The 1153433-nt window shown below is 46.3% G+C and overlaps 2 protein-coding genes, 1 long non-coding RNA gene and 1 other non-coding gene across 4 annotated transcripts; 2 read left to right on the forward strand and 2 right to left on the reverse strand.

Moving 5' to 3' along the window:
* Window positions 1–2605: 2605 nt before the first annotated feature.
* VDAC3 (voltage dependent anion channel 3) lies at window positions 2606–53360 on the reverse strand. Its single transcript, XM_086943579.1, has 9 exons — window positions 53216–53360; window positions 48246–48317; window positions 35534–35583; window positions 30576–30728; window positions 29637–29689; window positions 10083–10310; window positions 7042–7192; window positions 6486–6543; window positions 2606–3097 (listed from the first exon to the last, which is right to left on the reverse strand). The coding sequence occupies exons 2-9, from the start codon at window positions 48310–48312 to the stop codon at window positions 3006–3008; spliced, it is 852 nt and encodes a 283-aa protein (XP_086799705.1). The 5' UTR covers window positions 48313–48317; window positions 53216–53360; the 3' UTR covers window positions 2606–3005.
* A 232367-nt stretch (window positions 53361–285727) lies between these two features.
* On the reverse strand, window positions 285728–902107 carry IKBKB (inhibitor of nuclear factor kappa B kinase subunit beta). The gene is made up of 22 exons (XM_086943580.1): window positions 901920–902107; window positions 840561–840683; window positions 808137–808231; window positions 661615–661732; window positions 603597–603666; window positions 548139–548239; window positions 531331–531420; window positions 525044–525168; window positions 524592–524699; window positions 498239–498368; window positions 471139–471336; window positions 470629–470743; window positions 427698–427821; window positions 408805–408956; window positions 398449–398510; window positions 396668–396777; window positions 367573–367622; window positions 364425–364524; window positions 363505–363652; window positions 351168–351298; window positions 334855–334945; window positions 285728–286020 (listed from the first exon to the last, which is right to left on the reverse strand). The coding sequence occupies exons 1-22, from the start codon at window positions 901932–901934 to the stop codon at window positions 285952–285954; spliced, it is 2325 nt and encodes a 774-aa protein (XP_086799706.1). The 5' UTR covers window positions 901935–902107; the 3' UTR covers window positions 285728–285951.
* On the forward strand, window positions 312060–312807 carry LOC147683112 (uncharacterized). The gene is made up of 4 exons (XR_015301024.1): window positions 312060–312128; window positions 312228–312347; window positions 312434–312514; window positions 312599–312807. It is a non-coding gene; the product is annotated as an uncharacterized LOC147683112 (long non-coding RNA).
* LOC147683113 (U6 spliceosomal RNA) lies at window positions 836227–836333 on the forward strand. The gene has a single exon (XR_015302184.1). It is a non-coding gene; the product is annotated as a U6 spliceosomal RNA (small nuclear RNA).
* Window positions 902108–1153433: the final 251326 nt, after the last annotated feature.

The raw sequence follows: 1153433 nt of genomic DNA on the forward strand, positions 1-1153433 counted from the left end.
GTTCCTTCTCAGGAATCACCCCAAGAATCCGTAACGCCCTTCCAACGAAAATGAGACTGATTCCATCAACAGTGTCCTTCAAAAAGGAAATGAAAATGCTACTGATGAATACTTGCTCAGATCAATGAGAGAGAGAGAGGACTAGATAGGCTAGACCGTATCCCCTGTATTATGTATGAATATCAATAAGGACTAGCTAGAAAGAGGATTTAGGAGACTCAGGTAAGTACGTCAATACATAGGGAAAAGCATTGTTTTCCTTATAAAGCCCTCACCCACCGACCTAGTCGGTGGCATGCTTCATCATCGGGCCCACCACAGTGGCACCGAATGTGCCCCGGGTGTGCTTCAACGCCAGGAGACTGCGGAGCTGGTATGTTGCGGAGTGTGCAGTGAAAAGGGTGAGGAAGTGAAGAATTAAAAGCTATACAGTAGGTCCCAGCACCCGAGGGTTACTTATCTTTAATAAACTGGGCCTCTGTTAGCGGATAAAAGGCAAGAAGACGTAATTTGGAGTGTGAATTATGACCTCCAACGTCTAACTGGCTTTCCTCAGCATCATACTTACCCGTACCTCACCTTGTAAATACGCTCTCTAGCCCACCACCAAACACTAACGGTTTTATCTAAAATTCTCACCAACTTCATGCAGTTGGCATGAACTCACCATAGCTGATTATAGGTCGCACACCACCTTATAAGTCAGCAACTTGTGGTATAACAATATACCATACTAATATGACTACCATGTACGTCTTGTCTTTGTCCTATGTGTTATCTGTAGTCAAGCTTGAGGGAATCCCCCTCTAACAGTTATAGCGCCTTAGCGTGCGCTACACATAGTCAAAAGACCACACAATCACTTAAATTTAAGTTTATTATTTAATTTGCACCTTCTCACATAACTAAATGGTCCTGAGGAAAGCCAGCTTAAAATCTGCAAGGCACTGGCTGAAACATGTAGACCACACTAGACGTTGGAGGTCATAATTCACACTCCAAATCACGTCTTCTTGCCTTTTATCCGCTAACAGAGGCCCAGTTTATTAAAGATAAGTAACCCTCGGGTGCTGGGACCTACTGTATAGCTTTGAATTCTTCACTTTCTCACCCTTTTCACTGCACACTCAGCAACATACCAGCTCCGCAGTCTCCTGGCGTTGAAGCACACCCGGGGCACATTCGGTGCCACTGTGGTGGGCCAGATGATGAAGCATGCCACCGACTAGGCCGGTGGGTGAGGGCTTTATAAGGAAAACAATGCTTTTCCCTATGTATTGACGTACTTACCTGAGTCTCCTAAATCCTCTTTCTAGCTAGTCCTTATTGATATTCACTGATGAATACTTGCCTGTCCTAAAGTCCAGTAGGAGTCCCAAGTCAACTCATATACTATCACTCGGATTACTTTCTTGCCTTATCCTACTAATGCTTTTGCCCACTATTGTGTCGTTATGTAACAATTGCTATTTTTGTCTATTGCTATGATTCTGCCATGATTGCCCCATCTCATTATGTGTCGCATCACTCTGTAAAGCGCTCCGATACCCTCTATGGTCATGTTCGCGCTATACAAAACTTTCTAAATAAATAAAACATGAAAGACTCATCTTGAACTATGATTTCCAAGTAATCAAAACAGTGACAATGAGCGGTTACAGAGGTCCAGCACCCACTCTCCTAGGAACAGGACACACAAAAGAGGGGTTCTGAACCCAACTGGAAGGGTGAAAAACCCAACTGCACAAGGGTGGATTAAAGGAACTAAACAGAAGAACTCGGGAGGGTGGGTGGGGGGAATCCCAGTAATCAGATCTGAATGGCCTCATACACCCCAGGGGGTGTTATGCTTCATCCTAGGCCGCTCATAGTCGAGCCGGTGCTGCAATGCTCAATGGGTCCCTCAGTGTGGGGGGCTCTTTAGCGGAGATCTTTTGATCAAGCTGTATGGTGAGTGCAAGTGAGGGGGTATGGGTGCTCAAGTGAATTACACGAGTCTAAGGGAAACCCGATAGATTTAATCTAATGGTTCCCTTGATGCAGTAAAAACAGTGAGGCCATCTGTAGTAATAATGTACTGAGATAGCTCAAAAGGTCCACATGTTTCAGGTCTCGATGCCAGGATGTTCACTGGCATTTCTTCAGGAATCTTAATTCACTTGAGCACCACACTACACCCATACCCCCTCACTTCCATTCACAATACGGCTAGATCAAAAGATCTCCGCTAAAGAGCCCCTACTGGCCCGTCAAGCATTGCAGCACTGGCTTGACATGGAGAGGCCTATGATGAAGCATGACACCCTCTAGGTGTGTGACGACATTCAGATCTGATCATTGCGGTCTGCACTGCACTTCTATACACGTCTCACCTCGCTACTGAGACTAACATTTGTGGCATCAGTGTTTTTACGGAAGAAAAAAGTTTAACATCACACTCACAACTAGCGAACTAGGTACACGAGTTAAGAGACGTTTACAACCCTTCAAAACGTGTAGTGCTGTGTGGAATTCGTTGTATCCCTTTATGAAGATATTCCTCTGAGCCGTTAATGAAAAAAAACACAAATTTATATGTAAATCGTGGGGAAAAAAAGACACGAGATGATGTTGGAAATATGGAGAATTTATTTCTACGTCCATTAAGATCCAGGTGTTCACTACGGTAAAAAGAGGAGTCGGACATGCAGGGACAATGTACAAGCTGTGGGGGCGGGTGCGTGCGCGCGAGGAGCAGCGAACCCCCTCCGTAAAACGTCAGCTCCCGCTGAAACGATGAAAAACTGAAATAACACTGAAAAAACATGAACGAACGTGTGGCACAGACTGTAGCCCCCTGGTGGTCATGTCGCGCACTGCACCTTAGTGTTTGAGGCCAGCAATGATTTTTGGAAGAATGAACAGTTCACATTTTTGGAGAATTGTAAGGCCAGGCTTCACTTGGGTTCCATCCTCTTGGCTTCATTTCCGGAGAGGGGTCGGGAGGTTCCAGAGCACGTCGTGCGTTAAACGGCAAGTTCAAATCCCAAACCGACCTTGTGGCCGCCGGCAGTGACGTTCTTCCCTTCCACAAGGGCAGACAGAGTCAGCTTCACACCTGGAAGCAAGAAACAACGTTTAGACAGCAGTCGACACTGCAGAAAGGCGCAGGCAGCGTAAGAACAGTCGACCTCTTGACAATTCCTACTCAAATCACTCTGAAGTCTGCAATATGACACAACGACTCCTAGAAGCAGCTTAGTGGATCAGTTCTCATGTGCGTGCCTGCTTTTACCTTTAACAGGCTTTCACACCCTTCGGGCTATGGCTCGATTTGTTGTAAAGTTATACCCGGGTTATTAAATATATGTAAATGATGATGCAAACGTGTCCAACCTTTGGAACTAATTATGGTTTCTGCTCTCGAGAAGTTCACATTCCAGCCATGTATAACACTTACAGATTATATGACTGCCTTTATAATGCCTCAAGGTGATAAACACTGCACCTATAATCTGACACTACCCTTTTAAACTCGGGATTGTTATATTTCCGACTCCATCATCTTTTTGCTCTCTTAACTTTTGTAAAAGAAAGAACGACTGACCAATTGAGCATTTACTAACTGGGTATTACATGCAATAAATGCTTGCCATTTCTCACATTTACTTAGAAATGCAACAAAGAAATCAGAGTAGCACAATTACTAGAATTCATAATAGCAGCAAGGATGTGCAAGTTCGAGTATGGTGCAAACGTGTTTGAGCCTCTAATGACATTAAACAAATTACAATGTAGGAGAACGTGACTCAGATTCCAGGCCACAAAAAAAGCCAATTTTGACTTAATAGAGAAGTACTACTCCATCTACTGATAACAGTCTAGTGTGGAACATATGGCCAGAGCGAAATGAACAGCCATCTTTAACATAACATGTGTAATTGTAAAGCGCACGTTCACCCACTGGTATCTTGGTGCTGTATAACAGATGTCTACTCATTTCATCGACTTCGGAAGAATGAAAGGCTGAGTGGACCTGCCGGGATTTGAACCTGTGACCATGAGGTCGAACACAGGCTCCTACAGTAGACACTGTTGTCCAGTAAGCCACCAAACTCGACACCATTCAGTTTTAAAATACTGGAATACCTGGAATAAAAAGTGTTAGACTGCAAACTGGGGGCGCTGGCAACACATGCTGATTGCTAAACTAGATAAAACACTTATTTCTTAAAACAGGGGGCAGTGGTCGAGGACTCCCTAACATTTCAGGGAAAACAACGTTTATTTGAATCATAAGACAGGTGTCTCTGTACATCTTGACAGTCTACCAAGACAGTGGCCGAATAGTATAAACTATGGCAGTTTGATCCATAGCATAAAGAGTAATAAGTCTGACAGCTGCAGTGAAAGAACGACAACTAATAAAAAGACAAGTGAATCAATAATACACACTCTTAAGCGCTGTCAAACGTCAGATCCGATTTTAACAATCAAATAACTGACAGGCTGTCATCGAACTTCGTCTTCCCATTTGTGGCACTATGAGTTGAGATGTACAAGTAGAGTCCCAGGTCTCTCAACCATCCAGGTGACATGGAAGGGGGGGCTGTTGGAGGTCAGAGCCTATATGAGGAGTAGGGGGGGGGGGGGGGGGGGGTGGCGGGTGGATCGTGCTATAGGGGAACCCAGAGGGGTAATGGGCTGAGTGGAGTCGTCCGGGTTTGTCGAGTGTAGCTTGTCACTGTCAGTAAGTACGGAGGGGCAACCAACGCCAAACTGCCTTACAGTACAGAAAGGTATCTATACAGCGCATTTCCCTCATCCCGGTTTACACAAGTCAACAAGCGGAGAGGATGTGGCTTAACGACTAGGGCAACGATCTCCAACCTAGGGAACAGGGTTTTAATCTCGGCAATGACGCTCAAATATCCTGCCAAACAAAAACGAATGTGTCCTTTTATACCACAACTGGTGCTCATGTAAAAGCGCTCCGATATCGGATACGCTTCGGGTCAAGTTCACGCTATATAAAACTCCGAGAAGCCACCCCCCACCCTTCCCAAAAACAAAACCCGAGTTATGTATAAGCATGTTCGATTGAGCATGGAATAAGGAGAAAAAAATAATTTGTGTCTAAAGTGTCTTTAGCCTGTGGCCTCTGGAAAAGTGAAGATTCTCAGGCATCCTAGGGCCTTGAGGCAACAATAAGGAAGTTGGTGATCGGAAACCAAATGGGGCATCCAGAATTAATATTGAGACAACTTTGACTCTGTATGCTTTGAAAAAAAAGCGCAGACAGGCAGTACCATTTGATAAGTAAAGCCTCTTATATGCTCAGTGTAATTTGTTTTCTTGGATTCAAGTACAGCACTCAAAAAGAGCTTTTTTGTAAAAAAGGTTCCCTAACAATGGTAAGTAAGTATAGACCAGTTTTTATGATTTTGTGGGAAATTGATGTGTATTCTTGGGCAAATTCACATTTTTCACAGGATTCTTATCCAGTTACCCAATTTGAAAACGAAAAAAGAAATGCCAGTGAGATGAGCATGCAGTTCTACACTCCCGATTCAACTTTATTATTTCCATTACTTGGGCAAAGGCTGCTACACCCTGCAGCACTCCTTAAAGGAGCTTTCCTAGCCTGATAAGGTTTCTTCTACAGTTCGTTACACCTGAGGCTTATCTTCATATGCAGCTCCTGAATGCTATCAGCAGCCAACAAGGTAGTGATTTTCGGGAGTATCCAAATTTAGTTAATTAAATGCTGTGGTGTGGGGGCGAAGAGGACTTGGCACAAAGTTTAGTGACTGACACCTGTGATCCTAGAAACCATGCCAAAACTACCTTTTCCTGGAATCCGCCTGCAGAGTGAATTCTGGACCCAGAAACCGCTCCCCAGGCAAACTTTTTTTTATAAAAGCAGATTTTTCCTGTTAGAATTTCGTGGAGAAATTTTAGCCAACTTCAGTGGAGCCTAGGTCGAGGCCAAGTGCCCAAGTCCCTTAAATCTTGATATCCTGGTTATAGCATATATATATAATCTCTATTACGTTACAATCCTGTCACTGTTCCAGTATTACAGCCCCTATATCTTAGAGGTTTTAGTCCCACCCTTGTAACCCCCCCACACAGGCTACAATTCTGCCATATAACCTTCAAAGTTGTATTCACGTGTCTATTATCTCGTACATGTACATTCCTACATCCTCCTCTGAAAAGACATTAAATAAAGAATTGCGGGCAATGAAAGGTGCACAGATTACCCATAACTTACATTTGTCAGTATGACCAAAGACACACAGAAAAAAGCAACCCACACAGGGTACCCATGCTGAAGGAATTTGCGTGTTTCACAGTCACATTGTCCGTTATGGGGACTATCCCCATGTTACCCATACACTGAAAGAAGAGTTACCACCAACCCAGTCTACCCCAAGAATGTAAACTTCACCTGCTGCCAGCTGTATTCTTACCACCCAAAATAAATGTAAAACATTCCTTACCTGGCCGCAAGACCCGAGTGAAGCCGATTCCAATAAGGCTGGCGTTGTTTACTTTGGCCTACAGAACAAAATAAATAAATAAAAACAAGGAACGCTTACAAAAGAACCGAACAAGCACACTCTTAAGGTATGTCCCAGCTCACCTGAGTGGCGTGTGGAAGATAAGCGTTTAGAATTTGTTGACACAAGTAATGAGCGAGATGCAAGCAGCCCTCCAGGGAGAGGGAGAAAGGACAAGCAGACATGCCAAGCTAGCTGTGAGGGCTTCAGAGATCTGTACAATCCCTCAATGCTATGGAGGCTACTGTCTGTGGCTTCATTTCTATAACGCTCAGTGCCTTACAAAGCCACTCCTTAACTCTTCCATTCCGCTCCTCACCTCCCAGCAACACAGATGTCCACCCGCTACAAGTGCTCAACTATTCCCCTCAAGAACTTAAGCTGCAAGGTGACCATCAGTGCTGTCCCAGAGTCTCCATCTAAGCCCCACTCAACAGTCATCTACCAAGGCACCCAATGATTGGCCAAAGGCAGTACAGCCCCATGTTGTGCTTACAGAAATGGAGGTGTCTGCATCCAGCTGGTATTTGGCTGCGATTCCAAAGCGGGTGTTGTTGCTGCCGGCCGTCCACGCCAGATTCACTGACGTCTCAATTTGGTCGTTAACCTTCTGGTAGATGGAGCCTCCAAACTCGGTACCGTCGTTCCTAGTTCAGAGACAGTAAGACAGAGTTAGGCAGTCTGAAAAGATGATCTGGTCTCTCAATGGCTTGACGCAACTAGTAGGCGCGAGCCCTGCTTTAAAACAGATACTCAAGAGTGCTTGAATATAATAATTGCTTACTAGAGACTTATGGTACAGCAAGAGGGCAGTGAGGACCAGTGTGCACATTCAGCTCAAAGCACCATACGAGGCCAGGGGCAGCAGTGTACCACATGCCCCCAGAACCCACAGGACCAAATGCATAAAAAGAAGACAGTACAAGCAAACATACATTCAAAACCCTAAGAAGCAAACAGCAGTGTCAGCAGGGCCCAACATACATTACATCAACGAACCAAAAGAACAAACACAACACAAGGACAGCAGCGCCCAGCATACAACGCAAAAACACAAATGAGCAAACACTGTATGGCAGAGGCAGGCCCATGCAACACTTTGACAAAAGCATCAAACAGGGCGCAGACCAGGCCTGTAGGCCAGGTAGGCATCTAAATACAAATTGACTAAACACACACCATCAAACGCAGCATAGCACATATGATCAGTCATGCCTGGCAGGCATCCAAAGACGAGATCAAGCTAAAAGTAAAAGACAGCAGGCCTCAGCAAACACTAAGAGACCAAACAACCAGACACAGCCCAGGGGCGTCAGGGCCCGACAACCACCCACACAGCCACTGAAGACATTGTAGCCAGCCATACTCTAATAAACGTACTAAATAGACAGCAAGAAGGTACAGGACCCAAGAGATGCTCTCAGGAAAACACACACAAGATGCATAGCGTGAAAACACAATGACTCTGCATAATCAGACAAAAGAAAACAAGGAAATATGGGTAGCCACAGTCTTGGACAACAATCTGCCAACCAAACATCATGCGGGCTGCAGGCTAGGTAGAATTTCTCCAACCAAAGCAGCAACACGGCTATACCCAAGCTGCAGAACCGACCTCCAGCAGACGGTTGACCAGAGGCCAGGGATGCTCGTCGGCCTTGGAGGAGTGTGTGAAACGGTTCAGTTGTATTTATTTAAAACACACGCCGTTCTGATGTGTCTTGGCCCTTTGCAAAGGCATTAATATGAACCACAACAATAAAAGGCCAAAAACAAACAATAAGATGCAAGCAAGTGATCTGTATGTTGCGTACACATCACTGCAACAGAAAAGCAAGCAAGTATTGCAAAGTCATAAGGTTTGGTGTTTGGCAGCCAGCCTTTTGGCTTTGGCAATGCTGGGTTTGTTTAGTCATTTTTTTTGTAAAATGCTATTTCTCGTTGAAGCTACTGGAGCCCCTCGTCCACCAATCAAGAGATATGTCTAAACCCAAACATATTTTTCGTTCTAAAAAGCACGTATTGTTAAAGAGCAGAATGGTGCCACTCACAGTGAAGTAGGCGAAAGGCCTAACCCACTGCCCCAGGCTGTGGTGGACGGAAGCATCATGGGAATGACACGGGAGGAGCCGGCTGTAAATAATGTACTATAATATAATAGTATATATAGTTATACAGACACAGGAAATGTTAGAGCTATATACATATATATATTTTTTTCTTTCCACGATAAAGTAATAATGCGCTCTCAGTATGCAGGAAAACAGAGTTTTAATATCCAAAATAACGCGTTTCGAGAACCAGTCTCTTGATCGATCTGGTTCTCGAAACGCGTTACTTTGGATATTAAAACTCGGTTTTCTTGCATACTGAGAGCGCGTTATTACTTTATCGTGGAAAGAAAATTACTGTCTGCAGTTGCTCCACTTAACGCTCAACGCCATCAGACTATGGGCAGATCTCCCTGGAGGAGCTGATCTGTATTGATATATATATATATATATATATATATATATATATATACACACATTTTTTTGCTGCAAACACACGTATGTACTCCTGGTTAACGCCAGACGTAAAGGGATATCTTATCTCTCCGTCTCAAGAAAGGGCTGGGCACACCCTTGTGGAACTGAACAAGAACTTTCCGGGATCCCAAACTCGAGTCACACAGAAGACCACTCTGTGACTCCATAATTTAACACGGTCTAACATCTGCCCACATCACCCCATCCGCGTCTCCTCCTCGCAAGGCCTGCCGTGACCTGCTTATCATGGAGTCTCACATTAGCACTTCAGACATCCCATCCCCCACATCGTTACACCCCAGATAACTCCATCAGTCTTTCCATTGATGAATCCTGATCATTACACCCCCTTTCACTCCTAGCTCTATGTCTTACTCACACATTATGAAACAGATCATGGTGCTCTACTCATATGAGGCAATCCTGTGACAGAACCGGTTTGCCTCTTTCCTGGATACAAACCTAAAATCCTAGGTGTCTCCAGCTCCATGGCTCATTATCCCAACAGCCCCCGATACCAGATCTGTCTCAAATCATGCTACATAAACATAGGCTGTGAACTCTCCTGACTCCAAAACAATACCCCAGTTCCCATACCTACCCACAGATAGATGGTATCTACGCACACATTTAACTCGCTGTTCGAACTCTATGACTATGTATCTCACCTGTATTATTGATGCTACTGACTATCTATGCACACATTTAACTGTTATATTTGTATTATTGATGTGCTGTACTACTTATGTGTAACCCCACTCTCTTGCTGGCATTCCCAGCCGTGTAAAGCGCTCTGATATCTGCAAAGATCATGTTCGCGCTATATAAAACTTTCAAAATAAAAATAAAAATAAATAAATGGACACCTCTGCTCAATGCCTCACTCCTCCCACACAACCCAACATCCCTTGACCCTAGCTCTATGCCTTATTCATTCCGCACACCCTCACCAATAGACAATGCACCACATCAAACTGGACCCACAAGTCTGTGTAATTCCAATACTCACACGTTGGTGTGCAGCTGAAAGTCTCCAGCCTTGTAGCCCAATGCAACATTATTCTGGGCCAACCTGGATTTCGCCGTATCAAAGGCCACCTGGTAGCCAGCCAACCACCCTTCATAACCCAGAACAGCCCAGCCGTGGACGGTGGGTCCGGCCAGGTCGAGGTCGATGTCACAGCCCAGGTTGGCATAATCCCTCTTGTAGGAGGTCTTCAACTTGCCGCTCTTCTTCCTGTTGACAGAAAAAAACGTGTTACTCTGCAGTGCTCCACAAAGACCCCATAATATTCCCACCCAGGGCAATTTAAAACAGTCTTCAGCAGAAACACAGCACACAGTTTTGTGTCATAAACAAAAGAGAAGGTCGGTAACCAGGAAGTTGCCCCTTAATGAACAAACAATGGCTTAAAGCATGGAAGGAGCCAGCAGGCTGCTTCTTCGCTACAGGCGACGGTACTGTACTATTGTGTATGTAGGAGACTAGACAACGATGGCGCACAACAAGTATGTAGCTGAGACTGACAGTCAGTCATAGGCATCCAGATCAAGAGTAGATGTTCCACAGGAGTTCCTTTGGCATTGTCACAATGCAGGTTCCCCAACAATGCCACGGTTATTGAAGAAATACCAAATGGCACAGAAAAACACAGCTCAACAAAGCACACCATCATCTTGCTTTTGGCATTTCAGTGTTCTTGTTACGCAGTCATAACAAATGATATTCAACAGTTTAAAACCAGACTGTCCTGAGGCAAGTTATAGCAAAATTACACCTGATCCATTTCGGACTTTCCTGCTCTTAAGCCTCGTCCACCAAACGTATAATGTGCTGTACGTCTACCTATACCTAGTTCGCCGCAAAGTGCCACTCTTCATTGGATACTGCAGTCCTGTCAGCACCAGCATCAAAGACATGGTTCCCTTAGATGGACATACTAACAAGATGCATGATCTGGCAGCTCATCTGCCTTTGCAATGCCCAGTCAACTTCCTACAAACAAGTTTCATGACGCACTCACACCCTAGCTAGACCATGCGGATGGGTCATGAGGGGTCAGAAATGCTCGGATACTGATGAGGTGATGCTGCTACTTGCCTGACCAGCTCCAGATGCAGTGTCATCGTCAGACACAAGTTACACTTCCAGCATGAAGTGGTTCTTCTTTTCCGGCGGCGCCATATCTCCACAACTTAAACTCCCCATAACAGGTGGAGCCCAACCTGGGGCGTTGTGTGACCCAAGAAGCCGGAGGAAACCCTAGGACGGACCAGGCCACCAATGGTGGGTGAGGGTTCCACATCCATAACCTCTATACAAATTGACCAGCATAAAAATAATTTCCTTGTGTGAGACGTTTGAAGGCATGGGCAAAGAGGACTCTAGCCCAGGACCCCAGTTTTATTATTAGGGCCCCCTACAAGAGGCTTCTCATCTCTTTGCCTAAACTATCCGCCCCATTCTGACAGTTCTGCCCTAATAATCTGGATTGTTGCCGAAACACAAATGTCCATTTCTTTTAATTTGTGTTTTTAGCAAGTGGAGACTAGGTGCTGTGGGAGTTCATTAAAGACATTTTGCAGATAAATGTTTTCCGCTCCATGCAACATCTGTTTTCTTATTTTTTATTTATCATTTTCAAAAGCTAACATACATTCCAAACTCCCGAGTGCGGCCGGGATGTGTGTGTCACAGTCCATACAGAAATAATACAAGAGGCAGACAATGCATCACTGGTAAATAAAGGGATAAAAATACAGCTCCAGCAATTCAAGGCATTGATCATAGTAGAGTCTGTGCCGGTATGGCTCCCATGGAACAAAACAGCTAGAACGAATACAGAAGGCATCATCATCTGTGGCAGCAGAAGCAGTACAAAGAAATCGGCGTAAAAAAAAAAACATTAGTGTAACTCAGACATCTGCCACTTTGGCCAACATATAATCAGTGTAAGGGCCCCAAATGTCGCGTGGCCTCGAAGCTGGCGGAAGCTCCTCACTATAGCATGTTAACTGATCGCGGCAGTAGGCCATGTCCTGTAACCAAAGCTTAACATCAAGCGCCCTTCTCCCATCCCAACACATGGCCACTCTACGCTTGGCCAACTGCAAGAACAGCACTACTAATTTGCGCACCACTGCTGGTATGCCTGATACAATCCCTAATAAACACACCTTTGGGTCACAAGGGATAGAAACAGCCGTCATACCTGACAACTCCTCAGTCACTCTCATTCAAAACGCAGTGACACGTGAGCAAGCCCAAGCCACATGCATAAAATCGGCACCGTCCATCCCACACCGCACGTAGAGTCACGCAATCCATATTTATGCAGTTGTGCGGGGGTGTAGTACCATTGATGAAGGAACTTATAGTGTATAAGCTTAAAGTTACCATTAATAGCAAACCCTCCAGTCATGGCGCAGCATTCAGCCCATTCATCATCTGTCAAGGGCGGCAAGAGACAATCATCCCATTTACTCCTAGCGGTCACACCTGCATCCCCTTCATCTATCTGCGAAGCTCGATACAACCGGGAAACCAGTTTCGTACGTGTGTTCGTCGTGTACAGCAAATGCAGTGCCCCCAAGGCAACCGGTTCGTCAGGAAAAGTCGGGTATAGACTGCGTACCGCAGCTCGCAATCTGGCGTAAGTAAACGTGGCCATAGTGACATTCCCCCCGGGTTCCAAAAAGGCCTGTAGTGTGAGAAAAGTGCCAGCGGGAAAAACATCCCAAATAACCTGCAGCCCAGCATTGTGCAACAGCTGAAGCGCCCCTAACTCACTTGACACCGAGACAGTGGCATGATGTAATAGTGGCATGGCAGGTGCATACAGTGACAGCCATGTCAGCACGTCTTCCCAGTTCATTCCAAGCTTTAGCAGTACATTGCACTGTGTCCACCTCGTCCCTTTCAAGTACTGAGTGTGGGTTCACAATCATGGCTCTAAGAGGTAACGGATGGACCGCACCAGCCTCAATCGCCACGTGCGGCGTGTAGGGTGGCGCCAAAATCCAATAGGAGGCAAAGTGCGCCTGGGCACACAGATAGTAGAGATGCATGTCTGGAACTGAGAACCCTCCCAGTGCATAAGGTTTGGTCAACGTGTCCCACCCCACCCACGGTTTCTTACCCCCCAGGCCAGAGTGATCAGCAGAGATCTAAGTGAAGTGAAAAAATGGGTCGTCAGAGCCAACGGTATATTAACAAATAAATATAGAAACTTGGGCAGCACCACCATTTTAATTAGAGCAATCCGGTCAGCGAACGACAAGGGCAGACACGTCCAGCGGGCTACCTGGTCTTCAAGCTTAGACACTGCCACCCGGTAATTAGCACGAATAACTTCTTGTGAGTCCCTATGGACCCATACCCCCAAATACCGAACAGGATCTGTAGCCCAAGCCAATGGGTACTCCAGCTCAAATGATTTAGTGCTATCCGTCAGCGGCAAGATAATGGATTTGCCCCAATTAATAGTGAGGCCCGAAAGCCATTCAAAATGGACATATCCCCTGATCACCCCTTCCAAATATCTCTCCGGTTCCCGGATGTACAAAACCATATCATCAGCGTACATCGACACTGCTAGCGGTCTGTGATGAAATCGAAGCGCCGATTCAGCATGTCGCTGCCTCAGTATGCACGCCAATGGCTCCAAGATGAGGGCAAAGAGCAGGGGCGAGAGCGGGCACCCCTGGCGGGTGCCCCTTTGGATGGGAAAGGCAGCAGACACCCGCCCATTAACCCTCACCCGGGCTACCGGGGCCGCATAAAGCAATTTTATCCAAGCCGTAAATATAAAAGGCACACCCATTCGATGAAACACAGCAAACATGTAGCGCCACGCTATAGAATCAAATGCTTTGGCAGCGTCTAATATAACTGCTGCCGCCAAGTCGGGTTTGAGCAAATGTAACACTGCAAATAGTGCCCGCAAATTGTGAGCCGTAGAGCGCGTCGGAACAAACCCAGATTGGTCCGGCAGGACCATTACGGGAAGCAGCAAGCGCAAGCGTGTCGCCAGGACCTTTGCGAGTATTTTTACATCGGTGTTCATAAGTGACAATGGTTGATACGACTCACATTTATCCAGCGGCTTTCCTGGTTTCGGTAATGTCACAATGAGTGCCTCTCGTAACTATGCCGGCAGTTGCCCCCGATCCAGTGCCTCAGCGAACATTGTCGTGAGGTAAGATTAAGTCCACATACTCTTTATAAAATTCAGACGGGAGTCCATCAGAACCCGCCGTTTTTCCGTTCGGCAGAGCAGCAATTGTGCCACTAAGTTCCCCCTCAGTTATATGGTGCATTAAAAAATCCTGCTGTCCCGTCGACAACCAGACCAAGGCCACATCATCCAGATAATGTGCTATGTCATCCTCACTGGTAGTCTCCCGGCGTGCCTGCATTTGTTTATAGAATTGAACGAAATGATCCCAAACGCCATCAGCATCAGTCACGACATTATCACTATCCTTAATTTCCTGCACCCCGCAGTATTTGGCCCAGGGTTCTCTGATCCTGTCTGCCAACCGCGCCCCGGCCGGCCCCCTTCACCATAATAGCGGGCCCTGGTCCGCTTAGTCAAATGCTTCACCTCTTGTTCCGCTAAATCATTGTATTCATTCACCTTTAATCGTATAGTCGCCAGAATAGGTGCCTCCGGCTCACTCTCATAATGACGCTCCAGCCCCACTAATTCGTGTTCTAATCTATCCATGGAGTCCCTCAAAGATTTAAGCACACCTGCCTGCAGGCCTATACATACCTCACGTACGGTCACTTTGAATGCCTCCCAAACCGTGCACATATCGTCTACCGAGCCAACATTCTTTTCCAAATTACTCTCTATCGCCTCGCGCAGGTCCTCACGAAACACCTGATCTAGGAGCGCCGCAGGCTGCAGTTTCCAGGAGAATGGCGCAGGCGCATGATCAGACAATGTGCTCGGCAGATGCACTACCTTCGACACCCATCCACTTACATCCTTCGTGGAGAGCCAATAGTCCAAGCGAGACCAGGTATCATGTGCAGAGGTGTAACATGTCCCCTTCCTCACACCAGGGTGCCCCAAACGCCATACATCCACTAGGCCAAGCTAAAGCATACCATCCCGCACCGCCTTCACTGCCTTCTTGTCCGGAATTGAAGGACCAGCCTTTCGATCCATGTCACGCTCCAGAGTCACATTTAAATCCCCACCACATATAATAGCAGACGGTGGCAGTGCGTAAACCTTGTTCCATAAAGTGACATAAAACTCAGGGTCGTCCACATTAGGCCCATAGACATAGACCATAGTAATCAAAGTGCCACAGAGTTTACCCTGCAAAATAATGTACCTACCCTCCTTGTCAACTTCCTCATATACGCTCACAAAGGGAACGTTCTTCTTAATCAACAACTTGACACCCCGGGCATATGACGAATATGTGGAAGCAAGTCGGATCCCGCCCACTGTTTAGCCACAGCATCAGCAGCACGCCCCTTTAGATGAGTTTCTTTTAAAAACGCCACCTGGACATTATGTCTGTTTAAATATGCAATCACCTGTCTGGTCTTTTGTGGCCTGTTCAACCCCTGCACGTTCCACGTAAGCCAATTAATCTTGCCCCCTTTATCCATGAGAGTTATAGGTTCGCAACATGTGACATATACAGAGATAACATGTCCGCATCTGAGAGTAAGAGATCTGAGAAACACACATTACATAGCTGCACATGGCAAAACCCCTATGGACCCAAACCACCAACAGCAACCAAACCCACAGCCCGCTTCCCACCGCACCCACCCACCCACACACCTCCCACTTCAGCACCCCCAACCTGCCAAAGCCATGCCCGACCCACTCCCAACACCAGCCTCTGATTGGTAACGCGGGCATTCGGGCAATGCCCGAGGGGCCGGTGTAGGAGTTCCTAATGTGGGCTGCTTTTTTGAGCAGTCTGGGGCCGATTTGGGCGGTGTCTCTATTTTCGCAATACAGCCAGCGGCCCAGTGGGTGGCTGAGTGGCCTCTCTGCAGGCAGATGGGTGTTCATTACCAGCCTCCCTCGCCACCAACAACGCCGACCCCCCACCCCCCGGTTTAGCAACAGGCAGAGGTGTCACTCCCTTTCTCTCGCTGGCCGGCCCATTAATATGTGCACATACTGAGCGAGGCAGGGGGCCTCAGTAGAAGTGGCCTCACCTGTTTTCAGGTGTGTTTCACTAGTGTAAACTAATGCGTGCATTTTTTTAAGCCCCCCCCCTCAGAATCAACATGTAGCAAATGTCGGGGTACACCCATTCAGGGGGGCGTAGATGCGTAAGCCTCCCATACACCAGGAGGTGACCAAGCGTCAATAGCATAGCATCCAAACAATACAACATATTTCAATCTCCATATAACAAGTGAAGATAACATCAGAGTCCTCCCAGCGGAAGGGCTCCGGCTTCTTTACCATACCGTGAGAGTGTAAAAATGCACATTACACCAGGCGTAGCTCGCAGCCCAACTGCACACAACTAAGGCACTGAGACCAGGAGCCAAGAGGAAAGAAGCAGTGGGAGGGGCATCACAAGCAGTCCAGTTCGCAAATCCATGCATATTAGGCATCACGCCCGCATAACCCACCCCCAACTCTCAACCAGCACATAAGTACAGTCCACAACAGTACATTATAATCAATGAGTCAATCCAGAACTTCTTCTGAAGGTAGATTAATACACTTAGCTTTCCTCATTCTCCAGATTATCTTCCTCTGGACCGCCAGCCGAATCTCTCTTTCGTCGTTTCAACTTTTTAGCATACTTCAGTGCGGCCTTTGGGGAAGTGAAGATCTTGTTATCCACAGCCACGGCAATGCGAAGCCGGGCCGGATACAGCATGGCATAAGGAACCTCCTCCTTACGAAGAAATTGCTTCACATTACTGAATTCTCGTCGCGCTGCCTGAACTGCCGCAGTGAAGTCCAGAAAGAAGGCAAGTCCAGAAAGAAGGCAAGGCGGTTTCCTTGGTAGTCAATAGTCCCCTTTTCCCGTGCCAATCGCAAGTTGACATCCCTGTCCCTATAATTCAGTATACGCGCTATTATAGGGCGTGGAGGCACGCCCGGCACCGGCCTCGCAGCTAAAGAAAGATGAGCGCGCTCCACTATAAACATGCGGGATAGTTGTTCGGTACAGAATAGGTCTACTATGAGGCGCTCCATGAAGTCTTCCATTCTGCCCACATTTGTGGACTCCGGCAGCCCCGTGACGCGGATGTTATTGCGCCGGGACCGCGCCTCCAAATCCTCGTTTCTTGCCTGAATAAGGGAGAGGACACGTTCCATGTTAAGCGCTTTAGTTGAGACCGTGGTCAAACCATCCTCCGCGACCGACACCCTCTGCTCCACCTCACCCATTCGCGTGTTTTGGCATTCCAGTTGGGTGGACATGGGATCCAGCCTGTGGTTAACCGCAGCCATAGTACCCTCAATGGACTGCAGCGTTTTCTGCATGACAGTTAGCGTGGCCTCTAATGTCGGGGAGCTGCCTGTCACTGCGACTGTCTCCTGTTCCGTCGCCGTTTGTTGCGAGGAGGTAGGCTGCCACCGTGTGTCAAACGATAGTTTCGGCTGAGTTCTGTCATTGCGGCCCATTGTAATACACCCAGCAGGGAGGGCAAGGTGCCACCAGGCAGAGAAGGCAAAGTAAACGTGCTCCACTAGGCCCAGCAACTGTGCAGATGAAATGTTGAGCCACAAGATGGCAGATACGAGGCAGATGAGGTAGACTAGCGTAATCAAACACTTTAAACGCCTTGGCAGTCCTCCGTTTCAAGACAGGCCCCAATGGCAGCGTAGGCAATCAACAGGCACTTTTTATGGCAAGTCTTGCGCGTTAGGAGGAGCAGCCCCACAGAAACGCCCCAGCCGACCACTGCTCCACGCTTAGATGGCCAGTGAAACACAGTCCGCAGATCCGGCAGTCAGCTGCAGCCTGGAGAGCTATGGCCTACCTTCATCGCCCCTCAAATCGCCACCTCAACGTCGCGGCCCGTTCAGGCCTCCACCACCCGCTCCCCCTGCACCAGCCACGGCTTGCAGGGCCTCGTCCCAGAGCCCGGCCCTGAACCGCCACTGCGATCCCGGTTACCTCCGGGTCCTCAGCCCCACAACCAGCAACAGGCAGAGCAGGTAGGGATTCGCCGCAATCTCCAACAGCTCCGGGGCACAGCGAGCAGGAACCGGCCGCACCGTCCAATACCGGGCTTCCAGGGGGCTCCGCTCACCCCCGCAGCTTTGCAGCTATCATCGGGACTCTTGTGGCAACCGCAGATGTACCAGGAGACTCACCAGCAGGCCACAACGACTCCGCAGCAGTCCCGCTCGTAGCCCCTGTCAGTCCGCCATTTTAGGAGGCCTTGCGGTCTGTCCAGAAATGGCCGCTTTACAATGTTCCCCGCGCCTGCAAACCGCCTCACTTCGTTCCACAGTATGTCAGCGGGATCCCGCCAGCAATAAAACGTGAGTAAGTAACTGGATGCAGTAGATATTGGGCGGATGTTGGCTCGGTCAGGCAGAGCCTCACGAAAGTGCAGCATTCTTGCTGTGCGCCCTCTAGCGCCCCCAGCTTCATGCAACATCTGTATCAAGTTCTCTTTTAAACTAAATAATGTTTCATTCAAGAGTAATGGAAGGGGACCACAGATACTATTTCTAATAACACTACTAAGCTGCAGTTGTAGCACAACATTGAAAACTCAAATGGGTATTCTGAACTTTAGGGCCCAGATTTACTAACACTTTGTGCTGGGTTTGCTTTACCTTTATAATGCAAAGCCAGCACAAAGAGTTGTGGTGGTATTCACTTTCAGAGCAAATCAGGATTTGCAATGGAAAGATGGAACCCAAGTAACTCAAAATACTTGGTGTCAAGGTGACATACCATGGGTGGTACATGGGCGTTCCCATGCAGCCATCCATAGTTTTTGATGCAAATCGCTACCTACTAACAATTTCACACACTGACTTGCACCAAAAGCTTCCACTTCCTCAAGACAGGAGTAACAGAGGAGAACTGTTTTATCTATTCATACCTTTTAAACTGAATTCTACATTGTACATCACACATACAAAAGCAGGACGAGTATTACAGCATCGGTTTTGTACTGGAAGGATTGCCTTCCAGTACAAAACCTATACTTGAGAGAACCCACACATTCTTGCTCTGTAGTGCAAGGGTGAGTATGTTGGCGAGTATGTTGGCGCACATCAGTTGGTGAGAGAAAAATAACACTACATCTTATTAGATATGATGCTGTTTTTCGGACTCACAGCGCAACTTTAGTTGCTGTTCTGAGTTTCGTCATACTTTAGTAACATGGAGTGGTGTTTGGCACATATTTATATATTTGTTTTTGTGTACTACTCGTCACACACTACATATTTAACCACATTTATAAAATGACATATACAACCCTCCATCAAAAGAGCTTCTTGAAAAAAAAAGCTGGTGTTAGAGGGTTGTGCGTGTATGATCTAGTTGATTTCAGGAAAGTTGACGCTGTCAGACATCTAAATTGATAGACAGATGTAGCCTAAGATTTAATTAATGCTCGAGTCTGGAAGATCTTTGCAACATGTGCAATAGGTTTGCTCTTTGGGATCTTATTTTGTACAATTGTTGTAACCAGCGGGATAGATTACAGTCTTGAGTTTAGATCTTTACAACCCGAGGGATTGCTTCTAAGACATATGTAAACTTGTGGAATACATTTGTGTGTGATGCCGGCGTCTGCATTAATGTGTGTGTAACTGGAGAATTGTTTTTCTGACCAAAGCTGGAAGGTGTAGGATCGGTGTTATGTAAGAAAAAAGCTCAGTTTTCTAATTTTGGAATTTGTGACATCTGTGCCTCAAAAAAGGCGCAGAAACTAGCACAGTTAGAGTAACATGTTCTTGAAACTATTGCAATACACGCCACATCAATTAGTTAAAAAAAAAATCCTTAACGCCTTTCTTGGTTTTAAGTTTACTGATTTTTAACCCCTTAAGTGTTGATGACGGAACCGCTCCATCATCAGCTGCGGTGGCGCTGTGCTGATGACGGAGCGGTTCCGTCATGGCCCGCCCGCCGCTCATGCGCGGCGCGAATTCCGCGCCTGCGCTGAGCGTTCTATTGAGCGGGCAGGGCCATGACGGAACCGCTCCGTCATAAGCACAGCGCAACCGACGCTGGTGACGGAGCGGTTCCGTCACCAGCATGCGCCCGCCGCTCTTCCGCCCCGCCCCCTTAGCACTGCGGCGGAATAGCCGCCGCAGTGAAGGGGTTACATCGCTCTCCTATATTTGATGAACTATAATTGCACTATTACAATGACTTTTTCAAATGGTATTCAAATGATGTAGAGAAGTGTGGCCCAATGGTTAGAGCGGCAGAACCTGATGCAGTAGTCTGGCCGGGACCAGGGTTCAATTCCCGCCTCAGCGGGTCTTGGGCTCAATTTCCTCAGACCTGATAATTCTCGCCTCGGTGCCTATTCTGATCATGAGCCCCACTCTGCACCTCTGAGCAATAGCTTGCTTAATCTCTACAACGTCCCCAACAACGCTGAGGATGCCTGACTTCACCTTGGGGGTGCCCAGAAGTGGGCTCCTCACGGGGAAAGGCCAGGAAGGGTTCCTCGGCGGTATTCGTACAAGCGCCGAGATGCCTCCGGGTAGTCGTGCGCTATATAAGTGCGTAATTATCATTTATCATTAACCAGGAACCAGTACAGAGGAACTAAATTGTGTAGATATGCAATTTATACCTCTTATTAGGTTTATTTATTTGAAGAGTTTTTATATAGCGCTGGCTAGACCCGGAGGTATTGGAGCGCTTTACATGAGGAACATTGAGTTACAAGATACAAAGTAAAAACACAGGCAAAGAACAATGTTACAGTAGTTCGTCGGAGGGAGGGGGGGAGGAAGGACACACAGCGGGGAGACAAGGAAAACTGTGCCCAATTGACGGCTGGGTAGGTGACGGAAGAGGGGCAAAACCAGGGCAGATCTCCTCCATAGCGGTCTAGCAGCTCCACCGGGCATCAGCCATGTTGCTCAGGTCTCCGAGGTCAGGGATAAAAAGAATAACAGTTTTGCATTGTTACATTTAGTAACAGTTGCATAGACAAACATATAAGGACAAGTCCCCAATGTAGGATGGATGGAAATGGGAAGGGGAGTAGAAACGGGGCGGGGAAGCAGATCAGTTTATGAATGTTCATCGGTCGATAAAAGTTAATTGTTCTGATGGGAGCCCCAAAAAATTGTTTTTGCCCATGGCCCTAATACTTATAAAGATTCCACTATCTATAACTATCCTAAGAGGGCATGTGGCAGCAGAAAATTGATGATGAATTCAAAGTTCTTTTGAACAAGGGCCCCAAAAATAATTCTGGCACAGGGCTTCCAGAGATGTTAAGGTAACCCCGAGTGTTGATTCACTATACTCTATTGGTATACTGTATATTCTCCAGTGAGGATCTATAGTAGGAACTATAATCTTCTCTCACCCAGTCTATATACATGTAGTTTAGACAATGCACAGTGGAACATGAATCCAAACTCCCTACTTGAGTGTCAAAACAATGGTTGAGAGCAGTTGGTCGCTACGTGGGATCTTCAGTTGCGAGTCAGACTAGTTGTCTTTAGTAAAAGCAAGGGCATTAAATTAGTGAGTAAAATGTACTTGATTGGCTCACACACAGAGCTAACTCAGAAATGCTCTTTCCAGTTAGAAACAGCATGTATAGAACACATTCAGTAATCAACATTACCCCCCCCCCCCCCCAAAAGAAGGGAACATGGTCACTCACTTCCAAGCTAGCTCCACTCAGTACAAAGAAACACTTTGTACTGAAACTAATTTGAAACTACCTAGTCAAGATTTAGTTAGCAGGGAGACCCCCTACCCATAAGTATGCCATCTGGCATCAGAGAGGTGTGGTTTAGAGTCAGGTCAAAAGCGAATTTAAACTGCAATAACTTAAAGGTTAGCAAGAAATTGAAAAGCTTTCTCCAATATGGAATGTGGGCTCAGTCAAAAGGCAAACTACTAAAGGACCTGGGTTTATAACAATTCTATGCATCTATTGGGTGGCAATTGATGCATACTTGCTCCGGTAAATTCAAGGACGTTAAGACATAGCTCAGAAACAATGCAGGCTCCTCACACCTGAAGTGCTGGAATGCACTCTGCAGATTTCCTTGATGGCCAGACCACCTGCTATTTTTTTGGTACTGGCCCTGTAAAGTGAAAGGACCTTGTGGCTCTTGTGCATCTCACTCGAGAGTGCCATTGCACAGGCTGTAGTCCGCTGCGCCTTGTTTATCCTTTTAGTGAGACGGCTGCTCCTTTCCACACTTAGCAGCATAGCTTTCACAGTTTTAGAGAACAGGACTCCCCAAGAGAGCTTCTCCAGGTATGGCTTGAGGAGTAGTAATGGGGCGAAGACTGCTAAAAGGATTGTGCCAACTACTGAAGCTATGTGTTTTGGCTTTTAGAAAACCATAGGAACTCGGCTCAGGCCTTTTGTTGGTGTCGACAACCAGCACAACCCAAGGGTTGAGTGGACGAGTTAGATAATCTCAGGCAGAAGTAGGCGGCAAGAAGTACATTGTCCCAGTAATCTACAATGACAATCGCAGAGATTGGAGCTTAGTGACAGAAACCGATAGGCTCCCACTCCCACAGGGAATGAATGAGACTCCATGAATGGGAACCACCGCCACCACCAAATCCTGAAACAGTTCTACTTTTTTCCAATCAACAGATATCAACTCATAAGGCTTGTAAAGCTAGTCTTTGCAACAGCTCCGAAGCCACGTGGTACTGCTAAGGGCTGGATCTTAGCTACCACAACCTGTATATTGATCCATGGAGTTCATTAATTGAGGAGATGAAGGTTTCAGATTATCAACATGACAAAACAAGACTTTGCAATGCAACGGTCTCGCATTTGAGAGAGTTAGAGCTATTGGCCTTGTAAATGACAATGTCTTTTTAGCTATATGCTTTTGTTTGGAGTGGATGAATCCATGTGGTGTGAATGGGAATTATGTGGGTTGAATTGGTATTGTTAGTTGTGGAATTGTGTGGTGTGGAGTGGATTTGTGTAGTGGAATTCAGTGGCATAGTGTGCAGTGGGATTGTGTGGATATTACTTATGTGGTATTGAGCATACTGGAATTATATGGAATGGGATTGTGAGTCATGAAGTATAATTATGTGTAATGGTATTTTGTGTTGTGGTGTGGTATGTCGTGGAGTTTAATTTTGTGGCATAGTCTGGAGTATCTATGTGGATTGCTGCTATGTGACAGTGGTATGTGGGTTGTATTTATGTGGTATTGAGTAGAGTGTAATTATGTGCAGTTGAATGATGTTGCGTGTAGTGGTATGATGCTGTGTTATGTATTTCATGCTATAACCTCACTTTAGGTTAGGTGATGTCGCACTATGTTATTGAAGCCACCCTGTGATATATTATTACCTGGTCACAGTCTCTAAGTTGAGGCCACAGCGGGAATGAACACTTGGGAACAGAACACTGGCAGCTCTGCAGATTAATGCGCTTTTCATGTAACCTACCATTGAGCTTGTCAACGCTGTACACATAACTCTGCTACATGGAGACACAAACCAGAGCAGAGAAAACGTACCTCTTGCGCCTAATAAATACACTCTACCCCTACTTCGGTCTTCGAAGAGTACCATTTAAACGTAAAGTGCTTGTGTAACAAGGGGGACCTGGTTGTGGAAGAAAGGGGGTGGACCACGCCACTGAATCATGTAAAAACCCCGTCTTACCCTCTTCTCTCACTCAGGATGAGTGGACTGACCCACGCAAACGCTCTTTTCCGAGGATACTTATAAAGAGCACTGTTTCTTTAACTGGGGAGAACTGTCCACAAGCCCCACCCTATCCGATGACGTCGAAGCAGCCGGGTCCTCAAATCCAGGAAGTGAGCAGAGTACGGGGTGTGAGTCCACCGGAGGAGACGGAGGTGAGGAGGAATCAGGAAGGAGGCAAGCTGTTCCAGGAGAAGACGGAGAGAGGTCGGAGGACGCGACGAAGCTAGGAGGCCAGCGTTTCCACGCATCGCCAAGCCACGCTCAGGGAGGAAGAGCGTGGCTTACCCAGGTACGGTATCCGCCCGCACTGCTGGAGAGGGGACAGACCGCGGGATACCCACGACACCGTGCAGTGTTCATCCTAGCGCCGACTGGCGCCGGTGGGCGCTATTCCCTGCTGCCAGCGGGTATCATCCTCACCGCCAGCCTCCCAGGGTGAAGCTTCCGAACCTGTGGGTAGCAGATCTCAGCCAGTGCATGAACCCACTGCGCTGTAGTATAAATAAATAAAGTATGCCCAACCAATGGGGTTCACCCTTATCCTGCCACCCGGACGTTTAAGAAGCGGTGGGTGTATGATGATGTGTGTATGCACGTATTTCCAAATCGGACAGTCCCTCTCCGGTGCATGCCTTATAAATCGAAATTACATGATAGAGACAACTTTACCTACCCTAGAAGAGACAGTTGTAAGTTTACTCTGGAGCCGTCAGCTGCACAGAGCACCCCCGCCCTGCCCTCTGGTTGCTCCTGGACGGGGCACGCAGGGCTTTATTCTGTACCTGGCCTACATCGATTTGTGCAGGATTGGGGTTAATTAAGCGGCTTCGCAAACCACAATGCAGAGTTGGAGTTCTGCGCCCGTCTCTCGTTCAATCAGATTGAGCGATCCCCGCATCTCTCCAGCTTGGGAGGTTAAAGGCTCCTTTTGTAGCCGGTGGAGTCAAAGGCTCTGGTATCAGCGTCTAGAAAATGTAATCTCGGGGCAGATCTGGTCTGCAGGGGATTGCGTTGGTTAACTGTAACATCTTTTGTTGCAGCGCTTTGAAGTCGTAAGTGTGGTTTGCAGTGCTAAAAACGAATTCTTTCTCTCTCACACACGCAAGCACACAGACGCAAGTACACCCACACTGCAAGTACAAATTCTTTAGAGGTGTGCCAGCACTATTCTCATGTCAATGTTTCAGGTTGTCTTTTAATGACCGAATACAAAAATCGTGTGAAAGTAGTGAGAATATAAATCGTTTTCAATACATATATTTCAATAAGTTTTCAAAGAAACATGACATGTAGATTGTGGACAATGTATGGGAAGGTTTATTTAAGTCAGAAGCTTTTATCGCCGATGGAAGGTAAAGGATACAGTTCTCCAGCCGGCCCCTGGCTGCGCGGTTTCCTTCTGGAGGCCCAGACAGTCTAACGGAGCGGTGTTGTTTTAAAAAGGTCAGTGCATGTAGCAGCCATGTTTCCTGCAAACTGCTGGAATCGCTCAAGGAAATGCAGATAGCGGCAGCTCGGGAGTCAGGAGACCGTGAGAAAGAGAGACGTGGAACATGGCTCTCCAGAGTGAGCAGGAGGGGGCGCTAGCGAACTCACTTCGAAAGTCGCAGATAGGGCTGGGGATTCAGGGAAAGCGGTGGCTTGGGGAGAGGAATTGTGATCCTTACAAAAGGGCAGCAGTTCAAAAAACAGATACCAGCGCCGCCTCCAGCCATTCAGACAGCACTGAAAGTGATTGCGAGCGATCGCTATTGTAAAAAAAATGACGGAAGAGACGCGGGAGGGCAGGAGCGAGATGCCGTGAGCGGCGGGGCTGCCCTGCTGCTGCGGTTGTCCTCGTGGTAGGCGCCCACGTCGGACGTGCTCGTGGTGCCTTGGCGGGGCTTGCTTGTGTGCTTCCCAGAGAGACAGGTGATTGAGAACGCGCGCGGCCGGCTCCGATCGCTTTCCTGAGCGTGCGCGTGACAGTCTCCTATCTCCTGGGAAGCAGACCCGGCAACTATAGTATCGCGCCTGCGAGATGGCATATGGCTTCGCCATATGCATCGCAAGCGCGAGACCTAAAAACGTAACTTAATAACTTCTTCAGGCAACATAGTTACCATTTGCTCTTGTGTTACAAAACTTCAAACGGGTTTATCAATTAATTTCCTGATTTTCTACCTGCACAAAAAACGAGTTCTGTCTTATTACAATGATAAATAAATATTACTGCTTACCCTCGCCTAAGATGAGCTAAAAGCATAAGGGTTTTCTCCATCTCTCTCCAACTAATCTCTAGGTTCTACTCTGGACTTCAACATCTCACTTTCCCGCACAGAATAGTTAAATCTGTCAACTGTCACCTGTCACCTTCACTCACTTATAAAGATGAGACACTTACAATGGTCTATCCAGCTGGAAAAGGCAACACCTGCTTTGTCATTTCTCTACTAAACTTTGGAAATGTCATATTAGTAGGCAGACCTCAATTTCCAAACGCCCACTAAACGCAGATCTACAATTCCACAACCAGGCTTATTTACAAAAGAGAATGTGATCTCATCTCATCTATACTAGCAAACTTGCACTGGTAAGTCATGGAAATTAGGATCCAATTCCAGATCTGCTGACTGGTGTATAAAACTATTCAGCTAAACAAATAACCCTATTTAGCCTAATTACTCACCAACTCAGTCAAAGAGAACTCTGGAGCAAGAACTCCTTATAACTGGTAAAATCGACATTTGTCAGACTTTGTTCGAGGGGGGCACGGAACAGACAGGAGCTACTTCGCCCCAAACAAGATGGTTGGGGTTGTTTGCCCCTGGGGTCCACACCACTACCTGCAAACTGGTAATCGTTCTCCATCCTGCTATTGTGCGATCCTGCTGTTACCATTCATCAACCCTCAAAGAGTTCAGCCAAAGATTAGACTCCGGTGCAGATGCCTCAAAAGTTCTCACTGGTTCCTGGGGCAACTCATTTAATTGGTTTTAATGTTCTTGTTTCACATAATCTCTAGCAGGCTTGCCTGTGCCTTAGTCCATTGCCCCCTTTGTAGGCTTCGTTTACTTGCTTTGTTCTCTGTACTCAAGGCAATGTGATGGATGCAGATTTAAAAACAGCCCTCAGGGCTTGAATCTTTTCTCTTGGCCACGCCATTGAAGCCTTCCTCACTCAGGACAAGGTTTACAAGACTGCCTCAGGAAGGCAGCTGTGCAGCGGCACCAGAGTACAGCAGCACGGCCATCATGTTCGGCTGCAGTCCGGCGCTGGACTGTGGAAGCCTCCACATAAAGTTCTTTGCGGTGGTGATTTTAGGGGCAGTTGCAGCCTCTGGGATGAACAGTATTGCCCACTTCAGCTTCGACTCCGATTTGTCCTGCTCAGCAGTAGCAGAACCATTCTCCCAAGCTTGTGGCAGATTGCCTGCCTACATGGCAGGACATGCTCTGGTAATGTCTTGGTGCAGTTCATGCCTGAACTGCGCAGAGACCACTTTTAAAGCACTGATCTCTCCTATATTGCTCCCATGGGTCGTCCATTTTCTCTGGGGCTCCTCACGCCAGGAATACACCTGGCCTCTCCTCACCAGTCTCTCTTCCTGCAGGGTCAGACACACTTCCTATCAGGGTCAGGCACACTTCCAATCTCATCAGGCAGGCTTCTAAGTTCTTTAGGCAGACTATCATCTTATCCAACAAAAAATGTTGATTTCCGGTCATGTCCACACACCTCTGGGAGACAGGCTGTCAGGCAGACACTAGTCTGGGCTACAGAGCAGTTCTTAAGAGTACTCTATGAAGCACTCACTTCCTTGGTCAAGAAGAACTCGGGCTGGAATAAAGTGGGATGGTTTGGTTCCCAATTTAATACACCTTTTCCAGACAGGGAAGGTGGATCCAGTGTCTACGGCTTCAGGACTGGTTTCAGTTGTTCTCTTTCAAATGTCCTCTTCAGGCTGCAATCTAGGCATACACTTTGAGCTAAAGCGATTTTTCTCACAGCAGACAGTAAAGGGATGGCTCCAGCAGGAGTACTCAAAATAGGGGCAACATGCACCTGGCTGTCACAATCTTTTCTGCAGCAGTAATAAATATAGGCAAAAGGATAGGCTCTCCCAAGAAATGTCCTTACCACGCTCAATGGAAAATGCATTTCTACACCTCACTCCTACCATTCACCAAATAGCAGTGCTCACAAAGGATTATTGGCAAAACACACAAGATGATGGACGGAATGTTGCACAATGGCAAAATATTCACCCCCAGGCACAGGTCTGGGTTTAATCCATCATTATTTTGCTCACCAAGCCACCCCAGTTTAGACATGGCCATATGCAAATAAGGCTTGACCCTGTGACTCATGGGAACAGTCCAGACCGAACTGCCAAGCCACGTCTTCCCTGGACCGGAATCAAGCATCCTAGGACCGGTTTCTGGCGATCAGCCGTCTTCAGCCAGGTTAGCTTGACTCCAGTGGCGTAGTGAGCACGGGACCCACGTCTGGGAATACCCTTCCCACATAGGGTGAACAGCAAAACACACAAGATGATGGACGGAATGTTGCACAATGGCAAAACATTCACCCCCAGTCACAGATCTGGGTTTAATCCATCGTTATTTTGCTCACCAAGCCACCCTAGTTTAGACATGGCCATATGCAAATCAGTCTTGACCCTGTGCCTCATAGGAACAGTCCAGACCGAACTGCCAAGCCATGTCTTCCCATCTTGTGTCTAAGGTATAGGTAAATCACCCCTCTAGCAGGCCTTACAGCCTGAGGCAGGGTGCACAATACCCCAATTAAGGGCATAGCTGCATGAGTCCATTCTTAGATATTGTAAGTGCCAGGGAAGTCATAGGGTACATGGGCTGGAAACTCGACAACTCTAGTTCCCCAGCACCATAATGGCTTTTCTGAACCCAGCAGTATATGGTACCAAACTACTCCTCTCAAAAAACCCACACCGACGGCAGTGTGGGATTTACTGAACTATGTACGCAGAGGCGATTCCTCCTTCAGTGTGTGTTTTTTACACGTTGGGGATCCCGAAGAATTAGTGCATATTTCTGGAGAGGGATTCACCACGATCATGGGTAATCTCAGCAGACTGCAAGCAACTTAATAAGCAGCCAATTATTCCTAGCCAATATTACAAGTGGAGTAAGGGCTTCTTGTAGGAAATCCTTCCAATTCAAGGCAAAAGTGGCCTTAGGAAACACCAAGGTTACCTGGGTAAAGGCGCGGTCCAAAAGATCCACCTTTGAAATCCTGAGCTCTGGTGCTGCCTCGGATACCAAAGCTCAGAATGGAACTGGATGGGGAGAAGTTTTCTTCTTTGAGCTTGTAGGATTATACACCAATGCTACAACATTCAGTCAGCAACTTAATTACCTTGGCCTGTACTTCTATACAACTAGTTAAAAAACAGGTCTAGACTTAGCACAAAGAATCATCTGACATTCTCATTGTCCAACATACTATTCTGATGACTTTTAAGGGACTACGTGAATCTACTCTTAAGAGATTCACAATACGGTAGACCTATAGGCAGCATACATCAAAAATTAGCAAAACAGCATTTAATTGGACGCTGTCCAGCATCTCATGTGGAAACCATGCACTAGAGCTGAAGTTTAATCTTTCTCTCTTAATCATAATGTTCTTTGCAAAGCTGGTGGCAGCAAGTATGAAGACTCACCCAGTGTTGGGAACAAATGTTGCATCAAAGGCCAGTTTCAATCCATTCGCCAACTGCAGAGGAAAGATAGCCTGTTATACTGCGTTTCATCTCATTACATTCTGTAGCTAGCATACCCTGTCGCACCTGGATCACACACTGCAAGAGTAGCCCCATAATTCAAACACATTACATTCAAGGTATTCCCAATGACCGTACAAATCTTTCTCTTATCGAGCTGCCAGTTGCCATGTTCCACGCTCAACTCACTCTTCCATTGCCCTCCCTGATATGATGTTCCCCCACGGCATGCGTTTGCCTGCTCCTCTGCAAATATACCCACCCCTATGGAGCACTGTACTATTCAGATGTGCTAATCCACAGAATTCCCTATTCTCCATGTGCCTGATGACCATCAAGCGATTGTCACATGAACTGTTGATATCTCAGTCCTCATGGACTAGTTTGCTTTTCTGACCTGCTCTTTCCCAGTTCTTTATTAACGCTAATCTAATTCACTCCTCTCTTCGTTCTTGATGGACTGTCAAACGCGCTACAGTGCTCATCTTCTTGCCCAATGGCTGACAAGCTATTCTCAAAACTTTCCCAAGATTCCCCCACATTCCCCACTATCAATCACTGCAGTACTTTTTTTGCTTGCTCTCCAGGGTCTCTTTTTCAACCAATAACTGCAGGGACGTTTTTGCTTGCTCTTCTGAAGCTTTTCTCCCCAAATGCCAGTGACTAGCATGTGGTGTTCACGTGTTACTTCATGATCCCATGCATCTCAATGGCTAACCCGGTCTTCTAGCCTCGTCTTCCGTGACCTTGTGCATCACCAGTGCCTAGTGTGCTGTTTTGACCTGTTCTTTCTTGCCCTCCCAATCAAGATAGCAATCATGCTGCTTTGGGCTGGTATTACATACGCTGCATCACAGCAGACTACAGTTCGTAACTCACCTGATCTTCCATTGCTATCTCAGTGGCCAGGGTGTTGTCTGTGTTCCATTTCTGGGTGTAAGTCGTCCCCATTTTCTCGAATTTGTATTTGGTTTCTAGCTGGCCTGTGGCTTTGCCAGTTTCAATGTTAGAAGAACCACAACTTGTGAATTCCTGGCAAAGAAAACAACAAAAACAAATTAAACAAAGAGAAGATGCTATTAGAAACCGATCATTAAAGCAAAAATCAACACTCTTCACAAACAAACTGGTTCACAGAACAAAAAACTGCAACAATGAAATGCTGCTCACCTGAGTGATCTGAAAATGGGTTTCTTGCTAGCGGACAAAAGCTAGCATGATGCAATTCGCCATATATTTACCTGGATGCAACATTATAGAGGAAGTAAGAGCTTGTGTAGTATTTTTTGGCAGTTCTGCATTGTGGTGCAAATAAACTAACTGAATCTCCACTCCTCCAGATCACACTGAGGATGTAGAAGGGCACTCAGACGAAGATGTGGATATATGGATTACAAATGGCAAAAAGAATCCGGACTGAATATGTTTTGCAACATAGTGACAATCACTGGCCCGGGCACCTGCACGTTGGTCAAGAAAATTGGAAGACCATGACCAAAGTTTGGAGAATGAGGAATCAGACTGAAAACCAAGGACTCTTGTTCAAATAAGATAAGCCCAGTTCATCCAATCAAAACAAAGTGAAGGTAGTCCTAGCACTTCTCACAGGGGTGCTGGGCGGAACAGAGGAAAAGAACCAACAAAAACAGAAGAATTAAATTCCTACCATTAAGCTGAACTGTTTAAGGACGAGCCGAAGATTAGGCACTGGAAAAGGCAGAGTTGGAATTGTTATTTAATCGGCCAAAGAGTTGGATACCAGTAATGGTCCGGTATAGACTTGTTTTTTTAGGTTTATCATTCTTTTTAGGCTCACAAGAAAGGAATGTCAAAGCAAGTTCTGATATTGTTTAAACTATGGGTTAACTTGCAAAATTATGTTTTATCACCTCTTTACAGTGCCCCATTCAGAAACAAGAGCAGCGTGGGACCCTAAGTAACACTGCTACTAATCAAGTGGTAGCAAGAACACAGAACACGACTGACTGAACTGCCAATTGGAGGATTTGGACAAAAGCTCAACTATCTTTCTGGTCAAATGACTTTGGGAGTTTGATGAACTCCAGGGTGCTCTAATCTAGTCTAGTAGTTCTGAGGTACAACAGTCCTAGTTGCACCTTCCACGTCTTGTCAGACCTAAAAAGTCCTACTGCCAACTGATCCCCCTTGCTGCTTTCCTCATTTAGATACTCATAATTCTGTGTGCCCCATGTGGAGCGGAGAAAATGGACTGGGTACTATGGAAGCGGGTATTGGCCTTGTGATCTGCACCAAGAGACATTCCTGATTCAGTGCTTTTTGCCAATACCAAAGGCACACCCTTCCATCCTATCACAAACTTTCAAGTATCCATATGTACCTGTACCTTCTAGGACATAGAAGACTGTTTCTTAGTGACCCCTGACACAGGCTGATTACAAGTTAGTCACCAAAAGAACTGACCATGTCCTTTTCAATGCAAGCTGCTGCATGCCTAATGTACATCAAAGTTCCATTTTTAGTTTCAGGATTAGCTTCAATCTGGAAAGTACCAGAGGAATGAAACGCTGCATTCTGCCGGTTGGGGCGGAAGAGCACTATTGGTATGGCTGACACATGAAAGCCACTTGTGCAAAAAGGGCATTGCTAAAAATGTTTAAGTAACAGGATAAGTATAGGGCGTTTTTCTGCTGCTGGAGCAGGCATTACCAAAACTGGACCAGGATGCAAGATATATATATCTTCCTACAATTAATACATTAGATTTGTAATTGCTCAGTACTGGACCACTATGCTGTATCCTTTGCACATTGGTGCAAGTAATAGTATGCTTTGTACAAAAATGCAGCTCATCTTACTGTAAATGTAGGACATAACTTCTTTCAAACGTAGATCTTTAAAGACACCATATTAAAGAGGATTTATAAGAGAAAGTCCATTTCGATGATCCTTAGCAGGTGAACAAACTGTGATATTGTAAAATGTGTAGATTTTTGTATTCATGGTAGGCCACCAATGAATGTACCAATCTCTTTAAAAATTAAATAAGTATATACAAGTATACAAAATGCAGTTAAAGAAATAAGAAAAAGTGAAAATGAAAATGAGGCTAAGTGAATATGATAAGTAGTAAAAAAGGGAAAAACATGTGCATTAAAAAGCATTTTTGAGTTATTTTCTTACCATCTTAGTGAAGAATCCAAAGTCAGCATAAAAGGGAAAGAAAAATGTAATGTTTGGAAGAGGCCAATTAAAAAAAAAACCTTACTGTTTATTTTGTGAAAATTTCTGAATGCAATCTGGTCTTGTGGGAGACAAGATGGCACATGAAACACATGATCCAGACTCTCCTCTAACGGGCAAGTGCATCACAGGATGCCACGTGCCATCAGGAGACGGGTAAAAACATGGACTGCTACAGTAAGTTCTTAGCAGAATTAGCACAGCACATGAAGGCATGGTGACTTCATCACACAGAGCAGACATAGCACACAATGACACTCTACCTGTCACTCAGAAAAGGAAAAGCATTCACACAAGAGAGCTCAAGAAAAATCAAGTACAAACTGAATCATGATCACTCAACTCAAGCAGCCATAGAGCCTCCAAAGCACAGTAAAGGCTACACTAACAGGCACTCGGCCTGCGACTCAAAGATCAGACAGTACGGGCAGCCATAACTGTTAAAGTACAGATTTGGCATTTTGGCAGCCATGATAGGTTCATCAGGCAAGGACCATAAATTGAATTAACTCCATAGGGATTCCATTGCCCCACTCCCTCCTTTTCGCTTGTTTGCGTACCCTCCTTATAGAATGCTGTGCTGTAACACTGCTCTGAACAGATGATGTAGCTTTGAGATCTTTGAGGACTTCCACTCTTACACCCGTCTCAGCATGCCAGGCTCGGAGTCCACTATACATCCAACTTTTTTAAACATGAAATAAGTTTGCATGGGTTTCATACAAAGCCATAGGGCAACAAGGTGTATCCTGGAGGGATGGCAAGCTGAGTGTTGTGAATCAGTGAGAGGAATATCGAAGATTACCTGAATCACCATCACAGTAATTTTAAATTTTTCTCACATTAAGCTCCCCCACCTTACAATTCTATAAATTTAAAGGATCCAAGGCAGACAGAGACTATGCAGAACTAAGTCAAACGAATTACACACATAATCCTAGGCCAACTGCATCGCCACATCTAGATGAAAGTTCTATAGAGGAGCCTTTACATATGATGTAGCCCAGAAGGCTGTCCTGAATATTTCCAAGACTTGTCTCAAGGCTACTGATGCAGCCTTTGCTCAGCTGGAATGAGACAGAAGTTCCAAAAAATAAGTGAACGCCGCAAATTTTATAAAATTTAGAAACGCCGTCCACTATTCATCAGACAGTAGTTGACCTGGATGCTTTGTCGGCAGGGTTAGAGAGGAAAAGTTACAAATGGTAAAAAGATAACAGTTATCTGACAGACTTGGAGCTTTCTCGGAAAGAGCAGGGTGCAAATGTAACCCTTGTTGGGATAGAACATGTGGGTAGCTTTGGATATCTAGAAATTAGTTCTTGTAAAGATGGAGATCTGAAAACCAGATCTGATAAGGCCTAGCTGAAGAGGACAATATCAGTTTGGTAAAGTGAAGTCTTCTGAACTGGACTACTGTCTTGCGGATAGGTGGAAATGGGGATTCTCTGCGGAGGCTGCCCTGAACAGAAATGCTCCCCTTCGAATTGACTTTTGATTGGAAAACAGACAGGAAAGTTTGGCTTGACTTTGGTGGTGAAAATCTGCAAGTCAAAAACCCATTATGTGACTCAAGTGGCATTTTCAATCCTGGGCAACGTTTCACTCGAAGATTAACTAGTTGTACTGAAATTCTGACACCACAACCTAATTTGACTGCAGGCAAATGGCGAAATTGTGTGTGTTACCCAGTTTCTTCAAGTAAAATACTGCATTGCTGTTTGCTCAAATCGGAACAATGCTATATTCACGTTGGCAAGTGAGTTAAAATAGATTTTAGTTAAACAGTGTTTGTGTGTGGTTTCCAGACTTTCCTCTTTAGAATACATGCATTGTAGATGGAGAAAATGTCCAAGATCAGTTAAGGTAAACAACGTCTTCTGTGCGTAAGCTTCTGATGGAGACGAGTATTGAGATCTTGGGTGAATTCCAGTACAGAAAGAACTTGAATTTACCAATCGGAAGCTTCTTAACAGGCAACGTCAGATTGAAATGTGCCCGTATCGAAAAATGTCAAGGAAGGATCCAAGTAATAAAATGAGTATGGAGGGCAAACCAGCCGAGGGAGGATTACGTTGAAGGTGAGCACAATTATTCAGTTAGGAAAGAGTACTCCCAAAAAGAAAAAAAACGAAAGGTAATGTGGTCTGAGATGCAGGGAGGCCCTGTAGGAACTACGTCACAGAAGAAGTAAATGGAAAATCTTTCTCAAAAGCATGAAGAGATCCAGAATAGTTCAAGACCCGAACACAAGGTGGAAAAACGGGAACATGTGACATGGGTGAAGCTAGTACCGCATGGAGTGCAACAGCTCAGGCTAGAGATTTAGGTAACAAACATCTTAAAGCTACAAAATCATTTCAGAACCTGTTCTCAGCCTGGACTGCTCAAAGTTGGGTTCCAAACAAATTGAGAAGGAGAAACAGTTGGACACACTACAGCAGACAATGTTTGGGCAGACTGTATGCCCCTGTATGTAGTACGGGTACAGGACATTTAGACTATCTGTGCTTTCATTGCAAAGAGATCAGTGACATCACTGTAAAACATCTCACTGTCAGTGCACAACACATCGAATCTGCATCGCAAGTAGACTCCTTCCATATAATACTTACCACTCCACTAGATGACTTTGTCTTAAGCTCCAGCTTCACGTGCCCAAAACCTACAAACCAAGAAAAAAATATGCAATCATTTGATGTGTATCTGCAAAAAGCATGATTAAAAAGGTAATTAGAAGGGGTAAATCTGGCACTCAATAGGGCGCCCAACTAAGTGTACGTGAAGAAGCAACCATGGGAAGGACAAGCTAGGTTTATGCTAGGATATGCTACTATTGGTATGGAGTACGCCTGAGCACACACAAGGGCATATAGCTGCATAGGTACCAAGTTTCCCCAACTCCATGTGTGTTGAACTGCTCCAGTCCAGATTTATTTTCTTTGTATTCTGTGACTTCTAGTCCTGATTTATAAAGGAATAAACAAGAGTTAAAGTCCCACAATTCAAATAAAAGACAAAACCTGGACTGGAGCCATTCCTGGGAGGGGTAAGCTGAGCACACAACAGTTAGTTCCTGTATCAACGTGAATTACACACACTGGCCGTCACAATTCATACGAAGTTAGACCTCTATCTGTATAGAAGCAAGATTACTATTACATTGTTTTTAGCTTTTTGTAAGTATTGAATTTCAACTAAATCATACAATAAATGAATTCATTCACTCATTCATTTTATCTGTATTCCAAATGCTTGGGCGAGACACCCTAGGTATACACTAGGATCTGTAAAGAGTACACCGTCTGGGAGAGGTTTGGTACATACTTCAGCTGGTCTCTATGTGACTACAGCATGCCAGCTAACTTGGTTGCATCCCTGCTTTGTCCAGCATCTCTATCAAGCATGGGACCAGTTGGACACAGACGAGGGGGAGTCACTGTATGCACATATAGCATGCATGTGAGCAGCTTGGCTGCACTCAAGGAATGGCCAACATATCTACTGAGTTTGTCTTACAAAACAGATTGAGCACACACCAGGGCAGGGCACTACAAATACGCTTGGGATGGTTCTGCTGAACACCTACTAGGGTGGCGACTATAAAGAGGCTAGCTAGGAAGCATAGTCTGTTTATCTGCAGGGAGCATGATAGGAAAGCACAGGATGGTCACGCCAGTGACTAAATTTCTGAATGGAGAGAAACATGGGGGAGCTTATCGCTCAATTCTTATCACTGTGTTAAACAATTTAAAGCCAATGGCAAGTAAACACCTGCTTTTATAAAATATGTACATAGATCTATGGATTCACCCAAGAATCAAGGCACCAGCAAGATGAGGGACATTGCTCATTTACTATTCCATCAAACTTCTAATATGCACACTGCTAATTATACATCTCCTTTGCATCGGTGTAATCACGCTTGCATGAACCAAACGGTTCTTCTGCAGCTGCTTAGTGGCACCTTTTCTGCACCAAGTGATAGTGAAGAGTATAAGTCCCTGGTGTAAAATTAATAGTTAACATATTAGCGTTTCTGTGAATTCCTTGAGAGTAAAGTGCAATATATCACTTCTTGGAGGAAATATACTGTGTGAGGACAAGCACCGAACAGATCCAATGGGCTAGTGGGATCCTGCGGATCTTGGTTGCATGTATGGCACTCATCGGAGTATCAGAAAGGTTTTCTCTGCGTTGTAGTGTGTTAAAAGAGAAGGGTAGTATTCACATGTGGTAATATTGGTGAATAGGATGTCAATGTACACCATGAAATGTGCAAGCCCAACATCAGCAATACCAGTAAATGCAACGTCGATGTACGCCAAAAACTATGCATGCATAACAATGTCAAGAATAGTAAAAGTGATGTTGATGTATGCTACGACAACTGTACACACAATAATGAGAATGTTGGTAACTATGATATCAATGACCGCCATGTTTTATGCAAAGACCTCATATCATTGGTGCCGAATTCACCCAAGATGACCTCCCCATCAACCCAGAGTCAGAGATACGTGGTCAGACAGGCCCTACGACCGAAATCCAGGCCTACCGATTGATATGTCACAGGTGGGGTTACATTCAGCTTGTGTACAAATGCGCAACCAGTGGAAACCCTGATAGATTCCACAGATGGGCAGCTACACCACAAAGAGATCAGAGGAAATTGGCCCCAATAAAGAACGTTTGGCCAAAAGTTCATGTTCCCCAAAATATACCGCAAAGTTAGATGCCACGTGTAGTTGAGAACACTCAGACAATCAGGACACAGCACACACACCACACGTAGTAATCACACGCTTCTCATGAAAGACATCTGGACACATACACACAGGCCCACACTAATTGAAACGGTCTTCCTCCTCGATTAATTAAAATCAGTACATGTCGAGACCATGTAATGAAATAAAAATAAAATCATTAAGCGTTACAGCCAGGGAAATATTATGAGCATTATTTTAATTTGTCTGGTATTAAAACTTGGCAAAAATTTTGAGCAAATACTGTGAACTTTGAAACGACTATGTCCAGAGTTGCAAAATTAAGAGTATAAAGTGCGGTGTGCAGGATGCAAAGTTTGTGATACATCTGTTTGAGCCCCAAATGCACACATCTGTGTGCCCCGAAAAGCCACTGCTTTTGAAGTAGCAATGTCTGAGGTTGCAGGGGTGGAAGTGCAAAGTGCACTGTGCCAGCTACAAGCTTATTAGTCCTCCTTCTGTTTGAGAACAGGCTGCACACGAATGGTCTCCAAGGCATGCTGAGTGCTATGTGCCCAATACTAGATTATTAATCCTCCTACTGTTAGGGAAGTAGTTGCACATGACTGGTCTCCACAAGATGTTTGGAGGTTATCTGGTAAGATATTCCTACACTGAAAGTATGCAAATTTCCTTAGGTAGGTGCTAGTTCCAAGCCGGTGACTGTCAAGTCCAGGGCTGCGTAACCATGTGATACTCTTTTCGTGACCAATGAAAGTGTCAGTTCTGGATTAACACAGCTCCTGTAGGCTAATTGAGGAGTGCAAGATCTATGTGGTATGGACTGTCGCTATTATTGCTGCTTCAGCTAGTGAGTGGCAAATGAGAGTGATGAACTTCACCAATCTGGCTAGGGTTTGGGGTGCGTTTTCAGTGAAGCACAGATCCAATGCCTTGTTGTCGTTCCTGAGCCAGTTTGGAGCGACAACACAATCAATGAAGCCAAGATTCTTTACGATATTTGCATAGCCTCTGGGGATTAGTTCCTCTTGGTTAGCCCAGGCCGGATTGAAGTCTGCGATTGGCAGGGCAATTAGCCTCATATAGAGAACTTTCTTGCAGGCCTGCAGAGAGTGCAAGTTGAAAATATGGCTGTGCCTTCCCTAGTTTATAAGATTTATCTAGTGCCTCGGTCAACGGGTTGTGCCGAAGACTTCCAATGCCTTGTTAAAAAGAGGTTAAAAGCACTTGCCTATTCACAACTTTTTTCCAGGCTGAGAATGGGATATCTTCCATTTGCAGGCTTTCTGTCCTGATCTTCGAGGATCTTATTGCAGTTGCTAGTTGAGATTGCCACAGGGGCCCTACTTCGTCAAAAGAACTGCTCTCATATGGTGTTAGAGTGAAGACTCAGGGGCCTGGATACTTCTTTCTTGGGTCTCCCTGTCAAGAGTGATCAGGCCTCCCAAGGCCCAATTCCAACCTCAGCCTTGATATTCTGCCCTGCCGAGGAGCAAGTAGAGTTGCCTTATAGGCCTTAATCTGGGAGTTTGTTAGAAACGTGTTAAGGGCGACGGGGAAGGTCTTATGGCCATAGTTAAGACCCGGGGTCAATTTCACTCTTAATACAGTCAACATGAGCTCTGCTATTGGACTTTATAGTTGATTGCTGAGACGCTTTAGCAGGTGAGTAACTGTGGAGCCCTTTGTTTTGCGGTGCCTTAGGTGGACTGCTGAGATGGCCCTTTCCAATAGCCACCCTATGAGGTAATTAAAAGATCAGGATGTCGTTAGTAGTAGGTCCCCCAGCTGCCAATGATATTGTTTTTTATGAGGGTATTTGCCAAATACAATAACTTTGCTTTTATTCTGGTTCACATGGAGGTTGTTTGCTAGATTGTAGCGGTGAAGTGCATTAAGGGCTCTCTGGAAACCTACCCTGGTGTGGTCCATGATGGCAGTGTCATCAGCATACTGCAAGATTGGAACACTCAGCCCAGCCTTGGGCTAACTAAACTGGCTTCTTCCAGGGCTGCTCCCATGTCTGCTGGTTAAAGATTGAAAAACAGGGGGCAGCACATAGCCCTGTTTGAGAATGTTGATTATTAGGCACTCTAGTTGTAACTGTAGTAGGGCTTGTTTTTACCATGACCCAAGTTCCTTGGTATAATTATGTTATCGCCACGAGAAGCTGTGATGGAATCACCCAGGGGGTTACTTTCCTCTATGGCCTACCCTGATCCACTTTGTCAAAGGCAGTGCTGTAGCCAACAAAGCCGCAAAGAAAGAGGGGTTACATCCTCCTAACGGCTTGTGTGGGAAGATGCACCAGGGCTAAGATGTTGTCCGTTGTTGAGCTGACCAGTTGAAAGACTGATTGGTGCAACAGGAGCATTCCTTTAGCTGCAACCCATGTTTCCAGCTCTTTTTAAAGAATACGTGCGTAGGCCTTTGCTTAAAGATTTAGCAGTGTTGGAACGGTTTTCCTTTTTATGAATGGGAAACAGATTTGAGCCCCTCCAAGACACCGGTATTATTTTGTTACAAACGCATAATTGAAGAGTGGCATTAATATTGTTTGCCAATATTCATGCACTGTTTTAAACACAGTAGCCGGGATCCCATTAGGCCCTGGTGCCCCGTTATTCCTCATTTACTTAATTGTGGTAAGTACTGTACTTTCTGTGATTAATGTACCCTGTTGGACCGCAGGGTCTGGAGTGGAGCGAAATTGAGGGAGCTACTCCAGTTGTATATAGCAGATTCATGTGACTAAGCCAATCCCTTTCTGCCACTCCATTCTCTTTGTTGGTCCCTGGGTTGCCAAGGCGATTTATGTACCTCCATAGTCATGAATGGCTTTTATCTTTTAATAAAGTGAAAATTTTAAGCCACGCTCCTTCCTTAAGCTACCTTTTCTACTGCCATACTTTCTTCTTGTAGTTTGCCTTAAGCGGGGTGAGGGTATGATCAATTACTAATTTAAAACCTCTTCTCCTGGCGTAAAGAGCCCTGTTAAGGGCCCGCTTCCTGGCAATTATGTTCTTGGAATGATGGGGGAGCTTAGTAGATTGTAATAGACAAGGGGATTTCGGTTGTCCATTGCCCAACACCTTCTGGAGGTCCACAACAAGGGCTTTCCAGTATTCTGATGCTGTATTAGGACGGATTTGGTTATTGGCTGTCTTCCTTTCGTCTATCCAGGCCGAGAACTTGTCTCCTAATTTAATCGACCATTTGATTCTATGGAAAACCTTGTGAATTTGTAGAAGCTAGGTGCAATGTTGAGCGTAGGGATCTATGATCGCTTTCGTCCCAGTCGATTTCAAAGGCATGGAGAGTGGGAACCAGCCCTTCACTAACAAAAATATAATCTATTATCGAACTATTCCTGACGGTGGGTTTGGGCACCATGTGGAAGAGCGGCTTCTTTTATGGTTTGGGACAAGGAGAAGTGATGATTAACAATGAGAGCGTGTAAGGGTGTAACCACCCCTGTCTGCACGGGAAGACTGGTGTTTTTGCCCAAATCCCTGGCACCGAAGTCAAGAGACACAGTGTCCCCCGTATCAGAGGGCTGTACTTATAAGTTATGACTAGGGCCGGACCCACAGGCTCTACAAGAATTTATAAATCGATTTACTGTACTTCAAGAAACTGTATAAAATGCCTACCAACATTGAGACTGTCATCAGAAGCTACTCTTTTGATGCTCTCACAGCCGCTGCATCTTATTAAACCAATTTGTTCCTGTTTTGCCACACGCCTCTAGTCTTTCCATTTTTTCAAGGTAAATTCAAATCTGGACAGCACACTCAATGCATAAGGACGGGCCTGTGCCTCTAGACTGCATCACAGGAGTAAAAGAGTTTAGTATGTGCACTCAATGGACTTGGACGGCTTTAAATATCTAGATAGCAGTGCATGGGGGATCCTTTTAAAGAACATACATTTAATACTCTATAGAATCTCTTGGCAGTACTGAGTGAGGCCAAAGTCGACACATAAGAATAAGAATACAGAACTAACTAGAGAATTAGAAATAAGGAAAAAGAAACTGTAGACCAAGTTTTTTTTCTTCCATATCACTATGATGCTTCAACAGTAGAATAGCAGATTGTAGCCTGGGATTTTACTTCTTTGCATCATTTGATGGCGACATGATTTAAAAGTGGAAGTTATTTTTAAAATAATGTATCTACATAACGTATGAAGTACAGAATGTTAGTAATGCGTAAAAGGGAAGGAATAAAAGAAGAGTATTGCAGATTCATAGTGCACCTTCCAACCAAAGTCCTTTCTAGACTACAAATAATCACAGGATGTTTCCTCTGTTACTAAACGGTGAAGGGGAGACAAACATTGGGCAGAGAGGATCTTCTGTCTGGTTGTCACATTTTGTAAGGAAAAAGGATTTAGTGCACACACTCAATGGACCAAGACAACTTTGTTATTCTGTGTTACATTGCACTAGGACAAGAGAGTATATGTGCTTGTAAGAAGGTGGAGTATTATGTGGGGATGCTGGTTAGACTTCAACATGCAATGCTATCACAAAACCCAGAGGCGGTCCTTGGATTCACACTAATAAATCCTTAACTCAGTCCTGGTAGTGTGGACAAGAGCAGTCATGCTTTACTAGAGGAATAGGAGTTACGCATTTCAGAGTGCAAACATGAATGAAAAGTAGTTGACATGACTTGAGAGAAATGGGACACCAATTTACAAAAATAAAGCAGATTTGTATCTTAATTTAGACACCAAAATGAAGGGAATGGCATACATAAAACTGGAGTTACAAAATTTTCAAGCAAAATAAAATCAGTGCAAAATAATTCAGTGAAACTTTATCATTGCGGGCAATATTGAAAAAAACACTAGTGACAATCAGTCACTTGCAGGTCGAGTTACGTGGAACCCCTGCAGGATAAAAGGTGACGCGGGCCCCAGGACCAAGCATCGACAGTCAGTTTAATTTTACCTGGCTCGTGAAACCCTGGTGCAGTGTTATCCTAGCTGTCCCTGGTGCTGAATGGGAGCCCGGGGAAGTTACTTTTACTGCTTACACTGTGCTGCAGAAGAACAGGGTGTAAAATATTGACAACTGCGCCGCTGCCGTCGGATGAAGGTTTTACGGAGTGTCCTCTAGGTGCCGAGTCGAGTGAAGGGGTCAGTTGCCGGGCTGGCAACTAACAAGCCTTGGCAGCGGTAAGCTCAGCAGGGAGCTTCTTAGACATCTAGAGGAACACAGTCGCAGCCTGAAACTGTGTGGAAGTCAGGACTAAAGTTCCCACAATGCCCTGGACCATCTGTTTCTGGCCGATCCCTTGGACGCACGATGGCCAGCAATTCCTTGGATTTGGAGCGATGATTTATCTGCAGTTTGCAGGGGACTAGTCCCACAAGCACAAGGAAGTTTGAGGTTGCCTCTGGCTCTCACAGGGGTACCTCACCTTTAACCTAGGACGAGTCCCGTTCAGGCAGTTCGAAGAGTGTTGCCACAGCTGCAGAGTATCCCTGTTTTGCTTTGTGCGAGTCCTGGTGATGCAGACGCGGGTTTGTTTGTCCTCTTTTATGCAAGTTGGATCAGAACGGAGGTTCTGGTGTCAGGGGTGTCCCTTAAATCCTGGAGTTAGGGTTATGGGAGTAAGTAGCCAATGGGCTACTAGTCCCAGCAGCTAATCCGCCCCGAGGTGCCTACATATAGAGGTGTAGGCCACTTTTTCTACCCAGAATGCACTGTTTCTACCACTTTTAAAAATGGCAGAAGTCTTCCTTAGGTGTACAAACCAGGCACCTCAACCTAGAGGTGTGGCTAGCCTTCTGGGCGTGTACCCTCCCTGATTACCAAATGTTTCCATCTGCCAGGGTGCAATTTGCCTAGTGCAGGGGAAGGAATCTTTACGCCTCTGGAAGAGAGTCTGGATGCATATCAGAGGCGGTGCACCCTTTGAAGCTTACTTCCTTCATATGCCACTTTACTAGACAGCCTGGGAGGGAAGAGGTGCGACATCCTTCCTGCCCAGGCATTTGTTCCTGACTCCTGGAAGCGTTCACACTGCCTAGCAGGAGGTCAGAATCCTGCCTTGGCAGCAGCAATCGTGAGCTGTCAGCCAGAGCACAGGAAATCTGGGGCAACCAGGTGTGCAACCTCTAAGGTAGCAACCTGGGTGCACGCCACATCGCTCCTGGTATAAGATTTGTGTCAGTGGTGAGAAGGCATGCTATTTGATACCAAACATTACACAGTTAGGCGGTACCATAATGGGGCAGTCAACCCCAGGTTTACCTCTGTGCCAGCCCCTGTTACCCTATGGACAGTATTTCACTTATAGTGTCCTTTAAAGGCAATGGGCACTACAGGGACTTATAAGCGTGCACCTACATGTGCACACCTTCATTATAGTGCATCCTGCCTCCTGGGCTTTAGGAGGTCTCCCTTAGGGGGCAACTGGCATATATCGGAGATAGTGCGTTGACTTTGCTGCACATGGTGTTTGCTGCACATGGTGAGGACAAAGTCGAGTTCGAGCAGTTTGCACTGCTCCTGCAGTCTGCATTGGTCCTGCAGTCTGCATTGGTAGGCCTTTTGTCAGTAGTTTATTTATGCTGGAAATTGCCCTTTTTTTAGGGTGCTTTCCCGCGACTTTTTGCTTTTGTCCCTCAAGGTTTTCTGCTGATCTGTGCTAGCCTTAGGACTTTGAGCGCTTTGGACACTGCCATTCAGTGACGCTGTGCTGGTCATATACATACTGGTGATTAGTGTATACATGATTGGCGGATTGGAGTTAGCTGAAAGTCATATACCTAGGGCATGTAACTAAAATGCTCCTCCGTTAGCTTGCAGCACTGATTGTGCCATCCACGGAGGGAGACCTTCAAATGTGCCACAGGTTTGCCATGGCAGGGCCTGCGCGTGCAGGTTACTGTTACTCTGCTTGGCTTTTTAAAAGCTACTTGTCAAGGTTCTGCATGTCTCTCGCTACATCGTAGTATTCCCTGAAGGCAGGGTGCAATGTCAGGAAGAGTAAGGGCAGGTGTGCTACATGCACTTGTAGGGAATGGCACCAGATGGTGTGTCTGGTATGGTACGGACCGCTTCTAGCATTGGATTGACCTGAGGAATCTGTGGAAAGGCAATTGAGCTGTGTTTCCTAAGTGCATAAGAGTGGCTGTATAGTGTTTGAGATTGATGAGATATTAAAGGCAAATCCCCTCCTGTGGTGAGAGTGGATTCGACATTACTACTGTGGAAATACTACTTTGGGAAAGTTGGCATTTCTGTGCTCGTGGCTCTGTCAGCCTGTCTCCAATCCACATCTGGTGGGGCGGCAGGGGGGGCAAGGGGGACAGCTAAATCTGTGAATTACGGATAAGAAAGCCATAAACTACGGGCCCAAAGGAAACTGCAGAATGTCTCCGAGGGTCCTTCCAGGGACGGATAAGATGTGGTGGAATTGACACCTGTATTCCAAGGGACAGGTTCTTGGCCAGCCTAGGGATATTGATCAAGCCTCCTGGGATAGGATGGCAGACAGGGCAACATTTAGAGAGGGCCCAGGCATTTTAGAGGTGGCCTTTTGAACAGATCTCATCTTCAAAGGCCATTGTGGGTATAACTACTGGGACTCTGCCATTAGGAGTTGGTGGCGCTTTGGGGATTCGAACTACACAATGCTGGTTCAACACTGGTACTTCGACAAGGGGAGCTATTGGGTCAGGAGTGACTGCAACTGAATTATCCACAGATCTGTAGTGGCCAGGGCTTGTTGTGCTCTAGGAAGGGGACTATCACTTGGTGGATTTTGCCTGGATGTTGGTGGCCTGCAGTTAATTCCCAAGTGTTGTGGCCCGGGTCTCTAAGCACTTGCCAAGGGTCGGTTGGCTGGCTCCTTGTCCATGAGATCCCAGGGACAGAAAGGATCTCTCCATTTCCACAAGATCATAAGGACCGCACATGGTGTGGCGGAAACGGGTGTGAGCGTCCATTGGGACTAAGATTATCCTGATGCATGTAGTAATCACACTGTGCTGAGGAGGGTGTTTGTATTGCTTAGCGGCCCACCTGGGGGTGCTGTAGCATGAGGAGTTTGACGAATGTAGGTACGTTTTCAGAGTTCAAGAGACCCGAGCTTACAATTGGAAACCTGTACTAGCTCGCACTCTGTAGGGTCTGGTGTCTGAGGGGTGTTGGAGGAAGTTTGTAGAGTCTGCGGGGTCCGAGCTGACAGCCGAGACTGTCTCCGACCTCCAGATCGGGAGGATCACAGTGTCTGACATAGCGTTCGCAGACTGAGGTTTTCATTTCCCTCTCTCCAGACCCACACCACAGGTACACTGTTGTTGAGAATACCGTGACCCGGAGGGGTCTCATTGTGCCTTGTGTGCACCCACGGCTGACTGACTGGAGCAACTGCAGCTCACACCTCGACCCAAGGGGGAACAACTCTCCAAATTATAAGCGAACCAGCTACAGGTGTCACATTCTTTTGGCTTCAGGACGAGGAGGGGGGGTGGAGGATTGGCGTGGGGGGGTAGTGATCCTGTACTTGTGAAGGTGCCACTGTGTGCCCAAGGACCTAATCTGGATGGACGAGAACATGTAATGGTTTCCTTCCACTTCAGGTGGTCGTGACAATCTAATCAAAGTGTTGCCAGTGGGTGCAACGTGTATCATTGGCTGGTGGGGTTTGAGTGACTGAGGGGGATCGGTCATGAGGAGTAGTCACAACCTATGATTTCTTGACCATTACAACTGTACAGTGTATGCAATATTGGGAATGTAGTGTTTTATACTAATGTGTTGGCTGTAAAGTGGAATAACTCTGAACAGTCTGCATACATATGTTTCTATTGCTTTTGATGTGGGAGGGATTGCTTGGAACGTGAACAGCTTGGGGAAGTGCGCACATGGGGTTATATTGCTCTTCGAGGCTGCGGGGATAACCGGATAAGTGAATACCCATGTCTAGTACATGTATGTTCATGCTTGTCTGCTGCTAATGGAAGAGTTCAACAATTGCATATAACTCAAGTATATATTCAATGTGTATGTTGTGTGCATAATTCAAAAAACAGTGTTTTATATATATGGTATGGAGTCACTTCGTAGTGTACACAGTGTGTTGCGAGGGTGGGGGTTGTGCCAATACTTTACACTTTGAGGATAAGCCTGACTGATCTGTGCCAAGCTAACCAAGGGTGAGCACAGGCTATTAAGGACAGTAGATTCTGCCTGGCTTTGATGTGTCCCAAAGAGCCAGAAATTGCTAGGTATAACAATTTTGGTCACTCAGGGAGGCAAAATCAGTGCTGCAACAAGCCCCGAGGATCCCTTTACCACACATGCCCTGGGTACCACTGGTACCATATACAAGGGACTTATGGGGGGTGGTGGTAAAGTCCTTGTCAGCTGGGGGTTACCATTTCGCTTTGCACATATCAGTTTTGAGGAAAGAGCACTGGGGTCTGGTTAACAGGCTACAGTGCACTGTCAGAGTTGAAACCCCGCATCTAGTAATCTAACTATAGTCAAAAAGGGGAGGGGGCCGAAAAAAGGGCCTGTTTTTTCACAGTGCTCATTAAACCAGGAGTGTATGTCGTCTCTGGGTCAGTCTGTGGAAAGATAGCAGGGAATGATAGGTATTCCAACAGGCCCAAAGGTTCGTTTGACCACATTTCCGACTTTCGGACAAGAAAGTCGTTTGTGTGATCAACAGACTAAAAGAGCCTTGTGTCTCGAGGTTATATTATGTTGGGACAGGACATGGAATATGCAGTCAATGAACCAGGAGGACCTGGCACCTCTTGGTTACATTATGTAAGGAATGATGTGTAGGATAACTGATTAATGGACCAGGAAGACCTGGTGCCCCTAGGTTAAGCAATGAATGCACAGAAAAGAAGAATGTGCGTTTACAGACTTGGAGAGCCTTGGGTCCGGAATATATTTGATGGATGTATAGGAAAGTAGGATACATGCTCAACAGATAAGGATGGCTTGTGTCTCTTGATTACATTATGCTAGGATATTTGATCAACAGGCAAGGAGGGTCATTTGTATCTAGGTAACATATTGTTGAGACATGGAAATAGGATATTTTAGCAGAAAACCAGAAGGGGCTCATGCTTCTAGATCAGGTGATTGCTGAATGGCAGTGAGAAGAAGAGGTGCGCTAGATAGACCAGGAAAGTCTTGTGTCTCCAAGTTTTAACATGAAGAGACAGGAGCATAGGTTGTATTGTCAACAGACCAGACTGTGTATTTTTAGGTTAATTATTGAAAGGACAGGACAATAGGTCAAGAGCAAAGCAGGATATTATGTCTCTCTATGTTGTATTTTTGAGGTATGATGAGAATGACACACTCTTACTGAGAGAGGAGTACTTTAGATCTTAAAGTGGCGAACAGCAAAGTAAGATGTTCTCAATAGATATGGGGACTTTTATTTTGGATAATGTGCAAGGTGACAGAAGCCCACTGTTGATTTGTGTGTGGAGCCCAAGAGAATTACAAAATGCTATTCCAGCGGTCTGTTCCCATTCACATCCACACCTCTGGGTGACCGCACACTGATTGATACCTCTTGCATCAGCCACTTCTTTGAATGCACAAACTTACCATAGCCCTTAACGAAAACATCTCTGGCAGATTTCCCAAGGTCCGAGTATGATGGTGGAACTGCCATTGTTTCTGAAAATAAAACAAAAGCTATTGTTAGACTGAGGAATTCCCAGACCCAACAAAGAAACAATGATCAGTCACAGCATTGGACTAAATGCTTAGCTATAGCAGTTCAAAAGATCTATATGTTCCTCTTCATAAGAATTATCGCACTCTGTGCATCACTTGACACTACCCTCATTTGTAACACTTTGGTTTACCTCAAAAGCCTATGGAATTCAGTATGAAGCCATTATAAGGCCCCACCCACTTAAAGTCCAGTGCTAGGGACGAGATTCAGTTAATGCATAGATGGCGACAGCTACAGCGATTGAAGAAATATAAAACATTCAAATCAAATTAAAAATACTTTATTTCTAAGAAATATATTCTTACAGCAATATTGCAAATTACCCACTTCATAAGTTAACAATTCAAAATGTCATAAAATTAATAGTGCGCAGTACATATTTAGATCAATTTAACCAACACATGACTTCAGCTAATACCCGTATAAACACTTAAAATTACTGACGCTAAAAGACAGCAGTTGGTCGACAACCCAAAGTCCCACATATATTAAGAACACATTAAAAAGACAAAAGATGCCGAATTAACCATTAACTTGCAGCTCATTTTGCTCAGGTACAACATTGTAGAGTGCAGTGTTCATAGCAGCATATCACAATCACTTGGGTTCTCTTAATCAATCTTGTTAACATGTTGAAATTCCTTTGCGCGCTAGGCCTTGCCAGATCATCCTCTTGATGCGAACAAGACTCTGTTAGGTCTTCAAAACAGTCCCGCACATATACATTTAAAAAGAAAGATAATAAAAAATAATCAGCTGCTTGTGACACATTGCTTGCCAGGTCAAAACACCATTCTTCCAGCTTAAAGGCAAGCTGAACTTTATCTTAAAAACACTAAGAGGAAGAAAGCCTAACCTGGTATGTTATAATTTTTCGCAGATATTGACCGGTGGCTATGGCTACATCCTGGTATCTAAGATCACACCAATTTTAAGCCCACTTCTCTTGACTGTATCCTGTACTTTTCTGAATAGAAGTCAGAGAATATTTTTTTCCTCAAGGAAGAGTACACAATCCATCTGTAGGAGGCTCACTGAATATGTCCTACCCCGCTTACATGGGCATTGGCCATGACACTGGTCTACTTTGGTTTTTAACCCTGATATTCTCCAACCCGGGTCGATCCCACCCTCAGCCACGGAATTTTGTTCCGTAATGACTTATACGGAATTGCATAAAGATAAGGGAATCTGTGGTGACGACATGTTAATGCATAGTCTGGGATGAGGCTACAGCGATTTGAAGAAATATAAAGCATTCATATAAGGTCTGATCTTTGACTCATATGGTGAGGCAGACAAACAATGAGCTACAAGGATGTGTTTAGGTGGAAGACGATCAGAAGTGCTGATGTGGTTCAATAAAGGATGTGTGATATGACGTTAGGTCGTTACTTATGCGGTTTAATAAGGATGAAAAGAAAATAGTTTGGGTCTCCGACTGCTGATGGGCCTCTTCAAGTCTTAGTTCAAGCTTATGTAACTGGGTTGCCAGACAGTATGTAGTCTTGGCTTGGCAGAAGTGGTTTGATGCAGGATGAGCAGTCTGCATTAAGTTTGGCTTTTATCAACGTGATTTTGTGGAGGATAGGCAGTATGAGATCAGTGCTGAACTACTGTGGTTTGGAAGTGCATGAGGAGACTGGGTTTTCACTGGCAATACGTCATAAGTGGTCTGGCTCTACCTGAAGATGAACCATGTGAGGTCAGATAATAACGTGAAGATGGGCGTCATGATGTCTGGCTTTGACCATAAAAGGTGCGAGGTATGGCCAAGCATGGGCAGCATTTGGTCTAGGTAATAGCAACAATTAGGGTGTATGAGAGCTAGGCTTTGACTGAGAATGAGACGCATGAGTTCTAAGTGTTAGGCTTGGACAGGCCACGTGTTCTAGGCCTTAGCTCACAGTAAGCTGCAAGTGGTCTTGGCTTTGGCTAAGAAACATGAAGTCTAGGCATTGGGTGACAAAGACCTGTTTGAGATCCAGACTTACGTGGAAGATGATCTGTGGGAAATCTGGGCTTTGGTTATGGATGGCCTCCATGAAGTTGTGCTTTTGAAGAGCATGGGCAAAAAGAAGTCTAGGATGGGCAATATGTGCTTTGGTATTGGCCAGGATGGGCAATATGTGGTCTGGGCTTTGGAGTATCTACCGCTCTCCTATCCCCCTTCTTCTCTTTTCTGCTGCCCACAAGATTTTGAAGCATTCTAAAAGATGCAAGTCAGACACATGTCATTAGACGTTCCCAGTCTTCTCTTTCCTTCTCTGTGTCTCCCTTTCTCTACTGTGCTCGTCACCACTCCAAAGAAGCGAATCAGCAATGGGTTAATACTGTAGGTGGATAAACGTATTGTTCGGGAGAGATAGCGTGCAAGTTTTAAATACAGACTGGAAGTGAGAGATAGCTGGGCTTCTTTAACGGGCCTCTCATCCAATATCTAGATCATGCCAAGGAGCATAGTTCTGTTAGGAGCACCTCCCTCTAAATTTCAGACCAACCTTTCTCCATTCAATCCCATTTCCTCTCCTTCAACAATACCCGCTCACTTCTTCACAACCAACCCGCCAACATCCAAAAGGTGCATGCGTTTGTTCTGCGGAAGATCATTCCATTCAAAAAGCTATTTTGTCATTCTTCCTCTTGCACACTAATTCCTATTCTATTTACCACTCCTTTCCCTCTCTGGTCACCCCTTAGAGATGATGTGAGCAGAATTATGGCAGCATAAAGGTCTACGTGAGGAACCAATGTTACACTGGCTCATTAAAACCTTCAACATAGACCGCTGATATGTTGTGTGCATACTTTAACTCTTGCTGTTGGACAGGCGCGCAAAGCCCATAGGGCTAAAAGGGCTTCAGCCAGCCCCCCCTCTTAACCCCCATCCCGTTGTGTGTCTCAGCCTGGGCTGCTGCAGCTTGAGCTTCTGTGGACTCGACTGACCAGTGTCTGGAGTCTTATCTCCGGCATGCCCGAGTTTTTCACAGGTCTTCAAGGACCATTTGCATATTTACATACCTTTGTAAATTGGTTACTGAGGCTTAGTTTTTTTCTGGTTCCAGTACCCCCTGGGTCCCCACTCTGCCTTTTCCTTACATTTGTATTTTACATTTACTGCTGCAGTGTGAGAATGCATTTCATGAATAGGAATATAAAGTAGGAATGCCAAAAAAAAAGCCAGCCATGTGTTGTTTAAAGAGCCTGCAAAGATCTTGTCTTGACACTAAATTGTTATAAATAAAAAAGGGTCTATTTATTTGTAATGTGACTTTTCTGTCTTTGTTCCCTTTAATTATCAGTCATGGATCATTCAGACATCCCTAGAACAGAATTAAAAGTGATATCTCTCCTGTTCAAAGTATGCACAGATGAGTGCTGAAAATACGGCTTTAGTTGACTGCTTATTTTTTATCATCTGGGACACCAAAATAATGAGCTGGCAGCCCTAATCAGAAGACTGGAAGATTGTTGCAGATTCAACACATTATTTATTTCCTCCCCCCTCGATCCCTGATTAATGCCATAATAGCAATAGTTTAACTTATATCGGAAGGCTTACACCCCGTCAATAACATGTTGAGTTACTTCAAGTGTCTGGGAATGCACCCTGCATTCAGATAACTCACTCCTCCTTCTCGCCCTTCACTTTCACGCTCACCCTGCACTCATAGCAAACACAATGCACTCACGCTGATCACCATGCACTCACACCAGTCACCCGCTCACCGTGCACTCACAGTAATCACTCTGCACTTGCTCTGTTCATCCTGTACCTCACCCTGCGGTCACATAAGCACACTACTCACCCTGCACTCATGTGACACTTAACTCACTTGTCCCCTCCCCCTCACTGCCCAATCTGCAATCTCACTTAAACAAGCCCATCACTAACCATGCATTCATCCGCACCCAAATTCATATGGTCACCTCACTCACCCTGCAGTCACTCCTCTTACCCTACTCTCATATGGTCACATCGTTCACCGTGCACTTGTCACCCACACAGTGGAGAGGGTTAGTGTGCCTACCTCAAAGAACGTGTACCATGCAGATCACAGAACGGAGTGTGAGTAAACTAGGAGTATCGCTACAGAAAAATGAAATGTTTGCCAGAAAGGTGTTATAGAGAGATGAGGTGCATTGTTGGTGAATGGTGGGGAGGGAATTCACGGACAAGGATGAAATGGGGGAGGGGCGCCAAAAAAAGACTGCTGCACCGTGTGCGACCAGTGCCAGCCCAGGTTGGGAGTGTTAGCACCCCCACCCCCTTAGTTCGGGTCTATAGTTGCGCCCATGCTATTGGAAGTCATTAGTCAGAACTAGTAAATACTGGTTGCCCGTGCTGAGCCGGGGTTCGTTACAATATCTCACAAGTGCGGACGATGAAATCTGTGTTTTTCAAAGTCTTTATGTATTCACAATGACCACATGAAGTCATTAACTCAATTGCATTCACAAATAACCCACTGGCTGCGGTGATGAAACAGATCTGATTTTTCGTCAAGGAATTAACATAAACCAAAATCTCCGCCAATTACAAACAAGGCACGAGCAACGGAAAAGGGTCTAGTCTGCGGCCTTGGGAGGGAAGGGGTATTAATAGACGACACTAGGAACGGCAAGGTGCCCTTCAGGGGCAGTTAGAGATTCACATGGCCGCAAATGCACTGCACCTAAAAAGGTCACAACACATGCAGTGAGGGACAACCAGAATGTCGGCCAACGGGCGACAACAAGCATTATTAAATGTAAATGTTCCAAATCCGGCGTTGAGCTTCACGGATGATTGATTGTCTCTCCTGATAATTCCTAGAGGATAAAAAAATCCAATTACCTCTGCTTTGCCTTCGACTCCGACCGACTTCTGTCTCTGAAGGACTCCAACCGACTTCAATAAGTGAAGGGAGGAAGAAGCAATAGGAACGCTCGATTATTCTGATTGACGGGAAATAAGGCGGTACTAGCCGGGTCTGAGCGCCTGTAACTGACACATCAGTAAGGCGATTGGTCATAAAACATGACGGCCAACCCGCCCCGGAAGAAACCGCCCAGATGCTCCACGGAAGACACCCTTGTGTTGACCCGGAAGTAATCGTTAATTTGCCTGCGGGCCGGTGTTTCTAGATTTGTAGGTTATAGGGACGGTCAATTCAGACTCTTCCCCCAGAGAATAACGAGAGTAGCTGTCAGATGAGGCGTAATGGGGAAAGCAGTGGCATGTCCTCCCGTTGAGGTCGCAGGGCCGTGTCTGGTAGCTTCTCAGCCACTCCAAGATGACGGGCGTTCTAGGCGTCGGGACAGACACCATCTTTTGAGTTGCGAGAGCACGACGATCAAGGGAGGTTTTGGACTAGTGCGCGGGAACGGAGGGGCACGACATGCCCATATATTTTTTAATTCAAGGAAAACAGTTATCCTATTTTTAGTGAAAAGATAACCTTACGGGACGGTTGATTGCGAGAGCTGAATGCTTCAGCTGCAGCGTGAGGCGGCGAGTCTTCTGTGCTGTGAAACCCAGGGAGGGACAGACAGCCAAGCAAGTCTTCTTGCCAGTGTGTCAGCTTATCTGAAATTAATGTAAATGTGCACCTCGGGTCAATCTGCAAATAGAAAGGGTGCTACCATGCCGGTATTGGTTAATTAATGAAATCACTTTACACTTCCTTATTACACAGATTTATTGTTTTTGAGTGATATTGGTAAGGTTTTATCCGCTGAGCTGTGAAGTGTGTGCTTTTTATAGGAGCTGAAGGGGCTGCATGCCTGTGTTAAGCTCCTAAATATTCTCCACTACTCCAACCAGGATTCAGTCCCGTGGTTCTCTGTTTACAGGCACAGACCTGTAATAGAGGTTTCAAAAACTATGATAGTGACTTTCCTACTGATTAACTTAACTTGTATTTGTTTCACAATTTAGCAGTGTGTTATATTATATGTACATACATGAAGGTAAAATTCTGAAAGAATATTTTGTTTTTCTAGCCACTCCTTTGGCCCCACCCCCATGCTTACTCACCTTGATCCCAATGTGCATAGTTCACTTACTTTTTAGGTCTCGCGACCTATCAATGCACGCAAGCGCATTGAGCGTAGCGAGAATTCATGTCCTCAAAACGCTCGTGAAACCAAGGGTTTCGTTCGTGCGGTTTTGTTTAAGTTCACGTGAATCACGTGACCAAACAAGCACGCGCATTCACGGCCGCACAGCACATCAAAGGGCTTCGCCCAGCGTGCGCTCTGCGGCTTCTCCTCCCCTAATTATTCATGGCCGGCCGCAGGCCGGCTGTACTTTCAGTTTCCCGGCCTGCATTATCAGGTACGTGTTGTTTCACTTTGTCTCTATGCGTGCGTCTCCCTCGTGGTTTTCCCCCACCACTCGTGTTGTTCTCTCCCTTGTTTACATGGTGGCTGTGTGCCTTTATTTTGTTCAGCGCAGCTTGCCCAAACAACATTTAAAACATTCTGTGTGGCTTTCCGAGGGTCAACAGCTCACCGTCCCTTTAACTTGCATGGTGTCTTCCCGGTCTGCTCCTCCAATAGGCCGGTGCCTGCACCTTTAAATCCTGACTTCAGTGCTCCAGGGTTGTGACATCCTCTTTCACCACAACGTCCTGCTGTTCTTTTACCACTTTGTTAGAGTGCATGGTTTTCTTACTTTCTCTCTTGTTTATGTTTGTCATCCCTGAAGAGAGTTCCATTCACCTCCTTCATTTCCCCGCCACATTTAAGTTCCCCCACAGTACGTCTGCTCCCTTGCCTTCATCTGTTCATTTCTCCTCCCCCCCTCCCCAGCCAGCTTCCCCCAGGCCCCTGCTGCTTCACACCCTCATCGCCGCTCGGCCCCCTCCCCTGCCCGCCGTGTCGCATTTCTCCTCCCCCTCCCCTGCCTTCCCTCCGTCTTGTTTTGCAGTGCCCATTTGCAATATACCTGTGGGCGAAACAAACTTTCAACAGCGAAACATTGCACTTTGATTTTTTGAATACATTAAGTAACTGTAGTGTTATATGAAGTTTTGTTTGTACATCCCTACTGAACTATTGCTTCGCTGTTGTATGCGCAGCAAAATGAATACAGTTTGATTAGTTTTTTTTTGTTTTTTTTTAATGCCTCGTTTAAAATCAAACATGAAGTCCTGGGACCGATATCCAACAGGGGCCAAAACAGAGAAGCTAAGATTTTTGTGTCTACCATCAGGTATTTGGCCCGTGACCGAATAGCAAATAGTGTCTGTGTGTTCCCAGAGTCCAAGAGGTTCATGAGAATGGAGCAGAGCTTTCCTTCTCAGAAGGGTTATAGTGTCATCCCGGAAAGAAATGCTGAGGCAACAGACTTTGTTCAGCCAACCATGTCTTAGCAGCGGTCTACTCTGGTAGAATACCTTCTGTTATCCTCTCAAGGAAGCCATGCAACACCCACAGCACAAGACTGTTTTGCCCTTACCTCCTTCACAATTGGTCAGTCCTCACAGTTCCGTGATTGGTGCCTTACTCTCTTGACTTTGATGTAGATTTTCACTTTAATGTTTAAGTACTTTTTAATTTCCTACTTTCACTACTTATGTCCATGTTTTTGCTTGATTCCAGTCATCAAAACCATGAGGCTTCATTTTCACTGCTTGAACCGTTCACAAATGAAACATTGCTGCTGCCAATGCATGATGTGAGCCAGTGGTGGCCGGTGGGGTTCACCGGCTCTCATTTTTGGGGACCGGCACTTATTTTCACTCGGACATTTAAGAGAGCAAGGTGCGAAAAGCACCCATAACGAAACAATGAAGGAAATCCCATTACAGAGAGGGAAAGCAAGAACTTCGACAAGTAAGATAAAGGGGCAGCAGTGGGTTAAAGAGATCTGAGGTGGATTTAAGACTATGTAATATTTGTATTCCACTTTTAATTTAATTGCATTTGCACCGGCTGGGGTGGGTTTCACAGCATAGCTTTGGCCACTGGCACTCAATCTTTTTTCAAAGTTAAGCGCAGGCTGCTGATTACATTTCTTCTCCCGCTTTAATCCCCTTTGTATCGTCCCTACTGAATGTGCCTGTATTCGTATAATTGATTCGTATCTTACCTTTCCTTCATACAAATTACATTTTCGATTGGAGCTTCAAGACAAAAATAACAAGCACTGGCGTTGCCAATAGCTTTCGCATTTGGAAAGTTGGAGCTATTGGTTTTGTAAATGACATTTTATATTAATATATTGTTATTGACAATGCCAATAACGATCTATAAATATAAAATGTCATTTACAAAACCAATAGCTCCAACTTTCCGACTGCGAGACCTATTGGCAACGCCAGTGCTTGTTTTTAATGCACTTCGACCGCTGTCTTGAACTCATTACCGCCCGGAGCACTACAGCACTTACCCAGCTTCAGTCTGGTTTCCCCGGGGCTGAATTTCATGGTGAGGGTTCGCATTACCCCAGTAGTGCATGGGGTGCAAAATTAAGTTTTACCCATTCATAACCGCGAGGCACAAAGCTCCCCAGATCTACTATAACTGTAACTTGCACATGAGTGCCTGAGCGCCCAGCAATACTTCCCGTGTGTAAATGGTGCCAAAGCGGAATTGTTAAATTGCATCAGAAGATAAATGAGATCAGCAGTCTCTCTCCCCTGCAGAAAATAGGGAGTTATTTTTGGATAGGCACCTCTGTATTTGTAGGACCTCATTGTTGTTTCACATTCCAACCAATGCTCACATAAGATGCCCTTCACAATGATGGCAGTGCTGTGACTTTACTTACATTGGGAAGCATTGACAGAGCAGTTCGATGTATGTACTAAGAATCATAACTGCGTTTTTTTCCGGAAAGTTGGAGGGGGAGTCAATGGAATACCCACTACCCATTTTTAACCCTCCCCCTACCCTACGCCACAGCCTGCCAAGTCATGGTTTACAAGCACCACTATTTTCGTGCTTATGCCATATTCTGCAGGCCCTAAACGTTTATATTGCAATCTTAGCCCCCAAGGGGTCTATAAGCAAGTCTTTTTCCATTGTAATATTTCACACATTTGCGTACCCGTGATGAGCACACCTGCTGCTCCCCCATTTTCGTATGCGACTTCTCACTGGTTAATCCTTCGATTAGTGCCACCGATTTCAGAGCCCCGGTAGATTAGCACTGTGACCAATCACATCCCTCTATTTTCTTACATCCCAGCTTATTTCTTTCCAAATGGTTGCGAGCAAAAATGTAGACCTGTATACCTATCTTTGCAAGCAATAATTAATGAACCGATCATGCAGTGTAACCCCTGTGCAAGCAACATCCACGGATTTGGAATGAAATTGCTCCCTTAATTTATTGCACCTCTGGTCTTAATCGGTAGTCCTGTTGTGACGACCAAAGGACCCTTTACGGCGGATGTCTCTGCTGCAATTCTAAGATTACCCAAGCATGAACTGGGGAGCTGAAACGAAGACTTTTCCCTTTGAAAGTGCAATTTTCCTTCAAAACCCCCACTGATTTTCGCTGCTACAGGGGGTTAGCCGCTCTCCCTTTAGGGCAGAAGTCTTCAAACCTGGTTGATGCTGAGACCCCCTTGTCAAACCATTTTAGGCGTAAGGACCCCCTTCTGACAAAATATTCTAGAAACTGGTACTCCTCATCATCAACATCTAACTACAACCATAAATGCCCCGGTTAGACCTGGTATGTTGCCCCTGTTTTTTCCCTGTCTGACCTCCTAGTTTTGACTCTGTTTTTGCTGGTTTAGTTTCTCTGCGCACTTTCTCACTGCTGTTCAGTGTTAAAGTGCAAGTGCTCCTATTGTAAATTGTATTATGGATTGGTGTTTCCACGATTGGCATGTTTGACTTAGTAGTAAGTCGCAAGTAAAGTGCACTGAGGGTGCCAGAGCCCGTAAATCAAATGCTGCTGGTGGGCCGGCAGTATTGATTGTGCCACAAAAAATCTTGATTCCCCAAAAATAGGTTCCCGCAAATTTCCTGCATTGATGTTTGTGGATGATACCCTGCTCCTTTCAAAGTCACTTATGGGGATGCAGAGAGTATTAAGGGAATTTACTGGCTTTTGCAAAAAGAGGAAACTTGAAGTAAACATCAGCAAAACAAAATACATGGTGTTTGGCGCCAAATCCTCTTCCTACCGCCATCCAGTTATGGATGATATTCCTCTGGAAGGAATCAACGCCTTCGAATATTTGGGATTGACCCTGAACGACAAAATGACTGGGGCCCCCCAAATTGAAAAGGCCAACTTAAGGTTCATTCAGACGATAGGTGGGCTGAGGAAAGTTCATAATGGTTGTTCACTTAAACCAATTAGTCTTCAGTTGGAGATTTACAAAGTTCAAGCTCGCTCTGCGGCTTTGTATGGGGCGGAACTCTGGGGCCACAGTAAAATCAACACACTAACTGTGACTGAAAAGAAATTCCTCAGATGTATTACGGTTCTGCCAATTAACACCCCACTAGTTCCTTTAAGAATGGACCTGGGTGTCCTCCCTGTGGCAGACCTAATTTCGAGTCGACCTCTGCTGTATTGGCGCCGGCTCTGGAGTACTCCAGAGCTGGGCCACTACAGGGACAAGCTCAGATCGTTTCTAAAGTTGCCAGGAGCAGTGGGAAAAACACCATGGTTGTCCTTTGTAACAGATTCCTTTAAGGCAATTGGTAGAGAGGATATTTGGGAAACTTCTGAGGAAGCATGCACAATTACCCCGAAGAAAACGCTATCCAAACAATTGAAATATTACAATCTGCGGCTTGTAAGTCCAGTATATATCACTACAAGCTTGACCTGGGTGTTTTTGAACCACAAATCTTGCTACAGTTTTGAACAGGTCTTGGACGTAATACATCCACCATTGACAATGAAGCTTTTCCTCCAATTTAGATACAGGACTCTTCCACTATTTGCAACAACTAACAAGTGGACAGAGGGGACTTGTTACCTTTGCCCTGATTGCCATGTGAGGGAAGAAACAGAAGTTCACGTGGTCTTTTTCTGCCCTGCCTACAAGCAGGCCAGAAAAAATGGATTTTACAACTATGTAGGAACCTGGGTATTAGGGAGTACTCGGCCACACTCGGAATCTTAAAATCTGCAATGGATCCACTCTTTGTTATTGCAATTTCGAAATTCCTCCAGGCAATATGGTTCAAACAAGGGCGCCTTTTGGAAATTGATGTTTAATTTTATGGTCGCTGGAGTGGAGTGTTGTTTATATTCCCAACACTACGTGGAACAACTTTCTTAATGTTTTTATACAAACTTATTTTTTTAAACATATGAGACTCAAAAACTACTCTGCTAAAGTTGTCTGAATACCATGGTATCCTTTCTATTTTTTTAATTGTAAGTTACAAATGTAAATTAATATAATGATATAACATAGACTGTATTTTTTAACTGCTGTACTTTTATGACTTTTGAAGTCGAAATAAAGTTAATATGAATGAATGCAACTCACACAAGCAGCCCTGAAAAGGGTGATCATACCTACTGTAGAGTTAAGGCACCCCCTAGTTATTTAACCCCTTCCAGGCTCATGACGAGCTGGGCTCGTCATGGTGTAGCCTCCTCGCACGCTGATGACGAGCCCAGCTCGTCATGTAACATGGGTTTTTAAATATCTCAGCATAGCTCCAGAATTCCACTAGCGCGGATGTGGTTAAGGTTCAAGAGGAGGTGGAAATTAAAATAATACACAAAAGCAACCTCTTGTCTAACCTATATAATTTGAGTCAGGCAACAGCTCTACTAGTTACTAGATGCACAGAACAGAAACACATAGGATGGAAAATACCTTAATTTCCATACAAGGTTCCTTTTTATTGGTATGAATTCATTCTTTATCTTTTTTTAGAGAACATTTTTGTTATATATTTCTGTTTTTACAAGTATGAAAAGCTATTTTGGTGTACATTACAAAACAATCAATTATTGTCACCCAAATGTACATTCTTCATAGGACATAGAAATAAGAAATTATTAGAGCACCCCACATGAAGAAAACCCCATTACAAAACAGAAGTGAAGTCAAAGTAACACTTTCACACAGACTATCTCACCAAGCATACTATTCAGCCATACTAGCTAACATACCATACAACAAAGTTATTACAAAAAAGGGAAAAACATGAGAGAAGGAACACATCTGAAATTTTCAAAAAATTAATTTGTTTTTAACATAATCATAATAAGGGGCATCAGTCTGTCCTTTTATTATCCACAACTGTTTCTTCTTTGGGTAACTTTCCTGATTTTAGGCTTGTCAGATGTGCATGACTTGCCTACGTACGTTTCGGTGATTGAGATGGTATTATCACCTTCATCAGGGCCGTAAAGGAACAACAGAGTCCAGATAAACGAGTGGGGTGTTTACATATCTGAAATATCATAATATAATATTATAATTTCTGCACTGTGCATCATATTTCAAAAAATACTTTTAGCTCTTTTTATTGTGCTTAAGGATGGAATCACGTGAATGGTGACCTAAAAGTTGTTCCAACATTAAAAGATCCGAGTCTAATGTAAGGTAGCTCTAACAGAACGATTAGATTTAGAGAAGAAACAGACGTCCCCAAAGGTAGTTTCACTCCCAAGTGACAGAGCAGAATATAAAATGTGTTATTATCAAAAGTAGTTAGACCATCACCAAATTGGAAAAATATGAAAATAAAAAGCTACAGTAACCTACATCTTTGAATAGTGGGAATGTGTTTCTAGGATCCGGAGAGTACAGATTTGAGATCCCAAAAATGGTGACCGTTGGAGTTTCTATAAACTAAAGAATAAAGGATGGCAGTTAACCAGATTAACTATTAAGCACCATCAGAGCGAGATACAATTTCTAGAATAGAACCTACTTCTCAATGAGACTGATAGTGATCAGTAGGTGGAATGTCCTGTATGCAACTTCAAGCGTGAAGCAAGACTAAGTTTTATCAACCCAGCCGGGGATATAGAAGGTAATGTCCAATTTGTATCTACAAAAAAGGATAGCAGCTTAAAAAACGGTTCAGAGTTAAGAAGTTCTACATTATTGCACTCTCGTTTTGTTCTTACCTAAAAGCAGAGAGCGAAAGAATTTTTCTCATATGCGTGTTCTTTTAGGCTGTTGGGACATCAGTGCGCTTTTGGTTGTATGAGGTCCTACCCCAGGCTATACAAATGTCTGCAACAATAAAATAAAGTAAAATGCCTTAGAGTCCCTGATAGCTTTTATTGAAAAGTACATGCTTGGTCTGTTTGGAACGTTTAAAATCGGGAAAGAAAGAGCAATGTCCACATGTGTCAGCTTTAAAGCAACAGCAAACAGGGGTTACAAGGAATCGCTGTTCTACAACTCGCCCTCAAAGTGCATATACCTATACCGATGGTTCTTAGTTGTTATTGGGAACGCAGTAAAACACTATTACTGGCAACCCACTAGACAGGAGACAACCCATTATGATAGTATTACCATCCGTTGCAAAGCAACAAATTTCCACCTCACAAGACTACAAGCAATAACACCAGATGGCGAAATGTGTTAATGTCTAAAGATAAGGTTCCTAACACGTGGCAGACTGCCATAACTAAAGGATATACGGTGGAGAGTATACCTGCTTACCTATATCATGGTCCAAACGGTCCAACTTGGCGTCCTCACCTCTCTTAGGGTAAAACGATCTTATGAACATCACGTGTCCTTTTATTAGATTTCCGCAATCGTATGTCAGTATTAGGCCCTCGCGAGAGTCCGGAGGGCCACGCGAGAACTACCCGAGGGGATGTCGGTTGCGCCATCTTGGAACGGGTTTATACAATCGGTATGGTCCTATCTAATATAATGCGCACGATACCGGATGTCTCATGCTTTTATTGAGTCTTTGGAAGTTAAAGTCTTATCAAATAAAGATGTATTAAAATCGACTACCAAAGTTATAATTACTGATGGGCACAATGTGCACGATTGTAGGGTGCAGAAAGTAATGGGCGCCATCTTGGAGTGTTTGCTCGAAATATCTTAATGTTGAATGGTTACTATAAAGCAGAACTGATCTCTAGTGACATAAACCCGAAATATAGATACTACTGGCAAAGTAGTGGTGTTTTGGCTATAGTGGGTCCAAACGCGGAGTGGGTTCTATAGGTACTTTTTTTTTATTTTAAAAGAAGGAGCTTACCATAATGAGTAATGCTTAGATATGGGATTTACAGAATACTAGGTAACAACCTATTTGTAGGGGACATCGTGTTGATACACAGCTAGGCATTAGGGATATCAGCCAGCTGCGAGAGTCTAATCTGGTATAAGGTGATGGTAAGCAATATTAGGAGGTCACAACCCATATTATTTCCTCATTCAACCCTCTGCGTACAGTGTCAAGGGAATATATCCAATAGGTTTCCCTTTGTTTCCTGAGTTTGGTCGAATCTTTACCAGGTATGTTTTTGACATGTTCCAAAATAACCCATCTCATATCGTTTTCAGTGTGTTGTTTGTGAAGGTAGTGACTTACCATGGGTGCCTGTACTTTAGAGGTTTTTATAGCTGACTTGTGTTTTGACAGTCTAATGCGAAATTCTCTTGCCGTTTCCCCAATATAGCCTAACCCGCATGGGCAGAGTATTAAGAAAACAACATTAGAGCTTCTACAATTGGCCAAATGTTTAATATCACTCGACTTATCTCCACAAGTCCATGTCTGTGTAACTATAGCCGATTCGCAAGCGTGGCAATTGCCACATCTGTGGTTTCCCCTAGGTGGTGGTAGGCCATCTATAGTGGTTTGTCTAAGAGATGTAATGGGCTTAGGTCTGCTATGTACCAATTTATCTTTAAGGTTAGCGTTTCTCCTGAACGCTACCAAAGGTTTCTGTAGGGGATCATTTTTCTCCTTAGTGTTGAGGATCTTCCAGTTTTTATCCAATACTTGCTTTATTTTGTAAATGATGCTAGAGTGATCTACTACACAGACCAATTTGTCCTCTGGGTGTTTAGGGACACTGTTGATCAGGGCATCTCTGTTGTAATATTTCGCCCTTTTAAGGGATTGTTTTATGAGTCTTTTCAGTTAACCTCGCAAGATCAGACGTTTTTGTAGTTCTGCATGGAACACATAGTCTTTCATACGGGTGCAGTTCCTACGAATTCGTAGGAATTCCCCAAAGAGGATAGAATCTTTTTGGCAGGTAGGGTGGAAGCTATTATGTTCCAGTATGGTGTTTTTGGCAGTTGGCTTACTAAAGAGGCTGACTTCCAAATGGTCGTCAACTCCTTTAATCCAAATATCAAGGAATTCTTCTTGCATAGATGAAGAGTTACAAGTGAATTTTAAGTTTGTGTCTGCTAAGTTAAGCCAGGTCACAAATTCCTGGAGGTCAGATTATGTGCCCGTCCAAATAAAGAAAATGTCATCTATAAAACAATGCCATTTCTCTACATTTTCAAAGAAGGGGGCAACTTCATAAAAAATTTGTTTTCGTTCGAATTCCCCCATGAAGATGTTCGCTATGCTGGGGGCACAAGAAGCCCCCATGCTGGTACCCTTGATTTGATGGTACAGTTCTTGATTGAATTCAAAGTAGTTGTTTTGCAATACTATGGCCAGGCACTCTATGATAAAAGTATCTGCCCTATCCCCAGTTGTCCTGGCCAAGAGCGCTGTCACCGCTTCTGTGGCTAGGTCCTGGGGGGTATTAGTATACAATGATTCAATATCCAAAGTGACCAAGATTTGTGTTTCTTGGTCAAAGGGGGCATGCTCAAGGGTGGCTATCATGTGCCCCGTGTCTTTGATGTAGGATGTGTATAGAGTAGTCAAGGGGCACAGGAAAGTATCGATGTATTTCGATAATGGCTCTGTACAGGAATTTATAGACGACACAAGGACCGTAAGGACCCCCTTCTGACAAAATATTCTAGAAACTGGTACTCCTCATCATCAACATCTAACAACAACCTTAAATGCCCCGGTTAGACCTGGCATGTTTCCCCTGTTTTTTTCCTGTCTGACCTCCTAGTTTTGACTCTGTTTTTTAGGTCTCGCCTGTCGATGCGCATGCGCATCGAGCAAGCGAGACTATTGCGACTTATCCACTCTTTATCTACACTGCAAGGAATCGTGGCGATTCCTTGCAGTGCCCGTGACTTTTAAGGTCAATGCGCATGCGCATTGAGCTTATGCGCATGCGCATTGACCTTAAAAGCGCGTGCGCGTGCACGTCCGTCTTTGTTTACCCGCTCCGCCCCCTCCCGCCGTGTCGCATTTCTCCTCCCCCTCCCCTCTCTTCCTTCCGTCTTCCTGCCGTGTCGCACCTCTCCCCTCTCCGCCCCCTCCCCTGCCCGCCGTGTTACGGTGAAAGGCTTGTTTCAACTCTTTACCCGTCTTTTGATCTTTTACACCCAGTCAGTAGGCATTGTTTAAAGGGAAACTGTTATAAATGGAACCCTGCCACATACTGTCTTTCGTAACATGTCTCAGTCTATCAAGGGGCGGAAGCAGGGGGACAGTCCTTCTGAAGCCAACGACACCAGTCAGTCACTGAGCTCCAGAGACGGTTGCGGCCGTGAGACTGAACGCACGTTACTAGCTCTATTCCCTGACTGTCACATTTTGTAATAAACCTAATATCGCACAAGTGGCTTTCGAGAGAAACTCACAGCAGACAAAACACGCCCCATTGTCTTTATATCCACAGGGACCCTAATGTTCCCTTCCCAGCTGTATAAAGCGAGGGGGCGCTCGCTGCACGTTTGTTTGACGTGATTACAGATCACAATTACAAGTACGATAAAATCAATGCAGGCTTTCATCTTAGCGAGAGCCATACATTGGAAATGGATATTAGTCCTATCTGCTAAATACAGCGCCTAGAAGCCGTAGCTCTGCGCGCAACGTGTACATTGAAGAATGCCGCCCTTGATGGATGTTAATGAAAGAACCGCCTCACACTGAATTTTTTAATTGTACAGCGAGGCGAGGTACAACAGTTATGTTTCCGAGCAGAGGCGACCCATGTAGCTAAGCCCAGAGTACGTTTGCAGTATTCTGAATATTGCAGCTACTTTTTTAAGAGGGTGGTATAAAATTGATACACATGGGAGCCGTTTCTAAGAATGAACAAACCCTAACTGACATTTCTTTTCATTATCTTAAACAAGGGAGTGATTATGCTTAGGTCGAAAAGATACACCGAGAGAATATTTCGACTTTCATCACCCCTCTCCCTCCGACCAAGTGACACTACTACAGACATTTAAAATGTCATGCACGCCCTAAATGACAGAAACGGCGCAATAAACACCTTCATCGGCCCGTTCTTTTATGGAAGGACGTGCGTGGCATCCCTAAGAACACTTCTTGTCTACAGAAGTTTGGGGCCGCAATAATTACTTACCCCACTAAATTGGATGTGTATCATTGCCTCATTTGGTCCATATTCATACGAGGTGCTCCACTGGTGGCTGGCACGAGCTACACTTTGAAGCAGAAGTAATTCAAACGCAGCATAATCCAGCCAAAAGACGCTCAATTCATTTTTTTATAATCCCACAGTTCCATTTTATTCACTACTAAATATGTTTAATTTCGTCAACGGGGCATTTTTAAAGAGTAAAGTGTATTATTAATCATTTTGCTCCCTATTTCAACTTTTTATTTAAGGAGTACCTTCTGGAAGAATGTTTACCATTGGGGCGAGGAAAGCAGATGTATTCGTTGTCCCTATTTACAAGCGTCCACGACCTCGAACTCACTTCCCTTAAATATTCGGATATTTTTCAGGTCTGGTTTTTGCTAAGACCGTTTGAATTCATGTTACTAAAAGTATCTGTGTAAATATGCTTATTGGGACTTTCAGCTATCCTTCTTCATCCATTACTCAGTTGTTCTGTCAACACTTTTTTTGTCTTCATCTCGCAGCAACGTAGAGTATGTGGCAATGGGTCAGCCCACTTCAGTCATTGGGCAGCACTGTGAGTAATGTCATTCTTCCATATAAAGTTTTTAAAAAGGGGGCATAGCAACACGCAAAAAAGTAACTTAATTGCCAAGGACTATTACGACAATGTGCATTTTGTAAACAAAAAAACATTTTTGCTTTTAGTAATTTATTTTGTTATTGGCGATGGTCCGTCAGCTCCCGTAGCAGTACAGATTTACAAAAACCATGACAAAACTATCATTGAGAAAGCTAAACGATTGGCAGCCAATGCTTGTTTTTCCCCTTTCACACGGACTGTGTAAATCGTGTGCCCCGTGAAACTGCAGGGTGTTCCGTCGTCAGTTAGCACCTCTGCAACTGAGCATTTTCATCATTAATGAGCTTGTGCTATCTTCATCCTAAGCGCTGCGCACACCCCCTTTCCCGTCAGCTGTGCAAGAATTTCTAAGCCCGTTCTTCAGAGAGCAAATATTCGAACTCACCCAACTCGGACTAGTATGTGGATTCCCTCTTGGTGACCCCATAAATGACACATTAGGTAACGCACATAATGATACTGGTAACAAGGAGACCAGCAACCCTGCAAATGCCAGCTTCGAAGCACAGATGTGGTGGTGACCAGTACGGAACGGAGGGAGGGCGCTCTCACTACTCGGAGTCGGTATCACACAACTTGCAGGTTTCATACCGAACCCAGGTTCACTTTGTTTCCTTTACCTGGGCAAAGCAATCTGCTCATTCCAGCATAATATTCTCAACCTTTAATACTTGTCTATATTCTCCGCCCTCCCCCTCCGAATCAAGCTGTGACGACCCCTTTATGGCTCTCATCCACGTCCTTCATCCATGGGGGTGCTCGTTGTGCCCTCTGCCTCGCATTCTCATGTCCGCTTTCTTCCTAATCTTACTCCTCTGATCACACGCGCCCTTTTAACCTTTGTCCTTCCTTCCCTCCCCCTCTCAACACGTCTTCCTTCCCTCGCCCGCCTCATCTTCCCCACCCCCCTGCTCGCCACCCGGGCCCTTCCAAAATACCAAGGGCTGCCCTGACCGGCCAGGCAGGGCTCATTTCCGGGTTACAGTGAGTAATTAGGTTTTCACTTTTGAAACGCGGTGGTCACGCAGGGAGTGGGCATATTTCGGAGATGAATGTTCTTCTCCCAGGGTTTAACAATATTACAGGGTTAGCTTTAAATTTAATTTTATGTCAACAAATATTTCTGCAGTCCCAGAATGCAGAGGCTGTTTGCTTAAAAGCATAGCCTGCCGACGGTGCTCCTCATGAGATTTGGTCGTCGAACGTGTGCTTCTTTCTCCATACCGCACACTTCAGGACTCCAGGCAGGGGGATGACAGTTCTGTTACGCACACATAATCTTGGGTATTTTTGCTTTACGTTTGTTGCATAATTATGCGCAGTTCGCGGCAAAAAAATTAGCCCATGAGAACATCACAACAAGCAGAATATGTTCAGCTGCTTAAAATGCTGTTATTTTTTGTGATATTATTTTTAACTCCAAATGTTTCCTCACGTCCATTACAATTTTACGCCGAAATAAAGCGCAAAATGGCAGTTTGGCATTAAATGAAATTTTGCAGAATGTTGTCAAAATTTCACATAATTATTACACAACAGCAAATGTAATGAATTTGATATGCCCACACCCTGTCCGCTTGCCTTGTGTTATAAATTTGCAGGCTCAGCCTAGCTTCCACCCTGCATTGTCACACCCCACCGTGCTTCCCTCATACAATGATATTTTCCTGTTCAATATCCTCGTAGATTCCGCCTTCGCCTACCCCTGCGACCGATCTCCATTCAGGACCCCCACCCCTTATACTTTGCTTATGAACTGGCTGCTATTTATTGCTTTTTGAACACTTTGGGATATGTTTTGGTATTTTAATCCTTCTGCTGTTAATCCCAAAACCCTAACTTTTTTTTGTTGCCAAAGCGGGCATGTGTTGCCACCTAAATGCTTGGAAAATCTTTAGTACTGACATTCGCCAAAGTTATAACTATTGGCATTGTAAATGACAAAGCTATCAATTTAGCTATTTAAAAAACAAACACATAAATAAAATATTTGTCATTTACAAGACCAATAGCTCCAACTTTTCTAATGCGAGACCTATTGCATTTCCAATGCTTGTTTAGTGTCTCTGCGCACTTTCTCACTGCTGTTCAGTGTTAAAGTGCAAGTGCTCCTATTGTAAATTGTATTATGGATTGGTGTTTCCAAAATTGGCATGTTTGACTTACTAGTAAGTCCCTAGTAAAGTGCACTGACGCGGTCGCTCCCCCACGCTGCTCCCCGACCTGCCTTGCCAAACAGCCTGGTATCGCTGCGCTTCTCCGCTGCTTTTGCTAGATCTTATTAATAACTCACATTGCTGAACTAAATTGCCGATTTAAATTGCTGCAAATTCACCTTGTAAATCATTGTGTCATCGCTAGACTGCCCTGACTGCTAAATCATTTTGTGCTGCATTGCTTGTATTACTTTGCTAAATAGCGCTGAACCACCTCGCCTGCTAATTCACTGCATGAATCATTGTGTCGTCGCTGTGCTGCCTTGACTGCCATATCATTTTTGTGTTTGTGACATCGTAGCGCTGCGTCGCCGGGGTGAGCTGCAAGTACAGTTTTCCTTATCATTGGTGCTGCGCTGTTCGAGGTGTGACTGACTAGACCGGGCCCACTGCCTTTTGCATCATATTGGCTGCTTGTTCCGTTTTACGCTGCCGGCCATTTTGTTGTTGTTGTTGTTGTGTCGCCCTGCCCGGGTCTCCACCCCGCTCCCGCCTCCCAGCTGATCCTCCCTCGCCCCTCCCCTTCCACTATCCACATATGGCAGATGCATTTGCGCGCAGCGGTCGCGCCCCTTGTGCGCCAAAGGTAAGCCCGTCTACGCCTGTCCGCGCCTGGACCGCGCCCAGCGCCAGACCCCCTGGCCCCCGCAAACCGCACTCCTCCAGCATAACGTATGACGCCGCCACCCTCCTAGCCCTTAACCCCGGACGCACACCTCAATGCTACGAAGCTGCCCCGGGACGTACCCACGGTCCCTTCGCCTGCCACTACTGCAAATTTACCAGCATCAAGACCCATACCACATCCACTAACCCCAAACACAGCTCCGACCCTAACCACCTGAAGTGCATCCTGCTGAACACCCGCTCGGTCCACAGACACGCCACCGAACTCTGGGATCTACTCGACACTACATCACCGGACGTCGCCTTCCTTACTGAAACATGGATGAACGCATCATCAACACCCGACATCGCCATAGCCATCCCGGACAATTACACCGTCCAAACAGGAGGAGGCATCGCCATCGTCCATAAGAACACCATCAAATTCACGACCAGCTCCGACGATAACCTTACAACCGCCGAACACCTCCACTTCCAGATCCACACCGACCCTAGGACCACACTCAGAGGCACCCTCATCTACAGGCCTCCAGGAACCCGTAAACAATTCAGCGAAGACATCACTGACTTCATCAGTCCACATGCCCTCGCCTCCGAGAACTACATTCTATTAGGAGACCTCAACTTCCACCTGGAAAAGAAAAACGACAGCAACACTACCACCCTTCTTGACAACCTGGCCTATCTCGGCCTCAAACAACTTGTTGACACCCCCACCCATGTAGCCGGACATACGCTCGACCCACTCTTCACCTCCAGCAAACACATCTCCTTTGATCACACCACAGCTCTCCACTGGACGGACCACAGTTGTGTTCACTTCAGCTACAAAACCACCTCGACCCACAACCCCCCACAACCTATCCCCCGAAGAAAATGGAACAAAATCACTACCGACCAACTCCTCACATCGCTCAACCAAAACCCACCCGCCCTCTCATCGGACCCAAACCAATCTGCCATCAAATTCAAACAATGGATCACTCACAGCGCTGACTAATTAGCACCCTTGAAAAACCATCACACCAAACAAGACAGCAAAAAGGCCCCCTGGTTCAACGATGACCTTAAGAAATCCAAAAAGCTATGCCGTACTCTCGAGAAAACATGGAGAAAAAACCCAACCACCGACAACATGACCACCTTCAAGGCAGCCACCCGCAAACACCACCAGCTGATTCGATCCACCAAGAAATCAGCATTCAAGAATCGACTCGACAACAACGCCCATAACAGCAAGGAACTATTCAACATCGTCGAAGAATTCACCAACCCCACCGCAGCCTCAAACGACATCACTCCCTCCCAAGACCTCTGCGATTCGTTATCCTCCTTCTTCTACAACAAAATTGCCGACATACATAACAGCTTCGAAAACAGTTCCAACGAACAATCCTCTCCACCCCCCTCAGAACCTAAACCGCCCTCTAACAACCTCAGCGCCTGGAACCCAATCACCACTGAAGACACCATCCGCCTAATGAATTCCATCCACTCTGGCTCGCCAACCGACCCATGTCCCCACCACATCTTCAACAAAGCAGACTCCATCATCGCTCCTCATCTCCGTGATGTCATCAACTGCTCCTTCATCTCTGCCACCTTCCCAGAAAGCTGGAAACATGCCAAAGTCAGCGCCCTCCTGAAGAAACCCACAGCAGACCCCTCTGAACTTAAAAACTACCGCCCCATATCCCTCCTCCCATTCCCGGCCAAAGTCATTGAGAAAGCCGTCAATAGCCAACTCGCCGCCTTCCTCGAATCCAACAACTCCCTCGATCCCTCACAGTCCGGCTTTCGAGCCAAACACAGCACCGAAACCGCCCTCATCGCAGCAACAGACGGCATCCGAACACTACTGGACAACGGAGAAACAGTGGCCCTCATTCTACTCGACCTCTCCGCCGCCTTCGACACTGTCTGTCACAGCACACTCATACAACGCCTCAGCAACATCGGCATAAAAGGAAAAGCCTTGGACTGGATCATCTCGTTCCTAGCTGTGAGAAGTCAGAGAGTCCGACTTCCCCATTCAAATCAGAGGCCACCGAAGTCATCTGCGGTGTACCACAAGGATCATCACTCAGTCCCACCCTCTTCAACGTTTACATGAGTCCACTCGCTTCCATCGCGCGTCAACACAACCTTAACATCATCTCCTACGCTGACGACACCCAGCTGATCCTTTCCCTCACCAAAGACCCCAACACCGACAAAACCAATCTTCACGAAGGCATGAAAGAAGTAGCCGTATGGATGAAAAACAGCCGCCTTAAACTTAACTCAGACAAAACGGAAGTGCTCATCCTAGGATCATCCCCCTCTGCCTGGGACGACTCATGGTGGCCTTTGGATCTGGGCTCAGCACCCATACCCACAGACCACGCACGTAACCTTGGCTTCATCCTAGACTCCTCACTCTCGATGACCAAACAAGTCAACGCCGTCTCATCCTCCTGCTTCAACGTACTTCGTATGCTCAAAAAAATCTTCCATTGGATCCCCGCCGAGACAAGAAAGACTGTCACCCACACACTGGTTACGAGTCGACTAGACTACGGAAACACCCTCTACGCCGGAATTACAGCCAAATTACAGAAAAAACTCCAACGCATCCGAAAACGCATCAGCGAGACTCATTTTGGACATCCCTCGCCAAGATCACATTACCGGCCACCTGAAAGACCTCCACTGGCTTCCCGTCAACAAGAGAATAACATTCCGTCTCCTCACCCACGCACACAAGGCCCTCTACAAACTAGGGCCCGAATGCCTCAACACTCGACTATCCTCCTACACACCCACCCGCCAACTAACATCCTCCAATCAAGGCCGCGCCGCAGTTCCGCGTATCCAAAGATCCACCATGGGAGGTAGATCCTTCTTTTACTTGGCGGCCAAGACCTGGAACTCACTCCCCACTACCTTACACAGAACCACATCTCCTTCAGAAAAGAACTTAAAACCTGGCTATTCGATAAATAATGAACCCCCTCCCCAAGCGCCTTGAGACCCTCTGGGTGAGTAGTGCGCTATATAAATTCTTGAACTTGAACTTGAACTAGCCAGGGCCCGTAAATCAAATACTGCTGGTGGGCTGGCAGTATTGATTGTGCCACTCACACAAGCAGCATTGAAAAGGGTTATCAGACCTGCCACTGCAGTGTCTGCGCTCAGTTTGTAACTGCCATGTCGACCTGGCAAGAGCACCCACTTGCCAGGTGCTAATTTATACTTTTCTTACATGTAAGACACCCCTAAGGTAGGCCCAAGTTACCCCTGTGGGCAAGGTGTCATGTATATTAAAGGTAGGCCATGTGCTGGTGTGTGTGACATATCCTGGTAGTGTTTCATTTTTCACTATGGAAAGGTGGTCTGTCCCATAGGATAGAAAGGGAGTTTACTTATAACATCTTATACAAGATAGAGAAATGTTAGTATGCCTGAACTCAGAATATTAAAATGCATCTTTTAGTAAAGATGATTTTTATGTTCTGTGTTTGAAAATACCACTTTTAGAAAGTAGGTATTTTATTGCGTAGCAATCCTGTGTGCCTCTGCTGGGTATTCCAGGCCCTTTCCCTTGCATTGGCGCACAATTTGCTGTCTAGAACCAACATAGGCAGGATTGTTTTGTACGGGAAGTGGCACCTTCCTTCACCAAAACAATCTCTAGGGGCTTCTTCCTATTTCTATGTGAGCTGCAGAATGGTGCACATATGGAAAGAGAGAAAAACGAGGAGAAATTAAAACATTTCTCGTTACGCCTCTACTGGGGAGGCGTCCGTTTTTGGAGCTGCCCAAAGCTTACATGATTTTGTAAATATGGGGCTGCATCAAAATCCATGGGCTTTGCATGGGAACCCCTTCGCAAAGCCCATGGAACACCTCCTTGGCGCAGAGTACGGCAACTCGGTGACTTGCGCTGCTATGTCTTACTCCATATCTATGAGGCCAAGCAAAGCCATGCAGGGTGACTTTGCACTGCCTCATGGGTATTGTTGAGATGCTTGAGCCACCGGAGCATCAAAAAAAGTGAAGCTGTGGCAATGCAAGCCTCTCATAAATAAGCCCAAAATATTATGTAGGTTTTTTAGGTCTTTCACCATCAGGTATCTGCATATAAAAAAATGGGCAGCGGAAATGAACTAAAAAAAAAAAGTTATTGCTCAGTGGGAAATACACTGTAGTACGTTATGGAACCTCTATTAGTTATTGCACTGCAGAGGTCTGTGTGTAACTAGAGAACCACAGAGGTAGAGAATCCCACAACTGACCCGACCCATTGCGGGCGGCAGCTGACTGAACACAGGCTCACTGCGGCAGTCGGAGTGGTGGTTCGTTCGAAGCTAAGCTGCACAGAGCACTAAGACCCCTGACTGTGCAAATATCTGAGTCGAGCGATCCTTATGCCCAGAGGCCGGTCACCAGGCACAGAGAGAGAGGCATACCAGGGGGCCGTGTACAGAATTATTGCAGCTGCTGTCGCTGGTCGCCAGTCCTCACTGCAAAAAACGTAAGTGTGCCTAGCCCTGGAGTGAGGGCCATAAAATCATTCAGTTGCCAGTGGGGTAATGCTTAAGTTTAAGCACACATGACACACCCGCACTCGCAGCCACACACATGACTTGCCTATAGCCAGTGACACGCGCAGAGAGCACACAAGGCACGCAGACTCCTGTACCAACATTTCTGTGCTGCCCAAAAAACACTCTATGACACTTCTACTAATGCCACTACACACAATCTTCTCATTTTAATTGCCTACATCATGCACAAAAATTGTTGTGCATTTAATTAAAAGGCAGCCACGTGCACTGGCCATAATTGTGCGCAATGACCCCATGGTCTACGCAGTCCTGCTCCCACAAACACGCGCTCACACACATGTCCAGGTTTAGTCTACCCCATTATGCCCTTGACTCATTAGTGCTGACAATGTGGAGGGCGGCGGGGAGGGGTTGCGTTGACAATACATATTACGGAACGGGTTCCATCTGCAGACAAACTGGCGGGCTAGTCGGTGACTGGCATTATACTATATAGGGATTTATTTTTCCTGATTCTTTTTTTATTTCTGTGTAGTGAACGTTCCCTGCAAATACCATGTATGCATTATAGGGTTGTGTCCCAGCCAGGCATTAGAAAGCTGGGGGTGGACAGATTTTAATTGTTCTGACTAACACTGGCTTTTCCGAACTGAGGTCACAGTAGCCTTAATCAATATTATACTGCCCTGATTTAAGAAAAGATATTGTGCAATACTTTAAAAGACTCGGAAAGATGACAGTGTGAGCAGGCCCCTACATCCTGCGAGCTAAGGGATACAGATAGGTTGCTGCAGCAGTCGCTCAGCTATCTGAGGGATAAGATAGTGCTGGGAAACACATTCACAAGCACAGCCTGAGTGAAGATATGACTGCGGACTCACTACTGAGGCTCTCAGGGATGACGTAAGTAATAACGGAGTATGTCTGCCTCCAATACTTGCCATGTGTTTGTCTGACTGATGCAACAGGTTTTCTCTTTCAAGAGACGAAAAGTAAGTGAGAGAAGACAAACCAGCACCAAACAGCGTTACATTAAACTTATTTCACCCAACAGAGGACACGTGATGTCATGCCCTGTTGGAGGAAAAGACTTGTGGACAGCAATCTCCCCAGCAGATGGCAAAGCAGTTGCACCGCAACCGTTCAGCTTAACTATATGATTCTAAAGACCACTTGGTTGCTCAAATGTGTTTATTTCTGACATTTATATGTTTCCCTCGTCTTAGTTGCTTGATTATGCTTGCAAGAAAGATTCACTCATAGTCGTTGAAATGCCACTAAAATTATTAAAATGTCACACATAAGCAATCTGAATACTTGGCCGCTATGTGTGCTATAGAGCAACAAGAAATAACCTCCAAATGTTGTATATTCGAAAGAAGCTACGTCCGGATTGTTTTTGTGTTACTACCACAGTATATTTATCACATTGCTTAGTAGCAGACACTGGACACCAGATCTAGTAAAAAGCGAGCCACTTGCAAATGTTTAGAATAGAGAATCTTGCAACCCCTCGGGTTTCTAAGGGATTGCTGGAAGCCGCTAAAAATGCCAACAGCCCAGATTTCGACAGGAGGCACTATTTTAAGCAATTAATGGCTTTACTTGGGCTCTCTTATTAAAAAAACTGACACTGCAGCAAGGCACCAGGGAAGTTAGATTTCCACGATTTTTCCTAAAGGTCATACTTCCCTGCTCGAATTTCGACTTGTACGGTACCTCACCCCCTTTGGGCAACGAGATGGGATAACTGCCAGGGTGAGAGCACTGCCTCCCAATTGATGACAGGCGCCACACACCAAATTGACAATCATCTGTGCAGATTCCGAAATGGTGGCTTTAGATAATCGCGAACTGGAAAGGTAGTGTACGAAAGTTACATTTTTATTACAAAAGCCACTCCTTATTTAAACGGACCATCAGAAAACGCACCAGCCACACAGACTTAACACCAGACTATGTCATTGCCCACTACAGGCTCAAAAGGACAACCATCATCCGCATCCTGAACATCATAGCCCACAGGCTGATGATACCAACACAGCGGACAACCAACATCCCTCCATAGACAAAGCTGCTGGCCATGCTGCATCTGTTGGCCTGTGGTATCTTCCAACCAACAACAGCCTGAGTTGGAGGAGTCTCACAGCCAGCCCTACCAAAGTTCCTCAAACCTGTCCTGGAAGCCATCATCAGCTTGGTACCTCAGTACCTATACTTCCCCCACACTGCGCAGGAACAGCTGGAGATCAAGCAAGGCTTCTATGCCATAGCTGGCTTCCCGCACGTGTTGGTGGCAATCGACTGCACACATGTCCTACTTGTGCCCCCCTGCAAACACTGCACATAATTACCGCAACAGAAAGCAGGCGCATTCCATCAATTTACAGGCAATAGTGGACCACTGGGGAATTTTCACCAACGTCGTCGTCAACTACCCAGGCAGTGTGCGTAATTCCTACATCTTCCAACAGTCCATCATCAACCAGCGCTTCCAGGAAGGCACCTACGGAAATGCATTGCTCGTTGGTAAGTACCAAATGAACACACTACACACCTCAAATACACAATTATGCAATCCACAGATCTGGAATGCACCCGTCCCAATACATACATACATACAGCATGCCAAACAACATGCCCACACCCCAGACATGACAGCACAACTCACTGTGGGAACCTGGGCCAGCCATGTACATGAGCCATCAACGTCATGGCACCTCTGCTACACATTAGCAGATTGTGGGAAGAGGAGGGAACCAGGTATGTGCCAAGGAGGCGATGTGACAGATGAATGAGACTGCACACAATGCCAAGTGTGGCGTGGATGTGTTGGACAGACTGCAGTATGCAGACCACAGAGATATCCATGTCAACACACACCGCTGGTGTTTGGAGTGTAGAGGACAGTGGACGCAACCATGTCACCCCAGCCAGTGGGGGAGATCAAGGAAATATAGCTTGTTACGTCCCCCCCCCTGTAAGCGTGTGCAGAGTGGGCTGGTTTGGCATACGCCAGGTCAGCGTAGGGGTGTGAATAAAAAGCACGTAACTCTTGGTGTGGTCCTCTTCCGGAATGCCCAACGTCCCTGCCAGGGCGGTGCCTCTCACACCGCCATGAGACCAACGCCGTGAGCGCTGGTGCCTGCGATCCTGTGCGCCTGCTGCACCCTGGGCCGATGGTCCCCTATTCCGTCATGGCCGCCCCTGCGAATCCAGGCATCACTGTTCACCTGCCGACACCAGCGTGTGTCAAAGAGAGCCCACCATGTGCTGCTCCAAGCCCGAGGCCCCTGACCTTGGCAGCCTCCTCAGACCATCAAGGCCTCCACGACACAGGCCCGCTGAACTCCTTTCTCGGTGACGTACTCCACTGGCATACACAGCGGACAAGTAGGTCACACATTTGGAACTGAGTCTTGATTATACCATGTTATAGAGAACAGTGGTCCCTATTCAGGGAGAATACAGTGTGATAGATAACCATACACTAGAATAGAATGTATGTCTTTTGTCCAGCCGGACAAGAATTTATTTTCATAATATTTTTCAAAAGTAGTATCAAGGGGGCGTGGCTTAGCGGCTGAACATGGCGGTCGCATAGCTCTAGGGCTCCGTGAGTGAGGCAGTGACCCCACTACAATCCGACCAGTAATCCGAAATAAATCAATCTCTGATCGGAGGAACCCGGCTCCAGGACTGAGCGGGAATCACCCGGAGGCGAAACGGCCGAAATCGGATGCCGGGAGGTGGACTTACGACATCCGTCGTCAGGGGGCCTGCATCGATCCTGCATCACCGGGCTCCGGTGGGATTAGAGGCCGGGCGGAAGTGAGTGCGGCACGGCAGAGGGCGACCGGAAGAGCGCACTACCCGGCGCCCCCCCAGTGACACTCCGAGACCTTTGGCCGGAACGCTCCCCCTGGCGCCCCCGAGTGCCTGTGTTCCCGATCGCCCGCAGGAGGAAGGTGTCAACGACCGGCGGCAGCGAAGAAACAGCATTGGTGCACAACGTTAAGTCCCCCTGCAGTGCGCAATACAAACGGTGAGGAGAGGGCGGGGTGCCCGTTCGGCAAGGTCCTCTACGCGACGGCTCGCTGTCTGACCCCCCCCCCCCCCCCCCCCCCTGGGAATACAGGGGACTGCACACACGCGACTCGCTGCACTCGCCGCTGCATACAGAACTCTTGCGCTAATTTGGAAGCGCAGCGCATGTAGATAGGAGGCGGACGTCGCCCTGACACGGCTGAGGGGAGAAAGGAGAGCTGGGGTGCTGCAGAAGGGGGTGCGAGGGCCAGAGTACAACGGAGGCACGGGCGGGAAGCCCCAACAACGACATACAGACCCATAAACTGCCAGTGGCCAGGGAGAGACTTTAGTTCTTAACCACTCAGGCACAGAAGGCACTAGAGTTGTGATCTGGCAAAGCGCCACCAGACAAATGATCGCAGCTGAAGGCAGCGACCGAGGGCAGGGTGGAACAAAGAGTGTCAGGCAGGCTGCACGGTGCATTGGGACTGACTCGGTCTGACTGCCCATTCATCAAGTAGTGGCAGTGGATGAACGACGCCACTGGGGCCCACATTTAACTTGTTGGACACAGACACCCCCCTCCTGGGATCACTTGCCACGGAAAAGGTAGAAATCAAGGGTACCGGGAAGAATCATGGCTGGCAGGGGCCCGAAAAACGCCACGTCGCAGTCTAAACTGGAGAAATTTGCATATGACAGACAAGCGCACTCCCAGGCAGAACCGCGCACATCGACGGGGAAGACTCCAGAGCCCGATGGGGGGAAAAAAAAAGCAACACTTGAAGACGTGATGAAGGCGCTGGCACAAGTGCAGGCAACAGTGGGGTCCACGGCCACTGAAGTCTCTCTCCTTAGGGCAGACTTCCAGAAAATGGGAGAAAGAGTGAAACAGGTCGAGGTGGTCACTAAATCTCTGATTGAAGACGTATCGGATCTACAATTGGCGATGGAACGAGTGGCGGCGGAGAATAAGACACTGAAAGAGAAGCTGGATGACCAGGAGGGGCGCTCCAGGCGCAACAACGTCAGAATTCTTGGGGTCCCGGAATCGGAAGGAACTAGAGCCATGGATCTGTATGTGGAGGACCTGATCAAGACACAGCTCAAGCCCAAGGGGTTATCGCAATTTTTCTCCGTTGAAAGGGCGCACAGAGTTCCGGGGGGACAGCCCAAGCCTGGAGCCCCCCCTAGACCCATACTAGCGAGACTCTTTAACTTTCGGGACCGGGATGCGATCCTACAGGCTGCGAGGAGGGCTGCACCGCTGCAGGTTCAAAACTCTACGGTAGCCTTTTTCCCGGACTATACAGCGGAGGTGGCGCGCCGGAGGAGGACCTTCCTTGATATCAAGAGGGAACTGAGAGCTAAGGAATTGCCGTACTCTATGCTGTTCCCGGCCCGGCTGCGAGTAGTCGCGGACAGTAAGGTTTAGTTTTTCGACACGCCAGAGTCGGCGCGCGAATGGTTGGATGGATGGCGACAAGTAGGACTACCCCGCCGCTCGCATAGAACACACCAGAGCCAACGTGGAGACAGCCAACCGAGATCTCAAGCATCAGGTGGAATTGAATCGACGCACTCCCAGGCGCAGGACAACCCCGACGCACTGGAAGACGTGGAGGAATAGTCGCCCGGCACCAAACGGAATGAACGCTGACATGGCTTCGTGGGTGAGACCCGGCTTGGACACTGTCCCGGGGGAGACCGGAGAGGGCAGGGGTTCTGCCTACTCCGGAGGACACTTCACCCCAGCAAGCAAGTACTGTTTATGGGATGGGTAAAGCACTCTGCTGAGTTGGGGTGGCGGGCAGTTCGGAGCCCGTCTGGCAGGGAGGCAGGGAGGGGGGAGGAGTGGGGGGGTTGTTTAAATGTTCATTGCAAATCGCAAACTGTAACAGGCTACACATTTCTCCAGGTCCAGATTGGGAAGGGAGAAGAGAAGTTAGTTGAGTTTTTCAGGGTTCAACAGGATTGGTCGGGTTGTGCTGGCTGGTGCCCGCGCTGTTTCCTTGGTAGGGAGGGGAGGGATACTGTGACCGCAGGACACACTGCACACATGGACATATACACAGCAGACTATGGCAGATTGCTCACGACGTAGGCGGGAAGAGGGTGCACCTAGATCCCAGGGAGCACCCCTTCGCATACTAACATGGAACGTACGGGGCCTGGGAGACAAGGTCAAACGAGGGCTGGTACTCACTGCACTGAAAAGACAGGGGCCGGCTCTAGCACTCCATCAAGAAACTCATTTACAGGGTGGGACTGCCAAGGCGCTTGATAGGAGAGGCTATAAAATGATGGCGCATTCAGAGTTCACATCAGGATCTAGAGGGACTGGAATTTTACTTAAGAAATCCTCACAGTTCATACCACTGAGTACGAAGATTGATGGGCAGGGTTGCTTTGCGGCCCTACAGGGACAGTGGGAAGGAAGGCTTATTAATGTGGTCTTGGTGTATATCCCACCGGCACTTCATTCGGTCATGCTTCCAGCTCTGGGTGAGTTCATAGTGGCCCTTCCAGAGGGAGACATCATACTTGGGGGGGATTTTAATGCCACTGTAGACGGTACACTTGACAGGTTCCCGGCCACAGGCTCGACTGGGGGTCCCTCACGCTTCCAACGTTTCTTGACCGCTATGGGCCTAGTGGATATATGGCGGCATGCCCACCCTAACATGAATCAATACACTTTCCACTCTGCTGTCCACAACAGTCTTTCGAGGATAGACTACTTCTTGGCACTGGGAGAATGCATACAACACGTAGATACCATAGACATTCAACCCAGAGGCATATCAGACCACTCCCCGATTCTCTTAACACTCTCTGCCCGGGAGAAAACACGCAAACGACTTTACCCCATACAGGCAGCATACCTCAAGGCGCCCAAAGTCAGGAAAGCACTCAAGACGGCGACAAAGCATTACTTCGAAGAGAATCTAGAGTCAGTGCAATCAGCAGCAACCCTATGGGAAGCATACAAGACAGTGTTAAGGGGGCAAGCAATAACCACACTTGCAGGATATAGAAGGGAAAAAGCACTCGAACTGGCCGAAATAGAGCTGGCACTGCGAGAAGCGACGATAAGACACGAGACACACCCCACACCGGACACGGCCCACACACTGCACCTCCAACAACACTCATATACGGAATATTTGCGGCACCGAGTCAAAGGGCAGATAACGGAAACAAAGAACAGAATTTATGATATAGGAGATAAAGCGGGCAGGATGTTGGCCTGGTTAGACAAGAAGGGAGGGAGCTCTAGGGGTATCCGACAAGTGAAAGACAGGAGAGGTACACTGCACACGAGCCCGGAGCGAATCGTAGAAATACTCGCTGAACATTTTGAGGGTGTTTACACGTCTGACAGGGAGGTGACAATAGAAATGGCCAGGGCGGCACTAGAGCCTATCCACACACCGAGGCTACGGCCGGAGGCTTCAGCGGAACTAGAGGCGGATCTAACCATGGACGAAATCCACATAGCAATACGAGCGATAAAACCCGGTAAGACGATCGGCCCAAATGGCATCCCGATAGAGTGGTACCAGGCCAGGTCGGAACAGCTCAGTAAGCACCTACTGGCCATGTATACGGATTGCCTGTCGAAGGGCGAGCTCCCTCCAGACCAAAGAGTAGCGACCATCATCGCGATACCTAAACCCGGGAAACCACCGGAAGATTGCAATTCCTATCGCCCTATATCCCTGCTCAATGCAGAAGTTAAAATACTAGCCAAACTCCTGGCTACCCGACTACTGACACACCTGCCGGACCTCATACATCCCGATCAGTCCGGGTTCATGCCGCACAGAAACACGGCACTGAATCTACGAAGAGTGCACGGAGTGTTGGCAAGAGCGGATTCGATTCTCGAACCAGCGGTTATATTGGCCCTCGATGCGAAAATGGCATTCGATCTGGTCGAATGGACATACCTGTTCGAGGTCCTGGCGCACTTAGGGTTTGGACCCAAATTCATAGCATGGGTCAGATTGTTATATGCGAGACCGGTGGAACAGGTGGTAGCGAATGGCCATATCTCGCACACGTTTCCCTTGGGAAGAGGTACTCGACAGGGTTGCCCCCTGTCGCCACTGCTTTTCGCGATCGCCCTAGAACCGTTAGCACACCTGATACGGTCTACCCCACTGATTAGAGGGATTTCCTGGGCTGGGGAAGGGGAGGACCGCGTCTCCCTATACGCAGACGACATGCTAGTTTACCTCACTGACCCGGAACATAGCATTCCAGCGCTTCTGACTCTGTGTGATGACCACGGAAAAGTCTCGGGATATACACTGAACTGGAATAAGTCGGAACTATACGTTCTGAAGGGACCGAGCCCGACACTGAGTGCTCATTGCCCCTTGACCGAAGCCGGTTCATCCTTTAAATACCTGGGCATACATGTCACCAAGGACCCGGTAGAATTTGCGCAGAAAAACCTGAAGCCACCTATAGAACGGCTTAAACAGGACGTTGGGTTCTGGGCCGGACTGCCCCTCACGATGCTGGGTAAGGCAGCATTGTACAAAATGATGTCACTGCCCCGTTTCTTATACGTCCTGGAGAATACGCCGTATCCGGTGGAACCAGGTTACTTTAGGAAAGTGGCAGCGTTGGTGGCGAGTCTCCTGTGGAGTAACCGCCCGGCCCGCATTGCGCAGGCCAAACTGCACAAAGGGTGGTATGACGGAGGGATTGCACTGCCAGACCTGAAAGTGTATTACTGGGCAGCGCAGCTGAAAATCATAAATCAGTGGATCCACGCCCCCCCAAGATGACCCAGCATTCAGAGCAGACAGGACACAGTTAGGAGCCAGTACCCTACTGGCCCCCTTGTACGACCAACGAATGGTACGCAAACTGAAGGGACCCACAAGACTAACAGCGGCGATATGGCACAGGGCGTTGACGACACTGGGATGGAAAGGGAGAATAACTAAACTTACTTCCCTGTGGGACTCCCGGGTGCTAGGGAACTTACGGAATAGCAAGGGCTTCTCCCATTGGGATGCAATAGGCCTGTCCACGGTGGGAGACTTGTGGGAACAGGGCACAGTGCTTCCATTTGCACGACTGAGAGAACAATATGAGCTAGGGCCACGAGAAGAATTCCGATATGCTCAGATTCGGCACGCGCTGCTTACAGCCATCCCCCCGGAGACGGAGGTGCCAGAGGCCTCACCGCTTGAAGATCGCCTCCTTATGGACTATATGCCAGAGCGAGCAACCTCGCTCACATACCGTAAGTTAAGCAACAATTTGCCGGATCCCATGATCAAACTTAAGGAAAAGTGGGAGGGGGACGTGGCAGCTATGGACGAAACCGAGTGGAATGAAGCAGTGGCTTCACCCAAAGAAGTAGGTATCTCAGCTAAATTCCGGCTCATACAGCTCAAAATCCTGCATAGAGTATATTATACTAGAACGACACTACACCTCATACACCGCGCGCAACACCCATTTTGTCTCCGGGGGTGTCGGGAGGAAGGGACTTTCTTCCACACATTATGGGACTGCCCACGCATTCAAGAATACTGGAGACGTATATTACGCACTATATCACAGACTGTGGGGACCTCCCTGATCCCTGAACCACGTAAATGCTTACTTAATGTGTGGGAGCCCAATGATTTGTCCAGACATGGTCTACAATGGGTCACCTTGGGCATGGTCGTGGCTAAAAGGGACATAGCACAGAAGTGGGGGGCGATAGAGGTGTCGACGAGAACACAATGGTGTGAGAATATGGACAGGGTCATGGTCACGGAAAGGGAGGTGTATGCTAGCAGGGCCTGCCCGAGAAAATGGAATAAGATATGGACACCGTGGAACACATACCGGGGTGACATTTGCGAACCCTTACCAGAGGACGAACCAATTTCATCTGATGAGGAAGGGGAGGATGATTAGCGTTCCTAAGGAGAGGTTGAGTGGGGGCAGGGGTAGGGACGGTGGGAGACCGTGGGAGTCGGGAGAGATGAAGCGGAGGGGCAGACAAGGCCAGTACCCCGTAGGAATTTCCATGTACACCTATCATTAATACTAACTAGTATGTGTGACCTTGCAGACCTAAATGCGGAGTCGACACCCAAACACCCTATGCACCAGACTCAAGCTATAACACATTGTGCAACGGTGTTAAATGATTAATTTGTGTCTGTCTAAACTGAGTACAAGTGCACAGACCCATTTTGGCTTGCCTTTTGGCCAATTCTGTGTTCGTTGTTCTGTCTTGTGTTCTGTGGGTCACGGCTGTGCCCACTTGTCATCTGAATGTTTTATTTGATACTACTTTTGAAAAATATTATGAAAATAAATTCTTGTCCGGCTGGACAAAAGACATACATTCTATTCTAGTGTATGGTTATCTATCACACTGTATTCTCCCTGAATAGGGACCACTGTTCTCTATAACATGAAATTGCCCAAGGTCCCTGTCTAAATTTCCTTTGGGTTCCCTTGTTCTGTATAATTGATTATACCATTGCAGAGAACATTAATTATAGCTGAGTTTATGTTACTATAGTCCCTTCGATGTGGTACCACCAAGTCTGTGCTTAGGACTCCCACCAAACATGTCTGTGGACCCTTGCTGACTGTGGCCTGCGGCCTATACAGCGGTCTTGCAAGCCTCACACCAATCCAATACAGTCCGCCACAGGCAGGACATGGCATCGTCGCCGGCTGCACTCCCGCTCAGCTCTGGTGCCACTACCTTCGTCAGTGACAAATCTAATCCACATGCCATTCCAACGTTGTGTGTTACAGATCCAGGCGGAGATGGCTGGACAGCGGTTAACCCACGCTGACCACTGTCTCTGGCCAACACTGCGGCCAACTAGGTCACACTTTTGGAACTGAGTCTTGATTTCTTCATGGCATTGTTCATGTCACAGTACGCAAGGAAAGGAGTAAGAGGAAGACGCGCTTCCGTCCGGAGTAGAAAATTATCACCTTTACGGAGGTGATGGGTCACTACCAACAACTGCACTGGTGCCACTAACTCTGTGCAGCGTATGCCTACCACACATGGCTGTAGGCCACTGCTGACTGCTGCCTCTGGCACACACTGCGGTGGAGTAGGTCTCACAATTTGAACTGAGTCTTGCTCTCTACATGGCTGAGTCCATGTCATTGTACAGGCCTCATTGCAGACTGCATTCTCTTCCAGCTCTGGTGCCACTGAGTGTGTGCCCTAAAATTCATGGGCAATCTCTGGTTGAACGTCAGTGGCGTCTGAGCCCATGGGCTGGGGGTCGTCTTCATCTTCATGTAGTTGATACTGACATGGTGGAAAAGAGGAGTCTGTAGCATTCAACTCCACCATTTGCCTTCTGCTTGCTTCTGCCCTCTGCATCATGCCCTGAAAGGACACATTCCACTGTCCCCCGCAACCCTCCGTGACATTCTCCTTGGACATCGACGAGTACACGCTCAGCTCGCTTGGCCTACCTCAGTGCACCGCAAGTAACCGTCCCATGGCGGTGTGCCTGTGCCGGCCGCTGTGCATCTGGGCCCACTAACTCTGTGCTGCTCAAGTCAGGGACCCTTGCTGTTCGTACCTTGTGCTGCTGATTGTCTGTTCACTGTTGTGGTGGCTTACAATACCCAACACCCATCCAGCACAGGCATCACTGGCGATGTGAGCCTGGCAATAAAAAGGGCCGGGCGCACGTGCCGGTAGCCAGTTCCACAAACTCACTCAGTGTGTCAGTGTGGTCATTATGTATGCATGAGCGACCGGGGCCATTCCACTCTACATTGTGCTGTGTACAGCGTGCGCAACCATGTCACCCTAGGCAGTGGTGTAGACCTGGGACATGTAACCACGTTGTACCTCCAAGTGAGCGTAAGCGGGGTGGACAGGTGTATGACAGTACAGTGTAGGGATGTGGCTCCTCCACATGTGGATATGTGTGGTTCAGTGTAGGCCTTGCCAAGGATGTGGCTGATGCATGTGTCTCTGTTGTAGTGTCTGCACCATCCGTCCCGCAATCGACAATGTTGCTATGTGGCATACCCCCGGTGTGCCTGCTCGGCCGAAGGGGTACATGGGGAGGGCATGCCCGCTCGGGGTCAGGGATCACACATGCCAACTTGGTGTGTGTCGCTAATTAGCTCAGGATGAGCCAAAGATGTACCCTCAACTGCATGTCGAGTTCAGCCAGGCAGGTGCTCTACATCTGTGTCAGCCTGTCCTTGCAATGTGCCTACACACACATGGCCGGCCACATTCTGCGCAGCATCATCACTGTGTCGTAGTCAGGCTTGTGGACATGCACAGACAGGCATGACAATGGTGTGCCGTAGGGGTGTATGTGATGCAACTGCGCTGCGCACACTAGTGAATGTGCTCGGGGGGAGGGAGGTGCAGCAGTGAGGCTAAATAATATACATTGATGCTGCTCATTTGCAACTCTCAGTACATGTTATACAGGAATCACTAAGTAACACATATCACACACCAATGAACCAGTGAGCCTCCCAACATATCATGCAGTACATAGTCTTGACTCACGTCTCTCTGCACTGTCACAGGTGACCAAGTATATGCACTCTGCGCTTGGATGATGACACCCCTCCGAGCCCGAACACACAGGCCCATAGGCAGTACAATTTGGCCCACAAACATAACAGGGGCATCATGGAGCGCACATTTGGCGTGTTGAAGTCACGTTTCAGGTGCCTGGACATCACGGTGGAAGGCTCTAGTACTGCCCAGACCTCGTGTGCAAGATGATCGTTGCATGTTGTGTGTTGCACAACATATGTATACGCAGCAAAGCCCCATGGATACGAGTGCCAGATGCAACGGACAATGATGATGAAGATGAGGCAGGTGGACCACACCCCACTACAGCCGCAGCAAGAATAACCTGTAGGGACTACATCATTGACAATTTCTTCTCTGGTTGATGTCACATCGTGAGGGTCCTTAGCAGTAATGGGACAGTACGATGACTGACCACAGGCACAGCATGTGCAAATAAATGCATTCCAATACACATTCCCTGCGTGCATGTCACTCAACTATACAGGCATTTCACTCAGACAAGTGTGGGTGCGACATGTTGGGCTGACAATTTAGGAATTTGTTGATGGATGGTGGGTGTGTTATCTCTGTGAAGTGAGGCTGTTTAGGGTGTCACATATTCGAACTGCCAGTTCTGTGTGTCACAGTTGTTACGGTATCCCACTATTTGGCATTTCACATGTGTCCCAATCAATTTTCCCTCTAATTTTTTTCCTCTGTGTGCGGCGGTGTAAGGTCTCTGTGCGCTGCAGCCAATGCTATGTGTGACAAGAACCGGATCACGCATATGGGTGCAGCAACAAATAGTGCAAATTCCACTCCAAACTTTTGCTTAAAAAATTAAAATGCAGTGCATGCCACACATACAGCGCCACATGATGTGTCTTAAGGCAGTTTTGCAATTTACATACACACACCATTACATGAATTAGTTACTCAGGCAAGTACACTTCAGCTTTAGAAAAGCAATGGTGGTACCAATATAAGATTTCACTAAAGATTACCAGTCCATGCCCTGCAGGAATTTGCTTTGGCGTTCCCATATTGGTGCCTTTTTTATAGGTACTGCTGTGGGACAGCCTGCACTTTGAGATCTGCATGGTGCACATTCTTTGCAGCAGGTATATTAACCTTGGCCAGGTCACTGACAGTATACAGGCACAATTGTCAACATTCTAAATGTGTTTACATCTAATATTCAGGGATAGTGATGTGTGTTATCAACATTGTAACACATCAGCAGTTCACTAATATTACTGCAAATAATATCTGTGATGCACTCCCATTTCTCATATGTTTCTTTCTACTGCGATCTAATAGAATCCTTCTTATGAATGTTGCATGAAAAATAAACATTTCTCTGCAGAATGGCTATAGTAGACTCTCACACATCACCCACGTTATAAACAAATTGAGGGATAGTGGTATTCAAAACAATTGGTTTAGTAATTATTCAAGGTCATCACGGCAAGACTATCAGGAGGCTCCCGTTAAAGGCTGGGGTCCTGGGCCAGAGCCCACTTTGGCTATGCCTTAAATTGTCACTGAAGTCTCAGCCCTGCCATGTACCACGCATCAGGCGTTAGACTAACGCATTTCAGTGTGGTGGTCCGCATCACTGCACTAAAATGCAAAGTCATGCATAATTCCAGGTCCTCAGGAGCGCTAGTAATCAGGCAGTAATACTGACTGATTGATTTTCACTGACTAACTTTAACTCCTGTGCTTATTTTAACTGACTGACTTTAACTCCTGTGCACTTATTTTCTACTGACTACTCCCTCCGAGCAAAACAAAGCTGAGTCAGAATCGTAACTTTCACTAGATGCGGGTGGGGCTAGGCAGTGGGTGTGCGTTCACTTTAGGACGCAAGAGGGGACAAGTCATAATGGCTGGAATAGGTACGTTGATGCCCTGCCCAAGCGGTGCAGAAGCATCGATGGCCCAAGCTGTTAAAGGCAACCTGGTGGTAAGTTCTGAGTGACTGAGGAGGAATTACGGGGAATGGTACGGGATCATGATCATGTGCGCTGGGCAAGTATGGCTTGATGGAATGGTAGAGCCACCTATCCCCGTGGAGTCAAGTGTGCGACAGACGGGTTGAATATGTGACTGCTAGCCGCGCGCCTCCTTTGCCTGTTTCACACCGCGTCTACTAGGCCTCTTGGGGATTAGAATATTTGCTTTCTATGAGAGGGCAAGTCAGCATATATAATTGACAGAGCCGAGCTGGACATCCTGGTGGGGTGTTTGTTTTCCACATTGAGAAACATACCGGCCGTTTGTACGGTTTTCTTGAGAGGCCAAAGTTCGTCAACATGCAGCTGCTACTGACCCACAGAATCATGCTCGGGCTGGCGTTTGCGAAGAAAGTAGTTACGGTCCAGCGGCCCATACCAATTGCTGCTTCTCGAGAGGCACCTCACAAAATAGGTAGTGCAGCGTCAGGCATTTCTCTCACTGCTTCAAAATGTACTTTCAATTATTAATAGCACCAGCGTGCCGCCCCCTGGTGCTGGTCCAAATAATTTCATCACCAGCTCGTTAAGTCAGCAGAGCCGCCGGCCTGGTCAGTGCCAGTGGTGTGTAGTTCTATGGCAGCCTGTGGCTGCTGGGCTGTATTGGTTACATCATTTCTTTAACAGTACTATCAGGTTAGCTAGGTTAGTGTCCTTCCAACTTTGGGGGCTTGCTCAGGGGCGCAACTAGATCCGAAATTCGGGAGGGCTAACTCCCAGCCAGTGCTGGCCCTAGCACTGGTTGCACATGGTGCTACAGTCTTTTTGGGCGCTCACTTGCCCATTTCCTTTTTCTCCATGAATTCCCTCACTACCACTCGCCAACAATGCACCTCATCTCTCTATAGCACCTTTCTGACAAACATTTTATATTTTATATTGCTGTCATAGTTTACTCACACTCAGTTCTGTGATCTGCACGTTCTGTGTAGCACGCACATTAACCCTCTACGCTGTGTTGTTAGCAGGAGTGCCCATGTGAGTGCACGATGAGCAATGCAACAGTGTGAGAACAGTGACTGCCGGGTGAGTGAGGTGACCATATGAATTTGGGTGCAGATATAAGTGCTGAGTGGGACGAATGAATGCATGGTTAGTGATGGGCTTGTTTGAGTTAGATTGCAGATTGAGCAATTAGGGGGACAGGTGAGTGAAGTGTCACATGAGTACAGGTAAAGTAGTGTGCTCGTGTGACTGCAAGGTGAGGTACAGGATGAACAGCACAAGTGCATTGTGAGTGCATTGTGTTCGCTGTGAGTGCATGGTGAGCGTGAAAGTTAAGGGCAAGAATGAGGAGTGAGTTGTCTGAACACATGGTGCACCCCCAGACACTTGAAGTAACTCAGTATGTTACTGGCGGTGGCATAGGGTTTCAGATACAAGTTAAACTATTGCTATTATGGGGTTAATCCGGGATCGAGGGTGGAGGAAATAAATAATGTGCTGCTCCTGCAACAATCTTTCAGTTTTATGATTAGGGTTGCCAGGTCATTATTTTAATGTCCAGACAGTAAAAAAAAAACAGTCACCTAAAGCCATATTTTCAGCACTAATCTGTGCAGCAAATATAAATAGAAAGCACTTTTAATTGTGTTCTAGGGCTGCACGAATGATCCTTGGCTGATGTAGAATATCCCTGTTGCTGGGAGGGGGGGGAGGGAGGGAGGGGGGCTGGTTTCACTGGCTTGTGAACACAAAATGGTGGCTGGGGGTGCAATGTTTTAACATACAGGTCTTAGCACAGAGCAGAGGAGAAATTTGGAGGGAAAACTGAATTGTCACCAGGACTGAGAGGGATAAATTACAAAGGTTGGACTGCAAATCCCACAATTCAACACGTTAAATGAAAGCAATCATGGGCAGCGAAAACCACAAGTTTAAAACACAAAACAGGCGATAAAATATGCAATCACAGGCAGGTTAAAACTATAATTCTAAACTGTAACAACCACAGGCAAAGACAGTAATCACAGAAAGGGAAAATCGTTTTTAAACAACTTTTGTTTTGGGGAAGACACAGCACTAGTCTGTCTCCTTACCACTTCCTGGCCTCTGGTCACTGCAATCTGAGGAACAGGAAGGCTGCAACTCACAAGATGGAGGTTATACTGCACCAATAAAAGATACTCCCTCTCACTCTGTAATGCTTATGTACTACAACACTCCGAGAGCTGACAATCACTAAAACGCATGCACCTCACCCAACACGCTCCACATAGATCAAACCGCAACCGCCCCCTTTCAACTAGGCACTCCAAAGGGTGCAAAAGAACCAGAGGCAAATGTGACTGCTCCAAGACCTCAGCAGGAGTATGATGCTCTAAATAAAGACTCCAACCGAACCATCAGAAAGAGATTGAAGCCTCGCAAGAACCAACCCAATACTGTCCTTCTGATTACCGCCGGACCATTCTGAAGGCAAAATCCATAAAAATGCAACTGTTCTTATTTATACTTGCACTGCATTGTGGAATCATCCACAAATAAATTGATGCAGCCATTAGAGGGGAACTGTTTTAAGGAAACTATGGCTTTTATTATTTCAGGTATCTTAATTTTGGCGAACGTAACCCTCAATACATCTTAGAACTCACCTATTTTGATTTCCCACAAACCTCAAATGCCTTGCATCTCTAGCCTTCACTAAGCCCTTACCTTTCCTTCTCCACCCCCTTCTGTCCCGGGTCACTGCAAGGCCTTACCAAAGAGTTATAAAACTGGTCACAAGTGACTAACGATCCAAGACCTGTTTGGCCTCAGTAGATCTGATTTTCTTTTTTAAGCAAGAGCTCTTTAGTCAACATTGTTACAATAAGAGGAAGAGGTCGGATTTTAGATGGGTGGTGGGGGTAGCCTTGCGACTATCAATAGGGAGCATCAAAGTTTTTTCACATTACAGCCTCAAACATTTTACCTTTGCATAACAGCTCATTCTGGTAGAATGTGCCCATAAGTGCCAGTCATACAAGGACTTGAATAGCAAGTACATGAACTAACATTTGTTTATATGGTGGACCTTACACCCGGAAAACGATTTTGTGTAAAGCGCATCACTCTAATGGTAGATTTTAAGAGATTTCCATTTCCTCAATCTCTTTAAGTAGGTAGGGGTGTGTGTGTGGATCGCAAGCAACATGGGCAAGGGGTGGGCGGTATAAGAAGCAGCAAGGGCTAGACAAAAAAAAAACAAAGAACCCCACATAACCTCAAAAGTGGTAATAGAGGGTGCATGGCCAAGATGGCGACCAGGTAGGACATGTGCCCCGGTCTGACCTCCTCTGCTGACCCCACAAGAGCAGCAGAACTGGTGTAGAGAGCTACTGGAGCATCCGGGGCAGGTGATGCGGTGGAGGGGGCTCTTGATGACGCTCGTGAGGTCCCACTGTATCTAGAGATTCAGAACTACCAGCATGCAGAGAACTGGGTGTGGGCTGCGCGGACACCTACACCGAGCAGCCGGGGAAAACAAATTGGTCCTGGTTCAGGGCCGCAGAAATGCAGCTGCATACCACCGCTGGCCTGCAATGCGTTCAAAGGAGATCAAGAGGTCCTGAGGACGCGATCAGCGGAGGAGGCTACACTGAGGGACCGAATTGGAATTGGCAGCGTTCGGAGCTATGGTGTCCGCAAGAGTTAACAAGCATCTACAAGGCAATAGGTCTCACACTGACACCACTCCGAGCCCTTGACATTGCAAACGACACCGTCTTTTGTTTTTCTTCTGTAAAACAAAAAAAAAGGCATTGTAATTTAAAATGCCAATAGCTAAAAGTTTAGTTTAAGCCATTAGCACTGTTAATACCAATGCCTTTTATTTATGCTTTAAAAACAAAACACAAATAAAAGGCATTGTCATTAGCAATGTCAATATTCAATAGCAAATGCCTTTTATTTATGCTTTACATAAAAAAACAATGTCATTCACAATGTCAGCAGCTCAAAACAATGTCAGTGCGAGACCCATTGCATTGCAAATGCTTGCTTTCACAATTGCTGTTCAAGCCCAGCACCCCTGCTTATATTGCAGAAAGGCTCACCGTCTCTAGTGGTTCTTGGCACAACGGCAGTCAGGGCACCCATTGGACTGTAAGCTAAGAAGTGTAACAAAGAAATGGCAGGCTTTTTCCTCCTAGGAACCCAGGATCTGGAACAACATCCCTTATAACCATCAGGACCGCCCTAACGCTGCTCCAATTGAGAAAAGAGTTGAGACTCACCTCTTTAAGGAACACTACAACACAGTGCATTACCAGTCCACATCTCAGCTTCCTCCCCTATCACCTGTTGCCTTTGACGATGTATAGACTTTTAGCTAGGACTGGTTCCCGCAATGAAAATACCACACTATATAGACACATTATATGAGGTATTGCCTGAAAGTGAAAAAAAATCGACTGTGCTTCCACGGGGAATGCATCAGGATGAAACATTGATTTTCAGCAAGCCGACAATCAGCTGCTTTGAACGAGGCCTGCAGTCCAGGCGCCTCCTCGGACTATGTCAGTCCGACGGTCGCACGAGGCTAGTTCCTTTTCTTGGGTCACAGCACATTGGATGATGGTGCAGGGCTCTCCGCTGGCCTTTACTGCACAGGTAAAGCGCCAGAAGGTCTTTCTTCATTTATGCAACAACACTTTCATACTACTGGAAAAGGCGAATTTATTGGAGGTGCTGATCTCTGTCCGGACGCAGAAATTTGCTTTGAATTTCTTCATGAGAACGAGGAAGAAACGAGAGGGTACCCAACCCCCAGATCACACGGCTGTAATCATATGTACTCGGTCTTCCTCTGCTTGTTGTGGAACTTGAGACATGCCCTTTCACCTGTCACCGCGTTGTCATGTAAGTACGAAGTGGGGCTTAAAGCTCTAGCTCAGGAAGTGACGTATGTTTTCCACTCTCTTATTGGTCCAGCGTTACGAGAGGCCTCTCTCCTTTGCTCGACCATTGATAGGAGAGGCTCCTCATTGTAGTCGAGACACAGACGGCTGTTCTTGTTATGTCCCCACAGGAGACACCCAACTTCAGTTCAGCAATAAGAAGGCTCCATTAAGAGGGGGTGATCTGTATTGCGCAAAACAACTGTCTGCCCAGATCCGCCCAGAATTCTCAAGGAAGAACAGCATCAAGGAACAGAATACAGCGATTATAAGTCACTAGTTAAAAATGCATTACAGACCGTTCATACACTGCTATTAACAGATGGTCACCAGTAATAACAATTATTACTATTTTTTGACAATTATGACTATTTTCTTGGGAATGGGTATGCTGGCCCTATCCATATGAATATTTTCTTACACAGTGCTTCCCAAATTTGCAAAGTGTTCTGGCACCCTAGCTGGAGTTCAAGTGCAATATAAAAACTACATAAAGATAATACAAACGCAACACTAATTAGTGTGCAGAGTTAAACGCTTCCAATTAAAAAGATGACAGCAAACCATTCATGAAGTCGCGTGCAACGCAGACAGAAAAATACAAATAGCTCCAGGCAAGACCAGGAAAGGACTTTGGCAACACACGACACGTGCAGCCCCTCCCCGCTCTCACCTACGCTTGGCTTTACTGCACCCTTCTACTCCCACCATCGCTGTAATTATTGTGGGACTGCTTGCTTAATCGCGCCCAGCGTTAGAGACACATCTTTCTTGCCGTACTTATATACAGAAGGACAGTAAACTCGTGTTACTCTAGTAATCTAAGCAACAATGCCACAGCTGTATAACGAGCACAAACCATCAGGAAGCACTGTTTTCATTTTCTGGGTTACTTGAGGGTGTGCAACTGGTTTTGTTGCCAGAGAATACAATATGGTAAACAGGCCCCGTTTATGTCACTTTCAAGTTGGTTTTTAAAACAACGTGCGTTTGTATTTTGCAAATATACGCTGCCTCCAGTCGCATTAGCAGCGCAGGGCCTGTTAGGGGCAAGTGCCAGAGCTGCCTTCCTCCTGCCCCCACTGTTCCCCCTCACCAAGAGTATTAGGCAAAGCAGAGAGCATTAAAAGAACTAAAAAGAATTCAGGACTCTTGATAAGTCTGCAGGAGGCAAAGCTGCAGATGAAAAAAACCCACAAAATGTGAATAAAAATTCAGGAATATAGTGATGCACAGGAGCCCACTGTCTGCAAAGGTAATGGTTACGCTGAAGCTGAACACCTCAGTGATGGCACAGCTGCAGTGATGGCACAGCTGCAGGTCAAAGTAAAAGTAAAAAAAAGTACTTTGTTAAAGTAATCATGTTAATTGCAGCGCATGACGGGGGGCTGCAATTAACAAGATTACCTTCACAAAAGGCACACAATCTGATCGTTTTCGCGCCGCACGCATTTTAAAAGCGTTGGCGCGAAGGTCCTCAGATGTCTGTGCGTGCTCTACATTTTTAAATGCGCGCTACAGGAGGCATAGGTGCGCGCATGCCCAGGGGCGCGGCTTAGAGGGAACAGTGGTTTCAATTCATTCCATTTTAGCTGTCATTTGTGGCCTACAAGTGACAACAGGGATTCTTTTGGGCTCTGATATGTGCCGCCATGATGCAGGGATGCACCCTGTGACTCAAGTCCCATGACATGGGCGACTTGTACATAAGGGGGAGTCACTGCCCCTACATTAGTCCATGCTTTCAATATTGTTTGATCATGTACATGGCACGTTGGTGTGCAGGGGGTGTTATCTGTCCCTCTGCAATGTGAAGAGAAGATGCGGTTTCACAGTGTGTTCCAAGTATGTTTCCTCATTTGCGCAGTTTACATGCAGACTGCATGTCAATGTACATTGTGGCTGGATGTGGGGAAATGCCTATCTAATTTGGACAATGGTCAGTTGTTCTGCGTCACAGCTGTGGGGTTGTGCTCTGCTTTTATGGTGCTTTTTCCCATACGACACGTGGGATTTGCAGGCCTGTCGCTGGTTTTCGCTGCTTTTTGTATAGCAATTGGCCTCATCGCAAGTTTTTTTGCGTTCGCGTTTTGCATTTTTGCAGCGTGGCATTGAGTTTAACATGGTCATTTGACGCGTTATCTGGAGACTATCGCATGGTACCGCCGTGTTGTGAATACTTAGTTAACACGGTGTAATTTTCCTGCGATAGACTGCAATGTTGAAAGTTGCGTTAAGTTACGTTTGCGGTGGTTATCACACGTTCTTGAGAATATGCCCCTGAGAGATTCACTATCAGCTCAGGTGGGCCCCAAGGGTGTGTGCTGCCCCCAGCTTTTCTCATTATTCTTGAGCGATGTAAGCCCATACTTTGATAGTTTGAAGTTGAATAGCCCAAGGCTCTGGAATAGAAGGCATTCTGTGCTTTTATTTGCAGACGATGAGATTTTGTTATACCTTATTAAACTTTCAATGTGTAAGCTAATCAAGGGCTTTGTGGATTATTGTATAGGGAAACATTTGGTGATAAAAAATGTCTCCAAAACGAAATTTTTGATAATGGAACCAAAGTCTACGTTAAAACGCTCATTCTCTGTGAACTGAGATCTTGGAACAACTGAACCATTTTGCAAAAGCAAGTTCTTAAATATGCGCTTAGGCAACATACCCAGAGCACATCACCTGGAACCTTGGAAAAAGCCTGATCCGTCTAACGCATGTCGCCTTTGTCAATCTGCAAAGGAGGATCTTATACATATTATATGCATCTGTAAAGCTTTTGTGGATGTAAGGCGGTCAATGCTCCGGCCCCTATGGAACCAGAAGGGTGTAAGATCATGTAGGCAAGCAGTAATGCTCTGCTTCAACCCCAACGAGACCCAGTTAAACTGTAGAACAGTTAAATATTTTGAAATAGTGGCCAAAAAATTAAATGAAACAGTACAAGGACGTGAAAAACCAACCGCACTGGGACAAAGGTAGCCTTCTCAAACGACCCTTAATAAAACTATAAAGACTGCTGAGCGAAAATTAATTAAATCAGGGGAACAGAGATCCTGCAATTGCCTTATAACTACAAGAACTACAACTAATAATAGCAGTGATCAATAGGAAGACCCACTAACTGATTACAGACTCTTTGAGATTTTATTAATGTGCAACATCCTTTTTGTCAGGAAAAGTTTTACATAGTCAAAAGACTTTTAATTTCTATTTTAATTTTTGTGTAAAATTGTGAGTTTTTATTAACTGTGCAATAAACAAATTCAAATTCAAATTCATTTTGATTATCACTGTTTATAATTTTACTGGTTTTATGTATTTGCTGTATAGATCATTGTGATTTTATTGTGATGAGGTATACATTATTAAGGCACATGTGAGAACAATGCAATAACATTTGCTGATAGTCACCAAGCGATGTTGTTGCTGCCTCATTTAATCTGCTGCCTGCAGTGTTCATGTCGGGAAGCGGGATGCTCATTTCTCACACGTTTTATTTAAAATTTCTATTATAATGTACATTTGCTCATAAATGTTTCCTCCTACCAGGATTAGAGCTGGTAACAATACATACAGTGGGGTTCATGCTTATCCACCCGAATCTCCTTGTCAGATGTTGTTATGTCAGCATCAAAGTAAACCAGCTCACCTCTGTTCATTTCCCCAACCCTACCAAGCCCATTCCTGCTGGATGGAGAATACATTGCTATGAAGCTGGAGAGCTTTAACAGGAGGCTTCGCCCCCTGCTGTTGACGAGATTAGAGCTGTTTCCAGTGTGCATTATTGTAATATGTGACAGACTGTGTTGGGATAAGGCTGGGTAATGATGAATTTAGGCATTTCGAATGTTTAACGGTTCTTTAGAATATTTAGGTCCAAACTGTACAGGAATCATTTGTGGTTAGTTCTGCATGCCTGCCAGACTGTACATTAATGCTCATTAAAAGAGAAATACTTTTTTCACCTTCAGCATGTACAGCATCTTATGATTGGCAATACAAAGTGTCAAGAGCGTAACCCTGTGTGCAGCACAGGTTTATTCACTGTGCGATTCTGCATCGGAACTGCCAGAGCTATATTGGTGGTTAGAGCCAACACCTTTGCGAAGGTGCCTGAAATATTGCAGAAGGACCCTGATGAAAATGTACTAGAGCTTGGTGTGTGGTTCCTGTTACTCAGATCATCTGCAGTTTCCCGTTTTGCTTAATGGCAGCTTTGTTTCGTTGTGCTGTTGGAGGTTAGTGGTCCAGACGCTATTTGCAACCATTTTGAGTGTACCACTTGTGTGACCTACATCTTTCACTCATGGAAATTGACGCAAGCCATGCCATGGTGGCCATTTTGGATGTGGTTTGCGGTCCAGACATTAATGGTGGTCATTTTAGGTGTACAGGAAATCATTTGGGTACCATCAAATAGAAAAATCAGCATTGACCATGCCAAATTGGTCACTTTGAATATTCCTCAGCTGATGCCACAGTGATTCACACACCTATTGGAAGCAAATTCAATTTCCTAAATAAACTTAACAGCAATTTTTACGCATCTGTGATATGATGGAGTTAGTCTACTTGTCTGACCCTATTGGTAAATCGGACGTCCCATGCGTTAAGATGATGTTGTATTAAGGGTAATGTGCACACCTTGCATGTCACCATTTTTAATTCTGCGGTGATATGCACACCTTATTAAATCCTGATTCACTGTGATATGCACACCAAGCATGTCATCATTTTAAACTTCAGGGTGTGGTTCACACTTATCAGTTAGCTTCTAGTCCGAGTATTTTCAGTCATATGGTATGTGTGATGTATTATACAGATAAGTAGAATTCTGCTGTTGAGGAGTTTTTTAAAATATATTCTAACATTTTAGCAGGACTACTAATCTTTCTGTTGGCAGCAGAGCATCGTACTGCCACCTCACTCCATTCAGAGTCTAGGAGCTTCAGGTACTGAATAGGAGTAGACGTAGAGTTTTGAACTTTTGAAGCCTATTTAGATGCTCTGGAGTGTGATGCATTTACGCAAAAGACAAATATGCTTTATTGAGGAAGTGTTTAGAGTTTGAAGGCAGGAACATTTTAAAACATCTACCTCTTATACCAGTAATGGGGGATGGTAATATTGAATATGACTATGTGTTTGCTATAAAAATGTTAGATACAAGATTCACACCTCACAAAAATGTGATCATTGAAAGGCATACGTTTATAGACGTCATCAACTGCCTGGCGAATCCACTCAAAGTTTTATGGGTGTGCTAAGAAGTTTAGTTTCTATATGAGAGTATATTACTTTTGAGGAAGAATTGATCAGAGTTTTGAGCACACAAATAATAAAGTTTCAAGAAAATGTATGAACTATTTCAAATTAAACATTAAACACTGGCCAAAGCAGTTGAAATTGCTGCTGGTATAAAGAGTACTGCATCAGATGTCACTTTCTTCACAAGCATCATCGTCTCAAGACATGTGGGCGGATATCCAAAGAAAATCAAAAAAGAATTAGTTGGAACCTTCCAATCCTAAGGGTCTCAAGTATTATAGATGTTGCAACAGTAATAATTTGGGAAATTCTAGATCGTGTCCATGATATGTAAAACAAAAAAGAGCCAGGTTGACAAGGTATGCAAATCTGGAAAAAAAACTGTCAAAAGTTGTCAGTGTGGTAAGTGAGAATGACTTATAAGTTAAAACTTCAGAGTCCAGTGATGAAAATCTTGTGTTTTAATTGATATGGTTCCTTCTCATGATGAGTGTAAGAAGGCTCAAGTGATGTTAGGTGGCATGCTGTTTAAATAACCATGGGCCAGATGTAGGTAAATGAGAAATACAGTTTTCTTAATAGCGAATTTTACAGATTCGCTATTAAGAAATCCGTATTTCCTATGTAGGTAAATATTTGGTAAAAAATACCGAATACTTAATATTCCTTATTACCGAATCGGTAATTGAGATTCGGTAATAAGAACTACCTACCCATTCATTTCTATGGGCTTGGAGGCCTATAGAAATGAATGTGAAGACATTCTGTATTAGCGATTCGGTATTACCGAATCAGTAATACCGGGAGGTATTTCAAGGGTGCCAGGGTGTCCAAAGGACACCCTGTTGCACCCCTGAAATATGCATGTGTGCACATGTGGCGCCCATACATGCCTTAAGGGCATGGATGTGTGCCACATGGCACTTTAAAAAAAAACAAAAAAGTGCTTTTTTTAAGAGAAATCCGTAATTACCACCAACTTGAAGTTGGTGGTAATTACCGATTTCTTAACGCTCAAAAGCACTTTTTAATGTGATTCCTACATTGCATTTAAGGAATCGGTATTACCGATTCCTTAAATGCAAGAGCAATAAGGAATCGGTATTAAGGAATCGGTATTTACCGATTCCTTACCTACATTAGGAATGGCTAAATACCGGTCGGTAACACTGAAATTTACCGAATTTCGGCGTTACCGACCGGTATTTAGCCACCTACATCTGGCCCCATATTGTGAAGTGGAGATTGGAGATGTTTCTGTATATGTAATGGTAGATTCAGGTTCACCTTTCACTTTGATAGGAACAAATGACTGGAAAATGTTCAAAAATATAAAATTAAGAAATTCTAAAGTTAAACCAGTGGCTTATGGGGTAAAACAATAGAAGTGATGGATGAGCTAGATGCAGAGGTGTCTTTCAAAGAGTGTCAAATCCACGACTGTATATGTGGCAGTGTACGAGTCATTATTATTGGGATGGTTAGAGCAAAGTAGTCTAGACATAATTTTAGATCCCAATAATCTGAACAAGTGCTTCTAAAGGCTTGTATGGGCACTGCAAATATCAGAATGGGAATTAAGATTTCCTGACGTGTTCGCTGATGTGTTTGGTAAGTTGAAAGGTTTGTAGCTCAAAATACAACTTAAAGATGGGATATAGAATAATTTCTTTTGCTATTAGACCTGATCAACACAAATAACTAGATAAATTGTGTGCCCAAGATAGAATTGAGCCCATTGAAAGTTCTGAATAATTGTTTCTAGTTGTGCTTGTTTGGAAGCCAAATGGTAGTTTGCGAATGTCTTTAGATCTCAGGGATCTCAACACAAGTATTTGGGTAGATAAACACACATTATCCAACATTAAGGAAATGTTGAATAAGATAAAGGGGCAAATATTTTTTCTACACTAGATATGGAATCTGTTTATCATCTGATAGTGTGACATGATAATTCTTGCCATTTGACATTCTTTATTACTCCTGAAGGAGCGTTTTGTTACAAAAGAATGCCTTTTGGTCTTGCTTCTTAGGTGTTTCAGAAATTGATGGATATGATGTTCAGAGACGTTGAATGGGTGATTTCCAAGATGATTTTTTAATTTATGATATAGACCGAGGTGTTCATGACAAGAAATTGGCATTTTTAGGGCCATTTTGGAGTAGAAAGGCATTATGTTGAAAGCTGAAAAACTTACATTTGTAGTGTCAAGTGTAGAATTCTTTGGTCACAAACTGTCAGAACGCAGTGTTGATCCAAAAGGACATTTGGTGAAGGCTATTCTGGAAATACCATTTCTGGAAAGCAGGGAACAGTTACGGTCATTCATGAGTTTGATGGAGTTTTATTCCAGGTTTATTCCCATGTGTGCTAAAAAAAAAAAAAAAATTGATTTGTAGATTTTTTTAAAAAAAAGGGAAAACATTATTTTGGAGCAAAGGGTGTAATCTGGAATTCTGTACTATCAAAAGTACATTGCCAAGGCTATACCCCTAAACCTTTCGGCACTGGAAATGCTAGCAAGTAGGTTTTAGGTGCCATACTGTTACAAAGAAGAAATAATAGAGAGGAAGTTGCACCTTTTGCAAATCGTAGTCTCATATGTGTTGAATTTTCGAGAAGCTTTGGCATGTTGGTGGCATGTTGGTGGCTTATTAACCATTTCTGTAACTATTTGTGGAGATCAGACTTTGTTGTTCATGTTGATCATAAATCAGTTAGTTGCCACCGAGTTATCAGTGATGCATGGGTTGTTGCTCCATGGAGACAATTTGGCCCATGAGGAACATACTAGAATGCGGGCCATGTAGAAGAGAGTTAGAGATTTGTTCTGGTGGCCAAGAATGGATAAAGCTGTGGAACACTATAAGGCAATGTAGATTTTGTGTAGCTAGTGATAAGTCCCAAGATGCTGTACCAAGTCCGGTACCCGTGGCAGATAAGTTTGGTCTAAACTTGCTATGAATATAATAGGTCCTCTTAATTTGGGAAGTTGAGTCAAGTACAGGTTATTCCTTATTGATGATCATTCTAGATGGCCGGAAGGTGTTTTCATGAATTCTGTTACTTTCAGCAAAGTGATGGAGGTATTGGAAATTATACTTTTCCAGCAAGGGACACATGATGAGGTGGTTACAGATAATGAGCCACAGTTTGCTTCTAATTATTTGGAAATGTTTCTGAAATAATTGAATAAAAATGTGTCAATACTTCTTTATACCGTCCTAGGAATAATGGTTTAGTGGTACATTGTTATTAATCCATCAAAGAGACTTTGCAACTGTCGTTGGATAATGGATTGGGTTGGACATGTGAGATAAAGAATTTGTTGTAGGCAATCCACACTACAGCCTATGCTGATACTAAGGTTTCACCATTTAGCTTGTTTAATGGAAGTTTACCGGGGTGAAAGTTGAATAGATTGTGGATGTATAAGAAGTTGCCATCTATGAATGTATTTAAAGGTAAAAACAACACACACAAAAATAATTTCCCAAAATAAATGTCAAATAATTAACATTAACTATATATTAATGAATTAAACACAAATTACTTCCCACCCTTTACTCCTATAAACACCACAACACACACCTAAAATTAATTACACAATTAACATAATTAATTACCAATTAATTCATTAAAATTAATAACAACCAATTATTAATTCATCAATTAAAAATTAATTGCTTCCCACCCTTTACACCTATAAACACCACAACACACACCAGAAATTCATGACAAAAGTACCAACAATAATAACTAATTAATTAAAATTAATTAATAACCATTAATTAATTCATAAATTAAAAATAAATTACTTCTCATCCTTTACACCTATAAGCACCATAACACACACCTAAAATTTAGTACACAATTACCATAATTAATTACTATTTAATTAATTAAAATTAAGTAACAACTAATTATTAATTATTTTAAAAAATGACTTTACACATTAAACACTATAACATCTCAATGAAACAAATATGAATAAATAAAAATTATTCAATACTTTTCATATAATTAAATTACTACCCACCCTATTCCCCTTTAAACCCACAACCCGCTACGGAACCAAAAACGCAAAATTCAAATTAAAAAAAGTAACACATTTAATAAAATTAAATTACTTTCCACCCTATTCCCCTATAAACCCACAACCCGCTACAGAACTAAAAGCAAAAAAAATCTATTTTTTTAATAACTTATAAAAATGTAACACATATATTACAAATACAAACAATTCTTATACAAAAAATCATACATCACATACATATCAAATATAAACTAAAATACATAACAATAATAAAAACTGATATTTTTAACAACTATATTTTTGCAAATGATATTTTTAAAATCGATATTACTTACCTTACGTCGATATTCTTGCTGATATTTCTGACCCACGATATGACTCGATATTTGTGCAACTCAATATTTTGTACTCGATATTCTATCTCTGCACCGTTTACATCGGAACGCCCATGTAACGCCCTTGGCGCTAAGTAAGGCAAAGCAGTGCTTCGTGCTGCTTTGCGCAACTTTGAGGTTGCTGTTTTGCGCTGGAAAGTAAATAGCAAAAAAAAACCATTTTTCGCTCTGTAGCGTCACTTTTCTGATGCTAACCCAGGGCAAACTGTTTGTAAATCTCCCCCTATGTGTTAAATAGAATGCATGTATGGTTGAATTTTCTTTATTTTTATTGGGTTATTTTCGGGGAGGGTTCTAAAGGGGAAAGGAGTTCTGGGATTAGCTGGATAGTGTTGGGATTAGCCTGAGTAATAATGCAAGTATGCATTTAGAATGTTTAAGGGTTCTGTAGACTGTTTAGGCTCAAACTGTACAGGCACCAGTTGTGGCTAGTCCTGCATGCCTGACAGTCTTTATACATATGCTCATTACCAGATAATGAATGTTCTCACCTTTAACTAGGCGTAAGCTGCATCTTTTCACTCAGAAGCTGCCAAACCTGTTGGCATTATGAACTGCCTTATTTACTACAAACCTACTATAGAAAATAAATATATTCATATATATTTAAATATAGTCCATTTGAACCATAAGAAGAGTATAAAAGAATTGGTGGGGGGGGGGGGGCTGTATAAGTTTTAAATATTTCAGCCTTTCCTGACATATTTAAATAATTTGGGCTAGTGTGGACCACATGCTCGGTTTTCTATTATTGCAGCAGCCGTCATTGACATCTGGTTCTGTCGCTAGGCTTTTAACGCACACTGGACATGTGCAGGTGATACTCAACCTATATGAAGGACGCTGTAGTGCCTCTGTGCCGCTGGCATACCAAAGACAAACCTGTTTGTGGCCATCAGCATCAGCTATGCTACCTTTAGTAGCCTAGTGCCCACATTTACACCAACTCAATATGTATCTTCTACTCCAGAACACAACTTAAAGCCCTTCATTCCTGTACCACTTCTCATATTAGTCCTCCAGATACTTATGCTCCTCCTTCTTTCGGTCCCTTGTCCCCTATGCCCATTAAGAACAGTGTTAATAACTACTCCCCTACATGTTTATTTAATGTGCTCTCCTTATCTAATTGGAACATTGATGTACACAGTTGATTCTGGGCAATAACCTTGACTTTGTTTTCTTTCTTACAGAAACTTGGTTGCATGATACTTCAACTCTAGTCCTAGCTATCTGTCGACATCTCCTGGCTATACAATTTTCAGAGTATACATGAATAAGAACACGGGTGGTGCAGCGGCTGCAATTTTTAAAGAGTCGTACTTAGTCAAGGAACTAGTTCTGTATCTTCACTGCAGCTGAAGTGCTTGGGTTTAAGCTGGAATGATCAGATCTTGTTCTTTTACTCGTGGTTTATTGCCCTCCTTCTCCTAATTCCAGTTTTAGCTCTCACTTTTAGAATTGTTATGATTGTTGGCTTTCTCTTTCTTCTGTGTGTTAATACAGGGGGATTTTAACACTTAGGCAGACTGTTTATCTCAATTTGATGCGAGCAATTGTTTTGATGATGGTAGGTTCCTAGGGCTTTCTCAGTCTGTAAAGGGCCCCACCCGTATATCATACCATCAATCTTATATTTTCATCCTTGGATAATATTAGGGAATTAACTTGTGATCCGCTCCCCTTGACAGACCATTTTCTTCTTTATTTCATCTGGAAGGTGGACGGATCACACAAGAAACACCCATCCAGGCTTGTAGCGAGAGGAGGTGCTAAGTACAAAATAATGAAAGACTTTAGATTTAGCTCTGGATGCCTATATTAAGACATGGGTACCCCACCGTTCTAGACCATCTGAACCCTGGTTTTCAGCAGATTTAAACTACTTTAAAAAGGAATATTAAAGACGTGAGCAACTATTGAAGCTTAAATAGTGCACAGCGCAAAGTTACTCTACCTGTGCTTTACATAATTTTAAACAAATGATTAGATTGGCCAAATCCAATTATCTCACGTTGAAGATTCATGCATCTACCAACTCTTCAAAAGAGTTTCTTTTAATTGTCAACTCTTTTATTCAACCTAGTGGTAAAATACATCATTTTTCCAACCCCTCTGAAATAAACCACGAACTTGCAAACTTTTGTTTTTGGTCAAATTGATACTTCATGGCTGAATATTAGTGTCAACCCAGCTTCCTTGGTTAAGAATGATGAGAGAAAATTAATTAGATCATTTTATGGCCCGAAAAGTCCAAATGTTCAAAGCAAGATGGTGCCCACAAAAGGCATCCCAAAATTTGGGGAGACTGGTATCCATATAGGGGAACTGATCGTGAGGAATTCTTGGACCGGTAAGCAAGCTATTATCTGTAAAGGTGAGGTGGTCTTGTGCAGTCTAGAAAATAATTTCAGTGTTCAATGGCATAACTGTAAGCCTTATGCAATGAGAATTGTCTGATTTAAAAAAAAACATTCAATTCAATTCAATTCAATTCAAGAATCTTTATTCGGTGATTAAAAAACACCATAAAAGCACACATACATATACATAGATAAAAAAAAGCATTAAATATTAATCTAGATCCTTGTACATAGATAATACAATAAAAATACCAGCATACAGGGCAGTGAGTTTTAAAATAGAGAGTCCCAAGACTTTCATTCCTCTCCCCTTGTCATCCTTAGTCGGACCGCAACCTTGATAAAATTCATAACGCAGCACAAGGTTAGCGGGTCAGAAGCTTTTTGCAAAAAGACTAGTGCATCCCTGGCGTGTTCCAGTTGGACTTTTTAAAAAATATTTACTAGGAATCTGCGCCTGGGCATAGAAAAATAGGGACAAAGCAAGATAAAATGAAGGGAATCCTGCGGAGACCGATTGTCGCAGCCGCAGGGTCCCTTCTGCTCAATTGACGTGGTGAAACCAGCTGGTGAAGCCAACATAAAGGGAAGTAAGTTCAATCTGAGACAACACATAAGAAATCTATCCTGTGTATTATGCACAAGATACAGATAGGGCTCCATACCCTCCACACTCTTCACCAGATTATAAGCCCTCACAGACTTTTTCTCTCCTTCAGCCTCAGCTCGGTATTGGGTTTTCCGCTCTAGGAAAATTTCCCCTACTTGTTTCTTGTGCTGTGCTGTAATGGATGTGGGGTTCCTGAAGAGGTTTCCAAACCCTAGATCCTCAAGGGTGTTTCTCACATATTTAAGCCAGGGGATGCGCATGCAGTGAGTCCTACCTAAGCAGTCCAATAGAATTTCTCTGCTTAAATGCGCGTCTGGGTTTACCCAGATTTTTAGCCAGGCCACAATTGGCCTAAGTTTTAACAAATCGACCAGGTATGGCCTCCCTAGCTCCCTGTGAGCTATGAATCCAGCAGTACTGGGTGGTACCCTCAGGATAGATTTCAAGTGTCTGTTTTCTTCCTGTTCAATTCTGGTGGTGTTCACAAAGCCCCAGACTTCTGCCCCGTAGCTTACTTTGGAGCATGTTATGGAGCCGTACAAGTTCATCACCTGTTCCGGACTCCATCTGCCCAGCCTCCTGCCATATCCAGCTATTGCCCCATTAGAGGCAATCATTTTGCTACAACGTTCTGCCACCAAGGAATTGAATTGAAGAGCACCATCAAAGGTTACTCCAAGATGGGAGAACGTTTTAACCTCCTCTAAACAATGGGTGCCTATTGTGTAAGAGAATTTAGAGGAAGGTTTTTTGCCTGCCAGGAGCACGTAAGATTTGCCTAGGTTGACAGATAAGTCCAGGTTACTCATGAACTTGACAAACCCATCTATCAGAGTTTGTAGGCTTCGGGGTGTGCGTGCAAGCAGGACCGCGTCATCTGCATAAAGCAGGACAGGGATATGCCGCGTCCCGACCCTTGGGGAGTCTGCCTTCAAGCCCAAAAGAAACTGCTCCAGATTGTTAATATACAAGGAGAACAAAAAAGGGGCAAGAATACAACCTTGTCTGACTCCACTTTTACATGGAAAAGAGTCAGACAATCCACCCTCCCTGTTAAATCTAACCTTGGCTGTGGTATCACTATGCAGCTCTCTCAGTATGGCGATTAAACCACTCTCGATCCCCATGCCTAACATCATGTCCCACAACTTCCCTCTATTGACGTGATCGAATGCTGCTGCCAGGTCCATAAATCCCATGTAAATGGGTTCATCACTGGCCAGAGTATATTTGGCAGTCAGCATATATAGGTTCAGGCATTGGTCACTAGTGGACCTCCCTGACCTGAACCCATATTGAGTGTCCGAGAAGATGTTGTTCTCTTCGGTCCACTCGGACAGTCTATTCAGAATTGCCCTTCCCAGAAGTTTAGCCGAGACGTCAATCAGGGAAATAGGCCGATAGCACTTGGGATCGTCCTTGTTGCCCTTTTTGAAGATTGGTACGATAATCGCTTTAGACCATGATGGGGGGAGACTGCAGGTGATAGGAGTGTTTAAGACCCTAGTCATCAGTGGGGCCCATAGTTCTATATTACTAAGAAACAGGTCAGGGGGAATTCCATCCGGGCCCGGAGCTTTATTCTTAGTTAGACTCTCCATCCCTGCCTTGATCTCCTTAAGAGTAAATACTACCGGGGGACCTTGACATGGGGTTACTGATGGCTCTGCCTGGGTGCCCGGCTCATGGTTATACAAACTCCTAAAGTGGGTAACCCACTGCTCCGGGAGGATGTTAGCTCCTATCTCCGGAGAATCATTTTCTTGAAATGTTGGTTTATTAATGATTCTCCAAAACCCCGCTAGGTCCTTTCTTTCCCCCGCCTCTCTCAGATCTGCCCATGCTTCTGCCTGCAGGGTGAGTTTCCTCCTTTTGGTCTCTTTTTTATATTTTTCTCTGCACGCCCTAATTTTTTGTGAATCCCGTGGTTTTGACTTAAGAGAGCATTTCAATTCCCTTAGTGCCTTAGAACAATCTTTATCAAACCACCGGGGGTTGACCAGGTTACGTGCGGGCACACTGGACCTTAGTAGTCCATCGATCAGGTTAGCAATATGGTCGAACGCTTCTAGTAACCTTGGTCCCTGGACTTCCAGATCCAAACAGTCATTTATGGCCAGCATACCCTTGTCACTCAAGTTTTTATAGAACTTCACCCCATCTATTTTGGACCATTTCAGTCTCCTGCCTTGGTCGGTGACCCTCTCCTCAATTGAACGATGGACATTGGATCCAGTACCCGCCCTATACAAGAGCGTTAAGACAAGCGGGTTATGGTCACTGAAGCTGTTCCAATATATCCCTACACTGATTACTTTGTTAACCAGGGATCTCGAAACCAGGATATAATCTATGATAGATGAGCAGCCCCTGCCCTTAAAAGTTGGTGGGAGTGTACCATCCGACTGTGGGTCTATCATATTAATGGTGTGCTCTAGGTCGTACTTAAGCCGAAGCAACCTAAGAGCCGACCCCATAGGCGAGTGAGAAAAATGCGGCCCCTTCTCAATTGGGCATTGTGCCCAATCTGTATTTGCTTTGACCAGTGCCGGGCAGAGGTGACAGTTAAAGTCCCCCACCATGAGCAGCCCGTGAGACGGGCCTTTATTCTGGGATGTGATTTCTTGTCCTAGCCTATGATCAAGTTCAGTTAATACCGGGGTATGGTTATTTGCCAGCTCAGTGTTATAGATGTTAAAAACAGAGAATCTTAACCCCTTTCCATGGAACCGAACTGCCTGGATCCCATGTGAGGTCCAGTCTGGAAAGGACCAGGTGCCCGGGAGGTCTAGATCTACATAGAGGGACAAACCGCCCATTGCTCTCCCTGAGCTGGATTTTCGGGCGGGAACAAAAAAGCACTTGTTACCCTGCAGGTGGTAATTATTTTCCACAGCCCATGTCTCCTGTACACATATAATATGAAATTTTCTGATGAAATCAACCCATTCCTTGTTGTTGAATTTGCCCGCTATGCCTGCTACGTTCCAAGAGATAAGTCTCACCCCCTCTCCACTCCGTTCGGCACCCCCCTGTGCCCTTGGTCTTATTTCCCTCATTGAGCCTTGTATTGCCCGCCCTTGTCCCCCTCCTGTACTATCTGTGACTATTGCCCTAGGTACAGCAAACTTAGGTTCCCCCACATCAGCCACTAAGGTTTGCTGAGCCTTGGGACTTTGCTCCTCCAACACCTCTACCAGAGCGCCCTTTTCTGTACAACCCTGGGGGACAATATCTATTTGTCAATCGACCCCCTCTAGGCCATTCAGGCAATTGAACCGGTTATAGGTGTGAAAGGGTTGTTCTGGTCGGTCAAATATCGGTCTAGGGTTAAAAGCCTGGTGTCTCCCCCTCCTATCAACCCTCTCCCAGCTGTCATGAGTTTGGGGTGGCTGGAATGGGACTGGGGCAATGGGAAAAAAGAACGACACATGGAGGGTTTGGATGGTAGATTCCCTAGATCTATTTTTCCCTTGACATATATAGGACACTGTTCCTGTATCCCTAAAACTCACCAGTATACAATCCCCTATAATGGATTTTTGTGTTCTACCCACCCATGGTACCCTTCTTACCATTATGATTTCATTATTGAAATGTGTCGGGAGGGGTCTGTTTTTGTTTAACCACTTAATTACCCTACTTTTCAGGGCACAAAAATCCTCAGTTTCCCCTTCCTCGAGTGGGGGAACACCCGCCATGACTACAGTGAAGGCGTTAGTCTCTGGGGGTAGATTAGGTCTACGTGGTCTCAGGGTGAGCTTCATTAGAGGGGTCGGGGTGGTATTATCTGCCGGCTGTGCCGGAGGTACAGGTCCTGGCGGAGGGTTGGGCATGTTGGCATTAAGGGGCTTAGATGATGCAGGCTTTGGATTTAGGGGTTGTTGTGAGGCCGCCGCATTCGCGGCTTGTGGAGGGACAGGGTTTACAGCACTATTTGCCGATTGATGAGGGACTACAGTGGGGGGAATGGAATCTGGTTGCCTACCCTGTTGACCAGCTGGAGTTTTCAGACTACCTAATGTGGCCTCCAGGATGGTTAGTCTGATCTCAATCTTTTTTATACTTTCGCTGATCGGTAATAATAGAGACCTTAGCAAAAATTCTAGGTTTCCAAGCGGGACAACAGACAAGGGAATATTAGCAATACTAGCTCCTGTATCTTTTATCGTGGCAGTAGCTGAATCCTCATGATCAATGGGTTTGGGATGTGAATCAGCCGATGGTTTCTCTACTAATACGGGGATTTTTGAAAACTTCCCAAAGTCCGAATGGGGAACCTTCGGTTTGTTCCTTCCTTGACCTCCCTTCGATTTCCTCCTACGTTTATTTGGAGGGGGTCCAAAGGCTACTTGTGTAGTGACTGGCTTAGATTTACCCTTCCTGATCTTGGCTGGGGGGGTTGGGAAATTAAATCAATGGTCACCCTGTTGGGGCTAGGACTAATAGCTGGAGCTATACTCATGACTGCAGCTGGTGAAATGTTAGTACAATCCCTCAGCAATAGTGGGACATCATCAATTCGGGACAACTCCTCCCTGGGCGTGATGAGTTGATCTCCAAGGGGGGTATTTTTCAAGTTGTCTATTGAGCGTCTCCGTTCTGCCCTTAACCTGGACAGGTTACACTCTTTGTCCCCCTCCCCCACTGCTCGGGAGAAATAATTCTCTAGAGTCCTATTTTTAGCTCCTCCCGGCTTCAATGGGGTACTCTCCCTTGCCGGGGACGGCATGGTATTCGTAATAAGTTATACTCGGCGGGGGACTCTACCAGTGAAATGAGTCCAGGGGTCGAACACACGACCCAAGAGGGTAGGCCCAGCCCAGCCTACTCCGGCCTATGACGGCCTTAGACGGTCCCGCCCTTGTCCCGGGCTTCTCCCGGCGCCCTCCCGCGCGCTCCCGCGCAGCGGGTAAAGCAGCTCCTAATGAGGGAAGGAGGTGTTCAGGGGGCGGGGCAAGCAGGGAGAGCGTCCAGGTGCAGGTGATGATGTCAGCGCAGGGACTCCTGGGCAATGGAGTCCCTGAACCTCACCTGGCGCTCGCAGCCCTGCTCCCCGCAGTTCCAAAAGTTCCCTCTCACGGCAGCAGAACAGCAATGGTGAGCCCAAGCACACGGGCGAAGCGGGACCCGCGAAGCGGGTTCCGCGAGGTCAGATGCGATGAAAGGCAGCCCAGCAGGAAGGACCTCACAAGGACAGAGCTCGCGCTCAGCGGCAATCAGCAAATGTCTCCCACCGCACAGGGAGCAAACCGGCCCTTTTCAGTGGTGTTCAGGGGGCGGGGCAAGCAGGGAGAGCGTCCAGGTGCAGGTGATGATGTCAGCGCAGGGACTCCTGGGCAATGGAGTCCCTGAACCTCACCTGGCGCTCGCAGCCCTGCTCCCCGCAGTTCCAAAAGTTCCCTCTCACGGCAGCAGAACAGCAATGGTGAGCCCAAGCACACGGGCGAAGCGGGACCCGCGAAGCGGGTTCCGCGAGGTCAGATGCGATGAAAGGCAGCCCAGCAGGAAGGACCTCACAAGGACAGAGCTCGCGCTCAGCGGCAATCAGCAAATGTCTCCCACCGCACAGGGAGCAAACCGGCCCTTTTCAGTGGTGTTCAGGGGGCGGGGCAAGCAGGGAGAGCGTCCAGGTGCAGGTGATGATGTCAGCGCAGGGACTCCTGGGCAATGGAGTCCCTGAACCTCACCTGGCGCTCGCAGCCCTGCTCCCCGCAGTTCCAAAAGTTCCCTCTCACGGCAGCAGAACAGCAATGGTGAGCCCAAGCACACGGGCGAAGCGGGACCCGCGAAGCGGGTTCCGCGAAGTCAGATGCGATGAAAGGCAGCCCAGCAGGAAGGACCTCACAAGGACAGAGCTCGCGCTCAGCGGCAATCAGCAAATGTCTCCCACCGCACAGGGAGCAAACCGGCCCTTTTCAGTGGTGTTCAGGGGGGCGGGGCAAGCAGGGAGAGCGTCCAGGTGCAGGTGATGATGTCGGCGCAGGGACTCCTGGGCAATGGAGTCCCTGAACCTCACCTGGCGCTCGCAGCCCTGCTCCCCGCAGTTCCAAAAGTTCCCTCTCACGGCAGCAGAACAGCAATGGTGAGCCCAAGCACACGGGCGAAGCGGGACCCGCGAAGCGGGTTCCGCGAGGTCAGATGCGATGAAAGGCAGCCCAGCAGGAAGGACCTCACAAGGACAGAGCTCGCGCTCAGCGGCAATCAGCAAATGTCTCCCACCGCACAGGGAGCAAACCGGGCCTTTTCAGTGGTGTTCAGGGGGCGGGGCAAGCAGGGAGAGCGTCCAGGTGCAGGTGATGATGTCAGCGCAGGGACTCCTGGGCAATGGAGTCCCTGAACCTCACCTGGCGCTCGCAGCCCTGCTCCCCGCAGTTCCAAAAGTTCCCTCTCACGGCAGCAGAACAGCAATGGTGAGCCCAAGCACACGGGCGAAGCGGGACCCGCGAAGCGGGTTCCGCGAGGTCAGATGCGATGAAAGGCAGCCCAGCAGGAAGGACCTCACAAGGACAGAGCTCGCGCTCAGCGGCAATCAGCAAATGTCTCCCACCGCACAGGGAGCAAACCGGCCCTTTTCAGTGGTGTTCAGGGGGCGGGGCAAGCAGGGAGAGCGTCCAGGTGCAGGTGATGATGTCAGCGCAGGGACTCCTGGGCAATGGAGTCCCTGAACCTCACCTGGCGCTCGCAGCCCTGCTCCCCGCAGTTCCAAAAGTTCCCTCTCACGGCAGCAGAACAGCAATGGTGAGCCCAAGCACACGGGCGAAGCGGGACCCGCAAAGCGGGTTCCGCGAGGTCAGATGCGATGAAAGGCAGCCCAGCAGGAAGGACCTCACAAGGACAGAGCTCGCGCTCAGCGGCAATCAGCAAATGTCTCCCACCGCACAGGGAGCAAACCGGCCCTTTTCAGTGGTGTTCAGGGGGCGGGGCAAGCAGGGAGAGCGTCCAGGTGCAGGTGATGATGTCAGCGCAGGGACTCCTGGGCAATGGAGTCCCTGAACCTCACCTGGCGCTCGCAGCCCTGCTCCCCGCAGTTCCAAAAGTTCCCTCTCACGGCAGCAGAACAGCAATGGTGAGCCCAAGCACACGGGCGAAGCGGGACCCGCGAAGCGGGTTCCGCGAGGTCAGATGCGATGAAAGGCAGCCCAGCAGGAAGGACCTCACAAGGACAGAGCTCGCGCTCAGCGGCAATCAGCAAATGTCTCCCCAAACTACTCTAATAACTAAGCGAGACCGTTCGAACCAACTTGGAAGCTCGCAGGTAAAAACTTCTCTCTTAACTCGATAGAGTTTGAGACCTTTAACGAACATCACGATACACACTAGAATATACGCACTTTTTCTTTCTCGTAGGATATTTTTCCCAATCTAAAAAAGATTCGCAGGTGAGCATATTTTATTATTTTTAAACAATGCATCACACTAATGATATCATACATTCTGACATTCCCTGTAAGTGACTATGAATAAAATATTTCTCTTACAGATATATAGTATACAAGCAAAGGCCCAGGTAAACAAATTTGGGAAATTAAATAAATACCAGAAATTTTGACTTCTTTACACATAGTTTATAAAATAAGATGCCTATACAATTCTTTTCTTATAGATTGACCGCAACCAATGAAATAAACTTCTTGATATAGGAATTATCGAGTTAATTTACACTCGTGGTAAGAATCGCTTAAATTACAAATTAAAAACTAAAAACCTCCACAGCACCATCAGTAATTGAGTTCCCTTTTTCTTTTTCTTTAACAGACCCCCGACGAAGGGACCTCAGCCCCGAAATGCATTGGGTTTTTTAACGCATTTATTTGAATCATGTTTTTGAATATGTATTGATATGACGCAAATGCAACTGTTTATTTTGTGATCAATTTACAATGTATATGCCAGTAAAGTGAAACTTTAAATGCTTATTGAACTTCTGATAAAATTGTTGAAACATACTATTGGAGAATTTGAATCAATTGCTGTGCGCGTTAGAGTCCTGGTGACCGTTTGGGACCAGGCTACACATCTTGAACCTTATTTCCTGCAAGTGACAACCGACTATCCAGTAGGACAGCCATTGCAGCTGACTGCCATAACAGTATGCCTGAAAGTGAGGGACTCCCAAGCCTCCCTTATCTGTACAAAGCTGTAGTTTTGAGAGCCCTATTCGCCTTTGCCTGTTACCCCGTATTAACTCAATTAGTAGTGTGTTAAGTGTTTTGAATATATGTGTCGGAACTATTTCCGGCAGATTAGTGAAAAAATAAAGTAGTCTAGAGAGCACAACCATTTTGGATATGGCCACCCTCCCATGAGCGGTAACGAAATCCAAAAGGAAATTTGAGATCTGAGCGTTTTAACGGCTCAGTTCAAAATGCCTTCCAGCAAGTCCTGTGGTTGACTATATATTTGTACACCCAAATATTTAAAAGTAACATGTACGACAGGGGGAGGAGGGGGGGGGGGGGGGGGGGGGCGGAGCTAGCCGCAAAACGAGATGGCTGGGTTTTGAGCGAGTCCTCCGGGAGACCAAATACATAATCCTCATCCTGCACGTAATTTAAGGTTTTCACCCACCTGAAATGCTGGCATTGAAGTAGAAACGTGACGCCCACACTCGATGCAAATTGCGAGGTGATCGCGCCTGCAGGAGCGGAACTCCGACCGAGCAAACTGAAAAGGGCCTACGAGGAGACGTGACCAGCTGCGCACTGGCCCACAGTACCCTGGCCGGCTGGGACGTAAGGCACGTAACCCGGTTCGCGGCAGACCTTGCTCCCGCGCAACGGATGCGGGCCGCGAAAATAATCAAAATCGGCATTGGAAGAGAGCGGACTGCCTGCGCCAGCTGCACTTTTCAGGCACCGCTGTCGGGGGCCAATTAGAGGGCATTATAAATATACCAGCACGGGCGCCCCCCGCGAGGTGCGACACGATCTGGCCGGAGCTCGTGGCATGCTATGGCAGGGATGCTTGCTGCAGTTCACACTACCACCATGCGCCTAGAGTCACAGGACTGAGCGTGGGGCCTGACAGCTCTCCCAATTAATTGGATTTACAACTGCTGGTAATTTTCGGGCCCGATAAACCTGGAGCCTGGAGTTGGCAGAGTGAGTGAATTTGGACAATACATAGCCCCGTGAGGCCTGCTAGACGAACGTGGGGGAGGGGCAGAAGCATAAAGGCCCTAGGGGGGAACTGTTTGAACTTCTGACTTACCATCCACATAACCATAGCAGCAAACTTGTAAGAACCAACACCTACCCTGTCATATTGGAACTGCCTGAAAGTGTTTGAGGTTCCCCCCTCTGGCGTGGCATGCTGCCAATATTGTGAACAGAGCTCAGGTGAGGAGTGGGAAAGTTCACCCAAAACCGAGGAAGAGGTTGCGATAAAGTGCGGAAACCCACAAATAACGGCCACACAACGTGGTCTGCTGAAGCGGACACTGCAGAGGCTAAGAGGCATATAGACAATTGGCGTTGACAATCTGTGCTACAGGCTGATAGCAAGTGGCGCTATATACGATGATTTAGACTAGCTGTCTCCACAGGAGTGGCTTGGAATTACCTGCCTGAAAATAATCTCTAGTGTCTGAAATTGAATTGGATCCCCGACGCACCACTTACGTTACTCCTTGGACACAGTCCGTAGCCTGATTTCCACGGCCGAGTGGCGACATCCACTCCTACGCAGTAACAATGGGCAAAGCTGATAAGAATCAGCCAAAATTAAATTTCGACCAGTCAAAAAAAGCGCTGGAAGAAGCTGGAGAGGACCAACAAGCATTTCCACCAGCAGCACCGTCCACAGGTGGACTTCCAACAAATAACATCCAATCAATGGTTCCACGATAAAAAAACGCCCTGACAAATATAGATGGTAAAATCGACTCTCTAACACATAGAGTGGACCGAATGTCCGAGCGACTGGACCGGCGTACACAAAGGATAGACATGGCTGAGCGCAGGATCTCGGACGTGGAAGAAACAAAAACCAAGACAACACCCAGAACACCGCAAAACAGACTGGACTAGACAAACAACTAGCTGCGCTGGCCGCTAAAGCTGAAGATTTAGAAGCCAGATCACGAAGAAGCAACCTCCGATTGATGGGAATTGCGGAAACCACAAATACGGGCCCCATGGAAAAATACGTGGAAAAACTCTTAATCACACTGATGGGCAGAGACACTTTCTCAGATGTGTTCCTCATTGAAAGAGCCCACAGATCTCTCGCCCCGAAACCTCCACTGGGCACCAGACCAAGACCCATCATAGGTAAATTGCTGAACTACAGAGACAGAGATGCAGCACTGCGTAAAGCAATAGAAATGGGCGCCCTACGACATGAGGGCATGGACATAGCCATATACCCGGATTTTACGCAATCTGTACAGGAAGAAATATGGGCAGGCAAAGCAAAAGCTCCGAGACCTGCAGATTTAATACTTTATGCTGTATCCTGCCAGACTCAAGATTACCGACGACGGCTCAACGAAGATTTTCAGCGAACCTAAAGAGGTTCTGACGTACCTGCAGGTGCGGAAACCGTAAGGAGAGCGACGGAGATCACCACGTGATAGACTGCCAGAGCGAGAGGCTATGTCGGATGTAGAATGAAGGCTTGTTACTGAGATATTTTAAACCACAGTACACCTACCTAACCAACTGACTAAAACTTGTTGAAATCCAGCACAACGCTAATGATCACACTGCCAAGTTCTGGCATACCGGGCCCGCTACTGACGCTGCGGTTGCTTTGTACTGCGGTGCGATGCAGCTGGTGCGCTGCACAGTGAACATGAACTGAACAAGCTGCTCAGCTAAGTAACCTATGGGAAGTTAGTACTATAGTATGTGGGGCGGCTCTAATCACCATGGAGTAATAAGTGTCAGTAATTTCACTGCTATGCGTAGATGTGTTATAATGAGACATGGGTTTGCGGTGGTATCCAGAATTATTGTGCATTGCAATGTTACTAAATGGCCCCCCCCTTTTCGTATGTTCAAGCGAAGGGGCGAGAACCCGGCAGCTCCCGCCCACTTGTGTGCACCACAATTGTTCTTTTTTAGGGTTTTCTGTTAGTTGATGTGCGGGGAGGAGGGCTCAGGATATGGGTTGTTTGCGGGGCAATGTCTTCGTTGATATGTACACAACGGAGTGGGAGGGGGAGGGGATAGGGGGACAGTTAAGAAAATCACCAAGCAGCTATAAATGAACACATAGTCTGTTTTTGCAATCTGTGCTTTCGAGATGCATGCAGTATTTTGAGTTTATTTCACTTCTTCACCCGACACATGACGGCTGATTTGAAACCAGTCTGGGCACTGACTTTTATGACTTGGAACGTTAGGGAACTTCAAAATCCGCAAAAGATTAGGAAGGTTTTGGCTTATTTAGACAGACATAAGGTTGATGTAGCCTGCCTTCAGGAAACTCATATTGCACCCCACCGAGAATGCAGGATTGGGTACAGATGGGCGCAGTTTTGAGTGGCGTCTTCCTACTCGAACTATGCAAGGGGGGTGCTAATACTGGTTAAACGTAATATCCCTTTTACACTCACCAGCACAATCACTGATGACCAGGGCAGATATGTTATTCTACGAGGAAACTTTGGGGGTACGGATCTTACAATCGTTTCAGTATATGGCCCTAATGTAGATGACCAATTATTTTATGAAGACATCTGGGCCAAACTTCGGGAATTCCAGTCATAAGCCATTGTATGGGGGGGTGACTTTAACACATGCTTGGATCCTGCGCTGGATAGGTCATAAGGTACCGACAGGTATGGCAGATGATCAGCCAAGTCCTTACTAGATGGTATGGATGAATAGTCTCTGGTAGACGTATGGCGGTTGCGGCACCCGAGATGCAGGGAGGGTACGTGCACTTCACTGACACACAACACTTGGTCAAGATTAGACTACTGGTTGACCACGCGAGAGGTCAGCACCTGGATCATGCAAGTGGAACATCTACCTAAAGCGCTATCTGATCACTCTCCTGTGCGCCTAGAGTCAGCTGTCCCTACTCATACCCCGAAACAATTCACATGTCGCCTCCAAGAATCAGCCTTAAAAGACCAAGTGTTTCGCAGTGAACTACATCAAGCAATCATCGATTTCTTTCAGACTAACACTGGCTCCGTAGACAGCTACAGGTCCCTATGGGAGTTGTTTAAGGTAACTATAAGGGACCATTGCATTAGTAAACATGCAGGGATTCTTAAAGGTATAAGACAACAGTTAGATATGGTGGAAAAGGACATTCGAAAACTAGAAACTGATTACACAGCCACGCTACAGGCTTCTCTTCTAGCATATATACGGAGTAAGGTAAATACCTATCATGAATATGCAGACACAGAAGTCAAATACTTGTCGAGACAATACAAGGCCAGGGCATACGGTGAGGGAGGCAGACCAGGTAGAGCACTCTCACATAAGATTAAACCCATACAAGGCAGTGTGCTTATAACTAACATCACGAATGTAAATGTACAGGAATTTATATAGCGCAAAATCACAGAGTGGTTTCTAAGCGCTTGCTTAGGGAATCCGTCTTGGTGTTCCCCTGTGAGATAACCCCGGCAGGGTATCCGCAAGGTGAAAGCCAGGCATCCCGCCGCGAGGGGCCGTTGTGGAGATTAAGCAAGCTATTGCCCAGAGTCGCAGAGTGTGAACCCGTGAATCGAGTAGGCACCGGAGCGAGAATTGTCGAGTCCATGGACATTTTAGAACTCAAGACCCCGCAGAGCGGGAATTGAATCCTGGTCCCGGGCTGACCTCTGCTTCCAGGTCTGCCTCCTCTAACCAGTGAGCCACACTTCTCCACGAATGAACAGGGCACGCCGGTGTACGACTCCCCTTCCATTTTGGACAACTTCCTGTCCTACTATTCTAAACTATATACCACACAGACATCAAACTCATGATGGGACATACACAAATATTTGGACGACATTGGGTTAGCCTGGCTCTCGGATACGCATAGGGAATATCTCGGTCATCATCTAACAGAAGATGAATTTAGAGAAGCAATTAACTCACTTCCCAATAATAAAGCCCCAGGCCTGGATGGATTACCGGGCGAATTTTATAAGGAATTTAGAGATCTACTGATACCCCATTTGGCCCAGATGTATGCGGAAGCATACGAGGAAGGACTCCTTCCATTGACATTGCGAGTGGCGCTGCTGATAGCTCTCCCTAAACCAGTCAAAGATCCCCAAAAGTGCGAGTCGTACCATCCCCTATCCCTTATCAACATGTTAAAAAGGGTTCCAAAGACAACCGGTAACCAAAGACCCTTTTATGTTGCCCGGCGGTATCGCCTCTATGACCCACCAATATTAATCAATGAAGAAGCAGGCGCTGGAGACTGGAAGGCGGGAAACGAGGATTTTATTCTCTCCGGAGGAGAACACATCAATTCAGACAGCAAGTATCGTCACGAGGTGCTCTAACCACATCTCTGAGGCCGGGCCTCTTATACTAGAGTTTACGACCTTTATTGCACATAACACATTCTCGTAATATTTTAATACTTGAAAGAACATCCTCGGAATCTCCCCTCCAGACCCGTTCCCACATACATTTACAGTTGGATTCCCCACCCCGGTCACAACAGGTGATGGTGGTCGCACAGCAGGGCATTCCGCCGATTCACGGAATGCGTGGGGTTGATCGGATCTCATGGGGTGGGGGCTTTGATCGGTTCGGGGGTCTTTTGATGGGGAGGGGAAGCTTCCTACTATACGGGGTAATAAACAGTATCCGCAGGGTCAGGTGGCAGCCTGGGAACGAGGAAGACAAACGGGGACACAGGAAAAGGGGGTTTGCATCAAAAGGGTTTGAGGCCATGAAAGGAATGAAGGGAGGTGTCGCGCTGGGAACAGGATGGGGTTCCGTGGTGAAGCTGCGCTGGAGAGGGGTTTATGACCCAAGGCATGAGAGAGCGGGGGGGTTGTCAGCGTGCGGGGGAATGCTTGCGAGGTTAAGAGAGAGAGAGACGCGCTGGCTATTAGTGAGGGGCAGGGAGGCCATGGTGCTCAAAATGGCTGCCGCTTACGCGCACGAATGGGCCTGGAAAGGGGGCAAGATGGTGCAGATAATGTTCACCAAGATTGTATTCATTTTTCACAGTCCTCCCTTTAACATTTCCAAGACATCTTGCTGGCCTATTTCCTATCTACCCCTATATGCAGTGATCATAAGTAAGGGAGAGGGGGCTTGGGTGAAAGAACTGTACGTAAACATCACATTATAAACATCATATTGAAAAATCTCATCAGTCAGTAGGCGGGTTCATTGTTAAGTTGGTTGCAGGAAAAATCATCGTAATGCAATATCAGACTAGAATTACGTAGCGAGGGCGTAGGGTACAGATCATAGGCACTTATAGTCATTTAAAAACAGGAGCTGATAAGTTATCATATAAGTAAGTCCTTTTTGTATTCGGCGGGAGCATAGTTAGTCCAATGGTGGTCGGGAGAGAAATGAGATATAGAAAAAATAGAAATCAGAGTTCTCGGTGTCTTTGTCGTCTTCTGTTGGCACTGTTAAGCACCTGGATTACCTATCAACAGAAATGTTCATGTGGATTGAGTCGTCGGAGGTCTGCGGGCAGGGGTACATTTTGTTTTGTTTCGACAAATCTCATAGGAGCAATGTTTTACGGTTTTGGAACAGGTGCACTTTCTTTTGTAACGCAGAGCATTGATTTGCAAAATAAAAATGCGATAGTTCCAGAAATTGTGAGATCTGTTTGTTTCTTGAGTCTCTGTGGTGGGCATTTCCTGTTGCTTCCATCATCTTCAGGGTGTTTGGTAGCGGGCAGATCCACAGACTTTGTTTATCTTTTCTTCGGGGGCGACCCTTGGTGGAGTTCTAGGTCACCGTTCTGGGATTTAACATAGTTCGTGGTCTACTTAATCGGAGCTCCCTCCCTTCTGACGCAGGGAGTACTCTTCTCTGGGGAGCTCAGTAGGATTTGGAGGAACTTGGGAGTTCGGATGGAAAGGTGCGGGTGTGAACAGTCCTTATGGTAGGTCGGAGGAGGAGGGGATGGAGCAAGGCCAAGTCGGGAACAGATCAGGGGGAGGCGGAGAGTTTTCGACAGGCGAGTCCGTAACCATGTTCAGAGAGCGGGGGCTTTTGGCACACGTTGATCATATAGCAGGGGCTTTTGGGTCGGCCCTTTCCTTTAACACTGCCCCGTCCGGCGTCTCCTTACTGCTGTGGTCTCGCCTCGGCCTCCGTCGCTGATGTTCCACAATCCGCAGTCAGGCCGCGCGCTCCCACATCCGGTCTCTTTCTCCTCCGACAGTGATACCCTTAAATGATTTTTGAAAAGACAGTTTTTAGAGATATTGCAGAAGAAGGCAATTACATAAGTCTATTTCTCTCCCAACACCAAGCAACTGGGGTAAGCACTCGCTACATTGGATATTCTTGCGGCTAGCGTATAAGCAATTGATGATGGGTTTGCTGGATTCCTTACAACTTCCTCTTGTGGCTAATTCTTTGGCGCTTTGATGGTTATTACGTTCATTTGTAATATGTCTATTATAGTAGATGTCAGTTCTTCTGGCAGAGACCCATTTCTCTAGTACGAGTCTTGCAGGGCTAGGCTAGTCTTCAGGGCCTTGTATTTTATAAAAAGTGCAACGTGCTATTCACCATAGTCTGATAAGCATCCTTCTGAGGGATGAACATAGGCTAAACGAGTCTGCATTACATAAAAACATCTTATTTTCAACCATGCCTACTGCAACAAGTTCTTTCGTTTTTCAATCTAATTTTCAACTTTGCACACATCCTTCTAACTTTCTATATAAATCCTCGCAACCTGGTTACTACAAAAACTCGGGAGGGGTGGTTTGCAATAATTATTAAACTTATCCTCGGGGAAGGAGGGATCTGATGGATACCAAACTGGGGGCATTTTGGGTAGATGGGGGTGTCTCGATCATTTCTTACAGCTTGGGGTACGGAGACAACTTTCAATGGGGATGGTCGCATCACCACAGACACATTTTTATCATAGGAGCCACTGACAAAGAGTTCCCTGAGAGTGGGTCAAATTTAGGGAACCTTAGTCGTCTTACCTGTCCCTTTCCTATCGGCCAATTTAAATTTCATCCATATTTTAGTAGAAAAGGAGAGGTAGTAACGTGGTACCAATACAATTTTATTTAGGACAGATTTGCACAAATACTTGTGGTATTTGGGGCCAATCAGGAGGTGCACCAGGTTCGCCAATTAGGTGCCAGTTGCTAGGAAGAGGGAAAGTGTGGAGGGGTGGAAGAGTGAGTGAGAGAAAGAGAGAGAGAGAGAGAGAGAGAGAGAGAGAGAGAGAGAGAGAGAGAGAGAGAGACAATAGGCCGAACAGTACACGTGTGACATAGAGAATGACCGTGTATTGTTTGGGCTATTCAGTGCGTTACCCAACGTTAGACGTTTCGGGTCTGTGTTAGGAGGTGGGAAGCATGCGGTTTTGGGACAGAAAAGCGTTAGATTTGGTAAAAAGGTCGTGAGAGCGTCCTTGTTGTGCCATTTTGTAGCGCTAGTCCGTCTTCATGCATCGGGCGTGACGTGGTTCCAGATCCCTTATGATACTCTAATCGGGATTCTAATGTAACCTGCAGAGGGAAAAAGGGGGAGAAAAAAGGGGGGGGTAGGGGGACAACATTCGAACACATCAAATGTAAGGGCACGAAAATCCTTTACTTACCACATAATCGTACTTGTCTCTTCGGGATATAATCCCTTAGGGTTCTGGTTTCTTAAAGTCATGGGGGCAGGCAATGTGATAGGTGGTTCATGGGGAGGTTCGAGGATGGCGTTAAGGATCGTGTGTAGTGAAAAACGCTAAAAAGAGGAATCAGAGGTGCCTAGCGCGAGGTACCCGGTTTCGTAGATGTATCCGGTCATCGGGGTCCCAAAATCATTCCCAAAGCTGTGATGTTCTTAAGGCATACCAGTTCTTTGTTCAACCCTGTACCTTAGTACCTTCGACCACCATATCCTTATAGTAATTTATCAATCACACCATTTTACTTTACCCATTCTCTGAAGTCGAGGTCCTTCTTCATAAGCAGTGTATCATACCTTCGTTTTGACCATCAACCCAGGGCCGAACAACCATTTCTCGGATAACCTTAAAAAGAGAGCAGAACAGTTGCGCATAGAAAAACCCTCCCACCGATACCCGTATTTACAAAAGTACGCGGAGCCTATCCATAGCTTCTAAGACTTTTATTTGTAGAGTTATTCAGTACGTAAAAGGTGAGAGCGCAATTCATATTTTGGCCTGACATGTCGTCGATGGAAGCACATACAGTAGGGGGTTATTTTGTAGCCCAAGAACATGTAAAAATGGTCTAATTAATTATTTGCAAGTAACCAAAAACATTTCATTGCGTGACAAAAGGAATCAGGGGCATTTCAGTTCATAAATGGAAACACAGTCAAGCTCATCGTAATCACATTTCCTAGATGTAAACCGCGGGCGTGCATCATGAGCGACGTTATGTATCAGTTACAACAAATATCAAAAATAAATTGTTCATTGAAATCAACATTTTTACAGAACCTCTTCTTAAATGTTTGCCAAGTGAACCCTCCTCCCTTTAACATCGAGTGCGCAATGGTTCATATATATACATATATATCTTAGTACATCAAGTTTCATTAGCTAAGGAGCACCACGAGGCACCCGTAAGTTCCATTGATACCAGCGCCATTTTGGGCGAGGCCGGTTTAGTCCGGAAGTAGCATCAGGGGCAAAATATCCCCGACAATTGGCGGTTGGACCAGAGTCCCTTTCGGCAGTTCAAAAGAAAACTGTGCTAACAGAGGGGCTGGTGGTGCGGACCGTCAATCAAGAGAGGGAGGGGGTAGAGTCTCTCTTACCGGGTCATGTTGATGTTCAGCCGGAACTTGTTCAAGTTCGTTAGCCCATAATGTTCCTGGGTGGTTCAGACGGAAGCTGATGCAGACACGAGGGCACCGCCATCTTGTTGCTGTGCCGTGGTTATTTCATTTGAGATCGATGCAGCTGTTCCTCACCGGAAGCCTGAAGGGGCCGAGGGCTCTTGGGACTTTGGTAGAATCTTCAAAGTCGAGGGGATGTTTTGTCGATGGTGGGGGCTTGCGCCCAGGTGGGCAAGCGCCCGAGTTGCAATTTCGGACAAAGTTACTCCCGCGGCCTAGACCCGCCTTTTAAGGGCCCAGACGCCATTTTGAGGCCCTGCAGCAACCTTTGCTGTATCCATCAGGAGCGGAGGAAAACTTCTTGTGATGGCGAAAAACAGAGCATCATGCGGTTGGAGCAGGACATTTTGGTTCGGGGCGCCAGGGTGCAGCAGTGGAGCCTTCATCTGGGGAGGTGAGGGAGGCTCACCGTGCCGTCTTCCTCTCCCGGTGCATCCTACGCCGTCTCTTGGAATCAGGGGCGCACATGATGACCACCCTACACCCCTGATTCCGACTCTTGGGGGACCACTGTACATTCGGTGCTCCGTAAATGTGCCCGTCGGACATTGTATGTCCTGTCCTACGCAAGTATACCAGCCGGGTCTTGTATGTCCTGTACTGAGAAAATATACGAGTCGGGCATTGTATGTCCTGTATTACGGAAATATACCAGCCGGACATTATATTTCCTGTGCAGCGTAGGTATATGGCCGTCGCCCGGCTGGAGGACATCGGCGTCGGGCCAGGGCAGGGAAGCCTCCTACCTGTGGAGGTGGAAGAGGCTCGTCCGCGTCGCCTCTTCCTCCCTGCCCACCCTGCATCCGTTCGATGGAGAAATTCGTGATGGCCGGACCAGGAGATACGAGGGAGGGGGTCATTTTCATCCGCCCCCTCCCTACTCGCGGCCCGGGGGACGCCATCCCTGGAAGGGCAGTATGGGAAGACCATTTCATTGCCCGCTGTGTGGGGTCTCCAGTACCTTCTCGCCAGCAATCTCTTTTTGGGCTCATGGTTGCTGGCAGGCCCCGCCCCACACGTGCTATGTGTTTCGGATGGGCGGGACCATCGAACTGTTACATTTCGAGGACTTCCGGAGTGAGCATAACATGTTTTGTATTTTTCCTATTAGTCAAGTTTGCTTTTTAGAGAGTTCTACTAGTTATTCTATTTACTGTTGGTTGTGTGTTTTACCGTAATTAAATCCTAAGTTATATAATAGACGCTTGGCTTTCTTGAATCTTTTCTCTAACGGGGGGGGTTGTTTACACTGACCTGCAGTTGTGTTTGTTTTTCAGAGTGGGGGAGCAACAGAGAGCAATCAGTCCCAGAACTCTAACATGTCGTTAAAATTGGTCTGACGAAATCTGTGCCACCGAGCATAATCGAACGGGGTGGTCCTGTCTGTTCTGTCTGCACTAGTCTGATTGGCTTTTATCTCACGTCTTTTTCCTTTCTGTCGGTCCGTCCTTTCTGTCACCCCTCCATTCTTACCTATGCTTTGCAGAATCGGGCATTGGGCTTTCCAGTGTCCAAGACATTTACAGAAAGCACATTGGTTTTGTTTTAAATCTGTCCGTCCTGTGCGTAATGTCGGGGGATTACCTTCAGGTCGTTGTGTTCCGGGGTTGGCTTGTCGGCACATCCCTTTACACCATTCGCTTTTCATGTCTACTCCTCGGGACTGTGCCATCGCTGGCCCTTCCCTTTGCCTACTAGACGTTTGGGGGGTTGTCCGTCGTGTCCCTTCACCTTCTCCGAATTCGTCGCCTTCCCTTCGTCGTGCAGCTTCTTTGCGCCACATGCCGAGACTATCGAGCATAATAGGTGTTGTTTCATTCCTACGAAGGGCTATTTCTACTGTTTCTATTTTGTCGAGATCAAAGGATCCTCTCAGTGGCCACTGTCTTTCTCGATCCTTTTTCGTATATTTATGCCACAGCTCACTATAGGCTATAGCAATTAATCCATGCTTCATGAACATGTCCTTATTAGGGGTGCCTTCCAGCGGAGCCGGATGGTTCATCTCTAATAAGCGGTCCGGGTTAAACAGGCTACTGACCAGTGGGGAGAAGACAGGCATGACGGATCACAATGGGATAATAGTCAGCACTACCTATCTTATCACTGCGCGCAAAGACTAGACAGAATATTTCTATTCTACGTTGTTTGCACGTAGTGAATACCTCATGAACCAATTCTGAGCAATCGATCAACGTTAGGTCAAAAAATAAAAAAATCAATATGGTCAATGGGGAGAATAAGTAGGCTCGCAAAGGTTCGCGTCACCTACCCTTTCACTATCTGTAAAGAGGGGACCTAATCTTCCCTGTTTTCAGACAGAGAATCTCCAGAAAACAATCTATAACAGTTAATCAATGTTAGGTCAAAAATAAAAAATCAATATGGTCAATGGGGAGAATAAGTAGGCTCGCAAAGGTTCGCGTCACCTACCCTTTCACTATCTGCAAAGAGGGGACCTAATCTTCCCTGTTTGTAGACAGAGAATCTCCAGAAAACGATCTATAACAGTTAATCAATGGGGGGGGGCAATTGTTCAATGGGGAGGGGGAAAATAGGTTCGACGGGTGCGTACCTATCCTTCGCTGTTTATAAAGGGAGAGCCTGTTGTTTCTCCGTTTGCAGACAGCGAATCTCCAATAAATTAACAAAGAGTAATACTAGTATTTTCACAACAATTATCAATTACTTCCAATTATCTATCACTATCGCAATTTCGTCGTGTTTACACGACCTTACCCGGACCGCATGGACAGTTTCTCGTCTTCCGAATCCAGCGCCCGATCGTCCTCTTCTCTTCGTACTTCTCGTGGCACTCCTGATGGTTCCCAGTCAGGACCGCAGATCACTCGAGAGAGGTCTGTTCGGAACCAGTGAAGTTCGGATGATCGGCTGTCAGACAAGGGTCTATCGGACAGGGTACCTTCCGATCGTTGCAGTCGTTCACTTTGTCGTCGGGACCTCTCCCACTGGATCCACGAGTCGCTGATGGGCCCCACGTTTGGGACGCCAATTGTTAAAAAGGGTTCCAAAGACAACCGGTAACCAAAGACCCTTTTATGTTGCCCGGCGGTATCGCCTCTATGACCCACCAATATTAATCAATGAAGAAGCAGGCGCTGGAGACTGGAAGGCGGGAAACGAGGATTTTATTCTCTCCGGAGGAGAACACATCAATTCAGACAGCAAGTATCGTCACGAGGTGCTCTAACCACATCTCTGAGGCCGGGCCTCTTATACTAGAGTTTACGACCTTTATTGCACATAACACATTCTCGTAATATTTTAATACTTGAAAGAACATCCTCGGAATCTCCCCTCCAGACCCGTTCCCACATACATTTACAGTTGGATTCCCCACCCCGGTCACAACAGGTGATGGTGGTCGCACAGCAGGGCATTCCGCCGATTCACGGAATGCGTGGGGTTGATCGGATCTCATGGGGTGGGGGCTTTGATCGGTTCGGGGGTCTTTTGATGGGGAGGGGAAGCTTCCTACTATACGGGGTAATAAACAGTATCCGCAGGGTCAGGTGGCAGCCTGGGAACGAGGAAGACAAACGGGGACACAGGAAAAGGGGGTTTGCATCAAAAGGGTTTGAGGCCATGAAAGGAATGAAGGCAGGTGTCGCGCTGGGAACAGGATGGGGTTCCGTGGTGAAGCTGCGCTGGAGAGGGGTTTATGACCCAAGGCATGAGAGAGCGGGGGGGTTGTCAGCGTGCGGGGGAATGCTTGCGAGGTTAAGAGAGAGAGAGACGCGCTGGCTATTAGTGAGGGGCAGGGAGGCCATGGTGCTCAAAATGGCTGCCGCTTACGCGCACGAATGGGCCTGGAAAGGGGGCAAGATGGCGCAGATAATGTTCACCAAGATTGTATTCATTTTTCACAAACATTGAAGTAAACATTTTGGCCAAGATATTAGCGAATAGAATACAACCACTACTGGGATCCCTGGTTTTGCCAGACCAGGCGGGCTTTATCCCCACCAGATCCACAACCCAAAATATACGTACCATCTTTGCATTGTACCATAGTCTGGACCCAGAATTGCCGGCAGCTGCCGCACTATTAGACGCAGCGAAAGCTTTCAATTCGATAGAGTGGGAGTTCATGTTTACAGTCCTGTCTAGAATGGGATTCCCACCCCCTTTCCTGAAATGGATTTCTCTGCTATATGCTGAGCCCAGGGCTAGAGTACGCATTAATGGCATTACCTCACAGCATATCAAGATAAGCTGCGGGACATGACAGGGATGCCCTTTATCTCCTATCCTATTTGCCCTAACGTTAGAACGACTAGCATGTAAAATTAGACAGAAGCACCCGGAAGCAGCGTTACAATTTAACCTCCGTCCTATAGGTATTTCCCTATACGCAGGCGACATGGTTCTTTATACTAGATACCAAGATACGAACTTGAATCCTCTGATTATAGAGTACATCAGGTATGAGCAATTTTCTGGCCTTAGTATAAATTGGGATAAATCGGTGGTGATACCTTTAACGGCGGAGACCCACAACCTAACTTGGACTACCCAATACAATGGAACACTGATCCAGTGAAATATTTGGGAATCTGGGTGCATTGGCACCCAGAGGTAGTCATTAGGGAAAATTATGGAGTGGCCATGGCCAAACTGGAAGAGCAAGTTGAGAAATGGATTAAACTACCTCTATCACTAGCGGACAGAATTGCACTCCAGAAAATGATAATACTACCCCGATTTTTATATTTATTTTGGAATATCCCAATCTGGCTCACACAAGCCTTTTTTACCAGACTACGCACAACACTTCAGCGGCTCACATGGGCTGGAAATCAACCCAGGGTAAGCTGGAAAATACTCACAAACCCTACCACCAGGGCGATTTTGCTGCCCCGACCTATAGTTGCATTATTACTGTGCGCAAGCGCAGCATGCACATTATTGGACTCAACCTCACTCCCATATTCCACATATCGCGGTGGAAGAGGATAGTGTTCACCCGAAACGGCTCACACAATACATATCAGACCCTATACGATGCTATTCTAATTATACCATACAACCAGTCAAATGCACATCCAGAGCTTGAAATGCCCTGGCGCTGCGTGCACAGAAGCTACCACTGTATGCCCCGGCGCTTCCGGTGGCGAATCACCCCAAAGTATCGGTCACACAGGAAAAAAAAATGAGGACAGTGTTGGGAGACATGGGTTTTATGACAATGGGAGCGTTGTTCCCGCACAAGGAATTCACCCTCTTTCAAAGTCCCTCTTTATGCGCACACCAAACACCGTTAAAAATGTTTGCATATTTACGGCTGAGAGCTGCAATTAAAGATTTGTATGATTCGTTCCTGACAGAACCCACATCACTACAGGCCCTACAGATACTTTTAAAAGCACCAACGCGCACGAAATTAGTTACAAGATTATACACTGCCTCCCAAAATGAACAGAGTAGGGACCTGATGGATCGCTGCAGAGATGGGAGGAGCTAACTGGTACGACCATATCGGAAGAGGACTGGAGTTACAGCTGTGCACAATTTTACTTGCTCACGTCAAACTGTAATTTAAGGATTATCCATTTTAAGTTTCTCCATCATATGTATTACACACAGGTTAAATTACATCGATATGGTCTTAGAGCAGGTGACAAATGCCAACGCTGTACCGCACCCTTGGCTGACTTCCTGCACATGGCGTGGGCATGTCCCAGCCTCAACAAATACTGGCAGGAAGTAACGGCCGCGCTCACACAAATGCTGACTGAGCAAATCCCAAACACACCATTGGTATGCCTATTGGGTATTCATAAACTCAAACTGGCCAAACGACGCAAACTACTGGCAGTGGCACTCTTACTTGCAAAAAGGCGGGTAGCCATTAAATGGGGTAGCAAATGTCCACCCAGATTTAAGGACTGGATAACCGACTTAATATATTGTAAAGAAACTTTAGGCGCCTATGAGGAGGAAATACCTCAGGCATCCAGATCCAAAGACTTCTGGCAACCACTACTGGACTATTTACAGCAACAAAATGATGACACTTGACCATACAAATGTAGTGACACATAAACACTAGAGGAGGCATTTGTCCCGCACGCATCTTTAGTGCATTAAAATCAATATTACTGACAAATCTGGTCATTGTTAGGTCAGGAATGTTTAGATGTAAAATACTTTGATTGTCACCATTTCCATATAGCTACTGCACCAAATGCCGACCACTATTAAGAGTATATGTCATGTATTATATTTATCATTGAATATCAATGTAAGCACGAGGAACTTGAACTTAACTATGTACCTCAATATTGCAATTTGTCTGTTTTTCTTACTGCTACTTGGTGGAATAAAAAAAAAATAATAAAAAAAAAACAGGTACGACAGAAAATGATCAGTGTCCAAAGCCAACCGGTTCAGCATATGCACTGTCCTTAAAATAATAGCGTTAGATTTGGATTAATTTATAGCCAGGCCAGACAGTGTTTGGAATTGCTGAAACACCGCAGGAAGGGGTTCGTTGGGGCCCTGGAGATTGTTAACATAAAGAATGATGTCATCTGCATAAGCAGAGAGAATATGGGTGGTGGTCGAGAGATACCCCTTTCTCTCGCGACTGTTCATATCTTAATGGCGAGTGGTTCTAAAGCTAACACACATTGTAGGGGAGATAATGGGCATCCCTGTCTTGTTCCTCTGGCCACTGGATAGGGCCAAGAAATATGAGCACCTGTCCTGTCCCAGGCCGTGGGGTCCGTGTATAGTAGACCGATCCATTCAATATATTCCAGTGGAATGCCAAATAGAGACAGGGCTTGTAGCATGTAATCCCACTGGAGGGTATCTAAGGCCTGTCACAGGTCCAGCGAAACACAGCCTGCTATAGTGTTATCAATAGGTATCGATGTTATTAGTTGGTGTAAGCACCTAATGTTTAGGGAAGTGCTTCTACCCGGAACAAAGCCACATTGATCAATGTGGATCAATCGCTGTAAGTACTGTTGTAATCTGCGGGCTAGTATTTTACTAAGAATTTTATAATCTCTATTCAGTAAAGAAAGGGGTCGGCATCCCGTCATCTGTTGGGTCTCTACCTGGATTCTGTGGAGGTGTTACCAAAGCTTGTCTTGTAGTAAGGGGCATGGAGCCTGTTTCCAATGTGGGTTGGTATAACTTTTCAAGTTGGAGGGCCAGTTGTGACGTGAAGGTCACGTAAAATTCCTCGGGTGGGCCATCAAGGCCTGGGGTTTTGTTGCGTGGAAGGCCTTTTATTGTTGCATGGATTTCAACTTTTGTTATAGGGGCTGCTAATTCCTCAGTATGTGTGTTTGTAAGTTGGGGAAATTCTAAGTCATTGAGGAAATCATTTAGCTCCTCTACTTGTAGTTCCGCAGGAGCCACATATAACGTTTCATAATATTTCTAAAATGCCATGTTAATGTCAAATTGCGAAGTTACATTGGTTCCCTCAAGAGTAGTCATTTCATGTACAGGGATAATATTAGCAGTGTCTCGTATGATTCTCGCTAGTAATTTACCCGCTCTATCTGCCTCTGCTTGTTGCTTTTTAGGTGTCTGTGCGGTGGTCAATTGTCCTCAATTGCTTGAGTAGTTCAGCATGTTTTATATGCGCTTCCTGCAATGCTTCTTTATTTGCATCATCTAATGCTGCTGCTGTTTCCAGCTTGCACAGTCGGTCTTCTAAATCCTGTAACTCTGTGTCTACCATAGCGCGAACCCCTACTTTGGTACTTATGGCCAATCCACAGATTACAGTCTTGAATGCCTCCCACTCTATCTGTCGTGTACTGGCAGTGTTTGTATTTTCTGAAAAGTAATTTGTTATGGCAGTGGATAGGGCAGTGCGAAATACAGGGTACTCCAGGGCAACTGGTTGCAGTCTCCATGTTGGATTTGGAGTGGGGACCTTGCACTATTCTATTATCAATTCCAAAGGGTTATGGTCCGAGAGTGTTTTCCCAAGATTCGTTGACAGGGAAATATCGCCAACTAGAGTTATAGAACAGAATACCCTGTCAATGCGTCTATGCAACATGTGTGTGTGGGAGTAATACGAGTATCCACGGCTGGTTGGATTATGCACACGCCAGGCATCTCCAGCCTGTTTCCTACTGGTAGCTTCCGCTAGTGGAGGATGGGAACGATCAATATCTATACCCAGAACTGTGTTGAAATCTCCTCCTATTACCCAGGGATAGTCCTCTCAGCTCGATAATACTGTATTTAATGACCTCAGAAATTTATCCTGTTCTATATTAGGGGTGTATATGCTTCCAGGAATCAGTGGATCCCCATCTAGTCTACCACAGAGGAACACATATCTTCCATTTATGTCCATCTTTTGCTGAAATACTACAAACGGGGTACCACTCCTAATCCAAATGGTCGCACCCCATGCAAAGACTGAGTATGATGTACTGAATAGGTGCCCCTGCCATTTTTTCCTTAGTTTAATTGCTTCGGAATGTGTAAGATGTGTTTCCTGCATCAGTACAATGTGAGCCTTCCTTCTATTCAGTTGTGCCTGATTTCTATGTCTCTTATGGACAGACCCCATCCCTTTAACATTCCAGGCTAACATCTTGTATTTTCTAGTCGTAGCCATAAGTTAGGTTGTGTTGCTATATTGCACCCATTTCAGTGTAGTCTTGGCGGCAGGTATTATATGTGCTGTGAGTGAGTCTGTTTAAACTAAAAACAACCCCTAAAACTAGGTTCCTCAATACAACAGTGGAGGACCAAACTGTGATAAAGATAACAATCATTAAATCTAACAAGAAAGACAAGATTGCATTTGCACCGGGAAAAGGAAACCATTGTCAACATTAGATTTAGAGGTACCATACTTTGGAGCAGTCTCACATCCTGCCCAGTGTGGTAAATAAAATTACCTGGTACTTAATTTCTATGCAGTAAAGTTCAATAAAATAGCTTAATCAAAATAAGAGACACAGAGTCCGTGGCATCTGAGTTTTAAGGGGTTTTATTCCATAAAATGGAATTGTATGGTCCGGACCAGGATATCATGTTCCTTTCACCACTGGGGTTCAGGAAGGGACAGAGCAATGCTTTATTAACAAGGTACAATATTTATAGTTCATTCATGCAGAAGGCGTAACAGCTGAGAGAAGCGAGATAGGAAACATGTGCGTAGCAATACGTAATCAGAAGGCGTGCACTAGGGCGTACACGGAGGTGGGTGCCAGACAACGTCACATGAAATGTCATAAGTGGGTGGAGACATAATGAAATCTTGCAGTGTCAGCAGGAATCTGTAGCAAGGATGCGTGCGCAGCAGCATGACATGTGACTGACGTGGGACTGACGTGGGACTGGAGGGTGCAGGGGACTTGACATTTAGCCTTAGAGGGGAGAGACAGAAGTCTGGTGGGTCAGATCAACTTGTTCCTAAATCATATCTGGTATCTTGTGTTTGGAGTACATGTTGCTGGAAACTAAAGGCTATCGGGACAGAGGTTACTTGTCACTAAGGCTAGGAGATGCATATATTTCTTTAAGTAACTGGAGTTTTCTATGGAAATTGGTACAGTAATACACTTGCATGGAGACGGAAAGACTGGACTGTATCTATTGCAGGCAGGATATGTTTATCCTACTCGTTAGCTAGGAATGTGGATTCACGGAGCAGAACTGATAACATAAAGGCAAAATACCATCTTGGCAGGCAGGCCGGACTGAGCCAGGCCCCGCGCTGCTTGGCAGGAAGGAAGGCAGAGTTCAGAGAGGTGGGGGCTGCCGTTTTCAGAGGCAGAAAACAGAAATGAGCTTGATGGCAGAAATCAGGAAAAGGCTCGATGGCAGGCCTTCGCCAGAGCCATGAAAACATGAAAGTGCACCATGTAAAGACGGTGGCACGGCATACTTAGGAACTGAATTAGTGATCCATTCATGGCGGATCTGAAAGAGGACATGTTAACGTTGGACGCAAATGTATTTGCGTCTTCATAGCTGGCACAGGAGGGAAGTTACATGCACTTTAACTCGTACATGGAGACGTTGGGGTACGTAGTAGGGGACACAATTGAGCATAAAAATTTATATTACCTCATTCCCTCCTTGTCCCCTACGGACCCTTCATGATATATCAATCTTCATTAATCCATCTATTTGTTCGTGTAACATCATTTGTTCTTCTTTCTTTAACCGGGAACTAGAACGTGAACTTGGACTAGAACGTGGAATACAGGATGTGGCGCACAATCCGCAAATCGATGGCCCACATTGTAAACATAGGCAACTACTGAATACTATGAGCAATATGATACCTAGAAATGACAGTACTTTCCATCCCCATGCAGACATTACATTTCAGAACCAACCGGACCATGTCCAGGAGCCTGGATTCTGATGTATCAGATGAACTATTTCGTGAAGCCTAGTGATGGCTTTGTAAACCGATGGTGCGTTGTCTGGAATGAAAACGCAACATCTCGAGTGGATGACGGTACAAGCCCCGCCCCTATCGGCCAGGATGACGTCAAGGACAGGACGATTTTGAAGGACAACAAGTCTCATAGCAGACTGTTCCTCTGTTAAGTTGCCTAGGGTGGAAGTAGTTTCATTTATTACTGCTTCAAGGGTTCTGGTCAATCTACGTATCAGTTTACTATTCGATACAGTACCTAAGTAAGGAAAGAAACCTTTATTGAAATCTGTATATTGCTCCCATGCCGTTTCAGTATAATCGGGAGTTCTCTCTTGGGTCCAGTATATACTAGGTGGGAGTTCCTATGATAATCAGGTGGGGCTAGAAAAACAGGTGGCAGAAGGAATGCAATGTAACAGGTGCCATCCCAATCTAGAGGTAAGCGTATATATGCAGTATGACCACAAATGAAGTAGGAATGACGTGAAGCTTTAAAGGTAGACTATGACCCAGGTGTACTGAACCATTCTTTCTGACACATAATTCTCCTTTAACTGGAAGTACGGACATGGCGGGCAAGACTAGTTCTACTTTGGATTCAACACTGAGAATCATGAGGTTAATTGTGTAATTACCGGTTCCTATTCTAGTGGGGAGTCCCTCTTTATCAGGATAACAGACGTCGAGCAGGACCAAGTTCAGGTTTCCCCAAACCCAGCCCCCATCGAAAACAGCAATGTCAGGATCTAAGGAGTTAATTATTTTAAACCATGCACCACAGGAGCCATTGTGAGTGAACGGGTACGGAAAGAGGGGCAGAGCTCCCTTGTAATTCAGGTAGGGAGGGAGTCGGCCACATATCCAGCAGTTTGTAGCATTATTAGTCTGATGGGAATGATGAAGCATACTAATGAAAGTGTTGTTGCGCAGCGCAAGTCTGTATGAGAGTTCATGTGGAGGTAACTCGCTAAAAGTGTGTTCAGCAGAAACATTGTAAGCAGATTGTTCACGCTTGAAAATAGGGTAATATATAGGGAGAAGTACACTTGCAACTATTATCAGAAGACTTAGGAAAAACATTATTAACAATGTCACTATACAGTGACTACGCAGTGATTTGCAGTATGTACGTTTCTTGAACTGTGTCTTTCTATCTCTCTCTCTATTGGGGTCTAACGGGTACATGTCAGAATCAGGTTTAACCGATTCACCTAGGGGAGGACTTAAACAATTAAACTGTCTGACTTGCTAGACCGTAATTTGTATTAATTTTACTGATGCAGAGTTTTTTTAGAAAAGGGGATTTTGAGTCACTGGTTTCAAGGCAGTCTTTTGGGTGTTATCAAAGATTTGGGCAAAAAGAAAGTTCCAAATTGTCCATAGAATTTCCTTTTCGTCCTTCGAGCCGGATAGCAGTCCTCGTGGTGTGTAGCACAGGCTTCGGCGTCCTCCAATGCGGCTTAAGGGGGCTTGATCGGTCAAAAGTTCCGCTCATAGATAACATCTCCAGGGACTATGGCAGGCTCCTGGACTTGGGTGTTGTCAGGGAAGGCGGTGGCAACCTGTGAATGAAGAGAGAGTAGTGCAGATATCAAGGAAGCTAGGTAATCTGTCAGCATGTTATTGTCAACATCAGATATTTTATTTTAGGCATAGGCGTACCCCTAATTTCGTTTTAAGTGTCTGATTATGGCTTTCTACAAGGCTTGCTGTAGTATAATCTGGGACTGGGTACGCTTCTGTCCATCTGGTTAGTGCACACACTACTAAAACATACTTATAACCTTTACATCTGTCCATTTGGATATAATCCATCTGGAGGACTTCAAAATGATGGTCAGGAGGATGAAATCCACCTTGCTCTACGGGAATGCCTTTACCTGGGTTGAACTGACAACAGATCAGGCAAGTACGCACTTTCTGTTTTGCTGCTGCTCGTAAATGTTTATTGAACCAAAGGTTTTGAATACTGTCTAACATGGCTTTTCTCCTAAATGTGCAGGACTATGTGCTGTGGTAATAATAACTTGAACCATAGAGTCGGGGAGAAACCATGTGGCTTTTCCCTTCGTCATCCATCCCTGTTCTGTCTGGATCCCTCCTAGTTCAGTCCATTTCTTGATTTCGTCTGGGGTAGCATGTGTCTGTATGTCAATTACACCTAGGGCGGGATCCTTAACTGTCATGCAATGAGTTGGCGTCGGGACTATTGTCTTTGTCAAGTCAGGTGTGTGAGTCTGTGCTGTAAGCTTGGCTGTTCGGTCTGCCAGGTCGTTGCCCTGGGAAATGTTGTCAGTGACTTTAATATGTGCTTTACACTTCATAATGGCTATTGCTGTAGGCAAATGTATTGCTTCTAACAGAGCTTGAATGAGGGGACCGTGTTGGATCTTGGCCCCATGTGAGGTCAGGAAACCTCTTTCTTGTCAGAGTACACCGAAGTCTTGTACGACTCCAAATGCATAACGGGAATCTGTATATATGTTAACTTTCTTGTTCTTGGCTAGAATACAGGCTTGGGTCAGAGCAATGAGCTCTGCTGCTTGGGCTGACAGGGTGTCAATATGATGTGTTTCTATGACATCAGTTTCTGTTGTTACTGCATATGCAGCCACTAACTCTCCTGTACTTGTTCTCATACATGAACCATCCACATAAAGTGTCAGGTCTGGATCTGGTAACGCGGTGTCTGTCAAGTCTTATCTGGGTTTCGTCGTGATGGTAATGACTTCAACACAATCATGTGCCAAAGGGTCTGTCATATTTAATGGCAAAAGTGTAGCTGGATTTAATGTGTTACAGCGTCTGATTTCTATGTGTGGCTGAAATAATGTCAATTCATAACCTGTCAATCGTGCTATAGTCAAGTGTTGTGTCTGGGTTCTGTTTAAAAGAACTTCCACTGAGTGTGGAACTTGTACTGTCAGAGGGTGTCCTAACACTATGGAATCACTCTGTCTGATTGCTAAAGCTGTAGCTGCCACTGATTTTAAACACGCAGGCAAGGCCTGTGCTACTGGATCCAATGTACTTGAAAAATAGGCACACGGTTTGTGTGACCCTGCTTGGTCTTGAGTGAGGACTGATAATGCAGTTCCCTCACGTTCTGTGACAAAAAGTGTAAAAGGTTTGCTGTAACATGGTGTCGCTAAAACTGGTCCTTGACATAAAGCTTTCCTTAATTCGTCAAAAGCCTGTGTATGTTCCTGAGTCCAAGGGAGGACAGTCGATGACGCTGCCTCCTGTGTTGTCAACTGTAAAAGTGGCTTGGCTAGAAATGCATACTGACGGATCCATTGTCTGCAGTAAGAAGTGAGGCCTATAAAAGCTTGTACCTCCTTCTGTGTTCTGGGCTGTGACAGGCTAGTAATGAGCTGTATGATTCTTGTGTTAGCTGTCTACCGTGTTAGCTGTATACCCTCCTTGGAAAGCAAGTGTTGTACACCACTTGCTTTACACAGAAAGTGCAAGACTGTCAGAGATGCAATGTCACAGTCTGGTTCTGATCCTGCTGTAATTAGAATGACGTTTATGTTGGTAGGCATGTAAACACCGTCTAGCTGTCTGTAGTGTCTGACTGTAAATGCTAGGGATCACCGTCATAAATCCAGCAAAAATAATTATGTTAACATAAATAAATAAATAAAAATGACTTCTCAATTCAAAAGCACTATTTTATATTGGGGAACCTTTTTCCAAAACCTCTGCAAATTTACAATAAATCCTACTCTAGATCTTGTATGACCATACTACCTACAATACGCTCTCTAAATGTATTTGAATAAACCCAAACTAAACTTGTCATAGACAGAAGGCTGGAGCCTCGATACTCCTTTGAGAAACAGCCCCTCCCTCTAGAATTATGTTCGCGCTCGGAGCTTGAATCTGATCCAAGCATAATCAAGTAGCAGCCGAGCTTCATTGCGATCTAAAATTGAATGACTGCCAAATGTTGATCTCATCGCAGGAGCAAAGCTTCCTGCTGAGGGAAAAACTATTCATTTGCAAGCATGCTCTTATCTGGAGTCAATGAAGCTTTTAGTACTGACTGTGAGGGAGAGCAACTTGACCCCTCCCTTATATAAACATAGAGAAAGAATGCTGCCTGGCTCAGCTGGAGAACAGCCAATAATTGTCCGCGGAAAAGAATTGGAGGATGGCCAAGACAGGCACTGCTTGCTTCAAGAGGGAGTAGCCCTCCCTTTATATAAACATCATTTACTGGGAACCAGGGGACGGACTATCTCAAGGTTAAAAAACACATTCCTTGTACGTCATAACATATCTCTTCCCAGGCCAGAGCTTTTCTAACTTTAACTGAAGCAAACCTTTAAAACGTGTTAAAAAGTAAATTAATAAAGACATATATTTTTCTGTATCTGAGTGACATGCTAGCATTTTAAAAATAATTCTGTACTGCTACTAGCTGCAAGGGAAACAAAACATTCATGGCATGGAAACACACCATATTTTACTCTCTTTTTTTTTTTTTGAAAATAACATGTCGAACTCCTTAATTCTGCATTGCATAACCAATATTTTCATAAGTAAGTGTGCAAACTTATCTATTCTACCTATTAAGAGGGCCAGGATTCATACTTTTTCAAAAGGCCATGTTTTCTAATTTTAGTGGGGACTGTTCTCTGCACACATCAATTGAAGCAGCCTGTCAAAGTACATAGGTCAGTCTTAAAACTAAATGCAAATTAAACTAATGTAGGGGAGACATTGGGAAAAAAATATTCTGTAGAAACATTCCTATTTAAAAAACACACTGTTCATTTACACTAATAAAAACGCATTCTATGAAGGGTCTGATTTATATTATCCTGTAAACCCTGAAAACATCTAAGCACCCTCTGTGCAAAACCCTTATCTCAATTCGACTGGTCTATTTACAACTTTACCGTCTTCTGAGCTAAAACACATTATATCAAGTATTCCAAGACAAAACCCTTCACAAAAACACTCCTTTACCCTCCATGCAACATTTTACCATTCAATCTGCAAACTGAATACGCCCATTGGATAACATGGCAAATCGCACCCCCGCACAAAACATGCTTTTTCCACCACTTCCACAGCTCGGATCCTTTTCAAACTTTGCATCACAGTAGTTCAAGCTATTCCCTAAATCCTCACCAAAAAGCAACCAAATTCCTCCACTGGAACGGGTACGAATTTCCGCTCAAAAACACGCCCCCCCCCCCCAAAAAAACGCTAAAATTCCTCAACACCTTGTCAAAACAAATACTGCCTTCTCAATCCAAGAAATTAACCCTTATTCAAAACATTTTCTCCAAGCACTTGAAAGAGATCCAGCTCTCTCCTGACTGACGTAATGATAACATGCTCTGTACAAGCCATATCCACATGGCGCTATTCACAAGCCATATTTACAAGAAAGTCAACAAGTCCAAAAATGACATGCTCTTCACAAGGCATATTTACAAGGCGAAATGCACAAGGAACACAACAAGTCTAAATGAGAATATGCTCCTCACAAGCCATATTTACAAGGAGCTATTTACAAGAAACTACACAAATCTTCCTAGTCTTAGTGAAATCACGAGCATTGAGCCCTTTCCTGGTTCTGGATCGTATATACAGTGGGGAATTGCTTCTTTCTACATACTCTAAAGGGTACAGGTGGTGGCGCTCGTGACCTACGGGGTGTTTCTGAGGGGGTCACTTTAGCTAGTTCTTCTGAGAGGACCAGTAACAACGGCATTTTTCTCTATCAGCCTGTTCTGCCTTGACCTTGTCTAGTTCTCTCTGTTTGATGAATTTCTTTCTCTGTTCTCCTATGTGACTCTTTGCGCCATAACTCAATGGCCTCTTTCTGTGAGGGTCTTGATTTCTTTTTCCATAGAGCTTCTTCTACTCTCATGATGCACTCGGCATCCCATGTTCCTGAAACAGGCCATCTATATTTCTCTTCTAACTCCTTGGTGTAGTCCACCCACAAGTCTAAGTACAGTATGGCATCTAAGCCATGTTTGTGGTACATAAAGTGCCCTGGAGTGTCCCTAGGAGGAACAGGCACTGCTTCTTCTAGAATTCCTTTTCTAGTTCCTATCTGTCTTAATTTACTGAACAGTGGCATCGTAATATTTTTGACTAGACTTTTACTTGAATTTTGAACACAATTATTACATAAAAGAACACAGTAACATATATCAAACAGTCACTCATACCACGACATTAATCACAAAAATCCTATACATATATTGACTATACTTGATTTCTATAACGAAAATACTCACTAAAATACTTCTTGATATACTGCTAAACAGTACAGATACACTGCTAAACAGTGCAGACTGGATCTGTGTACCCAAACCCATCTTTACCGGATGCATAGTAACACACCCGTCTAGATACTCCCTCAGCAACGGTACTCACCGGGAAGCACAGAAAACGGAAGGCCTCAGAAACTGGACTGGACTGGACTGAACCCTGGACTGGACTGGACTCGCGACGTAGATACTTCGGAACTTCGGAACTGGTGGGCCTCAAGACACCTCGGACCTTGCACTCTCGGCTGGACTCGGGTTGGGATCCTCCGCACTCCTCACCGCCTCGTCTGGGTGTCGATCGCAGTCTCAGTCACCTCCGTTGGCCTGAGGGAGGTACAGGAAATCCTGCAGATGCGCATGAGTGTCCGTCCGGCTGTGGCAGGGGACTAGGCCTGCAACGCACCGCCGGCGCGTAAGGTGGGGGAGGGTCCCATCTGGGGTGCCAATTTATGTGGTAAATAAAATTACCTGGTACTTAATTTCTATGCAGTAAAGTTCAATAAAATAGCTTAATCAAAATAAGAGACACAGAGTCCGTGGCATCTGAGTTTTAAGGGGTTTTATTCCATAAAATGGAATTGTATGGTCCGGACCAGGATATCATGTTCCTTTCACCACTGGGGTTCAGGAAGGGACAGAGCAATGCTTTATTAACAAGGTACAATATTTATAGTTCATTCATGCAGAAGGCGTAACAGCTGAGAGAAGCGAGATAGGAAACATGTGCGTAGCAATACGTAATCAGAAGGCGTGCACTAGGGCGTACACGGAGGTGGGTGCCAGACAACGTCACATGAAATGTCATAAGTGGGTGGAGACATAATGAAATCTTGCAGTGTCAGCAGGAATCTGTAGCAAGGATGCGTGCGCAGCAGCATGACATGTGACTGACGTGGGACTGACGTGGGACTGGAGGGTGCAGGGGACTTGACATTTAGCCTTAGAGGGGAGAGACAGAAGTCTGGTGGGTCAGATCAACTTGTTCCTAAATCATATCTGGTATCTTGTGTTTGGAGTACATGTTGCTGGAAACTAAAGGCTATCGGGACAGAGGTTACTTGTCACTAAGGCTAGGAGATGCATATATTTCTTTAAGTAACTGGAGTTTTCTATGGAAATTGGTACAGTAATACACTTGCATGGAGACGGAAAGACTGGACTGTATCTATTGCAGGCAGGATATGTTTATCCTACTCGTTAGCTAGGAATGTGGATTCACGGAGCAGAACTGATAACATAAAGGCAAAATACCATCTTGGCAGGCAGGCCGGACTGAGCCAGGCCCCGCGCTGCTTGGCAGGAAGGAAGGCAGAGTTCAGAGAGGTGGGGGCTGCCGTTTTCAGAGGCAGAAAACAGAAATGAGCTTGATGGCAGAAATCAGGAAAAGGCTCGATGGCAGGCCTTCGCCAGAGCCATGAAAACATGAAAGTGCACCATGTAAAGACGGTGGCACGGCATACTTAGGAACTGAATTAGTGATCCATTCATGGCGGATCTGAAAGAGGACATGTTAACGTTGGACGCAAATGTATTTGCGTCTTCATAGCTGGCACAGGAGGGAAGTTACATGCACTTTAACTCGTACATGGAGACGTTGGGGTACGTAGTAGGGGACACAATTGAGCATAAAAATTTATATTACCTCACCAGACCAGGCCCAACTGTTTCCAAATTTGCTTTGCCATCATTATGTATACAATCTATAATGGCAGTTACTGCCAGCAAATGTTACCCCACTCTGAGAGACCCCACACTTCTATAACTAGCTCCATCAGCCCAAGAAATCGTTCACTGTTTGCGGGGTGACAGAAGGAAAGAGAGCCAGGCTGTTCTGAGTCTGAATGTAATGTCCTCCGAGGAGTCTTGTGAGTCCACCGTCGATCGTGCATCTAGATCCTCCAGCGCCTCTACTGCCTGAATCGCAGATTTCGGGCCTGCACTTATTTGTTCTTGGGATGGGCTCACAGTGGCATCCATTTGCGGCGCTCTGTTCCGGTCCATTCTACTGTGTCCCGCTTTCTGAGGTTTGGTCGATTTTGAATTCAAGGAGCGGGAAAAGCCCTGTGGGGAGCTCGGTGATGGTGTTACTTCCAACCATTCTGCTGCTTCCAGTGGCAATTGAAAAAATGGGATTTCAGGTCGTGAATTACTTTCAGTCTGGACGGAAAAAGAAGAGCATATTTGAGATTACGTTTTCAAAGATGCAATTTATTTCTTGGAACGATGCCCTTTGTTGTTGTACTGCCAGGGTAAAATCTGGATAAAGAGATATTGTCCTGTTTTCAAATTGTATTTGGCCTTTTTCACGGGCTGTGCAAAGTAACGCGTCCCAATCCTTGAAATTGAGAATGTGTGCTATTAACGGTCTAGGTCGAGCACCCGGGGTGGTGGCCGAGTTGGGCTCCGGTATGCTCCTTCTACACTAAAGAGCTCAGTTAGGTCTTCTGGCGCTACCTCATTTTTGAGCCATTGCTCCACAATTGGGTGGGGTTGGACCCCTCACTTTGTTCGGCAGACCTACTATTCGTATATTATTATGGTGGACCCTCCCTTCTGCATCATCTACTCTGTCCTGTAAATCTGTAAGCTGCCGCCGTAGATGCTCAATTTGTTCTGAGTGTATTTTTTGTTGAGGTTTTATTTCTATGTAGATCTAGTTTATTATCTTGTTCACCAACCAAGGTCGGTGGTATAAATTATTGATCAGAGGTGCTGTTTGTGTCGTCATGCTCTATGTGTTCGGGCTGACCTGAGGCCATAGTCTCATGTTGTTGTTTCCACCTGGTTCGTCCCATCTTATGTCTTGAAGACTGCACAGTGTGTAGGGTGCAATGTGTGGATTTTCTTCCTGTGTTGCGGCTCTTGATTTTGTGTGCCGAACACTGTGTTGCTTCTGGTGCGTCACAGGGCCAAATGGTGCTATGGCAGTCAAATCAACTTTATTCGGTTTCAGAGATATAAAACCACAAAAGTTATCAATACTTCAAAATTACATAAAAGATCAGTACAATTCATCATTGTTAAAAATACATTCCACCGCGGTCCATGGTAATCTATAACATACGGTGCAAAATTAGGGTCCAAGTAGTCCTAACCCATAATTCAAACGCCCGCCAGTGAAATTAACCTGCCGCAGAGCTTTTGCTAAACTATATATATCTTTAAAATAATCTTAAAGCCCTGACCCTTGTTGGTGTTTAATCAAGACTGGCCCTCGACTTCACCACTGATTTCAAATAACCAAGAACAAAGAAAATACACTCATCCTTCAGCAATTGCAGATACAGGAGAGCTGGAGGAGTCTGCTTAAAATTCATCCTCTTTAATATCGGAACAATAAAAAACTTCCAGGGGACCTAATACATTTACAGAATAATACAAAGTGAAGCAAGTCCTGTGGAGACTCTCCGTCGCAGCCACAGGGTGCTAATAACTGACCTCTAATGCTTCCCCTGGCAATGGCAAGCAGCAGATGAAAAAGGTCCAGGCGAAACCTGGTCAACAAAAGACGTTCGTAAATAATTAAAAACCCCAAAAGATAAGGCTCAACTGATTGTGTAGTCTTTAGTAATAAAAATCTACGGACACTAGGTTTCTGCAGTTCCACTTCTTCCCTCTCCGATTTCCTTAGGTTGCTAAAGGACTCTCTTGTTATCTCCACATCCTTTTTAGTTATTAGTTCAGAGTTAGTGTACAGTTCAACGCGTACTAACTTTTCAAAATATATCTGAGCCACGGTATACTGAGTGCGTGGTCAAGGGTCATACGTTCTTTTAAAATGGACTGGGTCAGCGTTAATCCCTCGCTCAGCCAAGTTTTTAACAAAAACGTTAGAGGGTGGAGTGCCAAAGTGTTACTTAAATAGGACACCCCTAGTTCTTTGTGTACCACATGGTAGACAAGCCACGAGGAACACCCAAGAGGCGTTTCAAAAAAGTGTTCTATACTACCTGAAGGTCATCTGTGGTGACATGTCCCCATATTCCGCTTCCGTACGAAGCGGTCGCTACACTTTTGGCTTGGTAAATCTTCAGTAACGCTGCAATAGGTCTATTCCCCAGTTTGTAGGCAAAATTCAAAATAGCCGTGTTCACCCGCACCAGTTCCCCCTTCTTTCTTTGTTTGAGAGGGCCCCATTTTATGTGGTCATCCAATACGACCCCCAGATATGACAAAACACTGTGCGAGGTACCTTCGCAGAACCTACCCTGAATTGGAATGATTTTTTTGGGCATATCCCCACTTGCATGACGTAGGATTTTGAATCATTTATAGATAGGTCCTGATCTGACATAAAGGCGGAGAAAGCATCAAGCAGGGTTTGTAGCCCCCTAGCAGTCCTCAATATAAGAACTGCGGCATCCACGTAGAGTAGTACGAGGAGACTACATCGGCCCAAGTGCGGATAGTCTACCCCTGTTGATAAAAGGGCTTTATCTATGTCATTGATATAAAGGTTGAACAAAAAAGGGGCCAGGATGCATCCTTGACGTACACCTCTTTTTATATCAAAATTCAGCGATACACGTTGGTCCTGTGAAAATCTAACGTTAGCCTTAGTACCGCGATGAAGGTCTTCTAAAAAATGGACAATGTTGCAGTCTACCCCAATATCTTTCATGGACTGCCACAATTTAGCCCTGTTCACGCGGTTGAATGCGGAGGATAAGTCCATAAAAGCCAAATAAATAGTGCCGGAACGTGCAACCATGTATTTGTTAAGGATCATGGTAAGATTAAGGCACTGGGCCACCGTGGACTGGCCTGGGCGGTACCCATACTGTACATTTGATAGTGTGTCATGTTCCTCAGCCCAGCCGGTCAACCTGTTTAAAAGTACCTGGCCCACTACCTTAACCACCGAGTCCAACAACGAGATCGGTCTATAACAGTATGTGCTATCACAGTCACCCTTTTTAAAGACTGGTACTATGGTTAAGGTAGCCCAAGACTCAGGGCATCCAATCCTTACCACCGCATTGATTACTGCGAAAAGGACCGGGGCCCAGAGGGTAGGGTCAGATTTAAAGAGATCCAGGGGGATGCCATCCGGTACCGGGGCTTTGTTACTTGTGAGCCCGGCAATACCTCCCTCAACCTCCCCCAGCGCAAAGATCAGTTCAGTAGTAATTTTCTCTTGACCTGACTGACAAATCAATTCCGGTGGGCTCTCAAACATGGTTTTAAAGTGGAGCACCCATTCGTCCTCAGTGATGTGTGCCCCTAATGCGCTACATTCATCATGCTCTAGGAAGGGGCTGTTAATAATGCTCGAAAATCTGGAGCTATTGCTCAGGTCACTTGCCTCAATCAACTCTCTCCATGTTTCCTCCTTCAGTGCAGACTTGCGTTTAGTCAGTTTCATATTATAGTCTTTACGGCGCGCTCTGACCAGGGTTTGGTTTCTTGGACTCCTATTGAGAGCTTCCGACAGCTTTCTTGCCACCAGTGAGCAAGAAGAGTCCAACCAGTTAGGAGTTGGCATGACTAGACTGCGCTTTGGGACACTTAAAAGGTCACCTACTCTGAGATAGTGTTGAAAGTGCTGATAACCTCCACCGGGATATGTGCTGCGTGGTACGCAGAGTTAGTTCACTGGCACATGATTCAGATACTGATTTATAAAAAGCATCTGGAGAGGCTTGTGTCCACTTTAACCATCTTCCACCATCTGTTGGTCTCAATGACCCCTTTTGCTCACCTCCTCTAATACATGTCAATAAAGGACCAACCAGTCCGACACACTGAGGGTTGTGGTCACTAGAAGCACTTTCTTGTATGATGAAGCCCCGAAATGAGGATTGTAGGTGTGAAGAAATTAATATAAAATCAATAAGTGTACCACCACCTCTCCCTTTAAAAGAGGGGATGGCTACCTTACTCCGGGAGTCGATTAGTGACATAAGGGCCATTAGGTCAAATTTGTGGAGGAGGTTGTTCAAAACATTTCCCTGAACAGAGCGTTCAAAGTGGATCCCCCTCACACATGGACAGCCTAAATAAGCCCTAAATAAGCCAGTCTTGTGGCTCTGGGGTCTCTGCATGGATGTATGTTAAAATCCCCTGTGATCATAAGATTTTGCAATTCAGCTATACAGTGTTGCCTTATAAAAAGCCCCAGTAGGGTGATGTTACACCCGCCATTAAAACTGAATACAGAATTTAAAAAAATTAATAAGACCCAGTTTATTAGACCCCTTTCTTATAGCCATGGACTGTATACAAGGGCTTGTTGAAGATAAAACCTGTATCTGGCAGTCCACCACTATGAAGATATAAATAGCAAGACCACCCTTTGGTCTGCCAGCCGTAGAAGGGGAGACCGGAACAAAAAATGACTTATAACTCTCTAAAAATAGACTACAATCTGCCAACCATGTTTTCTGCAAACAAATCACACAAAATTGTTCCACAAATGCAGTCCACAGCGGATTATAGAACTCGGCAGCCAAACCTGCTACGGCAGTCTATTGTAAGGGGCATAAACCCTACTTATTCACGTGGCCATACACTATTCACTGCCTCGATGTACACTGAGCAAAGCGGTGAGCTCAATACGATCAGGTTGTGCTTCAGGTGTCACGGCTCTATTTATTTCAAACTGGGAGACTGGTATTAGAGAACCCCAGTCAGGCAGATTACTTACAGTTCGTCGCTGCAGCAATCCCAGACAGCAGGTCCCTCTTTAATGTCCAGGGGTTTCACGACTCAGCGTCGTTATTTTAAAATGCTCACTGCTCCAAGCCACATTCAGCAGTTCAAGTGTTTTGCATGTCAGATCGATTCTTCCACAACGCTTTCCCGGTTTCGGGTGTGCCGTCGCGTTGGCTCTTTTCTTAGATTCCCCGTTCCTGGTCTCGCTGAGCAAATCGGGCGCCCTGTGAGCAAAATTACTACTCCTGGCCAGACTCCCTGACTCTGGCATGTCTTTGCGTCTGCTTCAGTCAGCCGCACGTGCACATCAGCAATCCATGGAGCAAACCGGACTCACCAGCACACTGCTGCTCAACGCAGGAGGGAGGGGGAGTCGCCGAGCCTCAGGTCCGCCAGCAGAAAAAAAAATCCAGGTACGATTGTGCAGTTTGTGCCTGCAGTCAGACCCGGGGGTTTCCACTCTAGCACCCAGCAGTAATCAATGGGGTCCTCCTCCCAGCCATGGTTTGCGCTTTCCGCACCTGTAGCTCCTGCCAGTAAGTCTGGCGCACCTCTGCAGGTATTCTAGGCTCCTTACAGGCCGGTTTCTTTTAAACTACGCACCGCCTCAGTGCTAGTTATTTGAGAGACGCCACGCGGCCTACGCTCCCAGTGCATTCAGGCTGCCTTACTGAGATCTCCTGCCCAGTTTTAGCCTTCAGGTTCGACTCACGGTTGCCATATCCTTGAAAAATGTGCAGGTTTCTCTGGGGGATCGTCACGCAGCAACAAGGGTCCCATGGCTTTGTGGCAGTGAGGATTTGGGCAGGATTCAGGGCCCAGTCCGGAGCACGGCTAAGACGCGTCCACCATGTTTGGAGGTTACCCCCATGAGAATTGTCTGATGTTAAATGTGCAACTGTTTTCTTCTAAAAATGTGAATAAAAATGTGTTGCATAAAAGAACGATGAGAACAATTTGAATTCCTCTTGTCCCATGAAATCAAATTATTTTACTCTCTTGAAATGGGAATGCTTGTCTGAGCTCGCCTTCTCTATTACATCTGGGTCGCCTCATGAAGTTTGCCCATCTTGAGTTCCTCATCTTGGTAATGAGAAGTTAAACCTGGCTTTCTGCTGCGTCCGACATCGTGTCCCACAACACCCTCATTAACAGACTCTACAATATAGAAATATAGCAAGAGGCCTTCAAGTGGATCGCCTCCTTCCTTACAGGACACACGCAAAGCATCTCATGACCTCCCTTCACCTCCACCCCCAAAGACATCATATGCGGCGTACCTCTAGGATCATCCCTCAGCCACACCCTGTTCAAAATCTACTTGACCCTCCACGCAGATGTTGTCAGATCCCACAGACTCAACTGATTCTCTCGCTCACAGAGGACCCCTCCAATGCCAAAACCAACTTTTGCATTGCCATGACCAATGTAACCAAATGGATGAGAGACAACTGCCTCCAACTCAACTCCAACAAAACAGATGTATTGATCTTTGGGAAGAACACCTCCTCATGAGATCACAGCTGATGGTCTGTAGAACTCAGACCTACACGCACACCAACTAAGCATGTGCGCAACCTCAGGATCATCCTCGACAGCCACCAACTGTGAAATCACAGGTCAAAAGCAGTCTCCTCCTCCTGCTTCCACACGTCACATGCAGGATCTTCAGATGGATCTCAACCAACACCAGAAAGACATCACTCAGGCCTTCGTCACCAGCTGCCTCAACTGCGGCAGCGCCTTATATGCCGGCATCTCCACCCAGCTCCTCAGAAGACTCCAGTCCTTACAGAACGCCGCAGCCAGACTCATCCTGGACCTCCCCAACAAACCAACATTGCCCCCCACCTGAGAGACATCCACTGGCTCCCCATCCAAAAGAGATGCCAGTTTAAGATCCTCACACACACACACAAACACCTACAAAGCTCTCCACGGCCTAGGACTTGCCTAAATTTACCATCGACTGAACTTCCACCAACCCTCTAGATACCTGCACTCCTCCTCACTTGCTCACAACCCCAACATTCATCGCAGCGGTGGCCACTCCTTCTGCGTCGCCACCAAGACCCGGAACTGCCTTCCCCTTGCTGGCAGACTTCAGAGACTCAAGACCTGGCTCTATGATGGGGACACAGCGCCAAGATACCCATAGGGGCGACAGTGTAGCACTTTATAAATGCTGTTGATTGATTGATTATGTTATGTACTGCTTCTCCTGGTACTGCTCAGTTCTGTATAGTTGGAAGCATGCCGTGGTTGCAGTTATCCTAAAAAAGAAATTGTTGACAGACTAGAACATTTCCTAAAACTATTGTCATATTTCGATGTTGCCATTTCCAATCGAAATACATGAAAAACACATATACTGCACCCTATCCTCTCCCCTTAACCTCTTAAGTGCTGCGTCGGGGCGTTGGCCGACGGCAGCACTACCTCCCCAGTGCTGCGCACGACCATTGGACGTCCATTCAGCACTAGTTCCAATGGACAGCGCAGCACTGGGGAGGGATATTTGCGCCGCATCTAAGGTGTTAAATCGAATTTCATCATGGATTCGGCACAACTTGGTTTTAGCCCACCTTACAGCACTACCGCTCTTGTAGCAGTGGTTGCTGAACTTCACTGGTTCTAGATCAAGGTGCTTGTACTGTCTTAATCCTTAGTCAATCGGATTTGACACTATTTCCCATTAAATGAATGAACCGCACTGGATTGGTGTCAGACGCTCAGGCTTCTACTGGATACGTTATTTAAGCAATGGAACACAGGCAGTCAAAATGACCTCTTCTGTGTCTGACACCAAGAGGTACAAAATGGGGTTCCACTTCACTCGTCATTGAGCCCCACGTTGCTCAACATCTGTGTGGCACATTTAGATCCACTGAATCACTCACAAGGGTACTTTTTATGATGTATACTTGTGACCAGTTTTCCCCCGAATGCACGCGCCTTTAGCAAGTGCTCCCTCCCGAGGAGGGAGCACGTGTTAAATTTCTTTTGTTTTCTCGAGTGCGACTGTGGGGCTCATTGTTTGATTTTGTTTAAGTATTCGTGTTAATGGCAGAGCCTGTCAGGAGCTGCAATTAACATGAATTCTTTAAACAAAAGCAAACAATGAGCCCCACAGTCGCACTCTAGAAAATGAAGGAAATGCAGCACCAAACACAGCGTTTGCTTTTAGAATCACCGAAAAGGACACGCTGTGTTTCGAGACTTGCTGCATTTCTTCTCTTAATAGAGCGGAGTTGCCGGTTGATTGTGTTCATGTTAATTGCAGCTCATGAAGGGCGCTGCAATTAACATGAAAACATTAAGAAAGGCGCTCAATCACCCCGCAGCTGCGCCCTATTAAGAGAAGAAATGCAGCAAGCCTACAAACGTGGCAATTGTAGGTGCCTTTAGCGCGTGCATTTATCTTGTTTTGTAAGCTGTTGTCGCAGCCTCAGCTGCTTGCACAGATTTCTTCCTGTGTTTTTGTGCTGTCCTTGTCAGACAGCGTTAGCTCTGTCAGTGCAAAGTGGTATATATTTAGCAGCCCAGGAGCAGTGCCTATTAAGAATGCCTCCTCCCGTGCCCCACATGCTGAGAGACAACCGCCTCTCCCTGCATGCCAGCCTCGGACAGATTGAAGCGCGGATTCTGCAGCAGGTCCTATTTCTAGGAGCTATGAAGGCCGTTGACTCTGAAGGAGTATTGGCTTCTTCTCAAGGAGGGCATAGGGTGGTGAGGCTGGAGCAATGAGATACTGAGCTGCCATCCAGATGTCACTCCATGAGAGTCAACTTAAGCAAGGGACTTCCTGCGCATCCGTGATACCACCACCAATACCGCCAGCAAACGAAAGGGAAACAGAGCAGACCTAGTGTGGAATTTTGGTTTACGAGCTGAACATCATCTGCGCCAGCTTGTCACCCACGTACAACGTGCACGACAGCCATTTTAGGTATCATGGTCTCCCTGTCCACGATCGATCGCCAGCGCGCTCCTCTGACCCTGCAAGCATCCTCCGCGCACCCTGGCTCCCCCTCCCTCCCTCACATGAGCATAACCCTTCTCCTCCTGCATGACCTTGTCCTTGGGAGTCATGCCCGCGCCTGACCAGCACATCCTCTCCTTCCATGAATACCCCTCTGTTGATAAACCATCCCTCCGCGCTTGATTGTCCACGCGGCATGAATACCCCTCCTTTGATGACCCCTTCCCTCGAGTCCGACTGTCCACACAGGTCCGAGGCCATCGCCTAAGCCGGGAGATACCGTTTATTGCCCCTTATTGTATGAAGTCACTCCTCTTCAAAGGACCCACTATTGATCAGGGCCTCCCCACCCCCGGGGATATGATCAGGCGCACACATCCTAAGAATCGGCAGAACACTCAGCTGCGTGATGACCCCCTCCTCTTATCAGCAGGTTGAGGACCTCTATTGTGGGTGTATGTGGGGGTGGGATTGACACGAGGATTACGGGGATGCCTTTTTCCTTACTTCACAATGTCTTGATTGTAATAAAGAAAGGTCACATGCCATAAACCAGTGTATAAGAGGCCAGGCCTCAGAGAGGCTGTTAGAGCACCTCGAGACGATACCTTGTTGTCTGATCTGATGTGTTCTGCTCCGTCGGAATAAAAACTCCTGTTTCCTGCCTTCTGGTCTCCGGCGCCTGCCTCATTTGCTTGGTAATTTGAATGGTACAAAGGCGGTTAACGCCGGGCAAATCTTGAAAAAGGTCATCGCCCTACCCTTTTTCCACAATTAGCGTCCCAAAGCGTGGGGCCCATCAGCGACACGTGGATCCAGTGGGAGAGGTCCCGACGACAGAGTGAACGACTGCAACGATCGGGAGAGCTCGTGTCCGATAGACCCTCGTCTGACAGCCGATCATCCGACCTTCACTAGTTCCGAACAGACCTCTCTCGAGTGATCTACGGTCCTGACTGGGAACCATCAGGAGTGCCACGAACATCACGAAGAATAGAGGACGATCGGGCGCTGGATTCGGAAGACAGGAAACCGTCCATGCGGTCCGGGTAAGGTCGTGTAAACACGACAAATTGAGAAATGATTGTTTGATTTGGATAATACTAGTATTACGCTTTGTTGATCCCTCTGGAGATTCACCGTCTGTAAACGGAGAAACAACAGGCTCTCTCTTTGCAAACAGTGAAGGATAGGTAACGCAGACTTTTGTCCCCATTGTAATCCGTCGTGCCTATCTTCCTCCCCCACTGTTTTCCCGAACTGTCGTTCGTGGATTGTTGTCTGGAGATTCTCTGTCTGCAAACAGGGAAGAACAAGGTCTCTCTTTGCAGGTAGCGAAAGAGTGGGTAACGCAAAAACTTAACACGTCGTACCCACTTATTCTCCCCATTGATTGTTTGATTGACCGTACATTAAGTGTTCGGTATTGGTTCTTTTGAGGTATTCACGGCCTACAAACAACGGAGAATAGAAATATTCTGTCTAGTCTTTGTCCGCCGTGATAATATAGGTAGTGCAGACCTTTGTCCCCGTTGTAATCCGTCATGCCTATCTTCTCCCCACTGATTGGTAGCCTGTTCAGCCCAGACCGCTTATTAGAGATGAACCATCCAGCTCCGCTGAAGGGCACCCCTAATAAGGACATGTTCACTAAGCATGGACTAGTCGCTATAGCTTATACTAAGCTATGGCATAAATATACAAAGAAGAACCCCGAAAGTCAGTGGCCACTGATAGGTTCCTTTGATGATCATAAAATAAAAACACTGGAAATAGCGCTCCAGAAAAATAAGACTACGCCCACTATGTTCGATAGTATCGGCATGTGGCGCAAAGAAACGGAACAACGAAGAAAAAGAGAGGAAGCAAAAGTAGGGAAAGAATTACGAAAGGCAGCCCACCTAGCCGCTAAGCAACTAGAAGAAGAAATAAAATAAAGAAAGGAAGCTACACAAAACCAAGAATCAGGGTTGAGAGGTCAATGTCCTGTTAGGACCCCCTCTGCGCTCTACCCTGAATTGCCCTCCAAACAGCGGGCGAACGATGAGTTACTGCTAGGTCCCCCAATCATCTACATGCCCCCTCCATATGCCCCCTGCCAACAACACCTGCAGGCCCTGAGTGCGAACGAGAACGACCTTAGCGCTAGTGCACCAGCCCTCACGGCCTCCGCACCAGCCACATTAGCAGCACCACTAGATGACCCCGAGGTTAGCAAGCACCCACCAGCCAGACCAAACAGGTTGAGCAAAGATGAGCGGGATGGGATTGACAAAATAGCAAAGACACTAGTAGAACGAAGGGAGAGCGAAGAATATACAATGAGCATGTATAATTCGCATGCCGACAGCCACAGACGGCATTTCATTTTGCGATTCAGCTACCACACCCTGAACGCATATGAGGATAGGTATCAAAGTAAGGGCCCCGCTAAACTGACAACACTGTATAGGAAGATTGATGTTGGAGATGGGACTGAATGTGAGGCAACGGAGCTCTTCGTGCAGACGCTTGAGGTCTTCCGCCACCTCACGGAACAAAAACCAGAAGCCAAGGTTACAGTCCCTGAAATGACCTCAGTAGAAGTAGCCAACACTATGATGACCATCAGAGAAGCGGCCCCTTACTGGATTCCGCCACGTGGTCTGGGAACAAACGATGATATTAATCACGCAGATGCAAAAGGGAGGGTTGTGTACAATTGGGTTTACCAACCATGGGACCGACAAGATATCCTAACCTTTAAACAAACTCTGCCCGATTTAAGAAAGAACCCGACAGCATTCTATACCGAATTAGGCACAGCCTTGGGTTCGACGATAATGACTTTAGCGGACATTGACTTGTTTTTCGGGTTATGCCTGCCAGCTGACGTGTGGAAGCAAATCCGGAAGGCTGACCACACGGATCTGTTTGGACATACCTGGGACCAACTCAGTGAACTAGATAGACAGCGAGAGCCTGGAAGGAAACCAGTAAAGGACATATTAGAACTCCCAGACAAATTAGTACAGAAGTTAAAGACACTGATCCCAGAGAAAAAGGTAGATTGGTCGATAGTCACGGCCTGTCGTCAGAAACCCCAGGAAGATGTGTCAGAATACTTCTTCCGATTCGAGACAGTGTTCTCCGACTACAGTGGCCAAGACATGACCACCGCAACCGGACAACACCTGTTTGTACAAAATTATGTAAAGGGCCTATCACAAGAGGTCTCCCAAAAACTGCAGACGAGTGAGAGTAGTTGGGGGGCCTCCAAACCTGCAGCTATCCTTCAGATGGCTCAGTATTACGAGCACCAAAAGAATGAGAGTGATAGGGCATCTGAGAAAAAGAAGAAAGATTTGAAAGAAAGGGTGATGATAGCTCAGATACAAGGTATAACGGTTGGACGGGAACTCCACAGGGGAAACTACCAATCGACCATCCCTAGAAATCCACCTCCTAAAGATCACACCCCAACACCCCACACTGGACGTAGAGACATTAGCGATGACCAATGTGCCTTCTGCAAAGGATTCGGCCATTGGAAATCCCAGTGTCCGGTCCTGCTAGAGATGAACAGAAATAGGGACCCCAAGGATGTGGCGGGTGGACCGAGAAATAAGGGACAGGGACGAGGGCACACAAACGACACCAACAATGACAGATCAGGGAGATCGAACACATTTGACCGCCCCGACAGAACCAGTATCAACTATCCGACGGTGAGAATGCCCCCGATTTTGCATAGGACTGCCAGGGGCAAGGGAGGGATCCAGTCGAGCTCTGTGTTGACCAGCAAGGTCCTTATGTCACTGCTAAGGTCCTGGGTACAGAGTCTCCATTTTTGGTAGACACTGGGGCGACACGTAGTGTGTTATCGAAACGACTGATTCCAAGGGCACCCTTGTCTGGCTCACACATTACATCGATAGGTTTCGATGGGACGCCCTCCACTAACCCCCTGTCCGTGCCTATCACCTTTGACCTAGAAAGCAACACCACTGACACAACATTTCTGCTCTCCTCCAACTCCCCTGACGCCATTATGGGCATTGACTTACTGAAACATTTTCAAGCTACCATTAGGTGTTCCCCTGATGGAATCCGAGTCATCCTGTACGACAACCCAGGCATGCCCAAATCCTGCCCTGCACGACACATGTGCCCCATAACTGACGCTGACCTGTCCTTGCTTGATACCCTGCCTCCGTACCTATGGGCCAAAAATGACTCTGATGTGGGACGAATGATGATTGACCCTATTCATATAACTGTAAGACAGGACGCTATGCTCCCGAAACTCCCGCAGTATCGGATATCGCCCGAGGGTGAGAAGGCACTGGTAGCGATCATTCAATCTCTGGTAGATGCAGGAGTGGTTGAAGAAGTGGTTAGCAATGTCTGCAACAGCCCAATCCTGCCTATTGTTAAGAAGCAAGGCGAAGGAGATGAGAAAGCGTACCGCTTCATCATCGACCTGCGAGAGATCAACAAAGTGGTTGTACCCCAATACCCCGTAGTCTCAGATATCACCACCATTCTGACCCTCATCCCGTCCACTGCCACCACCTTCACTGTTATCGACCTCAAGAATGCGTTTTTCTCTATCCCCATCCATCCAGACAGCCGTTATCTCTTCGGCTTCACCTTAAAATCCCGCTCGTACCGATTTTGTAGAGCTCCCCAGGGGTACACTGAAAGTCCCAGTATTTACAGCCAGGCCCTCAAAAGACAGCTGGACGCCGTCCAGCTACCGGATGGAGTGGTGTTGATCCAATATGTCGATGATATCCTTTTGGCGGCCGACACCACCCCACTTGCGATCACAGCCACTGTTCAACTCCTACACTTTCTCGCAGAAAATGGCCATAAAGTTTCCAAAAAGAAATTGCAGTTCTGCCAGCCACAAGTGACATACCTAGGCCATCTCCTGTCCAAAGACGGGAGGAAACTCACACCCGACCGAATCCAAACCATCCTAGACACCCCCGTCCCAAAAACACAAAAGCAAGTCCGCTCTTTGGTTGGCCTTACCTCTTTTTGCAGACAGTGGTTACCTAATTTCAGCCTCATTGTAAAACCCCTACTTGCCTTGTTGACCAAAGATGCCCCCTTCCCGCTCCCTTGGACCCCTGAGTGTCAAGCATCCTTTAAGGAATTACGGGATGCCCTCTGTTCAGCACCCGTCCTAGGAACCCCGGATTACTCCAAACCCTTCTCCCTCTTCACCCACGAAAGGGAGGGGTGTGCATTGTCTGTCCTGACTCAGTCTATTGGTCCTAAGCAGCGCCCTTGTGCCTACTTCTCCGCCACTCTATATCCTGTAGCCAGAGCTTTACCTGCCTGCCTTCGAGCAGTAGCTGCCGCTGCTGTCTCTATCCGTCAGAGTGAGGGAATCGTACTTTCAAACTCCCTCACCGTGTTAGTACCCCATGCTGTCGACACCCTTCTGAACCAAACCAAGACTCAACATTTGACTAGCGCACGACTGACTGGGTACGAATTGACGCTACTTGCACCCCACATCACACTAAAGAGATGCACGACTTTGAATCCTGCCACATTGTTGCCCCTGCCTGAAAATGACCCCGACGTTCCTCCCATACACGACTATGTGACCCTCACTGACGAACAAACTAGGAGTAGAGTTGACCTCCGAGACACTGCTTTCACAGACCCCGATGGAGAACTATGGGTAGACGGCTCATGCATCAAGCTCCCAGATGGCACCACTTCAGCTGCCTATGCAGTCACGACAGCCCGAACAGTAGTTGAGACAGCCCGCATCACGCAACGGTCTGCCCAGGCAGCGGAGCTGATAGCCCTCACACGAGCATGCATCATAGCCACAGGAACCACCGCGAACGTATACACAGACAGCCAGTATGCCTTCGGGGTGGTTCACCATTTTGGGCTCCTGTGGAGGGAAAGGGGATTCTTGACGTCCCACGGCACCCCCATCCTTCACGGAGATCTGGTTTCTGCCCTGATTGAAGCGGTTCTCCTCCCCAAACGGCTAGCAGTGATCAAATGCCAGGCACACAAGAAGGTGACAGACTTAGTCGGACAAGGGAATGCACTGGCTGACATCACTGCACGAACAACAGCTGAGAATAGGACGGTGACATGCATATATGTGACCAGGTCGCAAGCAGAGAAATGGACTGACGCAAGGGAAATGATTAGAGACATCCAGTCGGCCAGCACCCCTCACGAACTGACTAAGTGGGCAGGGGTGGGTTTGAAGGATGATGAGGGCTGCTGGCGAACAAAAGATGCAAACAAATGGTTGCTGCCTGACTCATACCTGATCCCCATACAGACGATGGCCCATTCCCCCGCACACATAGGATCTGCACCCATGATCGAACTCATTTCCAAAGTCTGGCACAACGACAAAATCCCCGACTCAGCCAGACGCCTAGTCCAGCAGTGCCTTATCTGTCTGCAACATAACCCCGGGAATGGAACTGTGGTACCCCGGGGAGGGTTTGGGACCCCCAATCACCCCTTTGAGGTCCTCCAGATGGATTACATCCAGCTGGAGAGATGTCAGGGCTTGAAGTATGTACTAGTCATTGTATGTGCCTTCAGCAAATGGGTAGAGGCCTATCCAACCCGTGACAACACTGCCATGACTACTGCCAAAGTACTACTGAAAGAATTCTTTCCTCGCTATGGCCTTTGTCGAATTTTATGGAGCGACAATGGCCCCCACTTCATAGCTGAGGTTATCCAACTAATCTTAAAAGGGTTGGGGGTGAAGCAAAGGTTTCATGCAGTCTTCCACCCCCAATCCGCCGGCTTGGTGGAACGACATAATGCCACATTGAAGCTGAAACTGTCAAAAATAGTGGCCACCACTGGACTTAAATGGCCAGATGCCCTCCCACTGGCCTTGCTATCAATGCGCTCCACTCCCACCAAACACCATTTGACCCCCTACGAGGTTGTATTCGGGCGACCGATGAACCTCTGGACTGCTCCCAAACCGACCTCCATTCATGACGTCCCGGACGTCCTACTATCTGATTATTTGTGCAAGTTAACTAAAACATTGTCTGTCATTCATCAACAGGTGCAGCAGGCCGTCCCCGATGCTTCCAGGGGCCCCGGCCACGACATCCAACCGGGAGATTTCGTTCTAATACGAAACTTCCAACGGACCAAGAGTCTGGAACCCCGGTGGACGGGCCCCTGGCAAGTGCTGATCACCACCCGGACGGCGCTTCGAGTGGAGGGGAAGAGGCACTGGCTGCACGCACACCACTGTCGGAAGGTCTCCGCGACCCTGGCCACGACACAAAACGTCAACACCCAAGAAGAGCTCCTGAACAAAGATCGACCAACATTGAACTGTTATCCCGATACTGAGGCACTTGAACTTGCAAAATTCTCTGATCCCACTGTGCCAACCAGAGAAGGGTATTTCCTGCGTCGAAAGGAGGGAGCTTCGGCTAAGTAGGCCACGGACTAAGTTGAATCTCAGAACGGTGACCTAAAACACAACCAAGGGTTACCGGGAGAGAAGCTAAACGAAGTCTGTGGTTCTGCCCGCTACCGAGCACCTTGAAGATGATGGAAGCGCCAGATAAGAAGATGATGGAAGCAACAGGAAATACCCACCATAGGAACCCAAAGACTGACAATCTGCACAAATCAAAGACAATCGCCTTCTTTATTGTCTTCCTCTTTTGCCTCCTCCTCATGACCTCCTTCTGGATCCTGGAGGAAAGCGCACCGGCTCATCAAGCATTGCTGCCCACTGCGCAACCGACCCCCACGAAAGAGCATCACCTGATCTCCCTGTCGCCACAGCTCCGAGAAAGGCGTAGGGAATTCTGGAACAATTCCTTCGTGCAACTGTTGCACCAACACAACCTTGCTGCAAATGCCACGACTGTTGGATCTGCGGGTTGCTCCCGCACGCCACTGGACACTCCATCCCTTTCATCCCTTCTCCTTTCTCCGTTCACGGCTCCTGCCTCGCCTGGTTGATCCTCATGCAAGAGAGCCACAAGGATAATGCCACTTCCAGCCAGACAGTGTCGCACTTCTACTCTGGGTTCTGGCTGAACAAAACCGGAAAGACCTCTGCTCCCCTGTGTCCTGCGCTCACGGGCACCACCTTCCTTAAAGACATTCCAGCCAAAGAACGTGTCGAAGTACAGGTGCTCCACAATCCAGCTAGATCCACCTTCTCTCATCTGCGAAAACAAACTACCGCCACTCTGACTGTGGCTCTGTCTGTTATCAATGTCACAGGTCTTGTGGGTCTCGAAGGCCAGGGAACACAGCTGGTGGGTCACAGTTCCTGCCGAATCACCAGAACATTGGACTCAGTTGATCCCCCTTCCTTTGTTGCTTCTCCAAATATGTACTTTGTTTGTGGCACAAAAGCTTACACCTGGCTCCCGAAAGGCTGGAAGGGCACCTGCTACATCGCCTTCGTTCTCCCTCCCACATATGTCGCCCCTGCTAACCATCACCGGCAGAGGCGCGCAAATGACATTGAACAAGCCGACTCCACTGGAGCACAGTTCCTGGATGCAGCAAAGGGACTTGTTCCTCTGTGGGGCCCAATGGCCAACAGCCGCGCTATCCGACACCTGACCCAGGCAGTAGAAACAACGATCAACATCACGGCTGGCATCCTCGCTAACAACACGGCGGAGCTTCAGGCGGTCCGCCTTGTGACCCTTCAAAACCGCCTTGTTCTAGATGTTGTTCTAGCCGATCGAGGAGGAGCATGCCGCATCATCGGATCTAGCTGTTGCACCTACGTGCCAGATAACTCGCCCTCAGTATACAAAGCAATTGAACACCTCCACAGACTTTCCTCGGAGGTTCACCAAGAACAAGAAGGATGGTCGCTTGGGAACTGGTTTTGGGACACTTTGAAGGACTGGGGTTGGAGGTTGTTTTCCTTCGTACTGATACCTGTTGTGATATTATGTGGGTGTTGTTTAGGTATTCAATGTCTGCCATCTTTGTGCAGCTTCGTTTCTAACAGTATGTGCCCAAAGACTTTGGACTTCCGAACTGAGCACATGAGTCCCCTCTATGAAGTAGAAATATGTGGCCTTATGGGGATAAATCCGAACTGACAAGTTGGCGAGACATGTTAAAAGGGAGGACTGTGGAATTTTGGTTTACGGGCTGAACATCATCTGCGCCAGCTTGTCACCCACGTACAACGTGCACGACAGCCATTTTAGGTATCATGGTCTCCCTGTCCACGATCGATCGCCAGCGCGCTCCTTTGACCCTGCAAGCATCCTCCGCGCACCCTGGCTCCCCCTCCCTCCCTCACATGAGCATAACCCTTCTCCTCCTGCATGACCCTGTCCTTGGGAGTCATGCCCGCGCCTGACCAGCACATCCTTTCCTTCCATGAATACCCCTCTGTTGATAAACCATCCCTCCGCGCTTGATTGTCCACGCGGCATGAATACCCCTCCGTTGATGACCCCTTCCCTCGAGTCCGACTGTCCACACAGGTCCGAGGCCATCGCCTAAGCCGGGAGATACCGTTTATTGCCCCTTATTGTATGAAGTCACTCCTCTTCAAAGGACCCACTATTGATCAGGGCCTCCCCACCCCCGGGGATATGATCAGGCGCACACATCCTAAGAATCGGCAGAACACTCAGCTGCGTGATGACCCCCTCCCCTTATCAGCAGGTTGAGGACCTCTATTGTGGGTGTATGTGGGGGTGGGATTGACACGAGGATTACGGGGATGCCTTTTTCCTTACTTCACAATGTCTTGATTGTAATAAAGAAAGGTCACATGCCATAAACCAGTGTATAAGAGGCCAGGCCTCAGAGAGGCTGTTAGAGCACCTCGAGACGATACCTTGTTGTCTGATCTGATGTGTTCTGCTCCGTCGGAATAAAAACTCCTGTTTCCTGCCTTCTGGTCTCCGGCGCCTGCCTCATTTGCTTGGTAATTTGAATGGTACAAAGGCGGTTAACGCCGGGCAAATCTTGAAAAAGGTCATCGCCCTACCCTTTTTCCACAATAGGGTATCGATAATCCATCCTTGTTTCCTTTTGGAGCCTCTGATGTCATCCCCCCTTGTAAGCTCAGCACACATAGGCTGAATGCCGCCACACCTGTGATATGTTCCCTCCGGTTCTTCCTTATCTTCTCCAGTGTATGTCTGTGTGTGTTTGGGGGCGACATTAAGTCTCAAGCAATTTCACATGTTGGCAGATTTCCAGACTTGCAGAGAACATTTCGAATAACGTAGAAGAGCAGAAAATGATGCAAGTAAGACCCCACTCTGAAGGCTAAGTTGCAACTTGTCACACAGGCGCAGACGAAGCCCTCCCTACGCTGCACATTTCTTCTCCCCCTTTTCTCTTTCTCTTACATATATCTTGAAAGAGCAACAGGAAAAAGCATGCACCGAATATCACCCTAAAAATCTAAATGCCCGTCTTTGGGTAGGGGGTGGAGAGGGTAGAATTTTCAAAATTAATAGAGATAGTTCTAATTAACTGTTTATAAAGTACACACCACAAACTAAATTGTCTACTGCTCTGAGTATAATTAGGGTTCTTAGGCAATTAATGATGACATTCATGATTTTTTTATACCTCACAACGATGAAAGGCTGAGCAGGCACTGCTTGGGGTTGAACCTGTTAGCCTCAGGTTCCACACCCATTTAGCCAGTGGGTGCTCGACCCACTAAGCCTTCTACTTGGCGTCTGTTGCACAGACCACAAATCAAAAGATGCCTTTGCTTTACAATAAAAGTTGTTATTATTCGCTTATTCTGTGCATCTCAGATTAAACCTTTATAAAAGTTGGACTGTGGCCGGCGACTATTAATCAGGTCTAACGCAGTAGCTCAACTTTGAGCTATCTAATCATGTTTAAAAGGGATGGGTTCATCAGGGGTGATGTCAAACTGAAATAAAGCTTTGTAGAAGACGTATATTTCAAATTATGTCCCATACACAATCCATTAGTCAGCTTTACACAAATCAACTGCGTTCATTGTCCCTTTCAGATAAAAAATTAAAACGCATACTTTAACAGCTTGAAACTTAATCTGCAATTGAATTCCCAAAGACATTTGCCATATCCTGAGTCATAATCAGGATAGGCTTCTACTACAACCATGTAATTTAATTTCTCAAAAATAAAAAAAATGCTGCCAAAGTAGCACACTCGGCATCTACAAGCAGCTGTTATGCATCTGTACTGTAACTCTAACATGATAAAGTTTTATATGGCAACACATTTTCCACAAGAAGTATTTACAGAAATTTTAAAGTGAACTCCAGCATCACCTAGGCCTCAATTTCACGTGACTCAGTACTGGGGCCCTGGTTATTTCAAGTTATTAAAAATGATACCCTGGGAAAGTGCCAATGACATTTTTTTCCGCTGTAGTAGAGAAAAACTTGAGAATTTAATGCTTATGGCATTAAAATCTACATGTCTTTGAATTTTCGGACTCTGTACCTAAAGCTATTTATTTGTTTACTACTAGTATGTGGGAAGGCAATGACAATAACAAGTGCCATGTCACACATTATTAATGGATGCTGTTGGCATCCGGTGACACAGCAAACGAGCTCTACTTTTTACTCTTGGGGTCCTGAATCATGTACACTTGGAATTACCAATCCCATTCCCTTTCCCTGAAAACCTCATTCTTGACCCCTGAAATGATGTGCTCTCAGCAGCTATCGTGTGACGAAGCAGTAAGACTGAGGCGCGCCCATCTTTGTGGAAAAGGTGGTAGCTGGGGTAAGGGTTGGGTAAGGACCTGAATCTCCTAAAGTCAATTTTCCCCAAAAACTATTTGTCTTTTTGAGAGGTAAAGCAAGGTTTATTGACGGTGAGACTAGTTAAACGATGAGGATTCGAAAAGTGTGGCAAAGCAGATTATTTCCAAAACAAAGTGTTTTGAAGTATATAAGCGATAATTGCTTTAAACCCAGCTCATACAAACAGAATGTCTGAAAATATGGATTATAAGCTGTTTTTAAAAAACGCTTCCTACCCCTGCTCGTCGCACTTAAACACTTGTGTGCTGCTCTGACAACAATCAAGTCCCGAGATCAAGTGACAAGACCAATACTGTGCCTTCGGTTCATGAAAGTACACATGTTCAGAGAGCACGGCAGGGGCTGAGAAGTTGACTGTTTTGTCAACAATGTCTGTCCAGGCTGATGCGGGGGCTTGGGAGGGAATGGGTCCAGCAGGCTGTAAACTATAACATCCTGCGCAAAAGGCTCAGGTAATTTGACTTCTCTGCTGGAGAGTGCAGGAAGGCAAAACCAAGCTACCAACCCGCAGGTGTGTTTATTCTTCGAAGCATGTGTGTGCTTTTGGTCACCAAAAGGGTAGTGAGATTGTGGGAAAACAGCAGGCACGACCCGCTCCATGGATCACCCAGGTGATGGCTGGTACCCCCAGAGTAGACTCACAGGAAGGCTGATTGGGGCACAGCTAATTGATCTGTTAAATTCTGGCCTGCCTGCTCAGCGCTGTTCATGAATATTCTATCTCTGACGCATAGCATTTCAAATTTGAAGGCACAGTTGCATGCTTAAATATGTTAGACAATTTTAGCGTGCTGGTGCTGCTTTCTTAGAAGTATGCCTCAATTGCAGTATTATCAGAGGGGCGCTAGAATACGTGACTAATGCATTTTAATACGGTGATGCGGACAACAGCATTAAAATGCGTTAATCGAAAGCTTGATGAGGCCCTACCCTAACCCAGCCCTGAAACTGCGAAAAGTAAAATTATAATAACAACTTTATTATAATTTTATTTTTCCTGCATTTGTTACAGTTTTCATGTTAAACACAGCACCCATCATGAGCTGAAATTAACATGAAAACTTGAACAAATGCACACAATCACCCCACAGCCCAGCTCTAACAATAAAAGAAATGCAGCAACATAGCTGCCAAGTTTTCAAATTGCTATGTGGGACGGTTTCAAACAGGCCTTAACACCGTTCACGTGGATCTGTATGTGAGGAAATGCTCTGTCTTTTCCCTTTTTTAAGCAAAAGTTTGGAGAGATATTTGGCCCTGCACCCACACTTGCGGTCTGGTTACTGGCGCACATAGCCTTCGTTGCAGCGCACAAAGACCTTACACTACCGCACACAGAGGAAATTAATTAGAGGGAACATTGCTTATGACACTCAATTTCTCATTCGTTTAGAGTGAACAGTTGAACAAAACTAGCCCAATTTTAGTGCTGTCTCTCAGAAGTAGACACATATGCACTGTACTGCCCTTAAATGTAACACTGACACAACAGGAGTGTTGGTTCTGTGACACTCTAGTCTAACACCATCTGTTCAAAAGACTGGTGGCCTTTCGGATGTTGGTGCACCACCTGCTCCCAAAACATCTGTTAGAAATGTTGGCTTTTACAATGACAAAGCTCTTAGGGGCATATTATCAAGGACAGGCGATACATTATCGCCGCTTTTATCGGCAGGAAACTGCCGATAAAGCGGCGATAATGGCCTTGATAATATGCTCTATGAATTCCAATCGAAGCCCATGTTTGATGTGAACACATCTAACATGGGCTTCGATTGGAATTCATAGAGCATATTATCCAGGCCATTATCGCCGCTTTATCGGCAGTTTCCTGCCGATAAAAGCGGCGATAATGTATCGCCTGTCCTTGATAATATGCCCCTTACTCTTTTGCCTTGAGTTACCAAGATTACCTCAACTTGTGTTCGTGTTATAAAAATGTTGGAAAAATGCCCCCTTTATTCTGGTAGAATGTCACAAATTAGTGATTCAAGTTCTCATTATTTCTAAACTTGACTATTGCGACAGTCTGTTATCAGAGTCTCCAAAATGCATTGCAAAACTCCAGCTGATTCAAACGCTGTAATTCGCTTGATTTTCGATCTCCCATCACAGCTGTCAACTGCATTGGTTTCCTCTTGAAAAATAATTTTTATTCAAAAATAACATTGTCTCACTCCTCACGCATTCACAAAATCAGGTCCGTTCTACCACCCGGACGCTTTTCAGAAATATGTCCTTAACCACTCTTCGTTTACCTTCTGATAATAACTTGGCATTTTTTACTTCACACCAGTGACGCCACTTATTTTTGTTTTTCTTACTTTTTTTGTTTTACACAACAGTTAAATGCTCCTGTCGGAACTGGAACAGCGCTACTGTCAACAAATTCACATTTTCATGGCTACAAATTCATATTTTCCAAACTTCTCGAAAAAGGTGCAGTTTTGGGGCAAATCACTTAATATTGGTGCTCCTCAAATTATGATTGCGATCACTCACTGAAGAATGTGTTCCCCCGCTTTCATGTTCCCACCAACCTACCCATCATGCTCTGCTTCTGCAATCTGACTCACACCGCATCCTGTTCTGCATAGAGAGCTTGACGTGCTCCTGCTACAATAAAACATGTTTGTGTTCACGCTGTCATAAATAGTGGAGCCAGTACTAATATATTAATTTATGACACACGCTGGTAGAGGCTCTGGCAAGGGTGTGGGGAAACGAACATGTGCATACAGAATAAAATGTTAGGGGCTGAAGTCTGTCATTCAAATAAAGATAATATATGCAAATGATCACATCAACTCTAGTGCTCTGGCTGGAGGTGTGGTTTCCATGTCAACACAACCTCCAAAATGACCCTGAAGTTCCGGGAAACCTCCCCACAATCACATTCAGAGATGTAGAGAGCGAGTGGTGTCTGGGTTCAATGTTTAGGCAAGGGACCAAATTCAGAATGTGCACCAAACTATCTATAGGTAAAGACAAAACGTGTCAAAGACCAGAAAACAGGAGGGGTGGTAGCATTGCTTAGGACAATGCCTGCCCCCCCCCCCCCCCGTCTTCAGACTTTGACACATCCAAATTAAGTGCATCCGACCTTATCTCCAGGTACCACCTGCTCCCACCCTGCGACACTATTATATTATTGTGGATGAATATCTGTTTCAACAGCCAGAAATCGATTGGACGGGTGCCACCACTATATGTTTCATCCTGTTTTTAGTGTATTTCATTTCCTCTAGCTCTCTCAGGCAGCATCGCTAGTAGGCAGAGTTTTATATACAAATACAGGACTGAATAAAACATCTTAGCAACAGGAACAGAAGTCAGGTTGTAAGGCACGACTTTGTTTCCTACAGAAGCCCACTCTTGCCCCAGGCCATTGCTGAGGGAATAGACATTCTCTCAACTTCTGCCAGGAGGCAATTGATTCTCACTTACAAAGAGGCACTTCACATTTCCTCCTAGAGACTATTTATGGCGCTGTGTCTGGGGGCAGAGAGGTAGCTGGAGATATACACCATCTCAAACCTGCAGCACCAGGCAAAACAGAAATATGTAAAAACCCTGAGGCGAACTGGTCTACATGGTAAACAGATCTACAGTTGCTGAGCAGCTTCACAGAAGGCTGGGGCAGGCAGCCAAATACGAAAGAGCCGCGTTGGGCTTATGTAGGCCTTAGTGCCCTGCTGATGAAGGGCTTTGGGACAGAGAACGACAAGTTCCCTCGTGACTGTTCAATGTTACAGGTGCCTTTGGCTACTCTTTTTTTTAAGTTTGATTTTTTTGAAGAAATGAACAAGGGGGAGAGGGGGTATAAATGAAGAAACAGGAAAATGTATAAGGCAATAAAATACAACTTAAAGAGAGAACATGAGTAAATGTAAATACATAAAGGAATGTAAACAAATCCTCAAAATTTCAGAAAACAGCAAAAATAACGAGTATGAAAATAGCATGAAAAAAGTAAATACGCAAAAGGTAAATGTACTGTAAGATAACATTGTAAATAAAACATTTGAGGGAAAAGGCGGAAGGATGTTCATGGGGGTTTGCATACATCAGCTGCAACAAGAACTAAAGGGGGATGTACAGGAGCAAGGGAGGAGAGATAAGTTACCAAAGGTAGCCAAAGAAGTTCCCGTTTAATTGCCAGGGAAATAGGGGAAACAAAATTGGTGTCAAGCCGGTGATGAAAACAAACTGCATTCCACCAAGAGCGATAGGAAACATCTGTAGCGTGTTTCCAATTAGAAGTGATAATGTGGAAAGCAACAGCTATCAAAAGATCTAGGAGCTGATAATGGCATGGGGATTGTGGAAGGGTCGGGGAGAGAAAACCTAGAAAAATAAGAGCGGGGGAGAAGGGGATTTGAAGTTGGAAAATCTTTTGTATTTGGGCCCAAACTGAACTCCTCTTGGCTACTCTTAATCAAGTGTACATAACGCGTGCGTTTTTATAACACTAGAATAATGCAAAACTCATTACTCAGCTTTGTGATGGCAAAATGATAGTGAAGGGGTCAGATTGATAAGAGAGGGGGGGGCAATTGATTTGAAAAGATTTTAAAAATATTGATTGATGAATTGGCCTAGAAAGTAGTTCTAATTCTATATTCAGATTTAAAAAGAAAACCCATAAAATACTGACATAAATACAGTGAATAAAAAATAATTTCAGAACACCCATATACACCTTAAAACATATCAAAATACGGTATTTCATAAACAAAACTTAAGTGCTTATCGTGCATTTCATTTCCTAGAATACAAACAATCTCAGAAAAGATCAACAATCCAATTGATCATGGAGTTAAAATCCTAAAATACTGTGTATTATTTATGATGCATATTACTACATGTACAATGAAATGTAGACTATAATTACAAATCAGTGTCAGCATGTAGAAAATACATTCTCTAGCGGCGACTAGATATTCTTACACCTTAGCCACCATACATTTAACAAGTATTTTGACAAGGCAAAAATTAACCATTCTATGGTATCACTTTTAAATCCTAGTTATAGTCCTTAGATATGATATAGGTAAAATACGACAAATTAGAATTAGCTAGCTTCTCCTTACATCAGTGTATCTAGGACATAAGATTAAAAACTGACCAAACCAGACCAACACTGGGGGGCGTGGCCTGGAGCCGTCAATGGTGGACGTGTAGTTTGTTAGCTCCGTCCTCTGCCCTAGACACGAGCTAAATATCCTGCACTTCCCTGCCTGCAACCAGGGCCGTTTCTACCATTAGGCCACATTAGGCGGCCGCCTAGGGCGGCAGAAGGGGGAGGGCGGCAAAAAACTAAACATGGGTACATGCACGTAAGGCAGTCCCAGGATGCAGAAGGCCCCAACCCTTCAGGACTAAATGACCCATTTTGTCGGGAGTAAATGAATATCTGTGTTGTACGGCAGAGTCAGGGGCCCCTCATCACTATCTGCAGGAGGAAGGGGCTGAGCATCATTTTCTGTCACGGTACTGAACCGAGGCCAGAAAGCGAGAAATATGCGGATTCCGGCGATGTGGGCTCTTTTTCTGTTGAACCTGCCTGTGTTCCTGGGCAGTGTGCCGACTGCAGGATACGAGAAAAGTGCTGCATATGGTCTCACATGCGTTCAGTATGTGCTGTACCATGAGATTCAGGCTGGGGGTCGGGAAAGTGATAATGGGATACACCGTCCCCCCTGCCCACCCCTTCCCACCATCACTCACATTCAAAGGGCCTCACTTGGAGCATCCATGCATTTTTCCAACCTAGATGGAACGAGTGCCTAAAAACACCACTAGGCCGCAGCCTTATGGCGCCACAGGGACTGCGGGACCAGAGCTGGCTCTTAGAAGCCACATCTCAAGTTTCACGGCACTATATTCCTGTTTCTGTTCATGCCTTCCTTTACAGTCCACTGTTGAGGTATCATGACGGCAGGTGTACCGCGAGTGCTGCCTGCTCTTTGCACCTTTACAGATGTTACACTGCCTTCTGCTGATAGTGTCTGCCACTGTGAGCCTGTATTACTGTCTTCTGGCCTCCGTACTCTGGGAATGCTCACTGCAGTGCGCTTCCCCCGTTGCTGTCACCTGCTGTCCCTGTGTTAACATTTCTGTCGCCATGGGGTCCCACCAGCTCTTCGGGATATTTAATGCAGATTGAAAACCATGCAGCAGAAACGTGTACATAATATATTGGCACAAAACTCGACAAGTGAAGTCCTGGTCTGTTTAATTAAAAAACCCAGAGATCACTTTTAAAACAGTTTTTTTAGGGCTAATGCTTCCATGTTTCATTATAAAAGAATTTCTTGAAATTAGTTTGTTTATTTCCTACTTTCTTCCACTCTGGAAGGCAGTATATACATTCACTACCCTTTGCATGATAACAGTTACTAATCACTCTATTGTGGATCCCCTTGGGTCCACCGTGTGTCATCTAATGTTGAGATAAATAGAGCAAAAATATTTTTTAATCATGCATGCTAAGATCTGGTAGGGTGAGGAATTACTCATAGAAGCACAGATTTGTTAACACATAGTGCCTCATTTAAAGTGTGCAGGCAAACCACCTTCCTATGACGTCAGGAGAGATGTTGGCTTATGGACCTCTGCTAAATGACTGCCTCCCACATTTTGAAATCCATGTCTGTCGGTGATCTTAATGCCTTGTATGCATCACCAGTGCAGCAGATGCACTGAAGTTGGAGCAGAAAGGCAAGGGTGCGCCATATTTTCTTTGTCCACTGGACATACATTTTTGTCTTACTTAAACAAACTCTCACAGTAGGAGTGTGTTTCAGTTAACTAAGCAAACACTAAATCAATGGTTCTCACATGGAGGAAGATTAATGCTGTGTATCTAGACAATTTAATTGTTTTCCGTATTACATTGCAAATGCTTGTGCTCCCATGGGGTCTTCTACCTGTTAAGTACCAATAGTCCTGTGTGCCTGTGTTATTATGGTACAGCTGGTACTGGGCCCGGCCCGAAAAAGATTATCCTGGCATTGCTTGATATCTTGTCTAAGATAAAGCTTGCTCTGTCTCGAGAATTGCGCCCCATAAACCAGTATACTATGGGTTGGTTTGATTCTGCGTGGGTCTGTGTATCTGCCTTTGTTGGGTGTGATTGGAGGTGGTAGAGGCCAGTAGTCCTACTGTTCTCCTAACTCAAGCCTACGATAACATAACTGAGCTAATACCCGTCAGAACAGGCCAATAACTTACATAGCCGCAACAATTGACACAGATGACTTACTTTATTTCGGATTTGACAGTCCAGACAAGATAGAAAGGCACCTAAACAGGCCTCTATTCCCCAACACCGGGATTACAGGGGGAGGAGTGATAGTATTAAAAGGGGGCAGCATTTTACAATTGCCGCCTAGGGCGGCAAAACACCTAGAAACGGCCCTGCCTGCAACCCACCTAATTTCGACATAGGCTGTCTCCGGAGGCTGACTGAGGGACGCGGTGCAACGCAGCCCCTCTGGAACGTCTCCGTTGCTGAGCTCTGGCGGTGAGACCTGGTGCGGCCTTCAGGCCAAAGCGAAGCCCCGTCCTCGAGTGATCGGCCTGGCCGGCCCACCCACAGCCTCACTCGCGGTCCACTCAGGACCCAGACTCGGATTTCTATTGCTCTCCCGGCCGACTCCGGAGTGCGATGCGGTGCTCATCCTCGCTACGGCTCCGCTGCCCTTCCACGCACAGCCACTCCAGCACGGACAGGCTGCTTTGCTGAGCGGCCCCCTCTGGAACTTGGGGGCACCACCGGACCATCCTCCCGCCCGCCCGCCCAGAGGGTCAGCGGGCCTCCAGCGTCCCGCCGCTGTAACAGGGACAGCGGTGCGAGTGGCGCAATCACCCTACCACTAACGCCGTGACCCGGCTGCCCACGCCGCATTGTACTTGAGGATCGGCCAGACATCGGGAACATTCAGGCGCCATTTTACCTGCACGAAGGGGCCTGGTGAAGGCCCTTGAACCCTGACGGACCCCATTTGTATGCCCCAGCGACGTCGGAACGAAGACCGGGAGCGGCCACGTGACGCAAGGTGTCACATATTGCGAATTCACGGACCACAGGTGCCGGGACCTGGGGGGGTAGAGCGCCACGAGCTTGGACCTTGTATTCCGGCGCTGCAGCCCTGACCTTTGCCGCGCCTCCGCAAGGCAAAACAGACGCACTTTCCGGTGGCCTGGACCCCATCGCCTCCTCTCCCACGACACCTCTACGGCGCTAGAGTCGCGCCTACATGCAAAGCCTTCGGCGTCGCGCCGACTCGACCCACGCAGACACCTTGCCAAGATAAACTACATCGCCCCCGCCAGCCCTGGGTCCCGCGCCACGCCTGTCTCTACCTAGTAAGTGGCTGGTCCTCGCATATCCTCTGCCGGACTCTTCGTGGGTTCGCGGCGGCCTGCTGTATCCACTGCTGCGCCACCCTGCTAACGAGAACTATGGGCAGGAATAGGGGCAAACCCCAGGACCAGGGCGCCCGGACAGACGTGCAGTCCACGGGCTCTGAGGACCCGCTGGCCTCCTCCAACGTGGACATCATCCCTCCGACCGGTAAAGGGTCGCAAGACGCCAAACTGGATCTGATCTTGAATGAAATACGCGCGACGCGCGAAGCGCTAGAATCGCGCATAGACAGTATGGCGACCGGCCTATCCCTATTAAAGGCCGACCCACAACAAGCTGGCAGACCGAGTGGCGGAGCAAAAAATAGCGCTGGACGACCTAATCCCGCAGCAGACGGAACACTCCACGAAATTGGAGAATGTGGAGAAGCAATTAAAGCAGCTGTGGGGTAGAGTGGACGATGCAGAAGGACGTGCCCGCCGCAACAACGTCCGCATCCTAGGCATTCCGGAAAGGAGCGAGGGGAGAGACCCCACGCAATTCGTGGAAGATTGGCTAAAGAAACTGGTGGGCCAGAGAGATCTCACCACCCTCTACAGTGTGGAGGGGGCCCACAGGATGCCGTCGCGGCCCCCACAACCAGGGGCACCCCCTCGCCCCCTGATCGCTCGTCTACTCCACTTCAGAGACCGCGACACCGTCCTGCGGGCGGCCAGGGAGGACGCACCGATACGCTTCGAGGACAGGAACATTTCGATCTACCCCGATTTCACGCCCACGGTTCAACGAGCCAGGTCCGACTTTCTGGGGGTGAAACGCAAGTTGCGGGACAGAAACATGAAATATGCGCTTTTGTTCCCTGCTCGGCTCAAAATCCTGCATAATAACAAGTCGCATTTCTTCGACTCGCCTGAGGAAGCGGCGGAGTGGATGGAGGTCCCCTTGACACCGCCGGCATCACAGTACCCGTTCACCGACCACCACAGCGACACCCGAGGGGGCTCGCCGGGCCGGCAGGACGTCGCTCGCAGCCCCGGACATCACTCGCCCCACGGCGCATCGGCAACGACGCATCCTTCCGAACGCCGGACAGCAGGACATCCGTCTACCCCCCTACATCAACGTCTAACAGAGGAGGCACTGGCTGCCCACGACGCGGGAGCAACCGGAGACAGACTCACCGTCACCACCGACACCCACACTGAGGTGTCTGGCTCAATCGACAGCTTGCAGCTCTTCCCGAAGATCACGGCCCAGATGGCGGAGGAGTTCTGAACTACGACGCGATTGATCCTCTCAAGGTGGTGACGTATGACTATTCCCCTCCTTTACACAATGTGGGTTGTATGTGCAGGGGCCCGTTGTATAGTGGGCTGTCGTGCCCACGCAGACAGTTCAGTGCCCATCGACGGAGGCCTACCACCCCCGGTATGCACACGAACTTGACTGAATTGTGCCCACGTTGGGCACCTTGGTTTGGCCCCTGGGTACGTTGGCTCAGGGACCTTTTTGTTCAGGGAACACTTGGCTGCGAGACACTCTCACCTATTAACATTGCAGGACATATGGGGTCGCCCAGTTGGTACATATTACAGCACCACACGGGTGGGAATGGGACCTCTTAACACTTACCAATTGTGCACCTGGAACGTGCGTGGCATGGGATCAGTGCATAAACGGCACAGAATTCTGGCACAACTCAACCGAAGGGGGACTCAGATAGCATGCTTGCAAGAGACACATTTGAATGCTGCTGAGGCGGTGAAGTTGCGCAAGAAATGGAGAGGACAACTCTTCGCCACCTCATATTCTGCATTTTCGAGGGGGGCGGCGATTTGGTTACGTGGCTCTCTTCCCTTCCAGCTGCTGGAACAACGGGTTGATCATGAGGGTCGATATGTTTTTGTGCGGGGACTGTTGGACGGGGAGGCGGTTGTCATTGGTTGTGTATATTCACCTAACACAAATCAGTCGGACTTCCTGTTTACTGTCAACGGGGTGCTTGCGGACTGGGCTGATCATAGCTGGATTATCGGGGGTGATTTCAACGCTGTGCTTGATGTCATGTTAGATAGGTCACACCCTCCCTTGCAGGCTACCGAGAGCAGGAAGCAGGCTGATGCGCTTGCGAGTTGGGCTTAGGGTTGGGACATGGCGGATGTGTGGCGCAGCATGCACCCTATAGAAAGGGAATACACCTTCTTCTCCCCTCCCCACCAGCTCCATACCAGAATTGATCATGTCTTCTGCTCCCGTCCCCTCACAGCACTGATTGTCCGGGCCCAGCACATGGGGAAGACACTCTCAGATCACAACCCCGTGGAAATCACTTGGCAGTGGGGTAGGCGCCTGGCCCCCATCCCAACCTGGCGACTGTCTCCTGACCTCCTAGAGGACTCGGTCTTCCGATCTGCTCTGTCCGACACTATAGATACCTACTTCTCCACGAATACACACACAGCCAGCTCACGGCAGATAGAGTGGGACGCTTTCAAAGTCTGTCTCAGGGGGACTGCTATGACTGTTAAGGTGGGGAGAAAACGGGAGGTGATAGACCAGCTAAGGGAGGTAGAAGGTTCACTATCGTCCCTAGAAAACGAGGCAGCGGGCACCAATGTTCCCTTTACGCCACTGCAAGAGGCGCACATTAGACACGCGGAACTACTAGAGGAACTGCGGCTAATAGACTATAGGGAGTACACAAACAGACAGCATACGCAGGCCGACCGAGCCGGTACTCTACTAGCACGCCTCCTGCGGGACTCCCCGATCAGCCACCCCATCCTGAGAGTTTTGGACCAATATGGCCGCCCGGCTACCACTCAAATAGGGATTAACACGGCGTTTAAGGATTATTACACCGCGTTATATAGCCCCCCGCAACCCTTATCGGAACCCGCACTTGCGGCCTTCATGGAGGGTCTAACTCTCCCACAACTTACTATCGACCAGAACAAAGACTTGAAACGTATTATATCGGTGGCAGAAATCAGACAAGCAATCAGAGCCCTTCCAAAGGGTAAAGCCCCTGGTACGGACGGCCTGCCAGCGGAATTCTACGCCACTTATATTGACCTCCTGGCCCCACGGTTACACACGGTTTATCTAGAAGCCTTGCGCACGTCCTCGCTGCTGCAATCATCCATGCAGGCACTGATCACTTCCCTATTGAAACCGTCCAAGGATGGTCTACACATGGCCGATTACAGACCCCTGTCCCTTCTCAATACTGACTCTAAAATATTGAGCAAGGTGCTAGCGACGAGACTTGTGCGATACGTGCCTCAACTGGTCCACCCGGATCAATGTGGGTTTGTAACGGGCCGTAATACGGCCATGAACCTTAGGCGCTTGGCCCAACTCATGCTCGGAGACAACATCGACGCAGACTCCGAAGGATGCATTTCTCTAGACCTAAAACAAGCCTTTGACTCCTTAAGGTGGGACTATATGTTTGCCACCCTATTGAGATTCGGGATACCGCCCGAATTCCTAGCATGGGTCAGACTGCTGTACACCATCCCCACGGCCCGGGTGCGCACCTCCAGTCAAATCTCAGGCCCCATGGCCATTGCCAGGGGCACTAGACAGGGCTGCCCGCTCTCCCCTCTCCTATTCGTCCTTGCCCTCGAACCTTTGCTCTGCAGGCTCAGGTTAATGGCCCCCCGTTATGGCATACGACGGCATGGTGTGGACCATATTGTATCTGCATATGCGGATGATATCATTTTATATCTCCGTGACCTGAGGGGTGACCTGAGCCCAGTTTCCCGGGTTTTCGAGGATTTCAGGGAGATCTCTGGCCTCGCCATCAGCGAATCTAAGACCTACGGGTTTACATTTGCAGCCGTAGATGGGTCGACCCCCTTACCCTTCGCCCCCCATGTGTTCCAGATGGCGGAAACCACGTTCCGATACCTTGGAATACAGATCTACCGGGAGGCGGGCATGATGATAGATGGCAATTTGGGGAAGGCCATTAGATCACTGAAGTCACAGGTTCAATTTTGGCTGACGTTGCCGCTCTCGATACCCGGTAGAGTGGCAGTTTCTAAGATGGTGATGCTCCCCCGTCTTATCTACTACTTCACCAACCTGCCTTTCCAGATCCCGGCGGTAACGTTTAAGACCCTTGACTCCCTGCTTATCGAACTTGTGTGGGGAGGTGGCCGCAGACGCATAGGTCTGGCCAAACTGCAACTCCCCTCCAGCTCCGGAGGCATGGGTTTACCGGACTTCAGAGCTTATAATTACGCGTGCCAGCTACAATGGCTAGCCTACTGGGTGGCAGGCCGCAATCTTCATGAGATTAATATGTCGGTGGACGACCATGCTAAAGGGAGAGTGCACATCTTGCTCCTACCTGGCTCGGTTCTACCTAGAAACGCTCTGCCCCTTCTTAAACTGGCGATCACGTATTGGCGGAAGGCGCTGAAATACACGTCCCCCGGGACACCCTATGCCCCCACGGTCCCACTACTGGGCATCCCACTAGGCTCGGGCACACTCACGGCGACCCTACTGGAGCCCTGGCACGACGCAGGTGCAACACACATAGGTGACCTGTTTGCAGAGGGCCACCTGTTATCCTTCGAGGACTTCAGAACCACTCAGGGCGTCCCCAACAGCTCCTTCCTTCTGTACGCCGGACTCCGACACTACATCGAACGCACATGGTCGCCTAACGGACGGGAGCCTATTACGAACCCCCTCGTCTCAATGCTCTACCTCATGGGAACGGGCGGCCACCTGACCAGATGGCTCACAGCTAGCATCAAATCAGGTAGGGCACTTCCACTGGCACCACTGCGGGCGAAGTGGGAAATAGACATTGGGAGGCCACTGCGAGACAAGGAATGGGAGCGCATACTTCAATTCCCTAGGAAAGTAGCTAGGAACCCCAAATACAAGTTCATCCAATTGATGATACTACATAGAGCTTACCTGACTCCACACCGCCTGCATGTGATGTTCCCTGCAACCAGGAGTAACTGCCCCCGATGCGACGCAGACGACGCGTCGTTGGTACATATGCTATGGCAGTGCCCTAAATTGGGGTATTTCTGGACCACTGTCCATGCCTCGCTTGAGACGACTGGTACCCTCCCCCAACCACCTACACTGGAGAGTACACTCCTAGGACTGGGACCGCCGACACGCACCAGAACAGTGACGGCGCGCTTCTCGGACCTGGCCCTGTTGCTAGCGAAGCGTGCCATCACGATGAGATGGAAATCATCTACACCACCTAACCCTGACTTATGGCGGGCGGAAGTAGTGCGCTGGGGTAAGGCAGAGGGCGAGGCATTACAGAGAGAGGAGAGTAGAGGCCTTCGGAAAATCCCGATATCACTGGAGTGGTTTGACACTTTGGGGGTCTTTGAGGCTGGCAATGACGAGGGGGAAGAAGACACTAGTGATTAGCCGCTTAGAATAGTACTACACCACGAGCCACCTCCCCATACACGGTCACTACCCACGGTGCACAGCAACGGGGTTCGGGCGCCCCCCGAACCTGCGATTACATTCTCCCACCCTACCTGTGTGTTGCATCAGAACATACACTACGCGTCAGAACGTTACTGGAGACCCATATGTCGATATCTCAAAGAAGTACCTGCCCGGAGAGTGAAGGGAGGGATATTGTTGGGGTGGAGGGAGGGTACGGGGTTAGACGGGGTTTGTTAGATTCTTCTAGTTCATCGACAGCATAAAGAAGAAAATCGAATGTACTATGCTCCTATCTATGCTCTGAGCAAACGCAGGCATGTGACACCGTGATTAACATTGCGTTTGTATGTATAAAACTGTATGCTGCTACTGCTCTTGAAACTATGCTAATAAACAGATTTAAAAAAAAAAAACCAGACCAACACTATGGGAGAATGTTGAAACCATTCCATTTGCTGCGAAAATCATTAACTGGTAGAATGCTGTATCTAAATTACAAATATAAAGATTTAGCTTGAGGGTTTCAATACGATTCAGACAACCCTCGCAGTGCATGTTATCATTAAAATCTAAAAATCTTCCAGTCAAACCCCCAACAGTACTATGGATCAACCGCAGATCATTAATATGATATCAATATCTCTTTTTAAGACCTGCCAAGGTGTTTTTCTGAATACACTCGGGAAGCTCACAAATGTTAAGTTTATACAACTATGTCTTGACATATTTAAGCCAAGGTATACTCCTTTTCTTTCACTTGGCAGAACGTACCTCTAAAGCTGCTGACTCTCGCCGCCCACCACCAGACGACAGTTGGGCAGCGGGAGCAGATATCGCCAGCCGGGCGGGACTACAGATCCCAGCATCCTTCGCGACAGCGGCAGGAAACGCCGCTTACGCCGCCCATGCCACGCTAAGCGCGCCAGGAGGCGCTCAAAATCATCGCAGGGCTCCCGCAGTGCGGGACACGCGCGGGCGTGCCCAGGCGCTGCCCGGGCCCGTCCGCGCTCGTCAGCGGCCGGAAGAGGCTGGACAGGGCCAGGACTCTTGGTTTTGCACTGATCCAGCGCTCATATTGAAAAACTGCCTCACAAACGCTACCTATTACCTTAATACTCACCATTAATTATGAAACACTTAAACAGGCCCATAACACCAATGAGACAATTTTTGAGCAACTGAATCTAGTGATCTGATTAATATATTCACTCACCTATTATTTACTCTATTATGTACAACTGCAGTTTATCAACTTTTACCATGATTTTAATCATTTATCAATTATTAAACAGATCACATTAGGCGATTGGATCAACTGATAGTAACTAGACCATGAATAAACAAGACCAGCTTGTCATTTCAAATCTAATAATTAACTTTATTCTTCAAAGAAAGAGCATTTGGTTTTAGAATCTTTATTTTATAAGCAAATAAGAAAGCAGCATTTTAAAAGGGAATGAAATATTAGACTGACATTTATTCAAGCAAGATCAAAATCATGAATTATTAGCAAATAACAGTTTCCATACCCTAAATCCATTTCTCTGTCTATCTTTGCTTCAACTGAAAAGGAAAATATCAATTTAAATCAGCTGTCCTTACGTGCGCCAAAAGTCCAACAGCACGTCAATCAGGAATCGGGAAGCAAGCTTTTTTACCCTGCTCATGATGTCAGGTTTTATACCTTTTCTCTAGCTAAAACTTTTTACATTCTGCATTCTTTCAACAAAATCCAGATCTCTCATTGGCTGAATCATGTCAGTCCACCATTAGGTCATCCTTATATTTTATCCAAGTCCGGGCTTTACATAAGCCCTATTGTCTCTTTCTTTGACGACATTTGGCTTCCTAAAAAGTGATACTTTCTCGTTCGAGTACTGTTCTTTTCACTTCCTAACCTTGGCAGACATTCACAGATCCTGTCCTTGGGCCTTCTCTCCGAGAGCACATTTTATTCAAGCAAAGTCTTTTTTATTTAGCAAATATTTCCATTACACAATGCAAGGCTCCACTCTGGACAAGATTTCTTTCACGTCTGCATCTCTGTCAGCCATATGTTTCCGAGCCACTTTTCAGGCCTCACTTTGGAAACTATTATTAAACAAACACAAGACTTCAATTAATTAAAGAATTGAGACCCATTCTGTTACCCGCCCCCCCTTCTAATAATTAACCGGGTTAATTATGTTACCTAGCGAAAGCAACACAGATTCAGCTTTTTATATTTACTATCTTCTTTAAGGAACTGCACGAACTCCAAAGGTTTTTGTCACAAAAGACATAACATAAGCACATATATTAAGCACATGCCATTAGTTAAACAGCCACATTTAATACTGACAAAGACAATAGACAAAGATTAGTTTATTATTTTCTTCTTTGCATTTGCAACATATAGCAGATTAGTTAATCCCGCGTGTAATGTTTGCAATTTTAAACTAAGTTGATTAATACTTTTCACCAAATGCTTATTAGTCAAGTTACATATTATGGGAGATTAACTTCACAGGTTAGAGCAAAATTTTGCTCTTTACCCTGCTCCATCAGCACTATCGTTTGGACCAACTGTAAAACGTCTGCTTCGTGGTAACTATTTACACTTTCAATGGACCAGATAACTTTGAGTACTGTCACTTAGTTATCTGGGAGTTATAATTGCCGGAGATTGTTTGTTGACTGACAGAGGGCTGGGGGTTAACCAACCAATAGGCACCAAGCTTTTAGATATTTAGGACGAAATTGTAGACCTTCTAGGGCTACCAGTCTTGTGTAAACATTCTGCTCCACTATTTGTTTGTATGAAGCGGTTACTGCTAACTGACTAAATCCTATTATTCAGGAGTTAAGGAGGGGTAAGCTCTGTTTTGGTCCTTCCTAAGATAGAAATTACTTCGGGGGCAAGAACATGGGGAAAAGAAAACTACATACAACCCCCCTGGCCAGAAATTGAAGAAGGCTAAAAACCCTAGTGCTTCTCTCATGAAGTACTTGTCTGGGGCAGTGGGAGCATTGGAAAAACAAATTTCCAGTGTAGAAGAAGAGCTGAGTAAAGAGTCGTCTGGCCCTACTGGTTCGAGTATTATTAATCTATCCTCCCCTGGAAAATCTGAAGTGGCTGCAAATCCAACACTTGAGACGCCAGACGATGTACAAAATGGCTGTGTACAATTAGGGAGTGATGAGATATTAGTTATTGATACGGAAGGTATATTGTTATCCCCTCTTAAAAGAGTGTGTGTATCCAAGAAACCCAACATCGTAGCTTTACCACCACAGATTCACGAACCTCCCCAAACATCCAACAACGTTAAAACTAAGCAAATGAAATCATCGGGTAAGGAGTGCCCAGCTAACATCAAATTAAAAGAACGCGCAACAAACACAAATAATAAGGGCATAAGAAAAGGCTCAGCTAGCTCCGACATGGGAGGAATTACGAAATCTATCGTCGACTTGACTACTTTTGACAAAGACACAATTAACACATTGGGAAATAGACTCGATTTAATCGAGTCAAGTCTGGCTTAACTCATAGGACACCTAAAGGATGCTAGACCACAGAACCCCGAACCACGTAGCAATAGGGGATCAGCTACAAATCATAATTACTCCTTACTGGACTGTCCCTCCACCTATGGTAAGCAAACAATTTGTGCGGAAAGAGCTAGCCACCATGAGGGATTGGCGCCCGATAAGTCTAAGTGCTCAAATGTACAGGAATCAACGAGGGCTATAGTGAGAGGGAGTATAAATGACCCCATCTGTATAATTAGCAAAACCAGCCTTCTATAGACAACTGCTCTATATCAGCTAGCAGAATGACATACAATCAGGATTACAGTAACACTGTTGACAGTTTGAATCTCCCACCTGCAGCAGCCCCGTGTACTCTGATCTTGGCTAATGTACCATCACCCAACGAAGGTGACAGGGAAAATTGGGCAACGCTGAGAAATAAATCGCTACATTACCTAGGCATAAGGACTGGCCTGACACAAGAGATGTTTAATGCCTTTAAAATGGTCAGACGTGTAAGTTGGGTAGGCCCCAGCAAAAAGTTCCTTAAAGGGGATTGCATAGTCCTATCCCAGGCTCCTCCAGCTTAGTCCAAGAAATTCTGACCCGGCTAGGTTCTAGTAGACTTGCGCCAGAGGGGATAAATGTGCTGCCCCTGGGTTTTTTCTATCGGCCAAATTTGTCTGATAACTATAACATAGCCTTCATAATCTTCATAATAATCATATGAGGTACAATCTACACATCTCAAATCGGTTTGGCCCATTGTATTCACTGGAGGATGTGGATTGACAAATGATAGACACTGCTGTCCAAAAATCTGTAAATAGCGAAGGGTCTGTAGCTCCCCAAAGTGATGGTGAAGGGGTACCTGTGGTAGAATTTATGAAAATAGACAACACGAAATTGCCTGAGGTTTCTTCAGCAGTTGTACCCTCTCTGCCTTCCTATGACAGTATGAAAACAACAAACCGTTTAAGTGTATTTAAAATGGGTGATACTTTGTCAATAGGACCTCAAGTTCAGGGGTATAACGCCCAAGTGATTAAGCAAGCAGGACATGACTCGGTAACAGCAGGGAGTAAGGATGGAAGTCTGAGCTTTACTATAGAGTAAAGGAAGGACACAGACGGGGAGGGGAGAGCGAGGGAGACATAGCCTCAATCCAAGCACGTCGGGGGGCGGGTGAAAATAGTCTATTGGAACATCTCGGCTTCAAACCAAGGTTAACAACCCAGTTTGTCCTGATTTCATCAAGGATTTTGACATCTTATGTCTACAGGAGACCTGGCTGTTGGAAGAAATACATATCTCGGCATGCTGTTCAACTTATGGGAGGCACAAAGGGGGGATTTGTATGTATATTTCAAATTTACTGGGGGTGATACGGATAAAAATGTTAAAATCGACCAGTTACTATCACATTGTTGTCATTGACATTTCCTCACTAGTGGAGATGGTAGTCATTAACTTTTACAATAATATAGATAGGAGTAATGTCTCCGATGTATTATCCGGACTGAATGAGGAAATTAAGAGGCTAAGTGATACATCGGGGAAGGATTCCATTTTAATATGGGGTGGGGACTTTAACACCAACGTATGTACAAAGCCTTCGTGCGGGTTTAGGGACCCGGATGAAGAGGATTTAGGTCAAATGCCTCACTTCATACATTCAACAGTGGTTGAAAGTTTCAACGAAGTTATGGCAACGCATGCTCTGGGATTTGCCAATAGGATGTATGTTCCACCTACTGATTTTAGTCCCACATTTGTAGGTCGTGGCCATAGCACACTGATCGATTTCATAATTCTTCCAAATCGATATGCAACATGGGTGGAGGAGTTCATCACCCACCTAATTGGGATTAGTGACCATCTTCCTTTTTAGCATTAATATTGTATTGCCTGACAAAGGATCCGGTTCTGTGGTACAGAGTTTTAGCCTGGACCCAAGGCTGCGCGCCTTGTCGACAGAACGGATACTCAATATGCTGGGCTAAGGGCGACCCTGGGGTTACGATTTCTAAAATAATGCTGGAGGCAAAAATCCCAATAACCAAGTGTTTACAAGAAGAGATCTCTCCTAGTGAGTTACTGAGTGCCTTTTCCCAACTTACAGGGATAATCCCCAAAATTTTAAAACGTCCATGAAGGAACCAAAAATGTTTTTAAAATGGTTGGTTCGATTCGCACTGCACAAAATCTTATTCCCTATTAAAAGCTGCCCTACATAAACCAGCAAAGGATTATGAAGGAAATTAGGGGGCTTAGGAAGGCCTACATCTTAGCTAGAAATAAGCGAAAGAAGTAGATCAAGGAACAGGCCTGGACAAACTTGTATGAAGCATCCTTACGGCGGGATTGCTCCCTTTTTTGGGAGGCAGTGAAGGCCCCTTTTTTCTCGACCGGTGGGGGAGCAAGGATCAAGGTGGCAATAAGCGAAGATTCTTGGGTCGATTTTTTCCTCCTCCGTTTACGGCTCTGGGGGCAGCGTCAATGATGCAGGTAATGAACAAGTAGTACTGTATGAACACACACATTTTTTTCCACTTGATATACAATTTACGCACGAGGAAGTACGAGTGGCCATAAAAGAGAGCAAAGGAGGTAAGGCTCCCGGGCCAGATGGGACTCCGATCGACCTGTATAAACACAAGATCGAGTTATGGTCTCCACTATTTTTTTTTGTTATGGTCTCCACTATTAACACGAGTATTGGAAGCTAGTTGTGAAAGGGGTTTTATTAAATCTTGGTCAGAGTCCATAATTATTCCCAGCTTCAAAAAAGGGGACCGGGAAAATCCGGCATGTTACAGACCTATCTCCTTGCTCCTTGTAGCAGGTAGAGTCATATTGAACAGACCGCAACAATGGGCAGAAGACAATAAGGTCCTTAGCCCGGTTCAATATGGTTTCAGGGAGGGGGGGGGGGGGGAGTACTGTTGAGCAGGCCTTAAATTTTACTATGCTACACGGAAAATATACCCAGGCTAAACAAGGCAACCTATTTGCGGTATTTGTCGACCTTACCGCGGCGTTTGACTGCGTAGACCTCAATAGACTATGGCAGATTTTAGAAGGATTAAAAGTTGAGCCTCCCCTTATATCATTTTTGAGACAATTATATGCGGGGGCTTCTGCCAAGGTGAGGTTCGGATTAAAAGGGGAATGTACTAAGCCTTTTAATGTAAAAAAAAAGGCGTAAGACAAGGCTGCTTACTCGCCCCGTTCCTCTTTAGTTTATATACCAATGAACTGGAGGAGGCATTGGTGGCCAGTGTGAGAGACTCACCGATAGTTAACAACAACATCGTCGTCTCACTTTTATATGCAGACGATGCAGTTTTAATGGCCAGAACCCAGATTGGTCTTTAGAAAACCCTTAGCACCTACATTGATTTTATGGATAACAGGGGTTTGAAGCTCGGTGTTAAGAAAACATTTGTCATGTCCTGTGCTGAGGGTAAGAGTAGGTCCTGCACTCTTGTAGCTGGGGAAGATAAAATCGAACCTACAAAACCATTCTCCTATCTTGGGATTTTACTGGAGGACTCAGGTTCTTCTATTATTGCAACTATTGAATGATGAGTATTGCTTAGGAATCATGTTGGGGTTTTTAAAAAGTATTGTGAGGAAAAGAAAATGTATTAGCTGTTCTTAATCTAAGTATGTTTGTATATTTTTAATTAATTGTTGCTTTTATGGTTTTATCAATCTGTGAAATCGAATAAAGCTTTTCTAACTAACTAACTTTAGTATCAAGGGTGATCACTCCAAGAAATGATTGTCCCATAGGAAGCAAAGAATTATTAGACCAAACCCGCAACCAATAAGCTAAGAGTCTAAATGCTGCCACATGTGCTATATTTTTTAGCCCAAGAACCAAGCGAATGGGGGTTGAGGGTAAATTCCGAGGTAAATCAAGAATCAATCTCTTGAAGATGTTCTCAGATTTTTCAATGGCCCCTATGTTATTTAATCTCCAGATCTTGCCTCCCTATAAAGCAGCTCCCAGTCCCTTAGCCCAAGAGATTTCAGTAATCGGGGTAACTGGTTTATAGATAGAAGTTTTTAATTTTTTGAGCAGAGCTTACATGCTGTAAATTGAGGAAACCACGCTAATGTATTTGTCATACTTACCCCCAAGTAATCAAATTACTTGACCTGTTCCAATAGAGTCTCCTTCAGTTTAACCTTACCTCTGAAGGAATTATGTGGATTAAACGCCAATGAACTTAGTCTTATTAACATAAACCCCTAACCCAAGTTTCTCACAGGATACTAAAAATCAATCAAATACATTCTGTAGCCCCCTCGTAGACTTAGAGATAAGTAGAGTATCAAAGCAAACACAATGAGATAATGGAGCGCTGAAACTTTTCAGACACTCACCCCCAGTCACAGATCTGGGTTGAATCCATCATCGTTCTTTAGCTCACTTCGCCACCCCAGTTTAGACACAGCTATATATAAATCAGTCTTGACCCTGTGCCTCATGGGAACAGTCCAGCCCGAACTGCCAAGCCATGTCTTCCCTGGACCGGAAAAAAATATCCTGGGACCGGTTTCAGGCTAGCAGCCCTCATCAGCCAGGCTAGCTTGGATCCAGTGGCAAATTGAGCAAGGGACCCACATCTGGGCATTCCCTTCCAACTTAGGGCGAACAAAGCAAACACAAAGAGATGATGGACGGAGCGCTGAAACTTTTCAGATTCTCACCACCAGTCACAGATCTGTGTTGAATCCATCATCGTTCTTTAGCTCACTTCGCCACCCAGTTCAGATACAGCTAAATGAAAATAAGTCTTGACCCTGTGCCTCATGGGAACAGTCCAGTAAGTAGAGTATCCTCAGCAAATAGGAGGGCCCAAATTTGTGTTCAGCAATCTTAGGGGGGGGTCACCCTTACAGTCAAATAGATAATCAATCAGCCTGTTGATGTATAGGGTGAACAGAGTTGGTACCAGTACACACCCTTGCGGCACCTGTTAATTTGCTGTTCTACCCCCATCTTATTTGGGCATAGTGTTCCTTCTGAAACCTGACAATTACTTGCAGTAAATAATTCGGTACCCCTAACTGCTATATTGCAGCCCGCATTTTATCTCTGGGGATGAGATCAAATGCAGCACGTAAGTCCACAAATACTAGGTATATGTGTTCCCTTTTAATTACCACATATTTCCATAAAATTGTTAAAAGCTGAGATAATTGGTCTGTATTGCTTGTGTGCTCTCTAAAGCCAGCCTGTAGCAGTGCCAACATCTGGTTGTCCCTTATCCAGTCCTGTAGCCTCATCAAAAGATGCCTGCAAAACAATTTTTGTGAAGTATCAATAAAGCTAATGGGCCTGTATTTGCTTGATCACTTTTATCTCCCTTCTTATATACAGGGTCTACTTCTGCTCCCAGCAGGAGTCAGGATTCTCTGCACCCATTAGAATGGCATTAAAGCACAAGTTACTTACCTTCGGTAACGATATATCTATAAGAAACAGTAATTAGTATTAGATTCCTTACCTTAGAATATCCCCAGGCGTCAGACTGGATCCGGAAACTTTTGCGTAGCAGTACCTGTGCGCGACGGTAGGCGTCGTCTGCGGCTCCGTGTCCATCGCCGGCGTCGTTGGCGCCGGGATGACGCCGCCCACGCGCGCAGACGTCAGTTCTTATACACAGCTTTTCCGCGCCAGAAACGCAGAGCCATGATACAAAATCAACACTGGTGCCATGAAACTAGGGCCCTGAAAGGGGATGACCTTAACCCTAGATATTGGTTCGCAGAACGGGGAGGATGTGTGGGGCGGTAAGGAATCTAATATTAACTACTGTTTCTTACAGATATATTGTTACCGAAGGTAATTAAATTGTGCATCTGAAAGAAACAGGTTAGTATTAGATTCCTTACCTTAGAATAGATACCCCAGCAATACCAACCCCGGTGGTGGGTATGCGAACCAATAATCACACCAGAAAGTCCTGGGGGACGGAACGGCCAAAGAAGCCATCCCTCCGGACTTGGCTGTCCAGGCAGTAGTGTCTTGCGAACGTGTGTAGCGAGGCCCACGTAGCTGCCTGACAGATGTCCTGCAAGGGGACTCCCCGGCCCAGGGCAGTAGTAGCCACCATGGCCCGAGTGGAATGGGCCCTCAGCCCAACAGGAGGCTCCTTCTTAGCCAAAGAGTAGTATGCCTTGATGCACAACATTACCCACTGAGATATGGTCCGTTTGTGCACCGCCCGTCCCTTCTTAGCGCCCATGTAACCTTGGTCATCCACCCGGAACTGGCGTGTGCGATCCAGATAGTATGAGAGTGCACGTTTTGGGTCCAGACGGTAGAGCCGCTCTTCCTCTTTAGAGGGATGCGGAGGCGGAAAGAAGGTGGGCAAGGTGATGGACTGCCTGATGTGGAAGGCTGTGACTACCTTGGGCAGGAAAGAGGGGCTTGTCCGCAACACAACCTTGTCCGGATGGACAGAAAGGAAAGGAGGCTTGGAGGAAAGAGCCTGGAGCTCACTCACTCTCCTGGCGGAGGTGATGGCAACCAGGAAAGCAGTCTTAAGGGTAAGAAGACGGAGAGAACAGTTATGAAGCGGCTCAAATGGAGCGCACATCAGGTAAGTCAAAACCAGGTTCAAGTCCCACTGGGGCATCACGAAAGGAACAGGGGGCAACATATGAGTGATGCCCTTCAAGAACCTATTTACAATCGGGGACTTGAACAAAGAAGGCTGATCAGGTAGCCTCAAGAAGGCGGAAAGGGCAGAAAGGTAGCCCTTGATAGTGCCCAGAGCAGAGCCCTGCTGGGCAAGAAAAAGAAGGAAGAGGAGAACCTCAGAAAGGGGGGCAGAGAGTGGATCCACAGCCTTTGCTGTGCACCATGCCACAAATCTGTTCCACCTGCAGGCGTATACCGACTTTGTGGAGGGACGCCTGGCTGCCAGAATCACATTACAAACTTCAGGAGGCAGGTCAAATGGCTTCAACTGTCACCGCTCAATCTCCAAGCATGGAGGTGGAGACTGGACAGGTTCGGGTGGAGGACCGTCCCCTGCTGCTGTGACAGAAGGTCCTCCTGAAGAGGCAGACGAATCGGGGGATCGACAGACATGCTGAGTAGCTCGGGATATCAGTATCTTCCTGCCCAGTCTGGAGCCACAAGGATAACTTGGGCCCGGTCGCGTCTGATCTTCTTCAGCACTCTGGGCAGAAGTGGTATAGGCGGAAAGGCGTACAACAGACCGCAGCTCCACTCGCAACGAAAAGTGTCTCCGAGCGAGTGCCGCCTTGAAAATTCCAGCGCGCAGAACTGATGACATTGCGCGTTCTCTTCTGTGGCGAATAGATCTAACCAAGGCTCTCCCCACTGCTGAAAGAGGCCTTGAGCCACATCCGAGTTCAGACGCCAATCGTGATCCATCATGCACCGATGGCTGAGTCGTCCGCCCTGGCGTTCAGGGAACCTGCCAGGTGTTGAACCACCAGGGTCAAGCCTTGATGTTTCAGCCACTGCCAGAGGCGCAGAGCCTCCTGGCATAGGGTCCACGACCCCACCCCGCCCTGTTTGTTGCAGTACCACATGGCGGTGGTGTTGTCCGTGAACACCTGCACTACACTCCCCCGGACAGAGGGGAGGAATGCCTTCAGTGCAAGCCGGATCGCCCGCAGCTCCAGAAGGTTGATGTGGAGCCGGGACTCCGCCGGAGACCGGAGGCCTCTGATATCCGCCTCTCCCATGTGGCCCCCCCAGCCCTGGAGGGACGCGTCCGTCACAACTACGTGCTCTGGTTGGGGTAGGGAGAGGGATCTGCCGCTGACCCAATCATGGCCCGTGAGCCACCACTGCAATTGTCTTGCAGTGCCCTCCAAGATCAAGACATGGTTGGACAAGTTGCCCTGATGTTGGGCCCACTGAAACTTCAGGTCCCACTGCAGAGCCCGCATCCGCCACCTGGCGTGATGCACCAGAAGGATGCAGGAGGCCATCAGCCCCAGAAGCCGCAGCGTCAAGCTGACTGAGACTCGGGATAACGGCTGAAAGATCGGAATCAGAGCCTGAATATCCCGAACCTACTGTTCGGGAGGATAAACCCGAAACGGCGCCGAGTCTAGAACCGCTCCGATGAAGAGGAGCTTCTGAGAGGGGCACAGGTGTGACTTCGGCACATTGATGAAGAACCCCAGCAGGTGCAGGAGGTCGGCCATAGTCTGGTTGTGGCTGACGACTGTCTGGGGCGAGCCTGCCTTCAACAACCAGTCGTCGAGGTAGGGGAAGACTGAAACCCCTAACCTGCGCAGATGAGCTGCGACCACCGCCATCACTTTCATGAACACCCGTGGGGCGCTGGTAAGGCCGAAGGGGAGCACGGTAAACTGAAAGTGCTCATGGCCTACCGTGAACCGCAGGTAACGCCGGTGGGCTGGCAGGATGGGGATGTGAAAATAAGCGTCCTGCAAGTCCAACGCTACCATCCAGTCTCCCGGGTCCAGGGCAGCTAAGACCTGAGCCAAAATCAGCATCTTGAACTTCTCCTTCCGGAGGAAGCCGTTGACTTTCCGCAGGTCCAAGATAGGGCATAGGCTCCCTTTGCCCTTCTTGAGTACCAGAAAGTAGTGGGAGTAACAACCACACCCTACTTCTGGCCCAGGAACACGCTCGATGGCCCCCTTGGCCAAGAGGGCCGTAACTTCCTCTTGTAGAAGTTTCAAGTGATCCCCCAAACATGCGGTGGTACTGCTGTGGCATGGCTGGAGGGGACGCCTCGAAGGGGAGGGAGTAGCCCCTTCGGACGATTTGCAGCACCCACCTGTCCGATGTGACAGTGCGCCAGTATAGGTGGTGATGGCGAACCCTGCCCCCCACTGGTGTCACATGGGCCTGAAAGCTCGGACTAGGAGGGTTTGGAGGCGGATGCTGCAGGGGTAGGTGTGGACTGGCCTCGCCGTTGTCCCCGACCGCCGCCACGGCGGTTTCCACGTCCGCCACCGCGTTGGATGGTAGTCTGCGGCCCGTGGCTGGCAGGACGTGTGGGGAAGCCCCTTCCTTGGCCACGAAAGGAGCGAAAGGCAGCCGTTTGCTGGCACGGGGCCGAGAGGCCCAAGGACTTGGACGTAGCCCTGGAGACCTTAAAGCGCTCAAGCGCATGGTCTGCCTTGTCGCCAAAGAGGCGACGCCCATCAAACGGCATGTCCATAAGGGTGTTTTGGACATCAGCCGAAAAGTTGGAATACCTCAGCCAGGCGTGGCGACGAATTGCCACCATCGTTGCCATCGCTCTGCCCAGTGAGTCCGTGGTATCCAGCCCACACCGGATGGAATACCGTGCCGCATCTCGACCCTCCACAAGGGCTTGGGCGAGTTTAGTCTGGGCCCCCTCCGGACATTGTGGCAGCACGTCCGCAACCGTGTCCCACAAAGAGTGGGTTTAACAGCCCAAGAGGCATGCGGTGTTGACTGACAGCAACCTCAAAATCAGGGAGGAGAATACCTTTTTCTCTTATTGCTCATACCTCTTGGATTTCCGATCGGGAGGAGCCGTCGGGAATGCGGTCTGGGAGTTAGAGGCCTGGATGACCAGGCTCTCGGGGTGCGGTGGGTGGACAGGAAACAAGGGTCGCCCGGAGCCGGGCGGTGGCGCCTGGCCACGTTCCTATCTACAGGCGGACCTGTAGCGTGCTTGGACCAAGTGCCCAGAAGAACTTCTGACAAGGCCTCATTAAAAAGCAGCAGAGGCTCGGCCGAGCTTGCCTGCGGTTTAAGGACCTCAGTGAGGTTAGTCCTCACGGCCGCGACGGGGAGCTTAAGGCCCAAGGCCTTGGCAGCCCGCGTCCGCACCACACTATAGGCAGCCCTCTCCTCCATAGCCACGGTAGGAGGAGATACAAAACCAGTGTCTGGCGAAGTGTCCAGACCACTGGCCTCACAAGCTCACCTGTCCAGTCCTGAGAAGACTGGTACTCACGTGCCAGAGGGTCCTCGGACCTCTCCCAATCCTCCTCGCCACCCATCACCTGGTACTCAGGTTCAAAGGATGGGGCCGGGTCATAGAAATAGAAATCTCCAAGCGGCGTAGAATACGGTGCCGAGCCGACACCGGACCCAAATCGAGGGTAGGACCTGGGACGGCACCGGCGGTGACACCCTGGGGGCCGAGGCTGGCGAGGTCGTGAGGTCAACCGGCGACGAGCCGGATCCGGGGGAGCCCTGCGGCGTCGGGACGGAAGTCACCGACGGCGCCGGGGCCGAAGCACCCGGCCCGCTTGGGGACCCAGTCGGGCCGCTTGGTCCGAAGGCGCTGCGGAACCTGACGGAGGAGTGAGCGACTTCATGGCCATGAGGAAGGTCTCGATCTCTTCCGGCATCGGGTTCTGCCCAGGGACCGACGGGTATGTTGCAGCGAGCGTCGGGGTGAGTCAGAAGAGCGATGTCGCTTCTTCGACTTCTTGTGCCTCTTACTTAAGGACTTCGAGCCCGAAGACCGATGACGACTCCTGGAACTGTGGTGACTCCGGCCCGCGACTGGTCCCTCGACCTCCTTCCGGACCTGGACCTCGAGCGTCGCGGGATTGACTCCCGGAGCTCGAGTCGCTTGCGGGACCGCTCCCGTCTAGCTTTGGACGTCAGGGCCCGGCAGTCGGAGCAGGACCACCGGCGATGGGGGTCGGTTACCGACATCATTCGGCGACAAACGGCACTTTGAACCCGGGCATCCCTACCGGCACCGTCGGAGTCCATAGACTTCGAAAGACTATCAAAAGGATTGAAAAAGTTAGTCAAAAATTCGCTATGGGTACAACTTTTTCCGGATCGGCGCTTGAAAAGAAGAACTTACGTCAGCATGCGAGGGTGGCATCTAAGTACTCCGGCGACATCATTCCAGTGCCAACGACGCCGACGACGGACGCGGAGCCGCAGACGACGCCTACCGACGTGCAAGGGTACTGCTACGCAAAAGTTTCCGGATCCAGTCTGACGCCTGGGGATATTCTAAGGTAAGGAATCTAATACTAACCTGTTTCTTTCAGATACTGTGGTTTAAATTGGGGCATCGTACTTTGGATTCTGATAGGAAGAGATTGCCTGTGAGTTTATCCAATCCCAGTTCTTCGGCCCTTTGCAATAATAAAGGGCAACTTAGTTTCCTCTACGCTAAAGAAGATCTGATCTACGTCCCAAGGCTCACTGTTCTTATCTACACACACTAGATCAATCCCCTTCATTCCCTTATCAGGATGCTCGGCATAGAGTACACCAAAATGAGCTACCCGGACTGGGGTTGGATGTTCGAGTTGTCTTCGATAATTTGACTATGAGTCCCCTTTGCTTGTTGCTTGGATATGCCAAACTGTCTACTGTCCGTGGTTTTTGCCACAGTATTAAATCTTTCCATAGCCTCTCATTCCTTTTGGTGTCATTTTGAACCACTCTGTATTGTTTCCTTTTTAGAGCCACAGTGTCTCTACAGCAATTTTTAAAACACCCATAAGCTCCATTCTTGCTTTCATACATTGATCATCAATCCATTCTACTTTGTTACTTTTATGGATTTACACTTTACAGTCTTATAAAAAGTTCTTAACCGTACTCATCAATCCACTAAAAATATCCAGGATTGATTTATCTTTATCAACATGCTTAATGATGTCAACTAGTGAGTGTGCTACAATGGTAAATATCTGAGCAACAGTATCTTCACTCCCTTCTATCGTGGGCCATTTAACACTTCTTCTGCTGTTACTAAGGATAATTGGTTTGTTGGATTGCTTTCTGATAGGAACAGATGGGAAATCAGCATGTGCTCCATTACTAAAGTGATGGCATTATGATCACTATCAAATCTCTCCAATGCACTCATGTTAATCAGATAGGACCACAGAGAAAGATCAAGTGAAACCAAATCAATTCTGGTTCTACATTGAACCCTTTTGAAGGTATGTCTAGGTTAATTATCCAATGTCTAATTCCCATTGCACGCTCGGAGGCTATGCTCGGTGTACAGACGCTAGTTGGAATGCAACTTTCGTATACCATGGGGGGGCCAACATGACTCAGGCTAGGGAGTCCCCATCGCTCATCCTCTTCCTCAGTGACATTTGGCATCACTTCAAGGGGTCTGAAGGCGGTATTCAGATCCCCTGCAAGTATTTGAGGACCCATACCCTCACCCTTTTCCAGAAATTCATCTAGGGCAATTATAGTAGGGGATTCCTGATTCTGTGTTGATAATCTAATATAGATATTAACCAAAAGAACAGACTGATTTCCTTTTGTGCTATGAAGGGTTACGGCCAGTAGGTCCTTACACTTAGGGGCCTATTCAGATTCGGGTCGGAAGGGCTTCAAACCATGTTCGGGGCCTTCCGACCGAATCGGTCAGTGCCGGACGGATTTCATTCCGACCGAGCCATTCAGATGGGCTCGGTCGGAATGGAATCTGACTCGGATTTCTGGATGACCTACGACTGGCTCGGAGAGCTTGTCTGCCATCTGGAAATCCTTCAGTACTCCCCCGGTCGCCTCTTTACGACTGAGGGAGTATGATGGCAGTTTTTCACTGCCTTTTTGTGCCGGTCTGTCCGGCACGAAAAGGCAGTTGGAAACTGTCTTTGGGGGTCCCCAGCACGGGCCTCATGGATGCAAGGCTGCCGAATGGCAGCCTGGGGGCACCTATGGTGCCCCTCTGGTGATACCTGCACCCGGTGGCAGGCACCTTGGGGTGCCGGCCACAGGGTGCAGGGATGAACTGCACCCCTGCTTTTCCCAATGCAGGCATGCATTCCACTCGGAATGCATGCCTGCCTTGTGAAGTATACAAATGCAACCGAACCCTGTTCAGTCGCATCGTATTATCAGGGCCGTAACCCAGGACAGCAGGTCAGTGGGTTACTGCTCCTGACCGATGTTGGACGGACCGGAGTCCGTCCGACATCGGAATCGGCCCCTTAGTGTCAAGTTTTTTTAGGTTAAATTGTAGATGGATATTAACCCAAATAATAAGATCCCCTACTGGGCAGCCTATGGGTGAAGAAAAGGCCTCAATACTAGCGTCGCCCCCACAGCACAAGCCAGCGGGGGATAAATAAAATGATAATAGCACAATGTTATTATCATTTTATTTATGCTGTCTGAGCCCCGCAATACAGTAGGTATGAGGGTCTAGACCGGGAATGGCAGGGAGGAGGAGTAGTGTGCCCTCATAAGTGGGCATGCATGTTTGGCCGGCCGTCCTAGGCCAGCCAAACACTTATGCACTCTTATGTTTCTTCAACTGGGTGTGTTACACAGCCGGGTTGGAAAAAAACCACAGGTTTCAATTTACCGTCCGAGCGGCAAACTAGGCAGCTCAAACCACTCCTGGCTTCTCTCCTGTGACTGCAAACAAAACAGGTGATGGACCGAATGTGGATCAATGTCACACATTCATCCCAGTCCAAAGATCTGGGCCCAAATCCATCGTTTTTTTGCACTCCACACCACCCTGGGTTAGACAATGGCGATATGCAAATCAGCTCTGACCCTGTGCCCCATGGGAACAGTCCAGTCCGAACTACAAAAGCCATGTCCTTCCCAGAAAGGAATCAAGCATCCGAGGACCGGACCGGTTTCGAGGTAACACCTCTCATCAGCCCGGCTAGCTTGACTCCAGTGGTGTGGAGTGCCTGGGACCCACGTCTGGGCATCCCCAGCGCACTTAGGGCGGCAATTGCAAACAAAACAGGTGATGGACCGAATGTGGATCAATGTCACACATTCATCCCAGTCCAAAGATCTGGGCCCAAATCCATCGTTTTTTTGCACTCCACACCACCCTGGGTTAGACAATGGCGATATGCAAATCAGCTCTGACCCTGTGCCCCATGGGAACAGTCCAGTCCGAACTACAAAAGCCATGTCCTTCCCGGCTGATGAGAGGTGTTACCTCGAAACCGGTCCGGTCCTCGGATGCTTGATTCCGTTCTGGGAAGGACATGGCTTTTGTAGTTCGGACTGGACTGTTCCCATGGGGCAACAGGGTCAGAGCTGATTTGCATATCGCCATTGTCTAACCCAGGGTGGTGTGGAGTGCAAAAAAACGATGGATTTAGGCCCAGATCTTTTGACTGGGGGAGTGTGTGACATTGATCCACATTCAGTCCATCACTTGTTGTTTTTGCAATTGCCGCCCTAAGTGCGCTGGGGATGCCCAGACGTGGGTCCCAGGCACTCCACACCACTGGAGTCAAGCTAGCCGGGCTGATGAGAGGTGTTACCTCGAAACCGGTCCGGTCCTCGGATGCTTGATTCCGTTCTGGGAAGGACATGGCTTTTGTAGTTCGGACTGGACTGTTCCCATGGGGCAACAGGGTCAGAGCTGATTTGCATATCGCCATTGTCTAACCCAGGGTGGTGTGGAGTGCAAAAAAACGATGGATTTAGGCCCAGATCTTTTGACTGGGGGAGTGTGTGACATTGATCCACATTCAGTCCATCACTTGTTGTTTTTGCAATTGCCGCCCTAAGTGCGCTGGGGATGCCCAGACGTGGGTCCCAGGCACTCCACACCACTGGAGTCAAGCTAGCCGGGCTGATGAGAGGTGTTACCTCGAAACCGGTCCGGTCCTCGGATGCTTGATTCCGTTCTGGGAAGGACATGGCTTTTGTAGTTCGGACTGGACTGTTCCCATGGGGCAACAGGGTCAGAGCTGATTTGCATATCGCCATTGTCTAACCCAGGGTGGTGTGGAGTGCAAAAAAACGATGGATTTAGGCCCAGATCTTTTGACTGGGGGAGTGTGTGACATTGATCCACATTCAGTCCATCACTTGTTGTTTTTGCAATTGCCGCCCTAAGTGCGCTGGGGATGCCCAGACGTGGGTCCCAGGCACTCCACACCACTGGAGTCAAGCTAGCCGGGCTGATGAGAGGTGTTACCTCGAAACCGGTCCGGTCCTCGGATGCTTGATTCCGTTCTGGGAAGGACATGGCTTTTGTAGTTCGGACTGGACTGTTCCCATGGGGCAACAGGGTCAGAGCTGATTTGCATATCGCCATTGTCTAACCCAGGGTGGTGTGGAGTGCAAAAAAACGATGGATTTAGGCCCAGATCTTTTGACTGGGGGAGTGTGTGACATTGATCCACATTCAGTCCATCACTTGTTGTTTTTGCAATTGCCGCCCTAAGTGCGCTGGGGATGCCCAGACGTGGGTCCCAGGCACTCCACACCACTGGAGTCAAGCTAGCCGGGCTGATGAGAGGTGTTACCTCGAAACCGGTCCGGTCCTCGGATGCTTGATTCCGTTCTGGGAAGGACATGGCTTTTGTAGTTCGGACTGGACTGTTCCCATGGGGCAACAGGGTCAGAGCTGATTTGCATATCGCCATTGTCTAACCCAGGGTGGTGTGGAGTGCAAAAAAACGATGGATTTAGGCCCAGATCTTTTGACTGGGGGAGTGTGTGACATTGATCCACATTCAGTCCATCACTTGTTGTTTTTGCAAGTTCTCTCCTGTGACAGCAGCTCTGCATTGGGTGTGAAACCTGTGACCTGAGGGTCCATCCCCTTCCGTCCAGCTGACGAGAGGAGCCACAAGGCAGGCGTCAGCGAGAGCGAAGCATAGCATCAGGTAAGTGTTTTTTTTAACATATATTTTATTTCTTTTCAACCCGCCGCCCTCTCCACCCGCAGTCACCCTACCACTTTAGGCAGGCAGTGGCCGCCACTGGGTGTGTGTGTGTCCTGTCTGCCCCCTCCCTCCAAAACTTACCGTCCGCCCATGCCAAAAAGGTATCTGGGTCTGTATTATTTAGAATAGCCAGACAATCTATTTTTTAACAATTTTGGGCCAGATGTAGGTAGCCGAACACCGGTCAAAAACGGCCGAATACGGCCGTTTCCGACCGGTATTACGGTTTTCAGATGTAGGGCATGCATTTACAGAATCGGTATTTTACCGATTCTGTATTTACAGATTCGGTAAAATTACCGAATCGGTAAATACAGACTCGGTAAAATACCAATTCTGTAAATGCAGATGTAGCTGGCACATGTCAGAGTGCCACAGGGCTTTAAGATTCGGTATTTTACCACCCAATCCAATTGGGTGGTAAAATACTGAATACAGGTGTGCATGCACATCTGTGCATGCACACCTGTGCAATGTGACACACAGACATGCCCTTAGGGCATGTAAAGTCCGGAATTGGGGTGCTAGAGGGTTTCAAAGTGACACCCCCTGCACCCTTGCAAAAATCGGTAATTACCGAATCGGTAAATACCGATTCGGTAATGACCATTGATTCCTATGGGCTTCAATGCCCATAGGAATCAATGGGCTTTACCGATTCGGTATTTACAGAATCGGTAAATACTGAATCTTAACGATTCGGTATTTACCGAATCTGAAATACCTACATTCCCCCCCCCCCCCCCCTCCCTTTTACCACTTCTTAAATACCGAATCGGTATGATTCGGTATTTAAGAAGTGGTAAAATGAACTTACCTACATCGGGTCCAATATCCCTGTGTTAAGAATTTTTTTTAACCTACTGGAATATGGAAGACCCTTCCTCTATCAATTAATTGTTGTATAGTTCTTATTCAAATGTATTTTACCTTTATTTCTATTTTTGGCTATCCTTTGTAATGTCCCCTCTGCATTTTATATAAATTGGTAAGGGCATTGGTGTGATTTGCCAGAAAAGGCCAAATGTGAAACTGAAATTCCTTCCAATGGTTGAAGATTAGGATGGAGTGGACTTCATAAATTTCACGTACAATATATGGCATCCTTCATACTATAGTTGCTTTGCTTTGACCAACTTTAATTTTGACAATTCTATTTGAACAATTATGCATAATAATTATGGTGTAGTCAAACCCTTAACGTTTCGAAAAAAGTAGATATATGTCTTTAAATTATACCTGGACTATGAGACGGAAAATCTTCATTAATTATGAAATTCCTTTGATTCATGCAGGAACCTCTTTGTGCTGTCGCAGTCGTTTATCGAAAAGTTTAACAAACGTAGCCCATAGTCATTGTTATAATTTTTTTATATGTTCAGATGTATTCAATTTTATATGAATTGTCGGGTGAAGATATTTGCTCCTCAAATTTAAAAAAAAAGTTTTTTGTGATGAAAGAACTAATTTTTACCTCAGATTCTGGTAAAAGAACGTTGCTCAAAATCAAATGTCGCATCTAGTGAGAAGAGAGCAAAAAGGGAGCAACGAACAGGGGTGCGTTTTGAAAAACCGCAATGAAAAATTTATTTTCGACTTAACTACTCCAGTTGGTGGGGGCAAACTTATGTTTTTTAATGTGTGGATGCTTTATCTTATGCGCATATTTGAAATTAAATGTTCTCCTCAGCAGCAAGGGAATGTCCTAAATGCATGTCAGAAGGCGACTGGCTGCAAATGTCCTGGTCCTTCAGAACGTTGATGACGTTTTACACAATATATTCATGGCTGTGAACATGACGACTCAGACGGCCATCCCAGGTGTGGCATGTGCACCTATTTTGGAAGATCAAAACATAGAACATTTCATTTTTATAGCTATGTTGTTAGCCTGCTCATTCATTACAACCAATTGGAAATCGTCGGCTAACCCTTGATATGACGAACGGGTAAAATAAAATGTGTAAAGTTAGACATTGAGAATTTTTGTATAATACTAGGATTAACCACTTTTCTGTACACTTTTAACAATAGAGAGGCTGGGCTCACTAGGACGGAGAGTGATATTGTGAAAAGGCTGAGTTCTTACTGCAATAAAGGAATCATGGATCAGCTGAGAAATAATGTATGAATAGCGCACGAGCACTAGTTTACATTATGAGGCACTGTCACTTTCTTTTAGTTGTAGAGCTATTACCACATTGTAGAGATATGACCACATATACAGTCATTATATGAAATGAATGAAAGTTGTTGATGAATTGTACAGGAGTACTAGTTTACATTGTGGAGCACCATCACTTTGCTAGCAGCAGAACTATGACTACATATAGTTGCATAGATGTTATTACTGCAGCTAGTTGAGTGCTTGAGCAGGCTCTGCTGAAGTTATAAATATGACTAAAGGTTTACAGTACGCACACTGTCATTATATACTTATTAGAGGTATTTGAGTTATGAGTTGCAGGGGAATAAGCATTGTCACTTTAATAATAGATGAGATACTAGGTGTTGTTTATGGATGTCTGGTGAGGAAGGAATACTGTTGAAGTAGATATACCTATTTGTATTTGATCAGGCTATTCATCTTTTGTTGATATGTATGGGTGTAGAAAAGGGCCTCCTTTAGACATGATCACCCCCCACTTTGTGCCCACAGGTACTGATGCTTTCGATAGGAACTGCACTGGGTCCCTGCTAACCAGGCCCCAGTGTTCTTTCCCTAAAACACACACGTTAACTGGAACCCAATTGGCAAGGGACCGGAACTTTAGCACCCTTGTAAAACCCTGGTAAATGGTACCCCTGGTGCCCAGGGCATGGGCACTAAAGAGCGTCCCTAAGGGCTGCGTTATGTATTATATCACCCAAAAGGACCAACACTCAAATTGCAGGATGACTGAAATGGTACAAGCCATTTTGAAAACACATTGCCCACTCCCTTTGTGCAATGCCCACCCATACTGCATGTAATTAGGGCTCCCGGTTTTCAGTTTAAACCGTTTTTTATATATAAATACAGACAGAAAACAAGTTTTCCTTCATCAGTATTTATATATAAAAACAGGAAAACGCTAGTACATTTTGTCATTGACATCAATAGAATCACACCCCCAACAATCTGCTGTCTCCCCCTCCTTAGAGGGTTAAAAGGTGTCACCCGGGCTGACCAAGCTTCCTGGGCATGAGAGACCGTTTACTTGTTAATGAGGCTTTGTTGTTCTTTCACCCCTTAGCCCCTGCCTTTTCACTCTGCCGATTGCACCAGCACCCGTCTACTCACACCCGCACAATTCCTACAGCAGGATTGATTATATACTGATGTCCAACAACCATACACACCTAATCGACAACACGGAGATAGCCCCAATAACCATCTCTGACCACGCACACGTATCCCTCGCCCTGAGCGGCAAACACAACGATAACCCGACGAGAAGATGGAGACTAAATGACGACATCCTACAGAACAAAGAGAATGTGAAAGAGATAGAGGTAGCACTCAAGGACTACCTTGAGCACAACGATAACGGGGAGGTTGGGAAAAGTACCATTTGGGATGCCCTCAAAGCGACACTAAGAGGCAAACTGATAAACATCAAATCGAGAATGAACAGAAGCAGGAACAAAAAAATCTCAGAGATAGAAGACGAAATAGCAACACTGGAAAGAGGCCACTGCGCAAACATAGCAGACAAGAACACACTCACCACGATCACAAAAAAGAAATACGAACTGAACAAAATTCTGAGCGAACGAGCAGGTTCGTGGCTAACAAAATTAAAATCTGTAAATCTGTGCAGGGCCAACAAAGCAGGGAAACAGCTGGCATCCTACCTCAAAGCGAAGCAAAGGCAACACACAATAGCAGCAATAACAGACAAAACAAATAAATCGCAAACAACAAACAAAGGAATACTAGAAGTCTTCAGACAGTTCTACCAAGAACTATATTCCGAAGATAAGAACCTGAGCAGAGATGGAGGATGCGCTCTCCTAAAAGACATCAACCTGCCGGCTCTCAAAGAGGAGGAGAGAATTCCCCTTGAGACAGACATAACGGAAGAAGAAATTGAAGCGGCAATCAGCCAGCTAAAAGGGAACAAAGCGCCAGGACCGGACGGATACACCTCCGTGTTCTACAAAACATTCTGCCAAAAAATCAAAAGAATACTGTCGGAAACCTACTCCGCCTGCATACACAACGGCAAGATGACAGACACCATGAGTGAAGCCAACATCACAATAATCCCCAAGGAGGGGAAGGACCCTCAGTACCTGCAGAACTACAGACCTATTTCGCTAATAAATGTCGATTGCAAAATCTATGCGAAGGTGCTGGCCAATAGACTAAACAGAGTCCTACCAGACATCATCCACAACTCACAAGTGGGATACATCAAACACAGACTATCGCAAGATAACACAAGGTTACTATGCCACCTAATCAACCACACAACACAGAGCAGCGAACAGGCAGTCATGATAGCGCTGGATGCGGAGAAGGCTTTTGATAGAGTCTCATGGCCCTTCCTTAGGAACTGCATGGCAAAGTTCGGTCTAGGGGAGAAATACATAGCAATGGTGATGGCCCTATACAACAAACCCAGAGCAAAAATAGTGGTGAATGGAAGCGCATCTGAGACGCTCACACTAGGAAGAGGCACCAGGCAAGGATGCCCACTGTCACCAGGCCTCTTCCTGCTGGCACTAGAACCCCTACTAGCGAAAATCAGAGACAATGAGAGGATTACGGGTGTTAAGGTCAAAGAGAAGACAGTTAAACTGGCAGCATACGCAGACGATATCCTTATCACAACCACAAACCCATCAACGTCAATAACAGCGCTCATGGACACAATAGGAGAATACGCAGAAGCATCAGGGTACAAACTCAACAAAGACAAATCGGAGTGCAAACCAATGAACGGTCCACACCACAAGAGAAGTACTCGGGAGCTCAGGCTTAGCCTGGCAAACAAAACCGCTCAAGTACCTAGGGCTACAGTTTGGGAGAGACCTAACATCCACACTACAACATAATGAGGACTCATTGCTGAAAAAAATAAAAGAAAGACTAGAACTTTGGTCGCCAAAATACATCAGCTGGTGGGGAAGGATAGAAACGATAAAAATGATGATAACACCGGCAATAAACTACACGCTAAACATGCTACCAATCCCAATGACAGAAAGCTTCCACAAGAGACTGGACAGCATGATCAACACCTTCCTATGGAGAAACAAAAGACCCAGAATCAGCCTACCCAAACTTAGACTAACGAAAGAACTCGGGGGCCTCAACCTGGCAAACTTTAAAATCTACCAAACAGCATGCCTGGGAAGACAAGGGATGGCATGGATTGACGACACGCAAACGTACAAACCAGTCTGGCTAGAGCTGGAGAAAGACCTCCTGGGAGGTCTTGACCCGATAGCTCTGCTAACGGCAAACAAAAACCCCCTAAGGTCGAGCCAAATACTGAAACACACCAGAGAAGCGCTGATGAAAATAGACAGGCGAATGATGCCGAAGCTGAGAGGCACAGCATGGGAATCCATCTGGTTCAACACAAAAGTAACATACCAAGGGGCAACAATGAATAACGACACATGGATTAAGAAAGGAATCGGCCTCCCCAAACAGATGGAAACCAAGGAAAAACAGCTGACATTTCAAAACATACAACAACTACACGACCTTCCAAACAAAGAGCTCTACAACTTTCTGAAGATCAAAACTGCCATAACCAGAGCTAACTTACACAGAGAAGAACCGGGCATCATCAAATACGTGAAAACCCTAAACTCAGCAGGCCACCAAACCGCAAAGATCTATAAACTACTTAGCCCATCCACTCTGTCGCAAAACAAAAAAACGACAAATTCATGGGAAACACTTCTAGGCAGACAGCTAAATGAAAAAGAACGGGCATAAATGTGGAGCTCAGCGACAACGAACAAAATAACCCCACAACTGGCACAAACGGGCGCAGATCAACGCATTCATAAATGATATGCTCAAAATAGACTTAACAATCAGCTATGCTAGCCTTGCGACAGAGCACCTGACCGCGAACCTAAACAACAGAGAAGAGAGAGACCTACTAGACCTGCTACTCACAGCGGCCCTAAAGATAATCCTAATGAACTGGAAAAACACTGCCAAAGCAAACTTCAAAACATGGATTAACTGGGTCACCTTCCTGAGAGGAGCAGACAACATCACAGGCAATTTCTCTAAAGAACATACCCCCAAGGTGCTCATGTGGGGCCCACTCGACGAACATTTAAGGACAACGCAATAAACAACCCCCCCCCCCCTCTTTTCTTTCTCTCCTTTCTTTTATCTTACCGGGAGAAGCCAAGAAACAGAGCAAGCACAAATGCACTGTATACAAGAAATACGAATTGCCAATGTATATTCCACTTATATTTTTCAATAAAAAAAAAAAAAAAAAAAAAAAGATACTGTGCCCAGCTCGCACTCAGGGGGCTCCCACTCTGTTCATCTCTGTAGTTCTTACATCACACAAGCCTGCGTCTGCACCTTCGTTTGTTCTTGCAGTGTGTGCCACATGGATTGTGCGTGTTTGCGCTTTGCATAGCGCTTAATACAGCAGTGTTCTTCTAAGCACTGTAAATAATAGGTTATTTTTACTCTGTCCAGGATCGCTCAGTTCACGTCTGTGGGAGGGGGAGGGGGGGAGCCACACTGGCCTGCAGGTCACATCAGAGGTCAGCAGAGGGTACTGCGCCTTGAAGATAAAATTTGAAGCGCCAGCATCTTTGTGAATCCAGCAAAATGTTTGTACTGGATCCCTCTGGAAAATTTCAGCATTATTTCGGGGTCTGGGGGTGTCTCCACAGCAGGTTTATGATACAGTAAAGTAGACAGAGCGTTCCCCCGTGAAGCTGAAAGATGTGACACACTGACCTGAAAGATGTGACACACTGACCAATACCCGCTCTTTACGGAAGCCAGTGAGTATTTTTGCATGTTGTTTACTCTAGAATGGCCTAAATGCACACTTGCGATTCAAACTGTTGACACTGAATGTATTTTCTTTTAGGCGTGCGCTCAAGTTCGGCATTGTGTCTGACTACTGAGGTGGAATGCCTCCGCTTTCCTCCCAGGCGGTCAGAAACAAAGACGGAGGACATTTAAATAGGCCACGAGATATTTCCTCACCAGACTCCCACCAGGAATGCAGGGGATTTAAGAGAGGTTTTCGAGATAGGATTTGAAAAAAAAGAGAAACAAACGAAGAAGAGCTTTATTGTGCGTGGGCTGAGAAAGGACACAAGAGGCGAGTCGGTTTAAGCACCACCATGACATGGATCCAAACAAGCATTTGCAATGCAATAGGTCTCGCATTATTTAAGTTTGAGCTATTAGCATTGTAAATGGCAATTGTTTTTTGCTTTGTGCTATAGTTATTTTTTTACATAAAAAGCTATATATAAAATATGTTTTATTAAAGTTATTTATGCAGTATCTAAATTTTGTTTGCATAAAAGAGTACAATAATATCTTAGTAAAAAAGTCAAATATTTTAATGGTAATTCACCAAATGTTCATTTATGTGTTGGTTTTGAAAATAGCTAAATTAATAGCTTTGTCATTTACAATGCCAATAGTTATAACTTTCGCAAATGTGACACCTATAGCATTTGTAATGCAACATTTGTATTTACGTGACTTAGATGTATTGATATTACAAATAACAATGGCTTTTAATTTTTTTTAATACTTAATAAAAGTGATTGTAATTTATAATGGCAATAGCTTAAACTTTTGTAAATAACTTTTGTGAAGATTATGTTCAGTGTATTTTATTGTAACGAAATCCAAGAACAGAAGTGAAATATTAACATCTTTTTGTGACATTTGTAATAAAGCTTGAAACATTGAGAGAACATATTTGTGCTGTGGTGGTGCTGAGTGATGCTGTGGTGCTGCTGAATGGGGCTGTGGTGGTGCTGAATGGGGCTGTGGTGATGCTGAGTGATGCTGTGGTGGTGCTGAGTGGTGCTATGGTGGTGCTGTGGTGGTGCTGTGGTGGTGCTGAGTGATGCTGTGGTGGTGCTGAGTGGTGCTGTGGTGGTTCTGAGTGGTGCTGTGGTGGTTCTGAGTGATAATGTGGTGGTGCTGAGTGACTGTACTCACTGTCACTCTGCACTCACTGTCACTCTGCACTCACTGTCACTCTGCACGCACTCTGCACTCACTGTCACTCTGCACGCACTCTGCACTCACTGTCACTGCACGCACTCTGCACTCACTGTCACTCTGCACTCACTGTCACTCTGCACGCACTCTGCACTCTGCACGCACTCTGCACTCACTGTTTATGCACGCACTCTGCACTCACTGTCACTCTGCACTCACTGTCACTCTGCACTCACTGTCACTCTGCACTCACTGTCACTCTGCACTCACTGTCACTCTGCACTCACTGTCACTCCGCACTCACTGTCACTCCGCACTCACTGTCACTCTGCACTCACTCTGCACTCACTCTGCACTCACTGTCACTCTGCACTCACTGTCACTCTGCACTCACTGTCACTCCGCACTCACTGTCACTCCGCACTCACTGTCACTCTGCACTCACTCTGCACTCACTGTCACTCTGCACGCACTCTGCACTCACTGTCACTCTGCACGCACTCTGCACTCACTGTCACTCTGCACACACTCTGCACTCACTGTCACTCTGCACGCACTCTGCACTCACTGTCACTCTGCACTCACTGTCACTCTGCACGCACTGTCACTCTGCACGCACTGTCACTCCGCACTCACTGTCACTCTGCACGCACTCTGCACTAACTGTCACTCTGCACGCACTGTCACTCCGCACTCACTGTCACTCTGCACGCACTCTGCACTCACTGTCACTCTGCACGCACTCTGCACTCACTGTCACTCTGCACTCACTGTCACTCTGCACTCACTGTCACTCTGCACTCACTGTCACTCTGCACGCACTGTCACTCTGCACTCACTGTCACTCTGCACTCACTGTCACTCTGCACGCACTCTGCACTCACTGTCACTCTGCACGCACTCTGCACTCACTGTCACTCTGCACGCACTCTGCACTCACTGTCACTCTGCACGCACTCTGCACTCACTGTTTCTGCACGCACTCTGCACTCACTGTCACTCTGCACTCACTGTCACTCTGCACTCACTGTCACTCTGCACTCACTGTCACTCTGCACTCACCCTGCACTCACTGTCACTCTGCACGCACCCTGCACTCACTGTCACTCTGCACGCACTCTGCACTCACTGTTTCTGCACGCACTCTGCACTCACTGTCACTCTGCACTCACTGTCACTCTGCACTCACTGTCACTCTGCACTCACTGTCACTCTGCACTCACTGTCACTGCACTCACTCTGCACTCACTGTCACTCTGCACTCACTCTGCATTCACTGTCACTCTGCACGCACTCTGCACTCACCCTGCACTCACTGTCACTCTGCACGCACTCTGCACTCACTGTCACTCTGCACGCACTCTGCACTCACTGTTTCTGAACGCACTCTGCACTCACTGTCACTCTGCACTCACTGTCACTCTGCACTCACTGTCACTCTGCACTCACTGTCACTCTGCACTCACTGTCACTCTGCACGCACTCTGCACTCTGCACACACTCTGCACTCACTGTTTCTGCACGCACTCTGCACTCACTGTCACTCTGCACTCACTGTCACTCTGCACTCACTGTCACTCTGCACTCACTGTCACTCCGCACTCACTGTCACTCCGCACTCACTGTCACTCTGCACTCACTCTGCACTCACTCTGCACTCACTGTTACTCTGCACGCACTCTGCACTCACTGTCACTCTGCACGCACTCTGCACTCACACATGCAACAGTAATGTAAAGCTCTCAATGGACCTTAATCGGAGCGCGTTTCTGATTTAAAAGGCTGGCATGAAATAAATTAAGCGCATGTAAATTAGAAAGGAAAAAAAAACGAAAAAGCTATTAATATTGGGATAGAGTTTACGACATGCAGAAACCACACAGATTAAAGATGCAATCTGGCTGGGGACAAATGCCCACAGGCAAGACAGCAAACTAGAGAGCGCTAGAGTAAGAGTCTTCAAGGAACAAGAGCGGACGCACCGTAATCTCTTGGTGCTCACAGCTGCTTGGAAACTGTAATCAACGAACACGGGGAAATTCTCCGCATCACTGCCTGTAATTCTCTCCCAGCCTTCCACCAGCCCATCCTCTATGCACGTATGCTCATGTTACGCTTAATAAAATATTGACCTTCTATTCAATAAAAAGTGGTGCTATGTCCTTTATACAGCCACTCCATGTAGGCTCTGCGTCCCCACGCTCCAAGAGAAGCAAGGCACAAAATGTGCACTGCATTCAGAAATAATTTTTTTTTAAACATGCCCTAGCTGCGTAGTTGAGGTTCATTTCCGTCATAATGAAAACAAAAAACCCAACATGAAGATAAATCCTTCAGAAAGAATAACCTTAGCAATTGTGTGCAAATGGTGTGTGATAATTAATAGGAAATGTAATATAATATTAGGAGTGTGCGATATTTGCGTAAATTCTTTTGCAAAAAATACATGGAATTCTTCAATAAGTACACGAAATAACAAAAAAACATCGGTCCAGCATTTGGCAGCTGTTTTGCCATGTACATCCTCGCATTCATTCTTGGATACAAGGACATATTTTGCACTAAGAAAAAGTCGCAAAATCACGCGTGCACGAACAGCATCTGCACACGTTCTCTTTGCAAACCTTGTTTCCTGTGTTTATGCCATGGGATATTGACCCGAACAGAAGCTTCTTTACTTGATCTGGTCACGGTGTAATCACGTAATTGCCATGATTTCATCACAAATGTAAAGCAAATGCCAGAAATTAACTGAGATTACACTGTGTAACAGAAATTTCACCAGGACATACATAAAACCACAGAATTAGCGATAGCATCATAAGCGTGTCCTTTCACTGCAATTGCTTAATCCTCTGCATGTACACGGAAATCATTTGTCAAATATCAGGAAATGTAATCAAATAATGGAACAAAACAATTAAATGGAAAGGATAGCAAGGGTTATGAAAACATGTTCTTTGCTCACATAGATTGATTATGCACTCAGCTGTCTGTTGTACGTGCACCACAATATGCTTACAACGTGTGCAGTCTCCGAAGCTGTACGTCGTTACCGAAAGCACAGTGACAGTCCAGTATGCAAATAAACACAGTGCTAGGTGCTTGTGTGCTGACAAAATGGCCGTCTCTTCATCGCGGGCGCACTCTGGAAGTCAGGCAGCCTTTGTTTGGACGTGGGCGGGGCTCGTCAAAGAAACAGGAAGTAACTGCCGAGGAGGACGTCCGAAACATGCAGGCTTCACGCTGAAGTCCCGGGGCGCTTCAGAGAGACCGGGCGAAAGAGCGAGGGCAGACTGCATGGTAACAGAGGCAACACGGGGCTCCCGAGTGGTGAGGAGACCCCTGCGGCGTGCCAAAAGACGGCCCAGGAACCTGCACACCGAGCCGGTAAGTGAGAGCTTGCAGGCGGGGCGGGGCGGGGGGATTGTCTGTGCGTGTACTCTCGTGTGTGGGCGGCGGCGGCTGGGGGGGCGGGGGCGGCGGCGGCTGGGGGGCGGCGGCGGCGGCGGGCGGGGGGGGGGGCCGCCTGGGGAGGTGTAGTGTGTGTCTGTATGTGTGCGCTAGTGTCTGCCTGCGTGTGCATGTGTTGTGAACAGCCTGCTCTGTGTGTGTGTGTGTAGGTGCGGCGGCGGCGGCGAAGGGGGGGGGAGGGAGGAGGTGTGGCTGTGACTGTGATGTGCGCGGCTGTGATGTGCGCATGCGTGAATGTTGACGCGCGTGCACGCAGCTCAATCCACGCTCGTCACAGTTTTGTGTCCCTCATTCCCCGGTGTCAGGCAGCTATAAGTCTCCGACCCTGGACGCATCCTTCGGATGCGAATTCCAGGGCGAGACCTAAAAAGAAGAAACACTTTTGCTGCAAATGTCTTTGTCTGACATTTTTCTACTCCCAAATGCAGCCTCAGGAGGAGAGAAAAAAAAGGTTTTAAAATACAAACAATAAATACATAACTAAATGGAGCAAGACAGAGTAGTCGCAAAGTGGCCAGATTGGTTTTATTTACACTGAAACACATTAGCGCCACCTTACAGATTTTGAATGTGAAGCGCTACTTTTCTTTTCATGTTGTTAGCTTTTCAAGCAAAAACACTCTTCGATTTCTGAATAATGAGTGTAAAAGCTTTAAGTTGTATTCCCTATGAGTGCTTGCTTTTTTTCCAGTATGTTGTTACTTTTTTTCAGGCAGCATATTACTGTAGTCTAGTGCATAATTTGAATTGCTTCCAGGTGTTTATAGCGGGGCACAATTGGGTTGCAGCTAAAGGCAGTGTGAGTTTCTCTCAGTGGGGCAGTATGGTGTTCAGAGGATGTGGCACTCTGTCGATGACAGAAACTGCAAGGCTCTGAGCCAATGGCTTGTGATAGCACTTTTAAGTATATTTGGGACATTCTGCAAATGGCAAAGTTTTCAGATGAATGTATAGTGTTGACCAATAACAACCGAGCGCATGTGTGCATTGTCAATTTAAATAAATGTGACGGGTCCCCGTGGAGGAACATGGCGGCAGGCTGACACCGGCTGCAGGGGAAGCTCTGATCTGGTCGGGAGAATCCTTCGTTTGAGATGAGGCACTACTGCAATTAGAACGGTGACCAGACGTATGAAACTCTCCTCTTTGTTTTTTCAGTCATATTTTGATGTTTCTTTCTGTGTTTTTTTTTCTTCGTTACAACACACAGGGGGTTGAGAGCGGCTGGCGGCAGGACCCTGGAGGAGTAGCGGTTTCCTTCCAATAGGAGTGGCGTATGTTGCAGAGTCAGTGGAGGCGGAGGTGAAGGCAGAAGACGGCGTTAGCGCCAGAAACGGTGAGGCAAAGCGGCAAGAATGTCTGGCAAGGCTTTGGAGGAAAACGAGGTCGGAGCTCGCTAGGATTAGTTTTCATGCACCTTTTGGATTCAACCTCATAGGGTCAGTCAAGGGAGAGGGAGATTGTCTGTTGCAGATCCCAGGAAATGCTAGGAGTGTTACGAATACTGTAAGCTCCATAGGTGATTGTCACGTTCTGGGCTCTCTAATATGGCATTATAAGCTACCTGGGTATGATACTATTGATACCCCTCTACAATCGCTGCAGTGCAGTGAGATGGACTTTGTCACACAACAAGCCCCTAATCCATTGCAACTATCCAGCCCCGGAGTAGAAGTGACATCCTCACCTCCAAAGTCAGAGCCAGAGAGCAACAAGGGAGCGACACATGTGCCTGCACTTGTGGCATCATCTGTCAAGAATAGATACCAGCTCAGGTCCAACTCTGAGCTGCAAAGAACTGGTCTCTTTTCATTGAATGCTTCAGCGGGTCCTGAGATAGTTGCACTCTCTCCTAGGGGGAGAAGAAAGGAGAAGGAGAAAACCTTAAGGTCGGAGGAACCAAAAAAGCGTAGGGTAAAAAAACCCCACCCCTTCATGAAAATCTTATTTTAAAATTATGGAGAATATGGTGGAGCTCAAGGGGGGTAAGTCTCACTCCCTCCCCATTAATCCCATTCTTGCTACACAGACCACAGCTTCGGGTACAGTACCCCCATTCGTAACCCAGGAGAATAGATACACTGCCTTAATAGGCGATGCTGAAGCAGAGGAGCAGGTCCGAATAGAAAAGGAAACCTCTAATTATAATGGTCCACCTCTGATTCCAAATGGCTCGTCCACGTCGGCCGATGCCACTGGCACCACTGGCGACGCCGTATTAGTAAATAACAGTGATGGTATTCCCCAAGAGAAAGCAGTAGCTAGTGGGCTCACACAGTTGGAGTCACTTATACACAGTTTAAGAGGGGATTTATTATCCAAATTTGAAACGTCGGAGGCAAATCAGAAAAGTATCCAAGATAAACTGGAAGATGTGAGTAAACGAACTGAGGCATTGGAAGAAGATGTGGCCTTGCTCTCGGGGGCCTTGCAACGACACGAGAGAGACTTAGTGACTCTTAAAACCCAAAACAAAACACTCCAGATGGATATTGAAAGACTGGAGATACAGTTCAGGAGAAATAACCTGTCATTTGTAAAGATTCCAGAGGGGGCAGAGAATGGAGACGTTAAGACACGGATATGTAAGCTCCTCCGTGAGGGAGTCTTAAAAGATAGACCCGATATAGACCTTGAGACTGAAATCCAGAGAGCTCATAGGGATCCATTTAGATTACACACTGACAGGAAAACTCCTAGGAAAATCTTGGTGAACTTTCTCACATATACAATAAAGGAGCTAATTTTGGGAAGAGCACTATCAGATACCACACTTTGGATTGATTCAGTTAAATATCTAATACGTTCGGATGTGGGAAAGGCTATGGCGCAGAGACAATGGGAGTTGGGGAACAGGATGCCCGATTTGAGAAGTCTGGGTGCACAGGTCCAAATGAAATTTCCAGCATTCTTGATAGTAGTTTGGAAGAATAAAACACATAACTTCATATCACCTCAAGAAGTGGACCCGTTCCTCATCCTAATGAGAGAAAACACTATATAGAATACTGTTTGTCTCCTCTTAATTCCCTTATAAAGCAGTATTACTTAACTTAATAAGAGAAATCTCCCAGTAGAAAAAAAAGAGAAAAAAAGGGGGAGAAGTGGAAAAAAAGGGGTATATACAAAAATGTAAATAATAGGGAACTAGATTAGGAGGAAGGATTATAAATATATAAATATAGGTAGAGGAAAAAAGATAAAGAAAACTCACAAAAATAGGAGAAGGGAGAAATATAAATAAAATTAGTGATCACATTTTAGGTGCCTACCTTTTTTTTTTGTATATAATGGGAAAATCTCGGCCAGATAGAGTGAGCCCCCAACAGGCGACAAGATCGCCAAAGCAGGTATGGGAGGGGTTCCTCATGGGAGGTGGGCAGTTAGGTGGGTGGTAGGGGTTAAAAGGGAAAAAATATTCCTCATATACTTATGAAGATTTATAGACTGGGAGCTGGGTTGTGTTTCGTCCAAAGGATAGGTCAATACTTACAACATGACTAATAAAATTAAGATCATCAGTTGGAACGTTAACGGCTTGAGAGATAGGAGGAAGTTGTCTAGGGTAAACAAATATCTGTACAATTCAGGAGCACACATCTGCCTACTTGAGGAGGCTCACTTAGAGATGAGAGAGTGTAAGTCAGCGTTTGGAAAACGTAGGTGGGTCCAAGATATCATCTGCTCAGACCAAAGTGGAAGCACAAGGGGAGTGGCAATAGTGATCAGGGCAAACGTTGGGATCAGGTTGGGGAAGTTTGAGACAGATCAGACCGGGAGGTGGCTGGTGGCATCACTATCATTGAGCAGTACCCCTTTCATATGTGCAGCCTATTATGGGCCCAATCAAGATGCTCCGGGGGCTCTAATGAAGTTAAAAGCCAGTATGATGGACTTCGTTGGACCCGTCATATTAGGGGGCGATTTTAACTTGATTTTTGATTAAAAAATGGACCGCACTTCCAGGGTCAGACCCGCACCCCCACAAAGATCCCAAAGGGAGCTTAAGAATATCAGGAAGGATTTTAATCTTATAGATGTTTGGAGAGTTAAAAATGACACAAAAAGGGATTATTCTTTCTATAGTAGAAGACATGGACACCACTTCAGAATTGACTTTTTTCTTATAGATCAATCCTTTTTCTCTGCAGTGGAGTCTATTTCTTACATTCCCGCGATATTGTCAGATCACATGGCTGTCGAGCTTATAGTTCATTTTAAGCAGAAGGAACAGCAGAGGAGATAGTTAGACTTCGCGATACAGACTGAGGATTATTTTAGGCATAATAATGGCTCAACCAGCCAGCAGGTGATATGGGAGGCATATAAAGCTTTTATTAGAGGCTCTTTGAGTGCCATGATGATCAGAAGAACTAAACGTAATAAGAGGAAACAGGAAGAGGGTCTCCTGAAGTTAAAATTAAAAGAACAGGAGCTCCAGAGAGCATCAGTAGACCTGCCAAACATTAAATCTCGCCTACAAAAAGAGCTTGATGGCTTGCGGGCAGAGTATCAAGCAAGCCTTGATAAAGTCCTAAAAGAAAGATGGGATGCTAGCAAGCTCCAAAATTTCTCATATGGGCAGAAATGTGGCCGTCTTTTAGCATGGAAATCCCGGGTAGACAAGACCAGAAACCAGATCAACTGCCTATCTCTCTCCAGTACAGGAGATATCACCTATGATGACGAGTTAATAAGGGAGGAGGCCAAATCTTTTATGCAGAATTTATATAAAGCTAACACCTGTCACTCCTTACAAAGGGTGGAAGATTGGTTAGATAAGATACAGCTCCCCAATCTGTAGGAGGATGATAAGATTTATCTTACTTCTGATATCAGAGAATCTGAAGTAAGAATTCAGATCAGGAAAATGGCTAAAGGAAAGGCAGCGGGTCCGGATGGACTTCCGGTGGAGGTATATAGCCTGGTTCTAGAGCAAATAATATCTGTCTTAACAGCACTGTTTAAGAAAATACTTCTGAGGGGGGAGAGGGCCCCAAATTCATGGTCAGAAGCCACTGTTACCCTAATATTAAAGCCAAATAAAGACCCATCAAAAATCAAGTCATATAGACCGATTTCTCTATTAAATTCAGATTACAAGATATTTGCAGGGGTGTTAGCAGTGAGACTGGCCAAAATAATCAAAACCATTGTTTATCATGATCAGAGGGGCTTCATTCCCGAAAGGCAACTTAATGAGTTAACATTCCAAGCCATCGCTGCGATTGAGGTTGCGGTTGACAAAAGCTCCCTCTGACTCTCGTAGCAGTCGATGCCGCTAAGGCTTTCGACCAAGTAGATTGGTCATATTTATGGCATGCCCTGATAAATTTTGGATTCCCAAACAATTTTATAACAGCCATAAGGTCTCTCTACTGCTCCCCATGTGTACAAAATCTTGGTTAATGGATCCCTCACTGATTGGGTAACCATTGCCCGTGGAACCAGGCAGGGTTGCCCGCTATCGCCTTTGTTGTTTAATTTGTACATAGAGCCTTTCATTTGTTTGCTCAGATCGGACCCGGTAATCAAGCCTTTTAAGATTTCTAATTTGGAATTGAAATTTGCGCTATATGCCGACGATTTGCTTATGTTCACTTCAAATCCAGCGGAAGCACTTCCAAGATTAATAGATTCAGCTGAAGCGTTTGGAGAAATCTCAGGATATATCATTAATAAAGACAAAACTGAGATTATGGAGTGGAACCAAAAACTGGCGACTGAGGGATCAAAGACTAGAATGAGATATTTGGGGGTACATCTGGCCCAAAATATTGAGGATATAGCTAAAATAAACTTTGATAGAGTCTAAAAAGATGTCTGTGCCCTCCTTCAGTGGTGGTCATCCCTCCCATTAAATATCTTCGGTAGAGTTAATCTGATCAAAATGATCATTCTCCCAAAAATAACGTTTTTGTTTAATTCCATCCCTTTATCCTTTAATACACCAGCTATTAATAAACTACAAGGGAAACTAGGATCCTTCATCTGGAATTCAAAATCCCAGAGAATTTCTTGGAAAAAGCTCAGGCAAAGTTTAAAAACAGCAGGGCTGGCCTTCCCAGATCTATTTGTTTATTGCCATGCATTCCACTTTAAACATTTTAGATTATTGGCCGAAAAAAACGATCTATCTTCCCTAGGCATACTTTTTAATGCACTACTGCAAGACATACCACAGGGACAAGACTTTTTTCTTTTTAAGTTTGGGGACCCGAAGTTTTTTAAAAAGGTTAGACTAAAGACTCTGGGGGCAGCTCTAAGATACTGGGTATACATTAGAAAAAGGCTAGATATTCCATATTATGCTGCACAAGCCCCGATTTGGGATTCCCCCGGTACACCGACATGTCTTGAAGATCGTTTATCTCGGCCCCTTGGGATGGCTGGGTTAGAGCGCTGGGAAGATCTTCAGCTAGACTCTAAGCTTTTAAGCTGGGAGGTGTTATCTAATCTGACAGGGGGAACACTCAATAGATTTAACCCTTTAAGTGCTGCCGTCGGCCAAAGGTCGTCACGAGCACTACCTCCCCAGTGCTGCGCACGACCGTTGGCTGACGGGCCAGCATTCGTTATCCGAACGTTCAGCACTGGGCGCTGAACGTTCGACGCTCGGAAGGTGTTAAATATTACCAGCTGTCCGGATGGTGGTCAACTAGATCATGGATTTTCAATGAAGCGAATCCGAAGTTTGATCTAATATCTAGGAGTGGAAGGTTGAAAAACCAAATTTCATATTGGTACATAGCTATGTTAGACGCTGAGAACGTCACAGAATTAGAGTTACAAAAACTTTGGGGTGATGTTTTAAACCTGGACGGTGGAAATATTGAGGTTCTGTGGTCTGATTCTTTTACCATCCTGCAGGCAGTGGTCAAACCAGCCCCATTAAAAAGAAACCATCTCTATACTATGCACAGGGCATATATAACACCTAAAAAACTAACTACGTTTTCTAATATAGATTACTATTGTCCAAGATGTAGGTCCCTAGCCGCGGATGATGTTCATATGTTCGCGGACTGCCCAGAGATAAAAAACTATTGGGTCAAGATCCAGGACTTTTTGGAAGATGTTCTTCAATTGTCGTTGGAAATCACCACAAGAACTCTTTTCTCCGGACTGGTCTCTGAGTACAACATAGGGGATCCCTCCACAAGATTTATTTTTTATGTTATTCTCCTTGCGAGACGTGAAATATGTAGAGCATGGAAGGACCCAACCCCCCCCCCCCATCTTTTCAAATTGTCTAAAACATATTATTTTTACGTGCACATCTGACTTGGCATGCGACCCCACAAGTTTGGTTAAAATCTGGGCGGCCCTAGTGACCTGGCAAAACAGGTGATCGGTTTTCCTATGATTTATCCTAGGCCCCTTATCTCCAAAGTAACACAGGGCGCAAACTATGGTGTGAAATGGAGTGGATTGGGATAGCAGTGGCAACTTGGAGGACTGGGCTTCACCACTAGGTTATTGGTCTGAAACATCAAGGCCAGATCAGGATGACCAACTTCTAGGAGGTGGCCAGTTCCCTTCAAGATTCCAATAATGGTATATGAGGAAAACAAAAAAAAACAACAACAACAATTTAAATAAATGTGGAAAAATACTAGCTGTAGCATCATTCTTTGCTTGTGGCAAAAATAAATGTGGATAAATACAGAAAAAATTCCCAAAAAATAAATATGGATAAATACAGACGGAAATGGCAAAAAATAAATACCATAAAATCGGGAGTCCTAAATATAATATATTCAAGTCACCCCTACAACAAGCCTTGCAACACCTAAGACAGGGTGCATTATATTACATAGGAGGGCACATATGCCTAATTCCATTGTCAGTCACTGCAAGTGTTCAGGAAGCCATTTCAAGGACATGTACTGGGAACTTGTCAGTACGGGTTACCCAGCTACATGATGGCTTCACTGAAAGTACTGGTGTTTGGTATCAAGCCCCTTGTCTTAATACATCTGAACTGATGCCAGTGTCTGATTTATTAGGACATGCACCCAGAGGGCACCTTAGAGGTACGCCGTATAGCCGTACTAGTCTCTTAGTGTGTTAGCTGACTGGTATCTTCAAGTCTGCCACCAAAGTCTACCTCTCCACCATGGGTCCACGTCTATGGAACAACCTCCCCCTCTCCCTTAGAGAATGCCAGAGTCACTCAGCTTTCAGGAAACGCCTAAAGACTGTACTATTCTAGGAGGAGTTCTTCGACCTGCTCACCTCACAGCACCGCGCGGAGATACACCTTCGGGTGTGATGCCGGCGCGTAACAAGCCCATAAATAAATAAATAAATAAATAAAGACGGATTTATGGCACCCTGCAAGGGAAAGCCCACGCTCTCAGAGGTTAGGAACAATGTCTGCTCAGCAGCAGGTGTGCTCACCTCCTCCAGCAGGATGGCATGCAATTTAGCACATCAAGGCCAGAGGCTTCGAAGCCTCTGCTTCCCTTAAAATGCAACCCTGGCTTCCCCCCAGACATGGGAGGTGCCACCCCGGATCTGGGGCCCATATGGCACCAGAATAGGCGGGAAATTATTTATTCGGGAGCATGTTGCACCCACAGGCTAGCCAAATCCCTAACGTAGGCTACCTGAAGTGAACAGTCCGAGAAGGGTTTCACCATCTTATTTTGGGTGAAATAGGGACTTCTGGGTCAGGAGTATGCCCACTCCTCACAGGAAGTGGCCATAAAGGAGGTGTAGTGGCCCTAGGGATAGGTAACCCATTGGCTACTACACCTTGTACTCCCCTAAACACACCTACATTGAGTATTTAGGAGTCCTCTTGACACCATTTCCACAGATTCGACTTCCTCAGAACTGCAGGAAAAAGAAGAGACGACACAAAGAGAACCAAGAACCTGCACATGAACTGGCGCCAAACCCTGCCTTCCTGCTTGCTCTTTAATAAGTGCAAAGACCCAAGTCATCCTGCAGCTGTGCATCCTCCCGACACTTGGAGGTCTTCCAGCACTTTGACAACCAGCTATCTTCTCTCTTGGGTTGGAGGAGCCATCCCCCTTCATCCATAGGCACCAACCACATCTGTCAGGTTGAACGTGTTGCTGGCCATTAGGCCCAACAAGTGAGCATCACTTCAGGAGGAGGTCTTTGTGGCTCTGGGAGGGCAGCCCCGTCTCACATCCAAGTTTTGAGATGCTAGACCCTCCAGGAGCTCCCCTGCACTAATACCCAGAGTACCGGAGCACTTCCATAAGCCAAGGCTTGTTTCGCATCCAGCCGAGAGACCACCACCTTGGACTCCTTCCTGCAAGACAAGGGACATCAGGACAGATAAGATTCATGACCAGAGGGGCCCTGTAATTTTGTTTTTCTCCCCTCTGCAGGTATACTGAAAATTGTGAGAGCATCTAACTCAAGTGGCCAGCAAGCTAAGCCCCTCTGCAACCGAGCCCCACAGCCCGGGTCCACGACTTCTGGCTGTGTCCCCTTGGCATAGGGGTCCCCACAACCTGAGCCCTCCTTTGGGTTCGCCAAGACATGTCCCCAAGACCTGCCTTGCAGCCTTTGTTTCAAGTCCCACTAACTTTAAACGGTGTAGCGCTCGAGGCTACCATCCCGACCAGCATTTCTGCACCCAGACATCCCAGGACAGGGAAAACAAAACTGCTGGTGGTACATTGGACCTTGGTCCCCTTGTACCTTAAGTCCCAAAGGGCACCTCTGAACACTGCTTGCAAGTACCTGTTTGCTATCTGTGTTTTTGTCCCAAAGGGTAACATTGTCGTGGATGAGGCTCATGCCTCAAGACTTTACTGAAGTATTTTTCCATTTGCTTCTAAAATTGATATCTCCCCTCGCACTTACGATATTAAAAAGATCTTGGTATCTAATGTCTTAGAGAAATATACTGTATTTTTATAAACTGGTCTCGGATTTCTTAATGAGTGCGTGAACCATTTATTGACTGAGTGTGTACAGCAAATGCTTAACACTTCTCTCTGATAAGCCTAAGCTGCTCAACCACACTACCACAAATAGAGCACTTGGGATTATTAAAGTAAGCCCTGTAAACCAATAAGGGTCATCTGGACTTTTTGCATGGTGTGCCCTTACATTGGCACCACTACATAAAAAGCCAGCTTCCTAGAATGGGTGAAGGATATAACAGAAATAGGGATAGTTGTATAAGAAGATGAATTAGAAAAGAATGGGGGAGTGAGAAGGAGAATGATGAGTAAGTTGGGTCATTGGAAAAGAGCAATGGGTATGCCTTTACTGAGAGGGCGGTAACGAGGTGTGAGTAGAGGTAGAGGAGTATGGAAAGGTGAAGGTGGAAGATGAGTCTGATGAATAGGATGATGAGACAGGGAGGTGATTAGAGAGGAAGGTGGTGGGCACATTCTTGTTGGTGGTGGGAGCAGAGAAGGAGTGTTATGAAGAAAGTGGTAGAACAGAAGTGTGAGAAGAGTGATGGCTTGTGAGGATGAAGGAGACAGGGGAAGCTGGGAGTAGGAGAGGAGGGGCTAGCGGGAAAAATAACGCGAATGGGCGAGATGTGGTAACCTGCCAGTCACAAATTTAAAAGATCTAAATCACAAAAAGAAGCAGGAGTATTAAGTAACCCAGTTAATTATATATAAAGAGTACTAATGTATTAGTTTGCAGGGATCAAAAATATATTTGGGGGATCATTTCACCCACAACTGCTTGTGGCATGCTTCATAATTGACGGTCCCCCACACCTGAGTAGGATGGTGCCACTAAGGTGGACTCAACCATACAAGGAGTTCTTATATATTTAATTTTAGAAATAAATAAATTGCAGAGATAAAACACACTAATAATAAGAAAAGCAGCCATGGGGGTGTCAAATAGCCCCAGAAACCGCCTCCTTGAAACATATCAGAGACCTGAGACTGAACGACTCATTTGTATCACCACATTTGGGATACATTCCAACAGCATACAAGAAATCATTAACAAGCATTGGCAGACACTGACTTCTGGATCACTTGATATTCGGAAATTCATGTTTTTGTTTAGAAAGGGAAAGTCCCTTAAAGACCCGTTAGTCTACACATGACCTAGAAAAGAAAGCACTCAGAATGTAATACCAACTACATGGAATCTCTTACCAGATGCAGGTCAGTTCCCTTTTTGCCAATGTAAACTTTGCAAATAGAAGAAAAGAGTGAAGCAGCACAAGTTACTACTTGTATAACGATATATCTGTAAGAGACATTAGACATTCCTTACCTTAGAATATCCCCAGGTGTCAGACTGGATCCAGAAAGCTTTTCGTCAGCAGTTCCCCTGCCCATCGATAGGCGTCGTCGTCGTATGGCTCTGCGTGCGTCGCTGGCATCGTATTCACCGAGATGACGTCACTGGAGCTACTTAGACGCGCCCACGCGCGCTGACGTCAGTTCTGTACACAACTTTCCGCGACAGGAACGCAGAGCCATGTAAGACACTGGCCACTGGTGCATAGAAACTAGGGCCCGGAAGGATGACCCTAACCCCAGTATTCAGGTTGCAGAACGGGGAGAGGATGGGTTGGGCGGTAAGGAATATATCACTAATTAATGTCTCATACAGATATATCGTTACACAAGTAGTAACTTGTGCATCTGAAAGAGACACATTAGTGATAGATTCCTTACCTTAGAGTAGATACCCCAGCAATACCAACCCCGGAGGTGGGTCTGCAAATAAGATTACACCAGAAAGTCATGGAGAACAGAACGGCCAAAGAAGCCGTCCCTCCGGACCGGACTGTCAAGGCAATAATGCTTTGTAAAGGTGTACAGTGAAGCCCACGTGGCAGCCTACAGATTTCTGGCAAGGGGACACCACGTCCCAATGCTGTAGTGGCTGCTGTTGCCCTGGTAGAATGGGTACGCAGCCCCACCGGAGGTTCCTTTTTAGTCATAGAATAACAGGCCTTGATACACAAGATGACCCATCAGGAGATCGTCCTCTTGTGAACAACTCGGCCTTTCTTGGCGCCTGCGTAGCCAACAAAGAGCTGGTCATCCACCAGGAATGCTTGTGTGCGATTCAGAGAAAAGGAAAGCGCATGTTTTGGGTCCAGGCGGTAGAGCCTCTCTTCCTCTCTGGAAGGATGCGGAGGTGGAAAGAAAGTAGGCAAGGTGACAGTCTGCCTGATGTGGAAGCAGTGACAACCTTAGGCAAGAATGAAGGACAAATGCGAAGCACAACCTTGTCCGGATGAACCAACAGAAAAGGAGGCTTACAAGAAATAGCCTGAAGCTCACTCACTCTCCTGGCAGATGTGATAGCCACCAGGAAGGCAGTTTTCAAAGTCAGAAGATGTAAGGGACAATTGTGAAGCGGCTCAAAGGGAGCGCACATGAGATAGGTCAAAACAAGATTCAAGTGCTACTGAGGCATTATGAAAGGAACAGGAGGGAACATATGCGTAATGCCTTTTAAGAATCTCATACAACAGGGGACTTGAAAAGAGAAGGCTGATCTGGAAGCCTCAGAAAGGCTGAAATGGCCGAAAGGTAGCCCTTGATAGTGCCCAGATCAGAGCCCTGCTGGGCCAGAGAAAGAAGGAACAAAAGGACCTCAGAAAGAGGAACAGAATGGGGATCCACAGTCTTGGCTGTGCACCATGCCACAAGTTTGTTCCACCTGCAGGCGTATACCGATTTAGTGGAGGGACGCCTGGCTGCCAGAATGACATCACAGACTTTGGGAGGCAAGTCAAATAGAATCAACTGTCGTCGCTTAATCTCCACGCATGTAGGTGGAGGCTGGGAACGTTTTGGTGAAGATCTGTCCCCTGCTGCTTCAGCAGAAGATCCTCCCGCAGAGGCAGTCAGATAAGGGGATCTAGGCTCATACTGAGTAGCTCGGCATACCAAACTCTTCGAGCCCAGTCCTAAGCCACAAGGATGACTTGGGCCCAGTCACATCTGATCTTCTTTAGATCTCTGGGCAGAAGTGGTATAGGCGGAAAGGGGTACAACAGACCGCAACTCCACTCACGACGAAAAGCGTCGCAGAGCGAGTGCCGCCTTGGAAATTCCAACGCGCAGAACAGATGACATTGCGCATTCTCTTCGGTGGTGAATAGATCTAACCAAGGCTCTCCCCACTGTTGAAAGAGACCATGCGCCACCTCCAAGTGAAGATGCCATTCGTGATCCATCAGGCACCGGCAGCTGAGTTCGTCCGTGCCAGGTGTTGAACCGTCAAGGAAATGCAGTGACGCTCCAGCCATGTCCAGAGGCGCAGGGCCTCCTGACATAGGGTCCACAACCCCACTCCACCCTGCTTCTTGCAAAACCACATGGCGGTGTTGTTGTCCGTGAACACCTGCACTACCTTCCCCTTGACAGAGGGGAGGAATGCCTTCAGTGCAAGAAGAATTGCTCAAAGCTCTAGAAGGTTGATATGGAGCCGGGACCCCACCGGAGACCAGAGGCCTCTGATCTCCGCCTCTCCCATGTGGCAGCCCCATCCCTGGAGGAACGCATCCGTCACCATTGTGTGCTTCGGCTGGTGAAGGGAGAGGGATCTGCCGCTGACCCAATGCTGATTCGTGAGCCACCACTGCAAATGTTGTGCAGCGCCCTCCGATATCTAGACGTAACCGGAAAGGTTTCCCTGATGCTGCACCCATTGGAACTTCAAGTCCCACTGCAGAGCCCGCATATGACACCTGGCATGGGTGGTCAGCAGGATGCAGGAGGCCATGAGCCCCAGCAGCCTCAAGGTCTTCCTGACCGAAACCCTGGACAAGGGCTGAAAGATAGGAATCATAGCCCAAATGTCCTGAACTCGCTGCTCGGGAGGATAAACCAGAAACTGCGCCGTGCCAGGACTGCTCCGATGAAGAGGAGCTTCTGAGAGGGAATCAGGTGCGACAACGGCACGTTGATGGAAAATCCCAGCAAATGGAGGAGGTCGGCTGTAGTCTGGAGGTGGGAGAAGACAGTCTGAGGCGAGCCCGCCTTTAACAACCAGTCATCGAGATAGGGGAAGACTGAACCCCTGATCTGCGCAGATGAGCTGCGACCACCGCCATCACTTTCGTGAACACCCGAGGAGCGCTGGTAAGGCCAAAGGGGAGCACGGTGAACTGAAAATGCTCCTGGCCCACCATGAATCAAAGGGAACGCTGATGGGCCGGCAGGACGGGAATATGAAAATAAGCATCCTGCAGGTCCAGTGCCACCATCCAGTCTTGTGGGTCGAGAGCAGACAAGACCTGAGCCAGAGTGAGCATTTTGAACTTCTTCTTCCGGAGGAAGCGATTGACGTTCCGAAGGTATAAGATGGGACGTAGACTCTTGTCCTTCTTTGGCACCAAGAAGTAGTGGGAGAAACAACCACGACCTACTTCTGGCGTCGGAACGCGTTCCGGACCCCCCTTGCCAAGAGGGCCACAACTTTTTGCTGGAGAAGTGCCAAATGATCCCCCGACATGCGGTGGAACTGTGGTGGCACAGCTGGTGGAGGGGGTAGACTCGAAGGGGAGGGGGTAACCCCTTCAAACAATCTCCAGATGTATGATCTCTAAATCTCTGATGTAATGGTGGCCAGTGGGTGAGGTGATGATGAATCCTGCCCCCCACTGGCGTCTGAAACACCAGACTAGGAAGGTGTGGAGGCACTGGAAGCGGGGGTGTTGGTGGACTGACCTGCACGCTGGCCCCGTGACCTGCCTCTGCGAGCCCAAATTCCGCAGCTGCGCTGGGACTGTTGCTGCGCAGGCTTATTCTGAAAGGAACATGTTTGCATGTCACTTCCGGAGCTTCAAAAGGAACGAAAGTTGGAAGTGGAAGGAGTACGTGCGGCTGAAAGGCCTAAGGATTTGGCCGTGGCCTGAGAGTCCTTAAACCGCTCCAACGTGGAATCCGCCTTATCATCAAAGAGGCGGGTGCCATCGAAGGGCATGTCCATCAAAGTATTCTGGACATCTGTAGAAAAGCCAGTTGTCCTCCATCAGGCATGACGACGTAACGCCACCATTGTGGAAATCGCCCTACCCAGCGAATCAGCGATATCATGACCCTAACGTATAGTGAACTTGGCCGCATCTCTCCCCTCCATAAGAGCTCAGGAGAGAACTGTCTGAGCCTCCTCCGGACACTGATGTGGCACCTGCTCAACCGCATCCCATCCAGAATGGGAATAGCGGCCCAAGAGACAGGCAGTGTTCACTGACCACAGTCCAGAACTTGCAGAAGAATAAATCTTCTTGCCAAACTGCTCCAATTTCTTGGATTCCTTGTCTGGTGGAGCAGAAGGAAACGCACTCGGAGGCCTGAACCACCAAACTTTCAGGTGTGGGGTGCTGGGTGAGGAAGGCAGGGTCGCCAGGAGCTGGGCGATGACCTCGACCCACACCCTTATCCACAGGAGCCCCTGTGCTGGGCCGGGACCAAGTGCCCAAAAGCACATCAGAAAGTGCCTCATTAAACGGTAACAGCGGTTCTGTAGAAGAAGAAGGTGGCCGAAGCACTTCAGTCAGTAGGTTGGTCCTGACAGCCACTGTAGGGAGCTCGAGGGCAAGAGCCTCTGCAGCCCTACGTAGCACCATGGAAAACGGACCACTCTCCTCCATAGTAGCTGAAGGGGATGGTGAACCAGGCGCAGGGGTGTAATCCGGGCCACCGGCCTCCCCCTCCTCATCCCAGTCGGGGACGGACTCGCACTGTGCTGCGAGAGGGTCTTAAAACCCGACCCAATCCTCCCCTTCCTGCACAAGGGGAGAAGGACGTGGGTGAATAAAAGGGTAAAAGTCCCCCATTGGTGTTGGAATCTGCGCCGGAAGACATACCCCCGGCACCGCGTCGGCGTCTGAAAAGAAGTCAACGCTGGTGTCGGCATCAGCGACGTCGATTTCAGTGGGGGCCCTACGGGGTCTATCGGCATGAACGGGGAGCCCCGGCCAGAGCCATGGAGGCCTCTGGGCATCGACTACGTCGGGGCTGGAGCAGGGGACGTCAAGAAACGCGGAACAGTGGGGCCCGTGGGCCTGAAGGCAATCCAATGGGGCCGCTCGTGCCGAAGATACGTGCCATTGCAGACACGAACTCTTGCAATTCGGCTGGAGTTGCCGATGGACCCGGGAAAGGTGGGTAAGTCAACGGTAACTGCTCATCCACCTGCCCCCTCAGCCGTGTTCCGCGACCGGCGAGGGGATGACGAAGAGCAACAACGCTTCTTTGACTTTTTGGGCTTCGCCTTACCTGACTCAGAATGCGAAGACTTCGAATGGTGGTGCTTGCTCTGCGACCAGGCCCTCGACCTCCCACTGGACCTGGAACGACGTGGGGCCGACTCCCGGGCCTCCAGCCACTTTCTGGACCGCTCCCGCAAAGTTTTCGGGGCCTTGGCTTGGCAGTGGGAACCCGACTCAGTGTCGTGGTGTTGTAGATGATTCTAGGACTCTAGTAAATATTCCCGATTTCATGCCCTTATGTGGTTATATCAAATCATACCCTTATACAGGCATAAGAATCATACTCATATTAAGACATAGCCAATGCAGTCCAAATACGGCAAGGCTACTCCCATAGACTCCTAGAAAGCACAAAGTGTTCTTAAATAAACCAAGCCTCCAGCAGCCCAGGAATTCCCCCTGCTTCTGTATTGATTTGTCCTAGAACTCCCGGAGTCCTGAAAGAACTGCAAGTTCTTAGTGACGTCTTATGTCCAACCTTACATCAAACCCCGCACCTTCCAGGTATAAATATATGAGCATCTGCCTTAAGCAACACACAGTGGTTTGGAGCAGATCAGCTATCTACTTGCCCGACACCCTGCTGGTGCGAGTGCCGAAGGAAGCCGACCCTCCCTGCTGACGCACTGAGAGAGACGCTGTCTTTTCTCCTGCCGAGAAATCCAGCTCCAGTGTTTCCCGGTCACCCTTGCGGGTTGCTGGGAGATCGAGTCCTGAGAAAGAGATACAAGACCTCCTTCATTTTATAACCAAGGTACGGAGCTGATTAGACCCACAGAGAATTCTTGATTCAGATTCTTGGCAAAAACTGTAACTCAGCTACTCCTTCCCTGTACTAGGCTTAGGTTAGGTACACTGGGGTAGGCGTATCTTAGAAACACCAGTTGAGTTTGTTTTAGTCATTATTTTATCGCTGTATGGCTTAGAAACCATATAAATGCTTTTACAGTATTATTTCATAATACTCATTTTACTGTACGCACTTTACTTTATGACAAGTATTGCAATTGTGGCAATTCACTTCTCTTGCATGAGTAAGTAGACTGCTCAATAAATACCCTTTTCATTGAAAACGCCAGTCTCTCTATTTCTCTGCACTCCTGGTGAAACTAAGCATGCACGATTGACTGAGTGAAATAGCTATCTATTGTTTCAGCGACTCTGGAGATATACTCCAAATTCTGGGGTAGCAAAGTTGTCATGTTTATGCGGTTGTCAGAAACGAATCCCTTCTTGTCTAATCAGGAAAGTTAACACCTTCTTGTTTACTCGAGAAAGTTTCTAGTGACCTCTGAGCTAGCTGGCATTTCATAATCAAGTCTATCATATTCAATAGAGACCTAGTCGACCTCAGTCCTACGTCTACACTATCGTTTATGTTATTCCAATGTGCAGAGCCTATTGGGAATATAGGAGCTACACAACATGGCGCCCAACGTTTGGTAAGGCGATAATTTAACGCTAGATGCTAGAGTAACTCAGTCGTGCTTTTCACACAGACTCCTTTTTCCATAAAAACTCCAATAGACATCTGGAGTGGGTAAAAGGTTAATATCCGCCAGAACTTAGTAGGAAGAGATTCCTATGTATTAGTTTTTGGTTTAGTCAACGTTGAAGGATACAGTGTTCCAAAATATTGTGCACCTAATCTTTGTTTCCTTGAAACTTGATCTGCAAACTTTCTGTCAGCAAAATGGCGGAAAGTGACGACGAAAGGAAAGAGAGCTAGACTAGCAGCTCAACTTTTGGCGGAAGACACAAGTCTCCAACAAAATGACCTGGATGCGAAAATCATCCCGGTAAATGTAAGGAAGAGTGTAACTATAAAACTTATAGAAGGGAGGAGCTACGCGGGCATCCAAGATGGTCGAGTGAGCAGAGGGCTCCCGGGACCCGCGCCGCCCTCCTGCGACTATCCTCGAAATATCCTGATTTTTATTATGGGCTTTTGAAGATCTACTCTTGCTGACTTCAATATCCTTTCAAGAATCGAAATCGGATGTTGGGAACCGATTTTACTTCAACATCATCTTTCTGGCCCGCCCCCGATCGAGACAGGGGACTCTGCTGCTTTGGTGGGCCGAGGAGTAAGTCAACAAAAACGGCCTTAGGGACATCCTCCCAGCCGGCCTCATTGTCGCTTTCAGTTTCGATTTCTCCTTGACCCCTCGATTGACTATTCTAGGAGCGGTTTGGTTCCCAAGTCGGTGTAGCTTCGACCCGCTGTGTTGTCCTGCCATAACCCTCTACCCCTGCTTCATCCTACGCCTCGCATTCTACAGTATTGGCCTGAAATTATGATTTGGTATCTTAATAGCATCGGCCATTTTCACCAGGTCCAGAGGGACCCTTCGGGGCACGGCTTCCAATATGGCTTCCAAACCTGAGTTCGAGAGGCGCAAGACGAAGACGCCGACCCGTGGGGGACCTATCCAGACTAATGTGATGGACCGCTATACGCAATCGAAGGGTTCCCCCGGCAGTACCGGTCGTACTCTTGCGGACCCCAGAACGGACTCTGCCACGCCATCGGAGGTTTTGCTCCAGGACCTAATGCGTGCCATCACTGGGATGAAGGCTGATATGGGGCTACAATATGAGGCTCTCGCCTCCAAGATCGATACTGTGGCTGTTGATGTCACACTTATCAGAGCGGATCTGGCTAAGACGAATGAGAGGGTCAAGGCTTTGGATTTGAAGACCTCCAGTCTTGTCATGCACAGTCGGAGATTGGTAACTTGCGATCATCACACAACCTGATTGCCCGACGACTAGATGAATATGAAAACAGGGCCCGGCGGAACAACATTCGCTTGGTGGGAGTGCCGGAAAATCAAGATGACACCACTGTTGACCTTCTTGTGGAGGATCTGATCCTCAACCATCTTGCTCCCGCCGGACTCAGCAAATTCTTTGCGGTTGAACGTGCTCATCGCTTTCCGGGTGGGAAGACTAAACCAGGAGCCCCCCCGAGGCCTATTATTGCAAGGCTTTTCCATTTTCGGGACAGAGACGCTATCCTCCAGGCCTCTCTTGGTCGTGGCCCATTAAAGTTCGACAATAGTACTGTTAACATCTACCCGGATTTTACTCCTCAAGTCCAGCGACAAAGGATGGGGTTCCAGGGAGTGAAGAGGCGCTTGCGGGACTTGGGCCTCAAGTATGCGATGTTGTTTCCAGCTCGACTACGCATCGAATATGAGGAACAAACATTTTTCTTTGATCGACCAGACTGCGCCAGTGACTGGCTTGACTCATTGCCGAAAAGAGACGATCTGAGCGAACACCCCGGTGGAGCAGAAGGGGGTGAATTGGCACAGGAGTGACACGGTGGTTCTCGACGTCTGGTTACTGGTTACTATTTGTCAGCTGAGTTATGCCATTTGCTTCTTTATTGTTAGGGTTGAGCCCGAGGGTGGTTCGGGTGTGGGTTGACTCTTTTCCTCCTCCAGGGTTCTTTGTGTAGTGTAGTTATGAGAGGGCGACAGGCACACTTCAAATTGGGGTGGCTTTTTAGTCGTACGCAGGGGTGCAGGGTGGGGGATGTTGTAACGGGGGGTTGTTGGGGGGTGGGGGGAGGGCTTGTTTTTGTTATTGTATTTGTTTTTTTTCACATGGCACTGTATGCTTTGCTCTTATCCTTCTGTGGTTGGGTTCCGAGGAGGGAGGGTCCTTTACCGGGATGGGGGGGGGTGAGTTGAAGTTGCTGTCCTGGAACGTTAATGGTATGGGGATAAGATAAAACGTGGCGTTGTTTCCCAGCTCCTCCGACGCCAGTCCCCTGACATTGCTTTGTTACAGGAGACCCATCTGATAGGGAATGCTTGCCGGGCCTTGGAGAGACGTGGTTATAGACTGGTTGCTCATGCTGGCTTCACCTCCGGTTCCAGAGGGGTGGGCATACTGATTAGATCCTCTCTGCCCCATGAAATAGATGATATAACACTTGATGATAGGGGTCGATATGCTGCTATTTCCGGGAGGTGGGAGGGTAAGATGCTCTCAATAGTTAATGTGTACGTCCCCCCGGGTCTCCAGGCCACTACCTATGCTGACTTCGGTCGGCTTTTGTTGGAGCTTCTTATTCTCGGGGGGATTTTAATTCTGTGGTCTCTGGTAACTCTGATCGATACCCCCCAGAGTCTTACCGAATTCCCATATGTGGCTTTCTGAACTGCTGGAAACCTTTGGATTGGTGGATGTTTGGAGGCTGCTACACCACTCGCACTTGCAATATACGTTCCATTCTGGAGCCCACGGCAGTCTAGAATCGATTATTTCCTAATGCCGTCGGCCCACTCTCCCTCTGTGCGGGAGGTCCGTCACCTCCCCAGGGGCATTTCTGATCATTCCCCCTGTGGCTAAGGGTAGCGGTTGGGGTAGGTAGTGAGGGCAGAATTGATCCTATCAATCCTTGGTACTTGCGAATCCCCAAGACGCGCTCTGAGCTGGTCAAGGCCATTGATTGCTATTTTGATGACAATGTGGGGTCTGTCTCCTCTTCTGTTTCCCTATGGGAGGCTTTCAAAACTGTTATTCGGGGTTATTCATTGTCGTTGATTGCTGCCACTAAGAAGGCCAAGCATGAAGAATTATTGCGTCTCGAGGGTGAAATAACTGTACTTGAAAGTGAATTGGGTGGAAATGATACTCCTGCGACTTTACACTCCCTAGCTTTGAAACAGGCAGACTACAGAGCCCTGGTGACAGACGCGGCCAAAGTCATGAATCGAGACCAGCTGGGTAGACTCTATGATGTGGGTGATAAGGCGAATAAGCTTATTGCGTGGTTGGACAAGTCTGGGAGAGTGAATCGAGTTGTTCCGGTGATTGAAAAGTTGAATGGGGATTGTGTGTCTGACCCGATTGGGAGTGTTGATTGCTTTGTAGACCACTTTCAGACGGTCTATGCCTCTGTGAGTGATAGAGAGGAGTGCGATTCTCGTTTGGTCCTGCGTGATATCGCACGACCCTGCCTCTCTGATGAAGACAGGGCCTTGATGGATGCGCCCATAACAGTGGATGAGGTCGCTGGTGCCATTCGTGCCCTTCGATCCGGTAAGGCCATGGGGCCCAATGGATTGCCTATTGAGCTCTACAAGTTGCGGCCTGACAAAATGGCGCCATATTTGAGAAATATGTTTCTTGAGGCCTTCGAAACTGGCCTCCTTCCTATTGACCAGCGCCTGGCCACTATCGTTGTCATCCACAAGGAAGGTAAACCACGAGATCGATGCTCTTCCTACAGACCCATTTCACTGCTTAACGCTGAGCCCAAGATACTGGCCAAATTACTGGCTACTCGTCTGATTAAGGTGATCGGCGACTTGATCCATCCGGATCAATCCGGTTTCATCCCGCATCGCAACACCGCCCTTAACCTTAGGAGACTTCATGGAGTTCTCGCGAGAGCTGGAACTCTGGCTGAATCGGCCATTTTGGCCTCCCTTGATGCCACCATGGCTTTTGATACCATCGAATGGCCTTATCTCTGGGCGGCTCTCTCAAAGTTTGGTTTCGGATTGAATTTTATTGCCTGGGTTAAGCTCCTTTACGAATGACCGCTAGCCCAGGTGGTGGTGAATGGCAGGGTGTCTGGTACTTTTGCACTTGGGCGTGGCACCCGACAGGGTTGTCCTCTGTCTCCATTGCTTTATGCCCTCGCTCTGGAGCCGTTAGCCGAGTGGCTTCGCTGGGAGCCCTCGATCAGGGGCATCCAGTGGGCCCCTGACTTTGAAGACCGTGTCTCGCTATATGCAGATGACATTCTTCTTTATCTCACCTCACCCCGGAAGTCTCTTAATGTGCTTTTTGATGTTCTCACCTCCTTCGGGAAGAACTCGGGTCTTGTTATTAACTGGACCAAATCCTATGTTCTTGCCGGGGATCTCCCTCCGTTGCCACGTAGATTCCCGATTCAGGTGGTTGAGACTGGTTTTAAGTACCTGGGGATTCATGTCTCCTTGGATTCCACCGTCCGTTACGACCGTAACCTTCATGCTCCTCTCCAGCGGCTTAAACTTGACGTCTCACGGTGGCGTCGCTTGCCCCTCTCCCCATTGGGGCGTGCGACTCTCTTTAAGATGATGTCGCTCCCTAGGTTCCTGTATGCACTTCAGCATTTTTTTGATCCCATACCTTCCGGGTATTTTTGTGAGGTTGAGAGCCTTCAGAGACAATTGATTTGGGACGGGCGTGCTCGTATCTCCTTACCCAAACTTACTTTGCCGTGGTACGACGGTGGCATCGCCCTCCCTGATATCAGACGCTACTACTGGGCCTCGCAGCTGTGCGCGGTTAATCACGTAACCTACGTCCCTGGTCCTACTCCCACCTTTGCGATGGATAAACATCTCCTGCCAGGTGGGAATTTTAACAGGGCACTGTATTCTAAGGAGCCGTTTAACGCCCTGACTGGTCCTACGAAAAGCGCTGTGCGAGTGTGGCGAGACGCGAATGCTGCTATGGGATGGAGCGATAGGTTAACCCGAGTGACACCGTTGTATGACTCTGATAGACTGGGCAATCTGTGGAGAACAAAAGGATTTGATAAATGGGACATGATTGGTATTAGCAAGGTGGAGGATCTCTGGTCCAAAGGTAGTGTTAAGACTTTTGAGGCGCTCAAAATAGAATATGAGCTTGACGACAAGGAACACTTCAGGTACCTTCAAGTGCGGCATGCCTTGACCTCCGTCTTCCCCCCGGGGACGGTGATTCCCCAATCCTCGCAACTAGAGGATCGTATTCTTGATGGCCATGTGCCGGACAGTACTATATCCCTGATCTACAAAAAACTCATCAATAACAGGGCTGATCTTCTTGTGCGACTCAGGGCTTCGTGGACCGCTGATGGCTTGGAACTCGATGATGAGGATTGGCAAATCGCCGTCTCCTCCCCTAAGGAGGTGGCCATACCTGCCCGCCTCCGCTTTGTACAGTTGAAGATCCTCCATCGAGTATATGTGACTGGTACGCGTCTGGTGCGAATGGGTGACTCCCTTGATGGGTTATGCAAGCGCTGCTGCGGTATGAGTGGTACCTTCCTGCATATCACTTGGGAGTGTCCTGAGGTGTCTGCCTTCTGGTCTAGAGTGCATGCGATTATGGAAAGGGTCACTGGGGTCTCTCTATTGCCTGAGGCCCGGCGATGCCTTCTTAATGTTTGGGAACCGACGGACTATAATACGGCCCAGACTTTTTGGGCGACTCTTGGTAACATGGTTGCCAAGAGGGATATTGCACAACTCTGGGGTTCCCATAGACCGCCCACGATAACGGCTTGGAAGGAGAACATGGACTGGTGCATGTTCAGGGAAAAGACGGTCTATGTGGCTAGGGGCCGACCTAAGAAATGGGGCAGAATTTGGTCCCAATGGAATGCTTACCGTGGGAATATTTGCACCCCCCCACAGGACTACACCATTGATATTTCACTGTCCCCTTAGTTGACGTTCCAGACGTATGTCCGTAATAATATGTATTTATTGAGCTGCTCGCCACCCTTCAACCTGAGACATGTGCTTCATTATTGTATGATACTTGGATTCTTTGCCCTTTCCTCTTGAGCCCCTGCAATTGACTTTTGCCATGTGTTTGTGTGTTTTTAGGTTATCGTTTAATTCATCAAAATTTTAAAAATGAAACCTACTATGCTTGTCTTTGATTCTACGTTATGCACATGGAAACACTGCGGGTCGTTTAGCCCGCATGCAAGGTGGGAGCTCCACTGTATGATGTTATAATGCTGAATGTCATAGCGGCCGGCCAGTTGGGTTGTAGGCAGACAGCTATGTATTGTGCATAAAGAAAATAAAGGTTTAAAAGAAAAAAAATCTTATAGAAAATGGTATATCATCAAGAGGTGGTACAGTCATATTTGTGGTAGAGGCACATGAATGTCGGCAGACAGAGGTATTCTATTCTTGGATACATTTTCCAGCAGCAAATGCTGTAACACACTAGTTCCACTACTACAAAACAGGGGAACCTCCAGAGGAATACACCCCTTTTGAGGATGTTGAAATTCCACTAACTTACGAAGAGCATGAGCTCGGGTTCAATGGCGCCCTAAAACATCAAAATCACATTACCAGGCTCGGTCCACTAGGTAGACCAGGAGCCACATGGCCGGTTCTAGCCAGCTATACAGCACATCCTGACATTGAAACAATGTCAGACAGAGAACTTTTAGTTCAGCTAAAACAACTAATTAAAATACATAGACAATTGGTACAATATGTCATGCGGACTTTAACAGTCCAACCTGCTGTAAAAATTCCACAGCACACCCCTCACCAGGGGAACACTAATAAAATTACACCATAGACTATACAATCAGTCATTGGTAAATTACCCACAAAACTGGAACAAATTCCGTTCTCTTTAGGTCAAAAAATTACTCAAATAGAGGCAGTATTTCCTGATACTACCCCTCAAGAAAAACACAGAATTCTGACAATCTGCTTACCAATGGGGATTGCACCACATGTGGAGGACTGTGACACTTGGGGAACAGTCTTTGCTTCAATCTACACAAAAACACATGGTGTTCCGTCTATGGTGGTTATACCAGATGTACTAAGACAGATTCAGAATGAATACGGTCCAGAGCCTGCTTTAAATCTAGGTATGAAGTTACTGAAAGACTTTAAGCAAGTCTCGGCTATACTACTAGCCAACATAAAAGGAGAATCAGCATCTGTGGCAATCCGCCAAAAATTAAAAGAAACAGATATAGCAGAACAACCTTTTGAACTTGCCAAAATAATTGAAAAATCCTATAAAGAATTAGGTAGAGACAGTTTGGGTGGGAAACCACTAAAACCACAACTAACAGAAAATCCTGAAAATACTTTCATTAAACATAATTTATTAACTAAAAAGAAGAAGTGGGAGGGTAATAAGCAAACCACTCCCAGAGAAAAACAGTTTCAGACCAGGGGAAGGTCTCCCCAGCAGAGAGATAGATCTCCAGAAGGGGGTAGGGGGGTAGGTCTCCCCAACGGGAGCCCTCTGAAAAAGATATAACCTTAGAAATAGGGAAAATTTGAGAAAACCTGACAGATATCAAGATATTGATACACGTCCCTCTCGATCTTTTCAGACTTCCTCACAGAAATCGGAAAGAAGAGGACAGTCAGAACATAAAGAAAAGCACGTCAAGTCCAAAGACAAAGAACCTGCTCATCAAAGTAAAAAATTACAGTTTCCCAAAAAGAAGGTAGCCAGTATTAAAGTAAAACATGCAGAGGATTCTGAGGACAAAACTCAAGAACGGAGAATGGGCCCAGACAATGCTAGACAGCGCAGCAGAAGTGACCATAGCTCGCAAGATCCTGATGAATCTTCTGGAGACAGTGGACACGAATGAATACATTCAAGTGGAAACTGCGGATACCAGAGTCAGTGTGCCTCATAAATTATATGAAATATCATTACGTATAGAGGGGGACAAAACTAGGAAAATAAGAGGTCTCTTCTGGGAGAACCTATCTAAAGGTTATGATATCCTTCTAGCAGAAAAGGACTGGCCACCAGAGTTTGTCAGGGAGTGCCCACATGGCGAAGAAATGATTATGCCTGCCTTCTCAAATCACATTCCAATTCATAAAAAATACACATATGCTAGAAAATGGGCAGTGGCCCTAGCTACTGCATTACATAAAAAACATGTAGGATGGGATAAGGACTCTCCTCACCATAAAATCCAGTTAAAAAATCAACCTACTGCACAAAGGCAGTATCCTGTTAAGCAAGAAGCTAAAAAAACAAGTCAGGGAGATCTTAGATCAACTTGAGTACCAAGGGGTGATGGAAACATGCACCTCACAAATGAACAATCCTTTGTTTCCTGTATCCAAACCAGACAACTCATATCGTCTAGTATTGGACTACATACACTTAAACTCCTGTTGCAAAACATTTGCAGTACAAAATTCACACAGTGCAGCACTGATGAATAACATCATGTGCAAAAAATATAAAACGACATTGGATATTTCAAATGGTTTCTTCTGTCAAAACATTGCACCAGAAAGCAGGTATTTGACCGCTTTCTCCAGTATGGGGGCCCAAAAGCAATTTTGTCGTCTCCCACAGGGATTCAAGAATAGCCCAGGATTATTTTCAGCCAGAGTAACAGAGTTACTACAAATGTATGATGATGAGGCATTATCCTATGTCGACGATATCTATCTAACAGACGATGACCTGGAGACACACTTGAAAAGAGTGAACACCATAATACTTGGGTTTGCATCTGAAGGGTACAAATGTAACTTTAAAAAGTCACGTATTGCCCACCTCACTGTCTTATTCTTAGGATATGAGTTATCAAGTGAAGGCAAAAGCCCAGCAGACAACTTCTTAGAGAAGTGTGCAGTACTCCAAGCTCCAAAAACGCGGAAAAACTTACAATCAATTCTAGGTTTCCTGAATTTCAGAAGAACATACATTCTAAATTATGCAGAGAGGGTTAAACCGCTCTACGAACTAATAAAACCTGATTTTAAAGCAATTAATTGGACTCGGAAACACACTGAAATTTTACGATCATTACAAACAGACATGTTAACTAAAACAAAACTGCAAACACGTGCGAATGAACGCAACCTTATAATCTGAGTCATCCCAGGGAGATGCAGATTTACATACCTGACCTCTAATGAGGGAGAAACGGTACCAATAGCTTACAAATTACACTTGTACACACAAGCTGAAATGAAATTCAGTTCCACTGAAAAGATTTTAACAGCTGTACAAACTGCTGTAGCAAAAGAAAGAGCCCTGGCACAAGGTAAACGCATAATAATCCTTACACCAATACCTGCCCTAGAAGCAGTAATAAGAGCAAGCATTCCGAGTGCTAAAGCCTTACATCCGAGATGGATACAATGGGTTAATTCTCTTGCAGCATCAGACGTAGTATACGAATTTGATCCTAACCTAAAAACGCAAGAATTTCTCCAATACGAATACGAATGTCCTCTGCCAACTGAAATTCTGCCGCTGGAACAGTACACCTGTGTAATTTACACAGACAGATTTGCACAACACTACGTTGTGGATAAAAAGCATATTCCAGCGCGATTGTAAAAGGGCGCTGGCGCATAGGTAAATTTAGACCGTTAATCACTAAAACTGAATCGCTCAGAAACTGTACAGCTCAGCGAGCTGAACTACATGCTTTTAAGATGGTGCTTGAAAATGCAGATCGCGAATTCCCCACACTAATAGTGTGCGATTCACATTACTGCGTCTAATCTTACAATAATTACATGCAGACCTGGATTGAAAACGGTTACAAAGATGAGACAGGTGGCACAATAAAACATAAAAAACTATGGAAACAGGTAGTTCTTTTACAAAAAGAACTACAAAAGACTCACGTGATACATACGCAGAGTCTTCAACGTGATGGCGTTCAGGTTGCAGGGAATTCATTGGCTAATAAAGCCACAATGGCAGCTGGTCATACGGCTTCCGTAGCTACAAAGAAGCGTTCTAAAAAACAAATAGATGGAGAAACGGTACAAGCAGTAAAAGCCTCAATGGAAGGCAATTATGCGGCGTTACCTCTAAATTATCCACTCGGAAATGCATACATAATTGATGCGAACTCCGTTCCTTTTGCTCAAATCCCTGGAGTGGGGGATAGAGTAATTCCAAACACGAACCAGAGAGTCTTCTTGATTCAAGAAGCACACATGGGAATGGGTCTGAGGCATCAAGAGATCCTGAAATCTCAAATAGAATTGCAATCAAGATACTGGTTGCCGGGAATGAGCGTGCACGTTTATAACTTTGCAATGGATTGTCAGGACTGCAATAGAGATCGCAGTTATGACCGGACCAGGTATCTGATTCTAGCACAGTAAGACCAGCCCAGACACCACTGTTAGACAGCATTAGACTATCTACATGCAGGCGTCCGATCGGGCAAATGCGATCCCATAAATATTAAGACGAGATACATTTGGATGTGGCCCCAGCGCTCGGCTGACACCAGAACTGTTATAAAGGATTTGCGAGTCTTTATTGGCACATACGCAATTGGCATGCTACATTCTGACCAGGGTCCTACGTTTAGCTCTCGAGCTTACAAGGAGGCCATGACCAGCTTGGGCATTGCATTGCGGTACTCTAGTCCATTCCATCCTGAGGGAAATGCGGTAGTGGAGAGAAAAAAACGTGACATAAAGCAATCTATAACAGCGAGGGTATTAGGTTCGGGTGATGGGTGGGTCAAACATCTAATAAGTGTCAAACGTAGTCTTAACAATCTGCCAAGAAATTCTCTGGGTGGAATCACTCCGTATGAACTTTTATTTGGTACAAGAATGATAATCGAAGATTTCGATTGTCAGACTTCAGTGGTGGAACAAAAAGCTTTTGATATCAAAGATCGTTTGGCTGTTTTACAGGACTTGAATGAAACAAGAAGTCTAAGTAACACAAAGCTAAAGCCAACGGCCACTGAAGAGAAACCACCTGTCCCAGCAAGACCTGTCTGGATTCCAAAGATTGGGGATTTGGTCAGTGAAAAAATCGCGGTAAAGAAGGAATTTGGGCCTTCTTACAGAAAAGCAGTACCTGTCTTAGCTATCAGCGGAACAAGATCAGTCGTACTACCGCCCCTTGCTGGTAATAAGGAGAACAGAGTTGTATCAATCGACCTGGTAAAACCACAACCATGTGGCCAATAATAAGTAGTAGGCCCAGTGGACTCCCAAGAAGTAGCAGAAGACCAAACCTTGTGTGATGAATGGAACAGGGGGGGAGGAACCAGAGACGATAAAGTACCACCACTCGGTATGGTTTAGAAAGGGGGTGTTCTTTTTATTCAGTATAGCAGGTAGTCCTGCACTTAAATCATAACAGCAAAAACACAACTTTGTCCTGGAATAGCAAGGCTGGGGGTAGTGTAGCTTGCAAATGTCTTGCTTCAATGGTCCTGGCCTTTTAAGGTCCTTGGTAGTCAGGGGTCCGTAAAGGCACTCAAAAAGAAGAGAAAGAAAAAGACCCTGGGTTACTATTTACACCGGAGTACCGGGTCTGGAAGAAGGGGGGTGGGGAGTGAGGGGATCACCAGGGACTGCCACCAAAACACATCAATAGGAACATAGGCGCTTCGGTGTGTGCTCGAAGGGGGAGGTTTGCGACTCCGACAATAAACACGCAGACCCGTCCTGTGACCTCCCTCAACCACCCCTACCTGTTCCCTCCCCGTGAAAAGACGAGTCCCCTTATTCGGGCCCGAACCTTGTGTAGCCACACTTCTCCTGAAGCGTGGCGGGGCGGCTCGTGGTCTTGTTGGCCTCCTGGCTTCCTCGGCTCCTGGGGCTGTGTGGCTTCTGAATCCTCCGTCTCCTTCGTCCCGGACGCTTCCGCAACCACACTGAACGACTCCTTCTCCACTCCCGCTCCGGCAGTCACTGGCGCGCTATCTTCTTCCGGGTACCGCGCTATCAGCTCCTCCTTTGCGTCGGAGTTCCCTCCTCTGTTAAGGTCCAAGCAGCATTAAAGGGACCGTGGTCGTCCTGCACTCGGGGCGGAAACGAATAGGTGTTAAAGTCCTCACCCGGCCCCTGGCCGACAGACACCCCCTGACACCTTGCTACAATATAAGATGTTCAAACTGAGAGACTAATCACATTTGATAAACCTGCAGTGAATAAAAAAGGACTATGCAACAAAGCCATGGAACTTGTGCCTCTTGAAACCCAAATTGCAACAGTTCGTCAAGAAACACCTGTCTACAATGATGTAGCCTCGGACTATACCAATATGAAAAAGGAAGAAGCAACTACAAAGATTAATAACAATCCTGATGCCATTCAAACAATTAACAGAAGTGCATCTGGCTACTTCATCAATTTTGATGACTTTTCTGATGATCCGAGTGAGGATGAAGACAAGCCAGCAAACAAATCTTTCAAAGACAAAATTACAGAACTCTTGCATCAACTTGGAAAAACATATCTGATTTCGCCGTGGATTGTGTTAGGTGTACTTTTCCTCCTGCTCTGGCTCATTTTAATTCTAAGCTTGGGAAGAATGATTGATGGAAAATACAGTACAATGGACACAGCAAGTCAGAACATCAACTTGGTTCTAAAACCACACAGATCATCTCACATTGAAAAAAGAGAGCTATCATCAGTGAACATCACAGCCATTCCTATACCTGGTGGTGTAGCGTGGGACACTACTGATTACGACATCTATGACCCGGTTGAACTCTTGAAGTATCCACATCAATTCAAGATTTCTTTAGGTGACTTTGTATCACCTAGTACTTTCTCTGATGATTGGGACTTTGAAAATATTACCAATATGATGTCATATTTAGAAATGTCAGCTAAATATACAGAACATGATTATTTACAAGGTTCATCAAATTATTAAGAAATCTATTGCTATAATCATTATGGGCATCACTATTTGCATAAATCAGCAAATCCTAGAAATGCTTTTATGTATAATCAATGGGAACATTGTCCAAAAATTCCCATACTTTTCAGGGTTTAATATCACTGATCCAGAAACGTTTTATTTTAAAATTATGAATAAGACAGGAATGAAGAACATGTTGACGAATACTAAACTGATTTATTCTGAAAAATTTTACGAAAAAATGTCTATGTTTGGTTTTGAATTTTGGAAAAACAACATTGAGACAAAAACTGTCTGGGGTACAAAAGACTGGCAGGTACAAGGTTTAGACTCATTATTCAGAGCCTGCATGATCCCAGAACAAATAAGGTTCCTGAATGACACCATTCAACAAACGACCTGTCTTGGCCTAGCCAGGATATAAGACCTAAACAAACCGTCTATACCAAAACCCATACCTGATAGTAATAGCACTACAGAAGTGGAGATAGACGTGTCCCATATTTTAAAACATAACAGAACACTTCCTAATTGGAACAAATGGTTGATGTGGCCCACAGACACTAATAACTGTCAAGATAGATTCCTGAACAAAATACAGGGGTTCAAACAGAATAGGCCAGACCCAATATATTCCCAGAGACAACATCCAGGGATAGTAACAACCTATAGTGTAGGAAAACTATGCCTCGAATGGCTACAGAAATCCACACTGCCTGAAATTAAGCAACACTTGACTTTACTTAAAGAAGGTGCTGACTTGCGAGATTTCTTACTGGGACCTCGCAAACAGCGTCAAAAACGTTTCATATATGCCGGTATATACGCGGCTTACAATGAAGCTTGGAAAATAACACAAATTGAAACTGCAGAAAAAATACGAGAAATTGATCGTATTCATTTGGAAAAATCACTTTCTGTAGTGGACAATGGGTTAACGACTCTGTTCTCCAGAATGTATTCACTGGACAGTATTGTATCATCTGCTATTGATATAATAGAACAGGATATACTAATGTTACAACATGGCCAGTCCCAATTACGTTCTATTGTACAGTTAGGCTGGAAGTTACAAAATCTGCGTTCAGGATACGTGCCATGGCGTCTGATAAACACAACATCATTATTTTCTATCTTTAACCTTACTGATAAACAAATCTCTTTGGCACAAAGAGGGGCAGACTATACAGTGCTGAGCATTGAAAAACTAGTAAGATTACCATTGACAGTCTCCGAAAGACCTGTCATTGAATGGATAATACATGGCACCATTACAATTCCGATAACGACTTTTCAGTTTCAATATTGCCAAAAGTATATACCAGCAGGCCTGTATGAAAGGTTGGGTAAAGGGTACATCAAGTCAACCTGGAATTTACCTTACACACATAGATGTTGGAGTGGGTGCAAGAAAGTGGTAACAACTGTAAAAATTCACTAAGCGGTACACTTCTGTGTCAAGGAGTTAACTTACACGGAGCCTGCGAAGGTTCATCAAATAACCTTTTATGCCACCTGCACAGCACCCCTGCTACACAGATAGAGCCTTTTTTCCGACAGCTTTCCAACGGCAGCTACGTTCTAATAAGTGACCACAGCTGTTGTGGCATGGTGCCAGGAACGGCCTATCTTGTGAGCGTTACTTCCAGGGTCACTTGTTGTATGCAAGTATTGTATCCAAACAACAAGCTAGACATGGAGGCGGCAATATGGCCTTTTTTGAATAGCTCTTCTATTCGAATTGATACTTTAAGCAGAATGAAGTCTATTCTTTTACAAACAACTGTGCCTTTAACCTCGTCTAGAGAAACGTATGATCTGCAAGTTGCAAGGACAGCAGCAGAGATACATACATTATTATCGACAAATTGCCCCGTACATTTCGTAGAAATGTTAAGCCAAATCTTAAACATGTCTGATACCAGTGGCATCGCACATGTATTTAAGACAATTTTTTCGGGACTGTTAGCACCCTTTGAAGCAGTCCTGAGCATCTTCCCGAATTTCGTGCACTCTGTGTTCGGCGGCCTGCCTCTCATCTTGGGACTCGTAGCAGGAATCTTATTTTTGTTCCTTCTGCTCCGATATGGCAAGTCAAATCACAGACAAAAAACTCAGGCTACAATGGAAGACACGATCCTAGCAATGCAATACCGAGAGCGGATTACTAAAGTCCTCGGCTTGGCTCGGCTAAGGGATCTGAATACTACCTGGTTTCTTTCATTCAGACCAATCTGGCAAGATTGCATCTTACCTGTTCTACGATGCCTGCTATGCGGAGAAGAATGCGCGTTAGACGTCTGTCTCACACTTCCATCAGCAGTACCTATGGATATCAATACTTTGCTTGGTTTGGTAACGGCTCATGCAACGTGTTGTCCCCTGCGGCTACCCATTCTGATGACGGCATTCGTTGAGACCTCACCATTACGATTAGGTGGCGGTGAGGTACGAGATGAAAGCGGCACACAGGTACAACCGTCTGTGAACATTGCTGATCCAGATAAGGCTGACGGTAATGCATCTCACATATGCACTATTTCTACTTTTTCGGAAATGGCCCAACTTTCACCTACTGTTGTAGACAAATTTTTAGCCAGCCTATCTGAGTTGATGTTCTCCCCTAACAACGAGAATAACTGTTGAAAAAGCAAGCACATGGCGTTCCCTGAAAACTGAATTCGGCCTTCAGTTTTGGTAAACAGAACCTAAAAAAACTTTGGAACTATTTTTTTCTCCCCAGAGAGCGAAATTGAGTTTTTCCAGTTCCCAAAATATTTACCTTTTTGGCACATGATACTCTGCTTAAAGTAGAACTATTCTTAGAGAACAAGATTTCTATTTTTAGAAACTCTAGAGACAATATTTTTACTTAGTCTCTAGCACATGTACAGTCTTGTATAAATATGTGACGAAATGGTCTTGACCTTCTCTTCTGTATTAAGAGCCATTTCATAAATGTAAATTTAGTGATTCATTCAGTCAACATTCTAAATGTACAATATATGCATTATCTGAATGACACCACTGCTTAAAAAAAAGTACAGTATAATACTCATTTTCGTGTATATACCATTTCAAATGCATTTGATGTATTTTGGGGTGGGATGGAAAACACATGCATAGTTATGCTTAAACATTGCTTAGTATTTAGTAATGATGGACATTATACGTGGAGTGGGTGTTGTAGATGATTCTAGGACTCTAGTAAATATTCCCGATTTCATGCCCTTATGTGGTTATATCAAATCATACCCTTATACAGGCATGGGAATCATACACATATTAAGACATAGCCAATGCAGTCCAAATACGGCAAGGCTACTCCCATAGACTCCTAGAAAGCACAATGTGTTCTTAAACAAACCAAGCCTCCAGCAGCCCGGGAATTCCCCCTGCTTCTGTATTGATTTGTCCTAGAACTCCTGGAGTCCTGAAAGAACTGCGAGTTCTTAGTGACGTCTTATGTCCAACCTTTTGTCAAACCCGGCACCTTCCAGGTATAAATATACCAGCATCTGCCTTAAGCAACACACAGTGGTTTGAAGCAGATCGGCTATCTACTTGCCCGACGCCCTGCTGAGGCGAGTGCCGGAGGAAGCCGTCCCTCCCTGCTGACGCACTGAGAGAGACGCTGTCTTTTCTCCTGCTGAGAAATCCAGCTCCAGTGTTTGCCGGTCATCCTTGCGGTTTGCTGGGAGATCGAGTCTTGAGAAAGAGATACAAGACCTCCTTCATTCTATAACCAAGGTACGGAGCTGATTAGACCCACAGAGAATTCTTGATGCAGATTCTTGGCAAAAACTGTAACTCATCTACTCCTTCCCTGTACTAGGCTTACGTTAGGTACACTGGGGTAGGCGTATCTTAGAAACACCAGTTGAGTTCGTTTTAGTCATTATTTTATCGCTGTATGTATTTTATCCATTTTAAGTATCTTATGGCTTAGAAACCATATAAATGCTTTTACAGTATTATTTCATAATACTCATTTTACTGTACGCACTTTACTTTATGACAAGTATTGCAATTGTGGCAATTCACTTCTCTTGCATGAGAAAGTAGACTGCTCAATAAATACCCTTTTTATTGAAAACGCCGTCTCTCTATTTCTCTGCACTCCTGGTGAAACTAAGCATGCACGATTGACTGAGTGAAATAGCTATCTATTGTTTCCGCGACTCTGGAGATATACTCCTAATTCTGGGGTAGCAAAGTTGTCATGTTTATGCGGTTGTCAGAAACTAATCCCTTCTTGTCAAATCAGGAAAGTTAACACCTTGTTTACTCAAGAAAGTTTCTACTGACCTCTGAACTAGCTGGCATTTCATAATTAAGTCTAACATATTCAATAGAGACCTAGTCGACCTCAGTCCTACGTCTACACTATCGTTTATGTTATTCCAATGTGCAGAGCCTATTGGGAATATAGGAACTACACTACAATGGTCACGCCCCAGGCAGAAGAGGCACTCACGGTGCGGGTCCGTCAGCGACAATGTGCGCGGACAGGCCTCGCAAAGCTTGAAACCGTGCATCCCTATGCACCAGGAGTAAGTTTTACTTACAATTTAATCAAACAAACACTTTAGTCAACAAGTTGACGGGGTACCGCTCTCTCCGGATCTGCACTTGCTGGAGTGGAAAAAGAAAGAACTGACATCACCACAAGTGGGTACGTCTAAGTAGCTCCAGTGACGTCATCTCGGCAAATACGACGCACGCTGAGCCGTACGACGACACCTATCGACGTGCAGGGGTACTGCTGACGAAAAGCTTTCTGGATCCAGTCTGACGCCTGGAGATTTTCTAAGTTAAGGAATCTATCACTAACGTGTCTCTTTCAGATACTCTAGTTAGGGATGGCCACCCCTTGGGTATTTAAACATTTTACTAACTGTGACTCTGTCAATGTTGTCTACATGATCAGAACATGTCCGTGTGGTCTAAGATCCATAGGGATGACAACACAGAAGGTCAAAATCTGAATCAACGAACATAGTAGCACAATAATATGGAAAAAGATAACAACCAAAATGATGCATCATTTTTTGGAGAAGGATCATCCAGAGAATGAATTACAAAGGACAGTATTCGACCAGGTGCCATCCAATAGCACATACACGGAATAGAAGTAATCGTACGTTGAAGAAAATACTATAGGGCTGAATGATGAAATCGAACGGACACAACTTTAATACAAAGTACATGATTATGTCTAACACATCGATCGTCCATTAACCCCTTGACTAAGTTTCTAAACATGGCCTGTTAGCATGTAGCAATCAATATTATCCCAACTTTTTTGTAATTTCCATGTATTGTCATGTAGAATATTAAGGGTGATCAGTATCCTTCAGCCCACTGTCATGTTAGTGAACTCAGTTGTGTTCTTCCTCCAGAAATGTTGGCCATCACAAGATAGGTGACTATTCCATGTTGGCTTTGTATCTAGGTTTCCATTATGTACAAACATGCTTTCTTTAGGTTGTGGTACACTGGTTTAACTCCCAATCGCTTATCCAATCCTACTTTTTCAACGAAGCATCCACCTTTTCTATGCTTGCTAATAGTAGTTTGGTATGCTGCTAAATGATTTAAATAATCCCCTCAGCCTTAGTTTATCTGCCGACTTGGCCATTGTCTATATGAATCCGCTATGATTTGGAAATCACTGAGTTAAGGACAACTTTCCCTATAGCTCTGTAGCAAGTCATCATATACACTCTCTTGCATGCCACACCACACCTCAACACAGCAGCCTACTTTAAGAGCTGTATCGTTCAGCATACGGTGTCCACATTTTGATATGAATTTTCAAAACGCAGTGTTTAGAACTGCATTTCCCTATAGCCCATGCAGTACGTCACTGTGTGCATGTTCTAGCATGTCGGCACCTCAGCACTGCAGTGAGCTTTAAGTGCCAGATTGTTCAGAAAACAGCATCTGAAATATGGCAGAATGGGGGCTAAGTTTGGCGGCTAGTGTTTATGAGGAGGATGAAATTCCAAGGGGACATCAGTACATTTGTAATGAGCCTACTCTGAGACCATGAGGTATGTTAATCCTTTGGTGTTGCTTAAATTAGTGACACCCTTTAAAGGTCTTCAGTGAGTATTATCGGCCTCTCAACCGATCGTATCTTTCTGGCATATTTCGGTCTCATACACTTATATAGACACTCTTCTATGTATGTGAATACCGTACTGTATTGCATGTTATGTTATATTTGTTGGTTTTTATGACATCAGGGGTCCTAGGAGTTTTTACGCAATCACCTGCCATTGAGAGATATGCAGTAACAATCCAAGATCTAAAATTAAGGTCTAGAGCCCTTTGTGTTCCACTAGAATGGGACCTTCCAATGTGGAGATGGAGGCACCCTGCTCTCTACCTTCTGTACTCACTTTCAACATACTGTGCAAGAGATGTATCCATTCTATAGTGAATACAAATGTTCCACTTTAACGCAGTACAAAAATGTGTTCTATAGCCATACGCACACTAATATTCATTAGCAGAGCCTCAAAATGCAGTTTGTAAACCATGTGAATCTGTCACATTATTCTGTTATGAGAGTTTTGTTCCCATATATTTAGTATGTGGCTACAGGAGATACGCCCCCCACTCGTGACCGTGAAGCACTGAAAAACCCTACAAGAGGGTGAGTCTCCCATTTGTGTATGCATGATTGTTGTTGTCTACACTGGCCTGTAATATGCACTGTTTTTATCTTATAGTTAAAGTTCTCACATTCGAAATACACACCTGTTAGAAATGGGGTTTCTGGTTGGCTAGGGTATGCACCTAACCTAGACAGAACCCATACCACTAGTTAGGGCAAGTCAGATACACACCAGAGATAAGCTGGGCTCACCCTCTGGTAGCTTGGCACAGATCAGTCAAGCTTATCTAAAGAAGCGATGCGTAAAGCGTTTGAGCAACACACTCGCACAGCAACAGAATGAATACACCACAAAAAAATCACCACAGGGTTATATAAAATAGCTTTCTATATTATACATAAAACAAGACAAAAACGACAGGAATCATAAAAAATGCAATTATTTAGAGAATACTCATTATCCTGATCAGTTCAGTTAACACCTAGGTACAGTGCACCTGCTCTCCTCTTACATGTTATACAGTCATTTCAGTGAGCCTTATTACATCGATTACATTCAGAAAAGAATGTAGGGCACAGGAGCACGTGCGCAACTACTAAGCATGATATGGTACCATGATATCACCCCTGGCTGAATGGAAGAGTACAATCCCTCCTATTTGGGGTATTACAGTAGGCTCTGGCAACGATCCCAGTCAGAGATCAACCACCGGACTCCTTTGACGCAGAGAAAGCAAAGCACCCGAAGGTCCTGGTCCCCAACGTTTGGAATAAATGCTTGTAGCCTAATGCGGGTGCTATAAACATTCCTGTCTTTCCGGGCTACATCGCATCTTGAAACAAGTGATTGTGGCCAAATGCGGGCACAAGAGACCTCCCTCAGTCTCTCCTGGCAGCGCCACCTCTTAGACAAAGCACCTTTGGGGGAGAGAGACAGCTACACCCCTTCAGAGAACCTGGATCACCACAACTGTGAGGGGGTGTCAACTGCGCTGCTCAGTCCTCGGCTGAATTTCCAACTCACGTCTACAGTGGCCTCGTCTTTGTCACTGTGACATGGACAGAGGAAGGCAGCTCCTGAATCGGCACGCACTGCCTGTGCAGCTTGAATACTAAAAGGGTGAAGTGCTGAGGGCTCAGCATGCACTCCTGGTGCTGTGGCAGCCACTAATAGGGGAACGTCGATCTCCGAGGCAGCACTCTCTCTCCTCCTAACTGCCCGCACTCAATCGCAAGCAGTACAGAGTGCTAGGTATGTGGTCAAGCACCACGTGGGTCTGCCACAGTCTGACATAGCAGACAGCCCTCTGCCTGACTCGCTAGGTGCAGAGTCCCACAGCAGGGGCAGGGAGGGAGAATCTTTGCTGGTCCTAAGATTCCCAGAAAACAGGGGAGAAGCCAACAAGCCCTTGGAGGGCACTTAGGCACAAAGGGAGAAGCAAGCAGGCAGACAGACCAGCACATAGTCAGGTTTGCAGAATGCCAGTCCCTCCTGCAGCTCAGCAGTCAGCAGTCCAGCAGAACAAAGCAGGTAGTCCAAATGGCAGTTCCTCCTGGCAGCACAGTAGTCTTCCTGGCAATGTGCAGATTGTAGAGCCAGCAGCATCTGATTAAAAGTCCAACGCAGTGTCTAAAAACATGGGGTCAGAGCCCCAGTACTAGTACTTACAAATGTCTATGATGAAGGGTAACTTCAAAGGAACACTCAGATCCTCACAGCAAACCCTTTCAACCAAGCCCTGGCTCCAGATGATCAGTAGGGGGTAAATCAGCTCTTTGTATGAGTGCAGGACACAACCTATACAAATGTTAAGTGTGAACCCCCTCTCTCAGCCCAAGAACGCTATCAGTATGCAGATGTATCATTGTCACCCCAGCCTTTGCTGTGTTGTGGCTGTCTAGAAACTATGCACAAAGTGTATCTGTCACCCAGCCCAGACGTGTATTAGAGTCAGGCTGCAAAGTACAAAGAATCCTAAGCAAAGAGGAATTGCCCACTTTCTAAAAGTGGTATTTCTAAAACAGTAATGTAAAACCAGACTTCACCTGTAAGTAGGACTAATCACCACTATTCTAAACATACCTAATATGGTACGGCCTCTCCTTTCTGATCGGGTATAATCATTTAAAAGTATATAAGGGAATTCTCAATGCTAGCCTATGAGAGAAGTAGACCTCACAGCAGTGAAAAACCAAATAGGCAGTTTGTCACTACCAGGACATGCCACACATAAAGGCACATGTCCTACCGTTTTTTGTACACAGCACCATTCCCACAGGGCTACCTACAGCCCACATTAGGGATGAGCTATGTGTAATAAAAAGGGGTATTACGGTGGAAAAAGGCAAAAGGTTTGGGGGTAACCCTGCAAAAAGTGCCAGGTCCAACACAACCCCCTACCAGCCAAAAGCCAGGGAAAACTAATCAATACATGGATGGGCTTCCCTGCTCAGGGCGATAGAACATGGAGCCTGGCAGGTTACTGCAGGGGCATGTGCCCCTTTTACACCTCTCTGAACCCAGTTGGATTCCTCTGTCTATGCTGTCAGGGTCCACTAAGCTAATCCATGGGGAATCCTCCTCACTTGCAAACTTTATCAGTGAAGCGCCTAACTTTAGATTGTTCACAAATGCAAAACCCATAAGCAGATAGTACCACCAAGGCCAACAAAGTGAAATGGTCCATTCCACCCCTTGGGTCTGACCTTCATCCCAGGGTGTGCACCCCCAGGATGGACTGTAGTTAGGGGTGAGTCTGTCCACCCCCTGCTCTTCCTTTTGGGGTTCTGCCCCCTGCCTTTTAGAGTGGGACCCCCAGAATCCAGAACTGTCAGGGCGCTTGTGGCAACTGTCCTGCTCAGTTTTCCCACCAGTTCAGGGGTGCTATCCTGCAACTAGTCTTTCAACCCAAGGTCTATACTCTTAGGATGAACAGGGGCTAGGTGTGAGTCCACCCTCCCCTTATATCTGGGCTTCTGCACCTTCCTCTGGGGAGAGGTACTGCCAGATACAAGAACTGGTTGGACGCTGGTATCAGTCACCCCTCCCCTCACCCCCCCAGTTCTCCTGACACTATGGGGATCCCTCAGCGGATGGTCCCTATATGCAGATAAATTTCCCTCCTTGTGTCACCTAAGGTACTATGCAGGCTCTGGGTCTGGGCATAAGGCACCCTGGGACTTTGCCCACCCCAAGTCTCCTTCTCTGAGAAGGGCCATGGGACCCTTTACCCACCCCACTACACTGGGACCTGTCTGGGCTACTGTGAACCTCCCCCACCCTTGGTTGGGGTAAACCCGAGCAACTCCCTTTATGATCACTCCCAAATGCATTTCCAGACACACTGGTACTCACCCAGATGCCTGCCTTCTTTGCAATTTGACTGGGGTCAGAGAACTTACACTCCAACAGGTTTTGGTGTAGCCCTTGAAAACATTAACGGAAAATGTGTTCTCTAACAATCAGATTGTACAGCCCTTCAAAGTTGTTTACTGCGCTACCCTTCACTCAACCATCCAGTGCTTTGCAAAAATCCTCCAAAATTTTCTCCCAAGAAAGTTGAGTCAGTTTCTGGCTGCCCAAGAACCTCAACTAACCTATTCAGGGGCGAGTCTATACTTTATCAGATTTCCTCATGGGGGTATACCTCTGCCTGTTCTTCCCTTCTATGGCCAGTAGGACATCCCTTCCATTACCAGGAATATAACTCCCTAGGCCTGTTCCCCAATCCTCCTCAGGGATCCTGTGCAGTTTCAGAGCTCTCTCATGCTCCTGAAACCACTGATGGATATCATCCCACTCCCTTGAAGCTAGGCACCACGTATGTGGGTATTTGAATGGTATGTTAAACATTGGACTCACTACTTTTGCTGCCACCACTGGACTCTACTTGCAGTGCTTGTAAGTCCAGAATTCTCAAACTATGCTCCTGGGCCAATTTACTTTTCTCAAGAGCACGTTTTTCTATACTTTATCAGGGCTTCCGCCCTCCTCTCCTACCTAATGCTCCTTCAACCTCAGCCCTTCTCTCTTCCATAGCCATCTGGACCTCAGGTCCCTCTCAGGCTGTCTGTCCTTGAGATTTTCAGGGGACAGGGTGCGGGAGGTGACACTGTTCTTGGCACAAGACCCAGCCTGGGACTCCCTATCTATGGGGTCCTCTTTTTCTACTGGCGTCCCTGCCCAGTCATTTTTTCCCTCCTCCTCAAACCCTCTTTGACTGCTGATTGCGAACCCACCTACTCAGAGTCCTCACTGACCACGGGGTACTTCTCTGGGTCTTCCCCCGAATCACCCCCTCCCAGTTCTCTTTTAAGGTTGATTTCCTGTGTGCCTCATCAAAATAGTACAGGGCTTTCCAAAGGTCCCACTCACTTGGAGAACACTTTAGCACGAAGGAAGAGGCAGGCAGGCCAGTGAGGTTTGCAGAGTGGCAGTCCCTCCTGAAGTCCAGCAGAACAAAGCAGGTAGTCCAAATGGTGATTCCACCTGGCAGCACAGCAGTCCTCCTGGCAATGTGCAGATTGTAAAGTCAGCAGTGTCTGGTTACAAGTCCCATGTAGTGTCTAAAAACATGGGATTAGAGCTCCAGTACTGACACTCAAAAACTTCTTTGATGAAGTGGTGACTTCAAAGGAACCCTTAGAAGTGCACAACAACCCCTTTTAACCCAATCCGTTCTAGATGATCAATAGGGGGTAAATCAGCCCTTGCGTGAGGAAAGGACACAACCTATACACATTTCTTTTTGATAAACACATTTTTATTATTTTCTTACAGATACAAGTCGTCACATTGAACCTGACACTAATCCTCTGATTGAGGCATAGATCATCAGAAGTACAAGAGCAATGATGGTTATCATCTCGTACACAAAGAATGGCGTCGCTCTTGCAATACCTCCTCATAGTGAGTCATTACCTGGCACCCGTAAGTATCTGCTCCATATTTTGGGGACTTTAGCCGGGCACTCTCGTTCCTCATAAATTAGTTTCTCTTGCTGGGCACACCAGTCCTCTCCACATCCCCACTGCAACGTCCTCAGGGCCTAGAGCCAGTGAGCTGCAATAGCACTCTTGGCCACTAGCAATGCTGTCCTAAACAATGCCTGGTCCACAAGGGTCCCCCCTGCACCCTCAAGTACCACCAGTAGGATCAACAGTGGGGAGGGATTTATATCAAGGTTCAAGACTTCAGGGAGTTCGGGTAGCATCCTTTCCCAGTAGCCTGTTATTGCAGGACAGGACCATGTTATGTGAAAATAACCAGCAGGAGAGTGTGAGCAACAAAAACATGCTGGACTGGGAAGCAACCCTGCTTTATGCAACGGGTCAGGGAAGATGTATGTGCCATGTGGATAATATGTTTGTGCTAAGTGCAATCATGATGATATGGTGAATACCTTGGGGGAACAAAGGAAATACAAGGGGATGATGGACGGAGTCCTGAAACCTTTCAGACACTCACCCCCAGTCACAGTTCTGGGTTGAATCCATCATCGTTCTTTAGCTCACTTCGCCACCCCAGTTCAGACCCAGCTATATGCAAATCAGTCTTGACCCTGTGCCTCATGGGAACAATCCAGCCCGAACTGCCAAGCCAGGTCTTCCCTGGACAGGAAAAAAAGCATCCTGGGACCGGTTTCGGGGTAACACCCCTCATCAGCTAGGCTAGCTTGAATCCAGTAGCAAAGTGAGCAAGGGACCCATGTCTGGGCATACCCTGCCAACTTAGAGCAAACAAAGCAAACACAAAGAGATGATGGACAGAGTGCCGAAACCTTTCAGACACTCACCCCGTCACAGATCTGGGTTGAATCCATCACCGTTCTTTAGCTCACTACGCCACCCCAGTCCAGACCCAGCTATATGCAAATCAGTCTCGACCCATTTGGGTGGGGGGTCATCAGGGCATCCCGCCAGTTGGAAACATTCAGAGGGCCCAGCCATCACTCCCAGTGTGTCTTGAAAGCCATCAACATGTCTGGAGCATTAATAATCAGTGTGCAGTAAATTTGGAACACTCCCTCCTTACCTAATGCTCCCATCATGACCTTTGCTTCTATCTGACTGAATTCCAGGATCAAAGTACCGGGAGGAACGTACACTCTCAATGCATGCCTGAGTTGAAAGTATTTGTGAAATTGTATTACAGACAATGAGATAGCCTACTGGCATATGGCATATGGGTGCCTTTCATAACTTCTCCCAGTAATGTGATGCCTATGGGAATTGACTAAACCTCTCCAGTGTAGCCACCTCTCTCAAGTATGTGCCATGCCAAAATAGGGTCCATTGTGTAAGACTGCACCACCCCAGTGTGTTATTAGGCTGCCCTCCACCAGGTCACTTCGGGAAACGTGGTGGGAATTGTATCGCCATTTAGCATTGCCATGATTCGAGGGAAACCTAGTGTTTGAAGTTCCATTTTAAAAGCTGCGTCGGATCAACCATCAGCAAACCAATCATTGATAGTCAAGAGCTGGGATGCTAGGTGGTATTCTGCCAACTTATAAAAAGATTGCAAGGGATTTTTATCCATAGGAGGTGGTGCCCTCTCAACGGTTTCCATTCACTTTAATTTGGGTTTTACTCCTGTTGGACTTGGCCCTTTCTGCAGGGTCATCCCCAAAATGTTTGCTTTCCTCCTCCTACTTTTTGCTGAATTCATTTAAATAAACCATAAGACTCTGTGCACTTTACCTTAACCAGAGCTAAAGTGTCCGTGCTCTCTCCTTAAAACATGGTAGAATTGGCTTATTCCCAATTGACATAATTAATTTACTTATAAATGCCTAATAAAGTGGTACTACAGGTACCCAATGAATGTAAATGAAAAGCTACTAGTGGGCCTGTAGCACTGTTTGTGTCAACCACTTAAGTAGTCCTTAAACATGTCTCAGGACTGTCACTGCAAAATATATGCGTGCAGTTTAAACTTTCATTTAATTTGCAAAATAAACCTTTTGCCAAACTCCCAAAGACCTCATTCTTGAAAAACTCTAGCATTGAAGACTGGCTGTCCTCACCAGCCAATGTCAGAAAGACCCCCCGGTTGTGAGAACAAACATTTCGACACCCAAGTCAGCATTGGAAAGATCACAGTGCACTCAACTCTAAAGACTGCGTTCATACTGTCACTATGGTGGACAGAGTACACCATCACATTTCGGATGGACTAGCCACTCCATAAAAATAGAAAAGGCCAGAGTTGGAGTTTGGCAGAATGGTAACACCATCACAACGTGACAAGTATCCCCTACACCTTACAAGTCCCATTGTATATAGTGCACTTATAATAGGGTGGACATGATATTTGTCATGTTGTGATGGAGTAACCTGTCAACTAAGCACAAAATCCAGGCCACAGTATAGTACTTAATGGCATTACACATAAAGTGACGTCCCATCAGAAAATAATTTGCAATACTACCAAATAAGACCAATGTATGTTAACTCAACATCACACAATAATAGCTACATAATCATTAAATAATTGAAATGTTTGCCATGGTTCTTAATACCAATTTTTTTTGTTTTCTTATCTCCCTCTGTGTAATTCAGCCCCTATCAGATGATGATGATCTGGCAAGCCATAGAAAGGAGAGTTTGCTAACAGGGGTCTTCAGATGTCATAGCATCTCCTGCTATAATGTTCAGAGGACCTTAAGTGGAGGACACACCTTAAAGTATAAATCTCCTGGGAAGGACCTCCCAGCACAATGCAGGCATGGCAGTTGCGGAATCCCATAATGGGCGCATTCGAGCAGTTGCCTACGGCGTTTTAGATGGGGAGTTCAAAGCCATTGAACAGTGACAAGGGAGTAAGTTACTTCAGCTTCAAAAAGGAAAATGCTACTTACCAGTATGCATCTGTTCTTGGCATGTAGAGCTGCAGATTTCTATATATTGCATTAGATCGCCACCTGGTGTTGGGCTCGGATGATTGCATGTTGTTGTCGTCTTGGAAGAAGGCTTTGTAGTCACGAGATAGGTGACTACTCCCTTGGACGAAAGTGCGCATGGGCATCTGCTCCATCCTTAGATTGTTTTTCGCCATGATGGGAAATGATGGAGTTAGTAGAAAGAAAGAAAGGATGTCCATGCGTGTATATCTAATTAAGATAAAACTGGAACAGATACAGGTCCCGGGGAGGCGGGAGGGCGTGTAGAAATGTGCAGCTCTACATGCCAAGAACAGATGCACACTGGTAATTAGCATTTTCCGTTCGAGGCATATGAGCTGCAGATTCTACACTTTGCATCGATTGTGCAGCAGTGTCTCCCCTAGCGGTGGTCACCTGTATCCGTTGCAGTAGTTTGAAAGAGAGTTGTGAGGACAGCTTGGCCTACTGCAGCTTGCTGCTTGGCTTGCACATCAACACAATACTGTTTAGTGAAGGTGTGTGTTGTAGAGCATGTTGCTGCCTTGCAGATGTCTTCTAGGGGAATGTTCCCTAAGAAAGCCATGGAGGCTCCTAGTTTGCGTGTGGAGTGCGCTCTAGGAGGAACTGTTAATGTGCGTTTTGCCTTGTGATAGCATATTTGTATACATTTAACAATCCACCTTGCAATTCCTGATTTAGAAATGGGGTTGCCTTTATGTGGTGGAGAGAAAGCTACAAATAGTTGCTTCGTTTTGTGAAAGGATTTCGTCCTATCAATGTAATAGAGAAGAGCTCTTTTGACATCTAGTGTGTGTAGAGCTCTTTCTGCTACAAAGTGTGGGTTTTGAAAAAAAAATGGTAACTCTACAGATTGATTTAAATGAAAAGGAGTAATTACTTTAGGAAGGAATTTAGGATTAGTCCTTAGAACCACTTTGTTACAGTGTAATTGTAAGAATGGTTCTTGTATAGTGAAAGCTTGAATCTCACTAACTGTTCTAAGAGAGTTAATAGCAACGAGGAAAGCTGTTTTCCATGTGAGAAATTGCAGTTCACATGTTTTGCGCGAGGTGGGGCAGCTGCAGGGAATGTGTGCCTCCTTGTTTTTGTATGTAGTACATGGCTGTCATGTTGTCCGTCCGGATTAAGACAGCTTTGTTCTGTATGAGCATTTGGAAGGACTTCCGTGCTAGGAAAATTGCCAGCAACTCTAGGTGATGGATGTGAAGCACCTTTCGTTGAGAGGTCCATCTTCCCTGAGTTGTGTGGTGGAGCAGATGTGCTCCCCATCCTATCTGGGATGCGTCTGTTGTCAGTACTATCTGTGGAACTGGCTCTAGGAACGGCCGCTCTTTGGACAAGTTTTTGGTGTTCCACCACTGCAGAGAGCGATGTGTGCGGCTGTCCATCAACACCAGGTCTGTTAGTTGTCCTTGTGCCTGATTCCACTGATGTGCTAGACATTCCTGCAATGGGTGCATTTGCAGTCTTGCATATGGTACAATAAAAATGCAAGATGCCATCATGCCTAGTAGTTGCATGAACACTCTGGCTAGGAGAGAGTGTTGGTTTTGAAACCTTGTAACCAAGGCTTGAATGCTCTGTATCCTGGCTGGACTGGGATAAGCTAGAGCTGTATTGGTGTTTATGGTAGCCCCTAGATATTGATGTACATGACAGGGCTGGAGATGTGACTTGGTGTAGTTGATTGTAACCCCCAAGTTGTGCAGTGTTTGAATTGTTTGAGATGTGTGTTGGACACACTGATAGGCACTTTGTAAACACTTGTGGTGCAGTTGTGACCCTGAATGGAAGGACTTTGAACTGATAGTGTTGTCCTTCTAGTACAAATCTGAGGTACTTCCTGTGAGAAGGATGAATGGGAATGTGGAAGTAGGCGTCCTTTAGGTCTAGTGTGGTTAGGAAATTGCCTTGTTGCAACAACGGGATCACTTGTTGTAAAGTGATCATGTGAAAATGATCTGATTGTATATACAGATTGAGAGGCCTTAGGTCTAGAATTGGTCTTAGTGTTCCGCCCTTTTTGGGTATTAGGAAATTGAGTGAGTGTTCCTCCCTGTTCCTTGATGTTTTAATGGAACTAGCTCTATTGCATCTTTTTGCAGCAATGAGAGAACTTCTTGTTGGAGCAGCGTTAGACGTTATGTGGACATTGGACGCTGTCTGGGTGGTGTATGTGGAGGGGTAGCTGTAAGTTCTAGGCAGTAACCATACTGGTTAATTTGTCTTACCCACTTGTCTGTTGTGATGGAATTCCAGACAGGTAGGAACTGTGTTAATCCTCCCCCCCCCTACAGGAGTGGTATGCTGTTGGGGGAGCTGAAGGAAGTCACTGTTTAGTGGTGGAAGAGGATGGATTGTTGTTATTACCTCAACCTCTTCCCTTATTGGTATTCCCTCTGTGACCTCCTCTAAAATATCCTCTATTGGAGGATGTTTGCGTACTGTTTTTAAAGGAAGTTGAATTGTCTGCTCCAGTTTGTTTGGAGCCGCCTCTATAAAAGGAGCCACGAAAGGAGCCTCTTGGGTGAGTGGACTGCAAAGCTCCCATTGATTTTGCAGTATCAGTGTCTTTTTTCATTTTTTCAAGTGCTACGTCTACCTCTGGACCAAACAATTGTTGTTGGTTGATTTAAGATGGTTGTTTGCACCTCTTGCTTAAACCCTGAAATGCGTAGCCACGCATGTCTTATAAGGAGGACGCTAGTATTTATTGCTCTAGATGCAGTGTCTGCTACATCAAGAGCACACTCGATTGAGAAATTTGAAATAAGCTTACCCTCCTGTATAAGGTAATTTTCCTGTGCCTTATATTGGTCAGGTAGATGTTGTAAAAGGGTTTCTAACAGGTCATAATGAGCCCAGTCATATCTTGTGAGGAGGGCTTGTGTGTTAGCTATTCACCATGTATTGCTAGCTTGTCCAGCTATCCTTTTGCCTGAAGCATCTATTATTTTTGATTCCTTATCAGGAGGTGGTGCCTCACCTGATGTGTGCGAATTTGCTCTTTTTCTAGCGTTTGAAACGACTAGGGAATCTAAGGGTATCTGTCCTTTAATGTAAGCAGGATCCCCAGGAGCGGACCTGTACTTTTTTTCTATTCTTGGGTTTATGATCCTAGCCCGTATAGGGTCTTTAAACACTTCTGGGGCATGCTTAATGACCCCTTTAAGCATGGGTAATATTTGACTAGATTTTTGTGAGTGTTCAAAAGTGTCTAACAAAAAATCTCCTACTGCCTCATCTGAGTGCATTGTTACATTATGATAGATGGCAGCCCTATTAAGTAGGTGTCCAAACCCAATATTATCTTCAGGAGGAGATGGTTTGGATGGATATGTATGTGGGTCAGGGATATCTGGTACATCTTGTGGGTTTGTAAATTCCCAGTCTGGTACATCAGTACGGAATGGAAAGGGCTCATCTGGGTCTCCCCCATCCCCTATGTTATACTCATCTTCCTTCTGAGGAGGTGTCTGTAGAGGTGAAGATTGAGGTGGAGAATTTTGTGGTGAATGAGCAGGTGAACTTTGAGGTGAAATGTTAAAAGGAATAGAAGGTGAAAGAGGAAGTACAGGAGAAGAAGGGTGCATAGGTGATGTGGCAGAATCCTTCTTCTTGACAGGCACTGGAGTTGAAGGTGCTGTGTCTATCTTCCTCTTTATATGTGGCATAGTGGAAACATGTCCTGTTTCTGGATCTATGTATAAAGCTCTTCTTCTTGAGAAATTGCTTTTGGCGCCGATGTTTTCGCTCCGGGCCTGGTTTCTGCTCGTCTCCAGCCTTAGGAGTTGTTGTTAGTCCTTTGGCGTAGTTTTCGGCACAGAAAGGAATTGTTGTCGGAGTCGAGGCCAGGTTCGAGGGCTTGGAGGCATCGGAAGCAGGCTTTGTAGGTTTCGGCACCGAAGATTTTGAGGGTGGAAGCTGTTTTGGTCTGCTTGGAAGCATCGGAAACAGGCTTCATTGGTTTCGGTGCCGTCTTGTCTTTAGGAGTCGACGGTTTCTGAGTGTTTTTCGGAACCAGGACTTCTTTCGGTTTCGGTGCTGAGGGAGCTGGTAGTATCGGCACGTGTGGTTTGCTCGGTATGGAGCTACCGGAAGCCTTTAATATTTTCTCCGGAGCCGGGCTCGTTGTCGGGGCTTTTGAAGCAATGTCTCGGTCTTGATCGGGCCCCAAAGGTGGAGTTTTGACCTTAGCCTTTGGTTTAGGGGTTGGGGCTGGGGTAGGGGCAGTCGTACTCACGCGTTGACCTGATGGTATGGAGTCATCAGAGTCGTCTGCCTCAGGTACGATTTGGGGATCATCGGCATCTTCCTCGGGGACACATGGACCTTCGTCGAAGATATCCACTGGTTCCGGAGCTGATCTCTGCATGTCGCGTCGACGGGCCCTCCGATCTAGAATAGTCTTTTTGAATCGAAAGGACACACAAGCTGTGCAGCTTGATTCGTCATGTTCAAAGATTGTTTTCACTTGTTGTGTCACTGTTCGTACTTTTAAATCGCTGTGCAACTTTGGAAACTGACTAAAATTGCCGCGCTGCACTGACCGGCCTAGTGTGGACCTGCCACCCGGTCTTTGCTCTCTAGCCCCACCGCAGCCGATTAGGCGCTGCCTGGGCTTCTGTCTCCTTGCGGCCACCATCTTGGGTGAGGAGCAGGCGAGCGGACCAGCGCTCGGCCCCTCCCGCCCCTGGAGGTATAAAATGGCCCCTCCACCCAGGAAGCGCAGCGGGCGCGCCGGCGGCGCCCCGAAGGCACGCCAAAGGCGAGCCCGTCTGCGCCCGTCCCGCCCAGATGGGCTCAGGGCCAGCCATGCTGCCCAATCATTTTTATACTCCAGTAATGACCTTCTCAAATACAACAGTGGTCAGGGCCACCTGTCCAGAGATGCGGTCAATAGGGCCAGGAAACTTGGGATCCTATCCAATGGCACTCCTCCCATATTTCCATCTAACAAGAAGAGCTTATGCAGACGGACGGAGCCCTGCTCTCCCTTTCACCCTCTGTCCATAACATACCTAAACACTTGTTCTCTAGTAAAACACCAGATGGATATCTTTCTACTTTTAGACTCTGACAAACCGGACATCCTCCTGCTCACCGAGACTTGGTTGACCCAGGACTCTGCCCAGACATAATAGCTGCACTCCCACATAATTACTACATTATCCACGCTGACCGTAGCTTAGGCAAATCCGGTGGAGGGGTAGAGTCTATTATTCGTTCCAATTTGATAGTCACAAATTTGACCTGTTTGCATCTACCAGATACAGAAAATCTGGTGTTAAAATTTGATACCTCTCAAACTACGGTAGCCTGTGTTCTGTTGTATAGACCCCCAAATTCCATGCCATCTTTTCCTCTCGCATTGAGCGAGCAAATCGCCAACCTGGCTATGGACCACGCCAGGATTGAGCTGGTAGGGGACTTCAATTATTGGTTCAATGACCCCTTGGAAGGTCCCCACTCAAGTGAATTTACGGAGCTTCTTACGAACCTAAATTTTACACAACGAGTGCTAGCACCCACCCACTGTAAAGGCCATATTTTAGACCAGATCTGGGTTAATGCCTCAATAGTTACAACGCCAACCATCACCCTTTGCCTATGGTCTGATCACTCCCTTCTCAAATGTAATCTCGTGTACTCCCCTCCTGGGACAACCGCCACAACAGCAGGAGGACAAGAGATGAAATGCAATTACCTAGACAGGCCAGCCTTCCTTGAGACACTGGCCACCACCATCCCTTCCTCCCACCCTGATATTAATGTTTCCGAAGCCAACCTCGCTGGCTGGCTACAGGCAGCCAGCGACATCCATGCCCCGTACAAGTCAGTTAAACTGGCCCGGCGAGCAGATGCCCAAAAATGTTTCACCACTGAGCTAACAGCAATGAAACTGGCCGTGCGCCAATTGGAGCGACAATGGCGTCGCAACTATGCCCCAGATTTAAAGAGCAAATTCACTATGGCTAGGAAAGAATATATGAAGTCCATTCTTTCCACCAAATCTGCGTATTTCTCTGCTCGTATTCTTAACTCAACCAACAGATCTAAAGACATCTTTTCTATCTTTAACGAGTTAACAAATTTAGATAGTGTACGTCCCAGTTTAAATCCGACACAAACTTTCTGCGACTCGCTTAATGTCTATTTTATTGAGAAAATAGCAGACATAAAAGCCAGCATTCCACAATCCTCGAGTCCCACAACCCTAACAACAGTCACGACCAATAACACTAGTATCCTTAGTAGCTTCCCTTCTATTACCCCGGAACAATTCCAGGAACTACTAGTAAGAATTAAATCCGGAGCCCCGTCAGACAGATGTCCCCCTTACATCTTAAAAAATGGCCTCTCGGCTTTTCCCACCCCTGCCTATACTCTCCTGAATGACTCACTATCCTCCGGTCTAGTGTCCCCCTGGCCTTCAAGGAAGCCACGGTTATACCACTCCTCAAAAAATCCGGGGCCGACCCAACCTGTAAAGCAAACTACCGTCCGATTTCACTACTTCCCTTTCTTGCAAAGGTAATAGAGGCACACGTAGCCAAGTGCCTGTCTAACTTCATGGAGGAATCCAACTGCCTCGACCCCCATCAGGCGGGGTTTTGCCCCGCCCACTCAACGGAGGCGGTTGTGACGGCGGTTCTAGACACCCTCCGAGACGGTGTAGACAAACGCTCTCCTCAGGCCCTGGTACTCCTGGATTTGTCGGCCGCATTTGACACGGTCGATCATTCCATCTTGATCGACCGTGTCATCCAGGCGTCCAGGGTACAGCAGCCAGTTGGCTGAAGTCCTTCCTGGAGAACCGTTCCCAGGCAGTCCGACTCGGAGAACTAGTCGGTACCATACAAACCATCACATGCGGGGTTCCTCTGGGCTCTTCCCTATCACCCCATCTGTTTAACATCTATATCCTCCCCTTAATCCAGGCTCTCAGAAACCAACGAATAACGGTGTTCAACTATGCAGATGATTTGCAGCTGATCTTTTCAATTGACAACTCTGAAGCATCAATCTTCAACTTCCAGACACCTATGAGGTTCATCCAAGCCTGGATGGACCAGAACCACCTAAAACTGAACCCGGGAAAATCCGAGCTGGTTCTTACTGGAGACAGCGCTAGGTACTGGGGCCCACATTACTGGCCCTCTGACTTAGGCCAAGCCCCCATCCCCTCCTCCTCGGCAAAGGCACTTGGAGTCACCTTGAACAGTGACCTTTCACTAAAAACCCAAGTAGGCCAGGTGGTCTCCAAGTGCTTTTTCCAACTCAGGAAAATTCAGAAACTGCGGCGACTCAACATCGGAAGCCATTACCAAGGTGGTAATCGCGACTGTGATCTCCCACCTGGATTACGCAAATTCTGTCTACCTGGGCCTTCCCCTTTTCCTTTTGAAACGTCTTCAGATGGTACAGAATTATGCGGCCAGACTGATCCTGAATCAACCCAGATGGCAACCGGCTACCCCTTTACTGATGAAACTCCACTGGCTCCCTGTGGCTCAGCGATGCACCTTTAAGACAGGTTGCATCATTTTTAAATCCCTTTACTGTAAGAGCCCAAAGTTTATCGACAAACTGATCATCAAGCAAGTCCCGTCTCGGAATTTGCGCTCTGCCCACCTGGGCCTCTTACAGATACCGCCGTTTAAACGTAAACGTTCTGGTGGCTGCAGATTTGGAACACTGGCTCCCCGTCTGTGGAACACTCTCCCCTTGGAAATTCGTTCCTGCTCTGGCCTACGGACATTCAGGAAAGCATTAAAAACCTGGCTCTATACACAAGCATATCAATAAAATTTCGGTGACTCCTCGGTCAATCACATCCCCTGTCTTTGCCAGCGCCAAGAAACCAATCGGTGTTAGCGCGCTTTACAAATCATTTATTAACATAACAAAGATAAACAAAGCTTACACACCTCGTGATGGGCGCTGCGTAGAAATTTTGCTCCACATACGGGGCATTTTTTGAATGGTGTCCTTTCTATGAGTTGTAGGCCTCACCACCTGGGTAAGCCCAACGGCCCGCGTCGAGGACCGGAATCGAACTGATGAAGTCGAGTCTATGTATATTGATGTTGAAGATTGTTTTTAGAAAGTTTTGCACGCCGAAGACTTTGAAAAGTAGATTTTCGAACCGGAGCGGAAAAGTTGCATCCGAACCCAGTGGCGGAAAAAAATAATCTAAGGATGGAGCCGACGCCCATGGGCACTATCGTCCAAGGGAGGAGTCACCTATCTTGTGACTACAAAGACTTCTTCCAAGACGACAACAACATGCAATCATCCGAGCCCAACACCAGGTGGCGATCTAATGCAAAGTGTAGAATCTGCAGCTCATATGCCTCAAACATACTGATTTTGCTTATAACTCCTCTTTACAGTTTGCTGACTGGAATACTGTGTCACAAACGTGACAGGTATACTGTCCTCTGATGTAATACATTTGTATGTGAGCAGATGGTATATTCGTCACATAAGTCACAGAATTACCCAGACACCAACTAGTAAATCAAGCCTGTGGTGCCTAGAAATAGTAGGTGTCGATACTAACAATGCATTACTTAAGTTCTGCCTGTAGCTTTGCATGTTAACATGCATGGACTTTAATATTTGTATTGCATGCGTAGAATACCTAACAAGCATTAGTTAAAAAACAAAAACATTTGTATATGTTTTTAATGATGCGTTTCTCCATTGTAAACATGCACGATATATTATCTGCTGTAACATAGGCAATAATGTATTTGTAGTGCGGCAGATATCCCATTTCCCATTTGGCATATTGCTGACAGTGCATCCCATCCAACAATTTTGAAACCAGGCCTTTCATCAAACGGAGGCTAATTATCAATCTGATTCTGAGGCCTGTGATTCTGGCCAGGTTCTTGTGGTGGCACCGGAAACATCAGAGCAAAGAACATCTGATCCTGTTGCTGCCACCACCACTACCCTCACTCCTGTCCCCCCAGTAACAAACCAGCACCCAGTCTGTATATGAACTGAGGTCTCTTCAGCCCCACAGTACCTCTCCTCCTCCTCCATTTTCGCAAGCACAGGTATCAGTGAATGTAAAGAAGGTTCTTAAAAACCCTTCTATGGGATATCAGCATAGTTGCAAGCCATTCAGGGTGTCGGTCAGCAAATCGCTCAAGTGACTGACATCCTGGATGACATGCACTCTGCCGTATCTGCCACACAGAGGTCCTGTCCTGAGTAGTGCCACCTTAGACCAGTGCTTCCGTCACACCTGCCCCTATTCCTCCTGACCCCATTAAAATCCAATCCCATAACACCACACCTCATTACAAAACCCACCCCGAAATGTTACTTTATGACTAAATGTGTTCACCCCCCCTTATTCCACCAGCCCATTAATCATCCCATACTTAGAAACACGTCTGTAAACCTCACCATGAGACTAAGCATTGCTCTGCAGAAACCCAAAGCCCTGCCCCCACCAAAAAAAACAAAAAACCTTTAATGCCCACTCTGTCTCCAAAGTCAGGTCCCCAAGAAAACATTAGATGGCAAGCACTGTGCCTGAGGGCAAGACAAAGAACAGTGATAAGACTTTTTGAAGCCCCACTAATGGACTTCTACTTTCATCATTTCTTTTGCGTTAAAGTAATTTACCCAGAGGTAGATTTTTTTTCTTTAATATATGTGTAGATAATATTCAAAAGTGTGTATCTGAGAGAGACTACATTTTAAGTTGCTATTTGGGTAAAAAAAGTTGTAAAATCTCCAGGTGTTCGGGTTCACAGAGTACTAGCCATCCATTAAGTGTGTCTATAAGAGTAAATATCTCGGTATGTGCGCTGTCTTTTCTAATATAAGTTTGATTTTAAAACATAAAACATAGCCGTGACTGGATTGAGGTAATATCGATTTGGGTACATGATTGAGTCATATGATTGTGAGGTGATATAAATAGGTAAACAGGGATCAAGAGTAGCTTCACAATACTGGTCTTTTAATCTTACCCTTTCAGTTTAGAATTTTAACTAATATTCATACCCTAGTAATAAATATAAACAGCTTAGGTTATAGTGAAAAGTATAGGTTTGTCTGACCATGTACATTTTAAAACAAATATGCAGTACCTTACTGTTGTTAGTAGTGGGGGTGGGCTTGTTCTAAATATATGCTTGTTAGGTGAGCATTTTATATTGGTATGTATTGTGATCATGTATGTGGTCACAGAGAAACAAGGAAAATTGCTGTTAGATATGCTTTGGTGCGGGGCGTGGCTACGGCGGCGAACGAAATGGCCGCTCTGCCATGAAGCTCCTCCCGGCGGGCACCCAGCGATAGCGAAAGAGATGTGACCCGCGTTCAATTCCTCCCCCAGCCACTCGGAGCCGTCTCCTGATGCCCTCTAGAACACCTGGGCGAAGTTTCCGTGCCGCTGGAGCAGCTTGGCACTGAGTACACGGCGGAGGGGACTTGAGGCCTCCGGACCTCGGCGCCATCTTCCCTTCTGCGCTGGTGCGCCGGGTGAGTGCTGCTCGGCCGTTGGCGGTCGTGCTTCCTTTCCCTGCTGTCTCCCCCGCTGGGCTCGCGTGGGCATCACCCTTCCTGCGCGGTTCCCGTCCTTGCTGGGTCGCTTGGTACCGGCGTGAGGCAGAGGCCTTAGGCCCAGGTGAACGCCGGGACCTAGATTTCGGGCCCGTGCGGGTGGTGGCTGTGGGGCCTGGTCGGGGGCGGGGGCGCGCGGCTGCTGGGGGACCCGGCGGCGGTCACTGGTGACGCACAGCGGCCCCGCCGTGTGACAGCTGATACGGAGCCTGTGCCTCTCCGCTTTATTCCGGCGCGAACTCCATGGGAGGGCTGCTCCCTGACTAATAACGCCGGGAGTGGCGAGGCCCCATGACCACTAGAGACCAGTTTTGGGAGTACTGTGCTGGCTGTGCCTGGCCGCTATTTACATGACCTCGCTCCCTAGGATTGGGCCCTGCTTACAGCGTACATTCACCGCTGGGTCTGCACGCGCTCTGGTGGCTTCGGAGGTGGGACACCCATCTTGTTAATTGCTCTCTGTGCTACGCTATTGTCGCTGCATCTGCGACTTCTCCGCGCGTCCTTGACGATGGGAAAAAGGGACCCTTCCCAGAGGAAGCTCAGCTTCGACAAAACATCCCTCCTCACCGCGGACCCCCCCGCCTAGTGCGGCCTCTGGCGCTCATGGGATACAGGACTGTGGCGATGCAGCGTCCATGATGGCCGCCATGATGGGGGAAATGCGTGCTGGCTTCAAGGCGCTTGATACGCGCTTCGACAGCCTGGAGAAGAAGTTGTCTGACATTGGTTCCACGGTACAGGCCCACGATCGACGCCTCGACTTACCTGAGTCCAGAATATCGGATGTGGAGGACGGGTCCTCTAAGACGCTGAAACGGCTGGAGCGTGTCGAGAAAATTCTAAAAGACGTGGCCATTAAGAGTGAGAACCTGGAAGCGCGTAGCCGGAGGAATAACATTCGTATCCTTGGTGTTGCGGAGACAACTGCCACTTGCTGGTTTGATACCTTTGTAGAACGCCTCCTCATTGAACTGTTCGGGAAAGGCACCTTCACGGCTGGCTTTGTAGTGGAACGGGCGTATAGGTCACTGGGGCCTAAACCGCGCACGGGGCAACTGCCTCGGCCCATTATTGCCAGGATTATGAACTTTCGGGACCGTGATGCCGCACTCCGAGCTGCACGTGAGATGGGAGAGGTGCAGTGGCAGGGGAGCAAGTTATCTTTCTTTCCGGAGTATACTCTAATGGTGCAAGAGGCACGGCGGAAATTCACTAGTGTCAAAGCTGCTCTTCGCAATCTTGGCTTGAAATACAGTATGCTTTACCCGGCGCGTCTAAAAGTAGACGTGAACGGTCGATTCCGCATCTTTGACTCTCCGGCCGAGGCCCAAGACTTCTGTCATACCTACAAAAAGGGTCCGGGCTCGGCTTCCGGCTCCAGGCCTAACTCTCCACCTCAATCTGACACACAGACTAGTGCTGACTTGTTCGCTGCAACTGGCCTGGGCTGATAATCCGATGATACTCCAGGCATGGCTCCTTATCTATGATGGGTGACGGTCCGACTTTGCTGGATTTCATTACATGTTAATATCTCATATATCGCGCAGCTGGGTTGCCCGCTTGGGGGTAGCGTTGCTTCCCCCTATGGCATATGTCCGTTTATTTAATTCTTCTTGGGGTTTGTTATTTTTAAGTTTGAAGATATGTTCTACTACTATGTATAATTGGCTATTGGTGCTCTGCACTGCTGTTCAGAGATTTCCTGGGTTTTGCCTCTCCTGGGGTGCTGGGAGGCTGGGTGGTGGGTGGGGGATGGGTTGTGTGTTTTTTCTGTGGCTCATTTTCTTTTTTTTGTTTGATTGCGAGACTTATGGTATCGGCTTGTTTGATGACCACTCATTGCTTACGGTCTTTGACTTGACAATATGGCCGGGTTAGGTCTGCAGTCTGGTCCTTCCAGACTAACATTGATGTCATGGAATGTTCGTGGCTTGAACACCACGCGTAAACGTAAACAGGTCTTGCAATATGCTGACCGGCATAAAGTGGATGTTCTCTTCCTGCAGGAAACACACATGGTGCAGGCGGACACAGCTTCATTGGCAAGGGGTTGGGGTGCCCATAGAGTGTTTTCAACTTACAGTAGGTACGCATGCGGGGTTGCGATTCTGACACATAATCGGATTCCCTTTGTGGTCACAGATAGTAAGGTGGATGGCGAAGGCCGATATGTGATACTTTCCGGAGCGTTGTATGATTACAAGATTGCCTTCGTGGGGATCTATGGTCCTAATACTGATTCCCCGGCCTGTTTCCATGACCTGTACCTATCACTGCTCCACTCAAACATAGAGCTACTGGCGTTGGGGGGCGATTTCAATCTATTGATGGACCCTCGCAGGGATAGCACGTCTGCCTCCCCAGATCGCAAACCACTTGCCCGCGCGGCTGTAGAGGCTATATGTTCACATTTCTCATTGCTTGACATAGAGGCCAAACGGCACGCTAATGCCCCAGCTTTTACTCACCACTCCAGCAACCACCACACGAGCACCAGACTTGACTACTGGCTACTCTCTCCGTGCTTAGCGGGATGGGTGACTGATCTTTGCACACTTTCGCGCACTCTTTCTGACCACTCCCCTGTGGTATTGCAACTAGCGATCCCTAGGCTGGGCGGATATGAACGGCAGTGGCGTTTCCCTGGGAGAGCCTTAGCAGACCCGGTCTTTACTGAGGAGGTCCGTACTGCCATTGAGGACTATTTTGACATCAACACTGGCTCTGTGTCCACTTGGGCCACGTTGTGGGAGGGGTTTAAGGCCACCATAAGGGGGGTTTGCATCACCAAACATGTTGGAGCACTGCGTGAGATCCGTGCTACTCTGAATCGCCTTGAGACCGAGCTATTAACGGTTGAAAGTGAGATCCTTGCTGACCCTTCGCCAAGACGCGAGGATCGGCGTCTCGAGCTGCTACTGGAGTTCAGGGGAGTTTTTAGATGCCGAAAAAGCATTCGACACTCTAGAGTGGCCTTTTTTCTTGGAGGTAATGCGGAGGATGGGCATGCCCGCAATGTTTATTGCGACGGTGGGACTGCTGTATACTGCACCCACGGCTCGCATTCGCCTAAATGGCACCATCACTGACGGGTTCACACTCTCCAGGGGCACCCGACAAGGATGCCCCTTATCCCCACTCCTTTTCATCCTGGCGATGGACCCCCTGGTTCGACACTTCCAGGAGAAGCATCTCCACAGGGGGCTCCAATTCCGCACCGGCCCTTTATTGGTCTCGCTCTATGCGGACGATATGGTCCTATATGTCCGCACCCCGGAGGCCAACCTGCAGCCCCTATTGTCGGAGGTTGCTCGATTTGACGAATACTCGGGCCTCAAGGTCAACTGGCACAAATCACAACTATTTCCGCTCACCCCCGCCACCACACGGTGGCCTTGCTCCCTCCCATTGGAGCGGTGCGAGGACTCTATTAAATACCTTGGGATCCATGTACATCTCGACACTGTGTCCATCATTCGTCTGAACTACGGACAAGCCCTGGATTTTTTGGAAGATAACACGGACAGATGGCTCCGACTCCCTCTGTCTATGGCTGGCCGGATCGCCATTGTTAAGATGGTAGTTCTCCCCCGTTTTTTGTACCTTTTCAATAACATCCCAATCCCTCTAACCAAGGCTTTTTTCACACAACTACGCACTGCCCTGTTGCGATTGGTGTGGGGGGGTAAAAGCCCACGTGTAGCCTGGCGCACACTGACACTACCTTACGAGAGGGGTGGCTTTGGGGTCCCGGATTTTTATCTCTACTACTTGGTCGCCCAATGTTCGTACACCCACCCTTGGTACCATCCGGATGCCAGAATTCCGCATTTGAAACCTGAGGCTGATGCGGCGCTCCCGGTGTCACTTAACGCAGTCCTCCCCAAGGGTCTCCCTCGGGACCCGCACGACATACACCCGCTCACCACGACGGCCTGGGCTTGGGACAAGGTCAGGCGCTTACTACACATAGACACACTGTACTCCTCTGCCCTCCCTTTGCCCAACCCACACTGGCTCCCTATAACGGGCGAATCTGTGGTCCGTCGTTCGCTGTCCAAATTCCAGCTACTCACGATCGGTGACTTGTTCCCCGATGGTCATGCCTTCTCTATGACGGAGGACCCCCGCTTCACTGATCGAACATTTATGGATACTTTCATTCTCACGAGACTGCGTGCGATGTTGAGAGCTACATTTCCCACATTCCCCCTTCCGCCTGATGACAATCCTGCACTTACATTCATTATACAAAACAATTCAGGGGCTCACGTGGTGTCCAAACTCTACAAGTTGTGCTTGTCCTCTCTTCCATCGTCAGACGGGGTGGTGCGCGCTGCATGGGAGCATGATCTGGGCACGCAGATTTCGGACGACCAATGGGAGGCATGTTGTGCTATGACCAGGGAGGTCTCCATGAATAGTAGACACAAACTCATACACTTTTTTTGTTAAAGATATTTTTATTGAGAGAACAGAAAGATAGAAACAATAGAAGAGAAAGGGGGAGGAAAGCACATGAATTGTAAATCAAAGAAGTACCCACGCAGGGGCCAATGCAAAGGGCCGAGCAGCGGTAACCATAAGGAAGGGCTGAGCATTGTCATCACTCAGGGCAGGACAAAGGAGTTAAAAAAATAAAAAGTGCAAAAGTCAGCCCGGAAGAGCGTCAAGCCCTCTGCGGAATCCGGAGGGGAAAACCCATCCGGGTATCGGGCAAGTCTATCCAAGGCAGAGGCGGAGTCGACCAAGTCCATGCACGCCTCCATGTAGTTCGGCCATAAGAGAACCAACTCGCAGTGAGATCACAAAAATCAAAGCGTCCACATCCCCTTACAGAAAAGAAAAACAAACCCAAAACCCCCCCCTCCCGGAGGCTCCAACCTCCCCAATGCACCCATCCCCCCCGATGGTGGCAGCTAGACAACAACCTCTCACACAAGCACAGTTCACACCTGAAACAGATGCAAGGCACGTATAGTGGGCGGGCAGACCGCTGACGGCAACCCCCGAGAGAGAAAGCGGACCAGCGGGCCCCATCTGAAAGTAAAGTTCTTGAAGTTATTCCTAAAAATATCCGCCATACGCTCCACACTCAGCAGCCTCCACAACCTAGCAAACCAAAGGGACAGAGCTGGGGCCTCCTTCTTTTTCCATGCAGCAGCTAGAGTCAGTTTAGCCGCACCCAGACAGAGCCAAAGGATGTGTTTGTCAGCCCTGGTTTGGTGCTCCAGAAGCGGGTCCCGAAGGCCAAGGAGCACAAAGCCAATGGAATCTGGAATCGGGTAGCCCAGGATCTCCCTAATGTGAGACAAAATCTCCTCCCAATAAGGGCGTATGACGGGGCAATCCCACCAGATATGGCGAAAGTCCCCCAGGAGGCCACAGCCCCGCCAACATCTGTCAGAAGCGGAGGGAAAAATCTTGTGCAGTCGGGTCGGATACAGCTACCAATCTAGCATGGTCTTCATGTGTGCTTCTCTCAGATCGATTGAGTGGTTGAATGTGCGTAGATCTCGCCAAAGATGGGACCACTCGCCGTCGGAGATGTCGCACCCTAGATGCTCCTCCCACAAACCCATGTATCTAGGGCGAGGTGAGAGGGCCGTGGTTAACAACAAATCGCAGAGAAAGGAAATCACCCCCTTCATAGACGATGCGCGAGTAATATAGGATTCGAAATCCGTGGGAGGCCGCGTCGCAGCGTCCCTCACCTCAGGAGACAATGCCCAATGGAGCAGCTGGGCGTGCCGGTAGCGCTCAGTAGGTGGCACACCATAGTCACGCATGCAATTTTGGAAGGTGAGCGGCTCATAGCCATGAAACAAATGTGTAAGTGCGTGGCAGCCCCCCGCCTTCCACCCATTAAAGGGCCCCTCAACAAGAGCCGGCGGGAACGCTGGATTAAAATGGATAGGCGTGAAGGGGGAGGGAAAGGAGGTCCATCGTTCATCGGTAGAGACCGAGTCCCAGACCTTCAAAGTGGTGCTCGTAGGAGTGCTAATGTATGCGTTGCGAGGCCGATCCCCCTTCGCCTTCCAAACCAGGTCCCAAATAGAACGCCCCGCCACACTCCTGTCCATATGCAGCCAATGCTTTTCTGACTCCATTTGGGTCCATTCGGCCAATACCCGGAGTTGCGCCGCCTTGTAGTAAAGAAGCATGTCTGGAAGGCCAGCCCCACCCTTCTTCAAGGGTCGACGGAGCGTAAGAAAGGAGAGTCTAGCACGGCCCCCCTGCCAGATGTAACGCAGAACCATAGTCTTCAAACGTCGAAAGAAACCCCCGTCCAAGGGAATGGGGAGGGCTTGAAACAGATATAGAAGCTTGGGGAGCAGCGTCATCTTGACAGCATGCACGCGCCCGAGCCAAGAGATAAACATAGGTTTCCAGCGATTCAGCTCAGCTTGTATCTGAGTCAGCAGAGGAGGGAAGTTGGCTGCATACAGGGTGGCGACGGAGGAGGTCAGCTTAACCCCGAGATATTGAATGGAGGAGCCAGACCAGGCCAAGGGCGTGAGCGGTCGAATGCGCTCCACCTCAGAGGTCGAAAGCGTGAGATTGAGTATATATGATTTGCCGGGGTTCACCCGAAACCCCGCCACTGCTTCGAACTGGGACAGCACATCCTGCACCCGTGGAAGGGAAGTCCCGGGGTCGGCTAGCGACAAAAGGACATCATCAGCAAACAAAGATATTTTATGCTGTTCTCCTGAGAAGGGAAGGCCCATAATATCCGGGTCCTCCCGAACCCTAATGGCAAGAGGCTCTATGCTAAGCGCAAAAAGTAAGGGGGATAGGGGGCAACCCTGCCTTGTGCCTCGAGAATGAGCAAAAAATGGTGAGACGTGGCCATTCACCATGACCCTCGAACGCGGGCCCTGATAGTTGGCCCGAAGCATATCTATAAATTTGGAAGAAAAGCCAAAAGCATGTAGAGTACTAAAGAGAAAGTTCCAGTCCACCGGATCGAACGCCTTTTCAGCATCAAGGCCTAGCAGAACAGCTGGAATCTTAAAGCGTTCAGCTTTCTCAATCAGATGAATCAGCCGTCTGGTGTTGTCGTGGGTCTGACAACCCTTTATAAAGCCTGATTGATCCGGATGGATGAGAGCAGGCATTAGGTCCTTGAGTCGGGTAGCTAAGATAGAGGAATACAACTTGGCATCAAGGTTCAGAAGGGCTATGGGCCGGTAGGACTCACACTTGGAGGGGTCTTTTGGAATAATCGAAATCATAGCCTCCGCCAAAGTGCCCGAAGTGTGGCCCGCCTCCCTCATGGTGTTAAAAAGGAGCACCAAGCGGTCACACAACTCGGAAGCGAACGTCTGATAAAAGGCGGCCGTATAGCCGTCCGGGCCCAGGGCTTTTTGCGGTTTGAGGGACCGAATGGCCGAGAGCACCTCCTCCCTAGTAAACGGATCCTCCAGAAGCTCATTCCATTCCTTGGAGACCTGCAGTAGCGACAGGGCTTCCAAATATGCTTGCTGAGCGGCCGGCACTAGGCGGTCCGCCGAGTATAGTGCAGCATAGAAGTCGCCGAAGAGCTCTGCCTTGACCGCATCCCTGTGTTCCACCACCGCAGCAAGAGGGCGAAGAGTCTTTCTAGAAGGATTCTGCTTATGCGCAGTTTCCAACGCAGTCAACTCCGCCTCCAGCGCCTCCCTTTCCTCACGACAAAGCCTGTTCAGGGCGGAGTTAAAAGCAATGCACGTGCCCCACGTCGTCGCCTTGAAAGCGTCCCATTGGGTAAAGACCGAGGTGTCACCAATCGTATTCAACTAAAAAAACTCACCAATGGCCGCCCTAAGCTTCTTGCAGGATTCCTCATCCCACGTGAGGGATGCCGGGAAATACCACTTGCGATGGGGGGACGATTCTGGGGCCCAGGCCAGGCACGTCGCCAAAAGGCTATGATCCGAAACCGAAAGTGGAAAGATTTTGCTGTCGCGCAGGGCGCCCTGTAAAGACTGATGCACAAAAATATGGTCAAGACGGGAATATGTGTGGTGAACATGTGAATAGAACGTGTAGTCCCTAGTGCGGGGGTGGAGGGAGCGCCAGCTATCAATAAGGCCCAGACTTTACAAATCATCTCGCAGCTCCGGGGAAAAGAGACCCGTCTCCGTCCTCTGTTGATGTGAACAGTCAAGACTCTTATCCCAAACCAAGTTGAAATCCCCCATCACAATCAACGCCCCCTCTCCAAAGTCCCCAATCACACTCAGAAGATTCTCAAGGAACCCATGTTGCCCTGTATTCGGAGCATAAACCACCACCCAAGTGCAGAGCCTGCCCATGAGCATTCCCTTCACCATCAACCACCTCCCCTCCTTGTCCCCCCGCACCCCCACAGGCTGAAACTGGAGGGCAGATCTGAACAAAAGCGCAACTCCACGGTGCTTAGTAGTGGCTGAGGATCTATAAATCAGAGGATACTGCCTGTGCTTGAGCCTGGACTCATCTTTGCGGGCCAAATGAGTCTCCTGCAGGCCCACCACATCTAGCTGATGATCTAAAATATACTTCCAAACTTTCTGGCGCTTTTGAGGAGAATTAAGGCCTTTAACGTTCCAAGAGCCTATCGTGACAGGCAACATCAAGACCAACTACCCCCCTTAGCGCTCCAGTCAATGCATCCCAACTCAAAGTACAAACCATACACACCACTGCCATACCAGGTCCCCATCCACCACCACCGGGATCCATCCCCAACAAGCCCACCAGAACCCACAGGAGCCTCAAACACAAACCATAAAAAGGGGAAAGCAAAAAGTAGAAAAAGAACAATGAAAACCGGACATGACCGTAAGGGTCGGGGGTAGAAGACCCAGGTAATGCCCCCCCCCCCCCGAGTCCAGGGTCGGGGTAACCCTCCATTGGAGAACTGTCCCACAGAGTACCTGAGGTGGTAGAGCCCCCCGGCTCCCACGGGCCGCTGTTGAGGGGGCCTAAGCCGCCGAGGAGCTGTCCACTCGGCTCGATTCAGTCACCTGGGCCACCGAGGCCAAAGCGTCTCCCCTTTCACTCTGGCTCCCTGCCGGGGATGGCCCCTCCGCTGCGCCATGCCGGCCCACTCTCTGCCAAGGCGGGGATCGGGAACGGCGACGTCTTCTTGGCGAGGCGCTGGCGTCCGCCGACGCAGATGTCTCCTCCATGCCAAGCAAGTCCCTGGCGGCCGACACTGTTCGCACTTGTACCAGTCTATTTTGCCACCGGAAGATCAGCCGAAAGGGGTGACCCCAGGAATAGGACACCCCGTGCTCCCTCAGGAAGGCCTTGACTGGGCGGAAGTCTCGTCGCTTTTGCAGGGTGGAGGCCGCCAGATCTTGGAAAAGTTGTGGGCTGTGCCCACGAAAAAGCAGATTGTTAGTATCTCTCGCCTTCCGCAGGATCGTCTCCTTCAGCTGAAAGTCGTGGACACAAACCAAGATATCGGGAGGCGGCGAGCGCGCGCCACGCGGCAGGCCTACCCGATGGACTCTGTCCATCCTGACTTCATTGCGATCGTCCTCCGCCAAAATGTGCAAAAAGAGGGCCTCCACATATTCCCGCAGGTTTCCTCCGTCTCCATCCCACGGCACCGCTCTTATTCGAATGTTATTGCGACGGGACCTGTTTTCCAAGTCCTCGCAGTGGGTCTGGAGGTCCAGATTCTGCTCACGAAGCTGGAGCAAGTCTTGCTGCAGTTGATGGACATCTCCACTGAGGCCCAAGTCATGGTCCTCCAGGGTCGCCACCCGCTCGCCGATGCCGTCCACATCACGGCGGACCTCCCTGAGGTCGGAGGCTAATTGTGCTTTCAGCTCCATGATGTCCTCCTTGATGGAGGAGAACAGTTCAATCAGGAAGGCCTTTGTGACCGGGCCATCAGCATCGTCTTTGGTCGGTGACTTGCTAGGACCGGGGGGTGATCCAGATGCCCCCTTACCGGGACCTTCCTTCCCCGATTTAGTCAGGCGATTCCTCGTCGACATGATGCGACGCCCCAGCGCAGACGGTGATAGGCAAGATGGCACCACCTCTCCGCCCGTTCGTCGTCTGCGCTGTCCAGCAAAGCTCCAGACAGGATGGCACCTCCTCGTCATCTCCGAATTGCCAGCTAGGACACCGGAATCACAGGCAGCCCGTCGCATTCCCAATGCGGGGGACTCACACAGAAGCGCTACACTCGAACACTTGCCAGAGTTCCGAGTCCCCTCTAGTGAAGAGTCGATGCCGTCCAGACAGAGCCCCGTAGGCCGCTCCGGTGCAAGTGCGTCACCAAAGTAACACCTCGGCCAAGTCCGCCGTCCCGTGTCGTAGCTCGACGGGAGAAGGGACAAACCAATGCAGGACGCCTCGGCGAACCCAAGAGAGCCGAAAGCCGGTGCTGAAATCACCCCAATATCGCTAAACAAAGCTATGAAGGGCTCGGGGTGCCGGAGGAGCTCGCAGGCACGTCTTACTCCGTCGCCATCTTGGCCACGCCCCCAAACTCATACACTTTAAATTCCAGCGAAGGATGTATCACACACCAGCACTTGCTCACAGAATTGATGCCAATAGACCCCATGTCTGCCCCAAATGCAGCGCCCCGCAGGCGGACTTCGCACACTTGTCCTGGACTTGCCCGAGACTCCACACTTACTGGGTAGAGATACACAAGATTTTGGGTGACATATTGGGTATGCCGTTGACTGTTACACCGGAAATTGCGCTGCTGGGCTATGTGGCAAATTTCCCCCGCAAACTTCGTAAGTTGGCGTCCATTTGCTTCCTCCTGGCCAAGAGGGATGTGGCACTGCTCTGGTGCGCACGACGCGCCCCGACAATCACCTCGTGGCTTGGGAGTGTGGCTTACTGCAATGTGAATAGTGTGGAATATTCGGAACAACTCCCAACCTCTTCCCGCCCAACAGACATCTGGGGTCCATACCGCCAATACATTGAGAAACTGACTCAAGAAACGCCATCTCAGTCACTTCATCCTAACACACCAACTGGGGTGGGCTAGTGCAAGGGGGGTTCCTTCGCTGTACCTGATATTGTATGGACACTAGTGCGGTATGCCCTTCGACACACGAGGCCAGGCTCTGGACATTTGGTGGCACATTGCCCTTTGAGGCTCCTGGGGTGTGTTGCCTGACATTCATGGAGGTTTTATTGTGCTTGCTCTGTCCTCCGGCCCTTCTTGTTAACACTCAGATGTATGGGCTGCAATGTGCCGCCCGGGACCGGGTTGTGTGGTACTTGATGTTGTCTGCTGTGTCTGGACTAGGGATGTTGTCCAATGTGGTGGTTGACACCTCACAAGCTGACTTGCTGTATTGGTCTTGCAATCTCGTAGATATGATTTTTGTTTCTTTTTTTTGCTTTCAACTTTTGTGATATCCATTATGTTCTTTGTGAATTGCTGTTGCCTTATCAAAAAATACTCACCTTGTGTCATACTCTATGTTCAAACTCGCAATCCTACTGGGTACACCAGTGTTTTACTTGCAATGTTCTGTATGGTACCCGATGTCCTTTTATACTTTTTTTTTTTTTTTTTTTTGGTGTAAGATCTTTATTGCACTTTCCACAGTAAAAAAATACATTCAAGTCGCCTACAACCGCAACGGGCCGGCTACATGTACACACAGTAGATAAAGATGGCGTTAGTTGTACACAGCCCATCAGCCGACATCCAGCGGACCGGCGGCATTTTGTTTGAAGACCTCAGATATGTCGGTCAGTGCTATACTTGATTACTAGCTTGTCAGTGTTCTTACTTTTTCCCATTTTCCGCTTAAATTAACTAAACATAACAATATACTACCCAACTTGTCTTTGTCCTCTAGCTACAAGTGCTCTGCATCACAGCATCCTCCCTCCTCAATACCATTGTACCATACAGTTTTCTACCTTATGCCGTTATTCGTAGACTGAAACGTTAGCCGTTGTCCGCTTCCGATTCTGTCGTGCCATGTTCTAGCAAATAGGCACGTAAAAACTCCCAATAGTCTTTGGGCCGAGACCTGACCGGCAACTCTTCCTCGTATGTGTTGAGCGTGTCCCGACAATATGTCATATCCTCTAGCCAGTGCTTTACCTTCGGGCCCCTCCTGCTGTTCCAGTGGAGGGATACCCTTCTTTTGGCCAACAATAGTGCAACAGCACAGAATTTGCGTTTCAAAGCTCTTAGTTGTGGAACAATACCCAACAGACAGACTTTCGCCTCACACATCATGGAAACTCCAAGCATTTCATTCAGAACTTGTATGACCTGTTCCCAGTATCCCGCTACTTTACGACAGTGCCATGCTAGATGCATGAAGTCCGCATCTTCTTGGTTACACCGGCAACATTGTGAGTCCTCCCTCAAGCCGTATTTGTGCAGTCGTTGAGGCGTATAGTATACCTGGTGTAGGTACTTATAATGAATGATTTTTAAGTTACCGTTTGGTGTCAGCATGCTAGTAAGCATACAAGAAGCAGCCCATTCTTCATCAGTTAGAGGTGCCTCCAAACCAGCACTCCATTTGTCCTTAGCTTTGTTCGTATTTCCCCCCACCGCACCCTGTATGCTTGCGTATAATTTGGGTACCAAGTGAGAAGCCGTGGGCGTAGTGAGTAGTTGTAATGGTGCAAGTGTTTTTGGCTCTTCTGGGTGTGTAGGATAGTGTTCCTGAAGTGCCCTCTGTAGCCTGTAGTAGTTAAAACTGAAAAGTGGGGATGGGTTGCTGATGTATTGTAACTTGTCCAGGTTCTGAAAACCACCATTCACATACATGTCACCCAGTGTGTCTATACCAGCCCGTTTCAACAGATCCATGCCAACTTGCTCCTGTGTAACCGAGATGGCCGGGTGGTGTGCCAGTGGAAGTGCAGGTGCGTAGAGTGGTAGACTGTCTGCCGCCTTTCCCATCAATCTCCACGCCTCCGCGGTAGTGTTAACCGGATAAATATCCTGGTTGTGTAACCTAGGGCGTTTATGTGGTAGTATGTTAGCCAGAGGGATCGGGTCGGCATCGCCCGCTTCCACAGCCACATGTGTCAAAAAGGGTATGTCGTGGTACCAGTAGTGTGCGAATTGCGCCTGTGCGCATAAATAGTAAAGATAGAAGTCTGGAACCTTGAAACCACCCCTAGCATATGGCAGTATCATGGTGCGCAGTTCCATCCTCGCCTGTTTCCCCGCCCAAAGCAAAGTAAGCACCAGCGTATTAATATTTCGGAGTACTGCAGCTGGAGGTTTTATCGGGATATTGTTGAATAAATATAGGAACTTGGGCAGTAGTACCATTTTGACGATCGCGGCCCTGTCCGCCAGGGATAGAGGAAGTCTATTCCATTTCTTAATTTTATCTTCAAGGGACGCTATGGCTCTTCCGTAATTAGTCCGGATAACCAATTCAGGATCTCTATGGAACCATATTCCTAAATATTTCGTTGGTTCTTCCTGCCATTCTAGCGGGTAGTCTAAGTGTGTCGGGCGAGTGCTGTCCGTCAGAGACAAGATAAGGGATTTATCCCAGTTGATCTGCAATCCGGATTGTTGACCGAATTTTATGTATTCCCTTAAAAGCGGATTTAAGTGCTGTTCTGGATTCTCAACATACAACACCATGTCATCTGCATATAATGAGATGTGTATGGGGCGTGTAGGCATTTGTAGTGCAGAGTAGTGATGGTGTTGCCGGATTTTACAAGCTAGCGGCTCCAAGATTAATGCAAATAACATCGGCGAGAGTGGGCAGCCCTGCCTGGTGCCCCGGCAAATCTGAATGGGTTCCGAAATATACCTGTTCACTCTAATGCGTGCCGTAAGGGTTTGTGTACAACATTGATATCCATCCTAGAAAGATAGGGGGAAATCCCATGCGCACCAGAACTGCCTGAATGAAGGACCAGCCAATAGTGTCGAATGCCTTAGCAGCGTCAAGCAACACTGCCACAGCCTTCGTCTCAGGAGCTAGATAATGTGCCAATGCAAACAATGTGTGGGTGTTATGTGTGGTGGCCCTATCAGGAATAAATCCGGATTGATCAGGTCTTATTAATAGGGGCATAAGCGGTTTCAGCCTGTCGGCCAGCAGACTAGCTATGATTTTTGTATCTACATTCAATAGCGAAAGGGGGCGATATGAATCACACTTGTCTTCTTCCATGCCCGGCTTTAAGAGCGTAATGAGCAAGGCTTCCCTCAAAGACGCTGGCAGCGTCTGGGCCTCATGTGCTGCCCCATACAGCCGCACCAAGTGCGGGGCGAGCAAGTCTGCATACATTTTATAAAATTCCGCTACGAAGCCATCAGGCCCCGGCGCCTTGCTATTAGGTAAACGCTTAATGGTATCTGTGACTTCTTCCACTGTTATAGGGCGCGCTAAGTATTCCCTATGCCCATCCGCTAGCCATGCTATCTCCACATCCTCCATATACGCTAGTAAGTCTGCCTGCGAGGGTGACGGGCGCGCCTTGTAAAGCGTGCCATATGTAGTCATAAATTCTTTCATTATCCCCTTGATGTCTTTAATCACCTCTCCGGTTGGAGTACAAATGGATGTTATATTTTGTGGCGTTTTCCCTGAGCATATTTTATCAGCCAGCGCTCTGCCCGGCCTGCCCCCCTCTCCATAGCGCCGAGCGGTCGCTCGCTTAGACACATATTGAAGTTCGTCTGATGCAAATTTTCTATGTTCCGTCAACAGAGCTTGAATGTCCCCCAGTACTTTGGTGTCCCCTGTCTGCGTGTACGTCTGGTCCAGTGCTTGTATGGCCTTCTCTCGTGTGTGTAGTTGTTGTCGTATATCCTTGAGGATGCTTGAAGTTGTACTAATACACACTCCCCTAATTGTGGCCTTAAAGGCCTCCCAAAGCAAACCCGGATCCTCAGTCGTCGGGCCGTTCAGATCAAAATAATCAACTATCGCTGTATGTATTGTGGTAACATACAGGGGGTCTCTCAACGCAGCTGCATTGAAGCACCAAGTGAAAGGTGGTGGCTCATACTGTGGGATATCAACTTCCAGCATTACCGGATTGTGATCGGACAGTGTTCGCGGTAAGTGTTTGATACATGCAACCCAAGTCAATATTCTTGCGTACCCTACCAGTAGTCCAGCCTGGACCAACTGTTGTTCGCCGCGTTAACGTGTGTCGCTGCTGTCACCCCCGGGTTACCAACCCTCCACAAATCCACCATCCGCAGGTCCTCCATGGCATCCTGCAGCATTGTCCTTGCATTCCCATGGTGTTCTAACGTGTGTGTCGCCCTGTCTAGAGTGTCCTGCAGTGTCACGTTAAAATCGCCTCCCCATATTACGTGATCCATCTGTAGGTCAGCGACGGTGTGCCATACACTACTGAAAAACCCCGGGTCATCTACGTTAGGGCCATACGTATTCACCAATAGTATCCACCGTCGTCTAACCGTACCTGCCACAACCACGCTCCTCCCCTCTGTATCTCTGTGTACGTTTGTAATCTCAAAGTTTGTCCCCTTCCTTATTAAAATGCTCACCCCCCTGGAGTAAGATGAGTAATCCGAGCTGGTTACAGATTCAGCCCATCTAGTGCCCAATGTGGATGTGCTGTCGCGTGCCAAGTGCGTTTCCTGTAGGAAAACTATGTTAATATGCAATCGGTCAAAATATGTAAACATCTGCCTGATCATTTTCGGGTTGCCTAGGCCCCGGACATTCCATGTTAGGAATTTCAGCGTACTATTACGCGACATGAGCGTGTGTGTGGATGGCATCCATGTTCGTCAGGTGTCGTCCCGGCCTCTGGTGGTATAGGTCTGCAGTGCCACATAATACAGAAATCAAAAGCAACAATGGTATAGGCTGAAGTAAATCATTATCCGCATAGTATTTCATGACTAAGGAGTTTGCCATGCTTCTCAGACACAGAGGTTGTAGCTGAATAGATCCCGGAATCCCTGCCCTCCCCCCTCCCACTTTAGCACCCAAACTTTGCCAAAGCCATCCCTGAACAACTGTTAACTCTAGTAGAAAACACGTCTTGGGGCGCACCCTCAGGGGGGTGTCTCCAGGTTCACACATCTCCATCCACATAGTGGACGTGGACAGACGCCTGCGTAAACATCAATTTAGTGCATATACAAATCCTTCTCTCACCCTCCAATCCGCCAAACAGAAATAACGGTGTTATACGGTGCAAACATAGTCCTCCAGATCCACCACAGCACTGTGACTGAAGATATCAGTGATTCGGAATCATGTTACTCACACACCCCTGCAAATCAGATAGGCAGTTCGATGACTTGTGCAGGTAAAGTGTCTGCCAGAGGCACCCAGCCTACCTCCCGTGCCATGAGGCCTGCGCCACACCCTCCCACTGTTGTCTGCTCTCCAGATACTCACTGCGCAAATGTTCCTCCAGCGACATACCGCTATTGAAGCCTGTACTCACAGTATGTTCGTAATTACACCGCCATGCCACTGTCCATTGCAGTTGCGGTCGTCGTGTTTCTCAGTAGTTCCCAGATTCGGCTTTAGTGACTGCAGGCCAGTGTCTTTCTCGTGAGTTCCGTAGCGCAGTCTAGAATTGTCACGAACAGAGTCGATCATTCCACATCACTCGTCGGTTCATTCCGATCTTGATCTTTCCGCCGCTTCCCTTGTTTCTTGATATAATCTTGTGCTGCCTGCACTGTTTGTAGTATAACCGGCTTCCCTACATTAGTGATTTTGAGTTTCGCCGGGTATAGCATGGCGTACTCCAGACCAAGTTCTCGCAACTTCTTTTTCACCGGAGCGAATTCCTTCCGCGCCAGTTGTTGCGCCATGGTGTGATCAGGGTAGAACTCCAGAGTGTTTCCCTGATGAGTAATCTTACCCATTTCTCTGGCCAGCCGTAGGATCGTGTCTCTATCTCAATAATTGAGCATGCGGGCTATGATCATGCGCGGGGCAGCGCCAGGTTTCGGTACAGGTGCCAGAGATCGATGCGCGCGTTCTACCAAGAACACCGAGGACAGTTTTCCTGAGCCAAAGATCTCTCTCATTAGTGTCTCGATGTAGGCGTCCATTTTCCCCGTGTTTGTGGATTCCGGCAGGCCAGAAATCCGGACATTATTGCGCCTGGACCTGGCTTCCTGGTCCTCCACCCTGGCTCGTAGGCTCTCTACCGTTTTTTCCAGGCCACCGCAGGTCTTCGACGTGGTTCTGTGGTCGTCCTCCACCCTGGAAATCCGCTGTTCTGCCTCCACGATTCGCTCGTCGTGTTTTTCAATCTTCGCCGCCATATTGTCAACCCTCTGCATCACATTATCCAGTTTGCCATTCATCTCCTGCAGGCTCTGCTGGATCGCTCGTAGTACTGATTCCATGCCCGTTCCCTCTGTCAGCTCTTGGCCGCCTTCCGCTTCAGGGTCTGTTGCGGTATTTTTTAACTGTTTCCTTGTTTCAAACGGGAGCTTGGTTTGCTGCTTGTCTGGTTTCCCCATGTCCTTGTGCAGTTTCGGCGAGTCGTGCCCGGTCGTCCTCGGGCTGCCAGCCGTTGCAGTGTTGGTAGTAGAGTTGGCGCGATGCGCTGATGTCGCGGCCCCCCACCTCGTTGTGCGTGTAGTCATCGGCCGATTAATGTGTGTGGAGGTACTGCTGGGCCCGTGATGGTAGTGCTCGTTATTGTGTCAACGGTCGCTGCCGCCTGGGGACCTCATGAGGCACATGCGTTACAGGGTGCGTCACCCCAGTGCCCCCTGCAGAAGAGAGATTCTCCCTGGCTCCGGTTGTGGGTTATGCTGATAGGTAGAGGACCTTTAGGGCAATGGTAACTTCCCAGGCGTCGCTTACATTATGCGCCCCTCTCACCCTGTGTGATCTGCGGTCCTCCCCGCTCACGGTGCGCTCATCACCTTAGTTACGCCGTCCTGGGGACCGTGATTCAGCCCTTTCAGCCACAGTTACTGGGTGCGCTCGTCTCCCATTCGCCTCCAGAGCCCTTTTCATCCGCTAGTCAGCGAAGAGAGGTTCCGTAGTGTCTGCTCCGTTCGTCCGCCGTTGTAGGTCATATGCGTTCCAGCGGCGCCGCCATCTTGTTTTCGCTGGAACGCATGGCGAAGCACGGCGCTTCTGCTCTCAGTCGCGGTCCTCAATCTCCTTACAGCCTCGCATGGTGTTCATTACCTCCGATCCATGCGGCGCCAGGCAGGTAATTGTTCACACCTCCCTCGTTCGTCCTTTAAGTGCAGGTCCGCCGAAATTCATGAGCGGCCATTTTGGAGCGTCTCCGGCATCACTTCACTCTCTTTACACAGCCCTTGTAGTGTCACCTACGTGCCATGATGACATGGGTCCCGCGTTCCGACATCAAATTCTTGTTGTGTCTCGGCAGTAGCTGGGGACTGGAGGGGTCAAAGGTCGCTAGATTCGCGCCCGTCCGGCGGAGCGACACACTAGCCAGCCATTCCGCAGTGCGCCCTCTAGCGCCCCCCTCCTTTTATACTTGATATGTACTTGGTCTTTACCACTGTGGATTGCCTCAGTTGCTTTAATAAAGTGTTATAAAAAAAAAAAAGATATGCTTTAGTGTACATTACGTTTAGTGACACAGGTAGTGAATATAGTGGATTCAAATGGGTTTCAAAAGTTGGGCTTACCTTCTATTCTGTTATGCATTGTGTTCCTTGACCACTGCCAGATATGAGTCCTAGGGCTTGGAGTACCAGGGACATGTTGATTGAGCAGGTTTGGCAGTGCAGCAAAGGTATGGAAGATAAACTGCCATGTTTCCATCAACAGGAAATGTACTCTAAATACAGGAGATGGATTGACTTTGTTGCTACCTACGCTGTGTTTAGGGTATACCGACTGTCGACTAAGTAAGGAAAATGCGACAGAAGCAGTAGACTAATAGCAGACTTTTGTCAAACTGTCATACTTTAAATAAAATGGACCTCATGGGACGGACGTTTGAACACACTATTTTAGACAGCATCCGCATTTTAAATCTGGCCCTTAGAGCCTAATGTAGAGGTTGACTGGCAAATTTTCCATATGATATCAAACTGAATTGAAATCTAGCCGACCCATAAGAAGCTACTTTATTGAATGGAATTCCAGTGGCAATTCTAGTAGGGCCCAAGTTGTAGAATAGTTGCTAGCAAACGTGGGCAATACAAATTTACCCTATAAGTCACTATACATTGCTAGTAAACTTGTAGCTGGTCTCCGGAACATGCTCTGGGTGTTTCCCAGCTGGTTAGGGATGCTATACTCACCTTTTATTCAAAATCTGTCACCCTTATTATGGCAGTCTTTCATGGAGTTCACAATCCCATAAATGATAAATGGAAGAGGACCATCTACTGTAGAAAGGGCAGCTAATCTGATCCCCATTTAGGGTAGTAGTACTTTTTTGAAACGTGATGGCCTTCCTATAGAGGAGAACTAGGAGACTGCTGGTAAAATGGCTTCCATTGAAGACACTTCAGGCAAGAAGGTTTGAATGCCAGAGGTACTGACAGTTCCTACATTTCTACACTTACTTATATCTGGCTATTAGTATCTTTAGGTTCTGTTCTTTATTGGTTTGGTCTTTTGAGACAACAGGATGCTCATTTCAGAAGCAATCCTCCTCCTGTAAGCAGCTTTGCCTTTACAACCACTGTACGTAGAGTGTAAATGTCCCCCATGCACCCCACAGCTCTCGAAGTTGACCTACTCACTCGTCAAGGAGCTTGAGGAGCCTTAACTTCAACTTTTGTTTTAACTCAAAAGGATGAAATGGCAGCCTTGCAGAGATGCACGTGGCATTTCTCTGAAAGACTAAACACAAAAGTTGCTGGGCGTTTGCTTGCAAAAAGTCTACATTCTGGAAATGGCTTAGGGTAGCATTCCAACCCATTGTTGTTTTGCCCAAAATTAAACCTCTGATTAGACACATCACTAAGTAGTGTGGCTCACTGGTTAGAGACGGCAGACCCGGGAGCAGAGGACGGCCCGGGACCAGGGTTCGATTCCCGGCGCGGCAGGTTTCTGGACCAGGGTCAGCGGACTCGATAATTCTCTCGCCTCGGTGCCCACTCTGATCAGCGATCACACTCGGCAACTCTGGGCATTAGCTTGCCTCATCTTCACTAACGGCCCCACCAGACCGCTGGGGATGCCTGGTCTCACCCTGGAGATACCCACTAAGGGACCATCTCTCAGGGAAGCCAGGAAGGGTTTCGCAGCGGTCGAAGCGCCTTGGGACCCTACGGGTAAGTAGTGCGCTATATAAATGCCTATACATTTACATTTACATACATATACATTTACATACACATCCATATGCAAATCAGTCTTGGCCCTGCTCCAATTATAACAGTGCAATCCGAACTGCCAAGCTGGTCTTGAGTTGCTTGTGTTTCGGTTCAGGAAAGACCAGGCCTGGCAGTTTGGGCTGGTCTGTTGCTATTGGAGCAGGGTTAAGGCTGATGTGCATGTGACTTGGTCCAAACTGAGGTGGCATGGTGTGCAAATGAATTATGGACTAGGATGTGGCCCAAGTAATTAATAGTGGCTGAGATTATTTTAAGCATTCCACCCATCACTTTTTTGTATACTTCAGTGCTACGCCCTAAGTGGCCAAGGGTATGCCCAGATGTGGGTCCTGTGCCACTGGAACCAAGCAATACCAGACTGATGAGCCATAATAAGGGCAAAAGCAGTCTTTGGTTGCTTGTGCTCCAGACTGTTTCTACTGCAGCAGGGTCAAGACTGATTTACATAAGTCTGGGTCCACACAGGGGTGGCATGGTAGGATGCAGCCGTGAGGAATTAATTACCAGTGGCTGAGATGAATTCAAGTGTTCTATTCATCACTTTTTTGGAAAAGAGAAACAGAACAGTAATTGACGAAGGGTAGAGATGAGGGAACAACGGTGAGAAAGAAGTTACAAGCATTGGCAAAGTCAATAGATCTCGTCTATGAGAGCTATTGACTTAGGCAATATTTTGTATCCATGCTGTATGGCATCATGGATACTTTTTAGTGTGGCTTTTTTAAAGAGTGCATTAGGGTTGGATGAATCACAGTTCTTTTTATTAACATTTTTAGCCATGCTGCACAGCAGCAAAGCTGCTTTACAGCAAGGCTACAAATGATTGCCAAAGTCGGCAATGCCAATGCTGTACAACAGGTAAAAAAGGCAATGGTAGGGCCAATAGCGTCAAAGGCATTACTATGAAAGAAAGAGATAGGTAGCAGTGTAGAGGATTTAAATGGCAACAGAAGAACAATACCTCCAGGACAAGTAAGGAGGAAGGCATCCAGTGAGGAAAAATAGAATGTCAGAAAGAAACCCTTAACAAAATAAATATCTTGCACGCAAACCTCAATGAGGACAAGAAACTACAGAGTAAACGGATGCAAGAATGCTGAGCAAGAAACATGAATGCAGTGTGAGAGTGAAGTTCATGACAGAAGGATGTCACAAAATGTTGCAATGCACAGCATTCACATTACTATGTACTTTTTATAGTTAATCCATGCTGGTATTTCCCGGAATAATTAGTTACCTACTATGGCAATTTTGCTACGGTATTTTAGAGGAGTTTCATTTTGAAGATTGACTGAAAAGTCTTGATTTTGTTTGCTAAAAAGTGCACTTTTGAGCTGCCACCCAGAGCCGAATTCTGCCCCATCAACATACTGGATGATAGACAATTGGCAGCAGTTGATCCTAATTACAGGGGCCCCAAATGTTGTTACCTGTGGAGGACCTAATGGCTTCGCCACAAAAATCTATGCAGCCCTCATAACCAGAGTTCCTTAAGTCTCCACAAGGTGTATTGTGTGCTAGTGGGTGTGTGAGTGTGCGTGAGTTTGCGAGTGAGTGAGTGAGAGAGAGAAAGGGAGAGCGCGCACGCAATGGATGAGTGGTAGGAAGACGGTGCAGCTAGAGTAGTTGCAGCAGTGTGTACCCATTCGGATTTCTCGACACCTCTTGACTGAGCAGTTCCCCGATCACTGCTTAGCTCACAGGACACACTCCTCTAACTTGAGTCACCGAAAAATAGCTGGAATATTTAAGACAAAAGATTCCCGAGTCAAAAAACATAGGAGAAATCATTTTATGTTCTATGCAGTCATATTCTGAGATGAGCATCCTATGAGAACTGGATACTCCAAATCCAGTTGCCACCCGAACACTTTCTGGTGTTATCCTCTACTGTAGAGAACACTGCCCAAAAAGACACCAACGCCAGGCCTCAAGAAATCAAACCAAGACATGCAGGCACAGCCCCAGCCCCAGACATTCCACATACTGCTAAGGGGCGACGTAAATCAGAAAGGCTTTATTCCTCTGCATCAAAAATAGGAAAATGTGACAAACATAATTTGCAAAACTATACAAAGTGCACTCCCTGCTTCCATCCACTTAATCTCAAGATAACAATGCACTTGGGGTTTTCAGTGTTACACCAGGGTGTAGTGGCGTTCGTATGCGATGTTGCCTGCGGCACAGATTTGTTTTCCAAATGGGGTCATTCTTTGGCTTGTTCTCTCACGTTGGGATTTGCCCACAGCCGTTTCTTTCCTCTTCTGGGATCTGAAGCCAGCTCCAGTCCAGAGACTGTGAGGGAAGGAATATTAGAATTAGAAGGGATTTCTGAAAAATTAGATTGACAAAGCATCATCTTAAAAGCAAGGCCAGGAAAAATGTAAATAATGTAAGAGAAACTGGCAAGAGGCAGATAGTAGAGAAGTGGCATTTGAGAACTACGCATGGAAAGAGTAGGAATCATAAATGAAGGCAACAGTTCATTGGGAGGAAAAGAGAAACAAAAAGGTAATTGATTAAAGGTAGAGATGAGGAAACAACGGGGAGAAAGAAACTGCAAGCGTTGGTAAAGTCAATAGGTCTCGCCTATGATGAGAGCTATTGGTTTTGGCAATATTTTATAGCCCTGCTGTACAGCATCGTGGATACTTTTCAGGGTGGGTCTTTTAAGAGTGCATTACAGCAGCACAGTACTTTTTTATTATTATTTTTAGCCATGCTGCACAGCAGCCACTCTGCAATGCAGCAAGGCTACAAATGATTGTCAAATTCAGAAAATCCAATGCTGTACAGCAGGAACAAAAGGCAATGGCAGGGCCAATAGCCTAAAAGGCAAGACCTATTGGCTTTGTCACTTCTTGTTAGATCTTGGCACAACACTCCTGTGATTGTGAACAAATCCGTTAACCTCCCTATGCGTTAATTAGAAAACAAATATGTCATGTGGCAAAAAAATCCTATCAAATAGAGAAATCAATTGCACCAATGTCTTCGTGAAAATACATGTGGAAACAGAAAACATCTGCTGTCACAATAAAAATCCATTTCATATTAGAAAATAGCTCATTTGAAGTGTGTGGCATAGTAAAACATAGCACAAATGGCAAGAGGTTCAAAAAGGATGACACAGGAGAACAGTTAATAAAAGTAGTACCTCAATCATAGCACGGTCATCGGAAGGACAGCAATCAAGCTGAATCAATCAGAACTTGGCCCATGCTCCAGCCGAAAGAAGAGTTAGTAAAGCCAGCACACGGTACCCAATTATAAGGCAGCAAATAAGAGTGACAATGAAGAAAACAAATGGTAAGTAATGGGTGGGCTGCAAGCCCCTTGTTGACACAAATGTTCTCTCAAGTGCTGTCGCAGCAAGACCGAATATACTAAATATTGGGTGCTCTACCTACCTATAAGCAACTTATTTTCACTTGAATGAGTGGATCATTTGCAAAGCTCCACTGTGGCAACAAATTCCCAACCAACTATTAGGATGCTTTGTGCAGGCACTCAAGCTACTGAGGTCAGATCTCTCAGATTCACTGGAAGAGTTCTGCCTTTGGGCAGTTATCTCAGAGTCACAAATTTGTTCTCCAAATCTTATTTAAATTAAACACATGTCCACAGTCTCCAAAATGTTGGCGGGTCAGAGGGAAAGCCTAGAGGAGGAGATCCAACTGCAGAAATTACAGGAGGCCTCCAACATATGGCTAGCGGGAGGTGCCTGGGACTGGACGGAATCCTAGTAGAATATTACTAGACATATTACGCCAATTTGCTCACTAGGCTTCTGGATACTTTCCAGGAAGCAAAAGCATGTGGTATCCTACCAATACACATGCGGGAGCCTTTAATGATAATTCTCCTAAAGCCTAGTAAAGACCAGAGGGACTACCGAGTCCTACCATTCACTGTCCATACTTAATGTGGATGTTAAACTACTTGTCAAAGTACTCGCAATGCATCTGGGCTACATAGTCATACACTTAGTGAACAATAACCAGTGTGGATTTATGCCGGGGAGAACCACCCATATGAACCTATGGAGGCTTTCCCATGTAATACATGCCACCCAGTTGGGGAAGTAGGATTGGTTGACCTGGACATTGAGAAAGCATTTGAAACTCTGTCTTGAGTGTATCTCTGGGGGGTGCTGTGTAGAAGGGATGGGTCTGGGGGTACTTGTCGTGGGTGCGCCTCTTATATGCAGATCCCAGAGCAAGAGTGCGTTCTGGACTGGTGATATCTGAGATGTGCTTAGCATAGAGAGAGGAACGAGGCAGGGATGCCCACTGTCTCCGCTCCTCTTCATGCTTGCCATGGAGCCCTGGGTGGTGTTCCTGACAAATGAGCTCCAGGACTGAGGAATATGAGTAGAGGGCTCGACTCAAATTGTGTTGATGTATGCAGACGATCCCCTTGTATATGTGAACAACCCAGGAAGGTTGGTGCATCCTGCAACTTATGGCTGAATTCGGGAGGGTGTCTAGTCAACAGGCACAAGACGGTGTTCTTTCCATGACGTCCTTGGCACACCGAGGGACAACTGATTACCCAAAAGTAGGACTACCCTGGGAATCGGTGCAATTCCGCTACCTGGAAATACAGATTGTCCACGACCCGCAACAGCAGTTTGAGTTTATTATGGAATGGGTGGTGGACGGCCGCCCTGCGTCTGCTAACTTTTAGAGCACCCTGCTGCTGTCCATAATGGGCAGAGTGGCACTCAGTAAGATTACATTGCTGCCCAGGTGTGTCTATACTATGCAAAACTTGTTCTGCGCCCTATTAAACCCCCTATTTCCAGCCTAGGAATAAAACAAACTGACATCTGCTTATCATACCTAAAGTAAAGGAACAGCGGTACCTCTGATTAGTCCGAACAACCTCCTTAAGAATAAAATAAGCAAATATGTGCTACTCTGAAAAATAAATGGTTATACTGTCTACCACTAGGGTTGTATGCCCTCAGAAATAAGTCAGGAAGTGATCACCATATCAAATAATGACAGGACATCCCATGCCCAACCCTTTAATGATAGCGTTCAAAAGACGGAAGCCCATAAGACAACTGAGGTTTTAGGGGATGAAATGAGTTATTTGTCCAAGTTAATGAAATCTGTAAAGTTCTTCTGCATACAAGTATCTAGAAAGGAGAAGACCGCCTCAGCCCAGCAGACCAGTCTGATACCCTTTGGACAGAAGTCTATGTGTGGACTTAAGTCCAACAACGGAAGGATCCCAAATACAGCAGCCTCTTCTCAGTGACAATGAGCACCCCTACTGAAGTGAAGGTGGATGGCAGAAAGCCATGGATGCATAGAAAGGATGCGCAACTGGACCCTACCCTACCTTGCCTCAGACATTTCCACAAACAGAAAGGGAGCAAGAGGGGGAAAGCTAGACACAAGAGTGACAATATCTCCCTTCAAAGCAAAGCACGAGTGGCATATTTTGTTGACTCAACTAGTGGACAGTTATGTATTGCTGTTTTGTTTTTCTTCCTATGTTTTCTTATGCTGGCGGCTACATTGAAATGGTATTTTACTTCATGTATGGGATTATGCAATAGCATTACGCGTTTGCAGAGAGCAGTACCTGAATAGAAAAATATATCCTGTAGTATTCATGCTGGCTTATTAGATAATATGTGGTATCAGCATATGATGGAGATAGGTACACAAACTTCCAATTCCTTTTGTTTTGTTTGCTCTTTGATTCCACAACCCACCAATTTGGATAGGTTATACTAGTCTAAGGAGGTATACCTCCAAACATTACCATGTGCCTATTAAATAGTTTTCTTTATAGAATAAGAGCACAAATGCAACCACTGCAGGGAGCACTTTTAGTAAACACTACGCAATCGGAGAATGAGTTAGCAGATGTAATGAATGTCCTAACAGACCACAAAGAGCTAGTAGTGAAGTTAGATGCAATAGCTAAGACAGGGATTATGTGGTACAAGGGTAAAAATTGGGGAGCTATGATATTGCAGCAGGGATTTTTAGGGAAATTCCAAAGTATGCTTCTCTGCAAGAATTACTCCGCCACAGCCTGGCCCCACGATTGTCAGGAAAGGCCATATTTTTGAGTAAATGAGTCAGTATACGTTCATGGTCATTAGCACCATGGCGCTACGCATGGGTGCAGGGCCCTTTCTTTATAGAAGGGAAACCAGGCTGGTAATAGCATTAGACAGATGCCAGGTAGTGAGGGATGATAATATATGTAGACTAACCTGGGTACAACTTCTACAACTCTTCGAGCAGGTAGAAAACCCATTCTCTTCGCTTCGTGTTTCAGGAGAAATGGGATGGTCCCGGTGGGAAATATCATCAATTACAATGTCACAACATACAACTCTGACATGCAATGGGGCATCTCCATCCTAATAGATTTCTACTGTAATTGTGGCGAGTGGATGTATACTCGACTTTCTTCAGGATGGCAAGGACTCTGCTCTTTGGTCACTGTGCACATTTCCTCCCCGGTGATTCCATGAGTCGACATCTCAGAACTGCAGGACCATCCCATAAGCCATCCAACAACCTTGCTCTACCTTCTTCGGAGGAAGAGAGCTGCAGAGTATTATGGTACTTACAGCCTGGTAAGATGTCCCGCAAGAGTAAAAGCTGTTCAGTGACAAACAAATATTCTTCTGTAGCATCCTTCTATTCATCCAAGAAAAAGCAACAGTGCGTTAGCTTCAGATCACACGTTGGGAGTTGATAAAGGTCAGCAACGCCACTGCAGACAGCATCAACGTGATTAAAGAAGAGTTGCGAGTGATGAGAGGAATGATTAAGCAGCATACACATGCTAGACTTAATGACGACTATGGAAGGATGAGTGTGTGCCAAGATTCACACGGCCTGTTGCATGTAGATACTGGCCAATGACGCCGACAACCGGACACTCACCGAGGACATACAAGTTCTGCATACTTAGCAAAAGAAAATGGTGGAAGAGGGAGATGCCCCCAACGAATGACTTGCAGGATGGTTAACGGGGGTACCATCCTGAATGTCAGGACTATTTAAGGCCTTGTTGCCTGTTCTTGTGATACTCTTCTTGATGTTCTGTGTCCTCCAGATAGTAATAGGATGTTGCAAAAGGGTTAGTCAGAAGCTAGGAGGGATGTTTACTAATAGGATGGTCAAAATAATGCAGAATGTTGAGGAGAATGTAATTACATTGAAGACTCAAAGCAAAAGAGAAGGTGTAGAAATAGTTGAAAAATCAACTAAACGGGAAAATTCTATAATTAATGTAGAAAATGTAGAAGGCCCAATCATGTCAATGCAAGTATCATTCAAAAGACGTGTATAGCTATGAACTTGAAAGGTCCTGAATACCTTCACACAAACGATGTGGAAAATCAGATACTAAATGAGCAAGGATCGATCTTACTCCAAACAAATAACATACCCTGGATCTGAAGCCCTTCCTATAACTAGGAAAGCAGAATACAACATAATCAGATATTTAATTGCAAGTCACCCATGGGACTCCATACCTACATCACTCACTTAAATTGCTAATCTGCTCTTGGAACATTGCTGGAAGAGTGAAACAAAAAGACTAAGCCGCCCGACTTAACATACATTAATCAACATCACATAATTTGCTTCCAAGAACAAGTTACTTACTTTCAGTAATGCTCTAGTTGGTGGATACTCTAACAGCCAATGTTACACCTTTGACTAATCCCCGGGGTCATACAAGATTCAGAAGCTTTTCAACGCAGTGCATTTAAGGTCTGGTAGGTGGCCTTGTGCACTTCCACACTGACTTTATTTCGCTCTGGAACAGACAGAGTGGACTTGATATTGGCGCCACTGCTACCCGCTGATGCCAGTTTCTTTCTCGACACGGTCTGTGCCACCAGACATGGAGCCCAAAAATTAATCAGAGGTACAAGTGTGCAGATTTCTGGATTAGGACCTTTGAGATGAGAAAAGAGACCATTCTTAAAAACAGCGAGGGGCAGTGAGGAGTCAGGCAATAAGCTAGAATATCCAACCGAAAGCCTTACCTTAGTAACTTGTTCTTGTGATTGATACTTCTAACATCAGATTCCTCACCATCAGAATAGACACCAAAGAAATACCTCCCATGTTAGTAGGTCTGTGAAACGGCTCTTATCAAAACACCCTGCCGAACTGAATGCCGGACTGGACGAATGGAGAATTTCTGTTTTCCAAATGTCTCAATCCTTTTCAGCTCTCTGTCCGAAGCTGTTGTGGGAAAAAATGGGGTTCGACTTACTGTTAGAGGACTGAACCACAAAACTCTTAGGAGTAGGATGCGGAGTTAGGAAATCAGGGTCACTTGGAGCCGCCTTGTTGTGTCTGCCAATCTGCCTGTTCAGTGGTGGACATGTGCCAATCAATGTCTCAGTCATGGCATCATTTAAGGGCAACAAGGGTTCAGAGGATGCCTGCCCTGGTTGCAGCATCTCTGTAGGATGCTATTTCTGACTTTCACAGAGGGAAGCTGTAGGTCCAAGACCTCCAATGCATATCTAATGACCAAAGCGAAAGAAGCAATTTCTTCAGTTGGTGGTCCAGGGGGAGAAATCGCCCAGTATCAGGGGATGTATCGAGCCCACTAGCCTATCTTAAGTCCAAATACAAATTGTCCCATCATAGCTGCAGCAGCGTCTATGTCAACGAGACTGGCGCTGAATTCAGCACTGGGGCAAATGTTGGCACATTCTGTGCTGAAATTAAAGTGAGCTTGAGGGGAACAGACGAGGTTGACAATGGATCCTCCAGCAGCAACACAACTGTAGGCCCCTGTGAATCCTTGGAGCCTGAAGGTGTACCAAAAGGAAGAGTAACAGTGCCAAGGACATGCAACATGGCCTCCCTAAAGTACTTCATCTATTGCAATGTTGCAGATAACCCTAGGAATTTGGGGTGCATCAGTATCCATTCTGGAATTGGCTCCAGCGAGAGAGACTGTGAGGCACATTCACACCCCTTCCACTTCTCTGGACACAGAAAGTGGTGAGATGGGGACAAGTCCCACTTAGCCTTTTCCTCTTCAACTTACATTTGGACTAACCCACAGACTTTGCCCGCAGAGGCAACCTGTCTTGGGAAAGGGAACAGGTCCAAGCTCTCAACTTTGATTGGGAGTTGGACTTGTGCGATTTTTTCTGGTGTTTGGTTATGTACAAGTAACCTTCAAGGAACACCCAAGGGCTCATGATGGCACATTCATCACCTGAGCTGGAATCAAGTTCTGAGCCCAAACGCCAAAGGCATACCAGGTGTGTATCTGTCACAGACCTCTGTTTGCGACCGTCTCAGCATGGGTTAAAGCCTGCAGTCGTTGGATTGGACATAGTTTCCTTGCACACTGGTATTCATTTGGAAGAAGACGTTTTTGACAAAAAATTTCATCAAATGATAACAAAAAGAAGAGCAGATCTCCTGCTATGCGTCTGAGGGCGCAGAAAGAAAGGAACTGATTTCAGCACATAGGAGTGGCATGTATATTGGCTTCCGTCAGTCACTTGTGATGCAGGACTAAGTCAATGCAGAGCCTCACAATGCCACCTGCTGACGTGCCGCTGTGAAATGCTTCCAGATGCAGTCTGTAAATGTAAATGTAGTATACTTGTAAAGCGCACAGCTGCCCCATCTCGGGGCGTCCCGGCGCTGTATAACGCTGTGGAACCCTTCCTGGCTCTCCCTGTGAGATGCCCCTCCTGGGCATCCCCAAGGTGAAGCCAGGCATCCCAGTGTTGTTGGGGCCGTTGTGGAGATTAAGCAAGCTATTGCCCAGAGATGCAGCGTGGGACCCATGATTAGAGTAGGCGCCGAAGCGAGAATCATCGAGTCCGCGGACATTGAGCCCAAGACCCTGCCGCGTCGGGACTTGAACCCTGGTCCCGGGCCTGATCTCTGCTTCAGGGTCTGCCGCTTCTAACCAGTGAGCCACACTTCTGTGTCTACGAATATTCTAGAGGGGAGGAATCATCGATTAGAAGTAACCAAGAGAAACTTGAACTACTTCTATCTTCAATCTCAATTCATGCAATCAATCAATCAAGCATTTGTTAAGCGCGACTACTCACCCATAAAGGTCTCAAGGCACTGGGGGTGGGAGGGGGGTGCAGGTACCAGTCGGTGGCCTGTTTAAGAGCCAGGTCTTGAGGTCTCTTTCGAAGATGGGGAGCGATGTTGTCTGTCTGAGGTGGAGTGGAAGTGCGTTCCAGGCCGCGAGGAAGGAGGAGTAGCGGCCTCTCGATCTGTTTTTTCTGATGCGTGGGACCACGGCGTAGGAGAGCTGGGCTGATAACAGGGTCCTTTGGGCTGCGTGGAATTTGAGTCGGCTGTTCATGTATGCTGGTCTGGTGTTGTGGAGGGCCTTGTGTGCGTAGGTGAGCATCTTGAAGATGACTCTTGCCTCAATAGGGAGCCAGTGGAGTGTGTGCAGGTGCTGGGAGATGTGGCAGTGTTTTGGCAGGCTGAGGACCAATCTAGCGGTGGGATTCTGGATGTTCTGTAGCTTGCGGTGAGGTTGTTGTTTATTCCAGCGTAGAGTGCGTTGCCGTAGTCGAGTCTGCTGGTGACCAGGGCGTGAGGGACGGTCTTTCTGTGCTCAAGGGGGATCCATTTGAAGGTCTTACGTAGGAGGTGGAGGGTGTGGAAGCTGGAGGACGAGACGGAGTTGATATGGCAGTCCATTTTGAGCTTGGAGTCCAGGATGATTCCCAGGTTGCGTGCGTGGTCCGTGGGGGTGGGCGGGTTTCCGAGGGTGGGGGGCCACCAGGTGTGATTCCACGCGTGGGGTTTGGGCCCATGATGAGTACCTCCGGCTTGTTGGTGTTTAGTTGTAGGCAGCTGTTTTTCATTCATTTGGTGACAGCTTCCATACCTTCTCGAGAGTTTTGTCTGGCGGTGTTGGGATCGTTGGATAGGGAGAGGACGAGTTAGCAACAAAAAAGTATAATGGAAGACTGAGTGGCCAACTAACTATACGAACACCCTTAACATTCTAGACTTCAAACTCATTTTAAAATCCTAACTTCACTTGACAGTATCTTTAACATTTCCAATAAAAGGCAGCTTCTATTCATTAACATCTATATTTCTAAAAGACCCCTAAAAAAATACAAAGTAGTAATGTCCACTTTGACCGCAGACATTGAGAAACTAATAGAAATATTTGCTAATGCTACCATCATTATAACAGGCGAGCTCAATGTCAATATGACTATATACAGACACACAATTAACATCAATAGAAGACACACTAGACTTTCACTATTCTATTTCACAGACTATTGATAACTCAAAGTCAACAAAATTGGCTGGGAAAGAGATCGGCTCCCTATTTTTCAACTTAGGCTTATGCACTCTGAATGGGAGAGCAGAAAATGATCGACCAACTCAAAAAACTTTTCCCCCATCAAATTTTAAATCTATCACTGACCAAATGTTTGTACATACTTGGGACTTCAGTCAATGCAACATTTTCAAAATGATCAATAGAAGAGAAAGTGACCATCAACTGTAAAACATTACTCTTAATTGTATTCACCGGCAGTTCAATAAGGCAAGAACACCCAACATGGAGGACATTACAGTCATGCGTACAAGGAAGGAGGGTTAACCCCCCAAAATTCGACCAGGCAACAGTAAGACATTCAGCATATGCTGATGAGTTGGTCATATTTTCGCTAACTCAAAAGGAGCTTTAGCATCATCTAAACTGTCTACACAAATGTAATTGTTCCCAAAAAAGGAACCAGGAGCTTTTACGAACAGGTCCAGCACACTTGCTCCTAAGTAAATATAAGGTCAATAAACTTATAATACCATGAACGTCACTAAACTTATATGAATTCACTTTTGGTAAAAACATCACTTTACACACTAAGAACAAAAACTCTCACACCCATACTTCATGAGACGGCTACTAAAAAGCTTTCCTGCAAAGAGCTGCTTTGCGGGCGCCCATCAGGCATCGCACCGCCTGCCTGATGAGGAGCAAGCCCAATGATGAAGCATGACACTCTGCTGGTGTGTGAGTAACACACTAGCACACAAAGAAGAAACTTCCCTGTCTCTTTCTCGCTTTGAACTCTCAGGAACTGCACACCTCCCTTGTACACAAACATAATAACAGCCCATAAGACAAAAGTACTGATCTTCATGAAGAAAACTTCCACATGAGACCACAGCTGGTGACTAGCAGAACTCGGACCAACAACCACACCGAGAATCCACATGCGCAACCCTGGGCATCATCTTCGACTCCTCCTGCTTCGACACCCTTCACACACTCCGCAAAATCTTCACATGGATCCCAGTCAACACCAGAAAGACAGTCAATCAGGCCCTTGACACCAGCCGCCTTGACAACTGCAACGCTCTCTATGCCGACATCTCCTCTGCTCATCAGAAGACTACAGACCATACAGAATACTGCAGTCAGATTCATCCTGGACCTCCTCCAACGGACCAACAACACCCACACCCCAGAAACCTCCAATAGCACCCCATCCAGAAGAGATAAAAGTTCAAGATCCTCAAGTACACCTATAAAGCTCTACATGAGCAAGAACCGGCCTATATCAACCACCAACTGAATTTCCATCTTCCAGTAAGACACCTGCACTCCTCCTCACTAGCCCTTGCACACACTCCCTGCATCTGCTGCAGTGGAGGCCACTCCTCCTACATCGCTGCCAAGACCTGGAACGACCTGCCCCTCCATTTTCGAACAGCACCTCCATGACAAACCTCAGGAAGAACTCAAGGCCCAGATTTTCAACAGAGACATCGCACCCTCAGCATCCAGATACCCCTAGGGGTGACAATGCTGCGCTATATATGTGGTTGAGCTTGAAAGTTAACGCTTTGAAAACTAAAATAATATCTTTTGGTTGCCCTAATCCAAAGTTTACTTGGACGTCAGATAATACATTTGTGGAACAAGCAACACACTATTCATATCGTAGGATTCCTTCAGCTAGTAAATTAAGCTTGAACTTTCCTATAAAAAGTTTGACTACTGGAAGCTTGATGGCTTGCAATGCACTAAAGCGTTTTTCAAAATAATATGGTGCTGCAGTTCCTGCTATCACTGCATTGGTCCTAAATGATAAACCTATGACCCCATTGGAAACTTGGTTTGTAAAAAACATAAGAACTTTATTTAACCTAAGATCACCTATTCCCTGCTGTGGCTTGAGCTTGGATTAAATGCTATGCTTACTACCGCCAACATCAACGTGAATAATTACCTGTGTGATTGCACAACTTCAGCAAACAACAATTTAAAGAGTCTAATTTGGTATAAGGTAATAACTTCCTCTATTGCATCTGCACAAATAGTTAAACAAGGATTTATCCACTTTATTCAAGTTTATTAGCTGCTGTTAGTAGAGGTTCTTACTCCATTCAAAAATATAAAACAATTACCAAGCAGGACTTAAGAATTTTTCAACATATTCGACATCAAGACACAAGTATGGGACTCTAACATAGATACAGGCGTAAACAGGTCTTCTTACGGTTCCTTTTACTATACATTCCAATTTTGCAATTTAAAGACTCCTGGAATTCACTAGACACGAAAAGCAAACCATCGTCTTTGTCCAGCACAAGAGTAACTATTTTTATTTAGAATATTTCTTGTGAATTTCACATTATTTTTTTAGATTGTTGCTGAATAGTTGAACATATTGTAACTTATTTTATATAAATCAACACAATAAAGATTTACCTACAATATCCAAGTCTTTTTTCCCACAGTGAAGGCTATGTATGCTAACAGATCTGTGTGGCACTTTACTGCCATCAGTATGGTATTGCAGCAATGTCATGTTTGTGGACCTTTACTCCCAGCTCTCGAGGATTCACATGAACATGATTACTAGCTCAGGTACTAGCCCAGGTAGTATAGTTTGCATTCAATTCAAAGTTGTTTAAATCATCCAAGACTCTTGGGAAACAGTGGCAACAGTGCACTCTGGGTTTGAAAGAGTCCTAGTCTTTTAGGCATATTCTGAGGCACGCAGTGGGTGAGCCGGTGTTTGCTGTTCACAATTCCAAGAAAAAAAGGCTACTTAAGTAGTCTAATGTGGAGAGATGGCAATGGCTAGGGTATATTCCTTCAGATAAAGGTTGGAAGAGAGGTCCATGTTTTTTAGTGTCTTTAGGGAGGCAGAGCATGGTCTAGTTACTTTTTTGAAGAGAAATATGGGCAAAAGAGAATAGGAAAGTGCAATCAGGGAGGATCTCTGATGACTAATTCCGCCAGTGTGGTGAAAGAGGGGCAACTGCTGAGTAGCAATATTGGGATGGGGACTGTGTGCTTTGCTTTTGTAATTACTGACTTTCTTATATATAGCACTTCATGTCACACTTCAGATGGTTCCGACTGCAGTACATTACAGATGCTACAATTGAGCAAATTATGGTACCCAATTTACCAGCCGTTGCAGGATGGAAACTTCGGCAACTCAATGTATGTGGTAAGCGTTCAACTCACCAACCAATCCTGCCAGCTTAACAGATGCTCTGTGGTATTTTTGGTGGGACATAGCCCGTTGGTGGCAATAAATGGGGCACCACACTGACCTACCAGTACACAGAAATTAGATATTTATCAATACAAAGGTGAGAAGTGAGGAATTAAGAGTCAGGAAAGACTTCGGAGTTAAGGTAAGTTCACAAATAAAGCACAACATTGTCAGATTTGAGCAGGTTTAGGACCACTATCTCGGCCCTTATTATGTTAGTAATGATCCATTCAGGTCTGTATTTAGAGCAGTATGTTGTAGACTACTTTATGGCATGAAGGAAAGAACTGGTGTGCTTGAGTGAAATACCATTAACAAGTTACAAGCTATCGGTGTAACTTGCCTGAGCAAGATTTCCACAAATTTTGTTTCTGAAAAGATGAGCACAATCCATGCCCCCCTTTCATCTGCTGCTTGCTGCACCCACAGCAACGCTGCCTAATGACATGTTCAACTCTCAACCTCTATCTTCTCACTGCTATGTCTTCTTGGGCCAATTTGAACTTATTCCGCCTGTCTGTCTGTCCTGAAATTGCCTGATTACATTTCTCCCCCAAGATTCCTCAGCACTATCCAAACTGTTCTCATAATTACACTGTTGATATCATTATTATAATCTCTTTCTCTGTCTCTGTGCTGCTCCTGCCCCACAGCTTCTTCTCTGGGTTTAGTATTAAATCTTTTTATTGACAAGTCAGGATGCATACAAAGACAGCAATGACCACAACACTGCATCGCTTTAAAAGATAGGCAACTCAGGCAATAAAACAAACAAAGCCAGGTGCGTTATAGAGCCAATTGCAAAAAACAGGCGCACTGTAGCTGCCAACAATGTTGACCAAGGATGAAGACCCCAAATCATTTTAGAGGCTAGCAAACTCAGGCAGTAAGACAAACAAAGCCAGTGTGTGTTATAAAGCAATTGCAAACACAGGCCAAGTGCCAACAATTTTGACCAATGACAAAGAAATTCAAAAACACCCAACCCCCCCACACCCCCAAACTCTCCCCTGTACCCACCCACCACCGAAGTTCCAAGTCCACTAAACTCCCCTTCTCAGAGTCTCCGCCCCCTTAACTCTTCCCTGACTGGTCCACTTCTGACAGACGCAATAATCGCAGATATCTCGGGCAAGTAACTTCTCAAAACTCCGATGTGTGTAGTTCGCCAGTGCCGCAAAATATTCCGGATCGCAGAACCCAAGGCAATAGTAATCAGACGGCCCCTGCGAGAGCGTAGTGGATATGCGATGGAATTCGGTGACCCTAGCAGAACATAAGAGGGGAACCGGGGAATCTCAGTATCAAAATGGGCATCAACCTCATCCAGGATTTGTTTCCAGTACCCCTGAAGCCCCTCACAGTCCCAAAGCAGGTGGACCAACGTGCCCATCTCTCCACACCCCGCCAACATGTTGCCTCGGTAGAATGATCAATCTCGTGCAGCCTCTCTGGTGTATAGTACCAATAGGTTGCGACCTTAGTGAGCGTATCTGTAAGGCCCATGTGGTATGCGGAATGCCGGGCCCTACAATAAATATCTTCCCATTCTTTATGGCTGAGGGTCCGTCCCAGCTCCCTCTCCCATCGTACCTTCCCTGAACTATACATGTGCGTGTATGTAACCTGTAGCATTCTGTATAGGTCGGAGATCAGCTTTTTGTCGGATTTCTGTGTGATTAACCAGTACTCATAGGGCCACAGACGTCGGTCGGCCGAGGATCGTACCTGGCAATTTAGCGCCCAGTATCGGGCCTAGAGGTATCTGAGCCATTCCGACTCTGGCAGACCATACACTTGTCTAAAATCTGCAAAGGACAGCACGCCCCCCTCCGCATAAAGGTGATATAGAAAGCGACAACCCGCTGGGCGCCATTTTGCAAAGGCAACCGTGTCTTGTCCTGGCGTGAAATCAGGGTTCTCCAGCAAAGGCGTGAGTGGTGACGGAAAGGAAGTGACACAAATGCTATCCCACACTACCATGGGGACCATGGTAATACCTGAAGCGTACAGGTTGGAAGGTCTATGTTGCCTGCGGAGAAAGGGGATCTCCTGAAGCGGGCGGCCCGCAACCGCTTGATCTAGAAAAAGCCAATGCTTTTCCAACTCCCATCTACTCCACTCCACAAGGAATCGCAGCTGAGCCGCTTGAAAATAAAGAAGCAGGTGCGGAAAGCCAAGACCCCCTTTCTTTGGGGGAAGCATCGCAAGTCTAAGCTTCATCCAAGGTTTTTTACCATTCCAGATGAACTGAGCCAGTTCCGATTGGGTCTGGCGGATCCAGCCACTCGGTGGCTGCAGTGGAATAGTGCGGAATAAATAGCGAATCTGTGGAAGTATCGTCATCTTAACTGCTGCCACCTTCCCCAGCCACGACAGGGGGAAATGTCGCCATCTACCTAGCTCCCGCCTAATCTTCTGCTGCAGACACGCGTGGTTCATCCGAACCGTATCTGGGAGAGTAGCAGCCAACTGAATCCCCAAGTACGGAATTGCTTCTGTCGACCAATGGAAAGGAAAGGACTCTTGCAAAAATGTCCGCGTGGGCCTGGCCAGGGAGAGGTCCAGGGCCACGGATTTGCCCATATTTACCTTAAAGCCCGCCGCTCGCCCGAACTCCTCAAGGGATTCAAGACACGCCGGCAAGGATTCTCTGGGCTGGGACAAGGACAGCAGCATACCATCAGCATACAAACTTATCGTGTGTGTGTACCCACCGAATTTAATCCCCTGCACCTTTGGATCCTGCTGTAGACACTGCACCAGCGGCTCCATTTAGAGAGCAAAGAGCAGGGGCGACAACGGGCACCCCGGTCTCGTGCCCTGTTCAATATAAAACCGGGGAGGGGTACAGCTATTAACCCGGACCGTCGCGGTTGGGAACTTGTAGCAGTTCATGATAAAAGTGCGGACTTTCTCCCCCAAGCCCGCCCTCGTTAGAACCCGTTCCAGGTATGGCCAGTGGACCCGATCGAAGGCCTTTTCAGCATCGATCGCCAGCATCATAAATTCTCCGGTCGTTTGCGTGGCCTTTTCTATCAAGTGCAGGGCCCTCTTGCTATTGTCTGCAGTTTGGCGTTCTGGGATGAACCCGGCCTGGTCCGGGTCAATCAGACCACTCATAAAGGGCGCAAGGCGAGCCACTAAAATGCCAGTATAGAGCTTAAGATCAACGCTAAGCAGTGAAATAGGGCGGTAGGCCCCGCATTGCGATCTGTCTTTCCCTGGTTTAAGGATGACGCAAGTAGTGGCATCCAGCAGTCCCTGGGGATCGCTCCCGGCTCCGAAAATGAGTTCAAAAGGGCCGTTAAGAGGGGGGCTACTTGCGTACAAAACGTCTTATAAAAACTTGCTGGAAAGCCGTCCGGGCCAGGCGCCTTAGCTAGCTTAAGACAGGAAATTGCTGCGATGACCTCTTCCGGCCGCATATCACGATCTAAGATGTCCGCCTGCTCTTTAGAGGACCCAGCATAAAGGGCGGCATATAAATTGCTAAAAGCGGAGGCTGTAGCAGCATCCTCTGTGACTCGCCCTCCCCCCTGCATGCAAATCTCCTGCACCGTCTGACTCTGTCGCAGCTTATTACCTAGTAGGCGCCCACAGCGATCCACCCCCCCCACCCAGTGTAAAAAGTATGTTTCAACCGCAAGGCAGCATACTTCGCCCGGTCCTGGTCCAATGTCGCCAACTGGTGCCGCATAGCTGTAAGTAGCCTCCAGACCTGTGGGGCGCCCTTCCGCTGTTGTATCAGTTCCAACTCCCTCGTCTTTTGTGTAAGCTCCTCCCTTTTACGCGCGCGGTCGGCGTCTGCAGCAGAAATCGCAATGAGCTCCCCCCACAGCACTGCCTTTAACGCCGCCCATTGTGTCGCCAGTGTGGTGTCTGAATTGCTATTATGCTCAAAATAGTCAGAGATGACCTACCGTAGATGCGTGACCACCTCCCTACGATGTAGCAGGGGTTCCCACAGCCGCCAGGTCCGCGTCACACGTGAGACCGGTGGGAGGGAAAACACAACTGTCACCGGTGCATGGTCCGACAAAGAGGCAGTGCCTATGTCCACCCCTGTTGCGAGCGCCTGGAGGTATGTTATGTGGAAGCAAGTAGGTAATCTAAACAAGCATATGTCTTGTGTGCATTGGAGTAATATGTGTATTCCCTATTTCCAGGGTGACAGCAGCGCCAGAGGTCCACTAAACCCACCTCCCGCAAGCGAGCCAGCCTCTCCGGACCTATCGAGGGAGTTATCAAAAACTAAATTAAGATCCCCACCCAGTAGGACATGACGATCTGTTGTAGTGGAAGACTCGCTGAGCGCAAGATGAAAAAATGTCTCCTGACCCTCATTGGGAGCATACACCGAACCTATAGTGAACACCGAAGCGCCCAAGGAGAACCTATATGTCAATAGCCGTCCCCGTATCTCAGCCCCTTTTTGTAACACCTTACCCCGAAAACGCTGGGCCACCAAAATCGCGACACCTGCGGACTTTGTGGTAGCGGAGGAAAAAAATTGAAATGGGAAACTACGAGACGTAAGACGGTGACAGTCTCTCTGCAATAAATGCGTCTCTTGTAAGAGACAGATATCGGCCTGTAATTGCTCAAGCAAAGAAAGGACTGCCTTGCGCTTCACGGGGTTGTTTAATCCCCTGCCATTTAATAAAAGAATCTTAAGGTCCGTGTTAGGCATTACGTATGAAACACCTGAGAAAGCCAATAGGCCCCCACCACCATCGAAAAGGGGCAAATGGGAAAAGTCTCTCACCTCGAGGTCAATTGTGGACCGTGCTCTGCGCCCCAACGGCAGAGCCCCGTGGACTTGGAACAACCTAACCCCCCCCCCCCCAACTACCCTACCCCAACCATAGCCCCCAACAGAAACAGACAGAACATGTCCAGATTGTCCTTCATCCTCGGATGACTGGAAACATGGTATAGTGGGGTAACTCGTGGAACACTCCATACCCACGTCAGGTCCCTCTCCCTCAGACAACCCCTACCATGAAGTAAAGCAAGTAAGGCCAGCAACAATGAGCACTGCACAGGCATCAGCCAGTCTGTGGGGGGGGCACCGTCTGAGGCAGCCGCCTCGTCTGCAGCACTCTGGCCCTCCGCAATCGCTGCCGCCGAGGGTTTCTTCACCCACCGTCGACGACCCTGCATACGCCATCTGGGCCTGGAGTCATCCTTATCAGTCACCGGACCCGCTGCTTCATGGTCCTCCGCTGGCTGTTGAATGCCCAACAATCGGCAGGCCTCGGAGACAGATCGTAGCTGGTTCAGTTTATTCTCCAGTTTAAAGACTAAGCGGAATGGATGGCCCCAGCTATAAGACATTTTCTGCTGCTGTAGATGGGCCGGAAAAAAGGCCGGAAAAACCTGCACTTTTGTAGCGCAAGCGCTGAAAGAGGACCAGTGATTGCCCCTGAAATGATACTGGATGCGCTTGCCTGGCCCTTAGCAAAATGTCCTCCTTAGTGCGAAAGTCTTGGACACAGACCAGTATATCAAGGGGGGTGTGGTAGCGACGCACACGGCCCCGACTCGGTGAGCTCTGTCCAGTCGCAATTCCGATTTCAACCGGCCCCCTAAAATATGATTGAAGAGCTCTCTGGCATAACGAAATAGGTCCCTTGTTTCATCATTGAGCGGCACATTACGAATCCTTATGTTATGCCTCCTTGAGCGGTTCTCAAGATCCTCCAGATGCGTCTGGAGGTCCACCTGCTGATCGTGGAGCCGGACGACTTCTTGTTGCAAAGCTGCAAGTTCCGTGTCTGTGTTGTCACTCTTTGTTTCGAGCTCCGCTATCCTCTCTCCAATGCCGTCCACATCCCTGCGAACCTCCCATAGCTCACTCGCAAATTCTGTTTTCAGCGTGTGGATATCATCTCTCAGGGACGTGAACAGGGATTCTAAGAAGGCCTTAGTGATGGGCTCTGAGTCCGACACATGCTCCGACGGTACCCGCTTCGTAGCTGACGCCATGGCTTCCCGCTTCTGGCTCCCCCGGACCGTGGCAAAAAGATCTTTCACTGATCTGTCCCTGCGTCCTCTGGATGTGGACATCGCCCACCCCCGATGCCGCCGCACTTTTCAGATGAGGGCTCTACTCAATATATAGCCTGCCAGCAAGACTGCCAATCCCTTGCCCCGCCGGGCTGCGGAGCCTCTGTTCTGTCTGTGTACGTCCGCCCCCTAGATGCCAGTCCGAGCCGACCTCCGTGCATTTGCCAACTCAAAGTTGTCGACACTCTCCTGCCAGTAGAGTCTCCGACTGCGGCACTTCCCTGAGGGCTATGACCAGCTCATGAGGCGTCTTCAGCGCCACTCTGCTCGCAAGGCGTCGTTAGAGCCACTGTAGCGCATTCACACAGCAGTCCACCACCGCATTCATTGGGTCCCCACCCTATCTCGCAGCACCTCTGTGGCTCCGTAGTCCGGGTCCCACCTATGCCTGCTCCTCCAGTGGGCCCTAGCGCAGTTCACCATCACACACACGTTCTCGGCCCCAGGGTTCCTCTCCTCCGGTCAGGCAGGATTCGGGGCCCGCCCAATGAGATTTGCGGAATATAAGAACTGCTCCCTCCTCCTTCTGGCAGTCGCTGGTGGCCCCACGTCCTCGCAAGCGTCTCCCCTGACGGCGCTGGGCACCTACGTCCTGTCGCCTGGGCTCCACGCGTAGTCTCGCTACCCCCTCTCAGTGGGCTCGCTCCAATCACCTCCCCTCACGGGGTCTTCCCTGTCCCCGGCTTGCGGCAGGCAACTCTCCGGGGCCAGGGCCCCCAACTCCAGGCCAGCTGTGGCGAGCAATAGGCTGTGGGCCTCCTCTCCAGGTCTAAATCCTTCCCACTGCCTCTCCGCCCCTGGGGCCTCCTCTCTCCTCCTGCGCCTTCTCGGGCTGCAGAGCGCTTCTTCTGGGGGCCGGTCACCACCTCCAGCCCCTTACACCTCACAGCAGGGCTGCAATGTCTGCCCCCGGCCTCGCGGCAGCACTTGCTGTCTGCCTGGCACCTACGCAGTATCCCCGCCACAGGCCACAATCAGGCTCCCCCGGCTACCGCCGACCAAGGGAACCGTCTCACCTGCGGCCCGCTGACAGTCCCGGACCCTCAGCCATGAAGGGCTCTCCCACGCTGTCTCATCCCGCGGACGCAGGAGATTTCAGGCTCGACCGACCGACCGACCGACCGACCGACCGACCGACCGACCGACCGACCGACCGACCGACCGACCGACCCTCGACCGCTCGCGCGTCGCCACCGGCCTCCACAGAGCCCCTCAAAATGGCGCTACAGCTGACCGCTGTCCCTGCCCTCCGTCCACACCTGCGCCGTCACTACCAGCAGGCAGCTTCCCCACCAGCGCCCGACCCCCGACAGGCAGCACAGCTCCAATCCTCACCGCCGGGTCCTCCGCACACCAGGAAGAAAGCGCCAGGCCTCGTCTCACCGCTTCGTGGGGGAGGGGTGCGCGCCTGGTCGGACACTCGGCGTCGCCCAGACACCGCTCACTGGGGTCACCACCCAGCCACACCAGCCGGCCATGCTATCCCCGCTACTGGGACCGTCCTCCAACTAGGGTCAGCAGACCCGTGGACAGCCGAAACCGATGCTGAAGAGTGGCCGTTGGCGGGAGCAGGAGAGCGACATGTCCATTCACTCTGCCATCTTGGCCACGCCCCCCGTTACCAGTCTCTTCTCTGGGTTTAGAGTGTACTCAAATCAACTGGGAAGATACTCTGTGTCACAATGGACTCTGTCATGCAGTGGCAGGTTTGCTTAGTCTTTTCTGGTTCTCAAGTTTTAATGAGCAGCTTTTGTCAAGCCAGTCTGAAGACCCAGAACATTTTTGAACTATTGAGTTATGTAGTTTTATAAAAGCCTTTGTGAGGGGTAGAAATGAGTCTGTAGTGGACAGGAAGACGCTGAAGACCTACTGACACATTTACTGTGCAGTATTGGGGGATGGTGCCTTCCAATAACAGGCGCAGGTGCTACATCCCCATACTGATGGAAAGAGTGCCTGGCGTCACAGTAACTGTGAAAGAGGATAGTTCTTTTATTACTCCTAGTCTATGCCATTCTATCCCATTCAAACTGAGGAATGCCAAAAGATGCACTTTGAGCACAGGGAATTAGATTTTTTACTGAAACTATGGCCTTTCAGTATGCCCATTTATGGGAGGCTGTTGTTTGACATGCTGAGAGGGCACCACCATGCAAGCCCTGACCTGGAACCCTCAAGGGAAATGGAAAAGAGGAAGACCAAGAAACACCTGGCGCCGTGGCCTCGAGGCTGACTGCAAGGAGATGGACTACACCCGGAGTCAGACTGAAAGAAAAGCCCAAGACAGAGAAGGCTGTAGAGACCTGGTTGATGGCCTATTAAAACCCAAGGGCGGTAGTAGGCTCCAGTATGTAAGTTAGGGATTGAAAGTGAAGCAGAAGACCATGTCTGGCTGGTTTTCTGTTGGCTTCAATGTCAGTGAGCAGGTCTACATTCATCAACTCCAAGACAGCTTTCCCTAAAAATAACAGCTTTTTCAAACTGGATGATCTCTGGCATAGGCGATGAAAGCAATGGAACAATGCAGCAGTTGCACATGTTCAAACATAGAATTGGAAAATGTATGAATGAACTAGCACCCTTAACCCTGTAGCACATTTGGCCTCTTAGGGATAGCTTCCCTGCCGGGGAAAGGAAGTGCATCGGATGTTGACGCTGGAGAGGGGCCCTCCGGAACGTGACACCAGCAGGCGACCTGTGAGACTGTGGTTGCGTCTCTTCGCCTGAGGAGGGGCGGTGGAGGCCACCAGGGAAGAAACGGTCCCTCAACATCATAAGGGACCACCTGGTGGAGGTACATTGCGCTGAGCTGTCTCCTCCCCCCATGCCTCTTGCCCTTGGTATCTAACTGTTTGCCTTCGGCTGCCCGCCCTCCTCCCTGTCCTGTGGTGCCCCATGCCTGTGTGGATACACGCCCTGTGAATACCACTGGCGAGCACCACACGTGATGCGGGCAAGGGGTGACTTGGATAACTGACACGGGGCAGTGGAGGCTCTGAACTCGTCATGGGGAGAGACAGGAATCTGAAGCAGCCGCGCCAGGGCAAGATGGACCAGTATATGAAGGTCCTGCCATGGCAGGAGGAGCGCCCTGGAGCCCGCTCAGATACGGATACCCTCCACCGGGCAATCCAGGCATCTAGGGCGGCGCTAGAAGGACAGATCGGCGCTGTTGGATTGGAGGTGGCGCTCTTGCGACAAGACCTCAGGAACCTGGCAGGAAGGGTCACGGAGGCCGGGACGCGGCTGGGCGAGGCGGAAGACTCGGTGCACGACCTCCGCAAGGGGGGAACATCCTTTACGATGCGGATTTTACCCCGCAGTACCGTTACAACGCGTATTTTAGAACGCAAGTCGTAACCACGACTTGCGCTGGAGGGCGCTAAAGGACAAGGAATAGTAGATTTACTATTCCAACACCTTCCCTACTGTACGCAGGCTGGTGTTGGAATAATAAATTAAACTATTCCTAAGTCCGCACCCCTACAGCGCAAGTCGTGGTAACGACTTGCGTTGTAAAATACGCGTTGTAACGGTACGCGTGGTAATACCACGCGTTGTAACAACGTACATCCCCGCAAGGGCATGCAGGAACTTCAATCCTCCCATAAGGATCTGCTATGGAGGGTCGACAACGCTGAAAATAGGGCGCAACGGAATAATCTCCGCTTTGTGGGCTTTAGAGAAGGAACTGAAATACCCGAATTCCTCTCACCTGGCTAAGGAATACCTTCCCGGCGGACAAGTTCTCTTCCTGCTTTGTCATAGAAAGAACCCACCGAGCGCTACTGGCTCGACCCCCTGCGGGGGCACAGCCACGGCCCATAATAGCGCGCTTCCTGAATTTTCTAGATAGGGACATGATCCTTAGGGAGGCCCGGAAGCGAGGGGAGATATGATGCGAGAATACCCGTATAATGATCTTTCCGGACTACAGCAGGGAAGTACAAAAGCAAAGGCGTACTTTTGACTCTGTGAAAGCTAAGCTACGAGAACGCAAGATACAATATATGTTGCTCTTACCCGCAAAGCTGAAGGTCCTCTTCCTGGGCAAATCCCACTTCTTCCAGATGCCGGAGGAAGCTTGACAATGGCTGGAGGAACGCCCACCCCTGGGGCACATAGAGACGCGGGCGGGAGGCAGGCCGTTCACCAATGGAGCTGGTGATCGATCCATTGAGTTGCAGCGCTCGATGCGGCCTCGGCAGTTCCGAAGGGGCCGGCCTGTGGAAGCCACCCCGTATACCCAGAGAGGCACAGGCAGACGAAGACGGCGCACAGGAGGATTTTTAGACTCCCGGCTCTCGATGGGGGCTCATGCGCTCCGGTCATCTGGATGACTTCAGAGGGGCAAAGACACTGAGAAAGACGCTGGGACTGAAAGCGGACACTCTACCTCTGGAGGAGAGGAGGTGGTAGACCCCTCAATGCACCCCTTTGGCAGCAGAAATACTGGCACTGGAGCAAGCAACATTGACTGAAGCGGGGGCATCCCAGACTAAGCCCCCGGATTCCAACTCCTGAACAGGGGCCAACAGGGACGACCGTGGTTTGAACGAATATGCTGGAGCAGGCAAGCTAGCCACACACGACCTCCTTTCTTTTCTTTCCGATCTTCCTCTGCTGATCTTGACTCTTCCATTTAACTCCCTTTTCTTTCTTTCATTGATGCCTTTGGCTTTCTATTCTTTGGACTCTGTTCTGATGGTTGTGGGACAGCCGCAGGAGTTTAAGCTTGTGGCGTAAGTCGTGTGCGGGAGGGCGACAGACCTTCGCCTACCCTAAAGTTCACTCCCGACATACCGCCGGGGATGAGTCATGGGGAAGGGAGAGGTGGGGTGGGGGTAGAGGGAATGGCAACTGCGTGGGGAGGGGGAGGTGGGGCGGGAGGGGTGGGGAAGGAGATGTCAACTGTGTTACCGTTGGGGAGGTTTTGTTTCATCTGTTTCATGTTCTTCCTTATGTTTTGCTGGCACACTGACCACAAGCTTGACTTGGCAAGTGCACTTACTGCCTGCCCATCCTCTGATAGGAATACACTCGCATTGCACCGCCTCATGGCTGCACCGACTGAACATAGACCCCCCGGAGTGGGACTGGTAGCTGGCCCCTACAAAGTTCTTACGTGGAACGTCAATGGCCTGGGGGACAAAGTTAAGAGAGGACTTGTAATGGCATACATTAAATGGATACACCCTGATATAGTCCTACTTCAGGAGACCCGCCTTAAAGGAACAAAATGTGGATTTCTTGCAAGCGGGGCCTACAAAGTATTGGCACATGCAGGCTACACGACGGGCTCAAGGGGGGTAGCCATTCTGATTAAAAAATCCCCTCCCTTTATGGTAACCCGAACCTGGACAGACCCCCAGGGCTCTTACGTAGGAGTATCATGGACGTGGGGATGACGGAGGGTCACAGTGGCCTCAATCTACGCTCCCCCGAAACTTCAGGCAAGGACCCTATCCGGGCTGGCCGATATCCTGCTAGACACACCAGACGCACTATACATCATAGGAGGTGACTTCAATGACGTTATGCAAGTCCCCATGGACCGCTCAGGGAATCGTACTGACAGCCCCTCGAATACACCTCTAGCTAGGACTGTGATCACACTAGGCCTGACTGATGTTTGGCGCTGGCTCCACCCAAACACTAGAAGTTACTCATACTACTCAGGGGCCCATAAGGTACACTTGAGACTGGACTATGTCTTTCTCCCCCGGCATGCACTTGGGGCGGAGGTGGAGGCCGATCTGGCACGGGGGATCTCAGACCACTTGCCCCTACTGGTCCGGCTGGGTGGGGGTTTTAGGGCTAATGGTGGGGGTTGGCGACTGACGGCGTGGGACCTACAGAATACTGTGGTTCTGCGAGGCCTTAGAGCCGACACAAAGGTGTACTTTGCAGAAAATGTGGGCTCAGTGCAGTCAGGCGTTGTAGTATGAGAGGCATTTAAAACTGTTCTCAGAGACAGGGCCCAGAATCGAATATCATGGCAGAAGCGGAAAGCGCAAGAGGAACTTACCTCCCTGGAAGCCCAAATATTAGAGCTAGAAAGACAATATCTGGTGGAAAGGGACCCGCAGGTGCTTCGACGTCTGACCGATATCCAACAGCATTATGGGACCCTAGCAACAGATGAGGCTAAGGCACAGGCATTAGTGACCCTTCACAGGTTATATGACGTGGGGGACAAGTCTGGGAAGTTACTAGCATGGCTAAGTCGTAAAGAAAGGGATGCCAGGTGGTAGAGGGCGTGATTGATGGGCAGGGCCAGCTGCAACGGGATGATGCCCAGATTGTTCGGACCTTTGCTTCCTACTTTAGGGAATTCTATAAAGCCCGGGTGTTGGGTGACGTCGAGGAGATCATGGCCTACCTAGCTACTGTTTAAACCTCGATCTTAACGGACGAGGACAAGGAGACCATTGAATCCGGTATAACGGCCACTGAATTTAGAGAGGCGATCGCTAAACTCCATCTGGGGAACTCCCCATGTCCCAATGGACTGCCAGCTGAATTTTTTAAAAAAGGGGCCGATCTATTGGTGGTCCACCTGTTCGCACTATTCAAAGATGCGACCCAGGAGGGCATCCTCCCACTAGACCTTCGGATGGCCACGATCATACCCATATACAAACAACCATTATAATAATGGGGTAACCCTAAAGGTACTGGACCTGGGTAATTACTAATATAAACAAACAATGGTCCGAGACCCAACTTTTTGAAAGCGAAAAATCAAAGTTTAAACAGTTCACGGTGTGTGTTAAATTCACAGACCTAAACACAATTAATGAAAGACAGAAGAATAGGCAACAGCAACAAACTCAGACTCTTTTATAGCATTTAATCCATTCTCGGAATCAAAATTCAATCTACAGTTTTTTGTACATTTTATATACAATGCCCCGTATCAAGAGCGTGCAGTAAGGGAAAGAAGGTGTCAAAGGGCGTGATCGTGAAAAGATGAAAAGGAAAAGGAATCACACAGAGTATATAAAGTATAGTATATTCAGTGTGAATGACTATTAATATGTCTACTATGCGCTGTGTATTTTGTAAATAGTGTTTGTCAATTGTCCATTTTTTCACTTGTAAATATGTTTTTTAACATGTGTATCATGATGACCAATGGGGTCCGATCTCTGTCTCCCCAACTCAAAATGGCCGCCATGGTTCTTTACCCTTAAACTGATTCTCTTATGACCAATGCACTTAGAACTGGCCTATATGTACCACACCTATGGTGAACGTGCTAAGCCTGTTAATACGCTAATTGTAAACAATTCCGAACATGTATCGCTTTAACGTTTGGAACAATACATTTTTTAATTGGTCGCATAAGAATCCGCAGCGCTTAATATTAATAGGGACTTGGTTGCCCCCTTCCCACTTAATGTCCTCTAAATGAATTAATTCAATTGTAAAACGGACACAGGCGAAGGGACCTTCCTTTCTCGCCCTCTCCCACCCGGAAGTGTTCGGGCACGGGGTAGTCCGTCATCGCGTTCTACTCCTCGAACGCGCTACAACAGAGTCGCCACACAAGGTGTTGGACTACTCTGTCCAGGGGTTTCACATTTGACGCGTGTCTACTTGGAAACACGCTGCCTATCTTGCAAATGTAAGTAAACATGTAAAATCTGGGAATATTAACGCGGAGCGACTTAGATAAGGAGACTCATCCCCGTTTTTCTGTTTTTAGCTGCCGGTTCAGGTTTCCAATCGGCGAGTGATTTATCCTTCACTTGAAGCGCTTACAGTCAGCCTAATTCAGGTAAATGGCCCTCTGCTTCTCTTTTTTGGCCATCAGTCTAAGTGCATTTGGAACACTATTGTGCTGATACTCACCTTTATTTGGTCTTTAACTTTTCAGGCTAATTAAAAATGTGAAGACTTTTTCAAGCTGCACAATTAGCAATGGATTTTGATTGAGGAGACATATATTGATATATGGTCTCAGGATTAAGATAGGAACCCCCTACGTACAGAAAAGGTAATAATTTTATACTGTCTATTCTGGTATGAATCCTACAAAGTATACATTATTGTAATATACAGGTTCCTCATTGATTCTTTCAGAGGACCTGTACAATACCCCCATTCGATTTATATGGACCAAGTTACCTTGGAAGACATTACGCCTACTCCATCCTGTGAAGGGTAAGCAATTTTTGAACCCTTCCCTTAGTTTTAAATTAAATAGGCAACAGCCCCAACCCTCATGGTTATTTGTATTTTCTATAGGGTCATCTCCCAGATCCCTTGCCCCGTCATACCTGTCCTGAGGAAGACTCGCATGGCCCAGGCATAACCAACCGGAAGGCCGCAAGACGAGTCGAAACGTCGACATCTAAAAATACCTGGACCACTAATGTTAATTCCCCCCTAGTGCAGACATTCATACATCTTATGTCTCTTGAATAACTTTAAGGACTGTACATTGACTTACTAAAGTGGCCAGGATTTATTGTTCCAGTCCTTCGTTGACTGGTTTTTCCTTGAATTATACAGAATAATTTTTATATACTCTGTGTGATTCCTTTTCCTTTTCATCTTTTCACGATCACGCCCTTTGACACCTTCTTTCCCTACTGCACGCTCTTGATACGGGGCATTGTATATAAAATGTACAAAAAACTGTAGATTGAATTTTGATTCCGAGAATGGATTAAATGCTATAAAAGAGTCTGAGTTTGTTGCTGTTGCCTATTCTTCTGTCTTTCATTAATTGTGTTTAGGTCTGTGAATTTAACACACACCGTGAACTGTTTAAACTTTGATTTTTCGCTTTCAAAAAGTTGGGTCTCGGACCATTGTTCATATACAAACAAGGCAGACCCCCGAGGACTGTGCGTCTTATCGACCAATCTCCCTCCTGAATGTAGAGGCTAAGCTGCTGGCGACAATCTTGGCCCTCAATTTGCGCCGGGTAATCTCAGGGCTGGTGCATCAGGACCAGACGGGATTCTTGCCCGACATGGCAACTAGGCAAAACTTGCGTCAAACTCATAATTGGCTCATGGAGGTGAGGGGACGGGAGGATCCACATATGTTACTCTACCTTGACGCTGAAAAGGCGTTCGATGCGGTACATTGGCCCTTCCTGGAGGCAGCCCTAATTAAATTTGGCATCAGACCTAACTTCAGGAAGTGGGTGAGACTTCTGTATGCGGATCCTAGAGCCCGGGTCAAGGTAAATGGGATTCTATCGGACGACTTCCTCATTAGGAGGGGGACCCGGCAAGGATGCCCCCGTCTCCACTGTTGTTCGCCCTCACCGTTAAAATAGTGGCCTGTGAGGTCCGACAGGCGGAGGAGATAAGGGGATTCCAAATATCACAGACCGATGCGCAGGAAGAAAACATCTTACTGTACGCAGACGATATCTTGCTCTATGCTACACGACCGGCCACTACAATCCCCGCACTGTTCAGGCTCCTGGGCAGGTATGGCCCTTACTCGGGATACAAGATAAATTGGCATAAATCGCTCCTGTACAGCCCGCGACAGGACGAAACATGGCCCTTTCTGCCTGGGGCCCTCAAGGTCACACAGGCGGGGTTCACATACCTGGGGATCTACCGGACCACAGATAGAAATGTATCCTATCAACCTAACATTCAGCGAGTGATCACAAACTTCACGGATGACGCCCTTAGGTGGAAGGCCCTCCCCCTCACGATTCTGGGCCGAGCTGCCATGATTCCTGTATGCCCTACAAAACAAATACTTTCACCTCCCTAGACAGACATTCAAAGTGATAAATGCAGCGCTACACTCTTTGCTATGGTTGGGAAGGCAGCCAAGAATAGCCCTTGACACACTGCAGAGAAATCAGTATAACGGAGGGATCTCCTTGCCCGATGTAGAGGCATACTACTGGGCTGAGCATCTGGCCCCGATAAATGAATGGCTCCATGCTTCAGCTGATCACCCCACATATAGATTAGTAATGGACACCATGGCACACGGCACCACTATGCACTATTTATATGGGGGCACTGGAAATAGACGATTGCTCCCGGTCACACAAATAACCCTAGAGGTATGGGACAGGGCAACGAAGATGATGGGATGGACACACCAACCAACAAAGCAGATGCCGATCTGGTCCTGTTCATGGCTGAAGGAGCAACACAAACTGAGGGGATTTGCGGGTAGGGACGCTATCGGAATCTCCACACTAGGGGTTTTGGTGGCCTTAAACCCTATGGGACACTGGTGACAGAATATGGGCTACGTCCCGGACAGTTCCTTAAGTATGCGCAACTGCTTCATGCATGGAGAGCTGAGGCGGCGCTGTCCTCTCCCTTGCCTGGATATGCCCCGCTGGAGGGCGGCTTATTGCAAAAACAGGTACCCAATAAACTAGTGTCCTTGACCTATAAGACCCTGAATAATAATGCACCAGACAGATTGGGGAAGTTGAGAGCCACCTGGGAACAGGACTTGTGTGAGATGGACACAGTGGACTGGGAAGCAGCCCTGATGCACCACATAGAAGTTGCGATTAAATCCCGACTGCGACTAATTCAATATAAGATACTACACAGGGTTTATTATGATAGGGTTAGGCTACATCGTATGGGCCGAGCTAGTGACTCTGATTGTCTTCGATGTGGCCACAAGCAGTGGGATTTCTTTCATATCCTTTGGGATTGTCCCACGATTCACACCTATTGGGTGCAGGTATTGAGAGAGTTACGTGAGGTGTTGGAGACAAAGCTTATGGTAGATCCCAAGTTTGTTTTACTGGGGATAACTAACGATGTAGACCTAAACCGCCCACACCTGATTTTTGCACTACTGGCCCTGGTGGTGGCGAAAAGAGATGTAGCCAGGACGTGGTGGGCGCCTTCGCCTCCTAAATTGGGGGAATGGAGAAAGGGGCTGAACTTGTATATGGCTGCGGAAAGGGTCACTTATACAACAAGAGGCTGTCCCCGAAAATTTCGAAGAGTTTGGGGAAAGTGGCAAAAGTACCATGGCCTGGATGGGGGTCTTGGACTGGATTGACACACTAACGGTCCCACTGAGCGGGGTTACGTTTCTTGATGGTAGGGGGAGGATTATGGGCCCGGGCCCAGGGAGAGTTGCAGAACGCAGAGAGCGCAGTGGGAGGCTGTCCTACAGGCGGAGCTGAGATTGGTGCTGATAATTATGATGCTGTCATTTTGGATGGGAGACTTGCCAGCTGTGTTTATGTTGGTTGAAAATGCAAATAAAAATATTTATAAAAAACAAAACCCTGTCGCACGTGGACGTCGAGTTGAACATTCTTAAAAAGCTCTGGTAAATTTTAAAATCATCTTGCTTTTACTATAATTCCTCAAAGCTTTCCTCAACTTTGAACCTAGATGACGGGGAAAGCAGGGAGAATGAGCTTATAGATGCATTGAGAACACAAATCTGAAGGAGACTCACGTTGGGGCCAGCACAGCAAATAGCTGCAATGCCATATCACTATTTCAGCAATATCCATTACAAAAGAAACTGAACTTGCAGTAGGTGTTCATTCTGTACTTCAATACGCTGCAGCAAATGAGTGACACCTCAGCAAGCAAAGGAAACAACATCACAAGAGGAAGACAAACCTGTACCCTGCAGCACTGCAGTCCAGGTCAGAACGATGCAGCCAGTAGTTGTGTCAGAGTTGGTAACCGGAGGCACAATGACTCGATTATTCCTGTCTGTGGGGTGCACTCGTAGTGGGCACTGGACAAAGATTACGAGTAACAAAGAGGGCAGTGGCCCACTTGCGCAAAGCCCAAGGACACTAAACAAAGTACAGCAACACTGCCTGCCCCTTTTCAAACCATGGGCATATGTCCTGGTTCACTGAGCCACAGAGGTATCCTGCCAGCAGCAACAAGCTGCACAGAGGGATTTTAGAAACAAGTCACAACAGTATTGGAGGCAACATCTCTGCCTAGGCAGGCTGCTCTTAGGCACAGGACACGTCGCAAGGCTAGAATATTCTGTTTGCTTCTCAAAGTTAGAAGACTGGGTCTGTGTGTGCAGGTCCATCTTAAAAGATTCCCGGTCCCCATTAACAAGTGCTTGTAGAACACTGGATCAAACGAAGTAGCGGACCTAGGGTGTTGGTAAAAACAAGAGCTCAGCTGACTTCACTGACTTATTGGCGGATGGAGACAGACGGAGTGTCTCTGTAGTCATTCTAGTCAAGTAAGTGGTTAATGGGGCGTGTTAATGCTGAATCATTTTGTTTGCATCAGTGAGGCGACATTGATCACCTCAAGCATTCACTCATGGCCACAAGGTTCAGTTTTGAGGATCCATGATTCCCGATTATTGCATGGGTTCATGATGTCACAATGAATAAGAACCAGACACTAATCACTGTGATTTAAGAAATAAGCAATCTCATGCTAAGGAGGGAGGTATATAACCAAAAAAGACAGGAGACCCTCACCCTTTTTACGTGGAGAATGCTTGTCTCCTTCAAGGGAATCCTTACTTTTCCTGCAGTCTGAGAGACATTTGGAGGGAAACTGTCCCACAGGATTATCAAGATGTAAATTAAGCCTCTTGCCACGAAGCAACTAGATCTCTTTGCAGAAAAAAACCAGAAATCTGACTGGTTATTTGTCCTGCTGTAGAAACGAATGCATATCAGAAAATCTTCAACCACATGATCAGGCTACAAGCAGTAGATGTAGTGCTCATGTGGATCCTCCAAAAAATAGTCCTACAAGCCATGCAAAGCGTAAAGAGGGTGGGCTCATATCCTTCATCCATGCTCGAAAATGTTGCAGCATTAAGACATTGGTTGCTCTCACAGGACGAAAGGTCCAAAATACAATGTACTCCTAGAACATTAAGAGACACAAAGTGTGCCAAGCAAGCAGTCCGATCGACCTGGCCAAGCCACAAAACAATCTCTGTGTTAGCAATTTTGATTTTCTTTACAGCATTAAAGAGTAGAGCACTGTCTAAGATTTCCTCATGCAAGTGGGGTTTACTTATTTATATTTTTATTCAAAGTTTGTTTTTATTTAGCAGGGACTTAACGGAGGTCAGAGCCAGATTAAGGGGTGCAAGTTAAATAAGAGAGCACAAATACATTAAAATACTGTAAAGCTTTTAATAGTTAACTGGAACTAAAGAAATATTTTTGCACCGAGTGTTAGTAATTCATTTGCTGAAGCAAACTAGGGTGCAAGTTTAAGCGCTATAACTACAACTAATAGGTGAGTGGTCTACGTAATGTTTTTCTTTTTGAAACATGATAAAAATCTAGATGGATGTGATATACTATTGATGACATCTTTTATCTGAATGTGACATATTTTAGTCATTTACAGTCTGTGTGTTTTGTTTTACATGTCACTCCTGCGACTCCTGTGGTTCCAAACATTATACGGTAAAAGTATGTGGTTGTATGTATACACCTTAATATAGACGTGTCACAATTTTCACAATAATGAAGCAGTAGTTATTCCACCTTTTTGGTCCTGACGAAAGCATTGGAAGTATTCCACTTACATGCTGAAACATGTTGACCATCCATCACAGATATTCTGTTAAATCTGTATCTGCACTTTTTTAGCCTTGGGAGACTAGGTGACACAATTAAAATTCATATTTTCATCTAGTGTATCCAATTTTATATTCACCACGTTCACTCATTTCTTTGACACTGCAAATTTTTCAGTAGCCACAGAACCTCTGAGTTAATTTACTTTTGCACCCCCTCATTAACACACTATCATTTACATCACAACAGATCACAATAACATTTACTGACCTTTCCTTTTCCATCTCCTGGGCAAGGAGTACTCAAATGATGTAAACGAGGGCGGTACAGAGTGGCTATCTGATGGGAATTTTTTCCAGCCTTTGGAGTGTTTAAAATTGTGATTTCACGTTTAATTTCACTCCTTGTCGTTTTCCACTAATCTTTTATGTATGGTGTAAGTCCTTGCTGCCGCAGTAGAGTTTCATGTTTTGTCTGTTGACCTCTAGGTACTCTATGTGTAAATGGTAATTCAAAGTGGGGCACGTACTTAGTTGGGGTCATTAAACTTGCCCTTGGACCCTCCTTCAAAAAGTTTGTGTAATGGTGATTGTGCGGCTGAGGCTGCGGGTCCATTTTTAAAAAGATAGGACAGTTTATATGACTGGTCCTTTTCGTCTTTTTTGCTCTAATTTCACATTGCACTAGTAGCGGACAACTATTGGCATTTATTTACTTCGTGACTAAGTCCTAGAACTTTGGAAACTGTCTTCTCTTACATCATAATGGCCTCGAATTGGGGGTTAGCTTTTGAAGATATAGAGGTTCAGAATCTACTAGAGGAGAATCCCAGTATTTTGGAACACGTCCCAGTACAAGTTAGCGTAAGCGATGAGGGTTGGGCCAAGATATTAGTCCTTAAGAAATCTCACTCCAGAACTGTGGTTCATGGAATAGCTATGGCTGAATACCTTCACGGGAACTGTGCACCTTCAGGCCTCATTGTAAACAATGCACCAAGACTTTTTCTTGATGACAAAGGTTTCATCAAAGATTGGTCAATGATAGCCTGGAGGTGCACCAGAAACTGGTTAGTTCTGATTATTAAAACGGCAAAGAGAGTGGCCGATAAGATTATGATTGAAATACAGGTGCTCGAAGGTAATATCAAAACCACATTAAAGAATTCCCTGTTTAAAAAGAGTCAGGAAGATAGCGACAAAAATAACAAGGAGTACAAGGACACGATTCTTTTTGCCAAATTAGAAAAATTTAAAAAAGATCAGGCAAAGTTTTCCACTAAAAAGCGTATCCATATACATGTGAGTCTTATGTTGCACCAGCCTTCAATCGTGGAAACCGCAAAGGTGGTTCTACGTATGCTACATCTAGCTCAGATGGGACCTCGAGTGACTCTGATAACACACAGAGAGGTTGAGGTAACCGCAGAAACTGGAGAGGGGGATTCTATCCTCAAAATCAAAACCAATTTCAACCCTGGTGGCAACCGAATCCATGGGCATATGGACTGGGTTTTCCTCCTCAAATGGGGCCTTATGGCCCGCCTCAGATGCCACAAGGACCTGGAATGTTTCCACCTCCTTTTTTAGAGTATGGCCAGAGACGGGGCAGAGGCAGGAGACGGCAGGGCACAACACAACAGGTTCACTGGGCCAACGCACCACAACCGACCATGGACCTCCGCAGCGGGAAGAAAGTCCCTCAAGAGACAGCAGGAACAAGCAATGTGACAACATCGTGATTAATTCAAGTTCACACGTACTATCAGAAGATGAAAATGACCTCTTGAACAAAGGCCTAGGATTTGTTACAACCTCAAAAGGGGATCCTTTTGTAGCACAGGTGGAACTAGCTAAGTTCTTCCGCAAGATCAGGCTTCACTATTTTTTCTCTAAGCAACAAAGTGTCACAACAGAAAATGATGATTTGAACACGGGCCTAAGAAAAGCTTCTTCCTTCAACCCACCCACCATGGGTTTACCGACCAAAGTACTCACATTTGAGGCGGCCGTTGAAAATGACATTCGTGAACTCTACCACACGGATACCAAACCCTTTGTCAATCTGTCGAAAAAACAACAACGGGCTCTACGCTCATTAACATCGAATGATAAAATAGTAATAAAACCAGCAGACAAGGGTGGAGCAATCGTCATTTTGGACACCGAGACATATAGGAATGAGTGCCTAAGGCAATTGAATGATCGTAAATCATACTGTCGCCTTACAGAAGACCCAACGGAACGCATAAGGACCAAGATCGGACATTTGGTGGAAGAAGCCACTTCCGAAGGATGGATAACATCACAAGAAAGTCAATTCCTTTTAACAACCCATCCAACTATCCCATATTTTTATTGCCTTCCAAAAGTGCACAAGCCACAAAGACCTCCACCTGGAAGGCCCATAATCTCTGGAATAGGCTCCATATTGGAACCATTATCGACCTTTGTGGATCATTTTCTGAACCCAATGGTCAGAGCCATGCCAACGTTTCTCAAAGACACTAAAGATGTCTTGAGACTACTTCCGGAAATTCAATACAATATGGAGACTGACATTCTGGTGTCCTTCGACGTGGAGTCGTTGTACACCTCGATCCCACAGACAGAAACACTGGAAGTGGTAACCCGGCTGTTAGAACAAAGTGATCATCAATCGATCACGCCAGTCTCGTTCATCATGAACCTAGCTGAAATAGCGATGAAAGAAAATTACTTCCGGTTCGAAGACACTACCTACCTACAAACATCTGGGACCAGTATGGGTAGTGTCTTCGCACCGAGTCTCGCAAATCTCTATGTTCATCATTTTGAACAGCAGGAGGTACTTACACCCACCAATCCTTATCTATTGTCTCTACACATCTGGAAGAGATATATAGACGATATCTTGGTCATCTGGCGGGGTTCTGAGGTGGAACTTCAGTTGTTTCACCAATGGTTAAATAACCGCAATGCCTTTCTGAAGTTTACTGTTGAACACAGCAAGTCTGAACTGGCTTTTCTTGATTTAAAAATTCATGCCACCCCCAATGGCTTAGAATCTGAATTATATCGTAAGCCGCTGGCAAAAAATGCTTTCTTGAACTATGAGAGCTGCCATCCGAAGGCGCTGAGGAACAACTTGCCCTTCGGGCAGTTCCTTGGAATTGTTCCAACAAGGAGACATTCAACATCCACTCGAAACAGCTGGAGAAGCATTTGCTTGAGAAAAACTATCCGAAAAAGATAATTCGACAGTCCAAAAAGAGGGCATCGAATAACAACAGGGAGTCCCTTCTTGAAATCAATCCACCCAAGGAGAAGACAAACCGGATGACATTTGTAAATACCTTTAATACCAGGTCCAACCAGGTACAAAAAATCATCCGTAAACACTGGTCTATTTTGAATACATGTGGTGAACAGATTCCTCCACCATTATTTGCATTTAAGAGAGGTCAGAGCTTAAAAGACCAGCTAGTTCATACACGTCCAAAGAGCAAGGAACCCAGACAGGTCGGCACTCTTTGGGATTTGCCACCTGTACAAGGCCATCATCCCTGTGGGGTGTGCTCTGTGTGTCCACAAACGAGCAGATCAACAACAGTGGACATAGGTACAAATAGGCCGTGGGTACAACGCAGATTCACCAACTGCAACAGCGAAAATCTCATCTACTTAATCAAATGTCCATGCAAAAAACCATATGTGGGCATGACGACGAGGAAAATTAGAACACGAATACAAGAACATCAAAGCACAATACGGTGCCGCAAACAAGCGACTCGCCTGACTGCACATTTCCTTGAGGTGGGACATGGACCCAGTGATTTTCACTGGACTGTCCTGGAACAACCATTACTACCGGAGTCATGCCCTGACATCGGGAAATTTCTGTTCAAGATTGAACAGAAATGGGTTTATAAGCTCAATAGTGATAAAGATGGGCTTAATGAACCAATCCCGTGGATGTCATTGTGAACTGTTGTTAGCAATAAAATAACCATGAAGATAGCTATACACAAGCATTTACAGAACACGAATCACTGTTTTCATTAATAGATACTATTGATACTCCATTTTAACATCATGGAGTAACATATGAAATCTGGGGACTCCTGGGTACAAATGTACATTTAAGTCCATCGTTGAAAATAAGTCCAAAACAGCATTAACTAGATAATATCTCTTGTCTAAATCTCAACACCTTTAGAACGAGAAATGAGAATTAGGCTCCATTGGAGTTGAAACCAATGGCTGATTAAAAAACTACATTACCCATGAAGACAAGGCAAATGACTACATCGCCCATTTTTCTTGTTATTTGCCTTTGGTTGCGAATTATTTATATCTAGATACACTGTATATGGACTAAAATTCGAAACTCTATACACACGCATTAAATATGCGGCAAGAAATAATTTTATATGAATCCGAACAATGATTACATTAACCTCCATTGTCCTCGGTTTTTCACTCTATTAAAAACAATTAATTTACCGCGTTACATCAATAGTCTGCTTCTTTAAGCAGGACTTCAATCGTGCTGTCTGTGTTTGTAATTAGTACCTCGTAGAACACAAAACGAAAAAAGAACTACAATTCCCATGAGTGACAAGTCCATTGACTACAATACCCATAATCCTTTAAATATGGCGTGTCACGTCCGTCCGGTGCCCCCCTGTGCAGTTCGGATGACTGCCAGGAGACACCGACGGACAGGTAGGTCGAGCGGCGAAAAGCGGGAGTGTTTGAAACTCTAGGGTGTTATTATTAGCTTAACAAACCCTATGAAGTGTTAGTGCGAGTGTGCTTACGACGCGAAACAACGTCACTATTAATAGTGAAAGTTACTCGTCAGCTGTTGAGTGAATACGCATTAGTTTTACAGCGGCAATACCCATTATGATTGCGAGCTTTGATGAGCATGGTTCCATTGCCTCTGTATCGTTCAAATGCAAAATGCAAACATAAACGAGGCGCTATTACTGTGTGTTTGTGTTTATTTCGCCACGATCATAAGCTCATTTTTTTAAAAAAAGATTGTTTATGAGCGTTTGAATGCACACGCATTAAATATGCGGCTGCGATATTTCAATACGATGTTGACCCTTGGCGCATATGTGTTTTTTTGCCTATGCATTTTCCAAAAACATTAAATACAACACAACAAGATGCCTTACACAAATGCGCTAAATAAGATTGCGTTTTTGTACTAAATTAAATACTAGCGCCGTGTTGGCCTTTTGAAAATAAACCACCGCTTTTTGCCAATCGAGTAGAGGGAATAGAAGTGAAAGCATACTATAAGGATGTGCTACACTTTCTATCCAAAATAGCATCATACTGGGTCCTTGTATTTGTAAAACACATGTAGGGAGTCCTAGCCTATAGCGAGTCAGGAGGCTGACTACCTTCTTGTATGGCGAGATTACTCCAACCATCACCCATTGGACAGTTTATTGGACAGTTTATAGATTTCATATATCACATGAAATAAAATCTAGTGGACTACGAGTGTGATTTGGTCGCGTTGGTTTTTAAATGCCTTATGTGTCATAATTGCTATGTTTTTTCGTAATTTAGATTTAGAGCGGTGCTCCTCATTAACCTGAGCTGCTTGCCAGGTGGGGTGAAGCGCTATAACCACAACTAATAGGTGAGTGGTCTACGTAATGTTTTTCTTTTTGAAACATGATAAAAATCTAGATGGATGTGATATACTATTGATGACATCTTTTATCTGTATGTGACATATTTTAGTCATTTACGGTCTTTGTGTTTTGTTTTACATGTCACTCCTGCGACTCTTGTGGTTCCAAACATTATACGGTAAAAGTATGTGGTTGTATGTATACACCTTAATATAGAGGTGTCACAATTTTCACAATAATGAAGCAGTAGTTATTCCACCTTTTTGGTCCTGACGAAAGCATTGGAAGTATTCCCCTTACATGCTGAAACATGTTGACCATCCATCACAGATATTCTGTTAAATCTGTATCTGCACTTTTTTAGCCTTGGGAGACTAGGTGACACAATTAAAATTCATATTTTCATCTAGTGTATCCAATTTTATATACACCACGTTCACTCTTTTCTTTGACACTGCAAATTTTTCAGTAGCCACAGAACCTCGGAGTTAATTTACTTTTGCACCCCCTCATTAACACACTATCATTTACATCACAACAGGTCACAATAACGTTTACTGACCTTTCCTTTTCCATTTCCTGGGCAAGGAGTACCCAAATGATGTAAACGAGGGTGGTACAGAGTGGCTATCTGATGGGAATTTTTTCCAGCCTTTGGAGTGTTTAAAATTGTGATTTCACGTTTAATTTCACTCCTTGTCGTTTTCCACTAATCTTTTATGTATGGTGTAAGTCCTTGCTGCCGCAGTAGAGTTTCATGTTTTGTCTGTTGACCTCTAGGTACTCTATGTGTAAATGGTAATTCAAAGTGGGGCACGTACTTAGTTGGGGTCATTAAACTTGCCCTTGGACCCTCCTTCAAAAAGTTTGTGTAATGGCAAGTTTAACATGGCCAAAAGTAATGTTGCTCTGGTGATCCTCTGGTAAACTCTGCATTCAGATGATCAGGTATTTGTAGAGGAATTTGAGACATTTCGTGAAATCAGACAATGAGGGAGCATTACTGATGTCATTAGCGATGATGTCTAGATTTTCGGGAGTCTGGCATGAAAAGGATCTATAGAGGGTACTCTTCTTGAAGAGAAGTATTTTGAGTACGAGTTTGTTTACAAACAATCTGAAACCTTTAATTTCTGTGTTAAATATCTGGGGGTGCTAAAGTAGAGCACTCTAAGTTATAGATGCGGTTCTAAATGAACATCTGGCTCTGGGTGCAGTCAACTAAGTTGTTAGTGCGGCAGCAATTTGCTCCTATCTTTTTTGTGTTTAGTGGAAGTGGGCAGCCTGATTGAAGAATGTATTTTGCAAAGCTAGGCGGGTCTTGGGGAGGGCACAACTACATTCTATGATAATATTAATAACATTTTAATTGAGGTTTTGATGTTCTTTTTGGGAAGTATGTGCTTGAGTTCTTTTGATTGGTAATAGGAAGAACTTGGTAGCCATGGCTTGTACGTGGTCATTGAAATGGTGTTTGTCCAATAAACAAGAATGCATTTTTCTGTGGTAGCAGTTCTGTGCATGATGTGCATATTTTAGAGCATATGTCCATGAAATGCCCAGTTCCAAAGACTGCTATAAGCCTGGTTGTTTTAATATGTGGATGCGACTCTAAGGTGGTCGAGCACCGAAATACACCTTTCAGGTGTGATTTGTTACACTTTATCAATTGAATACAATAGAACAATATACCAAGGGGTTGTACTGTTTAGTATTAAGGAAGAGAAATTCGGTCTTAAATTTGACGTGTCTCCTCCAGAGCTGGATGCAGTCAAGCTGGGATTTCAAGTTTTCAATAGAGTCAATATGTTTATATTTAGCAATAGCAGGGTTTCATTTGCATGCACGGGTAACAAGACATTTAGATCAACTACGGGTAACAAGACATTAAGATCAGCTATCAGTTCTCAAAAAAATGTACATGAAAGAAAGGGTTATTAAATGGATCCTGGAGGGAATGTTTGAGAAAGAGTTAGATATTCTTCCATGCTGAGAGCAAGCGATCTATGGGGTAAGACCTGTATCATTTTAAGATGTTACCACTCATGCTCATCCTGTTTTGAAATGTTGCCAGTATGGTTGGAAAATGATCTGCATTTTCTATGTTGATGGATAAAGTGAATTCACCTAATATTTTAATTATCTTTTCAAAAAAGGAAGTCTGTAAAGAAATTACATTTGTATTCATCTGGGCTTTTGGGTGTTAAGCATTTGTATTTGCTTTGCCTGCAGCCTAATTGCAAGTTAAGGCAAATTCTTTTTTTTTCTAAATCTTTTTATTGAAATAAGAGGCAAGACAATGCATTGATTATACATACATGAACAATGACGACAGGACACTGACAAAAGACAGGCAGCTAACTTACTAGCACTTGGTAAGGCAATAATAAATTCACAAGTTCCCATTGTTCAGACCCATCGCAACGGAGGTATCCCTTGTCAATGGGGGTTCACATATCCCTCCTCTGTAGCTGTTCCATTGTTCCCAAATCTGTGTCCACTTGAAGGGCCACCCTCTAGATTCGTATATGGCCTTCTCTGTTACCATGCACCAGTCCATATCTTTACTCCAGTCGTCTAGGCGTGGTGGGTCTAGCGTCTAAGTTTAGGCTAATTTGGCTTGTATGATTACAAAAAATGTATATATATTTTTGGTTTGTATCTTAAGTGTTGTGAGATTTACGGCTGACTCTTTCGGCTTTTCACACTGCTTGATGCTCAGAAATGAGCCACTGCTTGATTTGCTTTTATTGCTGGTTTTTCCAGAGATGGGCATTGTGATTTGCAACTTTCTGAAGAGTTCAGTTGAAGTTATGGAAGAGGTTGGTACATCAACAGCTTGGGGCAATGCATTTATTGAGTGGGTAATTATGGTGAGGAGGTTGCCTTAGTCAATGATTTGAAATGTTCTCTCTCAAATGTATTCTTTTTTTGCTGTGTGGTTGAGAGCGGCAATGAATGGTGAAAGGAAGCAAGGTGTGATGCAAATATCTACTTTTGTGGGTTGCAAGGCTTTTAAGCTTTTTTTTAGTAATAATGAGGTCAATGGTTGTTTACAACACCCTTATTTGTTATTGCTTTTATATGTTTCTGTATATGGCCTTTGCGGAGCTGCGATATATCCGTCCTACTGTGTACCCCTGTATCTTGCATACTCTTGTTGTTCTGACCTACTTTCCTCCCTCTCTTTTGTCCCTGAACATTTGTAAAGTGCTGTGATACCCTCATGGGTCATGTTCGCGCTATATAAAACTCTATACAAAAATAAAATAAATGTGGCACCCTTTAAGTATACGGCTCGGGGGCGTGACCTAAATGGGAGATGATTTGGATGTTTTTCTCCCCTACAGTCAACCAATAAAGGTGATTCAGTCCCTGGCTGAGGCTGCGGAGGAAAGGTGGTGGCTCCTACAACCTATTGTGGATTGGACCCGTGAAGCATGGATTTGGTCAAGTGAGAAAGACGCTGTACCCTCTAGAGTGAGATGCCCAAACACCATGGAGAGGTTGGTGCTCCTACCCAAAAACCCAAATGGGGTCCTAAGACTGAGAAATGTTGCATAGTGAGCCCTTTTTTGTGTGGTCAACCACAGCGTTTAATTTCTTTTGTGACTCAACTTCTGGTAATCTTGGATTTTAATACTGGGGCAATGCTGTCCAATAAGTGTATGTGCGTTGACCTCTATGCATGTCAAAATTGGCTTCAAACCGGATTGGTACATACAATTTTCCCATAAGGCCAAAGTATATGGGGCAGAAATATACCCATAGCATGGAAAGGAAAATGCCACTTGTATGGCAGCACCTATTGTGCCATCCACTACAGTGCGGTACAAAAGGGGGTGGTGATGGAAGGAGCATCTGAACCAATCAAACACTCACAACCAGTCAACAGATCTGGGTTTAATCCATCACTGTTCTTTAGCCCACTCGGTCACCCCAGTTCAGACATGGCCATATGCAAATTAGTCTGACCCTGTGCCTCATGGGAACAGTCCAGCCCGAATTGCCAAGCCATGCCTTCCCTGGACCTTAAACAAGCTTCCTGGGACCGGTTTCTGGCATTACAGCCGTCTTCAGCCCGGCTTGCTTGAATCCAGTGGCAAAGTGAGCAAGGGACTCACGTCTGAGCATTCCCTGCCAACTTATGGCGAACAAAGCGGTACAAAAGGGGGTGGTGATGGAAGGAGCATCTGAACCAATCAAACACTCACACCCAGTCAACAGATCTGGGTTTAATCAATCATCGTTCTTTAGCCCACTCTGTCACCCCAGTTCAGACATGGCCATATGCAAATCAGTCTGACCCTGTGCCTCATGGGAACAGTCTAGCCCGAACTGCCAAGCCATGCCTTCCCTGGACCGGATTCAAGCATCCTAGTACCGGTTTCTGGCTATCAGCCGTCTTCAGCCAGGATAGCTGGACGCCAGTGGCTTAGTGAGCACGGGACCCACGTCTGGGCATACCCTTCCCACATAGGGTGAACAGCAAAAAACACAAGATGATGGACCGCGCCTCCGCGGATGCCAGTTTTTCGAGGCTATATGCATACCAAGATGCAGACCCCCATGAGCAAATTGGTCTACTGAGGACTATGCAGGTGGCAATTCTCCAGTGGGTGGCTGACTGCACCGTTGCCTTTTTCTCCACAACTGCTATATTCTTACTCTTCTTTTTGGGTGGGAGCATTGCCCATGGTCTGGGCATTAGGGAGCTTGCCATTATGGCCAATGAGGGAGCAATGGGGGGATGCAACACCTTATGTATAGTGGTGTTATTAGGGGGTAGCTTATAATTTTTCTACACCTGGGAAGTTACCACCCTAATTTTCACAAGTTGAAGGTGTCGGAGATGGACTTCAATATACCCTTCAACATAGCGAGGAACTTTACAGTATGCTGGGGGATGTCACCAGTGTCTCTACGACGAAGTCCTAATTCTTTGTGGAGGACATGCATGTCCACCTGTGTCAGCCCTGTGTATCGCCACATGATACGCAGAGGTATCGTCTGGGGTGATGCCCTACACATGTAGTGATCCTGGTCAGTGTCCCCTGGGGAAATAAGCATTGCAGCCATCTCGCAGGTCAATATTGGGCATGGGTGTCAACAGGGCATCATTGGGGTCATTAGGGCATAGTGGTCTGCCTTCCCTGTAAGAGGAGTGGGGTTAACCCTCTGGTGAATATGGAACGAAGAGGAGTAAGTGTAGTCGGGAGCTGTTGTGCATGGGAGCTTGAGTATGTGCCAGATTGAGTTCTTTCTCAAAGGTGAGCTTCATCTTCCAAGGCAATGTCTGTCTTGGCCTTGGCGGCAACTTTGTTGAGATTGTCTATCTGTGATTGAATAAACAGGTGCTTTTGTCGCAGATCCAACTCCTCCTGTAGTGTGTTCTGGTGCCAATAAGTCATCATCGTCGAGAGTGACTTTAGCACCAACAGTGGCCTTGGTGCCGAAGGTGGCTTTGGTACTGAGTATCCTTCTGCCTCGAGAGGCAGTAAGGTTTATGTAGTATCTTCAGGTTTGAAGGCCAAGAGAGTGTAGGTGCCTGCAAGTGGTAGCGTTTGTGCCTCAGAATTTTTCAGTCAGTGCGGACTAGTGCCCGATGGAAGGGTTGGAATGGAAGACTGAGTTGGTGAGCTCAACGCCAGACCCCTTCGGGGGCATTCTTCTACCTTGGCTCGAGGCTGCTTGGGAGGCCTGATGGGTGTCTCGGTGCTGACCATTCTCACGATCTAAGTCTTCCTCTGTGGACAGGGTGTCTGTGAGGGGCAGGGGACCACCTGCTCTTCCTCCACTGAGAAGGGGGCGAAGGCAGCTTCCGGGCTGGCTGATGACTTAAGGGGTGGAGCTCACGAGGGGCCTGCTTCTTCACCTTCTACAGGTCATGTTCTCTATAGATGTTGGGGTGTTATCTGCCTTGCAATCTTTGATATGCTCAACTTCTCTTGCATCCGTACCAAAGAGTCTTCTTTGCTGTTATCATGATTAGGGGAGTGGCAGAGGTTGCACACCTAGTGGTCGTCAGTCCACAGGAATTTTTGCATGTCAATGGGGGTAGTACTGGAACAGTGTTCTTTCAATTAATTTGTGTGCATTCTCACGGGCAATGCCCTTGAGGCGAAGGGTGCACCTGAGGCCATGGCATTCAGGCAATGATGGGAGATCGGTGTCCACAGAGCACCATTTAGAGGACAAAGCATAGTCGAATTTCCTCTGTGTGTGCCAAAGACAAAACAAACAAGTTGGACCCGAGATAGGCGAGATAAATCAGCGAACGCTGAACCATGTCTGAACTCAATGGTGCAAAAAAATCTAACATAAGGTGGTGCCCATTGCCAACTAAAGGTGGATTCACTATTTACCTCGTGACTCGAAAGACTTCTTCAAAGGTAAAAATTAGTATCTTCTTCCTTTACCTTTTTTTTCTCACCTTTTGTTCAGCACGGGTGCAGCAAGATTCCTGCTATCTCCTTTTTAAACCTATATGCAATTCTGCGTTAACTTTATCCCTGTGATTTTGTTTATATTCTAGCTGTCCTTTGTTATAAAATTCCCAGCTTTGAAAAAGTCACTATCGTGGCGAAATATGTGTCAGCTGTTGTTGTGATGACGTATGCTGTGTGGATTAAAGAACTCTTCACATCTCAATAAAATAATTTAATTGGAATATACCTTATATGATTCTTTACTTTTTGGACTTCTACCCGAGAGCTGAGTTATCATCTTCTGTTTTTTAATATACACAGTGGATCTCCTGTGCCATTGTTGTTTGCACCCTTGGTATTGGTGTGTTGGATACCAAAAAAGTACCAACCAAAATGTTTGTTGCTCAACTTACTAAACCCACATTTACTTTTGTCTATAGGAGGTAAGATTTATAAACCACTACAACCTCACTAAACATAAATTGGTATGCTGTCGCGTTGTCGTGGGAGAAGGCTTTGCTGAATAAGTCTCAAGGTTCTGTACCTCAGGGACCCACACTGTAGTGCTCCCATGGATCCTCCCCTGTCCCCAAGAGGTGGCTGTATTGGTCATCCAACCCTCACATGGTCTCATGGGCTGCCTTTATCTTGGGAGAATTTTGGAGATTGTGGTGGAGGCAGTGTAAGATTGAACTCTGTGCTGTATGAGGCGGTGGTGTGCGTTTGTGATGAATGTGGTGGCAAAGGTGCAGTTGGTGCTACTTGCTAGGTGCACCCTAAGGTGGTATAATCTGCTCCTTGCACTTTTTTCAGCCTCGATGTATAGTTTCATACTCTAGTTTTTCCTTGAAAGTAAGCTTCCTTTGCTTTGGGATGGGAGTAAGTATGGAGACCGGTTAGTTGTTGTTGAGGCTTTATCATAATTCTGCCTTTGTCCTGGGGAATAAAGAAAGGTTTTGGTGAGAATCCAGCTCTTATGCCAATCTTTCTAAAATTGGTGCCTCTGAGGTCTCCAAAGTGGGCATTGAAAGTCCCTTCAACTTCAATTTTACCTCAGAGCAGGACTGTTTTGACATTGAAGCTTACAGTTTGTGTCCCTTTGGGTGATGTGGGCGCTGTGGGTGTTTAAAGCATTTCTTTCAGCTCTGAACCTTTGTCTAACCTCCGACCAGGGTTCAAGGGAAGTAGTGGGCCTAAGATTCTCTTTCTAGCTTTGTTGGGGCTGGACACCCAACTCCCTTTGGAGCAGTACTCCTGCCCATCATAAGGTTTTTTTTTGGTGCATTTTTCCCAATGTCCCATATCAATATTAACTGACCTGGTGTCTTCCTCGTAGGTTCAGTGGTGCTATCGGTCTCAACTACGAAAGGATGTGTTTTTCATCTGAGGCCTTCATTAACAGTGTTTCAGGGCTTGGTGTTTTCTGAGACCTGAGACTCCAAGGGTCCCGGCAGCTCATCTGGGAGCCAAGGGGATCTTGTTCCCTGAAAATCTCCAGGGTTGCATTATCTAACACTGAATCCGTGAAAATGCCCAGTGCCTCTTTCCTATATCTAAGTGCCTTCTTGTAACTAAAGGTGTGACAAAAACTGTACTTTGATTCTTGGTGGCCAAGAGAGAAGCAGGGGTTACAAACCTCATGTTGGTTGGACCAGAAATATTTAGAATTGCAATGTGAGCAGAACCGAAAGGGAGTCAGCTCCATTAGCCTACATTTTCTAAGGCAGAGTCCTCGATGTCTTGATCTCTTACTGCCCATTGACAACAGGATATATCTGATGTCACTGACTGAAGTTTCCCTCCGCAAATCGATGAACCACAGCGGAGTTTGAAGTGTACGTGTACGTGTACGACCACAATATTTTCATAGCTGTTGCTTTTCATTCCTAACCTGATGGTGAAAAACAAACAATCTAAGTGTGGAGCAGAGACCCACACACATTGTGGACTAAAGGAGGAGTCACTCTACACCTCATGACTCAAAACGTCTTCTAAAAAAATTAATTGTAATGTGGAGTCCTAACACAAGATGGCAGGAGTATGCAAAGCATGTGTTTCTACAGCAACACTCCCAACGAACAAAAGAGACTTATTTGATAAAGGGTCTGTCACATCATTAGAACACTTGAGAACAGGTTTTGGATAGGAAAAAGTCAAACAAAATGTAGATATACAGGGATCAGTGACTGGGCTATATCCACATTAATCAAGGCAGTTCGATCCTGTCCAGTACCAGTTGCAACCTGTCCAAAATCCCAGTTTGAGAATTACTATATAACTTGGCATCCGATACCCACCTAATTTCTAGGAAATATAAACTTCTCCTGGTTAAAGGTGGAGGAGGAACTTGGCCAAGTAGGAGGAGGAACTTGGCCAATCTTTTACAGAGAATCAATGAACCATTATAATGGTTAATGTACACCAGGTTATCACGCTTGAGAAGGGGGGGAGAAACCGCAGGAAAATATTGCTTCTTTCGCACTGGACTCCACAATGCCCAATTCATTAGACAATTAGAGAACAACTCAGTGCTGGGAGGGAATGGACAGCCAAGCAAAAATCTCACATTCTGTGGGACTTTGCCCACACATGGCAGCACTGGAAACAAATGCTAGATGACATATAAAACAATAGGAATAAGGAGCCAAAGACACAGAAACTGGCTTGTTGGGCTGGATGCCAGAAGTAGTTTAGGAATTCAAAAAGAAGACATTGATTGCCCAACTTGGTATTGCCATCAGCCAGACCACCCTTTCAACTAAATTGGAACACCCACAGTGCCAAACATACATGACTGATATAGCAAATTATGGTTCATTTTAAGAATAAAGAAAATAACATTGGCTTTCTCTACTATATGGAACCCACTTCAGAAATACATCACAACAAACTATAGAAACTTCACTTGCCCAAGATCTAAGGGCATTACAAAGCTTACCAAAGTATTCATCTTGAATACAGAAAGAAAGAGGAGCACAAAGCCCACTTACTAAAATATTTGCCACTTTACAACTATAACAGCTGCCCGAATGTCTGGGGAGGGGGAGGGATATGCTTATTTTACCTTTTCTCTTTCAGCCAGTAGTTGGTTTGGAAATGTTAATATAAAATCATATTGAAACCTATATGCATGACGTTTGCAATGCTGCATGAGGTTGTTTGATAGAAGGAATGTAGTGAGTTTATTGACAGCATGTTCACATTAGTGATCCCATTTTACATTAGGATGCCCTTGGAAGGTAGCGTTTATAGGGGAAACATCCTTTAGAACGAAACTTTTACAACGCAGTGCTTTTACAACGCAGGTTTTACAACGAAAACCATTACAACGCATTGCACTGGGGGGCGCTCTAGGATAGGGAATAGTTTTAATTTACTATCCAACACCTTCCCTACTATCCACGGGGACTGGAGTTGGAATAGTAAATTAAACTATTCACTATCCAGCACCCCAAAGCGCTATGCGTTGTAACAGCATGCCTTGTAAAAACTGCGTTGTAACAGCATGCGTTGTAATGTCATACATCCCGTTTATAGATGAGGAGATCCTGGAGGGTGACATACAGAGACACGTCTTAAGTTTGAGGTAGCAGAGTTTGACATCTATATGTACAAAACATCAAATGATATGAAAGGTTGTGCATGATGAAGTACTACTGAAAATATGGCTATCCCACAACCACCATGTTGGTCGTTGTGATCATTACTGGGGATGGACTAGATTAGTGGTAGAAGAATGTCAATGAAAGGTTGTGAAGTGTGATTAGACAATGTCTCAATAAGAATGAGATATTTGTGGCAATTATCTAGGTTGAGCTGTGCAGTTTGAATTTGTGGGCCTACAGTTTAACAGTGCACTTTAGTTCAAATTATTTATCCGCTCAGGAGTGTATTGATTTTCTTGCAATATTCACTGAAATGAGGATGGATTGGTATGGTGGTCTTTTTGCTGTTTTAGGTGAAAGTATCTCTCAGATTCTATACTACATTTAGGGCTACTGTATGACTACCTAGGATTCCAGGAATAGGTTTAAAGCGCGTAAATCAATGCAAATTTGAATATGCGTATTAGGGCCTAATATGAATTATATGAAAGTACTGAGGTGGAGAATAACAACAAGTAGAGGCTATTCTGGAGGAATGCAAGATTAACAAATTATCTGAAGAGGTTGCTTTTATGCTGGGTTGCATGTAACTGAGCAAGGGGTAAATACGGACCTTAAAAATATGACAAAAGGGTAAACACATTCAATTGTTACCACTCAGAAAGTGGCTCCTCGTGGATGTTTGAGTCCGAATGAATAAGCTAAGATTGCATGAGAAGCAGCCATGTAGTCTAAATTCAAGGTATGTTATTTACTTCTGCACTTGAACACTACCATGTTCCATGGCAAGTGTAGTAGACAAAAGAAACAGGACATTTGACAACCAGGTATTGATAGCTGGCTGTAACATGCGACACTTTCGTCAGTATACTCAAACATGCATTAGTGTTCTATATTCCTCAATCTCTCTGGATCATCATCTAATTTGGATTTAACCACAGTGCAGCATGTAGCAGTGTCAAAAATACGTTAAATTCAGCAATATATACAAAGTGTGTCCAGGAATGTCAAGTGTCTCTCAACCGGTTCATGATTTCAATCTTTTTTCCACTTGGAATCAAGCAAGCTCTACACGAGGCACCGTACACAGCTAGCCAATCCAAACCCCTAGTTCAAAAGCTTTCTGCGGCGTTTAAGCAAAGTTGTTAAAGCATACTTCTAAAATTGTGTCAAAAAATTAGGAAGAAATCAAAGGATAAATAAGCGAAAGAATGGAGATAAAATTCAACAGCGAGCAGGGTACTTTATGTAGTAGAACAGAACAGAAATTGATAAAAGCACCATTTGCCACGACAGGCGGTAGTTCAAGAATGGTCTGCCAACATCCTTACCATTAAGCTGTGGTCTTGTTCCTTCAAGGTGTTGATCATTACACTCTCCAACTGGTTACAGAGACTCTGGGACTCGATTAAGAGATCATCACTGAGTGAGAAATATTAAGAGACTTATTAATGACTTTTCCCTAAGTTACACAGTAATCTGTAGAACCAATGTTCAAAAGGCAGTGATCCCTCCCAGATTACCAAGTGATTCAATATACACAAATAGTACAGCAGCTGCCTCAAGCCCACCAGTTTTCAGTAGAGATAGTTGAACAGCTGACAATATTTAGGGCTAACATGTGTACCTCAGTGGTTCTATACTAATGTTCATCTCCAATTTAGTTAAGCTGCAGAGAGAGAGAGCCCAGGTTTTGGGCAATGAAATTTGTAAAGTATTTGTGGGATTGTCAAACAAGTTACTTCGGTAACACTATTTCTGATAAGAGACTTTACCTAGCATCCTCACACCTTTTGAATACTTCCAAGATGTCAGACTGTATCTGGAAACTTTTCAGCAGTACTGCTGCACGCAAGTGGCTGGCGCTGTGTGGCTACGGAACTGCCGTTCTGCTCCGGAAAAGACATGAAGAGCCTATATAGATACCACTCCCACACGCCAACATCAGTTGCTTTCGAGACTGCCTGCACCATCAGACGCACAGCCCCAAAAGCAAATTGGTAGGCCAGTGTGCAGATTCACAGAACAGGAAGGATGGGAGGGTGGGTGAGGAATTTGCAGCTAGGAAAGTTTCTACGAGAAAGAGCATTATCAAAGTTAAGTAACTTGTTCTTCTGTAGAGAAGCCGCAGATTCATGACCTTCAGAATAGATACCAAAGCAGTACCCATCAGCAGGTAGGTCAGTAGATGGACTCAAACCAGAAAGTCATGTAGGACACATCAGGCAAATAGCCCTTTTCGGCGAGCCCGACTCTCCAGAAAATAGAGCTTTGTGAACGTATGGCGGGAATCCCATGTACCAGCCTGGTAGATGTCTAGGATAGGGACTCAGCATGCTAATGGAGTGGCAGGAGCTTTGGGCCTGGTAAAAGGAGCACACAGTCCTTGCAGAGGCTGCTTGTTTGCCAATGCATAGCAGATCTTTATGCAGAGCATGTGGGTGACGGTTCTCTTCTGCACAGCTTGGCCATTTTCATGCTCCAGCACACACCACAAAGAGCTGACAATCTGTCCAGTGTTTCTTTGTACGATTTATGTAGAAGCTCAGTGCTCTTGTGGGTAAAGCGATGGAGTCTCTCCTCCTACATAGAGCATTGAGGTGGAGCATAAAACGCTGGCAGAGTGATGGTTTGACAGACGTCAACTGGTGTTACAACTTTTGGCAGTAGGATACCCAAGTCCACAGAATCTGTTTGTCTGGGAAGAAGGTGATGTATAGCGGATATACACAGAGCGTGAAGCTCACTCATACTGTGCCGATGTTAAGGCGATGGGGAACACTGTCTTGATGGTGAGGAACACGGTCTTGATGGTGAGGAGCTGCAAGGAACAGCTGTAAAGCAGCTCAAATGGCATGCACATTAGAAATGTGAGGAACATCACGGTGGGAGGGGGAGCCCAATACCACGGGGATTGCGTTCGACTGGAACAAAATACACGCCACAGACCTTGTGAACAAAGTCTCTCCAATACTGTCACAAACTAAATATCTGATACTTAACAGGGTGTTCTGGACACCGCAAAGGCTATTTAAACTCCAACTAAAAGACAGCCCCATTTGCTGGAATTGTAATATGGTTGAAGGAGATCTAGCACATATGCTCTTTCATTGCCCCTCACTAGGAAATTACTGGGACAAAATACGTAATCGCATAGAACATGTCCTTAAAATCAAACCTCCAAGAGAATTCGTTTATGTTATTTTGGGTGCTCTGGATCCAACTGTGATGAATGATAATGACCGTCAGTTGCTAGACTTACTACTTACTTTGGCGTGTAAAGTAATATTATGTAAATGGAAGAACACCTCCGAAGTCTCCTTTAAGATGTGGCAAGAATGGGAATCTTGCATTAGAGGTGCTGATAACAGTGCATTGCATTCCTCCCCCTGGTGTACCTCTACTAAGAAGCTTTGGAAATCCCTAGATGCCTCTTCCTTTTCTTTTGACCCTCCGTAGACGCACCTATTACTGTTAATACTTGAGTGACTATTGAACTGTTGTATGTGAAATCTACTTCTGCCCTAAGAAGATATAACTATAGGCTGGTATCCCATCCACTGTAACATTGGGATGTAACCGCTACCTCCGATGTGTGATGTGCACTACGTTTGTATTCTGCATTTGGCATTCGGCACTCTGTATTTGTACTTTATATTTGCATTTTTCTTATACTTTACTTATTTATTTATTTAATTTTATTTATTGTATTTTATACTATATTCATGGCTGTACACTGTCCATGACTTGACATGTGTTCACTTCTGGAATTTAATTATTTCTCCATCACCAGTTAATTGATTCCGTTATCAGCCACTGCATTCTATATCTTATGCATCCTTAATATTACTTAGTATTATCAATGTTCATTTCCTTTTGTCATTTCCTTTAGTTTTTCCAATAAAAACGATTTGAAATAAAAAAAAGAAATGTGAGGAACAAGTTAAGGTCCTACTGAGGCATGACAAAGGGAGAGGGAAGAAAAAAGTGGTTGAAACCCTTTAAAAATAAATAAATTGCTTAGCAGGATTTGAAGAAAGAGGGCTGTTTTGTAACCGCAGAAAGGCTGAAAGACCTAAAAATTACACAAACTATAGCCAGGGTTAAAGTCAAAACAAAATATAAAATGTCAGATAACTTGGTCTGAACGCGGTCACAATTCTGTCCCACAACAGGTGTATACAGTTTTGGTTGCAGGGATGCCTGGCTGCTAAGATGACATCAATCAACTCCAGCGCAAGGTCAAAGGAGTTCAGCTGTTGCAGCTCAATCTATGCATGAACGTTGAGATTGTAAAGGCGCAGTTGCAGAACCCTTCTCTGTTGCTCTGACTGACCTCTCGGTGGAGCAGCCTGATCAGAGGACAGATGCTCAAGCCCAGGAGTTCTGGATACCACACTATCCGTGCCCAATCCGGGGCCAATAGGATGACATGAGTCCGATAGATCTTGATTTTCATGAGAACTCAGGGCAAGAGTGGTATTAGCCAGAAGGCATATAGGAATCCAGAGTTCCATTTGAGGCTAAAAGCTTCTCAGAGTGAGAGACGCCTTGGAAACTCCAATGAGCCAAAGTGCTGACACTGCATGTTCTTAGCGGTGGTTTACAGATCAAGCCAAGGCCTCCCCTATTCACGAAAGAGATCCTGCCCAACCTCCGGGGTGCAACTGCCATTCATCATCCACAAGGCGTAGACGGCTGAGCTTGTGTGCCCTGGATTTCAACGATCCTGCCAGGTGGGTCACCACCAGGAAAATTCCTTGGAGGTCCAGCCATTTCCAGATGTGCAAGGCCTTCAAGGTCTGTGCCAGACCCCCCCCCCACCACCACCCCCCCGCCCTGTTTACTGTTCAGTATCAAACGTACGGTCCTCAGCTGCAGGAGGTGGATATGGAGTTGGGACTCGGCTCAGACTAGAAATCTCTGATCGCCACCTCTCCCAGGTGCCAGCCACAACGCAGAAGTGATGCATCTGCCACTACTGCCAGCTGTAGGTGGGAACGTGTTAGGGGGGTCAATCACTGACCCAATCGGAGTCCAACAAGCACCACTGCAGACTCTTTCAAAATCTGAACATGGTTGGAGAGGTCCCCTTCATGCTGGGCCCACTGAGACTTCAGATCCCACTGCCAAGACCACATATGCCCCAGGGCGTACTCGACCAGCGCAGTGCAGGAGGCAATCAGTCCCAATACCCTCAGAGTTCACCTCAATAAATTCCAGGACTGAGTCTGAAAGATCTGGATAACTGCCTGAATGTCCTGGACACTCTTTCCTGGGAGAAAGGAACCAAACATGTCCAGAATGGGTCTGAACAAGGGGCGGGGGGTCTCAGAAGGAGTCAGCTGTGACCGTGGCACTTTGATGAGCAACCCTAAAGATGATAGAAGGTTCGCCTTAGTCTGGAGGTGGTTGACCTGCCTTCAACAGCCAGTTGTAGAGGTAGGGGAAGACAGGCACCCCGGATATTTGCACTTTGTTTTTATTAGAAGAAGTCTTTTCCAGTCATGAGGTAGGTGAATCCTCCTTTCGGTGATAGTGCGCATGGACATTGACTCCATTGTTTACCACAGAGGGTGATAACGGAGTAGTAAGAGATGTCCATGTATATATGTATCTAGGTAAGATGTAACTGCAACAGGTATAGGTACCCAGGGAGGCGGGTGGGCGCATGTGACTCTACAGGTCCACAGGCCAAGAACAGATGCATACTGGGTAAGTAGCATTTTCCATTGGAAGCATGTGAGCTGTAGATCACATGCTGTGCATGGACTATAAAGCAGTTATTTCTCAAAGCAGTGGATAGCCTGTAGCTGTTGCAGTTGTCTGAAATAGTGTACGTCAAACTGCTTGGCCCACACTAGCTTGATGTCTTGCTAACACATCTACACAATAGTGTTTTGTGAATGTGTGAGGTGTAGTCCAGGTTGAAGCTTTGCAGATATCATCTATGGCTGTATTTCCTAAGAAAGCCATAGAAGCCCCTAGTTTGCGAGTGGAGTGCGCTCTAGGGGGAATTGTTTGTGTTCTTTTCGCTTTTGCATAGCATATTTGAATGCACTCGACTATCCACCTTGCAATGTCTATTTTTAATATAGGATTGCCTTTATGTGGTGGAGCAAAAGCGACAAATAGCCGTTTTGTTTTGTGGAAAGATTTTGTCCTTTCTATATAGTAAAGAACTGGTCTTTTCACATCTAAAGTGTGTACGCACGTTCTGCCACAGAATCTGGTTGAGGGAAGTACACAGGCAACTCAACAGATTGGTTGATATGAAAGGCAGAAATTACCTTTGGTTGAAATTCTGGGTTGGTCCAAAGAACCACTTTGTTTTGGTGTATTTGTAGGAATGGTTCTTCTATGGTTAGTGCCTGAAGCTCACCCACTCTCCTCAGAGATGTGATGGCTATGAGGAAAGTTACCTTCCAAGTGAGAAATTGTATTTCACATCTATGCAATGGCTCAAAGGGTGGACCCATTAGCCTGGTGAGGACAATGTTAAGATTCCACACTGGAGCAGGTGGAAGTATTGGAGGAATAATTCTTTTAAGTCCCTCCATAAATGCTTTAATGACAGGCACTCTAAAAAGAGATAGATGTCTGTTCTGTAGATATGCAGCTTTTGCAGCAAGGTGTAAGTGACGGAAGAGTACGCTAAATTGGAAAGCTGCAGATGTAGTAAATAGCAAATGATATTTTGAACCCGAAGCGTCCAGTGGACCGATGGGATTGTTATTGCAGTATATTACATATTGCTTCCACTTTGCTGCATAGCATGCCCTTGTGGTAGGACATCTAGCCTCTTTGATAATATTCATGCTGTCGGGCAGAAGATCAAGGTAGCTAAACTCTAAGATTTCAGGTGTCAGATTGCAAGGTTGAGATGGCTGGGATCTGGATGCCTTATCTCCCCATGGCTCGGAGTGAGAAGATTGGGAGTGATGTGTAGTTTTTGGTGAGGAACTACTGAGAGCTCCAACATGGTTGTGGAACAGGGTTGTTGGGCCCATGTGGGAGCAACTAGGATCAATGTTAGGGATGCCTTTCTGAGCTTCCCAACCACTAATGGAATGAGTGGGAGAGGCGGAAAAGCGTACACAAATATTCCTGACCAGTTCATCCATAGTGCATTGCCCCTGCACAATGGGTGTGGATGTCTGGATGCGAAGCTTGGGCATTTTGCGTTTAGGTTTGTGGCGAACATATCTATGTCCAGAAACCCCATATTTGGAAGAATGGGAGGAGAACTTGAGGGTGGAGTTCCCATTCATGGATCTGTTGTCTTTGACGACTGAGCAGATCTGCAATCTGATTGTTTACTCCTGGAAGGTCAGCAAAGGAGAAACATTTTCCAGATAGTCTATGCTAGTTGTGAGAGCTGGAGAGAGTGTGTCTCCCCCCCTGTTTTTGTATGCAGTACATTGCTGTCATGTTGTCTGTAAAAATCAGGACAGCTTTGCCTACTAGATGAGCTTAAAACGCTTTGAACGCCGGAAAAATCGCTAGCAGCTCTAGATGATTTATGTGAAGCTGCTTTTGCGGCAGGCTCCACATGCCCTGAATTGTATGCGTCTGGAGAGAGCTCCCCAACCAGTGAGCGATGTGTCAGCTGTTAGTACTATCTGTGGAACCGGGTCTATGAAGGGCAGCCCTTTTGAAAGGTTTTGTGTAGTTCACAACTGCAGACAGCGATGGGTGCGGCCGTCCACCAACACTAGATCTCATAAGAGACCCTGAGCCTGGTTCCACTGATGTGCTAAGCACTCCTGAAGAGGACACATCTGGAGTCTTGCGTAAGGGACTATTAGAATGCAAGACGCCATCATTCCTCTTAACTGCATGAACACTCACGCTGGCAATGAGTGTTGAGGCAGACACTGACAGAGTAAAGTTTGTATGTTATGGATTTTGGCCGGATTGGGGTAAGCCAAATACTTTTGTAATGTCTATTGTGGCTCCCAGATATGCCTGTGTGTTGGATGGATGTAGATGGGATTTGGACAGATTAACTTGATTTGAATCCAAGATCGTGGAGCAATTGCACTGTTTTGTGAGTGTGACGAAAACAGCTTTTTTGCGAGCTGGCTTTTATGAGCCAGTCATCCAAATATGGGAAGACGTGAATGAGTTGTCTTCGAAGATGAGCTGCAACTGCTGCCAGGCACTTGGTGAAAACCCTGGGTGCAGTAGTTACTCCGAATGGGAGCACCTTGAACTGATAGTGTTGGCCTGCTACTGCGAACCTAAGGTATTTGCGGTGAGCAGGGTGTATTGGGATATGGAAATAGGGGTCCTTTAAGTCCAGAGTGGACAGAAAGTCACCTTGTTGAAGGGGAGGTAGCACTTGCTGGAGTGTGACCATGTGAAAGTGGTCTGACTGAATGTATAGTTTTAGTTCCCCGAGGTCTAGTATAGGCCTGACAGAACCATCTTTTTTGGGAATCAAGAAGTACAGGGAGTATACTCCGGTCCCTTGATGTTTTAATGGGACTGGTTCTATCGCTCCTTTCTCCAACAGAGAGAACTTCTTTTTTTAGAAGGGTAAGATGTTCCTGTGACATTGCGTGTGATATTGGAAGAATGTTTGGGGGAATGTTTGTAAGTTCCAGGCAGTAACCATATTCGAAAATTTGTAAAACCCATTTGTCTGAGGTGATGGTGTTCCAGACTGGGAGAAATTGAGTGAGACGTTCCCCTTACAGTAGTGGTATGATTGAGGGGTAGCGGAAGGAAGTTAATGTTTGTTATGTGCGGGTGAAGTGTGTGTGGAGTTGCTTCTGCCTCTTCCCTTACCATTGTTTCCCGTAAAACCTCCTCTAAAATAGCATCTTGATGAGGGCAATTGCTTGTTGCCCTTGTAGGAGGAGGAGGGATTTTCTGTGGTAATATTTTTGGAGCTACCCCTGTAAAAGGAGTGCCGAAAGGAACCCCTACTCACAGGTAACTGTAAAGCCCCCATGGACTTTGCGACCTCAGTGTCCTTCTTCAATGTTTCAAGCGAGGTGTCCACTGCTGGGCCAAACAGGTGTTCCTTATCAAAAGGCTGATTGAGGATGGAGGCCTGTACCTCAGGTTTGAAACCCGAAATTCTCAACCAACGTGTCTACGTAGCAGTACGCTGGTGTTTACTGCGCGCGCTGCTGTGTCTGCTGTTACTAATGCGCACTTGATGGCGGTATTGGTGATAAGTTTGCCCTCCTAGATAAGATCATTTGCCTTAGAGTTGTGCTTATCAGGCAGAAATTGCATACTTTTGTCTAGCTTATCCTAATGAGCCCTATGATATCTGGCTAGTAAAGCCTGAGAATTAGCAATGCGCCAGTGATTAGCTGCTTGTCAGGCTACCCTTTTGCCAGAGGCATCAATTAACTTGGACTCCTTATCAGGAGGAGGGGCCTCACCTGTGGTCTGTGAGTTAGCTCTCTTGCGAGCCACAAGCGAGTCTAAGGGCAGCTGACCGTTGATGTAGGCAGGGTCAGTAGGTGCTGACTTATATTTCTTCTCAACCCTGGGCGTGTTGATTCTTGCCCTTACAGGGTCTTTAAAACCCTCATCTGCATGCTTAAACATCTGTGAGAAAGTGCCATCTTTCTTGCATTGTATGCCCCCACTTTTTGCTGAATTGCTGATGTACTTTGACTGAGTGTGCCCTGGGCTCCTGCCAATCAGGTACCCAGGGCCTGTGTTCCTTCCCCAAAAACTGTATTGAAGCCTAGACCCAATTGGCATCTCTGGCCACATGTCAGCCCCTGGTAAATGGTACCCTAGGTACCCAGGGCACTGTGACCAGATAAGGCCCCTAAGGGCTGCAGCACTGATTGTGCCACCCTTAAGAGGCCCTGTGCCCTGACACACACACACTGCCTTTGCAGGCTGAGTGTCTGGGTGCAGAACAAAACAAAGGGTCGACATGGCACACATGTGCCATGCCCACAAAACACTGCCCTGGCATACCTCAGTCACCCCTCTAGCTGGGTGCCCTATGCCAATGGTGTGGGTACAGGTGCATGAGCCCTGTACCCCTACAGTACCCAGGTCAATTCCTGGGCACTGTCAGTGCAGTGCTGCCATTAAGAGTATATGGTGCTGGGAGGTCATCATCACAAACTCCACAGCACCATGATGGCTACACTGAAGACTGAGAAGTTTGGTATCAAACTTCTCAGCACATTAAATACACAGTGATGCCAGTGTGGGATTTAATGAAAGTGCACCACAGAGGGCAACTTAGAGTTGCCCCCTGAAACTAATCCACAACTAGCGTCCTGACTGAGAGGCTGCTTGGGCTGCCACCCAGCAGACATGTTGCTGGACCCCTGGGTAGAGAGCCATCTTCTCTCGTGGACCTGCAACAATGCACATCCTGGGGCGAGGTGCTAGGCTTCCTCCCCCAGGATGGGCAGGGGAAGCTTCAAAGGCATGCCGCCTTTGTGTGCTTCTCCAGGTCACTTGCTGTACTCAGCAACTGGCCCTCACCGGTTCTGACCCCCACTCTGGCGGGAAGACAGGCGGGAAAACCAAAGTGAGGAAAGGGGGTGTTGCCAGCCTCTGCCAACCCCGCCCCTCAGGTGGGGGAGGTGAGGTAAAGCACAACTTCGGGCTCTCGCCATCTTGAGGATGGGGAGCCCTGCCCAATCCGAGCTAGGCTCCTGCCCCCCTCCCACTGGAAAGTGGCAGGATAGGGGGGGGTACTCACCCCAGTGAAGGGACCCATTGGTGCCTGACCTTACCCTACCTGTAACGCCACTAAAGTTAGTATTTAGGGGGACCCTGAGCCTTCCTTCCTCAGATCCCGATTCCAAAACTACAAAGAAGAACAAGAAGATAAAAGACCTGCCGTGCACCTGCTAACAAGAGGATGACACCAATTGACTTGGCCCCAGCCCTACCGGCCTGTCGACCCTCGAACCGGCTCCTGCTAAACCCCGGTGTCTCCTGTGGCCAGCAACCTCGAAAACCCTGGAGGATCTGACTGCCTTGCTCATCCAAAGACTGGGACTCCCATGAGCAGTGGTTCTGCTCAAAGATCTACAACCCCTGGTGCCAGCCAGGTACCGCGAATCCAGCACAATCGACACCCGCTGAGCCAGGCCCATGCCTGAGTGGACGAAGACCACGAGGAGGTCCCCCCGGCGACTGTGACCCAGAATCCAGCACCCAAGGACCCTCCTTGACGCTCCTGATGACGCCTGCAGCCTCACAACAAGGGACCCCTGCAACTGTGACCAGCAGAGGGTAAGATTTCCTGACACCAAAAGACACCCCTGCACCTGGCGCCCCACGGCCCCTTGTGCCCAACTCCTGGGTGTCTACCTAACCTACCGCTTCCCAACTTACCTCTCGAAGTGATGGTTGCAACTGAAGAATCTCTGTCCCAGAGCTTGCAGCCTTTGTTCATCTTCCAGCTTTCCCATTGAAATACATTGGGCGACTGACGGCCCAAAAGCACCCTGCACCCAGCCGCCCGAGTGCCCCTGGAAGTGCAGCAACTGTCCTATTCTATTTCCTCACTTGCCCTGTATAAGTGACCTGGAGCTCAGCTCCCACAGCCGCGTGGTCTGCCTGCTAGCAGCCACCAACCAAAGGCCTCCTACCCTCGATAGGATAACATTGGGCCTAGTCTCTCTGCAACCAGCTGCCCCTGTGCCGCTGAGGGTGCAACTACTGTACCTACCTGAACCTGAGAGACCCTTGAGTCTAACCCCAGAATCTTAACTCTGCCAGTCGAGTACTTACCTGAAAACCGATAACCTACATTTTCTCCATTGGGTAACATTGACTGGTTTTCAATTGGAAATTCTTCTTAGTGTAGAATTTTGAAACTTCGAAATAGTCACTAAAAATCACCAGATCAACAAAAACGAAATTACTGACCTGTTACCAGGGGAGATCCCAGTGCTGGATCTTTGTGCCCAGCACTTACCTTAAAAAGTAATTACAACTGTGATTTTCCAATAACTTTATTTTCCTTCATAGGATAACATTGGCTGTTTTTTGCCAGAAATATTTCTGTCGATTTTTGAAACATACAAATATTCCTTAAAAATCACCTGTGTAACAAAAACGATTTCTTTCAAGTGTTTACAGGAGATGCACCAAGGCTGAACCCAAGATCCAGCCCGAGTAAGAAAAACCTATGTAAAGTAACTGATATTGCATCTTACTTAAAATCCCCATTGAGCTCAATGTTATAATTGTGTTTAACTTGTGTTGCATATTGCAACAACTGTATCTATTGCATTGAAAAGTCTATTGCTATTTGAAAGTATTCAACTGTAGCATCTCATTCTGAGAAAGTATTTTTAAACCTACTTGTGGTTCTAAAATATAACAACAATATATTTTTATATACAAAACAATTGGCCTAGGGTTCAGTCATTGAGTGTGTGAGACCATTTTCTGACTGAATGTGTACAACAAATGCTTTACACTGTTCTCTGATTCTGCCTTACTGCTCGGCCAAGCCACCACTTTAAAGAGTAAGGTTATATCAAACGTAACCTCTGCCAAACCTCTGGGGACTGTGGACTCTGTGCACACTGTACCTTACTTTGGTGCAGTATATACAGAGCCACTTTCTTACAACATCCCCTTAAGCATTGGTAGTGTATGTGTAGTTCTACGAGTGGAGCTTAAGGTCTCAAACAAGTCCTCCTCTAAAGCCTCCTTATGTAGTTCCACCCCATGGTAATGAGCAGCCCTATTAAGAAGCTCAATGTAGCCTATATTGTCGTCAGGTGGTGATGGCCTGGATGGGTATAAGTCAAGGTCAATATTTGTGTGTGGATCACTATCATAATCCTCCCATGGGTCAACATCTTGAGGCCTATCCTCATCTCCATCCCCATCCCCTTCCCCTTCATCCTGTTTGTCAGGTGATAGTGGTGGTGGTGAATTAGTGGGTGTGATGAGTAATTGAGGCTTAGTAGGTGAAGGAGGCGGCACATAAGGTGGTGAAGGGTTTGTACCAACATTCCTTTTCTTCAGGGGAATGTGGTGCTCATGCTGTTGGGCCAATTTCCTTTTTTGAGGCAATTTGGCATTAATATGTCCAGCATCTGGGTTAATAACGAGTTCTTTTTGTTTCGGATCCGAAGGTGTAACATCGGACCGAGGATCTTTTGTCAGAGCCTTTATGTCTTTACTGGCAGTTTTCTGCATTGAAAGTTTTGACTCCAAACTCTTGGGTACCGAAGATTTAGGCTTTGACAAAGAAGAAACGTGGACCAGGACGTGGTTGGGTTTCGGTGCCGAAGATTTAGCCCAGATCCTTGTGACTGGGGGTGAATGTTTGCATTGTCCAGCATTCCGCCCATCAATTCTTTCTTGCTCGCTTACACCACTGGATTCAAGCTAGCCTGGCTGATGAAGGGTGATGCCCTGAAACTGATCCTAGGATGCTTGTTTCCAGTCCAGGGAGGACCTGGCTTGGTAGTTCGGCTGCACTGTTCCCACAAGGAACAGGGCCAAAACTGATTTGCATATGGCTGGGTCCAAACTGGGTTGATGTGGTGAGCAAAAGAATGATGGATGTAACCCAGAACCTTGTGACTGGGGGTGAATGTTTGCATTGTCCAGCATTCCGTCCATCAATTGTTTCTTTTGCATATGTCGCCCTAAGTGGGAAGGGTAAGCCCAGACGTGGGTACTGTGCTGGATTCAAGCTAGCCTGGGTGATGCCCTGAAACCAGTCCTAGGATGCTTGTTTCCGGTCCATAGAGGACCTGGCTTGGCGTTCGGACTGGACTGTTCCCACAAGGAACAGGGTCAAGACTGATTTGCATATGGCTGGGTCACAACTGGGGTGGTGTGGTGAGCAAAAGAATGATGATTTAACCCAGATCCTGGCGACTGGGGGTGAATGTTTGTATTGTCCAGCATTCCGTCCATCAATTGTTTCTTTTGCATATGTCGCCCTAAGTGGGAAAAGGTATGCCCAGATGTGGGTCCCGTGCTCACTACACCACTGGATTCAAGCTAGCCTGGCTGATGAAGGGTGATGCCCTGAAACCGGTCCTAGGGTGCTTGTTTCCGGTCCAGGGAGGACCTGGCTTGGCAGTTCGGGCTGGACTGTTCCCACAAGGAACAGGGTCAAGACTGATTTGCTTATGGCTGTGCCCAAACTGGGGTGGTGAGCAAAAGAATGATGAATTTATCCCAGATCCTTGCGACTGGGGGTGAATGTTTGCATTGTCCAGCATTCCATCCATCAATTGTTGCTCGGCGCCTGCATGGGGCCGACTCAAGCCCGAGCCGGAAAGCCAATCTTTGTGTTTCAGTACCAGGCCAGCGGGCGGGATGCTAAAAACATTTTTTGTGCCGATCTTGGCCCACAGACAGAGGAAGGACCAGAGCCTTTTTTTGTCTTTGGTTATTGGGGCAAGGGGGTTTCTGTACACATGGTTCTCTGACCCGGTGTAACTTGCTCCTCTTCTTCCGTGTCGGAGTCATCCTCTGACACGGAAACATGTTCCTCTACCTCGGCTCCTTGAGGGTGTGTTTCTTCTCGGTCGGAATCTTCGCCGAAGATGTCCGGTATGGAGCCGTCTTGGTGTTGCATCTCGTGACGTCGAGCTTGACTGTCACTAAGAGTCTTCTTTGATCGAAACGATTGGTACGCGTCGCAATCTTTCTCGTTGTGTTCCGGGGACAGAGATTGCACACTTTGTGCTGGTCGGTGTGCGGAAACTTGGTGCAGCACCCGTGACAGAGCTTGAATGGAGTCCGTTCCATCGACTGCTAGTGAGCCCAGTGCGGGTAGGCCCAATGACCCTCCACGAGTTTTCAGATGAAAGATATTTAAGTGGTAACTATATACAGAGAATGGGAAACACGATCGAGAAACAATACCTTTGAGGGTAGTGGATTGCGTGTCAAAGGGAACCCGAGAAACGGGTGGTGAACCGGAGTGCAGCAACTCACATCCGAACCCGATGGCGGAAAATACAATCTAACAATGGAGTCGATGCCCATGCGCACTATCACCAAAAGGAGGAGTCAACTACCTCGTGACTGGAAAAGAGTTCTTCAAACAAAAACAAAGTGCAAACATCCGGACCCAACACTAGATGGCAGGCTATGCACAGCATGTGATCTACAGCTCACATGGCTCAAACTACTTGTTTACTGAAGGTTTCAACACATTTTGACTATGTGTGAGGGAGTAGTTGTGATTGGTTGTACTTGCGGATGTCTGCACCACGAAACCTTCAGGGGAGCCGTGATAGAGGAAAGCAGAATCGCCAGAGGCAGGGCATTGGCATCACACACATGGCCAGCTAAATGTTTAGCAGAGCAATGTTTGGCCCATGCCCATAATAGGGTGTCTGTCAAGGCCTTGTTAAATGGCATGAGGGGCTTCGAAAAGGATTACCCCATCTGGAGAACTTCAGTTAAAACATTAGTCTTGACCTCCAAGGTGGGAAGCTGAAGGTCAAGGACTTCAGCTGCCCTATGCATTACCATGGTGTGGCTGGACCAGGGGTGAGAGGACGCCCGTTTCAGGGGAGGTATTACAACCACTAGCCTCCTGCAAGTCATCCAACCAATTGTAATCATAAAAAGTAGCTGAGCAAACTAGTCAACTGCATTATAGTCATGGTCCGAGTCTGTACCAAAGAGTGTGGAGTTTGTTTTCGGCCTTCTGGAGATAGTGATGCAAGCACAGGAAGGGGCGCCTCAACTGGCGTTGGGTGTGGCATGGGGCAAGGTTGGACTGGTGCAGTCTCGGAGATAGATAGGACAATTGAAAGCTCCTCCCCAGCATCGATGGAGTCGAGATTGGCTTCGAAGTCTCAAGGTACGGCATGGACCACAACATGGTCCAGACTGGTGCCAGAGGTGTCAGGACAGACACAGAAGGTCCAGCTGCTGGTGCAGAAGGTGAAATCGCCGTAGCACTCCAGGTAAAGGCTTGTCAGCTCTTTAAGGCGCCCCAGAGCGAGTTAGGAAGGCGCCCGAGCATGGCTGCACAGAACTCTTTGACCTGGTGCGGGTGGCAGATGGCCCTAGAAACCCAGGTTGTGCCAGAACATGATGTGGAATTGGCTCCAAAGTTGGGCAACGGCAGGAGCATGATCTAGATCGTGGTACCACACCCACGCTGGCTCTGGCAAAAGCGAGAGGGTGCAGGGTCCCACTTATATTTCTTGTTAGACACAGAAGATTTGGAATGTGACAAAGACCAGCCTTGCAACCCGCTTCAGTGATTCCTGGGGCAGAAACGAGACTGGGACCGGACCTTGGACTTGGACAGCGACTGAGAGCATTCTTGGCGTGGAGTCTTCTTGTGCTTGGCAATATGGAGTTTCGCCTCTCAGTCCCAGATGGCCTTCAGATTCATTGACACGCAGTCACTGCAGGCCATGGAGTCATGGCACAACCCCAGACAAAACATGCAAACCCGATGTGGATCTGTCACAGACATTGGCTTGCACCAGTCCCAACTATGCTTAAAACCTGTAGTTTTAGAGGGAGACATCCCTTGCACACTATATAACTTTGATCGAGGTAAATTGTCTCTGAGAGACAAGAGGTAGCTCTGGATCCGCATCTGGTGGTGCGGAAAGAAAGGAACTGACATCAACCCGTGGGAGTGGTGTCTATTTAGGCTCAGCACATCATTACCGGTGTGGAATGGTGATAGTGCGGAGCCACATGGTGCCACCTACACGGCACACAGAAATACTGCTGAAAACTTTCTAGATCCATTCTTATGTATGGGGACTATTCAAAATATGAGGAATCTGTGGATTGAACTATCTATCAGAAAAGTAGAGCACAGAAATGACTTTGTAATGCAACAACCACCTTCTTAGGTTGTTAGTATTTGCACAGCCTGTCATTAGTATGCCCTTTTAGTGCTGCTGGCTGTCCAGGGGTCACACAGCACACACTCCCAGGATTTTCATTTAAGATCAGAGTTCAGGCTATAATGATATGATCTGGTCCATCTTTGGCTGGGGCAGTGTCAAGTTCAGTGAGCTGTGGATGTCTGAAGTCTGCTGCAGGGCATATACCAGCTGCTTATGCGTCTCTTAGGAGGTAACATGCCCTATGCCAATGATTAGAGATAGTATACACCTGGTGTTGCTGGCTGTCTGGTAGTTCGTTTATGAAGTGTCTTTGTTGCAAGTTTTGTTATGAGTTATTACGTAGCCCTCTGTGGGCTTTTTAGAGCTGTGCTAGATGTATAAGGGATGCTCTATCTAACATGTATTGTTGGGGGGGGGGTTTCTGGTGGGGAATGTTTGGATTTCTTCTACTGGGTTTCTTCTATACTGAGAAGCATGCCAAAATAGAAACCTAGTGTTATAAGTGGTTGCAGTGAGAGAGCATAATCGTGGTAGGTTAGACCCATAACATATGTAGTAATGAGAAGATACCTATACAAGATTTTGAAGTTTACTGCTCTCCATTTACACCAAATGATTTTAATTACTTGATAATTTTTGTGAGTGTCTTTGTCAAGCACAACAAAATAGTACATCTTCTTTACCAATGCCGTTACATGGAACTGCAAAAAGTCCAATCAGACCTCTTTCTGATCTTTGTTCTCCTGGTGGATCCCTCTTGTAGCACAACATAGGAAATCATTAGTTACACCTTTAATGAACAGATAGAACTCCACCTACAGCCATCTCACCTTTTCTTCAAGGAGTCTGCAACCAAGCTGGATGGATGCACAGGTGGCTGAGACAAGAGCTGGCTAGGGACGGCCAGACGTGACGTTCCCATGCTGTCTGGACTGCCACTCACAGGACCACGCACTTTGCTCTGTTGAATGAAGAAACTCGCATGTTACTGAGTTCTGAAAACTCAAAGTGGTCACACAGTGTCCATCAGAAAACATATATACAAATCTAGATATAATAAGACTATAGTTAAGAATGCAAGTCTTTCAAATAAAAAATGTAATCAAACCACAAAATGAATCTGGCATGCAGGACAATGTACTGCTTTTTGTGTCTCGGCCAGATATCACAAGACTAAGACGGTTACAGATATTAGACCTGTATGGACAGGCCTCTAGATTACTAGTTAAATGCACCAGGCCCCTCCTGATCCCCTGCTGACTGGGTATGCCTGGCAGACTCAGATGTCTGTCCATAAGTTATTTTTCCAATACCTGGGCATGCATGTCCCTGCTTCTGGACCTCTCTTGGTCTCTCAATCCTACACCTCTGGTCTCTCGGATGACGAGAAGTCTCAAGAAGTGGGTGCAGCTGTTCCTTAGCATCCTAGGAAGGTCAGCACTCTTTAACAGTCCGCGATTTTGGTACATCCTCTGAACAACTGTCTGCATGCAATCCCACAGCAGTGGTGTTCTGAAGTCCAGACTGGAGTGCGTTCCCTCCTCTGGGCCAACTGGGTCCCACGCACTGCCGTCGGCAACTGTGTCCAATCCACATTTGAAGGAGGCCTTGCTGCAGCGGATGGGTGATTGTATTATAGGGCCTCTCAATTAGTGGTTCTGAACGATTGAATCCACAGGGGTTGGGAAGACCTGGCCTTTCAGACTGAAGTGGCCTTCACTGGCAGTGATGCCATCATGGGAATGGTATACCTGGCGCCGGTTCCTCACTTTTTTTATGGAGCTCCGGAGATAGTCTTTACGGTTTGGAGGTCGGAGCTGCACTGGATTGGGTAGGACAGAAACATTACCAGAGAGATCCCTCTGGAGAGGCTGTTGGCGGGGCACGTTGCACAATTAGAGGGTTTTGGAAAAAGAGATCTCATTGGTATCTCTGAATTGGGGGATGTATCGCAGGGATCACACATGTAGTTCTTTCAGGAGCTGAAGGCAGAGTTTGATATTCTGGAAGATCTGCAGGGGGAGCAGTCCTTAGTTGAGTTAGGGACATTGATCGTCAAAAGGGACATTGACCAGGCTTGGAACTCAGTTAACTTGCATTCGCTAAGGGTCTTGTGCAAGGTGATGGACTAGTGTGCGAAATTGGAGGAACCCATCTATGCTGCATGAGGATGTCCCTACAAACATGAGAAAATCTGTGTGGAGAAGTGTGGCTCAGGGGTTAGAGGCGGCAGACCCAGAAGCTGAGATCGGCCCTGGACCAGGGTTCAATTCCCCGCCCCGACGGGGGTTGGGCTCAATAATTCCACGGACTCGATTTCTCGCTCTGGTGCCTACTCGACTCACGGGTTCACACTCTGCGACTCTGGGCAATAGCTTGCTTAATCTCCACAACGGCCCCTCGCGGCGGGATGCCTGGCTTTCACCTTGTGGATACCCTGCCGGGGTATCTCACAGGGGAATACCAGGACGGGTTCCCTAAGCAAGCGCATAGATGCCTGCGATGTGGGCGATTTGCGCTATATAAATACATGTACATTTACATTTACATTTACATTTACAAGTGGTGGAGCTATTGTGGGCAGAAATGATTTTATGTTGACATATAATGTAGGTTTCTCACTAGAGCTATATTTTACTGCTTGTGCTGTGAGGTTTGCTGTTTTAATTCATAAAATTAGTAGCAATTAATTTATTTAAAAAAAGATGCAGCTTGCAAGGGGAACAAGCAAATTTCTTATGAGTCATGGTACCAAATCTATGAAAAAACCAAGAGCCAGCATATTTGGGATTTTTCTCCCGGATCAAAATAATGTAGCAGCAGGAAAGATGCATCTCTCTGAACGCGCAAAGTGGAAAGTATCTGCTACAACATAAGGGAAAGTATTTTTCTGAGCAATATATGAAGCAAGAAGACCTACATAGGAGAGGGAATAGTCTATCAGGAGAAGTGTGGCTCAATGATTAGAGCGGCAGACTCTGATGCAGAGGTCTAGCCCGGGACCAGGGTTCAATTCCCCACCTCGGCGGGTCTTGGGCTCAAAATTCAACGGACCTGATAATTCTCGCCTCGGTGCCTATTCCAATCATGGAGTCCCACTCTGCAACTCTGGGCAATAGCTTGCTTAATCTCCACAACAGCCCCCACAATGCCAAGGATGCCTGGCCTCCACCTTGGGGGTGCCCAGGAGTGGACGCCTCACAGGGAAAGCCAGGATGGGTTCCACAGCGGTATTCGTACAAGCGCCTTGAGACCCTTGCGGGTGAGTAGTGCACTATACAAGTATCAATTTACAATTTTATCACACAATAACAGAATGACAGCCCTTCTTCAAACTGTGGCAAAGAGGAAGAACATTATATTGACCTGTAATTTGTGTGCACTGAGCACACTATAGATACACCTGCTTTGAATAGTTCATACAGTAACATACATACGGTTAGAGAGTGGAAGAGTGGTTTACCTTTCCCTGAAATAGTTTCAGAAACGTTTTTCCTTCAAGCGTTTCAGCTCTGGAGTGTCTATACGGATACTAATAACTGGTGATGGTATGTAGTTGCCACTTGACAAATCTCTTATAGGGACATGTTAGCATGAAGTACTGCCTGCTGAAATGTGCCCTCACTCTTCCAGAGTACAGTGCATTTGCTTATGCTTCAGATAGGGTGATTAATCCCCAAGCAATTCCATATTTTGAAAGAGACTGGGCTTTGTTACCAGCCCCTAAGCGCATGCACAGTTTCTCTCATTTCTATAGGTCTCTGGATAAGCCTATTTAATAGGTTGGAACAATTTTAAGTAAAGTGCACACATTGCCAGGTTTGGAGGATTGGAATGATGCTCGGAAATATAAGGTTTCTTGCTAAATGGGTTAATAAAGCAAACACAAGTAGATGATGGACGGAGCGCTGAAACCTTTCAGGCACTCACCCCCAGTCACAGATCTGGTTTGAATCCATCATCGTTTTTTAACTCACTTCGCCACCCCAGTTCAGAACCAGCCATATGCAAATCAGTGTTGACCCTGTGCCTCATGGGAACAGTCCAGCCCGAACAGGTCTTCCCTGGACCGGAAACATGTATCCTGGGACCGGTTTCGGGGTAACACCCCTCATCAGCCAGGCTAGCTTGAATCCAGTGGCAAAGTGAGCAGGGGACCCACGTCTGGGCATACCCTGCCAACTTAGGGTGAACAAAGCAAACACCAGGAGATGATTGACGGAGGACTGCGGTGAGTGTCTGAAAAGTTTCAGTGCTCCGTCCATCATCTCCTTGTGTTTGCTAAAGGGGTAATAAAGCAAACACAAGGAGATGATGGCAGGGAGCACTGACACTTTTCAGACACTCACCCCCAGTCACAGATCTGGGTTGAATCCATCATCATTTTTTAGCTCACTTCGCCACCTCAGTTCAGACCCAGCTATATGCAAATCAGTTTTGACCCTGTGCCTCATGGGAACAGTCCAGCCAGAACTGCCAAGCCAGGTCTTCCCTGAACCGGAAACAGGCATCCTGGGACCTGTTCCTGGGTAGCACCCTTCATCAGCTAGGCTAGCTTGAATCCAGTGGCAAAGTGAGCAAGTGATTCACGTCTGGGCATACCCTGCCAACTTACGGCGAACAAAGCAAACACAAGGAGAGGTGTTTGCGTTGTTCGCCCAAAGCTCCTTGTGTATGCTTTAAATGGATTAATAGCCAAGTCTGAAGGAAATTGGAGGATAAAGGTTTTTTCAGTCAGTAATATTTTCTACTGATACTCAGATCTTGCACATTAGGGCCCATGGCCTTAGTTCCTGGGCATCTCTGGGAAGAATTGTAGATTTCAACCACCCCATACTACCACTTCCTGATCTTAAGCACTGTTTCTTTCCCACTACTGAATCGAGACTTGCAGTGAGATGAAAGATGAAAAATTCTATCCATGAGCACACTGCTTTTCTTGGAGTCCTTGGTTTTCTTCACCTGATCTCTTATGAGGATTAGTGGAATTCTAAAGGAAATATGACCAATAAGTAACTTATAACACCTTAGCAATCATTGTAACATCGACACAATGTGTCTGGACATTTTAACAAGATTTAAATCAAGTCCTTTTATAACAGGAGGAATATTTTCTTTTTTTTGACTGACAGACCTGATATAGTCACAATATCAATGGATCTTTTGCAAATGCCTTGAATGAATTCATATGGCATAAGTACAAAATATAAACATTTTAGGTGGGTCTACATTGATGAGAACGATGATGAAAACCGGTTTACCACACCATCCTTAAGCTACAATGTCTCCCGGTTGCAGATTGGGTGAAATTTGAGGTGGTCTTCCATCTTGACAAATTGTTTAGCCTAGAGGACGCACACAAGTAAAGAATATGATGTGTAAAAGTAAACTGTCCTGTAATATAAGGTAGTTTGACAAGGACTTATTGGATGGTTCCCCATTCAAAAGACACACTATTGGGGTTAAATGTCAGCAGGTCACTTGGGTCTTATGAAGGAATAGCCCAGTGATATTAGGTGCATCTGTGCAATTTAAAAATAAATAACCTTTTATTTTTATTTTATTTTTTAAAGACATACCGCCCGATTCATCAAAGAAAATAGCGCTCGCAAAGGGCCAGATTCTGAGAATCTGGCCCTTTGCGAGAGCGATTTTTGCATTTGGGATTCAGCATCCCAAATGTAAAAATCGCTAATTGCGATGTCGCAATTTTGCGAGGAATTACATTTAAGGAATCTCTATTTGAGATTCCTTAAATGCAATTCATCATCCAATTATATTTTGCGAATTCGCAATTTCTTGCCGCAATTTACCGCGAGGTCAGACCTCGTGGTAAATTGCGAAAACTCAGAAAAATGCATTTAAATGCATTTTTCTGAGTTGCATGTTACACACACACATGTCCTTTGGACATGTGTGTGTGCAACACCTGTGTAAAATTTCATTTGAGGAGTGCTACAGGGTGTCCTTTGGACACCCCTGGCACCCTTCAAATCGCTATCTGATTTGCGATTAGCAAATTGCTAATCGCAAATAAGGAATACTCCCCATTCATTCCTATGGGCCTTTTGGCCCATAGGAATGAATGGCGAGTTATTCCTTATTAGTGATTAGCAATTTGCTAATCGCAAATAAGGAATATGTAGGAATCGCATATCTTCATGCAATTTCTACATGAATCCCGTTTTGCGAGTCCTTAATAGCGATTCGCTATGAATCGCTATTAGGGCCTCGCAAAACGGGAGAATGATGAATCAGGCTGTAACTTCTTTGGGCTAATCATATCAGCATTGAACAAATTAATGAAAATAATCTTATAAAGCGTGCACATACCTGTTGGCGCTAAAGAAGAGAGCGGATAAAAGGAGAGGTGGAAAATAGAACACTGTAAAGTCGGTAGGAACAAACCCGGTACATACAGCAGCCTATTCTACTACTTTCGTGAACAACCAAGTTTTCCTTTCTTTTCCTGCTCGTGGACAGCAAAAAGAAGTGCTACACCAGTCTTGCTCCTGCTCCCATATTTATGGTGAGTCGTGCACTTTCGAACCCCCCAATTCTTTAAATTTAATCCAGCTGCCACTGCTCTCAATGTTGAAGCATGGGAATGTACGTCACTGGCTGTCTGCCTCTCAACATAGACTGGGATCTGGAGTGCCAGGGATGACTAGCAGATGCAAAACCTTGTCCAGAAATGGGAGAAGTGACACTATAGGAAACAGAGGGTAGATGACTTCTTCCCTGTGAGGCAGACGCTGATAATATACTTGACATTCTACATCCAATTCCCACTATCCCCCAGCCTGCTAAATTGCATCTCTTAGGTACACTGTTTTGCATGGTGTTTTCATCCAAATGTACAGTTGAACTTGAATTTTGATTAACTGTTAAGTGAAAACCCCAGGGCTATGTACCACCACTTGGGTAAGATGGAATTCCAACATTATCTTTGATATAAATGCAAAATGTGTTTCCCAGGACTACAATATTTTTGTGTAATCTAATGAACTGCTGCTTGATTGAAAATGCCTTAGTTTCTCCTACTCAAAGCCATTTTGGCTGTAATTAGAGAGGCAGTTTTCAATGGATCCCACTTGGTGTATGGTTTAGGAATAGGTCCAAATGACTGTAGCATCAGCTCTGATATGGCTATGAACACAGCCTGCAGGAGTGCTCAAAGTAGAACAGACCTTAACAGGGGTCTGTGCCTTCAGTAAGGTCCTACAGCATTGCATTAGATTAAGTCCTTGCTTTTTAGATATCCTTTTTAATTTCCATATAGCAGTAAAATACTGCAAAATTTGGTATTCTTCAATGTAGACAGTAAAACAGTTAATCCTGCCTGGTGCGTCCCCCTCCCCTGCCCGGAGATCGTCGGTGCAGCCGGCACACGAGGCGCCCAGGGCTCAGAGGCATCAAACTAGATCTCGAAGACGGGGCAACCGTCGGGGAGGAGGTTCTCACTCACCGGGGGTGCAGTACCAACTGTCCCAGACTCAGCACACGAATCAGAGAGCTTCTTCCTCCACCTTGGCCTCCTCTCCGATTGATATGGGAAGTACCCCCAGGTCGGACTTGAATCTGCGAAAGGCCTTATCGGACTCAGATCTGTCTGGGAGCCTGGTGATCCGTGGTTCTGGTGGTGAGGAGGAAGTGTAACCGACGCTGAAGACTGGTCAATTTGCATTTCACTTGACAACTTTCTACAGTGGGTCTGCTCTTGACCCTATGAGCGGGGTCCTGCCTGGCTCCACTGGATAGCCCTATCAGAGGTCCACCTTTCCAATGCAGTGCCGGGCTGCTTCATCATGTTCATCTTCTGCTTAACGCTTTTTGCATTTTGTCTTTTCAGCTGTGGGCATTCATTCTTATACATGGAGGGGGGTCCACTTTAGCCACGCTCCTGTTTGTTTGGTTTTTCTTGCTAACCGTTTTAGATTAGTGAATCGCCTCTTAGAGAGGTAGTTAGCGGTTGGGGGCTTTATGGGGCGACAGATGCTTCCACTTCAGAATTGTAGGGAGGTGGGAGATGGGGGGGCGAGAGTTGGGGGGGAGACCGTTGTCTCCCAACAGTTTGTTATTTTTAGCCGTCTACGGGCCGATGTTTGCAGTTCTCCTTAGTAGCCTTCTCTCACGGGCAGGTCCACAGCTGACACGCAACTCATTGCCTCCAGCAGTTTGGTATTTTTGGCCACCCACGGGCCGCCATCGGGAACGGCTGCTGGCAGTCGTTCCCCCTCCGCCCTTCGGGCCTTCACCATTGACGATCAGATCACCATTTCCATTGCCCCCTCTCTGAGCCTACATTTGGGTGGATACCCTCCTCCGGCTGGGTGTGGTCCCCTGGGGTTAGACGTCCCTCCCCATCCCATCCCTTCCGATGACATACACTCTCACTAGGCCCATCCACATCCTTTCCTGGAATGTCAATGGCCTTTTAGACCGCATCAAATGTACGGCTGTCCTCCGCGCTGCCCACCGCCACACCCCAGACATCCTCTTCCTTCAAGGGACGCACCTCCTGGGTACACAATGTGACTTCCTAGCCTGTTACGGCTTTGACAGGGTCTGGCACTCCGGCTTCACACGGGGCTCCCGATGGGTGGCTATCTTACTTAGGAAAGGCCTTCCCTTTACCCTGGCTACCGCCGAGACAGATGTACAGGGCCGTTATGTGGTGGTCTCGGGTTCTATGGAAGGTCGCCCCCTAAACCTCCTGAGCCTTTACATTCCCCCTGCCCTCCTGCCTCCAACACTCCGCCATCTCATACAAGTGATTTCCTCCCTCCGCAAGGTCATACGGTGGTGCCGTTATGCAGCCCCTGCGTGATACGACGGGGACCCCGTCCGAAGCCCATGTCATCTCCGTCAAATCCATGTCAAGCTGGACCTCGGCCTTGGGGCTCTGTGACATGTGGCGGGTTTGGAACCCCCGCGTAGTACACCCATACGTCGGCGTCCCACCGTACTCACTCCAGCATTGACCTCCTCCTGATGCCGGACACCGACTGCCAGCTGGTCTCTGGCGCCGCGATCCTGCCCAGAGGGATATCAGATCTTTCTCCCGTCTACCTCCGGCTGGGGCTTTCTCCGACGGGTCCACGAGCGGTCTGGCAGTTGAACGCCTGGTTCTTGCAAGACTCTGAGTTAGTGGAATCACTTGGCTAAGAACTCAGTCACTATTTCTCCACCAATACGGGCTCGGTTCCCTAACAGGGGACGCTGTGGGAGGCAGGCAAGGCCGTTGTCCGAAGAGTGGCCAGAGTTTTGGTCCACGTGAAGCGATCGGAACAGATGGCCCAGCTCGCACAGCTGGAATCCCGGGCGACACAGCTGGCAGCTGCCCAACTAGCAGCGGTTCGCGAAGAGATTTGCCGAATCTCGCTGGAATCGGCCAAAATGCTCAGGCGCTCGTAGGTGGCTCGCGTTTATGGATGGGGGGATAAGAACGGCAAGCTCCTCCACAACCTTGTGTTTATCCCAAAGTCAACCGTATGATTCCTGAGATATGCTCAAATGATGGAACCCCCCAAGTGACTTCTGCGGCCATAGCACAAACTTTTGCTACCTTCTATGCGCACCTCTATGCTGGTCGATCCTCGGGCGCTCCTCTGGCCGCTCTGATGGTCAAAACTGGTACCCGACTGCCTTCTCTCTCTCAAGAGACTGCAGACACTTTGGACCGCCCCTTCACCCTGGAGGAGGTCCAGGACGCCATCTCCCTCCTACACCCTGGTAAAACGCCTGGTCCCGTTGGGTACCCTCAGGAGTACTAAGCGGCCTTTCTAGATATTTTGGCCCCCCGCCTGCTGGATCTCTTCCGCCATGTGGCGGAGACTGGTGCATTCCCACCGGAGTCAGATTTGGCCACGATAGTGGTTATTCCGAAGACGCAGCCGCCGTCCCTGAGTTGTGCGGACTACCGCCCGATCTCGCTTATCAACACGGAGCTTAAGCTCTTCTCCACCATCTTGGCTCAGAGACTCCGACCCCGCCTGCAGGACCTGGTCCACCCGACCAATGGGGGTTCATGCCAGCGAGAGGCACCCGCCATTGCATTAGTCGCCTCCACCTGGCCCTGGCCCACTGTGATCGGCTAACCCCATACCTAGCCCTCCTTTTCATAGACTTTCAAAAGGCCTTCGACACAGTGAATTGGGACTACCTGAAAGATGTGCTGGACAGGATGGGTTTCAGACCCTCGTTCCACCATCTCATCAAAGTTCTCTACATCAACCCCCAAGCCTGTGTACTTATTAAAGAGAGGTCTCCGAGGCCTTCCCGATCGGAAGGGGCACGCGTCAGGGGTGCCCTCTCTCACCACTCCTGTTCGCGTTGGCAATGGAGCCCCTGGCGGCGCTTATCAGACAGGACCCACTTATTCGGGGCTGGGCCTGGGACTCGAGCCAAGTGGACAAGATAGCCCTTTATATGGACGACGTGCTGCTCTATCTGGCGGACCCCGAAAGTTCTGCCCCAGGTGCTTGAAGGTCCTCTTGGATTTCGAGATGGTCTCTGGACTTCGTCTAAATGCGGCGAAGTCCACTCTGGCAGTCGGTTATCCCCCTTAGGAGGCACTGGGTCAAATACCTTGGCGTCTGGGTAGCTCTTCTACCGGAGCTTGAGTGGGCCCTGAACGTCACGCCCTTGGTCGTCAGGATGAAGGCGGACCTCAAGAAGTGGCAGACCCTTCCCCTGAACCCCCTGGGCAGAAGTGCGCTCTTCAAAATGATGGTCCTCCCCAGTTTCGTTTACATACCGCAGAACATCACGGTCCACCTTCCGGGTAGTTGGTTTCGCGAGCTTGATGGCGTCCTCACCCAGTTTCTCTGGGGAGGCGGGAGACCACGCGTATCCCTGGCACACTGTCGCATTCCCCCCTTTGACGGGGGTCTGGGGGTGACCAATCTTCACCTCTACTACCTGGCCACAAAACTTATCGTCATCCACAATTGGTATGCAGGCGGCTGGTCCGACCCTGCCTATCGTGTGGAACTCACTGCGTTGGACTTTACACAGGTCCAGGGGCTTCTGTATGGTAGTCCAGTGCCACAGGCGATGACCCTGGTCACCAGGACAGTGTTTCTGGCCTGGCGCATGGCCTTACGGCACTTGGGGTGGGACCGGAAACTCACTCGACAGACACCCCTCTGGCATGGGTCCTGTGTGCGGGAGGTCTTGTCCCTGCAGGGGTTCCGCAGGTGGGACCTCATTGGAGTTTCAGTGCTCGGAGATGTCTGGGTGGGAGACCACATACGTTCCTTCGCAGACCTGCAGCAGCGCCACGCTCTTCCTCCCTCCTCACTCTATCGGTACTTGCAACTAAGACATGCCCTTTATACGCATGTCTCGCATCCTGTATCCCTTCCGGAGTTCAGCCCATTGGAGGCTCAGGTGATGATGGGGAACCTGGGCAGAGGGGGAGTGTCCCGAATTACATCGCTCCGTTGGTGAATAATGGTCCCACTTCCCTAGATCGGCTCTGGGCCCGCTGGGAGGGTTGGTTGGGCCCCCTAGAAGAGACAGACTGGAGTGATGCCCTCATGGCGCCCAGAACCTTGACCACATTCTCCAAGCTACGCCTGGTCCAATTATACTACCTCCATGCGGCATACCTCACCCCAACACGTCTATTCGAGGCCCGGTTGAGGCCATCTCCAGCATGCCCGCGATGTACCTCAGCCCCTGCCGATTTCTATCACAAGGTGTGGTGTTGTACGGTGCTGGTGCCGTTTTGGAGGGGCGTGGAGCTTGAGCCTACGCAGGCCTTGGGATGGGAGGTTCCACACAACCCACTGAGTATGTTTCTGGGGGTCTTTAAGGGCCTGGATGGCTCTAGGGGGGACAAGTGCCTCTTGGGGACAGCTGTGGCAGTGGCCAAGAGGGACATAGCAGCGCATTGGTCACAGGCTAAGGCACCTACTGTGCAGGGATGGAGGAGGAGAGTGGACTGGTGTGGGATCCAGGAGGAGGCCCTATTTGAAGCTCGGGATGTCCTGACTTATTCAATAAAGTGTGGGGTAAATGGTTTAACATGCTGCCACCATGATGATTTGTCTTCCCTTTTAATCTATGTCATACTGTAACCATCGTACGGACTGCTGTGTTAGACTCTGGTGGACTGACCCTATTTTTGTCATCAATCAACCCTGTCATGTTCCCTTTAATGCTTATTGAACTGCAACCAATTAATTTTCTTTGTTCTTATAAAAATAATAAAGTTGATTATCAAAAAAAAAAAAAAGATAATCCTCAATTTTCACTGATTGGGAGTCCTTAATTAAGGCACACATCTGTGGAAATTGGTATGCTTGTTTGTCTGAGTACTACCACAAGCTGTGTTTGATAGCTCTGTTCTCATATCTGGGTACTTAGACCAGCTAAATTTCACAAGTTGATACAATACAACAAAACAGAAAGACACCCTACAGCCTAACTTTTCAGCAGCTGCTCACACCGGTTAGCCTTTTCAGGGAAAGCCTGTGGCACATGCTTTCCCAAACATTTGGGAAGAAGGTAACAGAAGATAGAAAGAGTACCTAGAGACACCTCTGAAAGGAAAATACGTTTTGTATTAAAATGTCTTCCAGAATCAATACATTCAGACACCACCACAAGGAAGAGAAATTTTGTATTGCATGGATTGAAAGAAGAAGCCGTCCACACACTGTCACAAGGTAGAAAGGACTCCACCATGAGAAAGAGTAACATCGACAATAGACCTTTAAACACAAGAGGGACAAAGTCCATCACTGGGTTAGAAGATGAACTGTCTAGAAAAAGTCAGATGGAGCACAGTCACCTCATGACTCAATAAGTGGAAATCATCTCCTAGACTGCTTCACTGAATTCCGCATGACTCAAGAGAAAAGAGTAGATTTGCTCAAATGCTAGCACAAATACGATATAAAAGGGCCCTTAAAAAAAAGGCTAGTTGTCCCAATTATTTTCTGACATGGAATAAACAACTGGCAATACCACAAAAGGGTTGAGGACACTGATTACGAGATTAAAAGGTTTCTCGTTGACTAAAGTGAGCACATACTGTTAACACTCCATTTTGTTGGTCATCTTTTCACGATCTTGGGAACTAATTACAGAGTTAAATTAGTGTCATGAACAAAGGTCAGACAGACAACAACACAAAGCCATTGGTAAGATTCTTACACAAGCAATCTTCAGCAAGTTCCACAGCTCTTTCTGCCTTTTCTCCTGAAGCCGAACTACAGTTTTCTCATCTTCACTCATCAAACTCATCACCTCCTCCACCCGTGGGAAGAGTTCCAGAGCTTTCCGTCTGCAGACAACTGTTTTGCTGCAAAGAAAACAAAAGAAAATCATCTAGGGAAACTATACATATGAGGACCATGATACTTCAAGAGGGCCTAACCTGATTATCCAAGGAATAATGGTAAAAGAGATAACAGGATGAAGTAAAGGAAACAATGACATTACAAGCACCGGTCTTTACATGCAGTCAGTGCTGTACTGGGCACAGTGATACAGCACGACCCTGCCTGACACAGAATTTGGTCTTCGCCAACAGCCGGAACACTGTAAAACGAAAGCTTTTCCCGGTTTTAGGACTGCAGGGATTGTAACAAGAGATTATTTAGAGATTCAAATCATGCACGGTTTTTAGTAATGAGGAAGGTTCAATAATGTAAAGACTGTATGAGAAAACTAGGGGTGGGGGATTGTTGGAAGGTGACAAATGCATTACTATCACAAACTGGAATAAACTGAATCAGTCAACATTTCTTTGAGTAAGCCAACTAAATGGAAACCATGACCAGCCCACATTTTAATTCAGCATCCTGATATATGCTTGTGCCAAGGCCTGTTAAATCATATGCATGTGGTGTGATCTACACAATCAATCATGTTTAAAGTAAATATGCTCTGAAGTGTCCACTATGCTATTAAGATTTTCTGGCTTCCTTGAAATCTAAAGTGGACTTTTCATCTCAGTGTGTAAGTAACAACAATATTAAGTGTGCTGAAAGAATGGAGAAGGTTTTACCCCAAAAATGATGCCAGTATATCCTCCATGATTGAAATTATGGACTGTTCATTCCTTGACTCACCTAAGCTGAGTGTAAATAAGTCGGACTTTCTTCTCATAGTTCTGGATGGCTTGCAGCAGTATGCGTACCATCTCCTGGCTGTCTCCACCCATGCGCTGGTCTGAAAAGAGGATGGCAGAATTCAGGCCAGGGCAAAACAAGTGTGTTTTTCTATTAGTAAGGATTAACATTTGTGAATTGTTTGCTGCGACTGAGATCAGCAAGTTAAGATGCACAAAAAGTGGATTGCTATAGGCTAGGAAGATAGACAGGATTTGTAGAGAGGTTAAGACATTGGTGTGATTTAAATGAAAAAGGATTTGGAGGGAAGGATGGGAGAGACAGAGGAGGCGAGAGGGAGGAGACGATAGCGAGAGAACAAACAGGTATCAAAACAATGAAAACAGGGAAGCAGTAGAAAAGGGAATCTAACTATGGCAGGAAAATAGATGCCCTCAACAGAGATGACTTTTTTCCTAAAATATATTCCATTACACAATTCGCTACTTGAAAAATCCTTTACCCACAATATAAAATTTTTAAATGGCAGAACTAGGAGAAAATTACAGTTCACCTCGGACGGTATATAACATTTTATCCTGGCACACAAATGCAGTAGTCAACTGCGCACTAAACATGGAAAGATCACACATGTGAACTTGAAGAGCATTGTTTCAGCCACTGGGAGTCATTGGTTTGTTGAATATGCCTGATAGGGAGTCACATTTTTGTGAGCCTCCTATCAGCTTCACAGTGATATTTTAAGTATTTTCATAGCCGCCTTAGGCAAAAGTCACAAGTAGATTACTTTAACAGTCCAGCTAGTAGTGGAGACTAACCAAGAGGACTTCAGTCTTCAACGTATTTAATTCTAGCCACCTACTCCTAATAAACCATCTAATAACTTCCACGTAGTCTAATAAGACCCATTATTGTTCTGAACTCTTAATCACTCATGTGGAGCTTTTGATCAACTGCAAATGAATGACACCCCAGCCTCTATCCATTAACAAAGCCATATGGCCACGTTAAAACTTTTGGGGGAAAGACGAGAGACATCTAGTATCCCACAGAGCTAAATGTTTTTGAGGGAGCAGAGATGTCTGAACTGTAAGGTTTGTTACCCTTCTAGAAAAAAGGGTCACACCTATCTGCTAATATCTGGGGCCATCTGTTCCATTCCTTTACAAGAGACATCGATCAGTGACATCAACCATTTTATAGGTAGCAATGAAGAAGGATGCATACACTGTCAACCCAGAGAGTCAGAAACAAATTCAGTGCACACACAATCCCATTTTTTGGTCTACACCACGACGGACACTGATATAATGGCCCACAGGACTTAGAGACTCTGCATTTGCAATGCTACCAATTCACCCAGAATTTCGATCATCTTTCAGGGGATTGTAAAAGAATGATGCTAGTTGTGCACTTGTGATCCAAAATAGATTTTTAGGTATGAGCTTAGCCCCTTTAACTATCTGTGAACACAAATGGCTAATACTGAATGAATAAATAAATAAATACGTCAGTCAGGTGGTCATTCCTGGACTTATAGATTAAATTTAGCAGTCATGGTAGTGGGTGTCGAAGGAGGGGGCAATGGCACTGTATTCGGGATGAGCAGAGAAAATGTAGTCACTGCTAGCCTTCCTTTCCCTTCCACTCCTCATCGCTTGAGAAAAGAACTCCGCTTTGGGCAGTCAAAAAGTAAAGGTGGCTATTGGCTATACATATCAATAGGATTCACCAGTTTGTAGATGACAAAAACAACCATCAGCTTCAGTTTTATAGACACCTAAGTAACAACAAGAATTGTTTCTGAGATTACTTCATGGTGCAGACCAATTGTGCTTCAGACCCTGTGTTCTTTTGTGGAGATAGTTCTGTCTCTTTCATATCTGTTCATCTGGCAAGTATCCTGAAAGTAAGAATACTATCTATAAAACAGGGATCAGCATGGCTATTCTGTCTCAAGTAAAGCACGGCTAGGCAGTTCACTGCCTTACCTCACTATGCTTTGAAGCTGGAATATTCAGGATATCAGGGAGCTCTTTGATATTGGTTTTCATGTCACTTTCAACACATATCCAAAGCATTCCCATGAACATGGGTGGGATTCTGAATATTGTAAACGCCCCCCAATACATTCAGTCTAGAAGCAAGGTTATCTGCGGATTGATTTCTGTCACCCAACCCAAAGATAGACCATTATGTGACCATGTTCCCTAATTCCAGACTTTGGTCAAGCAACTATCTAGTCAGTCTGTGTAATTTAGCATTTTTCAAATTGTAGTGGGTGCTGCAACAGATTGTAACACAATTCTCTGTATTAAACATAAAGTCTCTTACTGATGTGTACTTAAACGTCATAGACTCAATCTCCCCCTCTCTTTTTATGCCAATTTGGAAAGTAAGTAAAACCTCCCGGTTTTCTGGTTCAGTGAATATACACCCCAAATAAAAAACAATTGTTACAGCTTCTGATAATTACAGTAACTAAATATGGTATCTGGACAGTAGACAAGATTCAGCCTCTTTACGGAAATAGTATCAGTTAAATGCATAGAATGACAAGAAAAGCAGTAGTGAAGAAATCTCTTGAAATTAAGGTAAACTTTTTTCGGGGTATGCAATTAAATAGCCCAATCCTCAAAATCGAAGTGACAGGAAAAGAGGAAACTCCAGGACCCTATGGGCTTAAAACCCCTTCCAAAAAAGCACGACTTGAAAATTCCCCCCCTGATAAATACTTAACTGCACAATAAATGAGGCTTAGAACCCAGGAGCAATAGATTGTGAGGCATCCTACGGAGACCTGAGAGTCTCGGCTAAGGACTACTGTGATAGGCTGGGGAGAAGCAAAGGCACAGGGTTCACATCGTAACTTAGGTTGGTGAAATTTAAAACTGGATTTGGCCACTGAAATACCCCAGGCTCGTGGTGATGTGTTATCTGGTTCAAGACATGGCAACACCGAGATAAACGTTCATGTTAGTAAGTGTTTAAGCAGTTTACTCCATTCCAGAAAAAGGAATTGTATAAAAGGAAAGTTTAAAACAATTTCAGCAGTAAGAGCACTAAAGTAAATCAGACAAGAGAGCCAACCTGCATTATTGAAACATCCACTTCAAGCATAATGTACACACGGTCAGCGTATCCTCACCTCGAGGCTTTTCTCTCAGCTTGCGATACAACTCCTTTGCATGCTCCTCTCTGCAGAAAAGGAAAAGTAGTATCCATAATATTAATTATGCTCAACATCAACATGACCAGCTGGGAATGCACAGGACAGAATTGCATGCATGGCCCTAAAAGTAGCCCTGCTTATATAAAACTCTATACTTGGCTTGCTGTGCCTCAAGGCCAAACTCGAAAAAAACTTTACATCTGAATCAATTTAAACAAAGTCAGAACACTGTATTTTCTGATATTACCGTATTTTTTTTATTAAAAAAAGCACAAAACAAGGCTTAATTAGCAAGTTTATATTCTTGTAGTAACAATTGCACAATAAAGAACTACATTGGTTTGCAAAAGTGAGTATCTGCCTCTTCAGCCTAGACCAGATCGTCGATCAAGGGGCTCTCTGGATCTGTTGGGGCAGGTCCTGATGGGTTATCCCCCTGAAATGAGCCCATTTCTACACGGATGATACTTTGCATGAAGATTTATAAACCTACTGAACATGAGTAACAGATGTCTGATGATGTATTCTACCTTTCTCTAGCTCAAAAAAGGTATGGCAATAAATGGTGCTCAAGCCTCTCCACCCTACTTCAAGTATAGGGATTGAACGGAACAGAATCTCCTGATGGCCTACCCAAATTCTGAGAAAATGCCAAACATCACTGATATCTGCATGGTGGGAAAGAAGACAGTCTACCATCTATCATTATCCAAGTAAAATCCCACCTATTCAATATTCACGGAGCTCTGCAAGGGTCAGTGAAGGAAAAGAGACTGCAATATGTTTTCTAGCAGTAAGTGCAATAGACCAGTATAACCAGGAATTCACATGCGCGCGCAATATGTAAGGGCCTACATTTTAAAGCAGAGACAACCACATCTCCAAAAGAAAATAGACTACCAGAGCAAAAACAAAAGAAGAGCTCCGCAAACCAAATAGCTATTCAACACTTTTTATATTGTGTGAATTGGGCATGAGGGTAATGGAGGAATCTAAAGCCGAGCAAACCACTAGTTTAAGTATTAATAACCACACAACATCCAAGACCATAATTAACTGTGTTAATACACCTTCCAGGGGCAACATTCTTAACTGGAACCTCTCTGAATCACAAACAGACAACAACAAAAATACACTTTGTTAAAGGATTCAACTGCAGCTTTGTTTGTGTACTGAGCAAACAATACACCTAGTGCATTGGCTGATTTCAGTGGCTTCATGGCTATCTGGAGACCTAAATGATTTCACTTTCCAAGGGAACCACTGTTTTCTTTCATGTACAGACTTACCTAGGTACCTTCTAGGGTTGGTTGGGGAGCCCTTAATCATTCTTACACAGCATTAAAGGTGAAGCAAGTACTCCCTAATCTGTCCGCTGCCGAGGTGAGTGTCTCTCGTGGGTATCCCACTCTGTAGCCTGGCAAACCAAAAGGCAAATGGGTAAGGAAGAAGTTATATACCTGAGCCCAGTGAATGATTCCCATGTCCCATTACTATAAGCCGTATACATATGGATCCAATAGTAGCTGGAAGGGAAACCGGTCTGTCTCTGGATGTCAGACAACAACAAGTCTTGTGTCCTATGCATTGAAAGAGGTGAACCTGCCAGTCTCTGAACAGCAACAAACAAATATGCATCTCGGTATCAACAAGAGTCAGATCACCTCTGTAAAACAATAAGGGTGCCTGTCTCTAAATAGTGACATGCAAGCCTGCTGGCCCTGGAAAGTGACAAGTGAGAATACTTGTCTGGTACAGCAACAAGTGAGACTGTCAACCTCTTTGCAACAACAAGAACGCCTGCTTCTGCACTGCACATGCAAGACTGGATTACACTGCAGTGCTAAACAATCCGGCCTGTCTCTGCACAGCGAAAATCAGGAATGAATTGCATTTGCTGTGTAATAAGAGCCGGCCTGTGCAGTGACATTCTCACTTTTATGCTTTTGGCAAGCTACAAGCAAGAGAACCAGTCTGAAGGACTGGGTTCTTTAAGACCCAGCGGTGCCAGGGCACAACACCTGAAACCTTCGTGGGTAACCTGCTCCGGCGTACAAGTCACAGAGACACGGGACACTTCCTTCGACGTCAAAGATTCAAGGTTTATTTGCTGCAGGGAACACAGAGGTCACGACAAGTACACAGCGTGCAACTTGGGGAGACTGCTTCAAATTGGTTCTGTGGATCGCTCCTTTTATACAGTTTCTACCCATAGGATAACATTGAACACAAAAGTTTACAACCCGGTTCCCACCATTATCCCCCAGAGGGGTCGCTTTGGTCACTTTGAAACACATCAGGTCCGGAACATAAGTGCGGAAACATTTGTCGGTTCCCAACTGTAAAACCCATCTTCCCACCATTAGTGAATTCCAATCAGCAGTAAAATAGATCGAAATAGGACGAAGACAGGTGCAGAGGAAGACGGAGACAGTGGGGAGATCGGAAAGGGTGTAAAAGGGGAGGTATCGGGAAACACGAGATACAGGCATCAAAGAGACGTGCCTAATGAGATGCACGGCTGAGACAATAAGTCCGTGCGGCAAGATGAGCCTCGAGCGGCGCCATCTGCCTTACAGTAGCATCCCCCTTGCCATAAAGACACTTACAAAGAACATGTGTCTTCCGCAAATATCTTGGGAGTCCCAGGGTCGCGAAGCGGACAACGTCCGTTCGCTGGCTACTTGAGGGCAAGAGACAAAATGGATGCCGTATCTAAGATGGAACCCGTGGGTACAGATGAAAAACCCACATAACAAACGAACGGTTTAAGTTAGCACAGCGAAACTGCGCACACTTACTAAACTCGTCATTTGCGGTTCAGAGATACCAGACTCGACCATATTCGTGCGAGTTGAAAACACCACTTACAATTGTCACGGAACCTCAGACGCTCCTTTTGCCCTCATGTAGGCAAGCACTAGTCGGAAACATATTCGATATTCATCAGACCATCGAGATGCTGCTGTAGCATAGCTCTGTCCAACCGAGTCCCCTTGGTAACAGATGGTTGTCTCATACACGTTGTAGCACAGAGGCCACATAAGGCAGGACCACACTGTACACAAAGGCAACACGTGAACAGGAACACTACAACGACTCCGATGATCATCAGAATCTTCCAACCCCAAGTTGACATCAGGCCCCAAAACCATCCAAGTAGCGTCCAATCCCCTACATCCACGTGTATGGATTCGGAGATCTTATGCAACCTCGAGATGGCTTGATAGACAGTAGGAGCATTATCTGGAATGAAAATGCAGCAGCTCGAATGGATCACCTTACATACCCCACCACGATCTGCTAAGATGACATCTAAAACCATACGGTTTTGTAACGTCATAAGTCTCTCCGCCTGAAGTTCTGTGGTGATATTACCAAGGGCACTGGCAGTAATATTAGCTGTCGATTCTACCACTCGAGTCAACTGTCTCAGGTTCCTACTATTGACCATAGGTCCCCAAAACGGGAGGAAACCCTTGAAAAAGTCTCCTGCCTCTTGACCGGCAGTATCCTCTTCGCTAATTACGCCTCGTACAACTCTAGTCTTGTGATAATCGGCATCTACAGTGAACGTCGGAGGCAACAGATTTGCAATGAAACATGAGCCCATGAAGTCAGCGGGCAACCATGTGTATGCACGATCATAGCAGATAAAGTATGTACCCTTGGCAGCCAGAAACACAGGGGACGAGGACATCGGCAGAATGTAATTTTCAGTGCAAGCACTTGCTCCAAGTCGGGCTTGCGATCTTCGGCCACGACCCATAAGACAAAAATTACCAGTGTGGGGTACGACCCATATCGGAGGCGAGCTTTTAAGCTGCTTTTCGCTAGTGAACACACTATATTCACCTCTACTTAGGACCCTATAGGCCTGTACCTCTTCTTCGGGAATAAGCGAAGGATCATAGATATCACTATCTAAATCCTCTATTGCTATCGACAAAGGTTTTTGATACGAGGTAGGACCAGAGTAGGGGGAACGTGGTTCTCGAATGGGGTGGAAACCCAGTGCGCTTCGAAACATTGTTTGAAATGCTCGAGCTGACCCTTGGGAACTATACGGTAACACCAAATAGGGAATTCCCTTATCCGTAGTATGTGGCATCAACCCACACACCCAACAATTAGTAGTATTAACCACTAACTGATGCTGATGGAGGAGCTGAATAAAGGAATTGTTGCGGAATTCTACACGTCTAGCCTGCTCGTGTTCCGGTAACATGTGAAAGGAATGGGGAGAAGCAGTAGAGGTAAGATTAGGGTAAGGAGTAGGAGTAGGTGTAGCAGGTAAGAAGTAAGACATCGTGTAATACACCCCACCCGCCAATAATGCAGAAGCAGTTAAAAACAATACAAACAGTTGGAATATAAAACATTTGGTACGACTGAGTTGCTGCAGCTTGAATCTATGGACTTGAGCTCCCTCCAAATCATTTAGCTTCGAGAATGCCATTCCCTACGACCGTCCGCAACGTTTCTTGACGCACTTCGTTCTGTGCAGCAATAGTCAATCCCTAGGAGTTCCTAGGAACCGACGGCCTTTAACCTAGCGTCAAGACCTACTGTCCAGAAGGAAGTACGCGCGCGGCCCTACGGCCTTCAATGCACAATATGTACGTATGCAAAAACAAAGTCTCTCAGCTGTAAAGGCAAAGAAAGGTACAAGGAGCGAAGCTCAAAATATATGTACAAAAATAATTACAGTAATACGAAAGTTCAAAACTGATCACGGAAAACGGGATAATGCAGTCGTCGGTACAGCAAAGCAAGATCTTTTTATTTGTCCTTAGTGCGAGATCGCAAAAAGTATCGAGTTTTCCCAGGACGTGTCTGCTCGTCAAACAAAGGATCCGTTGAAGAGACAGCGTCCTGCTGATCAGTTGAGTGTTCTGGTCTTGAGTCTTTTGATGCTAATTGTTCAACAGTGTCTTTCTGCTGCGCTGAGGATTCTTCAACAAGCTGTGCGTCGCTAAAAGGCACAAACGCCGGCAATGTTTCTGTTTCAGATGATGCAATGCCTCTCCTTACCCACGGGTCTGCCGGCAAAGGGATGGGGACTCGCTTGGTGTGCGTAGCATGCACCCAATTTTTACGTCCCTCAAGACGGACGGCAGTCCTCGTGGCCAGGAGCACTTGATAGGGTCCGGTGAACCTCGGGTCCAGGTTATTTTTGCGTGAAAAGTTCCTTGTCACCACCCAGTCTCCGGGCTGGAGCTGGTGGCCTGGACCCTCTGTCTGCGTCGGCAATGCGTCGTGAACCTGTTGGTGAATTAACCTCAGTTTAGCAGTCAAGTCATGTAGATAATCAATCAACATTGGGTACTCAAGATCAGAAAACATTCCTGGCCTGGGAACCCCCCACACATTCGCAGGACGGCCGAACACTATTTCATAGGGACTAAGCCCTACTCGGGAGTGTACAGTCGCCCTAGTGGACAGTAATGCTAAAGGTAAAGCGTCAGGCCACGAAAGACCAGTCGTAGCCTGAATCTTTGCTAACTTTAGTTTAAGGGTGCCGTTGTACCCTTCAACCAATCCAGCTGACTGAGGATGATTGGCGCTGTGGAATTTCTGATTAATTCCAAGGCCCTTACACACACTCTTCATCACACTCCCAACAAACTCACTTCCGTTATCTGACCACACGACTCTAGGCATTCCATACCGAGGAAAGTATTCCTTTAGTAGGATTTTCGCAGTAGACAAAGCAGTATTGTCTTTGAGGGGGTAGGCCTCAATCCATCGGGAAAATGCGCAAACCACAACTAAAACGTATTTCAGGTTATTGCATCGCTCCATATGGATGAAGTCCAATTGAATCACCTCAAAGGGATACGAAGGAGGAGCAAAACTGCCAGGGGGAGTTGGGGTTCCTTTGCCAGGATTGTACATTATGCACACCATACAATTCTTCACCAAACGTTCAGCACATTTCGTAATACCATCATTCTTCCACACAGGAGACAGCAACTTACAAATACCTTTCGCGCTAATATGTGCTAACCCATGTGCCATTGTCACAACAGCCAGCACATACGCATCAGGCAACATCCATCTTTTCTGATCCGACAAATCAATCCAACAACCATTCGCATCCAACTTTCCCGTACTTTCTTTCCACTTCGCCTTTTCAGTCTCAGTGGCCTCATTCTGAATTGCTTTCACACTCTCGATAGTGTCTTCACACATACTCGATTCTGTAGGCCACCTAACCGAACTAGTCACATACATTCGAGTGCTAAGGTTCCGGGCAGTCTCCTTAGCAGTCTCGTCCGCAAACGCATTACCACGACCAACATCATCCGTCACCTTACGATGCGCACTACATTTAACAATCGCAACTTGCATCGGCAAAGTCAATGCATCTAAAAGATCGTTCACAAGCTGGCCATGCTGTATCTTCGTACCGTGCGACGTCAAGAAACCTCTCTCTCTCCACAATCGTCCAAAACTATGTGCAACACCAAACGCATATTGACTGTCGGTAAACACATTCACACGTTTCCCTTTCGCCAACACACATGCTCTAGTAAGAGCAATCAGCTCCGCAGCTTGGGCAGAATTCTGATTCAACCTTGCAGTCTCAACAACAGTATTCAATGTTACAACAGCATAAGCAGTAGTCACATCGCCATTCGGCAACTTAAAACATGACCCATCCACATACAGAGTGCCATCCGGATCTTCCAATGGGGTGTTTTTAAGGTCCACTCGACCTTTCGTTTCCTCTTCAGTCCTCAAGTAGCAGTCATGTTCTGCTACTTCATCTGACTCTGCACTAATTGGTAACAAAGTTGCCGGATTTAGGACATTACAACGTTTTATCTGAATATGGCTTGCCAAGAGCGTCAATTCGTACCCAGACAACCTCGCACTCGTCAAGTGCTGAGTTTTCGTTCGATTCAAAAGAGTATCGACTGCATGCGGAACCATCACCGTAAGCATATTATCCATGACCAATCCTGCTGATTGTCGGATGGAGACCGCAGCTGCCGCTGTTGCTCGTAAACAACTCGGCAATGCTCTAGCTACTGGGTCCAAGGTCGAGGAAAAATATGCACATGGACGTTGCTTACCACCAAAAGGTTGCGTTAAGACACTCAAAGCACAACCTTCTCTCTCGTGAACATATAACGTGAACGGCTTACCGTAGTCAGGGGTACCTAACACAGGAGCCGAACACAATGAATCACGTAGTTCAGAAAAACTTTTCTGACATTCTTCCGTCCATGGTAAAGGAGTTGAAACATCCTTACACGTAAGAGCCACCAATGGTTTCGCTAGCAATGAAAAATTTGGAATCCATTGCCTGCAGTACGACGTGATACCTAGAAAGGCACGCACATCTCTTTGGGTTTTCGGCACAGCCATTCGCGCAATCGCTGCAATTCTCTCTGGGGTCAATCTCCTTCCCTCCTTTGACAATAAGTGACCTAGATAGGTTACTTCTTGACAACAATATTGGAGTTTAGAAGGCGACACCTTGTGATTTAACTCACAGAGATGTTGCAGCAAAGACACCGTAGCAATCTTGCAAATGTCCTGAGTATCAGCAGCCACCAATAAGTCGTCGACGTATTGGATCAAAGCCGCACCGACCGGCAACCTAAACGCATCCAGTTGACCCTTCAAGGCTTGACTGTAAATAGATGGACTTTCACAGTAGCCCTGAGGAGCGCGTTTGAACCGGAAGCTGCGTCCACCAAGAGAGAAACCGAAAAGGTCCCTGCTCTCTTCGGCAATCGGGATGCTGAAAAACGCATTTTTCAAGTCAATCACCGAAAACCATGATGCAGAAGCTGGAATCAGAGTCAGTAGCGCCGTGATGTCAGGCACAACAGGAAATTGAGGAACCACAATTTTATTTACCTCCCGTAAATCGATAACAAAACGATAAACAGGTGGTTTGGAAGGATCTGTACGTTTAAGAATGGGCAGCACAGGGCTGTTGCACACGTTTCCCCGAGTCTCTTCAATAACATCTTTCTCGATCAAATCATAGATTATCGCCAACAGTGCTCGTTCACCATCAAGGGAGATACGATATTGGGGAATACGTGGCAGCCGCACATTAGATTTCAACTGAACAACATAAGGGGAGATATCAAGCAGGCCCACGTCATTTGGACCTGTTGCCCACAAAGACGCAGGAAGAGAACTCAATTCCGGTGGGAGCTTATCGAGGGACAAATACATGGGAGAGACTACCCTCTCTCCTAACGTAAGCTTTACACCCGCAGGAGAACAATACAAAGTTGCGTACAAACGTTTAAGCAAATCCAGGCCCAAAAGATTTTCGCCACAACCCGTGGTTAAAATCAACGGAGCTTCTAGCTCACGTGGCCCAATTTGAAGGGGCAACGGGCGAGAAACTGGATTGCTAACAGGGGCGCCAGAGAATCCAACGGAAACATTTGTTAAGCCAGACAAAGGTGCGCCAGGGAGTTTCGAATACATGATAGAACTTTTCGCTGCACCAGTGTTCAACAGAAAAGGCTCAACGACGCCCGATGTAGCAACTGCGACGTAAGGCCCTCTCTGATCAACCGGAACTGATACCACTCCCTCTCCTTGTCTATGGCTGTCCTAGTAATTACTGTCGTCAGTTCCCTGATCGACGTAATAATAGTCTACATTGTACTGCGCAGATCGTCCTTGCGATGATCCACGTTGATCGAAACAATTATTAGAATTGGATGAGTTATCTGAGCGATCGTTCTGAGCACCACGGCCTCTACCTCGTGACGTTTGCTGCGAACCACCACGACCTCCTCTAGTTGAGTTACCACTATTGCGTTCGTTTAAAACAGGGCAATTGAATTTAATGTGTCCCTCCTGTCTACAATAAGCACATTGATTGTACCCTAACGAGGATCTTTGGGAGGAGGAGTCATTACGGGTTTGGGATCTGTTCGATTGTGGCTGTGATCTATTCTGTTGCGAATTATTCTGATTTGACCGCGGAGGATACGCTTGTTGCAACAACACTTTAGTTTTTAGCTCTTTCGTCTTTTTGTCAGCACGGTCAATCTCTTCTTTCTCTCTATTCTCATAGTATTGTGCCGTAGCCAATATCTGAGCCGAAGTAGAAACGGCCCATGCACTTTCCGAATTTCTCAATTTATTGCTCAAGTCGGGCAATAAATTTGAAACAAATTTATCCACAAACAACCTCTGACCACCCTCTGTGCCCATATCCTGACCACTATGGTCGATGAATGCCTCCTCAAACCTCGTAAAGAAGTCGGAAACACTCTCTTCTTTCTTCTGCTTACAGGCTGACAACTTGTCCCAGTTCACCTTCATAGCTGGCATAAGAGTTTTCATTAGCGTAATAATCCTTTGAGGAAGGTCAAGAATCAACTGATCGGGTTTAGTAGCAGCTACTTGTCCGGCGTCTGCCGCTACAATGGCAGCCCAAGCACCACCTAATTCAGCCGGGTGATTTTCCTGTCGAATCTTAGCCCATACCGGTTGCGGTACGACATTGCCGAACAACATATCGATATCGGCAAGATTCATTACCGTAGCATCTACAAGCTGTGATAATTCTTTGTAATACCCTGTAGGATTCTTGCGTGGGTCAGGCAAAGATTGCTTCACCTGTAACACTTCCGAGCGTTTCCATGGGAGATGTATCCATATTCTCTGGAAGTGCGCCAATGTCGGAGGTTGAGCATTTGGATTCGCTGGTATCCAAACCGGCGGAACTTCACGCATAGGATATTGGCCAGACTCGTCTTGTTTTTCAATATCCTCAACAAACAGTGCATGAGGAATGGGAGCGGGACGAAGAGATAGCAACCGCTCAACAGCACGTCGAACGTTAGTATCCACTATCAGCCCATTTGCGAACTGAAGCTGAAGATCAGACAGAGCGGTGAGCACCTCGTCAGGCGCATCAGCCGCTATTTGATCATAAAGGAACTTACACATTTCATTAAACACATATCTCTGGGTTGGTATATTGAATTGACAAAATGTTTCGAGGACAACACGGGGTGGACTTCTCTGGGGATTTACCATCCAACCCATCGCCATATTATACAGCGCAACGCGTTCTCTGTTTCCAGGAAGCTGACTACGTCTCTGAGGACCATCGGAACCAGCGGACCCATGAACAGGTCCGAGCGAATGAAAGAAGCTAGCCGCAAGAGGAGAATTGCGGCTACGAGTAGAGGGAGAAGAATAAGATACAGGGCTAACAAGAGAAGGAGTAGAAACAGTAGCAACAGCAGGGCTTAACAAAACAGGAGCAGTGGCAAGAGCAGTAGCGGGAACAGGAGTATGTGGAAGCGGAGGAGCAGTAGGGATAGAAACAGACAAAGAAGCAGGAACAGTCGGAAGAACGGGTGCAGGTTGAGGAACAGGAGGAGGAGGAATAGGCGGAAGAACAGGTACGGCAGGGACCACAGGAGCTGCGGTACCCTGTACGTACGGAGGTGGCGACTTCATAAGATAAGACATTAAGGGATCCTCAACTGGCTCTTCCTTCTTTTCCGACTCCGTTGGTAAAGCGGGGTAACATTTATCTACAGTCATACGCTGTAATCGGTCAAACACTTCCTTATCCTTAACCTCCTTATCTCGCTGAAATTGCTCTGCTTTCTTCACTATAGTAGCAACATTATCTCGCTGACTACGTTTAGTCTGTCTGATTTCTTTCTGTCGGGCTTCTTTGCGCCACAACCGAAAGGCATCAAACATGGCCGGCCTTGACTTCCTTTCGAACAATTTAATCTCTAGATTATCTAAGATCGGGGCCTCGAAGCTACCATGAGGTGGCCAACGAAGGTCGCCGTCTTTCTTTGTATATTTAACCCAATAATCATTAAAGGTAATCGGGCCTAGCCCATGTTTGCTATACAAGTCATAAGTAGGAGTTCCAACCGGAGGTATCGGACACGAGTCCTCCAGTCGGGAATCCGCACCACAAGGTCTGAAACAACTGAACAAAGTACTGCGACCAGGCATTTTGCACACTAGCCGAGTTTCACAAACTTCAAGGGTTACGGGATTTATCAAGTCCCAGCAAAGAACAAAACCCTCGGTTTTTGGCGGCTGCAGTCGTCAAACAACACAACAAAGTACGCTAGCAAAGTGTCACCGACAAAAACACTCACACAGCGCTAACAACAAAAACACTCGCTAAAGTGTCAACAACCAAGAACTATGGGAGCGACCCACAAATACTTAACTCAAAAATCGATGGCGTCTCCAGGAAGGCCCGTCAATCGTCTCGCTATACCAAGGTCTACGCCAGGCGCCAAAACAGGTCTACAGTCAGGGCAGCAGTCCGTCGCAGCCGTCCGGAGGCGGGAATCTTCGCGGGAAAAGTCTTCGGGCCACTTATTTCGACAACAGGATCGATGAAGCGGAGTGCACCTTCCCTCGGAGATTTCACACGAAGTTCCTCACGATCGTCGGGCTTGGACCGGTACCACTGATGCAGCCCCACGTTGGGCGCCAACTGAAGGACTGGGTTCTTTAAGACCCAGCGGTGCCAGGGCACAACACCTGAAACCTTCGTGGGTAACCTGCTCCGGCGTACAAGTCACAGAGACACGGGACACTTCCTTCGACGTCAAAGATTCAAGGTTTATTTGCTGCAGGGAACACAGAGGTCACGACAAGTACACAGCGTGCAACTTGGGGAGACTGCTTCAAATTGGTTCTGTGGATCGCTCCTTTTATACAGTTTCTACCCATAGGATAACATTGAACACAAAAGTTTACAACCCGGTTCCCACCATTATCCCCCAGAGGGGTCGCTTTGGTCACTTTGAAACACATCAGGTCCGGAACATAAGTGCGGAAACATTTGTCGGTTCCCAACTGTAAAACCCATCTTCCCACCATTAGTGAATTCCAATCAGCAGTAAAATAGATCGAAATAGGACGAAGACAGGTGCAGAGGAAGACGGAGACAGTGGGGAGATCGGAAAGGGTGTAAAAGGGGAGGTATCGGGAAACACGAGATACAGGCATCAAAGAGACGTGCCTAATGAGATGCACGGCTGAGACAATAAGTCCGTGCGGCAAGATGAGCCTCGAGCGGCGCCATCTGCCTTACAGTAGCATCCCCCTTGCCATAAAGACACTTACAAAGAACATGTGTCTTCCGCAAATATCTTGGGAGTCCCAGGGTCGCGAAGCGGACAACGTCCGTTCGCTGGCTACTTGAGGGCAAGAGACAAAATGGATGCCGTATCTAAGATGGAACCCGTGGGTACAGATGAAAAACCCACATAACAAACGAACGGTTTAAGTTAGCACAGCGAAACTGCGCACACTTACTAAACTCGTCATTTGCGGTTCAGAGATACCAGACTCGACCATATTCGTGCGAGTCGAAAACACCACTTACAATTGTCACGGAACCTCAAGTCTCTGAATAGTGAAAAAGCCTAGTTCCATACCAAGGCACAGTGAGAAGAGTTTGGTTGCTTCTACACAGCGACACATTAGCTTTCTAACTACCTCAGAAAATTACAAGCAAACTCAGTCCCCACTACAGTAACAAGCCAATTTTAGACCCTCCACAAAAATGCTCCATCTGCATGTTTTAAAAATGATTACTATGTATGCTGGAGGCACAGATTAACATAAACATTTTGACTCATAGGATAAAGGGTGGGTGGGAGAGAGCAATGAAGAAGAAAACTGAACACCTTTTCAGGGTTTACGAATTTAACTTTCTTGTAGAACATTGAGGGCCTGAGTCTCGAAGGTAAACTTTTGTGCAAGTTTAGTACTTCTCGGTGTTCACCAACTACGCGCAGAATTTTACGATTCTGTACTCCCTACACCTGTCTGTGCAGAATTCTCTGCACTGGCAGATTCTGCAATCGGGGCAGAGAACTACACACAAGCATAGAGGGCATGGAGTCGTAAAACTACGCACATAGGGCATCATTACGATGGCGGGCGGACATTGGAGAAGTGTGGCTCAAATGTTTAGAGTGGCAGACCCTGATGCAGAGGTCTGGTCCGGGACCAGGGTTCAATACCCGCCTCGGCCGGTCTTGGGCTCGATTTCCTCGGACCTGATAATTCTCGCCTCGGTGCCTATTCTAATCATGGGTCCCACTCTGCAACTCTGGGCAATAGCTTGCTTAATCTCCACAACGGCCCCAACAGCGCTGGGATGCCTGGCTTCACCTTGGGGGTGCCCAGGAGTGGACATTCCACCAGGAAGGGTTCCTAAGCGGTATAATGACAGCGCCGGGATACCACCGTTGGAGGTAGCTGTGCACTTTACAAATGGCATTTACATTACATTACATTACATTGTCCGCCAGCCATCCTGAGGGAAAATGGGACCGCCCGCCTTATGTGCGGCGGTCCCGTGGGGGAGATTAGGATTAGCCTGCCACACTGGCGGGCGCATCACGCATTTTTAACATTGCGGTGGGCGGTTCTTTCAGCAGCACCGGCCGCAAAGGTAAAAATGCATGCAAATGCAGGGGGGTACCATAGGTACCCCCATGTGCACCCCCACCCACCCAACTACCTGGGGCCCCGCAATGGGCCCCCAATGGTGTACTCCGCATGCCTTTCCATGGTGGCAACGCCACCACGGAAAGGCTGCTCTCTGCCTGCATACTAATATGGATGGCGGTGTCTAGCAGACACCACCACCATATTAAACCCATTTCCACCCGTTCGACTCGTCAACCGGGTGGAAAAGCGGCAGACACTCATCCCGTCCGCCGGGGTCCTCCCGCCATACTATTGTGGCAGGGGGAAATAGGTGGGTGGCGGGATAGGATGTAGGGCGGATTGCCACCTCCATGCGAGCGGTGGCGATCCGCCCTACATCCTAATGGACCCCATAGTTCGGGAATTGTATTTTGCAGCATGTTTTGTAGTATAACAAAACATACTACAAAGTAAAGTTTACAAGTCATGTCCTGGGTCTGTATAAATAACTTTGAAATGCACCACTGTTCTGGCTTGTGTTACCTGATGAATTTTTGCCCGCATTCCAGGAACAAAAAGGAGGTATGATTTTCGTGATAACAAAAATCTTAATTAACATAATTATAAAATTCCATCTCCAGAGATTACTTTACATGATTATGCCAGACGGTGACATCAAAGAAAATCACATACACTTCTGTTCCCCAGAGTATAATTTGTAACAGTCAAACTACAACTAAAACCGCTCCATTCCTGTAACCAGCGGTATCCAAATTAGGTTCAAGGGTGGATGGGTTTATGGCAGATTTTCAGGCTATCCACAATAGATCTAGATGGAACTTTTATATATATTCAATTGTTATCTCGAAGAGATGGCTTGGATCTGGTGTGCCTGGACCTATGATGAACACCCCTGCTTCAGGCAAATGCAGGGTTCATCAATGTTGTATCAGGATGGGAATTGTTGTTGCACATGAGGTGCTCAACCTAATTATTTTTAAATATATTACAGAAAGAAAAATTAGGTTTAGCAGCCTAAATGTGTATATCAAAATCTCCCTTACTATCACTCACTCAATCAGTGGATTTAAATAGTGCAACTAATCACCCAAGAAGGTATCCAGGTGCTTGAGGGCCAAGATGGTTCCGGTGACTCAATCGAACAACCAGGTCTTAAGGGCTCTACGGTATTCCAGAAGCTGCAGAGGGAAGAGAGTCTGCTATGGGGGCACAGCTCACAATTCTTAGACTTAAGAGCTTTGGAAGAATATACAGACCCAAAAGTATAACTCTGGAATTGGGCAATGGTTAAGTCCTTTTTCGAGTATATAAATATTTGTTTCTGCTTTAGAGAAGACAGTTTATTTGTCTGGATTCAAGGAAATGAAAATGTAAGCATTTGTTCATAGAGTGTAGTACTCCAGAATTACATGCTTCACATACTCCTGCCATTTAGTGTTGGGTTTGGACGTTTACAAGTGTTTTTTCTTAGACAAAAGTCTTTTGAGTCACAAGATGCACTGTGACTCTGCCCTTAGTTGGCAATGTGCAGGGGCACCAACTTGTTTAGATTTTTATTTGCTTGTTTGTATAAGCTTTATTCGAGACAATTCTCATAAAAGCACATAAAATCAACAGTTACACAAAAATACATAATCGCAAAGTAAAAAATTCATTAAACACAATGCAGCTCATACAACATTTACACATAAAACAATTTATACCAGTAATATTACATAAAAATTTGTTAAAAAAGGAATTCCTGATTACCTGCTACCCCCCAATGACCGTCATCTTATCGCCCAAGCCCAACCCATATATTTGGCTACCCCTATGACAATCGAATCCAGGTTTGTTGTGCATAGGATTCTTAAGGCCACTACACTATCTCGTGTCCCCAGATTTTTGCATACCGGCGAGAGCCATTTTCTTCTCGGATTTACATAGGCTTGGCATGCAAAGAGAAAATGGCCTATGCTCTCCTCTGCATTTTCGCAAGCAGGACATATGTTGTTAGTTGGTCTGTGCCAGCCAGATGTCAATTTCTTAAGGGGAATGGATCCTGACCTTAACTGAAAGACTAGTTTCCTGTCCATAGGTACCGTGATGTTATCCCAGTAATTTTCTAGGACAGGAATAATTTTAGTCTCCAGGAAACGGCCAGACATAGAGTCTGCCCTGGTGTCGTTCTGCATCGTACCTCCCACCCAATCCCAATATTGCTCTTTGAGGGCTTCTTTGCTTGGGAAGATTTCTCCCTCGGGGTTGTTCCAAAGATTCGAAAACCCTAGATTTACCAACATGGTCTTCAGGTGTTTTAACCATTTTATCTTATGGAAGATATCTTCTTTGATTATCCACAGAAAGCCCTCTGCGTATTGTCTTATTTCTGGAGTCGTCCAGAGGCGTCTCCAGTAAAGAACTGGGCGCAATCGAGCTCTGTCGACAATCGTACGTCTGCCTAGCTCCAAGAACAGTGGGATTAGAGGGGTGCTCTGTGGGAGTCCTGTAATCCCTCGCATGAACTTGTTCTCGGAAGTCTGAAGAGCCACCAGACTATCCCAAGCCCATAGTTCCGCGCCATATAGTGTGGCACCCAAAACCTTCGCATCATATACTGTCATTGCGGGTTTTATAGGTTTTGTTTTTGATTTACAGTGTTCCCCCCTTAGAGCACCTGAAAGCTGCTGGTGCTTTAAGACCACTTTATTCACATGATGCGTCCAGCCTGTCCCCCCCGCGATCTGTACTCCCAAGTACGTGAATTCGTTAACTATATCAAGCCTGCTGTTATTTAGGGTAATCTTGGGATAGCTCCTGCGTCCTGCAGAGAAGGCCATTAGTTTAGTTTTTCCTACATTTAGTTCCAGCCCGTGCTCCATGCAAAAAGCATCAAAAATGCTTAATGCACGTTGCAACCCCATGGGGGTCTTAGACAGAATAAGAGTGTCGTCAGCGAACATCAGGATCGGAACCCTGGTGTCCGCTAACGATGGGGCATCTACACTAGCCTTCGACATTCTCTCGACTATCCCGTTAATGAATAACGAGAAAAGTAGAGGGGCCATAGAACAGCCTTGCCGAACACCCCTTTCCACAGGGAAGTCCAAAGTTGTCTCCCCACTTCCACCCCACTGGACTCTAGCAAAATTGGATTCATGCAGTCGCATGATTAATGTTAGCAGATCTGCAGGAATCCCCAGCTTTTGGAGGACCGACCAAAGCTTGTACCGGGGGACTAGATCGAACGCCGCCCGCAGGTCGACAAACGCGACGTACAGGCAGCCCCTTCCCAGTTCGACGGTCTTCCACCTCAATATGGTGAAGCGGAAGACCTGGTCAATGGTACTAGTTGCTCTCCTAAATCCCGCTTGGTATGGGGAGAGGGCGCTATTATCTTCTACCCAGTCCATTAGCTGGTTTGTTACCATTCTCCCAACAATTTTCTGTATAGTGGCTATTAAGCTTATGGGCCTATAATTAGCAGGCAATGAGCGATCGCCCTTCTTGTGGATGGGGATAATGGTTGCACCCTTCCAAATGTCTGGGACCACGGCCCCCTTTGCTAAGGCATTTGCTACAAGGAGGGTGTATCTCGCCCATCTAGTCACATCATATTTGAAAATATCAGGGGGGATACCATCCGGACCTGGCGCCCTCCCACATTTCGCGGAGCAGATGGCAATTTCCGCTTCACTAAGGGAAAATAGATCTTCTGTTGCATAGACCAATATTATATTATCGGCTACCACAAGTTTGTTACTTTCCGCGTACTGTGGTCCGAAGTAATCGACCCAGGCTTCCACTGGTACATTATTGTCAGGTTTTGCTGGGCCCGCACCGCTACCCCACTTGATAATTTTCCAGAATAACATTGAGTCTTTGTTATCAGAGGCTACTTTTAATTGGGCCCAATGGTCTTCGTCCCATTCCTTTTTGGCACGATAGATGGCTAATTTGTACAGTTTCCTATTCTTAATCACTGCAGCACGATCCCTATTCCTTATGGCATGCCCCAGGTCTAGTCGCGCAGTTCTACAGCGTTTATCAAACCACCTACCCACTTCCTTAGTTTTCTTCCCTTTTCTTTTCTTAATGAAAAAACATGGTCTTAGAAGGGAGAATAAATTATTGTGGATTTCGGTGATACCCTTGTCCCCTGGAACCACTGGGGCTGCTGCTTCAATCGCGGAAATTGCACGATCAACCTCATTATTAATATATGTCATAGTGGCTTCATTTGCTAGTACCTTGGGCCATTTTAACCTTCGCTCATCGTTGCTTAAAGGAGGGGTTTCATCGTGTGTCACAATAGGGTTTCCTAAACCAGTATTCCACCACCTATGGGACACACATAGGGGGTTGTGGTCGCTTTCAACCCGGGGCCTAACAGCCATGTCAACAACCCCATTCCACAGCTGGAGACTACACAGTATATAATCAATTCGACTCCTATTAATGCCATTGTCAAAAGTGTAGCAACCCTCCTTGTCACCAAGTGTCCTGCCGTTTAGAGCTCTTAAACCATGTTCCAAACAAATTCCGTTTAGTAATATGATCTCCTTTGTCCATCGCTTCACAGGTTTTAGGTTTAAAGATGGTACTCCCCAGAGATTGTCCTCTTCACTCTCCATAAGGTCATTTGTACAGTCCAAGGGTTCAAAAGTCCTGTTTAGATCCCCAACAATTATCTTTACATTTTCCTGGGAATTGGCCTCCATTGCATCAGACAATAACTCAATAGTGGATAGATTTGTTACTTTGTCTCCTCTCACATAAACATTGTATAAATCTATTGATTGGCCCTTGGGAACGGATATTCTTAGTGCTTGCAGATCAATGTTTCCCACGTCCAGGGTTTTTATGTTAATGTGCAGATCCTGTCTAACCCAAACAGTTAGGCCTCCCTTGGGCCGCCCTCTTCCCCCTTTTGAGGCTGGTATACAATAATTCAAGTAACCTTGACAAAAGAGTGGATCACAAGCCCAGGTTTCTTGAAAACAACAGATGTCAAAACCACTTATAAAATCCACCCAAGATTGGGAATCCAACTTGCTAGCCAACCCGGCGACATTCCAAGATAAAAGTGTACCAATGTCTGCGTTTGTCCCGTCCCGAGCTTTGACTAGTGGGAATACTTGGGCTGGCATTGGGCTTTCCATAGGACTAGTCAGCCTTTCTAAGTCATCTGTTGGGTCCACAGTTAAATCATCTATTACATTTGTGTTAAGTATTCCCAGTCTTGGGCCACCTTCTTCGAACACACACCCCGCCTCAATGTTGTTCACCAATTGATTTGTAGCAATAGTATTACCACAAACGTCACGTAGACCTTCTACTTCTTTTATGATCCCACCTGTGCTATCAGTGCCAGTATGTCAATACCCCCAGCCCAAATCCTGCCATCCTTCATAGGGATTGTAATATGTATGTAAGGTATGCTTATGACCAGCAGGGGGAGGTGGTAAAGGATTAACTGGCCATGATACAGTAGGGGGGATTAAGGGCTCGTTGAGTAGACTTGTAGTTACACTTGAGGGTCGGGGGTAAAAAAAAGGTAAGGTCCACAATACCAATTCCACCCTTATTTGTTCCCCATCCCTGCCTTGTTATCCATCCCACCACCCTAGGGTCTTGGAAATTAACCACAATACAATCCCCCCCCAGGGTTTTTGGTGTGTAACCCATCCAGTCAATTCTCCTTGCCCCTATTATTAGCCCGTCAATATCACCCGGCAGAGGACGGTTTTCCTTTAACCAGTGCATGGTCTTGTTTTTAAGCATCTGGAAATTTTCTCTCTGTCCTGGGGGTAAAGGTGGTACATTGATAAGAACTGCCACGTAGGGGAAGGAGTCTGGAGTAAGATTAATTGGGGGTTTTCTATGGGGTGGCTTTGGCAATGGCGGTGGGATAGATTTGGGGACTTGGGGAACGAGTTGGAGGGCAGGCTTCTGCACCTGTAGTTTATTATTTGCTTGGGACGATGCTAAAGATTTACCTGCCGACTGGCATACATTAGCCCCGTTTCCTCCCCCCGGGATGTTTGGAGCTATGCGTGTGCTATTGGTTACGTTTACAGATGTTGGTACTTTACCCACTTGTTGACACAGTGTAGCCTCAACGTTCCCAGTGGCCGGTGGATTTTTTGTCTGGGGTATTATGGGCTGTGTAGGGTGCGTTGAAGTCGACTGCGGTGGTTCAGGACCAGCAGTCACTCTCTCAACCCTATCTGAAGTTTTAACAATGGCTTTAGCTGGAGGTTTGTTTTGTTTGGGAGGTAAAGGAGAGCCATTTCGGGGATTTCTACCCTTGTCCTGTACATGAGGGTTATTTACGACCTGGGGGTTTGTGTTTGCTTCCGCTCTATTTGCTTTAACCAAGGATTTTGTCGAATAGAAATTGTCTAATGTTGTCTGCTCGAAGTGGTTTAACCTTTCTGCGAGCTTAGCAATTCTATCCTCAATAGGGGTAAGTAGTTGTCTGAACATTTTTTCCAGTTCTGGGAGCACATTTACAAATGATACAGAATTTTCTTTACTTGGTACATTGGAAACAGTACAAGAATTTTCCGCTATGTCTTGGCTATCCTGGGATACAAGAATAGTTGGTGTTACACTTCCTGTACTTTGGACTTGTTCATTAACTACCTTTCCAATGTTCACAAGTTTATGTAGCTTCCTGAGTTTTTGTGGGGGTCTGACCACCTTTTTGCATTTTTTTGCGGAAGCTGGTCGTTTCCTTTTGGACCCAATTTTGGGATTGGCCGGTGCAACCTGAGGACGTAAATCAGGGTGCGATGTTGATTGGAATTTACTGCCACATGGATTGTTTGAATCTGCCACGTCACTCTTATTTGTTTTATCGGCCTGGACCTCAGAGTGTTCGTGTGTAACTGGGAGGTTCACTGATGACAAGGGGGTTACCAAAGTGGGGTAGGCTACATTTGGAAATTTGTCCGTAGAGTTCTTAAGTATTTCAATGGATAACCTACGCTCTGCACGCTTCTCAGCCAATGTTAGCTCTTTGTCTATTGTCAATGAGCGATTAAAAAAGAATTTGTCTAAGGGACCAATAGCCAGTGGACCAGGCTCCATTGAAAGAGTCATCAAGGGGCAGTTTGCAGCACTCGTATTTGTAGTCATTGCCATATTGATTACAAGATAATGCAGGAGTGTCTATGTCACTTACTGTGATTGATGATGTATGGCGTTGGCAAGAGGGGTGGCCCAGCCCGGCCTCCTTCGGCCCCGGACGGCCACAGACGGTCCCGCCCTTGTCCCGGGCTTCTCCCGGCGCCCTCCCGCGCAGCGGGGATGTTACCTCCTTTTATATGGCTGCTGTGAGCACCGAGAAGGCGGGGCCGGCAGGGAGAGGAGCCCAGCTGGAATCGGGCGCGCGGGGACTCCTGGTCAATGGAGTCCTCCGCTCTACCCTCGCAGCCCTGCCGGTCTAGTGACGCTCCTTCTAGTTGGTCCGCTGCTGCTGCTGTGAATCCGCGAAGCGGGACCCGCGAAGCGGGTCCGGCGAGGAGGGGCGGCACACAGCAAGCAGAGGCAAAGGTGAGGAGTGGCGCTCGTTGTGTAGCGTTAGGCAACAGGAATTTTTATTTGCACACCAGGTGTGAATATTTTGGAGTGGTGAGTAAAAAATGTATGGAGGACATGTGTAACGGTAAAAGAAGTTATTTATTACAATTCCTTTGTCACTTTTTGCATTCGTCCCCCTAATTTCTGCTGTTTTAGGCCCGCTTTTGCTCCGCTCCCCCTCCAAGGACTACTTATGCAGGCTGCTTCGTGGCCACGTGCACCGGGCGTGCCAAAGGCAAGCCCACCAGTGGCAGTCCGTGCCTGGACCGCGCCCAGCACCAAGAACCCTGGACCCCCAGCCATTGTCGCTACACCGCCGCTGAGCTCCTCGCCCTGGCCCCCAGAGGCCGCAACAACTGCTGCATTTTTCCGCCTAGACACACAGAAGAACCCTTCGCCTGCCACCGCTGCCAGTTCACCTGCGACACTGACAACCCCACTGCACCTACACAGACAACCTCCAACCCTGCGGAACAGCTCCAGTGCAAGCTGTTCAACATCAGATCCCTCTACAAACATGCAATCGAAATCTGGGACACCATCATCACCTCCATACCAGATGTATTGTTCATCATTGAGACTTGGCTCATGCCGTCCTCAACCTCTGACATCGTGAAAGCAACGGCCCATGGCTACAAGATGATACACAGGGATCATGCCAACAAACACGGAGGAGGTATCACCAACATCCACAAGGAGACCCTCCATTGCACCACCATCGAAGACATCTCATCAATCATGGAACACCTCAACTTCCAGATCTGGATCAATGCAAACACAACCGTCAAAGGAACCCTCGCCTACAAACCCTGGGCCCTCGCCTCGGCTTCTGTGTTGCCATTACCAAAATCATCACCCCCCTCCGCCCCCCCAGGCAATAGACTCCAGGAACGACACCTTTCTCTGCAAACCTCAACTTCCACCTCGATGACCCAAAGGACCCCAATTCTGCCAACCTCCTGGAAAGCATGAGCAACATTGGACTCGCTCAACTGGTCACCAGCCCCACACATTGCACAAGACACGTACTGGACCCCATCTTTACAGCCAGCGACCGGATCAAATTCAGTAGAATGGGTAATATTGCCTCCAAAGGAGTTTGTTGTCTTCGATTAAATTGACTTATCTATGAAACTGAGTCGAATACAGGTAACTTAATTGTCCTGAACAAAATTAATTCCAGTTAATTTAAAAAAACATTCAAACACTTATAACTGATTAAACATGACAATACTTAACAATAAGACAAAAACAAATAGACATGTGTATAGGCAAAAAAGTGAATTTTATCAAAATTAGGTCACAAAGGGAAATATACAATGCAAAAGAAAGTATGCAAAACAGGAATACAGGATATATGTCTGAAAATAAATCAAAATCTCTGTAAGGCCTGTTAGCCGCCGATCCAAAATAAAGATTAGAAGAATTTCCTTTTGGATAAAGCTGAGAGTCGACGTTTCGGTCTTTATGGGCAACTCTTCAAGACCATCATCAGGACAGTAGATAGTAAAAATTGTAACTCCCTTAAATCGATAGTTTGCTCCGTGTATTTAGAGAGATGTGCAATGTGTAGCAGAATCAGCGTTGTATCTATTTCAAGAAGTAAAGGTTCGCTTTTGAAGCTTTGTTGGTCAAATCTTGTGCTCTCTTGCATGGGGGTCGCAAGGAAATTTCGAAGCGTATAGATAAAACAATCTTTAAGTGTATTTAGAGTAGCTAACAAGGCTCTCTTCATTAAGCTCACTCCTCGCACAAATGTCAGAGGGGGCACAGTCAATGATGCGTTCGACAAGGATCAATCTGTTTAATGCATCCGCGTACAAGGAAAGTATCCGCCGTTATTCCGCAAGCTTGCAAGAGAGCGCAAGATTTGACCAATAAAGCTTCAAAAGCGAACTTTACTTCTTGAAATAGATACAACGCTGATTCTGCTACACATAGCGCATCTCTCTAAATACACGGAGCAAACTATCGATTTAAGGGAGTTACAATTTTTACTATCTACTGTCCTGATGATGGTCTTGAAGAGTTGCCCATAAAGACCGAAACGTCGACTCTCAGCTTTATCCAAAAGGAAATTCTTCTAATCTTTATTTTGGATAGGCGGCTAACAGGCCTTACAGAGATTTTGATTTATTTTCAGACATATATCCTGTATTCCTGTTTTGCATACTTTCTTTTGCATTGTATATTTCCCTTTGTGACCTAATTTTGATAAAATTCACTTTTTTGCCTATACACATGTCTATTTGTTTTTGTCTTATTGTTAAGTATTGTCATGTTTAATCAGTTATAAGTGTTTGAATGTTTTTTTAAATTAACTGGAATTAATTTTGTTCAGGACAATTAAGTTACCTGTATTCGACTCAGTTTCATAGATAAGTCAATTTAATCGAAGACAACAAACTCCTTTGGAGGCAATATTACCCATTCTACTATATTATTACCCAAGCCCCCAAAGGTTTACTGGGTTGCTCACTCTATTTACCGGATCAAATTCAGCCACCCCACGAACTCAGCTGAACAAACCACAGCATTGTTCACTTCACCATCGCAGGCTCACCACGACACCGCCACTCCCTGCTCACCACTGTTGGAAGAGAATCACTGAGCCCAATTGGACCGCCTCCCTCAGTGCCAACAGTTCCCATACATCCAGCAATGCCGAGACAGCTGCCCAAGACTTCTCCGACTGGATCTCCAACTGTACCCACACTGTCACACCCATGAAAATGGCCAGTACCAGAAGATCCACCAAACACGCCAGCTGGTTAACCCCCGAACTCCGAGTCCTCAAAATCGAGTGAAAACAACTGGAGGGATGATGGCGCTCCAGCAAGAACCCCCTCAGGCCTCTTCGCCTTCAAAGTGGCCTCCAGCAAGTACCACTGCTACCTCAAGAAAGCCAAAAAGGCTGCCATGACCATCCACACTGAGGCAAGCACCAATCACACGAAAGAACTCAGCAGCAACATTAGAGGATTCTCATGCCCTTCGGCCACCGAGACCTCGATCCGTCCCTCCCAATCCCTCTGAGACTCCCTGACAGACTGCTTCCACAACAAGATAGCAGGCATTTATAGCATCTTTGACCAGCAGCCATCTAATGTCACACACCGACAACTCTAACAGCCCCCTCACTGAATGGACCCCACTCACCACGTTCATCACCACAGCGATCATGACCTCCATTCACTCCGGAGCACCAACAACCTGGGACAGACATCAGCAGCACTCTCACCACCATCCTCAACTGCTCAATTACCACTAACACGTTCCCCGAAGCATGGAAACCCACAGAAGGGAAACCCCTCCTAAAGAAGCCCTCCACCAACACCAGCGAGCTCAAGAACTACCGCCCTATTTTGCTGCTCCACTTCCTGACTAGGGTCCTGGAGAGAGCATCAACCACCAGCTGACCAATCACCTGGAAAGAAATAACCTACCTCAAAGCCACACAGGCAGGCTTCTGCTCCAACCACAGTACCAAGACCGCCTTGATAGCCGCAACCGATGACATCAGAGCCATCCTCTACCACGGCGAGTCAGCAGCCCTGGTCCTCCTCGACCTCTCAACGTCCTTTGACACTGTATCCCACCCCATCCTCATCGCCAGACTTCACCACATCGGCATCAGAGGTAACACCCTCAAATGGATCTCCTCCCTACTTCACAGGACGCACGCAAAGAATCCATCTTCCTCCATTCACCTCTGAACACAAGATCATCATCTGCGGAGATCCCCAGGGATCGTTCCTCAACCCCACCCTCTTCAACAACTACATGAGCCCATTGGCTGAAATTGTTCGCAACCACGGCATCAACATCATCTCAAACGCAGACGACCCCCAACTCATCCTCTCCCGCACGGAGGACACCATCACCAACAGGTGCACCTTCCAGAATGCCATCACTAACGTCGCCAACTGGATGAGATTCAACTGCCTGAAACTGAACACAAACAAGACCAAAGTTCTCTTCTTTGCAAATAACACATGGTGGCCTTCGGCACTTGGACCCTCACCTACTAACCAAGCCCGCAACATCAGCATCATCCTGGAAAGGGCCCTCTTCTAGAAGCGCCATGTCAGCAGAGTCGCCTCTTTCTGCTTCCACATGCTTCGCAAGATTTTGAGGTGCTTCCCCATCAACACCAGGAAAACAGTAACTCAAGACCTAGTCACCAGCCGACTACAGAAATGTCCTTTACACTGGATTCACTACCCACCTTCTCAAACGTTTACAGACCATACAGAATACGCCAGCGAGACTCATCCTCGACCTCCCCAAATGGACCAGCATCACCCCCACCTAAGAAACCTACACTGGCTCCCCGTCCCAAAGAGATACCAGTTCAAGCTGCTGACTATCGCCTATAAAGCCCTCCACAATGCCGGTCCGTCCTACATCAACCGCCTCACCTTCCACCAACCTACCACATGACTACGATCTGCCTCCCTTGCCATTGCACATGTCCCCCACATCTGAAGGAGCCGCAGTGGAGGCTACTCTTCCTTCTACCTCACCGCCAAGTACTTGGAACAACCTCCCACTCCACCTTCGAATCACCATCTCTTTCGCCGACTTCACGAGAGGTCTCAAGACCTGGTTCTTGGACTGAAGCACAGCGTACCCCCTGCGCCTTGATACCACCCGGGGTGATAAGCAGTGCTTAACAAATACTGATTGATTGACAAGTTCTGTGATCAGAGCCACAAGCTTCCAGGGAGGGGGGTGGACATGTGAATCTACCGCAGTACACCCTACAAACAGCTCGCAGGGTAAGAAATACTTTCCGTTAGTAGCATGAATTGCTAGCAGTACCCTTCTACAAAGCGTTTCAAGCATGTAGATAAAGATGTCTGAAAAAGTATCCTGAGGACCGTTTAGCAAACCATTATCTGTTGTCGGACTAAGATATCCACACAGTAATGTTTAGTGGGGGTTGACTAAGTAGCTGCTTTGCATATGTCAGCAAATTGAATATTTCCCCAAAAAAGCCAGAGTTTTTGCATTCTTGCATGTGCGGCCTGGGGGAAATAGGGAGAGCTCTTCTAGCTTTATGATATCTAGTTTGGATGCATTCCACTATTCACCTGGCAATGCCTGATTTAGAGAAAGTGGCCCTTGTGGAGTTTAACAAAGGCAATGAAAATTGGGACAGTTTTGAGTAAGGGCGTGGTCCTGTCAATGCAGTAAATAAGTGTCCATTTGACGTCTAGAGTGTGAAGGGCTCTTTCTGCTAACTAGTCTGGCTAAGGGAAAATGACTTGGAACTCTAAGGTTTGATTGAGGTTAAATGGAGAAACCGCCTTGAAAAAAACTTTAAATTAGTCTTGAGCACCACTATCTTAATCAACCTCAATGAAGGGTTCTTGTTGCGTGAAGGACTGCAACTCACAAAGATGTCCAAAGGATGCTATGGTTACAAGAAAAACGACCTTCCAGGAAAGGTACTAGAGAGGACAAGTGTGCAAAGGCTCAAAAGGGGTTCCAGGAGTCTTGTGAGAAGTATACTGAGGTTCCAGACTGAGGCAGGTGGCGTGGGGAGGGGGGGTCGGGGGTTAGGTGGTGGTAAGGGGAGGGAGAGGGTTAGGTGGTGGTGGTGGTGGGAGGGGGGGACTCTGGGAGGGATGACTCTTGAAGCTCTCCGTGAAGGCTTTTACTACTGATTTGCAGAAAAGGGAGGAGTGCTCCCTGTTTTGCATGTAAGAGGCTGTAGCTGCTAAATGGAGACATATGGAAGTGTAGGTGAGACCTGATTTTTGCAGGTGAAGTAAGCAGGAGGTAATATCCTTAACCGTGGATTTTAGGGGATCCAGGTGTTTAGTGGTGTAATAATGGACACATCTCTTCCACTTTGCTGCGTAGTAGGCTCATGTGGCAGGCCTGCGGGACTCCTGTAAGATGTCTTTGCATTCTTGTGGACGTGTAGGTAACCGAACATTAGGACCTCAAGCACCAAATCATTAGTTTGAGCTGTTTGGGGTCTGGGTGTCTGATTTGGCCTTGACTCTTAAGAAGGTTTCTGTCCTGTTGAGGAGCTTTCTTGGGAGCCAATTAACATTTCGAGGAGTGCTGAATACCAGGGCTATCTGGCTCACGTGGGAGCTACAAGGATGAGAGTTTGAGAGGTTTGCTACATCTTCCAACCCATGAATGGAAGGCATGGGAGAGGCATAAAAGCGTAAGCAAAGAACCCCAACCAGGTGATCTATAGTGCATTGCCCATGGACCGTGGGTGCAGGAACCTGGAAGCACAGTATGGGCATTTTTCATTTACAGGTGGTGAACAGCTGTAAATGTGTGTGCCACAATGCTGAAAGTTATCGAAGTAGACTTGCAGGTGGATTTCCCATTCATGGACTTGTTGATGCGTCGTATTGAGCAGATTGGTCAAGTTGTTGTCTACCTCTAAAAGGTACTCAGCCATGAGATGAATGTAGTGGTGAAGTGCCCAATGCCATATCTTTTGTGGCAATAAACATGGGGGGATACATTGAGTACCACTCTGTTTTTGGAGGCAGTACACAGCTGTCATAACAGTTTTGATCAGTACTACTGTGCCCTGAATGAGGGGAAGGATTGATGTCAGGGAAATGTATTAATGGTAAGGAAACTGGAGGGTCTTCTTTAAGTGGAAGGTGGGATAGGCCTGGCACACGAGGTCGCCATGGTCCGGGAGAGACAGAAGTAAAAATCTCTTGGTGATTAGACCATAGATATTTGGTGTGCACTGGGGAGAGTACTGGGATGGTATCCATTTCATTACCGCGAGTGCGGCCCCGAAAAGAGGGCCCAAGGCGCTAATAGTAGGGAACTGATGGATACATTTATCTCAAGTGTCCCTGCAAAGATCTCGGATGACAAAGGTCCCCCCTCCACCCCCCGAGGAGCAGAATCAAATTGTACTTTTTGTGCCTGAGCGCAAGTGTGGGAAATGCGTAGAAACTCAGAGACTCTGAACTAGGCGCCGAACCCAAGGACAGCAAAACAATCTAACATGTAGTTGGTGCCCATGTGCATTGACAACTAAGAGATGAGTCACAGTGCACAGTGCATCTTGTGAATGGAAAGACTCTTCAAAGAAAAACAACTTACAAACGTCCAACACTAGATGGCAGGAGTATGCAAAGTATATGTATCTACAGCAAAGCATGTGTATCTATAACATGCTACGAAAAATTATTTCCTACTAATCTCGCATGATATTCAGAGAATCATCTTAAAATGCTTTTCAATTGATGACACAAGATAGGTTCTCTACTTCTTAACCATACAAAGTTTCTTGGTACATGATTCAGTTAAGAGCACAAAACTTGTTTTCCACTGTGTCCAGGTGGGAACATTGTACAAAGGAGAATAAACAGCAGAGAAAAGGCACAGTTCTATAAGAGATAGGCTCAGTGTGGTGATAAACACTGGTTCAACGACGGGTCTGGGGCCGTGTCTAGGTCCCAGGAGGTAGGGGCACCGATGGCACTAGGGTAGGAGTGGTGTGGCACCCGCTATACAGGATGGCGCAACCCGCGAAGAAATGGGAAAGGGATGCATTTGTGACCTAAGGCAAAAATATATGAAGCATATGTGACTAGGAAACGCTCATGCGCTGTATTTGCTGCTTAGTTATCAGTACAGAGCTACATATCACTTGCTAACAGCCTATGTGAAGTGATGATTGGCGCAATGACTGTTTTGGCTCCACTTTAAAAACAAATTGTAGTGGAGTACACCACACTCAAAATCTCTTATGGATGTTCAGGCCAGCTTGCCTTGTTCTGCTTCTGTAAAGCCTTTCAGGATGCGCTTCAAGTGGGGGTATTCTTTTTATGGCCACTCCTCTACCTGTCACTGCAAAGCTCCATGCAATTATGCCTGACAGCATCTGCAAATTAACGGGTGAGCATCAGGAATAAATAAAGGAGATAACATTTTTTTTTACTTCATTTTGTTTTTCTACAGAATGAGGGCTGTGCACCTAAAAAGAAATGAAAATTGTACAGCTGTGAAGAAGATTTTCTGGGAATCAAAAGAGCTTTGTTATGTTTGTACTCACAAGTCATCGAGAGAACCACCTTGTCTGCGGCTAAGTGGACTTCTTTGCAGGTCCACAATGTCTGTCTGCAGGGCCATCATTTTCCCAACCAACTGCTCCACTTCCTCCTCCTAGTGGCAGAGGACACAGTTAATAAACAGACCTGCTTTTTTATGATACAGACTTTCTACCAACTTTCATCACATTAATCCAGTAGCACACTCGCATGTTTGAGCCTATTCTCCTTCATCAATATACCACCACACTCCGGAATGCAGCACACGCTCTACATACATCATTATGCTATAACATACTCATTTCAAAACACAGCTGTTCAGTAAAAACCATAGATACTTTTCTCACTTCCTCAAAACCTACAACACTACTACACCACCTCCCCTGCCCCCCCCCCCCGACCCCAGAGAACCACAACTATACTCAGGCTTTCTATACTCAGTCTCCTTACAATCAATATGCTACCACAACTATGGCATCCCTCAAAATAATCCGCAGTCGCCCAATCACATCCAGTAGTCCCTATCCTCAGTCGATCTTCCACCACATTTGCAACATCCTTTGTCACTCCGCTCAGGTGACAGCCTCACATCTTTTCACACACCACCTTTTTTCTACACAGATATATCCAACACCACGCACTCACCGTCACACCATATTCTCTTTTCTTTAAGTGTCTCATTTAGAAGGCAGGCTTTCCCACACTTAAACCACTCTTTCACACACTTTCATGCCATTGACTCACCTCCACAACAATCCGTTCACACTATACTCTTCACACCTTATTTTGTGCCCACAACACAAGGTCCTCTGCATTAGAATGTTCTTCAAATATATTAGACAAACATCCCCAGCACATCTCTTATACTGCCCAATATGATCTTGATATAAACACTAGTACCTAAAATTGTAATAAGTAAAACAGGCCCACTAAAGCACCGGGAACAGTCAACCTATTTGGGGAGTCCAACAGTGCAGCTAATACACAAATGATTTTAAAAGAATGATCATTAATATTGCTGGCCTTCTTTCCCTCAATGTAATCTTTACTCCCAAGCACAGGGAAGATCACCTAGGATCTAGGGAAGCACATATGGCTCAAACTCTAGTCGTAGTACTACTAGAACATTACATTTTTTAGCACACCATTGAAGACAATCAAGTGCTCCAGGCTTCTAATGGCTGGTAGAAGCCCGGAGTATCAACACTCCAATATTTGTTCACAGTTGTTGCTGTGTACAAAAGCCCCACGGAGCCCAAGGGGATTTCATCGCCCCTTAAGCTCTGTGAGGCTTTTGTTATATAAATAAGAAATTTCTGCCCTCTAGGGGCGGAATGTTCTAATAGCCTTAGAGCCCTCCATAGCGGGCTCCACGGTCATTAAAGGCCTGCTCCCTTGTTAAAAGCCCTCGCCAGCGTGCCTTTAATGGTCAGTAGCGCCAGCTATAATAAAGCTCTTGGAAAAGGATTCTTGATACACTCCAAGTGTTTTTGAAAATATGTAGCTGATATGTTAAAAACACATGCTTAAGACTCGTTACAATATACTCATTATGGAGCCTTAAATGGTTTCTTTACAAATTATCATCTCATAAAACTGGAGATTCTTCATTAGACCATGTTAAGGGAGATGACTCAATCCACACAAACACAGTAAATTGGGGATTATGCGACCACCCTCCTTTCCCCATCACTCCACTGTGTTTGCATCCTCCCTAAACAAAGCCTTCCACAGAGTTCCCCAGTCTTTGGTCTCCAGTACTCTGCAGTTTGCTGCTGATACACACCCGTCCACAGAGTTCCACTGCTTGCTCCATCTCCCTCCAGGCTGACAGAAGCTTTTCTGACGCTGAAAAAAACATTGGAAGAGAAATCCAATTGAGATGAACCACAACAAATCAAGTGATAAGAACAAGACATGGCGATAAGTCATTGTGAAAGCAAAAAATGCTTGAATATATGGAAGGACAGAGACTAAAACAAAACTAACATTACAAGGCAGAAGATAAAGTCCCACTGCAGTGAGGCTATGCAAACCATGACTTGTCACCCAGAGACAGGTGGTAAATCGCAACTGAAAGAATTGGTTTAGAGGACCTAAGGACGTATTGTCTCTAGAGCATATTTCTTGCAATAGCCAAACTAACTTCATGAAATGCTCATCTGAGATCAACAGCCACCTTCACTGGGACTATCACTAGCAGACAAAGCAGGCCACAGACACCAGGTGCGATAATTCAGTGCCGACTAGGTTGCAACCTTAGAATTTTTGCACTGTAGCAGGTTTCTTCCCACAGTCCAGCAGGAAGCAGAGAGAGCAAAACTGCACAAAAGGAGACAAACCCATGTGCAAGGGATACCATCTCTCTTAATGCAAGTGGCCAGGGTAGCACACAAAGCATTCTGCTGAATAAATACCAATCAAAGAGGAGCCTCGGACTTCACCCAATCAGTGGTAATACAGTGTTGCACTCCTCAAAGAATACTTAATGGACTAGCACTTTTATGCAACATTTTGAAACACTTAAATGTACACATCACCGAACCTCAGGAACCAAGTCTAGGTGGGTTGGCTTGTGATTGACATTTTTGCAAGAGACCTTGGCATAGTCTAGGATGTCCTTTGAGAAAACACCATTGTACTGACAATTACAGAATGCCCTGATACCATGCCGGAGGCTACTAGAATCATCTGACAAGAAAATGCCATCAACTTTCCCACCCTGGTAGGGAAAACTATGGGTTGAGAACGGGATGCTGGAATTGTTCTGTTCTAGTTGTCAAGTGTTTTGTGGGGTTGTTTTCTGGCCCACGAACATATTTAAGGATGGTGTGCACAAAAGAAGAAAAAGGCCACTTGGAATGTTGTGTCTTACTTCAACATCCCCTCAGGATATCTTGCCCAGCAACTGGCGAGCTGGTCTACTTTATCTTTTCTTACTCCTGGAAGGTGCTGTGCTAACAAGATGAGCCAATATTTGCAATCACACAACTTCTCTTCTTGGGTCTCTCCAAAGTGTTAGGCATCTTAAGACCCTTGTGATAAAATGTAATATGTTGCTGTGGTGTCACCCATCATGCTTAGAACCTGTCACTCATGTAGAGGTAGAAACACTTTCAAGGCCCTCTTGGCGGTCTTCCATTGTAGAATGCTGTATGTGTACCTCATCCATCTTGAGATGAGATTGTGGTCACTCTGATGGGCAACTGTAAAGTGCAAAAGTGCATGCCCTTCAAGAGGCAGCGTTATTGTTTCCACCATTTAAGGGCACCGCGCATTCAGGTTACAAAAGAAACACTGCCCTTTCAGTCGTCCAGGATTTATATCCACTGAAGGGGAAGCTCTTCTTGAAGAACTCTCTATCAGATTCTACACCACCTCAGGATGGTGGTGCAGGGCAACATTAGGTTTAGAAGTGACAGGTGTGTGTTGAGAGCTCCTGCAGGAGTTAATATTTAAGTCTGAAGCAGTTTGTGAACATCATGGAATCCAATGTTTTGCTGGTGGCACTCTGTTTAAGACTGTGTCCAGCTGAATTCCTAGGAAAATTAAGGGAGTGAAGCTAGACTTTCAGATGTTTACTGCAAAGAATAGTTTTCTGAATAGGTAGAGGCTGAGGCAAGCCAATTCATGTGTTTGAACATCTGATGAAGTCTTTATCACACCATTTTTGAAATCTGGGGCTGAAATGGGCGCAGAGGTGGTGGTTTTATCAACATTGACATTTCTGAATACAGAATTGTGATTGCTCATTTGAATGAGGTCATATCTGACTATTTTGAGGCATAATGGGCTATAATTCTGACCAACTAGAAGAAGGTAACCAGAAGGTTTACATGTCAAAGTTCCACAGGCAATTATGAGTTTGAATGGTGCTCTATGGTGTTCAGATTGTAAGGCTTGTTTTTCTTCGGTAACTCTGGTCTGGTTAGTGGGACGAGTCAAATTACAGAGGTCCTTTCTGTGGGAAAGTTTGTGAGTGGATGTATGTTGCTTGCTCTAGGGTACTTTTAGTAATGGGAAGCCTGTGACCCTTAAAAAGTTCCTGCATCCTTAATAAAGAGAGGGACATATCCAGTGCCTGGGACTTGGGACTTGGAAATTGGAATTATACACTAAGCAATTTAATTATGCTTGCCATCTTATCTGTCTATTGCACGTGGCAGAATTCATAATCTGACTAACTTCGCACGTTCTTTGTTGTGCACATAGAAGCCACAAAGCCCCCATAATTAGTGTTTACAGCTTTGGGATAGGTATGCATCAATATTTATACCCTTGCTAATTGTATGAACAATTTACTTACCTTCGAATTACTAAATTAAACATTTTTTTTAAATTATTTTTTTAATTATCAATCTAAAATCGTTTTTTTACAAAGACTGACGAACTTACAAAAAGACAGCTCTACCAGATTTTTTTTTTAATGTATTGCAGTACATATTTTTAATTGTAAAAATAATTCACTTAAATGAAACTTTGTAAACAGGCCATTCACCATTTTATAACCATTTCAACTTTGACAACCAGAGTTAACAGTCACATCGAGCACTGATCTTAATCACGTCACTGAAAAACAAACCAACAGTGCCATCTACTGGCCTAACACGCTAAATTAAAACAAACTAATATTTCTACATCGTAATTAAAATCAGTAAATGTACAAATCCATTTTAAAAATAAAATTACACATTACTAAATTATTACATATATTAAAAAATCAACATCCACTTCCAAATTATTTTATTATAATTGCACTTGCATTTAAGATTAATTATAATACTTTTGCCTGGGCGTTGAACTTAGCTCCGTTCGCGTAGTTTTCTGCACTTCGCACTCCACGGAGTGCAGAAAACTCATCTCCGCGATGTGTAACAGAGTTTTTTCCCCCCGCTCATGATTGTGAACGGTAAGTTCGCAATCGCGAACAGTAAGTTCGCGAGCGAGAGCTGCCGCTCGGGTAGAATTTGTACGCGAGCGGCAGGAATACCTGCACAAACTGCAGTTCGCACTGCACTACGCCACTCGCGGAACTTCGCAGTGTTTTTTTTTTAACTTTGTGGAGTTTCGCAAAACTCTACAAACTACACCCAGCCCTGTTCAGGTGGTCGTTGTTCTTGAACAGTAGTGGTTTAATGAGGTCGTGGTTCTGGTAAAGGTCGTGGTTAAGGATTCATTATTTAATACACTCGTTGTTAAGGATCCGTTGTTCAGGCTGTTTCCCCTGGTAGACACTATCTAGTTACAGATTCCTTACCTTCGAATTATCCCCAGGAGTCAGACTGGATCTGGAAATTTTTCATGAGCAGTATCCCTGTGTGCAGGTAGAAGGTCTTGTTCGGCTCCATGTGGCGTCGTCCACGGTTTCCTCACCGGAAGGGATGTGTATGGTGCCTATACAGGCCCTACTCCAGCGCACTGATGTCAGTTTCTTTTCCTGACTTTCCATGCTGGTAGTGCGGAGCCACGAAGAAACTGACCACTGGTGTGTAAAACTAGGGCCCTGAAAGGGGAACAGCCCTGTCCTTAGAAACCAGTTCGCAGAGCAGGGAGGATGGGTGGATCGGTAAGGAATCTGTGGCTAGATAGTCTCTCTACCAGATAAGGCGTTACTGGAGGTAAGTAGGGAGTTCCCCTGATAGAGACTTATAGCCGCAGATTCCTTAACAACTTAGAACAGATACCCAAGCAATACCTCCCCAGAGGTGGCTCTGTGAAACAATTTCACACCAAAAAGTCCTGCCCTACCGAACTGGAAAAGTGCCCACCCCGATGGACCTGACTGTCCAGGTAGTAGTACATTGTGAACATGTGCAGAGAGGCCAACGTTGCAGCCTGCTAGATGTCCAGGACCAGGACTTTACATGACAAGGCAGTGGTCCCAGCTTTTGATCTGGTGGAATGAGCACACAAACCTTCTGGGGGGTTGCTTCTTGGCCAATGCGTAGCAGATTTTAATGCAGAGCACAATCCATACTGAGATGGTTAATTTCTGCACCACCTTCCCTTTTTTGGCTCTGATACCCCACGAAGATTTGTTGATCGCCCACCAACAACTTTTGTGTGGTCAAGGCAGAACGACAACTCTCTTTTTGGGTCCAGCCGATGAACTCACATATCTTCCTTAGATTGATGCGGCAGAGTGCAAAAGGTAGGCAGGTTGATGGATTGGCCAAAATGAAAGGGAGTGAACCCTTCAGAAGAAAGGAAGGAAGATCTGGTGCGAAGGACCAGCTTGTCAGAGAAGATGTTGAGGTACGGAGGCTTAGATGACAAAGCCTGGCACTCACTGACCCTCCGGGCAGATGTTAAGGCTACCAGAAAGGCCGTGCTGATTGTAAGGAGCCTGAGAGGACAGTGTGTAGCGGTTCTAAAGGAGCATACATGAGAAAATTAGGTACTAAATTTGGGTCCCAGAGGCATGATAAAGGGTGAAGGAGAGAATATGTACTGGACACCTTTCTTCAAAAACCTTTGTATAATAGGGAACTTAAAGAGGGATGGCTGATCTGGCAACCACAGGAATGCAGAGATGGCAAAAAGATAGCCTTTTAAGGTGCCCACAGAACAACCCTGCTGGGCAAGATAAAGGATAAACAGAAGGACCTGAAAAAGGGGAGCAGAAAGGGGGTCAACCTGTTTTTCTGCAGACTATGCCACAAACTTGCCCCAACGACAGGCGTATACCGTCTTGGTGGAGGGACGCCTGACTGCCAAGAGGACATTACAGACTTCTGGTAGAAGATCGAAAACTGTCACCGCTCAATCTCCATGCATGAAGGCGGAGCATTGCTAGGTTCGGGTGGAGAACTCTCACCTGGTGTTGCGACAGAGGATCCTCCCAAAGGGGAGCCTGATTGGAGGACCAATGGCCATGCTCAACAGCTCGGGATACCAAACTCTCCAAGTCCAGTCAGAAGCTAGAACAATGACTTGGGCCCTTGTCGTTCCTGATCATCTTGAGAACTCTGGACAGGAGTGGAATGGGCGGAAAGGCATACTGAAGGCCTGAGCTCCACGCAAGACGAACAGTGTCTCAGAATGAGAGCTGCCTTGGAAACTGCACGGTGCAAAACTGCAGACATTGCACATTCTTGGTTGTGGAGAACAGATCTAACTCCCCACTGCCGAAAGAGACCTTGCACCAACTCTGGATGGAAACACCCATTTGTGATTCGCTAGGCATCATCGGCTGAGTTCGTCCTCCCAGATCTTGAGGGAGCCCACCAGATGTTAAACCATAACCAGAGGTGCAGAGCATCTTTACAAAGGCTCCATGACGGCACCCGCCCTTCTTTTTGCAGTACCACTTGGCTGTAGAATTGACCTGCACTAGCCTTCTCTTGATGGAGGGTTGAAAAACTTTCAGTACCAGCTAGATCGCTCGGGTGACCCCAATAGTTTGATGTGGAGTCCAGATTCCAGCAGAGACCAGTTGCCTCTGAGCTTCACCTCTCCCAGATGGCCGCCCAATCCCAGGAGTGAAGCATCTGTCACTATTGTCAGATCTGGTGGGGCAAGGGAGAGGGGTCTGCTGCTGATCCAGTACCCTCCAAGATCTGGACCATGTCATAGAAATTAAACTGATGCTGCGCCCACTGAACTTGAGGTCTCACTGCAGAGCCTGGATAGGCCAACAGGCATGTGTCACAAGCGGGTGGCAGGAGTCCATGAGGTCCAGCAGCCTCAGAGTCAGTCTCACCGAAACCCAGGAAATAAGCTGAAACATTGGTATCATAGCCCGAAGATCCTGGACTTGTCGCTCAGGGTATGTCCAAAATGGCACCTTGTCCAGAACAACTCAGATGAAAGGGAGTGTTCTGAGAGGGAGTCAGATGTGACCTTGGCACGTTGAAAGTGAAACCCCGCGAGTGCAGGAGGTCCACCGCAAGATGGGAAACTATTGCCTAGGGCGAACCCGCCTTCAACCAGCCAGTCGTCGAGATAGGGGAAGACTGCCATTCCTGATCTTAGCAGATGAACTGCAACCACCGCCATCACCTTGGTGAACACCTGAGGGTAAGGCTAAAAGGGAGCACGGCAAACAAAGTGCTTGTGGCCCACCACAATCTGCAGGTAATTCCTGTGGGCAGCAGGATGGGAATGGGGAAGAATGCGCCCAGCAAGTCCAACACTACCATCCAGTCTCCCAGGACAGGGGCAGACAGAACTTAAGAGCGCATGAGAATTTTGAATATCTCCTTTTTCAAGAAGAAGTTGAGATATGGTCTTCCGTCACCCTGTCGCAAGTGGATGAGCATGGGTGGAGGAGTAGTTACGAAGTGGAGGGAGTAGCCCCATCAGACAATCAGGAAGATCCAGTGGTGGGATGTTCTCGGCCTCCAGTGGTGCAGGTGATGGCATATCCTGCCTCTCAATGGTTGCCCATGATGGTCGGATGGCAAACTAAAGAGGCTGCAGCTGGTGGGGTGGGGCGGTGGTGGAGGGGTGGTAGTGGAGGGCAAGTGAGAACTGGACTGGCCTGACCTCTAGCTGTCCAACGTACTGAGGTTTCGCGTTCAGAGGCTGGGGATCTTGCAAGCCGTGGTGGTTGGGCGGGTGAGAACCCCCTTCTGTGGCCACAAAATGAGGACTGGAGTTGACGAGGGGCATGGAAAGCCCTACGGACTGGACCATTGCCCCACTGTCATTAAAGCGATCCAGCACAGAGTCTGCCTCGTCGCTGAAGAGACGGGAGCTATCAAAGGGCATGTCCATAAGCGAAGCTCGGACATCCCCTAGAAAGCCAGCTGTGTTCAGCCAGGCGTGGCAAGGCCATCGATGAAGAAACCGCTCTGCCTAGCAAGTGAGTCATGCCCAGACCACATTGAATTGTGAACTTATCTGCGACTCTTCCGTCCGCCATAGCTGGAGATATATGGCTTCTCTGGGACCATGGGTAGCAGCAACACAACCGAATCCCAAAGGGAATGGGAGTAATGGTTCACAGACCGTAATGCCAGGCTGGCAAAAGAAAACATTTTGTTACACAAGGTGTCCAGCCTTTTGGATTCCCTATACGGTGGGGTAGTAAGGTATGTATCAGGATTTACTTGGGAAGTAGAGGCTTGGACCACCACGCTCTCTGGGGTGGGGTGTTGTGTGAGCAAAGAGGGAGCTCCTTGGGTGGGGCAATAGCAGCAGGCCATTTTGCTACTCACAGGTGCCCCTGTGCAAGGACCAGGCCCCAAGCAGGACATCTGTAAGGGCTTCATTAAATGGGAGACGCAGTTCTGAGGGGTTAACTCCTGGCTGAAGCATCTCTGTCAAGACAGTAGTCTTCACTCCCATAGTGGGCAGCTGTAGGTCCAGGATAAACCTCAGCTGCCCATCTCACCATCATTACAAAAGAGGCTCCCACCTCCGTAGCCATGGTAGGAGGAGAGACCAAGCCAGTACCTGGGGAGGGTCCAGTCCACTGGCAACTCCCACTTCCTCCAATCAGTCCATATTAGGGTTGAAAGGCTAGCATTCTTCAGGGTCTAGCACCCACTCCCAATCGTCTCCATGTCCTAGCCCACAGGATTAGGGCTCAGGCTCCAGCCAGGAGGGAATGGCCCCTGACGACACTAGAGTCGGGTGACCCTCTAGCTCCGTGCTGGAGTCAGGAAAAAGAATGAGGAAGGTGCCGACAATGTGACCAGTGCCAAAGAAGGTCGACGTTGCTCGACAGGCACCGGTCCGGATCCATCTGTGGATTCAAGGGGCTCGACTGGCGCCGGGGTAGACCCACCAGCAAGGAACCAGTAGGGGGCCCCTTCCAAACCCACGAGATGGGCCGCCCAAATATGAGGTGCATGGCCTCCTAAAACTGAGTTGGGTGTGGGTCACTCCGGATCCCAGAAACTCAGGGAGGCGGAGAGATGGCCTGGGCTCAACTGCTGAGCCAGGCCTCAGGAGACAACGCTCCCTTATCTCGTCAGATGACTTTGGCAATCAGGATGAAACGGAAGACCTCTTCAACCTAATTTTTTCTTTTTGTGCGACTTACCGGAAGACGATTTAAACAAAGATTGATGGCTCCGTGACCAATCCCGGGACCTTCCCATCAACTGGGATAGAGAACATCATGGCATCGCACCTCAGGTGGCAAAGAGCTTGAGGGATCACTCCCTCAAGATCTTGGGATGCACAGCATGACAACTGACGCAGGTCTTGGTGTGTTCGTGCTCAAGACACCAGAGACAGACGAGGTGCAGGTCCTGCACTGATATTTGTCGATGACAAGCGCAGCAGGACTTGCATCTGGCCTTCCTCATAAACATTCCTGCCACACCACGAGATAAGTCTAAAAAAACTGACACCACGAGATAAGTCTAAACAAACGGACACCACGAGATAAGTCTAAACAAACTGACAAAACGTCAAAAAAGAGCAGCCAAAACATGACTGGTGGTATCTTTCTCCATATATGGCGCAGGAAGAAAAGAACTGACATAACTGTGCTGGGGTGGCGCCTATATAAGTACTGTACATGTCCAGTATGACGCCTGATGTTCATTCTAAGGTAAGGAATTTGCGGCTAGAAGTCGGTATCAGATACTTGTGCCCAAAGGTTGAGCTGCGCAGAAGGACAGTCTGCTTGACATCCCTGAGTAAGCATGGTGATGAGTTGGTCAGACTTGTTATTCACCTAGGATAGCATGGTCATTCATCAAGTTGGGGTGAAAGCGAAGGAGCTAACTAGTGGTGCAAACCACTTTTCTCTGGCAAGGGCCTGTTTCTCTTATCGGTTTTCTTACTGGCTACTGGAGAAGAGGGGGGGGCCTCTTCTATACATTCTTGGTCACTTACAGCACATAGCATGCAGGGGCCCCCCAGAATCATATTGTCTATGATAAGAAAGAAAATGGTATTCAACACAGTTTGCTCACCTGGGGCTCATACTACTTGGGACTTCAGTCTGCAGGTATACTCTTTAATTCCTCTGTGGCACTTCTTTAGAGGAATCAGACATATCTTGAGATATGTCATTGCCGTCTACAGAAGTGGCAAAGATGTGGTGGTAGAGAGGAGCTTTGGCAATTAAGTCACCAATGAACTGTGACCCAGAGGCAGCAGGGGATGGAGGTAGAGCGCCATGTAATGAGGAAGCCAGACCATGTGCTGGATGAGAGAATTAAAAAGTGTCAATGAGGGTTTCAGAGCCAGTGACATTGGCCACAGAACCCATCATCTCAGCCTCACATATGGGGTAAGGAATGGATCTGGGGCAGTTACATTGAAAACTAAAACATCTACAGAGCAGTCTGGTTTAGGAGAAGACTTGGGTTCGCCAATTAACCTGAGAACGGCTGCAGGGGTCAGAGGACTGCAGAGGAGGGAAACATTGGGAAACACAATTGTTCCATGAAAGGGGTCGAATTGCAGGGAACTCTCCAAATCAGATTACTACTTAGGGTGCCCATCTCCGGGACAATGACATTACTTCAATAAGGCTGAGAAAGGTGAAGACCCATGAATAATTTCTAGTTTCTAGAAATTGCTTTTGGAGCACTATGCACAGTGGACAGTAATGTCTGAATAACACAAACCTCCGAAAATGATTGATGAATGGGAGTTGGTGAATGTGTAAAGTTGGTAGGGCAGCAGATGCACATGCACCGGGCTCGCCAACTCTTAGCTGTGAAAAAAGATGATCTGGTACCTCACCTACTGCACTGGAGGAAAATGGAATTAACATATAACAACAATTCCTTACCAATTAATTTGGTAACAGTAACACCCGTCGATTATAGCCCTATGACTCTTAACATCTGTGTTAGAAACTGCTTGTTTATTACAAAGAGTACTTGTGTCAATAACACAAAATCCATTCTACAGTAGCGCTTATGTCTGCTATTCAGCCGACGAGTTGAATTAAAAATTCTCTGTCTTAGTCAAAGAGCTATGAATAACATAAGCCAGGTAAATCATTACAACCAGCAGAGAATATGCCATGTGTGACAATGGTGAGAACGCCACAGGCCAGAGCTAAACAGCAGAGCACAGGGAGATGATGAGAAGGTAAAAGAAAAATTGCAGAACAGAAAATGGAGCAGGATAAGCCAATGCCTGAAGATGAGCAAGAAGGCATCAAAGGTGTGGCAGAAGGAATAATGTAATCAGGACAGGTTGAACAAAAGAGAGAAGGAAAACTTACTGATGCCAAATTCAATCTGCTCGCTGTACTTTTCCAAATCAATTTGAATGCTGGCCCTGAAGAAGTCCAACTTGGCCTTGAGCTGCTGGGATAGAGAGGCCATTGAGTTCTTCTGCTTTGAGAGAGTGCTGTTATATCGTAACAGATTCATTCTGTAAGGTAAAATAGTATACGTTTAAGAATGCACATTGCATGAAACACTAACATTAAAATACCCTCCCACAATTCATAAGTGTGATTCTATTTGTCTGCCTGGGATTCCTAAGTAATGTTCGATTGCTTAGGACATTTAGTAGTGAATCATCCTTGCTCCATACAGCCATCTTCATCTCACTCGCCTTTAAAAACACTGGACCCATAAATAACCCTGTCCTCAGTGTAACTTATATAGGTGAAAGGTAGGAAAGCTTCCTCCACTCCGTTACATGACCCTAAAGGTCCAAAGCCACCTTAAAGAACACCAGGCACCAAAATGGGTGTCCCCTCGCCAGTACCAATCTCCTGCATTACAAACAGGAAGTTAGACATTTTAACAGAAGGAATTGACACACGATTACTTATGAATTAATTGAAGATACCCAAGATGAAGAAATGGATTACATGTAAGTAGCAATCAGGTTTTCATTAAGTGATCCTCTTTAATATTCACAGACACTGCAACCAATAGCAGGTTTTCCTTCTTTCGGGTTAGTGGATAATCCAGGAGCACAAAGACTAAGGTACAATACTGAAAAAGGATTTAAGCCCCTGGTTAAATAAGTTCTTCCCCAACCCATGTAGAGCCCAGTGAGGGAGCAGTAATCACAATACTATCCCGCTGAAAAATTATGGGAGTTATTTAGAAGGAAATATGAGAAGCTGCTCTATTGCAAGCAAAGCTAGCTCTTCCCTAGTCCATATTGGGAATGCTAGCTCTTGGGTTACAAGAGATGGAAATAAAAACCTCTCTGACTACGTATTATCTAGATGGTGAGATAGTGCAGGCATATCAATATAGACAATTTTAATATATCCTTGACTTCACATCGCTGGCCCTAAAAAATTAGTTGCATTGCTCTAGAGAGCATAAAAAAGGTTGACAAGGTAGAAAAGATGCTTTAGTTTAAACAGAATAGACGGGACCATTGAGTATGAAAAACATTTAGAATGGCAGAGGAATCATAGATTCCTAAATATATTCTACTCTACTGCAAAAATATAAAGTCTGCTTTAACTTGTCATAATAGTCAGCTGGAAAGTGATTCACCACAAAAAACACATACACACCAGATCCAAGCATCTGTCAAACATAAGACCAACCAACAACAAAGTCAAACAAGGAAAATACTTTTAATTTTAAATGCTTTTCAATTTTCCATCTTCTGGGAAGTCTTTTTACAGAGAGAAAAAAGGATTCTTCTGTGTCGAAGAGAACTAGCACCTCTTGTTCTGGGCAACTGCGCTTTGCTTATTAATATTGGATTAGAAGTACGTGTATTTGAAGGCTACCATAGCTGCAGAAAAGAAGCTTAAAACCAGGGACAGCCTTGCAAAATAAGTAAACGTAAACTGTTTATGTCGGACATCCTGTACAGTAAGATCAAAGCATTTGATCTACCATTCAATGCAAATCCCTTCTTTCTTCATTACAAAGAAAACTTTAAACCTTGCACATGGCCTTCTAGAAAAAAGCCCAACATCCTAGAATACGAGTCTTAGAGCACAAGTCACTAACCCAAAATAAAGGAATATAAGATTTATTTCAAAAGACAAAGGATGTCAGAGAGTTACTGCCCCTCATGTATAAGGAATGATTTTAATATGAACTCCATGAAAGGAACAACAGTTTGACGGCTCATTAAATGCCTACATAACAGATATCAGGATAATATTTGTTGCAGCACTATATAGAATGGCTGTGGGCGTGGTCAACCAACATGGCCAAGTGGAAGTAAAGGACCCGAGCAATTCATGCGTGGTCTCGAGTTAGCAGGGAAACCTGGTGGATCACTTTGCGGGATTTGAAAAGTCCAGCAATCCATGAGGCAGCAGGGGTGACTAGAATCCCCTGGAGATCACTAACAACCTTATGCGGCAATCGCATTGACCAGCCCACCAACTGGGAAGGACCGCGACCTCCATTACAACTAAGAACGCACTGCAGTTGAGGGAGGTTGTCGCGCTGTGCCAACAGAATGGGGACCTAGCCTCTCCACTTACCTGCCTGAAGAATGGTTCGCGATGAGCCACGGGGCCCCAACCATTAGGGCTTTGTATCCCCAAGCGGCGGGCCAGTGTGCCGACTTCAAAGTAGCAGCCGTGCAGGATGCCGCGCTGGGAGATGAGAGGTGTCGGCCCAAGCGGTTGTGGCCTGCTGAGGATATCTTCAATAAATAATAGGAGCTGTCACCCTCCCTCTGGCCTCTGCCCCACGGGGCGCCCACTTGTACTCCTTGATGACCACACTGTGGATAAGGGGGCCAATGTTCTTTTGCAGCACCTCCCAGCCTGCAATGTAAAGGCTATATATGGTTTGACAACTCCTGCCACCACTACGCATCTGACAAGTGCTGAGGCCTGTACTTATCTTGGTTCTCCAAAGGGCGGACCCCATGCTCTCTAACACACTATCCAATCCTTACATCACAGCTCCCTCAGGGGGCTGCGGCCGGGTATTACTGTTAAGACTCTGCGGCCCCTTGCGGCCCACTGGGGCATGCTCTCAGCCGCTCTGTGCTCTGTGCTGCCTGGCTAGGCCTCCACCCATGGCGTAAATGCCTCCAGAAACTGGGGTGAATGTATGACATTGTTCTGCATTCTGTCCATCAACTGTGGTTTTTGCATTTGTCACCCCGAGTGGGATGCGTATGCTCAGACGTGAGTCCCATGCACTCCACACCACTGGATTCAAGCAAGCCGGGCTGAAGATGGCTGGAATGCCAGAAACCGGTCCTCGGAAGCTTGTTTCCGGTCCAGGGAAGGCATGGCTTGGCAGTTCTGGCTGGAATGTTCCCATGAGGCACAGGGTCAGACTGATTTGCATATGGCCATGTCTGAACTGGGGTGGTGTGGAGTGCAAAAAAACGATGGATTTAGGCCCAGATCTCTGTACTGGGGTGAATGTATGACATTGTTCTGCATTCTGTCCATCAACTGTGGTTTTAGCATTTGTCACCCCAAGTGGGATGGGTATGCTCAGACATGAGTCTCATGCACTCCACACCACTGGATTCAAGCAAGCCGGGCTGAAGACGGCTGGAATGCCAGAAATCTATCCTCGGAAGCTTGTTTCCGGTCCAGGGAAGGCATGGCTTGGCAGTTCCGGCTGGACTGTTCCCATGAGGCACAGGGTCAGACTGATTTGCATATGACCATGTCTGAACTGTGGTGGTGTTGAGTGCAAAAAAACGATGGATTTAGGCCCAGATCTCTGTACTGGGGTGAATGTATGACATTGTTCTGCATTATGTCCATCAACTGTGGTTTTTGCATTTGTCAACCCGAGTGGGATGGGAATGCTCAGACGTGAGTCCCATGCACTCCACACCACTGGATTCAAGCAAGCCGGGCTGAAGACGGCTGGAATGCCAGAAACCAGTCCTCGGAAGCTTGTTTCCGGTCCAGGGAAGGCATGGCTTGGCAGTTGGGGCTGGACTGTTCCCAAGAGGCACAGGGTCAGACTGATTTGCATATGGCCATGTCTGAACTGGGGTGGTGTGGAGTGCAAAAAAACGATGGATTTAGGCCCAGATCTCTGTACTGGGGTGAATGTACGACATTGTTCTGCATTCTGTCCATCAACTGTGGTTTTAGCATTTCTCACCCCAAGTGGGATGGGTATGCTCAGACGTGAGTCTCATGCACTCCACACCACTGGATTCAAGCAAGCCGGGCTGAAGACGTCTGGAATGCCAGAAACCGGTCTTCGGAAGCTTGTTTCCGGTCCAGGGAAGGCATGGCTTGGCAGTTCCGGTTGGACTGTTCCCATGAGGCACAGGGTCAGCCTGATTTGCATATGGCCATGTCTGAACTGGAGTGGTGTGGAGTGCAAATAAAACGATGGATTTAGGCCCAGATCTCTGTACTGGGGTGAATGTATGACATTGTTCTGCATTCTGTCCATCAACTGTGGTTTTTGCATTTGTCACCCCGAGAGGGATGGGAATGCTCAGACGTGAGTCCCATGCACTCCACGCCACTGGATTCAAGCAAGCCGGGCTGAAGACGGCTGGAATGCCAGAAACCAGTCCTCGGAAGCTTGTTTCCGGTCCAGGGAAGGCATGGCTTGGCAGTTCGGGCTGGACTGTTTCCATGAGGCACAGGGTCAGACTGATTTTCATATGGCCATGTCTGAATTGGGGTGGTGTGGAGTGCAAAAAAACGATGGATTTAGGCCCAGATCTCTGTACTGGGGTGAATGTATGACATTGTTCTGCATTCTGTCCATCAACTGTGGTTTTTGCATTTGTCACCCCGAGTGGGATGGGTATGCTCAGACGTGAGTCCCATGCACTCCACACCACTGGATTCAAGCAAGCCGGGCTGAAGACGGCTGGAATGCCAGAAACCAGTCCTCGGAAGCTTGTTTCCGGTCCAGGGAAGGCATGGCTTGGCAGTTCGGGCTGGACTGTTCCCATGAGGCACAGGGTCAGACTGATTTGCATATGGCCATGTCTGAACTGGGGTGGTTTGGAGTGCAAAAAAACGATGATTTAGGCCCAGATCTCTGTACTGGGGTGAATGTATGACATTGTTCTGCATTCTGTCCATCAACCGTGGTTTTTGCATCCAGAAAAGACACAGCAGAACAAAGTATACAGTTACTTTCAACCAACAGAGACCAGAGAAGGGCGCCCTTTCACCCCCAGAGACAGCGTCAAGGCATTAACCAAGGAAGAGCTCCTGGCTTTGTTGCAAGACTTCAAGAAATAACAGAGAGGAACTGAAAGTGGCCTGTCCACCTCGCTAGACGATCTTTGCTCAGACATCAATTCAAGGCTCTTGACACTGCAACAGGATGTTGACTCTTTAGATATACACACACTGGACTTAGAAACTAAATGTCAATCCTAAGAGCATCAAGTATATTAACTGGAAGGCTCTTCTGCACAATCCCAGGACCAGCTGCAGGTTACGATTTTAAAATGCGAAGACTTAGAAAACTGTTAATAATGGGATTGTATTAGTCTACGGAATCTGGAGGAGAGGGGGTAGAGGGCCCAGACTTGGAAGCATTTGCGGTGGGCTTGTTCCCCGAACGCCTAGGAGACAAACAGATCAAGGTCAAAATAGAACAGGTTCACGGGGTAGGACACCCATGCCTGTGGCTGGTGATGGTAAATGACCAAGGGATGTACTTGACAAGCTTCACTCTTAAAGTTAGAGAAGCTATCTTACAAGCAGAGAGAAAAAAGGAATCGATAATTTTCCAAGGGGTGGCATGCTACGTATTTCATGACATTGTGACAGCCACACTGGCCCGCAGACTCCAATTTGGAGCAGTAACAGATAAACTGCGCCATAACCATATCAAATAAAGGTGGGCATATCCCTTTGGCCTCGCATTTGAATACCAACATAAGCCCTATCACTTTACAGAAGTGCCTGATAAGGCGACACGGTTGGGCTTACTACCCCTAGATTGCAGAAATACAGAGAGGCCCGAGAGAGACCGACCACAAGTTCAATGTCAGGAACTGGAAGAGGACAATGGCTTCATAAAAAACATTTGAAAAGACAAGGAAAGAGGGGAGGAGCTTCGCTGCCAACCAAGATGGCTGCGTGAGCTCGGAGCTCCGAAGACCTCCCGATCCTCCGCAATAATCCTGTGATCCATCCTGTCCCACGATTGTGGGAATCGGTTGCTAAGCCGGTCCTGAGGCGGCGCCCGCTTTCGGAATGAAAATCGGACATTCCTAGACCCAGTTAGCTCGACGGATCCCGGAGGCTCCGCCCGCATCACTGGCGACCGTTGTGGGGTACAGCGGTGTCTCCACATGGTACCTCCCTGCCTACGCTTCTTCATCCCGATGGGTGCTACTGATCCTTGAGCGCCTTGCTGGGCGGCCTCAACACTGGACTTTGGAGATATCGTCGTGTGCATTGGGCATACTACACTGGACTCTTTCGCCCCTGGTGTCCCCCCCGTCCCGAGAGTGCCAACATGGCGGGCAAGGGAGGCTCGGACGTAGGCAAATCTCAGCGGCTCAACAGGAAACCATCCCAGTCCCAGTCCACCATTCCGGAGCGATTCTCCCAGTCTAAGGGATCACCGGTGCTGGTGGTTCATACTAAGGACTCAGGAAGAGATGAATCGCCGGACGACTCCGAGATAACGCTTCGGGACGTCATGGGAGCGATATCGGGGGTGAAGACGGAGATGCACACTCTCCGCGAGGAACTATCCAGCAAGGTTGACTCCCTGAAGATTGAGTTGAACCTCATCAGGACCGACCTCGGGAAAACTAATGACCGGGTGAAATCGCTGGACCTTAAGACTTCCAGCCTGGTCACGGATGTGTCTGATATACAGTTGGAGGTGCGCGACCTGAAAATGGCTAACGGAATGCTGGCGCGTCGACTGGACGAGTTCGAGGGTCGCGCGCGGCGCCAAAATGTTCGCATCACCGGGGTACCGGAAAAGGCAGAGGAAGACTCGACTGAGCTCTTTGTGGAAGAACTGGTGGTTAAGAACTTGGCACCGGGGGGCCTGAGCAAGTTCTTTTCGGTAGAACGGGCCCACAGGATCCCGGGTGGGCCGCCGAAATCGGGTGCCTCCCCTCGCCCCATCATCGCGAGGCTGTTCAATTACAGGGACAGAGACGCTATCCTGCAAGCATCGAGGACCGCGGGCCCTCTCCGCTTCCAGAACTCTGATGTGAACTTCTTCCCGGATTTCACCCAGGCTGTTCAGAAGAAGCGCCAGAGCTTTACGGGGGTGAAACGGAGACTGAGGGAGATGGGCCTACGCTACTCTATGCTCTATCCTGCCAAGCTTCGCATTGAGCGTGACCACCGGACCTTCTTCTTTGACTTTCCGGACGAGGTGGGACACTGGCTTGATACCCTGCCCCAGGAACGACATGAGCCGACCGACCAGACGGAGGAAACCACCGGAGGCGCGGAAGCACGGGAATGATTGTTTGGTTACTTGTCTTCCGAGAGCTGGGTTGCCGTGAGGGACTTCGGCTTTTGACATTGCTGCTATTATTTTGACTCGTTTTGTAATTAATATGGGGGATGACGGGGGGGGATGGGATGTCTCCTTTCTCCTCTGTGGGCTTCTTGTAGGTTAGTTAAGGGGCGACAGGCACACTGCTAGTTGGGGTGGATTATAGTCTGATGCAGGGGTGCAGGGTGGTGGGTAGTTGGGGTGTGTTTTTTCGTACTTTTTCTTTGTTTTACTCTTTGTCCTGGCTGAGGAACTACTGGACTGAAATGTTATTGCTGTGGGCGCTGTTGTGGGTGGGGGAGGGGGCGCGGAACGTCCTTGATGATGGGGGGTAAATCTCTTAATTTGTTGAGCTGGAATGTTAGCGGGTTGGGGGACCGTATTAAGAGGGGAGTTGTGTTGCAGATGCTCAAGCGCTGTTCGCCTGATGTGGTTTTTCTACAAGAGACCCACTTGGTGGGACATGCCTGTAAGGCCTTGAATAGACGGGGATACAAAATGGTGGCACATTCAGGGTTCTCCTCGGGTTCCAGAGGGGTGGGCATCATGGTGCGCACGTCCCTCCCGTTGGAGGTGGAGTCTGTACTTGCTGATGAAAGAGGCAGATACGTGGCGTTGGTGGGCAAGTGGGAGGGCCGCACGCTAGTTTTGGTTTCGGTTTATGTTCCCCCGGGGCTGCAGGAGACTACTTTCAGGGACCTGGGAGGCGCCATTTTAGGTCTCCCCGAGGGATTGTTGCTGATGGGTGGGGACTTCAACTCTGTAGTCTCGGGGGAGTTGGACCGCTTTCCCTCCAGGGATCTTCGCCCTTCCCAAACTTGGCTGCCTGATTTTTTGAGCTCCATGGGGATGGTTGATTGCTGGCGATTGTTACATCCTACCCAGCGGCAGTACACTTTTCTCTCGGGTGCCCACGGTAGCTTTTCTAGAATAGACTACGTCCTCACCCCGGCTGCCCAGGCGCGGTGTGTGTCCACTGCGCGTCTCTTAGCTAGGGGCATTTCAGATCATTCCCCGGTCTGGGTCTCTTTTGACTTCCAGATCCCCGCGTCGTCGCGAGTGGCTCCCATTAACCCGTGGTACTTTCGCGATCCGAAGACCAGGGCTCTCCTGACTAAAGCTATGGACCGGTACTTTGTCGAAAATACTGGCTCCGTTGATTCCGCTGTCTCCCTTTGGGAGGCCTTTAAAACTGTGCTTCGTGGCGAGGCCTTCTCCCTGATTGCGGGGGCTCGCCGCCGCCGGGATGAGGACGTGGTGCGGCTGGAGTCTGAACTCGCTGACCTGAGCGCCCAACTGGAGCTGGATCCGTCTCCCGACTTGATTCACGCTCTCTCCCTTAAACAGTCCGAACTCCGGGCGACCACCACTGATGCAGCGAAGGCCTTGAGCAGGGAACAGCAGGGCAGGATATATGACTCGGGTGATAAGGCGGGCAAGCTCTTGGCGTGGCTGGATAGACGGGAACTGGCGTCCCGGGTGGTCCCAGAACTGGTGGGTGAGGATGGTCTATCCCTGACGGACCCGGCGGCTATAGTTGGGTCCTTCGCTGAATACTTTGAGGGGGTATATACCTCCGCAAATCCTCTCCCAGAGTCCGTCTCGGCCTCCTTTCTGGAGGACATTGACCTTCCCTGCCTCTCGGATCTTGACCGAGAAGACGTGGATCGAGACCTGTCTGAGGATAAGGTGGCCCTGGCGATCCGCTCGCTGCGCTCCGGCAAAGCACCGGGACCCAACGGTATCCCGGTCGAGCTTTATAAACTCAAGGCCGATGCGCTGGCCACACCATTGCTTAATATGTTCCTTGAAGCCCGCGAGACGGGAGAACTCCCCCTCGACCAGAGACTCGCCACCATTGTGGTGATCCACAAAGAAGGAAAACCACGTGATTTGTGCCGGTCCTATAGACCCATCTCGCTACTGAACGCCGAACCCAAGATCCTGGCCAAATTGCTGGCCAACCGGCTGGTGGGTGTGATCACGGACTTGGTCCATCCGGACCAGTCCGGCTTCATACCGTACCGGAACACGGCGCTCAACTTGAGGAGACTCCACGCGGTCATGGCACGTGCTCACCTGCTTCGTGAGCCTGCAGTTCTCGCCTCGCTTGACGCCACTATGGCTTTCGACTCACTGGAGTGGAATTACTTGTGGGCTGTTCTAGCCAAGTTGGGGTTTGGGCCCACTTACATCGGATGGGTCCGACTGCTCTATACCGCACCGTTGGCCAATGTGGCCGTCAATGGTCGGCTGTCGGCCTCCTTTGCGCTGCACAGGGGCACCAGACAAGGTTGTCCGCTCTCGCCGCTCCTGTTCGCTCTGGCGCTGGAACCCCTGGCGGCTTGGATCAGGACGCACCCTGATGTCTCCGGGATTGCGTGGTCACCTGGCCTTGAGGACCGAGTGTCGCTTTACGCGGACGACATCCTCTTGTATCTCACCTCTCCTTGCCGCTCACTTATTGTGGTTTTTGACTTGCTGGGTACCTTCGGGTCCCACTCCGGCTTGGTGATCAACTGGTCTAAATCCTCACTATACACGTTGTGTGGGGACACTCCGCGCCTCCCCCGTGGGTGCTCAATACAGATAGCCCAGCAGGGCTTTCGGTACCTGGGCATTTACGTGTCGCGCGACCCCCGAGCCCGATACTCACACAACCTTCTACCACCGCTTGCGCGCTTACGCAGAGATGTCGAGGGATGGAAGAAGCTACCGATCTCCCTAATAGGCAGAGCCGCTTTATTCAAAATGATGGCGCTACCTCACTTCCTTTACGCTTTGCAAAACACCCAAGATCCGGTCCCGGCCAAATACTTTGGAGAGATCGAATCCCTGCAGCGAGCACTGTTGTGGGATGGGAGGCCACGAATCTCGTTGCTCAAGCTGACCATACCGTGTTACGACGGGGGTATCGCCCTACCGGATATGCGACGCTACTACTGGGCGTCCCAGCTTGCGGCCATCAACCACGGCCTTTATGGCCCAGCGGCCAGCCCGGGCTACGCCATGGATCGGTGGCTCGTGAACGACGGGAACTATTATAGAGCCTTATACTCCAGGTCCTTGGACCGGAAGCTGACGGGCCCCACCAAAACGATGGTACATATATGGCGTGCGGTCACTGACACTCTGGGCTGGAAAGATAGGATTACCCTGGCCACACCCCTATATGACTCAGACGTACTGGGAAAGCTGTGGAAAACTAAAGGTTTCGACCGGTGGGACACCATCGGGATATCTAAGGTTGGGGACATGTTGGCGAGGGGGAGGGTAAAGTCGTTTGACATGCTACAGTCTGAGTACCAGCTGGCGTCGACGGAATATTTCCGACACGCCCAGCTTAGTCATGCCCTCTCCCCTCACATATCTGACGGAGATGCGATCCCTGAGTCATCACCCCTGGAGGATCGGGTGCTGGACGGCCACATGCCGGACAGCGCTATTTCCCTGACGTACAAAAAACTCATCAATGTGAGAGTGGATCTGCTTGAACGATTGAGGTTGCACTGGGTGAACGATGGTATAGAGATGGACGACGAGGAGTGGCAATCAGCGGTCTCCTCCCCCAGGGAGGTAGCCATATCAGCACGGCTCCGCCTTGTTCAGTTGAAAATACTACACAGGGTGTACGTCACTGGCCCTAGACTCATACATATGGGACTTTCCACGGATGGCCTGTGTCGGAGGGGTTGTGGTATGCTTGCTACTTTCCTGCACATCATATGGGAGTGTCCTGGGGTTGCCCGGTATTGGACGCGAGTGCATGGGGTGATGGCGGAAGTGACTGGTGTGGCCTTACCGGCTGAGGCCCGGCGATGCCTCCTCAATGTTTGGTGTCCGAATGATTACAGTGTAGCCCAGACCCGTTGGGTCACCCTGGGTAATATGGTGGCCAAAAGGGACATCGCCCAGAAATGGGGCGCGCCTGCTCCTCCCTCCCTCAGCTTATGGGAAACCAGCATGGACTGGTGCATGCTGCGTGAAAAGACGGTGTACGTGGCCAGGGGCAGGCCTAAAATGTGGAGGTCTGTGTGGGGAGCCTGGAACTCCTACAGAGGTGACATTTGTGACCCCCCAATAGAGACTGACTCTGAAGTCCAACCTTCCCCGTAGAGCCCCTTCCCGCAGTTCCAGATGGGTTATCCTGGAGTGTTACCCCCCAAGTGCCTTATTGTTGTCACTACTATTGCGTGCTGTCATGGGTGTGCGGCCCTCGACCCCCTCCCGCTGCGCAATTCCACTACTTCTGTACTGTCCTCAGCCACTTCTCTTTCTCTTTGACTCCCTTTCGTGCCTAGCGCACGCCCTTTTCTCTTAGCCTATTTGAGGCTTTCCTATTCTTTGGTTTATTTATACTAAGTTTGATGCTATTGAAAATTAAACCTGATTGCTTCTGTGCACAGTATTGTACACGATCTTACCTGCTACCTCAATGCTGCCTGGCCTCCGGGATATAAGGCTGAATAGCGGTGTACTTTTTCTACAAATAAAGGTTTTCCAAAAAAAAAAAAAAAAAAAAAAAGAAAAGACAAGGAAAGCGCTGGACTAGGAGCAACGTGGAACCTAAGCCCTGACCGCCGCAGCCATGACCTTACAAGACTCGGCTTGTAACATCCTTTGAACTGTTAAATCTGCCTTTTGGCCCAAAAGCTTTGTAACTCCACTTGGTGCGAAAGTACTCCTAGTTCACTCATGATTGCTATGAACATTATTTGATAATAGTTGCTGACCTCCTGTGAAAAGGGTTCCATATACTTAAGAAAGCTTTGTCTACTAATGCTAAGTTGCGTTATTATCAGCTACATGTTGATAGCGGTGTGTGACCGGTACACCCACACCCATGAGTGTAACATAGATCTTTACTAAAGTTCTTTAACTAGGTTCCTGTTTGTTCTTGTTGGTTTTTCCTGTTTGATATCCTTGAGTGGGTGATTTTTTTTTTTGTATTTGGGGTGGGGGCCCAGGATTTGGTGATGAATCGTCCTTCGCCTGCGGATGTGGGGTGTTGCTGGGGCAATGGGGAACGGGACCTTGAAACTAACTGGTTATTCCAATTTACCCATAATATATCATCAAGGTGTTGACAACATTGACCTGGAACGTTAAGGGACTGAACTTCCCCTCCAAACATCACAAATTGTGGAAATACATCCTTGATAATGGCCACAATATAATAGCTTTGCAAGAGATGCAACCTTAAAAGAAGTGAAGACCATGGACTATGCAATAAGACATATCCTTTGATATATCAATCATTGGCCCGCACTAAGCATAGTGGGGTAGCCCTTCTCTTTCATTCGCCACTTCAATTACAGCATACCGCTATAAATCAGACAAAGAGAGGGGGATATTGTTGTTGAAAGGGAACATAGCGGGTCTAATGTGAACGATAGCTACCGTCTATGCCACCAATACCACCCAGACTGCCATTCTACAATCCTGCCTCACTCTTCTGGGGGAAGTCGCTGAGGGAGAGATCATCTTATTGGGAGATTTCAACCTGATATGGCACCCTGACCTAGAGAGCATTCATCCGCACCACACTCTCACCGGGAGCTTTTGGAAAGCCCTGGAACAAACATTCTACTCCCCAGACCTCCTTGATGCCTGGAGAACCACCCATCCAAAGACTCGTGATAATACCTTTTTTTCAGACTCGCACCACACCTATTCTCGCTTTGATTATGTCTTTGTACACCAATCCCTAGAACATTCTATCTTACACTCAGCAATCCATCCTATCGCCCTTTCAGACCATGCACCTGTGGCCTCGAAATTGGAGTGGACTTCCCCCAACACCCAAATATCATAGGCGGTTCTTCTCTAGTTCTCTAGTAAGAGACCATCTTTTTCGAGAAGAAATACCTAAGGCTAATAGACATTTTAGTGTGAATGACCCCTGGGATACCGACTTCTCTAATTAGTGGGATGCCTTCAAAGCGGTGGTCAGGGGATAATCCATTTCACTCCTACAGACTCTAACCAAGTAAAAAACCTGGGATAGGTTAGCGCTAGAGAGAGAAATGCAACAAGCAGAACATGCTCACCAAGAAAACCCTTCTCTCCCCTTACAACGGAAAGTGACCGCACTGAAGGGGTAAACTAAATGCAATATATATGAATAGGGCAGAGTTCACTCTGCTGCGTTTAAATTCAGGCCGCCTAGCTCACCAACTGTAGGTTAAACATGAGAAGGAATGCATTGGTCACATTAACTTAGGTGGGAGAGTGGCATCGGTGGAAACTGACAGAGCTGCAGCATTCAGAGATTTCTATAAACAATTGTACACAGCTGTGCCATCTCTTTGCTTCCAATCTTGGAGACGGACAATCCAATAGGACCGGGAAATCATCAAACTGGTTAGCCACAGAGATACAATAGAATACGTTCATGGATTCACTTACTATGTGTTCTGTGTTTCGGACAGATACACATTTTACCGTCAACATTAGTGGACTTTTTGATTTTTTTTTTATATAACCCTGGTGATTGGAAAACTAACTCTGTAACCGGCGGTCATTGTTCTCGGTGTTGCTCACCAGTCAGACCAGGTTCATATGTTTGCATTGTGTCACACTCTTCAATCTTTTTGGTAAGAAAAATTTGGAAGGATCTCCATCTCTGTTGGCACACTACAGAGTATGATCTACTAAATGTCAGAGCTATGGATTACCTCGGGGATTTGCAATTTTTTTCTGCCAAATTCTGGGACCTCAACATAAGTGCCAGGTCTATAGTCATACAGATATCCATTTATGGATAAAGAAAGTGCTATATTTTTTATTGCTTTGAGAAAATAATGTGTCAACCACATAGCACCCAGAGATTTAAATTAAGTCTGAAGTGGGTTCAATCAAGAAGCCTTTAATAATTATGTTTCTATATAAAGTTATCAATGATGGGGCGATTTTAATCTTGACTAAAATGAGGGCATAGGACTGAATGCATGATAAAATGTTCTCTTTTTCAATTTTTTTTAGGACAGACTATATATTAGAATAGTATGAATTTCATCACTGTTCTGTAAATTTCAAATTAAAGACAGACACTAGGTGGAGACAACAAGAATTAATTATTAATGTGCATAGTTTTTAGAATCTTTCGCAGCACAATCAGTAATACCAATCTGTAAAAAATAATGTCCATCAGAAAAGTTGGAAGGGGGGATGGGTCTTTATTCTTCTTAACTGAGTGGATTTAATCTTTATTATTATTAAAACAGCAGATGTAGAATGTTTCCTTACAGATTAACACCATCTTGAACATGAGGAAGAGCCAATACGTTTCACTATTTGTGACTTAATGGCATTCTCAAGGCAAGTGGACTGAGAAAGTGCACAAACACATGAGAAATAATTATTTGCCTAATGTTAGCATCGTTTTAGAAGAATTGGAACCCCATCTTGTTCCTCATGCAAGAGGGTTGTGGGACTGCACTTGTGATTCATCTGATCACTGTCAAATGGAAAAGACAGTTTATACTTCCCCATATTCTTATCCTTACTATAAAGGGACAAGGACTCAGGCTCTTGTGCTGGACCTCAAAGCCCTAGTTGACAGACCACAGCTGGATTGCATGGAAGATAAAATAACTCCCCAAGACTATGGCCTTTCAAAACCCAAATCAACCATCTAACCTTCTATCTTCCCTCTTATGTCACACAAGCTTCAAAATGAAATGGAAGTTGCCCACACAGCAATTTGCAAACTAGACACTTTACTTAGCATGACAAATGTTACCGGTCTAATCAAATGTGATCTTTAAGAAGCGAAGAAAGAAATCAGCATTATTCACATATAGTAACATTACACAATGGACAGTGTCTTGACACCCAGCTGTATGGTGAGGATGGACATCATCCAGCAAGGTATGAGAACGTCCTGTCCTGTAAGAAGTCATTTCCTACTAGGATAGAAAATAACAGTGTAACAAACATGAGAGCAAAACAAACTAAAACTAGGAATTACCGTTTATAGGGTGTGCCAAATAAGCCCGGATGTCACTGCAGTCTTGTAGCAATAATAGATTCAGTAATGGTGTTTCCTAAATGTCGCCAGTATGTTTAGAGCCCTTTAATCAGACAAGGTGGATAAGTGAGTTCACCACTGACTACTGACATTTGTAGAGATCTGCAGGACACATGTAAAAATCTTGGCATGGCCAACACAACTTTCCATCATTTTGAATTTAGTGAACCGAGTAACATTGAAGTGGGTAATGTTAACACCTATTATTTACATCACATAGAAATGGTGAAGTATGAAGTGCTATATAATGGAAAAGAATATACATTCAAAATAAAATATTATATCTTTGGGCGCTAGATCTTGAGAAGCCTTTCAACAGCTGAATGACCTCTCAGATTAAGTACATGTATCAAGTAAATGGAGACCTGGATGCAAAAGAAGGTGAAGATTATCAGATCTCAGTCACAGGTGGCATATTCATGGAATACTCTGTTCAGGGTGAGTTTTTCATTGATTGTGAACTAAAGACACGGATTATCTACAGCCCTTTCAGCAGCAGCTTGATGACTTCTCTAGCTGGCTTTTGGAGAATAGTCTATAGGTACATTAGAACTCCCCGCATTCTAGTGGTTCCTTTACAATGGTGGGGTACTCAATGTTGAGACCCTCTTGGTGGAAGACACTCTTAAACCACAGAGGTTTTCTTAGTGTTAGTAACATGCCCCAAAACAACCCTATATTGATGAACTCTTGATGCTGAAGCCCGCAGGCCAGCTACAAGAAGGTTTGTGCTAAAATGCAAGAGAACACCTGGTGGTATTGAGGGTAGGATGGCAAGGATAGATGGATGATGCGTTGGTCCCTTAGCTTGTGCCGAGTTCTTCCATTGAAGAAGAGTCTGTGGGAGCCCATCAATTATCAAAGCTGATTAAACACTACATACATTGCTTGCTAGCTAGCACTGACCTGTTAAAATTCCTTTCAAGTAAGCAGAGAAACTCTTCTTGCAAGGAAGAATAGAAAGAGACTATTTGACATGAATTCTTGCACACAACAGGAAACCCTGCTATAAAAGAAACCTAATGGCAAGTGAGAAGAAAAATCATGGGGTAAAGCCTAGTAAAAGAAATAACATAAGAAAATAAATAAATAAAAAGTCATTTACTTGACGACATAAAACAAAGCGGTTTAAAAAGACATAATTGTAGTGAAACAAATAAAGAACCTAAGGTTTACTATTTAAGGCCTGGATTCATATTGAAAAAGAATTAATGGACGCTAGCTGCCTCCATACTGCCTGCTGGTATTCTGGAGCAGCGCTATGTATTAAGACCACAGTGTGAAATTCCTACTTATTCAGACTGCTGCCTATTTGGCCATATTTCTTTATATACCGGCGAGTCAAAATGGCTTCCTGGGATGAGTTAACAGTTTAATTTAGCTCTATTGGGATACAAAAGGACATATATTTGGATATGAAGCATTAACATATTTGAAATATTTATTTTTGACAAAAATATTTTTGGGGAATGTTATGGAGGTATTCAGTGATGGAGAACATTAATGAAGATCCAATGATCAAGAACTACCCCTTCAGGGGTGCACTGAATCACAAAACAGGACGATCACGAATGCACCCAGCACAAGTCATGAAATTACCTATAATCAAGCCATGGTATTGACTACAGAAGCAATTGCATTAATGTCATGCAATCCATTACACTGTCCTAAAAGAACCATCACATTCAGATAAAACGTGGAAATACTCCACAGGATTCATGGTCTCGAACGTTATGACACAAAGAACTTATGGATCCCCACGAAAAAGCTCGATCTTTCACCGTGCAGTAACCATGGAATCGCTATAAATAGGAAATGACTCTACTGACTGCACAATAAATCTTATCTCATAGTAGTATAAGGTTTACATAAAAGTTGCCTCACAGATGTATTAAACATTTCTTAGGTTGGGGTAGGACATTTCAATGAACCAATGAATCATTAAACTGTCTTTCTTGTATTGTAAAAGGGAGGCTATAATACCAAAATATATAATTTAAGTTAATGTCATCATTAAAATCTTCAAAACGGTCATGAAGTTTACCCATAATGAAAATGCAAACAATAATTATTACAATTTCCCACTATGAAGATCAATTTGCTCACAAGAGCCAAATATTTCTTATATAAACTACAAATGTTTCCACGTTAGTCCCATGAAATGGTCCCCCGATAGCCATAAAATCACTTTCAGAAACACATTTCTAACCCTTGTACTCCCCCATACTGTTCCATGCCCTGTACTAATTTTTAATGAAAAAGTGCCTCTATAAGAGCCATGTAAACACCCACTATGTACCATGTAATTACAAAGAAACCATTAGAACAACCCCTCACGCCTGCTTTGAGACTGCTTCCTCGAGCTATGCAAGTACTACCAAAAGCCATACAATTGTCCAACATGAACTTCTTTCCACGTAAGTGAGTAATGTAAGGTGTTCTATCGGCACATAGCCTTGGAAAGAGTTTAATGTTTTTATTGGTTTTAATTTTTTTTTATTTTTATTTATAGTATCACAGCAGCAAGATTACATAAATCCATATATAATTCATAAACCATAGATACATAAATGTAAACAGATACACGAAGGCAGCTTAGATCATAATCATGAATCACAATGCAAAGGAAGAGAAAAAAAAAATTAACAAATATTTGACAAAAACTCAATTCCACCATTTAAGATTAAACCTCGTAATAATCACAAAAAGCTCCCCATATATTTAAACCCATCATTCGCTTCCTAGAACCATTAACCGAAAATAAGCCCCATTCCAATTTATATAAATTGTACATTTTTGCTCGCCAGTGCACAAATACCGGCGGCTTTACCTGCAACCATTCCGTTGCAATACACAGGCGAGCTACCGTCATAGAAAAAAAAAACAAATAACGATATTGATATAGTCCATTCGTTGATCTGTTGGTGGTGATCTTCCCCAATAGCATCATAGCAGGAGTAATAATCAGAGGAATGTTAATAACCAAAGACAAAAAATGTTCCATACCTGCAATAAAACTATGCAATTTGTTACATCTAAAAAAAATATGAACACTATCCGCGTTGTCTTCACCACAACAAAAACATTTCCCATCATACCTCCCCCCCCCCCCACCCCCCATTTAGCCATCCGTGCAGGGATATAATATAAATCAAATAAGGTCTTAAAAAATTGAGCTTTCAAATTTGCTGACATTAGTGTTTCTCTAGACATCATAAGAAGATCTTCAATCACAATATCTGTTTCCCCCAACGCTACAGACCATTTAGACCTACATTTTTCAAGATCATCTATCCTATCCACAAGTAGCAATTGGTATAAAGATCCGATTTTAACCTGCCTTCTAACCCCTTCTACCACTGCATTAGATCGCATGTCAACCTTAGTTCGCGCTAAATAGTCTCTAATTTGCAAGAATTTAAAAAAATGAGTTTTGGGAAAGCCAAATAGAGTAGTTAATTCATCAAATGATTTACAGATCCCAGTATCAGAACACAAATCGCCTAAATATCTAACCCCCTTCCTCTTCCAACCTGTTGAGATATTATCACCAAATATTCCTGGTAAGAGCTAACATGCATTAAAAGGAGTATAATATGAGATCTTCCCAATTACATTCGATTTAAAATTCAGTTTCCACACTTTAAATGCGCTAATCAAAACTTAAAGAGTTTACTGTTTTCAATGTAACCAATCAATAGACTTCCTTACAAGGCTGATCGTTGTCCCTGCTGCAGTCGGTTACAATCTTCCTTCAGTGTATGGACTGTATGCCAGGCCTGACCCCAGACCTTCCTCAGCTGCTGATAAGAAAATTGACGCTTAGGATCCTGAACTATCAAAAAGAAAAAGAAACAGAATGATGAAAACCAAACACAAATGTTACAGAACCATAGTACCAGTCACAAACATTGTTACAACTCTAAAAATGAAACAAGCAAAGACAAAAATACCTATCATCAGGGTGACAAGTACAATAATAAATATTAAAAATGACAACTAGCAAATCCAAATATACAGTTGTGGCCACTATACAGCCCACAAATTAGACAAACATACTAAACACCTGTACACCTATCCCAACTTAAGAGAAATCAACTATGCTACTAATATCAAAAGGGCCAACCTCACCCCCAATATCAGAAAAAACATAAGCAAGTCAACATAGGAATATCCAAGATTATTGTCAACAATTGAAATGACGAACAGAAGGAGTCAGGTCCTGAGCGGGACTGAGGGGGGCTGGACCGTAATTTATGAGAGAAGAAACAAAGTGCCCACACCTCTCAGAATAAACAATGATTCAAAAAATTGTACAAGTGTAACTTAATGACACATGTGAAGGTACTTTTATTCATACCCACTACTCATAGTTTTTATATTTTTCAGAAATTTGTTTTGAAAAAGCAAGAAAAAGGTAAACCAACACAAGCAATACAGTGATTATACAAACGATTATAAACAATTATAAACAACAACAATGCATGGAAAACGTGGATACACAGAACAAAAATACTAACAACACATGTAGTAATTCATGGTTACATATAAATGCCTGTTTTGAAACCACCAAAGCGAAGTGAAAGAGCAAGAGCTTGCACAAAGTTCATTGGCATAGGCACATTTAATGTATTGATACGCTCTTGCAAAATGCCGACGCGTTTCGGGTTCGAGCCAAGCGTGTTCGCACCCTCATCAGGGCTTTGTGAGTTGTCTGTGTGAAAAAGAAAAAGTGGAATAAAATTGAAAGCCAGGACTCACATGAATCAATGTAATTCATGAGGTTGTGAAAAAGGAGGGTACCTGTAGTTATCAGGCTCCTATGAACTGATCGATGGACAGGGGGGGGCACCTCAAAGGTTAAATTCTAAAATAAAGGATGAAATCTTTTAGGAATTTAATAAATATACATTCTCATTTTACAACGATAAAGGGGAGGATATTGTGAATGGAAGCCTACCTCTATGTGCACCGCCCGGCGCCTCTTAGAGGGTGGAGAACGAGGTTGTATGTCTTTAGATCCTATCAAATGAAAACAGAGGCTAGTATCGTCATGCAAACCTCAATAGAACAAGTTATTGACATTGTATCGTTGAAAAAAGGGGGGAGCCCCGTACCTTGCGTTTTTTGTTCGATGGAGGGGTTTTCTCTCTAAAATGAATATCGATCTACCTGCAAAATTAGAGCGAACGTCACAAAGGCTGCAAGTTGCGGACACTTGTTAGAAAAAATAATAAGAGCCGGGTGGACAGGGGCCTACCTGGGTTGGCTGCGTGAGTCGTGGCGGCCCAGGAGTCATAAACGGAGTACGTGGATTTAGCTCCGTGTACGCGGCGCGCTGTGAAAAGGGACAAAGGGGGGAAAAATGAATTCAAATACCAGAAGCGGTCGGATTGAAATGCGTGCGGGCCCGATGAAGGAACAGTTTCTTACCTGTCCTCGGACAGTTGGTGTTCAAAATACGAGGCTTCCAAACGAATGCCTGGCGTTACGTGGGGCCATTTTGGATTCACTAAATAGAAGCAGTATGCCATTGAATTTTGGGATATGTAGTCCCAAATAAAAAAATAAAAAAATAAAAAAATCAGCGCGCCTATTCAAATAAATCCAATTTGTGCTTTTGAGGGGAGGTTATCAAAGATGTAAAAAAAGCACCTAATTGGAGGCAAAGACGAGCCAATAATTTGGGGCTCTTTGCGACTTAAATGGGGGGTCCACCTTAAGTGAACAAAAGGAAAAACGCAAGGCAGGGTTAGGCAAAAGACTATTCAGACTTAGGCTATTGTCGAAAACATCAGTCAAATCCTTGATAATTCAGACATGCTGTTGAGACCCGTCAGTGTACTATTAAATTTAAGAATCAAGTATGCTTCCTTTTGAAGTAACACCTTGTCGATGTCTGCCGGGCGCTGTGTTGTACCAATTGTGAACAATACTGACCATTTAAATTCCAGTTCTGTGTGAGATTTATCAATGAAGGGTTCAACCATGGGAGCCGTGAGGACTTTTTTCCTAATCCTGGACCTGTGCTGGCTGATGCGGAGATTGACTTGCTGGTTTGTTTTCCCGATGTAAATCTTGGGGCAGGGACACTGAATGACATATATGACATTTTTGGTTTTACAATTGGAAAAACCGGAATGCTTCCATTTAACCCCCTGATGTTCGAATTCATTTCCTTCTATGGTGCTGGAACACGCTACACAATTGCCATCAATAGGTTTCATATTCCAGCAGGACAGGATATCATGTTTGGATTTAGGCAATGCCACATCTGCTCGGACAATTTGTTGTCCAATGCTTTTGTTTTTCTTATAAGCGAAGATGGGCCGGGGAAAGGGGCATTCTAGGCCATCTAAAAGATGCCAGTTTTTGAGAATTGTTTGTCTCATTTTGTGCGTGTCGGGACCGAATGTGGTCACGCATACCAAGCGGTCCAGTTCTTTCTTTTCTTTTGTTTGCAGCAAGCACTCTCTCGGTGTGAAACGTGCTCGTTTATAGGTATGCCTGAGTAGTTTCTTAGGATAGCCTCTGTGTATCATTTCCTCACAGAAGGTTTCAGCATGGTGGTCAAAATCACTGGTCTCCGTGCAATTCCTGCGTATCCGCAGTAATTGCCCATAAGGGAGATTAGTCTTTAGATTTCTTGGGTGGTGGCTGCTGTGATGCAAAATGGTATTTTTATCAGTTGCCTTCCTGTAAAGGGAGGCCTTCAGGGATCCATCCAAGCATGTGACTTCTATGTCCAGGAAAGTCATTTTGGTTTTACTGGCTTCCATGGAGAATTTTATGTCGCTGTGTCTCATGTTAATCCATTCATGGAAACTACTAAGTTCTGTCTGGCTCCCCTGCCACAGGAGCCAGACGTCATCAATATAACGCCACCACTGAATGATATTGTCACTGAATGGGTTGTTATTGTCGACAAACTTCATTTCATATTGCGCCATGTAGAGCACTGCCATTTCTGGGGCATAAGGACACCCCATGGCAGTGCCCTTCACTTGCATGAAGAACTGATCATCAAATACAAAGTAGTTCTTCTTGAGGGCAATTTCTGCCAATTTCAGGATGAAATTTGTAGGCACCCAATGTGGACGCTCTCGCATCTCAAGATACAGCTCAATGACTTCAAGAGCCTCTTCTTGAGGGATCTGTGTATACAAGGACGTAACGTCCATTGTAACCATCATTTGTGTACAGGGATCAAAGGGAGTACCTTCTACTGAGGTAATTGAAATTTTTATGGTCAAGTATGTCCCCTATCGTGAACCCCAACGGCTCCATGTACGTGCTTCAAGTACATGTAATTTCCCTCCATGACCGAATATGAAGACGCAAATACATTTGCGTCCAACGTTAACATGTCCTCTTTCAGATCCACCATGAATGGATCGATAATTCAGTTCCTAACCATACCATGCCAACGTCTTTACATGGTACACTTTTACGTTTTTCCTGGCTCTGCCGAGCTAGGCCCTGATTTCTGTCTCCGAGCCCTTTCTGCCTCCTGCCTCTGAAAGCTGCAGCATGGACATGTATCCCTGACCTCTGCCTTACTTCCTGCCAAGCGAAGCGGTGCCTGGCTCAACCTGGCCTGCCTGCCAAGATCCTGTTTTGCCTTCAAGTTATCTGTCCAGCCTCCTCGAAAATACATTCCTGTCTAGTGATTTAGGTAAACATCTCCCCGGCTGCAATGCAAAGAGCAAGCTTTCCTGTCTCCATGCAAGTAATTTACAGTTCCCGTTGCCATAGTAGGCCCATGGCCCCTGCACGTAGACACGTAGGTACATATGCACGCACTAGCATTCAGTATAGACTAGCCTCTGCCCGAGAGACCTTTTACTCCAGATAATACATCCTCCAAACATAAGATATCAGATATGTTATAGGTCCAGGTCGTTCTGACATCCCAGACTTCTGTCTCCTCTACTGGTGTTAAAGTTCTCCCCAGTTACACATCTATGTCACGTCATGCTAGTTGCGCGCGCATCCGCACTTTCTGCTGATCCTGCAACTTTCTCTATGCACCCACCCACATGTGACGTTTCTCTGACATGTACAGTGCACGCCTCCGTGTACGCCTATTACACGCCTTCTTTCACGCCTCCTGTTACGCACATGTGTTCTTATCTTCTCTTTTTCACCTGTTACGCCTACTGTATTGGATTCAATTATGTTACTTTACTATATATAATGTGTAATGTTAATAAAACGTTGACTGTCCCTTCCCGAACCCTAGTGGTGACGGAACATGATCTCCAACCTCGAGGTTTTTCCATTAAAACCCGTAAGACTCAGATACCACGGACTCTGCCTCTCATTTTTATGAGCTGTCTTTTAATGATAATTATACGGAAAAATGATTAGGTAAAACTATTTACCACATAATTTGGCGCCCGAATAGGGACACCTCCCCCACCCCACGCGCGGAGATGCGTCGCAGGCCTTGCCCCCTGCCACAGCCGTGACGGACATCCATGCGCATCTGCAGGTTTTCCTGTATCTCCCTCAGGCCTACGGAGGTGACGGAGACTGCGGTCGACATCCAGACGAGGCGGTGAGGAGTGCGGAGGATCCCGACCAGAGCCCAGCCGAAAGTAGCAGTGTCCGAGGTATCCAGAGGCCCACCTGTGTCGAGGCGCATGCGTAGTAGCAGTACCAGTAGATGTCCAGTCCAGTCTGAAGGTCTCAGACTTCCAGTTCAAGTTCAAGTATTGCTCCCGGTGAGTACCGTTGCTAGGGACGCATCTAGACGGGTGCATTAGTTTGTGTCCGGTCAAGACAGGTCTGGGTACACAGTCCTGGTCCGTACGTGTTCACTTAGGTGAGCGCGGTATGACGTGTCTCTTTATGGGACCGGTCTGTACTGTTTAGCAGTGCATCTAGTAATCCAGTGATTCAGTGATTCAAGCCTTCAAGTATTATTTCTCGTGATTACAAGCATTGTGTTTTATGTACTAGACAGTATCTATTTGAAATGTTTTAATGTGTTTCATGTCGTGGTATGAATGACTGTTCGCTTTCCATTACTGTGTTTATTGTGTTCGAGCAAAAGTAGAAATGCCGTTATTTTCCAAATTACGTCAGATAGGGACTAGGAAAGGGATACTCGAAGAAGCAGTTCCTGTTCCGCCTAGGGACACTCCAGGGTATTTTATGTACCACAAGCACGGCTTAGACGCTGTGTTGTATTTAGATCTGTGGGTAGACTATACTAAGAATCTCGAAGAAAAGTTTAGATGGCCTGTCTCAGGGACATGGGATTCCGAGTGCATCATGAGAGTAGAAGAAGCATTATGGAAAAAGAAAGCCAGACAATCTCAGAAAGATGCCATAGAATTCTGGCGTAAAGAATCGCATAGAAGAACAGAAAAAGCACTCAGAAAAGCAGATAGAAGTAGAGAAGAATCCGAAAAAGCCAAGGAAAAGGAGTTACTAGAAGAAGGAGAGCAGGTCAGATCAGAACAATTGGACCGCCAAAGAAATGCACTTATTACAGGCATGTATCCAGTTCTTGCCGAGGGCCTGCCTAAGGCGACCCCGGAAGTACCCAGTAACTTGCCACCACCATTGGTTCCGACTAAAGTACGTCACCATAAGACCGCAGCAGATATTTTCCTTTCTTCCTATTTAGATGATGTAGCTCCCGCATATACCAATGTACCCGTACATCCTGCTAATAATAATCTGCCACAGCAGATTCCTGCTGATCGAGCCGTGACCCCTCCACGTCCAGGATTACTTCCTGCACCTGTTGACGTTTCCCCTTCTGCTGCTGCCACTGGTCCCCCTACTTCTGGTCCTCTTAACCCTTTTGGTACAGGTACGACTCAGTCGTCCCCGTTAAATGTACCTCTCCCACACGCAATGACGTCAAGTCATGCTCATGCTTCCGCTTCGGGAGGTGCCGTAGGAGGCCACCACCAAACCCCGCCACCAGTACATCGACTGACAATGAGAGAATTGGCATTACAGCGTACCCCGAAAGCTACCCCTGCAGAAAAGCTTAAAGAATATCTTACAGATTGTAGATATGATCCCGTGCCAGGCAAGCAAGGGGCCATGATGTTAGCCTTGTTACGTGTAAGACGTGCTGCAGATTATTTGATTACACTACCAGGAATGTTAGACTATCTAGACAGAATATATCATTTTATTCAGACTGGAGAAAGTCCTGAATGTGTTCGTGAAGCCATGGCACATCAGAAAACTGAGACGCAAGGGTTAATATCACGTTTCTTGATAAATTGTTTGATAAGAGAACGAGATAGACCAGGTTTTGTACAAGAAGAGATGGATGTATTGACTAAATGGAGTCAGAATATTGCAGATTGTAAGCATGAAAGGCAGAATTGCATAGATAGCATGTCTAGGAAAATCCGTAAAGAAATAGTAGCCATACATACCCGACAGAATGCCGATAGGGCAGTAGAGTCAGACGATAAAGACTCCTCAGAGGAGGAAGATCTAGAAAACCCAGCAGCGACTCAAGAGACGATAGCGTATGTAGGTAGAGCGAAACTCCCTAAACAGTATCCTTTAAGTAATCCTTTCGACAAACCCATTCGTCCAGAAAGCAAGATACGATACCTTTCCCCGATACCAGAGCGATGTTCTCTTGAACATATATTCCAAGTTACTGATAAAATCCTGAAAGAAAGAATAGGTTATCATGAACTCACTACCTTACGTGATCAGGAACTAGCCCGGTCAGCAGTCCAATGGGCCGGGGATGACAATATATATAAAGATGATCTAGTAGTGCAAACGTTTTTAAGTCTTACTCCAGAAGAACAGCGATTAGCTGGTATATACATGACCCAACATCTCATTATCCAGTATGAAAACCAACAGTCTGATCCAGGTCCACTGTATAATTTATTGCAAGACTTACTCCTGAGAAGATGGAGAGGCCTAGGTACCGATTTGATTGATATCATTCTGGAACAACGTCACAAATATAGTACGTTCCTGACTCCACGTCTTGTTTCCGTTCCACCCCCAGTACGACAACCCTATCACCTAGACAGACAGAATCCCTTACGAGAAGTACATCCAATCAGGAAGCCAGATGATACGCTTGAACGTGTGTTTGTATACACTCCTTTGACTAAAATGGAATTATTGGAAATGAAGAAAATTGTACCTTGTCACGATAAAGACCCTGCAGGGTTCCACCGTGAATTAAAAGACATGTTACTGATGGGTGATTACACATATACGGACATTCTTAAAATGTTAAAAGTATTGTTGCCAGCAGGGATTTACGAGAAATTGAAAGAGAAGGATTGGGAGGTGGGAGATAAAAAGATTAAGTGGACCGAATTAGAAGATGAAGAAAAAGGACGTACCCCAGGTTTAGGTCTTGGGGACAAAACTCAAGCATTACCAGGATTGTTAGTACAGGTTTTGCCTAGATTATTGACAATTAAAAAGGAAGATTGGGATGCAATTTCAGCCTGCAAGCAGAAACCAGACGAAGACACTAGTGATTTCTATTCTAGATTCGAGAAATGTTTTATTATTAATAGTGGCCTGAAAACAAGTAGCGAGTCGTATCCACATCTTTTTGTAACTAAATTAGTTGAGAATTCCTTACCTCAGGTTAAGAACAGAGTATTGAAAGTCGAAAGTACATGGCAAGCAAATACACCTTCCCAAATGTTACAGATGTTACAGTACCACCAGAATAGGATCAGAGAGGAACATGATCATGAACAGAGACGCATGAAAGATACGAAAATGAAAGTATTAGTTGCCCAATCTGTTCCGCCAGATGGTCAGAAGAGAGGTAACATGCAGAACACCCAGACTAGTCGTCCTACAGGTCCTGTTAAAGGAAATTGCAATTATTGCAAACAGCCAGGTCATTTTATTAGTGATTGTGCCGTTCTGAAACACAATATTGCTACAGGCAAAACGAAAGAAAGACCACGTCAGCCTAGGCCAGAATACGTTCAACAGAATCCGCAACCTGCTCCACAACATGTTCAGCAACAGACCGTAGCGGTACCCCAGCCTCAGCCCATTGCCGCAACACAACACGTTACACAACAGATGTACCAGTATGCACAGTCAGAGTATCCGGATTACCAACAGTATTCATGAAATAGCCTAGAGAGGGAAGTAGGTTTGCCTCTCATCGAGATTCCTGTAGATCAAGAGGGTCCTTATGTACATAGTCAGGTATTAGGAAAAGACAGAAAATTTTTGATTGACACAGGGGCAAGCAGAACTACCATTAGTCATGACGAGGTTCCAGGGGCACCCCTCTCAGGCTCACAGAATGTTTCCCTTGGATTTTCAGGAAAACCTATTGTTAATGAAGTATCGAAACCAGTTCCCCTTGCAGTTGGTCCATTGTCACGTACTACAGATTTATTGCTTACGAAGTCATGTCCAGAAAACCTGTTAGGTATTAGGTATTAAAACACTGATGGCTCTAGGAGCAGTAATATGTTGTTCTCCGGAAGGAGTGAGATTGTTTTTGCGTGACTTTAAGGGTCACTATGTGTTGAGAGACTTTGATCCCCGATTACAGAATGTACCACAGCATTTATGGGCACAAGGCCCTACTGATGTAGGTTGTATGCATATCACACCATATCGTGTTACACTCAAGCCAGGAGTTGTTCTGCCCAGAATGCGACAATACAAATTGCCACCTGAGGCTGTAGCAGCCTTATTGAAAATCATAGACGAGCTTATTGCTCAAGGAGTGGTTGTAGAAACTGACTCCAATATTTGTAATTCTCCAATCATTCCGATTCTTAAACGTACTGATCCAAATGCACCTCCTGTATATCGTCTAGTGATTGACCTCAGAGAGCTTAACAAGTGTATCATACCTCAGTTTCCAGTGGTCCCAGATATTTCATCCCTATTGACAGCTATTGATCCTGAAGCGGTGTTCTTTACTGTAATCGATCTCAAGAATGCCTTCTTTAGTGTTCCCATAGATCCGGAAAGCCAGTACCTTTTCGGATTCAGTTTAAATGGCCGAAGCTTTAAATTTGCACGTGCACCTCAAGGGTTCACGGAAAGTCCAAGTATCTATAGCCAAGCATTAAAAAGACAACTTGACAGTATCCACATGCCTGCTAACACTGCCCTACTTCAGTATGTCGATGATCTATTGATCACCGCCCGAAGTGAGCAAGAATGTGAACATGCATCTCTGACAGTCCTGTATTTTCTGGCCGACAAGGGACACAAAGTGTCTCCTTCGAAGCTGCAATTCTGTGTTCAGCAAGTTGTGTACCTTGGTCACTTGCTGTCCAAGAGGGGGAGACAGCTTACACCTGACCGCATCCAGTTAATTGTACATATGCCACAACCCAAGACACAAAAAGAAGTACGGGCCTTTATAGCCCTCACCTCTTACTGCAGACAATGGATCCCTCAGTACGCATATCTAGCCAAGCCCCTTATACAGTTGACAACCCAGGAGGCAGCGTCATCGACCGTCCTCCCTTGGACTCAGGAACATACACAAGCTTTTGACGACTTGAAGAAAGCCCTATGTCAAGCACCTGTTTTAGCGACACCATGTTACAGCAAGCCTTTTACACTTTTTGTCACAGAACGCCAAGGTACTGCATTGTCAGTACTCACCCAAGATCAAGCAGGTTCACACAAACCATGTGCTTATTTTTCCAGTACATTAGATCCGGTAGCCCAGGCTCTGCCTGCGTGCTTGAAATCAGTTGCAGCAACAGCTCTAGCAATTAGACAAAGCGATTCCATAGTATTAGGTCACCAATTGACAGTACAGGTTCCACATTCCGTGGAAGTTCTTTTAAACCGTACACAGACTCAGCACTTGACTATAGCACGACTGACAGGTTATGAATTGACATTATTCCAGCCACACATAGAAATCAGGCGTTGCAATACACTGAATCCTGCTACACTTTTACCGTTAAGTACAACAGACCCTATGGCACATGACTGTGTGGAAGTCATTAACACTATGACAAAGCCCAGACAAGACTTGACAGATATCGCATTACCAGATCCAGACCTGACACTTTATGTGGATGGTTCATGCATGAGAACAAGTACAGGAGAGTTAGTGGCCGCGTACGCAGTGACCACTGAAACTGAAGTCATAGAAACACATCGAATTGACACTCTGTCTGCCCAAGCAGCAGAGCTTATTGCTCTGACCCAAGCTTGTATTCGAGCCAAGAACAAGAAAGTTAACATATACACAGATTCCCGTTATGCATTCGGAGTTGTACACGACTTCGGAGTCCTTTGGCAAGAAAGAGGTTTCTTAACTTCACACGGGGCCAAGATACAGCACGGTCCCCTCATTCAAGCTCTGTTAGAAGCAATACATTTGCCTACGACAATAGCCATCATGAAGTGTAAAGCACATACGAAAGTCACAGACATCATTTCCCAGGGTAACGACCTGGCAGATCGAACAGCCAAACATACAGCTCAGACTCATACTCATACAACTGATATGACAAAGGCAGTAGTTCCAACACATTGCATGACAGTTAGGGATCCCGCCCTAGATGTAATTGACATACAGACACATGCTACCCCAGACGAAATCAAGAAATGGACAGAACTAGGAGGGATCCAGACAGAACAGGGATGGATGACGAAGGGAAAAGCCACATGGTTTCTCCCCGACTCGATGGTTCAAGTTATCATTAACACAGCACATAGTCCTGCACATCTAGGAGAAAAGGCCATGTTAGACAGTATCCAAAACCTTTGGTTCAACAAGCATTTACGAGCAGCAGCGAAACAGAAAGTGCGTACTTGCATGATCTGTTGTCAGTTCAACCCAGGTAAAGGCATTCCCGTAGAGCAAGGTGGATTTCATCCTCCTGATCACCCTTTTGAAGTCCTCCAGATGGATTATATCCAGATGGACAGATGCCGAGGATTCAAGTATGTCCTCGTCGTTGTATGTGCACTTTCCCGATGGACAGAAGCATATCAAATCCCAGATTACACTGCCCCGACCACTGCCAAGCAGTTGGTTCGTGAATTTTTCCCGAGGTTTGGTTTGCCTCGTGTCGTGTATTCAGATAACGGACAGCCATTCTCGTCCGAGCTCATGAAGCAGGTTTCCCTTCTGTTAGGTTATCAATGGAAGTTCCACTGTGTTCGGCATCCCGAAGCAGCTGGATTAGTAGAGAGACACAATCAGACTCTGAAAACACGTCTTGCCAAGGTCTGTGCAGAAAAAGGGGTAGACTGGATAGTAGCCCTTCCAGTTGCTCTCTTCTATATGCGAATGGTAGCCCATTCTAGGACAGGGCTATCCCCGTATGAGGTGGTTTTTGGCCGGCCACCGAATATGTGGGGGACGCTTCTGCCCCGTAAATTGACCGATGTTGACAGTAATATGCTGACAGATTACCTTGCTTCCTTGATGTCTGCACTACAATCATGTCGTTCACAGGTCGCAGCAGCCTTTCCGGACAACACCCAAGTAAAGCCACATGAAGTCCGGCCAGGAGATTTGGTTCTCGTGAGGAATTTCGATCGGAAGAGTCCGCTGGAGCCCCGCTGGAAGGAGCCGAAGCTTGATTTGTTAACTACAAGGACTGCAGTCAAACTAGAGGGCCGTAAAGGCTGGCTCCACTCGAGCCACGTGAAAATATTCCATGGACTTCCGCCAAAAACTGATTCCCAGGACTCTCACATTCCAGACAGTGATACTAAACTCCCCCTGGTAGAGAAAACTCCGTCCCAGGAGTACCGATTAAAGTTGAGGTCTAGTAAGTCAGACAGTTTAATTGTTTAAGTCCCCCCCTGGGTGAAGCGGTTAGACAGGTTCCTGACATGTACAAGCTAGACCCCCATAGTGAGAGAGATAGACAGGAGATCAAGAAACAGAAATATTGCAAGAATCTCCGAAGTAGATGTATTGTTACCTTAATTGTCATGTTTATTCTGAGTCTTACGATTATATGCCTAAGCTATGTTTTACATGTATATCTTCCTATACAAGCACATTCTTCTTTCAATGACTCCGCAGACCACACCTTTAGTGATCTGCCCCCGCATGAACTCTCATATCGACTTGCACTGCGTAACAATTCATTCATCCGTATGTTGCATCATTCCCATCAGACCAGCAATGCTACTAATTGCTGGGTATGTGGCCGACTCCCTCCCTACCAGAAAATGACGGGAGCCTTGCCTCTTTTTCCTTACCCGTTTACACATAATGGTTCATGTGGTGCATGGTTTACATTAATGTCCTCATTAGATAGTAAGTCCCAAGTTTCCCAAGGTAATTGGATATGGGGAGACCTGAATACCGTTATGCATAAGGTATGTTTCCCTGACAAGGAGGGTCTTCCCCAGATGATAGGTACCGATCTAGAAAATGAAGTGTATGGATTAGGTAATTTTACACTTAACCTCATGATTTTGAATGTTCAGTCAGAAACTAGTTCGAACTTACCCTCAATCTCAGTTTTACTGGTGAAGGGTGACCTATGCGTTAGAAAGAATGGTTCAGTACACCTAGGACACAGCGATTGTAATACAGTTATTAAATTCAGTGATAAGGGCAAGTCTACATTCAAAGCTTCCCGACATTCCTATTTCATTTGTGGCCATACAGCTTATATAAGTTTACCTCCAGACTGGGATGGTACTTGTTACATTGCATTCTTACTGCCACCTGTTTTTCTAGCCCCACCTGACTACCATAGAAATTCACACCTCGTTCATATAAGACCTAAGAGAGATCTCCCGATTGTCGATTACACTGAGACGACATGGGAACAATACACAGATTTCAATAAAGGATTCTTCCCTTATTTAGGCACTGTCTCTAATAGTAAACTGATACGTAGATTGACCAGAACCCTTGAAGCAGTAATAAATGAAACTACTTTTGCCTTAGGTAACTTAACGGACGAACAGTCTGCTATGAGACTTGTCGTTCTTCAAAATCGACTCGTCCTTGACGTCATCTTGGCAGATAGGGGCGGGGCTTGTAGAGTCATCGGATCAAGCTGCTGTGTTTTCATTCCAAATAACGCACCGTCAGTATATAGAGCCATAACTCGGCTCCACAAGATTGCAAGTCAGATACACCAGAATCCAGGCACCTGGACCTGGTCCGGTTGGCTCTGGAGCGTGTTATCAGCCTGGGGATGGAAAGTCCTATCCTTCCTTGGAATAGCCCTACTCATAGTATTCAGTTGTTGCCTATGTCTACAATGTGGGCCGGCGATTTGTGGTCTGTGTGCCACATCATGTATTCCCCATCCAAGCCCACGTTCCAAATCCCGAATGAAAAAAGATGAGCAAATGATGTTATATGAACAGATAGATGGACTCATGAAGATTGACATATCCTGAAGGGTCCGTAGGGGACAAGGAGGGAATGAGGTAATTGAAATTTTTATGGTCAAGTATGTCCCCTATCGTGAACCCCAACGGCTCCATGTACGTGCTTCAAGTACATGTAATTTCCCTCCATGACCGAATATGAAGACGCAAATACATTTGCCTCCAACGTTAACATGTCCTCTTTCAGATCCACCATGAATGGATCGATAATTCAGTTCCTAACCATACCATGCCAACGTCTTTACATGGTACACTTTTACGTTTTTCCTGGCTCTGCCGAGCTAGGCCCTGATTTCTGTCTCCGAGCCCTTTCTGCCTCCTGCCTCTGAAAGCTGCAGCATGGACATGTATCCCTGACCTCTGCCTTACTTCCTGCCAAGCGAAGCGGTGCCTGGCTCAACCTGGCCTGCCTGCCAAGATCGTGTTTTGCCTTCAAGTTATCTGTCCAGCCTCCTCGAAAATACATTCCTGTCTAGTGATTTAGGTAAACATCTCCCCGGCTGCAGAGCAAAGAGCAAGCTTTCCTGTCTCCATGCAAGTAATTTACAGTTCCCGTTGCCATAGTAGGCCCATGGCCCCTGCACGTAGACACGTAGGTACATATGCACGCACTAGCATTCAGTATAGACTAGCCTCTGCCCGAGAGACCTTTTACTCCAGATAATACATCCTCCAAACATAAGATATCAGATATGTTATAGGTCCAGGTCGTTCTGACATCCCAGACTTCTGTCTCCTCTACTGGTGTTAAAGTTCTCCCCAGTTACACATCTATGTCACGTCATGCTAGTTGCGCGCGCATCCGCACTTTCTGCTGATCCTGCAACTTTCTCTATGCACCCACCCACATGTGACGTTTCTCTGACATGTACAGTGCACGCCTCCGTGTACGCCTATTACACGCCTTCTTTCACGCCTCCTGTTACGCACATGTGTTCTTATCTTCTCTTTTTCACCTGTTACGCCTACTGTATTGGATTCAATTATGTTACTTTACTATATATAATGTGTAATGTTAATAAAACGTTGACTGTCCCTTCCCGAACCCTAGTGGTGACGGAACATGATCTCCAACCTCGAGGTTTTTCCATTAAAACCCGTAAGACTCAGATACCACGGACTCTGCCTCTCATTTTTATGAGCTGTCTTTTAATGATAATTATACGGAAAAATGATTAGGTAAAACTATTTACCACACTACCTTAGTCAGAAAGTCGGTGGTATCTCTCAAGTACGACTTTACATTTTTAATGAAAGGTTTCAGGAAAAAATCTACATATTTAGATATGGGTTCTAGACAGGAGACAGGAGTCAACACCAGATACTATGGGCCTTCCGGGGGTGGTACCGTAAATTGCAAGAAGACCCGACAAAATATATACAAGGCCTCATCTCACAGATACTCACTGAGGGCCACGAACAAGGATTCCTCGGACCCAAGGAATTTGACTACCTTAATCAAAAGTTCCCACGCACTCCAATTCTATATCTTTTACCAAAGATTCAGAAGAACTTGGCTGACCCCCCCGGAAGGCCCATAGTATCTGGTGTTGACTCCTGTCTAGAAGCCATATCTAAATATGTAGATTTTTTCCTGAAACCTTTCATTAAAAATGTAAAGTCATACTTGAGAGATACCACCGACTTTCTGACTAAGGTAGAAGGTACTCCCTTTGATCCCTGTACACAAATGATGGTTACAATGGACGTTACGTCCTTGTATACACAGATCCCTCAAGAAGAGGCTCTTGAAGTCTTTGAGCTGTATCTTGAGATGCGAGAGCGTCCACATCAGGTGCCTACAAATTTCATCCTGAAATTGGCAGAAATTGCCCTCAAGAAGAACTACTTTGTATTTGATGATCAGTTCTTCATGCAAGTGAAGGGCACTGCCATGGGGTGTCCTTATGCCCCAGAAATGGCAGTGCTCTACATGGCGCAATATGAAATGAAGTTTGTCGACAATAACAACCCATTCAGTGACAATATCATTCAGTGGTGGCGTTATATTGATGACGTCTGGCTCCTGTGGCAGGGGAGCCAGACAGAACTTAGTAGTTTCCATGAATGGATTAACATGAGACACAGCGACATAAAATTCTCCATGGAAGCCAGTAAAACCAAAATGACTTTCCTGGACATAGAAGTCACATGCTTGGATGGATCCCTGAAGGCCTCCCTTTACAGGAAGGCAACTGATAAAAATACCATTTTGCATCACAGCAGCCACCACCCAAGAAATCTAAAGACTAATCTCCCTTATGGGCAATTACTGCGGATACGCAGGAATTGCACGGAGACCAGTGATTTTGACCACCATGCTGAAACCTTCTGTGAGGAAATGATACACAGAGGCTATCCTAAGAAACTACTCAGGCATTCCTATAAACGAGCACGTTTCACACCGAGAGAGTGCTTGCTGCAAACAAAAGAAAAGAAAGAACTGGACCGCTTGGTATGCGTGACCACATTCATCAGCCAGCACAGGTCCAGGATTAGGAAAAAAGTCCTCACGGCTCCCATGGTTGAACACTTCATTGATAAATCTCACACAGAACTGGAATTTAAATGGTCAGTATTGTTCACAATTAGTACAACACAGCGCCCGGCAGACATCGACAAGGTGTTACTTCAAAAGGAAGCATACTTGATTCTTAAATTTAATAGTACACTGACGGGTCTCAACAGCATGTCTGAATTATCAAGGATTTGACTGATGTTTTCGACAATAGCCTAAGTCTGAATAGTCTTTTGCCCAACCCTGCCTTGCGTTTTTCCTTTTGTTCACTTAAGGTGGACCCCCCATTTAAGTCGCAAAGAGCCCCAAATTATTGGCTCGTCTTTGCCTTCCAATTAGGTGCTTTTTTTACATCTTTGATAACCTCCCCTCAAAAGCACAAATTGGATTTATTTGAATAGGCGCGCTGATTTTTTTATTTTTTTATTTGGGACTACATATCCCAAAATTCAATGGGATACTGCTTCTATTTAGTGAATCCAAAATGGCCCCACGTAACGCCAGGCATTCGTTTGGAAGCCTCGTATTTTGAACACCAACTGTCCGAGGACAGGTAAGAAACTGTTCCTTCATCGGGCCCGCACGCATTTCAATCCGACCGCTTCTGGTATTTGAATTCATTTTTCCCCCCTTTGTCCCTTTTCACAGCGCGCCGCGTACACGGAGCTAAATCCACGTACTCCGTTTATGGCTCCTGGGCCGCCACGACTCACGCAGCCAACCCAGGTAGGCCCCTGTCCACCCGGCTCTTATTATTTTTTCTAACAAGTGTCCGCAACTTGCAGCCTTTGTGACGTTCGCTCTAATTTTGCAGGTAGATCGATATTCATTTTAGAGAGAAAACCCCTCCATCGAACAAAAAACGCAAGGTACGGGGCTCCCCCCTTTTTTCAATGATACAATGTCAATAACTTGTTCTATTGAGGTTTGCATGACGATACTAGCCTCTGTTTTCATTTGATAGGATCTAAAGACATACAACCTCGTTCTCCACCCTCTAAGAGGCGCCGGACGGTGCACATAGAGGTAGGCTTCCATTCACAATATCCTCCCCTTTATCGTTGTAAAATGAGAATGTATATTTATTAAATTCCTAAAACAATTCATCCTTTATTTTAGAATTTAACCTTTGAGGTGCCGCCCCCTGTCCATCGATCAGTTCATAGGAGCCTGATAACTACAGGTACCCTCCTTTTTCACAACCTCATGAATTACATTGATTCATGTGAGTCCTGGCTTTCAATTTTATTCCACTTTTTCTTTTTCACACAGACAACTCATAAAGCCCTGATGAGGGTTCGAACACGATTGGCTCGAACCCGAAACGCGTCGGCATTTTGCAAGAGCGTATCAATACATTAAATGTGCCTATGCCAATGAGCTTTGTGCAAGCTCTTGCTCTTTCACTTCGCTTTGGTAGTTTCAAAACAGGCATTTATATGTAACCATGAATTACTAAATGTGTCGTTAGTATTTTTGTTCTGTGTATCCACGTTTTCCATGCATTGTTGTGGTTTATAATTGTTTATAATCGTTTGTATAATCACTGTATTGCTTGTGTTGGTTTACCTTTTTCTTGCTTTTTCAAAACAAATTTCTGAAAAATATAAAAACTATGAGTAGTGGGTATAAATAAAAGTACCTTCACATGTGTCATTAAGTTACACTTGTACAATTTTTTGAATCATTGTTTATTCTGAGAGGTGTGGGCACTTTGTTTCTTCTCTCAACAATTGAAATGAAACAAAATAGTTGAGACAACACAACCTTACCCAACCACAAACATTTGAGACAAACCCAGCTGCCAACAAATGCTAGTGCAACCTAATCACTGTGAATCTCGAGATAAGCTCAACAATACTTCACAACTGTCTAAAGAGTAGAGACAAATTATCCTCTTCTACCACCTCACTCAACAACTCCTTCACATTTCACCTAACCTTCAGAAAACTTGATTTTCATAAATTCTTCATTAGTAAACTCTCAAAACTCCATTCTATTGTGCCTTTCTCCCACTCTATGAACCTCTTTCTTTGAGACCTGATTAACCTAATATTCAATTAAAGCTCGACTAACACTACAGAGAACACATGCCACCAAATTCAAAGACACCTAATCAAGTTCAGCCTTGGTTCATCATACATACTAGGCCACACAGCAATCTAAATAGGATGCTCTGACACAACACCACATAATGTACCATCTACCAACCTCAGTATGCACATCGTAGCAAACACAGACCTCCAAAAGGTTTGTATTTGATTTAAAACGTTCCAGCTGGGTTCAAGTCATATAAACATGCAACACCAACCACATCGTAGACAATAACACTAGGGTAGATAGTCTCAACCAAATGCTATAACACTGCTGACTACACACCGCTCCCAAGCCTCTGCACTACAATCACAGAACACCTAAAGAGTAATAAAAGAGATCCACAACATACATACGTGGTAGCACTAATCCAAACTCACGTCAGACTTCACGATATCGGGCAAGCTAAAAACTAAAGCTAAGCACTATTTATAGACAGCTAATAGTGCAGTAACTCCATACCCTACGCATTTGTACCTAGCATCACCAAGAGAAATTTGCGGTGGACAATCCATCTTTCCTTGATAAGATCAACTAAATCAAGCATAATATAGTTATGAGACAATTATCAAACCCACTCTTTACCTTAGGAAGAGCAAACAATCACATAGATGACATTCATTCATCATCCAATCAACAGAAGAGGGACAGTCCTGTATCCACTGAGGAACTTGAATATAACAGAGCATTAGAACACAATGTTCTAATTGGTAACACAATAATATCTTACTTTATATACACTATATTGGGACAAAGTCACATTCCTTTGCATGTTTTCTTGCCATAGCACTCCTAATCAGAAACGGTCTTAGAAGAAAATATTGCATTTATTTAAACTAGATAGACATATTTCAAGGCTACATTAGAGGTATATTCTACTTAAACCAGCCATGTTATTAATGAAATAAAATACCATAACCCAAAACTCTTGAATTTAGCTTCTCTGAATAATAACAAAGCTGTCATTTGTACAACAATCATCTTAAAGCTTTACAAAAAAACTCGGGTACAAGCAGAAGTGGCAATTTGCCTTCATTAGGACACCAGTTTATATATTTTTCCTAATGTGAATACTAAAATTCACTATTATTTCTTATTATTGATGACAGTTATACTACTGACTTGTTATAGATGTCAAAGGTGAAAATATGTTTGACATTTCTTATTACTGAAGCACCTAATAATGTTCAGTTTGTTTAATGTTATTATAAAGATTACCCAGGCTTACTAACCCCCTAAAAAGATCCAATGTGTGCTAAAGACATTTTGCTATCCAAGTTAGCAAGAAGCTTGTTTTCATTTATGCTCCAACACTGTAATGAAAGATGTACTTAATGTTGCCAGACAAATAGACAGAGCCATTGTTTCTAAATAGTCTTTGATAGGGCTGTTTACAGAGAGAAAACTAATAATCTCTCATACAGGATCTTCTAAGAATTATTTAGTGTTGACTGAAGGCTTTCCCTCAACAATAGCTGTTAGTGCTCCAGAACAAATGACTATGTATATGTACACCTAAGAAACTATCCTTCCTTCATTAGATGCATACAAAGTCAATTCTGATGAAAGGAACGCTTATTCGCAGTTAACACAAACATGTTAATTTCAAATGTGTGCACCAAAACAATGCATGTGGAAGGCCTTGCTGTAAAGCAGATTTCGGTACAAGTCAAGTGGCAATTGTGACATGAACATTTGGGCCATTAGAGACAATGATGTTTGCACACAAAAGGATAGTTAATACCTTCTGTTTGTAAACAGATTAAGTGGGGGTTTCTCTTCAAATCACGGTTAACAATCAGAGATATAGAAGTACACAAGACTGCTAACAAGTCCTTAAGAAGGACCAGATTGCTAGCCAGTACTTGAACCACTTGAAGAATCTTTAATTGTTTTCTATAAACATTCAAGACAAAAGCCTTCATGAGAAACAGCACATCAGCAATGAATCTCAGAAGATTTTGACTGACCTCCTTACAGGCTTGCTGGTAGTCTTAGTTGCAGAATCATAATATACTAACGAGCAAGACTAAACGTTGTTTTGATACATGACACATTAGAACGACAAGTCAAGCTTTATGGTGTCTTGTGTAGTATTGTCTCTTAACAGAAATTACTTCAACTTCACAAAGGATTTTACCTAGCGGAGCACTGTTATGAAAGGTTTCTGGAGCCAGTCTGGCACCTGTGGATCATTCTAAAGGTGAGGAATATGCGGTTAGAAGTAGCAGCAGAAATGTTTTTTTCTATTGACAATCCCTACAGGGACTCAATAACACTTTGCAATAAATGTACTGACAACATTCCATTGCTGTAAAGGAAGACTGACACGCTTAAATCACTCCACAGTTAACAAAATGAAAAAGTAAAGAAGTAAATTTTACCACTCAGCCTCAAACACACTGCAACGTTTTATTCCTTGGAAAGGAAAGCAATATTTTTTTCTATTGACAATCCCTACAGGGAATCAATAAGACTTTGCAATAAATGTACTGACAACATTCCATTGTTGTAAAGGAAGACTGACACACTTAAATCACTCCACAGTTAACAAAATGAAAAAGTGAAGTTAATTTTACCACTCAGCATCAAACACATTGCAACGTGCTATTCCTTGGAAAGGAAAGCAATATTTTTTTCTATTGACAATCCCTACAGGGAATCAATAAGACTTTGCAATAAATGTACTGACAACATTCCATTGTTGTAAAGGAAGACTGACACACTTAAATCACTCCACAGTTAACAAAATGAAAAAGTGAAGTTAATTTTACCACTCAGCATCAAACACATTGCAACGTGTTATTCCTTGGAAAGGAAACCAATAAACCCCATCTACAAAACCATACAGATAGAACGTTCTCGAACAATATAATAGTCAGTATCCCAAAACCTTTAAGGATAATCTATACTACTATAATAAAGTAGAAACTTTCAGGCTTTGAGGCGGGTAAACTCGGGAACCACTGCGCCAATCTACACACCCGATACACCGTTGAAATTGGCAGGGTGTGTAGACGGTTATAGGCTATATAAATGTCAAAATTAACCGTTATTTACAATATTTATATATTTTTTAAAAGTAGTCCCCCCCCAAAGTAGCGCCGGCCGCGACGTGCGTGCTCACATCAGCATGGGGAGGAGAGGCGTCCGAGGAGCGGCAGACATGGCGCGGGGAAGGAGCGGTGACGTGAGGCCAGCGGCGGTGGGAGCAGCGGAGAAGCGGACATGGCGCGGGGGAGGAGCGGCGGAGGACAGGCGGTGAGGAGCAGAGCGGCGGCTGAAGTAAGGCTCCGGGGACAACAAGGAAAGGCAATGTCGGGGCAGGCGGGAACATTTTGCAGGTAGTACTGTCCCATGACTCAGGCCAGGCGGGTGTCGGGCCAGGTGGGAAAAAAGATCGCTAGAGGAAAGGCAATGTCAGGCAATGTCGGGGCAGGCGGAGAACGGAGCGGGCGGGGGCACGGGCTGCTGGGCAAGCAGGGGTAGGAGAAGCCTGAATGCTCCCGGACAAGGTCGGGACGGGCTGCTAGTATGGCATAAAGTCAATTTTTAAGGCACAATCATCAGAAGAAAGATGATTTCCTAGAATATGAAATCATTTGCCCCAAAAATATCCATCAGCACCTAGTCTTACTGTTTGGTAAAATAGTCAAGCAAACGCACCTCATACTCTACAGAGCATTGTGTTCACAATGCTCTGCTGCTGAAGTGGTTTACCAAGTAAACATAGTACAAATGATTTCAATGACTAGTTCTATAAGCTAAGCAACATAGCATTGAGGGTACCAGCATAAAAACCATCAGCAAAAAACTCATTGTGTCCATAATTTAAATACAGTGGTATTAATCTGAACACCATAGAGACGTTCTCTAAGTAACAAAACTGAAATTTAGTTATCACGGAACAGTCTCAAAAATCCTAATTAAACTATCACAACCAGGAAAAATTTGAAATAATCACAACAATAAACAGACACCAATAAAACGACGAGTGATGCTCAAAACCTGTAACTATCAACACCAAAAAGAAATTAAACCTATCATCAACACCACACACCAATCAAAAGAAAGTCATGCTTTCCATGAAGGCACAACACCCATCTAAGCTTCAAAAATGCCACACCCATGTACTGATTAGCATAATTGCAAATAATCAAAATGCTCTCCAACTAATCCTGCGTAACAAAACCTACAACACAAAAACAAAAAACACCCACGCTCAATGCCAGAAAAGTCTGTGCTCAACTACCTTATGATTTACTGGCAGATACCAAGACCACAGGAATTGTCTGGATGTAGTATAAGGGCTTGTCCTCTCCACAACCTGCGACAAGTAAACATTGAATATCAAAAAGAAAGCCATCAATAAAAGAAAAGAATGACTACAGTGATATAAAATTTGAGGGCACTTTGCAAACTATGTTGGATTACATATGAAAGAGTCAAGATAACACAACTAGATTATCAGCTAAAGCAAACGGAATGAAACTCTGCATTGACTACCTGCAGCAGCGAAAAGTCAGCTTCAAATGACAATACTTGACAGTATATAAAGCACTCCCATTACATTTTGAAAATCAAATTCATCAACAAAGAAAACTGTTTTGAGATGAAAAGGAATGGTAACATTCCCAGAGTGCGTAGACAAAATGTAGCTAGATCACAAAGTGTGCTGTGCTCTGTGGAGGTAATCCTGAATCTTAGACTTGCACCTTCGGACAGATACAGCTGACTCAGTACAGGATCATATGCTTAACCATAGGTTGACAATCATAAAGAGACAGTAGAACTTAGTTGCGTTAGTCGACAGTCAAATGTTGAAACAGATGCACTCAACAAAAGAAGAGCAGAAAAAGAAGATAGAAACAGTTTCAAAATGGATTGCAGAACACAGAATACGCAGTACAAACCTCTTGCAAACCCAAGGAATTCGTGTTGCATACACACAAATACCAAACTATCATCGCCAGAGAGCAACACCTCACCAGCATCACAAACATTAACAGAAATGCCAAAACCAGAAAGATCAACCAAACAATAAGTGCAAGACCATAACCTATTCCACATGCATTACTGCACAACCAAAATACTGAAAGCAAAGATACACCATGGGCTAATTTTGACAATTACTTTGTAACTAGTTGTGCAGAAATGTTCTCTTTGAAATATCAATTTCACATGAAGAGTAATTTACAAAGTAAAAATAATTTATGTGGGTGTTTCTGTGAGGATTTGTTTCTGTATGGTGTTAATTCTCTACACCAAAGCTCACCTTTCACACATTGTATGTACAAGAAGGCCCCAGCACAGCAATTGCAAGAATCCTCATCTTACTCCACCCTTAAACCATGATTTGTACCTCTGAGGCCCATGCTCCAAAAAATACATTTTACAAACAAGATTCAGCCATGATACAAAAAACAACGGATAAGCTTCCAAAAAGTCACCCACAAGCACTGACACATGAATTTTTATTTTAACTTATTAAGCATTTAAGAATGTTAATATAATATATTCAACTGCTGCTGCACCATAGCTAATGTAAAATCTGTGGTGGAATGTGGAGTACGATTTTTGACTTGTATATGTACAGGGAGGGTGATGGGAGGTGACAAGTATACTACCGCATCATTATCCACACATGGGGCCTCACTGCACTTTCTCACTTGGAATGCCAGAGGGCTGAATAACAACAGAAAGATACGTAAAGTGGTATTATATCTGCAGCACCACCACATAGACGTAGCCATTCTACAGGAAACACATTTGGCCCCTCAAACTGGGTTGCTCTCTGCGCAGGATGAGTGCCTTGCCGTGGGGTTCACTTTGCATGCACACAGGGTCTTGGTGTGGGCACGCTGTGGATCCAGCGTCAAATTGAGGGAGGTCTGTGTGGACCTAGGGGAACGATATGTGATCACTCACTGTAATAAGGGGCATTTTAAAGCATTACCAATAGGTGTCACAGGACCTAACTTTGATGACCCGCAGTTCTATTACTCTCTACACTACAAGATTGCGCACTACGGCCCTATACCAATGCTTGGGGAAGGAGATTTCAATTGCGTGCTATCCCCCAAGTTGGATAGATCTAGGGGGCCCCCGCGGAAACCCGCGGCGCCTGCCCATGCTACAACTGCGCTAGCTGATAGCGGAATGGTGGATGTCTGGTGATATAGCTTTCCCCAGGGCAGGAAATACACTCATTACTCCTCTGTGCACGATGTCTATACACATATCAACTGCTCGCTTATTTCCAGCAGTTTCTTGTCCTACATGGACCGCTGTGAGCACCGGCCTCAAACATATTCCGATTAGTCTGCCTTTAAAGCCTTCCTTTGGGGGATCGCAATTTTGAAACACGCCGGGGTGCTTCGATCTATCCGAAATAGACTACAGAAAATGGTAGATGGATTGATCGAGCTAGAGCACACATCGTGGGCGGGGTACTGCCCACAGATCCTAGTACAGATCAAGGCTAAATTGGTGGAATATAATGAATTGGCACAAAATGAGATGACACATTTAGGGAAATATGCCACAGCTAGGGTATATAGGGAGGGAGAGAGACCCAGCGCTACATTGGCAGCCCTAGTCCAACTTAACAGGGAGGAAAACGAGGTGCTCATGGTGCACGATGGACAAGGGGAACCAGTCAGAGGAGCGGCCCAAGTAGTGGATAGATTCCATAATTACTATGTCGAATTGTACATTTCGCGAAAAGCGCATGATGGTGACGCTGCTCCTGATTATCTATCCTATATTGCCATGAATTGGCTCTCCAACACTCTTAGGGAAAGGCTGATGGCCCCCTCTCTGCCCGACTGAGATAGTAGCCGCACTTAAAGATATGCCCAGTGAGAAGGCACCAGGATCTGATGGCTTCACTGTAGCCTTTTATTAGGCTTATCAGGACAAACTTATTCCACACATGGTCAGCCTGTTTGAAGAGATGTTTCGAAAGGGTGTTATGCCTCAAACTATGCGGGAAGCGCTGCTGTGTTGCTAAAACCAGGTAAGCTCCCTGAGTAGTGCTCATCATATAGACCCTTATTGCTGCTTAATACTGACACAAAACTGTTTGCCAAAATATTGGCAAACAGGTTGGCCCTCCTACTTCCTGGTAATGTAGGCCCGGAACAATCCAGGTTTGTCCCTGGACGGTCACTTACCAGTAATCTTCAAACTCTCTTCGGCACGATTTTCTGAATTGACCCAGGAGTCTAAGCCACAGCCGTATTTTTAGACACTGAAAGAGCGTTTGACTGAGTTGAATGGTCCTTTATGCTGGTGATGCTGCGGCAGATGGGCACCGGTAAAAAATGTTAAACTAATCCAGGTCTTGTACACAAAACCGGTGTGCTATCCGCTCCAAAATCAATGACGAGAGATGCCCGCTCTTGCTGCTTCTGTATGCCCTGGTTGCGGAACTTTAACACAAGCAGTTACCCAGGACCCAGGAATTTTATCCTTACCAGGGGGCCCTTGATACCGCACAAAAAATGCCCTGGTTGCGGAGCCACTGCCTTGCGAGAATACCAAGCTCACTGTGGTATCAGATTTCTTAATTATAATTTGATAATCTCTGCATATGCGGATACACTAATGTGTGTGCATGACCCTGAACATAATCTAGCCCCAGTATTGCGCGAGGTGGTGAAATTTGGTAGCCACTCGGGTTTACTCAAACTGGAATAAATCACTTATATTTCCGCTCACAGCACATACCACGTTTATTCAGCTGGAATTTCCACTTGCATGGACCACCGAGCCTGTATGCTATTGAGGGAGCCAGGTACACACCTATCCAGAAGTGGTAGTGAGTGAAAATTATGGGTGAGCTGTGCAGCGTCTGACATAGGCTATAGAAAGGTGGTTTCAGCTGCTCCTTTCACTGTTAGGCCGCCGTATAGCTATAATGAAAATGGTCATACTCCCGCGTTTTTTGTTCTTGTTTGCCAACATACCAATACTATTGCCAAAGTCACTGTTCCACAACATATGCACTTTACTGATACGGCCTGGCCTGGACCGGAAAACAGCCGCAGGTCAAATGTTCCACACTGGTTCTACCCTTTTCGTCGGGAGGACTCGATGCACCTGATCTTGAGACGGACAATAGAGCAGCGCAGACAATGCATGCGAAACACTGGAGCTTACTCACCTGTATTTGGAGAGAGAGGAATCTGATCCATTAACACTTCTCCGATACCTACTGAGTACCCCACGCCGCTGATTCCACGTTATGGACCCCATGGTACGTTTACCACTTAGCAAAACACAAGATTTTGTCAGACAACAACCCACACCGAGAAAAAATACTGGAATGGAAGAGGTACATTGACGATGTCCTTATGGTATCGAAAGGCGATGAATCTGAAGCAAACAATTTCCTCCAACGGCTCAATCTACAGGACCCATTCCTAAAATTCACACACACCATGAGCAGATCAGAGTTGGTGTTACTAGATCTTAACATCTATGCAGCAGAAGGGACTCTTACGACTACCTGTCTTGACAGGTTTTTTGGCTCTATTTTGGAGTGATAAAGACTTTAAACTTGCTCACATCCATTATATGTATTCTTAGCTTGTGTTGGCTCTTTTAAGCCCTTTCTTCCAGATCTAGAAGAGGATAGCTGCTTTATATGATGATAGATCCCTTACTCTAATCCATCTATTGCCTATTGGCTTTGCCTTTCATTATTTTGCCTATAGTAGAGGGTGGATCCTGTGGTCCTGACTTTATATTACACATTGGTATGGTTTGTGTAGGTACTCTGACAGAGCTAAGGGTTATTTCATCCTTCTCAGGCCTACAAGGCCCAGAACTAGAGAGACTCCATTTTGCTTTCTATCCCTGCAGAGCTGAGATGCTTGAAGGGGAAAGGTAATGTTTATAGTTAAGGCTGTTGTGTGCTAGGGGAAAACCAGCCAGGACTGGTTCTTATCGGAAGAATGTGTTTGTCTCTTGGGCCCAGACGTAACATGCAGATGGCCACTGCGGTTGCGCAAAGAGCTCTGGAGCTAGCACAGGAATTCGGTGGGAGGCAGCCCTCTGTTGGAAATTTCCATGAGGAGAGAGGAATCCATATCAGCGAATTGCAGGAGAGGATGAGTGGTCAGTTTGGTTCTTGAAGAGTGGAGAGTAGGATGTCTGCTGGAGCTGCAGAGTGCAGTGCAGTTCTATTGGTTTTCTGGAATGGAGAAAGAAGGCAGATGATTGCTGAAGCTGAAGAGAGCAGTACAGAATGCATTAAAGCAGATGGAGGAGTTGAGGCTGTCAGCTGAAGCAGTTGAGCCAGAGGCGTGGAGCTGTGGTGACGGAGGGAGAGACAGAGAGAGCCCTGATCCCACCAGAGACAGAGAGAAATCTTCCTTCTAATAGGTGAGGTAGTCTAAACTAGTCCACTTTACACTTACACCTTAATCTTGTCTTTATTCCCTAGGCTATTGTATGTCTAATCCTTTTCTTTCAGCGGTGTGTTAAAAGTTCCTGTTAGTTATAGAGACCCCGCAGATTTGTGTATGTGTATTTTATGATTATTGTAATAAAGATACCCCAGTTCTTAGTGAACTAGTGTGCATGTGTTGTTCTTATGATAGAGAGCGTTTTTACTCCTGCATACAGTGTGTGTCTATCATTCTTAAAGCACAGGTAACCTTTCCTTCTAGTCAGGTGTTACAGCCAGAACAGATGCTGCCCCTGATCCGGCAAGTAGCCACTGAATAATTAGGGAGAGAGAGGAGCCCTTGAGCTAGGGAATTATTGACACTAAGTGATTCGGCCATCCCATAATATTATTGTAGTAGTGAACCCTTAGTGAATAGTGAGAGAGACTTCCCAACATAGAGAGAGAGCTGAAGGTATTCATAGGAAAGTGGTCGTCATTGGTAAGTGGAGTTAGTGAGAGCACTGATTGTGGTCAGTGTGTATACCCGCAAGATTGCGGCTTGAGTGAGCACTGAGGGTAGTCAGTGTGTAGATCCGCCCGATTGTGGATCATGTTGTAAGTGAGTGAGCACCGGGGGGATACGGTGTGTAGGTCCGCCGGATTGTGGACCAGATAAAAAGAGAGCACTAGGGCTGCAGTCTAGTGTGTAGATACGCCGGATTGCGTAGTGAGTGAGCACTGAGGGTAATCAGTGTGTAATGGTAAATAATCAGAACTGCCCTAGGGTAGATTAGTCTGGACCCATGTGGTCGCGAGACTATGAGGTATGAGTGTGGTGTAGGGCATAGACGTCCTTAGTAATCAGTGAGTATTCTTAGTAATCCCTTAGTCTGGACCCATGTGGTCGCGAGACTATGAGGTATGAGTGTGGTGTAGGGCATAGACGTCCTTAGTAATCAGTGAGTATTCTTAGTAATCCCTATAGATCTAGTGGTGTTTCTGATGATATGAGCTTGTATATTGCGAGTTCCCCATCCTCAGGTAGGTACCCAGGTGCCTGGATAGATGGGTCCTGAGGAGGGAGGTGGTTACGTTTTGGCCAGGTTGGTGTTGCTCAGTGAGCTGGTTCTATCTGGTCTGAAAATCTGGTCATTACACTACCACTCACTTTAAACCCACTGCCAATAACTGCCTACTACTTTAAGACAGTTTTCACCCTCACCACCAGAAAGAAAACCTCCCTTTTGGCCAATTTCTCTGGCTCAGGAGGAAATGGTCAGAAAAAAGGGATTATGAAATACAGGCAAAAGACCTATCTGAAAAACTCCAGAAAAGAAAAAACCCAGTTTAAACCATCAATAAAACAAAGAAAAGAGCAGCCAATAATCACAGGGATGATATTCTGGAAACATATGAATAGAGGGCAGAGAGAAAGACAAAAGACCCATCTGTATAACAACATTTAACATAGCATCGGATAAAGTTTCTAAGATAGTAGGAAAGCGCTGGAGAATCCTCAACAGTCGGAAACTAACTATCCCACTACCCATGTTCTCACATAGGAGAGTCAAGAACCTCAGGGACATCCTAGTACACACTAGGCCAAAATCCCAACTCAAGAACAACCATCAGGTAATCAGTGTGTTACCCACAGGCCATCACCCATGTGGCAACTGCAGTGTGGGCCACCTAACTGCTACCACTTGGGAATTAAGAAAGTTCACCACATGCAACAGCTCAGGGGTGATATACATGATCACATGTAACTGTAACCTACACTATGTAGGCATGACTACTAGAAAGATCAGCACGAGAATATGTGAACACCGTAGCAACATCAGGTGCCACAGGGCAAGCACACGGATGACGGCGCACTTTAATTAAATGAAACACCCCAAATGACATGCAATGGGTAGCGTTAGAACATATGACACACTGTGACAATTTAGAACAGAAGCTCCTGGAAAAAGAACAAAGATGGATGTTTAAATTGCACACAGATACGATAGGCCTGAATGATAATATCCCATGGGGACAGTTCACAAGATGAACTACACATTGGGCACATTGGAGATACAGATATAATATAATAATCCCAATACTACTCCGGGACTGTTTTATTTACATCTCAGATGAGAGGACCGGACGGTACTCAATTTCACCTCCAAGAAAAGGTCCCACGAACAGACTCCCACGTGAGACCCCAAATTGCTTTTTGTAATTCCACTGGCATGATGCAAGGAACTTAAAATTACTGAACAACCAGATCCACAGTCACACAAAGCAACAGCCTAAATCCTACTGCCTCGCTATCAAACATAGGCTTTAGAGCAGTTTCTCCTCTCAGGTTGACACCACACTAACCACACCTCAATTGATAATCTTTTAACTAAATATTGGAGGTGGGCCAATTCAGGCCTTTACTTCCAATATGGCGCACAAACCTTGCCAATAATGAAATGGCCATTAATCTTGGTTCATAGTCTTTTTTTCATGTTCTCTTTTTTGTCATAGTCTTTTTTCAGTTACCCTAATCACCTCGAAAAATGCACACAAAGTTTTACAATGCCACCAATTTAATTAAAAAATAAATCCAACCCTCAAAATGATCCTCCCAAAATGGTGCAGACAAATTTTCAAAACTAGGCGCCCATTTTCTTACAACTGCGGTCTTGTCTATACTCGCATATGAGCATGACTGGGCTTTTTACTGACAGTATTTAAACATCGGGCTGAAGACACGCTAATATGCGGTCTGCCCGGGTAGGAGTAGGTGTCATTGACGGAGGAGTGCTGAGCCAAGTAAGATCTTTTTCTTCTCTAACAGGAACCCAGGATTCCTGATAAACACTAGTTTTTCCTCCAGGCCACACTATGGGGAATAACTACCAGTATTTCGTATTCACCCATGGCCCTTCTCTTGACTTAAATACTTTATATACATAAGTCTAGGGTTACTACAATCCCCTCCACCCTGGCAGTCCATGAGGCAGACCGTTGCCAAAACAGAAGTATGTTATTACAAATTGTGAACTGTATGTTTATTTTGTCTTGTAATGTTTACTCACAAGTGTTTCTTTCTTTTTACCAATGTTTTTAATGATTAACCATGCTTTCTCACAATACAGTAGTCCGATGTGTTCCAAGGTGTCACATTGGATACAAGCACTAATTAAATATTTTTTACTACTAAGGGCACCAACACAACACCGCGCTTGATATACGACGGCTTCTCCACGTTCTGGAGGCTGACACCTACGAAGTGGACGAGGCGGCAGTGTTTGCAATTGACATGGAGAAGGCCTTTGACAGCCTGGAATGGCCCTACCTTTTCCATGTTATGCGCGCAATGGGACTGGGCAAGGATTTTGTGGATTGGACGGCTCTTTTATAGCGGAACGCCACGGCGAGAGTCAGAACGGGAGGTGTAATATCTGAGGCTTGCGCCGTGGGGAGGGGTACTCAACAGGGTTGTCCCCTCTCACCCCTATTGTTTGCCATAGCGATCGAACCCTTAGCGGCACGAGCCCGGTTGGGGCGGGCATATCAGGGGTTGGACGTCTACGGGCAGGTGCATCATATTGCGTTATACGCTGATGACCTCCTACTGTTTTTGGAGGACTCTGCTGCCTCCCTGCGGGGAGCTAAATCCCTCCTTAAATCACTGAGCACGGTGTCTGGCCTCAGAGTGAACTGGGTACTTTGATCTTCCATGATAGCGTAGACATTCTAGAGGGTAACATCGGGTCGGCGATCAGACTTACTAAAACAAATTTCGACTTCTGGAGCATGCTTCCGCTGTCTCTGGCGGGGAGGGTGGCGCTCCTTAAGATGGTAACTCTACCGCGACTGCTCTATTTTTTTCGAACTCTTCCGGTCTGGATCCCGACGAGCTACTTTCGTCATCTACGGACCATGGTGACTGTTTTTTTATGGGGTTTGGGGAGACGCAGAGTGGCACATACCACGCTCCTAAGACCTCAGGCTGAGGGGGGTCTCACGGTGCCGGACTTCGAGCTGTACTACCTGGCGGCCCAACTACAGTGGTTAACACAGTGGGCAGCGAGGGCCATGAAGGAAGAGAACGGCTCTGGTGAACCAGCACGGCCGGTGCAGGTAATATCCTGGATCATTCTGGGCCTCCCGATGGGGGACCTCCATCTCACCCAGGAATTCTCGACGGTTCGGAAGTGCTGGAATAGGTATCTGCGGAGAGGTCATATTGCGGTTCCATACGCACCAGAGATCCAGCTCAAGCTATGCAGGGCGCTCCCGCATGGGGGCACATGGCACCGTTTAGAAGACTGGGAGCACCAGGGCCTAGCGACCGTTGGAGATCTGTTTGATGACGGAGTGCTACTGCCTTTCGACCTCTTAAGGGATCGCTTTGATCTTCCGGGTGGAGACTTCTTCCTTCATGCGGCGCTGACAGCGGCGATCCGTAAACATTGGAAGACTGGTATGACAGAACCGCCACTGTCCATGGGCTGTCAATACGTGATCATGGCCGCTGGGACGGTTAAGGCTATTACGTGCCTCTATAAACGCATGACTGCGGAAGTTCTGACCCCGCTACTAGCTCTGAAGGCGAAGTGGGAGGCGGATTTAACAACGGAGTTCCCTGAGGCTGCGTGGTCTGGTATAGTAGAACGGGCCTGGAAAGGAACATGCAACGTGAGGTTTCAGCTGGTGCATTTTTACATCCTACATAGAGCGTACCTGACCCCCGACAAGCTCCATAGGTACTTCCCGGCACACTCGGCGGCCTGCTCGCGCTGCCCAGCAGGGGTGGCCGATTTCCAACACATGTTCTGGTCCTGCCGGCACTGGGCTCCTTTTGGCAGGGGGTAGTGGAGGGTCTGCGGGAGGTCACTGAGAGGGATTTACAACCCACAATGGCACACTGCGTCCTACACTGGTTCCCACATACATCAAAAAACAAAATCACTAGTAAGTTCCTAGACCTGGGTCTGCTTCTAGCGAAGCAAGCCATAACATCCCAGTGGAAGGCGAATAGGGGTCCCACGGTGGAGAGGTGGCGGGCGGAGCTCACTAGATGGGCCAGCTGTGAGGGGGTGGTACCTCTGCAGCTAGCACTTAGGGCAGGCACTGATACTGCTCTGAAGCGGGCCCGAGTCTGGGAGCGATTGGTTCTTGATCTCACGCTTTCGACCTCTGACAGCGAGGGCTCCCCCGCCAGTAGTCCTGCTCCTTAGGCACCTTGGCCTAGGTTGGTGATCGGCCAGGCTCTTTCCTTTGGATTACCCCACGCCCCACGTGATGACTGCTGTCTCCTATTGGTTACTCCTGATTGTCGGTCTCGGACCTGCACTGCCCGCGAGGAATACTGGCTTGCTCTTGTGGAACTCTGACACGCCTGGGAGGGGGGGCGGGAGGGCGGAGTAGGGGGGTTGGGGGTAGAGGGGTAAGTGATGGAGGAGCTTGGGGTGGGGAGTTGAGGAGGGGGGGGGGATGTTTGATTTTGTTAGGAGCTCAGTAGGCAGGGTACAGGAGAACCGGGTGGTAAGAAACGCAGCCCTGAGTACTGCCTGAGGATCATTTATATGTGAGCCTTAATGCATCTATCAGCGACTAATGATCTCCTGTCTAATGTCGCTCGACCTCCGGGGTGTGAGCTGAATGGCCGTGTAAGACTTATTTTTTAGGAGCCTGAACTACGTGACTGAAGGATGCTGACCTAATTGGCGAATTGATTGTACGCTTTATATTGCTACAATAAAAATATATTTACAAAAAAGAAATAAGGGCACCAACACAAACTATAGAGGAGCGCAGTGATTTAAGCACTGCATATGGTTTGGACCTGCCCACGTGAGAGGTGGGCAGGCAATATGTACTAATCTCTTTGTCACTTTACTTCCTTGAACAGATATTACGAGTCTGATTTCAACCGTATGTATTAAATTTGGTGCTCAAACATTAGGTGTGCATCTGTTCTTTATTATATTATTATTTCTTTAATATAGGATAGTTTTTCTCACGGAGTAGTACGCATGGGGCTGGTCCCCATCTGGTCCTGAAGAAGAGGTTTAGGGGACACCTCAAACCATGTCGACCAAATACTAGGGAAAGTATACACAGAACAGTTACACTTCCTCCCTACTATTAACCCCATTTTATCCATACCAACTAGGAGCAGGAATAAATTAATCGATCACTAGCTAGGTATTTTTAGGATCACCATCACCACTGTACTACACATTTTTCACAAAAAGTGCTCCTACGTAGTTCCGCAAGTTGCAGCAGGCCCCAGACAGTAGTGGTCTGGGATGGTTCCAATGATGAAGCATGTCACCTAGGGGCAATCCTTGGTGAGTTAGGGGACTCCAGAAGAGAATTTTCTCTTCTCAGTTTTGGGGTGTTTCGCACATTTAGCGGAAGCCCTTCCTTGTGGGTAGGTTCTCTGATCTGTCATTTACAGATTCGTTATTAACTAAAATTTAAATTCATCAGACATGACACTTTTAAGTGGCTCCACGAATAACCCCTTTTTGCTTTTCACCACAGGCTCCCCCTGAATGGATATGTACTTTTCCACTATATGGATGTACTTGCTATTTACTGAATACTGTAATTGGTGCTATTTGGTAACACATAGTAAGAATGTATGCAAAAAGATGAATGAAGTTTAAAATAATGTTAATATAATATAGAATACTTGTTTTCAAGCCCTAAGTTGGCAATGCATGCCCAGACATGGGTCCCTTGCTCACCTTGCCACTGGATTCAAACTGGTCTGGCTGATGAAGGGTGTTACCCAGAAATCGGTCCCAGGATGCTGGTTTCTGGTTCAGGATAGACCTGGCTTGGCAGTTCGGGCTGGACTGTTCCCATGAGGCACAGGGTCAAGACTGATTTGCATATAGATGGGTCTGAACTAAGGTGGTGAAGTGAGCAAAAGAAGGATGATGAATTCAACCCAGATCTGTGACAGGGGTGAGTGTCTGAAAAGTTTCAGTGCTCTGTCCATCATCTCCTTGTGTTTGCTTTGTTCGCCCTAAGTTGGCAGGATATGCCCAGAAGTGTGTCCCTTGCTCACTTTGCCACTGGATTGAAGCTAGCCTGGCTGATGAAGGGTCTTAACCAGAAACCGGTCTCTGGATGCTTGTTTCCGGTTCAGGGAAGACCTGGCTTGGCAGTTGGGGTTGTACTGTTCCCATGAGGCACAGGGTCAAGACTGATTTGCATATAGCTGGGTCTGAACTGAGGTGGCGAAGTGAGCTAAAGAAGGATAATGGATTCAACCCAGATCTGTGACTGGGAGTGAGTGTCTGAAAAGTTTCAGCTCTCTGTCAATCATCTCCTTGTGTTTGCTTTGTTCGCTCTAAGGGGTAGACACTACAAGGGTTGAAGATCAGGTGTGGGCAAGCCCCTTTAGCAAAAGAGGTGACACGGGTCTTCACGTGGGGTTGAAGGACTTGATTCCCTTTGTCGGCTGCAATGATGGGAAAGTTGACTAGGGAAAAATTAAAATTCGTCAAACATGACACTTTGTTAAACATATGGAATAGGTTGATGTAGCTCCACGAATAACCCCTTTTTGCTTTTCGCCCCAGACTCCACCTGAATGGATATGTACTTTTCCACTATATGGATGTACTTGCTATTTACTCAATACTGTAAGTGGTGCTGTTTGGTAACCCATTGTAAGAAGGTATGCAAAATGATAAATAAACTTTAAAAGAATGTTAATATAATATTTCCCTGTTGCAAAAATAGAATACTTGCTTTAACAAATCTAGCCATGAAGCCAATGTATAAATAAAATGTGAGGTTATTTTATTCATATTTATTGCTACGCACACTTAATTTCTGGTACATTAATTGCTGTTTTACTTTTCACCTGCAATATTTTTGTGGCATATTGTATGGAAATACCTTCTTCACATAAGTATTTGCTACTTAAAAGTATGTATATCAATTGTAATTCCATTGAAAACAAAACAAATACTGTTATGTCACGGATTGTTTGTTCAATCACACAATAACCTAAGATCCAGTGACTAGCATCAATTACAATGCAACACAAACTTCAAAACTAATGACACACAGGGGGGGCATGGCCGACTAGGTCGAGACTCCTGGTAGCTCCGGCGAGCCGACATTGATCCGACAGTTTAACGCCGCCCGAAGGTCCTGTTTTCGACTCGTAGCACAGCCTGAAGACCCTGTGCGCTCCCGGGGAGAAGAACGAGTGGTCCGGTGCGCTCAATACGGTCCCAGCCGCAAAACAACATCATGGAGCTGGGCGCGAAGGGAACCAAGATGGCGGCGCCCGGCCGCGACTGAGGCAACGCCGGCGCGCTGGTAACGGACCTGCGGTGGGTCTCTGAGGAGGACGTCGCGGCCGGATCTGGAGCCTTGACTCGTGACTGGACCCCCTACGGTGCGGGGCAAGAGGCTGAATCGAGGCGGCGAGAGGTCCGGAGCGGCGGAGGTAGGGCCTGCGGAGGTGGGCGGAGACCGGGCCCGGAGGCAGTGACCCACTGAGCTCTGTATGGGGAGCAGGGGTGACGGCCCGCTTGCTCCGTGGAGCAGCGCTTGAGGAGGCGGAATCCGGTGACATCTGGCAGGCGAGAGGGAGCTCTGGGATACGGGAGCCCTCTGGCAGTGCGGGACCTACGATCTGCCCAGGGCTGGAGGTAGAGGAAGGGAGGCCAGGCCCCTGGAGCTCTAGGGAGCAGCAGCAGTAAGAGAGGCGCTGGAGCCCCGCATGGTCGCTGGAGGTGGCTTAGCGTCCTGAACATAAACTGGAACAGTAGCGGTGGAGCCTGGCAGAGGATCGGTGCTGGGCAGGTGGGGAGACCATCGTGTGTGGAACGCGACCTGGAGGCCCGGGAGGCAGAGAGTGTCAGATTAAAGTACATGGGTCGATCCAGGGATATACCTGCTTTCCCCCCCCCCCCCCCCCCTCTCCCCTGGGGGCCTGGCTTACTGATAACTTCAGGCGGAGCACCTGGCACTGAGGGGCACTGGGAGGCCGTCAGTGACTGCCGGGTGGCCTGCGCCTCTGGACTTTGGCCTCGCTGCGACTGCAGTGCGGAGGGGGGAGAGGGCGGAGCGGTGCCCTATACCCAGAGACTGGTATCTGATAACGTTGAGGTACGTGGACTGCCCCAAGAGGAGATAACGCCTGGGTGCCACCATGGGAAAGAAGGAGGCGGTGGCCAGGACCCAGAGGCAGGGAACACTAGATAGGTACGCAACGGGCCCCACCCCCCCCCCCCACAGACGCGGTGCCTCAGGACCCCCGCTCAGACACAGCCTTGCTGATGAGGGCCATCGAAACATCTAGAGACGACATTCAGGCATCGCGAGCGGCCCTGGAAGTTAAAATTGGCAAAGTGGGGTCGGAGGTGACACTATTGTGCCAGGACTTCCGTAACTTGACGGAGAGGGTGACTACTGCAGAAAATAGACTGGGTGAGGCAGAAGATGTTATTCAGGGGCTCAAGAAAGATGTAGCGGAGTTCCAGGCCTCCCACAAGCACCTCCAGTGGAAGTTGGACGATGCGGAAAACAGGGGGCGCCGCAACAACCTCCGCTTCGTGGGCTTTAGGGAGGGAATTGAGGGGAACAACATGGAGGACTTTCTGCATACGTGGCTCCAAAAGACCTTCCCGACGGCGCGCTTCTCCAATTGCTTTATTATAGAAAGGGCACACCAAGCATTGTTGGTAAAACCGCCAGAGGGGGCCCGGCGAGACCTGTGATTGCCCGCTTCTTGAATTTTGCGGATCGTGACATGACCCTAAGAGAAGCCAGAAGACTTGGGGAGATCAGGCTGGAGAATGCGTCCATCATGATTTTCCCGGACTACAGCCAAGAAGTGCAGAAACAGTGCCGCTCCTTCGATCAGGTGAAGGCGAAGTTGAGAGACAGGCATTTGCAATATATGCTCATTTCCCCGGCCAAGTTGAAGGTTATGTTCCAGGGGAAGACGCACTTTTTCACGCACCCGGAGGATGACTGGCAGTGGCTCGAGGAGCGCCCGCCCCCCGGCGGGACCGGGAGGGCAGACGGGAGTCCGGGCCTAGCACGTCGACGACGGAGGCCCAATGGCGACAGCAGAGAACGCAAAGGTCCAGAGGATCCCACGGCAGCAGGCGGCATATGTCGACTCCATATCCTGCGCAAAACTCAGCCCGGATAAGTCGGAGGAATTCGTCCTCCCCGGTCATAGGGGACTGGTCTGGTTCCAGATTCAGCTGTCTGGTGAGGAATGCACGAGCCGAAGGGGAGGAGGACACTGGCGACCATTCTTCTGGTGATGAGGAAGCGGGGACCCCGTCAATGCATCCTCTGGTGGTAGCAATCAATGAGATGGAGAAAGAGGCGGGCGGTGGGGCTGCAGCATCCCTAGGCGATATCCAGGTCCCACATTTGTGAAGTTGGGACCTTCGGGACGCTGGAGATGCAGGCTCAAGGCCCGATAGCACGCAAGTTGACATACCCCCCCCTGTTTTCCCTTTTTGAGTCTCTGTTTTGGGAGTAACGTGTTACCTAGTGACTGCGGAGAGCTGAGAAAGGGGTTCTAGGGCCTCAGGAGTATATTCTGGGGTTGGACGTCTAGGGGGGCTTCAAGGGTGGGCGACAGACCCTCTCCTCCTTGGAAAGTCCTGTGCGTGACCATCTGGCGGGTATGGGACTGGAGGGGGGAGAAGGTGGGGGGGAGAGCGGGGATGGGGGGCAGTTGTTCCACGTTTGGGGAACAGGGAATGGGGGCAGGAATTGTCTATGGTTGCTATGGGGAAAGGGGGTGTTCGGGGGGGGGGGGACTGAATTATTGCATGTCAGGACACTGATGCGCATCTGTGCCTGGGGGCCTGCCACATGGCCCCTATTGGACAAATCATACAGTCATACAGAATAGGATGATGGCCAATTCGCTGGGGGAGGAACCTTCACTGGGGGGATTAAGGTCTTAACGTGGAATGTCAACGGCCTGGGTAGCAAGATTAAGCGGGGGTTCGTGCATAACTATGTTGAGAATTAGAGCAGACGCTATACTACTGTAGGAAACACACTTGCAGAGCACTAAATGTAACTTCCTTGCTAGAGGGCAATACAGAACACTGGCCCACGCAGGTTTTACCTCTGGTTCCACAGGGGTAGCAATTCTGATCAGGAAACACCCTCCATTTCACATCTCATAGACATGGGTGGACCCGCAGGGGACATACGAGGGAGTGAGGGGGCAATGGAGAAGGAGGGACTATACGTTCCTCTCTGTCTACGGCCCACCCAAGCTGCAGGCTGGTACATTGAGAGCTATCACTGATATCCTACTTAACACCTCTGACACGGTCCAGATTCTAGGGGGAGACTTCAACGCTGTCATGGACCCTGGGCGTGACAGGACAGGCGGGAGTGATAGAGCCCTGTCCGGCACCCTGCTAGCGAGGACAATGGCCACACTGGGCTTAATAGATGTGTGGAGGTGCCGGCACCCGGAGACTGAGGAGTACTCGTTCTTTTCGGGGGCGCATAAAGTGTACTCTCGACTGGATTATATCTTTAGGGCCAGAGGGAAGCTGCAGACTACTGACAGGGTAGAATATCAGGCGCGGGGCATATCGGACCACTCTCCCCAACTGGCAGAAAATGGGGGACAGCCGGGGAACCGAGAAAAGATACATGGCGTTTGGCGGGCTGGGATTTACAAAACGGAGACATTTTACGTGGCCTTAGGGCAGACGTTAAGGTGTACATCGCAGAAAATGAGGGCTCGGTCCCTTCCCGGGTGATGCTTTGGGAAGCCCTCAAGGCAGTACTGCGAGATAGAGCCCAGAATAGGGTAGCGGGGGAGAGGAGAAAAGCGGAAGAGGACGCCAGCGCGCTGGAAGCACAGATCCTGGCTCTGGAACAGAAGCAACAGATGGGCGGGGTTCCAGGTACCCTCAGGCAATTATTGGAAGTGCAACAACAGTAGAGACACCTGGTGACAGGGGAGGCAAAGGCGCAGGCCTGGCGACGCTGCATCGTCTGTACGATGTCGGAGATAAGTCCGGCAGGCTGTTGGCGTGGCTCAGAGGGAAAGAGAGGGACGTGAGGTGGGTAGAGAAAGTGAGAGACGGCCAGGGAAGTTGGGTGCAGACGGATGAACAGATAGCTGAAAGTTTTGCGGCCTACTACGGTGCCTTTTATGAAGCCAGAGATTTAGGGACGAAGGACGACATACTGCATTATATGTCCTCCATAGAGCTCCCAAGCCTTGAGGAGGCGGACCAACGCGACTTGGAAACTGACATTACGGTAGACAAAGTCAGGGACGCCCTGACCAGGCTTTGAGCGGTGAAATCCCCGGGCCCTAATGGCTTTCCGGCTGAATTTTTTTAATAAACAGCGGACCTCTTGGCCCGTCACTTATTAGGGCTCTTTGAGGATGCAGTAGAGGAGGGAAAATTACAGTTAAATCTCCGACAGGCCACAATAGTCCCTATATATAAGGAGGGTAAGCCGCCGGGGGACTGTGCGTCCTATAGACCTATCTCGCTATTGAACGTGGAGGTGAAGCTCCTCGCAACTATCTTGGCCCTTCGCCTACGGGGAGTTATCGCTGGATTGGTACACCTGGACCAGACCGGCTTCCTCCCAGACAGGGCGACTCGATACAACCTTAGGTGGACGCACAACTGGTTACTGGAGGTCTGCAACAGGGAAGACCCTCACCTCTTTTTATCCCTCGACGCGGAAAAGGCGTTTGACGCCGTCCACTGGCCCTTCCTGGAGGGGGTATTAATTAGATTTGGCTTTGGGCCTATGTTCAGGAAATAGGTAAGCTTTCTCTATACAGGTCCCAGGGCAAGGGTTAGGGTTAACAGAGTATTATCAACGGACTTCCCTGTACGGCGGGGCACCAGGCAGGGGTGTCCCCCATCCCGGCTGTTGTTTGCTCTAACTATAGAGGTAATGGCATGTGCGATCCGACAAAATGAGGAGATTACGGGATTTCGAATGGGCCGAGCGGATACCGCAGGTGAAAAAATATCCCTTTATGCGGACGATTTCCTTCAGTACGTTACGCACCCGGACACCACGATCCCGGCATCGTTTGAGGAACTGGCCAGATATGGTGCCCAAGCAGGATACCAGATTAACTGGCATAAATCTGTTCTCTACGACCCTAGGCGGGGAGAAGGCTGGCCCACTCTCCCGGAGAGACTCCAGACGACTAGTGAGGGTTTTATGTACTTAGGGGTCTTTATGACAAAAGATAGCTCCCTCTCCTGCGACAGGAATATTAGGAGAATATTGACTAATTTCACGGAGGACGCGGCGCAGTGGAGACTACTCCCCCTGACATTGCTAGGCCGAGTGGCCATGTTCAAGATGATCACGCTCCCGAGATTTTTGTACGCCCTCCAGAATGAATATTTGCCCCTTCGGAGACAGGTCTTCCAGGATATACATGCGGAACTGCGCGCGTTCCTATGGCTGGGGAGGCAACCCCGGGTGGCGCTGACTACCCTGCAGAGGCATCAATATGACGGGGGTATCTCACTGCCTAACATAGAAGCGTATTACTGGGCTGAGCACCTGACACCCATAAATGAGTGGATACATGCCTCTGCCCTTCATCCCACAAATACTCTAGAACGAAACACGATGGACAAACATACTTGCCTACACTTCTATACGGAGGCAAGGGGAGGGATAGGCTGCTCCCTACCACGAGAGTTACTCTGGTGGCCTGGACAAGGGCGACAAAGGCCATAGGGTGAGACGGTAAGCCGACACAACAAACTCCACTTTGGAAATGTGCCTGGCTGAAGGAATTGAATAAGTTGAAGGGTTTCCTGGCCTGGGATGCAGTAGGTATCTCAACGCTGGGAGACCTGATGAAGAGGGGGGAGTTTCAGTCGTTTGCGGCATTACGGAAGGAATACGGACTTAGTCACACACAGGCTTTTCGATACACGCAGCTGAGGCACGCTTGAAGGGCAGAGAGGACATTGACGGGGCCACTCCCGGAATATGCTCCGCTGGAGGGCCGCCTTCTGCAAGAGCAGATCACACACAGGGCAGTATCCCTCACCTACAGGACCCTGATGAATAATTTACCAAATGGGTTGGGGAAGCTTAGAGAAGTCTGGGAGCGAGACATAGGGACGATCGATGAGGTGGACTGGGGAACGGTCTGATGCACCCACGAGACGTGGCAATTAAATCGCGACTCAGGCTTATACAATACAAAGTGCTTCACAGAACATACTTTGACAGAGCAAGATTGCATAGAATAGGGAGGGCGTTGGACCCCTGCTGCCTACGGTGTGGCTTTGAGAGGGGAGATTTCTTTCATACTATTTGGTCCTGCCCGAAAATACAGGTTTTCTGGGGGGAGATGCTCCGAGAACTGGGAGAGGTGCTGGAGACAGTTTTCCAGTCCGACCCTAAATTGATTCTCCTAGGCATGACAAACGAGGTCGATGTAAATCGCCCACAATTGATCTTCTTAGTGCTGGCCATGGGGGTGGCTAAGAGGGATGTGGCCAGGAAGTGGGGAGCCCCGGAGTGCCCGAAGCCGTAGGGGCATGGACATGTATATGCCTGCTGAGAGAGTTACGTATAAAGCCAGAGGGTGCCCCAAAAAGTTCGGAAGAGTATGGGGGAAGTGGCGCTGATATCATAGACTGGATGGAGGACTTTAAACTGAATGAGGTGGTGGGGGCCCTAGAGATGGGAGGGGCCCAGGTCGCTGACTGCTACTCTATCCTTCTTGGCTGCGGAATAGATATAGTGATTGTATTGACAGTGATGGATATCTGTGTTAGGGGTCCCAGGGTGGTGAAGGGAGGTGGGGGGGGTTCCGGGATGGGATGTGCTGAGTAATGACGACATGCTTGTTCTTTGGTTAAGCACTGAAAAATCTAAAAAAATGTTTTTAAAAAAACAAACTAACCCAACAGCAAGCAAACCCTTGAACCAATGACGTGCCAGCATCAGAATAAGTTGTACGCAAGCATGGAGACCAAGGACACACAAAGCACTGAAGGGCTAAATTCTTGAAAACATTAACACCAACATCCAAATCAATGCCTTACAATTACTAAAACAAATGACATGAAAGCAACAAACCTACTACCACAAAAAAAGCAAGCATAAAAAAAGCGATGACATGGAAGTGTTAAAATACTCAAAGGCAACTGGTAAACAAACAAAGACACATGAGTATCAAAACTAATGCCAAGCACTCTGCAAATCTAGGCTGTAATATCAGTAGTAGTAGCAGAAATGGGGCTAAATAACAGTAATTAACAGATACTCACGGATACAGTTCACGCTATCAGGATGGGGCCGTAATGATATTTGGGGCTCATAAGCAGTCTTGCTGTTGTCAAACAGAAAAAAGAGGTCTGTTTCTGTTGTCCGTCCATCATTTGGCTAAGAAGAAAAAAAGTTGCAGAAAGGTTGATAGGAATATTTTTGTGCCTCGAATCCGAAACAGGCAATAACTCTGCATAAAAAAAAAATTGGAAAAAAAAAAGTACCATAGGTGCGATATGCCATCAATGTGCGTCTTTACTATGTCTAGAGTGAAAAGGGGCTAGAGGGAAGGGGTGTATCGAACAGAGTGGAGAAGATCTATCATATGCTTTTACAACTTTGGAGGTCACATCCAAACTCTAATCTAATGGGCTTATTACATGTGGGGAGGAAGTCAAGGGAGGAAATTATTGACCCACTGGGGTATCAGTGGTAAAAGGATATCCCCAGATTTCTGATAAAGCAGGCTATGTAGGATCTCTAGATCATTAAAGGTACACAATACTACTTACCTTGCTTTCTGCAATACACTGAGTGACAGGTTTCTGAGGGTCCAAAGCAAGTCCTGCCTCCTGGAGCAACTCCTGGTCTGATTCTGAAATGCCAGAGTCCTCTGCGATCCGAGTCATCAAATTTTGCAAGCTCTCGCCCTCGTCTACCACAGAGTACGTGTGTAGCATGCCTGTCACCATGTTCAACACCTGCACCAACTGAAAAAGATGATTGGTATACCGGTGATTGGTATGAAACAAGCACTTAGCACTGGTCCTCTGAGACACTTGTTCAAACGCAGTCAGTGGTCTTCAGGCATGAAAAGAAACAAGCGCCATTTGGGTCACAAACATGTGAAGAAACCCACACTCCCTGATACACAGGCTTATGAACAATAATTGCACAACATCGCCCCTGCTGACCAAAGACAAGTGAGCCAAGACAGTCACTGAGCCTCTGATAAGTGAATATACTCACACTTGAAATAATCAATGAGCTGGAGCACTAAGGATAAGAGTGACTCGTTGATATACCAGTAACAGCAATAAGATTCGAAAAGGTTGCGGCAAACACATTTTCTTTGGAAAACAATTTATTGTGTTTTCCGTTATACATGGAAACCCCACTAGTAAGGCAACAGCACTGCAATACTTTTAGAAGATGAGTAAGGTACAAATGTGGCATGTATTCATTGGCACAAACATGCTGTACCTAGAAAACACCAACTTCCATTTACCTCTTTAGGGGTTAGCCTTCCATGGTTTCTTCTTCTACCCCTATGATTGCCAATAATGCATGATTGAGTAGCAGATATCCCAAGATCTACGATTCATCCATTTATTTTATATATCGGTGTGCCGATGGCACTAACCTCTTTGGGTTTCATACCTCACTCAGTGTGGCTATTCTATTAACTTAGTGTCTAAAGCTCACTAGGGTTGTCACTGATCCAAACTTGTATGCTCATTTTCTAGTTGTACTACCTCCTCTTCTAACATATCACCTTGCCATTTTCTCTGTCTGATGTCCCCAATTTCCCAGGATATGAGGAAGCCCTTAAGACTATACACCTCTCTGATTATTCCAGCTCTCTTGACTGACCATGTATTGTGAATAACGGAAAATGTTACTTACCCTGTAAGCATCTGTTTGTGGCATATAATGCTGTAGATTCACATACTGTGCATACTCCTGTTATCTGTGCAAGTTGATTTTCCTTGAAGTCTTTCCCAATTACAAGGTACCGTGACTCCACCTACTGCTGATAGTGGCAGCTGGTGGAATTTGAAAGTGGTGAGGTGTAAGACTGGTTTTTTTAATAGAACATTTTACAAATTTTTCAATGCGAAAATGCCATTGCATAGATTAATATTTTTTTACATGCATTACTTTGAAGATACAGTGGTACATTTGTGGCAAAGTATTCCGCACAACAATTACTGATTAAGCTGCATGGAGCATTCACTGGGGTGCCTAGTATCTGGGAGCTACCACTGTGAGAGGCATTGCCTCCTAGCATCGTACCCAAGAAATAAACCTGAACTGTCAACTTGGGACATAAATAAGGGAGTGTATGGTGGGGGGGAGGGGGGCAAGAATTGCAACAGCAATGAAGATGATGGGGCACAGGCGCTGGCGCAGGCAAACGCACTGTAATACCTCAGTGACGTGGCTACAGCAGGGGCATTTACTGGGTGAGATTAAGGGGACCTCATGGAGAAAGCGTGTGTCTCCGCCTGGAAGGACGTTTATTTGGGCAAGCCTTGCGGGCTTTGTGACGGCAGGGATGTAGCGTCTTGGGCAGTTGCTTGGAGGAAGTACAAGTAGCACTGCCCACTCGTAGGAGATGGGGCGTCGGTGCATCAGTCGCACCTCATCATTTCAAAGCGTGCCTTGCTCTACAACGCCCCACTTAAGTACAGCTCCTATCCAGGCCTCTAGAGGGGGGCTTGCTGGCACGCGCCAGTGCATGGCTTGGTAGTTCAGGCTGGACTGTTTCCACAAGGAACAGGGTCAAGACTGATTTGCATATGGCTGGGTCCAAACTGGGTTGGTGTGGTGAGCAAAAGAATGATGGATTAAACCCAGATCCTTGTGATTGGAGGTAAATGTTTACATTGTACAGCATTCCAGTCATCAATTGTTTCTTTAGCATATGTCGCCCTAAGTGGGAAGGGTATGCCCAGATGTGGGTCCCGGGCTCAATACACCATTGTATACAAGCTAGCCTGGCTGATGAAGGGTGATGCCCTGAAATCGGTCCAAGGATGCTTGTATCCGGTCCAGGGAGGACCTGGCTTGGCAGCTCAGGCTGGACTGTTCCCACAGGGCCAAGACTGATTTGCATATGGCTGGGTCCAAACTGGGGTGGTGTGATGAGCAAAAGAATGATAGATTAAACCCAGATCCTTGTGACTGAGGGTGAATGTCTGCATTGTCCAGCATTCCGTCCATCCATTGTGTCTATTGCATGGTGACTGCATGCTTGGCTAACAGAAGGGCCAGGGCCGCGAAGCGTGTTTGAGCTTTGAGCTGCTTCCTACGTCTAAATCCGCCTAGTGAAGAGGCTTCCCAAAAATCGAGGTCCAGGAGTCCTCTGACCACTCACATTGTAGCATGAATGATGTGCCAGAATTGCTGGAGAGATGGACAATCCCAGAGCATGTACAAAAGCTCCACGTTAGGAGTGTGACAGCGAGGGCAGCAAATTGTGACTCTGGAAAGTGTTGAAGTTCCGATGGCGTCAGATAGGTCCGGTGTAGTATATAGTACTGTATGTTCTTGAAGTTGGAGTTCTGGGAAACTTTCTTTGAAAACTCAAGAACTCGCTCCCATTCTTTATCATGAAGTGGCCTCCTGAATTTGTCCGGCAGAGTGGGTCTAGAGGGATGTGTGCCAGTTCTCATATGGCCTTCTACAACCAGGCAATGCAATGGCGCCCAGGACCCATAATTAACACAGCGTGGAGCACTGGATGAGTGGTAGGCTCACCTCCAAACAAATCCCAGAAGCAACAGCAGGCATGTATGAGCAGTCGATGGAAGATGAATTGTCCCGGGGGGAGCCCGCTCTCCTGAGCCAGTTGGGCAAAGGGGCACAAGCATGGTTAACCAATTTTAGTGTTCAACCGAGATGGTTGTTTAATAGAGGGGGTTCAGTAGTCTCCCCCGAGAACATTTTTAAAAATTGGTGTACGTTAGTGTAACTTTCATACATGTATAATAAGAATCTGGCCCACATTTGGGTACCCACAACCCCTGACTTGCCTCTTAGTTAACTAATATTGTAATCAGAGAGAGGTGTTTCTCAGTTCATGTTTAAAAACTTGCGTTTAAGGGGGGCGTGGCTAGCAGCCAAGCATGGCGGCCGCTTAGTGTGAGAGCTCCCGAGGGCGCTGCAGCCTCACAATAAATCCGACACATTTCTCCGATATCCCGCCCGCCTGAAGCGGCGGCGTTCGGATCCAGGGCCGAAGCGGCATCACCGGTCCAACTTTCCCGAAAATCGGAGGACCGGAACCTGGCGACATCCGAGTGGCAATTCTGGGCCTACCACCAGAAGAGCGACACCGACCTTGCGTGGCACCCAGGCCCCGGCGGAAGTGCGGCCGAGCCGGCCGCGAGAAGTGAACTCATCCCGGCTCCCGCCTACCGGAGCGCGACCAGCCTGAGTCACCAGGAGGCATCACCGGGAGACATCATCCGGCAAACACAGGCGGACAATCCATCCCCAAGGAACAGGCGCGACGCATCTGAAACAGCGAGTACGGCCTTGACCGCGCTGAACGGCGCTGACATCTCGGCACTCCCCCCCTAGTGTCCTGGCGGGCGGCGGAAATCAATTAAGGCGATAATTCGGCCCCGCTTGACCGTGGGGCCGCAGTGGACAGACGTGCCAGCGCCGAACGGAGGTGAAGGAGATCGGTGCCCCCGGGGGACGACGCCATACCGTGGTTAAACGCGGGAGTCCGCGAGTGAGCCTCGGAGCCCGCATACTACCTGATAACATCAGCAGCCCCGATCTGATAAAGACTTTGACCCGGTACACTGAGGCTTGCCTGGCCTGTGGAAGGGCGGTGGCCCGAGAACGGGACCTGCGTCATTCGGTGTGCCTGAGGGTGGTGGACCGGCACGAACAGACATAATTTACGGCCGCGGTTCCGGCCCCGGGTGGAATATCGAGGAGCGGCCACACGGACCCCGGGGCGCGGAATACAGCGACTCACCAGAGACCCACGCAGCCACCACCGCGAATATCCAACGTCACCGCGACGACCACTGAACCATACGCAGAAAACAGAGGGCAACATCCTTCTACGACGCCCATCGACCTGCTGCTCCCTGGCTGGTGCCTATAGACGGCGGACGAAGACGTGGCGCAGATCACGAATAAGCTGAGCAAGACCCCGGATTTCACGTGCCCCAACACCATGGCGGGCAAAGGCCTCAGGAGTGGGTCCACGCAGGCCAAATTGGACAAATTTGCCTACGGACATCAAGGACAGCAGCAAAACACAGGGCGGTCCTCCACCGGTAATACCCATACCCAAGAAGCGGAGGGAACGACAAAAATAACGCTGGAGGACATCATGAAAACACTCACAGAAGTAAAAACAACAGTAGGCGCCATCTCCTCTGAAGTCTCCTTGCTACGAGCGGACTTTCACAAAATGGCGGAGAGGGTGTCACAAGTAGAGGTGGTCACAAAGTCACTTGTAGAAGACACCTCGGAACTCCAACTGGCCATGGAGAAGATGCAACAAGTAACCAAGCTCCTACACGACAAGCTGGACGACCAGGAAGGGCGTTCGCGACGCAATAACGTGCGCATCCTTGGGCTTCCGGAGACAGAGGGAAAGGGGGCCATGGACCTCTATGTTGAAGACCTCGTCAAAAACAAGCTGCAGCCCAAAGGCCTATCCCTCTTCTTCTCAGTGGAGAGTGCACACAGAGTCCCGGGAGGCCCGCCCAAACCGGGAGCGGCACCAAGACCTGTGCTAGCCCGGCTCTTCAATTTTAGGGACAGGGATGCGATCCTACAGGCGGCAAGAACCTCACCACCAGTACGGATCCAAAATGCAACTTTGGCCTTCTTCCCAGATTACACGGCTGAGGTGGCCAGGCGACGTAAGTCCTTCACGGAGGTTAAAAAAACACTACGGGACAGGGAACTACCGTACTCTATGCTATTCCCCGCCAAACTGAGAATTGTGGCCGAGGGAAAAACTTGGTTTTTTGACACGCCAGAGGTGGCGCAGGAGTGGCTGGAGGGCTGGAGACCTGCGGGACAACGACATCGCCCGCACCGGGACCGACCGCAACATCGTGCCGAAGAGACGATCCACAGTCAGAACTCCCAATCGCCCCGCCAGGAAGGCGCAGGAGACACGGAATCGGATCTGGAAAGGGACCCGCTGGACTCTGGGCAATTGGCTCCGGTTTGATGCCGGAATATACTGGTATAGGACTAAGTGTGCTGCGGACGCCATGGATCTGACGCGGCTGAGTAAGGTGGGCACAGGCAGTGCCCGTGGGGGACTCACCAACCCCACAAGCAAGTAAGATGTCTGGGGAAGGACTAAAGCACTCTGCACAGTTGGGGATACGGGCGAGGGTTGGTCCGTGGAGCAGGGTAGCAGGGAGGGGGGACGGGAATGAAGTTTTATTGTTAGAATTTATGTTTTTGTTCACAGTCATCATTCGGCACTTACACTATGTTACCACCCCGACATTTATATGTCTCCTACACAGCATGACGCGTATCAACGCATGCGTTATTCCAAGGGGCACGTTATGTGCAATGCTCTCTCACCGACTTCATGGCCAGGCCGCTTAATCACACGCCCGCTGCGGGCTCCCCTGTAACTAGGGAGGTGCCCCCACTGCGCATGCTAACATGGAATGTCAGAGGCCTGGGTGATAAAATTAAAAGGGGCTTAGTCCTACAGGCCATAAAACGACACAGTCCGGACCTGGTACTCCTACAAGAAACCCACCTCACAGGGTCCACCTGCAAAGCACTGGATAGGCGTGGCTATACAATGGCGATACATGCAGAATTCACTGCAGGCTCCAGGGGAACGGGTATACTAGTGAAAAAGTCGTCCCCCTTTATGTTAACACGCTGTGCGGCGGACGACCAGGGTCGTTTTGCCGCAGTCCATGGGCAATGGGAGGGCAGATCTCTGAATGTGATATCGGTCTATATCCCCCCAGCACTGCACTCTGTGGCCCTGCCTGCACTAGGCAAGTTCCTCCTTGACCTCCCCGATGGCGACATGATTGTTGGGGGGGACTTCAATGCGATCATGGATCCACTTAAGGACGCCTTTCCCTCTCGGACCCGACCACGAGGTAATGCACCACTGTCAGATTTTATAGAAGCCTTAGGACTCACAGACACCTGGCGACAGCTACATACCGAGGCCACTCAATACACTTACTACTCAGCTGTACATAATAGCTTATCCCATATAGACTATTTCATGACACTAGGACTGGGACTAGACATGGTAGATAAGGTAGACATACTGCCCAGGGGAATCTCCGACCACTCTCCAGTTGTCCTGTCGCTTACCACCGGGGGGAAGAAAAGTGCGCGAATCTACTCAATCTACCCCAACTTTTTGAAAATCCCCAAGATTCGAAAAAAACTCAAACTTGTGACGACGCAGTATTTTGCGGAAAATACAGGCACAGTAGTATCACCATCCACCCTCTGGGAGGCGTACAAAACAGTCCTCAGGGGGAGGCCATTGCAACAATAACGGGGCACAAACGGGATTCCCGAAAGGAACTCACGAACTTGGAACTTGCGCTCGACTCGGCTAACAATGCACACATGGCAGACCCCTCCCCGTCCACGGCGCACACCCTCATGGTCCGGCAACAACAGTACCTAACCCACCTTAAAACGACGGAGAAGGGATACATCGCGAACACTAAATATAGAATATACGATGTGGGAGACAAAGCAGGTCGCATGCTGGCATGGCTCGATAAGAGAGGGAATGGAGCGAAGGGTATTCAGAGACTACACACGGAGGACGGGCGGACACTAACACACCCAGAGGACATAGTCTGCGCGCTAGCGCACCATTACCAATCAATATACACACCAGACAGGAGAATCACACAACAGATGGCAGCGGAAACATTGGCGAATATTGCCGTCCCCAGCATTACACCTGAAGATAGGGATACCCTGGAAATAGACCCAACGGAGGGGGAAATCCAGCTGGCGATCCAAGCGCTACAGTCGGGTAAAGCACTAGGCCCGAATGGGATACCGATAGAATGGTACAAATCCATGGCTCCAGAACTCGGTGCCCCATTACTGGCCATGCATTTAGAAAGCAGGGATAAAGCAGAACTGCCGCTAGATCAACGCACAGCCACGATTGTGGCGATACCCAAACCGGGGAAACCCCCGACTGAGTGCACCTCGTATCGCCCGATATCATTACTAAATGTTGAGGCCAAGATATTAGCTAAACTTCTAGCCACCCGATTGATGCCCCACCTCGGCACCTTGATCCATCCTGACCAGTCGGGCTTTATGCCTCACCGGAGCACTGCGATGAATCTCCGAAGAGTACATGGTGTGATGGCCCGAGCGCACCTCCTCACAGAGCAGGCAGCGATTCTCTCTCTCGACGCTACAATGGCGTTCAACCTTGTAGAGTGGGAGTATCTCTTCATGGTATTAGAACGTATGGGATTTGGGGCAAAATTCTTAGCGTGGATACGGCTGCTTTACACAAAGCCCGTCGCACAAGTGGTAGCCAATGGCCACATATCGCCGAGGTTCCTATTAGGCAGGGGAACTAGACAGGGTTGCCCCTTGTCCCCCCTGCTCTTCGCATTAGTACTTGAGCCCCTGGCAGTTCAGATCAGATCTACACCCTTATTCACAGGCATTAAGTGGGAGGAGGGTTGGGAGGACAAAGTCTCATTGTACGCAGACGACATGCTCATTTACATGACTGCACCTGATGCCGGCATCCCGGCCTTGCTAGACCTCTGTAACACTCACGGGCACACATCGGGCTACACCATAAATTGGTCGAAATCTACCATATATACATTAAAGGGCCCGGCGCCGAGAGTGCAGGAGACCTGTCCTCTGCTTACGGTGACGGCCTCTTTCAAATACCTAGGCATTATTATCACGAGTGAGGAAGCAGACTTTTTTACCAGCAACTTGAAACCACCCATAGATCGCCTGCGGGCGGATGTTAAGCACTGGGCGGCCCTGCCCCTGACCCTACTGGGTAGGGCGGCATTATACAAGATGATGACCCTCCCGAGGCTCCTCTATGTTCTAGAAAATACCCCACACCTGGTGCCACCACGGTACTTTAAGCAGATCGTGGCGCTGGTCAATACCCTACTCTGGAATACTGGCCCGGCACGTATTGCTTACGACAAGCTGGTTAAAAGCTGGTACGAGGGTGGAATAGCGCTCCCCAACATTCAACTATATTACTGGGCTGCCCAACTGAAAATTATAAACTACTGGATCCACGCCCCGAAGGAAGACCCTGCCTATCGAGCAGACTGGTCGCAACTCGGAACGGACTGTATGCTGTCTGTGCTTTATAACAAATCACAACTTAAGACCCTACTTGGTCCGACCAAACATACGGCGGCTCTGTGGCATGTGGCACAGACCCGACTGGGTTGGGGGGGTCGAATCACCAAAATGACACCATTATGGGATACGAAGGCATTGGGGAACCTCAGAGGCTGTAAGGGATTTGAGCGGTGGGACTCCATAGGCATTTCAACGGTTGGGGACCTCTGGGATAACGACACAGTAGTGCCATTTACACACCTACAACAGCAGTATGACCTTGGACCCACGGAAACATTCAGATATGTTCAAATCAGACACGCATTACTGCAGGCGATCCCGGCAGGCACCACTCTACCTGACTCCTCCCCGTTAGAAGATAGACTGCTAACGGAATTCATGGTCCAAAGCGCTACCTCCCTTACATATAAAAAACTGATCAATAATCTCAAAGACCCAACGCTGAAACTTAAAGAAAAATGGGAAGGGGAACTAGGTGAGACAGATGAGTTTGAATGGAATGAAGCGCTGGCCTCCCCGAAGGAGGTTGGAATCTCCAGTAAACTCAGGCTGGTGCAACTTAAAATCCTGCACCGCATTTACTATACCAGGACGCTACTGCATAAAATCCTGAGAGCACCACATCCCTTTTGTTTGAGAGGCTGCGGGGAGGAGGGGACACTGCTGCACACGCTGTGGGAATGTCCGCGAATACGTGAATTCTGGAAGCAAATACTACGCTCGATCTCACAAGCCCTTAAACACTCTATACTACCTGAACCACGCAAGTGCCTTTTGAACATCTGGGACCCCAATGACCTGGGTAGATACGAATTGATTTGGGCAACCCTGGCGGGACATAGCGCAGAAGTGGGGCGCACCAGAACTACCCACCGCCAGTAGATGGGCTAAAAACATGGACGTCCTAATGGAAACTGAAAGGGCAGTGTACGTGTTACGAGCAGCGCCCCGCAAATGGAACAAAGTCTGGGCGGCATGGAACATCTGCAGGGGGGAAATCTGTGACCCCTTACCAGAGGGAGACGACCCTGACTCGGAGGAGGAAGAAGAGTAGCGAAGCGACTAAGGGGCGGTCACCTCAGTGACAACACAGTATGACATTATTGGCTCGGACCTGGCTGTATACCAACGTGCCAACTAAGACAAGGCTGCTGTGGGAGAAGGGTGGAGACGCAATGGCTATGATGACACATGGTTGGGGGGGGGGGGGGGGGTTGGGGAGTTTACCGTTTCTGCATTGTAGAAAAGTGAGTCAGTTCAAATAAGCTTTATTCGGCGTTTGGCCATAAAAGCAACACAGTAAAATACATACAGGTAAAATAACTCAATATAACATTGCCTGGATAAAAGAAAAATGAGATAAGACCCAACTAAAAATAGTTTGGCATGTAAGCAGTTAAAAAAAAAATAATAAAAACCCCAATACACAGAATCCCCCTTTTTCACCCGCTGTTATTGTGAATCGGTGCTCGAGGACCAGGATAAAAGTCATGGAGGTCCCAGATACGAATGGAGCCATCACCAAGTTTTGGCTGGATAGAACGCAAGTAGGGGGCAGTATTCTTGTCCTTAAACCTAACCAGAATCAAGTCCCCCGGAACATTTTTGGGCAGATGACCAAGCCACCCCACCCTTCTGACGCTCTGTATCCCACCGTCTAGCAGGGAAGGTAATGGTCTATTGTTTTGGAGCCAATAAATGGCTTTGTTCAAAAGGTCCCGATGCAGTTCACGTTTTCCTGGTCGGAGAGCAGGTACCCCAGAGAGAATGGTGACATATGGGGCAGCTACGGGGGGTAAATCGATGCAGTGTCTTCTATCTAGTGCGATCACAGGAGCTCTTTGTGGGACATGCTCGTGAATACGGGTGATATTGTGATCACTTTGAGTCGGTGGTGTAACAGGGGAATCACATGTTTGTAAAATCCTGGGAGCATTGTCTGTAGGCCTTTTGTGGGTATTAGTGGGGGAAGAGCGTATGGGAGTAACAGTGATTCTAGTCGGTGGGTATGACTGAGATACCGTTTGTTCAATCCTGCACAGTCTATCTCCCAAATCATGTATTTTAGCAACCAGTGGAGAGAGAGCAGTAACAAGCAGTCGCTCGATTTGGGCCAGAAGAGACGATTGTAGGGGGGATCGAGGCTCAGCCTTGTCCACAGGTGATGAGGCTGTACTGGGTCCGGGTACTGTGGGGCTGCAATTAGTAAGTGGAGGGAGGGTGGTAGCGGGGGAAGCCTGGGGGGAGCAGGTAGTTTGAGCAGTGTCTCGAGACACTATGGGGGGGGATAGAGCATCCGGGATGTAGTGTGTGCCACAGAGGGCATTCAGCTCTTCCCAGATGGACATTGAAGTTGAGTGACTGTGTACAGTTATCCTGGTGATAGCTATCGGCAGTTCAAGGCAATAGGGATGGAAGAAGAGGAGCTTGACTGTACCTTGTCCAAAGCTGGAGCCAGGAGCGGTGGCCCGTCCCGTCCTCCTCGTGCCTCTGAGGGCCACAGAGGGCCCGCCCTTTGCCCGGGGCAGACCCGCGCGCGTCCCGCGACGCGGAGGGAGTGTCCAGTACAAGTAGCGCCTCCGGGCGCGCTGTGGCCGGAAACCGGAAGTCGGAAGTGGGCGCAAAGCACCCTGGGAGCTGTAGTCTCCAGCCGCAAGGTGGAAAGCGGCGGCGGCGAGACTACAGCGTCAGGAGCCCAGGAGCCCAGGAGCAAGAGAACCAGCGTCCGCCCACTGGTAGGTGTCCCTCCAAATGCTGATACAGCCCCCGCTCCACCGAGGGAGCGTCCAGTACAAGTAGCGCCTCCGGGCGCGCTGTGGCCGGAAACCGGAAGTCGGAAGTGGGCGCAAAGCACCCTGGGAGCTGTAGTCTCCAGCCGCAAGGTGGAAAGCGGCGGCGGCGAGACTACAGCGTCAGGAGCCCAGGAGCCCAGGAGCAAGAGAACCAGCGTCCGCCCACTGGTAGGTGTCCCTCCAAATGCTGATACAGCCCCCCTAGAAAAGTGAGTCATACTTGCATCGTATAAGAGGGAAGGGGTTTAGAGAAACACAGGGTTAACAAAAGGACCATCGATTGCTGTATTTACTAGTCGCCTAAGGTTTAATGTAACACAGTCCTTGCGACAATGGAGTCTCTTGTCAAACACCAATGTTTAGAAATACAGACTGTAACAAACACCGTAAAATGTATGTCACTGATTAACCACTATTCCTTCCTATTAATAAAGATTTAAAAAAAAAAAAACTTGCGTTTAACAAATACTTCTCAATGCATGTATCTATTTACAGGTTGCCAACACGTTGCATTTTGCCACTTTGAAAGTGTATTGAGATGAAGTTGGATAGTGTAATTACTCAACTACAAACAGCTGCATCGCTCTGCAGATTGTCCAGGATGCCAGGGGAACAGTCTTCCATTGTGTACTCAAATGTTTTTCAGAACATGAATAACCAAGATCACAATAAGCACTATTGTTGTAAAATCAGAACAGAGTCACCTATAACTTTATTAATTATACACACCATGAAAATAAGTTTGTGGCATTTCAAAGGCAATCACAAAAACAAATTGCTACATTAAAAGCATATCATATATAATATCTTATTTAAGTACATTTTTGCTGTTCACTTTTTGACAGAACTAATAAGTGCTCTGGAAACAAGGTGTTGACGCAAGGCCAATGTAGGGCCTCTTGGGGACAGCGCTTGCAGCAGATGTATTCTCAGTTTTATAAGAAACACTCAGTGTTGCCCATGGGCACAATTTTTACTGCCTCGTACTTCAGCTGCCTAACAGCAAGACGGAAGTTGCTCAGACCTGGGCTGCTAAATCCAACCATCTGGAGACCAAAGAGGCCAATCTGAGTAAATTTAATTGGGTTTTTTCGAGTGTCTAAAGAACTACGTGGTGCTTTTAAAAAAATTATTACTAAAAGCCCCTCTATATTACCAATCTCGATCACATACCTTTATTATCATTGGGAAGAGGAAAAGCTTAGACCCACAGGGATTTCAGGCCTGGCACGCACTGTACAGCCAGATTTCTGTACAGTTCATTTAAAACTCTAAAACATTTTTTAGGAATTGTAACTTGTAATCTACATATTACTCACAAATCTTGACAGCACCCCCACTCTCCTAAAAATAAAAGTTACCTGGTATATGCGCACTACTTGCACATGTGCCTCTGGAAACTGCCTGATCCTCGAGTGAGGAAGGGTGAAGTTTCAGCCTGGCTCCAAGGCACACACTATTTTGTTAAGTTTGCAGATAATAATTACTGCTAGGAATAATCATCCAAATGACTCCCAAAATTGACAAGTGTGAAGCCCTAATGTTCAGACACAGGAACCACCCCTGACTGCTAGTAATGAGCATAGGCATCAGCTCCATTTTTAGATTATTTTTTTCTAGCACAAAGGTTGAGGGTGTAGATGGAGCATAGAGACATAAAAGATGACCTTCCAAGGCACTCCAGCAGAGGATGCATGTGTAACCTGGCATGTGGGAATGTAGCAATACAAGAGGCTATCATCCCCAAGAGGTGCATGACCTTTATGGGTGTCACCTAGCAATGTGGCTGAAAAAGAGGTAGCAGTGCATGGAATGCTTAATCCTTGCTGGGCCAAGGAGGCTTTTCCTACTCAAAAGGCAATTTTTTCTCCAAGAAAAGGCTGCACTAGGCATTGTTGCTGTGTGGTGCTCTTGATCAGCCAATCGTCCAGGTAAGGAAAGACATGAACATAAGTTCTTCTAAGACAATGGCTACCACTGAAAGACACTTTATAAACATCCGGAGCGCTGTTGTTACTCCAAAGGGCAGCACTTAGAATTGATAATGCTGCCCATTTATCACAACCGGAGGAAGCTTCGATGTGCAGGGTGGATAGGTGAAAGTAGGTGTCCTTTAGGTTGAGGGCAGCCTTGCTGTAGTAGAGGAATGACATCCTGAAGCGTCAACATGTGAAAGTGCTCTGATAGATCATAGTTGTTGAGAGGCCCGAGGTAGAGGATAGGCCTGAATGGCTTAGCCTTTTTGGGGTCAGGAAGTATAAGGTTGCTGCGCTGCTGTGGCAGCACATGTTCTATAGCCCCTTTTCTGAGTAGTGCATGCATTTATTCTTGGAGAAGACGCTGATGTTTTCTGCCAAGCGTGTTTGCCTGTGTTTTAGGCATTATATCTTCACTATAATATCTAGAATACACTTGTCCGAGGTGATCTCCGCTTGGCGGGGTGAAAACTTCTGCAATCTGCAAACTTACCCCGACTGGGGTTAAATGGTCGGGGGGGAAGGGAGTCACTGCTTGGCAGGTGCGGCTCCTTTGAGTGTTGCAGATTTTCCCTACCACAGCTGTTACTGCCCTTGTATCCCCCTGTCGTAACCTCATGAGAGTGTTTGCTGTTGGCGTTAGGGGAAGGCGGTGGATACCCCAGGAGTGGTGGTTTCGGCTCTGCCATGGAACTGCAAATGGCAAAAGGAGACACAACCCACAGGGATCTACAAGGAACCCACCCATGGCTTTGTCTGTTTCGGTATACTTCTTATTCTTTTTCAGCATCGGGTCAACTTGAGGCTGAGGGAGATGTTCACCATCGAAACGCAAGTTAACCAGTTGCTGCAGAACCTCTGAATGAAAACAAGAAGCATGCAGACAGGTGTGTCTGCATAGAACAATACTAGTTTTCATGCCCCAGGTAGCAGTGTCTGCTGTATCCAAGACACACCTAATGTTGGTAGTGGAGATAATTTTACCTTCCGATACCAACTCCTGACTACACTTTTTGCACTAGTCCGGGGTGTTGCGACAACTCCTCCATATGGTTCCAGTGAGCACAGTTGCACCGAGAGGAACCCTACAGAATTAGCGATATGTCAAGGTGCAGCGGATTGGACCTCTCCCTTTTCCGCTGCATTAACCTACTTAATCTCCTGGACCATTGGGTGGGGGGGGGGGAGGGGGGGGGGGGGGGGGTAGCCATGCCCAGCAAGTATGAACGTTTCTTTGCAGTGTGCACCACTAAAGAGTCTGGTGAATGCTGTCCCTGGATGTAAGGATGGTCAAAGGGAGAAATTATAAACTTCTTGTTCACCCTTAGTGTAATGGCATGCACATAAACTGGCTCCTTAAGGAGGGCTGAGGCCAGTTTAAACATCCCCTAAAGCACTGGAAGGTATTGCAAGGATCTTTGAGTGGAAGATAGAGGCACTATGAGGAAGTTATCCTGATCAACCTTCTTATGCATCTCAACTTTAAGAGAAGCAGCTGCCTCATGATACGCAGTTGTATCATTCGAAGCGGAAGGTTTAGATGGATATAGGTCCGGCTCGGTCTCATGTGGTGAAGTGTCATAAGGTGCATCCTAGGGGTCATTGAGAGACCTAGGGCCATCCACTCTAAACCAGAGGAGACTAACAGAGGGTCCACTGGTAGCAGTGGGGAGACTGGGTGATAGTGTGGCGAAGGCGGCAGGGAAGGAGTAGGTTAAGTGTGAGATGGAAGTGCTAGTGTTGTGCTCTTATCGTGGCTTAGAGGTTTTTTTTAGGAGCCATGTTCAAAGGTGCATTGATGGCCTTCTCAAAAGTGGATTTCTTCTTGTAAGGAAATAATGTTTGGCCTGAAGAACAGGTTTAGCCAAGATTTGCCCAGTTCCAGGCTGAATATGAATTTGCTGCTGTCTGGTGTTGAGTTCCTCTAAGCTGGTAAGGGATAGGTTGCTCCCGATCCTCGGAGAGACGAAGAACGGAGCTCTGGAAGTTGGCTTCCTCGGAGCCAAGTGAGTCTTATGGTCTGCTGGCACAAACTTGATTTTGGCTCTGAAGTCTGTGATGTTGAGCTTTGCTTCGAAGCGGTTGTGCGGTGGGAGCAGAACAGCTTGCTAAGTTGCAAGGGCATGTCTTGAAGCTGTACTTCAATGCCATGCAGTGTACTCCTGTCAGCATCTCGGTGTCAACCATGGCTGTGTGGCACTGGCGGACCGGAGGTCTCATGGCTGGCCTATGAGCTTGAGGCGCGACGCTCAAGTGTGATGCTCTGCTTTAGAGTGGTGCTGGCCGATGGAAGGTGAGGCAATGATACTCACTACGGCCAACTGGTAGAAGGGCGATGGACGGATAGAGGCTCATTGACGCTGGAGGATGCTTCCTCCTCCTGCTACTAAAGTTAAATGTCTGCCCTGGAACGCTCCAGCTGCCGAACAGACCCAGGGATGGGTTTCAGAACATCAGTGCATCACAGATGGGGACGCAAGTTGACAATCCCGACGGTATTGGAGAGTCTTTTTTCTTTCAAAAAGCTAAGCACGCCAAGAGAGCCTTCCTGATGGTCTGGGTACAGACATCAGTTGCAAACCTGATGAAGGTCTGCCTTTATGTACTGTGCTCGACACTTCAGGCAGTAGCGGAATGGAGTCCTTTCCATTATGGCTGCATGTCAAGAAATGGAAGGAGGCCCGAATGGGCGTCAAAGTAGTCAACAATGGAAGCTAAAGAGAGACGACTAGAATGCTTGTAACTGAAGTAGACACACTTTCTTCAACCGAAGACGCAGATGGAATTGAAAGTGCCCATCAAGACCAGTATGCAGCATCGAAATGAAGCTCAAAAGGAACACATCGGAACCAGATGGCGGAGAAAAATTGAGCCACTACCCATGCACATTACCAGCAATAGTTGGTGTCACAGTACCTCGTGACTCAAAAAGACTTAGAAGAAAAACAACTTGCACATGTCCAAGCCTAACAGTAGATGGCAGGAGTAGGCACAGGATGTGTATTTATTGTTACATGCCACAATACGAATTTTCTGATGCAAGTAGCAGTTTGTCAACCACTTCATTCACGAGGTACCATGAGGCTAAGCACCAATCCCCAAATCACTTTCTAGTTTTGGTGTTTAGTTTTAGCACAACAGGGGAGTGATCACAGACTACCTTGGCTAGACGTCTTTTATCGGAGAATCTATTAATATATAGCTGTTTGGTAAAGAAATAATTGATCCTAAAGGATAAGTTATGACCCCAGAGGAGAAGTGCCTTTCGGTACCATGAAGTCCACTAAATATATAGATCAGTACCTCGCCACATAGAAAACTACTTAGTTTAGTATGAATATTGCATAACAAGTGTTTTGGATTGGTGTTTATCCTTTCATGCATCCTTTACTAAATCTTTTACTAAACTGAAATCTCACCCACCATTGTTACTGCCGTTGGTGGGTCTGTCAAGAGAGCGCCCGATGTCTGCAATGTTTTATTTTGTAGACCCAGGGCAGATAAGCACTGATCAAAAGTAGCTATTCCACCTCCCATGTTCCCAGCACAATTGCATATCTCTCTGTGGTGTCTGTCCAAGTTCACAGAGGGTGGAATGTTACTGTTTTTAAATTAGTGCTGCTACCCCTCAGGGCCCAGGGGTGTACCCTGAATGAACAAGCATTGGCATAGGTAATAGGTCTCGCTTTTGGGACGTTCTAAGTATTTAGTTATGCAGCACAATATCCTTGGTGCAACAATATCAACTGTTGCGTGGCTAAACACGTATAAGGTCCCAAAGGCGGGACCCTATTGGCTATGCCAAATCTTGTTATTTTTTGTTCTTGGGGGAAACCGGGGTAGTGCCAGGAGGGTCAAGGGGAAGTGGCAGGGAGGTGAGGAGTGAATGCCAGGAGGGACAAGGGTGACTGCCAGGTCAGGGGGATGAAGGGTGAGTGCCAAGGAGATGAAGGTTGAGTGCCATGAAGGTGAGACGTAAGAGTCAGGAGGGTCAAGGGTGAGTGCCATGGAAGGAAAGGGTGAGTGCAAGGGGTGAAGGCTAGCTGCAGGCCAGGGGGATGAAGGGCTAGTGCCATAGAGGTTAAGGGTGAGTGCCAAGGGGGCGAGTAGTGAATGCCAGGAGGGACATGGGTGAGTATCAGGGAGGTGAAGGATATGTGCCGAGGGGGGAAGTATGAGTACCAGAAGGGTCGAGGGTGAGTGTCAGGGAGGTGAAAGTTGAGTGTCACAGAGAGTCAATGCTGAGTGCCAGAGAGGGAGAAGGGTGAGTGCCAGGTGCGAGGAGTGACTGCCAGGCCTGAGGTGTGAAGGGTGAGTGCCAGGGAGGTGAGGGGTGAGTGACAGACTGCAAACAGAAGTGAGCTGGGCTCTAGAAGGAGGTGCGGAGATCATCAATCGGTGTGTGCCAGGCTGGGTCGCACCAGTGCCAGGCGAGACTCGGGTGGATGCAGGAAAATCTGAAAGGCGGGTGCCAGGTCACTCTTAACCTTAGTACAGGAGTGGGGTGCGCAGGAGAGAGTAACATCTTAAAACAAGAAACTATTCAAAATCCTGAAAACTCCACTTTATGGTCTTACAACCCTATGTGGAAAATAATTAGCAAATAAATGGGCTTCCGTAGCAGACTTGCAGCTTGTTACAGCAACTTATTGAGATAAAGTTTGCATTGCAAATAAGCCAAAGCTAACACAATTTGAATTAGAACGGTAAGATTAGCAATGAACTAGAGACAAGTTAAAAAAGCACACCAGTATTGAACCGAGGATACAGAATAATAAAAAATGGGGGCAATATTGGTCTCCTTTTCACAGCTGACAGCCAAAAAAACAGCGTGTTGTGGAGGACTCGAATTCTGGTGGAATCAGAATTTTTTAAGAGTACATTTTTCGTAAAACTTTTTTTTTAAACAACTGTTTTGGACACACTAGAGTATAGTGCCATGCGAGTGCCACTGCCCTTCTCCTAAGACACAACCTCTGTGAAACAAACCGATTAGAATAACTGTTTGCTGTTTAAAACTGAGTGAGGCACAAATGCAGTTTAGCATTCTGGTTATTGCTTGTAGGAAGGATAAGAAACCTGGTTACCTTTGTCTGTACCACTGATATCTATGTGGATCGGAGAAAATGCATGGAGTGGTATGGTTGACAGGAGACGTGCAGGCTGCCTAAATATTGTAGGAATTGGATTGTCAAGCACTAGGAAACAAGAGTGAATGCTGAATAAAACTAGAAACGCAAACACTTTCACCGCAAACGCGGCCGTGAAAATGAAACTGATCACGATCGTGCTGCCTGGCTGAGAGGAGGCTGATAGGCATTGAGTGGCCGGGGGTTGGGGGTGGGTGTGTATGTGTGTGTGTGTGGTTGTGGTTGTGGTTGTGTGTGTGGTTGTGGTTGTGTGTGTGTATGGTTGTGTGTGTGGTTGTGTCCGTGTGGTTTGTTGTGTGTGATTGTGGGTGTGTGGTTGGGTGTGTGGTTGGGTGTGTGGTTGGGTGTGTGGTTGGGTGTGGGGTTGGGTGTGGGGTTGGGTGTGGGGTTGGGTGTGGGGTTGGGTGTGGGGTTGGGTGTGGGGTTGGGTGTGGGGTTGGGTGTGGGGGTTGGGTGTGGGGGTTGGGTGTGGGGGTTGGGTGTGGGGGTTGGGTGTGGGTGTGTTTGTGGTTGTGTGTGTGTATGGTTGTGTGTGTGTATGGGTGTGTGTGTGTATGGGTGTGTGTGTGTATGGTTGTGTGTGTGTGTGTGTGTGTGTATGGTTGTGTGTGTGTGTGTGTGTGGGTGTGTGTGTGTGTGGGTGTGTGTGTGTATGGGTGTGTATGGGTGTGTGTATGGTTGTGTGTGTGTATGGTTGTGTGTGTGTATGGTTGTGTGTGTGTGGTTGTGTGTGCATGGTTGTGGGTGTGTGGGTGTGTGGTTGTGGTTGTGTGTGGGTGTGTGTGGTTGTGTGTGTGTAGTATGTGTGTGGTTGTGTGTGTGGTTGAGTGTTTGTGTGGTTGTGTGTGTGGTTGTGAGTGGGTGTGGTTGTTGGTGGGTGTGGTTGTTGGTGGGTGTGGTTGGGTGTGGTTGCATGTGAGGTTGTGTGTGTGGTGTGTGTGTGGTTGTGTGTGTGTGGTGTGTGTGTGTGTGTGGTGTGTGTGTGTGGTGTGTGTGTGTGGTTGTGTGCGTGTGTGGTGTGTGTGTGTGGTTGTGTGTGTGTGGGTGTGTGTGGTTGTGTGTGGTGGGATGTGGTTGTGTGTGTGGTTGTGTGCGTGTATGTTTGTGTGTGTAGTTGTGTGTGTGTATGGTTGTGTGTATGGTTGTGTGTATGGTTGTGTGTGTGTGTATGGTTGCTTGTGTGTGTATGGTTGTGTGTGTTTATGGCTGTGTGTGTATGGTTGTGTGTGTGTGTGTGTGGTTGTGTGTGTGGTTGATTGTGTGTGTAGTTGATTGTGTGTGTGTGGTTGATTGTGTGTGTGTGGTTGATTGTGTGTGTGTGTGTGTGGTTGATTGTGTGTGTGTATGGTTGTGTGTGTGTGTGTGGTTGTGTGTGTGTGGTTCTGTGTGTGTGTGTGTGGTTGTGTGTGTATGGTTGTGTGTGTGTGTGTGGTTGTGGGTGTGTGGTTGGGTGTGTGTGTGTGCTTGTGTGTGGTTGTGGTTGTGTGTGGTTGTGTAAGGTTGTGTGTGTGGTTGTGTGTGTGGATTTCTCTGCACTCGTGATGGAGAAATCTGCACTGGTAAAGCCATTTACCCCTGTCAGGATTCTTTTTCTGTGAACTCCTGACAGATATAACTCAATGCATTTTTGACCATAAAAGTATGTTTACAATCAAAAATGCCTGTGTGAGTAGGGCCTCAAGTCTTTACTCTACATGAGTCCTGTTAGAAATGATTCTGCTGGAAATCATATCATCGGGATTCTTTGTATGACTGGCAACAGATATTACCTAAGTGAGAATATCCACCACCTTCCTAAGTTAGGCTAAGTAGAATTACTGCTATTCTCCAAAGTTTCTGAGGCTCTTCTTATCGCTGAAGAGCAGCTCTCGTTTACAACAAGCACTGGCGCTCAACACCCAGCTGCATGGACGGGTTGTCGTTAGTGTCCTACGCTGACGACACCCAGCTGGTGGTGGCATTGAAGGATGAGAACGGCTTGGGAGCGCAAAACTTAAAACAGACTCTCGCTTACATTACCAGCTGGATGACATTAAACTATCTCCAGCTCAACGCCGGCAAGACGGAGGTCTTGCTAGTAGGCAAAGATACTACTGCCTGGGGGAACAACTGGTGGCCTGAGGCAATGGGGCAACCACCGGATCCCAAAACCTAGGAGTATGGGTGGACTCAGCCCTGAATTTTACTCATCACACAAAAAAGTGGCAGCAAACTGTTTTGGGATTCTGCGTAACCTAAGACCTATCCTAAAATACTTTGACCACCAAACCCGCCAACTGGTGGTACAGTCAGCTATTCTCTCACGGCTAGACTACGCTAGCTCCCTGCTGCTAGGGATGAATGTTGCAGAGAAAGCTAGATTACAAAGAGTCCAGAACGCCGCCGCGAGAGCACTCACTGGACTTCCCCGCCACAAGCCTATAACTAACACCCTTCTGAAACTTCACTGGCTTCCAGTAGAGAAGAGGATCTACTTCAAAACGCTGTGCCTCGCTTTTAAAATCCTGAAATCTGCCTCCACCCCCCCCATGCTGTGCCCACTCCTTTCATTTTATACCCCCGACGCGCGTTACGGTCGGAAGGACAGAACCTTGCCATTGTCCCCCGCATTAAACGGTGTGCACCTGTTACAACGCATTTTTTACAACGCACTACTGTTACAACGCATCCATTACAACGCGGATACTGTTACAACTCATGTTTTTACAACGCATTTTTTTACAACGCAGGTACCTTTACAACGCATACCATTACAACGTAAGTATTGGTAAGTATATAGTTATTTTTTAAATGTTATATGTTTGGGGTAAAGGGGTATTTTTAGGGGTTAGGGTCAGTTTTGGGTTTTTGGGTAAAGGGGTATTTTTAGGGTTCAGGGTCAGTTTTCAGTTTTTGGGTAAAGGGGTATTTTTAGGGTTCAGGGTCAGTTTTCAGTTTTTGGGTAAAGGGGTATTTTTAGGGTTCAGGGTCAGTTTTCAGTTTTTGGGTAAAGGGGTATTTTTAGGGTTCAGGGTCAGTTTTCAGTTTTTGGGTAAAGGGGTATTTTTAGGGTTCAGGGTCAGTTTTCAGTTTTTGGGTAAAGGGGTATTTTTAGGGTTCAGGGTCAGTTTTTAGTTTTTGGGTAAAGGGGTATTTTTAGGGTTCAGGGTCAGTTTTCAGTTTTTGGGTAAAGGGGTATTTTTAGGGTTCAGGGTCAGTTTTCAGTTTTTGGGTAAAGGGGTATTTTTAGGGTTCAGGGTCAGTTTTTAGTTTTTGGGTAAAGGGGTATTTTTAGGGTTCAGGGTCAGTTTTCAGTTTTTGGGTAAAGGGGTATTTTTAGGGTTCAGGGTCAGTTTTCAGTTTTTGGGTAAAGGGGTATTTTTAGGGTTCAGGGTCAGTTTTCAGTTTTTGGGTAAAGGGGTATTTTTAGGGTTCAGGGTCAGTTTTCAGTTTTTGGGTAAAGGGGTATTTTTAGGGTTCAGGGTCAGTTTTTAGTTTTTGGGTAAAGGGGTATTTTTAGGGTTCAGGGTCAGTTTTCAGTTTTTGGGGTACAGGGTAAAAATAAATTAAATTTAATTTTAAATTAAATTATTTAATAGTAAATAAATTAAATTAAATTACATTGCATTATTTTTGGGGTTGAGGGTCAGTTTTGAGTTTTTGGGGTACAGGGGTACAGGGTAAAAATAAAGTTATATTTTTTTTAATTTTCAATAATTAATTTAAATTATATTTCATAAAATTACTTTAATTTATTTTTGGGGTTTAGGGTCAGTTTTTAGTTTCTGGGGTACAGGGGTACATGGTAAAAATAAAGTAATATTAATTTAAATTAAAAATAATTAACGGAAATTAAATTATTTAAAATTACATTAAATTATATTTTTAAAATTAAGTTACTATTATATTATTAATATTAACATATACTTACCAATACTTACGTTGTAATGGTCTGCGTTGTAAAGGTACCTGCGTTGTAAAAAAATGCGTTGTAAATACATGCGTTGTTACAGTATCCGCGTTGTAAAAACCGCGTTGTAACGGTATGCGGAGTAAAAGTCCGCGTTGTAACATCATATATCCCATTAAACTAGCCCGGATGGGCGGTCGCTCTTTCAGATACCTAGCAGCTAGGCTCTGGAATAAACTTCCAGCACAGATACGCGGACTTAACAACTTGCTGTCCTTCAGAAAGGCCATAAAAACCTACCTCTTCTGTTAATCATGTTGTCTTCTGCAATATTCCATCAGCAGCAACCACCCTCTGAGGAACGAACAGTCTGCGCCGGGACGCCCCTTTGCTGGGGCAGCCGTGCGCCATATAAATACATATAACATAACATAACATAGGCCATTACCCCTGGGCTCTCTTACCAATGCACGAATGGGTTAAACAGCAGTAACTTGGCTCTGCTCCACGTGCAGAGCGGCAGGGTTTTCCCATTCTGGTATTCCTGCGCAAGCACGCAGAGTGAGCACCTGTCGCAATTTACCTATCTCCTGACCCCCCTGGAAACCTCGCAGGCACGGAGAGTGCCCTCAAGGCTGGATTAGGCCGGTGGGTTTAGAAATAGACCCTGCTCTCCAAGCCAGCCAATATCAACATATCAAAGTCAGGCATAAAGAGAACATATCTGTAGAGATCCATGGAATTCTGTGTTGCGCTGCGTAAATCCCATAATAGATTTAATTGGATTAATTCCGGGGACAGAGGGGCAGGGAGAGGGCAGATGATGAATGGCTGTGATAGCGGACAAGCACGTCGGCATCTGCGCCGCGGCCAGTGCGTTGGTATCCTTTTAAGGCAAACTCAGCCCGTTTTGTGCAGCAGTAACTTTACTGGCAAGCAATTTGCTAACCAACATGATAGATGCCACAATAAAATTCTTATCTTTAATAATACCACTGACCAGGGTCGGCCTGATCGCAGCAAAAAGAAGTGGATGCATGCTTGTGTTTGCTTTCAGTTCCCGCGGGGTACAAGCAGGCATCCACTTCTGTCAGGACAGCTGATCGCAGCAAAAAAGACAGAAGTGGATGCCTGCTTATGCCCCGGGGGGACTGACAAAAAAAACCCACGATTTTAAAAAAAAAACAGGAAGTTAACTTTGGGGCCAAAGTGAAAGTGATCGCGGGGGAAAAATGCTACCGCCGGGCACAGCTTGCAGTGCATGTGCACGAGTGGTGCGCGTGCAGCATACCCACGCCATATGGTGCCTCCGCTCAAGCGCGCATCTGCGCACATTCACTGCAAGCTGTAGCCGGCTGAAGCATTTTTTGAAGACCTTCTTACTTAAGGTCTGTCCAGACCAGCGCAAGCGCTGGGTCAGGCAAGACCCAAAAAGTACTCTATATTTTGCTTGCACAATGAACCTAAAGCCCTGGACTACCAGAACTCCCCCTCCCGCACCCCAGCACTGTGCAATGCACCTCGAACCGCCCAAAGCATGATGTGCCCTTTGCCGAAAATTATACGAGTCAAGTTTATAAAAAAGGGATCTTTGTGGCGATTCAACAGTTTGGTTGCTAAACCCCTATAATTCACCATTACAAAAACCAATGTTTTGTTCATTATCAACAACATACCCCTAGTTCAGTATACTGTCATCAACACATATTGGCTTACCCTCTGTATGCCCTTATATTACATTTGCAGCTATAGTGTAAAGATCTCTTTTCAAATAAGCAGGAGATACTGAAATTGTGTCAGCATACGTCAGTCCTTACATGCCCCGTGGGTCAATCAGCAGAATTCAAACCACCTTTTTTCCTTTCGTCTCCCTGGAATTCATTGCTATACGATTTGGTGTTTTTCGACAAGCTTTAAAAAAAAAATTCATTTATCACTCCAAAATGGGTGTCCAAAACCATAAAATTGTAAATTAATACAAAGCCCAAAATACTGCATCTTTACCCATGCACAGAGATGCTGGCAAAGCCATAGCATCATGACACGTACATGTGCATGCAAACATATTAACAGTCACAGTGTTTTTATTTACTTCATTGTTGGTGTCAATACCTTAATTAATAAATATTGTATTGTTGCCAATTCTGACCGGCACCTGTAAATAGCACTGCCAAAGCCAATAAGTTTGCATTGGTAAAAAGAAATGGCAACGGCAAGACCTATTGTTTTTGCCAATGATAGTTTAACTATTGCTACCACTCATTCAATAGTTATGCGGATCCAATGATTCATCTGAGGTGTCCTCTTTTACATTCAACTATTCCAAAGCATCACTGTATATTCAGGTGAATTTATATTCTGCTGTTTTTTATCTGCCTTTGGGGGCTGCCAGCGAGTTGTTCACCCTTTATATTTACTCTTTTCAGCAGCAGCGCGCTCATTCTCCTCAGGCCTTGCCTTAACTTGTGTTCTGCAGTGTGTAATATGTCAACTAGTTCACTTTTCTCTGCTGTTCTCGCCTCCCACTCTTCTCTTCAGTTGGCAGTCACAAGAAATCTCATCGAGCTTTCTTCTTTCCAGGGTTCAGACTGCCAGGTGGGGACTGTGGAGACACAGGCTAGGCAGCCTTATTAACTTGGGCACAACATCTCTTTCCTATCCCCATGCCCACTGTGCACCCGGTCTGAACAAAGACCTTTTGTTCTCCTGCTGGTCACCACTGGAACCTTGTGACACCCTCGAACTCTACATCAGTCCTCCTGCCAGCATGCTGGTCAGTGCTATTCACCACTATCTCACTGCCAGAGCGCCTGGATTTTCTCCCAGCATGTGCCATAAGTCTCCAAGGGTAGGCAGCGCAACATGCAAGTCAGTCCTCAACAGCTCAGAGCTAGGACTCCTCCCCTTGTCACTAAGGCCTCCCTTCAATTAAAGGATTAAATGTGAAGTCGGACACACTAAATCATTATGCTACAGCTGCAGGATTAGTGAGGATTATTCGTAGGGTTGATGAGCCTTGAGGAATTTCCTCGAATGAGCCATCTTGCTTCAGTGAAATACATTCTTGGTCACATTATTTACTTAGTGAATGAAACAGTTCTGACTCATAGACAACATAGCTTTCAGACATGTCCTAAGGTGAGGGGGAGCCCACGGAGGAGGAAGAGTCCAGCAGGAGCAACTTCGCTGCATCCTTGTAGTATGATTTACATTTTTGATCCATTGAGACAGATCTAATTGCGATCTATGGATTGTCCCACAAATCAGACAAGCATAGAGAATCCAACAGTCGCCTAGATCCTGAGTCATTCTTACATGGATCTGGATATAGTCAGTGTGACAGCTGATGACTGGTGACAAAGCTGATCCCAGGAGCACACTGCACATGGCCTGGTGATTTCAGAGAAGTCCCTCAGATTCACCTGCTTACTTGACTGCAGTTAGACACTTACAACCTGAAACTCTGAAGTTGTTCCACCGATTCTAAAAGAGGTGTCCACTAGCTACTTGTGGAGAAATCAATAGTGCACTTTGTCAAAGTTTCTGTGCAGATTAAGGGGGGAATCATTTCAGAGTCTTGGACTTGGTCTCTAGCAAAGTGACGCTTTTCCATATAGCAATTTAGGTGGTTTCAAAATCCTTATTTGGTCTGTAGCCTATTTTGAAGCTGTTGAAGAAATCATCATTTGAAGGTGAGACCAGAGTTGTACTATAAGCCCCTATTCCAAGAACCTTGTGAAGGATGCTAGATGGAAGACTGGTCTAAATATTGCCCATGATCTGAATTAGGATACAAAAGGTTGTTCAGGGAAAAAAACCTCGGTCATCCATAAAGCACTAATGAATATTGGGATTACGGCATGGTGGCTGACTGGCAGAATTAATAACTCACAGATCCTGGGCCATTGCGGCTTGAACAAATTCACATACTAAGCTAACAATCTCAAACTTGCATAGGAACAAACGCAAACCAACTCACCCTCTTCACAGGAGCACAAAGAAGTAAACAGTCTCCTACTGAGCAGACAACAGGCAATTAAACTAAGCCTGAACCTCATGAAAGACATATGAACGAACCTGCACTCATAGGTGCAAGCACATATGAACAAATTGCGTCATGCCAAGACTGTGGTGTGTTCTATAAAGTGTCCATACCTATATACCTATAAGCTACTGTGCTGGGGATGTTATCCGACTGTTTTTCTCTAGAAGGGCATCTCACAATCCACTTCTAAATTTGAAAAAGGACCCTCAGCCATTGTCTTCTAGTTTTTCTCTTGGGCGTTCGTAGTGGATACTGCCCTTTATGGGGTACCCGTAGCTTAAGTATATATCCATGTCAGCCTCTTGTGTAACAGTCTCAGTCCATGTTAGGCTTTCCTGGGTTATTCAAACCTACATGGTCCTTTCATACCTGCTCCAGCCGTTTTATCCGGCTTTAGGACTTAACCAACCAGAATCTCTATTTCAACATGAGTGTGTAATGGCATGCCTTTTCAAAGTCTCCCCATCTGGCTTAAGACCCGACTCATTTAAATCCTTCATGTTACATACAATGTTCATGCCATGCCTTGGGTCATGAGACGCTCAGTACCTTGATTCAGGGACCCTTTTAGCCCTCTTGCCATGTCTTCATGCAACACTTTCTGCTCTCTGGTTACCAGTCCACAACACCTTCTCTCTGGAAAAGTAAGCATGGTATCCCATTTTAAACTCACTTTTAAATTGAGGATATCGTCCAGTGCCCGGAAACACCCATGGGGGCCATACGTTGGATGAGTTCCCCTTTGACGCGGCTGCCACAATAGCATCAGTTGTAGCCATTTCTCCAGCTTCTCTGCCAGGACTCTGCAGTAGACAAAGAAGCACCGTTATTAAGTGGCAGGGAAGGAAGGATGAGATGGAAAAAAAGAGAAATTAGCAGAATGGAAACGAAGGGAAACAAAGGGGAAGATTGGGAAACTGGGAAATATCTTTAAAAAGGACCCAAGATGACAACTTTGACCCATCATAAATGGAGGACACTATCACCAAAACATCCATGTAAATAAAAAAAATATCAATTGCACCCATCTGAACAGAAGAGGCTTCGCTGCTGGTAAAATAAAGCATACAGGAAGGAAAAACATTATGAGAAAGATGGTCTATAATAAACCCAAAGATCCGTTAATAAACACCCTGCCCAATCCTGGACTAGTTTCTACTGTACTTCTGTTTTGGGAGGGACCTTTTTTGTTATGGTGGGTTGTTTTAGGGCTAAATATTATTTTTTACCAATTTACTGAACATTAAACTGAGTTGTTCAATTTGCACTCTGAGCAAGACCGCATTAAAAGAGAAGGCCAGAGAAGCATAGCAAACTTAACCTATGGCTTTCCTCGGTCTTGTCCCTTTGTCCCAAACAGTGACCTGTGTTTAGTGACACCGTAATAAACCAAATAAGTCCTGAAGATTATCAACAGCGTTGGGACACTGCTCCATAGGAAAAGACAAGTCATGAGCTTATTGTAATTTAAAAATCAAGCACCTTAAAAAGGAAGGGCAAAACAAGTTTGAAAATGCATCTCAGATCAAATAGGTGACAGCACCTATTAGTTTTTGGAGAAGGTACTACTTTTAACTGCTCCTCTTACTTACCTATCAATTAAAGCCATATTATTTTTATAAGTTGCATCAGAGACTGTACACCGTCTTTACTATGTGTTATTATTTGCTATGTCACACTGTATTTGTAAAGCGCACGTTCACCCGTAGGTATCTTGGCACTGAATAACAGTGGTTTATTGCTACCCAACTCAATGGTACTCATTTTATCGACTTTAGATGGATGAGTGGACGACCGCCTGTGACCATGAGGTCGAACACAGGCCCCTGCAGTGGATGCATTAGTCAACTGAGCCACTAGACCCAGCTTCGAGAGTAACCCCTGGCTGCTTAATCTCATCAAACCAGGAGAAGCAAGTGACTAAAGGAAGCAACTTGATTATTTAGTGGAGTGCAATGGTATTGTGATGTTGAAACAAGGACCCAGCAAGTTACTTGACTACCAGGAAGATGTTCTGCTTGACCAGCCAACTTTAGAGACGTGGTGCCTCTGACACAAGATTTAGGGCCCACTCCACCATTTTGTTGCGAGACTATATGTCAGCCATGTTGTTTGTGAGGACCTGCAGCTTCCTCCCCTTGATAGATTTTAGAGGTACAAAGATCGTACAAAGCTCCAGTAGATTTTATATGGAGCAAGCTCTCCGCAGGAAACTAGAAGCCTCGGATTTCCACCTGCCCAGATGACCACCCTACCACAGCACTGGTGAGTCTGTAACAACCATGAAATCTAAGTGGGAAATTGAGAGTGCCCTTATGCAGGTGAGGTTGGCATCTGTCTGCCAGCATAGAACATCTTGCACCCTCTTGCGAGATATGAATGGAGTCTGAGAAGCCCATTGAAATCTGAGGTCTAACTGTAAGGTCGACACATGTCATCCGGTCCAGAAGGCACCATATCAAGAATAGCCACAATTTGTTTGTTGTTTTTACTTTTTTTTTACTTGAGAAGCGCACAGATTACCCGAAGGGTTTCCCAGCACAGGGCAATTGCAGATCAGCTATCTCACAGTGCTGACTCACAATAGCAAAATCTTCAACATCTTGCCAAAAGTAAAAAATGACTCACAGTTGCTTAGAGCGTTGGGCAAAGAATTCCAAAGCTTAGGACCCAGATAGGCAAAGGACTGGCATTTCATATGGGTTAAGCAAAACCTAGAACACCGAACAGAACTTGGGTCGAATGGACTGATAAGGAGACACCAGCTCCTGGATGCAATATGGCCCCAGGCCAAATTTGGCCTTAAACATATAGCACTGTCCTTTAAATTCAATACGTTTGGCAACCTTAAGCCAAACGTATTGGCTTCCTTAAACAAATGAGAGATTGAAACATATTTGGGTAAACAGTACAGGATCCTAGCCAGTGCATTCTGAACAATTTGCAAACTATGTATGGACTTCTTATCTGCACCTAAATACAGCACATTGCCGTAGTCCAATCTGGAAATGACCAGAGCCAGTATGACGGTCCTCTGAGCCGCTAAAGGAATAAGCCACAGAATCTTTTTCGGCCATTTAAGGACTGCAAAGCAAGTGACAGTTACTAAGCTAAGCTATCTGCAGCTTCATCAAGAGCTTTGCATCAATAAGAAATCCCAGGTGTTTTAACATAGAAACCGGAGGGGCAGAGTCCCTAACAACTCAATACCTCAAATGGAGCAGTTGTTGCCAAGATCCAAAACTGCAGTCTTATTACTACGTTTGAGTGAGTTTTGATTCAGTCAAGACGTGATTTTCACCGTACCCAGGTCCATCAATTGTTGTTTTTGCAAAGATGGGTCATGGCTCTGTGCCAAAGACAAGGAAAAAATGAACTGAGTATCATCAGCATATGAGAAAAGGATGAGTCCACAGCTCTCCATTAGGTTCGCCAAATGATGTACATAGATGTTGAACAGTAGAGGGCTTAGAATGAATCCCTGTGGGACACGAGAAGTCAAAGCCTGTGTTTGAGACCTCAAGTTGGATGAAAAAAACCTAGAACGTACGGTCCTTTAGGTAGGAGACAGCCACCCAAGGGCGGAGCCTTCCAGGCCTATCGACTCCAGCCTATTAAGGTATAGAGATGATCGTACAAATGTAGTGAGTTGGGCGTTGACATGCTTTTCCAAAACCTTGGAGAAAACAAAAGTTCGAAAGACTATCAGGACCTAAATTGGCTTTTTTTTTTTTTTTTAAAGTGGGAGGAAAAGAGCATGAAGGGAATCGTTATTGAGGCAAAGGTGAGATTTTCGGTCGTCGTTGGAAAATCCCAACGATTTCAGGGGTTCACATGTGAACTGGAGGTGGTGTAGGAAGCGGACTCTGTATATACTATACTAAATGGAGGTATAGTGTGCACCAAGGCCAGGGAGTCTCCAAAGGTATGGCAGAGGTATAAGTATATAAAACCTTACTCTTAATGTAGCAGTGGCTGGGCTGAGCAGTTAAGCTTATCAGAGGGGAGTGTAAAGCATTTGTTGTGCACACTGAGGCAAGAAATGATGCCACACACTCAAAGACTGAATCCAGACCACTTGCTTGCATAAAAGGTTATTACTTTGTTGTTTTATTACTAGAACCAAGAATCAATTAGTGAGGGTGAGTTGTACAGTTTGGAAATGTAGCAATAGCTTTCAATAATGCAGAAACGGTTTGTAAATGCAGTTGTATATTTTTAAGAATAGCTTCTGCAAATGTTACTTAATTACAGATGTATACTTTTGTAATGTTAAAGTTAGACAGTGCAAGGCATTAGATAGAACTACAATGTAATCCTATGTAGGAAAACAATGTTAAGCAGTTTGTAGGTAAGTACTCAACGCATTTCCCCTGGTTTCAGGGATTTAGGGAACACGGGGCAAGGTTCAAGAGGAGGTAGGTATTGCCAGCAGCACTGGGGCGGCCGGGTGCAGAGGTCACTGGGTCCAATGTTATCCAATTGAGCTGGGGGGGTACCTCGAAGAGGCACAGGTTGCAGGCAGGTACCCGTGATTTTATGGCAAATGCCCAGGGGCTGAGGTGAGCACAGGGGTTGTCACAAAGCAGCATCAAAGCTACACCACCAGCGGCACAGGGGCGGCCGGGTGCAGGGTGCAAAATCAGCATCTTGCGCCCAATGCTTCTCAATGGAGATCGTCTGTTTTGGAAAGAGGCTGCAGGCTTGGATACAGAGGCTGGATGAAGGCGATCAATGGCTGGGCAGGTAAGTTGGAAAGCTGGAGGACACCTGCCACTGTCGCTGGACTCGCCAAAGTCGGGGGTCTGAGGATGCAGGGGTGACGTTTGGTGTTAGGCTTCTTTAGCTGCTTCCGGTCGTGGATGGGGGGGAACCTGCAAACAGAGGCTGCAGGCGTCGAGGGGAGGTTATGGAGAGGTCAGCCACTTATGCAGACGAGGTCAGAATTGCAGGGGAGACTTCAAAGGATAGTTAAAAGTAAGTCAGCCGAATTCGGGCATGGGCATTGGGTGCAGAGTGGTAGAGTGTTGTGGATCCACCAGGATCGGGAGGCTGATGTTGGTTTCTTTGCTGGAAAAATCTGGCGTCCATGGGAGACAGTTTTTGTCAAAGTCAGCATAGGTCCTCCGGGGTTTTGAGGTTGCTGGCTGTGGGTCACGCCAATTTCTGGAAGCAGGGTTGCTGGAGGAGGAGACAGGTTTCAAAAAAGAGAGGGTACCCCACTTTCACCAGGGAACAGGGTAGGAAGACAGTTAGTCAAAGGGGAAATCCCTGGAGTCAACTAGTCCACTAATCACTATAGGCCTTTCTTGTTGTAAAAAGAAAGGTCACACTATGCCATGGGTATTCAGACAAACATAAAAATAGGTTTCCACAAAGAAATAATCTTGTTTACAATCTAGATTTATTAAAATTACATTTAAATAAACAATAAAAACAAGATAAATTCATACAATTCTTCCGAGACAATTAAAATCCAAGATTAAGTATCTTGGAGGGATAAAAATGATTATTCAACAGTATTACACAAACAGAATATTACGGTACACGATAAATGGAAAGACAATCAAAATATGTTCACAATAAACAACAGACTAAACATAATCACAACAAACCCCTCACGTATAAGTGGCCCACTTGATATCTCTGCCACTGTACTTCACTAGATCCAATGGCCGTGGACAATTTGGTTACTCTAAAGCTTTAGTGGAAAGATGTGATACCCATCTAAAGTTTTACCCGGCCCTGACTGGATTCTTTTAGACCAAACAGTGCGTCGACGCGTTTCGGTGCTTAACACTTGATATCGTGGCACCTTCCTCAGGACTTCTTATTTCTGGGGTTTCGGGGAACGGATGGATACACCGTATCTGTGAATATATTAGGAGAAATATGCGCAGTCAAATATCGTGCATTGAAACCTGTTGTCTCATTTACTCTAAGGGCTGGATTGCTAGGATTAACACATACCCACTCTGACTTTACACTATTAATTATAGCTGCCATTATTCTCTTGACAATTTATAATTCCTGACACAAATCCGCTTAATTATAAAATACAGTTAATTGCACAATGATGTATACAGTGGCTCAATTGCAGGTGATTTGTCCTCTACTTTTTTTGTTCGACAATTCCATTCGCCAAGTAGCAAACATGTGATTCACATATGACATATGGGCCCTCCAAGTCTTTTTCATTGTGGAAGACCAAATGGTATGGGAGGAACTAATGAACCCAGGGGCCCGGGAAAATAGATAAATGTAGATTCTCACCCTCGGGACCGTGTAGGAAACGTTCCTAGATGGGGTCTATTTGAAGTATCACTTATTGGTACTACAGATGTAGTTCTTGGAGCCTTCTGTTAATTAAAAAAACTTTTATTAGGTGTAAGATAAAATCTACCATCATCTACTCACTGGGGGGTGATTTTTCTCATATTTACCTCTCTCCTGTAAAGGGAGCTCCTTTTGATGGGGTTCCTTGGTTTTTTGTTTATCAGGCGGTTGCCCACTTGTCGTATATCTGTGGTAATAGAGTACATTGCACTTTTTCACTCTACTATTTCTTAGGTACTATTTCTTAAATCGCATAGTTTTATAATGGTAGTGTCTTACCTCAAATGTTTTTAAAACGTACTTAGAACGGGCATATAAAGTCGTTGGTCTACTCCTGAACTGGATGTGTTCTGTTGAGTAAAGGCAAGTATAACACCATCATATGTCTATTCTGTACTACAAGATATTATGCTCTTAGCTCTGTTGAAAAATTTGCAATGTAACTAGCACCTTTCTATTTTTCACATTTTAATGCCTGCTCCTGGTATTTCCAGTATCTCTTGCTCAGTACCCATGTTGCTCAAGATACCTGTTTGGTACCCGTAATGTCCAGGTTCCTATTTATTGACTCTAGGTTCTACTGTTTAGATGGGCCAAATTTTTGTAAAAGTAATTAGTTTTACCACATCCCACCCAGGTTAGAGTCTCTAACTACAGGTATTCAGTATGGAGTATAGACTTTGTAGGGCTAAGAGTATCCCCTGTTTGAGTTACCTACAGGGCCTAATGTCCTGTCCTTAAAGTTATACTGATCAATGGTTACCCTGCTACATAGAAAAAAAGGGGGGGGGCATAGGGGTTTGGTCTCCACTTACCGGGTTAGCGCTGTTTGTTAGCTTCTGCCTCGTTCCTTCACTCGATCTAGAGTGTGTTTGTTTGGTGTGTGTTTTTATAGCTCCATGTAATTGACTGATTGTCCACACCTGTCAAGAGAGGAGCGCTGTTAACGCGCTGCCGGGACCGCCGTGAACGTGGGCGCCATCTTTGAATGGTGTAATATGCCTACTAGTGTGTCACAGGACCTGCCCGTCTGATGTCTCTCTGAGTTCGCGCTTGACATGAAGTGTCTCTACTTGTATCTCCTATTTGTACAAGCAGTGCACAACAATCGTAAATGAGAAGTTGCCCTCGCTCGCCGAATCGGCATAGAAAAACCTTTTCTGCCGCTTTACTCGAAATACTCTCTTATTATGCCCCGCGCTGCGTTTATTTACTAATTATCCCAATTTATGCTCTCAAGTGGAGATTCAAAGATCCTGGGTTCAATACTAGTAGTTCTTAAACCGACCAATCGGTCGCTCTAATCAACCCCTGACTGTGGGCGCCATCTTGGACTGGTGGTAAGTGTGCTTAATGACAATGTTGTCCCACCGGATATGGGTGCCAAAAATAGAAGTAATAACATTGTTCTTAAACCTCAGTATTTGTGTGTGAAGGAGGGTCCTTCACTTGATTCAGAAATAGATTCCAGTGTAGGTAGTGTTTAAGGTGCTGCTTGTCTATGGTACAGAGTGGTGAAGAGGTAGTCACTGAATGGGAACGGCATACTAAATAAGAGCCTCCCATTCTTCCCTGGAGTTTAAACCTTTTCTGATGGTATTAAATTTAACCATATACCATTGTTCCGGTAACTTTCGTCTCTTTGTACTATCTCCTGATCTGGTGAGTTCCCTAATTCTTTCCAGAATGACCCATCTGAGGTCCTTTATTTTGTGTCCCTTTTCTTTCCAGTGGGCCACAAGGGGGGCATTTTCTTTATTGTTATTTATCGCAGACTTATGTTCCCCTATCCTGAGCCTCACTTCTCTGCCAGTTTCACCTATATATGCCTGGTTGCATGGACACAGGATCATATATATTACATTCTTTGTTTTACAGTTGTTCAAGGTGGTGATTGTGTGTTTCGCACCGTTATGTTCCACTGTTTTAGTCACTATACACTATACCTCGACCTGAGGTTCTTGTTCCTCTGGAGCGTCCCCTGTACGCATACAGGAAGAACAAGAACCTCAGGTCGAACCTTGTGTACACATACAGAGAGGACAAGACAGAAACCCAAACCACCTTGAGTGGACAGAAAGCAACGGGTAACAACAAATGCGGTACCTGTTGCATCTGTGAGCTATGTATAGTGACTAAAACAGTGGAACATAACGGTGCGAAACACACAATCACCACCTTGAACAACTGTAAAACAAAGAATGTAATATATATGATCCTGTGTCCATGCAACCAGGCATATATAGGTGAAACTGGCAGAGAAGTGAGGCTCAGGATAGGGGAACATAAGTCTGCGATAAATAACAATAAAGAAAATGCCCCCCTTGTGGCCCACTGGAAAGAAAAGGGACACAAAATAAAGGACCTCAGATGGGTCATTCTGGAAAGAATTAGGGAACTCACCAGATCAGGAGATAGTACAAAGAGACGAAAGTTACAGGAACAATGGTATATGGTTAAATTTAATACCATCAGAAAAGGTTTAAACTCCAGGGAAGAATGGGAGGCTCTTATTTAGTATGCCGTTCCCATTCAGTGACTACCTCTTCACCACTCTGTACCATAGACAAGCAGCACCTTAAACACTACCTACACTGGAATCTATTTCTGAATCAAGTGAAGGACCCTCCTTCACACACAAATACTGAGGCTTAAGAACAATGTTATTACTTCTATTTTTGGCACCCATATCCGGTGGGACAACATTGTCATTAAGCACACTTACCACCAGTCCAAGATGGCGCCCACAGTCAGGGGTTGATTAGAGCGACCGATTGGTCGGTTTAAGAACTACTAGTATTGAACCCAGGATCTTTGAATCTCCACTTGAGAGCATAAATTGGGATAATTAGTAAATAAACGCAGCGCGGGGCATAATAAGAGAGTATTTCGAGTAAAGCGGCAGAAAAGGTTTTTCTATGCCGATTCGGCGAGCGAGGGCAACTTCTCATTTACGATTGTTGTGCACTGCTTGTACAAATAGGAGATACAAGTAGAGACACTTCATGTCAAGCGCAAACTCAGAGAGACATCAGACGGGCAGGTCCTGTGACACACTAGTAGGCATATTACACCATTCAAAGATGGCGCCCACGTTCACGGCGGTCCCGGCAGCGCGTTAACAGCGCTCCTCTCTTGACAGGTGTGGACAATCAGTCAATTACATGGAGCTATAAAAACACACACCAAACAAACACACTCTAGATCGAGTGAAGGAACGAGGCAGAAGCTAACAAACAGCGCTAACCCGGTAAGTGGAGACCAAACCCCTATGGCCCCCCCCTTTTTTTCTATGTAGCAGGGTAACCATTGATCAGTATAACTTTAAGGACAGGACATTAGGCCCTGTAGGTAACTCAAACAGGGGATACTCTTAGCCCTACAAAGTCTATACTCCATACTGAATACCTGTAGTTAGAGACTCTAACCTGGGTGGGATGTGGTAAAACTAATTACTTTTACAAAAATTTGGCCCATCTAAACAGTAGAACCTAGAGTCAATAAATAGGAACCTGGACATTACGGGTACCAAACAGGTATCTTGAGCAACATGGGTACTGAGCAAGAGATACTGGAAATACCAGGAGCAGGCATTAAAATGTGAAAAATAGAAAGGTGCTAGTTACATTGCAAATTTTTCAACAGAGCTAAGAGCATAATATCTTGTAGTACAGAATAGACATATGATGGTGTTATACTTGCCTTTACTCAACAGAACACATCCAGTTCAGGAGTAGACCAACGACTTTATATGCCCGTTCTAAGTACGTTTTAAAAACATTTGAGGTAAGACACTACCATTATAAAACTATGCGATTTAAGAAATAGTACCTAAGAAATAGTAGAGTGAAAAAGTGCAATGTACTCTATTACCACAGATATACGACAAGTGGGCAACCGCCTGATAAACAAAAATCCAAGGAACCCCATCAAAAGGAGCTCCCTTTACAGGAGAGAGGTAAATATGAGAAAAATCACCCCCCAGTGAGTAGATGATGGTAGATTTTATCTTACACCTAATAAAAGTTTTTTTAATTAACAGAAGGCTCCAAGAACTACATCTGTAGTACCAATAAGTGATACTTCAAATAGACCCCATCTAGGAACGTTTCCTACACGGTCCCGAGGGTGAGAATCTACATTTATCTATTTTCCCGGGCCCCTGGGTTCATTAGTTCCTCCCATACCATTTGGTCTTCCACAATGAAAAAGACTTGGAGGGCCCATATGTCATATGTGAATCACATGTTTGCTACTTGGCGAATGGAATTGTCGAACAAAAAAAGTAGAGGACAAATCACCTGCAATTGAGCCACTGTATACATCATTGTGCAATTAACTGTATTTTATAATTAAGCGGATTTGTGCCAGGAATTATAAATTGTCAAGAGAATAATGGCAGCTATAATTAATAGTGTAAAGTCAGAGTGGGTATGTGTTAATCCTAGCAATCCAGCCCTTAGAGTAAATGAGACAACAGGTTTCAATGCACGATATTTGACTGCGCATATTTCTCCTAATATATTCACAGATACGGTGTATACATCCGTTCCCCGAAACCCCAGAAATAAGAAGTCCTGAGGAAGGTGCCACGATATCAAGTGTTAAGCACCGAAACGCGTCGACGCACTGTTTGGTCTAAAAGAATCCAGTCAGGGCCGGGTAAAACTTTAGATGGGTATCACATCTTTCCACTAAAGCTTTAGAGTAACCAAATTGTCCACGGCCATTGGATCTAGTGAAGTACAGTGGCAGAGATATCAAGTGGGCCACTTATACGTGAGGGGTTTGTTGTGATTATGTTTAGTCTGTTGTTTATTGTGAACATATTTTGATTGTCTTTCCATTTATCGTGTACCGTAATATTCTGTTTGTGTAATACTGTTGAATAATCATTTTTATCCCTCCAAGATACTTAATCTTGGATTTTAATTGTCTCGGAAGAATTGTATGAATTTATCTTGTTTTTATTGTTTATTTAAATGTAATTTTAATAAATCTAGATTGTAAACAAGATTATTTCTTTGTGGAAACCTATTTTTATGTTTGTCTGAATACCCATGGCATATTGTGACCTTTCTTTTTACAACAAGAAAGGCCTATAGTGATTAGTGGACTAGTTGACTCCAGGGATTTCCCCTTTGACTAACGGAGGAGGAGACAGGCCAGTAGGGCTGGGGCCAATTCAGTAGTTGTTTTCTCCACTGCTGCACAACTCTTCAGTCCTCCTTCTTAGGTCAAAATATCTGAAGAGGCAAGGTTCAGGGGTACCCGATAACACTAGATTTAGGGGCATTACAGAGGTGTGCAGGTCGGGACCATGGGTCCCTTCCCTGGGGTGTCTAAACCCCCTATTATGCCATCCTCCTGTGGGAGGGGGCAAAGGCCTCTTCCTGACTGGGCAAGTCACCTCATCTTCAAATTTGAGGGGATGGAGATGTGTGCTTCATTTCGCCTCCCCACCTGAGGGGTGGGGTTAGCAAAGGTGTTCACGCATCCCTGCCCGTCTAGGCTTCCCACCGATTTGAATGCCCAACGTAGGCATCAGAACCAGTGGGGGCCAGTTGCTGATAGCAGCAAACGGCTGGGGGTAGCTAACAAAGGCAGCAGGCCTTTGAAGATTCCCCTTTGTGGACCCTGTCCATCTGGAGGAGGGGGAAGGGGGGGGGGGGGGGGGTTCTGAGCATTACATCTCTGCCCAGGAAGGGCTTTGTTTCAGGACCCATGGTAGAGTAGTCTTTATTGCGATTTTTCATCATAAAAGACAAAAGTATCCAAAATCAATACAGATTTCATTCATTTTAAAATACACCATCATACTCAAGATCTAAACTTGAAACTTTACCACATCAACAATGATTAATGGACAAATAAATGTATGAATACATCTTAAAAGAGTATCTTAAAAAGGATTAAATATGATACTTAGCAAAAAGACTTAATCTTCATTAATTATTAGTTAAGTAATCTTCTAAACAAAAAAAGTATTATTATTCAAGCTCCATCCCCTGCTTAAAAGGCCCATCTTTGATCATTACACAGCTACTTTGCCCCCCCCCCCTCCCCCATTTTATTGCATAAGGCCCACGCCCAGCTCAAAAACTTTGTTACACCAATTACAACAAGGTTGGAAGTGTCCGATTTCAATATTCTCCTTGCAACCATCGCCGATCTTGTATACATAGACAAACATACTGGTTTCAGCCAGATACTCCTCGGCTGATGGTATGCAGGGCATACAAATAAAAAATGATCAATATTTTCACTATGATCATGGCAAAATACACACTTTTCACTACTAACAGGATTCCACTTGCTTGTGAACCATCGTAGGGGTAATGTAACAATCCTAAACAGATGGTACAGTTTGCTGTCATGAGGCTTTGTGATGAGATCCCATTTTCCTTCCAAGAGATTTTCAACCTTCATTTCAAGGAAATCCCTGGACAGTGATTGGCAGATATGGGAGGAGAATCTCTTAATTTTAACCAACTCCCAGTATGCTGCTCTATAGGACCTTTTCGAAGGAAATTCCGCAGCCTCTGGGTGTTCCCATAGATTCCTCATCCTCATATCAGTCAGCAAGGACCTAATTGCGGTCAACCATGGTATCTTATGTGATCGACTCAACCCCCTCACTTCCAGTAGGGCCTTAGCATATAGGGAGAGTTCCGGGGTGATCCAAAGACGCCTCCAGAATGCAAGTGGTCTATAGCGTGTTACGTCTTCAAGTGCGTATCAGCCAAGATCAAGAAGCAATGGTATAAGGGGGGACAATTGTGATTACTAGCATTCTCATAAAATTATTTTGGGCTAAAGAAAGTGGAGATAAATTACTAATACCCAAGATTCCAGCACCATATAGTATGGCTGGCCTAATTTTGGTTGTAAATATATCTTGACAATACGGGCTATATGTTTTGTTAGAGACAACCTATGCTCATTAACCAGGGCACTGGCCAGCTGGGCGTGCTTTAACGCTAGCATTTTGACTTGGGGCTTCCAGCTTAATTTATCATTGAATGCAACACCCAAGTAGGTAAAGGCATCTCTTTGCTCCAGTAAGGCACCATCCATATAAACGCTCGCTTTAACTGGCTTGGACCTATGGAGCACCATAAACTTTGTCTTCCCTACGTTGACCACAAGCTCATGTTCGCGGCAGAACACCTCAAAACGAGACCGTGCCAACTGCAGACCCTGTCTCGTTTTTATAAGCAAGGTGTTGTCCGCAAACATGAGGAGTGGTACTTTCATGCCAGCTAATATTGGTGCATCCGTTGGGTGGTTTGCAAAGTACTGGACCACCCCATTTATAAATAAAGAAAACAGGGTGGGAGCCAGCACGCACCCCTGACAAACCCCGTTGCTGACCGTAAACCTTTCTGTGGTTTCACTTGGTTTGCCCCAAAGAACCTACGCATAAGTGTGTTTGTGTAATTTGACTAGAATAGCAACCAAACATTGAGGCATCTCCATTTTCAGTAGTGCCCTCCACAGTTTCTCCCTTGGAACGAGATCAAATGCGGATTTTAGATCCACAAATGCCACAAAAAAGCATGCCCCGCCTAAAACCACCTCCTTCCAGTAAATTAACACAAATCTAAAGTCCTGATCAAGGGTTCCTGTATGAGACCGACACCCTGCCTGTAAGGGTATTAAAATGTCACCTTCTGTCATCCATCCCTGTATCCTCCCTAGTACTAATCTTGTTACTATCTTTTGAACAGCTTCAATTAGAATGATGGGTCTATAATTTGCAGGTGCAGAGCGATCCCCCTTCTTATAGATCGTTATGATCTCTGTACCAGACCAGGATGCTGGGAGCGGGGCACCACTAGCTATGACGTTTGCTAGTAGCTTTATGTATGGGACCCATAGGTCTTGATTTTGTTTAAACAGATCTGCAGGGATGCAGCCTGCCCTGGGGCTCTGCAACTCGGGACTATTTTCAGCAGAGACTCCACCTCTCTGCATGTAAACTTCAATGGTTCTTCAGATAAAATAAGAGGGACTATTTCATCGCTATTATTTGCTGCCCTAAACTGAGCTTAAAAAAACGTCACCCATTGTTTAGGTTCGACACGGTTACGCGGGATCTGTTGCTGCAGACTATTCCCCCATTTGAGTAGGTGCCAAAACCGGGTCATGTTTCTCCCATTACATGCCTGTAGTAGGTCCTTCCATCTTTCTTCATCCCACTCTCTCTTAGCTTGTCTCTGCAAAGCTTTATAGTTAGCTCTACACTGTTTGATGTCGCCCTGTGACCTCGACCTAATAGCTTCCACAAGGGCTTTGCAAGCCATTCTGCAGGTGTTATTGTACCATGAACTTGGCTTCAAGGGTCTTGTCTTTTTACAAGAGTTTTTTTTAATGAATAATTTTTGCAAACCCATGAAGAGTACATTGTGTACACCCGATAGGGTTGCGTTTAACGCCTCCTGAGACTTACAATCAGAGAGTGTCGTCAAGGAACCCGAGACCATGGCCCTAATCTGTGCGACATTACTATCGTTATTAGCTACCCTTGCCCATAGAACCCTTCTTAGATCGTTGGCAATAGTTACCGTTCCAGAGGTTATATCACCTTCCCTCTGTAAGAAACTACAAAAGCTTCTATCGTTAATTTTTAGAACCTGGGGGTTGTGATCGCTCTCTGGCCTCGTCGGAACCTCCATATCTAGAACTGATGGCCGTAGTTCAACATTGACAAGAATGTAATCTATACGACTACCAGTTCTTCCATTGTCAAATGTCTTTGCCGCCTGCCTATCAGACTGTGTCCTCCCGGTAGCCGCCCTCAGGCCCCTTCCCAAAAAAAGCCCCTTCAACTGGAGGGCGGCCTCAGACCATTTCCTTATTGTTGGAGGTCCAAATGTGGGATGCCCCATAATGCATCCACCTCTTCACTCAGCCTTCCATCTTCAAAATCCAGGGGTTCGAAACAAGTGTTGAAATCCCTAGCGATGATCAGGTTGCTAGTGTTTACATCAGGAATCTAATAACTTTCAAGAGTTGTAATAACATTTGAACTCCTGCCGCCCGGTTGGCCCCGCGAGTAAACATTATATATTGTTATGTCTAGCACTTTTGATGAACTAACTCGTATGGCCATTATATCTGGGCTATAAATAATTAGCTCATCCACCCATATCCCCTCATTTTGTCTCACCCAACAAGTCAACCCACCAACTGATCGACCCCTCTAACCCCTGGTTGCTGTTTTGAAGAAGTTTAAATAGCCTAAATGAAAAACTCCCTCTACAGACAAAGTCTCCTGGAAAGCCCACACGTCAGTAGACTCTATATATGTTGACCAATCTGTGGACATTGTTTTTGTTTCTAATCCCGCTATGTTCCAAGAAGATAGAGTCATACATGGTTTCGAGGGACTAGGATCTTTAATCCTCAAATTAGTCAGGCTGGCCTGTGCTAGGCGTTCCTACAAGGGGTTGGGCAACGGAATTGGTGGGAATGTCCCGCGGTTCATTACCCATGTGGACACTCCTTTTGCCAACTAACGACGTGACACATGGAGGTACATTCTCACTTCCCAGCAAGTTACCAAGACATTTTGCTTGGTTCCCATCAACCACCTTTTTAACCCTAGTGTCTACAAACCATGGTATGTTGTCCCTCCCTCTCAGTCAGTCAATTTCTTCGAGGGTTGATAGTAACTCGGACCGATTATTAGTTTATACGGGTAATCGAACTGATTGTAGCCACCATTAGGAGCCCTCGCTTCCTTGTATCTAGGCATCTTCCGTGGATTATAAAAAAACCCTAGGGGGAGTAGTCTAATTTCCTCTGCTGCAGGGGGGTAGTGTCCAGCCATCTCTAGATGCTAGATGCTAAAGCTCAGTACCACACATCGTCAGCCGTGAATTTATGTGAATGGCCTACCCAATGGATTTGACGCACCATTTTGAATTCGTCAAATAATTGGTGTCCAATGCCTGTCTTTTTGCTCACTAAATGGAGAGCCTTATTTTTAAGCGTCGACCAGTGCTCTCGGGTACCCGTGGAAAGTGGGGGCACGTTGGCTAAGACAACCGTGTAGGGCGTAGCTTCAGGGGGGAGATGGAGACTGGGTAGCATGTTAGAATCCCCTTCCATACCCTGATCAACATATCTCCTTCTATTACCTTTGTCCCCACTTTGCTGCACCACCGTTACAGGGGTACCATTGTTTAACCTAGAGATGGGGAGGCAGGCTGGACTTATCACCGGTTGTACCATACCAAAACTTGTTTGAGCATTTACCAAATTTCCAAGCTGCGTACTAGGTACAGCCCCTGAGGTGTTGCATTGGACCCTCCCACTGGCATAGATGGTAGATTGGGCGGTGTTCCTTTGGTTACTGAAGGATAGGCATTGTTCGATCTTTTAAGCCTTTCATCAACTGAATCTAGTCTCTTAGATATTGGATCAATGAGAGCTGCTATTTGTTCTCTTATTAATGAGCAAAGTTCCTCTGCATTGAACTGAGTGTTGGTACAAGTTACCTGCTTGGGTTGGGAAGTTATTAGGATTGGTGTTGGGTTAACGGCAGGATTAACATCCGAGGTAATAGCACCTGACTTCCTAAAAACACGTACCCTACTGGATTCATTAATGGCGGCCAATGAGTTTTGTTTTACTATTGTTCGGTCTTTCCTTTTTTTAGTAAGCGGTTCAGACCCTGGTCCCCCCATAGCTTTCTTCCCTCTAGTCATTACCATAGCAGGGCTCTGTTTGCTAGATTGGGCTTGCGGGGGACCCATTGTGGGGGACAAAGTCACCTCGCGTGTCAAACTAGGAGGTGTTATGTCACAAGCTGGATCTAAATCGTTACTTGACAATATTTGAGGTATCTGGGCACAGGGCAGGGAGCATCCCCAAAAGGTAGAGATTCCAGTGAGAGCCTTCGCTCAGTTGCCTGAATCTCATGCATTAAGACAGGTTCTGCACGATTTAAAAAAGAATCTAGTGTGCCCACCACCCTATTCCCGACCTTTCTTTTGCTCATATTTAAAAGGGCCTCAATGCCACACAATTAACAATGACCAGACTAGCTTACAAAAAAACCCAGAAGAGGAGAATGTAATGCTTACAGTTCACTGCAATAAATGTCAATAACATGGCCCAGTCCGGCCTCCTCTGGGCTCGGATGGGCGCGGACGGGCCCGGGCTTCTCCCGAGCGCGTCCCGCGCTGCGGGAGACCTTGCTCGATTTTAAGCGCCTCCTGCGCTTCCTGGATGATGCTGTAACCTGGCGCAACGCTAGGGATGCTGGGTAATTGAGTCCTTGTCCCCAGAGATCGCGGAAACCGGGACGTTGTCTGGGCGGTATCGGTGTTGCGTTGCAGTCCCCTGGACTGTGAAGACTCCGGCAAAATGTGTCAGAATGATGCAAAGTTTTGCGGCCAAACCAAAAGGTACGTAAGGGACCCCGAGAGTGGAGGCTCTCTACCCAGGAGTCCAGAAACCTGTCTGGAGGTGGCAGATGGCTGGTAGCCAGTCAGGAACCACACCAGGGCTGGTCGTTTTTCAGGGGGCATCTCTAAGATGCCCTCCGAGTGCATTTTACATTAAATTCCACACTGGCATCAGTGTGGGTTTGTGTTGATCTTTTTGGTACCAAACTCCTGAGTTTTCAGTGGAGCCATTTTGGGAGTGTGGACTTTATAATGACAAACTCTAAGCCCCTATACTCAAAATGGCGTCACTGCACTTACAATGCTTGTCAATGGCACAGACACTGTAGGGGCATATTGCTCATGCAGCTATACCCTCACCGGTGGTATGGTGCACCCTGCCTTTAGGGCTGTAAGGCCTGCTAGAGGGGTTACCTACTCATGCCGCAGGCAGTGTTGGTGAGCATAGCACCAAGGGATGGGCGCCATGTTGACTCTTCAGTTCAGTCCACACCAAAACACGCAGCCTGCAATGGCAGTGTGTGGGTGTTCAGGTGAGTGGTCTCTGAGGCTGGCAGTATATATGCTGCAGCCCTCAGAGGCCCTCTCCGGTGACAAGGCCTGGGGTACCTTTTAAAAGGGACTTACATGTGACACATATGTGTGCCAATTGTGGAGACAATAGTACAGTTTTGGGAAAGAACACAGGCCCTGGAAACCTGATTGGCAGAGACCCAGGTACCACGCAGTCAAGTTAGCATCATGTATCTGGCAAAATGTTGGGGGGTAACCATGCAAAAAGGGGCAGTTTCCTACAGGTGGTCTACAACTGACTGTAACAAACTTACCTCTAGCAGGCAGTCATCAGCGGTTCGAAATACATGGATTCCCGACCTCTGAAGATAGGCAGTGATTATGGTCATCACTTCATGAACTACTGAGGTGGCAACGTAAGTACACTAAATTGAAAGTGTTCCTGACCTACTTTGAACTGCAGGTAAAACCTGTGGGACTGCTGGACTGGTATATGGAAATATGTGTCCTGCAAGTTCGGAGACACCACTCAGGCTCCTAGGTCCCCAGCTGAAAGGACCTGAGCTAAGGTGAGAATTTTGAACTCGTCCTTCCTCAAAAAAGTATTAACCACATCGCTGCTGTGCATTTTCCCCTCCTGTGCTGTTTTATGATGTATTCCATAGTTCATGACGAGCTCAGCTCGTCATCAGCACAGCTCCACTGTGCCTCATGACGAGCTCAGCTCGTCATGAGCATGGAAGGGGTTAAACAGGTGCATATCCAACATGGATCTGTACCCTCCATCCTTCTTCAGAACTAGGAAGTAGCATAAATAGCACCCATTCTGAATCTGGCTCCTCCTAAACAACTTTAGACAACAGAAGAATGACTTTCTGCATCAGGTTTGTGGAGCGCTCCTTCAGAAGTCACTCTAGCGTCAGAGAAAGACTGGGTGAGGAAGAAATGAAAGGTAGTGCATAACCCCACTGAACAATTTGTAAGACTCAACTCTTGGACAAGACAGATATCCAGTTGGGGAGGAAATACCATACTCCTTCCTACTGGCCAGGCATTGGCCTGTAAGAGCAAATTAAAGTGGCTTGCCAGCTGCTGCAGCAGTGGAAGAAGAGTTGAAAGATTGTTGGCTCTGTTGTAACAAGCTGTTTCAGTTGTTGCCATGCCGTCTGCCTCGAAAAGGCTGTGTCCGTTTACTATAGTACAGGTAGCGAAGGGTGGCATTGTATGTAAATTAGCCGTGTGGAGTAAACCCTACACTGACTGCAATGGTGTGGAAATTGCTTAGGGTGACAGCCCAAAGGACCTAGTTGTTGTGCAACTGTCTTCAAAGCGTTCCAACACCAAATTAGCATTTTCAACAAATAGTCTGGAGCCATCATGGGCAAGTCCATTGAGAACACGTGTATGTCTCCTGAGAACCTGGTTGATCTCATCCAGACATGCCGTCTGAGCATCACAATGGTGCCAATAGCTTCACCTATTCATTCAATAGTATACAGGCTAGCTCAGAGCACATACTTCAGCAGCATCCTGCAATTCATGAACAGATTGGGTCACAGAGCAAAGACTTTCTATGTCGACGCCTGATCTACCAGACTTATTGGTATAGGATGTTTGGTTAACAAGCGCAGATGACCAGGACCAGTATGTGTCGTCTATAAACAGGTCAACTGCCAGCGGGCATGACCATGTGGCCATAATGACATCCGTAATGGCTTCATTGAAAGTCAGTAATGGTTCAGGCGAAGATGGCCCTAGTTGAAGAATCTCAACACATCTGTCTTTTTCTCAATAGAGGACAATTGCAAGGCTAGGCTACTGTTCCGAACCAAATGAAGCACTTTCTTCTGTTGGTGGCAGAGATAGCGAGCCAAGCACTGTTTTAGGAGATTGTTTAGCCTTTTGGTATTTTGGAGGGCTAAATATGAGGCCTCATAAGTAAAATAAAGATAAAGTAAGAAATCATCAGCTTCATTATCACCATCAACGATCATCATCAGTGTGTAGGGGGGCATCAGGTGCATACTGCACTGGATCAGAAGGAGATCCTACGAGAGACTCAAGCCTTTGATATTACTGGTGTCTTGGCAGGGTCCTCAGCATCTTCAGCAGCCCATTGAGCATGCAGCAACAATTCAAATTTGGACAGGCAGTTTTTATATTATATGTGATGTTGCTTGACGAATTGACATTGCATGGGTTCCCCGACAGCCGACATATAAGGAGTACAGTGAAAAAGCTCTTCAGTTCCCAGTCCACAGTAGACCCCAGAATCAGTGGGGTCTAAATGCATCAACATTTGCCCAGAAGCAAGAAGGGCCTAAAGTATTACCTGCATTAACTAGATGGCCACATGTATAAGGCATACAATAACCAACCAAGGCAACCACAGCCTTCCATGCAACGGATTAACGCAGACCCAGCTTCCACTGGACTTGCTCTAAATAGGACAGCATTGAATGTGCACACAAAGAAATAAGCCATACCTTTGAACATTTTGGAATTAGCAAGTTAAGTTTTATTTTCTTCTCTTTTTGTTGTTGAAAAATGTCACCAAACTTCTACTTATGATACTGATCCACGCTCACTGGTGGAAGTGCACTTCTACATTTCAGTTTATATTTGTAATAGATTTTTGTTTAGTAAACATAACCTTTTTCTGTGTTTGTTTACCATGTTATATAAATGAATGTATTATTATTAATGAAGTAATAACTAATATTGAACTGTACAGTTGGTGGATCATTTGATTTGTTTTTCTCTTGCTCTGTATTATACTATATGAAGATTTTTCCACGCAAGATGCTCTATTTTTTCGTACCACAAAAACATGATTGTTACTAAAGCATCATGTTATGTTTTGTTAATTAATTTCTAAAGCGCACGAATACCCGAGGGTGTCTTGGCACTAATTGGGTATGGCAGTATACGCAAGAGCAGGAAAGTACTAGTGATTGAAAAGCCAAGTTTTTAGCAGGTTCCTAAAATTCATTAAGGTGAGAGCTGCTTTGATATTTATAGGCAGACTATTAAAGAGTGCTGGGGCTTCGGAGGAGAAGCAATTCTCCATTTAAGTCTCTTAAAGCTGGGGCGGGACACCATCAAGGTATTTTTAGACATAGGTCCCTGCTGGGTATGTACTAGGATAGGGACAGTGTGGGGTGGCAAGGACCTGAGTCATGCAAGGCCTTATAGGTAAGGCACAGTGCCTTGAATTTGATTTGGTTACTCACTGAAAGCCAGTGGAGCCTCTTAATGGAAGCTGAGACAGGATGGAACTTGGGCAGATCAAGGATACGTCTTTCTGCAAGACCTATCTTTGCAAAGCAGAAAGTCAGTTTTCTAAAGTGAAACCATGCATTGCTAGACTGTTTTCATGTTTATAAAAATTAGTCATGTACTCTAAAAGTTCTGGGGTGACCTTTGCAGTTTAGTGGCAGAAAGGGACCTTCAGATTTAATAAAGAGGAGTTGTTTGAGGATGCTGTAAATCTGTTTATACATGGAAAAAACGAATAAATACTTATAAAAAATATTGAGGGCAGAGATATTATAAATGCTGTACTTACATAACACTAGGGTTCAAATTTACCTGAACCCATATACCAAATGTCAGACAAAACAGACAAGTAATACAAGTCGACATTACTTTACGAAGACAATAGAAATAATTACCTTCATGGCAATTTTACCACATGCTAACTCCTTCAGAACTGATTCAGAAATGCATGTGAGCTGCAGCAACGACCAGAACTCTTTACTTCATTTTTGGGCTGGGGGGGGGGGAATCCCTGCACACAATAATCTATTTGAGGAAATGAGATCTGCACCAAACTGTTGGATTGACAAATTGACAACAACCCCAACCCAGGTCCCAAATGTTTTTATCTAAATGCAAATTTGAGGCAATCAATCTACTCAGAAGAGAAGGCTGGAACGGTGTTGTGTCCAAGGGAGACAAAGGACTAGGAGTACTCGAGTTGCCTCTTTCTCCAATTATGGGAATCCTGATAAAACATCTAAAAAGTGGAAAGAGATATTACACCCAACTAGGATTTAAGCAGAGAAACCGCACATAACTTACAAGCCAAAAGCTGCAACTTTTATTAAAAAAATGAATCAAGTGAAAATGATGGCAAAGTGCACATGTCATCTATGTATATGGGTCGTAGGAAGGCCACCAAAGCCACTGTTGCTCTGGTGAAATGATCATCAAGTCTGATTGCTCTAAACTCTAAAAATAAAGGTCTTTGAGATACAAGAAAATATCTATTTTGTACTTATGTCATTATGTCCTTATTTGCCTTAGGAGAGTCAACGACACGTTACGAAGAGATGTCTAAGAAAGGCTAAGAGTAAAATGTAATTGTTCTGGAAGGGTTAAGGATGCAGAAATATTTCGCACCCAATGTATCATGGGGTCCGGGCTTAAAGAAAGAAACCGTATTTCCTGATTTAAGTGAAATTTCGGAAATACTTCTGGAGTAAACAAACCCAAATGTCTACAGGACAGCCTTGTGTTTTTGGAATGTATATAAGGCACCTTTGAGAAAAGGGCTTAAATGTAGATATTTTTTCTGCAATAAGTAATTGCTACTCAGATTGGTTGTGAAAAATATTAAAAACCCACTGAGGATTCAGACCTCTAATGCAAATAAGTACATCAAAGTGATGTTGCACAGACTAATTTATCATGTAATAATAATAACTATTTTCAAGGAGTGTGTTGGGTTACACTTCAGTTGTTGCTAAGCACTATAACAACAAGTGTTACTATTACGTAATTTAGTGATACTCAATTTACCAACCTCAGCAGCACGGAATGCAAAGTTGGCCTTACAGGGATATAAACTTACTATCTGCATATCACTGCATACATCAGTAGAGTTCATTTACACACTGAGCCCTATTGGGGCCACTGGGAACAGTCATAATTCCCAAAGCCTGAAGGGTAGTGATAGAAAGAATGTCAGACCCAGGGAAGAGGATCTAACTGCAGTGCACTCTCTGAGGTGTGAATGCATACCCAGTGGCTTACCCTATTTTGAGATGGGACACTAGCCAGGTAGTGGTATTTGGTGTTAGTCGATACCTCTTCACAGTGTGGCTATATAGGAAAAAGCAGGGTGTGACGTGTTGCTTTAATTGGTATGCTTGCTTTTACAATAGACCAGTTATCTTACTTGTATCCCATGATGGCTGCAGGGACCAAGAGTTTTGATAGATGCAGCACCGTATTTTTAATGGAAATGTGTCAGCTGCTCTATTTATGTTTTTTAATTAAAGCCCATTTGGGTCACCTACCTGCTCAAAGCAGAGATGGAGTGTGTCTGGGGACATCTTTTATCAGTTTGAACTTATTTTACTATTTGTAAAAATTGTTTCATGATCTTAACCATTTTATCAAACTAAAATCTTTTTGACAATGTTGTTGTTTTTGAAATTGTTATTAATTGTACGTTCATAATGTTTTCGTATGCTTTCATGGTCTAAAGAACCGAAATAAAGGTGAAACTAAACTAATAAAAAGAATCAATTAAGATCCTTGCTTTGGCCAGATAACTAATGAAAAAAAATTGCTTTCAAGGAAGCTTTGAAAGGACTTGAGGTCTCATCAAGACACAGCAGCAGAATTAAGACAATGTCTTGCATAGCCACCCGCTGTATTCCTTTCTAGCAAGCCCATAAAGACACAGTTAGCATCACAGCAATTCAAAGTATGTATGCTAACCTTTAGGGATCCAGATGAAACATGTTTTCGTACTTTTTCTACCTCACAGCCAAGTCCTAGGTTGACCTCCCACTCCACCGCTGACCCTTATCTTCACTTTACTTGCAGACTTCAGAAAGGGACTCAAGACCTGGTCGTTCGACTAAGGCTCTCCATACCTTTAGCGCCTGGATACCCCCAGAGTGATAAGCCATGCGGTACAAATACAGATCGATGATGCTGATGAAGAACCTAAATACCTTCCCCACTGAGCAGAGAAAGAAAAAAGCTTTGAGAGCCAAAAAGATGCTCTTGAGCTGGAGATGGATATCTAAAGATCGGAGTTTTCAGTTAACCAAAGTCTGGCAGGCTTAATAATGCATTCATAAAGCATTCCTATAAGATTAATATTGTGGTCCTCAAAATGTGAGGGAACATTGGTTGATATCAAAAGCCATTTCGAAGATTCCTCTCTTTACCCAACCAAAGGATCACAAAACTCTGTGGCACCCTGAGTTGATTCCCGTCACAAACCATGTGTTGCCTAAGAATATTCATCTACAAACGTGTAAAAGTGACACTATAGAAGCAGGAGGCAATCAATAGGAACCAGTGTCAGAACTGCAGCTAAGAGAAGATGTGTTGAAAGATTTGTCCTAAACATCAAACACTTGTGATGGAAGAGTTGGGCCCAGAGAAGTGTCATGGTCACCAACTGAAAAGTCAGTGTTGGCATGTCCCAGATGCCCTTGAATGCATGTATGTGTATGGTATTTCTACAGCATGAACTAGGCAAAAGATAGTGCAGAGCTGTACATAGTCAAAGACCAGCATGAAGTTAACAAATAAGAGTTTAGGGTGCTGTGTTGAGGATAATTAATGCATTGTGTTGTAGTGTTCTTTAAAGAGGTTTTATCTTCAACTCTTTCCAAAATTAGAGCAACGCTGGGGTTGTCCTACGGGGATGCTGCTCTGGATCCAGGGTGCAATAAGGGAAAAGACCTGCTCTCTTGTTCTCTTTATTCTTACACCTCTGACTCTACAGCCAGATGGTGTTCTGGCTGCGGGTGTGCCGAGATCCACCATAGATTGAGAGCTTGTCTGCAAGATAAGCGGTGGTGTTGGTTGGGATAGCTTTGCAAATTATGCAGCTGGTTTTGAAGATGTGCAGGCCAGCAAGGGAAGACAATGGATTTCTATCAGGATGGGGTGAAATTATCAGATTTCTTCAGGCCCTGGATGAGATGTCCTGCAGCACTAAGGGGTACCAGTGTGGCATCTGAGAGACCATGGAATCGGGAATTACCACCATTCAAATGGTGGTAAAGTACAAGGGCTTGAAGTTGCTTTCTAGACTAAAAGGTTTGACGTACTTTAGAAGAGAGAGCTGGAACCAGGCTGTCTTTGTAGTTTGGCAATGTGTTCCTTGAGGGTGGGATTGGTGTCCTGGGTAAATCCAAGGGACCTGGCATTTTGTGAAGTTGGGGCTTGAAGCGGTCAAGGTTCATGCCACTGAGCCAGGTCGGGACTTTATCTTGTTAATTATTTATGACAAATCCAAAGATTTGTGTCTTCATTGCTTTCGGCTGGAGTGCGACATTCAAGTCTGATGATGTGGATGCAGTGTTTGAGACATTGGATGTCTGAAGCAGAGGAGACTTTCAAATATAGCTGTGTATCATCGGCATACTGGTGAACCTTGAAGCTGTTATCTATGCGTGGAGCACCAAGTGGCTCCAAGTACAGGTTGAAGATGACAGGAGACAGTATGCAATCCTGGGATGTTAGGGATATTTTTTTACCTTGACATGCAGATGTGAACAAAGTGGTGTCAGTTGGAAAGAGAAGAGAATCAGTGAACACCACTGCCAGGGATTCCTTTTCCAAACTCCATAGTGTGTTTGAGGATGTGGTGATCCACTGTGGGAAAAGCAGCTGAGAGATCCAGTAGTATCAGGAGGCATGTCTGTGAAGTGGAACATAGCTGTTTCCGTGCTGCAGAGTGATCTGAAAAAAGACTGGTAGTCGTGACGGAGATGGCTGGCACTGATGTGGTTTCGGAGTTGAACACAGACTGTTTTTCAATTATCTTGTTGATGAATTTTAATTGAGAGATGGGCCGATAGTTGGCGAGGTTTATCAGGGTCTAGTGTAGGTTTTCTTTAGGAGTGAGAGTACACGGCATGTCTTGAGAGCTTCTTGGACGGTGCCTTCGAGTGAAGCATTAACAGAGCTAAGAAGGGGTAATACATTATCTTTATAAGATGTGCCTTTCAGGGAGATGAGAAGGTCAGCAAGATCTGGGAGAGATAGAGTTTTGAAGGCTGACCATTGCAGAATTTTACAGGAAGGGGTGTGTATAAGAAATGAAGCAAGCTTAGAGGTGGGAGAGGGAATTGTTGCAGTGCTTGATTGTCTTGAACAAAGTTCTGCTTCTGTTGGTGGCTTCAATGAGTTGGATAGCCCCAAGGTGATGTTTTTTCCAAATGTCTACTGTAGCGGCTGTACAGGACTAACCACTAATAGAGAAGACTATGTACAGCCTTTGAGTATATATCAGTCATTTAACAAAACTTTCAGATATAAACTTACAGCACCTTTCCACAATTCAGCTACTGGGATTCGGCGGATCTACACCCTTGAGGAAATAGGAACAGCCCTTCCTAATCCTTTTGGAAATAGGTTAAGCCCCTCCTGGTTAATCAGTTTCCTGGATTAAGGTATTTCCTACATTACAATTACTGGGACAGGCCCTCTCCTTGGACTTCAGTTGTTGAGGTGAAGTTTCTGCTGGTTATTCAGTTATGCCTTACCTGCCCGCCTCAATTTTCCATTTACTGTGAAGCAACCCCACCTATCCCTTATTTACTGGGTTTAATTTCTCCCCATCCTTCATTTAAGACCGATTAGTCGAGGCACGTCTCGGTGGGGAGGAAAGACAAGTCACTTTTGCCTACCATTCTCTAGGATTCCCCTCTTCATTCAGAGGGGTTCAGCCTATGCAAATTCTTCATATAAGCGGTATCAGCTTTCCACGTCACATTCTCTCACCTCTGAAGATTATTGGGAGTTGGTAAGTGACTGGAAAACTTTACTTCACCGAATATATCTTCAGAAACCACGATGTCCAGCTCACCCTTTTGCCTTACTTTGGTATGCCTAAAACAGGAGATAACAATTAACCTTTCAGCATTGCCAGTGTGTTCTCATTGGTACTGTTCACCTTCTTTCAAATGTTGACCTGTCAATCTAAGAAAATACTTTCCTAGTAGGTAAATCACATTATATATATTCAGCTGAGAAGCGCCTTCCTACTCACACATAAAAATAAGGAAACCAACTATTAGAATAACCCAGATCAGCTACTACAGTTCTCACTCCAAGGAGAGACCAATACTGCAAGAACCCTTTGCCACAAAACATTACCCACCCTTAACAAAAATAAATTCTTTGGCACCAATGAAAAAGGACACATAAAAATGTATTTTCCTGCTACTACTCACCATTGCACTGGTTGCCAATTTGGTAAAAATGGACGGAAGCCAGTAATGCATTCGAAAGCAAGAGTGCCGAAACTCCAGTAGTCCACAGTCACAGTGTACTTCTGCTGCTCTAGAAGCTCTGGTGCCTGAAAAAATATAATTCCAACTATCAGCCATTAACTTTTGCAGACAGAAGTGATGCTTCCTTACCGATGGCACTAAATAAAATCAAGCATACAGAAATGGATACCTTGCGTGGTTATCATACTACTTGCACTACTATTGATGGAGCAAGGTTTCGCACATTTAGCGACTTGCTTGTATTCATGAACCTCAAATAACTCTAACTATGTATTCAACCTGTTTGTGTTACTAATATTGCACATTTTTACACTACACGGGGTGTCCCAGAGACGCTTGCCTATGTGTTTACTAAAAGGTAATACGCTTGCCACCTAAAATGTCTGCTGCTACGCGGGAATTTAGTCTGCGCATGCGTCGGTCACACTCATGTGACGTGACGTATTGGCAGTTCTGGTGGGAATTTGTTGCTCATGCGCAATACAGCTAAAGATGGCTGCTTTGTGTTCTCACATGCTCTGAGCTTGCATTGTCGCTTTTGAAAAGCTGTTTGTTCTGCACTTACCCTAATGCAATAGGTATTATAAAGTAAGGGATATAGTATAGCTATTTCATGGTATACAGTGTAATCTTTTATTCTGTGTTTCTAAATTGTTTTCGCCTGCTTTTCATGTATCGTATTCTTTGGGCCTGGGAGGTGCTTACTACCCCATCTTGGAAGCCCATATGGTACCAGTCACGTGATGGGGGAAAAGAAAGCCATGCAGCAGTGGAACCCAGCCAGCTGGCAGCCTCGCCCAAGATGCTCCTGGGAACCGACCTGTAACCCAGCAGGACGAAGCTGAACTGTACCTGAAATTGTTACATTTGTAATAAACTGCTGTATACTCTATTATTCTCTGTAAAACATATGCCATGGGAAACTAGAATTTAAGGTGTGGGTACGAAAACTGAATATTAAGCCTGAGAAAGTCTAAAATGTAGGTGGTGTGATGACTTACCCTCCCCTCCTTTGTCCAATCAGAACTTGGGGATCCTTTCACTTGCAACATTTGGGGGTGGTACACTGACCCCAAAAACAGTATAACTAGCCTAGGTTTAGCTAGAGAAATTGTCCAACTTGTCCAAATAGCTGACCTGTCACTGACCCAACGTACTCTATAGGTGACTGATACAGAGAGCTGAGGAGCACTCTGTCCGAATTTCCACAGACCCACTCAGGGTTTTGGGGAACCTTAAGTGCTGGCGAAGCACTTTGCTGGGAGATTTCGAGAACCGAATTGGGGTTATTGGCAGATTCCTTGCAGAGAGGGAGTAGCACAGGGGTTGCAACCGAAGCTGCAGGTGTTGGTCGTACCCTTTAGTGAACCCGGTCCTGATCCAAATTCTGGGGTTATCATGTCCTGACTGTCCATGAGCTGTACCTGCTCGCCTACTGGGAACCTAAGTCCTTGAGGGTCCTTTCCCGTCTTTCCAAACTGACCCATGGCCAGGGTTAGTCTTCATTCTATCCTAGGTAAATATAAAATCTGTGTGGGTGTTCGTTTATCTAAACTTGCCTTCCTAACGTCTCGAATAAAGCATAATTGCATATGTTCCCTTTTTCTCCCCTGTCCTCTATAAATGAGATTTTCATGCATAAATAATCTATTAGCATGTTACATTTCTCTACTTACCTTTAGTCGAATGCTAAATCGTCTTTTATAGTTCCATTCTTACCCTCCCTATAGAGAATAAGCACATCTGGATAAATCAAATTGCATAAGTTTAATTTCCTTTGAACCATTAGTGGATTTCAAAAGTTTATTTTGATTAGCATGTTCCCTTTCTTTACTCGCCTTTAGTGAAGTTGTGAAAGTCTGTTGACCCAAAATAGTGTTCCTTATTTTCTCCTTCCCTCTAATCTCCGATTTCTAAATGATTCTTTGCCTCATTCATAGCTATACGATATTTCTAATTCTAGTTATAGACAGTTTGATCTGTGTCAATCTTTGGCTCATGGCATATGATGATGATGATGATTAGATAAAGGTTTGTAAAACTTCCTGAGTCTGTGGTTATTATAAAGAGTACAAACATTATTGAAATTGTATATTGTATTGTGTTGTCTACTTATTCCACAGCTAGCTCATTGATCCATTGTGATCTTAGGTACCTGTGACGAGGATTGGTAAGTCAGGTACACGGGAATAAAACAGAAAGGAACTGAATTGCTGGTAGTAGAGTGTAGGTTACCTGATTAAAGTGTAATGAGAATATTTTATGGGCCCAAGTGTGCAGTATTTGGTGACAAAGTTAGTCGGGTGACCTGCGCGCTCTATCACTATGAGCAGAAACAGTCATACTAAACCAGGTCTTTGTTGGGAGCTTAGCCATGTGGCAACAAACCATACAGACAAGAAACCCAAGCAAGCACTGCCCTGGCCTTCATATTATCATCAGCCATGTATCTTTAGTTAGAAAAATGTAACTTACTCTGTAAGCATCGGTGTGTAGTGCTGTAGAGTCACATGCTCTGCATACTCCTGCAATCTAGTACTGGGCTCAGACATGACCTATTTTTCTACTAAGAACGTTCGACTCCCAGAATGTGCCATGCCTCCTCCTTTAGTCCACAATGCACATGGGCGCCAACTCTAGATTGTATTTTGACTCTGCGGTTGAGAAGTGAAATTGGAGAGTAGATTAGTACTATTGTGATGTCCCCTGCACATTTTAAGTTGTTAAAGAAGTTAAGTGTGACAAAAGTGAAATATTGCCAGGCTCTAAAGAGGAAGATGGGCACATGTGTATATATACAGCAATCTGATGAACATCTTCAGGAATAGTGATGCTCCGTCCATCACCACCCCCCTTTTGTACCGCTTTTGGCCGCCATAAGTGTGGCAGGGTATGCTCAGACGTGAGTCCCTTGCTCACTTTGCCACTGGATTCAAGTAAGCCGGGCTGAAGACGGCTGGAATGCCAGAAACCGGTCCTCGGAAGCCTGTTTCCGGTCCAGGGAAGACATGGCTTGGCAGTTCGGGCTGGACTGTTCCCATGAGGCACAGGGTCAGACTGATTTGCATATAGCCATGTCTGAACTGGGGTGGCAGAGTGGGCTAAAGAACGGTGATGGATTAAACCCAGATTTTTTGACTGGGTGTGAGTGTTTGATTGATTAAGATGCTCCGTACATCACCACCCCCCTTTTGTACATCTTCAGGAATAGTACCAGGGCAGTCTGCCCCAAGTTGGGACTACCATGTTGAGGGTCATTGACTCCTTACTCAGCTTCCTCACATACAGGATGAATGGGAGAGCATCCCTAACCAGTTTATCCATCAAGCATTGCCCATGGAAGTGGGTGTAGGAATCCAGAGGCCAAGCTTGGCCATTTTGAGTTTTCTGGGGGTGCTGAAGAGGTTGATGGCTAGGACTCCCTACTATTGGAAGCAACTGTATTGGACCTAAATGTGGAGTTCCCACTTGTTGATACGTCCTGCTTAACAGGTCCGCATAGTTGTTGCCCATTCCAGGTAATGTCCTACTAAAAGATGGATCGTATTGATGGATCTTATTGTGGATTGCCTAGTGCCAGATCTACTGTGCTGGGGGGGAGGGGTGGGGGGGGTTAGTGAACACCCGTTGTTTCTGTATCTAACATACAGCTGTCAAGCTTTCAGTCTTTATGAGGACCACTTTGCCCTGAGCAGATCTGTAGAAGGCTGGGAGGGCTAGGTGGATGGCCAGTAGCTGCGGAGAGCTACTGTACTGACCCAGAGAAGTAGAGATCCAACTATCTTGCATAGTCATCCAGTGAGCAATAACTGGGTGGGGAGGGTCCAACAAAGGCTGCCAAGAAACAGATTATTGATGTACCACCATTACAGAGAGCGCGGAGTGCTGGCCTTTATTCTTCATCTGCTCATGACCATTATCTCACAAGTAACTTCTGGAGAGGGTGTATGCATAATCTGGGACATGGCAGAATTGCTAAGCAGGATGCCATCATACCCAAAGGTTTTGTTACAGTTCTAACAGTTCGAGGATGAGTGGACTGAAAAAAATCAGCATCTGCTGAAATGCCATCACCCACTGCTGGGTGGGATATGTTTTCCCTGTGACAACATTTAAAATGAGCCTAGGAAGGGCTGGATCTATCGGGCGGCAGGGGAACCTCTTTGCATTTATGGTGAACCCAAAGCTGTGAAGCAGGGTTATGGCTGTTTGACTGCGTGCTAGGCATTATTGCCGGCTGCTGCTCTATATCAGCCATCTAGGTATCGAAAGATGTGAATGCAGCCTCTGATAAGAAGAGTGGCCACTACTGGCAGACACTTGGCAAACACCCTAGGAGATGTAGTGATTCCAAAGGGTAGAACGTATACAGATTTAAAAAATAAGTTGGTACTGGATGAATCCTCTTATGGGAGTAGTTTTTGATTTTGTGTATTACGGGATAAAAATAACCTTGAATAAGAAGTGGCAGAAACAAATTTTAAAGAAAATATTGCCTGCAACAGAAGTATATAAGCTGCAGGGAGAACATCCTCCCTTTATGGGGCCAAAATTAGAGGCTATGCAAAGGCATCCACACTGACTTTCTTGAAACATTTAGTGAGTTGAATATTAAGCAACAATAACCCTCTATTTCTGGACTTGGAGGTAAGGCAATTGCCTTTTTAGCTAAGTGAAGGCTACTCCTATTTTGGATAAGGATCTGGGGATTAAACTTATTTTCTTTATATTTTAAAGAAATTCTTTAAAATATAAAGAAAATAAGTGTGGCCAACCGCCTAAGCGGGGGCACTTAGGATGATTCCAACATGCATGAGCTTGTTGAGCCCTTGTGTGTGACACATTTGTGGACCTCTCCAAGGAAAAACACCCTAGAATTATTGTGTGATATTAAATTTGACCATAGGGAATGGCCAACTGAAGCAGCTGGCTAGACGAGCTCTAGGGAGGCTAACAGGCACATTCTCAGCAATAAAGAGAGCTTCAGGCGTCAAATGTTAACTGGAAGAGGTGAAACTGATGGCAATCAATGTCCTGCATATGACATTTCTATGTGAAACCTTGCAATTCGCATCCCCTTCATATAACTAGAGGTTCCCTAATGGCAAATCTAGGATGTGTCAGAACTATACAGCTTGGTTTGAAAATGAGGCACACTGTTTTTCCATCCAATATGTGCCAGCCCATGGCACGAAATGGCTAAACTAGTTACAGAGAAATAAAGGCATGTGGAGCTTCCAGGATTTGGTTTGTTTACATAAACTGGATACCTTACGGAAATATTTTATGCTTTCTGCTTGGGGCATTAGCTGCCATTTACTTGCATCTGTGTCTTATATGATACATTATTACCAACATTAATTTAAACTTATCTGAAGGATTGCATCCGGTGTATGCTTGGGTTTATGGGTTGATACCCGGAATAAACTATTCAGACCGGCATTTTAAAGTACACGTGTTAGCAAAACGGTATGCATCTAAATGAGAAACTAGTACCAGCCCATTCAAAAACTCACATACAACACCTCAACCAACCAGCAAGATTCCAAACCACATGCAACAATACAGCTCACATCCAATACTGTCTGAAAAAAACAGCCAGTCCATCTGAATCATGCTAGTCCCATATGTGACTAACCAATCAACTCAAAACCCACAGCTACCTCTATCAACCTATAAATGAAGCAATCACAAGATAGACACCAGATCTACCAGTATAGACCCGAACCCTGCATAAATTGCACTGCCGATAATTTTTTTTAACAAACTGCAATAATGACAGTACATGGACACCATAAAGTCACTTGTCAACTGTGCAGAAATCACAATACAAGCAACCCCTCTTGAGGAGGCTAACTCTGCGTAATCAACTACCATTTAGTAAAATCAAGATGGCCATCCATCATCCGAACAAGCTGTAAATTAAATGATCAACCAAACAGCCAGCCATCTATCAACACTAACAAACTCACCAGACCCCAAAAAACTTCTTTAGAGATCACAGGTCATCTGTAACTAGTAGCACTGCTGAATCATTCAAATTAAAACAAGAAAGGATTCCTTCTTGTCATTTGGGCAACACACTTATGAGCATGAGTGCCACACAAAATTATAACAGTACAGTGGCAGGCGGGCTGATAATGTCACCTAAGCATTACGCTTAGGTCAGTTACTTGTCATCTATGCTAATAACGTGCACATTTCAACTCTACAAGAAGACATGGTACCAGGTACTGCAGGGTTCCAACGAAGGATGTGCATAAGCTGCCTTGGTCCAGCTCCTTGGCATACCCCAGGTCAATTATTTTATGGATTACCTGAAAGAAACAAACAGATAAATGAAGAATACTTTAAAAATCAGCAATTCAACAGCAGAGTAAACTATCACAAGTACCCACACTGATGTATAAGGCCAACACAATTTCCCACCAACCTAAGGGCTGCCTGCCTACTACCACAAGAGGGACTGTTGATTACTGAAGCTTTAAGGGAGAGATAAGAATGCCTGCTACCATAAGGGGAGTGCTAATAAGTAAGACAGAAGGAATGCCTGGTATTAGAAAGAGGACTGTGGATTGCTGCAGTCTATAAGCACAGGAGTGTCTTAGATTACAGGAGTGGCCATGAAGGCGTTCTTGGGACTAACGGACGGGACAAAGAACAGGGTCTAGAACTATACAAAACCACTGTATCATGCACAGGGCTACTGAGGGGGTAATAGAGTGCCTTCCGGACAAGTTACTAACCTACGGTAACAATATATCTGTAAGAAACATTGGTAGTGGTAGATTCCTTACCTTAGAATTACCCCCAGGCATCAGACTGGATCCGGAAAGTTTTCGTCAGCTTTACCCCTGCTTCGGTAGGTGGGGTTGTGCGGCTCGGCGTCCGTCACTGGCGTCCTGGACACCGAGATGATGTTGCGGGCGCTACTTAGACGCCGCCCGCGTGCACTGACGTCAGTTCTGTACACAACTTTCCGCGCCAGGAACGCAGAGCAATGCAAGAAACTGACCACTGGTGCATTGAAACTAGGGCCCTGAAAGGGATGACCTTAACCCTAGAAATCAGTTCGCAGAACGGGGAGGATGGGTGGAGCGTTAAGGAATCTATCACTACTAATGTTTGTGTAGTCTTGCGTCTTTCGCAGGTGAGGAATCCAAGATGGCGCTTGCGACTAGACTGCCGGAAAGAGAAGTAGGCAGTCTAGTCTTTCCAGAGGATTCGCCAACAACGCAGCAGGAAGAGGAGGATAAAGAGAGTGGAAAGACCGCCAAGAGAGGAGGAAGCTCATCCTATGTAGTGACTGTCGACTACTGTGGAGGAGAATGGACTGGACCCTCATTCCAGGAGACAGATGCCACCAAGGAGGAGAACCACACACCGTGAATACCGCCCAGTGGCAACACGCACAAGTTCAGCCAGCCCGGAGAGGAGGAGGTCGGCCAGAGTCCGACAGCCAAGCCCCAGGGGGGCCGTGGCCCGAGGCAAGTACCATTATTCAACTATTTCACTGCAGGCTGGTGGAGGTCAAGATCATACAAAGTCCCCACTAGTTACCAATCACTTTTCCCTCACATGTACAATCCTTCCCTTCCTAGCATCTAAGCACATCCCTGAGTGTGGGTGAAGGTGGCGGTGAAGTAACCGACTCAAACCCTAGGTTGCTGACCTTATTATTATTTGCTCTCTTTGAGGAAATGGCCCACAAACAACCCCTGGCGTCCTGGCAGTGAGGAGTAACCACACAGAAGCCCCTCTGCGACGGGAGAAATACAGGAGCTAGCCTTCCCATGAGACTCTGACTGGACTAACACTTAAGGAGCCCTTTGCTATTGTCTTTTTGTTGTTTACACCTAGTGCGGTGATTCCTTTTCTTTATTTTCTGCCTTTTACTTTGGGACACCTGAGAACCGGTACCTTGTTATACACCTACAGGTCAATAAAGCATTGTGTTATCCCTCAACTCCGTCTCTATGCCTTCTATATCTGGGGAATGATCACAGTTTCTTACAGATATATCGTTACTGAAGGTAAGTAACTAGCCCATCTGAAAGAAACACATAGTGCTAGATTCCTTACCTTAGAATATATACCCCAGCAATACCAACCCCGGTGGGGGTTCTGCGAACCAAGATCACACCAGATAGTCCTGGAGAAAAGAACGGCCAAAGAAGTCTCTACGGACTTGGCTGTCCAGGCAGTAATGCTTAGTAAACGTGTGCAGCGAGGCCCACGTGGCTGCCTGACAAATGTCCTGCAGGGGGACACACCGTCCCAATGCAGTAGTGGGTGCAGTTGCTCTAGTGGAATGAGCACGCAGCCCCACCGGAGGTTCCTTTTTAGCCGCGAGTAGCAGGCTTTGATAAATGAGACGATCCAGAGCGAGATAGTCCTCTTATTCACCGCACGACCTTTCTTGGTGCCAACGTAGCCAACAAAGAGTTGGTCCTCCACCCGGAACTACTGTGTGTGGTTGAGATAAAACGAAAGCGCACGTTTGGGGTCCAGACGGTGGAGCCTCTTTTCCTCCCTGGAAGGATGCGGAGGCGGAAAGAAGGTGGGCAAGGTAATAGTCTGCCCAATATGAAAGGCCGTAACAACTTTTGGCAAAAAGGAAGGATGGGGCCTGAGAACAACCTTGTCTGGATGGACTGATAGAAAAGGAGGCTTACAGGAAAGAGCCAGGAGCTCACTCACTCGCCTAGCGGAGGTGATGGCAACCAGGAAGGCAGTCTTCAGGGTCAAGAGACGAAGGGGACAGTTATGAAGAGGCTCGAAAGGAGCACACATGAGAAAAGTAAGAACCAGATTCAAGTCCCACTGCGGCATCACAAACGGAATAGGAGGGAAAAGGTGTGTAATGTCTTTGAGAAATCTATTTACAACAGGGGACTTGAAAAGAGAAGGCTGATCAGGGAGCCTGAGAAAGGCCGAGATGGCAGAAAGATAACCTTTGATGGTGCCCAGAGCAGAGCACTGTCGGGCTAAAGAGAGAAGGAACAAAAAGACCTCAGAAAGAGGGGCAGAAAGGGGTTCCACAGCCTTTGCTGTGCACCCTGCCACAAATTTGTTCTACCTGCAGGTGTATACCACCTTAGTGGAGGGACGCCTGGCTGCCAGAATGACATCACAAACTTCAGGAGGCAAGTCAAAAGGAATCAACTGCCGCCACTCAATCTCCAAAGAGGTGGAGCCTGGACAGGTTCGGTTGGAGGACTGTCCCCTGCTATGCAACAGAAGATCCTCCTGAAGAGGCAGTCTGATCGGAGGATCAATGCTCATACTGAGTAGCTTGGGGTACCAAACTCTTTGAGCCCAGTCCGGGGCCACAAGAAAAACTTGGGCCCGGTCGCGTCTGATCTTCTTCAGCACTCTGGGTAGCCTTTGCTGTGCACCCTGCCACAAATGTGTTCCAGCTGCAGGTGTATACCACCTTAGTGGAGGGACGCCTGGCTGCCAGAATGACATCACAAACTTCAGGAGGCAAGTCGAAAGGAATCAACTGCAGCCACTCAATCTCCACGCAAAGATGTGGAGTCTGGACAGGTTCGGGTGGAGGACTGTCCCCTGCTGCTGCAACAGAAGATCCTTCTGAAGAGGCAGTCTGATCGGAGGATCGATGCTCATACTGAGTAGCTTGGGATACCAAACTCTTCGAGCCAAGTCCGGGACCACAAGAAATACTTGGGCTCGGTCGCGTCTGATCTTCTTCAACACTCTGGGTAGAAGTGGTATAGGCGTAAAAGTGAACAACAGACCACAACTCCACTCGCGATGAAAAGCATCACAGAGCGAGTGCCGCCTTGGAAATTCCAACGCGCAGAACTGATGACATTGTGCGTTCTCTTCGGTGGTGAATAGATCAAACCAAGGCTCTCCCCACTGCCGAAAGAGTCCTTGCACCACGTCCGAGTGAAGACGCCATTTATGATCGCTCCTGCGGCTGAGTTTGTCCGCCCTGGCTTTCAGAGAACCTGCAAGGTGTTGAACCAGCAGGAAAATGCCCTGGTGTTCCAGCCATGTCCAGAGGCGCAGGCCCTCCTGACATAGGGTCCATGACCCCACCCCACCTTGCTTCTTGCAGTACCACATGCGGTGGTGTTGTCGGTGAACACCTGCACTACTCTCCCCTTAACAGAGGGAAGGAATGCCTTCAGTGCAAATCGGATCGCCCGAAGCTCCAGAAGGTTAATATGGAGCTTGGACTCCGCCGGAGCCCAGAGACCTCTGATCTCCGCCTCCCCCATGTGCCCGCCCCATCCCAGGAGGAAGGCATCCGTCACTACTGTAAACTCCGGTAGGGGTTGGAAGAGGAATCTGCCGTCGACCCAATACCGGTCCGTGACCCACCACTGCAACTGTTATGCAGTGCCCTCGAGATCTGGATGTGATAGGACAGATTCCCGTGATGCTGCGCCCACTGGAAGTTCAGGTCCCTCTGCAGAGCCCACATATGCTATCTGGCATGATTGATCAGCAGGATGCAGGAGGCCATGAGGCCCAGCAGCCTCAGGGTCACTCTTGACCTAAACCCGGGATAAGGGCTGAAAGAGTGGAATCAGAGCCCGATTATCCCGGACTCGCTGTTCGGGAGGATAGCCCTGATACTGTGCCGTGTACTGAACCGCTCTGATGAAGAGGAGCTTCTGAGAGGGAATCGGGTGCAACTTTGGCACATTGATGGAGAACCCCAGCAAATGCAGGAGGTTGTCCGTAGTCTGGAAGTGCGAGACTATTACCTGGGGCGAGTCGTCGAGATAGGGGGAAGACTGAAACCCCTGATCACCGCAGATGAGCTGCGACCAACGCCATCACTTTCGTGAACACCCAAGGGGTGCTTGTAAGGCCAAAGGGGAGCACAGTAAACTGAAAATGCTCGTGGCCTACCCTGAACCGCAGGTAACGCGGGTGGGCTCGCAGGACTGGGATGTGGAAGTAAGCATCCTGCAAGTCTAGCGCTACCTTCCAGTCTTGTAGATCGAGAGCAGACAAGACCTAAGCTAAAGTGCGCATCTTGAACTTCTCTTTGCGGAGGAAGCGATTTACGTTCCAAAGATCTAAGACAGTACGCAGGCCATTGTCCTTCTTTGGCACCAGAAAGTAGTGGGAATAGCAGCCACGTCCTACTTCTGGTGTCGGAACGGGGTCGATGGCCCCCTTGGCCAAGAGGGCCGCAACTTCCTGCCGAAGAAGCACCAAGTGATCCCCCAACATGCAGTGGTATTAAGGTGGCATTGCTGGAGGGGAAGTCTCGAAGGGGAGAGAGTAGCCCCTTCGGACTATTTCTAAAACCCACCTGTCTGATGTGATGGTGTGCCAGTGGGGGAGGTGATGGCGAGGCCTGCCACCCACTGGCGTCTGGTGGGCCTGAAAGTTCGGACTAGGAAGGTTTGGAGGCAGTGGTGGCTGGGGTGGAGGTGGACTGAACTGCCCCTTGGTCCGCCTTGGCGGAACCCGCGGCAGCGCTGGGATGGTTGCTGCACAGGCTTGTGGCTCTGTTGCAGATGCTGCGGGAGCCCCTTCCGGTGCCACGTAAGGAGCGAAAAGCAGCCTGCGTAGGAGGGTGGGCTGCAGAGAGCTCCAAGGACTTGGCCATAGCCCCCGAGTCCTTAAACCGCTCCAACGCCTGGTCTTCTTTCTCGCCGAAGAGGTGACGGCCATCAAAGGGCAAGTCCATAAGTGTGTTTTGGACATCCCCCGAGAATCCAGTGGTCCTCAACCAGGCATGGCGTTGAACTGCCACCGTCATTGCCATCAATCTGCCCAGTGACTCTGCAGTGTCTAAGCCACAACGGACCATGAATTTAGCTGCGTCTCTCCCCTCTGCAACAGCCTGGGAGAGAGCTGTCCGAGCCTCTTCCGGACACTGAGGCAGCACTTGTGCCACCGTATCCCACAGAGAGTGGGAATAACGGCCCAAGATGCATGCAGTGTTCACGGACCACAGTGCAGAACTGGCAAAAGAAAAAATCTTCTTTCCGAACTGATCCAGTTTCTTGGATTACCTATCCGGAGGTGCGGAAGGGAAGGCCGTCGGGGAAGCAGAGGCTTGGACAACCAAGCGCTCAGGGGTGGGGTGTTGGGAGAGGAAAATGGGGTCACCTAGAGCCCGGCGACGGCATCTGGCCACCTTCTTATCCACAGGAGCCCCTGTGGTGGACCTGGACCAAGTGCCCAAAAGAACGTCAGAAAGTGCTTCGCTGAAAGGAAGCAGCGGCTCTGCAGAAGTAGCTGCTGGCTGAAGCACTGCCATCTGGAGGTTAGTCCCGACAGCCACAGTAGGGTGCTCGAGGTGTTTAGCCTCTGCAGCCCTACGCAACACCACAGCATAACTAGCGCCCTCCTCCGTAGTCACAGTAAGAGGAGACAGCATGTCAAGGTCTGGTGAGGTATCCAGACCACTGGCAACCCCCAACTCCTCGGCCCAGTCCTGTTCAGACTCGCAAGCAGCTGCGAGAGGTCCTCAGACCCCACCCAGTCGTCCCCTTTTTCCTCAGGCTGGTGTACAGGCCGAAAATAAGGAGTAGGGACATGGGGATAGAAATCCCCGTGCAGTGTCGAAAACAGCATAGAGCGACTCCGGGCTGACACCGCGTCCACTTCAGGGTTGAAACTGGGGCCGACGTCGTCCCGAGGAGCGGGCGACATCGGAAGTGGTGCTGGCGGGGTTGACGTCAGTGGAGGTGTTATAAGGTCAACCGGCGTCGACCGGGATCCAGGCCTGGATCCAGAGGGGTCTCGCGGCGCGGGGACCGGAGCCAACGGACACGCCGGGGCCGGAGCCACCGGCGGTGAAAGGTGAGGACCCACACTCGGGACAGCGGGGCTCGAAGGCACACTGGCGGGACCTGACGGCCCAAAGAGGCGATCCATGGTCTACAGGAATTCCTGTATCTGAGCCGGAGTCGCCGACGAACCTCGAAAGGGCGGGTAGGCCGGCGGTGACTGCATAGGCTCCACTGGAGCCGCGGGGAAAGCACCACCCGCACCCTCTGCTGCGTTGGGCGACCAGCGAGGGGAAGTCGGAACAATGTTGTTTTTTCAACTTCTTGTGCTTTGTCTTACCTGACCCAGAGTGCGAAGACTGATGGTGAGGACTATGCGCACGGTCCCTCGACATCCCTTGGGACCAGGACCACGAGCAGCGCAGAGCTGACTGCTGGGCTTCCAGCAACATCCGGGACCGCTCCCGCAAAGTTTTCGGAGCCATGGCCCGGGGAACAACTTGGGGTTGTGGTCGCGCCCCAGGCAGAAAAGGCACACTCGGTGTGGGTCCGTCACCAACATCATACGGTGACAGTCCTTACAGGACTTAAATCCGGGCATCCTAACTGCACCTTAGGAGTCGAAGACTCGATGAAAAAAATGGAGACAAAAAGCCTAAAAAAGTCAGTCAAAAATTTACTGGGGGTTCCTGCTCTTCCCAGATCTGCACTTGCTGACGCGGAAAAAGAAAGAATTGACGTCAGCGCACGTGAGCTGAGTCTAAGTAGCGCCCGCGACGTCATCTCGGCGACCACAACACCAGCGACGGACGCGGAGCCACACGACGCCACCTACCGACGCGCAGGGGTACTGCTGATGAAAACTTTCCGGATCCAGTCTGACGCCTGGGGGTAATTCTAAGGTAAGGAATCTATCACTATGTCTTCTGTTACAGCAGACAGGGATGACTGCACCCACGATTTGGAGGGGCAGGGGGACAGAACTGTGGTATGCTGGACTAAAATGCAGGTGCCTTGTTCTACATGTTATAATAGAGACTTAACTGGTAGAAGTAAGGGGGTGGGCAGAGAGGAATGCTGGACATAGGGACTAAGGCAAACACCAATGCTGCCTGGGTCTATAATAAACCACAGAGATATGCCTGGTGCTTTAAAGGAGAGAAAGAAGGCAGGGGAATACTTGGATTATAAGGACAAAAGACGCAACAAATACTGTAGAAGAGGCACAGAGGAGAGTCTAGGACAGGGGGAATAAGACTTCCCAAGTTAGCACTGTTTAAGTTAAATGTATTGCTATCTAAAATATGCAGAGTTAATATAGTCCTTCACATGCATAACAATAATTGATCAAAGAAATAAATATTAATAACAAACAGTGCAGATTTGCATCGAATGGGTTCCTGTGATTATCCATGCTTTACAAGTTAAATGGTCCACATATACTGACATCAATTACATTTGTATGCTCAAAAGTCCTGCACTATGGCTACTTAAGTCCTGTAGTTGAACCCCAGTTATATAAAATTGTAATTTAATCATACGTTTGCGGGAATCAATAAAGACCATCACATGCATAATAAGTCTTAATAACAGACAGTGCAAATTTACATCAAACAAGAGGATCCTGTTATTGCCCATAGTCAAGTTAAACGTTTAAAAGTCAATGTATACCAAAATTAAATACATGCGTATGCTTCAATATCCCGATGAGCATACATTTGATAAAATTATAGTTTAATCTTAAATTTACTGGATTGAGCACCTCCCTCCACGACAGTTTGCCTGCAAGTCTGGACTGAAAGCTAATTAAACAATGGTCAAAGCACGGTAGCACTGAGCTGTGCAAAATACTATAAAGGAGATAAAGACAAGCATTTACAATGCAATGGTCTCGGAATTATTAAAGGTAGAGCTATTGGCATTGCTCATGACCTTTTTTTTTTAAATCATAAATAAATGGCATTGTCATTTACAATGCCAATAGCTTAATCGCTCGCATATGCATGACCTATTGCATTTACACCCACACAGAGCCACAAACCCACAAAGAGCCACCCACACAGTCATGCACATAGAGCCACCCACACACACCGAGCCACCTACACAGAGCCACCCTCACACAGACAGAGCCACCCACACATAGTGCCACCTACAAAACAAGAAAAACTAGTGCAATCATGGGGCAGAACGCCTTCATCTGTCGAATCCCCCTCTCCCACCCGGCACCACCGCTCTTACCTGAACGGGCCGCTCCTGGTACCAGTGTCTGCCCAGCTAGTATCCACAGTACCAGTGTCTGCCCCGCCAGTACATTCAGTACCAGTGTATTCTCCGCAAATACCCTCAGTACCAGTGTTTGCCACACCATTACCTGTCTGCCAGGCGCGGTGCGTCCATTGGGGCGCGGGGGCGTAGCCCCCCGCCCGCAGCTCCCTCTGCATTTCTGTTGAAAGACGCCATGGCAGGAGAACTGACATTCCAATCATGTCAGTCAGCATGACATCACATCGCCCACCCCCTTCAGAGTCTAAAGGGGGTGGGCGGGGTGGCGTCATGTTGACTGACATGATGATGTCACCAGGGCAAGCAACACAAGTACGCATGAGTGGGGACGGAGGCTGAATTTTTTACCCGTGCCCACGCATGCGCACTTACGTTTGCGCTTTTTTGCGCATGTCCATTAGGAGCCCTTTGGGCTCCTAATGGGCGTGCTGTGGGCGAAGAGAAACCTGTGCCCCAAGCGCCAGGATTGGCTGCGAGGGCTGCCAGTCTCCATTTGTGCCGTGAGGCGCCAAGAGGTCGGGGAACAGAGGTGGCGTGGACACTGACCGGCGGTAACTGAGGTAAGTTTTGTTTTTTATATTTAGTATAATATAGTCAGCACCAGGCCAGGGCTCTATCCAGGAGCACATGCACATCACACGATTCCTGGCAATCAATGAAGTAGAGGAAATGGAGAGAATAGATAAGATAGGGTGGTAGTGAAAGAGATACACCGCAGCGACCCAGATAGGGGGAGTCAAGAAAATGGGGTGGGGAGGAGGGGGTTAATAGGGGATTGGAAGAACAGTGTATGTCCTCGGTGTTCAGTTTTTTTTCATCCCGTTGTTGCGGGCAAGCATCTCTTCTTTGTGCTCAGACGGGGTCACTCACGCATGCCCCCCCCCCCCCCCCCTTGCCATAAGATTTGCCGGGAGAGTGCCACTGCTGGGGGGCGAGGCTTTTCTGGCAGGAACCACACCACAGCCCTCGAGTTCCAGCACACCCCCAGCACACTGCAGCCCCCACCACCGGCAGTCAACTTCCACATCTGCTCACCTGGGTGTCACCTGCATCGCCTCTGGGCCCCCTCAGCGTGCTCCCCCAAAGTTCAGCAAGTCTGAGGGGGCAGCATGCCAGCAGAGGTTGGGGGCCACGGCACCCAAGAACTGCAGGCCTCCCAGAGTTGCTCTTATATCCACGGTGCTGCGAGGCCAACAAATGATGTATGGAACATTCTAGCGCGGCCCTTCTAATGGGGGAAAACCTCACGGAGCATTTTAATTCCCATTTCTCTTTTCACAGCAGAAAAGTAAATCTGTTTATACTGATAAAGTTAACTGTTCGCGCCCGGTTCATATAACTCACAATATTGATATTTTCAGGGAAAAAACGAACATTAGGTTAACGCAGGCCTGTAAATTTCCCAGATGGCTAGTTAAATTATGCAAACATCCATAATAAGGAAAGTAATGTGTGGAAATACGCTATGGGAAAATCACTGCATTTAAGCAGACCAGGAATCCATTAACTTAATTTTGCAAGTTCGTATTTTAATACTAATCATGCTAAATTCATGTGCCACTTTAGATAGCGCGTCTGTGTTTTCTGAGTGGGATGCTGCGCTCAGCCCCACGGATCTGTGGAAGGAAGGCGAGGATCCGTGGAGAGCTGACTGCGGAGTGCTCCGAAGGACTCAGTGACCCAGGGGCAGGGGCGTGCGGGCCCCGGGGGAGCTCGGCCGGCCAGTAAAGTGCGCACCGTCCCGGGGACTGTGAACTGAGGCTTCTCTGGCATCTGTGCCAGGTCCGCGGAGCTACACGAGTGCGTCTGGCATCTGTGCCAGGTCCGCGGAGGTATGCAAGTGCCTGGGAACCTCGGGAAGCTGTGGGTGGTCCCGGGAGAGTGGGGTGTTCGAGCCCTAAGGGGAGCTGTGTCTGTTTTAGGGTCTTTCGAGAGCTGTGGGTAGAGGCGCTTCAGAGAGTTGAAAGTGTCAGGGCGCTAGGGAGAGCTCCGAGAGCCAATGTCCTATTGGGTAACTGTGGGTTCCAGGGTCATCGGAGAAATGGGAGTGTCAGATTTCTAGAGCGGAGCAGTGGTTGCTAGGGCGCTGGGACACTGCGAGCGGCAGGGGCCACAGAAGATTGTCAGTGCCAGGGCCCCAAGAGAGCTGTGCGTGCCAGGGCTCTCAGAGAACTCTTAATGTCGCGACCCTCAGAGAACAGCCAGTGCCAGGGCCCTCAGAGAGCTATGAGTGCCTAGGCCCCAAGAGAGCTGTGAGTGTGAGGGTCCTCAACGAGTTGTGAGTGCTAGGGCCCTCAGAGAGCTGTTAGCGCTACGTTCCTCTAGCGCTTTGAGGGCAAGAGCCTCAGACAGCTTAGAGTACAAGAGTGTTAGAGAGCTGAAGCTTACACTCTCTGTGGAGAGGCGTGGATGCCCGGGCCACCGGAAGGAGGATAGTTCCAGGCTGCAAGTGTTGGGGTTGACCGATCCGGGTGCATTGTTCCTCGATTACTGTGTTGTTGGTGCCAAGGATGCTCTTGTAATAGTGAAAGCCCGCAACCTCGAACAGCGTCATTAAGTAAACAAGCAAAAAAAAACAGGGGACACAAGCACGAAAAACGGCACACGGGAGGAAGGGAAACCAGACGTGCGGGCGGAGGGAAGGGGTTGCCAAACAGGGAGTCAGAGGCAAGAAACAACGACACAAACAGGGGGGGGGGGGCACGAAGAAAGCACGCACGAAAAACGGCACACGGGAGGAAGGGAAACCAGACGTGCGGGCGGAGGGAAGGGGTTGCCAAACAGGGAGTCAGAGGCAAGAAACAACGACACAAACAGGGGGGGGGGGGCACGAAGAAAGCACGCACGAAAAACGGCACACGGGAGGAAGGGAAACCAGACGTGCGGGCGGAGGGAAGGGGTTGCCAAACAGGGAATCAGAGGCAAGAAACAACGACACAAACAGGGGGGGGGGGGGGCACGAAGAAAGCACGCACGAAAAACGGCACACGGGAGGAAGGGAAACCAGACGTGCGGGCGGTGGGAAGGGGTTGCCAAACAGGGAATCAGAGGCAAGAAACAACGACACAAACAGGGGGCGGGGGGGGGGGCACAAAGAAAGGCACAAACAGGGGAGCAGAGGCTTACCTGATGTCCTCGGTTGACGCTGCTCGAGCAGCAAAATGGCGTCCGGCAGCTATGACATTTTTCGGATTCGGAGTTACTGCAGACTCGCTCGCTCGCTCTGAAGGCAAAGCCCTTAGCCTGTTGTTGGTGCCAAGGATGCTCGTGTAATAGTGAAAGCCCGCAACCTCGAACAGCGTCATTAAGTAAACAGGCAAAAAAAACGGGACACAAGCACGAAAAACGGCACACGGGAGGAAGGGAAACCAGTCGTGCGGGCGGAGGGAAGGGGTTGCCAAACAGGGACGGGAGGAAGGGAAACCAGACGTGCGGGCGGAGGGAAGGGGTTGCCAAACAGGGAGTCAGAGGCAAGAAACAACGACACAAACAGGGGGGGGGCACGAAGAAAGGCACAAACAGGGGAGCAGAGGCTTACCTGATGTCCTCCGTTGACGCTGCTCGAGCAGCAAAATGGCGTCCGGCAGCTCTGAAATTTTTTCGATTCGGGGGCGTGGTTTTGCGCCCTGAGTGACAGACGACGTCACAGGGCTAAAGAATGCAAAAAATCACGCCCCCGAATCCGAAAAAGACGGAGCTTCTTTGGAGGGACGGCTCTCTCCTCCAATGGCTGGCCTCCTTTTAGGAAGCCAGCCAATTGAGGTGAGACGGCCGAGGGAGGCGGGTTCCAGATCCCTACTAAGTATCATACGATCTCCTCCCGGAAATGCTGGCAAGCCAGCATTTCCGGTCCTCGACCGAAAAAAAGTCTTGAAGGGAGACAAAGAAAAATGCCTTGAACTACATGAGTCACAGAGGAATGCTAGGAACTATAGAGCTGGAAAGAGAGAAGTGCCTGGGAAAAGATACAGCACTGATGGCTGTCTGGAATAATAAGGAACAGAGAACATGTATCGAGTTTGCTTACAATTATCAGGGCTAGCTCCTGCTCTTGGGCTACTCTGGCCAGCTCCTGTAAATTGTGCGATATAGAGCTTTACCTGGGAAAGATGGATGCAGCCCTTAGCCTGAACTTGTGGTGGATGTAGGTTGGTGGTGAGGATTGTTTCAGGTGAAGACATTCTATTGGATTTCAGTGGAATACACAGTTTTTCCCGAGATTGTGAAGAATACAGAGGTTTTTCTGGGGATGTAGAAACATTATTTTCCTGGAGCCATAACAGATGCAGAGCAGCTTTCACTGTGGTTGTGTGGAAATAAGCTTTTCTTAGTTTGTTCAGGAGGACAGAGAGCTTTGGATGACGTTCGGGCACATACGTTTAGCTGTGGGTTGTGATTGAAACAAAGTTCCCTTTGGAGTTGTAGCCGAAGCAGAACGTGTCACAGGACCATAGTAAGTGCAAAGCATCTTTGCCAAGGTTTGTGTTAAATGTAAAACTTTGACAGAGTTGTGAGGGATACAGAGTCTTCACTGGGTACCTGATTAAAGTGCAGAGCTTTGCTTGAGGATGTACGGAAATCACGGTTTGCTTAGGGCTTCTGCAGACTTCTGGTGGATACAGAATTTTGTGTGGCTTTAATAGATACAGAGCTTTGGGATCATAGAGGATATGGAACTTAATTTAGGTTTTTATGGATATAGCAGAGACTGTGATGAGGAGACGAATGTGACATTTCATTGTGGCCCGGTATTTCGTGACCTCATTTTTACCCCATGCTCTGAATCCTGCCCTTCTACCCCTAATCAATGTCTCTCGGATACAGCTGCCGGGTGCAGCCTGCCAAGAAAGATATGCTGATAAATCAGAGAGTTAATCCATTGTTCCTGAGCCAGATCCTGTGGTGGCCTTACTAGAAAGGCGCAGGGGAAACAGAGAATGTTTTCATTAACAGATTATGGACCCTCCGCCCGGTCAGATATTATGAAAAACAGCCTGTCCAGTATGGCTTATGCTTCCTGTTTAAATATTATTCAGAAATAGGCCATTTTCCATTCGTCCACAAAACCCAAAGCTAACAAGAGCTTACCTTCCGGGTTCTCATAATTGACAAAATGACCAAATGCAATGCCATGCAATTCACTAAGTGAACAATATCACAACACACGCAATTAAAGAACTATAAGTAAAATAGAAAGTAACACATCATAAATAGTAGCAGGGGTAAATCCCATGCAAGAAACCAGGTTCTTTGTTGATGTTCCCTCTGATCGTGTTTTTTTTTTATATCACCCACTTCCTTCATGTCTCCTTCTGGCTGTTTCTCTAAGAGCACGGAACTCATTTTCAATTGAGCTACACATGAAGAAAGCATGTGCCTGGAATTCCCACGAACACGGGCCCTCCACATGATTTTGATTCAGCATAGAGTCTCCATAAAGTTTTTTTGTTATTTATTCAATACAGGATACATTTGTGGTGAGATTCCAGGAAGAGGCTGATTTCCTCGGTACCCCAACAATTTCTGTCAGACTTACAGGCTAGGAGGAAGCCATTTCCTTAATAGTGCAATGTTTCTACCTCGGTGTGCCCTGCACAGGTTTTTATAATAATAACTTAAACTTGGTTGTAGGCTATACAAATAGCTTTAGCCTTGTTGTAAACACATTACTGTGACGTCTAGAACCTGTCATAAGTAATATTATAGCCACCCTCTGCTTTGAAGAAAAAGCGGATGTCCACAAGCCCAGGCATATATCTATGGAACGAACTCCTATTTTTGCAGTTGTGTGCATAAAACACTTAGGGTAAGGATAAATGGAGAAAAAAAAGGTTATGCACTTCATTCTTTTGTATTTTCATCATAATGAATGGACCCCGGTATGGTGCAAGCATAAAGTATTGTGAAGAACAATTCTCTAGTGTATCTTCTGTTGTTTACAACTATACACCTCAAACGCGACCATCAGATTAACAGGAAAGTGGGCGCATAGTGTCATCATCAATTTAAAAAAAAAAATACTCCAAGCGGGCTTGCAACATACCTTCCAAATAGTTTTCGTTTTAACATTATCACTGATGCTTTGCCCTCACAATCGCTCGGAGTGTCACCTTCCAGCCATTACCACTGCCACAAAATATTATGTCCCTTGAGTCCTCGGAAGGACAGGCAGTTCTAGCCTTCATGCATTTGTTTTGAATGTTTCAAAGATATGAATGTTTTGTGTGCCAGGACAGCAGTGACGAACCCTTTGTTAAGGCGCTACAAACACTTGCGCCAAATATTATCAGATTATCTTCCATGAATCCTCTAGGACAGTGAAAGACGAAGTTCCACAGATTCCTTCTGCAGTATGGAGAGTTGGATCAAACCGCTACTCACACGATGCAGTGCACTTGAACATATATTTAGTGTAAATTATTCCTTTACTCTGGACCCATAAATAAAAGGTTCAGGAATCAAAGATCCACTTCAGATACTCAAAGTGGACACTCCAACTAGTTAGCATCCTCTTCAAAGTTGACTTACAGGGCTTTCGACTGAAAAAGAAAGGTTTAGGAGGGAGAGGTGTGTTTTGATAAAGAGGGGGTACATAAGGTGTACGATTCCAAAAATCTACTATTCTCTTTTGATGAGCTGATGTTGGGACTTCGTGAATTCAGACCTTCAAATATTCACAAGAAATTAACAGAACATTTAAGGCCTGCTTGGTACCGTTTTGAGGAAAGATCAAAGGCACCATCTTATCAATATGAAACGGATGATGCCCCACCGGCAAAGAAAGGAGTAGGAATGAGCAGTAAAGTATGAAACCAGGTTTTATTTATGCAGGAAAATTAAGAGCATCACAAGTAAAAACATCCTTTGGGTTGCTTTGAGTTCATGAATAAATCAAGCTGGTTGCGTCAGTAAGTTAAGTGGGTATGCACAAATCAGGCTGTGTTTCTAAATGGGGCTTTATAGAAATATTCGTTTGCTGTTTTGCAACACTGTACATACCGGAGGTTACCATCCAAATGAAAGGTACTTAATGTAGTGTACAAGGAAGGCTCAAAACCCGAGTAAGCACTGCTAGAATTTGAACTTTTCATCTGCATGTACCAGCTCCCAGCAACAAGCACCTAACTCATCAGCTATCCTTAGAAGGGGTGGCTGAAACAGTAGTTGTCTTCAGGCATATTAACCAAGGAGGCAAGGTACAGGGAAATATTTGAGCTCTAATCTCTTTTCCATTTACGGAATGAAATCTATTCACTCTGGTGCAAAGTGATTTTTATGGCTGGCTCGTAACTTGCTACTGGAAATGTTGCATCATGGCAGTACATAAGACCCCAGATGGATTAGGGATCTCAGTAAAGATAGGCACTGGCAGGGAGATTAATGGAATCTGGCAAGTCTTCGCTTAGTTCTAGATAATGTCCCAACACGGGCAGGGCTCTGCCATTCCAAAGAGATATTCCAAGCATCTCCTCCCATGACCACCACCACCCCAAAGGCATCTAAGGATTTTCGGGGCCCTTTGGCAAACAGATTTTGGGGGTCCCTCTTCGGAACAGCTGTGAATGTATGATCCAATTTCAGCTTTTTCATGTCCTCTCTGGCCAGGTCACTGGCAGCGCACTGTCACACTTGACCACATTCTTAATGTGTTTACATCTAATATTTAGAGATAGTGATGTGTCTTTTCAATATTGTAACATAGCAGCTGCTCACTAATATTACTGCAAATAATCTCGGTGACCCCCTCCCATTTCTTACATGTGAGGTCCTGTTGTGATCTAAAAGAAAGTTTTTATGGATGCTGCATGAAACAATCATATTTTTCTGCAAACTGTCTGCAATAGAGTCTCACACATCACCCACAGCAACAATAAATCAAAGGAAAACGATATTTAAAACAATCTGTTTAAGACTTATTCAGGGTCACCGGGGCAAGGAGTTGGTTTTATCAGGGGGGCCACTTTGGCCATGCCTTAAAACGCCTCTGCGCCACCCCCTTCCCACTGCACCACCACCGGCCTCACCCGCTTTTGCCCCTGCTGTTCCCTCTCCTGAAGGACGATATTCTCTGGCTTCAGATCTCGATGGATAATGCGATTCTCATGCAGATACCGGAGAGCCGACGCTGCAAAACAAATAAGAGGAAATGTCAGACAATTACAGCAATGGGACTGTCACAGCTCTAAAGAAAAGTGTTTACCTAGCACGGACATCTTGTGCATAATTTGTAAATATAAATAAAAAAGCACAAGCGGGCAAAGTTTTCTTGGAGACCTGCAAGCTGGCGCTGCTGAAAGCCTGGGACGCCGCATAGCACAGCCGAATAGCAAGGGAGACTAATCTTGATACTAACTTGTGCCCACTTCTTCCCTACTCAACACTTCCTGCTTCTATATCCCACTCTTCGTCTTCATTTTTATCTTTCTCTTCCTCTCTTCCTTTTCTCCCTTTCTCTGCTCTGGTCCTTCTACACATCCACTTATGCACTCCTGGCTTCCTCTTTCCATCACCCACTAACCACTGGCCACAACAGAAGTCCTACTCTCCCTCAAATTCCACTCTACCCATGCCCTCTACAGTTATGCATACACTTCCTCCTTACTAACGCAGCACTGCCATCACCCAGCAATTGCCTGGAAAAAAAGTCTGATAGCCGATGAAGGGTTGATCCCAGCAGACCTTTGGCATAGACTCAGATGCTCAAGCTGGCGCGTGCATTACTCTACACACGTTCACTGGGAGAGCTGCCACTCGGTCCATTTTATAATGCACCCAAACCTTGCAAGTGCTCAGATGCCACAGACTAAAGTTCCTAAACTTGCATTTCCCGTTCTTTGGCACCCTGCTTCTGCATCCCTACTGGCGTGGTACCTGGATTCTTTAAATAAGACACAGCAGTGATATTCTCTCTGGCTCAATCAAGATTGTCGCAAAGACAACAAGCATTTGCAATGCAATAGGTCTCGCATTAGGAAAGTGTGAGCTATTGGTATTGTAAATTACACATTTTTTTAATATGTGTTGGCTTTGAAATTAATAGCATTGTTATTCACAAAGCCAATAGCTTACACTTTCCTAATGCGAGTCCTATTGGCTATGGCAATGCTTGTTGGTAGCAAGCAAGGACAGTGCTGTTGTTGTGCTGAGTGATGATGTGTTTGGGCTGAGTGATGTGGTGGTGTCCCCGGGTGATGTGGTGGTGTCCCAGGGTGATGTGGTGGTGTCCCCGAGTGATGTGGTGGTGTCCCCGAGTGATGTGGTGGTGTCCCTGAGAGATGTGGTGGTGTCCCTGAGTGGTGCCCCTGAGTGGTGCCCCTGAGTGATGTGGTGGTGCCCCTGAGTGATGTGGTGGTGCCCCTGAGTGATGTGGTGGTGTCCCTGAGTGGTGGCCCTGAGTGGTGGCCCTGAGTGATGTGGTGGTGCCCCTGAGTGATGTGGTGGTGCCCCCGAGTGATGTGGTGGTGTTCCCGAGTGATGTGGTGGTGTTTCCGAGTGATGTGGTGGTGTTTCCGAGTGATGTGGTGGTGCCCCCGAGTGATGTGGTGGTGTTCCCGAGTGATGTGGTGGTGTTTCCGAGTGATGTGGTGGTGTTTCCGAGTGATGTGGTGGTGTTCCCGAGTGATGTGGTGGTGTTCCCGAGTGATGTGGTGGTGTTCCTGAGTGATGTGGTGGTGTTCCCGAGTGATGTGGTGGTGTTCCCGAGTGATGTGGTGGTGTTCCCGAGTGATGTGGTGGTGTTCCCGAGTGATGTGGTGGTGTTCCCAGAGTGACGTGGTGGTGTCCCAGAGTGACGTGGTGGTGTCCCAGAGTGACGCGGTGGTGTCCCAGAGTGACGTGGTGGTGTCCCCGACTGAGGTGGTGGTGTCCCCGAGTGATGTGGTGGTGTCCCCGAGTGACGTGGTGGTGTCCAGTGTTCCCTCTAACCTGCGCGCCTGCGCTCGCGCGCACCTTTAAGGCACAGAGCGCGCAGTGTCTCCTGTGAAGCGCGCAAACGTTCTCGCTGCCGCCCGCTTTTAAAGCGCGAGCGGCGAAAAACGGCAATTTACTCGTTGCCAGAGGCCTTTGTGAAAGTATTCCTGTTAATCACAGCGCCCATCATGCGCTGCAATTAACAGGAATATTTTCACAATGGCCCACAATCAGCACCCTGCTGCGCTCTATTTAGAAAAGAAATTAAGTGCGTCTGAAAGCACAACGTGTAAAGCACACTCTTCAGGTGCTTTTGGGCCTGGTATGACAGAGCGGGTGCAGCTGCCATGCTGTGCCCCAGCAGAGAATAGCAGCCGGTGTGCCAGCGTAGGGCCCATGCAATAGCTGCTGATGGCTGTGGCTCGGGATCCGCACGCCTCTACTGCTTCCGTTGTGCGGCTGCTGCAGAGCTTTCCCCTCTGATCCTGCAGTGGTGGCCGCGGTCCGAGGGAACTGAATGAAGTTTGAGCCATGGATACATTTGTAGTGCGGGATGAGAACAGCAGCGTCTATGCAGAGGGTTCCAAGATCCTCCTCTCCACCGGTCAGTGGAAGAGGTTTAAGAGGGACAATCCCAGATTCAACCTGATGCTGGGAGAGAGGAACCGGCTACCCTTCGGGAGGCTTGGTAAGGATCATTCAGACAATGCTCCATTCTACTACCAGCTCCAGACCCTTCCCGTGCATCCTCAACTCTCACCAACAAAAGCACACCCACCCCTACGTATGCTGCTGCTTCTTTCTTATTTTTACCCTACATATGCCTACTTCTTGAAACCGAATCAGGCAGCTTGTTTATGCTATTCCTTTTCCCTACGCGCGTTCCTTAATTATTTCAGAGGAGATTTAGGACGCTTTCCGTGCTTGGAGAAAGGCGAGAGGTGGTCTAGAATAAGTCACGATGCGAGTGAGAAGTTGACTCGAGCAGCGACCTGTACCATTTCTCCTGAATATAACGCTGTAAATGGTTTGTCCGGTATTAAGTATGATCCCAGAGGTTAAGTGTTCCATTCCTTTTCGGAGAGCGTGAACCGAAGGACCGTCTCTCCGTTTGGATTCCTTAATGCAGATGTTGTCATCCATGGCAGCATTAGAAAAGCAGGAACGGCATTTAGGCGAAGGAGGGGTTTCTTGGGGTACTGACCCAACACTGTAAAGAGGGATATTGTAAATGTTCAGAAATATAACTTCTGAATAGATGCTTTCAATGTTTGGTATATCTTATAACGAGTTAGAAAGTTTTTTTAACATGATTTTATTATTATACTCCTTGGTTCGCCAAGAGGTTGATCTAGTACCCTGATGACCTTCATTCCGTTTCTGCATTTAGTATACACTTGTATTTACGCATGATTCTTTAAGAATATACTTGACAGCGACTTTGCCAGTGTCCAATTTTTTGGGGGGGTCTTTTTGAACCTATTCCACACCGAGGATTTTGCACTACTTTCACAGACACTATTCAAGCAAGCATGAAAAGCATGCTTAGCAAAATTAGCCAAAGCACTAAGCCTAGTAAAAGCATGTTGTAAATTTATCATATTGAGATTTCTACTGTCATATTATCGTGAGTTTCTGTCACTTAGCTGTTGCCTGGTGTCTGAGTAGGATTTTATATATTCCCACAGAGTATCGAACAGTTTCCATCAAGTACATTTATATAGATCTATTTCAGTGAGTAAAACTCAGATTTTAAGTGGCTACTGATTTTTTTTAACTAAGTCTGAGGTGATGAGCAGCATTTTCAATTATTCTATTTACACACAAATACGTGTTGGTACGCATTGAACGCTCTTGACCTGAGAAAATTTACTACGTGTATATAGAAATAACTCTAATCACTAGCATATGCAGTATACCTTTGTACTGTCTACCATTCCTATGTGACTCTTAGAGTATAGCCATTTGTATCTCTTCCTTGAGTGACTTTACTACCTGTACATTCACAATTTTTCTTTCACTTTGTATCTCTTCCTTGTGTGACTTTACATCTTGTACATTTGCATTTTTTTCTGTTTGTATCTTTTGTGTAATGCATGTAATCCTAAATCCTTATGTTTTGCAACTGGTTCTTATGTAAAGCGCTCTGACACCTTCGGGTAAAGTTTGCGCTATATAAAACCGCAGAATCGCAGGAGGTTAGGCTGACCAGAGACTAAAAACCCATCTCCTAAATCAATAGCTTGAGCATTAGCCACAACCCCAACCATAAGAGCGGAAGCATTTTCAATATTATTTACAACTTGATGCAAAAGACAACCATTGACTAAGCCAATAGTCTTGGCTTTTTGTAGGTGTAATGTTACTTGTATTATATATCTGGATGCAATGACAGAAGCAGCAAAATATCGGTAGGGTGGCACACTATGCAAAGCACATATTTTTAGTGTAATTGCCTTTAAGCCACACCCTTAATTGCATCGATTACGCCCCTTTGAAAGATCTCAGAGTATTTCCATCCCTCTCAAAGCCCTAGTCTACACACGCGGTCAGGTCCTTGGCGCACATAGCCTTGGCTGCAGCGCACACAGACCTTACTCTGCCGCACACAGAGGAAAATAATTAGAGGGAACATTGGTGGTGTCCCCGAGTGATGTGGTGGTGTCCCCGAGTGATGTGGTGCTGCCCCTGAGTGATGTGGTGCTGCCCCTGAGTGATGTGGTGGTGTAACTGAGTGATGGAGGGTGGAGTTGCAGGGTGGAGTTGCAGGGTGGAGTTGCAGGGTGGAGGTGGAGTTGGAGGGTGGAGGTGGAGTTGGAGGGTGGAGTTGGAGGGTGGAGTTGGAGGGTGGAGTTGGAGGGTGGAGTTGGAGGGTGGAGGGTGGAGTTGGAGGGTGGAGTTGGAGTTGGAGGGTGGAGTTGGAGGGAGAGCAAGGAGTAACAGAAAGAGTGTGGGTGCGAGTGCAAGAAAGACGTAGAGAGAGGGGTAGGAGGAGAAAATAAAATAACACACACGTGGTGTGCACGTAGAAAGTGAAAAAAATGAGTTAAAAACACCTGGCGACTGCCTATATGTTTCAATATTCAGCATTGAAAGGGAAAGTAGGTGGGCGAGAGGGATGTTACGGGGAGAGTGAGGGAGAGCGTGAGAATGAGAGAGAACTACAGGGGAGGAATGGAGATAAAGAGAGCAAGGAGTAACAAAGAGCATGGGTGCGAGAGCGAGAAAGAGACGTGAGGAGAGGAGCTTTTAGTATGGGGCAAAAGGCCCACTGGTGAGCTTTAGCTAATGCATGGCGAGTGTAGGGCTAAAAGAACAAAATAGAGGGGAGTGCATTCCTTTCAGGTCTGATGGGGGAGGGGGCGGAGGAGCAGCAGGCTTTGAAGTCTGATGGGAAGGGGGGCGGGGGAGCAAATGGTGAGGCACATGCACTGGCCATAATCTGCATTCCAAAGCCCTCTGGCATCAAAGGAATGGTGGGAGGGAACGAGCATATGGGGTGTGAGCGATAACGAAAGTAAGATGGGGAGCAGGAAGTGAGGCGAAAGCAGTCCAGATGCCAGCTTCGCGCTTGAATGCCTCACATGCACTGGCCATAATCCGCATTCCAAAGCCCCCTCGTTAGGCTTTCCTGGAGCCCCTACATAATTTCTTGCAGAAGCAATGCGCAAGCGCATTGACTACAGCGAGACCTAAAAAGGAGCCGACTTCCACACTCAGCTGAATCATGTGGAAAGCCATCTCTGACCCAGGAAACATCCAGGCACATTACTATTTAGATCAAGCATTAACAACGCTTCAGGCAGCGACTCTTTGGACCTTAACACTTACCCAGCCAACTTTCAACAGAGCCATAAATTCAACAGAGAAGCAGCTCTCCTCTCTTGACATAGCGCTGCTATCAAAAAGGTCACATGCCTGAATTATAAAGCCCAAACTGTAGATTTGGGAACGGTTAGTCTGAAGGCGAAATTCGGACTGTTGAATTATCGATAAGGCAGCTTCTTCTCACTGCATGCAATCTCCTGGCCTGGAGAAGCCGGAATCCCAGCAGGACCGCTTGCCGGCTCTGCCACTACCCAAAGATAGATATTTTCCATATCTGCACTTGCCCCGTCCGAGAAGAGAGGGTTCTTGAAACAGCACTTTATAACAGCCGGAACCCACACATGCAGGAAGGTCATTATAGCCTGACTTCAAAAAGATCTTATGCTTTGGGAAATTTCTAAAATGTATGACCCTTGCAGAATCAAAATTGACCTTGCTGGCATCACAGAATAGGGGTACCTGATAACTGTGCCATGACCGCGCTGGCACAGCAGAGCACGCACGCCAAGTAACTGTCCACGTTTGCCGTATTCTGAGTGCATAACGTTTCTGGGCCTTTTATGATGGTGGTTCAGTTTTCTCTTCATTATTCATGCCTTTCCTCACCAACTAGCAACTTTCATTATTCGACAAACTACGATCACGGTCAACAGCTCTCGTGTGTTTAACTTTTGATGTTATAACATGCACTTTTCGTCGTCTCTGAGCCCTATTTAATGATCAGCTGTCCTGTCCCTGCCTCAGCCCTATTTCTGCTCATTTTAAAATATGCACCACGCACTTTTTCTGCACTCTACTTCATGTTCGCAATGGTATGGCACAATGCACCTAGCACGCTCCTCTTGACTGAGCACAGATTCAGCAATAATGCTATCGAATTAGCATGGGGTTTAAACGGGGAACGATGTCTGCTATGTGATCTTAACACAAGACTAAATGGCTCTTTTACTGTGAATTTTATTGTAACAAGCATTATTTTATTGTAAGTTTTAATTAACTGAACAATCAATATGCATTCACTTTCGGTCCTTTCGGCTCGAGCATGTTAATGGGTCTAATATTCTGAAGATATGGACCCACAATTTCTGCTTATACCTTGGTTAAGAGCCGAAATCTCTCAGATTTGGGATTAGTAGGGTATGATGGAAAGGATTTTCCAAGGGCAGTTGGACTTGTTTACAAAAATGGGTGAAAAGTATAGACCCACTCAGGTATTCGGCCCCAACAAAAAAGAAAGAGGTGCAACTTCTGGTTGGGGGGGGGTGGGAGGTTAATACCAAACGCTGTGTAAATGGAAACAAGCGGAGAGGAAAATAAGTTCCAGGAAGCAATCCGCTCTTCAGCTTTCCTGTCGGGTTTTGTAAACGGACGCTTAAATTGTGGAGCGCGAGCAATCGGTTTGCGTGATCAAGATGAAAAAAAAACACAATCCAAATTCCTGGCCCCCGGTGCCTAGAGCAACGGACATCCGTCTCCTTGAAAACTAATCTCATAGTATTCGAACAATGCACCGGCCATTAATCTGCCGAACACTGGAAATCTGTATTCGAGGTTGCTTCTCCTTCTCCCTCACCATCAGGAACCCGAACCGACCTAAAACACATGCCGTTTCCCAGAACACGGGGCGGGGGCTTATTCAAAATCCAAACAAGCACTCTTCGTTGTAACCAAGTACACGTGAGGGACAGGGTAATTGTTCGTTTTTCAGCAAACAGATGTTCCTCGAACCTCCTCCATCCAGAGTCCTCAGGGGTATAAAGGCCAAGAAACAGACAACATGTCGGGTTGGAGGGAGGGGGTAGAGCACAAAGGAAGGTAGTGTATTTTTCTGCTCAAATGGCAAGGGATTACACCGTCAAACAGCACCTTTCACTCCGCCATCCTTCCTGAATGAGACAGGGTGGGTGCAAAGAGCGCAAGAGACAGCGGTAAAGCAGAGGCAGCTGTTGGCACTCCAGATCTCAACTTCCAGACACACACCAAAAAGGTGGCTGCAACCTGTATAGGTCTCCTAAGAAACCTTAGGCCTATACTGGGATTCTTTGACTCTAAGGTTCGCCAGCTGATTGTCCAGGCAACCATCCTGTCACGCCTAGACTATGCGAACATCCTTCTACTAGGAGCAAACAAAGCAGAAATGGCTAGGTTCCAACGAATCCAGAATGCGGCGGCGAGAACGCTGGTCGGTCTCCCACGCAGATGCTCAGCCAGAGCCACCATCCGCAAACTCCACTGGTTGCCTGTGGAACACAGAGTTAAATTTAAAGCGCTCATCACGATCTTTAAAATCGTCAAACAGGGAAACCCCCCTTTGCTGCGAAACCTGGCCTGCCCCTATGTTCCTGGCCGTGAATTACGCTCCTCTAGCCAACTTCTTTTGGAAGTACCCAGAACCAAGCTCTGTCGTACTGGAGGCCGATCCTTTAGGGTTCTCGGTCCCAAAATATGGAACGATCTTCCTCTCAGCATACGCTCCATAGAATGTCTCTCTGTCTTTCGCAAGACAATCAAGACCTTCCTTTTCCCTCCTCCCTAATGCATTTCTAATCTCCCTCCCCCTCCCCGTCCTGTAAGGTGTGTGTCTGTCTTCAGCGCCGGGACGCCCCATTGCTGGGGTAGCTGTTGCGCTTCACCAAACCCAGAATAGAATAGAATAGATGATTGGGCACGGCGCATTCAGAAACTTCTAGTGCTGGGCATACTCACACCTAAACGTGGTGTATTAGCAAAAACCTCCTTTCTGAGCCAGAAAGCCTTAACTTTCCCTTTAAAAGTACTGCAGAAAAGAAGAACTAAAACAGGACAAGTTTTTTTTTAATTATACATCACAAATGCGTCCCTGGGACCAATGGTGAGTTGCCTTAATTTATACATCGGTTTCACATTAGTAAACTACTGCTGCCGGCCCGAAAACCGGAAGTTGAGCAGCGTCAAGCCAGTCGTGGGGCAGGACTTCCGCCTTCTGAGTGAAGCCCGCACCCACTGAGTGCCTGGCAGAGAGCAGCACTGGTGACGCGGGGCTCCCATGCCTGAGGGAGAGCCCCGCGGTGGTGGCAGAAGTGGCGGCTGAGGCCGCCGATGCAAGTGCGGGGCTCCCATGAGTGAGGGAAGCCCCGCGTGTGTGCCAGGTGATGCGGCGGAGATACCAGGGGAGTCGCGACAAAAGAGCCAGGTGAGTGCGGGTCTTAGAGAGAGAGAGGGGGGGAGGTTGTGGCTGTGTGTGTGTGCGTGTGTGTGTGTGTGCGTGCGTGTGGCTGTGTGGCTGTGTGCCTGCGTGAGAGAGATAGGGGTGTGTGGCTGTGCCTGCGCGTGTGTGCATGCGTGCGTGATAGCGTGTGTGTGTGTTAGCGCGCGCGATTGCGAGAGGCTGACTTGCTGTGAATGTGGGACAGGAGATGTGCACGGCACAGGGCTGTACGTGCGCGCACACGAGGTGAAATTGCAGAGGGAAAGCGCGTACCCATCTCCTGTCCAACATTCCCGGCAAGTTAACAACATAAGGTCTTTCGCTGGACGCAGCACTTCGTGCTGCTAACACCAGCGAGTCCTAAAAAGGGAGCAAAGTGAAAATTATTAGCCCACGGGTTATTCTCCTGGACGGTGATGTATACACAGTGCCCTGCTGTCCTCAAAGAGAGGCCCAAAAATGTAGGCTTTTGTGATCTCTGTACTTCAAACTGATTCCCTCACCCACTGGAATTGTCATGCTTCATCACTGGGGTTGTTCCTAAACCAACATTACCAACAGGCTCATTACAAGCTCTTTTTTTGGGGCTGTCAAAGTATGAATATATTAAAGCTCCATATGTTGTAGTGCCATGTGACTACTGAGGTGTTGTTAGTAGTTTTCACTGTCCGGGATCTAACAGCTGTTAAAGCTGTGTACACGTGGGTGAAAAAATCTTTATTACCGCATTAGCATCACAAGGTCAAAAACAAGAGGCGTGGGATATTTGGACTCAGTACATTTAATCAATTGTTTAATCAATGTTCCTGTCCTAATCTTAAACACCGGATAGGTCGCGAACATTAGACAGAACGTATGGTTCCTACCATTCCCATCCTATCATAAAACTCCTATTACTTTGTGTTGTGATAAGGGAAAAGTGCGTCTGACCCGTTACTGGGCGAAACACGATGGAACCTTGATCCTGGAAAATGCTCCATGTAATCACTAGAGCAGTGGTTTTCAAACCAAATACCATTAATGGACATAAGACAGGGCAAGTCGATTTTTAAATGTACTAAAGCATCGTGTGTTAGCGCGTTGTCATTTACACACAGCACATTTCCATTGAAATGGGTTTCTGTGAATATTTATCATTTGTATATCACAAAAAGAGCCTTGATTTGTTTTGATCCTATTAAAATCTGCTTCCAGCTCACTTCATAATTACAAAAAGAGTGCTTCGTTTTTGCTTTCCCCAACTGCTGGATTCCTACAGTCCATTTACAAATATTTATATTTTGTTGCAAAAACAACATCCTACATTTAGTCACAAAATTCACTTTATAAACTCCTCTCACTTTGCAGTCTTTGAGAAAAAAAACCGCCAATCCCCATGATAAAAAATAAAGCAGCCCGACATTTGACCTCGGTCTTTGAATCACTGGCATATGTGACAAGTTGAACACAGAATTTAAAAGCATCTTTATGACTTTCGTTGCCCACCAAAATCAGCTGGGGACCCACAGTTTGAAAAACACTGCACTGGAGTATATTCCCATAGACTGGGTGTGGCTGAGAAATTGTCCTGCTATCGGAAAAAGACCAAAGGCTGTTACTCTGATCCTGTATTACACCCCACTGGCCTGTGCTCCCACAACCAAATATTTGAACTCTATTCCTGCTCCTCTTGGTTACACATTTGCTCCACCAAGAAGGAGGTGCAGATAATTTACTGGTTCTCTGTTTTCCTGAAGGCTCTTATCAGCGCTCTCTATTCCTACATTTTTGCAACAATGACACTTCATGAGAGGACATGCTATGCCTTTTAATCCATGCTGCTTTACATGCTGTGTAATAGTTCATGATGTTTTATGGTACAATGGGTAACTGAAGTTACTTATTTTGGACTTTATTAGAGGAACAGTAAAATCCTAACTTTGAAAACCTCCGACTTTTCGTGTAGGGGTCACTTACTGCTTAGTGGTCAGCCAATGGCAAAACTTGTAATAGGAGCCATTTACTACACCCAGTAAATGCCTCCCATAGGGGATATGGCATTTGCCAGCTGATTTAAATACCTCACCCTTTACTCCCAATCTCGTAACACCGGTTTAGATTTAGAAGTTTAATTTAACAAGTATAGAGGTGTAGCTCAGGAAATCAGGGTTAAGCCTATAGCTTTGGTGTGTGTTAGGCGTAAGCTTCGTGTAAAGGAGCGGTGTCCAAAGGTGGTCTATAAGTGCCAACATCAAGGCAGATTTTCAGAACATAAACATGACAAAGCACATAAAATAGATCTAAATTATTATTATTTTTTTATCTATCACTACCAATCCTGTAAATCATGCATGGTTCTGGCCCTAGTGGACAGAACTTGGATAACCCAAACCTGAATTAAGGGGTTGCCTTACTTTCAGAAGGCTAAGTGTAGGAGTTTAGGCTTAGGGATTTAACTATTTGGATTGAATTTTAAGATTAGGCACGTTAGAATTATTTTCATTTATATATTTTGTGATGTGTAGTACACCTCCCTGTGATACTTAAACAATCTTGTTGCACCAGATACAGACAAAAGACATGAGCAGTGTCAGGTGTTCCCTTTTGCATGCAGGATAGCCATACAGAGATTTCTGCTGATGACAAGATGTTGTTGTGTGATAGCGTGACCATATTGGGTGGAAAGTGGCCAATGAATGAGCTACATTCCCAGTCACTCCAAGTATGGGGTGGCATGTATCAATGACAGCTGAATGCAGAGGTTATTTTTAATTATGACCTTCTCAGAGGCATATTTATGTAGACCCTTAAGCAGAGAGAGAAAAACTTAAGGACCAAGGCACATCTGAGGAAGTCAGGACAGACAAAACGCGTCATGCTGGGTGCAATAAAGGATTTCACATACCCATTGAGTGCTCCGTGAGTGTTCCTGAAGGAGGGACACAATTGTTGAACTGTATTATGCGTGCACGCCGCTTGCACGAAGGAGGCACCTATCATGAAAAGTGTTCGGCAGAATGGGCGCCTGTGTGTTGATATCGTGAGATGTATTCTGCCAGAACCGCCGCTGTCATGGATACTATGCACCTGCCAATGAGAAGTTGGAACATGACTTACATGTCAGATAACCGATTACTGAAACCGGTATTCTCAGTTGCAGGATATCCCGAGGCGGCAGATGAAATGGGCGAAAAGCGGACAGAGGGGTTCCACAATCAACCGCCCAGTGGTACAGTGCTATCTAAGAGGAATGTCCCACTTCCCATCGAGGAATGGAGGTATACTGAAAACGACAAAAACATCGCTATAAACAGCACTACGATACAAAACAAAGGAAAACACACTCAAAGATGGCGGCCAAAATCAGGAGAGGATGCATCTCTAATGCAGTCCCTCCTTGCTGAACACTGGGTAGGAGGAGCCCATACAATGCTTTTAAACGAACTATGAGATCATGCATATCCTTATCCACGATGTCCAACGCGTTTCGGAGTTGTAATCAATTAGTCACACGTGATGAAGGAGTGAATACAACTCAGAAACGCGTTGGACATCGTGCCTGAATAAACCTTTGCACTGCGATAATTGTGGCCACGGCTCCTTTGTTGGTAACTCTGCGTGAACCAAGCGAGTTCTCACATTGGCGACAGTGTGTGAGATATAGAGGGGGTGGCTACCCCAGCCGTGTGCCCGCCGGACTTGAGGCTTGGGTCAGCTAAACTTTTGTGTCTTATATATATGTATATATATATTCACTGAAAAAAACATAGGTTTCACACCAGTTATAGTTAGCTGGAAGTTTTACTCGCATAAAACCATTGAAATTCCCACGTTATAGTTAGTTGGACTCACTATAACTTGTGCATGCAACACTGCTGATGACGTCACATATTACATCACTCATGACATGGTCAGTGACATCACTCATGACATCACTGATGACACCATCCAGTGAATGTGTGTCTTTCTGAAAAATAAATATTAGTGAGTAATATTTAAATATTTAATTATATGTATTAGTGTTTCACTTTGTGTATAAGTGGCTGCATGGGTTGGTGAGTAGCTACATGTGTATGTATATGGGTTATTAATTTTTTTTTTTAATATGTTATGTTATGTTATTATGAGCTTGTAAAGCGCTATATCACCCAGGGGTATCTAAGCGCTAATATCAGTATGAGTATCTATATGGTTTGGTGGGGGTATTACTTAGCACATAGATGCATGAGTGACTGATTCTGTGTTTGTATGTGTTTTGAAGACAGCATATGTGCAGGACTGTATGGGTGGATGATATGTTAGTGAGTGAATGACTGTCTCCGTAGTGTCTTTATCAAAAACTATATATATGTTTTAATCTAGTATATGTGAATATTGATATATATATAAGTGAGTACATGTGAGAGTGAGGGATTGTAAGAGTTCCTGTTTAAATTAGTATTTGTTTCTATAAGTGATTGTTTAAGAGAGTAAGTATGTGTAAGTTTCCTTAGAAGTAAAGTGGTAGTGTGTGTATAGCTGTATATGCAAATTAATAGATGTTCAATAGTTTATTTGTATGTGTGAGTATGTGTGTGAGTAACTTTTGGGGGACTGTTGGTGTGTAACAGGATGTATAGGTGTATCACTACATATCATGAGTGAGTACATGTATGAGTGACTATATAGAACTGTTGGTGAATGAGTGGATGTGTATATAGATGCTGGAATTATTGATTTTAATGTTGCAACTGGTATGGGTATCTGCATTGTTTTGAAAATTTTAGTTTGTATTTTTGAATATGTGTTTCAAGGGTTACATTACAGTGAAAGGAGGTCTGTCACTCTGTCACAAGGATGCTGCCATCAGTGATGTCATGAGTGATGTCAGTGACCATGTCATGAGTGATGTAATATGTGACATCATCAGCAGTGCATTGCACGCGCAAGTTATAGTGAGTCCAACTAACTATAACGTGGGAATTTCAATGTTTTTATGCGAGTAAAACTTCCAGCTAACTATAACTGGTGTGAAACCTATGGTTTTTCAGTGAATTTAATAGGTTTTTTTAATGCTAATTCCGAACTATAACTGGTGTGAAACCTATGGTTTTTTCAGTGAATTTCATAGGTTTTTTAAATGCTAATTCCTAACTATATATAAGACCCCAAACCTATGTTTTTTCCTTTGAATTTCAAAATTTTGTTAATAGCAAATGTCTATAGCTATAAAATGTAATATTTTTGAAAATGAATGAATCCTATATTTTATTTATATTTAAAACAATTTTTTTAATGTATATTTTTTTTTTACCCTGGAGCGCTCTTGGGGCGCGCCCCAGTGAGCGGCCCGGAAAGCGTAGTCTTTTGAAGCGCCCCAGGGCGCGCTCCGGAGAGCGTCCCGTTAGCGCTATTGCCGCGAACGAAAACATCATCGTGATGTATCGCGTAGCCGCGTCCACGTGATACGCACGGCGTAAGCGCACCCGGAAGCACTCTAGCAAATACGATCGGGGGCGCGCCGTGTAAGCGCGTCGGTCATGTGACCTGAAAATAACACTTTTTATTTGTGCAGAACAGTTTTGGTTTCATAATGATGAAATCCCTGGTCTTGTGACCTGAAAATAACACTTCTCATTGGTCCAGAACAGTTCTTTTTTCCAAATGATGAAAGACCCCACCTTTTTTCCTTATTCTGACTTTGTCCTTTGACAGAGGAAGACCTGTTTCAGCAATACAGAGAACTATTTTGTACTTTCAAATGGCTACTGTAGCAGCAACAGCTGGAGCATCTGCACCACCACCACCACCACCAAGAGGACCACCACAACAGTACATTGGTGGTCAAGAAGAGGAGGAGGAGGAGGAGGAGGAAGAGGAAGAGGAGGAGGGGAGAAGATGGCTGCCTGAACACAATACCCCATACCAGCCCAAACCACACATTGTATGGGAGTTTTTTTCAATCCCAGAGGGGAAGAAAAAAGTCAATGCGGCCAAGGTAACTTGCCTAATCTGTGGCATGGAACTCTCAAGGGGCAACCCAAACAAAAAATATTCATTTGGTAACAATACCATGATTAGGCATATGACCCGCAAGCATCCAAACAACTATTCTGCTGCAGAGTTCAGGGAACTGGCCAGTAACCTTCCCCAGTCTTCAAGGACCACCTCCAAAAGAAAGCAACCCACTCCATCGGGACCAGAAACAACGGAGACGATGCCTTGTATTCAACAACGATTTGAAGATTTTAGAATTACATGCATTCATTGTGGCAAGCTGATCTCCTATGGGGAAAAGAGCGTAAAGCTCATCGTCCTTGCTGGTGACAATCACAATTGCCCCAAAAAAACCTAATTTTTTCCGTTTTTTGTTTTTTGCTCCAGTTGAGCCATTTTCAATTCCCTGTTTTTTGTTTCTTCCCATAAAAATAACAAAAAAAATAAAAAATAGTTCATAAAAGCCAAAAAAAAGTACAAAATGTTCATAAAACACAAAAAAAATATAAAACAACAAAAAGAAGAAAAAAAACAGTTCTTTTTAGAACTACCTCCAATTTATAAATAAAGGCTACATTTTTTTAAAACTCTGTCATTCTTCTTTCCCCATGGGCCGCTCCCCGGTCCGCTCCCTGGTGCGCGTACCGGGCGCTCCCCCCGCGCAAATAAAAAAAAAAAATGTTTTGCCCCGCGGGGCCCTTTTATAACCCCCACATCAAACCTAGGGGGTCAGGGGGGGTCTACTCTGCCCCCTTATGGTGTTTTCCCCCTTTGTTTTGGCCACCTCTTGTGTCTCGATCCTACCGAGACACAAGATGGCGGCCGCTCCGGACTGTTTGGAATGTTTACAGACACCCGAGAGCCAATCAGCTTTCCGTCTGCACCTCGCGTGTCGCGCCCGCTGCACTCCCCGGTGCGCGTACCGGGGCGCAGCCATAGATATATATATTTTTTTGAACCTAAATTACTCAAAATCCACTGGAGCACATATCTTGAGACATAGCAAAGGCACATCGGGCTACCAGTACCTACAATTTTGCCAAGTTTGGTGGAAATCCATTCAGCCATTCGGGCTAAAAGTGAGTTCGACCGCCCTATGGAAATTAACATGGGGAAAACACGTTTTGGGACCCCCCTTTTATCTCGGCCCCCGCTTCACGAATCCCCCCCAAACTTTCAGGGAAGGACCGGAGCTCGACGAGGAAATTTTCAGGCAGATTCGTCAACCGACGCCAAAGTTATTCCAAATAGAATTTTGAGATTTTGCATTGAAAAAAATCCTAACTATAACTACCTACTGGCGACCATGTCATGTGATCAAGCCTTCTCCAAGGCGAAACGCGTCATGGCGGCAGCGCTGGCTTTAATTAAATAAACTTGTTGCACCAGCACTTTCTGGGTCGACTCCTAGTCATTTTGGATCTCGCAGAGACTCTCTGTTGATTTGGTGACGACTAACGCAATATATATATATATATATATATATATATATATATATATATATATATATATATATATATATATATATATATATATATATATAGATATATATATATATATATATATATATAGATATAGATATATATATATATAGATATATATATATATAGATATATACACACACACACATATATATATTACCTACTGGCAGTCGCCAGTAGGTATATATAGTTAGGACCTAGTTTCCATAGGAAATCCGTAACATTCTATTGGGAATAACTTTCGCGTCGGTGGACGAATCTTCGCAAATTTCTCAAAGAAGATGGCCCTTCCCGCACTGCTTCTTCCCTGAAAGTCTCGGGTAGATTCGTCAAGCGGGGGCCGAGAAAAAAGGGGGGGTCCCAAAACGTGTTTTCCCCATGTTATTTTCCATAGGACGATTAGACACGGCTACAGCCCTAACGGCTGAATGGAATTACAAGAAATTTGGCAAAATGGTAGAGTCTGATTCGCAGATTGCCCTTTTGTTTAAATGGTGTAAATCCCTCCAGTAGTTGTTGAGAAAATCGAATTTGAAAAAATGTATATATCTATAAGCGCGCACCGTGCGCGCACCGTGTGAGCACCTTCCCGTGCACGAGCTGCATGCTGATTGGCTGCCACTGTCTGTCAACACTCCAAAACAGAAATTGAAGGCAGCCATCTTGTGCCTCGGTAGACTGAGGCACAAGAAGGCAGAAAAACAAACGTGTAGAACTCAAAAAGGGGGCAGGGTAGAAGCACCCTGACCCCCTAGGCCTGATCAGGGGGTCACACAGGGACCCCCAAGGCAAAAAAATATTATTTTTTTCCAAACATCGCAGGGTTGCGGGCACCGTGCGCGCACCCCGTGATTTTCCCCCCAAACAAAATTGGGGGGGGGGCTTGGGGGACCCCTGAGAAGGCCTAGGGGGTCAGGGTACTTTATTCCCTGCCCCCTTTTTGAGTTCTAAAACTTTCTGAGCAGGAGCTGCATGCTCATTGGCTTTCAACACTTCAAACCAGGAAGTGTTGGCAGCCATCTTGTGCTCGGTAGACCGAGTCACAAGAAAGCAGAAAAACAAATGTGTAGAACACAAAAAGGGGGCAGGGTAGAAACACCCTGACCCCCTAGGCCTGCCCAGGAGGTCCCACAAGGAACCCCAAGGTTTTTTTTTTGTTTTTTTTTAACCCGTTTTTGTTTTTTTCAAATTACCCCCCGGGGGGGACAAAATCGCGGGGGCATAGTGATGAAGTGTGGGGGGCCCCAATCCCCCCCTACACTGTCCCGGGGACCGCCGCCCCTGGGGAAAAGCAACGCAGCCCCCTGGCGCATAATGGAGGCTCATGGTGGGCTAGTTGGCCCCTAGAGACCCCCAGTATGCAAGGGAAATTAATCCACCAATTTAGAACACTCTACAGGGCGTGTTTGCACAGTTTAACTTGGGGAATTAATTCCTGTTCAATACAGAGGTCTCCTAGAGGGAACTAGTCCAACATGTATCTGCAGTAAGCGCCATGGAGCTGCGCTGCAGAGTGTTGTAAAAAGGGGGCGTGCCCTCTGAACACCTGCCTGTAAAAATGTAGTAAATCAGTATAAAAAAAAAATGTAATACATTTAAAAATTGTCATTTAAAAAGCCTTTGAAATTCAATGAAAAAAACATAGGTTTCAGGCCTGATTCAGTTCGGAATTAGCATTTAAAAAACCATTGAAATTCACTGAAAAAACCATAGGTTTCAGGCCTTATATAGTTAGGAATTAACATTAAAAAAACCTTGCAAATTCACTGAAAAAACCATAGGTTTCAGGCCTTATATAGTTGGGTATTAGCAGTTAAGAAACCATTGAAATTCACTGAAAAAACCATAGGTTTCAGGCCTTATATAGTTAGGAATTAACATTAAAAAAACCTTGCAAATTCACTGAAAAAACCATAGGTTTCAGGCCTTATATAGTTAGGTATTAGCAGTTAAAAAACCTTGCAAATTCACTGAAAAAAAACATAGCTTTCAGGCCTTATATAGTTAGGAATCAGCATTTAAAAAACCTTTGAAATTCACTGAAAAAACCATAGCTTTCAGGCCTTATATAGTTAGGAATTAGCATTTAAAAAAACCTTTGAAATTCACTGAAAAAATTATAAGTTTTAGGGGTGTTTTAGTTAGCTGGACATTTCACTCATACAAAACCATTGAAATTGCTCATATATATTTCGTTGTACTAACTATATTTCGCGCACCCGCAATCCACTGCTGATGTCACATATTACATCATTCATGACATAGTCAGTGACATCACTGATGACATCTCAAATGGCATTACTGATGACCCACCTACCAGGTAGGTGGGTGAGGGGTTTCCTAAAAACTATAAGGAGTTGTTTGCGCTCTTCGCTAATAAGGTTTTCGCCAGAAATATACATTTGAAAACCAGAAGAAAGACTTGTCCAGTTTTGTTTATAAATACAGTACTAGGGAAGAGGACAAGTCACTTGTTTCCTTACTCTCTATTTGTTTCTGAATAAAATTGACAGTTAATAGCACATACATCTCATTCACTAATAGTTACTACGTATATGTTTCAACTGAGTTACAAAGCCCACCAAAATTTAAGGGTTTCTTCAGGGATTGTAGATTCCGGGTCTTTATGCTTCTGAACAGTGTCAAGCAATGACATGGAAGTAGAGGCATAAGGCTCTCATACCTGTCTATTTGATAAAAATCACCTGCAAACGAGGCAATGATATATTATAGATGTATTTATTCATTCATTCAATGACTATCACTCACCCACTGGTGATCACTGCAAATAGGCACACTTGCAACAACTTTAATGCGCCTTCCCCAGCAATGCTGCCTTCTTGTGTACCCAGCACACTAAAAAAGCGCACACACACACACACTACACTGTACATACATAAATATTACCACATGTATAGATATGTGGAAATCTGTTCTAAATGGTTCAAGCTTTTGACTACCGTGTTGACCAATAGTAAGAGGGAAATCTTCCATTAAAATAGAACCGCTGGGTTCATGGCACCATCTACTGGCTGGGGCGTTGGCCATTATTAAACCTTTATTAAGTAGTCTGTATGGATTTTTCCGGCAATAAGCATCTCTCACTTATGCAGTGAATAATGAGTGCAAGGGATTCAGCAAACCCATCCCCCAATGTGAATCAAATTTCGGCATTGTCTGGAACTGCAGGTGGTGTTCATCATCAAGATGGGTCAGAAGGTATATGCACACATTTAACAGTGACAGCTGAGGATGGGAGGACATTGCGAATCCCAACAGGCGTGCCCTTAAATCTTAGAGTTTGCCATGGGGATTCCAACTTGCTAGCTTTGGTTCATAAGAACGTATTCAGCCCATTCTAATAGTGTTCCAAATGTTCCAGACTAGGGGGGCGTGGCTAGCAGCCAACGATGGCGGCCGCAGCTTAGAGAGGCTCCCGAGGCAAGGCGGCTTCCCGCAGCAATCCGTTCTAATTATCCGTGTCTTCACGAGCTTTAAGGGGAGGACCGGACCCGGAGGCCGTGCGGCTACCAACGCAGCAACTTTGGGGTCAGCGACGGCCCGAATTCGCATCAAAACGCCAGACGGAGACCGGAGTTGGGAAAGGCCTAATGTCTGCCTGAAAGCAGCGGAGTCGCGGCAAGACTATAGCCGGCCGGAAGTGACCTGGTGGCGGAGGTGTGGAGCAGGAAGCCCCGGCCCATCTGGAGTGTTGCTCCGAAAACCCTGCGGAATACTCTCCGGAGGTCCGAGGACACGAGAGAAACCCCGCGACGCCCATCGATCCTCTACAACTCCGCAGGATTAGGCCAGGGGCGCGGAAGAAGCAGCGAAACTCGGACGCAACGCCGCCATTTTGCTAACTACGCATATACCACCTCGCGGCCCTTCACACGGGACAGCCACTACTACGAGTGCATGACCTGACCCGACCTGTCCGCCAGCCTACTGCAGCCTCTGACAACGCCAACACCAACTGCACAATGTCAAACAGGGGCCTCAAGAACAGCACTACCCAGGTTAAATTGGACAAATTCGCGTATGAAAGGCAGACGCCACCCCAAGAACAACGCAAGACCTCTGGGAAAATGACTGAGACCGAGGGGGCGAAAAAGGCCACACTTGAAGATGTCCTGGCGGCTTTAGCCCAGGTACAGGCGACAGTGGGGGCGACGGCCACGGAAGTCACGCTGATACGGGCGGACCTCCAGAAAATGAACGAGAGAGTCAAGCAGGTCGAAGTGGTCACTAAATCCCTAGTCGAGGATGTTTCCGAACTGCAAACAGCAATGGAACGTTTACAGACAGACAACAAACAGCTCAGAGATAAACTGGATGACCAGGAAGGCCGTTCCTGGCGCAACAACGTCCGAATTCTAGGTGTGCCGGAATCGGAAGACAAGGGAGCGATGGACCTCTATGTGGAGGACTTGATTAAAAACCGGCTCCAGCCCAAAGGACTCTCGAATTTCTTCTCCGTAGAGAGGGCCCACCGAGTTCCGGAGGGAAAACCAAAGTCTGGAGGCTCGCCCCGACCTATCTTGGCTAGACTATTTAATTTTAGGGACCGTAATGCCATATTACAGGCCGCGAGAGTGGCGCCAGCCATTCAAATTCAGAACTCAAGGATTGCCTTCTTCCTGGACTACACAGCCGAAGTCTCCAAGAGGAGAAGGACGTTCCTGGAAGTTAAAAAAACGCTGAGAGAAAAGGAGCTACCATACTCGATGCTCTTCCCGGCTCGGCTCAGAGTCGTAGCAGACAAAAAGGTGTGGTTTTTTGACTCTCCGGATGCTGCCCGGGACTGGCTGGAGGGGTGGCACACTGTTGGTCGGCGGCGTAAAACTCATAGACCGGATCACGAAAGCGCAGGACACAGCAAAAATGGCTCACAAACGCCTGGTCGTGGGGAAGGAGCGGAGAGATCTCCCTCCCGCAGCTTTACGGGAGCAGGAGGAGAGGAATAATTTCTAAACCGGGATCTGTTTTAATGACAATCACTGCTTATTGACTTCACATTCTCACTGCTGCACATGGACTCTGGCATGGCTAACCCAGAAGCACGCAGGGATGCCGCCTGCTCGGGGAGACACTCTCCCCCCTACAAGCAAGTACTCTGGTTGGGGGATGGGTTAAGCACTCTGCTCAATTGGGGGGGCGGGCAGTTAAAAGTCCGTTAGGCAGGGATGCAGGGAGGGGGGGGAAGGGGGAAGGGTTGTTTTTTGACTGTTAGGAAATTGTATGTTAGGTCACAGAAGAAGACAAAATGTTCACCTGAGCTAATCCCAGAAGGGGAGAATGAAGTGAGGCTTCCAACCTCCATGAGAACGCTCATCATCCTCCCACACACTTACACACCCGCCATGGGTGCCACACCTCTCCACCAGCACCCAGTGGGACCCCTGGGGCCAAATGGCTGACATCCCAGCGACTGACGGGGGGAATGTAGACCCCGAGACACAATGCCCCTCCCTACGCTTACTGTCTTGGAACGTGAGAGGGCCGGGGGATAAGGTGAAAAGGGGGCTAGTAATCACCTCACTTAAGAGACACAAACCCACAGTAGCACTATTGCAGGAAACCCACTTAACAGGGGAGACCACCAAGGCCCTGAGTAGAAGAGGATACAGGATGATGGTCCACTCGGATTTCACGTCCGGCTCTAGGGGTACCGGAATTCTAATGCATAAAAACACACGATTCCTCCCCCTGCAAACTAAAACAGATGACCAAGGCTGCTTTGCAGCGCTGCAAGGACAATGGGAAGGGAGACTCTTCAACCTAGTTTCAGTATACATCCCACCAGCACTTCAATCGGTACACCTCCCTAAACTGGGCGATTTTATCCTATCTTTCCCGGAGGGGGAAGTTATTCTCGGGGGAGACTTTAACGCAGTTCTGAACACACAACTTGACAGGTTCCCAACACCAGCCTCCACAGGAGGTGTCCCCCGCCTTCAGCAATTTTTGACAGCCATGGGACTGGTCGATATTTGGAGACACCTCCACCCCGTTGTGCAGCAATACACTTTCCATTCTGCAGTACATGGTAGTCTGTCTAGAATCGATCACTTCCTGACCCTGGGGGACGGACTCCATCATATAGACGCGATGGAGATCCACCCGCGAGGGATCTCGGATCACTCCCCACTGACCCTCACAGGCACGAACACGTAAACGCATCTACCCCATACAAGCTGCATACCTCAGGATCCCCCAAGTTCGCAAAGCTCTTAAAAAAACAACAACACAATACTACACTGAGAATATGCACTCGGTACATTCCGCCGAGGTGCTTTGGGAGGCGTATAAAACGGTACTGAGAGGCCAAGCCATAAATTCCATCACGGGCTTCAAAAGACAACGGGCTCAGGAGCTGGTTGACCTGGAGTTGACCCTACAGACATTGACTACAACTCACGAACAACATCCCACTCCATCCACCCTGCACGCACTCACCTTACAACAACAGCTGTACAATGATCATCTACGCTCACAGGTCAGGGAAAGCCTATCCGACACTCAGAATAGGATCTACGAAGTGGGCGATAAGGCTGGGAAAATGCTGGCGTGGCTCGATAAAAGAGATGGGAACTCGAGGGGCATCCAAAGACTGAAAGATGAACGCGGGGAGATTCACACTAACCCGGGACACATAGTAGAACTGCTCGCAGACCACTTCGAACAGGTGTACACCCCTGAACACACGGTAACGCCCGAGATGGCCAGAGACGTGTTGGCCCCAGTAGGGGTCAATACATTGACCCCGGAAATATCAGAAGAGTTAGAAGCAGACATAACCGCTGACGAAATTCAACTGGCGATCCGTGCTTTAAACCCGGGCAAGGCAATGGGGCCAAACGGTATACCTGTGGAGTGGTATCAGGCGATGCCGGAGACCCTCAGTATACATCTGCTCGAGATGTTCAAGGACTGTTTGGGTAAAGGTACGCTCCCACCGGATCAAAGAGCGGCAACCATAGTGGCCGTCTCTAAGCCAGGCAAACCACCTGAAGACTGCTCCTCATATCGCCCCATATCGCTGCTTAATGCAGAAGCCAAAATCTTGGCCAAACTCCTAGCAATGAGAATTTTGCCCCACCTGTCGTCCCTTATACATCCGGACCAGTCCGGATTTATGCCCCATCGCAACACAGCTCTAAACTTGCGCAGATTGCATGGAGTGCTGGCACGGGCAGACACAGTAGAAACACAAGCAGTGATCATGGCACTTGATGCTAGGATGGCCTTTGACCTTGTGGAATGGGCCTATTTATTTGAGACTTTATCACGCTTGGGATTCGGACCCCGCTTCATCGCATGGGTGAGGTTACTGTACACTGACCCAAGGGCACGAGTAGTGGCCAATGGCCATATCTCACGAGAGTTTTTCTTGGGCAGGGGCACAAGACAGGGCTGCCCCCTATCACCATTGTTATTCGCGATCTCATTGGAACCCCTCGCAACTCTAATTAGAACTTCACCCCACCTTCAGGGTATATGCTGGAAGGAAGGCTGGGAGGATCGACTGTCCCTATATGCGGACGACATGCTAGTATATCTCACCAACCCGGATACAGGAATCCCCGCTCTACTACACCTCTGTGACACTCATGGAAGGATATCCGGATATACACTGAACTGGGGCAAATCAGAATTGTACGTCCTGAAGGGTCAGGCCCCGGTCCTTGACTCGGACTGCCCTTTACAGATAGCCACGTTATAGGAAACAAAGGTGCTTAGCTTATTCAACATACATACAATACAGTATAGGAACACAATGGAATACTATACGGTTAAGGTTTCCTGACCCAGCCGGGAAAGGAATTTATTTTCAAGACACATTGTCAAGTATACAATATAAATCGAAATAGCATGACACAAGCCTGTGCCGTACCAAGAGGAAAGAGGAAGGATAGGAATAGAGTGAAGGGGGTGTTTTTCAGGCAAAGGAAGGGAGCAAGAGCAGGGCACTGTAGATAAATTAGAGTCCAATAACAGTGTCTCCTGAAGCGGAGCATACACATTTTCATTTGACAATATTGTAAGTGTAACCCCACTTTTGGGTGTCGACGTTTCGATCCCTATTGCTCATTTAATGCATGGGATCATCATCAGGACTTTAATGATAAAAAGAAAACATGCCTGAATGTAACAAAGCCTGTTAGGAGAAACAAAAGAAATGAGGAGTTTTTAGAGCATCCATAAGGAGTAGTTTAAACATGTCTGCCAGCTTTGTAACACAATCGAATCCGCAGTGAGTGAATAAGTGCAGGGTGGCGTGCCAGGTAAGGAGACATTGCAATAGTGTTCTATCAAAAATCGGAATCGCAGTGCCATGCGTGATGGGCTATATCGTTTGGCTGTGTTGTGATAGTGATTGTTCCGGGTCAGCTCAGGAAGTGACAGTGGCTTGGCATTCCGACTGTGCAGTGGTCGTGAGATGCCCATGAATTAAAACGTGCTCGTGAGTGGTACTAATACTTGGGAAGCTGCGAGCGGGGTGGGGGGGGGCCCACGAGTGAACCGCTTTGTAATTCTCGGAAGAGAATTTTGGTCCGTACCTCTATTGTTCGAGGTGAGAAACCTCACGTGGGAGGTCTCATGCACTCCTTGGTTTGTTTGGCTGAATTCACGATCTAAACGCCAAGCTAGGGACGCAAAGAAATGTAAATAATTAAATAAGCACTGAGTGGAAACCTTCAGTTGTGGTACCACTTGTTGACTAGACAGAGGTCATGGAGGAATTAATTGTTAAAACATACCAAGGGGTTAAATCGGCACAGAGGTCCTTAACGGGATCCAGTAGCAATGTTGGTTTTAATTGGGAAATTACGTGTCCCGATTTTGTTTGCGCCGGATAACCGAACTGAAAACAGAGAAAGAAGGAACCCTTGTCAGAGGATGGTTACCGATGCGGCTCGGAGTTTTAATGGATCCGGTGTTAAAGATTCTCCGAGTGGTGTTAATAAGGCATACCTTTACCGCTCTTTGTGCGGGCGGAGTATGAGGTCTTTAATGCAGGCCGCAATCAGCCGTGCACGCAGTGCACCCTCAGCGTGGTGCTCGGGCGCTGAAATATATAATTAAATAAAAGCCGGTCAGCGCGCGGCTCGCAAATGGGGCATAGTGGGAAAAAACTATCTATCTTGGCATACTCACTCAGTCCCGGATAGTGACTCGCCTCGGCTGTGGATAATCGGTCAATGCCGGTTCCCTTTCGTGCTTACTGAGGTTGAGTGGCTTATGGATTCAACATAGATCACGTGGTAACCACTTTGGGCGCCATCTTAGAGTGGTGACCTATTAAGGGTCACGAGGAGAGTGTGGCCACACTAGCAGCCATCTTGGAGTGGCTATCTAAATCGGTTAGCCATTGGGATGAGGGGGAAGTGAAAGTATTAGTGACTGTTGTGACAGTGAACAAGTGTTTAATAAAAACATTAACATAAAAACAGATTTGCCCAGTATGTCCAATACATTCAACTCATCAACAAAAACGCAGTCCTGCTGGGGAAATATGTTCCAGCTTTTGGTTGTCATCAGAATTCAACCCGACCTCATCTCTCTTTCTTTGGGTCAGGGATAATGTTCCACACACAGTTAATTCAATCAGAGTAATGTAGTCCAGTCCTCACTCCGGTTGAGACCCATATGAATAGTATTAAATTGTATGATCGATTTCAGCTCTTCACGGTTTAGCAGTTGTTGCGAATTCCCGCCCCTCTGTGGTAATTTGACGGACTTCAGGACGGTCCATCGCAGGTCGTCTGCTGTATGCTTCATGTTGGCAAAATGTTCTACCAACGGAGCATTAGGTGTCCCGCACCTTATGCGGCTCCGATGTTGGCTTATCCTTGTTTTTATTTTTTGTGTTGTTTGTCCCACGTACATGCGCGGGCAAGGGCATAGAACCGCATAAATTACATTGCAGCTGTTGCAATTGGTGAAATCACTCATGTGAATTGTGATATTATTGTGACTAAAGGTGCGCCCCTCAAGTGTCAAATTGCAAACAATACATTGCCCACACTTTACATGGCCCCTCATTGGTGGCAACCCCCAATTGGACTCAATTGTATTATTTGGAGGTGGTGTAGGTAAGGCAGCCCGAACAAGGTGGTCCTTTATGTTCTTACTTTTTTTGAAGGCAAACAGGGGTTTGTCAAATGTAAGTTGACCTGAGTTTAAGGTTGGCCAGTGTCGCAGAACTGTTTTCCTGATTTTATTAGAGATTGGGGAAAAGGTTGTGACACATGCTATTCTCTCACAGTTCTGCCTGGTCTTTGGTTCGAGCAGGGCCTCCCTTGGACAATACCATGCACGTTTTGATGCATTCCTTACTATTCTGTTAGGATAGCCACGTGCTCTGAGTTTTGAACATAAGATGCTTGCCTCCCTGAAATAGTCACTTTTTGAAGAGCAGTTCCGCTTGATCCGAAGGAACTGCGAGTACGGCAGTGAATCTTTTAGGGCTTTAGGGTGGTTGCTGTCGTATCTCAGTAAGGTATTACGTTCAGTCGGTTTCCTATACAAGCGAGTGAGCAACTCGCCTGCCTCATGATAGATCGTTAGGTCCAGAAACGGTATCTCAGTTTTGTGGTGGGAGAGAGTAAACTGCAAATTATCGCAGTTGTTGTTTAACCAGTGTAGAAAAGAATCTAAAGGTGCGGGACACCTAATGCTCCGTTGGTAGAACATTTTGCCAACATGAAGCATACAGCAGACGACCTGCGATGGACCGTCCTGAAGTCCGTCAAATTACCACAGAGGGGCGGGAATTTGCAACAACTGCTAAACCGTGAAGAGCTGAAATCGATCATACAATTTAATACTATTCATACGGGTCTCAACCGGAGTGGGGACTGGACTACATTACTCTGATTGAATTAACTGTGTGTGGAACATTATCCCTGACCCAAAGAAAGAGAGATGAGGTCGGGTTGAATTCTGATGACAACCAAAAGCTGGAACATATTTCCCCAGCAGGACTGCGTTTTTGTTGATGAGTTGAATGTATTGGACATACTGGGCAAATCTGTTTTTATGTTAATGTTTTTATTAAACACTTGTTCACTGTCACAACAGTCACTAATACTTTCACTTCCCCCTCATCCCAATGGCTAACCGATTTAGATAGCCACTCCAAGATGGCTGCTAGTGTGGCCACACTCTCCTCGTGACCCTTAATAGATCACCACTCTAAGATGGCGCCCAAAGTGGTTACCACGTGATCTATGTTGAATCCATAAGCCACTCAACCTCAGTAAGCACGAAAGGGAACCGGCATTGACCGATTATCCACAGCCGAGGCGAGTCACTATCCGGGACTGAGTGAGTATGCCAAGATAGATAGTTTTTTCCCACTATGCCCCATTTGCGAGCCGCGCGCTGACCGGCTTTTATTTAATTATATATTTCAGCGCCCGAGCACCACGCTGAGGGTGCACTGCGTGCACGGCTGATTGCGGCCTGCATTAAAGACCTCATACTCCGCCCGCACAAAGAGCGGTAAAGGTATGCCTTATTAACACCACTCGGAGAATCTTTAACACCGGATCCATTAAAACTCCGAGCCGCATCGGTAACCATCCTCTGACAAGGGTTCCTTCTTTCTCTGTTTTCAGTTCGGTTATCCGGCGGAAACAAAATCGGGACACGTAATTTCCCAATTAAAACCAACATTGCTACTGGATCCCGTTAAGGACCTCTGTGCCGATTTAACCCCTTGGTATGTTTTAACAATTAATTCCTCCATGACCTCTGTCTAGTCAACAAGTGGTACCACAACTGAAGGTTTCCACTCAGTGCTTATTTAATTATTTACATTTCTTTGCGTCCCTAGCTTGGCGTTTAGATCGTGAATTCAGCCAAACAAACCAAGGAGTGCATGAGATCTCCCACATGAGGTTTCTCACCTCGAACAATAGAGGTACGGACCAAAATTCTCTTCCGAGAATTACAAAGCGGTTCACTCGTGGGCCCCCCCCCACCCCACTCGCAGCTTCCCAAGTATTAGTACCACTCACGAGCACGTTTTAATTCATGGGCATCTCACGACCACTGCACAGTCGGAATGCCAAGCCACTGTCACTTCCTGAGCTGAACCGGAACAATCACTATCACAACACAGCCAAACGATATAGCCCATCACGCATGGCACTGCGATTCCGATTTTTGATAAAACAGCATTGCAATGTCTCCTTACCTGGCACGCCACCCTGCACTTATTCACTCACTGCGGATTCGATTGTGTTACAAAGCTGGCAGACATGTTTAAACTACTCCTTATGGATGCTCGAAAAACTCCTCATTTCTTTTGTTTCTCCTAACAGGCTTTGTTACATTCAGGCATGTTTTCTTTTTATCATTCAAGTCCTGATGATGATCCCATGCATTAAATGAGCAATAGGGATCGAAACGTCGACACCCAAAAGTGGGGTTACACTTACAATATTGTCAAATGAAAATGTGTATGCTCCGCTTCAGGAGACACTGTTATTGATCTCTAATTTATCTACAGTGCCCTGCTCTTGCTCCCTTCCTTTGCCTGAAAAACACCCCCTTCACTCTATTCCTATCCTTCCTCTTTCCTCTTGGTACGGCACAGGCTTGTGTCATGCTATTTCAATTTATATTGTATACTTGACAATGTGTCTTGAAAATAAATTCCTTTCCCGGCTGGGTCAGGAAACCTTAACCGTATAGTATTCCATTGTGTTCCTATACTGTATTGTATGTATGTTGAATAAGCTAAGCACCTTTGTTTCCTATAACGTAGTTATACCCATGGTCCTTAGCTATCTATTGGGTTCCCCTTGTTTCTAAAAAACACTTTACAGATAGCCGGCACATCGTTTAAATACCTGGGCATTCATATCACCAGAGACCTGGCAGAATTCGTGGCCAAAAATTTGAAACCCCACCTAGACAGACTTAAACGTGACGTACATTTCTGGTCAGGACTCCCGCTGACACTTTTGGGGCGAGCTGCACTCTACAAGATGATGGCCCTGCCCCGTTTCCTCTACGTCCTTGAAAATACACCCTACTCGGTGACCCCCGGGTTCTTCCAAAAGGTGGCAGCGTTAGTATCCAACCTCCTATGGGGGAACCTCCCCGCTCGTATTGCACAATCCAAACTACATAGGGGGTGGTATGATGGTGGTATTGCTTTACCCAACTTAAAGTTGTACTACTGGGCGGCACACCTCAAACCCATCAACCAGTGGATCCACACTTCACAAACCGAACCAGCATTCCAAGCAGATAGAGCACAACTTGGCACTGACAGTCTACTAGCCCCATTATATGACCAACCTAAAACGCACACGTTAATGGGACCCACCAGGCTTACTGTAGAAATCTGGCACACAGCAACTGCGGCCCTGGGTTGGAAAGGTAGAATTACCAAGCTAACCCCGCTGTGGGACTCTCGAGTCCTCGGCAACATGAGAAACAGCAAGGGTTTCTCACACTAGGGCACAATAGGAATTTCCACAGTGGGCGATCTTTGGGAGAGGGGTGGGGTGATACCCTTCCAGAGACTGAAAGAACTATATGAACTCAGTGATAGGGGGCTCTACAGATACGTCCAGATTCGCCACGCACTATTAACGGCCTTGCCCGCGGACACTGATCTGCCTGAGTCCTCCCCGCTGGAAGACCGCCTCCTTACGGACTTCATGGTCGAGCGCGCTACATCCCTTACGTACCGCAAACTACTTAATAACCTACCAGACCCAACGCTGCCCTTGAAGGAGAAATGGGAGGGGGACACCAGTGAGATGGACGAGCAGGAATGGAATGAGGCACTAGCTTCTCCTAAGGAAGTGGGCATCTCAGCGCGGCTGCGATTAGTTCAATTAAAATTTTTACACAGAGTGTATTACACAAGGACAATGCTACACCGTATTCACCGGACACAACATCCTTACTGCCTGCGTGGGTGCGGGGAGGAGGGTACATTTTTCCACACCATCTGGGACTGCCCCCGGATTCAGGAATATTGGAGACAGATACTGCGAACGATTTCACAAACACTAGAAACTTCATTATTGCCAGAACCAAAAAGGTGACTTTTAAACGTGTGGGAGCCTACAGATATTTCTAGACATGGTCAACTCTGGGTCACAGTGGGGTTGCTTATAGCGAAACGAGATATTGCACAAAAATGGGGAGTGGCAGAGGTACCAACCAAGTCAGTATGGTGTCGAAATATGGATAGAGTAATGATAACGGAACGGGCGGTATACTTCAATCGTGCCTGCCCGGGAAAGTGGAATAAAATTTGGACCAAGTGGAATGTATATAGGGGGGAGATTTGTGATCCTTTGCCAGATGACGATCAAGATGATTCAGATGAGGAAGAGGCAGAGGGCTAGTATACCGCACATCTTAGGGAAAGAGGGCACCGGAGGTGGGGTGGAGACATTCAGCCGTATTGGGGTGTAGGGAACCCGCGGGTGGACTTTGGGGGCCACAACTTGGGAGAGATGTCCACAATGACAAGTATACAGTAACTGGGTTCAGATTGCGGGAGTGGGAGGGACTCTGGTGAGGGACGTCTTGGTAAGAAGAATACATGAGCACGATATTGTTATTTACATGACCGCTTTGATATTCCAAACAGTTATTTCGTTTTCCTGTTGTTCAAGGGGGGGGGGGGAGAGAAAAAACAAAAAATTACACCAAAAACCAATAATCCTTGAAATGACTTATGCTAATGCTACACCTTTTCCTTTCGGCAGCTGTACCATCGTTTCTACTACTGGAAAGTGGACTATTGAATGTACATTGTTGCCATTTGATCTAAAGACTACTATAGCGGCCAGCCCGTTGGGTTGTAGGCGTTCCGCTGTGTAATTTGACGGTGCAATAAAGGTTTTTGCAACAAAAAAAATGTTCCAGACTATTCTCAAAGGTGACTGATGAGGGTATGGTGGTTTCTGTGACATACAAGGTGAACCAGTTGAGACGGGGTAAGGGCAGCAAATGCTTTACGCTCATTACAGTAACGCGGTGATCACCCCTGTTCATCAATACTGATGCAATCTATGATATCCATTCTGCAATGACTTGTCTCTGAAATCCATATTCTGTTAATATAGGTTATCAGCCTCTAAAATATTTTAACTGTTTAGTGGTTTTGAAAGATTTATTTCATGTTACCAGGTAAGGTTTCCCATTAACTAGAAATACAAATACATTTTAAAAAGCTTTTCTGAAGGTAATTTAGGATTTAACTACAATGGCCTCTGCCTCATTGGCAAACTTTACAAGTGAAATCGAGGTCAAAACTCTAATTCAACCTTCTTTATGCTGTTACCAATGTTTCTAGTAGGAGGTTCCTTTCAACAAGCGGTGAGTCAACCAAGAAATGGGAGTAATGTCTAGAACATAGATGTTAAAGTTATATGCGAGCACTAAGGGGCGGAGAGGGTTTTCTGCTGCAATAGTGATGAAGTACCCTCTCCTCCTCTCTTTTAATTTAAAAAAACTAAATCCCACGTATGGGCTTTTGTGTTTGAAAACAAAGAGAAGTTTGACATCCATCAAACTTTCAAAGCATTTACCGGAACAGCTGTGATGGTGGTTCCTATAAAATGCAAAAGATATCTGCTGGATAGCCGGACATCTCTAAAGGTGGCGGGCAGAGTACCCTAGTCATGGCAGGAGTAAAGTACTCCGCCATGGCAACAGAACTTAATACGTATGTCAAAGTCTAAATTGGACCCTAAGTGGATACCGTTGCATGTTCAAAAACACCATAAACACTCCAAGGCCAAGTAGAACGATTGCATGCCAATTCTTCCGGTCATACACTAACTGGTTGAGGTATGAACTGGCCCCTGATGAGCACTCTGTCTTGGCAGGTCTGTAAAGTTGCTACCAGTTGAAGGAACTTTATTCAAGTAAAAAGAAAGCTGTGTCATTGCATAGTCATTGTTAGACTGTAGTCACGTTTATGGATTTGCCTTAAACTGAAATTGGGGCTTTGTGTTTTTGATTTAGAGATAGCAGTTTGCCAAAATATTTCAAATTCAGAGGTACATAGTTTGGGCCCTATTCACAAAGGTAATCAGACAAAAGTCTAACTTTATGACTTTTGGTTTTCACAGAGTTCATTTAATAGTGGACCATTTATCTCAGGTTCCTAATGTTCCTTTTTGTAAAAATTGGGTTCCGGTCCATTGATTACACTTCTAAACAGCTGTGCTCTCGCAACTACATCAAGGTGTTACAAAATTACAAAACAGTGTGAGGTATGGAAAAATGAACAGAAGCAGATTCTTCAGTGTGTATTCTTGTCCCAGCAGGGAGATGGTTTATTGCATCCAGACTATAACAGTCTCACAAAATGCCGACACGTGTTTCGTCGTGTGCCGTAGAGTCAACACGACTCTTCAGGGCTGGTGGTACAAGAGAAAGTGTACATATAATCAGTAATTTGTCATATCATTACAAAATGTACTGCATATGGTGACAGATGTGTAACACACATGCAGTAGTGGTGTGCATGCACAATTGCACATAGTGAATGTGAAGGGTGACGACGCCCGAGATGTTGGGAGTGAACCACCTCAAGGAAGTGAGTGGTTGACCTTGAGTGGTGGTGTGAGGTAGGTCTAGCGTATGACAAGTGCGAAGGTTAAGGTGAGCTCACGGTGGTCCTACATTACGAGGGTGACAGGTGTCAGATAATCAAAGTGAGAGCGAACTACAATGGTGTATATAAGAATAGTGGGTGACAAGTTCAAACAGGGTAGTGTGGGCCTGATTGGTAATATATACACTAACGGAAGTACAATGGTAAGACTAAGATGCTCTCTCTAAACAAGCAGGTAGTTACCTTTAGACTCAACACCAGGAATGGGTCGAGTGAAGTCTGGAGCTAACGGTACCAATCCGTATAGGTGGTTTAAATAGAAGCTGGAAATGAGAAAAAGTATCTGTATAAGACATCAGGAGGGCATGAAAGCGGGAAGGAATGATGACATGCACCTTGGGGATTACCCCGAGATGACGCTCAAACAATGGGAAGGAAAACGCGTTGGCAGTATCCTTACCCATGATTATTTATAACTCAAATCAATTAAGAGAGTGAAGTTGGAGTGTCCAGTTTAGTCACACTCTGTTGTGACCGCTGGGTTCCGCCTTATCCGGTGTGTAAGAGTCTACACAAATAGAGCACTATGGCAAAAGAAATAAATTGCAGGTACCAGGATTATGAGGTTAGAGATAGGCTCTATCGCGTCATGCTGAGTCAAAATCACAGTGTGTCAAGTAAAAATCACAGTGTGTCAAATAAAAACAATTGATGATACATACATTCTCTGTCTGGAAACGGGTATGTTTCCAGTGGTAGGGTCGAAATTAGTTAGCTTAGCTGTATTCCGCTGTAAATAGGGTAACGAAGTGTTCCAAGTATTGGCTCTATGGAAAACGACAATGAGGGACAGATTAAGGGCCCGCTATATTGGGTTGAAGGTGGAATTTGCTGTTTGAAACACCCCGAAAGTCCCGGTACGATAGGCGGAAAAGATAACAGATTACTGTATAGACCTTTACCTGAAAGCGTGTGTCTTTCAGGCGATAACCGGGAGGGGATCCGTCGAACAATAAACATCCAGAAACGTGTTGGTTTCAAAGGTAAGCGGCGTGCTGTGGAGATTAACAGTAACACGCACGCATTAGACTATTGTAACTTGCGTTATGTGCGCGTTCTTTAAGAGTTAAAAGATAGGATAGAATAGCATCGCTTACTTAGATTCAGGTATCCCTCCTCTTCAGGTTCCCGGTGGCCGTCTACCATGAACGGACACATGACCGGGAGGGAGGCGTTACTAAATAGAAATCCTAGAGATAGAAAAGGTCGGCTGGTTCGTGAAGAAAAAGAGAAAACGTAGCCGCCATATTGGAAAGGGGACTCGGCGAGAAAAGTGATAGTTCTCTCACAGTCCATTGTAGTAGAGAAAATGTATTGATAAGTGTATGGAGTCCTAATAAGGTGTTGATGGCGAAAATAAATGTGTGTGTGTAACACCACATTTATATAAGAGGAGAAGAGGAATGGCTATCTGGTGAAAGGTATATGCACTATTTTACAAATGTTGGCTGCTAGGGCGTAACTGGTTTAGTGCGTATAATTGTATCTCGAGCATGTAGTTTCTATGTAACATAGTGCTGAAGGCTCTAAAATGGAAAAACGACCGTTCGGTGGTGAATAGTGCTTGACATACAACCATTGCTATTGTGAAACAGTGCATCTAAGTGTGGTTTGGTTAAGGGACACTTGACCAATTGTAACCTTAACGGTCGAGTGAAGGTGTATTCCCATTCCCATAAAATCGTGACTGGGTTTATCTCTTGATGTACAACAAGTCATAGCATTTCTATCTAGTCGTGCCAACGTTGGAATGGCTCGTGTCCGAGACCACTGTGACAGTATGGCATTACAATCAACATTATCACAGTCATTATACATGTAACATTAAATGCATATTTCTAATAACAACATCAATTAAAATGAGTCTATGTACAGTAAAAGCAAATGTGTTCGAATTTCCCGTAGGGCTTGAAGTAATTAGATCTTGGCTCTATGGGTAGGTAGATGTTTTGAAATCAGGATCCCAAAAGGTGACTAATCAGTCACCCAAGAAGTATTGAAGCTCAGGGTCATAGTTAAGCCCATGTTCCACGCTCTGTAAGCGCATGATCCATGTGGCTTCCCTACGTCTGAGCGTCAATTCTCGGTTGCCCCCTTGGATGTTGAGGGGAATCATGTCGATCCCAAAGACACGTACATTGAAGTCATTCTCCAGAGGTTGACATTCAGCTATATGTAAAGCTACAGGGTACCTGGGGTCTTTTTTCTGAATAGCTCTCAAATGCTCTGCGATTCTTTATTTGAGTGTCCTGATAGTGCTGCCTACATATACTTTGCCACATTGGCACTCAATTATGTATACCACAAATTTGGTCAGGCAGGTGATGTTGTGTTTGATTTTGTATACAGTCCCCCCAGGGTCCTTGAAGGTTGTGGTGCCATGTTTACCCCAAATACACATGGAACAGAACCCACATCTGTAGAAACCTAGTCCTCGTGTGGAAAGCCAGTCACGAGCTGTAGTGTTGGGGGGGAACTGTAAGGCTCAACTTATTCTTAAGGGTGAAGCCTCTTCTGTAGGTGATGGAGGGTCTGTCTGGGAGTAACTCTTTGAGCATCGGATCTTCTGTGAGTATTTTCCAATGTTTATTGAAACTCTTTTTGGTGGTGTAATTGAGTGCATTGTATTCAGTTATCAGTCTGATTTGTTTGTCGGAGGACTCTGTCTCCGTGCGTGTCTTTAGGCAATCTGGTCTAAGAATGGCTCTAGTTTTGCGTTCTGCTAGTTTGAGGGATGCATTAGAGTATCCTCTCTGTGTGAATCTGTCTCTCATATTCGAGATACATTTCTCGAATTCACTGGATTTGCTACAGTTGCGCTTAGCCCTTAGGAACTCACCATAAGGAATAGAACGCAACTGGTGTTCAGGGTGAAAACTGGAGGCATGGAGTGTCGAATTGCAGGAGGTAGGTTTTCTAAAAATATCTTTAAATTCATTCGCAACCTCAAACTGAAGAAACATTTTGCCAAAGCACAAGACACACAGAGACAACTTAGACACACTCCAAATGTTTTTGATGACGATTGTTTGACCATTAAAGATGTGCAAGCTACACATTTGCTTCTTTCTTTAACTGACAGGGAAGACAGTCCTCTCGAACTGGAAAAGTTACTTGAGGAGTTGGATGTTGGGACTGATTACAGTATGGCGAGTGGCTTGAAAAGTAAATCTAAATGGACACCTACACTATCAGGGGATAATGTGATTGACAGATTTCACAGACATGTTCTTGAGGACCTAAATAGAACCAATCTCAAAAACTTGAACTCTAAATTCAAATACAAAGACAACTTAAAAAGAGGGGAACGGCTAGCACTTTCCATCTTGAGCGACAATCCCAATATAATCATCAGGGAGGCGGACAAAGGGGGAAATGTGGTGGTCATGGATCTGGTGGACTACAACAACGAGATCCAAGGTCAACTCAGTGACGACTCGTGTTATGAATTACTCAGTCATAACCCCATGGGTCCACTTACACTTCTGATCAATGGACTCCTTCTCAACTGGAAACAATCTGGTCTTCTAGATGACAACGAGTACCTGTATCTTAAAGTCTCCAAACCCACGTATCCCTGGCTGTACACGCTACCGAAAATCCACAAAAATCTACCATTTCCTCCAGGAAGACCGATAGTATCGGGGATTGGAGGTCCCACCGAAAGAATCGCCGAATATGTGGATCTTTTCCTGGGGCCTCTAGTCAAAAATCTTCCGTCTTACATACAGGACTCCAAACACATACTCAGTATCATGTCAGACATGGAGTGGCAACAAGACACCATCATAGTGACCTTAGATGTGGTGTCTCTCTACACCAGCATCGATCCTGTACTAGGCTTAGCAACAATCACCAAACTTTTATCTAATCGACCGGCTTCACTCTGGGCACACACCAACATGCTCATAACAATGATGAAAATCATCCTAGAAAACAACTTTTATCTTTGACCGTAAATGGTATAGACAAAAGAAGGGGGTAGCTATGGGTTCCAAATTCTCCCCCTCCTTTGCCAATCTCTTCATGGGGGCTTTGGAGGCTGACCTTATTTGGGGCACCAAAGGAATCAGATACGTCGACTCCATAGTCTTTTGGGGTCGTTACATCGATGATTGTTTTCTGTTGTGGTCAGGCTCCGAGGCACTACTCCAATCTTTTCTGGAACATCTGAACAACAACACATGGGAAATGAGCTTTACCATGCGACACAGCCTCACAAACATGGAATTCTTGGATTTAGAATTTTATGTGAAGGACAACCAACTACACTCTAAACTTTTTAGAAAACCTACCTCCTGCAATTCCACACTCCATGCCTCCAGTTTTCACCCTGAACACCAGTTGCGTTCTATTCCTTATGGTGAGTTCCTAAGGGCTAAGCGCAACTGTAGCGAATCCAGTGAATTCGAGAAATGTATCTCGAATATGAGAGACAGATTCACACAGAGAGGATACTCTAATGCATCCCTCAAACTAGCAGAACGCAAAACTAGAGCCATTCTTAGACCAGATTGCCTAAAGACACGCACGGAGACAGAGTCCTCCGACAAACAAATCAGACTGATAACTGAATACAATGCACTCAATTACACCACCAAAAAGAGTTTCAATAAACATTGGAAAATACTCACAGAAGATCCGATGCTCAAAGAGTTACTCCCAGACAGACCCTCCATCACCTACAGAAGAGGCTTCACCCTTAAGAATAAGTTGAGCCCTACAGTTCCCCCTAACACTACAGCTCGTGACTGGCTTTCCACACGAGGACTAGGTTTCTACAGATGTGGGTTCTGTTCCATGTGTATTTGGGGTAAACATGGCACCACAACCTTCAAGGACCCTGGGGGGACTGTATACAAAATCAAACACAACATCACCTGCCTGACCAAATTTGTGGTATACATAATTGAGTGCCAATGTGGCAAAGTATATGTAGGCAGCACTATCAGGACACTCAAAGAAAGAATCGCAGAGCATTTGAGAGCTATTCAGAAAAAAGACCCCAGGTACCCTGTAGCTTTACATATAGCTGAATGTCAACCTCTGGAGAATGACTTCAATGTACGTGTCTTTGGGATCGACATGATTCCCCTCAACATCCGAGGGGGCAACCGAGAATTGACGCTCAGACGTAGGGAAGCCACATGGATCATGCGCTTACAGAGCGTGGAACATGGGCTTAACTATGACCCTGAGCTTCAATACTTCTTGGGTGACTGATTAGTCACCTTTTGGGATCCTGATTTCAAAACATCTACCTACCCATAGAGCCAAGATCTAATTACTTCAAGCCCTACGGGAAATTCGAACACATTTGCTTTTACTGTACATAGACTCATTTTAATTGATGTTGTTATTAGAAATATGCATTTAATGTTACATGTATAATGACTGTGATAATGTTGATTGTAATGCCATACTGTCACAGTGGTCTCGGGCACGAGCCATTCCAACGTTGGCACGACTAGATAGAAATGCTATGACTTGTTGTACATCAAGAGATAAACCCAGTCACGATTTTAAGGGAAATGGGAATACACCTTCACTCGACCGTTAAGGTTACAATTGGTCAAGTGTCCCTTAACCAAACCACACTTAGATGCACTGTTTCACAATAGCAATGGTTGTAGGTCAAGCACTATTCACCACCGAACGGTCGTTTTTCCATTTTAGAGCCTTCAGCACTATGTTACATAGAAACTACATGCTCGAGATACAATTATACGCACTAAACCAGTTACGCCCTACCAGCCAACATTTGTAAAATAGTGCATATACCTTTCACCAGATAGCCATTCCTTTTCTCCTCTTATATAAATGTGGTGTTACACACACACATTTATTTTCGCCATCAACACCTTATTAGGACTCCATACACTTATCAATACATTTTCTCTACTACAATGGACTGTGAGAGAACTATCACTTTTCTCGCCGAGTCCCCTTTCCAATATGGCGGCTACGTTTTCTCTTTTTCTTCACGAACCAGCCGACCTTTTCTATCTCTAGGATTTCTATTTAGTAACGCCTCCCTCCCGGTCATGTGTCCGTTCATGATAGACGGCCATCGGGAACCTGAAGAGGAGGGATACCTGAATCTAAGTAAGCGATGTTATTCTATCCTATCTTTTAACTCTTAAAGAACGCGCACATAACGCAAGTTACAATAGTCTAATGCGTGCGTGTTACTGTTAATCTCCACAGCACGCCGCTTACCTTTGAAACCAACACGTTTCTGGATGTTTATTGTTCGACGGATCCCCTCCCGGTTATCGCCTGAAAGACACACGCTTTCAGGTAAAGGTCTATACAGTAATCTGTTATCTTTTCCGCCTATCGTACCGGGACTTTCGGGGTGTTTCAAACAGCAAATGCCACCTTCAACCCAATATAGCGGGCCCTTAATCTGTCCCTCATTGTCGTTTTCCATAGAGCCAATACTTGGAACACTTCGTTACCCTATTTACAGCGGAATACAGCTAAGCTAACTAATTTCGACCCTACCACTGGAAACATACCCGTTTCCAGACAGAGAATGTATGTATCATCAATTGTTTTTATTTGACACACTGTGATTTTTACTTGACACACTGTGATTTTGACTTAGCATGACGCGATAGAGCCTATCTCTAACCTCATAATCCTGGTACCTGCAATTTATTTCTTTTGCCATAGTGCTCTATTTGTGTAGACTCTTACACACCGGATAAGGCGGAACCCAACGGTCACAACAGAGTGTGACTAAACTGGACACTCCAACTTCACTCTCTTAATTGATTTGAGTTATAAATAATCATGGGTAAGGATACTGCCAACGCGTTTTCCTTCCCATTGTTTGAGCGTCATCTCGGGGTAATCCCCGAGGTGCATGTCATCATTCCTTCCCGCTTTCATGCCCTCCTGATGTCTTATACAGATACTTTTTCTCATTTCCAGCTTCTATTTAAACCACCTATACGGATTGGTACCGTTAGCTCCAGACTTCACTCGACCCATTCCTGGTGTTGAGTCTAAAGGTAACTATCTGCTTGTTTAGAGAGAGCATCTTAGTCTTACCATTGTACGTCCGCTAGTGTATATATTACCAATCAGGCCCACACTACCCTGTTTGAACTTGTCACCCACTATTCTTATATACACCATTGTAGTTCGCTCTCACTTTGATTATCTGACACCTGTCACCCTCGTAATGTAGGACCACCGTGAGCTCACCTTAACCTTCGCACTTGTCATACGCTAGACCTACCTCACACCTCACACCACCACTCAAGGTCAACCACTCACTTCCTTGAGGTGGTTCACTCCCAACATCTCGGGCGTCGTCACCCTTCACATTCACTATGTGCAATTGTGCATGCACACCACTACTGCATGTGTGTTACACATCTGTCACCATATGCAGTACATTTTGTAATGATATGACAAATTACTGATTATATGTACACTTTCTCTTGTACCACCAGCCCTGAAGAGTCGTGTTGACTCTACGGCACACGACGAAACACGTGTCGGCATTTTGTGAGACTGTTATAGTCTGGATGCAATAAACCATCTCCCTGCTGGGACAAGAATACACACTGAAGAATCTGCTTCTGTTCATTTTTCCATACCTCACACTGTTTTGTAATTTTGTAACACCTTGATGTAGTTGCGAGAGCACAGCTGTTTAATTGTTGATCGGTCTCTGACTTATTGGACGGTTATGGGTGTTTTACCGTCTGCTCTTCACGCACTACACAGCAACCTTTGAACCAACACACAGTAACGTAGAAATTGAGGCAGTGCGCCCTTGATATCGCAACCTAAAAAACCCCTAAACAGTTTCACCTCTTTTGTATCATATAGGGTGCCTCCACGTTACCTCCTACTAATTTTGTTTAACCCAATCTCCCATCTCTCCATCACACTATGGATAGAGACAAGGCAGCAGCAGATCTCTTCGACAACCTGGCCAAGGGCATGCCTACACACCAGGCAGCGGCCACGGCAGGGCCTGCACGCATTGAGGGTTTAAGAGACAAGTTCTTTAAACTAGAGAAACTAAAAAAATTAGAGAACTCCCGTTGGTGGGACGGGGCTACTCTTAAATACTATCTGAGGCACAAACTAGTGCCTAGAGGACTAGGTTCCCATGTCTTCCCCACTTATGACGATCTAGACCGTGATCTCATGACTAAATGGGAAGATTCACTTACTCAGAATTCCAACACACTTATGGATATTCTCATCGAAAGTGCTGACCGGAAAACCACCAAGTTACAGGCAGAGATTGCCATTATAGAACAAGAGATTAAGGATCTGAATAAACCTGAAGCCACCGTCAAAAATTATACTACACTAGATGAGATTCTTCTCAAACACCAAACGGAAATTAAGAACAGAAAGGCACGCCAGATTAAAAGGGATGAGGCAGACTACAAAAATGGTAGAATCTACACCTTCGATCGGAAATATGACTCCCTGATCCCTAAAGCCAAAACTGGCCTACAGACTGGCAAAACCACCAATGCTAGTTCTGCCAATTCCAGTACAACCTCCCTGAGCTCTACTGGGCTCAGTGACATTGAGAATGAGATTCTATCTAACTCAGAGCCCAACAATTCCACCTTTTTTTTAGAAATGGAACGTGTGAGGAAAGGAATCAGAATACAGCCAGTAAGAGTCGCTGCAGACCCAAACCCCATAGGGGCAAACGCGGGAACAAGCGAAGACTATCGCAGGAAACTGAGGTCAGGCACACAGAAGAACTAGCCACACCTGGTGATGAAGTACAGGTTATCAACTTGTCCTCATTTCCTTTGACACCCGAGATGGTCTCCTTATTGAGTAGAGGCCTTAACTTTAATCCTTATGCTACTGGTGACTTGTGCCAAACCAAGATAGATATCTTTAAATTCATTCGCAACCTCAAACTGAAGAAACATTTTGCCAAAGCACAAGACACACAGAGACAACTTAGACACACTCCAAATGTTTTTGATGACGATTGTTTGACCATTAAAGATGTGCAAGCTACACATTTGCTTCTTTCTTTAACTGACAGGGAAGACAGTCCTCTCGAAATGGAAAAGTTACTTGAGGAGTTGGATGTTGGGACTGATTACAGTATGGCGAGTGGCTTGAAAAGTAAATCTAAATGGACACCTACACTATCCGGGGATAATGTGATTGACAGATTTCACAGACATGTTCTTGAGGACCTAAATAGAACCAATCTCAAAAACTTGAACTCTAAATTCAAATACAAAGACAACTTAAAAAGAGGGGAACGGCTAGCACTTTCCATCTTGAGCGACAATCCCAATATAATCATCAGGGAGGCGGACAAAGGGGGAAATGTGGTGGTCATGGATCTGGTGGACTACAACAACGAGATCCAAGGTCAACTCAGTGACGACTCGTGTTATGAATTACTCAGTCATAACCCCATGGGTCCACTTACACTTCTGATCAATGAACTCCTTCTCAACTGGAAACAATCTGGTCTTCTAGATGACAACGAGTACCTGTATCTTAAAGTCTCCAAACCCACGTATCCCTGGCTGTACACGCTACCGAAAATCCACAAAAATCTACCATTTCCTCCAGGAAGACCGATAGTATCGGGGATTGGAGGTCCCACCGAAAGAATCGCCGAATATGTGGATCTTTTCCTGGGGCCTCTAGTCAAAAATCTTCCGTCTTACATACAGGACTCCAAACACATACTCAGTATCATGTCAGACATGGAGTGGCAACAAGACACCATCATAGTGACCTTAGATGTGGTGTCTCTCTACACCAGCATCGATCCTGTACTAGGCTTAGCAACAATCACCAAACTTTTATCTAATCGACCGGCTTCACTCTGGGCACACACCAACATGCTCATAACAATGATGAAAATCATCCTAGAAAACAACTTTTTTATCTTTGACCGTAAATGGTATAGACAAAAGAAGGGGGTAGCTATGGGTTCCAAATTCTCCCCCTCCTTTGCCAATCTCTTCATGGGGGCTTTGGAGGCTGACCTTATTGGGGGCACCAAAGGAATCAGATACGTCGACTCCATAGTCTTTTGGGGTCGTTACATCGATGATTGTTTTCTGTTGTGGTCAGGCTCCGAGGCACTACTCCAATCTTTTCTGGAACATCTGAACAACAACACATGGGAAATGAGCTTTAACATGCGACACAGCCTCACAAACATGGAATTCTTGGATTTAGAATTTTATGTGAAGGACAACCAACTACACTCTAAACTTTTTAGAAAACCTACCTCCTGCAATTCCACACTCCATGCCTCCAGTTTTCACCCTGAACACCAGTTGCGTTCTATTCCTTATGGTGAGTTCCTAAGGGCTAAGCGCAACTGTAGCGAATCCAGTGAATTCGAGAAATGTATCTCGAATATGAGAGACAGATTCACACAGAGAGGATACTCTAATGCATCCCTCAAACTAGCAGAACGCAAAACTAGAGCCATTCTTAGACCAGATTGCCTAAAGACACGCACGGAGACAGAGTCCTCCGACAAACAAATCAGACTGATAACTGAATACAATGCACTCAATTACACCACCAAAAAGAGTTTCAATAAACATTGGAAAATACTCACAGAAGATCCGATGCTCAAAGAGTTACTCCCAGACAGACCCTCCATCACCTACAGAAGAGGCTTCACCCTTAAGAATAAGTTGAGCCCTACAGTTCCCCCTAACACTACAGCTCGTGACTGGCTTTCCACACGAGGACTAGGTTTCTACAGATGTGGGTTCTGTTCCATGTGTATTTGGGGTAAACATGGCACCACAACCTTCAAGGACCCTGGGGGGACTGTATACAAAATCAAACACAACATCACCTGCCTGACCAAATTTGTGGTATACATAATTGAGTGCCAATGTGGCAAAGTATATGTAGGCAGCACTATCAGGACACTCAAAGAAAGAATCGCAGAGCATTTGAGAGCTATTCAGAAAAAAGACCCCAGGTACCCTGTAGCTTTACATATAGCTGAATGTCAACCTCTGGAGAATGACTTCAATGTACGTGTCTTTGGGATCGACATGATTCCCCTCAACATCCGAGGGGGCAACCGAGAATTGACGCTCAGACGTAGGGAAGCCACATGGATCATGCGCTTACAGAGCGTGGAACATGGGCTTAACTATGACCCTGAGCTTCAATACTTCTTGGGTGACTGATTAGTCACCTTTTGGGATCCTGATTTCAAAACATCTACCTACCCATAGAGCCAAGATCTAATTACTTCAAGCCCAACGGGAAATTCGAACACATTTGCTTTTACTGTACATAGACTCATTTTAATTGATGTTGTTATTAGAAATATGCATTTAATGTTACATGTATAATGACTGTGATAATGTTGATTGTAATGCCATACTGTCACAGTGGTCTCGGACACGAGCAATTCCAACGTTGGCACGACTAGATAGAAATGCTATGACTTGTTGTACATCAAGAGATAAACCCAGTCACGATTTTATGGGAATGGGAATACACCTTCACTCGACCGTTAAGGTTACAATTGGTCAAGTGTCCCTTAACCAAACCACACTTAGATGCACGGTTTCACAATAGCAATGGTTGTATGTCAAGCACTATTCACCACCGAACGGTCGTTTTTCCATTTTAGAGCCTTCAGCACTATGTTACATAGAAACTACATGCTCGAGATACAATTATACGCATAAACCAGTTACGCCCTACCAGCCAACATTTGTAAAATAGTGCATATACCTTTCACCAGATAGCCATTCCTCTTCTCCTCTTATATAAATGTGGTGTTACACACACACATTTATTTTCGCCATCAACACCTTATTAGGACTCCATACACTTATCAATACATTTTCTCTACTACAATGGACTGTGAGAGAACTATCACTTTTCTCGCCGAGTCCCCTTTCCAATATGGCGGCTACGTTTTCTCTTTTTCTTCACGAACCAGCCGACCTTTTCTATCTCTAGGATTTCTATTTAGTAACGCCTCCCTCCCGGTCATGTGTCCGTTCATGATAGACGGCCACCGGGAACCTGAAGAGGAGGGATACCTGAATCTAAGTAAGCGATGCTATTCTATCCTATCTTTTAACTCTTAAAGAACGCGCACATAACGCAAGTTACAATAGTCTAATGCGTGCGTGTTACTGTTAATCTCCACAGCACGCCGCTTACCTTTGAAACCAACACGTTTCTGGATGTTTATTGTTCGACGGATCCCCTCCCGGTTATCGCCTGAAAGACACACGCTTTCAGGTAAAGGTCTATACAGTAATCTGTTATCTTTTCCGCCTATCGTACCGGGACTTTCGGGGTGTTTCAAACAGCAAATGCCACCTTCAACCCAATATTGCGGGCCCTTAATCTGTCCCTCATTGTCGTTTTCCATAGAGCCAATACTTGGAACACTTCGTTACCCTATTTACAGCGGAATACAGCTAAGCTAACTAATTTCGACCCTACCACTGGAAACATACCCGTTTCCAGACAGAGAATGTATGTATCATCAATTGTTTTTATTTGACACACTGTGATTTTTACTTGACACACTGTGATTTTGACTTAGCATGACGCGATAGAGCCTATCTCTAACCTCATAATCCTGGTACCTGCAATTTATTTCTTTTGCCATAGTGCTCTATTTGTGTAGACTCTTACACACCGGATAAGGCGGAACCCAACGGTCACAACAGAGTGTGACTAAACTGGACACTCCAACTTCACTCTCTTAATTGATTTGAGTTATAAATAATCATGGGTAAGGATACTGCCAACGCGTTTTCCTTCCCATTGTTTGAGCGTCATCTCGGGGTAATCCCCGAGGTGCATGTCATCATTCCTTCCCGCTTTCATGCCCTCCTGATGTCTTATACAGATACTTTTTCTCATTTCCAGCTTCTATTTAAACCACCTATACGGATTGGTACCGTTAGCTCCAGACTTCACTCGACCCATTCCTGGTGTTGAGTCTAAAGGTAACTACCTGCTTGTTTAGAGAGAGCATCTTAGTCTTACCATTGTACTTCCGTTAGTGTATATATTACCAATCAGGCCCACACTACCCTGTTTGAACTTGTCACCCACTATTCTTATATACACCATTGTAGTTCGCTCTCACTTTGATTATCTGACACCTGTCACCCTCGTAATGTAGGACCACCGTGAGCTCACCTTAACCTTCGCACTTGTCATACGCTAGACCTACCTCACACCTCACACCACCACTCAAGGTCAACCACTCACTTCCTTGAGGTGGTTCACTCCCAACATCTCGGGCGTCGTCACCCTTCACATTCACTATGTGCAATTGTGCATGCACACCACTACTGCATGTGTGTTACACATCTGTCACCATATGCAGTACATTTTGTAATGACATGACAAATTACTGATTATATGTACACTTTCTCTTGTACCACCAGCCCTGAAGAGTCGTGTTGACTCTACGGCACACGACGAAACACGTGTCGGCATTTTGTGAGACTGTTATAGTCTGGATGCAATAAACCATCTCCCTGCTGGGACAAGAATACACACTGAAGAATCTGCTTCTGTTCATTTTTCCATACCTCACACTGTTTTGTAATTTTGTAACACCTTGATGTAGTTGCGAGAGCACAGCTGTTTAATTGTTGATCGGTCTCTGACTTATTGGACGGTTATGGGTGTTTTACCGTCTGCTCTTCACGCACTACACAGCAACCTTTGAACCAACACACAGTAACGTAGAAATTGAGGCAGTGCGCCCTTGATATCGCAACCTAAAAAACCCCTAAACAGTTTCACCCCATTGATTACACTTCATCCAGGCCGAGACGGAAATTCCAGTACGAGCCAGAGATTCCGGTAAGAGCTGGAGAGTACGGCTTGGGCGGGAGATTCCGGTAAGAGCCGGAGATTCCGGTAAATGCCAGAGAGTACGGTACGAGCCGGAAAGTACGGTACGAGCTGGAGAGTACAGCTTGGGCCGGAGAGTACAGCTTGAGCCGGAGAGTACAGCTTGAGCCGGAGAGCACAGCTTGAGCCGGAGAGTGCGGCCCGAATGTAGACGGAAAGATATGACTCGTAAATGACCTCTGTGAATACCAATAGTCATAAAGTTAGACTTTTGCCTCAGATTGCCTTTGTGAATCAGACCCTTTATGTTTAGGCTTAATGGCTAATCTTTATGAGGCCGAGATCTGGGGATTTAGTATTATAGGTTTTAAAGTTAGGCTAGGAGTAGTTCAATTTAAGAGGTTAATTTTATGAATACAAATATTTACTAAGATTTATGAACAGGGAATGTGGTTTAGTGCTTAATCAGGCTGAAGCATGTGTGGGATAAAGGCAAACACAGGCTAATGCAACTACAGATTCCCCAAAAAGTGTATTATACGAGAGTCCAGTTGCGATCGTTTGGCTGATCTACTAGCAATATTTGTTTACATGGGTGTGGACTAAAAGGTGCTTTCATATGCATTTTGTGGGGCTGTCTGATCATCGAGGTATATGGGATGCAAGTTTGTAGAGAACTGGAGGCAACTGGTGCACAAGAGGTTTCTAGATATTAGAATTCTATGTCAGGACCGGAGGCTTCAGATTATGCTATATCTTCCTTCGCTTTATTAACATAAAGTCTCCACAGCAGCTTAGGAAAAGATATAATAAGAACAAAAAATGCTTTAAACATAAAGCATTGACGTAATGTTCGACAAATCAAACAACAACTCCCAAGAGTCTCTTTGCATAACAATAGTCCATAGTCCTTTCACACTGTCCATCACCACTATATAACCGGACTTCTCATCATCTTCCTCCTCTTTCTTCGCTGCTCCCGCAGCCAGATAAGTGCTTTCCTATATTTTTCCCTTTTTCATTGTGATTGATTGTCTTGTGTACGATCATTTGGGGGACTCATTGCATGGTTTATTCCCTTATAGAGTCCCCAGTTGCGGGAACGTTCTTCGTTCCTACGCGACTTTATTCCCACTTGTGTGCGGTGTGTACATAGACCGCAAGGGGGCGGCCTGTTGTCTCGCCGACCCTTCGGCGCGCCTCCGCAGTGCCAGGAGCCGCGCCGTGGAGTCTGCTTGCGCAGGGGCCAGCCCTCGCGTCCCCTTCTGACACCTGGTGACCCGGGTCTGTAATTTACCCACTTTGACGCCCGCTGGGGTCTGTATGGCGGCTCTGACCGCGTGAATCACCTTCGGGTGGCCCTTGTGCACCTTTACCCGAGTGTGGCCTAGCGCGCTTGAGGGGTACGTGGACCCGGCCCCGGCGAGGAGGGTCTGCGCGCTTGGGGGTTGGTGCAGCCCACCTGCCACGTCAGTTGGCCCAAAATGTGATCGCAGCCTCTTGGCCTGCCCACATTCGAGAACTTTCTCGGTTGCCGCCCTCTTGGGTGCCCCGCATTTGCCCTTGGTTCCGAGATGGAAGGGGAATACGAAGAAGAACCCTGCCCCTATCTGCAGGATGACGAGTTTTATCAGGCGGTGGACAATTCCATCTATCGCTGCGTGACGGAGGTGGTAGGGCCCATGGAAGACCGCCTTTCCGCCCGCATCGTGGAAGAGTGCGCGAAGCTGGCAGCGGCGCATGTACCTCCGTCCCCCGAACTCCCGGGGACGTCCGGCGGGTTGCCGCCCGCCCCGAAGAGGCCTTGTAAGGAGGGCCCCTCATCGGAGGCTCAAGGCGTGGACAGGGGCGCTTTCGAGCGTCTTCGGAACGCCTTCCTGGCTAAAGCGACGGCGGTGCCCTGCACCCTTGGTGGACCCTAGTACTTCGGGCGACGTGACTACGGCGCCCGCCTCCCCGATCTACGACTCTCCGGACACGGATGACGACGGGGAGTCGACCCGCTCTTGGCTCCCGGCGCCTTCGGCCAAGGAGATGCCCCGGGATGAGTCGGGCATGCTGGACCCGGACGAGATCGTCCACCCCCGATCCGCGGCCTGGGCTCCGGGGGAGACGGTGGCGAAGCTTGTTGCGGGCAGACTGCGCAAGCCCCTAGAAAAGGAGGCGAGGGGTTGCATACGTGGGGAGTGCCCTCGGCCAACTCTGGAAGGGAAAGTGGCCATGACGCCGGAATTGGACCCCAAGATGGCCACCTTCTTGGCGAAGTTTATGAAGGACCCCAGGAAGGGGATTGACCGGTCCTGGCGGGCCTGCCAGGACAAATTGTTGGATGCAGTCGGGCCCGCCACGAAGATCCTCGACATGGCGGAGGAGGCTCGAGCGAATGGCACCGCCATATCACCGGAGGTGCTCTCAAATTGGGCCCAGAGGGTGATCGTGTTCCTGGGCAACGCCAACTGTGCCCTGTCCACTGAGAGGCGGCGTTCGCTCCTGATCAAGCTGGATCCGAAGCTGGGGGACCTGGCCTCGTCGGAGGCGGGTGCTGTGGCCCAGGGTGGCCTCTTCGGCGAGCCCTTCATCCGCGAGCTGGGCAAGTTTGTGAATACGTTCACGTCGCTGGACAAGGCCCAGTCTAGCATCAAGAGGGTTTTCCACCAGCGTTTCTCTGGAGGGGCCGGTCGCGGTAGGGGCCGCGCGATCGGCCGTGGTCAGCAGACCAACAACAAGGGACAAGGCTCCGGAAGAGGTCAATACCAGACCTCGGCCAACTACACCAACTTCTACCCCACCAGGGGACAACGTTTCGGTGGCAGAGGGTTCAAGAAGAACTCCGGACAGGGAAATGCCCCCGGTAAGTGTACTTTGCTTGGATCAGGTTCCGATTGGGGGGCGGCTGGCAAGCTTTTACGGGGAGTGGGAATTGCTCACTGCCGATGCTTGGGTTTTGCAAACTGTAAGAGGTTTCCATATCGAGTTTTACGACCAGCCAACTCAGGCGAGGCCCCCGCGCCTGAGGGTTTTTTCAGAATCCGACGCACGATTGATAGACGGAGAGGTCTCGGACTTGCTGCGCAAGGGAGCCATCCGTCTAGCAACGCACCACCCACATGGGTTCCTCAGCAACGTCTTCTTAGTAGACAAGACGGATGGGGGCAAGAGGCCTGTGATCAATCTCAAAGAGTTCAATGGGTGGTTGGTCTACCGTCACTTCAAGATGGAGGGGATCCACCTCCTTCGAGACGTGCTCCTCCCTCGGGATTGGATGGTGAGACTGGATCTCAAGGACGCCTACTTGGTCGTTCCCATCCACCCCCCTCATCGTCGCTTCCTACAATTCCTGTGGGACGACAAGGTGTTCGAATTCACCTCCCTGCCGTTCGGCCTTTCTTCGGCCCCGTGGTGCTTCACGAAGGTCCTCCACCCGGTGGTGGAGTTTCTCAGAAGTCAGGGGGTCCGGATGCTAGTATACTTGGACGACGTCCTCCTCATGGGGCAGTGCCCGGAGGTGCTGGCAGGCCAGCTGCGTCAAGCTGTCAGCCTGCTTCAGAGACAAGGGTTTGTCATCAACGGCTCCAAGTCGGTTTTGGTTCCCACTCAGCAGATCACCTTTTTGGGTTTCGTGGTGGACTCGGTGCAGGCGGTCTTGAGCCTGCCGGGTCGGAAGGTCGCGAAGATACGACACCTGCTTCGGCAGACGATCGCAAAGGATCGTACGTCACTGCGTCATGTCGCCAAGGTGGTGGGCCTTCTCTCGTCCTCCATCCAGGCGATTTTCCCGGGCCCGCTGCAGTACAGGGCTCTTCAGCGCTTGAAGGCGCAACATCTGCGCCGTGGGATGAGTTACGATCAGTGGGTTCCCCTCACGGACGAGGTGAAGGAGGAGATGTCATGGTGGCTGTCTCACATGGAGGCATGGAATGGTCGAGCGATCTTCGGTTCGGCTCCGGACCTGATCATAGAGTCCGACGCCAGCAGGTCGGGCTGGGGCGCCCGGTGCGGGGATTTTTCCACCGGCGGCGCCTGGTCGTCAGAAGAACAACAATTGCATATCAACTGTTTGGAGCTCCTTGCGGGCTCCTTCGCAGTCCGCTGTTGGACCAAAGATTCGGTCAAGGCTTGTGTCCTGCTACGGATGGACAATATTTCGGCGGTTCGATATGTGAACCATCTAGGAGGTCCTCGTTCCCACGCCTTGGCGGACTTGGCGAAGGACTTCTGGGATTATTGCCTGTCTCGTCACATTGCGGTGACGGCGGAGTATCTGCCAGGCCAGTGCAATCAGGTAGCGGATTGGCACTCCCGACATCTCAGGGACGCCAGCCAGTGGAAACTGGATCCGGAAGTCTTCCGGTGGCTACTCTCCCTCTGGGGCCCCTTCTCGGTGGACCTCTTTGCGTCCCGTCTCGACCACCAGCTGCCGCGGTTTTACAGCTGGAGGCCGGACCCTCTAGCGGAGGCCACGGACGCGTTCTTGCAGGATTGGAGTCGGGAACGGCCATTTGCGTTTCCCCCGTTCTCCATGATCATGCGAGCGGCAGCTCAAATACGCCGCCAGGGTGCGGAACTGGTGTTGGTTACACCGCTGTGGAGGTCTCAAGTATGGTTTCCGGTTCTTCTGGAACTTTCTTGGGATTTTCCAATCCTACTCCCCCTGTTTCCTCTGCTCCTGACGAACCCGGATCAGGAACCTCACCCTCTCGTCATGCAGAACTCTCTCCGCCTCGTGGCGTGGAGGCTCTCAGGAGACGCTGGGCGCTCCCGGGCCTTTCGGGGTCGGCTGAGCACTTGCTCTCCAAAGCATGGGCCGATAGTACGACGAAGTGTTACAGATCCGCTTGGCTTAAGTGGATGCGTTGGTGTTTACGAAGGGATCTGGATCCCGTGGTCGCAGGCCTCGTTCCCGTGCTGAATTTCCTAGCGCATTTGGCCGACAAGGGTCTAGCGTATAGGACGATCAATGCTATTCGATCGGCGATTTCTGCTGGCCATGATAACATCGATGGCCATCCGGTAGGGGAACATCCTTTTGTGTGCCGGCTTCTGCGAGCTGTTCGCCTCGCGCTGCCGCCGGAACCCAGGTACTCCGTCCTTTGGAACGTCAATTTGGTTCTGAATTTGTTCCTGTCGTGGCCGGCCAATTCCTATCTGTCTCTTAAAGAGCTGTCGGCGAAGTTAGCCATGTTGTTATGTTTGGTTTCTTGTAGACGCGTCTCTGACGTGCGCGCGCTGGATGTCTCTGCACGCATTTTTTCCCCGGATGGGGTTACTTTTACCGTGGGCCGACGTACTAAGACGTCGTCGCGTTCCATTTCTTATCCAGCCTTTACTGACACTCCTAAGTTGTGTGTCGTGCAATGCCTCAAAGCATATGAGGACCTGACCTTGGATCTGCGCCCTCCGGGCGAGCGTCAGTTGTTGATTGCCCTGCGGAAGCCACACAAAGCTGTCTCCTCCCCCACTATTGCTCGGTGGGTGCGATGGGTCATGCGAGAAGCGGGCATCAATACTTCTCTCTTTGGAGCGCACTCCGCCAGGGGGGCCATGGCCTCTAAGGCATTCTCGGTGGGTGCTCGTCTGGAGGACCTAATGCGAGCAGCGGATTGGTCCTCGGATTCCACCTTCAAGAGGTTTTACTTTAAGCCGGTGGTGGATTTGGCTCAGTTGGTGGTAAGTAAGCTTTAAACTAGCATAATCTGAAGCCTCCGGTCCGGACATAGAATCGAAATTTGCCTAGCTTACGTAACGGTAAGTTTCAATTCTATTAAGGACACGGAGGCGAGGATTATCCCACCCAGGTCACAGTGGTGTCTCTACCCACCCGTATGGCAGTAAGTAAAGCGTTTTCCTTTACATGGTCAATAATGTGTTCATCACTGACTGCTCCTCGCCTTGTTGTCGCATTCCTGGGCCACCTCGCTGATGCTGTTCCTTTTTTGACAGGCAACGACGGTGCTAAACAGGACCAATGAGGCTCAAGCGTGATCTGCGCGAAGAAAGAGGAGGAAGATGATGAGAAGTCCGGTTATATAGTGATGATGGACAGTGTGAAAGGACTATGGACTATTGTTATGCAAAGAGACTCTTGGGAGTTGTTGTTTGATTTGTCGAACATTACGTCAATGCTTTATGTTTAAAGCATTTTTTGTTCTTATTATATCTTTTCCTAAGCTGCTGTGGAGACTTTATGTTAATAAAGCGAAGGAAGATATAGCATAATCCTCGCCTCCGTGTCCTTAATAGAATTGAAACTTATCGTTACGTAAGCTAGGCAAATTTCGATTCACTCATTACACAGGGTCCTATTGTGTTAAAGAGAGATACAGCATGGTGATGGAGTTGTCAAACACCACAGTCTATTGAGGAAAGGAAACACAGTATGCACTCGTACATGGCAGTGGAGAAGACAGTATATGCAAACAGAGGTTTATCTCCTAAAATATGACCAGATTTGAGGGAGTAGGTGAGACATACCGGGTTTCAGTGACACACACCAATAAGTCACAGGATCAAGATTTTATTATCGAAACTATGCATCAAAGATTGCATATGGTAAGAGAATGAAGGAACTTTTTTCGGAATGTCTTCTTCCTAACATGCTTTTCTAAACAGGAATGTTGCTTTGTTCAAATTATATGAATGAAGAATTCAAATTGCAGCATGAAAACTGCAAATTTGCTCCACGGTTCTTGTTAGAATGGTGGTTTTGAAAATTGTGTTAACTGTCAAAGGATTCAAAATAAAATTCAATAATTAAAATAAATAAGCACAGGAACATGGGTATAAACTAAGAGGTTATGCTTAGGTGTGCATGATTAAGGGTATGGTTAGTAGTAAAGACATGCGTTTTTGGGAATAAGTTGAGCAGATTTGTTTTAGGAGTTTTTATGCTTAAGATATAGACTTAAGCTTCAAAATTAACACTTGCAGGTTCCAGTTTTGTTAAATTATGTTTAAGAATAGGGGTTTAGTTTAAAGGCTTAGGCTTGCAAATTCAGGCTTAATGTGCCAATAATTCTTTTCAGATTCGGGAAGTTCAAGCTCACCGCTCTGGTTTAGGGCGCTTAGCCTACATTTGTGAGTTTAGTCTTAGACTGTTGAATTTGGGATTACACATTAGAATTAGAAAAGTAGGTTTAGGGTTAGAGTTTAACCCCTCCCATGCTCGTGACGGAACCGTTGCGTCACGAACCTCGGGTGGGCTGTGCTGGTGACGGAACGGTTCCGTCACGGCCCCTGCGCAGCGCCTGCGCGGCGTGAATTCCGCGCCTGCGCTAACGTTCTCTAGCGCGGGCGGGGCAGTGACGGAACCGTTCCGTCACAAGCACAGCTCACCCGCGTGCCGTGACGGAGCGGTTCCGTCACGAGCACGGGACCGCAGCATGGCCCCCCCACCCCCTTAGCACTGCGGCGGAATAGCCGCCGCAGTGAAGGGGTTAAAGGTTTTCTGTTGTGGTTGTCATGTTGGGAGTAAGGCTCAAGTGTTATATTTGCAGGCTTAGGTGTACATTTACTCCTAGATTTGAGGCGTAAGTGTTTAACCACATCAGTAATCCTCTAAACTTAAATCTCCAAGGACACACACCTAAATTACATTTTGGGTTGAGTGCAGGTGCTGGAGATAGTCTGATGTTTAGGCTTGGGCTTTGAGGAAATCCTTACACCAATGTTAATGACAAACTAAATGAAAGAATTTTAAGTGAATTACTTCAACTTAAGCATTCCAAACGAAAGTACTCAAAATGAGCCACATCCAGATGCTTCACGCACTAATGTAAATTTCTTTAATACACTGGACTTCACTTGGTGTTTCGTTTTGAGTCCCAACTTGGTTACCTTGCGTTTACTAAGGGTTTTTTGCATCTTTTTTTTTAATTCTCTGCCAGACATCTCTATCATGAACCTTTTCCTTATTTACATTAGGCTTACTTTCTGTGTTTTTGCCTTCCTACATATTTGTCAATTTATCAAAACTGTTTCCCTTCCTTTGTTTCCAAGTGTAGGTACTTGGCAGTCAATGGCTATTAGTCCACACCCAACAGTTGCAAGGCTTCCAAGATATGTTCATCTGAACAAGTTATGAGTTTGTTACTTTGTTACTCTTCAATTCAAAGTACCACGTTTTGTAGGGACACTTATACACTTTCAAAGAATTTGTGCCAGGTGAGTTTTCTACTGACTTCTATTTCCTTTGTTTATAATAATCATAGAAGCAATGCTAGTCAATCAGATTTATAAATCTTTCTTAACATGTACTTGTAAAATTTGGTCTGTCAAAGTTACAATGCTATGTTTTGAAATGTATCACTGGTATACAAAGAGGTTTTAAATGTTTTTCTGCTGCAAGCTCCCAAATGGGTTTTCTAAAATATAATATGTAAATTTTTTATCGATGTACTACCCTTGATTATTCTCAATAATGTATTGCTGAAACCCTCAACACTGCACTTCCTTCTCTTCCACTCTAACACATACCCAGTACTGATCCCTCCCTAAACCTAGTGCAGCAAGAGAAACTTTACACAGTTAGTTCCCAACCAACACAATGACTGCCCTCATCCCACTTAAACCCCAAAACACAATTTACTTTACTGCCTTATACTCCACTCACCAATGTCAGACAGCAGGACAAGGATGGCACCCTCCCGAAGACCACAGCAGTTCTCAAACAGGTTCAGACACTGTATAAATAAATAAAAATTTAAAAAACACACCAACAAAAGTGATTTAGCCTGATCTTTAGATTGCCAATCGAAAAGAAACTCACAGGATTAAACTTTATACACAGAAATAAGCCAGGCTGATTTAGATGATCCGCATAGCAGGGGGTTTTGGGGACTCCCAGAAAGTCCAATATGGCATGTAGCTCTGGGACACAATTAGAGAGGCTCCAAGTCACAGAAGGAGGACATAGGGTTCAAATAGGTCGTGATTTAACGTTACCTACAAGAAACAAACTGCGGGTGGCCGAAACAATGGATCTTACAAACTTGTAACTATATATTGCGTTTTGGATATTCTATACACAGAAGGCCCAATACAAACAGCCTTTTCTACAAGTTACCACCTGCAATTGTCAATTACCTATCCCAATTTAAAGAACAACAGTTTTGGGTATTTACACATATAGATGAACTTTCTACTAAAGAAAATCTACCAGCTTTGCAGATTTCCCACAAATTGTAAAATTGGGGCTAGAAGTGGTAACATAGGTGTGTACATGGAAGGAGCAGAGGCGACACTGAGAAAGACGTGACCAGCTACCAATTTCTAACTTAACGGATATTCACAAACATTTCCAATGCTTTTCACACCCAAACCTCCACACATAACTTTAGAGCTAAAAATGCAGTGAGCAATTTGCATTCAAAATAGTACCATGCATCTTAAATTATTCAGGGGGGCAGGCAAGAGATTTCCAAACGTGGAAAAATATTTTTTATAGTCAGCCAGCCCACCCAAGATTTTAGCTAACGTCACCATTTAACGGGATAATGAGTTTCAGCTGTAGATATCTAGCATTAGTCGGGTGCTGCTAGTCTTCTCTGGCACAAAAAAATGTGTGAACAAAATTTCAGTGCTTTTTCCTGGAATCAGTTTGATAGATATCAGAAAAGTATACTTTTGAATTTCCCCCAGAAGCTCTAAAGAAGTCTTCTGTATCTTGAAAGGAGGCATTGGAGGAAGGTGAAAGAATCATCCAAGATGTTCAGTTATAGTTAAAAGAAATCTATTGATAGTATGCATAAGAGACACCGTCCTCCATCGTATCAGTGATAGATGTGCGAGATGTTCACTCGAAAAGTAGGGCACCCAAGAGGAGAAGCCAGTACAACTCTTTTTTTAGTGTTATGGGCAACGGTAGATGAGTAACTGGAGTTTGGTACAACATTTTTTTTTACCTGCAGTACATTGTGTACCTCTGGACCTTCCTGTATTTTTAAATAAGAACCCCAGTAATGAGGCAGCCAGCCAAACATAAAACGTCTTGGCCACAGACCTGTTCATCAAACAAGCTGCAGTTTCTGCCATGTCTCGCAAGTAGCTGCTTTATATCTACTTCCCTTTTCTCTGGCAAAAGGAGGAATTCCTCTTTTGCATTCAATGGTCAAAATTCTCTAAACCTGGCGGCGTGGCTTAGCAGGCCGGCATGGCGGACGTGTGCTAGCCAGCTCCGTCCAGCCCTACATTGATCCTACGGTTATCCTGGCTCCCTCGGACCTTTGAGTAGTCCTGGAGGGAGCATCTTGGCGCCAGGCCCGGCTCCAGGAATTTTTGTTTGGGTGGGCCAAGGGCACATTTGGGTGGGCCACTGCGGGCTCAATGTGTCGCTTCTGGAGGTAGCCTACAAATACAAAAAACTGTACTCCTGCGTGTGATAGAAGGGGATAACAGGAGATTCAGGGCCCTCCATTATTTTCCAAATCTCTTTCTAATCGTTAACACTCTCAAAAAGTGTTTTGATCCCATGTAAGGTCCTTTTGATGGGGAGAAGGGAGGTTTCTGAGGTGGGAGTATCAGGCAAGTAACACTACTCAGCCTGCCTCGTTGCCAGCCTTCAGAGAGAATCTCTCTTCATTACTAACGCCACCTAACCCCGGACTCTGCAGCACACTCCCTTCCAGGCCTGATCATCAGTTTTCTACAATCTCTCTACCGTGCACCTTAACTCACAGCTAACCTTGGTCCCCAGCCCAATATCAGGCACCACCTGGTTTCATTCTCCATAATCCCACTAAAAAGATTTGTAAAATCACCTTCAAACTGAAAACCCTGAATATAAGAGTAAATATAATTAGCACACACTTTAAACTATGTTACACAGTGGCCCTAATGACCCAACTGCTAATTAAATAAGCAAAAACATTACAGGGTCTATTATAGCTCCGGTGCAAAAGTATTTATTGGTGTCCCACCACTGACCTCTTACTCGATAGACAACTTTACTACCACCCTCCAACAGTGCACTTCATCTCTCCTTAGCCCCTTTCAGTCATGACCTCCTCATCAGACTCCCTCCCTACCTGCCCCCCACCAGTGTCCCTCATCACTCCAAAGCCCCTCCCCATGACCACCTCCTCAGACTCCCACACAAATACCCTCCACCAGTGCCCCTCATCGCTCCATAACCCCTCCCCCCATTGACCTCCTCCTGAGTCCCTCACTGCCACCCTCCACCAGTGTCTCTCATCGCTCCAAAGCACCTCCCCCATGACCTCATTGGATTCCCTCATTGCCACCCTCCTCCCAGAATCCCCCACTACCACCCTCCACCAGTGCCCCTCAGCGCTCCATAGCCCCTCCCCATGACCTCCTCCTCAGACTCCCTCCCTACCACCCTTCACCAGTGCCCCTCATCACTCCAAAGCTCCTCTGCCTCATGACCTCCTCCTAAGACTCCCTCCCTACCACCCTCCACTAGTGCCCATCACTCCAAAGCAACCCCCCTCATGACCGCCTCCTCAGACTCCCCCACTACCACCCTCCACCAGTGCCCCTCATGACCTCCTCCCAGACTCCCCCACTACCACCCTCCACCAGTGCCCCTCATCTCTCCGTAGCTCCTCCCCATGACCTCCCCCTCCTTGGATTCCCTCATTGCCATCCTCCAACACTGGCCTTCATCTCTCCGTAGCCTCTTCCCCTCATGACCTCCTCCTCAGACTCCCTCCCTACTACCCTCCACCAGTGCCCCTCAGCGCTCCATAGCCCCTCTCCATTACCTCCTCCTCAGACTCCCTCCCTACCACCCTTCACCAGTGCCCCTCATCACTCCAAAGCCCCTCTGCCTCATGACCTCCTCCTCAGACTCCCTACCTACCACCCTCCACCTGTGCCCATCACTCCAAAGCAACCCCCCTCATGACCGCCTCCTCAGACTCCCCCACTACCACTCTCCACCAGTGCCCCTCATGACCTCCTCCCAGACTCCCCCACTACCACCCTCCACCAGTGCCCCTCATCTCTCCGTAGCTCCTCCCCATGACCTCCCCCTCCTTGGATTCCCTCATTGCCATCCTCCAACACTGGCCTTCATCTCTACATAGCCTCTTCCCCTCATGACCTCCTCCTCAGACTCCCTCCCTACTACCCTCCACCAGTGCCCCTCAGCGCTCCATAGCCCCTATCCATTACCTCTTCCTCAGACTCCTTATCTACCACCCTTCACCAGTGCCCCTCATGCCCTCCTCCTCAGACTCCCTCCCTACCACCCTCCACCAGTGCCCCTCATGCCCTCCTCCTCAGACTCCCTCCCTACCACCCTCCACCAGTGCCCCTCATGCCCTCCTCCTCAGACTCCCTCCCTACCACCCTCCACCAGTGCCCATCCCTCAAAAGCAACCCCCCCTCATGACCGCCTCCTCAGAATCCCTTCCTACCACCCTCCACCAATGCCTCTCATCACTCCAAAGCCCCTCCCCCATGACCTCCTCTTCAGACTCCCTCACAAACAACCTCCACCAGTGCCTTCCATCTCTCCGTATCTCCACCCCTCATGATGCCCCCTCGGATTCCCTCATTGCCACCCTCCAACAGAGCCCATCATCACTCCATAGCCCCTCTCTCATATGCATTTTATTTCTTGTATAGCGCTACTCGTAGTGTAGGGTATCACAGTACTGTACATCACACACACATTATGCAGACACAACGATTCATAAAAGTATCCAAATCAGCCTATAGGGAATGTCACATAAGCTAATGAAGATTACCAGGTGTAGGAATCACATCTCATCCATGCTGCTGGTGGCAATATGTATTAAGAGGGTTGGGTCTGGAGAACCACAAACACAGGATTTAAAGCATACCCCAGTGGTTGGCTGTACCGATTAGAAATTATATCTGCCCAAACTCTGTATTGCAACATTAGAATAATGAAATACTGGGAGAATTCAAACTAACTAGCAATACAAAAAAAAAATCTAATTATACCATTCTGGTTTGTATACACGTCTTTGATCATACTGTCCTAAATTAGGATTGTATCTTCTGAATCAAAGGATCTCTGTGACAAAGGCAGTAACCCACTGAGCTATCCACGTTAACTACAGTTCTATTGCATTTAAATACTACAAACCAAAAAAAGAACGCTCTCCAGCGAGATCAACAATCCCCAAGGTGATTTGGGCATTTAGTTGTCGTGCATCCTTGCAGAACCACTCATGAATGATACCAACGATTTAAACACACGATGTAAATGAAAATGAAATAAACACGGCGTTCTAAGTATGTCTTTCTCACAGATTTAAAAAACACAATAGCCACACATTCTCTTACCTGCTCCTTACGAACTCTGTCACAGCCGGATCGGTTAAACAAACAGCTCAAGGGGTCAGGAAGGTCAGGAAAACGAAACGGCAAAACAAACTCCTCTTTACCAGCAGAAAAGAATTAATTATCCACAAATCCAGTTCCAACGAAAGGCTTTGTCCCCTTCGCAGTGCCCCTAATGTACCTGCACGAGTCGGCGGGGACACAGCCCACCTGCCTAATAGGAGATGCGTGATTGGGGGTGCGAGCCCAGGCCCAATCACGCAACTCCTAAAGAAAGATAACGTTCGAAGAACGTTTTAACTTGCAGTGGCCATATTCTGCTGGCATTGCTGACGTCACTGCCAGGGCCAAGGGTTATGTTTGGGTGGGCCAGGCCAAAGTTTGGGTGGGCCCGGCCCACCCGGCCCACCCGCTAGAACCGGGCCTGCTTGGCGCCGAGTAACTGTGTGGGCAGTCCGGTGAGCGGCTGCATTGTCGGGAGCGGCTGAGAGCTGGGGCCACCGCGTCCACGAGGCGCGGCCTGGTGTCTGGCAGCGGAGCCAGGGCGTGGAGTTTGGCGAGCCCAGGGAGTAGCGCTGGCCGCGCTACCGCCCTTGGGAGCCTGCGGCGGCGGACTGCGGTCCAGATTGTCCGGTGGTGACAGCGGTCTCCGCAGGGCGGATCGGCCCCAGGGTCCAGGCTGTGAACACTGGTGAGGAGCTGGGAGGAGGGGGTGCTCCGGCCAGCGGGGAGACTTGGCGGCACCGTGCACCATGGCCTGGAGAGAGGCCTGGTTCTGGGGCCCCGGGCGCGGGAGTGCCCTCCTCCCGGACATTCGGCAGTTGCTGTGCGGCAGTGACGGCAGGGAGAGTGGAAGGGGCCCCCCCCCCTCGGGCTGGTGCCTATACACGGGGACCGACGGCTGTATCGGGCCTCGTGGGGGGCTAGGGAGCCCTTGAAGGTGCGGTCTGGTCTCTCCTTGACCCCCGGTGACCTGCAGTGGAAGCAGTGAAGAGGTGGTTGGCCTGCCCTGGTGCGTGGCCTCGGGGCTGCCCGTGACGAGCCAGTGACTGGAGAAAGGCCAGAAGTGATGGCGCAGTCGCAGGGTGAAGATGTCGGATAGTTGCTGATCTTCGCTGCTGTGTAGGCCCCGGGCAGGTACGCAGGCTGGTGGGCCTGATTTGGTGGAGGTCCCCTGCTCTGACTGTGGCGGCGGGCCTGTGATCGGCGGCCACACCGGGTCACAGCCCTTGGGGTACAAGCGAGGGGTTTGCTCTGTGCCCACATTGGTAGCCCGGGGGAGCGGACACCGGCGGTCGAGTGGGCAGCTTGCAGCCCTGGGGGCGGCATTGCCGGCGGGGCCTTGCCTCCTTGGTGCCTTGCAACATCGGCGTGCAGGTTGGTGGGGGTGCCGTTGGCTGGTCATGGCCCCCATTGGTGGATTGAGGGCCCCGGACCGGGGGTGCCTTCCCTCCTTCCGTCTTTCCTTCTTTTCTTCCCTTGGGATCGGGCCGGGTGACGGAACGGCCTGTGGCGTGCCTGAGCTGAGGAGGCTCTTGTGTCGTTCCCAGCCCAACTTGGCCTGAATTTGCGGGTGGTCCGTTAAAAGACACCATGACGAGGGATAAGGGCGGCGGTGGTTCCACGAAGCACGGGCCTATAGACAAGTTCACTGGCCCGGGAGCGACTAGTGGTGCCACGGGAAGTCCCCAGGATGCCATACCAGACAACGCGGCCCTGATTGGGGCAATCACCCAATCCAGGGATATTCTTGATGCCAAAATTAGTGCGATTAGCGCGGATGTTATGTTACTACGCCAAGATCTACAGAATGCGGTGTCCCGCATCACGGAGGCTGAGACCCGCATCTCAGGGGTGGAAGATGATGTTTCGGTCCTCAAGCAGAAGGTGGCAAGTATGGAAAACATCCAGCAGGGCCTGGCGCTCCGGGTCGAGGATGCAGAGGGGCGGGCCCGGCGGAACAACCGGCGCTTTGTTGGATTCCCAGAGGGGTGCGAGAATGGTAATATGGAGCGTTTCCTCACGCAATGCCTGGAAAGCTGGATCCCTCCGGTTGCGCTGTCCCGGTGCTTTGTCGTGGAGCGGGCCCACAGGGTGCTCATTCAGAAACCGCCGGTGGGGGCTCGTCCGCGACCTTTGATTGCGAGGCTGTTGAACTACCTTGACCGTGATACCGTGCTGAAGCAGGCCTGTGCCAAAGAACCTTTGCTGTATGACAATCATCGCATCCTAGTGTTCCCGGATTATACACGACTTGTGCAGCAGCAACGCCAATCGTTTATGGTGGCGAAAACTAGACTGAGAGGCCTCAAGCTCCCGTATGCCTTACTGGTCCCGGCTCGTTTGCGTGTGGTATATCAATCCTGCACCCACTTCTTTGACTCCCCGGAGGAGATCTTCGAGTGGACAGAAGAAACTGTACGGGTGCATACGCCGCCTGGGCTGCAATCAGATTCATCTTTGAGTGAGGGGCCGTCGAAGAATCCCCCGTGGGCAGTGCCGGAGGGGGCCCAGAAGATCACGGTCCCAGAGGTGCTCTGTGTTCTGCGGAGCCTCCTCCCGGGGAGACCCTGATTACCGACACCGGACAGTGGATCCTTGATCCTTGTGAACAAGATGGTGCTGAGATGCTTCTCTAATTGGACTGTGTGACTGTTTGAGCTACGCTGTATAAAGGGAGCCCTTAGGAGAGCTGAATCCCCACCTGTTTAGTGCTTGTGGGGTGTGGGCCTGGGTGACATGGGCTGTAAGTTGGGGATCCATTGGCGGGTGCGGACTGTGCCCCCCCCCCCCCCGTTGGGGGCTTGGTGCCAACCCCGCCGCGACAGGTACTTCAGTATTTTTGAGGTATGGGGTTTGTTATGGGGAAGAGGTTTGGTTAGGTGTATGGGTTGCGCTTTTACACTGGGCTCACCACGACATGCACGCACACTGTCGGGACCTCCAGTCCGTGATACACCAATGCTTGTTGCCCGATGGCTAGTGGGGCTGTAGATGCTCAGGTGTCCCCGGGCACCCTCCGTATTGTTAGTTGGAATGTGCACAGGGTCCTGGATAAAATTAAGCGAGGGGCTGTCCTGCGTCAGGCCAAGAGGACCGGAGCTGACATCCTCTTTTTGCAGGAAACCCACCTGCTGGGTTCCAAGGTCCTGTGCCTGCAGCGCTATGGCTTCCAACAGGTCTTTCAAGCTGGGTTTATGCAGGGTTCTAGAGGAGTAGCAGTTCTAATACACCGCAGGGAACCATATGTATACGCTCAACAATGGATGGATCCGCAGGGGCGGTACCTATTTTTTCGGGCATGATTGGGGAGGTTCCTATTGTGTTGGGATGTGTGTATGCCCCTCGCCCTTTACAGTGGCCCTTGGTGGAACAGCTGCTCTCCATGTGGGCTGACATGCCGGACGTAGCCTCGGTGGTGGGTGGAGATTGGAATGATGTTATGATATGGGCAGAGACATAAGCAGGGCAGGAGGGGGCGTGGGTGGCCCGCATCCCACAAAATTGAATTCCCTGGTTACAGGCCTCGATTGGGTAGATACCTGGCGGCACACGCATGGTGACAGGAGGAAGTTTACGAACCTCTTGGCGGTCTATAAGTCATTCTCTAGGATAGACTATGTTTTTGTCCCCTGGGTGACGGCAACGAGTGTAGTTTCTGCTGGGACCCTTCCTAGGGGGTTGTCGGACCACTCACAGGCGTTCGTGGAGCTGCAGCTGGGCAGGGGCGGCAACCCTTTCGCTGGCGCCTAGCGGTATGGAACTTGGAGAATGCCGACTACGAGAGGCACATGAGGGAGGCGATTGTGGACTATTTTATCGCTAGAGTGGGGTCGGTCTCTAGTGCAGTAACACTTTGGGAGGCACTGAAGCCCACTCTACGAGGGGTGGACATAACATGGTGCGTGGCGGCCCATAGAATTCGCTGGGATGGGTTTGTCAGGGCTGAGACAGAGGTGGAAGCCCTCGAGCGTCGGAGCTGAGAGGCGGGTGACGGACCGGTGGTGCGACAACTACTGCTGGCCCAGTAGTCCTATGCCTCTCTTCTAATGGACGCGGCTCGCCAAATCTGGCTAGCAACACGTAGCAGAATCTGTCAATGGGGCAATAAGTCGAGTAAGATGCTACATCGGCTCTGCCAGGGTGTTTTTCATCCCCAAGCCCTTCCGGGTGTGCTCGATGAGAGTGGGGGCGCCGATAATAGACCCTAAGGCCATAGCGGAGAGTTTCACCACCTATTAAGCGGATCTATACGCCCCTCTGGAGTGTTTACCAGAGGCTACAGTCGACAAATGCATTGCGGATCTCCTGCCCAAAGCGGTGTCCGATGAGACACGTCAATGGCTGGAGCTCCCCCTCTCGAGGAGGAACTGGGTAAGGCCCTAGGAGAGCTCAATTCGGGGAAGGGGTCTGGACCCAATGGGTTCCCCAGTGAGTTCCATCGTCGGTACAATCTACAGATAGCCTCTTACTATAGGGCAGCGGTGGAGAAAGCCAGGGAGACCGGCCGGTTCCCCCTAGACTGGCGGCACGCGGAGGTGGTGGTGTTTCATAAGCCTGGTCGGCCTCCGGAGCAGCATGCTTCTTACCGCCCCATTTCCGTTCTTAATGTGGAGGTAAAAGTTTTGGCCAAAGCCCTGGCTAACCGCCTCCTGCCTCATATTTCGGCTTTGGTCCACCCAGACCAGGCCGGGTTTATGCCTAAGAGGGCGACGCGACACAACATAAGGCGGGCACACATAGGTTGGCAGCAGTCCGACAGACGGGGGAACCGACTGCGCTCCTACTGGCGGACATGGACAGGGCATTTAATTCCCTGAGCTGGGTCTACCTGTTCGCCCTCCTTCGTAGACTTAATCTTGGCCCCCGGTTTCTGTCATATGTGAGACTTCTATATACCGAATTGACAGCGTCGGTCCGTGTGGCAGGAGCAGTCTCGTCCAGCTTCCCTATCCGACATGGCACCAGGCAGGGGTGTCCCCTGTCGCCTTATTTATTCGCCTTAGCCATGGAGCCGCTGGCGGCCTGGGTGCGTATCGACGCACAGTTAAAGGGATTTGAGTGGGCTCCTGTCTATCCGACAGGATCGCATTCTATGCGGATGATGTCCTCTTCTTTCTAACGGCATTGGATAGGTCGGGCCGCGAATCCTGGAGATCATGCAAATAATCGGGGAAATAGCTGGGTCTATTCCTATCGGACGTGCCAGCGATATCGTGGGAGCGGAATTTGGCTCCAGTCAGGGAGCGCGTTCATCTATGGCAGATCGGCAATCTTCAAGATGGTTGCACTCCCCCGCCTGCTGTACCTGTTACAGACTCTCCCGTACCCAATCGTGCCTAGATGGTTCCGGCTGGTGAATTCGGTGCTGGGGCAGTTTCTGGGGGGGAGGGTGGGGGGGCGGTGCATGTTCCATTGCGTACGTGCTTTCTCTCCACCTACTGTGGAGGCCTGGCAACCTCAGATATTCTTTCATACTACCAGGCCTCGTACCTGTTAGTCCTTAACGAGTGGTGGTATGGGGACAGGGGGGACCCGGCCTATGCATTGGAGCGCCACCAGATGGAGCATTACCCTCTCCACACAATCCTCTACTCAGGAACGCTGCGTGGTGCATTGCCGCCGGTGACAAAGGTAGACTTCCAAATTTGGCGGCAGTCTCTAAGACGAATGGGGTGGTGGAATACACTAACTAGAAAAACTCCCCAGTGGCACAATGGACGCCTGCCTGACCTGGCGGCCCTGCAGGGCTTTCGGGGATGGGATGCCATAGGTAATTCCACCCTGGGAGATGTCGTGCGGGAAGGGTCCCTTACATCATTACAGAATCTGCAAGTGGAATTTTGCATGCCCCAGTCACAGTTCTATCGGTACCTCCAGCTCCGCCATACGCTTGCCCCCAGCCTGGAGGGCCTTGACTCCATCCCAGAGTTTAGCCCGTTGGAGGCGAAGGTTGTCATGGGTGACCTGGAGACCAAAAAGATCTCGTGGATATATCAGACCCTGGTCACCCACAGTGCATCTAAGTTGGAAAAGTTACGGGGAGCGTCGGAGAAGGATGTGGGTACGTTGGAGGAAGAAGACTGGAGGGAGGCCCTAGCCGCCCCTCGGGGAGCGGCCATAGCAATGCGTCTCCGCCTCATCCAATTCAAGTACCTCCACCGGGTTTATTTTACTCTGGTTCGACTGTGGCGGGCAGGCGTGATTGCCTCCCCATGATGCCTACGGTGTGGTGGGGTGGAGGGCACATTCCTACTCACGGTCTGGCAGTGCTCATCGCTGGACAGTTTCTGGAGGGGGTAATCTCCTGCCTATCTGAGGTCCTAGGGTGGTCACTCCCAGGCACACCACAGTTCGCCCTACTGCATCTGATGGAAAGGATCGGGGGCAATATTTATAAACTGCATCTTTTACAGCTGGGCCTCACATTGGCAAACGTGATATTGCCAAGATGTGGAAGGATACGCGGGCCCCCTCGGTGGCCGCCTGGAAAATGGCCTTGACTTCTGCATGGGGATGGAGCAGCCAATCTTTGTGGCCCGGGGATGTCCGCGTAAGCATTACAAAATATGGAAGAGGTGGGCAGACTATAGGGTCTTGTGGTTGGAGCCTCTGATTGCAACAGATGATATCCCGGTGGAATGAGGGTAGGGTTAGGGTTGTTGGGCCTGGCACAGGAGGGTTTGGGGGTAGCCTGGGGTGTGTGTGTGTTAAGACGGGCATTGTCTTTCTTCGGTCCTTGTATTTTGTTTATTTCTTTGCTTTGGTCCTCTGCTATCAGCGGGTGGGCTGGTCTCAGTGGTGGTTGCGCAACTACGGTGGGAGGGTGTGGGGGGGAAAAGTTGGGGAGAGTGGGGCCGACATCCTAAAAGATACTCAATGTTAAATATTTTGGTTGCGTTGTTTTATAAAAAGGTCAATTGCTGTCTTGCAAATGTATAACTGGATAATGCAGTGGCCTCTGGGGTACAGAGCCCTGCGCCTATTGTGCAATTTGACAAAAAGCATTCTCCTAAGGCATTTTCCCCAGAGATTTCCACACATTCACCTATTTTTCTAAAACAAAAGCAAGTCAAGACTGCGTTAGCCTTTTACTTGACAACACAGGTCCTGTGTCAGAGAGCTCATGTGGAAAAATGCCCCAAAAATATTTCATTGTAGCTATCTTATAATGTGAAGCCCATGCTTTGGAAGTAAAAGGCTCAGAATGTTCACTTCATGAAAGTACTGAATGTTCAATATAAGCAGACTTATTACACTATAAATGTTTTAACAATGTAGAAGAAGCAAGCCTGACCATATGTGGCAACCTTGGAAGGAGATACAGCACAAAACAGAGGCCTTGGGCAAAAAGACTGGTTCCCACAGAGGAAGTAATTGCCCTACACTTGATAGATGTGTGAAGGGTCACTGAACAGCTTCAGTAATATTACCAATAAATATTAACAGCAATGTAATCTAGTGTCATCAGTGTTTTTATTTGTGATGCCTTGTTGAACCTATCAGGTCTTTAAGAAGGCATACTGTGGGTTGGAGTTAAATCTCATTACTTTTTATGGTTTGTGTTGTGGATACTACGACTTGGTAACTCATTTTTTTGTTTTGCAACTTTTGCCGACATCTATAAACTCTGCCACAGTTAAAATGTTTCCCAGGGAACATAATGAGGCACCCCTCCTAGAAAAGTGGTTTTGTAGCTGCTTCCACCCCCTCTCCCGCCCCGATTGGAGGAGATGCCAGCCTGCCTACCTACACAAAGGAGCAGGCTACCTAAGGTGTGACTCACATGTGCCTCTCAGAAGCAGTAGCCCCCCCTGGAAGGAGGAGGTCACACCTTCTCCCTCCAGCAAGCTCTTTGCTCCCCTTCCTGAGACCGCTTCCCGCCTCTTTGCAGGCTGTCTCGAGTGACAAACTTTGCAGTTAATAAGAAGTGGCTACTAGAAGTTTGGGGCAAGGAAGTGGGGACTTTCTAAAGTCACCTTTGTATTACAAGTTACCTTGAATCGGACTTCATCAATAAGTCAGGTTTAATGTAATGGAAGTCCGCACTTAGTTTGTGAGCTAGTGAAATCCTATGTACGCAAATGGGATGGGACTGTCAGCCTTACTAGAACAAGCATTTGCAATGCAATAGATCTCGCAGCATTAAAGTTTGAGTTACTGGCATTGTAAATGACAATGCTTTGCATTAAAACATTTTTTGGTGTCCGTGTGTGCATGGCAGTGGTGGTGTCTGTGTGTGCATAGCAGTGGTGGTGTCCGTGTGTGTATGGCAGTGGTGGTGTCCGTGTGTACATGGCAGTGGTGGTGTCCGTGTGTACATGGCAGTGGTGGTGTCCGTGTGTACATGGCAGTGGTGGTGTCCGTGTGTACATGGCAGTGGTGGTGTCCGTGTGTACATGGCAGTGGTGGTGTCTGTGTGTGTATGGCAGTGGTGGTGTCCGTGTGTGCATGACAGTGGTGGTGTCCGTGTGTGCATGACAGTGGTGGTGTCTGTGTGTGCATGGCAGTGGTGGTTTCCGTGTGTGCATGGCAGTGGTGGTTTCCGTGTGTGCATGGCAGTGGTGGTGTCTGTGTGTGCATGGCAGTGGTGGTGTCTGTGTGTGCATGGCAGTGGTGGTGTCCGTGTGTGTATGGCAGTGGTGGTTTCCGTGTGTGCATGGCGGTGGTGGTGTCTGAGTGTGCATGGCGGTGGTGGTGTCTGTGTGTGCATGGCAGTGGTGGTTTCCGTGTGTGTATGGTAGTGGTGGTGTCCGTGTGAGCATGACAGTGGTGGTGTCCGTGTGTGCATGGCAGTGGTGGTTTCCGTGTGTGCATGGCAGTGGTGGTGTCCGTGTGTGCATGGCAGTGGTGGTGTCCGTGTGTGCATGACAGTGGTGGTGTCCGTGTGTGCATGACAGTGGTGGTGTCCGTGTGTGCATGACAGTGGTGGTTTCCGTGTGTGCATGGCAGTGGTGGTGTCCGTGTGTGCATGACAGTGGTGGTGTCCGTGTGTGCATGACAGTGGTGGTGTCCGTGTGTGCATGACAGTGGTGGTGTCTGTGTGTGCATGACAGTGGTGGTTTCCGTGTGTGTATGGCAGTGGTGGTTTCCGTGTGTGTATGGCAGTGGTGGTGTCTGTGTGTGCATGACAGTGGTGGTGTCTGTGTGTGCATGGCAGTGGTGGTGTCCGTGTGTGTATGGCAGTGGTGGTTTCCGTGTGTGCATGCCGGTGGTGGTGTCTGTGTGTGCATGGCAGTGGTGGTGTATGTGTGTGCATGGCAGTGGTGGTGTCTGTGTGTGTATGGTAGTGGTGGTGTCCGTGTGTGCATGACAGTGGTGGTGTCCGTGTGTGCATGACAGTGGTGGTGTCTGTGTGTGCATGACAGTGGTGGTTTCCGTGTGTGTATGGCAGTGGTGGTGTCTGTGTGTGCATGACAGTGGTGGTGTCTGTGTGTGCATGGCAGTGGTGGTGTCCGTGTGTGCATGGCAGTGGTGGTGTCCGTGTGTGCATGGCAGTGGTGGTGTCCGTGTGTGTATGGCAGTGGTGGTGTCCATGTGTGGCAAAGAACCTCCTCCTCCACGTCACTTTCACCAGTCGCATGATCAGCAGTGAAAGGAAAACATAATGCTTTTCCTCCCTCTGCCCAGGATGTGGCCTCAGGGCAGGAAGCTGCAGACTGTGGAACTGGGGGAACCGGGTTCAGGTCAACATACTGTGATTCTGGGCAGATCACTTAATCTCCCCATGCCTATAAACAGCATGTGTGACCTTGTGTAATGTAAATTGTACTCATGTAAAGCACTCGAAATACCTTTGGTTGATTTTTTGCGCTATATTTAAAAAACAAAAAAATACACTAAAAAGTAAACAAATAAAAAAGCATTAACATAAGTGGAGTGACAAATATATACAGGTATGTGCCTTCACGATCTGGATGCTCTTGGTAAACCGAAGCTGCAAACCTCACATCCGGCACACATTTCGTTTATTTGATGAGAAAAACGTTAAACCCAGACAGACTGCCGGAACAGCACTGCTTGAGCGTAGCAGAGAAGGCAGAGTTCACGGTTTACAGGCAGGGTACACGGCCATGCAAGTGAGCGACTTTACACCAGCATCCCCCCTTGAGCAATGGTAGCAGGCACGCCATCTATTTCAGGCAAGGAAAACGTCAAGGTAAGAAGATTCAACCCGCAGATTAACTAAAAGACCTTCAAAACCACTCTATTGGATCAAAATGTCAACATTTTCTACTTTGAAAGAGACGAATCGGTTGTTCCCCCTACACGTGAATGTTCCTGCGACTAATAGCACGTTTTTGTCCAAGTTGCACAAAAGAGTTCAAACAAGCGCTAGATAAAAAAAAAACAAGGTTTACAATCCCGGGCAGAAGTCAGGCAGGCCGGGGGCGGGACGTCAAGACACACTGGAAGCCCGGCCGGGCTTCCGTGAGGTGAGAGCCTCGCACGCACAGAAGGATGAGACCGCCGCCGCCTGCAACGAGCCCTCGCCTGGAGACGAGTACCGGTGAGTGGGGGGCTTTGCTGAGCTGCGAGGGCGGGGGGCATGTGTGTGTGCGTGGGGCGGCGGGGGGCTCTGTATGTGTGTGCGTGTGTGTATGTGTCTTGGAGTCTGTGTGTATGCGTGTGTGTATGCGTGTGTGTGTTTAAAAGAGCCCGATGACTGCGGCGTGGGGGGGGACGGGGGGGGGGGGGAGAGTGTGTGTGAGCGAGCGAGTGTCTGTGTGTATGCGCACGCATGTGTGTATGTGTGGGGATGTGCACGGCGCGGGAATTGCTGCGAATGTGGACGGAGCCGACGTGCGCGTGCACGAGGTCAAATCCACAGGTTAAAGCGCGTGGCACCCTCTTGTCCCTAATCCCCCCGAAATCGATGACTATAGTTGTCGAACTTGGACAGCATCCTACGGATGCTAGTCCAGCTCGACCTAAAGTTACATTTTGACATGTCCTTTTTAGGTCGCAGCCTACTAGACAGCAGAGCTGTATGGTATGCAAAAGACATCTTGGAGTTTAAGAAAGTATGTGGAAATACATTCTGCCCATTGGTTACTATTGGCTTGGTGGTTTGTAACTCATGTTTTCTGGCTTTCCATTTGCTGACTATATTTGCTTTTGGCTCTCCATCTCGAGTTCGTACCTCCACATACTAAAGTAGAGTTTGCAGGAGTCTTTCACAAACTCCTTTTCTGTAATTAACAGGCTTGTAAATCTTGTTCTTATCTTGTCACATTTTCTGGACATTCAAAGACCGAGAACAAATGTTAAGCTGAGTCTTCAAGGGAGCATGGTGTTTACTTTGCTTTTGGATGACTTAAAAGTGAAAGCCTTTACAGGAAAGAGGAATGCAGCGTATTTGCACTATGGAGCCTGCTTGTGCTCTTTTTAAAAATATTAATTTCGACATAGCCACATCAAAAGATGTCTTGTTCTTCAGCTGCACAAAACATTTGTCTTTCATTCGTAAGGCATGAAGTTCACTATTGGCATTGTCAGGGTGGGGGGAGAAGCATAAACATTTCTAAAATCATGTTTGCAAACGAATATTCGCAAAATAAAAACTTGCACTGTTTAGTTTGATGTACTAGAACGGCTAAGATTAAACATATTTTGGGAATTTTTGCAGAGACCTTTTCATATTTAATAAGTTTTTTTTGCAAAATGTCTGTACAAATTAAGGTGGCCCGAAAGTTAAGTGTGCAGGCACCTTTGTTACTTGCTTTCTTTCTTTCTTGTTGATTGATTAACTTGTAAATAAATGCTTGCTCGTTTTCAACGGGGCCCCATTTAAAGTTTAGGAGGACCTTTGCAAACTGCACTGATTTAGTCTGATGTACAAGTACTACTAAGATGAAGCAGTTCTGCATGTGAATAAAATAAAAACATTGAATTTATGAAGAGACTTTTTCATATTTAACAAGTTTTTTTGTAAAATTCCTCTTTTGTGAGACCATTTACTCTGTGAAACTGTCTTTTTAGGGACAAAGTACAAAAACAGCATTTCAGTCTCAGTCTAACATATGGCGATCTTGGGCAGATTACACTGCTTATGGCCCATTCACTGTCCAGCACAGGATAAGATCTTTTCACAATGAACTCCGTGCCGGGGATGTGCCATTGTCTCTCCGGACTCCGCCACTCCGCACGATTGGACTGCGTAGTGACTGCCTGCTGTCCCTACTGGCGGAGTGCTAGTGCCTACAGTGCGTTCTTTCATCGGCCTGGTCTGACTGTTTAGCTCGGATTTTCTTCTTGGCTCGCTGGGCTCGGGCTTGGCTGGTGCAGCCCTTTGCCCTCATCGGAACCAACATGGCGGGCAGAGGGGACCCCGACAAGACGTCGAACAAAGGCGTCCGCGGAAAAGCACAGTCACAACAGAGTAGAATTGAGCGATATGTCCAGCCGAAGACGCCGCCTGCCACGGGATCTTCTGCCAAGAGCCTTGCATCTACGGGCTCACCTGACGGCTCCAAGCCTACCCTGAGCGACATCATGGGTGCCATTACCAGTTTTCGGGCTGACATGCAGCAGCAACATGAGATCTTGACCCACAAGGTGGACACTATGGCTGTTGATTTGACTCTCATTAGAGCCGACCTGGGCAAGACTAATGATCGAGTGAAGACACTGGACATTAAGACCTCCAGCCTAACGGCCGACGTCTCGGACCTGCAAACCGAGGTCCGGAACCTGCGGATGACTGCGGATCAATTCTCGAGGAGGCTGGAGGACTTTGAGGGACGTGCCAGGCGGCAGAACGTCCGCATTGTCGGTGTTCCGGAGGGGTCCGAGGAAGCGGCGACGGACCTCTTTGTGGAGGACCTGATAAAGACCCATTTGGCACCGTCTGGTCTTAGTAACTTTTTCTCTGTGGAGCGTGCCCATCGGGTGCCGGGCGGCCCGCCGAAGTCGGGTGTGGCGCCTAGACCCATCGTAGCACGGCTTCTCAATTTTCGGGACCGAGATGCGGTCCTGCAGGCGTCCAGACGGCATGGACCGCTTAAGTACCAGAACGCTGAAATACACTTCTACCCGGACTTTACCAGGGCTGTTCAGCGACAGCGCCAGAGCTATGCGGGCGTAAAGCGGCAACTGCACGATATGGGATATAAGTACTCTATGATGTTCCCTGCCAAACTCCGGATTGAACATAAGGGCCGTGCCCTGTTCTTTGACTTCGCCGAGAACGTGAGTGAATGGTTAGACACTTTGTCGCCGCGTCGGGACGCTCAAGATGAACAAGATGGAGGTGCGGCTGGTGGCCCGGATCTATGAGACTTGGCTCTACTGTGTAACACTGGCGTTTGGTGACCCCGCTTCATGAGACTGTCGGTATTGTTTTTAAGTGACCCTGCTGACTTTCCTGTCGTTACATGGAGGGTGGCGGGAGGTGTTCGCGGAGATTCCTTTCTCCTCTGGGAATTTTTGTAGAGTAGTTTATGGGGCGACAGGCACACTGCTGGTTGGGGGGCTTTTTAGTCTGATGGAGGGGTGCAGGGTGGGGGTGCAATTGTTCAAGTTTATTTGTTTGTTCGTTCTTTCTCTCTTCTTTCCTTTAGGCAATGGGTCATGTTTACTGCTGTTTTTCACTTGCTGATTGGGTTGGCTGGGGTTGGGTGGGACGGGTTGCGGGACAATGGGGGGTAGGAAACTAAAGGTGATCAGTTGGAATGTTAATGGGTTGGGTGACCGTGTTAAGAGAGGGGTGGTGATTCAACTGCTTAAGAGACATATGCCCGATATTGTGCTCCTACAAGAGACGCATTTGATTGGAAACTCTTGCAAAGCTCTTAACCGTAAAGGCTACAAGATGGTGGCCCACTCTGGGTTCTCTTCGGGCTCCCGGGGGGCGGGAATCCTGCTGCGTGCGTCCCTTCCCCTTGAGATAGACGTCACTGTGATCGATGAGAGGGGGCGCTATGCTGCAGTGGCGGGGAGATGGGAAGGGCGTTCCCTCGCGCTACTTTCGGTTTATGTTCCCCCAGGCCTCCAATCTAGTACTTTCCAGGACCTTGGTGGCGCCATTTTGTCCTTGCCTGATGGTCTATTGATAATGGGGGGTGACTTCAACTCAGTCTGCTCTGGCTCCCTGGACCGCCAACCGCCGAGAGATCTCCGCAGTTCCCAACTGTGGTTGCCTTCCTTTCTTGACTCCATGGGTTTGGTGGACAGTTGGCGACTACTACATCCCGCGCTCCGCCATTTCTCCTTTCTTTCGAGTGCCCATGGTAGTCTCTCCCGTATAGACTACGTTTTTACCTTAGCTGCACATGCGTCTGCCCTGTCTGAGGCCCGTTTTTTGGCATGGGGTATTTCCGACCACTCCCCGTTGTGGGTCTCGTTTGATTTTAACATCGTCCTGTCTGACCGGCCGGTGGCGGTTAACCCATGGTATTTCCGGAATCCCAAGACTTGTGCACTCCTTGCTAAGGCCATCGACCTCTACTTCTCGGAGAATGTGGGCTCGGTTGGCTCGGCTATTACTTTGTGGCAGGCATTCAAGACTGTGTTAAGGGGCGAGGCCCTTGCTCTCATTGCGGAGGCCAGGCGAGTCAGAGATGCCGACCTCGCGTGTATAGAAGATGAGGTTTTGCGCCTCGAGTCCCGACTGGGACCTGAGCCCGACCCCTCTCTTTTACATGCCCTTTCCCTTAAACAGACGGAATACCATGATCTCGCCACGAATGCTGCCCTTACTCTGGCCAAGGAACAGCAAGGTCGTCTCTAAGACGTTGGGGATAAAGCTGGGAAACTACTGGCTTGGCTGGACAGGCGCGAGATGGCTAGCCGCGTGGTGCCTGAGATCTTGGGCGACGACGGGGTCGCCGTCACGGACCCAAGTGCTATTGCCGAGTCCTTTGCTGATTATTTCCGGGGTGTCTACACTTCCAACTCAGACCGCTCCGTGGCTGACTCGGCTGCGTTCCTCTCAACGATTGACCTTCCCTGTCTTTCTGAAGAGGACCGTGCCGACTTAGATCGAGACATATCCGCTGACGAGATCGCCTTGGCGATCCGTGCACTAAGGTCGGGTAAAGCGACTGGCCCCAATGGTATTCCGGTCGAGTTATATAAAATCCGGCCGGTTGTGGTATCCACGCACCTGCGGACTATGTTTTTGAAGGCATTGGACGAGGGCATCCTCCCCTTAGATCAGAGGCTGGCCACCATTGTGGTTATTCACAAAGAGGGAAAACCAAGAGACGTCTGCCGATCCTATCGCCCTATCTCTCTCCTCAATGTGGAGCCTAAGATCCTAGCCAAACTGCTTGCTAATCGATTGGTTGGAGTCATCAGTGAATTGGTGCACCCGGACCAGTCGGGTTTCATTCCCCGCCGTAACACTGCCCTTAACCTGCGTCGGCTCCATGGCGTTATGGCCAGAGCCAAAAGTGAGACATCGGGGAAACCCGTTATCTAGATGCTAATGTTCTGCACAATTTAACTAGAACCTTTTGGTTCTCCTCAGGTGTACTTGTAAAAAGAAATACTGATAAATCATTCCATGAAATGCTCCTTATTTCAAAGATTTCTGTTTATTCTTTTCTTTTTTACTTCATATGCATCCTTTAGTTTCCAGGACAATTCAAATTAACATTTCCCATTCACCCAATGCATTTCGGGTCTATGGTGACCCTTCTTCGGGGGTCTCTATTGAAAAAATCAAGAAAAATGCAATCAGCCCTTAAACCTGTATACATATATACATAAACATTTACATGTATTTATATCCACAATGTTCTTTAGTGCAAACAAACATCTCAAATCATGGCATGTCCTTAACTAACGGTCCCTGAATGGTCTCCCTTGCAATGTTCTCACTGCCCGCTGAAAATGTCAGTTTTTTCAATTAGCGCTAAAACATACCAAACACTAAAACCATGCTTTACGTTCCCAGTGCAACTAACTGAATCTAACTTGACAAAAAATAACTTTAAAACGGAAAAGAGTTTAGCCTAACAAACATTTTGCTCATCGTCAGCGCATTACTTACTGAGAAATGAGATCGTCCCTCGTTTACGTGGTGTCGGCCAATCCGCTACTTCCTTACTGTCAGTGCAAGGCTATTTAAAGCTCCAAGCGCTCTGATTGGCTCAATTTGCGATCGCCGATCCTATCGCCCTATCTCTCTCCTCAATGTGGAGCCTAAGATCCTAGCCAAACTGCTTGCTAATCGATTGGTTGGAGTCATCGGTGAATTGGTGCACCCGGACCAGTCAGGTTTCATTCCCCGCCGTAACACTGCCCTTAACCTGCGTCGGCTCCATGGCGTTATGGCCAGAGCCCACACCCTCGAGGAACCGGCGGTGCTTGCTTCTCTTGATGCCACGATGGCTTTTGACTCTCTTGAGTGGAGTTATCGCTAGGCGGTGCTGGCGAAGCTTGGATTTGGCCCGGTCTTTGTGAGTTGGGTGCAACTCCTTTACGCTTGCCCGCTGGCTAATGTCACAGTCAATGGCCGAGTGTCGGCGTCCTTTGCCCTTCACCGAGGTACCAGGCAGGGTTGTCCCCTGTCACCTCTCCTGTTTGCCCTGGCTCTTGAGCCGCTTGCGGCCATGCTACGTACACACCCGGACTTACATGGCATAACCTGGGCCCCGGGCTTTGAAGATAGAGTTTCTCTGTACGCAGATGATATTCTGCTCTACCTTACTTCCCCCTGCAAGTCGCTCATTGTGGCATGCGACGTGCTCAGGCTTTTTGGACGCCACTCTGGCCTGGTCATCAACTGGGCCAAGTCTTCTCTTTACATTCTAAAGGGGGACACACCGCGCCTCCCCAGAGGCTGCAATATCCAGATGGCCGGACAAGGCTTTAAGTACCTGGGAATATACATTTCCGGTAGTTCTAAGGCGCGATACGACCACAATCTGCTCCCCCCTCTCCAGCGGCTGAGGAGAGACGTGGATAGCTGGCGCAGACTCCCGCTCTCTCTCCTGGGCCGAGCAGCATTTTTCAAAATGATGTCCTTGCCCAGGTTCCTGTATGCCTTACAGAACACTCAGGACCCGGTTCCGGCCCGCTATTTTCGGGAGATTGAGAGTTTGCAACGGGCCTTGCTCTGGGATGGTCGACCCCGTGTCGCCATCCAGAAGCTCACGTTACCATGGTACGACGGAGGCATAGCCCTACCGGATGTGCGTCGGTACTATTGGTCCTCTCAGCTCACTGCTATCAACCACGGCTTCTATGGCCCTATTGATAGCCCAGGCTACGCAATGGACAGGTGGCTCTTACGCGGTGGCAACTACTATCGTGCCCTGTATTCTAGATCCTTCGATCGGCGCCTTTCAGGCCCGACCAAGGCAGCGGTTCACATTTGGCGGACGATCACTAAAGCGCAGGGTTGGCAGGGCAGACTGACTAGGTTTACCCCACTGTACGGCTCTGATATCTTGGGCAGGCTGTGGCACACCAAGGGCTTCGACAAATGGGATCTCATAGGCATCTCCAGGGTGGACGATATGGTTGTTAAGGGCGAAGTCAAGACCTTTTCTCAACTGCAGGCCGAATACCGTTTGGGCGATTCGGAGTTTTTCCGCTACGCCCAGCTGAGACACGCGTTGCTCTCTGCCAAGCCGACGGAGGGAGAGATCCCCGAAAGCTCCCCCTTAGAGGATAGGATACTGGATGGCCATATGCCTGACAGTGCTATTTCCCTGTCCTATAAGAAATTGATTAATGTCCGAACTGATCTCCTCCTGAGCTTGCGAGACCAATGGACGGCGGACGGCCTGGAACTTGACGATGAGGACTGGCAGAGTGCAGTGTCCTCCCCTAAGGAGGTCGCTATCTCCTCACGTCTCCGACTGGTGCAATTCAAAATCCTTCACCGGGTGTATGTCACCGGCCCTCGGCTCTTGCATATGGGATTCTCGCCCGATGGCCTTTGTCGTCGAGGTTGTGGTGCTCTCGCGACCTTTTTACATATTCTGTGGGAATGCCCCGTCATTGCCCCCTACTGGGCGAGAGTGCACCGGATTATGGGGGAGGTGACTGGTGTGGTGTTGGCTGCAGAGGCGCGGAGGTGTCTCCTTAACGTTTGGGAACCGTCTGACCACAACACGGCGCAGACTCGTTGGGTTACATTGGGCAATATGGTTGCCAAGCGTGATATTGCTCAAAAGTGGGGTGCTGCTACAGCCCCCCTGGTGGTACAATGGAAAGCCAACATGGATTGGTGCATGTTCCGAGAGAAGACAGTCTATGTAACCAGGGGGAGGCCTCAGACATGGAATAAAGTGTGGGGGGCATGGAATGCGTACAGGGGTGATGCGTGCCTGCCGCCGGAACCTGTCCCTCTGGACGAACACTCATCACCGTAACCTGTGACACCAACTGTTTTATGCTGTTTGTGCTTCTCCTGCTTTTTCCTCCCCCCCCTCCCCATCCTACCATTCATTCTTTATATCGATTCTCTACCTGTCCTCCTCTGCCTTTTGCCGACTCCTTGACGTCTTTTTTGCTCCATTGCCACTCTCACGCGCCTTTTGGCGTTTCTTTTCTTGGTTTAGTTCTCTTTCTTAAAAAATAAAAAACAACCTGCAATGTTCTGATGTGAATCTTCTTGCACTTTTCTCCTCCTGATTCTATGCTGCCTTGCCTCCGGGATGTTAGGCTGAATAGCTGTGTGCTCTTTTATAATAAAGGTTTTAAAAATTAAAAAAAAAAAAAAAAAAAGATCTTTTCACAAGAAAGAGTCAGCCACATTGTAACACAGTTTAACAATGCATGGTTTTCACTTTGATGTGTAATGCAAATGCTTTTTTTATTAAATCTGTGGCAACTCATTTTGCAGAGGAGGATACGTTTAAAAGCACTTTATGAAAGCTTTTGTTTTTATGTTTAGATACACAATTTTGTATTCTGTCGGCAAATGTGCCTTTTTCGGAACACATATTACTGGATATAAAGGATTTCCTCATTTATCTTGGCAAGCACTTCGGTCATGATTTGAATGGTGCGGTGACACAGGGGCCAAAGGGTTATGGCACCCACTAAACACTGATTACTGCCACATTTTACAACTAAACAAGCAGTTACAAGATCAGTTACCTTGCAAAAACTACAGTCATGATTTGAATGGTGTAGCAGGTGCAGGAGCACAAAGACCAAAAGGTCTAGGAAACCCACTAAACACTGATTATTGCCTAAATAAGCAGTCACAGGTGCAATTACCTTGCAGGCACTAGGGTCATGATTTGACCGGTGCAGCAGGTGCAGTGGCAATGGGGACAAAAGATCTAGGAAATCCACTGAACACCGACTATTGCTGTATTTTACTACTAAAGAAACAGTCACAAGTGCAGTTACCTTGCAGGCACTAGGGGCATTATTAGAATGGTGCAGCAGGTGCAGTGGCACAGGGGCCAAAAGGTCTAGGAACCCCACTGAACACAAGAGTATTGCTATATTTCACTACTAAACAAGCACTCACAAGTGCAGTTATTTTGAAGGCACTAGGGTCATGATTTGTATAGTGCAGCAGGTGCAGTGGCACAGGGGCCAAAGGGTGTAGGAAACCCACTGAATATAGATTATTGCTATATTTTGGTACTACCCCCAACAAGGAACCAGCTCTGGCACTATCTCCCAGCTCCCTAGTGACCGTCTACTGTTCAGTGCTCCCTGTGGCGCAGAACGGGCACGCCTCCTGAACCTTCCATTCTCCCCGCATGGGTTTCCTCCCTTGCAGGCTTCCTCTTCTCCTCACCTAGGACACTGGCACACCATAAAAGTGTATGGACTCCTTTTTTCTCAGTATGGCAGCTTTTATAAAAAGCACTTAAACGTTCTATAAAGTATTTCAGCACTTTATAAGAGCACCAGTTATATTGCACAAAGGCACTTTTTATGTCAGAGGAGAGATTACAGATTTGGCCAGAAACAGGATTTTGAGCAGATGTTGAGACTAAGCTGGTTCCTCAAGTAGGCAGCTCTTTCCGTTATTTCACATCTGTATTATAGTCATCTGCAACAAGTACAAAAAACATTGACAAAGACAATAGATTGCTTATAGGTGAAACCTATTGGCTTTGTCAATGCTTGTTCTGTATTATTACTTAGAACACGATCTTGAAACACATACCTTCAGGATGTGAGCTGTACGAAAACTTCTCCAACATTTGATTTTACTAAAAAGTCAATGTAAAATAGCAACCCAGCCCATCAAAGGATGACTGGCTTATTTCACTATTAGCATTGTCATGGTGGGTGGAAGCATGACCATTTTAAAATTCATGTTTGAAAACTAATCCTTAAAAAAAAAAAAATAATACTTGCACTGATTTAGTCTGGTGTACTACTACTAAGATGAAATCGCTCTGCGCGTGATTAAAGGATTATGTTACTTGCACATTAAGAATCTTTTCGTGGTGTGAAGTGCTGTAGATTCATGTGTATTGCATAATCGTGCCATCTAGTGTTAGGCTTGGAGTTGTACAACTGGTTTTTCTTCGAATAAGTCTTTCGCGTCACAAAGTAGAGTGACTTATCTCTGTGATATTACGCATGAACATGGACTCCTTAATTAGATTGTTTTCCCGAATGGCGGGTGAGTAAGGAGTGTAAGGAAAATGTGAGAATAAAGATGTCCATGCTAAATGTTGATGTATTGGAGAAGTGAGTAAAATGTAACTGCAAAGGCCACAAACATCAGGGGAGGAGAGAGGGTGCATGTGAATCTACAGCACTATACGCCATGAACAGATGCTTACAGGGTAAGTAACATAATCCGCTCAATGGCATGTGTGGCTGTGGATACACATGCTTTGCAGAGACTGTAAAGAAGTCCCTCCTTAGAAGCGGTGGCCAGCGTGTGGGAGTTGCAGTAGTTTGAAAATGGTACGTTGCACTTCCCGACCCACATTGGCTTGTTGGTGTGCTAACACATATACATAGTAGTGATTAGTAAATGCATGTAGGGTAAACCATGTAGCTGCTTTACAAATCTCAGCTATGGGGATATTTCCTTTAAAAAATGACGTAGTTGTTCCTTTTTTATGAGTAGTGTGCGATCTGGAGTTACAAGTAAAGGTCTTTTAGCTTTAATCTAGCAAGTAATACATATTACTATCCATCTGCTATGCCTGATTTGGAGATAGGATTGCCTTTGTGCGGTGGAGAAAAGGCTAAAGAGACTTGCTTTGTTTTACTGAAGGTTTTAATTCTATCCATATAGATCAGGAGTGCTCTTTTTACGTCTACTGTATAAAGAGCTCTTTATGCTACAGAATCAGAGTTAGGGAGGGAGACTGGTAGCTCAATGGATTGATTGAGATGAAACTGAGAGACTACCTTAGGTAGAAATTTAGGATTAGTCCGAAGAACCAGTTTGTTTTTATGTATTATGAAAGAAGGGTTCTTCTAAGGTTACTGTCTAGGGCTCACTAAAACGCCTAAGTGAGACACTGGTAACCAGAAATGCCACTTTCCAGGATAGAAAATGAAGGGGGCACGTATGCAGAGACTCAAAAGGAGGACCCATAAGCCTAGTAAAAACAATATTTAGTTTCCAAGAGAGTGCTTGAGGTGCAAGAGGTGGAAAGACTTGTTGGAGTCCTTCCATGAATGCTTTAATGACTGGGATTTTGAAGAGTGATAGATGCGGTCTCTTTTGGAGATAGGCAGCTACTGCAGCAAGATGCAACATAATGGAAGTGTATGCTAAACTGGACTTTTGCAAATGAAGCAAGTAACAAATAATGGCTTGCACAGTGGCTTTGATAGGATTAACTTGTTTAGGCTGACAGTAGCAAACAAAGCGTTTCTATTTTTCAGCATAACAGGCTCTAGTTGGGAGTCTGCTCGCTTGTCTAAGAATATCCATACATTCTAATGTTAAGTTTAAATAACCAAATTCTAAGACCTGAGGAGCCAAATCGCTAGTATCTTGGGGTCCGTGTGTCTTATTTGTCCTTGATCCAGAGTGAGTAGTTCTGGCCTGTTGAGGAGCTTCTCATGTGGTACTACTGGTGGTACTGAGAGAGCTAGTAGTGTTGTGAACCAGGACTGATGTGTCAGGTGGAAGCTACAAGGATCATGGTGAAAGTTGTCTGCCTGAGTTTCCGTACTAGAAATGGAATGCGAGGGAGAAGTGAAAAAGCCGAGGCAAATATCCCTGACCAACTCATTCATGGTGCGTTACCCTTGGATAGTGGGTGTGGGAACTTGGATGCGAAGTCTAGGCATTTTGCATTTTTGGTGGTGGCAAACAAGTCTATCGGAGGAAACCCTCACTTTTTAGGTCTCGCCTAGCGAATGCAGCACATGCGCTGCTTTGCCTTGGCAAGCCTCTAGTGTTGTCGCTTTGGTGCGGAAGGGAGACAAAACATGTGCGCGCCCAGACAGCCGATTTGCACACTCACTGTGTGTGCATCAACTTAGGCCCAGCACATGGGCACGCGCATGGCTTGTCTTTCAGCTTGCGGTGTCTCTTTCAGCTTGTTCGTTCTGTGTTTAGCGCTTTAGGAGCTCCAAGCTTTCACAATCTCCTATTTTTCTTTTCAGTTAGTGTTCCTCAGAAAATGCTTACTGAACATTGCTGTGCATGTAAGCATGCATATTTTATATTTTTATAAAACACTTTTGCTGTAAATTACCAAATACAATGCACTTCCTCTTTATTGGATAATTTACAAGTTTTTGAGAACTATGACTAATGGAGGGCTGCCAACCAACTAGCCACAGGATGGGAAGCGGGGCACGGTACAATAAATCCAAGGGTCTTTAGGCGAGTGCTGCGAAGGACCACTACATACTATATAACACTGACTGAGAAATTAAAATGTGACAAGCCTTTTAAAATCTGTCCACTGCTTATGAAAGTTGTGCTACGGCGCACGGGGCTGTTTGAAATGAAGCATGACTGTGCGTGTCTCATCATAAATAGCCATGCATGAACATAACTAATTTCAGCTTGGCGCTCTGAAGACCTTTCTAGACGTTTATAATGTTTTCTGAAAGATGGGACTCGGGGTGACAATCTGTGTCATTTTGAGGTACACATAGGTTAACAGCACTTTGGGGACTTCCCATATGTTTCCCACACGCGTCATTCAAACCGATTCTTGAAATTGCAATGCCCGGTTAGGATTTTAAACAGGGTGCTACATGTCTGACAATGCGGTTCGGCGCCCGTAATGGACTTTGGAGTGCTATATAAGAGCAAATGCAATTAAAAAAAAACTTGTTTTCTGCTCTTTATCCAAATCAATCACATATTCTAAAGTATACTTTTTATATATTATTTATAGAATGTAAAATGAAATATTGCATCTTGAGTCAACATTCGCTGTAGCAAAAAGTATTGTACAAATAGTTATTGCATTGCTGCAGTTAATTTATTTGTGGTAGTGATACCGCCTCTTGCAAAGTACTGTTCAACGTGGTTGAACAATCGTACATGACTTCATATAATTACCAAACTGGAAATTACCATCAAATCCCCTCTACTCTCCAGGTATGCTTCCTTTTCAGAAAGCTAGATTTGGGGCGTGGAACATCCCAGCAGAGCTTAGAACAACATGACCTGTTTTTCCACACACCCGCAGGGTGGCTGGCGTGCTTTCTTGTGTACAGGGCTGAAAACTTCACAATAAACCAATGCAGGCTGTGCCTGAATCTCTTACTTTGTGCATAAACATTGCATTGAAACATACTTGTGGTAATCAAAGCGCTACTCCATTACAAAGCGCATTGCAAGGCAATATCCTTAGTCGTCGATCTGGGCCACAATAGCTGTAATGCTACCCTAGCAACAGTCACATCTATGGTAATACGTTTTCACGTATACTGCCAGTCATTTGACACACACAAGTAACTAGGAGAGACCATTGAGTTTTCACATTAATATGGTTGATCAGGCTAGTGAGTTGATTGTATTCAGGATGAGGACTCATATAAACAAGCATTTGCAATGCAAAAGGTCTCGCATTTGAGCTACTGGCATTGTAAATGACAAACCTTTTATCTAGGTGTTGGTTTTGAAAACATATAAATGAAAGGCATAGTCATTTGCAAAGTGAATAGCTTAAACTCGCGAGACCTATTGCATTGCAAATGCTTGTTTAAGTATGGAAGGAGGACTTGTGGGCTGAGTTCCCATTCATGAATCTGGTGGTGGGTCCTGCTGAGCAAGTCGGCAAAATCATTGTCCATCCCCGGCAGATATTCCGTCAACAGCTGAATGTGATGGTGAAGAGCCCAGGTACCATATGGCACGAGAGAGGTGTGTTAACTGAGAAGATCATCCCACCAATCCAACCCCGCTTGTTTTTGTAGATAGTACATGGCTGTCATATTGTCCGTTCGGACTAGGACAACCTTATGAGAGATGAGGTATCAATGCTTTCTGTGCCAGAAATACTGGCTGAAGTTGAGTAGACATTGATGTTTGGCATCCCACAGACCTTGTATTGTGAGGTCTTGAAGCTGTGCACCCCAGCCCGTCTCTGAAGCATCTGTGGTTGGAGTGATATGAGGCACATAGTCCAAGAAAGGCCACCCTTTCAACAGATTGTTGGGGTTCCACCATTGCAGAAAACAGCAAGTTTGGCAGTATCAACACTAGATCCTTGAGGTGACCCTGTGACCAAGACCACTGATGAGAGAGACACTGCTGTAGCAGATTCATATGTAGTCTTGAGTTGGGAACTATAGCAATGCAAGATGCCATCATACCCAGTAGAAGCATGATAGTCTGAACTAGGAGTATTTTGTTTGGCTGGAATGGAGGTAGAAGTGTCTAAAAGTTTTGTATTTGAGTAGGATTAGGGTAAGCTTTCCCCAACTATGTGTTGAGGATTGCTCCCAAGTATGGTTGAAGTTGAAGAGGTTGAAGGTAAGATTTGGGAACACTGATGGTGAACCCTAACTTGTGGAGCAGATCTACTGGCCGCTGTATGTGGTGCTGGCACTGCTGATGGGTGCTGGCTTTGAAGAATTAATCATCCAAGTATGCTAACACATGAACGTTTTATCGTCGTAGATATGCCGCTACTTCTGCCAAGCACATTGTGAGACCCTTGGTGCAGTAGAAGACCCGAACGGGAGAACTTTGACTTGGTAGTTTTGCCCTGCTAAAACAAACCCAAGGTATTTGCGGTGAGCAGGATGAATGGGAATATGGAAGTAAGCGTCCTTTAGGTTCAGAGTAGCCATAAAGTCGCCCTTTTGTAGAAGTGGAATTACATCCTATTGAATGACCATAGGAGAGTGTTCTCATAGGATGCAGTATTGAGAGGTCTGAGGTCTAAGATTAGTCTTAGTGACCTGTCCTTTGTTGGAATTAGTAGGTATAGAGAATATACTAATGTGCCTTACCATTGAAGGGGGACTGTTTCTATTGCCCCTTCGAGAGGAAGGGCTTGAAGCTCTTGTTTTAGCAGTGTTAGGTGATCCTGTGATAACTTGTGAGTGCAAGGTGGGACATAGGGATGTGTGGTAATGAGCTCCAGACAGTAGCCATGTTGAATAATGGCTAGTACACCCTGGTCGGTTGTGATGGATTCCCAGACTGAGTGAAAAAAACGTGGAGAGGTGTTGTGTGGTCGGGGGGAGGATTGGGTATTCTGTTTGGCAGTGGAGTGTGCACCACTTGTTAAAGCACCACTGTCCCTCCCTCTGAAGGAACCTCTGTAAAACCCTTTAGTGCAGGTGACTTGGCCTGCATCTGCTGAGAAGTGGATGCATCTGTGGTGATGAATTTTTACCTGCCCTTGTAGCCGGAGCTGCGAAAGGAGGCTCGCAGCGTAGGAGTTTGCAAACCTCCCACAGCCTTCACAGTATCTGTGTCTTTCTTCATCTTATCGAATGTGATGTCCCTTGAGGGCCAAATAGATGTTAGTTGTCAAAAGGCATGTTCAAAACTGCCTAGTGAACCTCTGGTTTGAACCCAGAACATTTGAGCCAAGCACGTATCCTGATAAATATGCTAGTATTTATGCCCCTAGCGGCTGTATCTGTTCTAGCTAAGGCACATCTAATGGAGTCATTAGTGATGGCCTGACCGTCTGAAACCATTTGTTGACCCCTTTTTCTAAGTTCCTCTGGGAGATGCTGTAGCAATTCTTCCATTTCATCCCAATGGGCTTGAGCCGAAGCTTTTTTCCTGCAGCATCAATACGTTTACTCTACTTTTCAGGAAGTAGGGTATCTCCAGTTGCTTGCCTATTGGCTCGTTTAAGGGCTGTGGTTTCAACGATGGATGACGTTACACGCCAGGGATAATGGACAGAAACTTTGTATCTTCATGAGTGGTTGACAGTGTATCAAAGAGGAAGTCTAGTTCTAATAGCTCTTTATGTAATTAAACTCCATGATAATTAGCTGCCATAGCAATCACTTGCTGGTAGGTACTAGCATCTTCAGGAGGGAAGGGACAAACTGGATAAAGATCTGGGTCACTGGGAGTTAAGGGGTCTGTATCAGAAGTGTCCCAAGGATCAGGGTCCCCTAATTGTTCTCCTATACCCCCGTAGTCATATCTAGGTGAACCTGAGGTGTATTATCCAGAGGGTCATGACAAGGAGAGGAAGGCAGGGATGGAGGTGGTGATGCTGGAAGAGGTGGAGGAGAGGGGGTGGTGGTGGATGATGATGTGTAGGGCTGGTAGCCCTGTCCTTTATACTCTATTAGAGAGGTGCAGGAACGTCCAATTCCTCCTCAAACGTTAACTGTCTCTTCTGTGGAGGAGAGGTTTTAATTAGCCCTGTGCTTTCTTGAATGTGGATTTTCCTTTGTCCAATGTACATTTTTTCAAGTATAGGTTTGACCAGGGATATGGAAAAAGAGGATCGCTTTGAGAGTTTCAGCTCCGTCGATTTCACAATTTAGGCTTTGGAAGATTTTTTGTCGGGTACCAAAAGTAGATAGAGCCAGTTGCTGAGTCGGTCCCGAAGCCTTAGTGTAGACCAAGGAATGTGAATGATATGAGGTGGCTGAACCCATGGACTTAGCCTTGTGGGGGTTTTCAGTATCAGGCCCGAAGGCAGAGAATTCAAAGTATCTTTTTGGATCTGACCATGGCCAGGTAGCAGTGGTGGCCCGGCAAACTTTAGGAGGGGGTGGGGGGGGGGGGGCAAATGTTTGAAAGTCCTTAAGGGAGGTGGAGAGGGTCTGGGGCAATAGTACTAACTTGCTGCCCGAGTGGCAGGGTGTACTCCAATTGATCCTCCACATCGGAGCTGGAGATCTCCGATAGAGAACTCTTCTTCTACCGCCTTGGCAGCAGGCTCTTCTAGGGCATGCTCCTCACCGAAAAAGCCAGCAGTATAGTCTTTGCTGTAGCGAGACATCTCCAGTCAACACACCCTTCGATTACGAAGTGTCTTTTTCGATCTGAAAGAACTGCAGGCATCACAGTGGGCCTCACGGTGATCGGGCAGCACACCTGGTGTTGGTCGGTGTGTGGATATTTGGTGTGAAACTGTGGGTAAAATTAAGTAAGTGTCCGTTCCATCATGAACACATCTTTAGCACCAACCATGCACGTGGAAGGGTGGTCCCGAGCGAGATGGGCGGCGACCCGAAGGGCGGTCAGTCGATGGCTTAATCGGCAAATGTTTTCAAGCAGGGCAGTAGAGGAAAAGCGCAATCGAGATACGCTATACCGTTTTAGTCAGGATAGGACCTAAGGCTCGTCTGGGCATACCCTACCCACATAGGGCGAACAGCAAAACACACAACTGTAGTTTTTGCATTTGTCACCCAGAGTGGGACGGGTATGCTCAGACGTGAGTCCCGTGCTCTTAATGCCACTGGAATCAAGCTATCCTGGCTGATGAGGGCTGAAAGCCCGAAACCGGTCCTAGGATGCTTGTTTCAAGTACAGGGAGGACCTGGCTTGGCAGTTCGGCTGGACTGTTCCCATGGGGCACAGGGTCAAGACTGATTTGTTTATGGCTGGGTTCAAACTGGAATGGCATGGTGAGCAAAAAAACGATGGATTTAGGCCCAGATCGCTGTACTGAGGTGAATGTATGACATTGTTATGCATTCTCTCCATCAACTGTTGTTGAAGCTTTGCTAGCGCCATGAGACCTTCCCCGGTGATATGTGCGCTCAACAAGGACATTTGACATTACTACTTTCCGAGAAGTATAAGACAGTTGTTAAATGTTAGATATAATGGAATAGAAAAAGTAAATATTGCTGGGCAGCTAGTAGTTAAATTAGTTACTATCTATCTAATCTATAACCAGTGCAGGGACAGATTGACTCCTCAAGAGGTTCCTGCAGGACAAATTCTGCACATTGCCAAAGGGAAACCTTTCTTTAGGTTGCATGTAATACAGACTAAGCCCGTCTGCTTCACTGAGTTAGAGCAAATTTTTCGTGTCCCTGTGTTCAGTCTTACAGTTTTAGTCATGCCCACAATCGAGTCTCTTCAGCAACTCTGCGGCTAGCCACCCACATGTGGCACAAGCCATTGGGATGGCAGATGAGGGCTATGTACAGCAGGGACAAAGTTGCCTTTGGACACACATACCCACTGTCATCTGGCTTCAAAGGAACACTGCACATTGCACTGGCACAAGAACGTATGTTCAGTCATGATGTGTGCTTTCTGACTTCCATAGGTGAAGAAGCTGGACAGCAGTAACAGACCGGCAAGCACAGGTAAGGCTGCACATGAAGCTTTACAGGCCACACTAGAGGGGAGTCAATTTCAGGGTTTGGACAGTACCTTGGGCAATGAGCACAGCAGAAGCAGCTTGACCTGTAGGCTTTGCGAGGTCCTCGTGCTCTCCTCGTGACTTGAGCACGGCATTGAATACTTCTACCTAAGGCAGACATTCAGAGAATTGTAAGCGCTCTGCTCATGGCAGTTCTGGTCTTTAGATTGAGCTTGGCAGCAGCCGTAATCGTTCAGTCTAAGGCAAACTCCCCTCCAATGCAGCAGACCTCACAGCAGTATTAATAGCAGCCTAACTTTGCAGCTCTGGAGCGGATTATGGCAGGCTCTCCGCATAAAGGGCAGTCTACCTCCTTCAGGTCATAAGCATTGAATTTCCTCCTTTTGATTCAATGTTTATTCTGTGCTAGTGCATAAAGGCTCACATGGCCAGCTTTATTAGGGCACAGTAGTAGTTGGTCTCAGACAGATGAAGCATTTGAAATTTGGGGCGAAACAATTGTGCTGAAGTGCATTTTTCTCCAAGAACACTTCATCCCAATGGTAACAAACATTTAAAAATGATAATATTCTCGGAGTGTTTGAATCTATGGATATATCAGAAATTCCCTAATATCACTGCTAATTGTGTATTTGTATAGGACAGTTATCGAGCCAAACAGGGGCTGTTGCTCGGCTTCAGTTCTCCTTGCGATTCATCAATGATAGAGGGAATGATAGGTTCACACTACATCCTCCATGGGCCCTATGACCAAAAAAAACGACAAAAAACGGTACTGTGGCTTTTTTCATAGTCAAGAGGTTCCCTGGTTATGTTGCTGGACGGCACTGCGTGATACCAATTAACAATTTTGAAAGAAATGATTTAAGATAAGGAATCTAAATCCTCATCAAATACATTGTGATCAGACTCATAGGGTAACTCAGAATGAGCACTTTAAAGGTGTCCATAGGTATGAGCAGTTAAATGTTTATATTGGTGTTGTGGAGCTATTTGTCACCTGGTCAGAGGTTAAAATTCTATTGTGGCAGACATCAAATCTCTACTGCTGTGTCCCTATCGTAGGGTTAAAAATAAATAATAGTGGGGTCTATTAGGACCCTCACAATGTTTAAGTGTCAGTCAATATGCTTCTGCTAGATTTCACCCCTAACATGTCGTGGTTCTTCATAAGGACTTAGATCCCTACAGCTTCCGTTCTCCTGGCAAGTGCAGATCATTGGGGATGGCAGGCAGCCCTCAGGTTAGGTTCAGGTGATGGCACTGACTGTGCCCTTAGGTGCAATGTTTGTTAAGGTGGTGTGTCTTTGCACTCCACAGGCAGAACTGCCCAAATTCCAAATTTGCAAGGTACATTGAGGTGAGCAGAGTCCTGCCTTACTCCATTAATGAGGAATTTGATAGACACAAGAGTCTCAACAAAGGCATGTCCTAGGAGATGGAGAGTATGGGACATGTCTAGTTAAAAGTCCATGGTGTTTAACATGGCAGCTCACCTTCTTCGGGCGCATAGATTCTTGTTGACACCAGAGTTGGATAATCCAACATGATACACATGTTCTCCCTCACCCCCTTTCTCCTGCTGTCTCTGCCACTCAGTTTCCCCCTCCTCCTCTCAATCCTTGTTTCTTGCTTCCCCTTCCACCACCTCCCTGCCCCCCACCAAGGGAGGGGGGAGCTCCCAGTTCTGATAGACAACAGAAACTTTTGAAGCAATTACCATGGGATTCATGACAAGTCCTCAGTGCAGGAAAACATACTTGGCCAGTCACAAATATTGAAGAGTCGTTCAGGGCCCACATCACTGTCCCTTTGCAGAAAACTGATGGTCTTTCAGTCAGTTCTGCAGCTACCAGAAGCAAGTCTGTGCCTTGCCTTTAACCCCTTTGGTGCTGATGACGGCCCCCAGCCACCAAGCATCACGGTGCTTGTGTGCTGATGACGGCTGGGGGCTGTCATGAACCCGCCCACTCATTAAAAGTGCTGCAGAGGCGCAGAATCGCGGCCGCGCCCAAGGGGTTAAGCCCGGCCACCAGGGGGGTGGGGGGGGGAGGGGGCGCAAGTAGCCTCATTTCGTCCTGAGGTCGTTACTCTCTGTCCGTATGTGGTGTTGCTGATGTGGACTCTTCTCATTTGTGGGTGTTGGTGGGACAGTCCCTTGTCTGTTCCTCAGGAAAAGTGCCCTCTTAGCTCCACACTTCAGTCCAGCCAGGTGAGTGATCTTGCCGCATGGGTACTGTTCACTGGATTTTGTCAGAGACATTCTGTGCCCGAGACCACTGAAGTATCAATTCTCCATGAAATCGCCTAGCAATAAGAGATTTTACGCAGAAAACCTTACCCCATGCCGTCCTTAATTCATGTTGGGCCTTGTACTTTTCTTCATTTTTTTTTGTCATATCTGTTTATTTGCAGTTTAGGGTTTACATAATACAGTAGGAGTATGAGCTTCAACCATGGAGGGCGTGGCCAGCAGCCGAGCATGGCGGCCGCTTCCTAGGAGAGCTCCAGACTCTAGCCTTCAAAATCCTGTTTTATATGTGCCCAAAGTAATAAGTGGATGCCGGTAGCTGCGGTGTGAGACTGTGGGGCGAGCCTGGACACTTGGAGCTGACTACACGCAGCAGAGGGGGTGCGGTGTGCTAGTATCGCCGAAGCTGCGTGGTGCGAGCAGAAGAGGTGCGGCTGCCCGGATTGAAGACCTAAAGCCACGGATCCGGAGGCCCGTTCTCCTGGGGCGGGAGTGGTAGCATCGGACGGTCCGGACAGCGGGGCACATCCCTGAGAGTGCCGACCGAGCCCTTGCTGCACTTCGATAACAACCGCATAAACGGGTGAGGTGGAGCCTGAGGAGGGACTCCGGAACGCGCTACTACGCGAGCCCGGGGATGTGGTGAGGCCTACTTTCCCCTAGTGGCGGACCCCAAGGGGCGTGATTGGCCGCGACGCGGTGACCCACGCATCGGTACCTGTAACGAGGCGTGAACAGTGTGGGAGGAGAACTGGAGACTCTATCCCCTGAAGGTGCGGTGCAGGACCTGGGTGGACGCTGGTGCTGCGGCCCGGCGGGAGTGACCTGTGGAGATGACAGCCATTTGCGATCATGCCGCATACTGCTTGGGACTGGAGCTGTAGAGAGAGGATCGCTCCTTCGTGCCCTCCCAGAAGTGACTGAGCAGACTGACGAACGGCCACCACACGCTGCTTATAATATGGGGAGTGAGGGGCGAAGTATAGAGGGCTTTGCTTTACACACGAAGGGAGCTCGACTCGGCTGATATCTATGTACCAATGATGGCCTGATACTCCGCGAGTACCTGTGGGGACATGCAACGTGCTGATCTACCACAGTGCTGGCACTAGAAGAACCTGAGAGGAGCGGAGCACTGACACGGGTGTGGTCGCCTGGCGGTTACCTAACGGCGCCATTGCTACTATCCTTGCCTCCGGAGCTGGGACGCGACCGGGGTGGGGCCGCTAAGGTGGCATTGCCCAGAGCAAAAAACAACGCTGTGGTGGATAACTGCCCCACTACAGATTGCTGCGGGACTAAGCGGGGGCTGTAGAGGTCGATAAACCCTATGTGAGCACGGGTGCTGCACACGGGGGGCAAGAACAGCCTGGAAGATTTGTTATCTCCATAAAACCAGCGACGGAGAAGTGTTTTACGTGTGTGGGGCGAGACGCGCTTTTTTTGTGGAACCTCCTTGTCTCGTATCTTCAATCCAGTACATAATCATACTAAGAACAATGGGCAAGGTGGGACGTGCCAAGCTGAAGCAGCAAGACCAGAGTGATGCAGACCAGACACAGATAGGTCCTGGTGGTACGGACGAGGTGGTGAGCTCGGGATATGTCCCCCCGACTAAGGAGTCTAGCACGGAAGATGAGCTGGATCTTATTCTGTGAGAGGTGCGTGACACACGGAAAGCACTAGAGCTTCAAATAGGGTCCCTATCCACAGGATTAAACTTGCTCAGGGCGGATCATATCAAAAGGGCGGATCATATCAAGACGGCGGAGACAGTGAAAGCGCAAGGAATGACACTGGCGGGGCTGTCGCCCAAACAGAAGCAAACGGAGCTGGATGTGAAACAATTGCAAACTCAGGTGGCCACTTTACTGGAGTGAGTGGAAGATGCGGAAGGGAGGGCACAAAGAAATAACATCCGGGTGGTTGGCCTGCCGGAGAGAAGTGAGGAGCCTGACGCAGCAAGATATATGGAGCAGTGGTTTAGAGAGATATAAATATAAATACAGTGGTTTAGAGACCATGTCACGATAGAGGGACCCTCCTCACAATACTGCATACAGCGGGCGCATAGAATACCTACTGGGAGACCAAAACCAGGTGCTTCTCCAAGACCCCTCATAGTAAAGTTACTGAACTACCGCGACCGGGATGTCATATTGCAAAAGCCAGGGTGGCGGCGCCAATCAGCTTCGAGAATGCGAGGATTTCTTTATTCCCGGATTACACGATGCTTGTGCAGAAGCAAAGATCCTCATTTATGGCGGTGAAACGGAGACTATGGGACCTGAAGATACAGTATGCATTATTGTTCCCGACACGGCTCAAAGTAATACATGAACAGAAATCATATTTTTTTGAGAGCCCTGGAGACGTTGAGGACTGGCTGGAGGTGATGGAACTTACCAATGTGGAAGAAAATGCTGCGCTCGCAGAGGAGAGACAGAAATCCTTTGAGAGCACCTTGATGGTACGTAGAGGCCAACAACTGAGAAGGACCAACGGGCGTGCACGAGTTACCTCGCAACAGATACAGAAGACCAAACAACAGGCGGTGTTGGCCACGGCGACCTTCATGAATGCGCCAAGGACGCTAGCTAAATCCTCTACGGAAGAGGAGGACTCACATGGTTCGGACTCCGAGGGTAGTGTAGCTTTGTTTCCTTCGGCGACTCCACAGCTGATCGCGGACCTGTTCGGATGATGGACTCACACAAGTATTGTAACTTTTATGTTGTATTCTCATGCCGCAGCTGCGCTAGATTAGGCTACTCCCCTGGATAGTATGGCTGATTTATATTAGGCACCATTTGTAAGTGCTCTTGTACCGTAGAAGCTCAAGCCTGGCAGATATCTGATATACAGTACCATGTGCAGAGCGCAGGCGCAACCCCCATATGGCGAAGGCGCTATGTATATTCCCTTTTTGTTTTCCTTTTGTTAATTCAATTTTTATATTCATTGAAGATCCTTGAATGTATGAGGGATCAGTTGCTGAGGGTTTTGGTCCGATGCAGTTCTCAGGTTGGACCGAGTATTGGGGAAATTGGGATGGGGTATGGTCTTATAATGTCTGCCATTGATGTTAGGATGGTCCGCCGGTATGTCACGGTGTATTTTTACACACTGTGTTTAATGAAAAGATGTATTCACCAGGGAGGTACAAGATTATAAATTGGAATATAAGAGATATGGGCAGGATTTGTAAAAGACACAGGATACACGCCCAATGGCAGCGCCGAAAGGCGCAAATAGTCTACCTGCAAGAGTCACACATGATAGAAAGTGAGGTCGTGAAACTCAGGAAGAAATTATGCTAGAGGTGCCACAATTTGGATCAGACATGGGGTGCCTTTTGTTGCGCAGGAGCAGAGAGTTGACAAATTGGGTAGATATGTGCTTGTTAAAGGGAAGTTGGACGGAGAGTTGGTAGTCTTGGGGAATTTTTATGCCCCTAGTTACGAACAAGACCAATATTGGAATACGTTGAGTGGGGCATTAGCGGGATGGGAGGTATATCCATGGATACTGGGAGGGGATTGTAATGTAGTATTGGATGCATCATTGGATAGGTCGCACCCTCCAGTACAGGGCACTGGGGTACATAAGCAAGCTGAGGCACTACTAAGATGGACAGAGGGGTGGGGTTTACATGATGTATGGCGAATGAGACATCCACTACATAGGGAATACTCCTATTATTCTGCGGTACACGATCTCCACACGAGAATAGATAGACTATTCTGTTCCAGCGGGATAGCGATGCAGGTGACCGAATCCACTTATCTCCCCAAGACCTTCCCAGATCATAATCCCCTGGAATCCATCATCACATGGGGTAGGGTGCCCACACCGGTTCCGACGTGGCGCCTTGTCGGCAAGTGTTTTGGCATCATAAAAATGCTTAGAAAATTCCTTCCAATGCTGTCCCTCTGCCACCGGAAAGTGACTGTTCAGGCTCTGATAGGCTCCCGCCTGGATTATTCCAATGTGCTCTACCTGGGCCTGCTGGAGTTTCTCATCTCTCGCCTGCAGGTTGTGCAAAATGCTGCTGCCAGAGCCATTTTTGGTCTTCATCACAGAACAAGCGCGACTGCATTACTAAAAAAACTTCATTGGCTCCCCATTAAAAAACATGTGGCCTTTAAGGCTCTCACGCTAGCTTTCAAGGCGCTCCATGGCACAGGAGCTAAATATATCAGAAACCGACTGGCTTTCTATCTGCCTTCGAGAACACTAAGGTCAGCTGCCTTGGCAATTGTTCCTCCTGCCAGACGGGCCCGGCTGGGCGGGCGTTCTTTCCGCCATCTAGCCCCCAAGCTCTGGAACTCCTTGCCTGTTTCCATGAGATTAAATACCAGCCTCTTGAATTTCAGGAAGGAGCTAAAGTTGTGGCTCTTTGTTCAATAATTTCTGCCTTGTCTGTCCGCTCCTGGTCATCTGTCCCAAATCTGCTAAAGCGCCGGGACACTCCTTTGGAGTAGCTGAGCGCTATATAAGACCAACTTAACATAACATAACTCCTGGAAGACCAAGTATTCCGGAAGACCCTCTCTACCACTATCGAACATTACTTCATACATAACAGTAATACGGCCGCGAATAGACTGATAGAATGGGACGCATTTAAAGTGGTGGTACGTGGGAAGGCTATTGGCACGACGGTGGGAGTAAGGCAAGAATTGCATAAATCACTGGTGGAGGTGGAGGAGACATTGGGCAAGCTAGAGAAAGAGGCAATTACGGATGTGGAGTGAAAAGGCCCTCTACAAGAGGCGCAAATCCGTCATGCGGAATTGTTGGAATCTCTGGGGGTCATAGACTATACGGCATTCACACAACGTACCCACAGCGAGCCGACAAGGCGGGAGCATTATTGGCTCGCATTATACGTGACAGTCCCCAATCAGCGGTCATATCTCAGATTATTAAAGACAACAGGGACATAGTCTCCACTAAAGGGGAGATTAATGCGGCGTTCCGGGACTATTATGCCTCATTGTATGGGGTACCTAATTACACTGCTGAGAACCAAACAGTGGAATTTCTGTCCACCCTAACCTGTCCGACAATTCCAGTATCGCTGCAGAAGGGACTTATAGGGCACATTACCCCACAGGAGATCAGTGTAGCTTTGAAGGGGCTTCCGCGCAACAAAACACCTGGCCTTGATGGGCTCCCCATTGAATTCTATGACACATATGCAGAGATATTGGTGCCCCAATTGGCAGACCTGTATAAAGAGGTATGGGAAAAGCGCATACTACCTACTACGACGGCCCAAGCCCTGGTCATTACATTGCCAAAGCCGGGCAGAGAACACACAGATATGGCGAACTACCGACCATTATCGTTATTGTCCACAGATTACAAAATTTTAATAAAGTATTAGCTAATAGACTGCTCCCACACCTGTCTAAGTTGATACATATAGATCAGACTGGGTTTTTGCCTGCTCGCAGCACTTCCCTGAATATTAGGAAATTAAATTATTTGCTAAGAGAGGCTGTCTTTTGCTGGACCTTCGACAGGCCTTCGACTCTATATACTGGGAATATATGTTCCAGGCACTGGGGAAATTTGGAATACCGATAGAATACATACAGTGGATACAAATACTATACAGAGCCCCCACGGCACGCAGTAGAACGGGTGGGCATATATCAGAGGAATATTCCATACATAAGGGGACTAGACAGGGTTGCCCGTTGTCCCCCCTCCTTTTTATACTAGCATTAGAGCCACTAGCCCAAAAGCTACGGCAGGATTTCCTAGACTGGGGAATAAGAATAGGTAACTCGACTCACTTATTTTCGGCATACGCCGATGATATCCTCATGTACATATCGGATCTCCACAGACACCTGGGCGCGTTGTTTGAAACTTTTCACAGTTTCGAACGTATGTCGGAACTGGCCATAAACACCACGAAAACACATGCATTTTTCTTTGTGGAGCGGGAGGGTACTGCAGAGATAGATATTGGAGGCACTGGTACCCAGGTCGCACATTCAACGTTTAAATACTTACGCATGCAAATATACAGAAAACACGAAGACATGTTGGAGGGCAATCTGAATAAAGCGATCAGAGCATTGAGAGCTAGTGTCGCTTTCTGGTGTGCGCTACCGCTCTCTATAACGGGCAGAGCAGCTATCGCAAAAATGGTTGTGTTGCCACGCTTGATTTATTATTTTACGAATCTGGCATTGGTTGTGCCGCGTCATACTTTTAGCCTACTCGACACTGGTTACAGATCTAATATGGGGGAAGGGCAGGAGACGTATTAGCCTAAAAAAACTACAGGTCAGGACTTGGGCAGGTGGCCTAGGAGTGCCAGATTTTCGTGCGTATTATTATGCATGTCAGCTGCAGTGGTTGTCGTATTTGACGGCAGGCTGCGAACCTGCAAGAAATTGACTATACAGCTGCAGACTTGGATAGTTGGTCACTACACGCTTTGTTACTGCCGGGCACCAGGACCCCAACAGACCTTCCCCCATTACTGCAAACGGCATTACGGTGCTGGAGAGCTGCGATGCAGTTTACACACACACGATGCACAGATACGCAGGGAATATACCACTATTGGGCATCACGCTAGCAAGTGGTAGGCTTACGAAACGCAGATTGACGCCCTGGCTAGATGCGGGTGTTAGCTGATGTGTTTGGGGGAAGAGACACTACTGGATCATGATACATTTATAAATCAGACTGGCGCTCCAGCGCATTTGTACTTAACGCATATGGCACTGATTAGATTCATTAAGACGCATTGGGCCCCGCAGGCAACAGTCCCTCCGGAGAACGAATTGATGAAAATGGTATATTACATGGTTGGTGGGCGCCATCTGGTTAAATGGCTGTACGTTGGTATTAGTACTCACACGAGGGTCTCCCTGCAAACACCGAAAACCATGTGGGACTTAGATATGGGAAAGGAAATGTCGGAGAAGGAATGGTCGAGAGTGTTAGAACACCCCAGAAAGATCCCACGTAATGCCAAATTTAAATTCATTCAAACGATGGTGCTACATCATGCATATTTAACCCCGTACAGACTAGACAAGATGTTTCCCCAAACACAACACTCATGTCCGAGATGTCCTTTAGAAGGTGCATGCTTTATACACATGGTATAGGACTGCCCAAAGATAAGGAGATATTGGGATGCAGTACGACACATGACAGAGTCGGCCACGCAGCTTGACATTACTGCTACATTGGGGGGAGTGTATTTTGGGATACAGGCTCATGCCACTACCCATAAAGTACAATACCGGTTTGTAAACCTTGCATTCATACTGGCTATTAGAAATATCACCATGAGGTGGAAATCTCGTAAATCCCCGGAAGTGCGTGCATGGCACACAGAATTACTACGATGGGGCGGCACAGAAGAAGCGGCGCTACGCAGAGAAGAAATCAGAGGTCTGCGTAAAACCCCGATCTCCCTTGAATGGGAAGTTATGTTAGAAGGGATGCGTTCACATGATCTGGATTCTGTTGCCTAAGCCATGGAGGTTTAGTATAGTAATGCCTCATGCAGGGTGTGTGCAATAGAGCAAGGTGGGACTTAGTGCAATGCCGAGTGTGCAGACCAGACATTTTTAAAGATATGAATGTCCACTGTGTAACGGGTAGACAGAGACCGTAACCTCAGGGGAGGGGGGGTGTTGGGGTATTGTTTTTTTTTTTTTTGTATGTATTGCCTTATATTATGCTGATAGAAGCACATAATAAAGTTAAATGTATGATAAGTGCTGCAAAGATAGATGTACTTGTGCATATCTGTGCAAACTGTGGATTTTGAGATGTAACGCCTTGTTATATATGGATATGTACCAAAGATCCTCGCATATGGTTTGATGTATGGCTCGATACTATAAAACTCAATAAAATTTGTTTAAAAAAAAATTTGCTTCAACCATTTCAGCACACCTGTCTGGACATGCAAATTAAACATTCTTATGCACAGTAGTATTACAAGTAGGCATCACAGTGTCGCAGGCGCATCAACTCAGAAACAGTGGATAAGCGCCCAGAGCTGGCTAAATCGTGAAGCGCCTAAGTAGGCAGTTTCAGGGGCAGTCCAAGACTGTCCTCCTGCTGAGCCCTGTATAACAGCAGGATTTTTGGGTGGACCCCCCCAACTTGGACTTGCGTACAGAACAGATATTTATACAACAACTAAAAGTAAACTGAGACAACAGCGGCAAAACCACGGACACATATGTATGCTAATACGAACCCCCCTTTGACCCCCACACCCTCACACGGCCCCCCCGCGCGCACACGCACCCCCAGGCACGGCTACACCTGCACTGGAAACCTGTATGCCCCAGTGGGGAAATAGTTGTACCTAACAGAGTACATAGACAGGAGAACAGCCCACGGTACACTCCAACCCCCAAGGGCACCCGCCTAAACCACTGCAGCACCCACACCACCTACTTCCTCCGGCAGCTTCAGGGCATTAAACATACGTTCTCAGTGCTCCGCAATGGGTTCTTTCCAGAGCCCCAACATTTCCTCTCTACGTATGGCTGTCCTCTCCGCCCGGGCCCATGCCTGAAGGGAAGAAGTCCACGCCTGCACTTCAGGCGGGTCACACGCCTTTCATCGCCTCGTAAGGAGGCGCTTAGCCACCACCATCCCCAGGTCTAAGAAACAGGACGGCACCTTATCTTTGGGCGCCTCCTGAAATGGTGCAAAATTTATTCAGGCCAGTCAAAGGGTATAATGTGACCAGTACATTTCCTGAGTAGCTCACTAATTGCACTCCAGTAAGTGCCCAGCCCAGGGCAGCTCCACAAAAGATGGAGGAGCCCCGCACATACCTCGCCGCACCTGGGGCAGGACGCGTCTGAGCGATGGAAGTACTTGTTGATTCTCTCAGGCGTGAACAACGTAAAGCTGTATCTGGCGAAAGTGCATGTTCCTAGGAATGCGTACGGGCTTTTAAGTATTCTCTCCCACTCCTTATCAGAGAGCGACCTTCCCAAATCACCCTCCCATTTGCCTCTACGTGGAGCCAGGCTGGTCTCCGTAGGCATCCGTAGCGACGCATCAAACCAATGGACCAGGTGCTTGCCCCTCCCTATGACATGGAGGTATTGCATGGTCAAGTGCTGTTCAGGCTCCGTCGCCATGTCTCCCCACCTGGCCGCCAGCCGCGCCATCAGGGAGCGATGCACTATGAATCCCCCGGGGGGGAGACCGTCCTCAGAGACCAGCGTCTCGCAAGCCACTAGGGCTCCACCTCTGTAGAGATGGCCTAGCGTCTGGACATCTGCCTCCCTCCATTGCTTTAACATGAGGCGCTTAAGGACCCCCTCTCCTCCCGGGGATCCTTCCAAAGGTATGGCTGGCGCGTACAGGAACACCCTGCGTGTGAGGAACAGGGCTCTGCGGAAGCATTTATATGCCACTGCTAGCAACAGCGGGGCTGGGCGCTCAGGTGCCGACAGTGGGTGGAAGAGTTTGGTGACACGCTCCAGAGAGTACAGTGGCTCATCTGTCGCTGTGTCGTCTCTCCCCTTATCCGCCAGCCAGCGGGCGATCCATTGGAGCTGCGTGGCCAGGTAGTAGTGTTCGAAGAAGGGGGCGGCCAGGCCTCCCCTGTCCGTTGGTAGGAATAATTTCACCAACGCTAGTCTATGCCGGGACGCGCCCCAGATGAAGTCCCGCAGGACCGCGTTGAGCATAGAACAGAAAGAGGCCGGGATGAATAGAGGCAGGTTGACAAAATAATACAGGAGTCGGGGGAGCATGAACATTTTGGCAAGGGCCACTCTGCCCGTGGTTGTCAGCGGGCGTGTGGACCAAAAGCGCATCTGAGATCTCAGCGCTGTCATCGCCCGCCCCAGATTTCCGTCGAATAGGTGAACTGGCTGGCGGTAGATCTGGATCCCCAGATACTTGAAGGTGTCAGTCTTCCATTGGACTCTCGTGCCTTCGAGGCAATACCCCGGGTCTTCCACCTCATTGCTAAACGCATAAAGGCAGGACTTGCCCGCATTTACCCGGAGCCCTGAGACATCTGCAAATGTACGCAGCAAACGGGCTAACTGTTCTGGTATGCATCCCACGTCCCTTACAAACACCAGCAGATCGTCAGAATACAGGGACACCTGATGTGTTGCATCGCCCAGAGGAATTCTGTCTCCTAGAGTCTGCCGCATGGCCACCGCCAGGGGCTCTATGCCCAGCACGAACAATAGTGGGGACAGGGGACATCCCTGCCGGGTGCCCCAGCACACCGCATCCGCTTTTGAAATATAGGGACCCAGCCCACACTTACTACTGGGTTTTTCTAAAGGACATATACCATCTGCAGGAAACCTATGTCAAGGTCGTAACGCGACAGTACCGCGGACAGGTAATCCCACTCTAGGCAGTCAACCACTGCCACCGCTTTTGAAATGTAGGGACCCAGCCCACACGTACTACTGGGTTTTTGTAAAGGAGATCTACCATCTGCAGGAAACCTATGTCAAGGTCATAACGCGACAGTACCGCAGACAGGTAACCCCACTCCAGGCAGTCAAAATCCTTCTCCAGGTCTAGTATCAAGCACCCCGCCCTGGGCCAGTTCCTCATTGCCTCGGCCGCCGCCCTAAAGTACCTCCTGAGGTTCAAGGATGTGGATCCCGCTGGAACAAACCAGTTTTTGGTCTGTGTGTATTAAGTGGGGGACCACCGGCGATAGCCGTTCTGCGAGTATTTTAGCGAAGACTTTATAGTCCACGTTTAGCATTGCCAGTGGCCGGTATGAATCCAGGGCAGTGGGGTCCCTGTCCTGCTTGGGCAGTGAGACCAGGAATGCTTCCCGCATGGATGGAGGGAACGAGCCTTCGTCTATGGCTGTATTATATAACTGATGGAGGAGGGGCGTAAGGGCTTCCCTGTTAGAATTATAATATTCCGCTGGCAGGCTATCCGGCCCTGGAGTTTTCCCCGTCTCCATAGCCTGTATCGCTTCTCCCACTTCCTCTAGCGTGAGGGGGGCATTAAGCACTTCCTTGTGCTCCTTAGTGGCCACCGGCAAGGTAACAGAGTCTAGGAACCCCACTAGCACGTGTCTGGGGCCAGTGCCGCGAGCTTTGTACAGCTGCATGTAATGACCTGTCAGGGCACTATGTATTTCACGTTGCGTGTACACCATCTCCCCGCCCACTGTGCGAAGAGCTCCTATCGGGGCCCCACGCCCTTCTTGCTGTACCAATAAGGCTAATAGTCGTCCGGCTCTGTCCGCCTTGGCGTGTGTTCTAGCCGTATGCGCCGCATAATTATGGCACCTCAGTTGCTCCAGGAGAACTGCGTGCTTAGTGCGGAGATCGCTCAGTGTGCGCAAGTGCTCGCCCATCCCTTCGCCCTCCCTCTCGTATCGCAGGAGCTCAGCCTCTAGGCGCGTCAGGGAAGTAGACAGCCTTTTGCGTATGTTCCACGTGGCCCCCATACAGTGCCCCGGATGGCTACTTTGTGTGCATCCCACTCCACCATGGCATTGCTTGCAGACCCCTCATTGACCTCAAAATAGGCAAGGATGGCCATGCCCAGCGAAGAACAAAACTCAGCATCCTCAAGCGCAGCAGGCTGTAGCCTCCACGTAGGGGCTGGTGGACGGTCTGCCTCCCAACTAATATGGAACCATAGGGGGTTATGATCGGAATGTGTTCTCCCCAGATATTCGGATTTGGCGAGAAGTGGGAGCAGTGACTGAGTGCCAACTATCCAATCTAACCGGACATGCAGATCAGTGCACGGAAGAGTAATAAGAGTATACTCTATCTGTGGGGTGCTGCGTGCGCCATAAGACGTGCACCTCTCAGTGCGAGAGCCAGTGTCGGAACGCTTGCGCATTGGACGTAAGCGCCGCAGCTCGGAGGGGAGGGAAGGAACGGTCTAGACGCACATCCAGCACCATATTAAAGTACCGGCCTAGCAACCAGGGAAGGCCAGCGTATGGGTGAAGGACCCGATTCAAGCTCGCTAGGAAGGAGGGTTGGTCTGTGTTCGGGGCATAGAGGGATCCTAACAGGACTTTCTAACCATTCAGCCGCCCCTGCACTAGGGAGTACCTTCCCTTCTGGTCCACCATTACATCTTTACAAATGAAGGGGACACCCGCCCTCACCCATACTAGCGTGAAGCGCGCATGTGCAGAAAAGGTCGTGCCATTAAGCTGCCCCCTCCACCACCTACGGAGCTTGTCGAGCTCTATCTGGGTCATATGTGCCTCCTGAAGAAGGGCAATCCCCACCCCATGTTGCTGCAGATAGGAGAAGACAGAATAGCGGCGTGACGGGGTATACATACCGCGGATGTTCCAGGTCATTATGTTAGTATGTGTCATGTGTCTGGATGTGACCCACATGCACAGGGCCGGGGGAGCAACTCGGAGGGGGGCTTCCAGTTACCCTCAGGGAGAGGGGTATCAGTGTGCCTCAACTTAAACATGAGAACAATTGCGAACAGTGTAACTAAATGGGCGAGTACCCAGTGGGGTGACGTCCAAACTTCAAAAAGATCCACCGCTTAAATAAAGGGGTGTCAATCCAGCGCAGTGGCTGTGAGGGTGAGTGTCCTGGTAGCAACCAAACTATGGTACGTCCCTGGCTCAGACCACCCGGATGCTCAAGAGGTGCCTAGAGAATGTCAGGTTAATTAAACGCGCAGGGCCGGTGCAGGTCTCCAGTGGAGGAGCCCATGAGTGTGGTGATCGCATTCCAATTGCGGGCTAGCAGATAGGCACACCCGTATACATTCAACTGTACAGCATCGCGTGACAACGCAAATGCACATGGCAGAAACTGCATTGCAACATCACACACATTAATAATACTGGGAGGGTACAAAAATAGAGTGTTCAGGGGCAAGGACCCCCATGTGGCCACCATAGTCTGCTACTCAGTCACAGAAGCTGGTCAGCCGTTTGAGGCGTCATCACAGGCATGTTCTTGTCTTCAGAAAGAAACGGGGAGGACGAGCCACTCATTGCCAGATCACTGTACGTCTGGGAGTCCAAGCGGGCAGCATTGTTTACCGCTCCCAGGGTAGCAACCGCTTCAAGCGCTTCCTGCAGTTCCAGCCGCATCTTCTCCGGGCTGGGTGCGACAGGGCCATGGCTCGCGCCCCGTCGAGCCCCTCTCCTCCTGCGCCTCCGCGATTGCTGCGCCTGCCATCCTTCCTCCTCCGGACCTTCAGGTCTTGCTCCTTTCCACTGTCCCGTTTCCTCCAGCCAGTCCCAGATGTCCGATGGGGCATCGAAGAAGCGGGCACCCTCTTTCGAATTCACGCTGAGGCACGAGGGGAATAACAAAGAATAGGGCAGCTCCAGGTCCCTCAGTTGTCTTTTCACAGCCAGGTATGTGCTCCTCCTTCTCTGTACTGCCGCTGTTTAATCTGGAAAGAACATCACACGGCTGTTACCTATTGTGAGATGTTAGAAACGGGACCCTGGCTGGCCAAGACTCGCGTCGAGGTCAGTCAGGGATCACCATTCCTAAGGTCAGGGCAAGGGAGTTACACGCCAAGATAACCCCTACTCGCCCTCTAGGTAACGTGGCGCGAGCAGCAAGGCTAAACTTGGAGGCGATATGAGTTAAGTATTTGCGCACGCACCCCAGCAACAACACCCAAGGCCCACCACAAAGGAAACTCCACACAAGGTTATATAAAAATAGCCTTTGTATTACACCAAAACACATTAGATAAAACACACACTTTACAAAGTGCCAGAGGCACGGGCAGAATTTACAGGGGGATATTTACAAGACAGGGCCACCTGGACCACTGTCAGGAATCAGCACTTTTAGAAGTAACACTTTTAAAAATAGCACTTAGGATGTAAAACTGTAGCACAAAGATAACATACAACCAGTCACTACTGGTACCAGGTGAGCACCACCTATGCAACCCTCACTATCTTAGGAGATTACACTAGGGACCTGGGCCTCGCTAGTACCACCTGCACTAGGGAGAAAACAACCACCTAAGTATTACAATACCTGTAGGGGTGTAAGAAAGGAAACACATGATGCATCACAATACATTCAGCGGTGTAAAAGGACAAAGCACATGACGCATAAAAACACATTCAGAGGTGCAAGGAACAAGGCACATGATGCATCTACAACACATTCAGAGGTGCAGCAAAGAACACTTCGCATAAATCACATTAGCACATCAATCATAAATGCGCCAGAATCACATTAGCCAGAACTTACATCAAAGTCCAGGGTGCGCCACTGCGCCAAAACCTAAACGTGGCAGCTGCCCACAAAGTGCTGGGCAACTGGGCATCGTGGGAGCCTCGCAGGCTCTGAGGAATAAATATGCAAAGGGAGAGCCTCTCAGGGCTCTCAAAACAAAGGTCTGGCACTTGAGCCTCTCTGGGCTCGTAAGACAGGAAATGCCCCCTGAGCCTCTCGGGCTCTCCATGAACTGCAGCCAACGTTGGAGCCTCTCAGGGCTCGAGGACAAGGCGGGGGCAAGCGGAGTCCCCCCTCTGGGGACTCGACATGGCCAAACTGGGCAACGAGCCTCTCATGGGCTTTGAAGCAATGTGGGGCCCAGGGGAGCCTCTCAGGGCTCGAGGAGTTAAGATACGGGTGGAGCCTCTCAGGCTCGAAGTACACATGCCCAATGAGCCTCGTGGGCTCTAAATAAATAGTGCCGGGGTGACGGGCCACTGGGAACAGGTATGGCCACATCGTTGGAGCGGCCCGCTATCATGTGGGGCCGCTCGAAGAACAACCAGGGACAGTCCCGAGGCCCCCCCTCCTTACCGGGCTCCGGGCGTCCCTTCTCTCTGTGTCCCCTCTCCGGGGACAGCGCAGGACTCCGCCTCCGGGGCTCCCCTCACTTCTGGGAGCCCCGTCACGCAACATCCGGCATCTTCACCCGGTCCCCCATCTCGGGACCGGGACTTGGCAGGTGGAGCCCTCAAGGCTCCGGGCTCCTCTTCTCCGGCCGGGCGTCACGGCCAATCAGAGGACGGCAGCGGGCGGGACTTCCTTTAGCAAACCGGAAGTCCCGCCTACAGTCAGGCGCGACGCCGCCTGACTTCCTGTTTTGCCCGCGGCTGCGGCGGTGAACACGGGGCAATGCCGGGTGGGCACCGGCTTTAATTAAATTGTACAGCGAGGTGGGCACTCGCTAGAGGTCCATTAAAGGGCAAATAAGCGGGGTGGCACCCGCTCCGAAAATCGGCAAAATGAGCCGTGGGCAGCCATAAGCAGGGTGGCACCTGCAAAGCAAAATAAAGCGCCTTCAGCGCTAAGGGCTAGATAGAGCGCTCCCAAGCGCTAGAGTAAAGAAAAAGCGCTTCCAGGCACTTTGTGAAGGAATCCAGGGCCCCCAGGCGCTAGGAAAGAAATACAGCGCTCCCAGGCGCTAGGAAGGCACAGAGAGCAACAAAAAGTCCTTCAGGGGTCCAAGGGCTGCAGTAGTCCAGGGGCTGGGCAGGGCCCAGGGGGGGCAAGCCTTCCCCTGGGCCCAAGCAGCAGCATGCCCCTGGCAGGATTCAAGTGTCAGAACAAGAACATTTTCATGGGGTCACAGCCCCTCTTTTATACAACTTTTCCCTTTTGTCTGTGGGTGCAGGGTGGGGGCAGAACCAGTCGCAGCTGGTCTGAGAGCACTGTTGATGGCTCAACCACCCCTTTCATTCATCAGGCAGGCTAGGGTCATCAGTCGCACCACAGGGGGCGGAGCCAGCATTGTGTGGGGGAAACCCAGCCTCATTCAGGACACAGGCGCAGCCCCTCCCTCACATCAGCATGCTAATCTCTCCATTCACCACCGGGGCAGACCCACACAGACTTCCTGGAGCCTGGCATCCCAGCCAGCTCCAGCCAATCACACGCCAGCACCTTCACAGCACATACACAGTCATGTCTAGAAGTGGCGCTTCCGCACAAGACACATACACACCGCACATACCATTGCGCAGCATTCACTCTCCCGAGTTCGCACATACCAAACTTGACCATGCACGCCTCACGCATCAGGAACTACCAGGGACACAGACATTCCCCATGTATTCCTATGGGAGAGCAGGCCAATCTCACACACACACTCAGGGAGAGGACGCACTTTACACTGCGCCACAGTGTCAAAGTGCGCAAAGACCAGAAATCACTAGGCAAAAAGTTCAGGGGTGAACCTGCCAGAAGGGCCAAGTCCAACACAACCCCCTTCCAGCCAAAACGCAGGGGAGAACAATCACCACCGTGATGGACTTCCCTGCTTGGGGCGATAGAACACGGACGCGGGCCCGCACTGCAGGGACACCCTCCGGTTCTACGCCACGTTGATCCATAAGACAAGCACATACTTAAAAAAAACAGGCCCAACTAGGCTACCCCACTGGTACTCCTTAGTTGTCCACGGCTAGGACCAGGCCCTAGGCCACCCAGATACCACTGGTCCCTGCCAACACACAGAGTGGGGGGTTGTAACCCCTGGCCTACATAGCCATTCTCCACTCCCTTTCTCAGTGTAGTTCCAAACTACCACTGATCCTCCAACCTAGGGTCCGCACCCTCAGGCTGACCAGAGGTCACAGGCAAGAATGCCCCACCCTACCTCTACTTCTGAAGCACCCTCCAGAACACAACTCTCCCACCAGTTCGGGACCTTTACTCCCTCAGCAGCAGTGACCACGGTCAGACCAGCACAAGATCGGTGTAGTGAGGCGTTGCACTTTGCGGGTTGCCAGATGCGGCGCAGGCGGCGGCTCACGGACCGCGTCGAGACGGGGACGGCAAGCGGCATAGGCTGCGCGGCCGAAGGCAGACGCGGCTCAGTGCGGTGCCTACAGGACACCAGGCTGGTCATGACAGAGTCACAGCTCCCCTAACTGGTCTACCACCTGGGATTCGAATTCACTCCTCCTTCAGCAGCAAGGCAACCACTGCAGGTCAATCCCCCATACAGCTTACCCGGTTCCTTCTCTTCAGGCAGGAGTTCCTTCAGGACACTACATACAGTTGCCCTTATGTCCAGATCCGGAAACACCGGCTACTGGCTCCCCAACCGAGGGACGTACCCCTTTGGTCAGATGCCTGGCGCACCAGGACTTCCTTGAGGGTGCCATATAACTAATGTGTCGTGTGCAAGTCTTCCTGACACTCAGGACAGAAGTGGCATCACCCTGGTCACTCCCTGGCGACACAACCCTTCTGGTTGGCCCCTGACCCACTGGTTACTCCACTGGGGAATCTATCCCCCTCGCACCCCTCCATCTGGACTTCTGCACCCTCCCAACTGGAGCGGTACTGCCAGATAACAGAACTACTAGAGCCCTGCTTACAGGCGCTCCACGTTCTCTCCACGCTGGGAGATCTCCCTACAAGGACGCTCCATACGGACATGCTAGGCTCCCTCACCTGGTGTTCCTAAGAAAAAAAACACCCAGACTACGAAGACCAGGCTTGTGCTCCTCCGAGCCACTTCCACCACACTGGGCTGGAAGACCAGAACCTTTCCTTAGGGTCACTCCCCAACAATTAACACAATAGCACAGGGCAGGGGAAACTCCCATGAGCTTCAGGCCCACCCATGAAATCATGTTCACTGATGTTCTACATTCTTCAAACACTCTGGGAGATCTTCCTCAAATGACCTATTGGTACAGCCTAGGCCCCCGACCTGACGTTCCCTTCAGAAACATTCTAGGCCCTGACACTGGGTTTCGGGCACCTGGAGACATGCAGTCCCACCCACTCCTTCTCCTCTTGAGACAGGACGTGAGCCCCTACACCGAGACCTAGCTGGGCTACACTTAACCTCTTCCACCACACTGGGCTGGAAGACACCTCAGCCACTCCTTTTGGAATCACTCCATCCCCTATGCCTCTCTCCTCCCCGAACATTACCAACTCCAAACATCTGTCTCTAAATAGACCACAGAAATCAAAAGCCAGCTCCACTGTCTGCAGACGTTCTTGGGAAAAGTTTAACACACGGAACTTAGGTATCTGAGCAAAACAAGAGTACACAAGCATTCAGCAAGCTCCCCATCCAGAGAACTCACACACACGTCCAGTGCAACACACCATTCGTCCACACACACACCCCTCCCCAGACTGGTATGGCAGTTTCTACCACCCCTGATTTCTCAACCTGACCACACGTGACACAGGTACCATCACTCCAGGGCAGGGACGGGGGACACGTGCACTGAACACATTTATGCTGCCACCACTGGATCCCACCCTCCTGGTGAATCCAGAAAACACACTGCACTTAGGGGGATGATCTACCCTCCCGAGCTAGGGACACCTAACTCAAAGTGCACAAGAAACACATTTCCACAGAAATGACATTTTTAGCAAACTCCATACAATAATCCCCAAAATGTGACCATCTAAAATGCAGAGTTTTGCAGTGTGGCCCGTTGCCACCGTGGTACATCGCAAACACAAATCCTTATCCTCACCGCTGCGTCCAATGTTAGAAACGGGACCCTGGCTGGCCAAGACTCGCGTCGAGGTCAGTCAGGGATCACCATTCCTAAGGTCAGGGCAAGGGAGTTACACGCCAAGATAACCCCTACTCGCCCTCTAGGTAACGTGGCGCGAGCAGCAAGGCTAAACTTGGAGGCGATATGAGTTAAGTATTTGCGCACGCACCCCAGCAACAACACCCAAGGCCCACCACAAAGGAAACTCCACACAAGGTTATATAAAAATAGCCTTTGTATTACACCAAAACACATTAGATAAAACACACACTTTACAAAGTGCCAGAGGCACGGGCAGAATTTACAGGGGGATATTTACAAGACAGGGCCACCTGGACCACTGTCAGGAATCAGCACTTTTAGAAGTAACACTTTTAAAAATAGCACTTAGGATGTAAAACTGTAGCACAAAGATAACATACAACCAGTCACTACTGGTACCAGGTGAGCACCACCTATGCAACCCTCACTATCTTAGGAGATTACACTAGGGACCTGGGCCTCGCTAGTACCACCTGCACTAGGGAGAAAACAACCACCTAAGTATTACAATACCTGTAGGGGTGTAAGAAAGGAAACACATGATGCATCACAATACATTCAGCGGTGTAAAAGGACAAAGCACATGACGCATAAAAACACATTCAGAGGTGCAAGGAACAAGGCACATGATGCATCTACAACACATTCAGAGGTGCAGCAAAGAACACTTCGCATAAATCACATTAGCACATCAATCATAAATGCGCCAGAATCACATTAGCCAGAACTTACATCAAAGTCCAGGGTGCGCCACTGCGCCAAAACCTAAACGTGGCAGCTGCCCACAAAGTGCTGGGCAACTGGGCATCGTGGGAGCCTCGCAGGCTCTGAGGAATAAATATGCAAAGGGAGAGCCTCTCAGGGCTCTCAAAACAAAGGTCTGGCACTTGAGCCTCTCTGGGCTCGTAAGACAGGAAATGCCCCCTGAGCCTCTCGGGCTCTCCATGAACTGCAGCCAACGTTGGAGCCTCTCAGGGCTCGAGGACAAGGCGGGGGCAAGCGGAGTCCCCCCTCTGGGGACTCGACATGGCCAAACTGGGCAACGAGCCTCTCATGGGCTTTGAAGCAATGTGGGGCCCAGGGGAGCCTCTCAGGGCTCGAGGAGTTAAGATACGGGTGGAGCCTCTCAGGCTCGAAGTACACATGCCCAATGAGCCTCGTGGGCTCTAAATAAATAGTGCCGGGGTGACGGGCCACTGGGAACAGGTATGGCCACATCGTTGGAGCGGCCCGCTATCATGTGGGGCCGCTCGAAGAACAACCAGGGACAGTCCCGAGGCCCCCCCTCCTTACCGGGCTCCGGGCGTCCCTTCTCTCTGTGTCCCCTCTCCGGGGACAGCGCAGGACTCCGCCTCCGGGGCTCCCCTCACTTCTGGGAGCCCCGTCACGCAACATCCGGCATCTTCACCCGGTCCCCCATCTCGGGACCGGGACTTGGCAGGTGGAGCCCTCAAGGCTCCGGGCTCCTCTTCTCCGGCCGGGCGTCACGGCCAATCAGAGGACGGCAGCGGGCGGGACTTCCTTTAGCAAACCGGAAGTCCCGCCTACAGTCAGGCGCGCCGCCGCCTGACTTCCTGTTTTGCCCGCGGCTGCGGCGGTGAACACGGGGCAATGCCGGGTGGGCACCGGCTTTAATTAAATTGTACAGCGAGGTGGGCACTCGCTAGAGGTCCATTAAAGGGCAAATAAGCGGGGTGGCACCCGCTCCGAAAATCGGCAAAATGAGCCGTGGGCAGCCATAAGCAGGGTGGCACCTGCAAAGCAAAATAAAGCGCCTTCAGCGCTAAGGGCTAGATAGAGCGCTCCCAAGCGCTAGAGTAAAGAAAAAGCGCTTCCAGGCACTTTGTGAAGGAATCCAGGGCCCCCAGGCGCTAGGAAAGAAATACAGCGCTCCCAGGCGCTAGGAAGGCACAGAGAGCAACAAAAAGTCCTTCAGGGGTCCAAGGGCTGCAGTAGTCCAGGGGCTGGGCAGGGCCCAGGGGGGGCAAGCCTTCCCCTGGGCCCAAGCAGCAGCATGCCCCTGGCAGGATTCAAGTGTCAGAACAAGAACATTTTCATGGGGTCACAGCCCCTCTTTTATACAACTTTTCCCTTTTGTCTGTGGGTGCAGGGTGGGGGCAGAACCAGTCGCAGCTGGTCTGAGAGCACTGTTGATGGCTCAACCACCCCTTTCATTCATCAGGCAGGCTAGGGTCATCAGTCGCACCACAGGGGGCGGAGCCAGCATTGTGTGGGGGAAACCCAGCCTCATTCAGGACACAGGCGCAGCCCCTCCCTCACATCAGCATGCTAATCTCTCCATTCACCACCGGGGCAGACCCACACAGACTTCCTGGAGCCTGGCATCCCAGCCAGCTCCAGCCAATCACACGCCAGCACCTTCACAGCACATACACAGTCATGTCTAGAAGTGGCGCTTCCGCACAAGACACATACACACCGCACATACCATTGCGCAGCATTCACTCTCCCGAGTTCGCACATACCAAACTTGACCATGCACGCCTCACGCATCAGGAACTACCAGGGACACAGACATTCCCCATGTATTCCTATGGGAGAGCAGGCCAATCTCACACACACACTCAGGGAGAGGACGCACTTTACACTGCGCCACAGTGTCAAAGTGCGCAAAGACCAGAAATCACTAGGCAAAAAGTTCAGGGGTGAACCTGCCAGAAGGGCCAAGTCCAACATGAGATCACCCAGCTTTCTAGTTTTGCCGAGCACCACGTCCCGATCGCGGTAGTTGAGGAGTTTGAAGAGGAACGGGCGGGGCTGGGCTCCGGGTTTCTGCGTGGCACTCTGTGCACTCTTTCCACAGAAATTCCAAGTGTTTTAGGTTTTGTCTTCCAGGCCTCCAGCTTTTTAAATTTTGAAACTGAAAGATGTTAATATGAGATGCTGAAGTCCAGATGAAGTCACAAGTAACAGACTACTGCTACCTTAAAACAGCGAGTAAAGGATAGCAATCCTGTAATTACTACATGAACAATCAAACACGATTACATGGAGATACATGGCTCACCGGGCAAGAATAATGCTTTAACTAATCTTAACTTGATATCCAGCATATTTACAGCCCTATCATTACCATCACGGAAAATGAGCCAAGATGACTGGCAGGTGGCTGGCAGATGTCCACACAGGCAATAATGTGGCACATCCTTAGAATCATATGACCACATGGGACATCTTGGGGTTGAAATCAGTGGCAGCTCCTCCGCTAAGGTGGTGGAGCGTCACCCCACTGCTCTTTGAGCAGTGAAAGAGGGCAAAATAAAATGATAATAACTGAACGTTATTCTCATTTTATTTATGGTTACTGCAGGGCTGGGTTAGGGCGGGGTTGGTGGCTCAGGGAGGAGGTGTGGACTGTGCACACTAAGTGCGCATGACTGCTTGTCAGACGTTTTGACTGGCCAGCAGTCATGCGCACTTTGCATATTCCCCACCAGGCTGTATTGGACAGCCTGGTGGGGAATATGAACAGGCTCCCTGTCCCGATCTGCATTGCAGCGTTGTGATTGGCTCAGGGGAACCTATGTGCCTGGGTACTTCCTGTAGCTTCTTCTGGACCAGACTCGAGAAGAGAAGCAGTGATGGAGAGGCATGGAAAAGATATGTTTTCCTTTTTAAGATGTTCAACCCCTCTGCCCCCGCCTCACCACTCCTGTTCCCTAGCAGCCGCCACTGGTTGAGATATTGTTCACCAAGTAAGTAGAAAAAAACAAGATCTCAGTTCTAAGTCTTGGAATGGGTGAACGAAAAGAGTAGTAAGGTATGGCTCTTCGTGGTATTTCAGAAATCAATTTAACTTTAAAGTTGAACGCAAAAGCAGGCAGTGAGACAAGCTAAGCATATTCAATTAGTGGCGGGGGAGGGAGATTTGAATGCCGACCCAGACCCTACAGCCCCTTTTTCTTTCAATTGTTTGCATCCCACTTACCTTTCGTAAGTCTCCACCCTCACAGTACTCCATCGCCAGCAGTGGCAGATCATTGGGGGCAAGTTTCTGCATTCCTTCTGGAACATCACGGGCTGCCACCACATTTGGGTGATTCAACCTGGGAAAGAAAAAGCGGAGAGATATGTTGATGCTATGTGGCATCTTGGTTAGTGCGTACAGCCCATCGACGATCAACATGCAGCCCACAATAAACAGAAAACCAAACTTCACTCATCACCTTTAATTGAAATTATATATGGTTTACCTTCTGTTGTCTATTCTAGACGGTCAACAGGGACTGTTAATGTACTGGTGGATTTCAGCCCTGCTGCTTCCTGGAGGAGGCATGTTTCCTAGAAGACATGGAATGAGGCAGCAGATGGGGAATTTTGAGCCCTGGGTAATTTCATGGGTCTGAGATCTACCTCTAGGGTATAAACATTATCACAAGAATTTACAAATTATGGGAATTTAACACTTTCAAGCAGAAAATACAGGGACATTTTGCTTTACCTTACAAGTCTCAACGAGCATTGCAATACTCAAAGCATACGACAGCTAAGTGGAGTTACATTTGTATTTTTCAGACAATTATCAATGCCCGGAAGGATGGATGGAAAATCCAAGAAATGTAGTAATGTGTTACCACTTTCTCGCAGAAGCAGCCTTTGATATTTTATAGGCTAGAAATAGATATTTCCTTGCCAAGTCAGGATAAATTACACAGGTAACAGGCAAGTCAGGCCACCCCATTCTCATTCCAAAAGCTCATCCCAGTCCTACAGTGTACATAGGTTTCCTGCAGAGAGCGACGATTGGTGTACATAGCATCGCAAAGACAGCATGCAGCAAAAGAAGCATTTCTTGCTGCTAAATTCCAACTTTTGGAAGAGCCGACTCTCCTCCCTGGGCTGTAGCACCTCCACTTGTAAACTGAAAGTCAAATCAGCTAATATAAATAAAATAAAAATAAAACAATCTACTGCGAACTCGGTCTTCCAGCTACCAGCAGGGCTCCTCCCGTTCCGGTGCCCTCGCCTGGACACCAGCCTTGTATTCCAAGGGCACGTCATAATGTGGCATCTCAACATGTCAACGTACGTCACCACTACGGGCAGTACCACGATTTCCATGTTTACTGGGGATCGGACAAGGCCACGGTCCGATTATTTGACCCTTTTCGCTTTCCTTTGCAGACACGTCAAATAAGTAAAACATATTTTCTAACTTCATCGTGCTGACGAGCTACTTATCTGATGGGAAAACACAGCCAGTGAAAGTTCGCATAGAAAGCCTTCTGAACCTTTGTTTGGAATGTTCCATGGAGTCCGCTATTTCAGCGTGCTCCAATGACAACATTGTGTTCCACTTGGCTATTCGTCTTCTGTATGCTCGATACAGACTGTTATGGTACAGCAAAGCTTTCCTGCACAGAGGACGAATTATTTCACTGAGGAAAGTACGCCATTCTGGCCGGACAACCATAAGGCACCTCAAAACACCGGCTTGAACGTGGAAAAGAACACTTCCATAAGCAACACAAGAAAACAACTGGCTTAAAGGAAATCAATTAACCATCAACGTGATACCTAAAGGACAACCTTTAGATATCTCAAGGCAATCTACTGAAGGAGAAGTAATGACCAATAACCGTGGAGTAAAATGCATCATGAAGACTTTTTTGTTAAGGAACAAAGTAACTCACAAAACTGACTAACCTGACTACAGATTAAAATACAGATGAAACCCGACAACTCTCCAGCTGCACTATAAAGCGCCACAGCCAGACAGTGCGTCTAGACTCTAGACAGAGAGCGGGCTGGGGACGCTAACACCGCAGGTAAAGTGACGAGACAGGACCAATGTTGTGCAGTGTTTTATATCCCATGGAATCTGGGCATCACTTTCCCTACACTGAATCACTAAGTCCGAAGGATGCCAGCTACACCTCATGTGAACTGCAGAGCAGTGGATACAACGAGAACAGGAAGATCATTACAGCAAGTGGGGTGCAAGGCGTAGGAGTGGTCATTGGTTTGCGAGAACTGGGTGTTCGGACTAATTATGGCAGAATAAAAGGTTACATCTCATACCCTGATAAAATCAATACTCACTAGAATACTGCTTTCGTGGCATGATTTATCTGTTTTCAACAACTTTCACAAGCCAAACAACTTGCTTAAAAAAAAATAAGTAAAAAAAATAAGAGCTCTCACTATGGACACCACTGTCCAACAGCATTACTACTTGGCCTGAGCATCTCCCCCTTCGTCCCAGGAACAGATAAGGAGAACTTGTGGATGACAAGAGAGGGAGCGTGTAGAGTGCTGCTCAGCCTGTTCGGCTACATGATTACCTCTATTACTTTACAGAGCGCTTGTATAAATGAAGTGCATACCCATGTACCTATGGCTGAAGATTTGAAAGTGTATGGCTTGTGAATTCTCTACTCCTCTCCCCTACTTCTAAAGCAAATGGATTATCCCTAGTCGCCAACTTCAACCTACCCCTGCAAATACTTTTTGATGGCTCCACTATGTTATTAAGATGAAACAAAGAATACAAACTAATGCAAATTGGCACAGTGGGATGTTGTCCCCCCCAACTGCAGGACAGACTCTCAATTCACAAGTGTACTAACACATGAACAGAAATAAAGTAATGCTATTTTTTCAATCAACTCGTAAATCAAAGGTTTCTGCAATAGGAGCGTCGAACCCATGAGCTATTTGACAGATAACACACAGATACATCCATTCAAATATTAAGGTGGGGGTTTAACGTTCAAATCGCAAGAAGGGGGGAAAATCAGTTTTGTTCTCTTACAGGTAGAAAACGTACACTTTGGACTCAATTGACAAAATACCTTGAGAAAAGTTGGAAATGTACACACCCAGACTGCTTACAAGTTAAGGTGCTAATAATCCACCTGGTAAATATCAATAACTTGGGGCTCATAACTTAAGGGTACACTAAATAACACCTATTACGAGTTATTGGGGAATAACATGCGGATTTTGGTGCTTAATGCACCAAAATCTGCATGGTAGGGTAAATACAGTATACTTTTCCATGTTAAATTTCGGCAGGTTTGACCTGCAAAAATGTAACTAATGTTGAGGTATTTAACGCCTCCGATAATTATTGGAGGAGTGAAATATCTTCAAACTCGTAATTCCGACCCATACGTAAAGAGAGGTGTATGCACAGGTCAGAATACAACGAGGTACCCCTAATCAGGGCCATAGAATCGAGCTTACGTTTGGAGTAACTTTCCTACTCTTTAGACATACACCACTTTTTCAGTTGCAGAAGCGCATTGCTGGGTCGCGCTTACCCTTGGCTGGACACCGTGAGGACCGCTGCAAAACCTCGCCGCAACCGCTCCGCGGGTGCCGCTTCGTCAGGAGGAGCTGAGCAAGAGACCTCCCAGGGACCAGGAACTACCTTTGGCAGAGGGCTGCGAGCGTACCAGGGACTCCAATTCCCAGGAGTCCCTGATAGACCGGTGACAACTTCCGGTCCGCTCTCCCTGCCGGCCCGCCCACCGCCCACCGGAGGGCTTCTTAATCCCACCGCAGCACTACCCTCATTGGGACACCACTTTTTCAGTTGCAGAAGCGCATTGCTGGGTCGCGCTTACCCTTGGCTGGACACCGTGAGGACCGCTGCAAAACCTCGCCGCACCCGCTCCGCGGGTGCCGCTTCGTCAGGAGGAGCTGAGCAAGAGACCTCCCAGGGACCAGCAACTACCTTTGGCAGAGGGCTGCAAGGCTGCGAGCGTACCAGGGACTCCAATTCCCAGGAGTCCCTGATAGACCGGTGACAACTTCCGGTCCGCTCTCCCTGCCGGCCCGCCCACTGCCCTCAGACTCCGCCATATCTGGGGTGACCCCTCCCGCAGCGCGGGACGCAGCCCGGAGCAAAGACCGGGCTAAGAGCGGGCCGTTAGAGGCCGTTCGAGGACTGAGCAGACTGGACTGGCCCACCCCCCTTATTGCCACAACCTGACTATTTTATTTTCGCGCTGATATAGGCAAGTTAAAACTGTTACACCTTAATTTGTCTGTTTGAGTAACGACATCCCCTTCACCTTAAACACCATGAGCACTAGGGTGACACGCAGCAAGGCCTCCAAAGGTGGCTCACAAATTAGTGGCCCTATGGACGATTTCATTACCACACAAATATAGCCATAGATGAAGAGATATCCAAACTTCAAACCCGGGTTTCTCTAGAACTAGTAGCTGCAAGAAGGTTGTCCCAAGTAATTGCACTTTCAAAAAAATCATCTTTAGGCCATATAGCCGCTTCTGTTACTCCAGATCGTCCTGTTCGTCCTCACTGTATAGTCACACAGGTCGATGTCCACCAGTCCCCGATCCCTCCTACTCCCATCTTGCCCTTGGAGCAATCATCCACTGTAGAAGGGACAAATTGCCCTGCACCTTCTTATGCCCAGAGTTTTACCCTTAACCCATCCCCTCAAGCATCCCCGATTACCACCTGCGTTAGCGGCATACAACCCAAAGAAAACGCCACTCACGCTCAGCCTATTCTCGGAAGAAGGCAAAAGTTGCAGTCTCCCAACATCTGACACTGACCAATGTCCCGGCATCTAATGTTTTACCAGAGTGTTCGTCGAGTATACAGCCACCATGCCAAGGCAAGGGAGAGGGCCTAGTTACACCCCCCACCACCATCCTAGAGGATGAGGGCTCGCAGGCAGAGGGGCTGGGTAGGAATGACAGGGAATTCATAGACCTAGTTTGGGAAACACTAAAAAAACTTCTCTCACCCCTTGACCTTAGATTGTCGAGGATAGAAAACAACTTGCTCGAGATGGAAAAGAGCATTATTGCTCTGGCCACTCTCGGCTTGAGAAGTCTTGAAAATCAGGGTCTGCCTCCAACTGACCCAATACCACTAGCTCCTGTCTCGCAAGCTGTGCAGCACCCACTTTCAGCTCCAGATGCTGTAAGGCCTGTCCCTAAACCGAGGACTGTGGCCGTGGACCAAGTTTCCACTACCGCCAAACCTCAGGCCTCCAAACCCCAGGTTCCCAAACGGAGTTCCAAGTCCCAACTAGCAAACTCTAATTCGGGAGCGCCTTCTAGACCTCATCCTGTTGAAACCCAGGGCCCTCGTGCAAAAGACAATTTTAGAGGGGGCTACATTGATCTTCCCCCAGAGGCCAATGACTATGTGGTTGTGTTGACAGGCGTTCCTGTGATTGACATTGGCCAATACGAAAACCATTGGTCATTGAAAAATAAGATAATGTATTGGCTCAACGTTAACAGGCCGATACCCAATGGTAGAAGAAGTCGAGTACTGATGGTCCGCAGAACACCCTGGGTGGGTCCAACAAAGAAGTCTAACCCTGGGGACTGTGTAGTTGTGACTTTTGAGGACCCACACACGATACACCATATTTGTTCCTGGCCGAGCAGTGAAGAGTCCTCAGTCATACCAAGGCCGCTATCCTTCTTCTACCCTCCACGACAAGTGCACACCCAAGTGGATAATTGGTCATTGGTACAGCATCGCCCATGGAATAGTCATCCGAAGAGGCAAAAGAATATTCTCCCACACTGGAATGGCCTCTCAACCTACAACAGATTTGGTGGCCTAGAGGAGGTTGATTGACTTTCTATGCTCCCCGTCTACCCACAATTGGAAAAAGCAACGACATTGCAGGCTTCAGACAATGTTGAAACTCCAACTCATGGCTCCCCAACAGGCCAAGGCGGGTCATTGAACAGCTTGTCCCTTGACAGGGGGCCGATCAAACCGAATACTTTAGACCACAATAGAGCGGAAACGAGGACAGATCTACCCTGCTTGATCCCCCCTCTTCCTGTTCAATCTGAACTAGTGGGGACTAACCTGCTTGATACAGCTGCGACCCCAATTTACCACCAGACCGAGATACCTCTAAGGTCTTTTAGACTGGCTGTGATAAACCCTCCCTTGCCTATCCACTCACCCAAACACTCTATATCTGGTGAACCTTTTTTGAAGATTCTAAGCTGGAACGTGGCAGGCCTCGCACGCAACTTTGATATCCCTGAATGGAATGCTTTCCTGGCACCTTATGACATTTGTCTCCTACAGGAAACCTGGTGCCAGGAACCAAGACATAGAGTGGGTTTCTCGACCTACTTTGTCCCAGCTGTCCATCATCAAGGATCCAAAGGACGCCCGTCCGGCGGTCTTCTCATATGGATCAGCATAGCACTAGGTCTTAGTGTAACCCAAAGGACTACCCAATCGTCTGATCTTCAGTGGATATCACTACACTGTAAAGGGGGAAGAAATCTAGAATTATTTAATCTCTATCTGAGGGGCGCCAGGAGCGGAGCATCACCTCTAAATCCAACAGGCTTAAGCAGCAACCTAGCTGCCTGTAATACTGACTCTCTTGTCCTTCTTGCAGGCGATTTTAATTGCTGTTTTGAGCCTTTGGCTAAGGAAGACATTCTGGATACCTTTGATGAGGATACCAGGAGAGGTATTCCTATCCTGAACCTTGAACCGATCCCTAAATGGACACAAAGCGCGATAGACATAAACGCTCTTTGTATGGAACACAACCTGAGACCAACGAATGGTCGTTCCAAATCGGATTCCATGGGTGCCCATACATACAACAGGACGGGTCACTCATCCAGAATTGATTTTATCATGCTCAACTATAACCTCTGGCCATACCATCACGACATGGAGGTTATAGAGTCCTGTGATAGCGACCACAACCCCCTTTCCTTAACTATCTCTATCCCCTGGCAAGCTGGGAATCAAGACACTCCAGACCACATATGGAAAGCTTCGCATGAGATTCTTCCTTCAAACTGTGGCAGGCGTTTGAAATGGGCTAGAGTCTCAGCAGACGAGGCAAGGATGACGCAAGCCGGAACCATCTTGACAAAGGTAGAACCTCGGCTTGACGCCTTAAATCCCACTAGCAAGAAGGTCTTACCGCTATTTACAGAGACTATAGCGGCATTAAGTGAGTTGTTCATCATTCCCAAACCCAGCTCCAGGGCTGCTTCAAAAGGTGCTCCAAGGGCAAGAGAAAAGTGGTTTTCATCCAAATGTCGAGCCGCTAAGGGTGGTCTTGTCGCTGCAGTGAAGAACAAAGATCAAGCCAACATCAGGACCGCAAGGAAACTTTATAGAAAAACTGTGACAGAGGCCAAGCAGGCTCATGATTTTAATTTTTGGCGGGAACTAACAGAGGCAAGCACAAGGAAAGATGCCAAGGGGTTTTGGGGCTTGCTAAGATCTAGGGAAAAGCCCATTGACCACCAGCTAACTTGTAATATCCCTGGCGATGCTTGGTTTGCCCACTTCTCGAAACTGTATTCGGCTCCTTTAGGGCCACCTCAACCACTTTTGGTCCCACTGTCCAGCCTCACAGATTTCCCACCTAACGATGGTTTATTTACTAGTTTGGAAGTAGAGAAGGCAATTAGGTGTATTGTTCCTAATAAAGCGGCAGGCCCTGATGGGATCCCGGGCGATTTGATAAAGAATAACCCTCCATTCTGGAGCAGATTAATTGCTGCTCTCCTTAATGAGGTTACGCTGGGGGGTTCTTTCCCTGACTCATGGAGGGGCGCTGAAGTCGTCCCCATTTTTAAGAAAGGCTGCAGGGACGACCCAGCTAACTATCGTCCCATCAGTTTGCTGGACTCAACGCAAAAGGTAGCGGGGAAAGTGGTATTGGGCAGGATTCTGCAGTGGGCGGACGAAAATCAGATTCTGTCTGATTTTCAAGCAGGCTTTAGAACGGGGACAGGTACCGTCGAGCAGACATTCCGCCTTTTAATGCTTTATTGGAAAGTAGTGGTGCTAGGAGGGGGCAGTTTATATCTAGTCTTTATAGACTTGAGAACAGCCTTCCACCTGGTCCCACGTGCATTATTGTGGAAGGTCCTCGATGGGTTAGGTCTACCTCCCTACCTGCTGGCCTTGCTCATAAAATTTCATGACAGCAATTTTGCCCAAATTAGATGGGGTGCCCAGGGAGAAAAAACACCTCGTATCCCAGTAGACAGGGGCGTCCGCCAGGGGTGTGTGCTTGCCCCCACTCTGTTCTCTCTTTACGTCAACGGAGTGGTGGAGCATCTCCTTCAACATCCAGCAGATGCACCATCCCTGGCTGGAAGGAAAATCCCGACGCTCCTGTTTGCGGACGACACCCTTCTGATTTCGAAATCACCTGTGGGCATACAGTCATTGCTCTCCAGTTTCAAGGCCTTCTGCGACACCAAGGGATTGGCTATAAACATTGGTAAGACCAAATTCCTTGTCCTCAACCCCCCCAAGAAATCTGTTAATCTCCCCGTCCTAGACTCTGTTCCATTAGAAAGAGTCAAAGAATTTGACTATCTGGGCATATGTCTTAGCGATAGTATGAGTTGGAAGGCACACCACCAAAAGGTGTTTCTGATTCATAAGAGGGTTGTTGGTGCCCTGCTCAAAGAACAGCGTGCTTCCTCCACAAAACCAATTGGGGCACTTCTTGACATCTACAGGGCAAGGGTTGTGAGTGCAGCACTGTACGGCGCAGAACTTTGGGGCACTCAGAGAGTGGACACTTTGGCCCACTTAGAAAATAACTTTCATAAAGATCTGATGAGGCTACCCCACAGTACTCCCACAATCCCCCTTTTGCTTGACGCAGGTACCCGCCCAATTTGTGAGCAAGCCAAATTACGCCCTCTCTTACTATGGTCCAGAATTTGGAATGTCCCCGAACTCCACAGCTATGCAGATGCCCTAAATGATCTATTGTCTCTACCAGGTTGGCATAAGGTCACCTGGCTTAGGGAGGTCAAGAGGCTTCTGTATAAGCTGGGCCTAGGAGATGCGTGGGAAAATAAATCAGCACCCCCAAAACAAGTACTGAAGAAGGCCTATTGGTCATGGGTGGACAATGAGAGAGTAGGCAAAACAAACCATCCTAAATCTGTCGCCAACTTTTTGATAGTTAAAGAAATCCCTTATAGGGAACCCTATTTGGATTTGATCCATAGTTCACACGACAGAGCATTGTATTTCAAATTCAGGGTCGGGGTACTACCTTTATGCCAGTTTACTTCCACCTGGAAACCACCCCTGCAAACTGTACCTTATTGCCCATTCTGTGAGTTAAAAGTCGAATCTGTTGCCCACTTGCTGTTCGAGTGTAGAGTCTATGCGGCCCCTAGAAGGAGGTGGTTGAAGCCTCTTTGTAGGAGCCTGGGAACTCGCTCACATTTGGAAGCTTTAAGAATATTGCTTACAGATGCCAGACCCTTTTTTGCCATTTGTCTGGCAAAATACTTAGGCTGGGCTTGGCGCATAAGAACTGCGAAAAAACTGGCGATCCAGTAATGTGTTCCCTTCTATTTTGCCTATTATTATTTTTTATACGTGAAAAACGATAAGATGTTTTTTTAATAATGTTATGTAGGTTGCTTTGTCTTGATTACTGTTAAATTGTTTCAATGCTATAATGTCCTGCTTTTATGATATGTTTTTATATCGAAATAAAGCTTACTACTACATACATAAAGATTCAAGAGAACTCTTGTGAATTTTCCAACCTTTCAAGAAGTGCACACATTTTTTAATTGTGCTGCATACGTGAGAGCAAAGCTATGACTTGCACTTCAACTTTTTTCTCAACATATTTTTCAACCCCCTGTAGAAATTAATGTCGCTACATTCCTATCAATATTGGCTGAGTTTTCTTCTTGTTCCCAGATAAAAACACATTCATTCCTACCCTATGCAGAAGCAAATTTACAAAAGTATTCAGGATGAGAAACACCCCACAACATTTTGATGATTACCCATGTTTTTACAAGTTTGTGGGTAGTATCCATCTTCGGGAGACCCACCAAGGAATGTCTACACCCACCCCCTGCTCAGATTTGTTGAGAAACCTTCAGCAAACTGCTGCAATGTCTTGTCTGAGGTGAAAATCCTAATAGTGAAAATGGAATGCGATTTGGCCCTCGCAAATAATGCTTTTTGGTTTAAGAATCACGCCAATTATTAATTTACAATGCAGCAAGGCTGTGCTGACAAGTTACGTTGAAAAAAGCACATGGATAGACAGACAGACAGACCTACAGCTCGTCTCTCTAGTCGTGCTATAAACAACCCCTGGACCCCTACTCGCCCCGGACGCTCGTGATTAACGTGTGCAGGCTGCTACAAGCATATCCTGTCAGCAGCTCTAGCATTACACCTGTAAATCAAACAGTGCTTGGAATGTTAACAAAGGAAAGCCACATGTTCCAGTAAAGTCAGTGAGGGAGGTGAATGCATTCCTCTCGAGATGGGTAAAATGCCAGTATTGTTACTTTCTATCCCCTTGTCACACATTTCCAGATTAACACCGCCTTGTCATGGATACATGGTTTCCAATGCCAGTTCATTTTCTTCAAAACCGCTATAAACGTGCTGGAATGCTAATGTAGGAAGCTAGCTCTGAACTGTAAACCACTAGGTGGTTATACAATGTAGAGTCCAAAGATTCCCTTAGAAATGCACAGGGCTCAATGCAAACCCAAAGTGCTCTATTTGTGGTAGTGTGGGCAAGCAGCCTTGGGCCTAACACATTTAAGACATTTGTTGCGCAAAGAATGACCAAAAAAATGACACGACTCAAAAAGGAGATCTACACTAATTTTATTTAAACAAAGCTTTGCACAAGATTTATTTTAAAACCAATATCTTCGCTAAAAGGAAAGTATGTTTTTAAATAGACTTTTTTTTAAAAAATAAATTGTAACCGTTGCACTTTATTCTACGAGGTTTGTTCATTGCTGCAGGTCTGTGCTACACCATATGGAAGTAATCTATGTCTTCCATCCTGCATTGGGGCAAGTGGATGTTACTTTTGGATATATTCTACCTATGTGCATCGGGGAGAAGTATGTATTAAGCAAATTATTGATTTTGGTATATTTAAAGCATGGATTTCTTTTTCCCTTTGTTAGTATATTGGAGGACCAGTCCCTACTCTTTAACTGATAATTCCACTCCCAATTGCTGTTCCCATACTATTTAAGCCCAGTTTTAGGTAAACAAAAACAGAGGTCAGGGGTTAGGATAGCAAGGACTTTAAAGACTGGGATGTCAAGCCTGGGGTTATCAGATGAAACTACAGGGTGAGGTTGAAAGGCTGAAATGGACTAATGAAGAGGAGACTAAAGGGTGAGCCTCTGTGTTGAGGAGAATATTTATTTGTTGTCTGGGAAGTGAAAGGTAGGAGTTTGAAGGGCAAGACTCGATTGTGGAGTTGAGGAGGCCTGAACTCAAAGGTTGTGACTACGGAAAAGTGATAAAGTCAGAAAGGTGAGACTGGATGCTGCTGTTGGGTCAAACATAGTTGAGGGGGTTGGGAGGTTGAGGCTGTGGTTGCGCTATCTAATTAAGAGGGTAGATGAACAAGATTGGGACAGTGTTTTCGAAAGACCTTGTGAGTCTTCATAAGGGTCAGTCCGAAGCTAACAAACCTGTGTGTGACAAGGATTCCAGGTTTAAGCTCTGTGGGTTTACTCTAAAATACAATTATTACAGGAAGCATGAAGTAATTAGTTAATAAGTGCCATGTGAACACACATATATATATATATATATATATATATACACATATTTTAATTTTGTATTTTGGGAACTTCTCCTAGAAACTTTCAGCACGGTGAGCCATTATTTCAACCTGCATACAATCCTACTTAAGGACATGAATACAAAATTAAAATATGTGTAACTTTGAAGGAGGCCAGCTCGAGGGACTAAATCTCCCAGAATGCAATTTGGTACTATGGTAATCAGCTGGAATAACGAAGGGGCCAGCCACCAATAAAAGCAACCAAAACGAAAATGAGCACTCACTGCGCCTTTTAATTTACATCAAGCAGCCATTGCACAAGAAGTATACACAAGCAGCCTTTGAAAAAGAGTTTTTTTCCTTGAAACGCGTCAGGCTCAATAATTGGAACATTGCTGCAGGCTGCATTTCAAATCCTGGATGGGAGGTGAACCGAGTGTGCTCCTCCAAGCTCGTGGGCACTGTGTATGTATATATATATATATATATATATATATATATATATATAGATATAGATATAGATATAGATATAGATATAGATATATCTATATATCTATATATATATATATATATATATATATATATATATATATATATATAGATATATATATATATATATATCACTCCCAGGTCCACCAACCTGCTGCACTCCCGAGCGGGTGCTCTTTAGGCGGGGGTGTGCCCGCCGACCAAATAACTGTTCCCAAGTTCTCTCAGCGTTCAATCCATGAACAAGAAACAGCACTCACAAGGGGGGGGGGGGGGGGTTTAAACAGTACCAATACTCTTTATTGGCACCCCAGCACAAACAAGACGTGTTTCGGCGATTAGCCTTTGTCAATTGTGATTATCAAACGCGCCGCCATTGCATTTAACATTTCATTGGTCATGCACAAAATAAAAGGTCGCATAGAAAGAGGACTAGTGATTACTATATCCATCGCCATTTTGTAATATGCAATCCTTGTAAAAACGCAAAAATCAAGAATATAAATACATTCTTTTCATGCTTTTGTCAATTACATATATTATGTACAAGTGATAAATCATTTCAATACGATTATCGTTGTTTCAGTATATCACCCTGGATGGGCTATATTGCCCTAAGCAGTTAATGAAGCCCATGGATGGGCGTATACCTCTATAAAGTGCTTCATAGACCAAATAGAATTTCCATATACAATTAGTAACATTAATTCAAAACCAAAGCAAAACATCATAGAATCCAGTTCAATTATAATTCATCTAGAACACGACTCAGATCAGAAAAGAAGAAATTAAGATAACCAGTATTTTTACATTATAACTGTTCTAATTACGTCAGGTGTACTGCTAGTTCTTCATTGGTATTTAAACCTGTGGGGTTCTTGCTCTGTAAATCTATTATATAACGTGATTCCAGACGTCTTAATTTTTGTAATCGATCACTCCCTCTTGGATGTGCTAAGACACTATCTAGGCAAAATTAGGCTAATAGATCCCTATTATGCCCATGCACTTTATTGAAGTGTCTTGTGACTGGGTACGATTCATCGATGTTATTTATGGCACGCATGTGTTCTAATATGCAGAGTTTCACAGGATTAATTGTGCTGATAATGTATCGTAGCCCGCAAGGGCACAGCAGACAGTATATAGCGTAGGGGGTGGTACAGGTTAAAAATTTGTTGATTTTTTTAGTCATTTTAAGACCTGGAATGTTATATGTCAAAGTCCTTTTGCTGATTTTACACACCTTACATCGGCCACAAGGATTGAATCCATTTAATGGTATTTGACTCGGGGTTGCAGTTTTAGACATATGATGACTATGGACCAACTGGTCTTTTAGAGCTCTGGCTTTACGGAATGTCACCATCGGATTCGATGGAAGATCATCTTTGATGACATTATCCGTTAGTAGGATATTCCAGTTTTTGCAAAGGATTTTTTTCATCTGTCCTGCATTTTCTGAGAAGGTTGTAATCATCCTAAAAGCCCCTTTGTCTGTTTTATCTTTAGTCTTGGCTTTTAGTAGGTCAGCTCTTGCACGATTATTTACTTTGGTCAAGGCCTGATTTAAAACCCCCTCCTTGTAGCCCCGTACTTTAAAGCGATCTAGGCATTGTTTGGCTGATTTTTGAAATTCTCCTTCTGTGGAATTATTCCTTTTCAATCTTAATAGTTCACCAAACGGTATGCTTTCAACTAGTTTTTTTGGATGGCTGCTAGTTGAGAACAGAGTAGAATTCCCTGCGGTCATTTTACGAAACAGTTTGGTACACACTTGTCCTTCCTCAATGTGCACAGTTAAATCTAGATAATTCACACTAGATGTACTTATCTCCCCACTGAATCTTAAGTTGACATCGTTATCATTCAACACATTCACATATGCTTCAGCCTCTGTTATTGATCCTTCAAATATGATAAAAAGATCATCGATGTAACGATGCCACGTTTTGATTTTGTTGTTCCACATAGAGTTGGTGCTGGCCCAGGCTACCTGCTCCTCCCACCAGCCAACGTAAAGATTCGCGTAGCGGGGGGCGGAGCAGGAACCCATCGCCGCGCCCGACATCTGCCTGTATCGCTGACCATTGAACACAAATATATTGTGATTTAAGCTAAACGTCAGAAATTCCATTAGCATTTTGTTGTGTTCATAAAATCTAACTTGTCTTGTTTGTAGAAAGCTATAGACCGCTTTCAAACCATCTACGTGTGCAATGCTGGTATATAAGCTGGTAATATCCAGCACCATTAAACAATAACCATTTTGCCATACAAAACTGCCCATCAGATTTAAAAAATGGGTAGTATCTTTGAGGTAGGATTTTAAAGATGTTACATGTGGAAACAAGAACGAGTCGATATACATAGAAAGATGTTCAGTTAATCCTCCTTGTGATGCCACAATAGGTCGTCCCGGGGGATTGTTTTTATCCTTGTGCACCTTTGGAAGGTGATAGAATGTAGGTGTTACTGGGTTTAGGCAGCGTAGAAATAAAAACTCATCCGTGTTCAACATGTCTTTTTTATTATACCATCTGGAGATCAGGTCGTGAAATTCTGCGATACTTTGTTGGTATGTACAGTTGTTAATTTTTGAATAGCAATTCATGTCATTTAACTGGCGATAAGCTTCTATCTCATATTGTATCTTTGTCATCAATACGATGTTACCTCCTTTGTCTGAAGGTTTACAGACTAGGGAAGAATCATCGCATAATTTTTGAAAAGCTGTTAATTGTCTTTTGGTGAAGTTCTTAGGTTTCTTTTGGTATTGTGTGTCATGTCTCAGTCTCACCAAGTCTTTAATTACGGCATCCTAAAAAATGTCAATTGCATCAAACGATGTTGGGGGCATAAAACTTGAAGCTGGTTTGAACACACTTATGCCACCTTTTTGTTGGATGTCCATTTCTGCTAGTAATTGCGTATTCCTTATATCTACATTCTCCCCTTCATTGAGCTCTGTTCTTAGTTCTTCTATACTTTTAACTCCTTCCAACTCTTTGCAGGAGAAAACATCAAAGGTATTATTATTGTCTGTTGAGCTCGTTTTAACGGGCGTTGGTTTCAATTTAAAGAATTTGTGTAATTTAAGCTTTCGAGTAAACTTAAATAAATCAATCCTCGTTTGAGAAAATTCAAATTTGCGTTGGGGACAAAAGGAAAGTCCAAGTTGCAATGTTGATTCCTCATCTTTGGATAGAGATTTAGATGTTAAGATGACAATCGTTAGATTGGCAGTATCATTCAATTCCTCTTGTTGTACGTTTTTTTGCTGCGTGTTACTAGGGGTGAGCCCACCACGTTTCTGGCCCCCACCCCCCCCTCCTCGTCTTCCTCTTGCTGCTCTTTTTTCCGGTGGTTTTCCTGTGCCACCCTGTGATTGTTGCTTCCTCATGAGTTTGAACTCCTCTTGAAAACGTGAAGTCGTGGGAGCCCCCAGTCCTTCTTCAATGGAGTCTTCATCTGGTGTCACCTCCGATTCAGAGGTTTCTGGCACAATTGGTGGTGGGGCTGAGCGAGTTTTCTGAAGCTCTTTCCTCGGATTATCTTATTTTTTAGAGAATGTTAGTATCCTCCCCAGTCTATAGTCCCGCTCATCTCTGTCGAATTTTTCTTCCTTTTGCTGTTTGATTTTCTGTTCGTATGATTTTAATCATTTTTTCATTTGTTCTCGTTTCTCCTTGAGAGTATCCTGATCCTGTTCTTTAATAAATCATCCTCTAGATTCTTTATGAGAGTCAAAGCTTTCTCTCGATCACTCCAAGCAAAGCGTACTAGTATCACCAGCATGCCTTTACACGAGTCCGCTGTATGTTCAGCCCAAGCATCTAGCAGTTCTGGGTCCGGACTTTCATAGGCAGGTATGGTATATATTCTTAGACCTCTAGGCACTCGATTAACTTCGATGTAGTTCTGTAGAGAGGTCGCCTCCCACCATTATCTTATCTCTCGGTTCGTATAAGCGTTCTAGTGTGGCCAATTTGGTGGTAAGATTCGTATTAACTCCACTTACATTGCTCGGACCCGCTTTGTTACCCCCACTTGCATTTGGCTGCTTTTTAAACATTCCTTGTGCCGCTTCTTTGCGTTCTGTTTCACAAAACATTCTTACTACTTGTAAACTGCGGCCGCAGCTTGCTCACTGTTGTGCTTGTGACCCCCTTCGCCTAGTGTCAATTGCAGTTCATTTTATGTATATACAACAAACGGGAGCTTGCATCTTACCGGAACGTAGTTCTAAATTACCGGAATCTTCCGTAGTACTTCACGGTACTTCCCGGTGTGTCGTGTCGGTAATCTATGTTCTGAGCAGCCCTGTTGTCTTCATATCAAAATCCAACTGCACGGTGCGGCAGGAAATATTCCAATCTCGCTCCCAAGTCCACCAACCTGCTGCACTCCCGAGCGGGTGCTCTTTAGGCGGGGGTGTGCCCGCCGACCAAATAACTGCTCCCAAGTTCTCTCAGCGTTCAATCCATGAACAAGAAACAGCACTCACTAGGGGGGGTTAAACAGTACCAATACTCTTTATTGGCACCTCAGCACAAACAAGACGCGTTTCGGCGCTCAGCCTTTGTCAAGATTACCAGCAACCAAGACCCCCCAACGGAATTCCAAAGACGTATGAGCAGAAATCCGATACCCGGAAGAAGCACAGAGGTAAGCGTGGGACGCGTCGGAGGACGAGGCTTACACGGGACCGGTGTTTTTGAGGGGTTAAGAACGACCTCTGAAAATATAATTCCAAGTTAGGTACAGAGTGATTCGAGCTGGGCGGAGCATTGGCTGATTGACAGTGTGGTGTCAGGAGATTGCTCCATTCAGCCGCAATACCTCCAGCAACCACAATCAGATATTGATTAAACAGAGTGACGAAACACAGGCAGAATGAGGCAGCGGACGCGCTTAAAGAAAGGGAGGAAGCGGCGGCGGCAATGTTTAGTGATGAAAATGTGCCTGCAAAGGACTTCATTACCCAGAAACCATCAGCAGTGGGTAAAAATGCAGGAAAAAAGGAAAAATGCAGGCAGTTGGAAAAACTTATGAGAACGGAGCAGAAACGCTGGTGGGAAGCCAAATCGCTGCAACGTTATATAGACGTGGGGAGGGCTCCCCGCGGCTTAAGAATACTCATTGCGGGGGGCGTGGCTTGGTGAGCCAGCATGGCGGACGTGCTCTAGACGAGCTCCGTCCGGCCCGACAATTATCCTCCACATATTCCGACTCCCGCAATACTTTAGCAGCCCCCGGGGCTCTCACATAACTTTGGCACTTGGTAACACTGTCCCTGCGGTGTTTTTGGTGTCCGGAGGTCCTGGGACCGGAGCTCGGAGTTCCCGGAGTTGTGCGGCCCAGACACAGCGGGTGGAGCCGGGGCCTCGAGTTTGGGGACTACAACGGACGTGCGGATTCGCGGCAGCGGTGATACCTCATGGGCCCGTGTGATAGAGGGCCTAGCGTACGGCATTCGGGGGGCGCATCGGCCCCTGGGGAATTGCTGGAGCCGGTTCAGACGGCGTGTGGAGTGCCCTAGATTGGATGTGGAAGCGGAAGCGGCGATCAGCGGAGGCCTAGGCGGCAGGAGAGGAGCGACGAGCCTGGGGAGGCGGACCCGACGAACAGGAGTGGTGCGTGTCCCGGGGCGCAGCTGGGGCCCCTGCGATGGCCCCCGCTTCAGAAGATGACATGCCTGCGTGGGGGCCCTGTTACGTGCATGATCACCCGGCCGGCCTGCTGACCCATGTGTGAGGCCTACTGTGCGCACAGAAGCCGGGGGCCAAGGTTGAGACGCGCCCTGCGCCGGCGGGCGCCTGCTGCCGTTGGATTGTACACCCGCCTGAGGACTTGGTGGCAAGTGGCCAGAACTGGTTGGTGCCCCGGGGTCCTTTCGGGGAGAACGGAGTGGTATGTGGGCCTGGGCACGTGGCCTAATCCAGCTGCCTGGGTGGTAGGCTGGAAGTATCCGACATTGTGGTATGGGGCCCTGAGGAGAAGGAGGCCCCCTTGTGGTGTCACCCCTCCTGCCGAGCGCCTACTGGTAGCGGGGCCTGGTGGTGCCGACGGCCATGGACTTCAGTGGTGGCATTGTGGACTAGCTGGGCCTCTGGGACGCCAGCAGAGCCTGCAGCAGTGACAGAGGGCCCGCAGGAGATCGTGGGGAAGTCTCCTTGGCAGAACCGGACTTGATTTGGACCAGCAGTAACGGGCTTACACCCCACCGGTGATGAGAGTGGAGGGGGGGAGTGTGGTATCCGGCGGTCCCCTCCTGGCGCGGAAGTAACTCTTGGGGAGGGCCAGGTGAGCGGACTGCATCAGGTGGAGGTGTGGGGAGTGCTGCCCAGCAGCGGAGGAACTGCGGACCCTGACTGGGGGGAGCCTGCCGGCAGATAACGGGCAGTGTTGACTTTGGGGGCCCTCTTCGTAACGTGTGATTTAGTAAAGCGCTTGGGACTTGGACCTGTCTGGTGGGTACCCGGAGACAGGTGGCCATGACAAGGGGCAGGGGCGGTGGTGCTACCACAACTCATGGGCCAATTGATAAATTACCGCGCCTAGTGGAGGGGCTGGAGCAGCTGGGAGACAGCAGGAACCCGGGCAGGATAATGCGGCATTGATGGCGGCGATCACGAAGTCCCGGCACAATTTTCACGCTGATATCGGCGCAGTAGGTGTGGACGTCACGCTCCTGTGGCAGGACTTGCGGAACGCTGTGTCTCGTATCACGGAGGCAGAGACTAGGATTTCGGGGATGGAAGATGATGTCGCAGCCCTGAAGCATCATGTAGCCAAGATGGAAAGAGTCCAAAAAGGTCTGGCACTGCGGGCTGAAGATGCAGAGGGAGGACCGCGACGCAATAACCTGCGCTTTGTTGGATTTACGGAAGGCTGTGAGAAGGGTGATATGGAGAAGTTCCTGACTCAATTGCTGGAGAGCTGGCTCCCCCTCAACGCTCTGTCCCGCTGCTTTGTGGTAGAGCGGGCCCACCGGGCCCTGATCCAGAAACGTCCAGTGGGGTCCCGGCCACGGCCAGTAATTGCGAAATTGCTGAACTATCACGATCGCAACATAATCCTGAAACAGGCCAGGGCTAAAGAACCTCTGTTGTATAAGAACAGTCGCATTATGCTTTTTCCAGACTACACACGCCTGGTGCAGCAGCAGAGTCAGTCGTTCCAGGCGGCCAAGGCCCGTCTCCAGGACCTCAAACTTCCATATGCCCTTCTGTTTCCTGCCCAGCTAAGGGTGGTTTTCTAGGCGCGCACACACTTCTTCGATACCCCAGAGGAGGTCTTTCAGTGGACCGATGAGACGGTGAGGGTGCGACCGCACACGCCGCCGGGGCTGGACTCCGACTTCTGTGAGCGAGGCCCATTCGAAGTCTTCCAGGGGGTCTCGCAGGGAGGGGAACTGGTGATCCCGATCTCGACAGCGTTCTGCTTCTGTGGGGCCGTGGCCCGGGGACCGCCGGCTTCTGGACAACAAGCTGCAGACCTGTGACTTGTGCATTGTATGTTTTGACTAATTTCTGCTGGCTCCTTGTAGGGGGCCTATACTTGTGTTTTGACTCCTTTTTGCGGGAGGGAGATGTGATACGGGCCGTTCCCCCCTCTTCTTTGGTCTGGTACTGGGTGGGGGCGGGCTATGATGATATGGGTTGTTTGGTGGGGATTCGTTGGCATGGGGGACTTTGGGGCCCACGTTTGGGGTCGGAAGCCCATCTTGCAGCGACAGGTACTTCAACTGCTTTGAGGTATGGGGTGGGTGGGCAGTTGTTCGGGAAGGGGTTTGTTCTGGTTGGGTCGCACAGCCACGGGGGGTCTGGTACATTCAGTCTATGCACGCTCTTATGTTCCGGTATCCGTGAGACGAACAGAGCAGCTTCCGGATGACGCATTGCGCTGACAAAGCCCCGGGGCCTCACAGTACCCTTTGCATACTTAGCTGGTATGTACGTGGGGTTTTAGACAAGATTAAGAGGGGAGCGGTGCTGCGCCAAACCAAACAAGCTGGGGCTGACATACTCCTATTACAAGAAACTCATTTACTGGGTACTGAAGCCCTGTGCTTGCAGCGATACGGCTTTCAGCAGGTCTTTCATGCAGGCTTTGTGAAGGGGTCCAGGGGTGTGGCTATCCTCATACACCGTAGAATCCCCTTTATCCACGCAAAACTATGGGCTGACGCACAAGGGACATACCCGTTTGTTAGGGGCATGGTGGGGGGGGACCCCCTAGTATTGGGTTGTGTTTACGCCCCGCCGCCATTGCAGTGGGGGGGGGGGCCCCAAGTGTAGGTAATTCCACAAAACTGCGGGATATGATGGTGGGACTGGACTGGGTGGACACGTGGAGGCACCTTCATGGGGAAAAACAGGAGTACACATTTATTTCTGCTGTTCACAAATCCTTCTCCAGGTTGGATTATATTTTTGTTCCTAGAATAGCGGCTGGACAAGTGGAATCAGCGGCGATTCTCCCATGGGGCCTCTAAGACCACTTGCCGGTTTACGTGGAGCTTCGGCTGGGCTGGGGGAGGCAGCCATTCTGCTGGCGCTTATCGGTGTGGCAACTTCAACAGAAGGGCTATAGAAGGCATATGCGTGTAGCGATTTCCGATTATTTTGCCGGGAATGTAGGTTCGGTCTCCAGCGCCAGGACGCTATGGGAAGCATTGAAACCTACATTGGGGGGGGTGGATATTGCCGATGATTTCCGATTATTTTGCCGGGAATGTTGGTTCGGTCTCCAGCGCCGGGACGCTATGAGAAGCATTGAAACCTACATTGCGGGAGGTCGATATTGCCTGGTGTGCGGCGGCGCGAAAGCAGCGGCGGGCAGCCCTAGTGCACGCGGAGGCGGAGATGGGGGAGTTGGAGCGTCAGGGACGATCTACCAGGAAGACTTGGGAGGTGAGCCAGTTCCTACTGGCGCAACAGTCCTATGCGGCTCTTCTCCTGGATAAGGCGAGGCAGATGTGGTTAGCTACACGCAGTAGAATCTGTCAGTAGGGAGATAAGTCAAGCAAAATGCTGCATCGGCTCTGTCAGGGGACCTTTTATGCACAGAAGTTGCCGGGGATCCTGGACGGAGGGAGCAGGAGATTGACGGACCCAGGGGAATTGGCGGAGAGCTTTGCCGCGTACTATGCGGATTTATACGCCCCACGGGAGTGCCTGCCGGAATATATAGTTGACAAATTCATAGCTGATTTGCCCCCTAGAGCAGTGTCGGATGAGGTGTGAGATAGGTTGGAACTCCCCCTAACAGATGAGGAACTGGGCACGGCCCTGGGTGAACTGAATTCGGGGAAAGCCCCCGGTCCAAATGGTTTCCCCAGTGAGTTTTTCAAGAAATACAACACGCAATTAGCCCCTCACTACCGGGCGGCGTTTGAGGAGGCCAGGGCCCAGGGCAGGCTCCCTCCGGATTGGAGGAATGCTGAGGTGGTAGTGTTCCACAAGCCGGGCCGACCCCCAGAGCAACACGCCCCATATCGCCCGATTTCGCTCCTCAACGTAGAGGCTAAGGTTTTGGCCAAGGCGTTGGCCAATGGGCTTCTCCCTCATATTTTGGAGCTTATCCACCCGGACCAGGCCGGCTTCATGTCTCAAAGGGCGACCAGACACAATATCCGACGGGCCCATGTGGCGATGGAGGCTGTTAGGGGCACTGGGCAGCAGGCTGCGTTTCTCCTTGCTGACATGGACAGAGCATTCGATTCATTAAGTTGGGTGTATCTGTTCTCTTTACTGCCGCGGCGTAATCTTGGACCTGGCTTCCTGCCCTATCTGCGCCTTCTATATACCGACCTAACTGTCTCAGTTCGAATTAAAGGAGCGATCTCGTCTAGATTTCAGATTCGGCGTGGTACCCGGCAGGGGTGCCCCCTGTCGCCCTACTTATTTGCTTTAGCTATGGAGCCCTTAGCGGCGTGGGTGCGCATAGATGCGCAGCTGAGTGGGTTTGAATGGGCGCAGGGCCCGTCCGACAGAATTGCGTTATACGCAGATGATGTACTCCTCTTTTTTACGGACCTTAATAGATCAGGGCCACGGCTCCTGCGGATTATGCAGATCTTCAGTGAGACATCGGGGCTCTATATGAACCCCAAAAGTCCACATTGTGGGTGCTGGGGGAGCGGACACACGCAGTAGGTGATTGGGCCTCTTCACTCCAGGTAGCGATGCGGGGCCTTAAGTATTTGGGGGTCTTCCTGTCAGAGGTCCCGGCCGTGTCCTGGGAGCGGAATCTGGTGCCAACCTGGGACCGTGTGCGAGCCGACCTAAAAACCTGGTCGCGGATGCCGCTTACCATATACGGCAGGTCGGCGATATTTAAAATGGTGGCACTCCCCTGCCTGCTCTATCACCTGCAAAATCACCCACATCCAATATCGCCAGGCTGGTTTCGTCAAGTGAACTCCACCTTGGGGCAGTTCCTATGGGGGGGTGCGGTTTGCGTGGCATTTCCACCTATTGTGGGGGTCTAGCGACCTCAGATATCCTCTCCTACTATCAAGCCTCCCACCTATTGGTATTAAATGAGTGGTGGTATGGGGATAGGAGTGACCCGGCATATGCCATGGAACGGTATTTGATGGGCTCTCATACGCTACACACCATCCTGTACTCGGCATCACTGCGGAGTGCGCTGCCGGCGGCCACTCGGGTGGTGTTCCACATCTGGCAGCAGGCTTTGCGCCGGATGTGGCGGTGGAATACCCTGACAGCGGAGAGCCCCCCCCCCCCCCCCCCCTGTGGCATAATGGGCTGTTTCCTGCCCTGGCATCGCTGCAGGGCTTTAGGGGATGGGACAGCATCGGCATTTCAACACTAGGGGATGTGATGCAGGGTACGGCACTTAAGTCCTTCCAGGATCTTAGGGAGGAATTTGAGATGCCTAGATCCCAGTTTTTTAGCTACCTTCAATTTCGCCACACCTTGTCGCCCAGCCTGGAGGGGTTGGAAATCCTCCCCGATTTTAGCTCGCTGGAGGCGAAAGTGTTCATGGGGGATCTGGAGACTAAGAAAATATCCCGCATTTACCAGACGCTGGTTACGCACGGTTCCCCCACGCTACAGAAGCTCAGGGAGCAATGGGAGGAAGACGTGGGCGAGCTGGAGGAGGAAGACTGGAGGGAGGCTCTGGCCGCTCCCTGGGGTGCCGCCATTGCTATGCGTCTTCGCCTTATCCAATTCAAATACTTGCATAGAGTTTACTTTACCAGGGTTCGGCTCTGGCGGGCGGGACGGATTGCTTCACCAGAATGTCTCCGTTGTTGCAGGAAGGAGGGGACGTTCCTGCACACAGTCTGGAGCTCTTGATCGATTCTGGAGTGGGGTCTTGGCCTGTCTGTCTGAGGTGTTGGGATGGGAGCTCCCTCGTACACCACAGTTTGCCCTATTACATGTAATGGACGGAGTGGGGGGTAACCTATATAAAAGACACCTGATGTTGCGGGTCCTCTCGATGACCAAAAGAGACATAGCTAAAGGGTGAAAGGACCAACGAGCCCCGTCGGTGGCTGTCTGGAAGAGGGGACTAGACTTTTACATGGGGCTGGAGCAACCGATATTTGTGGCCAGGGGGTGCCCGCGGAAGCATTATAAAATTTGGAAGCGTTGGCCGGATAATAGGGGTGTGTGGCTGGAACCCCCTATGGAGCAGGAGGATCTTTCCCAGGAGGGGTGATGGGGAGAGTGTGTTGGAGCGGAGGGGCTTGGAGCTAGTGAGACAGGTGGGCTTATACATGTTTTACCTTTTGCGCTGTATATTGCTTGATGCGACTGGGTTGGGCCTGGAGTTAGTTGTGCGACTCGGGGTGTGGTGGTTGGGATGGGTGTGGGGAGTTTGGGGGGATGGGGCTTGGGATGGGAGGAATGGGGGAGGGGAGGTTGTTTAGGAGGGTTTGTTTATTTACTCGCTAATTCATGCGTGTACAGTGAAAAGTTGATTGCCGTTGATGCTGTCATGTTTATGTTTGCAGTCGTCCCTGGGGTACAGGGCCCTGCATTACTTGTGCAATCTGACAAAATCTGTTTTCAAAGAATACTCATTGCTCCGAGTTATGAAGCACCCGATCGCGAAATGATGCGCGAATGGGCAGAAACTAACTTGGAATCCTCGAGAAAACTGCTCTTTATTCTTGTAAAATATGCGGAAAAAGACTGCATGAAACTAGCGGAGGACATTATAACAGTGACCAAGATCTTGAAAAAAGAGAGCAACAAGAGGAAATTGAAAAATTAAAAGTTGACATGAAAAAACAATTAAAAAAAAGAGGAAGATGCGATAAGGGAACGAAAGGCTTACAAGTTTCACAGAGACCGATGTGATTATGAGTATGGAAGGATTTTTACATTTGCTCGTAAATTTGATGCAATAAAGGCTGACAATAAGGAAGCAAAACATGGTGCTGAAAGTGCAAATGAACACCCAGATCTGACATCAGCTTCTGAGGAAAGTTCAAATGTGGGGATCGGGTCAGAGGCGGAGGCCCGCAATAAAAACAAAGTCAGCAACTGCTTGAAGACACTCACTAACAGAAGAAGTCGATTTTTTATGTAAGGAGTGCCTCCAATCGCTAAGGCCAAGGAAACAACAGGCCCGTGCCAATCGAGGGGGAGTAAAAAACGGAGGGAGAGACTACAAGCAAATAGAAGAAGGAACCAGCAAAAAACAACAAAAGAAACAACAGAAGAAACACTGGAAAAAATAAACTGCAGCAGCACACAAGAATCTAGTGAAATGACAGTGATTAATCTGACAGGTATGACACTCAACACTGCAGAAAAACAGCTATCAGCTTTAGGGCTCTCCTTCTGCCCGGAAAGTTCATTTAACTATTCAAAATCTAGGGTCGACATCTACAAGAGCGTAAGAAAATTGAAGCTCAGGAAATTTCATGCGCAGTCTAACAAAGCAGCAAATAATTAACAATCTTCCACATCTACCGACATTTCAATGCCAGAAAGAAATACGGACTCCAATACCAATCAAGAGTCACAAGGACTGGTAGATACTCTTTATGACCTGATACAAGAGGGAAATCAGGCCAGTGGAACTCTAATTGAGAACACAGCAAGCGACAACTGAATCGTGCAAAACTCCCTTTAAACAACCATCTTCATTCTATCCACTGATGTTGAAGGATACAATTGATATGTTTCAAGACCAAGTCATTATTGATTTGAAAAATCTTAATAAATCGGTACATAAAGGGTCAGAAAGAACACTATTGAATTATAATATCACCAATTAATGACCAAAATAAAAAACAACAAGGAAATAGTAGTAAGAAATGCCGATAAAGGTGGGAAAGTTGTTTTGTGGAAAAGAGATAATTACCTCAGGGAAGCAATGAACCACTTAGATGACAAAACCTGCTATGGAAACAGCAACAAAATGACCTGGAATGCAGTTCATTCATCATTTCGGGTAAATCTGATGGCCTGGCGTGAAATGGGCCTGTTGACATCTGAAGAATACAAATATCTATGGATAACAAATCCTTCAATCCCCATGCTGTACTTTATACCAAAAGTACATAAGGACAGAACAAATCCACCGGGGAGGCCGATAATATCAGCCAGGAACAGTATATTTGAGAATACTTCCAAATACGTGGATTTCTTTTTACAAGATCATGTTCAACAATTGGCCTCCTATATTAAGGACACAGGGGACTATTTGATTAAAATGAAAGACTTTCAATGGCAGGATGATTACCTTTTAATCACCTTAGACGTAACATCACTTTACACGTCCATCAGACAAATAGATGGACTTCGGGCGTTGAAATACTATCTGGCAAGAAAAGGACAATCTTACACAGAACACAACAAAATGATTGTCAACATGGTTGAATTGTGTCTAACAAATAAAAAAAAATGTTTCAAAATATGTTGTATCAACAACTGCGCGGGGTTGACATGGGAGCCAGCCTCTCCCCCAACTACGCATGTTTACACATGGGCTGGTGGGAGGAGCTGGTTCTCATGGCAAACTACGCTGAGACACTAACTAATCATGTGAAATGTTTGTGGAGGTTCATCGATGACATGTTTTTAGTATGGCAGGGCACAGAAATTGAGGCAAGAGAGTTCATTGATTCACTTAACAACAAGAATTGAACCTGAACTTTACCGCCAACATAAGTAAGACCAGTATAGTGTTTCTAGACGTGGAGGTATTCATCAGTGAAGGTAATGTCGAGACTAAATTGCACTGGAAACCCACGGCGGGAAACACAATCCTACACGCTAGCAGTTCACATCCTAACAATCTAATACAAAGTATTCCTTATGGTGAGCTACTGCGCATAAAGCGAATCTGCAGCAGTAGCGAAGGATTAAAGCTAGCACAACAGGAATGTATAGGCAGGTGTAAATCCAGAGGTTATAGCAACAATTGTTTAGAAAGGGCTTTAACCAAGTGCAATCTAGTCGACAGGGAACAGTTAATGGACAAACAACTGAAACAACCCATTACCCCTGACAAAACAACCAGTGATTTTAGATTAATTCTGGCCTTTAATCGGCAGGAGGTAGCAGTAAGAAAAATTATTAACAAAAACTGGTATCTCATAAAACAGGACCCTATAATAGGGAAAACAGTCCCCAAAAGACCATCCATAACATACAGGAGGGGTGTATCTATGAAAGATACTTTGGTGGAAAACGACCTATGTGGCACGCCTGCGAAGGGATCTTGGTTGGCGCAAAAACAAGGATTTTATAAATGTAAGGTTTGTAAAGCCTGCCAACATGGGGTAACCCCCAAAAACTACTCTACACCTTTTGGAGGGCCAAACAAAGAAATAACAAAGACTGCAAAACCGATCATGTGGTGTATGTGCTGGAGTGCCCGTGCAAACTAAGATTATATTGGAAGTACCATCTTACTAGGGCACAAACGGGTACTCCAACACATACGTGCTATCAAAAACCACGATCAGGCATATCCAGTGGCACGCCACTTTCAAGAAAAACATGAGGGCAATCCTAAAGATCTTAGATACTTTCTCAAAGACTCAGTGCCAAGAAACAAAAGAGGAGGGGATAGGGAAAAATCCCTCAGAAGATTAGAGATGCACTACATTCTAAATTTAGATAGTAAGCATCCTAATGGACTGAACAGCTTGGAGGAGCTACATGCGAGCCTATGAGTTGCAGTTGACTGCCCCTACTGAAATTGCTCTGTTAAGTTTTCCTACTAGAGGCAAAAACCAAAAAACAAACAAAAAAACAGGAAGTCTGGTTATGCAGGATATGAGTTAGGATTGTACACTAACAATAATAAGAAGGAAGGCCGCAACCTGTATTTATACTGTATATACAAAATGAATTCCCCCTATACATGTTTTTAAGATACCATTATTTTTTAACTTGGCACAGCTTGCACTTTTTTCACTGTTTCAATTAGCACTTTCCTTTTTTTGCACAGATTACATCCACTTATAGTAAGATCTAATACATTTGATCAAACTATAAACTAGATATACATAAGGGCAAACAATTAATTGACCGATAAGGACCTAACAAGATGGACTAGATATACGAGTATCCAACAAACAAAGTCAAAGTGGATTTATCCCAATAATGTTGTCACAGTAGTGTGATTTTAAACTCTGTGTGATGACGGATGTTTGTGTATATAGTCTACAAAGGAATTTTACATGACATTTTTTAATTGTGAGTATTTATCCATTTATTTATGGTGATTTTATAAATATATGTTCTATTGATATTTACTAATATGTATTTATGGGTGTATTTATATGGGTATATTTGCATTTTTTTATATATATTTATATTCATATATATATATATATATATATATATATATATATATATATATATATATATATATATATATATATAGAGAGAGAGAGAGAGAGAGATATCCATTTTATATACAAAAATAGTGGAGACTTAATGCACACACCATGTTTAGATGCAATAACGTGATCACCCATCTTGTATCAAAATGAACAATGCCCTATTTTTGTCATCAGAATAATGTATTTATACAGCGAAATTTGCACAATCCAACAGCAGGTGGAGTGAGGGGAACCAGACACCATCTGTCCCGGTTATACTATCCTGGCCCAAACAAGTTATAACGACAGAACGTGATGGATGTCCAAGTGTATTTTAAATATAAATATATTTGATTATATGGAAGTCAACACACAGCACTGTTTTGCACAATAATCACATGGTGTATTATCACCCAATCAAAACAAATGATAAAAAATGAAAAAAAAGTGTAACCTTTAAAAAGTATTGCCATTGGTAGAACCGCGTCATGTGATCAAGTCCCCAGGAAGGGATGAAACGCGTTATGGCTGCCGTTTGTTTGTGAGAAGAACCTGAATAAAACAACTCGGTATTAAACAAGAATCCTGTGGTCCGTGCTCATTCTGTTCCGGTGGTGATTTATGGAAGAAGAGTACTTTGGGATATAGATATATATATATATATAGATATATATTCACTGAAAAAAACATAGGTTTCACACACGTTATAGTTCGGAATTATCATTTAAAAAACAATGCAAATTCATTGAAAAAACCATAGGTTTCACACGTTATAGTTAGCTGAACATTTCTCTCATACAAAACCTTTGAAATTCCTCCGTTATAGTTAGCTCAGCTAACTATAACTTGCGCGCCCGCAATGCACTGCTGATGACGTCACATATTACATCACTCATGACATGGTCAGTGACATCACTGATTACATCTCAAATGACATGCCTAATGACATCACTGATGACATCATCCAGTGAATGTGTCTTTCTGAAAAATATATTTTTTATATATGTATATCTAAAGGTCAATGGAAGAATAAATGGGTAAATAAGTGTCTAAATGGATGTTTTTTTTGTAAAATTGTATAACTGACTTATTAAGTATATCTTACTGAATAGGTGTACTAGCGAGTAATCTTTAAATGTTTAAATATCTGTATCAGTGTCTCACTTTGTATATAAGTGGCTGCATGGGTTAGTGAGTAGCTACATGAGTGTGTATATGGGTTATAAGTTGTTTTTTTGAGTACCAAAATGAGTATTTGTACGGTTCGGAGGGGAGTATTACTTAGCGCACAGATGCATGAATGACTGACTCACTGTTTGTATGTGTTTTTAAGACAGTATGTGTGCATGACTGTATGGGTGAATGACTGTGTGTATGGGTGTGTTAGTGAGTGAATGACTGTCTCAATAGTATCTTTATGAGTAACTACATATGTTTTAAACTAGTATATGTGAGTATTGATGTATATAAGTGAGTATATCTGAGAGCGACAGATTGTAAAGCTTCCTGTATAAATAAGTATGTGTTACTATTAGTGATTGTTTAAGAGAGTAAGTATGTCTACGATTCTGTAGAAGTTAGTGTAGTGGTGGGTATATAGCTGTATATGCAACTAAATGGATATTTTATAGTTTATTTGCATGTGTGAGTATGTGTGTGAGTAACTCTATAGATGAGTGTCAGTGTATAACAGGATATATAGGTGTATGAGTACATATAATGAGTGAGTACATGTATGAGTGACTATATAGAACTGTTGGTGAATGAGTGGATGTGTATGTAGATTTTGGGATTACTCAATAGGTTGTTCTAACTGGAATTGGTATCCATTTTTTTGAAAATTTGAGTTTCTATTTTTGATTGTGTGTATCAAAGGTTATATTACAGTAAGAGGAGGTCTGCCACAAGGATGATGTCATCAGTGTTGTCATCAGGGTCGCATTTCAGATGTCATGAGTGATGTCACTGACCATGTCATGAGTGATGTAATATGGACGTCATCAGCAGTGCATTGCGGGCGCACAAGTTATAGTTAGCTGAGCTAACTATAACGGAGGAATTTCAAAGGTTTTGTATGAGAGAAATGTTCAGGTAACTATAACGTGTGAAACCTATGGTTTTTTCAATGAATTTGCATGGTTTTTTTAATGTTAATTCCCAACTATAACATGTGTGAAACCTATGGTTTTTTCAGTGAATGTCATAGGTTTTGTAAATGATAATTTATAAATGTATTATTATTATTATTATGTCTTTTTTATACAAATTTTTTATATTTTTAATATAAATATTTATATTTATTTTATTTTTTAGATTATATTTCATATTCTTATTATAAAATAATAACAAAACTAAATTGCAAAGTAATTTTTGGATGAATTATTGCTTGACGTCGGTTGCAAGTATAACACAGCTCCAGCAATTCTCTTGGGGCCCTATGCTCACAATGCTGTATCAATCCTTACACCTGCTTCAAGCATGTGCAAGATTTTGACGCAGCATAAGCTCAAAAGTCACTGAATAAAATGTTATACATTTCACTCAGTCACTTTTAGGAGGCCTTGCTGCACCCCCTTCTGCACAAGAAACTCTCTCTGGCGCAGCGCTTTACAATGTAAAACACCCTCCAGATGCGTCACATTGTTAATACCACACACCATGGCACATCTTTTGCACCACCGCTGTGTCACAAAAGTGACACAACGGCTGTGTAAAAGAGGCACAAGGGGATTGTAAATCCACCCCTAAGACATACAAATTCACCCAGGCCCTTTCACCAGCAGCGCAAATTGAAACATAGACTTGTAACATATTTATGTACATATCATACATTCAAGTGCTTCGGACATACTACAGTATACTATAGATAAACACCTTATAGATTTATGCTGTAGCAGTTCCTTATAGTTCTGCACTTTCACATTTTCCATACACTAGTAACATATTAATTCATTCATTTATGAACTACACATTCATTCTGACAAACCTTTATACACTAACATAGAAATATACTTCTTTCTTTGACCAGTGAAGGTAGTTCTAAAAAGAACTGTTTTTTTGATTTGTATTTTTTTGTGTGTTTTCTCAACAAATTCCAAGCGGAACAAAAGAATGAAAAAAATGACAACTAATGTCGAGGACAGCAATGATCCTGCATCCTGCGTTTCATCAAGTCTATAGACTGTTCTCCATAACACAAAAGTTTATCGCAATAAATGCATAGAATTTTAACTTTAGCAAAGTCAGAATCAATATGTGGGTGTGGACTGCTTGCTGAAAATCCTGCTGCCGCAGTTGATGTGCTTGGTGTAGCAGCAGGTGGGTTCTCGTGCAACCTCCGTCTTGCAGCTCGAGCAAAGTTCTTGGGGTGCAAATTCTTCATGTGTCGCACCATATTTGCTGTGCCAAAGGAGTATTTTTTACATGGATCACCCCTTGAAAGAGTTGTTTCGCAAATTTTACAGGTTACTTTTGGAGCATTAACCTTTTTTATCCTTCATATGGCTTGCCTACCCCTCAATGGTTTTAAATTGTACTTACATAATTGAAATATTTCTTTATAAGTCACGAGGTCCTATACACCTCTAATCTTAAAAATTGTGCATGCATATATTTGTGTCGTATTTCTGTACTACGCCACGTACTTAGGCCTCTATTATTATTATTAATTGTGTGTCCATGATAGTATTTTTGTTTCTGCATCACGAGGCCGTCCCAGGCCTCTCTATTAACTTATTGATCTTCCTTTGTTTGCTGGAGCGGCAACAGTCTTAACTACGGAATATTAGGAACCCACATTAAAATTCACTTTTGATAGTAGTTAGGCAACTCAGTTTACGATGACTAATCAAAATGTCCTTTTTCCTTCAGCAAACATCGTTCAAAAGCAACCATGGCCTATTTAATGGAATGGAATTCTCTGCAACTTATTGAATATACTTTGACATATAGAAGCAGAATTCAAGTGGAGTGGTGAACTCCGGTGGCCGCACTGTTTATACAAGGTAAGCACAGCAGCCTACATATACAATGCCTTCATAGCAATGCATTAGAAATAAGTTGGCATAACTGGCGTCAGTAACGCAGTAGGCACTTCCATATAGACACCACTTGAACGCGGCACTATAACAACTGAAATATACCAGGTACACTGCACTCGTAAAACTGTAGTGTTAGCTTTATTTGTGAAACGAGAGAGGCCCATATTATCAAGCCTGGTCGACAAAATTATCGCCACTTTATCGGCAGGAAAGTGGCGATAATGGGTTTGATAATATGCTCTATGGAATTCCAATCGAAGTTCATGTTAGATGTGAAGGACATCAGACATGAGCTTCGTTTGGAATTCCATAGAGCATATTATCAAAACCATTATCGCCACTTTAGTGACACTTTCCTGCCGATAAAGTGGCAATAATTTTGTCGCTCAGGCTTGATATTATGGCCCAGAGTGCGTACTGTACAGCAGCTTCTTTTTAAATTCTATAATTACCTCCGAGCAGTGACAACAGATAGGTTACAACATTCTGACAAACAGATCTACAACCTTATTACACCACTTCTGAGTCACTTTTAACATGGTTAAAGTGATGCAAGGAAAAAATCTCAACTCCAGACTCTGCGACACAGTTTTAATGTTGTTTTCTCTCTCTTTCTCTCTCACTCTCTGTGACATCATTTCTCTTTCTCTCCTAAACTTAGACACTGCTCTCTGCTTAAGCATGTAGAAGAATTGTTGAAATCAAGTTGTCAATCTAACTGCCTGAAGTGTTTGGTCGCAATCGTTTATACAACGGTAAGCACAGAGGCCTAGATCTACAAATCCTTCATAGGAATACATTAGAAATATTTGGCATAACGGGCGTTACTAACGCAGTAGGCACTTCCATATAGAAAACCTCTTGAATGCGGCACTATAACAAGTAAAATGTACCAGGTACACTGCACTCTTAAAACTGTAGTGTAACTTTTATTCATGAAAGGAGAGAGGGCCATAATATCAAACCTTGGCAACAAAATTATCGCCACTTTATCGGCAGCAAACTGCCGCTAAAGTAGCCATAATAGGTTTGATAATATGCTCTATGGAATTCCAATCGAAACTCATGTTAGATGTGAACATGAGCTTCGATTGGAATTCCATAGAGCATATTATCAAACACATTATCGCCAGTTTAGCGACACTTTCCTGCCGATAAAGTGGCGATAATTTTGTCGCCCAGGCTTGATATTATGGCCCAGAGTTTTAATGCTTTCTCTCTCTCTCACTCTCTGTGACATCATTTCTCTTTCTCTCTTAAACTAAGACACTGCTGTCTGCTTGGACGTGTAGAAGAATTGTTGAAGTGAAGTTGTGAAGTCTACTTACGTATGTGTTTGGCCGCAAGGTTTATACAACGGTAAGCACAGAGGCCTAGATCTACAAATCCTTTATAGGAATGCATTAGAAATAATTCGGCATAACGGGCGTTAGTAACGCAGTATGCACTTCCATATAGACACCATGTGAATGCGGCACTATAACAAGTAAAATGTACCAGGTACACTGCACTCGTAAAACTGTAGTGTTAGCTTTATTTGTGAAACGAGAGAGGGCCATATTATCAAGCCTTGGCGACAAAAGTATCGCCACTTTATCGGCAGCAAACTGCTGCTAAAGTGACTATAATGGGTTTTATCTATAATTACCTCCGAGCAATGACAACAGATAGGTTACAACAGTCTGACAAACAGATCTCCAACCTTATTACGCCACTTTTGAGTCACTTTTAACATGAGTAAAGTGATGCAAGGAAAAAATCTCAACTCCAGACTCTGCGACACAGTTTTAATGTTGTTTTCTCTCTCTTTCTCTCTCTCACTCTCTGTGACATCATTTCTCTTTCTCTCTTAAACTTAGACCCTGCTGTCTTCGACGTATAGACGTGTAGAAGAATTGTTCAGAATAAGTTGTGACACCAACTGCCTGAAATGTTTTCCCGCAAGGTTTATACAACGGTAAGCACAGAGGCCTAGATCTACAAAGCCTTCACAGGAATGCATTAGAAATAAGTCGCCATAACGGGCGTCAGTAACACACTAGGCACTTCCATATAGACACCACTTGAACGCAGCACTATAGCAGAACTAGAATGTACGAGTCACACTGCACACGTAAAACCGTAGTTACCTAAACTTGTAGGGGCATAATATCAAGAACGGCGATAAAATTATCGCTGTTTCAGCGGAAAGAAACTGCCGCTAAAGCGGGGATAATGGGCTTGATAATATGCCCTTGTAAATTCCCATAGTAGCCCAGGTTAACACCAGAACCTGCACTGCTATGGGAATTCACAACAGCATATTATCAAGCCCATTATCGCCGCTTTAGCTGCAGTTTCCTGCCGCTGAAACAGCGATAATTTTATCGCCGTTCTTGATAATATGCCCCGTAATACTTTAGCTCATTTACTCACATCTACACAACTCTAAACTCTAATTTTCTTTTTTCTTTTGCAGATTACCAATCGAACACCTTTTGGAATCCATTTAACAATTTGTTTATAACATTAAGTTATTTTTCCAGTTCTAATATAGTTATAATTGAGTTTTGTTTATATTTATTGTTTAATAAAAGTAATAAAAAAAAAACTACATACTTCTTTTATTTTGTGGGGGAGGGGTATGACGGCCCACAATAAAAATAATGCTGAAATACTATAGTAAGATATTCAAGACTAGGATTGAAAACTACTGAGTTCTAACTAACAGATATAATAAAAACAATGGTGAGAAACTACGAAAATGGCGATGGACGGAGTACGTAATCAACGTTTGGCGCCTCTGCACTACCTTTCAAATAAATATATAAAAAATATGACTATTAATACTGTACAAAAGTACAGCAGCGGATGACACACGAACAGGGAAAAGAAAGCGACAGATTTACTAACTGATACAAAGAAAGGTTTGCTTGTTGAACTTGAAGAAAAAGAAAACGTGGGCTTCGAAACGACGCTGAGCATGCAAAGAGAGTACAACTGCTACACCAAAAAAAAGGGAAGCTTTACATACTATCATAGAAATGAAAGAGCATTTTACCAACAAAAGGCGATACATTATCGCCGCTTTTATCGACAGGAAACTGCTGATAAAGCGGCGATAATAGGCTTGATAATAGGCCCAGATTCCTGCCGATAAAAACAACGATAATGTATCGCCTTTTGTGGATAATAGGATTAATTGCTCTTTTTTTGACCAGTAAACTTAGGTGCATATTATCAAAGACCGGTGTTACAATTATCGCCGTTTTATTGGCAAGAAACTGCAGATAAAACTGCGATAATTACCATCATAATACGGCCTTGTTATTTCCCACAGATGCCCATGTTAACACCAGAACATAGGCTTCTATGGCAATTAACAAGGACGTAATATCAAGCCCACCCTCCCAACATTAATAAAAAACATAGGCCCTTCTAAATTCCCATAGCAGCCCAAGTTCTGATGTTAACCTGGGCTTCTATGGTTATTCACAAGGGCATATTATCAAGACCATTATCGCCGCTTTATCGGCAGTTTCCTGCCGATAAAAACAACGATAATGTATCGCCCTTTGTGGATAATAGGATTAATTGCTCTTTTTTTGACCAGTAAACTTAGGTGCATATTATCAAAGACCGGTGTTAAAATTATCGCCGTTTTATTGGCAGGAAACTGCTGATAAAACGGCGATAATGAGCTTCATCATACGGCCTTGTTATTTACCATAGAAGCCCATGTTAACACCAGAACATAGGCTTCTATGGGAATTTACAAGGACGTATTATCAAGCCCACCCTCCCAACATTAATAAAAAACTCCAGACAATGCAGGTACCCGGAGCTGGAAGGTCATTTTACATATCACTGCCCCAGAAATATGGCGTTCCCGCGACGTGTATGGGTAGAGAGAGAGAGAGCTCAAAACATATTTTTTATAAAAAAAGACCCGATTTCACCCCCCCGGGACCTAATGAATGAAATGGACTTCACTTATTTTTCACCTTTTCCACCGCGTACAAGTACTGCACGAGTACCCCAACATTATTTATTTAAAAAAAATAAAAATTGAGCCTAAAGATCCATGTACCACCCCCTGACCAAGACTATAGCCTCAGAATCTTTCCACCCTGCCTCGTTTCCTTATTTCTCAACTTTGTTTTACTGTTTTCTTGTGACTCTCCTCTCCCGACAAACAACAGGGCGGCCAACACTTCCTAGTTTGGAGTATTGACAGCCAATCAGCATGCAGCTCCTGCTCGTAACTGTACATATTTCCATACACGTACGCCGCGATTTTTCTTTGAAAAATAAAATTAAAAAATAGAGCCTAAACATCCATGTACGACCACCTGAGCAAGCCTAGAGGGTCAGAATGTCTCTAGCCTACCACCTTCCCTTATTTCTCAACTTTGTTTTACTGTTTTCTTGTGACTTGGTTCTAGCGAGGCACAAGATGGCCGCCAACACTTCCTGGTTTCGAGTGTTGATAGACAGTTCACAGCCAATCAGCATGCAGCTCGCGCTCGTAATTGAACAGACTCCGTCTCTAGATATCGCTATGATTTTACTTGCAATTTTCTAAGAAACTACTGAACGGATTTACACCATTTAACAAAAAGCACAATCTGCGAACAGAACTCTACCTCTCTGCCAAGTTTCGTGTAATTCCGTTCGGGCTGTAGCCCTGGCTAAAGGTCCCTTTGGAAAATTGCATGGTGAAAACACATTTTGGGACCCCCCTTGACGAATCACCCTCAAACTTTCAGGGAAGGAGCGGAACAGAGCAGGCCATTTTTTTTGAGAAATTCGCGAAGATTCGTCCACCGGCGTAAAAGTTATTCTAAATAGAATGTTGTGGATTTCCTATGGAAACTAGGTCCTAACTATAACTCCCTACGAGAAAGGGAAAGGGAAAGGGAAAGGGAAAGGGAAAGGGAAAGGGAAAGGGAAAGGGAAAAGGGAGGAAGGAAGGAAGGAAGGAAGGAAGGAAGGAAGGAAGGAAGGAAGGAAGGAAGGAAATATATATATATATATATATATTCCAAGGTACCCACAGGGATTGTGTGTTGGAACGTGCTACCGAGGCCCATACAGGGCTTTCATGGACAGTATTTATTATTGTGTATCCATCTAAGGAATTATGGGTATGACACAGACTACAAGGCCCAGCAAACATTGCGTTTTAGCCCATCTGTGGGTAGTGAATAACTTTAAATATGGGCGTGTGTGAGAGTTTGCCTACCAGAACCCTTCGACTACGATATCCAGGCTCCTCTCGTCTATCTTCGCAGGGCTACGAACAGGGATACAACCTGGAAGTTCCTCCCTCAAAGACCGGAAGCAGTTCCTCAGGACCAATAAGAGGGGAGTGGAATAACCGTTACGCGGAGGAAGTAGGTGGAAGCAGGACAGCGTGGAAGGAAGACGCGGGACCCGAATTCAAGCAGGAAGACGCAGGACCCGGTTTCAAGCAGGAAGACGCGGGACCCGAATTCAAGCAGGAAGACGCGGGACCCGGTTTCAAGCGGGAAGACGCGGGACCCGAAAACAAGCAGGAAAACGCGGGACCCGATGTAAAGCAGGAAAAAGACGCAGAACTCGACCGGAGGAAGACTTGGACATCAGGAACCAACGAGGACGAAGACGAAACGTGGTCCGAAGATTGGTGGTGTCCGGAGGTGGCTGGAGAGCGGCCGTGACTCAGGAGAGTTACGGCGGAGCCAGGTTAGTGATTGTAAACTGGGAATAGACGGGAGAGGGTGGTAACGAACGGGTGGGGGTAGCGTCCAACAAAGTGATAACTCCGAGTTCTTTGTGAATATAACGCTGCCTTAGATTAAATCCTATGTTACTGAAAGCTCATCCTGATAATCGAACCTTAGTAGTAGATAATAGTATACTACCATTTTGGGTGTGGTAAAAACACCCCTTCTTGTCCTTTCTTTCAGTCCTTACTGTATGCAGGACTGTTCTCCCAAAACGCTTAGGTTGTGAGGTTATAACGTTATGACTTTTTGACATAACACTACTTTATTCTAACGGCTCCTTTTCATTTCTTTATTTCCTATGAGCCTCCGGGGAACACATCACGATCACGGACACAACGAAGATCGGACTTCAACATCCTCGTCGGACTCGGATGACGCTATAAAATCTCAAAAGCCTATAACTCAACAACCTTCAACTTCTTTACCAATCTTTAATAAACCTTCCTTTAAACCTATTCTTCAGCCTCCTCGCCTGTTTATCAAGCCTGCCCTCCCACAAGTGGTGTCAGAAGTGGGATTTGAAGGCGAAATGGAGGCCGCCCTAGCCAAAATGGCTGAAAACCAAGAACATTTGGGAAAAGTAATGGAACGATTCCTAACGGTCGTAGAGGAAGACCGAGGGAAGCTACAAAAAGTACTCACCGACCAGGAACAAACACAGGGAACCGTTGTAGACAAGTTAACCGCGGCACTCAGTCAACAAAGAGGTCCTACAACCTTACCCTCGGTAGTACTACAACAGTACGTTGCAGGAGAGGACCCAGACTTTTTCTTTAGTAACTTCGAGCGCATGGCCAACGCGGCCTCATGACCCCTGGAAAAATGGGGACAATATTTGGGTCCCCTACTGTCAGGTGACTTACAGGCCGCTTACCAAGCTGCAACCCTTCAGGGAACGGTTCCCTACGCAGACATAAAAAAATGTATTTTGGAAAGACTAGGAATTGATGATGAAACATATCGAATCAAGTTACGACAAATGAAAGAGGGCCCACAAGAAACTCCACGTGCACTCTATTTTAGGGTGAAGGACATGGCCGATCGTTGGTTGAAACCAACTACTACAAATAAGGATGGGATTATGGCAAAAATATATTTAGAACAATATTTAACATCTTTGCATCCACCCATTCAACGATGGGTGCGGCAACAGGCAAACCTCACTCTAGAAACGGCGGTTGAAATAGCCAGTGCATATAGTAGAGCCCAGGACTTTCAAAAAGGAAAAGAGGACGTAGGGAAACCGGTAGGACATTCACTTCACAGACCGGCCAGACCCCTTTTACCCAAGAAACCTGAACCTCTTGCTCTTGTCCCGGGTACGCCTACACTGCCTATACCCAGTATTCCTCTTAAACGACCTCCTCAGACTGGGCCTCAATGTTTTCAATGTGGAGGGTTCGGTCACATAGCCCGGTTTTGCCCTCAAAGAGAAGAACCCATGGAAATTGGGTTGGCGCGCAATTATTATTGTTCTCCCCCGTTAAAGAAACTGCCCCCATACAAATGTACGGTTTCAGTAAACGGACAACCCCTGACCGCATTAGCTGATACAGGCTGCTTACATAGTGTGGTTCGTCCGCAAGACTTGGGAGATCGCATAGGACCCATTGACGGTATGGTGGCTATCAAGTGTGTACACAGCGATACCAAACCATATCCGACTGCCAAGGTCTTAATTCAACATCCCCAAGACCAGGGTACATCTTTGACGGTGGGTTTAATACCGCGACTTCCAGAACAGGCTATTCTTGGCAACGATTATGAAAAATTACCCCAGTTATTACAGGAAACAGGCACGGAAGAAACCAGAGAGTGGCTGGCTACAGCTCCTTTCTCCACAGATGCTGAAAAAGAGTGGCCGCCTTCCAAACCACGAAAAAGTCGAAATCAGAGGAGGGCAGAAAAAGGAAAGCCACCCTTGGTGATGCCGTCCATTCCTGTGGAAAATCCATGGGAAACAGACCGTAATTTTCATGCTGCACAACGAGAAGATCCGGTACTACAAGAGGCATGGAAGAACGCCCTCGATGAAGAAGATCCAAATCATGTAGGTCCTTATTTTTTTATTAACAAGGGATTGTTATATAGAAAGAGTCATGAACAAAGATCGCAGTTGTTAGTACCAGAACCTTTTCGAGAAAAAGTGCTATATTTAGCCCATAGTCACTTATTGGGTGGTCATTTTGGGGCAGATAAGACGGAAAAGACCATATTGGACAATTTTTATTGGCCAGGAATTTATCAGCATGTAAAGAAATATTGCAGGGAGTGTCCCATTTGTCAACGACATAGTCGATATCATCCTCCTCGGGCACCATTATTTCCATTGCTTATTATCAATGATCCCTTCAGTCGAGTGGGCATGGATATAATCGGACCTCTCTTACCCTCTCGAAGTGGTTATAGATATGTACTAGTGATTGTTGACTATGCCACAAGATTCCCTGAAGCTTTACCTCTCCGTCGTCATGACACAACTAATGTAGCTAAAGCCATGATTGGAGTGTTTTCCCGAGTAGGGTTTCCCAAAGAGATCCTAACGGATCAGGGAACTCCTTTTGTTTCCAAACTAATGAGAGATATGTGCAAAGAATTAGGGATACATCAGATCCGAACATCGGCCTACCATCCACAGACAGATGGTTTGGTAGAAAGATATAATACTACTATTAAAACCACTCTGAAGAAGCTGTTAGACTTAGAAAGTAGAAAATGGGAAGACATTCTGCCTTTGGCTCTTTTTGCCATCCGGTGCAAGGAACAAAAGAGTACTGGGTATTCTCCCTTTGAGTTGCTCTATGGCCATAAACCTCGCACTTTCTTGGATATGGCTCGAGAGCAATGGGAGGCTGAACATGATAATAACAAGCCTTTACCCGAATATGTCACGAATCTAAAAACGCATTTGAGTCAAATGCGAGAAATCGTCCGTAACAATTTTGAAGAGGAACAGAACGCACAAAAGACACAATATGACAAGAAAGCCAAACTTAGAACTTTCCAGGTGGGAGACCTGGTACTGCTTATGATGTCCTCCTCTGATCAGAAGTTACTAGGACAATGGCAGGGTCCCTATCCTATATTACAACAAGTTACACCCGTAACCTATCGCATTGAGGTAGACATTAACAAAAAAATCTCTCAGATATACCATGTGAACTTGCTTAAGAAATGGGAGGGTCCAGCACCGGCAGCAGTTCATTCTGTTGAGCTTCAAGAGCCCCTTTTCAAACAGTGTATCGATCCAGACTTACCAGGGTCTTTATCCGGGGAATTAGTGGAGAAATTGCAGTCTCATGAATCCGTCTTTTCCAATACTCCAGGTGTAACTAATCTAATTGAACATGCTATAAGAACAACACCGGGGAAAAAGGTTAGATTACGACCCTATCGGATACCCGAAGCAAGGAGACAGACAATAAGAGAGGAGGTACAAAAGATGTTACAAATGGGAATTATAGAACTATCCAACAGTGAATGGAATTCTCCCATCGTACTTGTGCCAAAGCCTGATGGCTCCATTCGATTTTGTATTGACTTTAGAGAAGTGAATAAAATTTGAGAATTCGATACCTACCCGCTCCCTCGAGTGGATGAAATGGTTGAAAGAATAGGAAAAGCCAAATACATTAGCACTTTGGACTTGTGCAAAGGATATTGGCAAATACCGTTGAAAAAAGAAGACCGGGAAAAAACAGCCTTTTCCACACCGGATGGGTTGTACCAATTTAGGATGTTACCTTTTGGGTTACATGGGGCTCCTGCCACGTTTCAGCGGGCCATGAATACAATACTAAGACCCTATGAAGGATTTGCTGGAGCCTATATTGATGATATCATCATATATAGTGATACGTGGGAACAGCATTTAGAACATCTTGCCGCAGTGGTATACACACTAGGATCACAAGGTCTAAAGATCAACCCCGCCAAAAGTCACTTGGCAGCTCAAACCGTTAAGTATTTGGGTTATCTGTTGGGAGAAGGGGTTATACGGCCACAACCCTCAAAATTGTCGGCCATTTCCCATATTCCTTTCCCCAAGACAAAGAAAGATTTACGGGCTTTCTTGGGTTTACTGGGATACTATAGAAGGTTCATCCCACAATTTTCACAGTTGGCAGCTCCACTGACTGATCTATTGCAAAAACAGTGTAACACCGAACAAGTTCTACAAAGTCCCCCCAAGCCTGTTCAACAGTCATTCGAAGCCCTAAAGCAATCTTTAACGTCGGACACTGTTTTGATTAGCCCCGACTACTCACGACCGTTTATTTTACAAACGGACGCTTCGGATCAAGGACTAGGGGCTGTGCTATCGCAAGAAACACCACAAGGAGAGAAGCCTATTTTATATATTAGCCGCAAGCTTTTTCCTCGAGAAAAAAACTATGCCACGATCGAAAAAGAAGCCCTTGCCATCAAATGGGCTATTGAGACATTACGGTATTATTTAGAGGGAAGAGAATTTACTTTGTTCACAGACCACGCACCCTTAGAATGGTTAGCACGAAACAAAGGACACAACGAAAGAGTGATTGAGGTGGTTCCTCTCTTTGCAACCATACAGATTTCAGACTCGACATAGGAAAGGTCAAGAACAAGGAAATGCGGACTATTTGTCCAGATACCCACAAGAAAGGCATCCCCTTAGAAGAAAGACAGCAAGGGAAAGGGTATGTGAGAGTTTGCCTACCAGAACCCTTCGACTACGATATCCAGGCTCCTCTCGTCTATCTTCGCAGGGCTACGAACGGGGATACAACCTGGAAGTTCCTCCCTCGAAGACCGGAAGCAGTTCCTCAGGACCAATAAGAGGGGAGTGGAATAACCGTTACGCGGAGGAAGTAGGTGGAACCAGGACAGCATGGAAGGAAGACGCGGGACCCGAATTCAAGCAGGAAGACGCGGGACCCGGTTTCAAGCAGGAAGACGCGGGACCCGAATTCAAGCAGGAAGACGCGGGACCCGGTTTCAAGCGGGAAGACGCGGGACCCGAAAACAAGCAGGAAAACGCGGGACCCGATGTAAAGCAGGAAAAAGACGCAGAACTCGACCGGAGGAAGACTTGGACATCAGGAACCAACGAGGACGAAGACGAAACGTGGTCCGAAGATTGGTGGTGTCCGGAGGTGGCTGGAGAGCGGCCGTGACTCAGGAGAGTTACGGCGGAGCCAGGTTAGTGATTGTAAACTGGGAATAGACGGGAGAGGGTGGTAACGAACGGGTGGGGGTAGCGTCCAACAAAGTGATAACTCCGAGTTCTTTGTGAATATAACGCTGCCTTAGATTAAATCCTATGTTACTGAAAGCTCATCCTGATAATCGAACCTTAGTAGTAGATAATAGTATACTACCATTTTGGGTGTGGTAAAAACACCCCTTCTTGTCCTTTCTTTCAGTCCTTACTGTATGCAGGACTGTTCTCCCAAAACGCTTAGGTTGTGAGGTTATAACGTTATGACTTTTTGACATAACACTACTTTATTCTAACGGCTCCTTTTCATTTCTTTATTTCCTATGAGCCTCCGGGGAACACATCACGATCACGGACACAACGAAGATCGGACTTCAACATCCTCGTCGGACTCGGATGACGCTATAAAATCTCAAAAGCCTATAACTCAACAACCTTCAACTTCTTAACCAATCTTTAATAAACCTTCCTTTAAACCTATTCTTCAGCCTCCTCGCCTGTTTATCAAGCCTGCCCTCCCACAGCGTGTCATACAACACAAACTTTTGCCGAGCCTCTGATGAAGAGTAATGAACTCAGAAACGCGTCAGGCTTTTATGATCGGCACAAGAGCTGTAAATCCTATCGGAAGACGAAATCCAACCTCACCCGATTGAACGCCTCTGTGCGAGCTGCTGGCCGTGTGCGCCTTATGACACAGTCTACAAGGCCCAGCAAACATTGCGTTTTAGCCCATCTGTGGGTAGTTAATAACTTTAAATATGGGCGTGTCATACAACACAAACTTTTGCCGAGCCTCTGATGAAGAGTAATGAACTCAGAAACGCGTCAGGCATTTATGATCGGCACAACAGCTGTAAATCCTATCGGAAGACGAAATCCAACCTCACCCGATTGAACGCCTCTGTGCAAGCTGCTGGCCGTGTGCGCCTTTGCCTGGGGGCATTTGGGAGCAGAGAGATTACACGCGGCAGCCCAGCCGCAAAAGGCGCACCACTCCGCGAGGACAGGGGATCCTGGGGCTCGTTATCTTCTGAGTCCTACTAGGAGCCAGCGGTTGATGGGATTGTGTGTTGGAACGTGCTACCGAGGCCCATACAGGGCTTTCATGGACAGTATTTATTATTGTGTATCCATCTAAGGAATTATGGGTGTGACACAGACTACAAGGCCCAGCAAACATTGCGTTTTAGCCCATCTGTGGGTAGTTAATAACTCTAAATATGGGCATGTCATACAACACGAACTTTTGCAGAGCCTCTGATGAAGAGTAATGAACTCAGAAACGCGTCAGGCTTTTATGATCGGCACAAGAGCTGTAAATCCTATCGGAAGACGAAATCCAACCTCACCCAATTGAACGCCTCTGTGCGAGCTGCTGGCCGTGTGCGCCTTTGCCTGGGGGTATTTGGGAGCAGATATATATATATATATATATATATATATACACTACTATTATAAAGAGAGAACACAAAACTTTGAGCCAGGTAAACTCAGGAACCACAGCGCCAATTCACACACTCGATACATCGTAGAAATTGTCAGGGTGTGCAGATGGACATAGGCTATAAAAATTTTTAAATAAACGTAAATTTAAAAATATACGTTTAAAAAAAAAGTAGAGCCTTGAAAGTAGCGCTGGCCTCGACGCTGCGCTGGCCGCGACGTGCGTGATGACGAGGAGGAGCGGCGGACATGGAGCGGCGGTGAAATGAGGAGTGCGGGGAGAAGCGGCGGCTCAGGTGCGTCATGACGAGGAAGAGCGGCGGACATGGAGCGGCGGTGAAGTGAGGAGTGCAGGGAGAAGCGGTGGCTCAGGTGCGTCATGACGAGGAGCGGTGGACATGGAGCGGCGGTGAAGTGAGGAGCGCGGGGAGGAGCGGCGGCTCAGGTAAGGTAAAGACACACATTGGAGTCTGGCGGTAGGGGGTCGGGCCGGAGTGGGTGCGCACACAGGGACGGGCGGGAGCCCTTACTTCACGCAAGCCTCAAATGCTGCCCCTAGCCCCCAACGGCAGCTACGGTAAGGTAAAGGCACACATTTGAGTCGGGCGGGAGCGGGTGCGCACAGAGGGACGGCCGGGAGCCCTTAGTGCACGTAAGCCTCAAATGCTGCCCCCAGCCCCCTTCTGCCCGGGCAACGCTGGGGTGGGCTGCTAATATATATATACCTCCTCCCTGAGAGACATCTTAACACAAAGTCATCTAGTAGTGCGGGAGGAGAAAAAACAGAGATGGCTTACAACACCTGGCTTCTGGAAATGCCATAAATGTAAAGCCTGTGAACATGGGGTGAACATCAAATCTTATCTACTACAAGATGGCAGAAAAGAAACCATTTATGACCACATCACATGTGATTCTAAGTGTGTAATCTACAGACTTCAATGCCCCTGTGGCAAATACTACATTGGGAGCACTGTAAATAAACTCAAGTTGAGAATACTACAACATCTGAGGGCGATAAAAAACAAGGACCCGTGTTACCCAATGGCCACACACTTTGCACAACACCACCAGAGTGACACCACCCTCTTGAAATATTCTGGAATAAAACTGTGCAAACTTCCAGAACGAGGTGGTGACCAGTTACAACTATTAAGACGCCTAGAATCGAGAATGATACTCAGTATGGGAACTGAAGCACCGTTTGGTCATAATTTGGATGCCGAACTGTATGTACATTTATGATTTGATCTTTTGATCTTAAGATAATTCAATGATACTTTGATTTCAAACCTGTGGAACCCTTAAGAATGTGGAAAATGTTGTCCCTTTGATACTGGAATGTGTACATGTTATGATTAATTGATTCTGAACCGATAAATCATTTAGAATCCTGGCATTCGCTCCTGAGAAGATAATGAATGGAAGGAATGATGGTTTATAGTTTAATAATAGTTGGATGTTTAGAAGAGAAAAAGCTGGAAATATAAGTACTTCACATGAACTACGGTTGTTTGCACAGTAAGGTTGGTCGAGATGGTATATTAAGCTATATACGATAGGTCATGTGGTACCTTGATAATGACGTCTTATACTGTTTTGGAATTCATTCCTGTAGATATACTGTAAATACTTTATTGTGAACTCTGCAACAACTTATTAAGCTTAAAGACCTAAGTTCTCTTCTCGTAAAACTTTAGAAACTGACTGTTTCTCCACAAGTTATAACCATCTTTAACTCAAGTGATCCTCCAAATTAATACTCTTACAGGGGATGGATCTAAATGTAAATAATGAATTTTTTGTACATACTTTATTTCATAAATAATCTTCGGTTCTTCACAAAGGGGTACTTCACACTAAATTTGTGCATTGACATGTAATAATAGACCATGAAACCTGATAATACTTTATTTTGAATGCATGGTCATAAAACTTTGTTGTACTTTACGTTGATTATACATAGTTATGTATATACCTTTACAATTATTTACACAATGATATGTAAAACAGACCATGAAATGCTATAATACTTTATTATATATGGTCATAGATTTTGACTAATGTACTTTACGTTGATTGTACATATTTGTGTATATGCCTTTTAACATGTACTTGCCATGTATATACACTATGCTGGGTTGGGTTGGTCTAGATGACCATGGAAATGGTAGAGGGTACTTACACTAATTGCACTATATAAGTAAGGTCTAGACCCAGGGACTCTATGGTCCAGTGGAAGGCAGGAGCCGAAACGCGTAGACCGTCCATTTGATGCACGTTATCTTTTGCACTGGTGTGTAAATAAAGCGCTGAAATCCATCTGTTGCTGTGCCGTGGTCTTTACTCTACCTAAACGTGGAAAGAAGAAATCTGTGGCTATATATATATATATATATATATATATATATATATATATATATATATATATATATATATATGTATATATTACCTACTGGCGGTCGCCAGTAGGTATATATAGTTAGGATTTTTTCTCTATGGAATTTTTGAAAATTCTATGTCTAATAACTTTGGCGTTTGTGGACGGAATTAGCTGAAATTTTCAGGAAAATGGAACATTTTGTTTCTGAGCCGCCCCTGACAATTTGGGGGGGTTTCATCAAGGGGGGGCCGAGAAAATAGGGGGGTCCCAAAACGCGTTTTTCCCATGTTAATTTCCATAGGGCGGTTGGCCTCACTTTTAGCTCGAACGGCTGAATGGATTTGCACGAAACGTGGCAAAATTGTAGGGACTGTTAGCCCGATGTGCCTTTGCTAGGTCTCAATATATGTGCTCCAGTGGATTTTGAGTAATTTAGGTTCAAAAAAAGATATATATCTGGGCGGAGTCTAACCACACATCTGATCTGATTGGCTGTCAGCACTTCATCCAAGAAGTGTTGGCAGCCATCTTGGGACCAATATACATGATAGCACCTCATTAAAAAGCATTGTAGTTAATAGAGGGTTTTAGGACTTTAGTTACATTATAAATCATTTGTTGATGGTACCATACTCGTTTTAGGAATTGTGGTGGGTTCTAAGGTGATTTTACCATGTGAAAAAACCTTCTGCTGTGATATCATGAATATTGTTTGAAAGAAAACTAATATCTCATGATTTTCCCACAGTGGTTTGGAAGGGGATCTATAAGCTAAACTGAAAGCATATTTTCTGTAAATTCACATTATCTTTCTCAGTCATGTGAAAATGAAGTCTGACATTCTCAGTAAAACATAAACATCCAACAAGGACAGAGACTGTCACTTGATTCCTTTATGTTCTACTGCAGCCTCCTAGAGTGTTCTAAAGAACAACTAGAGCGCTAACAGTCCTACTTATTACAAAGGTATGGCACACCAGAAGCCATCTTGATTGGAATAAAGTGGTAACTCTTAAAACATTTAATTTAAAAAGAAACAACATGAGGGGGTATATTTTGCCATAGAAAGTATGATTAGTGCTGCAGAATGAAAAATTAGGGCACATTTTGAGTGACTTCTCAAATCCTTTTCTATTTCATTAAAACATTCTGACATGCAGTCTCCCAAAATGGCCACCAGAGACAAAAGAGCCCAAATGTAGCCCAAATATCACCCAGATGTAGCCCAAGTATAGCCCAATGACAGAATGTCCCAGAGTGTTCTAAAGAACAACTAGAGCGCTAACAGTCCTACTTATTACAAAGGTATGGCACACCTGAAGCCATCTTGATTGGAATAAAGTGGTAACTCTTAAAACATTTAATTTAAAAAGGAACAAAATGAGGGGGTATATTTTGCCATATGAATTATGATTAGTGCTGCAGAAAGAAAAATTAGGGCACATTTTGAGTGACTTCTCAAACCCTCTTCAATTTCATTAAAAAATTCTGACATACAGTCTCCCAAGATGGCCACCAGAGACAAAAGAGCCTAAATGTAGCCCAAATATCACCCAGATGTACCCCAAGTATAGCCCAATGACAGAATGTCCCAGAGTGTTCTAAAGAACAACTAGAGCGCTAACAGTCTTACTTATGACAAAAGTATGGCACACCAGAAGCCATCTTGATTGGAATGAAGTGGTAAGTCTGAAAACACTCAATTTAAAAAGGAACAACATGAGGGGGTTAATTTTGCCATAGAAAGTATGATTAGTGCTTCAGAAAGAAAAATTAGGGATCATTTTGAGTGACTTCTCAAATCCTCTTCTATTTCATTAAAAAAATTCTGACATGCAGACTGAAACATGCACTTTGAATACCAGCAGCAGACGTCCCTGGTGAGCAGTAGCTTTACTACAGTGATCTAATGTGCAACTAGAGTGCTAACATTCAGAATTTATGGCAAATGTGTGACACATCTGAATGCCTTCTTGATGGAACCAAAGTAAACAAGCATTGAAAATGCAATAGATCTCGCCCTCGTTTAAGTTAAAGCCATTCTGTTTGTAATGAGGTGGCTTTTTAGCTTTGCTTTTATTAGTGTTTTTTCAACTTTCATGTAAATAACATGCATCTGTATGCATATAAGTATATGTATGCATGCATTTATGTTTGTATTTATATAGATATACAGATGATATATGTTTATATATGTATGTATATATATATATTCACTGAAAAAACCATAGGCTATAGACCATATATAGTTAGGAATTAGCATTTACAAAACCTTGAAAATTCACTGAAAAAATCATAGGTTATAGACCATATATAGTTAGGAATTAGCATTTACAAAACCTTGAAAATTCACTGAAAATACCATAGGTTATAGACCATATATAGTTAGGAATTCGCATTCACAAAACCTTATTTTACTCACACAAAACCATTGAAATTCCATATATAGTTAGTTGCACTAACTATATATCGCGCACCCGCAATCCACTGCTGATGATGTCACACATTACATCATTCATGACATGGTCAGTGACATCACTGATGACATCACTGATGACATCTCAAATGACATCACTGATGACATCTCAAATGACATCACTGATGACATCACTGATGACATCTCATTTGACATTACTGATCACATCACTGATGATATCATTCATGTGATAATACGATGAACCTCTTCAGACTCTAATATAACCTTAGATACAATCAGTGTAAACAGACACTCACAGACTGTCACTCATCCATGGAGTTACTCACACACCTAGTCAGTCATGCAAAGAATCAATCACACCTCCATTTCCTCAACTATACAGTTATACAAACTTTACTTATTCAAACATATACTAACACATATTTACTCTCTTATACAATCCCTGATACAAGTTCACAATGATCCATACAGCCACTCATATATTCACTGGCTCTTATGCACAGTTATTTATATATGTCAACTCTCACATGTACTGTGTTTTACATATGTACTTACTTTGACATGTAGCACTGAGATATCCATTCACTCACCAATACACTCATGCACACAGTCAACCGCGCATACAGCTGTTTCCACATGCACTTTTGAAACCATACATCTAGTGAATCAACTGCTCACCCATCTATGCACAGAGTCATACACCTCCCAGCCACCCACACACACACTCAGTCTCCCATACGAATACTTGGGCAACCAATCAATAACCCATATAGTTACTCATATAGCTACTTATGAACACATGCAACAGTTTACAGAACAACAGACATAATGATGCACAAATTAAGACAGTTTAGTCACTAACCCATGCACTCAGTGAGACCCATTTAATCACTCACTCATACAGTCAGTCATGCACCTACTAAATCCTTCATCCAGACACTTATAGATCCACTCATTCTTCAATATGTAAGACATATTTTAACTTTACAGAAACATACAGTCACTGGATGTTGTCATCAGTGATGTCATCAGTGATGTCATTTGAGATGTCATCAGTGATGTCATCAGTGATGTCACTGACCATGTCATGAATGATGTAATATGTGACATCATCAGCAGTGGATTGCGGGTGCGCGATATATAGTTAGTGCAACTAACTATATATGGAATTTCAATGGTTTTGTGTGAGTAAAATAAGGTTTTGTGAATGCGAATTCCTAACTATATATGGTCTATAACCTATGGTTTTTTCAGTGAATATATATATATATATATATATATATATATATATATATATACACACACACACACAAGTTACTTACCTTCGGTAACGATGTAGCTGGTAGAAACATTGTCTAGTCGCAGATTCCTTAACTTAGAATATCCCCAGGTGTCAGACTGGATCCGGAATCCAGAATTTTTTGCAGCAGCAGCACCTCTGCGCGCCGGGGGAAGGCGCCACATAACCCCGCCCTGACATCGTCTACATACGTGACGTCAGCGAGGTTATACAAGTCCCTCCTGGCGCTCTGATGTCAGTTTTCTTTGGTGAAACTTTTCCGCAGCACAACACGGAGCCACCAATAAAAACTGTGAAAGTATGGGAACAGCGTGCGAAGGATGAAACAATCTGTGAAATAAAGAAGAAGGATGGTGCAAGACACCATTGTAAAAGACAGAATCAGACACTGTCTACATTAAAGTGAAAAAGCTGTGAGAAAGAACCCCGCAAGCGAAGCGAAGACCCTTCCCCAAGTGCAACAAGGTTAGATTATCTCAACAGACAGAATTAGACTGTGCCATCCAGCAAGAACAGAGTACAGAAAGAACAACCGTCCACCACAGGAAGGTATAAAAAGACTGGCACTTCTCCTGTAGTAATGGAGATCTGAAACAGAGCTGAACAGATCCCCAAAGAAGACGACTATGGAGGAGACAAGAGCTCTGAGTCAATAGAGAAGGCGAGAGGGAGGAAAGGCAGCAGGAGAAGAAGAAGAAGAAGATAAATCTCCTGATGAAGGTGAATCAAAAGGCACAATTTTACAGGAAAGAAGCCCCTTGGAGGGAGTTAGCCGCACATGGCAATTCTCAAAGGGGCGCAACCATGTGAGCACCCGTGAGAGAAAAACCAATGGCAACTGAAAGAGGCAAGTGGAGAAACCCAGTTGGCAAGGTCCTCGCAGAACATGGGGGATAGATGGGTGTTAAGGAATCTGTAGCTAGACAAAGTCTCTATCAGATACATTGTTACCGAAGGTAACTCGTACATCTGATAGAGACATCTAGCCGCAGATTCCTTAACTTAGAATAGATACCACAGCCATACCACAGGGGGGAGGTGGGTATGCGACAGAAGAACAGAAAGTGCCCAAGCACTGAGCCAGCAACTGAGTGACGGGCAAAGGGGAAGGCTGAGGCCGGACAGCCAGACAGCAACCCAAGTAGCTCGGAAGAGCAAAAGATAACGGGAGGCAAGACGTCCCAAAATTCCCGAATGGTGCTACACCATACCTGTATAAGTATGAGACGTAGAAACGGTACCAGCTATATACCAGAACAAAAGAGAGAGAGTGTCCCGAACGAAGGAGGAAGAAGGACCACTCTCAGCTTAATGGTGCACTATGTGCACACCAACCAAGGGTTGAGGAAAACATGAAGAGATGCAACCAGAGTCGACTAGGCTAGCCCACGGAAGGAAGACTGGAGAGGCTACAGCCAGGAACCAAAGGACAAGAGGAAGATACTTAGCAATGTCTTAGAAGTACAGGCGGGAACAATATACATGCCAAGTGCACACCTAGTCCCTAAAGGGGGGGGGGGGGGGGGGGTACAGGGTCAAACAGTAACAATCTGAAGCACGCTGATGCGGCCACCATTGACACAGAGCAGACAGCCACAGAGACAACAAGACGGCGTAGCTAAAATAAGCATAGGACTGCCCAACCAGGCAGCCTGACGACTAAGGTGAGAACGAACTCACAAAAGACAGATATGCAGAGTGTAAACCCTAATTAAAAAGGGGGGCACATCCGAAGGAAGTGGCAGCAGAGGCACCAAGTACCAAGGCGTATTAACATAGGAAGAACCTCAGAATTCTAGACCATACCCTCCGACTGGGAGTAAGGTAACCCTTGTCCAGAAAGAGATCTATCGTTCAGTATCTGAACACCAAGAAGGGAGCAGTGTAAAGCTGGGTAACCACCCCAGGAAGTGGAACGCAAAAACGGGCCCGATTAGCAATCCTGCGTGCATCACTGGAATGCTCCCTGACACAGGGAGACATTGGACCAGCCCTAGCAGCCGCGAAGGGAGGGGAAGACGTAGGAAGAAGAGTACCCATGGCATTTCGATAGAGATATATATATATATATATATATATCAAAGACTGGTAACGAGCCACGACCAGGCAACATGGTTGTTATAGGAGCACACCCAGTGCATTAATGGCAGGCAGGAGCCGCAATTGAAGCACGATAAACACCATAAAAACGTCCCAAGGAGGAGAATGAGGCAGAAGCAAGACTACCCATGATAAATTAAGGAATCTGGGGCAAGAATATATAGATTGACAAAGGATTCCTGAAATCTCAAACACGTCTTTCCTCACCTCTTGGATTGAGGGCGACCTGGCAGAATAAATTAATGCTGATTCTTCTAACTCCTCGAGTCCGTGCATTCTTCTATGGAGTTTCTGTGGGAGCTGGGTGTGTGTGTGGTGTGTGTGTGGTGGGTGTATGTGTGTGTGTGTGGTGTGTGTGTGTGTGTGGTGTGTGTGTGTGTGTGTGTGTGTGTGTGTGTGTGTGTGTGTGTGTGTGTGTGTGGTGTGTGTGTGTGTGTGTGGTGTGTGGTGTGTGGGTGTGTGTGTGTGTGTGTGTGTGTGTGGGTGTGTGTGTGTGTGTGTGTGTGTGTGTACACAACAGACCATGTAAATATTGCTGCTTCAATGTACACATGGGTAGTTATATAAAGGAGATTCATAAAAACAAACAAATCGCTACCAAGCTAAACGGGCGCTGTCAGTCGCAACGAAAACTCCTCTGTTTGCCTGCCAGCTAGGGTGGGACTTGGTCCCCCAGCCTCCATCGCTCCTGCACCTGGGAGAGGGAGAGGCCTCCCCCAGCAACACCTGCAGCAGTCTCCCAAAGTGGGGGACATGCTCGGGCATGCCCGGGCCAGTCTGTGCCCGTCCATGGCCCACCGAGGCTAGGTTGGTCTCACTCTCTTAGGCCTCTGTCTCAGTGTCCTAGCACCTGAAACTGTGAAGCTCCAACGCCTCTGTCCGGTAATGGAGTTCTTAGTCCTTGTGAGGTACTGTTTTTCATCTTTTTCTCAACTGTTTAGAGTGGTCTCCTTTCTATCCTCTGCTCGTCATTGTTTCTGTAATTTTCAACTTAACCCTTTAAATATTTGTTGGGATCATGGGCAAAAGAAAAGGGGATGACTGTGGTATCACCTTATCTCCTGCAGTAAAGCCTACCCCAAAACCTACTTCAATCAACCGGATGTTTAAACAAGTTGTTGGTGCCATTAGTAATGAAATTGCTAGAACTGAACGGAGGCTTTCCATCAATGCAGACAGTCTTAGTAGGGGTCTCCTTGGCCTGTCTCCTTGTCTTTCTTCGGATATGCATAGTTACACCCCAAAAAAGTGCTGAGCTTTCCTCCATGCAAGGACCCACAACAAGCAGAGTACAGACTCCTCCATCTGCCACTCCCTCTGATTTCTCCAAAGTTCCAAACAATAAGACCCTGTCTACAACACTAACAAAGAGAGTTAAACGCGGCCAAGGACGTAAACAGATGGCTAGCCCTCTTTCATCCCCCCATGAGTCTAAGCAAGTGTCTGCGCATATGCCCGCAGCGGACCCATTGCTTGCTTTGGTATCAAGCACAAAAGCCCCAGAGAGTCCAGTTCCAACCTCAGTTCAACTCTCACAGGTAGTAGCATCTCATTGATTCCTTCAAGGACCTTTTGGCTGCCCAGTTAAAGTCTTTCTCAGAAAATCTGTGCTAATCAATGAACACTATACTCTCTCCTTTGGTCCTACATTTAGTTATTATGGAGTCCAACTTGCCAGTGTTTGGTATCAATCTCTTAGGCCCAGCCTAAGGACCTTGAATAGGACTCCCAATGGCCCTTGTGAAAAGAGTATTCCAGCAACACAGGCCCTGACGTCTGCGAACAATTTGACAGCACAAGCTGTTCCCCCTCACACCAAAATCTTTGTTACCAGTCAGAAAGCAGACCAAGTACCTCTTTCCTCTTCTTGTTTCAATAACAATACAAAGGAACCAGAGGGCAGAGTGATGTCAACTCACTCCCAGATGCAGTAGCAACTATCAGGTATCAATCTCCCCCCTGCTGCATGCCCGTACATGGCCGTCTTGTGAGGAGTTCCCTCATTGTGTCCAGACTAACTCAAATCTTACAAGCAGCTTTTCAACAAAACTTTAGATTGGCAGGTACAACACAAAGGCTTGCCATTTTGGCATGCTAGGGACATTCTTCACGTAAGGAGATGCACATGGATTGGGCCAAATGAGCCGGACTTACATGGGGATTGTATCGTGATTCCAAGGCATTTCATTTGGTATTTAATGTTAGATCAAGTAATCGTGCTTCTACTTCCAGCTCTTTGTTTCCCTTAGTTTTTTTCTATAGATCCCTCCTCTTTGATTACAGGCAGTACGCACCCAATTCAGTTTCAATCTGTAGTTCTCAGGATAAATCTTCATCTAATGGGGAGAGGAGTTGGCTAAACGGCTAGGGTGGTTGACCTCCAATCTAGGGAACCGGGTTTGAGTATCGGCAATGACACTGAACATCCTGTGATTCTGGGCAAATCACTTAATCTCCCCGTGCCTAACAAAAATTAATGTGTTGTCATGTAACGCAACTGGTGCTATGTAAAGCGCGCTGATACCAGATACCGGGTCAAGTTCGAGCTATATAAAACTGTGTTAAAAAAAAAACAGATAAAAACTACCACAGGGGTGTTAACATATACAGAGATAATTTAGCTGTGTTAGCCACTATTAGTCAACCACTTTCTAATGTCCTGAAGGTACCTCAGGCCTCACAGAGCCATTTCCCTGTTTCGTGCCCTTTACCCACATCCAATAGATTTGAGACTCTCTCTGACTTGGACTGACTCATAGGCCCAACAGTAGTTTTAACACCTGCTCCTTCTGGATCACACCTCTGAATGAAAATCCTACAGAGATAATCACTATTACCCTGCTGCCAGAGTCACTGGCAAGGGCGGCTCCTCCACTAGGGGGGAGGAGTGTCACCCCATTGCTTTCTCGCAGTGTGAGAAGCAGTAACATAAAATGGTAAAACGACCATTTTATGTTTCTGCTTTTAGAACTACGAGAAAGCAGAAGTGTTTGGTTGGGGGCGGGCCGGTCTCCTCTAAGGCAGGGGAGGAGTGGTTTGCTTACTGCCGAGGGCGCTAACTGTTAGGTCGGCTCTCTGGGGCCGACTAAACCAAGCATTTGGACTATGCCTTTTCTCCATCTAGGCTGCAATCGTTCCGGAGTAGCGTGCTACTGGCCGAAACAGTGCTTCAATCAGGGCCGGCGCTAGGCATTGGCAGCTGCCCAGGGTCCCGCACTCAGCCAATATGGGGTCTCGCAAAAGTATTTCCCTTTCTAAGGCCTCACACCTACTGTGCAGCACTGCGAGGCCCAGGGAAGGGATGTCTCACCCCTGGACCTCGCAGGCATGTGTAGCGCTGCGAGGAACAGGGGAAGAGGCCCCCTTCCACTGTGGCTGCTAAACCCCATGTAGGGGCCCTCCTCCCCTGGGACTTAAAGCCTCAGACATAGCTGTGAGGCACGCCTGCGTTTTGGCCTGTGAATGAAGATCCAGTCGACTTCTTACTCAAAGGCAAAACATGATGCCCATGATCCCGCATTTTGGCGCCCTACAGTTCTAACCATTTAAAAAGACAAGCAACTTTCTTTCAGCTTCTGATGAGCTGTGAAAGAGATGCCCGTCAGTGGCAGAAAGGAAGGCGTTGCAGCACAGGAGGGGGTCATGCTCCTTGTGAGGTCAGGAGCACCTTCCATTATTTAGACGCAAATAGCCTTGAACGAGTAAATGAAATGCATTTTTCCCCGCAGTTTTAGGTCTCGCTGAGCCAACTCGCATGCAAGGGGTTTTCAAAAATGCTCCCAAAGGCTTTTCCAGGCGGATTGCCTACAATGCATGTGTGCGGGCGCGTGCACATCGCACACCATTTGGCAGCCTGTGAACCTCTCTCCGCACTCATGCTGGTTTGCTTGCAGCCGGCATCAGACTTCAAACACTTCAAAGGAATGCGCTCCCCCGCCCCCAACGTTTCGGCAGCTGCACCCTACTGTTGGCTTTGTTAGTGCTTGTTTTTATTGGAACAGTGACAAACAGTTTTGCATCGCATCCTTAAAGAGATGGTGGGAAAAAACGTGTGATATCAAACATGTTGCTTTGTTTCCAAACCAAGGGATAGTTTTACTGAATTATTTATGTGCGTTGTATTTTACGCATGGCCTGGTAACTTGCACTGATGTGTTTGCCCACCTCTTCGAATGAGCACATCTCTGCCTCCAAGGCTTGTTCAATCAGCTGTAGGGTAAAGATAATAGGCTTCCTGTTTGACCATTGACCAAGCGTTGACCAGCTGGAGATCTTCGCGAGTTAAGAACTGCTTCTGAACCCTCCGTGTGAGCCACATGTCAATAATTCAAGACCCCGCTGTGACGGCTCAGCCTTTCACCGCTCTGAACGTGATAAAATGAGAAGAAACGTTGAATTTAGAATTGTATTTTAATACAAACAATTTATATGCTAAGTTCTGAGAACGCTTAGGTAGTTGGGTAGATATAATTACACGCTGCAACCCGTGCCCTGCACATCAAACCATGTCATGAAGACGAGATATTAGTTTTGACTCGAGCAGTGTAAGACGATTCCTCTCTGCATCAGTGCAAACCGCTTTTGCAGCTCTGTTTCTGAGACTGTCGGACCTGTTTTAATTAGCACCCTGATCTCTGTTTCCCCCCCACTCTTCTCAAGTGTGTGTACACGTCTCGCGGTATTCAGAACGTTTGCTTTACAGCGCTGACATGCGCCCACAAGCTACTACATGACGCTAGCTATTAGAACGTCAGACAATACGCATATGTAGCTTCTAGAAGTTTTATGTTTTTTAAAATTTATAGCCCTTCCTTTCAGTTTGTACACAGCGTTGCTCTGCAGACTGGAGATCGATACGGAAGCAGTATGCGTGCAGCCATTACAGGACATGTCACTGCTGAAAATCACGAGTTATATAAACTGCAAAATATTGCCCGGAGGCTGCAACAATCCTTAAATACTGCGTGGGTGGCTGCACCCCCAACACCCATTGTTCAGTTTGAGTGTAACAAATGGTCACAAATTATTTGCAGAGGATAACACCATGCGGTAAGTGAGGAGACACTGGTTATAAAAGCCAGCCCTCCAAAGTACACAACAGGCAGTGTACTCGCAGGACTCTTATCTTTCACAAACTGTGTAATACCAACCGATGGCAAATCGGCCTTGTGAGGTCGCCAGACTGGGCCACTAATTTTACTGCTATTTTGCCAACAAATAAACACCACCCCAGCTATCTCCATTGAGATGTTTTCAATGTACATGTTTAAAATGCAGATATTTGGCTCCTTAAGAAGCCATTGTAATGCAGCGGGGAGAGGGGGGTCCTGTGAAGCCTGGTCTCCACTAGGGACATTTAAGGACAGGCCTGCAGCGTTCATAGAGCTCTGTCTAAGCCCCTGCTGGGACACTGGCGGCCCCTTGCTTTTATCCACCCAGGTTGTCACTTTTATCAGCTTTAAAGGGATTAAACGCCCCTTCTGCATGTGAAAATAACTGGTACCGAGCTCTCGCGTTTCACAGCTATTTCCAACGAACCGCTAATTCAGTACGACTATTTTTATTGACATTTTGGCCATGTTTAACTCATTACTAAACGAAGACTACGAATCCCAGAATGCAGAGGAGAACAAGGGACTGGTTTAGCTACTCACAGATTTACCTGGCAGCATTGAGAGTAGCGTGGGAGCATCTTTAATTTTGGGGTGAAAAGAACATTTTTAGAGGTTAAAAAGATTAAGCCAAGAAGACAACGCAGACCAGGTGGGATCAAAATGAAGCAAGGTGACTTTCATGCAGTCTTGTCTTTTTCGACCATCACCCCACAGTAAGCATGCTTTGACTTGTGTAACTACTTTTTCTCCATTATAAACATTCCGCTTGCCCCCACTCCTCCTGCTCATCCATTCCTCTTCCACCTCCACCCCCCTCTCTCCCGCCACCTCCACTCTCCCCTCTCCCGCACCTCCACTCTCCCCTCTCTTTCTCCACCTCCACACCCCCTCTCTCCTGCCACCTCCACTCCCCCTCTCTTCCTCCACCTCCACTCCCCCTCCCCCTCTCTTCCTCCACCTCCACCCCCCCTCCCCCTCTTTTCCTCCACCTCCACTTCCCTCACTCTCCCCCTCCACTCCCCCCACATCCCGTCCACTCCCCCCCACATACCCCCACATTCCCCCTTTTCCCCCTCCTCCCACTTCCCCCTCTCTCCAGTCACCTTCACTCCGCTCCTCTCTCTCACCACCTCCACTCCGCCCCTCTCTCCCACCACCTCCACTCCCCCCTCTCCCACCCCCTCCACTACCCCTCTCTTCCTCCACCTCCACTCCGCCCCTCTCTCCCACCTCCACTACCCCTCTCTTCCTCCACCTCCACTCCGTCCCTCTCTCCACTTCCACTCACACCTCCCTACCTCCACTCCCCTCTCTCCCTCCACCACCACTCCCACCTCTCTCCACCTCTACTCCACCTCCCTCCACCTTCACCTCCACTCCCCCTCCCCCTCCATCTCCTCCCTCCCAGCACCTCCACCCCTCCTCCTCCACCTCCACCTCCACTCCCCCCTCCCCGCACCTCCACTCCCCTCTCCCTGCACCTCCACTTCCTCCACCTCCACTTCCTCTCCCTCCACTCCCACCCTCCACCTCTACCCCCTCCACCTCCACTCCCCTTTCCCTTCCATCCACCTCCACTCCCCCCTCCCGGCACATCCACTCCCCCCCTCCACCTTCACTCCCCCTCCCTCCACCACCTCCACTCCACTCTTTCCCCCTCCACTCCCCCACACCTTTACTCCCACCTCCACCTCCACTCCCTCCTCTATCCCTGCACCTCCTCTCCCCCTCCTTCCACTTCCACTCCCCCCTCCCTCCAACTCCACTCCCCCGTCCACCTCTCTATACCTCTGCTCCCACCCTCCACCTCTACCCCCTCCACCTCCATTCCCCTTTCCCTTCCCTCCACCCCACTCCCCCCTCTCCACCTCCACTTCCCCACCACCTCCACTCCCCCCTCCTCCACACCTTTACTCCCACCTCCACCTCCACTCCCTCCTCTATCCCTGCACCTCCTCTCCCCCTCCTTCCACTTCCACTCCCCTCCCTCCAACTCCACTCCACCTCTCTATACCTCTGCTCCCACCCTCCACCTCTATCCCCTCCACCTCCATTCCCCTTTCCCTTCCCTCCACCCCACTCCCCCCTCTCCACCTCCACTTCCCCACCACCTCCACTCCCCCCTCCCCCACACCTTTACTCCCACCTCCACCTCTACTCCCTCCTCCATCCCTGCACCTCCTCTCCCCTCCCTCCACTTCCACTCCCACCTTCCTCCTCCTCCACTCCCTCCTCCCTCCACCTCACTCACTCAGCCCCTCCCTCCACCCCCACTCCCCCACCCTCTCCCTCCGTGCACCTCCCACTCCCTCCCTGCCTGCACCTTCACTCCACTCCTCCCCTTCTCCACCCCCTCTCTCCCTGCACCTCCCCTCCTCCCCTCCTCCACCCCCTCCCTCCCTGCACCTCCCCTCCCCCCACTGTCCCCTTCCTTGTTATTTAGAAAGTGTATTTGGCAGTCAGTTTTGATTCTCTACAATTCCACCGCTGAGACCTCCTTGATTAACCACGATGCTAGTTGTTTAAAGAAGAGGACGTGGGCCATAAGATTTGCTGTGATAACAAGGCATTTCCTGAATAAGTTGAACCTAGCTTCCCCCTTCCGGGTCTGGTACCTATTGTAGCTAGCATCCCGCTCGGTTGCATCTTTGAAAAAAACAGTAATAAGTAAGCATGGGCGGAAAATCCGTTTCGCTCGCGGATTTTGCGGATTTTCGGTAAATTCCCAATCCGCGAGATTCGCGAATCTCCCGCAAAATCCGCAAATCCGCGAGCAGCGGATTTCATGGCTTGCTCGCACTGTTCGCGTGAGTTCGCGGCTTCCCAGTACAACTTCGCGCCCCGCGAATAAGCGCAAAATTGCAGAAATACGATCTTAGCAAAACTGAAACTACTTACCAGGTTCAAAAGTTCAGGCACATCATTAGTAGCCATTTCCTGTAGTGCTTCCTGAGGGGCCCCTCCAGAGTTCAGTTGCCAGTTGCAACTATTATGTGCCCCTGCTCTGAACCTCAGAATAGTTACACATATGCCACAAAGGTCCTGAATTACAGCTAAGGGAGACAAGCAGGAGCCAGGCTGGAGGTTCAAATCCATTAATCAGCCCCTAATTCATTATTGTCAGTTGGGGCAGGGCAGGTGTTGTAACTAATTTTGCAACAATGAAAGCACTTAGCAAGTGCAAAAGATCACTAATCAGGAAGCACTAAGGAAGCAGGTGCCAGCTAAAAAAATATTCTGTGACACATTAATCAGCCCCAAATTAATTCAGGTCACTTGAGGCAGGGAAGGTGTGCTTGCGTTGCCACAATAATGTACACTGACTGGACAACCAGAGGGTGCTGTGATGAAACAGAGGGTGGCATGGGTGGGCCAGAGGGTGGCATGAGTAGTCAGAGAGTGGCAGTGGTGACAGAGAGTGGCAGTGATGAAGAAGAGTGTCCCAAACAGGCTGGACACGTAGAAACAACAAGTTCGCGAAACTTGCGACCCGACAGGTAAGTTCGCGTTTTGCGAAATTGTACAAAACCCTCGCGAACTGGCAGAAACCCGCGCGAACACAAAAAAAAAAAATCGCAAATTCGCGAGAATTCGCGGATTTTGCGTATTGCGAGTTCGCAAATCCGCAAAATTCGCGAACGCGAGATTAGCAAAATTCGCCCATGCTTAGTAATAAGTAACTTAATTAAAGATCTTTTAATGGGAACTCCAAAGCCCAGGTAACCTAATACGAACATAACGCGTACCTGCCTGTACATGGATCTGTGTCGGTGCTGCAAGTGCACTGCAATACACAAGATTAAGGGCTAGCAAGGTTGTTACTTATGATGATGTTAAGACCTGAAAGTACAAATTTCAAAAACGAAATGAATGTGAAAAAAATACAGTAAACCAGCCATCAAGAGAAACTTCTGAAAGTATAACAACTATGAACTTTAAACTATATAATCACTTTTTTCCCTTTGTACAGAGCCCGTTTGCAAGTAATTTTGCCCATAGACCAATGGTACAGTTTCTTAGCAACTATCTCTCCCATGCTGTGAAATAACGTGCACATTCTTCGGTTTGTGTGCCATGATTTGAGTGTCATCCATTATGTATAGCCAGTGGGTCTCTTCAGAGAGTTGAACTTAGTAGTCTTTGAAGTTGGGGTTACACTAAGGGCATGTGGTAGCTACTGGCAGAGCAGGGCCGTTCCCTCCTACACCGGAGGGAACCGTCCATGAAGTAGATCCATGTTATGTGCATTTTAGCAATGGAAGAGCATGCGCCATCCGTACATAGCCATAGCCGCGGCGCAGTCATGGAGGATGCTATGGGTCATATATTGATTCAGTGCACGAGGCGTGCACGCGCTCTCCCTCAGAGCCTCCTCTCCGCCCCCTGCCTTTCTTATCTCATTTACGAGCCGTCATGGCTCCTGCCTCTGTCTTTGGTGAGTTTCGAAAACAGATATAATATTAAACTACTTAACTCCGAATATGAAGCTTCTACATATTTCAGGAATCACCGTCCTATTGCATTCCTACTTGGTCTACACATTAGAACAGAGCAGAAAGCTTTTCTATTTACTTAACCTAGTTGTGTATGTTATGCAGATTTTTGCAAATTGTCTTTAATTCGTACTGTGTTACTTGTTTTTAATTCTCGCCTGCCAATGCACTTGTGCATTGCTGGCGAGATTATAGTAAGGGCAAAAGAACAGTCTACCAAAACGGCGGATTAGACACAGTTCATGTGAGACAGGCACGTGCACGAGGCCAGCCACGTCACACACCACCATTTGTCTGTGCCTCGCATCAGACTTCAAAGGCTGCCGCTCCCCCCCCCAAAATCACACTTCAAAGGCTGCCGCTCCCCTGCCTCCCGCGTGCACATCGCACACCACCACTCTCCTACTTCCCCTCCCACGGCCGCTCTTCCCATTCACGTGCTCTGCAGGTCTGCTCGTTTCCTCCCACCCTTCCTTTGATGTCCCCATCAGACTTCAAAGGAATGGGCTCCCGAACTTGCCGGCCTCGCTCTCGAGAGCAAGCACCCACCCATACTGCTACCCACAAAACCCCCCGCCCGCCACGCAATGCCGAGAGCTTGTTCCTAACGAGACCGGCAACAAGCACCCTTACCGCTACCCCCCCACCCCCCCCCCCGCCACGCAATGCCGAGAGCTTCACGCAATGCCGAGAGCTTGTTTTGCCATGGCACCAACTAGGCGTTCCAAATAGTCACCGCTTACTGACAAAAGTAGACTTTTATTCCTTAATGAGCACTCAAAACGATTGCCTTCTTCTGTCCTAACACATGTTGTTGCTTGGACAGGAAGCAGTGCGACTCACACAACAATCCCCCGGAAACAAAGGTTCCATCAAGTTGTAACACTACAAGAAAAGTCCTTCATACACAGAGAATACGTCCATGATTCGAATGTAGCTGCACAGGTGGGACGCGCTCAGCAAATCTTCCCGAAAGCACTATTCAGATGCCCGTGCACTCGCTCAGGAACCGTTTCAACGCTAAGGTCACAGCCGCCAGTCTTGCCAAATGGGGCCATCTTGGAACGGGCTGAGTCTGAGTTCCCTTACTGAGATGGAAGTATTACCGTACCTTAGTCGGAAGACATTTGTGGAAGCACTCCGTTCAAACAGGTTAAAAAAGGCCGCCATTTTGAATGAGGATATTAACAGCAGACGCTAATGACCGCTTGAACAACACGCTAAAAGGCTCGATGGCATATAGCTCGACACACATTTCCACTTTCAATTGTGCAATGCTATCACGGTTCGCATCGTTATGCAAAAGGCTCCCAGTTTTCCGTTTTTACCGTAAAATACTGACAGAAATCATTGTGTTTCCTATCTGTATTTTTTTTTTTAAGTGGAAAAATACAGAAAATTGTGTATCTTTGGATTGACTCCATGCTGTCATTCACTAATTCTATGTCATTAGCTATTCGGTTTGACAGCATGGGGGAGTTAAAAAAAAAAAAAAAAAGTATGTGATTTCCTTAAATGTTTGCATGCTTTAATATAAACCTATGCTATAATGCTAATATTTTCATGTGGATGCTATTTTTTTGGGCTTTGTAAGAAGCTAAACCCGGCATGCAGCAAAGTATAAGTACACATTTATTGAATAAATAAGTGCGGAAATATACAAATTACAACTTAATTTATTCAAAAAACAAATAGGGATAAATACTGATAGGATACCACTCAGTGCAACATACACTCCAAATACCACTCAGTGCCACATAATTACACGCCACATAATTACACACCAAATATTTACACTCTACTGAATGCAACACACACTCCACACAATACCACTCAGTGGCACATAATTATATGCTACATAATTACACTGCACTCAATGCAACATACACTCCAAACAATACCACTCAGTGCCATAAAATTACACGTTACATAATTACACTCTACTCAATGCAACATAAATACACTCCCCCTAATACCACACAGTGCCACATAATTATATGCAACATAATTACACTGCACTCAATACAACAGACACTCCAAATACCACTCAGGCCAGATAATTACACACCACATAATTACACTCTACTGAATGCAACACACACTCCACACAATACCACTCAGTGCCACATAATTATATGCTATATAATTACACTGCACTCAATGCAACATACACTCCAAACAATACCACTCAGTGCCATATAATTATATGCTACATAATTACACTGCACTCAATGCAACGTACACTCCAAATACAACTCAGTGCCACATAATTACACGCCACAAAATTACACTCTACTGATTACAACATACACTCCCCATATTACCACTCAGTGCCACATAATTACACGCCACATAATTACACTCTTTTCAATGCAACGTAAATACACTCTACATAATACCACTCAGTGCCATATAATTACACACCTCATACTTACACTCTACTCAATGCACCATAAATACACTTTATCTATCTGTCTAGCTATCTATCGCCCTCACTCTATCTGTCTATCTATCGCACTCACTCTATCTATCGCCATCACTCTATCTATCTATCGCCCTCACTCTATTTCTCTTTCCTTCATCGATCTGTCTCGGTCTCCTGTGTTTCCATTCCATCCGTCTCCTGTGCATCTCTTTCTTCTACCTGTCTCCTGTGCATCTATGCAGTGTCTTTTCTCTCCCCTGAACCTCTGCCTCTCGTGCCTCCCTGCCCTAGTTACAACCTTCTAGGTTGTAAAGGCATTTTACCATCCGGTGAAGCATAAAAGTTATCACTATACTGTCCTAAATCAATATAGACATACTTTATACTATTTCTCTTTGATTTCCCGATTTTTTTCCCATTCCAGTAGGCAAGCACGCTTAGCGTGTGGAGGAGGGGGAGTGGAGGGGGGGGGTGCAAACTCTGGTAAATACATTACATTACAGGCTACATGCATTCACAACAACACAGCAAGGCTTTGTTGAAGTTCTCTGCAAACAGAAATTTCACGGAACGCCAAATTGGCTTACTATGAAAGGAAATATACAAGTGAATGTGTTGTAATCTCTCTTTAAGGTTTGGCATTCTGTATATAGAATGCGTGACATCAGCGAGTATGTGTGCTCGAGCTGGGTCACAGGAGAATGTCAGTGAATGCAGCCGCAGCCACAAGCTACTGTTGGGTTGTCACAATAAAGTGTACTTCAAGCAAACATTGGATTAACTTCGTTTCATTACTGGCGACGATTTTGTTTTGACGCCCACCGAAGAACCCAGCGGGACAGCAAGATTGGACTTTTAATGAAATTTCAGGAAAGGTCAGTGGAAGTTTTTCTCTTGTGTCGATTTATTTTCTTATCTAGCGGAAGAGCTGCCTGAGCGCATGAAACCGAAGAATTAAACATTTGGCTTATATTTGGCTTGTGGTTGAAGAGGAAACTTAACACGATATTTAAAAGTTACCTCTGCTGTTATGGCAACAAACGGGCATGCGCAATGATAATTCTTCAATGCTGACGTTATCTCCGCTGTTATGGCAACATAAGGGAAAGCGCAATGTTGATTGGTCCATGTAAAGACGACGGTAAATGACAAGCTGCTGTTATGCGTTGTCAGGGAATTAGGCGCGCATGTGCAAAGTGAAGCGCTGAAGCAGTAGCGATTAAAAACAAAGTTGGATTGTCATCATCTCGCCTAGCACACGAACTGTATTTCATTAACGAAGAAACATCGTTGAAGCAAAAGGAAGAGTTGTCTACAGAGGGAATTGGACAAATATTCTCAAGATAAGTTAATTGTTTTAATTTATTTTGTTAATTATCGTCTTATTCATTTTTTTTTCTAAAAGAAGACAAAATAAGCAAAAGAAGTGTCATGAAATTTAAGTTAGCTTGTTATTTTTCCTTCTTTTTGTTGAATTGTTTTTTTTAGATTTTTTTTAGTCTGTTTTATTAGCTTGTTAAGTTAATTTATTTTACAGGATGGCAATGGCTGGTGGAATGAGCCAACCCCCTCAATTTTTGAGTGAACAAGGCAAACCTATCCTTCCATGGAAGAAGTGGAAACCACTTTTTGATTCTTATTTAATCGCCATTGGTGGGGAAAAAATTTCTGCTGCAAGAAAGCAGGGTGTATTGTTGCACAATCTTGGCATTGAGGGCAGGAACATTTATGATAGTTTGGATCCCATACCTATCGGCAGAGGGGCAGGAGAACCTAATGACGTTTACGAAATGAGTATTCTGTTACTTGAAAAACATTTTGGGGCACGTTTGAATGTGGTCATTGAAAGACATAAATTCTTTATGCGTATTCAGGGTAAAGGAGAAAGAGTTGGAAATGACGTTGCAGCCTAAAAGTCATTAGCACAAACGTGTGAATTTGAACAGTTGACAGACTCGCTTATTCGTGGCCAACTTGTTCGGTGCACAAATGACCCCAAAATTCAGGAAAAGTTATTATCGAAAAATCCCAATTTGAAAGATGCAATAGCCATTGTTGAAAGTGTTGAACATACTTCTCATTGGGTTAAGGAAATACGCAAGAGTCCAGGGCATGTTGAACCTGTTGTCAATTTGAGGAAAGATAATCAAGAGAGTGTATCTTCTGAAAACCAAGTGGCGGTTATTAGTAAAGCAACCAGTAAGCAAGAGAAAAGTTCATTTAAAACTGACAAAGAGAAGTTCAATTTTAATAAAAATAAGGATGGCAAATTTAAATGTCCAAGGTGTGGGAGCCAGAATCACGGGCCTAGTTTTCCTAATTGTTATGCCAGAAACACTAATTGTAGGAATTGTGGGAAAAAAGGTCACTATGCCTGTATGTTTAGGAACACAACAGTAAATATTATTGAAGATGACGAGAATTCACACAAAAGGGTTTTCATTGTATTATTGATGATACACTTGGCGATCCTGTGAATATAAACAACATAAAGTCTGTAGACTGTGACACGGTGACTATGCCTGAATGTAATGTGTGTATTGCGGATGAACTTGTCCCAGTTTTAGCAGATTCTGGTTCGCCATATACTTTGATTAGCGACACATTTTGGTTTCATACTTTTGGGAACAAAAACATTGAACTTTTGGCTCCTGATAATAATCCAGTGGGATATGGAGGACAAAAAATGGATTTAATAGGCTATTCCATACAAACTATTGTGTTCAAAGACAGGGAAACAGTTGGTAAAATGTATGTTGACAAGCGTGGCGATAGTCTCTTGGGTTGGCGTCACCAGAGAGATCTTGGCATTATTTTGAATCCAAATGCACCTGAGCAAGTCATGTTAATTTCTTTGCAGAATGATGCCCAAGACATTATTGACAAGTATCCCAGTGTTTTCGGAGGGAAGCTTGGGCTTTTGAAGGGTTTCAAGCATAGAATAATATTAAAGGAGAATGCAAAACCATCTGTGCATAAGGTAAGAAAGGTACCTAATCTTATGATGGAACCGCTTCGAGAGGAGATCGAAAGACTGCTCAATCTAGGGGTTATTGAAGTAATTGAGTCCTCGGAATGGCTTGCTCCGATTGTTTTGGCCCCTAAAGATAAGGGAACCAAAATTAGGATGTGTGTGGACTTAAGAAGTCTTAATAATTCCATTTGGGTGGACAGACAACCGCTTCCCAACATCAATGAGACATTGACAAAACTAGGTGGTGCTACTTTGTTTAGTGTTATGGATTTATCAGCAGCTTACCACCAGATTTTGCTCCATGAAGACTCCAGGTCTTTAACATCTTTTGTAACACCTCTAGGTGCCTACAGATTCATAAAGATGCCTTTTGGTCTGGCAAGTGCAGCTGCTTGTTTTCAAAGGGTGATGAAAAATGTATTGTCTGGAATTGACTGTCATATTTTTCCAAGATGACATTCTTTTTTTTTTTTGTCAAATCGGTTTATTGGCATTTTCATTCATAAACAGTACGTTACACGTGTATTTCCGTACAGGACATCTCGGAGGGTATGACCAATGTTCTGTCGCACATAGCATATTATGTCCCTTGGGCACTGTAATGCAGTGAATAAGCGTACCCGGAGGTAGCATTCGTGTCAATGTGTATCCTTAAACTACAAGTGCCGGTGCAACCCAGCCCAGTGCACAGAAATGGTTCGTATTTTCAAACAGTAAAACTCCTAATTTCCCTAATTCAAAACAAGCAAACCGTGACATGTTCATAAACAGACAGTAGGTATTATCCCCCATCATGCCCCAATCCCCCACCAGAAAGCGCCCCCTGCCCCCATAAATCATGAACCCCCATCAATCCCTCGCGATGCGGCACAAGTGCAGCACTAGTCTAGGAGGTAGGCACATTGTCCGCTGCGTATCTCCCCCAGCTGCCGATGACCCCAGCTAATCTGCTGCCACTCCCCCACTCTCAATATTCCCTGCCGACTGCAGAGCTTTCAGCATGTGCGTCCAACGTTCATCCATGGGCTCCCTACGAAGTCCTACTGTTTCCTCTCTTTGTATAGCAGTCCATTCCACCCAAGCCCATGACTGAAGGGACAGGGCCCAAGCCTGCATGCTAGGTGGGTCCCGAGCCTTCCACCTCTTATTGAGGAGGCGCGTCGCCACTACCATCCCCTGATCCAGAAATCTGGATGACGCCTTATCCTTGGGGGGCCCCTTAAATAAGTGTAGAAGAAATTCAGGCCAGTTACAGGGTATGACACGCCCAGTGCACTGCGGAGGAGCCCGCTAATGTCCCCCCAGTAGGCACCCAGCCCTGTACAACTCCACAGGATATGAAGTAGATCATCATCCACTTCGCCACACCTGGGACACGCCGCATCCGCTCTGTGGAAGTATCTGTTAATTGAAGCAGGAGTGAGGTAGGCCCTATGAATTATGTAGACCTGTATCTGGCGAAAGCGCATGTTCCGGGGGATCCGCACTGGGCTCTTGAGGAGCTTTTCCCACTCTGTATCTGCTAGTGCTAGCCCCAGATCTCGCTCCCACTTACCCCGCAACATGTCCAGGCTTATTGCCGTGTGCACTCTCAAGGACGCAGCAAACCATTTAACCAGGTGCCTTCCCCTGCCCAGGACATGAAGGTATTGTACAGTGAGATGCTGTTCAGGCTCCGCCGTGACATCCCCCCACCCCGCCGTCATGTGTGCAAGAAGAGAGTGGTGCAGTAGGAAACCCCCAGGGGAAGCCCCTCGTCAGCGACCAGTGACCCGTACGGTGTCAGCTCCCAGTCTCTATATAAGTCGCCTAGCGTCTGTATGTCAGCGTCATGCCACTGTTCTAGCATACGGCATGTGAGGACCCCCGCCTCCTGGTGAACCCTCCAAAGGCACGGTCGGCGCATAGGGGGACACTGCCCGTGTATGCCGCAGTGCCCTACGGAAGCACCTATATGCCACCGCCAGCAGCAGCGGGGTGGGGCGTACCGGGGCTGCAAGTGGGTGAAACAGCGCGAGGAGTCGTTCCAGTGTGTATGGGGGGATCACCCGAAGCCGTGTCCTCTCTCCCCCTGTCCGCTAGCCAGCGTGCGATCCACTGGAGCTGCGCAGCCAGATAGTAGTGCTCAAAGCAGGGGGCGGCTAGTCCGCCTCTATCCGTGGGTAGGAACAATTTCCCGAGTGCCAGCCGATGGCGGGACAAACCCCAGATGAAGTCACGCAGCACCTTGTTAATCATAGAGAAAAAGGAGGCGGGCAGAATCACGGCAAATTAGTGAAATGGTACAGCAGACGGGGAGCATGACCATTTTAGCTAGGGCTACTCTGCCCGTGGGCGTCAGTGGGAGCGTGGGCCAGAAGCCGATCTGTGATCTGAGCTCTGTCACTGCTCGACCAAGGTTTCCATCAAAAAGGTCAGTCGACTGGCGATAAATCTGGATCCCCAGGTACTTAATATGTGTCCGCCATCCACTGGACTCTTGTGTCCCGTATCTGGAACCCCGGGTCTTCCACTCCGTCACTAAATGCGAAAAGGCCGGACTTGCCTGCGTTCACCCGGAGCCCGGAGAGCTCTGCAAAGCGTTCCAACAGGTGATCCAGGCACTGCGGAATGTTACTCACATCTCTGACAAACACCAACAAGTAGTCAGCATATAACGACACTTGGTGCACACCATCCCCCAACGTAATGCCAACGTCCAGAGTTTGCCTCATGGCCGCAGCCAGGGGTTTCATGGCCAGCGCGAAGAGCAGCGGGGACAGCGGACACCCCTGCCGAGCGCCCCTGCCCACCACCACAGCCCCCAAAATGTAGGGTCCCAGCCGCACACTGACCACTGGACCGCGATACAGGAGGTCCACCATCTGTAGGAAATCCGCGCCTAACCCATATTTCACCAACACTGACTGCAGATACCCTCACTCTAGGCTGTCGAAGGCCTTTTCCAGGTCTAACACCAGGCACCCCGCTCTAGGCCAGTCTCTTGTCCCATCTGCCGCCACCCTAAAATACCTCCTAAGGTTCAGCGAGGTGGACCGCTCCAGCACAAAGCCGTTTTGGTCTGGGTGCACCAAGTGCGGGACTACCAGCGCCAGCCGCTCTGCTAGGATTTTGGCATAGACTTTATAGTCTACATTCAGCATTGCCAGTGGGCGGTACGAGCCCAGTGCTGTGTGGTCTTTGTCAGGCGTGGGCAGCGAGACCAAGAAAGCCTCTCGCAGTGTCGGTGAGAGCCGTCCCTCATCGACCGCCGTATTGTACAGCCGGAGGAGCCAGGGCGCTAGGACCTCCCTGTTGGCTTTGTAGTATTCGGCTGGTAGGCCGTCCGGGCGCGGGGATTTCCCATTCGCCAAGGCCTGGATTGCCTCCGCAACCTCCTCTAAAGTGATAGGGGCACAGAGTGCATCATTTCGGGCATCAGTGGCAGTGGGCAGTGCAACTGAATCAAGAAACGCGACCAGTGCATGCCTGGGACCAGTACCTTGGGGCACATACAGCTGTCTGTAGTGATCAGTCAGCGCCTGATGGATCTCACGCTGCGTGTAGACCATTTCCCCTCCCCCCGTATGGATAGCGCCCACCAAGGCCCCGCAGTCCGACTTTTGCACCAGCCAGGCTAAAAGCCGCCCGGCCCTATCTGCCCTAGCATGGGTCTTGGCCGTGTGCGCCGCATAGTTGTGGCATTTCAGCCGTTCCATGAGGACCGCATGTTCCCCTCGCAGTTCACCCAGTCTGGCCGAGTGTCTACCAGTCCCCTCACCTTCCCTCTCATAGTGCAGAAGGTCAGTTTCTAGCCTAGTTAGGGAATAGGACACTATCTTACGGATGTTCCAAGTGGCACCTATGCAGTGTCCACAGATGGTTGCTTTATGTGCTTCCCATTCCGCCATAGGATCAGCCGCCGTCCCCACGTTTACTTCAAAATATGTCAGGATGACAGTGTCTAGTGAGGAGCGGAACTCAGCGTCTTCGAGCGCCGCCAGCTGTAACCGCCACATGGTCACGGGGGGCCGGTCCGCGTCCCAGCTAATCTGAAATAGCAAGGGTTTATGATCTGAGTGCGTCCTACCTAAATATTCCGTCCTAGCCAAGAGCGGGAGCAGGGACTGGGAGCCCACTATACGGTCCAGGCGGACATGTAGGTCGTGGACTGATGAATAGTAGGAGTATATTTTATCAGAGGGGTGCTGCACCCACCAGAGATCATGCACTCCCCAATGCGTGAGCCAATCCTGCAGCGCCCGCGCATTCGATGCAACCGGCGCAGCATGAAGAGGAGGAAAGGACCGGTCCAGATGTGTGTCCAGAACCATGTTAAAATCTCCGCCTAGTAGCCATGGGAGACCTGAGTACGGATGCAGCTCTCGGTTTAGGCTTTCTAGGAATGAGGGCTGACACATGTTAGGGGCATATACGGACCCCAATAGTACCATCTGCCCATTGAGCTTTCCCTTTGCCAGGGAGTACTTCCCTTCTGGGTCCGCCTGAGTTTCTTCGCATATGAACGGGACACCAGCTCTCACCCAAATAAGTGTGCCGCGTGCATGTGCTGAGTACACTGTGCCATACAGCTGTCCCCTCCAGCGTCTACGGAGCTTATCAAGTTCTGACGGAGACATATGGGTCTCCTGAAGGAGCGCAATCCCCACCCTGTGGCATTGGAGATAAGAGAATACAGAGTAGCAGCGTGCTGGGGTGTGCATATCGCGGATGTTCCAGGTCATGATATTAGTGCTCGTCATGTATGGAACAGTTGTATCGCTGCACGGGGGTCAGGAGGGGGTGGGGGACAGGGGGGGTGCGCCAAGCCGGTCAAAGGGGCAGTTGCTCGGGGGAGGTATCTGCATGTCGCTTCTGGAGCTTGTAAACAACATTCAACAATACAGCATAGCGGGCGGATACCCAACGGGGCATGCGTCCAAACTTAAAAGTGGGTCTATCCCTCAGTAGGTCGTGGTCTCAGCGCCATGTTTGCGCGATGGGGTGCGTAGTCAGCAATTGAGTGTACCCACTCCCCCAACCAGGGCCTATATGTGCCTAAGAGGTGCTCTTGGACGGCTAAGACGCGCAACACGCGCAACACAGCGGAGGCCATTAGTTCGGGCTGTTGGTGTACCCTTTAGGGTCAGCGCTGCCCGGTCGCAGGCTAGAAAGCTCCCCCCTAGTCTCAGGTGGGATACATTCTCTCTGGGACGCCCATGGGAGAGACCCAACGACCCACCAGAGCAGTGCGCTGCGCAGCAGCTAGTCAAAGGATATAGTGTATAGTTCGTGGCCGATAGGGCCGTCAGTCCGGTCGATAGTGTTCCTCACACAATCAAACTATAAAGTCCGCTGTCTGTGGTGTCACCACAGGTAGACTGACATCTTCTGACAGTTCAGTGGACGGAGAGGACGAGCCGCTTGCATCCATATCACTTCGCTGTCTGGTGTCGAAACTGCCGGTGTTGGTCGCCTCCCCCAACGATGCGACTGCCTCCAATGCTTCCTGCCGTTCCCGTCGGAGTCGTTCCGGGCTGGGGGCAGACTGGCCCAAGTCCGCACTCTGTTGGGTCCCTCTCTTCCTTCTCCGCCTCTTGGAGCGTTGTTCTTGCCATCCGCCAGCCTCCGGACCCATGGGCCTCGCCCCTGACCACTGTCCTGTCTCCTCCAGCCAGTCCCAAACGTCCGACGGTGCGGAGAGGGGAATAGGAGGGAGTAGGGCAGCTCCAGTTCTCGCAGCTGCCGCTTGACAGCCATGTACGTACTTCTTTGCTTCTGCACCGTCGCCTTGTAGTCTGGAAAGAACATCACGCGGCTGTTGCCCACCTTGAGGACAGTCAGCTTCCGGGTTTCACGAAGTATCACATGGGGGTCTCGATAGTTGAGGAGCTTGAAGAGTAACGGGCCTGTGCCGGTACTCTATGCGCCCTCTCCACCACAAAATGCTCGGATAGTGCCCCGGGTGGTAGGAGCTCCCGCAGCCACAGCTCTGTATACTTCTCAGGGTCCCTCCCTTCCTCTCCCTCCGGCAGGCCAACCACTCTGACGTTGTTGCACCGAGAGCGCCCTTCCGCATCCTCCACGCAGTCTTCTAACGCATGAACCCTGTCCACCAGTCTTGTAGTGCTGAGGCATGACTGCGCACCACGGGCTGCAGTTCGTGTACGGACTGTTGCTGAACGGCGACCGCTTCCGACAGCTTACGATGATCTGCGTGAAGCAACGTGAAATCGGAGGTGACCTTATCTATCCGCGCTTCAAGAGATGTTTTTGTTTGCGCCAGGGTGGGTTCAATGCGCTCCACCGCCGCCAAAACTGAGTCCATCTTAGCTGCCAGTGTTGCTGTGAGCTCCGAGTCCTCTATGCTGCACTCCTGTGTTGTGCCCGTGTAGCCCCTCACCTGCTGGTGTTGCTTCGGCCTGTCCCTCAACTTCCCCATCACTAGTTTCTGCGCTGTTGGCATCAAGGTGCGGGTTCAGCGTGTCAGTGCGCAGTGGGGAGAGCGCCTCACCAGGTCAAGCACCGCCGCCATAACTGTCAAAGAGGGGGCGGGTCCTACTCAGAGCGGTCAAACTCCAATCGATAGCCTATGTGGCACGCGATACCCACCGCCGGGCCCCTGAGTCCTCCAGTGCCAGCTCAGCCACCTACCGCGCAGGTCATTTAGTGCGGGCGGCGCAGGTCGAGATGCCTTGCACAGCACCACACAAGGCGGAGGGCCAGTGGAAAGGGGGGTCTTCGCAACTCCAGGCAGTCCAAGGCTGACTGACTCTTCGGTCGCTCAACTGCCGCTAGCCAGTGGTGTTCCGCTGAGGGGGACGAGGTGCCGGTAGCAAAACCATCGCCCGAGCCCCAACACCACTACTCCGCTATCTTAGGGCAGACTAGAATGTCATGTGGGCTACCATGTTAGGGCCAGGAAATGCAAAAGTTAGAAGGCGCCAGGTGGGCATACCCACACTGCAGAGCCCTCGCCCCCAAACCTGGCCGCATGTGAGTCTTGGCAGCAGTCAGCAGTTGTAGGCAGGGAACCACCGCTCCAGCCTCAGCAGGAATCCAGGGTCGGCTTTAGCTGGGCCGTGAAAGCGGCGCCATTTTGTGCTGAGCGCGTGAAGGGGAGCCCAGGCTGCGAGCGACAGTTAGGCAGTCCAAACAGGTTCACCGCCGTGTCCAGGTTGTCCAGGTGCGAGAGTCCGTCGCACGGAGGAAGAAATCCCTGCCCCGATGTGCCGCCTGCTTCAAGTAGGTACTGCGTGACCCATCGCAGTCTGCAGGGTCGCCGGCCGCCGCCCGCACCTCAGCCCTGCAATGTCCGCTGCGTAGTAGTAACCCCAGCGGTCGCAGGCACAGTCCCAGAGATCTGCAATGGGTCGCTGGCTGCCTCCGTTGTTGGCTTCCCCTGGCCGCTCCACAAAGACCTCTCCTCCGCCTCCGGGTGCGGGCACACACTCTCTCGCGGCTCCCAGGGGTGTCTCCGGCCGCACGCCGCGTGCAGTCCACTGTAGGGTCGCGCACCCTCTCGCGCCGACTTCACGCACCCGGTCCCCAAAGCGCCGGGGGTGCTAGGCAAGCTCTGTCGCCCTCCAGTGCAGTCCCCGCCGCGCCTTCCATGGCTCCCGGGGTGTCTAAGGTCTCGGGCGGCTTTGGCTCCTCCGGCAGCCTCTCCGCTGCGCTGCAGTGCAGTTCTCGTTTCTCCTATGTTGCCGCCCAGAGTCAAGTCTCCGTCCGTCTTGGTGGTCTCCTGGCACTTCTGCCCACCAGCCTTGCGTGGCCCAGGTCGGAAACAAGCACCTCGTTAGGATAATTGCAGGATGAGTAAGGCCCCGTGGACGGAGCTCTACCAGTTTGATCCGCCATGTTAGGCTGCTAGCTACGCCTCCCCCCAAGATGGCATTCTTGTTCATGGGCAAGACACAACTAAGCATGATGAAGTTCTTTATAAAGTTTTGTCCTGGTTAGAGGAGCATGATCTCACCCTAAAAAGTGAGAAGTGTAAGTTCAGAGTCAACTCGGTGTCATATCTTGGGCACTCTATTTCGGGTGAGCGTATCAGTCCTAAAGTAGACCTTGCGGAGGCTATACTACAAGCACCATCTCCTAACAAGGATCAGGTTAAATCTTTTCTTGGTTTAGCCGAATATTATTCGAAGTTTGTGTGCAATTTTGAAAGTGTGATGCAACCTATTAGAATTCTTCTGAAAAAAGGGGCTGTTTTCAGTTGGAATGATGATTGTGTGAATGCCTTTAATAAGGTAAAGAGTGAGAATGCCAACTCTGGGTCATTTCGATGTGCATAAAAAGACTATTTTGACCACTGATGCAAGTGTGCGAGGTTTGGGGGCTGTTTTATCCCAGGTTGTGGATGGAAGAGAAAAAGTCATTGGTTTCGCTTCACTGTCATTAAAAGGAGCAGAGGAGCATTATTCTGTAATAGAACGTGAGGCTCTTGCTTGCTCATGGGCCATTAATCACTTTAGGTTCTATTAGTGGGGTTTACCATTTTTAGTTAGATCTGACCACAAGCCTTTGGTGCAGATGTTTTCTTGTAGGAACGTGGAGAGTACCACCCCTAGGATTAAGAGATGGATTGAGGGGCTTTGGGAATATAATTTCCGTGTGGAATACCTGCCTGGACTTAAAAATGTTCCAGCAGATTTTTTATCGAGAATGCCTTCGGAAAAATGTTCTGTATTCAATGTTGATTGTGTTAATGTTTCTTGGGTAAAGGAGTCCGCTATTAACCAGGAAGAATGGCAGAGTGGTTTTGTCAGTGATGAAGCAAGGAAAATAGTTATGGATTTTACTGTCAATGGGTTGCCTTGTTTGAAAGATGTTCCTGAATGTGTTAAGGGTTACTGGAATGTTTGTGAGGAGTTGAACATTGTGCAAGGCGAGCTTTTTCATAGTGATAGGTTGATACCTCCAGTTCAGATGCGTGAGAAGATTATTAACCTGGCACATGAAGGGCATCTTGGCCGCAGTCTCACTAAGGCTAGGATCAGAGAGTCTTATCGGTGGCCTGAGGTTGCCCGCCATGTTGAAGAAACTGTCAGAGATTGCCTTATTTGTGCTGGGAATGACAAATCCAGGAAAGTAAGATCTACTCCTTTATCTCCTGTTGCCATACCTGAACGCCCTTGGTCTAAACTTGCGGTTGGCATTGTGGGTCCATTTGACAGTTTAGCTCCCTCTGAGAGATTTGTTGTTGTCTTAGTGGATTATACGTCTAAGTGGGTTTCTGCTGCTTGTATGAGTTCAGTTGTGACTAGAAATATCATAACATTTTTAAAAGATTCTTTTACGTGTGAGGGTGTTCCTGATATTCTTGTTTCTAATAATGGAGTTCAGTTTACCTCTCAAGAAATGTCGGATTTTCTTAAAGATCGGTGCATCAAACATCATAAGACTGCTCTTTATGCTACTCAGGCTAATGGTTTGGTGGAGAGCATGAACAGGTTGATTAGAGCTTCTGCCCAGTCTGCTTTAGAATTGAGAGTTCCACTTAAACCTGTACTTAGAGAGAAGCTTTGGGCACATAGGAATACCCCAAACAGTGTGACTGGTTACTCGCCTTTTAAGAAACTCAAGGGCAGAACTGCTGGTTCTAAACTTAATCTTTTATGGTTGATCATAAAAGGCAGAGGTTGTGTTGTGGATAATTGGAGAGTTAGAAGATATCAAAACAACTATAAACAGAGGTTTGATATGAAAATGGGCGCAAAGAAATGTGTTTGGAGAGTGGGTGATCTTGTTTATGTGAAGAAAGTGGTCTGGTCACCTAAAGGTGAATCTAAGTATTTTGTTCCAAAGCGTATTATAAAAGTGATGAGGGGTGTTGTTATGCTTGCTGGGAGGGATGTTTAGAGCATGTCTCGTTTGGCAAAGTGTACAAAGGAGGATGAATGTGTCAAGCTTAAATTTCGAGCTCACGGTCAAGACAATTCTCAAAGGAATCAGATTTGTGAGGAATTGACGACGCAGAGAAATTTGCCACAAATTGATGTACCACTGAGTCCTAACGGTAAAGTTAATTCTGATTTTTCCTTTCGTTGTACCAGGGCCAAGAGGTCTCCTTTGTACCTTCAGGATTATTGTCTTGAATAATTTCTTTTCTGCGTTGTTCACTGTTCTGTATTTAAGTTCTTTTAATTATTTATTTTTATCTATTTTATTTGTTGTTATTATAAATGGAAGATGTGTTGTAATCTCTCTTTAAGGTTTGGCATTCTGTATAGAGAATGCGTGACATCAGCGAGTATGTGTGCTCGAGCTGGGTCACAGGAGAATGTCAGTGAATGCAGCCGCAGCCACAATCTACTGGTGGGTTGTCACAATAAAGTGTACTTCAAGCAAACATTGGATTAACTTTGTTTCATTAGAATGTTCAACATTGTACATAGGTATTATGGACTACACTTAATTTATAATGTCTTCTATGATTATCAACCCTCTGCATGGCACTTAATCAATACATCCTTTTGCACATTTTCATCAAAACTTTGTTGGAGGTTTTACTTGATATAATAGATGTTTCCATCAGCCATGTCCTGCGCCCTAACTCGTGTGCGCCGTCTCCATCCCCCCACACCCACCCTGCCCGTCGTTCTATTTAGTAAGTGTATAGTCGCACTGTGATTTACATTTCTTTTAAGATATTTACTTAAACTGTTTTGCTCGCAGCGTTCTCGTTTTCAGTCGATCCCCTTCTGTTCCTTCCCCCATCTCTACTTCTCTCGACATTTTTCCTCTATGCTTCTCTCCAACTATTTATATTTCTCGTCACCTGACTTCATCCATTCTCTCATTCTATTTTGTTCTATGTCAGTTTATCTGTTTGCTTACTTCTGTGTTTCTCTTTCCCTTCCTTTATTTTATACTGTTTCACACTTTAAATCCCATTTTCTAGTTCTGTTTCTTGTGTCCCTACTGTGTCCCCCCTTTCTCATCTGATTTCCTTCTCGTTCACTTATTCCGAGCGCTCACCCTTTACTGCACCCATCTGTAAAGCGCACCCCTTGCCGCTCCCACACTCTTGCTTTTGTCTTTCTTCCGTTGTGAAGCAGAAGCCACAGGGGGCAGGGAGAGATTGGGGAGGGGGCATGCAGAATGGGGGAGGGGGTTAATAGAAATCAATAATGTTCCTGTGTTTTCTTCCCTCCCGTGGGATGCAACACTGAGTGACCTCAACAGGCTCTTCCTCACAAGGGACTTAATTAACACCTCCTGTCTGTCTGGCACTAACTGTGCACTATCGTCCCCCAGCACACATCTCCAGTCATCTGCGTGCTCGCCCCCCCATCCCTTCTTGGTCTGCACCCCCCTCAGCTGCGTTCACTGGCTTTCCACCGTGCTCCAGACATGCCATATCTTCACAAATTCCTGGGGCATCCCCAGCCTTTGTACACCAGTTTTTCCAGGGCTCGACACCTCTACATTTCCTTCGCCCAGCCGTACACTCTTGGTCTGTCAGTATTTCCCCATTTCCGCACAATTTATCTTTTGGTCAGTAGGTATCCCAGGTCTCACACACACACACACAACCCCCCCCCCACACACAATCCCCCCACACACACACAACCCCCCCACACACACACAATCCCACACACACACACTACCACATAACCACACACACACTCAACGCCCTCACTCTAGCTATCTATCACCATCACTCTATCTATCTGTCGCCCTCACTCTATCAATCTGTCGCCCTCACTCTGTCAATCTGTCGCCCTCACTCTGTCAATCTGTCGCCCTCACTCTGTCAATCTGTCGCCCTCACTCTGTCAATCTGTCGCCCTCACTCTATCAATCTGTCGCCCTCACTCTATCAATCTGTCGCCCTCACTCTATCAATCTGTCGCCCTCACTCTATCAATCTGTCGCCCTCACTCTATCAATCTGTCGCCCTCACTCTATCAATCTGTCGCCCTCACTCTATCAATCTGTCGCCCTCACTCTATCGTCCCTCACTCTATCAATCTATCTATCGCCCTCACTCTATCTATCGCCCTCACTCTATCTATCGCCCTCACTCTATCTATCGCCCTCACTCTATCTATCGCCCTCACTCTATCTATCGCCCTCACTCTATCTATCGCCCTCACTCTATCTATCGCCCTCACTCTATCGAACGCCCTCACTCTATCGAACGCCCTCACTCTATCGAACGCCCTCACTCTATCGAACGCCCTCACTCTATCGAACGCCCTCACTCTATCGAACGCCCTCACTCTATCGAACGCCCTCACTCTATCGAACGCCCTCACTCTATCGAACGCCCTCACTCTATCGAACGCCCTCACTCTATCGAACGCCCTCACTCTATCGAACGCCCTCACTCTATCGAACGCCCTCACTCTATCGAACGCCCTCACTCTATCGAACGCCCTCACTCTATCGAACGCCCTCACTCTATCGAACGCCCTCACTCTATCTATCTATTGCCCTCACTCTATCACCCCTCACTCTATCAATCTATCTATCTATCGCCCTCCCTCTATCTATCGCCCTCCCTCTATCTATCGCCCTCCCTCTATCTATCGCCCTCCCTCTATCTATCGCCCTCCCTCTATCTATCGCCCTCCCTCTATCTATCGCCCTCCCTCTATCTATCGCCCTCCCTCTATCTATCGCCCTCCCTCTATCTATCGCACTCACTCTATCTATCGCCCTCACTCTATCTATCGCCCTCACTCTATCTATCGCCCTCACTCTATCGCCCTAACGCTATCGAACGCCCTCACTCTATCGAACGCCCTCACTCTATCGAACGCCCTCACTTATCGAACGCCCTCACTCTATCGAACGCCCTCACTCTATCGAACGCCCTCACTCTATCGAACGCCCTCACTCTATCGAACGCCCTCACTCTATCGAACGCCCTCACTCTATCGAACGCCCTCACTCTATCGAACGCCCTCACTCTATCGAACGCCCTCACTCTATCTATCTATTGCCCTCACTCTATCACCCCTCACTCTATCAATCTATCTATCTATTGCCCTCACTCTATCGCCCCTCACTCTATCAATCTATCTATCTATCGCCCTCTATCGCCCTCACTCTATCTATCTATCTATCGCACTCACTCTATCGCCATCACTCAATCTGTCTATCTATCGCACTCACTCTATCGCCATCACTCAATCTGTCTATCTATCGCACTCAATCTATCTATCTATCGCCCTCACTCTATCTATCGCCCTCACTCTATCTATCGCCCTCACTCTATCTATCGCCCTCACTCTATCTATCGCCCTCACTCTATCTATCGCCCTCACTCTATCTATCGCCCTCACTCTATCTATCGCCCTCACTCTATCTATCGCCCTCACTCTATCTATCGCCCTCACTCTATCTATCGCCCTCACTCTATCTATCGCCCTCACTCTATCGAACGCCCTCACTCTATCGAACGCCCTCACTCTATCGAACGCCCTCACTCTATCGAACGCCCTCACTCTATCGAACGCCCTCACTCTATCGAACGCCCTCACTCTATCGAACGCCCTCACTCTATCGAACGCCCTCACTCTATCGAACGCCCTCACTCTATCGAACGCCCTCACTCTATCGAACGCCCTCACTCTATCGAACGCCCTCACTCTATCGAACGCCCTCACTCTATCGAACGCCCTCACTCTATCTATCTATTGCCCTCACTCTATCACCCCTCACTCTATCAATCTATCTATCTATTGCCCTCACTCTATCGCCCCTCACTCTATCAATCTATCTATCTATCGCCCTCACTCTATCTGTCGAATGCCCTCACTCTATCGAATGCCCTCACTCTATCGAACGCCCTCACTCTATCGAACGCCCTCTATCGCCCTCACTCTATCTGTCTGTCTATCTATCGCACTCACTCTATCACCATCACTCAACCTGTCTATCTGTCTGTCTATCTATCTGTCTATCGCCCTCCCTTTATCTGTCTATCGCCCTCCCTCTATCTATCTATCGCCCTCCCTCTATCTATCGCCCTCCCTCTATCTATCGCCCTCCCTCTATCTATCGCCCTCCCTCTATCTATCGCCCTCCCTCTATCTATCGCCCTCCCTCTATCTATCGCACTCCCTCTATCTATCGCCCTCCCTCTATCTATCGCACTCACTCTATCTATCGCCCTCACTCTATCTATCGCCCTCACTCTATCTATCGCCCTCACTCTATCGCCCTCACGCTATCGAACGCCCTCACTCTATCGAATGCCCTCACTCTATCGAATGCCCTCACTCTATCGAATGCCCTCACTCTATCAAACGCCCTCACTCTATCGAACGCCCTCACTCTATCTATCTATTGCCCTCACTCTATCACCCCTCACTCTATCAATCTATCTATCTATTGCCCTCACTCTATCGCCCCTCACTCTATCAATCTATCTATCTATCGCCCTCACTCTATCTATCGCCCTCACTCTATCTATCGCCCTCACTCTATCTATCGCCCTCACTCTATCGAACGCCCTCACTCTATCGAATGCCCTCACTCTATCGAATGCCCTCACTCTATCGAATGCCCTCACTCTATCGAATGCCCTCACTCTATCGAACGCCCTCACTCTATCGAACGCCCTCACTCTATCTATTGCCCTCACTCTATCACCCCTCACTCTATCAATCTATCTATCTATTGCCCTCACTCTATCGCCCCTCACTCTATCAATCTATCTATCTATCGCACTCACTCTATCGCCATCACTCAATCTGTCTATCTATCGCACTCACTCTATCGCCATCACTCAATCTGTCTATCTATCGCACTCACTCTATCGCCATCACTCAATCTGTCTATCTATCGCACTCAATCTATCTATCTATCGCCCTCACTCTATCTATCGCCCTCACTCTATCTATCGCCCTCACTCTATCTATCGCCCTCACTCTATCTATCGCCCTCACTCTATCTATCGCCCTCACTCTATCTATCGCCCTCACTCTATCTATCGCCCTCACTCTATCGAACGCCCTCACTCTATCGAACGCCCTCACTCTATCGAACGCCCTCACTCTATCGAACGCCCTCACTCTATCGAACGCCCTCACTCTATCGAACGCCCTCACTCTATCGAACGCCCTCACTCTATCGAACGCCCTCACTCTATCTATCTATCCATCTATCTATCGCCCTCACTCTATCTATCTATTGCCCTCACTCTATCGCCCCTCACTCTATCAATCTATCTATCGCCCTCACTCTATCTATCGCCCTCACTCTATCTGTCTGTCTATCTATCGCACTCACTCTATCGCCATCACTCAATCTGTCTATCTATCGCACTCAATCTATCTATCTATCGCCCTCACTCTATCAATCTATCTATCTATCGCCCTCACTCTATCGCCCCTCACTCTATCAATCTATCTATCGCCCTCACTCTATCTATCGCCCTCACTCTATCTGTCTGTCTATCTATCGCACTCACTCTATCGCCATCACTCAATCTGTCTATCTATCTATCTGTCTATCTATCTATCTGTCTATCTATCTATCTGTCTATCTATCTATCTGTCTATCTATCTATCTGTCTATCTATCTATCTGTCTATCTATCTATCTGTCTATCTATCTATCTGTCTATCTATCTATCTGTCTATCTATCTATCTGTCTATCTATCTATCTGTCTATCTATCTATCTGTCTATCGCCCTCACTCTATCTATCGCCCTCACTCTATCTATCGCCCTCACTCTATCTATCGCCCTCACTCTATCTATCGCCCTCACTCTATCTATCGCCCTCACTCTATCTATCGCCCTCACTCTATCTATCGCCCTCACTCTATCTATCGCCCTCACTCTATCTATCGCCCTCACTCTATCTATCGCCCTCACTCTATCTATCGCCCTCACTCTATCTATCGCCCTCACTCTATCTATCGCCCTCACTCTATCTATCGCCCTCACTCTATCTATCGCCCTCACTCTATCTATCGCCCTCACTCTATCTATCGCCCTCACTCTATCTATCGCCCTCACTCTATCCATCGCCCTCACTCTATCCATCGCCCTCACTCTATCCATCGCCCTCACTCTATCCATCGCCCTCACTCTATCCATCGCCCTCACTCTATCCATCGCCCTCACTCTATCCATCGCCCTCACTCTATCCATCGCCCTCACTCTATCCATCGCCCTCACTCTATCCATCGCCCTCACTCTATCCATCGCCCTCACTCTATCCATCGCCCTCACTCTATCCATCGCCCTCACTCTATCCATCGCCCTCACTCTATCCATCGCCCTCACTCTATCCATCGCACTCACTCTATCTATCGCACTCACTCTATCTATCGCACTCACTCTATCTATCGCACTCACTCTATCTATCGCACTCACTCTATCTATCGCACTCACTCTATCTATCGCACTCACTCTATCTATCGCACTCTATCTATCTATCGCACTCACTCTATCTATCACATTCACTCTATCTATCTATCTATCGCATCACCACAGCATCAGTCAGCACCACCAATGCATCACCCAGAGGCACCACAACATCACTATGCGCTACCACAGCATCACTGAACGCCACAACATCACTCGTCGCCACCACATCACTCAGCGCCACCACAGCATCAATCTGTGCAACCATTCAACAACAACTTAGTCAAATATGTTCTCTCAATGTTTCAAGCTTTATTACAATTGTCACAAAAAGATGTTAATATTTCACTTCTGTTCTTGGATTTTCGTCACAATAAAATACACTGAACATAATCTTCACAAAAGTTATTTACAAAAGTTTCAGCTATTGCCATTATAAATTACAATACCTTTTATTTAAGTATTAATTATTTAAAAAAATTAAAAGCCACTGTTATTTGTAATATCAATACATCCAAGTCACGTAAATACAACACATATTGCATTACAAATGCTATAGGTGTCACATTTGCAAAAGTTATAACTATTGGCATTGTAAATGACAAAGCTATTAATTTAGCTATTTTCAAAACCAACAAATAAATACAAAATTTGTCATTTACAATACCAATACATTAAACTTTCCTAATGCGAGATCTATTGCATTGCAAATGCTTGTTTGTTTGGCCACGCATCAAGCAGCTTTCTCATTGCGGTCGTGCCCCTGGGCGCCGCGCTAAACTTTCAGCATTATTAACACGGGCGCCATATTTTAGCAGGTGCCCACTTAACTTGCTGATTTTGCCAGTGCTTGTTCTTTCAGTGCGCGCAACTTGGTGTCTATAGTGCGAGCGTGGTGTTTGTTTACCTAGAGAGCAGCCGAGGATTACATGCAGGCTGGCAGGAATGTAAATGCATGTTTTAATATCCTTCCCTGAGCTAGTGAACAGAAGTTTGGATTTCTAAAAGATTATTGGCATTTTATAAGAAATAAAATCAAGGCGTCCTGCAAAATGCTAATAGGTTTTGCACCGAGGATCCGCACCGAGGCAGCTCTGTGACAAGTGCAGGAGGCAGTGTTTGTGAAGCCAGTAAAAGGCCCTATCATCAGTTTGTATGAACTTGTTATGAGTTAAAACGTCCAGGTTTAATGGTTATGCTGTGATATAACCACACACAACCACACACACACACACAACCACAACCACACACACACACACACACAACCACACACACAACCACAACCACACACACACACAACCACACACAACCAAAACACACACAACCCCACACACAACCCCACACACACAACCACACCCACAACAACCACACACAACAACCACACGCACAACCACACACACACACAACCACACACACATGCATAACCACACACAACCACACACACCCATATACACACAACCACACACAGAACCACACACACAACCACAATGTCAGTGCACACTTTCAACAGACACCATCAGTCGTCAGTGCACGCTTTCACCAGACACAAACACCACCAGCCGTCAGTGCACGCTTTCACTGGTCACACCACCAGATGTCAGTGCACGCTTCCACCAGGCACACACCACCAGACGTCAGTGCACGCTTTCATAAGGCACACACACGCCACCAGTCGTCAGTGCACGCTTTCACCAGGCACACACCACCAGCCGTCAGTGCACGCTTCACCAGGCACACACACCCCCAGCCGTCAGTGCACGCTGCCACCGGGCAAACACACCACTAGCCGGCAGTGCACACTTCCACCAGGCACACACACCACCAGCCATCAGTACACAATTTCTACAGGCACACACACTACCAGCCATCAGTGCACACATCAATTGTTAAAGCATCCACAATTAACTATTGTAGCAATCGCAGTATGGCGCACTTTACTTTTAAACATATTCATCTAAAGCGCAGCATGCCACCATTGCTACAAAAATAAATACACTATTTTTGGCCTACAATTTATAGACTTTTGGTGCAATTGGTGTTGCAATATTTAGCAATGCCAATAGCTCAACCTTAATTAATGCGAGACCTATTGCATTGCAAATGCTTCTTTATATAAAGCAAACTCAACCCAAACATATTGGAGTGCTTTACATGAGCACCAATTACATTTCATAAGGACATATTCCTTTTTTAGATATGGAGAGATTAAGTGATTTGCCCAGGATCACAGGATGTTGAGCCAAGACCAGACTCAAGTCTGATCCCTTAGTTCCAAAGTTGGCAGCTTTGACCTCAAGCTCCATTTTCTCTCCTCCTCTAACCATGCTCAGGACCTAGCCAGGGAGAACACTCTTAATATCTACTTCATACATGAAGCCGGTTTCAACGTGCTGCCATATTGTCAAATCAGTGATGGAGCAAAGGGAAATAATTATTTGCCCAGGATCAAACAGTTATTTACATTAGTAGACCCTGGACTGCATTGCACTCCTACTTGGAGAAAAGCTATATATTTAACACTGTATTGCGTTTAGGTGGCTATACCATGCAACTGGGCACCCTCTATAGTCTAACTCTAAGGTAATATTCAGCCATTTAAAAAAATCACACCGACTAGTAGTTTTTACATTTAATCCAAATACTCACAATCTTGCCAGAAAAGGAACAGCCGCACAATAAGTTCAGAAAAGTGTTTGCCCAAGAGCACAGAATTTTACCAAATGGGAGGCCGGGATTAAAAACGTAATCTCCTGCTGCCACGTTTGCAACCAGTCCACAAGACCACAACTGGGGTGTCAGTGATTCTGTTGGTAAGAGGAAGAGACTGCCCCTCTGAGGGAATCGTCACTTTGTTATGGGCTTCTCAGCTTTAAAACCTGTTTATTTCTATCATAAAGCTGAGATTAGATGTAAAATTATATATATCCATGGCTAAAGCGTACCCATACCCACTGGACCATATCCAGTGGCAGGGGTATTTACTGGACTGAATGCATGGTAGGGACGGATATTTACCACTGGTGTTTCAAAGCTTAAGATTATTTTATTCCATTTAGGTACCAGAGTTTATTTTCTAAACTTGTTGCTCAAAATACACAATAGCGACTTGTCAAGGCTTACTCCAGGAGGTGGTAAAGGGATTAGAATTTAAATATAGTGTGAAGGGTAGTCAAGCTTGACGAACTCAATATCAGGCTGAGTTATCTTTTAATATGGCCTGCTTCAAAAGGAGGGATTTAGAATAAAATCCCCAAAATCCACTATGAGACTCATACCGGTAGATGCATCAAAGTTGTCATTTGCGATTCCTTATTTGCGAAAAATAAGGAATCGCAAATAAGGAATCGCAAATGGCAATGCATCAATAATTTCGCAATTTTATTGAGATTCGGTAAAAATCGCAATTTTTACCGAATCCCAATAAAATTGCGAGTTTCAAATAGCGAATTCGCAATTCCCATTCATTCCTATGGGCTGAAATGCCCATAGGAATGAATGGGAATTGCGAATTCGCAATTTGAAATCGGAATGCAACAAAGCCTTTCAAGGGTGGAGAGGGGGGTCCAAAGGACCCCCCCCTGCACCCATGAAATGCACTTTTACATGTGAGTTACATACACACATGTCCTAAGGACATGTGTGTCTGTAACGTAGACGTTTAAAAAATGCATTTTTATGCGTTTTTACACATTTTTGCAAATTACCACGAAGTTCAACTTCGTGGTAATTTGCATTTGCAATTTGTAAAATCGCAAATGTTGTGAGGATAATGCATTGCATTTAAGGAATCGCAAATTTGCGATTCCTTAAAAGCAATCGCATTTTTGGAACTCGCAAAAAATAGCGAATTTCCAAAAATGCTTGATGCATCCCAGAAACCAATTTAGGAAGTGCAAACGGCCGATTTTTGCGATTCGCACCGTTTGCACTTCCTAAAAAGGTTGATGCATCTAGGCAATAGTTCCCCTGTTCCCCGAGAGAGAGCTTCTGATGCCCCTGCACCCGCAATGTGTCTCCACTTGTGCAGTGTGTCTTCAAAGGCACAAATTGTCCAGTGAAGTGATAATGGAACATTGGTCACCCTACTTGGCCCTCACAGCGATGTCTGGAGACCAAGTCTGCGAGGCCTAGGAAAGGGGACTCCCCTCTTCTGGGCCTCACAGAACCAGACCATGGATGTGATGCCCAAGGCAGTAGGCCACATCCAATGGGGCTTACAGCACCAGACCACAGCTGTGAGGACAAAGGGAAGGGACCAACCTCCCCTGCACCCTGCCGCTCTGGATCACAGTGGAGTAGGTCAGAGAAGGGAACACCCATTTCCTGGGCTTACAGTGCTATACTATTGCTGCAAGGCACATGGAAGAAGGCTTCCCTATTCTGGGTCTCCTCCCCTTGGTCTTACATCACTAGACCATGGTGGTGTGGCCTAAGGGATTGGAGGCCTCTACCCTACAACCTCGTAGCAATGGTGGAGAAATGACCTTGGGGAGGGCCCCTTTTCCCTGGGCCTTGCAGCCATGGCTCAGTGCTGCCAGACCCATGGGTAGTGGGGTCCCTCTCCTAATTCTCTCAATGCTACAGCATGACTGATAGGTCCAGGAGAGGTGGGTGGCTCGTATGGGACCCCACCTGTGGGCCCAATTGTATTGTCTACAGCACTTTACCCTGGCCTTGTGCATGGGTCTATGTCAGGGGCACAGCAATTGGTAGTGCAGCAGGTGCAGGGGCACCAGGCTCAGGGATAGAAAGAGTCTAAACCTTCCCAAATTATGGCTTTACTGTACTCGGTAGCCAGTGGACAAGTGTGATGGGAAACATACTTTGCACCATGGCACCATTGCTGTGGTTCTTCCTTCTCTTTTATGGGCTTTACAGCCGTGCCCCAGAGCGGTGAGGCCTGGAAGAGGCCCTCCTGTTTTAATTTGGCAGCGATTGGGTTAGCATTAGCAGAAGTCATCCTGTATTCAGAGGTTATCTTATCTGTTTTGTGGAATCCATTTTGTATGTCTATCCGCCATTTAGTATGCCATGTGCTACCACGTGCTCGCCATGTACTCTGTCCTACCTTTCTGTCCCCAGCTCTTGTATTCTGCCTAGTGACAAGGTATATTTAGCCTTTCCTGTCTCGCACATGCCCAGTTGAGCTTGCAGCAGTCTTTGCAGCTGTTTATAGTTTGTAACTGTCAGGATGTGTTTACTAGATTTTGCCACTGTTAGCTCCACCCACTTGTTGACTGTAGGTTTTCTATATGACCATATATGTACCTAAAACCTGTGTTTTGTACTGGCACCACCTTCTTCTGAGCCCTTGTGTGGGTATAAAAGGACCATGCTCCTTCAATTAAGGGTGCTACTTCATACATTACCGAAGGGTGTTGTGTGAATGTAGTTCCACCTCATGAGGTTTAATAAACTCTGTGTTTTCTATTCCAGTTTCTGTGCCAACTTCTATTCTATGGTCTGAGGTCTCTGTGCAGAGAAGGGCGAACCCCTTGCACTGGTAGGCCTTGCTGAGGCTCGCCACCACAAATTGGCGCTCCAACGCGGGGCTCATCGGCGAAACGGATGCCCAAAGGAGTGGTCGAGACGAAGGATTGGAATCTCGCTTTGGACGCGATCACTGCCTGAGGAGACCCGAGTCTTGGTAACCACGGTGTTTTTCCTTTCTTTCTGATCTGACCATCTAGGTGGTGCCGGTCCTCGACTGAGATCTCTTCTGTTGATTCGCCGTGCAGTGACCATTTGAGAACTTGGCATTTGGAATCTGGACAGAGTCGTTAAGCGGCGCTTGCTGTTTGGTTTTGATGCCTTGGATTGGTAAGGTAGTTTAGTAACGCTTACTGTGGCTTTAGATTTGTATGATTGGCAAATATTTGTATTTGGAAATGTGTAATATATAAATTGCAATTTATATAGGCAGGTAATGAGGAGAATTTTCTCTATTTTGAATTGATTTGAACGGCACATCGTACTAAAGGTACCTTAAGTGCTACTTGGATATAATACTGCATATTCTGCACTCCTTTTGGCATGCCTGTTTCTAGCACACTTCGAAGGATGTGTTGCTTTTGTAGTGGTACCAATTTGAGACTTGATGAAGCACAACAGGCCCCCCCCCGGAGGGGACGCCTAATAGGGATATGTATATTAAGTATGGTATTTCTTCTATAATGTACAGCACGTTATGGAATAAATATACTAGTAAGGATCCTGAGTTGCGTTGGCCTATGAATGGATCATTTGATTTACGAAAGATTGAGTATGTGGAACAATGTATGTTTAAGCCAAAGACTAGGCAAGATATGTTTGACTGTGTGCGAATGTGAGAGAAAGAAGTGTGTGAACGAATGAAGCGTGAGCAAGCCTTGGTTGAAAAGGAACAGTGAAAAAATATTTACGCGAAAGCGTTGGAGTTGAAAAATAAAGAAATAAAAGAGAGTGAATAGGGAGAGCAATTTACAGGTAACTGGCCAATACGCTGTTAGGCAACTCCTTTATCCTATCCTTAATAAACCACAAGATGATTTCTTGTTATTAGATCGTTCTCCGCCTCCGTATATTTTCCCTTCTGGTCCTCATGGGTCAGATGAAGACTCTCCTGCAAAACAGGACAAAGCACGGGAAACTCGTTCTATGCTGCCCGTTCAACGTTCGTCTGAGCTTAGATCTGCTGCCTGAAAAGCCCTTCGCAGTACTGCCCCTGCTTTCTGAACTTTTAGATGACATAAAAAGTTGGCAGGAAAGGGAGCAAATATATTTTACCGAGGTATTTGCCGCAGAAGTCGTAGAGCGGTTTAGGAAACATTCTGATGAATTAGAGCCCAATGATGTAGCAAATAACTGCAAGCAAATGCGTATTGGTCTTTTTGTCTTTTCTCAGGTGGCTGATATAATCAGGCATTTGGTTAAACTATGTGCTGATGCAGTCCGTTTGCGAGAGGAGAAAAAGGCAGCAGAAGCAGCTGCACAAACATCTCAGACCGGCGTGGCACAGGCTTCTATCTTCGGAACTGATAAGACTATGCAAAACCCATGCGGGAAGCCACGCCTTTGTATGTTCCTCCTAGAGGCGAGGGAACAGATGAGTTCTGCCGATGCTAAGGGTTATTTTATTTGTAATTGGGGCCATACTCCTTGGAACAGAGCGGATGTAATGGCTCTTAAAAATGCATTGCCTGATCCGCGGAAGAATCTAGCCGCTTTTTATGAGGAAGTTAAGGCAGCCATTAGCTCTTGTACTATGACTTTGCCCGATATTGACATGTTCTTTGGGTTGATATTACCTTCTGACATGTGGAGAACCGTGCGTAAAGTTGATGATCCTGCGACTTTTGGGGCGTTATGGAAAGAGTTAGAACAAAAGGATGTAGAGAGGGAACCAGCACAGAAACCGTGTAAATTAATTTTTGATCTTCCTGCAGCTATATTAGTTAAGTTAAAAATGATTATTCCCCCTAAAAAGATAGATTGGACTATATTAGCGTTGTGTAAGCAAAAGGCAGATGAATCAGTTTTGAATTTCTTTACACGATTTAAGGAGGCATGCCACGATTTTAGTGGCCAGTCATTGACAGATGACACGGGTAGGCATCTGTTTGTCGATAAATATGTCGCAAATCTGTTGCCAGGAATAGCTAGTCGTCTAAAGGCCAGTGAGAGTTCATGGACTACCTCTTCTCCGGTTTCTCTTTTGACTATGGCTCAGTATTATGAGCGTCAGGAATTAGAAGCGAAGGGCAATGAGGATAAAAAGACTAAAGAGTTCAAAACAAAGGTTATGTTGGCTCCGGCTTATGGTACGCCTTCTAGAGGTAATGATAGAGGGGGACGTGGATCTTATGGTTAGTCTCTTCCTTCCTATACTCGTTGAAATTTGTCTGTTGACCAGTGTGCATATTGCAAAAAATGTGGACATTGGTTTTTGATTGTCCAGTACTGCGTGCTCAGCAGTGTCCACGTGGTCGGGGACAAATGAGAAGTCGTTCAGGATATTCAGGGCCTAGAGAAAGCATGAATGATCGTGCTAGGTTTGATGCTAATACACGTGGACAGGATGGGTTTAACACGTTTGATAGGTGGAATCAATACCAAATGTCTGATTATTTGCCGTCTGATTTGAATGATTCTACTTATGCAAAGGATTGCCTAGGATGGGGTAAGGAATCAGTTGAAGTTCCAGTAGATCAGAGGGGTCCCTATGTTACAGCACATGTTTTGGGTTCTACTGATCAGTTTCTGGTCTGGTTTCTGGTTGATACAGGAGCTACTCGTAGCGCCTTATCTAAACAATAGGTTCCAAGGGCTCCCCAGTCTGGCTTAACTATTACATCTATAGGTTTCGATGGAACACCTTCCCTTAGCCCACTGTCACAACCACCTGCATTTTATGTTGATAAGTTTACTGCTCCATGTCCATTTTTGCTTTCAACGAATACACCGGACAATATTGTGGGTCTCGATATGCGCAAGTATTTCAGGGCTATGATACGATGTTCTCCAGAAGGTGAAAAAGTTATTTTGAATGACAACTACTCCGTGATCGAGAGATCCTGTATTGTTAAAGAGGACATTGCATTAGTTTCACTCCCTAGTACTTTGTGGGCTACTTCAGACACTGATGTAGGGCAAATGGTTATTCCACCAGTGCATATTGGTGTTAAGGAGGGCACTTCATTGCCACGCTTGACTCAATATAAAATTTCTCAGGAAGGCGAAGAAGCACTTATACGCATTGTCCATGATTTGATTGAAGTGGGGTTTGTAGAGGAAGTTCCTTACAATATTTGCAACAGTCCTATTCCTCCTATTTTGAAAAAAATACTAACACTAGGATTTACAGATTCATTATCAATTTGCGATAAGTTAACAAGATTGTAGTACCACAGTACCCCGTGGTTTCTGATATAACGACAGTTCTTACTTTGGTTCCTCCGACAGCAACTACATTTTCTGTTACAGACTTGAAGAATGCTTTGTTCTCGATTCCTATTCATCCTGCTAGCCGATATTTCCTCAAGAGTACACTGAGAGTCCGAGTATTTATAGTCAAGCCTTAAAACAACAACTTGATTCCTTTACTTTGTCTGAAGGAGTGGCTCTCATACAATATGTCGACGACATCGACATCTTGTTGGCAGCCGATACGCCTGAGCAGTTTAAGAAATGTACTTTGTCTCTACTTTCCTTTCTTGCTACACACAACCATAAAGTATCAGGGAAGAAATTGCAATATTGTAGAACGAAGGTTACCTACTTAGGTCACCTTCTGTCTAAGGAGGGTCGTGCACTTACACCAGCTCGCATACAAGCAATTTTAGAAACACCAGTACCTTCCACCCAGAAAGATGTCTGTGCATTCATTGGTTTGACCTCGTTTTGCAAGCAATGGATATTGGGCTTTTCACACATTGTTAAACCACTGCTAGTGCTTTTGACTAAAGACACTCCGATCCCCCTTCCATGGACAGATGAATGTCAGAATGCTTTTCGTCAGTTAATACAAGCTCTTTGCTCTGCACCAGTGTTAGGCACACCAGACTACACAAAGGCTTTTACACTCTATGTACACGAGAAAGATGGGTGTGCATTGTCAGTTTTAGTACAGACACGGTGACAAGCAGCGCCCCTGTGCATATTTTTCTGCCGTTCTTGATCCTGCATTGCCTGGATGCTTCCGTTCAGTTGCAGCAACAGCTTTGTCCATACGTCAGAGTGAAGGGATAGTTTTGTCACATAAACTGTTGGTGCTAGTACCCCATACAGTTGATGCCCTTTTGAATCAGACTAAAACGCAGCACTTGACTAGTGCTCGTCTGACAGGCTACGAATTGACACTGTTGGCCCCTCATATTACCCTAAAGAGATGTGCAACTTTAAACCCCTCCCTAATGCTCCGCCCTGGATGTGGCTACACCAGGGCGTTGGTAGCAGACCCTATGATGAAGCATGTCACATACTTTGTTATGTGAGTGAGGGCAGTTTTTCCAAATTGGAGAATTTTCCTGTGTTGTAGTTGTGTACTATATATACCCCTTGTGTGTGATCATCTGGTTTTCTAAGGGGGCCTGGGGTATCGGAGTTTAAACTATTTTGGCCCACTCCCCTTTTGTGTGTAGACCAGTTTAAGAGCGGCAGCCTAGCCGCAGGGGATTAAACTTTTGGTAAGATTTGAGCACACACTACATGGCCAGACCTCTTGGGTCTCCATTGTATCCCATGCATTTCCACTTTCACTTCCACTTATGATTTTGCTTCACCTAGGCATGAACCTTTTGGGGTTGAGAAATAGTAATTTATAGTGCAATTACACACACATTCTTTGCAGTGTTTCTCCTCTCCTGTTATTGACTACATACCCACCATAAATATGGCATTGATTCCAGGGTTGTCATTTGGGGATGACATTGTTTCCGACATCCTCGCAGGGCCCTCCCTCTTAGGAGACAGTACAGTGACAGCAGTTTTGGCACAAGGAGAAGGTTGGGATACTCTATTGGAACTTAAAAAAACACAAGTGAAGACAATCCTACATGGGGCTATCTTAACAGAATACCTACGGGTCAACGCAGCCCCAAGGGGCCTTTTGGTTACCAACAAACCACTCATTTTCCTTGAGGATGAGGAATTCCGACGAGATTGGGCCCTGGTGTACTGGAAATGTACCAGAGACTGGCTGGTCTTAATTATCCGGACAGCCAAACGGCTGGCAGATGCCCTCCTAATTAAAATCCAGGCAACAGAAGCGGGACTCCAAACTGACATCGTAATGACATCTTTCGATCACAAACTGGAACAAATCAACACCGAACTCGGAGAATACAGGGACCTCCTGATCCATTCTAAAATCTCTAAACTTCAAAAAGATCTGAAGAATTTCTCAAGAGAAAAGGTTTACCCGTAAACATCTAATGAATATGCCAAACAGAAGATGGCAGAGGGTAATACGAGTAACCAACAGGGTCGCCCCGCCAATATACCACCAGCAGCTCCAGTGAGGACAGTGGTAACGAGTACTAACCTAAGAGAAGAGGGAGAGGCCGTGGGAATTGGCGAGGTCCGAGACCACCTTTTTTCCATCAACCTTTCCAACCATACCCCAACCAGGCTTACAATTGGCCTATGATGGGATATCAACCCCCAGGTCCTTTCCAAAATCAAACCTATGACAACCAAAGATTCCCGAATCCGTAATGTCAGAATCCCCAATTCCAAAACTACCAGGGGCCTTTTTTAGGGAGAGGCCGGGGCAAGGGACGCGGCAAACAGAAACCACCAACACGGGTGAACTGGTCGGATCAAGAACAAGAAATCACTCAACGGGTGACCAGGAGTATGGCTCAGGGAACTACACCGAGCACGCGCCGAGGCCCTCTTTAGTGGTGAACTTGTCGGGTCACCCCTTAACTCCCATTGAGGAACGACTCCTGAACAAGGGACAGGGCTTTGTCCCCACCAACTACCCAGACCTTTCACACTCCGACAGGATTTAGCTGTCTTTTTCCGAAATCTGAGACTGAAGGTATTCTTCGAAGATCGTAACCCTAACGAAGGAAATACTGGCGACACACCATTTCGCCCGAAATCGACGTTTACACCACAACTGACGTTGCTTCCCCCACAGATTGCGGCCTTTGAGGAAGCAGTGGTTCATGATTTGGAAACAGCAGATCTCAACCAATCGGGTCACTTTTCTAACTTATCCAACTGTGAGAGAGAAGTATTGAGAGTACTGGGGAATAATAAAGAAATTATCTTGAAACCCGCGGATAAAGGGGGTGCGATTGTAATGATGGACGTAGATGCCTACCGTCAAGAATGCACCACCCTTCTTGCTGACCCCAGGACCTATAAGAAACTTAGAGAGGACCCCACAAAGGAGATCTCCAAGGAGATTGTTAGCATGGTGGAAGAGGCAAGGACTAATGATTGGATCACGGAAAAGGAAGCAGAGTTTCTTGTGAATAAACATCCACGGGTTCCTTACATTTACTGCCTTCCTAAGATCCACAAAACAGCAAGACCCCCTCCCGGTAGACCCATTGTCTCCGGGATGGGGTCTTTGCTTGAACCTCTTTCGCAATTCTGCGACTTCTTCTTGAAGCCAATGGTACAACGCTTACCTACCTATTTGAGGGAGACCCTGGACATTTTAAATCTGTTGTTGAAAGATGTAGCATTTGATCCGGACAACGAATTTCTGATAGGGCTTGATATAGAGGCCCTCTATACAAACATTCCACAACGTGAGACATTGAGGGTCCTCGAATCCTTACTTTTCGAAAGAGACTGGCCATATCAAACCCCACGGGCCTTTATTTTACATATGGACGAAATAGCCCTCACTAAAAACTTTTTTGAATTTGAGGGGGTACAATACCTCCAAACCCATGGCACTTCCATGGGGAGTGTTTTTGCCCCCAGCCTTGCCGGACTTTTTGTTGGGGCCTTTGAAGAACTTACAGTGCTGAACACTAGTGGGCCATGGACGAACAACTTGAGGTTGTGGAGACGTTATATAGATGACGTCTTAGTGATATGGAGGGACGAGAGAACATCTGTTGATCTTTTTCTCGACTGGCTTAATGCCCAGAATCATCCGTTCCTCCATTTCACTTCGACCATCACTAAGACCAACCTACCCTTCCTGGACCTAGTGATTGAACCTAGTGGCGGCACCCTAAAAACCAAGGTCTTCCATAAACCCACGGACAAGAATGCCCTATTGGCTTTTCAGAGCTTCCATCCGCGCTCCCTACGGGAGAATTTACCAGTAGGACAATTTTTCCGGATTCGGCGAAATTGTTCCGAAAAAGATGATTTCACTGAGGAAGGAAAAAATCTTACCACGAGATTACAACAGAGGGGGTACCCCACCTGAGTCATCAAAAAAGTACGGAAAAGAGCCTTCAATGCCAACCGTGAAGCACTATTGTCCAAAAACATGAGACCCCAAACAAAAAAAATGGTTTTTGTATCCACCTTTAATACGGCATCACAGCAGATTAAAAAGTTGGTCTTGAAGAATTGAAAGATACTCAACACAGGGGGCATGAAAATTGAGACACCCCTGTTCTCATATAGACGTAGTCGGAACTTGAGGGATCATCTTATACATACTAGACCCAGGGACCTGGGACTAGTAAGAGAGAACACCGCTGCAACAGGTCTACCGAAATTGACGGGACACACACGCTGTGGTGCATACAGTGTCTGCCACTTGACGAACAACTCCACTTCAATCAATCTAGGACTCCACACTCCCTGGGAACAGAGATCTCACACCAATTGTAATTCCCAGGGAGTGATCTACCTGCTCACTTGTCCCTGCCAAAAAATGTATTTAGGGATGACTAGTAGAAAGGTACGAACTAGAATCATGGAACACCGGAGTACTATAAGATGTGGTAAAACGAACACAACACTCACGGCCCATTTTTCTGAGAAAGGACACAGTATAAAAGATCTAAGATGGACCGTGATAGAGAAGATAAAACCCAGCAGACACCAAATAGATGATCAAAGGGTGTTACTGCAGCGAGAACAACGATGGGTTTACCGTTTGAGAAGCCATAAAGTGGGATTAAATGATGATATTCCCTGGCAGACACTGGGAAGACAACTATAAATAAATCATTTGTCTAATATGGCCATGGTCACTTCTGATCACCCATTCAGCTATAATGTCTATTTATATCATCTACTCATTACATCTAGTGGTCGTCCCCCAAGAAATTAACACACTTGGGACAACACATAGGATACAATTATATGATGAGTAGGAACTCGGGTTGGGATTAGGGGTCAGTCATTACCTATAATCAGGGGGTCTCCTTAGCCATCACTACCCCTTCAATGGGAAAAGTTGTTCTGCCCTGGTGAAACATTATGAAGGATGTGCCTTAAATCATGGGGTCACCTTAACCATTACTACCCCCTCTTAGGGGACGGTTGTTCTGCCCTGGTGAAGCATTATAATGGATGTATACTATACATTACTCATTTATAACACACACTGGACCATTGATATCTTGTAATAGAGTCCTCACAACACCATCATTTTTGTAATCACTTACACTACTTTTTCGAGTGCAGACATAGATACCTAGGATCTGGGGCTGTTACTACCAACTATTGCTGGTAGACCCCTCTAATAATATCTGTTCATATATCATCTATTTGTGGGAAACTTGCCTTTCCGCCAGAATACATTGAAGTAGGATTGTTTATAACACATCGGTTTTGTTTTAGTTGGCGCTTGTTATGCATATAATCCCCCGTAATCCATGGGTAATGTTGCACTTGGATGAGCGACCCGGTCGGTACTACATCTCCCGACTGTCTCGTTATTTTGCCACGTCGACGCCAGGACGCTATGACGCTCGTGACGTCAGACGGCGGGGGCGTAACAGGCAATGGTGGACCGGTGAATACAGGAAGGGACACCGCGTCTTTCATCTACGCGGTGCCCTAAGGTACAGGATTACTTTGGGCAGGGCTAGCCTAACTGGACGGTAAGGAGAACAGGTGAGGGTTGTAAAGTCCAGCGCCCTACCTCACGATTTGAACGTCACCCGACCGGCAGAAGGGATGTTGCTAATTACTTCCTACGCTCTATTCCTTTCAGATTGTGTGCACAGGCAGACCCCCTGACGGGCACCAGTTCGAGTTTATGTAGCTCATAAACTCGGTAAGTCTTGTTTAGCTGAAGTTTACAAGCCTCATTTGATGATTTTTAACTACGTGCCTAAGGTATGAGTGGTTCTCTGGTGGAGTGTGCGAGGGCTCATGGGGGTCCCAGGCTTGGCTTGGGGCACGTGAGTGTGTTGCTTGGTTCATGACCTTACCGACTAGCGAACATTGATTCAAGACTCAGTAATCAAAGCTAGTCTCCTGAAATGTTTAGTAAGATAATCCAGGCTGAAATAATATACGATTGAGTCCGTTTGTGGAACGTTGTTGAAGCACAGTTCTTTTAATTGGAGAAACACCCGAGTTAGAAAAACAGAAATCTCAGGGAGGAATTGAGAATAAAAATGGGGGGCTAGCTCCCGCACCCTTCTCATTATTCTTTACTCTTTTCCAGTGAATGTTTTCCCCTTAACTTTGGGGATATTTTCTCCACTGAATGATTGGAAGACCCGGAAGAGTACGGATTTACGAGACCTACTCCATTCGGGAAACCCAGTGACCGAATTACGGCATGGGAACCAAGTGGATTTGACTGCGACAGTCCTGAGGAAGACCGAAGTGACCTCTCGGGGCACAATTGAAGCGGTCGAAACATGCTGACTTTAGCAGTGGTAGGAGGGAAGTCTTGAGAAACCTCACTTTCTCAATAAGACATTTTCCCATCCTCTCATTATTTTTTAATCCTGATAAGAGTATCAAAATTGGGTTTAATAAAGTAATTCTTTCTACTGGCACCCTTAATCAGTTTTAAACACATCCTTACTGCACTTTTTCCGTCGGACTAACATCAGATCCACGAGGTGTTCACTTGCACGTTCTATCACTCATGTATGTTATTCATTGTACGTATTGACTGATTGTGTTGTACGTCTTGTAACGTGGAATTTATTATTTTTTCCCCCTCCCTAATGCTCCGCCCTGGATGTGGCTACACCAGGGCGTTTGTAGCAGGCCCTATGATGAAGCATGTCACATACTTCGGTATGTGAGTGAGGTCAGTTTTTCCAAATTGGAGAATTTTCCTGTGTTGTAGTTGTGTACTCTATATACCCCTTGTGTGTGATCACCAACTTTAAACCCAACCACTTTGTTGCCATATCCTGTGACTCAGTCTGAGTCACAGGAGCCTCATGATTGTATATTCCTTACTGAGGATCAGACAAAGGGTCGCATTGATTTGCAAGATACGCCCCTTTCAGATGTAGATGGGGAACTGTGGGTTGATGGGTCCTGTTTGAAGTTACCAGATGGCACGACATCAGCTGCATATGCAATCACGACACTTGAGACAGTAGTGGAAACAGTGACACGAGCTTGTGAACTTAGCATTGACTTGTGTGTGAACATCTACACAGATAGCCGCTATGCTTTTGGAGTGGTTAATGATTTTGGCCTACTCTGGAGGGAAAGAGGCTTTCTTACATCCCACGGGATGCAGATAATGCACGGAGAATTAGTACATAATCTCTTGTCTGCATTTACATACCCAAATAAAATTGCTATTATGAAGTGTAGCGCACACAAGTACATCCATGTACGTAGTGAAATCACAAGCTGAGCATTGGCATGATACTAGAGAGGAAGTATTGGATATACAGAGATCTGCCTCTGTGAAAGAACTTGAGCAATGGGCCAAAGAAGGAATATTGGATGATGAGGGTTGTTGGCGCAACAAAGACATGGATAAATGAAAACTACCTGCAGCCTATTTACAACCTATGGTTCAAATGGCACATGGGCTGGCACATGTTGGAGCTCTAGCAACAACGAAATTGCTTATGCGAGTTTGGGAGCATCCTGAAATTGCCAGCACCGCTAAGAGAGTAGTAAAGTTATGTTTGATCTGTTGGCAGTATAATCCTGGTAAAGGGACACGGACTCCTACAAGAGGGTTTGCTACACCGACTGCACCTTTTGAAGTTTTGCAGATGGATTACATCCAACTTAAACCCTGCAATAACTTGTAGTATGTCCTAGTGGTGGTATGTGCCTTCAGCAAATGGATAGAGGCATACCTTACAAAGGATATTACAGCTCTCACTACAGCTAAGGTGCTTCTAAAGGAGTTTTTCCCAAGATATGTTGTTTGCACATTTTTGTGGAGTGACACGGACCTCATTTTATTGGGAAAGTTGTTGAGTATGTTCTGAAACGATTAGGAATCAAACAGAAATTCCATGCAGTCTTCCACCCACAATCAGCAGGATTAGTGGAAAGGTACAACGCTACTTTAAAACTAAAGTTGGCGAACATACTGGCTTCCACGTCTTTGAAATGGCCTGATGCACTACCTTTGGCATTGTTGTCTATAAGATCGGTGCCACATTCACAATTTGGGCTTACACCATATGAGGTGGTGTTTGGGAGACCGATGAACATTTGGGGAGTTCCTATGCCACGCCCCATACATGATGTTCCATGTGTTCTGATAAATGATTATTTGGCAAAGTTAACTGACAGTTTGATCTCTATTCATCAACAGGTTAGAGAAGCTCTTCCTGACAGATCTACAGGTGAGGCCCACGAACTCCGTCCTGGCGACGACGTGATGATCAAGGTCTTCGACAGATCGACCAGCTTGGAGCCAAGGTGGCGAGGACCAGAGCAAGTGCTCCTTGCGACAAGGACTGCAGTTCGAGTGACGAATCGAAAGAATTGGGTCCATAGTACTCACTGCAAGAGAGTACTACCTACCTTGGTGGAACCTACTGTGTTGACCGACCATTGAGAGATTCCATAGACGGATGAAAGGTCAAGCTATCTCACCTGACGAATCTGAGGAAGTCTTCCCGGACCACAAGATCTCTGGAGAATCCAGATATCAGCTGAGACCAAGGAAAGAATCTGCTTTGCTGAAAAAGACTGGTTGAGCTACCGCCCTGGGTTGGTGAAACGGAATACCGATGTGGCATGGGGGGGGGGGGGGGAGATCGGTCCTGCATAGTGTAGTGACACCTGTCTTGGCCCTTGGTGAAGAAATCAACGGCTTCCCAGGGATAGGAGCTCCAACGATTGTTTTAAACGATGAAAGTTATCATGGCTATAGAAAGATCAACTGTTGCCAAGATCTGTAGTAAAAGGATCATTTGTGCGATAGGGTTTGTTGTTGCTATGGTGGCCTTGGCAGCAATAACTTGGGTTGTTGAGAAAGTGGCTCCTGCTCGACAATTGCTGATTGCCACTACTCCAGTACCGGCTGAGCATCACTACTAAACACTTCCCTACCATTAGCAGAAGCATCGACAATCCTACCTAAATAATACATTCATCCAGATGTTGCATCATACACACAATGCCACAAATACTACCAACTGTTGGATGTGTGGGATGATACCTGCTCAGCAGAAAAAGGGAGGAACACCTTTTATTCCTCTTCCATTCTTGCACAATGGTTCTTGTCAAGCTTGGTATGCGCTTTTGTTTGCATCTGGAAAGCCTTCAGTAGGTGGGATTAACTTTCACCTCAATAAAGTATGCTATCAAGATAAAGATGGTTATCCTCAAGCTAAAGGGACTAAATGGGAATGGGAAGAGTATCAACCTGACAATATTTCGACACCATATGTCTTCACGAATATGAGAACTATTAAGAACAATGGACCTTTTGTAATTTCTGTGACCAGAGCTAAAGCAGATGTGTATAAGTAGTGTTGGAAGAATTCCAGTGGGACGGAGTGAATGTATTTTGACATAGACTATTGAAGGAGCTAATAATAGTAGTTTCACATCTTCGCACAATACTTATTTTGTCTGTGGTAATAAAGGATACTATCAATTACCTGCTGGGTGGTCTGGGGTATGTTACATATCATTTTTGTTGCCACCTGTGTTCTTAGCACCTCCATCGTATCATCGGAATTTTAAACTGTATAACGATATCTCTAAGAACAGATACAAATGAACAACAAGCACTGATGAGGTTGATTAGACTGATACCACTTTGCAACAATATGTCTATTTTAATTTGGGTTTGTTCTTCTTCGTGGGTGCTGCATTAAACAGTAGGAAAATAAGGAGACTCACTCGTGTTGTGGAAGCTGTTACCAATCAGACAGCAATGGCACTTGGGAACATTACAGAAGAACTGTAAATTGCAAGATTTGTAGCACTCCAGAACAGAATAGTGCTCGATGTGATCTTGGCTGATCGAGATGGTGCATGTCGCATCATCGGTAGCAGCTGCTGCGTGTTTATACCAGACCACTCACCTTCAGTATACGACGCAATATCAAAACTGCATAAGATTGCTGAAGAGATTCACCCAGAGACTGGTACATGGACTTTTTCGACCTGGTTCTGGACACTATTTCCTGCTTGGGGCTGGAAATTACTGACTATTTTATGTATACTGGTGGCGATATTATTTACATGCTGTGCTTGTACACAATGTGGGCCTATGCTTTGCTCCATGTGCATCACTGCTTGTACACCTCCCAAAAGAAATATTGCATAAATGAAAGCACAACAAATGCTAAATAAAGAGATCACTGGGATGATGAGCATCAATGTACAGGATGCATATCTAGATTACCCCAGATAAACGAAGGTCTTCAGCTAATGCTAAAAGGGTCGTCTGTTGTAATTTGGCAGCTATTGGGTTAGCATTAGCAGAAGCCATCCTGTATTTAGAGGTTATTTATCAGTTTTGTGGGATCTATTTTGTATCTCTATCCGCCATTTTGTATGCCATGTGCTACCACGTGCTCGCCATGTGCTCTGTCCTACCTTTCTGTCCCCTGCTCTTGTATTCTGCCTAGTGACAAGGTATATTTAGCCTTTCCTGTCTCGCACATGCCCAGTTGAGCTTGCAGCTGTTCATAGTTTGTTACTGTCAGGATGTGTTTACTAGATTTAGCCACTGTTAGCTCCACCCACTTGTTGACTGTAGGTTTTCTATATGACCATATATGTACCTAAAACCTGTGTTTTGTACTTGCACCGCCTTCTTCTGAGCCCCTGTGTGGGTATAAAAGGACCATGCTCTTTCAATTTGGGGTGCTACTTCATACATTACCGAAGGGTGTTGTGTGAATGTAGTTCCACCTCATGAGGTTTAATTAACTCTGTTTTCTATTTCAGTTTCTGTGCCAACTTCTATTCTATGGTCTGAAGACTCTGTGCAGAGAAGGGCGAACCCCTTGCACTGGTAGGCCTTGCTGAGGCTCACCACCCCACTCCCTTCCCTGGCCATCGCAGCCACGGCCGGACACTCAGGGAGAAGGCACCCACCCTTGAGCTTAGCAGCAGTGGACAGAATGGTTGTGAGGCCCATGGGTCCTGTATCAGCGGGTGTAGTTCCCATTAGTGCAACAGGTGCAGTTGCATCACGGCTCAAGGATGTTAGGGACCTAATGCACCCAAATTATGGTTGTGTTTTTCTTCCATCAGGGCTGATGTCTACATTACCACTATGACACTGGTTCCCTCTCCCATGCACCACACAGCCACGATCCAGAGCTGCGGAGAACAGACAAGGCCCATCCTCCCATAGGCCTCACAACCATTGCTGGGAGGCCCAAGTGAGGGAGTCTGCTGCCCTGGGCTTTGGACCACAGTTCCTGGATTCCATGCCAGGGGCAAGAGGCACCGTCTGAAGGGCGTCCCTAGGAATAGTATAGGAAGTGCAATAGTACCATGGTTTAGAGGAGTTATGGGCCCAATGCTCACAACCTATGGCTGATTTTCCTGTCCAGTCAGTGACAAGAGGTTAGTGGAAAGGGAAACACTTTACCTTGCTGGCAAGATGGTGCACGGCATTGCTACACCACTGTTCCAGCATGCTTGCACCACGCAGCATGATCCAGTTTTGCAAGGCCCAAGAGAGTCCTACTCATGCCTGGACCTCACAGCCATGGTCCAGTGCTCTGAGGCCTACCAAAGTAGAGTGGCAAGGTGCAGGATTGTTCTTCATTTTAGATGTTGGTCCTGGTTCCTCCTGCAAGCTTTTGCTGGATGCCAAATTTCCAGCTTTTTTTGCATGCCGAGGGATTGATGTAGGCAAGCAGGATAATCAACAGGTGCTACAAAACAAATAGATTAGCTGGGAATCCTGGGACAACCCATGCCAGTGGTATGCCAGAGCACTGCCTCTGGGAACAACCACTATGCAGAGGTGGCCAGCATTTACCTCCATGACAGCTGGGAGGCAGGACTTGTACCGAAGGACTAAAATAAAGTATTTCCATGTATAGAACTTAAAAATATGTATACTTGTTTTTATTAGTTGTTTTACTGTTAATCGCACAAAGCAATTGCTTCTTGCAAAGCCTATCAACGATAATGAATTGGTGGGACTTCCTGTAATGTAATTTCCTGTGATTTCACACGGTATGCAAATTAGAAGGGCCCCACACATTCCCTTTCTGCCCGGGGCCCTGGCTTCAATGCCTCGACAGTGGTGGTACGCGCTATATAAATACATTTACTTTTGCCAAACACATCTTATTTAAATTTTTAAAACAGGCTCGACAAATCCCGAGGCTGAAGAAAAGGACGAACAATAAAAGCAGGCAAAGGTTATCCCGGAAGAGATTTTCCTGCTAGACAACAATGTGATCAGCATTCAGGAATCATCACATCCGGGAAGCGGGATCCGGTCCTCGAGCGCAGGTATTTTAATCCATCAAAAGAGAAAAGATAAATCAACTGCTACTCTCTGTGACTCACCCAGCTTCCTCTTTACTTTGAGCTAAATCTTTAAAAGTTTATCTCCAAACAGCTCCCGCAGTGAGTAGAATTAGTTCAGTTTAACTAGAATATCATTGTTCAATACTCGACGGCTGTAAATGACTCACTCGAGGCTAAAGGTCAGACGAATGGAGGGGAGGATGATGCGCTTACTTCGGATGACGATCGCACAACAAATACTGCACATCCTCGAAAGCATAAATATTCAATAAATCAACTCAAGTTTTTTTTTTAGGTGTATAGTTTATGAAAGACCAGGGTGGTCCTGATAAAGACCGCCAAGTTAGACAAAGTTTAAACAACAAGCCATCATGCAACTTAAAACACGATGTATTCCATTTTAATAAATACCATGTCATTAAACAATAAAACAATCGATGTTCTTTAAATTTAACTAAACTTAAAATTGCTTACATGTAACGCACTTGTTTCTAGTTGTAAACTAATCTACTTTAGGTGCCGCCCAATGCTGCTGAGCAGTAACTTAAACTCCTTTTAGCACAGAAAACAAGTTAGTCTTAAAAAGAAAAAAACTACGGCATCCAAAATGCAAGCTTTCCAACTCCCAAGAAAAGACCGGTCAATCACAAATGTTCTACACCCCTATTATTTTCAGTGAGTAGCGTATTTTCCATTTTCACACTTAAATAGGGACTATGGGCCATATGTATCAACAACCTGATTTGCGATTCTCAAATAGCAATTTTTTAGAAATCGCTCTTTGAGAATCGCAAATAGGGACGTATGTACAAAATCACAATTTTTAGCGCTTTCTTAGTATTCCTTAATTGCGATTTGCAAATCGCAATTAAGGAATACTTTCCCATTCATGGAAGTTATTCTCAATTTGAGAATCGCAAATTGAGAATAATTTCAAGGGTGCAGGGGTGTCCAAAGGACACCCTGTTGCACTCCTGAAATTAACATGGGTGCACATGTGGCGCACATACATGCCCTAAGGACATGTATGTGCTTCGCATTGCACTTTTAAAAATGCAAAAAAGTGCATTTTTCAAAGAATTCGCAAATTACCACCAACTTGAAGTTGGTGGTAATTTGCGATTCCTTAAGGCCAATTTGCATTTTTTTTAATGCTTCTTACATTACATTTAAGGAATCGCAAAATTTGCGATTCCTTAAATGCAATCGCAAAATAAGGAATCGCAAATTTTGCGATTCCTTATTTTGCACGCAGATTTCTTTCATACATACCATTTAGCACTAATGCGTTCGCAAACGCCAAAATTGCGAACGCATTAGTGCTTGATACATATGGCCCTATATCCCTTCCCGGTTTTTGGGGCGAGAGTTGGATGTCCGGTTGAATCTGGGAATTTGTTTTGTTCTTTAAGTAGTGCCTCAAATACATCTCAACCTTGAGCGCCACTTGAGTAGCCAATGGTTTTTATTTCTGCTGCAGTTTAGGTCAAGTATGAAAGCAAACTAAAATTGAGCCTTTTAAGCGAAACTTGAATCCAGAGTAATCAGCATTCATAGCTTGATAAAAATGTGCTCCATTGTTTTTAGCACACAAGCAATTAATGTTCCCTGTGTATGCTTCCGATCCGAAGCCACCAATATCATCTGCGGCGTCCCCCAGGGCTCATCTCTCAGCCTAACGCTGTTCAACGTCTACATGGCCCCCCCTCGCACAAGTGGCCCGCCATCATGACCTCAACATCATCTCCTAGGCTGACAACACCCAGCTCATCCTCTCCCTCACCAAGGACCCACACACCGCCAAAACCAACCTCCACGAGGGAATGAAGGCCGTCGCAGATTGAATGAGGAGCAGCCGTCTGAAGCTGAACTCGGACAAGACTGAGGTCCTCATCCTCAGAACCACCCCCTCAGCCTGGGACGACTCCTGGTGGCCGACCACACTGGGAACAGCATCAACACCCACCGGCCATGCACGCAATCTAGGATTCATCCTCGACTCCACCCTCTCCATGTCCAAGCAGGTCAACGCCGTCTCCTCCTCCTGCTACAACACCCTCCGCATTCTCAGCAGGATCTACAAGTGTATCCCGACTGAAAGAAGAAGAATGGTGACACAGGCCCTCGTCACCAGCAGACTGGATTACGGCAACAAACTCTACGCAGGAATCCCAGCCAAACACCTCAGACGATTACAAGGCACCCAAAACGCCTCCGCCCGACTGATCGTCAACGTCCCCCGCCGCAGCCACATCACCCCCACTTGAGAGACCTACACAGGCTCCCCGTCGACAAGAGGATCACCTTCAAGCTCCTCACCCACACACACAAAGCACTCCACATCACCGGACCAGCCTACCTGAACAGCAGACTCAGCTTCCACACCCCCACCCACCATCTCTGCTCCGCCAGCCTCTCACTCGCCGCTGTCCCCCGCTCCAACGAACGACCTCCGGCAGCAGATCCTTCTCCTACCTCGCCGCCAAGACCTGGAACACCCTCCATACGCACATACGGCAGACCCAAGACCTACTCGCCTTCAGAAGACTCCTCAAGACCTGGCTCTTCGAGCAGTAGCGGCACCCCCCCTCCCCTCAGCACCTTGGGACCCTCACGGGTAAGTAGCGTGCTTTACAAGTACTCTGATTGATTGATTGATTGATTGATATGCATCAACAGAGACAGCAAGTACACTGTTGCTCAAGGGTCTGGGTCAGTAACAATCACAAAGTGAGAAAGTTCCCACTAGGCCGGATTCAATCAAAAATGTGTCTCCTAATGTTTTATCAAAATTTTAGAACATACTACATCAATTCATTTTTTTCTAAAATGATTTTGTTCAAAGTAGCAAAGAATGGTGGCATGATCCACTTAAGTAATGTCTGTTTAATTATAGTACTATTTATAGATAAATTATACACAGGCACCTGAGACCCCACCTGCATACCGTCAACATAGAAAATGTAAGAATAAATACAAAAATAACATTAGAGTCAAGACCAGGCACAGAAAAATGCAAGAGGGTTAAACAATGTTTCTTAAAGTACAGTTCAAAGAGAAACTTAGATTTGTTATTTTTCCAAAAGAGACCTCTTCGTATGTGCATTCGATTTTTCGGTCCTATTTTAACATTACTCCAGAACCATCATCAGGACAAGGCATGGTCATAATTGAATAGGTGAATGGTACTGATAATATGAAATATAAAAAACATTTATTAATAAATTCATATCTCACACACCAATTATTGGTAACCACCCATCCTCAAGAGCAGCAATCATATTAACAAACCATAGCCAGCTAGATAGCAATAAAACAGACTTACTGAATGAATATGCATCTTTTTAATATCCTCATTCATTGTGTCTTTCACATACAGGCACTCGTAAGAAACTGACTGACTGAGATGTGGTCCCCCCCCCCCCCCCCGTCCCTTCTCACATTCACACTTTTCTTTCCTGCCTCACTTTCCTGAACTCTTTCTTAGCCATTGTACCTTTTCACTTACTGTTTGTCCCCTTTCCCTTATGACCTTCAATTTCAGCTCTCCCAGTTATTGTCCAGGGGTGCTGCCCTGGCTTCGCTTCCTTGTTATTGCAAGACCCATGGTGTCCACCCACGAGAGGGGGGCATAAGGGGCCAGGCTTAACTAGGGTCAGAATCTGTATCAGCAAAGACAACTTTGGGCTAGTGATATAGGCAAGATGATTTGTGCAAGCTGCACTTTTCAGAGAAAAATGAAGCCCTTTCCATAATGGTTCCTTGAGTATCTTGTCCAGGACAGAAACGCCCCACAATGCATGTAACTGGCATTTTAGTGCATTCCAGCTTTTTAATAGTATTTGAAGGTGGATTATACATTTAGTGCAGTCAATTTCCCGGTTCTTTATGCATAAATTCTTGATTGTTATCCTAGTGGTTCTAATATAGTCACCAGCTCTCTAAACAGGTTTTACAATTTATTTTCAATTCTCCAGAACAATTCACAAATTATGAACTTATTTTTTAATAAAAGAAAAATCTGTTAGGAAAACATTCATTTGAGTTATAGCCCCAAGGACATATCAAGACAAGTGGTCCATCAGATGTTTCCTGTTACATGTGTTCAGGAGTTATTTTACTGTGATTTGTGAGAGGGCAAAACCAAGAGATCCCTCTTACACAGTTACTGGGCTAAAAGGAGTGTGTGAACAGTAGAGGATTGTGAAGCATAATAAACTTCAACATCCACCCACTGCCTTCACTACACCAGTTCTGTGGGTTAGAGCAGGCTACAGTTCTATTGCACGCATTGTATTGTATGGACCCGGTAGGAGGAAAAGGATGAGGAACGCATGCATTGTGCAATACTGTCACTTGTGCCGATAGCACCAGGTAGGGCAGTGAAGGAAGACGGGGAGTGTTGGAGATGGTAAAGGTGGGAAAGCAGTGGTGTATCCTAAGGAAGATGGAGAAAATGGTTAGCTTGACTTTCAATGAATAGCAAAACACAATCATAACTGGAGTGTAGTAGTCTCCTCAGAGCCAAGGATCCTGCAATCACTGGATCTGCTACACTAACAATTGCTGCATCCCTGGAGGGTTGGTAGAGCGTGGATAGTGACAGGGTTTGTGCGCACATGCTGGATGGATGGATTAGTGTGCACGTACCTGTGCTGGAAGTATGGACTGTTGCTGCCTATTTGATTCTATTGGAGAAATGTTCGCTCTACTGCTTCCAGAATGCATCAGTATGGTGGGTGACAATGAAAAATGAGTTAATATTGAAAAAGTTGATTTCTATGTGAATAATGATACATTCTCATACAGAAACGAAATTGCATCTTTATTAACAAATGCGTCCGTTGTGAACTCCACATCAACCCCGTCTCAGAGAGTGAGGCAGGCCTTGAGACCCAGGCCCGGCGTAACTGATTTACACAACACAGGTGGGTAGCACATAGCCAGCAGACACACACTAGAACAGGAAATCCCAGATTAAACCTACAGATAGGAGCAGCAACACCACAATGGTTTAGAGAGATTGGCCCCAATAAAGCACACATGGTCTGGCGCACGTGCCCAAAAGACCATAAAGTCAGATGCCACATAAAGTTAGGAACACTCAGCCAATCAAAACAGTACACGCAGTGATAACATGCTCCCCATGGCGGACATCCAGACACATTTTTACTGGCCGCATTGGGTCCACGCTAAGTCAAGGCACACATGTATTCTCCAACCAAAACAATAATTTATAGTTCCAAAGACAGCGGTCCACATTCCTTTTTAAAAAAAAGAACTATATTACACCCAATGAAATGTAGAAAAGTCCACGTCAGACCATAAATTGAGACTGTCCCCAGACCCTATGCCTGTAACAGTTGTCCTGGCCGCACTGTTTAATTAAACAAATTGCTCCAGTTTAGCCAAATACCTCTTGTCTCTTGTTTTTTTGAAGGTATTTTATGTTCAAGCAACAAATGTAAAAACGTTTTTGGAGGAGATCATTCCATCTACTCCAACAGGCTTTGGTCAGAGAACAGGCTTTGGTCAGAGATCCTGGGCAATCTCCACTCGTGTTTCTAACCCCAATATAACTGGGTAATCTGTTTGACCGAGCACAGGTTTAATGCTAGGGCCCCCTACCTTCTGGTTAAAAGCTTCTTTAGGTCCTTTTATTGCACTTTGGCCTTCAGGTCTCAGTCTCTTAGACAAGAAAAGTGTCATTAACTTGTACGAATTCCACCAAGGCATATATGGCAAGCACGCATATTTAACAGACTTTAGCATTTCCAATAAAAGCACCTTAGTTTCAAGACTGCAGATAACCACAAAAAAAGCATTGCTCCTTTGGGAAGTATTCCTTGAGCACCTGTGATCGACTTATTGCATTTCTAGGTTGACAACTGAATGTCCATTTCCATCAGTGGGTTCATAGCTTGCTTTTCCTTTCCATTTCAGTTAAGTATGGTGTTAAAAAACTTCCACATACCCGCAAGTTCAAAGACTCCGGTCTTTCCTCTTATGCTCTTACAGATGCTTAAATTTTGGCTGTTTTTGTGCAGGACCTTGAGGAAAGCCATTCGTTTCTCATCTCAAATGAGATTAGCTCCACCTTTACCTTGACTTGCCTCCATTATTTCTCGGCTACTTGCTAGTCTGAGATTTAAAGAATCCTCATCTCCTCAGCTCATGCTGACTACTAGGCATGTGTTATGTAAAGAAATAATGTCAGTGAGTGGAGCAGGAGGGTTGTCTTGACTCACCTGTTCACCCAAGTTGCATTATTCTGCAGGGACCTGCCAAGATGATAACCCAAATGTGGAGTATCCATCAGAAGGTTGGGGCAGAACTAGTAAGAATACTTGGTCCAATGGAACACATTAATCCTGCAACAATGATATTCTAGGAGGCATTTGACTTGCGCCATAAGACTATTTGGACTACTCCATCCCCATTGCCACCCATTAAAATGGACCAGGCTCCCTGAATATTTGTCTGCAAGTCTCCATAATAGCACCACTGGAAAGACCGAGGTAATGAGTCAATTGTCAGCTGTGCACCCAATCCCGTAGCATGAGGAATTATTACTTGTTCAATTGAGAAGTAGCGCACAACCTTACTGTTGATTAATTATTTTTAGATCAGGGTTGACGTTTCCGTCCTCTTGTTAACGTCTTGGCAACTGAACTAAATTGTGCCTCCAACGTTCCTTGGTTGCATCCCCCTATGAGCACACCACTTTAGGTTTCAAAAAAGGATTTTTAAATTAGAAAATCACGTTGAACTTCATGGTTTTTTGCTTAAATTTTTATTCGTTATTGAAATTCATTTCATTTCAATTTGTCAATATTCTTTTGAATTGCATTCCCAATCTTTCTTTATGCATTCAGTACTCCAATGCATTTCGAGCTGACGCTCTTCATCAGGGAGAAAAATCTACAATAGAACCATAACACACTGAATATTCACTCTTACTGGTTCTTTCATAACCATTTCCCAGTATTCACACGTTATTTCATGCATTATGTTATAGTGGTTTTAAGCGACATGTTTTATCGTGCATCTGTGTTTGTGGCATGACGCGATTAATATGGTGTTAACGTTCGTGTGTGTGCCGGAAAAACCTGTGAGTTAACATACTTAACGCAATTCGCACATGGCGTCTTACGTCTTTTTTTATCCTGTGTTGCTCCGAGCCCTGAAAAAAAATCACGAAAAAAATGTATAACCAATATATTCTGCGTGTATATGCGGAACGTTAATATACTTTCTGTCTATGGAGCTATGAAGCGCTTCAGTTCACTTACTTGTGAGACAAGTGTATAAGCTGTTCTCCGGTGGTTTTGTTTCGAGCGGCAGTGTTTCTCGGCAGTGTTTGTAAAAAATGCTAAACCCGCGATGGTTTAAAAGTGTAACGTGACCCGTACGTGGAGCAATGTAGTAAAATAGGAAAAGGACGAATGGCTAATAGTTTATACCGACCATGTTTGGTGAAGTTGCCGATCACAATGTAGTCAATGCAGAAAATATGTCTTTGCAAATTGAATGTTGTAGAGGCATGACATTATAACATTATAACCTTATACATGAAAAGAAACCATCTTTGAATTAGTAAATACATGAATTAGTAAATACGTGAATATTTATATAGTTGTAAGCAACTAACACAGTTCCTTGGAGCAGAACAGTCTACTTGTTACTCATAGGTAACAAGCATATTTAACGCGTTAATTAAGACTATTAGGTCTACAGGACTGCATCCTCATGATCCAATAGTTCTATCTTCTTTGTAAGTGTTTGTTGCTGTCTCTCCTTTCTTTTTAATCGATTACTTCCAGTATCATAAATCTGACTTGTGATATGTTGTGTTACTCTTCCATGAAGTGTGTCGCGATAGTCGATTTCATGTTTTTGGTTCTGATATTAGACTTATGTTCATTAATTCTTATTTTGAGTTTCCTCTCCATTTTTCCCACATATACTTTTCCACAAGGGCATTTTAGTAGGTATATTACATTTTCCGTGTCACAAGTTGCAGTTACATGGAGTTTAATTTTGTGACCCTTCATTGAATGATTGATGACAGTTCCACGTATGATGCCATTGCAATTATTGCAGTTCATGCATGGTATTGTACCTTTGTGTTTTTTACCTCTTCGTTTTTTTATTTTAGTATTTCTCTAATGTTTTTATTTCTGGTGTATGCAAAGATTGGAGGCTGTGCAAATGAGTTCTTCAAATCAGGTTCCATCGTTAACATTGGCCAATGTTTGGTGATGATTTTTTTGAAGATTCTACTGGATGTAGAAAATCTTGACACTACCACAGTTCTGGTATTCTCCTATTTCACTCTGGGTTTCAATAATTCTACACAAGCTATGGGTTGACATTTCTTTTTGGCCTTCTCTATGATCGATGGAGGGTACCTTCTTTCCAGGAATCTTTCTGTCATTTCAGTAATTCTCTGTATCGATTTCTCTGAATTTGATACTATCCTCTTTATTCTCATCATTTGGGATGTAGGCAAATTGGTTTTTAAAGATGTCTGGCGATGGCTGCTGTAGTGTTATGTATTATTCCTGTCTGTTTTCTTGCGATAAATGTCAGTTTGTAAGCCTTTATCTGATTTGGTAATCAGTACAAAGTTATGAGTCTCAGATATTTTGCTTGTGAATTGTATGTGTTAGTTTATGGTATTCCATCTGGATAATGCAGCCTTCGCTTCTTCATGTGTTCCATTCCACAACATAAATATGTCGTTGATGTATCTGTAGTCCGCTTTAATGTGATTTTTCCATTCTGGGTTTGATAAAATGTGTTCCTCTTCAAACCTTTCCATTACCAAATTTGCATACGCAGGCGCCGTACAATTGCCCATGGAAGTTCCGATGAGCTGAAGATACCACTCCTTTTGCCATTGGAAATAGCTTTGATATTTTTTTTTTTTTTTTTTTTTTATTGAGAGTTCATGATACACAATGTAAAAGACACTATACAAATCATTCAATAATACAAAATTCATCATAAATACGATCATCCAGCAATGTTAAGAAAAATAGAAAAGTACAAAATCAGTTTACCAGATCCCATTGATTAAAATCTGATAAAATAGAAATGGGTACCATTAACTGGTTGATTAATAAACCACATACATTAAGCCAAAGGGTTAAAAATAGAACATGATACATAAAAGATCGGAAAAGATAATACTACAGAATATGGCTGTACATGAGAATTGAGATAGAACGATGGTCATAGCAATATCCGATATCCTGAGACATTACTGCCGTCATATATGCCCCTATAGTCTAGTGGCCCTCCAAGCGGCTACAGGAGTTCAAATCTTCAGCCCCATTTCTCTTGTTTTTTTACCCTTGAATTCATAAAGTGCTGCTTCAACATTATGCATTCCTAATAGCCTACATAACCACATTTGAAAGGTTGGGGCCTCAGTATCTTTCCAAGTGGCTGATCTAAATATGCAAAGTACTGCTGTTGAGATAAAGACTAGAGCTTCAGTCTCAATATTTAAGTTCAATTTACTGTCACATCCTACAATCATCAATGTTGGGGATAGATCTATTTTAACATCTAGCAACCCCTCCCAGAATGCCACGATCTCCGTTTGAATTGATTCAAGTTTCTCGCACTGGTAGAACATATGGATGATATCAGCAGGTCCTTTAGAGCATCTGGGACAGTTGTTATCCGCCCTCTTGCCCCAATCATATAGCTTGGAGGGATTGTAGTGTAAATTAAATAACGTTTTAAAATGCTGCGCTCTTAAATTAGAGGAGCGTAAAAATCTTTTATCCATTAATAGGGCTTTGTCCAGATCGATATTGGGGTCATCTAGTTTAGAGGCCCAACCTGCCTCAGTTTTTAGCATATCATCGAGAGATCCCTCCATAAATAGCCTGTATACTCCCTTGATTCTTCACCCTCCCCCCTTCAAATAGTCCAAAAGGGCACACCTCTTATCGAGAGTAATACGAGGTCTCTTTGATTTAATCGTATTAACCAGCTGAACATACTTGTAATCTTGACTTCCCTGTAGAGAGTACCGCTGCTTCAGATCTTCAAGAGATCTACACTCGTCCCTTACCATTATTTGCCCTAATGTCACGATACCCTGTCGCTCCCAATAGCTCCAGAACCCGTCATCACACAGAGTAGGGAAGAGACCAGAATTCCAGAGTGGAGTATGATGATTGTATCTAGGAATTCCCAGAAATTTCTGAACTGGCACCCATACCCCCCCATGTACCTTCCAATAGTTTGTAACTTGATTTTTTATAATACCTTCTTTCTGTTCTTCTTAATAATACCCCGGTTGCCTCCCTGCCAAGTGCCAACTGAAAGATAGAAGGGTTGACGCCTTGTCTATTTGGGGCGTCTACCGGCTCAAATAATATAGCCATCTGCTTAAGGAGACAAGACCAGTGGTAGTACCTGAGGTTCGGCAATCCCAGGCCACCCCTTTCCTGTGTCAGGGTCATGTATTTACTAGATCTTCTGATCTTTCCATATTGCCACAGGAAATTCATGAAAATTTCCTTAATAAGTTTTTTCTCTATTTTAAAAGGGATCGCCCGGAATTTATATAGAATCTTAGGGAACATGGTCATTTTTATAACATTGGCCCGCCCTATTATTGAGAGATGCAATGTATCCATTCTTTTTAAGTCAGTCTCCATAGATTTCATTTGCGTAAAGTTATCTCTAATGATGTGCTCCGGCTGTGCATTGATCGTTACCCCCAGGTACACCACAGAGTCAACAAATCTTGTGTCTAATTTTATTATATTCTTAGAGCACAACACCTCGGTCTTTGCCTTATTTAGACGATAACCTGAGTATCTTCCAAATAAGCTCGTAATGCCCACCACTTCCCGCATGGCCATTTCCGGATCAGTAGTGATGACAGCCAGATCGTCGGCATATGTGAGGATTTTAGTTTGAAATCCTTTCGTAACTACCGGTTTTATTGCGGTGCTGTTCATTATCTGGCGTATTAACGGGTCTATGTATAAAGCAAATAAAATGGGTGAACAGGGGCACCCCTGCCTCGTCCCCCTTGTTATACAGAGCTCTCACCCATCATTTGAATCTTAGCAGTAGGGGTGGAATACATTGCGTGAATAGCCTTCTGAAATCTTGGGCCAAACCCCCTCTCCTCAAGGACGCTCCACAAAAAGCCCCACCTCACGCGGTCAAAAGCTTTCTCCGCATCGAGGAGGATCATTGCGACCACCCCCTGCCCGGCAGCATGGATATGCAAACAGCGTAATCGCCCTTCTGATATGGTCCGTAGTACCCCTACCGGGGATGAATCCATGCTGCCAGGGAGAGACCAAGGACCCAATGATCCGCCCCAAGCGGGTAGCTAAGATCTTAGCGTATATTTTATTATCCGCGTTTATCAGGGAAATGGGCCTTGCAAGAGCCTGGATTTTCCTTGGGTTTACCCTTTTTATGGAACACCACAATATTAGTACACATCCATGACTCCGGTATTACACCCGTATTTATGATCCCATTAAACAGATCCAAAAGGAGTGGGGATGTTTCATGATATACACATTTATATATCTCGAGGGGTAGGCCGTCGGGGCCCGCAGCCTTCCCTGTTGCCAGATCTTGCAAGGCCTCCGATAATTCATCTAGGGTAATGGCCTGTTCGAGAATTTCCCTGTCTCCCTGAGCCACTTTAGTTCCTATACCTGTCCACTCTATCTTTGGACCCTCTGTGGCTGACTCCTCCTGATATAGGTCTTGGTAATACCTTCTGAAGACATTTAGAATTTCCATCGGCTTCTCATACCTTCGACCCTGCTCTTCTATATGTGTGATAATGTTCTTGGAGGCGACCTGTCTAATACGGAGTGCAAGTGCTCTCCCTGCTTGTTCCCCTGTTTCATACAGCCTAGTTCTTTGTGTCTGATATTCTGCGGCTGCTTTTTTGGCTAGTTGCTTCTGTATCTCGGCTTTGATGGAACTCAATCTCTCTAGACTTTCTATACCCTGCCTCCCCTGGGATATATCCTTTCTGTGCTGCCCCTCAGCGTCAGACAGTTTACGCATTAGTTGTTCTCTCTCTAAATTAATCATTTTCCACTTTTGAGTAGTATAGCGGTGGTTCCCCCCTTAAAGCAGCTTTATAGCTGTCCCAGACTGCATTACGCGATGCACTATATCTATTTGCATCAAAGAAAGCCTGAGACTAGTTCTTGATGTGTGCCACATAAGTGCTATCTGTTAGGAGCTTCCTATCGAAGGTCCAAGGTCTTGCTTTTTTAGCCGGCCTATTAATATCCATTGTTAATATTAGAGGATTGTGGTCTTACATTATCATGGTCAATTTACATATTTTAACCCTATTCAATTCAGTGGCGGATATCATAAAATATTCGAGCTTGGAATATTTCTGAAAAGGGTGTGAGAAATATGTGAACCCAGAGTCCCCTGGTTCCATGCTCCCCCAGACATCCCTCAGCCCGTGTGATTGCATCATTGAGCATATTGCTCGATATACCCGAGGTTTACGTCCGGTATATGTGGTTCCCCCCCCCCCCGAAGTTTGCTGAAATATTAAAATCCCTGCAAACTACTATGGGGGCTGGCCAGCCCGGTAGTTCCTTCTCCGTGCGATCGAAGGTTTCAGGATCGTCGCTATTGGCCCCATAGATGCAACAGAGGGTGATACCCAGATTCATTTTACATAATGCCCACCTGCCCGTAGTGTCCGCCTTAAATCGTTTGGCTCCCCCCAAGCCCACCTTACTTATAATAGCCACCCCCCGAATAGTAGAAGTTTGGAAGGAGCCTGAAAGAGTCTCAAACCCTTTTAGATTTAACCAATGTTTTTTCTTCCAAGGCAAGTAGGTCTCTTGTATACATAACATATCAACCCCTATCAATTTAACAAATTCCTCCAGTCTACCCCTTTTTTTCCAGTCATTTAGCCCACCTATATTCAGAGAACAAATCCTGAGCCTAGGCATGCTTCTGTCTTAGATATTGTCTTCTCCTCATCCGACCAATACACATGCTGGATACATATTTGGAGTAAAGATCTTGTTTCGTTTTTACAATTGCCTCAGTGTCACAAACTCATTTTTTTTTCATTTTCACCCCCCCACCACCACCCAAACCCCACCCCCTACCGCTTCCCCCCTTCGCCCTACCACCCCCAACCCTTAACCCTCTAACCCCCCCCTGAACCATGCACCCTCCCTAGTGAGGCGCTCAGACTAGGTCTGTGCGTATGATGGGTGCAGTATAGCAGTGAGGACTACATAAATTGCCGTTTAATTACCACAGCCTCATAAACCTTATACGAAAAGAAAAAAGTGATCAGCAACCTCTTGAAGAGCCTCTAAGACTTCATACCTTGTAGACAATACTTACATTTATACTGATGCAAATACTTATAGGCCACTACACACCCCGAAAAGATATTCAGAGTCTGGATTAATGAAACTAAGGAGAAGAAGAAACAGAAGCGAGAGAGGAGGACTTATACAGAGCCAGATTATTTATCCACAGTGTCTAGATGCTCCCGCGGCTTGATCTCTGACGCGAAGTATTGTGTCCTCCCTTCGTGAATTATTTTAAGCTGAGCGGGGTTTATGAGGTACGCCTGCATTTTTCTGTCCTGAAAGGGCTTAATCAGTTGTCGTAGTCTCCAGCGCCTTTCGACCGTAGTGTGGCAAAAGTCCAGTCGGACAAAAAATGAGACCCCCTCACTCGTTCTTTTAGCATCCGGTCTGGCCTTCTCAGCAATAGATTGTCTCAGGATAAAGTTTCCTAGAAAAATAAAAATTGCCCTGGGTTTGTCTCCTTCTCTCGCATTCCGACATATCTTAAAGGGGATTCGATGCGCCCTCTAAATTTCAGTGGCCCAAACCCAGCTGGTCAGTTCGGGGAAAGCTTGCTCGAAGAGCTTGATGACCTAGGCCCTTACATCAGACCCCTCTGTGCCCTCAGGTATCCCCAAAACCCTTAAGTTATTTCTCCTGAGCCTATTTTCTAAGTCTTCTAGCTTCCATTTAATGTCCAAGGCTTGGGCTCTGTAACATTCAACCTTGCTGGTGGCAGCGGCAGCCTCTGCTTCTGTTGAAACCACCCTCTCCTCCAGATTAGACACCCTATCCCCCACATTGACACATGCTTTGGATAGTTTCCTTACTACGCCCTTTATCTTCCTCATCGTCGCTTGGGCCTTACGATTGTCCTGCCTGGTCTCTTCCCGATGTGCAATAATCTCCTGATGAATTGCTTCCAACATTGACAGCTGGGTGGATTCTTGATTCGATTCATGATTAGGGCTCCCTTGTAGCAGCGTTATAGATGAATGGTTCCATGTCAAACCTCTTTGGGGCTGTTCGTGGCCTTTCAGAGGGGCAGCAGATTTTACTACAGTTGGCGGGTGGTCCTCCTCTGGATCACTTTCTGATTCGGGATTGCTCTCATCTATGTCGGAACTATGTTCCTCTTTTTCTTCCGACCAGTCAGCCTCCTCTGTCACTGAAAAAAAGCACTCACTGGGAGCCTTCTCCCTTTCTATTTCAGGGACTATGTTCACTGGAGGGTGAAAGTTTTCACTATCCCCCTCGAGAGGATTGCCCATGTCCTGAATCCTATAATTCTTGGTCGGCTTAGTTATGAGCTACGGGGTGGCGTTTGTACGGCTAGCATTCTCCACATCACCCGTAACCCCGGAGCCAGCATTTTGGGGCAAAGTAGCCAGGTTTGAGCTTAATATATTAGCATCCACTCCTTGAGTACCTTTAGATTCTGGGGTAAGGCTAGGGGTACCTTCGTCCTGCGAGGAGGATTGATATACTGTATTAGCCTCTATGCACCCTGCATCTGCTGAGTCAACAGGAGTGCTACCAGTGGCCTCCGTTTGCTGGACAACCTCAAGTTCCCCCGTTTTCATAGCCTCTGCCTCAGCCTCAGCCTCTGCTAATTTGGCCCCCTTCTCCTTAACTCCACGGCTGAAAATCTCTGCAATGCTGGTGCTTGCGGTCGCTTGTCGGGTCCTTACCGCGGGCCTTTTACTTTTCTTTTCAGGATCCTGAGAGGGTGTTTGTACCTTCGCTTTTCCCGCGGTCTCAGTCACCGCTCCTGCGCCGGTATTTCCATTTGTTACTCCGGGAGCGTTTACGTGCTCACTGCCAGTCTATTTTTTCAGGATTGCTTTCCCCCCTGCATTTATTTTTGGGGCCATTTTCCCCAGCAACTGCTGCCGCTTCCCTGATGCACTCTCGGAGCTCCGGAGCCTCCGTTGGCTCCGTTTACTTCGCTTCACGCTACCCCCGAGCTCCGCCCTGAGCTCTGCCTCCAGCACTCCAGCGCTGATCCGCCCACTGCCTCCACGAACGCCGCCAGAGAGCCCGCAGGCAGGAGACAGGAGATCCCAAATCAGAGCCGCCGCCACCACGCGGAACGGGCACGGAGAAATAGCTTTGATATAATGTGAAATGTACAAGCTCCATTAGGAAAATTTGCATTGGTGTTTCAAGGTCAGTTCGTAATAGTGTGTATTCCACTGATTCTACTCCCATAGAGTGTGGGATTGATGTATAGAGTGATTTTGCATCAGCTGAACATAGTACTATTTCCTCATTTCATGCCATGTTATGTTTTGGAGTTTGAGTAGAACGTCAGTGGTGTCCTTCATATAAGAACTCATTTTTTTTACACTAAGTTGAAGATATTTATCGATGAACTGGCCTATTGGCTCATGTATACTACCACAGGTAGACACTATAGGTCTAAATGGCGGGTCTCTTTCACCTTTGTGAATTTTTGGAACCATGTACAATACTGGACTCCTTGGATTCTTTTTAATTAGGAAGGTCCTGGTTCTCTCTTTTATCACCCCTGATTCATGTGCTTTATCAATCAGTGTTTTCAACATCCTTGAAAATTCCTTGGTGGGATTCCTATCCAATTTCATATATGTGGTGTTGTCAGCAATGTGTTCCCTCACACCATCTTCATGATGGGTGGTGTTCATAATAACTAATGCACCTCCTTTCTCAGCTTTATGGAAAGCTATCCTTCGATTGTTTGCTAATTTTTTTAGTGTGTCTCAGTCTTTTTGTGTAATTTTCTTTGTCTTTTTTTGTTGTACTTTATTTGTGTCAATTCCTTTTTTATGAGATTTTCAAAGAGATCCAAAGTTTTGTGACTAGTCATCACATCTTCTCTAGATCCAAGATCTAGAGAAGACGTAGATGAGCTACGCGGGCTAAAAAGTAAGAGCACCTTCATGGCTCCTACTAGTCACAAAACTTTGGATCTCTTTGAAAATCTCATAAAACAGGAATTGACACAAATAAATCACAACAAAAAAACGACAAAGAACATTACACAAAAAGACTGGGACACACAAAAAAAATTAGCAAACAATCCAAGGATAGTTTTCCAAAAAGCTGATAAAGGAGGTTTATTAGTTATTATGCAGACCCTCCAGCATTTCGCGATTCACGGAAAAAAACGCAAAAATCGGCTGGCAAGCGCAACGGGCGCGATATTTATCGAACTGCCCGCGAAAAAAACTCTCCCAGTAGGCATGAAAAAATGATGCCATTTTATTGGCTGTGTGCCCATACGTCACCCCGTGAAACGGCGCTTTACAGCCGTATTAGCTGCTTGCTTCCTCAATTATTTACAATAGTTATGAAAGAGGAGCGAGAAAAACAAAGTATTGCTTCTCTTCTCTCCAGCTTGCAGGCTGGACTGGAAATAATGTCAAACATTAGGATTCCAGCCCCGGGACGGGAGGGGCGCGCAGATAAGGAAAAGGACAGTCTTTTCCTTCTTGTGCACAGATTACACTGACTGTGTCTGCTCTGCCGCTTCAACTGCCCTCCCCCCTGTCCTTCTTCCTCCATTTTCTTCCCTCTTTGTCTAGCAGCTTCTCTCTTACTGAAAACCCAGACTTCAGAAGCGGTTTTCCACTCTCTTTTCTTCTTTCGTTGATTTGTTCCCTTGTGAAATGGATCCAAAAAAGAAAAACATTGTAATTGACGTCTTTTTGTGATATTTTACAATTCCAAAGCAGTGCTTGAAATAGATAAATAGAAGTGCAGGTACTCTGTAACAGAGTACCTGCTTGTTTCTGAGAAGGGCCAGTACTCTCTCTCTCAACATAAAAAAGTGCGGGGTACTTCGTACTGGACAGTACCGGCCCAATGAAAGCAATGTTCCAAAGTGTAGCTGTGGGATTAAAAGGTTCAAAACATGAAAGATAACTAAATAAAGCCGAACAGAGTGACAGCAAAGTGAGCAGATTAAATTTATTCATACCCAAACATATTTGTGCCACTCTACAGAGTTTGCCAGTTAAGCTCTACTTTTGTTTACTTGTCTTTCTTTGAATAGCGTTGTTTTCCCCCGGGCGGGGAACTAGTGCACCAGTGCTAGAGGTACTGCATCTCGGTGTTCAGGGAATTGGTCTTTTTACTATACAGCTTACATCCTGTAAGAATATAAGCAATGGACATTGAAATGGGTCCATTCCGTGCTCTGTAGTCATGTCCTTAACTTTTCAGGCAAAAGCACTCACTGATTTCTGAATAGTGAGTGTAAAAGCGTTAAAGCAACCATGTTTTTCCTGCTTACATTTCACATGCTTTACTTAATTTTGTATTCACTATGAGTATTTACTTTTTCCAGGATGATGTTACTTTTTTTGTAGGCAGCATATTGCTCTTGTCTAGTGTGTAATTTAAATTGAGTCACATCCAGGAGTTTATAACAGAATGCGGCGGCTAGAACGCTGGTCGGTCTCCCCCGCAGATGCTCAGCCAGAGCCACCATCCGCAAACTCCACTGGCTGCCCGTGGAACACAGAGTTAAATTTAAAACTCTCATTACGATCTTTAAAATTGTCAAACAGGGAAACCCCCCTCTACTACAAAACCTGGCCCTCCCCTATGTCCCTAGCCGTGAGCTACGCTCCTCTAACCAACTTCTTCTGAAAGTACCCAGAACAAAGCTCTGTCGTACTGGAGGCCGTTCCTTCAGTGTTCTCGGTCCCAAGATATGGAACGATCTTCCTCTCAGCATACGCTCCATAGAATGTCTCTCTGTCTTTCGTAAGGCAATCAAGACCCTCCTCTTCCCTGCCCCCTAGTGCACTTCTCTAATCCCCACACTCCCCCGTCTGGTAGGGTGTGTGTCTGTCTCTCAGCGCCGGGACGCCCCATTGCTGGGGTAGCTGTTGCGCTTTACCAAACCCAGAATAGAATAGAATAGAATAACGGGCACAGTTGGGTTATGGTTGAGGCAGTACGAGTTTCTCTCAGTGAGCGGTATGATGTTTAGTGGGGGAGAGGATGTGACACCATGGTCAGAGCTACTGAATTTGTTACTGGGGAACCTGGTTCTGAAGGATGATTATTGCGAGATGTCTGCCCTGTCAGCACTACCCATAAAAGGGAGTCAGTGCACGCAACACAAGAGGAGGCTGTACCTCTGCACGCAGGGAACGGTGGGGGTCTGTGTGACTGCACCCAGGAAGCAAATAGGGGCTGTGTGACTGCACCAATGGAGCAAAGGGGAGCTGTGGGACTGCACCCAGGGAGCGGTGAAAGTGGTGCTTCGGCAAGGGTGCACTCATGGGCGCTAGAAAATCCCAGGGAGAAATATGTCCCACAAGGTTAGTAGATTGGAGCTGTGCTTCTGTAGAGCTGCCTATTTCAAAGAGGAATCCTATGCTAAAACAGGTTCCATTGATTTAGGGCTGAAAAGGAATGACTACGAGTAAAATAAAGTGCCGCAATAATGCTGCTAAATTTACATTTTTGTAACGCTAAATTTAAATTTTTGTGCCGCAAAATTTTTACTTTTATGCCGCTATATCCTGGGGGGTCTGATTATGAACACCACCCATTATCAAGATCGTGTCAGGGAACACATTGCCGACAATATCATATATATGAAATTGGATAGAAATCCCACCAAGGAATTTTTAAGGATGTTGAAAACACTGATTGATAAAGCACATGAATCAGGGGTGATAAAAGGGAGAACCAGGACCTTCCTAATTAAACAGAATCCAAAGAGTCCAGTATTATACATGGTTCCAAAAATTCACAAAGATGAAAGAGACCCACCATTTAGACCTTTAGTGTCTACCTGTGGTAGTACACATGAGTTCATCGATAAATATCTTCAACCTAGTGTCAGAAAAATGAGTTCTTATATAAAGGACACCACTGACTTTCTACTCAAAAGTCAAATCATAACATGGCATGAAAATGAGGAAATAGTACTATGTACAGCTGATGTAAAATCACTCTATACATCAATCCCACACTCTATGGGACTAGAATCAGTGGAATACACAATATTATGAACTGACCTTGAAACACCAATGTAAATTTTCCTAATAGAGCTTGTACTTTTCACATTATATCAAAGCTATTTCCAATGGCAAAAGGAGGGTTATCTGGGCAATTGTACGGCGCCTGCGTATGCGAATCTGGTAATGGAAAGGTTTGAAAGGGAACACATTTTATCAAACCCAGAATGGAAAAATCGCATTAAAGCGTACTTCAGATACATCAACGACATATTTATGTTGTGGAATGGAACACATGAAGAAGCAAAGACCGCATTATCCAGGTGGAATACCATAAACGAACACATACAATTCTCAAGCAAAATATCTGCGACTTGCATAACTTTCTTGGATGTATTGATTACCAAAACAGATAAAGGCTTAGAAACTAACATTTATAGCATGAAAACAGACAGGAATAATACATTACACTACAGCAGCCATCACCAGACATCTCTAAACATCCATTTGCCTACATCCCAAATGATGAGAATAAAGAGGATAGTATCAAATTCAGAGAAATCGATCGAGAGAATGACTGAAATGGCAGAAAGATTCGAGGAAAGAAGGTACCCTCCATTGATCATAGAGAAGGCCAAAAAGAAATGTCAACCCATAGCTCGTGTAGAATTAGTGAAACCCAGAGTGAAACAGGAGAATACTAGAACTGTGGTAGTGTCAAGATTTTTTACATCCAGTAGAATCTTCAAAAAAATCATCACCAAACATTGGCCAATGTTAACGATGGAACTTGATTTCAAGAACTCTTTTGCACAGCTTCCAATCTTTGCATACACCAAAAATAAAAACATAGGAGAAAAACTACAACAAAAAAAGAAGAGGTAAAAAAACACAAAGGTACAATACCATGCATGAACTGCAATAATTGCTATGGCATTATACGTGGAACTGTCATCAATCATCCAATGAAGGGTCTCAAAATTAAACTCCATGTAACTGCAACTTGTGACAAGGAAAATTTAATATACCTACTAAAATGCCCTTGTGGCAAAGTATATGTGGGAAAAACGGAAAGGAAACTCAAAATAAGAATTAATGAACATAAGTTGAATATCAGAACCAAAAACATGAAAATCGACGGGCGCGACACACTTCATGGAAGAGAAACACAACATATCACAACTCAGATTTATGATACTGGAAGTAATCGATAAAAAAGAAGGGAGAGACAACAACAAACACTCACTAAGAAGAGAGAACTATTGGATCATGAAGATGCAATCCTGTAGACCTAATGGTCTTAATTAATGTGTTGAATATGCTTGTTATTTATGAGTACAAGTAGACTGTTCTGCCCCAAGGAACTGTGTTAGTTGCTTACAACTTTATAAATATTCATGTATTTACTAATTCATGTATTTACTAATTCAAAGATGATTTATTTGCATGTATAAGGTTATAATGTTATAATGTCATGCCTCTACAACATTCAATTTGCAAAGACATATTTTCTGCATGGACTACATTGCGATCGGTAACTTCACCAAACAGAGCCGCTATAAACTATTAGCCTTTAGTCCTTTTTCGATTTTACTACATTGCTCCACGTACGGGTCATGTTACACTTTTAAACCATCGCAGGTTTAGCATTTTTTACAAACACTGCCGAGAACGGCTTATACACTTGTCTCACAAGTAAGTGAACTGAAGCACGATAGACAGAAAGTATATTAACGCTCCGCATATACACACGGAATATATCGGTTATACATTGTTTTTCGTGATTTTTTTCAGCGCTTGGTGCAACACAGGATAAAAAAAAAGACGCGAGTAAGAACCATATGCGAATTGCGTTAGCATGTTAACACACAGGTTTTTCGGGCACACACACGTTCGTTAACACCATATTAATCGCGTCATGCCACAAACACAGATGAACAATAAAACATATCGCTTAAAACCACTATAACATTATGCATGAAATAACGTGTGAATACTGGGAAATAGTTATGAAAGAACCAGTAAGAGTGAATATTCAGTGTGTTATGGTTCTATTGTAGATTTTGCACCCTGATGAAAAGCGTCAGCTCGAAATGCATTGGAGTACTGTATGCATAAAGAAAGATTGGGAATGCAATTCAAAAGAATATTGACAAATTGAAATGAAATAAATTTCAATAACAAATAAAAATTGAAGCTAAAAACCATGAAGTTTAACGTGATTTTCTAATTTAAAAATCCTTTTTTGGAACATAAAATCTTGTGCCCATAGGGGGATGCAACCAAGGAACGTTGGAGGCACAATTTTGTTGAATTTTTACTTGTTCCATGCATTAGAATCCCTGAGAACTGAAAAGTGGCCTAAGAGCAACAGGCAGGCATTTTACAAAACAATCACATTTCTTATGAAGGCTGAAACAGTTGAGAAACTGGTTTTACACAGGTAATCTGCGTTTCAAGGAAACTAGGCGAATTTGCCTTGTCTCCCTACTAGGCGTTTTAAAATGAATAAATACATAATAGGATGCTAATTTAGAATACACAACAGACCAATAACCAAGTACCCAACATAGAAAAGACCAGCTGAATGTTTAAGGAGCTTCGGTGATGTAAGCACCTGGATAGGCCAGACAGTGAACAAATGAGAAGAGTTCTCGCTTTTTCTGATTTGGACAACTCAAGCACAAGAAAAGTACTTCTTATAGATGCCTGACTGGCAGAAATAAATCCCCCTTTAAGCCAAACACTGGAGAGCTACAAATTAAAATCCTTTGAATGTAAACCAAGGAACACTGCCCTCTATCTTTCAGCCTACATCTAACCATTGGACTATGTGAAGAATGGTAGGCATCGTGATTTCTGCTCAGAGGCGCATATCTCGCTGCTAATACGTAGCACTGGGCAGAGGGGAAGCAATAAGGGCTAAAAGAGAGACAAGCAGGATAGGACTATTGCTCCGGCTACAGCTTAGTAGACTACGGTACTAATTTTGGGATGTTTAAATGTTTTAATGCACTTCAAAAACTAGAAAAAGGATAGATGCTCAAAAGAAAATCAAACAGGCACAGCCAAAGGAGGACTTCACTCAGATAATACCATATATAGCAGTACACATAGTTACAACCCATAAGAGTGCTCAAGTACAGGCTGGAAGTCGCCAACGTCAAGGGTTGTCTTCATTCAACTGAATAATTGGCACTACCAACAAGAGCAGAAATTTAAAGAGGAGGCCAGAAAGTAAAAAACATTAGGACAGTGAATGCAAAAGAATATCCAACCTCAAATCGAGAGTGGTATGCTTGAGCAATCTTTGTCCTTTGTATTCATGTAAGACTAATACATTACAGCCACATCACACTTACCTTGTGTTAGATCTGGCATCCTTGGCGTGGTTTTCTCCTGTATGTGTGCCTCAGCCTCCTGTTATTTTGCTGTGTGATGAATTTAGTTTTTGCTGGTCTAGATGCTTTGGGCACAGTGCCAAAGTGCAAGTGCTCCCTCTGTAAATTGTGAATATGGATTGGTGTTTCCATGATTAGCTTGTTTGACTTACTACTAAGTCCCTAGTATAGTGCTCCGTGTGTGCCAAAGGTCTGTAAGTCAAATGCTGCTACTGGGCCCAAAGCACCGATTGTGCCACCCACACAAGGAGCCTTGCAAAAGGTTCTCAGATCTGCCATTGCAGTATCTGTGCACAATCTGGTACTGCCATAACGAACTGGCAAGTGCACCCACTTGGCAGGCCCTAACCTTCCCTTTTCTTACATATGATTCACCTCTAAGGTAGGCCCAAGGTACCCCTGTGGGCAGGGTGCAGTGTATGTGAAAGGTAGGACATGTCCTGATGTGGGTAATATGTCCTGATAGTGACCAACAGTGAATTTTGTTTTTCACTATTGAAAGGCTATCTGTCCCATAGGATAGAATGGGAGTTTATTTACAACATCTTATAAATATAACTTCCCACTGGGACTAGATAAGAAGGTAAAGTTTAGTATGCCTGAATTCGGTATATAAAGATGCATCTTTTAGTAAGGATGATTTTTACATTCATGCGTTTGAAAACACCACTTTTATAAAGTAGGTATTTTCTTGCTGAGCCATTCTGTGCCTCTGCTTATTTGTGTATTGACTGACTGGCTTTGGAGTGACAGGGGCTGGGGATGTGCATTCATGTAGACAGCCACTGGTAGGTCTGATGTGTGTCCTGCCTTTCCTGGATGAGTCAAGGCTGGGCTGAATAGACCTGGGCTGTATTTAAAATAGGAGGAGGAAATTTCTTTTCACCTGAATAGGCCTGGTCTGCCTTATACAATGCTGTCTCCATCGCCTGCTGGGAAGCTGCACCAGAGAGTACAGAATTGGTTTGGTCTGAGCACAGAGCCTCTTTGACACCAGAGAACAAAGAGAAATGGACCTTAAATGTTGGGGCTCAGACCCCTGAACTTTAGATTACTTCTGGAATTCAAGAGGAACCTTTGCCAAGGAGAAGAACTGGAGAAACTGAAGGAGAAGTACTGTCCCTTTGCTGTGTGCTATTTAGGATTAGCCTGCCGTAGCGGTTTCTACAATGAGAGGATAAAGACTTTGCTGTGTCTCCAGCTTGAGGAAGATCTCCAAGGGCTTGAAGTAGAACGTGCCTCTTGTTCTCAAGTCTCGGGGATACAAAGACATCACCACCATCTCCCCTGAACTTCCTATCTGGATGTTCTGTGCTGCCAGAAGGTCCCTGCTGCTGAATTGGGCCTCTGGAGGTTGCTCCTGCTGTTGGGAGCTGGGAAACAGATTCAACTACGAGAAGAGCGACACATCCGCACCCGTTTCCAAAGTATCGCTGAAGAAATAGACCCAGCGCCTGCCCATGGCTGTAGAAATTGCTGCACGCCGCACTGAGTGCATCGATCTACAAAGTCCGAGATCACTGCACCGATTCGGACGCCGGCCCTGTTGTGCGGCTGCAAGAACCAACGCGGGATCGCGGCTGGACAGACCAACACAGCGTTGTTGCCGCCGCATTTCCGATCCCCACACATCGCACCTGAGCACCAAGTCTACAAGGACACCAGGGCTGCAGTAAGAAATTGATTTAGAAAAGGGGGGTGGTGATGAACAGAGTGTCTGAGTTAAACAGACCACTCTTACCCAGTCCAAAGATCAGGGCTTGATCCATCACCGTTATTTATCTCACTGCCCCATCCCAGCTCAGAACCTGGCTATATGCAAATCAGTCTGTCCCTGGCCCAGTGCATCATGGGAACAGGGCAGACTAAACTACCAAGCCAATTCTTCACCAGTAAGAAATTGATGCATCACCTCTCAGAACAGTAAGAAACCCCTTCATTTAGATTACCGACGCATCACCTCCCCTGCGTGGCAGTAATGAACCGAAGCATCACCTCCCATGGAGTAAGTAACTGAAGCATCATCTTCCCTGCGCATAAGGACTGATGCATCACCTTCCTTGTGGCTGTTTTGTTTATGATCTTGACGCATCCAAGGTACTTTGTGTAGAAAGTTTTGCACCCATAGTTTTCTATGGACAGAACTGTTTTTTACCTTCCAAGAAGTACATGTTGATTACTGTCTTGTGGATTTTTGTCGTTTTGGTCTTGTTCGGTTTAGATAAAGACTACATATTTTTCTAAACTGGTGTGGTGTCCATTTGTAGTGTTTTCACTAAATTACTGTATGTGTGCATAAATGCTTTACACACTGTCTCTGAGATAAGCCTGTCTGGTCGTGCCAAGCTCTCAAGGGGTGAGCAGGGATCCCACTTACCCTGACTAGGAAGACGGGACCCTACTTGGACAACGGTGCAACCCATTGCCAACTAGAGAACCCCATTTTGAACACCTTGTCTGACTTACATTGGGTACCAATGCCAGCCAGATAATATTCAAGACCTGCTATGTCACCTTACTAGGTAATAATAATCACACCACCAATCTGCTAGGCAGTAAAAAAAAAGAAAGAAATTCCCCACCTTTGAAAAGCAGCAGCAAATTCCAGATGCTGGGGCCTCTCAAAAAATAATAATAATGAAATGACATGAGAGGGAGTCATGCGGGAGCAGCAGTGGAGCGGGAGGAGGGAGAGTAAATGCTGCTGAGGAGTGAGAGAAATTGTTAAGAAGGTGGGGAACACAAGTGAATTGATGGAGCAACATCACCACGAGTGGGTGCTGTACCCTGAACGAAAGCAGTAAAATGATGCAATTTGTCCAAACTAAAGGATGGGAAAGAATCTATGCTTTACGGGAGCCGCAAACACCAGAAGAGAAATGAAGCCGTCATATAGGATGCAAGCAAATGAGATGGATGAGAAAGTTAAACAAGCACTGGCAAAGCCAAAAGGTCTCAGTAATGCTAGAGCTACTGGCTTTGTCAATGTTCATGTCTTTTAGCTAAGAGCACACAATTTAAGTGTGCAAGTACTTTTTTGGTATGAAACAGAAGAAACTCTTCTATAAAAAAAACCTGTCTGGTAGGCGAGACCTGTAGAGGTTATCCCGATACCCATAAGCAACACAATGGGGGTGGAGAAGCGGGTCAATCAACACAACAGGGGGTGAGTCAAGCTACACAACACGGTATGGGGGCACGGCAGTTGGGGAGAAGAAAAATCAAGCAAAATAAAAGTTAGAAGGCAAATGAAGTAACACTACAAGGGAGGGTATTAAAGGCAGTTGAGATCTTAGAGCCGGAACACCAGTTGAGCCCTGAAAAAAAATGCTATGTAAATCATACAACACATATCACGTAAAATATGAAAACGTTTCTGCAAACTTCAAAAAAGTGTCTTTGTTTTTACCAGGTGGAACATATGATTTACCTGCCTAGATATGTGCAGCATTTACAGGAATTTAAAAAATGTGGCATACATGAAATAATGCAGTGACTTCATTTAGACACTCTGATGAAATAGGGTTGCAGGAAGTTTAGATGCTGTGCACATTAATACTACCATTGCTAAAAGTCATAGTCATTTATATGGCGTTTTCTAGGCGTGCCGCTGAATTACTATAAACACTAAGCGCAAACAGCTCAGCAGCACACAGTAATAGTTGCCACTCTTAACCAATCAGCATGCAGAAGACATCTTAGGTTCTGCATTTTGCCCAATACCACCCATTGGGCTACTGAGCCTTGCGTAACCACCTCAATCGCCCAATAGGCAACACATCCAGATGATTACATAAAAACTGTCTTCCCTAAACAGTGCAAACCAGATCACGTAACTTTGACGGAAAATGTTTGGTTCCCAGAATGAGGTTTGAAACGAAGATCTGATGACCAATTTGTACGTGACATAGTGGCGCCAACGCCCAACAACTCTGCACCCGGCACAGTCCACTGGTGGGAAGGTCCTTCCTTCTTTAGTTGGGGAGAAGGCGGTACTGACACATACTCCTTGAAAGAGAATCCAGAGGGGAACGAATCTGCCAAGGAAAGACGGGAACAGAGATATCATACGTCCAATCAGCGGTAATGAGGACAGTGGAGCCCTGCCATCTATGCAGGGAGGGTAGCCTCGCCGCATATTCTGTTCTTAATGACTATAGAGCTGACAAATGACAGGCGGCAAAGGAGGCGATAGATGGTTCTCTAGTCCAATAGGGTTCGGTGCGCACTCTTGAGGGGGTGCCGCAGTGTTATCGCAGAGGGCAGAAAATAAATAGTAAACAAAAACAGCCACTGAAAAATCCCAGGGGGAGGAAAATCAGAGTTTAGTATTTTACCTGGAGGTATCCATGTTATCTGCCTATGCAGGATCAACCTGTGAAGAGGAGATCCGCTAAAGAACCATGTGTCACAGTAACTACACCCCTGGCTACTTTGCGCCAGCTTCTGTGATACATTTCGTCCGGCCACCTAGCTAAAAAGACAGATGAGAAATGGGCAAGGAGGTGTGCACTCCTTAGGACGGCTCATAAAGAAAGAAAAAAGTAGTTCCTGAACAGATGTTAAAATGGTGACCGTGAATTTATATAGTACTTGTACCTTGCTATTGGAGAGGGCTAAACCCAACAAGAGGCATGACAAATGCATGCCATGGACAAACGGGAAAGAAGACTAGGAGAGCGATGATGGAGCCAGCACATGGGAAGCCTATGGGCAGGCTGGAGCCCACAAAGTATATACAACCGGTCTTGAAGAGACAGCACAAGTCCTGTCTAGCTGAGACCTAAAAATAATTAGTAGTGAATTGACCCAAATCCACTGTACATATTGACAGGATCCACAAGAGGTCTTCGAAAACAGACAGCCTAAAGCTGTCTGTAGATAAAAACTAAAAAGGAAAAAACTGAACACACAAAAAACCATTTAACTTCGGGGAACGTTTGCAATCCACTACAGCTAAACCTCATTAACAGAATTTGCCCAGATTTGGCATGAAACTAGAACTATTCTATAAGATATGGTGTTGCTTGGTTTCACATAAATCTGTACAGTAGTTGTTGAGAAACTACTATTAGAAAAATGTGTTGGGTTGGCTTTGAAAAGCTAACAGATGGGGATTATCTTGGAATTATTTCACACAATTTTGTTTTATGGACCGCTTACTTTTTATGAATTCACAAGGTAGGATTTTTAAAAAACACATTTTTAAATTAAATACCAAGCCCTGTGTATCTGTTGGTAGATATGGATTTCTTAAATAGGGCGACAGATTTCGAATGTTACTGATCTGATTTTAAAATATACTGTCAATCTTTTGAATTTTATAATAATATTTAACTAATTTTATCTATTTTACTGCAAAGGTGTAAAAGACAAATGTGTCTATATTTAACTACTATGCATTAATTTGTGGGTCCTTCAGATCTTCTCTGGATCCACAAAGCTGTTTAAAACAAAAAGGTATATACACTTTTATAGGAGAGGCTTTGTTCTCATTGACTGCAGTGGGTTTGCAAATTTGCAGCTAGATCCTTGACTCCATATATTCTGATTGGTTGCCTTCAGAGAAACACTTCATGTATTGGCACCATTAGCCCAATGCAGTGTACCTAGCACAGAAATAGGAAAATATTAAAGAAAAAAGGTTTCTGGCAAATTAAAGGGGTCTCTCCTTTGCACTTGGGTTTATTAGGCAGTTGTTGTATTCCACTATCACTGTTCACTGGACCACTGTCTCCACTCTCAAACTTCCTTTTGCCCTTTTAGAGTCTCTGTCAGACTTAGGCGGTCTATGTTGTCTCTGATGTACTGTAATATAATTATTTCTGAGACACAGTTTCTGGTAATCAAAGCCTGTCTTTACAATAGCTATGCAATGATGGTTTCCTTTTATCTTCCACAGACCCTGTCTGTCTCTGCCCAGTCTGTGACAGTTTCAGTTTAGACTACAATGCCCAACCCCACCACCTGTGTCCTAGGTTGCCTTTGATCTTCAATTGGAGTCCAATACTTTTCTAGCTGTCTTTCCACCTGTTGCCATAACAAGAAGTCGGTGCAGTTCAATAATGTTTCTGCTTCACTGTAGTTTTCACGCGGAACACTTTGACTGTCTCAGCTTTCTTGCAGGCTCTTAGTCTATTTTAGCATCCTTCCACTGGTCTACACCACTAATCTACACCAGTCCATGGTGGTCTTTTCCCTTGATCATGCTCTGTCTTCCATGCACCAGTCTCTCCCTTGTCAATGGAAGTTCATGTCCCATCTTAAACCCTGTTGCCCATCTGCACTGCTGTATCTGAATAATCATCTATGGTAAACTACAGCACAATCACATCTCTATATCCTGTGCTTGTTTGCTGGAGTGCAAAGGGAGGTCCAGGATGTGTGTAATGCTGTTGATCGCAGTGCGTAACCTGCAAGTTGTGACAGGTTGCCTTCCAAGGTTAATACATTGATTTGGGTAATCAAAGCAGTTATGTACAGAACTACCAAACAGCAGAAAACACACTACAAAGTGATATACTAAAACACAAATTATAACGTCATTTGACATACTGTCCGACCTGGTATCATTAGACATTTCTTTATCTGGCATAATTACTCCCTTTCACAGTTATAGAAAAAGTTTTAGTGAAACACACAACTATTTGTGTTTGATTCAATCAACATCTTTATTTTTGTGGTTTCCAGATGGTGAAAACTATGCTGAATCACATTTCCACTTATGTTTATCAGAGTGAGCAGACGGCCCTCAGTATTACATTTGTTCACTATAATGTCAAAACTTGCGCCCATCGCATTTATATCATTTCTATAGTTTGATATAGAAGAGCTTATGAACATTGTGCATCTTAGTCTTGCCATGATATACCCCTAGGTCAACCGACTTTATCTTCCTGTACCTCAGTGCAGTTATCTGTGCGAGTGCATTTAGAAACCCAAGTGCTCTGCTCACCATCTCTTCAAGGCCCTTTTTCTAAACTGTAGGTCAATGAAGAGAATACATTTTTATTGTAAGAAAGCCAAATAAAATGGCCCAGTCAATGCTTGCTGAAAGATGAGTTAGAGAATAATACCTTCCCAAGAAAGAAGCAAATTGCATGTAGAAGCATTCCAATTTAACAATATTCATTGTCTGTTTTGAATGATGGATTAGGCAAGTCATTTGGCCCATGGGGCTTATTTACTTCAACAGCTACAGCTTTTATTACAATATTTTGTAAAATGGCAAGGTTCACAGCATGCGGTGCATGCATCTGCAAATATTTGTGTGTTTTGAAACTGTGGAGGTCTGAAATGCAAGTATTCAACTTATACCCACAAAAAACAAGAATTTCTATCTCTGCTATCTTTTAGCGTCAGATAACATTATTTTCTCTATATGTTTGCGTACTGTTAAGAATATTATGTTAAGAATATTATTTTAAATCAAGTCAAGGCTGCGGCTCATTCAGTTAAATGTGCTACACCGGACATACTTCGATAGAGTGCGTCTCCTCAAGGCAGGGAATATAACATCCCACGTGTCTCAGATGCCAGCAGCAGCAGGGAGATTTTTACCACACCATATGGTCTTGCGACAAAATACAAATATACTGGGCGCACATCTTCACGGAATTAGGGGAAGTCCTGGGTGTGGAATTGGCAAGGGACCCCAAGCTGGCGTTGTTGGGCATGGCAAATGAGGTAGACCTGCCACGCCCGCTACTCATTTTCCTAGTGCTGGCACTAGTGGTGGCCAAGAGGGACATCGCGAAACACTGGGGTGCCGCAGAGACACCAGAGGTAGAGGAATGGAGGAGGGGCTTGGATCTCTACATGGTGGCAGAAAGGGTGACATATAAGGCTAGAGGTTGCCCCAGGAAATTTCGAAAAGTGTGGGCAAAATGGAGACAATACCATGGTCTTGAAGGGGGACAGTAAAGTGGGGTAGGCTGTTCACCGTGGGCAACGAACAGGTTTGGGACTGGACATGACTTTGTAACGACATAGATAGGGGAGGGGAGTAGCGCCAAGGGGCTACACACGAGATGAGTAATGTTATGTTCTGTGGAGTGCTGTCGGGAGGGAGAGTACGGAGCAGTGTGAGACTCTGATTGTGGGGATGGGGAATCCTTTTTATGGTGCAACGAAAGGTATGATGTGGCAATTTACACGTTGGGGAATGTTTTCTCGGTTTTACAGAACACAGTTGGGGGGGAGGGAGGGGAGAAGATTATAAAAAGCAGGGATTTGACGTGACACGGGAAGCCCGAAAGGAAAACTATATCACATGTTTTGGTGACTGATCGAGAATGCGCCGCCCGACCTCCGGATTGTGGGCTTAAGGGCCGTGATACAGGTTTTAACCTATATATGGACTCGGGGGTTCAAATGGAATTTATGTTCTCAGGGCTGGTGATATCCGTGTGCTTCCTGATGCAAAAAATAAAGTTTAAAAAAAAAAGAATATTATTTTAACATTTTTACCAAGAGACTGTTCATTCTCTAATGCTCCCTCCAAGTCTTACATAGTGTGTGTTGTTTTATTTAATCCTGTCTCCTATAGTCTTATCCCAAATATCTCAAAGTGACTGTGAAAAAGACAAATTTGCCAATCGTACATCCAAGATGATCACAAAGAGAACTTATGATCGACTACTGTTATGCAACCAAGAATATCTCAAACTAGCTAGGATAAACTAACTCGTAAGCGGGAACCACACAGTATTTTTGATTTTCACTCATACGCAGAGTGAGATTAGGCAATTGCTCTCAGTAGGGAATCCAGTAGGAGGCTACAAGAACATACCACTAGTGAGAGCTAGATCATCAAAACAGTGAATTCAGTAGAAAGTTTAAAAATACATATTTACATATATAAAGTGGGAGAAAGAGAAAAGGAAATTGGATTGCTGGCCCATGTGAGCATTTGGGCAAAGCCCAATCATAATTATTTATGGTCACTCAGATGATCTGAAGTCTTACCTAGCCACCTTTGTCAGATTGCCACAACCTCAGGATGATAATAGGGGAGACACTGACCATATCGGATAGGCTAGGACTACACATTCAACCCTTCAGACATACAGTTTGGGGATCCTTAGAGCCCCTGTGCATGAGGGCTCTTTAAGAATGTTGGGGCCCTGGAACCAAGCACCGCTTGTCTCCAGCAGGGTGCTGCAAGTGAATAACAGGCTCTACATCACACTTACAGTGCTGTTTACAGTGTAGAGCCTGTTGTACAGTAAGTCAATATGTAGCTTAAGGCCTTTGCCATCATCCTGCAAACGTGACCCAGGACTTGGCATGCAGCATGAATTGTAACCAAGAGCCAAGCAGAACAGCAATGGTGTGATGTGAAGGCAGCCAAGAGGGGAACACTTCAAAGCCTTCTAGGGTAAATATTAGAAATTACAATTTTAAGTTGTTGCACATCTATGTAGCATGTTGTGCATATCCGTGGTACAATGTTAGCACCAGCATAATGGCAGTAATTCTTGACGTATTGTGGGCATCTATTGAATGATGGTAACCACTCATGGAGTAACACTCGCCCCTGTTTGATAGTGCCAATTCTTTACGTTTTGTGAGCCTACATAGCACGATGGCCCCAGTCCTTGGCAAAATGTTGGCCATGGCATAACGCTGCCAATTCCCAATATGTTAAGGGCATCCAAGACATTAAGGTGCCTGCTGCTGGTGTAATGCTAGCCCTGGCATAACAGTGTTAATTCTTGGCATTTTACAGGGATCCATGCTATGAGATGGTGATACAGGGCATGCCAGACAAATCTATTCATGTGTGTCATTAACACATGTGAGACCTTGAGGAAAATGACTAACTAGTATTTGAGCACCAAACACGTAGTAACTAAAAATTAAAAGATGGCATTTCGGGGACAAAATTGTGTTTTCACTAAACAGATAGTGTGTTACAGTTTTGGGTTTACATTTTGAAAATACATAGCTTTAAGTTGACAGAAACCTATGCTTTTTCTTACACTGAAAAGCTCATGTTTGGGGACAGAAATAGCTGAATGTTCAAATATAACTGTAAATTAGATACTATTTTTGTCCAAGACCCTAACCTGTATAAGGTAGAGCAATCCATTACCAGTCTGAGCCCATAAGGTCTTTTTAACATGAACAACAGAAAAGCTGTTCTTTAAGCCTGGTAAATTTGTCTAGCCTAAACGAGTACTGACTGGATTGTAAGATTTGTTTATTCATTTATTTATCCAAGAATCCCCTTCCAAGGTAATTTTCAGTCCTAACCTTAGACTGAGAATCAATAACAAGTGAATGGATGGGGAAAGTAAAAGAAAGACAAATTTAGAATTAGAAAATGACGCTATGAAAATTAATATGACCATTTTCTGAGCTAGCCATGGCACCAACGGTTTTAGACAAATTTAGGGAAGCTGTGCTAAAGAGTTCAATGTTTAGAACGATATTCATAAACTTAAATTGGCAAGGGTGTGTCAATCTTCCTGTGAACACAATCAAAATATTAAAATTCTTCTTCATGAGGGCCTGTTCAGTGCCTATGGATTTTAACAAATTCATGTTAAAATTGTTCTGCATCCTGACTTTACTCCAGGTATGGATACGGCGGCTTTTGCGAGATGGCGGCCCTCGGGGTGCCGCTTTCTATATCGCATGTATTCAGCTGAGGGAATCATTCCCTTCTCCCAATTCAAGCAGGAATACGACATGCCAGAGTCGGAGAGACTGTGTTACCTACAAGTACGACATTGTGCGCTCAATGACCAGGTCCGCCCGAGGAGGATAGACACCTCCTCCCGTATGAGCACTGGCTTATCACTCGCAAGACAGACAAAAAACTGATATCAGATTTATATAGGATGCTATAGGTCAGATTTGCTCACACCTACAGCTCCGGGAGAGCGCGTTGGCAGAAGGAATTGTATTAACAACAAGGGGTGGTGAGGGACAGAGTCTCTGAATTAAACAGAATACTCTCACCCAGTCAAGAGATCAGGGCTAGATCCAACACTGTTTTTTAGCTCACTGCACCATCCCAGTTTCAGAACCTGGCTGTATGCAAATTAGTCTGTTCCTGTCCCAGTGCATGATGGGAACAGGGCAAACCAAACTACAAAAGCCAATTCTTACACTGGGAAGGAAACAAGCTACCGGGGACCGGTTTCTGGCATTTCAGCCTCTTCGGCCCGGCTTGCTTGAATCCTGATGGTGCAATGAGCAAGGGACTCACATCTGAGTATACCCTTCCACGCTTAGGGTGGACAAAAATATTAACAACAAGGGGTGGTGAGGGACAGAGTCTCTGAATTAAACAGAATACTCTCACCCAGTCAAGAGATCAGGGCTAGATAGTTTAGTCTGCCCTGTTCCCATGATGCACTGGGCCAGGGACAGACTGATTTGCATATAGCCAGGTTCTGAGCTGGGATGGGGCAGCGAGATAAATAACGGTGATGGATCAAGCCCTGATCTTTGGACTGGGTAAGAGTGGTCTGTTTAACTCAGACACTCTGTTCATCACCACCCCCTTTTCTAAATCGTTTTTGGCCACTATAGGTGTGGCAGGGTATACTCAGACATGAGTCCCTTTCTCACTGCTCCATCAGGATTCAAGCAAGCCGGGCCGAAGAAGGCTGAAATGCCAGAAACCGGTCCCCGGTAGCTTGTCTCCTTTCTGGTGAAGAATTGGCTTGGTAGTTTAGTCTGCCCTGTTCCCATGATGCACTGGGCCAGGGACAGACTGATTTGCATATAGCCAGGTTCTGAGCTGGGATGGGGCAGTGAGATAAATAACGGTGATGGATCAAGCCCTGATCTTTGGACTGGGTAAGAGTGGTCTGTTTAACTCAGACACTCTGTTCATCACCACCCCCTTTTCTAAATCGTTTTTGGCCACTATAGGTGTGGCAGGGTATACTCAGACATGAGTCCCTTTCTCACTGCTCCATCAGGATTCAAGCAAGCCGGGCCGAAGAAGGCTGAAATGCCAGAAACCGGTCCCCGGTAGCTTGTCTCCTTTCTGGTGAAGAATTGGCTTGGTAGTTTAGTCTGCCCTGTTCCCATGATGCACTGGGCCAGGGACAGACTGATTTGCATATAGCTAGGTTCTGAGCTGGGATGGGGCAGTGAGATAAATAACGGTGATGGATCAAGCCCTGATCTTTGGACTGGGTAAGAGTGGTCTGTTTAACTCAGACACTCTGTTCATCACCACCCCCTTTTCTAAATCGTTTTTGGCCACTATAGGTGTGGCAGGGTATACTCAGACATGAGTCCCTTTCTCACTGCTCCATCAGGATTCAAGCAAGCCGGGCCGAAGAAGGCTGAAATGCCAGAAACCGGTCCCCGGTAGCTTGACTCCTTTCTGGTGAAGAATTGGCTTGGTAGTTTAGTCTGCCCTGTTCCCATGATGCACTGGGCCAGGGACAGACTGATTTGCATATAGCCAGGTTCTGAGCTGGGATGGGGCAGTGAGATAAATAACGGTGATGGATCAAGCCCTGATCTTTGGACTGGGTAAGAGTGGTCTGTTTAACTCAGACACTCTGTTCATCACCACCCCCTTTTCTAAATCGTTTTTGGCCACTATAGGTGTGGCAGGGTATACTCAGACATGAGTCCCTTTCTCACTGCTCCATCAGGATTCAAGCAAGCCGGGCCGAAGAAGGCTGAAATGCCAGAAACCGGTCCCCGGTAGCTTGTCTCCTTTCTGGTGAAGAATTGGCTTGGTAGTTTAGTCTGCCCTGTTCCCATGATGCACTGGGCCAGGGACAGACTGATTTGCATATAGCCAGGTTCTGAGCTGGGATGGGGCAGTGAGATAAATAACGGTGATGGATCAAGCCCTGATCTTTGGACTGGGTAAGAGTGGTCTGTTTAACTCAGACACTCTGTTCATCACCACCCCCTTTTCTAAATCGTTTTTGGCCACTATAGGTGTGGCAGGGTATACTCAGACATGAGTCCCTTTCTCACTGCTCCATCAGGATTCAAGCAAGCCGGGCCGAAGAAGGCTGAAATGCCAGAAACCGGTCCCCGGTAGCTTGTCTCCTTTCTGGTGAAGAATTGGCTTGGTAGTTTAGTCTGCCCTGTTCCCATGATGCACTGGGCCAGGGACAGACTGATTTGCATATAGCCAGGTTCTGAGCTGGGATGGGGCAGTGAGATAAATAACGGTGATGGATCAAGCCCTGATCTTTGGACTGGGTAAGAGTGGTCTGTTTAACTCAGACACTCTGTTCATCACCACCCCCTTTTCTAAATCGTTTTTGGCCACTATAGGTGTGGCAGGGTATACTCAGACATGAGTCCCTTTCTCACTGCTCCATCAGGATTCAAGCAAGCCGGGCCGAAGAAGGCTGAAATGCCAGAAACCGGTCCCCGGTAGCTTGTCTCCTTTCTGGTGAAGAATTGGCTTGGTAGTTTAGTCTGCCCTGTTCCCATGATGCACTGGGCCAGGGACAGACTGATTTGCATATAGCCAGGTTCTGAGCTGGGATGGGGCAGTGAGATAAATAACGGTGATGGATCAAGCCCTGATCTTTGGACTGGGTAAGAGTGGTCTGTTTAACTCAGACACTCTGTTCATCACCACCCCCTTTTCTAAATCGTTTTTGGCCACTATAGGTGTGGCAGGGTATACTCAGACATGAGTCCCTTTCTCACTGCTCCATCAGGATTCAAGCAAGCCGGGCCGAAGAAGGCTGAAATGCCAGAAACCGGTCCCCGGTAGCTTGTCTCCTTTCTGGTGAAGAATTGGCTTGGTAGTTTAGTCTGCCCTGTTCCCATGATGCACTGGGCCAGGGACAGACTGATTTGCATATAGCCAGGTTCTGAGCTGGGATGGGGCAGTGAGATAAATAACGGTGATGGATCAAGCCCTGATCTTTGGACTGGGTAAGAGTGGTCTGTTTAACTCAGACACTCTGTTCATCACCACCCCCTTTTCTAAATCGGCAGAAGGAATTGGGCAGATCACTCAGCCATAAGGAATGGGAGGGCATATATTATAGGGCGCAACACTCTGCATACCACATGGGCCTCACGGACACCCTTACTAAGATTGAAACCTATTGGTACTACACTCCTGAGCATATCCATGCCATGGACCACACTAGGGACGCAGTATGTTGGAGGGGCTGTGGACAGGTGGGCACCTTAGTACACCTCCTTTGGGACGGCGTTCACCTTCAAGCTTATTGGAAACAGATATTGGACGAAGTAGGCAGGCATTTCGACACAGAGATCCCAAGATTCCCCTCATATGTTCAACTGGGCCTCCCAAACCCTCTGACTTACCCACTGCGCTCACGCAGAGGCCGCCTGATAGCTATAGCACTGGGTTCAGCAATGCAAAATATACTCTCCCACTGGCGGACAGCCCATGTTCCAACTTTTAATGGCTGGCTCCACCGCCTGTGGCAGGTCCTGGGTTTGGAAAAGCTTATGTTGACCATGGCAGGAGAGGGAGCCAAGTATGTGGAGCTGTGGCAGCCCTTCTTGTCTTTGTTGGCCTATGATTTCAGGGAGGTTACTTGTCTTCGATTACTTCGCTTGCTGCGTCTCTCGGAGCCGATACAGGAGGTGCAGGACCGGAATGTATGAATGGCTTAGATGTTACAGAAGGTGGACTTGGAACACAGGTGGAGGGTGGGGGTAAAGGGGAGGGATCTCTTTCCTGAAAGTTTTGGTTTGTTTGGCTCGATCTTGCACAAATAATATCTTTCGGCAATGGCACAATCTGTTCTAATGTGGATGGACTTCGTCTGTCTTGCAAGACTTGGACTTGGCTTTGGTAAGCGATACCAAAGCCAAATGACCAAATCTGCCTGTAAGTTTGTCATGTGTGCTGTAAACTCTTTCAATAAAAAAGATTGAATACTAATATTGTTCAGCAAAATTTATCAATCTGTCCCAATTTCTTTTACATTTCCCCAAAGGTCACAGAGCAGGTGTGCGCCTTAGCTACTACAACGGAGATGGGAGTCCTCTCCCTGTCAGACCACGCACCCGTCACTACCACGCTCCAGCTGCCACCTATATCACACACCCCCAGGGTCTGGCGTCTCCGGGACACCTTACTGCATAAAAAAGCGGTGGTGAAGCGCATCCAGGACACTATTCGTGATTACCTGTCTCACAATGCCAACACAGACACATCCTTAGCGACACAATGGGCGGCCATGAAAGCTGTGGTCAGGGGCGAATTTCTAGCCCTCTCCGCAGCAGACAACAGGGATAGGCAATGCAAGTGAGACGAGCTTACCCAGCGGGTGCACAAACTCGAACAAATGCATCAACGAACGGGAGCTCCCAGAATCTGGAAGCAACTTAAAGTGGCGAGGAAACTCCTGGCGGACCTGGATATGGACCGAGTGGAATACGCGGCCCTGCGTCTGCGACACACCTACTATACAGGGGAAGACAAATGTGGCCGACTTCTGGCGAATAGGCTCCGGGTTACGCGCCAACGGCAGTTGGTGAAAGAGATCGCTGGGCCTGACGGAGCCTTACGCACGGAGGATGCTCAAATCGCGGATACTTTCCGCAACTTCTATGAGACTCTTTACACGGGTGGCCCTCTTGACGATTCCGCAATGGCGGCATACCTAGACTCGGTCACTCTTCCCTCTCTGACGCCTTCGCAGGCGGAGTATCTAGATAGGGATATCCGCATCGAGGAGGTGATCTCAGCCATTGCCAAGGTCAAACATGGCAAGGGCCCGGATGGCTGCACGTCTCTCTTTTATAAAACATTTTGCACAACGCTGGCGCCGATCCTCGTCCGCCTTTTCAATTCTTTTTCTGCACCGGGCGCTATCCCGCCTGACCTCCTACGGGCTTCTCTTACGGTCATCCCCAAGCTGGGGAAAGACAGAACCAAGTGCAGCTCCTACCGGCCAATATCAAGTGCATCTCAAGTTATATATTGGGATCCTAGCGGCTCGGCTGGCCCTCCACTTGCCAGGACTCATGGAACCAGACCAGGCGGGGTTTGTTCCCGGATGGCAGACGGTGGGTAATACCAAGAGGATTGTCCATCTCATAGAGAAGGCCTCGCGGCTCCCCGGGGAGAGAATGTTGCTGTCGGTAGACGCCGAAAAGGTGTTTGATCGAGTCCACTGGCCGTACTTAGAACGGGTCCTGATGAAGGTGGGTATCGGGGAGAAGTTCCGCTCCCTCATATTTAACTGTTATAAAGTCCCCTCGGCAGTGGTGCGCGTGAATGGGTACAGCTCGCAGAGCTTCACGATTGAGAGAGGCACGAGGCAGGGGTGCCCGTTGTCACCCCTGCTCCTCGCCTAATACATGGAGCCCTTCGCTCAAAGGATACGACAGACTCCTGCAGCAACAGGGGTGAGGTTTGGCGGCTTCACCCACACAATCAGTCTCTACGCCGACGATGTCATACTGTCATTGGAGAACCCACGAACGGCCCTACCGGCCTGCATTGCGGAGCTAGACGCCTTCACGAAAGTTGCGGGTTTCAAAATGAACATGGATAAATCTATAGCTTTGGATTTGTCACTCGCTCCTACCACCAAAGCCTACTTACAAGACCTCTTCCCCTTGCAATGGTCGTCAGACCTCGTGCCATACCTGGGGATCCAGCTGGCCCCCACTCTGACGGCCATGGTGAAAGCCAACTATACCATGCTCAGCGGGAAGATTAGAGAGGAGTTGGGTCGCTGGTGGCGCGGCACCCTCTCCTGGCTGGGTAGAATAGCTGTGGTCAAGATGACAGTCCTGCCCCAAATTCTCTATCTATTTAGAGCTCTGCCGCTGCAGCCACCGGCAGGATGGCTTCAGGAAACACAGGCAGACCTGTCACGGTTTATTTGGCAGGGTCGGAAACCTAGAATGAAGAGTGCGCTGTCTACCCTAGCCCCAGAGGCCGGAGGGCAGGGAGCACCAGACCTGAAGAAATATTTTCAGGCCGCTCAGTTACGCTACCTGGTGGAATGGAGCAAGTGGGAGTCAGATAAGCACTTGCTCTTCCAGGATCAGGCGGTGGCGGAACACCCCTTACAGGAAATACCCTTTCTGCGCAAAGCCCACCAACCCGCTAATTTATATGCTTCCTTTATCACGAAAACCCCCCTGCAAGCGTGGGACGCCACTAACACTATACATGAGCTCACCACCTTCCCTTCCCCGCTGACTCCACTGGTTGACCCGGATTTCACACCGATGATGGAAAAGGGGGCCTTTGCACACTGGAGGCTTGCGGGGTGTAGGGCCCTATGCCACATGTATGGTCCGGAGGGCGTTATTCCCTTCGCACTCTTCAGGCAAGAATACACACAGCCAGAGACGGAACGGTTGCACTACATGCAAGTTCGCCACTGGGCACTACACCCACAAGTGAGGGACACGGCTGATAGGAAACTGCTACCTTACGAACGGTGGCTCTTAACCGGCACATCGGACGCAAAACTGATATCTGACCTCTATAAATTCTTACAACCACCGCCCATACACCTCTACAACCCGGGTAGGGAACGCTGGGAGCGGGAATTGGGCAGGACGTTGAGCCATAAGGAATGGGATCAGATCTCACATAGGGCTTGCCACTCTGCATACCATACGGGGCTCACCGAAACACTAACCAAGGTGACGACCTACTGGTACTATACCCCGGAACGCATACACGAGATGGACCGCAGCAAAGATAACACCTGTTGGAGAGAATGCGGGCAAGTAGGCACATTATCGCACATCTTATGGGAATGTCCGCGTCTGCACTCCTACTGGAAGCAGGTAATAGAGGACATTGACACACACTTTGAGACCGAGCTGCCTCGCTTCCCTGCATACATTCTCCTGGGCTCCCGAACCGAATGACATACACATTGCGCTCCCGCAGGGGGAGTCAGATTGCTATTGCCCTGGGCTCTGCGGTGCAGAACATCCTTACACACTGGCGCACCACTACAGTCCCCTCACTTACAGGATGGTTACATAGGTTGTGGCACGTACTGGGGATGGAGAAGTTGTCCCTTACTTTAGCTGGTGATATTGATCAGTTTGATGAACTTTGGCAGCCGTTCCACTCCTTGCTGGTCACTGAATTTCGGGAAATCACTTGCCCGAGATATCTGCGTCTATTACGACTCACTGCACCTGAGGGGACGGATTCATGAAAGGACTTCGGACGAGACATTGCTCCAGGGTGGCGGCGGGGAGAAAAGGGGTGGGATAAAGCTAAGCACGGGACGGTGGGTGGGGGGAGATGACTGGTCTGGAGAGTTGGGGGGGGAGGGGGGGCTTTCAGGGGGAGGTTACATCCTGTTTTGCACCACTTTCTATATCTATATCACTCTGCTGGCTGGTCTCATCTGGGAATGTCACCTAGAAGGCTTTAGAAACCGGCGCACGCCTTCAACCATCGCAGATGTATACTTCATATGCAATGAAAGTTTTGTTTTCTTGTGTTGCTGCAATAAAAATGATTTAAACCTAAATTTCCCCAAAGAGGAAAACGTATGCATGTACTCCTCATACAGATTTAATCACAGAAACAAACTCATGCAAGCTCCTAAAATAAAATTAATCACAGGAAATGACACAGTGCCAAGAAGGGAAGTAGTTTACACTTACTTCTTCATTATCTGGATCTCTAGGCACCAGCGTTCTTTGTTCCGTGGACTAAGTTCCTGACGGCACTGCTTGATTGCAATTTCTTCTTTAGGCTCCTGAAAAGTTATAAAAAGAAAGAGTTAACACCACCATTTCAAGACTACAGCAACTATAAAACAGACCTGCCTTCTCCATTTGTGTAGGTTTATTAGGAGGTAAGACAGAATGTCTGAAATTTAGCACCTTTGCATGCCCCAGTAGAGCAACACTTTCATGTCCATGGAATAGCTCTCCTTTAAAATTAACCTGCTCAATCGAAAATCTTAATTTCTTAGGGGAAAACACACATCTAAACCCAAGCACACAAGAGGCACCTCATGATCCCTAAGGGAAGAGCATACCTCCAAATCCAACATACCCAAAGCCACACAACTATTTACAAAGGATAGGCACCTTTACGATCTCAGCCTCACCACAGTCACATCATAACAGACGCATGCTAAAAGCAACACTATATGCCCTTGTCTCTTTATAACTAACAACTGCATTGGATAAAACAAACCACTTTCAACGTAACCCTTCAAAAACAGATTCTAATGTACGAGAATTCAACCTTACTATAGAAACCATACTATTAAACTAAGGAACCCCTAGCATCTACACCAGCCAACAAATATCAGAGAATTTTACCTAGCTCTAATCTATTCCTAGCATTGCAATTAGAACTCATGGTCAATTCGTCTCAGCCTGTTGAGGCTCCTAAGAAGAATACTTAATCTTTTTGGATTCCCACAAAGTATACAGTTAATCATCCCACTTGGACCCTCTAAACTCGATTCCGCTAACTAACTACGTCTTGAGTCACCAGCGCAACAATAAGAGTACACCCTCACTGGTCTCCTCGAAGCCATAGTTTGAGAGCTTTACATGGTCTGCTGTTACCAACTCACAGACATATGTCTTTGGAAGCTCTCTGCATCATTTCACGGGGCCATAAATGGCATACTACTGAACATCCTGCAAAAATTATTCTAAATACCCAATGCCAGGGGAAACTGGTGATTCAAATAAACAAGGTAACTTAATAACCCCAATTTACAAAAACTATGAATGGAAAGAGGTTTATGCCTACAGAGCCAGTTGTGACTCCTCCATTAAACATCCAACGCTTCCCTCCACCTCTAAGTGTGGCAGGCGAACCATTAAATTCCCATCAGTTTACAATAGACTCCTGCTGTGCCAAACTCAAAATGATGCCCTATGTAACCATGTGGGCTTCTATAGATCTAGTAAAACATGGCTTTTACCACCATCCAGGATGAAACCATAAAAACGCCTTGATGCCAACATTCCCATTACCTTCTTATAACAAGAGGTTATATCCTTCCAACACGCTTTTTAATATATTTATGCCCACAGCAAACCGTGCACCTACAAAAGAAGGCAACTATACAATCCAAACAATTGGCCATGGCTCTGATCTGATCAGTACTAGCGGAAGAAGCATTCCTTCATCCCCTTGAGATTTCCTAACCACTATTGTGGGTTCCGCCAAACAATTCAGTCCAATCCGTGCCTAACAAAAATGAATGTGTCCTTCTGTAACGCAACTGGTGCCCATATAAAGCGCTCAGATACCAGATACATTCGAATCAAGTTCGCACTATACAAAACTCCGGCAAAAAATAATCTAGAAACAGTGCATACATTTTGACAGATCATTTTTTTAAATCAGGCCCTCATATTTGAGGGCTTATGGAACACATGGTAACTTTAAAAAAGTATAGATCAGCACTTATCATATCTGTTGCATTATATGTCTTCAATTGATAAGTATATGAGTATTCCATCTGCCAAAGTAATCATGCTTGCATGTAGCATCATCCTCCAAGTTTCAGAGAAGACATCAATACATCTCACTGAGGCTGTCCTCAACAAACTTTCAAAACCATTCATGCATATTCCAGCCCGAATCATATTCAGATAAGATAATAAAAAGCAGCGCAAGACCACCTTAGTAGCAGAACAGTACATTATAAATGCAGGTAACAGAAGCAATGCAGACCTCGGCACACTTGCACCCCTCTAAATCCAGCTGCAGACACAACATGATGCCTTTAAGAATAGCACCTCCTAAACCCGAGCACATGAAAACACACAAAAGATAGAACATGACCCCTACATTGATTACGGCCCAAAATGAAGCATTACAAAACAAAGCAAGGGTCTAATTTTTCTAACCAAACTCAATGACAACAGTCCCTTTGACACTAGTCAACGAGAAACCCAGAACCGGTCAGATCAAATCTCCTTCACTGCACCTTCATCAAAACTCCACCTTCTAGCACCACTGATTTTACAAAATGGGATTCTCACCAACTGGTGTTAAAATGGACTGTTGTCATTGTGTTGGGTTAGAATGCACGTGTTCCACCATTGGCATATTTTACCAACATGCCTTCACACACACGTACTCTCTTTTCCTGCATTCATGGGGTGTTCCATGAAATGTCACTGGAAACGAAAGAAGGTCATGTGACACGAGGTGGGCCTTTACAGTCCTGAAACAACCATTAAGGCTGCTTAGACTCAGAAGGAGCAATTGGAGCACACAAATGGTAGAAGTGTACTAAACAAACACTGGCAACATAACCTAAAGGAACAGCACTCTTCTGGGTCATACCTTGCCAGGACAACCACATGACCCCTGGAGGAATAGAATCCCTCTAAGCACAATCAGAGCCATAACATGTCCTCCCCCTAAAAAATAGTAATTCAAACCGAAAACATAATGAATACATTTACAGTGCTGACTTAGACTCAATCAATGCCACAGGACACTAAAAGGAACACTACTCTTCTGAGCTATAAGATGAATGACAAAGCAAATCACCTCGAAACCCAACCAAAGTTGCAACAGGATTTCCTAATATAGTGCCCCTTTAAATCTAACCAGTGCTACACCATAACAGGCCATGAATTCTGATCACTAATCCAAATACTAACAAACAAAACAAAGCGGACAACCAGCAAAAGCACCTCCCACAATGTTCCATGAATTAAGATTCAGTGCTCTACCACCCTAGTACCAGCCGTTGAGTGGTACTACTGCCAAGCAAAGACATATCAAGGAAAACAATAAAGAAAGGTGCACCCGATAACAAAGAGACCAAAATCCTCAATCTTTTTTTTTATTTTTTTTTTATCCTCATCTGCCCGACACACGTCCCTTAGATGCGGGAGGAACCGACCAACCATCTCACTGCCTTTGGGAGCAAGGCCCTGAAGATTGAGCCGCTTCACAACTCGGCAGAGAATTTTATGAGTTGATAGGAACAACCATACATCTTGTGACGATGTCTCAAAGCAACTTCGTGCCAAAATATTCAGTATATAAATGTCGAAATCTGGGCAGACCATAATACTGAACTATTGAGTGGGTGGGCTTAATCATCGGATATTGGGGGGGGGGGGGGTGGGGGGAAACCCAAAAGGACCTCACTTCCACTCTGTCAAAAGTTTCCAAAATGTGAGATTCTGGGCTCTGCATGATCTTCTCAGATCTACCTTTGAGGTTTCATATAATGAGTTTAACCATGCTGAGTGGGTGGGAGGGGTGGTGTCCACCCAGTGCATGCATATCTGCCGTCTTGCCAGCAGAATGGCGTAAAACAGAAAGGATCGTGCTGCCCCAGTTATGTTCTGGTCTACACCAAGAATGACAAATGTAAAGATAAGGAGATGTCGGTTTTGATAATTGAGTCCAAAGTAACTTTAATCTCTGTCCAGAAAGTAGCTAAATGGGGGCAATCCCAGAACATATGAATGTCAAATGCGGAGGGCAGTTGGCATTTGTTTCAACATTTCCCCTCTTGAAATTTGGATAGACGTAAGGGAGTGAGATATGCTCGATGTAGAGTAAACAGATGGTTTCGTAAAAGCCAAGCGGGTTTTACCAATTTATACAAAAGGGTGAAAGATTCTGTCCAACTGTCCTCATCTATTGCCGCAATTTCTCTACCCCATAGCTGTTTTGGGAGGTGAAAATCCCCATCTATCTCCTCATGTATAGACCAATACCAACAAGCCACCTCTTTACCTCCTATCTGTTTTTCGACTAGCTGTTGTTCTAGAGGACTAATTCTCCCGATATTAGGGACTTTCCGGATTAATTCTCTGGCCCAACTACTAATTTGTATGTATTTAAATCTTGACAGTGTCAACCCTACTTTTTCCCTAAGGACTTCCCACGGTGTCAAGATGCCTCCACAAAGTAAGTCACCCCATCTAGAAAGCCCAGCTGTTATTAGGGGGGTTGCCAGAGAATCCTGCAGGCATGGTGGAAGCCCGGGAGAGTCCCAAATTGGTGCATGATTAGAATAATACGCCAACCCCACTCTACGCTTAATTTGCACCCATGTCTTCAATTGCGTTAATAGAGTCTTCAACCTCACCTTCTTGAAAAACCTTTGTTCTCCAAACTTGAAAAGAAACCCATCCAATGGGAGGTTTGCCCCTACCAACATAGCTTTAAATAGCTTCCCGTTTGAGGTAAGGTCTGGTGTCTTCAGAAGCATTCTTGAATGGGAAAGCTGAAACGCCCAGGAATAGTACTGTAGATCTGGGAGGGCCAGTCCACCTTTTTCCCTCCTCCTCCTCAATTTTTTCCAAGCCAACCTCGTGGCTTTGTAGCCCCATATGAAAGAGTTTATTTCTTGTTGGCACTTAAGAAGTTGTTTAGAGTCAAATGCAATGGGAATTGTGTTAAAGATAAAGGTCAATTTCGGAAAGATGGACATCTTTACAATGTTGACCCTCCCATAAATTGATAGTCTAAGACCTACCCAGGATCTTAAAAGGGCCCTACACTCTTTGGCGACCAGGTCTAGGTTTGATTTTACTAAGGCGTCAATATCTTGTGTAATTTTGACTCCAAGATAACGTATTGAGTGAGTTGAGGGCGTCACCCCTACACACGGATTGGCAATATTCCATGTCATCAACTCGGAATTATCGGCGTTAATGTCATAGCCAGAAATACCTCCAAATTCTTTGGCTTTTTCGACCACTATGGGGAAAGCATTTGCTGGATCACTGGTGTATATTACAATATCGTCGGCATATAGCCCGACTTTCCTTTCCCACCCACCGAATTTAAATGAAGAAATTCTTGAGTCGTCCCTAAAAGATTGTGCAAGTGGCTCAATGTATATATTAAATAGTAAGGGGGACAGGGGGCACCCCTGTCTTGTCCCCCTAGTGATCAGAAAGGGCTGAGTGCACACACCATTCACCATGATACTTGCACTGGGGTTTTGATATAGGAGTCCAATTGATCTTCGAAAATTTGGACCAAATGCGAATTTCTTCATGGTTTCGGCTAAGTACGCCCAATTTACTCGGTCGAACGCTTTGGTAGCGTCAAGGGTCATAATGGCCAAAGGAAGGGAGAACGTAGAGGCAATATCCACTGCCCCGATCAAATCGTATGTAAGGTCCGAGAGTTGTCTACCCTTTATAAAACCCTTTTGGTCAGTGTGAATAATTGAGCCAACCTCACGTCCAAGTCTGTTTGCCAGCACGGCCGCAAAGATCTTATAGTCGCTGTTTAGAAGTGAAATGGGCCTATATGAGCCGCATTTAGCTGGGTCTTTCCCGGGTTTCGGAATCAGGACAATAATCGCCTCTCCACAAGATTTGGGGGGAGCCACACCATTTATTAAGATGTCATTAAAAAGTCTTGTCAGCACCGAAACTATTTCCGGAGCTACGACCCGTAATAATTCGCTAGGAAGGCCATCTGGGCCAGTTGCCTTGCCCCTCTTCACCTTTTTCATACTTTCCCTCACTTCTTCCTCTGAAATAGGCCTATCAAGACGATCTCCTTGTTCAGAGCTAAGAGTAGGAAGAGTAATCTTCTCCAACCATCTAAAATTTGAGATGGGGTCCTCCAAGGTTTCTTCCTTATATATTTTCTGGAAAAACTCCAAAAATGCTTCCCCAATATCTTTAGCAGATGATCTTTCACTTGCCTCGCCCTCTACCATAATATGTTTTATATGTTTTTTTGCCTGGTCCGATTTAATTTTCCAGGCGAGGACCTTACCTGCGGACTCACCATATTCAAAATTGGAGAGTTTACTTACTTCCCATTTTAGGGCGACCCTTTCCTGAAGGATATTTTCTAGCTTCTCTTTTAATTCCTTACGCTGTTCTTGTTCCATATTAGTCCCAATTCCGGAGCCAATATGTTGATCCAATAATGCAATGTCCCTTTCGATACTGTTAATCTTAGCTCTGTAGATTTTCCCTCGATAAGAGGCCCTATTAGTTATATAGTCTCTCAAATAAGCTTTATAGGCCTCCCATACTGTGTTTAGCTGGGTGGAATTAATATTTGTGTCCATGAAAAGTTTTGTTTCATGGATGAGGAGGTCTGTTTCTTCTTCTTCTAAAAGAATAGTGCGGTCAAATGACCACAAGGCCTGAGAGGGTTGCTGGACCGATTGCAAACAAAAAAATATAGCGGAGTGGTCCGATAAGTGTAAGGGCAAATACGTTAAGTCCTTTAGGTGGTCTCTTAATGAATAGCTAAAAAGGGCGTAATCAATTCTTGATCTATGATTATATTTATAGTTGTGGTATGATACGCCAAGTACCTTACCAGCTCTCTCCCTCCATGGATCTGCCAATCCGAGTGGATCTGCAAATCCTCAATCTTATTACGAATTCTATATTTTAAGTTCCTTTATGTGAAAAAAACAGCCAACCCGTGTTATCTGATTAGATAGTATATGTTAACATTTGTAGGTTTCAGAATTATCATGATTTTATCCTCCACATGGCAAAGTGTGCATAGTAATCCTCAAGTAAAGGGGGTATAGTGTTTACCACAACCTCTCATGAGAAGCAACGCTGAATCTTCAGCTCCAGACATGGAATCTGGTGTCACCCTGGGGTACGCTATAGCCCCTTTACTTGAGGATTATTATATCCATTTTGGCATGTGGAGGCATAGAATCATGATTATTATGAGACATACAGACACTGATCCAAATGCTGCACAGTGACATACTTTGGCCCATCCCTCAAAATGTGATCAAGCTGCTTAGCGAACTGTATATTGACGGGCCACGAAAATAGCAGCATCCCCACCTCAAGCAAACACAATGAAACGCCAGTTGAGCCAAGTGAACATAGTGCTGATAATATGCAACAAAGATTACTTTAAGGAGCAGCCAGATTCCATCCCCAACCTACAGAGAAAGCACCATAGCAATACAGTGGGAAATATGCATTTCTCTCAGAACACACATTTAAGCAGAAAAATGCAAGTAGAATGCTCAGGTGCATTCAGCTCAACCTTTTCCAGTACCCATGGATGAATGCTACAGTGTAGATATGATAAACATACATGAAATAGATTTTCTGCACCATTCATGAGCAATAAAAATGCTGAGATGAGACTCTGTGGATAGTTGTAATCCACCTTTCTGAAGCTGTGCCCCATTTCCTGCCACTAGATAAAATAGGGTCAGCTTTTTACATTTTCACACAAGACCTTAGCTGAAAGCATTGGCCAGTGAATTAGACGACCCAGTTTCAAAGGAAAACCATCTTTTACTTTCACAAGTTACTCACTCCGTTCAATGCCATGAAGAAGGGAACCAAGAAACACATGGTTGACAAACATGCAGGAATGCACATAACAATCCGAATTAGTGCATTTAGAACATATCACAAAGTTCATTCCAGTACAGCTTTCTCCCCAAAAGCACCAAAGCGAGAGCACACGAAAAAAACAAAGAAGGAAGGCCCTACCCTTAAGACAGGGCAGAGTCAGGCCTTCCTAGGTTTAGTGATAATCTTTTTTTTTTTTTAATTCTTTTAATTAAAGTTTTTAACCCTTTTACCACATTCTCCTATACATATTACAGCACAAAAAGAACAAAAGAGGAATCATACTAACACAAATACTTTTCCAAAAATGAAGACATACTTTGATGGAATACATGTAATACATATAATTTCTTCTCCCAACCCGTCAGTGGAGATCCCTCCACTATTCTGCCCTCTTTTTCCACTGGTCTAATGGTTGCCAGATCCTTCCTCCCAGTGCTCTCGCCCTTCTACCCTTCCTTTCGTATATAGCTTTCTCCAAATTATACGTGGAAAGTAACCTTGCTATCCATGTTTGAAATGTCGGGGGCACCCTGTCAAGCCACGCCCTTACAATTCCAATCCGGTATACCGCCGCTACCATGAACAAAAATTCTATAGGGAGGCCCACTGCACCTGCCGACACTCCTAGCATTAATAGTTGATCTGTCATTTTAGTCTTAATCCCCAGTGAACTCTCCCAAAATTCCTCAATTGCCCCCTTTAATGTATGTAGTTGTGGACATTGCGCGAACATATGGACAATATCCGCATCTCTTGAATCACACAGCGGGCAAGTTATTCCTATGTTACACCCCCCCCCCCCCTGTTTAATTCTAGCCGGAGTATGATGGAGAGAGTACAGTGTTTTATAATGCTGCGCTTGTAACGTTGCAGAACATAAAACTGTTCGACCTAAGTCTAAAGAGGTCTGTAGTCCCTCAGAGGAAGATCCCACTTTCTCCACCCATTTGCTAGCGTATTTTTCCCTATCATCGTTTCTCAACACATACAGTTCTGCATACTGCTGCTGAATTGTACAGTGGTTACTCCTTTCAATATAGTCCATTATTCTGCAGTGGTTTATCCCTATCAGTCCTCCTCTTTTATTTGTGAAGTAACTTCTTATCTGCAGATACTTAAAAAAACGGTTACCCGTTATCTCATATTTCCTTTGTATATCCTGGAATTGCAACCCCCCCCCCTCCATATCCAGTAAATCCCCTACCTTCTTAATCCCCTTATTATCCCATTCCTTCATGACTGCATCCCTGAAAATATCCCCTGGAAGTGAATGATTTGTGTACAGTCGGGTGTAACAGTTGTATCTGTCTATTCCAAGCTTTTTTGCCACCACCTTCCAAACATTATATGCTGCTTGTAGAGTCTTAAACCTGGTATGTTTAAAATAACTATAATCAACCGTATTTAGTAAGCTGTTCTCGGCCTCCCCCCCCCTCCCTAACCCCCCCCACCAGTGCTCTATATACATTCGTGAAACCAGGTCTACCGGCCTGTTGCTCAGTTCCCCCTCCACCCAAGAGCCATTGGAAATACTGCAGGGCCGCTGCCCAGTAATAAAGTCTGAAATCAGGGGCACCCCAGCCCCACTTCTCCCTAGGAAGTACCATGTACCGATAAGCTCTTCTGGTCTTCCCTTGTGCCCATATAAGCCTATTGAGTATTACTTCCAATTTGCTAAACCATGCCTGGTCAAAAAAGAGTGGTATCGCTCTAAAAATATACAAGAATTTCGGGAACGTGATCATTTTAATCACGTTTATCCGGCCCATTAGTGTCAGATGTAGATTATGGATCCTTTCTGTATTTCTTTTTACTTTATCTAATAGTGGTTTCACTGTCTAAGTCGGTAGTCACTTTTATCCCGAGGTATGTTGCTTCGGGCACCACTCTAACATCCTGGTATGTTGTGTACCTATTCTGCATTATCTGAGTTTTCCCTTTGTTAATCAGATATCCAGCTATTGCTCCGAAATTCATTGCCTCTTGCTCTATTTCAACTATCGCACTCCCTGGCTTCGATGTTATGATAGCCACGTCGTCCGCATATGCGAATAGTTTATACTCATTTCCTTGCAGTCTAACCGGAGAGATATTATTGTTGCTTGCTAGTTTTCTTAACATGGGATCCAAATACAAAGCGAACAGCAGAGGCGAGGCTGGGCAGCCCTGCCTAGTCCCACGTTTTATTTGAACTGCCTTTGTATAGCTTCTATTAATTCTTACCCTTGCCGCATATAAGGCCTGAAGTGCTTTAATGTAGCCCCCGCCTATCCCAAACCACTCCATGACCCTCCACAGATAGTCCCAGGAGACCCTGTCGAAGGCCTTCTTCGCATCGAGAAATATGGCCGCGACAGGTCTCCTGCAACCTCTGCGGCATCCAAGATGGTAATCATTTGCCTGGTATACTGGGTTGTCCCTTTCCCCGGGATAAATCCGTGTTGTGAGGCGATGACTAACCCCTCAATAACCTTACTCAATCTTTGTGCGAGTGATTTGGAGAAAATGTTTGCATCCGCATTTAAAAGAGTGATTGGCCTATAAGACCCTGGTTCTAGTGGTGGCTTATCCTTCTTTAATATCACTATAATATCTGCCCCTGCCCAAGAGTGTGGTACTGCCCTGCCTAGTTGTGCCTGCCTAAAAGTTCCCAGCATATCTTCCCCCACTATGTCCAAAAAGGTGTTATAGAATTCTGCCGGTATTTGGTCCGGCCCTGTGGCTTTCCCCGCTGGTAACTTAGTCACAGCCTCATTTACTTCTTGTAACGTTAAAAGGAGGTCTTATTTCTCTTTCCCCCTCTGTACTTAACGTTGCATACAGTAGATCTGCCAGATAGTCCGTGACCTCCAAATCTGTATTATTTAATCTCTGATCGTAGAGGTTACCATAGAAACTCCTAAAAACCTCCTGCACCTTTTCCACTTTGTTAACTACATTTCCTGCGCCGTCTCTGATTTCCTTTATTTCGCCTGCTGCTAAGTTTTGCCGGGTCCCGATTGCTAATAGGTGGCCTACTCTTTCATTATATTCGTAACATTTTTCTTTTTTGGCCAGAAAGTTTCCCGCCGCCTTCTGAGCCAAACTTTCCCCTGCCTCTGCTTTATTCAGTTCTATTTCCAGCAATATCCCCTCTATTGATTCTTGCCTGGTTATGGCCATGATTAGTTGCTCTTCTAGCCTCTCCAGATCCCTCAACCTTTTATCCATCCTGATCTTCTCCTTCTTGCTCCTCTGCAATGTGTAGCTCAAAGTCTCCCCCCTCACTCCAGCCTTAAACGCATCCCAAATCATGTTAGCAGAAGCTGAATTCCTATTGATCTCCCAAAACTGTGGAATCCATTCTTGCATGTGACTAATATATCCTGCCTCCCTTAGTAATCCTCTCTCAAATGTCCATGTATTGCTTTTACTCCCACCCCTGTTAACTAACGAAAGACAACACCAGCGGATTATGGTCCGAGACTATCCTTGGCAGCCGTTCTAACTGGGATCCGCTCATTATTGAAATTGAGATGAAGAAGTAGTCTAACCTGGCTACCATTCTATGGGGTGCTGAATAATAAGTGCTCCCTGTCCCTATTGGATTGTTCTTCGCCCACACAGCCACCAAAGCATTATGTTGTGCCAAAGTGTGTACAGCCTTACATATTTTCCTCTTCCGACCAGCATAGCCTCCTCCACCCATCAAGCCCAACCCATCAAGGCCATTAACATTGAAATCTCCACAGCATATTACAGGCTCTGGCCACAATGAGAGTTCTAAGTCTAAATATTCAAAAACCTTGGGTTCGTCGTCATTAGAGCCATATACAGATACAATTGTAAAGCATCTAGCATGTGTTTCCACTTCCACCATAACCCATCTTCCCCCTTGATCCTCCTTTTTCCTTTTAAGTTTAACAGTCCCTTTCTTATACAGTATGGCGACCCCTCTTGTCCTAGTTTCTTGTTTTGTATGAGCAAGGACATCGAACCCCATCTGCTCCAGCATGAATTTTTCCTTCCCTGCAATATGCGTCTCCTGAAGGCACATTATTTCCAACCTAAGCATTCTTAACATGGCAGCAACCTTCTTTCTTTTCACTCCATTATTAAGACCACATATGTTCAGGGAGGCAATCCTTCATGCCATTTATATTTACTGGAACTTTCCTTCCCAATCATCATCTTGATACTCCCATCTTTACATGTGGTTAGCCAAACATCCTCCTCTCTAGGTTTTTTGTCATTTTGTGCTGTTTTTTCCGAACACCCATCACCCCCACCGTTTCCCCCCCTCTGCCCACTCTCCCTCCCTGCAACTCCCCCCACCCCCTGGACTCCCACCCCCCCTTCCACAGGCAAATAGGTCACTCATGACCTATGTGTGACTGCTGTGTGTTGTAGTGTCGCCTCCCTCTCCTCCCCATAGTTCAACCTTTTTTATTTCCCCACTGTCCTGAATCTGTGTTGTACCTCCCAGCCTACTGCCCGTGCCTTAGCCTTTTCGTTTTACCTTATTATTTCTTTCCTCCCCCCTTGTTCAGCTCAGTGAGTTCTGTTAAGAATTCCCCTGCCTTTACTTCTGAAAAAAACATCCTAGTACGCCCTCCTATGTTGACCTTTAACTTTGCCGGAAACATTAAATAGGCCTCTGCATCTGGTCGCTGAAAAGGAGCAATGAATTGCCTAAGCCGCCACCGCCTCTCCACAGTTACGTGGCAGAAGTCAGGCCTGGCGAAGAACGTAACTCCCTGGAATGTTTTTTTACAGTCTGGTCTGGCTTTCTCAATGATTTCCTGTCTTGCCAAGAAATTTCCACAAAACACTAGCATAGCTCTAGGTAGGTTATACTGTCTCCCATTTCGTTTCTTTTTATTTGACAGTGGAAATCTATGTGCCCTTTGTATCTCTAGCTCCCATTGCCACTGGGCTTCTGGGAAGGCACCTTTCAACAGCTTGATAACATAGCCTCTTGCATCCTGCCCCTCCACCCCTTCCTCTAGTCCAAGAAATCTCACGTTATTACGCCTCTGGCGATTTTCAAAATCCTCAATTTTCCACTGAAGATCCTCCACTGCTTTAGACTGCTCCATCTTGAATGCCTGCCAGTCCGTTACCTCATCCTCGAGCCTGCCCGTCCGTTCCTCTACCTGCACCACTCTCTTCGACCTCCTCATACTTTTTATTCATTTTTCTAATTGATGCCTGTATTTTCTTGGTGTCATGCCTGGCTCTCCGACTCTCTGCCCTGGCTTCAGCCTGCATTTGTTTTAACGTGTTAAACATCATACCCAATGTGGCATGCTGTGGAGCACCACTTTCAGCCCCTCCTGATGCTCCTCCTCCTTGCATGCCCTCCTGATACACATTAAAGGTTGCCAAACAATCCAATAAAAGTCTTTTGTTTGTATTAGCTGGGGAACCTCCACCTCCCCCTCCTCGTCTTGCTGTCGATTTCCTCCTTTTTTGTATGTTTTTATCATCAGATCCGTCACTCCCATCTGTATCTGAGCTAATTTCTGTAGAGACTTTACCTTCTCCCTCGCTCGAGGTGGAGTCTGAACCCTCATTAAGTGAAAAAAATGTATCGCCTTTGCGCTCCTTTTGTGAGTCCAGACTAGCCAGGCTCCCCCATTTCGCGTACTGGATCTGTTTTATGTTGTTGCTCATCTCTGCCTCCACTTGTAGCAGTGCGTCCAGCATCTGGGCATTGTTCGTGCTTTCTGCTCCCCCTGTTGCACCGCTTATGGCTATCTCAGGCCCCCTGCTCACCAGTTGCAGCTGCTTACTGCTCATGTCCTCCGTCTCCCCCATTTCCGGTGTGCCCGCAGGAAGCGTGCAATCTGTATCTGATCTTTCTGGTTGCTCGGCAAACAAGATGCTTGCGTCCTCGAGGACAGCTCTCTCTGCTCCCGCGTCTATGTCGGCATCTACAACAGCGTTTTCCACTGGAGAGTGCCTCGCCGGGGTCTTGACTGCTGTTCCTGCCGCTGATTTCGCAATGAACGACTCCGTCAAGGTAGGCTGTCTAAGATTGGAGTCCTTAGCGTCTTTGGCTACCATCGATCTGTTATTCCGTATGGATGTGGATATATCTTTGTTTTGCCCCTGTGTTGCGAGTGGCATTTCATGTCGGACTGCTGTGGGTTGTGTCGATTTCATTTCGAGTTTTCTTTCTTTCTCGGCTTTCCTTTGCTGTGCCTTCTGAACCGCACTTGCTGACGGGGTTGTCCGTTTACTTGGTGGTGGGATTTTGGGGATAGTCCCGGTTCCTAGCGCTAATTGCTGCCGGTACCAATTTTTCTTTATCCTTATCCCTTTCATTTCTCCCTCGTTTGGACATTGCGGTCAAGCTGCTATACAGAGTTTTCCAGTGCTCTCTAACAGTTTTAAGCGCTGTCAAAACTCGATGCTGGAAGCGGAGTTCTGCGGTGCCGATTTCCCTTTGATGCCTCTTTGCAATCCACAAAATTACCCGCATATCCATCTCAGGATCGTCTCAGGGCAGCTTCTTCATTCTCCTAGTCGGGAGAGGGAGTAAAGTGCGACTGTGCTCTACAGCCCACTAGCGGCCATCTTGCCTCGCCTTAGTGGAGCATTACAATGGGACAGTGCAACCTTGATGTAACTAAAGAACAATGCTCAGGTTTAGTGATAATCTTATGAAAATCCAGAGACAGAATAACCCTGATACCACTATAAACAATACAAGAAAATAACATAGCTACATCAAGAGAATTTAATCACAGCATACAAGAGGCTTTCCGGGGACAGGTGGATGTTTGTAGTAATCTAAATAATCATGTCAGATCCTCTGATAAAGCTGCGGCAAAAGCAAAACTATTTACCAGATATCTCTGGACTGAAAGAAGCCTGATGCTCCCCGGTCAGGCCCAGCACTCCCCCAAAGAAAACCTCATTTGTTCAATTATGTTTCTGATGAAATAGTGGTGGGTGGTGTATGTAGCCTACCTGGCTAAGTAAGCGAGGGTAAATCACCCAATTGTCTTCATTATTCAATACTTTTTGCAAAGAAAGCATAAATAAGACATTCAGATAGCATATTACACAGTTAGTCAGACTTCTAATGCAGATGTACCATGAAGGGCATTAAACAGATCTTGAAATTAGACCACTTCATCTCTGTAATCCATCTTACTTTATAGTGCACTCTCCTAAGAACTCTATATCTTGCTAATGAGTGAGGACCCATAATCACACAAGATGGGCATTTTTCAATTTTCACTGTTACAGGCCTGTTCTCTCTGATCCCAGATAGACAGCCTCCACCAGAAGACACTGTGAAAGAATGACATTTTTCTTTCTAGTCTATAGGCACTTGATGATGTAGCTAGGGTGGGATTGGCAAAGCGGGCAATCGGCCATGGGCTGATGGGCTGGTGCCTTAGTACCTGGGGACCATTTTTTGTGCCTCAGTCAATTGCCCACAGTGTGTCCTATTGTCCTCCCCAGCCACCACTATGCCCACGTATCTGTGATATAGGGCCGGCATGGACAAACAGGCCATAGAAACTTAGCACTATGCTTTGTGGCGATGGCACTAAGAATGGGGGGGGGCTTGCTGCATCAATGTTGGGAGGCTAACCTAGACCCTGTGGGGCTGGACCCAACTCCAGAAGCAGTGTTCTTCCCCAACTATCCTCCCTCAGCAGGCACACTGAGGCCATGGTGAGCGGGGTGGAAAAAGTGTAAAGAGGCCAAGTGTTGTTGTGGCTGTTTGGCCATTCTCACCTAGTTTTTATTTCTCACTTCAGGCCCTACTGGGCCAGCCCGACCCAGAAGTGAAGCAATGCCATTCATCTGAACCCTCCACCAGGACTTCACAGTTAGGTCATAGTGGGAGGGGTTGAGGGGGGAGTGCAGGTGGGGTCGGGGGGGGTGGGGTAGTGCAATATGGCTGGACGGCCAGGTCAGGTGCTGTAGCTATTTTCACCTGTGTGAAAATGGCTAAAATTTCATGAAGTAAATTACTCAGCACACTCCTAGTTTTTTTGACGCATGTACTTGCAGGAGAGATCTGTGTTTTGTCCTGTCAGGTTTAACTCATCATAAGTTAGCAGAGAGAGTTTATATGCCTGCTGCAAAGCAAAGCGTGTAGCTTGCAGATCACAGATATGATGTTATGTAGAAAGGTCAGTGGGTTACTGCTTAGAAGTCCTTTTGTTACTTGCAGCTCATAAGCTATAATCAGGGCTACTTGAATTATGTGGCAGTAGAGGACCAAATTATGCGGTTGGGTTGACTACATTTTGGGGCAAGAAAAGACAAATTATGCTACTTTTGAGATGGTATTACTTCTTTGTTTTGTCACTTTAAAACATTGTAATCCAGTCTGGTCAAATGTTTCACCTCATCAGTAGGAGTTTAACAATCAAATACAGCAATAAACAACTGAAAGATGACCAAGATTTGAGAAGTGCCATCCAATAAGCAGGAACACGCGTTTCCAAGTTTTTAGTAACTTTTAAACTGACCGAGTTAGAAACTATTATTTACCCTAAAATCTGCATATTATGCAGCAGATGAAGTGGCAAATGCAGAAAATCCATAATTACACAGACAACGCTGTGGCCACTGAATCAGATAATTCCAGTGGCCCTAGTTATAATCCTGCCACTGCACCACAGTGAGCTATGAACCAGCATCAAGGAGCTGCATGCAAACTGTAAAGCATAGAAACGTATTGCTTTTTTTAAAATCAATCTTTCCTAATTTTGATATTGATAAAAAAAATGGTTCTTTGGGTGGTAACGAAGTCTCATTAGTGCATAAAACCCCAACCAATGTTTCAATTCTTGTTTGTGCTTCACCAGACTAAGCACTCTTGACATATAATGCCAGCCAATATGGATGCTTTGCTACTTTTACACATTGTAACCCTCATTGTCTTCTGTACCATTTCCTATGAATTGATTTACACACTTGTATGATTGATTTAGTTTCTGTTTACAATATAGGAGTGTGATGTAAATCACCATGACACGCTACCCTGGGACACAACGCTATAAAAGAAATTAAATACAGAAATAAAGATTGCCTGGCCCTTAAATACAGGGGTTTAACAAAGTCAAAAAGCTGCTTTTAAAGTGGAGTGGTGTAATACTTGCTCTGCATTCCAGTGAAGGATGTATGACGTTACAACGCATACATTAACATCGCGGTACATTACATTGCAGTTTTTACAACGACTTGCGTTGGAGGGCGCTGGACTTAGGAGTAGTATAATTTACTATTCCAACTTCAGTCTACATACAGTAGGGAAGGTGTTGGATAGTAAATTATACTATTCCTTGTCCTAGAGCGCCATCCAGCGCAAGTCGTTGTAACAACTTGAGTTGTGAAAACCGTGATTTAATAGCATCACAATGTAATCCCTGCGTTGTAAACGATGTTTCCCCCAGTGAACAAACAAACCGAGCATGCCCAACTTTAAGGAAGTTCCATGGGGTGTCTCCTCCTAAATTGTATTTTTTTTTTTAAAGGTAAAATTGTGTCTTTTAAAGCAGAATTTTCAAATAAACCTGCACAAAACTACTGTCTCTCAAGTGCTCATATTAAATACTGAAGTACTTCAAAGGTGTGCCAATTCAATGAAGGCAGACACTCCTCAGGAGTTGACCCCATCAAATTCAAAGTGTGCAGCGGGTGCCCCTGTGTTTTAATAATTACCTCCGTGCATCAGGGCTAGAATATTGGTATGGATAGATCCAATACTCCATAGGCACTCTGTTACTGCCAAGAATTATATATAGTATACCAGTGGCAGAATGTTGTTATTGAATGTATCCACATATATATGATGGGTGACCCTTAGGTCAAAATTATAACTAGTATGTCAAGGCCAGATTTTGTTGTGATTGGCTGCGTCTCCTGCCCAATATGCCATTGCGGTCCTCCCTAACTGCCAGAGTTATCGAGTATGGTAGCACTAGCATTTTGCTATGCCTGTCCCACATGCCACTAAGGATCTACAATATGTCAATGCCAGCATTTTACCACTGGCGTCCCATAGACAACAAATTACTTTTAGTGTACCAGTAATTTGCCAAAGGTGCCCCATCCTATATGCCAAGAATTACCTCCACAATGCAGGTGCCAGCATTTTGCGAACGATCCTCCTTGCACCTACAATTATGCCCACTATGTCAGCACCAGCATTATATCATAGCTGTGTGTTTCCAAAAGATATTTGGTCACAAAACCCAACAGGGCACTCCTTGTAAGTGATCACAGTAAAGGCTTCTTGTTTAGACTTATTGAATTTTATTCATTCAAAAGAAAAAAGTTCATTTGCTTCACTTAATTCTTATTTCATTTCAGATATTTCAAGAGCATCATGAAATTATATTGATTTTGAACATATTCCAACCTCCAATGCATTTCGAGCAGATTGTCCGCTCTTCATCAGGGAGTGCATTCTAAAATAGATACAATGCAACCAATGAATTTAAGTTCAACACGAAAGTATACATTTTATAAGTACATAAATGTGATTATCAACACACAATAGTATTCAACACTTATATGATTTCAATATGACTGGTATACTAGATTGACCTTATGACCCAAGTGAAAAATGTGCTATGTAAAAATACTGCAACTCGTCAACTACTCACGTAATCAGATTGTCGAGATTGAGGTAAATCTGAAAAAAGTAATTGAAATCGCGTGTCAGACAATGGGAGGGCTGACATTTAAGAGAAGAGATCGACTCGCGCTTCGAGAAACAACCAAAGCGCTTCAAAAAAGCATCGTGACGTTTTCAGGACTTCTTACCTGAATTTAGATGAAAACGCGCGTTCAGTTAAGCGTCCGGTACACCGTGAGCGGTGATGTTAGTAACGATCGGGTGCCGATTTTAGACCCGAGTGTTAGAGTAAATAGTAGACATAGTAAGATGGACTGGAGTAAACAGTCACGTGATCAAGAGCCAAAGAGTGGCGGCCATCTTAAGGTGGTAAAATACCAGCGTACAAAGTTGCAATTCTGCGTGTAAAGTTACAAATCTGCCAATAACATATAGTGAAAATCAAATTAGGGCATCACATATTCAGAAGATAAAGAGCAATATAGACAGTATTCAGAGAATATTATAAATAACAAACAAATTCAGTCCGTTCATTTAAACCATTCGGTTTTAGAGCCTGTAAGTGATAAATCCAGTAATGCTCTCTGCGCAATAGTTCTTTGTTATTATCTTTTCCCTCAGTTTTTTCAACAATTTCCAGTATGAGGAACCTTAATTGTGCAATGTTGTGTTGGAATTCAAGGAAGTGGGTAGCCACAGTGGATTTAGCATTCTTTGTCCTAATATTGGATTTGTGTTCATTGATGCTCAAACGAATTTTGCGTTCAGTTTTCCCTACATAGATTTTTCCGCAGGGACATTTTAAAAGGTAAATTACATTGTTGGTTTCACAAGTGGCAGATACTCTTAGTTTCATTTCCTGACCCCGCATGGGGTGATGAATAACATTTCCACGAATGATGTTGTGACAGTTTTGACAGTCAAGCAAGGCATAGTGCCTGTGTACATCTTTTTTCTTGGTTCTTTTCTCTTGATGATTTCTCCTAGGTTTCTGTTCCTAGTGTAAGCAAATAATGGGAGTTCAGTGAATGAGTTTTTAAAGTCAGGATCCATGGTTAGCATTGGCCAGTATTTATTGATGATTTTCTTAAATGTCTGACTAGACGTTGTGAACTTTGTAACTACCACCATCCTGGTGGTTTCTTTTCCTTTGCTTTTAGTTAAAGTTTCATTCCGTGTGATTTGTTGACATTTTAGGGACGATTTAGCAATGATAGTTGCAGGATATCCTCTTTTACTGAATCTGTCAGACATCTCTTTAATTCTTTGTTCAACTTTGTGTTCATCAGATACGATTCTTTTTATCCTCAACATTTGAGATGTGGGTAAGTTATTCTTCAAAGAGTATTGGTGATGGCTTGAGTAGTGGAGAATGCTATTTTTGTCAGTAGATTTCCTAAACATGTCTGTTTCCAAGCAATCACTTTTTTTTGATATTAGTACATCAAGAAATATAATTTGAGTATCAGAGATTGTGTGAGTAAATTGGAGATGTTCATTAAACGAATTCCACGTTTCAATGGCCAATTTTGCACTTTCCTCATTACCTTTCCACAACATAAATATGTCATCAATGTAGCGTTGATACATTAGGATGTGAGGCATCCATTCCAAGTTTGATAGGATGTGATCTTCCTCAAATCTTTCCATAACCAGATTCGCATACGAAGGGGCCATACAATTTCCCATGGAAGTACCGCTTAACTGGAGGAACCACTCCTCCTTCCATTTAAAGTAGCTATGGTACAACGAAAAGTTCACTAGTTCCATGATGAATACTTGCATGGTATGTTCCAGGTTGCTATTTAACAAAGTGTGTTCAATGGCTTCCAAACCTAATTGGTGAGGGATAGAAGTATAGAGTGATGACACATCAGCTGTACATAGTATGATTTCCTCTCCTTCTAGCCATTTGATTTTTTGTAGTTTTAGGATGAAGTCAGTTGTGTCTTTGGTAAAAGATTTCATTCTTTTTACACTAGGTTGTAGGTATTTGTCAATGAATTGACCAGTATGTTCATGAATACTCCCACAGGTAGAGACTATTGGTCTAAACGGAGGGTCTGTAAGGTTTTTATGAACTTTAGGTAACATATATATGGTCGGACTTTTGGGATTTGTGACAAGTAGAAACGTTTTTGTTTTCTCCTTTATGGTGCCCATCTCTACAGCTTTTTCAACAATCTTTTTCAATATCAGATTGAATTCTTTGGTGGGGTTATTTTCAAGTTTCAGATAGGTATTAGGATCCATTATATGTTCCAGTACTTTGTTCTCGTAATGTGAAGTGTTGATAATAACCAATCCTCCTCCTTTATCAGCTTTTTGAAAAGTGATTTCAGGGTTATTAGGTAGTCTTTTTAAGGTATCCCAATCTCTTTGTGTTAAGTTTTTTCTGTTGGTTGGTTTAAATTTCAAGGAATTGAGTTCTTTTTTCACCATATTTTCGAATAGGTCAAGAGTCTTGTGGCTCATGGGAGCCATGTATGTACTCCGATGTTTTAAACCCATGAGTTCATCATCTTCCTCTGTTTCACCAGTTGTTTGGGTTTGTATCACATTGTCAAAGAAATTCCTCAAACGAAGTTTTCTCATCAGTTTAAATAGATCTATTTCCAGTTCCAATAGATTACTGTCTGATGTAGGTACATATGACATACCCTTTTGTAAAATGGCTAATTCATGAGGAGCAGGTTTGTAGTTAGATATATTGATAACTAGGTTTCCTTCACTGTTTTCTTCTTGTCTTTCTTTGAAACATTCATACTTCTGGTGTTCGGATGTTCCTTCTCCTTCTCCTTTTCCTTTTCTCTTATGTTTTCCCCGCCTGGGTCTTCTATTGCGTCTTGGCCTACCTCTAAAAAAGTATTTCCAGAGGTGGTAGGTGCAGATTTTTCAGACGTCGTAGGTGTAGGTCCATCAGTGGATTTAGCGCTGGTATGGCTAGTCATGATTCTTGTTTGTTGAGTTTTTCCGAGATTGACGTTCACTATTGTCACTAGCAGAAGATGACGTATCTGTGGTTTGGGTATATGGACGGTTTCCGCGTCGTTGGGCGTAAACATCAGCCCATGTATACACTTCCCCCAATTTATAGTCTAAAGTGTCTCGTTTAAATTTACGTATCTTTCGTTCATTGACCTCTTGGGAGTGTTTGGAAAGTTGGTTATTGATATCTTCCAATATCTTTGACCAGTCATCTGTCGTCATCATTTTACTTAACTCATCCTTAACTTCAAGAATTTCCTTTGATAATTCTTCCAAAATGTTGGATAACTCTTCAACAATTAGCAGTATCAGGTCCAGAGAACACTTATTAAGAATAGCGTACCAACGCTCTTGAAATGATTTAGCATTTTTACACAATGAAGGTTTCAAGGCGATACGTAATCCCTGGGGAATCCTTAAGGCCCGAGGGTACTTAATCAGTGTGCTCGCATGTAACCGTTGGTTTACTTCTCGTTTGGATAAATAAAGAAGATGTTTAATACTTTGCTCTTTGGTTCTGTGTGTGGATGCCCCCGAGGTATCCTCTTGAATCGAAGCATAAATTCTGGTTGCTGCATCATCTTTAAAGGCGAATGTTTCTGCCCTTTGATCAGTGGTATTTGTTATTTCCTCAAATGTTGACATGGTGTGCTACTTGTAAAGAGGGCGGAAAGAGAATAAACAAACAAGTAGGACAAGTGCACAACCTCCAGTTTTTTAGAAAAAAGGTTTTTTAAAGTTTTAGTGAGTTATTTGAAATAGGTTTAAGGTTGCTCCCTTGGGTACGTTTTCCGTCCAGTGAAACGTAACATTAAATCATAGCTGTGTGTTTCCAAAAGATATTTGGTCACAAAACCCAACAGGGGCACTCCTTGTAAGTGATCACAGTAAAGGCTTCTTGTTTAGACTTATTGAATTTTATTCATTCAAAAGAAAAAAGTTATTTGCTTCACTTAATTCTTATTTCATTTCAGATATTTCAAGAGCATCATGAAATTATATTGATTTTGAACATATTCCAACCTCCAATGCATTTCGAGCAGATTGTCCGCTCTTCATCAGGGAGTGCATTCTAAAATAGATACAATGCAACCAATGAATTTAAGTTCAACACGAAAGTATACATTTTATAAGTACATAAATGTGATTATCAACACACAATAGTATTCAACACTTATATGATTTCAATATGACTGGTATACTAGATTGACCTTATGACCCAAGTGAAAAATGTGCTATGTAAAAATACTGCAACTCGTCAACTACTCACGTAATCAGATTGTCGAGATTGAGGTAAATCTGAAAAAAGTAATTGAAATCGCGTGTCAGACAATGGGAGGGCTGACATTTAAGAGAAGAGATCGACTCGCGCTTCGAGAAACAACCAAAGCGCTTCAAAAAAGCATTGTGACGTTTTCAGGACTTCTTACCTGAATTTAGATGAAAACGCGCGTTCGGTTAAGCGTCCGGTACACCGTGAGCGGTGATGTTAGTAATGATCGGGTGCCGATTTTAGACGCGAGTGTTAGAGTAAATAGTAGACATAGTAAGATGGAATGGAGTAAACAGTCACGTGATCAAGAGCCAAAGAGTGGCGGCCATCTTAAGGTGGTAAAATACCAGCGTACAAAGTTGCAATTCTGCGTGTAAAGTTACAAATCTGCCAATAACATATAGTGAAAATCAAATTAGGGCATCACATATTCAGAAGATAAAGAGCAATATAGACAGTATTCAGAGAATATTATAAATAACAAACAAATTCAGTCCGTTCATTTAAACCATTCGGTTTTAGAGCCTGTAAGTGATAAATCCAGTAATTCTCTCTGCGCAATAGTTCTTTGTTATTATCTTTTCCCTCCGTTTTTTCAACAATTTCCAGTATGAGGAACCTTAATTGCGCAATGTTGTGTTTGAATTCAAGGAAGTGGGTAGCCACAGTGGATTTAGCATTCTTTGTCCTAATATTGGATTTGTGTTCATTGATGCGCAAACGAATTTTGCGTTCAGTTTTCCCTACATAGATTTTTCCGCAGGGACATTTTAAAAGGTAAATTACATTGTTGGTTTCACAAGTGGCAGATACTCTTAGTTTGATTTCCTGACCCCGCACTACTAACTACAAACCTGCTCCTCATGAATTAGCCATTTTACAAAAGGGTATCTCATATGTACCTACATCAGACAGTAATCTATTGGAACTGGAAATAGATCTATTTAAACTGATGAGAAAACTTCGTTTGAGGAATTTCTTTGACAATGTGATACAAACCCAAACAACTGGTGAAACAGAGGAAGATGATGAACTCATAGGTTTAAAAAATCGGAGTACATACATGGCTCCCATGAGCCACAAGACTCTTGACCTATTCGAAAATATGGTGAAAAAAGAACTCAATTCCTTGAAATTTAAACCAACCAACAGAAAAAACTTAACACGGTGTACCGGACGCTTAACTGAACGCGCGTTTTCATCTAAATTCAGGTAAGAAGTCCTGAAAACGTCACAATGCTTTTTTGAAGCGCTTTGGTTGTTTCTCGAAGCGCGAGTCGATCTCTTCTCTTAAATGTCAGCCCTCCCATTGTCTGACACGCGATTTCAATTACTTTTTTCAGATTTACCTCAATCTCGACAATCTGATTACGTGAGTAGTTGACGAGTTGCAGTATTTTTACATAGCACATTTTTCACTTGGGTCATAAGGTCAATCTAGTATACCAGTCATATTGAAATCATATAAGTGTTGAATACTATTGTGTGTTGATAATCACATTTATGTACTTATAAAATGTATACTTTTGTGTTGAACTTAAATTCATTGGTTGCATTGTATCTATTTTAGAATGCACTCCCTGATGAAGAGCGGACAATCTGCTCGAAATGCATTGGAGGTTGGAATATGTTCAAAATCAATATAATTTCATGATGCTCTTGAAATATCTGAAATGAAATAAGAATTAAGTGAAGCAAATGAACTTTTTTCTTTTGAATGAATAAAATTCAATAAGTCTAAACAAGAAGCCTTTACTGTGATCACTTACAAGGAGTGCCCCTGTTGGGTTTTGTGACCAAATATCTTTTGGAAACACACAGCTATGATTTAATATTACGTTTCACTGGACGGAAAACGTACCCAAGGGAGCAACCTTAAACCTATTTCAAATAACTCACTAAAACTTTAAAAAACCTTTTTTCTAAAAAACTGGAGGTTGTGCACTTGTCCTACTTGTTTGTTTAGCACCAGCATTATGCCACAGCTGTCCCATATGCCAAGAACTATAGCTTATGTGCCTGCATTTTACCCAGGTACAACATAAACCAAGAATTACCTCCTTCCTTCTCACTGACCCTATTCGGACAGGAATCACTCAATTTCACTTAATGTTTTCTCTCTCTCTCGACTATGTCTACTAGTGACACTACAGCATGTCACTAATAGGGAGGTCTTGAGGCCTGGCAGGATCCAGAGGCCAAGGCTAGGATGTTGCTAGTTTTTGCTAGTCCTGGTCAATCTGGATGATGGCTGTTACAGGTGTCACTGTGCTCCTATGCCAGCCACAAACCTGATTCACTACCTCAGGGGGCAGCAAAGGTAGGCATATATTTTTTACTACACAAGTGAATAATAGGTTATTATTAATTACTGGTATTATGAAAAAAGGGGCAGGATGAAGGCCGCTGAAATGACAGGTATTAATCTATGAAACCCCTATGTAGTGAATCATCAAAATGAGGAATTTCAGAGCCGTTTTTTCTCTTTCTTTTGTCATTGTAGATTCTTTTCCCATGGATCCTGACCTAACCCTTTTGTCCCTTGGCTTTGTACTAGATCTCCGATTGATATTATAATCCGAGTCAAGGGCCTAGTTGATTGGGAGCGGAATTCTTGCAACCTTGTACAAGGTGAAGAGACTGGAATAAGTATTCAGTTTTTACAGCTACAGTGTTTCCAGCCTTCAGCAATGCTACTCACCCCCCCAGCTTTAAAATGCTTAATGTACCACACATTTCTCCAACAATTAACCTCCTGGCCTCCTGAAAATAACAACCAAGCAATGTTTTGGGACAGGTGGTGCTCCTCAAATATGGGCCACTTTTTTGGGGCTACCTGCGCCTATTTGTGGTCCCAATTTGACCCTGGTTGAGCTTCAAGTTTCAGTTCTGTTCCAATGCAATACACAGCATAAACATAAAGCTGGGGCTGGGATACTGATTGGACGAGAACTACATGTCGAGTCTACCAGAGGCCATAAGAAATTTGGACTCTGGACCTGAACCAAATACACAGCTCCACTTAAGCACAAGGTGACAGGGTAGCATCCAAAAGGACTCACACAATAGCACCACTGCTACTAAGTGACCAATGAACTTGGTCACACAGTGTCAGGGCCGGCTTTAGCGCCGGTGGTGCCCAGTGAGACAATCACTTTTGTCGCCTTACATGCTCAATGACCACCTCTTCAGATTCTCTCACTACCACCGGGCAAAGGTTCCCCTCATCTCTCCAATCATAAGATATTGCTAAACACAGCACCCCCATGAGATCAGGGCCCCCTCCACAGGTCAGCACCCAGTGAGGCCACACAAGAAGCACTGCCCTAAAGCCGGCCCTGCACAGTGTGGCTATTGTGAAAGTAAAACGTGCTCTAGAGTGCTCAGCAGCCTAGAAGCCAATGATATCAGTTATGCATCTGGGTTACTACAAAACATCTGACTGGCAGTTTGATTTGTTTTGGGTGTTCCGATGTTTTCTGAATAGATTTCTGGACTAGGACCTTCTCTCATGAGCCTTCAGTGATCTCCAACTATTTCTGTTTCACAGGAAGCAAAATTAATCCGTCCAGGAAACTGAAAGGGTGGTCAAACAGTGGGTAGTGCGGCTGTGTTCACTGTCACCCTCGCAGGAACACTTACAGTACTTCAGTTTCATTCCGTTCTTTTTCATTTTGCTCTGCAGAGATAAAACTAGCATGTAGTGACTGCAAACGTAATTTCAAGCTTCTTTTGAAGCTATATTGTCAGTATCGGCTGCTATCAAAAGGGGTGGCGGGAAGGGGAAAGGCGTAGAGGATATAAAAAATACATTAGAACACCTGAATACCGCCGCCTCTCCTCTGTCCTCTTCTCCGCAGCAGGAAGCACACAGCCTCCCAGAATTCCCTAGCCAATCACGAACCTGCCTTACAGCAACACTGCGATAGGTCTGAGCACCATGGTTCGGCGCTCAGAGAAGGACTGGGAGGCTGTGCATGCTCTCCACCCAGGCTTTACAATACAACCTTTGGAGAACATGCAAAGAGGGCATGACTGTTTAGCTGGACCGAGACAACCGACCAAACCGTCCTGCGCACTTAAGGTGCAGCCACCACCACTCCTCCTCCCTCGGCCCACCCTACCTTAACTTCACTTGCAAGCTCAATACAAAAAAATAATAATGCAACGTTATCGTTTTAATTTTTGTATTGAGCTTGTAGTTGAAGCAGTAGGGCAATGCTCCTCCGCTTTAGAGGGACCCGCCGCTGATTATTGTGGTGTCTACACTTTAGTGAAAGCATCTGAGTACACAAAATATAATCCCATCTGGGAAGATCAGCTGAGGACTAGTTTTAACGTATTAAGGAAGGAAGGAAGCAGACTTTGTGCTGAAGGTTACCCCACTCAGGTTTGCAATATACTCTGAACTAACGCCATAGAACAGGCAATGACCACTGCGTCACAGACTTGTCAGAGTTTACTCATCTCCAGCTTTAGGACAGTGTTCAAATTGGCACAAGTGAAGGTATAACTGGAGGTGGGCAACAATAAGAAGACGACTTGCATCAGTGTTGGCATAGGTAAGGGAGCATCCGGGACCTACAGTGAGTTACGGTGTAAGGGACCCCGATGTGTTCACTCTCAGAAACCTGATGGTAATTAAATGTTTTCACAAGCATTGCTTTGTCTCAGTGGAAGGAAAGCACTTCAACCTTTAATAAAGAATCCAAGAACAATTTTTGTTTATCTCTGAATCTCTCTAGGCAGCAAAGATTCATAAGAGAAATTTCTTAAAATAACTAGTCAAATTGTCCTTTGCTACACCAGCAGCAGCTAATGAACCTCTGTTTTCCCCATGTTTTTTTCATCTGTACTTCAAACGCTTCACTGGACAGGACTAACAATAGAATATGTGTACAGTGTTTTAACATAGAGGCAGTAAACCTTACATTAAGAATACAAGAATGGCCTTCCACAGTCACCTCTCCACATTACCCCCTCATGGGTCCTCCCCGTCCCAGTCCTTACCACGTGAGGCAGTCCTGCCTCCAACCAGCAACAATCAAAACGCCAGAAATCCAAAGGTCGAAGGTGACATAAGCCCCTCCCACCCACCGCCATGCCTGTTTTTTTTCTGCTCCGACGGCTGTCGGAACGCTGGTGATCCCGGTTCCTGCCTCTGTTCCTGTTTGCTTCTGGGTGTTTTGGCGGTGCCGTGAGTGTTTCTTTTGCATTTTAAATGCTTCTGTTTATGGTCTTTTCATGTTTTTTCCGGCGCGGCCGCTCCGGTCCTCCGGCCGGCCACGCTCCTGTTCTGGGGTCAGGATGCTCCCCGTTCATGTGCTGGGCTGGGGCGGGGAGCCCTCCTGGTGTTCTGGCCCCAGGTCGTTCCGGCGCTGGTGCTTTAGTGCAGTGGCCGGCCCCTGCGGCCATGTTCTTCATATGTGGCTGTGGGTGGAGACTGCAGGGCTGCCCTTTTTTGTTTATTTTCTGTTCTCACATATGAGATTACTGTTTGGGGCAGTGTTTCCTGGAGGTTGCTGGGCACTTCCTTTCAATACCACCACCATTGTGTGTTGGGTGTTTTCCTGGTGCTCGCTTCGGCAGTACATATACTAAGCTTGGAACGATACAGAGTAGATTAGCATGGTCCCTGCACAAGGATGACATGCATATTTGTGAAGCGTTCCATATATGGGGTTTACTCCTTTACTCGCCATGTTTGAGGGGACTTCCTCTCTGGTGCATCCTCGGAGCAGTTGCTCATTGGTATGTCATATGCCTCTGGTGTCACAGGCTATCATGTGCTGAGGGTTCAAGTCCTGCCTATGCTGTCAATGTGACTTGGGATGTTCATTTTCATGCTGTGCTTTGGAAATTTGCATTCTCTTTGTCCACGTAGCATCTTTTGCGGTTTTTCTTGGACTGTTTTGCTCTGTTTGCGCTGCTGGTGCATGCGGCTATGCCATCATCTCTTGTTGGTGGGATCGTGGATATTTTTTCCCTGTTGGGGTATACATTCGGGGATGGTCCATGAGATTTCTGGCGTTTTGTTGCTGGGTCTTTCTCCCTGGTTCATTTGCTCCGGCGGGGTTTATTCCCATTTTTTACTGGCCATTTCGTGCTGTCCTGTTGGCTGTACTGGCTGCGGTGTGGCTTGGCATTGCCATGCGGGGTGTTCCTCTCTTTCTGGGGACACGATTTCGCCTAGCGGTCTTTGTCACCTGGTATCCTCCATTTTTCTTCTTTTTTGCACCTTCTACCTCGGTCTTCGGAGGCTTCTTCCCTGGAGGTCCGGGTTGGGCGGTTGGTGGATTCCGCTCTCAAGTGTTCGTATGCTTCTTCTCCTTTTTGGGGTGTGTGCTTGCTCTTTTTCGGTCTGTGCTTTCTTAGGGGTCCCTCCTTCCGGTCCCGGATGGTTGGGCCTTGTCCTCGGCTACCGGGGCGGCGGGGGCTTGTGAGGTTTCTCTCTGGCCTGCGTTTTGGTGCTTTGCCATTCCCCTAGTGCCTTGGTCCTATGCCTGCTTTTTTTGCACTACGTTTGGTTCCCTGCCTCTGCGGCGCCTGCTGCTGCCCCTGAATGTCAGTCGGGTATGTTGTGCCCGGGTGGAGTCTCCGTGGCCTAGTGGTTGCATCTCTTCCTCTTCAGGTTATGTGTTCCACTCCTGGTGTTAACCTGCTTGTGGGTCGCCTATCTCCTTTGGTGTCATTGGTCCGGTCTGCTTTGAGAATGGTGATTCCTGTTGGTCGTCATTCTTGGTTGCCGGTTTCCATTCCGGGCTGTCCCCCTTTTAGGCCATTCTTCTTTGGCGTCGGCCAATTTTTTGTCGCTACGCTTTGTGGTGCTGGTTTCGGTGATGGAGTGGGGCCGGGGGTCCTCTTTCTCTCTGTTCCAGGTCCTGGCTCCCGTTGGTCTTTCTGTTCGGTTCTCCCTCCCGGGGCTTTGGTTGGGTTGGTGCGGCTGTGTCCCTTTCGGTTGTGCCCCTTGCAGCCCGGTTTTCCCCTCTTCTTGGTGGGTAATTTTGGCTTCCCTAGGTGTGGGAGTCGCCTGTTTTTCTCGTTCCCCTCTATCCGGCTGCTCAGAGGTTTGCGGTGGTTGAGTTCCGTTTCCTGTTTTCAGGTGTTTCCTTTCGGTCTCTCTCATGCTCCTCTGGTTTTTTCCACGGTGCTGGCTCCTGCTGTGGGGGTTTGCTGGCCTGGTTCCAGTTTCTGGGGTCGTTTTGGGTCTGGCCGTTCCTCGTCTGGTTCCTGTTCGGGGGCTTCAGTTCCTCGGGACCGGTTCGACGCTTTGCTGGGGGCTGTTTCTCAGTGCTCGCTTCAGCGGCTCGTATGCTTTCTGTTGAGCGTTGCTGGAGGGGGTTGACATGGCCCCTGCGCTAGGATGACACGCATTTTGTGAGGCGTTCCATTTATCTGGATCTGTTCTCTGTCCTGTTGGATCTTCTGCGGGTCCTACTGGGTCTCCCTCCTGCCCCGGCTCGGGATTGGTTTTGTGTCCGGCAGTTGGTGGTTGCCTCCTCGGCTGGGGTTCCTTGGGCTCTTGTGCACCTCGTGTCCTTGGTGTTTCTTCTGATGACTTGTTGGGTCCTTTGTCTTGCTGGTTACGAGGCTCTGGTTCCTCTCTCCCCTGGTCTGGTGGCTTTGCTCTCCTGACCTGGTGTGGGGGGTGCATTTCTGCTTTCCTCTCTCCTCTTGTTGTCCTTGGATGCCTGTCCTTGGGTTGGGGGCCCCGTTGGGGTCCTTGGTGGCCGGTTTGTCTGTTGTTCGGGCTGGCGCTCTGGGGGCTCGTTGTTGTTTGGGCCTTCTTGGGGGGTCCCGGTACGTGTCTCTGTTCCTGCGGGCTTCCCTGTCTAGTGTCTGGGCGGCGACTTCTCTGTTGTCTTTCAGAGGGTCTTGAGAGGCATCCCTGTTACGGCGGTTGGTTTCTTTACTGGAATGGTACTCTGGTTGTGCCTTCTTTTGGTGGCTTAGGCCGCTTCCTGCCGTCCTCTGTTTGGTGCTGTCTGGTGCTTGTTTCGACGGGACATGTCCTTTTGTTGGGACATTGCGTGGGTGCTTGGGACTGTGCGCTGGTGCTTGGAATGGCCCTGTGCTGGGTTGTCTTGCTGCTTCGTGTAGCATTCCCTCTGTCTGTTCCTCTGTTCCAGGTCCTTTTGTCTTTGGTTTGGGTCTCTTGGTTTGGTCATTTTTGCTTCCCCTCCTGTTGCTCTTCTCCCCCGGTTTTTGTTCCGGGGTGGTCTGTCCTCGGGGGTTGCTCTCCCGTTTCCTTGGCCTTCGGGTTTTCTGTATACCTTCCCTCCCGTTTTCTCCTCCCGGGCGCTCTGCGGAGGTTTGGGGGGTGTCGGTGTTGTTGGGTTGGCCTTGCTGTTTTTGGTTTCCGCTCCTGCTGTTGCTGTTGGGAGTCGGATTTGGCCAGCCTCCCTTGCCTCCGGCTCTGCTTCTGGGTCCGCAGCTGTCTTTGCCCTGTCTTTGGCGCTTGCTTCTGACTGCCTGTCTCTTGAGCGGCTGTCTTTGGCGTCTTTGGGCTGTTCTTCTGTGGTGGCCTGTGGCATGTGTTGGTCGCGTTGGCCTTCCGCTCTTTGGAGCTGTGATGCACTTTGGGGCTCTTTTGTTTCCTGGTGCTCATCTCTTGGTCGGAATCCATGGTGGGGTTCCTGTTTCTGTGCTGGTTTCTCCAGCTTGGGTTTGTTGTTGGGATTTTTCCCCTTCCGCTTTGTCTGCTCGTTGACGGCGGTTTGTGCTTGTCGGGGCCTTGGGGCTTCCTCGGTGGTTGTTGCCCTTTGGTGGGTCGGCTTCTTCGGAGCTTTTGCTTCGTTGTCCGGGCTCTCCTGTTCTCATTTCTTCTTTGGGCCTTGCCTGCTGTTTTGCATGGTCTGCGGTTGCCCCTTTCATGTCCTTGTTAGTGGTGGACGTGTTGTGGTTGTCCACTGCAGTGGTTTTTTTTGCTGGCCTTCTCTTCCGCTTGTCGGTTGGGTGGGTTGGGTGCCTTGCTCGTTTTGTTTCCTTCTTTGCAGTTTCTGCAGGTTTGAGTTGTTTTGCGGCTTAGATCGGGCTTTTCTGCCTGTTTCTTCGTGTTTCCTTTTGCGGCCGGAGGTGTTGCTTCCTGTTTTGCCTGCTGTGGGGGTTTCTCCTGTTCCCCTTCTTTGGGTGTTCGCGGGGCTCTTCTGTTTTGCCTCCGATGTTCACTACAGTCTCGGGTTTCTCCTAACCTGTTTGTCTCCTGTGGGTTCTGTGTCTGCTTCCTGTGCTGATGGGGCGGGGTCTCTATCCTGGTGCTTTGTGGGGCGGCCTTTTGGCGGTCCCGTCACACTTTTGTGCGACTTTCTCGGCTTGATGTTTTTCTTGCCTCTTCTGACTATTTCTGTTGGCGTCTTGTACGCTGCTGTTCGTCGATGCTTTATTGTTTGAAGTTTTGTACTTTTGCATGGATCCCTGGTGTCCTGCATTTTTTCTTCTTGGTTTTCTGCTTGTGAGTTCCTCACGTGGTAAGGACTGGGACGGGGAGGACCCATGAGGGGGTAATGTCTTATTACTTACCGGTAATCTTCATTACCCCGATTAGGGTCCTCCCCGTCCCAGTCCTCTTCCCTCCCTCCCTCCCGCTGTGTTTGTGTCTGAGTCTTGTTGATAACAGGCATGGCGGTGGGTGGGAGGGGCTTATGTCACCTTCGACCTTTGGATTTCTGGCGTTTTGATTGGCTGGGTGGAGGCAGGACTGCCTCACGTGGTAAGGACTGGGGCGGGGAGGACCCTAATCGGGGTAATGAAGATTACCGGTAAGTAATAAGACATTTATGGTTCTGAACTATAAGATAAAACTAAACAACACTTAACCCATGGAAAGATCTGTAATATAACCATAGGTTCTATAAAAGTCCTCTCTGAACCCAAACATAGTTTTACAGACAATGAGTGATGGACTCACCTTTTTCTGCCACCGGATGACATTTCCGAAACCCCCGGTTCCCAGTCGCTCCTTCATCTCCCAAGCACCGCAGGTCTGGGTCTGCATGGATGGGGGATAGCTCATCCTGCCTGCAGCTTCAGCCTTTCAGAACAAGGGTAGAAGGGAATAAGTTACAGCAGAGATTACTCCCTAAGCACCCCACCACCAAACACAACCTTCTACCCCCAAAAGCATTTATCACATGCCATTTGTACCAAACCAGATCCTTGATCCAACACTTACCTAACCACATACCACATTGAGTTATTCCTTTCAACAGCTACTCAGAAAGGTCTATCCTCCTCAAACCCATGCTTGCCTCAATCATACACTCTCCCAAAGTAACCCTGGTCGGCAATCGTCAGACCCTGCAACCAGGTCTCTCTTCTGTATAAGTTATCCCTGTTGCACACTCACAACAGATGACTGGCCACTATTGATTCCTTGAGCATTCCCAGAGGCTACTTAGTGGTGCTAACTGCAGCACCCGACCCCCAAGTTAACATATAAGAAATTCACAATAGGGGCGTGGCCGAGCACGAAGCGAGATGGCCGCTTAGTCTGCGAGCTCCGCTCGCCACGGCATGAATCCTTTTATTATCCTGCCTTCCCCTGCTTGCACAAGCTCGGGGCCAACCGGATGCGGCGTCGGAAGAATTGGAGATTGGCTGGCTGCAACTCTGAAGTTTGGACGTGTCCGGCAACCCTCCTACTTGATCCTTTTTGCCCAGACCGAGACTGAGTCCGCCCGCTGGCCGAGGGGCCGGAGGTTGATGCCGGCTGCTGATGTCACTCGAGGACGCGGCTCTGCAGGCCAGGACGCCCGTAGCTCGGAATTGCAGGAGGCAGCATCGGAACTGCTCAGACGGCCGTGATTGACGAGCGCTGCCCAGGAGACGGCCGCATGCACTGGAGATTCCGCACCATCGGCCAGTAAGACTGTTCCTTTGTTCTTGGGCTGCTTGTGTGGGCCGGCTGGACGGGCGGGGGTCGCCATTTTAGATCGGGTGTAACGCTGCAAGCACTCGTGGACTTGGGGCAGACCTGTGCTTCTCTCGCGGACCCCAGTGACATGAAGATCGGTAATCTTATATGCGGCTGGCGGGTCTGTCCCTGGTGATGTGACCTCAGGCAGCACAGTGCGATCACTGCCTGCGCTTTCTATCAGGCGCCCACAGACAGAGTGACCTGCTTGCGGCCACTGCGAAATGGCGGATCGCTCGTGACAGCTTAGTGTTGAGGCTGTCCGTTTGGTGGCTCTCTTACTAGCTCCTTGACCAGGTGAAACTGGGTGGGCTGCTGGCGCCGGTTGGGGAAGACACTACACTGATTGCGAGAGAGCCTATGCCGGCCATGCGCGATGGAACCCACGGTTCGGGGCCTTATTGTTGCCCTAGGCTCCCTCCACCTTGCCTGGGCGAGGGAAGTCAGGGAACTTGGACGGAAACTGGACGCCATTCTTACCCCACCGATGGATGAGGGCTTCGACGGTCTGAGAGAGAGTGCTGCTGCTAGAGGCTCCCCACTGGCACCGGATGACACTGCTGTGTACCTACAGATGGTTCCGCGGGGGGCCCTGCCTAGTGTTGGGGACGAGTTAAAGTCGACCGACCGCGTGAGTGCGGCATTGGGGCCTGACACTGGGAAGCAGGCGGATTGCCTCCTTGCCACCGTTCCTTTGCCAATCCAACCCAAGTTGCTTTTATTGTGTCGCGATTTGGGAGATTGGCCCGGAACCTTGCTGTTGCGCCTACATGTCTGGAATTGCTGTTTTCTCGGGCCCCTGATGCTGGAGTCTTCCACGGAGTTGGTTCTGCCTTGTTTGCCTGGCTACTCTGACTGTCTGAAGTTGTACTGCATTGCTAACTATCAGTGGCCACGTATTGATGGCAGGGTCAAAATGGGCCAGGGGTGAACTCTTCTTCCTTGGTTTGCTGGACGGATGCCCGATCAACTATTGTGATGAGGACGCTCTTCTGATCTGTGATACGACGCCACTATTGCTTGTTGGTTTGTTGGTCTATTTGTGCTCGAACCTGAGCTACTTGGTGTGAGTGGGGGGAGGGCAGGGGTTTGGTATTAGTGACTCTCCCCTGTTTCTTCCCTTTCATTGGGACACTTTTGGGGCGACGGGCACGTTAGTTGGGGGGTGGGCCATAGCCTCTTCGACGTGCAGGGTGGGGGGTTGGAGGGGTGGAGCTCTTGGGTTTATCTATTCTTTGCTCTATGGCCTTCTCTTGCCTACGTCTTTCTCTCTAAATTTCGGGTTTTCGTTTTGAGGGCGACAGGGACGCTGCTAGGGGGGGTAGGCCGTAGCCTCTGTAGGGGTGCAGGGTGGGGGGTTGGGGGTTGGGGTTCTTGTTTTGTATTCCCTTAGTTACTATGGGCCCTTTTTCTTCCTTTTCTTTTCTCTTGTGTCTTCTTTCCTTTTTCTTTCTTTCTCTTATTTCCTTTGGATCGATACGCTGGGTTAGTTGGATGCCTCTCGTTGTTCTCCGCTTCTTGCGGTCCTGTGGGAGGTACCAGGGTCGTTTCATGTACCGGGATGGGCGATGACTGGTGTGTTGCTTGCATGGTTTACGCTTACCCATTGATAGTCATTAGCACCGGTATTCTGAAAATGCTTGCTGTTCAACTGCTCTGTTGTACGCATTGCCCACTCGGTACTCCCTGTTAGAGTGTGCAGCTTTTGATCCTTTACATTCTATAAAATTTTAAAAATGAACCTTAATTCCTCCTGATACTCAGTGGACGCTCTGGTTATGGTGTAACTTGACATGCTTGCTATTTTTATCGGTGTGCTACTGAGTTACAGTAAATTTGCTAATGTGCTCTATATCGTAGCCGAGGCCGGCCAGGTGGTTGTAGGCCCGTAACTGTTTGCCGAAATTGCACAATAAAGGTTTTCAAAAAAAAAAAGAAATTCACAATAAATGGACTGTCCAATCAGTTCAATTACTTTGTTATAAAAGTAGGACTATTATTTAGTAAAAGGTCAAAGCGTTCAGCAAAAACTTGATACATCCCAAATAAACAATTTTGACCCAAAATAGGAACAACCTGATCCTCGTTAGAAGATAACTCAGCCCTTTGTGTGTGCACTCCAGAAAAGCGTAGAGAACTAATGTAAGGTTGTTATAGTCCTGCAGCTTAAATGTTTGGGTCTGGGTTACAAGCATAAGCTAGTTCAAACTTACTTGGGAAGGATGTGCGCACACCTCTTGGTAACAGGTGTAGTTTGTATAGAAATTGCGCATCACCTAAAACACTGAGAGGGAGTGTGGAGAATCTGGAGCCTTATATTAGATATTTACTAGAGCTCTCCTTTGAGAAAGGCAGGGTTCCTAAAGCTTGGAAGGAGGCCGTGGTGCTCCCCCTGAAAAAAAAACGAATATCCGTATGGAGCAAATGGAGAATTTGCGCCCCATCTCACTCCTGCCATACTTCGCTAAAATCACGGAGAAGGCTGTCAATAACCAGTTGACAGCCCACATTGAGGCCAACAGACTGCTCCATCCCACTCAATCGGGTTTCCGTGCACTCCACTCGACCGAGTCAGCACTGTTGTTAGCCACAGAAACCTTGCGGAAACATGCTGATGAAGGCCACGCGGCGGCACTGATCCTGTTGGATCTCAGTGCCGCATTCGACATGGTAGCCCATCGCACGCTATGACATTGCTTAAGGAGGGGAGGAGTGGTGCAGAGGGCATGGAAATGGCTGGAGTCCTTTTTGTCGGACCGTAGTTTTCAGGTGGCACAGGGCCCTTTTCGATTCAACCCCATTTGCTTGAAGCAGGGGGTGCCCCAGGGGTGCAGCCTAAGCCCTACCCTCTTCAATTTATATGTAACTGCAGTGGCCGAGATCATAGAAAAATTTGGGCTGGAAGTCTTGTCATATGCAGATGACACGCAACTAGTGGTGGCCTTGACCCAGCCGAAGGAGCAGGCAGCTGACAACTTCCGATCATGTCTGCAGGAACTGGCGGCGTGGATGGCCAACAACGGTCTTAAATTGAATGGAAACAAGACAGAGGTCTTGATTGTTGGTAGAGCTCCGTCAGTGTGGACTTCGGCATGGGGGCCTACAGCACTGGGTCCTTTACCTAATCCCAACAATCAAGTGAGAAACCTAGGGGTGTGGATCGATGACTAGATCTCATTCGAGTACCACACCAAACGAGTGGCAGGCACATGCTTTGGCACGATGAGGGTCCTTAGGAAGACATTGGATTATCTGCCAGTGACAGCGAGGAAGACCATGGTCCATGCACTAATTACATCTAGGCTGGACTACAGCAATGTCCTATATTTGGGAGCCAGTGCCAGATGCTTACAGAGGTTGCAGCGTGTGCAAAACGCCCGTTTGGTTCTGCCCAAGAGAGCCGCCTCCAAGAGAGCACTGAGAACACTGCACTGGCTTCCAATTAGGGAACGTGTGGTATTGAAAGCACTCTGTGTTGGCCACCGTATCCTACAAAGGAAAGGACCTTCTTACCTGCACAATCTGCTTACGCCATACCACCCGACCTGTTAACTGAGATCTAGCGGGACAAGGATGGTGCTGGCGCCTAGGTTCTGGAGAGTAAGAACGGGAGGTCACTCCTTTCGTGTCTTGGCTGCTCAGAAATGGAACAAACTCCCTCTGGAGCTCCGGCTGGAGAAATCAGAGCTCAAGTTTCGTAAAGAGCTGAAAACATTTCTGTTCCCTAAAGAGTAGGGCCAGGCTCTGCTAGGGTATGTTCGAGAGGGTAGTATCAGCAGTTGATTGGCTTTAACGCAGCAGTCCATAGCGCGGGGAGACACTAGTACAGTGTAACCAGGCACTTTATAAACTTAAATAATAATAATAATAATAATGACAAGAATCAGGTACATGAGATAGTGCGCCACACTAGGAAACACGGTTCTGATAAGAGATGTTTAGGAATGATGTGGTTGACAGTGGGAGTCCCCACATTCTCAGGAAGACAGCCACAGGCACAATCCAGGGGATGCAGAGTGACACCAGCTGGGCTAGAGAGGGAAAGATGGTCACCATGAGTCAATGAAGGAAAATCAGAGCATCAGTAATGTGTTGAACAGCAGGCAGCTGACAGCAAGAACACAGGGCTCCCTATGAAAACAGCATGCCCAGAAACAAACGGGTTGAGACTACAGATCAGGAACAGCAGCTTGGTCAACTCGCTGTATGGCAGTCATTTGCCCAACGGGCTCTTGCCTAGGTCTGCATCCTCAGCAAACCAGCCAAAAGGGATATTTTCTCTTGCAGAGGAGAAGCAAACTGCACATACATGCAATGTACCTCAAGTGGGCTAGGTAGAGGCAGCTGCACCACATTCTTGCGAATGCTCCTCACCAGAATCAGGATCTCACAGAAGGGCTTGAGGCCGCTTGATCATTGCAGGTCCTGGGATGGGTTTGGGCAGGTTCTAACAATTTACATAAGTCTACCTCATTCTCCTCAGGACACTGAAAGAAATCGAAACTATCACATTATCTAAAACAAGGCAGCAACAAGAATTCTATCTCTGATCCAATCCTTTCTCTGCGTCGGTGCACAAAGCTTCACAAGAGTCAAGGAATTTATATTCTGACCCAGAGGGTTAGTTTATATTTCAAAGCTGAAGCAGTTGCCGCAGGCCAACCAGCCAGGAAGATCTTGAGCTACACTTATTAATCTGTTGGAGCCAACCAAAACCAAGTACATTTTCCATTGCGTACATCTGGTTCAATGGAGACAAGGCACCCCAGAATATTTACACAGGTGTGCGGGATTTCTCTTGTGATGCCTCAATTGGTTCGAGGCTGTGGCTGGCACTGCAGATCTTCTTGCACACAGTACATCACTCTGCCCTATTCAAGAGTACCTGTCCATGCACTCTGACTTTTCCTTGTTCAAGCATCAATCAGTACAGGCTACTGGTGGACATGTTGGATCTTTCTAAAACTGGTGAAGCAAACAGGCCGATATTGACCTAGACTACAACGATTTGAGCAGATACGAAAGGGTAACTGTTAGACCTGGCACCATTGGCATGGGTCTCCCTTCCATTTTTGCTGTTGCCTCATGTATTTTTGCTGGCGTTGTATGCTTTGGGCACTGTGCCACTGCTATCCAGTGCCACAGTGCAAGTGCTCCGTATTGTAAATTGATGTACTAATCAGTGGTTCCATGTTTGTCTATTTGCTTTACTTGTCAGACCCTAGTCTAGTGCACAGAGTGCCCAGGGCGTGTAAATCCAAATGCTCCTGGTGGGCCCTGAAGCACTGGTTGTGCCACCCACAGAAGCAGCCTTGTAAAATGTGTCTAAGGTCTGCCATTGCAGAGCGTGCATGCGGTCTGGTACTGTCATGCTGACTGGGCAAGTGCACCCACTTGCCAGTCCCTAAACCTTCTCTTTTCTTCATATCAGTCACCCCTATGGTAGGCCTAAGGGCAGGGTGCATTGTAAGTATAAGGTAGGACAAGCCCTGGTGTGTTTGGCATGTCCTAATAGTGAATTACAGTCATTTTCATTTTTCCCTATTGTATGCTACCTGTTCTCCATAGGCCAGAATGGGCTGTTAGAGTTATTACATTTTATAATCCTAACGGTCTCAGAGAACATGGTAGAAATTCGAGTTTAGTATGCCTGAACTCAGAATAATAAAATACATCTTTTAGTGAAATTTATTTTAATATTCTGTGATTGCAAATACCACTTTTAGAAAGTAGGTATTTGCTTGTCTAACCATTCCCACCTGCCTCTGCTAGGTTGTGTATTCCTATGTCTGGTTTTGAGAGTGACAGGGCTGGGGAATTCCAGGAGACAGTAGTGAATAGAGAGATCTGCATCTAGATGGGAGGGAGGAGTTGCACCTGAACCTTGAATAGGGCTGTCCCTGCCTTCCACAATGCTGGCTCCACCCCCTGGGGAGCGGCTGATGTCTCTGCCCTGCACACTGAAAGAAGAGAAGGAGTACTGTAAACAAAGTGCTCCAGTACTGTACTTGCCTTCCACAATGCTGGCTCCACCTCCTGTGGGGCGTCTGATGTTTCTGCCCTGCACTGTGAAAGGAAAGGAGAAGTCTGGTAAACAGAGTGCTTCAGAACTGGTTTGGACTAGGCAAAGGCCCCTCTCCCCTCAGAGAACAAAGGATTTTGGGCTATAAATATTGGGACCTGATCCCATGAAATTAGATCACTTTGGACTACAAGAAGAAACCTTTACTGAGGAGAGGAACCTGAAGAAACTGAGGAGAGAGTATTCCCAGGCTGAAGTGCTGCTTGGGGGATTGGCCTGCAGTGGTTGCCTTACTGCCAAAGGAAGGAGAAAGGAACTTTGTGTACTTTGCTTTCAACTTGTGAAGGATCTCCAAACGCTAGGAAAAGAGCTTGCCTCCTGCTGAAGTCTCAGGGACAACAGACTTCACCCCCCAGCTCCCCAGAGTTCTTGTGGAAGTGCCTGCTGCTGTTTTGGGCCTTCTGAGGATCTGCGTGTCGCAAGGAGCTGGAAGCGCGACTAAACGAGAAGAAGAGTGTCACCGTCGCTGTGCCTGCCGTCGCAACTCCGAAAGAGGGTGTGACCGCTGGACTGTCGCACTGCACCGCATCGGAGAGAAGCGTGCCGCAACCAAGAGGAAGCGTGTCGCCGTCGCTGCTGCTGCTGTCGCAACTCCGAAGGAGGAGGGTGTCGCCGCTGTAGTTGTCGCACTGCACCGCATCAGGAGAAGAATCTCACAACGAGGTCAGAGCGTGTCGCTGTGCCTGCCGTCGCAACTCCGAAGGAGGGTGTCACCGCTGGAACTGTCGCATTGCACTGCATTGGCCAAGAGCACCTCGCATCCCCGAGAAGCGCGCCGCCGTCAGAGCCGCTGCCGTTACATCTTGGATGTCGCCGCTGTAGTTGTTGCATCAAGCGGAAGCTTCACGCGTCGTGGGAGAAGAGCGTCGCACTGGAGCTGTTGCCGTCGCATCGTAAGGGTGTCGCCGCAGCAGTCCACGCATTGAACTGAGGACTTCTCGCATCCCCGAGAAGCGTGCCGCATCTGGAAGATTTTCACGTCTTTATTTCTTTGTATCTGAACTTTGCCGCATTTCCCATTGCTGCAACATTGCTGGTCGTGGAAGCGCAAAGCAACTTAAGGTACATTGACGCAGAGTGCGCATCTAAGAACTTAACTGAACCAAGCTTAAATCTACCACCTTAAAGTAATCATAGTGTGTATTTTTGTCGTTTATGGTCTTGTGGTAACTCTATATAAAGTCTACTTATTTTTTATATAAAACCTGTGTAGTGTCCATTTGTAGTGTTGTCACTGGGTTACTGCATGTGGTCACAACTGCTTAACTTACAACGCCTCTGAAATAAGCCTGGACTGCTCGGCCACGCAGCCTAGAGGGTGAGCAGGGGTTATTTTAGGAGTGTAATCCCCTTGTCCTTACTAGAGGAGAGGTTCCTATTTGTCACAAGTACCTACCTGTGCCAACTAGAGACCCTCAAATCTAACATTGGTAACACACACATGCAAAGGGATAAAAGAGAGAGTTAGCAGCAAGGACAATTACCTCGCATAATAAACGTTTATCATGGAGAAATACACATACCCCTCCAGGTGAGAGTATCCATCCCCTCATGTGCACACTCCCACCTAAAACATACATTTGCTTGGATGGGGGCAAGACAGCTCGTCGGCGAGACCTTCGGGTAAAAGTTAATTAGAATGTCCAAGTGCCAAACGTACAATTTTAAGGTGACCAGTGATTGGATGGAGTCTTGGGAGAGAGCACGGTACAGCGATGGGAATGAATCTGGAGCAATTCAAGTGGAGAAACTGGACTCCGTTCATGGGGTATAACTTGGACAAGCAGTGATTGTGCACTGAAGCCTATTTGGAGAGCAAGGGTGTCAAACAGGACGGGATGATTGATAGTGTTAAATACTGCAGTGGTTAGAGTGGCTGAAATCAATTCAAGCAATTCCATCAGGAAATGTTTCCCATTGGAAGACAAGGAGGCCAAGGTCATCGCCGTCACAGATCACCGACCATCAAGATGCAGATGTTTCCACAATGGATTGTGATTTAATGTCGGAATGGCAGCCCTTGGAGAGAATATTAATCTTTTTTCCAACAACGTTTTTTATTCAAGAATTACGAATACCATTAGTGCAACGATATCAAGACACATGAAATGAAGTCAAGTGAACATAGACTATAAATAATTATGGTCACAAACAGAGCATTACAATCAAATGTCAAATATACAAGACTAAATAAAAATGCAGATATTTGCATGTGACATCTTTAAGGGAAAAAAATCTGAAAACCACAGCGGTAAATGAGATTGAGAGGGGGATAGGAAGAATATACTGGTTCAGTCTTACTTGGACAGGATGTGCGAAAACCTGATTGCAACACAAGCAGTTTGTATAAAAACTGAGCAGTCCCAATGACAAGCATCAGGAACATGTGATTGAGGGCCAGTCAAGGAAACACTATCCCGGCAAGCCAAGTTAAAGGACGATGCCTTTGACAACAGGAGTCACCACAGCCTCAGAAACATCCAAAGGCTCAATCCATAAGATGCAAGATCGCACCGCCTGTGCCAGCGAGGGAAAATGGTCACGGGGAGCCAATGAAGGGAAAATCCAAGCTTCAGTATCAAATTGCACAGCACAAACACTGGAGGGCCCAAGAAAATGACATTCCCCAGAGACAAAAGGGGTGAGACTGTAGATATGGAACATCAGCGTGGGCAACTCACCAAAAGGCAGCCGCTCGCCCCAGGGGTTCTTGAGCTCTTGCCTAGGTCTGCATCCACAGCAAAACAAACAAAGAGAGAGTCTCTCTTGCAGAAGAGAAGCAAACTGCACATACATGCAATGCACCTTTTGTGGGCCAGGTAGAGGCAGCAGGGCCTTGTTCTTGGGCATGCTCCATGTTAGCAGCAAGTTCTCACAGAAGGGCTTCAAGCAGCTTAGTCTTTGCGGCTCTTGAGAAGGATTCCAGTGGGTTCTAGCAATTTTAACAGTCTCCCTCATTTTTCTCAGGGCGCAGCAAAAAACTAAAGCAAATCACAGCCTTTAAAAGAAGACAGCAGCAAGAATTGTGTCTCTGATCCAATCCTTCCTTCGCGCTGGTGCACTATGGATATTTCGACCCAAAGGTCCAGGTTACATCCCAAAGTTGTGGCGGTAGCTGCCAGGCCAAACAGCGGTGTCATTCTTGCACATTCAATACTCTTCTGGAAGTCTGGTGAGCTTCAGGGGTGCTGGCAAGGAGAGTGTTACAACTACCTAGAAAAAAGGGGAAAAAACAAAAGAGGACCAGCTCTTGGCTAGTAATTCTGAAGTCTGTTTCACGTTGCATAAGAGGGTCAGGTGGTGCCAGGACAGCTTAGTCTTCTGTGTAATGTGCATCTTGAAGAAATAGGTGCAACCATGTTTTGTAAATGTAAATGTATAGGCATTTATATAGCGCACTACTTACCCGTAGGGTCCCAAGGCGCTTCGACCGCTGCGAAACCCTTCCTGGCTTCCCTGAGAGATGGTCCCTTAATGGGTATCTCCAGGGTGAGACCAGGCATCCCCGGCGGTCTGGTGGGGCCGTTAGTGAAGATGAGGCAAGCTAATGCCCAGAGTTGCCGAGTGTGATCGCTGATCAGAGTGGGCACCGAGGTGAGAGAATTATCGAGTCCGCTGACCCTGGTCCAGAAACCTGCCGCGCCGGGAATCGAACCCTGGTCCCGGGCCGTCCTCTGCTCTCGGGTCTGCCGCCTCTAACCAGTGAGACACACTACTTCACCCAGAGCCCAGAGCCTTATTTTTATTTATTTAATGTTCTTCTATAGCACAGGAATCGACCCTGGGGGGTATCTCCGCACTTATGATCTTCCAAGATGCCAGATCGGAATCACAGTCATAGAGAGCTCTAGATCTTACACAGCCGGAAACAGATGAGTCTTCAGGGATTTCTTGAAGGCATAAGTGTTAGTAATTTGTCTTAAAATGAGGGCCAAAGTGTTCCACAGAGTGGGGCCCTTATAGGACAGGGCACGACCCCCTTATCTTGCCTTCTTAATACGAGGGACCTGCAGCAATAATTGGTTCCTAGAGCGCAATGAACGGGTCGGAATATATAGCCGGAATAATTCAGCCAGATATTTAGGGCCGGGTCCATGAAGACATCTGTGGATTACACAACACACTTTAAACTCAATTCGCTGGCGGATAGGCAGCCAATGGAGTTTGTGCAGAAGAGGGCGTGAGGAAGACCTGGGGGGAGAATCAAGAATTATTCTGGCCCAGTGTTCTGGACCACCTGCAGACGGCTCAGTTGTTCCTCGTTAGCAGATAGGAGTAGTCCATTACAGTTATCCAATCTACTGACGACCAGTGTCTGAACCAGCGTTTTCCTATAGCAGTCATCCAGGAACGGGAACACACGCCTCAGGAGCCCAATGGTCCTGAAACAGGTTCCCGCCACCAGATTCACATATTCCTTTAGTAGTAACGCCTGGTCAAGCCGTACCCCCAGGTTTTGTACTATCTGCTTAGGGCAAGGAGCAGATCCTAGATCCAGTGGCCACCACTCAGGCGACCACAAGAGGGGGGCTTCTCCGAAAAGCATGACCTCCGTCTTGCTCACATTGCATTGTAGGCAATTGGAGGCCATCCAATCAGATACTGCTCTCATACCGGTGGCAAATGCATGTTTAATTGCCGGTGTCAGGGTATGGAAGGGAAACAGAAGCTGAGTATCGTCAGCATACAATACTGGAGTGGTGTTGACAAGTTGGGTTATGAAGGAAACTAGTTGTATCTCTGTGAGAGATTGCAAAACTTCCTGTTGGTGTTGGTGAATAAATTCTGACTTGGTGGGTTTGAACTTAAAGTAGGTCTTACACATTCATGTTTAGATGATGACAAGATATACGATCAGCTGGCCAGGTGAGACCTTCAGGTAAGATTGTAGTCCCAAATTTCATATGTACAACTTTAAGATAATTAGTGACTGGATGGAGTCTTTTGGGAGAGGACGAAAAAGAATGGTAAAATCTCAGACCGTACCAGGTTCACCCAGAAAAGCAGTAACATCAATATAAAACAACTCTGTAAGGGACAAAAGATAGAGACAGAGGGCATCGAGGAAAAGGGATAATACAGAAGGGAAGAGATCCCACACAGAGTGCTCAGATAGAAAAAAAGTAAATACTATATAGAGTTTTCCTCCACATGCCACAGCAGAGGACAGTTAAAATCAAACAATATAGGTTGGGGTCACAGTATCTCTGATGCAGTAAACATAGAAAGAGAGAGGAAAGGAATTCCAAGGAATTCCTCCCACAATCTATATTGACCTCAACAACAAACTGGTCTGAAAATGCACAACAGGTAATAGCTAGTAGCGGCTACTGTAGTAACTATTATGTCCCATCAATCACACCGAGATCCATCCAGTTACATCTAGGATTAGATTGGTCCAAATCATCGCAATCAATGGTCCCTGAAAACTTAACCAGCATCTCAGGATCAGAGGAACGACCCCACACAAGATAAAATAGACACTGTATGTGACTCTCTCACAATGAGCATAACATTGACGTTCACTCAGCCATTTGTCTTGGCTAGGAACAAAACTATTACACCACTAGCACAGAATACAGATTTTGGCTACTTCCAGCACTGTGACTAGCCACCTCCAACTATGTATATTCAAACCTGTGTTGTACATCATATCAAGTAAAATGGCTACACGGCATGCATGGATAGTACCACATCACTAATGGAGGTCAGTTTAGACCATACTGCTCTCCACAATATTTGCACAGGTGGCTAGTCCCATTGGATATTACCTATCTATCGCAAGCTTTATAAGCACACCTCCAGAATTTGGCGTGATTAAGAAGGCCAATGTGACATGGCTGAGAAGGCCAGCCCTCCCCAGTTTATAAGGCGCTAAATATAACTAAACTAGGATCTTGAAGTATAAGTATTTCTGTTTTGATTCTTTACCCACCCTAATATAGTCTTGTAACAAAGAAGCCCAACCTGTTGGGGAATATTCCCTATTCAAGAGACACTGCCAATATATTCTGGAAGCACACTGAATAGGAGTCGAGTGTAGGTTCGTAATAAGAGCTCCATATAGACCAAAAACCTAGAGCTGGGAGACTCTGACTGCCCCATACAACTGCTCGGAGGAGCCCACATATTTTTAGATATTTGGAAATAGGAGAAAATGGTGTCGTTTTTGTAAGTGCACCCAGTCGGTTACGAGGGTAGTATACCAACTGAAGGTATTTCCAGTAATCTGGGTTTCGCAAGCCTTAGTCTGCTTGCAACTCAAGCAATGGCCGAGAGGGCCAGATCATAGTGTAGCTGTAGGATTCATAACCCTAAAAAACAAGCATTTGCAATGCAATAGGTCTAGCATTATTTAATTTTAGAGCTATTGGTTTTGCAAAGATGTTTGTTAGATTTTACTTTTTTAAGTATCCAAGTAGTAGTATAAGTACTTAAAAAGAAATTCCTGAAACAAAGAAAGGGTGTAGTAGTTTTGCCTGTTACTAGATGTGACTGTGGAGAAATAAAGGGGCCTGTATTAGCTATATAAGTTACTATAAATTGAATAGAAATAATACAAGAAAGATTTGATGTGAGCATGCATTTGTAATTGTTATTGGAACTGATTATTTTGTTAGTTTGTTTTGTAATAAGTCACTACTGTTTATAATAATTTCAAAAATACAGCTAAATAAATAAATAGCAATGGTGCAACACTGCTTACTATTTACGTATAGTTTATAGTTGGAGGCTTGCCTGGTCTTTCCCCAAACCCCTTTTTGTCTTCTCTGGATTTTAAGAAGGAAGTATATGCGATGCGGAGCAGTTAACGTCATGTGTGCAGTGGAGTTAATCAGTGCCCGCGTGTTATTCCTGGCTCTGGATATGTAGGCAGAGGTGACAAGGGACTTTGGAGGGAGGAGGTAGAAGAGTGTCAAACAGTACGAGCGGTAGGTAAGAGAGGAGCTGAGAATTGATGGCAAAGTGAGCGGGGCAACATCTTCAAATCCACTATAAAAAGCAAACAACAGTGAAGGGTGGGGAAGCGTAAGGAGCACAATGTCAAAAACAGAATGACATGAAATGTGAGGCAGTGTTCGTGAAAAGGGCACAACACAGGGAGTTAAAAGTATATTTAAAGTCTTTTAAAAAAATGGAGCTGGGTGTGCCGTGCAAATTATGCCATTCAATTAAAAGGAGTAATACACAAAAGCTTTTTCAACAAAACTTTATTGATAGGAATGTATTTTGTATGGCTTACTGTGAATATTTCAATTCCAGTGTGTATGTGTATTGAATGATTGTGCGTGTATGAGAGTACGATTGATGTTCAAACATAGGATATTTATATTTTTGTAATTGTAAAAAGGCTTGTTTGTAAATATTGTGTAAAATGATATATTGGGTTTATGAGGTCTTGTGTTGTACATTGGATTGGTGAAATAATAACCAAATGTCTTTTTTGGGAAAAATCAAAAAATAAAATAAAAGATTCACTCAGACATAAATATGTCAAAGTACCATAGTGTATAATTCGTATGATCTTCAGGATCCTTAGTTGAAAAATAGAGACAGTACTGGCATCTCTTTGTTACATAGTGCAAACCAAAAGGCGCAGCCGCTATACTTACAGATACCAAACAAAAGGAGAGGATAGACGGAGCGCTGAAACTTTTCAGACACTCACCACCAGTCACAGATCTGGGTTAAACACGTCATCCTTCTTTAGCTCGCTTCGCCTCCCCAGTTCAGAGACCCAGCCATATACAAATCAGTCTTGACCCTGTTCCTCATGGGAACAGTCCAGCCCTAACTGCTAACCAGGTCTTTTTGCATTTCTCACCCCGAGTGGGACGACCATGCCCAGTCGTGGGTTCCGTGCTCTTCATGCCACTGGAGTCAAGCTAGCCTGGCTGATGAGGGTGAAACCGGTCCCAGGATGCTTTTTTCCAGTACAGGGAGCACCTGGCCTGGTAGTTTGGGCTGGACTGTTCCTATGGGGAACAGGGTCAAGACTGATTTGCCTACGGCTAGGTTTGGAATGGCATGGCGAGCAAAAAAACGAAGAATTTAGGCCTAGATCTCTGTATGTGGATGAATGTCTGACATTGTTTAGCATTCTGTCCATCACTTGTTCTTTTCGCATACTTAAAGATACAGCATGTAAAATGCAAGCAGGAACAACATGGGAACCTAATGTGTTTACACTTTTTATAAATGGCAGGAGCATGAAAAGGAAGGAGCGGCAAGAGAGTGCTAACGGCTGAGCATTTTTTTATTTAGCTGGGTAGCAGTGTTGTATGCAGGGCGAGACTGCTCCAGGCTCTCGCTGTGTCGTGGTAGGAGCGCAAAGCAAAAAAGAAAGCAGGCGAGAAGACACAAAAGGGAAGGTTCCATAAGCAAGAGAAACGTGTTATCCCATGTATTACATGGGGCCCCAGTGGTGGGGGGTGAGGTTGGAGGCATGCAGATGAAAACTTTAAATAAATACAATCATTTGTAGAACATAAATCGCAGCGCTCATAAAACGGGTGCCTGCAGAGAGTCACAGTATATTTCAAGTCTTGAAAAAACTGGGAGGTGGGTAAGCTACACAGTGCAGAACAAAAAAGCGCAGCCGCCATACTTAAAGATGCAACAGAAGCCCGTTAAGCACCTTGCCAAGCTGGAAATTGTTGGCCAGGATAAATCTAGGTATCTAGTGACGCCGGAGGAATCGAGACAACACACCGAACATTTTCTGTACTAATTGATCGTACTTGTGTTTGATGCATGCCCATATATAGTTATTGGGGAACACATAGCGGCGGTGTGGGGTCCGATGGGCGGGAGTCTGCAACCCCTTCCCCCTCTAAGTACTAGTTAATTTTCTTGGTTAGGGCGAAAAGCACTCTGCACTACTGGGGTTATGGGCAGTTTTGGGCCCGGAGAGCGGGGGAGTGGGGGAGTGGGGGAGCAGGGAGGGCAACGGGGTGGGGGGTGTTGGGGGTTTTGATTTTATAGTGTTAGTTTTTGTTTGTCACAGCATTGCATATGAGTCTAAGCATACGAACTACAGTGATCATAAACATGGTGTTGAGAACGTGACGGACTGCACGCGGTTCGCTCGGGGATGGTGGATGTTCCCGGGAGGTGGCTGGGTACTCCCTCAGCAGCAGATATTACCCGAAGACATGGGCAATACGAGTGAGAGACGAAATCAAGCTATTATCCTGGAATGTATATGGATTGCGGGATAAACTTAAAAGAGGGATCATTTTGCAACTTCTTAAACAACATGCCCCGGAGGTGGTATTGCTCCAGGAGACGCACCTCATAGGGAACATGTGTAAGGCCCTAGCTAGATGGGGCTATCAATTGTTAGAGCACTCAGGGTTCACAACGGGCTCCAGGGGAGTCAGTATATTGAAAAAACTCACTTTTCCGATGACAATAGACCAGGTATACATTGACAATTTAGGGAGATACACAGCAGTGTCCGGCCGGTGGGAAGGGGAAGCGTTGACACTACTATCACTGTACTTGCCACCGGGATTACAGGAAATTACGTTTTAAGAACTAGGAAAGGTGCTTCTCTAGTTTCCCCAGTAACAGAATGATAATAAGGAGGGGGGGCTTAAACTCCGTTGTTTCGGGGACACTAGATCGCCACCCACCTGGGGATATACCTCCTTCACAGCTGCACCTCCCACGTTTTCTAGAGGCTATGGGCCTGGTGGATATATGGAGGGTATATCACACCGTAGAGACGCAATACACATTTCCCTCTGGGGTTCACAAAAGCCTTTCCTGTTTGGACTATATCCTCGCCCCGGCGGCACAGGTCGGATATGTTAAAGAAGTTAGACATCTGGCTACCGGAATATCAGATCACTCCCCAATTTGGCTACAAATGGGAGTATGGGAGGGGAGACTGTACTAGGGTCGCCCCAATTAGCCCCTGGCACCTCCAAAACCCTATAATTAAATCAATGGAGGACGCAGTTGTTGTGTCTCTGGATGACACCATGGCGTTTGACACCATTGAGTGGTCGTACCTTTTCGCGGTCCTAGAGAGGTTGGGGTTTGGTCCTAAATTGATCAGCTAGGTTCGACTTTTATACACTGACCCAATAGCACAAGTAGTGGTCAACAATAAAAAAACACCCATATTCCATCTCCTCATGGGGACGAGGCAAGGGTGCCCGCTGTCCCCATTGCGGTTTGCTCTCACTCTAGAGCCTTTCGCCTGTTGGATTCCTGGAGACCCTGTAATAAGAGGGCTGCGTTGAGCCGAAGGCTGGGAAGACCGCATCTCACTCTACCCGGACGATATTTGGCTATACTTGGTCTCCCACATCGATCCCTGCTTAGAGTTCTAAACATTTTAACTAACTTTGGGACATACTCCGGGTATACAATCAACTGGACAAAATCGCTTATTTTTGTGCTTAAGGGCAACTCGCTGGTCCTGCCAAAAGAATATCAACTCAAGATAGTAACGGAGGGGTTCAAATACTTGCGAATGTTCATTAATAAGGATCCCAAACTATTTTATTAAACTAACCTTTTGCACCACTGCGGCCACTGGAGTGTGACATAGAACACTGGCAGTCTCTTCCTTGGTCACTCTTGGGGAAAGCCGCATTGTTCAAGATGATGTCACTGCCCCGTTTTCTGTACATCTCACAGAAGTCTCCCACCCTAGTCCCCAGAACATATTTTAGATGGGTGAAGAGTGCACAGCGAACTCTGCTCTGGGGAAGTGGTCCGCCATGTATCTCCTTCTCGAAACTGGTGAGAGGGTGGTATGATGGGGGAATTGGTTTGCCAAACATTAGAAACTACTACTGGGCGGCGCACCTAGCGGCCATCAACCCCTTTATATACCACCCCCCACTGACACGGATGCCGTGGATAGATGGCTCCTCCCTGGGGGTAATTACACACATGCGCTATACTCAAAACCAGCGAAATTCCCCTTGACAGACCCCACAAAACACTCAGTACAGGTGTGGCACTTGGTCCAGGAAAATATGGGATGGGCAAAGATAATAGCAGATATGATGGGACCCCCTCAAAAGATTAATTATGGCCAAGGAACAGAGGGGAAGAGAAAAAACATAACTGTGAAAAGATTATTCCAACACTGGCCCTAATCTTCAATAATGGTATACATCCTATTGTCAATCTAACCCAGGTGACAGATATACGTCATTCATATTTTATTATATAATTTTTCATTTTCAATGTATTCATTATTTTATGTTATTCATTATTCTTTCCATTTCTAAAAAACATTTCATCACATATTCATTTTTTATAAACATTTCCAAAATACATGCCAAATACAAAAGATGATAAATATATACAAAAAAATATAATACAAAATACTTCAAAAGGGTACCACCTGATCACATACACACAGCGAGGGACCCAATCATAGTGTTGATTAGATTCTTTCTATAAGTATATATCCGATCTTCCCCACGGCAATACAGCTTTTGGCCCAACAGCAGCTTTTTAGTTTTTTTATTCCATATTCTAGATAATGCTCCAAATCTAGCTAAGTAGCGTCAAAAATCGTCCACTTCGCCCATCGAGAATCAAAAGGTTGTCCGTAGTGCAAGTAACAGCTCTCCTCTGCCTCGTATTAGCTTGGCAGGGACGAAAGTCGGCTGATACGGTCGTCAGGGATTAAAGAATCGTCCGTTGTTCAGATAACTGCTTTCCTCTGCCTTGTATCGTGATGATACAAGGCAGAGGAAAGCAGTTATCTGAACAACGGACGATTCTTTAATCCCTGACGACCGTATCAGCCGACTTTCGTCCCTGCCAAGCTAATACGAGGCAGAGGAGAGCTGTTACTTGCACTACGGACAACCTTTTGATTCTCGACGGGCGAAGTGGACGATTTTTGACGCTACTTAGCTAGATTTGGAGCATTATCTAGAATATGGAATAAAAAAGCTGCTGTTGGGCCAAAAGCTGTATTGCCGTGGGGAAGATCGGATATATACTTATAGAAAGAATCTAATCAACACTATGATTGGGTCCCTCGCTGCCTTTGGATTGGGTGTGTTTAAAAACGATTTCTCACGACGAATCAAATAAGTTGTTGGTTTTTCATGAAAACTTGATTCATGGATTAGGAACACCTGATAGTTTTTATTCGTCCCCTGACATCTTGGATTAGATTACACGAAAGAGGTCCTGAGGAAGGTGGCCTTGAGCCGCCGAAACGCGCGTCGACCTGGTGCGGGGTCTCATGCTGGTTTTTGAGACCTTCAAGTTGGCGTGAAGATTCTACCAACTAAGACTCAGTTCTTCCTTTTTCCCTAGATGGTGTGGCTTGAATGTAGTGTGGGTGTGAATGTGGTAGTATTTTGAGACTGTGTGTATGTGATCAGGTGGTACCCTTTTGAAGTATTTTGTATTATTTTTTTTGTATATATTTATCATCTTTTGTATTTGGCATGTATTTTGGAAATGTTTATAAAAAATGAATATGTGATTAAATTGTTTTTTAGATATGGAAAGAATAATGAATAACATAAAATAATGAATAAATTGAAAATGAAAAATTATATAATAAAATATGAATGACGTATACCTGTCACCTGGGTTAGATTGACAATAGGATGTATACCATTATTGAAGATTAGGGCCAGTGTTGGAACAATCTTTTCACAGTTATGGGCAAAGATAATAACTCGAAGCACCCCAATGAGGCGATCTCTGGAAAACCAAGGTGTTTGATAGATGGGAACTAATAGGGATCTCACGGGTGGCCAATCTTTGTAAAAAGGGGGAGGTTTTACCCTTCACAGCACTCCAACAAAAATATGAACTCGCAGATTCTGAAAGATTCAGGTATCTCCAGATACGGCACACACTACATGCAGTCATCCCAAGGGGGGAGACCCCTCGTGAAGCCTCTCCTCTCGAGTATAGTCTTTTGGACGGCTACATGCACAAGAAGGCAATTTCCCTCACATACTTGAAATTGATAAATCACTCCCCTGATCCCCTTCCGCAGCTACGGGCTAAGTGGGACAGGGACTGAACAGAGCTTGACGAGGACGAATGGATGGAGGCGCTGGTTTTTCCAAGGTAAGGGGCAATACCCTCTAAGATGAAGTTGGTACAATTAAAAATACTTCACAGGATCTATGTTACTGGGCCAACATTGGTCAGGATGGGGTATGGCACTGATACTAGTTGTCAACGGCAATATGGCCAGGAAGGCACTTTTTTCACATACTATGGGAATGCCTATATATGGCTAGATATTGGAGAGCAGTTCACACCTGTATGGGGAAAGTAATGGGTCAGACAATCACCATGGAGGCCAAACGCTGTCTCCTAAATATATGGGAGCCAACGGACTTGGGTAGCAAAGAAAAAGCCTGTGCGACTCAGGGATTGATGGTGCCAAGAGGAATGTAGCAAGAAAATGAGGGGTACATGCAAGCCCGAAACTAAGAGAATGGGAGGGCGACGTGGATTGGTGCATGTATCGAGAAAAAACAGTGTATGTATCTCGAGGCTGCCCTAAGAAATGGATGCAAATATGGGGAAATAGAACGATTATAGAGGTAACATCTGTGAACTGGCTGCGCAGCCGCCCCTGGGACAGTCAACACCCTAATATTTCAATATTCAATGTAAAGAAATCTGTATATGAGAATATAGTACAGTAGACAGTGTTTGCTAATAATAAAAATATAAAAAAAATAAAATAAAAAAAAATGCAGCATATGAAATGTACGCAGGAACAACATGGCAACCTTACTGCATTTACACTTATTATTTATAAATGACAACTCACATGGAACTCACATTGTGATCATGAGACAGATGCCGCGGCGGTGTTAAACAAGAAATTAATTTTTCCTGTCATTTTAAAGAGGCTAATCGATGCAATACCTTTGCCCCTATCTTTCACAGGAGATATCTCATTTGGAAATCCCAGTTATCTTACGATTCTTTGATCAAGGGGTCAAGAAATTGCAAAAGGGAGAGGAGGAGCTACGTCAGCAAACAAGATGGCTGCTTAGGCTCCCGGCTCCGCCGACCTCCGTAACCCGCCACAATATCCTGTACATTATCCTGACTTTACGCCTGGCCTCTGTGTGCATGAACTGTTCCGCACTCCGATGGTGAAATCCAGAAACTTTTATTGGCTTGTTTGACGAAGTTCTATCGTGTTGAAGTTTGCGGCCTGCTCCAGCGGTGAAGCCGGGGCCTCGAGTACTTTCACAGCCGGGCTGCAGTGCAACAAAATCGGCCAGAAGAACCAGGCTGGGTCGGGTCAACCGGAGTGGAGGCTTTGTTTAAGCCCGAATTTGGCGGCGATCGTCTCTATTGCTCAGTATCGATGGAGGAGTGATTCTGCTTACTGCAGGCTGTGAGTGGGGGTCCCCGTCCCGCGGACCCGGTATTGGGGCCGCCGGGGTTCGTGGTTCGGGGCCTCTGGCCTGCGGCCTTAACTGTGTAGACCGTGGCTGCGAATAAAGACCGGTCACCCTCCGCATCTGCACGTTCGCGATCCTGTTTTTCCCCCCCCCGAGGATGCCAGATTCACCCGGGGAGGTGATTGTGATTGATGTCGGGCATGAGACTATGGATCGAACGGCGCATGAGCCATCGCTGAGGTCAATACTGGCGGAAATTTGGGCGTTTCGCTCACATGTGGATATCTTGTTGAGCAAATTGGACTCGCGCCTATCTGAGATGCTCCTGGTAGAACCGGACCCGGCCTTACTGTTGGAACAGGAATCTGCAGCCATTCAAACTGTGGCCATTTTGACTCCGTGCGAGAACCCCGTGAGGAAACAAGTATTGGAATGATCGGATGGTGCCCTGGGAGACGGTGTTCCCGAGGATATCATGGTATCGCCGAACCTTCCACCACTATCGGCTTTAGAGATATCAAAGGGCGTTCCCCTCCCGTAGACTTCTGTTCGTGACTTTCCTTTCATTTTGTGGTTGTCTTCTCCTTTCTTGGTGACTCTACGACTCCTGTGCAGGATACATTGGGACTGTTCATCTAGGAGGGAGAGTTCTTCAGCGTCTAAAGTTCCCGTGGACCCACTGCCTGCCAGTCGCCATGGATTGATTTTTGATGACTCTTTTCTCCTTTATTACCTCTTTGTGTGCCTTTGGGTCTTGCTGGGGGGGGGGGGTTTGTGTTCTTGTTTGGAAGGGCCAAGGTTAAGATCGACTAGGTCGGGAAGGCTTGGAGTGGCTTTCACAAGTGTTTGACCAGCAACTGTTTGCTCTAAGAGGCTGGGCGGTGTCTCACGGTACCCTCTACTTTCTTCTATAGTGTTGTCATAAGTGTGTCTTTTAGTGATAGGGGTTGGCTGTTTCTGGCGGGGGGTCTAAAGGGGCTGGGAGCCCAAATGAATATGCCCTTCTCCATTCTTTTTCCTACCTTTAGGGTTTTAGTTATTAGGGGCGACAGGCACGCTGCTAGTGGGGTCAGGCTGTAGCCATTTGAAGGGGTGCAGGGTGGGGGGCTGGACAGGGGTTTTTTATTTTGCCTTTTTTATTTTCTATGGCCTTTCTTTTCCTTCTCTTTCTTTCTTAAGGATCAGTATAGCTACGAATCATTCGGATTCTTATCGTATGCTTGTATTTAGTGCTTATGCTTTTATGATATCTTGATTTCTGGGTGGGCAGGCTCCGAGAACTGGCGCAACATGGAATGTATATTGTGTGCTTGTTTGCATCGATCTGTATGCTTTGGCGCCAATGCTCCATTATAGTAGTTATTATATGCATATCCTGTCTCTTACCCTGTCCCCCGCATTCTTCTGTTTGATTGTATGGCACCTGATCCTCTCTTATATAATATAAAATGAAACCTCTGACTTATCCTGGAACCCAGTTGTGCATTCTAATACAAGTTTTGTCCTGAATCGCTGCCGAACCTCTGGGTTGTCGGCTGATGAGCTGTGTTGTACTGTAATATCGGTGGTCTTAATTTGTCTAGTGGCCGGCCCCCGCGGTTGTAGGCCCATGCTTGTATTTTTATTGAATGCTAAAATAAAGGTTTTTCAAAAAAAAAAAAAATAGAAATTGCAAAAGATCTACATTTATCCTGAACATGGTCTCATTGACTTGATGTCACAAAGACCGAAACGTCAACGCCTAATACATTCTTCGCTTGAGGGGTTGTTAAATAATTTACCTTTGAGTGCTGAATCCTATATATGGGACAGACTTATTGTTTTGTACAATGAAGATGGAGAGCCATACATTGATGACTAGGATATTCTCATATCTAATTTACATGTTCTCTGTTGTCAATATTTGTTGAGTTTTTTCGTTGTTATTTATGTACCCTTAATTTTCCTATCTATGATATTTGAAATATATATTTTCTACCTTGGTTCACCCGGCTGTTGTAATTGATTTAATAATTTATTGCGTTTCATCTACTTTGAGTTAGTCATATATATATATATATATATATATATATATATATATATATATATATATATATATATATATATATATTCAAAATCATTTCCTTTTTTAATAAATCCCCTGTAGGCACCTTTACCTTTCTATACTTAAAGATGCAGCATGTGAAATGTAAGCAGGAACAACATGGTAACCTTACCGCATTTACACTTATTATTTATAAATGACATGAGCATGAAGATAAAGGCGCAGCCGAAGAGTGCCAACGGCTAAGTGTTGTGTTTTATTTAGCTGGTAGCAGTGTGGTGTGCAGGGTGAGGGAGCAGAAGGATGCTCCGAGATCTCAAGCGCGCTGCGGCATCAAAGTCTGGCCAGACCACGGCATGCTGAAAGATTAGGCGGCCGTAAAGCGTGTGCCGTCGAGTCCAGTTCGAGTGTCAATGTCATGAAAAGCACATAAAGATTGTGTTTCAAAACTAGAAAATACCACTGCAATAACAAGCTGATTATAGGTGGCCAAGCAGCGCGGTGCAGAACAAAAGAAAGGAACCACCATTCTTAAAGATAAAGCGTACGCCGTGCTGGTAAGTTCTTAGTGTTAATGTAAAACAAGTAAACAGCACAGTTAACGAGCAAAGAGGCAGGACAACAACAAAAAAATATGTTTTAAGTTCTCTCCAAGTATAAATAATCTGAACAGTAAGAACACATGTAAGAGGGGCAGTCCTCGTGGGAGGATATGAAATACCAAAGGGACTACTAAGTGTACTCACCAATGAAAAGCCAGCATTTCTAAAGGACAGCAACAGTAACCAATGAAAAAGGTGGCATTTTCAAGCCCATATCTTGGATACAGCATGTCTCGAAGACACAGTGTAAGCACTGCCTAGGCGAGACCCGACTAGGCTTGTGACTATCTTACCACCAATCTAAATGCCAGCATTATCTCATAAGTGTGTCAGGAAGCAACAAGGCTTGGACAATCAGATTATCAACAGTGAATGGAACCATATCATGGACATATATCGGGAGCACTGAATCAGGACACACAAGAGGGATGTATTAAAGTGTGACCCACACAGAGGAATCACCAGGTTGTGACCGGAATTAGGACAATCGAGACAGATGAAAAGTCAATCAATTATATATTTTTTGGGGCAATCTGAGTACCCCAGGTCTAGAGCAAGCCCATAGATCTAACCACTCCACACACATGAGCTTCTATTCGAGTCAATTTGGGTCATCAGTAGGAGAACAGGCACGTCACTATCCAAAATTATAATTAAGTCTGGCGGTAAAATGTCATTTGTACTGCCTGCACCCTTCCTCGGAAGGGGATGTCCAGATGCAACCATTTTACGTAGGCTGGTTTAGTCCTGGTCATAAAGGGCAGTAAATTTTCCTCCACAATCTTTTCTAACCCAGTTTATACAGATACCAAGATACTAGAGTCCCTCCGGGACCCACCATATATCAAAACCATGGAGATAATTCTTAGTTGTGAGGCATGTATCGGTAGTTCCTAACACTTGCTCCAATTAATCTCGTATCCTGATAAAATGGAGAAAGTGGGATATTACCTTAGGCAAAGAAAAGCCCAGGTCAGGTACTGTGAGCAAGTTAATATCTGGATACAGAGAAGCTTATTATATAGGAATATATATTTTTTGTAATCTAATCTCCTCACTATTTAGACTGACTAACTGCAGCTGACAACAGCTCTAAGACCAAGAAAAACAAAAGTGGCAATAGAGGCCAACCTTGGTGGGTGCACTGTTTTATATTTATTGTTCTGGGCAGGAAGCCCCAACACGTTCATGTCTGTAGACAGAGACTCATACTGCTACCAGACTCCCTAGCAATAAAATCCACTCAAGTCCTTCTCTGTCTAGGGTTCTAAGGAGGAAGCCCCATTGCCCCCAACCAACAACTTTGCATGAATCTCTGGTTTGCTATAAGCTGTGCACCAGAGTCCTAAAGGTGCTTTCTTTATAAGCGTCTGGGACAAACCCTCTTTGAGATTCATGGACCAGTGATAGTATTAATTTATGTAACCTAGTCACTAGACCTTTCGCCCATATCGTCATATCAATGGTGATTAAAAATATATGACATAACTAGAATAATCCCGGTGGGGGGGGGGGGGGGTCTTTCCACCTCTTTGGGTAGAAGCGTGGTGATAGCTTTGCTAGATAGCTGGCCTAGGATGCCCGAGGACTCCACCTTTTTGAAAACCTGAGTCAGTGTAGGCGCTATAAGAGTTATGCCAGTCATAAAATTTTATAGGAGAACCATCCTAACCTGTGGCCAAGTCTGAAATAGCATTTACTATCTCTGCTTCAGTCATTTAACCTCAAGAAGAGCCCTACTTTTATGAGATAGAGTTTGCAAATATAGTGCCTGAAAAATTTCCTCCACCTGCCTCAGCCTGTCCATGTCATGCAGAGATTAATAGGAGGAAAAACTTCTGAGTTATGTGAAGAGGATTTTACTGCTTTCAATTTGTATGACTGCTATTGTCAGTTGTTACTCCCTCTGTAAATACCATGCCGCCAGGTCAGTCAATCTTTTCCCTGTACTTAAAATGTTCTTGCTGAAATTTAACAACCCCTACCTCCACTGCAGTGGTAAAGAACATGTAATGATGAGACTTAGCCCTCTCCAGCGATCAATTAGACGCCTGGCATGGGTTATCTAAATACAATTTAGTCAAAGCCCTAATAAATAGTCTCTTCCAGGGCCAGCTGTTCACCAGCTAGATGCCACCTGCAAAAGCGAAATCTGCATTAGAAAGACCCTCCACTAAGCTTTGTCCACAATAAATTAAGTCAGCACCAAACCTGGCCATCATTCCCTTTCATGTACTGGTGTGGCTGAGATCTAAGGTCATTTTTTGATGGAGTGTTTGTAGGTGCAATATGATCTAAGTGCAGTAATCCACAAAAAGTGAGTCTATGCTTAAATGTGTGCGATGAGGTCTTCTTTGAAAGATAAAGTTTGTGATAGTGGTAATAGTACCAGATGTATGTATAGGCATTTTATATAGCGCACTACTTACCCGTAGGGTCCCAAGGCGCTTCGACCACTGCGAAACCCTTCCTGGCTTCCCTGAGAGATGGTCCCTTAATGGGTATCTCCAGGGTGAGACCAGGCATCCCCGGAGGTCTGGTGGGGCCGTTAGTGAAGATGAGGCAAGCTAATGCCCAGAGTTGCCGAGTGTGATCGCTGATCAAAGTGGGCACCGAGGCGAGAGAATTATCGAGTCCGCTGACCCTGGTCCAGAAACCTGCCGCGCCGGGAATCGAACCCTGGTCCCGGGCCGTCCTCTGCTCTCGGGTCTGCCGCCTCTAACCAGTGAGCCACACTACTACTAACTACCAAATTGTTGTCACCAAGCAGATTATGAAATAGTGCTCAATCATTGCTCTTGTGTGCCCAGATCTGTCCAAGATGTGGTTTGGGCCATGTTACAATTTCCTCCAAAGATCACAGGTATGTTGTAAAATTCAAAACACAATTCTTACACACAAAAAAAAACGTTGTTTACATGTGTTTGAGTCATATCGTCCGAATAATTAATACTTCGCCTAAAGTTGGCAGTTCCATATTCTTTCAATGTCATCATTCACCGCTTTCTCGAATGTAACAACCTGTGAAGGGGTCAGGTGAGTAGGTGGAGTGAAGGTGGACTTATTTCTCAGTCCAGTGTTCTCATCATGAGAGCTGTCTTCTTCTGTTGATTTATCTTTGAAAAAATAGTATAGCCTTAGCTTTCGATAAAAGTGGGCTAGTTCCACTTGTAACTGAAATGGATCCCCATTAAAGCTTGTAACATAGCCCAAACCTTTATTGAGTACCCTTTCCTCTGTCTCGCTCAATTGCCTACTACTAAGATTGATCACGAGGATCAATCTTAGCAGCAGGTGCCTCCCCCCTGACTCGGGTCTTGCACAGGGGCAACGACGGACAGGTTAGTCACTGCTAGACCTCCTGGACAGATTTAGAGGGATCTCTCTTTATGCTCTGTAAATTTAGTACAATAGAGATTTCTTAATCCTGTAACAGCTTTGTATTGTGTTTTAGATTTTTTAACAACATGCAGCCCATCTGACATCCTGGTACTTTGTCTCAGGTAGTTAGTTGACAGTTCGAGTTTTCCTTTTAGCTGGGGATTTTCGAATAGCAGCGCTATTGTTATTCTCTTGTGACTTTTGATCATTTCAGTGACCCTAGGCTCTAACAGATTAGATGTTTGCCTATGATAGAGGGTCCATTAAGGGTGCTATAGTGTTTAAGAAGAAAGAGGGAGTGTATAGAGCTGGTTCTTCACTCAAGGCACCCTGCACCTTTCTTTCATAGAGCGGGGCTCCATCTTCCTGAGCTGGGTCCAGGAGAGGTGAGGTCTAATCCCTGGTCGATCTGGGTGAGTGTACACTTTCAATTATGATTATAAAATTATTTGCTGAACATATATATATTGAATGTATTTTTCAGACTACTGTGTTTGTTTTCTTTAGATGTGAGACACACCAGTCAGACACAGAGGAATATGAACATGGACTAATTTGTCCGTTTATATCCTTTTTCATAGTTTGTTTATACACGATTTTCCTTAGTATTCACACCAGCGGTAGCAATTTATTAGAACAGAGGCCCTGAAGAAAGCCAGGGGACCCCTTTCCCTATTGGCTGAAACATGTTGGCCCCTTTTACGACTGCTGAATATTTGTTTGAGACTGCCTTATTGCACTGTTCTTGTTTTTAATGAGAGGGAAAGACAGTATCCTGAATAAAACGCTTGTTCCCTGTCTCTCCACTCTATTTTACTTCACCACCTTTTCATTTTTCCATTTTTTGTACTGCACAGACTCCCATATGACTATCTTTCTCATGGTCAGCACAGTGTTTGTGAGCTTGGACTCATTAAATATCCTATGGATTGGGTGTGGAAAGGGTCTCGATGATCTAGAGACAGATCACCCCAATATCCTGGATGACCTTATTTTCTCATTTGGTCATTACTTGACATTTGATGGGAATCCATTATTTACTTAGATATTTTCTGAGTCTTACTAACAATCACTTGTGTGTCTATTTATGGTTCACTGTTGTGTTTTTCATAGAAAGGCTTTATAGGAATTCTGTATCCTCGACTGATTTGTTAACAGTTGCGCCCGCTTTATAGTCTAGTACATTTGGCCTTCTGACAAGACCCGCGGTTCTCTATAGGTATTGTATTCATTCCCACCCGTTCTCTTCTTAATTTTTTAGATTAGATGGTAGATTGATTTTTTTTTTGGGATGAGGGCAATTTCAACATGTTTAACGCTGCAATAGAATAGCACTGTTTTTTATTTAACAAAACGTGGCATGCCACAGACATTCAGTGGAATGATCGACAACACTGTACTACTGGTGGGGTGAGCAAGTGACGAAATTTGGGATGTTCGGCTCGATACTTGCAAATCAAGGCTCTCCAGGTACAGGCAGGGGAAGGGGTTGTGCCAAAATTGAGCTGAAGAACAGAAACTCCACAGCAACGACTACACCTTCCCTTATTACGATCAAAGCAGTTATCAGGATAGAGGACCAGGAGACATCAGGGTATTGGGTACAGAAACCCCAGATAAGTAAAGACATTTGTGGTAGAAAAAAGGTGATAAGGAGAAAGATTTGGTGAAGAAATGTAGTCATACAATCCTGTGGGAACCAAACAAATACATTCAAGTTCGATATATTGGTGGATCAGAAGCCTAAATCGTGTGACGGAGGACGCCACTGTCCCAGTACCAGTTAAGCAGTGGTATTGGAGCTAAACACGAGGAGCAATTACATAAATTAAAAGAAGGTCTATATTACTATCCCTGCATGAACTAGTCATATGAGCAAGGGAGGAATAAATGGGTAGTAATAAACTCAGCTCACAACAGTAACCGAGAACTACAATTAAGACAGAATTATGAACACTGAAAACGGGGTAAAATGGATAACCCAACATCACAGCTTAACCCCATCATGTAAAAAGCTAACAAGAACGAATCCATCCACTGTTGGCACTGGGAAGTCGGAATAGGTGAGCTTCTTGTCAGCTCATAGATCATAGGGGTCAAACAAATGCTGCATTGTGGAAATATAAAGCACCACTTCCTTTTAAAAATAGAGACCACCGGGAGACTGGGGATACCGTACCTGCGCAAATACTTTCAGGCAGCGCAGCTACGCTATCTGGCGGAGTGGAGCTGGTGGGAATCAGACAAACACTGGCTCTTCCTGGACCAAGCTGTGGCAGGGAGTCCGCTCCAGGAAATACCCTTCCTGCGCAAAGCCTACCGACCCGCTAACCTGTATGCTTCCTTCGTCACGAGAGTCCCCTTGAGTGTGTGGGACGCCACCAATACTGTACACGAGCTTACCACCTTCCCTTCACCACTTACACCACTGGTTGATAACCCAGACTTCACCCCGGGACTAGAAAAGGGAGCCTTCACACACTGGCGACCCGCAGGGTGTCAATCCCTCTGTCATATATATGGTCCAGATGGGGTCATTCCCTTCCGCACCTGAAACAGGAATATGCACTACCAGAGACGGACCGGCTGCGCTACATGCAGGTCCGCCACTGGGCACTACATCCACAGGTGAGAGAGACCGCTGACAGGAAACTCCTACCTTACGAACAGTGGCTTCTATCCCGCACTTCAGACGCTAAACTGATCTCTGATCTCTATAAATTCTTGCAACCACAGTCCACACATTTCCACAACCCAGGTAGGGAACGATGGGAACGGGAACTGGGAAGGTCGCTAAGTCACAAAGAATGGGACCAAATCTCCTACAGAGCCAGACATTCAGCATACCACACGGGGCTCACGGAAACACTCACCAAGGTATCCACATACTGGTATTATACCCCAGAGAAGATACATGAAATGGATCGCAGCAAGAACTCAACCTGCTGGCGGGAATGTGGACATGTAGGCACACTATCACACATTTTGTGGGACTGCCCGCTCCTCCACTCCTACTGGAAACAAGTGATAGATGACATTGACACTCATTTCAAGACCGAGCTGCCTCGTCTCCCTGCCTACATTCTGCAGGGACTCCCCAACCGATTGACATATCCCTTGCGCTCCCGGAGGGGACGTCAGATTGCTATCGCCTTAGGCTCTGCAGTGCAGAATATCTTGACGCACTGGCGAACCACTACGATCCCTTCCCTTACGGAGTGGTTACATAGGCTGTGGCATGTGCTGGGGATTGAGAAGTTGTCCCTTACCCTGGTTGGAGATGTGGACCAGTTTAATGAACTCTGGCAGCCGTTCCACTCCCTGTTAGCCACTGAATTCAAAGAAATCACTTGCCCGAAATACCTCCGCCTGTTGCGGCTCACTTTACCTGAAGGGGTGGATTCCTAAACAAGCTCCGAATGGGAGGTCCATCCGAGATGGGGGCCGCAGGGAGATGGGGTAAGATAGACCTGAGCACTGGACGGAGGGAAGGGGGGGGGATGGGGAGTTGGGGGGTGGGGGGTCAGAGAGGGGGGTTTGTTTGGAGGGAGTTCCTTCTCTTATTGCAGCACTGCATATGTCGGTGTAACTCGGTTGGTTAGCTTACTTTTGGACTGTCAGTCAGAAGGCTTCCAAGCCTTATGCACGTTTCTGGCCATTACAGATCCACACCTCATATGTAATGTATGTTCTGTGTCTTTGTGCTGCTTCAATAAAAACGATTTAAACATAAAAAATAGAGACCAGTGTCTAATCTCAGGGACCATCGCTGCAGATCCCAAAATCCACCTTCATGCAGGACTGGATTTATCCCCATCTCTTGACAACAATTCCATAATCTGGTTTTATAGTTTGTTGTAAGTCATTTTATTTATTATTATGTAAATTGCTGGTTTGTTTTTAAAAGACCATATTCTTAATAATCAAATAATATCTTGTATGCCCTCGCTTGTAAGGCTGGTAGTTTCTCAAACCGTGGGTAGTGAGGTGCCTCTGGTTCAAGGAGGGGGACAGGGGTGCACTATAGTGTATGCATCTAGAAGGCCAATGTTGGTAAGGAGACGGAATTATAGCTGGGGTATTACTTGGCACGTGGATCAACTAAATGTGAGGAAAGGAAGGAGATTGGGCTTAAAGTGAAGAATCCTGCCTCGAAAGTATAGGTCAGTTGAAGTCCAAGTAGAACAGTTTCACCCTACACAATGCCAAAGGATGCAAAGAGGGGCAGACTCAGGGAAGAAGGGGATGATTAAAAGGCTTAAATGTAAGGTCAAAGAGGGCTCTATCCAATCGCAGGCTGGTTCTAGGCCCAAGGGTAGGGGTAATACTATGCAACTCACTAAAGAAATGAAGGTCCCCCTGCAGTCAGTAAGAAGTCCCAAGACGTCTGAGGGCTAAGGAATGCCAGATTCTGGGCAATCCGATGTAGATGTAGCACAAGTCTGGGTACAGGCATCCCAGAGTGAACCCAGGGTAAGATTTAGAGGCTAGTGACAGGCTCAATAAACTTGGCCAAAGAATTGTACGGATAATTGAGGTACAGTCTACTCGTCCAACATTGCATATACTGGCAAATCATGCTGGCTAAAATCTGGATCAATTAAAACTGTTAATAGGAGGGGAGCTAATCCCATCCTGATCCCATGTGGTGGGGTATAATCAAGGTATATTAAAAGGTAACCATCCCGGCCAATCCAAGAGAGGGAGTGATAGACCCTATACCACTTTGAAATAGGTTTGCGCATCTAAGCACTGATAGGAAGAGTGTCTTAACGTGCAGGAGGAGACAGGTGGACTAGGCAGTCACAGCACCTGCCAGCTTGGGGGTTATATCCTGAATGTTCATGAGCTGGGGAACTTAATAAGAATGACAGCTCTTACACAAATATGGGAAGAGAATGAGCTAATTTGTTTCCAGAAGACTTGGTTGGCAGTTGATTCAATTAATCAGAGTACGTTCATGCGGTTTGGATAAGGAGGAACAAAATTAGGTACTGGGTGGGTAAGAGGTGTTCTTATGAATTTGATTTCAACTAAATGTAGTAAAGGTGCAAGAATCACCCAGACAAGCAGCGAGTGACTTTTGGCTTGTGTGCTGTAACTGTATGATGGCTGCCTGTGGCAAAGGAGCCTAATTATTGCTAATGTTTATATAAATCTGGATAAGTGCCAGAAGGACAGGGTGAGGTGTTCCAGAGGGATCGGACTGAATTCCCGGGGCCCCTGCTGATTCTCCCATTAGGGGACTTTAACCTTCGCCCTTCCCCTGTGCAGGTAGACATGAGGGTTTCTGATTTGCTTGATCGTTACGGTATCCCCAATGCAATCTTTCCAGAGTGTGTTCAATCCAAGTTCGAAGGGAAATGTACATAATTCCATTCTGTGTTAGGATTTGTTTGCCTAGATGGCCTTTTTAAGGGGAGATTCACCAGCAGCCCAAACGTTTTTACATGGGAACCAGCTTTGTCCAATATATTATATACTGCAAGTGTGGTCCTTCGACCTCTGCGCAGGGAGTGAGGTGTCAAGAATAAGGGGCAGTGATGACTGGGGCTTAAAAATGGTCGTAGCCGCAGTTCCATTAAGAAGGGAGTGGGTGATCCAAATGGAAGTAGCTTTTCCCAAACCCTCAACATTAAGAATAGATGAAAGGTATGTGGCCCAATTACCAGTACCAAATCCTTAATGTGTTGAGATTTGGTATTGTGTTGTATTGTATTGTAATTGCACTTATATAGCACTTACTTCCCCTGACGAGGCGTCAAAGTGCTTTTTTGGCGAGTAGCACGATACTCCGGGACCCATAGAGGATTAGTGTTGAATTAGTATTGTGAAATATGAAAGTAATTTAAGTGGTGGAGGATAGGTTATTCAGTTATTTGGCAGGAAGGGGTGGGAGCACACTGCTTCACTTCCCAGCACAGTTCGCCCCTTAGCATTATGGTAAATGCAGTTCTTAGTACATGCTTACTTGAAATCTTACTGGAGTGTTCCACCAAAGTTTGTGCAGGTTAGTGCTGTACATCTCTAGACATGTGTTTCTGTATTTCATCCATCAGTAGAGATAAAAATGAATGTTATATGGGGTTGCTGAGCAGGCTGCCAAAATCCTTACAGGTCTCAGTACCTCTCCCAGGCGCATCTCCACAAGCTCGTCAGCTCAATGGCCAAGGGAGCCTTTTCAAAACAGGAAGGGGTGGGAGCACACTGCTTCACCTCCTAAGGGACGAGCTGTGCTGGGAGGTGAAGGAGTGTGCTCCCACCCCTTCCTGTTTGAAAAGGCTCCCTTGAGCCATTGAGCTGACGAGCTTGTGGAGATGCACCTGTGCTCCTGTGAGAGGTACAGAGACCTGAAAAGATTGTGGCAGCCTGCTCAGCAACCCGAAATGAAATTCGTTTTTATCTGTACTGATGACGGATGATGTCCAGAAACACATGTCTACAGATTTACAGCACTAACCTGCACCAACTTTGGTGGAATACTCCAGTGAAATTCGAAGTAAGCATGTACCATGAACTTGATTGACCATAATGCTAAGGTGCGAACTGTGCTGGCAGGTGAAGCAGTGTGCTCCCACCCCTTCCTATTCAGTTATTTGGATTCGAAAGGCTATCAGAAGGATCGAAGAGGAAAGAAATGTATTTATATAGCGCTTGTTACCCCTTATGGGGTTTGAAGCGCTTTTTTTGGCGAGTAGCACGCTACTCAGGCCCATAAAGGATTAGAGGTGAATTAGTAAGGTGAAATATGAAAGTAATTTGAGTTGTGGATATTAGTCAGTTATTTGGAGTGATAAGGATAGCAGAGGGATAGAAGGGAAATTAAGTTTTGTATTCATATAGCACCTGTTACCCCTGATGGGTGTTGAAGCGCTTTTCTGGCAGGTAGAATGCTACTCCAAAACCCAAGGATTAGTGTTGAAAATTAGTATAGTGAAATATGAAGTCATTTGAGTGGTGGATAGGTTATTCAGTTATTATGATAGGGAAGGGTAGGCAGCGGGATAGAAGAGGGTAAGAGGATTGTATTTATATAGGGCTTGCTACCTTAATGGGGTTTTGTAGCGCTTTTTTGGTGAGTAGCATGCTACTCAGGAACCCATAAGGATTAGTGTTGAATTAGCATAGTGAAATATGGAAGTAATTTGAGTGGTGGAAATGTTAGTCAGTTATTTGTATTGAGAAGGGTTGGGGAGAGGTAGAAAAGGGAAAAAGGTTGCATTTATATAGCGCTTGTAACCCTGATGGGGCGTTGAAGCGCTTTATTGGCGAGTAGCACGCTACTCTGGAACCCATAAAGGATTCGTAGTGAATCAGTATAGTGGAATATGAAATTGGAGAAGTGAACATGTCAGTCTGCTATTTTGATTGAAAAGGATAGTGGAGGGATAGTAGAGTGAAGGATTTAGAATGTCTTTTTTTTTAGGTCATAGCAGTAGGAGGAGGCTTTTGGATGAGTAAAAAGGGGTTGTGGAGGGGAAGAGTCAGAGGGAAAAGTTTAGAAAGGTTTGTTTGGGGGATCAGTATAGTAAAAGAGGTGCCAGATGATGCAAGGAGGGGTAGAGTAGGGGAGAGTCTAGAAAGGGTTATTTTTGGGATCATAGTTGTGGTATGGGGTTTGGGATAAAATAGAGTGGACATAGAGGATATATAGATAGATGCACAGGGCGAGGAATAGGGTAGTGCATTGTAAAGAGTAGTAGAAAGAAGTTTAAGATTAGTCAGAAAGTTGGGCTAGAAGATATATTGAGAGACGTACAGGCTGAGAAATAGGGTGGTGCATTGGAAATGCTAAACTAGAAGAAAGTATATATATATATATATATATATATATATATATATATATATATATATATATATATATAGAGCCATAAGTACATTGAAAGTATATAGATGAATAAAGGAGATAAGTGTATGCAGATTAAAGATATTGAAAGAGGTACAGGATGAGAAATAGGGTAGTGCATTGGATATGCTTTTTCAGGAGAAAAAGTAACAAGCACACAGATCCAAGTACATGGAAGGCACATAGATGCACAATGGAAGCAAGTACATGTAGACCAGAGATGCACCAGATAAACTCTGCTTTTCAGGTGTTATTGTACTTTAATTTTTTTTATTATTTTTACAACATAATTATTCTACATGTTTATACAAAGCAATACACAAAGATAGGTACATATCTATAGTGAAAATGAATGTTTATATACAGAGGGATATGCTGTAAATTTCTGTTTGCGTATTGTGCTTATGTGAGGAAGAGCCAATTGTTGAGTACTTTTCTGAAAATAAGGTAGCTGTCCGTGGACCTTATGTTGGGGGGGTAAAGAGTTCCATAGTTTGGCTGCTTGAACAGAGAGGGATGTGCCACCCATGTTTTTTTTCTTATATTTTGGGATTTTGAGGCGAGGTGCCCCTTTAAAGCGGAGGTTCCTTTTGTTGAATATGTTCAGTGATTTTATTCCTGATGAAGAGCGGTCCCATTCCATGTATTGCTTTGTGGGTGATACAAAGCAGGTTGAACATGGATCTTCTGGCAACCAGTAACCAATGCAGGGCTTTCAAGGCAGGGTTAGATGTGGTCTTGAGGTTTGATATGCAAGAGTAGTCTGGCAGCAGAGTTCTGATCTGTTGTAGTCGTTTCATGGTTGTTAAAAGGTGATCCATGGTATAGGCTATTGGCGTAATCAAGTTTGGACAGAACAAGGGAGATGGTAGCTTGGACCTTGTGTGGAAATCCCAAATGACGGAAAATTTGACGCAGCGTTTTTATAGTGACAAAGCTTAATCTTGCTAGTTTGTCCACTTGGGCATTCATCGATAGCTTGGAGTCCATGGTCATTCCGATGTTTCTTTCTTCCTTCGATACTTTAGCGGGTGAACCCAGTTCATCAGGCCAGGCGGCAAGTGGGTCATAATGTTTCAAATCGCTACACGTTAGTATTTCAGTTTTGGAAGCATTCAATTTGAGATGGCTCCAAGTCATCCACTGATCCACGGCTCTGAGACAACTAAAAATTATGGATTTTTCAATGTCTTTGGGGCATTCCAGTTGAAGGAGTATTTGCGTGTCATCAGCATAGTTATAGCACGTGAGGTGAAATTGATTGATCAGTACTGGTAATAAATTGATGCAGATGTTGAAAAGCATGGGCTAGATGACAGAGCCTTGAGGGACCCATGCTTTTGTGGAGTACGGTTTGGATGAGAAAGGTGGGGTATGGATAACATTAGTTCTGTTACGAAGGTAGGATGCGATCTAGTCTAGAGCAGTTCCCTCTATGCCGACTTCATAGAGTCTTTGTTTCAGAGTGTCATAGTCAACCGTGTCAAAGGCAGCTGAGAGGTCCAAGAGGATTAGCGCAGCTTCACCGTTGTGGTCTACTGTATTCTTGAGGTCATCCCAGATGGCAAGGAGGGCAGATTCAGTGCCTTTTCCCAGATGGAATCCTGTTTGGAAGTCTGAAAGTATGTCATTCTCTTTAATGAATTTTGATATCTGTGCAAACGCTGCTCTCTCTATCAGTTTGCCCAGGAAAGGTCTATTTGTAATGGATCTGTAGTTGTCAGTGTTCAGCGGGTCCAAGTTAGTTTTCTTCAGTAAAGGGTATATGTGTGACTTTTTGAGTTCTTCAGGAAACATTCCGGTAGATAAGGAATCGTTCATTATTCTGCTTACTGGAATGGCAGCAGAGGTTGTTAAAAGAATTGTCTTGAAAGTTTGTGGTGGACACGGGTCAGAAGGGCTGCCGGCAGGCCTGCTTGCTTTGACCAGGTCCATAAATTCATTATTTGATATGTGTTTGAAGCAATGGAGAAGCTGGATTAGAGTATTCTTGGATTGTTGTTTTGTACAAGGGTTAGTCCTGGTGCTTTGTTTCTGTTTTAAGTATGAGTCCAATGTGTCTGCGTTGTCCATGTAATTATTTGCAAGTTTGTCTGTGAAATCTTGAGTAACAGGATGAGTTCCTTCTAGGCAATTTGGTTTGTGAAATTCATTGAGTATTTTATAGAATTCTTTATTTGCACATTTAGCATTTTGAATTCTGTCTGAATAGTATCTTTTCTTAGCTTTTTTGATAGCCGACTTGCATAATCTGTTAATTTCTGTAGGTGAAGTTTGTCTTGTTTGGCGTTAGTTTTGAGCCAGGTGCATTGCAGCTTTCTCATTTGTTGTTTTATGTCTTTTATCTCTATGTTTCTCCCAGGTGCTTTTTTTCTTTTGTTCTGTTGTGTGGAATCAGGATGTCAAAAGCTTCCTGCAGACACTCGTATAGTTTTTTTAGCAGAATTTATTGTTTCCAGGTTTGTACTGGATGTTAGTTGTGTTTTTAAGGTACGGAAACAGGTTTTTCAATCTGAATGGTATTGCAAAACCACTGCTGAGCTAGTTATTTCTTGATCCCAATAGTAAGGTTATGTAATAAGGAGGCAAAAAAAGGATACGCCCTGCAATCTTCTAAACAGCTGTGGTTTGATAAGGAATGCTAACTGGCTAGGGAGGAGATAAGGAAAGTAGAAAGGGCCTGGCGCTCCAGGGAAACTATAAATAAGATTGAGGGCTATAACTAGAAAAAAGGGAGTATGAGGCCCTAGTTAGGACTAAGAAGCAGGCCTATTATCGGGCAAATTCGGACCTCATGATTAGCATCTTCCAGGATAAGGATACGAGAAAATTCTGGAAGTTAGTCCAGAGGGGGTGTAGCAATGCGATTCCCGTGATAAGATGCATTTTTCAGAAACCGTTTGGGTACTCTTTTTAAGCAATATTTATAAGGTTAGAGAGATAACTGTGAGGGATATCTGGCCAAAATTGGGGGAGGAGGCTATTAAGACTTTCTCTCCCCAGTCTAGAACCAAGTTGATAACCTCCCCAAATGTAACTTTAGCAGATTAATGCAAACAACAAGGACCCCCTGTTTAAGTACTGGATTTGTAATACAGGGAAACAAACATTGTGTAGAAAAGACAATTGATAATATAGCCAGGGAAACAGAACAATATGAGAAGCACAACCAATTAAAAAACACAAGCTGAATTTATTTATAAATATACATCGTCATAAAAGAAACAATTAATGCAAAGTCATGTGAACTCAATATTCATAAAAAGCAGAAACAATCAATCATATATAAAAAATATATTTGTAACACATTTATACAAGAGAGCATGTATGAAAAAAGCATATATAGAAAAAGGGGTGGCGAGCAATATAAAACAGGGGTGGCGAACAATATAAAACGACGCGCGTTTCGGCGTTAACAGAACGCCTTCATCAGGAGCCACAATCAATCTGTAAAACATATAAAATAAATTAGAAACATGTAGGGGTTAAAGGTAACTCCCATTGTTCTAATTTGTTTACACAGACTAGTGTATAGAACGTCAATAGCGGAGTAAGATTTGAAACACAAGCAGCCCCGCAATCTAGAGATAGTGCTGTGACACGTCATCCTGCCCCGTTACCAGTCAGTTCCCCTTTAAGAAACGAGGTGGATATCTTCCAATCTTCGTTACTTAAGGTGTGTCAGCCCGTCCAGCTGGTCAATCACCATTTCCAACGGCTGCGGGACGCCGACTGAAGCTCTGAACGCGGCGCCCGCAGGTTGATGACACAGCCTTGGTTGCACCCTTCCCGGTAAGCAAACGCTTTTGAAGCATGCCGCTGCGGTGTTCTGTTTGCTTTCCTCACGCGCATTTGCCTTTCAGAGCCCTGACAAGCGCTTCCTTTTCTTAAACCTTTTTTCCAGCTTTTAACAAGGGATTACCAACGGCTACGAGAAGCAAGTATAAATCACTGACTGTGGCTCTCGTCGGGTTGAAGCTACGGCTCACCCTATTTTTTACTTCGGTAAGCCTGCTACTCGACTCCGTTAAGAATTGTCTTTCAGAAATACCTTCGTGAAAATACTAAACCACGCTTAGCGTGTGAATGTTTCTTTTAACCATACCAGGACCTTAGATGCACTTTTAAAAGATTATACCTTGCATGCTGATAATACGGCATACTTTAGAATAGTAATAGGAAGCGTGATAGTTTGTTTCTGATACATTTTAGGAACATGGCTCTAGCCTTATATGAGGCATGAATACTACTTCAGTGTTTAATAAAATCGACAACTGTTCTATGTCGTGGTAGGGCATATAAATAACCATCTGCATTTTTTCACATTTCCGTTTCCAGTTTCTTGGTGAATATCATGGATTGCCAGCATACATTTTAATTGCGGCGCCGTTCGAATTGAACTAGGCATTACGTGAACTTGCTAATGGTAAGTTAGTAGGAAGCTATAATTCAGACCTTATATCTGCATAAACTTCGTGATCCTCCATACATCATTCTCATCTTGCCTTACAGCCCCGGTTTTAACATTGGTTTCTTCCAACGTATCTTGACGCATCAGTTGTTTGCTTAACTTTAGCGGGTAAGACTCTGCCATATATATAATAATATAGCATGCAAAGAGTATTGAAGAAATAATAATACAGTATCCAGTAGTATTGATTAAATATAGATAGGAGATCAGTCCATAAACTAAATTACCAATGCTTTTATTTGAAAAATAGATATAAAATGCGATAAATTCATAAAAACTAAATGTCCTACAACAATGAGAATAGACTTCTTGAGCAATTTGCTCTGAAATACAGGACTGTATATAGGAATGTCCTTAATAAAAACAACTTGAGAATTGTAACACGAATAGATCACATCTTTGCGTAAAATAGGTTCTTGTACCCGTTAGATTAACTTGGTGACACATATGTCTTATGACTATATATCTTTTTCAGACAAATATTTATAGTCAGGTGAGAAATTTCCCTGCCAAGCCAATTGATGTCGGATTAAAACGAAAATAAATAGAGAACCCCATCTGTGTTCTTTAGGTAAGGCCTCATGAAAGTGTTATGTTCATGCAGTTTCCCTTTTGGTATTGAAAGGTTACCACAGGATAGAGGTCTGAATGCACACATTCGAAAGGGTGTTAAATGCCTATGACAGCTGCCCCTTAGATAAGATGAATACTTTTCTGCCCCAACGCCCAATTTGGCATTTTCCCATTTCTATACATAATTACTGCTCAAATATAAATATATTAGTCTGTATCTGTTGTGGCTATATTGTTTAGCTGCAGCCCTTAGGGATTTTCTTTGATATGTAAGCACAACAATATGTATATGCACTGATTGATAGTAGGATGGGAGTTACCTTTAACCCCTACATGTTTCTAATTTATTTTATATGTTTTACAGATTGATTGTGGCTCCTGATGAAGGCGTTCTGTTAACGCCGAAACGCGCGTCGTTTTATATTGTTCGCCACCCCTGTTTTATATTGCTCGCCACCCCTTTTTCTATATATGCTTTTTTCATACATGCTCTCTTGTATAAATGTGTTACAAATATATTTTTTATATATGATTGATTGTTTCTGCTTTTTATGAATATTGAGTTCACATGACTTTGCATTAATTGTTTCTTTTATGACGATGTATATTTATAAATAAATTCAGCTTGTGTTTTTTAATTGGTTGTGCTTCTCATATTGTTCTGTTTCCCTGGCTATATTATCAATTGTCTTTTCTACACAACTTTAGCAGATGGGCCAGATAATCTCCCCGTAATTGTGACCAAGTCTAATACTATGTGGTGGGCAACTTTATTTCCAAAGGTTTTTATAGCCATAACTAATTTGGGTATATTCACACCCAGCTAGAAGGATACAGTAATTAAACCAATACATAAAAAGGGGAAATGGATGTAACTTGTAACTACTGCTTGATTAGGCTTACTACATGTGTGGTGCAAAATTGTATTACAAGCTCTTTCTCATTTCATTAAAGAATTGGATTGAGTGTAATGAAATAGTCCCAATGGAACAAGGAGGCTTCAAGCGTGGGCACTGAACAGTAGATCATTGCTTCAGCTTGTGGCCCTGGGGTAAAAGGGGTAGGAAACAACTGTTTTGATTTTAGCCCGGCTTTTGATTTGGTAGATCGCAGCATACTCTGGGCTAAATTATGATAGCATTATGTTTATTGGTAACCTTGCAGGAACTTCCTTCTCAAAATTGGGCCCAAGTGGAGCTTGACCTTGACGGACCCCCTGAGAAAGAATACCTCTAGGAAATGAGTTAAAGGAGGGCTGCATCTTTTTTCCAGGACACTCAGTTCTCTGGACAATAATGTAAATATAGTCTCCAACAATGTAAATAAACAGTCGCCATCTTACATTCACGTGCCGCTCAATAATAGGACCTTTCCCTTTAAGAAACTAGGTGAGATTTAGACCAATTGACATCCTTCTTATATAAGGATCGTCAAAAATGAGCGCGATGTTATCCCACTGGAAAACTGACCCGCGAAGCTGTGTACCCGTATACGTCGCACTACAGTGTAATTATCGGTAAGAGTCCGTTATTCTATACTCTACCTAATTTAGCTAAATAAAGTCGTCTCATGCCTAAATATATACGGTTTCCGCCTTTAAACTAGATATACCATAACTACGGGCTGGGAACATTGAAGTAGAATCCAACATCTTCCCACCTGAAACGTCACATTAAAGTGCATCTTCCGGTAAGAAACTGTTAGCGTTACATCATTAAATTTATTGTAATAATGGTGGATTACTCCTAAGGTATAGGCTCTTTTTCTTATTTATTTAGATATATCGTGCACTCGGTTTACAAATAGCGGACGATCGGTCATCAAACACCCACGCCGCCGCTTTCTATGTTAAAACCAAGCAACACTCTTGGAGTTGAACCATTATGAGCAACGCTATATAATTTAGGTAAGCGTCAGCATGTAGTAATAACATTTAAATGATGTACCGCGTACATTTTGGTCTAATATTACCTACTATTTTATGCTTATAGACTGTATCCCTAAAAAATTAATACTTGAAGATTCCGCTGCTTCGCTCTTCCATGGAGTTATAATTATATGAAAATTATCGTCCTAAAACCTTAGGGTAAGAGAGGTTATGTTCTTGTTGAAATGGCACATTAAATTGAATTCTTTAGAATTGAATTCATTTCTTTAGAAGAGTCACCAACAAAACAATGCTTTTTGGCTCTGTGGCTACCGTTGTGTAATAAACTGCATTGGAATTTACGGTTTTAAAAAGAAAAACTAAACATGTAAATAAAATATGGTTATTAAAATAGGGTTGGAACTATCCCTTGTAAAAAAAAGTGGCAGTAATCACCATATTGTAAAATTAATAAAATTAAAGGCCAGGTCTTGAAAAACTATAACTTTTTTCTATTTGCAGATAACTGAAAAATAATTGTTTTTGAAAATTTGAAATTGAAATATCCATTTTTATAGGAGGTTAAACTGTCCTGATATATTTTCATAAAGGTAAGAATCTGAATTGGATATAAAATGCGAATAAGTATATTTTTGTGGACTAGACCTTTGACCGTGGTCTATGCCCGAATTCAAGCGTGTAACCATCTAGCCTGAAACAAATACAAAATTAGCAGGAAACCGAATAGGTAAATTGTTTTGAACTTAGTTAGATAGACACCGGAATATAGATGTATATTGAAAGCTTGATAGGATCCTCCATTCAAATAAGAATAAACTTACAGAACATAGGAAAAGGGTACTCTAGCTTTCCTGTCACTTACTATCTCTTTCTCCTTTCTAAATTTTTTCTTAATCTTTTTCTACTTTTCCTGCTAAAATTCTCTACTCTATGATTAGTGTCTAACTTTAGCAAAATATCCTTTACTCATGAATTATTATCAGAATCTCAAAACAGAATCATGAAATGTTAATGACCCATGTAGCAGAGAATGCAACCGGCTAATATGAGCAAGTAGGAAATGTTAACTTTACGTATCAGTAAGAAGAAGATAAAAACTTAATCATTGTTTGTATTATAACAAGTGTGATAATAAGTTGAAGATTTTTGTGTTTTACTCATAATGCTTTCAGAAAATATATAATGCATAGGTATCTGATATGAATACAAGCTTTTGACTACTGAGCGGTACACCATGATTTGGATAAAAAATTGGCAATAGAATGTTTTTGGCAAACGTAAACTGGTTCAATTATATTGTTATAATATTAAGAATATAAATAGTAAAAAATCTTTATAAATTTCTTTTTACAGAAATATGATGGTAAAAGTCCTGATGAAGGCATAGTGTGTATGTCGAAACGCGTCGACAGGAAAGCATCTACCTTTTTAAAGAATAACCTTTTTATTGTGAAACATATGTATTAGTACAATGTTATTTTATCAATCTGGATCAATTTATTGATTTTTATTGTATGTCTATCATATTAAAAATGTATTTTCTCATATTGAATTAATTATGTGTTTGCCTTAGTCTAGTGTGCCATTACCTTGTCTGTATTCCTGGGATTGTTATTTCACATATATAGAAACAGGTTAGGTACCATTTCATGTGCCCTAAAAATTGAGACATTTAAGGTGTCTGAGGTCTCCCACCTTTCGAAAGGAGATTCAACTATGGCCAGCAGAAGGGAGTCTAGATTGGCTGATATGAGGTATGTGGGGAAGAGACCCTCTGCAAATGATATGTTAGAATCTTGGGAAAATAGGAGGGTACTCCTCTACGTATCAGTTCTTCCAGAAGCCCTGTTACATTTATTATTAAAATTTTCATTCGACTTTGAATGTCAGTTATCTAAGGGCTGAGACATTTAAAAAACAAGCATTGGAAATGCAATAGGTCTCGCAGCATTAGAGTTAGTGCTTTTAGAATTGTTTATGGGTTTTTTTGTAAATCTTTAGCATTTTTGTTTCCTGTAGCCAATGCTAAAGAATTAAAAAAAAAAGCCATAAACATTTCTAAAAGCTCTAACTCAAATGCTCCGAGACCTATTGCACTGTGTGACGGTGAGGGGTTGAGGGTGAGTGAGGATGAGTGAGGGTGAGGGTGAGTGAGGGTGAGTGAGGGTGAGTGAGGGTGAGTGAGGGTGAGTGAGGGTGAGTGAGGGTGAGTGAGGGTGAGTGAGGGTGAGTGAGGGTGAGTGAGGGTGAGTGAGGGTGAGTGAGGGTGAGTGAGGGTGAGTGAGGGGTTGAGGGTGAGTGAGGTTGAGGTTGAGGGTGAGTGAGGTTGAGGGTGAGGGTGAGTGAGGGTGAGTGAGAGTGAGGGTGAGTGAGGGTGAGTGAGGGTGAGTGAAGGTGAGTGAGGGTGAGGGTGAGTGAGAGTGAGGGTGAGTGAGGGTGAGGGTGAGTGAGAGTGAGGGTGAGTGAGGGTGAGTGAGGGTGAGGATGAGGTGTTGAGGGTGGGTGAGGGTGAGTGAGGGTGAGGGTGAGTGAGGGTGAGTGAGTTAAATAGCTAAATTAATAGCTTTCTTCTTTACAAAGCCAATAGTTATAATTTTTGTAAATGTGACACCTCTAGCATTTGTAAAGCAACATGTTTTGTATTAACGGGACTTATATGTGACTTATATGTATTGATATAAAAAAAATCAATGGCTTTAAAAAACAATTAATAATTAATACGTAAATAAAATGGATTTTATTTTATATTGCCAATAGCTTAAAGTTTATTAAATATATTTAGTGAAGATGCTGTGGTTGCGCTGAGTGAGGGTGAGTGAGGGTGAGTGAGGGTGAGTGAGGGGTTGAGGGTGAGTGAGGGTGAGGGGTTGAGGGTGAGTGAGGGTGGGTGAGGGGTTGAGGGTGGGTGAGGGTGAGTGAGGGCGAGTGAGGGCGAGTGAGGGTGAGTGAGGGTGAGTGAGGGTGAGTGAGGGTGAGTGAGGGCGAGTGAGGGTGAGTGAGGGTGAGTGAGGGTGAGTGAGGGTGAGTGAGGGTGAGTGAGGGTGAGTGAGGGTGAGTGAGGGTAAGGGGTTGAGGGTGAGTGAGGGTGAGGGGTTGAGGGTGAGTGAGGGTGAGGGGTTGAGGGTGAGTGAGGGTGAGGGTGAGTGAGGGTGAGGGATTGAGGGTGGGTGAGGGTGAGTGAGGGTGAGGGGTTGAGGGTGAGTGAGGATGAGGTGTTGAGGGTGGGTGAGGGTGAGTGAGGGTGAGGGTGAGTGAGGGTGAGTGTGAGTGAGGGTGAGTGAGGGTGAGGGGTTGAGGGTGAGTGAGGGTGAGGGGTTGAGGGTGAGTGAGGGTGAGGGGTTGAGGGTGAGTGAGGGTGAGGGGTTGAGGGTGAGTGAGGGTGAGGGTGAGTGAGGGTGAGGGGTTGAGGGTGAGTGAGGGTGAGGGGTTGAGGGAGGGTGAGTGAGGGTGAGGGTGAGTGAGGGTGAGTGAGGGGTTGAGGGTGAGGGGTTGAGGGTGAGTGAGGATGAGTGAGAGTGAGGGGTTGAGGGTGAGGGGTTGAGGGTGAGTGAGGGTGAGGGTGAGTGGTTGAGGGTAAATGAGGGTGAGGGGTTGAGGGTAAATGAGGGTGAGGGTGAGTGAGGGCGAGTGAGGGTGAGTGAGGGTGAGGGTGAGTGAGGGTGAGTGAGGGTGAGGGTGAGTGAGGGTGAGTGAGGGTGAGTGAGGGTGAGTGAGGGTGAGGGTGAGTGAGGGTGAGGGGTTGAGGGTGAGTGAGGGTGAGGGGTTGAGGGTGGGTGAGGGTGAGGGTGAGGGGTTGAGGGTGAGTGAGAGTGAGGGGTTGAGGGTGAGGGGTTGAGGGTGAGTGAGGGTGAGGGGTTGAGGGTGAGTGAGGGTGAGGGGTTGAGGGTGAGGGGTTGAGGGTGAGTGAGGGTGAGGGGTTGAGGGTGAGGGGTTGAGGGTGAGTGAGGGTGAGGGGTTGAGGGTGAGGGAGGGTGAGGGGTTGAGGGTGAGTGAGGCTGAAACAAATATATGGTTTCAAAAAATCCAAATCGTTCAAGATAATAATGCCATATCTCTAAACTATTTCCTAGAATACACAATTTGAATTGGAGATTACAATAAACATTAACCTTAAACCAAATGGATAACCAAATAAGCACGATCAAAATTCACAGCTCAAAGGTTCGGAACAGACCACATCAAACTCAATTGTGAAAAAAAGTCAAATATATTATTGCGTTATGTTAGTCTTTTACAGCCGAATACAAAGAACCTTCGTTTGTAGGTTCATCCCAAAAATTACAGTTAGTAAAGGTATTTTAAAGGTGGAAGGAGTTTCTCTTGCAATATGAGAACAATTAAGTAGACTCCTCTCACATGCAAATAACTTGTAGTCCGATTTCTCCTTCACCTTTAAAGGTTTCTGATATTTCAGACAATATATTGACGTACCATTTAATTATGCACAGCCAGCCTTTGATTTGAGAAATCATGAATTACGTATAAGCTGCTTACGTTATTTAACCAGCAGTAAACTGTATAAGCAGGAAAAACTTACTAGTTTTTGGTTTCAACAAGCTAGAAATGGTGAGGTGAGGCTGCCGGACTGACGGCCAAGTAGAATTTGCTGAAAAGGTTTGCCAGGTGTTGCGATGTATTTAGTTGGTTGGCGAAGGGGGTGTTGTGGATTTTTCCTGCTTTTTTTTAGCCGAGCTGCTGCAGATGTTGTGAAGACATTTGGCAATGTAAACAGCTGAGCTGAATGGCCGGGAATGAGTGGGCGGTCGAGGAGGCCGCTGCCGATTTGGTTAATGTTGGAGAAGGCTGAAAACAGCATGCTCGGGAACCAAAGGGCGGTGCAACCTGACGACTGGCCATGCCTGGGTCATGTGATACGACACCAGCAAAGCTGAATGGGGCGCGCTGGTCACATGACGCTGAAAGGGCTAGTTGACTGGCTAATGTAGACCCAGAGGGTGGTGAGACGAGACATGATGATACCCGATCCCCAACTCCTAATGCATGTTGGGAGTTGTGTGATTCACATCAGAGTCCAACGCGACCTGCTTGTACTGTGGCCCAAACAGAAACAGCTCAGGCGAAGCCTTGCATCCCAAGCAAACAATATACACCCAAACTAACCCAGCGCCACATTCAGCGGTGTAGACAATGTAGTGGCAGCAGGGCATGACGTCCCTCTCCAGACTCTTGCATCAAGGCGCTCCATCAGAGTACAGACTTTCCTATCTTGAAGGGAAAAAGTAAACTCGCACCAGAGTATTCCAATATAACAATCCATAGCTTTAAATCGGAGACCCTGCAAAGTATACGCACAAAAAAAAACACTGGAAATAAGGCATTTTGGGTTAAAAGCAAAAATAGCTTGACGGCGCGACAAATAATTTGCTTGTGCAGAAAGAAAAAGGTGTGTTATTGATAAAGATGTGGTTCCTCATTTAAAACCGCCGGGCTACCTTGGCAAATAATTCACACTCATCCCCCACAGCCCAGGTAAACCGACCCTGCTCATATTGAGCCCGCAATTCCACCCTGTTCATGAAGGAGTAAGAATAAGGTGTAAGTAATGAAACGCTTACCCTGCTGCATCTGCCTAAGTGTCAACTCCGACAAAAGCCCTAGCATTCCTCCCTGCCCTGTTGCCAGGCCAACTCACAGTGAGGCAGGAAAGCGAGAGACTGGCTCTAATAACCCCCTTTGGAGGAGAGAGAGAGAAGGAGCTGGGAGGCGACAGCAGGGCGGAGCTCCTCTCGGCTTCTGTTAATGAAACTTCAGGAAATGAGTCAGTGCCTACTAACACATCCCTTCAATACAACTGGGCATCAAGTTACCGACCACCCACTCAAAACAGGAGTGCTCTGGGACAACGGCTGCAACTGCCTGGAAGAGTAAAAGTGGGAGATCGTGGGTGCGCCGAATGCCAGGGCCCAGAGGAAGGGGCAGATCGGAGCAGACGACTCGACAGCACCATAGAAAAGGCATAATGGCAGCCTCCATGGGAGGCGGACACACTAGATTCAGCATGCCCAACTGTCTAGTGGCCCCGCGCCATCTGCTGCGCCGTCACGCCTGTCCCGATTCCAAGACGATCGCAAACTGCATTTTGGCGCTTGCAGTTTCGCTTTTACACTTGCAAGCCTGGACTCAACATCCCATCATGCAAAGTTCTGGAGGTTAAAAAAATCAGACATGGCTTTAGGCGTCTAGGACACGAGGCCACTTGACAGGGCGCGCGCCAGCCAAAGAGGAGACACGTGTAGAAATCGTAATTTGGCTTGAGGGCGATGTGTTTACGTAAATATCTGTAAAGGAAACTACAAAAGCATAAAGCGACTCAGAGATGGTAAAGACGTGGGAAATAGGAGTCGTAAAGAAAACAGTCTTTTCAGAGCAACTACAGAGCACAATCGAGGTCCCGTCCAACGACTGTATTCAAGGCGACCGTTTTTGTTGAGTGTGCTTTGCTTTTAACTCCGCAAAAGCTAAACAAATGAAACAGACTTTAATCGCTTACGCGTCCTTTCTATAAAAGCTTCAATTTCAGAGTACAATGAAAACATGCACTTTGTGCTGAGCAGCGTCCTTAGCACTAGAAACGGCATACAGTACTTGCTAGACAACTGCTGGCAAACGTATCTACTCAAATATGGCGACGGTCTATGCCTACGTGAAAAACCTAACCGTTTTAATGGGGCCGATTCAAAACCACCTAAAAGTAAAAGAAAGTCTCGGAAGATGTATAATGCGGTTCTCTATTGTGGCTAGACAGGAATAACATTTTATGATGTATTCCGAGATACATAATCTTGTCAACAAAAAAAACTATACTCCCGAAAATAAATAAAAAGTAGCCTATACACATACACACATCACTAATGAAGAAAGGAATTGAATTAGCCAAGCCGTGTTTCTCAATCTTTCAAATAGCTTCTCAAGATGGCTGGCCGTCTATGTTAGACATCGGCAATCGTGCCCTTAAGGTAACCTAACTGCAGCCAATGCGTCCAGTGACTGCATGTTCTGGAGGAAAAGGGATACCAGCTGATCGCAATATTCTTGATATTTGAGTTTGTAGATGTAAAAACTGACTAGCAGCCATGAAGCTATCTGGCAACCTCTATTAAACAAGACGGAGGGAAGAGAGGGGAGGGGGGAGGAGAAATGCGACACGGCGGGAAGGGGAGGGGGCGGAGCGGGTAAACAATCTGCGTTCTATCATGCATTAATAGTCAGAAACGTATATATAATATAATATTTTTTTAGAAAGTCTTCAATGTTAGAACGGGTAGCGCTTGTTTTGTATTTCTTTTTAGAGGGGGCAGAGAGAGTGAGGGGGCGGAGCGGGGGTGTGGGAGGAGTGCGGGAACAGACGGGAGGAGAGTAGGAGGAGTAGGGGAGGCACGGCCTAGCGGCCGTGCAATCAAGAAGTGAGGGGGCGGGAGAGTAGGCAAGGCAGGCGGCTGGGGCCATGTGCACGCGCTTTTAAGCTCAATGCGCATGCGCATTGAGCTTAAAAGTCACGGGCACTGCAAGGAATCGCCACGATTCCTTGCAAGTTAGATAAAGAGTCGATGAGCCCCCATAGTCTCGCTTGCTCGATGCGCATGCGCATCGACAGGCGAGACCTAAAAATTGGGATCTGGAGAATAACTGCACATGCGGATTTAGGTTTCAAAATATTAAAGTGCATTTCTTAATTGTTTGTCTGCATTTTTACAGGACTCGTCGTTTGATTTTAAAACCACCTAACTAAAACATGGCTATAATGCATTTACACTGTTGTTGAACATGGAATTTTTAGATGTTGCGTGTGTCTTGACAAAATATAAAAAATATGCTTGGGTTAGTGATGTAAAGAGCCATGAGCAAAGATTATTTACCCGGATACCCACAGAGAGTGTGGGGTTAGGAAAGAAGGGTTTGTATTGGAAAAATACATTTAAGTGACTCGGATATAACAAGAAGATTTGGTCTGTATTGGAAGAATTGGGGGGGTCATGGAGGGGGCAATGTAAAACGTTTTATCAGTTTTATGAATTGATGTTTTAAAGACAAGAGTCTAAACATTAATACATTTGAACTTAATCTAAATTCAACCGACATTCCTTCCCCCCCACCCTCGGCTGTCTTATGGAGAGCCTTAGTATGTTGAAGAGGCATGCAATAGGGAAGGGTCAACTCTCTGTATTTGAATTCTTAGATCTTATTGAACGAGCCCTTTGAAACTAGAGGAGTTTCTTGAAATTTAGACTGAAGAGCCATGGTATCAGGTCATAACATCCTCTTTTGTGGCCTGTTCTGAGATACCATAAGTAACTATATGGTCTCTCCTGGATCGATCTTACAAGTCTTTCACTGTGCACATGAGTAATAGGACATCCTGACCTCAATCTGGACTTGGTCATATTTGGATTCAAGTAACTCAAGTAACTCAAACCTCTTCTCTTCAGTATGGAGACAATCTTGAAAAGCATAAGTGTCAGAATACACTGTTTCTACTTCTTATGTTAAATGGGTAATCAAACACAGAAATTCCTTTCAGAAAGGTCTTTTCAGTGCACCTTGTTAAGACATTGGCTTAGTGTCATAAAGTGCTTCGGAAAACAAGAGCTGCTGTGTCAGGTGACTGAACATATGAGCACTAGTAGGCAAGCCTGTCTAAGTCAATCTGGGAAGCAGTTCTATGCAAAGCCTTCACATAAGCATGTGCCACTGTGCCTCACTCCAGAGAACAGGGAACACCAGGGTGATAAACTTTCCTCTGACAAAGGTGCTCGGGTCACTCTAAACAACTAGAACATAGGTTTGATACAGTGTTTATAAAGGAGGCACTGAAAAGATCAGAACATGAGGAAGATGGAGAGAAAGGTCCTGTTGCAGCACCTACAATAGAAGAGAAGAATATCCCATTAATAATGCAAGGCAGGAAAGGGGACCCTGCTTCGTATTCAGATATGGCCCATGTAGCTGTGCAGGCTCAGTGCTAGGTCAGGCAACTGAGAGGGTGGGAATATACAAAAAAATGTATTGAACAATGGCCTATGTCTCCAACAATAGCATCTAGAGATGTAGGTCTCATCAGCAATATAAGGCGGGCGGATCACATTACAAGCTAAGGACCAAGTCACATAAGTCCTAGGTGATATACCAAAACTGACTGTGCTGCCTAAATTCACAGTACTGATGGGGATAAACAGAAACAGGAACCAGCAGGGAGATATCATAGGCACATCTTGCAAGTTTTTTCAACTGCAGGAAGCCAGAATATGGAGCATCAGATTTTGCCAGGTTGCCCACTGCCCTTACCTGCCAAGCTTAATCAGGCAGTAAACAAACTCTAATAGTAGCCATGCTGAACTAGTGCCAGTCACCCTTCATTTTCTGCGACCAATAGCTTCATGCACACACTGCCAAATATTTCCGATTTACTGATCCCCAATCATAGCAAAAGCCAACTTTGCTGGCACAGGCCTAGAGTGAAGAATCAAGATTAGTCATGGTGTTTTTGTAAGGGGCAAACCACTGTGTCGCTGTGAGTAGTAAAGGTTCTATTCAGTTCTGGAGCTCAGCAGTCATCCACTCCATCATTGGGGTGTCAGCACTGGTCCCCAACCTACAATAACTGGGTCAAGAACCGTAGCTTCCAAAGGTGCTCTGGAGGTGGGTGTGTCCCAGCTCCACCTCCAAGAGCATTCATCTTTATCTTCTCATGTAATTTGATCCAAAATTGCAAGGGTGCAATCACCTAACAATTAGTGATCTCCACAGTGTACTTGTTGGGCTTTTACAGGAGAGCACATTCTGACAGCCCTGAGAGCATCTGGAATGGTACCTTGAGAGTGTGACGCACTTCCAATGTCCATTACTCAGCCATTAACTATCTCCTTCACTACCTAAGACAGTATGACACGATCTTCATACGCTGTAGCTTTCAGGAATTGAAGTTTGTTTCATAAGTGGATGGCACATAGAGTGGTTAAGGTGGACAAGGTGGGTGTATCACATTGTGGTGCTGATGTGACGATAGTGTGGGTGAATTGTCCATCTTATCAATTTTAGGCTTGAAAAGATTTTTGGTGTCAACGCACCATACTTTGCAGGCAGAGAGCAAGTGAACTAGTTTCTTGTTAAAAGTGGGCTTGGCTTCTTATTGCTCGCTTATGGGTTGAAGTGTTGGTGAAGCTGGCATGGCATGATGATAAATAATAACTCAATATTAAAAATGGAGTGAGAGCCTGGTGGGCAGTAGATGATGTGAAAAGTGATGGTCTGTGCAGTGGTCATCAGGAAGTTATAAGAGGACAACATGAAGGTGTTGGAAGCATGCATGATGTGGGAGTGTGTATGCCCATGACATTTATGTAGCCACGATGTCCCCAAATCTTACATAAATCCATGTGCTAGAAGCTGCAGCTATAGTGAGATGCCTACAACCAAGACTTGTGTTACAACCTAACATACAAAACAGTGACGTTCAAAACAAGAGGAACAACTCTCAAGGTACTCGAGACAAGTATCCAGAACATATTGGTTATGTTATTTAAATTTGTATAGTGCACGGCTACCCCGAGGTACACCTTGGCGCTAGTGCTGGTTCAGTCCAAAATCGGAAGGCCAGCACAGTGATAGTGCACCATGACATCCCACCCCTTAACCTGCCCTGCCCTTTCTTGTGTTTCCATCACTCCCCATAACCCTATTAGAGTTCTAATCTTACTCCAGCAACACTTTCCTGGTCAGTGTTCCAATAATTCATCCATTCAATCACTCGGCGATGCAATTAAACGCCTAGTGTTTTCCATAACTCCATTTCCTCCCACTTTACACCTAAACCTACCTTCCTACAAACACATACAAACTTAGAAACCCTGCAACTTTCAGGCCCCTTCACAGCACAGGACTTTTTCACAAGCCACTTCTTCTATGTTTGCCCCCACACCACCTAACGATATTCAGCAGTTAATTTAACAATATCATCATTCCCTCCCAGTAATATTCTCAGCACTCCTAGACACCCTAGCAGCATTTCCCACTACCCAAGTCCGCCTTCTAACATTCCCTGTATAGTTTGTTTTCTTCTTTCTCCTACCACCTCCTTATTTCTCTTTTGCCACCCTGCCAAAAGCAGGGCTGCAAACGTGCTAAAGAAATAACCAACAGCATAATCTCCCGCACTTAAACTGAACATTTCAATCCCACCGAACCATCACGTTCTTCCAGTGCTCCTAGGTACCCTCTAGCCATATCAGATATTCTTCAGCCTTCCTCATGAACCAACTATTGATTCCAGAGACTCCTCCACAAATTGGATCATCTCCAAACTCTAGGAAATTCTCTACATTTCCAGTTAGCTTCCCAGCTGTAGCCCTAATCTAATGTCACTCCTAGCCCGCTTACATTCTCAATCTCCTCCAAGATTCAGAGCAGAGATGGTAAAGAAGGGCAACAGCCAGGGAGCAAACGCAGAAGCCAATCCTATGCCTTGACATAGGTCTATACTATAGCACAAAAGATCTCTCAACTATGTACTGTGTAGTTTAACAATACTGAACACACAGGCGCCTATGCACTATCAAGTTATGTTGTGGAGTGCCAAACAACCGGTTGCAGAGGTTTTTAGGGACTGGAGGTTCTTTTTGCATGCAGCAAGAAACCACTCCCAATCCATCACTTCAAGGATTCCTTTTGAGGTCTTGGCTGTAGACAGTGCATGTGCTGTCTCGAAGAGACATGCTGCATCTACTTTGTGGGATTCAGCCCACCCATAGACTTCCCATTTTCTGGATCCATCGTAGCTCTCGTATTCTTTCTCCCCATTTGTCCATAGCATCCATTTGTCATGCCTCTTTCTGCATTTACCTCTCACCGAGAGCAGGGACCAAGTACACTATCCCTCCACTACACCTCTTTTTATGACCATTTTAGGAACTTTTTTTTTCTTGGTTTAGCAACCTTCATCAGGAGCACTTGCGTTTTCATTTGCTCCAAGCACAATTCTTTTTCTTATCCCATCCCGCTTCTTATTCGCTCCTAGCACCTGCATCACTTCCCCTTTATTTTCTTGGTATGCGAGCCCTCCTCAGGAGTGCGGCTGTTTTCATTCACTCCGAGCGCCATTTATTCTGATCCAGTCCTGCTTTTCATTCGTTCATTCCATCATTGGCTGTGCATGGGGATGGCGGAGGCAACGAGTCACAACTGCGGTGTGGGTTCACCATGCAAGTGTTTTGTACAATTATAGAACTTTGTGCTGGTGGCATAAGTTTAAAGTTTCATTGCACACAAAAAATAAAAATAAAAATCAGGGAGAAACGAATGGGCAGGAGCGCGAAAGGCATGGATGGGCAGAGGGGCAGGGGAAGCGAGCGGAGGCTGGCAGGTGAGTGGAAAGACATGGTGGTAAGCCATGTGTGTGTGTGTGGCGAGGGGTGACTTTAATAGGGCAGCATGGCACCGAGGTAGACCAGGGGTCGCCGTAGATATACGGCTGGTTTGCTGAATTTGTGCAAGCTTCGTTATTACCACACAACACGGAATACCGCCTGCGCCCTAATTCTGGTATTACTGCAGCACTAAAAAATAATTGCCAAAGAGCAACGTAATATTCAACTGCCTTTTTCGGCAGTTGGTTTGACACATTACGAACTTCATCAGCATTTGAACCCACACAGTGTTGCTTAAGAGGTTTAGCAAGGCACAAGGTTGTGGCACTGAAGCACATTTTGTAACCTAATTAACAAGTAGTAAAGAAAGAGAGAACGAAGTCAAGGTGAGAAAGACAGGTCAAGAGTAAGAGAGGAATTAGGTCAGCTATTGGAAAGAAGAAAATAATGAAGAGGGGAGTCTGAGAGAGAAAGAGAGTGAGGGCCAGAAAGAAACAACCAGACGTAGGTAGATACAGAAGAAACAAGTCAGGTATTGAGAAACTCACCGCCGCAGCCCGGCTTGGACAGGAAGCCAGGCAACCTGTGTTGGGACGGGGCGGGGCCGCAAAAAGACAGGAAGCAGACAGGAGCCTACCCCGTGCTTCTGTGCCCGTGAAGCCAGCTGGAAGTGAGCATGTGCGCTAGCGGGGCTCCTGTGCTCGTGGAGAGCCCCGCCTGCTGTCAAGACTGACCCGCTGCCAAGGGAGAGAGGGACATGCGGAAAGAGCCTGGTGAGTGGGGGGGGGGGGGAGGGAGGGAGGGATGTGTACGCACGTGTGTATGTGTGTGTGTGTGTGTGTCTGTGTGTGCACGTGTGTGTGTGTCTGTGTGTGCACGTGTGTGTGTGTCTGTGTGTGCACGCGTGTGTCTGTGTGTGCGCGTGTGTGTGTGCGTGTGTGTGCACGTGTGTCTGTGTATGTGCGTGCGCGCGTCCTGATCCATTGTGACTGTGAACAGCATGCCGGAATCGGAGCGCGTTTTCACACGCGCGACCTGATCCGATTCCGGCATGCTGCTCATGCCCATCTCCTGTCTCCTGTGAAGCAGAGCCAGTGACCATAGGTCTTGCAGGCGAGACAGCGCGATTGCGCAGTAATCGCCAGGTGCGAGACCTAAAAAGCACTTATCAACTGTGGCAGCCGAAATTATTGTAACATATTTGCGAAATTATTGTAACGTACGAGGTGGTGTTTGAAGTCAAAGTGAGAACAGCTCGACATTACTGCACCTTTTCCCGTCCCAACAACCCATCAGCAGAAACGAGTTGGCCAAGTGATGGCCAAGATATAAAAGGGTTTTACTTCCTCAAGCTCTATGTGTATGTGTAGGACTAAGTGTGTACAATTTGCACCGAGTTTTTTATCCCTTTATTTGTTAACCACTACCCATGTTATTTGTAGTGAGTTTTATCAATCTTAAACGAAAAGCTGGGTTAAAAAGCTGCAAGGAATCATGTGGGTTACAAGTCACTAAGCTATTTTACTAAGAGTGGGACCGGACGTGTGCCCAGCGCATTATATAAGGCTTTCTGCAGCTTAAGAATTAACCCACGGAACAATCTTACTAGTAAATGAACCCCGTGACTTACAGTTTTCATCCAGTGTTCTGCAGAAACCTTATAAACATTTTAGTGGTTACCAGTGGTCGAAGTGGGAGCAAAAAAGTAGGGGAACTGTGGGCGGAGACTCAGGGGGCGGGAATAAGCAGAGGATTGGATTAGTGGGCGGAGTCGGAGGTGTGGCTAAAAATAGAAAAACATACCCAGATCGAGCCTCCCCTTCCCACCGTCATTCTGGCATCGATCAATACCCTGCTTTACACATACCCATGTTCTGTCCTCTCTTTGACACCATTACTTCCTGGCATCGCTCATTACCGTACTTCTGGCATAGCAGGGTTGAGCCCTCCTCTTGCCAACCTACATCTTGGCCTCACTCTTAACCCTGATTCCAGCAAACCCAGATCTAGCCCTCCCCAATTTTAATTCCTGCCATCCCACATTACTCCCCTTCTAACATACCCAGATCCAGCTTTGCTTTCGCCCACTCTCACTTCCTGGCATTGAACAAAATCCTGCTTCTGGTATAGCCAGGTTCAGCCCTACCCTTGCACCCTTAGCCCCTGGCATAGTTGTTAGTTTGCTTCTACCATACTTAGATCCAACCCTCATCTCGTCACCCCTAGGTTCTGGCTTCGCTAACTACCCAACTCCTTGCATACAGGGTATATCCTTCCTGTCACCTTACTTCCTGGCATTGTCCTTTACCCTACTTCTAGCACCCCAGGATCAAACCATTTTGTTGCCACCCCTATTTAAGGCAATACTAATTACTTTACCTTTAGGATGTCAGGAGCCAGCTCTCCCCTCACCATCCTCACTTTCTATCACTGCTCATTGCCATGCATCTAGCATACCAAAGACAGCCCTCCCATTACCACCCTTACTTCCTGGCACTCATTACCTTGCTTCTAGCATACCCAGCTTCAGCTCTTCCCTTACTGCCTTTACTTCATGTTATAGTTTATTGCCATGCATCTACCAAACTTAGATCTAGCCTTCATCTCGTCCTGCTTAGTTTCTAGAATCACTCACTACAAAACTTGGAGGATACCCAGGTACAGCCTTCCTCTGGCCACCCTTACTTCCTGGCATTGCTCTTTACCTTAGTTCTAGGAGTGATGCAGCCCTTCCGGTGCCATCGCTACTTCCTGGCATTGGTAGTTACCTTGCTTATAGCATTACTAGAGTTGCACCCTATTTGCTAACCTTACTTCAAGGTATCTCAAATTACCTTACTTCTAGCATACCCAGATCCAACCATCCCTTCACTACCCTTACTTTTTAGACATCATTACCCTGCTTCTAGCATAGACCGGTTCAGCCCTCCCCTCGTCCTCTACCTCCTTGCACCGCTTATTATTGCCCTACTCTAGAACACCCAGGTCCCACCCTCCTCTCGCCACCCTTACTGCCCGGGATTGTTCATTACCCTAGGTCTAGCCATAGTTGGATCTCGCCCTCCCTTCGGAACCCCCACTTCCTAGAATCATTCATTCCCCCAGCTTCCAGCTTACATGGTTCATTTCTCCTCTTTCCACCCTTACTTCCTAGCACCACTCATTACCATGCTTCTTCATACCTAGATTCAGCCCTTTCTTCACCCCTCTGTATCCTGGCATCCCTCATTACCCTGCTTCTAGCGTCCCCACATCGAACCCTTCCTCGCCACCCATGCTCTCTGGAATTACCCTGCTTCTAGCATACCCACATCCTGGCCTCCCCTCGCTCCCCCTCACTTCCTGGCATCACTCATTACCCTGCTTCTAGCATACCCACATCCTGGTCTCCCCTCGCTCCCCCTCACTTCCTGGCATCACTCATTACCCTGCTTCTAGCATACCCACATCCTGGCCTCCCCTCGCTCCCCCTCACTTCCTGGCATCACTCATTACCCTGCTTCTAGCATACCCACATCCTGGTCTCCCCTCGCTCCCCCTCACTTCCTGGCATCACTCATTACCCTGCTTCTAGCATACCCACATCCTGGCCTCCCCTCGCTCCCCCTCACTTCCTGGCATCACTCATTACCCTGCTTCTAGCATACCCACATCCTGGTCTCCCCTCGCTCCCCCTCACTTCCTGGCATCACTCATTACCCTGCTTCTAGCATACCCACATCCTGTCCTCCCCTAGCTCCCCCTCACTTCCTGATATTTCTCATTACCCTGCTTCTAGTATACCCGGATCCAGCCCTCCCTCACCACCATCACTTCCTGGCATATCATCCATAGACTGCAAACTGCCCAGGGGGCACATAGGGCGAGCGGGCATAAAAAAGACTTGAAGGGCATCAGCAGAGCCTCGGTACTGCAATTGCAGGTTAAGCTTCGTTTTTACCTACTAAATGTCTCATGCTGCGCTCTGCAATACTAGGAGCGAGACCTAAAAAGCACACTTTCAGGGTAAGGGTCTAGCTTCTTACCAAACTTGGTGTAATTCTGTTCATCCAGTTTTTGCAGTAGTGGTGTTCAAAATTCCTATTTGGAATTGCATGAGGGAAACGGGTTTTGGGACCCTTTTTCTCAGACCCCGCTTGACGAATCAACCCAAAACATTCCAGGTGGAGCTGAGGTGGATGAACTTTGTTTTGTAAAGATTCATCGCTTTTTGTATAAAAACAACTGCCTCTGGACAGGTAATGCCGACCTTCGGGTGCCTGTCACTGGCTTAAAGTGAAGGAGTGGATTCTCCTGTGCTGTAAAGGAGAGGGACGGAGCCCTGTGGAAGAAACAAGTCTCCTCTGAAGGGTACCTGCGACCTGGAAGAAATGTAAATGTCTGCAATTTGTTAAACATCAAATACGAAGGCTGCTTGGGAGCCATTATGGGTTTTAATTAATCAGATCAATGGAAGTTTTATGGTTACGAAGTTTTATTCTTTTTGAGAGGTAATGTTAGGGTGTTACCAGCGGAGTTCAGGACTGGATCTTTGTAATCATGGCTGGATAGGGATACCAAACCAGCCCTGGCAATTTTCTCGCACCAGCCCCTGGCGAAGCTCTGTCTGGCCCCGGGAGGCTGGAAACGCTTGCTGCTTTTGTTACTGGGGGCGGATATCGCAGCACCGCTGCAAAACCAGGCCTCACCCTTCCAGCCTCCAGGGAAACGCCCAATGCCAGGTACAGCCAGTCCAGCACTGCTTTGAACAGAAAAATATTTGCTCTAGGTATAGTCTGATGGCGTATTTCTGAAATCTATATTTTCAAAGCATTTATCTTTAACACTAAATGTTTGCACATTTTGTGGGACCTTTTCTTCTACTGTATGTAATACAATTTTAAAATGTTCGCTTTCATATTCACAGTTGTCTCTCTCACAGGCATGGACCTCGTGCTCGATTAATATACAAGTCCAACCAGGATTCAATTCTGTGACTTTGGTTATACAAAAAGACATATTTAGTGGTCGCATTAACCAGTTGAGGTTTCATAACACTAAAGAGTACATTTCCCATTGATTAGTTTAACTTGCTGTTATTTTTTCTTTAAAGTATGTGCGCTAATTTATATGCAGTTACCTAAAGATGAAATACCAAAAAAATAGTTACAGAATGTTTTATTCGTTGTAACCACATTTTTGATTCAGCCCCGATTGCACTTAGGCTCACATTTCACATTATTTATTTATGGACTTCAACCATTGCTTGGAATAAACCTGGTTGATTAGGTATGCACATGTGTCTTTAGGTGTGCATTGTTCTTTCGGCATGCGATGCATTAGAACGGAGTGTGCACGTTATCTATAAACAATGTTTTTTTAGGAGTTCTTAGATTAATCTTTATGTCTATTCACGTTAACTCATAACTAAAGTGCTTAAACGTTGAGACATGGTAAAGACAACCTTTGGGGGATCAACACTTTCTGAACCCTCAGTATGAAACTTTACAGCTGGAAGACATGCGGAGGACTTGTCCAGCACTAATTTAGCCCAACGAGCACGAGAGAAAGAAAATACCTGAGCATGTCTCCTGAGAGCTGCTCTGCCAGCAACCCTTTTAATCATGGCCACTCAGCAGTCTCTTTCTCCTGGAAGTGTCCTCACAAATGAGTTGTGAATCACGGGCTCACGGCAGTCAGCTGCAGGGCCATCAGAGGTAGCCGCTTTCGCGCTATATGCTACACTGATAGCCCATTCAGTCTCACTTTGCAGGCCCCTAGACACAGCAGGGAAGGGGAGGAAGTCGGGCGCACTGCAGAGGCCTTTGTCAATATTCACGCTGCACCACGCGCCCGACCTTCGTCAATATTCACATTGCACCACTCATGGGGAAAAAATGTGTCATTTTAAAGTATGGCTCTTCCTACAGTCCTGGTACGGTCTTTCAAAACCAAGAAGTAGGGGAACGGACTAGCATCATTTTTAGAAGTAGGGGCACGCCGTGCCCTTCCGTTCCCGCCCACTTCTAACACTGCTGGTGGTTACACTCAGATCAATGACACAAGTGCATTAACCACGCAAGTTATTATACCAGCATTATATCCCAAAACTTAAATACATCTCTGATCCGGGTGCTTTGCCAATAAAGCGATCTTAAAACGCGGTCTGTTTACTTCCAGAGTAAAGCCAGAAAAGTTCGTTAAGGCATTTCTAGTTGTAGACAATTTCGTCGAACGTAGAGTTTATAGAAATAATGCTTAAGAACGGACTATCTCTTGCCTATGAATAACTACGCTCCCTTTCTGACAACGTCAGCCTAGGTTTTTATTGGAGGGGGCAGTAAAGGGGGGGGGGGGCTCCTTTCGGAGTAATTGTAAGCATGACAATTATCCTAAAGTAAGCGAGAGGGTTGGTTAGCTTAAGCAAAACAAAGCCCAAAAAAGTAATCACTTTACTGCTCTTTTGCTTTAAATGTCATCACAAATTAGAGGTAAATGTCCCTGCCCTGTCACTAAATGTTAGCATGCATGTAAATGAATTCAATTTCCTGCACTGTGCTCAGGTATTTTTTACTTTCCTCTCAGTGCCGAGAAGCGCAAAAAGGTTTCCCAAATAACCTATGACACGAACTGTCAACAAGCGATCCCGAGCACACGCATGCACTCAATACTATTCCCTCATACGCACTCCAAGTCACACTTGCATAGCTCTCAGAGGGCCCCCGCTCACCACTGGAAGGGCCATGGCTGGCCGCCTTGCCCAGCTCAGCGCCGGGGTCTCCTAGATGGTGGGCTGCAGGGCAGAAGGGGCGGGCCTTCCCCCCATCCAGCGACGGCTGCGAAATATATTCCTTGTAGTTACTTCGGCGTCTGCACTTCCTCGTTTACTTCCTACTTCTGACTTGCACACATGTGATCAGTTGGGCGTGGACACAGAGGGAACGATGCAAAAAGTCGTAGAAACAGAAGAAGGACCAGCCACTTTTGAGGCCAGAGAAAAGAAGGCCAGTTCTAACAAATCCTAACCAAGTCTGGCAAATAAACTAAGTGAATCTGCTGCCGCCGTGGACTACATGCTTTGCATTACAGTTTTCATTCACAAGCTTTTATTTCTGATAACAATGCGTTCTAGTAGTAGAAGTCTTGGCAGACAACTGAAGATAATCTGCACTTAAATATGAAAGGCATAAACTCGAAGTAAAGAAGAAGACAGGATCCGATCCGCAGCAGCTGCCAGGTTTTCAGATTCGTTATACATGACATTTCTATGGTTATGCTGGGTATGAATAACATCCTACTGTCAAATGTGTCAAACTTCAACTTCAAGTGACACTCTTGCTAGTAAATCAAGCATATTGGCGTAATTCGCACTATGACTCTTGTGGTATGGGGCGGACTCTAGGCAGGAACTGCGTAATTTGCTGGAAGGTGTCAGGGTTTGGTTATCTGAAAAGTATTATGTGATGTGCACTGCGTGAGTGAATGCTGAGAAATAAAGAAGTGTTTAACTACAGCTCCTGTGTAGTGTACTTCATCTGCATGCTCCAGGGCTGGTGAATACGCTACATCTGGTGAGCAGTAGAGGAGATGTGCCCCAAAGAAAACAAGGCTGCTCTCCCTGAGAGTTTGCAACAGTATGGCCAACTGTTTGTTCGTGCCATGTGTGCCTGAGATCAATGCAAAGCAGTCTGCAACGGCACAAGTGGAGTCAAGGCCATGTTTCAGCTCATAAACGGACAAAGAAAAAGGTGAAATCCCTGATTAGGAGCCAATTTAAACAACAGCGCAAAATGCTGGTGAAGCAGTCAACGAAGACACTACGCTACTCAACAAATAAGGGGCAATTACTCAAACAAAACATAAAAATGACGGCAGTGACAACCAGGTTTGAGAAACAGAGAATGTACTTACCATCAAAGACAAGTGAAGCATTCTACGACCTTGGATCTGGCGTGGTGAACCAAGAACAAGAACAAGGGTTGTTCTTGCAGAAGTTGCAGGCTGCTGAGTATGACGAAAGCTGTTTGAACAGCACGTGCTCTCATTGGCAGAAAAAGAGAGCTCAAAATACAATGCAGCTGTGTACCCGAGCCACCACTTGTCTTTCAACACTCCTAAGAACCAGAACATAGGTGCAATGTGTACAGCATGGATCTAAACATTCAATGACTTCATAGATGCATTAGAAGAAGAAGTAGTAAAGAAGATCACATACTTGAAAAACCTTGCAGGTGAATGGGTGAAAGCAGAGTTAAAGTACCTTCACAAACTGAAGCAAAATCATACCAAAAGGTAAAAGAAGCGTTAGAATCCAAGTTCAAACCAATGCCAAACTTCAACTTTGAAAGGTTTTTCTTCAGCCATGCACGGCAACAGGTTGGTGAAACTATGCACAAGTTTGTCAAAAAACTCGATGCACTCATTAAACATTGCAAATTCTTTGACTTCACCGATGAAGAAGCCATGTTTCTCAGAATCAAGGACCGCTGTCTTTCAGACTTGTTCAAAAGACGCATGTTGAGAGAATCACACAGTTTGGAGATAATGCTGATGGTTGAGTGCAGAAGAATAAGCAGACCAATAAGCTGCTGACATGGAAGCAGAAACAGCTTACAATGAATCAGCCCTGACTGTGAAAAGCAAGCACATACAGAAACATGATGCACACAACTCGACATCTTTAAAGAAAACAAAACTAGGCCTACGAAGTGGATTTTCTTTTCCCCGCAAAGGTGAATGTTCAGCCATTGGACAAGACTGTAAAGATTATGGGAAAGAACATCTGTGTGCCGAGCTAAAGAAAAATCAATTGTGTCACGATGGAAAGAGAAGATAAACGTGAGTATGTTCCAGAATCACTCTTGCCCACCCACAAAACCAAAAAGCAACTTCAACTACAGCAAGTGGAGATCAGGCAAAATCAATCAACATCAAATTCATTGTACAAAGGCTCTTCAACATTATTATCGAGTACTGAGTGAGAAGATGAGTGTGCACTAATGGTATCAACTAACAACAGGGTACCCATGTTGGATTAGCTGCTTGTGAAGATCACAATTCAAAGAAAACACACCAAACAAAACAACAGACTTCTTTTGGACACTCCCAAAATCACGTTGAGAGTGAATGATCACCCAATAACTTTCATCATAGACAGTAGTGCGTCGATTAACATCATGTCCATGGAAAAGTTTAACAGCCTATCCCCTGTGCCTTGCCTCATCTTGTCAGCAAAACATACAAGATGATGGACTGAATGTTGCACAATGGCAAAACATTCACCCCCAGTCACAGATCTGGGTGTAATCCATTGTTATTTTGCTCACCAACCACCCCAGTTCAGACATGGCCATATGCAAATCAGTCTTGACCCTATGCCTCATGGGAACAGTCCAGACCGAAATGCCAAGCCATGTCTTTTCTGGACCGGAATCAAGCATCCTAGGACCGGTTTCTGGCTATCAGGTACCCAGCTCTTTGCAATAAGGTTTAAACCACCTATGGCACGGAGCTTTATAGGCAGGGCATTCGAATAGAAAATGGGGGACCGACTCAATCCTAGAAGCACAGAAAGGGCAATGCTTGGTGGTCAGTGCCGGGATCTTCCAGCGAGCGGTCAGTTCACCCAGAGGAAGCACTCCTATTCTGAATTTAAAATATAAAGCTCTATTTCTAGGTTTTAAAATAACATCAAGATAAGGTTCACATAGGGTTACCTCCTTTACTATTAAAAATTCTCTAGTGGTTCTACACAAATTGGGATCAGAATTTCTCATATTCATTACCCACTTCCAATAAGCTTTTTTTAAGACTGACTTAGGGGGTGCGGACATAGACTGCCAAGCCTCACCAAGTCCCAATTCTCCAAGCAGATGCTTAACATCCCTCAGCCATCCTATTTTGGACCAACCAGACATCGATAAGACCACCTTTAACCCTTCCGCATAGCTGACAAGTTCAGGGACTCTCCATAGGCGGGCCCAGAGAAGAAGGGGTCGTAACCTGGCCTGGTCTTTGATAGGGCGGCAACCCATGTCTAGGAGTAAGGGTAAAGTGGGGGTATTATACGGGAGACCCATTAGGTCCTTCAGGAACTTATTCTCTGAACAGGGTAACTGGTCCACGTTCTGGGCTCCCCAAAGCTCTGCTCCGTAGAGCGTCGCACTAACACCTCTCGCCTTGTAGATGTCTAGCACCGGGGAGATAGGTTTGAAAGTAGATAACCGCTGTTCTTTAAGGAGAGCCCCCACCACCCTTTTATGGCTCAATAACATCTTTTGGAGATGACAATTCCACCTCATGGTATCAGAGAGGCGGATCACTAGATAATCAAACTCCTTGACCCTTTCCAGGGACACCATATTTAGTACAGGTGGCCGACCATGCTTTTTCGGGGGATTCAAGACCAAATATTTGGTCTTTTCAGTATTAATTTTTAATCCCCGAGACTCACAGAAGGATTGAAAGCTGTCAAGGAGGCTCTGTAGCCCAACCGGGGTTTTAGAAATCAAAAGGGTGTCGTCTGCAAATAATAAAGTGGGTATTCTCCTGCCCGCCAGGGAAGGGGCATCTGAGGGTTTTTTTTAAAGATACTCCACCACTCCGTTAACATACAATGAAAACAGAGTGGGGGCAAGAATGCACCCCTGGCGGACACCTCTATTTACTGTTATTCAAGCGGTCTTTTGGCCCTGTTTACGCCACCGCACCTGCGCGAAGTTCTCAGCGTGAAGCTTTATTAGTAATGACAGTAAATACGGGGCATTCCCAGATCAGACAGTACCCTCCATTGGCAACCATGGGGCACTAGGTCAAAGGTAGTCCGCAGATCGATAAAAGCAAGATACAGACTGCCTTTGCCTAGTACAACCACCTTCCAGTAGATCAACAGCAGTCGATCATATCAATAAAGACATTCACCTTGTTGCTTGGAGACATCACAGAGGTGCTTTTCATCTACAAGAAGTGGTGGGAAAAGAACTGAAGGCGCTCTTTAGACATTAGATTATTGAACACACCATGGGTTTTTCCCATAGTCAAAGTGGCTTTAAAGGAAAGGAGAAGATCTGTGCGCATTTGCGTTAGCATGCACCAGATGAAAAGCCATTGAGAGAGAGAGAGAGAGACCCTGGTCCTCGCATAGCAGACTTGATCATGCGACTTGGGCCCCTCTCACAACTCAAGCCACAGTCTCCATCATGAACTCTGAGCACTCATGGACACCCATGTCCCCACCACATCTTCAACCTCAGGAGAATGACAATTGGCAACTAGCTCAAGTAAATCCTCCATGCCTTCATTACCACAGCCTCCTTCCTTGAGGACTGGAAACATGCGGAAGGGAGGCCCCTCCTGAAAAATACATCCACTGACCCAGTAGATCCGGAGAAATACTGGACCATCGCCCTGCTCCCCTTTTTGGCGAAGGTTCTCAAAAAGGCAATCAACCAGCAATTCACTGTATACCTGGCATTCTAAAACCTCCTGGACCCCACTCAATCCGGATTCTGAGCCAACCATAGCACCAAGACAGCCCTGATCATAGCCACAACAATATCAGTGACTACTGGACAGTGGCGAAACAGCAGCCCTCATCCTCCTGGACCTGTCAGCCGCGTTTCACACTGTCTCCCACCACATCTTGATCAACAGACTCCACCAAATCGGAATTCAGGGAGACACTCTCAAATGGAGCACCTCATACCTCACCAGAAGAACTCAGAGAATCCACCTCCCACCATTCAGCTCGGAACCAAAGATGATCCTCTGCGGTGTCCCATAAGGACTGTCCCTCAGCTCAATCCTCTTTAACACGTACACGACCCCCCTGGCCGAAAGCGTCAGATCGTACAGACTCAACATCATCTCCTATGCCAATGACACCCAGCTCATCTGCTTGCTGTCAGAAGACCCCTCCACCACCAGGGCCAACTTACACAGATGTATGATGAACGTCACTGACTGATTGAAGGGCAACTGTCTCAAGTTCAACACACACAAGAGGGAAGTCCTCATCTTTGGGATCAATACATCGCCATGGAACGACACTTGGTGGCCTGCAGAAATCGACCCATCGCTTATCACGACATTCACATCCACAACCTCTGCATCATCTTGGACAGCAAGTTATCTATGCAGAAACAGGTAAAAGCTGCTTCCACACCATACACATGCTCCGTAAGATTTGCGAGTAGCTCTCAATCAACACCAGAAGGACCGTCTCTCAGGCCCTTGACACCAGCAAGTTGGACTACGGGAATAATCTCTACACAGGAATCACTGCAAATACAAAACGTTTCCATCCCAACATATGCATATTACTGCATCCAGACATATCACGCAACAATGAACATACATCTAAAATAAGCCAGATCTATTTGTGTTGCCATTGCTTGTTAGCAGAATCAGATCCATGAGTAATAACAGTTATTTTTTGTATGAATGAATAGAATTGAAAATGTTTAATTTCTTAGAATATTAGACCTAAAATTGAATATTACTAGCTCTCTGGAAGGTGTAGTGGCCTTTGTAGTGCCTCAGCCACTCCTGTTATCCTCTTCACACCCTTTTTATATGGAGTCTGTTACTCTGACAACTTACTCCCATTACCTTTCTGAACTCTTCTATCTATATATCTCATGGCATTTCTTTCGTCTACCCCACTGTATTTTTAATCGCTTTCTGAATGTACTTACTTGAATGTGCCATTTACTGTGTTTCCCTCTCTCTCCCTCCCTTACTCTGTCTGCTTCTCTATAAATACAGCATGTCCTTCACCTGAGTGTGGTCATGTCAGCATTTCAGAAATGTACCTCGTTCACGCACAATATGAATTCCAATTGGTGCATGTGTCACAATTACGTTTGGCATTACCATTTTAGTGTGATAATGCAGATTTCAGACTAAAATGCTTTAGTATATTCCCTGATGGGTGGTACTTGGTAGAACAGCTAATCACCACCCTCTGGGAATATTTAAGCAACCATAATATATATTGCGTCCAGTCCTGTTATAGAATAGTTCCTAATAGAATGATGTTTTGTTTTCTGGCATCAAAAATGATGTAGGTCTTTTCTATATTGTCAAACTAAAACACATCTGACGGGCTGGGAGCGGTGTTAATCCCCTAAGGATTTTGCCGCTACTCTCTGGATCTGGTCATTCAAATTAATTCAATATCAAGTAACATTTCTGGATTAAAACTAAGGCACATTAGGTTTCTCAATAAAGACTGACAAGTATTACAGTGAAAACCGTGAAGGTTTATTGAAAGTTAAAGGCATTGCAGAAAGCAAATAAGTGACAATGAGTCAGTCAGTTACTCATTTGTCATATAAAATATGAAGCTCAAAATGAAATGCAATAATGAAATAGAAGAGCAAAGTATAATTCAGATCAAGTAAATAAGTCATAGGTCAGAGTTCAGACCACCAGATTGTGGCCTTGTAAAGATCAGGGGAGAGCAACCCACAATCCTCAGGATATGGCCTTTTTTGTAGGAAATTATATAATCTATACTACTATTATAAAGAGAGAACACAAACCTTTTGGCAAGGTAAACTCGGGAACCACAGCGCCAATCCACACACCCAATACATTGTTGTAATCCTCAGGGTGTGCAGATGGACATAGGCTATAGAAAATAAATAAAAAACATAAATTTAAAAATATAACAAAAAAAAAAGTAGTGCCCTGAAAGTAGCGACGGCCGCGACGCTGACGGCCACGACGTAGCGCTGGCCGCAACGTACGGGATGACGAGGAGGAGCGGAGGTGAAGTGAGGAGCTCGGGGAGGAGCGGCGGCTCAGGTAAGACTCTGGGACACGGGACGGGAGGGTGCAGCATTTCAGGCTTGCGAGGAGGAGCGGCGGTGAAGTGAGGAGCTCGGGGAGGAGCGGCGGCTCAGGTAAGGCTCTGGGACACGGGATGGGAGGGAGCCGGTGCGGGAGGTTGAGCCGGAACAACTGCGGTAAGGCTCAGGGTCTGGGGGCAGCATTTCAGGCTTGCGTGCACTCCTGCCCCGGCCCCCGCCCGCCACGACATTGTCCGGGACACAAACAATGTCGTGGCGGGCGGGGGCCGGGGGGGGAGTGCACGCAAGCCTGAAATGCTGCCCCCAGCCCCCTTCCGCCCCAGGCAACGCTGGGGCGGGCTGCTAGTAGAATCATACATTTGGTATCAATGTGCAGAGGTCTCATAACCCTATCTAATCATATTAAAGAAAGAACGATACAGTTTAAAATCTAATTTGTCAGCCGTAACCCATAGCTTAATATGATTAAATTCCTATCCATTTATGTTGATTCACCAAAATGCTAGGAGTAGCAGAAGTTCATCACATTTTTTTTACCCCATCACATCACAGGAAGTGATGTCATATGACCTCTGACATGCTGTCACCCTCCCCTCAGTTGTTTGTGATCTGTCTAACTTTTCTAATATCTGTCATGCCTTTCTCACCTGTTTCTGACTCTTGTTCACCCTTCCTGTCTATCTTAAGTGTGTCTTTCTCACTGATCTCCTATTAATACATGTTTCCCCTCTCTCACCTAACTTTCTCACTTGTTCGGTCTCTTTTTCCACTCTATTTCACCTTTCTCTCCACTCTCCTACTCCATGAGCTGCCCTTTTCACTTCTATGTCACAGTATTATTGGTGTCTCTTTCATCCCTCTTTGTCCTTCTCAAACATACATCCTCTTATGTTTGCCTCTAGATCGCTTACCCTTCTATCTGTAGTGTCTTCTTCCTTTCGTTATTCTACCCTTATTTCACCTCAGAGCCTTTTACCTTTACCTACTTTCTCTCTTTCCCTCTACTTCTCTCCCCTGTATCAGGGCCGGACCAAGGCATGTGCAAACTGTGCACCTGCACAGGGCCGCCAAACCCGAAGGGCCGCCACGACGACCGACCGGTCACCGAGCCGAGGATCGGATTCGGATCTAGTATCACTGTGGCGTCCCCCTGGCAGGATTTGGCGGCCTCCGCGACCGGGCAATGGCTTGGCAGCGACGGCGCGCGTGAGCGCTCGAGTCTTGTTTACATAGTCTAGTCAGTTTGGTTTCAGTTTAAGTTGCGCAGCAGGCAGCAGCCAGCAGTTGGGTCCCAGGGCCGTCAATCTTACCCTATGACGACGTGACGGCCCTGGGACAGCCCCCGCGCGCTGTGCGCAATTTAGCCACGATGTCACGCTCCGCCCTGCAGCGCCTCAGTGTGGGAGAGTGCGCCACTGTGAGCGGTGCGTCGTCGACTCCGACTGAGCTCGTCACGGAGAACAAGAATTAAAAATCATATCAAAATTAAGCGACTCCTCGTCCTGTCGCCTGATCATCATCGTCGAGAGACACTAGAACACCTGAGTGTCCTCCTCTGACAAGTCTCTTCCCCCAACCCCCCGAGAGTCCGACTAACGCCGGTGAGACTGAGACTGTGTGCTCACAAAATATATTTATGAATTAATCATGACTTGTAATAATCGCCTGGCCTGCCTGTCTTTCCAGTTGAGCTGCTAATGAATATGATCATGAGTGTGTAATAACATGATGTGCAGCGTAGTCGTCAATAGTACTACTGAATAATGGTATATTGGTTTTTGTCTCTGCTCCAGTGCGCCGCCACATTATGTTCACGACACGAGACACGCGAGTGTAACAGTATGTGCGGTGGTCGTGCCTGCCTGCTTTTGAGAAGAGAGAGTAGCTGACTGTGTGGGAGTAGGTGTGTTCGGTCACTCAGTGCGCAAGAGTCTTTAGCATTCATTGCTAGTCACAGAATGCGTCACTGACTAAAGCCCCACACAGGCCCCAACCACGGCAAACAAAGGGTGCACATCCTAAACCAAACTGCTCAGAATTCCAAACCGAAATCATAAAAAAGCGGTCTTAATTATTGGCCTCCTTGTCAAGTAGATTAATTTTTCTTAAAAACCACGACTAGGCCTCGTTGCTCTTCGCATGATTACACCTCAGTAATTACGGCAGCCATTATTCCGTTTTCCTTCCACCGCCTGCTGTACGGAAAGCCCCCATCTTTCGGGGGCCCCCACCTACGCTCCCTGCACAGGGCCACCATGAGCCTAGAGCCGGCCCTGCCTGTATTGGTTTTTACTCTCTCAACAAGCTCAGGGGCAGTGGGAGGCACAAAGACCACCAACAATAAATTATTATTTTCCAAGTTAGCTACGGTCCTCTGAGGTCAGGGGGTCACAGTGACAGTGCTGGGGGTCGCAGGAGGCAAGCCAGGGGATACAGCAGCGACCCCTAAATGATGTCTATGTTCCCACCCCCAGTGCTCCTCATACACCTCAATAATTAGTACAAATATTGTTTCAAAATCAAGGTTAAGTTCTGATGAGAATCCCATTGTGAGCTCAATAGGTGAAGCCTGAAAACGAATGATTTGCTAACACAGAATGAAAAGAAAGCATCATGTTGAACATGAGAAAGTGACATTATGTTTTAAAACATTGTTTCCAAAATAAGTATTGTGTTCTGAGTGGATGGGGAGAAGCAAGTAAACATATGGTTCATTGGAATGCAGACAGAGAATTGACTGCATGCATGGAAAAGATAGCTGCAGACAGCAACAACCATTTTAAAATCGATAGAATCAACCGCAATGGATCGCACACCGCTAGCCACTCTTCCGGATCGCCCCTGAGGGTTCTGGTACATATAGTTCGTAAGTGGTTGACCTAGGTAGGTGCAAGTAAGTACTTGTTGTTCTCAAGATCTCTAGACCCGAGACATGGCCCGGGTTTCGAGATATCTTCCCTCATCAGTAGAGAACGTAGTTGGGGTGGAAAAGAAGGCCGCCAAGTAACCGTCACAGGCCTTGATGCCTAACCGGCACGCAGGTGCGTCATCCAGAAGCTCGTCAGCTTAAAGGCTCAAGGGAGCCCATTTGTAGAATCAACCGCAATGGATCGCACACCGCTAGCCACTCCTTCGGATCGCCCCTGAGGGTTCTGGTACATATAGTTCGTAAGTGGTTCACCTAGGTAGGTGAAAGTAAGTACTGATGAGCTCATGGTTACGCACCTGCGTGCCACGAGCGGTACCGGACCTGAGAAAATTTTTCGGCAGCCTACGCAGCGACCCTACATACATGCCTATTCCCTGCTGATGAGAGGGAACAACCTCGAAACATGTGTCCAGGGATGGCCAATGTGACAGTGATTTTTGCTCAAGACTCTGGCAGTGGCGCACCCGCTGATGCTTACTTCATGGACCACAATGCTTTGGGGTAACACGCTGGTAGGACGAGCAGTGTGCGACCAATTGGACTTTCATTTTAAAATCGATGTCTACGTTTTCAATGTTAAAATTAACACAACTTCTCACAGAATATTCATGTTGTGTTAATTACATTGTGTCAATACAATTATGCATTTTATCGAACACCCTCTAGCAGCAGCTTGATGGGTATTTACAGCAGATGAACAGTTTGGAATTATGTCCTGCTGTGCCACAGTATTTAAAATATGTGTTATTCATCCTGATGCAATTGTGGACAGTGATTGTTCCTGTAGGGCCTGGATGGGGTCTTTGTGTTATAAGAAGTGCTTCGGTACTGGTACAAATACATGTGGTTGCTGTGCATCTAGTGTTTTGTATCAGCCACCAAGTTTCCTTGTAAATAGAGTAGGATTTGTTGCTGTACAGGAAAAGTTCTCCAAGTTGCTTTGGCAGACTTTGAAATTTAAGACCGTTTCAGTAGTTGCTTTCCCAGCTATTTGTTTTTAATAAATATGTTAAAAAATGAAACAATAATCTTGTAAATACACACAGTGCTTCAAAGTCTCTAATATTTTCTTAGGGAAGAGCCGTTACAACCCCTCGCAGAGAGTTTGGCTAACACGCTCAGTGCTATGAGTGTCTTTTACCTTTTTTTGCCAGGGCCCATTATTTTGACCAAGACAGACCTTCAAAGACCCACTCAGGTGGAGGACATCCTTTTCTCCCAGGAGAACCAGGGACGCCTGCCTTTCTCTCTTTGCGCCCCCCCCCCCCCCCCCCCCCCCCGGCCCCCACCCCTCCCCCACTTCGCTGGAATCCAAGGTGATGATCAGTTGAGAAGAGTTAAGGGGTAACAATTTAAATAGCTTAAGTGCTAGCTGCTGCCTCCATAGCTTTTCCTCAAGCGGATGTGATATCAACATCAAGTCCCCAAATCCCATTACTGATGGAGACTGCTGCAAGTAAAGATAATCTACCAGCGGGTCTGGTCCTGGCCCATGGAACATAAACACACATGCAAACAAATGATTCTGGACCCTTGGCCGTTTTCTTGCCATCACTTTGTGATTCTTTTAATCTTGTTTGCTTCTGTGCGGAAATTTGCGTCAGTACGCTGGACGTCTGTATGCGTCTGAGTGCGTGCATGAGCCAGGGGAGGCAGTCAGCGATGTCACAGAGTGTGGCTTGCTTTTCTGACCAACTCAGCTCCAGTTTGGAGTTTTATGGACATTTAAAGAGTATTTTCTGAGAGATATGGCGCTTGAAGCGTGGGGGAACTGGTGTGACATGAGTGCTTACCAGCAGTTTCTCGTTTGGGCCAAAAGTGTCTCAGGCGCGTGCTACATACATTTCCACTGATAGTAAATTCTGTACAACTGTACAATTACTTAAAATCTTTACAGTATAAAACACATAAGCAACGCCCCTCCTCCACCTGCCCTCCCACAAAGAGCTTGCCGCCCTGGGATCTGCAGCCTGTTGCTGGGAGTCAAGTGCATTTCTGGAATTTGATAAGTAAACTTGCCGGATTTTTAGCACGTAAGCAGGTAGTAGTTTCCGAGAAGCACCATTCCGAGGCCTCCCTGCTGGTTCTGAGGCCCTTATCCCTTCGTGCCAGGCATACATTTCCACTGCATTTTCCACGTCGTGTTCCTAACATGAGATTTAGCTGTTTTTCGGAAATGTAATGCTTTGCACTAATGAAAACTGGAACTTAGGTAACCTAGAGAATTTAGGCCCCAGCTTTTTTTCCCTTGACACTTTAATATAGCAAACAAATAGATTCATACTTTCATGTCTTCCTAGAATAAAAACCGTATGGTTTCCACAGAGAAGGACAGTGACCTTCACAAACTTTCTGAATACAATTACACTAATTAAAGGTTACCCCCAGCTGCTCCAGGTGACATTGCATACAACGTAACTATTTTGTTCCATGTCCAGGCGGTGGTTGTGAGGAGCTTTATGGTGTAGAATTATGAGAGCTTTCTTGAATGTATTAATTTGCAAATGTTCCTCTTTACTTAGTTTTGATTGGTTTAATCTATGTGAATCATGCACAACTGTTGTAAATATATGAAATCTATTGTTCAAATCCCTTTAAAAGAGTGTGTTTTCTTGATGTAAAATGAGACCCTTTTTTCTCCCAGATATTTTTATTGTGCGTTTTTATATAACAGTGGACTGCATTCCCAATTTTATCAGCACTGTACATTGTTACTGGCATTTGTCTTCCTCCCCCAGTTACAACAACAATTGTTGTGACATACTTCATGGAATGCTTCTTAAACAAGTTAACTCAACAACGGTCTCAAGCGTGTCTTAGCAATGGGGCGCCTTTCTTGTTTCATCTATATCATTGTGTGAGTGTCAGGTAGATGTTAGTACTTCTACATCTGTGAGAGTGGAAGACCCTTGGGTCTAAGGGCTTCCTCTTGTAGCCTTTTATTTTAGTTCTCCACGTGGTGAGTATTCCTATGACCCATATGTTTAATTGCTTCTCTCCTTCAGGGCTCCGCTCTAAAAGGCCCAGCTTCCCCCGTGTCCGTAAAGCTAGCCTCCACTTCCTACCACAGACCCGCCAGGGGTTTTCTATGCATCCTTCTGTAGTGCTGTCACCTGTGTTCCCACCCAGTTCAATGCAACTGTTTTCCACTGTGTGGTGGGCCGTCTGGGGACTTCCAGTGTCTGGCAATATCTCTACAAGCTATGCCCAGAGCCAAGGCTAGGAATGTGTTTCCTGCCTTCTTGGTCGCTTGACTTTTATATAAGCCCAGGAGACAAATCTGCACAGTGTGTAAGCCCTGGCAATTCAACGTATGCTCCAAGTCATTTCTCACCAGTTCCCAGAAGCGTGTAATCACTGGACAGCCCCAGACCATATGGGCAAAGTCCAGTTATAGCAAGTTGCGCCTGGAGCAGTTTGTGTTTGCAGTATGGTACATAACATTCAGGTGGTGAGGTGTGAGGTAGGTAGTATGCAAACTACAGACTCCCTGTGTGTATTTCAGTGTCCTCTCCCATTCCTTCCCCACAAATTGCCTACTTATTACAGTCTCCCATCTGGTCCAGGCCTCTTGTAAGCCATTCTGGTCGATGGCAACCATTGCTCGATAGAGCTGTGAGACAAAGTGTTGACTGCCCCCAAATGTCAATGCTGTTTGTAAGAGTTCATGTGTAGATGGCTTCCTGTCGAGATTATCATAGACTCAACGTGGTGCTGGCACTAATACCCTTTAGAGCAGAAAGTGCGGTCCTAGGAGATGTTATTCCTCCACTGGGAAAGCTCCATCTTCGTAGCAATTTCCCAGCATCATTAGAATGGCCCCCATCCACTCCCCCATTTGTCGAACAGTGAAGAAGCCCCCTCTAACCGTAGGTAACCCCACCAGTGGTATCGCTGGTGCATACAGTGGGCGTCTTTCAGTTTGTCTAAGTGGGCCCTTCCGAAGGGGAGTCAGTGCCAGCAGCCTTGGTTTCTTTTTGGGGCATACCCTTGCTCCTAGGAGTACCACTATGAGGCCTCCCTCCCTGCATTCATCTCTGAATTCCCCAGTACGGCCTTGTCGAAGACAGCTAGCCAGCAGGGCAGCCGCTACAGCCATGCTACAATGTAATAGAGCTTACAGTGAGGTATTCCTAGGCCACCATTCAGCGGTGGTCGCTACAGAGTGCGCAGAGACACCCTACTGTGCTTTTCATTACCTATTGCTGTCTGAGTAGTGTGTTGACGCAGCAGAACCAGCCACGTGGGATCCGGACTGGGAGGTTAGCAAAACAGTAGAGTCTCCGTGGTAAGACAGTCATCTTTCTCAGTGCTAGTCTGTCCATAATGGGCAGTTGCGCTGTGTGTGGGAAAACACTATATTTCCCTGCAGGGTCTGCAAGGTACTCACAAAATTACAGTCGCAGGTACCTCATCCGTATGGTCGAACATGACACCCAAAAAGCAAAATGCTCTGGGTTCCCAGTGGATCCTGTCAGTGCCTACGACTGCTGGAGGCACGTGATCGTTTGCTGCCATTGGGAAGGCACGTTTTACTCCAGCTCAGCCAGAGCCCTGACACCTCACCCAGATCTGCCAAGACCCAAATCGACCACGGTATCCCTGTGCAGTCTTCTCGCAAATACAGCAGCATATCATCTACGTATAACAAGATGTTGTGTTCGCCATCCAGTAGGTAGGTGCCCCTTATCTGCCCCTCAGTCCACATTATGCTGGTTTATGGTACGTTTGTCTGCACAAATCGGCAACAGCTGGCAGTCCCTGTGTACAGCACATGGTTCAGATATGCATTGGACCATGCGGAACGTTGCACAGTCAAAATATTGATTCCAAATTATCGACCAACATTAATATCGAGTTAAAAATATCGAAGGTGAAGAATATCGAGGTCAAGAATATCGTTGGACAGAATATCGACCATAAAGTAAGTAATATCGATTTTTTAATATCGATTTAAGTAATATCGAAGTTAGTAATATCGATATCAATTATATCTATGTTACTAATTTCGATGTTACTAATATCGATATTTGTTTGTTATGTATTTTAATATATATTTTATATGTCTTTGGTTAAGTTTTTTATTTGTTTTAAATTATATGTGTACTATTTTTTATATATTAAAAATTGTATATTTAATTTAATTTTATGTTTTAGTACTGGAGCGGGTTGTGGGTTTATAGGGGAATAAGGTGGGAAGTAATTTAATTATAGTAAATTAATTATTAATTTTTAGTAATTGTAAATTAATTTTAATTCATTTTTGCTTTTAAGTTCTGTAGCGGGTTGTGGGTTTATTGTGGAATTGGGTGGGAAGTAATTTAATTGTAATTAAGTAATTATTTATTTTTAATTGATATTGATAATTATTTTATTTATAATGAAATATTAATTGGTAATTAATTATTTTAATTGCTAATTCATTTTTTGAATTGGTAATTAAGGTTTGTTATTGGTAATTACATTTTTTAATTGGCAATTAATTTTTCTAATTGGTAATTAAGGTTTGTTATTGGTAGTTACATTTTTTAATGGGCAATTAATGTTTTTTAATTGGTAATTAAGATTTGTAATTCGTAATTACATGTTTTAATTGGTAATTAAGTTTTTTAAAATTGGTAATTGATATTTTTAATTGTTAATTAATTTTTATTATTTCATTTTATTAATTGTTAAATAATTCATCAACTATATTTTTTATTTAAAAAAAATTGTTTACCATTTTTTAATTGTTAATCAATTGTTAATTATTAATATGTTTTTTGTTTTGAAAAATATTTTCGTGTTCAATATTTATTATTTGGTAATTTATATTTCTTAAATAATATTTATTGGTATTTATTGTTCATTTATTGTTAATTAATTATTCAATTGTAATTATGTTTTTAGTAATTATTAATGGGTATTTGCAAATGATGTAGAGTTATTTAAAAATTAGATTTATAATTATTTTATTTACAACAATTATTTATAAGTATGTTATATTTAACTTCTACGCTATGTGGGAATAGTAATTTTTACCCCTACCCTATCCAACGCTTTCCCTACTCTTGCACTCTCTGGAGTTGGAATAGTAATTTTTACCTCTACGCTATCCAATGTTTTCCCTACTGTTGCACTCTCTGGAGTGGGAATAGTAATTTTTACCCCTACGCTATCCAATGTTTTCCCTACTGTTGCACTCACTGGAGTGGGAATAGTAATTTTTACCCGCCCGCTATCCAACACTTTCCCTACTGTTGTACTCTCTGGAGTTGGAATAGTAATTTTTACCCCTATGCTATCCAATGTTTTCCCTACTGTTGCACTGTTTGTGTTGGAATAGTAATTTTTACCCCTACGCTATCCAAGGTTTTCTCTACTGTTGCACTCTCTGGAGTTGGAATAGTAATTTTTACCCCTACGCTATCCAACGCTTTCCCTACTGTTGCACTGTTTGGAGTGGGAATAGTAATTTTTACCCCTACGCTATCCAACGCTTTCCCTACTGTTGCACTCTCTGGAGTTGGAATAGTAATTTTTAACCCTACGCTATCCAATGTTTTCCCTACTGTTGCACTCTCTGGAGTGGGAATAGTAATTTTTACCCCTACGCTATCCAACGCTTTCCCTACTGTTGTACAGTTAGACTTTTGTTGGACAGGCCTCCGGACATCAAAGGGGGCCAGACCTATAACTGGGGCAGCTCCAGAGCAGGAAGGCAGTTGTATCCTGGAGTCGAGAGACACCTTGAAGAACTCATCCTTGACGGACTGCTGGCGCTGCCGCAGCCCTGCCTTGTGAATCATCGTTCCTGCCTGCTGGCGCTGCCGTGGCCCTTTGCAACCTACACCTTCCTCGGGACCTGCTGGCGCTGCCGCGGCCCATCCTTGTGAACCATCGTTCCTGCCTGCTGGCGCTGCCGCGGCCCTTTGCAACCTACACCTTCGTCGGGACATGCTGGCGCTGCCGCGGCCCATCCTTGTGAACCATCTTTCCTGCCTGCTGGCGCTGCGTCGGCCCTTCTCGAACGAGACTTGTAATCCTAGCCGGCTGGCGCTGCCGCGGCCCGACCTTCCAGAACTCCGAGCTCGAGGATTGTGAGCTCCTCATCTTGCCACCCCTGTACCGGACCGGTACCAAGACTGTCCCGCTACCCTTTCCCCTTCAGAGACTCGAATTGAGAGGACCCTCGTGTCCCGACCTCACTGTATCGTTGATAACCTTGCTTCAAGAATCGTATATAAAGAGTGTTAACCTCATCCTTGTGTGGTGTCCATCTGTGGGGGGGAAGTTACTCGTCTGTACGATCGCTGGAGACGGCCCTCACCGGAGGCCTCTCCCCCTGTCCTCGGCCGACCCTCCGGGTCCCCGTCTAACATTGGTGGCCAGCGGCGCGATCCGAACCAACGCGTAATCGTACAGAGAGTAACTCACCCCACGACTCAATCACCATGACAACAAAAGAGAGCGGAACCACAGAAAACTTCCAGATGGAGAAACTAGAAGAGTACAACCACAGAGAGCTAAAACAATTTTGCGTAGAACTAGGCATTGCTACCACAGGACTGAGCACGAAAGAAGACTTCAAAAAGGCCCTGGAATCTTGGGCAGAGACGGGTACGGCCGTACCCCGAAACCAAAGCCGCGAGGCACCGGAAACGAGCACCACTCCGACGGAAGAAAGAAGATCGGGTCTCTCCCCGGAGGAGATCTGAGAACGAGAAAAAAACAGGCTCCATTAATTGGAGCTGGCTCGACTTCGGTTGGACGGAGAACTGAAATTGGCGGAACAAAAAATAACATTGGAACACTTGCGGCTCCGAGAGGAGCGGGAAGAGAAACAAAGACAGAGGGAGTTAGAAGAGAAAAAACTAGCCTACGAACATGAGCGCAACCTAAAAGAAATAGAGCTTCGGAAACAGAACAAAGAGCTCGGGGTACCCGAGCGCCCGAACACTCCTGCCACTACAGACCCTAAAGTCCACATCCCCAAGGATGTCGTCAGAGAATATTACCGGAACGACGATATCCAGCAATGGTTCAAAGCCTATGAGGTAGCCATGACCTCCCACCAGTTTCCCCGAAGCGACTGGGGAGCCGGGTTATGGGGGAGGTTCGTCAACGAAGGGCGAGACGCCCTGCTGCAACTCCCGGACCATCAGATGACCTCCTACGACCACATGAAAGCCGCCCTCCTCACTCGATATGGACTCACGCCCGAGATGTACCGCCAGCGGTTCCGCGACTGCAAAGGGATCCCGGGTACAACTTGGGTGGAATACGTGAACTTTTTCAGCAGAGCATTCGAGGGGTGGATCAAGGGCAGCAAGGTGACCACTTACGAACAACTCTTTGACCTTATTGTGTGGGAGCACCTCTCCAACAATTGCTTCGTCGAGCTCAGGCAGCACCTCCTTGACAGTAAACTAACTGAACCTCGGCAACTCGCCGTCGAGGCTGACCGATGGGAAAGCACCCGAGTTGCCCGAAACGGGCCCAGCGAACCAAACAGAACCAACCAAGGACCCCATCGCCCCCGAGGGGGAGGAGGAGGCCAGGGTCGGGGCAGAGACACCGTCCCGGTGGCTCCCGCCAGCAACGCCCCGCCCCTGACCGGCAGAGGGAGCCTCCCGATGCGACCAGGGTTCAGCGCCAACGTTACCTGCCACCGATGCCAGCGACCCGGCCACTACGCCAACGACCCTAATTGCCCGAAGAACCAGAGCCCTATGCCCCGCCAGGTCGCTGCCGCCGCCCTGGGAGAAGAGAAAACCCCAGAAGGTTATGAAGAGTACGGGGCCGACCAGCCCGAGTGGGAACCAGCCGCCATGTCCCTGGTCTGCCTAGGGGAAAGAGACATGATTCCGCAGGCTCCCCTACCCGCCAATACGCGAAAATACAGCCAGTGGGTCAACATAAATGGGCGCCAGGCTGAAGCCCTACGCGACACCGGGGCCAGTGTGACGGCAGTCCGCTGTCATCTGGTAACCCCGGAGCAGATCTTGCCGAACGTACTTTGCCCCGTCCGGTCAGCCGACAACTCAGAAAGCCTGTGTCGGATGGCCTGCGTCCCCTTCGAGTGGGGAGGAGTGTCCGGAATGCTGAAGGTGACTGTCCGTGATGATGCCCCAGTGGACTGCCTCCTGGGGAACGACCTCGAAAGTTCCCCCTGGGCCGCCGTCGAAAGAAGAAAGCACCTGGGGATGTTAGGCCTCCCTGAATGGGCCTGCGTAACGACCCGGTCCATGGCCGCCCGCGCCATCTCCAGTCCCGAAGAACCCGAATGGCCAGAACCTCCTCCCCCGATCGTCCCGGAGGGAGACGCCCTAGGCGCCAATCCCCCCGAGCAAACCGAAGAAGGGCCCGTTCAACTCCAGGACCTTCCCGAACTGGCCCAGTGGCGTCAAGAGGGTGGTCCCACCCAGGAACAATTCCGACAAGAGCAGAAGACCTGTCCCTCCCTCGAGGGACTCCGGCAGCAAGCCCTCGCCCAGAGCACAGGAGACACCGCAGGGGCTCACTGGATTTATTGGGACAATGACCTGCTCTACAGTGAGCAAAGAATTGCTGAGCTGGGGGCCAGTCGGGTGCTGGTGGTGCCCCTCCGCTTCAGAGACTTCCTTTTGAACTTGGCACACGATGTCCCCCTTGCTGGGCACTTGGGGCAAGACAAAACATACAACCGCCTGGTAACCCACTTCTACTGGCCCAAAATGCGAAATGATGTCTACAACCACTGCCGGGCCTGCCCCACCTGCCAGGCCAGCGGGAAGAGCGGACGAAAGATCAAAGCGCCCTTGCAACCCTTTCCCGTCGTCACCACCCCGTTCGAACGGGTGGGAATAGACATTGTGGGGCCCCTAGACCCCCGAACGGCCCAGGGGCACCGGTTCATCCTAGTCCTGGTGGATCACGCCACCCGCTATCCCGAGGCCATTCCTCTTCGGACCGTGACAGCACCCGTGGTAGGCCGAGCCTTAATGGGGATCTTCTCTCGAGTGGGCTTCCCCCGGGAAGTCGTCAGCGACAGGGGCACGAACTTTATCTCGAAGTACATGAGGTCTCTCTGGCAACAGTGCGGGGTCACCTACCGGTTCACGACCCCTTATCACCCGCAAGGAAACGGACTGGTCGAGCGGTTTAACCGCACTCTCAAGGGAATGATCATGGGCCTGGAAGAACCCCTACGTCGCCAATGGGACGTGCTGCTCCCGTGCCTCCTCTTCGCCTATCGAGAAGTTCCCCAGAAATCCCTCGGCTTCAGTCCCTTCGAGCTCCTGTACGGACACCCCGTCCGGGGCCCCCTCAGCCTGGTCAAGGAAGGGTGGGAGATGGCCCCCGAGAAGACCCCTCCGGACGTATATAAGTATCTCCTGACCCTACGCAACCAGACCCGGCGATTCAGGGAACTCGCCAAAGCCAACCTTGAGGCCAGTCAGGAGGACATGAAGAAATGGTACGATCAGCATGCCTCTTCCGTCGAGTTCGAACCAGGCCAGCAAGTCTGGGTGATGTCTCCAGTCGAACCCTGTGCCCTGCAGGACAAATGGACAGGACCCTTCAAGGTGATAGAGCGTAAGTGCCGTGTCACCTACCTAATAGACATGGAGTCCTCCCGGAACCCCCTGCGAGTCCTCCACGCCAACAGACTCAAACCCCACTTCGTACACTCGGAACTCAGCCTACTGATGGCAACAGATAGTGGGACGGAAGAGGACTCCGAGCCCCTCCCTGACCTACTGAGGACCCGCGAGAAAGATGGCTCAGTGGAAGGGGTTAGACTCTCCGATGCCTTATCCCCAGAACAACGCCAAGACTGCCAGGCTCTCCTGCTACAATTTGCGAACCTGTTCTCCCTCACCCCAGGGGTCACCCCCTGGTGCCTTCACGACGTGGACACTGGGGATAGTCCACCTATTCGACACAGAGCGTACCGAGTGCCAGATCGGGTGCGCACCTGCATCCAGGACGAAGTCTCCAAAATGCTGGCCCTAGGAGTGATCGAGCCATCCGACAGCCCCTGGGCCAGCCCAGTCGTACTGGTCCCCAAGGCTGCCGTCCCGGGCGTTGCCCCCGAGCTCCGGTTCTGTGTAGACTATCGGGGCCTGAACGCTGTTACCCGAACCGACGCTCACCCCATCCCCGGGCGGATGAGTTGGTTGACCGCATGGGGGCTGCCCGCTACCTGAGCATCTTCGATCTGACAGCGGGCTACTGGCAAATCGGCCTCACCCCCAGGGCCCAAGAACGATCCGCCTTCTCTACCCCGGATGGCCACTACCACTTCAAAGTGATGCCATTCGGCATGAAAAACGCTCCAGCTACTTTCCAACGACTCGTGAACCAGGTACTGGCGGGCCTCGAAGAGTTCAGCGCTGCCTACCTGGACGACATCGCTGTGTACAGTCGTCACTGGGCGGACCACCTTCACCACCTCTGAGAAGTCCTGCACGCCCTCCAGCAGGCCGGCCTCACCATCAAAGCCAGCAAATGTCAGATTGGCCAGGGGTCCGTGACCTACCTCGGACACCAAGTGGGGAGCGGTCTGGTGGCCCCCCTTCAGCTCAAGATCGCTGCCATCCAGTCCTGGCAACCTCCTGTCACCCAAACCGAGGTCTGGGCCTTCCTAGGGCTCACCGGATACTACCGGCGGTTTGTAAAGGACTATGGCAGCATTGTGGGGCCCCTCACAGAACTCACATCCAAGAAACACCCCAAAACAGTCAACTGGACTCCAGACTGTCAAGCGGCCTTCGAGAAGTTGAAGGCCGCCATGTGCACCGCCCCCGTGCTCCAGGCCCCCGACTACAGCCGGGAATTCATCGTCCAGACGGACGCCTCAGATCATGGCGTTGGGGCAGTACTCTCTCAACTCAACGCAGAGGGAGTCGATCAGCCAGTGGCCTTCATCAGCCGACGCCTGCTGGCTCGAGAACAGCGCTGGAGCACCATCGAGCGGGAGGCCTTCGCAGTGGTATGGGCCCTCAAGAAACTCCGGCCCTACCTCTTCGGTACCCATTTCAGGGTACAGACAGACCACAGACCCCTGCAATGGCTGATGCAGATGCGGGGGGAGAACCCAAAACTGTTGCGATGGTCCATCTCCTTGCAAGGGATGGACTTCACTGTGGAACATCGCCCTGGCCAGGACCACGCCAACGCGGACGGCCTGTCACGCTTTTTCCACCTCGGCGAGGAGAGTACCCAAGAGGATGGGTGACTCTCCCTGCCTTCAGCTGGGGGGGACGCATGTTGGACAGGCCTCGTGAAGGGGCCGCTCCCTCCCCGCATAATAAGGCCCGAACACCGGCTCTCCCGGTGTCCCCAGAAGAACCACCCCGGCAACCCACTGAAGCAAACCACAACCCGTCCCCAACGGGACGCCTGCTCCCGAACACTCCGACATCGGCTGGCCCGGGCCTCCATCAGCAGCATTGCCCCGGCCCAGCCGCCATCTTGGACACTGCACCACGAGGCCGCGTGGCCTCAGCTCGACCCCAACCCTGGGCCTGGCCGGGCCCGACATCGAGGCACCACCATCCACCCAGGAGGTGAAGAGACCACTTGGCAGGTCAATGGGAGAGAGGAGTGTCGATGGCTCTCCCCCGCCAGGTGCCGATCGCCCCCGGTCTCCCCAGGCGCTGGCTCCACCCCCCTGCTGGGTGTCTGGACTCCCTCATCCCGGACCTCCCGACCTCCAAGCGCGAGGGTCCGGACATCAAAGGGGGCCAGACCTATAACTGGGGCAGCTCCAGAGCAGGAAGGCAGTTGTATCCTGGAGTCGAGAGACACCTTGAAGAACTCATCCTTGACGGACTGCTGGCGCTGCCGCAGCCCTGCCTTGTGAATCATCGTTCCTGCCTGCTGGCGCTGCCGCGGCCCTTTGCAACCTACACCTTCGTCGGGACCTGCTGGCGCTGCCGCGGCCCATCCTTGTGAACCATCGTTCCTGCCTGCTGGCGCTGCCGCGGCCCTTTGCAACCTGCACCTTCGTCGGGACCTGCTGGCGCTGCCGCGGCCCATCCTTGTGAACCATCTTTCCTGCCTGCTGGCGCTGCCGCGGCCCTCTGCAACCTACACCTTCGTCGGGACCTGCTGGCGCTGCCGCGGCCCATCCTTGTGAACCATCTTTCCTGCCTGCTGGCGCTGCCGCGGCCCTTCTCGAACGAGACTTGTCATCCTAGCCGGCTGGCGCTTCCCCGGCCCGACCTTCCAGAACTCCGAGCTCGAGGATTGTGAGCTCCTCATCTTGCCACCCCTGTACCGACCGGTACCAAGACTGTCCCGCTACCCTTTCCCCTTCAGAGACTCGAATTGAGAGGACCCTCGTGTCCCGACCTCACTGTATCGTTGATAACCTTGCTTCAAGAATCGTATATAAAGAGTGTTAACCTCATCCTTGTGTGGTGTCCATCTGTGGGGGGGAAGTTACTCGTCTGTACGATCGCTGGAGACGGCCCTCACCAGAGGCCTCTCCCCCTGTCCTCGGCCGACTCTCCGGGTCCCCGTCTAACAACTTTCATCTCAGTTTACCTTTGGGAACCAGGCCATTTTTCTGTTAAAATCTGTAGATTATGTGGCAGATGATGGATAATGTGGCAAATGCGTCAGATGTATTATTATACAAAAATCGTGTGACTGCACAACTGCATAATTCCAGTGGCCCTACTTATAATCCAGTCTATGGGGAGCTGGGTCAAGACTGATTTGCATATGGCTGGATCTAAACTGGACAGTGCCTAATTTGAGCCGGTGGGGGTAACAGCAGTTATTTTTGGGTACCGGCACTTAATTTCCATCATCAGATATTTCCCGAGACCTACAGAGGGAAAACAAAACTAAACTAAAAGACGGAGATAAATAAATACATAAAATCTGTCACTAGGGGAGAAAACAGAAACTTGTAAGAGTGAGATAACGGGGCAGGGAGTGTCTGGCAGCGAATTAAAGAAGCCCGAGGTGGACTCAGGACTGTTCAACCTTGTTATTAGCGCTCTGTAATCTCATAGCGCCAGTTGCATATCTGAGTAGTGCTTTGGGCACTGGCATTTATTTTTTTTACAAACAAAAGCACTGAAACTAGAATGTCATGGCATGCAAAAAACACAGATCTTTGACTGGGGGTGAATGTTTGATTTGTTCAGCATTCGGTCCATCATCTATTCTTTTTGCATTTGTCACCCTAAGAGAGAAGGGTATGCCCGGACTTGGGTCCCGTGCTCGCTTCACCACTAGATTTGGGTGATACCTCGAAACCGGTCCCACAATGCTTGTTTCTGGTCCATGGAGGATCTGGTCTGGCGTTTCAGGCTGGACTGTTCCCATGGGGGGCAGGGTCAAATCTGATTTGCATATGGCTGGGTCCAAACTGGAATGGCGTGGGGGAAAAAAACAATAGATTTAACCCAGATCTGTGACAGAAGGTGAATGTTTGATGTGTTCAGCATTCCATCTATCATCTGTTCTGTTTGCATTTGTTGCCATAAGTGGGAAGGGTATGCCTAGACGGTGGTCCAGTGCTCGCTACACCACTAGATTCAGGTTAGCCTGGCTGATCAGGGTGATACCTCGAAACTGGTCGCAGGGTGCTTGTTTCTGGTCCATGTAGGACCTGGTCTGGCAGTTTGTGCTAGACTGTTCTTATTGGGCACACAGTTTAGACTGATTTGCAAATGGCGTTGCATGCAAAAAAAACTATGGCTTTAACTCAGACTGTGAATGTGGTGAATGTTTGATTTGTTCAACATTTTATCCATCATCTGTTCTTCTTGCATTTGTCACCCTACGTGGGATGGGTATGCCCAGATGTGGGTCCTTGCTCGCCACGCCACCAGATTCAGGCTAGACTGGCTGATGAGTTGTGATACCCCGAAATTGGTCCCAGAATGCTTGTTTCTGGTACAGAAGGGATCTGGTCTGGCACTTTGGGCTGGACTGTTCCCATGGGGAACAGGGTCAAGACTGATTTGCATATGGCTGGCTCTAAACTGGAATGGCATGGCGTGCAAAAAAAACCAACAAATTTAGCACAGATCTGTGACTGGGAGTGAATGTTTGATTTGTTCAGCATTCCATCTATCATCTGCTCTTTTTGCATTTGTCACCCTACGTGGGGTGGGATGGGTATGCCCAGAAGTGGATCACTTGCTCCCTACACTACCAGATTCAGGCTAGCTTGGCTGATGAGGTGTGATACCCTGAAACCGGTTGCAGGATGCTTGCTTATGGTCCAGGGAGGATCTGGTCAGGCAGTTCAGACTGGATTTTCCCAGAGCAGGGTCAAGACTGATTTTCATATAGCTGGGTGTAACCTGGAATGGCATGGCAACCAGCAGCCCATCCGTCCTGGGTGCCTTGCCCCACGTCAGTTCTTTATGAGCTCCCTGAATCTCAGGCTCATTGATGGATCCAGCTAGGGCTTTCCTTTCCACATCCCTCAGTTGCACGGGTGTCGCATGTGCAAGGTAGGACTCCATAGTCCAAGCCCATTTAGGTCCCTATAGTAGTGTGTAAATGCTACAAGTATGTCATGTTGTAAATGGACCACATCCCAGGCCAGAGTCTGCACTCATGTAATAGTGTACCCCCTGTCTTCTGTGTGGACTAACCACAAAAGGAGGCTCCCTGTTCTTCCCTCCTCTGGATAGGCAGTGGAGTAGTCGAGTTTGTTTAGGAAGCCCAACTGATTGTCCGAGTCAGTATACTCACATCATTACCTTGAACACATCCCACGGAACATTTTTGCGGGACGCCATTTGGTAGTTAGCCAGAAATTGTTCTCAAATTAGTTCTGCCAGTGGTTCCCTGAATGGGGACTCATCTAGAAACGTTATCTGAATCCTCCAAGTGGGGATAGGTGACATGTGACATAGACCCCCCTGGCTACAATCCTCTGTTTGCGTCAAAGTTGGCCAATAAGTTGTCCCTTTTGAATGGAATTTCTGGATTTTCTTATTGTCGGAGGCTTTAATCTACACTTTGAAGGCCAATCAGATAATCTGAGCAGACTGTTGGAAAATGAGATGAAGGTCATCCAGTTAAAACAGGGGATTGTGGGTCCAACCCGTAGGGCAGCACACACATTAGACTTACTATTTCCCAATTTAAATTCAGTGACAATCCAATCAGTAGAGCCCACCATCGGGTCAGACCACTTCACAGTGCAATTCTCCCTTTGTCTAGTGGGTGACAGGATAGATAATCCGTATACCACTCCTGTTAGCAGGAGACTATGGCGGAAAGTCAGTCTTGACCTTTTCACCAATAATTTTAATCCCCCAATAATGAGGGAGAAATGTTCTACGGATCAAGCATTAACAGAGCTGGAAAATGAAACGTCTGCACCCTAGGATATTTGCGCCATGGGACGTAAAATCAATTCTAAATATAGAGATCGATCTGGGAAGTGGTATACAGGAGAGCTAAAGGCAATAAAAAGGTACTGCAAAACACTGGAGCGTCAGTGGCGGCACACCAAAGGGTTAGTGGATAGAACGATTTACAAAATGCACTCAAAGCCTACTACAAACAACTGAGACAAGCCAAGAAGCAATATTTTGTAAACAGAGCAAAACAGGAGTTCTTATAGAGAACTGTTTAAAGCAGTTAAGGAATTGACTCATCCAACAGTGTTAACCCAACCAATCATAGCTTCTGCATCCTTCAGTGATGAATTGGCCACATTCTTCAATAATAAAATCACAAACATTTTCTTGAAAGTTGGAGTTCAACCACCTATGGAGTAGGAGCTACTTAAGGATGCTAAATTACGCCTCTAATTGAGGGAGTTCACAGAATTGACAGTGGAAATGGTGAGGTCTGGGTCCTCATTAGATTTCTATGCCCACATTATCTCTTCTCTCCTAACTCCTACAATTGCACAATATGTAACTTTGCGCCTGAATGAATCCTTGAAGGAGGCAGAGTTTCCAGCAGTCTGGAAGCATGCCTTGGTTGTGCCATTGGCAAAGAAAGAAAGGATGTATCATTCTATCTAACTATCGTCCTATTTCAATGACACCCTACTTGGTCAAAGTACTGGAAAGAGAGGTCAAAATTCAATGTATCCAATACTTGGAGAGTAATAACTTACTGGATCTTTCTCAAGCAGGATTTAGGGCAAGAAACAAAACTGAAATGACTTTACTAGCCGTGACGGACAGTGTTAGGTCATTAGAAGACCAGGGAAAATTGGCAGCATTAATCCTTTTAGACTTGGCAGCAGCTTTTGGCACTGTGTCTCACCAACTCCTACTTAGAAGACTGCACAAAATCAGTCTACAATCAGTCACATTGTAGTGGTTTTATTATTTTTTGAACTAATAGGTCACAAGGACGTCCTTGTTATATTCAGTTCTAAAAACGTGCAATGTGGGTCTCTGAACATCATTTGTTTAATATTTATTTGGCCCTGCTGGCAAGTGTTCTGAAAAAAGAGGATTTGAGATTGTTATGTATGCTGATGATACACAGCTGATTATCTCTATTGATGACAAGTATGGTGATGCAAAGGATAATTTGGTTGACTGCCTCTCAGAAGGAACAGGATGGCTGCAAATTCACAGTTTAAAACTTAATGCAGACAAAACAGAGATTTTGCTGTTTGAGATGCCGAAAAAATCTGAAATGATTTGTGGTGGCCAACGCTGCTAGGGACCACACCAAAACCTTAAGAAAGTGGTTAAAAATGTAGGCTTTTTAATTGATGGTGCCCTTTCCTTGCAAGAACAAATAACTAGGGTACGGGCATTTGTTTTGGTCCTTTACATACCCTTCGGGAACTATTTCGATGGATCCCATTCATATGGAGAAGAAATATTGTCTAAGCCTTGATCAGGAGCAGGCTGGATTATGGGAATGCGTTATATGTAGGCATAACAAAGTACATGTTTATATGGCTCCAACCCATACAGAATGCAAGACTTATTTTTAACAAGACCAACAGAGGTCCACTTTCACCTGTCTTAACCAACTTCATTGGCTCACTGTTCGCAAAAAAGCTATTTGCAATCTAATGTGCCATACTCACATAGCACTTTTTGGGAATGATCCAACAATTCAACAGAACAGAGTTACCTTTCAAAAACCCAAGCAGTACCTTCAAGTAGCCAATCAAGCTTTAATATCCCGTAGAAGAATTAAGAAATCTAGGAAGGGTGGCCGCTCTTTAAATTTTTTGGAAGCAACCCACTGGAATAAGTTTCCTCATTATTATGTGCTGTGTCAGATTTGTTAATCTTCGGAAAGAAACTGAAGACCTAGTTGTATACGCTTTAGATTCTCCATCAGAACTGGTAAATGATAAGGTCTAGCGCCGGGATATCACTTTGGGGATTAGTGTGCACTCTAAAAATTCAAAATAGGGGGGCGTGGCCAAGATGGCGGGGTGAGCGGACGCTTCTTCCCGCAGCTCCTCCGGCCCGACTAGGCCCGAGCCCTTTTTCGACAGCTTCTCTCCCCCCGCTGGAGCTCAGCGGCCGTGGGAAGGGTGGCAGAGACCCTGGGGCACACATTGGTGCAACTTTGGCCCCGAACGCTCCGGCGGAGGCACGCTCAGGGACCGATAAGCTAACTGCGGAGCGCCACGGAAGCGGAGCGGAGCGCTGGCCGGAAGGCCTGAGTAGACCCTGGTGCCGGTGTCTGGTGGCCTGGCACGGAGTTTGCTTGCATACTCGCATCAGATTATGCCCGGTTTGGTAAGCCGGATGGATAGCTACCACAAGGTGCCGTGAGGAGGGATGCCTATTGTCTGATCGTGGAGGCACTTGGATCTGTAGCGGTGGCTTGATACACTGCGTGAGCCCCGACCCCGTCGCCAGTTTGGGATAGTGCTCAGGAGCGGGGGCCAGGTCATTTGACTCTTTTCGACTCGGCGAGACTGGAGGGGGCTCATTTCAGGGGCGCTGACTCTTTGCATAGCCTTGGCGGCGCCATCCGGCTCAGAGGGTCTGCCCGTCTACGCCCAGCCGCCATCTTATCTTCACGGCAACGGTGGCGAAGCCCTCCTACAGTGCCGTCCGGGGACAGCTTCTACACCCCTGGCCTTGCATAGCTCTTTTGTTCTGGGAGATACTGCGGTCTGGGTCCCCTCTTTAGTGGCCAGCGCTTGAACTTTGGTTGGGGTGTGAGTCGGCCTCTGCGACAGAGCTGGCCCGACATTTTGTCCTCGGTGGCGCAGGACCCGTGGTGCCCCTACTACAACGGACGTTCCCCCTGGCGGTGCTCTGCCAGTCGCCGGAGACTCATCGACGCCGGGACCTGCAACCAGCGGCCAGAGATCGCATATCTGATTGAGTGAAGTGCGGCAGTCTACAGAGCACGAATGTCGGGGAACCGGGGGTCGAGGAAGGGGGACCGCACCCTGCTGGACATGCTCAGCAGAGCCCAGCAGCAACGCGACAGGGCGCAACCGTCCCCAAGCTCTTCTAGAACTGCAGCGGACCCGGCCGGGAGTGAGCCCCCTGTCACAAGGTCCTTCATGGAAGACCTGTTCAGCTTGCTTAAGGCTGACTTTCAGACACTGAAGCAGGAGGTGGCCAGCGAAGTGCGCGAGGTCCGTAGGGAGGTGGAAGGCCTAGGTGAGCGGATGGAGACGGTGGAGGCAGCGGCTCAACGGAGAGACGAGGAGATTGTCCATTTACAGCAAGACGTCCTCCGTCTCAGGGAGCAGCATGTCGAACTTCAGGCACATAATGAAGACCTGGAGAACAGGTCGAGAAGAAACAACATTCGAGTCCGGGGAGAGCCCGCGGACTTCCCGATTCGGATCGACAGGGCCCACAGGGTCGGCCGACAGCGACAGTCGACGGCACCTCCACCGGACATTTTGGCCTACCTCGCAGATTTCCCAGTGAAGGAACGCATAATGGCTGAGGCTCGCAAGAAACAGCCGCTGACCTTCCGCGAATGGCCTATGGCGTTGTTTCAGGACCTGTCTGCCATCACGCTACAGAAGCGCAGGTCCTTCAAAATCGCGACGGATTTCCTGAGAGAGAATGAGACGCCGTACTCATGGGGGCATCCCTTTCGCCTAATATTCCAATGGAATGGCGTGCTACACCAGCTGCGTTCCTTGCAGGATGTCTGTGGTGTCCTGGGCCTCACGGCCACGGAAGAGGGTGAAGCGACACCGGGCTGGAGGCGTTCTGATCGAAGAGGGCGACGGCGATCGGCGGGGAGGAGATCGACGGCTAGTGCTGGACGGCCGGACTCACCCACCATCAGGGCAGAAATGGCCAACGCCCTGAGAGAAGCGGCCAGGGACTCGGCCGCCACGAACGGAGTCGCCATGACGGCGTAGATTCACTCCGGGGGGAGATGGACAAAGCTTCTGCAATGCCAGGTTTGGGGTTGGAGGGAGGGTCGGGGGAGAGGCGGGAAGAACGAGTGGCCGGACGTCCACTTTTTGTACTTTCCACAGACTTGTCCGTTTTGGGACATGACTGGGACAATGAGTTGTTTGAGCATGGGTGGGGAGTTGGCTAGTTGCCATGGGTCTGTTTTGGAGGGGGTTGGGAGTTGTTTGGGGGTAGAAGGGATACCGTCCAATATCTCAAATGCTATTGCTTGGTTTTACTTTGCTTGTCCTGCACTGCTGTCCCGTGCCCCCCCCCCGCTCATTGACTGCCCGCGGCTTGGCACTTATGGTCACTTGGGGATATGTCGACACTGAAAGTAGTGACCCTTAATGTTAAGGGTCTGAACAACCCAGTGAAGCGAAGGGCAATCTTATCTCTGCTGGAGGGGACGCAGGCAGATATATGCCTCCTGCAGGAGACCCATTTACTACCACGGGATTGTCATAGGATGCGCTCTAACAAGTTTCCAACTCAGTTTTCCTCCTCTGCTGCATCTAAGACCGCGGGGGTGGCCATTTTGATAGCGAGTTCCTTCAGGGGGGAGGTGTTGTACAAATTTGCAGAACAGAAGGGGAGGCTATTGGCATACCGCCTCCGGCTGGGAGACACAACGTTCACTATTGGCTCTTTATATAGCCCCAATGACCACCAAGAGCGCTTTCTAGACTCGGTGCTGGTAGACGTGACTACCTCCCCTGATAGACACATCATTCTAGGGGGTGATTTGAATATAGTTTTTGACTCCACACTCGATAGATCGGCGCAGCGATACCCGCAGACTGGGGAACTCTCACAGGCTGGGAAGGCTCGCATCGCTGATATGGATCTGCATGATCTTTGGTGCACCCTCCACCCCACGGATAGGGACTATTCTTATTATTCACATGCGCACCGGACGTACGCACGGCTGGACTACTTATTGGTTAGCGGACCGATGTGTGCCGCTGCTACGGCGGCGGACATTGGGGTCCTCTCGTTGTCTGATCATGCGCCAGTCGTGGGCACATTTGCGCTTCCGACGGCCTCCCCCTCTCGGGGGGTGTGGGGTCTTAGAGACACCCTCCTGCATAAAAAAACGGTTGTGAAACATATTGAGGAAGCGATCCGGGAATACCAGGCACACAATGATAATTCGGACACCTCGCCAGCGACACAGTGGGCGGCGTTGAAGGCGGTTCTCAGGGGGGAGTTCATTTCCATCTCCTCAGCAGAAAACAGGGAGAGGCAGCGTAAGAGGGAGGAGCTGACTTCCCAGGTCCGGGAACTGGAACAGGTCCATCGCCGTACCGGAGCTCCTAGGGTGTGGAGGCAGTTGAAAGCTGCCAGGAAGCTCCTGTCGGCGTTGGACATGGACAGGGCGGAATACGCGGCGCTGCGTCTAAAACATGCGTTTTATACGGGAGGGGATAGGTGTGGCAAACTTTTGGCGAATAGGCTTCGAATCGCGCACCAGCGTAACGTGGTGAAGGAACTGCTCGGTGCTGATGGGGTGGCGGTCTCTGATGACGCCGCGGTGGCAGAAACGTTCTGTAGTTTCTATGAGGCGCTTTACACGGGGGAACCCCCCTCGTCGCAGGATGCAACGGATTATTTGGAGTCAGTAGCCCTTCCGGCGCTGGACTCAGCGCAGGCAGAATACCTCGAGCGCAGCATTCATGTGGAGGAGGTGATATCCGCGATAGCCAAGCTCAAACACGGGAAAGCTCCGGGCCCGGACGGTTACACGTCCCTGTTTTATAAAACCTTTTGCCCGGTTGTAGCTCCTATTCTCACCCGCCTGTTTAACTCCTTTTCCGAGCCAGGAGCCATTCCACCGGACCTGTTAAGAGCAACGGTCTCAGTGATCCCGAAGCCTGGGAAGGACCGGGCCCTCTGCGGCTCATACAGGCCTATCTCACTCCTGAATGTCGACCTTAAATTATACACGGGGATTCTGGCATCTAGATTGGCCCTGCATCTGCCGGGCCTGGTTGAGGCTGATCAAGCTGGCTTTGTGCCCGGCAGACAAACCGTTGATAACACTAAGAGAGTAGCACACATTTTGGAGAAAGCCTCGTGGATCCCGGGTGAAAGGATGCTGCTAGCAGTAGATGCCGAGAAGGCATTCAACCGCGTTCACTGGCCTTATCTTGAGCAGGTGCTCCAGAAACTGGGTATTGGAGACAAATTCTGTTCGATGGTCTTCAATTGCTACAAATCGCCTTCGGCGACAGTGAGAGTTAACGGGTGCAGCTCCCGTAGCTTTGCGATCGAAAGGGGTACCAGGCAGGGGTGCCCGCTTTCCCCACTCCTCTTTGCTCTCTATATGGAGCCGTTTGCCCAGAGAATTCGCCAAAACCCGGATGCGATTGGGATCAAGATGGGGCAGTATGTCCACACGATCAGTCTTTATGCCGACGATGTCCTGTTGACATTGGACAATCCTAGACGGGCTCTCCCCGCGTGTATTCGGGAACTAGACGCTTTTTCGAAAGTGGCTGGTTTTAAGATGAACATGGGCAAGTCGGTGGCCCTGGACGTGTCCCTGGCCGCAGATACCAGACAAGATCTGCAGCGGCTTTTCCCCATGCAGTGGTCATCATCCCTGGTGCCGTATCTTGGGATTCTGCTAGCACCAACGTTACCAGCGATGGTAACGGCCAATTACGCCTCTCTTAGCAGGAAAATCAAGGAAGAGCTGGGCCGCTGGAGTAAAAGCCTGCTGTCCTGGCTCAGCAGGATTGCAGCGGTCAAGATGACGGTCCTGCCCCAGATCTTGTACCTCTTTCGAGCTTTGCCGCTTCAGCCACCTGTGGGCTGGATTAGACAGACACAAGTTGACATTGCGCGCTTCGTCTGGCAGGGCCGCAAGCCGAGGATGAAGAGGGTTCTTTCCACGCTGGCCCCGGAGGCAGGGGGCCTCGGTATCCCGGACCTCCAGAAATACTTCCAGGCGGCGCAGCTGCGCTACCTAGTGGAGTGGAGCAGGTGGGAATCCGACAAGCACTGGCTCTTTCAAGACCAGGCGGTGGCGGGGCGCCTCCTCCAGGAGGTTCCATTCTTGCGTCGGATTCATCGCCCCCCCAACCTCTATGCTTCCTTCGTCACGCGAGTCCCCTTGAGGGTGTGGGATGCAGTCAATGAAGTTCGTGAACTCACCACGTTCCCTTCGCCTTTCACGCCGATAGCGGATAACCCTGATTTCTCCCCCGGCATGGAACCAGGCGCTTTCTCCCACTGGAGGGCAGCGGGCTGGCGAGCGCTCTTCCAGATATATGGATCTGAGGGAGTGGTCCCTTTTCAGCACTTGAAACAGGAGTTCCAACTGCCTGAATCGGATAGATTACGATACATGCAGGTTAGGCACTGGGCGCTTCAATCTCAGGTGGGGGCACTGCTGATCGCCAGATAACGCCAAACGAGCGGTGGTTAGTGACCCGCGCCTCTGATGCTAAGCTAATTACCGACCTTTATAAATTCCTGCAGCCCCCTCCGTTTCTTTTCTATAACCCGGGTAGGGAACGCTGGAATAGGTAATTGGGAAGGACGCTTAGTCATAAAGAATGGGATCAAATTGCGCATCGGGCGAGACACTCTGCATATCATACAGGTCTCACGGAAACACTCACCAAGGTGTCCACGTATTGGTATTATACCCCGGAGAGGCTACACGAAATGAATAGGCATATTGAGAAGGAGTGCTGGAGGGGATGTGGTCGGGTGGGGACCCTTACACATATACTTTGGGACTGTCCCTTGTTAGAGGAATACTGGAGGGAGGTTCTCGACGAGATTGATGTTCATTTTGAGACTGAATTGCCACGCTTCCCGGCGTATGTATTGCTGGGCCTCCCGAATGGCCTGATGTACCCGCTGAGGTCCCGCAGGGGCAGGCAAATTGCGATAGCGCTGGGTTCAGCGATTCAGAACATCTTGATTCACTGGCGTACCACCACGGTCCCCTCCATCACAGGCTGGCTACACAGGCTTTGGCATGTGCTAGGTATGGAGAAACTATCGCTTATGGTGGCGGGGGATGTGGAACAATTTGATGAGCTATGGCAACCCTTTCATGCGCTTCTAACTACAGAATTTAGGGAACTCACCTGTCCGAGGTACCTCAGACTTCTGAGACTAACGCCGCCGGTGATCTCGACTGACTAAGGGGACACAAGATCTGGGCTCACGGGTGGGGGGCGTGGCGGGAGGGCAGGATGCGTTATGGCCGAGTACTGGACGGGGGGGAGGTTGGAGGGTGTTGGGGTGAGTTGGGGAGTTTGGAGGGAGGGGTTTTGGGGGCTGGTGGGATTGGTTTCTTGCATCATTGCCTTTCATTTTCTGATCTGCTTGATGGTGTCGACTGTATTAGCCCTTATCATTTCACCATTTGATTTTTCTTTTGCAGTAACCTTGTCCACCATCGCACTCCTAGATTTATACTCAGCTATTTTCACCTGAATGTATGTAACCCTACCTCTCACGTTCCCTTACCTTCTATGTTTTTATGCCTTAATAAAATGCTTTAAACCTAAAAATTCAAAATACAAATGTGCCTGTCCCAGTTCATATAGATGAGCATCGTGTCTAGAAGAACATGAAGGTCTTGAAGCAGGGAGTAGAAGGAATACTCCCTCTGCCCCACATTTCACATTCTCTATGGCCACAAAGTCCCCAATTGTCCATTCAGGATTCCCTTGCAAGACTCGGGGAGTCCACGAATGAGGGTACGAACCAGGTGCAAGTCTGCCACACAGTTGAAATCACCCCCTAGAAGCACCAGGGTTGAGCTGTCTCATCAGAGGATCAGGCGTAGTGATGTGAGAAATAGTGCCTGACCGGTGTTCGGAGTGTAAACCCCACCCAACATGATGTGTAAACCATTCAGTTCGAGGATGATGCAGCCCCTTCACTGACAATTGAACTTGGTTAAATATAAAACATTGAACTCCCGGCTTCCCCTCCCCAGGCCGTGTTGGCAACAGCCAAACGGCCAAACCAATACAGCATCAACATTATCAACATTCAAAACCCCAGTACTAGTCCGGCAGCCGGGGTTTTTTGGGGGAGGTTAGCTGCCTCTGCTTCACCTGCCCAATCATCGCCGTTCCGATCTATCATAGGAGTAATAGTTCAATAGGGCCCCATAGAAGGCCATTGGTCATGGTATCAGACGTTGATATATCCCCTGTCCACCTCCCCTGTGGCCTGCTTGCGCTATCTGTGCGCAGAGGTGTAACAGTTGGTTGTGCCCTTCCAGGGAGATTGTCTGCTGTTTGAGGGGTTGACTTCCGGCCCTGCCAGAGGCCTCCAGAGGAACTAGCACATGTTTGAGTATCATCGTTGATCAGTATCTGGAGTGCGGGGCAGGTGGATGCAACATCAATGGCCGCCACCCTCCCTCTCTTGCGCTGTCCGAGTTTAGGTGGGTGGCTCCAGTCACCCCGACCCCTTTCTCCTTCTGCTCATGTTTGTAGAGAGTGGTGGTCTCTTCCAAGGCTCAACCTCTGACCCCAGTTTATGCCTTAACAGCCAATCCCAGGTGCCCTCAGGTTCTTCAAAGAACCAGGACTTCTCACTCATCATGATTTGACTCTGTACACCAGTTTTCAGTGTACATCTCGGTGGGCCTTTAAGTCTATGGACTCCTTGGCAATTTTGCCTTCCAGTACCTTTTGTGACGTGTGGCAGTACTGAGTATCTGATACAATTCAGGGGCTACCAAATTATGTTGGCGGTCCTGATGTTTTTGGTGTTGTGACCCCACTACGAAGTTTCAAGGTGCCACCTGCCTCCAGGCTCTGGACAAGCCCGCATAGAAGAGAGGCTTCTAAATAACTGAACCTAAATCTGCCTTTGGAATTCTGTATGTGCAACATGTCTTTCCGAAAAAAGACACCAAAAAGGTCTGATCTCGCCCCGGAATTAATTTGAAATGATGATACAGCAACCCCATCTTACAACACCCAAAGAGCCCAAAGAAAAATAGATGACATTCTTCTGAAACCTGAAGATTGGGCCAGGTTCAATAGTTTGAGTACTCGATGGAAAGTGGAAACCTGTTGATCCTGGGCATTACAAAAACATACCTGATACAGCAAATGAATGTCAAGATATATTCTGCACTAGGAAGGTGGAGGTCATTTAAGAGTGAAATAGAACCACTAGTTGGAAGCCAAAATAGGCATCTGCCAAAAGGACTCCACTAGTGTAAATACTGTCGCTCTACTGACAAATGACGATATCACATATAAAGAATAAGGAAGCAAAGTTACTAGCAGAGGACTGAATATGGTATTTCCCTTAAGTCTTTGGCTCAGCAACATCTAACAGCTCTTCTGCCTTAATAATAGCTCCTTAAATGATAATGACAGTTGCTAACATGAAGGACAATTACCCTGATACTAGGGAATTCCTGGAAGATATCTTTGAGAAAGAAAAGATTGAGAAAACTGTAATGGAGCACAACCTGTAGTTTTTAAAACTCAGAGTGCAGAGTGGTCAAAGATTCTGCCTGTCTTTTTCATGTCCTGTGCTCTACCCAAGGTATGCCCAACTTCTTGGAGAAATAGTACCATTCAGTTACATAAAAAATCCTAAAAACTAACCAAAACCATTTAGACCAAAAAGCATAATGGACATTGGTTCTAAAATCTATTCAAAATTCTTACCAAAGACCTTGGAAGACTAGATCAACACTAGAACATCTTAAACCCAATCCAAGGAAGATTCAGGGAAGGTCTTTCAATGCTAGACCAGGTCTTTACTATTTACCAAATCGTGTTCAAATACAGAACAACAAAAATAGATTTCTGGTATTTGGAGTTTCTTGATCTTTACATCAGATTTGACATAATAGCAAGCCCAAGATTATGGAAAAGGTTATCAGACATGGGGAGTTTTATAAGCGCTCCTAGGGCCAGTAACATCATTATATGCAGAGAAAACATCCCAGGTCAGAATTACTCAACAAGGCCTAGGTATCAAGTGATTCAACATGAGTGGTGAGTGAAAACAAGGCTTCATACTAGTCCTAATAGTCTTTTCACTACACAGAAGCAATGTTGATATTGTAATACTGAAGGCCACTCAATATGTTACATCAATTCAAGACTTTGTAGTTCTGGTCCTCTTACATGCTAATGATTCAGGTCCATATGTAGGTGGCCAAATACCGGTCTGTAACACCGAAAACGGGTCGATTTCGGCGTTACCGACCGGTATTTAGCCATATGAGATGTACGTAATACCGAATTGAATCGATAATAACGAATCGGTAAACAATTACCGATTCCTTATTCACCGATCTGAGAATACCGAAACAATGAATACCGACTCGGAAATAACGATTCGGTAAAAACCCCAAAAACGCGATGTAGCAAACCTCGTTATTACCGAATATGACCAAATTCGGTAATAACGAATCGGTGTTTACCACTTTTCCTGAGCAGGCAGTAATCAGGTGCAGTGCATAAAAACAGGCCCAAAATGCATCTGTGTGAACACAATGGCGGCCCTCTACCTCATAGCAAGGCGGCTACGCTTGAGAGCAGCAGGAGTGAGGAACTGGAGACGGGAAGAGCGGGTGTACAGACTACGCATCACATTGTTCCAATTGACTGAACCTGAAATCCATGAAAGGTACAGACTGCACCCAGATACCATCCTTGACCTAATACGGAACCTAAAACCCTATCTGGAGCATCAGACACCAAGGGCCCACGCAATCCCAACCCATGTCCAGGTACTCTGTTGCCTGCACCTCCTTGCATCAGGAAGTTTCCAGGGTGTGATAGCCGCAGTGGGTGGTGTGTCACAGAGCTGTCTATCCCGTTTCTTCAACACCTTCCTGGATGCCATGATGGACAGAATGGAACATTACATTACCTTCCCCAGTACACAGGTGGAGCTGCAGAGGACCAAGCTGGAGTACTACCAACTTGCGCAGTTCCCACACGTAATTGGCTGCGTCGATGGGACCCATATACCCATCTGCCCACCTGCAGCAAGTGAATACATCTACAGAAACCGCAAGTCCACCCACTCCATCAATGTGCAGGTGATATGTAATGCCAAGTACATTATAACTGACACCGTGGACAAATTCCCCGGGAGTAGCCACAACTCGTACATCTTCCGGAACAGTGGCATCCATACACGTCTGCCTGCTGGTGAATTCGGAGACGGATACCTACTAGGTAAGTCAATGTGACTCACCCTGATGTACACCATGGCTCAAGCTGTTGGTCACACAAATTCATGGCACTTACTTCTGTACATAGGTGACAGCACATATGCCCTCCGGCCTTATCTACTCACACCATATCTCAACCCAACCACCCCAAGGGAGAGAAGATACAATGTGGCACATAGGAGCACACGCAACGTGGTGGAGCGCACATTTGGATTGCTCAAAAGCAGATTCTGTTGCCTCCACAAAACTGGAGTTGCACGTCTGTACAGCCCCATCAAATGTTGCAAGATAATTGCTACATGTGCAATGCTACACAATCTGGCCACAAAAAAAGGAACAGCAGTGGAACTAACTGACTCAGAGGATGAGGACGAGGACAACCCTCAGCCAGAGCCCTGCGCAGCTGGTGTTGCAAATGAACATGATGGGAGACAGAGACGGGCAGAGATTACGTCAAACTATTTCTGAGTGAGTAATGAGACAGAGCCAGTAACAGTTACATGTGAAGGTATTTATTAAGCACACCTCCAGTATTGTGATCAATGTCCAATCGGACATGGGTTACATCACCCATCTCATGTATGGCAACAGGCATAGGTCTCTACTTCCTGCGTCCACGCGCTGCACATGCACGTTCCCTAGCAACACTGTCTGGTGTGTTGGACTGTTCCTGCGCAGCCCCATGACGTTCACTGCGCCTCCTGCACTCGGTGGGTGAGGGCGTAATGCTACCACAGCTGGTAGCCTCCTCACTGTCCCCCCCCCTTCCATTGTGGCCGCCTTAGCATTCTGCAGGGGCTCTAAAGCTGAGGTCATAGACACCTTCCCCCTGGCCACATCCCTGCTGCAATGCGCCATCTCCTTCTGCATGGCGATGGACCTGCGACACATCAGTGATGTTGCAGTGGCCAGCCGGTTCACGGACTTGGTATAGGCCTGGAGCCTCTGCCTCTCCCTCTCCCTGCGCCTGCCAAGACGGTCCTGCTCAAGCTGGCTGCAGAGGTTGTCCACAGAGGTTGCTACTCTCTCCATTCCCACACACAAGTTGTCTCCCATTGCACTGATGCCCTTTTCCATCCTGTGCATATGCTTGTTGATGTGTGCCACCTCCCTGTGCATTGATTTCATCTCCCTCCATTGCAGGCGCTGGACCTTCAGCATGTTGCCTTCCAGTCCAGCAAACACACTTTCACCCTGCTCGGATGCTTCTGGACTGTCCGGCCTTGACCTGCGGCGTCTGGATGAACTGTGGGCGCCCTCGGATGGAGTACCAGCCCTCCCCTGTTGGATCCCTCATGTATTGGACTTTGTTCGCCCACTGTGCCCTCCTCTGACGACTCCTCCATCTGCTGGAGGGTGGCCATGGCATGCCTCCTGCCGGACTGTGGTGGTGGTGGTGTTGGTGATCGTCGCAGTGGGGACTGGGTGACAGGGGATTGCGGCCTTCCCTGGCACTGTGGTGATGGCTGTGGTGGAGGATTAGTTGGCTGTGATGGCGCCGAGCTTGTGGTCCCTGCAGGCATGCTGTCATCCTCATGTTGCCTCCCCTCTGGCCTGGCTGACTTAGCTCTGCTGCCCTCTGCTGCACTGCGAGATGTCTCGCCTGTAATGACACAAATGTAGATATACTCACTGCTCTGTCTGCAATGGAATTACATTAAACATCATGCCTTCAGAGCACAGTGATTGTCCTGAGGTAGCCAATTACTTTACCATGCTATTGTGTTTGCTAGCCTGACTGTCCTATACATAAGTTCCCTCTGACTACATCACTCATAATGCATTGCAGGTAATCAGTAAGACATGGAGTGGAGTGGGAGCCCCAATGCCACTATGGGGGTTGGGGTTGGGGAGGGGGTAGCACAGCATGCTGGGCATGCTTCTTACCTTGTTTTCTTGCTGCTCTGGCGGAGCTGTCTGCGTCTCCCACTCCACTCACACTCTCCGGCTGGATGGTGGACTCCACCATCAGTTCTAGTGGTGTTGGTGCTGGGGCTCGGTTCTTTCCTCCACCTGTTTTGGCAGCCTGCCTCTGTCTCTCTGCCATCCTTAGTTTTGCTGTCTTTCTGAGGTCGTACCACCTCTTCCTGATGTCCTTTATGTTGCGCTGGGTCACACCTATGGCATTGATTTTGTCCCGAATGCCACTCCAGATTTGCCTCTTCTGTGACTCGGGCACTTGGTGGGACTGGGCTCCAACAGCTTGTGATGGTCTTTGCTGACATCCTGGATCAGTACCTCCAGCTCCTTGTCACTGAACTTCAGTTTTCTTTTCCTGTCACCTCCCTCCTTCTCCCTGTCCTGGCTTGCCATTTCAATGCTTGTTATCTTGTTTTATTTTTGTTGCTTGTAGCTGTGAAGCTCTGCTGGTGCTGGCTCCTCAGCTCACCTGCCTGCCTGCCTCACAGTGAGTTCCAGGTCCGGTGCAGCTGCCTGGGTGTGGCCACTTCCTGTTTGGGAGGTAATTGGGTGATGCAGGATTGGCTGATTCAACAAATTGCGATTTTTTGAATTACCGATTCGGTATTTACCGAATCTGTAATGTATTCTGTAACTCCGATTCGGTATTCGTCTTTCGGTGTTTTTATTTTTTACCGATTCGCTCACATTCGGTATTTATTATCGAATTTTAACAAATCGGTAGTGTTTACCGATTTTTTATCTACATCGCGTTTACCGAATTCTTAATACCGATTCGGTAAAGTTCGGTATTAAGGATTCGGTATTCTTGATTTACCTACATATGGCCCTCAATCATCAGTACTTGGGCAAGAAGTTTGCAGGCATAGCTGAACGTGATGACTAAATATACCCAAGAAAATAGTCTACAAATCAGCACATCTAAAACTAAAATAATGATTTTCAAAAAGAACCAAAATGATAACAAAGTATTCAAAATCAATGGTATCAAACTCGAAGAATTGTCATCCTTTGCCTAACTTGGAATTACAATAACAAACAATCTTAATTGGAATATGCATATCAAAAAGATACATCCTATAATGGAGAAATGCAATAAAGCACCACTAAAATACATACTTAAAACGCTAAAAGTAGGATCATTTAATTTGGTGGACAAGTCATGGATAGATCATTTTAATCTGAACTGTAAATAAGTGTATGAGTGTAGATTGGAAGCAGAGGTAAAGCATATCAATAGAGGCTTGAGAACAGTTAATCAGGGCATTCAGTTCCTTCCAAAAAATGGATGTGTTAGACCTAGCATCTTTTGGGATGGTTTTGACCTGTCTTTTTGCTACTGACCTCCTGTTTTTGACTGTTTGCAGAATTTTGTTTTGCTGGCTTCAGGACTCTGGGCAATATACCATGATTGGCATATCTGATTTACTAGTAAGTCCCTAGTACAGTGCAACAGGTGTGCCCAGGGCCTGTAAGCCAAATGCTATAGTAGGGCTATAAATCAAAAGCTACTTGTGGGCCTGCAGCACTGATTGCTCCACCCACCTAAGTCGATCTGCAGAGATCTCTGAGGCCTGCCACTGAGAACCATTCATGGCGATTTGCAGTTTCTATGTGTGCTACACAATGCAGCACACATAGAAACAGCAAAAACAAGGAGAAATTAATAATTTCTCCTCGTTTTGTCATGTTAATACCAGATTTTTTAAAGTCTTAATTTTGGCACTGTCCCATATTTACGCCACCCTTGTAAATAGAGGGCAGCGTCAAAATCAATAGGTGCTGTGGTGGAACGCCCACCGCAACAGCATCGCCCGCCCCTTTCACCCAAGTGTAGCGTGAAAAGGGGCCTGATTTACAAGGTGGCGTTAAGCCACGTTTCATGGCTTAACACCACCTTGTAAATAAGACGATGGATTTAACACCATCAGAACGTCTTGAAAAGTGACATTCTGGTGGCGTTAAGTCCTTGTTTATATGCCCCATAGTTAAATTGTAGGTAACAGGATGTTGTCATTTCAGAGGTGTGCGTTGGTTGAAACATGAAGACATTGTATCAAAATATCTAAATTTCTTTATTGAGGCAATAGTTTTCCTGTCAAGTCTGAGTAGAGAGATCTACTTCATGAAAGGTATGGAGGAGGTGCTACAGTTTCCGAAATAGGACTAGCTGCATGCGAAGAAGGGGCGTCAAAATTATTAACTGGAGAGCGTTTTCTGAGTAGCCATTGCAATGTCAGAAGAATGGAAGTTGGGGTAACGTTGAATTTAACCCCTTGGGCGCGGCTGCGATTCTGCGCCTGTGCGGCGCTTTTAATGAGTGGGCGGGTTCATGACGGACCCCAGCCGTCATCAGCACACCCTCACCGTAGTGCATGACGGCCTGGGGCCGTCATCAGCATGGAAGGGGTTAAAGTTCAGTCAAGTTGAAGGATACACAGAGGGTTGTGGTATATAGGCAGCTCTGTGATTTGAGGGATACATATAGGTTTGTGAAATGCAGGCAGCACATCTTCACTAAGCCTAGAGCCTGGCCAGAGGAACAGTAGTTCCAGCTAAGCAAAAGTAAAATAAAAAGGTGGGAGGAAGCCGATAGGGTGTAGGAGTGGATCAGGATGTCCAGAGAACAAAGGAAAGGCCCAGAGGCTGGAGGATTTAGCCTGGGCATGGGGAGGAGTATACTTTAGAGTCAAGTGAGGTTATTTGTTTAGGGTTGGGGAATTTGTATACAGGCATTTTTATTTTTTAATTATGTATATTAATGTGTGGTGCAGCGGTGCCAAGGATATCAATTTCGAGCATTGTCCTGCTTATGCAAAAAAGCAACTTCTTATTGATCTTTAAATGTGTGTCTTACCCAGGTCTGCACATCTGACTGTTCTGATGTATTGTGCTAGATAGGAGTTCTGCTGGGCTATAGTTTCTGCAAGAAAGGCCTGAGCCTAGCTAAGGAAGGTCACTGTGGTCGATGCAATGGCTACGGGTTCTCAGAAGCTGATTGCTGGCTTTCGGTCCTGTGTTCACGTCAGCTCCAGGAAGCAGCTGGAAGACCTCATAAAAAAGCACCAGGCCAAGAAATAAAGGGAGTGCCCTTAACTGACTTCAATAATTTCCAGATTTTCTACCACTGTCTTGCTTTTGCTGGCAGAGTGGAGAAGAACACAACTTTTCATGTGGAAGAACTATTATAAAAGAGCTAAAATACAATAAAAACATACTTAAACAAGCATTGGCAAAGCCAACAGGTTTCGCCTATGTCAAATCTATTGACTTTGTCAAAGTGTTTATTATATGTTGCACAGCAAAAAACACAACAGAGAGCGGGAGTGTTGAAGAAGAGGGACTGTAGACACATGCAAATCGATTTTTTCTGTAATTACTTGCAGGAGCCTGCAGCAAGTTAAAGGACACTGACTGCAGACACAAAGCTGTGCTTGCTCCATGCTTCACGGCAGGAACAATGGGGAAGCCCCAGGAGAAAGCTGAGGTGAGGAGGAGGCTCTGACCAATGAAAAGCAAGGAAACTAGAGTGACATGGGAGCCCGCCAATGAGTGGGCTCCAAGACAGTTTTAAGATTTCTTTTTTTTATTCATAGGCGATTTCGCAAGTATAGCGCAAGCGCTGTGCAGGTAAAATCTAACCAGGCAATTTAACTCTCTGCAGCATTTCCGTTCTCCTGTGGGGGCTGCATTGCAGCTCAAGGAGCAAGCAGATAACCCATGGTAGACCAGCCCTCGGTTCTAGCCAGACTCCTATCCCGAACGTCCTTAACTTCTGTCTAGTGCCTAGGGTCAAAACTCGCTGAAAAACATTTGGTGGGTTGGCACAGTCAGTGGTCAGCGGGCATCTGTAGTGTTCCATCACTCCTTTTGATACTTGCCTACAATGTCATACCAGCTTGGGAAGTAACAAAGTGATGGTGACAGAAACAATATAGCAGTCACAATATGGCTTCCTAAATATCTGCAGCACAAGACAATTGATACCTTCATCACTTGAACCTTGTAGCACTATTGGCTGACTCGAAGTGTCCCAGTAGGCCATTTCAGGCTTTCCACCACAGACGAGATGTTCTAGGTATGCGTTCTGATCAGGTTCTGGCCAGGTGGCACTGGCAGAAGCACTCCCACCCATTCCCGGTGCTCGTTACATTGTTTATATAGTGGTCTGTACAAAAGGATACTAAGGCCAAAACAGGCACACATCCTGCAAATTATTTCTGCTTTTGTGGGCATTCAGCGCTTTTCACACATTTTCAGCAGCATGTAGACTACATAAGCAGCAGTTATGTGCAGTGTTTAGAGATTATTAGGTATCAAGGGGAGAGGGAGGAACAGCAGGGCTAGTTCACTTCCCCTGAAATATATGCATTATCAATGGGAACTAGCCTCAAAGGCCATAGGGATAGTGTAGTGTGCTTGTACGGAAGAAAGAAATGTATTTCTTTTGAAAGCCCATACAGTGTTTAGAAATGGCAGACGTGTTGTATGAAGCGCTATGGATCGCATCCTTCACAGGATGTACCCTGAAAATCCAGCAACTGGCCTTCACCTCTGAGCCCAAAAGTATCATCTGCTGCGTCCCTCAAGGTTCGTGCCTCAGACCGACCCAGTTCAACCCCTGACACTCCTGGCCGAGATTGTCAGAACCCATGGCCTCAACATATGCAGATGACACCCAGCTCATCCTCTCGCTCACAGAAGACCCCTCCATCACTAGAACCATATTCCAAAATACCATGACGAAAGTCACCAACTGGATGAAAACCGACTGCCTGAAGTTAAACACAGACAACACAGAAGTGCTGATTTTTCGGAACAGCTTCCCATGGGACGACACTTACTGGCCCGCCGAACTCGGCCCAACACCCTCACTGCAATCTCAGCATCAGCTCTGTGTGGAATTCAGCACTGGTCTTAACAACATGATCTTGCCACAAAGTCTGACCTGGACATTACAGACACATGACTTGCCAGGTTCTTCTGCAAATCCTACCACTGATCAGAAACTTGTAGTTTCTCTACCTCTGCAGACGTGTTCTCCTTGGGTCCTCGGCCATCTTGTAGTCCCAGTATACACAAACTCACAGTTTCACAAAAGTCTGCCACTAAAACACAGACATCTACTCCCTTATGTTTACTCCTACATATGGTATAGATTTCCTTCTCGCATTAGATCCCTAATGAATGGCAGGCTCCATACTGGAATCTACTACAGTCCTAAATTTGAAGCAATTTTCCAATTCAAATAAAAATTACTCATGTAGAATTTCTATACAGTGGAAAGTATGCATGTGTAAATCATGCAAAATATTACATTAGCACATTTCACTTTTTTCCTCGGGGGGGGGGGTGCGCTCAGATGTAGAAAAAAAGTACTCTAACATTCTAGGTATGCCTTTGATGAAGAATTGCTTTACCAGATCACAGGTATAAAGAAATATGACACATTTGACTTACGGTCAAGAAATAAGATGCTATACGAGACATATTTGCATCAGTACCTTTTGGAAGGTGGCTTGTTGGGCTGTGCATTACAAAAGCGCACTAGAAGTGCATGTGTGCACTACGACATGCAATAGTGCAATAGTGATATGAGTGGAGCTGTTTAAAGACATCCCTGGTCCAACCTGCATTGACATTCACAATAGTGCTCACATTCTGAGACACACTAGTGAGTCTGCGTAATCAAGGATGCTGGTGGCAGTTCAGGCGGATGTGCTGTGTCACACGACAGCTCCAGAGCAGGGACTAACAGTCACCAACTTCATTTCACAAGGGAGGAGCTTCAGTGCATGTGTGAATGAGCCTGTAGATCTAGCCCATGATGTAAGCCTCTGTGGCATCTTAACCTCTGCCAACAAAAACAAGCACTATCAAATCCAATAAGTGTGGCCTTGTGCTGTCAGTTCTTTTAATTTTTTTATTGCAAGTATATGCCACACAAATAAAAACCAAAGAAACAATACAGCGACCTAATCTTTTTTAGTATTATTATTTGGGGCCGAGACAGGAATAGCAAAGTCACCAAGCACTCAAATCACAGACAGCTACAATATATTTAAACACTTGTTTGCAGCAACTTAAAAAGCAGATAGAATATAAATCCCCAACCAACTAGGCAGTTGAAGTGGAAGCAAAATACATGTTCAGTATTTAATGTTTAAAAAAAAAAATCAACAAAAACAAAAAAGCACACTTTGAACCAGCGTTGTCACTTAAGTCAAATGAACTGTTTTTAGGCAGATGAGAACAACGTGCACAGGCGTTGTGCAGTCTCTCAAAGTGTAGGGAGCCAATAGTTAGTGGGCTCAACCACTGCCCCATGCTGTGGTGGGTGAAAGCAAAACAGGCCAATGGACGAAGCCTGTTGACCAAAAGCCCCGTCTATGTATATTATGTATTTTTGAGTGAAAAATAATAATCTGGCAAAGCAGCTAACACTAAAAAAAATATATATATAAGGTCAAAACTAAAAACATGATCGCCCCTTTGACTTATTACTGCTTGCGGTGCACACACGTTATATAACTTAATATTACTGAATAATTAATATATCTGAATAATTAGGACATAGTAGGTCCTACAGAACTCTGAAAGAACCTTTAGAACCCCTCCCCCCCCCCCTCAAAGGCATTGTAAAGGGTGAAACACGTGTTCTGCAAACACCAAGGACAAAATAAAAGGATTTAGAACAGACGCATCTGCATTGAAGTGTCTTTTCTCTAATCCTTCATACTGACAACCTCAGTACCGAGACTAAGCAGATATCTATCAGGAGAACAAGACACAGTAATAATACAAGGTCACCCATGAGGAGTTGACCCAACCCCTGGAGAGTTTCAAAGAGTTTTCCAGCAGATTAGTAATAATCTTAAAAGCACTGTGGGTAAGGAGGGAGCAAGCTTGCATAACTCACAAAAACAAGTTTAAATAAGTTCTTGTTTACAATATGAGTTCACCACGGACTAAGTGCCCCTGTCCTTGGTTTCGGTTTATCATCATGATGCACTCTGGGGGTGCTGAAGTAACACATCTGAAAACAATGATTGATAACAGTCTCAGGGGTGTAGCTAGAGCTTCTGCCGCCCGGGGCTATCCCCCAGATTGCCGGCCATGGCAGGTAGCGGCGGGGAGGGTGGATCTGGGGAAAAATTACGGCGAGCAGCAGGGGTGGATTGGCAGGGTTTAAGTTACAACGCCAGTGTCTACTCCACTGCATAAGAAAGGGTGTGAAACTGCGGCGTAAGCCTAGAGCAAACCTCGAAGGTCAAGTCTCAGTTGATGAAGGCCCACCAGCACTAAAATGGTAGCTAAATGCATAAGTAAATGTATCCCTTCCTTCCCTTCCTCCTCTGACACCTCTTCATACTGAACTGCTGCTACAATACCACAGCAGTAAAACCACCCGCTAGACATCAAGCACACCACCAAAACAACTCCCACATAGGTCACACTTTACACCCACACTCTACCAAACAACGAAAGTATTTAAAAACATAAGCCAATCTATAGCAATAGAACAGCTTCATTATCTCTTCCATCCATGCATCTATCTATTCATTCTTTCACCCTTCCATTCACCTACTGGCATCCACTATTTCACCTTTAGATTCTGTCATCCATTCATTCTTTCATCCATCATTCAATATTTCCCCATTCTATCCATTTATCTATCTATCCATCCATCCAATTTGCCATCCATCTATTATGCCATCCATCTGCCCATCCATACAGTCTAAAACCAACCATCCCCTCTGCTACCCATTGATCTATTCACTCTGCCATCCATTCTCTTTGCATCCATCCTCCACTCTTATCTTACCATCACCTCTGCCATTCATCGATCAACTGATATCCCTTCATCAATTCATTAACTCTTCCATTCATCCACTCAGCCATCCATCAGCCTACTCTGCCATCCATCCATCCTCCTATCCTCTCTTCCATCCATCCATCAATCCACTCTGTCATTCACCCTCTCTGCCATCCACTCTGCCCTCCATTCACCATCCATCCACTCTGCCACCCATCCATTCATCAACTCTTCTATCTATTCATCCAACCACCCATCCACTCTGCCATTCATTCATCCATCAATCCACCCACTCTGCTATTCAACCACCCATTCATTCACTCTGCCATGCATCAATCCCCTTCACCATCTATCCATTCTGCCATCCATCTGCTCATCCATCCATGTATCCAGTCTGCCATCCATCCTGCCATTCATTCATCAATCCATCCACTCTGCTATCCAATCATGCATTCAGTCACTTTGCCTTTAATCCATTCACGCTGTCACGCATCCATTCATTTACTTTGCCATCCATCCAATCCGCCATCCGTCCATACATTCATTTACTTTGCCACCCATCCATTCATCATCCGTCCATCCATTCATCATCCATCCACTACGACTTCCATTCCCAGATCTTTCGCCCACTCATCCAGCCCTTTACTCTATCCTCCTTTCAGCTGTCCCTCCACCTATTCATTCACTCAACTATTCATCCATTTGTTCTGCCTTCCTTTCACTTGTCCATCCACCTATCCATTCACGCACTCACCCATCCACCCATCCCTTTACTATACTTTCATGTGTCCATCCATCATCATTCACTTCTTCTTTCACCCACTCATTCATCCACATATCCATCCATCCTCCTACATCATCATCCCTACTTCCTTTTTTTCACCCTTTTCTTCCAACATTCCTTCTTTCTTTCCCTGTTCTATTTACCCAGCAGTCGGGTTTCCTCTGTGGCTGTGGGAGTGCTTCCGGTTTCCACGTGAGACATGACTGCATGTCAAAAAACTAGACATGCACCTACATGATCTGTAATGTCTGGATTGAATGAGCGAGCCCGCACCATCCAGCAGCAAACCACTAAACAGCCCATTCTTGGATCACGGTGAAGCACAGCATTCACTACAAACACTCTGCGAAAACACTTAAAGTTTTTTTGGGGGTGTGGAAGTTGGGCTATGCAAAACTCCCAGGCACCCTGCAAAACCAAATGGAGGAGGGGCAGGGGGCTTAGGGGTGGTCAGAAAAGGACGGTGGAAGGAAGGGGCAGGGTGCTGAGAAAGAGAATAATGACAGAAGCATAGGGATAGTTGAGCGCAGTGTGAAGAAATGTGCTGGAAAATGGGGGCGTGCGCTAGCTGAGTCACCGAGGACAGCTTCTTTCACCTCCACAGCGTCTTCCCTGCATGGGCAGAATCGTGTACACCGAGGAGGCTTGGGGCAAATGAAGTGGAAGCTCGCATGTCTAAAATAAACACAGTAAAAGAGGCTGTGTTTTTCGTCTGAAATGTTCCTAGAAATCAGGGAATGGTGGTCTATTTTAGCAACGGACAGTGATGTTTGGGGTTCTTCTTCTTTCTAGTCCACAAAATTTAATGAACTGAATGTTTGCTTATTGCGGCGCTGGGAGTGAGCCTCGCATACCAGAGCACACGAGAAGAGAGCAGAGAGACGGGCGGGGCGTCCAGTTGAAGTACCACCATCAAAGCCAGTGCAAAATCAATGGAGAAAACGTACTTGGTTTTGCTTCAATGTCCCAAAGATCAGCACCATCACCACAAGGAGAGAGAGTTGAGCGAGTCAATGTCTCTCTCACATGATCTGCGCCGGCCTTCACTTAAAGTGACACGTAAAACAAGTCACTCACTCCTGGTCCAAAACCGGAAATCAGTTATGATCCTGTTGATCCCTGGAAGCATGCACACACCATCACGTGACGTGCGTGGTGCACACTCAATTTCAGCACGGTTCACTGCCGAAGGCGGGCTCCGAAGTTTAAAGTTTGCAGGCCCTGCAGGGCCGTCATTGGTAGCGCTTTCGCGCGCTGATTGACGGCCCTGGGACCCAAAGAAACTTGTTACATATTCTCGGGTGGTGCGTGCACTTACACACACTGGCCAATTAGGCGGCACTTGGATGCAGTGATCTGAGCACTAATACGGCCGTCTTTATAATTTTTACACTGACAGTGTCCCCAAATAAATTATAAAGGCGGCCGCAACGGGCCACTAGCCTTTCTTTGCTTGCACAATGTTAGGTAAATGTTTCGTTTTTATATAGCTCATTTCACGAGGCCTGGTTTGTAAGACGGTGTCCCACTGGCCGCCAAGAGCACTGATCTGAAGAAATTTGCCCAGGATCACACGGTTCCATTGTTAAAATGTGGAAGCGGGAATCGTAACTTAGTTGCCCTCGCATCGCAGCTGACAATTTAGCCACCAGCCCACATCCTCTGCAGGGAAGGGGGAAGCTGCACATCACATGCCTGTGACAGTGAGTGACTCCCGCCAGCGGCTAAGTCACTGTTTATACCCGCCCGCCCACCCTCGCAAAGCAGCTTTCTGGGGATCAACAGAACGCGAGAGCTGAGGAGCTGATTAACCTCTCCAGCCCAGCTGGGCGCTCTGCACGCGCGTATGATATACGGACACTCTCCCAGATGGACATATTTATAACAAAAAAGGTCGTTTTCAGGTTGGCTTGCGATAAAAATGTGGGAATACATTATTTTAGCTCCGATATCTCGGTGTTCGATCAGACATGCAAGGGGCACGAGGGAAGACAGAAATAACAAATGCGTCAGAAGACATCGAGGCTCGCCAACGCGGCATCAATGCAGGCTGAGGGGGGGGGAGGGGGGTGTCTGTACAGAAAGCGCCTGTGAAGGGAACTAAGAGAACAAAGCAAACGTGCGTGTACATTTCTGGTGCTGGTGTACATCTGAAAACATGGACATCTATTGGGAGGTATGGGTGAATGTCCTGCAGGCACCTTCGGTCTGGGATAGAAAATAGACCTGGGATCTAAAATAAAAGGGTCTATTAGCAAATCAGAAAGCTAAACAAGCAAGTCAGGACCCGGGCCGGCAGCCAATCACAGCGCGGCCCGGGGAATGACGTCACGGGGGTGTCCCGGGCGGCAGCCAATCACAGCGCGGCCCGGGACACACGGCAACAAGGGGGCGGGGCTTAAAAAAAGAGTCAGAAACGCCCACGATTCGCGTTCTGACCGTGAAAAAGTAATTGACAACCATGTCTTCCAATGGCTAGCCTCCATTTATGGAGCTAGCCAATGGAAGAAGGGGAGTGTTCAAGTCCCCCTTACTGTAAACAAAAGCTTTCGCCCTGGGCGGTGCTATGGCTAGGTCGAAACCTAAAAACTCACACAGAACCATTTAGGTCTAGGTGGATAGGCTTTGAGGGGCTGCAGTGAAAAGGGAATGCTAGACAGTAAAGAAGGTGACACTACCCCACCCTCTCTCTGTCAAACCCAGCACTCCAGTTAGTATCACTGATCAAACTGGTAAAATGGAATCTCCTAACAGATAACAGGTACTCATGAACTTAGATGTAGGACCTAATGAGGAAAACTACACTGAAATTACCGAAGTCGAGGAGACCCCAGAGAGAGCAGGACACCAATCTGAAGAAGCAAGCCCATGCTCAAGACCAAGAAGCATCCACGCAGGCAGGAGTCAGCGAGCTGGTAGGGTCACTATTTAAGGAAATGAAGCTGAGTTTTTTAAATCTGAAAAAAATCAAGAACAAATACAGACCACCTGTGAAGCCCTGGAGTCTAAGGTCAACGCTTTAGTTGATAGAGTTGTGGCAGTTGAGACTGCTCTGGAACAGACCAGGGAAGAAGTGAAACTTTGTCAGACAGGCCTGGGCAAGCTTTCGCTAGCTGAAAAAGAACTTCGGGACAAAGTTGAATCGCTAGAAAATAATTCCATAAGAAACAACTCACGCCTCCTGAACATCCCAGAAGGACAGAACATAAGGGGCTTTATAGTAAATATGCTAAAGAAGTTTACCCCAGGCCTAGACGAATAAACACTGAACGAAGATATACAAAGGGTACATAGAGACCCCTTTAGGCTCAATAAGGATAGGAAAAACCCTCGGAGAGTGCTGGTTAATTTAAAATCCTACTCCTTAAAAGAACAAATCTTGAGTAAGGCCCTGCAATCGGGCTTTATTTCAAAAGATGGCTTAAACTATAAAATCCGCTCAGATATTTCTAAAGTCACGGCCGACAGACAGTGGGCTTTAGGTAAATATATGCAAGACCTGAGGGCGGAAGGCGCAACTGTCCAATTGAAATTTCCAGCTCTCTTAAGAATAATGTGGAACAACAAAACTTACAATATCATGGAATAGAGTCGCTCTTAGAGCAAATGAAAATACATAGTAAAAAGTAGCAAAATTATTTTAAAAAAATATATATATATGTTTTGAGCCAAGATGAATACATTGAAGGGCAATAGGCCCCAATCGCGGATCTCAAACAGGGCAACCAATCTTGCCCAATGAAGTTAGGGAGGGTTCCCCAGGGAGGGGGGTAGGGGTGGTTCTAGGGATTTTAGAGTTCTAACTTTTCTTTATGTGCACTTTAAACACTTTTTTGGGTGGGGTGGGGAGCATTTGGGAAAAAATCCCCCAAAAAATAGTCCGACATTCAATATTACTGGCAACCAGGGTCTAGGCGTAAGGCAGAGCGATACATTATTTAGCTAGATGAGCAATCTTAAATTAGTAACTTGAAATGTTAATGGGTTAAGAACAAGGGCTAGGCGACAAAAGATTTTTGAGAACTTAAAGTTAAAAGATTTTGATATAATTATACTACAATAAGCTCATCTCATTACAGAAGAGTGGCTCTAAATCATAAAACAAGAAAAATGGGTTGGCCAGTGTGTTTGTACAAACCAAACATGCAACATCAAAGGAGTAGCAATTATGCAAAAAAAGACAGCAAATTTAACATTACTAGGGGAAAGTGTACACACAAAAGCTAGGTGGGCCATAGCCAACATAAAGTCAGCCGATACTTCTTTATCAGTGGTTGGGTACTATGGTCCTAACATAGATGACCCAGTGCCCCTTCAATCCTTCTATGGTAGCTTGATAACATTGTCTCACCCAATAATACTAGGCAGAGATTTTAACATGTTATGTTATGTTATGTTATGTTATTTATTTTTTGTATAGCGCACGGATGCCGCAGCTAAGAGGCGTCCCGGCGCTTGGAGATCTGAATAACACAACACGTATGAGAAGGCGAAGGCAGGAAGACAAACTAAACTGTGGAAAAGAGGAAGGTCTTCAAGGCCTTCCTAAAAAGAAACAGGTCTGGGATTGAACGGAGTGGAGCTGGTAGAGAGTTCCAGAGGGCAGCCGCCAACACTGAGAACGAGCGTCCACCCATTCTAGCTCGTTTAAAACGGGGCACCGTAGCAAGGTTCAATCCAGCAGAGCGAAGAGCTCTAGCAGGGACATAGTGCAGAATAGTCTGTGAGAGAATAGGAGGGGAGGCTAGTTTAAGAATTTTAAAAGTTAAGCAGAGGGCTTTAAACTTAACTCTTTGCTCAATCGGTAGCCAATGGAGATTCCGGATAGTTTTGCGAGCTGAGACAAATTTCGGGAGGCCGACAAGCATCCTAGCCGCGGCATTCTGGACCCTCTGAAGACGGGACAGTTCGGCCTGATTTAAGCCCAAGAACAGAGAGTTGGCATAGTCCAGTCTGGTAAGAACCAGAGCCTGGACCATAATCTGTCTTGTCTCAGCGTCAAAAAATTTAAAGATGGGTCTCAGGCATTGCAGAGTACCTAAACATACGCCAGCCACGCGTTTAGTATGGGAGGTAAATGAAAGCTTGTCATCTTACTAGATCCCAAAAAGGACAGATATCCCCCTGGTAGGGGCCTAACCCTACCCAAAATGAGAGAAGCCCTGAGTAGGCTTAAGGTAAACCTGGGGTTAACTGACATCTGGAGAGTTAAAGGCGACACGATCAATAAGTTTACTCATAGAGACTATAAATATGGTCATGCATCAAGGATAGACTTTTTTCTGATTGACAAGACCTTAAATAAAAATGTTTAAAAGGTATTTCATATGCCTGCTCATCTTTCAGATCACTCCCTGGTACATTTTGAACTAGTCACAAACCACATACAGGGAGAGAAAAGATGGACCTTGGACGGCACATTATTACTGGATCACCAAGTAGTAGATAAGCTTTGTGCAACCACGCTAAATTATTTTATAAATAATACCAGTGGTGAACTCTCCAAGATGGTAATCTGGGACGCATTTAAAACAGTTCTCAGAGAAGCCTTAATTAGCCTCGCATCATCTAAGAATAAAGACAAAAAATTTAAACTAGCACAGCTAGAAGCCGTTATAGTAGGGAAACAAGAGAAGCTTGAGGCTAGCTGTAACAAGGAAGACCAGAATAAAATAAAGGAAGACATACTAAGAAAGAAAGAAGTATTAGCTTCTTATCTAGAGTACAGGGTTCGAAAGAGATGGCAGGCAAGTTGCCTATGAAATTACGAATTCGGAGAAAATAGTGGTAAACTGTCAGCGTGGAAGCTCAAAACCTAGTTCAATAGAAACAATATCATGGCAATATAAAAGGCTAACGGGAAGGAAAAGGTAGAAGAAAGGGCCGACATAGAAGAAGCTTTTGTTGACTTCTTTCAACTCCTGTATGATGAAGATCTCTCCCCTTCTCCTTCCCTGGTAGACTCCTATTTAAAAAAGTCACAACCTCCGAAGCTGGACTTTGATTCTCGAGAATCTTTAAACGCTGCAATAATATTGGAGGAGGTCTTGCAAGTTATAACGTGTCTGAAATAGGGAAAAGCGGCCGGGCCTGATGCAATTCCAAATTAGATCTACATAGTTTTGAAGGAAGCACTGGCCCCTAAATTAGCAGTTCTTTTCAATTCTATTTACCTAGAGAGTTCTCCGATCCCAAAAACCTGGAAAGAGGCAACTATTAGTCTGATTTTAATACCTGGGAAAGACCTGTTAAAATGCGAATCCTACAGGCCTATATCACTTCTTAACAACGACTACAAAATATTCACTCAGATTTTGTCACAAAGGCTTGGGTCTCTCTCTAAAAATCTAATCCACCAAGATCAAAAGGGTTTTATGAGAGAGAGACACTTACATGTGCTAATGCACCAACTCATTGGAGCCATTGATATTGCAACTCAGGAAAAAGTCCCCTTGCTGCCTTTACATGTGATGCGGCAAAAGCTTTTGACCGCATAAACTGGTCATATCTGCAGAAGGTTATCCATCATCTTGACCTAGGGGGAAACTTCTTAAGGGTTATCAACGAATATTTACTCAGCCCCGGTCGGGAAAATACTTGTAAATGGCAGAATCTCAAAAGGTTTTCAAACTAGACGAGGCACTAGGCAAGGTTGCCCACTCTCCCAACACCTTTTTAACCTATACAAAGAACCCTTAGGCAACATGATAAGATCTTCCAAAGAAATTATTCCTTTCAGTTTTTTTTTTTTGTAAGACTTTATTGGCAGTTGTCAAATACACAATACATCATTCGCGTGTTCAGATATCAGTTGCCACGCCATAGTCATGGTGTTTGTAATACACAGCTATTTAGCCGACAACCTTCCGGTCCGGCAGCATTCAAGGTTATTGTGTTTGAGACATTCCATCAATAGATAAAGAAATCAATTGTCTTACTTTTGTTTATTTTTTTTAACAAAACCACAGACTCATTAGGAATAATAATCAATATAACAAGATATCTATATACTGTCAATCGCTCATATCAGTGGGTTTTCCCGATTTACCATTCTATTCCTATCTTATGAGCTTCTTAAAATATCCCCCCTTCTCATGCCCATACCCCTCCCACTATTCCGTCAACGGGTATGTATCAATCCCCCAACTCATCCTCCTCATCAGAGCTGTCATCTTCCTCTTCCAGTAAAGGCTCACACAGGTCACCCCTATATTTATTCCAAGGTAACCATATCCTGTTCCATTTGCGAGTGTTGGCTCTTATCTTATAAACCGCTCGCTCGGTCACCATCAACCTATCCATGTGTTTGCACCATTGTGCCGACTTCGGTGCGTCCGCTGCCCCCCATTTCTGCGCTATATCACGCTTGGCCGCCATCGTTCCTATCACTACCCACTGCAACCCTGTCTCGTTCCTCTGGCCAACGGTATTTCTCATGAAATGTGTCCATTGGCCGCCACATGCGCGACAGGTTCTGTGTATAAGAGTTTTATCCATGTGATAAATTTAGGGCCGAAGCCCATGTGTGCCAGGACCGCGAAGAGGTACGGCCACTCCACTAAGTCGAATGCCATCCTGGCGTCTAACGATAGAATGACTGCTGGTTCCGTCAATAGGGGGGCCCGCGCCAGTGTACTCGTCGGAGGTTCAGTGCCGTGCTCCTATGGGGCATAAAACCGGATTGGTCTGGATGGATCAGGCGGGATAGGTGAGGCATCAATCTGGTAGCCAATGTTTTCGCCAATATCTTGGCTTCCGCATTGAGTAGCGAGATTGGGCGGTACGATGTACACTCGGCAGGAGACTTACCCGGTTTCGGGATGGCAACAACTGTTGCCATCCGTTGATCCAGAGGCAGGATCCCTCGCTCCAAGCTATCCTTGAGCATGGCCAGCAACGGCCCACTTAGTGTGTCTGCCATCGTTTGGTACCATTCAACCGGGATACCGTTGGGGCCTACCGCTTTCCCTGTGTGTAGTGTGTTGATTGCTGCCTGTATCTCTTGTACAGTCAGGTCCGCCTCCAGTTCATCCACCGCGTCTTGGGGTAAAGTCGGGGTGTGCACCGTTTGGAGGGCCAGCGCCGCAGCACTCGTCGTGACTTCCCTTTCCGGAGTATATACTCCCTGAAAGTGGTCCGCGAGGACATCAATTATTTCTGATGGGTGCGAATGCAGCTTCCCACTCGGGCCTGCCAACTGTAGTATGGTCCTGCTACCCTCTTTTTTTTTTATCCAGCCACGCCAGTAATTTACTGGCCTTGTCACCTATATTGCATACTCTATTCGCCATCGCTGTTATATTCTCAATCGTTTGCCGCCGCACATGCTCATTATGTGCTTGTTGGCATAGATTAAGTGTGTGTAGTGCGTCCTCTGTTGGGTGCTCCATGTGTACCGCGTTTGCTGCTTCAAGGTTAAGTTCCAGCTCCCGCAATTCCCATTGCTGTGTGTGCTTATGCCCAGTTATCGATGTAATGGCATGACCTCTCAGAACTGTTTTGTATGCTTCCCATAGGGTAGTGGGGGATGATACCGAGCCAGTGTTTTCTACAAAGTAATGCGGAGTCGCCTTTTTCAGTTCTTTCCGGACATGTGGTACCTTAATATAACCCGGATAGATTGGGTACAGCCTTTTGCGAACCCTTCCCGAACTCGAGAGGTTTAATGTTAGTGGGGAATGGTCCGAGATACCCCTTGGCCAAATCTGTACATCACTAATTGTAAGGTGACCGTCCCCTAGTGTGAGAAAGTAATCTATGCGGGACAGACTATTATGAGTTGCAGAGTAGTAAGTGTAGTGGCGGCCCTCGGGGTTGAGGTGCCGCCAAACATCCAACAGCCCCTGCGCCTCGATGAAGTCGTGAAAACGGGACGGGCCAAGTGTGTGTGTTCGGGTCGGGAACCTATCTTGTGTGTTGTGCGCCACTGCGTTGAAATTCCCTCCCACTACTAGGTCACCCTCCGGGAGATCTAACAGTAATTTCCCCAACTCGGGTAGAGTAGTCGCATGCAATGCTGGAGGAATATACACAGAGACAATGTTGAGTGGTTTGCCTTCCCATTGCCCAATTGCCACTGCAAAACGGCCATACTCATCGGTTCTCGTGGAATGCAGTATAAAGCGGGACGCCTTTCTCATTAAAATGCCGTTCCACGAGACCCGGAGGTAAAGTCCGAGTGCACTACCATACTATATCCACGTCTGTCCATTGCTTTGCTCGCCGTCCCCACTAGGTGTGTCTCCTGAAGAAGGATTAGAGCCGGATTTAGTCTTTTAATACCCTGCAGGACCAACCCTCTCTTTATCTTGTTTCCTAGGCCCCTCACATTCCAGGACATCAATTGTAATGGATTTACCGGACCTCTGCACGCGTTCCCATTTAGAGTAGCTGATTGTATGTTGTGTGCCATTGCATATCTACTAGGTCTAGCTTGTTCACTTCAGTATCTATATGCCATAGTGTTTGGTATATACCCATCTGAGTATTCAATTCATCGTGCTGTACATTATTTCCTTGAGTCAAACAAAACAAACAACAAAACCCCCCCTATATCCCGAACAACCCCCCTCCCTGCCCCCCTGCTATACGATTTACAAAAAGGGGGGTGGTGATGAACAGAGTGTCTGAGTTAAACAGACCACTCTTACCCAGTCCAAAGATCAGGGCTTGATCCATCACCGTTATTTATCTCACTGCCCCATCCCAGCTCAGAACCTGGCTATATGCAAATCAGTCTGTCCCTGGCCCAGTGCATCATGGGAACAGGGCAGACTAAACTACCAAGCCAATTCTTCACCAGAAAGGAGACAAGCTACCGGGGACCGGTTTCTGGCATTTCAGCCTTCTTCGGCCCGGCTTGCTTGAATCCTGATGGAGCAGTGAGAAAGGGACTCATGTCTGAGTATACCCTGCCACACCTATAGTGGCCAAAAACGATTTACAAAAAGGGGGGTGGTGATGAACAGAGTGTCTGAGTTAAACAGACCACTCTTACCCAGTCCAAAGATCAGGGCTTGATCCATCACCGTTATTTATCTCACTGCCCCATCCCAGCTCAGAACCTGGCTATATGCAAATCAGTCTGTCCCTGGCCCAGTGCATCATGGGAACAGGGCAGACTAAACTACCAAGCCAATTCTTCACCAGAAAGGAGACAAGCTACCGGGGACCGGTTTCTGGCATTTCAGCCTTCTTCGGCCCGGCTTGCTTGAATCCTGATGGAGCAGTGAGAAAGGGACTCATGTCTGAGTATACCCTGCCACACCTATAGTGGCCAAAAACGATTTACAAAAAGGGGGGTGGTGATGAACAGAGTGTCTGAGTTAAACAGACCACTCTTACCCAGTCCAAAGATCAGGGCTTGATCCATCACCGTTATTTATCTCACTGCCCCATCCCAGCTCAGAACCTGGCTATATGCAAATCAGTCTGTCCCTGGCCCAGTGCATCATGGGAACAGGGCAGACTAAACTACCAAGCCAATTCTTCACCAGAAAGGAGACAAGCTACCGGGGACCGGTTTCTGGCATTTCAGCCTTCTTCGGCCCGGCTTGCTTGAATCCTGATGGAGCAGTGAGAAAGGGACTCATGTCTGAGTAGACTCTGCCACACCTATAGTGGCCAAAAACGATTTACAAAAAGGGGGGTGGTGATGAACAGAGTGTCTGAGTTAAACAGACCACTCTTACCCAGTCCAAAGATCAGGGCTTGATCCATCACCGTTATTTATCTCACTGCCCCATCCCAGCTCAGAACCTGGCTATATGCAAATCAGTCTGTCCCTGGCCCAGTGCATCATGGGAACAGGGCAGACTAAACTACCAAGCCAATTCTTCACCAGAAAGGAGACAAGCTACCGGGGACCGGTTTCTGGCATTTCAGCCTTCTTCGGCCCGGCTTGCTTGAATCCTGATGGAGCAGTGAGAAAGGGACTCATGTCTGAGTATACCCTGCCACACCTATAGTGGCCAAAAACGATTTACAAAAAGGGGGGTGGTGATGAACAGAGTGTCTGAGTTAAACAGACCACTCTTACCCAGTCCAAAGATCAGGGCTTGATCCATCACCGTTATTTATCTCACTGCCCCATCCCAGCTCAGAACCTGGCTATATGCAAATCAGTCTGTCCCTGGCCCAGTGCATCATGGGAACAGGGCAGACTAAACTACCAAGCCAATTCTTCACCAGAAAGGAGACAAGCTACCGGGGACCGGTTTCTGGCATTTCAGCCTTCTTCGGCCCGGCTTGCTTGAATCCTGATGGAGCAGTGAGAAAGGGACTCATGTCTGAGTATACCCTGCCACACCTATAGTGGCCAAAAACGATTTACAAAATATATATACGGACATAAAACCGCCCGCCCCCCCAACTTAGCAGAGTGCTTGTCCCATTCCCCACACCAAATACTTGCTCGCGGGGGTGAAGGTTCTCCGGAGCCGGCGGCCCCTCATACTCTCCTCGGAAGCCCTCAGCCCAGTGTCCTATAGCCAACCTTCAGGCAGATCGCAAAGTACAAGGTCAAGTCTTTGATTGTCCTCCAGGAGGTTAGTGTTCCTTGCTGGCGCCATCGTCCATTATATCCCCGTCTTGTGAGAGTTCTTCCTCCGTTCTGTGAGACGTTTGTGAGCCCTCCGAAAGTCCCGTATTTTTGTCCTTTTTTGATCTGTTTGATCTGCGGGGCTGTGTTGCCGGTCTCCATCCATAGAGCCAGTCTCTCGCTAGTTCAGGAGTGTCAAAGAACCAAGTCTTATTGTCTGATACCACTCTTAGCCTAGCTGGAAAAAGCATGGAGTAAGGGATCTCCCTCTCTCTTAGGATGACGCTCCACCACTGGCAAATCTATCAATACGGGTCTGCGTAGTGCCTCCTCTTGTGTTTTTTCCAGCCATTCTTGCCCCTACGTACCCCAAGATTCTTGCAGGTTATGTCTCCCAGTCTTCCGGGGTTCCGTGGATTTTGGCTTGCAACTGGTCTTCACCTTTCTCTTTGCATGGACAGTAGGCCCATACCACCCGTTACGCGCAGGTTCTCGCAGTGTGTAGCTCTGCTAGTTCCTGAGCGAGTTGGGAGCAGGTACTATTAGGCCAGAGGTCCCACTTTCAAAAGGTGGATCTTGGTACTGTTGCGATGGTGTTCAAAGGCGGCTGATGCACTGAACACTACGTGTTAAGATGGCGGACCGACCCTTTGTTCTTCTTTGGTTTCGGTTTCACCTGTCCGCCGTCTGAAAGAATTCTTTTTTGATCACATTTAGTTTTTTCTCTTATATGTGGCAGAGTCCAATTAAGACTGCTCGAGCAATCTTCGCTGTTATCGAGCTCGTGACCAACTTTTTGGACCGCGGTCGTGCGTTTCCGGTGGGGTCGAACCGAGTTGCCCTCGCTCCTTCTCGGTCGATCATTCAGGATAGGTCCTGGCTTGTTGTGATCGTCCAGGCCTCAGGGTCGTCATGACATAAGTTTAGCCTCCGGTGTCGGACAGTTTTCATAGTTGCTGCCCTGGGTTCCGCTCGGTCCTAGGCTTCGGGTCCTTCCGCTAGAGCATCTTTCCTGCACGGATAAGTGGTCGGATATTAGGAGAGGCCGTCCGATCTACGGAGCTCTTCTTTTAGGCTGCCGCCATGCTCGGCTGCTGCCACGCCCCCCATTCCTTTCAGTTTTAATTGTTGGGTTTTGAAAGTGGCGTTACATGCCGACGATCTAATGATCTACACAAGTAGCCCGAATGAATCTCTTAGCAGCATAAACAGCTTACTATCAGAATTTGGAAGGATTTCCGGCTATCAAATACATCATCAAAAACCAAAAGTTATGCACTGGAACATACGGACTCCTCTGATAGAATCTAAAAATAAAATACTTGGGGATAGATATCCCAAGAAACATTGAAGATATTGCCCAAGCCAATCTCGACCTTAAAATTAAAGAAATGAGGAAACTGCTAAAATCATGGAGTTGTCGACGACTTACTTTCATGGGGAGAGCAAATGCTATCAAAATGACCATCCTTCCAAAATTCACATTTATATTTAATGCTATCCCTCTAGAGTTTAACTCTATGTGTATAAGTAAGATACAGAGTGAAATCATCACCTTTATCTGGGCATCCAAAGGGGTGAGAATAGCTTAGAGAAACCTCTGCCAAAAGAAGAACCAAGGGGGGATTGCTAGCCCAGACTTAACCATATACTACAGAGCCTTTCAATTAAAAAACATTAGGATCCTTTTACATGCCCATGAATTCTATCCCGCCTACTGGAAAGCTGTAACAGATCACGACCAAAGTCTCTATAAGTTCGGCCATCCTAAATACTTCAAAAAGATCAGGTTGAAGGTTTTAAGATCAGCATATAAAATCTGGTTTGAGATAAGGAAAACATGGAAGTTTCCGTACTACAGCCCTTTGGCTCCGATATGGAATTCGCTGGGTACACCAGAATGTCTGAAGGACTCCCTAGCAGGACCCCTGAAAAAAAGCAGAATTAGAGAAATGGGGTGACCTTCTTGAAAAGGGAAAGCTTAAAGAGTGGGATGTTTTAATGGATAAAACTAACAATGAGATATCGAGATTCTGATACTATCAGATGGCCAGCTGGGCAAAAGATCAGCTAAAATTACCGGACCCTAGTAGGAAGCTGGAGGTAGAGATACTGAAGAACTCATTTTGTAAAGAAGTATCAAAGGGGTACTGGCACTTGATTGAAGGAAATGAGGCCGATTTCGATATACCTGACGTTGTATGGAAGAAAATCTTCCCGGACAAAGACTTGCAACACACTTGGCAAGTATCTTGCTCTGTTTTATGGCACATTATTGTTTCTGCACCTCTCAGGAGAAATCACCTTTTTACCATGCACAGGTCATACTGGACACCGGAAAAACTGTCCAAGAGGAATACAAAGGCGACGAAAAAATTTCCTAAATGCGGAGAGATCAAAGCCACCGATATACATATGTTTTACTCATGTATCCACCTCCACGCCTACTGGTATGCAGTTGGTAAGATCATTGACAAAGTTTTAGACATTAACATCAAGGTAAGCTCCTTCACTATTATATTTGGCATCTTAGATTACGACGATTACTTTGAGTAAAAAACAGATCAATTTTTTCTTTTTTGCTATGCTATTGGCAAGACGTGAGTTGTGTAAAAACTGGATTCTTCCATCACCACCTACAGTAGAGGGCTGGGTTAGAGAAATAAGAAAGTTTAAGAATCTGGACGAACTGAGAGGAAAAGGCACAAAATATTGGGAATTATGGGATATAGTTGGGTGGTAGGACAGGGAGGGAAGTCATATGATTTAAAACAATACGATCAAGCAAGCTCCTGAGTTTTTCTCACTCAGGACGGTACACTGTGTTTCAAATACTCAATGGAACTGAAATGGAATGAAATGAAAAAAGGTTTTATAAAGCGCTGCAGTTGCCCTGAGGCATCCAGGCGCTAGGAATCAAGAGCACAGTTTCCAGTGAGATAGAACCAACAAGGGGTAGAATTAGTCAAAGAGGAAAGTTTTAAGTTGTTTCCGGAAGGTCAGCAGATTGGGATTAGATCTGAGGTGCAAGGGAAGTGAATTTCATAACTTGGGTGCGTTGTGTGAAAAGGATCGGCCTCCTGCTCTGGATCTCTTAATCCTGGGAACTACTGCTAGAAAAGCATGAGAGGAGCGAAGTTCTTTTTTTGGATAATAGGGGGTGATCAAAGCATGGTTGATTATAGGGCCAGCTTTCCAATAGGCTTGATGAGCGATGCACATGGATTTAAACTTGCTGGCTTACTTTTATGAAATGGCTCTATCTTGTCTCTGGCTTCAAACTCCGTGCACGATTACGAGACGACCCGGTTGCCATAATCATAAAGATCGTACAAATGAGGACTAAAAAAAAAAGGAACTCACGAAGCTTCCTTGGTTTACTTTAGTGACAAGGCAGGCAACAAGGTTAGTGCTGCAGGATATGCTGAGGTAGTTTTTTTTCCAGTAATGGGTATCAATTGCCCTTAAAATATCACGTATCATAGGCAGAAGGGCGAATACTGTTGTTAAATTATTCTAAATGTTATCGAGATTTCACTAGGGAGAGGGTCAAATGCACAGAACAACATGTAGACCATCTGTGCTGGTAGGAAACACACAGCGATTGGTTTGAATGCCAGTGGGAAGTTAATTCTTTCAGCACCAAAACAATCTGGTTGTTCCAAGTGTTGGGTTCTTGGTTTCTTAAAATCAATTAGAAATGGCACTAAAAGGACAAAACATTGACATGCCTGTTATAACTCCTCATAACTGACATTGGCGGAGAGAGGATGTAGCAAACATACCTGGATGTTCCCCTACCAGTTTCCAGGCGCCTTCTCAGTGGTCTATTGTGCTTGTTCCTGCATAGTGTAAGCTCGGAATCGCCCACTGATGGACCTTCCAGCACCACTGTTATGGTGTCATAATCGTCCAGGGTCCTTGGGTGGCAGCTCGATCACACCTTCGGATAGGAGGTGTGTAGTATCTCACTTTGTTGGGGCTAGTTCTTTTTATGTGCCTGCTTCTACTGCCATGTTCTCCTACTCTCTCCCTACTGTGTGCAAGCCCCACGTGCTGTTTATGATGCATGTTCTATAACCGTTATTCCAAAGAGTGTTGTGGCTCCTTTAGTGATCCACCATCCTTCACCTACTTTTCTTACATCGTTACTATAAGTTGTTATTTGTCAGGTCGCTTAGATATGCTATATGTGACCTTAAAGATAGAAAAGATACACAGCACCTCTTCCTGCAGAGGTCAGGAGACACAGGAAATGGGTGAACAGAAAGAGTCCAGCTCATTGAAGCGTGCCACTCCGCAGGCCTGAGGCGTTAGATCCTATGCAAACCCAGAGTTAGCCTGAATAAAATCCTAACCATGGGGACGTCACACGAACTCACTTACATCTTGTCCCACAGCTATGGAAGATGCACTGGTAAAACTAGCGGCGAAATACAGCGAAAAACCACCTTGAGTCAGAAGCTGCAAATGTCAGCTGCACCAGACTGATGCCTAAACAGAATCCAAGTATAGCCAGAAGCACGAGAGGCATCTCTCATGCATGCAGATACTGTGGAGCAGAACCCCACTAAGCCATTTAATGTCTGGCTCAAGGCAATATCACCCACATGCATCATTGCACCCGCTTGCTATTCCTAAATTGCGAAAATTAGGGAATCGCAATTTAGAAATCGCAAACGGCAATGCATGAATAATTCGCAAATATTTTTGCGATTTCTTCATTTTCCTTAATTGCGATTCACATTTTGCGAATCGCAATTAAGGAAAACCTTCCCATTGATTCCTATGGGCCAAAAGGCCGATAGGAATCAATGGGAAGGCATTAACATTTTGCGATTTTCATTTTGCGAATCGCAATTTGTTAATGCATTTCAAGGGTGCTGAGGGGGGTCCAAAGGACCCCCCGCACCCTTGAAATGTTTTTGTAAGCGCAAGTTTCACACACACATGTCCAAAGGACATGTGTGTGTGTAACATGACACTTTCAAAAATGCATTTTTGAAAGATTTCGCAAATTAACACAAGGTTCAACCTCATGTTAATTTGCTCCCCCTATTTGCGAATTCACATTTTTTAAAACATTCATGCATTGCTTTTAAGGAATCGCAAAAATGCGATTCCTTAAATGCAATCGCATTTTTAGAAATCGCAAAAAATTGCGATTTCTACACAATTGTTTAATGCATCCCAAAAAGTGATTTTGGAATCGCAAACGGACGAATGTTGCGATTCGCACCGTTTGCGACTCCAAAATCGCTTGATGCATGTGGCTGTATATGTTCAGTGTGTGGCTGCCAAATGCCAACACAAAAGCCATATATGTAGGCCTCAAACCCGCACCCAAAACAGTGCAAAGTGAAGAGGATGATGAAGACATTGTCCGCATATCGGTACTAGGACAGCAATCAAAAGGGAGGAGCACCCTTGAGCACCCTTGAAATGCATCTTGTATTCAGGGGGATCGGTTTTACTGATCCTCCTGGATCTAAGCGCTGCATTTGACATGGTGGACCATAAGATCCTGATCCAGCGACTACTCAACCTAGGAGTGAGGAACAAGGCGCTTTGTTGGCTCTCATCTTTCCTGAAGGACAGAACCTTCCAGGTCTGTGAAGGGAATATGCGATCAGACATTTTCCCCCTCCAGTGTGGGGTTCCCCAGGGCTCTTCATTGAGCCCTACACTATTTCACACATACATGGCCCCCCTGGAGGATGTGGTCACTCCCTTTGGGATAAAAGCCGTCACATATGCTGATGACACCCAAATGGTTGTGTCATTCTCCCTAGAAGGTGAAAAGCTTAAAAACCTCCATGACTGTCTTGAAGGAATCCATGACTGGATGTCCAACTCAAGGCTGAAACTTAATGGCTCTAAAACCGAGCTCATGCTGCTGGGACATCAAATTTCACTTCTTCCCTCCGCTATGTGGCCATCATGCTTAGGTCCCCTTCCTCAACCCAAGACGGAACTCAAGAGTTTAGGCTTCTGGCTAGAACAAGATCTATCTCTGAAAACACAGGCAAAAAAAAAAGCTGGTACCTGTGTGGGCTTACTTCGTTTAGCCAGGAAGATTCTCCCACTACTCCCCGCACAATCACAAAAAATGCTTATTCAAGGTCTAATCTTATCCAGATTAGACTACAGCAACGCCCTCTTCTTGGCGGCCCCAGAATCCACCATTAATGTTCTTCAGAGAACACAAAATGCCTCTGCAAGGATTCTGACAGGAACCCCCCGAAGAGCATCAGCCAAACCAGCCCTAAAGGCACTTCATTGGTTGCCGATCCGAGAAAGGGTCAAATTCAAGGCCCTATGTACCACCCATAGAGCCATGAAAAACCAAGGGCCTCCGATGCTTTAGACCATGCTCTACCCATACAAACCCAACAGGTCCCTACGTTCCTCACAAGGTAACCTGGCCACTGTCCACAGAGTCAAGAAAGCCTGCACTGGAGGGCGTCGCTTCTCGGTGACAGCCGCAACTCTATGGAACGCCCTGCCAACCCAGCTACGTGCCGAACCTAATCACATGAAATTCCGGAAGCTACTTAAGACTCACCTTTTCCCACAATAAACCCGACCCTTCTCCCCTCTGCCCCTCCCCTCAGTTGTCTATGCAATCTCAGCGCTGGGACGCTCCCGGGCAGCCATGCGCTATATAAATCCCGCTTTCATTTCATTTCATTTCATGAGGCCATCGCCCAGATGTGACATCACTTATCTCCTGGTCCAGTATTGTCACAGTCATAGACACAAGAAAATCTGTTAACATCAGACATGACACTATAAAACAAACTCAAACCAAGGCCAACTCTCCAGCTGACGGGCACCCACGTCAGTTGAGACCCCTTTTCGGTGGGTTTTAAAAAAATATATATTTTTTTATTGCGAAACCATAGAAGGCACAGGTTCTCATAGCCTCTCAAGCCAATCAAAGGCAAGATTATCTACATGCGATGTTCAGGATAAAACACAGCCATATGGGCCCACATCCCGGAGGCTGGGCGGAGTAGAGTCAGAGCATGTGTCAAGTAAACGTAGCCGTACATTAACAATGCGTATACATCATTGTATCCGCTGATTTTTATACACTTATCCTCTCTCCCATGTCCTTCATGTAATCCCACTCCTATCCCTCTGGACAGCCACTTTTTTCAATAGAACACTGTTTTAACATAGAACAAGGAACAAACCCCCGTGCGTGGCATCATTGATAAAGTACTTGAAGAATCAGGCTATCTATGCGAGGCCCGAGAAGGTGCAGACATTATACCTAGGAGAAGACCTTCGGGGATCACAGCAAATCACAGCTATATATAACAAGGAACATTAGTGTGCGTCTAGCAGGGCACTACCCCGGACCAGGGCCCTCCAACCCGACTCCCTCCTCGTCACTCTCGGACCCAGACCCCTCAGGGGTGAACAACTCGGCACTGGTGGCATCCAAATCATCATCCGTCAACCCCTCTATACACATCAACCTCCAGGCAAGCAGGTCATCCTGTAGTTTCCCATCATGGCGAGTGCGTTGCATATGTGTCTCCTCAGCCAGGGACCATTCTCTAGCATCTCTCAGCCAGAGGGATATCTCGGGAGCCCTCTGCCCCATCCAAGTTATAGCTACGCGCCGCCTTGCCAAGACTAGTCCCCTTTTCGGTGTTGATGTTTTCACCACAATGATGCACCATGAAGCCAGAACCCTAAAGATACTTTGTTTTGTCATCATCAAAGGTGCAGACACGCTCATAAGCAGCCACACGCTAGAGACATTGGGCCTCATCTTGTTCACCTGCTGCATCAACATGAAGAGCGATACCATTGTCACAGAGTTCAACAACCTCTTTAAAGGATAAGAGTATCTAAGATCAAAACCAATCAAACTTCACATAACCACCACCATCAAGACAGTAGCCCTCCGGCATAAGACAGTTCTCATTCAGGTCATGGACAAAGTAGAAGTGGAGTTCAAACGACTAGAACATGTAGATGTTATTGAAAAAGTGTCAGGACATACCCTTTGGATCTCTGTAATAGTGGTAGCAACAAAGCGAGGGCAACCTGGCACATCAAATATGCATTGACGTGAGGATGTCAAACATGGCTATAAAACGGGAAAGACACATTACTCATACTTTGCATGACCTACTGGTTGACCTAAATGGAGGCAAGGTGGTTTTAAAAACCGGACTTAAATGCTGGATACCACCAGCTTGTGTTTGATAAAGACAGTTGCATTAAAACCACTTTCACGTTGAACTCTGGTGGTACTGAGTGTCATTAGCAGCCAAAGTGTTTCAAAAGGATGTGAGGGTGACTTTAAATCCGGTGTCTCCAAACTTTTCTGTAATGAGAGCTACTTCTGATCAGTGAAATTCATCATGAGCTACTGAAGGCAAAATAACTTGTGATTTGTTACCTGACACCCTCATACCCAGCTCCACTTACTTTAAGTGTAATGTCCATAGAACCAGATACTATGGATTGAGCAAAATACTTAGACTAGGGGCACTATAACAGGACAGCCATGTGTGTCAGTGAGAGTGTATATTTCAAACATATAATTTTTTTTAACTGGGAGAAATTTAAAGTGCATTTTTCTGCACTTAAAATTTCTCCCCCTTAAAATAATCGCTGTATTTTTCAGTGATAAGTATGACACTGTGCCTACCAGCCACTGGAAGCAAGATGCCTGCTGCGGGTAAAAGCCATCTTTGAAGTGGGAGAAAATTAAACTGAAGAGTGAACTTCATGGTTATATGGATTCCATAAAACTCATCATTTAAATTTAATCCCCTTTCCATGTGCCACATTTACAAACAGGCTTTTTAAAATAAAATGTGTGGGGGGCTCCTGCCCCCCACGCTGCCCCAGTGACCATCTCCTCCCCAGGGCTTTTAATTAATTAGGGTAGGGGGGACTCGTAGATCCCCCCAAGCCCCAGGGACTCCCACTTCCCCGGGGTTTAATTTAAAAACAAAGTGTGGGGGGCTCAAGCGTCCCCACACTGCCCCGGAGACCACCACCTCCTCGGGGCACTAATTGTTCAAATGCAGGGGTCTGTTGCTGACCTACGGCCCTGGGGACCACCACCTCTCCCCGGGGCTATGTTCAAGTTAGGATGGGGCCACGCAGCCCCACTCCTGGAGCCCTCCATGGCCCTTGGGACCGGAACTCCCCCGGCCGTCTCCAGCAATGTCCCGGGGTGCCTACCTCCAGGACAATTGTAGTTTGCAATGGCAGGACTGGAGGAAGCGAGAGCAGAAAAACTGCTCTCTCTTCCATGAAGCGAAGCAGAGTTACTTTTGGACAAAGGGAGCTGCATGTTAGCAGCTCCCCTTGTCCAAAAGCAATGCCGGCTCCTGCAGGATGCGGGGAGCTGGCAGTGATCGCGAAGGCATTGGGGCTCCCCGTGAGGCCACTCCCCGGGGGATAGGGTCCCTGGGGCAAAAAGTGGCCCAGGAAAGTGGGGCCATGTGGCCCTCCTCACGTAATTAAATATAGAATGTGTTTTATGAAGAGGCAAAGCCCTGGGTGGGTGGGGTCCCCGGGGTCGAAAATGGCCTCAGGAGGAGGCCATGCAGCCCCTACTTCAAAAGAAATTTTAAAATAAAATAATAAAGTAAGTGGCCATGTCCCGGGGGTTTGGGTCCTCGGCCTCTGGAAGGGGGCCGCCCCCTTCCCGTATAATTTTTTTTTAAAACAATGTCTCAGGCCCTGGGAGATGGGGACCCCAAGGCCCAAAAAATATTGCCCATCTTCTAAAAAAAAAAAAAAAATAGAAAAGCTGGCAGCTTGCCGGAGGCCCCACCCTCTCCTTGTACCACTCTGCAAATGCACCTCCTGCCACGTTCTGGGTTGGGGGATTGATTCCCCTTGAATCCTAAGGGTTCTTAGGGGCCAACTAGCCCACCAGGGACCTCCAGTGATCCCCACACAGTGGGATTGCTGAGAGGTGGTCCGAGGCCAAGCCCCTTTTTACACCACTCTGCAAAAGTGCCTCTTGGTGCATTACTGGTGGGGCAATGAGGTCCTCTTGTGTCCTGAGGACCTCAGGACTAAAGTGAATTTCATCCCCCAAGCAGCAGTGTGCCAGGGGGCATATTTGCAAAGTGGTGTAAAAAGAGGGCGTGGCCTTGGACCACTCTCAGCAATCCAGCTCTGTGGGGCTTACTAGAGATACCAGGAGGGCTAGTTGGCCCCCAAGGACCCTCAGGAGGCAAGGGGCCTTCATTCCCCAACCAAGAGTGCATCAGGAGGCATGTTTGCAGAGTTGTGGAGGAAGGGGGCATGGCCTGTGTCCAAGTCTCAGCAATTCCACTATCTGGGGCTTACTGGAGGTGTCAGCTAGGCTTGTCCACCCCTAACGACCCCCAGCACCAAAGGGGACTTTAATCCGCATCCAAGAGCGCACCAGGGAGCACGTTTGCAGAGTGGTGGGCAAAGGGGGCATAGCCTGTTTGAGAACTTACCAATGCTGCTGTGTGGCACTTACTGGAGGTAATAGGAGGGGTAGTTGGTTCCCAAGGTTGTCCTTTGGGGCCAACAATCCCTCCTGTTACCTTCAGTAAGTCCCACACAGTGGTATTGCTAGGAGGTCTTCGGAGGCCACGCCCCACTCTCTCTACCACTCTGCAAATGCGCCTCCTGGCAGACTGCAGGTTGGGGGATGATCCAGTTTACTCCTGAGGGACTTTGGGGGCCAACAAGCCCTCCTGAACCTCCTATTCAGCAGAATTCCTGAGTGCAGGTTGGAGGCCCAGCCCCCTTTCTGCACCACTCTGCAAACGCAACTATTATGTTATAGTTACAAATTAGCATTTTAAAAACCTTGGAAAATCAGTGAAAAAAACATAGGTTTCAGGGATGTTATAGTTAGTAATTAGCATTTTAAAAACCTTTGAAATTCTGTCAAAAAAACATTGGTTTCAGGGATGTTATAGTTAGAAATTAGCATTTTAAAAAAACTGAGAAATTCAATGGAAAAAACAATAGGTTTCAGGGACGTTATAGTTAGAAATTTGCATTTAAAAAACCTTTGAAATTCATTGAAAATTCACATGTTTCAGGGTTGTTATAGTTAGGCTGAAATTTCACTCCTAAAAAACCAGAGAAATTCGGCCGTTACAGTCACTTGAGCTAACTATAACTCACGCTCCCGCAATGCACTGCTGATGACGTCACATATTACATCACTCATTACATGGTCAGTGACATCACTGATGACATCACTGGTGACATCTCAAATGACATCTTCTGCTTAATGTGTGATGCACCTCCTCACACCCTAATTTAACCTTTCATACTCCAAAATACAGACTACCATTCTCAAAACCATAGACACACCAATACCAGTTAGTACATACCCACTCAGTGATTCATAGTTCTACACACATCCACTCACTCACCCATACAGTCACTCATATACGCAGTCACTTATCAATACAGCCTCTGATATATGCACTCATCCACCCATACAGACACTCACATACCAATCTCACTCACAGAGATACTCATACACCTATTCAGTCACCCAAAAACTGACTCACAGTGGCATTCACTTATCAATACAGTTAAATACACACTACCTCACTTATTAATACAGATACTTACAAATACTTAATCTCTTAAACAATCACTGACACAAGCGCACACTCATCCACTCTCACAATCACTCGATCTCACATTTAGGGCCAGATGTAGGTAGGCTTTTACCGGTCGGTAACGGCCAAATTCAGCCGTTACAGACCGGTAAAAGCCTTTTGAGATGTAGGAGGCATTTTACCGATTCGGTAATTACCGAATCATCATTTACCGATTCGGTATTTACTGAATCGGTAAATGATATGTAGGAAGCACTGTAAACAGTGCTTCAGGGCTTTAAGGATTCGTTATTTACCACCAACTATTAGTTGGTGGTAAATAACGAATTCCTATGTAAATGCATAAATGTGCATTTGCACCTGTGCCATGTGACAGACATACATGTCCTTAGGGCATGTACGTATGCCACATGTGCACACCTGCACTAATCAGGGGTGCAGCAGGGTATCAAAGTGACACCCTGCCACCCTTGACTATTAGGCCCATGGGAATGAATGCCAAATACCGAATCGGTAATTACCGATTCGGTAAATACCGAATCTTACCAATTAGGCATTTTTTACCGAATTTTTTCCTACATACCATTTACCGATTCTGAAATACCGAATCGGTAAAATTCGGTATTTAAGAATCGGTAAATGGAACTTACCTACATCTGGCCCATAGTCACTTATATTCTCCAAGATTCTCATATATTGCCTTTTACATATGTAGTTACTCACACATTAACCACTGAGACATCCATTCACTCACCAACGCAGCTATAGGCACACTCACCCATACAGCCCCTCCACTCATTTAGCTATACACCAATCCATGCAGCCACTTACACACCAACTGACAAACTGATACAGATATTCACACAGATGAGTCATTCACCCATGCATTCACTAAGACACGTTTTATCACTCACTTATACAGTCAGTCACGCACCCACTAAATCATCCGTTCAGACACTCATACACCCACTCCTTCTTCAATACACCATGGCGCATATATACATATGCATATATATATATCAAGGCTCAACTCCTTCTCAACTTCAACCAAAAGAAAGGCAGCACTCCCGGGATTTCAGCACAAATGAGTATTTATTTTCTAGACAGACGCATTTCGGGAAAACTCCCTTCCTCGGTGTCAAACATTCACGCTCTGCGTGGCGCCATTTTTAAACAAGTATCTGGGAGAGCATCAAACTTACCTGCCACACGCCGGAGCACGCAGCACTTACCTGCCTCACGCCAGGACAGTCAGCCCACACCGCCACCGCCGAGAGTCACTTTCTCAGCACTCTGGTCGCGCCGCCGCTCCGGGACTACGATTCCCGGCAGCCTACGCGGCGGCGCGCGTTGTGACACCGCGAGGGCGCCACGGGAGGCGCACAAAAGCGCCGAAGGGCCAGCTACGCGGGACGCGAGCGGGACGCCCGGGGCGAAGCCCAGGCAAAGGGCGGGCCGTCTGAGGCCGTCCGAGGTTGGACAAGGTTGGGTTGGGCCAGGAACTCTGCCCAAACATCTACAGGCCTACAGACGTTCATTGAGCTGCAAAATCATCGTCTGCCAGGTAATTCGCTTTTTAACATTTAAACTTTACATCCTGTTACCTAGCCATCTGCACACATGCCTGGTTTGCCTGGTAAAAAGTCAACGCCTGCCACTAACACTATGGAGAACTATTTAGTCCAGGTAGTGGCGAAAATCAACAGTGATAGAAGGTCCTCTTTGGGTTTGGATTCATCCACACAATCCCCACTAGTAGATATAGAAACAGAGGATCCTTTTAACCTGATAAACACTAGCCTTTCTGGTGTAGCACAAGCTCCCTCACAGGATACTGTCACCATTCAACCTAGTGGCATAGTGGCAAGCACCGAAGATATTAACGACATCGACGTAGTGCCTCTGAGTCCTATGATCTGTGAGCTTATTACCCCCCCCATTGTTCCAATTCCAGCACCAAGGATTACTGGGGTTAAAAGAAAAGCTATACAAAAACGACCGGGGTTAAGGTCATCTAAAAACAAAATTGCAACACCACCAAGGAAAACCTCTTGTGTGGAGGAGGACGATCCCTTGGGGGAAACATATGCAACCTTCTCTAATATTCTACTTCAGAAATTTTGCAATCTGATGGACATAAAAATCAAAGGTATAGTCAAACCTCTGATAAGCAAAATTGATAAGCTATCCGCTGAAGTGACTAAACTGGAAGGTCTCCTTGGTAAAACGCTGGGTGAAGTAGGGAAACTCCCTGAAGTCATTACGTCCAATGTACAACCTCTGGTTAATGACATTTTAGCAAACAAATTGCCACCCACTGTTATTCCAAACCCTCCAGTGGCTCCTCTGATGAACTTACCGGAAATTAGCTCTGGTGTTGCACCCCTCGCCAATTCTATTGTTGAAGCTAATACCTCAAAAGGGTCATTTGAGCTGGTGGTGGAAGCCTCGCCATTAGTTCTTGTTTTAGCAAATGTATCCCCTCTGGCTTCCGGTGAAGCTGAATCAACAGCATCGCTTGTAAATAAATCTTTATCTTGGCTAACCAACAACATGGCCATATCTTCGTGGGGGAAACAGCAACTGGCCGAGGAACTGGTAAATGCAAGAAGAGTGGAGTGGATTGGGAACAGAGAAAAAAAGTTCAAGGGCGATTGCGTTGTGCTTAATCTCTCACACCCTGACGCCTTACCAAACATATTGCCTAACATTTTTCCGCCACAGAGACGCTCCACTTCTATTGTACCACTAACCCTTGACTTCTTTTATCCTCGAAAAGGCAGGGGCCCCAATCCAAGCACCTTAAGAACAAAATGGAACGTTGTAACCAAAAGGGCTAGCAAGAATTTTGGTTCCGTTGAGTGGGGACTAGGTTTAGAAAACAGATTCTCTGCTCTTTCCAATCTAGATGCTTGTGATTGACAAATAATTAACTGTATGCCTCAGCTGCAAATACCCTTATCCTTGTGTGCAACAGGGGGGCATAATCGAGCCATTGGCTCTTCAAACGAGTTATGTACTCCAGATGTTTTAGTAGGATTAACAAATCTAATAGTTGAAGGTAATGTTAATGTGGATGTAAATGCGAACAGGTCTGTTTTTAGTTCTGATTTATGTGGGGAGCATGCCTCTGGGAACCTACTATCTTGGAATATAGCTGGGTTATGTTCCAAAATGGACTGTGGAGAGTGGTTTGAATTCGTCAGTAAGTATGACGTCTGCATTTTCCAAGAAACTTGGGCCTGTGATCCTGTTTATGCATTGGGGTATCTGAATTATTATGTACCGGCTACCAAAGGTCCCAAGGGGAGACCAATGGGAGGTCTCACTATATGGGTCCGACAGTCCCTGAAGATTCTAGTAAAAAATATAGAGCTAAATCACAAAGACATCCAGCTCATTAGACTAGAGAGGGACTCCTCTACTCCCATTGACATCTATAACTTATATGTTAGAGGGGGAAATGCTGGCAAATCTACGGTCTTAGCGTCACTGTACAGTTACCTAGACACTCACTCTTCTGGGAATAACATCGTACTGGCAGGTGACCTAAACCGTACTTTTGAACCCCTTGATACTGGTGAGGCTTTTTTAGGTGCGGAAGAAGATAATCTGTGGGAAATCCCTGCACTTGATTTAACCCCAATAACTCGCTGGACCGAGGATATTTTAAGCCTGAACGCTATGTGCCTTGAATATGGGTTAAGGGCTCTGAATGGTCGTACCAAGTCAGACAGAGTATCAGCCATGACCTTTGATAATGGAAGATCCAAGAGTCGAATTGATTATGTTATATGCTGTATGGCCCTATGGTCATCCATTATTGATATGGAGGTTAAGGAAAGGCTTGAGAGTGACCATAATCCTCTTTGCGTTCTCCATAAATGGTGGCTGTCTGATGTGTTTGCCCCCAATGCTGCTATCGATCCCTTACCCCCGTTGATTGTACCTACAAACGATTTACGTAGGCTGAGATGGATTAGTGTTAAAACTGATGAGCTGGTTATGGAAAAAATAAACAGGGCAACTGACAAGGCTATTATGGCCCTTGAGGGTGAAACTGGGCTTCTTTCTAGTGTAAATAATGCCACTAAGGTCCATGAAGCTCTCTTTGATGAAATTAGAGGCCATTTCCTGAAACCGGCAAACAAAAAGATGCATGCCCACAGACCAGCACGTTGGTACAATCACGAATGTAGGCTGGCAAGAATCTCCTTGGGTGATGCTATTAAGAACAAGAATTTAGAGGCAATTAGATCTGCCAGGAAGCATTACAAACAATGTATAACAAGAGCAAAAAAAGATTGGGATGAGGCACACTGGAACAACTTGAAAAATGCTAGCGACCGTAAGGACTCCAGGTTATTTTGGCATATAGTGAAATGGGGACATGATAGGATAGAAGAAGCAAGTACTAATAATGTCCCCCAGGATGCTTGGGTAAAGTTCTTTAGTGAGCAGTATGCTTCTAGAGATCAGGCAGTGGATAGAAGGTACACGCATGGTTCACCTACTGGGGATGACATCTTCACTAAGAATGAAATACTCGCTGCCTTAAAAACTGTTCGTAGTGGGCGGGCTCCTGGCATTGACGGGGTGCCGGCAGATGTTTTCCTGAATGACACTGATAGATGGTGCAGATACATTCTTTTGTTGATAAATTTGATTGCCGGAGGGGCAGATATCCCAGCGACTTGGAGGGGCGCTGAAATCATCCCTATATACAAAAAAGGAGATCGGGCACAGCCTGGTAACTATCGCCTCATTAGTTTAATAGACACCATCCAGAAAATAGTGGGCCGAGTAGTTGTCAACAGGTTGCTGGATTGGGTTGATGAACACAACATTTTATCCCCCTTTCAGGCCGGATTTCGCAGGGCAACCAGCACTGTGGATCAAGTCTTCCGTTTCCAACTAATACAGTGGAAGATCGTGGTGCTAGGGGGAGGCAGCCTGTATGCAGCATTTGTTGATTTGCGGGCTGCCTTCGACCTGGTACCGAGGGCAAAATTGTGGGAAGTGCTTGAGACACTAGGGGTCCCTGGGGATCTGTTGATTTTAATTATGCGACTGCATGAGGGCAACTATGCCAAAATAAGATGGGGAGGATACGGGAACAACACTGCCGAATTTCCTGTTGAGCGCGGGGTTCGGCAGGGTTGTTCAATGGCCCCTACTCTGTTCACCCTCTTCATTAATGGTGTTGTTTCCCGCATGCAATCTCAGGCTGTGGATGCCCCTTCTCTCGCTGGGGAGAAGGTCCCCATTTTAATGTTTGCCGATGACACTTTAATTTTTATCAAAAACCCCCAGTGGCTTACAAAAAGCATTGGCAATATTTGATGGGTTTTGTACTGACCATGGACTTGAGGTGAATGCGACCAAGACAAAACTCATGGCTTTTAACCCACATAGAAATTTTAAATCGAATATTACCATGAGTGGCCGCATACTCGAAGTTGTAACATCCTTCACCTATTTGGGGATCTTGATCTCCAATGATAATAAGTGGCAGCAACATCTTAACATCGCTACATTAAGGCACAAGCAGCTATCTGGGGCTATAATTAAGGAGCACAGGAAGTCAATGACTAAACCAATCAAACCACCACTGACAATATACGAGGCAAAAGCAATTGGGTCGGCCTTGTATGGTGCGGAGCTATGGGGGTATGAAAACCTCCATGAACTCCAACTATCCGAAAATAAATTCTTGAGGTCATTGACGGGTACTCCGCAGAGCAGCCCACTATTGCCCCTGCGTTACGAGTTAGGTAGAAGAGAGCTTACGGAAAAGGCCAAACTGCGCCCGATATTATTCTGGCGCAGACTTTGGACCACACCAGAACTCTCTCATTATGCGGAGGGGTTCTCTGATATCATTAAAGCCGAACGTTACAATAAAATCAGGTGGCTTAAAACATTAAAGACTGCACTGTTCAAACTAGAACTTCATGCCCTACGGGCAGACCCTGCTGGGGCTTTATTTCCCTCTAAGACTGTGTTAAAAGACATATTTTGGGAACATGTAGCTAATAGTAGCTTACTTAACACCAACAGTGGGACTATGACCACTGGCTACTTAGAAACTAAAATGTTCCCCATCTATGAAAAGTACTGGTACTACATAATGAACCCCCTGGATAGGAAATTGTTATTTCAAATGAGGGTAGGTTCGCTCCCACTCTGTAACTTAACAGCTAAATGGAAAACAGGGGGGGGCAGTACTATGTCCAGCCTGTGGGGTAGGAAAAGAAACCCTAGGTCATTTTCTGTTTTGTTGCCCAGTATATGCTGCCCCAAGGCAAGCCTGGTTGGCTCCTATGTGTAGGAACTTAGGTACAAAAAGTAGCATGGTGGCACTGCGTATAGTAAAATCTACCACTGAAGAATGGATCAATATTGCAATCGCAAAGTACCTGGGATGGGCGTGGGTTTTAAGAATGAGACTGCTGGCAAGTTAAATACTGCCACCAAGTCGCTCAGAGACTGCTAGACATTTGTCTATTCTCTGTAACTTTTAGTAAATAGCCAGAGACTGCTAAACTAACGTTTATTCTCTGTAAATTTTTTAATTGACCAGAGACTGCTAGGCACTCGTCTATTCTCTGCTTATGTAATTTGTCATCGGCTTAATATTGTTTTTTTTTTTTTTTTTTTTTAATGCAATGAATTCTTTTTAACGTATGATCTACTGGGGATATTTACATTGTTATCATGATCATTCCCCTCTGGTCTCTATTTGTCGACGATAATGATTTTTGCACCTGTATATATGATGTGTCATTGTTTTTAAATTGTCAAAATACGTATGTGCTTGTTTGATTGATCATGTAAATTTAATTGTTTTTTTAATTGTATGTATGTTTGTCTTGCTTTTATGAGTACTACTCGAATAAAGCACTTTTTGAATTTGAATTTGAACAAGTATCTGGACCAAAAGTCAAACACAAACGAGGGACAACCATACATCATTACATGCTGGAAGCGCCATTTGTAAGTGTAGAATGTTTACAGTTTACAAATTTACTGACAACAACAGATTACCTAGTTGTCTATCACTGCATCATATCATCTAGCCGTGGATCGGCAATCGCGACCCAGCCGGGTCGCAAGCTAACTCCTGTGCAACGTTTACACAATAGAAAACAGAAAACAGCGTTCTGGGGACAAATTGCGCTGAACATTAATTTAGCGCCGTGTGAAGTATTTTTAAGGGTTACAAACATTCTCCCAGAATGAGATATTTCATTGTTCATAATTACAATTAAAAGACTCATTACTACTAGAGATCAGGCCGTGGATCGGCTATTGCAACCCAACAAGGATTGCTAAGTCCCCTACGATGCAACTGAAATCCTCACTACGTTGATTATAAATCACGGTTAAAATTTACACAGGAATACTTTCAAAAATTGGTCCAGAACCTGAGTGAACATTTGTAAATAAAGTGCATGCTTGAATTCTGCCTAGAAAATAATGTATTCGTGTATAACAACTTACTGTATAGGCAATTACAAGGAGTAGCAATGGGGGCCAGTTTCTCCCCAAGCTTTGCTTGTTTGCATATGGGTGCTTGGGAGGAACTGGTCCTCAGAACGGAATATGGTGAAGTCATTGAATCAAAGGTGGTAGCATAGTACTGATTCATAGATGATTTATTTGTGGTGTGAAAAGGCAGTCATGAGAAGCAATGGATTTTGTGGCTAAAATCAATGTAAATCAATTAAATCTTAAATTTACCGCTACACTCAGCCAAACTATGGTGTCCTTTTTGGACACAGAAGTGTATGCCAGTGGTAACAAACTTGAGACCAGGCTATTCAGGAAGGCAACCACTGGAAATACCATCCTTCATGCTGGTAGTGCACATGTGGCTCATTTGATTATGAGAATCCCTTATGGCGAAATGCTTCGCCTGAGAAGGGTGTGCAGCAATGACACTGATTTATACCAGGCCCAGGTAGCCAGTAGATCTAGGTTGCTGGAGAGGGGATATTCGAGCAAGGTAATTGAAAAAGCCATATCCAAATCCATGCTTGTCAGCCGACAGCAATTACTGAGCAATTATGACACTACAGTAGAGATAGCTACCCCTGTTGTATCTGACACAGTTGTGACCAACACAGTATCTGTAAATCCAACTAATCCTTTTAGGATTATAGTTGGTTACAACAAACAACACAAGGAGTTGCATAAGATCATCAACAATAACTAGCCCATCATTCTTAAAGATCTTGTCATTGGCAATACACTCCCCAAAAAAGTATCCATCACATTCAGTCGAGCCCCCTCTATGAGCGATAGATTGGTGGACATGAGCCCTGAGGTAATTGAAAAAACCACTTGGTTGCAAACCAATAGTGGTTTTTATAAGTGCAAGACATGCAAATCATGTACTCACAGGATTAACAAAAAGACATTCAAGGATGGGTTTAGCAATAAAGAACATCAGATCAATAAAGTATTGACTTGTAAGACAGAATTTGCTGTCTACGTCCTAGAATGTCCTTGCTCACTCAGATATGTAGGGAGTACCAAGCACGCAGTTCACAAGCGTATCCTACAACAACTGAGGGCTATTGTCAACCAAGACAATACGTACCCGGTAGCAAGGCACTTTAAGGAACATCATCGAAGTAACAACAAAGGGCTCAAATATTATGTCATAGTTAGTGCCAGCAGACCGGGAGGTAATAGAGAATCAAAGCTGCGTAAATTGGAGACCAAATACATTTTACAACTCAATATTAAACAGCCAGGGGGTCTTAATCTTACGGAGGATCTTCACACTTGTTTGTATTAGCAATATGTATTCAATTTGTGATAATATTGTCCGTATATTAACACTGTATTACAGTCGGGATTATTTTAGAATCGTTTTTTACTCTTTTGGATAATTATTTATTGGTTTAACTTGGATATGTTTTATTACATACATCCTATACTGAGACTGACCCCCAGATTCAGTACTGTCATATACTTGGTATATGTCTACACCTAGTGTACATTATTCAGTATATTAGACAAGTCCCCTGGTTTACCTGATCACTAGATTCTCTAATCCCTGCCTTTCTTTTAATCATTCAAATCTACTCCGTTAATCAGGCATCTCCTCCCCTCTGTCATTGTGCGTATACTACAGTACTAGTCTTTGATTCTCGAATATCTATAAAGCTACAGACAGTTTTGTATGTATTTGACTGTGTAATTACGATGGTACTGTATTTGTTTGATCATGGTCATTTTTGCTTTGATTTGGGCTATGATCGGTTAGGCAAATGCAGACTAGATAGAACTGGGCTCAGTCTATCTATGATTTTGACACAGTAGATTTTAAACTCTCTTTAGCACTTTATATCTACACGTTTTATGGGCAATTAGCACAGTTGTATTGGTTGTTGGTTTTTGTAATTTATTGACAGTTTTTGACCTCATCTGGGGATTTATCCCGTGATTAAATATGTGCAAGATATATATGGCATTTATTCACTTTTAGGGTATGCTGACATTAAAACATGTTCATCATGACTGCTGAATTGTAGGATTTAGGTCACTGTGTAACATCACAGTGGATTTCTATTGTTAATTTTATCTTTGTCATTTTATATTTTAATATAATGACTTTTCGCCCTTATAATATATATGACAGGAGTTCTTTTGATACTTGTCTATATATATTAGCAGTACAGTGTATTAAATTACAACACTGTAGTATGGCAGCTCTGTTGACAGTTTGGGATATGTTGACAATCCCTTGCATTATTCAAGCACTCTTTGCACATGTAAATAGGCCTAATTTGCACTTCCAAGTGATATGACCTGGATCTAACATGTATTTAACCTTTATACATTCATCTTAGCTTGTTATGTTTCAACTTAGTTATTTATTTATTTGTTGAAAACATGAGGTAACCTGTCTTCTATGTCTATGCCATGTGACCCATATTGTTCAATGCATTTGCACTTCAAAAGTAGGTGGTTCACTACCTCAATTTGTCATGTGATCAAGGCTCTCCGGAGCCGAAACGTTATGGCGGCAGCACTAATTAAATAATCGGCATCCTACTTATGTGGTCTGTGTCCGTTCCTGCATGCTGGGTGAGAGTTCATTATATATATATATATATATATATATATATATATATATATATATATATATATATATATATATATATATATATATATATATATATATATATATATATATATATATATATATATATATATATATATATATATATATGCCAAGCAGCTACTTCCTTTCAAAAAGAGTAGAGACCACACGAGGGGAACAACGGGGGAAGCTTCTTTAATTTCAATGATAATAGCGGCGAATGCATTTCGGCATATCCATGCCTTCTTCAGCGCCCAAGTTCACAGGAGGCTTCCATCATTACAAATGTTCGTTTCAGTCCTGCGCCTAAATGTTCGTGTGCGTTAGGCTCCACCCCTAACGAAATGTTCGCACCTGTTGCAGCTCCTGGTGTTGCCGTGGACTGCCAAGACCAGAATACATCACTCTGCATTCAGGTAGGTCAAGTGTGTGAAAAATATAATGAACTGGTCGAATGCAGGACTCCCATTGTGTAGACAGCCTAGATTTTCCTGCTTGTCATCAGGTTTAAAGAAAACTCCCTCCGTCCCCTCACCGCTTCAGCCCCAAGGTAAGGAATAGTTTTTGGCGGGGGCAGCAATGTGGTTACACGCCGCCCAAAAGCAAGGCTGAATCTCCCCACAACCGCGCTGTCTGCTCCGTACCCTCGTGGCGGGCACAAGTCAATCCAGTCCCCTGGAAACACCAATTATTGCCGAAACAACTGCCAATATGGACTTGGCCGGCTTCGTGAAGCGGGGGCCTCCCAATCCGCGTTACTGACAAACGCAGAAAATATGCCAAGCAGCTCCTTCCTTTCAAAAAGAGTAGAGACCACACGAGGGGAACAATGGGGGAAGCTTCTTTAATTGCGATGATAATAGCGGCAAATGCATTTCGGCATATCCATGCCTTCTTCAGCGCCCAAGTTCACAGGAGGCTTCCATCATTACAAATGTTCGTTTCAGTCATGTGCCTAAATGTTCATGTGCGTTAGGCTCCACCCCTAACGAAATGTTCGCACCTGTTGCAGCTCCCAGTGTTGCCGTGGACTGCCAAGACCAGAATACATCACTCTGCAGCCAGGTAGGTGAAGTGTGGGGAAAATATAACCAACTGGTCGAATGCAGGACTCCCATTGAGCTTCCCCCATTGTTCCCCTCGTGTGGTCTCTACTCTTTTTGAAAGGAAGGAGCTGCTTGGCATATTTTCTGCGTTTGCCAGTAACGCAGATTGGGAGGCCCCCGCTTCACGAAGCCGGCCAAGTCCATATATATATATAAATATATATATATATATATATATATATATATATATATATATATATATATATATATATATATATATATATATATATCAGGAACACTCCAAACTTTCACATGCAAGTAAGGCACTGACTCCGTGAAATAGATGATCCCAAATAAGTTTTATTCACTCATTAGGCTGCTTGACGCGTTTCGGCGGTGAGCACCCGCCTATATATATGAACAGGAACTCGCCAGACGCTGAACAGCGCCACCAATTGTGACTCAACTGGAAAATGACGAGGAATGGAACCCAATTTGGTGCCAAAACAAAAGTGCCTTTATTTGTGCATATTCGTGCTCAGCATGCCGCCATGACGCGTTTCGACTGTCTCCACAGTCTTGATCACATGATGATATATATATATATATATATATATATATATATATATATATATATATATATATATATATATCTTTTCCAAGGTGATCCTTTGCCACAATGCGCTCAACTGCACTTTACACTTAAATCAGTTAATTGATACCTGGCATATGGAGGGATTATTAAGTGAAGAAGAGAAAAAAATTCAAAAAATTGATTTCCCTTTAATTCCAACTATTTATTTTATGCCCAAAATTCATAAAACATTAATTGATCCACCTGGGAGGCCGATTGTCTCCTCATGTGAGAGTCTCTATTAAAATGTTTCACTATATGTTGATGTATTTCTTGCACCCATTGCTAAAAGCATGAGCTCCTACATTAAAGACTCGGGAGATTTCTTGAGAATTTTGCAAAACATCGCATGGAACAACGACTATTTATTGATAACAACTGATGTATTATCATTATATACATCTATAAGAAACAACATTGGACTCAATGCATGTTCTTATTTCCTCAAGCAACGGAACATAGAGGAGAAAAAACACACTGAAATGCTCATGCAAATGATCAAACTCTGTCTTACAAACAATGTTTTTCATATTTAATCATCAATTGTACAAGCAAGAATGTGGTACATCTATGGGCATGTCATTTTCACCAAATTACGCCAATATTGCCATAGGTTGGTGGGAGAAGACAATTGCATGGGATCCCACCAATCAAGATGATCTTGACAAAATTATTTTATGGGTTCGTTATATTGACGACTTGTTTGTCATTTGGAATGGCATACAATTGGAATTCAATACATACTTCTCCAAACTTAACAGCAATGATGTGGGTTTACAGTTTACACATACCATCAATAAAAAAGAAATTGACTTTTTAGACCTCAAAATATTATTCGAAGATGATTTAATTCAAACCACACTCTTTAGGAAAAAAACAACAACCAATAGGATATTGCATGGTACTAGCTTTCATCCTCAACCTTTACTCGCGAGCATAGCCTATGGGGAATTTATTCGCATGAAAAGGAACTGCACTAAAGAATGCGATGCAGAAACATAAATCATGGAAACATCACAACGATTAAAACTCAGAGGGTACAGAGAAAAAACGTTGAAGAGATGCAAAAAAAGAGTGGATTTAAAAACTAGAGCAATGATACTAGCTCAACAAGTGAAAGAGGACGAAACTCAAGGACCACCTCGTTTTGTCATAGCGTACAGTAAAGAGAGTGGTATCATCAGAAACAAAATCCAAAAGTACTGGCATCTTATATCAGGGGATCCAGATATAGGGAAGATGGCAGGAAATGGACCTTTGATGAGCTACAGAAAAACAACATCACTAAGGAATTGCTTGGTACCGAGCCATTTCAAAGGGACACAACCTGTTAATAAAAAGAATTGGCTCACAGATTAACTAAATGGATTCCGCAGATGTAATGTCTGTAAGGCATGTAAAATTGGTGAAAACAAAACCTCTTATGAAGAACCGAACGGAAAACAAACAACGATAGTAGGCAAAATATCGTGTATATCAACTCATGTGGTATATGTCGTGCAGTGTAAATGTGGATCAAAATACATTGGAAGTACAACTTGTGCGCTTAAAAAGCGAATTCTGAAGCACATACGCGCGGTAAAAAACAAAGATATGTCATACGCCACCGCCAAACATATGGCTAGTTGTCAAAACAGTGATTGGAGAGCGATGTCTTACTATGGTATCTTCATATTAGATGCAAATGAATGAGGAGGTAACAGACTGCTGAAACTACGGCAAACTGAATCCAAACTCATCATCAGACTTAAAACGAAGATACCGAGAGGGATGAACTTTGATGAGGAGCTTTACGTACATCTTGACTAAGAGGAAAATTGAAATGAACTGAACTGAACTGAATTAATTGAGTTGCAATTTGAGTAAATGATCATGAATTTACTAGGGTACTACACCTATAACAAGTGGATTGCAATAATTAGTTACAAAGAGCTTAGAGGGCACTTTATTGAGTGACACAATACTTTAGAATTGGGGGTATAATAGGGGTACTATACCCAGTGTCTAATTTTATAATGACAATTATAATTATAACTGTGTGTCTCAAGCTCGTAATGATCAGCTCTTGCAACATTAATAGAATTGATATAATGTAACGCGTGTTGAGCAGCATTGATAATTACTGATAAAATGTATCTACCGAGTTATTTGTGAAATGTTACAATGCCAAAATATGTCATTTAGCTGAGTTATCTATCAGTGACGTTCTTAATGCGTTAATAATGCAATACATCGCATGATGAACTACAATTCCCAGAAGGCTTCCTAAAGGCTACCTGGATAAATAGTAGACATAGAAGTAAGCTCACTTACCGTGATCAAAGCCTTTGTTAGGCTGAAACGCGTTGATCCGAGCTTGGAGTGAATAAAGACTGGTAGCAAAAAATGACCGTACTTGTGTGCCGCATCTTTGGATTAATATATATATATATACATATATATATATATATATAATTTATTTTTTTTAACAAAGGGGGCGGCACAACTGGATACTATATTAAGCTTTTATTCACACAAACACTCCACCAACGCGTTTCAGCCTCACGGCTTTTCTCACGGTCAGTGAGTCCTTTTTTGCTTTTGGTTTAAATACTGCCCCATGTTAGCCCTTAAGTGGCATTATGGGATATGTAGTTTTACAAGCAATATGTTGCAAACAGTAAAAAAAATTAAAATTAAAACAAAGGACTGGTGTGCTGCAGTTGTCAGAGTGTAGTACTCTAAGCATCATAAGTTATTTTCACTTAGGGCTTTATACTTACAGTCCATAATTCTATGATTTTTTATATATAGATATATACTCCCCAAAAAAGCCCTGTCTATTAAACTCCAGAAAGTTGATGATATTAAGAAGAGCACCAAAAAACCTCCACCAAAATGTGAAAATGTACACATAGAGTGGCTACTTCTTATTCTTGGAGCACCATTTGAAACAATATGATATGGGATACTGAGGGACACGATTGTGTGCAGAATTCACCCTGCCACATCTCTTTTCTATGTGAAATAGCCTTGATTGCATGAGTTCCTTTCTATCTTCAGTGGGTATTGTTGGATAAAAAGGTTCAAAGAGAGAAAATACAACTGCACCAAATTACTCCCAATACCACCTGGTGTGAGAAGCCAGCAGGGTGGAGTGGGTGAAACACAAGTTACAACCTGCCCTAAAATGAAACAGAAGAGGTAACTGACCAATACATAAACCCCAGGCCGTGCAACAGCAACAATAATGATGATCATGACCGTAAAGCACAAAACAGTGGATCACATAACCCCAGTACTAAAAAGCAAGAGCTTCACCTACACAATGGTAAGTTCTCGAAAACCCACACACTCAGTGCTATTAAGTAATGACAATCCCTTGACCCAAAAGTGTTAACTTCCTAAAGGTACCTATGATTTTATCACCCATGAATGCTCATTCAAAAAAACTCCATATATATATATATCAGGAACACTCCAAACTTTCACATGCAAGTAAGGCACTGACTCCGTGAAATAGATGATCCCAAATAAGTTTTATTCACTCATTAGGCTGCTTGACGCGTTTCGGCGGTGAGCACCCGCCTATATATATGAACAGGAACTCGCCAGACGCTGAACAGCGCCACCAATTGTGACTCAACTGGAAAATGACGAGGAATGGAACCCAATTTGGTGCCAAAACAAAAGTGCCTTTATTTGTGCATATTCGTGCTCAGCATGCCGCCATGACGCGTTTCGACTGTCTCCACAGTCTTGATCACATGATGATATATATATATATATATATATATATATATATATATATATATATATATATATATATATATATATATATATATATATATCTTTTCCAAGGTGATCCTTTGCCACAATGCGCTCAACTGCACTTTACACTTAAATCAGTTAATTGATACCTGGCATATGGAGGGATTATTAAGTGAAGAAGAGAAAAAAATTCAAAAAATTGATTTCCCTTTAATTCCAACTATTTATTTTATGCCCAAAATTCATAAAACATTAATTGATCCACCTGGGAGGCCGATTGTCTCCTCATGTGAGAGTCTCTATTAAAATGTTTCACTATATGTTGATGTATTTCTTGCACCCATTGCTAAAAGCATGAGCTCCTACATTAAAGACTCGGGAGATTTCTTGAGAATTTTGCAAAACATCGCATGGAACAACGACTATTTATTGATAACAACTGATGTATTATCATTATATACATCTATAAGAAACAACATTGGACTCAATGCATGTTCTTATTTCCTCAAGCAACGGAACATAGAGGAGAAAAAACACACTGAAATGCTCATGCAAATGATCAAACTCTGTCTTACAAACAATGTTTTTCATATTTAATCATCAATTGTACAAGCAAGAATGTGGTACATCTATGGGCATGTCATTTTCACCAAATTACGCCAATATTGCCATAGGTTGGTGGGAGAAGACAATTGCATGGGATCCCACCAATCAAGATGATCTTGACAAAATTATTTTATGGGTTCGTTATATTGACGACTTGTTTGTCATTTGGAATGGCATAAAATTGGAATTCAATACATACTTCTCCAAACTTAACAGCAATGATGTGGGTTTACAGTTTACACATACCATCAATAAAAAAGAAATTGACTTTTTAGACCTCAAAATATTATTCGAAGATGATTTAATTCAAACCACACTCTTTAGGAAAAAAACAACAACCAATAGGATATTGCATGGTACTAGCTTTCATCCTCAACCTTTACTCGCGAGCATAGCCTATGGGGAATTTATTCGCATGAAAAGGAACTGCACTAAAGAATGCGATGCAGAAACATAAATCATGGAAACATCACAACGATTAAAACTCAGAGGGTACAGAGAAAAAACGTTGAAGAGATGCAAAAAAAGAGTGGATTTAAAAACTAGAGCAATGATACTAGCTCAACAAGTGAAAGAGGACGAAACTCAAGGACCACCTCGTTTTGTCATAGCGTACAGTAAAGAGAGTGGTATCATCAGAAACAAAATCCAAAAGTACTGGCATCTTATATCAGGGGATCCAGATATAGGGAAGATGGCAGGAAATGGACCTTTGATGAGCTACAGAAAAACAACATCACTAAGGAATTGCTTGGTACCGAGCCATTTCAAAGGGACACAACCTGTTAATAAAAAGAATTGGCTCACAGATTAACTAAATGGATTCCGCAGATGTAATGTCTGTAAGGCATGTAAAATTGGTGAAAACAAAACCTCTTATGAAGAACCGAACGGAAAACAAACAACGATAGTAGGCAAAATATCGTGTATATCAACTCATGTGGTATATGTCGTGCAGTGTAAATGTGGATCAAAATACATTGGAAGTACAACTTGTGCGCTTAAAAAGCGAATTCTGAAGCACATACGCGCGGTAAAAAACAAAGATATGTCATACGCCACCGCCAAACATATGGCTAGTTGTCAAAACAGTGATTGGAGAGCGATGTCTTACTATGGTATCTTCATATTAGATGCAAATGAATGAGGAGGTAACAGACTGCTGAAACTACGGCAAACTGAATCCAAACTCATCATCAGACTTAAAACGAAGATACCGAGAGGGATGAACTTTGATGAGGAGCTTTACGTACATCTTGACTAAGAGGAAAATTGAAATGAACTGAACTGAACTGAATTAATTGAGTTGCAATTTGAGTAAATGATCATGAATTTACTAGGGTACTACACCTATAACAAGTGGATTGCAATAATTAGTTACAAAGAGCTTAGAGGGCACTTTATTGAGTGACACAATACTTTAGAATTGGGGGTATAATAGGGGTACTATACCCAGTGTCTAATTTTATAATGACAATTATAATTATAACTGTGTGTCTCAAGCTCGTAATGATCAGCTCTTGCAACATTAATAGAATTGATATAATGTAACGCGTGTTGAGCAGCATTGATAATTACTGATAAAATGTATCTACCGAGTTATTTGTGAAATGTTACAATGCCAAAATATGTCATTTAGCTGAGTTATCTATCAGTGACGTTCTTAATGCGTTAATAATGCAATACATCGCATGATGAACTACAATTCCCAGAAGGCTTCCTAAAGGCTACCTGGATAAATAGTAGACATAGAAGTAAGCTCACTTACCGTGATCAAAGCCTTTGTTAGGCTGAAACGCGTTGATCCGAGCTTGGAGTGAATAAAGACTGGTAGCAAAAAATGACCGTACTTGTGTGCCGCATCTTTGGATTAATATATATATATATACATATATATATATATATATAATTTATTTTTTTTAACAAAGGGGGCGGCACAACTGGATACTATATTAAGCTTTTATTCACACAAACACTCCACCAACGCGTTTCAGCCTCACGGCTTTTCTCACGGTCAGTGAGTCCTTTTTTGCTTTTGGTTTAAATACTGCCCCATGTTAGCCCTTAAGTGGCATTATGGGATATGTAGTTTTACAAGCAATATGTTGCAAACAGTAAAAAAAATTAAAATTAAAACAAAGGACTGGTGTGCTGCAGTTGTCAGAGTGTAGTACTCTAAGCATCATAAGTTATTTTCACTTAGGGCTTTATACTTACAGTCCATAATTCTATGATTTTTTATATATAGATATATACTCCCCAAAAAAGCCCTGTCTATTAAACTCCAGAAAGTTGATGATATTAAGAAGAGCACCAAAAAACCTCCACCAAAATGTGAAAATGTACACATAGAGTGGCTACTTCTTATTCTTGGAGCACCATTTGAAACAATATGATATGGGATACTGAGGGACACGATTGTGTGCAGAATTCACCCTGCCACATCTCTTTTCTATGTGAAATAGCCTTGATTGCATGAGTTCCTTTCTATCTTCAGTGGGTATTGTTGGATAAAAAGGTTCAAAGAGAGAAAATACAACTGCACCAAATTACTCCCAATACCACCTGGTGTGAGAAGCCAGCAGGGTGGAGTGGGTGAAACACAAGTTACAACCTGCCCTAAAATGAAACAGAAGAGGTAACTGACCAATACATAAACCCCAGGCCGTGCAACAGCAACAATAATGATGATCATGACCGTAAAGCACAAAACAGTGGATCACATAACCCCAGTACTAAAAAGCAAGAGCTTCACCTACACAATGGTAAGTTCTCGAAAACCCACACACTCAGTGCTATTAAGTAATGACAATCCCTTGACCCAAAAGTGTTAACTTCCTAAAGGTACCTATGATTTTATCACCCATGAATGCTCATTCAAAAAAACTCCAAAGAATCCCACACAGAATGGTAATCAATGGTTTACATATGTACCTAAAAATCAAGGAAGTAGCCAGAAAATTAAAATAGACCCCACTTCAAACCAAAGCTCTCATGGCATCAAGCAAATTAAGCAAGTCATCACAGCACTCCCCAGAAGAGCTCTCTTTGCTCTTCTATTCAAGCATCTATCCATTCATCCACCTGCTGATATCCACAATGTCATCTTTAGATTCTCTCATCCATTCATTCTTTCATCTATCATTCAGTCTTCCTCCATTCCATCCGTCCGCCCATCCATATTCAAACCTACCCAGCCATCTCCAAACCTATCCATCCATCCATACAAACATCCATTCATCCTTTCATCCATCCATCCATCCACCCTTTCACTCCATCCATCCTCCTTTTCATTCATTCATTCATGCTTTCACTCAGGCATCCATCAATCCGTCATTTCACTTATCGTTACACCCATCCACTCATCCATTTACCCTGTCACTCATTCATCCATTCACTCACTCATCCATTCACCCTTTCACTCATCCATCTATCACCCTCACTTTCACTCAGCCATCCATTCTTTCAATTATCCATCTATCCACCCTTTCATCCATGCTCCATTTCACTCATCCATTCTGTCACTCATCCATCCTCCACCCACCCTTTCATCCGTCCTCCACCCACCCTCCCTTTCACTCACCATCCTTTCTCTCATCCATCCTTTCACTCATTCATTCATCCTTTCGCTCAATCATCCATCCACCCTTTCACAGTAGCCATCCATTATTTCTCTCCAGCCATCCTCCCGTCCTCCCTCTCTGAGGTTCCGTGACAATTGTAAGTGGTGTTTTTGACTCGCCCGAATATGGTCGAGTCTGGTATCTATGAACCGCAAATGACGAGTTTAGTGGGTGTACGCGTTTTCGCTGTGCTAACCTAAACCGTTTGTCTGTTTCGTGGGTTTCTTCATCTGAACCCACAGGTTCCATTTTAGATACGGCATCCATTTTGTTTCTTGCCATCAAGTAGCCAGCGAACGGACACTGTCCGCTTCGTGATCCTGGGATTCCCAAACTCTTGCGGAAGACACGTGTTCCTTTGAGGACGTCTTTATGACGAGGGGGATGACACTGTAAGGCAGATGGCCCCGCTCGAGGCTCATCTTGCCGTGCCGGTCTATTGACTCAGTTGTGCATTCATTAGGCATGTCTCCTTTGATCTCTGCAATCGTGCTTCCTGATACCACCCCCTTTACACTCTTTTCAATCTGTTCGCTATCCTTGTCTTCCTCTGCACCTGTTTCTGACTCTTCCTTGATTCGTTTACAGCCGAACGGAATGCACTAATGGTGGGAAGATGTACTTTTATAGTTGGGAACCGGCAAAAGCTACTGTAATTATGTTCCGGGCCCTGAATACATGAAAGCGACCCCCTATGAAATTTACTGTGGGAACCGGGTTGTAATCTTTTGTTTGTCATGTTGTCCTATGACGAAAAACTGTATAAAAGGAGCGATCCACAGATACAATTTGAAGCAGTCTCCATGAACATACATGTTATGTACTTCTCGTGACTTCTGTGTTCCCTGCAGTAAATAAACCTCGAATCTTTGACGCCGAAGGAAGTGTCCCGTGTCTCTGTCATTTGTACGCCGGAACAGGTAACCCACGAAGGTTTCAGGTGTTGTCCCCTGGCACCGCTGGGTCTTAGCAAAACCCAGTCCTTCATCTCACTCATCCTATCCATCAATCCATCCACCCTACCTTTCACTCAATCAGCCATCCTTTCACTCACTCATCCATCCATTCGTACTTTCTCTCATCATCCATCTACCTTCCCTTTCTCTCAACCATCAATCAGTCCTTTCTCTCATCATCCATCCACCCACCCTTTAACTCAGTCATCCATTCTTTCACTCACCCATCCATCCATTTTCTCATCCTCCATCCACCCTTTCACTCATCCATCCACCCGCCTTCCCTTTCACTCATTCACCCATCTATCCATCCATCCAGCCATCCATCCTCCATTTCACTCATCCATCCACACTATCACTTATCCATCCATTCTTTCCCTCATCCATCCTTATATCCCTGCTTTCGATCATTCATCCATCCATACATCTACCCAGCCACCCTTTCATTCACCAGTCCACCCTTTCACTCACACACCTGTTCGTCCATCCATCCTTTCACTCACTCAACCAACCAACCATTCACCTTTTGACGTTATTTGTCTGCCAAGTTGTAGATAGAAGAGGCCAATCAAGAACTCCACCCCACTGTAGCTGCTCAACTACGCCACTGCTCAAAATACTGGCCCTAACAGAAGCTAAGTCTGGGACCATAAAGCCAAAAACTATTAATTGGAAAAGCAGTAAGAGTACGTTTCAAGTTGGCAACACCAACCGAAACGGAAACAGTATGAAGACCATATTGAATTAATGAGATGCCTTTTATTAACCGGTTCCAGCATGAATATCATCATGGTGCACATTGGGTTGTCAGCTGCCTGCTGTAACTTATAGGCTTTGTATTATGATTTGCATGTCTAGCACATTGCTGAAGGGCTTCCGTGGCACCACGCCTGCGTTATGCTTCTTTGAAAGTTTGCTAGCGCACTAGCCCTTCCGAATACTCCAAAGATGTATCTGATGTGAGGGATGCATGGATTCTTTCTTGGGCTTTCCTGGATAGTCTCTACGGTGTGGTACCTGGTTGAAATAAATGATGGCGCTGAGATAGGGGAATACGACAGTCCAGTGGACGGTGCCGGCGCCTGACATAACAGCAGAAACGCTGAAAAAATAGAGAAGGGTCAACATTTAAAAAAAAAAAAAGATTTTCTTTAATTCTCATTCAATTGCTATTGAATTAAAAATGATCCATATATATTATAATTTTCTATCTAAACGTATTTGACTCACAAAGGTATACATATGTAAAACACCCTACAATCCTCAACAATCTTGAAGATCAGTTAAAGAAAATCTTGTGTTGCTCTAAATAGGCTGGGTTGCAGTGCAGCTCATGTGACTTATTCTTATTTTTCTTTTTTTTGTACTCAATTAAAGTGGCTTACCACTGGCGTCCCAGGACCCTGGGTACTTCTGTCTTCCAATTGGTACTCCCTTTACTCCCACTTGGTTGCAAAGGGTATTTTGGGAGAGAAGTCAAGACTCACACAAGGAGATGGTAGTAGGTATGGAACGTCTGATTTATCTCATACCGCAAATACAGGAATCTTATTCAGTCAAGTTCAATTTTCACTTATAACATGTCTTTATTCAAAACAGGAACACATGGGGCAGTGACATTGGTGAAAAACAAAGTACATCAGAATCGTCCAGGAACCATCTGGAGCTAAGATGCGACCCCACAAGATGCTGCTCTGCTTAAAAGAAAGCAGCCAGGTGAAGTGATAGTGGTGAGCTGGGAATCTCGCTCTTCCCTGTGTGTTTGGCGTCCTGTAGCTGGAACTTTATCTCTCTTAGTTGCTTTTCCATCAGCGCCACAATCCTGCTGTAGCTTCAGTGCCATACGTTGGATGGATGTTTGCTCCTGGCTGCCTGCAGGGTAAACAAGGCGCTCTCGGCTAATACACGACAACGAGATTCTAGATTAGAGCAAGAAAGCAGATGACAACTGGCTTAAAATCCCTCTAATGTTTACTGTAACGTCAAATATAATCACCTGAAAAAGGTAGTAACCAGATTACGTTTCTACTTTACTAACTCATTGGTTAAGTCAGCTAAGGTGTCCACATCAGAAAACAAGCCTCCCTATTGGCAGTCATGCTAGAAGCAGAGAAAACTATTGATACAGTACCATGAGATGTAAAATGTGGATGCTGGGTTTTAAACATAGACTCATGTGCAGTAGTGGGGCTTATAAGGAAGTTTTTGTGGCTAAAATGTTTAATAACTGTGTATATAAATATATGATTATCAATAAGAATGGAATTATGACCTCCAGCTAGATTCTGAAAAAACTCATGTAAATGCAAAGCTCCTGCTGCCTGAAAAGAAGAGGCACCAAACGTTTAATTATCTGAACTGGTGGCCCTGCAATATCTCAGAGCATACACGAAGACAAACACCGATAGAGGATGCCGGGGAGTGTCTTACTAGTACTTCCTTCCAGATCCACTGATGCGAACCTTTCAATATGAAGCCAAGACTGAGAACAAGCCCCACCAGACAAGATTCCCTCCCCAGGGCTGTTGGGGGCTATGGTGGTCGCCTACATGAAGTACCACAGTTTTTTCCTATTCAAAGCAGAAGACTTGAAGGATGTTGGCGGGTGATGGATACTGAAATCTGCTTGCCCTCAAAAGATGCTGCGAGTTGTAGTCCCTGGTGTATGCTTCCTATAGTCTTGGTCGGAATAGGGAATAAAAACTAACTCCATGGGAATTCACATGGTGATCAAGCCTTACGAAATACCGGCACTTCCAGTGCTGCATACCTAATGTGCACAAGGGCAAAAGCAAAACATTGGAGAGAAATTACCCAAGGGCAGAACAGCTGGTCAATGAAATGCACATGATGTATGCTCCAGGCTGGTCCTTGAATTAAAAGAGAGCCAGGAAGAGTTCTTTACACACAGATCCATCCCACACAAAGAAGACCCTAGGCACTGCACCATTATCAGCATAGCTGGATGTCTGGTACCTTAACTTCAACTACAGCACCTCATCATCTGTGGCACTTGCTTGACCTTGGGGCACTGAAACAAAATTCTATCGCAGGCATGGTTCAGGGATGATGAACACCCTCCTTTCACCTAAAACACCTTCTCCTCCTGGGAGGTCCTATGTGAAAGTTTTCAGGAACCCCAGGGTGGGCAGGGGATACTGAACAATCAGGCCCTTTTACCACTGGTGTCCTGGGGCTTAGCATTTTTATTGAGCCCAAAGCTGAGCACCAGGTACACCACTTTACCATTTGATGCTCAGGATAGCGCAGCTGGACAGTCAGGGGGGAGGGGGTTGGGGGGGGGTTAAGTGTGGGGTTACTGGCTCAGCACTCAATATGCAGCCGAATAATCCGCAAACCAAGGTCTAGTCAGTACTTTAGTTTTAAAAAGTAAAGTAAAGTTAATACATGCAATGGAAACATACTAATAAAGAGATGGTTTTAATTAAGGGTAGAAATGGAAAGAGTATACACTGTAAGCTGGGGGCAGTCTCTAATGGTAACATGACTTTATGTAAGAGTGTGTATTCGTCAATATTATGAGAAGATACACTTGGTATATTACCCTACAACCTTCAAATAATCCATACACAGCCAAAACAAGTTTTGTCCCACAGCCAGAAACACTGGGACTTTTCCAAGGCTCCAGCATAAGTCCTCGTTCAGTCGGTCTCTAGCGTCGCTCTCTCTCTTTTAAACAAATGTATTGATCATTTTTGGGTAGTAAATACAAACAGCAATACTAAACTGCAATGGCTCAGCATCATCAATTCAATACATACATCATTTATATTTACACGTTTGATATAAGATCAAGATAACGTTTGCTGTTCCCTATTATTACATTTCTTAGTTCATGGTCACAACTTTGTCCATCTACACGTCTTCCTTTCTGTAGTCCATTGGGGTAGGAGGAGATTGAATCCAGGCCTTCCATCTTGCCTCCCCCTTCTTGCATTATCCACTCCTCTCGTCTCAGACCCCCGTGGAGTATCCTCAATCCGGGAGGAGCTCCCCGAGCTCCTCACAGGTTGTGGGCCCGTGGGTCTCAGCTCCTCCTCCACCCGGGCAACCATCTCCACCCACAGTCCCAGGTCCCTTTTTGCGTTCTCATCTCTACGAACCATACGCAATCGCTTTTCCTCTGCAACGGCATGCTCCCTCAGTCCCACCCGCTATTTTTCCAGGGGGGTGGGTCCTGTGCAAGCCAATGAATAGCAATCCAGCGCTTGGCCAGGAGTAGCCCCAATTCAACCCTGTGACACATTTTTGCACCCTGCTTTGGCAGTGCTATTAAGTCAAGCATGCAGTGTTCAACTCTTGGGGTCAGCCGTAGCCCCGTCAGAATAATGACTTTGTCCACAACTCCCTTTCAAAAGCTTTGTAGGTCTGTGCATTCCCATGTCATATTATGCAGGAATATCGCAGGTGTGTGTGCACAGCTAGGACAATTCTTGGATTTTGTGGGAGATATCCTATGTAAGAACTGAGATGGAAGATGGACTTGGTGCAGATAATAAAACTGTGTAAGCTTAAATCTAGCATTTCTGGTCACCCCCTGTATTTGTGCACATGCTCTCACCTATTCCCCATCCGTCAATGGTCCCGGGAGTGCCCCCTCCATTTGTCTCGGACTTTAAACCAGACAGGAGGTCTATCTGCTTTCAGTGAGATAAGTCCTCTAGTGTAGCCAACGAACTGACGACCTCTCCTGGGCTGCACCTGTGTGCCTGTGGAGAGGTACTGATGACAGTCTAAACCCAAAAACACGTGTCTAGAGATAACAGCACGACCTGCACCAACTTTGGTGAAAGACTACAGCAACTTTGAAAGTAAGCGTACTGCATTTACTAGGATGCAATGGGGTGAACTGTGCTGGGATGAGAGGCACTGTGCTCCCTCCCCCCCTGTATTAATGTAAGCATGTACGATTCTGGTAGCTCCTGTGGGAAATCCATCCAGATTTCCCGGACCATACAAGTTAGCCTGGAAACTGGAGAAATTGCCCTGGACTGAGGTTGTCAAACACTCGCTGTACGGCTCTGAGCATTATAAACACACCATCCATGTACAGGTCACCTATGGTTTGGCATCCTCCCTCCAGCCATTATCACATATACATAGCATCCTGTATCTGTCCGAGGGGGTGCAGCCACCATAGTGGCAGCATTCTAACACATGGTGGTCTGTGGAACACATATTTGACAGCCCCCTCCCACGCCTCTGCTACCTACCTTACCACAAAAGGGCAATCTTCTGGACTACGTTACCCCTCAATCAGCCGCTGTCGTAGCTCATTCTCTTCCACCATCTCGGCCAACAGTCTCTTTTAAAGGTTTGATCCCTCATTGCACCAGTGCATCGCGTATCGTAATAATCCCACTAGGTAGCACAGCTGAAGGTCAGGGAGCCCCAGACCTCCCCTCACCCTGTCCATTTTGAAGACCTCTAGTTTAACCTTACTTCGCTTATCTGGCCATACCAACGAAATCAGGAGAGTGATTAATTCCTGATATGCCTTCCTCAATATGATACAGAACGAATTATGGAGCACGTAGAGGCATCGCAGCAGAAACACCATTTTACTGATCGCTACCATGCCCATAACCGAGAGTGGGAGCATGCTCCGGAACTTGATCCACTCACGGTGTCCTGCTATCACTTTACCTATCGCTCTCTCTCTCTTAAGAGCACAGTCTCAGCACCCCAAGTACATGCACATTCTTCTTGCCCGTCTTTGGTACTATGCATCTATACCTCTCTGTCCTTCGTGAAGGGTTTGTGAAGTCCTTTGAAAACGGACGTTGTTTCCAGGAGTCACTCTCCGCAGGAACAGGCCCGCTCCTCGTAGTGGGAGCTCCACATGGCCCAACGGGAGGAGGTTTTGTGGTCCTATTGCTGTCCTTGCCCTGTCCCAGTTGGCGGGAGGTTGTGCTTCACGCTAGGAGTGCCCATGTCTAGAACCTAAAGTATGTGACACCAGTGTTAGCACCAGTCAAAAGGAGGTTGCATCGAGTAACAGTGCTCGTTGTCCTGGAGATCTTTCCGTTTGAGCCATTCTCTGGCCCATTGACAAAACTCTGCATCCAAAGAAGCAATATACCCACACTAGGTCGCAGCGCCAATCACACCACTCAGGTGCAGTCATCTCCTTCGATTTTGTCGATCTATATTGGTCAGTTATTCATACCGCAGCCAGTGGCCAGTACTCCTTCAGCACTTTGGACACTTTTTGGCACTGATGATGCAAAATACCTCACCCTCTTGAGTTTCACACCACCCTCAACCTCAGGTGTCAGAACAATCACCTAACTGTTGAACAATGTAGAGCCCACTAACTTCTCCCTCAGTGCTGGTCCTGCCCCATGCTGCAGAAACTTTGCCAATTTTGTCTTGCCTGGTCTCCTTCAAAGCCCCCTCTCCTCACAGCAGCATCTCATTCATGCAAGGTCACCTCCAATGCCCCTCCTGAACAGCCAATCAACTCTCTGACTTAAAGCTGGATCCAAGAATCCTCACCTGGCACATTAGTCCAGGTGTGCCCAGGTACTGGTACCAAACCTAGCAAACTGAGTTGGGGGTGATTACGCCAAACTTGGAGCTCAAAGGAATCTTCTAGTCACCACTGGAATGGGACCCCTGGCTTCTAGATAGGAAATCGTGGCAAACTGACCCCTTCTTTTCAGGCAGCTGGAGCTTTGCATTTGCATTAACATGGGAGGGGGAGAGCTCCCTAACTTCAAAGGGCTCCTCTCTCTCCTGCCTTAACACTCTGTCAGGCCCACCACAAAAGATACCTGGAATGTTCTGGGGGAGCCCTGCAATTCACATCTGATGTCTGAGGCTATCCCTCTAATCCTTCATTTTAGGTATGACAAAAATATAGCCAGTATAAAATGGAACCCAGTGTGGCACAGTCACAAGTGTCATATGCTGTTCAAATGCATCCGCTACACATACAATTGGTGTGCACATGCACAACATCAATGTCCCACAACGTTTGGACAAAGGCCCAGTATGCAAGTAAAACATGGTTTTATGTCTATATTCCAATTATTTATATGGAAGAGTAGCAGATTGCGGACAGGCATACAACAGCAAATTATATAACTGTAGTTTGAAGGCCAAATGTTTCCAACTGTTTGCCCTGTGGTGCTGCTGCTGTGAAGGTGCTTCAGAGCTGGGCAATGCTTGATGGAACAGTAGTATGGGTGGCAAGAGGGGTGGGTGCATGATGAGAAGTACATGTTTGCATTTGGCTGTGGTTTGGCGCTGTGGTGGGATGTTGGAAATTAGATAGCCAGCGGGATGGTGTGGTATGTGTTTTATTAGGTGCAGAAGTAGTGTATGTGGCAAATATATTTTAGTATCTGATCTCCAGTTGTATCCAGTGCTGTGGGGGAATGACAATGACATTTGCAAGGTCATTGGTGATGTGTTGTTTGGATGGTACGTGTGTGGCTTGGCACTGCATGAAATCAAATGCCAAATTGAGCAAGCAAGGTGCAAATAAGAGGTAAAGGAGATATCATATGGCATTCCAACTAAAAATGTATAATGTAATTGAAATCATACATTTATTCAACTCATCAAGTAGAAAGTTATACACAGAGCACCACTGCCTCACCCATGCACCATAGAGAAACATTTACTGCAGTCCTAAATCATAATTCTGTTCTCCATGCTGGCCATTGGGCTGTGAACACTGGTCGAGCCTCTTCCTTCTGAGCGGACTGGTCCTACGGTAATTTTCAACAGCCTGCAGTGGTGGGTGGTGAATCTTACCCCACCCCCCATGCCTATTGAAAGGGTTCGCCTTGTACCGGTTTACTGAAATAAAACCTATCACATACTGGACGCCCCATGTGCAACCTAAACCGATCGCATGAGCCCCTTCTCACTGCTGTCTCCCACCTGTCCTTTCTTCATTTAATTGCACAGCAGCCATGCTAAACAGTAACCACAATGATAAACAAAACTTCATTTTTCATAACACCTTGGGAAGTAACTGAAGTTAATGAAAAATCAGTCCAATAGCCAATCAGGGACCATCGTGCTGTATAAGTCTCCTTGTCCCCTGTCTGTTGTCCTCTTTCTTGATGTGACCAAGCCGCCAGCGTAAGCTCCTCAGTCCTGTTTCGAAGAATCTGTTCCTGCAATATAGAGAGCACTGGTGAAACCTAAGAAACAGCTCCCAAAGTCAACAACAAGTGAAATTCCAGTGAACAAATGTGCCAAGCATAAAGATACAGTGAGGTCATACCGGGAATCAAGAACTGCGCACACTAGACCAGGAATCAAGTTAGAAGCATACCATACAGTAGAAATCACCTTAAAGATATCTGAAACACTTTACTTACGCTCTTATTAGATCCAAGAACCCGGGTGTGCTATCACTAATGCGAGGGTGGGTTAATCCTCACCTCTGAGTCCTTAATAGAATTGAAACTTTCCGTTACGATAGCTGGGACGTTTTTCATTTATGGCAGGACCCGGATCTTAGAGCCTGAAACAGCCCACTCCATCACCAAAAATGGCAGGAGCAGGTCAGCTCCATCCCTTCCACCCTGCCCATAGCCCTGCCTAGAGTGAGAGGCTTCGGCCTTCAGGGGATCTGATGGCATGAGTCCAGTTGTCACCAGACGCCCCAACCCACCAAGACAGGTAATAGGGTAGGTGCGGAGACTAGTGAAGGTAGCACTGGGGCATAGTACTCCAACCTGCTGCAGGTGAGTCCCCCAAAAGACTCGTACAGTGATCTCATAATGGCCACTGGCCTTCAGAACAAGACATTTTGTCCCCGATGTCTTAAAGAGTTTTGTGAACACAAAGCTTATGATTTACAAAATCTTAGGCTTTGCCACACCAAAGGCATTATTACAAATGTACTTACAAATTGCAAATGTCTTTACAACACACAATGTACACAGTGCAACTCCTTGTGATTTGGAAGATGAGGGCATGGAATGGACACCCCCTTCTTAAGAATGGCAATGAATTGAATTGATGCTTTATGACTATCGTTGTGGACCAATGATGACATACTGATTCAACACACAGGATTGTATGGTGGAAAGGGTCCATGAAGGGCAGCTTCCACTTTATAGATGTGGCTTGAACACCGGGAGGTGTATACAGCAGTTCAGGGACCTTTGCATCCTCCCTAATTTTGTGTTGGGGGATGGGCTACAGCCCAGTCCTTCTTAGGGAGGGGGACTGCAATAAATAATATTTTGCAAATGAAAATACAGGAATGCACATGTGCTCTCACTCGCAGACCTCAGGTCTCCAGTCCAAGCCTATTCGGTAGGATTTGAAAACATAATTTTGAATTGCTAATATTACTGAGCCACGTTCTGCAAATCCTACAGAATGTTCATTTTTCGCAACAATGGATTAGGACATCCGTCACAGCTGAAAAAGTAATCTGATATTGAAAATCAGACGCTGTGCAAAAACAGCAACTGTTTTGCCCCCTGAGAAAGATATATCAGCCCTTTGAGTATTACCACTCTCAAACGTTTAAAAATCTTGAGCACAATCCCTTAAATAAATCAAAATATGAAAAGACGTGGCGCATACTCCCTGAACTGCAACTGTACCTCAAAATATCTTTACGAATACATAAACTATTACAATATTTCGGAAAACTAAGTAAAAGTTTGGGTTTAAAGAGTCAATACCTTAACAATATTGTGTGCATTTATCTCCTTAGAATCCATGAACTTCAAATCACTCATTGCTGAGTACAAATTAGTTTAGGTTTTCTTTTATATTTCAGCTATTTAAGAGGTGCATAGACCACTGGAGCCTTGCTGAGTCCTTATACTATTTACATTAAATGGGTCATAATATCTAACCCAAGATCACAACAGCACAACGGAATGTATATTTTATATTGACATACCAAAATGTTGTCATTGATTAACTTAGTGTTCTACATTCAGACTTTTATGGCACGTGCCCAGTCGAAATTTTATATATTATTATTAAAATGCATGTTGACATTTTTGCTGTCATAATTTTGGGGTCAAGATTTGGGCATGTCTTGATTTTGAAGTGGTGATTACAACTGGGTACCCATGTACCTATGGTTTTGTGCAACCAGATTGACTGATTTAAATGCCCTCAGTGGTATGCACAGGTTAAGTCCACATCCTACGCGGTCTCAAAATGTAATTGCGTGTTAACATTGTTTTGATAAGTTCACAGAATCAAGAAACAGCAGCTTGTAAGTCTTTGTTTTGCAACTGATAAAAATATTTATCAGCAATGGCAGTAAAATGTGTTTCTGAGTTTATATCCTTTGTTTGGTCCAAAAACAACAGAAGTGATGGCAACAGAACGCTCCAAGTGGACAGAGCAGTGATACAAAAGACCCGCCCAGGATGTTGCATCAAAAGGCTTCATCCAGTGAGTGCCAGTCGCTATCTCTTTCAAAAGAGACCGCTCCCTTTCTTCGCGTGCCTTTGGATCCGCTCAGCTCCCAGAGAGACAACGGGGCACCGTTCAGATGCCAACTCTCCTTCCTGACTCATGTGGTCATCCCTACACTTATTCTTGAGGACCACATAGTAATATCATAGAAATGGACCTTCTGTTTAGAGTTTCATCCTCTTTTATAGTCCTTCTAATGCTGTCATTGATACTCGTATTACAGTAGGCCGCAGCCCGTGCAGGTAAGAGTGGTGGGGCCCTGTGGGGAGGGAGGGGGGGTGTATTTCGACTGATGATGACAAGGGAAAATTAAATAAATAAATAATTTTCTCTCGTCATCGTCTGTCGAAATCCCATTTAATTTTCCCTCGTCATTGTCCGTTGAAATACCCCGCCGGGCCCCAATCCTCACCACTCTTACCTGCACGGGCCACAGCTGATTACAGTAGTCTTCTCTTTTCCCCTCCTTCTAACCTTGTTGATCAATTTGATTTCGTTCTCGATATCTTCTTTAAAGGTCAGAGACTCACAAGTCTCTGCATCCACCTTCCCCCACTATGCCTGGTCACCTGTTTCCCCAAAGAGAAAATATCACTTGATCAGGAAAGCTGGGATGGGACTTGATGCATCCAAAGGACCACTGCCTGCTCCCCAAGAAGTCTTTGCAAAAGGGGAACATTATAAAAATTTTAAAAAACAGTACCGCTACCTTTAATGGGCATAGGCTGCTTTTTAAAAACAATGTTTCTCAATGGGAAATCAAATGCAGGGATGGAAGTCTGCTGTCCCTCGCAGGACTCCATCCCTGCATTATTAGAACCTGATGTTATTACTTCTCAGAGAAGTGCACCTTCAGTAACAATACATTTTTTGTAATTGCCAAGAATCTCAGAAAAACGCAGCATTAAAACTAAACCTTTTCAAAATGAATAAAAGGTGGCATGAGCAACAGAAAGCTATTGTTGAAGGTAGAGATCCGAACATAAATCAAAACCAATATTAATTAAAACATTTACAATGAGGGTGTGTCACTAAAAGTAGAATAAAGGTTCTTCATTAATAGAAAAGTACATAATTTTGGTCTATTATATGGACATGACATGAAGAGAATATCAAGCCTGATCGGTGAATGAAATCAAAATGGCAGTCGCTTTCACTTTGGGAGAATACCTCAAAGCGATAAAGGAAAATGGTTCAAAACTGTGGCATAATATTGGAATTTAACCATCAGGTTCAATGTTTGACATATATATGAGTAGTAAACAGAAGGAGTGTGAAGTTCCTGTGTAGGGGTCTAGGTCTACCAGAGTGAATCAAAGGGAGTGCTCCTTTTAGGAGCAAGGGCCCTCACACACCCCGAAGGGTTTCTTCATCATCCGGCAGCTCCTCGTTGGGCCGGCGCTGCCTTGCCCAACGGGCCCCACAACGGGGCACCTAAGTAGGAAGCGAGTGTGTGTTAAAAATGACTAGAGGGGTCTAAAAGGCTATTTTTGTTCGCTGGGTCTCTCTGTCATGGATAAAAATGTGGTTTGAGAAGGAGGTAGATATAATGGTCTCCTCTGGCTAAATATAGTGTGAGCCTGTTACTGTCCGGAGGGATCATAGCATTTCGTCAGGTCCGGTGAACCTTTCTCTACTCACAAAGGGATGCACATTTAAAGTATATACAAACCATTTCTTGTATGCTTTACACAGGTATGTAGTATACCTTAGGAGATAAACCAGGGATTCATAGAGCGAAGGTCCCAGTCGAACTGGTCAGGGCGGATGCTGAATGAGCGTTCCGACGGTCAGTGTTCGGCGCTCGGTTCAGGCCGCCAACTTACCCCTCACGCTGCCGGTGCGGAGCATCCCTGTGTAAGTAGATAACGGTTCACTGGTCCTGATGAAGTGCCATGATCCCTCCGGGCTGTAACAGGCTCACACTATATTTAGCCAGAGGAGACCATTATATCTACCTCCTGCTCAAACCACGGTTTTATCAATGACAAAGGGGCCCAGAGAATAAAAATAGCCGTTTAAGTCCCTCTAGTCATTTTTAACACACACTCCCTTCCTACTCTACTCACAACTAGTCATCCACCCCTCACTTTTCACATCGAAAAAAGAAAAGAACTCCGGCAAAGTGCCCCGTTGCGGGGCCTGTTGGGCATTGCAGCGCCGGCCCAACGAGGAGCTACCCTATGATAAAGCATGACACCCTTTGTGGTGTGTGAGGGCCCTTGCTCCTAAAAGGAGCCTTCACTTTGACTCACTCTGGTAGACCTAGACCCCTACACATGAACTTCACACTCCTTTTGTTTACAGCTGATCTAGGGCCGCATGTGCTGGACCTTACATTCCTCAAGTCCCTCCTCTTTAGTTTATGATCATATAAAGGTGTATCCATCACTTAAAGATGAAGAGTGAAGGCTAAGGTAACTAGTGCCAAAGACCTGCAAAACTCCCCCGACCCATGGACCCCTACACTGCTGCGGCCATCTTATACGGTGCGAAGTGCAGATCTCCCATCCTACCCACATTGGTAAATATACAATGATAGGTTTCTTATTCTGTGCCATATTCACAAAGCTTTTTGAACATATATGGTCAAATTACATGCGCATAAAATCTGCCAGTTTTGTGGATTTTTCAGTGCAGTAATACTCCAACCAGGTGTAGGAAAGGCCTATTCCCGAACAACAACCCAGCAAAAATTGATAAGCTCCGGCACACATGAGTTTGTGGATATTAACAAATGTTTTTCCATCCTTGTATAGTTATAGTTGATAAAAGGTGGAGTATGTCTCTTTGCAGGACAAAAATGAATAGGAACGTAACCACATCTAATGGAGGTGGCGAAGAAGGGGTTTCTTTGTGGGTTAAAAGGTTTTCCACTATGAATTTTTATAAAAACAGGTACTTTTGTACAGTTCGTCATCCACTTTCCAACGGAGTGTAGATCATGAGTAAGTTTGGAAATCTATGTTTTCAACAGATTTCCATCGCATACTCAGGGAAATTCTGTGAATCCATGAAAACATGTAAATCTACAAAAATCACAAGTGCGCAGCTATGATTTGCAAATGTAGGCCTTTTCTATGACTCAGGGACTGATAAATATCTGTGGACGCAATATCAAGCATCATTATCACAGCACATAAACATATTTTCCACGTACAAAAACCCAGGCTGGTGACTTTGCCAACGGTTAATTTTTAGCACCAAATGCTACTAAAATATTATGACATCGGAAAACATTACACCGCCCTCCTCTCCATGCCAAGAGGGCTGAACTTGACAAAATGTCACAGACAGCTCTGATTGTACCGGAAGCGGACACACGAACTCTGAGGCTGACCTTTTAGAAACCCCGTCTATCTGAACCTATGCCTTTCTGCTTCCGGAATGGCAAAGAACCCTCAGAACAAAGGACAAACGGAAACGCCTCTCTGTATCCCGCCTCTGTCCCTGGCCGGGACTCCTTGGCGTGTTCACAGTTTACTATGAATGCTGCTGAACACATTTTTCGCTGTTTGATGGTGTCTGCCAACTAAAAGAGGAAGATAAATCACTTTTATGTCTCTCTGCTTACACTGATCTAATGCCTTGAGTACTTACTAGTAATGTCATTACTCTAAGTCCTGTCCATATTTCCCAGTTCTGATCATTACATCCCTCCCTCCCGGCTCGGGCATTTAATTCAAATGATTATTAAATCATGATTATGAAATCAGTAGCTGCTCTTGGGGTAAAAGCATGGAATACCCTCCCCTGCCATCTCCACCTCATTCACTCAGAACTCTGCTTCATTGCTATGTTATCAGCTAGCCTGCGGTCCGTCGGTGGGATTTATGCTATATAAAACTTCTGATCCTAACTACTATAAGCGGGTAAAGTTTAAGGTAATTAAAGACATAGCGTGGATTTGGTTAGACATTTGTAAGCAATACTCTCTTCCGGTGTTGCATCAATACACGGCTCTATGGGGTAATCCTATGCTGCCTAATATATTCCAGGACTGTATTGGGTTAGACTGCCAATGTAAGGGTATTACCCGGCTGGGTTAACTGTATGATGGACGGGGGGGGCGGGGGGTTCCCTCGTTTGCCGCGCTTAAAGACGAGTTTGGTCTTTTGCGAAAAAAATGTTTTAAATACTTACACGCGTCAAAAAGCTATTAACAATGTCAAACCTGTCGGAAATACTGGTCAGAATCAGGGGCGGCCTTAGGCATGTGCAAGCTGTGCACCTGCACAGGGCCACCAAACCCCAGGGGCCACCACGCCAATATATATCCTTAATATAATAATCCTCTGAGGATGGATACATATTTGGGTGGCGGGGATTTGGGGGCCTCTGGCTCTGTTACACTTTCAAACACCCTGACCCCCCCCTCTTCACTGGCCTCCGCTCTCCGCCCGCCCGGATCCCCTCTTCCGGGGCCCCCTACCTTCGCTCACTGCCCAGGGCCGCCATGAGCCTAGAGCCGCCCCTGTCAGAATATACACACGTTTCAGCCGAGGGGCTATCGGCTTAGCTTATCAGAAATTCCTGGCTAACGCCAATGACAACAGTTTACAGATCACATCTAAATTATGTCGGGTCCCACAGGCTGAAATAATAGTAGAAGACATACAGGAGCCCATGGGTGTATTAGACCAAGGGGTAACATCGGTCAATTTAGAGTTGCAACAGCATTGGGTAGTATATATGTTGTACTACACACCTGAGGTTATATCTGAGTGGGCCTCCCAATGCCCCGAAAAATAATTTTATCTGAAGTGCCATCTATATGCTGCAGACCTCAAGCACATGTTGGCCGACTGTCCAAAGCTTGACAGGTTTTGGAGTGGGGTCTCCAGTATTCTTAGTTCACTTCTCAGCCCAAATTTCCTGTTTACTGAGAAATAAATATTCTTTGGGATTAGAAGGGAGACGGCTGGTGATATGAGTCTGTTGGCAACTATTATTGTAGCATGTGCCCGTTTATGTATCGCTAGAGTTTGGGTAGATAATGTCAGCCCTAGTGTCAATGAGTAATGGTATTACTCAGACAGGTCTATGAGATGGAACTGGCTTTGGCTAAAGCTAGAGCGCTGCGCTCTTCGCTCAAATTTATTCGGATCTGGACCGATCTTCTTTGGGAGTAAGAGGGCACTGCTCACCCACGATATTCTCTCTCATGGCTCAATGATACATGTTCTCTCCTATTTTTTTCTTTTCTTTTGGGGGGAGGGGATTTTTATTGTTTCTTCGAAATCCTTGATTATGATTGTTTTTCTCCATATTTGATGTAGTTGTCTCTTTCTCGATTATGATTTAGTGTACAATAGAGAATTATGTTTTGTCTACACTTCTAAGGTAATTTATATAATTATTTTCTTACTTTTGGCTTAATAGAATTATTTAAAAATATAAATTAAAAAAAAGAACTCTGCTTCAGAAAATCCTTGAAAACCTGGATTTTTGGAGCCGCTGACTCACTCTGCTTTAACTTATCTAATCCACCCACATTTGTGGTAGCAGCATCCATTTGAGCATCAAGTATGTTTCTGCATAGCGCCAAGATACTCCTATGGAGTGACAGTTGCGCTTTACAAATAATATATACAATACAATGCAATGAAGCTTGGTATATTACAGGCTATTTCCAGGTAAGCCAATGCTATATGTAGCAGGAGGGATAGGCGGGGTTTGTGTTAAGTATTGTCTTTACAGGAATTTGGGCTTAGAGAAGTGTCTGTGGAGGCATGAATGCCTCATTTCGTGATGAGAGTATAAGGAAGGGGATGAAGAGGTAATGTTCAAAATAACTTTGCACCCTTCGTTTTATTTGCCACCATGTATCTCCTCACATTTGACCCTTTAAATGGCCTTCTGCTTTGGTCAGATAAAGCATGTTAACACTTCAAGCAGTCAGGGAGGGACACAGCCATCTACAGAGACTGAGTCACTACTACCTGTGTGCTGCAATGTATAGCTCAGGAGGAAGAGGTTTGGTGGGGTGGTCTTTGCATAACAGGAATCGATACCTGTTACAGATGACTTAGGGTGTGCCTTCAAGAAACTGGAGATCATCAACGGCAAATGCTGCTTTGTTATACATATTGGTTAGGTAGTCCTATTATGTTGTAGAATTTTGTTTCTAGTTTTTGACAAATCGTGCATTCTAAACACATTGGGCCAGTTGCATCAACCTAACAGGTCTTACCAAAAACAAGATATTCTGGCATTTCCGCCCTACCCCCTGCTACCCCCTGACATATTGAAAAACTGGTAACATACCGTACAGATTAAAAACATTTATTTAGTTCCATCCTGGCAATATTAGCCATTCACAAGGGGTCACAAATTATTGTTCTGTTCATACATGATTTGCCAGCATAACATCAGGGTCACACTGTGACAGAAAAATAGACTCGGCACCAAAATAAAAGTGGCCCCATTAGTAAATTAGAAAGCTAAAAAGGTGGCCCATGTTTGTAAATTGGAGCAGTTTTGAACTTATAAAGACACGCTGCATGGGTGTTTTGTAAGTTGTGGGAGATTGCATGGATTTGAGTTTGCTGCAGGAAACATTTGTTTTTAATATAAGGGAACATATTAGTAAAACCCGGCCCAACAGACCATAAAAAAAAGACCACAAACAGCCAAAAAACTGGCCAACACAGTGACCTGTAAGACCAGCCTGCTGGGCGCTGCCTGATTGTCCTATAGGCCAGTCCGACTCTGCATACACTCAGTTTACAATATTTGCAAAGTAAGATATTAGCATAAGAGTCACTCTTGTTCCAGAGAGAAGGCAGGGAGGGATTGCTCATTCCCAAGCTTAATAACATGCAGAATGTTGAATCTGTATTTCATGATACTTCATGGTCCAACTCTTCTAACATATTTTTGTTTACATTGTACTACTGGATATCGAGGCTAAGAATATTGAAACGGAAGAATATCGTGGACAAGATCTCGAAGACCAACACATTGAAAGGTAAATGCATACAGAGGAAATATAGATTTACTATTCCTAACTCCACATCTATGCCCCTTGAATATTTGGGATTCAATGTTTTGCCTTTGATATTTGTATATACCTATTTTCTAGCTTTGATACTCAGAGGGCATACCATTTGATTCTAATATGCCTGAAAAGCGATATAGATGGAATTCAACCCATTCTGGAAAAGATTAATTTTAATAACAAACTGTAAGGACGGAAACTGGGCACACAAGCGTCATTAACCTGGGTGTGCTCACCTCACACATGAAAGTATACAAAAAAGTGATGGATGGAATGCTTGAGTTAATCTCCCCCACTGGTGATTACTTGGGGCCGCAGCCCAGTCCACTGTTATTTTGCACACCATGCCACATCAGTTTGGACCTAACCATATGCAAATCAGCCTTAATCTTGCTTCAATCGGAACAGTCCAGAATGAACTGCAAGGCAAAGTCCTCCCTTAACCAGAACATAAGCAACCTAGGACCGGTCTCGCCCTAGTTAGGGCTCAACAGCAAGGTTTGGTTTCCGTGATATAATATGCATTAGACCCATATCTGGGCATACCCATCCCATTTATGGTGACACACTATAAGTGATGGATGAAATGCTTAACTGAATCTTATCCACTAGTAATTCCTTGAGGAACATCACAGGCAATTGTTATTTTGCACACCATGCCACCTCAGTTTGGGCCCAGCCATATGCAAATCAGTTTTGAACGTGCTCCAATGGGAAAAGTCTAGCCCCAACTGTCAGGCCAAGTTCACCCTGAATCAGAACACAAGCAATCTAGGGCTAGTTTCTTCCTAATTAGGGCTCATTGCAAGGTATACCTTGGTTCCAGTGACACAGTGTGCAGGGGACCCATGTCTGGTCATACCCATCTCACTTAGGGTGACACATTAAAGTATACTAAAAGTAATGGATGGAATGCTTGAATTAATCTCAGCCACTGACAGTTACTCAAGTTGCATCCCAGTCCATCATTATTTTGCCCACCATTCCACCTCAATTTGGACCCAGCCATAAGCAAATCAGTCTTGATCTTGCTTCGAATGGACCAGTCTAGACCGAACTTCCAGGCCAGTCCTTCGTTGAACCAGAACACAAACAACCTAGGGCCATTCTGCCCTAGGTAGGGCTCATCAGCCAGGTATAACTTGGCTCTAGTGTCAGTGTGCACAGGGCACACATCTGAGCATACCTGTCCCACTTTGGGTATACAGAAGTGATGCTTGGAATGCTTGAATTACCTCACAGGTGGACATCAATTAGGGGTTACCCTTGCTTGCGGGTGCTGCCCATGGCTTGCCATTTGGTATTCCTGACACTGCCCTTGCTACCCTTGGTTCATACGGTCTTCGGGATAGTGGTAGGGCCAGGAAGCAAACAGAACTCTAAAAGGCCTATTAATTTGCTTTGGTTTACAGTCCTTTGTCCTTCAATTAGCCACTGAACGCAAATAGATTAGGATAGTAGATGAACTCTGTAATGCCCCTGGGGACCCAACGGTGTGTCATGTCACTCCACTTTAGAAGGATGTCACTTGAACTTTAGTGAAAGTCCATGGCAGTCCAGAACTGGTACTCAAACTTGAAACCTGCCAATGAAGACTAGCAGGATAAAGATAAATAAATAGTAATATATATTTTTTAATGTTTTGCAACACTGACGGAAGAATAACTCATTTTAGACATGTTTTTACAGATAGCATAGTGAGTATATTTTAGTGATATTCTTGTGTGAGACAGAGTGAGCATTAAATAACACTTTATGGGAAATGTTATAGTAACATAACAAAATACTTCCAGAAATAATCAGAAAAGCAGGATACTGGCTTCTAACATGAATGACAACGCTAAATGAGAACAATAGGTAATATTTTGCTCAAAGGAAAGGTGTCATAATGCAGGAAAAAGACTACTGTGTTTGCAGCAGAACCTAACCCCTGCCTCATTTTTACTGGCTCTTCTGTACTAAAGTTGTTACTCCGAAGAAATGAATACATGCACTTAGTATTATTCATTTAATAACTGTCCTTCCTTCTATTCCATCCCTCAAAGTCCTACCCTTCTAAACCACTGTTAAAAATCTGACCTCTCTTAACATGATAGCCTTGTAATCCCAGAAGCCCAGCTCATGGCAGGATAGGACTTTTAATTCACTGGGCATTTCCCGTGAGGGCTGGGGCGCTTGGGGGCCGGTTTGGAGAGCCCAGTGACACCCCAGGGGCCTCTGCCAATTTCTGCAGCTCCCCGATGTTAATTGCAGAAGCACGGGGAGGCTTTAAGAGAGAGAAAGATATGGAGGGAGGTAGAAGTTAGAGAGAAAGCTATCAGAGAGGAGAGGAGAGAAGGAGATCAAGAAAATGGATGGACTGAAATAGAAGACTGTGCAAGCAGACAAAGGGAGCAGGGCAGGCTTCAGCATTTATGCCAGGGCTGTTTTGGAGTCTCCAATCCAGCCTTGGCCCAGCTCTCCTTTCCAATTTACCCCTTTAGCCATTCGCAGGCAGCTAAATGTAAAACTATAGAGGAGGATCACAAGAGGTCTGACTTTAAGAGTTCTCTCTGGCCTGCCCAATTATCTCTTGACCACTATACACTTATTTCTAACTTTCTACCACCATCCCATTCTTTTGACTCTCAACCCCCATCCCTTCATGCATCTCCTTCCATCACCTGATCTCTCTTGCCCTGATTATTTTGTATTTTTCTTCTCTCCCTATGTCTTCGTCAGAGGGGCAGCTACACAAAAAGCACAGATGCCCCCCCCCCCCCGCCCAGATACCAATGTCTTGGGGAAGACTTCTTTCTCTTTTGCTTTGTGTTACATCCTCCGTTTACCAATCACCGCTTGTCCTCCTTTTCCATGCTCATCTCCCTCGTCACTTTGAGTTAGCCTTATGTTTGTGTTTCGAGAGATGCAAATAAGCAAAATAACAGTGGTTGTTTGCAAACCAAGTCCCTGTCCCCTACAATAGTAAGTTAAGATTTTCTTTACTTGGATGCACTACTGGGTTTCTGCTTCTGTCTCTCGGTCCCTTTCACTTGTTCTCTCTTTTGATCTTGTCCTCTCTCTGGTTGGCTGGCTTACCGTCTTCCTGTCTGTCTGTCTGTCTCTCTCCCCTCTCTTTCTCCTGTCCCTCCTATAAGCCCCATATTGGCCTGTGCACAGCATCACGGTGAAAAACAAAGAGATAGTTCTTAAGAGGAATGGATTAGGAATATATCATCTCTATTCTACCCCATCATGCTCCACCAAACAGTCCTACGCAGATGTCTTCCTCGATACCACATCCAATGTGATTGGAACCCACAACTCTCATCCTGGCAGACTTGAGCATATGGGCTCACCAACCAAAGTTCATTCAAACAAGATGCCTCCTTCCACGTCTAGAGGTCACAGCTTCTTCCATTTTATCTCTGGATTAACAAACATAGCTGGAGACACCCCTTGATGCACCATTCTCCCCACCAGGATTCATCACAGTGACAGTAAACATCGGTCTTCTCAAGTGACTACCACCTCATCTTCTTCAACATTAACCCGGCAACCTACACAACTGGTACAACTGGTACAACAAAAAAGATAGACAAGACCTTTCACAGAAAATGGAACAAGTTCAACCTTATCAAACTACTCACATCTCACTGCATACTGTCCACGTAATCACATAATTGAAGAGAAGCTATTCTATCACTCTTTCAAGGACATCCAGCTTGTCACAAAGCACTCAACGGGTGTGTTTCTATATTTTAACATTGTAACATATACTCTCCTTGCAGCCTATTTAGGTTCCACCCCCAGCTTTAACTGTCTTTTGTTAAAGAACCTATTGCTGACAATACCAATACTTACAGTAGGCTTTCGGTCCGCCCATTGCTTATTATCGGTTGGCTTTCTTGTCAATCTAACTTGTCTGCTTCTTATTCTATAGCTTTCCTTCCCCTTCTTGTGTTTATTCCTCCTCTGGAAGATAGCTTCCTTACCTTCCTGTAGATTGGATGACTTGCATCCTTCCACTCCTTCCATTCTAGGAACTACTTTTTTCTTTTTCTTTTAGCAGAAAAGTGTCTGTGCTTTAGAGCTCAATACCTACTTTTTTATTTATTTATTTATTTTCTTTTTTTTTAGTCCTCATCTGCCTTCCCCCTCCGACGGAAAGTACCAACCACCTTGCACGACATTGCTGACGTGATATGTACTATTGGTGGGAGATATATGTCGAGAAAAACAGTTAGGGGTGCGTTCTTTTGACTCCATCTAGGTATATTTTAACCTGCCGGACCTTGTTTGGAACTGTCCTAGCCCTTGTTCCAAAAGAGTAAAGATGGCATAATCATCGGACCCGGGGAAAGAAAAAAAAACAAAAAAAAACCCCGGATCATTTCCAGTTGGTCAAGAGATCCCAGAAAGCCAACTTTCTCTTATTTACAGATCTCTTTAGGTCTCTTTTGGATCTCTTGTATAATGATGTGAGCCATGAACAGTGTAGAGGAGGTGTCTTCTCTACCCATTGTATGCAAATCTGTCTTCTCGCTAATAAAATTGCATAGAAAAGAAATGACTTTTCCTTGCCTGTGATATTGTCTTCTGTCCCAAAGATTACAAGTGGGAGAGTTATTGACAAGGAAGTGTTTAGTATGGAATTTAAAGTGTTTTTCACGTCTTCCCAGAATTTTGTTATATTAGGACATTCTAGGAACATATGTATATCACATGCATCTGCTAAATTGCATTTACTACATTTTTTGTCTGTTTGATATTTAGAGAGTTTCCGTGGTGTTAAATATGCCCTATGTACAGAGAAAATGTGATTTCGTACAAGCCAAGAAGGCTTTACGATATTGCGTAATAGCTCAAAAGAGTTTATCCACCTCTCCTCGCATGGAGTCCCAATTTCTGTCCCCCATAACTCATCCGGGAGTTTAAACTCCCCTTCGCTTTCCTCCAACAGAAGCCAGTACCATCTAGCTACTTATTTTCCTCCAGTTGGTCGTTCTACCAATTGTTGTTCCGTTTCGCTTATTTTTCCAATGTTACTATCTATACGGGTTTCAGATCTTGCCCAACTATCCAATTGAATATATTTAAATCTGGAAAGCCCAGGGCCTACTTGCTCATGTAGCTCGTCCCAAGTTATGAGTTTTTTTTCTTTAAATAGTTTAATACTCTCTTCCGGTGTTGCATCAATACACGGCTCTATGGGGTAATCCTATGCTGCCTAATATATTCCAGGACTGTATTGGGAACGACTGGCACTGTAACTGTATGATGGACGGGGGTTTCGTTCTTTTGCCGCGCTTAAAGACGAGTTTGGTCTTTTGCCATAAAAATGTTTTAAATACTTACGCGCGTCAAAAAGCTATTAACAATGTCAAACCTGTCGGAAATACTGTTCGGAATATACACACGTTTCAGCCGAGGGGCTATCGGCTTAGCTTATCAGAAATTCCTGGCTAACGCCAATGACAACAGTTTACAGATCACATCTAAATTATGTCGGGTCCCACAGGCTGAAATAATAGTAGAAGACATACAGGAGCCCATGGGTGTATTAGACCAAGGGGTAACATCGGTCAATTTAGAGTTGCAACAGCATTGGGTAGTATATATGTTGTACTACACACCTGAGGTTATATCTGAGTGGGCCTCCCAATGCCCCGAAAAATAATTTTATCTGAAGTGCCATCTATATGCTGCAGACCTCAAGCACATGTTGGCCGACTGTCCAAAGCTTGACAGGTTTTGGAGTGGGGTCTCCAGTATTCTTAGTTCACTTCTCAGCCCAAATTTCCTGTTTACTGAGAAATAAATATTCTTTGGGATTAGAAGGGAGACGGCTGGTGATATGAGTCTGTTGGCAACTATTATTGTAGCATGTGCCCGTTTATGTATCGCTAGAGTTTGGGTAGATAATGTCAGCCCTAGTGTCAATGAGTAATGGTATTACTCAGACAGGTCTATGAGATGGAACTGGCTTTGGCTAAAGCTAGAGCGCTGCGCTCTTCGCTCAAATTTATTCGTATCTGGACCGATCTTCTTTGGGAGTAAGAGGGCACTGCTCACCCACGATATTCTCTCTCATGGCTCAATGATACATGTTCTCTCCTATTTTTTTCTTTTCTTTTGGGGGGAGGGGATTTTTATTGTTTCTTCGAAATCCTTGATTATGATTGTTTTTCTCCATATTTGATGTAGTTGTCTCTTTCTCGATTATGATTTAGTGTACAATAGAGAATTATGTTTTGTCTACACTTCTAAGGTAATTTATATAATTATTTTCTTACTTTTGGCTTAATAGAATTATTTAAAAATATAAATAAAAAAAAGAACTCTGCTTCAGAAAATCCTTGAAAACCTGGATTTTTGGAGCCGCTGACTCACTCTGCTTTAACTTATCTAATCCACCCACATTTGTGGTAGCAGCATCCATTTGAGCATCAAGTATGTTTCTGCATAGCGCCAAGATACTCCTATGGAGTGACAGTTGCGCTTTACAAATAATATATACAATACAATGCAATGAAGCTTGGTATATTACAGGCTATTTCCAGGTAAGCCAATGCTATATGTAGCAGGAGGGATAGGCGGGGTTTGTGTTAAGTATTGTCTTTACAGGAATTTGGGCTTAGAGAAGTGTCTGTGGAGGCATGAATGCCTCATTTCGTGATGAGAGTATAAGGAAGGGGATGAAGAGGTAATGTTCAAAATAACTTTGCACCCTTCGTTTTATTTGCCACCATGTATCTCCTCACATTTGACCCTTTAAAAGGCCTTCTGCTTTGGTCAGATAAAGCATGTTAACACTTCAAGCAGTCAGGGAGGGACACAGCCATCTACAGAGACTGAGTCACTACTACCTGTGTGCTGCAATGTATAGCTCAGGAGGAAGAGGTTTGGTGGGGTGGTCTTTGCATAACAGGAATCGATACCTGTTACAGATGACTTAGGGTGTGCCTTCAAGAAACTGGAGATCATCAACGGCAAATGCTGCTTTGTTATACATATTGGTTAGGTAGTCCTATTATGTTGTAGAATTTTGTTTCTAGTTTTTGACAAATCGTGCATTCTAAACACATTGGGCCAGTTGCATCAACCTAACAGGTCTTACCAAAAACAAGATATTCTGGCATTTCCGCCCTACCCCCTGCTACCCCCTGACATATTGAAAAACTGGTAACATACCGTACAGATTAAAAACATTTATTTAGTTCCATCCTGGCAATATTAGCCATTCACAAGGGGTCACAAATTATTGTTCTGTTCATACATGATTTGCCAGCATAACATCAGGGTCACACTGTGACAGAAAAATAGACTCGGCACCAAAATAAAAGTGGCCCCATTAGTAAATTAGAAAGCTAAAAAGGTGGCCCATGTTTGTAAATTGGAGCAGTTTTGAACTTATAAAGACACGCTGCATGGGTGTTTTGTAAGTTGTGGGAGATTGCATGGATTTGAGTTTGCTGCAGGAAACATTTGTTTTTAATATAAGGGAACATATTAGTAAAACCCGGCCCAACAGACCATAAAAAAAAGACCACAAACAGCCAAAAAACTGGCCAACACAGTGACCTGTAAGACCAGCCTGCTGGGCGCTGCCTGATTGTCCTATAGGCCAGTCCGACTCTGCATACACTCAGTTTACAATATTTGCAAAGTAGGATATTAGCATAAGAGTCACTCTTGTTCCAGAGAGAAGGCAGGGAGGGATTGCTCATTCCCAAGCTTAATAACATGCAGAATGTTGAATCTGTATTTCATGATACTTCATGGTCCAACTCTTCTAACATATTTTTGTTTACATTGTACTACTGGATATCGAGGCTAAGAATATTGAAACGGAAGAATATCGTGGACAAGATCTCGAAGACCAACACATTGAAAGGTAAATGCATACAGAGGAAATATAGATTTACTATTCCTAACTCCACATCTATGCCCCTTGAATATTTGGGATTCAATGTTTTGCCTTTGATATTTGTATATACCTATTTTCTAGCTTTGATACTCAGAGGGCATACCATTTGATTCTAATATGCCTGAAAAGCGATATAGATGGAATTCAACCCATTCTGGAAAAGATTAATTTTAATAACAAACTGTAAGGACGGAAACTGGGCACACAAGCGTCATTAACCTGGGTGTGCTCACCTCACACATGAAAGTATACAAAAAAGTGATGGATGGAATGCTTGAGTTAATCTCCCCCACTGGTGATTACTTGGGGCCGCAGCCCAGTCCACTGTTATTTTGCACACCATGCCACATCAGTTTGGACCTAACCATATGCAAATCAGCCTTAATCTTGCTTCAATCGGAACAGTCCAGAATGAACTGCAAGGCAAAGTCCTCCCTTAACCAGAACATAAGCAACCTAGGACCGGTCTCGCCCTAGTTAGGGCTCAACAGCAAGGTTTGGTTTCCGTGATATAATATGCATTAGACCCATATCTGGGCATACCCATCCCATTTATGGTGACACACTATAAGTGATGGATGAAATGCTTAACTGAATCTTATCCACTAGTAATTCCTTGAGGAACATCACAGGCAATTGTTATTTTGCACACCATGCCACCTCAGTTTGGGCCCAGCCATATGCAAATCAGTTTTGAACGTGCTCCAATGGGAAAAGTCTAGCCCCAACTGCCAGGCCAAGTTCACCCTGAATCAGAACACAAGCAATCTAGGGCTAGTTTCTTCCTAATTAGGGCTCATTGCAAGGTATACCTTGGTTCCAGTGACACAGTGTGCAGGGGACCCATGTCTGGTCATACCCATCTCACTTAGGGTGACACATTAAAGTATACTAAAAGTAATGGATGGAATGCTTGAATTAATCTCAGCCACTGACAGTTACTCAAGTTGCATCCCAGTCCATCATTATTTTGCCCACCATTCCACCTCAATTTGGACCCAGCCATAAGCAAATCAGTCTTGATCTTGCTTCGAATGGACCAGTCTAGACCGAACTTCCAGGCCAGTCCTTCGTTGAACCAGAACACAAACAACCTAGGGCCATTCTGCCCTAGGTAGGGCTCATCAGCCAGGTATAACTTGGCTCTAGTGTCAGTGTGCACAGGGCACACATCTGAGCATACCTGTCCCACTTTGGGTATACAGAAGTGATGCTTGGAATGCTTGAATTACCTCACAGGTGGACATCAATTAGGGGTTACCCTTGCTTGCGGGTGCTGCCCATGGCTTGCCATTTGGTATTCCTGACACTGCCCTTGCTACCCTTGGTTCATACGGTCTTCGGGATAGTGGTAGGGCCAGGAAGCAAACAGAACTCTAAAAGGCCTATTAATTTGCTTTGGTTTACAGTCCTTTGTCCTTCAATTAGCCACTGAACGCAAATAGATTAGGATAGTAGATGAACTCTGTAATGCCCCTGGGGACCCAACGGTGTGTCATGTCACTCCACTTTAGAAGGATGTCACTTGAACTTTAGTGAAAGTCCATGGCAGTCCAGAACTGGTACTCAAACTTGAAACCTGCCAATGAAGACTAGCAGGATAAAGATAAATAAATAGTAATATATATTTTTTAATGTTTTGCAACACTGACGGAAGAATAACTCATTTTAGACATGTTTTTACAGATAGCATAGTGAGTATATTTTAGTGATATTCTTGTGTGAGACAGAGTGAGCATTAAATAACACTTTATGGGAAATGTTATAGTAACATAACAAAATACTTCCAGAAATAATCAGAAAAGCAGGATACTGGCTTCTAACATGAATGACAACGCTAAATGAGAACAATAGGTAATATTTTGCTCAAAGGAAAGGTGTCATAATGCAGGAAAAAGACTACTGTGTTCGCAGCAGAACCTAACCCCTGCCTCATTTTCACTGGCTCTTCTGTACTAAAGTTGTTACTCCGAAGAAATGAATACATGCACTTAGTATTATTCATTTAATAACTGTCCTTCCTTCTATTCCATCCCTCAAAGTCCTACCCTTCTAAACCACTGTTAAAAATCTGACCTCTCTTAACATGATAGCCTTGTAATCCCAGAAGCCCAGCTCATGGCAGGATAGGACTTTTAATTCACTGGGCATTTCCCGTGAGGGCTGGGGCGCTTGGGGGCCGGTTTGGAGAGCCCAGTGACACCCCAGGGGCCTCTGCCAATTTCTGCAGCTCCCCGATGTTAATTGCAGAAGCACGGGGAGGCTTTAAGAGAGAGAAAGATATGGAGGGAGGTAGAAGTTAGAGAGAAAGCTATCAGAGAGGAGAGGAGAGAAGGAGATCAAGAAAATGGATGGACTGAAATAGAAGACTGTGCAAGCAGACAAAGGGAGCAGGGCAGGCTTCAGCATTTATGCCAGGGCTGTTTTGGAGTCTCCAATCCAGCCTTGGCCCAGCTCTCCTTTCCAATTTACCCCTTTAGCCATTCGCAGGCAGCTAAATGTAAAACTATAGAGGAGGATCACAAGAGGTCTGACTTTAAGAGTTCTCTCTGGCCTGCCCAATTATCTCTTGACCACTATACACTTATTTCTAACTTTCTACCACCATCCCATTCTTTTGACTCTCAACCCCCATCCCTTCATGCATCTCCTTCCATCACCTGATCTCTCTTGCCCTGATTATTTTGTATTTTTCTTCTCTCCCTATGTCTTCGTCAGAGGGGCAGCTACACAAAAAGCACAGATGCCCCCCCCCCGCCCAGATACCAATGTCTTGGGGAAGACTTCTTTCTCTTTTGCTTTGTGTTACATCCTCCGTTTACCAATCACCGCTTGTCCTCCTTTTCCATGCTCATCTCCCTCGTCACTTTGAGTTAGCCTTATGTTTGTGTTTCGAGAGATGCAAATAAGCAAAATAACAGTGGTTGTTTGCAAACCAAGTCCCTGTCCCCTACAATAGTAAGTTAAGATTTTCTTTACTTGGATGCACTACTGGGTTTCTGCTTCTGTCTCTCGGTCCCTTTCACTTGTTCTCTCTTTTGATCTTGTCCTCTCTCTGGTTGGCTGGCTTACCGTCTTCCTGCCTGTCTGTCTGTCTCTCTCCCCTCTCTTTCTCCTGTCCCTCCTATAAGCCCCATATTGGCCTGTGCACAGCATCACGGTGAAAAACAAAGAGATAGTTCTTAAGAGGAATGGATTAGGAATATATCATCTCTATTCTACCCCATCATGCTCCACCAAACAGTCCTACGCAGATGTCTTCCTCGATACCACATCCAATGTGATTGGAACCCACAACTCTCATCCTGGCAGACTTGAGCATATGGGCTCACCAACCAAAGTTCATTCAAACAAGATGCCTCCTTCCACGTCTAGAGGTCACAGCTTCTTCCATTTTATCTCTGGATTAACAAACATAGCTGGAGACACCCCTTGATGCACCATTCTCCCCACCAGGATTCATCACAGTGACAGTAAACATCGGTCTTCTCAAGTGACTACCACCTCATCTTCTTCAACATTAACCCGGCAACCTACACAACTGGTACAACTGGTACAACAAAAAAGATAGACAAGACCTTTCACAGAAAATGGAACAAGTTCAACCTTATCAAACTACTCACATCTCACTGCATACTGTCCACGTAATCACATAATTGAAGAGAAGCTATTCTATCACTCTTTCAAGGACATCCAGCTTGTCACAAAGCACTCAACGGGTGTGTTTCTATATTTTAACATTGTAACATATACTCTCCTTGCAGCCTATTTAGGTTCCACCCCCAGCTTTAACTGTCTTTTGTTAAAGAACCTATTGCTGACAATACCAATACTTACAGTAGGCTTTCGGTCCGCCCATTGCTTATTATCGGTTGGCTTTCTTGTCAATCTAACTTGTCTGCTTCTTATTCTATAGCTTTCCTTCCCCTTCTTGTGTTTATTCCTCCTCTGGAAGATAGCTTCCTTACCTTCCTGTAGATTGGATGACTTGCATCCTTCCACTCCTTCCATTCTAGGAACTACTTTTTTCTTTTTCTTTTAGCAGAAAAGTGTCTGTGCTTTAGAGCTCAATACCTACTTTTTTATTTATTTATTTATTTTCTTTTTTTTTAGTCCTCATCTGCCTTCCCCCTCCGACGGAAAGTACCAACCACCTTGCACGACATTGCTGACGTGATATGTACTATTGGTGGGAGATATATGTCGAGAAAAACAGTTAGGGGTGCGTTCTTTTGACTCCATCTAGGTATATTTTAACCTGCCGGACCTTGTTTGGAACTGTCCTAGCCCTTGGTCCAAAAGAGTAAAGATGGCATAATCATCGGACCCGGGGAAAGAAAAAAAACCAAAAAAAAACCCCGGATCATTTCCAGTTGGTCAAGAGATCCCAGAAAGCCAACTTTCTCTTATTTACAGATCTCTTTAGGTCTCTTTTGGATCTCTTGTATAATGATGTGAGCCATGAACAGTGTAGAGGAGGTGTCTTCTCTACCCATTGTATGCAAATCTGTCTTCTCGCTAATAAAATTGCATAGAAAAGAAATGACTTTTCCTTGCCTGTGATATTGTCTTCTGTCCCAAAGATTACAAGTGGGAGAGTTATTGACAAGGAAGTGTTTAGTATGGAATTTAAAGTGTTTTTCACGTCTTCCCAGAATTTTGTTATATTAGGACATTCTAGGAACATATGTATATCACATGCATCTGCTAAATTGCATTTACTACATTTTTTGTCTGTTTGATATTTAGAGAGTTTCCGTGGTGTTAAATATGCCCTATGTACCGAGAAAATGTGATTTCGTACAAGCCAAGAAGGCTTTACGATATTGCGTAATAGCTCAAAAGAGTTTATCCACCTCTCCTCGCATGGAGTCCCAATTTCTGTCCCCCATAACTCATCCGGGAGTTTAAACTCCCCTTCGCTTTCCTCCAACAGAAGCCAGTACCATCTAGCTACTTATTTTCCTCCAGTTGGTCGTTCTACCAATTGTTGTTCCGTTTCGCTTATTTTTCCAATGTTACTATCTATACGGGTTTCAGATCTTGCCCAACTATCCAATTGAATATATTTAAATCTGGAAAGCCCAGGGCCTACTTGCTCATGTAGCTCGTCCCAAGTTATGAGTTTTTTTTCTTTAAATAGTTGGCCCCATTTACTGATGCCTGCTTGTTCTATTATAGTGGACAAATTGTCTTTCAGGCATAGGGGTAGCCCGGGAGAGTCCCATATTGGGGAATAGTTTGAGTAATAAGATAGTCCCAGTTTTTTCCTGATGTTAACCCAATTTTTGGCCCATGAATGTAATATTTTCAATTTTATATTTTTAAAGAATGTCTGACTTCCAAACTTAAACATAAAGCCATCTGCTGCAAGATTTGTCCCCTTTAGCATGGCTCCGTACATGGATGTATTAGGTAGATTAGATGGCATTTTAAGAAGCATTCTAGAATAGGACATCTGAAAGGCCCATGAATAGAACATTAGGTCCGGTAGTGCAAGGCCCCCTTTTTCTCTTCTTCTTCTGAGCTTCTTCCATGATATTCTTGTGGTCTTGTAGTTCCATATAAATGAATTGATTTCTCTTTGACATTTTTCCATCATTTTTGTATTCATAGCTATTGGGATAGTATTAAAAAGTAAGGTGAATTTTGGGAGAATACATATTTTGACTAAGATTACCCTTCCTGTTATAGAGAGAGGCAAATGTGTCCAAGATTTCATAAGTCTTTTGCTTTCACTATGTATTCTTTCCAAATTAGTTTGTGCAAGGCTGCCCACGTCTTGAGTTATTTTGATTCCCAGATACCGCATTGAGGATGAGATGTTAATCCCAAGATCTAGGTTGGGTAGGTTCCATGCCATGATCTCACTCTTACTCGAGTTTATGTCGTAACCCGAGACATGGCCGAATTCTACAGCGCGTTGTATAACCACTGGGTATGCCTTGACTGGATCAGCAGTAAACACTAATATGTCGTCTGCATATAGGTCTACCCGTCTTTCCCACTCTCCGAAACAGAAGGATGAAATATTCGCCTCTTCCCTTAACACCTGGGCAAAAGGCTCGATGTATAGATCAAATAGGAGAGGGGAAAGCGGGCAACCCTGCCTTGTTCCTCTTGTGATATTGAATGCTTCAGTCAAGGACCCATTAACCAGCAGCCTAGCTGACGGTGAATTGCATAGCTGTTTAATAGTTCTGCAGAACACTTCACCACAGTTGAATTTTTTTAGGACGTCATTTAGGTAAAGCCAGTTAACTCTGTCAAACGCCTTAGTTGCGTCTAGAGTCAGGGTGGCCAAGGGGAGAGAGAAAGCGGTGGCAATGTCTATAGCCCCAATTAGCTCACGCGTTAGCTCAGCTAATTGTCGCCCCTTAATAAATCCTTTCTGATCTTGATGGACTACAGTACCAATAATGCTAGCCAATCTTGTGGCAATTATAGTTGTAAAAATGTTATAGTCGTTATTAAGTAACGATATTGGTCTGTATGACCCACACTCTAATGGGGATTTCCCTGATTTTGGGATAAGAACAATTGTGGCCTCACCCCAAGATTTAGGCATAGGCTGTTCTTCCAATAGAATGTCATTAAAGAGTGCAGTTAATACTGGTATAATGGCATTCTCAAGTGTTTTGTAGATCTCTCCCGGCAAACCATCTGGGCCTGCCGCTTTGCCTTTCTTAGTTTGACTGATAGCTTTTTTCACCTCCTCTTGTGTGATGACTGATTCTAATGATTTGCTCTGGGTTATTGAGAAGTTTGGTAGTGTAATAGCTTCCAGCCAGCTATCTCTTGCGCTTGGATCATTGGGGAGATTCTCTTTGTAAATATCCTGAAAAAATTCAAGAAATGCTCTCCCTATCTCAGGACTGGTAGTTCTTGTCTCTGGCTCACCTTCTATCTTAATTTCCCTGATGTAGTTTAGGGCTTTATCAGATTTGATTTTCCAAGCCAGAATTTTTCCTGCACTTTCTCCAAACTCAAATTGAGAAGATTTACTCGCTTCCCACCTTCTATTTATTCTCTCCTGCAGTGTATGTTCTAACTCAGCTTTCAACTCAGTCATTTTTTCTTGTTCTTCAGCTGTTCTTGATGGCAAGGCCATTTTTGACTCTAAGGTTTTCATGTCTTGTTCTATTATATTTATCTTGTCAAAGTATAACTTCCGCCTATGGGAGGCTCTGTTGGTAATTTGCCATCTTAAAAACGCTTTAAATGTCTCCCAGATGATTGTTGGGGTGGCTGAGTTTCTATTTAAATCGAAGAAGGTTATAGATTCGTTAATTAGGAAGTTAATTTCCTCTTCTTCAAGCAGGAGTGTCCTATCAACGGACCATGAAGGGTGTTTGACAGAGGTTTCGGACTTAAGAGTAAATTCTAACGCCGAGTGGTCTGACAGATGTGATGGTAGATATTCTATTGATTCTAGAGTGTCTTTTAGACAGTAACTAAAAAAGGCATAGTCTATTCTGGATTTGTGTTTAAACCTACTGTTCCTATAGGACACCCCAATCTTTTTACCCACTTTTTCTCTCCAAAGATCAGCCAGACCCATGTGTGTCATAATTGCTTTAAGTGTTTCTCTAGATTTAATCGAGCCAATATTTTTAGATCTTATTGATTTATCTAGTTTGGGATCGAGAACAATATTAAAATCACCCATCCAGATTATTGGCTCTTGCATTGTTAGTAATTGAGTCCTTATTGCATCTAGATGTGATGGGTCATCCGAGTTTGGACCATAGTAACCCACCAAAATTCTAGTATGACCATCAAGCGAAACTCTAACCATTAGCCATCTCTCTGTTTGGTCTTCCCTGCACTCTAAAATTTCTGCCTTTGCAGATTTTTTAAAGATGAACACTACTCCTCTTATGTTAGCGTTGTGGTCTGTGGAACAAAATTTATCGATCCATCTATGTTTTTTTAATATAATATTTGCCTCTGTTCTGAGAAGGTGTGTTTCCTGCAACACTATGACCTGCGCCGGTGAGTCTCTCAGATATTGTAGTATTTGCTCACGTCTTCCTCTCACTCGCAGACCATTTACGTTCCAGGACAAAAATTTAGTACATGTCATAGTTTGCATCTTCCCCTGACACCCTTCGTTTTTTTTTGTATTTACATGGAATTTTCTTAGACCTGGCATGAAAAAAGCCTGTCTTAGTGAAAATCGTATTGTTGGATGTTTAAACCAACAGTAGAGGAGCGCAAATGAGGATTTTTTTTTTCCATTCAACCACCACCCCCCTACCCTTACCCCAGGAAACCCCCCCATGTTTACTCTGGCTTGGTCTTTAGCCAGGTTAACGCCCGTCTACAGCCCATCCATGAGCTACTACTGCTACCTATTATTACAAGAGTATGTTGGTCTGTGAGCAAATCGGGAAAAAAAGGCCTTCCAAAAAAAAGAAAAAAAATTGCTTTCCTTTTTTTCTTCTACCTCTTTAAAGTAATCGTAGGCGGGAGTTAAGCGGGAGTTTTAAGTGCTATTTTCATATCTATTATATATATATATATATATATATATATATATATATATATATATATATATATATATATATATACATGCATTTTCTTTTTTTTTTCTTTTTTCTTCTCCCTCTTTTTTCTTTCCTTTCCCTTTTCTCCCTTTCTTCCTTCTCTCTTCTCTTCTCTCCCTTTTTCCTTTTCGTCTTTGGAGATTTATTTAATTATTTATTCATTCCTGCCTATCCCTGTGCATGATCTCCCGTGACTATCTACATTTATTGTGCGTATATATATATATTTTTTTTCCTTCTTTCTTTTTCTTCCTTCCCTTCCTTTTTCCCCTTCTTCCCCTTTCTCTGCCCTCCCTTTCCCCCTTTTATGTTACCGTTTCCCTATTTGAAATCTTCCCTTTTCATTTATCTATGTATAACCTTGATTTCTAAGCCTTGTGAGAGTGAGCCTGGTCGTGGGCTTGGGCTTGGGCATGATCTCGGATGGATTCTAACAACTCATCTGCGTCGTGTGTAGTGCGGACATTATGCATTTTATTATTATACATGACGCGCAGGAATGCAGGGAATCTCATCTGCACCGTAGCCCCATAAGATCTAAATTTATCCATGCGCTGCCCCAATTCCCACTGTCTGTCCAGTGTAGTTTTTGAAAGATCAGAGCGAATTTCAAAAGAAAAATCAGGACCTTTTATTGTACCAGCTTTCAAAGCTAGGTTTAGTATTTTCTCCTTAAGAGTATACGTCAGGAAGTTAACTAACATTTTCCTAGGTTTGGTCCTTGCTGGGTTCAAGCGAAATGGATCTCTATGTATCCGTTGGATTCCTTACCGAGTTATTCAACCGTTTCCTCCAAGTTGAGTGCCTCTTTTATTAGTTTTGTTATGTATCCCTTAAGATCTCCACTTTCCTTCCCTTCCGGGATCTTCAAAAGTCGAATGTTGTTGCGTCTGGAAAAGTTTTCCAACACTTCTATTCGCTCTTTCATGCTTTCTCCCTCTTTTTGAAGATTGTATATTTTTGACCTGGCGCACTCCAGATTATTTGTTAGTAGACCCACAGAGCTTTCTAGAGTCTCGGTCCTCTCATAAAGGCCATCAACCTTATGACCTAACTCCTCACAGGTTGCTCTTATTTCATTTTGATTAACTTTAGAGACTACAAATTTCTGTCTAATCTCTTTTCTCATTGTTGCGATGGAGGAGACTATAGCCTCAAGCGATTTACCAAAGTCTAGAACTATGTTTTGTTCAGCCTCCCTTCCAACTGATGCATCCAGGGACGCCCCCTCTTGTGATATTGTGCTGTGAGCTCCCTTCTCTGTAGGGGTTTTTGAAGCCAGAGGTGTGGGTGGAATAGCTGAAGCTTCGGCCCCTCATCTTGTTGCACCATATTTACACCCCCGGTTGTTATGTTATGTTAATGGGTGTCTTATATAGCGCTCGGCTACTCCGAGGAGTGTCCCGGCGCTTTCTGACCCATGACTGAAAAGAAAAGGAAGGCAGGGAACATAACAGTTATTGATTATAGAGCCATGTTTTCAAGGCCTTTCTAAAGGCCAGTAGATTGGGAATGAGGCGCAGCTCGACGGGAAGGGAATTCCATAGTTTCGGGGCGAGATACTTAAACGAACGACCACCTGTCCTGACTTTCCTAATGGATGGAACAGTTGCCAGGCCAAGAGTTTCAGATCTCAAAGATCGAGATGGCTTGTAAAAGGAAAGCCGTTTCTGGATGTAGCGGGCACCTACCGAGTGGAGTGCCTTATGGGCCAATGTGAGAGCTTTGAATGTAATCCGCTTCCTGACAGGAAGCCAGTGAAGGGACAGAAGCAGCTCCGAGGCCCTAGCATGGCGGGGTAAGCCAAAAATGGCCCTTGCTGCAGAATTTTGGACTACCTGTAGTTTGTGCAGGAGGTAGTCAGGCAAGCCAAGGTAAAGGATATTTGAATAATCAAGCCTGGAACAAATTAAGGCCTGTACCGTCAGTTTCCTGTGAACCAGAGGGAGAAGTGGAAGGAATTTACGCAGCATTTTTAACAGGCCAAAACAGGTACTGGTAAGACCTGTGATTTGGGATTTAAGTGATAAGGTGTTTTCGATTTTAACCCCCAGATTTTTTGCAACCAGAGAGGAAGCGGAAGGGGGTGACATGCTCACTGGCCACCATTCCTGCCAAGGCGGGTCTACTTGACAGCCAAAAAAGAGCACCTCCAATTTGTCGGGGTTGCACTTGAGGCTGCTTCGCTGAAACCAGTCAAAAACAGCCCCAAGGCAACCACGGATGCTCTCCCCGTCAAACTCCATGCCCTTTTTACAGGTGAAGAGCAGCTTGGTGTCGTCAGCGTATGATATGATCTGGGCACCCAGAGACTCCGCCAGCACCGCCAATGGAGTCATAAAGATGTTGAAAAGGGTCGGGCTAAGCACCGACCCTTGAGGAACTCCAACATCCATCGGCGGCACCTCAGCAGAGTACGGGGGTGCCCAGACCACTTGTCGACGGCCTGCTAGGTAAGATCTAAACCAGCTCAGCACCGTCCCCCTGAGACCGACCTCGCGATGTCTCCACAGGAGGGCCTCATGTGGGACGGTGTCGAAGGCCGCCGACAAATCCAACATCACCAGCATAGCTCTGCCGCCTGAGTCGAGAGCTTCCTTGATGGCCTCATTCACTTCCAATAGTGCGGTCTCAGTGCTCAAATTGGAGCGGAAGCCTGACTGGGTAGAATGGAATAACCCATGGTCTTCAAGGAAGGAGGAGAGCACAGAATGGACGTGCTTCTCAACGATTTTAGCTAGACTGGGCAGGAGAGATATGGGTCTGTAGTTGACATGCTTTTCCGGGTCAAGGCCAGGTTTTTTCAAGAGTGGAACAACCATTGCCTTCTTCCAGGCCGGCGGGACAGTACCACTAGTCAAAGACAGATTCAGAACAGGATTAATTAACACATTCATAATATTGGCGTTACTGGCTAAAAAAGTCGCCGGACAAGGGTCCAAAGGAGAGCCTGATTTAATCCTGAGTAGGAGATCCAGAGACGCAGATTCCGAGAGAATTGGAAACTCCGATAAAATAGGACAGGAGTCAGAAAAAAGGGACAACGGGTTACACTCTGTGAGGGGTGAACTGAAAACAGGGGGAGGGAAAGATTCTTGGATCATTTTAATTTTTGTCGTGAAAAAAGTAGCCAACTCCGTTACCCAAAGTTCAGAGAACTTGTGTTGTACTGTACTGGATTTAGGAGGAACAAACTCTTTAACAATAGTAAAGATTTCTTTACAAGAGTTTGAATCTGACTCGATTCTGTTTGCAAAATAATTCTTTTTAGCCTCCAGAATATTGGCATGATAGGACTTAATGGCAGTTTTGTATGCAGACTTAGATTCCGCATCATATTGCTTCCGCCAGAGTCTTTCGGCTAGCTTGCAGTTACGCCGAGTCAGAGCAAGTGAATTTGAGTACCAAGGAGCGGAGCTACGCTTGGAAGATGAACGGGGCGTAGAAAGTGGGGCAAGATCATCAAGCCTTTCGATCAGCCATTTCTGAAACGTATCCAGGTCCTTCTCCAGATGACCGGATAAAAAACAGGGATGTTCCTGATATGCTTGAGCTAGGCTTTCGGGAGTGATTTTATGATACGGTCTACTGGGGTGCCTTAGATGGTTAGAATTAATGCACAATGATTTACTTCTGCCCTGAATGAAAAAACTGATCAAAGAGTGGTCCGACCAGAGGACAGGTATGGAGCAGGTATTAATGAGGGGAATGGTGGAAAACACTTAGTCCAGGGTGTGACCTTTATCATGGGTCGCACTCGAGATGTAAGGAGTTAGACCAAGAGGATCAGTTATGTCCTTGATTTTAATAGCATCTTTGTCTAACTCAACATACATATGGATGTTAAAATCCCCTAGAACGACACAGTGTGCAACCTTCAGACAGAGCGTGGTGACAGCAGATTGAAACTCATTAAAGAAGGAACCTCGTAGGCCAGGAGGTCTGTAAATCAGGAGCCCAGTAAAAGATTGATGAGGGGATAGAGTAATGGAAAAGGCGAGCGATTCACAGCCTGAGATAGGTAATGATGGTAATATCGCACAAGCAAAAGATTTTTGAACTACAAGTGCGACTCCACCGCCCCTACCCAAAACCCTATCCTGTCTATACAGTATATAGTCAGACGGAATAGCAGTTGCAATATCTGGATTCGAAGACTCATTGAGCCAGGTTTCCGTAAGCATAAGGCATAATGGTTTTTCTGATGACAACAGCTCAAAAATGTCAAGAGCGTGCCTGTGAGTCGGGGTTGCTCTGCATTTGCTTATTGCTTTCTAACGCAACTGCTGCCATATCCTGGGTAATCTGTGTAATCTGCAGAACTTGGGGTAGGACTCTAAAATATGAGCGCTGTGATGGTGTAATATCACCCGGGGCTTTCGAGCTCTTATTCTTGAATTTATTCTTATTTCTTTGCTGTTTTTTAGTGTCTAGAACTGATTCAGATTTTTTTTTTAGGTCCTGTGCTTTCTTGTGAACCTCCCCCCAAGTGCACACTGGGCCCTGTAGTTCTTTTCCTGAAGTTTCCTGAGTTTTGGCCTTGCTCCTTCTTACTCTCACTTGAGATTCCCTGGTCCGATCCTCACTATAGCCTCTTTTACAATCGCTATTTGTGGCCCCCCTTGCATTAGTTAACCCCACCTTACTTGGGCAAGTGTTGGTATCACCTTGATCCTCCAGTTCGGCCGGTTCTCTTTGAGCTTCTCCCGTTTTTCCGGCTATCTCAGCATCTACCACATCTATTGCCTTGCGGTGCTTTTCCTTGCTCCCTCCACCGTTCTCTGCCACCGTGTGAAGTCTCCGTGCTGCGGCCACCCGGCCGCGCCTTATCTCCGCTGCCGCCCGCCACCAACACAGTCGAGGAGCGGAGATCAGCGAAGGTAACACTGCCGGTGGGCACATCCACAAATTCAAAGTCCCAGTGGCAGAAGAATAAACTAAGAAAAAGACCGGATCAGCGTAGAGCTTTCTGTGCTTTTATATCTCTGCACCTCTGATCTCGACTAGAAACGTCCACCGGCAGACACTGCAACCGAGAATCGAAAGCCTGCACACCCGGAGGGTTCCGCCCCCTCCTCTCCGCGCTCCGATCCTGAGCCCGTACTCGCTTGGTGGGGGAGAGAAACCGCCGTGAAGCCCAAACGAAACACCGGTCACTGCAACCCAGAGTCGAAAGCCTGCTCACCCGAAGGGTTCCGCCCCCTCTTCTCCGCGCTCCGATCCTGAGCCCGTACTCGCTTGGTGGGGGAGAGAAACCGCCGTGAAGGACAAACGAAACACCGATCACTGCAGCCGAGAGTCAGTACACAGTTTTCAAGGGGTCCGGATTTTCTCCAGCTTTCGCTCACATTACCATCCTGGTGCTAGCGGTAGCAGTGTAGGATTGGATCGGCTGCTCTCAGGAGCGTGCGCGCCGCTCTAGCCTGCGGCCGCCATGTTTCCGCCAAATGACCGCTCAATACCTACTTTGATTACCTGTAAACAAGACACACAATTACACACACACACTTGTATAGGTTACCATCTTCCTTATAGTTTGTTGCTACAAGGATGCTCTTCGATAAGATAAAAGGAAATCCTCTCAATTATTGCCAGATCTTAAATTTCCTTTAACCATCCTGTGTTGCAAAATTAGAGACACACTGCCACTTGCAGAAAGCAATCTTTTTGCTGTTGCAGGGGCTCCTGAAATCTCTAGTGTCTTACGATTGTCAATTGCATACAAGAACGAATGGTCTTTAATCAACTTTCTCAAACTGAATACATGTAGTTCCACGTCGGTTACTTTGTAATCATCTTGACTTCTGACTGAAGCGCTGTACTACCATCTGAGGAGAGGTAGGTGAACTAGTACACCTGGTGTTGCTGTTTCCTTCAAAGCTGGGAGGAAGCCTAGCTGTGGTGCTGATGACACTGCTGCTGCTTGACTTCTTTGAAGAAAAGGACTTGCTCTGCCCAGAGTGAGGAGGAGTATCCGCTGAATATGATGACCTGCCATTGCTTGGTTAACTTAGACCCATCTGCATGGTAACTCTCAAAGAACCTGCAGCCCAGTTGATCTGGAGTATACCTGAGAAGTAAGATCAACATCTTCATCACAAGAGGGTTGACAAAGCACTGGAGATACAGGTGGACTGCACATGCTGGTGACTGCTCAACCTTTCTGTTATTCACTTTAGAAACCTAACAAACCTGTATTAAACACCTGGTGGCATAACACCGTGATGGGCAGGACAGTGGCCTGAAGAAGATTGTTGAGCCCTGCTTTGACTTTTTGGAAGCCTGTGCCATCCTACACTGAGTTCAAGATGACCATTAGGGTTTCTCTCCTGCACTCTATATCCCTGGCTTTTCATTGGCTGAGGCTGATCTCCCTGCTCGCAGAATACATTGAGACGCTACTGATTGTCAGCCTAGTTGCACCCTAACACTAAATCAGGGAACACCGTTCTTGACTGCAGTAGATGAAAACCAATTTGCAGCCTAACACATGGCCATGGGTGCTCCAGCCATGATCAGCTGTTTTCAGGATACAAACTCCTGAGGTTTGTGACCCTCTTTAGGTGCCCTCTCTGGGGTAGGTAATATTCCATCTCCTGCAGCAGATGCATAGCCTGACCCTTGTGTGATGCCAGGCTGGGGTGACTACTAATCCACTGAGAAGCTGTTCAGTCTCCCTTTGTCAACCAGTAGCAATTCCTATCAGTGGGCGGGGAATTACTGGGCTTGGGGTAAAATCTCTGCAGCTCCCACCTACTGAGATATATGCCTGTAACCATTTGTGGACCGATCATAGTAGTTTGGATATATTGTAATTATCCACTGACTGATTTTACATCAGCCCATTCGATAGTAATTCCTGCGGTTTTCCAATGGACCTAATTTGCTAATACCTATACTAGTGGTAGTCAGGTCATAGTGTTATACCTTTTAGGTTGTTAAATCGAGCGTGCTTGCTTATACCCTTTGTACTATATTATAAAGTTTGGGGTCGTAGATTTAGCTCCAGAAGATGCTAGAACTTTTTGAACCCTTCCATTATGCTTTTTTTTTTAAATCTCCAACCTTTCTTGTGTGTGCAAAAAAGACCTATTCTTTTTTGTTATAAGAAAGGGCGGATATCCTTATTCATACATACAACACAAGTAGCTTACAGAAATACCATTACACATAAATATTCCCCTTTATACACACAACTGAAATATAATAGTTCCTTCAGTATCACCGATATCACAATTTGTGCAACACTGTCCCGAGGATAAAGGGCCTATCCCTATTTGTCTATGTTGTTTCTGCATAAAGAATCTCTCTTCCTACAGGAACTAGAATGCTATCTCTGAGAATTCGGACTGAGTGTGGTAAATGGTTGTCACTGTCTAGGAGTTGGTTTTGAACTTCGTTATTCAGTTTACGCTCCTCTGACCCGAAATACTCTAGGTCTAAGAGGGCCCTTTGCAATTATAACCTGGATAAGAGTAAGATTTCCAGAAAACCCTGTGTCATCAAGGATACCAAGTTCCAGTCCAGGGCTTTCCTTTTTACAAAACATTGGTTTTCAGGTGTGTTCGTCCATTTGGTAGAGTTTAAATGAAACAAGACTACAACTCCCAGAATGCAATAGGTTGTTAAAGGAAACCCAAGGGCAGGCACAAGGCGTCCTTGACGATATGGAGTAATGTACCAACTATAGAGATGGGGGGCAGTTTTATGACAACTGGCGCATCCCTGCAAATCAGCAGAGATGTGCCAGATAAGATGCGTCATGCAAGTTTACAGTTGCGCCTCCACAGATATGCTGCATTTAGAATGTGGCGCATCATGGCGCAAGGATAAACAGATGCGTGATGTATCTCCCGTCGGAAGGGTGGCGCATTGCTGGAGTCGTGTCGTAAGTGCGACGCAACTCCAGCAATGCTCGTGGCCTGCCCATACACAAAGTGGTGCGTCAAGCCGTAAGCCTGCTTCAAGCAGGTGCAAGGTTTTGACGCAGCGGCGTCGGTAAGTGACTGAGTGAAATCTTGTAGATTTCACTCAGGCACTTTTTCAAGGCGTTCCTGCGCCGGAACGCCCACCCTGCGCCGGAACGCCCACCCTGCGCCGGAACGCCCACATGAAACCTGACGCAGGTTTCATGTGGCACAGGGCTTTACAACGTGACGCATCTCCCTAGATGTGTCACGTTGTAAATCCGTTGCAGCATGGTGCTAGCTTTACGCCGGCAGCGCAAAAGTGGCGCAGAGGGCTTGTAAATCTGTCCCGTGAGGTTTTGAGGTAATAAATTCTGGTTAGCACCTAAAAGTTGCTTGGCTGCCGAGTCGATTCCTCCTTTCTGCTGTTCAATCGGAAGAGGTTGTTTTCTCCTCAGGAGTGTGATTTTAAGATTTCGAGGTCTGGCTACCGTCCATCTAACAGAAACTCAAATTCACCAAAGCACAGTTGTTCTTTGTTCAGCCTCACCATTGATGCGCGACGGCAGGTTGTCCTATGACAGACATTCCATTTAGACGAGGAAGCAGGTCATTGGATGACACCCCCACGCCTGGTGAGCGCTGGACGTGACTATCCTCTGACTTAAACATTTTTGAGCAGTACCAGGTATATTCATGCCTTAGGCATTCCTGAGACGCTGGTCGAGGTGGATGTCTGACTAAGACATTCTTTGGAGATGTATGTAAGAACAGGTTGCACCCTCCTCCCTGCGCCCGAATGATGATTTACCGACAGGTCTTAAAATGGCGGAGCATTAGTGAAATGCGAATTTGCACAGTATTTTCACCCGAAACCTCCAGTAATTTTCGTAAATGCTACGATTGAGGGGTTTTCCTTTAAACTTGGGTCTGTTACAAACCTCTTAAGTTGTTTTGCGAAAAAAATCTCCAAGATCCATACAGTTTCAAAGACGTGAGCAGATCTGCTTTAATGTTAACTACCAAGAAAAACACACATTTATTTTCAACGCCTAATAGCATTCGCACGGAAATGTTTCCAATATGTGGGGGGGAAACTACACCATGGAGTAAATGTAGGAAAGGCACCAACCTGGCAAATTAAGGGGTGGGCAAATAATTGTGATCTATTAGGCCTGGGCGAAATTTTAATTACATCGGAGTAATCAGGGCAATGTTGCATTACTATCTTGATTCGAAATTACCAAAAATTACACGATCACGCCTATTTGTGTAACTATGAGTAATTTGTAGGGCCAGACTGGCAGTAGCGGGCCTCGGGCTTTTTCCCGGGAGGCTGGAAGGGTAGGGGCCGGTTTTGCCACGGTGGGGGCCGGTTTTGTGACTGGGGGCTGGTTTTGGGGCAGTGCTGCAATATCGATCCCCAGCAACAAAAGCAGCAGTGCTTCACACTTGCACAGCCTGGAACCGCCTGAGCGCTGGTCCGATTAAATTGCCAGGGCTGCTTTGGGTTCTCAGTCCGGCCCTGCTAATTTGGCACAACAATCCTACTACAGGTGCACAGGAACAAAACATTTAGTGGGCATGAGTGGCTACTGGGTGGTGCTGTTCAAGTTCTGTTGCATTTAGTGCAAAATGCATGCTTGGGTCTATTTTGGATGCAAGGGTGCATGTTCCGCTAAGAAAATATTATGTGTTTTATAGTGCTGTGAGGTCCTAATCTGTGGCAGAAACCACTGTGAATATGTTGGTCATTAGTTTAAAAAATGTATTACAAGCAGAATAAGATAGGCTCCCGCCGTTTAAACAAGCACTGGCAAAGCTAATAGGTTTGGCCTTTGGGACTTATCGGCCAACTCATTTGCCAATGCCTTTTAGCCATGTTGTATGGGAACACGAAGATGCTAGGCAGCTGGGCAGCAAGTTGAACAGCTTAACAGAAAGAGGCACCATGACACAGTATAGTTTTGTAGGGGTGCTCATGCTCTTTTACAAATGCACGTCTATAAAATAACACCGGGCCACTTTTTTTTTTTTTCAAAACAATTTTTATTGTAAATAAAGGTGAACATTAGACATTTTTAGGGTGTACATTGTACGCATCAATCGTGCACAGTTATAACGATACATAGTGGACATCTCATTCGATCTTGGGGATGCATCTTTTTTACATTGAAGGTATCTGTACATCACCCGCCCATTCATTCCCGAGTGTCCCTCCCCCTCCACTTTATTCTGAGTCTCCATCACTTTCCATCTGAGGTGGTTCACAAATATACCCTCTGTATTTATTCCATGCTCCCCAAATTTTCCCCCATTTTCGTGGACACTTCCGATTTAGATATACTGCCTTTTCAGCAACCATCGCCGAGTCCATATCTGCACTCCATTCCCTGAGCGCCGGTGACACGGGGGATCCCCAGGCCTTGGCCACATTCCGCTTAGCATACACAATACCCAGCGTTGCCCAGTCCTGCATCGAGTTATTTAAATCATTAGGCTCTCAAACGTTCAGTAGACACCGACGCGGCTCTGGGAGCAGGGAAGCATCAACCACTTGTGATATGGTTCGCATAACCTTGGACCAGTACTCAGCAATGAATGGGCAATCCCAGATAGTGTGGTAGAACGTCCCCGCCTCCCCGCAGCCCCTCAAACAGTACTGGTGTGTGGCTCTTCCTATTTTATGTAGTGTGACCCTCGTGTAATAAACTTGGTGCAAGACTTTTAATTGTATCAGTCTGAGCCTTGATGATATAGCGACCTCCCGGGGTGAGGAGAGCGCGGTCTGCCAGTCCGTTTCGTCAAAGTCACCTAATTCCCCAGTCCAGGCTGTTTTAAGTTTGTCCACCGGGCCACTTTTTTAAAATGTACTAATCTGAAACGGGTCAGTAAATAAAAAAAAGAAATAGAAGTAGCGCAAAAGTGTTTTCAAGGCAGATGGGAAGACAGAAATGTGTTGCCTGGTCGCCTGCAAAAGAAAATTAATTTAAAAAAAGACCATGGAGTGGGGGGGGGTGAGAGTGGGAGGAGGAGGCAAAGCAGAGCTGGCTGGGAAAAAGAAAAACAGCGTCCAAGGAAGAAGCACATGAGCGAGAATAGAAAGCAACATGGGGCAAATGCTTGGGGCGGGGGGAAAAGCCCATACACTCCGGAGTGCTCTCAGACACCAGCCCTTACCACGTCTTCATCAAAGGATTGGACCTCATCAGTGCAGCGTTCACCCCAATCCTGAATGACTCCGTCATCAAAACCACCTACTGGAATATCTGGGAACACGCCAGGGTACTCTTCCTACTCAAGAAATGCACAGCAGGCCCAAATCACACTTGCCAACTACCGGCCTATCTCCCTGCTAGCCTACCTGGCATGGACAACATCCAGTTGCTCATAGACAAAGGTAACACAGCGGCCCTCATCCTACTGGATCTTTCCTCAACCTTCAACACGTCTCCCACCCTATCCTTGACCAATGACTGCACAAAGCTGACATCTAAGGACTCGCACTTCGCTGGTTTGCTACTTCCTGACAGGTGGCTCCCAGTCGGTCAGCCTGGCTCCCTTCACCTTCAACCCTGTCAACATCATTTGCGGAGTGCATATCCTCACGCAGCCGCATCATGTTCAACACCTACATGGCCCCACTGCCAGCATCATCTACGCTCATGGAATCAATCAAACATATCATACACTGCCAACACTCAGCTCATACTCTCTCTCTCCAACAACATGCCAAACACCCAGACCAATTTCCCCTCCTGCATGATCGAAGTCACCAGATGGATGAAACCCAACTGCCTCACGCTCTACATAGACAAGAAAGAAGTCGTAATCTCCATCAAAAAACACCACACTATGGGACTCCACCTGGTGGCCTGACAAATTAGACTTACACCCCTCCCGGCAGCCCACGATAAAAATCTTTGAATAGTAATTGACAATCAATTCACCATGACTGGCCAAGTGAACACAGTCTCTAGCCTGCAACCACACACTCAAGATGCTCAAGAAGATCTTCAAAAGACTTCCCACTAACACATGCAGAACCATCACCCAAGACCTCATTGCCAGAAAGCTGGATCATGGCTAAGCACTCTCTGCTGGAATCATTCCAGACCATACAAAACTCAGCAGTCAGGCTCACCCTGAACCTCCCTCACTCGTATCACCCCACACTTCAAAAAGCTCCACAGGCTCCCAGTCTACAAACAAGCACCCTTCAAACTCCTCACACTCACATACAAAGCATTGCACAACATTGGTCCCCTGTACATCAACAATCGCATAAAATGTCCACAAACCTGAAGGACACTTCCGCATGCCTACTTTATCACACCCCATGCCCTCATACGCCGATCCAGATCTGGCAGTCGGGCCTTCTCCTACCTCGTGCCTAAAGCCTGGAACGACCTGCCCCTGCACATTAGGGCTGCCTCCTCAGTTCTTGAATTCCAAAGGAAACTAAAGACCTAACTTCCGCTAGCCACTGGCCTGGCTCGGCCCAGACAGCTCCTGCTTCAGAGCCAGGATACCCTCCAAGGTCAGTTGTGCACTATACAAATACACATAGCATAACAATGTCATTGACATTAGAGAGAATGTGAATCATGCACTTTTATCACGCACCATGTGAAATCAATCTCTGCTTGAGGCAGTGATGTTGATTTTGAGTAATTTAAAAATTCCTTGCAATGATTCTATCTAGTTCAGAAATGTATAGGTATTTACTTTTATTTTGAGGCCATAATAATAAAGTTATGTTTATTTTGATATTTGTAACAGCACTTCCTGTCATGCCACTGATTATGCTGCTTAAAACCGCCTCGCTGTACAGTGCCCGCCGGAGCAGCTCAAAACGTATCAATCTTTCCCTGAGGAGGGGTAGAGGGTGATATATTTGTTAACCTTGTAGTTACTATCTGAAAATGGCATTGAAGTGGTAATTTAAACCAAAAGGGGCCTACATGCCATTTTCCGGGCTGAACGAATGTTCCTTCCTACCATGTGTAAGTGATAGTCCATGGTGAAACATTCTCTCCATCCAGCTGTGTTTTTATCTGGCAACTGCTCAGATGTCTTTATGCCAATGTTTACAGGCGTAAACAAGACGCTCCTTTTCTCTATATCCGAAGTGAGACTTGGAAGAGGCTTACTTCTATATATCATATTTCTTTTCTGGGTTGATGTCCGTGGGATGAACAAAACCTGCACTGTGCTCTGTATATGCAATTCAAGGGAGTCAAAATGGAAAAAGGAGATTAAAATGTCTCCTTCTCATGTCAGAGATGAGCACCTTCATGCAGAAGGATGAAGGGATTCCAACAGTAGTGAACTTTACAAAATTGATGCTGTGCTGTTACTTTTCCTGGCCTGACACCCTCGACTGTAGAAATATGTCCAGAGTAACAATAAGCAACACCTGCTCATCCCATTTCTCAACTCATTCCGTACTCTTTTAGGAAAACACACCTTTTCAAGCATTGCACCCTCTGCAAATCAATTTATGTTAAACAAATTTCCAGAATTTCCCTGTGCTCCTTACCAAGATTATTTCTGTTTTTTCTTTGTGTGGACACCCTGAGCTTCAGTGGGTAGCGGTGTATCAGTGGTGGTGATTGGTTCACTGGAGACCCCCGCACCTTTGAGCACTGGAAGTCAGGTGCAGGGCTGATGAGCTCCGGACTGAGGCTTGACAGAAGAGGCATCCAGTGGTTTGCTTAGTCCCACACCCTTTCCACCCCAATGCTGGGAAGCAGATGGCTTCATCACAGCTATCAGACTATTAGGCGGTCCCTGAACCTGTGTCTGACATGAATGGTCCACATGGCTGCAGTGATGGTGAGCCACAATACAGGTAGTGGTGAGAGTGGAGGTATTGTGCAAAGTAGGTAAGAGTGTAGGTTGGGTGGTGTAGGAAATGACCATCTTTTGCATGGTGTGCCCACAGATTTCTGCCTTAACTGTTCTGCTAGCTATAGGCCTCTGTGCACTTTACCCCAGCTAACCAGAGGTAAAATGTCTGTGCTCCTCCTTTCAACATGATGAAATGTATATACACCTAATTGGCATATTTAACTTACCATTGCCTCAGAAATGGTAGTGCGCTATGGTCCTTCTGCTCTTGAAAAAAGCTCATTTGGATCCCTCTAGTTTTTCCAATTTATGGCCTATCTCTTTGCTATCAGTCTATTTCAAAATTTTGGAGAAACATGTCAATGCCCAGCTTGCTGCACATGTTAAGGTCCAAATGTTTTTCATCCCTCGCAGTCTGGCTTCAGGACTGAACATAGTACGGAGTCTTCCCTTTTGGGCATCACTGAACATCTAACACAACATCTAGATGACGGTGGCACCCCTACACTCATTCTATTGGATTTGAGTGCGACTTTTGATACAGTGTCCCATTCAATCCTGTTAGCTAGACTGGAGGCTTGGGGTTTGGCTGATTCAGCTTTGGGATGGTTGGTTTCCTTTGTAGGTCTCGCCTAGCAATGCAGCGCATGCACTGCTCACCTTGGCGAGACCTATAGTCGTCGCTTTTGCTAGCGAAGGGAGACAGGAGATGGCACGCGCCCGGACAGGCGATGTTCACACGCATGCACATCTCCTGTCCACGCTCACAGCATTTGAGCAGAACGCTCACTCTCACGGCGACAACTTGTTCAGTTGGTCTGTGTCAGCCCGGGTTTGGACACGCTGAAACAAATGGCGAATGTCTGTTTGGCCTTGTACTAGCCTTGCTCATGCCTTTGTTGAGGGCTTTCGTGTACAGAAGGTAAGTAGTGAGGCATACTTGTTTAATTCTAAATCAAACTATGAAGAGCACCCACTTCTGGGTCTCAGTACTTCAGTGACTTTGCTTCCTCTGAGGTTGTTCTAAGTTGTCTCTCAGCAGTCTCTTCCTAACATTTCTTTCTTGTTTGACGTGTTTTTTTAATAAACGTTTTTTTGCAGTTATACAAAAATTGTTACGATGCACCTTGCTCAGCAGGTGTAAAAACAATTAAGAATAGGCGAGATGTTCAGACAGCTGTTTGTAACATTATGTGCCGCTGATCGTTAGATGAAATCAGTGAGTAAAGTCACTCTGTCATCTTAGTTTTAGTATTAAATCTTTTTATTAAGGAAAAAAGCATCATAAGATGTACAGCGGCTCATGCATGAAGTGGCGCAGGCCTACCATGGACCATACATGCATAGAAGTAAGACTGTAGTGAAATCCAGTTGATGCGCATTATACACAGCAAGCCGCCTACAACCCAACTGGGCCGGCCGCGTTGTAAAGGTTCAGAAGCCTTGTTGGTAGCATTGTGTCATGGAACAAGAAAGAAAAACAACCCCAACTAATCCCCCCCCTACCCCACACACCTCCCCCTCCCTGTCCACCGAGCGAAGACTGAGCAATAGACTGACAACACCCTATAAGGGTCCCTGGACGGCATCCACCTTACGTGTTTTGGGCTTGTGTGGCTGTGTTTTAGGATCTGCAAGTGGGGTTTCTGTGAGGCGTAACAGTCGCAGGTAGTGAGGACAGCTCAGTTCCCTGAACTCCCCCATAAGCAGGGTCAGGAACGGCCGCCAGAGGTCTGCAAACTCCGAACTCCTCCCCGCCTTTGCCAACGAGAGTTTCTCCATGCCCAATATCGTCCAAAGCCTATACAACCAACCAATTTGTAGGGGGGGTTGAGTGTCTCTTCAGTGTGCCACAATATTCTGTATCGCTGCTCCCACCGCAATCGCTATAAGCCTACCCCTCATGGACTTCAGGGGATACATCAGGGGGTTAGGGAGGCCAAGCAACAAGTAGGTGGGGAATCGGGGAAGTTGTGTGTCTAAGTGCATGTCTATCAGGTCTAGGATTGGGGTCCAGTAAGGCCGTAATCAGTCACAGCTCCACAGAAGGTGCTCTAGTGTGCCGAGCTCCCCACACCCCCTCCAGCAGCGGTCACTAACTTGAGGGTCCCAACGGTGTATCCGGTCAGGTGTGTGGTACCAATAAGTGACCACTTTGGTCAACGTTTCCGTGAGACCCATATGATAGGCTGAGTGTCTGGCTCTGTGGTATACGCCCTCCCATTCCTTGCGTGTGAGCTCTCTCCCCAAATCCCTCTCCCACCTGGCTCTCCCTGCGTTGTATGTATGGATGTCGGTGAGGAGTAGGTGTTGGTATAGGTCAGAAAGTAGCTTTTTGTCGGATGTGCACGTCAGCAGCCATTTCTCGTATGGCGTGAGGAAACGGTGCGCGCCAGGTTTAACCGATGGGTGCAAGACCCAGTGTCTGACCTGTAAGTAGGACAAGCGGTCCGTCTCCGGTCTGCCATAATCCTCTTTCACCTTCTGGAAGGGGAGGATACCATTGAGGTCAAACATGTGTCCCACATCTCTACAGGGCGTCGTTCTCCAGACTGAGAATGCCCTGGGGTCAAGACCGGGGAAAAAATCCGGATTGTCGAAAAGCGGTGTCATCGGGGAGGGAAACGAAGTGAGACCCCGCCGGACTTCCACATTGTCCCACGTGTCCAGGACCGTGCACATGATCTGCGATGCGTAGAGATTAGGTGGTCTGTGTTGGCGCGTTAAGAACGGAACGCCCTGGAGCGGTCGACCTGCTACTGCCTGGTCTTGAAAGAGCCAGTGTTTGCTGGATTCTAACTGGTGCCATTCCACAAGCGTGCACAGCTGGGTGGCTCGAAAATATAGCGTAAGGTCAGGTATCCCAACTCCGCCGTGTGCGGGGGGAAGCACAGCAATCGAGTGCTTGAAGCGCGGGCGGCGACTATTCCAGATGTAGTGAGCCAGGTCAGCCTTCGTCTTTTGAAGCCAACCCGCCGGCGGGTGCAGTAGGAGTGTTTGGAAGACATACAGAATCTACGGTAGCAGGGTCATTTTGGTGGCCGCTATGCGGCCCAACCAGGAGAGTGTGAGATGCCTCCATCTCCTAAGTTCCTTGCCGATGCGCGCGCTGAGCCTCGTGTAATTGGCATCTGCCGTGGCTCGGACAGTCGGCGCCAGCAGGACCCCCAGGTAGGGAATCGTAGAGCTCGACCACTGCAAATCAAATTCCGCTTTGGCTTACGCCAATGTGCCGGGCGACAGACCTCCTATTTCCCAAAGTTGACTTTAAAGCCTGAGGCTAGCGCAAAGGTATGGAGCTCAACGAATAGCGCTCGGAGGGAGTGCATCAGCTCCATCAGGGAGAGTAAGATGTCGTCTGCGTATAGACTGACTTTATGCGTGTCGCCGCCAAACGGAATGCCCTCTGTGAGGCTGTGCTGCCGTATACGTTGCGCCAATGGTTCCATGTACAGCACGAAAAGCAGGGGGGAGAGCGGGCAGCCCTGCCTAGTCCCCCTGCCATTAAAACCACAATGGTGGCTGGGCCCAATGGGAGAGAGGGTAGGCAGGGCCACACTAACGTAATCCAAAAAAATTGCCTATGCCTCCAATTAAATTAATTCAAGCACTGAATGATTGAAGATAAACCATAAGTTTATTAGTTTATCCCGACAAAATTTTTTGTCACTGAATCAATACGTGATTTAAACAATTTTCATTATGAAAAACAGACAAAGAATTACCATCAACTTCATTTCTAGCCATACGTATTTCAAAAAAGCGGTATGTGCATATTTACAGTGAAATAGTTTAAAGCAAGAACATTGCATTTAATCATACGTACATGGACATAAATAAATCAGAAGTGAAATGAAAAAACAGATAAACAATTCACAGTTGAAGATTATAAATGCAACGAAGTGAAAGAGCGGGAGTGGATATTATCAAAGAATCAACTCCTAGCTCATGAACTGGATTCGTTTATATCAAATGATCAAAGAAAGCCCATTTTATACATGACTGACAGAAGCCATTAGTGTCAAGTCAAATGCCGACGCGTTTCAAATCCTGTTCCGTTATTTACAGGATTCTCATCAGGGCGGTGATTCTAGTCCATGGGAACTGTTTTGCGAAGGAAATAAATGAATAGTTTGATTACCAAACTTCATACTCTCGCCGTTTTTATTTAATGAAATTTAAAACCGCATGAGATTGCGGCATACCTTATAAATGTTAGCCCCATGTGGCTTCTTGTTTGGCAATAACGTCTATGACTGGCGGGTCTGGGCTGCAACAAAGTGAGACTAATGTCACCAAATGATAATGCCAGAATACATGCTGACAGGTAGCGAAGCGGTAAAATTTAAATTTACCTTAGGTCTTCAGAACCTGAAGTCAGAAGTGCCGGTAGTTAGAATTACTTTTCAGTGTTGGCGTGAATAATCGCTGAGGGGACAAAATCAGGAAAAAGCGATATTTGGAATAATTCTACCATAAAAATGAAAGGACATGCACAGAGGCGTGCGCACCTCACTGGGAACACTTACTTTTTAGTTGTTCAACACGGGCGGGATATCCTGACCGGTGTTGGTGAAGGAACGCTGTCCGTTCTGTAAAATAAAGGGGAGAGGAGGCTAAACCAAAGTATGGTTGGTCGCGCTTCTATTACCAGTTACGGGCTAGCGCACCGGGATCAGTGAAGGGAGGGTCGGGTTCTTACCGTTAATCGCCGCGAAGGGCTCCACTAATGCATCCTAGTTTCAACCGGCACACACAGAGTTTAGTTGTCCAAAGGACTGCCGGTGCTTGCAACAATAAAAGCATGTGATCTGCTGTCATCCAATCGGATGAGTGACAGGTGCTAGTGCATTGTGGGAATTGAAGTCCAGAAATGGAATCAAGCTCGATTAATTTCACTGAGAGTGTTGAGACCCTTATTCACGCTATCGAATCGGAGTATAAGGTATGCCTCCTTACGAAGTAGCATGGTTTCAACATCTGGGTAACGTTTAGGATCCAGCCACACAAGTGGTGTCCATTTAAAATCATTTTCAGTGTGGTGATTATTTACAAAGTGTTCCACCATTGGTGCAGTCATCACTTTTTTCTTTATCCGAGACCGATGTTGTGTTATTCTGGCATTAATGGCTTGGCTTGTTTTGCCAATGTACACCTTGTCGCAAGGACAGACCACTGCATAAACGATATTTCTTGTCTTGCAATTTGTAAATGCATCATGTGTCCACTTGATGCCATGGTTGGTAAAGGCGTCTCCCTCAATTGTTGAAGAACATGAAACACAGTTACCACATTTGTGATGCCCACTGATCGGTTTTAGATTCCACTGAGCTATGAGGTCACTCTTGGGCGGCGGGATATGGGTATCCGCTTTAATAAGATGCTGTCCAATGCTCGTGTTCTTCCTCATTGCAAAGATGGGTTTAGGCAGAGGGTACTCAATTGTTTCCAACAAATGCCAATTGTTTCTTATGATGTTTTTGAATTGGTTCGTGTGTTGACCGAAGGTCGTCACACAAACCAATTTGTCTAATTGCTTTTTTTCTTTTACCTGCAGGAGTGTATCCCTAGGGGTGAATTTGGCCCTATTTTTGGCATGTTTTAACAATCTTTTAGGGTATCCTCTTTCAGCCATCTCATTGCAAAATCTTGTTGCGTGTGATTCAAAGTCTTGTAGACTTGTGCAATTGCGTCTAATTCTGAGCAGTTGCCCATAAGGTAAGTTATCCTTAAGGCTTTGTGGGTGTGAGCTAGTGTAGTGCAGGATTGTATTCCTATCAGTTGGCTTTTTGTGCAAAGAGGCCGTCAGTCTAGAAGCACTGGTACCTACTAAGACGTCAAGGAAAGTAATCTCTTTGAAACTTGAGTTCATCGTGAATTTGATGTCAGGGTGTCTTGAATTAACCCATGCATGAAATTGTTCAAGTTCGGTCTGGCTCCCCTGCCACAGGAGCCAGACGTCATCTATGTATCTCAACCATTGAATCATGTGGTGTGAGTAGGGATTGTCCTTGTAGATGAATCTTTCTTCATATTGAGACATGTAGAGTACCGCCAGCTCCGGCGCATAAGGACAGCCCATGGCTGTCCCCTTGATTTGTATAAAATAATCACTCTCAAATCTGAAATAGTTGCTCCGAAGAGTTATTTCAGCCAATTCCACAATGAATGCGGAGGGAACCCGGTGGGGTCTCTCACGTTTTTCTAGATATAGTTCAATGACCTCCAGAGCCTCGTCTTGAGGTATTTGCGTGTAAAGCGAAGCGACATCCAATGTCACCATCAGCTCCGTTACTTCATTGAATGAGTGTCCCTCAATTCGGTTGATGAAGTCAGTCGTGTCTCTCAGATGCGATTTGACTTGTTCTATGCACGGTTTTAGAAAGAAATCGATATATTTGGATATCGGTTCCAGCACTGAATCGCATCCGGACACAATGGGTCTCCCCGGGGGTGTCCTATCATTCTTATGTATCTTGGGTAAGAAATAAAGAATTGGAGTTCTAGGTGACTTTTTGTTTAAGTATTCATGCTCTTTTGGTCCTAAGTAGCCTTCATCCAAGGCTCTTTGTGTGATTTTTGCTATTTTGTCCTGAATAGCAAGGACTGGATCCTCCTTAGATGGTCTGTACCAATCCCTATTATTTACATGCATTTGTCCTTCGGTGAGATACATGGGGCGGGGCCATAAGACCACCGCACCCCCCTTGTCCGCCTGTTTTATAATGATTGATGTATCAGATTTTAATTCAGTGATTGCCTTTTGGGTATCTTTGCCGATGTTATTCTTGACAAAGCTACTTTTTTTCTCAAGTTTAGTAAGGGAGGACAGGACTGCTTGTTCAAAAGCAATGATTTGTTTGGGGATATTGATCATTGGAGTGAACCTTGATTTAACCCTCAATCCAGTGATTTCATGTGAAGACGTCATTTCGGTACCAGCGAAATAGGCTTTTAGCCTAACTTTGCGACAGAAGTCAAGTGCCTCTAGTTTTAGTTTAGTAAAATCGGTCCTTTTAGTTGGAACAAATTTGAGACCCAAGTCAAGAAGCATTTCCTCATGCCTATTTAATACTTTGTCAGAAAGATTAACAATGGTGGATGAGTCTAGTTGTTGTAATTTTTGTTGCGAGTGCGCATTTGCCATGGTTGCTTGAAGCGCGGTCGTGTTTGGCCGCCCCTGGCTAAAAAAGGAGCTGATCCCCTACCGGCGCCCCTTGTTTTAGAATTTGACTGTCTGGAGTCAGAGGAAGAGTCAGAAGAGGTGGTGTCCGAAAATGTAATAAATTTATTTCTGGATCTTCCTTGAAATGTATTTAAAGCACCTCTTGATTCACCAGAGGTGTAAAAGTCTTCCCTAAGAAAGGGATATACTTGTTCAAGTCGGAAAGATTTAGAGTCTTTATCAAATTGTGCTGTTTTGATATTAAGCGAATAGTCTTTGAATGATGCAATTTCTTTTTCTATTTTTTCTAAAAGTATCTTTGCATCACTCGTGGTTTGAGTGTCATTGATATTTTTGATTAACTCTTCAATCTCCTTCTCTTCCTGACTGCAGATCCTTTGAGCTGTCCCCCTGCCAATCGGGAATCTCGGGGAGGTGTGGCCATTGACCCTGACCGTCGCAGTCGGCTGGCGATAACAGTTCAAAATACGGTTGCGGAGTGTCTCAGCCAGGCCGAACTTCTGTAGCGTCAAGTCCAGGTACGGCCAGTCCACCCGATCAAATGCTTTCTCGGCATCGATGGTAAGGAGCATGCAGCCCGGCCTCGCCCGTGACCCAGCCTCTATTAAGTGAAGAACTCGTCTCGTATTGTCACCGGTTTGCCGCTGTCGAATAAAGCCGGCTTGATCGGGTTCCACTAACTGCTGCATATACGAGGCCAATCTACTGGCAATAAGGCCCGTATACAGCTTAAGGTCGATGTTTACAACAAGGGGTGGTGAGGGACAGAGTCTCTGAATTAAACAGAATACTCTCACCCAGTCAAGAGATCAGGGCTAGATCCAACACCGTTTTTTAGCTCACTGCACCATCCCAGTTTCAGAACCTGGCTGTATGCAAATTAGTCTGTTCCTGTCCCAGTGCATGATGGGAACAGGGCAAACCAAACTACAAAAGCCAATTCTTACACTGGGAAGGAAACAAGCTACCGGGGACCGGTTTCTGGCATTTCAGCCTCTTCGGCCCGGCTTGCTTGAATCCTGATGGTGCAATGAGCAAGGGACTCACATCTGAGCATACCCTTCCACGCTTAGGGTGGACAAAAATATTTACAACAAGGGGTGGTGAGGGACAGAGTCTCTGAATTAAACAGAATACTCTCACCCAGTCAAGAGATCAGGGCTAGATCCAACACCGTTTTTTAGCTCACTGCACCATCCCAGTTTCAGAACCTGGCTGTATGCAAATTAGTCTGTTCCTGTCCGAGTGCATGATGGGAACAGGGCAAACCAAACTACAAAAGCCAATTCTTACACTGGGAAGGAAACAAGCTACCGGGGACCGGTTTCTGGCATTTCAGCCTCTTCGGCCCGGCTTGCTTGAATCCTGATGGTGCAATGAGCAAGGGACTCACATCTGAGCATACCCTTCCACGCTTAGGGTGGACAAAAAAAGACTGATTTGCATATAGCCAGGTTCTGAGCTGGGATGGGGCAGTGAGATAAATAACGGTGATGGATCAAGCCCTGATCTTTGGACTGGGTAAGAGTGGTCTGCTCAATTCAGACACTCTGTTCATCACCACCCCCTTTTGTAAATCGATTTTGGCCACTATAGGTGTGGCAGGGTATACTCAGACATGAGTCCCTTTCTCACTGCTCCATCAGGATTCAAGCAAGCCGGGCCGAAGAGGCTGAAATGCCAGAAACCGGTCCCCGGTAGCTTGTCTCCTTTCTGGTAAAGAATTGGCTTGGTAGTTTAGTCTGCCCTGTTCCCATGATGCACTGGGCCAGGGACAGACTGATTTGCATATAGCCAGGTTCTGAGCTGGGATGGGGCAGTGAGATAAATAACGGTGATGGATCAAGCCCTGATCTTTGGACTGGGTAAGAGTGGTCTGCTCAATTCAGACACTCTGTTCATCACCACCCCCTTTTGTAAATCGATTTTGGCCACTATAGGTGTGGCAGGGTATACTCAGACATGAGTCCCTTTCTCACTGCTCCATCAGGATTCAAGCAAGCCGGGCCGAAGAGGCTGAAATGCCAGAAACCGGTCCCCGGTAGCTTGTCTTCTTTCTGGTAAAGAATTGGCTTGGTAGTTTAGTCTGCCCTGTTCCCATGATGCACTGGGCCAGGGACAGACTGATTTGCATATAGCCAGGTTCTGAGCTGGGATGGGGCAGTGAGATAAATAACGGTGATGGATCAAGCCCTGATCTTTGGACTGGGTAAGAGTGGTCTGCTCAATTCAGACACTCTGTTCATCACCACCCCCTTTTGTAAATCGATTTTGGCCACTATAGGTGTGGCAGGGTATACTCAGACATGAGTCCCTTTCTCACTGCTCCATCAGGATTCAAGCAAGCCGGGCCGAAGAGGCTGAAATGCCAGAAACCGGTCCCCGGTAGCTTGTCTCCTTTCTGGTAAAGAATTGGCTTGGTAGTTTAGTCTGCCCTGTTCCCATGATGCACTGGGCCAGGGACAGACTGATTTGCATATAGCCAGGTTCTGAGCTGGGATGGGGCAGTGAGATAAATAACGGTGATGGATCAAGCCCTGATCTTTGGACTGGGTAAGAGTGGTCTGCTCAATTCAGACACTCTGTTCATCACCACCCCCTTTTGTAAATCGATTAAGGTCGATGTTTAGCAAGGATATTGGCCTGAACGAGCCGCACCGAGTGGGGTCCCGGCCTGCCTTAGGAATCACCGATATCGCGGCCTCCAACAGGTCTGGGGTTATGGCACCCGGCTGGTCGAAGGTGTTAAAGAGGTCGCGCAATAGGGGGGCTATTTGTGGACAGAACAATTTATAGAAGGCCGCCGAGTAACCATCAGGACCCAGCGATTTGCCCAGTTTGAGGCGGGATATCGCCGATATCACTTCCTCTAAGCCTATGGGTCGATCGAGGAACTCCGCCTGTGCTTCGTTCAAAGCTGGAAGGGCCGCCCCCTTCAGATAGTCGTGGCCCGCTTGCAAGTCTAATCGGTCTGCCGCATATAGTCCAGTATAAAAGTCCCCAAAAGCAGCGGCGATGGCCGCATCCGCCGTAACTTGGTCGCCGTGACCAAGCTGGAGGGACCGAACATGTTGCCTCTGCTGTTTCTCCCGCAGTCTGCTCGCCAGCAATTTCCCGCATCGGTCCCCTCCCGTATGATACGCATGTTTAAGCCGCATAGGGGCGTACTCGGCCACATCCTGGTCCAAGGCCGCCAGCATCTTTCGTTCTGTGCAGAGCTGGCGCCACGCCCGGGCCGCTTCCGTGCGCTGGTGCATTTGTTCCAGCTCTGCCACACGTTGGGTAATTTCGGCTCTCTTCCGCGCGCGTTCTCTGTTATTGGCTGTGGACAGTGAAATAAATTCACCCCATAGCACTGCTTTGAGCACTGCCCATTGGGTGGCTTTGGTGGTGTCTTCGTTGGCATTGTGTAGGAGAAATTGACTGAGGGCAGCCTTGATCCGCTCGATCATGGCAGGACTCTGAAGTAGGCTGTCTCGCAAGCGCCAATGTCGTTGGGGCCCAGGCGTGGGCGGTGTTAGAAAGGAGGCCACCACCGGAGAGTGGTCCGATAGGGAGGCCGGGGGTATCTCGACATCTCACGCACGAGACGCTAATTGGGAGGAGCACAGGAAATAATCGAGTCTCGCGTAGGTTTTGTGGGCCGCTGAATAGTATGTGTACGCCGTGGCCTGCGGATGTGCGTGCCGCCATAAGTCGATCAAGCCCAGATCTGCCAGGTTATTCTGACCCGACATCGACAGAGCCCCGACCTGGCCGGTGCGCTATCCAGAGCGATCCCTTGTGTTGTGAAATACTAGGTTGAGGTCGCCTCCCAGCAGAATGTGTGGATGCGTGTTGGCTGTGGTCGCCTCTAATGCCCTGTGTAAGAATGCCTCCTGGCCCTCATTAGGTGCGTATATGGAGCTTATCAGTAGTGTCTGCCCCGCTATGAGAAAGCGATGTACTAATAACCTGCCTTTGATCTCAGCCTCTTTCTGTAGGACCCGTCCCCCAAAGGATTTTTCCACCAGGATCGCCACTCCAGCCACTTTCTTGCCTGCAGAGGAGAAAAATTGCCATGGGAAGGCGCGGGATTTAAGTCTGTGGTGGTCTTTGGCCAGTAGGTGCGTCTCCTGCAGGAGGCAAATGTCCGCTTTTGAATGTTCCAGGAAAGAGAGAATCGCCTTGTGTTTGACTGGATTATTAAGCCCTCTCACATTAAGTGAGAGAACAGTTAGTGGACGTGTCATCGTAAGCAGGCATGTGGAGCCGCTGTGTGCTGTGCTCGGGACATGGAGGTGAAAGGGAAAAGACAATTCCGCTCGGTGCTCGTGGACAAGGAGGAACCCCCACCCGCTCCCCCCACCCCTACCCCTGTCTCCCCCCCCGTCCCCAACTCCCACCAACCCCATCCCTGAACCCCACCCGGGTCCCCCCCTAACCCCAACAAGGAACCCCCAAAGTAGTGCAAACCCCAAACTAGAGATCATTGTCCCGGCCCTGTACAGTCTTCCTCTGTAGGTCCGTAGTATCAGGTCGAAAAGGGAAAAACGTGCAGTCGAGGCAACCCCAGTGGCCCCCCGCCCCGTCCCCCCAGACCGCCTGGTATGCGAAGGCATTCATTCACACCCCCCAATTTAAGCATATCACAGCTCCGTGGAAGTGTCTTTGGCGACCACTTGGACCGCAGCCGTGTGTTCTTGAGCTATGGTCTCGGGGTCTGGCTTGCGAATATTCTTGTGGGTCCGTCTACGCCTCACCCGTTACCAGCCATCCCCAGTTCTAGTCTGGGAGGGTGCGGGGAGGACCGCCTGGATGAGTTCTCCTCACTATCCTCCGCCTCTAGGGTGATACCCAGCAGCTCACAAGTGTCCCGAAGGGATCGAAGTTGCCGAAGGACCCCTTCCCATTTAAAGATGAGTCTGAAGGGGTGGCCCCAGGAGTAAGGGATTCCTTTGTCTCTCAAGAAGGCCGTGGCCACCTTAAACGACCATCTCTTCTGCAGCGTGATGGCCGATAGGTCTTGATACAACGCCACCGCGTAGCCTCGGAACTGTAGAGGTTGTTTCTGCCTCCCCATTTGAAGAATGCGTTCCTTCAGAGGGTAGTCAGGCAGGAAGGCCAGGATGTCAGGGGGCGGGGCCGGGGCCCGGCATGCCATGCCCACCCTGTGTGCTCGATCTATCCGGACCACGAAGTCCTCCTGCTCCCCCAAGATGCTCCGGTATAGCTTCTGCAGGAATGCTGTTACATCATCCCCTTCTGATTTGGACAGCACTCCCCGGACCCGTATGGTATTGCGACGGGAGCGGTTCTCGAGGTCCTCGTTGTGTGCCTGTAGGTCTGTGTGTTGGTCTTGGAGCCGAATGATCTCCTGTTGCAGGAGTTCGATCTCTCCGCTTCTGTTGCTCACCGATTCCTCCACCGCCGCCACACGTTCACCCAGGCCATCGACGTCCCGCCTGAGCTCTTTATGCTCCCCTGCCATCTCTTGTTTAAGGGTTTGGAAGTCCTCTCTTAGTGTACTGAAAAGTGTTTCCATGAAGGCCCTCGTGATGGGAATCTCCCCTTCTGAGTGTGTCTTAGGCTGCTCCGGTGGGAGGCTTTGCTCCGGGCTCTTCGCCCCCTTGGGGGTGCCCTTGGTCAGCATGTCGGTAATCGTCCGTCCTCCCTTGCGGTTTGACATGGTGCTCTTCACAACCACACCCGAAGCTCCGTGTGCCACTCCTGGTGTGTCCCGCTGTCCCCACACGCAGTTTCTTCTTCTGGATTGGGTCCTTCGCCTCCTCAGGGCCTCTCTCCCGGGTCCGAGCCGACGCTGCTGGTTCTTTGGCTTCTCTGGGGGTCACCCCCCCTAGCCGTCTGGGCTGGAGGCAAGCAGGCTCCACTAGGTCCCGCGCCGGGGCTCGATTCCCGCCCCCCGAATCTGGTGCGGTCTCCAAGGGCAGGGCCGCCACTTCCCCCACTGTGGCTTCGCTCCCTGGCTGCTATCAGACTTCCCTGCAGTCCGTACCGCTCCCTTTGTGCGCGTCTCGCCCGGCTCCAACTCGTGTTGCTGCAGGCCCGCCACCTAGGGGCTCCACTCCTCCCCTAGCTCCACCTGCCGGGGGCACGGCCGTCGGGCCCCCCAAGGCTGCTCGGCCGCACTGCACTTTCTGGCACCTTATGGTGTGGCTTGGGGTGTTCGCCTGGGTCTTCTGCGTGGTCTGGGTCCACGCCTCTGCTGCGCTCCCACACCCGGCCCTGGGTAGGCCGCAGTAGGCCCCATGCCGGGGGCTTGATTTATGCCCACCCCCCGTCGGTGTCTACGGGGGAGTCCCAGTGCTGCTTCGTTCTCCAGTCGCCTTCCGATTCTGCCCCAGGCAGCACCTGGACTTCCAGGCCTCGATCCCCTTGATGGCGGCCACTCGCGGTGTGGTAGACCGGCCCCGGGTGTGTCCCACCACAGCTCCCCTCAGCTTCCGCCGGGGGCACGTTCAGCCAGCCCCCCGGGGGTCACCCCACCGTCCGCTCCTCACCTCTGCAGCTCGCCAGGCGCTGCGCTGTGTTGAGCAGCCGCCGCAGGATTCGTCCGCCTAGGCCCAAGCCGGGGGCTAAATTAGCGGCGTCTTGCGGCAAGGTCCACTCCGATAGGCCGGAGCCGACAGGGCCCAGGCTCGCCAACCACTGGCTTCCCCTCAGTTCCGGCCGGGCTGCGGTCACCGGGAGGTAGCGCTCCTCTGGGCATCAGGCGTTGCAGGGCTCCGAAGCAGCCCGCTGGTGCGCCGCCGCCAAGCTCGACCCTCGCAGCGGGGTCTTTCAGGTCTGCTCCGGTTGCTGCTCACGGGACGGAGCACAGGATTTCCTCTGACCCCGATCGGGTCGTCGCTGGACCGCGGACACAGGGTCGCCACTCGCCAGGTCTGCGGGGTGCTTAGCTATGAGCAAGGGGCACAAAAGGGGGATCGGGACGGGGAGCTCCTCGACTACGCGTCCGCTCTGGCTGCCATCTTGGCCACGCCCCCTTGTCATCTTAGTTTTAGAGCAGAGCGTGGTATGCAGGATACTGAGTCAGAGACAAAAGAGAAAAATAATTTTGAACGAGAAGAAAGAAGACCACTTTGTAAGCTCAGAAACTTAGTCGATGTTAACAATAAGGCATGTACTAGGCATAATAAAGTGGTACATATGATGCAGTTTGGGGCAGGAGAGTATAAGGATGCAAATTAACTGCAAGTAGGATTAATTGGGTTTATCGTTGAATTGTGTGCAGCTAATTGAAAGTCAAGTGAGGTGTGAGGGATGCTTGGTATTAGAAGGTGCGTTGTTGGTTTTTGAGGGTAAATAAAGGAAAGGGTTAGGACATGTAGTCCATGCAATTGCATCTAGGACTAATGAGTGCCTTGGAGGTGTTGCTGTGCTCTGGCCTGTGATGGTCCTTGAGTGCTACTTTAAGGTGGGCAGTAGTCATCCTTGGAGTTAAATTGAAAGTTTACAATCGGTTCATCCCATTTTAGGGATAAGGTGTATTTGTGAAGGACCCTAGCTTCTTCCCCCCTAAGTGATGTACTTTCAGATTTAGCCCATGTGACAACAGTCTGTTTCCACATTGGAATTGAGGGGGCATACTAGTCTTCCAAATGGCACGATATTGCATTCTTAGCCAGTAATATGGCCAGATCCAGGAATCTGGCCAAAGCATTGTTCTTTGAGCATTTGAATAAGCCTAGCACACAGGTGTCTCAAATAAGTAGGGTATTATGCTCCAAAATTTGGCTTAAATGTTCAATGACTGTGATCAAAAGTGGGAAAGTGCTGTACATTCCCACAGCATATGTTGTATTTCCTCATCCTGTAATTAGTATCGGGGGCATTGTACATTTTCTCCGGGGATGAGGACGTTCATGATTGCCAGGGTGGGTATGCTCTGTACATGTATGACTGTATCTGTTTGAATCTAGCATTTCTTAACACTGTGAAAGGCTAAGCAAGCACAAGGTCCAATTTGCTATCATTGAGTCTCATGCCTGTGTCAACTTCCCATAAGAGTTCTGCCTTTTGAGGTGCTGTTTGTTCTTATTGCCTGTTTTTTTGTGGCTGGGTACGTGTGGAGCTGACATGGGATGTTGTGTAATGATTTTAAAATATGTGCCCTACTTTTAGAGCGACCAGTGTGAGGTTGTGTATGATACTAGTCGTGTAGCAATATCCTCCGAGTCTCCCTACACTGTATGTTTGCTTGGGTGTCCTTTTGTCTGCTTGGTCAATTTAGAATAGGTTTGTGGTTTGAGTCATGTTCAGTTGCCTTATGGCTGTCTGTGTCCATGCTTTTTGGGCTACGGGTTTGGATGTTCCACGTTACTGCCCTCTGCTCGGTAGTGTTGCCATGTAGGCATCTTCAGTTGTCAGCTGCACGTTTTCAGTTTCCATCTATTGTGGGAAAAGGATAGTACGCGTTGGAACAGATTTGTTTTGCCTGCTTATTCAAGGGTTTGAGTGTAGCGGTGTTCATTTTCACAAGATTTTCATTTGGTTGATTCTGAAGAGGAAGTTTTGGGTTGACACAAACAATTTTCTTATACATTATATGACTAAAAACCCTGCAAATGTTGTGGTTTATGAAGGAAACTTATAATGGGAGTGCCTTTATCATTTTCTTTGTATTGTTTATTTTGGAAATGTCGGGTGTACTGTACTGTGGCTAGTCTGTTGTTTTCTGCTATTGAAAAGCACCCTCAGCCAGGGTGTGCATTTGTCTGTTGCACGGGTGTTGTGCTCTTCCTTGTCAATCCTGGTCTTTGCCCTGGGCTTTTAGGGGTGGTTCCCTACATGGGTCTGCATGGCACAGCTCTTGATTGAGTTTTCCCTTAGACTATCCTCCTCAGTGTTTATTTTGGTATTAATTCACATGGTGAGTAATCTACATACAAGTGTTTCTGATTGATACTCAGTCTACCTGTCGATTATTTACATGCCCACCTCCTCATGAAGTGTTTTGTTGTATTCTGCATCGCACGTCAGTCCCGCATCAGTATCACCTCTACTACTAAAGGTGTGAAAAAAGTTTGGCAACTTAGGTCTGAGTGCCAGGGTGATGGCATTTACTTTTCTATGACACAACACCTTGGGATATTCAGCCATCTAGTTGAACTTGTAGCACCACCTACTGATGCAGGAGAGCTTTTTCATTTTTTTCTGGATCCTCTCTGGTGCATTGGGAGAGTTATGAAGTGAGAAATATGTAGGTCAAGTATCCACCAGAAACTTCACTCTTGAAGGTAAGTCACATATTCTTTAATCACAACTTGATTCATTATGGCGCCTTTCATTTGTGGCCAAATCCGAGATATCCCCTTTGGAAACATTGAATTTTATGGACTTTCAGCTGCCCCCCTTATTCCACCTGTCGAGCTGTTCATCCTTATTTTTATTTTTTTAATTGAAATTAAATTATTCAGGATGCGGAACATCCTGTTCTAGGATAATTTAAGTATGCTTTTGCAGCACAGTTGTTGGATTTGAGCTGCTGCGGCTCCTCTTTAAAAAACGAAATCTTTTGGAATTTGTTCCTTAACAGAATTTTCATGTGAGGGTGGGTTGCAAGAGTACAGTAGGCTGGGATTTCTTCTGGAATGCCATATGGCACTCATCATAAGTACTTCTTGTGTTTTTTCGTCTTGCATCATACATTTATTGTGAATTTCAAATATGCAAACATATGACCAGGACCCAGTGCCGAAGCTCAGAATGTATCTGAATACAATAGAAGTTGTGAAAATAAATAAATAAATATTGTATTTGTCACAAATATATTCATGTGTTAGGCAAAGAGCCCCCAGGTATACTTTCTGGGCTGTGTATTCTCAAGCAAGTCCACACTAAGATTATCTTGTAGGTAGAAGAGCTAAAGAAATGGAAAAGAGTGGAATATGTACACTATGGTACACTATGGTCACCAAAAATGTACCTATCATTCATTCTGACTGACATTGATACTGGCATCTATGCATCAAGACATCATTCAACTTGCCAATATCAGTTAGAAGATAAGAAATATTGAGAAGCGGAGGAAACGCAAATCATGAACCCCTCTCTAGCAGGCATATGTATTTGTCAAACCACAGCGACAATATTAAGAATTAACAGCTGACATATCTATGAGTGGCAAGCCAAATAAATGAGGTACTCTTTTAACAGGTTGACAAATCATTTGTACCCAAAATAAGCTGGAAAAATACTTAAGGGGCCCACAAGAATAAGCATAGGAATCTGAGGGCACTCCATGTGACAAGAATGTGTGTACTCACGAGAATGTAACCGATGACTGACATCATTTTGCAAATTTCATTTTCACCATAATGATAAGGAAAGAAACTCTATGATATATAATATACATACCCACCCCGGCTGTAATTAAACCAGTTGTAGGATCACAGTTCACACCACCCCTATACCATCTCCAGACGGGTGCTGATTGTTAAGCACTCAATATCATTGGTGAAAACTTTGTGATTTCCCCTTCTGATTCCAGGAAGGTTTCCCAAATCTTGTTGAACACGTCCAGTATATCATTTAGTGTGTAAGTCACCCTCTTGCATAACACAGTCCTATGCATTTTCAGTAATCAATCATTACCAGTATGTGTGGTTCCCTGTTCCCAGTGTCTGAGGGCACTCAACTAGGCTGCTACTGCTATGTATGTGCCCAACCACCTATGTATGTGAACATTCAATACATCAAAATGTGTTAGATCATGCAGAAGTGTAGGAAGAAGGGTGTATTGTGAAGGAGCTCATTTTATGCAGAGATGGCCATCCATTGTTCCAATGAGAAGTAAGTGATGGACAGGGCCAAAGGATATGATGCACATCCCAGTAATCTTTCATACATCTCCAGCAATTAGCATGTGCTAATTGTCTAGCTCTCTTCAGTTTTTGGGGAGACCAGTACCAATCGTTCAAGACTTTAAAGTATAGAATTTTCAGCGTACATTCGTGAAGCAACCTGTCATGATTGTGTATTAAAGCGGCCCAGTCTTCAGGGCCCAAGCAGTGTCTGGCATGTGAAGCATATAGTCCTATATAACTCAATTGCCATCCCTCTCAACTGACTCCAGGCGCGTACATATTTTAGGCACTGGTGAGTTAATGAGGTCATTTGGTGGAGTGCCAAAGGACTAACATAAGCAATGTACTAATTGTTACGACCTTCATTGGTCAGTGAGAGCCCAAATTCTGAAAGGTATGAAATGACTTAATCTACGCGTCTTTGCATGTTGGCAATGTGGAAATAGCTCCCGCTATCTCTTCCTCTGTGTTTACCCCACTAACGAGTGTTTGGTCCTCATTTGACAGGGTAGGAGTGCTGAAGTGTTCTAGAAATGCATCAATTTGATAGATAGTTCCAGTACGTTCTGGGGTAAAGAGGGCTACATAGAGAAACAAGCATTTGCAATGCAAAAGGTCTCGCATTTGCGAGAGTTTGAGCTATTGGCATTGTAAAAGACAACGCCTTTCATTTATGCGTTTGATAACCTGCAAGCTGTGCATAAACAAGCACTTTTTACTTATAGTCATGCTTATGAGAAGCAAAGCTGGCAGTCTCTTTTACTGCCAGCCTTGCTTCTCGTAAGCAAGGACTATACTTACAAAGTACGAGTTTATGCACGCTTGCAGGTTTCCAAAACAAATGAATAAAAGGCATTGTCAGTTACAATGCCAATAGCTCCAACTCTTGCAAATGTGAGACCTATTGCATTGCTTGTTAAAAAGACTGTCCGTTTCAGGAATTTTAGGCCGAATGTGTGCTCTAAGCCTCAAGCCCTAACCTCAGGAATTCCCAAAGGGGTATATTTTGAGCCTCATGCCATTTAACATCTACGTACACCCATTGGCAGACCCAGTAGAGAGTTGCTGACTTACCCTTTTTTCATATGCTGATGATACTCAGATTATGTTCTCCTTATCATCGGCACAGAACCATGACTCTTCAATTCTGAATCTGGGCTTTAATAAAATGTTGACATGGATGAATAAGAACTCCCTCAAGGATTGTGGGTCGGAACGCCTCTCTGTGGGGTTCTAGACATTGGCCAGCGTCCCTTGGGACTCTGCCCACCCCGTCTCCTTTGGTCAAAAACCTGGGCAAGTTCTTGGATAATTAACTTCCCATCAAACCAAAAGTGGCTAGAGTTACTGCTACTTGCTTTGCAGTTCTCAGATGGCTGAAAAAGATTTGTTGGCTGATCCCCTTGGCGGCTCAAGAAACGTGCATTAGGCCTTAATTATATCCAGACTGGATTATGGAAATATGCTGTGTCTTGGTGCTGGTAAGGCCCTGGTTCAGCGCCTTCAGATTGTGCAAAACGCTACAGCTAGCCTGCTCCTTGATCTACCGAAATCTGCCTCAGTCTCCCATTTGCATTCGGGAATTGCATTGGCTTAGGATCACCAAGCACATTGAGTTTAAAGCACTGTGCTTTATGTTTAAATCAAAACACTGCTTAGGACCTCGCTACATTCAGGAACTGGTAGTTCCATACCAGCTGACTCTCATGCTGAGCTCCTCAAATCAATCCCTTTTCTCTGTACTGAGGTTTTTGTTTAACTCGTATGAAAGGCCCTTCTTTTGCATATCTTGGCCCTGAATTGTGGAACTCTCTTCCTGGAACTTTAAAGAATTGTAATTCCCTCCTGAGCTTCCACAAGGGTCTGAAGATCTGGCTATTCTAGCCCACTGCATCGGACCACTTATCTGTACTCTGCCCTGCGATGGGAAACCCTTTGGCGTAGCTGGGCGCACTACAAGTTGCACAACAATTATAATACCTATATGTCTGTAGTATAAGGTACAAAATGTACCCAGGGGAGTGGTGTAAAACAGACCCCTGCAGCCCATGTAGCACAGGGTGGCCCCAACCATCCCGGTGACACCCAACCATTTTAGGGGGATCCATTCAGTCCAAGACCAATAAATAAATTTTACAAATGGGAGACTCAGGGGCCTTATCACATTTTGCATGGGATTCCATCAATGTGTGTTATGCAACTAACCTAGGACCTGGAAGTTAACTGCAGCACCTATTGGGCCAATCAATACATTGGCAGTACAAACATGGCTTCAGGCCTACCAGTGTATCCTCATTGTAGCATTGTAAACACTGCAATTCATCTATCAAACTAAACACTTTTGACAAGTCAAAACCTCCCTTTTAAATATTGATAAGTTATCTCTATGTAGGTCTTGTAATTCACAGGGCAGGGTGCATGGTATTTAATAGTAGAACATGTAGAAATGTAATGTTAGCGTGTTCTTACAGTGTCTAACATGCAACAGCTATTTTAACTGTGGCAGGCCTAGCTGACCTTTGTAGATAACCTGAGTACAGATGAAAAATCCTAATACTCTATCTCGGGAATTGAACTACATAGAAAAATAATTAAACAACTACTTTTAATAGTTATCAAAAATCCAATTCACCTTTGAAGTCTGGTTTTTAATAAATGTTAAGTAAACATGACTTTTAAAAGGTTACCTATTTCCTGCCTGAATTTCCAGGAGGTTAAACTTCCATTTGCTCTCCTACTTCTGCCAGCCAGTAATAAGCATTTGAAGAGGTGTGAAAACGACTCCCAGAGCAGTGAACATAGGCCTGGTTATGGGAAGCTGTTGATCCCTTGACATGATGACAAGTGGGGTTGTCCCAAGGCACTGGATTAAATTCAAAGAGCAAATGCTACCTAGCACCTGGGCAGGGCCTTTACTTTGTCCCACCAGACGTCTGTCTATGGGTTTTTCCATACAACACTGGGAGCTTACTTGAAATGAAGGGGGGGAAACAGAATGCCAAAAGAATCTTGTGGGTCCACTGTCTGGTTGCTGGAAAACTTTGCTCTGTTCTACCAGACTTCTTTCTCTGGGTTTAATGGGGGTACAGTGACTGTCCCAAAATGGGTTTTAGAGTTAGATGTGGGGGAACAATAGTATTACCATAGTTCACTCATTACACTCACCCCCAGCCCACAGTCCAGGTTTAGTGGGTTGAAGACTTCTGCTAGCTTGAAAATGCCCACAGTGGGTAGGGTTGGTCCCAGGAACTTTTATCCTATTGGTTAGGGCATGCCCAGGGGTCTTCCCCAACCACTAGCTTGTGCCAGGCATAAATGTGGCATACCAAGGCACCCACTTCAGAAACCTGCTGGACCTGAGAATAATCGGAAGAGGACTGACCTGGATATCTGCGACCTGAGAAGAACCCTGAAAGGATTGGACCTGCTTTCTCTTGTTCCCAGGACAAAGAGGTGTACTTCAAGGGTCATATAGCTTACCTCATGTTAAAGCTATAGGTACATAACATGTTACAAGAGGCCTTTTCCTGCAGCAACCAAGGTGAGCAGTAGCAACAGGAGACGGACTGGACCCTGCTGTTTGACCTCTGCTTGAGTCTCTAAGTGCCTCTCATGAGGCCCTGAGTGTTTTTAGAAGCTTATTCCTTTGTTGGATTGGGATTTAAAGAATTAAAGTGAGAAGGTAAAATATTTGATTAGAACGAGCCAGATTGGTATATCAGGCATAATACATCGCAATCAGCGTCAAATTGCACCTAGTTGTGGTTTACTGCAACCTCTGACTATCATTGGTACTGTGTGCTACTTGATGTTTTTCTTTCTTTAAACGTTTTAGAAAAATCACACCTCTCATTACCCTTATAGGATTTTTGTAATTTTTAGTATCATATTGTTTATTTAAATGTACTCTTTGTTTCTAATTCAGTTTAGGATTTTTATTATGTTGTATTTCGAGTTTATTTTTGATTTGGTACTGCACAAATACTTTACAAAGTGCCCAAATTAAGCCTGTTTGCTCTGTGCAATAGCTGCCAGAGGACTGAGCTCAGGTTAATTTAATGACTTTAAAGGTTCACCCTGACAAGGATTGTGATTATTCCTTGAGGTGGGTATTCATCCACCCCAATTAATAATCCAATTTCTAACAGATTGTATATTTGGTGTAAGCGGTGTAACATGGCAATGGTGGTGTAGGTTCGATATGGTGATGTGGGGTTATTGTTGTAGGGGATGTGTCTATAGGGTATGGGTGTAAGGTGGCGGTACAACTGGTGATGTAGGTGTGGTTGGTAGCCTGTGATCATTCCTCCTGCTTCCACAGGGAATACGAGCAGTCTATGTATGAAATGTACAAATCAACATGTGCTTAACATTGTAGGAGGTGGTTTCAAGTGTGGTACGTAAAACATCTAGAGGCACAGGTTGTTGGTGAGAAAGCAGGATGTAAGTGAGGAAGGCTGTTGGTGGTGATATGTGGTATAGGCAGTGATGTAGGGTGTGTGTGATGTTGCATATAGGAATGTAGTGTTGCACATAGGTATTATAAGGTGTAGGTGGTTCATGATGTAGATAGAGGTTTAGGTAGCTGTTTGTTATGGTTATAAAGTGTAGTTGGTGATGTATGGTGTATGTGGTTGTGTAGGTGCTAATGTAACATGCACATTCTGATTCAGTAGTTGTGGCACTGTCGCCCTTTCCCACAATCAACCCTAAAAAAACCTTAAGGCCTGCCCCATGAAAGTTCATGCACCACCGCCATTTGGGGATTATGTGTCCGACCGACCGGAGGCGTAAGTCTTTCCACCAGGCCGCAGCGGTCTGACCTACGGTATTGTAATGCGGTGGTCGGCCTGCTGAGTGCGATGTCAGGCAGATCTTCACCGACAGCCTATCAGTGGGGATCCACCCAACATCGTAATCGGGCCCTATGTTTCATCAACAAATAAGCTTTATTCGGTTGCTTTTCAAACCATAAAAGCACAAAAGGAAAAAAATCAAGGGAAAGAAATTTAAAAAAATTAAATGTGTTACAGATATCCGATAACTTGCAATAAAGTTAATAGAATGTTAATAACAATAACAGACACTTAATTATAACATAATATGTCAAATCAAAAGATTAGTATTATAAATGAAAACTTGAAACAACGGGTGGAATGATACACAGATATAGATAATTAAGAAGATTCAAATTAATCAGCATTGAAAGGTGAGACAAACACTCATCACCTATTCTCTTCTGATGTTTAACAAGCATTGGCAAAATCAATAAATCTAGTGTGATGGGAATTTTTATTATTGCGTGAATATCCCACTTAAAAAAAACAATGCTAATGAGCTTTGTTGGGACAATATACAGGTCTCCCAGCATGGCTCTAGACAACATGTGCCTCTGCATGAAGTCCTATAGCAAGCTGTAATGTTTTGACCATCACCTGAGCACACAATATGATCATGCATGTGACCAGAGGCCTGTCTGTGATATGGAATGAGAGTTAGGATGGGGCTCTGTGTTCTGGAGTGCACACCAAGGTCACCACCCATTTTTTGGACAGTTACTACTGTACAGAATTTACGGTAGTGGCAGAAAATTGATTATAGTGCAGGGAATGCCATTTTCCTTGTTGCCTACTTTTGAGAGAGTGGTAAAAAAGGGTTTGGTGATGGACGGAGAATCTGAACCAATCAAACACTCACACCCAGTCAACAGATCTGGGTTTAATCCATCACCGTTCTTTAGCCCACAATGACACCCCAGTTCAGACATGGCCATATGCAAATCAGTCTTGACCCTGTGCCTCATGGGAACAGTCCAGCCCGAACTGCCAAGCCATGCCTTCCCTGAACCGGAAACAAGCTTCCTAGGACCGGTTTCTGGCATTACAGCCGTCTTCAGCCAGGCTTGCTTGAATCCAGTGGCAAAGTGAGCAAGGGACTCACGTCTGAGCATACCCTGCCAACTTATGGCGAACAAAGCGGTACAAAAGGGGGTGGTGATGGACGGAGCATCTGAACCATACAACACTCACACCCAGTCAACAGATCTGGGTTTAATCCATCACCGTTCTTTAACCCACTCTGCCACCCCAGTTCAGACATGGCCATATGCAAATCAGTCTGACCCTGTGCCTCATGGGAACAGTCCAGCCCGAAATGCCAAGCCATGCCTTCCCTGGACCGGAAACAAGCTTCATAGGACCAGTTTCTGGCATTACAGCCGTCTTCAGCCAGGCTTGCTTGAATCCAGTGGCAAAGTGAGCAAGGGACTCACGTCTGAGCATACCCTGCCAACTTATGGCGAACAAAGCGGTACAAAAGGAGGTGTGAGGGACGGAGCATCTGAACCAATCAAACACTCACACCCAGTCAACAGATCTGGGTGTAATCCATCAACGTTCTTTAGCCCACTATGCCACCCCAGTTCAGACATGGCCATATGCAAATCAGTCTGACCCTGTGCCCCATGGGAACAGTCCAGCCCGAACTGCCAAGCCATGCCTTCCCTGGACCGGAAACAAGCTTCCTTTTACCGGTTTCTGGCATTACAGCCGTCTTCAGCCAGGCTTGCTTGAATCCAGTGGCAAAGTGAGCAAGGGACTCACGTCTGAGCATACCCTGCCAACTTATGGCGAACAAAGCGGTACAAAAGGGGGTGGTGATGGACGGAGCATCTGAACCAATCCAACACTCACACCCAGTCAACGGATCTGGGTTTAATGCATCACCGTTCTTTAACCCACTCTGCCACCCCAGTTCAGACATGGCCATATGCAAATTAGTCTGATCCTGTGCCTCATGGGAACAGTCCAGCCCGAACTGCCAAGCCATGCTGTCCCTGAACCGGAAACAAGCTTCATAGGACCAGTTTCTGGCATTACAGCTGTCTTTAGCCAGGTTTGCTTGAATCCAGTGGCAAAGTGAGCAAGGGACTCACGTCTGAGCATACCCTGCCAACTTATGGCAAATAAAGCGGTACAAAAGGGGGTGGTGATGGACGGAGCATCTAAACCAATCAAACACTCACACCCAGTCAAGAGATCTGGGTTTAATCCATCACCGTTCTTTAGCCCACTCTGCCACCCCAGTTCAGACATGGCCATATGCAAATCAGTCTGACCGTGTGCCTCATGGGAACTGCCAAGCCATGCCTTCCCTGGACCGGAAACAAGCTTCCTAGGCACGGTTTCTGGGATCACAGCCGTCTTCAGCCAGTCTTGCTTGGATCCAGTGGCAAAGTGAACAAGGGACTCACGTCTGAGCATACCCTGCCAACTTATGGCGAGCAAAGCTGTACAAAAGGGGGTGGTGATGGATGGAGCAGTCAACAGATCTGGGCCCAGTGGCACACCGTCAAGGCTCTCTACCTTAATAAAATCGCCACTCAGAGGGAGCAGACACTTCAGGGAGTTGAGGTGAGACGCCACATTCACAGCAACATGAGGCGTGCAACGCCCATTGGGCTCAGAGGGCTTCAGCCCCCTCAAACTCCCCCCCCCCCTCCCCGTCGTGTGTGACAGCCCTGACTGAGACAGCTTCCGGGGCACACACACAGCCGCACCTGAGTACTTCACAGGTATTTAAAAGACCATTTGCTTGTTAATGAGGCTTTGTTGTTTTTCACCCCTTTTTGGAGTGACTGCTTCTCCACTGCCCGTTTCTGAAGGAATTACACCCCCCCCTCGAAATTTTCACCTACTCACCACCCGATCCCCCCCCACCTCCGCTCCCCCCAAATTTGGTTCTAGTTGCGCCTCTGGCGTGACCTGCAATGAAGTGAAACTGTTTATGATGTGGGACAGTAAGTGACATGGTGCTCAAAAGTGTAAGTGTAAGCCCCACAAACAAACAATGAGACTGTGTTCCAACGTCAGGGACTCTGAGTGAGACTCTATTCAACAACGTCAGACAAGCCCCCAAAGACAGTGAATCTGAACTACAGTGAGACTCGCAATCAGCGAAGGATACTGTGCTCTAGGGTGCGCACTTCATATTTAATACATTAATGGTGGTGTGCGTGTAGCATTTGAATGCTCCTAGATATATACTTGGCATGACGACATTGCCATCACTTGCTGCACAACCCAACTCCTGGGACAAACTTGTAAGCACCCCAAGCTCCAGGAATGTCCAGTGGCTTGGGCAGGGCTTTAAGTCGGTGTAATGTGGGGTAATGTAAAATGTAAGTGTGTTTCTTTAAAACTGTACATGTCATATTTAGAATTTGGTTGGGTAAGTGTTCTGGAGTTATTGAACTTTTATCCCTTAATTGCTCTGCTGCTGTGGCTGGCGTCGTGGGTCCTGTTCATGGAATAAACCTAAACTTCTCTTTCATTTACCTTGTCTGGATTTTATTCTTTATAGCAGGGCTTTAAGCGGGCCGGATCTCACCGGGTCTGAGCACCGCAGTTTTTAGGTCTCGACTTAAAGCATTGCTTTAGCAATGCTTATTTGTCGAGATTTCTAGTAAGCAGACTGAAAAGTCTGCCAACAGCGGATTAGCCACAGTTCATGTGAGAAAGGCGCGTGCACAAACCAGCCATGTCACAAACCACCATTTGTCTGTGCCTCGGAGACTTCAAAGCTGTTACTCCCCCGCCCCCGCATCAGACTTCAAAGGAATGTGATCCCGCCCCTTCCCGCCCCCGCCACAGCAATGCAGAGAGTTTGTTTACCATCCGTTTTTTCTACTGCTGCTTACATTCAGGAAATTGTTAACACTGTGGGATTGCATGCTTTTTCTTCCTCTCTCCCCGCGCACCCATGCTTTTACCACGCACTCTCTCCACGTTGCTCTCACCCCACCTAGCTAGTCTGTTTATTCCTCGACCCATTCCCACCCTGCTTGGCTATTTTTATATTTAAATAAACCAACCCACTCGTTTTCTTTTTGCGTGCAACTGGCATAGCGCTCAATTGGCCATAAGACCGGCATCTCCGCGCTTTTGTTTGTCCAGGGATAACATATGTGCTGTGTTTGCGTTAGGAAACCTTTCTTGTGCTCGCTTCGCCTGTCCTCTGTGTTTGGGTTGACATTTGACTCTGTGGTGCCTGTAAGATGCCTGCAGGTTGTGTCTCCGTGCATTGTCCCGCTATTTCCTTTGTCCATCTTTGTTTCATGGGTGTTGCACATCTTCACAGCAATTGCAGCAGAATATCACGTTATTGCCACCGTGATCAATATCTGTGGTATTTCACGCCTGAGCTTACAGTATTACAGGGAAATACGTATTTTTTTGCTTACTAGTGTCTTTTTTTTAAGTGACTAGGATGCCGTAGGAACCGCAGGCTGACAGCCTGCGCAAACCGAGGAAACTCACTGTCACACACGCATTACTCATGTGCACTAAAATAGTTTATAGCACTGCCTCCTGAAAAAGGCAAATCATTAATTCAGCACAGCAAAGTGGCACGGAAAGCTATGTGCACTATTGTGTTTTTTTGTTGTTGTTTTTTTAAACGCTCATGGAGTTAAAACTAACCACTTGAAATAAATATCAAATACATTCAGCAATTAGTCTCTTTGTGCATAAGCATCGAGTAAGCCATTGGTACTCGTTTCTTGACCTGGGGAGGGTGAAGATGTAGGTCGGTCTTGTTCAAGGCTAGTTCGACCTCTGGCATGTGATGTCAGCCCTCGTCATCGGACAATGGTGCACCCTTTCTCCTCCAGCAACTCGTTACTGCTTTCTACACTCTCATAAGCCCCTTTTCCGTTGTGTTCCCTTCTCTCTTCTACTATTCCTGTGCCCTCTCACACATGCAGGCTATGTGTCCCCGTCCTGTTCCTGTCTCTTCCCTTTCTCTCTTCTTGCAACCCTCTCTTCATTCGCTCCCCATGTCAGACTGCTCTCATTATCCCATTATAACTGTTTCCTCCATATTCTTCATCTCCCACTCCCTTCCCCACTGTCTTCCCCTTCTTTCATCGCTGTTGTCCCCTCTCCTTGTCTCTCTTTCCATATTATCTTCCCACTTGTTGTTTCTCTATCTGCCTGCCGTCTCCCCGCCCCGACTTTCCAATTCTCTCATTTCACTCTTTTTCTCTCTCTATCCTATTCTCCACACTATGTCGTCTATTGCCTCTCTTACCGCCTCTTCTCGTTTCTTTATCATCCTCTGGTTTCAATTCTCTCTCTTGCTCCGTTTATTTTTTTCTCACTATCTCTTCTCACCTTTCTGCTCTCACTATCTCTTCTCTCCTTTCTACTCTCTCTCCTCTTCCACCTCTCTTTCGTACTTGCTGTTTGCCTCACATTCTCCTCTTCTCCCTCCCACGGCTCGCTCTTAGTTCCACTTCTCTTTCCTTTCTTGCATTACTCGTTCTCTCACTTTTTTCTCAGTAGTTAACCTTCTTTTGCGCCTTACCCCTCACAGTCATCTCTCTTGTCTGTTAATCCATCACCCTCAATCCACTTCACACCCTCACACACCCCCTCACACACCCCCTCACTCACCCCCTCACACACCCCCTCACACACCTCCTCACACACCCCTCACTCACCCCCTCACCCTCACACACACCCTCACCCTCACACACTCCCACAAACCCCCTCACTCACCCTCATACACCCTCTCACTCACACTCACACACACCCTCACTCACCCACCCTCACACAGCACAGCACAACAAAACACAGCACAACAAAACACAGCACAACAAAACTTAGCATAACAAAACAAAGCATAGCATAATAAAACACAACAAACATAGCATAGCATAATAAAACACAACAAACATAGCATAGCATAAAATAATAGCATAGCAAAGCAGAGCATAGCAAAACACAACAAAACATAGCATAACAAAACAAAACATAGCATAGCATAAAAAACAAAGCATAGTATAGCAAAACACAACAAAACATAGCATAACAAAACAAAGCATAGGATAGCAAAACACAACAAAACATAGCATAACAAAACAAAGCATAGGATAGAAAAACACAACAAAACATAGCATAACAAAACAAAGCATAGGATAGCAAAACTAAACATAGCATAGCATAACAAAACAAAGCATAGGATAGCAAAACAAAACATAGCATATCAAAACATAGCATAACATAAAACATAGCTTAACAAAACACAACAACACATAGCATAACAAAACATAGCAAAATACATAAAAAATAGCATAGCTTAACAAAACACAACACAACAAAACATAGCATAGCAAAACAAAACATATAATAGCATAGCAAAACATAGCATACCAAACACAACAAAACATAGCATAGCAAAACAAAGCATAGCATAATAAAACACAACAAAACATAGCATAGCATAACAAAACATAGCATAGCAAAGTATGGCATAGCAAAACACAACAAAACATAGCATAACAAAACACAACAAAACATAGCATAGCATAAAAAACAAAGCATAGGATAGCAAAACTAAACATAGCATAGCATAACAAAACAAAGCATAGGATAGCAAAACAAAACATAGCATAGTAAAACATAGCATAACAACAAAACAGCATAACAAAACACAACAACACATAGCATAACAAAACATAGCAAAACACAACAAAACATAGCATAGCTTAACAAAACACAACAAAACATAGCATAGCAAAACAAAACATATACAGACCCCCCAGGATATAGCGGCATGGATTAGCAAATTTAGCGGCACAAATATGGAAATTTAGCGGCAATTTTGCAGCATTTTATTTGGCCATTTTTCCTACAACAAAGGGCTCAATAGCATGGAGAGTGAGTAGCTGTCAAGCAGGGCATAGATCGGAGATTAGCAGAATGCTAAAAGGGTAAATAATGATAAGCCCTTAACAGTACAGTTAACATTATCCTTAATTGGTTTAAGTAAATGTACTTTAATTGCATTTTGCTTTTATCTGTTATTTATTGGTATGCATCTATTGTAAAATTCTACTCAATACTTAGCTAATTGTTTTACTGCATGCGTGTTTATATAGTGCGAGCCTTGCTATAACGCAACAGAGGTACACATTAGAAAGTGTGTATACTTTAAGGCAGCATCAGAACAATAAGCGGTTCTGACCACCCCCTGTTTTGTAGAATTTTCTCCTGTACCGCATCAAACCCATTGTCATAGTTCATTACTTTATTCTGAATAACTTTTTTGTTTTACCTACACCATATGGCATTCAGCATTATTTATGTCTGCACCGATTTTTTCAGTCTCAAACATAAACTAATTTTCTTGGATTTTTCTCATACAAATGTGTGCGTCCCTACTCACCTTTATTAATTAAAAAAAAGTTAATTAAAATACCTAAAATGCCACGATTGGATACAGTATTTTGTTCTAACTGTCTCTGAGGTGCAGCCATCCATTACTACCGACTGTGGTTTCATCCAACTACTTCTCTTTTAAGCCATTTTAGCAAGTAGCCTTTTTTAAGCAGCCCTTTGAAGTGTGATAATAGTCCATTTTATATGTCTGACTCCGAAGAAAGAGGATAAAGTCGCCCAGTGCTGGCTACATGCCTTCCTGTGACCTTTGACCCGGAGAACGTTTAAGGAGCAGAGGCCTGTAGATTTAGAGATTTTCCTTGACCTTTTAAAATGCAACTTTATATTTTCACGTGTTGTCATTGAAATGTATCAAAGGGTGTTTTCATTAAGATTTGAAGGTTCCAGAGTTATCACATGCCTACAGGTCTTGAAAATAACTGCCGAAATGATGTGGTCGCTGAGATCCAGGTGTTTTAAGTTCCAGTTCCGTTTCCTTCTTTTCAGAGTCGGGGAAGATAAGGCTCCAATAGAGTTGTGGCTTACATCGACTGTTGTGATCGCCCGTGGTTAATTATTCCAGCCCTAGGCAGAGGGGTCAAAGAAGGGGTGAAAAACAAAGCCTCATTAACAAGTGAAAGGTCTTTTAAAGACCTGTTAAGTACTCGGGTGCGGCTGGAAGCTAAAAAACTGACTGTCTGTGTGTCCCCGGGAAGCTGCTGACACACACCAGTGGGGAGGGGCGCACAGCCAATAAAAGGCATTGTTTGTTTTGCTGTTTTGCCGGTAGAGAAACTTTTTTGTAAATATCGCGGCCAATATGGTTATTATCGCGGCCATCGCGGTAGTCTGACGATTTCGCGATTTTTTCGTGAATCGCGAAATCGCGATAAACTGGAGGGTCTACATATAATAGCATTGCAAAACATAGCCTACCAAACACAACAAAACATAGCATAACATAACAAAACATAGCATAGCAAAACAAAGCATAGCATAATAAAACACAACAAAACATAGCATAGCACAACAAAACATAGCATAATAAAACATAACAATGCTTAACAAAACATAGCATAACATAGCATAGCAAAACATAGCATAACAAAACATAGCATACCAAAACACAGCATAACAAAACACAGCATAGCATAACATAACAAATCAAAGCATAGGATAGCAAAACATAGCATAGCATAACAAAACAAAACATAGGATAGCAAAACACAACATAACATAGCATACAGCATCATTCCGCACCACCACAGCATCACTCAGGGGCACCACAACATCACTATGTGCTACCACAGCATCACTGAACGCCACAAGATCACTGAACGCCACAGCATCACTCGTTCACCATCACAACATCACTCAGCGCCACCACAGCATCAATCTGTGCAACCATTCAACAACACCTGGTTCAAATATGTTCTCTCAATGTTTCAAGCTTTAATACAAATGTAACAAAAAGATGTTAATATTTCACTTCCGTTCTTGGATTTTCGTCACAATAAAATACACTGAACATAATCTTCACAAAAGTTTAAGCTATTGCCATTATAAATTACAATAGCTTTTATTTAAGTTATAATTCTTTAAAAAATGTAAAGCCATTGTTATTTGTAATATCAATACATCTAAGTCATGTAAATACAACACATATTGCATTACAAATGCTATAGGTGTCACATTTGAGAAAGTTAAAACTATTGGCATTGTAAATGACAAAGCTATTACTTTCGCTATTTTCAAAACCAACATAAATACAAAATGTGTCTTTTACAATACCAATAGCTCAAACTTTCCTAATGCGAGACCTATTGCATTGCAAATGCTTGTTTTAAAGGGGGGCTCGAAACAGGTCTCTATCGGGCTCTGTTTTGGGCCCTGGCACAGGCGGTCGTTTTTTTCCGGACTGCAGTGACAGCAGGCACATGGATGTGCGCTGCTCACACTGCTCACTTCTCACTAGTGGAGAAGTTATGGTGTGTGTTCTAGGGGAAGGGAAATCCTTTAAAGAGTCATTTTCTCTCTGGATTTCCCTTCTCTTTTTGAAAGGCAGGAGCAGCAACATTGTCGTGGTGTCACAAGGGTTTTAAGTGAAAGCTTTTTCAATATTATCTACAAGCCGTAGTTGCTGCATATTTATCTTATGCAACTAACAAGCATTCACAAAGCCAATAGTTGTAATTTGGTGTAGGTATGATGTTACTTTGAAAACATGAGCTTTGATTTTAAAATGGACCCACCTCCATTTGGCTGCACCCGTCGCAAGTGTGCTGTGAGCGCCAAGGTGGAGATTGGAGCGGAGTATTGTTGGGCGCCTTGCACCGCCACGGAGGCTATAGTGGTGTTGACGTCGACGAAGTCGCCAGCCATACAGGCTGGTGGGGATACAGATATCTGCCGACCCCTGCGCTACATGCCGCGAAACCCTGTGGTTAACGATGGGCCCCCAATTGACTATCTTCTTGGCAGCAGCATGAGAGACCTTGATTTGGCAGCAATTAAGGGAGGTACAGTGGACTGGTTGCTTTGGGAGTGTCCATGCCGGGGTACAATATGGAATAGCGGCATTTTCACAGGAACTGTAAATTAATATTATCTACACCCCTGGAGCACCTCTATGAAAAGTTCCCATAATACAACGTAGGGAACATGCTATTGGTTTTGGATACACCAATTGCTTTCCTCCTCTTACTTGCTGCGCCCAATGGGAACTGATCTAAGAGTTTTAAAGAACTATCATGCTTATGCTGTTTTCTTTTGTCATTAGAGCGAGCAGAAGAAGGCAGAACGCTGAAACGCATCCTCGCTGATTAAAGAATGGAATTGGTCCCGAGAGTGCAGCGTGTTTCTTTGAAAACATGAGCTTTGATTTTAAAATGGACCCACCTCCATTTGGCTGCACCTGTCGCAAGTGTGCAATGAGCGCCAAGGTGGAGTTTGGAGCGGAGTATTGTTGGGCGACTTGCACCGCCACGGAGGCCATAGTGGTGTTGATGTCGATGAAGTCGCCAGCCATACAGGGTGGTGGGGATACGGATATCTGCTGACCCCTGCGCTACATGCCACGAAACCCTGTGGTTGACGATGGGCCCCCAATTGACTATCTTCTTGACAGCAGCATGAGAGACCTTGATTTGGCAGCAAGTAAGGGAGGTACAGTGGACTGCTTGCTTTGGGGGTACCCATGCTGGGTACAATATGGAATAGCGGCATTTTCACCGGAACTGTAAATTAATAATATCTACACCCCTGGAGCACCTCTATGAAAAGTTCCCGTAACACAACGTAGGGAACATGCTATTGGTTTTGGATAGACCAATCCCTTTCCTCCTCTTACTTGCCGCTCCTATTGGGAACTGATCTAAGAGTTTTAAAGAACTATCATGCATATGCTGTTTTCTTTTGTCATTAGAGCGAGCAGAAGAAGGCAGAACGCCGAAACGCGTCCTCGCTGATTAAATAATGGAATTGGTCCCGAGAGTACAGAGTGTTTCTTTGAACACATGAGCTTTGATTTTAAAATGGACCCACCTCCATTTGGCTGCACCCGTCGCAAGTGTGCAGCGAGCGCCAAGGTGGAGTTTGGAGCGGAATATATATATATCCATACTAATATTATAAAGAGAGAGCCCAAACCTTTTACAGCGGGTAATCTCAGGAACTACAGCACCAATCACAACATCCAATACAGCGTTGGAAAGGGCAGTTGCAGCAGAAGGACATAGGCTATGCAGACGCCCACCATATACATTTAAAAGGTAAAAGAACCCTGCCAGCAAAGTAGTCCCTTGTGGGCGTGTCTGCGTTGTGCTGTGGGCGTGACAAATGCTGGGGGCGTGTGGTACGTTCAGCCCTTCATGCCATGTCTCATAGCGTGTGCTAATCCCACCCTGCTCCCTTTAAATACCCCTGCACCCCATAATCATAACCCACCCTTACTCCTTAAAATACCCCAACACCCTTAAACACTATTTTAACCCTATAAATATACCCTGTACCCCAAAACCCAAACCTATTCCTAAACCCTAAAAATACCCCTGTACCCCAAAACCAAACCTAGCCCTGAACCCTATAAATACCCCTGTACCTCAAAACCCAAACCTACCCCTGAACCCTAAAAATACGCCTGTACCCCAAAACCCAAACCTAGCCCTGAACCCTAAAAATACCACTGTACCCCAAAACCCAAACCTACCCCTGAACCCTAAAATACCCCTGTACCCCAAAACCCAAACTTAGCCCTGAACCCTTAAAATACCCCTGTACCCCAAAACCCAAACGTACCCCTGAACCCTAAAATACCCCTGTACCCCAAAACCCAAACCTAGCCCTGAACCCTTATAATACCCCTGTGTGCAAAACCCAAACCTAGCCCTAGCCCTGAACCCTAAAAATAACCCTGTACCCCAAAACCCAAACCTACCCCATAACCCTAAAATACCCCTGTACCCCAAAACCCAAACCTAGCCCTGGACCCTTAAAATACCCCTGTACCCCAAAACTCAAACCTACCCCTGAACCCTAGAAATACCCCTATACCCCAAAACCTAAACCTAGCCCTGAACTCTAAAAATACCCCTGTACCCCAAAACCCATACGTATCCCTAAACCCTACTACCCCTGTACCCCATAAACCCAAACTATATCTGAACCCTTAAAATACCCAAACACCCCAAAACATATACCTCGGTACCCCAAAACCTATACCCCTATACCCATACTTACCACATCCAAACATTGAACAAAAAACATGCTTTTACCATTCATGCATTTACAACGAATTTTGTTGTAAATGTATGAGTGGTAAAAGCATCTAAAATGTAATGCCATGCATTATAATGGCATTGCGGAGTCATGGTACTTTCGTAATGAAAGTATGCGGAGTGATGGTATGCGGAAAGAAAGTTGCGGAATAATGGGTGTTTACCCTCCCCGGTAAGTACATTGGTGGCACGGCTGCCCACATCTCCAGCAACATACTCATATTTTTTCACCACCCATTTGAAAAATGCACAGGTCTCTCTCATTGATGGCCAGCACCGACATACACTTTTAGACACACCTCCCGCCACAAGTTCTAGAATTGCGAACTTTAGAGCTGGGAAGCTACGTTCGAATCTCGCCATCAGCTGAACATCCTGTGATTCCAGGCAAATCGCTTTGTCTCCCACGTGCCTACCACAAATGAATGTGTTCTTCTGTAATGTAAATTGTGCTCATGCCATGTTGTCGAGTTTGCGCTATATAATATTGCAAGGAAAAATCAAGTAGGGAAACTCGAGTTCACACACTACTGAATGCGCACTCTTAAGTGCATCAGCAGTGCACTGTGAATCAGAGCGTTTCACAGGCCTGTCACAGATAAGAAATGCTATCAAAACGAAATCCTACAAAACAATATACTACTGGCCGGCAGCAAGTCATACCCGGACAACGTCGGGACGGGCTACTAGTATATATATATATATTTAATATCAGCTGATAGGACTTCCTGGGTTTGGGGGAGTTGTCGGGGTTTCAGAACGCTCTCTCCTCCGGGGTCATAAGGAATCCGCCATTCTAAAACGTTTCTTTTTCTGCAAATCCTCTTTGGGAGCAAGCTTGGGCCAGGATGGCCCGTCCCCACTTTGACTCGTTCTGAATTAAACTATTTGCTGCAGGGCTTAAATTGGGGCGGGTCCTGTCGGTGCTGAGCATGTGCAGTTTTAAAAATGCGGCATCGAAACGGGTCGCTATCCAGCAGGGGCGTAACATACGCCCCTGCAGCCCCCACGGTGCAGGGGCCCCTCTCTCTTCAGTTAATGAAGGGGGCCCGGGCCCCTCAGCTCTTCTGACAGCTGTGAGCTGTGAGAGAGGCTTGCGCTAAAGCAAGCCTCTCTCCCTCTGCGTCTGAAGCAGGTGCAGCCTGCTCTGAGCCCCTCGCCCCCCTCCCTCTGACTGAAGAGAAACAAACTATCAACATTGTTTCTCTTCAGTCAGAGCAGGAGGCAGGCCCGGGACAAGGGTGGGGGCCCCAGAGACGGCAGTCTCCACTGCTCCTCTGAGCAGCACAGAGTCCGGACCCCACTCTCTCCTCTCCAAAAGCAAAGCCCACCCCACAAGAGAAGAGAAGAGAAGGGACAAGGATGAGGTGGGGGCCCAGAGAGCAAGAGCAGGAGACCGCACAGAGCACTGCTGGGACCCTGACAAGGGTGGGGGTGGGGGTTGGGGCCCCCAGAGACAGCAGTCTCCACTGCTCCTCTGAGGCAGCACAGAGTCCGTCCCCAACTCTCTCCTCTCCATAATCAAAGCTCACCCCACAAGAGAAGAGAATAGAGGGGACAAGTATGGGGTGGGGGCCCCAGCGACTGCATTCTCCAGGGCAATGCTCATATGAGAAGGGATGAGGCAGCAAAATGGGGCCCTCAGGTAAGCACTCTTGGCACCACCATGGGTGTCCGCAGGGAGGGGACAAGGGGGGGGGGGCACTTGCTACCCCCCTGGATCGCCAGTGCGTCTGGTGTGGGCCCAATCAGGGCCAGCCCTAGTCCATCATGCTTTTGAAATGGTGCCATTGTTCCAGGTGGCAGCCCCCTCCATTGGGTGGGAAGGGTACAAGGGGGTGGCCGAGAAGAGTGCAAGGCAGAGGGGAGAAGGGTGCAAGGTACAGAGGACAAGGGTGCAAGGCAGAGAGGAAAAGGGTGAAAGGTAGAGAAGGGTGCAAGGTGGAGGAGAGAAGGGTGCAAGGTAGAGAAGGGTGCAAGGCGGAGGGGAGTAGGGTGCAAGGCAGAGGGGAGAAGGGTGCAAGGGGGATGGTGATGAAGTTAAAAATGTGCCCCCCCCCTGGAAACATTTCTGCTGACGCCCATGGATCGCACACTACTTTGTGAGGGAGAGTTGGAGAGAGTGGAGAGAGAGAGAGTGGAGGGAGAGAGAGTGGAGAGAGAGAGTGGAGAGAGAGAGTGGAGAGAGAAAGAGTGGAGAGAGAGAGACTGTGGAGAGAGACAGTGGAGAGAGAGAGAGCGTGGAGAGAGACAGAGTGGAGAGAGACAGTGGAGAGAGAGTAGAGAGTGGAGAGAGAGTGGAGATAGACAGTGGAGAGAGAGTGGAGAGAGTGGAGATAGACAGTGGAGAGAGAGAGAGAGAGAGAGAGAGAGAGAGAGAGAGAGAGAGAGGAGAGAGAGTGGAGAGAGTGAGCATGGAGAGACAGTGGAGAGAGTGGAGAGAGAGAGTGGAGAGAGAGAGTGGAGAGATTGGATAGAGAGAGAGAGAGTGGAGAGAGAGTAGAGAGAGTGAGTGGAGAGAGAGTAGAGAGAGAGTAGAGAGAGAGTGGAGGGACACAGTGGAGAGAAAGTGGAGAGAGAGATAGTGAGAGAGTGGAGAGAGAGTAGAGAGAGAGAAAGTGGAGAGAGAGAGACAGTGGAAAGGCAGTGGAGAGAGGGTGGCGAGAGAGACAGTAGAAATAGAGTGGACCGAGTTGAGAGAGAGAATGGAGAGAGTAGAGAGAGAGTGGAGGGGGAGAGAGTGGAGGGAGAGAGAGTGGAGAGAGAGAGTGGAGAGAGAAAGAGTGGAGAGAGAGACTGTGGAGAGAGATAGTGGAGAGAGAGAGAGAGGAGAGAGAGAGAGAGTGGAGAGAGACAGTGGAGAGAGAGTGGAGAGAGAGTGGAGATAGACAGGGGAGAGAGAGTGGAGATAGACAGTGGAGAGAGAGAGAGGGAGAGAGGAGAGAGAGTGGAGAGAGTGAGCATGGAGAGACAGTGGAGAGAGTGGAGAGAGAGAGTGGAGAGAGTGGAGAGAGAGAGTGGAGAGATTGGATAGAGAGAGAGTGGAGAGAGAGTAGAGAGAGTGAGTGGAGAGAGAGTGGAGAGAGAGTAGAGAGAGAGTGGAGGGACACAGTGGAGAGAAAGTGGAGAGAGAGATAGTGAGAGAGTGGAGAGAGAGTAGAGAGAGAGAAAGTGGAGAGAGAGAGACAGTGGAAAGGCAGTGGAGAGAGGGTGGAGAGAGAGACAGTAGAAATAGAGTGGACCGAGTTGAGAGAGAGAATGGAGAGAGTGGAGAGAGAGTGGAGACTGACTGACTGTATCAGAGACTGAATACTGACTGACCGAGAGACTGACTGACTGAGAAACTGACTGAGAGAGAGAGACTGGCTGACTGAGAGAGTGACTGACTGACAGAGAGAGAGAGACCGATTGAGAGTGAGACTGACTGACAGAGAGAGAGATTTACTGACAGAGAGAGAGACTGAGAGACAGAGGCAGAGACTGACTGACAGAGAGATAGACTGATTGACTGCGAGAGAGACTGAGTGACAGAGAGAGACTTCCTGTGAGAGAGACTGACAGAGAGAGAAAGCGACTGAGAGACTGACAGAGAAAGAGAGACTGACCGACCGAGAGAGAGAGAGAGAGACTGACTGACAGAGAGAGACTGACTGAGAGAGAGAGACTCACAGAGAGAGACCGACTGACAGAGAGAGAGACTGACTGACGAGAGAGAGAGACTGACTGACAGAGAGAGTCACTGACTGAGAGAGAGACTGACTGCGAGAGAGAATGACTGACTAAGAGACAGATAGAGGGAGAGAGAGGCTGTATGGAAGACTGACTGACTGTGAGAGAGTGACTGAGAGAGAGAGAGACTGAGAGAGAGAGACTGACAGAGAGAGGGACTGACAGAGAGAGGGACTGACAGAGAAAGGGACTGACAGGGAGAGTGACTGACAGGGAGAGGGACTGACAGGGAGAGGGACTGACTGAGAGAGAGAGACTGACAGAGAGAGGGACTGACAGAGAGAGAGACTGACTAAGAGAGAGACTGACTGACTGAGAGAAATTGACAGAGAGAGACTGACTCAGAGAGTGACTGACTGAGAGAGAGACTGACGGAGAGAGAGACTGACTGACAGAGACTGACAAAGAGTGAGAGAGAGACACTGAGACTCTGACAGAGAGAGAGACTGACAGAGAGGGAGACTGACAGAGAGAGACTAACTGAGAGAGACTGACTGACAGAGAGAGAGAGAGAGAGACTGACTGATAGAGAGAGACTGGCTGACTGAAAGAGAGAGACTGGCTGACTGTGGAGAAACTGACAGAGAAGGACTGTGAGAGACTGACTGACAGAAAGGGAGAGAGTGACTGACAGAAAGAGAGAGACTGACTGAGAGAGAGACTGACTGACTGAGAGAGACTGACAGAAAGAGAGAGATAGAGAGACTGACAGAGAGAGGGACTGATAGAGGAACTGACAGAGGGACTGACAGACAGAGGGACTGACAGGGAGAGAGACTGACTGAGAGAGAGAGACTAAGAGAGAGACTAGAGAGAGGGACTGACTGAGAGAGACTGACAAAGAGAGAGAGACTGACTGACTGACTGACTGACTGAGAGAGATTGAATGACAGAGAGAGATAGACTGAATGACTGAGAGAGAGAGACTGACTGACAGAGAGACAGAGGACCGACTGACTGACAGACTGACAGAGAGAGAGAGAGAGAGAGACTGAATGACTCACTGAAAGAGAGATACTGACTGACCGAGAGACACTGTGATGGAATTGGGGTCAAAGTGTGTATGAAGCTACGCAATGCCTCTTAAGATTACTATTGTCTAGTAATAAAAATGTGCTTTTTGTAGTTACATCTGCTTTTGAAATACTGCATTGTCGCATTGTCTAATGTTTTAAAACGGAAACGAGAATGAGCAGTGGATGCACTTTTGTCAAAATTGAATGATGAGTGGGCCCGATGGTGTATATCATGACAGGAGTCTGCATCAGGAAACCCACCTAACATTGGGCAAACTTCCCCGGCCCGGTCTACCGATGGCAGGGACCCTGTAATGAATGGACGACCACCTATGATAGCCTGCGGGCAGACTAAGCCCAACCTTTGACTCCACCATCCAGTGTTACTTGGTGACCCTGGATGTATTGGTGACAGTGGCGTATCAATAGCCCCGCATCCCCTGCAGTATGGCGGGCCGCTGACCTGAGAGCTCTAGAATGGCACGGAGAATGGGGGGGGGGGGGGGGGGGGGTCCATGTAGTTTGCAGGGGGCCCCCTCAAGTTTCGTTACTCCACTGCTATACAGCTGTTTCTATGCCCTGTCATTGTAGGCCTTTGTTTGGTAATACCAAGTAGTGGACAGACCTGGCAAACTGCTACACGAGTCACAGTAACCCGTCTCCCTCACAAAATAGGCACAAATGAAATGTACCTGGAACAAGAGTGCCCAGGATGTTGATTTAAAGGCATCCCAGGCCCGCCACGCCTCCTTGCCCTGCTCGATTGCAGCAACGTGGCTCGAGTCCCCGTGGAGCCTCGGGTGCCGCCCAGCCTGATGTCCCCTGGGCCCGACCTTCCTTGCTCCATACCTGATCCGCGCTGCTGGATGTGGTGTTGATGGCAAAACGTAATCATCCCTGTGCAGACGCCGCTAGTCGGAATAAGGTGAGCCACAGGGGCATTTGGCGGGAACTGACCGAGTAATAAATACTCATTTAAAAACTGTTATTTTACCCTTTTTCTCACACCTTTCCCTCCTCCTCGCTGCTTGATCTTGCCGGATCACTTGATAAGGTTTACAGCAGGATTCTGGCGGGATGGATGCATATATCTGCCTTGCTCTAAGGTGGGCATATAAACTTGGAGTCTGTTATGCGCCCCAACACACATTCAACAATGAGATGGAGGCTTGCCTTCAACAAACATAGCGCGCTGATGCACACGTGCTATTTATAGCAGTTACACAAGATTTGAAGGAAATGTCAGGTTGTAAAGCACTACATAGCTGGGTAAGCTTCCCCTTGCCTTCAACGTGTATGTCTTTGTGCCCTCCAAAGACCAGTGGTCGTAGTGGGCGGGATCTGAGGGGCACGACTGCTCATACTTTTTTAATTTAAGAAAACTGTTCCTCTACATTTCGTGAAAAGACAACCATCCTGGGACGGTTAATTCTGGCAAGTTAAAATGCATCACCTGAAGTGTAAGGCACTTCCTCCTGTGCCAGTGGCGAGCGCTAGCAGGGAAAAGTGGTGGGGCAGCGCTAGGGACAAAAAAGAAAAATGTAACTTACCTGCATCCTGCCGCCCGCCGCCTCTTCAGCTCCCAACGATGCACACAGAGGTTCCCAGACTCCCCAGCGCCAATCCAAACGCTGCTTTCATGCTGGTATTACGTAGCATGAGAGAAGCCCCGGGATTGGGTGGAGCGAGCTGGTTTCACGCGCCAGCAGGGACTGGGTAGCCTGTGCTCCTGAGCCTTGCTGATATCTCCAAGCAACAGCCTGGAGATATCCAAGTGCGCATGTCGGGTTGGCCGTCCTAAGAGGGCCGGACAAACCGATATGTGCACTTGCAGTGCCCTGTGCCCACCACTCCTCCTGCTGCTGTACCTCAGAGGGCGGCCCACCCTCAAGACTCAGCTATGCTCCGGTGTATAATAAAATGATAATAAAGCAGTTTTATTAACTGCTTTATTATTATTTTATTTTACATGAGTCTGCCAGTTCCAGCAGTGGGGCAACGCTCCTCCGCCATAACGAGGAACCGCCTCTGTTCTGTGCTGTGAATCGAGCGACAGGCAGACAGCTAAGCAGGCCTTCTTGCCTGGGTGTCTGTTGCCTGAAAGAAATGTGTGCAGGAAGCTGGCACTGTATATAGTGGACCAAAAAGAGTTACACTGTGTAAAGAGTTCAGGGAAACCCCAAAGGAATGATAGAGGCACTAATTACACCCCAAATTTACTCTTTTGTGGTAGTGTGGGCGAGCAGTTAGGCATATCATAAGGCAGTGTAAGCATTTATCACGCACACAAGGGCAGTGAGACCACACTCAAAGAAATCCAACACCAAAGGGGGGTGCAGCACAGACCACAACCAGCTTGTTATGTGTGTAAAAATATGCTTTATTGAAGACAGGTGCACCTTACAACAAATATCCTTGGCCTGTGCCGTACAAAACTAAACCTCACTAAATATTTTCTTCCTGCCTTACCCCCCACCCCTAAAGTTTCCCCCAGTTTAACCATTTATAAATCCCCAACTTTGTCCTCCCAGCTGACTCATTAAACGTGTACCTTCTTATCATTTCCTAAAATAACTATCTACATAACCTCCTATGCTACTTTCCCTTCCTGCGTGCTCCCGGAGTGACATTTTCCAACCAATAAACTTAAACTGTAAACAGATCTACCAACGATTACTTAGGAGAACGCCACTCAGTAAATTCTGGATCCAGACTATTCTGACCCCCCAACTAGAGACTTCTCGATACCATAGTATGTCCAATGCCCTGTCCAACCCCCTTGATTTATTTGAAGCCTAACTCCAGTCCGTCCGTAACGTGCCGAGTGCGCCCACCCTTTCCGATGGGATGAACAGCAGCATATCTAAGCTCCAGATGTTCTAATCTCCCTATGCCCTTTTTGTCACCAAAAAACTGCGCAGGGCCCGTTAATCATCCTCCTGGCCGTATCTAGCACCGCTGGCTGCTCTGCCCCCCCCCGCCCCCAATGCCTTTGTGATATGAACCCTGTCCGTATAACCTAACAACCTGACCAGTGCTGCCTTATCCCTAGTAGCTCCTCCTTCATTCGCATTAACAATGCCCAGCCTTACACTGAATAATCAAAACATCGGGACAATTACCACCTTGAATCATTCTCTTTAAAGTAGGAAACCACTTTTGCCACTTCCTACCCCGTTTCTGTTCCAGGAACAATGAAACAACTGTGAGACCAAACCCCAATTCAAACCTTGAAAACTCCTAACGTTCTGCCCATTTTGTCAAAGGAATGTCCTACAATCCCGATTGAGTATCCCACCACAGCAGGCCCTGCCACCGCACCTGAAAAGTCACATATATGAGGCCAAGAAATGAGCACTATGCTTCCCCTTCCGTGTAGCCCCACAGCCAAATGTATGCTTTCACGCAGCCCGACTTCCAACGCCCTAAGCACATAAACTCTACGCCCACACCTTTTTAGAAACTCCCTCCGAGCCCCTGTTGACTGCCACTGTAGCCTCCGTGTTTCCCGATTAGCTGCGTCTGAATGTACCCCTAAGCGAAAAAAATGTGCCCCAACATGGCTAGAAGCCTGTTTTGGATCGTTAGAGCACCTTTCTCGTCGCTCAAGTCCACCGCCCCCCATTGAACCCCGTGCACTCTGTCACCCCCAGCAATTCCGAAACCTGAGATGCCCCAAAGTACATCTAAGACGTGAATGTGACACACAACACCCGTTCCTCTGCATCCCGGCCTAATCTGTTGCCGGGCCCGATAAAGCCGACCAACCGCCCGACTGATAAAAGGCCTTCCCCGCCGGGCCACACCTCCCTGTTCACGTGCCCAACTTGCCATTAAGCCACTGCCCCCATTCCCCCGCTGAAAGAGCATAACCCCACCCTAATGTGTCATGAAGGCTGTGCCCGCCAACGGGCCTGCCATAGATACCTCAGACCAACCATTGTCAATCATGGACATTACACTGCTCAACGCTTTGCACCCCCCCCATCAAAAAGTTCCTTCCAAACCGGCTCATATGACCGTCGCGTGATTGCTGCCAGTGACCCAACGCCAACTGTAGCCCCCTTCGTCTCCGGCCTACCCATCCCTGCAGGAACTGGCATCCTGCCCTTGTCTACCTCCGCGACCAACCCCTGTAAACGCCGCCACTGTGAACGAGGCCATGTGTCCACAATGTCCGTGTCCACTCCAGGCCCCTGTCGGGCCTGACACCATATATCATGCTCCAAACCTCCCATCACCAAAACCCCCCCAGCAACTACAGCACCCGGGCCTCCCCGGTTGATTGTCTGTACCCCACCTGTACTACTGACATGCCAGCCACCCTAAAGATCGCCTTCTTGTGTGCCAATTCCCGAGCTCAGACTTTCACGGCCACCCCCAGTGTAATGAGTTCCAGAAAGGCAAAACTCCTCTCCCCGTTCTTCCCGTGTTGCGGCCATTGCCTCCCACCCTTGCCGCGTTTAATAGATCGTGACGTCCCAATGCCCATTCCTCCGGCATAGTCATGGGAATGACGTTGACCAGCCCAAGAAATGTGCGCCGCATGCGCCAATCCCCCCTTCGTTCCGGTCGAGAAACGCATGCACTGATAGGGCATTGTCAAACCCACCAATTACCTCCCCAACCACCCGCAGAAAGTTAGCCCCACACCCTACAGGCAAAAACGTTGGTGCCCTAGCAGAAACTGTACTACAGCGCCCCACCGTAACCGTCACTTCCCTTGTGCCCAGGCACCCATCGATCCACATCAGCATGTGCAGTCATTTGTCTATCAGCAAGCGTGCCTCTATTCCCCCCGCATTCACTCAATACCAACCACCATATACTGGGACCTCGTGTCTTCTCCGAATGCCAGGGGCACCCCCATGGAACCCATGAGCTCTAAAGACCTGTCAGTTGCTGCCGACGGTCTGCAGAACCGGGCTGGCACACCAATAAAAGTCACTGAAGGAGTGTATCACCGTCTCCGCCCCAGTGCCCTGAAAAAACCCACTGCAAACAAGTGAAAACGCGCAACGAGGCCCCCTTGCCCCGCAAAGTGCCAGTAATAAAGCACTTTATGCACTGGGAATCGAACACCGGTCAAACGGGCAGTTAGCTCAACTCTACCAGTTGAGCTAAACTAACCGCACCCAACAAAATGTTAAATAACTGGCAGCCATACAAAATGTTCTTACCATGTCTGTCCCCAAGCCGGCTGTCGTGTCAACCCCACCGAAATGGTGGCTGGTGACCTAAAATGGCCGGTTACATATCCCCCCAGCCCAAATGTAGCCTAACAAGCCTAATTGGGCTCTGGGCTGCACCGCTGGCCCAAAAATCCCAGTGGGAGGCAGGTCTCCCATTGGTCGGCCGCCCCCCCCAAAGCCCTATTATAAAAATAACACATACTGCTATATGAATTTAGATACCAAGATCATCAGAATCAGGTAAGTACTTTTCGAGTTATGAATTTTCAGTTTTAAAAAAATGACACAATGCAGTTTCTGAAGTGATAATGGTATCCTGTGGAGGAAAGACATACACTGCATACAGGTACTTCACAGCAACTTACAAGACCAATCTCCTGGACTTAAGGTAAGTATGGGGCAAGATCCAATGCAGCACCAACAAGTCACCTTAGGCAGCACCGTGGCGTTCGGGTGCAGAAGTGCTTTTCATCATCTGGTGCCCAATGTTATCCTATGCGGGAAAACATGTACTGAAATGGGGCACTTCACAACGACTTACGAGACCAATCTCCTGGACTTAAGGTAAGTATGGTGCAAGGTCTAAGGCAGGCAGCACCAACAAGTCCCCTTGGGAGGCTATGGGGTGTCTGGGTGCAGAGGTGTGTTATGGCATTGGATGTCCCATTCACTTTAATGGGGAACTGTCCGATTGCCAAGAGGCTGCAAACTGGGACTGGGAGACCAGTGAGGCTGAACCAACAAGGGGGCTCAGGTCTCATGATGGTCAATGATTAGTGTACTCCTTTCTTCCTCTTCTCCTCAGGCCAGGGAGTCCGGGTGCAGAGGTGTTCTGAGGCATTGGGTTTTCATCACCGGAGACACTCGTAGTAGAGCGGTCCTGCACAAAGAGGCTGCAGGCAGTGTTGTTGAGTCCACTGTGTGTAAACCCAAGGTGGGCTTTGTCTCTGGAGGGTTGGGGGACCACGCTGGCACCATTGGCCCACTTCAACTCAGGCTAGTCGGCACGGCTGCAGTTGTGCTTTCCGGTGTTGGGTTTGCAGCGTCCGGAGTCCTCACAGTTTGTTTGGAGTGCCTGCAGAATGCAGGGAAGCAGCTCCGCTGCTCCACGGGAGTTCCTGGGTGTTGGTTGAAGGCAGGCAGTCCATCCAGACTTTTGGAGGCACAGCAGCTGCAGGATGAGGCAACTTTAGTGCAATCCGGCAGATAGGCCTGCAGGGTTGTAGAGCTGATTAGTTTCAAGAGGTACCTCTAAGGTATCCTCTGGGTGCATATATTCATAAATCCATCACTAGAATCAGTGTGGATTTATGAATAGGAGGTGTTTGATATCAAATACCATAGGTTTCAGTGAAGCCATTGTGTAGCTGGGGAACTCATTTTGACCAGTGCCCAGTACATACCTGAAGATGCCTTCCCTGCTCCCTTGTAATGTCTTGCAATGGAACTAGACATCACAGGAGCATATCTGTTCCTGCAGATATGTCCTAGCGTAAAATGTAATGCACCCTACCTTAAGGCTCCAAGGTCTGCTGTAGGGGTCACTTACATATATTAGATGCAGTGACTTTGGGATGGCACACAGGAGTGTGTCATGTCATGTTTTCACTCATGGTTTGCACCATGTCACGCAGCCTGCAATCACAGTCTGTATGGAATTTGTGTATGGGTCTCTTATGAGGGCATAAGATATGCTGCGGCCCTTTGGGACCCTCTTTAGTACTTTGCCCTGCTTACCTGGGGTACCCTTAACTAGGGACTTACAGAGGTGCTAAAGCTCTTAACCAATTATTGCACATCACCTTGTTTGGGGAAGGAGCACAAGCACTGAGGTCTGGTTAACAGGCCTTAGTGCGCTGTCAGAGTCGGAAATCAGCATCTAGTAGCTAAAAGGGGAGCTAAAAGTGTGTGGTGGGGGTAACTGCAACAAAAGCCCAGTTTCCTACAATGTGAATGTGTCCAGCTGCTTAATCTGACATTGTAAAGGGTACTTGTAAACCGGTATTGGCTTTAATTGATGGAATCACTTGAGGCTTCCTGAAGACACACATTTATTATTTTTGAGAGGTACTGCAAGCAGTTACCAGCTGAGCTGTGAAGTGAATGCTTATAAAGGACAGTAAAAAAAAATATGCACTACCATACAGTCTGGGTATTACTAAAATCTATATTTTGGAAGCATTTTTATCTTCAACCTTTCTGTGCATTTTGTACCAGCCTACCTATACAGTGTATATACACTAATTTCCGCTGCTCCAACCAGGATTCAATTCTGTGGCTCTATGGTTACAGACAGAACTCTGCGGGGTATTAACTAATAGATGTTTCATAATGTACAATAGTGCATTTCTCATGGATTAACATAACTTGCATTTTTATTCTTCCTTTAAGCTGTGTGTTATTTTATATGTAGTTAGTTATCTAAAGATAAAAGAATGAAAAAAGTTAAAGAATATTCTGTTTATTGACCCCCGTCTCCACGCTCCCGCATCCGCCTCCATTGCACGCAGCATCATAGTCCTCATACTTTTTTTAATGCACTTCAACAGCTGCCAGGAACTATGTGTACAAGGTGTCTACTGTGGTCATGAACAGAATGTAAATCTGAATTGTGTAACAAATATCATATTTGAATTTGATAGTGTTTTTTTTTTAAAAATTTAAGTGATTTTCTTTATCACAGAGTAGCGTTTTATCTTACTGCATTGAGAGGCATTTATTCAAAGTGAGAGTTTTTAAACATGCACTGACGTTCACTCCTCCCGCACCCTGGTGACAATTTATATAGTAAACTAGGAGGCGAGTCAGTGCAGTGGCATAGCAAGGTCAGGTGGTACCCGGTGCAGAAAATTTCATATCAACCCCCCCCACATTGAATATTGAACATTTTTTTCGTCACCCTCCCACAGTGAATATTGAATTGTTTTTTTAAAGTGTTGTGAGCTCTAAAAAAAAAACTATTTTAAAAACACACATTTTTGCCATTTTGTCACCCACCTCAGTGATGACCCCCGGGGCGGCCTGCAATCACAATACCCCCTTCCTAGACCCCTGAGTCAGTGTACCCTGTGCTTTTGGCCTCAGTTGTTACACATTATAGGGTATTAAAATAAACATGAGAGGTTTTCGTACAGCACATAGTTTTATAAGCCACGCCCCTAACTGTGCAGGCCACGCCCATTTAGCAGGTTTGTCACACTTTAGACCCCACCCCCCCCTGGCATTTTAATCCCACTCAAAGCCATGCTTTGCAGTTTGTCACTGTTTTACTATTGGTTTTTCACTGCCCGGCCAGCAGTGAATTCCTGAGGCCTGCTCTGACCTCCAGGAAATCCGTAGGCGGCAGAGCTGCTGAAAGCAGTATCCCTCCGCGGGTGCAAACATGATGACCCCATCGCTCAAGCTCTCCATTCTACGCTTGCGGTGGCGCGTGGATATGCAACAGCTGGTGCACGTGCATGTGAATGAAGAGGCCATGGGTGTTTTTAAGACTAGGCATAAAACGCATTTATATCGTAAAATGTAAAGTCACGTACAGAGCAATAAGGGGCAGATTTACAAGCCCCTTGCGCCTCATTTACGCCGCTGTTGCGTCACTTTTATGACGCAGCGGCGGTGCAAATCCTGCTCCATGGTGCGGGGTACTTACAGAGTGACGCATCTGGAAGATGCATGACGTTGTGAAGCCCTGCGCCACATGTAGGCGTTCCTGTGCAGGGGGGGGGGGGGGGGCGTTCCGGTGCAGAAACGCCTCCTAAAAGTGGCTGAGTGAAATCTACAAGATTTCACTCAGTCCCTTTTAGGCCCATGCTGCGTCAAAACCCTGCGCCTGCCTGTAGCAGGCGTAAGGATTGATGCAGCATTAACTAGATAGGGCCCCCAGAGCATTGCTGGAGCTGCACTCCAGCAATGCGTCACTTTTACGGCACAGATGCGTCAGGCATCTGTGCCGTTTTTGCACCATGGTGCGCCGTATTGTAAATGCGGTGCATCCATGATGGCGGAGATGTGGCGCACAATAACTGGCGCATCCCGATTTCAGGGATGCGCCAATTATTGTAAATATGCCCCTAAATGTCTTTCGAAAAACATGTCTTGGAGGAGGCCCCTTTATCAGAGCAAGTAAATAAAAGCGCACTCCTCTTGACTTGGTGAACGAACGCTTACATTATTACACAGACGAGGACCAGCTGGGTGAAATATTTATCTTGAGGCGATCACGTGAGACGAGCCGTATTTCATTCTCTGCCAGAGGAATGTTCTGCCCGCGAGGTATATGCCTTGTGCTCCATCAAGCTTTTAGATCACGTCTTTGCTCACTGAATCTGTTGCGCACTGTTAATTCAAATAAACGACTCGCTGTCCACGGTAGAGAACCTCCCTAAATTAAGTGTCTGTCATCAGGAACCAGAGCTGGGGTTTTCGCTACCCTGGGCATCGATGCCCCTGTACTGCGTCACACCATCTCCCCCTCCCGTGTGCAATTGCTTTAAAATATACATTGCGCTTTTCACTAGGACCAAGAATTAGCAATAAAATATGTGGTGATATTTTGGTATATCTGTTTTTTGTTCACGTGAACTTGCGCAGGGCATGGCACACCCAGTCACCTGTTTTGTCAGTGCAAAGCGGTGAATGTTTGATGCAAAACATAAGCGTGCACGTAAATAGCCATACGTAATAAATAGTAATAATGGAGGTAAGCAATAACTAGAGTTGAGACGAGCCAGCAAATTAACACGACGAGCCCAGCCAAGTGTCTGGGTTGGCTTGTAGAGATCGGGGGGAGCTGGGGGGCTTACAATGTTAAACTACATTATACAGAATGCAGGGTACATGAGAGGCGCTAAAGGGGCAGTGGAAAGGAAGAGGAATGCGGATTGGTAGGGGTACTAAGTGAGAGAAAACACAATATTTTATCAAATAAACCACATTTTTGAAGACTTTCAAAACAGGGAGGGAGAGAGCGTGTGTACGTTTTTTGTCTGTGTGTATGTACAAATTCCAGGTGAAATCCATAGGCACATCACCATACCTGACTCACAACACATGTACCCAAACTATTTATACGAAAATGCATTTATTAGGGTGTTGTAACACCCCAAACACCCCCCCCCCCCATGAAGCTAAGCCCCTTCAAACCACAAGCATCATATAAAGCATCGATACTCACAAACATTTGTCAGTGGGCCAAAACGTTTGGTCTCTGATGTGACTGAGGGTCTGGGAGGGCAGTAGCGGCTCCTTGAGGGAGTGCTGCAGGGCAGTGGGGCAGGGGAGGGACAGGGTGGGGGGTAGTAAACTCCGGCATACAGCTGAACAGAGTTAAGTAAAGAAATAAAGAAATAAAACAAATTACATTGCACGTCCTGCAACGCCAAATGGTGATGCAGCACGCGCAATGTAATTCGTTTTTATTTCTTTCTTTTTTTACTGAACTTCCTTTGGCCGTATGCAGGAGTTTACTACCCCCCACCCTGCCCCTCCCCCGCCCGCCTCACCACCCCACAGCACTCCCTCGAGGAGACACTAATGTGGGAGGGCGAGGTGAGGGGTTGGAGGTAATGTGGGTGTCTGGGAAGCAAAAAATATTCTTCTATCTAGTGGCTAAATTGCATAATGTGAAACCAGAAAACCTGGGATGAAACCCAGCTTCCCCACTTAACCAAACTGTGTCATCCTAGTTAATTGTTTTATTTCACTTTCCCTCTTTTTTTCTTTATTATCACGTATAAGAGGACCTTAAAATACATAACTTCAGGATATGCGCTGTAAAAACCTTCTCCTGTGTTTCATTTAATAAACTACGTTTTTCATGTTAAAGAGGAACTTATGCCACCCATAAGAGTGCACATAACAACTGGCTTGCCTCTTAGTTCATTGTTTGACTTTTTGTCATTGTGGTGGGGGAGAAATGTTTCTAAATCCATGCTTGAAAACAATAACTTTAAAAAAAATACTTCTCAATGCCCTTATAATCTTATGTACTAAGGTGAAACGGTTCTGCATGTTAATAAAATACACTTTTTAATTCTGAAGATACTTTATCATACTTTTACACTTTTTCTGCAAGAGGTCTTTAAAAATTAAGATGTTCCTAAGGTTAAGCGCTGCAGGACATCCTAGTTGCTTCCATCCTTTAACACCAGTTAACCGCTAAACAAGCACATGCCTGTTTCTTTAACATCTTTTTGATGTTTTGATGTTACTGCTGAGTCAAATATTTAGCAGCCCACTGCTGCTGTTGACCAGTGGACCGCACTTAAAGGTCTGCATGCGGCCCCCAGGCCGTACTTTGAGTATCACTGACATAAAGTATGATGAAGCATCTTCAAATTTAAAAAAAGTATCTCTTTTAACATTTGGAAGCATTGACATTAATTTGTCAATTTATAGCACTGGACTCAGAAGTACTTGTTAAAAGTTTTTAAACAGTACCATTCTGACCCCGCCCCCATCCTGGCGTCAGTGCCATTACAATGATACGCTAGGGTAGGATGAAAAGTGCCTAAGATCCACCCTGGAAGGAGGTGCGAGATCTCTTGCTCTGAAACTGACACTAATAAAAATAATATTTAAATCGGTGAACTGGATGAGTCTTGTGATCCTCGGCAGGTGGATGGAAAAGGTCAATACTGGTTCTCATAATCACCAGCTCTGGATGCTGCTGTCCACAGTCACGTCCAGGTGGGAACAGCTGTGTGGAAAGTGTTAATCCTTCAGACAGCAAGGGTCAGTCTTATTGATGCGTATGGTGCGGCAGTGAGAGTCTATAGAAAATGAACATGTTGGGATACCGGACAGTGAGCGGACGGCACATGTCCAGCAATCTCTCTGTCTGGCCAGTGATCACCAAAATCCCACAATTCCTCACAAGCTCTCATTGAAATGGATGCAGATGCCAGAAGTTTCCATGGAATTCATAGTTATCACCGGTGCATAAGAATGTTTAGACTAGTATTGCAAACATGTATTTTTTTTAAGGAGGAGTTGACTAGTTCTCTCCTTGGTTATGCATCCTAGTAAGAGGAGATTCTTTAACACCTTGGCTGCTAAGGCAATTCCCCTCCTGTGCTGACATTCCATGAATTCCTCTATTCATGACGAGCTCAGCTCGTCATAAGCACAGCTCCAGTGTGCCTCATGACGAGCTGAGCTCGTCATGAGCATGGAAGGGGTTAAAAGACCCAATATGTCCCATTCCCCCTCAATGGCCAACTCTACCGCTCAACAGCAACGTTGTATTTTGCCCCAGAGTGGTGTTTTTGAACAGCCACAACTATTCCCAGTAGAGAACGCTAATTACATTTTCTGTCCCACATTAAGAGGTTATTTACCAGAGCACTGTCTACCGGCTGATTTTGTGGGGCCTCTCTCCCATGCTCATCTTTAAGTTGAAGATCACCCTCCGTGTCATACCTTTGGCCATGTAACGTGACTGCCTCTCTAGCAGCAGTGGTCCGTGCAGGTAAGCGCAGTGGGACATCGGGGTGGGGCTGGGGGGGGCGATGTCGGCAGACGACGGCTAGGAATTATTCATTTATTTAATTTTCACTATTCCGTCGTCTGTTGACGGCTAGGAATTATTCATTTATTTAATTTTCGCTATTCCGTCGTCTGTTGACTCGCCCTCTTCGTCCCACTGCACTTACCTGCACATACCGCCTCTGCTCTCTATCCTTTTCTTCTCTCTGGCAACTGTTATTGCTGGCCTTGCTTGGACTCGCCCCCTTTTCCACACACATCTCACTGTCGCTGTCTCTTAGAGCCATATGTACAAACAGATCCCCCCATAGACACAGAATGGATAAAGCCCTTTAATACATCTGGCCCTAATCCCGACCATGGCTGTGGGCGGCACAGCTTGACTTGCAGTGTTTGATCTGTGTGACACTCATGTTTCGACCAAGGCATATTTTCATAATCAACCTGTTGCACACACCAACTGAGAGAATATGAGAAACTCCAGACAGGAGGAAGAAAACAAATGTCGTTATTCAATGGCAGAGAGCATGGGTTACAAAGAACAGCAAAAGTTAGATAAAGAGACAAGGGGTGCAGAGAGGTGGACGGAAAAAGCATGTGGTGGAGTCAATAATGCAGTTTTCCTAAGAAACAACTTTAGGCCTCTGGACTTTGTTTTTACAAGTTAGGCCCTGCTGACTTTTTCCCACTGACACTGCTGGGAGCAGGGCCCGGGCTGGCTCGAGGCCGGGGTGAACCTGCTGCTGGGGGACGTGCCCAGGATTCAGGCCTCGGTGAACATCTAATAATGAAACTGTGCTCTTGTGCAAAACTTGAACATGTGCTTCCTTGGCGTGTTGGAAAGCCCCTGTTGGAAATATAGGGATTGGCCGTCGAGTGGCTGAGAAATCGCAAGGTTCCCTGTTGAGACAAAGGGCTCTCGTTGTTCTGTTCAGGGAACCGGAACAGCGACAGGGCAGGGCGCCCTCGGCACCATCGCATCATCGCTCCCTCGCGTATCAGTGGAAGGGCAACAAGAGCATCACTCCAGACACACACTGCGCGCGACTTTCCGTCGGGGAGATTAGGACAGTTTCGTAAGATGCATCTGTGGATGCGGCTGACCAAGAACCAGAGATAGCCAAGAGGCGGGGGCGGGGGCGGGCCTCTCCCTCGGGCTGTGGGGCCTCTGCTTCTCTGACTCCTTCCACTGGTTGCCGAGCCTGGCCCCTTACTCCGCGCTCTGATCGTCTCAGTGACTGCAGAGCCTGGCCTCTCAGCTCTGCTTTCCTGTTTCAGTGACTGCAGCCTAGCCTCTAAACTCTGCTCTTCTGTTTCAGTGACTACAGAGCCTGGCCTCTCAGCTCTGCTCTCCTGTTTCAGTGACTGCAGACTAGCTTCTCAACTCTGCTCTCCTGTTTCAGTGACTGCAGAGCCTGGCCTCTCAGCTCTGCTCTCCTGTTTCAGTGACTGCAGACTAGCTTCTCAACTCTGCTCTCCTGTTTCAGTGACTGCAGAGCCTGGCCTCTCAGCTCTGCTCTCCTGTTTCAGTGACTGCAGAGCCTGGCCTCTCAGCTCTGCTCTCCTGTTTCAGTGACTGCAGAGCCTGGCCTCTCAGCTCTGCTTTCATGTTTCAGTGACTGCAGAGCCTGGCCTCTCAGCTCTGCTCTCCTGTTTCAGTGACTGCAGACTAGCTTCTCAACTCTGCTCTCCTGTTTCAGTGACTGCAGAGCCTGGCCTCTCAGCTCTGCTCTCCTGTTTCAGTGACTGCAGAGACTGGCCTCTCAGCTCTGCTCTCCTGTTTCAGTGACTGCAGACTAGCTTCTCAACTCTGCTCTCCTGTTTCAGTGACTGCAGAGCCTGGCCTCTCAGCTCTGCTCTCCTGTTTCAGTGACTGCAGACTAGCTTCTCAACTCTGCTCTCCTGTTTCAGTGACTGCAGAGCCTGGCCTCTCAGCTCTGCTCTCCTGTTTCAGTGACTGCAGCCTAGCTTCTCAACTCTGCTCTCCTGTTTCAGTGACTGCAGAGCCTGGCCTCTCAGCTCTGCTCTCCTGTTTCAGTGACTGCAGAGTGCGTGCTGCTCAAGTTCCAGGGTAGCTGAAGTGCTGGCCTCTCTAGTTTTCAGTCATTCAAGTGTCTGCAGGGTCTGGTCTCTGTAATCTGCCCGGCACAAGAGGAATTTGAGGTGGGGTTTTATACCCGAGATGGAGAGTACGTCAGGTAACGCTTACAGGGAAGATCCTGGTGGCAGCATTGACGTTACCTTTCATTTGACGCACTGGCACATGCCTGATTAGATTTATAGGCAACAAAAACAGGGTGATGGATTGAATGCTTGAATTAATGTCAGCCCTGGCTACTGTTCAGGGACGTATTCCAATCCATCATTTTTTGCGCACCATGCCACCTCTGTTGGACCCAGACATATGCAAATCAGTCTTGACCCTTCTTCAATGGGAAAAGTCCAGTCTGAACGACTAGACCAGGTATTCCCTGAACCAGAACACAAGCAACCCAGCTTTATTCCAGTGGCACAGTGAACACTTAACTCACGCCTGGGCACACCCATCACACTTAGGGGGTGAAAACAAGGTGATGGATGGAATATTTGAGTTAATCTCAGTCACTGGCATGTGTTCATGCCGCATCCCAATCCATTGTTTTTTGCCCACCACGCCACCTCAGTTTGGACATAGCTATATCCAACTCAGTCTTGATCCTGCTCCCCAAGGGAATGGTTCAGGTCGAACTACTAGTCCAGGTCCTCCCTGAACCGGACCACAAGCAACCCAGGACCGGTTTTAACCTTAGTAGGGCTCATCAGGTGGGTATAGCTTGATTCCAGTGGCACAGTGAGAATGGGACACACGTCTGAGCATACCGGTCACATTTAGGGCAACAAAAAAAGGTGATGGATGAAATATTTGAGTTAATCTCAGCCACTGACAATTGCTCGTACCGCATCCTAATCCATTGTTTGTCAACAACCATGCCACCCCAGTTTGGACCAAGTCATATGTGTGTCAGTCTTGACCCTGCTCCAATGGGAACAGTCCCGCCTGAACTGCCAAGCCAGATCCTCCCTCACTCAGAACACAAGCATCCCAGGACTGGTTTCGCCTTATTGGGGCTCATAAACCAGGTATAGCTTCGTTCCAGTGGCACAGTGAGCATGGGACCCACGCCAGAGCGGTGCGTCCATTGGGGCGTGGGGGCGTAGCCCGCCCGCAGCCACCCGCAGCTCCCTCGGCGGTTTAGAGTTCGCAGACGCCAAGGCAGGTGGGACTCAGGAGAACTGACATTCCAATCATCATGTCAGTCAGCATGACATCACATCGCCCACCCCCATCAGAGTCTGAAGGGGGTGGGCGGGGTGGCGTCATGTTGACTGACATGATGATGTCATGTCACCAGGTCAAGCAACACAAGTGCGCATGAGTGAGGACGGAGGGTGAATTTTTTACCCGTCCCCACTCATGCGCACTTGCGTTTGCACTTTTTTTGCGCATGCCCATTAGGAGCCCATTGGGCTCCTAATGGGCGTGCTCCGGGCGAAGAGAAACCTGTGCCCCAAGCGCCAGAATTGGCTGCGAGGGGCTGCCTGTCCCCAAACGTGCGTGAAGGGGTCGGTGAGCAGAGATGGCGCAGGACTTACCCTGGGGCATCTCCGCGCTTGCTTAGGGAACCCGTCCTGGTATTCCCCTGTGAGATAGCCCTGGAAGGGTATCCACAAGGTGAAAGCCAGGCATCCCGCCGCGAAGGGCCAATGTGGAGATTAAGCAAGCTATTGCCCAGAGTCGCAGAGTGTGAACCCGTGAGTCGAGAAGGCGCCCATGCAGCCCAGAAACGGTGTTAGTCTTAACACCTCGCCCACAGCCCTTCACATTCAGGGCATAGTGGGCGAGGAAAAATGGGTCTTGCTGTGGGGGCCTGGTGATGTTTGGAATTTTTTTGTTTCATTTATTTATTTATGAGATTTTATATAGCGCGGACTTTACCCGAAGGTGTCAGAGATCTTCACACTAGGAACAGTAATAATACATGAGGAGAAAATTATAAGTGGACAAATTACAAAAGCAAACGTTAAGTTACATGAATCAAAAGTGACAACAGTGAGCAACCAAAATACAAGAGGAGCAAACGATACATTACAGGAGGAAAAAGAGATATGTGTGCAGGTTATAAAAGCATACAAAATACAAGTAGAGGTATAATACTGCAATTAATGGCAGACACTCCAGCACAAGAACAAACGTTACGTAGGCAATGGTGGCACTTGTGCAAGTATCTAAAGCAAACAAAAGTGAGAGGTAGCAAACAGTGTGTTACAAGAGAAAAGTGACTTGTGCAAGTTACAAAAGGGTACCAAACACAGGTACAAGGGTAATGCTACAGTAAATGGTAAATACTCAAACTGCCAGAACACACAGGGAAGGCACTTCCCATGCACCAGCTTCACCTCAGCCTCCCCACTGGCTACCTGGCTACCTTGGATGACCCAGAAAGCTGTGTTTTGTGCTCCCCTGCCAGGACATTTTCCCAAGGCCTGGAGGGTTGATTAATTTACTAATTGCAGGGGCCTTACCCCTGTTCATGTGCTCCTGAGCTGAAGGTCTGGGGAGGGCTGAGTAGGTTAGTAATAGCAGGGGCTTTGCTGCTTTTCAGGGGCTCCTGTGCTGGAGGGCTGGAATCATTTTGTGACAAAAAGGGGCCTTGCTATTTTTTTTAGTTGCTCAGCATGTAGGCCATTGTCACCTTGGCCTTGTGTCGTGTGCAAGAACAGTATCCTCCCACTTTCATTCCTTGTCTGTGCAAATGGTGTTTCATGAAAGGACACGCCCCTTGAATGTGGGCCACGACCCTTAAATATGGCCACGCCTCTTGAATGTGGGCCACTTTTTTCGTCAGTGCCCGGGCCGAATTGTGATCCCAATCCGACCCTGAGCCCCAGGGCACATGCCTGGTCAAGAAGGTGTTCATTAAACCACCCACTCTTGCCATTACTGTTAGCAAGGCTGCGTTGTCAAATCGGTGGTAACTTTCTAACAAAGATATAACCCCTGGCCAAGGGCAATTACTGACCCAGTAGAGCGTGCCAGGAACTTGATGTCCGCATAGCCAATGCAAGGTCATTAGTACTGCTGAAAGCAGAGCGGCAGAGTCCCGAGATACGCAGAGCCAATATGAGGGCTATATTCAAAACCGAACAGGTCATGATGACAAACTGCAGCTCGCAAGGATGTGGTCTTTGTCCCATTACTGAAATCAAACATACCAAAATGCACCGTGCTCTAATAACAGGCAGACACACTCACCAGCATACCAAGATATAAGATATACAAACATGCAGAAAACGTCATTCGCAAATACAAACACATATGCAGAAGCTTATGAAACTATCATATTTGAGCATATCCCTCCTCCAAAGTAAACTGAGGAAATCATTGTCAATAAAGCAAATGTACATTAACATAATTTCTTCTCTTTACCAAAATCTCAAAAACGTGCACATTAGTTCATTCCTCAGAACTCTCATGCTCAAGAAGAAAAATGAAGTGGTGGTGCTTTACGTTGATAATGAAATTGAGGTCATACTCCTTTTTAGGTCGAGCCTAGCGCTCCGCAGTTCAGAATTACACTTACTGGTGCCGCCTGCCAAGTGAGAAGGTGATATTAAAAATTGCTGGGGAAACTGAATTCCAAGTTCAATGCCTTTGAAGTCCCACTCTGAGGCATTTTGTAATAAATATTGCTCTCTCTTTGCAAAATAACCTACACTGTAATGGGCTGTGGTGCTGATACAGTATGCTTTAAGTCAAGTTGCAAATTATCTGTTACTGGCGTATTTACATCTTTATAAAGTGTGAAGTGCACCCTTCAGGGCCGTTTCTAGCTTTTTTGCCGCCCTAGGCGAGAATTGAAAAATGCCGCCCCCTCCCATTTACTACCATCACTCTCTCCCCTGTCATCCAAGCTAGAAGAATGAATGCATTATAAATTTTATTTGTATTTCCCTTTGCGGCAATTGGATATTAGCGTGACTAGGGTATGACATCTTGTGAAAGCAAACAAAACGGACCCACAACCTCCGGCTTTTAAACAAAACAACTGTAATTAGAAAGCAGTGAGCTTCTTACCTGATGCAGTATTTACAGCTACTCACCTGGCTTCTTCCTTAGACTTTCCATAGACTTTGTAATGAAATCAAATGGGATTTGAAATGTGCTTAAAATTCTATTTTACAATAAAAATCTTTAAAAAAATAGTAAAGCCAAGATTAAGGCAAATTGTGGGATTCCTAACTGTCTGCTAAATGGTACATGTGAATAACATTTTGTGTGTGGAATTCTCAATTGTGGATCAGCTGTGACTGGGGCGGTGAGGCAGGAAGGTTACAGTAGAGAACCCCTTCAGCAGGCAGGTTCCTCCTGGCTGCTCTGCTGAATAAGGAAGGGCTCAATGAAGAGAGAGCTCGTGCAGCCAGAAGTAAATCAAAACTACTCATAGTGATTGTGTGTGCGCGTGGGTGCGTGTGGGATTCAGTGTCTGGAAGAGAGTTTATCTATGTGTGGGGGTTTGCACGCATGTTTGTGGGTGTGTGTGCGTGAATGTGTGCTTAGGTGTCTACAGGGAGGTTGTGTGATTTGCTTAGGTGTCTCTATGGGGAGTCGTGTGTGTTTGGATATCTATGGGGAGTATGAATGCGTGTGTTTAGATAGGGAGATCATTTGTGTGTGTTTGTGTGTCTATATAGAGAGCTTGTGTATGTGTGCCTGAGTTTCTATATAGCAAGATAATGTGTGTAAGCATGCTTGTATGTGTGGAAGCATTCTTGTATGTGTGGAAGGCTGCTTACGTGCATATGTGGGCGAGGGTTGTGGGTACGGGACATTAGAGTGAGAAGGGATGTGTATGTGTTGGAGACAGTAGGTTTGTGTAGGATTGCTCGCATGTACAATGTGATGCTTCTGTGTTTGTGTGTGTGGTGCGTGTTTGTGAAGTCTGTTAGGGGTTTATGGTGAAAGAAATACCTTTTTAACCCCTTCGCTGCGGGGGATATTCCCCCGCTGTGCTGGGGGGGAGGGGGGCTCGCACAGCGCTCACATGCTCATGACGAGCTCAGCTCGTCATGAGGCACGGCGCTCCTGTGCTCATGACGAGCTCAGCTCGTCACGGCCACACCTGTTCCAGTGGAACGCTCAGCACAGCAGGGGAATTATCCCCGCATGCGAGCGTTCCACGGCTCATGATGAGCTGAGCTCGTCATGAGCACCGGAGCGCCGTGGCTCATGACAAGCTCAGCTCGTCATGAGCATTCAAGGGGTTAAAAGATGCCATCGTGGGAGGAATTGCTCCAGGTTGAAGTAGGCAGTTCTCCTTCCAAAAAGAGCTTCAACGAAAACACTTTAAAATAAACTATTTTTAATGTAAACTAAATCGGCGGTACCTGCATATATATGAACCAAAAGTGGGTTCAACGTGCAGATCTTACATGCTGTGCGGCGCGAGGGGCTTCGTTCCTGTGCCGAAAAAAGCACACCTTGCCTTCCTAGAACGACGAGCCCGTCAGAAACCTGATATTCTGGACTAAATAGAGGGACAGACCCTTCACCAACCCCTTCCCCCCTAACAGCCCCATGCAGCTCGTCTGGATATTTGGCACAGGGCATACATACATTGCAGCAAGAACTGACACAAAATAGTTCTCATAGGAAAGTTTGCCTCCCTATAAGGCTGTATGGAATGAGAGTAGGCACTGAATAAAAACAGCAATGCCCCAAATTCTCCCACCCACACCCCCACTTGTGAACGGTGCTCAGAAACAATACATTAACATATAACCCATCAGATACACAACATATTAAATAGCTCAGTAACTTACACTGGGGACCCTTCGGCAGAAAGATTCCACAAGGGGTCAGCAGGTATATTCCATTTTGGGCTGTGGCCTGCGGGTAAAGTCAGAGTACATGGAGTAGCGAGGCGACTGCATACAATTCAGTCAAAAATTTACCCAAGTGCTACTGCCCGGAAAGTTCTGCCAGTAACAAGTTTCGATCGTGCACTCATGGGTTGTTCTCCTGGAGCAGAGGGCTGTCGAAAGCGAAATCAGAAGTCTCATAGCGGCACGCACAGCTACTGCCTGTGACGTTGAACGTGAAGTCACGTCACAATGTTGAATTGTAGAAGACGCTAGCTTTCAAAGTTGAAAGCTGTTCAGGGATTCCCCAACACATCTTTTTTGCTGCCCCCCCCCCCTTTTGCCGCCCTAGGCGACCGCCTAGTCTAGCCTAATGGTAGAAACGGCCCTGGCACCCTTGTGGCTACCGGAGGGTTGTACATAAAACCGTTGTACTTTTCATAGTGCGCAGAATAAAAGCGTGCCCTCATAAAGTGAAAGTTATGGCTTCCATTTGTCCTTCAAGTAATCAATATCTTCGAACCCTGCATACATATCATAAGCAATGTTCCCTCTAATTTTTTTCCTCTGTGTGCGGCAGTGGAGGGTCTCTGTGCGCTGCAAACGTGGCTATGTGCGCCAGGAACCAGACGCGCGTGTGCAGCGCCAAATGTCAGTCTAAACCAGAGGTACTCAAAGTACGGCCCGCGGGCCAGTAGCGGCCCGGCAAGCCTTCAGTGGCGGCCCGCGGAGCTTGAGACATCGCACCTGTGTTTTTTTTTTTTAACTTCAGGAAACACCTCTGGGAGCAGCAGTGCGGAATATGAGATACTCTGTGGGGGCCGGGCGATTCCAGCCACAGTCAAGAGTCGAGCTGCAGGGGCGCTAAGAGGTGAACGAAGCCTCATTAACAAACAAATGGTCGTTTAAAGACCTGTGAAGTACTGGGGTGCCCAGGCTGTGTCAGCCCAGGCTGACACGCAGGGTAGGGGGGAGGGGAGAGAGGACAGCAGGAACTGAGAGCTGGGTGAGGTGGAAGGGCAGAGCAGGGAGTGACAGCCTGGGTGAGGGAGGTGGGAGATCAGCAGGGAGTGAGAGCCCGGGTGAGGGAGGTGGGAGATCAGCAGGGAGTGAGAGCCCGGGTGAGGGAGGTGGGAGATCAGCAGGGAGTGAGAGCCAGTTGAGGTGGGAGGGCAGAGCAGGGAGTGAGAGCCCGGGTGTGGGAGGTGGGAGGGCAGAGCAGGGAGTGAGAGCCCGGGTGTGGGAGGTCAAAGCATGGAGTGAGAGCCCGGGTGTGGGAGGTGGAAGGGCAGAGCATGGAGTGAGAGCCCGGGTTTGGGAGGTGGGAGGGCAGCAGGGAGTGAGAGCCGGGTGAGGTGAGACAGATAGAGATAGAGACAGGATAAAGACATATAGAGACAGAGACAGATCGAGGCAGAGACGGATAGAGACAGGGGCAGACGGAGCTAGATAGGGTCAGAGACAGGGACAGACAGACAGATAGAGGCAGAGACAGATAGAGGCAGAGACAGATAGAGGCAGAGCCAGACAGCGATAGAGACAGACAGCGATAGAGACAGACAGCGATAGAGACAGACAGCGATAGAGACAGACAGCGAGAGAGACAGACATAGGGAGAGAGGGAGACAGCGAGAGGGAGACAGACAGAGAGAGGGATGGAGACAGACAGAGGGAGAGAGGGAGACAGACAGAGGGAAGCAGAAAGACAGAGGGAGACAGACAGAGAGAGGGAGACAGACAGAGGGAGGGAGACAGACAGAGGGAGGGAGACAGACAGACAGAGGGAGGGAGACAGACAGACAGAGGGAGGGAGACAGACAGACAGAGGGAGGGGAACAGACAGAGGGAGGGAGACACACAGACAGAGGGAGGGAGACAGACAGAGTGAGAGAGACATACAGAGGGAGGGAGGGAGATAGACAGACAGACAGACAGAGGGAGGGAGACAGACAGGGAGAGGGAGGGAGGGAGACAGACAGGGAGAGAGAGGGAGGGAGACAGACGGAGGGAGAGAGGGAGACAGACGGAGGGAGAGAGGGAGACAGTCAGAGGGAGAGAGGGAGACAGACAGAGGGAAACAGAAAGACAGAGGGAGACAGACAGAGGGAGGGAGACAGACAGAGGGAGGGAGACAGACAGACAGACAGAGGGAGGGGAACAGACAGACAGAGGGAGGGAGACACACAGACAGAGGGAGGGAGACAGACAGACAGAGGGAGGGAGACAGACAGACAGAGGGAGGGAGACAGACAGACAGAGGGAGGGGAACAGACAGACAGAGGGAGGGAGACACACAGACAGAGGGAGGGAGACAGACAGACAGTGGGAGGGAGGGAGACATACAGAGGGAAGGAGACAGACAGACAGAGGGAGGGAGATAGACAGACAGACAGAGGGAGGGAGACAGACAGGGAGAGGGAGGGAGGGAGACAGACAGAGGGAGGGAGACAGACAGACAGATGGAGGGAGACAGACAGAGGGAGGGAGACAGACAGAGGGAAACAGAAAGACAGAGGGAGACAGTCAGAGGGAGGGAGACAGACAGAGGGAGGGAGACAGACAGACAGAGGGAGGGAGACAGACAGACAGAGGGAGGGGAACAGACAGAGGGAGGGGAACAGACAGAGGGAGGGAGACACACAGACAGAGCGAGGGAGACAGACAGACAGAGGGAGGGAGACATACAGAGGGAGGGAGACAGACAGACAGACAGTGGGAGGGAGACAGACAGGGAAAGGGAGGGAGGGAGACAGACAGGGAGAGGGAGGGAGGGAGACAGACGGAGGGAGAGAGGGAGACAGACAGAGGGAGAGAGGGAGACAGACAGGGGGAAACAGAAAGACAGAGGGAGACAGAAAGAGGGAGAGAGACAGACAGACAGAGGGAGGGAGACAGACAGACAGAGGGAGGGGAACAGACAGACAGAGGGAGGGAGACACACAGACAGAGGGAGGGAGACACACAGACAGAGGGAGGGAGACAGACAGACAGAGGGAGGGAGACAGGCAGACAGAGGGAGGGAGACAGACAGACAGAGGGAGGGAGACAGACAGACAGAGGGAGGGGAACAGACAGACAGAGGGAGGGAGACACACAGACAGAGGGAGGGAGACAGACAGACAGAGGGAGGGAGACATAAAGAGGGAAGGAGACAGACAGACAGAGGGAGGGAGGGAGATAGACAGACAGACAGAGGGAGGGAGACAGACAGGGAGAGGGAGGGAGGGAGACAGACAGAGGGAGGGAGACAGACAGACAGATGGAGGGAGACAGACAGACAGAGAGAGGGATGGAGACAGACAGAGGGAGGCAGACAGAGGGAGACAGACAGAGGGAGACAGACGGAGGGAGAGAGGGAGACAACCGGAGGGAGAGAGGGAGACAGACAGAGGGAGAGAGGGAGACAGACAGAGGGAAACAGAAAGACAGAGGGAGACAGACAGAGGGAGGGAGACAGACAGACAGAGGGAGGGAGACAGACAGACAGAGGGAGGGAGACAGACAGAGGGAGGGAGACAGACAGACAGAGGGAGGGAGACAGACAGACAGAGGGAGGGGAACAGACAGAGGGAGGGGCACAGACAGAGCAAGGGGAACAGACAGAGGGAGGGAGACACACAGAGGGAGGGAGACAGACAGACAGAGGGAGGGAGACAGACAGACAGAGGGAGGAAGACAGACAGACAGAGGGAGGGGAACAGACAGACAGAGGGAGGGAGACACACAGACAGAGGGAGGGAGACATACAGAGGGAAGGAGACAGACAGACAGAGGGAGGGAGGGAGATAGACAGACAGACAGAGGGAGGGAGACAGACAGGGAGAGGGAGGGAGGGAGACAGACAGAGGGAGGGAGACAGACAGACAGATGGAGGGAGACAGACAGACAGATGGAGGGAGACAGACAGACAGATGGAGGGAGACAGACAGAGGGAGGGAGACAGACAGACAGATGGAGACAGACAGATGGAGACAGACAGTTGGAGACAGACAGTTGGAGACAGACAGTTGGGGACAGAGAGTTGGAGACAGACAGATGGAGACAGACAGATGGAGACAGATAGATGGAGACAGACAGAGGGAGACAGACAGAGGGAGTCAGACAGGGGGAGGAAGGGAGACAGACATAGGGAGGAAGGGAGACAGACAGAGGGAGGAAGGGAGACAGAGGAAAGGAGGAAGGAAGGGAAGGAGGGAGGAAGGGAGAGAGAGGAAAGGAGAAAGTGAGGGAGGGAGACAGAGGGAGGGAGGGAGACAGATGGAGGGATGGAGACAGACAGATGGAGGGAGGGAGACAGACAGAGGGCAGACGGAGGGAGGGAGACAGAGGGAGATGGACAGTGGGACACAGATAGAGGGAGACAGATGGAGGGAGGCGGAGAGAGGGAAGGAAAGAGAGGGAGGGAGACAGAGAAAGAGAGGTGAGACAGAGAGAGACAGAGGAAGAGAGACAGATGGAGACAGAGAGATAGAGAGAGGGAAGGAGGGAGCGAGAGAGAGATAGAGGGAGGGAGGCAGAGAGAGGGAGGGAGAGATAGGGAGAGAGAGAGAGAGAGTGAGAGAGAGAGAAAGAGAGATGTGTGTGTATGCTGGTCTGTTGGCTCAGTGGATGAACGCGTCCGCTGCAGGGGCCTGTGTTCAACTTCATGGTCACAGTTTTATTCTTTCTAGCCCCTTCCCCCTCCCCCACTGACCCCGCCTCCACCGGTGCGGCCCTCGGCCACAAACCACACTGTAAATTTGGCCCCCTAGAGAAAGTTTGTGAGTACCCATGGTCTAAACGTTTACTTAAAAAAGTGAAAAGGCCGATCTTAAGGCCGGTTAGCAAATTGGATAAACACGCCATGACATGAATTGATTACACAGGCAAGTACACTTCAGGTTTAGAAAAGCACAAGACTCCAACGGTGGTACAATCATGAGATTTTTACTAAATATTCTTAACTGGTGCACTGTTCATTGGGTGGGGAAACGTTGAGAGCCTATACAATATATATGCACCGGGCGAGTGAGAGGCTTGCTACAGTGAGGACCTTGAGTACCCTGCCAGGGCTAATGTCAAGACCTGACTTTTGCGGGTCCAGTGGAAGTGGCTTGTCTAGAAAGCATTTGTGACCACCTAATGAGATGCTATTTTTTCCCTTTACTTTCACATTTTTTAGCACTATACAGCAGAAGTGTTGTATTGCTAAGTCCTAATGAATTCGCCTACAACTAAGGTTAGGGCAATTGAGGGGCAGAAACATGTTGACCATATCAACAAAATAATTTTTCCTCCCTGTGGAATCACTTCTGCATGGTTTTAATCCTAACGCCCAACAGACAAGAATAGAGCAGAATGCCTGTGGGGTATTTAGTTTTTTTAATTAACTATTCTTTTATTTTCATACACACAGCATCATTCACCTAAATTATTGTGTCACATATGGGCCTACAAAAAGGTGGTGTGAGGAGGGACGTTATGACGAAGCATGCCACCTTTGGTGGATGAGGGTTCTCGTCCTTAAAAACACAATTTCAAAGACTCCTGAGTTCGTTTTTTGCATTTATGTATCATTTTAGACCCGGGTATTTTATTGTGTTTCTAAATCATGTTGTGGGGACCCGATACCCGCTGGTTTCGAAATCTCCCCCTTGGCCCTTTTTGTCTATATATACATTAGCAGACAGCCACCGAATTGCAGTGTCCCACTTCCTTCAAATAGCTTTTGAGAACAAAACACATACGGGGCAAAGCAGAAACAGTGCAAAGATAGCTTCTGACAAATGTACTTAAACATTCACAAGGTACACTATTTAATGTAAGCAAGTTCGATCTTCACTTTCTTGATTTTTTGTGCTTTGACATCTTTAGATATTTTCTGTGCTTTTTTAATTTTAACTTCATGTAGCAGCAATTTGTGTCCGAGTTGCCTCTGGTAGTGCGCTTTATTTATTTCACACATGAATTAGTCAGTAAACCACTAAAAAGGAATTCCATATTAATTATTTGCCTTCTAGATTTGGTGCTTTTTTCCACACATCATACTTTTTAGAAAATAACTTGTGCGGTGAACATTTTGTGGGCAGTGAATTTTTCATAACAGAAGTGGTAGTCTGGAGAATAAAAATTGAAAAATTGTGTCCATGCTTCTGTGAACGCCTTTGAATTTGTGATCTTCTTTCTGAAGCATATTTATATCTCGGGTAGCAGTTACTATTCATTTGCAGCAGTAGCCTTTAAACATTTTGGGCCTCATCCGAGTGCCTGGTTATTTGATGTTTAATACTGCAAACGGAAAAAACAGATATTGCAGGGTGCAGTCTCAGAACGAGAACTAAACTGGGATAAGTGATACCAGATGCTTTCGTCCGATGTCAAACTAGGAATATAGCGTTTTCTCCGCACAAACTGCTCAGTTCATCCTGGCAATGTGAAAATGTGTAGTATTTTTCATCTACTTGTCATCCTGATTCAGGGGCAGACTTCCATTTGTGTCTCATTCAGGTTTACTGGTCCCACCGCAGGAGACGGCGGCGAAAGGAGCGGAGGTAAGTGCTTCCATGTGGCCCCTTTTGTTATGTATTTTCCTGAAGCACCTGTATTGTTCTGATAGTAACGCGAGGCTGCGGCGGAGATGGAGTGCTTTTATTTAAATATCCACGTTAATCGCCGCTCGTGAAGGGCAATTAACATGGATTCTTAAATAAAAGCACTCCATCTCCCCCGTAGCCTCGCGTTACTATCAAAACAATACAGGTGCTTCAGGAAAATACATAACACAAGGGGCCACATGGAAACACTTACCTCCGCCCCTATCGCCGCTGTCTCCTACCTTATGGAAATGCCCGCTTTTCGCGCCGCGCGCCTTTTAAAAGCAGCGGCGGCGCGAATACTTTCACGGGATGTGCCCTCTGTGCCCTCTGTGCGCGCTCCACACATGGGACTACGCGCTCGGGGGTAGAGTGATCATAAGTCTCGTTACTGGAGTCTGACTATGGAGGAACACTTCGGAGGGGTGTCTTTCCATTTAAGTGAAATGGTCCAGAAGGTCTGCTTCAAAGTCTACAGCTTTTTGAATTTATCTTCTAGCAGCAGCATGACATTTGACTATTTTTATTTGCAGCGCAATTACCCTATTTTGTTTTCAGTGTGCTACTCAATTTAGGAAGGACTTTAAAGGGAAACTTCATTTTACATGTTTTAAGGTCTACTTCTCATTGCTACTTCTAATTACTTTATTCCAACTTGACTTCATGTGTTAGGTCATCTAAATGTACTATTATTATTTAAATTTGTCGAACTTGCTTGAAAATGCACCATTTTTCCACTCTTTTGTCAACCCCCCCCTAAAGGTTGTTAGGGTTCGCGCGCTACTCTCGCTCACCTCAGTGCAGTACGACAATAATTTTACGACTCACCACTTTCAAATGTCACCAGCCGCCCCTGCTGTAACTTAGGGCAGCAAAAACTAAGTGATGGATGAAATAGAAAGTTTCAATTATTCTCAGCTTTGGTCAATCGCTTGCGCCGTATCCCAATCCACGTTTTTTTGCCCACTATGCCACCTCAGTTCGGACCCAGCCATATGCAAATCAGTCTTATCTTTCTCCACTGGGAACAGTCTTGGGTTGCTTATGCTCCATTCCAAGTAGGACCTGTAAATTTTGCAGCTTACACGTCCTCCTCTGCCTCTTTTGGGCCCTTTATGCACCACGGTCTGGCCTTGTAGGATGCACATTTATTGGTAGCTTTAGTGTCTGATTTGTGTTTTCTCTGATAACATGGCGCAACTCATCTAATGCTTTAGTAATGTTTGAGCGCAAAGGATCCACAACTTTCTGTTATGGTGCTTAAATACAGGACAAGAATGTGCACACAATACAGTCTAACACATGACCCAGGATCGAAGGAGGAAGACACAAACACCTTCGCTGTGGTTACAGTTGGGACACCATAGTTGACAAGATGATACCAGACATGTTGATAGTGTTATATACCCACTTCTTGCTAAAATCAAATTAAATGAAGGCTGCTGTTTGCCCAACCCTTATCTTAGGGGACGCATCCAACCAGGTCAAAAGAAACGGTGCTGTCACTGAAGAATGGGCAGTATTTATTGAACCCTTACTCTCCTGCGAAATATTTCTTCAGGAAGGTGGAGAATAGGTTAACCTGGCTTCTCTCCTGCCAGCTTCGAACAATAACTTTCCTGCATTGTAGATAGGGAAAGATGGGTAAACTCTCCATCTTTTGCGTAGTCGAAAGCTTTGTGCCGCTTTTGTTGCAGGGGGCTGATATTGCAGCTAAGCTGCAAAACCGGTCCCCAGTAACAAAAATGCCCCCCAGGAGCCTAAAACCTGCCCTCACCCTGGCAGACCACCGGGGAAACGCCCAGTGCCCGCTACGGCCAGTCCGGCCCTGGCTTCGAAGACTTCTGACTCTTGAAGGCATTCGTAACTAAAGACTCATATCCACGGTAACTGAAGGCCATGTCAGTGTCCGAACAGGCTACATGTAAACAGTCATGTTTCATGTGGGTTGGGGGCACTGGAGGCTGCATGCATGGTGCTGGGGGGGGCTAGGGACACAGGGAAGAACAGCATTGATGACAGGCAGGTTTTGAATAACACATAGGAAGGATCACATCCTCTGCTCTTTCCTCGGGCCAATATCATGAAGCATTCAACATCCCAGCAGCGCCTGCTCGACCTCCTGCACTGAGGGAAGAGCAGCGACTGTTAGTGGGCCTAGTACCTACTGGAGGTTGACACTGAAGCACATTTCGTATTTTATCCCTCCCATCAGCCCCTGTCCTTCCTTGATTCCCTTTCCTCGACAACCCATGCCATATTGTATAGGAGGGGGTGGGGGGTGGAATATGAGGTGTAATGAAAGAAGATGAGGGGGAGCAAGGTAAGGTGAAAGGCGGGGGAAAGGAGGGTAGGAGGAAGAGAAGGGAAACAACGACCAGCATGGCACCTGAGATTTTCCTTTACATGCCGGAGCGAAAGGGGCTGAATTATGGGCCACGAGGATAATGGCGTGCAGGTGGGGGTGCACAGAACCAGTCTGCCACCAATCCCACAGTTTATGTTCTCCAAACATGCAGATCCTGCATAGGGTATATTGGAACTACACGACATTACCATGAGTCAAAATGTCCACTAGACAAACCTCCGATGTCTCTCTAGGAAGAACATTGATCACTGGAGTTATCTTGACATTTTTATTGTTGCCTGAAAATTGCTGGAGGCTAGGAACGCGGTAGCAGGTGCTTTTAAAACCATAATAAACTTCACACCCTAGAGCTGGCCCTGCTGGCATGGGAATCTTTACTTCACATTACTTGGGCAACACCGATACTGGCACGTCAGTGCGGGCTTTCTGTCATTGGGCATCACTGCAGTGATATCATGATCCTAACTTCCACCCACAGATACTCACGTAACCTTCACTCCCACCATGCCATCACTGATATGAATGAGAGATTGAATAAGTATTTGGATGAGTGTGTCGGACAGCAAGGAACTGGAGCGATGCAGAATTGCAGCAGTTTTTTAATAATTCTTTTTATTGAACATATAGAATTGACAACACAGATTACATCAAAGAGGAGGTAATTCAAAAGTATATGGCAATCACAGTTTAAATAGTTGCTGAGCCACTGCTCATGAGTTGTTACATCATTCACGGCGAAGGAGGATCATCATGTAGAGGAACGCTCGGGGGTACAGACATTCCCTCGATAGACATTCCAATCATTCCAAATGGAGGGCCATTTTTGGGGTCATCCCTGTGCCACGTATACTGTTTGCTCTGAACATGCACCAGTCCATATCTGCCTTCCAGCCTCTATTTTGGGCATGTGTGTGGCCCCCCATAGTTGTGCGATGTTTCCCTTTGCTATCATCAGGCCCAGTGTTACCCAGAGTATGCGTTTACTGTTCAGGTCTGTGGGCTCCCACACATTCAAAAGACATCTCTTTGCCTCCCGATGAACAGTGAGTGCGAGTACTTCGCTAGGACATCATGTATTGTGCCCCAGTATTGCTGAATGTAGTCACATTCCCACAGTATATGCATGAAGGTTCCCTCCCGACCGAGTTGTCTCCTGCAGTCCCCCTTCTATGCTTTTCCCACTCGCACTAGACAGGGCCCTATAATGTACACCCTATGCAGAATTTTGAATTGGACGAGTCGTAGCCTGGCTGAGATGGTTACTTCGCTTGGGGAGGCAACTGCCTCTCGCCACTCCTCGTCATCTAGCTCTAAACCGTCTCTTTCCATTCATTTGTTGGAGAGGGTCCGCAGTATTATTGATCAGTTTTTTTACATCAGTGATATAGCCATCATTGGTGGATAGCCATCAAGCAGCCTATCTTCAAGGAGTGAGGATTCTGGAGGGGTGAAACCCTTCAGCAGTTGTGTCTGTGATGCATGGCGCACCTACAGGTATCAGAAGTATTCTAAGTTGGCTAAGTCGTATTCTTGTTGTAGGGAGTAAAACATTTTAATTTCACCCTTCACCCATAGGTCCCCTATTTTGGAGAACCCAATTAGGTCCCATTTATCGAACCCCTCCGACGTTCACAAGTTGCCTAGTGTCTCTGTATCCCATAGGGGAGTTGCCAGTGTAAGTTTCTGCTCCCACCCCAGGCTTCTATTCGCGCTTGCCAGATTTGAACTGAATGTTTAGTCGGCCCAGTCAGGGGAAGTCGCCGGGGTTTAGAATATAGTACCCTATTATATTTCCTTCCTGGCAGCAGTCACCTATCCATAGCATATCCGGATCATCTGAGCGACGGTAAGTTCCGTGGTTGATGGCAGCAAGCTGTGCTGCCCAGTAAAAAATTTTAAGGTCCGAGGAGACCAATTCCTCCATCATACCAGCTTAGGTTAAGTTTAACTGATGCTATGTGGGGTTTCCCATTCCACAGCAAGTCTCTCTGCAGGCTCTCGATCTCTCTAAAATATCTTGTGGGAGCCAAGTTGGGGGAGTTTTGCAGTGAAACAGTTTTTGAGCCCATACTGGACTGTGTGTTTTTTAAAGTATCTGAGATTAAGAACACCACTATTCATTTTCTGGTTATACTCCTAATGTTATTCTACATTATGGCAGGCTTTTCATAGGGCAGAGTATCACAGTACTCTTATATTCTATTATTTTGTGATTTGTTTCTTGTCGACATAAACCTGAATACATATTTCTTTTTAGTTAAAAATACTAATAAATATATTGTTGATTATGTAATATGGCATTTAAATGTGTAAAGATGTTTGATTTTGGAAATAAAACAGTGTGGCTGAACAATACGGTCCAGTGGGTACGGCATGGTGAACCTTTAAGTTATTTTGATGTAGGGTAATACCCTCTCAAGGAGGAGACCTATTAAAATAAGAGGTGTTTACCACTCAAGTTCCCAGCCGTCCTTTCCCCTTATGCTTGATCCGTGGCAAAGATAGAATATCTCTGAGCTGGGCAGGTGCTCTGTTCACAATTTCATATCTAGCGTCACAGCGGGGGCGATTGGCTAAATATAACCGCTACTGCCTTGCCAAAGTAGAGGAGGGCATATCTTTTAAGCCTGCCAGCTATTTGTTCTAAAAGTTCCCAGCTATCACCCTACGCTACATTATCATCTATTTTACGTATTGTTCTCCACATATCAGGAGGCAAAATAAGCCAGAAGAAATATCAATATCTGGCAAGGACATAGTGCAGGAGCTAATGAATCCTTCCACCTCCTCATAGAAGTCGGCAGAAATTTTCCGGGGATCATGCAAAGCAGCTTTAAGAGCCATCATGTCAGCTGTACTCTAAGGAGTGTAAACCCAATTGTATATAAAATATCCCTTTGCATCATCCGAAGTTTTATCATCATTGGTTTCCGCACCCATCGGAGGAACATACAGTGGTGCAGCCTCACGCATAGGTTTCACAATAACTGTAGTACTACTGGGTGCAACCTCTTTCACCGGAGCATCTACGTCCTGTGCTTAAGTTTGAACTGCTTCCATACCCCTCTGTGTTCTAGCTAATTCTTGCTCCTTTCGTAAACGTATATTTTAACCACTCGTCTAATCATATCAGACAGATCCAAAAAAGGAAAACTTCCCTCTGTTAATCGTTTATAATCAGTATTTATATCAGCTGGCTCTAGTTCCTTAGAAATTTGTCTTTAACCAAATATTACCTCCCAAGCACATTTTTCCACAAAATAAAATTGCTCTGTATTTTTTCACTGTTGACCCATAGTTATAATGAGTGGTGAGTGTGAGGCCGGCGAGCCAACTCCCTAGCAGCGTTTTTTAATTTATCTTTTTCTGCTCTATTCAAAGTAGAGAGAATCTGTCACCCATCTTGTTTATCTTTATCTTTTTCTTCTGAAGACAAATGCTCCTTGTCAGAAACCTCATCCTCAGGGGCACTTGGAGTAGGAAATTTATATGGGGTGGGGGTCGTTCTAATAGGATGCAATAATCCTGAGGCGTATTAAGTAGTGGATAGATAGGGCGCCTAATAGGGTACTGGTCATTTACCTCTAATCAACGTTCTCTATCTTCTTTTCAATTTTTTCCTTCTTTACTTAATTTTTTAATTCTAGCGCTTTTTGATATATCGGTTTTCGTTCTTCTTTCTCCCACATACGCACACAATCAAACATATCCGGTCTACTTTTTCTTTTAAATAAACAATGATCTACATATTGAACCTTTTTTAAATCGATTGACCCATTCACTGGCCATTGCAGATCAGACTCTTTCTTTGTGTATTTGTTCCACAATGAACCGTACATTATAGAAGAAATACCATATTTAACATAAGTCTCTATTAGGTGTCCCTTCTGGGGGAGCCGGCTGACTTGTTCCAAGCTAACTTTGGTACCACCAGAGCAGCAACACCACCTACGAAGTGTGCTGAGAACAGGCATGTTTTATAAATATATGTAAAATATTACTACTCCAAACAAATATTCCAAAAGGAGAAAAATCTCCACATTACCTGCCTTCAAACTTTGCAAAAATAAATTACAAATCTAAACAAAAAGTCCGGGCCCAAAAAATCAAGAGTGCCGCTTCAGCGACCTTACCAAGCAGAAGTTTCCAACTCCCACCTGCCGTTCTCTGGCCGACCTAATTACTGCAAAATTGTGCCAAAGAAAACCCCAGTCGAGACCGGCCACCACCTGGAGGGTCAAATCGGGAGAACCTGGAAAATCACATCGGCCTCCAAAGACAAAGGTCCCCTTGTGCAGTGCGCTTCCTCAGCAATATTTCGATCCTCGGTCGAGACCACTCCTTCGGACAGCCGCGTCTCCGATGGGGTCCCACAAGTCGGGTGCCAACTGTGGAAATGTACCTTTTTAGGGGTACACTGGTGCAGGGTCACCCTTTTGTCCATGGGTTCAAAGAGCAACAAAATAGAGATCGGCACTGGAGTTGGAATAAATAACAAGTTTATTATTCACTCATGAGTGGGGTCACATCCACAAAGCACTCTCAAGTGCTGCATGAGGTAGTACACAGAATTAACAAACTGTGTCTCTTTATACTGGTTTTCTGCAATGTAAGCATGTGAACAGAAATAGGAAGAACACGTTTTAGAAATAGTTATCAGCAAATAAGGGCAGATGAATAACTGCATGGTCAGCAAAGTGGGAGGGGGAGCAGGAATGCTTATGGCAGCAGTAAATGGTCGACAGTTAACATCTGAGACCAGGTGCACTGGCAGCTACAAACTCTCAGCACATACTTTGCTTATAGCTGAGTCAGGAGGTCAACTTAAATAGTTAACACAAGCAGAGTGAAAAGATGAGCAGCAGAGGACGGGAAAATTACGAAGGAAACTAAATGGATACCACAGCCAAAATGGATGTCGCCTATGCTAAGTAAAATATTACACATTTCCACCTTTCGGCGGTTTTGGCAATGTTCCCATTGTGTGCAATTATAAATAGCATGTAGGATACTAGTTTTTTGTAAACAATGGTGACCATAATGTTGATAACAGAACATGTCTTCATAATTAGAAGTACCATCATACAATTCATCAGAAGAAAATGCAGCAGATTGCTCTATATCTGCATATAAATTGTGAAGTTTCAATGTTCCAATCATCAGAGAATGTACTAGAGGTGATGATAACATTTAAGGAAATTTTAAATAAATAAATAAACACTTCATTTAAAACCCCGTCCCATACTATTCCTTCAGGAACTGAAACTGCTGTAATGTTCACCAAGGACAGGTCCCTTAGTTCACGGTGTGATGATGCATGTGGTTTCAGAACCAAGTTCACAAGATGTACTGTGGAGCATTCTTGGACATAATGTCCATTCAGAAGTAGAAAAAAGACAGTCATCACCAAACCACTCCAAAGGATCAGGAAAAGTTATCCAATTATAATCCAGAGATGTATCCAAGGAACAACAAAGTCTGTCTTTTTCAGCCAAACATAGAGAGCACACACTCGAAGCTTGAAAGGGAGAGGCAGTGATGGCAGTTCAGGTTCACTTGAATCCGATGAGAAATAGTCATAGTGCACGAAGTAGCCATAAACCGCCCCGTCTATTTTTGGACTCTCAGAAGGCTTTGTAGAACTGGGAGACGACTCAATCTGTGGCATGTTCAGATAGACCTCGTCAATATTCTGAATTGAGATTTCTATACTTGTTGATTGTACAGTTGTATTTATTTCAACAGGGAGAATTATCATTTCATTGTTGTTTACAACGTCTCTTTGGAGGGTGGAATCATCTGTCATTATTTAAGCTTCCAGCTGAACTTCCAGTACAGTAGCGAGATGAGTGCAGCGGCTACCCAGGAGCCCACGTGTCCTACTATTCAGAAACGGCCACATAGTGTGGTTTGATCAGATCAATAGGGACAAATCTCTTGTCTCTGCAACTGGGAAGGGGCGGAAGACGTACAGTTCTGGTACCTTTCACAGCTAGGACCGGCACAGGCACTCTGTATGATGGCCCAAATTCTTTCTTGTCCACTATTTTTTCTCTGACCAGGTCCCCAATCTTCGGGACCAAGGCAGATCTTGCCGGCACAACCTTCACTTCCCCAGTGACTGTGCGTTTTACATAGACGTTCCTTCATAAACCCGAAATTCATTGAGTTCCTGTAAAATAGGCAGACATTCATTGTTGTCAAATAGTGTTTCAACCTCCACTGTGCTGACACTATCGAGGTCTGGTACCCACACTCTCACACCAAACAAGAGTTCATAAGGAGTACGACCCCCTTAGGGATTTTCTTGGCATGTTGTTAAGTGCCCTCTGAACAACATATAGGTGACTGACCCAACTGCCACCTGACCCAACTGCCAACTAATACCCTTGCTTTTGAGGACTGCTTTAAGTCGTGGTTTTTCCTCTCAACCACCGAATTTCCCTTGGCAGGGTAGTGGAAGGAGTACCACAAGGCCACACCCACACTTCCCATGGCTTCTTTGTAAGCCAGAGAGCTAAACGCTAGACCATAGTCGGAATGTAGTGTGCCAGTTGGGTATGACCCAATGAGGACTCACAAATCCTTTATTACAGTTTGAGCATCAGCTGAGCGCTGTGGCCAAACCCACAGGAATCTGGATCATGAATTCACTGCCACCAAGATGTACTTCTAAGCCCCATCTGATTGTAAGGCACCGCAGTGTTCCAATACACACAAGCCAGGGGCTTGTCTGAAATCAAAAGAGGTGTCTGTGCTGGATGTGCCACGGTGGAGCCCTTCGTCTGCTGTCAGATGTCGATTGTGTGTGTGGTGTGTTTGTGTGGTTGTGTGTGTGTGCGTGGTTGTATGTATGTGTATGTGCGGTTAGAGAAGGATGTATGTGGAAGAGATACAGCAGATCAGCACAGCAGAAGAGAACAGGGAGTTAAAGAAGGAGGTGGAGTGGAAGAGAGCAGCAGATCAGCACAGGAGAAGTTAATAGAACAGGGAGTTAGAGAAGGAGGCGGGGTGGAAGAGAGCAGCAGATCAGCAGAAGAGTACAGGGAGTTAGAGAAGGGGGCGGGGTGAAAGAGAGCAGCAGATCTTCACGGGAGAACAGAACAGGGAGTTAAACAAGGAGGCGGGTAGAAGAGAGCAGCAGATCAGCACAGGAGAAGAGAAGAAAACAGGGAGTTAAAAAAGGAGGTGGGGTGGAAGAGAGCAGCAGATCAGCACAAAAGAAGAGAACAGGGAGTTATAGAAGGAGGCTGGTGGAAGAGAACAGCAGATCAGCATGGGAGAAAAGAACAGGGAGTTAAAGAAGGAGGCGGGGTGGAAGAGAGCACAGATCAGCACGGGAGAACAGAACAGGGAGTTAAAGAAGGAGGCGGGTGGAAGAGTACTAATCTGCGATCAATGTTTGGTATTACTCTATCCCCCACACCTGGAATCTGAATGTACAGAATGTTTTGTGCATCTAACTTGTAGGAGTACCTAAGTGTAAAGCCTTTTGACAGGTCTGTTCCATTGCACGTGGCAATAACTGTCACCATAGTTGTTCCGTCTATCCTCATACTTGGGTGAGTTATTGCAGCAACGACAGCAGTATGAACTGTTGCCTTGGTGGCTTCATCCTCCATTAAATTCCCTTCAATGTGAACGCCAATATGTTGATGACTCAATGCATGAATAACATAAGCCTGTGGCAGACCTTCTTTCAGCTTTGTCACCTATTCCCAAAGCATCTCGTGCTTTACTGTTCAAACTTTAGAATCTCTAAATCCATTCTGGCCCCCATAGTGTAAATATACATTTGGAGACCAAATACAGTAAAAATAATCGTACACAATAAGTGTGGGGAATTCACAATCAATATTTTGTAGTGCCAGTATCAGGGCTTTGAGTTCTGCCAGCTGCGCTGTACAGTCCACTAGGAACTGAGTGTGCATTTTCCCCAGACTTACCTTTCCTTTATGCATGTGCCGTTTAACAATTGTGCATGCCACAGAATATTGCTGTTTAATTCCTACGGCAGGCTGGGCGGAACCATAGGTATAAATGATGCATTCATATCGATCTAGAGGCATAATTTCATTCGGCAGAGAATATTATCATTCGTACTGCAAGAAGGCCTGTGTTTGTAATGTAGAGTTGAATCTGTATTCTGCATCTTCTGCAGTGAGAGAGTTAGCCCATTGAATCCATCTTGGATGTAAAGCTTAGCGTTTGGAATGCTCGCTTTCATAATGGTCGATAAGGTCGGTACCGGGGTCACGACAATTATGTGTTTCCTGTGTTAGCGCTCTCTCTCTCACTGCAGCAGTCTGTACTGCTGTGAGTATTTTTTCAGTGGATGCAGAACACATTACAGCATTTGTGTACAAATGTGATTTGTATGCAATAAGTACTGTATCATTTAATTGAAAGTGATGTACGTGTACCTGGTTAGTTCCAGCGACTATGTAGATCAACAGGTTAGTTGTGTTAACACCCTTGTGTAAATGTTTAGGAGCTATCATGTCAGCTTGTGCGGAAGGTAAAATATCTGTATGTTCCTGTGTCCAATGATGTATGGAAAAGTCAGGTCTAATTAAGTCGTAGAAAGGTTTTGCCCTTTCTGCTTAATCCAAAAGGTATGTCCTACCAAAATGTAAAAATCCTAAAATGGATTGTAGTCTTTTCGGTCGTCGGAGGTTGGAGCATTGCGCATGTGCTGCCAGGCTTGTGCCTTCTCTTGACAACTCGTATGGTAGACATCTGACACAGAGGTGGGCAATTTTTGATTTTTTTTAAATTAAATTTGTAACCCAGGCGAGCGAACCCAAGGATTATGTGGTTAACTCTAGCCAAGTGTTCCAATAATTCATTGTCCATCAGATAGATGTCATCTACATAGGACAATGCCTCTCCATTTACATTTTGAAGTAACTCTGTCACTCTGGCTGAAAACAGCCAGGGGCTATTCTTATACCCCTCTGGTAATCGGCAAATTTGACATTGAGAACTTAGCGCTGAGAATGCTGTCAAATATCTGCTCCCAGGCGCTATATTTTGGCAGAAAAATCCATTTGAGGTGTCCAGTGTTTTGTATTTTTTCCTCACAATGCTATTCATTAGTGTGGCACTATGTGCATTTTGTACTGCAAATGTACATGTGGAAGTGTTTAAATGCCTGTAGTCTAAAACTAGATGAAATAAATCATCAGTTTTCATTACGATAAATATGGGATTATTCATGGATGGGGTGCAATTCTCTATCACACTCTGGTACTCAAGTTGATCTAGGATCTTCCTGACATGATTTATTGGGTATTATCTCTGTGGTTGAGGAATGGATTTTATTGGGATTTTGTGATTTTGTGATGAGGTGACTCATCGTGCCAGCGAACATGCCTGCGGTAAAGTGCCGGAGCTTGCGCTAACGCCTACTCATGCACATATGAAATTTTAACTGATTCTGGTACAAACTCGGACGAAGCAGGTAAAATTACTTCTTCCCTATTGGACATCGCATTACAAACTTAGGTGCCCAGTATTTTTCAGGCAAAAGAATGTTGTAACCATAGGTCAGATTCTCCCAAGAGAGACCCTTCACTTGCTTGGGTATGTCCCCCTCCATTTGGAGCGTTGTTTCGTATAAACTATGTGGGACACTTACCCTTGTATCAGGTGTTTCCACCGTGACATGCTCACTCAGCACTACTGCCGCCAGATAATCTATCAGGTTCTGGCGAGCTCTGGTGACTTCTAGCATTGTCACTGCCCATTCCCCATTCAGAAGCAGAGTCCTCAGTAGCTTGGGCATTTCTAATTATAATCCTGACCACCTTCTTCTTCTTTTTTTTTTTTTTAAACTTTTTTTATTGAAAGATCACAATATAGCCGCAGCTCTCCGAGCCCCGGAGTCACTGCAATCAAGTCATACCATCATCAAGCACGATCTGCAAAGCATATTGCTATACCCCAATCCCCCAACATCTCTCCACCCAACGATCCCCCCCCTCCCTTAGCACCCTCCCCCACCCCAAGTCCCCCCCGCACATTGTTGCCATGTCCTCTTACAATGCAGAAACGGAAAACACATACGAAAACTCTGTGTTCTATATCGCCCCCTGGCACCATCACACCGGTCCCTCATTGTCGCTTGGTATTGGCGACAGCTCCAGCCATATCCCCCGGTAATCTGCCCATCGTTTCCATATCACCTTCTTCTTTTTTAATAAACATTTTGTAGTCTTTTGTTTCCATTCCTGTTTAATGATATAGGCTGAAGTGCGATGTGTCTTCCTTTTCGGTTTGACTCGCTCTTGCAATCTGTGTTCTGACCGTTCGTCTCTCTCCAAACTTTTTTTGGATGACTCCTGAAAGGAACGAGAGGAACGTGTATCAGTATCCTGATACCTGTCAGGCTTCCTAATATTGTCACGGTTTCTCAAATGATATTTTCTCTGGGTGTGTTCTAATTGAGGAGACCCACCATGTGACTGTGTTTTGTTTTGCTTATTGTTTTGTTTATTTTCCCATTTCTTGGAAGAATCGGGTGTTTGCTTAGTTATCTTTTTCAATATGAGCTGTTATGTTTGTTCTAGTTGATTCAATGCCCATTAGATTCTCAATGTTAGACTAATGTTCTGATTTGCTACCTTTGCCTCAAATTGTAAAGCGCTCTGATATCCTTTCGGGATCAAGTTTGCGCTATATAAAACTTTATAAATAAAATAAAAATAAAAAAATACACTAGGTGTTGACATTTAATTTCCACACATTATTGTTTGTGCGCTGTATACTTTTATCAGTAAAACTGTATGTCTGTGCAAATGTAATAGTGATTTCAATTGAAGGCGTGTTATCTGTAATGCATACTCCACTTTACCCCACTCCACTCTACCCTTCACCTCTCCACACTATGCCGCTACACACTGTGTCACTGCACTCTACCCTGCAATACTCCACTCTATGCTATTTCACTCAATACCTCTCTACTCCAAATCACTCTATCCCATCTTACTCCACTATGCACCACTGCACTCTTCGCCGCTGTAGCCTACACCACTCACACTGTGTCACTCTACTCTGCAACCTTGCACTCTATGCCACAGCACTCTACGCCAATGCACTCTACTCTGTACCTCTCCACAAACCCATTCCATCTATGCCAGTGCAATCTATGCTAATCCACTCCACGGCACTCTATTCTACGACAATCTACTCTAAAGTGCACCACTCCACTCTACTCTGAAACAATCTAATCAGTGCCACTGCACTCTGCACTACTGCACTTGGTGCCACTCCACTATACCTTGCCCTACTCCAATCCACTCTGCATCACTGCACTGTATACCAGTGCACTCTACACCACTTTACTCAAACCAATGCACTCTGCATCACTGCTCTCTTAACCACTATACTCTACTCTGCAACACTTTACGCCACTGCACTCTACACCATTGCATTCTATGTCACTGCACTCTATGCCTCTTTATTCTACTCTGCACCACTGTACTCTGCACACCTGCTCTCTACCCCACCCTACAGCACTGCACTCCACACCAATGCACTCTGCACCACTCTATTATGCCCCACTGCACTAAATGACAGTGTATTCTGCCACACTGCACTCTACGGCACTGTACTCTACTCTACGTCAATGCACTCTACACCACTCCACTCTACGCCACTAATCTCTTTACCACTACACTCTGCATCATTCCACTCTACGCCACTGCACTCTACCCTGCACCGCTCCACTCTGCACCACTAAACTTTTGTCCACTTCACTCTATGCCATTCTACTCTCCGCCACTGAACTCAACACCACACTTCTCTGCACCACTGCACTCTATGTCACTGCACTCTACACTATGCCACTCTACTGCACCTTACGCAAATACACTGAATGCCTCTACACTATTCTACATTGCTTCACTCTATGCCACTGCACTCTATGCCAATCCACTCTAATCTACTTTGCACCACTGCACTCTATGACACTGCACATTATGACACTGCACTCTACTTTGAAACAATCTACTCTATGCCCCTGCACTTTACACCACTCTATTCCACTCTGCGCCATTCAACTCTACGCCACTGCAACCTACCCTGTGCCACTTCACAACACACCACACCACTCTATTCTAAGCTGATGCACTCTACACCACTGCACTCCACACCAATGTACTGTACACAAATTTACTTAAAACCAATAAACTCTATGCCAATCTACTCTGCACCACTGCAATGCACGTCACTAGATTCTACTGTGCAAAAGGACTCTAATGCACTCTACACCACTCTACTCTACACCATTTCACTCTGTCACTTTACTCTGCACCAGTGTACGCCACTGCACTGTACACCAGTCTACTCCACACCACTGCACTCTACAACACTCTACTCTGCAACACTGCACTCTTTGCCACTTAACTCTAAGCCACTTTACTCTGTGCCACTGCACTCTATGCCACTGCAATCTACTCTGCACCACTCTACAAAACTATGCCTTGGCAATCAAAGCCACTACACTCTGCACCACTCTAATCTACTGTGCACCACTCTACTCTATGCCAGTACACTCTACCCACCTCTACTATGCACCGATGCACTCTTCGCTACTGCACTCTACACCACTCCATTCTGGGCCACTCCACTCTACTCTGTACCACTCCACTTTATGCCACTCTACTCTGCAACACGGCATTCTATGCGAATGTAATCTACTCTGCTAATTTATGCCACTGAACTGTACTGCACTACGCCACTTTGAAACAATATACTCTATGCCACTGCACTTGGAGCCACTCCACCCTACTTTGTGCCACTTGAATCTACTCTGCATCTTTAGACTCTATGCCAATGCACTCTACACCACTTTACTCAACTAGTTCACTCTACGCTACTGCACTGTACGTCAATCTGGTCTTCACCACTGCTCTCTATGCCATTACACTCTACTCTGCAACACTTTATGCCACTACAATCTACACCATTGTACTCTAATTCACTGCACTCTACATCTCTTTCTGCACCACTCTACTCTATGCCACTGTACTCTGCACCCCACGCCAATGCGTTCTGTGCCACTGTACTATACACCACTGCACTCTATGACAATCTCCTCTGCAACATTGCACTCTAGTCTCACCACTATATGCCAATTCACTTTACGTCACTACACTCTATGCCACTACACTCTGCATCACTCCACTCTGCGCCACTCCACTCCACCGTGCACCACTCTGCATCACTCCTCTCTATGCCAATTCACTCTATGTCACTCTACTCTCCAACACTGTACTCTACACCACTCTTCTCTGCACCACTGCATTCTATGCCACTGCACTATCCTCTACACCACTCCACTGTACTGTAAACCATTACACTACTGTACTCTGCATCGTTCCACTCTATACCACTGCACTCTATCACAATCCACTCCAAGCCACTCTAATCTACTCTGCACCGCTGCAATCTATGACACTGCACTCTATTCTGAAACAATCTACTGTACGTGACTGCCCTTTACCCACTCTATTCCACTATGCACCATTCCACTCTGTGCAACTGCATGTCTACCCTGTGTCACTGCACTCCACGCCACTCTACTCTACGCCGCTATACTCTATGTCACTGTAATCAACGCCAGTGCACTCTACACCACTTTACTCAAAACCAATACACTCTACGCCAATCTTCTCTGCACCATTGCCACTATATTCTCCTCACAACACTCTACTCTAGTGGACTCTACGCCACTTAACTCTACACCATTTCCCTCAACATCACTTTACTCTGCACCAATTTATGCCAGTGTACTCTGCGACTCTCTATTCTGCCAGTACCCACTGCACTCTCTGCCACCGACCTCTATGCCACTTTACTCTGTGCCAATGCAATCTCTGCCACTGCAGTCTATTCTGCACCACTCTACAAAATTCCTCTACACTATACGCCAATGCAATCAACGCTGCTACACTCTATGTCACTGTAATCTTCTGTGGACTATTCTGATCTATCCTACTGACAGTGTTTAAGAAAAGTGTTACCCACAGTGGTGTGGGAGCACTTAGTGTTTTTTAAAATACCTCTCACACACCAAAAGGCACATTATAGCCTATATTTCTATACACATAAAAAAATTCTCACTTTTTTGTTACTTACACAAAAACTTTTTAGTTACAAACTAGTGAAATGTGAGTAAGGTGGGGAAGTTGTGCCCCCGTCCTGAAGAAGGAGCACATGCTCCGAAACACGTCAACGCACACATGAGGTACTGTCCATTAACACAACAGATCAAACCTCGCACTTCACTTCTTTTAGTAGTACCAGCCAGAGGTTGTGAATAAAGTTTTTTCCAATACACCCACGAGCCAGGTATCTTTTTAACTCTTCACTAAATCCCACCACTCACATAAGTATCCCTATCACTTGCACCACACGCACCACACATAGTCATTACTATAAGTGCTCCCGTGTAGTCGTCGGTCCTAGCACGCCGCATCCCGCTAGAGGGGTGCGAAGACCCCTATGATGAAGCATGACACCAAGGGGCCTTTTGGTGTGTGGGGGGTATTTTAAAAAACATTAAGTGCTCCCACACCACTGTGGGAAACACTTTTCTTAAACACTGTCAGTAGGATTCCCCTTGTTTATGTAACTAAGCCTGTGGAGTAAGAATCCTACTTCGTTACTCTACCTCCCTTTTTTGTTAATTTCTATTCTGATCTATGCCAGTGCACTCTAACCCGACTCCACTATGCACCACTGCACTCTTTGCCACTACCACTTCACTTTACTCTGCAACACTCCACTCTAAGCCACTCCACTCATTGCCACTCTACTCTTCAACACTGCACTGTATGCCACTGCACTCATGCCAATGCACAATACTCCACTGCTCTTTGCCACTGCACGCTACCCTGCACCACTCCACTCAACCCTGACAGTTAAAGGGCTTCATAACTTTAATGAGTGCTGAGTGATGCACAAGCTGAATGCCCAGAGGCCTGGAGAAGTCGCAGCGAGTAAAGCAGCGACAACAGAAACTGAACCGGGCACAAAACAAAGGACAAAGACGTACTGGGATTTCTGCAGCAGCGAGAGGCTCCAGGAGGTTTGAACAGTAGAAACAGTGGGACTGTTGGAACAGTGGAGAGGTGGAGAGGCAAGCAGTGGTGTGGTAAGGTGGTCGCTTAGCTGGAGCACATTTTGTTCGGCCCAAACACCGGAAGTGGCCCCACCAAGGCTGGTGTGTGGCCTGCGTGCACAGTGTTTGCTCCTCCCCTCTTTCTACACCTCCCCCTCTCACAACAGACTTCGCTCCAACTTAATCCAACTTACCTTAGGCGGCTCTTAATAACACCTTGCCCATTGTCAACCGACAGGTCCACAAAGGTAGAGGCAGTGCCACTTCAAATGCCATACATCATAAGCCACAATCTTTGAGGTGAAAACCTTTCACTCCCTCAATGAACCTTAAACAGGGAGCAAAGCAGGACGACCTTTGGTCAAATTCTTTCACGGCCCAGATGAGAAATCAGGAAGTGCACCAACCTGTCACGAGCAAGAGAAGTACAGTACACAAAACATTTAACAACAGCAGCAGCAATGCCCAAGAGGAATGCACAGACACAGTTACAAACTGTAACAGGAAAACCCTCCGCCACCCAAAATAGAGAACATGGCAAAATGAACCCGGCCAATATGGTAGCCACTAAGATCTCTAGGGCTTCAAACCCAGCTGAATATCCAAAGCGAAGAAACACACTCAGCAGCAGAAAAGCATTTGGTGAAATCACTGCATACTACAAAAAAGGAAAGGAGTACCCCCATTCCAGAACCCCTGACCCCGCGCTGTGTTCACTTACGCTAGCCCACTTGGAAGCAGAGCAAGTTATAGGGCTGGTAATCTGAGCAAAAGAAGAAGCACACACACATGACCAAAGCTGGGGGCTCAATATTGGAGCTATGATCAACTATACTAGACCTACCACCCTCACAAAATATGGGATATGGGGCAAATGGCGGACAATATGGGCAAGAGTCTCCCACCCTCCAAAACCTAGACCAATACAGGGAGTTCACTGCTGTGCAGTTCCACCACGAGCATGGACAAGAGACAGGAGTGGGTAGGTCGCCCAAAATCTCGAATCCCTCATAGGAACCATACCAGGAATTGAGGCATCAACTCTCCCAGAGTTTCCGCAGACTCCATAAAGGACCCCTACTTACTCTCCTTTGGACCTCCCACACACGCAGAACTAACTACTAAGGCCAATTAACTCCTCACTGATGGCTGCCACCAATGCCTTGACATGGCGGCCCTATAAACTTGAGGTCCAGATGGAAACCCTACAAGTAATGGCACTCACCATGGCAGATATGGTCAAGAAGATGGAAAAAGTTGAGGAGCTTGACAAAAAGGTGAGCATAAAAGCCTGTCTCTGCCCAGATATAGTGAAAAAATGGTCCATGCTACCCACCATCCTCGCCACGTTGGTCACCAACCTGAAGAAAATGAACAACACTTGCCGAGACGCACAGTACACTGGGGCAGTGGAAGGTGGAACACACAAGACCCATGAATTCACAACACCAGAACCGGAGGAAGATCCTTCTCCTACCTTGCCGACCAAGACCCGGAACACCCAGCCCCCAACTCCCCGCCTCAGGCAGTCCCCGTTGCTGACCCAATTCAGGAAGGAGCTTCATACCTGGCTCTTCGAATTAATTTATGCACCCAGACAGATCAGCAGCACCCCCTCCCCCAGCAACTTAAGCCACTCAAAGGTGAGTAGCCCCGCTATACAAAATCCTGATTGATTGATTGATTGATTGAAGACTAGTACACACTTTATGATGATGGAAAAACAATAAAACGTCTGTCAGAAGAAGACGGAGGAGGAGGTGGCGGCCCAAAAAGCATACTCCATCATAAGAGAAAATATAAGTGAACAATCTAAGAAGCAAAAGGAAATGTGTGTCTGTGTAGATGAAGGGGTAACACAGCACACAATTGCACCGCTAATACAGAGAGCAAAAAACGCTTAAGGAAGTGCCAAATATCATTGAAAACATACCAACTAAAGAAAGGCGCACTAAAGGACTGCAAAGAACTTGCAGCAGCAAAACCCGTCCGATTACCACAGTCACGTCAACCAAGCCCTTATATTCAATATTTCTAACAAACAGAATGCGAGATATGGGTCAGCAGGTGGGGGTGATGCACACCCACAACCACAAACAAGATAACATACGCCCAGGCCATTGAACAAACTAATAACAAGTATAGACATGCCAGATACCAATAAGTGGACCCGGCAAATAAAAATTCAAGTCCGAGAAGATCTGTCAAGTCAACAAAGGTAGAGGGGCCTCCACCCAGGCAGAAGGCCCCAAGTCGCAGACCCAGAAGCAATACAGAACAGCCAGCATGCAACATTACATGAGAGGCTAATGGATAACACATACCCAATTTAGCCCCACCCAAGCAGGGACACACAGCACAGTGGAAGCACCAGTCAAAGAATCAATAAAGAAATCAATTGAAGTATTTCAGTAGGCCAATATACGAGGACTAACGTTGGGGAACCCAGGGAGTCCCACAAATGGCCTATAGCCCAGAGGCCTGAGGACAATAGGCACATACAACTTCAAGGGGAGTAGATCTAGCCTCCATAGAGACAACTCCACCAGACATAAATATTAGGTCAACTATACTAGACCTACCACCCTCACAAAATATGGGATATGGGGCAAATGACGGACAATATGGGCAAGAGTCTCCCACACTCCAAAACGCAGACCAATACAGGGAGTTCACTGCCGTGCAGTTCCACCACGAGCATGGACAAGAGACAGGAGTGGGTAGGTCGCCTGGTAACATGAGTCCAATTGAAGGACCAGCCTTGAGCAGCTCGGCCCAAAATCTGGAATCCCTCATAGGAACCATACCAGGAATTGAGGCATCAACTCTCCCAGAGTTTCCGCAGACTCCATAAAGGACCCCTACTTACTCTCCTTTGGACCTCCCACACACGCAGAACTAACTACTAAGGCCAATTAACTCCTCACTGATGGCTGCCACCAATGCCTTGACATGGCGGCCCTATAAACTTGAGGTCCAGATGGAAACCCTACAAGTAATGGCACTCACCATGGCAGATATGGTCAAGAAGATGGAAAAAGTTGAGGAGCTTGACAAAAAGGTGAGCATAAAAGCCTGTCTCTGCCCAGATATAGTGAAAAAATGGTCCATGCTACCCACCATCCTCGCCACGTTGGTCACCAACCTGAAGAAAATGAACAACACTTGCCGAGACGCACAGTACACTGGGGCAGTGGAAGGTGGAACACACAAGACCCATGAATTCACAACACCAGAACCGGAGGAAGATCCTTCTCCTACCTTGCCGACCAAGACCCGGAACACCCAGCCCCCAACTCCCCACCTCAGGCAGTCCCCGTTGCTGACCCAATTCAGGAAGGAGCTTCATACCTGGCTCTTCGAATTAATTTATGCACCCAGACAGATCAGCAGCACCCCCTCCCCCAGCAACTTAAGCCACTCAAAGGTGAGTAGCCCCGCTATACAAAATCCTGATTGATTGATTGATTGACTGAAGACTAGTACACACTTTATGATGATGGAAAAACAATAAAACGTCTGTCAGAAGAAGACGGAGGAGGAGGTGGCGGCCCAAAAAGCATACTCCATCATAAGAGAAAATATAAGTGAGCAATCTAAGAAGCAAAAGGAAATGCGTGTCTGTGTAGATGAAGGGATAATACAGCACACAATTGCACCGCTAATACAGAGAGCAAAAAACGCTTAAGGAAGTGCCAAAAATCATTGAAAACATACCAACTAAAGAAAGGCGCACTAAAGGACTGCAAAGAACTTGCAGCAGCAAAACTCGTCCGATTACCACAGTCACGTCAACCAAGCCCTTATATTCAATATTTCTAACAAACAGAATGCGAGATATGGGTCAGCAGGTGGGGGTGATGCACACCCACAACCACAAACAAGATAACATACGCCCAGGCCATTGAACAAACTAATAACAAGTATAGACATGCCAGATACCAATAAGTGGACCCGGCAAATAAAAACTCAAGTCCGAGAAGATCTGTCAAGTCAACAAAGGTAGAGGGGCCTCCACCCAGGCAGAAGGTCCCAAGTCGCAGACCCAGAAGCAATACAGAACAGCCAGCATGCAACATTACATGAGAGGCTAATGGATAACACATACCCAATTTAGCCCAACCCAAGCAGGGACACACAGCACAGTGGAAGCACCAGTTCAAGAATCAATAAAGAAATCAATTGAAGTATTTCAGTAGGCCAATATACGAGGACTAACGTTGGGGAACCCAGGGAGTCCCACAAATGGCCTATAGCCCAGAGGCCTGAGGACAATAGGCACATACAACTTCAAGGGGAGTAGATCTAGCCTCCATAGAGACAACTCCACCAGACATAAATATTAGGTCAACTATACTAGACCTACCACCCTCACAAAATATGGGATATGGGGCAAATGACGGACAATATGGGCAAGAGTCTCCCACACTCCAAAACGCAGACCAATACAGGGAGTTCACTGCCGTGCAGTTCCACCACGAGCATGGACAAGAGACAGGAGTGGGTAGGTCGCATGGTAACATGAGTCCAATTGAAGAACCAGCCTTGAGCAGCTCGGCTCAAAATCTGGAATCCCTCATAGGAACCATACCAGGAATTGAGGCATCAACTCTCCCAGAGTTTCCGCAGACTCCATAAAGGACCCCTACTTACTCTCCTTTGGACCTCCCACACACGCAGAACTAACTACTAAGGCCAATTAACTCCTCACTGATGGCTGCCACTAATGCCTTGACATGGCGGCCCTATAAACTTGAGGTCCAGATGGAAACCCTACAAGTAATGGCACTCACCATGGCAGATATGGTCAAGAAAATGGAAAAAGTTGAGGAGCTGGACAAAAAGGTGAGCATAAAAGCCTGTCTCTGCCCAGATATAGTGAAAAAATGGTCCATGCTACCCACCATCCTCGCCACGTTGGTCACCAACCTGAAGAAAATGAACAACACTTGCCGAGACGCACAGTACACTGGGGCAGTGGAAGGTGGAACACACAAGACCCATGAATTCACAACACCAGAACCGGAGGAAGATCCTTCTCCTACCTTGCCGACCAAGACCCGGAACACCCAGCCCCCAACTCCCCACCTCAGGCAGTCCCCGTTGCTGACCCAATTCAGGAAGGAGCTTCATACCTGGCTCTTCGAATTAATTTATGCACCCAGACAGATCAGCAGCACCCCCTCCCCCAGCAACTTAAGCCACTCAAAGGTGAGTAGCCCCGCTATACAAAATCCTGATTGATTGATTGATTGATTGAAGACTAGTACACACTTTATGATGATGGAAAAACAATAAAACGTCTGTCAGAAGAAGACGGAGGAGGAGGTGGCGGCCCAAAAAGCATACTCCATCATAAGAGAAAATATAAGTGAGCAATCTAAGAAGCAAAAGGAAATGCGTGTCTGTGTAGATGAAGGGATAATACAGCACACAATTGCACCGCTAATACAGAGAGCAAAAAACGCTTAAGGAAGTGCCAAAAATCATTGAAAACATACCAACTAAAGAAAGGCGCACTAAAGGACTGCAAAGAACTTGCAGCAGCAAAACCCGTCCGATTACCACAGTCACGTCAACCAAGCCCTTATATTCAATATTTCTAACAAACAGAATGCGAGATATGGGTCAGCTGGTGGGGGTGACGCACACCCACAACCACAAACAAGATAACATACGCCCAGGCCATTGAACAAACTAATAACAAGTATAGACATGCCAGATACCAATAAGTGGACCCGGCAAATAAAAACTCAAGTCCGAGAAGATCTGTCAAGTCAACAAAGGTAGAGGGGCCTCCACCCAGGCAGAAGGCCCCAAGTCGCAGACCCAGAAGCAATACAGAACAGCCAGCATGCAACATTACATGAGAGGCTAATGGATAACACATACCCAATTTAGCCCAACCCAAGCAGGGACACACAGCACAGTGGAAGCACCAGTTCAAAGAATCAATAAAGAAATCAATTGAAGTATTTCAGTAGGCCAATATACGAGGACTAACGTTGGGGAACCCAGGGAGTCCCACAAATGGCCTATAGCCCAGAGGCCTGAGGACAATAGGCACATACCAACTTAAAGGGGAGTAGATCTAGCCTCCATAGAGACAACTCCACCAGACATAAATATTAGGTCAGCGCAAGCACATGCACTCAATGCTGCCAAAAGGCGGGTCCCCAGTCGCCCGACCAGTGGACGCCCCCAGTCACACGAAAAAGTTAGTGCCAACGCAGATGACGGGGTGCATTACAAACAAGCATTGGCATAGCCAAAAGGTTTTGCCTTTGGGACCATATGTTTTTATCCAGAGCTTTTGGCTATGTTGTAGAGCATTGTGGCTGCTGTGCATTATGTTGAAAAGTTATAATAAAAAGTGTTAAGCATTTTTGTTACCTTTATACAAACCAAGATGACATTATATACAACTAAACAACAAGATTAAAAAAAGATTTTAACATAAAAAATATCTTCTATTTTTTTTTACTTGCACTGCCGTCAACTTCTTCCTGCCTGTTCTCATGCTTGTTTGTTATAATTGTTTCTGTTATAGGGGAGCGGGACATAAATAACAGGGGAGAGGAGGTTGGAAAACAGCTTATTATTGAAAATGTTACTTGGCATTGTAATGGCCGGGCAAGATAATCGCTCTTGGCTGACATCCGCTGAGCTCAGCAGCAGGTCATAGTATACTGACTTGGTCATGTGAGCGCTGCAAAGTCCTGGGAAATAAGGCATTGCTTGTAGAGCCAATAAAAATGGCAACAGTGCAAACGTTTTGGTATTACTATTAGACCGTAACTTCATGTAGAATATAGGATAGAAGCCTCGCGTTTTGTGCCTCATTAGCATGTCTTTAAACGTAAAAATGGGCTATTCGTGGGTGTAAGATAAAATCATGAGCAGCACTAAGGCCTTGGGGAGTTGGGCAGCAGCTCTTCCCGACAGCAGACATCGTCGATGGCTGCAGCCTGGGGTGCGCTGGAGCACTGGCGTCTGACTGTATGATGTACAGTGAGGGCGCGAGAGCAACTTACCTAGTGCCGTTGTAAACAGGGATGTAAAAAGCGTTATCTCATAACAACGCTTTAGACAGCACAGGAAATGGGTGGCTGAGCAACACAATGAATTTTGGGGGTAATGAATTCAAAGTCCCATTGAGACAGTCCAATCTCAACAAAATAAAGTACGATTGGGGTTGGTATGACAGTGTACTAACTCCCTTCAAGAGGACACAACTGGAGTAATGCTAAGGGGCATGGCTGGGCTGCGGCTGCCTATTGTTCTCTGAAAGCAGACCTCCTAGACTACTGCCTACCGGGGAAAGGTCAGCGGGACAGAATGCGCTGTCTCCGTGGTAATTATTGTAGCCCTCTACACTTGGGATACCCTGTCTCTGAGTTATTCTGCTCAAGCACTAGTAGGCCTCTGTCATACCACGTCTCCTATGTCATGGGAACTCTGTCCTCTGAGTATTCTATCCACGGTGTCCCTGTGGCACTCTGTCCCCGTGGTGGTATATCCGCCCCTAGTATTCTTCCACACTCTGAGTCGTCTCTATGGTCCTCTGATCCTTCCATCGGCCTGGCCCGGGCCCGCCCGCAGAGACCCCCCATGAGAGGGCCTTTGTTGATGAGGTTAGAGACAACCGGCCGCTTGTTGTGGGTGGCAGTGAATGGGCTCCTTGTGAGGAGCACCGGCCGGGCTGGGGCAGAGGGAGAGCGACGGGGCTCTGACAGTCTCAGAGGAGGGAGGGAGCGAGGGAGGGCCCTGCAGGTGACCGCAGAGGTCCAGAGCCGTACTCACGCGCTGAAGGGAAAGAGGGGTGGGCAGATGACCACTGAGGTAGTGTGTTGACCAGAGGAGGGGTCAGAGAGGGGTGGGCCAGGTGTCCATGGCGGCAGACTGAGAGCGGGCGCGAGGAAAAGTGGAAAGGAGCAGCGGGAGGGAACTGGTTATCCAAGTAACTCACCATAGGCGGGGGAGAGTGCGTCGTGGCTGTGTCATGTGAGAGCGGGACGGGACTGCTGGGCTGCGCACCTCCTCAGGCGGGCTTTTAAATCAAGCGCTGTTGTGAAAGTGAAAGCGACCGCGCTGGGTTAATTAGTAACTCGAAACTGGAATGCAGCTTATTGATAACAGATTGTGCTGTGTGGCAGGCTGCGCGTAACCTCAAGCCGTAGGCCATGGGCGGCTACAATTCCAGGCAAGATGGGACATGCACCCGCATGGGGCCAATTGCGTGCTGTCTTTCTTAGAAAGACACATGCAAAGGCCAATAGGGAGAGTTTTTAAAAAAAGCACACGCACAAGCATGTGTTTGGAATTGGAAGCCCTAACTAAATGTCTTGCAGACAGCGCATGGGCGCTGGCTCAGGCAAGACCTACAAATTATACTCGCCTCACAATATGTATCTAGGGGCATCATGGAGGTTCTCTACTGATCCAATATACGTAATTGCCTCCAGTACATCCTTCACTGTCTTTTATTAATATTGAGGGCATAATAAGTATTCAATTTGACTTCATAGGTCCAGACAAGTCAAAAGAATCAACAAATATAACATGGCAAGCCACAAGCCTGTCAATGGGGTGTTTCTCAAAAAAGAGCAGTTCTCTAACTCGGGGACATTTCCCCCGACCATTTAAATGATAAAAATGACTAGGGGTGGATCGCCGCCAACCAAGCCCATCAGAAATCAAGACATCCCTAACACAAATTTCATGGAAGCGGGGAGCATGAAAGACCTGGTAGAAACAACCAAAATAGTGACTTGGAATGTGGTCGGAATCATTAACAGTGTACAAAGCAAGTCCGCTATCTCCTTTTTTTAATGAAGCAGACGTCATCTGCCTCCAAGAGACATGGGCACTAATACCCACTCTGCTAACAGGGTATGCACTCAGTAAAACTGTCCACCTTGGACATAAGCACCAACTCGGAAATGCTAAAAGCAGGAATAATAAAGGTCATCAGAGGCAATAGAGGTACCCAGTTGACGTCAATCATCAACGTCTACTTTAACTCCCATGGTAGTCCACCCTGGATCCTTATTCAGAGAAGACCCCCATTTTTGGGCGTCAGTCCTCGCTCCATTGTACGCTAAGAGTAAATTATACGAAGACAACCCAGACTCGTGGAGGGGTTACTTAATCCAGCTGATCTTCAAGAAGGGAGATAACACCGACCCCAAAAACTATAGGCTAATTGCATTGGAGAAGTGTGGCTCAATGGTTAGAAGAGGCAGACCATGAAGCAGAGGTCAGACCCGGGACCAGGGTTCAATTCCCGATGCTGCAGGGTCTTGAGCCCAAAAATGTCCACGGACTCGATCATTCTCGCTTCGGTGCCTGCTCGAATCACGGGTTCACACTCTGCAACTCCGGGCAGTAGCTTGCTTAATCTCCACTATGGCCCCCCGTGGCGGGATGCCTGGCTTTCACCTTGGGGGTGCCCAGTACGGCTTATCTCACAGGGAAAAACCAGGACCGGTTCCCAAAGCAAGCGCTTAGGGACCATTGGTGATAATGCGCTATATAAATATAAATTACAATTACAATTACAATTACAATTGCTGGATATTGAGGGGGCCACTTATACCAGCACCTTATTACAAGATCTAGTCGAATAGATATCTGAAGAGGTCTTGCTGCTATTCTATCAAACGTAATTTCGAAAGGGAGGTTCAACCGTTGACAACATTGTGGCCCTCTCTCATATAGCCCATCAAGCAGTCACCAAAATACTCTACCCATCTTTGCCTGCTTTATCGATGACTCTGCGTCCTTTCACAGAGTAGTCTGTAACATACTCTGGCAGCAGCTTTAGAATTGTAACATCCCCCCAAACTATGGAGAGCCAACATGTGACTCTACACCAGGGCATGGGTCTGGGTTAAGCTCTCCAGCAACACAGAAACCTCAAAAATCACAACAGATACAGGGGTAACACAAGGCTGCGTTCTCGCCCCTATTTTATTCAACTTATACACAGCGGACCTGGGTTCAGCATTATCAGACACAAACCTAGCCACCCGAGTATTGGAGGAAAGAATATCTTTCTCCTGCAATATGCGGATGACCTCGTCCTCTTAGATCACATGGAGTTGGCCTCCAGAAGGCACTCAAGCCATTGAATGTATACAATACAAAGAACAATTTCAAACAAAATGCAAAGGTGCACCACTTGACAATAAGACAATAAATCACTGGTAATTGTCCATAGTATTTTTCTTGGAGTTTTTTCTTTAATTCATAAAATTCTTTTTGTAAGCAAAACACAACACAGCCAACGTGTTTCGTCCAGTAATGGACTTCTTCAGGGCATAGGATCAAGGAGCCGGGCACTCCTAATGTGTATCAATGGTAGAGCATCCAAAGTAGGTAAACTTCACAAGTCGAGTTTATGCAAAGCTCATAGCAGCAGAAGTGCCTGTAACAGAGATAGACACTTCTCTTGAGGAAAGAAGGATAGTCTGGGGTGTGTTAGCACCTTGCTAAACTAGTTCTGAGACCTCACCAAAATAAGGTGGGCCAGAGGTAATGGGACGATCACCCAATATAGCCTGAATCCGGCTACGATACAGTCCAAAACACCTCTCGTGCGGGAAGACGGATGAGTAGTAGGGAGGGTTAACCGATTGGTACAAACCGAATGAAGTTTACAGGATGGTCACGTTGCCCGCTGAGGCTTTGCAGAGGTAACTTGTTTAAGTTCAGGTTTTTAAGGACACAAGGGAATTAGGTTGTTATGGAAGGTGGGATTTTGTTAATTGCGGCAGAGGGGTAATCATGATGGGAGTGTTTGAGATGGGTTTTGTATTTTGCATTTTTCTTTCATGTCTCTAGCTATTTTACACATTTGTTTTGTATAAGATGGGTTTCGGGTTACGAGGGCCTGAGCTTGGAGGGATTGAGGATACAGAGGGAATAGGAGGGATTGGATGTTGTAGCATTTTACGGTATGTTCTTTTTGAGTAGTAAGTGGAGTTGTTGTTTTTTTCATGTTGCAGTGACCCCTGACGAAGAGCCAGCATGCCTCGAAATGCATTGGGTGTGACACTAAGAGCCTTCTTTGTAACATGGTTGACCTCACCTGCTACTGTTTTAAGCCTGGATGGGCAGAAGGTGGCATTTGAAACTGGCGAATAAAGTATTCAGGCGCAACTATTCTGTCTCCGTGGTGATTGAACATGAACAGAACATTGACAAATGATTGATAAATAAATTTGGTATACAGTGATAAAAAGGGTACATTTTGGAGAAAGTGGTTTACCAAGAGGGATTATCCCAATTTAGCAGTGTAACAGTTGGGTGCGTTAAATTTGTGCCCTTTCTTGTTACATTTAAAGTTAAGCTGAGACTTGGGGCCTTTCTCAGAAAACTGTTTGCACGCACCAGAATAAACATGCATAATTTAATGGATGAATCAAAGAGTAAGGGGGGCACTCTCACTCTCATCATTGTTTTTCTTCACTCTGCTCTATGCCACGAGTGCAATAAAAGCGAATGTATGACGTTACTACGACATACATTACCACGCAGTAGGTTACAAAGCGTACGTTACATCGTCCGCGCTGTTACCATGCATGGCTTTACATCGCAAGTCGTTTCTACGACTTGCACTAGATGGTGCGCTGGACTTAGGAATAATATAAATACTATTCCTACTCCAGTTAGCCCAACAGTAGGGAATGTGTTGGATTTAAAATCCAACACATTCCTTGGTGTTGCGTGCGATCTAGCGAAAGTCGTAGAAACGACTTGTGAAGTAATGCCATGCGTGGTAACAACTCAGACAATGTAACGTCCATGTTGTTACCTACCCGTGTGGTATTAACAGCGTTATAACCGCTGTTTCCCACTGTAAGTCGGTGCATTCTATGCCACTGCACCTTTACACCACTGCACTCTACTCTGCACCACTCAACTCTACACCACTCTACTGCACTCTATGTCAATGCACTCTACGCCACTATACTCTGCATCACTCCACACCACTCTATTCTGCACCACTGCACACCACGTCACTGTCTACACCTCTGCACTCTACATTGCACCACTCCACTCATTTTTGAACCACTTCACACTAAGCCACTTCACTCTACTCTGAAACAATCTACTCTTCGCCATTGCACTCTACTCCACTGCAATCTGCTCTGCATCATTCCATTCTATGTGTTTAAACAGAGAGAGACCCCGTGTTAGCAACCAAGGGAGTGGAGTACTATCAGTACAAAAAACAAATTGTCCCTTGGTTCACTCAATCAACAAGAACACCCTATCAATGGTGGAATTCCCAATTCATATGGAACACATAGATAAACTTTAAAAAAAAGATCTCACTCAAAATCCTCAAACACTCAAACAATAATCCCACTATAACATACAGTGCAATAAGGTCAATTTATTTCTTTAGTACATGTGAATATTATTAAAACACAATTTATATAATAAAACACCTTTAATAAAACACAATGAATCAGTTAATTATAATTAAAAACAATAACATTAATCAAATTAGGACATAACATAACATCTTATCACACTTTTACCACAAAGAGCTCTAAAAAATAGGGAAAAGAACCATGATAGACAGTATACTTTGTCTTTTAGCTCAACAATTTCCTAGGAATAATTTTAGCAAGATTACCCTGGATACATAGACTCTATTTTGTATCTACAGGTCCAACTTGTCCTCCGGATAATGTACAGAAATGACTCAACGCGTTTCGATGGGTATCTGATTATTCCATCTTTATCAAGACAGTCATTGCGTTCACTTTTCTGTGTGGTATATTTGATTGTTATACCCTGAATAAAAGGGAGTTGATATTTGCACTTATTGTTGTACTTCTTTTGCAGACTTGAAGAATGGTCTATTGATGGACCCCCTTTTTAAACGGACTTGAATAATCACCATTTCCCAATTGCAGTATATTCTTGAATGGTTCAAACGGGAACCCCAGATTACTAGTTCTGTGTCCAATAACTCTGCATATGAAGTCCAAGGTAGAGGGGCTTTAATAAATACACCTCCTCACCTGCCAATGCGCTTACGTCGCGCTCTTATCAGCTCATGGATTCCCCGTCCTACTTCGTCCTTTTGGAAATTCTATTCTATGTCACTGCCCTCTCTCACTGCACTGTAAGCCAATGCACTCTATGCCACTTTACTTAAAACTAATGCACTCTATGACAATCTACTCTGCACCACTATACTTTATGCCACTTCACTCCAGGCCATTCTATGCCACCATTCTACAACACTCCACTCTATGACACTTAACTCTACGATATTCCACTCTACAACACCACTCCACTCTACTGTGCTCTACAAAACTTCCTCTATGCCACCCCATACCGACCGCTTTATACACTCTATTCTGTGGCACACTACTGCACTATTCCACCCTATGTCACTCCACTCCACTCCATACTACTCTATGCAACGCCACTGTACACCACTCCACTCTACAACGCTCTACCCACTCTGTCATTCTACTCTCCTACACTACTACTATCTATGCCACTCCACTCTATGACAATCTACTCCTCTGTACGCCACTGAACTCTACTCCACTCTATGCTTTTTCACTCTACTCTCTCTACGATGCTCTACAATACTCCACATCACTCCATGACACTCAACTTCACGCTACTCACCTCTACTCTACACAACTCTATGCCACTCTATAGCACTCCACTTCAGTATCCTTTACCCCCTGACTTTTAGCTATACTGAACATCAGCCACACTGGATGTACAATATGCCTAAAACATATTTGCAAAGCCAATAGCTCTTGCAAAGGCGAGACTACACTCTATGCCTTTTCACTCTATGAAACTCTACTCTCTCCACAATGCTCTACAATACTCCACATCACTCCATGACACTCAACTTCACGCTACTCACCTCTACTCTACACAACTCTATGCCACTCGATAACACTCCACTTCAGTATCCTTTACCCCCTGAATTTTAGCTATGCTAAACATCAGCCACACTGGATGTACAATATGGATAAAACATATTTGCAAAGCCAATAGCTCCTGCAAAGGCGAGATATATTGGCTTCGCCTGGAGGAGAGGCCAGGGAGAGATCTGCCTAAGTGGGCGAGCTCATGGCCCAACAATTACACATCATCAATTTTGCTGTTATTCTGCCTTTCTTTGGGATTTTCCTTCAAATGGTCATGAACGTTGGGAATGTGGGGGTAGTAAACTTCCTTTGTTCATGACAGATTCTCTGTAAATTTCCCATGATTGCAAACATTTAAGGATACGTGCTCAGTTGCAGCATGGTCGAAGGACAGCCTAATTTTTGCTTATATCTCAAGACAGTTGAATGAAAATACGCCAAATCAATAAAATACACAAATGATGGAAAGGCCACAACACCAATAAAAATGTAAGGTCTTGGGGGCGTGGCCAAGATGGCGATGGAGTGAGACGTCTTTTCGGGTCCCTCCGGCGCCAAGCCCAGCTTAGCTTTGTTTTAGCTTGATAGCGGCCTGCCTCTTGACCATCTGGGCGCCGCTGTGACCCCTGGTGCTGAGGAGCCCGGCCCGGAGTCACGAGGACGGCCAGCAGAGACCCGCAGAAGGACCTGGTTGCGGAGGCGGTCTGCGGCCTTCCGATCCCCGGCCTGGATTACCGGAGAGGGCCGAACTTCCGGTCCGCGGCGTTGCGGAGTGAGCATCGACGGAGGAGAGACGGGGGCGTCGCTTCTTTCCACCGCTGCTGCGAAGACCCTGCTTCCCACCGGTGAGCAACTGTGAGCGGGGGAGCGCTGGTGGGGAGGATTGGCGGACTTTGGTGGAGCGGCAATCTCGCGGCTTCCCCTCCCCCCACCCCCCTGCTCCGCCTGGCTGAACGGAGCGGCCTCCTGGCCGAGTTCTCCCCGCCCGCATCTCCCACCGTGGTGGCCCCGAGGCGGAGAGTGGAACCGGCGGACCGCGCTGCCCGGGAGGTGGCCTGGTTGAGGGCTCCCGAGCTTCTGTGACTGCGGTTTGGTGCTCCCTGGCCCTAGGAACCTGACGAGCTCGGGCCCCGCACTTGGTAGGTGGGAGAGCGAACAGCCGAGGAAGGCCCGCAGTGGGGGGGGGGCCCTGGACTCTGTGCTTACGCCTGCCCCCCAACAACTTGAGGAGCGGCTTCGGACACCGGAGTGGTGTCGTAGTGCATCGCGCTGGGGGTGTAGGTGCAGTAGAGGGGGACCAGCTGCAGGAGGGGCCCCGGCAGCGACACTATCGCTTCCCAACAACGCACCAGAAAGGATCAGGAGGTAGGGGAGCCCCTGCCGAAGTGCGGCCCCCTAAGAACTCGGCGCCTGGGGGGGACCCCTGGAGGGGTTTGGCCGTTCCCCTGCTTGTACTGCGCATTTGCACCCGAGGACCGGATCTGTCGTGGAGGGGGCCCTTCCTTGGAGACCCGGCTAGGAAGCTCGGCGACTAGGCAGAGGGGAAACGTGCGCTAGACAGCGAAGTTTGGCTACGTGACCCTTCGGAAGCGGAGTACCAGCGACGGCCACCTGCGGGACGGAGTTGGGCCTGGCTCTGGGGAGGCTCTGGGGCTCTGGGGAGGCCCGGACTGCGGGGGGATCGGTGCGGAGGCTGCTTTCCCGGCACTGGTGCAGCGAGGATCTTGGGATTGCCGGAGGAAGGACTGCTGCCTTACCCGGGGGTGCAGAGATGACCTCCACGTTGCGCAAGGGGAAGCCTGGGAAAGATGTCGCAGCTAAGCGTCTCGCCCAAGAAATCGGACGACGAGGCTCCTGCAACCAAGGCCTTTATGACGGAGCTCTTTGCCTCCATTAAGGAGGGCATCTCGGAACTCCGTGCCCAACTAGCATCGGACCTCCGTGAGGTGCGGAGAGACGTGGACGGCATTGGGGAAAGGGTGGCCACCTTGGAGGAACACGACCTAAGCGTAGCAAACGATGTCCACCAGCTCCAGCAAGATATCATTAGGCTCACGGAGCAGAACTTGGACCTCCAGTCCCACACGGAAGATTTGGAGAACCGTTCCCGCCGGAACAACATCCGCATTCGGGCGGTGCCGTTGGACGGAGAAGGAGGTGACCTGCGGGGTTATGTCCAGGCTCTTTTCTTACAGGTTCTGGGTGACGATGATGTTCAGGAAATCAGAATGGACAGAGTGCACAGAGTTGGTCTCCCTAGGAGGGGAGGGGGGCCGCCCCCGGACATCCTGGTCTGTGTCCACGATTTTCAGCTAAAAGAGCGTATCCTACGGAAGGTGCGGACCATCCCTTCCTTGCAATTCAGAGAGCATCGTCCCCAGCTGTACCAGGACTTAGCGGCATCGACCCTCCAGAAGAGGCGGGAGTTCCGCCCGGTGACCGCCTTCCTCCGGGAACACAACATCTCCTACTCATGGGGTCATCCTTTCCGCATCATCCTTAGGTGGGAAAACAGACTGGCACAGATTCCGTCTCTCCAGGTGGCGAAGGACTTGTTGGGTCTGGACGACAGGACTCCCTCACAGGAGGCTGGAGGTTCGCCGGCAAGGAGACGCAGGCGTTCTTCCTCATGGCAGAGGGTGGGCCAGGATACGACCCGAGGACGGCCTGACCGTACGGCTAGTCTACAAGAGAGAGGAAATGCAGTGGCTTCAGTGGCTTCGGCGACTTTGGCATCTTCCCAGCAGAGCTCCGGGGCCGCTTGATCTTGAGCCGCCGGCTGGTTGGTGCCGGAGGGACACGTGACACCAGGTATCGTGGGTTTAATTGTACTTTTGGAGAAGACACCCCGTACCGTGGCCTTTGGGGTCCCCTCATGGGTACCCCGTCCCCAGCCCTGGAGGAATCTACGATCTGTTCTCCGTTGGGACTACTAAGTACACTGTTTTGGTTTTGGTTGGGATTCTTGGGGGGGAGGAGTGGGGGTGCTATGGGGGCCAATTGAGGAGGGGGGTTGTTGGGACCAGGGGGGGTCAGGGGGGGAGTGGTGGCGTCCGGAATGAATACGTAGTTTGCTTGTTTCCTCGTCTTGGTGGCATACTTGAGAAGTTGCATCTCTGTCCCTCGGGCGGGACTACCTCTTGGGTTGGGGTTACACATAGGGCTGGTCCTGGGTGCCACATCGGGACGATTTCACAGAGGGGGTTGCTAATAGTTCCCCATGCCGCTTAGTATAGGAACGTGGAATGTGAAGGGCCTCAATTCCCCTCAGAAACGCCAGAAAATTTGGAAATATATCACTGACCATCACTTAGATGTTGTGGGGCTCCAGGAGACACACCTGGCACGTAAAGATGAGCTACGACTAAGACATAGGCATTTCCCACTCATTTATAGGGCATCTGCATCTACTAAACATCAGGGGTGGCACTTTTATTCCGGGCATCCGTGCACTTCCAGCCTATGGGGATCAGTAGTGACAAGGAGGGACGTTGGTTGATGGTCAAGGGGACACTTTACGGCAGACTCTGTACGTTTGTGGTAGTGTATGTTCCCAACTCTGGGCAGAATGCTTTTCTTCGAGGTCTGTTGGAGAGGATGGGGGACTTTGTGGAGGGACACGTGGTCTTCATGGGGGATTTCAACATGGTTTGGGACAAGGATTTGCATAGCTCCCGAGCCCAGAGAGTGGGTACTGGGGTTTTCTCTACGGAAACGCAGCGTATGGTAGGGGAGCTTGGGCTAGTTGATACCTGGCAATTCCTGCACCCACAAGCGTGAGACTATACCTTCTATTCCTTTTTCAAATCTTGATTTTATTCGGGTGATTATGGGCAGTGGTATCCTGTTTGCAACCGGAAAGCCTTTTTTTTTTTTTTTTAAACATTTTTTATTCAGACTTTTACAACATATTATTTATAGCCCTTGGTCCCCCCGCCCCCCCCCCCCACCCCCCATAAGGACAGGTATTTCTATTATTACATACATAGACATGGGAATAGAAGGTATAGTCCTGTCCTGTACTTTACCTTCTATTCCCATGTTCATCATACCTATTCCTGTCTAGATCATATCTTTGTAAGCCAGGCCCTCAGGGGAGATGTCCGTGATTCTGCTGTCTTCCCGCTCTCCGTGTCAGATCATAGCCTGCTGGTTCTCGGGCTCCACTGGTCAGCAGGGGGGGATGGGGTGAAGAAGTGGTACTTCCCGCTGGCGCTTGTTCGAGATGATACCTCGTCCAAGGAACTGCGTAAAGCTATAGGGGAATTTTTGGCCCTCAACCCAGTAGCGGATACCTCGCTTTTCAATACATGGGATGCGTGTAAGGCATCGCTGCGGGGTACGTGCCTGAGCCTCAATGCTAACCTCAATAGGTTACGGAGGAAGGAACGGGAAGACCTGGAGTCAGAACTGACAACCCTAGAACAGGCGCATAAAGCGAACCCGTCCAGACTGACTCTTCGGCCCTTGACGGCCGTGCGGAGTAAATTGAAAGCCCACTACACCAACCGTGCAGAGTTTACTCTCCTGCGGCTTAGGCGTGTCTCCTATTCCCAGGGGAATAAGGTGGGCAGGCACTTAGCCCGGCAGCTGCGGGACAAGAGGGAGAGAGACTATATTGGTGGTATTCTAGACTCACATGGTTCCCTGCATCATGGTGATGTGGATAAGGCAGGTATTTTTGGCCGATTCTACGAGGCGCTCTATAAGGGTGACTCCCTGGATCAGGCGGCGCAGGACCTTTTCTTGGCGGATCTCCCCATCCCACAAGTGTCTAAGGAATGGAATGACCTCTTGGCCGCCCCAATCTCTAGATCAGAGGTGTTGGACGCCATCAGAGATCTGAAACTTCACCCAACGACCGCAACACCACCACCCTGCTGGACAATCTCGCCAACCTGGGACTCAAGCAACTGGTGACAACCCCCACCCACTACGCCGGACACACACTCGACCCCGTCTTCGCATCCAGCAAGGACATCGCCTTCAGCCACGCCACCGGACTCCACTGGACGGACCACAGCTGCGTCCACTTCAGCTTCGCAAGGACCACGATCCACCACCACCAGCAACAGGTTGCACGCAGGAACTGGAACAAGATCACAGCTGACCAGCTCGCGTCCTCCCTGAGCATGAACCCTCCCACCAGCACAACGAACCCTAGCCAGGCGGCCACCAACTTCACGAAGTGGATCAGCGACTGCGCAGACGAGCTCGCCCCCCTGAGGACCCCGCCTAGCAGACCCGGCAGGAAGAAAGCCCCATGGTTCACCGACGAACTCAAGAGCTCCAAGAAGAACTGCAGAGCCCTCGAGAGAACCTGGCGCAGAGTCCCAACTCCGGACAACATGACTGCCCTCAAGCTCGCCACCCGAAAACACCACCAACTCATCCGCGCCACCAAGAAAACTGCATTCAAGGAACGACTGGACAACAGCGCACACAACAGCAAAGAACTCTTCAACATCGTCAAAGAGCTCTCCAACCCCAACGCTGGAAACAACGACATCACCCCTTCGCAAGACCTCTGCAACTCCCTCGCCTCCTTCTTCCACAACAAGATCGCGGACATACACAACAGCTTCAGCACCCAACCGACGAACGCCACGACCGAACCACCGCCCCCCACCACCACCCTCCGTGCCTGGACTCCGGTCAGCACCGAAGACACCGTCCGCACGATGAACTCCATCCACTCCGGATCTCCGACCGACCCCTGCCCTCACCACGTCTTCAACAAGGCCGACGCTGTCATCGCACCCCACCTGCGGGACATCATCAACACCTCCTTCGATACCGCTACCTTCCCGGAGAGCTGGAAGCATGCCGAACTCAGCGCTCTACTCAAGAATCCATCGGCTGACCCCACCGACCTCAAGAACTACCGCCCCATCTCGCTGCTCCCGTTTCCTGCAAAAGTCATCGAGAAGACCGTCAACAAGCAGCTGGCCGCCTTCCTCGAGACGAGCGGATCCCTCGACCCCTCTCAGTCTGGCTTTCGGGCCAACCACAGCACCGAGACCGCCCTGATCGCAGTCACCGATGACACCCGAGCGCTGCTCGACAACGGAGAAACAGCGGCCCTCATCCTCCTAGACCTCTCCGCGGCCTTCGACACTGTCTGCCATCGTACCCTAGTACAACGCCTCAGCAACGTCGGAGTCCAGGAGAAGGCACTGGAGTGGATCATCTCCTTCCTCGCCGGGAGGACACAGAGAGTCCGCCTCCCCCCGTTCAGATCTGAAGCCACGAAGTCATCTGCGGCATCCCTCAGGGCTCCTCGCTCAGCCCAACCCTCTTCAACATCTACATGAGCCCACTCGCAGACATTGCACGCCAGCACAACCTCAACATCATCTCCTACGCCGACGACACCCAGCTGATCCTCTCCCTTACCAACGGCCCCGCCACCGCCAGAGCCAACCTTCACGAAGGGATGAAAGAGGTAGCCGAATGGATGAAGAACAGCCGCCTGAAACTGAACTCGGACAAGACGGAAGTCCTCATCCTGGGATCCTCACCCTCCGCCTGGGACGACTCCTGGTGGCCCCCCGCCTTTGGCAGCGCACCCAAACCAACAGACCACGCACGAAACCTGGGCTTCATCCTGTACTCCTCCCTCTCCATGACCAGACAAGTCAACGCCGTCTCCTCGTCGTGCTTCAACATCCTGCGCATGCTACGCAAGATCTTCCGGTGGATCCCCACCGAGACCAGGAAGACGGTCACCCAGGCCCTCGTCACCAGCCGTCTGGACTACGGCAACACCCTCTACGCCGGAACCACCGCCAAACTCCAGAAGAGACTCCAGCGGATCCAGAACGCCTCAGCACGACTCATCCTAGACATCCCCCGTCGCAGCCACATCTCCGGACACCTGAGGGATCTGCACTGGCTCCCGGTCAACAAAAGAATCACCTTCCGTCTCCTCACCCACGCACACAAAGCCCTACACAGCCAAGGCCCAGGATACCTCAACAGCCGCCTCAACTTCTACGCTCCCAAACGCCAGCTTCGCTCGACCAGCCACGCCCTCGCCGCCGTCCCCCGCATCCGTAGAACCACCACAGGGGGACGGTCCTTCTCCTACCTCGCCGCCAAGACTTGGAACTCCCTCCCCACCCACCTTCGCCTGACCCAGGACCACCTCGCCTTCAGGAAGCAACTCAAGACCTGGCTGTTCGAGCAGTAACAGACCCCCCCCCAGCGCCTGGAGACCCTCTGGGTAAGTAGTGCGCTATATAAATTCGATGATTGATTGATTGATTGAAGGCGCCGGGCCCTGATGGCTACACTGCACTGTTCTACAAGTCCTTTGCGGCAGAGCTGTGTGATTTTTTGGTGTCCCTCTTCAACGAAATGGCGGTCACTGGGACGACCACGGGCACCATGGCCAAGGCCGTGATCACCGTGATCCCCAAGCCGGAGAAAGATCCTTCCAAATGTTCATCGTACTGCCCGATAGCACTTCTTAATGTGGACGCTAAACTGTATTCTACTATCATAGCGCGCCGGCTCCAAGACTTAATGCCGGCCATCATTCATCCGGATCAATCCGGGTTTATTAAAGGCCGCCAGACGCATGACAACTTGCGGAGGGTCATACATCTCATAGAAAAGGCCAACCGGTTCCGTATCCCGGCAGTGCTGGTGGGGCTGGACGTGGAAAAAGCCTTTGACCGGGTTGACTGGAAGTTCATGTTCCGCGCCCTGGAGGCCTTCGGCTTTTCGCACCAATTCATCACCATGATCCGGGCGAATTATAGCTGCCCTAATTCGAGAGTAGTGATTAATGGCCACCATTCCGCCAGCTTCTCGCACTCCCGGGGCACAAGGCAGGGCTGCCCCCTTTCCCCTCTCCTCTTTGCTTTGAGTATCGAACCTTTGGTTCTTGCGGTACGCGAGCGGGAACAGATAAAGGGACTCCCATTTTCGGGCGAACAGCACAAAATCTCCCTATTTGCAGATGACGTGTTGCTGTACGTGGGGGAGCCGGCTCAGTCCTTACCACATCTCCAAAACCTGCTGTCTGAGTTTGAGTCGGTGGCCGGATTTAAGGTTAATTTTAATAAGTCATACATCTTGAATCTAACCCTCCCTCCAGCAGACTTGGAGCGATTGCGCCCGCTTACGCCTCTGGCGTGGGCGCCTGCCTCCCTGTTGTATTTGGGAGTCCATCTGACTCCTTCTATAAATTCCCTCTTCACGGCGAACTTCCCGCCGATGTTGGCGGCGGTGCGCAGGGAACTAGACCGGTGGAAGCCTAAATATATCTCGTGGCTCGGTAGGATCCATACCATCAAGATGGTCCTCCTTCCTAGGTTTTTGTATCTCTTTCAGGCCCTCCCTATCCCTATGGAGTTGGACTTCTTCCGGCGCCTTAAGACTCTACTGCTGAAATACATCTGGCAGGGAGGCTGGGCGCGCTTCTCCTTCGCAACACTGCAGCGCCCACGGGAGGAGGGTGGAGTGGGCCTCCCTGACATGCACTTGTACTACAAGGCTGCCCAACTGCGGTTGTTGGTGGAATGGTCGCAGCAGCTCTCTGAGAAACACTGGCTGCACATGGATAGAAGTGTGGCAGGGAGATCGATTTGGGACCTCGCCGGGAAGCCCAAGTCGGACAGGCCTAGGAACGCCTATATCAGCACGCCCACTAGCACCGTTCTAAAGGTGTGGGACACGATCACCGGAGACGAGCGGTGGACAACGTTTCCCTCCTCTTTCACTCCCATACATTTCAATCCGGCCTTTCCGCCGGCGTTACGGGAGGGTCCCTTTTGGCTGTGGCGAGAAGGAGGGTGTAGAGCCCTTACACACTTATTCTACGGAATGGAACCCCTCACATTCCATAACTGCATGCGTGACTTTGGTCTCCCACCTTCGGAGTGCTTCCATCATGCTCAACTGCTCCACTGGGCGACCTCGGCGGGTCTGAGAGATGCGGCTACCAGACCATTCTCACTTTTTGAAGCCTTTATTCTCCGCTCTTCCACGATGAAGGGGACGATCTCCTTTCTGTATAAACTCTTGCTGGCCACTGTGGTCTCCCCACGCCCACGTTACATGGACCACTGGGAAACCCTCCTAGATCGAGACATAACCAGGGACGAATGGAGGGGTCTCTGGCGGGATATCATAGCTCATAATCACTCGGTGGATCTGCGAGAGGCCCACCTTAAAACCATGTTTGATTGGTACCTCTACCTATCAAAACTGCATCGCATATGCCCAGCGTCCTCGGACCGGTGTTGGAGGGGCTGTGGACTATTGGGAGACTTCCGCCACATCTGGTGGGACTGCCCGATCATCCGGCCGTTTTGGGCCGAAATCTTGTCCCATATCAAGGACATATTAGGATATCCCGTCCCGGATACTTTGTCCTATGTCATCCTGGGCCTTCGGGATCCGCTGTTAGAACACCAGACAAAGGCGGATAAACAAATCTTGTGGCTCTGCCTTGGAGCGGCTAAACTTACGCTGGCCGCAGCCTGGAAGAAACCAGCGGCCCCGGCTCTCTCATTGTGGCAGGCGAGACTGTGGAGATTATTGAGCATGGAGAGAATGGCGGACATCTTCCGGGGCAACTTTAAGAACTTTATATTCCGATGTGGACCCTTGGTTCGCTTTCTATCGAAGGGCTTGCCCTCAGCGGTATACCCGTCTGCTCTGCACGCCCTTCACCTCTTCCAGATTTAACTTGACTGTATGTGTGAGGGATTGAGATTGTATGCATGTATGGGCGCCACCACTACGGGGGGGTTCGGGGGGTTGAGGGGGGGGGGAATTTGGGGGGGTTGTTCATGACCTGTTCCGGCACCGCGTAACTGAGGGGGACTTTTGATTGCCCGGGAACTTTTGCAATATTCCGACTGTAAGGGAAGTGCCCATCTCCATGATGAGGACTGCTGCTGTGCCGTGAAGCGGCTGCCTTTGATTCCTTACTGCTCGCAGGCTAGCACTGCCCTTAAGCATAGCTGGATCTGATGTCGTTTGTTATCTTATGTGCCTCCATGTAAGATTTTTCTAATCCCTTTATTGGGAGTTGCCGCGGTTTTGCCGCCTGTTTCCTTATTTCTTTCCTTTCTTCCTTTCTCATTTTGTATTTGAACTGCAATAAATAAAACTTTTACAAAAAAAAATGTAGGTCTTTCTTTCAGCACTTTCGGAGTTATCTGAGGAGAAACATTCCTATGGGGAAAAGTATGTAATAATCAAAAGTGACAAGGGTTGGAAGCCTCCCCCCCTCCCCCCATATCTGTTTTTGTAGTCTGCACCAACTGATCTCTGTTCTCCAAAGTTGGGTGAACACTGTTTAAGTGGACAAAGTTATTACGTGCAAAAATGGGAATTCCTATGAGTCAACAGTCTCTACATGTAATATTAAAAGTGACTTAGTAGATTTAGTAACACCCAACTTGTAATGGCATCAGCAGTTGGTGCTTCATTTCCTTGCATAAAACTTAAGACAGGTAATTACCTGATATAGGAATACTGTGGGTTAGTATGTCCTGGTACAGGAATTAAAATAAGTGTTATGTGGTGGGGTCAACCGGGCTCCAAGATCGCCACACTCCAGTCTCCTCCCAGACTCTGAAGTGCCATCCAGAGGTGATAGTGGTGTGTATAACATAGCCGGCTGTGGCAACATGGGTTGCTTACCGAGGTGAGGGTGAGTTGACTCTGGGGTGCCGGAGGACGTGGAGCCCAGCAACAGAAGTAGTACAAAAGGGGGTGGTGATGGACGGAGCATCTGAATCAATCAAACACTCACACCCAGTCAAAAGATCTGGGTTTAATCCATCACCGTTCTTTAGCCCACTCTGCCACCCCAATTCAGACATGGCTATATGCAAATCAGTCTGACCCTGTGCCTCATGGGAACAGTCCAGCCCGAACTGCCAAGCCATATCTTCCCTGGACCGGAAACAAGCTTCAGAGGACCGGTTTCTGGCATTCCAGCCGTCTTCAGCCCGGCTTGCTTGAATCCAGTGGCAAAGTGAGCAAGGGACTCACGTCTGAGCACACCCTGCCACACTTATGGCGGCCAAAAGCGGTACAAAAGGGGGTGGTGATGGACGCAGCATCTGAATCAATCAAACACTCACACCCAGTCAAAAGATCTGGGTTTAATCCATCATCGTTCTTTAGCCCACTCTGCCACCCCAGTTCAGACATGGCTATATACAAATCAGTCTGACCCTGTGCCTCATGGGAACAGTCCAGCCCGAACTGCCAAGCCATGTCTTCCCTGGACCGGAAACAAGCTTCAGAGGACCGGTTTCTGGCATTCCAGCCGTCTTCAGCCCGGCTTGCTTGAATCCAGTGGCAAAGTGAGCAAGGGACTCACGTCTGAGCATACCCTGCCACACTTATGGTGGCCAAAAGCGGTACAAAAGGGGGTGGTGATGGACGGAGCATCTGAATCAATCAAACACTCACACCCAGTCAAAAGATCTGGGTTTAATCCATCACCGTTCTTTAGCCCACTCTGCCACCCCACTTCAGACATGGCTATATGCAAATCAGTCTGACCCTGTGCCTCATGGGAACAGTCCAGCCTGAACTGCCAATCCATGTCTTCCCTGGACCGGAAACAAGCTTCCGAGGACCGGTTTCTGGCATTCCAGCCGTCTTCAGCCCGGCTTGCTTGAATCCAGTGGCAAAGTGAGCAAGGGACTCATGTCTGAGCATACCCTGCCACACTTATGGCGGCCAAAAGCGGTACAAAAGGGGGTGGTGATGGACGGAGCATCTGAATCAATCAAACACTCACACCCAGTCAAAAGATCTGGGTTTAATACATCACCGTTCTTTAGCCCACTCTACCACCCCAGTTCAGACATGGCTATATGCAAATCAGTCTGACCCTGTGCCTCATGGGAACGGTCCAGCCCGAACTGCCAAGCCATGTCTTCCCTGGACCGGAAACAAGCTTCCGAGGACCGGTTTCTGGCATTCCAGCCGTCTTGAGCCCGGCTTGCTTGAATCCAGTGGCAAAGTGAGCAAGGGACTCACGTCTGAGCATACCCTGCCACACTTATGGTGGCCAAAAGCGGTACAAAAGGGGGTGGTGATGGACGGAGCATCTGAATCAATCAAACACTCACACCCAGTCAAAAGATCTGGGTTTAATCCATCACCGTTCTTTAGCCCACTCTGCCGCCCCAGTTCAGACATGGCTATATGCAAATCAGTCTGACCCTGTGCCGCATGGGAACAGTCCAGCCCGAACTGCCAAGTCATGTCTTCCCTGGACCGGAAACAAGCTTCCGAGGACCGGTTTCTGGCATTCCAGCAACAGAAGTAGGCTGAGTTTTCCACCTATGCAGCAGTGGAGTAACCAGAACCAACGATTTCGCAAAAGAGACGGTGAAGGAGTGGAGTGTGGTGGAGTGAGTTGAGGGAAATTTATTCATCTGAGGAGGGCACGTCCCTCCAATATCTACTGTCTGCCATCTGGCCAAGAGCCACACTGTTTCCATTGTATAGATTACATTCTTCAAGGAGCTAGCAGCAAATCCAGGAAAGCTGGTCTTTAAGGGTGAGCATCAGATGGAGGAGATAAACCAGGATGGGTGGGGAAAAAAAATAAGCTTAGATTAGGTTTTTGTTTCTCCTGTGGGAAAGAGCAGGAATACTC

This window comes from Lissotriton vulgaris, chromosome 11 (genome assembly GCF_964263255.1).
Source record: "Lissotriton vulgaris chromosome 11, aLisVul1.2, whole genome shotgun sequence".
Classification (NCBI taxonomy): domain Eukaryota; kingdom Metazoa; phylum Chordata; class Amphibia; order Caudata; family Salamandridae; genus Lissotriton; species Lissotriton vulgaris.

Bases quoted from the DNA above. Each gene is read 5' to 3' on its own strand.
- VDAC3 (XM_086943579.1), bottom strand. From the start codon at position 48,312: ATGGCAGTTCCACCATCATACTCGGACCTTGGGAAATCTGCCAGAGAT. The intron at 30,729-35,533 runs GTAAGTATTATA...TTTCTTTGCCAG, and splicing joins CAAAGTCATCTAGTGGAGTG to GAATTCACAAGTTGTGGTTC. The intron at 6,544-7,041 runs GTAAGCACAACA...TTTGTTCTGTAG, and splicing joins ATGCAGACACCTCCATTTCT to GCCAAAGTAAACAACGCCAG.
- IKBKB (XM_086943580.1), bottom strand. The intron at 367,623-396,667 runs GTGAGTACAAAC...CCTTTTCTGCAG, and splicing joins GGTGGTTCTCTCGATGACTT to AGAGGAGCATGCAAAGGAGT. The intron at 363,653-364,424 runs GTGAGTCAAGGA...TTTTCTTTGCAG, and splicing joins CTTATTTACACTCAGCTTAG to CAAAACAGTTGTCTGCAGAC.